This window comes from Schistocerca serialis, chromosome 8 (genome assembly GCF_023864345.2).
Source record: "Schistocerca serialis cubense isolate TAMUIC-IGC-003099 chromosome 8, iqSchSeri2.2, whole genome shotgun sequence".
NCBI lineage: Eukaryota > Metazoa > Arthropoda > Insecta > Orthoptera > Acrididae > Schistocerca > Schistocerca serialis.
In genome coordinates this window covers 200,941,432-202,094,864 of record NC_064645.1, presented here as the reverse complement: position 1 = coordinate 202,094,864, position 1,153,433 = coordinate 200,941,432, and the positions used below count along the sequence as shown (strand labels likewise).

General features: G+C 43.5%; 1 protein-coding gene and 1 non-coding gene across 2 annotated transcripts; one reads left to right on the top strand and one right to left on the bottom strand.

Moving 5' to 3' along the window:
* Positions 1-463,693: 463,693 nt before the first annotated feature.
* Positions 463,694-463,777, bottom strand: Trnas-gga (transfer RNA serine (anticodon GGA)). The gene is given in 2 exon segments: positions 463,694-463,728; positions 463,738-463,777. It is a non-coding gene; the product is annotated as a tRNA-Ser (tRNA).
* Positions 463,778-526,160: 62,383 nt separating this feature from the next.
* On the top strand, positions 526,161-1,142,720 carry LOC126416915 (protein nubbin-like). The gene is made up of 11 exons (XM_050084798.1): positions 526,161-526,485; positions 890,717-890,800; positions 972,874-972,987; positions 1,085,934-1,085,993; positions 1,117,893-1,118,059; positions 1,124,282-1,124,428; positions 1,129,761-1,129,952; positions 1,131,043-1,131,111; positions 1,134,522-1,134,868; positions 1,136,477-1,136,773; positions 1,138,440-1,142,720. The coding sequence occupies exons 1-11, from the start codon at positions 526,161-526,163 to the stop codon at positions 1,138,753-1,138,755; spliced, it is 2,118 nt and encodes a 705-aa protein (XP_049940755.1). The 3' UTR covers positions 1,138,756-1,142,720.
* The last annotated feature ends 10,713 nt before the right edge of the window (positions 1,142,721-1,153,433 follow it).

The following is a 1,153,433-nucleotide window of genomic DNA, read 5'->3' as shown; positions in this document are numbered from 1 at the left end:
GCGGTTATGGTGCAGTGCTTTGGAAGACAATCCTATCTTACTGCCTAATGAATGTGTTATTCTCAATGATGTTCTCTCGGCGCTCTCGAGTACACTTAGGACCTCAACAACGCATCCCGCCTGGCTCAATCCTGACGACTGGAGGAGTCTGGGACTGGAGCCCTACAACACACCCTATTGTCGGAATCCCTTCTGTCATAAATGTTTCAAATATTTACTGAGATTTTGCAGAATATGACATAACAGCATTACATCATACTACCTTAATCACACACTACATTGTCGAAGAGCCTTACACAAGCAGCGACATGGTTGCAAATTGTAACGTTATCTTCGGATCTTCGGTCTTGGCTAACACTCAGCGGTAGAGCAATGAGATTGTTATTTCTTATGTATCGATATCGACGTTACAAACAGAACATTGATGAACTGAACTCGCGACTTGTGCGAGATATTTACTTCACCAAATGTCGTAATTAAATCGTTTATAATCGATGGTTTATCAGTTGCTATTTAAATATTAATGATAAGTTCAAATTAGTTTCAACGACACCAAATTCCCTATAGACTGGTTGTAATCTCTAATCTATAATCAGTCGTAACAGTGTTAGTAATTCGCAACGTTAAGGAGTTTCTATAAGGAAGTGGCATTACAAAATATAACAGTGATCCAGAAATTGTGAACATAGATGGAAATAAAAGGAATTTATTCTGAAGTGTCTCACACCACAATATTTAAATAATTTACTGAGCTTTTGCACAATATGCAGTGACATACTTACATCATAGTAACAGCTCTGGCACAATTATACACTGCATTGTCAGAGTGTAATGACATATTTGTTAATATTTAATGACTTTTTCAGAATATTTCACGGTGGCATCAAATTTAAGTATTTCTGCTAAAAGGAGAGCGCACTTGTTTCAACTACAGTATGACACCAAAAACTCACTAATAGTGTAGGGGTGACATAGATTAGGTACAATTATAGTAATTCAGCCACATACTGACCTGTCAAAGTACATTATGTCATAAATTACGTTAATATTAACCGACGATTTATAGAATATGCCGTGACCTCATTAATATATATATATATATATATATATATATATATATATATATATATATATATATATATATATACAGGGTGAGTCACCTAACATTACCGCTGGATATATTTCATGAACCACATCAAATACTGACGAATGGATTCCACAGACCGAACGTGAGGAGAGGGGCTAGTGTAATTGGTTAATACAAACCATAAAAAAATGCACGGAAGTATATTTTTAACACAAACCTACGTTTTTTTAAATGGAACCCCGTTAGTGTTGTTAGAACATCTGAACATATAAACAAATACGTAATCAGTGCCGTTTGTTGCATTGTAAAATGTTAATTACATCCGGAGATATTGTAACCTAAAGATGACGCTTGAGTACCACTCCTCCGCTGTTCGATCGTGTGTATCGGAGAGCACCGAATTACGTAGGGATCCAAAGGGAACGGTGATGGACCTTAGCACGTGGACGTAATGTGCTGTTCCAGTCTCGTCTGTACCTAACACCTTTTTATTGGTCTTTTTCACTGACGCACATGTACATTACCATGAGGGGTGAGGTACACGTACACACGTGGTTTCCATGCAGTTCCAGACTGAAGCGCCTAGAACCGTACGGCCACACCAGCTGGCAACTATTCATGTAATTAATTTATTCACTAAACAGAAATTCATTGTTAAATTTCAAAAACTTACTTATGTTTTCATGAACACATTCCCACTGGGGGAAAAGCTAAATATTTATATTTATTGACTTATACATGTGGAATATTACATAATTTGAAAAATTCGAAACTATTTAAAATAATTTATGTTAAAGTTTTTGTCCTTAAATTTCTTCAGTTACCAGTTAAAAACAAGTAGTAAATCTAATTATTAATTTGAACCATTAATGTTTCTTACACACACTGGAAGGTCATGTTTTAATGTACAGGACTGAATCCGTACCAAAGCATTTGGTCGTAATACAGTCGTCGTTGAGTTAGCATCTGGCATATACCTGTCCCTGTCGTAGTCTGGGTGACAAGTACGTGTCTTTCGTATCAGTCAGTAGTGGGCAGCCAGTATGTGCAGCTATTGTGCTTTCTTTGTATCAGTTCTCAGTCGAATTTTAACATCATGAAAAATATGTGCATGTGGAGAAATTTGGAACTGCAACAAAGATGAGTGTAACATTTACTCATATTTCCATTATTTTACGAACTTAAAATTATGCTGTCGCTTTCCTGCTATATCAGGTATGTACTGTATTAGCAATATGTTAATCGTGATATTCAACTTATCTGTAGTAGGTACAGATGTATTGTCTAAATCGAAATATGAAAATTTGTGCTGGTCCCAGGAAGGTGGGGTTTGGAGGTAACAAGTACTATTACTCCAGGTGTAACATGACACCTCGCATGTCTTATCTTATCACCAGAAATCCTCATCTTATCACTGATCCTGAGATAAGATCCTTATCTGCGGCTGAAGCTGCCCTGCTCCATTACATTCTCTGTTTACGGAGTGTGAATAGTGTAGAACTAAGTACAGCTAAATACTGTGTATGTGTGTGTATTACCTGAAAATGTACATTATGAGAATGGATTTACCATGTATGTCAATGGCACGAAACTGTAACTATCAAAAACGTGACAACCTTTTCGTTAGATAAGCTTTTCGTTGGCAATAAATAAATTTCTGTCAGCAAAAAGACCGCAATGTCTAGATGCACAGGGTGCAGAAAATAACGTTTCTGTAACACTCCTATCTGATGACAAGGTTGCAACGGAACGTCAACTAATTAATGGTACAGTTAATTAATTGTATCAGAAAACAAAAAAAAGCAACTGGTTGCATATTTATATCCAAATAAACCGCCATTTAAATGACAGTCGCAGTTCGTCATCCATAGAGGATACACTGAAATTAACTGTTCAATGATTTAGGCGTTTCAACTTCACTATCACATCTATTCGCTAATAAAACTTAATTAAAGTACTCCATCACAATATGAGAAGAAAAGTGATGTTCATATCTACAACACTATACGAAACTTTGAGTGGCTCAGAGCGTGTTCAGTTTGCAACAAAAATTTTTGATGATTTATCCAATAACATAAAATGTCTGATAGGTAGAAAGCACGTTTTAAATTTAGCGGAAAATATTTTCTCCTGGACAACTGCTTCTACTGTATGGACAAATTGTTATTTAAAATTGATAAGTCACAAAAGAATCATGCTTTTATTTGAGTAGGATTAAAAAAATGATATGTCCGTTAATTTTGACACTAATCACGTATATATATCCTGTAAACTTACTCGTTCCTCATCATTTCCATTAAAAAAATTGGTTAAATGATTTGTGGAACATGTAACTAACTCACTGAAACGAAATTGCAGTTGTAAGTAACGTACGACGACAAAGTCAGGCAGTAGTTGAGAAGTAAGTAAGACTCAATCAGTTTTATCCTTGTGGAACAAGTCGTGACATAACCATTCCGCCTCTTATGCAATGTTTATGAAACGGGTGGAAAGAAGGCAGACACTGCCAGGTGTGATATTTACTGAACTCTCAGTTTGAGATGCAATAGCTGCAAAATACTGACACGCATTACTTACAGAAGAATGGAATGACTAGTAGAAACCAACCTCGGGGAAGATCAGTTTGCATTCTGGAGAAATGTAGGAATGAGGGAGACAATACTGATCCTACAACAAATATTAGAATATAGGTGAAAAAAGGCGAACCTAAGTTTATAGCTTTTGTACTATTAGCTGTAATAATCTCATTAAAATTGATATGAGGAATAAATACAGGGATCATAAGGAATCTGTGTCTCATACTGAAACTGGACTACGCTTCTAAGAGTTGAAGAACATGAGATGGTGGTAGTCGTTTAGTTGGAACTGAGGTAGAGTTGTGGCCTATACCACATGTGACTCAACCTGTGCATTGAGTAAGCAGTAAAGGAAACTGAAGAGAAATCTGAAAAGAGAATTAAAGTTGAATATATAAAATTATTTTTTTAGGTTTGCCAATGACATTGCAATTCAGTCAGAGACGAGAAATGACTCAGAAAATAAGTTAAACTGATTGTACTGTGTCTTGAAAAGAGGTAACAGAACTACCATCATCAACTAAACAACTTAATGGAGTGCAGTTGCTGAATAAAATAAAGTGGTGCTGAAGGTATCAAATTAGAAAATAAGACACCAGAAGAAATGAGTTTTGTTACCCGGGCAGCACATCTATGCATGATGGACGAAGTAGAGAATAGCAAGAATACAAGGAAATTTTTTCTGAAAAGATAAATTTGTTAACATTGAAATAAATTGAATAATTAGAGAGTCTTTTACGAGGGTAGTTATTTAAATTGTAACCTTATATGTAAATGACACATCGACGATAAAGGACACAGGGATGAACAGAAAGTAGTGGCTTGGATTCAGGCCTAATATGGATATGAGACGACGATTATAATAAACAGAGAGGGGAATTGAACAGATGCTTCAAAAATTTGGAGTTCCAGAAGAATGCTGAAGATCAGAGGCGTAGATCGGACAAGTAATGAGGAGGTACTGGATCAAGCCTGTGAGAACAGAAATTCGTTGCACAATTCGTCTAAGAGACTGGATAAGTTAATCCTACACATCCTGAGGCACCGACAAAGTATTGGTTTGGCATGCGTGGGAGGTGGGAAGGGGATCGCGAGCAGTAGCATGGGACCAAACCTTGATTACAGTTCAATAAAAATGAAAGAAAAGGCATGTGGCCGCAGTAGCTGCAGTAGTTGTGGAACGTCCCCTTTGAACAATTATACATGACTGTACTTAAACTGACACACATTATTTTTTTAATCGCAACGCAATCTGGCTTTCAATAATCCCTACAAAAGAATGGCCCTGACTAACATTAACCTATACGTTTCACAAATCACTTACCTCACAAAAAATCTTCGTTACTCGAACTACTGCAATACAGCGAGCGCCACTACTGCCAGCTAAATAAAAGATTCAAACTACGGAAGGCACTAACTACTGATAGGCATAGATAGCAAATGAAAGATTTTAATAGAGAACAAACAATTTATTTACCTTAATAATCATAATATACACTCCTGGAAATGGAAAAAAGAACACATTGACACCGGTGTGTCAGACCCACCATGCTTGCTCCGGACACTGCGAGAGGGCTGTACAAGCAATGATCACACGCACGGCACAGCGGACACACCAGGAACCGCGGTGTTCGCCGTCGAATGGCGCTAGCTGCGCAGCATTTGTACACCGCCGCCGTCAGTGTCAGCCAGTTTGCCGTGGCATACGGAGCTCCATCGCAGTCTTTAACACTGGTAGCATGCCGCGACAGCGTGGACGTGAACCGTATGTGCAGTTGACGGACTTTGAGCGAGGGCGTATAGTGGGCATGCGGGAGGCCGGGTGGACGTACCGCCGAATTTCTCGACACGTGGGGCGTGAGGTCTCCACAGTACATCGATGTTGTCGCCAGTGGTCGGCGGAAGGTGCACGTGCCCGTCGACCTGGGACCGGACCGCAGCGACGTACGGATGCACGCCAAGACCGTAGGATCCTCCGCAGTGCCGTAGGGGACCGCACCGCCACTTCCCAGCAAATTAGGGACACTGTTGCTCCTGGGGTATCGGCGAGGACCATTCGCAACCGTCTCCATGAAGCTGGGCTTCGGTCCCGCACACCGTTAGGCCGTCTTCCGCTCACGCCCCAACATCGTGCAGCCCGCCTCCAGTGGTGTCGCGACAGGCGTGAATGGAGGGACGAATGGAGACGTGTCGTCTTCAGCGATGAGAGTCGCTTCTGCCTTGGTGCCAATGATGGTCGTATGCGTGTTTGGCGCCGTGCAGGTGAGCGCCACAATCAGGACTGCATACGACCGAGGCACACAGGGCCAACACCCGGCATCATGGTGTGGGGAGCGATCTCCTACACTGGCCGTACACCACTGGTGATCGTCGAGGGGACACTGAATAGTGCACGGTACATCCAAACCGTCATCGAACCCATCGTTCTACCATTCTTAGACCGGCAAGGGAACTTGCTGTTCCAACAGGACAATGCACGTCCGCATGTATCCCATGCCACCCAACGTGCTCTAGAAGGTGTAAGTCAACTACCCTGGCCAGCAAGATCTCCGGATCTGTCCCCCATTGAGCATGTTTGGGACTGGATGAAGCGTCGTCTCACGCGGTCTGCACGTCCAGCACGAACGCTGGTCCAACTGAGGCTCCAGGTGGAAATGGCATGGCAAGCCGTTCCACAGGACTACATCCAGCATCTCTACGATCGTCTCCATGGGAGAATAGCAGCCTGCATTGCTGCGAAAGGTGGATATACACTGTACCAGCGCCGACATTGTGCATGCTCTGTTGCCTGTGTCTATGTGCCTGTGGTTCTGTCAGTGTGATCATGTGATGTATCTGACCCCAGGAATGTGTCAATAAAGTTTCCCCTTCCTGGGACAATGAATTCACGGTGTTCTTATTTCAATTTCCAGGAGTGTATATAGCAGTTCATGACATCCAGTCTTACAAATTTCAAAACTCCGCCATCTCTCTCCCCACATCCACCACTGCTGGCCACTCACCTCCAACTGCGCAACGCTACGCGCTGTTAACATCCAGCTGCCCAACACTACAATGGCAGATATTCCAACAACAATGCAAACCAGCCACAGACTGCACACAGCACATACAGAGCGCTACGTGGCGTTACCAACATAAAAACTTAAACAGCCTACTTACATAGCCCCCATGCTCCCCACAAAAAATTTTACAAATTGTTTTGGGCAGTGGCCAATACAGATTTGAAAAAAATTTTCATAATTACAATAACAAAGAAATCAAATGCACACACTTATTGATACAATTTTGGTCAAAAGCTAAAATTTTCTCACAGTCCATAAAGACAGTCCTGATCGTTCATCACAGTAAAATAGCAGTGTTTTTCTCAAAGTCTGAGCAGTAGAAGAAAATGCACACGGAAGTAGTGGATTTCCATGCAGTCTTGAAGAAGTAGTGTTGTCTTTCCAACGAAAAGACAGTGCTGACTCTTGACATGCAGACAGGTAATGGGCCACAACAGAGCAAACCCACCACAGAGTCAGTCGAAGTTTTGAAGAATATTGGTAGGTAGGTCATCACAGAGTAGACCCACTGGAGTCCTTGTAGAGATAATGGTATTGGTGGGCCACCAGAGGTGCAGATCCACTGCAGTCCTTGTAGAAATAATGGTATTGGTGAGTCAGCAAAGGTGTAGACCCACTGTAGTCCTTGTAGAAATAATGGTATTGGTGAGTCAGCAAAGGTTTAGACCCACTGTAGTCCTTATAGAAATAATGGTATTGGTGGGTCATCAAAGATGCAGACCCACTGTAGTCCTTGTAGAGATAATGGTATTGGTGAGTCAGCAAAGGTGTAGACCCATTGTAGTCCTTGTAGAAATAATGGTATTGGTGGGTCGTCAAAGATGCAGACCCACTGTAGTCCTTGTAGAGATGGTCAGCAGCCATCTGTTGTGACTGTGCAGGTGCACAATCACCATTGAAGAGTCTTGCGGATAATATAGCAAGTCCATAACCATCACTTGTGCACTCACAAAGTTTTTGGAATTGTCCTTAGAACCAGCAATGTTGTTATCCAGTCCCTTGCTGAATTATTAACACACATGCAAACACTAACAGTCTCTACTTTTCACATATTGTCCATATACTGTGACCAACAGAAACGTGTGCAGTTACAAGTTATTCATATGATGAACTGGTGACAATTACAACTTTATAACATGATAATACAATTACAAAGATACAGAAAACATCATTAGAAATATAATAATACAGATAACATTTCTAGTAATACAGGCTTTACAAAAGAATCGAAATAACACATACATCAGTGTTACAGGAATTATAAGTACCTACATAAAAGATCAGAATAACTTTTGAAACATCAACTTCACACATGAGCAACAAAACAGAACAGAATAAATAATGTCTAAACATCTTTACAAAGTAAATAACATATTATTAATGCAAATTATATTTGAGGATAACAGTATTCCTCATCATAGTGAATGTAGCTGAGTATTAGAAAAATTCTACAACATAAATCGTATCAGATAACACATAAAGACAGGATGAACACAAATACACAAGGGTACACAAACATATAGCGGAATAATACAAAAGGAAAGGACAGGGTTTGTTTTACTGCAGTATTTTGCAAACAAAACATTCTTTGCTTCTTGGAGATCTCCCTTCATTCATCATTATTCCCAAAAAGTCCTATCTATACCTGCTTTCTGTATTCTATTCATATTTCTTTAACTACTGCAATACAACGAGCGCCACTACTGCCAGCTAAATAAAAGATACAAACTATGGATGGCACTAACTACTGATAGGCATAGATAGCAAATGAAAGATTTTAATAGAGAACAAACAATGTATTTACCTTAATAGTCATAATATATATAGCAGTTCATGACATCCAGTCTTACAAATTTCAAAACTCCGCCATCTCTCTCCCCACATCCACCACTGCTGGCCGCTCACCTCCAACTGCGCAACGCTACGCGCTGTTAACATTCAGCTGCCCAACACTACAATGGCAGATATTCCAACAACAATGCAAACCAGCCACAGACGGCACACAGCACATACAGAGCGCTACGTGACGTTACCAATATAAAAACTTAAACAGCCTACTTACAGTTGTGAAGAGATGAAGCGACTTACACACGATAGGACAACGTGCAGAGATGCGATAAAGCAGTCTTCGCGCCCTATCCCACAACAACAACAGGCGTCCGTTCCTGCCATTTGGTTCACTTTCCGTATGCTGTTATGACGCAGTTTCATTTCTATTTTCAGAAAGAACATTGTCATCGGTTGGTAGTTCAGTCACACATAGGCCTTTTACATGTGGAACTCGACGCATGGCAAACGATATATTACGGTGAGTAACCATCGGTTTCTCTTTGAAAATCCGCGCTTAAAATGAGAAACCGCGCAAAATAATGAAAAATAGTCTGATACGTGAACTGTAGTATTCCTCCATGCCTTAGTAATGCAATAGTCACTGAAAGCTTTTTGCCGCTAACTCAGTTTCGAAGATTGCTGACAAATACTGCAAAGAACGTGCCCATGTTCTACCCTGGTCTGCGATTTTACGGCCAAAAGATTTGTAACGATGCATTTTTTAATCATACCGTAAAGTAACGTTTTGTTTTTGTTCTGAAAATGTCATTTCCCTAAAGGTCTGGCAAAAAATATCCTCAGTCTCTAACAAAATTTTAGAATTTTTTTCCTTTCTATACACAACTGTCACTTTCCTATATACAGTGAGAATACGAACACTAGCACGTTTCGTATTAATCCTTAACAAAACGCAATACAAGAAGTTATATAACAACCGCATTAGAATAAAATATAACGACAAATTACAATCACGACCACCTAAAATACTAACTGCAGCAGGGTAATGAACTAGTAAAACGGGTCAGTTGAATCCGTTTCATAAGTGTTAAGAGCTTTGCTCGTCTTAATATGGGAGCAGTGTGTTGTTTTCTCTCATTTTCGCTCTGAGCAGTCCCACAGAGCCTCCAGAGAAGGGAATAGCAATATTTATTTATCCACACACAGACTGCTAGGTACCTATTTATCCTTGCATGTGTCTGTGTGTTGGTGAATGCGTGAGTGTGGTTGTTTTGGGGTTGCCACCACTTGGTCAAAGTCGGTAGAATCGAAGAGTTTGCGTTGCGAGTCTGACCCGGTAGTACGAAGCCTTACGATCCGGAAAGTTTTTCACCCATCTCACTGTTTACGACGTCATATATCCTGAAGTATGTGTAGAACAATGATACAATTTTGCAGGTACATTCAGTGATATATGTGAACGCTGTCTGCAAAACGCTTCGCGAGCATGGTTAGTAGTAAAGAATAATAAATTAAAACGTCGTGCAGCCGGCCGCTGTAACCGAGCGGTTCTAGGCGCCTCAGTCCGGAACCGCGCACTTGCTACGGTCGCAGGTTCGAATCCTGCCTTGGGCATGGATGTGTGTGATGTCCTTAGGTTAGTTAGGCTTAAGTAGTTCTAAGTATAGGGGACCGATGACCTCAGACGTTAAGTCCGATAGTGCTTGGAGCCATTTGAATTTGAAAACGTCGTGCCTGATGCGAAAATGAGCAGCGAAAATGCAGTAAGATATAACCTTTTTTTCTGTCATCATTTTGTTGGTGGTGTTAGCGAGAAAAAGCTTCGTAAAGGTTTGAAATTACTTGCAAAGTTTGTTGCAACTTAAATACTAGAGCAATAAACTCCGGGTTTTCGATCGTCGTGGCTTACTGATCACCCGTTTGGTAAGTATTTGATTTTTATTCTTACCCCTAAAGCGATTATTTCCAGGCAATGAGTGACATGTGTTTATTACATAAGGCAAGCAGAAAAAAAGACTAATCAGTTGGCGCAATTTCCCACTACTGTATTAGTCGTTGCCAGCTCCCTTCACTTTACGATGTAATGCCCCAGTCAACTAAGAGATGAATTGCGGGAATAAAGTTGTGCCTCCAAGAGCCATAAATGTCGCAACGTAAATCTGAGGTTTCTTCCAAGCCGCCCTCACGGGGTTGCAGTTTTAACCAGCAGCAGTGTATTAATTTGCCAGTACATTTTTAGCAGCCAGTCCATGTCACGCACGGTGTAGAGGAGGACGCAGATGCGTGTGCCGCGAATCGCGTACCACGTCGTACCGGCGGCACCGCTGCGTGCCGTGCCGCGGCCGGCTTTCCACACGCCGTTAACGAGGGGGCTACCGCGTGTCCGTCCGTACGGCCGCTCCATGCCGGCGGTTGCGCATCTCTTTCCGGGAAGAGCGCAATACCAATAAAGCGGCGGACAAGTTTATTCCGGCGCATCATAATTAATGTCGATGTAGCGGCCGGAGCGGAAGCAGCGCGCCTTCTCGCGGACGGGCCGGCGCCTCGTTACGGCGCGGCCTGCCGTAAGGTGGCCACTGGACCGTACGCCCAGCGGCGCTCTCACTCGCATGCAAAGCCCGCTCTGTAGCTGAACACACTTCTGCCTCTGTGACGGCAGGCACAGTGCAAGCGGTGCACGCAAACAGGCTTGAGCGAAGTGGTACTAAACGGCTTCTCGGCCAGCTGCCTCGACAAACTCACCTGATACAGTGTTGTTTCATGATGGGGGAAGAAATGTCACCCGATTGTTTTTATTTGGGGGGGGGGGGGGGGAGGGGAGGAAATGTACATTAATTTTCGAAGCATACAGGAAATTACAGAATTCAGATCCATCACTGGTACATATTATGGTAAGAAAAAGGCGAAACATCACGAGTTCGAGTCCGGCACACAGTTTTAATCTGCCAAGAAGTTTCATATCAGCGCACACTCCGCTGTAGAGTGAAAATTTCATTCTAGAAACATCCCCCAGGCTGTGGCTAAGCCATGTCTCCGCAATATCCTTTCTTTCAGGAGTGCTAGTTCTGCAAGGTTCGCAGGAGAGCTTCTGTAAAGTTTGGAAGGTAGGAGACGAGGTACTGGCAGAAGTAAAGCTGTGAGGACGAGGCGTGAATCGTGCTTGGGTAGCTCAGTTGGTAAGTCTGCGTTCGGCAGGGCAGCAGTGCGCACCGCGCGCCGAGTGTTTTGTTTACTTCCTCGTCACAGCGCTTCTCAGTCGAACAAGCTGTAATGGCCAACTCTCACAGGAAGAACACTCTTAAGTTCACCTTCTCAAATGAATACGCACGACCCAAAGCACTGGCCGTCGAACGCTTCCTACGCGAAGACGTGAACATCCCTCGTGACGAACTCATCGGCATACACCTATCGATCATTAGCAGCGTCGTTTACGTTAAGATGACTTCCGACGCTGTCTGCAACGAGAGTATTCAAAGGACGCGACATGGACTAAAATTTCCGCACTCCGACGGAAACGTCGGGCCTGTGGATGTCGACCATGCAGGACTTGGCCTTCGGACGATCCGTGTATTCGAACTGCCTTTCGAGGTGAACGACGATGAAGTCATCGCGGCGCTAAGCCCGTTCGGGAAAGTCCAGAGCCACATAGCCGAGACGTGGGCACAGTTTACGACGTATCCGGTGCTTAATGGTGTGAGACAAGTCCGAATCGATCTCAAACGGCACGTTCCATCGTACATTTCTATCGGCGGCTGCCGTGCGGTGGTCATTTACGACGGACAACCTCGATCATGTTCCGGTTGTGGCAAAGAAGGCCACGTCCGTAATGAATGCCTGCAACGCCGCATCACACAACTAAGGTTCGACGATACGAACACCGACAGAACCACAACCACCCTTCCAGTCACCTATGCGGCGACACTGCACGTCCAGCCCTCACAAGACGCCGTTCATGAGCGTCTCTCTGGTCCGATACACATGGAAGCGTCCCAGCACCTTGATACCGGCGATACCGCCCGTGAACATGTCCAACAGCCGGACACACCCACGCTAGAAGATCACAAGGATACCAATGAGAGTGTTCTGGAGAATGACGACCGCATCATAGCACCCGCCGCTTTTGTACCGGAACGACGTGAATCTCTTCCTTCCTCAGACACCGAAACTCATTGCCGAAAGCAGAAGTCGCCCAAACGACGAAAAAAACGCCGCAAGACATCAGAATCGACCATTGAGCCACCTCCGCAGGACGAAGAGATGGCACATCACGCTGACGGAGAACACGATAACACTTTCTCCTCTGCCACGGAGACGCGTCATCCACAAGACGGTGAACCGTCCAACAGAGATCGTGCGCAAGCCCCGCGACCAGAAGCCATGGAACATAGCACGCCTGTTGTTACCGACGCAATTGAGCCGACTCGGCCAGCGCTGCCACCTCTCGCCGATGTCAAACCTGTCGGACATTTTTCATGGGTGGATGACACGGATTTCCCGCCTCCATCTGATGCGGAAATGAGATCTGTTCCTCCGTTAGACCAACACTAAAATGGGAGAAGTTTCTACGGCGACTCCTGCGACTTCTACGGACTTCCAACATCCACCACTACAATCTTCACCAGCTACGAACCTATCGGCAGCACGGATCTCCCATCAGGCGTACCGAATAGCTACTATCAATACTAATCATATCGGCTCCCAAGTTAAACTTCAACTGCTCCGTGACACGCTAATGAGCAGCAGACATCGACATCGCCCTGTTACAAGAACTGAGGACAGCAACTTGGACTGGGTGTTATGGATATGAGACGTACGCCGCCCCTGCAGCTATGGAACACACAGGCGCAGCCATCCTCCTACGAGAAGGGATTGCAGTTTCCGATATCACATACCTCCCAACGGCGCGAGGGTTGGCCATAACAGTTGAAGGAATCAAAATCATAAATCTCAACGCCCCATCGGGCACTGATAAACGGAGGGATCGCTCCCAGTTCTACGCAGAAGAGATCACGCCTTTATTCCTCGGCCGATACGATCATCTCATCGTAGGTGGAGATATCAACTGTGTTCTCGAGCGCACAGGCCAATACCCCCATTTCACCACATGTCCGGAACTGCGCTTCCTCGTCCGCCGCCTGCGTCTCCTCGACACTTGGTGAGTGGTACACGGCGACCGCCCGGGGTATACACACATCACGAGCCACTCCGCCAGCCGACTTGATAGAATATACATCACTGACGCTCTACAATCAGTTCTCCTCGACGCGGAACGTTGGCCGTCTGTCTTTTCGGATCATGACATCTACATCAGTACCATGAACCTACGTCGACAATCTATATGGCGCAGTGCAGGACCTTGGAAACTCTATGTCACGCTACTGCGGGACCCTGAATGTCGACAACAGGTCACCGACACGTGGCACACCTGTGTTGAACGCATTATGCGTTACGAGACCACACTGCAGTGGTGGTTGCTGTGTGCCAAACCGGCCATCCGATGCATATTGACACACTATGGCAGAGCCAAAGCCAGGTGGAATCACCACACAACTGATTTCTACTATAGCGCTTTAAGTGAACTCATGGATCATCCTCCATCCCCGGATCGTCTAAAAGAAGCTCAACGCATCAAGGCAAAGATTTTAACCTTGACCAGATGCCGTCTAGAGGGAGCCATTGTGCGAGCACGCAGCCAAGATAGGATTAACGGTGAAGAACCTTCTATGCATCATATTGTTCGACATGTTCGTCGACGCCGACAGGATTTAATGACAACTTTAGACCTACCTGATGGACGACGGCTGACTTCGCAAGCTACCATTGCGGATGCATTCACAACGCACTATAGACTTTTCTATCAAGAAGTACCTGCCGGTGCAGAGGCCATTGCTGAGGTTGCCCAGGAGACACTTGGTGCTCTAAATGCAGCAGCTGCAACCCTCCTGACTTCTGAAGTGACCACCGACGACGTCCAAGGCGCTGTGGCCAAAGGGTCTCTGAATCGAACTCCTGGCCCGGATGGTTTACCTCTCGAATTTTACAGAACCTTCCAAGATTTGATGTTGCCACGATGGAGGGACATGTACTGGGAACTTTTGTCCGGCGCGGCGAACCCGCCACCAATGTTCATGGAAGGCTTACTTGTACCAGTCCCGAAACCAGCAGGGGGAACACGACTCGACAGTTATCGGCCGATCACGTTACTCAATTCCGACTTCAAGATTTTCACACGCCTTCTAGCAGTGCGACTCAGACATGTCTTACGAGACATTGTTTTCCACGAACAAACATCCTTAGGTGGCGATCGTAATATACAGACAGCCCTCAGTGAATATCGAGATGTGATCGCTGTGGCAACACACTCGCGACTGCCAGGCGCTTTAATCTCCATAGACTTCAAACAAGCGTTTGACCGCGTCAATCATGCATTCTTCAATGCAGTGATGGACCGCATGGCAATTCCCCCGACGTTCACACAAGTGATTATGCGGCTCCTTCGTGGAGTAACGTCCAGACTTCTCGTCAATGGCAGACTTACAGAACCTATACGGATTGAACGCTCAGTACGGCAGGGTTGCCCTTTGTCAACGGTGCTTTATGCCATTGCGATGGAACCACTCATTTGCGGATTACGGCGACGTTTGACAGGTATTCCACTCCGGGATCATATTTTCCGCTGCCGAGCTTACGCAGACGACTTGGCCCTCGTCGTACGTTCAGCGGTCGACGTACAAACCGTGATGCAGTGGATTACCCGTTACAGTGCAGGGGCAGGGAGCGCTATGAACGTGGCAAAATCATGCGCCATGAAGATCGGCCGCGGTCTTCCCGCAGACAGCGTAGTCCCATTTCAACTGGTGGACACCCTTCGTTGTCTCGGATTAGTGTACACGCGAGACATTCGCCGCACCTCGGAGATCAATTTTCGGGCGCTACTGCAACGCATCAGGGTCAACATACAAAATCACATACTACGCCCGCTGAATATGTGCCATAGGGTCACCTTCGTCAATACCCCTCTGGCAGCCCTGATACCCCATATAGCGCAGATTCTGCCCATCACTGCGACAATGGCGACCAGATTACAGGCGGCTTTCGGCTATTTTATTTGTTCTGGACACATCTTCAAAGTCCAGTATGAAGCTCTCACCTTATCAAAGCGGGACGGTGGCCTCGATCTGGTTAATGTGAGAGCCAGGACTACGGCACTTTACACCAATACTATGCTCCGGTTATGGAAAAGCCAAACTGCTGTTTTACTGGAATGTTGACCACCGAGCTTGCACCTGTTTCGAGACGCCCACCGACGTCTCTGGCACACATCCCACCTCCGATGTCACATATCGACCATTTCTTTTTGTAGTACAGCTACATATTCACCGAGCTCCCCAGGACCAGGAAGACGACCACCCGCGACATCTATTGCCTTTTCCGAAAGTCTCCACCCCGCAACCCCGTCGAAACACGTCACCCCCAGGTTTCATGGCCTACAGTTTGGAAAACGATCCACCAACCATATCACACCACTGACACCACCTCTATGTGGTATCTCCTCGTCAACGGCAAGTATACTACAAGACAGAAACTGCATCGCATCGCACTGGTGGACTCACCCCTGTGCCTCAAGTGCAATGTCGAAGATACAGATTTCCATCGTTTTGAGTGTGGGCCAGCAGCAGCCGTCTGGACCCTCGTACAGAAGATTGTGGCTTTCTACCTACGAGTACTGCCACATCACGTTTTTCCTACCATGATGATATATCCCGACAAGACCTACTTTCCATCGGCTAAGTGGCGTCAGTGGCATGGCTGTCAACTACCTCTTCCGGCACGACATCGTCGATCCGGCGGACTTTCGGACACGCCTCCAAGCACATCACCACACCCTTCGCCGACATCGACACTATCGGGCCACTTTCGCGAACTATTTACAGAGTATTTTCACCAACCCGCCTCAAAGCTGGAATCTCAACGAACCGTGCCAGCCGAGACTGGACGATCCCTCGTTCCCCTTTAATGGTCAATGATAGATTCCATTTTGTTCTGAAGGCGCGCCAAAGTGGAGCATGGCGCGGAAAGTATTCCTATTTTATTTCACTTCTCTTTTCTCCTCCTCTTCTAAGTTTTTTTTTTTTCGTTACACATGTTTACGCTTTCCACGCATAGCTCTCTATCTGCAGCCTTTTTGTTTTCTTTATCCTGTGCTCCCCCCCCCCCCCAAAAAAAAAAAAACATAAAAAATTGGGTTGCTGCTGATTGTGAGACTCTATATTCATTTATGTTAACAATAAAAAAATAAAAAATAAAAAAAGAAGGCCGTTGCGGAAATATAGCTACCTTTTATGTTTTTCGTTTTCAAAGGATATTGTGTTATTTTATGAAGGGCGTCGTCTTTATTTTCATACACAAGAGGTTTCTTTTTATTTTTCTCCTTACCAGCAACTTAAAAAAAGTAAAAAAAAGGAAAGTTGGTAGAGCACTAGCCGGCGTCCGGAACGGCGCTGCTGCTACGATCGGAAAAAAAAAGTTGGTAGAGCACTTGCCCGCGAAAGGCAAAGGTCCCGAGTTCGAGTCTCGGTCCGGCACACAGTTTTAATCTGCCAGGAAGTTTCATACCAGCTCACACTCCGTTGTAGAGTGAAAATTTCATTCTACAAAAGTTATTGTTAGATAACTCGACTGGCGAAATAACGAATAAAAATTCGTCCGCCAGTTGTAGAGAAACTAGAAGAAAGCAACTGAAGAAGAAAATATAAAAAGTGCATTTAGTGCAGTGGGATAAATTCCATTTGACCCTGAAAGAGTCCTCAGAAAATTTCCTGGTGGAGATAATTCTCAAAACAATTCTTTAGAAGCCTGAGCTTCGAGCTTTGATGATATGCTTCAGAATGTCCGCAATGGAATGAAAAATTGCACAAGTGTCAAACGAAAGCGAAAATTAAATGTTATCCCAGGAAAATCCATTTTAGGCATCGATATGAGAAAGAGAGATAATGCTGACTCAGTTCCTGAATTGCTTGTGAATAATGAAGCAACACCCACTGGTGACGAAAGCAGCAGAGCAGAGGAAGCAGTTCTGGAAGTGGAGGCTTTTATTTTTGTGGATTATCCATGCGTGATTGGGGGGAAACAGAAAAATAGGCAGTTTGTCGGAATCGCAATAGAAGAAGGCGCAAAAGAAGTGGGAGTCAGATTTCTGCGTCCTTATCAGGCCGCAAATCTGTGTTTATTTTACCTGCCATTCCAGTCGATGATACTATAGACAAAGGCAAAATTGTAAGAGTGTTGTCGACTCCAACAAATGATGATGCCCCTGCTAGGAGGGCAATTCAAATTTGGTCAGATTTTCGCGAGTTAAAATCTACACCACGATCCTGTCCGGATGCATCAGTCTCGTTACATAGCCTGCGTTCTACTCGTATACAGCCACGCATTCTGTATGTAGTTTAAAGCACTGTCTACTTGTGTTCGTTAACGGTAAAATTGTCAGTCATCAGAGGACTTCCATCTCATGTCTGATGAAACTTGACACATTCCTCTAAACGAATTTTGACTTATGCGATATACTCCATCCCCCCTTGTCGCATCTTGCGTGTAAAATCGAAACTTTAACATCATAACTAAGTTAGCGATAGGTGCTTGTGAGACGCTGCAATCCTCATGTACACATTTGACTGACACATGTGCTGTTTACAGAGTTAGTGACGGAATGACGTAATTTTCACATGTCAGACGCTGCTGCTTTGCGTTTATCTGTTCCCTTGTAAGATGTATCCGCTGTTACTGACGACCATTTGATATAGGCCTGATATATATAATTCCTGAACCGTGATCGGATATGAGTGGTGGATACTATATGTCTCTGGAAAGCTATATTGTGCTCATATCATGTAGAGCAAATGTTTTACGGAAGTAGTTTTTTCGTTTTATGGTTCGATAACATAGTTTATCGTAGAGATTCTGGGAAAAAGGATGTATGTCATGTGCTTGAAATATATTTCTCACATTGGAATATTAACAGCGATACATTCCATACGACTGATAGGTTGGAAACACCGGCGATCTAACATTATAGCCCGTTTTAAGTGCAGAATGTTGTAGCCCAAGGATTGCTTGCGTTTATGTTCTCTCTTACCAATACCTTCCTGGTACCGATCCTAGACTCAAGAACAATACTTTAGAGTTGATAGCTGGTTGATTTACATAAAATTGCGTCGAACTCCATCCTTCTGGAACTCCATCGCGCATAAAAATCATTTGTTTCTTGTTCTTCTTAACCGTATACTATTATATCACTACACTTTGAAATCTGTTACTATACATCGATAAGGAGTGCTAAGCTCCTCGACATGGTTGCATCTTAAGAAATCTCATGCACTTGGACGGGCTAGGAATCGGGAAGCTCCATTCATCCACGAGAAGTGGAGTGTAGCGGTCTTCTTCTGATCGGTTGTAGATTAATTCGGTAACCGTGCTGCAGGGCGGGTTGGTCAATGACATTGTGAGGAAGGTCTTCCACTCAATAATTTTACCCTAAGACAGCGAGGATGCTCTGTGACTCTCATACCCAGAAATATAGATCGTAAATTAAGCACTAGGTTTGAGGTGTTAGAAATATGCAGAGCGGTGTCTGGTATACTTTAATGATTTACGTGTTCGAGAATTAACACTGAATGGACGTACTGACCATCCATCTATCTACATTCGCAATGAAACTCCCAAAGCAGTGAAGGAGTGGCGTAGCTGTGACACTGAAACTGGGGGAAACGTGCTGTCACGTCTTTGGCCAGTGTTGAAGTTACTGTAAAATAGCTAAAATTGTTCATGCTATCAACTGTGTTGCTTCTTATTACAGTACATTGGCGGTGTCTTTTTCATCCCATCCATGCATTGGTGCACTGTTGGTTACCACATAATGATTGACTGACAAAGCTTGTTTGAGTTGTGGAATGAGTTTTGTTTATGGGTGACATCGTCTGGGGGTTGCTAGCAGCGAAACAGTGACCGCATACATGAGTGCAATATGAGAAATCAGTCGAAAGGGAACACAGAGCCATCACCTATTCTGTCACTGTGACAGATGAGTTTAAATGTAGAGGTCATAAATCACTTTTGGACATCAGTTTGGAAACTCTCCACAATGCAGTCAAACTCTTCTAGTTTCCTTATGTTGTAACTGTCTTTTATTTAAAATCATCCACTGTGTTATGGTAGTTGCAGTAACGAAATGATTTTCATCTTGTGATGTCTAGTTTTCTGTGAGAGACCGTGGATCAGAGCGTCTTAATGTCAGTTTAGGACCTGAGACAGACCTGAAGTCGTGGCAGAAAAACAAAATGTATGGCAGTGTACAGAGCATGTCAGAAAACAATGTTTCAAAGAAAGACATAGGGTCACAGGGAGCATCTCTTGCGAGTTACAGTATATTCTGTGGGATAGGGTCATCATCCTACAGTACGTTTGATGAAACCTTAAACTGACCTCTGCAATGGATCAAAAGCTGTATATTTAATGGGATCATCCCACATAGGCAGTAGTAGCAGTTTGACAGGTAAATTCGATGATGGACTGGGTGTCCCGTTAGGAATGCTAGGAGGAATGATATTCTGAGAAGCATTGTGACAACTCTCTCTCTGTGCCAGATCCACATCGCAGCTATGCATTATCGCGTGAGCAATGGCGCCTAGGTGTGTTCTATATCACGTGAAGTTAGTAGAGGTTTTATAGTTCGTAATTTTTCTCTGTTAGATGGTGCAGGATAACGATGATAGCATGTTGGGCTGATAGATTTGAATGGACGCGGATCTGCTTTGGTCTGTAGTATCTGTATCTAGTTTAGAGGCGTACCAAGTTTCGCACATTTCCACCGAATGGACAAAGCAAGGTCCTGTTACACTAACTCAGGTCGTTATGTTTCTACATGGGTTGCAGAAGGTGGTGGATATGGTTTTCTATGACTTCTGCTCAGTTCCGACTTAAAATGGAACGATCACATGCACAAGCTGTACAAATGGGATCAGTTGCAAGATGCATAGGGACTGACTAAACCCAGGTTCTAATTTAACTGTAGCAGACAGGTTCGAGGAAGGTGACTTGTTGCGAGATATGAGAATGCCAGAAATATGATTGAGTAGTGATTGTAATAATTAAAGGAATTGTTAATAGGTTCTAATGCAGGTATGTGCTTGAATGGAAAGACCTGATTCCAAATCATGGACATCATTTCTAGCGGACAGCGTAACACTAGAGATCCCAGAAGCTAGTGTACATTCTTATGACCTCTATCAACATCATCATCTACTACTACTGTTTGTATTCCTTCTCAATTAGTCAACGCCTATAGCTCGGTGGATGTATCGCAGAACCTCTGATATGGTATCAAGACAGAATAGGCCACAAGTGCTATAGAATTATCTAGCTGGAGTGGTGTAAGGGAGTCGCAAATACCGCTGACATACCACGTTCCTTAGCCGAATCACTTTCAAAATGCGCTAATTTTATCACAAGGTTGCATTGTGGGCTACCTGTTGGTCTAATAATACACATTTACACATTCCTACGATCCCTGTCATGGTATTTGTCCCAAAAAAAAAAAAACCCTCATTCAGAGGTAATGTCGTGCCTCGATTTGTAAAGAGGGGACAGCTTTTAACATGGATACTTGTGTGCTGCACTAGAAACAAGACCACTTGTCATGGTAACACAGTAGTTGTTGCGATCGTGTTTTTTTAACATCTGGCCAATTACGTCTCTCTTTCTAAGACACAGTGGTAGCAGTCGCAAGGAAAACCTTGATTTTCGGTCAGTAATATTTTGCATCATGTGGAATCATTTATTGGTCAAGTGTTATACCTAGTAGTAGAGTGGGGTGCTTGACATGTTCGCATTTGAGCATCAGGTTGGGTTGGGTTGTTTGGGGGAGGATACCAGACAGCTAGGTCATCGGTCTCATCGGATTAGGGAAGGACGGGGAAGGAAGTCGGCCGAACCCTTTCTAAGGAACCATCCCGGCATTTGCCTGGAGCGATTTAGGGAAATCACGGAAAACCTAAATCAGGATGGCAAGACGCCGGCTTGAACCGTTGTCCTCCTGAATGCGAGTCCAGTGTTGAGCATCAGGCTTATAATGTATGTGTTTGTCTTCCGACATGTGTCATCGGTTTTCCAGAATGATTCCGTGTATGCATCGCCTGTGGTGGGGATGATTCATGTTTACCGTTAATGGCAGCAGCCGTCCGAATGCAGAGGCCTGTTGTAGTATAGGAATGTATCTGAGTTAACTTTGCCGTCGTCTATACGACCGAATAGGGAACTAATACTTAGTATGTGTTGGGTGGATTTAGTGATCAGGTGGAAATTTGAGAAGATTGTGTATGGAGGTGCGTTTGCACTGGACCATTAATCCCTCCCATGTAAATTGTTGGGTAGAATGCTTCTGCACATTTCCCGTCTTTATTTAGTTGAGAGAACAGTCAATCATAATGCTCGATTCATTCACATCCTTTGTGCTGGGATATAGGAGCCTCTTCATAGCAGAGGGAAAGTGAGTGTGTGTTGAAATCAGGAGGGGTAACACGTGATGCACTGGGTACCACGTTAGGTCCGCGAGGAAGACTGCATTCGACGTTATTCTGCGTTATTTTCGTAAACAGGTTCTGTTAGGGCAAGAATTTTCGTGCATACAACGTGAGATATCAGGAAAGCGAGCATTAACTATTTCTCCACTATACAATTTCCGCAAGTTCGACTCAGTTCTCATTTTCTACATCGTCACGTGACATCAGTATAAGATTGAGAATCTTGTTAGATGCGCTTGCAAAGGTTTGTAGCTACGCACGTGTGCACTTTGCAGCGTTGCACCAGTCATGCTGGGCAGTTAAGCAGGGTTAAACGCGTGTCTCATGTCGTGCTTGGTTCAATGCACCCTGTGCTACTCTGGGAAGCATTGGAAAATCTTTCTCGGTGCTCTACCGTACCACAGCTATGGGTCCAGCGTGCCTTTTAGTTCTGTGACATCAGTGTAACACTCGAGGATTTCTGACTGTATACATGAAAATAGACCTAATTTCCACCTGCAGCTGTGTGAGAGCGGTGGCACGTGCTGCCTTGCGTTTGACGGTGGCTCCTGCGGCGCTGTTGTGGGGGCGCCATCAGGCGTCGAGTGGCAGGATGTGTTTTTTTAGCAGTCTTTTGTTTAAACTATACTCCATCGATTTCACCGACCAACAAGACGCTGCAAATTAAGAAAAACTACTCCATACATGTGGAGAATACCGATTTCATTAATTTGCATTTTTTTATTTCAAGGTGGTGTTAGCGGTGCAGTAGTTAATGGAAGGGAGTGCGTGAGTTCGTGACTTGGAGCAGAAGAGCAGGCTATGTGCAGAACACTACATTAATTTGCATAATTTTTAAGTAAAACGCCTTACAATAGTTTAAGGGGGTGGGTGACAAAGAAGAATGTGCCAGAAATGGCGTTCAAAAGCATGTGAAATTCCAAAAGTGTGCCAGAAAATGTTAGGAGGACATAACTGATTACTTAATTTGGTATCAAAGGCGGTACAATAGTTTAAGTGCGGTAACATGGAAAACCACAATACAGAACAATATGTTAGGTGTCAATAAAGGCCCAAACATTAGGTTAAGACACCCAGAGTACAGTGCCTAACATTAGGTTATGCAACATGTTTGCCCCATGTAACTGCTTCTTGCAAAACCTACATGCTTCCAAACAGCCGCGAATGATGAGCAAGAGAAATCCAACCCCCACAAACTGATTTTTTTAGATAAATAGAAGGTATGTCATTTCCATGTATTCCATACATTGTCTAAATTGTTTAAGCAATATTCCACACAGAGCAATCGAATTCCCTCCAAATGATCGATCAACTGAGTCTTTTTCCCGTAAATTCCTAGAATGAGATTGTGGTAGGATGACTTAGGTTAGTGCAGGTGGCCAAACTGCCCTGTTTTCCTGCCAAAATTGAAACTTCCAGCCAGGAAGTGTGTGGCACTTGCGTCATCAACTGATATCACAACTGCTGTCTTGCATGAGTTCGTGCGCTGTGCATGTTAGTACATATTAGTGCACGTTAGTGCATGTTAGTACACATTAGTACACATTAGTACATGTTAGTACACATAAGTACACGTTAGTACACATTAGTACATGCTAGTACATGTTAGTCTGCCAACATGGGTTGGTAAGGGGACGTGGCGGTCGGTTGAGGATCGTGGTGTAGACATTAACTCGCGAAAATCTGACAAAATTTGAATTTCCCTCCTAGGAGGGGGGATGTGGGAGGGGGGCGTGGCAATTTCCCACCAGAGAGGTTTATTAATTGATCAATTTAATTAAGTAGTCAATGTGACCTATCCTCCTGCCATTTTCTTAGGTTAGTAGAGGCTGCATTGTCCTGATGGAATTTGAACTTGCTGCTAGGGGGGCGTGGCATGGGGGCATGGCACTTTTCCACCAGAGAGGTTAATTAATTGATCAATTTAATTAAGTAGTCAATCAAATTTATAAGAGTGAGAGGGGGCTGTCTATTCCAATAACTCAGACCTGATGTAAGTAGGCTGTTTAGGTTTTTTATTGGTAACGCCACCTCTGTATGAAAATCACTGGCTGTGCTGTGTGCAGTCTGTGGCTGCTTTGCATTGTTGTAATACTCGCCATTGTAGTGTTAGGCAGCTGGCTGTGAACAGCGCGTAGCGTTGCGCAGTTGGAGGTGAGCCGCCAGCAGTGGTGGATGTGGGGAGAGAGATGGCAGAGTTTTGTAATTTGTCATGAACTGCTATATTTATATATGATGATATCAAGGTAAATACATTGTTTGTTCTCTATTAATATCTTTCATTTGCTAACTATCCCTATCAGTAGTTAGTGCCTTCCATAGTTTGAATCTTTTATTTAGCTAGCAGTAGTGGCGCTCGCTGTATTGCAGTAGCTTGAGCAGCGAAGATTTTTGTGAGGTAAGTGATTTGTGAAAGGTATAGTTTAATGTTAGTCAGGGCCATTCTTTTGTAGGGAATTTTGAAAGTCAGATTGCGTTGCGCTAACAAAATATTGTGTGTCAGTTTAAGCACAGTCATGTATAATTGTTGAAAGGGGACGTTTCATAGAGCTTTGAATGATGTATTTGGTATGGATTCATGATTTTTAAAGTACGTTTGAGGCAGATGACACTTTTGACATGAGCAGAGAATTTTTTTAATTATTGGAGGAAGCTACGACGATTTTGAGATTTGACTGAGGTGTTATGATGTTATTTTTACGACGACGATGTGTATTATGCTGTTGAGGTATGTTTATGATTAATAGGCTGAGGCTATATGAGTTATTTGATTATGCTTCACATTTATAATGACGAAATATTGACGAGTGTCGATGGATACGTATATGTGTAATAAGGTAAGGAGTAATGAATAGTGGGTAGGGACTCTTGACTTGTGAAACAGGATGTTGGAAACCAAGAATCGTACTTTAAGAGTTATGAAATGTGTGTAAATGCGTGAATGTATCACAATGCCGGCGAAAATTTTTTTGGACACTTATATTTATAGGATTTTGTTTCTACAGATTTGCAACGCTAATTCTTGACCTCTGAAATATTTTTATGTGAGACTGTCACTGTAGCGGAAACTGCTGTCGTAAATATTTCCGTAAGAAAGTTAAGTGACCACCTGCACGTAATGCGTCGTGGGCACCCACCTGGGCGATAGCCACCCGAAAAAAAAAAAGCCATTAGCCTTTCAGCGGCACAGGTAGAAAAAAAAAAAGGGGAGGCCATTGTCTGTGCTACTGACATTTCCTTGTTGAAAGCATACTGTGGAGCTCGTAATTTATGATATTTACTGAAATGCCTAATAAAATGACAAGAAATATCTTTACACCTGCACACCTGATTATGACAAGCGTCTTTCTATGAGAGTTGAGAGAATTTCTACTAACTTATGAAATGTCACATGACTACTGAATGATATTTTTATGCTTTGCTTTTCATAGTTGCTTATTTCATTTGATATCTGGTTTCCAGCTGTGTTGCAGCATTGCTTTTATAAAATGAAATGCATTTGCTAATGTGAACACTTTCTGTCAACAGATCTATTAAATAATTATTTTATGATCCACATTCTTTAAAAAAGGAGCATTTGGAAAGGAAAGAACAATAAGAAGGAACTAGTAACAGTAACACATAATTTTCTTTTCAAGTACATGGTAATATTTCTTTTTACAATCAGTTGTTGTGGTGCACCACTTTAATTACATAGATATTAAGATGTGAATATACATTTCCCTTATCTGCATTGTTGTTTTTACTGTAATATTTTTTCTGCTTGAGCTATGTCATGTTTAGGTATAAGTTACTGCTGTTTGCCAGGCGTAGTGTTATTGAATTTGACTTTGTGTTACTCTGCTAAGCCAATTTTACTACTCATTTATTTTTCTTGTTGCTGCACATTGGCTCATATTAGTTGTAATGTTGCATTGCTTGGTAATTTAGATTTACTGTAGCTTGCTTTTGCAATTTTCCATTTTTTTGGTCATTGTTGTTTGTGTTACTTATTTTGTGCTGCTGCACTGCCTCGTTCCTTAGTTTAGCATCTGAGCTCAGTAGATTTAAGTTAGCTTAAGAGGGGGTAGCCTATAAGAGAATGAGTTGCGATGAATTTGAAGAAATGCACTGAGAGGCTATACGAGAAAAGTACAGAAAGCAGGTATAGATAGGACTTTTGGAAATAATGAAGAACGAAGGGAGATCTCCGAGAAGTAAAGAAAGTTTTGTTTGCAAAATACTGCAGTAAAACAAACCCTGTCCTTTCCTTGTATTATTCCGCTATATGTTTGTGTACCCTTGGGTATTTATGTTTTTCCTGTATTTATATGTTTATCTGATAAGACTTATATTGTAGAATTTTTCTAATACTAAGCTACATTCACTATGATGAGGAATACTGTTATCCTCGAATATAATTGGCACTAATAATATGTTATTTACTTTGTAAAGATGTTAGATATTATTAATTCTGTTCTGTTTATTGCTCATGTGTGAAGTTGATGTTTCGAAAGTTACTCTGATCTTTTATGTATGTACTCATGTCATAATTCCTGTAACGCTGTTGTATATGTTATTTCGATTCTTTTGTAAAGCCCATATTACTACAAATTTTATCTGTACCATTAAGTTCTTTAATGATGTATTTGTACCTTTGTAATTGTATTCTTACGTCATAAAATTGTAATTGACACCAGTTCATCATATTATTAACTTGTAAGCATTCATTTCACTGCACACTTTTCTGTTGGTCATACTATATGGACACTATGTGAGAAGTAGGGACTGTTAGTGTTTGCACGTGTGTTAATAATTCAGCAAGGGACTGGATAACAGCATTGCTGGTTCTAAGGACAATTTCAAAAACTTTGTGAGTGCACAAGTGGTGGTTTATGGACTTGCTATATTATCCGCAAGACTCTTCAATGGTGATTGTGCACCTGCACAGTCACAACAGATGGCTGCTGGCTATCTCTACAAGGACTACAGTGGGTCTGCATCTTTGATGACCCACCAGTACCATTATCTCTACAAGGACTACAGTGGGTCTACATCTTTGATGATCCATCAATACCATTATTTCTACAAGGACTGCAGTGGGTCTGCACCTCTGGTGGCCCACCAATACCGTAATCTCTACCAGGACTACAGTGGGTCTGCTCTGTGATGACCTACCTACCAATACTCTTCAAAATTTCGACTGACTCTGCTGTGGGTTTGCTCTGTTGTGGCCCATTACCTGTATGCATGTCAAGAGTCAGCACTGTCGTTCCGTTGGAAGGACAACACTACTTCTTCAAGATTGCATGGAAATCCACTACTTCTGTGTGCATTTTCCTTTACTGCTCAGACTTTGAGAAAAACACTGCAATTTTACTGTGACGAATGATGAGGACTGTCTTTCTGGACTGTGAGAAAATTTTAGCTTTTGACCAACATTGTATCAATAAGTGTGTGCATTTGATTTCTTTGTTATTGTAATTATGAAAAATTTTTTTCAAATCTGTATTGGCCACTGCCCAATACAATTTGTAAATTTTTTTGTGGGGAGCATGGGGGCTATGTAAGTAGGCTGTTTAGGTTTTCTTATTGGTAACGCCACGTAGCACTCTGTATGAAAATCACTGGCTGTGCTGTGTGCAGTCTGTGGCTGTTTTGCATTGTTGTGATACTCGCCATTGTAGTGTTAGGCAGCTGGCTGTGAACAGCGCGTAGCGTTGCGTAGTTGGAGGTGAGCCGCCAGCAGTGGTGAATGTGGGGAGAGAGATGGCGGAGTTTTGTAATTTGTCATGAACTGCTATATTTATATATGATGATATCAAGGTAAATACATTGTTTGTTCTCTATTAATATCTTTCATTTGCTAACTATCCCTATCAGTAGTTAGTGCCTTCCATAGTTTGAATCTTTTATTTAGCTGGCAGTAGTGGCGCTCGCTGTATTGCAGTAGCTTGAGCAGCGAAGATTTTTGTGAGGTAAGTGATTTGTGAAAGGTATAGTTTAATGTTAGTCAGAGCCATTCTTTTGTAGGGAATTTTGAAAGTCAGATTGCGTTGCACTAACAAAATATTGTGTGTCAGTTTAAGCACAGTGATGTATAATTGTTGAAAGGGGACGTTTCACTGAAAGTGTACATGTAGCAGCAAGGGGGGAAGGGGATGGGGCGGGGGGACAATAGGTTAAGTACAACGACGTGGAAAACTGCTAAACAGAACAATAGGTTAAATGCCTGTCAATCAAAGGAGAACAATGGTTTTGCCCCTGAGTGCATACATGCCCCTGATGTAGGCAACCTACACTAACAAAATGTGCTGGCTCCCCCCCCCCCCCCCTCCTCCCCTAGCTCTACTTTTTGCCTGGTCACATCTCTTCTGCTTGGGTGCTGTGAGTATTGCTAGCATCTCTATACCAAAACATTACGCAAACACAAGTAACTTAAAACTCATCCACTAACCTCTAATGCATTATAGCTTCCTTCCCACTGTTCTTGAATGGCACTAACGACATACAGTAATACAGTGTTCAATAGAGTTGGTTGTCGGCTTTGTACAGAAAAGTTATCACTCTTTATCCAAAAAACCTCCAGTAGATATCTCTGTCCAGAATATACGGTCAGTGTCTCCTTGCAGATTCTACTTATGTCTTCCTAAATTTAATCATTACTCTTCTATGTGCTGACTCTCTAATGTCCTTAATTTGACAACAGGAACCTATACACTCTTCCAAAATTAACAGAATAAATTAATATTTATAAAGTCTACCAAGTATAAATTAAAAATAATTAAAGAGGAGAGTTATTCCATATACCTCAACTCCATTTCTAACACTACCTCCCACAATAGTCTTAAAAAGTACAAAGCCCCAATATTCCAACCAGCTTAAGTATGCTTTGCTTTGTACTGTAATGACAAGAATGGCTTCACAATTATCTCACTTTCTTACGTAAGAAGATACATTTTATCTTGAGATATGTCATGCATTCGTGAGAAAACACATTTGTTCAGCTTCATAAATTGCTAGAAAAACGTACAATAATGGGTAATTGGAGACATGGTTGTAAAAACAGGGCGTTCTATGTCTGAGAAGAAATGCCAATTAGAATAAATATTTTCAGATATTTCATTTTTAAATTTGCAGGTATTGTCATTTGTGACACAATTAACTGACAATGAGAAACAATATTAACTCAATGAGTCATCAGGAACAACTCCACCGAACAAAAACTGATGGGAACGAGTTATTGAAGAGTGATTATCTTAACCGGTTCTTCGGGCTAGAGAGTGATTCCTATGTGTGGTGAGTGGATTGCGAGACGCCGTCGTAGAATCTGAGGCGCGCACGAACGACTGTGGGACTCTGGAGGACGTACCAAACCTTCCCGAGTCGAAATCTCTCCTTTGGAAGATTAAGTAAATTGCTCCCAAATTCGTACAGCTTTACTGGAGGTTCAGCATAGCCCTTACTCCGTCCTAAAGACTAAGAAAAAACGAGGCGAAAACAAGATCACTCATGGGTAGCGTTAGCGTCCGCAGACGAAAACGTAAACATACCAGAGTACTGGGAATTGAAGAGGACTGCATAATGGTTCGAATCCATTCAGACTGTAATGGAACACGAGAGTTCAGATAATCATTGTCCCTCATGTACAAATACCTCCAGAGAGGGCAGCACTGTCCAGAAACTCAGTCAGATGTAACAACCGAACATACCGGCCGCCAAAAAAATATTAATTTCTTTCCAGCATAATACAAGTAACACAAGTCCTGCTAAATCATAGAAAATAACACAACATTGCATTCTTCAATCAGGTATTCTGTCCATAGAGTTTCTAATTGGAATCGGGAAATCACAATCACATAAACAGATATACATTTAAACATAAAAAATGACGAAATATCTGAGTCTGCTGCAAGGTACACACAAGAGAAAAGGAGAAAAACATAAAAATAAAAAAACACGAATGAACTGTTCACTTTTGTATCACGTCACTCGGTAAGGGACATAGCTTGCAGATTGGTCTCTTGAAAACCCCTTGCAGTGTGCAAATAGTGGCCACTCGCACCATTACATCGCTCCCAGGGCGTACTCCTTCAATGACGGCCAGCTTCCAACGTAAGGGTGGCAGGTTATCTTCTCTTACTGTGACCAATGCGCCAGGTTGCACATTCTGACTAGGGACCATCCACTTGGCCCGCCGCTGCAGATGATGCATGTAGTCAGATGACCAGCGCTGCCAAAAGGTCTGGAAGCCTTGCTGCAGAGTTCCCACCTTACGAGCCAGCTCAGGTTATCTATACCTAGATCTGGCTGAGGGATGCTTGTGACTGCGGTTCCAATCAGGAAATGACCTGGGGTGAGGGCTTGGGGATCAGTAGGATCGCAAGACGGTGGCGTGAGAGTTAAAGCAAGCCTCAATCTGAAAAGTCAGGATTGCCAACTCTTTGAAAGTTGGACATATGGTTCCCATCGTTTGCCACAAGTGGTACTTGAAGAACTTCACTCCAGCTTCCATTACTCCGCCGAAGTGTGGTGACGCAAGAGGAATGAAGTGCCAGTCGTTGCCTCCTTCGCGCATATAGCTTTTCACCTGTGTCTGCTGATAATGACTGCTCACAGCAACTTGTAACTCGCGAAGTTCCCGACTAGCTGCAACGTAGTTTTTACCATTCTCTCTGTACAAGTTTTGGCACCCATCCCACCGTGAAACAAAACTTCTGAGGCCCGACAGGAATGCTTCAGTCGTCATCTTGCCAACTTCCTCCAAATGCACTGCTCGAGTAGCCAAGCACACAAACAGGGCAACGTAGCACTTTTGCTTTAATTTGGATTTCCTTGAGCCTGTTTTCACATTGAACGATCCTGTGTAAACAATCCCACAATTGAAGAAAGGCGTCATAGCTTCTACATGTGAGGGTCGCAGGTCTCCTATGAGCTGTTATGGAGCATTCGCCTTTAATCGCTGACAAATCCACCCAGAACACGACGGATTGCATTTCGTCTGTTAGGTATCCAGTTCTGTTTTCTGAGAGACGTAAGCAACAGTTGACAACCTGTGGGAAAGACGGCGATGTTCACTTTCCACTATTAAACGTGTGAGATACGAGGGCTGTCCAGAAAGTAAGTTACGATCGGTCGCGAAATGGAAACGACTATGAAAATCCGATAAAGCTTTGCAAATATGTGTTGGGCAGTGTCTCTAGTATGACTCTAGGTAGAATTATGTCGCTCTTTTCATTCCTGAGCTCTTAGTGAGCGCGTAAAGATGTTATAGAAAATAGTGTCTCCCGCCAAGTACAAGGCCCTGGTGAGAATTTTCCCCTGAAGCTATGCAACCAACATTACATAACTGTCGTGCGGTTTCTTCTTCAAGACAATTCCTAGCCTCATTCTGCAGGGGCAATGAAGATGTTCCTGCATCGTTTCAATTGGAAATTTTTGGTTACCCACAATACAGCCCGTAATTGTCTCCCACTGAGTTTCACCTCTGCTCAAACGAACCGCTGGCTATGAAGAGAACATTTTGGCACAGACAACGAGCTTTATGCCAGCGTAGAGAATTGGCGGAAAGCACTGGCGGCTGCCTTCTATGATGAGGGTATTGGAAAGTTGGTACAACGCTACGACGAATGTCTGAGTCAGAGCGGCGACTACGTAGAGAAGTAGCTGAAAGGTGTAGCTAACTGTTACAAATGAAACATTTCTGATTTTCACTGTGATTTTCATTTCGCGATCAATCGTAACTTACGTTCTGGACAGCCCTCGTAGTTAGGTGGCAGTACGAGTTGATGCTTCTCCGCATATGACAGATCAGCATTTTGTAGTCTACCTCCAACTCTTAGCAGTCTCATGTCATCAAGGATAGGATGCAGTGATTTGAGCTTGCTATTTCATCCACTACCTTTATAGTCTTCAACCGGTAGATTTCCGTTGCGTATGTATCTTCTTGTGCTATCCTGACACACTATAGCAAAGAGTACTGCAGTTCATTGCGACACAATTCAGTAGTTACTCCCGTTTCCTTTGCAGTCTTGCAGTTATTAATGAATCTAAGACAGCTGTAATTGTGAAATTTAGAATCGACAGATGATATCGTCTTGAATTGCTCTGCTGATGTGACAGAGAATTTTAGCCCTTTCTTCTGGCAGCTCCTGGGCTGCAGAATCACTGGAGGTGTCTATCACAGGCCATGAAGCGATGTCTTCCTCAAGCCAAACTGGTCCTTTGCACCACAGTACGAGTGGCAGTACGAGTTGATGCTTCTCCGCATATGACAGATGAGCATTTTATAGTCTACCTCAAACCCTTAGCAGGCCTGCAGGAGACGCTCCTCGCGAAGTCAAATCAGCTGGATTTTCCATTGTAGATACATGGTTCCAAACTGCAGCTGCTGTATTTTCCTGTATCTCGGCAACACGATTCTCCACAAGTGTCTTCCACCGCGTGAGTGGAGACGTGAGCCACGCCAGTACGACGGATGAGTCAGTCCACAAGTACGTTCGTACTGTGTCTGTACCCAGCGAGCGAAAACATGTTGTAGTAGCCGCAACAGCAAGAGAGCACACAGAGTTCCCGGCCAGTTAAGGACAACCTTTTCAATGGAGATACTCGTGTTGTGGAGCTCAGTAATTTGACACATGTGATTCCATGATGATTAGTTGGTCGAACATATATACAACAGCCGTAGGCCTTCTCTGAAGCATCGCAGAATCCGTGCAGTTGAATGCTGACAAGTTTTCCTTCTGTAATGACTCTCTGATCAACACGAATATTATCTATCTTACGAACTTCTCTGTACAGTATCTGCCACATGCAATTCAACTCTTCAGGCAAAGACTCGTTCCATGTTAAATGAAACTGCCACAGAGGTTGCAAAAAGATTTTGAATGTGTTAACAATGGGACTGATTAACCCCAGAGAGGATAATATTGGATGACGTGATAGCCAGTACAATGCGTTTTGTGAAGCTGTAGTCCTTACGTGCTGGCTAGACATTATTCACAATTTGGAACTGATCAGCAGTGCCAGAGTAAACCTAAAGTTTTAGTACCTTCGGCGTTACCAAGCTATAAGGGTACTTGTATCTCTCTTAGCTCTGAGGGGATGTTATCGAGGAATTCCACACTGTTACTGGACCACTTCCGTAATGAGAAATGACCTTTCCTCAAAAACTTCTTGATATCTTGCTGGACTTTTTCCAGCTTGTGCTATATCGCAACCTGAGATACAATCGTCCACATAGAAGTCATTAGCAAGAATGTTTGCTGCCTTGTTACATCTGCCATCTTCATGAGCTAATTGCAACAGACATCGTACTCCAAGAAAAGGTGCACAGGCCATTCCGTATGTGACTGTCTTTAACTGATATTCCTGCAGTGCTGCAGATCTGTCACTCCTCCACAGTATTCGTCGGTAGGCGCGATCTTCATCCGCTACCAGAACGTGTCGATAAATCTTCTGTAAGTTAGCTGTGAAGGCAATGCGAGGCATGCGGAAGCGTAAATTATGGAACACAAATCATACTGAATCGTTGGTCCGACTATCAACAAACTGTTTAGCGACAAATTAGAGTTCATTTTGGCCGAAAAATCAAAAACTATTCGTAATTTGGTAGTTGAGCGGCTTCTTTAAGCACTGCATGTTGTGGCATGTAGTATGAAGTGGCAGCGTGTGTAGCTATTGGCTACATATGTCCTATGACCTCATACTCCCTCATAACGCGGTCTGAGGCGTCTTTGCCACGGTTCGGGTGGCTCCCCACGGCGGAGGTTCGAGTCCTCTCTCGGGCGTAGGTGTGCGTGTTGTCCTTAGCGTAAGTTAGTTTAAGTTAAATTAAATAGTGTGTAAGCCTAGGGACCGATGACGTCAGCAGTTTGGTCCCATAGGAACTTATCATAAATTACCAAATTCCCTCATAAACTTTGTGTAGCTTACTTTAAGCTTCGGGTGTCCCGCCAGTTTCAGTTCAATCTGAGGGAAGAGTTTTGCTGCAGTGTTGAAAGATTCGCCTAATTTACTTGGCTCTTCGCGAAACGGAAGGTGGACAACGAATCTGACTGTGGAATCTTTCGTTGTGTGTTGCACGAAGTGAGCTTCACATTGTCTCTCTACTTTCGTCTTTATATCACAATTTAATTCTTCTATCTCCCAGAATTTCTCGAAGTGTTTGAACATCACTGCTCGTTTTTACAAAGCACGACCCGACCGGCCGCCGAGACGGTATGTTGTGCTCTACCGTTTGATACTGACCAGATATGACCCAACCTAGTTCTGTCTCTTGAAGCACAGGATGAACGGTTCCTACGGAGATAGTCCTTGATTTGTGAATGTATGGACAAAATTCTGCTCCTCGCAACACGTCGATCTTTCCAGGTGACCAAAATTCTGGATCAGCGAGTTGTACATTTAGCAAATGCCACGTACTGGTATCAGTTATTTGTTCAGGCAAGGTGTCAGTTATCTTTGGCAAAACTAAGCATTGGACAGATGACAAAGTTGCTTACATAGAGGCCCACTAGTATAGAGACATACTGTTTTGTTTCTGAGCGGGTTGCACCTATTACTTGCTGCCTTTTAAATTGCCCACATATTACACCCACCTCCCCCAATTATCAACTCTCCTAGCCCGGAATATAAGCTAGCAATAGCGAGTACTCTGTTCAGGGCATGTGGAAACTGTACGAAAAATATGTTGCGGATAGAGTTAGTAGTAATGAGTAATAAACTGAAACGTCACGGCTGTTGCTAAGGGTTTTCACTGTAAGAACATAGAAAATGCAGTAAGCGAAATTCTTTTATCCTTCATCATTTTGTGAGGGTTACCAGCGAGAAAAATTAAAGTAAAGGTTTAAAATTTGTGTAAAGTTTGCGGGAAGTCGCTAAGTGCATTCATATATGATGTCACAAGCATGTGATGAAGAGACGGAGAAAGTATATCAGGATATTGAACGGGTAATTCAGTACCTAAAGGGATGTGAAAATCTAATAGTTATGAGAGACTGGAAGCGGTTGTAGGCAAAGGAGTAGAAGAAAGGGTTACAGGAGAATATGGACTTGGTAGTAGGCAAGAGAGAGGAAAAAGACTGAGATCTGCAACAAATATAAGCTAGTAATAGCGAGTACTCTGTTCAAGAGTCTCAAGAGAAGGACGTGTACTTGGAAAAGGTCGGGAGATACGGAAAGATTTGAGTCAGATTACATCATGGTCAGGCAGAGATTCCGAAATCAGATACTGGATTGTAGTGCGTACCCGAGAACATATACAGACTATTACAAATGTTTCAAATGGTTCTAAGCACTATGAGACTTAACATCTGAGGTCATCAGTCCCCTAGACTTAGAACTACTTAAACCTAACTAACCTAAGGACATCACACACATCCACGCCCGAGGCAGGATTCTAATCTGCGACCGTAGCAGCATCGCGGTTTCGGATTGAAGCGCCTAGAACCGCTCGGCAACAGCGGCCGGCAGACTATTACAATTTAGTAGTGATGAAGAGTATGCTAAAGTTTAAAAAAATGGTCAAGAAGAATAAATGCGCAACAAAGTCGGATATGGAAATACTAGGGCATGAAGAGATACGCTTGAAACTTGAAACTTTCTGGCAGATTAAAACTGTGTGCCGGACGAAGACTCTAGCTCGGGTCGGGACGTCTGACTTTCGCGGGCAAGTGCTCTACCGTCTGGGCTACCCAAGCACGGCTCACGCCCCGTCCTCACAGCTATACTTCTGCCAGTACCTCGTCTCCTACCTTCCAAACTTCACAGAAACTCTTCTGCAAGTTTCGCAGGAGAGCTTCTGCGAAGTTTGGAAGGTAGAAGGCGAGGTACTGGCAGAAGTAAAGCTGTGAGGACGGAGCGTGAGTCGTACTTGGGTAGCTCAGATGGTCGGCGCGGTAGCTCAATGTGCTCGATCAGAGGGTTAACTACCCTCTGCAATAAAAAACTGAGTGAACTGATCAACCAAGAACCTGAACGGGTGTCATCGGACGTCCACCCCGAACAATTTCAATGAACAATATAGAACAAAATGAGATGCACCAAAAAAATAAAAAAAATTAAAAAAAAGATGGTAGAGCACTTGCCCGCGGAAGTCAAAGGTCCCGAGTTCGAGTCTCGGTGCGACACGCAGTTTTAATCTGCCAAGAAATTTCATATCAGCGCACACTCCGCTGCAGAGTGAAAATCGCATTCTAGATACGCTTGAAGTTTTCTGAGCCTGTAGACACTGCGACTATGAATAGCTCAGTAGGAAGTTCAGTTGCTGAGGAAAGGAAATATCTAATCATAGAAGTTTGAGAAAAGAAAATAATTATCAGGAAGAAATCCAAAAAGGAGTAGTTACGTAAGAACTAACGTAGCATACAGAAAAGTGAAACAAACTTTCGGTGAAATTAAAATCAAGGTCGGTAACAACAGTGCTATGGGAATTCCACTGTTAAGGACAGAGAAGAGAGCGGGTAGGTGGAAAGTGTACACTGAAAGACCCTACAAGGGAGAGGTCCTCTCTGATCACATGATAGAGGAAAAACCAAGTCCGAAATAGAAGAGATACGGGATCCAATATTAGAATCAGAATTTAAAAGAACTGTGGATGATTTAAGACCAAATTAGGCAAAAGGAATGGATGGCATTCCATCGCAATTTCTATAATCATTAGGCGAAGTGGCAACAAAACGACTATTAAAGCTGACGTTTAGAATGTCTTACACTTTCGGGCGACATACCATTAGACTTTCGGAAAAAGGTCATCCACATAGTTCTAAAGATAGCAAGAGCCTTCAAGCACGAGATTTTTGGTACAGTCAGTTTAATAGTTGATGCATCCAAGTTTCTGATAAGAACAACGTACAGTAAATAGAAAAGAACTGAGGATCTCTCAGACAACGATCCGTTTGGATTTAGAAATGGTAAAGGCACCAGAGAGGCAGTTCTGATGTTGCGATTGATGATGAAAGGAAGACTGAAGGAAAATCAAAACACACTCATAGGATCTGTCGACCTGGAAAAGCGTTTGACAACATAACATGGTGCTAGATCGAAATTCTGGAAAAAATAGGGGTGAACTATAGGGAAAGACAGATAAAATAGAATATCTACAAGAACCAAGAAGGAGAAATAAGAGTGAAAGTCTAAGAACTAAGTGTTCAGATTAAAAAGGGTGTAGACTTTCACCCTTACCGTTCAATCTATACGTCAAAGAAGCTCCGACGAAAAAAAGCTTCAAGCTGAAAGCTTCAAGAGTGCGATTAAAATTCAGGGTGAAAGGATACCAAATAAGATTCTCTGTTCACATTGCTATCCTCAGTGAAACTGAATTCGAAAATTGGAATTACGCGGCCTGTTCGATGAAATGAATAGAGCAATGAGTATAGAATAAATCGAAAAAAGTCAAAAGTAATGAGAAGCAACAGAACCATAACACCGATAGACTTAACATGAGAATTGGTGATCACGAAACAGATGAAGTTAAGGAATTACGCTACTTAGGCAGCAAAAGATCCACGATGAACGGAACATGGAGGACATAAAAATAGTCTAGCACTGACAGAAAAGTGCATTCCATGCCAAGAGCAGTCTCTTAGTATCAACCATAGACCTAAATTTGAGGAAGAAATTTCTGAAAATGTACGTTTGCAGCACAGCTTTGTATGGTAGTGAAACATGGACTGTGCGTAAACCGGAACAGAAGAGAATCGAAGTATTTGAGGTACGGTGCCACAGACGAATGTTGAGAATTAAACAACGTGGAATCGACGGGGAAAGTATATGGAAAACATTGACATGAAGGAGGCACAGGACGACATAAGATCTGTAAATACATCAAGGAATAACATCCATAGTATTAGAGGGAATGTAGAGGGTGAACTCTGTAGAGGAAGACTGGAATGCATCCAGCAAATAATTGAGGACTTAGGCTGCAACTGCTACTCTGAGATGAAAATGTCAGAAAGCTATCTGATTGTGGTTGGTTACAGTTTTAGAAATATTTGTTTATATAACCCATCTTCACAAATTCTTCATTTCTTTCTAAGCTTTTCATAAACTTCGGATTTTATACCTTAAAAACTGTAACTGATGTTACTTTGCAAAATGCGAACTTTTAGATACCTTTTATTTATATTGCTGACGTTAACATCCGTTTGATTTCATTACCTTTTTTTTAAATACGTTCTTTGTGTTTATTTGGCTGAAATTTTGTAATTTAGATATACACTGACAAAAAGTGCATTCCGTGGCAACAGCAGTCTATTGATGTCAACCATAGGCCTAAATTCGAGGAAGAAATTTCTGAAAATGTGCGTTTTCAGCACAGCATTGTATGGTAGTGAAACATGGACTGTGTGTAAACCGGAACAGAAGAAAGAGTTGTGCAACGTAAACGAAAGTTGGTAGGCGTGTTTCTACGCGTGAAAGATGATGTCTATTCAAATTCCGTGCCAGCCGCGCAAGCATCATCCTAATAGTGCCTCTGTGATGATGATGGAATTCAGTCTCAGGGTAGTCGGACGGTCTGAGGCATCTTGCCACGGTCCTCTCGGCTCCCCCCGTCGGAGGTTCGAGTCCTCCTTCTGGCAAGGGTGTGTTTGTCGTCCTTAGAGTAAGTTAGTTTAACTCAGATTAAATAGTGTATAAGCTTAGGGACCGATGTAATGGTCGTGAGCATTGAGCTTGAACGTGTTGAATTAATGTTAGTCAAGAATGCCTTTGAGGCGACGAGGGTTCCATCACCAACACCTCACTGAGTTTGAACGAGTTAGTGTGATGGGACTATGAGAAGCTGGGTGTTCTTTCTGCGACACTGCAGAAACACATAGCAAGAACGTAGCCACTGTACATGATTGCTGGCAGCGGGTGTTACGAGAATGCACAGTCACAAGAAGAACGGGGTCCGGACGGTCACGTGGCAGTACCGAGATGGGGGACCATCATCTTCGGCATATTGCTATGGCACATCATACTGCATCTGCAGCAGAAATTTCAGCAACAGTTGATACAACGAACTGTTACAAAATATATTTCCTTTAACTTACGTCTATGGTCACAAACTTTTGTTCACAGATTACCGGTTTCGGTCTATAATGACCGTCTTCAGATCTGCAACAGAAAATATGTGAAAAACATAAATACACTCGCAGACTGTCTACAGCTTAGAAACAATAAATAGACCATAATGAAAAGTACTACTGACATCGATTTAAGTATGAAGATGCATACCTGTGTTTCATAAAATCAGTCTCCTAATGTACTGCAGCCAAAATGGCATCGTTAAATGCAAAATCAGCACCAGCATCGTCAAATATATATGAATAAAAGCATATCCACGAGTCATGTTGTCAGTAGCACAACTGTTCAAAACAAGCTGCCTTACAGTAGCCACAAGATGTTTGTGTCATAAGTTTACCGGATATGTAAGGCGCTCTATACTAGGTGAAGCCGGCCGGGGTGGCTGAGCGGTTCTAGACGCTACAGTCTGGAACCGCGCGACCGCTACGGTCTCAGGTTCGAATCCTGCCTCGGGCATGGATGTGTGTGATGTCCTTAGGTTAGTTAGGTTTAAGTAGTTCTAAGTTCTAGGGGACTGATGACCTCAGAAGTTAAGTCCCATAGTGCTCAGAGCCATTTGAACTAGGTGAAACTATCAACAAACTATATATAACAGAGGCCTTCAGTGATTAGAGTAAAACATTGTCAAGCAAAGCAAAGTAGGCATTGAGCACGAAGAAAACTGCTTAACTGGCAGAGTGTCTTCGTGCCTAATGCCTACTTTGCTTTGTTTGACAATGTTTTACTTTAATCACAGAACGTCTTTGTTATACATAGTTTGTTGATAGTTTCACCTAATATAGAGTACGTTACATATCAGGTGAACTTGCAACACAAACATCTTGTGGCTACTGTACGGCAGCTTGTTTTGAACAGTCGTGCTACTGACAACATGACTCGTGCATATTCTGTTATTTATATATATTTGACGATGCTGAAGCTGATTTAACATTTAACGATGCCACTATGGCTGCAGTACATTAGAACACTTTTTTTTATAAAACACGGGCATGCCACTTCGTACTTAAAACGCAAAAACGCATATATAGTACTTTTCATTATGGTCTATTTATTGTTTTTAAGCTGTAGACAATTTATTTATTTATATTTCCCAAATTTTTTGCTGCACATCTAAAGATGGTCATTATAGACCGAAGCCGGTAATCTGAGTACAAAATTTTGTGACCATAGACGTAAATTAAAGGAAATATATTCTATATAGGGTCACTGTTTTATTTGCGACAATGTCGCAGCTTGTGGAACTGTTACAAATCGGTTACTTCAAGGAGGGAATAATAAGAGTGGACGATCAAGAACGAAGTGTTCGTATTAAGAAGGGTGTAAGACAAGGCTGTAGCCTTTCGCCCCTAGTCTTCAATCTGTACATCGAGGAAGCAATGATGGAAATAAAAGAAAGGTTCAGGAGTGGAATTAAAATACAAGGTGAAAGGATATCAATGATACGATTCGCTGATGACATTGCTATCCTGAGTGAAAGTGAAGAAGAATTAAATGATCTGCTGAACGGAATGAACAGTCTAATGAGTACACAGTATGGTTTGAGAGTAAATCGGAGAAAGACGAAGGTAATGAGAGTAGAAACGAGAACAGCGAGAAACTTAACATCAGGATTGATGGTCACGAAGTCAATGAAGTTAAGGAATTCTGCTACCTAGGCAGTAAAATAACCAATGACGGACGGAGCAAGGAGGACATCAAAAGCAGACTCGCTATGGCAAAAAAGGCATTTCTGGCCAAGAGAAGTCTACTAATATCAAATACCGGCCTTAATTTGAGGAAAAAATTTCTAAGGATGTACGTCTGAAGTACAGCATTGTATGGTAGTGAAACATGGACTGTGGGAATACCGGAACAGAAGAGAATCGAAGCGTTTGAGATGTGGTGCTATAGACGAATGTTGAAAATTAGGTTGGCTGATAAGGTAAGGAATGAGGAGTTTCTACGCAGAATCGGAGAGGAAAGGAATATGTGGAAAACACTGATAAGGAGAAGGGACAGGATGAAAGGACATCTTCTAAGACATGAGGGAATGACTTCCATGGTACTAGAGGGAGCTGTAGAGGGCAAAAACTGTAGAGGAAGAGAGAGATTGGAATACGTCAAGGAAATAATTGAGGACGTAGGTTGCAAGTGCTACTCTGAGATGAAGAGGTTAGCACAGGAAAGGAATTCGTGGCGGGCCGCATCAAACCAGTCAGTAGACTGATGACAAAAAAAAAACTTCAAGGACAGCTCTGAGCCAGACGCCCTGTAGTGTGCATTTCACTGAAACCAAATCACCACCATTTGCGACTTCAGTGGCGAGATCTCATTGGAGGGCAGGGTGGAGGTCTGTCATGTTGACGAAAGCTGGTCCTATGACGGTGCCAGTGATGGCCACGTGTTGGTTAGAAAGAGCGTAGTTGAGGGCCGGCAACCAAACCGTCTATGTGCTACGTACACTGGACCTACACCCGGTGTTAGGCTCTGGAGTGCAGTTGTGTATGACAGCAGGAGCTCTCTCGTTTTCATCCCACGCACCTGGACTGCTAATCTGTTCGTCAACCTGCTGATTCGACCTGTTGCACTGCCATTCATGAACAGCATTCCAGGGGTGTTTTCCAACTGGATAACGCTCGCCCAAATATCGCTGTTGTAATTCAATACGCTCTAAAGAGTATCGCTATGTTGCCTTGGCCTGCTCGATGACCAGATCTGTCTCCAATGGAGCACTAATGGGACGTCACCGGACGACAACTCCAGCGTCATCGACAACCAGCATTAACCGTCCCCGCACTGACTGTCCAAGTGCAACAGGCGTGGAACTCCATCCCACAAGCTGACATCCTGCACCTGTACAACACAATGCACGCGTGTCTGCATGCTTGCATTCAACATTCTGGCTGTTTCATTGGTTAGTGATACACCAGTATTTCACATTTGCAATGGCTTATCTCGCTCTTGCATTAATCCGTGATCCTGTAACGTTAATTAATTAAATATATTAACGTATTCTCGAAAATTCGTTGCCCCACATTCATCGTTCTTTTAAGCTGGGATTTTTTTCCGTCAGTGTTTTTTACTGAGGGGCTTTGACTCCAATTTAAAGAATGAAGGTCTTCTTTTTGAGTTATGTAGGTTTGAGAAACTTGTGGCACCAGTGGCATTATTAACGTTTTATACAGTCTTAGAGTTGCTGAAGTCAGCGTGTACATTGTAGTAAAGGGTTTATAGAATAATAATATCTGATTCCTGCTTAAAATCTTGCTTTTTCTCTACTTCAGTCGACGTTACTATGGCAGTAATTGAGCCAAGGTATTTCAACTCTTTCACATACTAATACTTGGTCCAGTTCACTGGTAGATTCTGGGAGTTATGGAACTTTAACCACATGGTCTTTACTCAGTATTTGCAGTACTAATTTGTAGTCCGAAATTCACTGTCACTAATTTCATACTTAGAATACTTCCTTTCAGTTCATATTGTGAGCATGTTTATTGGGGCAATGTCATCTGCATATCACAAATAGGTAATATTTTAATTTCCAGTTTAGACACCCCGAAAGTTCTCGTTGTTGAACTCTCGCATTACCTTTTAGACTGCCAGATTAAAACGGACATGTTAAATCCATCTCCTTGTCTTCGGTCCTGTGTCTACCTCAATATTGTGTCATTTTACTGACCATCTTAACGTTAACTGTCGTGTCGTTTAAGCATGTCTCTACCGATTTCCTTATTGTGCCAATTTGCTTGTGAATTTGAAGCACAGCACTTCATCTCCGGCCCTCAATGGGAAAATCATCCTCTCCTAGAATCTTGCCATTCATAATGTTTCCAGTTTACATTCTTACACTGTGTGATCAAAAGTATCCGGACACTTGGCTTAAAATGACTTACAAGTTCGTGGCTTCCTCCAGCGGTAATGCTGGAATTCAATACAGTGTTTGCCCACCCTTAGCCTTGATGACAGCTTGCACTCTCGCAGGCATAGATGCAGTCAAGTGTTGGAAGGTTTCTTGGGGAATGGAATCCCATTCTTCACTGAGTGCTGCACAGAGGAGAGGTATCCATCTCGGTCGGTGACGCCTGGCACGAAGTCGGCGTTCCAAAGCATCCCAAATGTGTTCTATAGGATTCAGGTAAGGACTCTGTGCAGGCCAATCGATTACAGGGACGTTGTTGTCGTGTAACCACTCCGCCACAGGCGTGCAATATGAACAGGTGTTCGATCGTGTTGAAAGGTGCAATCGCCATTCTCGAATTGCTCTACAACGGTGGGAAACAAAAGGTCATTAAAACATCAATGTTGGCCTGTGCTGTGATAGTGACACGCAAAACAACAACGGGTGCAAGTCCCCATACCACTACCACCACCGAATTTTACTGTTTGCGCAACACACGACGGCAGATGACGTGCACCGAGCATTCACCATACGCACACCCTGCCATCGGATCGCCACATTGTGTACCGTGATTCGTCACTCCACACAACGGTTTTCCACTGTTCAGTCATCCAAAGTTTTCGCTCCTTATACCAAATGAGACGTCGTTTGTCATTTACCGGCGTGATATGTGGCTCATGAGCAGCCGCTCGACTATGAAATCCAAGTTTTCTCACCTCCCGCCTGTGTCATAGTACTTGCAGTGGATCCTGATGCAGTTTGGAATTCCTGTGTGATGGTCTGGATGGCTGTCTGCCTATTACACATTACGACCCTCTTCAACTGTCGGTGGTCTCTGTCAGTCAACAGACGAGGTCAGCGTGACCCCTTTGTGCTGTACGTGACCCTTAACCTTTCCACTTCACTATCACATCGGAAACAGTGGACCTAGGGATGTTTAGGAGCGTGGAAATCTCGCGTACATACGTACGACGCAAGTGACACCCAATCACGTGAGTTCCGAGGAGCGCCTCATTCTGCTCTCTCACGATTTCTAATGAGTACTGAGATCGCTGATATGGAGCACCTGGCAGTAGGTGGCAGCACAATGCATCTAATATGAGAAACGCATGTTTTGGGGGGTGTCCGGATACTTTTGATAACGTAATGTATATTTCCATTTGCGGCTGGCGGATAGTCAGGACGCCCTATGACTGGATCATTAAATTCAAGTAATACACCCGATTTTTCACATTTTAGTAGTACCATGCAGTATTCCATCCATCTTGTCACAAACGTTTCATCTTCAGTTACCACCGTTCTATTCTCAACTTTCCTGAATTTGTGCTGATGGTCCTCTCCTAGTTTAGTAACGAAAGGGATGGAACCGTTTCGAAGCGAGGCGGCGCTCTGCTGGATCGGCGGCTGGGATGGCGAGCGAAGGCAGTGGCAGCGTCCAGAGCTAATTCCGCTCGCGCCGCGCCGGGGACGGGCGATTTAATTTTCCCGGCACATCTCTGTTTCCTGCAGATGAGCTGGCGGGCGCGGCGCCGCCAGATGAAAACCAAAACACGGCCCGGCCTGGCCGGGGCAGCCTGTGGAAGGAAAGCCCTCTTTCATTAAGTTTGCCGCTTCTTCATCGGCGCGGCGGCGGTGCGGGCAGGAGGCCGTGTTTTTTCTTCGGCCCGGCCGTCCTCTCCTCCTCCCGCTATTCCGCCGCTCCATCCCCCCCCCCCCCCCCACGCAACCCACCCATCCTGCTTCCTTATTTCGCGGGCGGCGCCAGCGGCGTGTGGCGCGGAATGCTGATGCGCTGCAGAAATACGGCACTCATTACTCGCCTCGCCCAGTTTGGCGATTCCGCGCCCGCGCGCCATCCGCCAAATATTAATGTGGGAGGGGGCGGCAGGTTTAGGGGGTTGTGGGGCTGGCAGTGGGGGTGGGGGTGACGACTCCCTGCTGGACGGCCGACCATCCGTCCGCGCCGCCAATGGGCGTCAGGGGGAGCAGGGAGGAGGAGGCCGCACAAGTCTTTAATTTCGCGGTCGCTCGGCGGCCGCCGACCGCTGCTGCCGCTGCCCTCCTCGCAGCACCCCGCTACTGTGCGGCCGCACTTATTGGCCGCCGTTCTCCTTATAGTTTATTTGTTTCCCTGTTGGCAGTAAATTTGGAGTTGAGTGACACTGTTTCCAATTTTCAGCCTCTTGCGTCCTCCTCCTTTCCTGAATAACCTATTTCCACTGTCTGTACGTCTTCATACGGATGGACAGATTTTTAGCAATATCGGTATAACTTCTGCCGATATGTATTAAATATCTACAGGGTGTTTCAAAAATGACCGGTATATTTGAAACGGCAATAAAAACTAAACGAGCAGCGATAGAAATACACCGTTTGTTGCAATATGCTTGGAACAACAGTACATTTTCAGGCGGACAAACTTTCGAAATTACAGTAGTTACAATTTTCAACAACAGATGGCGCTGCAAGTGATGTGAAAGATATAGAAGATAACGCATTCTGTGGGTGCGCCATTCTGTACGTCGTCTTTCTGCTGTAAGCGTGTGCTGTTCACAACGTGCAAGTGTGCTGTAGACAACATGGTTTATTCCTTAGAACAGAGTATTTTTCTGGTGTTGGAATTCCACCGCCTAGAACACAGTGTTGTCGCAACAAGACGAAGTTTTCAACGGAGGTTTAATGTAACCAAAGGACCGAAAAGCGATACAATAAAGGATCTGTTTGAAAAATTTCAACGGACTGGCAACGTGACGGATGAACGTGCTGGAAACGTAGGGCGACCGCGTACGGCAACCACAAAGGGCAACGTGCAGCTAGTGCAGCAGGTGATCCAACAGCGGCCTCGGGTTTCCGTTCGCCGTGTTGCAGCTGCGGTCCAAATGACGCCAACGTCCACGTATCGTCTCATGTGCCAGAGTTTACACCTCTATCCATACAAAATTCAAACGCGGCAACCCCTCAGCGCCGCTACCATTGCTGCACGAGAGACATTCGCTAACGATATAGTGCACAGGATGGATGACTGCGATATGCATGTGGGCAGCATTTGGTTTACTGACGAAGCTTATTTTTACCTGGACGGCTTCGTCAATAAACAGAACTGGCGCATATGGGGAACCGAAAAGCCCCATGTTGCAGTCCCATCGTCCCTGCATCCTCAAAAAGTACTGGTCTGGGCCGCCATTTCTTCCAAAGGAATCATTGGCCCATTTTTGAGATCCGAAACGATTACTGCATCACGCTACCTGGACATTCTTCGTGAATTTGTGGCGGTACAAACTGCCTTAGACGACACTGCGAACACCTCGTGGTTTATGCAAGATGGTGCCCGGCCACATCGCACGGCCGACGTCTTTAATTTCCTGAATGAATATTTCGATGATCGTGTGATTGCTTTGGGCTATCCGAAACATACAGGAGGCGGCGTGGATTGGCCTCCCTATTCGCCATACATGAACCCCTGTGACTTCTTTCTGTGGGGACACTTGAAAGACCAGGTGTACCGCCAGAATCCAGAAACAATTGAACAGCTGAAGCAGTACATCTGATCTGCATGTGAAGCCATTCCGCCAGACACGTTGTCAAAGGTTTCGGGTAATTTCATTCAGAGACTACGCCATATTATTGCTACGCATGGTGGATATGTGGAAAATATCGTACTATAGAGTTTCCCAGAGCGCGCGGAAAGAATGAATACCTGTATCCTTCCGTACGAGCTCCGATTTCCCTTATTTTATGGTGGTGATCGTTCCGCCCTATGTAGGTCAGTGTCAACAAAATATTTTCGCATTCGGAAGAGAAAGTTGGTGACTGGAATTTCGTTAGAAGATTCCGTCGCAACGAAAAACTCCTTTCTTTTAATGATTTCCAGCCCAAATCCTGTATCTCTCCCATACTTCGCCATACTACAAAACGTGCTGCCTTTCTTGGAACTTTTTCGATGTACTCCGTCAGTCCTATCTGGTAATGATCCCAAACCGCGTTGCGGTATTCTAAAAGAGGACGGATAAGCGTAGTGTAGGCAGTTTCGTTAGTGGGTCTGTTACATTTTCTAAGTGTCCTGACAATAAAACGCAGCCTTTGTTTAGCCTTCCCCACAACATTGTCTATGTGTTCTTTCCAGTTTACGTTGTTCGTAATTGTAATACCTAGGTGTTTAGTTGAATTTCCTATTTTTAGATTAGACTGACTTATCGTGTAACCGAAGTTTGAGTTCCTTTTAGCACTCATGTGGATAACCTCACACTTTTCGTTTTTTAGGGTTAACTGCCACTTTTCGCACCATTCATATATTTTTTTCTAAATCGTTTTGCAGTTTGTTCTTGATCTTCAGATGACTTTATTAGTCGATAAACGACAGCGTCATCTGCAAACAACCTAAGACGGCTGCTCAGATTGTCTCCCAAATCGTTTATATAGATAAAGAACAGCGAAGGGCCTATAACACTACATTGGGCAACACCTGAAATCACTTCTGTTTTACTCGGTGACTTTCCGTCAGTTACTACGAACTGTGACCTCTCTGGCAGGAAATCGCAAATCCAGTCACATAACTGAGACGATATTCCATAAGCACGCAATTTTACTGCGAGCCGCGTGTGTGGTACAGTGTCAAAAGCCTTTCAGAAATCCAGGAATACGGAATCGATCTGAAATCCATAGTCAATAGCACTTAGCACTTCACACATCGATGTTACAAAGACAGTAGTGTCGATATTTTTACATATGGATAGTTTTGTCCAGTCCATCACGACAGAAGGTTCGCGAATGAAGCACTTCCGATACGTGTTGTGCACACGAAATATTGTACTTAACATGAATATTTCAGACAACAAGAGTCTATTTTACATTAATTACCAGTGGAGTAATATCTGTGACTTTTGTGCGTAGTCTACGTTACTTCTAGACTGATTCTATCTTTTCTTGGTCTAGGCACTCAGGTTAGGAAGAGCGCACATTGTGCCTCATAGAGAATGGTAATTTCCACTATTCTTACACAGTGCTGTCGGCAAACGCGCTCAATTTGCACTTCGTATCTACGACATGTAGAAGTAACGAACTTTCATGAATTTGCAGTATAGATACGTTCATGTTCAAATCTGCTGTTCATTCGCGGTACTGAACATGAAATTAAATTAAGCCCATTTTAAGATATTTGTCGTTAGATTGCAAAGGTTGGTAGTAACTGGAAATGGAAAGAAATCTGCTGATGGGGACTATAGCGCCGATTAGTTAAGAAGAGACATAATAAAAAATATCACTTTCGGTACTCAATATTTGATATCGATTAGTCGGTATATCGGTAATTTAGACTTTGGCGATGCACTGTATATCAGTATTATTATGGTGAAATGTCTATATTTTTATATATCGCTGTTTTATGTCCAAACCATCGGCTTCATACAGTGGCTGAACATAGTACACTGCTCAAAAGTATTAGGGGAACGTACCTTTGGGCGTCTGAAAGCAGTAACTGAGCAATGATTGAGGACTGGGTACGCTACCAAATTACACCTTAATCTTTCATAAATTATGTACACGTCAAAACATCAACACATCCTGTAGTGTTTACATAAAAAGAACTGAAAAGTGCGAGAGATATCGAAAACAAAGTGGAAAACCGTACATTCTGTCATCAAGGGTGCTTTTTATTGTATTTTGGGAGCTTGAGTAACGGGTGCGTTTATCATTGCTTGGCACCTAAGTGCCATGCTCCGTGTAAGTGTACAGACGTCTCCCTGTGGCATCCATTCCTGTTCTTCTTTCACAGCCCATGAGAGTGGTGGGACAGGAAGACCACTAACGCGATTGTGAAGCATGTCTCACATAAGCACGATGGGGACTAACCGCCTGCCGTTCCGTTACTTCATTGCCCAGGCTTCGCGAAACATCCCGGCTGACACCCGCCACATAGGCCCCGGCATTGGAAGGAATTCAGGGGCACCACCGCGTGCAGCAGCCACCACGTTGTCCAACAGTATCTGTTCGACGTACTGCCCGGTGGTAAGGCTACCATGGACGAAGAGAAGATCCGTACCGCTGTCAATAATGAAGCTTCCCACAATATCACAGTTTCCAGAATGAGATTTTCACTCTGCAGCGGAGTGTGCGCTGATATGAAACTTCCTGGCAGATTAAAACTGTGTGCCGGACCGAGACTCGATCTCGGGGCCTTTATATCACAGTTCCTTGACAATATTTAGCAGATGGCCACGCAAGAACATGATCATCTCTTGCTTCTGAGGGTATCTAGACTTTTCTCTGAGTAATACGTTTTGCCTGTGACGAAGCTGTCAATTGATCTGATAAAGGCAGAACTGAAGGCGAGCTGCAAGATTTTGCCGTGTCAAGATGTGTACTCAAACAGGACGTCTGGGTCACAAGGTACTTTCTCGTAACCTGTTCATTACAGTCTGATTGGACACAGTGGTTCTGTTCAGTGGCATCAGGTTAGAAATGTGGATCACTAGGGTTTGTACTGTCAGTGATTCATTTGTCATGGTCATCAGCACTGTTTGTGCACCATCTGTTCTGACACTACAGGGAGTAGCTGTGCTTAGTGTACAGGTGAATAGTTGAAAGTCAGCAAGATTCTTCCGCTAAACATGAATAACATTGATAATTTTTATTTATTTGGCATACGATAGCATTTTATGGAGGTTACTGAACTATTACTAATAATTTATTGGTTTACAGTAGTTATCCCCGTACTAATATTTCTGTGCAGGGCTTACTTTGAGTGTAATTTCGTGCTGGCTGTGACAGCAGGGCGAAAGCGGGCCTTACAGCCTCTGAAAAGAGGACGTCAGGCGTTTACTGCCCTCACTCTGCCACCAATCGAGAGTTAGTTGGAAAGGATCTTCTCACGGTAGCCTTGAGGTTTCTACGGAGGAATGATCGAGACAATGGAAAGCAAAAGATGGTGTGGATAGTACCTTACAAGCACCAAAACCACCAGCCTTCTTTAGCACTGAGAAATGTCTGCCACAGATGCGAGGTAATGGTCACAGAAGCTATCTCGCCAGACGCCAAGGTGTGTTCCCATCAAACGACACAGAAACATATCTGGTTGGCTAAATTGTCACCATTTGTTCTAGAAGTTTCACAGAATTGAGGACGAGCTGAGAGATGTTGGCTGACAGCTTCATGACTAGTAGAGTTGGGGGTATTCCATGTGTAATGGACATGGTGAGTGGCCGCAAGGAGAGTTCCGCTAACGAGGCGAGCTTTGTTCTGAACTGGCAATGTGCAGCAAGGACCCTCTGGCGGGTGTCGATAGTACACACTTCAGTGGACAGCGTTTTGAGACAATACTGACAAGGTAGCAGAGAACAGTGTCACTATTAGATTCAGAAGTACCAATTTCGGTACTAGGAAATTCTGTGAATAGAGAAACGAACTTTTGCTTCTTTGTGGACACTGAGGCATTACGAAGTGACTGTTTACCGCCGCACAATTGAAGTGAGTTTCTGCTCCTGGCTTATGAGCAAGCAGAACTCTTGAGTCGTGTCTGCGATTGTATAAAAGTAGTTTCGACTCTAGAAGTTTGCGGACACTATTCCGTATCCTCTGTGTAGTCCGAATTTTTAGCTGCACAACACACTTCCTCTGCAAGACCGGTGACAGCACCGAACAGATAAGAGCTGCAGAATTACTCTACCCACCACTGATTGCGCTGATATGGGCGACACGGCTCGGCAGATAAGGAATCATTAACAGTAAGTGTGTTAAATTTCATTTGTTTGACCGCAGACCTCTTTACTGACAGTGCCACTCACGGTTGAGGCTTTCTTAACTTCGATGCTAATCAGTATGTCACTTAGTGTGTCCGTTGTATAAGTAGGGGCACAACTTCGTCTCAAGTCATAGTCCTTTGTCAATCTCACATTTAGATTAATGAGTAGGAGTTAATGTTCTATGTCTGTACTCGTTCAACTTGCACATTTTTCCTTGATAGTTGTTTTTCGAATAAATGTCTTATCAGTACCTAGTGGTTCTACTTTTCCCAGGATTAGTCTCCTAGTACCGATTCCATTAAATTATAGTGCGTATTGTAACAACTTGAAGAACGAATCCACATGTTATTCCCGGTTGCACGTTGTCAGAGGCAGGGTTAACTTAATTCAGTCATGACCACGCCATTGTCAGTCATCACATTACATGTCCGCAATTGGGGTAGCTTTGGACAGTGTTTGATACAGTCATTGTATACAACTATGACCTACCGACGAATAGGTACTGCTGTTGAACGACTTCAGTTATCTGAACGGGATCACATTGTGGGCCTGTGAGAAGCTGCATGGACATATCGACCGATTGCTACACATGTTGGGCATTGTGCATCGGTGGCGTGTAGCTATTTTCAGCAGTGCTCCGTTGAACATTCCGACATCCACATACCAGGTGCTGGACATTCGCGTAGTACACACGCATGTCAAGATCGACACATTGTGCGAGCAGCTGCGGCTGACCGAACATCGCCCAGGGAAGAAATTCGAACACAAGTTACCCTTGCTGTATCAGCAACGACCATAGGAAACCATCTACTTGCAGTCTAAGATCATGTGTGCCTCCAGCCATGCTACCACTGACATCACGACACCACCAAGCACGGACACTCTGGTGTCGTGACAGAGTTAACTGGAGAGTAGAATGGCGGTCAGTTGCCATCGGTGATCAGAGCAATTCCGTCTGCGTGCGACAGATGGGCGTGCTCGTGTACATCAGATATTTGGTGAGCGGCCTATTCTGCAACCCATCCGTCCACGAAACACAAGTCTCACCTCGGGCTTCGTTTGTAGAGAGCCATCAGTCAGAGATCGCAGTCACATTTGGTGTTTTGTAAGATAAAGTAACCAGTGCGTGCAGTACCCTGGCAATGGTTCCGACATTTTAAAGACATTGTATTGTCACTTATGTGTTGAATTTGGTTTGACTTTTCATAATTTTCTGCTCCAATGATGAGCGATTTGCAACGTCACTTTTCGGTAATAAGATCTTCTTCTTCAGGATGCTGCGTCTTTGACTTCGGGCAGTTTAATATTAAAATCACACAATAGTTGCACTGTAGTTCACTAGTATCAAACATAACTTAGCACAGTGTTTACATAAAATAACAAAGCCTGTCGGGATTCAAATCTTTCGTCGTTGGGCTGTCAATGCTCACAAAGTCTGTCAAAAAGTAAGAGTTCTTTTATCCAATTGGTCTTTAATTTGCTTTATTAACTACGCTTAAGGTTTTCTTTGTGAGTCTGCTTTCATCTAAGTTACATAGGTTGAAACGTCCCCTTTGAACAATTGTACACGAGACTGTGCTTAACCTGACACACAATATTTTGTTAGCGCAACGCAATCTGACTTTCAAAAATCCCTAAAAAAGAATGGCCCTGACTAACATTAAGCTATACCTTTCACAAATCACTTACCTCACAAAAATCTTCGCTGCTCAAGCTACTGCAATACAGCGAGCGCCACTACTGCCAGCTAAATAAAAGATTCAAACTATGGAAGGCACTAACTACTGATAGGGATAGTTAGCAAATAAAAGATATTAATAGAGAACAAACAATGTATTTACCTTGATATCATCATATATAAATATAGCAGTTCATGACAAATTACAAAACTCCGCCATCTCTCTCCCCACATCCACCACTGCTGGCGGCTCACCTCCAACTGCGCAACGCTACGCGCTGTTCACAGCCAGCTGCCGCTGCCCAACACTACAATGGCAGACAACAATGCAAACTAGCCACAGACTGCACACAGCACAGCCAGTGATTTTCATACAGAGGTGGCGTTACCAATAAAAAAACCTAAACAGCCTACTTACAAGGTGTCCATGTTTCTGCATATTTTAGAATCAAAGAACCCACTGATGATGGTGACATTTGTCGCTGAAAGTAGTTTGGGGATAAATAAATCAATAGGAAATGTATTTTGCATCAAGGCGGACCCACAATCCCTTTGTTGTCGTATGCAAACACGGACCAATGGAAGGGTTTTAAGATAAAATTATTGTGTCTGTAGAACCGTTGACATCGTTTCCTAAATTTAACTGTGATGCCTGTGTGTTCGTAAAGCTCCTTTGTACGTCGCCTGACCGAAGTGCCGTCTTGGAGAATAACGCCGTAGATTTTTCTAAGAATTTCTCGTTTTTGTTTCTCTATGTCGTGAATGTTTGTCATTGCTCTAATAACAGAAGTTTCTGTTGCATACAAGGCTTGTGGTAAAACAGCCGTGTTGTAGTGCAGTAGTTTTGCATTAAGAGTATTCTCTTTTGTTGTAGTCATTCCATGTCAGTTTGTACGCCTTTTGCAGTGTGAATATTCTTTCTGTGCTGGAGATTGTGTTCAGTCCCGTCGGATGGATGGTTTCTCCTAAGTACTGGCACTGAGTAACTTGGGAGCTTTCTCCATACTTTCTCAGTGGAAGATTTCCGGCTGATTTGGTGTCCATAAATTGAGTTTCTTCGAAATAAATTTGGAGTCCGATTTTACAGGAGATTTCATGTAGTTTATCTAGGGCTAGTTTGACTCCAACTTCGTTGTGTGTTAACACAGGTAGGTCATCGACAAAGGACAGGCATTTCATACTGGCTCTTTTCCCTTTCTCTTTTCCAGTTTACATACTTTCGACATGCTTTTCCCATTCTCTAATTATTTTTTCCATACCGATGTTTAGTAAGAGTGATGATAGGCCACCTCCTTGGAATCCTGCATGAATTGAGAATGAGTTTGATTTTCCTCCAATGATTTTCACTTTTTAGGTAGTTTCTCCTAAAGTTTCCTGGATAATAGCTCTGGTCTTTCTATCGACCCCTAAATCTACTCGATTATTAAACAGCGTTTGTCTGTCAACAGAATGGCAAGCTTTCATGGAATCCAAAAAACTAATTGTAGTGTTCCTACAACGTTTTATGTGTAGTATAGTTTCGAGGTTGCAGATCTGTTCATTACAAGATCTTTCTTTCCTGAATCCCGCTTGATACTCGCCAGTCTTTGGGCCGGCTTGCAGCTCAAACCTTCCAGCAAAACTTTCGAGAGGATATAAGTTACTGGAAGAAGTGAGAGTCCTCTGTAATTGTTCGGATCTGTTTTGTCTCCTTTCTTGTGGAGCGGATTTATCACTAAGCTAATCCATTTTTTTTTATTTTCTCTGTTTTCCAACGTTCTGATATTATTCTGTGAATTTTGGTTTTACGTTGTTGAGGTTCAAATTTCATAATTCTTCAATAATTCCATTTTCACTAGGAGCTTTGTTGTTTTTTTAAAGATCTGATTATTTTCACTATTTCTTCATGCGAAGGTGGAAGCGAAACGGAATTTGGTGCTGGTTTTACAAATCCGCGTTGTTCAGATTGCACTTCGCAGTTGAGGAGTGCACTGAAATATTTTGTTAGAATTTCGCAATTATTCTTTGTGTTGGTTTCCTGGGATTAGTCAGGTCGCTGGAAACATAGGCTAGGAGGTTGCTAGCCAGCTGAACTTTCTCTAAAGGTCTTGTAAAAATTGCGGATGTTTCTCTTGGTAAAGTCTTTTTCCATTTCAATCAACCTCTTACTAAAGTATCTGCGTTTCTCTTGTCGAATAATGTCAGAGGCGTTTCCCCGTACATACAGTAATAGCTGCCACTTTTCTGTTGTTTCGTGATTATTGACGTCATTCCATGCTTCAATCCTTTATACGACAGCTTGATCGCATGTGATGTTCCTCCACGTATGTTTTCCTCTTCTCGGGGGTTGACCTAATCTTACCGTTTGGTGCAATTTCTCCGCGAGTTCAGGCCAATTTGTGGAATCCACCCTTTGGATTTCTTCAGTGATTCTCTTGTTGTTGAGTTATAGGTATTCGGGAGCAGTCCGGAAACTCTGGGTTACTCTGTCCGTTTTCTGTTCGGCTGAAATTTTACTCTGATTCGGAGTAGTGGTGGTCTGACTCAAAGAAGCCACTCCTGGCTTTTACATTGAGGTCTTCTGTGGAGTTCCTCCTGGAGACAGCAATACGGTCAATCTGGAACAGATAATGCAAGTAATTATTAAGTGCACAATGGTCTAAATGCATTTTTGGGAGCACACACAATATTACCTTGGCACAGGGGAGTGTAACTGGAAAGAAAATGCTTATAACATCGTACAACTTATTATGTCCACGTAAACTGCCATTTATCGCTCAGTTAGTAAAAAGATTGAAGAAAAGGCCAAGAACAGTAAGTAAAAGCACCAGTTCCCTTGTCTAAGCACACGCTGAGTTCAGCTAGCTAAGAGTGTAAATTAATTTAGAAAAGCAAGACGCTATGTCGAAACAAATAACTTTGGCTCCGCTTAATCACGTTGTGTACAAACGATGCTTTCCAACACTCAGATGCAGGTAATGGCTGCAGTGGTAGCTGAAACTTACAAGTTCGGCTCTAGCATCTGTGATCATCTCTGAGACAGAGTCCCAAAATTACTATCAACCAGAGGGTTTCCCGCTGGAAGTGCAGATGAATCCCGAGTATTCCCTCTCTGGGGTCTTAAGACTAAGTGTTCCTCTCCTCTCCTTACTGTTTCTACAAGCGCTGGATTCTCCTTAACCAAATTATCTTCCAAGTTTTGTCCAATGATAACAATACCAGCAATCTACCTCCAATTAAAGAATCTGCTGTAGTTTAACAGTAACAAACATTTCACTCTTAGAGAGGGAGTAGAAAGCAGAAAATCTCTCCTACTATGAGTTTGGTTCCACGTTTCTGCGAATGATAGCAGCTGCAGATACGCACTCGTGATATTTCATCCCTGCCAGGAAGTTAATTTTGGTGAGCCAATCCTGGGAGTCCTTACAAAACTTACGCATCAGTTACTGTTGACCTCCTTTGAGTTCAGCAGATTCCTCTAATGTTTTTCCATCCTGCTTCAGATCTCTATCTTTTTAGAAGGAGTTATGTTCACTGGAACTCACAATGTCACTTCAAAACTCGTTGAGATAGGCCCAACGCATTCTGCTGTAACCGGCACAAGGATGAGGAGGCCGTCGCGAATTACATACCTGCTAGCGGCTCTACTTTTTAGCGAAAGTACAGTTTTACTACCAGTTTACTATTCTATCCATGCGCCCCTCACGTTCTCACAGTCAGCCAGCGGACAGACTCACCACACAGAAAAAATCATTTCTGAACTGGAATGAAGAAGTACTTATTAAATTCAAAATCATTGGTGTTTGTTTTAGTAACTTGCACTCTTTCATGCTTCACCTATAATCTGAATTGATTGGGTGGGCTAATTTGAATAGTGCATTATTAATCAGCCTATGGATCAGTATTGGAAAAACTGCTACATAACAGCTGCATGCCGCCTTCATGGTGTAGTGTTAACCCTTCCGCAGCTATAAACGTGTATACATTTCCTGCTACGCCGTTTCCCAGGTGTAGTGGATATCTATACTACTGGCCATTAAAACTGCTACACCAAGAAGAAATGCAGATGATAAACGATTGTTCATTGGACAAATATATTATACTAGAACTGGCATTTGATTACATTTTCACGCAAGTTGGGTGCATAGATCCTGAGATATCAGTACCCAGAACAACCACATCTGGTCGTAATAACGGCCTTGATACGCCTGGGCATTGAGTCAAACAGAGCTTGGATGGCGTGTACAGGTACAGCTGCCCATGCAGCATCAACACAATACCACATTTCACCACGAGTACTGACTGGCGTGTTGTGACGATCCAGTTGCTCGGCCACCATTGACCAGACGTTTTCATTTGGTGAAGAGATCTGGAGAATGTGCTGGCCAGGGCAGCAGTCGAACATTTTCTGTATCCAGAAAGGCCTGTACAGGACCTGCAACATGCGGTCGTGCATTATCCTGCTGAAATGTAGGGTTTCGCAGGGATCGAATGAAGGGTAGAGCCACGGGTCGTTTCACGCCGGGTGATACGCCAGTATGGCGATGACGAATACACGCTTCCAATGTGCGTTCACCGCGATGTCGCCAAACACGAATGCGACCATCATGATGCTGTAAACAGAACCTGGATTCATCCGAAAAAATGACGTTTCGCCATCCGTGCACCCAGGTTCATCTTTGAGTACACCATCGCAGGCGCTCCTGTCTGTGATGCAGGGTCAAGGGTAACCGCAGTCATGGTCTCCGAGCTGATAGTCCATGCTGCTGCAAACGTCGTCGAACTGTTCGTGCAGATGGTTGTTGTCTTGCAAACGACCCCATCTGTTGATTCAGGGATGGAGACGTGGCTGCACGATCCGTTACACCCATGCGGATAAGATGCCTGTCATCTCGACTGCTAGTGATACGCGGCCGTTGGAATCCAGCACGGCGTTCCGTATTACCCTTCTCAACCCACCGATTCCATATTCTGCTACGAGTCATAGGATCTCGATCAACGCGACCAGCAATGCCGTGATACGGTACGGTAGGCTACAATCCGAACTTTATCAAAGTTGGAAACGTGATGGTTCGCATTTCTCCTCTTTACACGAGGCATCACAACAACGTTTCACCAGGCAACGCCGGTCAACTGCTGTTTGTGTATGAGAAATCGAATGGAAACTTTCCTCATGTAAGCACGTTGTAGGTGTCGCCACCGGCGCCAACCTTGTGTGAATGCTCTGAAAAGCAAATCGTTTGCATATCACAGCATCTTCTTCCTGTCGGTTAAATTTCGCGTCTGTGGCACGTCATTTTCGTGGTGTAGCAATTTTAATGGCCAATAATGTATACGCGCGGCGCTTGGGTTTTCTAGCAGTGCTGTGGACGCCTCACTGTGTTCTGAGCCACCGACCTCTCACTTCAGGTAACGATTAACATCCATATCTCGGTTAATAATAAAATTTCAACTATTTATTATGCAACAGATGTGCCTCATTGCGTGCTATCATTTGAAAAAAAAACCTCTTTTCAAAATTTTGAATCATTTATGAGATATGGCGATTGTTATGACCACATTCGCGATGTACAACGACGAGATTGGGCGCATCGCCCGCGACCGTCCGTCTGACATAAGATCCAATAACTAGAGAAAGAAATGAGATATGATTCTGCTCTCAGTTTTAAGTAAAATTTCGATATCTTATCTACGTTTCATTTACGGCAATGTGTGAGCTAAAATCAACAATATGACAAGTGTACGCAATGCATTTTTAGCTCTGCAAAATCCTCAAATTTTCGCGCAATGTCTTACTTAATTTGATGCAGCGCGGTAACTACCACCGGTAACGAAAAGGAATTCAGTCCTTTACAGAGTGAAAATATGTGACTGTAAGATGCGCAAAAATCGAATTTTTCAGATAATAGTTTTCGAAAAATCGAGTGATATTTTATATCGCTCGGAACGCTGTCTCTCAACAGAGGTACCAGCATTTTGTGAGCAGTACAGTCACGGCGAAAGTCGCCTGCAGCACGGAATACAGAAGGCACATCTGTAGCAGCGAAAGGGTTAAATCAGCAGCAGCGTAATTGGCGCCCAACGTGGCACTAAGAAAAGTAGCCATCGCGTTGGTGTTCGAGATACACGGGCAACACTGTCACAATGCTGTTAGCTGCCGGCCGGAGTGTCCGTGCGGTTCTAGGCGCTACAGTCTGGAACCGGCCGACCGCTACGGTCGCAGGTTCGAATCCTGCCTCGGGCATGGATGTGTGTGATATCCTTAGGTTAGTTAGGTTTAATTAGTTCTAAGTTCTAGGCGGCTGATGACCTAGAAGTTAAATCGCATAGTGCTTAGAGCCATTTGAACCATTTTTTTGCTGTTAGCTCTTAGAGCTTTGCATGGAAGTGACTTTTTCATAATTCCGAGTTAGGTAAAATGTCTTGAGCTGCACGAGGAGCTCCCTCGCTGGACCCTGCGGTCAGTGACGTGGAGGCGCCTGCCGCCAGGAAGCGGCCAGCTGGCCGGGCAAGTTTACGGCGCCGCCTACAGCTTTACAGCCGACTTCGCTTCCGGCTGCGCTACGCCGCGGACACTGTGTGTGCAAGGCGGCCGACCCTCCGCAGCCGCGACGAGCTGACCAAAAGTCGCACCACTTCATTCGGAAGCGGGAACAAGCTGCGGTGCGGGTAACCGGCAGTTCGCAACACTTCGTGCAAGCTAGACGTCAATTTGATTGACGTCAAACCCTGTAATGATGACGAAAAGAGCTGTCTATCGACTTTCGCGACTGATCGGTTTACAACATTTGAGACAAACATAACGTTCACAACAATACCACACATCTCAAGTAGAGAGAACTGAAGGCTTTGCTTTTCTTTACTGCAGGGTACTTAACCTCGAAGTTACGTCATGTTGTTGTTGTGGTCTTCAGTCCAGAGACTGGTTTGATGCAGCTCATCATGCTACTTTATCCTGTGCAAGCTTCTTCATGTCAGAGTTCCTATTGCAAACTACATCCTTCTGAATCTGCTTAGTGTATTCATCTCTTGGTCCCTCTCTACGATTTTTACCCTCCGCACTGCCCTCGAATACTAAACTGGTGATCCCTTGATGTCTCAGAATATGCCCTACCAACCGATCCGTTTTTCTGGTCAAGTTGTGCCACAAATTTCTCTTCTCCCCAATTCTGTTCAATACCTCCTCATTAGTTATGTTATCTATCCATCTTATCTTCAGCATTCTTCTGTAGCACCACATTTCTAAAGCTTCTATTCTCTTTTAGTTAAACTGTTTATCGTCCACGTTTCACTTCCATACATGGCTACACTCCATACAAATACTTTCAGAAAAGACTTCCTGACACTTATATCTATACTCCATCTTAACAAATCTCTCTTCTTTAGAAACGCTTTCCTTGCCATTGACAGTCTACATTTTATATCCTCTCTACTTCGACCATCATCAGTTATTTTGCACCCCAAATAGCAAAACTCATTTACTACTTTAAGCGTCTCATGTCCTAATCTGATACCCTCAGCATCACCCGATTTAATTCGACTACATTCCATTATCGTCGTTTTGCTTTTGTTGATGTTCATCTTATATCCTCCTTTCAAGACACTGTCCATTCCGTTCAGCTGCTCTTCCAGGTACTTTGCTGTCTCCGACAGAATTGCAATGTCATCGGCCAACCTCAAAGGCCAGCTGAAGTGGCCGTGCGGTTCTAGGCGCTACAGTCTGGAACCGCGAGACGGCTACGGTCGCAGGTTCGAATCCTGCCTCGCGCATGGATGTGTGTGATGTCCTTAGGTTAGTTAGGTTTAAGTAGTTCTAAGTTATAGGGGACTGATGGCTTCAGATGTTAAGTCCCATAGTGCTCAGATCCATTTGAACCTCAAAGTTTTTATTTCTTCTCCATGGATTTTAATTCCTACTCCGGATTCTTCTTTTGTTTCCTTTACTGCTTGCTCAGCATACAGGTTGAATAACATCGGAGAGAGGCTACAACCCTGTCTCACTTCCTTCCCAACCACTGCTTCCCTTTCATGTCCCTCGACTCTTACGTCATAAATTTATTAATTTCCGCTTTCATGTGGACTTGGCTGTGGATAAAGCAGAAATTAAAGTGTTGGCAAGAGTTAACTCCGAAACTTACTGAAAACGTTGCAGTATTTTTCCTAATATGCCTTCAGCCTTCATCAACTCCGAAAGGGAGACGACTTTCTGAGTTACAAGAAAACAAAGCCATCGTTGAATTCAACAATGTATATATTGGTATCTCAACAAATAAGCTTATTTTTAGAAACTCAGAAAACTAGTTTTAGGTGTTTGTCTGTAATTATAAATGATTCTAGGAGACAAATTAAAGCAGCACCTCATTTATCTTGAGTCTAATGAATAAATCCTGTTTCAAAATACCAAAACAGTGAGAATCTCTCGCAAACACGTCGTATTGCTGAGGTTTGTTGTAACAAAATTACGAAATACGTCATATTGGTGGTTATGGATGTTCTTTAATTGAAAACTTTTTGTTTTCCAAAGAAGTGTGCAGAAACAAATATTTCGTAAATTTTCTTTTACACTTTATATACTTCTGAGACTATCTTTTAATTATTTTCAAAAGCTTCATTCTTTTGCTAATGTGTCAGACAATCTTTCCTATGTTTTTTATTCTGGGTAGTAGTTTGTCTTTATATATGATCAACGTCTTTTGAATGTTTATTCGAATGTGCGCGTTTCATACATAATTTGTAAATTGTTGACAGCGACAGATCACTCCAGAGAGAGAGAAAGAGAGGCTCCTCTATCGAAATAGCATCGAATTCTACAGAACATACTTCCATTAACATCATAACGAATTCCCAGAACCTTTAAGATACGTGAAGGTGAAAAAGAATTTTTAGATACGGTATGAAAACAAGCTGCTACTACGCCACACTATACTCCATAGCGCAACGCTTATAACCACTACATTCCGGTTAACTACCGAAAACTTGCTTTCGGTACCGGAACTTGGATCCCATGAAGACTGTGAACGTCAATACGTCATTATGTGACGTTTAATTATAATGAATCGTACCAAGGATGGCGTGCTTTTGTAAAATCTTTGATGTACCATTGCCTTGAAATGGCATACTTTCATAATACGTAAGTTAGATACGAAATTACTGAATCCGATATGGTGTTTTCCGACCACCCAGCATCGTACGTTAATATTAGTCGACTGCAGTACCTGCCGTCTGCGATAAGTGCGCGCGACTTCAAAATGACGTCATATTTGCTCAAAGTCTTGTGAACTGCACGTTACCCCTGCAGAACAGCTGAATGGCAGGATACGGCGGACTGCGTTCGCCTGCAGCTGAGGAACCGCAATGGTGGAGACTAGAGTGGGCGTCCAAAATAAAGGACGCAATGGACGGTTCAATCCTTGCGATTTATGTTGTATTAGACAACAGACCTAAGGCTTAAGCGACATCAAGATACGTTCATAGTGTATTAACGTCGTCACGGTGTAGGCCTTTGAACCAACTGTTAGATAATGCACTGTATCTGAACCAGATTAACTGGCTAAATCGGTATGCATGCGACAGCATGCGTACCCAATATGTTCTGAAGCGCCGCATATGAAAACGGGAATTTCAGATGCTCATACCTCGGTTTCTGTTCGTGACAAAAAGATAGGGTCAAATGTTTTGGATAACCCTTGGGCTAGCGATCATTTGTATACCCTAAAGAAGGATCGTCTTAGTGTCACTATTCTACAGTACAAGGTCAAAGTATGAGTATTACACACTTCCTACTGCTTAGGCAAATGGAGTAAGTCGGATGGTTCTTTTTCCATTTCAAGTGGTCTACAGTAGGCTTGATGGGATTTATGGAGCCAACATTAAGAAATATGTGTGCTTAGGGACCAAACTGCTAAGGTCATCGGTCCCTAGTCTTACACACTACTATAACTTAGACTAACTTTGGCTAAGGACAACACAACACCCATGCCTGAGGGAGGACTCGAACCTCCGAAGGGGGAGCCGCACGAACCGTGGCAAGACGCCAAAGACAGTGCGGCTATTCTGCGCGGGGAGGCAACGTTAGTTCATGGGCAATTCTTCGGAGAATCCCACAAAAAGGTCTTTTCTTTGCTGTCATAAGCTGACCAGAACCCAGGCGAGGGGATTCCAACCAACCTAAGCAAAGCAAATGGTCTGGGTGCGGCCAGTGTGTCTTGCACGAATGGACTCTACGAGACAGCGCCCATCACACCTATGTCGTATCCGCAAATGACCCTCATTTTCTTGCAGGCAGAATGTGCTTTAATCGCTGAAGACCACGACGCGCCATTTTATCTTCCAAGTGATCCTCTGGCGGTACCAATCGAGCCATGCACGCCAATGCTGTGGCGTGAGCGGAATGTGATCTAGAGGTATGCGTCCCCTAGTTCCACTGCTAATAACCAGTTAGAAATAGTTCGTGATGACATGTCTGGGCTCACAAGCCCTTTTATCTGTGTTGTGGTTGCTGTAAGATCTGCCACTGCTGTTCGCAGGATATGACGACCCTACCGAGCGTCTTGCTGCGTGGACGTCCACAACCCCATTCACGGGTGTGGAAACGTTCAAGTAACCACGGACACCAGCATCGTTGCAAAACTGACCGAGCATGTCCAACTTGTGTGGCAGTTCTCTGGTAGCACCATCCCACCTCTGGAAGGCCACCGTTTGACCTCTTTAAAACTCGCACAGTTGGCTGCAGGAAGCACAAGTGCGTCTTCGTGGCATGGTTTTCTGCTTGCTTCACACTTTTGTACCACACTGGGTCTTCAGTCTTTGAGCATTCCCTATAAAATGGTAGACACAAATGGCGCCCTGGTAGCTATGCCACTACACTAACTGTTGATTGACGGCGCTGAAACCGATATCAGTACATCTACTATCCCAAAGATGGCATACGCCGTCATCGGATCAAAATCGACGTCTTCTTTCCAAGTGTACTAATTTTTTCCGGCAGTTTTTTCAAGCAAAATTTCTTTTCTACAAGAGTTCGTAGAGTGTCTACGGAGATCGCTAATGCTACTTGCTCTAGAGTGACGGAGATTTAAATTCATCGACTGTTAATGTGTCAACGTGTTTGGTATACAGAGGAATTCGATTCGAGAAATGATCGATGTATTCCAGATCTTATTACATGCCTTTACCATTTTTGCTGTTGCAAGAGAGCGGCAGCAGCTTGGATGCCGTGGATGTCTTTAGAAAAATCCTCCCAGCATTTCCAAAGGAGCGGATAGTCTCTGTTCTGCACACAGAATCGCTGGGTAGAGAGTTAGTTTGAGGTACTGTGTTAATTTTGGCAGTAACTGTTAAATGGGTGGTACTTACTGTTAGGAACCAGTGCTGTGGTGCACCAGGCAGACTGTCGAACGAGCTGCCAGGCTGAATGGACGCATTGGTGCGCGCTGTCATGTAAAGTTTTGTGCACTGAGGAATAATCCTGGAGAATCTTCTGCGGTTACCTTAATATGTTGCGTGATACGGAATCAGATGGGAGTTGCATTTAAATTGTTCGTAAGTAACTATGTGTTAATTTCACATATTTTGCTTGCTGATCGTAAGGAAGCTTTTCAGGCAAAGTATTCTTTAAATATAGCTTCGTTATTGCTATTTAGATTAGTTTATATATGCATCTATTATATTGTTTTGTCGTTGATTCAGTGGTCTTGACAATTTATTGTGCCAAGAGACAGACCATTTTCTTCCACTACCCTGCGGATGCAGGAAGGTAATCTTCACGCCAAGCAATTTCTCTCTCAGTACTAGTTTTACTGCGCTTGCTGTTCGTGTATATATGACAAGTTTCATTGATCAATTTCAAGGTGTTTATTTGTCTGATGATCCATTCCGACTGTGCCTCATGAGACGCCAATTACTATGCTTTGGTCTATAGTTACCCACATTCGAATTTACCGATTGTCTGTCTTTTCCATTGGGTTGGTGCATAAGCTCGTAGCGTTTTTCCATAAGATACGTGTAACAGATTTTAGTCATCAATAATATGTCCTCTTTGACTATTTACAACAGTCTGCCAACTTTGGTGTAACTTTTAGATTCCGTGCTGCAAAGAACTCCTGTATGTGCGGGGAGTTGCTGTTTTGTTTGGGCTAAACCATTCCTTTCTTTTCCTTACGTCAGCTTGAAGTCACCAATTCTCGTCACCAGTAACGATACAGGATAGGAAAAGTCGGGTTTGCTCACGAGCCAGCTGATGACAGGCAAGCAGAGATGCATGTATGGCCATCCGCAGATTGTTGTGATTTTGGCTTAGAGCATGCGATACCCACATATCCGATTTTTGAACGTACCCCACTGCATGCAGATGCCGCAGTATGGTGAAATGACCACAGTTCATTACATTTGCCATTATCGAGTACACTGACTTGTATCATTGTGGATTAAAGCGTTTAAACGATCTTCATCAAAGCCCAAAGGTCTTTGTGAACGTGGTGAGTCACTAATGCCAAACGATCCTTCTTAAAATGAGAAACCCATTTTCTTCCCATGCTCTGTCCGCTGGAATTATGCTCATACACAGAGGAAATGTCCAAATGTTTCTCACTGCCTTCTCTTTTGTCACTCCCCTATTGAACTGGAAACAATATGACGAAAATGTTCCAGTTTCTCCACTTGGTGCTCCATTTTCTAGCGTCCACAGCTCAACCCACTATCTCGAATATGACATAATGATAATATAGCAACAGTGAACTAAAAATGAAAAATGACAATCGATAATTAAACCCATACCAATTCGGAATCCAAACATGCAAAACAAAAACGCTACGAACGTATGCACAAACCTAATAATACTGAAGATGCGTATACTCTTCTAAGTATTACCCTAGTGAGTTGTTTCTCCTAGCAACGTAGTGTAACTGAGAGCCTCATATGATCCTGGCACTTCAGTCTTTCCTCACGCATCTGGGTCGTGTATCTTTCTTTATCAATTGTACAACGGTTTGCCCATTACTGAAGAAATGTAAGAGAAATTTATAAATGAGTATGTTCTGTTGGTTGTATCTATGCTTTTGTTTTTGTCTATTAGAAAAACGACAGGGGGCTTCAGATTCCTGGACAATATGGTACGAAAGGGCTTCAAAAATTAATTTACACATTATCATGACAGTCCAAATAACTTTGATTGAATGCTGCATTACAATTCAAATTGACACTATTTTACAACGTGGTCAGCAGGTCTGCATAAATAATGGTCGGACCGTTCTATCAATTGTAGAAGTCTACTCCTTGATCAGGTGGATATTCGAGAATCGCTGTGTGAACGTCCTCGTGGTAGGAAAATCTGTGACTGCTGCGAATCAGTTCCTCGACTGGCTGCACATTGTCATACGCGGTTAATGTAGATGACGTTCCTTCCTGGTCAGTTCAGCCACCCCTGTGTGGCCCTAGTCAAATTTTTGGCGCCATTTCACTATGACTCGACTTTCCATTACATTTGGTCAATGTACCGCCAGAAAATCACGATGCATTTGTGTCCAATTTAGAAGTTTTTCCCACCACAATTGTACACAGAGACTGGAAAGTTCCACAGGTCACATCAGTATTTAAGAAAGCTAGGAGTAATCCACTAAATTACAGGCCCACATCATTGCAGCAGGATTTTGGAACATATTTTGTGTTTGAATATTGAATAATCTCGAAGAGAACGGTTTTTTGACACATAGTCAGCACGGATTTAGAAACAACATTCTTGTGAAAGACATCTAGTCTTTACTCACACGAAGAGTCGAGTGCTATTGACAACGGATTTCAAATTGATTACGTATTCCTAGGTTTCAAGATGGCTTTTGATACTGTACCACACAAGCGACTTTTAGGGACATTGCGTGCTTAATGGAATATCGTCTCAAGTATGTGACTGGATTCGTGATTTCCTGTCAGAGAGGTCACAGTTCGTAGTAACTGACGGAAAGTCAGCGAGTAAAACAGAAGCTAATTCTGGCTTTCCCCAAGGTAGTGTAAGAGGCCCTTTGCTGTTCTTATCAACATAAATGATTTAGGAGACAATCTGAGCAGCCGTCTTAGGTTGTTTGCAGATGATGCTATCGTTTACCGTCCAGTAAACACATCAGAAGATCAAAACAAATTGCAAAACGATTTAGAAAAGATATATGTATGGTGCGAAAACTGACAATTTACCCTAAACAATGAAAAGTGTAAGATCATCCACATGAGTGTTGAAAGTAATGTGTTAAACTTCGGTTATATGATTAATCAACTACATCTAAAGGGCGTAGATTCAACTAAATATCTAGAAATTACAATTACGAGAAACTTAAATTGGAAAGGACCCAGAAAATGTTGTGGGAAAGGCGAACCAGGGACCAAGTTTTGTTGGTAGAACACTTAGAAGATGCAACAGCCCTATAAAATGGGCTGCCTATACTATGCTTGTTCGTCCTCTTTTAGAGTACTGTTGTCCGGTGTGGGTTCCTTACCAGATAGGATTAACGGAGTAAATCAAGAAATGTTTCCAGAATGAGATTTTCACTCTGCAGCGGAGTGTGCGCTGATATGAAACTTCCTGGCAGATTAAAACTGTGTGCCCGACCGAGACTAGAACGCGGGACCTTTGCCTTCGGCAGGCAAGTGCTCTACCATCTGAGCTACCGAAGCACGACTCACGCCCGGTACTCACAGCTTTGGTTCAAAATGGTTCAAATGGCTCTGAGCACTATGGGACCCAACTTCTAAGGTCATCAGTCCCCTAGAACTTAAAACTACTAAAACCTAACAAACCTAAGGACATCACACACACCCATGCCCGAGGCAGGATTCGAACCTGGCACCGTAGCAGTCGCGCGGTTCCATATTGTAGCGCCTAGAACCGCTCGTCCACCCCGGCCGGCACTCACAGCTTTACTTCTGCCAGTATCTCGTCTCCTACCTTCCAAACTTTTTTAAATCAAGAAAGTTCAAAGAAAAATGGTTCAAATGGCTCTGAGCACTATGGGACTCAACTGCTGAGGTCATTAGTCCCCTAGAACTTAGAACTAGTTAAACCTAACTAACCTAAAGACATCACAAACATCCATGCCCGAGGCAGGATTCGAACCTGCGACCGTAGCGGTCTTGCGGTTCCAGACTGCAGCGCCTTTAACCGCACGGCCACTTCGGCCGGCCAAAGTTCAAAGAATTGTAGCATATTTAGTATTACCGCGAAATAGGTGTGAGAGTGTCACTGACATGATACTGGATGTGGGTGAACATCATTAAAACAAAGGCGTTTTTCGTTGCGGCGGAATCTTCTCATGAAATTTCAATCACTAACTTTCTCCTCCGAATGCGAAAATATTTTGTTGACCACGACCTACGTAGGGAGAAAGGATCATCATAATAATATAAGAGAAATCAGAGCTCGCACGTAAAGATATAGATGTTCGTTTTCTCCGCTCGCTGTTCGACAGTGGAATAACAGGGAATTATTGTGAAGGTGGTTCAATGAACCCTCCAGGCAGATAAGCGTGATTTGCAGAGTATCCACGTAGATGTAGATGCATTGGCCCTCGTGCTTAAACTCTGTAGTACGTTTCACTTCCCTTTCACTACCACACTGTGATGCACCTTTTAACCGTACCGCAACAGATCTGTGTCTCCAGGAAGCCCAGAACATGTAGTACGCAGCTCGTGGTCTAGTGGCTAGCGTTGCTACCTCCGGATCCCGAGCTGCCGGATTCGATTCCCGGCCGGGGTGGGGATTTTCTCTGCGCGGGGACTGGGTGTTTGTGTTGTACTCATCATCATCATCATTCGTGAGAGTGGCTCGATTGGACTGTGCAAAATCTGAGACTTTGTGCGGGTGCTGATGACCGCACAGTTGAGCGCCGCACAAACCAAACATCATCATCATCATCCAAAACCTGTAATCTCTTCTGACGATGCGCTTCTCTTGTTGCACAATTGCCTTCGCGGGGACGACCTGCGTAGCTTACTCGTTGAAGTTCTCTCACCCATTATTATAAACACATCAAAAAAAGAATTGCATCACCTCGGTTCCGAGAGTTCCGGAACCTGTACAGAAAATTGCAATAGACGTCTACATAAACATCATTTGCGCCCTTTTTATTGCTCACGAAAACCACACATTGCATGTTGTACCACCATACAGCGAGACCTTCAGAGGTGATGGTCCAGATTGCTGTACACACCGGTACCTCTGATACCCAGTAGCACGTCCTCTTGCATTGATGCATCCCTGTTTTAGTCAAGGCTTACTGTCAACAAGTTCTTCAAGGCACTATTGGTCCAGATTGTCCCACTCCTCAACGGCGATTCGGCGTAGATCCCCCAGAGTGGTTGGTGGGTCAAGTCGTCCACAAACAGCCCTGTTCAATCTATCCCAGGCATGTGCGATAGGGTCCTTGTCTGGAAAGCATGTTGGCCACTCTAGTCCAGTGATGTCGTTATCCTGAAAGAAGTCATTCACAAGATGTGCGCGATGGAAGAGCGAATTATCGTCCCTGAAGACGAATTCCTCGCCAATATGCTGCCGATATGGTTACACTATCGGTCGGAGGATGGCATTCACGTATCGTACAGCCGTTACGGCGCCTTCCATGACCACCAGCGGCGTACGTCGGCCCCACATAATTCCACCCCAAAACAGCAGGGAACCTCCACCTTGCTACACTCGCTTGACAGTGAGTTCTCCGACGGTTGTCTGGTTGAAGGCATATGCGACACTCATCGGTGAAGAGAACGTGATGCCAATCCTCAGCAGTCCACTCGGCACGTTATTGGGCCCACCTGCACCGCGCTGCATGGTGTCGTGGTTGCAAAGATGGACCTCGCATTGGACGTCGGGAGTGAAGTTGCGCATCGTGCAGCCTATTGCGCTCAATTTGAGTCGTAAGAAGACGTCATGTGGCTGCACGAGAAGCATTATGCAACATGGTGGTGTTTGGTGTTACTGTCAGGGTTACGCCTAGCCATAATCCGTAGGCAGCGGTCATCGACTGCAGCAGTCGCCCTTGGGTCTCCTGAGCGACGCATGTCATCGAGAGTTCCTGTCTCTCTGTATCTCCTCCATGTCAGAACAACGTCGCTTTGGTTCCATCCGAGACGCCTGGACACTTCCCTTGTTGAGAGGCCTTCCTGGCACTAAGTAGCAATGAGGACGCGATCGAACCGCAGTATTAACCGTCCAGGCATGGTTGAAGTACAGCCAACACGAGCCGTGTACCTCCTTCCTGATGGAGCGACTGGAACTGATCGGCTGTCGGACCCCCTCCGTCTAATAGGTGCTGCTCAAGCAAGGTTGTTTACTTCTTTGGGCCTGTTTAGTGACATCTCTGAACAGTCAAAGAGAATGTATCTGTGATACAATACCCACAGTCAACGTCTGTCTTCAGGAGTTCTGGGAACCGGGGTGATGAAAAACCTATTTTGATGTGTATTGTTTCCAATTTTTCACTTGCTATCCACTACCTACCACCACGCACCTGAATGTTAATGCATAACCATTTTTTCCGTTGCGCTTAACATCGAAAGAATTATGCCAGGAAATTTATGACATCCGCTCGCTTTCGTCTAAGACAGTATTAGAGCAGTAGGAGCTTATACGTTATTGTTTCCCTGCATGATTGCCTTGTAACCCCTGCCCCATCCCAAGCCAATCTAGTGATTTATTTATATCTACAAGCTACCATAAATCATAAATAACTGAAACGGTCTATACAGCTGCGCTACTCGATTGACAAGGCCCAGAGCAACAGACACTTTGCGCTTCTCTATAACCTTTCCGTACATACCCGTAAAAAGATATCCGGGCAATCCTACTGAGCCTCTTAGTTCGTGGTTTTAGTGTCGCTCCTCGAAAGTGCTGTAAGTGTATTTGCTAGCTTCCTTCGGAAATGCTGCTGTTTTCACTACATTCACTGTACAGAGAAGTTAACACCATGTGGCTTACAGTAACTGACGAGGTCGACTGCGTCTTCCATCCATATTCTGTGCAGAAAGGGGAATTGTCAACCAAGTTGGAAACCAGAAAACATAACATCAGCGTTTCCTGATGGTTTCAGGTCCCATTTAGGAAAGCTCTATTTGGCCTATGTTTACTCTTAATAGGAAATTGGATAAACATTTGCGTAACGATATGGAACTAGAGACTTACATAATATGTAGCTAACAAAAAAATCTAGTCGTTCAAGCCGACGCTGTCACAGTCAATGGCCACGTGAATACAGATTAACTCCATATCCCCTTCCCCTCCCCTCCAACTCGTGTGATCTCTTTACATCACTTCTGGTAGTTCTAATAGCAGAATATCCACGGCACAACTCGTCCCCTCTAAACAATAATGAAACTAGATGCTGCAGTACATAGCGAATGGTTCAAAACCATTCTGGAAAGGGATCGTCTTTACCCTGTAATGCTTTTACCTCCTTTAGAACGAGCGCCAGTGGAGCGGCCTGAGTCCCTAGTAACGCCTCATGTCCAGCCGTTTTTGCTTCGTATTCGCCGCCAGCGCTGAAGTCTACATTGTCATTTTGTGCCATCATTCTTTGAACGCTTTTGCGGCATCTACTGTTATTGTCTTTATCTTCCATGAAGCCAAAGGTGGTTTTTACTTTCCATTTGTGTTACTTATTTTTACATTCTGTCTTCAGTTCGAATACCGACCCGAAACCTATAACCTCTGCTGTATTATTCTCTATTATTGTTTCCATCGATGAAGAAAGACTTAGCTCGCATTAGAGTTTTTGTGGAACCTGAAAAAAAAATTAATTTTCATTCCGAAACTGTATCTGGAAGGTGATATTACACATCATTCATTCTTCGATGATTTGAATCTTTGTGGCATATTAAATTTTAATAAAAAGCTCATTTTTCCGCGATATTTCTATTATTTTGAAGCGTTACACACTGAAGCGCCAAAGAAACTGGCATAGGCATGCGAATTCAAAGACAGAGATATGTGAACAGCCAGAATACGGCACTGCGATCTGCAACGCCTGTATAAGACAAGTGTTCGGCGCTGCTACAAGTAGAATCAAGATTTAGTCTGAACATGGTGCTATAGTCGGCGCACGAATGATGGGACACAGCATCTCCGAAGAAGCGATGAAGTGAGGATTTTCCCGTACGACCATTCCATGTGAATATCAGAAACCCGCTAAAACATCAAATCGACATCGCTGCACTGGAAAAAAGATCCTGCAAGAACGGGACCAACAATGACAAGAGAATCGTTCAACGTGACAGAAGTGCAACCCTTCCGCAAACTGCTGCAGATTTCAATGCTGGGTCCTCAACAAGTGTCAGCATGGACTTTTGGAGCCGAAGGCCCACTCGTGTACCCTTGATGACTGCACAACACAAAACTTTTTTGCCTCGTCTGGGCCCGTCAACACTGACATCAGACTGTTGATGACTAGAAACATGTTGCCTGGTCGAATGATCTCGTTTCAAATTGTATCGAACGGATGGACGTGTACGGGTATGGAGATAACCTCATGAATCTATGGACCCTGCATGTCAGCAGGATACTGTTCAAGCTGTTGGTGAGGGGCGTGTGCAGCTGGAGTGATATGGATACGATTCTGACAGGTGACACGTACGTAATCATCCTGTCTGATCACCTGCATCCATTCATGTCCATTGTGCTTTCCGATGAACTTGGACGATTCCAGCAGTACAATGCGACACCCCACACGTCTATAATTGCTTCAGAGTGGATCCAGGATACACTTTTCTGATTTAAACGCTTCCGATGGTCACCAAACTCCCCAGACATGAGCATTATTGAGCATAATCGTCTTGTGGTGTTGCAGTTCTTCTTGTTATGTGCGTACTTGCTACGAAATGGAAATAGGAATTCCGCCTTATGCAAGACACCTTTTTTCTGTTTTGTTTCACCCAAACATGTTTCAGCACATTTTGTGCTATCTTCAGTGGGCTTTTTTTTATTTTTTTTTATTTTTTTTTCTAACTGTAAAATTGTTGTTGTTGTTGTTGTTGTGGTCTTCAGTCCTGAGACTGGTTTGATGCAGCTCTCCATGCTACTCTATCCTGTGCAAGCTTTTTCATCTCCCAGTACCTACTGCAACCTACATCCTTCTGAATCTGCTTAGTGTATTCATCTCTTGGTCTCCCTCTACGATTTTTACCCTCCACGCTGCCCTCCAATACTAAGTTGGTGATCCCTTGATGCCTCAGAACATGTCCTACCAACCGATCCCTTCTTCTGGTCAAGTTGTGCCACAAACTTCTCTTCTCCCCAATCCTATTCAATACTTCCTCATTAGTTATGTGATCTACCCATCTAATCTTCAGCATTCTTCTGTAGCACCACATTTCAAAAGCTTCTATTCTCTTCTTGTCCAAACTATTTATCGTCCATGTTTCACTTCCATACATGGCTACACTCCATACGAATACTTTCAGAAATGACTTCCTGACACTTAAATCAATACTGGATGTTAACAAATTTCTCTTCTTCAGAAACGCTTTCCTTGCCATTGCCAGCCTACATTTTATATCCTCTCTACTTCGACCATCATCAGTTATTTTGCTCCCCAAATAGCAAAACTCCTTTACTACTTTAAGTGCCTCATTTCCTAATCTAATTCCCTCAGCATCACCCGACTTAATTAGACTACATTCCATTATCCTTGTTTTGCTTTTGTTGATGTTCATCTTATATCCTCCTTTCAAGACACTGTCCATTCCATTCAACTGCTCTTCCAAAGCCTTTGCTGTATCTGACAGAATTACAATGTCATCGGCGAACCTCAAAGTTTTTATTTCTTCTCCATGAATTTTAATACCTACTCCGAATTTTTCTTTTGTTTTCTTTACTGCTTGCTCAATATACAGATTGAACAACATCGGGGAGAGGCTACAACCCTGTCTTACTCCCTTCCCAACCACTGCTTCCCTTTCATGTCCCTCGACTCTTATAACTGCCATTTGGTTTCTGTACAAATTGTAAATAGCCTTTCGCTCCCTGTATTTTACCCCTGCCACCTTTAGAATTTGAAAGAGAGTATTCCAGTCAACATTGTCAAAAGCTTTCTCTAAGTCTACAAATGCTAGAAACGTAGGTTTGCCTTTCCTTAATCTTTCTTCTAAGATAAGTCGTAAGGTCAGTATTGCCTCACGTGTTCCAGTGTTTCTACGGAATCCAAACTGATCTTCCCCGAGGTTGGCTTCTACTAGTTTTTCCATTCGTCTGTAAAGAATTCGTGTTAGTATTTTGCAGCTGTGACTTATTAAGCTGATAGTTCGGTAATTTTCACATCTGTCAACACCTGCTTTCTTTGGGATTGGAATTATTATATTCTTCTTGAAGTCTGAGGGTATTTCGCCTGTTTCATACATCTTGCTCACCAGATGGTAGAGTTTTGTCAGGACTGGCTCTCCCACGGCCGTCAGTAGTTCCAATGGAATATTGTCTACTCCGGGGGCCTTGTTTCGACTCAGGTCTTCCAGTGCTCTGTCAAACTCTTCACGCAGTATCGTATCTCCCATTTCATCTTCATCTACATCCTCTTCCATTTCCATAATATTGTCCTCAAGTACATCGCCCTTGTATAGACCCTCAATATACTCCATCCACCTTTCTGCTTTCCCTTCTTTGCTTAGAACTGGGTTTCCGTCTGAGCTCTTGATATTCATACAAGTCGTTCTCTTATCTCCAAAGGTCTCTTTAATTTTCCTGTAGGCGGTATCTATCTTACCCCTAGTGAGATAGGCCTCTACATCCTTACATTTGTCCTCTAGCCATCCCTGCTTAGCCATTTTGCACTTCCTGTCGATCTCATTTTTGAGACGTTTGTATTCCTTTTTGCCTGTTTCACTTACTGCATTTTTATATTTTCTCCTTTCATCAATTAAATTCAATATTTCTTCTGTTACCCAAGGATTTCTACTAGCTCTCGTCTTTTTACCTATTTGATCCTCTGCTGCCTTCACTACTTCATCCCTCAAAGCTACCCATTCTTCTTCTACTGTATTTATTTCCCCCATTCCTGTCAATTGCTCCCTTATGCTCTCCCTGAATCTCTGTACAACCTCTGGTTCTTTTAGTTTATCCAGGTCCCATCTCCTTAAATTCCCACGTTTTTGCAGTTTCTTCAGTTTTAATCTACAGGTCATAACCAATAGATTGTGGTCAGAGTCCACATCTGCCCCTGGAAATGTCTTACAATTTAAAACCTGGTTCCTAAATCTCTGTCTTACCATTATATAATCTATCTGATACCTTTTAGTATCTCCAGGGTTCTTCCATGTATACAACCTTCTTTCATGATTCTTAAACCAAGTGTTAGTTATGATTATGTTGTGCTCTGTGCAAAATTCTACCAGGCGGCTTCCTCTTTCATTTCTGTCCCCCAATCCATATTCACCTACTATGTTTCCTTCTCTCCCTTTTCCTACACTCGAATTCCAGTCACCCATGACTATTAAATTTTCGTCTCCCTTCACAATCTGAATAATTTCTTTTATTTCATCATACATTTCTTCAATTTCTTCGTCATCTGCAGAGCTAGTTGGCATATAAACTTGTACTACTGTAGTAGGTGTGGGCTTCGTATCTATCTTGGCCACAATAATGCGTTCACTATGCTGTTTGTAGTAGCTTACCCGCATTCCTATTTTCCTATTCATTATTAAACCTACTCCTGCATTACCCCTATTTGATTTTGTGTTTATAACCCTGTAGTCACCTGACCAGAAGTCTTGTTCCTCCTGCCACCGAACTTCACTAATTCCCACTATATCTAACTTCAACCTATCCATTTCCCTTTTTAAATTTTCTAACCTACCTGCCCGATTAAGGGATCTGACATTCCACGCTCCGATTGTTGTTACATATTAATATTTACATATTATTAATATTTACATATTAATATTTAAACTTTTAGTACATAATATTTACAATTGTGAATGAATAATTATTGTAAAATTTTATACATAATTTGTTCATAGTTCACGACTGAGATATTTATTAACGGCCTGATGCACTATGTGTTGTTTATAATATTATGTCAAAGAATCTTTATAGCTAATTGGCAAAAAGTATTGATGTATGCATTAGTTCACATATCTTACATGATACTATTGGACATTTATTTTGGTACCTATTCTGCTACACTATCTACAACTTCTCATCTGCAGAACCGCAAAACGTGATTTTTATTTTTCTATTTATTATGCATTTACAAACGGAAATGAATACGTATCATGTTTTCCGTATGTACCTTAGGTTTTGATGTTGTGGTGCTTCCTCATATGTTGTTGGCGAAGTGAATAGGCAGATTTCGCGACCTATGGTCGGTTGACACTGCACTTTCTTAGATTTTTCAAAATATAGGCATAGTTTTCGCCGCCATTACCTGTTGTTGTGGCTGTGTAGTGTTCATTTCTTTTGTAGCGCGTTTGGGTGGGTGAGTAGCGCGAGTCTGAAGTGCATTTGGCATCAGTGGTGTTTGGTTAGTTTGAGTGCTCGTGTGTGTGTGTGTGAGAGAGAGAGAGAGAGAGAGAGAGAGGCAGGTAGGGAGGGAGGGAGGGAGAAATAATCTTTTTTTCTCATGAGTAGATTTGGTGTACGTGTTATTTGTATAGTTCTTCTATTGTGGCGAAGAGGGTTTCATTGCACAGTGATGTGTATTCGCTGATTACTTTCTTTCCTTGGGCTATTGATTTTTGGATGTGATAGTTTCCTTCTATAGTTAATTTTTGGTAAAAGCTACTATTGTTTAAAGCATGTGTAAGTCAGCTTCAATGTTTCTTGGGTGGTGATTGTGTGCTATCAGGTGGTCTGCAAATGTTGAGTGTGAGCTACTGCTTTTCAGTGCTCTGAGGTGTTCTGTGTACCTGATTCTGAGCTGTTAATATGTAACCACAATTTTACAGTTAGAAAATAAAAAAATAACCCACTGAAGATAGCACAAAATGTGCTGAAGCATGTCTGGGTGAAACCAAACAGAAAAGAGGTGTTTTGCATGAGGCGGAATTCCCATTATTGAACATATCTGGGATTCCTTGCAACGTACTCTTCAGAAGAGATATCCACCACCTCGTACTTTTACCTCTTACGAATTTATGGACAGCCCTGCAGGATTCATGGAGTCAATTCCCCTCAGACATTAGTCGAGTCCATGCAACGTCGTATTGCGGCACTTCTGCGTGCTCGCGGGGGCTCTACGTGATGTTAGCAGGTATATCAGTTTCTTTGTCTGTTCATTGTAGTTTCTGTGTCCGATGATGCAAGTCGAGAGCGTGCAATGCGCATTGCTTTCGCACGACACTTACGACTACGGTGTACTGCACTGCAGGAGTGGTGAGTTGCAGTCAAGTCCTCGAAGGCAGCACTTGTGAAATCTGGACATCCAGAGACAGATGGCTCCAGTACGCCAATATCGACAGTTTTTGAGACGTGCATAAGGGGCCTGAAGATGGCATATTGAATTAACGAAACTGATAGGGAAAACAAAATAAAATAACTTCTCAATTCGCACGGCTGTTTGGCGAATTTATTTGTTAAATAATTGACCAATCGGTGTCCCACATCCACAATGGATCAACAGAAACCGTTTTTCCATTGCATTCTGTGGGCCCATAGACGGATATGTGCTGTTGTCAACAGCAAGTACGGTGAGTGAATGAAACAAGTTCGTTTCAAGCAAGACATACAGCGCATACCATCAACATTTTCTCTGTTTCACAGATATTTTCAAAGCAATACCGACACAAGGTCTAAGAAATCAAACGAAATGTAGTTACTCTCTAACAAACTATCGGCAGACCACGAGTCCCTTATGCCGAAACAGTCAGAAAATATTCCTAGATAGCCTACTAAATTTTGTGGGTGGAATTCTTGTTCGCCCTGTACACATGCAAAACGGCCGTTTCGCTAGAATAACAACGCCTCTTATGTACATTACATGTACCATATGCTGATCCACTGTTATAGGCCATATTTTATTTTAAAGTACGTTTTCTCGAGTAGAAGATATACGATTTTTAAAATCCGTGTTTGTAATTCGATTTTAAAGCTTTCGGCGTATTTGGTGAAGGTACAGCCGCAAGTAAGAAAAATTATTATTGGGTCATACCAAAAACAAGAGAGAAAATATTGACACTTCCGACTGAAAAACTTAAGGCATTACAGTTCTTGTTAGAACGTTACCAGTGCCCTACATCACATAATGATAATGATGAATTTATCATCATTTTAGATCTGATTGGATTATTTCCTTACCTTTGTCTTATTTGTAGATATAGTTAAGCTGTAGTATAATGCGTTTTGGCTCATTCTATATATTGCTTTTTATATGTTGTCTTCCCATTCCTGTATAATTATCTCGTCATCCGCATATAACAGAATATTTAATGGTATGCTAGATCCTAGTTTAACTCTGATCTGTATTTCATATTTTCACTTCGTAACTAGGTCGCCAACATGCAAATTAAAAAAAAAAAGTGAATGATAGATTTCATCCTTGTCTAATACTTTGACTTATTAAAATTTCATCAGACATTTTCCAACCTGAACTTAGTTGCGCATTTACATATAGATTCTTTATGGGGTTAAAACGGTGGTTAGGAAAATTTTTTACGTCCATTATTTTCCACAAAAGGCGTCCTTTTACACTAACAAAGGATTTCTTATCATTAATTGATGTTAAATGCACCTCTAAGCCAAATTAAGATGTTTAATAATTTGTCTTATTATAAATATATTATCATTACACGAACGTCCCTTTCTGAAGTGAAGCCTGACTGTTCTTCTGATATTGTAGCATCAGAAATAGTTTTCAATCTAAGATTAAGAATTTTCCGATTAATTTTTATATCCTGCACTTAGTAAACATATTTCTCTGTAATTTCCTGTATCCGATTACCATTGTTAAACGTAGAAATAGCTGTATCTGTGCTCCATTTTTCAGATACGGAACAGTTTACCAACACATATTTTAATAAATGGAGGAGTCAAAATTTTAAAATAGTTCCTCCATATTTGTTTCATTCAGCGTTAATGTCATCTAGGCCAGTAGCTTTTCTGTTTTTTATTACATTTAAGGCTGCCTTTAATCCTTTTATGTCTATTTGATCTACAGAGTTATTATCAATTTCTATAGAACAAATTTCTTCAGTATCTTCATCACAACACAAATTTATGTAACGGTGTATATATTGACTTTTTGTAATTGTATTAATGTTTGCAGTGTCTTTTTCAGTTTTATTAAAGTGTTTCACAAGTTTAAACGCGAGCTATCATTTGCCTAATTTAATATCGACGATCTTTGTGGCAGATAACGTAATAGGATTTAGAATATTAGCCTTTCCTGCTGTGAAAGACGATCCTTGGAATTGTCTCAGCAGGTTCTATCGAGACGCAGTACGTCTTTCAATGTGAATCTCCAATTTAATATTTTTCAGCATTTCTGTTACTCTATCTTGCCAGTCGCATAAACATGTGACTATTCCGCTGTCCTTTGTATGCGCTCCGTTTTCTCTGTTAGTTTCGTGCGATATAGACTTCGTTGGCTAGAATAATATTCAAGTGTAGCTACAGTTTCCCAAGAGCCTGTCAGTGAATCGTACCCAGCGTCAGCCTTATCTACAACCGAGCTTATGCAGTCGCTGCACCTCATATCTCTAAGCATTTTGATTTTCAGATATTTGTACACGACTAACTGTGACCCATTAGTACTGTAGTCAAGGGACAGCGGGCTCTTGTGTTTCGTGAAGTCCTCAACTTCCCCTTTCTCAACGTTTAGAAAAACTGCCACTCTTTTGCACCAGGCTGATATTTTATGGAGAGTTACGTGTGTTTTTACAGGGTAGAATTGCCTCACAGATTACTAAAGTATCTTGGAAAATTCTATTTACTGCATCTAGTTCTGCCGGCTAAGTCGTTAAAGTCCTATGATACAGCCATGGTGGAAGTTCTGAGTGATGCCCTAAATTAGTTTTTCATCCAGTCGCAAAGTGGTTAGCTACATTTGTATCATCTGTCTCCCTCTGTAGCGGGTTTCGTGAACTGAAACGTGACCGTACGTGTGCAGCATCCAGCGCTGAAGAGTGACACCTCTCGTGCATAGGCTATGGCCCGTGCTGTAATGATGTTGTTCATTGTGACTTTTCACATGTGCGCAAACAGAGATACAAAAGAACACTGACAGAACTTATTTCTCCTGTGTATTACTTCTGGAGAGTATGCTGAGGTGAAAGACATCTTGAGTGGTAGCTCGAGTTGTATGTTAGATTGTAGGGAAACAGTTTAGTTGTGATTTGGTGAAACCAGTGGATGTGAATATGATATCTCTATTGTGGGGCTAGGGATCTTCGGCGATTATCGATATATTCCAAATATCGAAGGTTGGAGTTTAAACATAGATGCTTCAGTATCGATACTGCACTGACATATCATAATATCGACGCTGAAGATACAATATCGATTTCGATCCTCGCGGAAATGGGATGCTTGTTACCAAAGTCAGTATTTAGTTGCCTTTTAAATAAATTTTTATCAACATGTCTCATAACGATATCAGTTCAGTAATTAAAGGAGCAGAAACAGCATTTGGAAGAAAAAGTCATTTATCGCGTTTCGCCCAAGTGCTTTACTTGGAAGGAAAAAACCTAATGAAAAGAATGAGAAAAATACCTAACCTGATTACTGCTGTGAAAAGGTTTGTAGCGTGGTTTGCACAAAGTATAGCAGCAAGTGATGAGCTAAGAAAAAGGTTCAGACCTCAAACTAAATCAAGAGGTATCCTCTAAATGGAATTCAACGTTCTATTGACTAAAGGATTTTTGCTGCTCCGTCCAGTGATGAACAATATAATTAATTGTTGTGGTGTGCGTACTGTAAAACCTTCGGTACACACACCATCAGATTATTTGACTTGTCGCTCTACGAAGTAGGCGAGTGTCAGCAATATGTCTCATGGTCTTGTCGTGGCGTGTTTATCTTCTGCCGTTAGGTCAGACGATAGAAATGCCACTTGCACGCTTAGAGTAGCAGATTGACGGTGACCAACTTTAAACAGAACTTGATTAATTTTCACACACATTTATTAAAATAATAAAAAGCATAGACATTACGCAATTTGATTCTGGATGCTGTTTACAACTGTCTGAAGTTCCTTTGGTCTTGGTATGTTAATCTTATTCTCACATACCTTTGATACTTGACAAAGTGTCTATACACTTCTCTTCATGGCTATGTACCGGAATGTGATAATCTTATTAGGTGCAGACTGAAACTTGACTATAGACTGGTACAGACTAATGCAGACTGGTACAAAATAATGCAGACTGACTAATCGGAGGTCTGTACACTCGATATAATATCTCTTGCATTCATGTATCACTGTGCGAGTGTGATCCGCGAGGAGAAAAGGTTCTACGTTAGCAGCAATCTCATTGGCTGCGTTACAGATTAATATGTGGTTCGGCGGAAGCAGAATTTGGTCCATCTCTAAGGCAGCGCCATCTCATAGTGTGGAGATGGACGAGCGCTGCGCCTGCGCTGTTGTGCTTAACGAGGCGCGCTCTAGTAGGAATGTTGTGTACACGCTGACTACGCGGAACTATGTACACAACAATTGTCAATGCACCACCCACACATAAGCCTCAGCTATTTTAGATCTTATAGACGAATGCTGCATCATGAGGCTTATAGAAATGACTACATGCAAAATTTGCCTAGAAAAGCACGTTTCAAGCAGTGATGTAATCTCAGTAACAAGTATGTTGAAGATTAAAATAATTGGCATATCTGCCGGCACGGACTAGTAGAGAAAATCTAAGAGCAACATCATAACAGAAATCAAGAAGCACTTAGTTCCAACTCAGCATGTCAACATATTAGCCATATTAACGTTGTTCGATGCTAAATTCAAGAACAGACACTTTCAGAATGCTTCAGCGTTTTCTGAAGCAGTCAAAATCGCAAGTGTTCATTGCAGCTCAAAAATTCGTCGCTATAGAATTCAGCAACTGTACTAGTATTTAAATAACTTTTTATATATCATTTATTTTTCATCCCCAGTTGCACCTTTTTTTTTACAGTATTACTAGCACAGAACTTCATTAATCATTTTCAGATCTAAGAACTAAGTAAATATAACTATGCACTGCCTATTATTTTACAAAAAGTAGAAAAGCATTGTAAGTAATTTTTGAATATACCTATGTTGTTTCATTGGTAGACCTACGTGTCTATATAGAAACTACATTGTTTTACGGAATGTAACTCTGTCATACGGACATTTTAACTATAAATTTTTAACATAATTTTCCTCTTTATAATTTTAGCATCAGACACTCCTTTTATTCCTTCCTTCCCTGTCTTCCTTTCTTTCCCTCGCACTGCTTCCACTTTCTTCTGCCTTTCCTCCACCTATTCCCTTCCTCCATCACTTACCTTTTTAAAACATACACCACAGTAGTATATTATAGTATTCTGATGCGTAGCTGCAATACAGACACGACGGCTGCTGATGCAATTACATAGGTAATAATCAACAATGTACGAGGGTAAGTCAATTATTATCCGCAATATAGTTATATTTTTGTTTATTTTGTAGTACTGTCGTTTTACATTGATGACGCATGCTTTGTTTGTTTGTTGTTATATCTTTGCAATTTTCAAGCTGCTAGGTTAGTTTCGTTATCGCTGCCATGCTGTTAATCATGGCTGCTCGGCTGTCTACTTGCACCAAAGAAGAGCAACGTTCAGTGATCCGTTTTTTGTGGTCAAAAGGCGTATCAGGGGCCGAAATTCGTCCAAGTGTTTCGGTACAGTACGGGAACAGTGTTTTGCCACAACGGAGTGTCTACGAATGGATTGAAAAATTCCGAAATGGTCGCGCAAGTGTTACGCACGATGAAGGAGACGGACGACCGTTTCCCGCCACAAATGAAGAAACCATTGAGCATTCACGTGAAATGATTCTCTTGGACATACGATTAACTATTGACGAAGTGAAACATCGTTTAAAAATTAGTCACGGTTCTGCCTACGAGATCATCCACAACAGACTTGGGTTGCACAAAGTTTGTGCAAGATGTGTCCCAAAACAACTCACACAGTTGCATCAACAAACGCGATTGGACATCTGCAAAAAACATTTGGATCGCTATGGTAACGATGGGGACAACTTCTTAGACATGATCATTACTGGTGACGAAACATGGATCCATCATTACGAGCCGGAGAATAAACGGTAGAGTATGGAATGGAAACATCCAAATTCGCCGTGCAAGAAAAAGTTCAAGACCCAACCGTCCGCAAGAAAACTGATGCTTACGGTTTTTTGGGATGCACATGGTCCAGCACTGGAACATTATGGGGAAAGGGGTACAAAAAATACAGTGTACGTTATGGTGAGATGCTTACTGCCAGGCTAAAGCTTGCAATTCGAAGCAAACGCCGAGGATTGCTCTCAAAAGATGTGTTGTTGCCCGACAATGCCCGTCCACATACTGCTGCCCGCACTTATGAAACGCTCCAGTAACTCAAATTTGAAGTATTGGATCACTCTCCATATACTCTAAATCTTGCCCCTTCTGACTATCACTTGTTTGGTCCGCTCAAACAGGCATTAAGGGGCCGTCGATTTACCACGGACGAAACAGTGCAAGAAGCAGTGCATTCCTGGCTCGCAGCTCAACCGACAACTTTCTATTATGAGGGCTTCAGGAAGCTTGTACAACGATGGACCAAGTGCGTTGAAAGGCAAGGAGCCTATATCGAAAAATGATGTTTTTGTAAGTTCCCTTTTTGATTACAATAAAATTTTATAACTACTTTGCGGATAATAATTGACTTACCCTCGTACAATACATCCTACTTCTTGTAAAATAATAGATGGTACACATGAATGACGTCCGTAAGTTGCCTAGGTGGCTTGTTTCATGTAATACCAATTCTTTCAGCCTGATAAAGCGAATGAATACGGAATTAAAGAATAACATAAGTGACTACAGGAAGCAAGTAACCATTACCAGTACTTTTCACATTCGACTTTCCGACTGTAATTTGGACACTCCCCCCCCCCCCCCCTCCTCCGTAAGAGCGTACAAGAAACAGGAGGGAACAATAACAGTGGAAGCCAAAGAACGAAGGGCTCGCCCCTACTGTTCAATATATACATCGAAGAAGCAATGATGGAAATAAAATAAAGGTTCAAGAGTGGTATTTAAATCCAAAGCGAAAGGATATCAATGATAAAATTCGCTGATGGCATTGCTGTCCTCAGTGAAATCGAAGAAGAGTTACAGTATCTGTTGAATGGAATGATCAGTCTAATGAGTACACATATGGATTGATAGTAAATCGAAGAAAGACGAAAGTAATGAGAGGTGTGGTTGTAAGACCAGCGAGAAATTTAAACATTAGGATTGTTGATCACGAAGTACATCAAGTTAAGGAGTTTTGCTATCTTTGCAGCAAAATAATCCATGTGAGCGGAACAAGGAGGACATAAAAAAGCACTAGTACAGGCAAGAAGTGCATTCCTGACCACGATAATTCTACTAGCATCAAACATAGGCCTTAATTTGAAGAAGAAATTTCTGAGAACGTACGTTTGGAGCTCAGCATTGTATGGTAGTGAAACAAGGACTGTGGGAAAACCGGAACAGAAGAGAATCGAAGGATTGGAGATGTGATGTTTCAGGTGAATTTTTAAAATTTGGTGGACTGATAAGATAAGCATTGAGGAGGTTCTTCACAGAGTCGGCGAGGTAAGGAATATGTGAAAAACACTGACAAGAAAAGGGACAGGATGATAGAACATCTAAGACGTCACGAAATAACGTCCATATTGCGAGGGGAATCCTTAGAACGTAAAAACTGTGGGGGAAGAGGAGCACATCCAGCAAATTATTGAGGACGTTGGTTGCAAGTGCTGCTCTGAGATGAAGAGTTGGCACAGCAGAAGAATTCGTGGCGGGTTGCATCAGACCCGTCAGAAGACTGATGATTAAAAAAAAAAAAAAACAAATAAAAAATTAAAAACGTGATATTTTGCTTGTAACTACTCTCTTCTAGGCCAGGGCCTCCAGAGTAAGAGGCCTCAACCAGCGTGTGAATGTAGCCTTGGCGTGATGCCACAAAAGGGCCGGTGGCTGCGCTTTCAAAGGCTTTGTGGACTAAGAGTTTCAGGAAACAAGTAGTTCTTCCATCCTGTGTGGTTAGGCTGGCACCACATTGTCGCGAAGCGTCTCCAAGACAGGCCCTCCTCTTGTCTACGATGAACATGTCGCTCATAGGAGTGGAAATTGTTTGCGTTTAGACCAGGCGGCACCGGGAGGACTCATTTGATTGTAGGTTTCTCTTTTTCTTTGTTATTACTTGCCCCGCTACGGCTTGAATAGTTGGAGGAAGAGAAGTAATCCTTCTGTAGTCGAAGCCATTTCTCAGGGCATGGTCAAAGTTTCCAGTCGGCGCCCTGAAGGCGGCTGTCACGCCCAAGGACTCAACTCTCTTATTCTGCCGAAACAAATGAACAATGGAATTTCAAAACCTTTTGAACTCGGTATACTGCGACAAAACGTCGCCTTGCCTGCCGTCAAGTAGGTCTCTCTCTCTCTCTCTCTCTCTCTCTCTCTCTTTCTCTCCCTCGGGCATCGGTGCGTGTGTTTGTCCTTAGGATAATTTAGGTTAAGTAGTGTGTAAGCTTAGGGACTGATGACCTTAGCAGTTAAGTCCCATAAGATTCCACAGACATTGTTTTTGTAATCAAGTAATTCCTCCTGTGTTTATTAATGGTTTTTCTTATAACATATGTGAATACCTTTTATATTACTTTATCGTCTGTGTGCTAAAGAGAGCAAAATAAATTGCGGAACATGGGCTTGTAAGGCCTTTTCGTAGCTTAGACAATCCCTGTCCCTTATCGTTCAATCACCGCGGAAGACCAGCGCCCATGGTTCATTTGTGAGGGTCCTTTTGTGTTGTTCTTGTTCTTCTTCTTTCTTCATGGTCTACGGCATACTCCTGTTCCGTCTTCTAAGTATCCAGTCATTCTCTTCTTTATCCTTCTATGGATCTTCTACAACAAGGTCTGAAATTTAAGGTTTCTTTTGGTAGTCTTGAATCTTGCATTCTTTCTAGGTGTTCTAGCCAGCTTTGTCGATTAGGCTTAACATTCTCATTTACAGCATACATCCCAAACACTGATTTTATGTCTTCGTTTCTTAGTCTATATAATCTTGTACAGTTCTTAAATCCTCTTAGAAGTTTCATTTCTGCCGCTTCGATTCTGCTATCTTGCTTTTTAGTAATTGTCCAAGTTTCACTTCCAGATACCAATTTTAGGGTGGCCATTACCTTATAAAATTTTATTTCTGTGTCTCACTTCATTTGTCTATGTTCTATTGATTATTCCACATGTAATTTGATATTTCTGCAGTTTATTGTCAGTGTCGATTTCTTCTGGTAACTCAACTAACTTGTTCAGTGGTTTTGTTTCCTTTTATGAAGTTAATACTCAGCGGTTTTGCCCCTTTGAAAGCCATCACTATTGTTTTTGGTAAGGATTGTTTCATATTCTGCAGTTTCATATTCTTTGAAAATTTGGTTCAGTCTATAGACGGATCTTTGTAGCGAGGTCTCACTATCCTGTGCAACTGCAAGTTCGTCTGCAAAAAGCATTGTGTTATTCACTGCGAAAAAATTTTATATTACTCTTATGAATACATGGGGAGCTTAAGGATTTCCTTACAGACCAGATGATATCAAGCACTAATCCGACAGTGCAAGTCAATGCTTACGGTTGGCTTTGTGCACACATTTAACTTTATTTTTGGATTTAAAGAAGATCCAGAGAGATCGTAACTAGTACATCTACATGATTACTCTGCAATTCACATTTAAGTCCTTGGCAGAGGGTTCATCGAACCACAATCATACTATCTCCCTACCATTCCACTCCCGAACAGCGCTTGGGAAAAACGAACACCTAAACCTTTCTGTTCGAGCTCTGATTTCTCTTATTTTATTTTGATGATCATTCCTACCTATGTAGGTTGGGCTCAACAAAATATTTTCGCATTCGGAAAAGAAATAAATAATACTGTGGAATATGCGCAACTGGGACTGAAAAATTAATGATTCATAAGAAGTTTTTAAATATCAAGGATCTGCTTGCTGCTGTTGAAACGACTGTCACGCTGGGCAACAGGATGATACTTTAGGGGAGAACAGAGAAAACAGATTTGATTTATGTAGTGAAGACTATAAAGTAGAACAAGAAAAGAGCAATTTGCAAACACAAAAAAAGTTACACTGAAGGGGAAACTTCTCTCAGAATGTTATCTTAACACCCGTACATAAAAAGCTACGATGTTAGCTATTGCTGGATTTCTTGATTAACGTTGATGATATGAAATGTACGCTGCCTGATCAAATGTACGCCGACCCGTATTAGCGGACATTAACACGGGATGTGACCACACTTCGTCTTTATGATGCCTTGAACTGTGCTGGGAACATTTTCAAAGCGGTGTCTTAATGTCTATAGTAGAATAGCGGCCCACTCTTCATCAAGAGCACAAACCAGAGAAGGTAGTGGTGGAAGCTGCGGTCACCACTGAAATCGACATCCTAACTCATCCCAAAGGTAAACCATTGGAATGCGGTTGGGACTACGGGCAGGAGGGTCCCTTTTAGAAACGTTATTGTCCACAAACAATTGTAACACAGATGCTGCTTTATGACACGGCGCATTGTCATGCTGATACAATCAGTCATCGTCCCCGAACAGTTTCTCGTAGTGGAAAATTCTGTAAAATGTGTCCACATCCTTCCGCATTTAGTGCGTTATTATGTGCGATAAGGCCACGATAAAAACCTCTATCACAACAACACTTCCACAAACACTCATGCTCATAAATTAAGGATAATGCTGATACATGGTGAAACAACGCTCTGGTAGGCGGCTTGCAGGGTTAAATCGCCTCGGGGTATGACCATGCGGTGCATTTGACCTGTGGTCGTCGCACGGTGGCGCTGGCAGCAGTCCACATACGCAGAGGTGCGTTGGTGCATGTCAGATTACGGTGCAGCGAGTAAATGTGCAGACATTTTCAGATGTGCTAATGGTGACTTTGTGTTGAAAATGGCTCAAAGAACACATATTGATGACGTTATGAAGGGTAGAATACTAGGGCGACTGGAGGTTTGTCAAACACAGCAGGTCGTAGCACGGGCCCTCTGTGTGCTACAAAGTGTGATCTCAAGACTATGGCAACGATTCCAGCAGACAGGAAACGTGTCCAGGCGCTACAGTACGGTACGTCTAAAGTATAAAACACCACAAGAAGACCGATATCTCACCATCAGTGCCCGCAGACGGCCACGGAGTACTGCAGGTAGCCTTGCTCGGGACCTTATCGCAGCCACTGGAACTGTTGTCTCCAGACACACAGTCTACAGACGACTGAACAGACATGGTTTATTCGCCTGAAGACCTGCAAGGTGCATTCCACTGACCTCTGATCATAGGAGAGCCCGTAAAGCCTGGTTTCAAGAACACAGTACATGGTCATTGGAACACTGGTCCCAGGTTATGTTCACGGACGAGTCCAGGTATACTCTGAACAGTGATTCCTGTGGGGTTTTCATTTAGCGTGAACCAGGAACCAGATACCAACCTCTTAATGTCCTTGAAAAGGAGGTCATGGTTTGATGGTGTGGGGTGGGATTATGATTGGTGCACGTACAGCCCCGCACGTCTTTCACAGACGAACTGTAGCAGGTCAAGTGTATCGGGACGTCATTTTGCACCAGTATGTCCGCCTTTTCAGGGATACAGTGGGTCCCACCTTCCTCCTGATGGATGATAACGCACGACCCCACCGAGCTGCCATAGTGGAGGAGTACTTTGAAACAGAAGATATCAGGCGAATGGAGTGGCCTGCCTGTTTTCCAGACCTAAACCCCATCGAGCACGTATGAGATGTTCTCGGTCGACGTATCGCTGCACGTCTTCAAACCTCTAGGACACCTCAAGAGCTCCGACAGGCACTGGTGCAAGAATGGGAGACTATACCCGAGCAGCTGCTCGACCACCTGATCCAGAGTATGCCAACTCGTTGTGCGGCCTGTGTACGTGTGAATGGTGATTATATCCCATATTGATGTCAGGGTATATGCGCGGGAAACAGTGGCGTTTTGTAGCACATGTGTTTCGGGACGGTTGTCTCAACTTATCACCATTACCGTGGACTTACAGATCTGTGTCGTGTGTGTTCCCTATGCTCCTATGCTATTAGTGCCACTTTTGTGTAGTGCCACGTTGTGAAGCACCACATTCTGCAGTTATCCTTAATTTATGAGCATGTGTGTACTTCACTGATGGCTTTCATACGGTGGTGGGTAACGTCCTCCAGGCATCCGTAAAACTTCAAGCCTTTCAATGGATTGCCAAAGGGTATAGCGTGATTCATCTCAACAAATCACTCGTATACATTCATCCTCTGTCGTCTGGCGTCGCTTTTCACACCAACTCAAGCGTCACTTAGCATTGACTACAAAGAGGTGAAGCTTATGAGGAGGCCTATGTTTGATACTAGTAGACTTATCTTGGCCAGGAGTGCAGCTTTTGCCAGTGCTATTCTGCAATTCATCTCCTGTTTACTCCGTCCATCATGGGTTATTTTGCCGCAAGGTAGCAGAATTCCTTAATTTCGTCTACTTCGTAATCATCCATCCTGATGTTAGTCTTTCTCTATTCTTATCTCTGCTACTTCTCATTACTTTCAACTTCCTTCGATTTACTCTCAGTCCATATTCTGTACTCATTAGATTGTTCATTCCATTCAACACATCCTGTAATTTTTCTTCACATCCACTGAGGACAGGAATGTCATCAGCGAATCTTATCATTGATATTCTTTCAACTCGAATTTTAATTCTACTCTTGAACCTTCCATCTGTTCCCGCCATTACTTCTTCGGTGATTAGATTGGACAATGAGTGTGAAGGACTACACCCTTGTCTTACCTCTTTTTTAACAAGCTAGCTTCGTTCCTGGTCTTCATTCGTATTTTTCCCTCCTGTACGTATTGTGTATTACCCCTCTTTCCCATAGCTTACCCCTATTTTTCTCATAATTTCTAACATCTTGCGTCGCTTCACATTATCGACCGCTTTTTAAAGCTCGAAAAATCCTATGAATGTGTCTAGATTATTCTATAGTCTCGATTCCACTAACAACCACAACGTCAGAACTGTCTCTTCCTAAATCCAAACTGATCGTCATCTAACACATCGTCGACTTTTTTATCTATTCTTCTGTGTATTATTCTTGTCAACAACTTGGATGCATGTGTTGCTTAACTGATTATGCGATAATTCCCGCACTTGTCAGCTCTTGCAGTCTTCGGAACTGCGTGGATGACGTTTTTCCGAAAGTCAGATGGTATACCGCCAGAACATACATTCCACACGCCATCATGAGTGGTCGATCTGTTGCCAAATCCTCAAATTATTTTAGAAATTCTGATGGAATTTTATACATCGCTCATGCTTTGTTTGATCATAAGTCTTCTTAAACTCTTTTACATTCTGATTCTAAATCTGGATCCCCTACCTCTTCTATATTGACTCCTGGTTCTTCTTCTGTCACGTCATCAGACATGTCTTCCCCTCATTAAGGCCTTCAGTGTGCCCTTCCACCTACCTACCCTCTCATCTGCGTTTGACGGTAGAATTCCCTTGGTACTCTTAATGCTACCACCCTTGCTTTTAATGTCACCGAAGGTTGTTTTGACTTTTCTTTATGTTGAGTCAGTGCTACCGACAATCATTTCTCTTCGTCTTTCTTCACATTTTCCATGCAGCCATTTCGCACAAACTCCCCTGCAGTTCTTGTTTATTCCATCCCGAAGCGTCTTGCACTTCTGTATTCTTGAATTTCCCAAACACTTTTGTGCTTCTACATCTACATCTACAGAGGTACACCGCAAGCCACCTCTACCACTCGTAATCATTTCCTTTCCTGTTCCACTCGCAGACCGAGAGAGGCAAAAATTACTATCTTCATGCCTCCGTGTGAGCTTTAATTTCTCGAATCTTATCGTCGTAGTCCTTACGCGCAATGTGTGTTGGTGGCATTAGAGTCGGTCGGCTGTCAGCTTCAAATGCCGTTTTCGCATTAGTATTCCTCCAAAACAAGGTCGCCTTTCCCGCAGGGATTCCCATTTGAGTTACCGAAGCATCTGGGTAACACTTAGCTATTGTTCCAACCTACCGGTAACAAATCTAGCAGCCCACTTCTGAATTTATCGATGTCTTCCTTCAAAGCCTCTAACAGAACTCAAAATTATTTCCCAGTAGCGTCCTATATGCATTCTCGTTTACAGGTGAATTACTCTTTCCGAAAATTCTCCCAATACACAGAAGTCTATATGCCATATCTTGGAATAGTATCTGACAAAGTAGCAAGACTATTCAAAAACACGGAAGTAAAAATCAGCTTCAGCACCAACAACAACCTAAGTAGGTAGCTTATTCACATTATAAAACCACCAGATACAAGTCTTGATGCATTTGGCATTTACAAAATTACCTGCAGCCAATGTAATAAATATTATATCGGCCAAACAGGCAGAAATTCCAGAACCCCTATTCAAAGAACATGTAGACTGCTACAGGCATGACAAATGTAACAAATCAGCAGTAGCAACTCACATTAAAGGCACAAGCCACCCTTTGAAAATCGAAGACAACCTCAAAATGTTACACAAAATAGGAAAAAGTAGAAGAATGGATATCATGGAAGAAATGGAAATTTTCATACATAACACAAAGCATGGAGATAACATTCTTAATGAAATAACCGAATTCAAAAACTCAAAAATCCTTCAACAGCCTTAAGCCAGTTCTAACTCAATAGATTCAAGATATATCAATGTAAATAATTGACTACAAATCTGTCAGTACCAAGAATATCGATACAAAACCTCGCTAATCGACACAGACTCACATGCTACAGTCCGCCATTTTGTGTTGTGTGTATAGCATCGAAGCAATTTGTTTAGTGAATTACGTGGGCACTCAGTGACAAAATATAATGTGCAGTACTGTAAGGTCAGTCAACAGCTCTGCCATTACACCAGTGATGCAAGTGAAGCAGCAAGATGATGAAATTGTAAGTTATCAACTGTCATATAAAAGCCTTTCACACTATTTTCGCAACACATAACTGATGCAAATCTATCTGAATCATATACAGGCTGTGATATACATAGTCAAACACAAAGAAGAAAACCAGAAGAAGACATCACATCTAGCCATACACTGCCCCCTCCTTCCCACCAAATGCCACACCAGCAGCTACAGCAAAAAACAATGGACAAAGCGTTCTAGATTAATCTAGTTTAAGACTGTTTATTTTTAAGTAACACTTCTCTATGTATGTATGCATGTATCTATAAACGCCTGAAGATGAACAAAACAGGTTCCATACGCGTTGCATTATGTTAGATTAAGCATAAAATAAAAAAGTGACTGGTAGCAGAAACTTGAAACAAATAATTATCCCACACAGTCACGATTCACAAATATAGTCATTATGGCTAAAAATAAGAAGTCTACCATGCGCCTTCTCTACCACAGTTCTCACACAATTTCATATCACTTTGCAACATTAGCTCCCAGATATTTAAAAGACTTAACTGTGTCACGCTGGACACTATTAAATACTATAACCGAAATTTACAGGATTGCGCTTCCTACTCATTCGCATTAGCTTACATTTTTCCACATTTAGAGCTGGCTACCATTAATCACCCCAACAAGAAATTTTGTCTAGGTCATTTTGTATCTTCCTACAGTCACTCAACTTCGACACGTTAGGCCGGCCAGGGTGGCCGAGCGGTTCTAGGCGCTACAGTCTGCAACCGCGCGACCGCTACGGTCGCAGGTTCGAATCCTGCCTCTGGCATGGATGTGTGTGATTTCCTTAGGTTAGTTAGGTTTAAGTAGTTCTAAATTCTAGGGGACTGATGACCTTAGAAGTTAAGCCACATAGTGCTCAGAGCCATTTTTTTCGACACGTTACCGTGCACTTCAGCATCATTAACAAACAACCGCAAAATCTGCCCACCCTGTCCGCTAAATCATTTATACGTATAGAAAACAACAGCGGTCCTATCACACTTCCCTGGGGCACTCCTGACGATACCCTTGTCTCTGATGAATACTTGCCGTCGAGGACAACATACTCGGTTCTATTGCGTAAGAAGTCTTAGAGCCATTCACATATATGTGAACGTATTCCATATGCTCGTACCTTCGTTAACAGCCTGTAGTGGAGCACAATGTCAAATTATTTCCGGAAATATAGATATATGGAATCTGCTGAATTTCGCCCGAGCGATGCTTTCTAAAATCATGCTGATTCGTGGAGATACGTTTCTCAGTCTCTAGAAAGTTTATTCTATTCGAACTGAGAATACGTTGAAGGATTCTGCAGCAAACCGAAGATATTGGTTTGTAACTTTGCGGGCGCGTTCTTTACCCAACTTCCTTCTTTCATCGATGAACAGAAATATATCTTCCGTTACTCATGGTTTCTTAGCAGTTACCTTCTTTGTACCAATTTTTTTCTTTCGAGCATCTGTGATTGCCATTTTTAGAGATACCCATTCCTTTTCAACTTCAATGTTTCTCTTTCCAGCATCTATGATTACCCATTTTAGAGATGGCCATTCCTCTTCAACTGAACTGCCTATTGAGTTCATTATCGTTATTATATAGCCTCACCGAAATCCAAGCTTATCTCTTCCTTACTTAGTATTTCCATACCTCACATCTTTACGCAGTTATTCTTTCTGACTTAGCTCTCAAACTTCAGACTACTCTTCATCACTACTAAATTGTGATCTAAGTCTATCTCTGCTCCTGTGTACGTCTTACAATCCAGTATCTGATTTCGGAATCTCTGTCTGATCATGAAATAATAGAACTTAAATCTTTCCTGTCTCCCTGCGTTTGACAAATGTTATGAAACGTCCCCTTTGAACAATTTATACAAGACTGTGCTTAACCTGACACACAATATTTTGTTAGCGCAACGCAGTCTGACTTTCAAAATTCCCTACAAAATAATGGCCCTGACTAACATTAAACTATACCTTTCACAAATCACTTACCTCACAAAAATCTTCGCTGCTCAAGCTATTGCAATACAGCGAGCGCCACTACTGCCACCTAAATAAAAGATTCAAACTATGGAAGGCACTAACTACTGATAGGGATAGTTAGCAAATGAAAGATATTAATAGAGAACAAACAATGTATTTACCTTGATATCATCATATATAAATATAGCAGTTCATTACAAATTTCAAAACTCCGCCACCTCTCTCCCCACATCCACCACTGCTGGCGGCTCACCTCCAACTGCGCAACGCTACGTACTGTTCACATCCAGCTGCCGCTGCCCAACACTACAATGGCAGACAACAATGCAAACTACCCACAGACTGCACACAGCACAGCCAGTGATTTTTCATACAGAGGTGGCGTTACCAATAAAAAAACCTAAACAGCCTACTTACATAGCCCCCATGCTCCCCACAAAAAATTTTACAAATTGGATTGGGCAGTGGCCAATACAGATTTGAAAAATTTTTTTCATAATTACAATAACAAAGAAATCAAATGCACACACTTATTGATACAATGTTGGTCAAAAGCTCAAATTTTCTCACAGTCCATAAAGACAGTCCACATTGTTCATCACAGTAAAAATGCAGAGTTTTTCTCAAAGTCTGAGCCAGTGACAGTCTCATATAAAAATTTCACAGGTCGAGAATTTACGTTGCAAATGTGTAGAAACAAAATCCTATGAATATAACAGTGTCCAAAAAAATTTTCGCCGGTATTGTGATACATTCACGCATTTACACACCTTTCATAACTCTTAAAGTTCGATTCTTGGTTTCCAACATCCTGTTTCACAAGTCAAGAGTCCCTAACTTCTATTCATTATTCATATACATATAAACACGTAATCACATTCCTCATATATGGTAGCATCATCTTATTGACATAAACATACCTCAACAGCATAATACACATCGTCGTCGTAAGAATAACATCATAACACCTCAGTCAAATCTCAAAAACGTCGTAGCTTTCTGCAATAATATCAAAACCTAAAAAAATATTCTCTGCTCATTTCAATAATGTCATCTACCTCAAACGTACTTTAAAATCATGCTCCCTTACCAAATACATCATTCAAAGCGCTCATAGTATCACAATGATTCCGAAAAAATATGAACAGTTTACAAAGTACAGACAAAATACAGTTTCATAAGTGTGAAGTTACCCAACTGTGTATTGCGTAAACATGTGTCACTGATGTAGTAAAAAAATGTTTATCTCTCAGTTAAATGATCAGATAGCTGTGTAATTTGTGTTTTAGAGAAATATGGTACCGATGTGTAAAGTTGTATAAGTAAATACCATATTAGCTAGGGTTCCTTTTGCTTGCCAAACACATGGTACACAAAGTAAGCATGTACCCCCCTGAGGATTAATGTAATTATACCCTCAGGTGTTACAGATTACAGCAATGGAATGAAATGTATCACGGAAAACTTTCTTTGTAATTCAAAAATCTTTAAAAATAAATGTTTTAAGTACACAATTAATCACTCAAATACGTGTACTGTAGCGCTAAATGTGCGTCTTGTTGCAACATAATCTGTGTGGAAGTGTCGTAGTCATCGTCCTCCGAAAGCTAAGTTCTGCAGAAGTCAATGTACTTACCTCATAATACACAAAAGTGAAATGCTTTGCGTATAAATGTCTTAGTTATTACGCTTATTGTTGTGATGATGAAAGTACTGTGCTGTAACGCATTGTTGTGCTATGGAAAAGGCTGTCTCCTTGTAGCTATACCACAAAAGTTACTAATAAAACATGTTTTGATTTCCAGAAGAATTCAGAAAAACTGTGCAGATATAAAACAGATACACCGCAAAAGCAACATTGTAAATTGTCACTCATTAGTAGCGTCGTGATAAAACGGTGTAGTTGTCACTTAAACTAACCACTGTGTCGTCTGGTATCTCTCAGAAAGTATATTAAACCCAGAATGTATTTTCAAGTAAACCAAAATGTTGCATTAAAATCTCATTAGCAGTACCAGTATGTGTCCTAAGTATGTAAGCCTGATAGTCGTTACGTAATCGTGCAACTAACAAGCAAGAATGTACAAATACAACACTGTGTCGTCTGTTCACTATAACAATGCATTCGTAATTTCTGTTTAAAAATGTTCCCTAGGTTCTAGACTGGATATTTAACTTCAAACATTGTTGCATGTTAACAGTTTCTTAAGTCTGACAAAGCATACTAGAAATGTGAAGTGAAAAGTTTTATGGCAAAGACAAAGGTAAAAAGCAGATTATCTTTCAATAAATGGTTTTACATGTGAAATGTGGTGTAAACCTTTACTCTTCCTAGTACGCAGAGTTTCAACTTCAACGCAATTATCATGTGGTATACGTCGGATTCTGTATGGTCCATTGTAAACTAGAAAGAATTTGTGACTCAAGTGTTTCTTCTTATGTGACAATGAATGAGCTTTAATGAGAACTTTCTGACCAATATACAATTTCTTTGCATTTGCTTTACCGTGTAGTTTTCTCCTTTTGTCTACTGCATATTTTATATTTTTAAGAGCCAAATCAATTATGTCTTTGTGTCGAAGTTTACGTGTATTCGGGAAAGGTACAAGCTCTCTGATTCTGTTCGGTGGTTCTTCATTCTTCAGTACAAGAGTAGGTGGTAAAGCAGTGGAATCATGAGGCATTTCATTCAGCACGTTTTGAAATAAGTGTAAATATCTGTCCCAATGCTGATGCTTTCTGTGACAATAAAGCCTGCAAAGCTTATTGATTTCTTTCATAATCCGTTCGGAGGGGTTACAATGTGGTGAGTACAATGAAATAAAAACAGGTTTGATTTTATGGTTGCGAAGCATGCGTGACCAAACAGCAGATCTAAATTGCGGTCCGTTATCTGAAATGACTTTAGCAACGTGGCCAACTTCACGTAAGAAATTTTTAACAAAGGCGTTGGATACAGACCGTCCAGTGGCTTTACATAACGGTGTGAAAGAAACAAATTTTGAAGTAAGTTCAACAGCGACTAGAACGTACGAAAATCCATTAGATGTTCTGACAAGCGGTCCCAAGAGATCAACAGCAGCAAATTCTTTTAATTTAGAAGGAATGATAGGAAACAACGGAGCACGATGTGAGATAGTAGATGGTTTCGCCTTTTGACAAAGTTTACAAATAGACAAGACTCTTCGAATTCTCTTTTCCATATTGTTAAAATAACAAGTCGTTCGAAGAATATGATAACATTTTCGTGGACCAAAATGTGCGTAGATGAAATGAATGTACCAAATGAGCTTATTAACAAAATCGTCAGGAATGCAAAGTACCCATAGCTTGTCATCAACAGTGCAGCGTTTGAACAGTATGTTGTTTCTAACCAGATAATAATGCCGAATCTGTGTGTGTGTGTCTTTTCATGCCATTTGCTCTTGATGTCTTTCCAAATCGGATCTTTATCTTGTTCATGAGCAATGTCCTTTAAAGATGTGGTGATGAAGTTTTCAAAGGCGACTTTCTGAATGTAAAGAATACTGAAATTTTTCTCGAGGTTGCCTTCTGTGGTACTTTTCTCAAGCCCAGCCGGTGCGCGTGACAGTGCGTCCGCAACAATGTTCTCCTTGCCGGGAATGTAGACTATTGTGAAGCGGAATTCTTGCAGAAACAATGCCCAACGTTTTAACCTGTCATGATTTAATTTTGAAGACATAAGAAATTGTAATGCACGATGATCACTGTATACTTTTACGTGCTTACCAGAAAGAAAGAAACGGAATTTGTTAAATGCCCAAACGATAGCTAAAGCTTCTAATTCAGTAAAGGAATAATTTTTTTCCGATTTTGTTAGCACTCGGCTAGCAAAAGCAATGGTTTTCTGAATGGTAGTGCCATTTTCTATGGCTTCCTGAAATAAATGGGCACCAAGACCGACTTTAGAAGAATCCGTGCTAAGGCAGAAATCTTGTGACAGATCTGGATGAGCTAAGATTGGCGCGTGAAGTAACGCTTCTTTCAAAGAATTGAATTCCAACTGTGCTTGTTCGTCCCAGTTCCAAATAGTATTTTTTCCAGTGAGAGAACAAAGTTTTGGTGTAACAAGAATTTGCATATTCAGAAAACGACGGTAAAAATTTACGAGACCTAGAAAACTGCGGACTTGTCTTTTTGTGGATGGAACTGGAATGGCTCTGATTGCTTCTAACTTTTCAGGATCCGGTTGAATCCCTTCAGAAGAAATAATATGTCCCAAAAACTTCACCTTTGTCCTACCGAATTCAGACTTTTCCAAGTTAACTGTAATTCCAGATTAAGCAAAAATACGTAACAAACTGTTGAGGATGCGATTATGTTGTTCCCATGAAGCTTCTGCTATCAGAATATCGTCCACATATAAGGTGACGTGACCTTTTAAGAACTCAGCTAATATGGAATTTAACCCACGAATGAATGCTGCCGAAGAAATGTTCAAACCAAAAGGAAGTTTCCGAAACTGATAACAATCGCCGAAACAAAGGAAAGCTGTGTATTTTCTACATTCTGGATGAAGTTCGATCTGATAAAAGCTGGATCTGAGATCAATGGAAGACAACACTTTTACACCATTAAAATTTTGAAGAAGTTCTTCTAACGTTTGCGGCCTGTCTGTTTCAGGAATAATGATCGTATTGATTTGTCTCGAATCAAAGACAAGCCTGATCGATCCATTTTTCTTCTCAACAACATGTAATGGATTGTTGTATGAGCTTACTGCAGGCTCAATAATGCCCTCATTAAGCATAGATTGTATTTCTGTTCTAACACGGTCCCTATAATGCGCCGGAATTACGTATGGTCTAACACAAAATTTAGTATGCTCACGAACACGAAATTGGTATTGAAATCCCTTGATTGTTCCTGTTTTGTGAGTAAAAACTGTGGAATGTGCTTGTAAAATCTCAAAAAGGTCCTCCCTATCAGTGTCATTACAATTCTCAATTGTTTGAATTTTATTCTGAATTAACTTATTAGTGTCAAATGCGCCGTCGATATCATCCCTGTCAGTACTTGCAGAGTGATTGTTAGTGTCTAGTTCCGTAGAAAAGTCCGAACTGTTGTCTAACAGAAGGTACAGCCGATTAATTTCCTCGTCATGGTTTGAGAGCCAATCTTCAAATTTCAAAGCTATTGACTTACCTTCTTTCTCTAAACTTATTTCAGCATCGTGAAAGTTTAAGATTGCTTTGTATTCATTCAAAAAGTCTACTCCCAATATAATTTCCGTCGACAATAATGGAACAATGAGAAAGTTCATAGAGAAGCTGTGGCTTTGATAAAAGCATTCTAAAATGGTTTGTTGGCGTACATCTACACTTTTTCCAAAGATTGCACCTTGTAATTTAATCTTACGTAACGGAAGTGTGGGGCAATCGTTCGATACATTGCATTTGCTAAAGGCTGTTTCACTGATTACTGAAATGGGACTGCCAGAGTCAAGTACTGCCGTAAATTTTACATCATTTACAGTAATGTGAATCACAGGATATGCAATGTTGTTATGTTTTACGTCGTATTCCTGGAGTAAGATGTCCCTAATGTCTTCCATTTTTACGTAATTACTAGCTACGGCAGATGCGTCGTTAGTGTCATAAGAACGTTTTGTGGCTGCCAGCGGTGTGAGTCATTGCCTATTGTCTCTTTGTTGGCGCGCGTCGTTATTGGGATTTGGAGACCTAACTTCTACAAATTCACCTCCTCGAGAGGGCCCTGCTCTGTTTGAATCCCGCCAGTTCTGATGCAATTCAGGTCTGTCGTTACGATCACATCGTCTGTCGTCATGTCGGTAGTTCCTGTAGTTTCTTTCTTGTCGGTTAAGTGGTGGAGAATTTTTCCCTGAATCGTAACTGCGCGCTGAACTGTTGCGTCTGAAGTTATTCTGTCTCCCTTGATAATAATTATTTTGGTTCCCATATTGTCTGTTTCTCTGATTGTCTCTGTGATAGTCACTACTGCGGAGAGGTGATCTTTCCCTGTAATTATTACTACTCTGCCAACGGTTGTCGTACGGGTGGTGTCTATTTTGGTCACGATTTGCGTTGTAAGAATAGAGCAGTCGTGTCCGGTTATTGTTTCTGTCGTCACGGAATTGTGACGGATGTGACCTGTAATTGTTGTGTCCTTGTTTTCGCGTTCCGCGATTATCAGTGTCAATTTCTAGTTCTTGTAACAGTCCCTGAAAAGCTTCAATGTCGTCTTTGCAACGTCCTGCTAAAATAATATGCCGTAAATGTTCAGGTAATTTGATTAAGCAAATGCGGATGAGTTCTGAGGGGCTGTATGGGTTTGACAGGTACTGATTCTTGTGCAACATGTCTTCAAAATATTTCACAAGACTGGAGAATTCAGATTGTTCGAAATGTTTCATCATTATGATACCATGTTTTACGCGGTCTTGTGTGGCTTGAGACCAATACGCTGAGAGGAAGGCATGGTAAAATTCTCCTTCACTGTGGCAATCGTGAATGACCGATCGCATTCTTACAGCTGGTTCATTCTCTAAGTAGCCACACATAAATTCTAATCTGTGTTCCAACGACCAGTTGGGAGGAAAACAATGAGAGAATTGATGGAGCCATGCTTGTGGATGAATGTCGTTGCCAGAATTCTTAAATGTTTTGAATTTGCGTGTAGTAATGAACAGCTTATAGTCAAAATCGTCATGTCGGCGAGTCGCATATCGGTCATTGTTAGGTCGTGTCGGCCGTTCCATCTCAAAATTCGGTGCACATTGCCAATTTCTTTCATAACTTCCGAAATGCCCTGTGTTATTATTTTGCGGCTTTTCCGTGTTTCTAAGTCCCTCTTCCCGTGTTGGAGCGCGAGTGTCCTCTGAAATACGTAATTCTTGTATTACCGGTGTCAGCTGATCTTGTACTTCCCGGATTTCTCTTTGGTGTTGTGTATTAATTTGATTCTGATTTTGTTTGAATTTTCTTATTTGTTCATACTCTTCTGTGTCAGTGAAGACTACGGGTCTTGTGTCATTCAGATCATCATCTACCTTTGTAGATAAGTTAGTGACCTGATCCGAAAGTTCGGCTACTTTCTCCGATAGTGAACACATTTCCTCAGTGTGTTTTTCTGAACCAAGTTTCAGAGTGTCCATTTGTGTTGAAATCGAATCTACTGTGTCCTTTAAGTTTTCCTGAGTTTTTGCAAGTTGCGTAACCGAATCGGTAGATGCAACTGAGTCAATTTTAGCCCACAAGGTCTCATGATTTTCATGAACAATGGTTTGCAGTTCTTTTATGGCTGCTTCGTGATTCTGTAACGCATTTTCATGCCGCGAAAAAATAGGTTGAAAATGCTCACAAATTTGTGTTTTTACGTCATTACAGACTTTTTGACATTTCGATTCAATGTTATGTAACTCAGTAGTTAAATCTTCACGTGTTTGTTCAAGTGTTTGTTCCAATGAGTCTAACTTTTTAAGATTTTGTTCCACTGTGTCTAACGTTTGAAGCTTTTGCTGTGTTTGTCTCTGATTTTGTTCCATTGTGTCTAACTTTTGAAGCTTTTGCTGTGTTTGTCTCTGATTTTGTTCCATTGTGTCTAACTGTTGCTGTGTTTGTCTCTGATGTTGTTCCATTGTGTCTAACTTTTCAAGCTTTTGTCCCATTTGTTGCATTAATTGTAATAACAATGCACTGGTGTCTGAAACATGTTCCTCAGTGCTTTTCGGCAGTGAATTTGCACCGGAAACATTCACATTTTGACAAGCAGAAAATGTGTCTTGACTTATTTGAGAAAACGGTGAGGATCCAAAACCTGAATCGACAGTATTTGCGAGATCGTGTCGTGTCATTTCGGCTTCCTGAGGCGAGCTATTGCCGACCGATCGATCGATAATGCTTCCCTCTTCACTAATTGTTTCACTGTCCACGCCATTGTTTGACGCCCGCTCCATTTCCCTGTGCACAGTTACCAAATTACTACTTTGAACATTAGTAAATTCATTACTCGGCGGCGCTGATAAGCTACGCTCGTCGTCACTATTATTTCTCAGTTTAGTTTGGAGCCTAGTGTTACGTTTTTCACACGCCATAATTGTCACAATATTTCACACGATAACACAGAAAAGCACAATTTGAAGTGCAAAAATAGGAGAACACATTAACATAACACTGAAAATAATATCTAGTTAATTGCAGCTGCGAAATACTTGGTGCAAATCTACATGCATGCCACAACTGTTTTACTGTACAACAATGAAAAACTACAACTACAAAGGAAATTCTCTCTATAATTACGCGCTAGCAATAAACAATAGCTACACTAATTACACAAACTACAAGAAAAAAATCAGAAGATTCCAGTGAGGTATCCTGGCAGGGTCGACATATGAAACGTCCCCTTTGAACAATTTATACAAGACTGTGCTTAACCTGACACACAATATTTTGTTAGCGCAACGCAATCTGACTTTCAAAATTCCCTACAAAATAATGGCCCTGACTAACATTAAACTATACCTTTCACAAATCACTTACCTCACAAAAATCTTCGCTGCTCAAGCTATTGCAATACAGCGAGCGCCACTACTGCCAGCTAAATAAAAGATTCAAACTATGGAAGGCACTAACTACTGATAGGGATAGTTAGCAAATGAAAGATATTAATAGAGAACAAACAATGTATTTACCTTGATATCATCATATATAAATATAGCAGTTCATGACAAATTTCAAAACTCCGCCATCTCTCTCCCCACATCCACCACTGCTGGCGGCTCACCTCCAACTGCGCAACGCTACGTGCTGTTCACATCCAGCTGCCGCTGCCCAACACTACAATGGCAGACAACAATGCAAACTACCCACAGACTGCACACAGCACAGCCAGTGATTTTTCATACAGAGGTGGCGTTACCAATAAAAAAACCTAAACAGCCTACTTACAGTGTATCTCCTCCTGTTGTGATTCTTGAACAGAGCATTCGCTGTTACCAGCTAAAATTCATGCAGAACTCATTTAGTCTTCCTCTCCCTCACTCCTAGTATCAAGGCTATATTCTCCCACAGCCCTCTCTTCTACCCCCTCCCCTACAACCACAATTCAGTCCCCCTTGACCTAGATTTTCATATCCCTTTACGAACTGAGTTACCCGTCCAGTATCGTCATATACTTTCTCTATCTCTTCATTTACGGCTTGCGACTTCGGCGTGTATACATGAACTGTCGTTGTCGATGTTGGGTTGCTGGTGTCTTTACCTTTCCTAAATACGAACTGATCGTCATCTAACACATCGTCGATTTTCTTTTCCATTCTTCTGTATATTATTCTTGTCAGCAACTTGGATGCATGAGCTGTTAAGCTGTTTGTGCGATAATTCTCGCACTTGTCAGCTCTTGCAGTCTTCGGAATTGTGTGGATGAAGTTTTTTTGAAAGTCAGATGGTACACCGCCAGATACATACATTCCATACGCCATCATGAATGGTCGATCTGTTGCCACGTCCTCAAATGATTTCAGAAATTCTGATGGAATTTTATCCATCCCTTCTGCTTTGTTTGCTGATGAAAACAATCCTGTCATTGAACCCAAATGGTTGAAATGGCTCTAAGCACTATGGGACCTAACATGTGAGGTCATCAGTCCCGTAGACTCTGAACTACTTAAACATAACTAACCTAAGGACATCACACACATACATGCACGAGGCAGGATTCGAGCCTGCGCCGTAGCAGGCGTGCGGTTCCGGACTGAAGCGCCTCGAACCGCTCGGTCATAAAGGCCGGCATCACTGAACTGCTCACAGTAACTCACACTCTTCCCTACTTTCCTATTCATAACGAACCCTACTCCTCTGATACCATTTTCTGCTGCTGTCGATATAGCACTATAGTACAATAAGCAATGCAACACTTTTTTTCTGAAAATGGTTTGATTTTATTCAGAAGTAGAATACACCATATTATTACCCACTCTTTTGGCTACAAAGCCATATTTTTCAACACAGAATCCGTTCAATGTAATGGCCTTACGTCTTCTTATTCGATGCCAGCTTGTTACCACTCTGCAGGTCGACATCAGAGCCAAAGTACTGCCACATCAATAACATCCCTATCATACACGTACTGCTTCCCCTGGAGTGCATCCTTCGTCGGGCCAAAGAGATGTTCTTTGTAGTCTTCTACCAGGCAGCGAGGAATGCAGAGGGCATACACCTTTTAATACTGGTGGACGACTGTGCTAGCACTAGGAACGTAGATGTCAAATTGTTCAGTGAGGTGTTTGATCATCCATCACCTCAAATGAGAGTGTCCGCACTTTCCAATATTGCAGCAGTCTCAGCTGTGAGCGGCCGGGCGGCACGCGAAAGATCGGACAGGTTGGTGCGATCTCGCTGGTATGACGACAGACGCCTCGCCCACCGACTCACCGTGCTTTTGTTTATTGACATGTCTCAGTCGACATTCTGCGAGCGTCTATGAGTGTCTGCGATGCTCTGGTTTGCCGCCAAAAGAAAATGGCAGTTCTGTGCTTGGAACGCACCTCTGCTACAGACGCCATTTTGTACTTAAAGTGTAGGGCCGGCGCCTATGGGAACTTCATGAAACTTAAGGGACTCAGGCGGGAATATTTTTCAGTGTCCTACAATAATTTCGGCATTTTTAACAAACGAAATTGGCCCAGAAAAAAAGCGTTTCTTTACGTATTGAACGCTCCGTAGCCTGCAGTCCAGTTGTGTGCTGGAGGTGCGGCGTGGGCGGCAGCGCGGGGCCCCCTGCCGGGCAGGTGCAGCGGAGCCGGTGTCCGGCGGCCGGCAGGCAGCAGCCTACAGCCGGTAGCGCACGCCGGGCTAATGAGGCGCTGCCGGCGCGCCGTATCGCCGCCATCGCATCGCATCGCCCGGCCTGGGATCGCGGCGGGTCAGCCGCCGCCGCTGGACACCCCGGGGCAGCGCCGCCGCGCACATAAATCGCGGGCCACCAGCCACCCACCACTGCCCGCCGACTCCCCCACCTCCTCCAGCCTCGCCAAGTAGGCGACACGGAACACACAGTAAATAGCGCCCTCGGCTAAATCACCGTCCGTGCGCAGTCCGTCTTAGCGACATTTTAAGCTAGTCCGTCGTTACCGACTGGTTTGAAGAACATGCAGCCGTAATTTTATATCGTCTGATTTCACTCCTCGGACTGTACTGTATTGTTTTTATTACTTTCTTTCACACTATCGATTCGGAACATCTTGTTCCATCAGCAAATATGCGTCTAAACTCACGAACATTAATGAAAAGAAGCGATAGTACTGTTTTAATAAATACAGCAACCAGCTACTTTTTTGCGTATTTTTATTTAAGGTAATATGCGTTTAGGGTTTTCACCCATCTTCAGTTAGCATAATACTTATTTCAGTCCTTAGTCAGTACAATGTTACAACATCGACAGCAAATTGGATGTTACTCTCTGCATGAGGCACAAACACTTTTTTACTTCTTTCTTGCATAAAAACAGCCACTAAAAGTTCTTGACTGATTTATTTTAAAATTTGTATACTATACTCTAATGAACATTTGGACTGACATAAGCTTATTTGCTCAAAAACAGACTCGAAAAGTTTTTGACTAGTTTGTTTTAAATTTTTCACAATACTTTAATGAACATTTGGACTGATGTAGGTGAAACGTTAGCAAACAGGAAAGTTGTATTTATGGCTAAGATTAGAATACTACTACAGATTCTGTGTATTCAATAACAATGAACAAGGCTAAGTTCAGAGAGGAGGAGATGGACAGAGGGGGCTGGAGCAGATGATGAGAGACGAGGGAGGAGGAGATGGAAAGAGAAAGGGGGAAGGAAATGGTGTCAAGAGAGAAAGTAAAATGAGGAGGAGGGAGGAAGAGGGGGTCAAAGAGAGGAGGAGGAACAGGTGGTCAGAGAAATTGGGGGGTAGCAGAAGATTAGGACGTTCCTCCAATCCCCATATATGTTATAAGCGTTGCTTTGTTTTCCTCCTCTTCCATCTAACAAGCAATTGAGCCAGACCAACGCATGGCCCGGAACAGCTAGTTTTAAATAATTTTATAACAAATGCAGAGGTGCTGAATTGGAGGAAAAAGAGCACTGTTACTCGACTAAAAGAAGTGTTCGACTTGTAGGACACGTCCTGGGGCATCAAGGAAATGTCAGCTTGGTAATGGGGAGACATGTGGCTAAAAATTATAGAGGGAGGTCAGGGTTTGACAACAGTAAGCAGTTTCAAATGGGTGTATGTTGCAGCCCTTTCCCAGGATAACAGCAGCATACAGAGGGGCAGCAAATTGCTCTTCGGAATGAAACTCACAACAGCACGACATTTTTTCCTAAAGAAAAATGGTGTTTCCCAAAAAACTCGCTATTCAGCAAAATACGATTGGTCCTCCAGCATAACAACATGTCTGCGAAGCACGTTAACGGACATAATGACAGTTCGCGAGTTACGACGATGTTTTTTCTTCTTCATATTCACACATAACTGATAGTTCGATCTTAGTCTTCCAACTCTACCTCCAGCCACTCCTATGAGAAGTCTGTTCAGCGATATCCATGTCGACCTCGTATCTTCGAGTCATGATGAAAGTTCTTCAGTAACAGTGAACCAGTTTAGCAGATGGTTGTTGCGTGCACGCCATTGTTCTACCCTGATCTTCTGGACTGACTCTGCCCGATCTTAGATTGCGCGTGAACGTCTTCCTCGACTTTAAGCGAATATACTTCTGCAGTGGAAACTTCAGCTTTTCTTTCTGGTATCGCCACTTCACTGCTAACGTAACGTGTGCTAACCCGATACAGTGTTAACCTTACCAAATGGCATCCGTCTTAGACGTCTGGCGATGGTACGGGTGGTGTCGCTAAAGGTTTCTCCCATTCGTTTGGTATGGCATGATCTGTGCCATATTGGACTAGCAGGAAGCTAAAGTGCTGGTACTCAGCGACGGTAGGTAGCCACCCTAGGAGGTATCCGTAAATACACTCCTGGAAATGGAAAAAAGAACACATTGACACCGGTGTGTCAGACCCACCATACTTGCTCCGGACACTGCGAGAGGGCTGTACAACCAATGATCACACACACGGCACAGCGGACACACCAGGGACCGCGGTGTTGGCCGTCGAATGGCGCTAGCTGCGCAGCATTTGTGCACCGCCGCCGTCAGTGTCAGCCAGTTTGCCGTGGCATACGGAGCTCCATCGCAGTCTTTAACACTGGTAGCATGCCGCGACAGCGTGGACGTGAACCGTATGTGCAGTTGACGGACTTTGAGCGAGGGCGTATAGTGGGCATGCGGGAGGCCGGGTGGACGTACCGCCGAAATGCTCAACACGTGGGGCGTGAGGTCTCCACAGTACATCGATGTTGTCGCCAGTGGTCGGCGGAAGGTGCACGTGCCCGTCGACCTGGGACCGGACCGCAGCGACGCACGGATGCACGCCAAGACCGTAGGATCCTACGCAGTGCCGTAGGGGACCGCACCGCCACTTCCCAGCAAATTAGGGACACTGTTGCTCCTGGGGTATCGGCGAGGACCATTCGCAACCGTCTCCATGAAGCTGGGCTACGGTCCCGCACACCGTTATGCCGTCTTCCGCTCACGCCCCAACATCGTGCAGCCCGCCTCCAGTGGTGTCGCGACAGGCGTGGATGGAGGAACGAATGGAGACGTGTCGTCTTCAGCGATGAGAGTCGCTTCTGCCTTGGTGCCAATGATGGTCGTATGCGTGTTTGGCGCCGTGCAGGTGAGCGCCACAATCAGGACTGCATACGACCGAGGCACACAGGGCCAACACCCGGCATCATGGTGTGGGGAGCGATCTCCTACACTGGCCGTACACCACTGGTGATCGTCGAGGGGACACTGAATAGTGCACGGTACATCCAAACCGTCATCGAACCCATCGTTCTACCATTCCTAGACCGGCAAGGGAACTTGCTGTTCCAACAGGACAATGCACGTCCGCATGCATCTCGTGCCACCCAACGTGCTCTAGAAGGTGTAAGTCAACTACCCTGGCCAGCAAGATCTCCGGATATGTCCCCCATTGAGCATGTTTGGGACCGGATGAAGCGTCGTCTCACGCGGTCTGCACGTCCAGCACGAACGCTGGTCCAACTGAGGCGCCAGGTGGAAATGGCATGGCAAGCCGTTCCACAGGACTACATCCAGCATCTCTACGATCGTCTCCATGGGAGAACAGCAGCCTGCATTGCTGCGAAAGGTGGATATACACTGTACTAGTGCCGACATTGTGCATGCTCTGTTGCCTGTGTCTATGTGCCTGTGGTTCTGTCAGTGTGATCATGTGATGTATCTGACCCCAGGAATGTGTCAATAAAGTTTCCCCTTCCTGGGACAATGAATTCACGGTGTTCTTATTTCAATTTCCAGGAGTGTATTTCGATAACATTGCTTTTGGTGACAGCATCATGCTTTATGCTGTAACAGTGCTTCCTATACTTGAGGGCCCTGTCCAATGTCACTCCCAGATATTTTTATATTGACTAGTGTTCTAACTGGATTCCTTCTTATTTGACTTGCAGACAGGGATGGGGCCCCACAAAGAAATCTACGAATACTTTCCATGGTTTTCGTTGTATCACGGAAATAAAAAGCTAGTTATCAGCCAAACCATCCAAATTTAGAAGCATGGGCATAAATGTACTACAATGGCACACTATCATCTTTGGTTGTAAACATAACGTTCCTGGAAATAGGCTCATAACCAGAAACCTTTGTCAAATGGAATTAAAAGTTTTGTGAAACTTTGACTACAAAAAAATGGCTCTGAGCACTATGGGACACAACTGCTGAGGTCATTAGTCCCCTAGAACTTAGAACTAGTTAAACCTAACTAACCTAAGGACATCACAAACATCCATGCCCGAGGCAGAATTCGAACCTGTGACCGTAGCGGTCTTGCGGTTCCAGACTGCAGCGCCTTTAACCGCACGGCCACTTCGGCCGGCCTTTGACTACAGAAAGGCTTCCTATTAGAGTAATTATATGAAATATATTTCATTGAAAGTTATAGGAACACTGTCAATGTATCTCAAACAAATGAAAATCGGTTAACAAAAAATCTTGCTTTGCTTAACATAAAATTCGCTGCTGTAGGACACAGAGCGTACAAAGCGAGTAGGGAACGTCTTACGCAGGCACGTTCTTTCAAAGTGTGAGTACGCATCACGAAGACAAAGAGTGAAATGATTCCAGTGATGGTCCTTTTTTCTCTTTCTAGTAGCGGCCAGACAAAACATGCGACAGGCATTAAAGCTGTTTGCTTCCGGCTTTCCACGCGGTGCGTAAACTGGGCGTGAGGAAACCAACTGCTGTGTGACTCATTGTCAGTCGACCGCCCAGGCGGCTGATAATACTCGCGGAATATAAAACACAAGCGACGACGATACGTTTTATGGTGGGCGTGGTCATACACCGCCGTTTTCCGTGGGCGGGGTGCGTGCTTTGGCCTATGAGCTCATCGCCAAATACTGCATTAAAAATTATCTTTCCGGCAGCATACGTATATTTCGCAAGGTGACCTGCCATGACGGCCAAACACAATGGTTTCTACAGCATAGAGCAACTTATCTGCCACTATATGAAATTACTTCCCCTTCTGCCTAGTTGACTACAGTAAATTTGCTTAATAAAGAGCCTCAGCTAACAAGCATTGCGCTTTTTTTCGTTGAACTTGTTTCGAGACGAACTGTGGACCAATGAGAGTCGAGTACAATTTATAGCTTTATTTATGGACCTACATGTTACAAAAAAAAAAAATTAAAACCAATATGAATATACAGGGTATTTTAAAAATTAGTTGCCTAAACTAGCATTGATGATGATGGAGACAAAAACATATATTTCTAAGTCAGCCACGAGTCGGAAACGTGTATTGTTGGATTACTAAGTTTGCAGGGGGTTATTGTGTTTCATTGAGAACAAAACGTTGTTAAATGTTTTTCATTGATTTATTGTTTTAATCAATGTTACACTGTAATAAATGTTCATATCGAGCGCCATTAAACTCTGCTCAGAGCAGATAGTGACTTACCAGGGAGCACTGTGTTCGCTGGAAAATGCATGGTGTGTTCTGTACTTGTGTGGCTGCTGCAACAATTATTGCAACCAATACAAGGGCAGAATACATCTTGGCTTTCATGTAGCCCCAGAAAAGAAGTCTAATGGTCTGAGGTACGGCCAATGCACAACTCATCCCCAGTCGATTCAACGTTATCTCCACTTTGACACTGCTACTGTCATGCAAGCACTAGCGCCACCCTCTGTTAACCGGCTGGGTGCCGAAGAGCATGACATCACAACATGCTACGTATCTCAGACTAGCATCTTGTTTAGCAACGATAGACATAACGGCATTTATCTGCTTCACTCCTGTGCTATCTAAGTACGCTCAGTGCACACGCAGTATGGTTTTCAGACACATGGTTGCTTTATGAAATATAGTAATTTTTGTCTTCTGTATCATACGTGTTACCTTCATCATTTAGTTTTTGTACACACTGCATATGGGGCAGTCAAATTACAACGAGACGTATGGAAAAAAGTAAGTAAACTGTTTATTATTTCAAAAGTAATTACCACACCTGTTAGCACATTTATCTCACTGTGAGACAAAGACGGTCACTGCCTTCATGGGAAAATTTTTACGGTTCGTGACGGAACCGTGAATGTACCCAGACATGCACCTTTTCGTTCGAAGCAGATCGACGGCCATGTATCTCTTTTTTCGGCCCCCAAAGATATGGAAATTAAACTGGAGAGACAGGACTGCATGGAGAATATGTAGCGGTTTCCCAGAGAAATTTGTGCAGCGTAATCTAAACAACGTAGGCAACATGTGGGTGGGCCCACATGTAATCAAGTTCGTTTCTTCGTTGTTCGCAGTAATAAAAGAACTACAGTAGTAGACAGCGCAACACAACAGTAACTATATAATGGCTGCTACACTGCTTTAGAGACTACACTGTATCGTTATAATTATTACTAGTGAAAGATCAGACACAAAGCAGTAGCACCCTGAAGTATTCCAATTTCTTTTAGTTCAGAAATAAGGGATCCAGGGATCAAATGATTTACAAATAGGCGCACACATTTTAATCTGGTTGATTTTAAATGTGTACGGTTTGAGTGAAGCAAGTGTCCCTAGGGAGAGGAGAGGTGCAGAGGAAGTATGTTTTGTAAGGAATGTCCACCCCAATGTGGGTAACTTCCTTTTCTGAGACGAAGTTGTACGTAGCATTCCCTATGTACGGAGGATTACTTCACCGTTTCATAAAAAATTGTTAGAAATAAGGACCACCAATAGCCCCAGTCACTCATTACTTCATGGTTTAATAAAACATCTACATATGCCAATTATTACTTACCTTTCGTTATTTTAAAAATGAGAGTATTCAACAAAAATTCTTTTCCGTTCTAAAATTTAGCTATGATAATGATGGTTTTGCGGAAGGTTGGCTCTGAGCACTACGGGACTCAACTGCTGAGGTCATTAGTCCCCTAGAACTTAGAACTAGTTAAACCTAACTAACCTAAGGACATCCATGCCCGAGGCAGGATTCGAACCTGCGACCGTAGCGGTCTTGCGGTTCCAGACTGCAGCGCCTTTAACCGCACTGCCACTTCGGCCGGCTTTTGCGGAAGGGGGAGGGAGGGATACTAGTTAATAACTGATTGGACTCAGGGCTTAATGGTCTCAGAAAGGATGGGAGGGTGGTTCAATGGGTAACGCAACACATTTCTTTTTTCTCGGTCAATTTCTGTTGAAAAATATGCGGACTTTGCTGTGAGACGTAGTGGAAAATTCCCGCTTCAGTCTCTTCAGTTTCACGAAGTTCCAGTAGATCGCGGCTCCATACATAGCCTCTTGAATAGCATCCGTACGGAGGCGCGTTCCAAGCAGAGAGCTGTCATTGAGTATCTTTTGGCAAAAAACCAGACCGTCTCAGATATTCACAGATGCTTGCAAAATGTCTATCGAGATCTGGAAATGAACAAAAGTACGGCAAGTCGTCCGGCGAGACGTCTGTCACAATCGCTACAAGGTGTGTGTTTGGAGCTTACGGGTACTCAACGACGATGTTATCAGCGCCCTTCCTCTCATTGCAAAAAACGAACTGTTGCACATAGTGAGGAGGAAATCCATGAAAAGACACTCATTCACTCACTTCCACCTCACTCGCGTTCTGCCACCCAGTCACTCTACTCAGACAACAGTGAAAGGATGAAATGTGCTATACCTGCGATCAAAAGAGATGTAAAACTATAGAAAAGCTAAAAGAAAGGCACAGTGCAATGTGACTGCCTGACAGTTCACAAAAAATATAGGTGAGGCAGTCACGCTGATAACACATTAAGAACATCTCCCTAACTTTTAGGAAAGGAGTACGACATATCACAAAACCTTAAAACTCTCACCACATACGTGTGAATTTTATTTAAAACAGAGGACAGATCTATTACCAAGTCTGCTGTCGTCCTCTGGTCATAAAACAAAGCATACTCAAATAAAATGTGGTGCACACTGATCTGTGCGATGCAAGCACCTCACCTCAGAGGCTCCTCTCGCTGGAGCAAGACAAGAAGAACCTTCTCCCACCTGAATGGTTGGAACAAGGTACACCACTGCGGCGTTGTTTTCTTTACTAGACGGAGCTTATTGCCTGTCACTTCCAGCCACTTATCTCCACATCGACGCATGACATTCTACCTCAACAGAGAGACGAAAGCACGCAGGGGGGATGGTGCACTGAATTAACCGAGGATAAAGACACTCGTCCTTGGCCACTACATCCGCTCTTTCGTTCCCGAAATACCCATGTGCCCTGTCGTCCAGCAGATGTAAACCACCTTCGCCGGAGGAGGACCGGTGTCCTGGATATGCTGAACCACTTTGTTAGGTGGACGCAAGCATTGCAGAGACTGAAGGCACTCAGAGAGTCGGAACAGAAGAAGAATTTAGCAGGCACTGCACATTTCATCGGCTCTAGCACTCTCAAGATCGCGGATATTTCAGCATCAAATATAGTGAATTTCAAAGCAATACAATTTTGAGGACACGACCTGGGAAAACAACAGAGCAACCAAAGGAGTCCCGCTGTTTAGACTCGTCCGTGAAGACAGCTACATAGTTGTGGTATTCATTTAAAATGTCGAAAAATATCGCATTAAAGACAGAAGCATGGGTACAATCTCTCCTGTACGGCACAGAATCTAAACTTACTCTTGGCCTCCGCAGTACCAGGATGACACTCGGTTAAGACTCCGGATTTGAGTGCGTACATGACCCACACATTTAGATGGATCCCAAATGGCTTCATTGTCCGTGGATGATTCGTAAAGAGGGGTTCCAGAGATGGACGAGCAACGGTGTGGTATGCTGAGTAAGTGGAAGTAGCGAGTAGAGACGAGTTGAAACGACTGACACCTCATGATAAGCAGCTGTGGATAGCAAATGGCCATTCACCAGCCTCTGCACTAACATCAGGTACGGTGCTGGTCTCATAAGCGCCCAAGAACAGCATATTTCATCTGCTCTAGCGCTCTCAAGATTGCGAATAGTTCAGCATGAAATAAAGTGACTTTCGAAGCAATAGAATCTTGAGGACACGACCTGGGAAAACAAAAGATCAACCAACGGAGTCCCGCTGTTTAGACCCGTCCGTGAAGACAGCTCCATAGTTGTGGTGCTCGTTTAAAATGTCGGAAAATATCGAATTAAAAACATAAACAAGAGTGCAATCATTCCTGTACGGCACTAAACCTAAAATTACTCTTGGCCTCCACAGTACCAGGATGACAGCCTTAATAGAGTCTAGATTTGATCGTGTACATGACACACACCAAGGGACACCACCGCACATTTCGACGGTTCCTAAATGGTTTCATTGCCTGTGGACGATTCGTAAAGAGAGGTTCCATAGATGGACGAGCAACGGTGTGGTATGCTGAGGAAGTGGGAGTAGCGAGGAGTTGACACGACTGACACACCATGGGAAGCAGCTGCCGGATAGTAACTGGCGATTCACCAGCCTCAACACTAACATCAGGTATGGAGCCGGTCCCATAAGTGCCCAAGAACAGCCTGCGACCCTCATGGTGTCGAGAGCCAATGATTTTCTGGTACGAAGGCCCCGCTGACTCGTACACTGTGCGCCATTAGTCCAGCCGCGATCGAACGAAAGCCCTATTAAACGAGAGCGCTATAAAACTGGAGCAGACGTGCCCTGTCCACTTCCCAAGACCTGTGCCTAAGAAATTTCAAAATATTCACTGTCTGAAACTTCCTGGCAAGTTAAAACTGTGTGCCGGACCGAGACTCGAACTGGGAACCTTTGCCTTTCGCGAGCAAGTGTTCTGGTACAGTCCAGAGTGAAAATCTCATTCTGGTATTCAGTGCCTTCTTGGTCCTTGCCTTCAGTTCCTTCGGGTGTGGTAGACACGACAGCTTGGAGTCAAAAATGGGGCCCAAAAGCCGACCGTCGCAACAAGCTCACGCAAACCTGTCCGATCTCCCATGTACCAGCTACCCAGAAGAAAATGCCAGCCATTTTGCAAAAGACAGAGACTCTCAATCGAGGTGATCGCGCTGCTCAACTAGACGTCACTGTGGCAGTGCTAACTGACCAGTTGGGGTACTCAAAACTGTGCAGCCCGGATATCGCACTTTCCGACTTCCCAATGTTTGGCCCGATGAAGCAGTGTGTGTATTATGGGTAAGTTACTGATTCAGCAAGACGCTGGCTCCGACGTCGACCAGTAGAGTGGAACCATGGAGGTATACAGGAACTGCATGAAAGGTGGTGTAAGGCCGCTGCACTGAACTAAGATTATGTTGAAAAATAGGGTTTTGTTGGCAAAAGAGTGCGGAATAATATGATGCATTAGAATTGTGAATACAACCAACCTGCTCTCAGAAAATAATGCTTTCTATTGCTTATTGAACGCCTGTCATAACATCGGCAAATGTGTTCACATTGTTTTCATTCATGTGAACACAAAGATCGCCATTGCAGGGGCCTTTTTGTAAGGCGACAATTAAAGCTTTTATGATTGCACGGTGACTGTTCTTTCGGACATGTCCGAAAGACCAGCATTCATTTAATCGATTCACCTTGATGGGCAATGAATCCACAACCTACAGTGCGGATGAACATTTACCTTCGACCTCCAGTGGGAATCTAGAATTAGCGAGAATAGAGGACATGGACTGGGATTGCGGGTAGTTGGTGCTAAATGGGAATATCAGTCGGCCATACAGCATACCGAGATAGTCCGCGGATTTGCGACAAATACCGTTTCCGACTGGCGAAGTGTTTGAAGCAGCCGCCTACTAAGCAGGAGATCTCGGGTTAGAGACCCGGTCCGACACACATTTTCACTCGTCGCCGCTGATATCAATAGTTGCTTCGCTTTTGTTTCTTTTGTCCCCCTTCCACCTTCAATTTACATATCAAAGCTTTATGATTACCCTTCACATTCCATTTCCCCGTATTTGTTTGCTTAAGCTAGCGTCTGTTAACTGCTTAATTTGTCTTTGAGCTCTCAGTGGCTTAGCTTTGCCATTACTCGTGTCTAATTTCGGTGGCGTGGCGTGCGGAACTGCCGTCGCGGAAGAGAAGACGTACCTGTGTTCGTAGGAGGGTGGACGGCGCGGGCCGGACGCGTATATAATTGTGTGCCGGGGCGTCGCCCTGATCGCTATCGGTGGCGGTGGCGGCTCGGGGCAGCATTATTGCACTGTTAGGCCGGGGGCAGCCGCCTCCGTCGTAAATCGGCGGCGCTACACGGCCGATACGGCATCGCATCGCATCGCGGAGCGTCGCAACGCCAGCCGCCGGGCTCTCCTGGGCATAATGAGGCTGCGGTGCACCTGCGCTCCCCCTCATAACATCCGCACTGCAGCAGCCAGCGCTGCCCGTCGCGTTTACCTCTTTTGCCGCGGTCGGGGATGTACTGCTCATTACGTCTCCCCAGTTGCGTCCGCAATTATCGACATAGTCCACACATCAGATTTATCAAACTGCGAGCGAGGATACGAGTTTTCCACTTCCTGCGAGTGCACTGCTGCCCATTAAAACCGCAACGCCATGGAGGCAGCGTGTGACAAACGCCAAATGGTAATGAACTGGAACGACCACACAGAATTCATTGCGAGTAAGGCCAATGCCAGACACAGATTCATTGGAAGAAACATCAGGAAATATAGACCACCAAACAAGCAAATATCTCACAAAACACTCGTTCGATCACTACTTGAATACTGCTCGTCAGTAAGGGATTCATATCGGATAGAACTGATAAAGGAGAGAAGATCCAAAGAAGAGCAGCACGTTTCGTTCCATGTTCATTTAGTAAGCGTAGAAACGTCATGCAGGTGCTCAGCCAAGTCCAGTGGCAGACGGTGCAAGACAGGTGTTCTGCATCACTTTATCTTAGAACTGAGATACGGTCAATGCGTCTGTACCCAGGCCAGTAATTACGGTCTGAACAATAACTTAGATTAAATAACTAACTACAGTGGTGCACCACTACAACCAAATATTAGTACAGCTAGTTCTGTATAAGGTACCATACCGTTTAACCGCCACAGAAGATAGAACACCTGTACATGATCGGATCCTTTTACGTCAATCAGCATGGCAGGTGCCACTCAGTCATGAACATTACAATTCCACTCCTGGAATCGTCTGAACATCCAACAATATAACTGGGAACTGAAACAATCCCTCCACATGGGTCCCCTGACACTTGACTGACGTGAAGAGAGTACACTCTGGAAGACTTACAAATAATCAATTGCAGAAAACAACCATATCAAGGAAGCCAAAATGTAAATGTAAGTGTACATGTTGGTGTAAACGGTGACTGAGCTATAACTCAGTAAGTTAAAAACACCACTAACTAGTTCACCGAAAATGCTGTAATGATCTGCAAACACACCAGCGAACACTCGGAACCAACAGGACTACTGAACGAGGAGTAACGCTAGGGGTGCACCTTCACTAGGGTCAAGAAACTACACATACCAAGCAGCGGAGGTAAGCTACACAAACAACGAAACCTTTTACGAACTCCTGGTTACTGTATTACAAGCACGTCCTGCGGGATGAAAGAGAATAGCAAGACTACGGCAAACGTCGAAACTCGACCCCACCACCATAGAGTTCCCAGACAGAGCTGTTATAGTAATCACAGATGGCCTGCCACTGAGAGCCTCCCAAACAGCACTACATACTTGACCACCCCGAGCGTCGGCAACGCGAGAATCACCACCTATGAACAGTCAGCAAAACAGGCAAGGGACCTACTGAGTCAGTAGCAACGGAGCAAATTCAGAATTTCCGGAGAGAAAGCAAACTGGCGCCACCTCACTCCCTTGCCCAAAACTAAGAGCTACCCTGAGCTTGATAGCCGCCCTGTTAATAAACAGCTTTCCCCCGAAAGGCTTAAACTCCAAGACGTCTCCAAAGCACCTTCTCATTCCAAATATCTTGCTACTTCACCGTCACAGAAGTAACAAATCCTTGGATGACGAAGGGATCGTTTAAATGGGCTAACGTTTTGTTAGAAGTTTTTGTGCTGGTATTACTCACGGTCACAAAATACTTAAGAACACCCTATCACCTACTCGGTAGTTGCAAGGCTGTCTACTCCTACTGTACGGAACTCCCGTTTATCCCTTTCCACCCTGAGAGAAAATTTCGTAAAACGGTATCTGATATGTATCAATTACCATACATTATTACGTGTAGAATCAGGTAAAAATACTGAAAAAATTCGCATAGTGATAATTTGTTCAAGAAGTCACCAGCATTATCATACTACTCAAAATTAAAACTTGTATAAAATGCAAATAGCATTCCATGAAAGTGTCTAGACACCTTACACACCTTGAGTGAAACATTCTCAGTCTAAAACGATGCAGGAATTTCCTTAAACTAATGAAATCTAGGAAAACAGAATGCATCTATCTCGGTAACTCATGGCTTTGTCTTGTTGTTGAAGTTGTAAATGATCTGCTGCACTCTGGTGGTCACAGCATGAAATGAAACTGCTGCCATACGGAAGCTGGGAGCTCGCAACATCGCTGCAGTCTGGAGTGACGCAGAAACGTGATGTAGCTGAAACACGAAAAATTTATACCCGATCCCGCACGATTGTGCGGGTCAGAGTGGAAAGGGTTAAGGTATGTTATGCAAATATTTCTCCCGGCCTTATGCCATTGTCCTCTAATGTCGCTGGAGGAAAAACTTGTAAATGTGCAAGCTTAAGTTCAAATTCGACAATGACAGAACAGTAACCCATCGCGGCTGTGGTTTATCATTCCGTGTTGTTGCTGGTCGCGTTGCTTGTTTCTGCCACAGTAATGGAGAATTGGAGGGTTCAGAAGAGGTAGACTCTACGACCTGTGGCATATCAATGGACCACAAGACAAGCACCTGAAAAGACAGGCACACTGCTCGCTCAGCCGTTCAGTACCACAAAGACACCTCTTTCAGGAAACGGGTTTGTTTCCGGGAAGTGACCGTACGGACAGTGAAACGATGTCTGGAGTACCATTGTCAGCACGACGAACATTCATGTGCCTTTCCTTGACTCGGCAGTAGAGACACGCGTGGCCAACAACATTGGGCAGTGGTGTGGAATGAGGACATATTTTCAGACGGGTGCCACTTCTGCGTGTAACATCACTATGTACGTTTGCTTGTGAGGATGCTCCGACGAGAAGGAACAGTACCAGACAGCATCCGTCAACATCATTTGGTACCACCACTTGCACACAGAACTTACACCTCTCGTTTGCATAGTCAGTAATTTGAACAGCATCCATTACATCTCTAGCACATTAAGGCCAGTGACTGTGATGTTTTGCTTCAACAAGATAACGTAAGACCACTTTTGCCTGTACTGTCATAATTTGGAGTGTTCAATGTTGCCCTGTGTCTCAACTTTTGCCCTGGCCGTCACGTTATCCAGGTCTCTCATCAACTGACGAGATATGGTCAGTTGCTGAAAGAGAGACCACCAATCGCTAGCTGCTACGGCTGATTAAGTCTGGCATGTAACTAAATCTTCATGGAATGACAAAACCCTACCTATCATCGAAGCCACGCCCAGCTGGATTGGCGCCATTGCTGTTGTCAAAGCTGTCAGCTCTGTGTACTAAATTTCGCATTCAGTACACACACAAATAACGACATGTAGTCTTCTTACTATATCAGCTGTTTATTGGTTCCTGGAACGGTTATCGATAAATGCCTTTCCTGTATGGTATCTTTGAACCTAGTTACCGAGAAATGAGTGATATGGTATCCCACAAGAAGGTGCAGCTCGTTGCGTCACTTGGCGTTAAGAGCGTTGCGTCCACACTCTCACTCTCTTTCATTGCGTGTTTATGGGAGCGGCTCGAACTCTAACTAGCAGCTGTGATTTAAGTGGTGTCATTCAAGCAGAGTAGTATCGGCCTTGTATTTGTAGGTGATGATTGATAGTTTTTTTGTATTCTATCTTCTTGCAGCACCTTTGAAGTAGATGCACAGGGAACACTGCAACTAGGGAGACCCAGTCCAAACACGTTATTGTCTGAAGGCTTGGTAGCTGCAGGCTGATGGCATACGCCCATACACTGTGGCTTCCTTCTGTTCGCCATACTGTGAGTGGAACACCAAAGAAGTTTGAATCCGGTGAGGACGGCTGTGAAGCAAGCGATTCTGTTAAGTGCCTGCTTACACCTCAGCGTCAACGATCAGTCAATCTGGCCATGTAATTGCAGGACTGTCTGCCGTAGTGATGCTTTATGTGATGGTTTTACCTTCCTTGCCAAAACAAAGGAAAGTTTTTTTGGTATTACACTACTGGCCATTAAAATTGCTACACCATGAAGATGATGTGCTACTGACGCGAAATTTAACCGACAGGAAGAAGATGCTCTGATATGCAAATGATTAGCTTTTCAGAGCATTCACACAAAGTTAGCGCCGGTGGCTACACCTACAACGTGCTGACATGAGGAAAGTTTCCAACCGATTTCTCATACACAGACACCAGTTGACTGGCATTGCCTGGTGAAACGTTGTTGTGATGCCTCGTGTAAGGCCGGCCGGTGTGGCCGTGCGGTTCTAGGCGCTTCAGCCTGGAACCGCGTCACCGCTACGGTCGCAGGTTCGAATCCTGCCTCGGGCATGGATGTGTGTGATGTCCTTAGGTTAGTTAGGTTTAAGTAGTTCTAAGTTCTTGGGGCTGATGACCACAGATGTTAAGTACCATAGTGCTCAGAGCCATTTGAACCATTTTTGAGCCACGTGTAAGGAGGAGAAATGTGTACCATCACGTTTCCGACTTTGATAAAGGTCGGATTGTAGCCTATCGCGATTGCGGTTTATCGTATCGCGACATTGCTGCTCGCGTTGGTCGAGATCCAATGACTGTTAGCAGAATATGGAATCGGTGCGTTCAGGTGGGTAAAACGGAACGATCGGCTGTTGGACCCCTCCGTCTAATATGCGCTGCTCATGCATGGTTGTTTACATCTTTGGGCGAGTTTAGCGACATCTGCGAACAGTCAAAGGGACTGTGTCTGTGATACAATATCCACAGTCAACGTCTATCGTCAGGAGTTCAGGGAACTGGATTGATACAAAACTTTTTTCGTGTGTGTATAATAGAAAAAAGTCGACTGAACTGGAAAGACTACCTCCAACGTACGGTGTCTAATAATAAAATAACTAAAGCGGCAGTACAATAAAATCCAAATGGGAAGAGGAATGTTGGACGTCCCTCAAACATATGGCGTGAACAGTTCTGATGCGAAACAGCCAAAAGGCCTAATCCTTGATGATGATGACCAATATGAGCAGCTGCAGCGATGCACGGCAGGCGCCGCGCGGAGTGGCCGCGCTGTTAGATGCGCTATCCACCGTCTGCGCGTCCCCTCCCGCCGGAGGTTCGAATCCTCCCTCGGGCATGGGTGTGTGTGTTGTTCGTAGCATAAGTTAGTTTAAACGGTGTGTAAGTCTAGGGACCGGTGACCTCAGCAGTTTGGTCCCTTAGGAATTCACAACATTTGAACTTTTTTTCTTTTTTCGCCCCACGGCAGACACTCGACGTGTGACGCGCTCTGGTGAAGGTTGATTAGTCAGGGAAGGCAAGGTGAGTCAGAAACAGGCAGTTGTCAGTACAAACCTCTCTTAACTTCTCAATAGTGTATGCTGGTAAATCGTGTCCATGTCAAAGAGGGATGCTAGGTGCCGTACACACGGACCACGGTGCATAGTGCATAGCGATAAGGAAATCGGCTGTTGCCTCATTGAGCTTATCACGTCGTGGTGACGGACACCTTACGCTGTGTACATAGTCAGGTGGCAGACATCAAACCAGTTTTCTAAATGAAGACTAAAACAGTAACACAACAACAACGCAATTCTCAGCCAAACTCATGAATGTTGATCCTGTATGTCTACCATACACTTCGCAGTCTTCTAGATATTTTCTTGTCTATCCAGAAGTCAATTTGCTTGGTCCATCCACCCGTTTGCCTGCATAAATGTCCCTCCAACCTCCGTTTCATTTTCATAACTATTTCTTTCACTGCTGTCTGTCCCCTTTTCAGTTCGTCATTTCACTCCCACAGTAATTTCCAACACACACCTCTCCGCTTGTCGGCGAGAAACACTCACTTTGTGGTTTCCGCTTTAAAGTCCAAGACTCACAGCCATTAGCAAAAACCAGTAAAACAGACTAATTCTAGACTTTGAATCTCACACGTACTGGCATCTTTGTCCTGAAAACTCTGTTTATTTCACCAAAAGCAAGTAAGAGTACTTTTACTCTTGTTTTTCAGTTCTTGTCCAACCAGTCGTTAGCTTAGCCTGTCATAAACACGTACAAATATTCCTCAATTAACACAATTTTCTTTTCGAAGTGTTCATTACACACTATTTTTGTCGTTACAGTTTATTTTCAAGCCAACTCTTAAGTATTGTGATATTCAGTTCGTCTGCAATATTTGTGTACACTAGAGCAGCTTAAGTCTATTAGCAAAATGAAATTTCTTTAAGTATGTTCCATTTATATGTATTCCCTCCGTTTCTCAGATTTTGGATCTAAGAACTCGCTCTGCGAAAGCTGAAAACAGTTTTGACACTAAGATATTTTTTTGTCTGAGTCGACCTTTGTATCTGGATTTCTCACTGTCTTGATTAAGTCCTGGTTAAGCTGCAGCACTGATGTGGATAATAAGACCTTGATTCAGCTTTGTTAGTACATTCTTGTTTATACTAACACGCATCTAACAAAGGCGTTGTTTTCTTATTGGTTTTAATAAATGTTTCTTACTTAAGCAAAATCGTTTCTTGAGTTCCGTTGCTCCGTTTTATAATTTGGGGCACGATTGACAGATTTCTCAACGTGCTTATTCCTTCACGTGATTAAAATATCTCTCTGTAGCTGAGTGGTCAGTTAGTTTGTCATGCGGAGGGACTGGGTTCAATTTCCGGTACTGCCTTGAACTTTTCCTTTGTGGGAGAACTTTAACGGGATCCACTCAGATTCCTAATGCAAACTGAGAGGCTGCTTGAATGAGAAGTAGCGTTTCCAAGATCAGGACAATTGCTGGTAGAGCAGCGTGCTGATCCTATGCTCTACCATGCAGCATCTAAATGACGCCTTACGGCAGAGGATGACCCAGCGGTCGGTCGGCGTCGCGAGGTCTTTTGAGGCTGATGGAGGAATTTCAGTTTCTTTTTCTATCTGTTAGATGATTATTTCAATGAGTATGTTGTGCAATAATGAAACGAAGCTCATAGGTCTTTTTTCTATTGGCTAACTCCTTTTTTGGAAAGCGGTATATGATTAAGGTAGTACAGTCCCTTAGGATATTCCCACATTTTCCAAGATGCTGCTCCAGGCGGGTGTAAAATGAATGTGCGCAACAGAGAGTAATAAACGCTGAAATGAAGATCTGTCCCTGTCTGACTATCCTCTGAACCAGATCTTAGGATCTCTTAATTCTATAAATTACAATCTAAACATAAATGAATGATGAAGGCAACTAATCCCACTAAATAATAAACGTTGTTCCAGTTTATATATTTGTTGTAGAATAAAACAAACCTTTATATTACAAAGTTTACATTTCCTAAGTAAAATTACTAACCAATTGCTCAACTTTGCCCCTTATTATGACTGCGCGGTCTAATATCAATAACGCGAAATTACTGACATCATCTACGTACCAAACACTAGAAGACACTACTTTCAAAGATGATGTACAGTGGTGTGGAACCTTAGTGGAAATAAACTAACGTGGTCACAGCTATTCATCTTTTATAGCCCTAATAAGCCGAAGCAATTTTTCTATTTCACCGTATATACTGCGTCCGGTGCGTCGAAGTGATGGTTCTCGTACACGTCTGCGTCGATGGGAGAACTCCAGCAGCAAAATAAAAATTCTTTCATACTAGGACGGCAGAAGGCGGTCCTCTGACTAATATACTCTGATACTGTCTTCTCCTCTCTGTGTTCTACTGAACGCTGCGTACTCAACGACGACTTCCAACCCGGAGATGAAGTCCAGAATCGTATAGGTTCGCAACAGTACAGTGCCTAACTGTCCTAATTATAAACTCTCCTGCGAGCAAAGACAGCAAGTCCTCCGTACCAACAAAGCTGATATGGAGCGACCGTCACACACGGGAGCTCACCACGGAAGACCTCGTCTCTCCAGCGCTGGCCTCCCACCAAGGCTCGACTCCCCACTCTCGTAATTCCGAAAACGAATCATATTCTCGAAAACACGGAATAATGTCCCTCTCTACAGATTCTTCCGAACGCCGACCAACCATATTTTAGTCTTTTGCCATCCAGCGCGGAAAGTTTGCGAGGAAAAACCTATACTCGTACAATGATACGCTTCTGAGTAAAAATCCTTGGAAATAACCCAGCCTGCGTGGTTTCCGAGGTGACGCTTCCTCGTTCCTCTCAGCTGCGTCCAAGATTTTCGTAGTTTCCGAAGTATAATCCTTCCGGTTCGGCTACAAAACCGGCCGGTCGCGACTCTATTGTGCCCCAGCGCTCATGTGTCCCAACGTCCGTCTTGCTACTTCCTGTGTTTAAGCAGGACCAACACACCTGTGTGGGCCTTCCACCCAGGGCTTGCGTCCCGCCTGCCGTTTCATTTCCACTGTCGTTCCAACTTCTACTAATATGATAATAAAGACACTCCGTCACCTTTCATGCAATAAGCGTTAACAATTATTTACAAGGTGTACATGACAATGTCAGTCTCCTTTATATATTCAGATATACGACGTACAACCTATCACATGATACCTAATTGCGTTTGTAGGTCACGACAAAGCATGTGGATTGGTGCGAAATTATAGCCACCTTACAAGTTTTCTGCAGTGTATAGCCGACTTTTGAGTATCTCACTTCATTTTTCGGCGCTTTAAGATGCGTCTTTCTGTAACGGTGTGACTCGACAAGTCAACATATTTTAGCTCCTATGTTCATCTTGTAGCAAGATTACGATAAGAAATAGTCGATACCGGTATACTAAGGTACAATCAGCTTTTTGCTTCAATCCGACCGTTCGATTTTTTCAGGCTGTTAGGAACAGTAGACACTACATTTCTTGAAATGCGTTGATCTATTACAATAGTGCAGCGGTAATTCGTTACAGTGTGGAACCGAAAATTCTGCCACTCTGGTTTACGATATTTTCACAAACAGTTCAAAGCCATAGTTTGTGACTGTGTGAAAGTAATCAACAGGTCGTCTTCATTTTTCCGTCGAAAACGTGTAGTACAGGGTGACAATTATTGAACTGTATAAAATAAAATCGTCACAACTTCTGAGTGGTTTGCGTCAGGATGGTAAAACTGCAAGGTTGGCCGCGGGGCATGACGGGAATTTATATGGGCATGCACACGCGCGTTGTTGTTGTCGGTCACTTTCATTTGAATGGATTCGTCAATAAGCAGAAATGGCACATTTGGGGGACTGAGAATCCGCATTTCGCGATGGAGAAGTCTCTTCACCCCTAATGGGTGACTGTGTAGTATGCAATTTCCAGTCACTGAATAATCGGTGCGACATTCCTTGATGGCACTGTGACTACCGAACAGTACGTGAAGGTTTTGGAAGATGATTTCACCTCAATTATCCAAAGTGACCCTGATTTCGACAAGGTGTGGTTTATGTAAGACGGAGCTCGACCCCATCGAAACAGGATGTCCTGGAGGAGCAGTTTCGGGACCACATTCTGACTCTGGAGTACGTAGAGGTCACTGACATGCGCCTCGATTGGTCGCCATATTCTCCGGATCTTAACACATGCGACTCCTTTTTGTGGGGCTGTATTAAAGATGTGCAGCAATAACCCCAAAACCACTGCCGAGCTGAAAACAGCCTTTCAGGCGGTCGCTGACAACATCGATGTTCAGACACTTCAGAGGATCGTGCAGAATTTCGCTATTCGTCTGCGCCACATCATCGTTAATGATGGCAGGCATATAGAATCTGTCATAAGTCAAATTCGAATATCTGTAGTGACGTTAACATGTTGAATAAAGTGTGTGTGTGTGCGTGTCAATCCCTAAGGGACCAAACTACTGAGGTCATCGGTCCTTAGACTTAAACACTGCCTAAACTAACTTACGCTAAGGACAGCACACACATGCCCGAGGGAGGACGCGAACCTCCGGCGTTGAATAAAGTGTGCGCACGCTGTAGTTTGTAACTAATTTAGGCTTTTTCCATATATTTCTATAATTGTCACCCTGTGCATATGACGAAGCTTTATTCATGGTCACAAAGAGTGCATTCCGTGGAGCACTCCTGGCCTGAAAAGGATTTAATAAACTAAAACGCAAAGTTTACAGACATGTATACTACGAGTTTTGAGTGTAGGCTTTACTGAAGTGCAAAGTAGACGATTAACAGTACGTACACGAGGAGAATAGATTTTGAAATGTGGGGCTGCTAAATAATGCCGAAGATTACTTGGATATATCAAGTAATTAATTGAAAGATGCTGTAACGAATTTGAGAGAAAAGATCTTGATAACACAATTTGAATAAGAGACTGAATGAGTTGAGAGGACAGATTTTGAAGACTCAAGGAATAGTTAATGGTGATGCAGAGAAATGTGGCGGATGAACACTGAAGAGAGAGACAAAGACTTGAATATAGTAAGCTGATTCAAGTAGATGTAATATGGAGCAACTTTGCAGACAAAAAAAGGACAACATAGACTGCCATGGATAGCTGTATCAAACCACTCCTTGGACTAATGACAACCACAACAACAACGTATATATGTTAATGATCTGAAGTTAGGCATTAGTTTATCAATAAATGCTTTCAAACAACACCTGTTGCGTTTGTTGTTGTTTTGGTATTCAGTCCTGAGACTGGTTTGATGCAGCTCTCGATGTTACTCTATCCTGTGCAAGCTTCTTCATCTCCCAGTACCTAATGCAACTTACATCCTTCTGAATCTACTTAGTGTATTCATCTCTTGGTCTCCCTCTATGATTTTTACCCTCCACGCTGCCCTCCAATACTAAATTGGTGATCCCTTGATGCCTCACAACATGTCCTACCAACCGATCCCTTCTTCTAGTCAAGTTGTGCCACAAACTTCTCTTCTCCCCAATTCTATTCAATACCTCCTCATTAATTATGTGATCTACCCATCTAATCTTCAGCGTTCTTCTGTAGCACCACATTTCGAAAGCTTCTATTCTCTTCTTGTCGAAACTAGTTATCGTCCATGTTTCACTTCCATACACGGCTACACTCATACAAATACTTTCTGAAACGACTTCCTGACACTTAAATCTATACTCGATGTTAACAAATTTCTCTTCTTGAGAAACGTTTTCCTTGCCATAGCCAGTCTACATTTTATATCATCTCTACTTCGACCATCATCAGTTATTTTGCTCCCCAAATAGCTAAACTCCTTTACTACTTTAAGTGTCTCATTTTCTAATCTAATTCCCTCAGCATCACCCTACTTAATTCGACTAAATTCCATTATCCTCATTTTGCTTTTGTTGATGTTCATCTTATATCCTCCTTTCAAGACACTATCCATTCCGTTCAACGGGTCTTCCAAGGCCTTTGCTGTCTCTGACAGAATTACAATGTCATCGGCGAACCTCAAAGTTTTTATTTCTTCTCCATGGATTTTAATACCTACTCCGAATTTTTCTTTTGTTTCCTTCACTGCTTGCTCAATATACAGATTGAATAACATCGGGGAGAGGCTACAACCCTGTCTCACTCCCTTCCCAATCACTGCTTCCCTTTCATGTCCCTCGACTCTTATAACTGACATCTGGTTTCTGTACAAATTGTAAATAGCCTTCGCTCCCTGTATTTCACCCCTGCCACCTTCAGAATTTGAAAGAGAGTATTCCAGTCAATATTGTCAAAAACTTTCTCTATGTCTACAAATGCTAGAAACGTAGGCTTGCCTTTCCTTAATCTGGCTTCTAAGATAAGTCGTAGCGTCAGTATTGCCTCACGTGTTCCGATATTTCTACGGAATCCAAACTGATCTTCCCCGAGGTCGGCTTCTATTAGTTTTTCCATTCGTCTGTAAAGAATTCGCGTTAGTATTTTGCAACCGTGATTTATTAAACTGACAGTTCGATAATTTTCACATATGTCTACACCTGTTTTCTTTGGGAGTGGAATTATTATATTCTTCTTGAAGTCTGAGGGTATTTCGCCTGTCTCATACATTTTGCTCACCAGATAGTAGAGTTTTGTCAGGACTGGCTCTCCCAAGGCTGTCAGTAGTTCTAATGGAATGTTGTCTACTCCTGGGACTTTATTTCGACTTTGGTCTTTCAGTGCTCTGTCAAACTCTTCACGCAGTATCATATCTCCCATTTCATCTTCATCTACCTCCTCTTCCATTTCCATAATATTGTCCTCAAGTACATCGCCGTTGTATAGACCCTTTATATACTCCTTCCACCTTTCTGCTTTCCCTTCTTTGCTTGAACTGGGTTTCCATCTGATCTCTTGATATTAATATAAGTAGTTCTCTTTTCTCCAAAGGTCTCTTTAATTTTCCTGTAGGCAGTATCTATCTTATCCCTAGTGAGATAAGCCTCTACATCCTTACATTTGTCCTCTAGCCATCCCTGCTTAGCCATTTTGCACTTCCTGTCGATCTCATTTTTGAGACGTTAGTATTCCTTTTTGCCTGCTTTACTTGCTACATTTTCGTATTTTCTCCTTTCATCAATTAAATTCAATATTTCTTCTCTTACCCAAGGATTTCTACTAGCCCTCGTCTTTTTTGCGGTTAATGAACCGCAAACGATGAATGCAAAAATGCTGGAAAATACCTCTGAAAACCTTATCTTATCGGGGCGGAAATAATTGTTGTATATTGTGCTATGATACTAAAATCCGGTATCTTATGTACAGAAATGCCAATTTAACAAGACATCTTACCCCATCTTCTATCCTAACAAATGAACAAACCTTGCTTCGATATCTTCGTTTCCTTAGAACCAAAAAAGCCTTCAAGCGGATATGCCATTCTAATCTTCTATCCAATTCTAAAATTACACACATTCATTCAAACATATCTTCATTTATGTCTCGTGGCTTCTCGTTTGCTACTGTCACTAATACTTAATCTCGTATCTTCCAACAATCCGTCTCAAGGATCCGTCCTATCCCCGCCGATGCACATTCTCAACTCAGTCAGTGTATCCAATTTACCTTTGCCTGCTCCATTACGCAGACGAAATTACCTTCCTTGAACTCATTCAACAGTTCAATCCATCCAAAGATCCCTTCCATTCCAGTATGAATATTTCTCAACATAGAAATATCTACAGTACCTAACAATCAGTCACCTAACATCTAGGCGATAATATAAGTAGAAACTAACCACTGATCCCGCTTTCTTGAATTCTAAATTACCGTACACAATCACCCCTTGTACGCTGCTCGTGGTCTCGTGGTAGCGTCCTCGCTTCCCGAGCACGGGGTCCCGGGTTCAATTCCCGGCGGGGTCAGGGATTTTTCCTGCTTCGAGATGACTGGGTGTTGTTGTTTCATCATCATCCTTCATCCCCATTACGGTCGGAGGAAGGCAATGGCAAACCACCTCCATTAGGACCTTGCCTAGTACGGTGGTGCGAGTCTCCCGCATCGTTCCCCTACGCTCCGTCACGGAGTATGGGACATCATCATCAATCACCGCTTTCGAGTTATTAACAACATGGAACTAAATTTTGACTTCAAGCTAATCTAGGAACCACACTTATTAATTGTCCAACAATAAGCCCAGCATAGACTACAGCTAATCACAAACATGGGGATTACACCATCCCGCTGCCATTAATAGCTTCCGAACCGTTACCATTACCGTTATCCTTACCTTGGCGGATATTGCTTGAGTATCTACACTTCTCTTCTTTTATCACATCCTGCATGTCCTACATGATGTTCTCCATCTCGCTTTCAGCATCGTATCGTTTTCTGGCCAACTGAACTTCGACCCCTCGTCAAACTCTTACACGTCTCACCAATTTGATCAGCAAAATCCCATCTTGCCCCCACTCTTTAACCAAACTCTGCCACTGCTGCTCTTTTATAAACAAACACTTCCTTCTCTTTACTTCCTAGCGCTCCATGCTTCCTGCCCCAAAACCTGCAGCCGGCCGAAGTGGCCGTGCGGTTAAAGGCGCTGCAGTCTGGAACCGCAAGACCGCTACGTTCGCAGGTTCGAATCCTGCCTCGGGCATGGATGTTTGTGATGTCCTTAGGTTAGTTAGGTTTAAGTAGTTCTAAGTTCTAGGGGACTAATGACCTCAGCAGTTGAGTCCCATAGTGCTCAGAGCCATTTGAACTTTGAACCAAAACCTGCACGGAAATCTGTCCTTCAGTGCTGTCTTTCCTGTCGCTTCTTAAACCAAAGCTCTATTGCATATCACACTCAACTCCTTTCTACAACTCCTTTTGCAAACCTACAACCAAGTTACAGCTACCTCTTTTGTTAAATTATCCACATACTCATACATCTGTCCATTTACAAATACCATGAGCTGTTAATAATTCAACAGCAGTGCAGAACCAAGAGAGCGTTAAGACCACCATATTCACGAACACATTTCGTATCAATACATTTTAGGCAGGGAATTTCGAAGCATTCTTGTCAAACGTCTACGAGTGATAGATCATTACATGATGAATGACTTTTGCTAGAGACAAAATGTTTGCTGACACCTTCCGGCAACGTTGTGTGTCCTTTGATATTCACCGGCCCTTGGGCGACGAGATTTCACTCATCTAGCAGGGTCTATTAAAAATATGTGCTGCACTCCCAGTATACTGACGGTGATTTGACAAAAAAAGAGAAAAAGAAAAAAAAACTAACAGAGAAAGCAAATCAAGAATTTTAATTTTGTTGGGCCTACCCCCTTTTATATGTTTTAGGTGACTGGATTTTAGGCAACACACAAGCGGTCTGCACACCACACAGTACCAAACCATGCCACCTCTCAGAGGCACAACCAATACAAAGTCGCTGGAAAGTATCAGGAAACGTTTTGTCTCCAAGACGTGATCCATCACTAACAGATCTTTGACGCAAGGACTTTGAAACAGACATTATATTTGAAACATTCATTTTAGTATTATAAATATTCCTGCAAGTAGGATGAAGAAGTCTGTAGTGCAAGTTCACAGTGTGGGCCGATGATGGGAGAGTGAAATGAACAACCAGAGGAAAAACTATATCACGGTGCTTATGCTGGTGTACGGGATGAATCGCCCAAAATGTGCGACCTAAACGTTTGTGAAAAGGCAGATGCTAATGGTGTGCTATTTTCACAGAATTTAATTGTAACCAAGGGCTCAGTACAGCTACCCATAGACAGATTTTCATAGAAATCAGGAAGGCACATTTTAAGAAAATCGTACAGTTCTCATTGACGTTGGCAACATTAAAATGAAGTGAATGGGCTTTCCCTTCAAAATTGGTGTTCAAAATACCGACCACCACCTTCAACACAACCGTTTCCTCAGATGTAGTCCGTATGTCCTTTTAAGCAGAGCGTTTTAGCTTTCAGAAACTTGAGACAAAATCCGGTGAAAGGGCTGGTCAAGATACAGAGGTCCCCTTTGTCCAGTCCGACAACTGGGTAACGACTGGTGAAGTCAAAGTGTAGTATGTCGTGCAATATGTGCTGAATAGCCAACATGCTAATGACGATTGTATTCCTAGTCTCTAGAGCAGGGGTTCCCAACAAAATTTTCTCGATGATCCCCTCATCGAGCATGATTGGTAACTTGTCATATCACAGTATCAAGTACCTAAAAAAGCCAAATTAATCCGTTTTCTATTTTTGGTACTTAGAAAAAGCATTGACATATTCATTATTGAAAAAATATCGGGCGGCCAAAACAAGCAATCTATTATCATACGAAATATATATTTTTTATTCTAATAGCATCTTGCGGACCCCTCTGGCATAGCTCGCGGACCCCTGGGGGTCCGCGGACCTCCTGTTGGGGACCACTGCTCTAGAGGAACGTGGTGCAAACACGGATAGTTGTCTGCATCATTCAACTGCGCTGTTAGGAAGGTGTGGCGGTTGCATATTCGTACAGCACTTTGTTTGAATCGGGACTTCCTTTTAACTTACTTTGTGACAATTCATGGTGTGTGTGCGGTGTATCGGACTACATGTACTAAGACTTGTCAAAATTTAACAGCTATCAAGCAGAGCTGTATGATAACACGCAGGGTGTATTGCGCCAAAATACAACGATCAGGGAAACCGTAGACGCTTCGAATCAAGGCAACGGTCTCATAAGAATTCGTAATTAAGTTGGCCAAAAACCGCTTGCCACGGTTACAGTAATTTCCATCCCCTCCGGTTTCGCAGTCTTGCAGACAGGCTGACTGTTTCGTGCCGTCCCTTTTTCCATTAGACCGCCTGAGTCGTCGGCTTTATCACGTGTTGCGCAAATAGAATTAGCGGCTGTGGCGCCGACGGTTTTTGCGGTGGGCCGCCGCTACCTGGAGCCACCCCGTCATTACGGGCCAGGCAGCGTCCATCAGTGCCCGAATTTCTGCGGCCTCGGAAACGGGCTGGGCGCGTTTAAAAGCTCGTTTAGCGATATTTGTTGGCTATGCTGATGGCCACATAACCATACGGCCTGCACCCCCGCCCCCTCCCCCTCCCCCCACCGGCCTGCGGAGCCCCACAAAGGCCTCTAGGGGGCGCCCTTTGTCGTGCCGCTCTACCTGGGCATAATGCCTTCGTTTTCCGTATTCCTCGTTCGCTGTTTCTAAAGGTGAAGAATGTTTCCTGGAGGAGCAGTTTTACAAGTGAATGGGCGCGCTGCCTCCTGGCTCGCTCTGACAAGTGGCAGATGCCAAGCTGGCCGTATGTCGGTGTTTTGGAGAACACAGGGCAGGCTCACGGCACGTCCCAACGTCTTCTCTCTCTCTCTTCCTGAGCGTTACCGAGGAGACCCGCCTCTTAGTTTACAAATAGCATTCGCTCATCTCTAACAATAGAGCAGCTTAAGTACTTTGTTTGCGTATCGATAGCGCTTTCCTCCGTAGCACGACGGTTACAAGGCCTCGTCTTGCAGAAAGCTACCATGTGAGAACAACAAACGTCTTACTCTTTGGTTTCCTGTAGGGAGATCGATATTGAGATGCGACGATATACTACACCGTCATCATCATGTCTTCAAGAAATAGGCTTTTTGGTCCCCTCCTCCTCAGAATGTTGATGCCATCTTTTTAAGGGATTCCAGCTTTTTTCTTTCCTATTGGGTTGCACAGTATACAGTATTGCAACTTTAGTTATCCTATTATTTCTTGTCTAATATTGGACCAAAAGTAGCACAACGAGAGGACAGATCTCGAAGCTGTAGAGGATGTCATTAGGTTAATTAGGTTTAAGTAGTTCTAAATTTTAGGGGACTGATGACCTCAGAACTTAAGTCCCATAGTGCTCAGAGCCATTTGAACCATTTTTAACACCTAATTGCGTCTGTCTCTGGATGTTAACGGAGTTCTGTAGTTTATGAACGGTAGCATTGAAAATACCACCCATCCCAATTTCTTTGGGACATGTTTGAAAGCATTAGAGAGTAACTACCATGGTGCAATAGGGAGCTCAACATAGCAAAATTGTAAAGGAAAATGAGCTCGCGATTTGTACTACCAATATTTAGTTTGGCACGTGCGACTCAGCAACATGTTGCAACCATTACTTGCCCACTATTAAATACACATGGTTTTCTGTCTTTTTTTTCGATGCATTTATTATAATAACGATGGTTCGTGTGTCCTTTAGGTTAAATAGTGAAGTATCGTTAGTTCTCTACTTAGAATATACATTCCATTTCTGGTACATAGATCACTAGCTACAATAAACAACCTGTTTGCCAGAAATATAATTTACATTTTAAGCTGAGACTACACCAATTTCGACACGTCATCTCACAACGCAGCCAATGACAACAAAAGCCTCGCCCTTACGGCGTATGTAATTGAACGAAATCGCACCTAATTGACATGAGGGAACCTGATGATCGCAGCGTACTGCCAAAACGCAGTGTGGCAAATTAAATATTGACATTAAAAGGCAACTGAAACGGAAAAGAGATGCGACGATATACTACACCGTCATCATCATGTCTTCAATTACAATTCATGAGACTCACAGCCCTCATCCACTTCCCTATGACAAGGAAAAATTTAACATTATTAAGAGAAGCCCACAAAATGATGTATTTGCGAGCACTAAATGAAACTATAAAACTATTTGCTAAAATGTTGTTACAGAATAATAGTGTCAGTTTCTAAGCAAGTAGAGGCATCGTGTGTCAGTTTTCTGTCACTAGACAAACAACTGAAATTGATTATAAGTACAAAATATGTCTCCACATCCTCTTTGTTGATTTCAAACATAGAGATCATAGTTTTGACAAGAAAAGTACTAAAATAGCGCAGCATTCGTACCATTAGAAAGATTTCTTGAGCTCATAGGGAAAGACAGAGAAGTAAAAACAAAGGGAAATAGCAAAACGACCAACTGCTCTAAATTCACAGCTGGAGCAGTCTCTCCGCTGTTCTGCTTATCCAAGAACTGCGTAAGAACTGCGAAAGTAGAGAAAGGAGACAAAATAAAGACGAAATGAAAGTAGAAGTGAGTTATCTGTTAAGTGTACCATTTCACAAGAGAAGGGTAATCATTTAATGGGAGGTAAAACACGGCCACATGAGTAACAATGGCCGTGAGGTTGCATGATTGTATGAAAGAATGTTTTCAGCTGTTTATAGCCTTGAGATCTGAAACTTGATCCACACCAACACAAATTTTGGATTTAGGCAGACAAAGACTTGCACTTAAGCCTAAAGAACCCATGCCAGTCTGTCATAACAAGTGATGTAGGATGTAAGAAAAACATTAGGGTTGTAAGAAGCAACTTTTTCACATGAAAATTGTCACAATTCCACCATTTCTTTTCTAGAGGTCTGGGACGATTTTGATGCTATTGATGTTCAGAGATGGTCTTAAGACTGCCATACAATGAGTATTGTGTTAGAGATGTTGCTGCAAATGTCGTCCATTTACACTAATCCACACCTGGCATTTGCATGCTAATGGTTGTCAAACGTGCTCGAAACAACCAGATGTTTTGATATATGTTAGTCTCGTCGTGAACTGACAATTCTCATACATCTTCGCTTTTGATTCACTTTATCGTAACACGTATCATGTTTCTACTGATTGAAGAATATCTGATGCTGATAATATGGGTGATATAGGCCTAAATGATTGCAAAGATTTTGCCAGACACCAATCCATGTAGAGACAGAATTTCTGTCTCTTTCAAGACAAGATAGCCGTTGGGTGATATGAAAAATATCTGTAAGTGGGAGTATCTTTAAGTGAGAGTTCAGAGCGCCATTTTCTAGAAATTTCAGACGTGGGAAAACAGCCTATTGAACGATATAGGAAAATACGTGAGAAACAGGAGTTTGTAGCTCAGTTTTCTCAGAATTGTATGCGTAGGAAGTCAACTTATTGCATTTGTTAGATGGGGCGTTGGGCTGCTGGTTTAAAAAATATCTCATTGGCAATGTTTAGCGGAGCCTTCTCTCTGGTAAAGCATTCTTTTCTGCGTGTCTTGTCCACAGCAGAGAAGAAAGATACAATTTTTTGGGCGTTCTGGATAGAGATTCGTAAGTGGACGCAAGAGTCGATACAGAAGAGAGAGTGGACCCAGTATTAGAATCATAATTTTAAAAAGCTTTGGATTGCTTAACATCTAATAAAAGAGAAGGGATAGATAACACTCCTTCGGAATTTCTAAAATCATTGGGGGAAGTGGCACAAAGCGACTATTCACGTTGATATGTAGAATGTATAAGTCTAGAAATATACCATCAGACTTTCAGGAAAACATCATCCACATAATTCCCAAGACTGCAAGTGCCGACAAGTGCAAGAACTATGGCACCGGCCGGCAGGGGTGACCGAGGGGTTCTAGGTGCTACAGTCTGGAACCGCACGACCACTGCGGTCGCAGGTTCGAATCCTGAATCGGGCAGTGATGTATGTGATGTCCTTAGGTTAGTTAGGTTTAATTAGTTCTAAGCTCTAGGCGACTAATGACCTCAGAAGTTAAGTCGCATAGTGCTGAGAGCCTTTTTTTTTTTTTTAAAGAAAGTTGAGGGTATTTTAGATGACGATCAGTTTGACTGCAGGAAAGGTAAAGGCACGAGAGAGGCAATTGTAACGTTGAGGTTGATAATGGAAGCAAGACTGAAGAAAACCAAAACACCTTCATAGGATTTGCTGACCTGGAAAAAGTGTTCGACAATATAATATCTTCAAGATGTTCGAAATTCTGAGAAAAATAGGCGTAAGCTATAGGGAAGACGGGTAATGTATTATAAGTCCAAGAACCATGAGGGAACAATATGAATGAAAAACCAAGGACGAAGTGCACGGATTAAAAAGGCGGTAAGTGAGAGATGTAGTCTTTCAATCCTGCTTTTCAGTCTATACGTCGAAGAAGCAATGACGGGAATAAAAGAAAGGTTAAGGAGTGGGATTAAAACTCAAGGTTAAAGGATATCAGTGTCAAGATTCACTGATGACGTTGTCACTCTCAGTGAAAGTGAATAAGAATTACAGACCTATGGCATGAAACGAACAATCTACCAAGTACAGAATATGAACTAAGAGTAAATCGAAGAAAGACAAAAATAATGAGGAGTAGCACAATGAGAACAGCGAGATACTTAAAATCACATTTGGAGTTACGAAGTAGATGAAATAAGTTAGGCAGCAAAATAACCCATGGACGGGACAGGAACCATATAAAAAGCAGACTATCAATGGCAAAAATGGCATTCCTGACCAAGGAAAGTCTACTTGTATAAATCATTTGAGGAGTAAATTTCTGAGAATGTAGGTTTGGACCACAGCATTACATGGCAGTGAGGCATGAACTGTGAGGAAACAATAACAGAATAGATGCATTTGAGAGTTGGTGCTACAAAAGAACGTTGAAGATTAGATGGAGTGATGAATGAGGAGGTACTGCGCAGAAACGGCGAGTGCAGGAATGTGTGGAAAACACCAACAAGAGATGACTGGATGACATGACATCTGTTAAAACATCAGTAAATACCCTCCATGTTACTAGAGAGAGTTGGCGACGGAAATATATGTAGAGGAAGGCAGATATTAGGATACATTCAGCAAATAAGTGATGTCGTAGGTTGCAAGTGCAACTCTGAGATGAAAGAGGTTGCCACAGGAGATGAATTCGTAACGATCAGCATCAAACCAGTGAGAAGACTGATGACTCAAAAAAAAAAAAAAAAAACCAAAAAAAAAACAAAAAAAAAACTGATAGCGCCAAGTGGAGGGGACATCACGGTCACTTCATGTTTCCGTACCATTTGCAACGTATACACTACCTACTACCTTCTTCCTACCAACCACGACTGTGGGAAACTTTTGCCTTTGGGTCGTACAAAAAATATTAATCCGCTGTTTGAAACTCCGTTCTTGTTTATAGATGAAGCGACATTTGAAAGAGATGGAATGATTATTTTTCACGATAATGTCTATGGGGGAATGAAAATTCTCTAGACCACAGAAGTATCTTAAAAAATTGCTGGTCATTGTATGGTGGATCTACACGTTCAGCCATGTCCCACTTTATTCAGAACACCCGTCCACATTTGCTGCATGATCATCCCAGAAATAGTGAGGAAGCAAAGGTTTTATGCACGATTAGCAAATTTCTGTCACATTGTTTTAGATGATAGGGCGATATCTTCTCTGACGAAGCGACGGATAGGAGACGACAATTTCCATGCACTGCCACCCATGTGGAGCCGTTTAAGAAAGCTTGTCCGTGTAGCATTCCTAATGCAGAGACGCATTATCAAGTAATCATAAGACGCTGCAAAATCATTTACGTTTATTCAAAGGTATCTGAAAGTTCGCAATCCTGTCTGATGGCCACATGCGTTTATAGAACTATCAGACAATATTTCGGACATTTCATGAACGTTTCTGTTGTGAAAACTTTAAAAGAAATTTTATTAATAACGCAAAAACTTGTTGACACATGTACTTCCCTTTTTCTTTTGGTGTGAAGTTTAACTAGTCCTGTAAATGCACATATTTGCAGCGTAACTTACTATGAGTTAAGTATGTCATCTTTCAACAGTTTTATTCATTTTTTTACTTTTATTTATATTTAAAATGGTCTTTCACGGAACTAACTAAGCGGATCATTCCCTTCACATTACGTTTTGAAACAAATTTTACACACATTTTTATCACTGAAACTCCCTGATAGGTTAAAACGTCGTGCCGGATCGCGACAGGACCTTTTCTTTTCACAAGCAAGTGATCCAACAAATGATCTAGCCGAGCACGACTCACGACCCGTCCTCACAGCTTTACTTCCGCCAGTACCTCATCTCCTAACTTCCAAACTTCGATTCTCGATCCGGCAAATAGTATTAAACCGCCAGGAAATTCCACGCCAGCGCACACTCCGCTCATTCTGGATTTTATAGCTATTCCTTAAAGCAGCTAGTATACTGGGTGGTTTCGTAACGATGTTACAAACTGTCAGGGATGATGATCAGTTTAAGAAACCCTGGTCCGGAATCGACCGAATCGCAAAACCAAAAATCGGTCTCATACTTCTGTTAGTGGTTCTGTTCTTGTTAAGATCAAAGGACGGACACTTTCAGTGTGGACTAAAAATAGAAAAAAAATTAAGTAAATAAGAAGTGAAAAGCCGGCCGGAGTGGCCGAGCGGTTCTAGGCGCTACAGTCTGGAACCGCGCAACCGCTACGGTCGCAGGTTCGAATCCTGCCTCGGGCATTGATGTGTGTGATGTCGTTAGGTTAGTTAGGTTTAAGTAGTTCTAAGTTCTAGGGGACTGATGACCACAGCAGTTAAGTCCCATAGTGCTCAGAGCCATTTAAGAACTGAAAAGTGCATACCCAAAACCTGTGGTTTTAGTTGTCCACTGCAGTGGGCAGCTGCTAATGTCATTTCTTTGGCTTATTTAATCAGTCCTGAGGTTTCAAATGCACCCAGTCCACTCCAGTGAATACTTCCCAATTGCGCTATGCCCTGCGTGCATTTGCAGCCGCAGGAGTGATTATAAACGTCAAAGAACCGTCATTAGCAGGTGCTCTCTGCAATGGACAACTGTACCAAAGGGTTAAGATATGCATTTTTGAGCCATTGTTTTGTTTGGTCCAAGCCACCACCTCTGAGAGTTGCCTAGTCTACAGTCCTAGCAACTACAGTATGGGTACATTGTTTGATGATGATGATGTTTGGTTTGTGAGGCTACCAACTGCGCGGTTATCAGCGCCCGTACAAAGTTCGAACCTTTGCTCAGTCCAATCTCGCCACTGTCATGAATGATGATGAAATGATGAAGACAACACAAACACCCAGTCACCTCGAGGCACGTGAAAATTCCTGACCCCGCCGGGAGTCGAACGCGGTAGCCCGTGCTCGGGAAGCGAGAACGCAACCGCGAGACCTACATTTTTTTTTTAATCTGCCAGAGGTAACAGAAAACTTTCCTTTTTTAACTTTCGTTCCTGTCGTTTCTGGAGAAAGGCTCCTTATCTCACATTGATACATTTAACCTTAGCCATCATCCACGAAAGTTTGTAACACTATCATACAATCACCCTGTTTTCGTGTGGACTGTTACCTTTCGGTGGACGACTGCTCCAGCAATGTGCGTTACTCTGTACTTGTTTCTTCTAATGGCTAGCTATACGTATTACTAATTTATCCATCAAAATCACCTCTTAAAACCAACCTTCAACTAAAAAAGTAAAGTCTGCGGCAATGAGCTGGCGAATGGGCTTCTAAGTCTGACTGCGCGTAGAGTGCAGCATTTTGTTCGCTGGAGCAGTAGTAGTGGGAGAATGGTATGGCCAATGCCCCGGTCATCTTTTACCCCAGGGAAAGGTCGACGGTACTCAATTTGACATCAAACTTCGTGAACTCGGGATTGTCCTGGAGGGACTAGGCAACCACAGTCAACTACAGAAGGGAAAAATCTAACAATAGTGAAAAGAGGGGAAATGGGAGGAAAGTTAGGAAAGAGAAAGAATAAAAATGAATTTGCCATGACAAGGAGGCAACAAGAGCCATGGCAGTTTTTCAGTAATCTTTAATAGCTTCAGTGGCTATGGTAATCTACTTACAGTCTCCCTTTAGCCCTAGCTTTAGGAGCCTTTTAGATCCGAAAGAAGGTCGACGCTGTACTGAAGCGTTTCCTGTTACATCAATTTACGGTAGGCGAGGGACTGAAGATCAATTTGCCCTTTCAGACTCGACATCGGATCTGAAGACAACTCAGCTTCTGAAATGAAGCGAAGCTGTCGGTTTGCTACACACATTTCATTTCATTCCTGTTATCGAGCTGTTCCGCTTCAGCAACGCACGTACTTCTGCTCTGGACGCGCATCTGTTTTTCAGCATGCTCTCTCTCGACTGTAGTTCCGAAAACTGGCTCTATTTCATCCACGAATTCTAATTACGGTTCATAGTGCACCGCCTCGCAGTGCACGATCACTTACTTCAGATACCGTTCGAACAATAAAAATGGCAGCATTAAGTCTTTCAAGAAGATACCTGATGTGGGCTTTCCGCGACAGTTTACTGTCTATCTGAACGTCTAGAAATTTGAACTGTTGAGTTTCGCTAACATATGCCGTTTCTGTGAAATGAAAACGTCGGGTTTTGTTGAATTATGTGTTAGAAACTGTAACAATTGAGTCTTATTGTCATTTATCGTTAGTTCATTTCCTACAAGCCATGAACTTATGTCATGAACTGTATTATTTCAAACCGAGTCAGTGTTGGATACAACATCCTTTATTACTCAGCTAGTGTCATCCGCAAACAGAAATATTTTAGGGTTACCTGTAGTAGTGGAGGGCTTATGATTTATATAAATAAGGAACAGGATTGGCCCCAACACTGATCCCTCCCCCCCCCCCCCCTCCCCCCATTTGTCTGTGCCACACTCAGATCTCACTTCACAGCCATTCTCAACACTATGAATAATGACTTTTGCTGTCAGTTGTTAAAGTAAGAGGTGAACCAATTGTGAGCTACTACCCCTATTCCAAAATGGTCCAACTTTTGGAGCAATATTTTGCGATCAACACAATTAGACGTCTGCGTTAAACCTAAAATATGCCTATCATTCGAAACCTTTTGTTTAATTCATCCAGTACCTCACAGAGAAAAGAGAATATAGCATTTGCAGTTTTTAAACCACTTCTAAAGCCGAACTGTTCATTTGAAAGAATACTATGTGATATAAAATGATCAATTATCCTTACATACACAGCCTTTTCAATAACTTTAGCGAACACTGATGGCATAGAAGTAGGTCTAAAATTGTCTACATTATCCCTTTCTCCCTTTTTATAAAGCTGCTTTACTACTCATTACTTTAATCGTTCAGGAAACCATTCTTAAAGGAAAAATTACAAATATGGCTAGGTACAGGGCTAACATGTACAGCACAGTGCTTTAACATTCTGATAGGCACACCGTCATACCCATGAAAGTCCTTAGCCTTCAATGATTTCATTACTGGCTCAATCTCCCCCTTTTTTGTCAGTATCATAGAGGAGTATTTCAGATATCAATCTCATTTGCAAAGATCTTTATGTGAAAACTTCTCATGGCTAGAGAACCAGCAAATATGTCTTCACCTGCTAGATGCACACACAATTGATGTTCTCTCAGCCAAATAAAGGTGGGAAATGTGCAGAAGCCATCAACTGGACCATTTACATGTGAGGGAATAATGGTCCAGCACGTTCATGTTGAATCTTCCCAAATCTCCAAGGAGGACGCATGCAATCACAAGGCTGTCCAACCCATAATCAGTATTATTTCACTATTCAGCCATCTCACGGTTAGGTCAGCTACGTTCCTGTACCGTGACGGCAGTGTCATCGCTTTGGGAGGGGGGGGGGGGGGGGGTTAACCCCAACTCTTTGCAGTGTGTGTGGTGGTGTTCTATGTGGACCAGTGGACAGGGAACGGTGGGGTGTGCATGCTTCGTGACTGAAAGATTTTTAACTGTGTAATTATGTGTGATATGTGCTTCATGATCAGAATAAAAAGAAAGCTGATCGATTTAATTACTTCTTATAAGACCTTCATTTTTCCAAACAGCAGAGAATGATGAGCCAGAGCAATCGAAACCCCAAAAACTGAATTTTTTTTATGAATAGAGAATATACCCTTGAATTTCCCTTTGTGAGATCCTTCCTCTCCACTGCAGGGCCGCCAAATTCCAGGTAGAGGATGGGAGGCGGAGAGTGGAGGGGGAGAGTGGGAGGGAATGGGGTGGTTGGGGACGGATCTATTTCCTGATAAATTCTTTAAATAAATAAATAAACTATATTCCATTCACTGCCTTGAATCCCATAAATTGTTTAAATACAAAATATTCCACAAATTGTCTAACGTGTTTAAACAATATTCCATAAACTGCATTCGATTTCCTGACAAATTCTTTAACTAAAAAAATAAACTATATTCCTGACAGTGCCACAAATAATTAAACAATATTCCATACATTGTCTAAATTGTTTAAACAACATTTCATACAATGCAATTGAAACCCCTCCAAAAGAGCGATCAGCTGAGCTTCTCCCCTCCGATTTCTGGGATGGGAGAGGGGTTTACCAGGAGGGGAGGGATTAATTTATTGATCAATATAATTAAGCAGTCAATCAAATTCATAATAGCGAGAGGGGCTATTGCAGTAACTCAGACCTGAAAGTTTACCTGCAGCAGCGAGGGGAAGGGGTGGGTTTGACGTTTCTGAGGGGGTGGGGGAATGGAACAGGCAGGGAAACAATATGTTAAGAATCTGTCAATCAAAAGGAAGGATCCTTTTAGCAAAGCAATAGGTTAACGAACTGTCAATCAAAGGAGAACAATAGGTTTGCCCCTGAGTGCATATCTGGCCCTGATGTAGAAAATCCGCACTAACAAAATTAGCTGGCGCCAGGTCTGCCCTACTACTCAAAGCATCTCCGAGGTAGCGATGAAGTGGAGGTTTTCCCATATGACCATTTCATGAGTTGCACCATGAATATCAGGAACCCGGTAAAACATCAAATCTCTGACATCACAGTTGGAAAAAGATCCAGCAAGAATGGGGCCAACAATGACTGAAAAGCATGGCTCAACGTGACAGTGTTGCAGCCCTTCCGCAAATTGCTGCAGATTTCAGCGCTGGGCCACCAACCAGTGTCAGTGTGTGAACCATTCAACGAATCATCATTGATATAGGCTTTCGGAACTGAAGGTCTACTCGTGTACCATTGATGACTGCACGACATAAAGCTGTATGCCTCACCTGGTCCCGTCAACACCGACATTAGACTGTTGATTACTGGAAACATGTCGCCTTCTCGGACTAGCGTCGTTTCAAATTGTATCGAGTGGATGGACGTGGATGGTATGGAGATAACCTCATCTGACCATGGACCCTGCATGTCAGTACAGGACTGTTCAAGTTGGTGGAGGCTCTGTAATGGTGTGGGGCGTGTGCAGTTGGAGTGATATGGGACCTCTGATACATCTAGATACGACACTGACAGGCGACACTTACGTAAGCATGCTGTCTGATGACCTGCATCCATTAAAGTCCATTGCGCATTCCGAAGGACTTCACCAATTCCAGTAAGACAGTGCGATACCCAACACGTCTAGAATGTAGCTCCAGGAACACTCTCCTGAATTTAAACACTTCCACTGGCCACCATACTCCCCAGACATGAATATTATTGTGCATATGTAGGATCCCTTGCAATGTGCCTTCAGAAGAGAATTTCACCCCCTTGTATTCTTACGAAAAAAAATGGCTCTGATCACCATGGGACTTAACTTCTGAGGTCATCAGTTCCCTAGAACTTAGAACTACTTAAACCTAACTAACCTAAGGACGTCACACACATCCATGCCCGAGGCAGGATTCGAGCCTGCGACAGTACCAGTTTGTACTCTTACGGATTTATGGACAACCCTGCAGGATACATGGTATCATTCCCCTCCAGCACTACTTCAGACATTAGTCGAGTCGGTTGTGCAGTGGTACTTCTGCATACTCGTGAGGGCCCTAGACGATATTAGGTGTACTATCTTCTTTGGCTTTTCAGTGCAACAAGAAGACGTGGTAATATACAAAACTAAAACACTTTAACGCTGAATTTAGTGACCACTTGGAGGGCACAAGCAATTAAAACAATACTCCAGACGCTGAGAGTAATACAAAAGAAATACAACTTATCATGTATGTGAATTCTCTCGGACAGAACCGTCGCACACAACTGTAGACACATGTAATGCCTCGCTAGCCCGACAGCTCGACAGGTACCGCTAGACCACAGGTGTGCAAAACCAGGATCACAAGATCACAAGCCTCAGCCAGGTTCGAAAACACACGACTGCGCATAGGAGTACAAGGCCCAATAGCAATGAAGTTTAGCATGAACACCTAGAGTACAGAGCGTAAAGTAGTGAATATTAAATTACGGAGACCCAAACCCCGTGCACACAAAACCAAATTAACACAACTAGGCCCAGAACAGCCCAATAACCCTCTAAGTGCGGTGACATAATTTCAACTGAGTGTACGAAACATAATTTACAAAGACAGGGGGGGGGGGGGACGCTTCAGTCAAAATCACATCAAAATTGCTACAGAACCATTTCACAGATCTGCCTTACGGTAGTTCCTTATCCGGTGCAGAGGCAACACCCAAAACTCCCTGGTAAATATTTGGTGCAACAAAAAGGCTGTCGAATACGACCTCAGTTCGGCAATACAAAGTGCTGCCTGGAACAGACTAAATGGCGTTAGTGAGAGAAGGTAAAACAACAAGTACCCACAGCGACCACAGATTTTCAAAGTAATAGTGTCAGTCCAAGAACTCAAACGCTGGCGTGGATAACTTCAATTACTATTCAACACCACTCTGAACTTGATGGATCGTAATACAAGACTGCGCAATAAATCATGAATATGAATTCAGAGTTCAGGAGCAAAAATCAAGCTACACTTAAAAGAATTTCAGGGTAAATATACCTGCAGACTTATAAGCCAGAGAACAAGTTCAAATAAAACAACGTAAGCACGGGAAAATCCTTGTCTGACAACATAAATTCGCCAATCGGCAGATAAGTGAACCAGGACCACATAGCAGCAGCAGTCAACGGCTCCCAAGCGCCTAGGCTCCCCAACTAGTCCACAACAAACCTCAAGTACTGCCGATGCCGGCCTAATCGATTACCTCTTCACGGACGGTAATAGTAAACTGCAGGAGCGTATATAGAAAGGTCCCAGATCTGCTCTCATTAATAAACGGTCACAATGCCCACATAGTACTAGGGACAGAAAGTTTGCTGAAACCAGATGTAAACAGTAATGAAATTCTAAACTCAGATTGGAATGTATACCGCAGAGACAGGCTGGGCAGTGAAGGGGGACGCGTGTTTATAGCGATAAAAAGTGCAATAGTATCGAAGAAAATTGACGGAGATCCGAAATTTGAAATAATTTGGGTGAAGCAGGCTCAAACACGGTAATTGGATGTCTCTTTAGGTCCCCTGGCTCAGCAGCTGTTGTGGCAGAGCACCTGAAGGAAAATTTGTAAAATATTTCGAATAGATTTCCCAACCATGCTATAGTTCTGAGTGGAGATTTTAATTTGCCAGATATAGACTGGGAGACTCAAACGCTTAGAACGGGTGGAAGGGAGGAAGAATACAGTGAAATTTTTCTAAGTGCATTATCTGGAAACTACCTTGAGCAGTTAAACAGAGAACCGACTCGTGGCGATAACATATTAGATCTTCTGGTGACAAACAGACCCGAACTATTTGAAACAGTTAATGCAGAACAGGGAATCAGCGATCATAAAGCGGTTACTGCATCGATGACTTCAGCCGTAAATAGAAATATTAAAAACGGTAGGAAGATTTTTCTGTTTAGCAAAAAATGACAAAAAGCAGATTTCAGTGTACTTGACGGCTCAACACAAATGTTTTGTCTCGAGTACAGATAGTGCTGAGGATCAGTGGACAAAGTTCGACACCATCGTACAATATGCATTAGATGAGTATGTGCCAAGAAAGATCGTAAGAGATGGAAAAGAGCCAACAACCGAGTTAGAAAGCTGATGCGGAAGCACAGGGAACTTCACAGCAAATATAAACATAGCCAAAGCCTTGCAGACAAACAAAAATTACACGAAGCCAAAAGTAGTGTGAGTAGGGCTATGCGAGAGGCGTTCAACGAATTCGAAAGTAAAGTTCTATGTACTGACTTGGCAGAAAATCCTAAGAAATTTTGTTTTTATGTCAAAGCGGCAGGTGGATCAAAACAAAATATCCAGACACTCTGTTACCAAAATGGTACTGAAACAGAGGATGACAGACTAAAGGCCGAAATACTAAATGTCTTTTTCCAAAGCTGTTTCACAGAGGAAGACTGCACTGTAGTTCCTTCTCTAGATTGTCGCACAGATGACAAAATGGTAGATATTGAAATAGACGAAAGAGGGACAGAGAAACAATTAAATCGCTCAAAAGAGGAAAGGCCTCTGGACCTGATGGGATACCAGTTCGATTTTACACAGAGTACGCGAAGGAACTTGCTCCCCTTCTTGCAGCCGTGTACCGTAGGTATCTAGAAGAGCGTAGCGTTCCAAAAGATTGGAAAAGGGCACAGGTCATTCCCGTTTTTAAGAAGGGACATCGATCAGATGTGCAGAACTATAGACCTATAACTCTAACGTCGACCGGTTGTAGAATTTTGGAACACGTATTATGCTCGCGTATAATGACTTTTCTGTAGACTAGAAATCTACTCTGTAGGAATCAGCATGGGCTTCGAAAAAGACGATCGTGCGAAACGCAGCTCGCGCTATTCGTCCACGAAACTCAGACATGGGTTTCCAGGTAGATGCCGTGTTTCTTGACTTCTGCAAGGCATTTGATATAGTTCCCCACAGTCGTTTAATGAACAAAGTAAGAGCATATGGACCGTCAGACCAATTATGTGATTAGATTGAAGAGTTCCCAGATAACAGAACGCGGCCTGTCATTCTCAATGGAGAGAATTCTTCCGAAGTAAGAGTGATTTCAGGTGTGCCGCAGGGGAGTGTCGTAGGACCGTTGCTATTCACAATATATATAAATGACCTTGTGGATAACATCGGAAGTTAACTGAGGCTTTTTGCGGATGATGCTGTGGTATATCGAGAGGTAGCAACAATGGAAAATTGTACTGAAATGCAGGAGGATCTGTAACGAATTGACGTATGGTGCAGGGAATGGCAATTGAATCTCAATGAAGACAAGTGTAATGTGCTGCGAATACATAGAAAGAAAGATCCTTTATCATTTAGCTACAATATAGCAGGTCAGCAACTGGAAGCAGTTAATTCCATAAATTATCTGGGAGTAGACATTAGGAGTGATTTAAAATGGAATGACCATGTAAAATTAATCGTCGGTAAAGCAGATGCCAGAATGAGATTCATTGGAAGAATCCTAAGGAAATGCAATCCGAAAACAAAGGAAGTAGGTTACAGTACACTTGTTCGGCTACTGCTTGAATACTGCTCACTGGTGTGGGATCCGTATTAGATAGGGTTGATAGACGAGATAGAGAAGATCCAACGGAGAGCAGCGCGCTTCGTTTCAGGATCATTTAGTAATCGCGAAAGAATTACGGAGATGATAGATAAACTCCAGTGGAAGACTCTGCAAGAGGGACGCTCAGTAGCTCGGTACGGGCTTTTGTTGAAGCTTCGAGACCATACCTTCACCGAGGAGTCAAGCAGTATATTGCTCCGTCCTACGTATATCTCGCGAAGAGACCATGAGGATAAAATCAGAGAAATTAGAGCCCACACAGAGGCATACCGACAATCTTTCTTTCCACGAACAATACGAGACTGGAATAGAAGGGAGAACTCTCCGCCACACACCGTCAGGTGGCTTGCGGAGTATGGATGTAGATGTAGACACTTGCTAGGCTCGCTCTGCCCTCACCTCTCTACAGCGACTCATTTTCTCTCCACCTTTGCACGGCAATCAACGATCAGAGATCAAAACAGAGGACAATGGCAGATATCCAGAGAGCCGCACGCTGATTATAATTGAACGCTAACAGTTTTCACGTCCCCGTACACAAGAAAGTGGTCCTCAGCACGCTGGTTCACAGAGCAAAGATTTCCGAGGACGACCACTTACGGTCTGAATTGCAGCATTTTAGACTAGTGTTCAACAAGAACGGTTGCAACAAGGGACGCATAGCTAACGTATGCAGGCGGCCCCGGTGAAGGACGCCTTGTGAATCGGCAGAAGGGGCCAAGCAGGCTGCATTCCTGCCGTATTTTCGAAAAACATGTTGCAAGTTAGGATGTGTGCTGCAGAGCTATGGACTTAGTCCAGTGTTCCTTCCCGTACCCAATATACGAAACACGTTGCGCCCTGCTAAGGGCTACATGGCTTTCGAGTGCCCGGTGAGTACAGTCTTTCATGCGAGTGTGGCATTATCTACTCTGGTCAAACGATTCCAACAGTTGCAGAACGTTGTACTGAGCACAAATGGCGTATTAAACAAATGTAGCTTGAGAAGTCGCAATAGCTGAGCGTTACCTGGGGAAACACATTTTCAAAATGCGAGAGTTTTGGCTTATGCATCATCATATTGGTAACCCGGTGTAAAGCAGATTGCTGAGGTTGGAATGAAGCAACAGTTTAAACATAGACCGGGGGAACACATTGAGCCGTGTGTGGCTCCTGTTTGTGCCATCTCTTGTTTTACATCCTTTCTTTTTTTGCCATACTGCCACCTCGTTATGATACTTTCAATTGCTGCTTTGCCTCCCCATGAGCGGCAGCAGCGACGCTCATTGATATAACACTGCTATTACTTCCCGGTTGTCATGTGTTCGGAGTTAGTTCGGATCTGCCAGTGAGTTGGAAGGCGCTAGCAGTGCAGTTCGAACCTGACAGTGTTCGATTTTGGACGCGGCATAAGTTCAGTCGGGGCACGGCTACAGTGAGGTCCGGACAGCCATGACTCGCCCGACGGTTGCCGATACATATCACTTCAGTGCGGACCACCTTGGTTGGTCGTCGGTCGGTCGTCTTGTCGGACGATGTGTATCTAAGCCAGCCATCGCTTATGGGTCGCCTGCATATGCCGACTCGTGATTCGTCCTTGTTGTTGCACAGTCAATGCAGTTGGTATTGTCTAGTCCTTTGTGCAAGTGTTGGTGAAACTGTGTGTAGTTCGTGATGTCGACTGCTGAGTTACTTTAGTGCTGTCTCCGTGCTGATGTGTTGAGTCGGTCGGTTGGCGTGGAGCAGCGAGGAAATATCCATGGGACGTTGTTTGGCCGAGCCCGCTGACGGTCTTTACGCAGTGTTGGAGTGTGTGGGGCTGTTCCCATTGCTACGAGGTCCGTGGCTCACCGACCCTGGACACGAAAGTTTGGACTTAATTTGCCAGCAAGTCAAGATTGTTCACATTGTGCCGTTTGGTTCTAGTTGTTGACTGTTGGGACATTCCCGTGAGCGACAACGTGCGTGTTCGAGTTGGCGAAGGCTTAGCCACCGTCCAGTGGAGTCTAACTGTATTTGGTTATTTGCAACTGAAGTGCACCAGCGGAATTTTGTGCCTTTTGGCCGTTAACGTTCCCGTTACCTGCTGTGGCCGTTGACGTAAATTTAGGCAATGTCCTTTCCTCGCCATGTTGTCACTGTCCAGCACGATGTGTTGTTCTACAGCTTAATGTATGCTTGGTTGTGGGCGTCTACACCTTTTACGTTTGCATTGAACTCCCGGTTGTGTGCTGGTCGAGTAGAGCGCAAGTTACCTTGACGGTGGGTCAGTTGACTGTCTGTTGGTTGGGCTGTCGTCGGATGGAGAATGGTTGGGCCGGCTACCTGTCTCACCTAAGTTATCGTAATTATTTCAAGTGCTGACTGACCTCCCGAAACTTCTGAGCGCCGTTAGCTGCACAGCCTTTTCTTATTTTCTGTTGTGTGTATTTGTATGGCTCATATCCGATGGTTTTGAATTAAAATTTAATTGTTTTTAATGGTGTTTTAAGTCACGTGCCTTCAGCAACTTTAAAACTAAAATTCCGTGCTTGTCAAGTGTTAGATTTTTTGGGCCTTCAGCCTGATTACTATATTGTTTAAAGATAAAGCCTTGGACCTTCTGCCTACTAAAAATTATTTTAGTTGTGTTTTAAGTCATGGGCCTTCAGCCGTTTTAAAATTAAAATTCCTTGCTTGTCAAGTATTAGATTGTTTGGGGCCTTCAGCCTAATTTAAGATAAGGCTTTGTTGTTTAAATTTATTTTACCTTGAGTTCCAATTCATGGAGCCTTCAGCCATTTTTAAATTAAGGATCTTTGTCTTTCGAGCATCAGACCGTTTGGGACCTTCAGCCTTATTGGAGATAAGGCCTTCTGCCTTGTGTTTTTTATTTAATTTTACCTTGAGTCTTAAATCATTGAACTTCAGCCGCCCTTAAATTTAGGCTGTTGCCTTTCAAGTGTTAGATATTTGGGCCTTCATCCAAATTATAGAACTTATCAACGTGAGGCCTTCTGCCTTCTAAATATTCTTTTTGGCGTCTGAATTTTGAGTTAATGGCTTTTAGCCGTTTTTTTAAAAATTAAAATGGTTGTGTCTTTAAGGCATAACATACTCTGGCGTATTCAGCCGATAACTAAGTTGAAGAATTCGTATTGTAGTGCTTGGTCAAATAAATAAAGTTATATGTGTTCGAGAGTAACTGACAGCCGCTCCTTTTGGCCCCTTTCCACAATTCCAACTACCTGTCCTGTCCTGCGGGTTTAGCAGGGCGTTTCACACACTTGGTGGTATATGAGGTCAGGCTTTGGATTTTGAACGAAAACCAACACCAGTGCTTAATAATGTTATTCATATGAGGTGCCCAGCCGCAATATACAGCCATCTTGATACATCATTTCAGAAGTCCACTTGGACACCAACCTTAGGTGAGTAATTCGTTACACTAACTCGCCGGAACGGAAATCAAACCGCCGCTGCGGATCATTTATACACCGCCTGTAAGTCCACTGGGCGTGAGCGAACGTAACTGCCCTCTAGCGCAAAGCACGATAGGGCACCAGTGGTGAAAAGTCGCGGAAACTATAAAAAGAATATCAAACAATGTTGACACCTTTTGATGACAGAAACAAAGATGTTGTTTTCTTAATGTCAAAACAGGTTCCAAGTCTTACTTAAAAGTTACCCCTTATCACAGTTTATAATATTGTCGGATGGCAGGATTTCAATAGCTTCGTTCACTCCACAATCTAGATAACGTGACGCAGGGGCAAAACACTTATGTCTTATCATACAACATTTTATGTCCTTCGGTAAGGCAATGTTCTGTAACAGCAGATTTTTCTGGCTGAAATAAAGGCTTGTGACGATGGTGCTCTGCGCATCGATCCTGAACTGTACGAATCGTTTGTCCAATATATGCTTTCCCGCAATAGCAGGGAATTTTGTAGGCACCGTGCGTCTTCAAACCCAGCTCATTCTTTACTGACACAAGCTTTATTCTTCTTCTTGTGTTTGAAGATATGCCTTCCGCGAAAAGTACGAAAGCCATCGATTTGCTTGTATCTTCTGTTGCTTCCCGATGTCCAATCTGTAGATCACGATGGATCTGACTGTCGGTATAACCGTTCTGCTTGGACATTGCTTTTAAATGATCCATTTCTTGTGTCAAACTATCTGCAACTGAGATGGCATAAGCTCTAATTACCAGCAGTCTGTGATTTTCATACAGAGCGCTACGTGGCGTTACCAATAAGAAAACAGAAACAGCCTACTTACACTATGTACGTAGGAAGCCTTTGCGTTGGTACTGTGGATGACAACTTGATGCTTGAAGGTATCGGTCTGCATGCGTGGGCTATGATAAACACTGTGTCCTAATGTCCCGTCATCCCTCCTGCAGACCACGACGTCCATAAACGGAAGTTTTCTGTCCTTTTCAACTTCCATCGTAAACTTAAGATTGAGATTCAGACTATTAAAATAATCTAGGAAACGATACAGAGCATCCTTTCCATGTGACCATATCACAAGCGTATCGTCGACGTATCTAAAAAAAACAATCTGGTTTTAAGAACGCCGTCTTCAGTGCTGTGTCCTCAAAGTCTTCCATAAACATATTGGCGACTGAAGGGGATAAACGACTGCCCACAGTCACTCCGCCCGTTTTTCAAAATATTGTCGTTAAGTATAAAATACGTCGACGTCAACGAAAGGCGACAAAGACACAAGGACTTCAAACGCTGAATAAAAACCAGAGAACTTGAAATAAGATGTTCGCATTTTCCGACGTAGGGACTGAGAATGGATGCTAAATACTTTGCCAAGTTGTAAATTGGGCCACCCGAATTGCTAACAATAGGCCCAAGAGGAACCCCTTGCTTATGTACCTTAGGCAACCATATAATCTCGACGGGACTGCAGCACGAGGTCGACGTTTTTGAAGAAAATCATCAGATAATGAACTCCTCTTCAAAGGTGAAAGCGTCTTGCGTTTTATAAGTTCAGTTGGAGCGTTCTGTAATCTTAGATACGCCGAGTCTACAAGTAACAGATTCATTTTATCCAAATAATCGTCCCACGAAAGTCACACGAATGTTGTATGTCCCTCGACTCTTATAACTACCGTCTGGTTTCTGTGAAAGGGTGGTGGGAGCGGCAGTTTCAAACTTGGCACCGGGCCTTGGGCCACGTGACGTCATTGGTCCCGCGGTTGCCGGAACTGCTGCTGGTCTTCCTCGCCTCATCACTTCTGCCTCCTCCGATTGGGGCTAGATGCTGCAGCCGTGCCCACGTAAACGGAAAACCGTGCCAGCCCCGGCAGTTAGTGGTCTTTTACTACCGACGACAACGGCGGAGATAGGCATCGAAACCTCAAGCCTGCTATTCGATATGACGCTGCCTGTAAATCGAGAAGAGTTTACTCAGATACGTCACTAGATTTCAACATAGCGAGCCCTGTAAACAACGGCTGGAGCGTTCTACCGATAGTTTGGTTCCTCGACGAGAGAAATCCGCTTCATGCTCACGGAGCCGTCCAGGAACCGCTTTGTGAACGTCCTGATTGCTGCGAATCAGTTCTACCATTGCCTGGCTATTGTCATTTGTGTATCGATGTCCATGATCTTCCTTCCCGATCGGCACCACCCCCGTCTGTGCGGCCTTTGGCAAATTATTGGCACCATTTCGCTACTGATGAACGCGACATTGCATTTGGTTCACATACTGCCACAATTTCACTGGGTATCGGTATGCGATTTTACCACTAGAATCGTACCGTCCGTCGTGCTTAAGAGACGTTTCCTTTATTCGGGAGACACCTATCCGATCTACTGCGCTACTGCTTTTACCTCGTGTACTGACTCTCAAATTAATGTTTTTCAAGAATTCTTCGTTGGGAATATCCTTTGCTTATGGATGCTTCTACGATGGTACATGATATATAGATAAGTTAAGACGGTAGCTTCCTAAGAGGCTGACATAGCAGGTTTCCTTCTACCTTGAAACTATGAAGGGTCCCATTACTGTGGCTGAGAGGCCATTTTAGAGGGGACGTAATTTTCCGCTTATAGTGGTATTAACAGTGTTTATTCACCACGATCGCGATTTAGACCTTTTACAACATTTTCAAGTACTATCTCAAGATGAAGTTCACTTATGCGTCGTTCCTTTTAGCAGGACACCACCCACGCGCCTCGTATCAATCATGTTTAGGTATCCCATGTGCATAGTAAGACAGGAATGTGCCTCTTTTATATAAAAGATCATTAGGGGCTCCCTTCTTTTATATAAATGACGAAGAATCCTTTTTTATTATACATTTGAAATATACGAGGGTTGACTGAAAAGTAATGCCTCCACCTTCGTAACTCTTCAACAGTGGCAGCATTGGTATGCGGCAGTTACTGGCTTGATCCGTAGCATCTTCTCTACAGCTCCAGTTGGCGCGAAGCCTTAACATTGAACAATTGTGTTGTTACACTATAAAGTATGGAATCCCGCGCAGACGAGCGGTCAATCCCAGGAACTCCTCTCGCGTTACGAGAATGAAGGTGACGCCTTTCTCCATTCAGTTGTGACAGGATATGAAATTGGGTACACCATTACGACTGGAGACGAAATGTCAGTCTATGGAGTATCGACACAGAGACTCGTCAAAGAAAAAGAAATTCAGGACGCAGCCCTCAGCTGGAAAAATCATGGCCACAGTGTTCTGGGACGCAGATAGTGTTACCCATGTTGATTTCCTTGATCGTGGAACAACAATAAAATCAGAGTGTTACATCACAATGCTGCAAACTCTGAAACGACAGCTACCAAGGGTCCGAAAGGAAAAGGGAAATGTTTTCCTGCAGCATGACAATGCCAAACCACACACTTCACGTTCCACCACAGCAGAACTTCAGAACGATCTCACCACCGTACAGCATCCTCCATACAATCAAGATTTAGCACCGTCTGACTTCCACCTGTTCCCGATAATGAAAGATGATCTGCGTGGACATCATTATGCTTCTGATGAAGACGTTGAGAGAACTGTGAGACTGTGGTTGCGGAAAAAGAGTGTCGACTTCTTCCGTGACGGCTTCAGAAAACTTGTTCATCGTTGGCAGAAATGCATTCAATTGGCTGGTGATTATGTGGAAAAGTGAATATTGATAATTAAAGATCACATTCTAAGGATTATTTCTGCTTTTGATTACATTTCTGGGAGTAAGTAGGATGAGGGAGGTTACAGGTATTGCAGGAGGGGGGGAGGGGGAACTGGAGATTGGGGCACTGCCGTAAGAAGTGGGCTTGTGTACAGTGCGGGCAGGTGGGGGACCCGCGGCACTCAGATGTCGTGTGTACATTATACCGCAAGCACTTCTGGCAGCGGAGGGATTGAGGAGGGGAACGGGAGGGGTCAACTTTATAACGTTGGTTAAAAAGGAGGGCACCCTCCTTCAGGAGACGGTCTATGGAGGGGGCGTGCTCAGAAAAGACCCACATAAGGTGGGTGGGGCCGGCAGAGTTGTGGATGCGACGAACCGCACGCACCTCCAGATGGGGATGTGCCTGAAGCTCTGCCAACACCTCCTCCTCCGTGATCGTTGGACTAAGCCGAGTGATCACGGCGGTGAGGGTTGGCGGGCGACATGGGGATTGGGGTTGGCAGGAGGGAGGTGGGGAAGGAGCAGGGGTGATGGAGGCATTAGGACCAAAGCGGGTGACAGGGATGCGGGAAAGGAGGCCTGTGTGGTGGGTAGGGCTGGGGGAGGAGATGGGGAGATGAGCACCGAATCACGGCGAGGAGTGAGGAGGGAGATGGGGCCACCTGGAAAATTCTGGCGAAGGAAGAGGGTGAGGTTCCGGGCTTCAAGAAGGGAGGGATCAGGGCGGGAGAGGAGGAAGCGGTAGGAGGAGGGGGTAGAGGAGGAGGAGGAGGAGGGGGCAGGGACAGGCAGGGAGACCTCCATGGCATCATGGGTGGGGAAGGGGGACGAGGTGGAGCCTTTTCGGGAGTAGAGGAGGCAGGGGTGCCACTGGGGCGCTTGACAGCGGCGGAGGAGGTGTGGGGGATGGGAACAACTGGAATGTGGCGGGGAGTGGCAGGTCCCAGTGCTGGAGTCGGCGCTGGAGATGGTGAGGGTGATGGCGAAGGCGACGGTGAAGACGATGATGATGAAGGCGAAGGGAAGAGTTGAGCGTGGGCCGTAGCCCTCCAGGCGACCACCCTAGTGGGGGCCGCAGAAACGGAAGGAGCAGAGGGAGGGAGTGGAGGGAAGGGATCAGAGGAGGCGTAGGAGGGAGGAGCCGGGGATGGGGTGACAAATAGGGAGGGAGATTGGAGAGTGAGGAGTGGGGGGATGGACTGAGGGGGGAGTGATGCGGCACACCATGTGATAGTGGTGACAGCGGCAGAGGGGGAGGTGTATATTATGGCAATGGTGGTGGCTGTAGAAGAGGTGGTGGGGGTTGACATTATGATAAGGGGGAAAAAAACACAGGACAAGACAAAGAAGCAAACGAGAGACGGGCAGGGCGACAAGAAACACAGAGTAGAAAGAGACGGAGAATGACGAAGGACGAAGGAGACTGGGGCCGAAGCCCCACTGTGCTGTCGCTGGCGGGGGGGTGACCTGGCTGGCTGGCCGGTGGGGACGCCTCCGCTGCTGCTGCTGCTGCTGCTGCTGCTGGTGGTGGCGGTGGTGCTGGGGGCAGCTAGGACCACTGCTGGCTGCTGGCTGCTGGCTGCTGGCTGCGACCGCTGGCTGCGACTGCTGGCTGCTGGCTGTGACCGCTGGTGGCTGCAACCGCTGGTGGCTGCCGGCAGGGACCGCTGGTGGCTGCTGGCGGGGACCGCTGCTGGCTGCTGGCGGGGACCGCTGCTGGCTGCTGGCGGGGACCACTGCTGGCTGCTGGCAGGGACCACTGCTGGCTGGACTGCTGCACGCCGACGGGCTGGCTGGCTGGCTGGCTGGAACCTGCAACACATATCGCTTCGATTGGTAGCGTAATAGCACAATCGAATGGCGGTATTCAAACGAATTACCGCCGGAGATGAAATGAAACGATTCATAGGCACACTTTATAATGAGCTATTTCTTGAATATGTTAGAGTTCGAAATAGCGATGGTGTTCAATATGTATATTTAATGACACTATACGAGGAAAATTTTGATCTTTCTGTAATATTGTAGGACTATACAGGATGGTCCATTGATCGTGACAGGACCAAATATCTCACGAAATAAGGGACAAACGAGAAAAACTACAAAGACGGAAACTTTTCTACCTTGAAAGGGGAAACCAGATGGCGCTATGGTTGGCCCGCTAGATGGAGATGTCATAGGTCAAACGGATATCAACTGCATTTTCTTTTTTTTTTAAATAGGAACCCCCATTTTTATTACATATTCGTGTAGTACCTAAAGAAATATGAATGTTTTAATTGTACCACTTTTTTCGTTTTGTGATGGATGGCGCTGTAATAGTCACAAACATATGGCTCACAATTTTAGACCAATAGTTGGTAACAGGTAGGTTTTTTAATTAAAATACGGAGCATAGGAATGTTTGAATATTTTGTTTCGGTTGTTCCAATGTGATACATGTACCTTTGTGAACTTATCATTTCTGAGGACGCATGCTGTTACAGCGTGATTACCTGTAAATACCACATTAATGCAATACATGCTCAAAATGATGTGCGTCAACCTCAATGCATTTGGCAACACGTGTAACGATATTCCTCTCAACACCGACATTGTTGAGATTACCGCTCTCGCTCAGTTTGTCTGCTACTGATGTGCGGATTAGCCGCGACAGGAGCTAAAACACCTACTTGGGCACCATCATCTGTTGCAGGTCGTGGTTGACGTTTCACATGTGGCTGAACGCTTCCTTTTTCCTTAAATAATGTAACTTTCCGGCGAACGGTCCGGGCACTTGGATGATGTCGTCCAGAATACCAAGCAGCATACCTAGCACACGCCCGCTGGGCATTTTGATCAGAATTGCCATACATCAACACGAAACCGACCTTTTCCGCAATTGGTAAACGGTCCATTTTAACACTGGTAATGTATCACGAAGCAAATACCGTTCGCACTGGCGGAATGTTACATGATACCACGTATTTATACGGTTGTGACTACTACAGCGATATCTATCACAAAGCGAAAAAAGTGGTCCAACTAAAACATTCATATTTCTTTATGTACTACACGAATATGTAATAAAAATGGGGGTTCCTATTTTTAAAAAACGCAATTGATATCCGTTTGATCTATGGCAGCGCCATCTAGTGGGCCAACCATAGCGCCATCTGGTTTCCCCCTTCAAGCTAGACAAGTTTCGTTCTTTGTAGTTTTTTCTTTTGTTGCTTATTTCGTGAGATATTTGGCCCGGTCACTATCAATGGACCACCCTGTAGATACAAGCAAAGAGAATTGTTGTGAACAGCAATCTGCCTAATATATTCACCCAGACTCAACTTTAATCTTGTAACAGCACCGTGCTGATTTCAGTTTACTAGAAAGTTCATTATTAAATTGTATGACTTTTGAGATATTTTATTCGCTGTGTGACTCTTTGGAACTATACTGAAAGTTTCCAAGAAATGAAGGAACGGTTCAAACCATTATCTGCGGCCTAATGGAATTCGAGAACGAATGGAGCAAGCTGAGTTTAATCCGATCAGGTCATTTGAGATACGCAGTTTAGGGATAAAGACTTTAGACACGTATAGCACGTTCCGTTACCCAGTGCCAGACTGTACACTGCTGGCCGTGCAGTAGCTCTCAGTATTAGGTGGCATTCATAACAAGGATACTCGCAGTGTGCGTGGTGCGTCCTCTGTGGCTGGGGAGAGCAGCGGCGGGCCTCGATCCGGGGACCGCAGCTGTGGCGCTATCAGATGGCGCGGCGCGCGCGGTCACGCGAGGCAGTATTTCACGGGCCGCCTGCCTAATGAGCCACATGAGCAACGGCCATTGTCTCCGCCATACACAGGCGCAGCGGAAGGCCTGTACAGGCCAGGTCGCACCGGCCTGCTAGCAGCCTACTGCTCCCTACTACGCGACATCGTCTACGATGATTCCACGACGACAAGTGAGTTTCAGATCAAATACGCTCATTGTCCGAAATGTCAGATCTACGACGACAATCGCACCCAAGACTACAAAAGGCATTACACTTGTCTGCTTTGCAAAGCTAATCACGTTCTGAAACAGTTATATTTTCTTGGCTGGAGTTCACAGTCGCATCTTTTTAATAGAGAAGTTTCTGTCGTATCCAACTGTTAAAAATGCCTGTATTTGTCCTCCCATATACAGGGCCAAACTTTCAGGAAACGTTCCTCACACACACATAAAGAATTGATATTACGTGGCCATGTGTCCGGAAACGCTTAATTTCCATGTCAGAGCTCATTTTAGTTTCGTCAGTATGTACTGTACTTCCTCGATTCACCGCCAGTTGGCCCAATTGAAGGAAGGTAATGTTGACTTCGGTGCTTGTGTTGACATGCGACTCATTGCTCTACAGTACTAGCATCACGCACATCAGTATGTAGCATCAACAGGTTAGTGTTCATCACGAACGTGGTATTGCAGTCAGTGCAATGATTACAAATGCGAAGTTGGCAGATGCCCATTTGATGTATGGATTAGCACGGGGCAATAGCCGTGGCGCGGTACGTTTGTATCGACACTGATTCCAGAACGAAGGTGTCCCGACAGGAAGACGTTCGAAGCAATTGATCGGCGTCTTAGGGAGCACGGAACATTCCAGCCTATGACTCACGACTGGGGAAGACCTAGAACGACGAGGACACCTGCAATGGACGAGGCAATTCTTCGTGCAGTTGACGATAACCCTAATGTCAGCGTCAGAGAAGTTGCTGCTGTACAAGGTAACGTTGACCACGTCACTGTACGGAGAGTGCTGCGGGAGAACCAGTTGTTTCCGTACCATGTACAGCGTGTGCAGGCACTATCAGCAGCTGATTGGCCTCCACGGGGACACTTCTGCGAATGGCTCATCCAACAATGTGTCAATCCTCATTTCAGTGCAAATGTTCTCTTTACGGATGAGGCTTCATTCCAACGTGATCAAATTGTAAATTTTCACAATCAACATGTGTGGGCTGACGAGAATCCGCACGCAATTGTGCAATCACGTCATCAACACAGATTTTCTGTGAACGTTTGGGCAGGCATTGTTGGTGATGTCTTGATTGGGCCCCATGTTCTTCCACCTACGCTCAATGGAGCACGTTATCGTGATTTCATACGGGATACTCTACCTGTGCTGCTAGAACATGTGCCTTTACAAGTACGACACAACATGTGGTTCATGCACGGTGGAGCTCCTGCACATTTGAGTTGAAGTGTTCGTACACTTCTCAACAACAGATTCGGTGACCGATGGATTGCTAGAGGCGGACCAATTCCATGGCCTCCACGCTCTCCTGACCTCAACCCTCTTGACGTTCATTTATGGGGGTATTTGAAAGCTCTTGTCTGCGCAACCCCGGTGCCAAATGTAGAGACTCTTCGTGCTCGTATTGTGGACGGCTGTGATACAATAAGCCATTCTCCAGTGCTGCATCAGCGCATCAGGGATTCCATGCGACGGAGGGTGGATGCATGTATCCTCGCTAACGGAGGACATTTTGAACATTTCCTGTAACAAAGTGTTTGAAGTCACGCTGGTAAGTTCTGTTGCTGTGTGTTTCCATTCCATGATTAATGTGGTTTGAAGAGAAGTAATAAAATGAGATCTAACATGGAAAGTAAGCGTTTCCGGACACATGTCCACATAACATATTTTCTTTCATTGTGTGTGAGGAATGTTTCCTGAAAGTTTGGTCGTACCTTTTTGTAACACCCTGTAAAGATAATGTTGTTACCAAAGATGTCTAGAGCAAACAGTATTGTTGGAGAAACATCCGTGACTGAGCATAATACCAGACGTTGAAAATGCCGCTTCTATTATTATCCCACGACCGCGCCTAGTACACGTCCACCGCGGCGCTCGGGGGCCACAGCACCAAGTTACGACATCTGAAGATGGGCTTATAAGTGCCCGAAACCTTCGTGTTATAATAAAAGACCTTTATAACTGAAGCGATATTTTCAACCTCTGGGAGATGTCTAGAAGTCAGGTTACCTTCCATTCGGAAGGCTGTTGCACGCAGCGACTGTTATATTGACTTGTCTTGTAAATAAAAGGTTTTAGCTATCAGTCGTCCTTTTTAAATTTTATTGGCAGATCTAGATTTCAGCTAGAAACTAGCCATTCTCAATGCACTATCGTTTTTGATCAATGCATTTAATGCCTGTTGGTCGGGCTTCATCCACAGTTAATTGAATACTATTATTTACATGTCTAGAAATTCTAGGCCACACTTACACGACACTGTAATCAACTTCTGGAAGGACATAGCTACATGTAAATTTGGGGAGAGACGAAAATGGAGGTTCCGAGGAAACTAGATTATTGGAATACAAATTTTAAAGAATCCGAGCTTGCTGTGAGTAAGAGTAAGACGCTGGCAATAAAGATGAGAAGGACACCAACATATTATAACATCATACTGGAAGGAAAGAAGCTTGAATGTGCGAAAAGTCGTAATAACCTGGGTAGTGTTATATCAAGTCATGGAAATTCTAAACCAGAAGTTTTAAACAGAGTAGCAAACGGATCCAGCTTCTTCCACCAAGTACGAAACTTAATCTGTGACTAAACAGACCACATATAAAGCCTACCACCTGTCAATCACTACATATAGTCTGGTGACCTGTGTTATAAACAAGAGAGAAGAGAGTCTGATGCAGCCTTTTGAAATGAAGCTCCTTAGGTCAGCTCTACAAAATCCGGTAGAGATAGAGTCAAGGACAGATACACTATGTGATCAAAAGTATTCGGACACACCCAAAAACATACGTTGCATGATACTTGCTTTCCGCACCCTCGGCAGGCCTCCTCAATTTTATAAATGGCACCTGTACTATAGAAGACGCCGGCGGCCATTTGCAGCAACAAGCATCAATACTCAAACTAAAGTTTTATTCGGTGGTTTTGATCAAGTTAGAATTAGAATATTATTATAATGAAGTTTTAATACTACCTTACAGAGTTTATTAAATGAAATATGCCCATGAGTGGGACATAGACAGGTGATTAACTGAAATACGCATACCAAATATTCTGTGAAATGATAAGGGAATATGGTGTGGCTGGGAGAAGTCACTGTAACATATTTGTGTAATAACACAATCACATTTATTCAATAAACATTACCATCTCAAATATTCCCTCTCACTTATCACGGAATACTGGCGTGATACAAATAGTATCATATCTAAGTAAACTTAGTTAAACATACGGCTAACATGTGCCGTGAATCGACAATGACTACCGCCTGCACATTTCTATCATCATTTAGCCACACACTAACATTCACTCTATTCATTTTATCTAACAGATAAAAGAGAAAGGTTCTCATACACCAAGTAGGACAACATTGGGAGAGAGCACATGGTTCCAGCTGTAACTTTAATTCGGGCAAGTCCCGTCTTCACGTTTAACTAACTCCGCGAGTTTTACTGGATATTATGAAGGAACAATTAAATCACACGCGTGAATTTACGTAGAAGATCCAGCTCGATCACGAAATGTGCTTACGTCGAGCTGAAGCTTCTCACCAAGAAACGCACGGGGCCTGCGGACCACGTGTTACCAATCTCTCCTATTTCAGTAGTCAATAAACACATTTAAATAAAATACACTTTGCATATATACTTCACACTCACACTTAAATGCAAATTGAGCTATTCTGAGTATTACTCGGCAGTGAGCGCCTGTTCACTCCCAAGTGCAGTGAACACAAATTCCCAAGAAATTACTTCGCAAAAGAAATCATCTCCCTATCTCTCCTAACCGAGATGATTCTAGGAAATACCATAGTGGCTTTCCTCAGCAGGGAAGCTGCTTCCAAGTTCAAGGTGAACATGGAATTCTAAATCTTCGCTAACTATCGGAGCGATAGAGCAGAGCGTGCTTACTCACCCAGGTCTTCCCAGCAACAACCCCGATACGGTCTCCCTCGTCCGGGTCCACACATCGTGGCCGCAGGGACTCAGAGATACCGCACACGGTTATTTGCCAACCTAACGAGCGCTAATGACGCGCGTGGAGCTTATGCCTCTCTGGTCCAGTGCAGTCGCGCTCTACTAGATTCGAGGTTGGCTACACTTCCACTATGCCTATAGCACACCCACAGCCGACATCTCACGCTTACCTCATCATACGTTCGCATTCACACTTTGCAGACAATTACCATATCTAATATTAAGATGATCGTCTATACTTAAATAATCCTATCTTACTAATTATCATCAGGCTCTTCCCTGAGTGTCGGAAGGGCACTCAGGTGTCTTTAGTTGTGGGGTAGAGTCATACAGCGGCTTACATGGAGCCGTTACAACGTTTTTCATATTAGGTGCATTGTACTGCCACCTACTGCCAGGTACTCCACACGAGCGACCTCAGTAGTCATTAGACATCGTGACAGAGCAGAATGGGGCGCTCCGCGGAACTCATGGACGTCGAGCATGGTTAGGTGATTGGGTGCCACTTGTGTCATACATCTGTACGCGAGATTTCCACACCCCTAAACATCCCTAGATCCACTGTTTCCGATGTGATAGTGAAATGGAAACCTGAGTGGACACGTACAGCACAAAAGCGTACAGGCCGATCTCATCTGTTGACTGACAGAGACCGCCGACAGTTGAAGAGGGTCGTAATGTGTAATAGGAAAACATCTGTCCAAACCATCACAAAGGAATTCCAAATTGCATCAGGATCCACTGTAAGTACTATGACAGGCGGGAGGTGAGAAAACTTGGATTTCACGGTCCAGCAGCTGCACATAAGCCACACATAACGCAGGTAAATGCCGAATGACGCCTCACTTGGTGTAAGGAGAGTAAACATTGGACGATCGAGCAGTGAAAAAACGTTGTGTCGAATGACAAACCACTGTACACAATGTGCCGATCCGATATCAGGATGCGGGTATGGCGAATGCCTGGTGAACGTCATCTGCCAGCATATGTAGTGTCAACAGTAAAATTCGGAGGCGGTGGTGTTATGGTGTGGTCGTGTTTTTCATGTAGGGGCTTGCACTCCTTGTTGTTCTGCGTGGCACTATCACAGCACAGGCATACATTGATGTTTTAAGCACCTTCTTGCTTCCCACTGTTGAAGAGCAATTCGGGGAAGGCGATTGCACCTTTCAACACGATCGAGCACCTGTTCATATTGCACGGCCTGTGGCGGAGTGGTTACACGACAATAACATTCCTGTAATGGACTGGCCTGCATAGAGTACTATAGAACACCTTTGGGATGCATAGGAACGCCGTCTTCGTGCCAGGCCTCACAGACCGGCATCGATACCTGTCCATAGTGCAGCACTCTGAGAAGAATGGGCTGATATTCCCCAAGAAACCTTCCAGCACCTGGTGGAACGTATGCCTGCGAGAGCGGAAGCTGTGATCAGAGCTAAGGGTGGGTCAACACCATATTGAATTCAAGCGTTATCGATGGAGGGCGCTACGAACTTGTAAGTCATTTTCAGCCAGGTGTCTGCGTACATTTGATCACGTAGTGTATGTAAGGACAGACCTACAGGTGACCTTGAACATGGAGAAAAGAATGAATTCTGCAAGACTGAACGGATCAGATCGTATGAAGCGAATGCACCCTACTCGAACTCCTTTGGAGACGGAGGTACTGGGTGGCCTAGGAAGAGATAGACAGTCCAGATAAATCAAGTGGAGAGGAGTAACGTGGGATGCAATGGAGAGAGAAAAGCTATACCAGGACAGAAATCAATGTAACCATATTGTTCACAAAGTTCCTGCCCAGCTCGCTGGAAGGAAATCCTAATGACGATGATGATGATGATACAGAAATTTTGTTACCAAAAATCTAGAGAGATCTGATTTTTACATGATACTCTATTAAACATTCGAAAGACATAGGCTGTATATTTTTAACATCTGTAATGGATAAATAGGCATGTCATAAATAAAACTTCTTGATCTATTTAATTCCTATTTTCTGTCCAAATGTTTGTTAGAGTCTATAGGGAAATGTTGTTAGCAAAAATCTCGAAAAATTCTTGACCAATTTATTTCACATTTTTACACAATACTCTAATAAACATTCAGACACACATAGGTTGTTGCTGTTATTGTTGTTGTGGTCTCCAGCCCGAAGACTTGTTTGATGCAATTCTCCATGCTACTCTATCCTGTACAAGACACTTCACCTTAGTATAACTACCGCAGTCAACCTCCTTTTGAATGCTACAAATTTCTTGCTACCCCAGTTTTGTTCAGTACCTCCTCATTAGCAACGTGATCTACCAATCTCATCTTCAGCATTCCTCTGTTGCGCCACATTTTAAAAGCTTGTATTATGTTTATAGTCCATGTTTTATTTCCATACATGCTTACATTCCAGACAAACACCTTCAGAAAAGACATCCTAACGCTTAAATCTGTATTCGATGTTAACAAATTTTCCTTCTTCAGAAAGACTTTCTTGCCATAGCCAGTCTACATTCTATATCTTCTCTACTTCGGCCATCATCATTTATTTTGCTGCCAAAATAGAAAACTCGTCTACTACTTTTAATTGTCTCGTTTCCTAAACTAACGCTCTCAGCACTGCCTGATTTAACACGACTGCGTTCCATTATCACTGTTTTACGTTTCTTGATGTTCATCTTATATCCTCCTTTCAATACGATGTCCATACCGTTAAGCTGTTCTTCCCAGTTCCTTTGCTGTCTCTGACAGAATTACAATGCCATCGACAAACCGCAAAGTTTTCTTTTCTTCTCCCTGAACTACTTCAAATTTTCCTTTGGTACCCTTTACTGCTTTCTCAGTGTAAAAAATGTGAATAACATCACAGATAGGCTACAACACTGTCTCATCCCTTTCTCAACCGCTGCTTCCCTATGTCCCTCGACTTTCATAACAGCTGTATGGTTTCTGTACAAGCTGTAAATAGCCTCTCGCTCTCTGTATTTTACCTCTGATACCTATAGAATTTCAAAGAAACTGTCCCAGCCAACATTCAAAAGCTTTCTCTATGTCTACAAATGCTGCAAGCTTAAGACATGGGTCATATATTTTCTTGAACAACAAAACTCGACTACGAGAGCTGCGCTGTGCTCTGCTGTTTGTTTCCCGCAATTATTTTTAACTACAATAGCAGGGCATTTAAACCATTAGACGAACTGTTTCTCGCCGGCCGAGGTGACCGAGCGGTTCTAGGCGCTACAGCCTGGAACCGCGCGACCGCTACGGTCGCAGGTTCGAATCCTGCCTCGGGCATGGATGTGTGTGATGTCCTTAAGTTAGTCAGGTTTAAGTAGTTCTGAGTTCTAGGGGACTGATGACCTCCGAAGTTAAGTCCCATAGTGCTCAGAGCCATTTGAACCATTTGAACTGTTTCTCTGATTTGTATTGTTTCTGCTTGAATATGTTTTTAAATAAAAATTGTGTACACAGCATTGCGCTGTTTTAATTTCTTCCTCACAATCCGTTTTAGTAGAAAACAGGAAAGTGCTGTGTATAGGTTTTCGGCTCATGGTTGGAGTACTACTACGGAATCAAACTCTGCAACAATAGTAAAGAGGGGTCAGGGCCAGAGAAAGGGACGGAGAAGATGGTCACTGGTGTGAGGGAGGGGAGCGATAGCGATGGACATAGAAAGGGGGGGGGGGAGAAAGAGGTGAAAGAGATGGACAGAAAGAGGTGGAGGAGGAGATGGACAAGTAGAAGGGGAGGGGGAGGTGGACAGATAGATAGAGAGAGAGAGAAGATGATTGGAACCTGTCCCATACATATTTATCAACTGCAAAGCATTACGAAATTTGGTAGTTTATTTATAAAGTTCACGACAGTAGCCTCAGTCATTGCCGAGTTTGAAGCGCAGTGTTTTGTTGTATTTATTACAAAATCGAGTGATGGGAAGGATGTTATGAAGCCACTGAATCCGATCGTGACCCAACCTGGCCGGAGACCGATCTGGGGATTTTGGTGGCCTTGGGAGTACCTCAACATCACGCAGATAGATCATAGAGACATGTGCCATCTGTGAACAAGCACTGTCCTGTTGAAAACTTGGACCACGGTAGTGTCACATGAGAGATAATAGATGAGGACACTGGACGTCCGCAACGTACTATTGCACCATGAGGGCTCCCTTAATCACTAACAGCCATCACCGGAAGACATACCCAATGGCTCCTCACTCTATGGCACCAAAAGAAAAAAAAAAGAAAAAAGAAAAAAAACTGCTCTGCCTCTTCAAAATTTGCCTCTGATGGTCATCCAGAGTAGAGCATAACCGCAATTCATTACTGAACAAAATGCTATACCTTTTATCAGAATTACATGCTTCCCAGTTACAGCAATACTCCAAATGGAACCGTTTCTTTTGAGGCGTCACGGCAGCGTACGCATGGGACAGTAAATTCTTACTTCGGCTGCTGCTAGTCTCCGACCAAAGGCACAGATGCGAAGGGGTCACAATTTGCTTCGTGTAAGATATGGGATCCTCCCTTCTGGTGATTAAACATCGTCGATCAGAACCTAGGTGACAAGTATGCTGCCCTCACGTTCCCATGTAGTCCAATATCGGCCCACTGTAGATCCGAATACCCCACAAGATATTGCACGATTCCACCAGCCAACCAAGTGGAGAACCACAATGAGGCTCCCCTGAAACACTGTCAGATGGTGATAACGTTGTCTCACACGGGTGCCTGGTATCTTTGTGTCCTTCACAGAGATCACTGAGGCTGTCATCACCCCCTACCTGGGCTGTTTACAACACTAATCACGAAGAACACTAATGCATTCTGGGGACCATGCCACCTGTCACTGAGGACTGCAACTCTGATAATTTATATTCCCATACAGACGCCAAAAGATGGTGTCCCTGCCAAAATTGTTCCAGAATCTTTTAGTTTCCTCCCTGACTCGTCTTCGCTGTCTCGAACGTATAGCAAATTTTAGCAACATCACGAACTTGCCAAAACTAGGTTCATGGTTTTCCATTGTGGGCAGTAGCGTTACTCGTCTCGTATTCCACTCCTGTTCCATTTAGTGATCTCTTACTGAAACACTGGGCAATGGCCTTGCCACAGTGGATACACCGGTTCCCATCAGATCACCGAAGAAGCGACGTCGAGCGTGGCTGGCACTTGGGTGGGTGAGCATCTGGGCCGCCCTGCGCTGTTAGCAGTTTTCGGGGTGTACTCAACCTCGTGATGCAAATTACGTAGCTACTTGACCGGTCAAAGGAAACCATCATAACGATCAGATGAGCGGTATGCTGACCCCCTGCTATCCGCATCCTCCTCTTGAGGACGACACGGCGGTCGGGTGATCCCGATGGGCCACTTGTGGCCTGAAGACGGGGTGCTTTTACTAAAACACTGATCATCATGAACATCATGAGTAGTGACTCTAAAAGGCAGACTGGATATATGACAGCACACTGACGAGGAGCTGTTACCGAAGTTCATCTTCATTCCAATGTCTAGGATGACAGGAGATCCGCTAAGACACCAGGGAATAGCTCGCAAGGTAATAGAGGGATATCTACCTCTGCGCCTAGATACATACTCCGCAAGGCAACGTATGGTACGTGGCGGAGGGTACCCTGTACGACTATTAACCTTTTTCTTTCCTGTTCAACTCGCAACTAGTGAGAGGGAACTACTGTCTGTATGCCTCCTTACAAATCCTAATCTCTCTAATTTTCGTGGTCCCTACGCGAAATGTATGTTACCTGCGATAAAATCGTTCTGCAGTCAGCCTCAAACGCCAGTTCTCTAAATTTTCGCAATAGTGTTCCTCGAAAAGAACTTCGTCTTCCCTCCAGCGGTTCCCATTCGAGTTCCCAAATCATCTCCGTAATACTTACGTCTTGTTCGAAAATACAAGAAACAAACCTACCAGCCAGCCTCTGAATTGCTTCGATGTCTTCCTTTAATTTGACCTGGTACGTATCCCAAACACCCGAATGGGACGCAATAGTGTCCTATAAACGGTCTCCTTTACAGATGAACCACAATTTTCTAAAATTCTCTCAATAAACTGAAGTCTTCCCCACTACAGTCCTAAAATGCTCGTTCCATTGCATATTGCTTTTCAGCTATACACTTAGATATCTAATCGACGTGACTGTGTGAAGGAGCACACTACTAATGCTGTCTTCAAACGTTTTAGGTTTGTTTTCCTATTTATCTGCAGTAACTTACATTTTTCTTCATTTAGAGCTGGCTGCCATTCATCACACCAAGAAAACATTTTGTCTAAGCCATTTTGTATCCTCATACAGTCCCTCAATGCCGACGCCTTCTCGTACACCACAGCATCATGATCAAACAACCGCAGATTGATGCTCACCCTGTCTGTCAGATCATTTGTGTGTATAGAAGACAACAGTGGTCCTAATACACTTCTCTGCGGCACTCCTGATGCAGAGGGTGAAAGCTGTACAGGAAGACGAAGACTGGAATACATCCAGCAACTAATTGAGGACGTAGGTTTCTACTGCTAAAAAAACTAAACTAAACTAAATTCCTCCCGCACAGGCCATGAAGGCCCAAAGGTAACGATTGGCCGCCGTGTCATCCTCAGCCCACAGGTGTCATGGATGCGGATATGGAGATGCATGTGGTCAGCACACCGCTCTCCCGGCCGTAGGTCAGTTTCGGAGACCGGAGTTGTTACTTCTTAATCAAGTAGCTCCTCAGTCTGCCCACAAGGGCTGAGTGCACCCCGCTTGCCAACAGCGCTCGGCAGACCGGATGGTCACCCATCCAAATGGTAGCCCCCGACAATGCTTTATTTCGGTGATCTGACGGCAACCGGTGATACCACTGCGTCAAGACCGTTGGCATAGGTTGCTACTGCTCCGCTGAGATTAAAAGGTTGGCACATGTTATGAATTCGTGGTGAGTCGCATCAAACCAGTCATAGGAATGATGACTCAAAAAAAAGTCTTATATGCTCAGAGACTTATGACACTGAACAAGAAAATGGTTCAAATGGCTCTGAGAACTATGAGACTTAACTTCTGAGGTCATCAGTCCCCTAGAACTTAGAACTAATTAAATCTAACTTACCTAAGGACATCATATACATCCATGCCCGAGGCAGGATTCGAACCTGCGGCCGTAGCGGTCGCGCGGTTCCAGACTGTAGCGCCTAGAGCCGCTCGGCCATCCCGGCTGGCGACAGTGAACAGGTATGAACTTTAATGAGTCATCACCAGAATCAGTATCTTGTTACAAAATTCACACGTCGAGTCGTCATCCAGCGTTCATCATGGTCTCTTAAAATCAACTCAACTCTGTTGATTTTAAGTGACCATGATCCTTTTCTTTTGTTTTGTGTATTATTCTTATCAGCAACTTGGATACATAATCCATTAAGCTGACTATGAATTAGTTAGCGCACCTATCTGTCATTGGTATCTTCGGGAACGTGTGCATGAAACGGTTCCGAAAGTATGGTGGCGTATTTCCAGAGTCCCGACTGAATCGTGTTGTATGAAAGACGTCAGCATAGACACGAAATGTTGGCAGAGCCGAGACGTCGATCCCCGGGCCGTTCTCCGGAAGAACACCTCGCCCTCGTGTAAACTCGGATGCGCGCCGTCGCTTCCCGCGAGCGCCGGCGCTATCCGGCATCCGCCTACCCCGCGCGACGCTACCGCGGCGATAACTCGATCACGGAGCGGAACCGTTCCCGCGCGCTGTTTCGGCTTTACGCCCCTCCTCAGCTCCGCCAGCCGTACTTTACAGCTGATTGCAGACCCCTCGCTTCCTGCTGTGTGCCTGCGCTCCCAGCTACACTCTCAGCTCCTGCCTCATGCGTCACCAATGGTTCAAAAATAATTTCTATTTATAAAATACCGCAGAATATTTATTAACAAATCCACAGAACCATGACGGATATTACACAAGCTGATGATGTTGATGATGTTCTGGTAAAGAAGCCTAAGGCTGATTTGACGCAGTGTTCCAGTTCCCTAGCCTACCTATTAACTATTCCATTTCGGCGTGGAAAGACTCTTAGATCACAGAATTTTTGCTTCGTATACCAACACACCGGAGTCTCTCCTTTCACCAACTCCTTTTCTATGGGTTGAAATGTCGGATCATGTGTAATTTACATTGCTAAACCGCTAAAATAGTAACCCGATCCAAATTCTAGGTTGCCTATCTAATGGCTTCCTGGGGCAACAAAAATTTGATTTTCAGTAGTTCATACAATTGTTAGCCGAATTTAAAAATTTAAAACGTTTTCGTAGTCTGCTCATTAACAAGAATTACGTTAAAGCATTAAAGTTAGAGACTGTGCATATATCTTGAGGCAGCGTAACAAAGGCTCACAAATTACCCAAACTATATTCATACAGTATTTGAGAATGAAGCCTCTTATCGACTTCCAACAAACTTTGCACACAATTTCAAGTTATTTCGAAACATTTCTTCACCCTTACCGACTGCAGAATAGGAAAAGGGAAAAAAATTTGCCGCTTATTACACTTTCGCTGTTCGTACAGTAAAACTTCAACTCCAGCTATACTGTTTTAATTTATTACTTCTTTGCTGCTAAATCTAAATGTCACACATTTGACAGACAGTATTCATGTATACCACTGAATAAAGCTGCAAAATTATATCGCTCTACGATATAAATCATATCGTGAATGTGGTTTTACGTGCTACACGTCAAACACTTAATTCATTAACTCATTTGTAAAGTAATCACACATTATTTTTTTACTATGAAGTTAAACAACAGTGTGTGGCGAATTTCTGGTATCTACGAAGCCATTTTACACTAGAGAGGCAAAAAAACTGATACATCTGCCTAATATCGTGTTGGACCCCGAGCACGCAGAAGTGATGCAAAACGACGTGCCATGGACGTGACCAATGTCTGAAGTAGCGCTGGAAGCAATTGACACCATGAATCCCGCAGAACTATCCATAAATCCCTACTATGGGGTGGAGATCTCTTCTGAACAGCACGTTCCAAGGCATCCCATATATGTTCAATAATGCTCATGTCAGGGGAGTTTGATGGCCAGCGAAAGTTTCTAAACTCAGAAGAGTGTTTCTGGAGCCACTCTGTAGCAATTATGGACGTGTGCGGTGTCGCATTGTCCTGCTGTAATTTCCCCAAGTCCGTCGGAATCCACAATGGATATGAATGAGCGCATGCTATCAGACAGGATGATTACATATGTGTCATCTGTCAGAGTCGTATTTAGACGTATCTGGGGGCCCGGTTCACTCCAACTGCACACTCCCCACGCAATTACAGAGCCTCCACCAGCTTGAATACTCCCCTGTTGACATGCAGGGTGTATGGATTCATGAGGTTGTCTCCATACGCGTACACTTCCATCTGCTCGATACAATTTGAAACGAGACTCGTCCGACCAAGCAACATGTTTCCAGTCATCAACAGTCCAATGTCGGTGCCGACGGGCCCAGTCGAGGCGTAAAGCTTCGTGTCGTGCAGTATAGCTTCGTGTCCTCAAGGGGTACACAAGTGGGCCTTCGGCTCTGAAAGCCCATGCTGACACTAGCTGAGGGCCCAGCATTGAAATCAGAAGCGATTTGCGGAAGTGTTTCATTTCTGTCACGTTGAACGATTCTCTTCAATCGTTGTTGGTCCCGTTACTGCAGGATCTTTTTCCGGCCGCGGCGATGTCGGAGATTTGATGTTTTACCTGATGCCTGATTTTCACTGTACTTACAGGGGAAATCCCCACTTCATCGCTACCTCGGAGACGTTGTGTTCCATCGCACGTGCACCGACTATAACACTATGTTCAAACTCACTTAAATCTTGATAATCTACCATTGTAGCGACAGTAAACGATCTAACAACTGCGCCAGACACTCGCCGACTTAGGTGTTGCCGACCACAGTGCCGTATTCTGCATGTTTACGTATCTCAATGTTTGGATACGCAAGCCCATATCAGTTTCTTTGGCGCTTCATTGTACATCAAATACCATAACAAAACCGAAGAAACCAGTGTTCCTGTTTCTATTTATTGATAAATTCTGTGTTATATCACTTCGTACCTGATTCTTAATCGTTGCACGGCAGGTCTTGTACGAAACTATGTAGTGCTATCCATAAGATATCGTCTACTGTTGTCATGGAGTTTCTACCTGAGTATGCACTCAAATATCTACGTTGGCCTTTCTATGCAACGAGAGAAAGTTCGTTGAACGTATGAGACAGACTTTTCTCTTCTGGAGTCATCAGTCTTCTGATTGGTTTGACGTGACCTGCCACAAATTCTTCACCGGCGCATCTCCGTGTACAGCTTACACCCTACATCCTCTATTATTTGTTAGATATATTCAAACCCCCCCCTCCCCCCCCCCCCCCCCCCGCAGTTTTCACCCTCTACAGGTCCGTCAGCTATCACAGAGATTATTCCCAGATGTCTTAACGCATGTCCCATCATCCTGTTCGTTTTTGTTGTAAGTCTTTTCCTATCTTTTCTTTCTTCGTCGATTCTGCGGAAAGTCTCGTCATTCTTTGCCTTATGAGTCTACCTAATTTTCAACTTTCGCCTGTAGCACCACACCTCAAACGCTTCGATTCCCTTCTGTTCCTGTTTCCCTACTGTTATGATTCAGTGCCATACAAAGCAGAGCTCCAAACGTACATGCTCACGAATTTCCTCCTCAAATTGAGGTTTGTGTTTGATACCAGTAGACTTCTCTTAACCAGGAATGCCCTCTTTGTATGTGTTAGTCTGCTTTTTAAGACCTTGTTTCGTCCATCATGTATAATTTCGCTAACAGGGTAACAGAATTCACCAATTTTTATGCTAAGTTTCTCGCTATTCTCGTTTCTGCTATATCTCATCACCTTTGTCTTTTACCAGTTTACTTTCAGTCCATATTCCGTACTCATAAAACTGTTGATTCCACCCGATAGATCCAGTAATTATTCTTCGCAGTCACTGAGAATAGCAATGTCCTCAGTGAATCTTATCACTGATATTTTTTCAGCGAGAATTTTAATCCCAATCTTGAAACTTTCTTTTGTTTCCATCGTTGCTCCTTCGACGTACAGATTAAACATTAGGAGCTAAAAACTGCATCCCTATCTTACGCTCTTTTCACTTTGTGCTTGATCTTCTAGTCTTCCAATAAGACTGAAGCTAGACTAGGGATCAAAATTCCCGTACATCCTTCTAATGGATAATGGGACAGCAGCTGTTATATTTATGTCTGGCAGCAATAACATCATCAGCTGTATGAGTTTTAATTTAACTGTAAATCGTTTCGTTCATAGAATACACCGTCCTCAGCCCTGCAAACAGACTCACCACACATCAGAAGTATTGCAAACGCCAATGGTTTCTGCTGCTTTTACCAGAAATATGGTGACGATTCCCGCTGCGGAAGTGATCCCTCTGTACCGCAGAGGGACCTGAAGATGGTGGATTGTGTCACCGAAACAGGTGGCAATTAACACAAGTACACGTGGCTGATGCTATTGTTGCTAAACATATATAGATGTTGATACCGATGGTTTGTTAATTACGTAGTCTCTGTAGACGCACTGCAGCCAACTCAGCAACTAAGTGAGTCATCAGAACGAGTAATAAAGGTATGAGTGGGAATGACAGAGTTTATTTGCCACTAGCAACATTAGTTATGGCACTTGATTTTTTTTTTTCCTGTGGCGGTGAGGAAGGCAGAGAAACGTGGCAAAGCGGCAGAAGTGAAAGAAACAGCCGTAGGTTTTTCCAGGAAAGCAACCGGGCTTCTACAATAGCATGACGGCTTTGCTTGTGAGCGCAGGCGGTCTTACCTCTCGGTATAGTCGGCCTGAATTCTGGAGGCTGAGCAGTGGTAAAATTTGCTGTTTTGAAGAGCGCGCTGCAGCACGTAATGTGAAGCAGTCGCCCTCCGTTTCTGGCGGCGGCGCCGCTGTGGCAGTCGCAGCTTTGATGTCTCCCTCTGGTGGGAAAGGTTACCTGTTCACGTGCATTTAAGGGGCGCTATGAGCTCGCTAAGCGACTCGCTCACGTTACGTGGAAATTCACGAGCCGGAGATCATCACCATCAGTTTCGTGTGTGTGCCATCGTGTTTGTGTTTAGTGTTCTTCGCCGTCACGCCCCTCCGTTCACCTGTGCCGTCGAAGTCGTCAGTGTTTGTGCGCCGTGACGACAGATTTTTACTGTTTTTCGTCGAGTGTGAACGGCTTCGTGTTATTTGTTTTCTGTGTCTACTGTTTTTTGCCCGCCACTTTGTACACTATCTTCTGGGTCTTCCTTGTTTTTTCATTTGTCCAACTTGTGGCTGAAGAGCGGCGTAGTATTCTGCTGCCAACCCACCTTATGTAAAGGTGTTAAATAACAATAAAGGAAAAAAAAACTCGCTAGGCGGCGAGTCTGGGCAGTTGGTCAGTCGGAGTGAGGCTGGGTCAGTCTCGCGTCACCAGTTGCTGGTCTGTCTCTCCTTCGCATTTGTGCAGCCGTTAGTGTCTGTCTGTCGTCGGAGTGCAAGTATGTCTGTCGCCTGGATCAAACTTTAAGGCCAGAAAATGAGAGTCTTGCCACTTTGCCAGTAACAGAACTCAGCTAGTGGTCGCCCGGTCGGGGCTGAGTTCCTGCATCTGAGTCTGCGCGTTAGGCCGCCAGTCTGCTCGAGTTTCTCGGACAACGGTCATTGGCGGTTGGATCGATCGGTTGGTCAGTCGCGCACTGAGACACAAGATGACTTATCCGTCTTGAGCGTCGGCATACGTTAGGTCGCTACCTGAGTCCAGTGGGCCGCGGCGTGTAGCGAGGGGTAGTGGCTTCGTGGTCGACATGAGAGCAACAGGAGTCAAACCACGACGTCGGGCTGGCCGGTGTGAGCTGCGATGCCCTGAGACGGGAGATCGGCGCGCCTTCCTGCGTCCGTTGAAGCGGCTGGCAGCGGACGGTTCGGGAGAGCGTTGGGGGTGCTGCGCCAGGTCTTCGCCGGAAATCGCAGTTTATTAGAAGTGATTGGAGATATGTTGTTTCATTTACTTCTTAAATTCTACTTGTATTCTTGGTGAGGTCACCAGCCGCTTTGTTTTGGGATAGTCCCACCATTCCTCTCAGTTTGCCCACCCGCGGGTAGGTGGTTATTTATGAATTGGGTGGTCCGTTTTTCCCTTGTGGAGTAGGGGCGGGATAGAGCAATCTGCGGTTCGGGTTGTTCAGTAATACGTTAATAGCTGCCTCTGTCATGTTTCTAGGATTCGGTGTTAACGAATTTATTGCGTAAGGTGTAAAGGCCGAATTCCTGAAATATGTTTTTATCTTGAGAGGCGGTATATGTGTAATGTAGAGCATGTTTGTACATTTTATGTAAGATTGTATTTCATGGGTTTTTATTTAAATGGTCATTGTAGTATATAAAGTTGCCACCCTTCCACCGTAAGAGCTTTCTTTTAAAAACAAGTTGCACTTTCGGCGGCAAGTATTTTTTTTTTTTTAATGTGAGTGTTTTGTACCATTTCCATCCCTCCTACGGGGTGCATAGTTTATGTGTTTGTGTGAGTTGTTAAAATTTTTAGTTTAAAGTAACCTGGTGTGTTGCAGATTTGCACCAGTGTAGTCTTTCAGAGGTTGTTGTGAGCGGTCGTGACTACGTCCGTGTTAAAAGGGAACGGTAAGGCTCTCAGCCCGAAAGCTCATACTGTCAACAACAAAAAAGTTATTTCTGCCTCCGAGTAAATTGTAACATGATATTTAGAGGATGCATTCTGATTATAATTTTTAAATCTGTTTTTTTTTTTTTAAAAAAAAAGAAAAGGTTTTTAGGAATAAATTTTCGATTTGTTGAAAGAAATTTGTTTTCATCAGTTACCCACTGGCAACTTCTTCCACGCTCACATACTGTGATTAAATGTGTTAATGTGCTTGGTGAATCGCTAGTAAATAAAGTAAATTCTTTAAGAAAATACTTTGATAGTAAATCCACGGTTCAGAGGCGTATGGTCCATCTGTGCGACTGACGGAGTTTTGTGATTTGCTCTGGAAAGGAGAGCATTCTCCTCCGCTGGTGTGGAGTGCACGTGCATTTTCCTGGCGCCAAGTTTAGCGGCAGCCCAAGCATAGATTTTAGCGGCAAACTTTCTCATTGGAGGAATAGCGCTATCCTGTGTCGAGGCAGGAGTAGTGGCACGGTGTTATTAGAACTACATTGGCGCAAATCACGCGGGCAGCTTGGCCATTGAAGAGAACAATTTTCGGCTACTCCACGAGGATTTTGTGTCGAGGACGTAACAGAGGAGAGGCTTCCGCGGCATTCTGTAGGTGTCCGCCGTAGAGGATGGTGTGTACAGTTCAGTCGAGGTACTTTGTACGTTCAGAAATCTGGCAGGGAGCCTCCACAGACGACAGTCGGTTCTTTCGGCGCGAGGATAAGCCAGCGATGGCCTTGGAAATTGCGCACCTCGACCAATCTTCACATCACTCTTGGGCGATTCAGTGTTGAGCGTATAGGCGGCCCAGGGCTATTAAAAATCTTTTTCTGAGGACTTAGTCTTCACTGCATTGATTTTATCTGACGTACAGTCCTGTATTTCAACCAACCCATGTCGTACTGATATTCAGCTGGCGGTTCACTATCTCGGGCAGTACCTGACGTATAGTCAGAAGCGCCGGCCGATGTGGCCGAGCGGTTCTAGGCGCTTCAGTCTGGAACCGCGCGACCACTACGGTCGCAGGTTCGAATCCTGCCTCGGGCATGGATGTGTGTGATGTCCTTAGGTTAGTAAGGTTTAAGTAGCTCTAAGTTCCAGGGGACTGATGACCTCAGCTGTTGTCCCATAGTGCTCAGAGCCATTTGAATCATTTTTTATCGTCAGAAGCCTTTGTTGCTATTACCCGAGGGAGATGTCGTTCCAGCTTGACCCCTCTCCCATTTTAATAACTTTGCCAGCCGTCGACATCATCTGTAACTGTGCGTTTTGTGTCTTTTAAATTTAATTTTGGGGTTTGTACTAAAATAAGTCTGAAAAGGGCAATATTTCATTTCAGTACCTTATTCATCCTGTCCGATTGAATTCTAATAAATTTTTGTGCGCTGAGGGTACATAACAAGGGTAGGAAAATGTAGTCTGTAGTTCGATCCCGGATCGTTCCTTGTTCACAACATGGTTTGGACTCCTCATCGGACTGTAGGTCCCCCTATAACAGTCAGGTAAGTCAGTTCAGAGATACGAAGATCAATGAAAATAAACGGCGTACACCCCTTCCAACAGGACCGTGCCTAACGAAGGACTATAGTTTTCAAACCAGCCTTCGGATTCATGGCATACTTAAACAAATTTGTGTGTCTCACTACTGGGTAGTCAGGAGTGGAGTGATCAGTTACATTTGTTTTCCTTAGACAAACGTTAGTGCAACTTTCAACATTATATTAAAACGGTATTACAGACTTTAGCATGTTTAAGACTTCGTTGTAAAAAATCCTCATTCTCGCAACTGTGTGCTGAAATAGAAACTGGGGTTAAAATTTTGCAGGCAGAAAGGAGTTTCAACACGGCTACCAGTTAGCAAGACGGCATCCACTTGTGACTATCTCCAATCTGCAACCTACCAAGTCTCTAGCAGAAGCGATGACAACTACATGGCGCTGCTGCAAGTAAGACCGAAACGTTGACGGATAACACGTTCTGTTAAGTGAGTACTCCTTGAGAAACGCCATCCTATCCCTGGATGGCCATCAGCCCACACTCCCAATTTATTATTTTACTTTCCAGCATTTGATTATATCAGATTCCTGTTTTCTCATGTCAGGCGGGTTTGTCTCAGTCTTAAACTTCCACCTCTCTATCATAAACTTTAATTGTAATTGTTGATTCCTAATTTCCTGGGATAGGATGACCACCCGTGGTCTAGAGGTAGTGTTTTTTTTCTTAGCAGTCAAAGTGTCCTTGGTCCCGGGTTCGATACCTGCCATCACATAAATTTATATTTATAATTAGCATTGACGGACGAAGACTTCCGGCGTTCACGGTGTCAGTTCGCTGCAGCACTACTTCAGACATTAGTCGTGTTCATGCCAAGTCGTGCTGCGACACTTCTGCGTGCCCGCAGGGGCCCTACACGATATTAGGCAGATGTGCCTATTTCTTTGGCTCTTCCGTGTAATTTTGTTCACTTCCTGCAGACGCAGGCGCCGCGAACAAGGCCCGTGAGCAAGTGCGCTATTGAGAGCGAGCAGAACGGCAGGGACAGGCGCGTGGGCGTCGCGGGGGGCAGCGGCGGCGGCGGTGGCGTAGCGGCGGCGTGTCCCTAATTGTGTGTCGTCTGAGAATGCGCGCGCCGATAGCATCGCATCTGCCGTGCCGTGCCGGCCTCCGCCGCGCTCTGCCCTGCTATCCCGTGCCCCGCGCTGCTCTGCTGTGGCCGGCAGCCGCGGCAATCGCGCCGCGCATCGCGGCTGCCGCCACCTCGCGCGACAACGCGCCGGCTGCTCGCTGGGAGGGCAGGGGGCACTGGGCTGGCTGATGCCGACGTGTTTACAGCCGCAGCAGGCACTCGCTTACCAGCTTCTCACTTAACCGACAGTTCGTAGCGACGTGATTTTTTCAAAATTTATTTGGAATCCAGAGTGTGTATTTAACCATCTAAAAGACATAGTTACAATGGACACTGGATTCTACTGGGCACCTGCTCACGGAGGACCAGTGTGAGCTGTAATTATCGTATGGCAGCGAGACTTCGTAGATATGCTAATGCGTTAATGCGGAAACGATTTACGTTGGAGAAAATTAGTTTCTGGTTTGGTCACCAGGTGCAGATCTGGCGCTGAACATTATTTGTATGACGGTATAACATCCAAGCTGTCATTGGACAAGCCATAAAGTGAGAAACAGTATACACAGTGTGTTACAAAATGGTACGGCCAAACTTTCAGGAAACATTCCTCACACACAAAAGGAAAGAAAATATGTTATGTGGACATGTGTCCAGAAACGCTTACTTTCCATGTTAGAGCTCATTTTATTACTTCTCTTCAAATCACATTAATAATGGAATGGAAACGCAAAGTAACAGAACTTACCAGCGTCACTTCAAACACTTTGTTGCAGGAAATGTTCAAAATGTCCTCCGTTAGCGAGGATACATGCATCCACCCTCCGTCGCATGGAATCCCTCATGGGCTGATGCAGCCCTGGAGAATGGCGTATTGTATCACAGCCATCCACAATACGAGCACGAAGAGTCCCTACATTTGGTACTGAGTTTGCGTAGACAAGAGCTTTCAAATGCCCCCATAAATGAAAGTCAAGAGGGTTGAGCTCAGGAGAGCGTGGAGGCCATGGAATTGGTCCGCCTCTACCAATCCATCGATCACCGAATCTGTTGTTGAGAAGCGTACGAACACTTCGACTGAAATGTGCAGGAGCTCCATCGTGCATGAATCACATGTTTTGTCGTACTTGTAAAGGCACATGTTCTAGCAGCACAGGTAGAGTATTCCGTATCAAGTCATTACACCGTGCTCCATTGAGCGCAGGTGGAAGAACATGGGGCCCAATCAAGACATCACCAACAATGCCTGCCCAAACGTTCACAGAAAATCTGTGTCGATGATGTGATTGCACAATTGCGTGCGGATTCTCGTCAGCCCACACATGTTGATTGTGAAAATTTACAATTTGATCACGTTGGAATGAAGCCTCATCCGTAAAGAGAACATTTGCACTGAAATGAGGATTGACACATTGTTGGATGAACCATTCGCAGAAGTGTACCCGTGGAGGCCAATCAGCTGTTGATAGTGCCTGCACACACAGTACATGGTACGGAAACAACTGGTTCTCCTGTAGCGCTCTCCATACAGTGACATGGTCAACGTTACCTTGTACAGCAGCATCTTCTCTGACGCTGACATTAGGGTTATCGTCAACTGCACGAAGAATTGCATCGTCCATTGCAGGTGTCCTCGTCGTTCTAGGTCTTCCCCAGTCGCGAGTCATAGCCTGGAATGTTCCGTGCACCCTAAGACGCCGATCAATTGCTTCGAACGTCTTCCTGTCGGGACACCTTCGTTCTGGAGATCTGTCTCGATACAAACGTACCGCGCCACGGCTATTGCCCCGTGCTAATCCATACATCAAATGGGCATCTGCCAACTCCGCATTTGTAAACATTGCACTGACTGCAAAACCACGTTCGTGATGAACACTAACCTGTTGATGCTACGTACTGATGTGCTTGATGCTAGTACTGTAGAACAATGAGTCGCATGTCAACACAAGCACCGAAGTCAACATTATCTTCCTTCAATTGGGCCAACTGGCGGTGAATCGAGGAAGTAGAGTACATACTGACGAAACTTAAATGAGCTCTAACATGGAAATTAAGCATTTCCGGACACATGTCCACATAACATCTTTTCTTTATTTGTGTATGAGGAATGTTTCCTGAAAGTTTGGCCGTACGTTTTTGTAACACCCTGTACATATCGAGGATAGGGCAAACTGTTTTATCCGAACGGCAGAAATTACAGTGATACCAAGTTAGTGTCGCCGGCTGAAAAGTCTGATGAGAGACTGAATGTGACACTACTGGCCATTAAAATTGCTACACCACGAAGATGACGTGCTACAGACGTGAAATTTAACCGACAGGAAGAAGATGCTGTGATATGCAAATGATTAGCTTTTCAGAGGATTCACACAAGGTTCGCGCGATGGCGACTCCTGCAACGTGCTGAAATGAGGAAAGTTTCCAAACGATTTCTCATACACAAACAGCAGCTGACCGGCGTTGCCTGGTGAAACGTTATTGTGATACCTCGTGTAAACAGAAGAAATGCGTACCATCACGTTTCCGATTTTGATAGAGGTCGGATTGTAGCCTATAGCGATTGCGGTTTACCGTATTGCGACATTGCTGCTCGCGTTGGTCGGTATCCAATGACTGTTAGCAGAATATGCAATCGGTGGGTTCAGGAGTGTAATACGGAACGCCGTGCTGGATCACAACGGCCTCGTATCACTAGCAGTCGAGATGACAGGCATCTTATCCGCATGGCTGTAACGGATCGTGCAGCCACGTCTCGATCCCTGAGTCAACTGATGGGGACGTTATCAAGACAACAACCATCTGCACGAACAGTTCGACGACGTTTACAGGAGCATGGACCATCAGCTCGGAGACCGTGGCTGCGGTTACCCGTGACGCTGCATCACAGACAGGAGCGCCTGCGATGGTGTACTCAACGACGAAACTGGGTACATGAATGGCGAAACGTCATTTTTTCGAATGAATCCAGGTTCTCTTTACAGCATCATGATGGTCGCATCCCAGTTTGGTGACATTGCGGTGAACGCACATTGGAAGCGTGTATTCGTCATCGGCATACTGGCGTATCACCCAGCGTGATGGTATGGGGTGCCATTGGTTACAGTTCTCGGTCACCTCTTGTTCGCATTGACGGCACTTTGAACAGCGGACGTTACATTTCAGATGTGTTACGACCCGTGGCTCTACACTTCAATTGATCACTGCGAAACCCTACTTTTCAGCAGGATGATGCACGACCGCATGTTGCAGGTGCTGTACGAGCCTTTCTGGATACCGAAACTGTTAGACTGCTGCCCTAGCCGGCACATTCTCCAGATCTGTCACCAATTGAAAACGTCTGGTCAATGGTGGCCGAGCAACTGGCTCGTCACAATAAGCCAGGCAATACTCTTGATGAACTGTCGTATCGTGTTGAAGCAGCATGGGCACCTGTACCTGTACATGCCACTCAAGCTCTGACTCAATGTCCAGGCGTATCGAGGCCACTATTACGGCCAGAGGTGGTTGTTATGGGTTCTCAGGATCTGGGTTCTCAGGATCTATGCACCCATATGGCGTGAAAATGTAATCACATATCATTTATAGTATAATATATTTGTCCAATGAATACCCGTTTATTATCCGTATTTCTTCTTGGTGTAGCAATTTTAATGGCCAGTAGTGTATTAAATGGTTTAAAGAAGATGATAAAGAAATTAGACAAACGCAGGTGAGCTTCCAGGAAGACGAGAGTGCAAGTTATTGGCGATGTTGCTGTTGCTGTAACTGACCGTGCAGCACATACACCGGAACTGCTAGTGCTTCTGCAGTGTCACGAGAATTATCCATCCTATGGTCAACAGTACGGAAAGTATCAAGGTCTGTTTTACTCTGGTACCTGCACAAGATCGAGGTGTTGCGTCAACTGAAACCTCATGATCCGCAGCAACATATCGAATTTGATCTTTCGTTTTGTCACGCATCGGAGTTGATGACGTGTGACCGGACAATATTATAGGAAGTGACGAGGCATATTTTACAGTACAAGGTGCACTGGATACACGGAACTGTCGAACAGGGGGTACTGTTAAACCGCTCGTTGTCCTCGAAGAGCCATGGCACTCACCAAGTCTGATACTGTGGTGTGGATTCACAGACCTGTATTCTCTGTCCATTCTTCTTTGAAGAGAATACACCCAGATGGCCTGCCAAGTGTACAGAGACGTCTGAACGTTTTCTAGACTTTCTTGTACAGCATGTGATTGCTGCTTTGGAAGAGCGCAACAGTGTGAAAACTACTACTTTCATGCAAGATGGGGCAACACCTCCTATAGCTCGCCCAGTGAAAGATCTGCTTAATACAACCTTCCACGAACGTGCTATTTCGAGAGGTTTTGTAGATGCATGGCTTGCACCTGATCTGAATCCGTGTGTCTTTAGTCTATGGGGAGATCTAGAAAAACGCGTTTACCACGGATACGTTCGTTCTCTACCTGATCTGAGGGCCAGTATACAGGAACAAGTTGCTCACATTGCGAGCTAACATCCCAAAGATGTTCGGGCTTCCATGCGGTTCCTCTTCGACGAAATGTCTTGGCTCAAACTCGTGTAGGGGTTGAACCGCAAGTGTCGCATTACATGCCCTAAATTAGACACTTGTAACCCTTTGCTTAAATTGTCTGGCTGACGGCAAGTTTGCGAAGTACAAAGTTAATATAACAGATAATAACAGTAATAACCATATCGGGAACTAAATCAACGACCCATAAATGACGTGGGCCACACAGTTGCGATTTGGTTAGAATAATGTTTATTCAGAAAGCAAACTAATAGCGAAAGTGATCGTATTTAAAGTTAGTGTTACACTCGAGCGCTTATCCATTTGACACAGTTCGATCATTCACAGTCTCATCGCGAAATACAAGTTACGCGAAAAGTTAGAGTTTACACTAGGCATGCGGCTGCTCACCGCTCAGAGACTAAGTCCCGCGATACCACACAATGCGAAATTTTCTAAGTCGTTTCACTTCCTAGCTACCTAAAGACCGACCGTCCGCTTTCGCGTTTGCATTCGAACTGTCCCCTATGGTGTCTCGACCAGAACTGACGCCGGCCGCGGTGGCCGTGCGGTTCTAGGCGCTCCAGTCCGGAGCCGCGCTGTTGCTACGGACGCAGGTTCGAATCCTGCCTCGGGCATGGGTGTGTGTGATGTCCTTAGGTTAGTTAGGTTTACGTAGTTCTAAGTTCTATGGGACTGATGACCACAGCAGTTGAGTCCCATAGTGCTCAGAGCCATTTTTGAACCAGAACTGACCTCTGTCCGTCTCCGACCGCGTTTCCCGCGCGCCGAACCTCTTCGCTCAACTGACTAGCGCAGTTCCCTTTTCTGAAGCCGTCCATCTCATTGACTACAGCTTATTCTACATTACATTTTAGCATATTTAAATAATCAAAGTTGACCACTTTCGCATTCTAAATAAAGTAACAATAATATCCATTACTTAATAAAAGTTAAATTCTTTTACAGAACCAATACAATTTCCTCCTTAACTTTGTATGTCGCGGCCAGTAACCTTGCACCAATGTGCTTTCTGGTAAATAAATAAAGAACAAAAGTAACTATTACGCACAAAACTCTACAACAAATATTCTATTACCAAACGATTCGGTAAGTTGTCATGCTGTCATCGTTCAATGTGTTTTGCGGGGAGAAAATGATGATCTGATGCTTAACTCAAAATACTGATCATTTAAATTTACTATATCTTTTAAACAAAGTTACAGAGTTGACATTTACAACGTTTGTCATTTTAATGATGCGTTTCTATATGGAAAGTCGATTGTTAAGATCGACCAAAGCTTTCAGATTTTAGCATTTAGGTCTTTGTACAAAACTTGTTAATTTCACTTTAGCAGTAAATCCTAAACTATTATGGATATGATCAATATTCAAGTTTTATTGGGATCACCAAGAAAATTTATGGAGGATGGCAGATTAAAATTACTGTGGCTTGATTCCCTGCATTACTACAGAATTAAATAGTTTTCATAAATGTTCCCTTTATGGCCGATCTTAGGTCCGCCACATTTAACACTGCTACGTGTCCTTGGGCACAAAAGCCTTCTACTGGGTTTTCCTACGACGTAGGTTCTCGTCTGCCTCACTCGCACACTACAGCGCTTAGGCCTCAATACACAATAGACGCCTGCAAGTTCCCCATCTCGTGGTGAATCTGCGCCCTTTGTGGCATCCGGCCCTGACGACATGGTTGGTTTCACAATTCCTGTAGGGTGACTCTTCCGGCCATATATTTAAATAAGAGCGCAATGCTCGTTAACTCACAGCATCCCACTGGAATTGCTCCGAGCAACTGTTGATCACATCCTTTTACGGACTCAGCGTCTCGTCGTCGTCTCCGGTGCTCTTATTGAACAAACAGTTAAGCAGCGGTTAACAATAAAATCAATATTATGCCTTTCTTACATCTTTGACGTAATTTTTCTTCCTGCGTAAATCGGTTCCTCATTAAAGCATTAGAATGCCTCCAAAGTTTCTCTGATCTACGATAATTACATCCCACACTGGACCTCTCTGTGACTAACTGCACTTAAATTATAACCACCCGGTAAGAACAGAATAACTAACTGCGTATTTTCAAAGATAAGAGCCCAAACAGTGACAATGGTATCCACAGTAAATCGTTAACAAATTGCGTTAAAAGTAAGTTCGACAATTTTGTTTTAGAAATTCACACCATTTCAGTAAATTCATCACAAGAAATAGTTAAAAATGAATTACGCTGTCTATATATCGTTAAAACCTGCAGATTTTCCCCAATACTCTTGAAGAAATTAACAATTGCTTTATAAGAGCGACTGTCTTTAGTGAATAAAAGAGAAGTGGCTCATTGAAGCAGGTGGTATCCCATACTCAGCAGTGTCCTCAAAAAGGTCCAACCATTCACAGTCAAATTGGGGACATGAAAACAAGACGTGGCTTACATCAGATTGTAACTCAGAATCGCACTCCCGTGCAGGACAACTGTGAATGTGTATCCAATATAGGAGGAGAGTAAAAGAGTGGAAATCGTAGGTCGGTCCAAAAGTGTGTTCGTAAACCAAGGCGTTGTAGGAATTCGACGTTACAACACCGCATAATAACCACCCTCGTTTTTTGAGACGCGTTCCACATCTCTTGCTACTGGCGTTTTAAGCCCTTTTTGAGCTCACTTAAGTGGTCTGTACAGGGCAATATGAAATCAAGAACAGTGGCAATAGAAGCCGTTTGCTTCGCTAATAAGCTTCCTCACTATAGGGGACTCTAGCGTGAAAATGCACCCACAGCAAACAGACAGTGTGCTCCCTCCATTTAATACGAAGTTATTCTAAGACCATATCCCACATAATTTGGTTGGTTCTCTTATTGTATTTCGACATATCCCAGCACACAACACACATTCACAGACAAGCAGAATCACTTATATATAAGTGTCAAGGTAAAAGATGTTCTTGTGTTCAAGCAGGGCCCTCTGGTAAAAGCTGGGATCTTTGGTCGCAAGAGCGTGACCTGGATGTTCACTTCTGTAATAAGACCTACGAAAGTTTGGGCTACAGTATGGTGGAATAAGGTACAACAGAAGTTGTCTACTAAGCAGCTTTGGAAGATGCATCACATCTTTGTATTACAGTAAAGGCAGTGTCAGGGGTATGGAGGCTGAAAACTAGGGAAGAAAAAGCTGTAAGATATCCAGAATCCCAATCTAATATAATGAACGTGGTAAATTCAGGAATGGTGGAGAAATGAAGGCAGACTATGCCATAGCTTCCAGTTGCCTATGCAAAACTTTCAGAGGTACAATTGGAAGCAGGGAGCAGTGGAAGAACGAACCACGATACCGTTCAAGAGACAGACTGGTTGACGGACTGGTCGAAAACTGGCGAAGGTGTTGAGGCCGGAGTATACAAGCTATATTGTAAACTAAAGAGTGTGATCTCTCTAGGGAAACTGACTACGATGTTACAGGCGGAGATATTCGCTCTCAGAGTGTGAGAGGAGGAGAATCTATATTCATGCAGACAGCGAAGCAGCGCTGAAATTTCTATTAGCCACTGCAACGACATTTACGATGATCTCTGAATGCCATGAAGTCCTCATAAGGCTGGGGAAAGCAACACGGTAGACCCGCTGTCGGCCCATGGTCTCTCAGGTATTAATGGCACAGAATAAACTAATCACTGAATAGGCTATCCAGGGAAGAGGCGACGACTCCATTTGCTGGACTGAAACCTGTCAACTGTAAAATCTAAACTATGTAGCTGGATCAAGAGGCAGCACGCGGAATATTGGATTAAAATCCAAAAACAAAAGCATGGTTTCGCCATAATTAGTTTTCCATGCTTTTGTTTTTGGATTTTAGTCTAATATTCTACCCGTTGCCTCCTGAGTATGCCGTAGTCATGTTTTAAGAGAAATTCTGCAATTTGCGGATGAACAGGGGCAGATAAAGTTCACTGTATGTTTGATGGCCTGCCACAAGAACTTCAGGAAACGTCTGCACGGAATGAGTGTACAGAAATAAGCCCCTAAGTGCAGATAATGTGGTGTGAATGAAACTGCACCTCATTTAATCTTGCAAAGCGAAGCGCTGCAAATCAAAAGAAAGAGATTGCCTAAAGAGTTTGAGCCTAAAAAAAAATCTAGTGAAGAATGTACTACCATTATTCAAGGGTTCTGTCTGGCTTTACTAGAACGACAGGGAAAGGAACTGTAAGATAGTTTCGTTGTGGACCACAAATCAAATACATACACAAAACCTTTATTTTTTTTCTGACACAATGGACAACATTATCCCAGAAGTGAACCAGAATCGTCCCCATCTCCCAGCCCACCCAAGCCTTGCGGGAGGCTTCCCTCCATGATCAGCGGATGCCACAACTGGACGCCCCTCCAAAGCATTCGCTCTTTAACGTCCAATAGTCACTGCTTCAGTTTCCTCGTTGCTTCCTACAACAGTACCAGAAGTGCATGTTCGTGACAAACGAATGAAGCTCGTGGATTAAAGAGACTAAAAAGCTCGTTAGTCCGAACTTTTGATTACTGTATGTATTCCAATGTCCGTTTTTCTCTACAGATTTTACCCTCTATAGCTCTCTCTAGTACCACGTAAATTATTCTTGATGGCTTAACAGATGTCCTACCATCCTGTACCTCCTTCTCATCAGTGTTTTCCATGAATACCTTTCCTCGCCGATTCTCTGGACGTCCTCATTCCTTAACTTATCAGTCCATTTAATTTTCAGTATTCTTCTGTAGCACCACATCTCAAATGCTTCGATCCTCTTCTTTTCCGGCTTTCCCGTAGTCCATATTTCACTACTATACAATACTGTGCTCCAAACTTTCTCAGAATTTTCTTCCCTAAATTAAGGCCTATGTCTGATACTAGGAGACTTCTTATGGCCAGAAATGCCCTTTATGTCAGTGCTGGTCTGCTTTCATATCCTCCTTGCACCTTCCATCATGGGTTATTTTGCTGCCTACGCAGTAGATGGTACAAATGGTGGTACAACTACTTAAACCTAACTAACCTAAGGACATCACACACATCCATGCCCGAGGCAGGATTCGAACCTGCGACCGGAGCAGCGGCGCGGTTCTAGACTGAAGCGCCTATAACCGCTCGGCCACAGCGACCGGCTACACAGTAGAATTCCTTAATATTATGCTCCAGTGTAGTATCCCCAGCGTACACTAAAAATTCATCCAAGTTCTACCTATGGAGCTCCTGGAAGCCGAACCGCCTTTGTCGATGACCAATGACTGCCAGCTAGGCGGATTTCTGAGCAAGTATCGGCAAACACGGAAAATATCACAGCACGGGGGAACAATCGAGTGGCCAGGTCTGCAAGTGAAGCAGATTGACATCATGGAAGCCGAGAGATAACCTTACTAATGACAGAGCAGAGTTTCATAAGGAAGGCTATGCATAACGCAACATTAACTATTGAGGTGTCGAGCCAGCAGAAAAGAGCCTCTGCAAGGTGAATCTGCAGAAGCCTGAAGTCACTAGGAGGGCTGGTATGGCCATCCCCGTCGTCGCAGAGCTAACAGGAAGCGCCAGCATAAATACCCCACCCTTTTCAACAAATGTTTGTTTGCTGCGTGCTGACTGCCGACTGCCCTCTGCGTAGTCTCAACACTTGTGTCAGTTGCAGCTATCCAATGAGACAGGACGCTATAGAGGTGGAGCGTCATCATGCCTCGCTGTCATCAATCGGCTATAGAACCGCGAGGACAGCTGGAAGGACATCGAGGCATCACTGATGGAGTTTGGAGGCACCCAATAACCCGCAGTCCTGCTGGGGGCTTGACCTTCACTAGCTGGACGCTGCCTGTCATCCACCATTGAGAGGGGAGGCCACTGCAGGTGCTCATCCCATTCTTGAGGCCGTCACTGATGCCGCTGGCTCCTGTTTCCTAATCAGGGCTAAGAGCTGGGCAAGATGTGGTGGTGGGGACCTAGCAATGCTCAAGAATGCCAAGAAAATATCATTGAAAATAACACATTCATGAAGCAGTAATACGCATCAACCGTGGTCTTGGGGTAGCGTCTTTGATTCATAATCAAAACGTCTTCGGTCCCGGGTTCGAACCCCGCCACTGCCTAAATCTTGATAAATAATCAGCATTGGCGGCCGAAGACTTCCGGCATAAGAAGTCAGCCTCATTATGCCAACGGCCTTGTCAAAGAGGGCGGAGGAGCGGATAGAGGTTCAGGGCACTCTCTTGTCCTAGGGGTGGGAAATTGCCCCTAAAGGCGGAAGAATCAGCAATGATCAACGACATGAGGATGCAGAAGGCAATGGAAACCACTGCATTAAAGACACGTAACGTGTATCCACAGGACATGTGGCCTGTATTTGAAGAAGTGTCATGATGATCTCTCCATTGGCAAAAGATTCCGGAATAGTCCCCCATTCGGATTTCCGGGAGGGGACTGCCAAGGGGGAGGTTACCATGAGAAAAAGATTGAATAATCTACGAAAGGATAACGTTCTACGAGTCGGGGCGTGGAATGTCAGAAGCTTGAACGTGGTAGGGAAACTAGAAAATCTGAAAAGGGAAATGCAAAGGCTCAATCTAAATATAGTAGTGGTCAGTGAAGTGAAGTGGAAGGAAGACAAGGATTTCTGGTCAGATGAGTATCGGGTAATATCAACAGCAGCAGAAAATGGTATAACAGGTGTAGGTTTCGTTATGAATAGGAACGTAGGGCAGAGGGTGTGTTACTGTGAACAGTTCAGTGACCGGGTTGTTCTAATCAGAATCGACAGCAGACCAACACCGACAACGATAGTTCAGGTATACATGCCGACGTCGCAAGCTGAAGATGAACAGATAGAGAAAGTGTATGAGGTAATGCAGTACGTAAAGTGGGACGAAAATCTAATAGTCATGGGCGACTGGAATGCAGTTGTAGGGGAAGGAGTAGAAGAAAAGGTTACAGGAGAATATGGGCTTGGGACAAGGAATGAAAGAGGAGAAAGTCTAATTGATTTCTGTAACAAGTTTCAGCTAGTAATAGCGAATACCCTGTTCAAGAATCACAAGAGGCGGAGGTATAATTGGAAAAGGCCGGGAGATACGGGAAGATTTCAATTAGATTACATCATGGTCAGACAGAGATTCCGAAATCAGATACTGGATTGTAAGGCGTACCCAGGAGCAGATATAGACTCAGATCACAATATAGTAGTGATGAAGAGTAGGCTGAAGTTCAAGACATTAGTCAGGAAGAATCAATACGCAAAGAAGTGGGATACGGAAGTGCTAAGGAATAAAGAGATACGTTTGAAGTTCTCTAACGCTATAGACACAGTAATAAGGAATAGCGCAGTAGGCAGTACAGTTGAAGAGGAATGGACATCTCTAAAAGGGGCCATCACAGAAGCTGGGAAGGAAAACGTAGGTACAAAGAAGGTAGCTGCGAAGAAACCATGGGCAACAGAAGAAATACTTCAGTTGATTGATGAAAGGAGGAAGTACAAACATGTTCCGGGAAAATCAGGAATACAGAAATACAAGTCGCTGAGGAATGAGATATATAGGAAGTGCAGGGAAGCTAAGACGAAATGGCTGCAGGAAAAAAGTGAAGACATCGAAAAAGATATGATTGTCGGAAGGACAGACTCAGCATACAAGAAAGTCAAAACAACCTTTGGTGACATTAAAAGCAACGCTGGTAACATTAAGAGTGCAACGGGAATTCCACTGTTAAATGCAGAGGAGAGAGCAGATAGGTGGAAAGAATAAATTGAAAGCCTCTACGAGGGTGAAGATTTGTCTGATGTGATAGAAGGAGAAACAGGAGTCGATTTAGAAGAGATAGGGGATCCAGTATTAGAATCGGAATTTAAAAGAGCTTTGGAGGACTTACGGTCAAATAAGGCAGAGGGGATAGATAACATTCCATCAGAATTTCTAAAATCATTGGGTGAAGTGGCAACAAAACGACTATTCACGTTGGTGTGTAGAATATATGAGTCTGACTTTCGGAAAAGCATCATCCACACAATTCCGAAGACGGCAAGAGCTGACAAGTGCGAGAATTACCGCACAGTCAGCTTAACAGCTCATGAATCGAAGCTGCTTACAAGATTAATATACAGAAGAATGGAAAAGAAATTTGAGAATGCGCTAGGTGACGATCAGTTTGGCTTTAGGAAAAGTAAAGGGACGAGAGAGGCAATTTTGACGTTACGGCTAATAATGGAAGCAAGGCTAAAGAAAAATCAAGACACTGTCATAGGATTTGTCGACCTGGAAAAAGGGTTCGACAATATAAAATGGTGCAAGCTGTTCAAGATTCTGAAAAAAGTAGGGGTAAGCTATAGGGAGAGAAGGGTCAAATACAATATGTACAACAACCAAGAGGGAATAATAAGAGTGGACGATCAAGAACGAAGTGCTCGTATTAAGAAGGGTGTAAGACAAGGCTGTAGCCTTTCGCCCCTACTCTTCAATGTGTACATCGAGGAAGCAATGATGGAAATAAAAGAAAGGTTCAGAAGTGAAATTAAAACACAATTTGAAAGGATATCAATGATTCGATACGCTGATGACATTGCTATCCTGAGTGAAAGTGAAGAAGAGTTAAATGATCTGCTGAACGGAATGAACAGTCTAATGAGTACACAGTATGGTTTGAGAGTAAATCGGAGAAAGACGAAGGTAATGAGAAGTAGTAGAAATGAGAACAGCGATAAACTTAACATCAGGATTGATGGTCACGAAGTCAATGAAGTTAAGGAATTCTGCTACCTAGGCAGTAAAATAACCAATGACGGATGGAGCAAGGAGGACATCAAAAGCAGACTCGCTTTGGCAAAAATGGCATTTCTGGCCAAGAGAAGTCTACTAATATCAAATACCGGCCTTAATTTGAGGAAGAAATTTCTGAGGATGTACGTCTGGAGTACAGCATTGTATGGTAGTGAAACATGGACTGTGGGAAAACCGGAACAGAAGAAAATCGAAGCATTTGAGATGTGGTGCTATAGACGAATGTTGAAAATTAGGTGGACTGATAAGGTAAGGAATGAGGAGGTTCTACGCAGAATCGGAGAGGAAAGGAATATGTGGAAAACACTGATAAGGAGAAGGGACAGGATGATAGGACATCTGCTAAGACATGAGGGAATGACTTCCATGGTACTAGAGGGAGCTGTAGAGGGCAAAAACTGTAGAGGAAGACAGAGATTGGAATACGTCAAGCAAATAATTGAGGACGTAGGTTGCAAGTGCTACTCTGAGATGAAGAGGTTAGCACAGGAAAGGAACTTGTGGCGGGCCGCATCAAACCAGTCAGTAGACTGATGACCAAAAAAAAAAGTAGCAGTAATAGAGGACTGTCTTCCAAAGTGCCACATCACAGCCAGGCCCGCAGAGCAGCGCCTCGTTAGCAGCAGAAAAAAAGAGTGTGCGCTCAACTCGTAGTTCTGCCAATACAAAAGAGTATCAGGTGGCGACTACTACATCACAGGGCGGCCGTTCACCCGCGTCCTCTGGCAGCCCCCAGCTCTATGTATCGATCTCTAAAATGCTCTCGTTGACATTGCAGATCTGCACTCAGGAGTAAGGTCCCAGTTCCTCCTGAAATACTCTCTGGCTCTTAGGGATCAGGCCTAAGCCCCTATTGAGGAAACGTGAGCCATCAGCATTGGTGTTGGCCTCAGGAACCAGGTGAACAGCTGCAGTGGTCTTTCAAGGGTGGATGACAGTCAGTGTCCAGGTCATGCTGATCATGCCTCCAGAAGGCTTGCAGTGTGATGGCGGCTCTGCGTGGCATTAGTGCTGCCTCAGAAGCTGAGAGTGCAGCTAGCTGCAGCAATTTCCTTCCAGCCACACTTGTGCTTCTGTAGAGGATCGAAGACAGCTGGGTGAGCTCAGGGTCGACCTCCATAGCCTACAGCTGCAACTGACACAAGGGCTGAAACTATGCACTGGGCTGTTGGGAATAAGCACTTAGCAGACAGATTTGTTAAGAAGGGTGGAGTATTTACGTTGGCGCTTCCCCTGTGCTCTGCAGCGGTGAGGATGTCTATGACATCATGTGTCCTGGTAGATGACTGCTGTCAGCTCTCCTAGTGGCTTGACATTTGAATACTTAATGTTGCATTGCGCCCAGCGTACCCTACCAAGCTCTGCTTTGTCCCTCGTAGTACAGCGCTATCTCTCCGCCTCCATGACGTCATTATGCTTCACTTGCAGATCTAGCCGCTTGGTCGTTCCCCCACAATGAGATAGCTTCCGGGCTTGCCACAACCAGGTCAGCATTTTCCACTAGCTGGCAGTCTATGGTCATTGACACACACGGATTAGAGTCTGGGATCTCTCCAGGTGGAACTTGGACTAATTTTTGGCGTCCGTCAGGGATACTATCCTGGGGAGTATCACTTAAATTCATCTAATTCGTGATCACCAAACTTGAAGTAAAGTTTCTCGCTGTTCTGATTCCTATTACCTCACATTACTTTCATTTTTCTTCGATTTACTCTGAATCCATATTCTGTACTCATTAGACTGTTCAATCCATTCAGAACATCTTGCAGTTTCTTTTTCACTTTTACTGAGGATACCAATGTCATCAGCGAATCATATAATTTATATTCTTTCGCCCTGGATTTTGATTAGACACTTGAAACTCCCTTTTTTTTTGTCTTTGCATCTATAGATTGAACAATAGGGGAGAAACACTATATCCCTGTCTCATACCATTGTATATTACCCATCTTTCCCCTTACCCCTATTTCTTTCAGAATTTCGAACATCTTCCACCATTTTACGTTGTCAAATGCTTTTTCGAGGTCAACCAATGGTATTAAAGTGTCTTGTTTTTCTTTAGTCTTACTTCCATTACCAACCGCAACGTCAGAATTGCCTCTCTGGTGCCTTCACCTTTGCTAAAGCCAAACTTATCGTCATGTAACACATCCTCAGTTTTCTTTTCCGTTCTTCTGCATATTATTACTGTCAATTACTTGGATGCATGTGCTATTAAGCTAATTGTTCGACAATTCTCGCGTTTTTCAGCTCTTGCAATCTTCGGAATTGTTTCGATGATATTTTCCCGAAGGTCATATGGTGTATCGCCAGACTCTCACATTCTCCACACCAACGTCAATAGTCATTTTGTTGCCATTCTCCCCCACCCGCCAATGGTTTTAGAAATTCTGATGGAATGTTATCTAACCCATTTGCCTTATTTCATCTTAAGTCTTTCAACGCCCTTTTAAATTCTAGTTGTAATACTGGATCCCCTATCCCTTCTATATCGACTCTTGTTTCTTCTACTGTCCCGTCATCAGACAAGTCTTTCCCCTTATAGAGGCCTTCAACGTACTCTTTCCACCTATCTGCTCCCTCCTCTACACTTAACAGTGGAAGTACCATTGAACCCTTAATGTTACTAATTTTGCTTTTAATTTCACCGATGGTTGTTTTGGCTTTTCTGTATGTCAATCCTTCCGACAATCATTTCGTTTTCGATTTCTTCACATTTTTCGTACAACCATTTCATCTTAGCTTCCCTGCACTTCCTGGTTACTTCATTCCTAACTGACACATGTTTCTGTAATTCTGAATTTCCCTGAGCGTTTTTGCACTTCCTTCTTACATCGATCAAGTATTTTTTCTGTTAACCGTGTTTCCTTCGCGATTACTTTACTTGTACCTATGTTTTTCTTTCCAACTTCCGTGACTGCCCTTGTTAGAGATGTCCATTCCTTTTCATCTGATCAGTCTACTGAGGTATTCTTTATCGCAGTATCTATAGCCTCAGAGATCTTCAAGCGTGTTTCTCCATCCCTTAGTATGTCCCTATTGCACTGTATCTTAAACTTCAGCCGACTCTTCATCACTACTAAACTGTGATCTGAGTCTATATCTCCCCCTGGGTATGACTCACAGTCCATTGTCTGATTTCGGAATCTCTGACTGGCCATGATGTAATCTAACTGAAATCTTCCCGTATCTCCCGGCCTTTTCCAACTATATCTCCTCGTCTTGTAGTTCTTAAACAAAGTATTCGCTATTAGTCGCTGCAATATTTTGCAGAACTCAATTAGTCTTACTCCTCTCTCATTCCTAATACCAAGCCTATATTTTCCCGTAACCCTTTCTTCCCCTATAAAGGCATTATAAGCCCCCATGACTATCAGACATTCATCGCCCTTTATGTACTGAATCACCCCTTCAATGTCCTCATATATTTTCTCTATCTCATCTTCTGCTTGTGACGCCGTCAGGTACACATCAACTATCGTCGTCGATGTTGGTTTGTTGTTGATCCTGATTAAAGTAACCCCGTCACTGAATTGTTCACAGTAACCTACTCTCTGTCTTACCTTCCCATTTATAAATAATCGCCGGCCTCTGTGGCCGAGCGGTTCTAGGCACTTCTGTCTGGAACCGCGCGACCGCTACAGTTGCAGGTTCGAACACTACCTAGGGCATGGATGTGTGTAATGTCCTTAGTTAGGTTTAAGTAGTTCTAAGTTCTAGGGGACCGATGACCTCCGATGTAAAGTCCCACAGTGCTCAGAGCCATTTGAACCATATAAAGAATCCTACTCCCGTTATACGTCGACTTACTCGCTGGTTAAGTGCATGCGCTTATCATCTTTACTCCGGTCTCGCATCTGGCAGGCCTGTATCTCAGACCCTGTCTCGTAATGCTGATTTAAGCTTGCCGTGGTTTCTCTATATCACTTAAGGCAAATGTAGAGGGAGTTTCGTTTAAAAGGATACTGCTGATTTCCTTCTCCACTTTCCCCAAGCCGAGCTTCTGCTCCATTCCTAATGACCTCGTCACCATTAAATCGTAATCCTCCTTCCTTTCCTTCGTTTTTTATTCACTTTGCAGTGCATATCGTCGTCCATCAGTCTGCTAATAGAATACAATACAAGGCTTCAACAATCCAGCGATGTTATACACTCATTTCCAAGTTCCGAAGCTGATTTACGATTCTTCTTTAAGTAGCAAGTAGCTACGTTGCCCTTTCCTTTTTCAGGAGTACTTTTCATATATTGTTTTATAATGAAGTCTCTCTGCCTCTGTTCAAGACGAATTATCAATAATCAAATAATCAAAAATGTTCAAATCTGTGTGAATTCCTAAGGGACTAAACTGCTGAGGTCATCGGTCCGTAGACTTACACACTACTTTAACTAACTTATGCTAAGATCAACACACACAAACACACACACACACACACACACACACACACAAACAAACACACACACACACACACACACCTGCTTGAGGGAGGACTCGAACCTCTGGCGGGAGTGGCCGTAAAATCAGTGACTTGGCGCCCCTAACCGCGCGGCCACCCCGCGCGGCAATCAAATAATCCTCAGACATTTATAATGCTAATTACAGATACCACACAAACGTGCAGTATCCGTCGTCTCGTTATCTCCCATCTGAGAAATACTCCTAGAGAATTTAGCGCTTTATTCATCTTCCGCAACACTAAGCAAATCTGTTGAAAAATTCAGCAGCCATTTGTATAAAGGAATTTTATTTCTTTACTAGTATCAACCGAATTGTGCCCTCGTTCAGAAGATTAGAATTATCCGATTATTCGCAAGCATCAACAATAAGCAAGTGTATGCAATAAAGCACTGTTGTCACATATGTCATCGTACATGCACAGATATAGTATAAGGGCACCAAGCAGCAATTGCAGACATAATGCAGGAACTGGCACATCTTGCACGATGTCTACACTTGCTGTCTGGATTCCTTATATTTGTGGATGTACTATGATTCATGTGACTACAGAACTATGTTGAGTACGCTTGCTTATTGTCCAAGCTTGTAAATAATGCAATAATTCTAACCTTCTGATGCAGGGGAATAGGTGGCTGAAAACAGATGCTGATTTTTTCAACAAAATAACTACTACAGAATGTATAACAGTAATCTGCTTAACTTCACACTCACATAAATCTATTTGAAGGAATGTTGTCGCCTTTGACTGTAAAATTATACGTTTGCACCATGAGTCCTTTATCAGACGGAGTAACGTATATATAGTAGTAGTAGTAGTAGTAGCAGTAGCAGCAGCTTTATTCATCCATAGATCTCTTTTTACAAGGATCTAGGACATGTCAAAGTATTTACAAATTTAGATCAATTTAAAATAAGCTAATTCGTCTACACATATATTTACAGACTTCTAGTTAAAGACAATGATTAGATTTACTCCTTGTATACAATACTTTTTTTTACAAATAACTTACTAAATAATGTAATGCCACATTGTTCACTCGTATCTTACTATCAGTCACTGCACACACTATATACACATTGTTTCATAACACTTCACTCACTACACACACACACACACACACACACACACACACACACACACACACACACACATACAAACTGGTGATCTCTGGGCCTTTCCCATTTGCTATCTTCTAAAACTGAGTCAGCATCCCTCCATAATGAGGGAGATGTTGTGCTCAGAAAGAGGAAGAAGTTTTAGTGTTGTGCAATTCGTAGCTTGGGGGTAAGTATTTCTAGAAAGGAAAAAAAAGAAGGAAAAAAACATAAAGTGAACGTGTTATGTGGAATGTTGGATATTTTATAATAATAATTATTATTATTATTTATTTGTATAACATTTTATATCAAACCCCTACTCTGTTTTAGCTAAGTAATCCTCCAATGTATAAAATGTATTGCGTTACAGGTACTCTTTGGGTCCCTTTTTAAATAAGTGTATTTTTGCATTTTCTTTAATCTCTTTTGGTAATTTATTGTACAGTTTTATTCCGTGGTAGATACAGATATAGAGTGACACTTACATAACGTCATGCATATGACTTACTAAATACAAAAAATAACATACTACTGGTATATAGTTACGGTATGCATGGCATGATGTAAATTCTAGGCTTCGTTTTAGCAGTTCGCAGTATTCCATTTCATAATGACCACTCGGACGAAATTGTAATACTAGGTTTCATAAATGAATAATTTTACAACCTAAGGCAAATATGACGTCCTTAAAAAATATATAGACTTGTAGCCTGATGGCCATCACTTTTCGCGTAACAGACAGCTGGATGACCATAGTGGTTATGGATGGCATCGGCAATTAGTGTGTAAAGAAAACACTTCATGAACTTTCGATCATTGCTACTAATCCACATACTATGCTTGAAATTGTCAGGTTTCTATGCCAGGATCGTTATAATGAAGGGGGCTCTTTCATTCCTTTAGTTGGAAACATTGTTTTTTTGGGATATATTGTGTAACATTATTATCGACTGTGGTTATGCCAAAAGCTTTGCTGGCCAGACAGCACACTGAGTGGTAAATTTATCTTTTGGGTTTCATGTTTGATTCGAACAAGCTTGGATAGTGCGAAGTTGAACGAGTTGTGGTAGTGTCCCGAACTGCAGAGTATCCGGTACAGGACGAATTCAGTCCTCCCAACAATCTGTTGGTAATGGTTCTATTCTTCCTATTATAATTATTCATATCATTGATCTAATATTTATGTGCCCAGTACCTGTCAAGTATTGATCGATGACACTGCTCGCGATTACACATGACATGTTTGAAGATATATCGTGTCACAGATCAACTAATATCATTTCCTCTTTTTTTCATTCATATGCATTTGGTATGAAAATAGATGTAACGGACTTCAAAATACTACGATTTTCTTTAACAGAGTATTCAGATTACCTGTTTCGGAAAAACTATGTTGCCATCTTTTGGTCTTATGTGCAACACTTCAAAGAATCTCTTCCACGTCTACAATAATTTGTGTCACACAATGAACAGACATTCCAAGAACGAGCATGGCATAGTATATCGGCATGTCAAAGATGAAAAAATTATTATATAAAATACTAAACACTGTGCACCCAATATACCTAGAGTGGAATAATGTCAAGCATATACAATATGCATTTATTGCTTAGACTACATTTCTCTCACACCCATCAGTTCTATTTTCTGTTTACTTACTAGTCTTGCCTCTTTTAGCAAAGATCGACCCATCACGTGGCTCCTGCGAGAGAGATGGAATTTGTCTACTACCCCTGATCTCACCATGCCTGTAATCTTATATAAAGGAGATATTCTGTATACGAATTTTTCATTTTCGTCTGCCTGATGTCTAGGGCCTATCGACGACTGTATCAGGAAGCTTTAGAAAATAAGTAAAGTGCATTGTACATTTAGAGGCACTCTTTACCACTCTCTTTAATCAGGTCCACATTAACAGTCCACGACTGAATATAGGGATAAATTTTTATATGTGGGGGCAGCCACAACCGTTCTGCAACATGTTTGTGGTAAAGAAGACAGAAGTCGCTTACACTACCTTGGTTTTGGGGTCTGAGTCGGCTTCCTGTAAGCACACGGGACAGACAGGGGTATCAACGTTCAACGGTATGCGTTCCCGATGGCAGTTGTGGGACAAGAGGTCGTCTCCCAGGCTCCATTTGAAGGTTGGTGTTCTTTGCAGCCACGGGGTGCTATATGAAGGTCCACCTACGGTATAGTTCGCGCAGAATGCGGTGGCCGTTGTACAGTGACCAGTTTTCGAGCAAAAGTGTTGGGCGAGTTCATCCCTTTGTTCAGAAGGGGAGGCCGACGACCGTTTGTCACCTTTCGGCGATGACAAAATCGACGCGCACGCCCTGCAATCTTTCTCAAACAATTTTACAGAAACTGTTCGGTAAAAAAGTCATTTTGCTTCATCTGTAGCTTTATATGCCAGATCCATTATAATGTGCCCATCATTTCGTTAATGAGCTTAGTCATTGCGACGTTTACGCGGAAGTAAGACACTGCGTGGTATCTGAAAAAGTTTGCAATGAAAGACAGGGGGTGCTATGATTTTGGATGTGGTTCATGTTACATAATATGTTGCTGCGTATGAAATTTAACTAACATTTTGAATTTTTCTTTACACTTGGGTGGAGTTCTTAGTCTGTCATCAATCTCGAGAAAATTGATCTGACGTAGCGCACTCATCTGCGATCCCGCAAGGCCAGCGATAAAACCAGAGTGAAATATGTACAACATTCCTCATATTCCATAAACGGTCTGAGATATCGAAATGAGATTTTCGCAAATGATAGTGCACGAACAGGAGAGTGCTTTGCCGTAACGTTATTATGCAAAACTTCATTATCTACAGTGTTACTCCACTAACTACATACTTTTCCAAAGGAATAATGTAATTTTTAAGTGCCGTCGATAGCTGATGTAATGAGAAATGCTGTGGGTCTTGGAACAAAATTAGCGATGTCACTACACATTTATTTTGTACCATGGATATGCTTTTTCATAAACTTAATAATCCACTGATTCAGAATGCTCTCGCAATTGCGTCTGCACAACATGTTAGTGAGATGAGTTTTGTCAATAGAAGCAAAATTTAACAAGGCAACAAGAGCTATGTGTAGGTTTTACTCAAAACATTTTTCTGAAAGTTGCAAGTGGTTAACAAACCAGGCGAAAATAAATCGCTACATTTTCGGTTGAATTCTTTTTAGATACTAACCAAAGAAGAAGTGACAGATATTTTTGAATGGTCGACATGCAAGTGTGAGCGTGAAGGGGCCCCACTTAATTATTAAAAAAACTGTGAGTATAGGCTGTAGTTTATAATAGCACTTCCCCTCCAGCGGTCGGTTTTTCCCTTACAGCGCCTGCCCCCCCCCCCCCCCCCCCAAATGTGTGCCTTGCTGTCTCTGCCTTGCGTGCACCATAGACGTTTGCCTACCAGTTGTTTGATCATGGACAATGGACATGACGTCCCATTACTGCTAGATTCCAGACTCACCTGATGACGGGACTACGCCCCCGAAACTGTGGTAGTGTAAAACGACTTCTGTCGTGCAAGATTTCGGTCAATAAAAATATTTTACTACTTTGACGGATTTGTTTACCACGAACATGAATACAGGTGTTGCAACATTTCCAAATAGCTCTTCGGAAATAGTGCTGCGACACGAGAAGAGACGCATCAGAAAATACGGTGACTCTCTGACCCCGGCGCTCACCAGCGTACCAAATGAGCAGCTCAGGAATCCTAAGGCGTTGTCAGTGCCTGCTGGCAACACAGACTCAAAGGAAGGCCTCGGCGCTTGTTGGTGACGTCACGTCAGCTAGGCACGGCGAACGCCAGGTCTGTTGCAGGCAGAAACGCCAGGGCGTGCTTATCACTATAAATCTCTTATTTTTAGACAAAATGTTTGGTATTGTTTTGGATTCTGCAGTTTTATTTAGATGAAAGATTTTCTTACTATCGTAAAGCTACAAATGAAGATCATATTTCTCTATTACTGAATCCTGTCGAAACAAACGTAGATCAATATGAGAAGATGCTTTGCCCCATTGCAAGCTTCGGAAATTTTACATTCCAGTAATTATATTTACTTGATCCATTTTGTTATCGAAACTTACCCCAACCCCCTGATAATGAACTCGTTTCTTTTATTTATTTATTTTCGTTTGACATCGTCTCTGGAAATGTGAACTAATTTACATGTGTAAATGTCCAACTGTTGCCAGTCATTAGATTACAGTCGTTTTCAGCGAAAGGAATTCTGAACAGGAAACAAAATAGCTGCATACATCGAAAATACTGCTGCGCTTACACTTTTTTAAAGATGCCCATTAAAAAAGATACCTATTGCCCACTTGCAACTGAAAGAAGAAACTTTATAAGATAAAAAAATTTTATTTGATAAAAGAAGTATCTCTCTTTTGCCTCGTCTTCTGTCCCCCACCCCATCCCCAAACGTGTACAATTGCAAGATATTTCATTAACATTCAGTGCTCCTCACCCCATAGTCAACCAAGATACCTAAAGAAGAGCAGCAATATGTTCACAGTTTCTTCTAAAAACAACCCAGTACAAACGTAACTTCCTCAGATTTACAAATAAGGTAAAGAAGCACGAATTCTGTTGCTCCTGGACCATGATGTTGTTTTTGTATGTCAATCCTTAAAACAGGTGGAAATTTAAGTTCAGGAGTACACTATTTGTTGAGAAGTGTAATGAATTGCACAGTTAATTGATTGCAGAAATCTCTCACGACAATGTGTGTTGGTCAACTACCGCCAATCGTTTCACATTTTCCTCTGTCAGAGGGGGAGACACCACCATTATGAGCATGCCTGCAACAGACCTGGCGTAGGCCGTGCCTAGCTGACGTGACGTCACGAACAAGCGCCGATGCCTTCCTTTGAGTCGGTGTTGCTGCTGGTCCCACGCGTCGAAGTCGACCTGGGATGCCCCTCGATTCTCATGCGGCGATAACTCGATCATGACTGCGAAAACGTTTTGACGGCGGTGGCGGCTGCGGCGCAGCAGCTGGGGTTGGGGCGCGGGTAGGGGTTGGGGCTGGCGGGGTGAGGCAATTTGGCGCCGTTTTAGGGCGACGCGGCAGCGGCGGCGGCGGCGCACACTCAATTTAACTTTCATCTGGCTCCTTTGTGCGGCGCCAGTCAAAGGAAACGCCGCCCACGCCAATGGCGGCGGCTCCGTCAGGTCCGAGGCGGCCCGCCCTGCTGGCACGACGCGGCCGTCACTCGGCCAACTGTGCTCTGCCTCTGCAATCTGACTAATGGACTCTCACACGAGCGCCTTCCCGTTCTTATCGTAGCTGTGCCACACTGCTCAAATTAATGTTGTTCCTCACGAACCAGGGAGTTCCGCCATTCCCCTCTACACAACCTTCCACAAACTGCTTCAATGCAAACTGTGTAATTCTTTGAATGATGATACTGCGAGGATTAGTCATAAAGTTTTAATTATCTTCAAAAAACAAAAAAAAGCCTTATTTAGTAATCTTCCGTTGTTTGCGCGGACACAGTCGCGTCGCTGAGATAAGCTTACATGGGAGCCGAACGAACTTCCCCTCATCGATTTGATTTATACTGAAAGGCTGTGTTGGCTACGACTATGACTTCAACATATGTGATCTTCAAGACGCTACTCTAACTGTTTTTGAGAAAATCGAGTCTAAACATTTTACGCGTGCTCACATCCCTCGTATGGTCGCCAGTAACCGAGGATTCCGCAGCCAAGCGAATAAGCACTTACTTTTCATAAGACCGACGTCTTTGGATCGAATCTTGCTTTCCATACTATTTTTTTTTTATTTCGATCCCACGTAATTCTAACAGACTTGGTGTGGTACGCAGCGAAATTGTATGATGACCGAGAACTGCTTACGAATGTAACCCTAAAAAAATTAATAACTAAATAAAAATTTAAAAAACCTTCACATGCAAAGACTCGGCGTTCGTTACAAGTGTTGTGTGTGTGCAATAATTATTATTTCCCATGTTTCTATGATCAGTATCATACTGATTCGTACAGCGCTTCATGTTGTTGACTTGTCATCTTCAGTCCAGAGACTTGTTTGATGCAGCGCTCCATGCTACCAGGTCCTGTGAAAGCCTTAGCCTCTTCATCATCGAATAACTACTGCAACATAAATCCTTATGAATCTCCATAGTGTATTCATCTCTTGGTCTCCGCCTACGATTTTTACCCTCCACGCTTCCCTCCAATACCGAATTGGTGATCCCTTGATGCCTCTGCATGTCAAGTTCTGCCACAGATTCCTCTTCTCCTCAATTCTATTCAGAACCTCCTCATTAGTTACGAGATCTACCTACCTAATTGATCTACCTACCTAATCTTCAGCATTCTTCTGTAGCACCATATGTCGAAAGTTTCTACTTTCTTCTTGTCTAAACTAGTTATCGTCCGTGTTTTACTTCCATAAATGGCTACGTTCCATAGAAATACTTCCAGAAAAGACTTTCTCACACTTAAATCTGCACGCGACGTTAACAAATTTCTCTTCCTCAGTGACACTTTCCTTGCCATAGCCAGTCTACATTTTATATCCTACCTGCTTCGACCATCATCAGTTATTTGGCTTCCCAGATAGCGAAACTCATTTACTACTTTAAGTGTCTCATTTCCTAACCTAATCCCTCAGCAGCACCTGATTTAATTCGACTACATACCATTATCCTCGTTTTGCTTTTGTTGATGTTCATCAAAAATGGTTCAAATGGCTCTAAGCACTATGGGACTTAACATCTGAGGTCATCAGTCCCCTAGACTTAGAACTACTAAAACCTAACTAAGCTAAGGACATCACGCACATCCATGCCCGAGGCAGGATTCGAACCTGCGACCGTAGTAGTCGCGCAGTTTTGGACTGATGCGCCTAGAACCGCTAGGCCACCGCGGCCGTATGATGTTCATCTTATATCCTCCTTTCGAAACACTGTCCACTCCGTTCAGCTGCTCTTCCACATCCTTTGCTGTCTCTGACAGAATTACAATGTCGTCGGCAAACCTCAAAGTTTATATTTCTACTCCATGGATTTTAATTCCTACTCCAAATTATTCTTGTGTTTCATTTACTGATTGCTCAGTATACAGATTGAATAACATCAGGGATTAGCTGCAGCCCTGTCTCACTCCCTTCTTAACCAGTGTTTCTCTTTCGTGCCAATCGGCTCGTATAACTGCCAACTGGTTTCTGTACAAGTTGTAAGTAGCCTTTCGCTTCCTGCATTTTACCCTGCCACCTTCAGAATTTGAAAGAGAGTATTCCAGTCAACATTGTCAAAAGCTTTCTCTTGGTCTACAAATGCTAGAAACTTAGATTTGCCTTGCCTTAAACTATCTTCTAAGATAAGTCGTAGGGTCTGTTTGGCCTCGCTTGTTCCAATATTTCTACGGAATACAAACTGGTCTTCCCCGAGGTCGGCTTCTATCAGTTTTTCCATTATTCTGTAAAGAATCCGTGTTAGTATTTTGCAACTGTGACTTATTAAACTGATGGTTCGGTAATTTTCACACCTATCAACACCTGTTTTTTTTTGGGATTGGAATTATTATATTCTTCTTGAAGTCTGATGGTATTTCCCCTGTCTCATACATCTTGCTCACCAGATGAAAGAGTTTCGTCACAGCTGGCTCTCCCAAGGCTATCAGCAGTTCTAATGAAATATTGTCTACTCCCCATATGTCAAACATTATACTTGCCTGATATGTAGATAGAACAATGTAAATAAAATGACCATGGTGATTTGATTGAAAGCTCTCGTGTATCCAGTTTTTCACAATTTCATTACGAAAATATTTTTCTCGTTATTTCGTTAGATAATGAAATTAATAAATTAATCATTCAATAATGACCGGCAGCACAGTAATAATTCATTATTACATGTGAAGAACAAAACTCAGGGAAGAATACTCGATCCTTTGACCTCGCGCTCCTTAACGTAGCAGCTTAATATGCTTGGCTACAGACTTATTGGTTACTAGCGACCATAAAAAATATAAAAATACATATACAATTTTCAAACACGATTTTCACGAAAACTATTGAGAATTGCGTCTTCCTGTTTATGTATGTTGAAGTCGTAGTCGTATCCTACACATCCTGTCGTTTGAATCAAATCAGTGAGTGGAAATTCGTACGGTGTCCTTGTTAGTCAAATAACGTAAGACTGACTGCATTCTGAGCGTTTTCCAGACCTTAGCAAACAGACGGGATGGTGTAACAGACGAAGGAAGAGTTAGAATTCTGAGTAGATAAAAATTCTGATAGAGACTAAGAAGATTCTGAAAGTGCTTCAAGAGAAGAACTAGGGTTGATATAACAGGTTTCAATATACCGAACAATGATTACACTTGGATTTACTTAGTCGATCCACGATTAAGATAAGAATTTTAACGTAGAGTGAATATAATCACACATGGATTACATTTAGTCGACCCATGACTGAAACAAAAAAGCCCGGTATTAGCTACTCTATACATTCAGCAGAGTTCTGAAATACACAGACAAAAACGGGTAGAGCAGCTGTGGGCTTATCTGCCTCTCAAGCAGACTCCATGCTATAGATTCACTAACTATTAACTTAAAGGCTCCACAGTCTCTAGGTTCCGCAGCCATTCGTACGATGACATCCCACATCATGGCTCTCAAGTCACTGCTATCTCTTGGACAGTCAGTCTGGGGCATATATGCTATTTTGCGTGAATTCAGACCTGTTCTCTGCTAGATCACGAGATGATCATAGTCCATAGAACCTAGAATGTCTCGTAACATCCGGGATATTCGCGCGGCGGCAGAGCGTTCTGTTGCCCCTATGTTCTTATAAACGACATTCCACTGCTGGGATGGCTGTGCGGGCACGTCTTGAAAGCCAATAAACTAAAAATTTTTTTAAAGAAAAGAAACTTTCTGGATAATGTCACGTACCAAGTGCGAACTATCTCTTTGCGTTTGGTAGGTGCTCTTAATTTCGGAGTCTGCGAGCAGAGAAGTGGCGCTTCTGTCGACAACAGTACGATACAGTTCAACCATGACTATATTTCGAAACACTCAATGAATTCCGGCAGCCTTTTGGCGGCACCTTAGTGGGATATTATCTCCAAATACACATCTCATTGTCTGTAGATCCAGCTGCCAGCTGCACTGTTACTATCTACTGCTTGCCATTATTAATTTCAGAGGTGCCAATACATTTAGCATGCGTGACTACACGTCTGCAGCTCTTGTACACCTCGAACTGTCCAGAACGTTCTTCAGACAAATCGCGAAAAACTGTGACCCGGTGACATTGTGCATTACCATCATAAAATTTCCATCGTTGTTTGGGAACATGAATCCCATTGATGGCCGCAAATGGTCTTCAGGTAGATACATTTGACCGTTTCCGGTCAATGATCGGTTTACTTTGACCTGAGGACCCAGTTCATTGTATGTAAACAAAGCCCACTCTATTATGGAGTCACCCCTAGCTTGCACAGTGCCTTGTTAACAACCTTTGTCTTTGGCTTCGAGAAGTCTGTGCCACAAGTACTGTATGTTATGTGGATGTATGATATTAGTTCTTGACGTTACACGAGTTAGATAGTTATTCTTGTCTAATATTTGTTTTACGGCAGTACATAATATAATGTTGTATTCACACATGAATGTTGTTCACCATGAATAGTTTCTCGTGTCGGTTTTTCCTATATTCTATATACGACATGGATGGTTTTCTGTATTTGGTCTTTTGACACGTTTTGGACACTCATTTTATGCATATGGCATAAGTACGCTCCTCTGCAGTTTGCACCTCAGCATTTTATGATTTTAACATAACATATAAATGTATTTATATTATCGTTTTTATATCCTTACCTCTGCTAACATCTAGATTTTCTTGAGTCTGTCTTTTTGCACGGGCTACTTCCACGTAGATGCGTATATCCTGTATATTCCGAACATTATCTTGGATTACATACGTTCTGTGTATGGTATGACCTACATGGTTTTCTACGTTTGGTCTTTTTACATGTTCGTGGACGATTATTTCGTGCATATGACACAAATATGCCTACATACGATTTTCACCTTAGCATTTTATAGCTCTGACGTGTCCTATAGATACATTTATACTGTCATTTTGATAACTTTACCTATATTGACACTTAGATATTGTTGATGCTGTCCTTGGGCCAGGACTTCTTGCACAAAGATGCATATTTCTTTGGTCTACTTATTGCTGATGCTGTAGTTTCTTTCATACATATGTCATTTCCTACAGTTATTTTTGTAGATTAGTAGGTTACTTCAGCATTTTGCAATATAGTGTATCATCCAACAGACAGTTTTTAAGTATGGATTATTTAATTAATGATTTTATTAGTAAATAGTACATTTGTACAATGTATAGATTAGAAATTCGTTATGGTATACCATGTATAGTTCTATTTTAGATATACGGCACTAGATGTATGTGTTGATTTTCTCAAATGATTTCCGTAAATTCTCTTGTGTAGTATTGTCCTTGATTCTAAAAAATAAACTCCAGCCGAACAGGCCAAAAAGACCCAGCGGTAACGACCGGCCGCCGTGTCATCATCAGCCCACAAGCGTCACCAGATGCGGATGTGGAGGGGCATGTGGTCAGCACACTGCTCTCCCCGCCGTACGTCAGTTTACGAGACCGGAGTCGCTACTTCTCCATGAACTGGCTCGTCAGTTTGCCTCACAAGGGCCGAGTGCACCCCGCTTGCCAATAGCGCTCGGCAGACCGGATGGTCACCCATCCAAGTGCCAGCCGAGCCCGACAGCGCTTAACTTCGGTGATCTGACGGGAATTGGTGTTACCACTGCGGCAAGGCCGTTGGTCTGTCCTTTATTCTAATTATGTTTTTAATGTATTTTTGTATTTGCGTGTTTGGTAAGATGATGATGCTGTTATTACAGTTTATGCATACAGGCCTGAAGACGATGTACTGAATCACCGAAACAAGTTGTTATGTAATAAATAACATTGAAAGGATGGTTGCAAGTGTTTCATTTTAATATGTAATATTTAATGGAACTCAACAAGCACCAAAACATATTGGAATTATGTGAAATGTACCAATACACGCTCATTAGGGTGTGTGTTGACCTCATGTGACAGGCTGCCAGATTTACAAGCTTATATCAATTTTATTACAATCTTATTTTCTTTATCGATTCAGTTTATTTATATTGCTTCAGATTATGTCAATAATTTAATTTCGACTTAAGCAAACATATATATACACCTCTGCGCTGGTTCGACCGTACTAACCGATACTTGAACATAAAACATAAATAGTTCTCACTTTGTAATCCCAGAATACCTTTCAGAAGAAGTGAAACTAGCTTTTCATTAGTATTTACGAGATGAATGCATGCGAATGTAATGAACATTTTCCAACTTATAATCTTCATAATATACGTTTCTTTATACAATGCATTGTTATCAAACATATTGTATGAATTTCGATACTAAAAGCTAAAAGCTGTGTAAAATTTTATGCTGCAGTATGAGAGAAACGAACTAAGAACTTACATGATTCCGTGATGTCATCTTGTGTAGACCAGTTTGTTTTTCATTGTAAGCCATAAATTTTATGTTTCTAATAATGGATGACGAAGTAGTCCTCAGAATGTATTTTCCGACCGTAATTGTAAGCCAGTTTTGTTACAGTTAAATAAACATGTAATTCTGAAAGAGAAACGTCGTATCAACGTGAATTTTTTGAAATTTCTCTTGGCACTAACAAATTATTAGTTACACTGTCAAGAGCACAGTGAGTTACAGAAAATTATGGTGGAGCAGGCACTCGCAAATTCTTTTACATCCACTACACGTCTTACATAGTTGAGAAGCGAAGATGAGTATTTCCTGTTAATTGTTACTGCCTGTTCCATTTCGTATGAAGGAAGTGGAAGGAGAATAAACCGCAAATGAAACATTGTAGATATTTAAGAGACGGGAAGCCAAATGTTTTAACCAGAGATAAAAGAAACATGACGGTACACTATAATTCAAAAAAAAAAAAGTTAAAAATCTTAGGAAATGTCTTCAAGAGTACTTGTGAAAAGACTAGGATTGGAACTTTAATAGTGGTAATAATTTATTTACAAATTATGCAAAATAGATAAATGTTTTAAAATTTTACTCTGCTTCAGAGTGGTCGCCAGCGTTGTATATAACCCGTTGCTAGCGATGTGCAAATCGTAAGTTATCCTTAGCAGCGCCAGTTGTGTTGGTAGTTCGAGTGGAGCGGTCTTTCCCGAAGCATCTCTGTAATGGCTCTGAAGCGAATTCAGTGAAGCGCATCCCTCAATTTAGGAATCAGGTTGACTTCACAAGGACTCAAGTCTGGGGAATGTGGTCGATGGTATAGCACTTCACAGCCACATCGACCTAACAAATAAGTCACAACTTGCGCCATATGCTTCCCAGCATTGTCCTGAAAAACGATGGGCAGATCCTGTAGAACGAGTCACCGCTTCTTTCTCTAAGCTGGTCGCTGCCTGTGTTCCAAAAATGAATCACTTATCAGATAAAGAAACAACCCCACAATCGATCAATTAAATCCACAATTTATACAAGAATAGCAAACAAATTTCCTTCTAACGACGTTTAGAAAGAAAAGGAAGCAGAAAACACTTATCTTGGCGTTCTTCTGGTAATAAATATGCAACCAGTCGCTTTTTTACGATTTATTCAACCATGAACATGTTTTTGAACAACTGGAGGCTCATCATCAGTTGTTACAGGTACATTATGTTGTGGACCAAGTGTAGCCAGACGCAGTGTTGGTGAGTGCAGTGCCTTTTGGTATCCATTTCAGATTGCTTCTTATAACATGCATTATTAAGCTATGTACAGAAATAAACGTAGTATTTAGCTGCACTTGATTTTACTCTGATTCACAGAATGTAAACATTCGATGTTTTTTCATATCGAATGTATACATTCCATGAGTCAGAGTAAAACCATGTTTAGATACTGGCAGAAGTAAGGCTGTGAGGACGGGGCGTGAGTCGTGCTTGGGGAGCTCAGTTGGTAGAGCACTTGCCCGCGAAAGGCAAAGGTCTGGAGTTCGAGTCGCGGTCCGGCACACAGTTTTAATCTGCCAGGAAGTTTCATATCAGCGCACACCCCGCTGCAGAGTGAAAATCTCATTCTGGAAGTTTAGAAACCGCTACTGAGCGAGAGGCCTGTGAAATATTGGTCTGACACGCCGGAAGCCGCTATGCAAAGCTTGTTCTGCTAACGAGTGGATCCTAGAGCATCACTAGGTTTTTAGCAAGCACAGCCGCCTGACCCTTGGACAGCACAGACACCAGCACGAGGGAACACTTACAGAAGACACTGAGCAATATTACGTGCTAGCAGCAAGAAATGACGCGTTAGCCTCATGACGGTCACTAATGAAACAGCCTTCATGGAACGTTCCAGATGGGTGGTGTCTAGTGCAACCACCCCTTATAAATAGGCGACCCGCCGACTGGAGGGCGCAAATGGGTAGAAGACGTCAGGGATGCTACATCTGTTTCGGTCGGGATCAGAAGCCGAACTTGTCATAATCCGTAGCAGGAAGTACATTGTAAAATTCTACACGCGTCCGCGCAGCAGTCGGGATGTTAAAGTTTCATACTTGTGATACTTGTACGTGGTAACGTGTATATAGTTACAGAATGTGCCAGGGGGTACTTCCAGAAAAAGTAACTACTTGTCTACGAATAGATGACTTGCACCCTCTAACCGACCAGATTCCTACCGATTTCCACATTCTACACTAGTCAATAGCCGAGGTCGGGTCTACAGTAGGCGGCCCACGAGCAGTGCCTTATCGGAATCATCGACTGACGTAAGTTCCTCTGTCTCGCGCAGCGAGTGTCGGTCTTATCCCTCTCAGGACACGACAGCCCAGCCAGTAGCAGCAGTCGAAGTCCACCAATGCCACCATCCAAAATTAGAAGAAGGGGGTAAGAAAATACCGAATAGCATATCTGTGTCTGTAGTTACCATTATTATTATTATTGTTATTTTTATTATTATTGCTTGTTCAGATCTTGGCCCTGCATATGACGGTTCTTCTTTCTTGTTAGCAGCCCTCAGCCTGTCAAGGCATGCACAGGTGACTGCCAACATACTCGGACCACTACTGAGCTCCAACATGTCAGTACCTGTAGCAGTCTCCAACGTGTCTGGGCATGCAGCTACTATGTGGGATTCTGGAGCTGGACAAGGAGCTACTAATCGATCACTCATCCATCTGTGTCATGAAGACACCCAGCCTACTCCCAACTCGCAAAAGTGTGCTGGTGGTCCGAAACAGTAAGGTGCAAGTTGGTACTGGGCTTCAATATTATAGTGGCAGTGCAGGGACAGAGTTCAGATGCTGTGGATAAGAAGGTGCCACTTTTTCCCGGTGTGTTACTGTTTTGCACTGGAACATATAACTGCTAGTGGCTCAAAGAGTCTAAATATCAGTATAGAAGCATCAGCAGAGAGTCACTGGCGCATTGTGCTGGAGATCGAAATTGTGTCGAAGTGTTAAAGTGTGGTTTACTGTGTTGGGATTGGATGAAATATGTTGTACTGTACCCCACATCAATGTGCAGACGACTTCTGAGTATTCCTCGTTCTCCTTCTGACATTTACTGTACTGGTCTGACCCTGTCCATTACAACAACATATGATGACGCTACATTGAAATCAGGGGACCTGTCTATTTATCTACAACACGCCACTATTATGAACTTATACAGACTAAGTATGGTGTCATCTCTTCTGTTGGAGAGACCGAACCGTTAGCTTCCAAGTATTCAATCTGTGCACAATGACATTGTGAACTGTCTTCGTGTGCATAGTGAACATGTGGATGATTTAGAACAGTGCTTCAGTTTATATAGCCATGCAGTGCCATTTATATAGCCATGCAGTGCCAAAATCTACCTCGATAGACATACAATTCACCCATGCTAAATGTACGTGTGAAATACCTGGGTTTTATGGTACACCCATCAGTTTGAGGGAAATACACACTGAATTTTGTGCATACGCAAAAGCTTTATTTGCTAAATAGTTTACAGGTGTGAAGAAGATAAAGAAATAACCAGAGGATTTTTTTATGTAGTGCATCCAATATATAACTGCTAAACAATTATATTATTGCAAACCTTGTGTGCTTTTATTTTTTATACCTTTCATAATGTAAGTAATTTCAGTTCAGGGCCTAGAATACCACAAGTAATAATGCTGTTCATGCCAGTATTTTCAATGCAATGTATAGAATTCCACAATAGCACCAGAGTGCTTGAAAAACATCCTCACTATGACAACCAGTATCATCATTTTTTATCAACCTCAATGACAGCTGAAACATTTGAAGTATGTAGAGTCCTGCAGCCATTGCAGCTAAGTCAGTAGAGTGACAGCACTGCTAAGGTACACGTATTCTTTTTTTTTTTTTTTTTTTTTTTTTTGTTCTATAAAGTACCATTGCATGCCAAAAGTTGATGTAATCGGTATCATGGCAGGGTGGCTGAAGTATCCTCGACACAAGAACTGTGTTGTAAGTGACTGGAATTGTGATGGTGTAGAAGACCAACAGAAGAATAAGAAGAAAAAACAGGATACTTCTTCCTGATAATGTATGGGCTGTAACTATAGGCCCATCCAGCTGCGGCAAGATAAATGTTTTCAAGATACTGTTAACACATCCGCTTTGAGCATATATGTGTATTTTCGAAAACGTTGTTGCAGCCTAAATGTCAACTTTTACTAGGGACACTATGAGGTATGGATGGTGTAACATACACGACATTCACGCAAAGCAGTATTATCCGCCCCCCCCCCCCCCCCACACACACACACCGGAAAAAGTATAAAACCTAAACCTAAACACAGTGTTCAGTTTTCATGATGTTACCAAGGAAAGCCAGGACCAAATTCGAAGATATTTCTGTATGAGCTAATAGACTACGACTGTTCATGGCATCAGCTGCTGCTGGTAAAACTGTTCACAGAGGTGTTTGGGCGTTTGTTGCAGACAGGGATGAACTGATGCCCAGACAATCTCCAAACCGATTACAGCGGAGAGTTTTACAGTAGGTATTTCAAGATCATGATGCAGCGGTGTGGAATTCTTCTCTACTCAAAATTCACCCACCTGAAAGTGAGTATCGTGAAACATCTATACAGAACAGTAAAAAGTCAAATGTGGATTCATTTCAATGTTTGCGATTCATGCAAATGGATGGATATCTTTCCAGAAATAACTGCACAGTATAATCGAACCAAACACAGAACAATAAAACGGAGACCAGTTGATGTCCATGGTAATGGATTCATCGATATAGTACACTATCATATTAAAATGCTGGATCCATGTAAACAGAAATTTAATTTAGTTTATTTGGTGCATATCTCAAAACACAAGACAGCATTTGAGAAGTCATACCTCCGAAACTGGTCAAGTGAGTGATTCAGTTTCCAGAGGGCAGACAATAAATCCTAGAACTTGCATCTTAAATGTAAACAGTTGCACTGAAAATCTGGGACGCTTTTACACATAAGAATTGCAGAACAGCTCAGAATCTCATGTGTTTCTCATAGAGAGTGTCATAAGACGTTGAGGGAATGGAGCATTGTTAAATGCCTTGGTTTTCATGAAGCTGGCAATTTCCTGTATAATGGGGAGCACAGAACATACCCAGGACAGGAGCATAGCGTGCACGATAGAATACACATTCTAGTATGTGATGATATTCTCGAAAAACTTTTAGTTGTACTGTACATTCCGGAGTATAACTACTGCATGCTTGGTACACAGCTTCAAAAGTATTTGCCTCATAGAAGATTAACCTGCTTGACAAGACTTGTTTGGAACATTACACTGCAAATACAAAACATAAAGATTTCCCAGGACGTCACGCTGTAGATTTAATTTAGACAATTCGTAGTTGATAAAACCACGTGAGGAGAACTTAAGTTGGGCGTGGGTTTGAATTTCAAGCAAGCCATGAACGCCACACATCGTGCACTAAAGGAGAAGAAGATGGACAACGATGAAGAAGAAACCATTGCACGGATGCTTAACAATCTGTATCCTGACAGCGATCTATGCAGCTAAAAGCGCTATGAAGCATAAAGAACTGGTTAAATCACCCTGGGTTCTGCCGACATCCAAGGTATCAGACGGAATTATTCCCTTCCTCTTTTCTGGCCTTACAGGTCTCTCACCGATGTGTTTACTGGCAGGCCGGTGGTGCTCTAAAGGCTCTAAGCACTATGGAACTTAACATCTGAGGTCATCAGTCCCCTAGAACTTAGAACTACTTAAACCTAACTAACCTAACTAACACAGAACGCCCAGGAGCAGCTAGAGGAGGCAACATTACATAACTGTATGATGGAAGCAGCAGTCATTGGAAAAGACCTTCACCTGTAACCGTACAAGAAAGGACTATGTCCTCTCATAAAAAGGCCCATTAGCTATACCAGATAGACTGCTTACAAATACAGATCTGCTCAAGTTTGTTCGGAAAAATTCGGCATTCCAAGATTCCATAGTGTGTTTATGCAGGATACAGCACCGAAGACTATATGGAAATCCAGACAATGTGTAATTGAGAATTTAGATGTTGCTGAGGGATAACGAACCCACGGACTGCTGTATGTTAAGAAAAATATAAATAATGTCTTCTATTCGACTCATTTGGTGACCTACAACTACCAGAAGAATTACAACTATACTTCATCGGCAGAAGACGTGTGTTCTACAATTTTCATCGATACCAAGACTTTAATACTCACCTGTGTGGACATCTGTGCATCGTGTTCCTCCTAACTTTTATGAAGAAGGATATATAAGGAGGTGCAGGAAGCATCCACTCATCAGTTGGGTTTCAGGTGCAATGCTGTATACTCTGAATTTAAAAGACAAATCGTCAGTATTAAGTTCCAACTACTTCCCACCGATCATTTTCGGCAATGGAGAGTGTAGTATTGCGTTGATTGGACTGGAGACATACAACAGCCTTCTGAATACCACAGAGGCTAACAAGAAACTTCATCTGGAAATCAATGGTAGAAAAGAAATTGTGGCAACAGAACCTGGTGGATTCGATACTCATGATTTAAACGACGCCTTGAAGTGATCTGGTGAAGAGATTGTGCTCAAGCAGACATCAGCAAATGTAAATCTGAAATGAAGACAGCAAATTCATTGAGTGACTTTAATCAGGAAGTCTCATTAGGACAGCCACTGGATTTCAGAAAAGAACAGATGTTGAAGAAGGACCCTAACGAATGAATATTACAGATCTGACCAGTTCATGGATATACTTTCTGTCTGTGCAATCAGTACTGTCATTCCTGTTTCGTGAAATACGATATGAACATAACGTGGTCGAGATTGACTGTACATGCAAGGTGGGCACAACATCAACTCTTAAAATGTATGTCTCTGCTTCACCCTGGGATGCGGAAAACCGCCTAAAAACCACATCCAGGCTGGCCAGCTAGCTCTCGTCGGTAATCCACCGGGCGGATTCGATCTAGGGCCAGCGGGCCTACCCGAGTCCAGGAAGCATCGCATCAGCGCTCTCGGCTAACCTGGAGGGTCAACACAGTGGCTACTACTAAATTAGGTTAAATAGGAAATACAGAAAATTTGTACATATGTTACACAGCTACTGTAAACACACTTTCTACTCCTTAATTCTCCTTAATGAGAAGTATATAAGGAAGTGCTGGATGGTTCATAGATAAGCCAGTGAGTAGATAATTGGAATAGTACAAGAGATTACTGCATTTATGCCTCTAAAATTACTTATGAGATACTTTGAAGAAATGCGTCGAATTGTTTTGAATACTAAACAGGAACTTATTCTGGTACAGAGTGCAATGAATAACAACTCATACATTCAAGGAGTTCAAGAGGAGAATGATATCATCATCAATAAAATAAGATGGAAAATGACACACGTCACTGTGTCAGACGTGCAATGTTTGAAGCTTCTGAAAGTTCTGAATGAAGATGTATTTCTACCATTAAATTTCAGTTCATGAGAGCTTATTGAGCGCTCCATGCTACTGACTGCAAGCAGATAAACGTGGGCTATTAAAACCTCTCTTCAACTGGAGATACCTAGATTCATCTTACTTTCATTTAAGACGAATTGAAGATGGAATATAACAATGGTCACACCAAATCTGGCAACTGCAGGTTGACAAATCTGAACTCCAATTCTCGGTAGAGAAAAGGAAACCGTTTCAAGTGCTCTCACAAGAACATGTGAAATACAGTCACTTTCGTGCTGGAGAAAGGGAGTTCAGCCACATGTCAGACAGAAACAGTGTGTGACATTACACAAAGTGAACTCACACCACACGTTGTTGCTGCTCGAAACGCAGCGGACGTTTCACATTGCTCAGTGTGCAGCTGAGCTGAGAGCACTGCGAGCACATGGCCCAGAGCTGTCTTCCACACAACACTTGGGTAGGGAATGTCATCCACACGTGCACTGACACAGTTAAAGAGTAGTCCACACATGTCAACCAAGCATGCGCTGGTACATCAGTATATCTTTTTTTTTTTTTTTTTTCATCCTCTCCTGTACCAACCTCTTCATCTCAGAGCAGCACTTGCAACCTATGTCGTCAGTTCTTTGCTAAATGTAATCCAATCTCTGTCTTCCTCTATAGTTTTTACCCTCTACAGCTCCCTATAGTACCATGGCAGTCATTCCCTCATGCCTTAACATATGTCCTGTCATCCTGTTCCTCCTCCTTGTCGCTGTTTACCACATATTCTTTCCGTCTCCGATTCTGCACAGAGCCTCCGTAGCTTATCAGTCCACCTAATTTTCAACGTTCATCTGTAGCACCGCATCTCAAATGCTTCAATTCTCTTCTTTCGGTTTTTCTACAGTCCATGTTTCACTACCATACAATGTTGTACTCCAGATGTACGTTCTCAGAAATTTCTTCCTCAAATTAAGGCCTATGTTTGATACTGGTAGTCTGCTCTTGGCCAGGAATGCCCTTTTTAACATTGCTTGTCTGCTTTTGATGTCCTCTTCGGATCATCCGTCATTGGTTGTTTTACTGCCTGTTGTTGTTGTTGTTGTGGTCTTCACTCCAGAGACTGGTTTGATGCAGCTCTCTCTGCTACTCTATCCTTTGCAAACTTCTTCATCCCTCAGAACCTCACAGTACTATTAGGATTATATTTCACAATACTTCAAGAATATGAGTATTGAGAAGTAACTGCAGCCTACACCCTTCTGAATCTGCTTAGTGTATTCATCTCTTGGTCTCCCTCTACGATTTTTACCCTCCACGCTGCCCTCCAATACTAAATTGGCGATCCCTTGATGCCTCAGAACATGTCCTACCAACCGATCCCTTCTTTAGTCAAGTTGTGCCACAAATTTCTCTGCTCCCCAATTCTGTTCAGTACCACCTCATTAATTATGTGATCTACTTACCTAATCGTCAGCATTCTTCTGCAACACCACATTTCGAAAGCTTCTATTCTCTTATTGTCAAAACTATTTCTCGTCCATGTTTCACTTCCATTCATGGCGACACTCCACATAAATACTTTCAGAAACGACTTTCTGACTCTTAATTCTATATTCGATGCAAACAAATTTCTCTTCTTCAGAAACGATTTCCTTGCCATTGCCAGTCTACATTTTATATCCTCTCTACTTCGACCATCATCAGTTATCTTGCTCCACAAATAGCAAAACTCATTTACTGCTTTTAGTGTCTCATTTCCTAATCTAATTCCTCAGCATCACCCAATTTAATTTGACTACATATCATTATCCTCGTTTTGCTTTTGTTGATGTTCATCTTATATCCTCTTTTCAACACGCTGTCCATTCCGTTCAACTGCTCTTCCAAGCCCTTTGCTGTCTCTCACAGAATTACAATGTCATCGGCGAACCTCAAAGTTTTTATTTCTTCTTCATGGATTATAATACCTACTCCGAATTTTTTTTTTTGTTTCCTTTACTGCTTGTTCAATATACATATTGAATAGCATCGGTGATAGACTGCAACCCTGTCTCACTCCCTTACCAACCACTACTTCTCTTTCACGCACCTCGACTCTTATAACTGCCATCTGGTTTCTCTACAAATTGTAAATAGCCTTTCGATCCCTGTATTTTACCCCTGCCACCTTCAGAATTTGAAAGATATTATTCCAGTCAACATTATCAAAAGATTTCTCTAAGTCTACAAATGCTAGAAACGTAGGTTTGCCTTTCCTTAATCTATCTTCTAAGATATTTCTACGGAATCCAAACTGATATTCCCCGAGGTCGGCTTCTACCAGTTTTTCCATTCGTCTGTTACGAATTCGTGCAGCCGTGACTTATTAAACTGATAGTTCGGTAATTATCACATCTATCAACACCTGATTTCTTTGGGATTGGAATTATTGTATTCAGAATTCCTAACTTCATCTACTTCGTGACCATTAACCAACCGGTTGGTATCCAACTGGGCACAGGGAGGGTGACGACTCCAGCGAGCGATCAAATGGTGTAAATTACCCTGAAGATGACCCCATCGCGTGTTGAAACCAATTGGCGGCAAAATAAATAATACGATTGGGACTGTCACTTTGAATAACTGATTATAAATAAATTAATTGCTGTTTATCTCCATACAACTATATTGTCTAAAAATTAATCCTGATGTTAAGTTTCTCGCTGTTCTCATTTGTGCTACTTCTCATTATTTTCGTCTTTCTTTGATTTACTCTCAATCCATATTCTGTACTCATGAGATTGTTCATTCCATTCAACAAATCATGTAATTCTTCTTCACTTTTACTCAGGATAGCAATATCATCAAAGACTCATATCATCAATATCCTCTCACTTTAAATTTTAATTCCACTCCTGAACCTTTCATTTATTTCCATCATTGTGTCTTCGATGTACTGATTCAACAGTAGCGGCGAAAGACTACATAGCTGTCTTACATCCTTTCTAATCCGAGCTCTTCCTTCTTGACCGTTCACTCTTATTATTACCTCTTGGCTCTTGTCTTTACCTTTTTTAAAATCAAACTGATCGTCATTTAGCACATCCTCAATTTTATTTTCCATTCTACCGTATATTTTTGTTGTCAGCAACTTGGATGCATAAGATGTTAAGCTGATTGTGAGATAATTCTTGCACTTATCTGCTCTTGCAGACTTCGGAACTGTGTGGACCACATTTTTCCGAAAGTCATATGGTATGTCACCAACATAGATTCTACACACCAACGTCAATAGACGTTTTGTTGCCACTTCCCCAATGATTTGAGAAATTCTGTTGAAATGTTATCTATACCTTCTGTCTTATTTGATCTTAAGTTCACCAAAATTCATATCCTAATACTGGATCCCCAATCTCTTCTAAATCGACTCCTGCTTCTTCTTCTATCGCATCAGGCAAATCTTCCCCGTCATAGAGGCTTTCAACGTATTATTTCCACCTATCCACTGTCTCCTCTCAATTTAACAGCGGAATTCCCATTGTAATCTTAATGTTACCACCCTTGTGACTTCGTAGGCTTTCCCGGCGTAATAAATCAAGAAAGTCTCTTCGAGTTTGCTGCCGGATCCTAAAATCAACGCGATTCGATATTTCGGCGATCCAACTGGTCGCCATCTTCAGGAGAATTCCGTCTCCGCTGATGAGTGCCGCTGAGCACTGACCCTTGCTCTTAATGTCACTGAAGGTTGTTTTGGCTTACCTGTGTGCTGAGTCTGTCTTTCCGACAATCATTTCTTTCACGATTTCTTCACATTTTTCATGCAGCCATTTCGTCTTAGCTTCCCTGCACTTCCTATTTATTTCATATTCAGTGACTTGTATTTCTGTATTCCTGAGTTTCCCGGAACATTTTTGTACCTACTCCTTTCATCGATCAACTGAAATATTTCTTCTGTTACCGATGGTTTCTTCATAGGTACCTTCTTTGTTCCTATGTTTTTCTTTCCAACTTTCGTGATTGCCCTTTTTAGAGATATCCATTCCTCCTCAAATGTACTGCCAATTGGGCTATTCATTATTGCTATATCTATAGCCTTAGAGAACTCCAAGCGTATCTCGTCATTCCCTAGTACTTCCGTATCCCACTTCTCTGCATATTGATTCTTCCTGACTAATGTCTTTAACTTCAACCTACTCTTCATCATTACTACACTCCTGGAAATTGAAATAAGAACACCGTGAATTCATTGTCCCAGGAAGGGGAAACTTTATTGACACATTCCTGGGGTCAGATACATCACATGATCACACTGACAGAACCACAGGCACATAGTCACAGGCAACAGAGCATGCACAATGTCGGCACTAGTACAGTGTATATCCACCTTTCGCAGCAATGCAGGCTGCTATTCTCCCATGGAGACGATCGTAGAGATGCTGGATGTAGTCCTGTGGAACGGCTTGCCATGCCATTTCCACCTGGCGCCTCAGTTGGACCAGCGTTCGTGCTGGACGTGCAGACCGCGTGAGACGACGCTTCATCCAGTCCCAAACATGCTCAATGGAGGACAGATCCGGAGATCTTGCTGGCCAGGGTAGTTGACTTACACCTTCTAGAGCACGTTGGGTGGCACGGGATACATGCGGACGTGCATTGTCCTGTTGGAACAGCAAGTTCCCTTGCCGGTCTGGGAATGGTAGAACGATGGGTTCGATGACGGTTTGGATGTACCGTGCACTATTCAGTGTCCCCTCGACGATCACCAGTGGTGTACGGCCAGTGTAGGAGATCGCTCCCCACACCATGATGCCGGGTGTTGGCCCTGTGTGCCTCTTTCGTATGCAGTCCTGATTGTGGCGCTCACCTGCACGGCGCCAAACACGCATACGACCATCATTGGCACCAAGGCAGAAGCGACTCTCATCGCTGAAGACGACACGTCTCCATTCGTCCCTCCATTCACGCCTGTCGCGACACCACTGGAGGCGGGCTGCACGATGTTGGGGCGTGAGCGGAAGACGGCCTAACGATGTGCGGGACCGTAGCCCAGCTTCATGGAGACGGTTGCGAATGGTCCTCGCCGATACCCCAGGAGCAACAGTGTCCCTAATTTGCTGGGAAGTGGCGGTGCGGTCCCCTACGGCACTGCGTAGTCTTGGCGTGCATCCGTGCGTCGCTGCGGTCCGGTCCCAGGTCGACGGGCACGTGCACCTTCCGCCGACCACTGGCGACAACATCGATGTACTGTGGAGACCTCACGCCCCACGTGTTGAGCAATTCGGCGGTACGTCCACCCGGCCTCCCGCATGCCCACTATACGCCCTCGCTCAAAGTCCGTCAACTGCACATACGGTTCACGTCCACGCTGTCGCGGCATGCTACCAGTGTTAAAGACTGCGATGGAGCTCCGTATGCCCCGGCAAACTGGCTGACACTGACGGCGGCGGTGCACAAATGCTGCGCAGCTAGCGCCATTCGACGGCCAACACCGCGGTTCCTGGTGTGTCTGCTGTGCCGTGCGTGTGATCATTGCTTGTACAGCCCTCTCGCAGTGTCCGGAGCAAGTATGGTGGGTCTGACACACCGGTGTCAATGTGTTCTTTTTTCCATTTCCAGGAGTGTATATTGTGATCTGTGTCTATATTTGCTCCTGTGTACGCCTTACAATCCAGTATCTGATTTCAGAATCTCTGCCTTACCATGATGTAATCTAACTGAAACCTTCCCGTATCACCCGGCCTTTTCCAAGTACGCCTCCTCCTCTCTTGTTTCTTAAACAGAGTATTCGCTATTACTGACTGAAATTTATTACAGAACTCAATTAGTCTTTCTCCTCTCTCATTCTTGTCCCAGGCCCACATTCTCCTGTAACGTTTTCTTCCTTCCCCTACAACTGCATTCCAGTCTCCGATGACTATTAGATTTTCATCTTGCTTTATGTACCGTATTACTCTTTCAGTATCCTCATATACTTTCTCTATCTCTTCATATTCGGCTTGCGACGCGGCATGTGTACCTGAACTATCGTTGTCGGTGTTGGTTTGCTGTCGATTCTGATAAGAATAACCCTATCACTGAACTTTTCACAGTAATATACTCTCTGCTCAACCTTCCTGTTCATAATGAATCCTACTTCCGATGCACCATTTCCTGCTGCTGTCGTTATTACCCTGTTGTATCCTGCCTACTCGTCAAATATGGGGTGCCTAGGATACCTGCTTCTCGGATCGCTAGCCCACAATTCAAGCAAATCTTATCAATGAGGTGTATTACAATACTTGACTTTGTGAAATACAGATGTGTCGCAGGCATAGGGCGACAGACAATATAAGAAATCTCATCATTACATACAATGCTACATAGCAGAAGCGAAATGTCTAGTCTTGATGCTGTTCTTGAACTCGCTGCTGTAGAAGTCGGCGAACTGCTATTCTTCAACTAGGCCGCGGTCAGTCGGATGCAGAGCTTACGTTCTCTTCGCAGAGATGGCGCTGCCGTCGCTTTGTCGTCCTGGAGAGGGGTCGGTCCGCATGCAATTGGCTGACGTCTTCTTCACACCCTCTCTGCTCTAACGTTCCCTACCGACGTACCGGTGCTTGACTTTACGCCGGAACATCCAGACATCCTTGTCAACTTTCCACTTCACTTCACTTCACTTCACTGACCCCTACTATACCTAGATTGAGCCTCTGAAGTTCCCTTGTCAGATTTTCTGGTTTCTCTACCACGCTCAAGCTTCTGACATTCCACGCACCGACTCGTAGAACGTTATCATTTAGTTGGTTATTCAGTCTTTTTCATCATGGTTACCTCTCCCTTGGCAGTCCTCTCACGAAGATCCAAATGAGGGACTATTTCGGAATCTTTCGCCAATGCAGTTATAATGACACTTTATCAGATACAGACCAAATGTCCTGTGGAGACTAGTTACGTGTCTTTAATGCAGTGGTTTCCATTGCCTTCTGTGTCCTCATACCTTTGATCATTGCTGATTCTTCCGCCTTTAGGGGCAATTTCCCACCCCTAGGACAAGAGAGTGCCCTAAACCTCTGCCCACTCCTCCGCCCTCTTTGACAAAGCTACTGGCGGAAGGAGGGTGACTTCTTACGCCGGAAGTCTTCGGCCACCAATGCTGATTATTAATCAAAATTTAAGCAGTGGCGGGTTTCGAACCTGGAACCGAGGATGTTTTGATTATTAATCATTTTGTTCCTAAGTGTTCGTTCTATTTGTTCGGGGCGGACGTCCCACGACACTTGTTCAAGTTCATCGGTGATCCTTTAGCTCAGTTTTATTTTTTTTATTACAGAGGGCAGCTAACCCTCTAACCGAACACGCTGAGCTACCGTGCCGGCGGCTCCTACACCATAGATGCAGCGCACATCAGTGTTCATCAAATGATCGAGTGCTATGGACAGCGCTAGTTTAGCATGAGTAGGGCACATGCTCACAACAATAGCTCGTGGGCCATGGAGGGAGTAGGACATACGCAGAGTGCACCAGGTCAAAAAAAAAAAAAAAAAAAAAAATTCAAATGGCTCTGAGCACTATGGGACTTAAAATCTGAGGTCATCAGTCCCCTAGAACTTACAACTACTTAAACCTAACAAACCTAAGGACATCACACACATCCATGCCCGAGGCAGGATTCGAACCTGCGACCGTAGCGGTGGCACGGTTCCAGGCTGTAGCGCCGAGAATCGCATCGGCCACACCGGTCGGCGCACCAGGTCAAACACAACACCACACATTCGGTGCTTGCGATGTGTAACGGACGTGTTTGTTACCTGTGATCTTTAGTGTTGTGTATGAAACTGTTGTTTCGTGAAATGTTTGTTTGTCACGCGATGTAAACTCAGCTTCTAGTGGCGTTTCCACATGCATCTTCACACATGATAGGGCCAGTTCATTCGACGTTCGCAATGTCTCAAAAAAAAAAAAAAAAAGTATATATATTTTTTGCGCGTGTGATTGTTGACTGTATTTCACATTTATTCTTACATGTGTAAAGCGTCCCCAGTTTAGTTTCAAGTGCTATTTCCATGTTGGGAACACAATCGCTCGTGCAGGCGCTTGAGAGAAGGTGATTTCATACCGATTTCCACGCGGGACAAGTTAATTTCACCTCGATTTCTACTTTACTTTCGTGATGACTTTCATTGTTTTATTAGAGCAGTGTCAATGTCCATGGCGGCAGTGTATTGCTGTGTATTGATCCGTAATTAGGCGATTGTTTCACGCCAGAAGTTTTAATTTCGTGTCGATTTCTCTTTAGTTTTGTGGTTACTTCAATGATTTTTTTAAAATTTCATTGAGTAATTGGAGCCAGTTTTAGGAGCATATTGATGCATAATTAGATGAGTGTTCCCAAACACAAAAATATTTTGCACATGTATGATTGGTGACGGCATTTCACACTGATTTCAAATCATAAAGTGCCCCAGTTTAGTTTTGAGTGCTATTTCCACGTGCAAATGCAATCACTCACGCAGGCGGTCAGGAGAAGGTAATTTTGTAATGATTCCCACATGGGAGAAGTTAATTTATATTTTACTTTCATGATAATTTTCAATGTATCAATTTCCATAGCAGCAGTGTATTGATCTGTAATTGGGTGAGTGTTTCCCGCAAAAATTTGAGTTTCATGTCGATTTCACTTCAGTTTTGTGTTTATTTAATTTTTTAAATTTCATTTGGTAATTAGAATAGCATCAGTTTCCGTACAAGCAGTCTTCTAATCTGTAATTAGATGAGTGTTTCCACACACAACAATAATGAAATAGAGCTCTCTGTGAAAATAAAGTGGCTACTTTCCTCACCAGCAGCTCAGCACAGTCAATTTTCCCACCATTTTCCAAGTGAGGAAGAGAAAAGAAAGGGGAAAGTGGGGGAGGGGAGTAGAGAGTGGGGATGCGGGAGGCGTCACCAAGTGATGTCATCAGGTGATGTCATCAGTGCGATGTTTCCACAGCTACTGTGGCCATCTTGCATAGATTCAGCAACCATTCAGACTGTCTGAGTATCGGCTTTATTTCCTTATTCCCTAGCCCATCCACACGATAGCAGCATTATCTGTCGAGGAACGACTGCTGGTCAGATACATGCACGGCGCATGTAGTATCAGTGAGTGTGCTGTCTACGTGAAGAATGGGGAACGCGCGCGATGTATCTGAGTTTGACAGAGGACAAATTGTGATGGCCCAGAGGCTCAGCACGAGCATTTCGAAACTGCCCATATTCCCCCAAATTACCCAAAAAATTAATAAAGTATTCTTTCTGAAAGGGGCATGTTTCAGCCGACTTTTATGTAATTGTCATTTGTAACTTACTCTGAACTAGTCCACCAAACTAGTATCCTGCTATTTTACGTTATTATAGTTACATCCGGGGAGAGGGACTGCGTAGAGACTCATTTCTATTTATTATTATGTTTGTGTTTCACATCAGCAACCTGTTTTACTCTTTTGCGTACTTCCCTTCATGAATAAGCTGTGCAGTGCGTAGATGTACGTACTATGGGATGTACACATGTATCACTACTCATCAGGGTAGTTTTTTCTTACTTAAGAATTTTTCGCTGATTCTTACTGAATAGGATTTTGGCCTGATGTGGCTCAGAACAGACGACCCCCTTTTTTTTAACGTTTTCCATTGATAAACCAAACCAACGCGAGTACTCGGTTGAAAATTTTGTCGACTTAACTGATGTGGGCCCAAAACAACGGCCTGCCGCATTTTTCAGCGTCCTCTCCGACTGAGCAATCCCCTGGCGCCTCTTTAGTGTTTTTGGCACTGGTCACCCCCACTCTGTAGCGATGCGCGGACAACATCGGCTTATGAGGGAATCTTGGTTTTGAGAAAATAGTGTTCTTGGCGACGCCGTGGTGACTGGTAAAAGAATTCTGTTCGCATTTTCGATGTAGATAATCATCAGATTTACTTCATTTAACAACCAAGAGAAATAATACTCTTTGGTATCATCTAAAGTGCGTATCTATTCAGATTCGTTGTTTGCATTTTGAGAACCATGAGTACGACGTCCGTATCAGATTTTCATACTAATAATAAGTAAGTGCTTTTCTCAATGACTGGAACGAAGACCTGAAAATATATCCATAACGGCGCGTGCCGAATTTTAGCAAAACAATGGTTCAAATGGCTTTGAGCACTATGGGACTTAACTTCTGAGGTCATCAGTCCCCTAGAACTTAGAACTACTTAAACCTAACTAACCTAAGGACATCATACACATCCATGCCCGAGGCAGGATTCGAACCTACGACCGTAGCGGTCGCGCGGTTCCAGACTGTAGAGCCTAGAACCGCTCGGCCACTCCGGCCGGCGAATTTTAGCAGTCTTAATATATTTTTGACGAGTTTTTGAAGTTAGCGCCAACCCACAACAGATTTAAGGCCTATACGGTATTATTCCTGGTCATAGGAAATACTCTAAGCCAGAAAAATTGCTGATAGTATGGGACTTCCTGGTTTTAATAGTCCTTTATTCTGTATGGCGGACTTAACTTCTTGTTCCCTCTGAAATCCAATTCTAATGATAGTGCAAGCTGGTACGCAAATCCTGCCTCGTCTCCTCCCATAGCTTTTATCTTTTCTTAGCTAGTCTGAGCCTCGTGTATTATTGAACCAGTTTGGTGCTGGCTCAATCTGGAGTACGATAGCTCGATTTCAGTTTACGTGTGCTATCATTTGCAAGCTTGCTACTCTCTTTTATAATCTGGACTTTAATAAAAATGGCAAGGTACTGTTAATCAGAACACAGCGAGAAGTTGTAATCTAAATGACAATAGATTTATTCATCCTTAACATCACAAGACAACAAAAATCACTAAAGAAATGTCACACAAAGATTTTTATTTGACAAACGCTTTCACTAACATGGCGTCTATGGTGGTCAAAGTGATCAGCTGGGGATCGACACACGAGGCTAACCGGAACATTAATCGCTTCATCTGACTTCATACACGTGAATCCGGGGTATGGAACAACAAGTACCAACAACAAGTACCCCACAATGAAGCATCTATACTTTACCATTCAAAAAGAAAAATATGGTTCGAAAGAACAGGGTGTTGAGAAGCTTATATTGGAGCCCTACGCCGTAGCAGCGAATACTTTACCCTCCTGCTTCTCAGGGAGGCACACCACGATGCGTTCGGCGACTGGAGTCATGGACGGCCACAATCTGTTATTAATGGCGCGCGCCCGAAAAATGCAAGTACGCGGTTTCAAGTTCGGTTAATTCGAGACGCAGGTACTTTCCTATGACCCTCTGAAACCCTGGTGGATTCTAGTGTGCAGGTGGTCCCGTCTGCTGTTCTGCCAAACCAATTTGACTCCATGCAACGAATATGTGTGATGGAATATGTCAAATGCTTAGACGGCTGACTCAAGACAAATAAATACACCCATGCATCAGTCGTGTGCATGATGCTAGAAGCAGTACCTCTAATGGTTCAGAAGGTGACTGGCACAGGCTCTAAGTGTCATACTAGCAAAGGACACAAGTCTCACCGTTTAGGTAGAGACCTGCAGTTCTTTATTAGCGAAGCGCCAGTACAAGAGTGATCTCTTCTCTTTCTGTCCACTTCCTCCACAGCTCGGTAGCAAAGCACATTTACATCTTAGACTTCCCCCACTTTAGCGTAAGCCAATCACGAGCTGGAGCCGGCATTCGAAGCTGGGAGAGCGCCCTTTGCTCTGCATACACCGATTTGATCAATCAGAGACTTTAAAGTTAATTGGGAGAAAAGGAAAAATATTCAGCTTCGCGGCCTCTTTCCCACACGTTTACGCCGTGTCTTTTGCTAACAACATGACCAGGATGGAACCACTGACCTCCATAAAAACTTGTTATCTCTCCTGTTGCATCCATTTAGAAGTTTCCAAAGAACGGCCATAAACTCGCTAAAAACCTCGTGCTTTCACAAATATGTTTTGTAACAGAGTCTGGACGTCTGGGCGACAGTGACTTGTCACACAGAAATTGGCAGAACGCACACAGCTGTCCTAACAAGGCCACATCCTCAGCTTTGTTGCCGATCTACTATACGCTGGCCATTGCAGCGTCGACTTCTCGGCGCTAATCTACCTGGACGAGGATGCTAACCGAAAAAAATGGTTCAAATGGCTCTGAGCACTATGGGACTTAACATCTGAGGTCATCAGTCCCTTACAACGTAGAACTACTTAAACCTAACTAACCTAAGGACATCACACACATCCATGCCCGAGGCAGGAATGCCGACCGACTGGCACCAACCAACGTGCCTGCACAATGAGACTGCAGAACTCGGCGGTCCAGAAATGATTCCACCCAGGTTCCGCAGAAAAAAATGTGCTTCCCTTGGCCCACCGTCGCTGTGCTGTTACTGCAGTCGTTTAAATCGGCACCCTGTTCCTTTGAACGCAGGTAAAGCTTACCGTTATTCCTTCCCTAGAGCATGCAAGCAAGAGCATTAACTATTGCCCACCATTTCATCATGATGCATCAAGTCAAATTGCAATAAAGATCATATTCCCTAAGAACATGAAGTGACATAACACCCAATCATAAGTGAGAGTGCCCTGCAATCGCTCACATCACCAAAAGTTGGCAGCAGCCACTCTAGTTGCGACGCCATGGGTCTCGGCGAGGTTTCTTCTACAGGTGAGCTGAGGCGATCGAGAGGAGTTGGCCCATGGAGCAAAATAGCGAAGTTTTGCTCCACGGTTGTGACATATTGTCGGCATCAGTCATTGTTTACCTGTGGAGCTACGTGCAGGGTCCAGTCTGTAAGGAGTTTGGGCGCAGCCATGGTAATGCTGATGTCTGTGTCTTCTACGTGCAAGGAGCAAACCTGATTCTCACTCAGCTATGGGCAGCCTTTGTTTCCTCGTGCTCGCCATCACTTGTGATTTACGCGACACGAAAGTGTCTTGGTAGAACCGTGTCATTTGTCGGATATCGCACGTACTTGGTCATTTTGGGATGGGGTTGGCTGCACCTAAGCAGACAAATGATCTATAGCAAATAGCTTTTGTACTAATGACCAACAATCGTAAGCTGTGACAGTGCACAACACTTTGCAATGAGGTAAACAATAAATTAGAGCTCCACAACTTACATTTTCTAGTAAGATTAGTGGTCAATCACTTAGGAAAAATGGTTCAAATGTCTCTAAGCACTATGGGACTTAACATCTGAAGTCATCAGTCCCCTAGACTAAGAACTACGTAAACCTAACTAACCTGAGGACATCACACACATCCATGCCCGAGGCAGGATTCGAACCTGCGACCGTAGCAGTCGGGTGGTTCCGGACTGAAGCGCCTAGAGCCGCTCGAACACAGCAGTCGGCAACAACTTAGAAGTTAAGTAGAGAACAAAATGGCCCTCAGAAACTGTTCATTAAAATCACATTAAAATATGTAAATGGCATTCATGGTGAATCCTTAGAACAACACACGGAGAAAGTGGCCCAGGCAAACAGCTCGCTTTCAAGTGAACAGGTCATGCATCGAACACACGCAATGCTCATCTTTTGCAAACAACACCCTGCCAATCAACATGTCCAACAGTTCGAGTCAACAGTTTTCACAAACTACCCCCCTTCGGGTGTTACCACAACACTGCAGAATGTATTAGGTCGTACATCGTCCCAGAATGACCAAGCATCTTCGACGTCCAACAACTGACTCAGGGCTATCAAGACACCATCGCGTCACGCAAATCACAAGTGATGCCGGGCACGAGGATATAGATGCTGCCCATAGCTGAATGAGAATCAAGTTTGCTTCTTCCACCTAGCAGACTCGGACATCAGAAATATCACGGCTGCACTTACACTCCTTAAGGACTCTGCGTGCAAACCCAAAGACACAGTCCTGGGGCAGAACTTCACTGTTTCGCTCCACGGGCCAACTCCTCTCAAGTGCCTAAGTTCAACGCTAGAAGAGGCTTCGCCAAAAGCCACAGCGGAATCACCAAAGTGGCCACTGCCAACTTTAGGCGAATGGCAATACACGTAATATCAAATCGAGCTACCGTACTCCAGATCGAGCCAGCACCAAACTGGCTCAGTTATAATGTTCAGAGCTTATTGCATTCCAAAGAGTATCCTTGCTGATATTAAATGTAAAGCATGTTTAAGGGAAATTCACCCCCTCTTAAGGAACAAGTTCAATAAGACTATTTATTGATGTACTACATGTGGGTCAAGAGAGAAGATCTGTGGGGGCAATAAGTGGTTGTTTCATAGAATATAGTTCATTCTTCGTTCTCGCCCCTCCCCCCATGCGCATTCTGTCATTTTCCTCTATCCCCTGATGGAAAGAGTCCTGCTTGATAAATGGATAACAAATATTTAATAAAACCATTTGCCTGGATTGCTATGCTTAAGCCTCAGTATTAAATACCGCTGCGCTTTCACAGATACCTCACTGTGTCAAACAAGTAAACTTACGTAGAGACTTCGCATGTCGCTGCACGTGGTAGAACTGGGAAGTGGTAAGGCTTTTTCCAGAAGTCCGTCGCATATGACAAAATGGTGTGATGCGAAAAATAAGGAGTCAAATCTACATCTACATGTTACATCCATACTCCGCAAGCCACCTGACGGTGTGTGGCGGAGGGTACCTTTAGTACCTCTATCGGTTCTCTCTTCTACTCCAGTCTCGTGTTGTTCGTGGAAAGAAAGACTGTCGGTATGCCTCTGTGTGGGCTCTAATCTCTCTGATTTCCTCCTCAAGGTCTCTTCGCGAGATATATGTAGGAGGGAGCAACTTACTGCTTGACTCCTCGGTGAAGGGAATGTTCTCTAAACTTCAACAAAAGCCCGTACCGAGCTACTGAGCGTCTCTCTTGCAGAGTCTTCCGCTGGAGTTTATCTATCGCGATTACTAAATGATCCTGTAACGAAGCGCGCTGCTCTCCGTTGAATCTTCTCTGCCTCCTCTGTCAAACCTATCTGGTACAGATCTCACACAGGTTAGCTGTAACCTACTTCCTTTGTTTTTGGACTGCATTTCCTTAGGATTCTTCCAATGAATCTCAGTCTGGCATCTGATTTACCGACGATTAATTTTATATGGTCATTCCATTTTGAATCACTCCTAATGCCTACTCCCAGATAATTTATGGAATTAACTGGTTCCAGTTGCTGACCTGTTATATTGTAGCTAAATGATAAAGGATCTTTCTTGTCTACATTGAGATTCAGTTGCCATTCCGTGCACCATGCGCCAATTCATTGCAGATCCTCATGCATTTCAGTACAATTTTCCATTGTTACAACCTCTCGATATAAGAATCAAGAATACAAGCAGAAGAGCTCAAATAAAATATGGACACATTTCATTTCTGCCGTACTGTATACGCACAATAGGCAAAACTTGTTTGTTACCGTTCTTGGTGTCACAGTTTTAATGCCCAGCAGCTATGTTTATGACGATGATTGATATTTTATACAGTTCAATGCGGTGCGGCGAAGATCATAGTGACTTTCAAACGGTATCGATTTTTCAGCGCAATTGTTTTCTCGCACAGTGGGAAGCTCTTGAGGCAAGGCTTGACCAGGTAGGGTGCGTAGGCTGAGCGATTAGCCGGGGGCCAGTGGTCGCGCGATCGATTTGTCGGCCGCGGTGTAAACAGCGCTCCGCGTGATTGATTGGGCCGCCTCCCGCCGGCACAATCTCGCCGATCCGCCCCCACGGCCCTCGCGCCGCTCCCCAGAATTTGGTTGCGCTTTGATGGATGGTCGCGCCCATCAGCGGCGCCGATTTAGAAACACCTCCGCTGGCACCTCACTTCTCGTGGGCATTTCTGCGAAAATATCTGGGGAACAGGCCACAGCACAGCGAGCACCCACAACACCAATAGCGCACAGCTTATTTTCAGTAAAGGCACTAAGCGAAGGTTTTTAATGGCGCTTGTTGCGATATTATACTTCTCAGTCGCGAACTAATATTTGCTACTTCTGTCACGTTTAATAGCAATATTTTCTTTGGTACGACACGTTTCGACAGAATCCTCTCATCATCAGGTGTCCGTCTATTAAATAGACATCATTTTGTATGACTCCCCCGGCCAAGAAGGATGATTTCTTTGTTGTGTGTGTGTGTGTGTGTGTGTGTGTGTGTGGTACATCAATGAGACTAGGTTGTGAAGATGAATGGAGTGCTTATACATTCGAATTTCTGGCACATTGGTTGCTCAGAAAAGACTTACATATGACAATGCCTGAGTTGATAGTAAAAACATGTAAGGCAGTGGTAGATGTCACCCGGGTATACAAAATACGGATGCATTTAAATTTAAGCCATTTAGTTTCGTGGTTTATCGTAGAATTTGTCATTTTGGCTTTGAGTGTCTTGGGTATGATTAGGAATTCACTTGAGCACTCACATCTCTGCCGCAGCCTGTTTCATAGAAAGAATGAAGTGAAGATAAGTGGAAGCAACCGGAATTATTAGTCTCCATTCTAAGAGCAGGACCAACACCGTTGTGAGCACTCCGAATAAATTGGGCATGTTCTGTAAGAAATTGTTGGAAGAATTTAAAAAAATGAACGCAAAAACTGGACTCGCCTACATTATTGTGGATAAATGTTTACCTTGTCTCCACAAACTTCACTAAGATTCAGCTTGCAGCCGATTAATTGTATCTAAATCCCTCAGATATACTCCAGTTAGTATACACAGTGAGGTGGCAAAAGTCATGGTTCAAATGGCTCTAAGCACTATGGGACTTAACATCTGAGGTCATCAGTCCCCCTAGACTTAGAACTACTTAAACCTAACTAACCGAAGGACATCACACACATCTATGTCCGAGGGAGGATACGAACCTCCGGCGGTAGGGGCCGCGCTATCCGTGACACAGCGACTCTAACCGCGCGACCACTCCGCGCGGCAATAATTTCCAAGCTGCATTTGATGTCCCAGACAAATATATGATTTGTGTTGCAGAGATGATTTTTGACATTTATAGCACATGAAAATGGCCTAAGACTGAAATATATATGTTTAATGAAGCATATCATGCAGTCAAAATATATCTTTCCGTAAAAATGAACGTATTCATTTTCACTTCTGGAGCATAGTTTTCTAACATGGACTTTGGCCTTTTGAATGTTAATTTTGAGGCCTATAGCATGGGAAGCGTCTTTGGTTATCGTATTATCGTATTATTTCTGACAGTTTGTTTGTATCATTGCTTAAGAGGCTGACATCATCTGCAAAGCAAAGGTGGTTTCCATGTCGACACCTTTTTTATCCCCAGAGGACACAGTTCAACACACGTTCCACGGCCAAGATGTGTAACTTGGTGACATTGTGTCTCCTTGCCCGACACCTCTTCTCACGGGAACTTGTCAGTACTCCAGCCTTCTTCTACTTTCACAAGTAAAGTGGCTTTCTCGAAAATGTAGCGAATTAATTCGCTGTATTTATAATCATTCGAGGTTCTGTTCATCGTCCTCAATACAACGCGGGTTTCGATCATGTCGAACGCCTTCTAGTTGTCTACGAAGGGCACGTGACTTGGGACGTTGTACTCCGTGCATTTCTCTTTCTGTGTGCATGCTCCTTGGAGATGGCCTATAGTAATAAACCCTTTTCTGAATGCAGCCTGTTCGACTGGCTGGCAAAAGTCAAATTTTTGACTTAGGAAGTTCGTAATCCCTAGGAGTTGACATACAGAAACTGAAGAAGATGAGAAATACTTTTCAGGCAACTTTATTCTCCGAATATTGAGTGTAAAATTTGGAAAGTAATATACGCAAAAACGTAAACGCTTCTACTACATTGGGGGGGGGGGGTCATTACTCCCATGATACTCCCCTCCCGCCCCTCTCCCCCCCTTCCCCCCACGCCGCTTTTTATCTACTCTCGTAGCGGGTGGTTATAATTAAAGTGCAGCTACTTATGAAGATCCTATGTTGGCTGTAATTACCGTATAACAACGAAACTTGACAGACATTCTAATGCGTTAATGCGGAACCTATTCACGCTGGAAAACAAATCAGTTCCAGTTTTGGCCAAGAGGTGCATGTCAGGAGGTGGGCACTCTTCACATTACGGTGTGGCATCTTCACTGCCATTTGACAAGCTATAGCGCGAGTGGACGGTACGGCTATCGACAAGAGAAACCGTGCACTGATTGTGAAACTATTTTATGTGAACAGCAGCATTTACAGTGCAGCATTGGGAGAACATCGCCGACTGAACCTCTGAGGAGAGGCCCGATGTCATCAAATGGTTTAAAGCAGATGATAATGAAATTCAAAAATACGGGTGAACTTGATTTGGCACCTGGAAGAAGAAGGAGTCCTATCGCGGTGTAACCTATAGATGATGTTGCTGTTGCTGTAACTGACCATGCAGCACATGCCCTGGGTAATGCTTGCGCTGCTGCAGTGTCACGACAATTGTCCATCCCATGGTCAACAAGTGGAAAATTTTACGGTTTATTTGACACTGCTCCCCATACAAGATCCGGACGATACAACAACTGAAACCTCATGACCCGCTGTAACATTCTGCATTTGCTCTTTTTTTTTCTGGCGCGAACTGATTTTGATGACATTGAAAGGTGGCTATAATTTCGCACCTTACAAGAACCCATTCACATACTTTGCCGTGATCTACAACACAATTAGATATCAAGTGATAGGTTGTACATGGTATATATGAATATATAAAGGAGACTGACATTGTCACGTACGTCTTGGAAATAAATGTCAACGCTTATTGCATGTAAGGTGACGGAGTGTCTTTATTATAAAAACAGCGTAATGAATGATTGCCTATACTAGTAGAGGTTGGAACGCCAGTGGAGATGAAACGGCAGGCAGAACTCAAGCTCTGGGTGGAAGGCCCGCACAGGTGATGGTCCTGCATAAACATAGGAAGTAGATAGACAGACGTCGTGGAATCTGAGCTTTGGAGTACAATAGGGTGACGGCCGGCCGCTAGTATAGTAGGGGCCGGAAGGATAACCGGATAATACTTCCGAACGCTGAAAATCTTGGAGGCAGGTGAGAGGAACGAAGAACCGACACTTCGGAAACCATGCAGGCTAGGCTGTTTCCAAGTATTTTTACTCAGAAGCGTACCATTGTACGAGTATAGGTTTTTCCTCGCAAACTTTCCGCACTGGACGACAAAATACTGAAATATGGTTGGTCGGCGTTCGGAAGAGTCTGTGGAGAGGGAGAATATTCTATGGTTTTGGGACTATGATTTGCTTTCGGAATTACGATGGTGGGGAGCCGAGCCTTGCTGGGAAGCCAGAGTTGGAGGGACGAGGTCTTACGTTGTGAGCGCTCGTGTGTGACGGTCGCTCAATAACAGCTTTTGTTGGTACGGACGGACTTGCTGCCTTTGCTCTTAGGAGAGTTTATAGTTAGAACAGTTTGGAACTGTACTGTTGCGAACCAATACGATTCTGGACTTCACCTCCGGGCTGGAAGTCGTCGTTGAGTACGCAGCGTTCAGTAATTGAGAGCACTTCCTCTGCCTATACTTACATTGCGACGTTATCTGAAGTCCGTCCTTGTGGCTGGGAGTAAGCGTTTCTAGTCTGTATAACACAGAGACGAGAAGACAGTATTAGAATATATTAGTCAGAGGACCGCCTTCTAACGTCCTAGTGTTTGACAGAGTTTACTTGTGGCTGGAGTTCTTCCATCGTCGCAGACGAGAACGAGAACCATCACTTCGACGCACCGGACGCAGTACATATGGGGATATCGCAAATTGCTTCAGCTTATTAGGGCTATCAAAGCTAAACAGCTGTCATCACGTTAGTTTATTTCCTCTGAGGTTCGACACCACCGTAGATCATTTATGAAAGAAGTGTCTTCTAGTGTTTGGTACGTAGATGATGTCAGTCATTCCACGTTATTGATATTAGACCGCCCAGTCATAATAAGGGGCAGAGTTGGGCAATTGATCAGTAATTTTACTTAGGAAATGTAAACTTTTTAATATAAAGGGTTTATTAATCTACAATAAGTACATAAGCAGGAACGATATTTATCATTTAGTAGGATTAAATGCCTTCATCATTCATTTATGTTTAGATTCCAATTTAGGTGTTAAAGTCCAATAAGAGATCCTAAGATCTGCTTCAGGAGGTAGTCAGAAAGGGCCAAATCTTCATTTCAGCGTTTATTATTTTCCGTAGCGCACATGCATTTTACACCCGCCTGGAGTAGCATCTTGGAACATGTGGCCCGGCAACATCCTGTGTAATGAAGAACCAAAAATGGTTCAAATGGCTCTGAGCACTATGGGACTCAACTTCAGAGGTCATAAGTCCCCTAGAACTTAGAACTACTTAAACCTAACAAACCTAAGGACAACACACACATCCATGCCCGAGGCAGGATTCGAACCTGCGACCGTAGCGGTCGCGCGGTTCCAGACTGTAGCGCCAGAACCGCTCGGCCACCAGCGGCCGGCAATGAAGTACCACATCTTACACTACAGGGTGCAGTGAATACTCAGAACTGCCGCTTATGTGCTATTGTTGAACCCGGTGTTGTGCGCGAAGAGCCATTGCACTTACCGTTGTGACTGTGTGATGGGGATTCACAAGCACCTTTATTCTCGATCCGTTCTTCTTTTATGAGAGTACACCGAGAGGTTCTGTCAGGGGCAACGTGACGTCTGCACGTTATCGAGCCGATCTTGTGCAGTATGTGATTTCTGATTTGGATGAGTGCAATTGTATGGAAACCTCTGTTTCCATGAAAGATCGGGCAATACCTCACGTTATCACCCAGTGAAAGATCTGCTTAATGCAACCTTCCAAGAAAGCGTTATGTCGGGAGGTTTCCCAAATGCGTGGCCTACATGATCGCCTGACGTGAATCCATGTGTGTTTTTGGCTATGGGGTTTCTAAGACAAGGCATTTGTCAGAGCCCGTTCGGTCTCTGCCTGATCTCAAGGACAGTATTCAGGAACAAAAAAATGATTCAAATGGCTCTGAGCACTATGGGACTTGACTTCTGAGGTCATCGGTCTCCTAGAACTTAGAACTACTTAAACCTAACCAACTTAAGAACATCACACACATCCATGCCCGAGGCAGGATTCGAACCTCCGACCGTAGCGGTCGCTGAGTTCCAGACTGTAGCGCCTAGAACCACTCGGTCACCCCGGTCGGCTCTTCAGGAACACCGCTCCGATACCACTGGAACTGCAGCGAGCAACTGTTGCTCACGTCGTTTTAAGGACGCAGCATCTCGTCGACGTCTCTGGTGCTCACATCTAACAAAGTGTATAAGCGGCTATTTATAATAAAATCAACATTATGCCTGTCTCACTTGTTTGACCTTCCTGTCCAGGTCGCGTTCCTAATCCATTACATATGGAACCATTTCTATAGGTCTTTCTTGCATTCAAAACGCCAACTTTGCACCTGATGGCCAAAATTTGACCTAATTTTTTTCCTAATTAATCGGTTCCGCATTAATGCATTAGCATATTTAGCAAGTTTCGCTGCCATACAATAATTACAGCGCACGCTGGACCTCTGAGCATAGCTGCACTTTAATAATAACCACCCGGTACTAGAAATACACTTCGTCACACACCGTAATGTGGCTGCGGACTATGGATGTAGATGTTAAGGTACTGTTAATACACTACTGGCCATTAAAATTGCTACACCAAGAAGAAGTGCAGATGATAAACGGGTATTCATTGGACAAATATATTATACTAGAACTGACATGTGACTACATTTTCACACAATTCGGGTGCATAGATCCTGAGAAATCAGTACCCAGAACAACCACCAGTGGCAGTAATAACGGCCTTGATACGCCTGTGCATTGAGTCAAACAGAGCTGGGATGGCGTGTACAGGTACAGCTGCCCATGCAGCTTCAACACAATACCACAGTTCATTAAGAGTAGTGACTGGCTTATTGTGACGAGCCAGTTGCTCGGCCACCATTCACCAGACGTTTTCAATTGGTGAGAGATCTGGAGAATGTGCTGGCCAGGGCAACAGTCGAACATTTTCTGTATCCAGAAAGGCCCGTACAGGACCTGCAACACGCGGTCGTGCATTATCCTGCTGAAATGTAGGGTTTCGCAGGGATCGAATGAAGGGTAGAGCCACGGGTCGTAACACATCTGAAATGTAAATGTTCAAAGTGCCGTCAATACGAAGAAGAGGTGACCGAGACGTGTAACCAATGGCACCCCATACCATCACGCCGGGTGATACGCCAGTATGACGATGACGAATACACTCTTCCAATGTACGTTCACCGCGATGTCGCCAAACACGGATGCGACCATCATGATGCTGTAAATAGAACCTGGATTTATCTGAAAAAATGACGTTTTGCCATTCGTGCACCCAGGTTCGTCGTTGAGGACACCATCGCAGGCGCTCCTGTCTGTGATGCAGCGTCAAGGGTAACCGCAGCCAGGGTCTCCGAGCTGATAGTCCATGCTGCTGCAAATGTCGTCGAACTGTTCGTGCAGATGGTTGTTGTCTTGCTAACGTCCCCATCTGCTGACTCAGCGATCGAGACGTGGCTGCACGATCCGTTACAGTCATGCTGATAAGATGCCTGTCATCTCGACTGCTAGTGATACGAAGCCGTTGGGATCCAGCAGGCGTTCCGTATTACCCTCCTGAACCCACCGATTCCATATTCTGCTAACAGTCATTGTATCTCGACCAACGAGAGCAGCAATGTCGCGATACGATAAACCGCATTCGCGATAGGCTGCAATCCGACCTTTATCAAAGTCGGAAACGTGATGGTACGCATTATACTCCATACACGAGGCATTACAACAACGTTTCACCAGCCAACGCCGGTCAACTGCTGTTTGTGTATGAGAAATCGGTTGGAAAGTTTCCTCATGTCAGCACGTTGTAGGTGTCTCCACCGGCGCCAACCTTGTGTGAATCCTCTGAAGAGCTAATCATTTTGTGTGAATGCTCTGAAAAGCCAATCATTTGCGTATCACAGCATCTTCTCCCTGTCGGTTAAATTTCGCGTCTGTATCGCGTCATCTTCGTGGTGTAACAATTTTAATGGCCAGTAGTGTAGCAGCAGATACTCATGGAGCGAGAATGTCGGCGCACGCGGGGCAGTTTAGCGAGCGGTAGTGCGCGACGCGGCGCAGCGCCTGTTGACGGCGTGGAGAGGTTTCCTCACAGCTAATCAATATGGCGCTGCTCCTGCGGGGGTGGCGGCGGCCGGGGGCCGGCACGCCGTAATGAGGGCTGCGCCGGCCAGATAACGCCGCTCCGCTGGGCCGGACGCACTGCGGATTAATGGCGGCGCGCCCGGACAGAGTGGCCTTCGTCCAGGGGATCCCACTGCCGTGAGTTGACGTGGAGCCCGGGATCAGTCCTCGTCTCTGTGCCCAAACTACAGCATCTTATCGTATAAAATAAAGTTTTATACTAATCTAAATACAATTATAGGTCATTCATGTTTAATTAACACATATCAACAAGCAATTCTACGCAACTGTTCAAGTTCTGTAAAGATTCCACGTCCTACTGCAGACAGATGACAAACGGTGCTCCACCGGGCTCGATGTTGGATCCACTACTGCTAGTTTAGTACTCCACGATTTGGAACATTGTAGGGCAAAGAGATTGGATAGCTGGAAATAGTACATTGAAGGGAAAAGACTTTTCCCACAATCAGCTTAACAACTCATGCATCCATGTGCTGAAAACCATAATATACAGAAGAATGAAAAAGAAAAGAAGCTGCCTTAGCCGGCCGGAGTGGCCGAGCGGTTCTAGGGGCTACAGTCTGGAACCGCGCGACCGCTACGGTCGCAGATTCGAATCCTGCCTCGGGCATGGATGTGTGTGAAGTCTTTAGGTTAGGTTTAAGTAGTTCTAAGTTCTAGGGGACTGATGACCTCAGAAGTTAAGTCCCATAGTGCTCAGAGCCATTTGAATCTTTGAAGCTGCCTTAGATGAGAATCAGTTTGGATTTAGCAAAGGTAAAGGCACCGGAGTGGCAGTTCTGACGTTGCGGTTAGTAATGGATGCAAGGCTAAAGAAGAAACGAAACACATCCACTGGATTTGTCGACCTGGAAAATGCGTTAGACAAATGGTGCAAGATGTTCGAATTTCTGAGGAAAACAGGGCTACGCCTCAGTGAACGGCGTGTGATATACAGTATGTAAAAGAACCAAGAGGGAACACCAAGAAGAAGTGTTCAGATTAAAAGGCGAGTAAGGCAGGGATGTTATTTTTCACCCCTGCTGTTCAATCTATAGATCGAAGAAGTAATCACGGAAATCCAAGAGGGTCAAGAGTGGGATTAACTTACAGGATCTGTTGAATGGAGTAAATAGCCTAATGGAGTGAACAGTCTAATGAGTCCAGAATATGGACTGAGAGTAAATCGAAAAAAAAACAGAAAAACACGAAAGTAGTGATAAGTAGTAGACATGAGAACAGCGAAAAACGTGGCATCTTAATTGTTGATCATGAAGTAAATGAAGTTAAAGAATTCTGCTACCTAGACAGCAAAGTAACCCATGACGGACGGAGCAAGGAGGACATAAAAAACAGACTAGTACTACCAAATAGGGCATTCCTGGTCAAGAAAAGTCTACTAGTATCGATCATAGGCCTTAACTTGAGAACGAAATTTCTGAGGATGTACGTTTGGAGCACAGCATTCTATGTCAGTGAGACTTGGACTGTGCGAGAACTGAAACAGAAGATAATATAATCATTTTAGATTTGGTGATATAGGAGAACATTGAAAATTAGGTGGGCTGATAAGGTAAGGAATGAGGAGTTTCTCTATAGAATCTGCGATAAAAGTAACATACAGAAAAGACTGATAAGAAGAACGGACAGGATGATAGGACATCTGCTAAGGCATCACGGATTAACTTCCATAGTAATGGAGGAAGCTGCAGAGGGTAAAAACTGTAGAGGGTAACAGGGATTGGAATACATCCAGCAAATAATTGAGGACGTAGGTTGCAAGTGATACTCTGGGATGAAAAGAAAACAGCAAAGTAGTAGACTAGCGAGTATTTTGGAAAAGAGTTAAAATTCAGGTAAAATAAATAAAAAATTTGATGTTTCCTGATGATATTCTAATTCTGTCAATAGATTTGGGAGAACAGTTGAACGGAATGAATAGTGTCTTGAAAATAAGTTATAAAATGAGCATCATAAAAAGTATAACGAGAATCTGGTCAAACTGAATTATGTGATTCTCAGGGAATTGGATTAGAAAATCAGACACTAACAGTAGTAGATGAGTTTTGTTATTTGGGCAGCAAAATGAGTCAGGACGGATGAAGTATAGAAAATGTTTAATACAGACCATCAATAGCAAGAAAAGAGATACTAGAAAACAGAAATGTGTTAACATCGAATATAAATTTAAATGTTATTACGTTTTTCTAAATGTAATTGTGTGGAGTGTAGCCTTGTACGAAACTGATAATGCTACAGAAGAACGCTGAAGATCTGTTGCTTAGATGCGATAACTAATGAAGAGGTACAGACTCGAACTGAGGTTGAGGGGTAAAAATTATTATGTGAGACCAAGGCTTCGATACAGCAAGGAGGCTCCAATGAATAAAGGTTGCAGCAGTTATGCAGTGAAGAGGGTTAAGCCGGCTATACTAGATGCGAGAGCTGGATCAAACCAGTCTTTGTACGGGATACTACTACACACGACAGTCACCACAATAGGGGCGTTCAGGATGGATTATCCAAAGTAGCATACAGGGGCCTCTACTATTTAATCTGTACTTTAACGGTATTGTACCGACATATCATACCAAGGTAGCCGTCTACGGTAATGACACACCTATAAGGGTTTAAATGGCTCTAAGCACTGTGGGACTTAACATCTGCCGGCCGGGATGGCCGAGCGGTTCTAGACGCTACAATCTGGAACTGCGCGACCGCTACGGTCGCAAGCTCGAATCCTGCCTCGAGCATGGGAGTGTGTGATGTCCTTAGGTTAGTTAGGTTTAAGTAGTTCTAAGTTCTAGGGGACTGATGGCCTCAGAAGTTAAGTCCCAGAGTGCTCAGAGCCATTTGAACGATTTTTGAACTTAACATCTGAGATCCTATAACAGCACAGGTCTGTAAGCCGGAAAACATAAACTCACGACTGTAAACTGCACGCAGAGACGTCGATCTTTAGCAGCAGATACTCGTACGTCGTATTGAGTACGAGGCCTACGAGAAAACAGGCCGCGGCGCGTACGTCACAAAGGTAGGCCTGAACTCGCTCGCTCGCTTAACTCATAGACAAAATGCGTTTCTAAACCCGTTAAATCGCAACTGAATGTCTACGTACTACCGAGAATTGCATATTATGCTAGAATCTGGTATTATGAAGTCTTAACGATGACTACTCGTACAACAAATTTAAAATCAATTCTCGACTTAAATGCTATAACGGTTTGTTTGTAGCATTTATTCTTTTCTGCTTAACAGTCCTCGTTTCATACAAGATGAGATGCCTTATGCAAGTGATAATAATTTTGACCTTATTTTAATTTTATTGTACCCCAGTACATCTGTAACAAACCATTAGCAGGCCCATAAGGTTCCATAATAGTAGATTCCAATAGAAGATGCAATTCTCGTTTGTACATACACACCCGGTTAAGAGTTAAGAGGTGCTGAAACGCAGTTTTTCTGCTGAGTTGAGCGAGCGAGCGGACGAACTCGGCCTACCTTCGTGACGTACGTGCCGCAGCCTGTCTTTCTCGTGGGCGTCGGTTGAGTAAAGGTGACATAGGGGGGCAGTTCGTGGCGTAACAATTTTCATCACACTTAAATGGTAGTAACGATCGCCTTTCAGTATACTGAGCAGTGATCCGGCCACACTCAAGGAGTAACACTGCCAAATTTGAAAATTAACGTGCCTACCCTTGAGAGTACAGGATAAATGCCAGGAAAAAGAAGAATGATTTATCTGGAATGTAGTCTTGTAGGGAAGTGAAAAGTCGGCGATAACAAGTCAGACAAGAAGAGAATACAAGCTTTTGAAATGAGATGCTACAGAATGATACTGAAGATTAAAACGGTAGATCGCGTAACTCAAAAATGATTCAAATGGCTCTGATCACTATGGGACTTAACATCTGTGGTCATCAATCCCCTAGAACTTAGAACTACTTAAACCTAACTAACCTAAGGACATCACACACATCCATGCCCGAGGCGGGATTCGAACCTGCGACCTTAGCGGTCGCGTGGTTCCAGACTGAAGCGCCTAGAACCGCACCGCCACACCTGCCGGCTCGCGTAACTAATGGAGGGGCACAGAATCAATGGGGGAGAAAAAACTTAATAGCACAGCATCAATAAAAGAAGAGCTCGACTGATAGAACCGATTTTGAGGCATCAAGGAATCGTCGGTTTGGTACTGGATTGTGATTTGGGGGCGCGGGAAGGGGGGGTGGGGGAATTGTTAAGGAAAGCCAAGGGATGGATACAGTAAGCAGGATCAAATGAATGTACGTTGCAGTACTTAGAGATGAACAAGCTTACACATGATAATTTAGTCAGTCTTCGGACAGAAGACCACAACAACAACGACATTCGTAAAACAGATTGTAACAATAAATGTAAAACTCTTGCTATTGTAAATAAGCATTCTAGACAAAAAATTACTCTCTCCGAGGAGACATCACGCTAACACCGCCGCGCGGAGTGGCCGCGTGGTTTGAGGCGCCATGACACGGATCGCACGGCCCCTCCTGCAGGAGGTTCGGGTCCTCCCTCGGGCATGGGTGTGTGTTGTTCTTAGCATAACTTAGTTTAAATAGTTTGAAAGTCTAGGGACCGATACCTCAGTAATTTGGTCCCTTAGGAATTTAGAAACATTTGAACATTCGCTAACACCGCATAACTTAATGGCTTCAGTTGGGGGACTAAGAGGTTCCCCAAGTTTCTTCAAGTATGCCATATTCAACTGAAGGCACTCATTGACGAATAGATCCTGCAGAGTTATCAGATTACGGGAGTGATATGTAAGTCTGCAGGCTTTCGTGGCCGTTGTCACTGAAGTTAAAATTTTCTGGGTTGTTAGGCCGCGTCATGTTTTTTCTAAAATGTTCGACTACTGCTAGAACCTGTTCTGGACACCAAAAGTTCCTGATGAAGATCCCAGCAGAGGGATCGAAACGTCGAACATTTTAGAAGAAGCATGACGCGGCGTAACAACCCAGAAGATTTTAAATTACGGGTGAGATGTTCGTTACATTTCAGTCAGTGTTCCACACAGTCCCGAACATTTTCTATCTGTTTAAGATCGAATGATTTAGCGGAGTAGCGGAGGTAAGGTAGGGTGCCTGACTAATCGTCAAAACAAGAATGTGACTGTCCGCACTGCTTTTCCATGGAAGGCGAGGGTCCATAGTACACAGTACAGAAGATGTAAAATAGTGGACGACACTCTGTCACAGAAATTGTTGCCAGAAACACCGTCCTTCACGTTCACGATAACCAGAAGTCCTGGGCTCACTTATGGAAGGAGAAACATGCACAAAACTTCACAGAACCCGCACCGTACTGCTGCCTCCAAACACTGCGGGTGAAATGCCTCCTTCAAATGTCGGCTCCCCGCATCGTTTGAAAAGATAAAACTTGCAGTCTCCGGAATTGTGTGGATATTATTCCGAAAGTCAGATAGTATATCGCCAGACTCATACATTCTAATCACCTACGTGAATAGTAGTTTTTTTGCCACTACTCCCAATGATATTAGAAATTCTGATGGAACATCATCCGTACCTTTTGCCTTATTTGTTCTTAAGTCTATGTTCTTCTATCGCATCAGAGACGTATTCCTCCTCATAGAGGCCTTCAAAGTACTCTTTAAACCTATCCGCTCTATCCTCTGCATTTAACACTGGAATATCCATTGCACTCTTTATAGTACCACTCTTGCTTTCAATTTCAGTGAACTTTGCTTTAACTTTTCTGTATGCTGTGTCTGTCCTTATACCAGCCATTTCTTTTTCAGTTTCTTCACATTTTTCATGCAATCATTTCGTCTTAGCTTCCCTGCACTTCCTATTTATTTCATTTCTCAGCAGCTTGTATTTCTATATTCCTGAATTTCCCTGAACATTTCTGGTCTCCTCTCTTGCAAAGATCAGCTGAAGCATTCCTTCTGTTACCCATGGTTTCTTCGCATTCACCTTCTTTGAATCTATGTTTTTCTTTCCAACGTTTGTGATTGCTCTTTTTAGAGATCCCTCTCCAACCGAGCTACCTAATGAGCTATTCCTTATCGCAGTATCTTTAGCCTCAGGGAACTTCAAGCATATACTTTCATTCCTTAGAACTTCTGCATCCAATTATTAATGGTACAAGTCAATTACCAAATCCACCAATTATAATGGACATTACTACGAAGAAAATTATTACAATTGCGTGAGGTGTAATAATAACATTATAAATTTGGTCATCCCCAATTAGTGATCCTTCTCTGCCCATTGGTTCTTCCTGGCAAGCTCTTAAACTTGAGACTACTGTTAATCAAGGCTAAAGCGTGATCTGAGTTTATATCTGCTCCTGGGTACGCCTTACAATGCACTTTGTGATTTTGGTATGTCTGATGTTCAAATGGTTCAAATGGCTCTGAGCACTATGGGGATTAACTTCTGAGGTCATCAGTCCCCTAGAATTTACAACTACTTAAACCTAACTAACCAAAGAACAACACACACATTCATGCCCGAAGCAGGATTCGAAACTGCGACCGTAACGGTCGCGCGGTTCCAGACTGTAGCGCCTAGAACTGCTCGGCCACCCCGGCCGGAAGACCGTGATGTAATCTAATTCAAACCTTCCACTATCACCCAGCCTTTTCCAAGTACGCCACTTCCTCTCCTGATTTTTAAACAGTGTGTACGCTAACAAGAGCTGAAATTTATTGTATAACTTAGTCTTTCTCCTCTCTCATTCCTTGCCCCAAGCCCATATTCTCCTGTAACCTTTTTTCTGCTCCTTCCACTACAACTGCATTCCAGTCCCCCATGACAATTATATTTTCATCTCCCTTTACGTACTTTCTTAACCTTTCAGTGTGATCCTGTAATTTCTCTATCTCTTCATCTTCAGCTTGCTCCATCGGAATGTACACCTGAACTGTCGTTGTTCGTGTTAGTTTGCTGTCGATTATGATGAGAACAAATTGTTCACAGTAACACACTCTCTGTCCTACCTTCCTGTTCGTAACGAATCCTATTCCTGTTATACCATTTTATGCTGCTGTTGATATTATCCAATTCTCATCTGGTCAGATATCCATGTCTTCTTTCCATTTGACTACATTGATCCAAACTGTATCTGGATTGAGCCTTTGCGGTTCCCTCTTCAGATTTTCTATCTTTCCTACCAAACTCCTCATATTCTACGCCCCGACTATTAGAACTTTATCCCTTGGTTGGTTATTCAATCTTTTTTTCATGGTAACTTCTCTCTTCGCAGTCCTATCCCGGAGATGCGAATGGGGGAATGTTCCGGAATCTTTTGCCCGTGGCGAGGTCATCATGACACTTTTTCAGTTACAGGCCACATGCCCTGTGGATACAATTTGTGTGTCTTCAGTGATGTGTCTTCCATTGCCTTCTGCATCCTCATGCGGTTTGATCACTGCTGAGTTTTCTGCCTTTAGAAACACACCCCAAGTGTAAGAGAGTGTTCTTAACTTCTGTCTGCTCCTCCGTCCTCTTTGACAAGATCTTTTGCAAAATGAGAATGTCGGAAGCCTTCGCGCGCCAGTTGTAATGATTTTTATTCTAAATTAGGCGTTGGTGGAATTTGAACCCGGGATCGAAGACGATTCCTCTAGACCACGGGTGCTAATCGTACATGCGACTTATTATCAATGAAAGATCACTCAAGTGAAGGCCGATGGAAGTATTATTATGCTATGAGGGTCATTGGTCTGGACTATCATGGCACCTCCTGTACTAATCGAAGATACCGTGACAACTATGGATTACATTAACGTTACACGGCCACCTGCTTCATTTCATGCTTAGTGAACACTCCGGCGGCGATGGCGGCTTATAGATGAATAATTGTCCGTATAAGAAGACCAAAATCGTGCTACAGTGATCTGCGGAGCATGTGAATGTACTTTCATGGCTTGCCCACCAAATTCGATTGATACGAACCCAGTGGAACACATCTGGGACGCTGTCAGGTGCAGGCTTCGCCTATGTAAGCCGCAGGTCATTAAATTAAGGAAATTTGGTTACCTGTGCGTAGGCATGTAGCGTCATAGTCCTCCGAAAAACTACCGAGAACTTGTCGAGTCCATGCCACGCAGAATCGTTGCTGTGTTGTGTTCCAAAGATGGACCAGTAGACTATTAAGCAGATGGTTAAAAAGCAGTTATGAACTAAGGCACACAGATAGATCACACTCCCCACATGGTACGAGAAACCGTCATCGATATCAATTAAATATTTCGATGTAATCGGTCGGATAACGTAATATACAGGGTGTTTCAATATTACAGCAACAAACTTCGAGGGATGCAGAAGGCGTCTTGAGGAACAAAATAGGGATAGGAACTCGTACCTGGAAACATCATCCACCAACGTCGTGGAGCGTCGAAGTTAGAGGCTCCGGCACGTGTGTAAGCATGTACAGACCGGGTGATCGCCTGATGACTTTACAAAGTTTCAGCGAGAATGGAGAAGGTAAAATGTGTCAACATAAGAGACCCTGGTCCGGAAACGAACAAGTCCACAGATATAAGCGAAAATCGATCTGATAATTCCTGACAGGGCAAATACAGGGTGAGTCACGAATATGTGCAAATATTTTAATATGTTATTCTACAAGTAAAACTATAGAAAAAGTTCACATAAACATAGGTCCGTAAATATTTAGTTACGTAGTTACGGCTAATAAAAGATTTTACCTTAAATTTAGCAATTTCACTAATATGAAGCCATTGCATAACTGTACGAGGTAGATGTAAAGAATGATTTCCATTTATTTTGTTGTTATTGGTCTGGTGAATCTAATAAAACATGTTCCAGACGTGTATCTGCACTAGATTTCCAGAAAATCCAGAGGAACAAAGATTTTTATACAAGTAAATTTGTTTACTTTCCATTAAGAATGCAGAAGCATTTATGCCATTGTTCGCAACAGTTAGTTGTTTCAGTCGTTTCCTAACCTTGAAACGAATTAGTTTTCTGTATTGTTCAGTGAAAGAACATAATAACAACAGTGTATTTAACTGAAACCACATAGCAACTGTTGTAGTTTGTAGATTATTTATGAAATAGGGATGCCTTTCAAATTTACGACAGAGGAATTCGCCGATATGGCGTTTGTTTACAAGTATGATGGTAACGCTACTGCTGCAGTTCACAAAAATCGGATGCGTTATCCAACTCGGAGGATTCCGAATGCACGAACCATTAGTGGAGTATTTCGAATGTTACGGCAGACAGATTCTCTGCCTAGCGTCCGTAATCAGTACGAGCGCTCGATATGTGAAAACGATGATGAGGATATTGTGGATGCTGTTCAACGTAGCCCAGGTACCAGTACACGACATGTCTCAACGGTTAAGCATTTCACAATCGAAGGTATGGCGTATACAGAAGTACAACAATCTGTATCTTTACCATAAACAAAAAGTGCATCATTTACGTCAGGAGATCCTGCCCTTCACTTGGAGTTGTGCAACTGGTTGATATTAATCGACGGTTACGCAAATACATTTTATTTACTGGTGAGGTACAGTTTACTCGAGATGGTATAGACAATTTACATAAAGAGCACGTATGCAAACCCACATGCAACAGTGCAACGCAGTTTTCAACAACGATTTAGCGTAAATGTGTGGTGTGGTATGGTAAACACACACTTTATTGGACCATTCATTTATGTATTTTCAACATGACGACGCGCCTCTACATTTCACCAGCGCCGTTACTGCACATTTAAATGAACATTTTCCCCAGAAATGGATTGGTCATGGTACTGCACGTCTGTGGCCACCCAGATCGCCCGATTTAAGGCCAATGGCTTTTTGTCTGTGGGGATGGATGAAAGACATAATTTATGAGGACAAAGTCTACACACATGAGGTATTCCTTGCTCACATTATGAATGCAACAGACGAAATTAAGAAAAACTCTATGAAACTAAAAGGAGCAACAAAATCTGTTCATACACGTGCAGCTAAATGCACTGAACTCTGTGGAGACGTTGTTGAATATTTATTGTGAATGCATTGTGAAATTGTATGTACACTGTACAACTTCCTTAACACTGAGTTTTTTTCGGTTTAACATGGTGTTCATAAAAGCAGATTATCTGACACATTCATACAGTTTCAGTTAACGTTATTACCACCATTTTTCCAAAATTAAATTCTCTACAACGTGTGTTGAAAATTTTGTGCAGTTGTCTGCAAAAACAAATTGGGCCAAGTAGTTAATAAGATAGCTTCTCTGGATGTTCTGGAATACTTCTGGAGATACACGTCCTGGACATGTTTTACTACATTCCCCTGACCAATAACAACAAAATAAATAGAAATCGTGCTGTACTTTAACCTCGTACAGTTTTGCGATGTCTTCATATTAGCGAAGTTGTTAAATTTCAGGCAAAATCTTTTATTAGCCATAACTCCATAACTAACATTTACAGACCTATGTTTATATGAACTTTTTCTGTAGTTTTACTTGTAGAATAACATATTAAAATATCTGCCTATCTTCGTGAATCACCCAGTATGTACTGGTACTGTTGTTGCTAATAAGGTAAGGCAGATAGCTTTCAGAGATGGTAGTATGGACCACAACAAGAAAAAAGGGTCCAGTAAACATGGGCCCTGAGGGACTACGAGCACTCGTTCACCTTTGCTACTGTGAAAGACATCTCCACAACTGAGCTCATAGCTCTTAAGCTATGCACATTAGAGGCCACGTTTGGTTCAAATGGCTCTGAGCACTATGGGACTCAACTGCTGTGGTCATCAGTCCCCTAGAACATAGAACTACTTAAACCTAACTAACCTAAGGACATCACACACATCCATGCCCGAGGCAGGATTCGAACCTGCGACCGTAGCGCTCACGCGGTTCCAGACTGAAGCGCCCAGAACGCACGGCCCCACCGGCCGGCAGAGGCCATGTTTACTGGACATTTTTTGCTTGGTTTGATCCATTCCACCACCTCTGAAAGTTGTCTACCCTACTATCTTCGCAACAACAGCAACGGTGCATATATTCAGTGCCAGAGGTAACAAAACGATTTTCGCTTATACGAGAAGCGTTCAGTAAGTAATGCAACACATTTTTCTTGGTCAGTTTCGACTGAAAAGTGCGGAGTCTGCTGTAGGATGTCGTGGGATATTCCGGCTTCAGTCCGTATACTTTCATGAAATTGCGACCGGCTGCGGCGCTATGTGTAGCCTGTAACGGAGGTGCGTACGAAGCAGAGAGTTTTCACTGAGTTTTTTTCTTTTTGGTAGAGAACCAGAGCACAGTAGATATACACAGGCGCTTGGAAAATGTCTACAGAGAGGAATTCACAAAACCTCATTGGACTATTCTTCCTCATTCACCTTAGATGGTTCAAATGCTTCAAATAGCTCTAAGCACTATGGGACTTAACATCGTGGGTCATCAGTCCCCTAGACTTAGAACTACTTAAATCTAACTAACCTAAGGACATCACACACATCCAAGCCCGATGCAGGATTCTAACCTGGGACAGTAGCAGCAAGGCGGTTGCAGACTGAAGCGTCTAGATCCGCTCGGTCACAGCGGCCGGCTCATTGACCTTATAGCCCGGATCCCGTAGCTTCCGACTTCCATCTCTTTGGCCCATTGTAGGATGCAGTTCGTGCTGAACAATAAGCGGGTTACTGATGCAGCAAAACGTTGGCCTCGACTTCGACTAGTAGAGTAGTAGCATGCGGGCGTAGAGGACCTCCCAGTAAGGTGGTTTAAGGCCATCACACTGAACAGAGAGTATGTTGAATAACAGAGTTTTGTTGCCAAACGAGCGGGGACTAGTGTGGCATGTTGGAATCCTCAATAAAACTAACCTGCTCCCAGAAAAAAAATGTGTTCCATTATTTATTGAACGCCCCTCGTAACTGTGTCGCATGCCGGTACACCCTTTATTCGGCACATCTCTGGCTCCTGGACTCTTTGCATTCGTCGGTGCCGCAACCAAGAGGTCGTGTGGGGTACATGGGAGCCGGGAGAAGCCATCCAGGTGGAGCGAGAAGTCGAGACAGTAAGGTTTGCTTGGTGTGCGAAGTGTCCGGCGCCGGCCTGGTAACGGAAGGCGGTGTATTCGGTGCGAGCTACAGTGAACGGAATGGGAAACGGCTACCACGCGGTATTACATGAATTCCGCACCAGGAACTCCTGAAAGGGGAGCGGTATTTTTCGCTGGTTCCATCTGCAACTGAGTTTTGCAGTATGTTCTGAGTATATTAAACTTCACCAGCTGTTATTCGCCCGCTGTGTTCCCCTTCGTAAGCAACCGTGATTATTGTGGATACTCGAACGTTATTTCAAATAATTTAGTAACGGTGCTCGCGGGCGGCGTTCAATTGCGTCTATAAATACACTGGTGTACAAAATTAAAGCAACAAACTGCTATTTCCCTATTCTGTATCTAATTCACGATATAATCATACAGACTGTCACCAGATGTCGTTACGATAGTGTTCTGTACGGAAGGCGCCATTCTGATCAACGGACAACCACGTCAACAATGACCTCTGAGCACCTATCAAGCGGGGTAGGGCCGGCCAGGGTGGCCGAGCGGTTACAGGCGCTACAGTCTCGAACCGCGTGACCGCTACGGTCGCAGGTTCGAATTCTGCCTCGGGCATGGATGTGTGTGGTGTCCTTATGTTAGTTAGGTTTAAGTAGTTTTAAGTTCTAGGGGACTGATGACCTCAGAAGTTAAGTCCCATAGTGCCCAGAGCCCTTTGAACCATTTGAAGCGGGGTAGTGTTTGCAGGGTAGTCCCACATCCACAATCGCTGTGTACACAGACGTTGCAGTATGGCACAGATAAGACGCCTACAGACTCTCTAATGTGGAGGACCATAGCAGAAATGGAAGCAGGAGAGTCGCTAACTGAGCCGCGTGGGATTGGCTCAGCGGTCTCAGGCGCTGCAGTCATGGACTGTGCGGCTGATCCCGGGGAAGGTTCGAGTCCTCCCTCGGGCATGGATGTGTGTGTTTGTCCTTAGGATAATTTAGGTTAAGTACTGTGTAAGCTTAGGCACTGATGCCCTCAGCAGGTAAGTCCCATACGATTTCACACACATTTGAACAAGCCGCTAACTGATGTCGCCCGACGGCTTAATGTGAATCGTTCTGTTGTTTCTCGGATGGGGCGACAGTTTAAAAGAGACCGAAACTGTGTCGCGGAGACCGGGACAGAGCCGACCAGTGTGAAATCAGAAAGAGTAGACCTTTAATTGGCTGTAAGGGCACGACGGTACCGCCTCAGTACTGCACTGGAAATGGCATCTGACCCCACAGAATCTCCTAGCGACGTTATATCTCAGTAACACTAGCTTGTTGTTCGAAGCCGGCAGGTGTGGCCGAGCGGTTCTAGGCGCTTCAGTCTGGAACCGCGCGACCGCTACGGTCGCAGGTTCGAATTTTGCCTCGGGCATGGATATGTGTGATGTCCTTAGGTTAGTTAGGTTTAAGTAGTTCTAAATTCTAGGGGAATGATGACCACAGATGTTAAGTCCCATAGTGCTGAGAGCCATTTGAACCATTTTGTTGTATCGATGCAAACGGTGTACAGGGGGCTCAGCAGAGTGGCCTTTATTGTTGGAGACCTGCTGTCTGTTACCTCTGGCGTGTCTTTTCAGAAGGGAATGTTTAGAGTGAAGCTGTCAACGTGCCACCTGGACGGTCGAACTGAGGGCCAATGTTCTTTTCACAGATGAGTCCCGATTTGTTTTGCAGAGTGATTCCCGACAGTCGCATCTGGAGGGAACGTGGAACACAATTTCCGAACCCAACCACTGTGGAAAGAGACCGATATCGAGGAGGATCGCTAATGGTATGGACAGGGATTATGTTGACCATTCGAACACCTCTTCATGAAGTTGTACGGGTGAATCAGCAAGATTTAACTGCTGATACGGTGAGGAGATCTTGAGATCTCACACGCTATTGTTGCGAGATACTGTGAGACCAGATTTCGTATTGGTGGACGATAATGCTCGACCTTAGAGAGCACGGGTGGTATTCGCGCTCTCCCGATTTGAATCCCATAGAGCACGTCTGGGATGCACTAGGTAGATGAGTTGCATCACGTCAGCATCAGCCACTCTCCAAGACTTGTGAGCAGCTCTGCAAGAAGAATGGCCATTATTGCCTCAAAATGAGATTAATGATATCATTCACAGCATGTACCATCGTTCCGGGGCTGTATTTGTGCCAGAGGTGGTCCGCCCCGTACTAAGAACATTAACCAGTTATCAGAATGTATGTGCAAATCAGTTAAATTGGAAAAAAAACGAACAGTTTTGTCTACCGTTATGCATGTTGCAGCTGAATATGTTCTGTATTCTTTACGTTCTTTCTACTTTACTATAATCCATTTATATAGTTTTGTGGAAAAATAAACACAACCTTGCAAAATTTGCGTCTGTTGCTTTAATTTTGGACCAGTGTAAGCATTCAGTAGTAGCTGTGGCCACTTTTATTCTGTGGGCATTTTGTGCAACGGCCAATGGCTTTTTGTTGTCTGAGGCTCTTGTAACTATTAAACTTGAGATCACAGTGTGTCCCATTAATGTGCAACTATTTTCAGAACTAAAATAGTTTCTTTGCAGATTATCGGAGGCCTTGTTGTGTACCATGTACACCTTCTCAATTGCAAACGATGTCTAGTGACGCACTTCAGTTGAATATTGTCCAAGATGTTACTCCAGGCGAGTGTGAAATGAATGTGCGCAACGGAGAATAATAAACGCTAAAATGAAGATTCGGCCGTGTCTGACTACCCCCTGAATCAGATCTTAGGATCTCTCAATTCTATAAATTACAGTTTAAACATAAATGAATGATGAAGGCAACTAATCCTACTAATTGATAAACGTTGTTCCTGCTTATATATTAGCTGTAGATTTAAAAAAAACTTTACATTACAAAATTGCTAATCAATTGCCCAACTCCGCCCCTTATTATGAGAAATGGTTCAAATGGCTCTGAGCACTATGCGACTTAACGTCCGAGGTCATCACTCGCCTATAACTTAGAACTAATTAAACCTAACTAACCTAAGGACATCACACACATCCATGCCCGAGGTAGAATTCGAACCTGCCATCGTAGCCGTCGCTCGGTTCCAAACTGTAGTGCCTAGAACCGCACGGCCACTCCGGCTGGCCCTTATTATGACAGCGCGGTCTAACATCAATAACGCGAAATGATTGACATCATCTACTTACCAACAGTACAGTTCCTAACTGTTCTAACTATAAACTCTACTGAGAGCAAAGACAGCAAATCCGTCTGTACCAACAAAAGCTGATATCAAGCGACGGTCACACACGGTCGCTCACAACGGGAGATTACGTCTCTCCACCGCTGGCCTCCCAGCAAGGCTCGGCTCCCCACCCTCGTAATTCCGGAAACGAATCACATTCCCGAAACCACGGAATATTCTTCCTCTCTACAAATTCTTCCGAACGCCGAACAACCATATTTCAGTCTTTTGCTGTCCAGCTCGAAAAGTTTGCGAGGAAAAACCTATACTCGTACAACGGTACGCTTCTGAGTAAAAATCCTTGGAAATAACCCAGCCTGCGTGGTTTCCGAGGTGCGGCTTCTTCGTTCCTCTCACCTGCGTCCAAGATTTTCGTAGTTTCCGAAGTATAATCCTTCCGGTTCGGCTACAAAACCGGCCGGTCACGACTCCATTGTGCTCCACCGCTTAGGTGCTACGACGTCCGTCTTGCTACTTCCTGTGTTTAAGCAGGACCAGCAAACCTGTGTGGGCCTTCCACCCAGGGCTTGAGTTACGCCTGCCATTTCATTTTCACTGGCGTTCGAACCTCTACTAGTATAGGTAATCATTCATTACGTCGTTTTTATAATAAAGACACTCACGTTTCATGCAATAAGCGTTAATAATGATTTACAAGGTGTACGTGACAATGTCAGTTTCCTTTAAATATTCATATATACGATGTACGAACTATCAAATGATATCTAATTGTGATTGTAGTTCACGGCAAAGTATGTGGATGAGTGCTTGTAAGGTGTGAAATTATAGGCACCTTACAATTACATCGTCCTGTACCGGGCGCTAGATGTACGCTGAAACACCAGATTAACGGTCTCAAAGCTGAACAGCTGATGATGATATCGTTGGTTGTTACTGTATTAATCTTAGTTGGTGGATTATGCTTTTTCTAGTTAATTTTTTGCTGAATGACAATTCGATTATTACTTATTAATGTATGCTCTTCCATGTAATGGTTCTGGAGCTGTTGTTCTGATAAAGTAAATCATTGTCTGAGATGAGCTTCTGTTCTTAAACTTTTCTGAATTTGGATTATGCCGTGGAGTGAATTTCTCTATACTGCCACAGGTAAATTTAATTGGTATGGGTGGCTACTTTTAATTTTTTGGTTAACTGGATTTTCTAATTTTGTTGACTAACTGTATATTCAGTAACGAACCAGCTAAATTACGGCTCTATTAAATTTAGGGGACATTAAGTGGCTAAATCCTGAATTAACTTTCATTATTTAAAGTTTATTATTGTTAGTCTGTTGTAAATGCTTGTGTGTCTTTACATTTCTCAAAATTCAGTAAAGCCTTCAGCTGCACTGCCCTTCTATTTGAACCAGTTCTTTCGCGGGGCTGTTGAGTTACGATTTAATGATAAAGGTTTTAAAGCGTTGCATTGGTAAATTTACAAAGTTTGATAAAGAAAAAGAGAATGAAATGTTGATGGTAGTCAGTAATATAATGTGCATTTCAAATATGTCTGTAATAAATCTATCACAGTATTATTCTGCACTTCACCCACGCGACCCTCGCTCTGCACACCTAGGTGGCACGTAACTTTCAACTAGTTTGTTTCCGGACTATAGTCCCTCGCCTGAAATTGATACATTTATCCTTCTCCATCACCCACGTAGGTTTGTAACATCATTACAGAATCACCCTGTGTATACACTCATATACACGCACCAGCGCATTTAGATTCGACACTCAGCAGCGCCGTTGGATGACATTTCCAGACACGGTTTCCACTTCTTGGTTTGTTCCTCTTCTACACTGAAGAGCCAAAGAAAATGGTATAGGCATGTGCATTCAAATACAAGGATATTTAAACAGGCAGAATACGGCGCTGCTGTCGGTAACTTCTGTGTAAGACAGCAAGTGTCTGGCGCAGTTGTTAGATCGATTACTGCTGCTACAGTGGCAGGTTATCGACATTTAGTTGTGTTTGAACGTGGTGTTATAGTCAGCACACAAGCGATGGGACACAGCATCTCCGAGGTAGCAATGAAGTGGGGAATTTCCCGTGCGACCATTACACGAGTCTACCGTGAATATGAGGAATCCGATAAACCATCAAATCCCCGACATCGCTGCGGCCGGAAAAAGATACTGCAAAAACGGGAGCAACGACGACTGAAAAGAATCGGTCAACGTCACAAAAGTGCAACCCTTCCGAAAATTGCTGCAGATTTCAATGATGAGCCATCAACAACTGTCAGCGTGCGAACCATTCAACGAATCATAATCGATATGTGCTTTCGGAGCCGAAAGCCCACTCGTGTACCCTCGATGACTGCACGACACAAAGCTATACGCCTCACCAGGGCCCGTCAACACTGACATTGGACTGTTGATGAATGGAAACATGTTGCCTGGTCGGACGAGTCTCGTTTCAAATTGTATCAAGCGGATGGACTTATATGGGTATGGAGACAACCTCATGAATCCATGGACACTGCATGTCGGCAGGGGACTGTTCAAGGTGGTGGAGAACCTGTAATGATGTGGAGCGTGTGCAGTTGGAGTGATATAGGATCCTTGAAACGTGTAGATACGACTGTAACAGGTGATAAGTACGTAAGCACCCTGCTGATTACCTGCATCCATTCATGTCCATTGTGGATTCCGATGGACTTGGGCAATTCCAGCAGGAAAATGCGAGACCCCACACCTCTAGAATTAATGCAGAGTGGCTCCAGGAACATTTTTCAGAGTTTAAACAATTCTGCTGGCCACGTAACTCCCCAGAAATGAACATGATTGAGCATATCTGGAATGTCCTGCAACATGCTGTTCAGAATAGATCTCCATCCACTCGTACTCTTACGGATTTATGGACAGCCCTGCAGGATTTCTGTTGTAAGTTCCCTCCAACACTACTTAGTCGAGTCCATGCCTCGTCGTGTTGCCGTCTTCTTCGTGCTCGCGAGGGCCTACACGACAGTAGGCAGGTGCACCAGTTTTCTTTGGCTCTTCAGTGTATATCCTTTCTATATCCCCTCGAAATTTGTCGGTGTACTTTTTAAACGCCCTGTAGAACAGCCACATAAATCATGAAGAGAATATGAATCACTAGCTTAAGGAAATATAGTATACCACAAGTATCTTCTCTAGTGGAGAAGACCTGTGATCCGCATGATGTCATGTAAATTGCCACTGAGCTGCTTTTGAGTTTTCGACAGTTATTCTTCCTATAGGCTGTTCACGTCTCCGTAACCATTCCACAGAGTAGTAGTGACGAAATCGAAAATTTAGACAGGTACAGAGCGTACAAGCGATCGGTCTTTCCGCGAAGCATCCATGAATATAATGGGAACGGGAGGCACGTAACATTCTCATCCATAACGCGATGACATGATGTGCCTTAGTAAGCGCATAGAAAATTAATCACGTCGGCTTTCTTGGAAGCAAGTTTTCAGTCCTTGTTTTCTCACTGGTTCATGAATTCAATAAGCCACAAAATGTGTTTCTCTTTGTACTTTCTCACCTTTCAACTTCCGTGTCATGAAGTAATGCACTTAATTGCGTAACAACGTACGCTTAGTGTATCTGCGTAGAGATACAGGTGGACCCGTCATCGACTGCTGACACCACAGCTCCAACTGCGCGGTTGCTCAGCTGCAAGTGATGACAGGTGCCTCTCAGCACGTTCAGCGGCTCCCTGAATCGACTGGACATGTCGCCAATGGAGATAGATACGTACTGATCTGAAGATGGTTATCAGAAAAATAAAAACAATTTGCCATCCAGACTGATTGGTTTTTCTTTTTTTTTTTTTTTGTTTTCGTTTCCTACAAGATCGTTGTTGTTCTAGTTATTCCAAATATTATTAACAGCTCAGGGATCAGCAATATCCATAGTTTGTAATCGAAATGTTGCATTATCTATTAAACATCTTTTTCAGCCTTGTATTATGGTACCACACTATGTGATCAAAAGTATCCGGACACACCAAAAAACATACGTTTTTCATATTATGTGCATTGTGCTGCCACCTACTGTCAGATACTATGTATCAGCGCCCTTAGTAGTCGTCGGACATCGTGAGGGAGCAGAATGAGGCGCTCCGCGGAACTCACGGACATCGAACGTGGTCAGGTGATTTGGTGTCACTTGTGTCATACGTCTGTACGCGAGATTTCCACACTCCTAAACATGCCTAGGTCCATTGTTTCCGATCTGACAGTGAAGTTGAAACGTGAAGGGGCACGCACAGCACAAAAGCGTACAGACCGACCTCGTCTGTTGATTGACAGAGACCACCGACAGTTGAAGGAGGCGTAATGTGTAATAGTCAGACACCTATCCAGACCATCACACAGGAACTCCAAACAGCATCACGATCCACTGCAAGTACTATGACAATTAGGCGGGAGGTGAGAAACCTTGGATTTCTTGGTCGAGCGGCTGCTCATAAGCCACACATCACGCCGGTAAATGCCAGACGACGCCTCGGTTCTTGTAAGGAGCGTAAACAACGGACGATTGAACAGTGGAAAAACGTTATGTGGAGTGACGAACCACTGTACACAACATGACCATCCGATGGCAGGATGCGAGCACCTGTTCGTAATGCACATCCTGTGGCGGAGTGGTTACACAATAACATCCCTCTAAAGGACTGGCTTGCAGAGAGTCCTGACATGAAACCTACAGAACACCTTTGGGATGTTTCGGAACCCCGACTTCGTGCCAGGTCTCACCGACCGATATTGATACCTCTCCTCAGTGCAGCACTCTGTGGAGAGTTGGCTGCCACTCCCCAATAACCTTTCCAGCACTTTGCTGACGTATGCGTGCGAGAGTGGAAGCTGTCATCAAGGCTAAGGTTGAACCAATACCATATTGAATTCCAGCACTACCGATGGAAGGCGCCACGTAATTGTAAGTCATTTTCAGCCAGGTGTCCGGCTATTTTGATTAGATAGTGTACATCTATGAGGTCTGTTCAAAAAATTACGGAACTTTGTCCACAAAATTTTTCTACGCTTACCTTTTACTTATTGTTCATGGTCTTCGAAATACTCTCCTACACAATTGATAACCGCTCCCAACGCCGTTTCCACTTCCGGAAGCAGTTTTGGTACGCCTCTTGCTGGATCGAGCGAAGCGCCGTCTGCGAATTTTCTATCATCTCATCTATAGTTGCAAATCTTCGTCCTTTCAACGGGTCTTCAACTTTGGAATTAAAAAACGACCGCAGGGGCAGGTCTGGAGAGCACGGAGAATGAGGCAGCATAATGATTTCAATTTTTATGCAATAGTCCCGCACCATCAGGGTGCGTTATCGTGACACAAGAGCCATCAATTGTCTCGCCACATTTCAGGCCATTTCCTTCTTACATTTTCTCGCAGGCGACGCAAAACGTCCCTGTGGCACGAATTCATGATGAACTAATCCTACAAAGAAAATTATCAGCATAGCTTTGACATTTGACCTGACCTGACGAGCTTTTTGTGGTCTTGGGGATCCTTTCCCAATCCACTGTGAGGATTGAACCTTGGATCCTAACATCATGAGCGTAGACCCACGTCTCGTCACCATTTATGATTCTCTTAAGGAACATCTCGTTCTCATTTGCACGATCCAAACGAAAGTTCTTCACAGGTTGCGAGGCGAAGGGCTTTTTGGTCTCGACTCATGAGTCGCTGGACGAACTTGGCGGCAAAACGAAGCATTTCAAGATTCTGGGTCAGGATTACATGACATGATCCAACTGTTTAATTTTACATTCTTCTGCAGTCTCTTGGACATTCAGTCTTCGATTGGCAAGAACAATTTCGTTGACGTTCCGGACATGAGCGTATCGGTTGACATCACAACGCTACCTGAACGTGGGTCATCCTTAACTTCCGTCCGGCCATTTTTAAACTGTGCGAGCCACTCTTAACACCGCGTCGGGCTTAAGCACTCATCACTGTAGCGTTCCTGCATCATTTGGTGTGTCTCGGTAGAGATTTTCTTGAGTCTCAAGCAAAAATTTAATGCAAACGCATCACTCATCTAACTCTGCCATCTCGAAATTCGCAAACTGTGCTGACATGATGTTCTATTTAATACAGCACTGAACAATTATTAACAGACATGCAACAACCAATCTTCCGGCAATTACACATTAAAACACGCGAGAGTAGTGACGCCAACCGCATTTCGCTCCAACACACCTGAGCCGTGTTCCGGCTCGTGTTTGTGCCGTTGACAGGTTGGCGTCGTGTATTCGGCTTGTGACCTCTCCTTTTCTTAGTGCGTTCGCTGGCGCCACTACGTTTGCTCGCTTTCTCTATCCGTGAGTGGCAGTCGCGGCGTTTATCGATAGCTATTACTGTGGTACTATCTTTGGAGCGACCTCTAGCATTTCCGACTCGTCGTGTGTCGAAGTTCAGTTGGGACTGAGCAGCAGAGAGGTCCGTCAGCGCCAGTACTCGCCGAAGGAGCTGGCGATATAAGCACTGCCCGATGGAAGGATGTGGTCGCGAGAGTGCACGACCATGTCGGGGTCCGGGTTCAGCGAGTTTAAGTTGAATAGATCGTTATAGTCGAGTAGTGCAACTTTGACTTGTGTGTGTGTCCGTCCGTCGAAGTGACCTCAAGCCATCAAGCTGTCAGTTGGCGATTTTATACTCTGACGTTTCCCTTGCAAAACTTGATTGGCAACGACCGTTGGTTGGTCGCTCGATCGGTCGTCTCAGTGGACGACGTGTATCTGGTCTTTCGACCGTTTCTGTGTTCTTAGCGTTCATGCCTAGGGGCAATTCGTCTTGTTCCTGAATAGTGACACTTTTACCATTGTTTGAGTTGTTTGTGGAATTGTCTTTTGCTATTCCATGTGCAGCTAATCAGATTTTGAATAGGCAGTTTGGTCTTAACCCTGTCTGCGTACTAGGATTTGGTGGAGCCAAGTTGTGTAATTAAATGCTTGTGATTTGACGATGTTAACTGTTATTCTATCGTGGTATTGGTTACCGCATCTTAGGCGGATTTTGCGAGTGTGCTGGTCGGCGTTTAAGCTGTCCGTAGTTTGAGTTGCCATCTTGTTAACTGAGCATAACTCTTGGCTGCCTGTCTCACTGCTTACGCAGCTGTAGGGACTTTTCTCAAGTCGATCCTTCTTTTTTGGTCGGATTGTGCCAATTGTTTAAAAATAATATTTTGTTTAAATTATTCCTACTGCTTGTAGCCTTCAGCCGACAAATAGTTTGAATTCTTCTTAATAAGACCTTCAGCCGTCAGCGTAGCTTGTGTTACAGTCAATTTTTTAAAAATGATTGTTTTTAAAAAATTATTACCTCAAATAAAGTGTACGTGTTTACTGTGCAACCAATGGTAACCGATTAGGCCCCGTTCACACCTTTTCCTGCCTTCCCTAAGTCCCACGTCTCAACACCATTGGAGCGCAATTACGGAATGTTCCGGAATTTTTTGAACAGACATCGTACTCGACAATTTCTTCATAATCTTTGCACTTTGTCCTTGGTCTTCCTTTGTTTCTCTTTCCTAGCGGCCGATAATACTAAAATATATTTAGTGCTCTATCCTTCTTTACCCTAGATACTGATTCTTTCCAGTTATCTTGAAAATTGGCTATTGTCGATTCATTGTTGACATTACAACACATTTAATTTTTTTCTGTCTCTGTAGTTGCTAGATCCGCTATTGAACGAAACTTCATATTTTATTCTTACTGCGGAATCGGTTTCGAAATATGAAGAATTTCATTTCCACTTGTATCAGGGACACCTCTGGCGAAAACGTGTAGAAATCGTCTAAAAGATTTGTATAATTTTGTCTTTGTTGTTGGTCATCTGGCCCACGCGAAATGAGGCAAACTGGGGACTCTAGTTTCTTATAATGGCCAAACAAAATTACTTACAAATTGATATATTCTGTCGCTCCAAATGTCTCTGAGCACTATGGGACTTAACATCTGTGGTCATCAGTGCCCTAGAACTTAGAACTACTTAAACCTAACTAACCTAAGGACATCACACACATTCATTCCCGAGGCAGGAGTCGAACCTGCGACCGTAGCAGTCCCGCGGTTCCGGACTGAGCGCCTAGAACCGCTCGGACACCGTGGCCGGCTCTGTCACTCCAAAAGTACATATTATATTGGTTACAGTTATGCGTCCGATTAATCCCGACAAATTACGCGTAATTAATTGGATGCAGAATCAATCGGTGTTGAAACGCTACCATGTAAATAGCTAAATATAATTAGATGCGTTACCCTGGTCAGACGAATAGAGAGTAACATCAACAGCATCAGAAAACGGTATAACAGGAATAGGACTTATTATGGAGGTAGGACAGAAATTTAGTATGGACAGTGCAGTGACAGGGTTGTTCTCATCAGGGTCGATAGCAAACAAACACAGACAATAATAGTTAAGGTATACATGCCGCTGAAGCTGAAAATGAAGAGACACAGAGAGTATATGATGATACTGAATGGGTAATTAGTTCGCAAGGGGAGATGAAAATTTAATAGTCATGGGGGACTGGAATACGAAGGCAAGGGAAGAAACAGAAGAAAGGATTACGGGAGAATATGAGCTTTGAGGTAAGGATGAAAGAGGAGAAAGACTAATTGAGTTTTGCTATAAACGTCAGATGGCAGTAGCCATTACTCTGTCCAAGAATCACAAGAGGAGTACGTATACTTGTAAAAGGCCGGGAGATACAGGGATATTTCAGTTAGATTACATTATGGTCACGCAGAGATTCCGAAATCAGATACTGAACTGTAAGGCGTACCCAGTAGCAGACATTGACTCAGATGGAATTTTGGTAATCATAAAGAATAAGCTAAGTGTAAAAGACTAGTCAGCAAGAATCAATGCCCAAACAAATGGGATACGGAAGGAATGAAGTGATATGCTTGAAGTTGGCTGAAGCTGTAGATATTGCGATAAATAATACGGCAGTAGGCAGTTCAGTTCAAGAAGGATGGACATCTCAAAAACGGGCAATCACATAATTTGGAGAGAAAAACCTAGGTCCAAGGAATGTAGTTGCGAAGAAACCATAGTTAAAAAAAGAAATATTTCAGTTGATCGACGAAAGAAGGAAGTACAAAAATTCAGGAATATAGAAATACAACTCACAATAGGAAGTGGGGGGAAGCTAAGGCTACGTGGCTACTTGAAAAAAGGGAAGAAATGTAGAAGGAAATGATTGTCGGAAGGACGGCCTCAGCACATAGAAAAATCAAAACAACATTCGATGAAATTAAAAACAAGGGCGTATCATTACGGGTGCAATGCTGTTTGCACTGTTAGATGCGGAGGAGAGAGCGGATAGGTGAAAAGCATCCGTCGAAGCCTTCTAAAAATAGGATGATGAGGTTATAGTAAATGGAACAGGAGTGGACATGGAAGAAATAGGGGATCCAGTATTAGAACCAGAATTTAGAAGTTTTTGAGCAATTAAAATCAATTGAGGCAGAATGGATGGATAACATTCCACAGGAATTTGTAAAATAATTGCGAGGAAGTGGCAACAAAACTATTATTCACGTTGATGTGTAGTATGTGTGATAATTCCGATATACCATCAGACTTTCGGTATAGCATCATTCACACAGTATCCATAAATATAAGAGCCGACAAGCGCGAAAATTTTCGCACAATCAGCTCATGCATCGAAGTTGCTGACAAGAATAGTATATAAAATAATGGAATTGAAAATTGAGGATATGTAAGATGACAATCAGTCAGGCCTTAGGACAGCTAAAGGCACGAGAGAGGCGGTTCGGACGTTGAGATTGGTAACGGAAGCAAGTCTGAAGAATCGTACATGGGATTTGTCGGATGGTGACAGATCATCGAAATCCTGTGAAAAACAGGGGTACTCTATGGCGAAAGGCGAGTAATATACAATATGTACAAGAACAATAAGAGTGGAAGACAAAAAGTGAAGTCCACAGGTAGACAGGTGTGTGGTCTTACGCTCCTGCTGTTCGGTCTATAATTCGAAGAAGCAATGGTGGAAATAAAAGAAAGGTTCAAGAGTAGAATTAAAATCCAAGGTGAAAAGATATCAACGGTAAGATTAGGTGATGATATTATTCTCAGTGAAAGTGAAGAAGAATTGCAGGATCTGTTGAATTAATGAGAAGTAGCAGAAATGAGAACAGCGAGAAACATGACATCGTAACTGGTGATCATGAAGTAGATGAAGAAATTCTGCTACCTAGACAACAGAATAACCAATGACGGACGGAACAAGGAGAACATAAAAAGCGGACTAACACAGACAAAAAGGACATTCCTGGCTTAGAGAAGTCTTCTAATATCAAACATAGGCCTCTAACACAGACAAAAAGGACATTCCTGGCTTAGAGAAGTCTTCTAATATCAAACATAGGCCTTAATTTGAGGAAGAAATATCTGAGAATGTACGTTTGGAGCACAGCGTTGTACGGTAGTGAAACATGGGCTGTGGAAAACGAGAACAGAAGAGAATCGAAGCATTTGATATGTGGTGTTACAGAGGAATGTTGACAATTAGGTGGACTGATAAGGTAAGGAATAAGGAGATTCTCCGCAGAATCCGCGAGTAAAGGGATATATGGAAGACACTGACAAAAAGAGCGTGCAGTATGATAGAAAATCTGTTAAGACATCAGGGAATAACTTCTTTGGTATCAGAGGAAGCTGACGAGAGTAAAAGTTATTGATTGCGTTTTGTATGTGCGCGTCCAACTGACCACATAGAGAATTTTCAGAGGAATAACTCAAAAACGAAAATTTAACACCGTCTTGATTTCATTTGGCAATATAAGATCTTATTCATTGTAAGCAATGTCTGTTGACGGTGTTACAGCAATAAAATCCTAGTGTACCGAGTCGCACTTAGCGCTAGTTACGCAAATATAAAAATAATAACAAATGATCCGTGTTTTTATTACCAGTCTCACGACATCATTGTGCAGTCATTCGACCTGAGGCACTATATTCAGCCCGCATCTCGTGGTCGTGCGGTAGCGTTCTCGCTTCCCACGCCCGGGTTCCCGGGTTCGATTCCCGGCGGGGTCAGGGATTTTCTCTGCCTCGTGATGGCTGGGTGTTGTGTGCTGTCCTTAGGTTAGTTAGGTTTAAGTAGTTCTAAGTTCTAGGGGACTGATGACCATAGATGTTAAGTCCCATAGTGCTCAGAGCCATTTGAACCACTATATTCAGCAGAATGTCCCACGGTGAATCGGAAACGTCTGACCGAGAAGTTAGAAAAGAAAGAAACCTCTTCTGCAATACCTTAGGCGGAACAAGGGAGAATAATGCCAAAATACCAAAAAGACTGCTTACTGTCAAAGCGAAACATTAATGACCCAGAAAATACTAGCCAGGCGCATTTTTGTCTATTTTCTACGCAAAAAAGAAATTGACGAGGGTGTGCTGGTTCACAGATGTTGAACTGGATTCAAGAAGTGGGGACCACGAATGAAGACATCCAGGACTGTTTTTATTGAAGAAGGACCACACAGAACGAATGAGTGAGTACTGGATGCAAGTTAAATATCAAAGACGTGGTTGAAATAACGTACTCCACACGCAGTTTGCCGAAACGAAAGAAGAACAACGGCATGTACCGTGTAATAGCATTACTGCACAGTAATTTGATAATGACTTAAATTTAATTTCTGTGACTGACAGGTATTCATTGATCGTCATCTTTTTAAAAAAAGTCACTCAAACCGTTCTTCGTGCCTGTTTCTATTGTAACATGTTGTTGTTGTGGGCTTCGGTTCGATGACTTGTTTGATCCAGCTCTCTATGGTAGTGTATCTTGTGCAAGCCTCTTCATCACTACATAACCAATTCTTTTCAATCTACTTACTGTATTCAAATATGGTTCCTGCTTATGATTTTTATCCTCCACATTTCTCTATAATACAAAATTGACAATGCCTTGTAACCTCAGGGTTTCTTGTAACAATCTACTCTTCTTTTAGCCAAGTTATGCCATAAAATACCTTTACCTCAATTCGATGCGGAACCTCCTCATTATTTATGAGATCTATCCACCTCGTCTTGAGCAATCTCCTATTGCACAACGTTTCAAAACCCACAGTTCTAGAACGCAGGCTGTATTTGCGTAATTGCTTATACAGTATTTATTTTTGCAGTGTCGGTCGCCATCCGGTTGGCCGTGTTATTGCCGCCAGCGTGACAGGAGGGCACTGCCACGAACGTTTACACCACTGCCAATGATAGGCAGGCATCACCTCTTCGGAGATCCAGCGGCGGGTCTATTTAAGTTAAAACATCGATGCAACGAGCCCCTATTTTGTGTTTGCCATTTCATAACATTTACAGACTTTCATAGCGGTCAGGGCTCAGCATCTACGAAACAGTCATATTATTTAAGACTGACTGAGTTGTAAACCTTTTTATCTGTATACATTTCAATATTCAAATCTACTGTTAGCAACTAGCTCTGCAACTACAAAAAACAAAGTTATGTATTACTTTTACTATTTGGTATCAGGTGCAGAATAAATTAATACCTGAATTCTCGGTCCACGAACGGCTCCTGTAACAACTAAAGAACAACAAAGCATGGAAAGGAAGATACAGCAGTATTATGGGCATAAGCCAGTGGTAAAAGGCAAAATTGCCTGCCTAACGTTTTAATTTCTAATGCTGAAGATATCATGAATGTTTTTAACAGCTCAGAAAGCAGGCGTAGGATCGAACAAGCTCAGCAATCCCAACTGTTTATATGTATAAGCGCAATAGGTGGTTCGTGACGTCATTAGAGCGTTGCCTAAGATCGAAGACTGGCACCGACGTATGCTATGAAGCTTTGATTGCAATCATGTCTTCGATTTAAGGATTTGGGATACGGATTTGAAGAACCCAGTACGTTGTCGTCGATGCTGAGTGCTCATCGGAGGTGAAGGTATCATTTGGAGTGCCCCAGGGAAGTGTGGTAGGTCTGCTGTTGCTTTCTATCTACATAAATGATCTTTTGGATAGGGTGGATAGCGATGTGCGGCTGTTAGCTAATGATGCTGTGGTGTACGGGAAGGTGTCATCGTTGAGTGACTGTAGGAGGATACAAGATGAATTGGACAGGATTTGTGATCGGTGTAAAGAATGGCAGCTAACTCTAAATATAGATAAATGTAAATTAATGCAGATGAATAGGAAAAAGAATCCCGTAATGTTTGAATACTCCATTAGTAGTATAGCGCTTGACATAGTCGCGTCGATTAAATATTTGGGCGTAACATTGCAGAGCGATATGAAGTGGGACAAGCATGTAATGGCAGTTGTGGGGAAGCCGGATAGTAGTCTTCGGTTCATTGGTAGAATTTTGGGAAGATGTGGTTCATCTGTAAAGGAGATCGCTTATAAAACACTAATACGACCTATTCTTGAGTACTGCTCGAGCGTTTGGGATCCCTATCAGGAAGGATTGAGGGAGGACACAAAAGAAATTCAGAGGCGGGCTGCTAGATTTGTTACTGGTAGGTTTGATCATCACGCGAGTGTTGCGGAAATGCTTCAGGAACTCGGGTGGGAGTCTCTAGAGGAAAGGAGGCGTTCTCAAATGGTTCAAATGGCTCTGAGCACTATGGGACTTAACTGCTGAGGTCATCAGTCCCCGAGAACTTAAAACTACTTAAACCTAACTAACCTAAGCAAAATCAAATGGCTCTGAGCACTATGGGACTCAACTGCTGAGGTCATTAGTCCCCTAGAACTTAGAACTAGTTAAACCTAACTAACCTAAGGACATCACAAACATCCATGCCCGAGGCAGGATTCGAACCTGCGACCGTAGCGGTCTTGCGGTTCCAGACTGCAGCGCCTTTAACCGCACGGCCACTTCGGCCGGCTAACCTAAGCACACACACACATACATGCCCGAGGCAGGATTCGAACCTGCGACCGTAGCGGTCGCGCGGTTCCAGACTGTAGCGCCTAGAGCCGCTCGGCGGAGGCGTTCTTTTCGTCAATCACTACTGAGGAAATTTAGAGAACCAGCACTTGAGGCTGACTGCAGTACAGTTTTACGGCCGCCAACTTACATTTAGCGGAAAGACCACAAAGATAAGAGAGATTTGGGCTCGTACGGAGGCATATAGGCAGTCATTTTTCCCTAGTTCTGTTTGGGAATGGAACTGGTTGTGGTCCGAGGTACCCTCCACCACGTACTGTATGGTGGATTGCGGAGTATGTATGTAGATGTAGATGAAGGACACACAATACCCAGTCCCCTGCCAGGAATCGAACCCGGGTCCCCTGCGTGGTAGGCGGTAACGCTACCGCTACCCTAAGGAGGCGGACGTCCTCAGTGGTGTCGAGCAAGAGCTCTTTGGAGAGCACGTGAGGGTCTGTTGCGTTTTCTTATGAAAGCTGGTTCTCTCTCGGTTCCAGAGAAGCAAGTCAGATGAGGGCCTGCAACCAACATGTCTGCGTGACAAGCACACTGTGGTGCAATTTCGTATGACAGCAGCAACACTCTCCTGGTAATCCCAGGTACTCTGCAAATTTGCACGTCTGTTAGGTGATTCGACCTGTAGTGGTGCCATTCGTGAACACCGTCCCAGGAGGGGTTCCAACAGGATAACGCTCTCCCACATGCTCTACGGAGTGTAGACATGTTGCATTGGCCTGCTTCATCATCAGAGCTGTCTCCAGTCGAGAAGATATGGAACATCATTGGACGATAACGTCAGTGTCATCCACAAATAGCATTAACCACCCTGCACTGACCGACTAAGTGCAACAGGCATGGAACTCCATCCCACAAATTGACACCCAGCACCACTAAACACAATATATGCACTTTTGGATGCTTGCATTCAACATTCTGGCGGTTACACTGGTTATTAATGTACCAGCATTTACATTTGCAACGTTTTATCTTGCGCTTACATTAACCTGTGATCCTGTAATGTTACTCTCTTAAATATATTACCTAGACAAATGTATTTTTCATTACTCTATATTAATTAATAAAATTATAAACAGCCGACCAGTTGCAATGGATAAAGAATTCATTACCTAGGTTTCGACAAATATAAATTTGTCTTCTTCAGAAGGTGGCCTAAGGACAATGAACATCGTAGCTTACATTAGAAAAGTATGAAACTTAAGCCAAGAATAAATTTTAACAGAAATTAGAGAGCTCTTGCATTACAGAAATATGAGACCGACGACTGGTACTTACAATTTTACATTAGTAATGACTAATGTACCATCGCCGTTTTTACAAATGTCGGCATAGCTCCATTTGTTAAAAATGAAATGTAGCCCTAGAACTAGGGTTTATCACGTAAATATAAAATAGTACATGGATCTTGCAGAGCTCACAACCGACTGAGTGTAATCGGCGAGCGTAGTTACTCTGAGACCAGGGTAGGTGGCGCTTATGGCGAGAACCATTTGCCAATTGGCGTACAAAGGTAACGTGTAAATTATCAGTATTAATAACGTCCTTAGATAAAGTAACAATAAAAAAGAAGGAAACTAACACTCCCGTTATAACAGTATTGGAGCATTGGTACAAATAATATAGTTATACATCAAAAAAGCAGGTGGCGCTTACGCCGATAGAATTACGCCTAGTGGCATATACAGCCAAAACATAAAAAATTACGTTACTATATTAGTGAAACCCACAAACTGTAAATATGTCAGAACTTTAAAATTGACAATAATGGCTCTTCTCAAGACAGAATTACACAATATAGTTAATACACATTCGTAGGGAACCAAAATTTTAGAGCCAGACAAAATCACATAAGGGCCGATGTAGTGGCAAACATACATCGTGAGAAAACCACATTACATAAAGGGTAGTGAGCTTAAAGCATTGAAGGTGCATCATAGCTTCCTGAGGAAATAGACCACTAAGGTTACCAGCATTAATGTTAAACCATAAACAGTACAGGTTTAAAGCCTTCGAAAAAGGTTCAACTGATCGTTCAGTATATTACCGTCCTTGGGCTCTAGATGTTTGAAAATTTGTAACGCTGCCCACAGATCTAATCTACGCCCTTTGACTTCTCAGTGTAGGATAACAGTGTCCTCTAAATGTTTAGGCGTATGACCGGCTATCAAGAGGTATTCAGCAAAAGTAGAGCTGTGTATATTCGCTCCTTTTTTACCTAATAGGTGTTCTTTATATCTTGTTTTATTATATTAATTACTTCTCAGTGTTGAGATTTTGTCTATCAGCATACCTATTTATTAATGATGCAGTTCGTATGACGACACTCTAATCTCACCAGCAGTCCGTGCTAAAAGCAGAGAAATTTCTGAAATATTTTCAGTCAAATAGTCGGCACGAAATTCGCTCGCCACTCCGAATCAAACGCTCAAATGTTAAATGGATGAAGGCAGAACAAAAATAATGGAAACGGACAAACGTTCCGAGAAAGGATGGGAACGAGTAGGAGCAATTTCCGTGGGAGCCGCCAACTGATAATATTTACCGACTTATTGATTTATTCATCGGCCGCGTGTGTTATGTAAAGCATGTAGGCGGCGATCGTATCGGCGACTTCTGCTGAATAATGGAAGACGGACGAGATTCGGACGTCCCGGCAGGACCGCCGCATCCACGATGCGCGCTGGCGCTGCCGCCGGCGCATACCCAGGCGAGTTACGGCCGCCGATGAATATGGATAACCAAATCGTCTCCCAGGGGGCCTAAGTGCAGTCATTTATCGGCTAATGTCATCGACGGGAAGTCCGGAATGACTGGAAATTCCTGCTGGCTGAGTGGATAGGAAAAGTCTGTCACCGGCCACGCCCTCGTGCTGCCTTCTGCGAGAGCCCAGAAACACAAATAGGTAATCTAAACAGCGAACTTCGCCGCAGTAGAATTCACACTGAGATGTTTTCATGACATCTCTAACGTGACAGCAAGTCAGCTGTTGTAAGATATACGGATGAATGCTATAATACCCATCTCATTGACAGACACTAAGTATGTCTCCAGGTAAACTGTTCTTCGTTCACGGATGATTTTGCCGAACTATCCGAAATTCTGGAAGAAATTGAAACACAAGTAAATCTCTTGAAACAGGTAGCCAGTAGAGCACGTTTAATAATCTTCGCAAGAAAAAACTAAATTTTTTCCGTTCATAAAAAATATCTCAGAAGTTTTAGTAACAGGCATCGACGAAATAGAAAAGGAAGAAACGTTCAAATATCTGGGAGATTGTTTTAAAAAGATCTGTCATAGATGAAATCATACACATAATACAGAGAGCATACTGAATGTTTGCAATAATTTCCAGAAAAAGAAAAAAAAAGAAAAAAAAACGCGTTTCAATGCGCTACTAAAACCATGATGCTTCTAAGATATAGTTGCGCTCTACTAAAACAATGGTTTTCTCCAAGTAAATTGTTCGTCGTTCATGGATGATTTTGCGGAACTATCTGAAATTCTGGAAGAAACTGAAACAGGTAGCCAGTAGAGCACGTTTAATAATCTTCGCAAGAAAAAATCAAATTTTTTACCAACATAAAAATATCTCAAAAGTTTTAGTAAAAGGTGTCGTCAAAATAGAAACAGATGAAACGTTCAAATATCTGGGAGACTGGTTTAGAAAGATCTGCATAGATGAAATCATACACATAATACAGAGAGCACACTAAGCGTTTTAAATAATTCCAAAAACGCAAAACAAACGAATTTCAATATGCTAGTAAAACCATGATGCTTCTAAGATACAGTTGCGCTTTACCAAAACTACGGTTTTCGTACAGTACATAAATGACGTAGTAAATGACAGGGTTACAGGTAGCGTTGGTTGCATTGGTGGGAGAGAAACAAAAAATTAATGAGTGAGAGAGAAACTGGGAACCGACGACATCTCTTTGTTTTTTGTGTTTTTGTTTCTTGATTTGTTTTGTACAATGTTAGAACCGCACATCGTTCAGTGCTAATCTATTGTGTATTTTATGTCCTCACAAAATATAAAGTGCATTTTATAATTAAGAAAAATTAGTTGAGCGCGAAGCTTCTGTGCTTTTATGTGACCAATGCAATTACTTTCAAGGCCGGCCAGTGTGGCCGGGCGGTTCTAGGCGCTTCAGTCTGGAACCGCGCGACCACTACGGTCGCAGGTTCGAATCCTGCCTCGGGCATGGATGTGTGTGATGTCCTTAGGTTAGTTAGGTTTCAGCAGTTCTAAGTTCTAGGGGACTGATGATTTCAGATGTTAAATCCCATAGTGCTCAGAGCCATTTGAACCAATTCGATTCGAGTACGGTTTATATGAAAAACATAAAAAATATATATGCTTACTGTTATTATTGAATTTATGTTTCTGGCGCTATATGATGAATTTGTACTGTCTTTTTCTAACACAAAATCCCTCTGTTCGGCGTTGCAGACAGATAACTCTCGCATAAAACCAGAATCAAACATTGACAACTTCAGCTTTGCTGTAAATATTGTTCATTGTTAAATAACAGACAGGAGGATAACTGTGTTGATAAAAAATTTCCTTAGTTTACGCGTTTCTTTACATATCCTCACTCAGTTTCTAGACGGTTCACCGCCTCTGGTGTCTATGGGAAACTAATGAGACACTTATCGCATACGCTGGCAAAGCGAGAGAACTGAGGTAAAGCTTGAAAAGTATACAACACACCTAACATCCAGATAATGCGGTTACAATCTTAACTGCCAATACTGCTAGGAAAAGTATCGTAGTCAACGCTTACTTATGATGGTCTACAGTACCCTACTATACTTTTACAACTTTTGGAGAGAATTTATAGGTCCAGTAAGAAGCGTAGAAACCCGTAAATCAAGAAAATTGTTTACGAGCTTCCGGAATGCTGGAGCAGCTGTGGGTCAGCAACTTTTGTTAATGAACACAAAGGAAAACCAGTCGAAAATTGCAAATGTTACTTTTTTTATTCACTCGATGACTAGTTTCGGGACGAGACCCATTTTCAAATCATCGTAACGTAGTCAAAAATAGTATTTCCGGAGATGCGAAAACCATGTCAAAAATGTGGAACGAACAGTTACAGCGCATACAGATAGTTATCTGCAACCCCATTTGCCCGCATCTCGTGGTCGTACGGTAGCGTTCTCGCTTCCCACGCCCGGGTTCCCGGGTTTGATTCCCGGCGGGGTCAGGGATTTTCTCTGCCTCGTGATGGCTGGGTGTTGTGGGCTGTCCTTAGGTTAGTTAGGTTTAAGTAGTTCTAAGTTCTAGGGGACTGATGACCTTAGATGCTAAGTCCCATAGTGCTCAGAGCCATTTTTTTGCAACCCCATTTTACCGACCGACCATCCGAGAGCTAGTAACCCCCTACAATTTTCTGTCATCCCACGGTATTGGTCAATGACCGTCAGCAGTCGGATTAGGGCATTACCGTCCCATGACTGCTGTTAACACCACCCCAGTGGTGCCAGACCGGGAAGCATAGACTGCTGCTGGGTGGTGTCGTATTCTGTTTCAGCAGTGAATGGCGGTTCTGCGTTGCCTCAGATGACCTTATCGGCGCGTACTGCGGCGAGATGGGAAGACGTGGCATCTTACCATTGCTTTGGAGAGGTGTAACGGTGTCACTCCTGGTCTCATGGCATGGGGATCCATCGGGAATGACTTAGCCACCGCTGGCATTGATTGATAGTACTCTGACTGCATAATGATACGTCACGGGGAGCCTGCGTCCTCATTTACTGCCTCTACGGAAATGTTCGCCCACACGTGCCACGTGCCTCTATGAACGGTCTGTCTGGTGCTGAGGTACTCCTGCGGCCAGCAAGATGACCAGATCTGTCAGCTGCCGAGAATTCTTCCGGGTTGTATGGTCGTGGTCCATGGAACTCTTCTATCCCTAACGTTTCGTCCAAAGCTACTGTCAGTCGGCAAGACTCAGCATTACCAGGAGCACCTCCGAAGATGTCCAACGTAGCTTCGGACGAAACGTCTGGGATAGAAGAGTTCTATGGACCACGGCCATACAACCCGGAAGAATTCTCGGCAGCTGAAACATCCGGTCGTGAAAGCCTTCATTGTATGCCCAGATCTGTCCCAGATAGAAAATGAGTGGGACCAGCTCGGCTGTCAACTTCGTATCAGTGCCAATGTCCCGGATATCAAGGACGAGTTAGAACAGTCGTGTGCAATCTTGCCTCAGGAGAGAATACAACGGCTATATGACACCCTTCCCAACCGAATCAATGCCTGCATGCAGTCCAGATGCGGCGCAGCTCATTGTAGTAAGTAAGCTCATACTGTCTCCTTCTCTAGACATTTGACCCGATTTTGTCATCGCTGAAGTAACATCACACATCCTTTCAATTTCATTTTCTCCTCCCTTTCTGAGTTTTCCACTTATTTTTGTCAGTAAATTCTGTAGTATACTTAGTTAATGGAGACGTCCTTTAGTGGTATACTTGCTTCGAAGTATTGTTGTTATAAGCTTATTTTGATTGTTGTCTTTCTGGGTGGTAGTATGCATATGGTAGAGCATGGCTTTTGGCGCATAGAGCAATGGCGCCGGAAGATGTCTGGTATAGCAAGTCACCCTCGTTCTTCCAACGGCCTTGTCAAAGAGGAGCGGACAGATGTTAGAGACGCTGTCTATCCCTTGGAGTGGGAAACTGCCCCTAAAAGGTGGAAGAATCAGCGACGATCAATGCCATGAGGGCTCAGACACATATTGTGTATCCACACTACGTGTAACCTGTAATTGAAAAATGTCATGATTATCTTTTCACTGACCAAAGATTCCAGAACAATCATCCATTCGGATCTCCTGGAGGGCACTGCTAAGGGGGAGGTGACCATTAGAAAACGACGGAATAACAATAGACGAGTCAGAAAGTCAAAAATCAGAAGTTTCAACGTAGTAGGGAAGGTAGAAAACCTGAAAATGGAAGTGCTAAGACTCAATTTAGATCGGAAATGGGGAGAAGACGTGGATTTCTAGTCCGACTAATACAGGATAATATCAATACCAGCAGAAAATAATAACACAGGAGTAGGATTCGTTATGAATAGGAACGAACGGCACAGAGCAAACTGCTGTGAACATTTCAGCGATAGGATTCGTCACATTCGACAGAAAAACGTCGACAACAGTATTTCAGGTTACGATCCGATAGAGATAGAGAGGGAGAGGTGTTTGAGGATACTTAAAGGATAATTTAGAATGTGAAGGGAGACGAAGATTTAATAATAACAGGGGATTAGAGCGCGGTTGCAGGGGAAGGAACAGAAGAAATGGTTACGGGAGAATATAGGCTTGGTCATGGGAATGGGAGAGGTGAAATATTAATTGAGTTCTGCAACAAATTTCAGACGGTAATATCAAATACTCCGATCAAGAATCACAAGAGCAAGAGATATGCTTGGAAAAGACAAGGATACATGAGAAGATTCTAGTTGGATTACATTGTGGTCACATAAATATTCCGAAACCAGATACTGGACTGAATGGCGTATTCAGACAACAATTTAATAATGATGAAGAGTGGAATGAAGTGTAAGAGAGTCGTACCGAAAAATCAGTGCGGTAGGAAGTGGGATATCAGGTACTGAGGAAGGATAAGACGCGTCTCAAGTTCGCTAAAGATGTAAATCCTGCGACAAGGAATAACACCAAAGGTCCCGAGTTCGAGTCTCGGTCGGGCACACAGTTTTAATCTGCCAGGAAGTTTCTAGGAATAACACAGTTGGCAGTTCGGTTGAAGAGGAGTGGCCGTCCCTAAAAAAGGTAGTCACAGATGTTACACCGTCAAACATACACTCCTGGAAATGGAAAAAAGAACACATTGACACCGGTGTGTCAGACCCACCATACTTGCTCCGGACACTGTGAGAGGGCTGTACAAGCAATGATCACACGCATGGCACAGCGGACACATCAGTAACCGCGGTGTTGGCCGTCGAATGGCGCTAGCTGCGCAGCATTTGTGCACCGCCGCCGTCAGTGTCAGCCAGTTTTCCGTGGCATACGGAGCTCCATCGCAGTCTTTTAACACTGGTAGCATGCCGCGACAGCGTGGACGTGAACCGTATGTGCAGTTGACGGACTTTGAGCGAGGGCGTATAGTGGTCATGCGGGAGGCCGGGTGGACGTACCGCCGAATTGCTCAACACGTGGGGCGTGAGGTCTCCACAGTACATCGATGTTGTCGCCAGTGGTCGGCGGAAGGTGCACGTGCCCGTCGACCTGGGACCGAACCGCAGCGTCGCACGGATGCACGCCAAGACCGTAGGATCCTACGCAGTGCCGTAGGGGACCGCACCGCCACTTCCCAGCAAATTAGGGACACTGTTGGTCCTGGGGTATCGGCGAGGACCATTCGCAACCGTCTCCATGAAGCTGGGCTACGGTCCCGCACACCGTTAGGCCGTCTTCCGCTCACGCCCCAACATCGTGCAGCCCGCCTCCAATGGTGTCGCGACAGGCGTGAATGGAGGAACGAATGGAGACGTGTCGTCTTCAGCGATGAGAGTCGCTTCTGCCTTGGTGCCAATGATGGTCGTATGCGTGTTTGGCGCCGTGCAGGTGAGCGCCACAATCAGGACTGCATACGACCGAGGCACACAGGGCCAACACCCGGCATCATGGTGTGGGGAGCGATCTCCTACACTGGCCGTACACCACTGGTGATCGTCGAGGGGACACTGAACAGTGCATGGTACATCCAAACCGTCATCGAACCCATCGTTCTACCATTCCTAGACCGGCAAGGGAACTTGCTGTTCCAACAGGACAATGCACGTCCGCATGTATCCCATGCTACCCGACGTGCTCTAGAAGGTGTAAGTCAACTACCCTGGCCAGCAAGATCTCCGGACCTGCCCCCCATTGAGCATGTTTGGGACTGGATGAAACGTCGTCTCACGCGGTCTGCACGTCCAGCACGAACGCTGGTCCAACTGAGGCGCCAGGTGGAAATGGCATGGCAAGCCGTTCCACAGGACTACATCCAGCATCTCTACGATCGTCTCCATAGGAGAATAGCAGCCTGAATTGCTGCGAAAGGTGGATATACACTGTACTAGTGCCGACATTGTGCATGCTCTGTTGCCTGTGTCTATGTGCCTGTGGTTCTGTCAGTGTGATCATGTGATGTATCTGACCCCAGGAATGTGTCAATAAAGTTTCCCCTTCCTGGGACAATGAATTCACGGTGTTCTTATTTCAATTTCCAGGAGTGTAGGTACAACGAAAGGAACTGAAAAGACAGAAGAAATACTTAAACTGATCAACGAAAGGAAGGAAGTACAGAAGTATTCAAAAATACAGGAAAACAGCAGTAGAAATCCCTTAAGAATGAAATAAGTGGAAGTTCATGGCAGACAAGGTGAACTGGCTGCAAGAAACATGTGGAGAAATCTAAAAATAAATAATCGTCAGAAGGAATTATTCAACAAGTAGAAAAGTCATAACAACCTTCGCTGAAATTAAAAGCAAAGATGGTGCCATTAAGAGTGCAATCCTAATCCAACCGTTAATACAGAGATCGGATAAGTGGAAAACGTACATTGAAGGCTCCCATGAACAACGTAAAAAAAAGCTCTAGAAGTCTTGAGATAAAATAAGGTAGAAAGATAAATAACATGCCAAAGAAATATCTAAAATCATTGGGGGAAGTGTCAAGCAAACGACTATTCAAGTCGGGGTGTAGAACCTATGAAACTGACCATATACCATTTGGCTTTCTGAATAACATCATCCACACAGTTCCGAAGATTACAAGAGGCGATAAGTGCGAAAATAATCGCACAATCAGCTTAACATCTCATGCATCCAAGTTGCTGACAAGAAAATAGACAGAAGCTTGGAAAATAAAATTGAGGATGTGCTAGATGACGATCAGTTTGACTTTAGAAAACGTAAAGGCACGAGAGAGACAATTCTGTAGATGCAGTTGATAATGCAAGCAAGACTAAAGAAAAATCAAGACACTTTCATAGGCTTTGTCGACCTGGAAAAAGCGTTCGACAATATAAAATGGTGCAAGATACTCGAAACTCTGAGGAAAATAGGGGTAAGCTATAGGGAGAGACGGATTATATACCATAGGTACGAGAACCAAGAGACGACACTAAGAGTGGAAGACCAAGAACGAAGTGCTCGAATGAAAAAGGGTGTAAAAAGGGCTACAGTCTTTCGCCTCTACTGTTCAACATATGCAACGAACAAGGAATGAAGGAAATAATAGAAAGGTTCAAGTTGTGGTTAAAATTAAGGGTGAAATAATATCAATGATAAGATTTGCTGATGACATTGTTACCCTTAGTAAAACTGAAGAACAATTACAGAATTTGTTCAATGGAATGACACGCCAAGGGTACGTACACTGAAGAGCCAAAGAAAATGGTACAGCTGCAGAATATCGTGTAGAACACCCGCGAGCACGCAGAAGTCACGCAACACGACGTCGCATGGATCGACTAATCTCTGAAGTACTGCTGGAGGAAACTGACACCATGAATCCTGCAGGGCTATCCACAAATCCGCAAGAGTACGACGGGGTGCAGATCTCTTCTGGACAGCACGTTGCAAGGCATCCCATATATGCTCAATAATGTTCATGTCTGGGGAGTTTGGTGGACTGCGGAAGTGCTTAAACTCAGAAGAGCGTTCCTGGAGACACTTTGTAGCAATTATGGAGATGTGGGGTGTCGCATTGTCCTGCTGGAATAGCCCGTCGGAATGGACAATGGACATGAATGGATGAAGGTGATCAGACAAGATGGTTACGTACGTGCACCTATCAGTGTCGTATCTAGACGTATCAGAGGTCCCATATCACTCAAATTGCACACGTCCCACACCATTACGGAGCCTCCACCAGCTTGAAGACTCCCCTACTGACGTGCAGGGTCCATGGATTCATGAGCTTGTCTTCATACCCTTCCATGTCCATCCGTTCGAGACAATTTGAAACGAGAATCGTCCGACCAGGGAACATGTTTCTAATCATCAAATTCTAATGTCGGTGTTGACAGACCCAGGTGAGGCGTAAAGCTTTGTGTCGTGCAGTCATCAAGAGAACACGACTCGGCCTTCGGCTCCGAAAGCCCGTATCGATGATGTTACGTTGAATAGTTCGCGCGTTGACACTTGCTGATGGCCCAGCATTGACATCTGCAGCAATTTGCGGAAGGGTTGCACTTCTGTCACGTTGAAAGATTTTCTTCAACCGTTGTTAGCCCCGTTCTTGAAGGATCTTTTTCCGGCCGCAGCGATTTCGGAGGTTTGATGTTTCACTGCGTTCCTGACGTTCAAAATATATTCGTGAAATGGTCGTACGGGAAAATCCCCACTTCATCGCTACCTCGGAGATGCTGTGTCCCATCGCTCGTCCACCGACTATAATACCACGTTCAAACTCGTTTAAATCTTGATAACTTAGCATTGTAACAGCAGTAACCGATCTAGCAACTGCGCCAGATACTTGTTGTCTTATATAGGCGTCGCCGACCGAAGCGCCGTATTCTACCTGATTATATATCTCTGTGTTTGCATACGCATGCCTATATCAATTTCTTTGGCGCTTCAGTGTAATATAGATTGAGAATAAACCGGAATCAAAAAATAATGAGTAGTAGCAGAAATTAGAATAGTCAAAACTGGTGATGAAGAATTCGACGAAGTTAAGGAATTCTGATTCCTAGGAAGCAAAATGACCAGTTATGGACGAAACAAGGAGGAGATAAAAAAAGCTGACTAGCACAGGCAGAGAGGACTTTCCTGGTTAAGAGTAGCCTACTGGTATCAAATATAGGGTTTAATTTGCGGCCGGCCGCGGTGGCCGTTCGGTTCTAGGCGCTCAGTCCGGAACCGCGTGACTGCTACGGTCGCAGGTTCGAATCCTGTCTCGGGCATGGATGTGTGTGATGTCCTTAGGTTAGTTAGGTTTAAGTAGTTCTAAGTTCTAGGGGACTGATGACCACAGATGTTAAGACCCATAGTGCTCAGAGCCATTTTTTGTACCTTAATTTGCGGAAGAAATTTCTGAGAATGTACGTTTGGACCACAGTACTGTGTGATAGTGAATCGTAGGCAACGAAAAAAGTATAACAGAAGAGAATCGAAGCGTTTGACATGTGGTATTACAGAAGTAAATTGAAAGTTAGGTGGACTGATAAGGCATGGGTAGGTTCTCCACAGAATCGGCGAAGAAAGGAACACACTGATACGAAGAAGGGACAGGATGATAGAACACGTGTTATGACGCCAGGGAAGAACCTCTATGGTACTGGAGGGAGCTGTAGAGGGTAAAAACTGTAGGGGAAGACAGAGGTTGGAATACATTCAACAAAAAACTGAGAACGTAGGTTGCAAATGGTGCCCTGCAACGAAGACGTTGCCGCAGGAGAGGAATCTTTTAAGGGCCGCATCTAACCAGTCAGAAGACCGATGATGGTGATGATTTCTGGGTGAGGGCGTTACAAAACAAGGCCACCAGCGAATGCTGATGACTTAAGAATAACGAAGAAAAAACTTCCATGATACAATGGATCTTTTGGAAACACCTACAATTCGTAGCGTACATATTCGGCGACAACGATCGACATAGCATTCTCTATGATGTTGCTCCATATGACCCACAGTAATACTTGCCGGGACATGACCCTAAGCTATTCATCACTCAAAGTGGCACTTTTATAGTGGAACAACGTAATCCACTAAACAATTTGAAGAACGTATGCGTACAAGTAAGCATTATTAAACGGTAAGTACTTCGTTATATTGTTTCTACAGGCCTTCTACCATGTTGTTAAAATCACGGTATACTATATATTGCAGTCGTCTTTAATAAATAATCACACACGCCAACACACACACACATATATATATATAGTCTATTTTTTAATGATAACATAGTGTTTTCTGGTGTCCGCTTCACTTTTATTTTCTGTTTAGGCTTAACATTATCAGTTACGTTACTACTGAAATGTAGAACATGACATTTACTCCGTATTTTCACGTCGCTTTCTGTATGCACTATTTCTTCTATGTTAATCACTATTATTGTATCATTTTTTATGACAACGGTCAATTACAGTTTGATGATGACTCTGTAAACCGAAAACTGGTTTACTTAATAAACTAATACAGGAGCACAAACACGATTTTGTGCTTCTCATTTCTACATCTACATAAATACTCTGCAATCCACCGTACGGTGTTTACGCAGTTCAATAGTTCTGTTCTCTGCTCCTCAAAATTAAAATTATTATGAAGCTATAACCCCAAGATCATCACTAAAACAGGTGGTGCGTATCGGACAGAGCTGCAAGATTTGCTCCCTGACAAGGGAGGTATTTCCCGATGTGTCTCACCCTCACCTGTGTCTCCACGTCCACCACTCTCTAGCGCAGGATCAGACGACGACGTTCCCACAATCGTCAAAGTCCTGAACCTACGAGCGCGCATCGTAGTTACACACGCGCCTCTTCTCTGGTGTACAGCTGAGTTCGACCAACCTGCTTTCCCTCGCTCTTGCCGTAGTAGTCGCTCGAACAGCTGGAGGCAACTCTCCTTCGTTCCAAAGCTCGTAAATTTTTCAGATGTCTTCCAGCACTTCTAGGCTCACAACACTGGTCGCATGATATAGAAAAAGGAAATTTTCTACGTCTCTGTTCTCTGCTGAACACAGTTTGTAAACCGGAATTTGGGAAGATGATGCAATTTTTCTGCTACTCGAAAAGAACATCATAAATGTTCCCAAAATGACCATTGAGGTGTCTGTAGTGGCTAAGCTAGAGGCCATAATTGTTTCTCTAAGTTTCATAAGCGAGTAAGAAATAAAATTTGAAAGGTTGCAAAAGTTCAAAAATTAAGAGGGATTACAAGACTGGTAATAAAGAAGAAGGGAGATGATGAAAAACTGTGAACTAGTAATAAACAATTAGGTGAGAAATTAGGGAAAAGTATAGAAACTAGTGCAACGTCTTGTGACAGCCAGAGCGAGAGCACCAGCAGCAGCGAGTACTGTTTGTATAAAGCGTTTATTTTGCATTTTGTTTACGACCTTCCACTAAGGAAGGGATTCTATTTGTGTTTATCTGCTCTGCATAGTAACTAACAGTTCTTGATAAAACTTTACGTAGTTTTCGTGTTAGATTTCTTAGTGTTTTCTTGATCGTTTAGAACAGAAAGCGCCCTAAAACCGTCTTTTGTTTGTTTCGCGGCCGTTAGCCACTAGTCACTTGAATCAGCAGTTGTCTTGTGACAGCCAGAGCGAGAGCACCAGCAGCAGCGAGTACTGCTTGTATAAAGCGTTTTTGCACTTATTTGCTGCGCTTAGCTTTTAAATAGTTTTTCTGGGAAAACCTAGCGTAGTTTTCGCGTCTCGTATTTCAGTGAGTGTTTCTTGATTATCAGAGTAGCTCATCAGAAGATTATCTTGGGAATTTGTCACCGTATAGAGTAGGGTAAACATAGTCATGTGTAGGGGCTGTGGTTGTTGTGAGCGGACGCAAGGAGAATTGGCCACTCTTCGGGGGCAGGTGGAGGCTTTGTCTGTTAGGCTCATCGAGCTCGAGGCGCAGGCGTCGGCTCGTAGTGGCGTTGGGGCAACTGTGGTGAGACCTGTGCCTACTTCGGTGGCCTTGGAATCACATGGAACCCCTGATGTCGCTGCGTCTTCCGGCAGTGAGCATCTTACCGGTCAGCCATCACTCCAGGGTGAATGGCGGACAGTGGTGGGCTCGCGCGTGCCTGGCCGAAAGGCAAAGGTGGGATCTGGCCGCGTGGCAGCTGCCTTACCCCTTTCCAACAGGTACGGGGTGCTTCCTAGTGGTGATGACATCGTTTCCGAGCCACCACAGGATGCCTCGCCTGTTGGGCCAGTGGCCGATTCTCCGGCAAGGTCCCGACAGTCACAGAGGGCGGGCCTATTAGTTATAGGGAGCTCCAACGTTAGGCGGGTTATGGAGCCCCTCAGGAAAATAGCGGGTAGGTCGGGGAAGAATGCCAGTGTGCACTCGGTGTGCTTGCCGGGGGGTCTCGTCCATAATGTGGAGGAGGCCCTTCCGGCAGCTATTGAACGCACTGGGTGTGACCGGCTGCAGATAGTAGCACATGTCGGAACGAATGACGCCTGCCGCTTGGGTTCTGAGGCCATCCTTGGTTCCTTCCGGCGGCTGGCTGATTTGGTGAAGACAACCAGCATCGCACGCGGAGTGCAAGCTGAGCTTAATATCTGCAGCATAGTGCCCAGAGTCGATCGCGGTCCTCTGGTTTGGAGCCGTGTGGAGGGTCTAAACCAGAGGCTCAGACGACTCTGCGACTATAATGGTTGCAAATTCATCGACCTCCGTTATTGGGTGGAGAACTGTAGGGCCCCCCTAGACAGGTCAGGCGTGCACTACACACCGGAAGCAGCTACTAGGGTAGCAGAGTACGTGTGGCGTGCACACGGGGGTTTTTTAGGTTAGAGGGACCCCCCCTTGGGCGAAACGATAAAATACCTGACGGCTTACCAGAGAGGACATTATCATCGTTGATAAAGAACGTCCGTCCTCAGAGACCAAAAACAGGAAAAGTTAACGTAATATTGGTAAACTGCAGGAGTATCCAGGGCAAGGTTCCTGAATTAGTATCTCTTATTGAAGGAAATAGTGCGCATATAGTATTAGGAACGGAAAGTTGGTTAAAACCGGAAGTGAACAGTAACGAAATCCTAGACACAGAATGGAATATATACCGCAAGGATAGGATAAACGCCAATGGTGGAGGAGTATTTATAGCAGTAAAGAATTCAATAATATCCAGTGAAGTTATTAGCGAATGCGAATGTGAAATAATCTGGGTTAAGTTAAGTATCAAAGGTGGGTCAGATATGATAGTCGGATGCTTCTATAGACCACCTGCATCAGCAACCGTAGTAGTTGAGCGCCTCAGAGAGAACCTGCAGAACGTCGTGAAGAAGTTTCGTGATCATACTATTGTAATAGGGGGAGACTTCAATCTACCAGGTATAGAATGGGATAGTCACACAATCAGAACTGGAGCCAGGGACAGAGACTCTTGTGACATTATCCTGACTGCCTTGTCCGAGAATTACTTCGAGCAGATAGTTAGAGAACCAACTCGTGAAGCTAACGTTTTAGACCTCATAGCAACAAATAGACCGGAACTTTTCGACTCCGTGAATGTAGAAGAGGGTATCAGTGATCATAAGTCAGTGGTTGCATCAATGACTACAAGTGTAATAAGAAATGCCAAGAAAGGAAGGAAAATATATTTACTTAACAAGAGTGATAGGGCACAAATCGCAGAATATCTGAGTGACCAACATCAAACGTTCATTTCTGAGGAAGAGGATGTGGAACAAAAATGGAAAAAATTCAGAAACATCGTCCAGTACGCCTTAGATAAGTTCGTACCGACTAAGGTCCAAAGCAAGGGGAAAGATCCACCGTGGTATAACAATCATGTACGAAAGGTACTACGGAAACAAAGAAAGCTTCATCATAGGTTTAAGAGTAGTCGAATCATAGCTGATAAGGAAAAGCTGAACGAAGCGAAAAAGAGCGTAAAGAGAGCAATGAGAGAAGCATTCAACGAATTCGAACATAAAACATTGGCAAACAATCTAAACAAGAACCCTAAAAAGTTTTGGTCATATGTAAAATCGGTAAGCGGATCTAAATCCCCTATTCAGTCACTCGTTGACCACGATGGCACCGAAACAGAGGACGACCGAAGAAAGGCAGAAATACTGAATTCAGTGTTCCGAAACTGTTTCACTGCGGAAAATCGTAACACGGTCCCTGACTTCAGCCGTCGCACGGACGCCAAAATGGAAAATATTGAAATAAACGATATCGGAATTGAAAAACAACTGCTATCACTTAGTAGCGGAAAAGCATCCGGACCAGACGAGATACCCTTAAGATTCTACAGTGATTATGCTAAAGAACTTGCCCCCTTTCTATCAGCAATTTATCGTAGATCGCTGGAAGAACGTAAAGTACCTAGCGACTGGAAGAAAGCGCAGGTCGTTCCCATTTTCAAGAAGGGTCATAAATCAGATGCGAATAATTATAGGCCTATTTCGCTTACGTCAATCTGTTGTAGAATAATGGAACATGTTTTGTGTTCTCGTATTATGACGTTCTTAGATAACACAAATCTCCTTCATCATAACCAACATGGATTCCGCAAACAGAGATCATGTGAAACTCAGCTCGCCCTATTTGCCCAAGAAATTCACAGTGCCGTAGACACTGGCGAGCAGATTGATGCCGTATTCCTGGACTTCAGGAAGGCATTTGATACGGTTCCGCACTTACGTTTAGTGAAAAAAATACGAGCTTACGGAATATCGGACCAGGTTTGTGATTGGATTCAGGATTTCCTAGAAGAAAGAACACAACATGTCATTCTTAACGGTTCAAAATCTGCAGATGTAGAGGTAATTTCGGGAGTACCGCAGGGAAGCGTGATAGGACCTTTATTGTTTACAATATACATAAATGACTTAGTTGACAACATCGGTAGCTCCGTGAGGCTATTTGCAGATGACACGGTTGTCTACAAGAAAGTAGCAACATCAGAAGACTCGTACGTACTCCAGGAGGACCTGCAGAGGATTAATGCATGGTGCGACAGCTGGCAGCTTTCCCTAAACGTAGATAAATGTAATATAATGCGCATACATAGGGGCAGAAATCCATTCCAGTACGATTATGCCATAGGTGGTAAATCATTGGAAGCGGTAACGACCGTAAAATACTTAGGAGTTACTATCCGGAGCGATCTGAAGTGGAATGATCACATAAAACAAATAGTGGGAAAAGCAGGCGCCAGGTTGAGATTCATAGGAAGAATTCTAAGAAAATGTGACTCATCGACGAAAGAAGTAGCTTACAAAACGCTTGTTCGTCCGATTCTTGAGTATTGCTCATCAGTATGGGACCCTTACCAGGTTGGATTAATAGAAGAGATAGACATGATCCAGCGAAAAGCAGCGCGATTCGTCATGGGGACATTTAGTCAGCGCGAGAGCGTTACGGAGATGCTGAACAAGCTCCAGTGGCGGACACTTCAAGAAAGGCGTTACGCAATACGGAGAGGTTTATTATCGAAATTACGAGAGAGCACATTCCGGGAAGAGATGGGCAACATATTACTACCGCCCACATATATCTCGCGTAATGATCACAACGAAAAGATCCGAGAAATTAGAGCAAATACGGAGACTTACAAGCAGTCGTTCTTCCCACGCACAATTCGTGAATGGAACAGGGAAGGGGGGATCAGATAGTGGTACAATAAGTACCCTCCGCCACACACCGTAAGGTGGCTCGCGGAGTATAGATGTAGATGTAGATGTAAGCGAGAAACTAGGAATTACTGTCACCACTTAAGAGGGACAGATACATAATTCATAAGAAATATGTCAATACATTAATGAAAATGCTACACGTACACTTAATGTGCCTAGTGTTAAGCGAAGGGCTACAGTCAGATTTTGATTAAACAATTTTTATTGTTAAAAGTAAACTAACCCCTGTTGAAGCAGGTCAGACTAAACTCCAGGAGCCATTAATGAACAGATTATACAGTTGCAAAGAGAATTCTAGAATTTATGGAAGGAGAGTGTGAAGAGTGAAACAGAGTTAACAGAATGATTTGAGGTGATACCTTATCAGGAAGTTGTTACTGAAATTGAAGAATAAATTTAAAGTCATATCACAGGTTTTAGAATTTTGAAGAGTTGAAGGTTAGTTCTGTAAAAGATATGCCAGGGAGTAGGGAAGAGGTTGAGCAAACGATTAAGAAGATTGGTGATTTGAGTGCTTCTACTGCACTATTATTAATTAATGCTGAAACAAGTTTCAGTGGAACAGTACTTATGGGTGTTGGTGAATCTTAATAAGCGAAGGAAGGTGAAGACAGAGCGACCAATTGGTCTTAGAAAATCAAACTGTAGGAGCACAGAGCCTAGGAAATCATAAGGAGGCTTGTTCAAATGTAATTATTGTAGCTGTGGAAGTTAAGAGATCAAATATGGTGTCAGAGCAGGTGTTAGAACTTGAGCCAGCTGTATAGATGTTGACCCTGAATCAGCAGGCAGCACAAGTGGTTCTGAAATCAGTCCGAAGTAGGAAACTAAGTGAACTTGAAAGTTCTGCAGCTAGGTTTTCTGAATATGAGTATGTTTTTGTATGTACTTTACAATATAGCAAAAATTGTTTTATTTTGTTCCAGAGAGATGTAGAGTGATGATTAATTTTTCCTTGTGAAATAAGATTGGAGATAGGGATTGGTGCCTCAGATGTGGGAGGCTTTGACGGGGGTGCTATAGGATTCTACTGGAAGAGGATCCTTTCCAAAAGTGGTACTCTTCACACTGAGAACATATTGGAATGGAAGTGTGTAGCAGCTCTGTAGTTTTGAGGAGTTTTCCTCAGTGGGGAGTACCCAGTGTCTTTTATTGTCTATTTATTAATATTTTTTTCTTTTTTCAGGGCTAACCACGAAGTTTTTTTAATGTTTTTCTTGAAATGTATTTAATTTATAGTGTTTGTGACTAATCAAGAAGCTTTTGCATGTGTTTCTCGTTTTGCTTCCATGAGTGATAAGACTTCCTGGGGTACTCATGTGACTGATATTTGTCTTTGGTGGATGGAACATGTAAATTGAAGTTTGACAGTAGTTCCAGCTGATGATAAGGTTTTGCAACTTTTGAAGGATATTCCTCAATCGTATTCTTATGTGTTTCTTGGTATTAATGTTTTATTCTGAAACATGGCGATTGCTGTGTACTTAAAGACATTTTCTTCTGTTTGTAGGTCTGAAATCTAGTGTGATGAAAATGATTCTGGTTTGTAAGATGTCTGAGGTTTTCATGAGCTTACCACTGATGTTTGTTCCTTGATGAATGTTTTGATACACTAATACATTAGTTGAGTATTACTTGAAACAGATGCTTCATACAGAATGAGTTAATTTGCTCTATGTGTGTGAATTTTTGAAAACTGGTTGCAGTAGATGGTTCAAATGGCTCTGAGCACTACGGGACTCAACATCTTAGGTCATAAGTCCCCTAGAACTTAGAACTACTTAAACCTAACTAACCTAAGGACATCACACACACCCATGCCCGAGGCAGGATTCGAACCTGCGACCGTAACAGTCCCGCGGTTCCAGACTGCAGCGCCAGAACCGCTAGACCACCACGGCCGGTTGCAGTAGAGAGAGATTTTCTATGCATTGAAGTGTAATCATAGAAATTAATGATCAACTCTCAATATGTTCTTCTACATAAATAACAAACTAAAACAAAATAGCAAATAAATAAATTAATTAATTTACAGCGAAAAATATAAAATGTAATTCACAGCCACGTTAAAATACAGCGACTGTAACTACAAAACAGCTAAAATAATGGATTTGTGATCTGTACTTGGTTGAGTAATGTAAAAACAAGAAATCAGACAATCACCCTGGAAAGACATTATAATCTCCCATCTAAAAACACTATATAGAATGTCAGACATCACACAGAATCTAGAAACATGCACAAAATTCGATTTATCATCTCTCAAAATAGTGGACAGGTCAGCAGGTAAGCTGGTTGCGTTTCTCTTATCTTGGTGTAAAACACATTCTGTTAAAATGCAGTACAGATATCTGTACACCACAAGCACAGCATACTGGTCTATCCTACTGCAGGAGGAGGAACCGGGGCCTCAGAGAACAGTAGCCTATCTGGACGTATGTTAGGGGTACTCCTTCCCACTGCAGTGACTGGAAGAAGCAATGCCTAGGCCGTGGCATTTCTGTCACTGACTGTAGCCGCATAACCACTCCTCACCCCACAGTTGTATGACCCTGTGCCTCAACAAGAAGGTAAATGTCTGTAAAGGCACAGCACATTTGGAAATTGTATTTTCCAAGCAGGTATTCTTAGATAATTCATCTCTAACTTCATTACCAAGAATTCCCATGTGACCTGCTGCCCAAGAGAGTAACACCTCCTTGCCTTGCCTCTGTAAGTGGAAAAGGGTGTCATGGATCATCTGAATACACAACATTTTAACCTTAATGTTGTGACATATATGGTCTTGAGACTTGTATAGCTGCCCACGGAGATGATCGGAAGTCTATCATACATGATTGCATGGGGCAGAGTGTTGAGACAGAACAGTAGGCCATTGAAGGCACAGAGAGGCCCAACTGTCGAATTAACATTTTATTTTACTCATTCATTTGTGGGGGGAGTGACCACACCCCCCATTCCATGTGAGAACAGTTGGGTGACTAGCGAGATGACAACCAGTGTCCTAGTAGCTGGCTGCACATCCGTACCTAGCTCTGCTGACACAGTGCTCAGTATGACATACACAACCCCATTGCATGAGTCACTTCACAAACACAACACTTCAGTGGCACATGAAGCTTGTCAGGAAACTTGCTATGGCAGCCAGCTTTCCAATGAATGAGTGCATCCCAGTGGCCCTTGGTGTGTAGTATGGTGGCACGCACATTGTGATGACAGAAGATAGCTGCTATGCATGGGGTGTGACCTCCTGCCCCCTGGGCAGAATGGCTTGCTGATGGAGTAGGCTTGTGAAAACCCATTGCGCCATGGCACTTAATCTGGAAGGTAGACTTTGAGCAGGAATCTGATGCATTAACAGACACACAAGCTCGTGACTGCTGCCAATGGCCCCCATGTGGTCTCCTTATCTGGCATGGCCCCCACATCCTGTAAGAAGTGATGGGCTGCAAATAAAAGTGCTATCGAAAAGACAGGTATTTAAAATCACCTTCTCAGAAACACCACTAGTAGCCATTTGTGGAGAAGTTCCCTTGGCAGTACTGCAAGAACCATTGCAGTGGTGGTCTGCAGTGATAGGTCTCACTGATCAAGCCTGGTCCACCTTGCAATAATTCGACAGCTCTGTTGCTACAACCAAAATGACAGCATCCTGCGATCACCAACTACCAATGGCTGCTGCAGTACTCCACCACATAATTCCACAGATTTGCCTATAAAATGGTAACACCTCTACAGTTCTATAGTTGGTGCTGAGAGCTCCTGGTAGTTTATATCTAACAACATGAGTAATTTTAAGGAAAAACTCGTGGAAGATGGACCCATATATTTCGTCATTTGTCATTTGTCATGTGCTTTGTTGCTTAACAACAAATACTTTGATTACAAATTAAAAATCTTGTCAAAAATGTACAACAACGTTCACTTTAATTTAAAGGATATGAACAGGATCAATTCATTAATAAAATTTTTAACAATTAATACAATTAAGAATAGGGCTTAAAACCAGTGATATGCATAAGTCCCCAAATACAATTAAGAAGTCACACCAAGCAGGTGCGACTGCAACCAGTTAAATGAATTACAAATGACTGCCACTAAACGTACTAACAATTCCCAAACATGGATCAAACTTTAAACAAATAGACAACACCAACCACCGGCCAGTGCGGCCGAGCAGTTCTAGGCGCTACAGTCTGGAACCGCGCGACCGCTACGGTCGCAGGTTCGAATCCTGCCTCGGGCATGGGTGTGTGTGATGTCCTTAGGTTAGTTAGGTTTAAGTAGTTCTAAGTTCTAGGGGACTGATGACCTCAGAAGTTAAGTCCCATAGTGCTCAGTGCCATTTGATCCATTTTTGAACAACACCAACTCAAAATACAGAAAGAATAATAAGTCACACCACTGATTGTGGGCAACGGCCTTGTCACAGTGGATACACCGGTTCCCGTCAGATCAGCGAAGTTAAGCGCTGTCGGGCGTGGCCGGCACTTGGATGGGTGAGCATCCGCGCCGCCATGCGCTGTTGCCATTTTTCGGGGTGCACTCAGCCTCGTGATGCCAACTGAGGAGCTACTCGGCCGAATAGCAGCGGCTCCGGTCAAAGAAAACCATCATAACGACCGGTAGAGCGGTGTGCTGCCCACACGTCCCTCCTAGCTGCAGCCTCATCTGAGGATGAAACAGCGGTCTGATGGTCCCGATGGGCCACTTGTATCCTGAAGACGGAGTGTGCTGTTTACCACTGATTGTGGCTGTTGGGAAGTCTTTAACAATTTATAAACCTTAGTACAATCCCTTAAGCAATAAAATATACAATCCCCTCAAATACAAGAAAAGCTTGGAAGGCATGGAACTTAAAAGATTACTCCCAGTCGATATGCACCAGCAAAAACATTAATAACGATCATTAAACAAATACGCAATCCCCCAAAATAGAAGAAAAGCTGGGAAGGCTTACAGTTTAAATGTGACTCCCAACTTGTACACACCAACAGAAACATTAATAATGGCCCTTAAATAAAGAAGAAGTCACTCAAAATACAACAAAGGTGTCAAAATACAGCAACCAGTTATGACAGCAAACTGTCAGGAACCACGCAAGTTTGACAATGAATGTAATAAGTTAATGAACTCAACAGTTCGTACACATAAGTAAAAGCCTTTAAAACTTAATACGCCTCTAACATTTAAACGAGTTGTTAAAGGAGAAATATAGTACGAGGAACCTCGGACTTGCAGAGCACACCTTAAGGCTTGTGTGCTTGCTTAGCACTCAGTACTTGAATAGTTCAAGGGTTGTGGAATTAATTGTCCGCAGCTCGTGGTCGTGCGGTAGCGTTCTCGCTTCTCACGCCCGGGTTCCCGGGTTCGATTCGTGATGACTGGGTGTTGTGTGATGTCCTTAGGTTAGTTAGCTTTAAGTAGTTCTAAGTTCTAGGGGACTGATGACCATTAGATGTTAAGTCCCTTAGTGCTCAGAGCCATTTTAACCATTTTTTTGGAATTCATTGAGCGACACTGTGCTGTGGCATGCAAAAAAAACGATTGAACTTAATTAACTTGAGCTAACATGAGGCAACTGACAGAAGTGCCTGGCTGCAGGCAAACCTAGACATCGTGCAACAACGAAGTGTCACCGCACAAGGAAGAAAACACGTCTCTGCTCTGGGCCCAGGAAACAGATATGCGTCGTCTGCAGCCAGAACTACTCTCCCAACATACTTCAGAAAGGAAACTGTAATCTGCCCAAATACGACTACAAACGACAGTATCTAAGAGGTAGAAGATATTAACGTATTGTGGAAATGGCTACACATACAAGTCATGAGCTTGACAATGCTTAATATTACATGAAAACTGACGACGTGAACTACAACCAGCTGCAAATCCAAGTACAAGGGCACACCCTCTTTTAACAGTCCATTTCCTTTGATGCAAACTATAATGCAGTCCCAATCACATAAACTCAATTTACAACAGAGAGTATTCATAAACTTACAATGAATATGATCTGGAACAAACGGATTTAAATCAGTTACAATGATTGATGACCATCCACACAATGACTCGGAGGTGTAATGAACACAACAAGTCTAATTCAACATTGATACAAGTGTGGGCTTATGATAACAAGTACCAATAAGAGATTAACTCCACTCAGGTGCGAAGGAGCCATGACTTCCAGGATTCCAAATAGGGGTGTTATTGCCTCAAATTTGTGCACGTGATCTACGGAACCTGTAACGTTTAAGCGTGCTGGTGCTTTCTGGTCAGGTTTCATTCTGCATCAGGGGCCCTTCGCACAACTCGCCGCTATCAATTACGTAATCCAGCCAGAAAAACCAACTCGTCAGCCGCGCCTCCCGCTAACCACCGGTACCATGGCCTGGAAGACCCAACAACAGTCGACCAAAAACCGTAGCCCTGCCATATGACCAGGATCGATATAGGCTATACAAGTACTCTATTGGCCATTAAAATTGCTACACCACGATGATGACGTGCTACAGACGCGAAATTTAACCGACAGGAAGAAAATGCTGTGATATGCAAATGATTACCTTTTCAGAGCATTCACACAAGGTTGGCGCCGGTGGCGACACCTATAACGTGCTGACATGAGGAAAGTTTTCAACCGATTTCCAATACATTAACAGCAGTTGACCAGCGTTGTCTAATGAAACGTTGTTGTGATGCCTAGTGTAAGGAGGAGAAATGCGTGCCATCACGTTTCCGACTTTGATAAAGGTCGGCTTGTAGCCTATCGCGATTGCGGTTCATCGTATCGCGACATTGCTGCTCGCGTTGGTCGAGATCCAATGACTGTTAGCAGAATATGGAATCGGTGGTTTCAGGAGGCTAATACGGAACGCCGTGCTGGATCCCAACGGCCTCGTATCACTAGCAGTCAAAATGACAGGTATCTTACCTGCATGGCTGTAAAGGATCGTGCAGCCACGTCTCGATCCCTGAGTCAACAGATGGGGACATTTGCAATACAACAACCATCTGCACGAACAGTTCGACGACGTTTGCAGCAGTATGGACTATCAGCTCGGAGACCATGGCTGCGGTTACCCTAGACGTCACATCACAGACAGGAGCGCCTGCGATGGTGTACTCAACGACAAACCTGGGTGCACGAATGGCAAAACGTCATTTTTTCGGACGAATCCAGGTTCTGTTATAGCATCATGATGGTCGCATCCGTGTTTGGCGACATCGCGGTGAACGCACAAAATGTTCGACTGCTGCCCTGGTCAGCACATTCTCCATATCTCTTACCAATTGAAAACATGTGGTCAATGGTGGCTGAGCAACTGGTTCGTTACAATACGCCAGTCACTACTCTTGATGAACTGTGGTATCGTGTTGAAGCTGCATGGGCAGCTGTACCTATACACGCCATCCAAGCTCTGTCTGACTCAATGCCCAGGCGTATCAAGGCCGTTATTACGACCAGAGGTGGTTGTTCTGGGTACTGATTTCTCAGGATCTATGCACCCAAATTGCGTGAAAATGTAATCACATGTCAGTTCTAGTATAATATATTTGTCCAATGAGTATCCGTTTATCATCTGCATTTCTTCTTGGTGTAGCAATTTAATGGCCAGTAGTGTAGTTAGTGGCGCCAGTGGAGTGGCATGTCCAACAAAATTAAAGCTGCGACAGCTCAGTGGTATTCACTAGTTTAAGGATAAACCCTCGTGGTCTCGCGGTAGCGTTTTCGCTTCCCAAGCACGGGTTCGATTCCCAGCGGGGTCAGGGATTTTTCCTGCCTCGAGATGACTGGGTGTTGTGTCGTCTTCATCATCATCATTGATCCCCATTACGGTCGGAGGAAGGCAACGGCAAACCACCTCCATTAGGACCTTGCCTAGTAAGGCGGTGCGGGTCTCCCGCATTGTTCCCCTACGCTCTGTAAAGAAGCATGGGACTTCATTTCATTTCAAGCAGATAGGACTGGAGAGAAATCGGTACGATGAAGGTTGTGGAATGAGTGTCGGGAGGAGTCAAAATACTGGATGTTTGTGGTAAGAAAGGGCTATGACTGCAGTGTAGCAGGGAAAGATTGGGTTTCAGCCTTCATATGGTAAAGGAAGAGCTAGTAAGGTTATGGGTTGCAAAGTACCTAAATCTCACGAATGACTTTATGGTCTGGAGGGGAAAGTGGTTGAACTTAACTGAGAAAAAAAACATGGGATGTGTGGAGAGTGTAAAATGTGACGTCGATAGTTACGATGCCACACCGTAGGTGCACGCTTTCGTAAGTTGACACTACGAGAGGGAGCAAACTACGACGACCACTACACCCTCTGGCCGACGCTGAGGAGCTCAAAAAAATAGTTCAAATGGCTCTGAGCACTAAGGGACTTAACTTCTGAGGTCATCAGTTCCCTAGAACTTAGAACTACTTAACCTAATTAACCTAAGGACATCACACACATCCATGCCGAGGCAGGATTCGAACCTGCGACCGTAGCGGTCGCGCGGTTGCAGACTGTAGCGCCTAGAACCACTGTGGCCGGGGTGTGGAGCTCAGCGAGTGCTGTCTTGGTTTCTCCCCATTCCATCAAGAGCAGATGGCCTGGAAACATCGCTTCGACTACCGAGTGGGCTGGCTTACTATTGAGACTTTGATTAGACATGGACTACGGCTTCACACCTACGTGCTCATTCTAGCCAAAGTTATGTATGCCTTTGTTATTTACTTGTGTTTTTGACTCTAGTAAAAAAAGTGTTCGTTATATGCAGTACCGAAGTGCTTCACCTCTCCTGCTCCTACCAGCTTCCGCCGGCCGCGGTGGCCGAGCGGTTCTAGGCGGTTCAGTCCGGAACCGCGCAACAGCTACAGTCGCAGGTTCGAATCCTGTCTCGGACATGGATGTGTGTGATGTCCTTAAGTTCGTTAAGCTTAAGTAGTTCTAAGTTCTAGGGGACTGATGACCTCAGATGGTAAAGTTCCATAGTGCTCAGAGCCATTTGAACCAATCCTACTCGCTTCCTTCACTCTCAGCCTATATTACAGATGGCTGGGTGTTGTGTGATGTCCTTAGGTTAGTTAGGTTTAAGTAGTTCTAAGTTCTAGGGGACTGATGACCATCGATGTTAAGTCCCATAGTGCTCAGAGCCATTTGAACCATTTTGAACCATATTACAGAAGGTGGGATAAAAAATAAGACAAACCTGTATTCTCAAGGATGAGGGATATAGTAGGGTCTTTGGATTCCATTTTGTGAAAGACATAACACTGGCAAGAGAAACCCAGGTGTTCGAAGATATGTAGCAACTTTCTCAGCTGTTAGAAGTTACGGTTGATTGAGGGTAAACGAATACGGATAGTTATTTAGCGTGCACGACACTCATTCAGATGGAACGAGTGTGTCCTCCCGTATCATGGCTGTTGCATTGGCTTCTATTGTCATCAGGGGCCGAGTTGTTCGCCCCTAGTAGCTGAGTGGTCGCTGACGCGGTAGCTCAGCGTGTTCGGTCAGAGGGTTGCGTACCCTCTGTAATAAAAAAAAAACTGAGTTAATCGATCATCAACGAACTTAATGGGATGTCTTACGACGTCCGCCCCGAGCAGATACAACGAACAAAAGCGAACAAAATGAGATTTTAAAACAAAACAAAAAAAATGTGGTCAGCGCGAAAGAATGTCAATCCTAAGGGCCCGGATTCGATTCCCGGCTGGTCGGAGATTTTCTCCGCTCAGGGACTGGGTGCTGTATTGTCCTACTCATCATCATTTCATCCCCATCGACGCGCAAGTCTCCGAAGTCGCGTCAAATCGAAAGACTTGCACCCGGCGAACGGTCTACCCGACGGGAGGCCCTAGTCACACGACATTTATTTATTTTTAGGGGCCGATTTCGGAAAACGAAAGATATAACCGACAGCATACGTCGCACAATTACAAACAAATCCGCGTCTCCGCTGTGTTCGCCTACACTTCGGATGTTGGGCCACTATTACGCAGCTCACATTCCGCCGGCAGCACCTGCGCGGGAAGCAGAAGAGGCAGTGCGGCGGTGCATGCGGCGCCGCGCCGCCCGGCTCGGCTCGGGTCGGCGCGGTCGGTGGCCCGGCGCAGTGAGTATGCAAACACGCGAGCGTGCATGCGTAGCCAGGTGCGGGCGGCCAATTACCGCGCGATGACGCACCGCCGAGGAGTCACCGCAGGGTGGGGGGGAGGGGCAGGAAGCGGCGGCGGCGACCCGCGTGACAATGAGGCGCGTGCCGGCGCGGCCAGCCAGCACGGCCAGGCACGCCCTGCCAGACACCCGCGGCGGGAACTCCTTGTCCGCCACAGCAACACATGTCAGCGCGGTTCGGCCACGACGGCACTCTGCTAAGGGCTCACCAAAATACACTACAGGAAAAGGTAATTCACCCTTTTAGATGTGTATTGTTGCTGCAGTGCATATGGAGTACACGAAACAATTCGATTTACAGATCAGTAGCACAAGCGGTTCTGACGAATCAGGTATTCACCCATGTTCAAGCGCGCATTTAGTACACGGTGTAGCCTACACCGTGGGCAATGCAGGCGCTGACTCTGGTCTTACGTTAAATCAGTAAGTGGATCGAAACAGCATATCCAGACACTCTGGGATGATAATGGCATTGAAACAGAGGATGACACGCGTAAAGCTGAAATACTAAACACCTTTTTCCAAAGCTGTTTCACAGAGGAAGACCGCACTGCAGTTCCTTCTCTAAATCACCGCACAACCGAAAAAATGGCTGACATCGAAATAAGTGTCCAAGGAATAGAAAAGCGACTGAAATCACTCAACAGAGGAAAGTCCACTGGACCTGACGGGATACCAATTCGATTCTACACAGCGTACGCGAAAGAACTTGCCCCCCTTCTAACAGCCGTGTACCGCAAGTCTCTAGAGCAGGGCTTCCCAACGTGTGGTCCGCGGACCCCTTAGGGGTCCGACGGCTCTTTCTAGGAGGTCCGACGGCTCCTTCTAGACGGTCCAGTGCCACCTTCACCAAATCGTGTAAAATAATGAGTAAAATTATTGAATCAAAATGTGAAAATCAAATTCATCACTTTTTTTTGGTGTGAAAAACATATGTACTTTTACTTGAGGTCGTATTCCCAAGCAGCCTTTGCGATTTCTAAGTGAGAACGCATACACAGTTTACTGCCGGACAATGCGCCTTCTCTGATCGACTGTTTCGCAACAATACAGGCGTCGTTTGTGCGCCGGCTCACGCCAGTAGATGCGCTGAAACCTTTTACGCATGCGCGGAGCGAGCTTTGTCGACCAATCACAGCGCTCGCTGGCACGTATGCGGCCCCAGGCATCATTAAATGTCAAACTTGCTTTGACAATGCACTACCTATTTCGTAAGTCGATTTTTGACCTTCAAGTTGTTTTCATTCATCTCTAAACCAAAGACTATGGAACTTGCATTAAGAAGCTTTCAGTTCCCATGGGTTTCACTATGAAATTTAAAGTTACTGAGCTCTTGACTGACTAGGGGTCCGCCATGGAATTTCGACTGAAGAAGGGGCCCACCAGCTGAAAAGGTTGGGAAGCCCTGCTCTAGAGGAATGGAAGGTTCCAAATGATTGGAAAAGAGCACAGGTAGTTCTAGTTTTCAAGATGGGTCGTCGAGCAGATGCGCAAAACTATAGGCCTATATCTCTGACATCGATCTGTTGAACAATTTTAGAACATGTTTTTTGCTAGTGTATCATGTCATTTCTGGAAACCCAGAGTCTACTCTGTAGGAATCAACATGGATTCCGGAAACAGCGATCGTGTTAGACCCAATTCGCTTTATTTGTTCATGAGACCCAGAAAATATTAGATACTGGCTCCCAGGTAGATGCCATTTTCCTTGACTTCCGGAAGGCGTTCGATACAGTTCCGCACTGTCGCCTGATGAACAAATTAAGAGCCTACGGAATATCAGACCAGGTGTGTGGCTGGATTGAAGAGTTTTTAGCAAACAGAACACAGCATGTTGTTCTCAATGGCGTGCCACAGGGGAGTGTTATCGGACCATTGCTTTTCACAATATATATAAATGACCTACTAGATAGTGTCGGAAGTTCCATGCGGATTTTCGCGGATGATGCTGTAGTATACACAGAAGTTGCAGCATTAGACAATTGCAGCGAAATGCAGGAAGATCTGCAGCGGATAGGCACTTGGTGCAGGGAGTGGCAACTGACCCTTAACATAGACAAATGCAATGTATTGCAAATACATAGAAAGAAGGATCCTTTATCGTATGATTAAATGATAGCGGAACAAACACTGGTAGCAGTTACTTCTGTAAAATATCTGGGAGTATGCGTACGGAACGATTTGAAGTGGAATGATCATACAAAATTAATTGTTGGTAAGGCGGGTGCCAGGTTGAGATTCATTGGGAGAGTCCTTAGAGCCCTACTTATACCTCCCGAGGAGATCACGAATGTAAAATTAGAGAGATTCGAGCGCGCACGGAGGCTTTCTGGCAGTCGTTCTTTCCGCGAACCATACGCGACTGGAGCAGGAAAGGGAGGTAATGACAGTGGCACGTAAAGTGCCCTCCACCACACACCGTTGGGTGGCTTGCGGAGTATAAATGTAGATGTAGATGTAGATCCAGTCGACCGTACAGATGGCGAATACCCTCCTGGGATACGTTATGTCACGCCTGCTCGACCTGTTCACGTAGTTCTTCTGTAAGAGTTATTGGTTGACGAGTTGAACGGGTCACTTCTCTGCCTATCATATCCCACACGTGCTCGATCACAGGGATCGTGCTGACCAAGGGAGTTGCTGCTCGTGTTGCAGAGAAGGTTGAGTTTCACGGGCAGCGTGTGGGCGAACGTTATCCTGTTGGAACAACACATCTCCTTCTCGTTGCAAAAACGGCAATAGAACGGATCTAACAACATTCGCAAGTGCCGAACGCTGGTTATCGTCCCCTCCAGAATCATCAAAAGTGAAAGAGAGTTGTATCACACCCCAGACCATAAGCCTTAGGGTGGGGCAAGTGTGTCTTGGACGAACGTACTCTACCAGATAGCAATCACCGAGTCTACATCGAACGCAAAAACAGCCGTCATTTGCTTGCAGGCAGAATCTACTTTCATTCCTGAAGACCACGGCGTGCCATTCCATCTTCCAAGCGATCCTCTGATGGTACCAGTTGAGCAGTGCACGGCGATGCTGTGGCGTGAGTGGAAGACTAGCTAGAGGTGTGCGTGGCCATAGTCCCACTGTTAACAAGTGGTTCACAACACATCCTGTTGACACATCTAAGCCCACAAGCCCTTTTATCTCTGCTGTGGTAGCTGTACGATCTGCCACTACTGCCCTTACAATACGACATCCTGACGGGGGTCAGTCCTAAGTGGACTTCCAGAACCTATGGATGTGAGATCGTTCCCGTGACCACTGATACCAGCATCGCTGCGCAACCGACGCAGCACGGGCAGCTACTGTGGCAATTTTCCGAAAGGACCGTCCCGCTACTTGAAAGACCACATTTCAAAGTCGCTCAGTTGGCTGTAGCAAGCACGAGTTCGTCTCTGTGGCGTGGTTGCCTGCCTGCTTCACGCGTTTGCACCGAACTGTACCTTTTGGCTGTGAGCATTCCCTATTAAAGGTTAAGCACAATGTCCTCCTTGTAGCTATGCCACTGCGCTACCTGCTGGCGGACGACGTCTGCTATATACTACCCACCATGTGGCATATGCCGTCGCTTTCATCCGACATAGACGTAATTTTTCCATGTGTAGGCAAATATCTTTTTTTTCCGGCGGTGTATGCGGGCTCGGGGAAAAGTTCTCTGCCTGGGACCGAATAATTCAACATAACTATTGAGGTTGTCACGTCGAAAAAAGCAGTCTGCAATGACTTCTGAAAAAAATGCTCTGTAATGCGTCACGTTTTTTCTAAAGATGATTCGATGTCGTCTGCGTTTTGGCTGTTCATAAAATTCCACTTCGAAAATCTACTCGTCATCGTCCTGGAAATGTCTGCCTCGCAGTGGTTTCTTCATCCGAAGATAGATGATGAATCTGATTTTATCAATTACAAATGGTTGCTGGAAGACTGTGATTATAAATAAAACTTTCTTTCTACCGGTCATGTTTCTCTTTTTATTTATATTTTGCATTTTGTATTTCGGGAAATGACAACCATTTTCAAGTAGTCTTACTTCCGTGGTTTGTCATTTATACATACATAACATAAAGTTTGATCATGACCCATATTCAGACTAAGAAGTATACAAAATAACATGCCAGTAATGTTGCGTGTGATACCTAGGACAAAAAGGGCGAGATTTCAACACGAGGTATACGGAGCACATAGAAAAATGGTTCAAATGGCTCTCAGCACTATGGGACTTAACTGCTGTGGTCTTCAGTCCCCTAGAACTTAGAACTACTTAAACCTAACTAAGGACATCACACACATCCATGCCCGAGGCAGGATTCGAACCTGCGACCGTAGCGGTCACGCGGCTCCAGACTGTAGCGCCTAGAAAATGGTTCAAATGGCTCTGAGCACTATGGGACTTAACTTCTAAGGTCATCAGTCCCCTAGAACTTAGAACTACTTAAACCTAACCAACCTAAGGACATCACACACATCCATGCCCGAGGCAGGATTCGAACCTGCGACCGTAGCGGTCGCGCGGTTCCAGACTGTAGCGCCTTTAACCACTTGGCCACCCCGGCCGGCGATATAGCGCCTAGAACCGCATGGCCACTTCGGCCGGCGGAGCACATAGAAGCCTACACACACAAAGTCAACAACAGCCACAACACAGGATACCCATTTCGAAAAGTAGAACAAAATTTTCAGTGAACTCCACTGACGAAACGAAAATTAAAAACTAGATCTGTTGGAAGAAGTGTAGATATATTCACATATAAATCGTAAAGACAAAATAGTGCGTGAAAAATTGGAATGTGAATTTCTTCAGATTCTTCGACAGCATACTTAAATAAAAATAGCGACACATAAAAATTATTGCCACTGTAAAAATAAGTATCTGGTAGTTGTAATAAAAGTTCAGTTACTCTCGGAGGTCCAGTGTGGGCTATAATTGCCATATGCCAACGAAACTTGGTCGACGCAGTAATACGTTAATGTGAAACCAGTTTGCGCCGGAAAAAAGTACGGTAGTTCCAATTTTGGTCACCATGTGCGAATCTGGCGTTGTACACTGTTTGTAGGACGGTATGGCACACACACTGTCATTTGACAAGCCGTAACGTGAGTGAACAGCATTTTTATCGAGAAGAGAGACCGTGCGCCGTTAGTGAAACTATTTTATGTGAATTGCGCCAAGTGCAGTGCTGCATTGAAAGAATATCGCTGACTGAAAGGACTGAGAAGAGACCTGAGCCCATTTAATGGTTTAAAGAAGACGGTAATGAAATTCGAAAACACGGAGCACCTGGTAGAGGAAGGCGTCCCATTGTCATTGGCGAGGTTGTTGTTACTCTAACTGACCATGCAACCATGCCCCTGGTAGCGCTTGTGCTCGTGCTGTGTCACGAGAATTGTCCCTCGTACGGTCAACAGTCCAGTAAATTTTGCGGTCTATTTTACAGTGGTGCCGTACAAGATCCGGACATTGCAACAGCTGAAACCTCATGATCCACAGCAGCGTTCTGAATATGCTCTTCGCTTTCCGGCACAGATCGAAGATGACGACCGACATGTGGCCAGACAATATTCTATGGAGGAAGAGGCACCTCTCATAGTGCACGGTGCTGTGAATCTACACAACTCCCGAATTTGGGGTGTTTTTAAAACCACGTATTGTACACGAAGAGCCATCGCACCCACCGTATGTACACTCCTGGAAATGGAAAAAAGAACACATTGACACCGGTGTGTCAGACCCACCATACTTGCTCCGGACACTGCGAGAGGGCTGTACAAGCAATGATCACACGCACGGCACAGCGGACACACCAGGAACCGCGGTGTTGGCCGTCGAATGGCGCTAGCTGCGCAGCATTTGTGCACCGCCGCCGTCAGTGTCAGCCAGTTTGCCGTGGCATACGGAGCTCCATCGCAGTCTTTAACACTGCTAGCATGCCGCGACAGCGTGGACGTGAACCGTATGTGCAGTTGACGGACTTTGAGCGAGGGCGTATAGTGGGCATGCGGGAGGCCGGGTGGACGTACCGCCGAATTGCTCAACACGTGGGGCGTGAGGTCTCCACAGTACATCGATGTTGTCGCCAGTGGTCGGCGGAAGGTGCACGTGCCCGTCGACCTGGGACCGGACCGCAGCGACGCACGGATGCACGCCAAGACCGTAGGATCCTACGCAGTGCCGTAGGGGACCGCACCGCCACTTCCCAGCAAATTAGGGACACTGTTGCTCCTGGGGTATCGGCGAGGACCATTCGCAACCGTCTCCATGAAGCTGGGCTACGGTCCCGCACACCGTTAGGCCGTCTTCCGCTCACGCCCCAACATCGTGCAGCCCGCCTCCAGTGGTGTCGCGACAGGCGTGAATGGAGGGACGAATGGAGACGTGTCGTCTTCAGCGATGAGAGTCGCTTCTGCCTTGGTGCCAATGATGGTCGTATGCGTGTTTGGCGCCGTGCAGGTGAGCGCCACAATCAGGACTGCATACGACCGAGGCACACAGGGCCAACACCCGGCATCATGGTGTGGGGAGCGATCTCCTACACTGGCCGTACACCACTGGTGATCGTCGAGGGGACACTGAATAGTGCACGGTACATCCAAACCGTCATCGAACCCATCGTTCTACCATTCCTAGACCGGCAAGGGAACTTGCTGTTCCAACAGGACAATGCACGTCCGCATGTATCCCGTGCCACCCAACGTGCTCTAGAAGGTGTAAGTCAACTACCCTGGCCAGCAAGATCTCCGGATCTGTCCCCCATTGAGCATGTTTGGGACTGGATGAAGCGTCGTCTCACGCGGTCTGCACGTCCAGCACGAACGCTGGTCCAACCGAGGTGCCAGGTGGAAATGGCATGGCAAGCCGTTCCACAGGACTACATCCAGCATCTCTACGATCGTCTCCATGGGAGAATAGCAGCCTGCATTGCTGCGAAAGGTGGATTTACACTGTACTAGTGCCGACATTGTGCATGCTCTGTTGCCTGTGTCTATGTGCCTGTGGTTCTGTCAGTGTGATCATGTGATGTATCTGACCCCAGGAATGTGTCAATAAAGTTTCCCCTTCCTGGGACAATGAATTCACGGTGTTCTTATTTCAATTTCCAGATCTGTGTGGCGTGAGTTCACAAGCACCTTTATTCTCGGTCCGTTCTTCTTTGAAGAAAATACACCCAGAGGGTCTGACAGGTGTACCGAGACGTGTGGAAAGCATTGAGAGCTCTTTGTACAGCGTGTGCTTTGGAAGAGCGCAGCTACGTGGAAACCACTGTTTTCGTGCAAGACTGGGCAACACCTCATGTCGCTCTCCCTGTGAAAGATCTGCCCAGTGCAACCTTCCACGTACGTATTATCTCCAGAGGTTTTGCAAATGCGTGGCCTGCAAGATCTTCTGATCTGAATCCATTTGGCATTTAAGCTTGGGGATATATAAAAGAACGCATTTACGAGGGACACGTTCGTGAGCCGTGCACGGCTCGTGTTAATGCCATTTATGGTTTGTCGTCTTCTATTACGGTACTGCCGCCTCATTTTCTTATTCCATTTACTGGCGTCACGAACTTCCTGCCTTACTTGCCCGTGAGCGGCAGCAGCAGCGCGTATCGATAAGTGCACTGTCCTACCATCTCTGCAGCGACCGATAGTATTTCCGAGTCGTCGTGTGTCTGGCAGTCAGTTGGAGACGGGCCAGCAGTGCAGTCGGGACGCAGCAGCAGTGAAGTCGGGGACGGAGCGCCGGTGAGGCGCCGACAGCCAGTGCTCGCCGACCGCTGGCGACACACGTGAACAGTCGGACGGAGGGAGATTGGAGAGGGACAACCGTTGGTTGGTCCTTCGGTGGGTCGTATCATCGGCCGACGTATATTTGGTCCTCTCACTGTTTCCGGGCCTGAGCAGTCGGTCGGTTGGCGAGAAGCAGCAAGGAAGTCTCCGCCGCGCGTAGTTTGGCAGGGGCCGCTGGCGCTCTGCATCCGCTGTTGGAGTGTGAGGTGCTGCTTGCGAGTGGTCGCCCACCGATCTTAGACATGAAAGATGAGTCCTCACTTAACCTACTATCGAGCCTCAACTATTTACATTTCTTTGTTTATACTGGTTGTCGCTTTTGGGATATTCCCGTGAGCAACAACGTGTGCACAGTCACGTCGGCTAAGATTCCAACGTCTTCCTGTGGTGTTTATTTTAATTTATTCCCAATTATTGCAGTTGACCAGCGGTATCATCTGCCTTGTGGCCATTGACATTCCGGTTACCTGCCCTGGCCGTTGACGTAATTTTCGGCGGTGTATTTTACTCGTCGTGTTGTTGCTATCCTGCACGGTGTGTAGTTCGACAGCTCAGGTGTTGTTGGTCGTTGTGGGCGCCAATACTCTGTGTGTCGTTGTATTGAAATCTTGTGGTCGTTTTACTGGTTGCGTGGAGCAGAACTGATTTTGTTGATTGCTCGGTCGGCTGTCTGTCGGTTGGGTTGCCTTCAGATTAAGAAGTCGTTGGGCAGGCTGCCTGTCTCACCTAAATGGGAGTTAGTGTTACAATCTCAGGCCAACCCTTTGAAATTTCTGAGAGCCGTTCTTTGTGTGTTACATAGTAATTTCCCTGTTTGGGCTTTGGTTATTTGGTTGATGAGTGGCCTTCAGCCGAGTATCAATATCTCTTAAATTAAAGTTCTTGTCTTGTCTTTAAGGCATGAGATTGTAATTCCTTATAGGGGCCTTCAGCCGAATTTTGTATGAAATGTTTTAAGATACGGCCTTCTTCCTTTTGATTGTAACTCTTCTTATTGCTTAATATGCGGCCTCCAGCCAAGATCCATTAAAATTGAATTGCTAAGGCCTTCGCCGGCCGGAGTGGCCGAGCGGTTACAGGCGCTACAGTCTGGAACCGCACGACCGCTACGGTCGCAGGTTCGAATCCTGCCTCGGGCATGGATGTGTGTGATGTCCTTAGGTTAGTTAGGTTTAAGTAGTTCTAAGTTCTAGGAGACTTATGACCACAGCAGTTGAGTCCCATAGTGCTCAGAGCCATTTGAACCATTTTTTTGCTAAGGCCTTCAGCCTGTTTACATGGAAGATTTAGAAAATACTTTTGGGTGAAACCTCCAGAAGAACCTTGTGTTTCAATTTCTTGCCTAGGCCTTGTGTCTTGGATTTTGAGTGTGGCCTGAAGCCGATGTAAAGTTAATCAGAGGAGGTCGATTAAAGTTTTCAGTGTTTTACATCTTTGTTGTAATATTGTATGTTGGTAAATAGAGTTTGTATGCTGAGTGCAACTGACAGCAACTTATTTCGGCCGCTATCCACAACCTAATCCGCTCTGTCCTGCTAGCCCAGGCATTTCAGTTCGGTCCCTACCAGATCTGAAGGTCAGCATAGAGTAACACGTTGCTCAGATTCCTCAAGAACTGCTGTGAGGAACTGTTGATCACGCCGATTTACAGATGTGGCACCTCGTCAGCGTCTCAGGTGCTTAGGTTGAACGTATTATGTAAATGGCGGTTAATTATAAAATTAACATTATGCCTTTCTCACTTGGTTGATCTTTTCCGCCCACGACCTGCTCCTAATTCATTACATACGGAAACATTTCTATACATATTTCTTGCATTCACAGCGCCAGATCTACACATGTAGCTAAAATTTGAACTAATTTTTTCCAGCCTAAATCGATTCCGCTTAAAGCATTAGAATATCTACCGAGTTTCGTTACCATACGATAATTACAGTCTACTCTAGACCTCTGTGAGTAGCTGTACTGTAATTATAAACAACCAGTACAAGTAAAAAATAATCCAGATTATTAAATAAACACCCTCTCTATGAAAGCACACATCCTCTGCGAACTACCTGCAGTGTTATCTTTGTAGACTATGTGTAAAGACATGTTTGAAACTGCTTGCTTGCGTTTTTTTTGCCAATTTTATTTGGAACTGATCATACAAAATTGTGTGTGATGTTTAATATGTGTTTCTCCACAAGTAAACCACAAAAAACTGTGAGTGGAAGTTCTTTCCAAATTTCGCCACCAATGTAGAATGATAGATCAGTAATTAAAAACTGTGCATTTGTTTGTGTGTTAAAGTAAACAGCACAGTGTAGCACCTCACACATTGGAAATATCGTGAATATATGGTATAACACACAGAAAACGTGCTTGTGGACGGAGAACCATTTCGCAAAATAATTCTTGCGAAATATAGATAAGAAGAAAATCTTGACTAGTAGCAGAAAAGTTATTTCTTGCTGTCAGTTCGGGATCCTGGCAGACAGTCACACTCCAAGCAGCTCTGCGGAACGCAACGTGTTGTTTTGAATACATTGTAGTGCTTTTCATAAGTTCTGGATGGTTTCTGTTTAAGCTGTTGTCACACGTTCAGTGAATATCTGTGGTGTGTTTACATTCTAGTAGGATTAGCCGAGCGGTCTAAGGCGCTGCAATCATGGACTGTGCGGCTGGTCCCGGCGGAGGTTAGAGTCCTGCCTCGGACATGGGTGTGTGCGTTTGTCCTTAGGATAATTTAGGTTAAGTAGTGTGTAAGCTTATGGACTGATGACCTTAGCAGTTAAATCCCATAAGATTTCACACACATTTGAACATACATTCTAGTTTTAACTTCCGCCTGCCGTCTAGCCGTTACGTGTTGTTTTTGATTCGTTGTAGTGTTTATATAATTTCCTGATCAGCAGTTAAGGTTCATGCTCTTAAGGATCTTGGCCAGTCCATAGCCACGAACTACCATCATGGTTCCTACGGCCTGTTGATGGTCTAAGCTGTAGGCCGAAACAAGTTGCCAACCAAAATAACGATCTGTTGCGGTCAAGACTGAATTCTATTATTTCGCATCGACTGCTGTTCATTATCACTGGAAGAATGTTTTCAAAAATTTTTGATAGGGAAGAGCCGCATTTATAGGTAATAGTCACGGGAGTGGCGTAGGACAAATGCTACGGGAAAATTCGGATGTAGGATATCGGGTCACAAGGATCGTGAAACCTAGTTTCAAGCTTAGTAAGATGACAGACGACATAGTGGCCCTGTGCAGAGATTTCGATGGAGATGATCACGTACTTACAGTAGAAGGAGCAGGAAACAGCCTGGCTACCAACGTAAAATACAGTATTAAAGCTGATCTGTAGGAAAAAGGAGTAGCAACAGCACACACTCGTTTGGAGTTTTGGAGGTTTTGCAGCACCATGATCGGCCCTGGGTAAAAACAGCTATTAACCGTATAAACAAATAAGTGAGTGGGTTGCTTTTGACTGAAACAAAGTCTTGTACCTGTCCCGTGCCTGTTGCTACAAGTGAGAGACGGGGATACGCGAATCATGCCCTGCACTTGTGTAGGAGGGAGAAGAAAAGTTTAGCTGCACATCTTGTGGAAAGTGTAAGGGAGACCACAAGCACACAAGACAAAATTCGTTTGCTTACTGGAGTCAAAAGGCCTCATTTTTAGGTTAGAATCTGGCTACAGGCAGACAGTAATGAAATAAATTAAAGCAGAACAAGACTATAAACTATATATAATAGTTTCCTGGAAAAAAAAAATTTTTTATATAATTCAGTTTGTTAATTATAACTCATATTTGGAACTTGCGTTTGTCAAGCGTCTATACAGTTCGGAGAAATCACCGAAACTGCTCTTTTGTACCGGAAATTACATTTCACGTACCTCCAGCGAGAATATATTGCACAATATTGAACGATTTACCTAGACGATCTTAGCAAAATATTTGTATAATACCCAGCCATTTCTCTAAGCTTTCGCAGAGAAATATAACTTGAATAAGTCTCACGTACTATTTGATCCCGTCAGATGACTTAGGTATCCAGGGGAAATGTGGGGCTCCCACAGTAGGTAGAATTTGATAGCTCAAAGAAGCGAAATATGTCACTGTTTCAAGTGCTGGATGAGCTGGAGCGCTGTAGTGGAGCAAAATCATCCTCTTGGACAATTTCCTGCAACGATTCCTCTTGACCGCAGCCCGTAATCTCATCAGAAGTTCTCATAAAGTATTCCTATGCTCCTGTTAGCACCACACCACGACAGGTCACAAATACAGTCAGCATCACCTCTCCCACATATGCCTGGGCACTAAGGAGGGAAAAATCGACTGATTCAACCAATAGAAGTATTTTAGGTCTCTATAACCAGTATTTTCTGGTGTTAGTTTGGTCTCGGTTATAACAGGTTTTCTTGTCTTTTACTTACAGCCAGGCAAAACGTTCTGCACATCAATTTTCCACAATAGCGGTGCTACAATTTTTGGGTTCTAAATAAAACTTTTTTTTAAAACAAAAACGAATAATTTGTTTGTAAAACAATCCGAGTACCTCGCGTTGCCCGGGTATGTATTTATCTCAGTCTTCTATTACTGCATCTCTTCCTTTCCATTCTCTTTGTCTATCTCCTCCTCTCCTCCCCCCGTCTAGGCCCATCTCCTCCTCCCCCTCTTGTGGTTCATCTCCTCCTCCGTCTGCGTCCTCTCCCTGCTCATCTCCTCCCCTTTCCTTCCTCATTCCATTTCCTAATCTCTCTTTGTCAGTTCATCTCCTCCTTCACACCTTTCTGCTTGTCTCTTCCTCCCCCTCTCTCTGCCCATCCCCTCCTCTTTCCTCTCTCTGTCGATCTTCTCCTCCCCACTCTCTCCGTCTATCTCCTTTTCCATCTGTCCCCCCCTCTCTCTCTCTCTCTCGATGTTCGCCTCCCCTCGCTCTGTCCACTTCACAGTGGACATCCCCTCCTTCGCACTCGCTGTCTGTTCATCTCCTCCTTCCCCCTTCTCCCACCATGTTACCACTGTCACCCCAATAGGAAGCCGGTGGTTTTTACCTCCACAGTATTTCTTTTCAGACTATAACTAATATGTTTACCAAATTTGGCTGAAATCGTTCCAGGGGTTTATGATGAGTTTTTTACCCTTGGCTTTGCCTGCGTATGCACGTGCCAAAAGTATTTCAAATATAGTTAAGGTATTTCATACGTATTTGTACGCATATTTCACCTGTATCTATAGCGAATTTCGCCCTGATGTTTTATTTTCATGTAGTTCAGTGTTTTTGACTTCGTATCTCTTGAACTATTGTTGTTGTTGTGGTCTTCAGTCCTGAGACTGGTTTGATGCAGCTCTCCATGCTACTCTATCCTGTGCAAGCTTCTTCATCTCCCAGTACCTACTGCAACCTACATCCTTCTGAATCTGTTTAGTGTATTCACCTCTTGGTCTCCCTCTACGATTTTTACCCTCCACGCTGCCCTCCAATGCTAAATTTGTGGTCCCTTGATGCCTCAAAATATGTCCTACCAACCGATCCCTTCTTCTAGTCAAGTTGTGCTACAAACTTCTCTTCTCCCCAATCCTATTCAATACCTCCTCATTAGTTACGTGATCTACCCACCTTATCTTCAGCATTCTTCTGTAGCACCACATTTCGAAAGCTTCTATTCTCTTCCTGTCCAAACTGGTTATCGTCCATGTTTCACTTCCATACATGGCTACACTCCATACAAATACTTTCAGAAACGACTTCCTGACACTTAAATCTATACTCGATGTTAACAAATTTCTCTTCTTCAGAAAGGATTTCCTTGCCATTGCCAGTCTACATTTTATAGCCTCTCTACTTCGACCATCATCAGTTATTTTACTCCCTAAATAGCAAAACTCCTTTACTACTTTAAGTGTCTCATTTCCTAATCTAATCCCCTCAGCATCACCCGATTTAATTTGACTACATTCCATTATCCTCGTTTTGCTTTTGTTGATGTTCATCTTATATCCCCCTTTCAAGACACTGTCCACTCCGTTCAACTGCTCTTCCAAGTCCTTTGCTGTCTCTGACAGAATTACAATGTCATCGGCGAACCTCAAAGTTTTTATTCCTTATCCATGGATTTTAATACCTACTCCGAATTTTTCTTTTGTTTCCTTTACTGCTTGCTCAATATACAGATTGAATAACATCGGGGAGAGGCTACAACCCTGTCTCACTCCTTTCCCAACCACTGCTTCCCTTTCGTGCCCCTCGACTCTTATAACTGCCATCTGGTTTCTGTACAAATTGTAAATAGCCTTTCGCTCCCTGTATTTTACCCCTGCCACCTTCAGAATTTGAAAGAGAGTATTCCAGTTAACGTTGTCAAAAGCTTTCTCTGAGTCTACAAATGCTAGAAACGTAGGTTTGCCTTTTCTTAATCTTTCTTCTAAGATAAGTCGTAAGGTTAGTATTGCCTCACGTGTTCCAACATTTCTACGGAATCCAAACTGATCTTCCCCGAGGTCCGCTTCTACCAGTTTTTCCATTCGTCTGTAAAGAATTCGCGTCAGTATTTTGCAGCTGTGACTTATTAAACAGATAGTTTGGTAATTTTCACATCTGTCAACAACTGCTTTCTTTGGGATTGGAATTATTATATTCTTCTTGAAGTCTGTGGGTATTTCGCCTGTCTCATACATCTTGCTCACCAGATGGTAGAGTTTTGTCAGTGCTGGTTCTCCCCAGGCTGTCAATAGTTCTAATGGAATGTTGTCTACTCCCGGGGCCTTGTTTCGACTCAGGTCTTTCAGTGCTCTGTTAAACTCTTCACGCAGTATCTTATCTCCCATTTCATCTTCATCTACATCCTCTTCCATTTCCATAATATTCTCCTCAAGTATCTTGAACTATACGCTGTACAATTATGTAATTCTGCAGATACATACAATGGTATGTGTCCACTGTCTGCGAAATGTGTTGTGAATAGAGTTAGTGTTACTTACTTCCTCTTTCAAGTCTCTCTTCCTCATAATTCCAAATACTCCCGCTCTCCATGGTAATCTCCGCCATCCACGATTTCTTCTGCCTGGAGGTGGGCCTCGTTCTTGCTCCACTCACCGTGCACGGCCATACTTTTGAAGAGCTCTATTCCCTATTCTTTGCACGACAAGTTGTTCCACATCCGTTATCTCCCTAATTTCTGTATTTCTTCTCCGCTCTGTTCTGGATATCCTGGCTGCCCTCCTTGTTCCATCCATTTCTGCTGCCTATACTCTGCTTCTCTACCGCTCCCTCAGGGTCCACCCTTGTGCACCATATGCTAGTATACTTGTCACACAGTTTGCAGAATTCACTTATTTGTTCGTTTTGATATTCCTCGGTTCCAAGTAACCCTGTTTAACATTTTAACTGCTTATTTTGCCTACTGTGTCCTCATTCTACATCTGTTTCACAACTTTCCGAGAAACGGATAATCGATTATAAGTATTTAAACTGCTTTACGGTTTCAATAGTTCCTTGGGGCAGTGTTATATCCTTTCTACCTCCTGCCGCAACTCATATTTATTCTAAGCCAGGCTCGTTCAAATGCTTCCATGAACGTCTTTGTCGTAAATTACACATCCTCTTCACTTTGTACTGTCAGCACTTGATCATCGGTAAACAATAATGAGTAGAATGTAGCATGCTGGAAAGAAATTACCATACCTCCTCATGACTGATTCTCCCATTCCAGTATCAAACAGGGCTGGGCGGCATGCTTGGAATGTCTCACTCAACTTTCTCTCTACTGTAGCTACAGGGTACTATTGGTGACATATTCTCCGAGTTAGGGATATTTGTTGCGCTTCTACATCTACATACTCTATCGCTTCCCAAAGTTCGTTGATGAGTACAGAATCACGATCATTTCTAAATTCACAAATATTAGACGTACTTCCCGATACGTAGAATACACCTTCTGACTTATTTCTCTAAGGCTAAAAATATTATCCAAAAAGATCGCCCAACCGTAAAACCTACCTGTACCTCTCGCAACTTTCCCTCAATCTCTCTTTCTCCAACCCGTTTTTCAATATAGCGCTAAAGAGTAACTGATAGACACAACTCCTCCTAGTCCATTTGCCCTTCCATTTCTTGCCTTTTCAGCATCTCTTTTACTTCTTTCTCTAGTACAGGTTCTGTATTATGTGATGTACTGCTTTTGTTGTAGACTTCTACCAAGTGGTCTCTTCTTCCTTCTACCACAAATTCTTCAAGGCGCTTTTTCCACTGTCCAATAAATACAGGTTGGATTGAGTCTACTGGATTTCTAGACATTTTCATGTCCTTGTCATCTTCCATGCCTCTGCCACACTTCTAAATGTGAGTAAATGCCCTATTTCTACACGTACTCTTTCACATGCCTCCTTCTTACACTTTCTTGTTAATTTCTTAGCCTTATTTTGATATACCTTGTGCCTCTCCGAATCCTTTCCACTCAGAGAGATTAACCACATGTGATACAGTTTCTTCTTTTCTCAACCACCTCCAACAATTTCATAATCATCCAATCATCCATTCAGTTCTTACTCTTCTCTCCCTTTTCCTTCCATAAGCCTCCTCCACTGCTTCCTTAATTGAGTTTCAAAAACCGTATAACTCATTAGCACACAGATGCTCCACCAGTTGCACTTAATCGGAAAAACAGTTTTTGATGAAATTAGAAAATGATCGGAGCCACACTCTATTCCTCATTTAGCCCTTACATCTTTTACCTTCGTTCCCTTCTGCCTCAGCACCATAGTGTATTTGATTTTTGGTTCCTTGACAGATCGGCCTAGGTGTACTTATGGATTTCTTTGTGCTGTAATTGGCCAAATAAGTTTATCAACCTCCTTCCGTTATGGTTTTCTAATTTTTTCCCGGTGGTCCTACAGCGTCATCCTTGTCCATTACGTAAGGTGTTGCTATTATAATTGAAGAACGATTCTAAAAATCTGTCAGATAGTGAAAATGTGTTCATGTCCATTGACAGACCAGGTTTAATGTTCTGTATTACATTTCAGATGCTGTTTTTAAATGATAGAGTGCAGAAAACAGTCATCCTATTTTTGCAGGATTTATTACGCAGATCCAGATTCCGGCTAGTGCCTAGCCATTACCAATGCACTATTTTTTATTCTTGATGCATGTTAGTTCCCTGCTGTTTGGGAGTCAGTCCTAGTTCTTTGAATACTATTCGATAGTATTCAAAGAACTGTGACATGATTGACTCTTTTCGAATTTACTCACCCAAGTACTGATGCCACCATTGTGGAAGTACCATCCCCCTTTTTTTTCTTTCTGTGGACGAGGCATTCTTGGCAAAAAAGAAAGTAATTTCCACAGATCGCCATATTGCACCAACAATTAAACCTTGCAAAGTGTCCTTACTTATCGCCAAATACTGAAAAACGCTTACTCAATTACACTGCTCACCCACTGAGGATAGGAGCTTGAATATTAGAGCATGAAACCGATCTCTGACCAAGCAATATATCACCGTGTATTGTGTTGATATAGTAAACATTCAATTCGTGTCCCATGCCATACAAAAAACTGCCCCTTTTACATCATTCGTACATATACCACAAAGACAGGAACTACCATAGATATACTCGTGGCACTAGATATTTCCCTGCAAGGTCAGTGGTCATCCACTCCTGACAGGTGACCAGAGCGCCCTCAGTGGGCCAAAGTCACTGCCAGAACTGTTCTTTGAATTCGGGCTTGTTCCTCTCGACACAAGTGAGTTACTGTTTCTTGTCCGGACCTGCTTGCCTGCTCGCTTTTCTACACCCATCTCCAGACTCCGGGATTGCAATGACATATGTATTTTCGCATGGTGTACCATAATATTATACCATTTTCACGGTATTTCTCGTTATCAAGCACACAGCAGTAGCCTACCGATCGCTTAATAGGTTCACCTTGAGCATCAGGGTTATAAAGTATGTGATTGTGTTCCAACATGCGCAAAGGAAATGACTATGTCCAGCTATGAGGAAGGTATGGATTTGATGTGGAGTACTGCATAGCAAAGGGAAGAGTATGTCAAGTCATAAGAATGGTAGTGATATTTCTACTTCCAGAGCCACAGCCATCAGCAGGGTGTATTTCCAATACTTTGCTCACTGCTGAAGCTCGATAAACTGAGACTGCCATAATAACATTTAGTTGTAAGTACATGGAAAAAATATATATGATGCCGGTTTTTTTCCTAAGACGATTCTGTCTATGATTGCTTGGCGTGCAGCACCGGTGACTTGTGGCAGGAATGACTCACATTTCCCATAAACTGTAGCAGCTTTCCGAATGCAGAGGACTGTTGGAGTGTAGGAATGTAGCTGACTTAACTGTTGTCCTCTAGACGGCGGAATAGCGAACTAATACTTAGTATGTGTTGCATTGCTTTCGTAATTGCGTGGAAATATGAAAAGATTCAATATGAACATGTGTTTGTACTAGGCCTTTATTCCCTCCCATGAAAATTGTCCAGTTGACTGCTTCTACAAATTTCGGGGATTTATTTAGTTGAGGGAAAATCGATTGTGGTGTGTGCATCTAGCATTTGGAAGACTCCTTTACCGGTTCTCTAGACATGAGAAACGCCTTAGTTTACCTGGTAAATTATAGGAATGATTTGGTATCTGCAACATCACTGGCATTGGTATTCACGAGTGGGAATATCAGTTTTCTCTATTTTTCTTGAGTTTCCACATAAATGTTGCAGACATGCCACATTTCTAGTTAGTCAGTGGTTTACAGCATGCCCCACCTAGCTTAAGTTTTGGGATTGTAGAGAAATAATTTCCAGTATATATCTTTTGCGTTATGTTGCATGAGCGATCGGTAGAATGCTGCTGTGAGCTTGATATGGAGAAGTACTGCGGAAATGGAATAATATTATGGCAAACCATGTGAAAATACATATGTTCTTCTAATCCCAGAGTCTGGAGATAGGTTTAGAAAAGCGAGCAGTCAAGCAGGTCCAGAGCAGAAACAGTAAAGCATTTGTGTCAAGGGGAACGAGCCCTAATTTGTAGAACAGTGACTTTGGCCTGCTGAGGGTGCTCTGGTCACCCGTCGAGGGTTGAAGACCATCAACCTCGCAGGGAAATATCTAGTGCCACGAGTATATCTACGGTGCTGCCTGTCTTCACAGTATATGTACGAATGCTGTAAAAGGGGCGATTTTTGTATGGTGTAGGATATGAATTGTATGTTTACTATATCGACACAGTACGTGGTGATATATTGCTGGGTTGGAGATCAGTTTCACACTCTAATATTCAAGATCCTGTCTTCAGTAGGTGAGCAGTGTAATTGACTAAGCGTTTTTCAGTATTTGACGATAAGTAAGGGTACTTTGCAGGTTTAATTGTTGGTGCAATTTGGCAAATAGCTTTTTTTGCCATTGAAAGTCTCGGTTGCAGATAGAAAAACAAAAGACAGACGTTGCTTCCACACCAGCGACATCAGTACTTCGGTAGGTAAATTCGAAAAGGGCCAATCATAATGCCCAATTCATTCACAAGACATTCTTTGTACTGGGATACAGGAGTCTCTACATAGCGGTCAGAACGTTTGCATATGTTGAAAGCAGGAAGGATAACACTTGATGGACAGGCTTCCACATTAGGACCATGAAGAAGAATGCATTCGACGTTATTATGTGCTATTTTCGTAAACAGGTTCTGTTAGGGTAATAATTTCAGTGCATACAAGCCGGGACATCACGAAAACTCCTACAAAAGCGCACATTAAGTATTTCTGGGACAGTATGCAATTTCCAAGAGTTCGCTACAGATACTTAGATTCATTCCACAACCACAGCCATCAAGAGGAAACGTTACCTGTACATCAATCGTTGTCAGGCTGTAGCAGCTATCATAACATTTAATTGTAGTTACTCTGGTAAATAAGTTCCTGGCTTCCAATATTCGTGTGAGTCTTGCATGTATTTGATGATCTGTAGACAACTTTTGTGGGGTTTAACTATCAGTGCAATGTAGCGATCTGAGCAAACCAATTTTGCCACTGAAAGTCTTGTCTGCAGAAAACAATAGCCATTGGTGCTCCCACACTGGCAGCTTCAGCAGTTTGACAGGTAATTTCAGTGATGGACAGGTTGTCCCATTAATAATGACCAATACACCCTTCGCTATTCTGGGAAACCTTGCCACAACTCTCATGGCACTGCACCCAGACTGCAGCCAGCAGTGGTACCTAGGTGAACATGTATTTCAACAGGAATTTCTAAGCTGTCAAGTATGAAAGGGATGTCACTGCCACATCCTTGTGGGACCTGAACAGTCACATTGTAGCTTCGCAGGGAGTGCCGGTGCACCCTGACTCCAGCGTCATCGTTGGGCGTTGGGTAGCGGGTTGTTTTTTACTAGCAATCTTTTGTTTAAACTATATTCCGTCTACATCTACATCTACATATATACTCCGATAGTTACCAAGCAGTGTGTGGTGGAAAGCACTGTTCGCACCAAAGTCATATTTACCCTTTCTGTTCCACGTGCAGATCACGCAAGGGAAAAACAACTGTCTGAATTCCTCAGTATGAGCTCTAATTTCCCTTATCTTTGAATGGTAATCATTGTGCGATATGAATGTTGGTGGTAATAATATATGCTCTACATCCCTGGCAAAGATAGAATTTTGGAATTTAGTGAGCAGCCCCTTCCGTTTAGTGCGTTGTCTATCTGCAAGTATGTCCCACACAATAGGTTAAGTGCCTGTCATTCAAAAGGAAATGGGCGTGACATGGAAAAGCACTTAACAGAACAAAAGGTTAAGTATGTGTCAATCAAAGGAGAACAATAGGTTAAGTACCTGTCAAGCAAAGGAGAACAACTGGATTGCACCTGAGTGCATACCTGCCCCTGATATAGGCAACCCACACTAACAAAATGGGCTTGCACACCTGTAGCCCTACTACTGGCGTAAACTTGTTTGTTCACCAGCTTGTGTCGGCTGTGAACTCGAGCTTGCCACAAAAACTAACCATCCTCTCTAGATTTGATTGTCATCATAAATAGTACCGAACTTAGAACCGGAATCGGATGATTTGTCGTAATATTGACCAACGTCATGATGTAGTAGTAGGAATAGTTTTATAAAGAATCTTCTGGTTAAAATTTGATATTGTTGTGTTTAGAGTTATTTTGACAAATGTTCTAACATTGCGACGTTACAACCTATTTAAATTCGTGTATTTCTTTGATAATAATTCTGAATTAAAAACAATATGTGTACAGCTTAAACACCATTATGCTCGGTCATAGAATAGGGGTCCACTCCTTACCCCAGTCATTTATTCTGTAGACGCTAACGCACTCACAGAGTGTTTATATTGAGGTCTGACGAGAGAGAAAAGGAGTGGAGTGTCAGGCTCTGTGTTCTATGGAATTTAAACATTGTTGGTGGGGTGGCTGCGCAATCTGTATTAGAAGAGTGGGCGGGGGTATCGGAGCCACCGTTCCTGACGTCTGCAGCATTGTCGTCATGCCATGGGTTGGCTACTGCGGGTAGGAGTTGACGGTGCTGATAGTCGCACTGAGCCGCTGCTGAGTCGGGTGTGGCGGAAATACGGTACCCTGTCTCGTAATGTTTGAGGGAGAAGTAAATACTTTCGTTTAGGCATGTTTTTCAAAAAAATGGTTCAAATGGCTCTGAGCACTATGGGACTTAACATCTATGGTCATCAGTCCCCTAGAACTTAGAACTACTTAAACCTAACTAACCTAAGGACATCACACAACACCCAGCCATCACGAGGCAGAGAAAATCCCTGACCCCGCCGGGAATCGAACCCGGGCGTGGGAAGCGAGAACGCTACCGCACGACCACGAGCTGCGGGCATGTTTTTCAACACAGGTGCTTCTTCTCGGAAGGTAATATTATCAAGAGACATAATTTTGTTAATTTCCTTGTGCTTAAGATACACTGGGCAGTTTCGGGAGAGAGCACTGTGGCAACTGACACAATGAATACGAGGTGGTTGATTGGCCGTCCCACAGGCGTCACTTCTGTGTGGCCCTGCGCAGTACGTGCATCTTGTGTTACTTCTGCACTGTTTGCTGCCCCGTCCATACCGAAAGCAATTATAACACTGTAAGACGGAGGGTACATTGACGTCCACTGGACAGTGAACTCTATGAATATAAACAGACTGTGAAAGCCGCTGCAATCTAAATGTCACAACACGGTTTCTTACCTTCTGCTCGCTTAGAATTTCAATTTCATTAAATCTCCTGACGGCAATAACTTTACAGTAACACGTCATTTCCGTTAGTAATTAATCCACCGCCATCGTAAGGGAAGTTTCTACATTATTGATAATACCTTCTTTAGCATAAATAACTTCGGAATGTAGGCTTCCAAATTTACTTTGGCTGAGAAAGAGTATTGAACTAAAAGACTGGGCGTTAATTCTGACACAGTCTCAGTTTTCACACGGTTTTTCCCCATCGTTGTAATATTAATTATGTGCATCAATAATGACTCGCAGTCCTGCCGAATGAGCTTGACTAGTGCCGTAGTGTGGAGCCTGCCTATATTCTTGTTTCTGCTTTCAACAAATAAGATAAGCGAACTTTTGTTGGTTCTTTCTTATAAATTAGCAGTTCAACATACATGTTGGTGCGTGACGGATCCTTCTTGGGTGGCGTCGACATACACCACTTTCTCCATTTTGTCTCGTTGGTCATCGTCTCCTTTCTCCTGCATGCGGTCCCACTGGCGGTTCTGCGAGGCAGGCAAGTCTCTTGCTGTAGTTGCATCGCAGGTGCAATATAATGATTTATAGAATGAGATTTCCAATCTGTAGCGGAGTGTGCGCTGATATGAAACTTCCTGGCAGATTAATACTGTGTGCCGGACCGAGACTCGAACGCGGGACCTTTGCCTTTCGCGGGCAAGTGCTCTACCAACTGAGCTACCCAAGCAAGACTCACGACCTGTCCTCACAGCTTCAATTCTGACATTACCTCGTCTCCTACTTTCCAAACTAGGTCCGACATACAGTTTTAATGTGCCAGGATGTTTCATATCAGCCCACACTCCGCTGCAGAGTGAAAATCTGGAAACATCCCTGAAGCTGTGACTAAGCCATACCTTCGCAACACCCTTTCTTCCAGGAGTGCTAGTTCTGCAGGTTTGCAGAAGAGCTTCTGTGAAGTTTGGAAAGTAGGAGGCGAGGTATTGGCTGAATTGAAGCTGTGAGGACGGGTCGCGAGTCGTGCTTGGGTAGCTCAGTTGAGCACTTTCCCGCGAAAGGCAAAGGTCCCGAGTTCGAGTCTCAGTCCGGCACACAGTGTTTAATCTGCCAGGAAGTTTCATAATGATTTGTGTCTGCGTCGTAGAATGCGATGATTGCGTCACTAATCATTTTGTTGATTGGTGCGTGAAGTGCTTCAGTATCCATTGCGAAACTGTGCGGCTGGTTTAGTGGAGTTTGTGGAGCGGTACAGCTGCAAACGACACCGTCTATGGTGGTGATCGTAGCGTAACAAAAGTTTTAACGTCTCGGCAGAGACTATGGAAGTAGAACAAATACCGGAACAAACTATCACTGTATACACAGCCGGATAGGAAGCGTCTACACTGCAGCGCGCCGATGTTGTTGTCTCTTCCGCTTCCCGGAGGGAACTGAGTTATTCAGGATTTTGACAGCTGGTCACATAATGTCACTAGGCAGTGTAGTTCAGCACGTCTGATCAGGAAAACAGCTTGTTCACGGCACCTGGTGGAGGCCCCACGTGGGGCCTTGATAACCGATTCTCCGCGGTAGAAAATACTGTTGGCCAGCCAATCTCAGAGATTAAGTGACTTGTTTGAGACATTTCGCTGCGGTTCACAAAAAAAGTATAGCTATACTACCAGACGAAAGAGCAATTATGTGTTCCTTGAGACAAGCAATTGCTCACCGATAAGGCGTTTTTCAGTTAATACAGATAATTGGGAGCTTGCTGTTCTTTTTTCGCAGTTTATTCATTGCAACCGTTCTTATATTTGTTATATTTGGCGAGCTCGTCTAGTAACAATCGTGTCCGCCTTTCTGACAATGGAGTAGATCTTGTATACACTTCCTAGTAGCCGTCAATTCATCGGGTAAAATGAAGCCTTTTTCCAGTAAGAGGTTTCGTTACAGTTTCAACACAAGAGGTACGTTACAGAATACGACTACTTTTTTGTCACGGTCTTTAGGATTTGTAAAATATCTTCCACTTTACTCAAAAGTCGTTTCAGTACGCCAGAATTTTCGGTCTCCTTTGTCGCAAGCAACAGGTACAATGCGGAGTGCAGTTCCGCCCTGCTTCTTTACAACTGTCTTTTAAGAGCTCACAAGTCACTGTGACACTGAAGTCGTAAATACTGGCTACGTTCATGTCAAAAATAAACTGAGACCATCATCACCTGAACATTTTTAACATTGACTGAGTATCGTATTAAGATATGAATGGTACCTTATTCTGCTATTTTTAAGTTTCACGATGTACACACGCACTTTGAGAAAGGAATTATGCGGATTAGGAATATGATGCGAAAAAACCTTTGTATCTTCCTTAGAGGCAAGTGTAACGATTCATTCTCCCAGTTCCCAATTTAATCCTCTATGAAAATATATTGATGTATGCTCGCATTACAGACTTTCATTCTATCACTCGTTTGCAGCAGGATATCCAACTACGTTTAAAAATAATTTTTTCAGAGAGCAATGCTAAACTGTGTCCGAATGTGGTACGGTACTTGGATGTGATGAAAGCACACCACCGGAAATTCAATATTTTCTATAAAAGAAATAAGTCCAGCACTAAGCACACCATTATCTGCAGACCAAACCAATATATATATATATATATATATATATATATATATCAATATATATATATATATATATATATATATATATATATATCAATATATATATATATATATATATATATATATCAATATATATATATATATATATGTGTGTGTGTGTGTGTGTGTGTGTGTGTGTGTCTGTGTCTGTGGTCTGTGGTCTGTGGAGGGGACGGGGTTGTAAAAGAGGTAGCGGTTGACGTTATAAATTTTTTCAAATAGGTAAGTGTATGTTGTTGACGACCTTATGAACTGCTGCTCAAGACTGTAGCTAACGGTAAGTTCAGGCCTGCCGCAGTTACTTTTCAGGAAAGTCACGCAACATATCCGTAAACGACGGAGTTTTCATCGGAAGGCGAACAATCGCCTCCCCTTCCCACCCCCGCAACCCAACCGAACGTCCCCCCTCCTCCCCCATGGCTCCTCTATTGATCTTGATTTGGCTTTGTCAAAGCATTGTAATGTTGAGTCAGAACCCAACCCAAAAAGAAAAATGTAATCAAAATATGGACCTACTAAAGTGCACTGTTATATAGGACCGACCATTTGGTCTTCTACCCAATTGGCGATCGTAGCACTTTTACTGATATTTTCCCTTCCATAACCATACTTATCCCTATATGACATCAGCAGTATACGATGCACCATATACGAATCAGGAATAGAGTATTTTAAAGCATTTGAACTAATATACTTCTAAAAAATTGGTTTTGGAATCCCACGTGAATCCGAAGCTCTTCCTACTTTCGCCGCGCGGGATTAGCCGAGCGGTCCGAGGCGCTGTAGTCGTGGGCTCTGCGGCTGGTCCCGGCGGAGGTTCGAGTCCTCCTTCGGGAATGGGTGTGTGTGTGTTTGTCCTTAGGATAATTTAGGTTAAGTAGTATGTAAGCTTAGGTACTGATGACCTTAGCAGTTAAGTCCCACAAGATTTCACACACATTTTTTTCTTCCTACTTTCAGTCCAGTGATGACATAAAAGCTCCTGCTGAAATCAAATATTCCGAAAACGTGGTGAAAATCTGGCAATATTTTCCATGAATTGCCATTCGTATTTCATACACAGCTTGTTGCTAATTACTGACAATCTTAAAGGTACATGTCCTCGTTCTTCTCTTCTGTTTAAGCCTATTAACAAAACAATATAGTAGCTATGCTACGTGCTAAGTCGCTGTGAAGCTTCCATAGGGGGTGTAATCTTGTTGATTGCTTGAGGTCTTTAGCGGATGTTTGCATTTATCACTCATTCCTGTGTTATTTAGAATTTATAGTTACAGTGGCTTTTCCCCGCCTGGGTGTCTGATATTTTCAACTTGTAATTGTAGAGAAAGTGCTACAGTGGTGAGAGATACTAGCATATGTTGAATGGCTGCATTTTGATGTTCCATATACAAAGCGATTCAGATAAATTGTTCATCTCAAACATTTCCGGAGCCGTTTAAGATATCACAATTCCATGAATGCATGGATAAGGAGGAAACAGAGTGGTGCAACGCCGGTATGCCAGTATAAAAGGGGCACAGAGAAATGCAGCTTTCATTCTGCCTGTGACGTATTCGTGTGTTGAGTGCTGATTAGTTTTGAAAAATAACTGTCTTTGACCAACCAAGACAAACTAGATATGCAACGTCTCTACAGAGGTAGTTCAGGCCTGCCGCAGTTACTTCTCAGGAAAGTCACACAACATATCCGTAAACGACGGAGTTTTCATCGGAAGGCGAACAATCGCCTCCCCTTCCCACCCCCGCAACCCAACCGAACGTCCCCCCTCCTCTCCCATGGCTCCTCGATTGACAAACTATGGAATAAGTCAACCCAGAGTTGACTCAGTTGTTTGTGCAGACAGCGTCCATCTATCAAGCAGATTAATTAGCAGGATTGCAGAATACACATGAAATTCTGGCGCTCGCTTCTGATGCGACATTAGTATAATAGTTCTTTCTTCAAATAATTCGCTTTACTGATTAAGCTACCTTTCCAAGTCATGGAAGCTGAATTTGAGCCACTGAGAATCCATTACGATTGAGGCAGACCAAAATGAGATTCAGTGGAGTGTGAACGATTGTTTCGGGATTATTGGTGACTGCATGACTCGATATTACTTCTTTGATAAAACCTTCCCGGGTAGAGGATGCACCGAAGTATTGCTGGCCTGCTAGAGGAACTACCGCTTCAGATAGGAAGATGAATGTAGAAGTAATACACTGAATGCACGGCTCAATACTCGCTTACGACTAAGACAGCGCTCACCCAATTCTTCCCTGATCGCCGGAGAGGAAGTAATGGCGTTAACAGCAGGCATGATGTCACTAGGCATGATGTTCACCTGATTTGATGTCATCGGAATTTTTTCTCTATTATGAACTCGAAGATGTCGTTTATGCATAATTTACGACCACCCAAGAGGATTTAAAACATCACATAGTTGTAGCAGGTGCATTAGTATCGAAGCAATCTCCACAGTCTGTTCACAAGTATTTGCACCAGCGATTGCAAACGTGTATTGCAGCAGATCGTGGTCGTTACTCGCACTTAATGATATAGATGTAACTTTAAGGACCACATTTTATTGCGATTTCTTTGTTGTTGTTCCTGACGGAATTTTTGTTGACATTGAACTCACTGTTATTTAACAGTCTTTACACATCAATCCCTCGTTTTGCAAATACATTCAGTTTTTGGCGTTCTCGTTTATTTAAAGACTCCGGCAGAAACTAAAGCAGAGTTGTTCCTGCAGTTAACTGTGAACAATCTTTAGATCCCACGTCATTCGCCTTCCAGCTAGTGTGCGGTCCTATCACAAACAATCAAGTGTAATTGGTATCCGTATTAAATTAAGCTCTACTATTCCACTTTCGCCAGTAGATTCTCTTAGCGGCGCCAAGCTGTAGTGTCCCATCACCCTGATATTCAATATGACAACACGAACATCCGTTTAAGACAGCAATCGGTTTCACGTTTAAAACTGATAAATCCTATGTTCTAAATATTGTAACTTCTCCGAAGCTACAAACTGGAGTTTGAAGAGTGAAATGCCGTTGAATTTCTCTATTTTACAAATACGATACTAGCAGCAGAAATTACTGTGCTTCTGTTCCAAAAAGTGAAGTTGATACCGATATCTCTGTAAGTAATATAACTATTGAAAGAGACTATACGAAATTTAAGAGGACTTATACATGGTTCGACTGGATGAAAACGGAATTACGATGTCTTAGACGGTTCGGAAAATGTCTGAGATGGACAACTCAGCTAATTCATACTGTATTGTGCTGTGTAAGCGTCTGTGATTCCTAATGTTTGTTATTGTTTACTAGCTTACTGAGTTCATGTGAAACTTAAATCCTGCATAAAATGTGGATAGTGGAATACTACGGAAAACACTCCAACGGAGTCGTTGAAATACCTTATAAAGCAGCTACTATAGCAATAGCCGAACATCCGAGAGCAAAGCACATATTTTAATAGAATATCAACCGTTATAATGAGTAGAGCTCCAAAACTACGATTATTGTAGTTTTCCTAGTAGGTTTGGTCAGTTAAGGCCGTACCCGCGTTACATGTTCATTAGGTCTGTTGCATACCTATTGGATGTCCCCTTATAACAATCGCTTCCTTTACGTATTCGAGCAGTGTCTCACTAATTCTCCTAAAGAAACGGAGATGGCGAATCATATAGAAGCTAAGTGAGGATATATCAAAGAGCCGGATAACCGACATAACATTTTTTTATATAGTTATTCTCCTGTTTTCTTCTTCAAAGTAAACAGTTTTCATAATAAAACTTAAATTGTCAACGTTTAGTTCAGGTTTTATTCGAAAATTTCTGATTCGTAACGTGAAACAGAGGAATGTTCTAATAAAAAGAAAGAAAACAATACAAATTTATCACACAGTGCTAGAAAACAGAATTTCCTCAACAAAAAGATAAACTAAAAAAACGCAAAACAAAAATATGTAAAAAATGCTTCAAATGGCTCTATGCACTATGAGACTTAACATATGAGGTCATCAGTCCCCTAGACTTAGAACTATTTAAACCTAACTAACCTAAGGACATCATACACATCCATGCCCGAGGCAGGATTCGAACCTGCGACCGTAGCAGCAGCGCGGTTCTGGACTGAAGCGTCTAGAACCGCTCGGCCACAGCGGCCGACAAAAAATATATCAACCATCGCCTCAATACTTTGTCGAACTTATATAAAATATGTTTATTTTATACATAAACAACTTTCGCGTTTATCAGGAAGAACAGGAAACTCTTTTCGTTGATCATGATGAAAGACGTTCTATCGAGCACAAAATAATAACAAGAATTATATATTTTTTATGTTTCTGCATGTAAACTGTACTTGCATTAAAAGTAATTGATTTCATAACATAAAAGCGCAGAAGTTACGCGATCAGTTACTTTTTATCACGTACAAAATGCATTTCACATTCTGTAAACATACGAAATACATAATAGGCTAACGCTGAATGATGTGCGGTTTTAATTATGTGAAAAAGAAGAGCAGTCGTCCACTCCCAGTTTCTCTCTTGCACATTGATTTACGTTTCTTTCCCTACCAATGCTATCAATACTATCAGTATTCCTCTCATTTACTACGTCATTTATGTAGTTATTTATGAGTGTAAGTCTACTAATGAGCTTTCGTAAAAATGGGATTTTCGATATTTAGTAACGGATAACAGCTGATGTATGTAACGCATTTCTCAAGAATTTTGTGTGACTAACTAATAAATGAGTACTAACAACATCCAACGATATAGCATAGCTTCACCAACCACACTGACAGTCCCATTTTCTTGGGAAATTTTTCGATTATTAATTCCGTATAGCATGAGATGACGACGGTTAGCTCAGTCGTCCCAAATATTAGACAGAGGAACGAAATATTCATCCTGGTCGTACACTCAGAAATGTATGTTCCATATGATGTGCTGAAAAAACATAATAAATCAGTTCCAGGGCTCCAATAGCCACGACCTCACCTTTTAGTTATAGAGACAGTTCGGGACGGATGCGCGCGCGCGCGTCGCCTGGCGGGTTGTCCGCGACTGTACCGGCAGGTGGAAGCAGCGAAAGTGAAGCGCGCTCTGATCCAATGTTTGGCGACCCTGCCAGGTCTGCCACCCCCGGAAATTCATTTCCTAGCGCGGAAGTCACCTCCAGCGGACGCACATCCAAACAAGCGAACCAGACCCCCCACACCTTGTTAGTTGCCTGCAAATCTTGCCAAGGTCACTGATCTGTTAAATTACCCCACGTTTTCACTTTTCTCTCGCCTGAAACCACTTCTGTTTTCCTTTATCTAAAATGAGCCGTATCCATCAACACAATTTATTTCCTTTCTTTTATTCATTTATCTGTCCTACTTCGCCGGACTGCTCTACTCTATAGATAAAATAGATCATCTACAAGATAATCCATGTACTAGTTCCTAGAAATTTTTTAAGTCAAACCATAGAACATATACCTGACAGAGCAACAATCTGCGTGCATGTCTGTTAAATCGAAAAGTATTCGGAGAACATCAGGTTTAGTTTCCTTCATTAGTTCTATTTCTAACCAGCCAATAGTTGTCACTCTGGTGAAATTATGCCAAACATTTAAACCTAAATAAAGCATTTCATGATTATTTTAATAAACACTAAAGAGTGTAATATCGACTAACAAAACTGAATTCGACTAACATACTGTAGGATGATACGCACTCGGCTCCATATCAGTCGTCACCAATGTAATCAAATGTGGTTTATACAGCTAGTTATACTCCTGATGATTAGACAAATTATAACGGCGACCAAAACTACTACTTAATGTTTGAAATAATTACAGAGGACAGAAAGATCCCCAAATTTACCCCAGTTAGAGCATGTGTGGGAGCAATTGGAACGTCCACTCCGTCCCAGGACTACAACATCCAGTTACAATAACTGTGAGTCGTCTTACACAAAGAGAGGATACGAAGGCTTTACGATGCCTGTTCCAACAGAATTAATGCAAGGATTAAGGTCAGAAGGGTTGCACTATCATATTTCTATCTGAATGATGATAAGTTAAAAAAAAAATAACACCTTAGTCTGTAAAATTATAATATGCAGGATGACCCTTATTGCACCGTATACGGGGTGTTCGGAAATTTTCGTTACAAACTTCTAGGATTACAAACTTCTAGGACTTGCAGAGGGAAGTGAGTCATAATATTTTAAATAGGAAACCATCTCCAGTGTTACAGCCGTTTGAACTTACTTTAGCTAGATAGGTATGCAACACGGTAGATACGGTGGTATTTGATTACGTCGTCGGATGTCATTTGACGTATCTCCTACCTCTCAGGTCTGGTTCGAGCCTCATTCACGTATCTTATCTCTCAGGTCTGGTTCGAGCCTCATTCACGTATCTGTGAATGTTAGAGCAACATGATTGCGTACACGTTTGCAGAATACACCGACATGATCCTTCTGAAAGGCGAAGCTCGTGATGGAACAGTTCCTCGTCGCATTTGCCAAGATCATTTTCCACAACGTACGACTCCATCGTGCACCCTTTTCGTCACAATTACGCTACGACTTCACCATCAGCAGGCTTCAAGGAGATGCCACACATCCTAACTGGAAGAGGCCGTACTGCATCACGTTGAAGAGAACCCATCAACGAGTACAAGAGCAATTTCTTTGTCTGTTAACGAGTGGAACTGTAGAATAAGTGATTTACTGGTTCAATCCTAATCAATTACTTGTAAAATTGGTTGCATTATCAGCGTATTTTCAAATGGTTGCAGCACGGAAACGGTGCTTTTCGGACACGGGTTCCAGTTCCAAATATTATCTACTCACTCCCCTCTACCATTCCTAGAAGTTTGTAACGGGAATTTACAACCGCTCTCTATATGGCTTTATTGAGCAGTTTCGTTATGTGGCCGTTTTGAAATTATTGCGTCACTAATGTGTGTATCATATTGATAATCTGTTAAGTGCTACATGGTAACACACATTTCGATCACACGTCGAAAGTCTACATATATGGTCCTGCACATCACAGACTGCTCATAAGAGCATATATGTAAACTTTAGACTTGTGTTTGGGGGGAGGGGGGGGGGGGCAAGGGCACAAGCATCAGTTCCCACGTAGCACCAAACAGGGTTTAAATGTGAAACACACATCAGCGACGCAAATTCATTTGAAAATCGCCACAAGACGAAACTGGCCCGTAATATCACATATATACATGGTGCAATAATGGTCAATACGTGTAATACAATTTGACAGCCTACGAGATTTTTTAGATGATTTCAATATTGAGAAAACGTCGAGGTTGTGGACCCATTTATGAAGAAATTAAGTCATCATATTGGTACTATGACTGCTGAAATAACATCACATGCCCTCTCAATCCGTGAACGTTCAGACCGTTTCCTCCTCCGTTTCTGAGCGCTTACCTTCGTTTGTCCGGCAATGTAATTACGTTAAGGATCAAAGGTCATTCAATGTGCGCCTTACTGGACGCGTGACAAACTTCCAGAGGACCATCAAATCCGTCCTACACTTTGCATGCATTCAGTACTGCATTCAACTGCTGCTCCAACGCGAAGTTAGTGGAAAGGGTGACTCGTACACTGATTCTTCTATAATCCCCACTCCATAGCAAAAAAGTACATTTTGTGAGATCAGGAGACCATAGAGGACAATGGTGTGATGCGAGGTCCTTATGCCCCTTACCCACTAGCGAGTGCATCGCCCTACTCGCCACGAAAATCAAGTTGCACAGCAGGACTGAGAATGCAAAACGCCTTTAGTTGGCGCGCTATAGCCATATTGAATCGATGCGCATTGGGTCATGAACGAGTGAACGAAGGAGACTCCTACTCGCAACCTCATGAACTGACAACTTGCGGTTGGTATCAAAATACCCTTTTAACTTCCGTGTGTATGTTGTCATAAAATTTACTCTAAAGCTTTTATCTTCATTTTTGTAAGGGATGCAGTCTTGTGAAATGAGATTAATGTTTTGGAACACCCTATAATACATACGAATGTGGCAGCAGTTACATGGGGCACGCTTCGAGGGTTATTGCCAGTCACTGTGCTAAAAACAAACAACCCATCGACGTATAGCAATTTCGAAAATCAGCCGGGGCCAAGTACAGTGCCGTGAATAAACATGACACTATGTTCTGGACCACACGTGTAGTCTCTTGTTCTCTGTGTAAGGAAACCGTTAAAATTATACCTACACCAATATTAACAAACACATCAGCCACACACTTAACAACTCATGGAAGCGACTGCTTGTAAAAGAAAGGTCATCCGGGACTACGCCATATAGTTTAGACTTTAGAATGTGATGTGAGTGGTAGTGCTACAAACGTAATCTCTGGACACAAAGAGCTCCATCATAGCATTCTTTATTACCAGGAAGTCATAACGACACAAGCTAGTCAACTTGGTGCCATCCTCCGGGCATAAAAGTGGCAGCTTTGTCTGTCTCATGCGATTTCTCCAAACTGAGCACAGACAGTAATCAGCCACAACATTATGACTACCTGCCTAAAAGCCGATACTGCTAAGGATAACAGCGGTGACACATCATGGCATGGAGGGAATGAGGCCTTGGTAGATTGATGGAGAGAGTTGTCGTCTGCACACACACAAGTCACCTAATTCCCGTCAATAACGGGGAGGGGGCGATGATCTCTGACGCCACGTTCAATCACATCCCAAAAAGGTTCGATCCGGTTCAGATCTGGCGAGCTGGAGGGCCAGTGCATCAATTGGAACTCCCACTGTGTTCCTCGAACAACTACATCACACTCCTGGCCTTGTAGCATGCTAAATTATCTTGTTGAAAGATACCTCTGTCGCCGGCCGCGTTGGCCGTGAGGTTCTAGGCACTTCAGTCCGGAACCGCGTGACTGCTACTGTCGTAGGTTCGAATCCTGCCTCGGGTATGGATGTGTGTGATGTCCTTAGGTTAGTTAGGTAGTTCTAAGCTCTGGGGGACTGATGACCTCAGATGTTGAGTCCCATAGTGCTCAGAGCCATTTGCACCATTTTTTTTTTTTTTGACACCTCTGTCGTCGGGAAACATGATCGACCTGAAGGGATGTACATGGTCTGCAACCAGTGTACGATTCTCCTTGGCTGTCATGGTGCCTTGCACGAGCGCTACTGGACCCATGGTAGATTTAGCAGCAGAAAAGTCAGGACAGAGTAAAATTATTTGTGTTAATGTAACTACACTACGAGGAGTGTTTTTTTTAGGTAAGTACCGTTTTGAAAATTAAAAAATACGTGCTAAGATATTTCAATAATTTTATTTTTACATGAAAGCCTATACCTTAATCTACTTTTCCACATAATTTCCGTAAATATTGAGGCACTTGTCATGACGTTGTATTAGTTTTTGAATACCCTTCTCATATAAGTCTGCCGCCTGACTTATTAACCACTGCATCACCACTGTTTTCACTTCGTCATCGTCTTGGAGACGCTGACCGCCCAGGTGTTTCTTCAACTGCAGGAACATATGGTAGTCACTTGGCGCAAGATCGGGGCTGTACGGAGGATGATCTAGAATTTCCCATCGAAAATATATAATGAGATCTTTGGTCTGGTTCGCCACACGCGGACGGGCATTGTCTTGCAGCAAAACGATGCCCTTGCTCAACTTCCATGGACTGTTGCTTTGATTCTAGTGTGACGTAGGCCACCCATGTTTCATCGCCTGTAACAATTTGGCTTAAGAAATCGTCACCGTCGTTGTGGTACCGCTCAAGAAAAGTCAATGCACTGTCTAAACGTTTGGTTTTGTGCACATCCGTTAACATTTTCGGTACCCAACGTGCGCACAATTTCCGGTAATTCAATTGCTCTGTCACAATGCCATACAAAACACTACGAGAAACATTAGGAAAGCCATCCCGCAAGGGGGAAATCGTAAAGTGTCTGTTTTGTCTCACCTTATTGTCCACTTCCTCCACCAAACTTTCATTAACGACCAAAGGACGCCCACTCCGTTGTGCATCATGCACATTTGTGTGGCCATCTTTAAATGTTCTCACCCACTTTCTTACCATTCCATCACTTATAATGTTTTATCCGTAAACTGCACAGATCTCACGATCAATATCGATCATTTTTAGGCCTCTAGCAGTAAGAAATCTTATAACAGCCCGTACTTCACAGTCTGCGGGACTCACGATTATCGGAGGCATCTTAAACACTCAGTACACAACGTAAACAAGGAAGAATCAGACTGTAATGGCGTCAGTGCGTAGATTAAGGCACAGGCTTTCGTGTAAAAATAAAATTATTGAGATATCTTAGCACGTAATTTTTTAATTTCAAAACGGTACTTACTTAAAAACACGCCTCGTATATCGTTATTCTTAGAGCCAAATCCTCAAACTTTTTGCTCGAAATTCTACTCCGACATCATAAATTTGAGCGACGTGTTTTATGAAAGTCTGACTTGGCCCTTCGCAACGACAACGTGGGATTTTATCCGAAATTGGTGTTACACGCCAAATGACAACTTTTTATGTAACAATGTCGTCGTGAAGCATTTGGAAGCTATCCTGTACGAACTACTATGCTACTCATTTATTGCTCCGGCTAGTTATTTTCGCAAAGCTCTTGCACAGCTGTACTCGGTAGTGCTGTCAGTTTCATTTCCATACGCTCGGCAACCACTATACGAGATGCGAGGTCGATATGTAGGGGTCCAGTTTCGCATACTAATGTGGCCACAGGGGTTGTTGGTTCGTCAGATCGCGATGGCCCGTCCCCCGACCGGGACGGAGTGCGGCGGAGCGCAAAGACCTGCGCAGGCTGGCCTGGCCTTGGGCACAACAAAGGCAGGAGCTGTGACGTGGAGGGGCGGGGTGCGGAAAGAGGGCAGCTCGCAGCTGCTACACTGGCCTACACCCACGCCACCCATCTGCGCGTGGACCCACCCTTCGCAGAGGTACTTCGCAGCCTCGTGCTCTGCACACGCCTTGTGCCTCCTCCCTGTTGGCTCCCTGCTTCTGAAAACTGGCACGCTCTTTTATTTCAGGTTTCCTGAAACAGCATGTATCTATGACTCCTCCCATCAAAATAAATATTTCACTTGCAAGTATTTATTGTAGTAACTGAAGACATTGCCGTCTGAGACCAACATGACTTCTTTTAATATAATGAAGAAAAACACACACCATATGGGCCAGTTTCTATGTTTATTCAATCAAGAACTTTTTCACAGTTACCTCAGATTTAGTGTCTACTAATTACTGCAAAGTTTGAGATAAAACAGTTTCACACGCTGATTCTCGCAAACAGAAAGCAGTCACTATTGATAATACTATTTATGTACACAAATAGTGCCGTTGCCGTTTTCGAACCGACAGGTTCATCTTCAGCTGCTCACGTCTAAATATGTATTTTGTGATGTTTACATTAGTTTTCGGTTCTCTGTTCCCACTTGTGGTGGAAGTTCCTTCGGTTGTTAGTGCCCTACAGCAAGAAACTATGTTAATAACGAACTCTTTAAATGTAACTATCCCTAACAACTACAGCATACAATGTAAACAGATCTTTAACGTTGGACTGTTGTAGTTTACTTACGCCCCAATGTTCGTCATAATGTTGCAATGTTATATTGTATATGAAGAACTCATTTGATGTATATACATAATCAAAGGGTGTGAAGCACCACACACACACACACACACACACACACACACACACAAAGTTTTTGTCCCTTGGGAAAGTATACAAAGATAGGGATATCACAAATATAACAGTGCCGAAGAATTTCTCTCCCATAGATGTTACAATACGTTTATTGATGTGACAGCAGAAAACATACAAAACGAATACGCTTCATTACATGCAATTCACATTAACAAGCATTAATTACAAATATTGTAAACAAATGTAGAAAACAATTTGTTAGAAAATTTTACTTAAATAATATTGTGGTAAATATGAACTACAAAGTAAATAGTGAGAAATGAGTGTATGTAAATAATTAAATAAATAAATAAGTAAATATGGTGACAGTGGACGTTTTATTAACGTATGATGGTTAGCCGAGCGTATAAATTACTTTAACTGTTGTATTAATATGTCACTGCGTGAGATGTTATGTTTTAGCGTAGTGTTCCATATTTTGTTACCGTCTGCATGTGAGTATGGTCAAAAAGGGACTAATGTTTATTTATGTTTCAAATTGGAAAGTAAGTGAATCAAGTTTTGTAGAGATGCTGTATTGACTGTCTCAGTCTGTTCATTAAGGAGATGATGCGGCTTTTTTGTGCATTATTTCTATCTCTCTGAATAAATTCGTAAATCTTCCTGTCTCAGCATGATGCAATATCTGGATGTTGTCTTGAATGCTTTTCACTCCATGTCTGTTGAGCATTATATGCATTGCTAATGTGGAGTTTGACATGTTGTACAAACATATGGCATCTAAATGATCTTAGAACCGAATCTCGAAGCTCCTCTCAGTTTGTCCTCTATAGTAGAAGGGGAACTTTGGCAACTGACTTTGTATGCATCTGATGGGGGACTGTTATTCCTTATAAAGCTACTGAAGTTTGTTGTTTGTATGAAAACTTCTCTACATATCCATATTTTTAAACAGGCTACTTACTTTTGTGGGAAATGCTCCTCCATACAAGAAGTGCAACCTATTTTCCGATACTTACTACTGTCTGTTTTATTAACTGCAGTTCACGACAAAATAAAGTAAAACAGCTGCAACTTAATCTTCCCCCTACCGACAAACTGTGATTCGCAGTAATTGGGAGATATTGATTCTGAAGATGTCCTGTAAACAACAGTCGAAGCCGGTATGACGATCGGCTTATATTCGCCTTCAATGGGACTTTTTTATTTCCTGCAAGTAATAAGGCTATGGCGATGATATGTAGAAACGATGCTGAGCGACAGAATGAAGTTGGAGATGGTGGTAAACCTAGTATTAACTTTGTTGGTAAATTGTTTGGTAAAATATCTCGTTGCCACGCAGTAATCCGACTTGCTTGGGGGAAGAAGTACCCGGCTGAAGCAAAGTGCGCGATGACAGCATCTTAGCAAAGGGTCTGTGGACAAGGAGCGTCTTAACGTCAACACCATTTAATGAACATTTGATTTTAACTTCGTAAGACGCCAGCCATTGGTTTATATACGTATGAGACTGATGTAATGATAGACCAGACTATTTGACTGAACTTACTGTTAAAGCTGAAGATCAAATATTAAGAAAAGAGCTAGGGGATTACTAGACGCAGTGTCTGTGGCGTGGAATTTAGGAACACATGTTCAAGTTTTTTCCAAGGTAAGAGTTTTATTTAATGAGTATATTTGAGTGAGAATATCGAAGTGTGATGATTAATTTGATGATCTGTAGACAATGCCCCATATTCATTAATTTGAAGAATCTTTCGTGATATTAGTACAGTAAAACTGCTCTTTGAAACTGATGTAGATGCTGCTTTAAACTATTCCAAAGGGAACAGTTTCATTTCACAGACAGTCATTTGCATATTGAGGGCCACAAATAGATAGTCTAGTCAGTTATACATTGGCATATTCGGGTATTTTGACTATTAGGCCCATATTTAACAGGTCTCATCGGAACCGGATCATTATTATTATATCTGGAACATGTAATTAGACGCAAGTTTCCAGCTAATGTCACTAAATACTAGAAACGCTACGGTGGTAATCCGGAGAAACATAAAAATTGAGCTATACGCTGTTGTTTTTCTTCCGTTTATACTGAGATACGATGCTATTGATTCAGTATAAGTTTTAGTTGTTTCTCCAGAAAAGTTATGTACTGGAAAGTGTTGAAGAATTCATTAATTACTTTTTTTGGTGGTTTATACACAGATAGAACTCAATTTGCAAATGTTGCTTTGACATTTCCCTGTGTTGCTCCTGTTTATTTCCACTTCACCACAGCATTATTATATGAACCTCTAAGGTGACAGTCAATACGGACCATCAGTCGATGCGTTTTTAGTAGAACTTCCCTGGGTAAGGAAAAATGTTTAGTTTGCACCAGTTAAAATTGTTTTTTTGTTTCAGAAGTTTCATGAAATTTCAGATTGTCCTGAAAAGTTTAGATTATTATTATTTAAAGAGAGAAAAAATTTATTTTCATAGTGTAGAAATTTAGTTTCAAAAGAAAGCAAGACGAGAAAGAAAAAATGATGATCGGAAGACGGTGCTATGAGGCAGGGAGGAAGGCTTTAACAAAAACATGGGCTTCACACTACAAATATATGGAACTGAAATTCGTAATCCAGTCTTTCCTAGTTTTTCTTCCTGCCAATTATCGCTTCTTGCCTTCCTGGAAATGGTTTATATAACTGAAGAATGCCAAGTTTCACTAAGTCTCTGAGAAAGTGAATTCAGATGTCGGAGCAAGACAGTGGCATTCCACCTCGAATACGACCATTCCAAGTGATGTTCAGACTGCTTTCGCTTTCCTGCTCTCACTTCCATACGACATACTTCACTCGCTTGAAAAGTTTCTGAATCCATTCTTTCGCTCACAATAACCACTGTTCGCGTCATTTAGCCAGGGACTCCCATACTCTCGGACAGTTTTCACGGAGTCGAAATTAACGTCCCACAACCAGCAGAACTTCTGCTCAGCAATCTCCAGCATAAGACAGCACAGATCCCAAAGAACCCTCCTCAGCGCGCACCCTCTTCCATGTCCTTAGCACGTTGCCCAGATACGCCCGACGTGAATTTCATTTCGAAAACTGTATTTCAGCCATTTATACTTTCTGTAATATGTCGATCTGTTGGGACTAGCGTGTGAAACCGCGACAGCATGTTCCAGCGTCACGCGATACACTTACATATGCAGTAGAGTCTCGTAAGATTTCACACACATTTTCATTTCCTTGCGTATGGGCCAGGCTGACTTCTAGGGAAATTATGAACGCCTCACCACCCTCGCGAAGATCCATTCAAGTACAGGACGTAGCAACCTGTAGAAATCTATTAATTTGTAAGCGCTATGTGACCTCAGACGTAGCGACTATCTATCAACGTTCCTCCGGTGCTCTACGTTTGGACGACTTTCCCCGCAGCGAAGTGGACGGTCTGAGCGACATGTGTCGCGGGGAGCCTAGGCGGTAGGCGTCTGTCCGTTCGTCGCACGCGCCCGCACGACTCAGCGGTCTGTGTTATGCTGATGAGACAGGTGTGCGGTGAGCAGCCCGAGGCAGCTGCCTCGACCCACGAGCCAGGCGGGGGTGGCGATTGTCTGCCTCTGCCGACTTACCCCACGCTTCCACTGTAAGCGGTATGTTGCAAAAGATGCGGCATTCGACCCAACCAAGTAGTCGCAAGTCGCCTACATAAAAGGAAGGTTAAACCGAAGTTGAGATTCTAAAAGTAATATGTCTGCAGTTCTCTCTGAATATCGAAAATGGTGCTAACTACACGCTTCTGAATGTCGACCTTAATTAGGTACATATTTTATGAGCGGTATTGCGGTTTGGTTGGTTGGTTGGTTGGTTGGGGGAAGAGACCAAACAGCGAGGTTATCGGTCTCATAGGATTAGGGAAGGATGGAGAAGGAAGTCGGCCGTGCCCTTTCAAAGGAACCAGCCCGGCATTTGCCTGGAGCGATTTAGGGAAATCACGGAAAACCTAAATCAGGATGGCCGGACGCGGAATTGAACCGTCGTCCTCCCGAATGCGAGTCCAGTGTGCTAACCACTGCGCCACCTCGCTCGGTACAATACCTGTGGTAGCACACACTAAGCAACAACACAAGTGCATAAATTAGTTATGTGGGTTCTGACCGGTGACAACTGACCATCACAGGTTGTGTTCGAAATGGCACCAGCGGCAGCAATACATGCTTCCAGTCTGCTATGAAGCAACTGTTGCACACGTGTTAGCATTTCAGCGGAGATGTCCGAACAGGCTGCACTAATACGCTGTTGCGTATCATCGGATACAGTTAGTATGTCCTTGTAGACAGCACCATTCAGCTTTCCCCACGGAAAAAAGTCTACGGCTTCAGATCGGGGGAATGGGCCAACCAAGGTACAAATCAAACGATTTGGAAAGAATTCACGAAGGCATGCTGTAGTACTTCGTGCGCTGTGGGTCGAACGACCGTCATATTGGTACCACAGGGTCATTCTAGTCTGCAGAGGAAACGTATTCTAGCATTAATGGAAGATGGTCTTTTAGCGCGCGCTTTCAGTGTTCTTTCTGTGAAAAGCGGGTCAAAGAGCTGATCTTTCACTATCCCACACCACACCTTTACACACCATGGATACTGATTTTCCACCTGACGAAGCCAACAGTGATTGTTAACAGATCTGTAGTGCATGTTTCAGCATTTTACCTGGCCATAATTGGTATATGTAACTTCAACATTAAACAAGATACATTATACATCTAGATTACCCTTCCTTAATGCCCATATACAGAAGTTAACACGATTCTCATAATCGTTTCCAAGTAGCTCTTTATGGAGGGACAGGGATGAGAATGGAGACTGTGTTGATCGAGAACGCGTAGGGCGACTGGTCTGATTCATGGCACTTCCTCGTGCTATTGTGCGGGAGCTCTCGTGCGGATCAGCTGCAACAGCTGACGTCACTTTTTTCCTTCTATTACGTTATCTAGGTGTTACACTACCACTTTCAAGTAACTGCTTGAAAAGGTTGATAAATAACGCCGACATGGTTGACGTCTACGATATCTGGTAAACGACTGCTACTAGAATTCTATAACAAACACCACTAACATTTCCCGAATGACATATATCCACTCTGCAACGGGGTGTGCCCTGATATGAAACTTCCTGGCAGATTAAAACTGTGTAGCGGACCAAGACTCGAACTCAGGATCTTTGCCTTTCGCTGGAGAAGCAAAGGTACGGAGTTCGAGTCTCGGTCCGGCACACAGTTTTAACCTGCCAGGAAGTTTCACCACTAATATTCTAATTGACCCCACTTTAAGTTTGTTAATGTCAGTAGGCATTGTTCATTTGAAAGAAGTGTATGTCTGCGTAAATAACAGACATTCTAAGTATTATTACAATCTGCTAATTGGCTAACAGTACGAGCCCGTGGATACGAACCCATTCTGTGAAAACGCCACATCAATAGGACTTTCCATTTCCGAAATATCTGCGGTGCAAGTTTTAGGAAATTCACCCTATATACAGTATAAATGAAAGCATTTAGCTATGTTGCTCACTTTCATTTTATCCCACGACGCTTTTCGAGGGGCTACACCCACTTGGTGGGTTACATTATTTTTTGTTTCTTGGATGTACTCAGCTGTCCATTTTGTGTTTCATTCCACTACAAATAAGGTATAATTAACAGTTCTAACGTAATATGGCACTAATTACAAATTCTAAGCAATAATAAAGATGCTTACAATTTGTTCCAGCGAAAACAATCCTCACACAGGACACAAATGTTTATTTTAATTTTAAGATATCCCACAAACACGAAACAACAACATAAACTGTTTATAAATTGTACAGATGAAGAAATACAGTGCCTTCTAAGTGAAAGAGCATTCATTATGAGCTACCACTGCGAATCGAAGAAAGAGGTAACACGTATATAGGTGTTGAAATCTTTACAACCTTTTTGCTTAAGAATGTCATTATCACAAAACAATACAACGTACAACATAAAAAATGTATATACTTTTACTTCAGCATATTTATTTGTTAACGTATCGGTTTGGTGTTTAGGCAGTTGTTTTCATGGTTTAGTTGAGTCCAAAATGGACGGTAGTAAAAGTTACTGTGCATCATGTAATATGCCTGTGAAGTTTCTAAGACAGTTCATTCACTTCGTCCCAGCTTTATCATTGTCTATGTTCTGCCCAATTTTCCTGTTGCGAATAAGTTCTTCACAGGGGTTAAAATTGTAGTCTTTGTTTACTTTGATTATTGGATTATAAAATAATAGAACTATTGCTGTAAAACATTTTATTTCATAAACAGACATATTTACTTATTGTCACCCTCAACATATCCCCTCCTCTATCCCTAAATTGATCCATGCGAATTTTCCATTGATGGATACAGTACTGGAAGTCTTCCTCTGTGAGTTCCTTGATGACGCGTGCCGCTTTTCCTTTCATTGCACCAACGGACTACAATCTTATCCCTTTTACTGCAGATTTGACCTTGGGGAATAGATAAGTCACATACTTGTAGGTGAGGCTAGTAAGGTGGGTGGTATAACCACTGGGATATTGTACTTCCCTAGAAAGCTCTTAACGGACAACGCGGTGTATGCTGGTGCGTTGCCTTGATCCAGAACCCACGATTACTTCCACAGTAATTAAGGACTTTATTTTTTTCACGGAATTGAACTATAACCTAAAGATAGTAATGTTTGTCAGTAGTTTGACCTCTCAGGAACACAGTGAAGATACACAATTCCACGAATAACGAAAAAAGAAACGATCATGCGTTGATTCTCGATTTCGAACATTTTTCACTCTCGATGAAAACGGGCCCTCGAATGCATGCATTAGCATTTAGATTCTGTGCCATAAGTCAAATTCCTTACATAATCCCTTAACTCTTTCCAAGTAATTAGGATCATTTTCAATGTTATTCAAAATGTCTATACAAACACTTCTACAAGCTTCTTTCTGGTCGATTGTGAGAATTTTCGGAATAGTTTCGCGCACACTTTTATTATGTTAAATTTGTTATGTAAACTTTTCCTTAAGCATTCGTTGTACATTTTCAGCAATGGATCGAATACTCAGCTAAGGGTCAGATCGAATCAGATTACCTATTTTTCCGATGTTTTCTATTTTTTTTATTTTGAAGGGCGTCCGGGGCGTGTGTCATCTTTAACGTCTTCTCAGTCATCTTGGAAGAGCTTGAAACACTCAAAAACTCGCATACATGATAAACTGCCTTCGTTAAATACTTCTTTCAGTAAAAGATTTCAGTAGCAGTTTTTCTAAGTTTCGTGTGAAACTTCACAATTCGTCGCTCTCTTATTACACTTACGACTTTTGCTGCAAAACAGAATAACAGCTGTTACGCAAAGGAAGGTTACGAGGGCAATGGATTGTTTACTGACAAGAGATGATGCATTCGTCTGAGAAGGCTTCACGCTTCACAACTATTTGTCCTATCATGATCAGCACGTGCGTACTTACTCTGTGACTGCATCAGTCTCGTTATTTAATTGCCAAAAGCATGTCCTGTATTGTTAATATGGGTAATTATGGGACATTTATTGTGGGGAGGAGGTCGTTATAGCACAGTTTTTTTTTTTTTTTAATCTGGTATGAGGGTTTAAAACTGCGCACACTCCATTTCATTCTAGAAAAAAAGGATGTTTACGTGTAATATCGACAAAGACGGAAGAACCTGCCAAGTAGTTTCCTTTTGGAAAGCACTAGAGAAAGGCGAGAGCGTTGCAGTGGCGTTGCTGCCACGTCAGAAGTGATTTCGCAAGATGCGCTGCTGCTGGCTTGCAGGTGAGGGCGGTCGCTACGTCAGACTCTTGGCAACCCCGCACGTCGGTGTGGAGTTGCGCGGCTAGCAGGTAAATCGCCAACCCCGAACTCTGTGCAGCCGATACCCGACGGGCGCCGAGCTGGGAAACCGCGCCGGCTCTTAATTCTCGTCCCTAGGGGGAGCCATTTCCCTAGACTACAGCAGAATGCATGTAAATGAGCCAGACCCCCGCGGAGTGCCTAATACTAGGGGGAGGGGTAATAACGGAGTCGCCCCTGTAAAAGCGGGAATTTTCAGTATTGGCGCACATTTAGGGGTCGCCCCGCGGAAGGGGGTGATTTTGTCACAGAAAGGGCGCATAATAACAATGAGAGTACGACGGACGGGGAGTTAAGAGAGGGTGGAGTAGCTGTGACGCTCGGAAACGCGCCAAGGGAGAGAATAGGGTAGCGCCCCGTTTCCGAGATCTGGGAAAACGTGTCTGGCCGTCACCAGCCCCCCTTCCGGTGACCTAGATTCTGCAGCTGCGCTTTCGCGGAGGGAAAAATCGGTTTTGAGTAAAAAATCGAGACCAAGGCCGCGACTGCGGGCTATTGTGCGTGCCCTTTCCTCCGTCACACGCAGACTTCGGGCGGAGCAGGCAGCGAGTGGGGGTGGGGTGACATCTCCCCTCGGGCCCTGCGCCTCCCCAGGAATGTGCGAGGGTGGGGGCGGTGAGAGGGACTGCGGATGGAGACACACACTCTCGCTCTCCGCGACAGTTGTGTTGGCCGTCTTCTGCGAGCGTAATTTTCACGTGTCACGTCCAAGTATTCATACACATGAGAACACTTACGAAACTGCCCTAGCTGAATCAGTTCTCTTTGCAGACGACGCAAGCAGTAGATGCAGTCGAAAAAGCAGCTTTCGTACTCCTACATTTCCTAAATGCTGTCGGTTGTACCGGATCGAATCCCTGTCAAACCAGGGAATTTTCAGTCAACATTTCCACCTAGCATGCATCTGCCAATGGTGTGAAGATTTGCGAGAAACGACATGTGGTTTCGAAAATGGTTCAAATGGCTCTGAGCACTATGGGACTTAACATCTATGGTCATCAGTCCCCTAGAACTTAGAACGACTTAAACCTAACTAACCTAAGGCCATCACACAACACCCAGTCATCACGAGGCAGAGAAAATCCCTGACCCCGCCGGGAATCGAACCCGGGTATGGCTTCGATTCCCTGTTGGTCCCCTTCCGCGGTTGGATAACTGGAGCATAAATTAAGGACCCGCAATTCGTCGAATTGAAATTCTTTCACCAAGCTATTGAAAAAGACGAAATTATTATCATTATTGTCACATGGTGTTTCTTGTAGATATATGAATGCCTCGAAGAATATTTGACTATCAAAACTAGGTATAATGGTTTCACGTTGCTCACAGAGGTCAAAAGATATAGATGTATTTTACAGATGGAAACACGTCTACAGTCTTTCTTTCCGTTTTTGTGTCCAATACGTATTTCAAATCGAAATCTCCATTACCAAGGGTTCCAAAATTAACAAGACCAGGAGAATCAGCTGTATCTAAGGGATGTTAATACAATCTGTTAAGTAAGATCGTAGTCTGGTTAAACAGTAGAGAAATGTATTTGACAACAAACTAAAACACACACGTGCATCGTATGTACGGATAAAACAAAAATACAGTTACAGTTAATAATACCTCCACTCACCCGCAGCGTCCATAATTGCTTCGCATCTTCGAGGCATGATTGAAAGCAAGTTTTCATGCGTATTCACCTAAAAAAACAACTTCAATTGACTGCTATGTCATAGTGGAGATCTTTTTCCTAGCAACTTCTTTCTTATGTAAGGCCATACATTTTATAGGGTTAGCGTCATGCGACTGCGAGGTCCGTTCCAGTACCTGCACGCCCTTCTCTTTGTCGCAGTCGCTGCAAAGCCTGCTGGCGGTGCTTTGGATCATTGTCCTCCTTTTCGGAGTCGCTGTAAAGCCTATTGGCGGTGCTTTGGATCATTGTCCTCCTGCAGTATCCAATACCCGTTTTTGTCCATGAACCAACCTTTGGCAGTCGGCATGAATTGTTTTTGATAAATGCAACGCGTAATCTGCACTCATGTCGCTTCTTGCGTATCTCAGTCAAGAATTCAAAATAAACTATCGCTTTACGGACATTTCAAGAAGGATAAAGCTTCCCTCTGTTGAATTGTGGAAGAACTAAGGTGATATCTTTTACCATCTGTGTGTAATGTCGACCACACTCTTACTTAACAGACTGTACGTAATTGTAAAACCGAAACAGCATCAGTAAAAACAAAATATAGCGCTTTAAAACCCTTGCATATTATGTCTGGCAGAAAATATGTTTATCCGATGTGTCATATCTATTTCTAATACTTAGGTTGGTTAAGGATCTATGCGCAATTAAAAGCAAACAACCTAGAGGAATTTCGCCGAGGACAACCAGTGAAACACATTCTCCCAGTATGGAGGTATTTTTAAAAGGCCGTAATTTATTTTCTACTTGCGCTCTTACGCGTTTACATATATATAAGACCGTAACATACCTAAGGTGCGACTTCTTCACCAAATCATGGCATAAAGTCGTAAGTGAACGTTGGAGAAACCTGCTATGGAACTTTCGCTTAGTAACACTTAAGAAAAACCAAAACATAGAATGTCGCCAGGCTGTTTTATTTATAAAGCAGAGAACAATACTGGACGACGAATGTTGAACAGAAAGAAAGTAGCTTTGATACCGAAGCGTAATAGATCGTCTAATGTTCTTAACATACATAAACGATTTGCCAGGCAGGATCGGCAACACTATAAGATTGTTCGCAGTCGACGCTGTTGTCTATGGACACAATCCTTATGGTATCACTGCATGGAAATTCAGTAAAGCTTGTAAAGAACCCGATAGTATCCGATTACTGAATTTGTAGTGAACGTGGTGAGCAAGTTATTCCTTATAAGTAGGTAATACAAAAAAAGCGACGAAGAAAGAGTTGCAAATCTACAAAAAGCTTACTGACTTAACATGGAACCATTACAACAAAAGAAGTATTTCCGTTAATGCCAAATTAAGACAGTAGTCTTACCAAAAGCCTTGTATGCCTCAGAACAACAGTAATCAGGGGAAGAACGAAAATCAAGGAAATGGAAAAGCAAGAGAGGAAAATTCTGAGAAAGATCTATGGTCAGTTCAGAGACAGGAGAACTGGATAAAAAGACCGACAAAAGAACTGTACAATCAGACAGAGACAAATACAGACATCAGAAAAAGAATGGCTAAATTCTATGTTCACATTTATAGAATGAACGAAAATTGGCTGGTGAAGATTTTTAACATAGTGACGATTAATACTATGAAAACTAACTGGGCAAAGGAAACCATGAAAGACCTCAAGAAACTAAATATCTCCACAGAAGAAATAACAAACAGAGCAAAATACGGAGAAAAAATCAGGAAACAGAAATTCGAGGAAACACCAAAAGCGAAGAACCCAGGAAAGAAGTGGACAGAAGAGAAGAAGAAGAAACACAGTGAATATATGAGAGATTTTTGGGAAGAGAAAAGAAAGAGACAAAAAAGTGCCATGAAAAGTGAAAGTGTTTTAACGTTCCCCTAAATGAGGAATTAACGATAATAGTAAAAAAGCGATACGGTATTAAGTGAGGTACACACATCAGTGAAGAATGGGAAAAAAAATTTGTTGAAGGGTTTGAAGGTAGATGTCGATGAGGGATTAATATATCTCTTTTGCAACAGTTTCCTCTGTGTTTGATATGCTGGACTGGCGGAAAAGATACTTTCCGTTGTATATTGAAGAATTCGATTTTTGTATTAATATCATAAGCATAGAGATCCCGTCTGTGCCTTAGAATATATGCAGGTCTTTCAAAAATCTAAGCCGGATGCATTGGGCTATTCAGCATCTCGTCAGTACCTCTTGTGTTGCTAAAAGATGCGGATGACGTCGAATCATATCTGTTTCTCTTCACAGAAATTGCAGTTCAAAGAGTTACTAATAGTTTTCATGACTGCCGTTTCTCTAGTCTTCAGTCCGAAGAGTGGTTTGATCCAGCTCTCCGTTCTGCTCTATAACGTTCATTCAAGCGAGTTAATGGCAAAATTCATGACTGTTGTTGCTGTGGTCTTCTAGTCTAAAGACTGGTCTGGTGAAAGCTTCAACGCTATTTTATCCTGTGCAAACCTGTTTGTCTCTGCATAACTACGGTTACTATGTGTATTTGAAACTGCTTATTCTACAATCACGCCGGCCGGAGTGGCCGTGCGATTCTAGGCGCTTCAGTCTGGAACCGCGAGACCGCTACGGTCGCAAGTTCGAATCCTGCTTCGGGCATGGATATATGTGATGTCCTTAGGTTAGTTAGGTTTAAGTAGTTCTAAGTTCTAGCGGACTGATGACCTCAGAAGTTGAGTCTCATAGTGCTCAGAGCCATTTGAACCATTTCTACAATCCCCCCCCCCCTTCCAACCCTCCTCCTCCCCCGCCATATATATAATCTCCCTCCGTTACCAACCTGATGACTGAGGAAGGGTCCTATCAACTTGCCTCTTCTTTCAGCGAAATTGTACTATCAATTTCTTTTCCCCTCGATGTGATTCAGTATCTCTTCATTACTTGTCAGTACTAGTCATCTAATCTTCAGTAGCATCACATTTCAAAACCTACTATTCTCTTCTTGTCTGCATTCTTTATTTTCCACGTTTCGATTCAGTACAAGGCTGGACCCCAGACAAATACTTTCAAGGACTAAAATTTCTGTATGAAAGCGCTACTGGCAAGAGGCTATCACTCAGGTTTACGTCGGTTTCAAACGTACGGGTGTAGGTACTTCCTTTTATTGGTAAGGACCCTGTGGCGCAGTGACTGTGCGACAGTCCATGACGTCACTCAGAAGCCTGCGTGCTGGCGCGTGCTCTGCTGTGACGTCACGGCCTTCTCGAAGCTGCACTGGCGGCCGCTTCGCAGAAGCGCGCACGCACTCGCCTACTTCCTGCCGGCAGCTAGGCCTACGCATCGTACGCATCGCCTACCGAGCTTCTAACCGATCATACACCGCTGTATGGAAGAGTAATATCAGTGCGGTAATGCGGACAGTCGCGGTACTGAAAATGTAATATCCTAGAACGTGAAACCGCCTGATGTTCTGCTTCAGTTTCTTGTAACGAAATTAACATTTCGAATGTTCTTTAGGATCTTCTGGTATCCTCGGTTGGCTGAACACTCTCTAAGACCAGTGTTGTCTTCACTTATACAAGAGAGTTTTCCCATTCTTGTTCTGGACAAATGCGGCTATTCGGTGAAATTCTCCGACTACCATTGGCAGGCCAGCGTCTTTGTGCTGCACAGGTGGCTAGGCATTACTTGAGGAGAACTAGTTATCTGGCAGCAGTGGGAATTAGATGGTGTCAAGCTCCAGTTCAGTGTGACGTGCATTGTCACCACGCAACGAAAGCGTGAAAAGTGGTTGCTGAAAATAACTTCGCAGGAATCCGTGACAACTTGCTGTCTACGAAATTTATTTTACTGGGAATGAAAATGAGAGGGCGTGATAGCACCTGCGGAGAAGATGACGAAATGCGCAGGCAAATATTGACAAGCAAAAGCTAAAATGTTTCGTGTATGGGCTTTAAGTTTTAAAGGGCCGGAATGAAAGGCTCATTTTGTGCGGGCGAGAGAATATACTTTCAAAAAGACCATTGTTAGTTAGAATTTCTTTATGAAAAATGAAGCAACAAAATGAAAGCGACCAGTGGTTTATTTAGATGAAGAGTGGACCTATACACACTACACTGTGAATAAATGCTGCACTGCGACATGTGCAAAGAATATTCTGAAACAACAGTGGCAGGGAAGGTTTGACTTTTCTCGTTTATATGACTTTAGCAGGAATGCTCAGGACTATCATCTATAAAAAAATTAAGTCGAACTTCGGCTTGAATTAAAGGGCATCAAACTTCTCCCCTTTTTTCTACTGACAAATCTTAGAAGAAAATGCTTCTCTTCCTACCACCACCGTATCATCTACCGTCCTAAATCCTCTAGAACTGGTCTTCAATCCGTCAAACAATAGAATCCGTAGTCGTAGTATGCCAAGTATCTCTGTTTCTAACCCAAACGAGAAGCGGCTGATTTTTTGACTGTTAATAAACACCGTGTGTTAACGCAAACTGGTACCAGCCTTTCGACGTAACACTTCAGCTTCATATGCGTCAATTTCACTGCTTTTATATTCAACCACCTATCTAGTTGGCCTCACAAGACTAAGCGGACCTCCTTCCAGAACTTTCCATCACTGAAAAGTTTGAGGTACTCACTGGGAATCAAAGCTAGGACCTTGGTGTTATTGGGCCAAAAATGCTAACTACACTGATAGAAAAAAATCACAACACCGAGAAGAACCAACATAAATTCGCTTTAAAAAGAAGTTTCGTACTCAGTGCTTCAGGCCATTACAGAAGAAACTTCACTACAGTGTAAAAATAATGAAGGGCCAACATTGAGGGATCAAGGAGAGTATCAACGGAAGAAATTGAGATAATATTAACATGTAGGTTTTTCGATTTATCTGCAAAAGATTTGTTCCTGCTTTCTCTTGGTTCAAATGGTTCAAATGGCTCTGAGCACTATAGGACTTAACTTCTGAGGTCATCAGTCCCCTAGAACTTAGAACTACTTAAACCTATCTAACCTAAGGACATCACACACATCCATGCCCGAGGCAGAATTCGAACCTGCAACCGTAGCGGTCGCGCGGTTCCAGACTGTAGCCCCTAGAACCGCACGGCCATTCCGGCCGGCTGCTGCTTTCTCTCATACAGCATTACACTGAGGTAACAAAAGTCGTGGGATACCTCCTAATATGGTGTCGGAACTTCTTTTGCTCGTCATAATGCAGCTCTTGACGTGGCATGGATTCAATTAGTCGTTGAAAACGTCTGCAGAAATATTGACCCATACTGCCTCGACATTGGTCAATTGTTGCGAAAATGCCGGTGCAGGATTTTGTGCTCGAACTGACCTCTCTATTATGTCCCATAGATGTTCGATGGGATTCATGTCGTGCGATTTGGGTGGCCAAATCATTCCCTCGAATTGTCCAGAATGTTCTTCAAACCAATCGCGAACAGTTGTGACACGGTGACATGGTGCCTTGTCATCCATAAAAATTGGCTGAAAATTGTCTTCAAGAAGCCGAAATAACTATTTCCAGTCAAAGATCTATTCGGTGGGACCGGAGGACCCAATCCGTTCCACGTAAACACAGACCACACCATTACAGAGGCACAACCAGCTTGCACAATGCCCTGTTATAACACGAATACATAGCTTCGTGGAGTCTGCGCCGGGCTCGAACCCTACCAGAATCTCTTAACAACTGAAATCGGGTATCATCTCACAACGCCAGTGTTTTCCAGTCGTCTAGTGTCCAACCGATATGGTCAAGAACAAAGGAGAGACTCTCCAGGTGATGTGCTGCTAGCAAAGACGCTCGCGTCGGTCATCTGCTGCCAGAGCCTATTAACGCCGGACTTCGCCGCCCTGTCCGAACGAATACGTTCGTCGTGCGTTCCACATTGATATCTGCGATTATTTCGCACAGTGTTGTCTATTAGCACTCAAAACTCCACGCAAACACCGCTGCTCTCGGTCGTTAAGTGAAGGCCGTCGGCCACTTAGTTGTCCATGGTGAGAGGTAATGCCTAAATTTTGGAATTCCCTAACGACTTCCGAAACGATCTGTCCAATGCGCCTAACTCCAGCTACCACTCAACGTTCAAAGTCTGTTAATTCCCGGCGTGTGGTCATAATCACGTCGGAAACCTTTTCACATGAATCACCTGACTACAAATGACAGCTCCGTTGCCCTTTTATACCTTGTTACGCGATCCTACCGTTTATACATTCATATCCCCATTCCATGACTTTTGTTCCCTCACTGTACAACACGCGTTTCCTTATGTTTGGCGCGAAACATACATCTAGTGATAATGATTTGTTTTCAGCCAATAGACGTTCCTACGTACCTACGTAGACGAGATCACTAATCCGTGGTTATCGAGTGGCGCTTCGGTCTGAAAAAGAAAGTCTGAATCCAAGAGGTGGAGGAAGTTTCTTCACCAGTGTGTAGGCTGATTGATAAAAATTTCCGGTTGTCAGTCTTTGCACCAGTGTCGTACTTTAGATTATAAATCTGACTAATCGAGGAGAGCATGCGATACTATTAATGGTGATCCATCCGCTGGGTGAAGATGCTAAACTTAATGGCCTCCTTCACAATCGACGACTCAAAGAAGCCACATCTTCCCTTCATTTCATCCACAAGAGTACAAACTCAATACTACACTGTACACGCATTCATCACAATCATCTAGACAACACAGGTACACACACGACACTTCATAAGAGGTCGGTGGAAGGCTACGGCAAACCAATGTCACGAGATTGTCCTCAAAAGACAAAATATTGATTTGTATTTTTGTGGAAGTTATTGGCTAGTTTACCACAAATAGGCTAGCTCTAAACTTAGAAAAAAACACAGCTCATTGTATTATCCTGGTATACCACAAAGATGTAATAAACAGTGTAGAAAGTTTTAATTTCTTGGGTGTGCATACAGATGAAAGCTTAAAACGAAATAACCATAAAATTGACGTTCTAACATGGATACTTTTGCCATAAGAGTAACTGCCAATTTTAGGGATACATAGAAGTGAGTAAGTTATCATTTTTTCGCATATTTGCATTAACTGATGCCTTACGACGTAACAGTCTGCGATCACTCCTCCAATAAAAATTATTCATTAAAAAAAAAAGAATTAGAACTATGTGTGGCGTTCACATGTACATCTCGCATTCATCTGTTTAACCAACAGGGAGTATTAACCATACACTGGCAGTACATTTATTCGTTTATTAAATTCCCTTTAATGAAAACTTTGCCACAGAAAGGGCTCCAACATGCAGCTGTAATACTCTTTGGTAATCTACCCGGAAATAAAATGTCTGACAGCAGAAGTATTTTTAAATGTAGGTTCAAGACGTTTCTCCTTATCAACTCTTTCTGTAACATACATAAATTTTTTAATAGAAGTAATTAGTCATTTTTTTCAGGAACAAACCGGTAAATGGATAGCTTGTAGGCACATAAATATTTTTCAGCTTTTCTAGATGTATCTGTGTATATTGTATTTGTTCTATTGAAACGTTCCACATCGTAACGTTTATCGTGAACGTGGAACATGTAACCACTAACTCCCTAAGTAACTAAGTAGAGTCCCTTTTCCTGGGATTCAACGCCAGTTTCTTGAGAGAGTAAATGACTTTGATTTTATAGTGTCACCTTCGTATTTATATGTCATAGAGCATTGCATGTAGACTGGTCTGTTGCCGAAGGCTTGCAGATTATAGGTTAGATGTGATTTTATGGATAGCGGATTTTGTTGTGGATGTTACTCAGTTATGCGGAGAGAGGTCGCAAAACGCGACAAATAATTTTTTAAAAAAAGCTTAATTTCACTGTCAAGACAGATTTCGGGTAGTTACGCAAATCTTCAGATGACAGAACTTGTTTGGTTTTACTGTCGGTAACAATGACAGTATGTAGTCTGCTCTTGCACAGAAAGGGAATTTTTATGTAGTTAGCACAATTTTATGCTCTGTGTTGAAGACTTGCGTATATTAAAATATGTTAACGTGCGTGAAACTGAATCCATAAAAAGTGAATAATTTATATATACGACCGCGTGTTTTAGTGAAAAATGCTTCGGTCCTCTTTTGTCAATATGATTTCCTGAGAGGAAACACCAAAAAGTTAATGTAGACGAAATGCACACGTTCTGTTGTCGACTCTGGGACATAAGCGCCTCATAACATTCATTATAACATTCGCAATTTTGAAATGTGCTTTACACGGCGTTTCAAACAGAACAATAAATTGTTTCAAAAATTTGGCAGTTCTTTACACAAAACGTTTGTGTGCAGCACCAAGTGACGCAAAGGCTGTTATAGCTCCAGTTATGAGATACAGATATGAAGATCGTGACTTTCGCATTTCAATATTCTCTCAGTATGGGCCCGACTTTCCAGCTGTAGCTGTACATGAACATTAGCGTTTAGTAATGATATCAGAACACTCCGCCACGCACCATAAGATAGCTCACAGAGTACAGACGTACGTTAATGTAAATAAGCACTTCATCATTTAACATTTTGAAATCTTCCTCCTATTATTGATTTCAAAACCAACACAATGAAGAATGATAACGATGAAGTACTAATTTTTGAACGCCTTTGTTCTATTGTCACGTGAGCAATGTAACCCAAATGTGGCACACGTGTTCAATGATTACGCTCATATCAGAGAGATGTTCCGTGATCCACTGAAGTCCAAATTTAACTTAGAATTTCCTTGGTTCCTTTCCAGTTCACACAAACAACTCCTTCGAAAGAGAATCTTAAGACACGACCATCACCTCTCGTCATCACCCTACGCAGAAGAAATCCGCCCTGCACACTCTAACCAAGAGAGTCACAGGATCACCTGTAGGGAATTTTTGGTGCCAATGGTTACGGAAAGTAAGGCCGGCCGAAGTGGCTGTGCGGTTAAAGGCGTTGCAGTCTGGAACCGCAAGACAGCTACGGTCACAGGTTCGAATCCTGCCTCGGGCATGGATGTTTGTGATGTCCTTAGGTTAGTTAGGTTTAACTAGTTCTACGTTCTAAGGGACTAATGACCTCAGCAGTTGATTTCCATAGTGCTCAGAGCCATTTGAACCATTTTGTTACGGAAAGTAAGTAATAAATAAAACGATGGCGACAAAGAATGAAGGCAATAAAGGAGAGCAGAAGGAATCACAAAACATCGCTCTGTTACCATATCTTCAAGGTGTCACTGAACGGGTGGGAAAAATTCTCCACCGAACAGGCATCAAGCCAATATTCCGAAACAGCAAAGGAATAAAAGACGTTTTTCACACAACGAAAGATGCAGGTGACAAACTACATTCTGCTGGAGTTTACGAAATGATGTGCGAATGTGGATTAGTGTATGTAGGCGAGACGGGGCGACCCATCAGCACACGGATATCTGAATAAGAAAGATATATCCGACTAAGAGAACACACCAAATCAGAAGTGGCAGAACACCAGGATGAGTGCGGCAAACAGACCGATTTCGGTGAAGTTCGCGCCCTGGTGAAACGGCGTCTTACTTTCAGGACGAAGTTTAGAGAGGCAACAGAAATAGCCAAGCGACCCGCCAACATGGACAGAGAAAACGGGTTCCGACTTCCGACATCTTGGTTGCCAGCAATAACAGCCTTACGGGACGACAGCTCACGTGAAGCGACACATACAGGCGCGCGAGGGACAGCAGCGGTCACAGCTACACAGGGTACTGGCGCGCCTCAGCAAACGCGAGAAAGCAGGAAAAGAACGCCACGTTACCACTGCCGCCTGGTTTTCCACTAATCACAAACAGTAAAGCAAACACCAATCAAAACATCGGGTTTCCACCAATGAAAAGAAATAATAAAAACACCAATAAAGAACGTCTCCTTCCCCTTCAGCCTATCAGAATTATACAACAGCCAAGTCTGCGGGTATGTAAGAAACAAAGTTTTCTCATTCAGCAGTAAACAAAACACCCTGCAGAAGGTCACTTGCAACAGTGACCGAAACGTCGGTAGTTTTACATATTGAGAATGCTATCACAATTATTTATTTCAAGTTTCTGCTACCAGTCACGTTTTATTTTATGCTTAATCTAATATTATACAACGCGTTTCGAACACGTTCTGTTCATCTTCAGGCGTTTATACATACATACATAAATACATAGAGAAATGTTACTTAAAAATAAACAGTCTTAAACTAGATTAATCTAGAACACGTTGTCCATTGTTCCAAAAATGGCTCTGAGCACTATGGGACTTAACTTCTGAAGTCATTAGTCCACTAGAACTTAGAACTACTTAAACCTAACTAACCTAAGAACATCACACACATCCATGCCCGAAGCAGGATTCGAATCTGCGACCGTAGCGGTCTCGCGGTTCCAGACCGTAGCGCCTAGAACCGCTCGGCCACTCCGGACGGCCTGTCCATTGTTTTTTACTGTAACTGCTGGTGTGGCATTTGTGGGGAAGGAGGGGGGCAGTGTGTGGCTAGAAATCGAATCCCTCCCCCTTCCCAAATGCCACACCAGCAGCTACAGGAAAAAACAATGAAGAGAGTGTTCTAGATTAATCTAGTTTAAGTCTGTTTATTTTTTAAGTAACATTTCTCTATGTATGTATGTATGTATGTATAAACGCCGGAAGATGAACAGAACAGGTTCGAAACGCGTTGCATTATGTTAGATTAAGCATAAAATAAAAAATGACTGGTAGCAGAGACTTGAAATAAATAATTATCCCAAACAGTCACGGTTCACAAACATAGTCATTATGACTGAAAATAATTATGCTGTCACAAACCCAGCCGGCCGGTATGGCCGTGCGGTTCTAGGCGCTTCAGTCTGGAACCGCGTTACCGCTACGGTCGCAGGTTCGAATTCTGCCTCGGGCATGGATGTGTGTGATGTCCTTAGGTTACTTAGGTTTAATTAGTTGTAAGTTCTAGGGGACTGATGACCACAGATGTTAAGTCCCATAGTGCTCAGAGCCACAAACCCAGAAAAATTTTACTGATAGTATTTTAAGATTGCGTGACAGCTCAGACCTCGCTCTGGTGTTAATGAAAAAGGATTATTTCAGTATGATGCTTTTGGGCACCCATATGCTATTTTTCTTGCCATTTGTATCTTCATAAAGTTTTTCATTCTATCATGGTCACCGAGCGAGGTGGCGAAGTGGTTAGCACACTGGATTCGCATTCGGGAGGACGACGGTTCAATCCCGTCTCCGGCCATCCTGATTTAGGTTTTCCGTGATTTCCCTAAATCGTTTCAGGCAAATTCCGGGATGGTTCCTTTGAAAGGGCACGGCCGATTTCCTTCCCAATCCTTCCCTAACCCGAGCTTGCGCTCTGTCTCTAATGACCTCGTTGTCGACGGGACGTTAAACACTAACCACCACCACCACCACCACCACCATCTATCATGGTCACATGTAAACGTATTTCAGTTGGCTTTCTTTTCGGAGTCTTCCACTGACGTTTGCTTAACGATTCATCTTCCTTTCCTAGCAGGGAACTCCTCCAGAAGTTCCAGGAATGAAGTCCACCAGATAATACGTTATTTGTTTTCTCAGTGACAACACTTTAAACATTCACGTAGAAACTGGTACTACGTAGGTACATCTTGTCCTCTGGTATTCCATGCTTCCTAAAATCTGTGGCGGAGAAACGATTTGATTCGATGGATGTTACGGTTCTCTTGTCAGGCTGCTTGATGCTTTCCCCTACACGCTGCAATAATACCGCTGCCTTGATGCCGATGGATGAGAAATGGAGTGAGAGGAAAAGTTTTGCAAGCTGTCGCAACTATCTGCCATTCACTGAGAGGCTTACACGTGTGCTGATATGATTTACGTGTCATACACAGACCCAGCACGACGACTACTGTCACCTCCAATATCTTCATCGGTGCCCTGTGACTTTTACAGGAAACCAATGCCGCAACGTATTTTAAGACACCCCTGAGTGAACGAGAAGTGTGATAAAGGAATTTTTCACAAGATACAAAGTAATTATCATCGTGTCTCCTTCCTGGCCTTATCCTGTATCTTCACGAGGTCGGCATGTTATTCTGGATCTTCCAGTGTTAGTGGTAGAGGGTGGTATGATGTCCTTCGTGTCTCCATTAACGCCCCTCACTCACAACAGAGCCACCCCCCCCCCCCCACTCGCTCCACCTCCCTCCCACCGCGGGACGTAATTTATGCACCCCACATATCTGTGTCTAGTGTTATCAAAGAGTCTGAAAACGGTCTCGGAACGTTTGCAAACTATGGAACTGAGGCGGGACTTGGGTACCAGCCCGGCATTCACGCAGTCGGATGTGCGGATACCGCCTAAAAACCTCATCGAGGCTGGCCGGCACACCGCCCTTCGTCGTTGATCCGCCGGGCGAATTCGACTCGAAACTGGCGCGCCCCCGAATCCTGGAAACGGAGAGATAATGCGTGCGTCGTGTGAAGTACTCTAATCGGTGGCTTAGCTATCACCACCAAATAGGATTCTATAAGACTGTGTAATGCGTTCGCCAATGTCTTCTAAATTGAACATCGATTACGGATCTGAAACAGTAGGGATCAAGGTCTGGAATGGTGAGGTGCTGAACACAATTTATACTTTCGATGTCTAGTTATTTACCGCAAGTAAACAATAATATAGAAGCCAGTTTAGGACCTTTTGACAGCTTCTCTACAAAGAACAGTTAAGAGACCAATGAAACTTGGATGTTAATTTCTTAATATTTAAGTTCAGGGATACCAAAATTTTAGAAAACAAGAAATGAACGTTACTGATTTAACAGAACAAATGGTAAAATAATCTCATTCAATACGGCATAATTCATTACAAGGGTTGCAAGTGACCGGTATTAAAGCTCCAGTCTCTTGGGCAAGTCAGGTTTCAAAATAAGAAGGCCAGCTTTGAATGCGGCATAAACAACCTGTTACAGTTAGCAACTTTGAAAAGCAATGGCCTCCGCATAACCACTTTTAATCTATGGTACAATATAGCAAACCTGTCTGCAACACATCAAAAATTCATAAAGCCAAGAGTAGTACTCAACAGTTCTATTAAGTTGAACTAAGTCTGGCAGCTCTTCGAGAGCTAATTTCATGATTCGCAGCTTTGAAAACTACAACCAATTCGGACAATATTTGAAGTGGCCAACAGAATCATACCAAGGTAATTAAGTAACGCCTCATCGGCTTAAGCAAGTGAACGCCAGACTAAATAAACGCAAATGGTTCTTCAGGAAAACTTGAATAGATTTACACTGATAGCAGCCATAACATAACTTGTAGAGTTGTTAGCTTACTCGGACGCAAGCCCATAAATAAAGATTGGACAGAAATTCATCAGTTCACAAATAAACCAGCTTGCGCTGTAACACCGAGTGTGTCTAAGCAAGAAGTCAGTCGTTCACATTATTTGAACATAGCATAGCCGCACCAACGCGACGAGGTATGGAGTCAACAAGTCGTCGGATGTCCCCTGCATATTGAGCCATGCTGCCCCTATAACCGTCCACAACTGCGAAAGTGTTGCAGGTGCAGGATTTTGTGCACGAATTGACCTCTCGAATAAAACCCATAAATGTTGGATGGGATTCATCTCGAATTTTCCGGTTGTTCTTCAAACCAGTCGCGAGCAATTGTGGCCCGGTGACATGGTGCAATGTCATCCGTAAAAAGTCCATCGTTGTTTGGAAACATGAAGTCCATGAATGGCTGCAGGTGGTCTCCAAGTAGCCGAACACAACCATTTCCAGTCAATGCTCGCTTCAGTTGGACCAGAAGGCCGAGTCCATTCCATGTAAACACAGCCCACACCACTATCGAGGCACCACCAGTTTGCACAATCCCTTGTTGACAACTTGGGTCCATGGCTTCGTGGGATCTGCGCCACACTCTAAACATACCGTCAGCTCTTAAAACTGAAATCGGCATTCATCTGACCAGGCCACGATTTTCCAGTAGTACAGAGTCAAACTGATATGGTCACGAGCCCAGGAGAGGTGCTACAGACGATGTCGTGCTGTTAGGAAACGCACTCGCGTCAGTCGTCTACTGCCGTAGCCCATGAAAGCCATAGGATCTCGCCGCACTCTCCTAACGGGTACGTTCGTCGTACGGCTCACGTTGATTTCTGCGGTTATTTCACGCAGTGCTGTTTGTCTCTTAGCACTGACAATTCTACGCAAACGACGGTGTTCTCGGTCGTTAGGTGAAGGCAGTCGGCGACTGCGTTGTCCATGGTGAGAGGTAATGCCTGAAGTTTGGTATTTTCGGCACGCTCTTTACACTATCGATCTCGGAATATTGAATCGCCTAACGATTTCCCCGCGTTAATCACGTCGGACATCTTTTCGCATGAGTCATCTGAGTGAAAATAACAGCTCCATCAATGCATTGCCCTTTTATACCTTGTGTACGCGATAATACCGCCGTTTATGTATGTGCATATAGCTAACCCATGACTTATCACCTCACTGTAGAACCTACTCGCACATCACTACCGGCTGGCGAGACGTTGGCGCGCCAGACACTCGACAGCCGTTCAAATGCGGTAATGGCACTGAGACAGAAATGGATAGTGCCTCTCCACTACTCAGAAACCAAAGAAAACCAAGACTATGAATCCCGTCCTCTCGATTACTAGAGCGACTTAAAACACGGCATAAGCTACCTTGCCGTTCACCGCGAGGTTGTGGCCCACTTCCCTCGCGAGCAAGACCGCGGGCGTGTGGGAGATCCGCCTGACACGATTGTTGAGGAAACATTTCCCTAGAATGTACCACGCACCCTGCGACCGCTCCATCTGTTTGGGGTGGAGGACCGCTGGACTGGAATGGAATGCAATTTCACGGGGTTCCCGCCTAATGCTGCGGCAGGGGTGCTTTCCAGTCCCGCTGCAAATACGTTTCCTTTGAATCCGCAGAAGGAGCCCTCCAAACCACAGTTTCTTTAAGTCGGGAGGAGACGCTCACGCTCTGCACCCATGTCACGCTTCTTTGAAACTTTTATTCGGACTGTGTCTACATCTCCAGGGTATTTATACTGAGGACGGTTGCTCTGAAAGCGCATAGAATGTTCCTGACACAGTGTAGCCCGACGAGATCTTGTCATTTCAGTATATCCATTGCGGGTGACGAACTGCGATTGTGATTTAAATTGGAGATTTATTTCGTAATAAATATGCAACCAGTCGCTATTTTTTTAGGTTTTTGATACGATTTATTCTATCATAAATATGTTGTCGAGCCACTGCAGGCTCATCATCAGATGGAAGTGTTACAAAAACGTTATTCTGTGGACCAAGTGCAGCTGCTTGCTGTACTGATGCTGGCTGCATTGACTTGTGGTATCCATATCAAACCTGTTCCTGTAATGTACATTATCCAGCTATGTACGCAAATATACGCAGTATTTAGCTGCACCTGGTTTTACACTGATTCACATGTGTGCAGAATGAGACTTAACTCTCCTGCGGAGTGTGCGCTGCTATGAAATTTCCTGGAAGATTAAAACTGTGTGTCGGACCGAGACTCGAACTCGGCACCTTTGCCTTTCGCGGGTAAGTGCTCTACCAACTGAGCTACCTAGGCACGACTCACGACCCTTCTTCACAGCTTAATCTGCCAGGAAGTTTCACATCAGCGCACTCATCGTTAATTACTGAAAATCTCATTCTGGAAACACGCCCCAGGCTGTGGCTAAGCCATGTCTTCACAGTATCCTTTCTTCCAGGAGTACTAGTTCTGCAAGGTTCCCAGAAGAGCTTCTGTGAAGTTAGGAAAGTAGGAGACGAGGTACTGGAAGAATTGAAGCTGTAAGGAGGGGTCATGAGTCGTGCTTGGGTAGCTCAATTGGTAGAGCACTTGCCCTCGAAAGGCAAAGGTCCCAAGTTCGAGTCTCGGTCCAGCACAAAGTTTTAATCTGCCAGGAAGTTCGCTTTGGATGTCGTCAGCATATTGCTCTCCAGGCCGTTGTCCTTAATCAAGTAGCTCCTCAATTGGCCTCAAAAGAGCTAGGTGCTACCAGCTTGCGAACAGCTCTCGGCAGACCGGACGGTGACCCACCCAAGTGCTAGCCAAGCCTGACAGGGCTAACTTCGATCATTTGACGGGAACCGGTGCTACCACTCCGGCAAAGCCGTTGGCTTTATCTTCTTAATGATCAAAGAATATTCATGTTGCGTGCATGTTGTTTTGAGAATACTCCTATATATCTCATGACGAAAAACACAGGTTCAGTTATGTTGTTCCTCTTACCAGTCTTGGAAAACCGTTCTTCTAATACAGAAGCTTTCCAGTTTCTTGGTTCCTCATCCACTGATTCTCTATGATCTAGCACGGCGGATAGTGGAGGATATAATGGTATACACAGTATGAAATCAACGAAACCCATCGACCGAAGTGTTTTGAACTTCGCGCAGAATACACTGGTCAATGTAGGCTTTCACGGGCGGTGTTGTCTTCAGTTGAAACTTCCGGGCTGAGAGGCCGTGGTTGATGTATAAAATTTCCACCTAACGTTTCGTCTCCATCTGCGGGAGACATCTTCTGAGGTCGGCAGTAGCCCGACGACCTCAGAAGATGTCTCCCGCAGATGGAGACGAAACGTTAGATGGAAATTTTCTACATCGACCACGGTCTCTCAGCCCGGAAGTTTCAACAGAAGAGAATACACCGGATAAATCATTTTGTACCAAACATTGCCGCGCAAAATTGAAGATGACAACCGAAGCACTACAGGAAATGAAAAAGCCATCAAAGGAAGAGATGTTCCATTAATAAGGGCCAAGTAAGCTGGCAATATAAAGACCATAAAGAGCAAAAGGTGGCGCAGGCGTGTAAGAACTGCGTATCCCCAGACGGGGGCTGCATACGTCATCAGAGGTCTGATCAGTGTCATGTATATGGACCACGATACCCTTCTATTTAGTGTGCCAACTAGAGGCGGAGGAGAAAATGGACAGAAAGGGAAGAGGTGGACACAGAAAGAAAAGGGGAGGAGACAACAGGGAGACGGGGAAAGAGTAGATGAACAGAGAGAGAAGAGAGGAAGAGAGGGACTAATAGAAGATTGGAATAAATAAATACCCGGGCAATGCGGGGTTTCTCAACTAGTTATGTTCGAAAGCTACACGTTGTAATGGTTCTTTATTTACCTGACCATTACGGCACTCCAACCCCAGTTCTCGATACCAATAATATCGTACTACTTTTCTGCGAAGTAACAGACATATTTTAGTGACAATATTCACATTTGGTTTTATTAATGTATAAGTACTCCGATGTATCGATATATTACAGTGATATGTTTCTTGTGTGTATTCATTTCTGTGAGTCTGTCATAATCTTTGACTTACTTGTAACCGTCTTGGCGCGAATGCGCACAGAGCAGTCTTTGTTTCACTTTGCAGAAGTTAAGCTGTTATTTCGCTTTGTAAAAGAACAGTCAAGTTTTGTGTTTTATTAAAGTGGAAATTAAATATATGAAGGTCGATACAAAACTGTTTTCTTGATGATGTGACAATTAAGAAGAAGTGTATGTGAATTTACAAGAAGTTTTATAAATATGTGGATCGTGAACACCAAGTCAAAAATTATTCCTACCATACCATTGTTCTGATCTGGGATTGTTTGATCATTAACAATTTCCTGAAAAACGAATTTGTTAGGTCTTCAAATATTGCTAAAATACAGATCTGGACCTTCTAGCAGTCAAAGTGGAATCACCCTAGAATCAACAGGATCAGCCATAACAACTTCGACGAAATCTACGTGGGAATCCATTCAAGATAAGTGCCAAAATTAATGACTTTTTTACAGTGACTTCATTACTTCCATTCTGACGATACCATCCACAGTCAATAACTTTGTTGTTGCCCGATAAAGCGAACATATGCTGCGTGAGCAACATTATTAATCTGACTTCTAACCTAATTTGCAAGTGGTGGTATTGTTAGAACCTGTACTCTGGAAGTCAGTGTGAAGTGCACGTCAGAGCACTGAAGCACTTACAGGACTCCTTATCGTTCCATCCTGATATGGAGTATGGGAAAAATTACGACTTAAACGCCTCTGTGGGAGCTATGATAAAAAAAAATGGCTCTGAGCACTATGGGACTCAACTGCTGAGGTCATCAGTCCCCTAGAACTTAGAACTAGTTAAACCTAACTAACCTAAGGACATCACAAACATCCATGCCCGAGGCAGGATTCGAACCTGCGACCGTAGCGGTCTTGCGGTTCCAGACTGCAGCGCCTTTAACCGCACGGCCACTTCGGCCGGCTAGCTATGATCAGTCTAACCTTGTCTTTGCACTCCCTATTGGAGTGATACATAGGGGATTGTAGAACATTCTTAGAGCACTGACATTTTGTAAGTGGGATATCACCAGGTAGTTGGCATTGCAGGTTCATCACGCCCTACCATTCGTCAACTCCTTCTTTGTATACGTTCAGTACCTCCTGTTAGTCGCAAACGATATGGATGTTCCACTCTTGAGTAATATTCTAAGATGTGTCGTAGTAGAGTTTTGTAAGCAATAGCTTTCGTAGAATGATCGCATTTTAGCATTTCCTACCAATTATCCGAAGTGTGCTATCTGCTTTTCCTACGACTGAGCCTATGTGATTATTCCATTTCATATCACCATGAACAAAATACTAACGCGAATTCTTTACAGACAAATGGAAAAACTGGTAGAAGCCGACCTCGGGGAAGATCAGATTGGATTCCGTAGAAATGTTGGAACACGTGAGGCAATACTGACCCTACGACTTAGAAGCTAGATTAAGGAAAGGCAAACCTACGTTTCTAGCATTTGTAAACTTAGAGAAAGCTTTTGTCAATGTTGACTGGAATACTCTCTTTCAAATTCTGAAGGTGGCAGGGGTAAAATACAGGGAGCGAAAGGCTATTTACAATTTGTACAGAAACCAGATGGCAGTTATAAGAGTCGAGGGACATGAAAGGGAACAGTGGTTGGGAAGGGAGTGAGACAGGGTTGTAGCCTCTCCCCGATGCTATTCAGTTTGTATATTGAGCAAGCAGTAAAGGAAATCAAATAAAAGTTCGGAGTAGGTATTAAAATCCATGGGGAGGTTCGCCGATGACATTGTAATTCTGTCAGAGACAGCAAAGGACTTGGAAGAGCAGTTGAACGGAATGGACAGTGTCTTGAAAGGAGGGTATAAGATGAACATCAAAAAAGCAAAACGAGGATAATGGAATGTAGTCGAATTAAATCGCGCGACGCTGCGGGAATTAGATTAGGAAATCAGACGCTTAAAGTAGTCAAGGAGTTTTGCTATTTGGGGAGCAAAATAATTGATAATGGTCGACGTAGAGAGGATATAAAATGTAGTCTGGCAATGGCAAGGAAAGCGTTTCTGAAGAAGAGAACATTGTTAACATCGAGTATAGATTTAAGTGCCAGGAAGTCATTTCTGAAAGTGTTCGTATGGAGTGTAGCCATGTATGGAAGTGAAACATGGACGTTAAATAGTTTGGACAAGAAGAAAATAGAAGCTTTCGAAATGTGGTGCTACAGAAGAATGCTGAAGATTAGATGGGTAGATCATATAAGTAATGAGGAGGTATCGAATAGGATTGGGGAGAATAGAAGAATGTGGCACAACTTGACTAGAAGAAGGGATCGGTTGATAAGAGATGTTCTGAGGCATCAAGTGATCACCAATTTAGTATTGGAGGGCAGCGTGGAGGGTAAAAATCGAGGAGGGAGACCAAGAGATGAATACACTAAACAGATTCAGAAGGATGTAGGTTGCAGTAGGTACTGGGAGATGAAGAAGCTTGCACAGGATAGAGTAGCATGGAGAGCTGCATCAAACCAGTCTCAGGACTGAAGACCACAACAACAACATCACCATGAAGCAACACACCAGTGTATATTGAGGGAATGTTTAAACGAAAACGTGACGTAGCCGAGCTGCACAGGCGGAGCGGCGGTATGTGGGGGAGGCGACGCTGGTTGCGGCTCCGCGTCCACCGCCTCGCTGCACGCGCCCTGCTCGCAGCTCGGTGGGCGAGACGACGCCGCCCTGCTGGTGCCTCTGTGGCGGCCGCCGTGTTGCCGGGCTTCGCGACAGGTAGCTCAGCTCTGGTGGAGACAACGCGCCGCCCCGCAGGAGAGGGCGCGCAAAAAAGCGCGCGCCGGATGTCGGGTCGGGGGCGAGATCTGCATTGCCGCCGGCCTACCTGCGCGCTTTCCCAGAAGGCGGAAGGCCGCCGTATACCTGCGCCCATAGGCCGAGCCGCTCCCTCCGCGTTGCGTCCACGGCGCCACGCGTCCGTCCTGGACAAAGGCGTGGCCCACCCACTCTGGAGCCGGCGACTCCATTAGGCTGCTGTAAAGACAAGAATCTAGGCTCCCGTCTGACCCGAAATATTACAGTGTCTGGGGCCCAAATACACTCCTGGAAATTGAAATAAGAACACCGTGAATTCATTGTCCCAGGAAGGGGAAACTTTATTGACACATTCCTGGGGTCAGATACATCACATGATCACACTGACAGAACCACAGGCACATAGACACAGGCAACAGAGCATGCACAATGTCAGCACTAGTACAGTGTATATACACCTTTCGCAGCAATGCAGGCTGCTATTCTCCCATGGAGACGGTCGTAGAGATGCTGGATGTAGTCCTGTGGAACGGCTTGCCATGCCATTTCCACCTGGCGCCTCAGTTGGACCAGCGTTCGTGCTGGACGTGCAGACCGCGTGAGACGACGCTTCATCCAGTCCCAAACATGCTCAATGGGGGACAGATCCGGAGATCTTGCTGGCCAGGGTAGTTGACTTACACCTTCTAGAGCACGTTGGTTGGCACGGGATACATGCGGACGTGCATTGTCCTGTTGGAACAGCAAGTTCCCTTGCCGGTCTAGGAATGGTAGAACGATGGGTTCGATGACGGTTTGGATGTACCGTGCACTATTCAGTGTCCCCTCGACGATCACCAGTGGTGTACGGCCAGTGTAGGAGATCGCTCCCCACACCATGATGCCGGGTGTTGGCCCTGTGTGCCTCGGTCGTATGCAGTCCTGATTGTGGCGCTCACCTGCACGGCGCCAAACACGCATACGACCATCATTGGCACCAAGGCAGAAGCGACTCTCATCGCTGAAGACGACACGTCTCCATTCGTCCCTCCATTCACGCCTGTCGCGACACCACTGGAGGCGGGCTGCACGATGTTGGGGCGTGAGCGGAAGACGGCCTAAGGTGTGCGGGACCGTAGCCCAGCTTCATGGAGACGGTTGCGAATGGTCCTCGCCGATACCCCAGGAGCAACAGTGTCCCTAATTTGCTGGGAAGTGGCGGTGCGGTCCCCTACGGCACTGCGTAGGATCCTACGGTCTTGGCGTGCATCCGTGCGTCGCTGCGGTCCGGTCCCAGGTCGACGGGCACGTGCACCTTCCGCCGACCACTGGCGACAACATCGATGTACTGTGGAGACCTCACGCCCCACGTGTTGAGCAATTCGGCGGTACGTCCACCCGGCCTCCCGCATGCCCTCTATACGCCCTCGCTCAAAGTCCGTCAACTGCACATACGGTTCACGTCCACGCTGTCGCGGCATGCTACCAGTGTTAAAGACTGCGATGGAGCTCCGTATGCCACGGCAAACTGGCTGACACTGACGGCGGCGGTGCACAAATGCTGCGCAGCTAGCGCCATTCGACGGCCAACACCGCGGTTCCTGGTGTGTGCGCTGTGCCGTGCGTGTGATCATTGCTTGTACAGCCCTCTCGCAGTGTCCGGAGCAAGTATGGTGGGTCTGACACACCGGTGTCAATGTGTTCTTTTTTCCATTTCCAGGAGTGTATAATACATTCTGGCCGGACGCAGAGGCCGAGCGCTTCTAGGCGCTTCAGTCCAGAACCGCGCGACCGCTACGTTTGCAGATTCGAATCCTGCCTCGGGCTTGGATGTGTGTGATGTCCTTAGGTTAGTTAGGTTTAATTAGTTGTAAGTTCTAGGCGATTGATGACCTCAGAAGTTAAGTCGCATAGTGCTCAGAGCCATTTGAACCATTTTTTGTTAAGTCCCATACTGTTCAGAGCCATTTGAACCATTTTTATACCACATCCTAATAAATTTTGATTGTCAAACAAGGCCCCGGGAGTAGACGATATTCCGTCAGAACTACTGACGGCCTTGGGAGAACCAGCCATGAGGAAACTGTTCCACCTGGTGTTCGAGACATATGAAACAGCTAAATACTTTCAGACTTCAAGAAGAATGTAATAATTCCACTTCCAAAGTGAGCAGTTGCTGACAGGTGTGAAAATTAACGAACTATCAGTTTAATAAGTCATGGTTGCATAATACCTGTTGTGTTGGCAGAAGAGCCAACACCGTGTTACTAGTGGAGGCCGAAATGCACGCGTTTTAGCTCACGCAGGCTGGTGTGAGGAGGGAAGAACTATACTGACGTGAGGTCTGGAACATGACAAGGAATGAGAATTCAGAAAGCGGACGTAATTAGTTTGATACTTAACTGTAATCCATTAATTACGAACGTCGCTCTTGACGGTACATTATTCACAATATTATCTGTTCAGAAGACATATAATAACTGAATATGGCGCCTTGCTAGATCGTAGCAAATGACGTAGCTGAAGGCTATGCTAAACTGTCGTCTCTGCAAATGAGAGCGTATGTAGTTAGTGAACCATCGCTACCAAAGTCGGCTGTACAACTGGGGCGAGTGCTAGGGAGTCTCTAGACTAGACCTGCCGTGTGGCGGCGCTCGGTCTGCAATCACTGATAGTGGCGACACGCGGGTCCGACGTATACTAAAGGATCACGGCCGATTTAAAGACACCACCTGGCAAGTGTGGTGTCTGGCAGTGACACCACAATACCAACACGAATCCTTTATATAAGAATGGAGCAACTGGTGGAAGCCGACCTCAGCCAAGATCAGTTTGGATTCCTGAAACACGCAAGGCGATACTAACCCTACTACTTCATTTAGAAGATAGGTTAAGAAAGGACAAACCTAAGTTTATAGAATTTGTAATCTTAGAAAAATCTTTTGAGCATGTTGACTGACACATTGAAATTCTGAAAATAACGCTCGTAAAATACAGAGAGAGAAAGGCTATTTACAACTTGTACAGAAACTAGACAGTAATTGTCAGAGTTGAGGAGCATGAAAGGGAAGCACTGGTTGAGACGGGAGTGAGACAGGGTTGTAGTCTGCCGCCGATGTTATTCACTCTATACATTGAGCAAGCAGTAAGCGAAAGCAAAGTAAAATTTGGAGTAGGCAGTAGAGTTCAGCGAGAAGAAATAAAAACCTGGAGATTTCGCCATGACACTATAATTCTGTCAGAGACAGCGAAAGACTTGGAAGAGCAGTTGAACGGAATGGACAGTGTTTCGAAACCAGGTTATAAGCTGAACATCATCAAAAGTAAAACGAGGATAATGGAATGTAGTCGAATTAAATCGGGTGTAGCTGAGGGCATTAGATCAGGAAACGAAACATTTAAAGTAATAGTTGAGTCCTGCTATTTGGACAGCAAAATAGCTGATGACAGACGAAGTAGAGAAGATATAAAATGTAGAATGGCAATCGTAAGAAAAGTGTTTCTCAAGAAGAGAAATTTGTTAACGTCGAATATAGGTTTATGTTTTATGAAGTCCTTCCTGAACGAGTGAAGCCGTATGTGGAAGTGAAAAAAGTGCGATAAACACTTAAAACTACAAGAGAGTAGAAGCTTTTGAAATGTGGTGCTACAGAAGAATACTGAAGATGGGTAGATCACGTAACCAGTTGGGAGGCACTGAATAAAATTGATGAGAAAAGAAATTTGTGCCACAATTTGACTAAAAGAAGAGATCGGTTGACAGGACACATTCTGAGGCATCAAAGGAGTGTAAAGTTAGTATTGAAGCGAAGTGTGTGGGATAAAAATAGTACAGGGACACCAAGAGATGAATACAGCAAGCAGATTCAGAAGGATGTAGGTTGCTGTAGCTTTTCGGAGATGAAGAGGTTTTCAGGGGATAGAGTTGTATAGGAAGCTGCAAAAACCAGTCCTCGGACTGAATACGACAACAAGAAATGAAAAAGTCATATGTTCTACACTATTAATTTGTTTCGTATACTGGTTTTCTATTTACAACGCTATTATCAGACTTTAATGAACCATTGTCGTCAAAGAGGGCACTGTATTCGTGAACAGCGTTGAAAAAGATGTTACAAGTCGAGAATGACGTACAAATACGGAGTAAATGTCGTCGTTGACAGTGCAGCTGTAGTGTAATTAAACATTGTAACATCAAACAGTAAATAAATATTAAATGAACAAACCAGAAAAAACATGAACACTAAACCACCAAAAATGGTGGTATAATAATTTAAATCAAATTAACATCACATTAAATGAAATTAATACAAGACGACAGTAGTGAAGAGTAGTTTGAAGAGGTATTACATATGGAATGTGATATAGGAACAGAGTAAAAGATAGAACTGACAATTGTTGCAGGAAATACCTGCGCTAAATTATACAGGGTGGGAATTATTTAAACCGACAAACTCTGGGAGGTTACACGGGACACCGAAACAAGTAAATTTCTCTAATGTCATATATTCATGCAACGATTTTTCAAACCGGTAGAGGGAGTTTTCTTTGGATGAAAATTAATTAAACTAACAAACTCTGGGAGGTTGCACAGGACAGTGAAAAGTTTTATTCTAATGTGTTGAAAGGTGGCTACACTGAGCCACTGCGCCAGAGATTGCGCCAAAGAGTACTCTTAAGCCGCCTCCTCAGTGCTTGTCGAGAGCTCGTAGAAGTGAGTGCTTGTTGAGAGCTCGTAGTTGTCAGTGCGTGGACAGAGCTCGTAGAAGGTCAGTCTGTGTTGAGATGTGCTAGTGGGCACTGCTTGTCGTGAAGTCGGAGTGAGATGTGATAGTGGAGAGTGCTGTTCCATGTTTTATGCAGTTATTTGATGGGAGAGATACCAGATGCTATTCTAATGAAGATATTGTAACGAGCAGAGTGCTTTTTGTCAGTATATATGAAGGTAAAATATTGCGTGTTTTTTCATTATTTCCATGCTTTAAATAATGCGTCATGACAGGTTCAGTCAACAAAGCATCTGGCTTGTGTTCTTGTATTAGAGTGTAATTCTGGTTTTCTTGAGTAATTATGGTATTTCTATTTCCTTTAGTTACTTCTGTATAAATGGTATTTAAAATTCTTATCTTGTTGAAGAAGAACTGTGCCAGATGTGCGTTGAGTCATACTACCACATACAGAACAGCTATACTTGTGCTTTGGTTTAGTAGGTTTTATAGTTGCTGGGGACTTAATTAATTAATTGTGTTAATGAAAATTTTCATTTCATTCTTTGTTGTTGTTCTAAGCAGTCAGATAGCGTAATAATACTAGTCAGGGCCAACCGTTTACGAGACACAGCGTAAGCGGACATACAGCTACGAAAAATATTTAAAAAAATATTTTCAATCAATATATTTAATTAAGCCCCCATGCACGTGGCGACCTCTGCTTCGGATCGTCCCTTGGATTCTTCTGATTGTAAAAGTAGTAGACAGTAGTATTGTTGTAGTAATTTGTAGTTAATAATTGTAGTCTATTTTGCATGTGTAGATTTGGTAATTGTCATTCTTCTAATGGTATTTTTTTCTCAGAATTTGATTTGTTGTCTTGTTTACGCGTTTGACAATCTAGTGAAATTATGTCAATTGTTTGTTAATCGTGTTTGAGGGAAACATTTCATGTGAATGGTATTGTTGGAGATAAGGAGTCCTTGTGTGTAATTTTCGTACAGTGACGAATTTTTTGTATGTTTTGTAAATGATTACGCGATCTATGAAAAAGGCGAAAATGATGAATAGTGAGAATGACGAAATTGTTGACATGGCGAACTCGCCAACACAGGACAACAGTATGATGAATAATGGAGTTGAAAACAATGTAATAAGTCGGGAAAATAGTCCGGAACCATTTCAAAATTTTTCTCAATCAGAAAATTTACAGAATCTGAGATTAACGAGATTCTGGAGTAGTATCGAACACAGATAGCCTTATGGCTATGCAGAAGGAAGTTAGTTTTGCGGGAAATGTTAGGGGCGAAAAGAATTCTGAACAATTTAATATGGAGCAGTTGATGAGTGCTATAGTAAATTTGGGAGCACGGATGGGAACAATGGAAACTCGGTTAGGATCTGAATTTAAAACAGAGATAGGAACAATTAAAACAGAGATGGGAACTTTACGATCTGAATTAAAAACTGATATGGGAACAATAGAAACACGGTTTGGATCTGAATTAAAAACAGAGATTGGAACAATTAAAACAGAGATGGGAACTTTGGAAACACGGTTAGATTCAAGAATAGGGACATGTTTCAAAAATATGAAAGATGAATTAAAGAAAGAAATCAGAGAGGAAGTACAACCGATTCTGAATTCTCACAATAATAGATTAATTGCAGTAGAAATCAGACAAAGGGAACAGGATAGAGAACAGGAAGAAAGAGATAGCGTGATAGTACAGAATTTTTCAGAGTTAAATTTACAACGTGCAAAGGATAAGGAAGAAATATTTGAGAGAATCGAAGGATCCGTACCAAATGACAGATTGAATAACCTAACACAACAGTATGAACAGTTAACTACCAAATGTGTTAATACTGAAACCCGAGTCGCGACACTTACGGAAGACGTAAATAAACAGAAAGAACAATTAGGTGACTTATCGGAAAGAGTTGAGGAAATTTCAGATAAACTGACAAATCTTAGTTTACATGGGGACAGAGATTCGGATGATACAGCTCCATTACCATTTGCAGAAACCGAAGAGTATCAGAACATAAATAAGCATGTTGAAAATCAGGGAAAATTTAATGAACGCGTGAAAAGGGAATTTGAGGCATTACGCAAGCAAGTCAAACAAATTGAAGGCGAAATAGTAGGAAAGGACAGTAGAAGGAACTTAGAATTACAGATAGCAGAGGGGTATGAAGAAAGTAATTTATTTCATTTACGGAATTCGACAAGAGAGCGCCCTGCGCGCGAACTTTACAATAATCGACATTGGGACTGGGACAGACGCGGCAGGTCTTTGTCGCCACGAGGCGAAAACTTTGACTATAAACACTTTTTGACTGTTCGGAAATTTAAGATCTTCCGTAATTCTAAGAATGACATACATCCATGTTCATGGCTAGATCAATTTACGTACGCACTTCCGCCCAAGTTGCCATTAAGTCACAAACTGGAAATTATGTGCGGCTATTAAAGTCCTCAGGGGATTCACTACTCTAAGTGAATATGTGCCGTAGCGAGCATAGGGCCCCGAGCTGTAGTGGTGCTATTTCTCTTTTAGTTTTCTGCACCGCTGCCTACTCTTTTACTATTCTTTGCATCAGTCAAACCAACTCTTCGACTATCAATCTATCTAGTGAGTAAGTAAACAATAACCGGATTTGACTAATTATACCTAAAAGTGATTTCGTAATTTACCATTTGGACTTATTGTACCTTCAGCAGCATTCATTCGTAGCTTAAATGAAATTTTACCTGTTTATCTTCGTGACAACATTACTTCATATGTTGACGATATTCTTATTGCTAAACATTCTTGGAGTGAGCACAACAAAATTTCGGATTCATTATTACATATTTTTGCAAGAGTTGGCATTACAGTGAACTTAAAAAAATCTGAATTTGGTCGTTCTCAGGTGAAATTTCTCGGTCACATTATTGCTACAGAAGGTATTCTTCCTGATCCAGAGAAACTAGATGCTATTCAGTTCGCAATGACATTCCTTTTTAAACGAAAATCGGTCGACAACTCCGTTTGGTTAGTTTGTATTCCTGATGGGTGGGTCAATAAATTGATTTGGTATACGCATTTCAGTTATGCACACTTTGGTCCCAGAAAATGCTTTCACAAATTACGAGAGAATTGTTATTTCAGTAATATGGAAAAACGTATTCGATCTGTTCTGGCCAAATGCAAATTATGTCAAAAGGCTAAGCCGCCAACAGTTTCTCACAGAGCACCGTTGTTTCCTATCATTCCAGCGAAATTAAAGGAGATGGCTGCAGTCGATTTGTTCGGTCCAGTGGTTCGTTCTACTAATGGTTTTGCGTACATTTTCGTAGCAGTGGAGTTGACGTCAAAATATGTATGTTTTACACCTTTACGCAAAGCAACAGCTCGTTCAGTATCTAACGCTTTCATCAAACATTTTCTTAAAGAAGTTGGTCATATTGATAAGGTTATATCAGATAATGGATCACAGTTTCGTTCTAAAATTTGGCTTCGTACTCTACAGCGTCGTAAAATTAAACCAATCTTCATTTCACTTTTTCACCCTCAATCTAACGCTTCAGAGAGATGGATGAAGGAAATCAATAAATTCTGTCGTCTTTATTGTCATCAGAATCACAGAACATGGGATCAGTATCTTCATATTTTTCAAAACATTCTGAATGAACTTCCTAATGATTCAACTTCTTTACCGCCTTTATTGACATTAAAAAATAAAGCACCGACAAATCGCATTTCTGAAATAGTTCCTTTTCCGCCTTCACGGAAACTGCGGCATTCTGAAGTTGTCAACCTTGCTCTACGAAATATTGCATCTGCGGCTGCTAGAAGAGAGAAATCAGCTAAGCGTCCTGGTCGTTTAAAAATCTTCTCAGTTGGTCAGAAAGTGTTAATTAAGTCTCATCGTTTGTCTCACAAAGGAAAAGGCTTGAGTCGCAAATTTTTTCTGCTTTATAACGGTCCATATAGAATTCGCAAAATTATTCATGATAACACTGTCGAAGTAGAAACTCTTAAATCTCGACACTCTAAAGGAATACATCATATATCTAACGTCAAAATTTTTGTGGAATGACATACTTGTGAGAAACTAACAGCTACATGTAAACACGCAGAGAATGCAAGGATACCGCGCTGTGTTTTGGCGGCGGCACATACTCAAAGCAACAGTCAAGTCTGCGCGCCGCACAAGGCAGTCGTTGACCGCGAACAATTGCTTCCTACGTCACGCGCCTACAGCTGATCGAGCGCTCAGTGCGAATGCACTGACAGCCGTAAACAAATACACAGTTTAATTTCTCCGACTAAATTCAGTATAAAGCTATAGTGACTTGATGAATTATGTTATTAACATTCAGTATTTTTCAGGATACGGTTCTATAAAATATTTAAGAACTTCAGGTAAATTCTGTGTGTCTCCGACGTTAAGAGGACTTGCTATCGTGAAATTTTCAGGAAGAATGTAATTTCGAAGAAGAAACTAATAAACTAAAAAAAGGTAACTATTAATTGAGTTTATTTTTCAGGTAACATATTTCCACTTAGGTACGTACTTTGGACGTAGTTTGCTGCTCGCGATTACGTGATTCATACTTTGTGCTGATTTCATGTTCTATGAATTTACTTGTGAAGCGACGTGCTTGCGTACGTTAACTGATGTTGACAATGATTATTAATGAACTGGGTTGTAACTTGTGTATATTATGCATCGCTTGGCTGCACTGCTTTTTCACTGATGTCCTTTTTTTTTTAACTATGTGCCTGCTGTGCTTATATATTTAAATTATAATTGTCACCTGATTAGTTGTGCTGATATGTATGTAAGTTGTACTTTGTGATTTATCTGCTTGCGCCTTCATGTTTACTTATTAGGATGACATATGAACATTTATTTGCTTATGCTGAATTGTGCTGATGTGGTTAGGTATGTAAGTTATACTTTGTGATTTATCTGCTTGCGCCTTCATGTTTACTTATTAGGATGACATATGAACATTTATTTGCTTATGCTGATATGATGCTAATGACATGTTTACTGCTTTGCGTATGGATTGCATATTTATACATATCTGTTGTTGTCATAACTACTCTTTAATTTGGTATATAGAAATGCTGATATACTGTGTATGAACATAGAGTTTAGGTCACACTATTGGATTAATTATAGATTGTTCGCTTGGCAGAGCCTCGTTGTAGGATTTGTGCTGCATCCACTTTTAGACATTCTGTTCTCCACTGGTATATTTACTTGCTATTTCTTGTTTTGCTTACGCTAAGTGCCTTATATTTTTAAGATAAGAAAATGAACTGCTGTAATTCGACGAACGACATTGGTACAAAGAATTTCGTTGAGGTCACATGAGCTGGAGGTTTCATGGAAGCTGTATAACTTTATGCTAATAGGAAGGAAGCTAACGACATGACATACCATTACTAGGTTTAGACCATTAACAGTTATTACACTGCATTTTTCGTGAGCAATTGAAATAGGAAGTGACACTTGACACAAGAAATACTCCACAAGTTTGCTTCTGTTTGCCATAATTCTTGAAGTGGTGTGCACACTGTGAAATATTATGATTATTCACACTCCGTAATTGTACTTAATTACTGAGAGTTATTCGAACTAAGTCTGTTAGAGGTCATGTATGCATTTCTTTGTTTATAATTCATAATGAGCAGAAGATTTGGGTCAGATGGATTACACAGAGGTTGTGTGTTGGCAATGTGTCTTCAGATTGTATGGGATGATGAGGTTTGCATTAGGATTTTATCTGTACTTGTTCGAGGAGACTGACTAGAGGAAAGAGTTGTTATGGAAGTGAAATGATATTGGCAATAAGGTTCATATTTATCGACGTATTAAAGAGGTATTATTGAGGTATAGAGATTATATGAAGTTGATGATTATTGGAGTTTTTGTAGACAAGAGGTAAGGTAAATGATATTGATGATAAGAGTTATATGTATCGACGTAAGAAGTATTAGTGAAGTATTGAGATTATGTGATGCTGATGATTATTGGAGTTTTGGTGTATAAGAGGTAAAGTAAGTGAGGAGCATATTTTTTTTGTTGGTCTTAATGGAACAAGGAGGATGAAGATAGCAGACTAGAACACTAAAGTAGAAGGAAGATTATACACACACTTTGTTAAATCACTAAGCAGTATATATTTTTTTTGAAGAGAGGAAGTATTTGCATATCTTGGCTCACTGACAGTTGTTCAACAACAGTACATTTGACCTGGCTTGGCAAACATTGGTCTTGACGTGATGACTATGACGTTGACTAACTATTATTGACTGTGATACATTGCTGCCATTACTACTTGATACACATGTTGCACATCAGATTTTGACAGAATTGCATTTACACAGTTAACGCTATTCAGTTACACAGTAGTACTTAATGTGGATGAAAGATGAGTGAGTGTGTTTTGTGTGTTTTCCTTTCCTAATCGTACCCACCTATCTCCTGAATATTATTGTATTTGTTTGTAGTGGCTTGCACTGACACCCATAAATATTGTAGGTTTACTGATATTTGAGTATTTGTAATAGTTAATATGACAATCATCTGACATCTTTTGTGTGTTTATTAGAATTTGTATGTTTAGTGTAAGAGCATTGTAAAAGCATTTGTATGTGTTTTCAAACTATTGTACATGCCTGAACTGTCTGATTAGTGATGGTAAATATTATGAACTGTTACCTGCACTTTTTCAACGTAATGTGTGACACTAGGACATGTTTAATTTTTGCTGATGAACAGTTTGATTAGTATGTGTATTCAAACTATTGTTCATGCTTGAACTGTGTGATCAGTGATAGTGAAGATTATGGACTGTTACTTGTATTTTTTTTCTATATGATTGATGTCACTAGGACATGTTTAATTTCTGCCGATGAACTGTGTGATCAGTGATAGTGAATATCTTGGACTGCTCTCTGCACCTACTCAACATTGCTGGGTGCCTCTGATGGACTACTTCTACTGAAATGATGTCACTTGTTGGTGTCTGCACCTGCTCTCATCATTGCTAGGTGCAACTGATGGACTACTTCTACTGAAATGATGTCACTTGTTGGTGTCTGCACCTGCTCTCAACATTGCTGGGTGCAACTGATGGACTGTTTCCGCTGAAATGATGTCACTTGTTGGTGTCTGCACCTGCTCAACATTGCTGGGTGCAACTGATGAACTGTTTCTACTGAAATGAAGTCACTTGTTGCTGTCTGCACCTACTCAACATTGCTGGGTGCCTCTGATGGACTGCTTCTACTGAACTAATGTGACTTGTTGCTGTGTGTACCTCTTGAACTTTAATGGGTGCCACAGATGGAACTGCTTCTACTGAAATAATGTCACTTGCTGTCTGCACCTGCTCAACATTGCTGGGTGCAACTGATGGACTGCTTCTACTGAAATGATGTCACTTGTTGCTGTCTGCACCTGCTCAACATTGCTGGGTGCAACTGATGGAACTGTTTCTACTGAAATGAAGTCACTTGTTGCTGTCTGCACCTACTCAACATTGCTGGGTGCCTCTGATGGACTGCTTCTACTGAACTAATGTGACTTGTTGCTGGGTGTACCTGCTAAACTTTATTGGGTGCCACTGATGGACTGCTTCTATTGAAATGATGTCACATGTTGGTGTCTTCTTTTTTTTTTTTTGTATAAACTAATCATTGAAAGCATTTTATCTGAACATTTGTATAAACTGATTTTTTATGTATTGTGTAAACTATTACGTAAAGCCACATGTATGAAAGAATTTGTATTGCCTACCGTATTTTATATATTAGGTTATTGAAAGGTCGGTGCAAATCCAAAATTTTAACTAGTTATGTGATATTTAGGTATTAATATTATCTTTTATTTTTGTCTGTATTTTTCTGGACGAATTTGTTGGTATTTTCACCACCAATGCTGGTAAAAATACCATCAAATCCTGGCCTGTGGAGGAGGGGCATATGAAAGGTGGCTACACTGAGCCACTGCGCCAGAGATTGCGCCAAAGAGTACTCTTAAGCCGCCTCCTCAGTGCTTGTCGAGAGCTCGTAGAAGTGAGTGCTTGTTGAGAGCTCGTAGTTGTCAGTGCGTGGACAGAGCTCGTAGAAGGTCAGTCTGTGTTGAGATGTGCTAGTGGGCACTGCTTGTCGTGAAGTCGGAGTGAGATGTGATAGTGGAGAGTGCTGTTCCATGTTTTATGCAGTTATTTGATGGGAGAGACACCAGATGCTATTCTAATGAAGATATTGTAACGAGCAGAGTGCTTTTTGTCAGTATATATGAAGGTAAAATATTGCGTGTTTTTTCATTATTTCCATGCTTTAAATAATGCGTCATGACAGGTTCAGTCAACAAAGCATCTGGCTTGTGTTCTTGTATTAGAGTGTAATTCTGGTTTTCTTGAGTAATTATGGTATTTCTATTTCCTTTAGTTACTTCTGTATAAATGGTATTTAAAATTCTTGCCTTGTTGAAGAAGAACTGTGCCAGATGTGCGTTGAGTCATACTACCACATACAGAACAGCTATACTTGTGCTTTGGTTTAGTAGGTTTTATAGTTGCTGGGGACTTAATTAATTAATTGTGTTAATGAAAATTTTCATTTCATTCTTTGTTGTTGTTCTAAGCAGTCAGATAGCGTAATAATACTAGTCAGGGCCAACCGTTTACGAGACACAGCGTAAGCGGACATACAGCTACGAAAAATATTTAAAAAAATATTTTCAATCAATATATTTAATTAAGCCCCCATGCAGTGTTTTTCGGCGAGGACAAAAAGTAATAGAAAAAAGTTTCAACCTCTGTTACCAATGGACAACAACATGGACAAAATACAATTACTGTAGTTATAGTAGGGGTTCAAAAATGCTTCCGTTGATTTGTAGACAGAGCTTACACCAGTGGACCAGGTACAAGAATCAGAATATGTGGAGTACATAATCACAATAAAATAAATGAGTACAAGATGAATGGTAGAATAAAATGAAACAGGCAGTGTGGAAGAATTGGAAAAATATGAGAATTAAGATAAGGATAGAAGAAGGGAAGTACTGAATTCTCTTTGGTCTCTTACCTGTTTGATGTACAAAGAAGATTTCAAAGCGCTGTTAAACATATTAAAATTTATTGCCTTAACCTGAGGCTTAGTAAACAACAAATGAACCAGGCTATTGGCGTAACTCTTATGTTTATGTTTGCAATCAGTCACTTAACATTATTAACTCAAATGTTTTATTGCTTGTATGGCGATAGCAATACAAGTTTCGGATTTTGGTCTGTCATCTGATGTCTCATCTGCTTAATGTGCAAGTGCTACCGTGAGGTGAAGAAGTTGACATAAGAAATGAAGTCGTGGTGGGCGACATCAGACGAGCCAGAAAAGTGATGATGACAGCCACCCTTTCTCCTCGAAAAACGAAAGAACACTAGGTTGCATTTACAGGATTGTTGGAAAAGCTACAAAGAGGTGGGAATTTATGGGGCCAGCAACATTTCATATGGTGTACAATTCCTTGAAACGGAAGAAGAAGAAGACGAACTATAGTACCTTTCAGATTGGATATCAGATCTGTGCAAGACAAATTCAATGATACAACTCTTTCGTATTTCGAACAAGAAATTACGGACTAACAATATACTGAATATGAAGCTTTTGTGGTGTTTGCCGTTAGAATGGCAAATTTACTACTGGAAGTTTACGTCGCTCGCCACGGAAACTATCACCTGCGAGGAAAACGATAGTGATGTTTACGTTACTCTCGACTTCATTTGTTTCATGGGAGAACCTTTGGAGTAACTCGTTATTTAAATTAGCTGTAAGTAAAGTATGCTGCTTTTACACTTACTTTTATCTGTCCAGTTTTCTTTACGATCTATTGGCTCTTGTGATGGCACTTCTGGATAGGGAGAAGAGTCACTTAGAAGGAATCTTCAGGCACGATTTGATGTACAAATCCATCAGTACCTGTATTACTTAAGTGTCTATAGTTACTTATTGTTTTTTCTGGCTAGTTGTTGTTATAAATATTCCATCAAAAGCTCTATTTTCTGTGTTTCAGAGTAACTGTTAAGGTGAATGTATTCCTTTTTACAGTAACCGCTACCAATCAAAATTTGTTCACACCTCGCTAAAATTTGATTTTTGACATGTTTCGAAGTATAAACCCATCCTCAAGTAGCCAAGAAATTATTTTTTTCTTCCCAGACGTTAACAGACCAAATGCTTTAGCGTCAGCATAACGAATCACCTCTTAACTCACACACAGCCAAAGTATTAATATTACAGACAACGACCTCGTATCCACCATGTACCGATGACGATGGTCCAATTATATTGGTTAGCAGATCCAGGAACATCCGTGATAGTTGTACCTTAAACACGTTCAGTTACAGGCAGAAAGTTGACTTGTGCACTATAAATATAGAAATCTAGCCTCTCTGATAGTATGCCATTAAAGGGTATGCAGTACCCAAACAAGACTGTTCGTAAAAGACCTTTCCGAATTAAAGCCACTGTACACTTCGCTAATGGTTCAGAAACGATACGTTAGGCAGTATGACCACAACAGTGTTTAAGACAATTTGTAAACGTCACGTAGATCTCATCACCATTACGTGTTTAACATTCGTCTGAGCGATGATTTTGCGGTGTATTTTCTAATCATGAAAACATCTGTATATGACAGTTTCCACAATACTTTGTGCGGGAGGTTCCCACAGTTCTAAGCATAGCAAGCTCCCGATTATCCGGTTTAATTTTATATGTTGCATTTGAAAACCCGCAGCATTACATACATGATACTCACCGGATACTAATGTATTGCCGGCCGCAGTGGCCGTGCGGTTAAAGGCGCTGCAGTCTGGAACCGCAAGACCGCTACGTCGCAGGTTCGAATCCTGCCTCGGGCATGGATGTTTGTGATGTCCTTAGGTTAGTTCGGTTTAACTAGTTCTAAGTTCTAGGGAACTAATGACCTCAGCAGTTGAGTCCCATAGTGCTCAGAGCCATTTGAACCATTTGAACTAATGTATTTACAAGTTTACTCTTAAAACGCAGCCGGCCGCTGTCGCCGAGCGGTTCTAGGCGCTTCAGTCTGGAACCGCGTGATCGCTACGGTCGCAGGTTCGAATCCTGCCTCGGGCATGGATGTGTGTGATGTCCTTAGGTTAGTTAGGTTTAAGTAGTTCTAAGTTATAGGGGACTGATGACGTCAGATGTTAAGTCTCATATTGCTCAGAACCATTTGAACCATCTTAAAACGCACTGTAATTTGCACCACTTGCTTTCGCTTTACTTGCAAGAAATAACAGTTCAGTTTTATTATTTCTGCTTTTCACTAAGTTCTCTCCTGACAACAGTTTTCACGTTCATTTTCTGGAGTTTAAGCATTCGTGTAGTAGAACGAATTCTGTCCTAAAACTAATAACAGATCAAGCACTTCAATGTCTAAACTTTAAATGAGCAGGAAATTGTCGATTATTTAACTCTTAGGGAAATAGTCAGGAAAAGCATACAGACTAGAAGTCGGCCACTTCTATGCATCTATGTGAATGTTAAAGGGGAAACAACCCAAAAGTATTCCAAGTTTGCTGACTTTGGGATTTGGGTCCGTATCGTCTCCTGGTGGTGAAATGTAAGTCACCGTCATAATAGTATGTTACAGACGAAAACATTTCTTATAATTACAACGGAATACTTCAGCTCCGTTTTATTTTTTTAATATTTTCAGAACTCGCCAAACTATGCACAGATTATCGGAACGAAAACTGGCTAATTCACTCACAACTGCTGAGAACATAATTACAGTAATCTAGTACAGTTTCTGACCTTTTTGTCGTCTTCAGGCACCACAAAATTATTTACATTAGCCTGCATAACCACGTTCTTAACCTAGCGTCAAATAAAATAAAAGCCATCCTGAGACATCTTCGTAGACTGTCATAATCAGATTAGATCTTGTACAGGGTGCTATAAATAAATTTATGGCGCCTGATGGTGAAGACCGAAATCAGTATTAAATAAAGAGTTATTTTATCAGTATCTCTTGTCGGCTTTGAGATATAGCCGACTGTTTTTAATTCGAATCTCGATGTATACTATGTTTCGGTAAAAAGAAGAAGTTGTCCTGTCTTTTGAAAAAAAAAAAAAAACTGGATAAACTGATGAAATCTCGTGTGTTTTGGATTGACGATTGACATGACACAGCCCCCCCTCCCCCCCCCCCCCCCCCACACACACAAACACACTATAATTCGAAGACAGCGGCTATCTAACAGTTAGTAGTTAGTAGTTGATATTTTTCGTCATTTGTTTACGTAGTAATTGCGGAATTCAACTCCAAGTGCTTTTCCTTTGTTTACTTAACATTGAATAACGTACTGTAATGACTCAGTTATGAAAATGACGTCAAAGAATACAAGTGTTTGCCTCTCGCAGAACCGTTTTCTTGATTTACGAGAAAATGTAGTATATGAGTATATAGTACATTTTAATGATGGTGTGAAAAGAGCAGCAGGAGAAGAAGCAGAGCCGATTTCATTTGTGACTTCACAAGAGGCAAAGTCGTCAAGGGCCCCACCAGCAAGCGACCGACAGCAGCGATCCGAGGCATGCACCATCATTGTGATCCATCGCACGTCTCACCCCTCCACACACCAGTGTTACTAGCGCCGCGGTGTGATGAAGTTTTGCTATCGAAACTGAACTGCTGTGTTTGCCGGCGGGCGTAGTTGTGCAGCGTAAGTTTACTAATACACTTAAAAAAAGAACGTGCAGCATAAATTGAATTTCAAAGAGAGAAAAGTTATCTCATACTAATTTACTGACAGAATTACGATTTCATCGAGAAGACCGGCGTAATTACATACGTATGACTGAAAGTACTTTCCTGGTGTCACTAAAGATTGTTACGCCGTAAATACAAAAAAGACACACAAATATGAAGCAATCAATATCAACCCACGTGCGCCTAACTACACCTTTAAAGTTTCTAGCGGCTGGAAGGTCTTGTGAAGAAATTAAATTTTAGAAATTGACTAAATGGCAAACCTGGAGTAGCCCGGTTATTCATTCTGGAAAATTTCTATTAGGAATGAAAACAAAAAATAATTTTTGTGTGTACTGAAGTATCGAAACCATTGCCTTTTTCCATGTATTCGTGACAACACCTTTTAAATTGTGAAAGAGTCGTACAAAGAAATATGCATAACGTACAGATGTATAAGTACAGTATCCAAATTAAAAGGCAGTACGCCCGACAGTATCTGTACGTTGCGCGCCGCAGCTACGCGCGTCTACAACGCGGTTTTGTAAACGTCTCTACGGCAACGCCTCTTCATAGCCCTACAGTAGGCTAGCCTTTTCGCCTACAGCTGTTTGAGCTTCGCAGCTGAAAGCTGTCGAAAGCGCTGACAGGTGTCATTGATTTTCTTAAGTTTACTCAACTGTAGGAGTCTTTTACTACTAAAGAATAGATGTATTAAAACTTCATCCATGATGCGTCGTTTTTCACCTGCCTCAGTGTTTATGACGTAGTTTCTCTTGAATTACATGTCGTAATTGTGTTGATACATTCAGCAGCGTTTGTAGATACTGTCAGCGAAATGTGTTGCTAATAGTCAGTAGTAAAGAAGTAATAAGTGTAAATTTGAAGCATCATGCTGCAGTTTTTTTACACAACTCAGTGTTTACGACATATCTCCTGAACTATATATGGTACTAATGTATAATTTTGTAAGTGCACTTACTGCCGTATGTGGATACTGCGTGCAAAATTTATTGCGAATACAATTAGTAGCACAGAAGTAATACACTGAAACATCATCCACGGCGCAGAAGTTTTCAAGAATCTCATTCCTTTTGACATCATACACTATGTGACCGAAAGTATGATCAAAAGTATCCGGACATACCCAAAACATACGTTTTTCATATTATTTGTATTTTTCTGCCATCTACTGCCAGGTACTCCATATTTGCGACCTCAGTAGTCATTAGACATCGTGTGAAAGCAGAATGGAGCGCTCCGCGGAACTCACGGACTTCGAACGTAGTCAGGTGATTGGGGGTCACTTGTCTCATACGTCTGTACGCGAGATTTACGCACACCTGAACATTCCTAGGTCCACTGTTTCTGATGTGATAGTGAAGTGAAAATGTGAAGGGGCACGTACAGCACAAAAGCGTACAGGCCGACTTCGTCTGCTGACTGACAGAGACTGCCGACAGTTGAAGAGGGTCGTAATGTGTAATAGGCAGACATCTATCCAGACGATCCCACAGGAATTCTAAACTGCAACAGGATCCACTGCAAGTACGATGAGAGTTAGGTGGGAGGCAAGAAAACTTGGATTTCATGGTCGAGCGGCTGCTCATAAGCCACACATCACGCCGGTAAATGCCAAACGACACCTCGCTTGGTGTAAGAAGCGTAAACATTGGACGATTGAACAGTGGAAAACGTGGTGTGGAGTGACGAATCACGGTACACAATGTGACGACCCGATGGCATGGTGTGATACGGCAAATTCCGCGTGAACGCCATCTTCCAGCGTGTATAGTGCCAGCAGTAAAATTCGGAGGCGGTGATGTTATGGCGTGGTCGTGTTTTCCATGGAGGGGTGTTGCACCCCTTGTTGTTTTGCGTGGACCTTTCATAGCACAGGCCTACACTGATGTTTTAAACACGTCTTGCTTCCCACTGTGAAAGAACAATTCGGGGATGGCGATCGCACCTTTCAACACGGTCGAGCACCTGTTCATAATGCAAGGCCTGTGGCGGAGTGGTTACACGACAATGACATCCCTGTAATGGACTGGCCTGCACAGAATCCTGATCTGAATCCTATAGAACACCTCTGGGATGTTTTGGAACGCCGACATCGATACCTCTTCTCAGTACAACACTCCCAAGAAACCTTCCAGCACCTCATTGAACCTATGCCTGCGAGAATAGAAGCTGTCATCAAGACTAAGGGTGGGCCAACACCATATTGAATTCCAGCATTACCGATGGAGGGCGCCACGAACTTGTAAGTCATTTTCAGCCAGGTGTCCGGATACTTTTGATTACATAGTTTATCTCCTTAACTATGATAGGTAGATTGTTCTTAACCCCCCCCACACACACACACACACACAGCGATTCTTGGCTGGCTCAGGAATATTTCTACCAAGTTTGTTTGACGTGGCTGCACGATCCGTTACAGCCATGCGGATACGATGCCTGTCATCTCGACTGCTTGTGATACGAGGCCGTTGGGATCCAGCACGGCGTTCCATATTACCCTCCTGAACCCACCGATTCCATATTCTGCTAACAGTCATTGGATCTCGACCAACGCGAGCAGCAATGTCGCGGTACGATAAACCGCAATCGCGACACGCTACAATCCGACCTTTATCAAAGTCGGAAATGTAATGGTACGCATTTCTCCTCCTTACACGAGGCACCACAACAACGTTTCGCCAGGCATCGCCGGTCAACTGCTGTTTGTGTATGAGAAATCGGTTGGAAACTTTCCTCATGTCAGCACGTTGTGGGTGTCGCCACCGCCGCCAACCTTGTGTGAATGCTCTGAAAAGCTAATCATTTGCATATCACAGCATCTTCTTCCTGTCGGTTAAATTTCGCGTCTGTAGCACGTCATCTTCGTGGTGTAGCAATTTTAATGGCCAGTAGTGTAATTTGTGATCTACTCAGCTCAATGACGAGAAAGCCTCTGTACCACCCCTCACAAGGATTAGGTTGTTGTACTAACAGGTGTGATGTATAGATTTCTTCTGTGCCACATCCTTACACATGAGAACTAATAACTTTTCAGTTTTATTTTATGAACACTGTGCTCAGACTACGCAGTTTCTTTTTTTTTTTTCCTTTGTGGCTGCTGCATTCACCTTCTTCGCTTTGTTCAACAGCAGCTTCAAGCATCTTTCTCTTTTAATTTTGACATAGTAAGCTTTCGAAGTTATCTTGCATAAAGCTTTTTTTCCTCTGAACACTTCAATAAATTCGGTAGTAAAATCTTTACTACACGGAGCCATCCTACTGATTCACAAAAGTATACGATACACACTACACGAACACGTACGTCATAACTTATAGGTGACAAATTTCGCGCCGGCCGAAGTGGCCGTGCGGTTTAAGGCGCTGCAGTCTGGAACCGCAAGACCGCTACGGTCGCAGATTCGAATCCTGCCTCGGGCATGGATGTTTGTGATGTCCTTAGGTTAGTTAGGTTTAACTAGTTCTAAGTTCTAGGGGACTAATGACCTCAGCAGTTGAGTCCCATAGTGCTCAGAGCCATTTTTTGAACAAATTTCGCAGCAGCAGCGGCTAAAGCTTATTGTTACTAAGAATGAATTTAATGAAAAGGAGTTTTTTTGGGTCCTGTTAACTACTAAATAACTTGTGAGAAGCGATTTCATAAATTGAGTCTGTTTAAAACTTCAGGATCATTGTGAGGTTGATGCATTAAGTTGTTCTGAAAGCGGTGCTGATATTCAAGATAAGAAAAGGGGGTTAAAAGCTGTGAGCTATCTGGGGAAGTTAACCTTGCATTACTGAGCAACTGTTTCACCAGGTATCCAGTCTATCTTACCAAATTCCCAACCAGACTAACATGAATCATAATCTTTTAATAGTCACTTACGACAACCGGTGAAACATATATAAAAAGAGAATTTAAATAAAAATAAATAAATCAGTTTATATTTGGACAGTTATTTTAACATTGATCATTGATCCGTTAAAATTTCATCATATTAAACTTGATTCATAATTAACATGGTGCCTTATTTAGTAGGATTGTGAAAATGTGAGTTTGTAATCTTACGGAACACATCAAATATGGAGCCAAGATTGGGAGACCGCACACAACACAGCATTCATAAAATAACACACGAAGAATGTTGAAACATATGCAGGGGGAAATTAACCACAACCAACCGATTCAATTTTCACCGAAAGAAGTTACGGTCGTAGCGCAATCCTGTCCGACATGAAATTACCACACACTGGTATACTTAATTCATACTAATTGTCTGTAAAATCTTCTCGAAAAGAACAGCTGAGGGCTACCTTGATGATTACACCACATGCTTCACGTGGTCAACTTGGTTTACACAAAGAGTGTAACTCTACAATAATTTTGATAATTAAAATCAATTACATCGAAACGCAATTTACAATAGAAAAACCTCGAACTGGTTACTATCGTCATACTATTAACCTGATGGGTCAAACAATTATATAAGCACGTGGTACTGGTCTCACGAAGTATACCCTTCGTGGGTTGAACATAAAGAAAAGTTGCTATATTGAAAAATATTGTCAAGGCGAGACACGCATATTCGCATTTAAGATTGATGATCTTAGTTAGAGTTATGGATCATCAACACGTGGTTCCACTTTGCTCACAAAGCAACTACTGAATGATATTCTGAACTTCACACTCGAATTACATTGCGTTGCAATTTAAGATATAAGATATTTTAGATCCAAACCTGACACAAGGGTGATTAAATTTTCAGTTAGGCTTAACTTAAGAAATCCACTGTCCTACGGACTTAGGAGAGACGCGCTTAGCTGGAGATCTTACTACTTCAGATGCTTGCCGTGGACAGACTGGCGTGGGCCCCTACTGAGGGTGCCTCATAGACACAATCGGAAGTGACCAGAGAGGCAGCTTCCTATACCAACATGACAAGGGACGGACAGGACCATACCAAGAATAGAAACCTCTCTGCTTTTAGAAAGCGTAGCTACCTGTTCCGACGATGGTCCTACTGTTCTCTAGCAGACAGGCTTGTCTGCTACCATCAAGCATGCAACTAGAAATACAATTGCTCATTCATCCTTTCACACAGAAGGGAAGGGGGATGACACTATCTTATTACACTCCTGGAAATGGAAAAAAGAACACATTGACACCGGTGTGTCAGACCCACCATACTTGCTCCGGACACTGCGAGAGGGCTGTACAAGCAATGATCACACGCACGGCACAGCGGACACACCAGGAACCGCGGTGTTGGCCGTCGAATGGCGATAGCTGCGCAGCATTTGTGCACCGCCGCCGTCAGTGTCAGCCAGTTTGCCGTGGCATACGGAGCTCCATCGCAGTCTTTAACACTGGTAGCATGCCGCGACAGCGTGGACGTGAACCGTATGTGCAGTTGACGGACTTTGAGCGAGGGCGTATAGTGGGCATGCGGGAGGCCGGGTGGACGTACCGCCGAATTGCTCAACACGTGGGGCGTGAGGTCTCCACAGTACATCGATGTTGTCGCCAGTGGTCGGCGGAAGGTGCACGTGCCCGTCGACCTGGGACCGGACCGCAGCGACGCACGGATGCACGCCAAGACCGTAGGATCCTACGCAGTGCCGTAGGGGACCGCACCGCCACTTCCCAGCAAATTAGGGACACTGTTGCTCCTGGGGTATCGGCGAGGACCATTCGCAACCGTCTCCATGAAGCTGGGCTACGGTCCCGCACACCGTTAGGCCGTCTTCCGCTCACGCCCCAACATCGTGCAGCCCGCCTCCAGTGGTGTCGCGACAGGCGTGAATGGAGGGACGAATGGAGACGTGTCGTCTTCAGCGATGAGAGTCGCTTCTGCCTTGGTGCCAATGATGGTCGTATGCGTGTTTGGCGCCGTGCAGGTGAGCGCCACAAACAGGACTGCATACGACCGAGGCACACAGGGCCAACACCCGGCATCATGGTGTGGGGAGCGATCTCCTACACTGGCCGTACACCACTGGTGATCGTCGAGGGGACACTGAATAGTGCACGGTACATCCAAACCGTCATCGAACCCATCGTTCTACCATTCCTAGACCGGCAAGGGAACTTGCTGTTCCAACAGGACAATGCACGTCCGCATGTATCCCGTGCCACCCAACGTGCTCTAGAAGGTGTAAGTCAACTACCCTGGCCAGCAAGATCTCCGGATCTGTCCCCCATTGAGCATGTTTGGGACTGGATGAAGCGTCGTCTCACGCGGTCTGCACGTCCAGCACGAACGCTGGTCCAACTGAGGCGCCAGGTGGAAATAGCATGGCAAGCCGTTCCACAGGACTATATCCAGCATCTCTACGATCGTCTCCATGGGAGAATAGCAGCCTGCATTGCTGCGAAAGGTGGATATACACTGTACTAGTGCCGACATTGTGCATGCTCTGTTGCCTGTGTCTATGTGCCTGTGGTTCTGTCAGTGTGATCATGTGATGTATCTGACCCCAGGAATGTGTCAATAAAGTTTCCCCTTCCTGGGACAATGAATTCACGGTGTTCTTATTTCAATTTCCAGGAGTGTATATACACTATATAAAAGAAAGCGGATGTGGGTTCCATATGGGACTGTGTGACATGAATTATATATAAACTGTGTTTTCAAGTGTAGTAGTGTGACAGATCATTCTTGTTCATGTGTAAAAGTAACACGTTTCACTGCTCAGTCTCCTCCCAGATAGTCAGAAACACCACAGTAAATTTAGAAGGGGAATGTATGCCATAAATGACAACAGTTTTAAGAAATTAACATGAAAGGAATCCAACAGAGACCTTTCATCACTATAACCCATAAATAATAATAGACAATGACAGTTTAAATGACATAAGTATCAATAATGGCTGAATGCCAGATTAACAGATTATTTCAATTTCAAAGTGAAACACGTATGTAACATAGCAGCGATGGCGAGGCATTGTAGCATCTGTGACCAGAGAGTATGCGCTTGACCGCGCGAGTGTTGCGAGCGGTTCTCAGTCTGTCAGTTAGTCGTTGCGAGTCTGTAGTTGGGTACAGTACTCTGTCAGTAGTCGTTGCGAGTCTGCAGCTCTGTCTAGTTGAGGGCAGTACGCTAGTAGTCGTCATGCAGAGCAGTCGGTCAGTGGTAGCAGTCCAGTGGGATTGCGTGATGTGGTCTGGCGACAACACTGGTCAAGATGCTGAATGAGGTATACTGTTAATTAAGATAATCATCGGATAATGTAAAGTTTAACTATTGTAACTAATTTTCAACAAGTGCCCCCAATAATAATTTTGATTTCAAAAGCAATTTTACATAAAATTTTCATTTAATTGAAGTAACTATTTCGTTCCACTTCCCCTAAACAAAAGTTTCAGTTTTCAATTAGATTACAAAAAAAAAAAAGGGAATATTATTATTTGCAATGCAGTTCCTCCAAGCGGTGCGCAACAACAAGAGCAGAAATTTGACTAGGTGTTGCAATGAGGTAAGAATTTAATTTTGATTTTTTTGCACAGGGCCAAAGACCGATATTCCGGTTTAATTGAATCATTATTATCACTGAGATGTTCTTATCACTGAATGGACTTTAATTTTTTATGAAGAACTTATACTTGAGTCAGATTGCGATTCTCACTTTTATTGTTATTAAATTTAATTGCTAGGGAGGTTACGTTTGGCTCCTATTCATTTATTATTTCTGTCTTGTAAAAATATTGTGGGGAGGTTACACTTAGGGCAATGTCCATTGGCATTCCTAAATAATATTTCTGTCTTGTAAAAATATTGTGGGGAGGTTACACTTGGCGACACCCAGTCCAGGATCGTATTTCGTTGAGTGTCTTTTGAGCAACAGTCAGATATCTGCTCTTATTTGCTTAGATATAATTAGGATTTGGCGCAACGCTTTTATTAATCTTGTGACTTTCTTTCTACAGGTCAACGGCAATTCGTTGCTCTATTGTATTTGTGTGTTGCTTTTGCATTTGTGCTTATTGTTTTGTGAATAATTGTGACTGTTGTTAAAATGCCGCGATAGACTGTGAATAGTGTATCGCGAGGTATTATGAACGAAATAAGCGAATTAAATAACTTCACCAATAGTACTAGTGACACGCAGTGTAATCATGACAATCCTGCGTCCACTAACAATCAGTGCATTCCAACCACTAGTGATGACTTTTACCCTGATAATGAACAAACGAACTCAATTGTCTCGTCTGTTAATTTGACGACAATTGATGACGCAGAACGCTCTATTGTAATGAGCGCTGCCCAGCTTAATACACCCGATTTGGAAAACTCAAGTAACGGACAGACAAGTTTGTCTAATGAAAATGAACAGGATACTCAAAGTATGACGGATCCATTTAATTCCGAAATAATGTCGGACAGTGTACATCCGACTGATAATCCTTTTTGTAAGTTGCAGAATGACCAAATGGTCACACAAAGCGTGACAATTGCATGTACTCCATCACAGAGTACTGAGAATGCAACAGCTACTTTTAGTTTGGATCAATTTATGACAATAATGCTACAGTTTAAGAACGATATTGGTGTAAATATCAAACAACAGAGTGAGAAAACAGACAACAATTTCAAACACTTAAATGAGAAACTAGACAATAATGACGAAAATCTCAAAGAACTTAATAAAAAATTAGACGACAATTCCAGACAGCTTAGTGAACAAATTAGAGACGTTGCCGCGCAGTGTCATGACACTAAGGAACAGTTGCGCGTGGAAATTGAGGCTTGTTCAAAAAAAAAATAGCGAAGAAATTAAGTCTGTTGCGCAGGAATTAAGAGAAATGCAAACAGCCGCAACAGACACATTCAGAGACGAAATTAGCAGAGTCGCTAAACAATGCTCTGAAAAAGCTGCACAATTACGGGACGAGTTTAAAGTAATGACGGTAGAACTTTCGCGCACTATGGACGCAAAGATAGACGCGAAATTCGAACAGCAGAACACTCAGATGAACGAGCGCTTTAATCTTCACATACAAAACAGTGATAAGCGTTTCCGCAAATTCATTCAGGATCAAAACAAAGTAAAACGACAAGTCATGGAAACAATCACTGCACAAAGACAAGAAGACAAACGTAAAATGTTCGCGAAAGCGAAGACGTATGTAGACAATAATATTACTACAGTGTCCGACAAAATTAATACCATAGAACAATTGAACGCGGAATTAAGGGATGAAATTTCTGATCTTAAATCAAAAACAGATACACACACAGTAAATATTCAAACAGTGACAGACAGATTCGAACAATTAGAACTAACACAGGATTGCGGTGTCATCACAGCTGATGTTAAAAAACTGAGCGAAACTACGCGTAAGTTGCAAAAACAGATTTATGCGTCTGATTCTAAAACCGATGATCAGGTTAAAATACTGACTGAAAAATGTGATGAATTGGCCAGTCGTATTGATGTTATCGAAAATACTAATGACAATAAATCAGACGATACTGCACCGGTTTCATTTATCCAAACACCTAAATTTCAAAATTTACAGCAGACAATTAATGAGATCGATTCATCTAACAACACGTTACGTAGGAAGTTGTCAAATTTACAACAAGAAGTAACAGAGATGAAAAACATTTCAGTTAATAACATATCACAACAGACGCCACTTTACGAACATTTGTCAGAGTCACGCAGCGTGTATAATGTGAGCAATTTACAGCAACTACGCGACTTAAAATCCGAAAAGCCACGCGACTTAAAATCTGAAAAGCTACGCAACTTGAAATCCGAAATGACACAGACGAACAGATTCACACACAAACCTGAACGTGTTATCAAACTGAGTGACGAGAACGTAGATTTCGAGCAATTTGCATTTGTAAGAAAATGTAAGGAATTTAATAATGACAGCGTACAGGTACACGATTTGCACTGTATACGACAATTTATCTTTGTACATTCACCGCTATTACCTGTAATGCAGAAACTAGCTTTGAACCAGAGGCGACAATTTGCTATTGTATTTTCATCAGCATTGCCTATAATGCAGAAATTTGAATTAGCACGGATACAACAATTTGCCTTTGGAATTTTACCGCCATTTCCTGCAACGCAAAAGCTAAAATTGATTTTCAGTGCGTAATAGACCTCAGGGGATTCATTACGCTTTAATGAATATGTGCCGTAGCGAGCATAGGGCCCCGAGCTGTAGTAGTGCTGTTTCATCTTTAGTTTTCTGCACTGCTGCCTTCTCTTCTACTATCCTTTATATCTATCCAAACTGCTCTTTAACTATTGCTCTATCTAGAATTAAGAAATATTGTACTGAAAACCCGATATGACAAATCTTTTACCGAATGTGACAATTTTCAGCAGGCACTCCCGTAATGACAACTACCGCCGTAACTTTATTAACAGATAAAATCGTAATCATTAGTATGCGTAAAACTAACAGCAAACGCATTTTTTGGTAACAATAGACGTTTTCCACCACAATAGCATGAAAGTCAGCCGCTTAGCATACGTAACCAACAATGCAGTCTACAAGGTCAACCAGGCTTTAATGTTTCGCCGCGTGCACGTATAGTCCCAGCTCCAACAAATAGTAACGCATGGCAGCAAAGAAATAACTACGTACAGACAACACTCTATTTCAACTCGTATCGCAATACACCGTATAGGAATGACTATTATGACAGACGTAAAAATAATGAGAACAATTTTCAGCGCACATCTAACAACAGTCGGACATACCAACAGCAAAATTTTACACAAGAACCTATTCTCATGAATGAACCCGACAGTAGGTACCATCCAGAGCGTAACACGTCTGGAAGAAGTAATAGGACAGTTGAAATAGTCGAAATGCCACAGAATCCTCCTAATAATAATAACACGTCAGATAGAATCTGACTAAATACTGCACAGGACGCATCTTCCAATAACACAAGCACTACCTTTGACAAGCAAAATGTTGTTCACGAAAATGTAATTACTTTTGACGATATCAGAGACACTCTCTTGCAGGAAAGACCAGTTATTCAGAAAACCATTTCACATCCTGTTATCGAAATTAAAAATGGTTCTTCGAAATTCTCAGCAGTAATCGATTCCGGCTCACCTATATCTGTAATAAATGAGGAGACTTTCAACGAGTGCAACAAAGAGAATACGTATCCGACATTACCATTAGGCAAAACCAAAGTGAAGGGAGCAGTATCGAGTAAAGGTGTAGACGTTAAATTACAGACGCATTTATCATTTTGTATTGGAGGTCATACTTTCCACTCAAATTTTTGGATTGTTCCTTTATTGACAACAGACGTAATTTTAGGTACGAATTTTCTGGTACAACACGACGCAGTCATTGCTTTTCAAAATTCTTATTTAATGTTAAAGGATGAAAATATACAATTTGCTATAGAATTTCAGCACTCACTATCTGCGGAAGAGCAAACAATTAACCGCACAGAGGTCATTTCCGCAACACGCAACTTAGACTGTAATTCTACATTGTTCACAGATACGTACGTACACAACTGTAATACTCCAGACGAAGTTGACTACGACGTAATACAGATGATTTCTGATAAGGTTAAAGAGAGCAGTGCAACTACAGACGACGAACGAACGCAATTACACGAAATTCTCTTACAGCAAGCTCCAGTTTTTGACAATGTTCCTGGTACTATGTCCGGATTTATGTATGAATTTCAAGTGAAACAGCACGATACATTTAAAGCAAAGCATTATCCTATTCCATATATCCACAGAGAACAGGTTAAAAAAGAATTGCAGGATATGCTTGACCAAGGAATTATTGAACCGGCAGTTAGTCCGTACATAAACCCGTTGCATATTGTTAAGAAAAAAGATGGCTCACTTCGCCTTGTACTTGATTCACGTCACATTAATGATATTATTATTAATGAAACAGATCGACCACAGACTTTAGAGGAACTTTTACAGAAATTTCATGGTACAGCTATTTATTCTATACTAGATTTGAAATCGGGATTTTGGCAAATTCAACTTCATCCGAATTGCAGAAAATACACAGCATTTCTTTGTTTTGGCGACTGTTATCAATTTTGCAAATTACCGTTCCGCTTAACTATTTCTTCTGCAGCTTTTATTCGCGGTTTGAACACAATACTTCCGACAGAACTTAAGGACAGAATTACGACGTATATAGACGATATTCTTATCGCAGAAGCTAACTGGTCTGAACACAATCTGATTCTTGAACAACTGTTACAAACTTTCCATGCACAAGGACTTACAGTTAATCTTAGTAAATCGCACTTTGGCAAAACTTCTATAAAATTTCTTGGACACGTAATTTCAGCAAAAGGCATTGCACCTGATCCGGAAAAACTTCAAGCTCTACGTGACATTACTGTTCCTACGACAAAGAAACAACTACGCAGTTTTTTGGGCTTAATTAACTTTTTCGTAAATTTATTCATCACTCTGCTTTAGACACACCCAGATTATGTCAATTAACAGGTAAAAACACTATTTGGTCTTGGGATAAGCAAGCACATTCTGAATTCATGAACCTGAAACATGCTTTGTTGAATGCTCCACTTTTATCGCACCCAAATCTTACTAGAAATTTTGCCATTGCCACCGACAGTTCTAACACCGCTTTAGGCGTACATATTTTCCAGGAAATTGAAGAAGATGGTTCAACAGTTATTAAAAACATCGCATTTGCAAGCCGCATTCTGTCACCTGCTGAACGAAATTATTCCGTTACAGAATTGGAAACATTATGTGTTGTATGGGCTTTTACGAGATTTAGGCACTTTCTTTATGGCAGACATACCACCGTTTACACAGACCACAGAGCGATACAATTTTTACTTTCGGCTAAATTTACTCACGAAAAGTTAAGTAGATGGAAACTTTATTTACAGGAATTTAATTTTACGATTGTCCACATTCCCGGCACACAAAATGTTATAGCAGACGCACTATCGCGTTCTCTCGGCAACAATCAGCAAGACGTAGCAACCAACTTCTGCAAAACAAATTTCAGTGTCATGTACATTCAGCGAGTTGCATTTGAAAACTTTATTTCATCGTCATTACAGGACATAGCGCGAGAGCAAAATAAGGACAATGTGTGGAAAGAAATTAAACACCTTTGGCAAGATAGGAAAAATGTTACGATTAGGAACCACTACACTGTACGCAATGACATTCTGTTTCGCCGCTCTCATCCTGACAGCAACAATTGGTTATTATGCATTCCTGACGAACTGGTTAACAAATTAATTTGGTACACTCATTTAAGTTACGCACATTACGGAGCACGAAAATGTTTTCTTATACTGAGACAGAACTCTTATTTTACTAACATGGAGAAACGTATACGACGAGTTTTAGCGTCTTGTAAAATTTGCCAGAAAGCTAAATCAGACACCACTTCACATATTCCTCCATTATATCCCATTATACCTGTTAAATTAAGACACATGGCCGCAGTAGATATTTTTGGTCCGATTCCGAGAACTAACAGAGGTTTTTGCTACACATTTGTCGCTGTTGAGCTCACTTCAAAATTTGTTACTTTCACTCCGTTACGTAAAGCTACTGCTAAAACTGTTTCGAAAGCATTTGTAAAACATTTTCTATTTCATGTAGGGCATGTGATGAAAGTAATTTCTGACAATGGATCTCAATTTCGTAGTAGCGTATGGACACGCATGTTACGAGCTAGAAACATTTCTCCGATCTATATATCCAAGTACCACGCTTCTTCGAACCCCTGTGAAAGATTATTGAAAGAAATTGGTAAACTGTGCCGAATATACTGCCACAAAAGACATATTGATTGGGATACACACATACTCTCATTCCACGATTTAATTAATTCCAATCCAAATGAATCCACTATGCTATCTCCGTCTGTTATACTCAAAAACGTTGAACCACCGAACAAAATTAAAGAATTAGTAAAATTCCCTAAATGTCGTCGACTAAGACACCACGAAATAATTGACATTGCGCTGAACAACATCAAACGTGCCGCAGAGCGCCGGAGAAGACAGCAAAAACAGGTTTGTACACGCCGAGACTTTCACGTTGGACAGAAAATATTAGTACGTACACATTATTTATCCAGTAAATTAAAAGGTAAGTGCAGTAAATTTGAACTTCTATACGCAGGTCCATATCGGATTCGCAGCATCCCTCACCCCAATGTTGTACACGTCGAAACTTTGAGAACTAGAAGATCGAAAGGCAACCACCATATCTCAAACATTAAACCGTTTATTGAATGAAGACAATTTATGATTCAACACACTATGATGTCATTTATTAATGCAATTATTTCACTTGACTAATTACTGATGATTAACGCATTTTTTCTTGGCAAGTGCCCGGCAAGGTAAGGTTAGCAGGTCGCTTTTCTTGTCGTTACACATCAGACCGTGCACATTTTCCACTTTTTTGTGTATATGATTGTACTCCAGTTTTGTTTGTATGCACTGTGAAATAGTTAAGATATAACACACCTGTGACTTTGACATTTTTTGCCTTATGAGATCTCAACATCGTGACTGTTTTACATTTTTGCTGCTGCATTGTATTATTCTGTGTACATTTTTGCATCTGAACACTGTCAATGCCTTTGACATATTACGTTTTCTGTCATGTTATGCTGTATGGTTAATTATGTTACCATAAACCAGTCATTATTTAGTGGGTATATGATTTAAATGCAAGACATTAATCTCTGTTCATCAATTTCAGAAAGAAATGATGCGTGTAAGAAATAAATTCAACAGAAATGGGAATTTCACCTACGGAATAAACGAAAGAAGATGCAATAACTTTATGAGGAAGAGTAAATGGATCAGGATTAACAACCATTAACAAGAATATACTATACTCAACGTAGAATAGCAGTCTTAACTAATTATTTCTTTCAGAATACAACGTGATTGATGCAGGCTGTCAGACTGAACTACACATCTTAGTTTTAGTGATGAAATATGCTAGAGATAAGGAATAGTTGTATAATGAGTAATGAAGTGATATTTTTTGCAGATGATAATGAATACTGATGAATAATGATGAAGGATATGATATTATGAATAATGAAGTTTTTATTTACAGGTGATGATAATAATGAAGTTATGATAATATGGATAATGAAGTGATTGATAATGAAGTTTTTTTCTTTACAGATGAGGATAATGTTGGAGTTTTATATTTATGCTATGTAATTATTTAAGTATTTGTTGCAGTTTGTTTTGACAGCAGGTGTTATATTGCATAGTAGGATGACGGAAAGTTTTGGAAAGGACAGCTATGGAACACATTTTATACACATTTCACTACTTGTTAATTCGAAGTTCACTATTTTTCAGCATAGTGTGCGTTTCTTCTTTCAGGTCAATAATTCATTTTGTATTTTTTCCAGGAGATGCTTGTCATGATACTTACTAAAACTGTTACTTATTATACCTGTTCTAGTACTTGCATTTTTATATTTATTTTTTTTACTCATTTGTGTTTACCATTTATAAATGTAATCACATATACTGCCTTGTTACATAACCTTGCTACAGCTGACTCATTACGAATGACGTTACCTATCCTCATTGGCAGCAATAGGTCAAAAGCAAAAAGTGTTATGCCTCAGCAATTAATTATCGATCCCAACGCAATGCATTGCTAATAAAAAAAAAATGTATTAACAGTCCCAAATAGTGATACCAGTTTGAGAAAATTCTGAATAATACTGATTAGCTCTGAATAGTATGTCACTTGAGTAATGACTTCTAAATGAGACAACAAAAATACCCATATATATAAAATAATGCTTAGTAACTGGCTAGTAATTGCCACTGTTATTGTAATGAGACTACTTATAATCCCCATGATTATTAATGCTATGACTATAATTAACTGATTTTTAATAATGACTTCGTAATGATCTGAATAATACTGAATGAGGAACAATGCTTTATACTATTCGATACCTGATGGCCACTGAGTGCCAATAATTAGTGTCACTTAATGAATTGTTATTAATTATGCCATTAATTAGCTCTTGTTTTCAATGTTCGTACTTTATAATTGGAAATGAATGTGACTGTTTAATAATGCTTTGTAATTAGGAAAAAACTAATGATTATTACTATTGAAATGACAAATGATTAATTAACTATGCCATACTTTGTAACTGGAAAAGAATGCGATTGTTTCATGATGCTTTGTAATTAGGAGAAGGTTAATGATTAATACAATATTGGAATGGCAAATGATTAATTAACTATGCTATGCTTTGTAACTGGAAAGGAATGCGATTATTTAATAATGCTTTGTAACTAGGAAAAGAAGATTACTGATTCTATGTAAAACAATTAATGAACATTTTTCTGTAATACTACATACATGGTACAGAAATGTTCAATAACTGGGCTATGAATGCCGCAAACTACTACTGTAATTGACAATATTATGTGACTTAATGTCCTTCACCTTATGAGCTAACTACCCTGAATTACTGCAATGTCCATTTGTCCTGTTTATCCTAGTGATCATGGAGCACTATATTTGGTTTTGCACTAATTCTACGTTGATGTGCCGTGTAAGAGCGTGGTGTTGACACGACATGCTGTCCACCGCCGTGAGCGATGAAGACGTTATTATGGTCCCACTGTTTGGTGTACCTAATATACTGCCAAAATAAAAAAAAAATGGAATATTACTCCGACAGTTCAGTGTCTTGGCTACGCTGATAAATTCTGAGGGGAAAAGAACTTCAAGTTGTGTCACTTGGTGTTGTACTTCTGTGGAAAGATATGGACTTTCAAAACAGCTGTGTGCAATCTAAAGTGCTACAACCATGATGCAATCCTTCCCTTTCCTATCCTAATTCTTGTCACATAGTGAAAATCATTTTTGCTAACATTATTTATGTTCATGGCTATACATTTTTTCAATTCGCTAAACTCCAGTGCGAGTACACTTATGTCACTCGTCGCCATGATTTTTTTTTGCTATTATGTTTATTTATTGCCAAAATGCTAAAGACATTTTTTTTGATTTGTTCTGAAGTACAGTATATGTGCACTTTTGTCTTTTATATTGTATATACATTTTTTATTTTCTGAACTACAGTGCATGAGCACTTCTGTTAGGTGTTAATGTGTTTTCTACTGAACTTCAGTGCCTGTACACTTTTCTCATTTTTCAATATGATTTCTACTATTCTGTATATTCAATACTTTAATGCGTATGCACTTATGTCATTTGTTACTAACTGTACATACATTTCATCAATTACTGATATGTTCTCAACTGCAGTGCATGTGCACACATGTCACTTGTTAACATAATATTTTTTGCCAGTCTGTTTATTTGTTCTGAATATGCTAAAGAATTTTTTTTCAGTGCCTATGCACTTTGTTATCTGTCAAATAATTTGTATATACATTTTTCTGATTTGCTACTATGTTTTGTACTCACATTTTGTCTTTGTCTGATATATTTTGTACTTAGTGCGTGTGCACAACATTTAAATATTCTGTGAGTTGTAGAATTTTGTTAATTAAAGAAAAATTTTGCCGCGCTTGGCAAGTCCAAATGACTCACCATCGCTGCCAAATTTTTGCCCCCCCAGTGGAGGGTTATGAAACACGTATGCAATATAGCAGCGATGGCGAGGCATTGTAGCATCTGTGACCAGAGAGTATGCGCTTGACCGCGCGAGTGTTGCGAGCGGTTCTCAGTCTGTCAGTTAGTCGTTGCGAGTCTGTAGTTGGGTACAGTACTCTGTCAGTAGTCGTTGCGAGTCTGCAGCTCTGTCTAGTTGAGGGCAGTACGCTAGTAGTCGTCATGCAGAGCAGTTGGTCAGTGGTAGCAGTCCAGTGGGATTGCGTGATGTGGTCTGGCAACAACACTGGTCAAGATGCTGAATGAGGTATACTGTTAATTAAGATAATCATCGGATAATGTAAAGTTTAACTATTGTAACTAATTTTCAACAAGTGCCCCCAATAATAACTTTGATTTCAAAAGCAATTTTACATAAAATTTTCATTTAATTGAAGTAACTATTTCGTTCCACTTCCCCTAAACAAAAGTTTCAGTTTTCAATTAGATTACAAAAAAAAAAGGGAATATTATTATTTGCAATGCAGTTCCTCCAAGCGGTGCGCAACAACAAGAGCAGAAATTTGACTAGGTGTTGCAATGAGGTAAGAATTTAATTTTGATTTTTTTGCACAGGGCCAAAGACCGATATTCCGGTTTAATTGAATCATTATTATCACTGAGATGTTCTTATCACTGAATGGACTTTAATTTTTTATGAAGAACTTATACTTGAGTCAGATTGCGATTCTCACTTTTATTGTTATTAAATTTAATTGCTAGGGAGGTTACGTTTGGCTCCTATTCATTTATTATTTCTGTCTTGTAAAAATATTGTGGGGAGGTTACAAAAGTTACATTAAGATTTTATAACCACAGTACATTATTTAGATGTGGAGAATAATTATTATTATTTGGAGGATAATCAGGCTTCTTTAACTGATAAGCAAAAAATGGGATTATTCCAAACTCGGACTAACAATCAGAAGCCTAACCTTGCAATTTATTTTGTGCTATGCTTGCGAATTTTTCCTTGAATTCCATCTTCAAGCGTAGTTAAGCCATCTAAATCTCTCCTGGCTATATAAATGAAATCAGGCCTTGGTGTGGTAAGATCTGCCATCACCGACGTGAGGGCAGAGTGACACGTCTTCTGTCTCCGAGCTCTCGACCGACAGTACTACTTCCACTCTCGCAGACAGACCTCGTCTCACAACAATGCTTACAATCGCTCTCCCATGCTTCGCCCTCAGATTGTTACTATCGTTATCTGAGTGCTTACACAATTCCAAGAATAGTGTTAACTTGGATATATTGTTTCATGTAATGGAGAGTTCTGACACACTCCTTACAACGTAAAGAAACGAGTCACAGACAGGAAGCCATATTGAAATCACACTTGTGGTCCGTCATATAGATACCTGCGATCTAAGAAGCAATCGATCGCACATGCGAAGGACCGCTGCGATTCGTCGCCAATGTGTGGGGCTTTTTACAGACAGACGTTGCGCTTATTAGTTACGTCCTTACAAGAGAACCCCCACCCCCCCCACCCCCCACTGCCATCGAAAGGCCCTCAAATTTAGTGGCAAAATAGCCCGGTGTACAGTCCGTTGGACACGCGTCAAGCACGAAAACTGGAAGGAAGTGTACTGAACTGTGAAGAAAGAAACAAAATAGAAACACTGAACGGTCCAAGCTCAAAATGTGCAACATCGAGAGAAATGCGGGCATCAAGACGTCGTGGTTCTGTGCGCAGGTGTTGGACTACAAAGAGGGACATCCGTATTCAAATCTTCCTCTTGCTCCATTTTTTTCACAAAATTATGAACTTTTCTTGCGGTCGTTGACGCGTCTGTTCTCCTTATGAAGTCTTGGCAACTGTCTCTATACATTGGTTGTAGAACATGAATCATGTGGTAAGAATATATTACCAAACTAAAACTCCTCCCAAGCAGGCCATGAAGGCCCAACGGTACCGACCGGCGGCCGTGTCGTCCTCAGCCCACAGGCGTCACTGGATGCTGATTTGAAGGGGCATGTGGTCAGCACACCGCTTTCCCGGCTGTATGTCAGTTTCCGAGACCGGAGCCGCTACTTCTCAATCAAGTAGCTCCTCAGTTTGCCTCACAAGGGCTGAGTGCACCCTGCTTGCCATCTGCGCTCGCAGACCGGATGGTCACCCATCCAAGTGCTATCCCAGCCCGACAGCGTTTAACTTAGGAGATCTGACGGGAACCGGTGTTACCACTGCGGCAAGGCCGTTGGCAAGAATATATATTATCGCCGCAAGTAAAAGAGATGAACAGTGATCAGTGGAGATGCCGCATAGACCTCTAACAGAAATGAAAACAACGAATAAACGTGTGTGAACTATGTTACAACAAAGGAATTCATGAGTCAAAACTACCAAAACGCTATGCAAGTCATAACATGTTGTACTTGTGTAGAACAAATAGCAGTTACGTACGTCTGGAGGTCCCTCGTTGTCAACAAAACAAATAATATGTGGAGTGTGGGCGAGATTGGAACACGGATCTTACCGCTTCGCGGTCCAATACCGTGACCGGATTACCACGACGATGTGATTAAAGCATTTCGCTCGATGTTGCACATCTTGCCTTTGGACCGTTCTCTGTTTGAATTTTCCTTCTTTTTCCACAGTTAAGTACACCTTCTTCCAATTTTCATGCTTGATCTTTGTTTCTGACGGGCTACCCACTAGGCCATCTCACCACTAAATATGAAGGGGCCGTGATAGCGAGGTTCCCTTGTTAGCAGGAAGGAGAATGTGACGTGGTGAATTCTTCAAATCATTCAAATGGCTCTGAGCACTATGGGACTTAACATCTGAGGTCATCTGTCTCATAGAACTTAGAACTACTTAAACCTAACTAACCCAAGGACATCACACACATCCATGCCCGAGGCAGGATTCGAACCTGCGACCGTAGCAGTCGCGCGGTTCCAGACTGAAGCGCCTAGAACCGCTCGGCCACACAGGCTGGCGATGAATTCTTCTCGGGTTATCAGACGAGTGGTGGCGTCGTCTTGTCGCAACGTTCCAATGAGTTTCATACCTATCATCTTCAGGATGTACGAAACTCATTGAAACGTTGCGACAAGACGACGCAACCAGTCGGCTGGTAACCCGAGAAGAATTCATCAGTGGAATACGCCGAGAAAGACTGCAATCGCATAGAATGTGACGTATTTCCGACTTTTGGTCACTTTAAAATAAATGTTTGCTAAGCACGCTGTAAGTCCCTGAAGCAGATAAAGGTCATCAATTTCTTTATTAACCGTTCTTTTTGTACGGACACCATCATTTCCATTATTTCTTGATTCCATCTTGAACAGTCAAACTTTCGTTAAATCGGTACCCTCAATTACTCGAACTTTTTTCTAATGTCTCTTGAACTTGGAATTACCGAAATACGGGAGTGTTAGTTTCCTTCCTTTTTTAATTGTTACTTTACCTAAGGACGTTATTAATACTGATAATTTAAACGTTATCTTTGTACGCCAATTGGCACATGTTTCTCGCCACGAGCGCCACCTGCCCTGGTTTCAGAGTAACTACGCTCGCCGATTACACTCAGTCGGTTGTGAGCTCTGCAAGATCCATGTACTATTTTATATTTATGTGACAAACCCTAATTCTAGGGCTATATTTCATTTTTGACAAATGGATCTATGCCGACATTTGTAAAAACGGCGATGGTACATTAGTCCTTACTAGTGTAAGATTGTAAGTACCAGTCGTCGTTTTCATATTTCTGTAATGCAAGAGTTCTGTAATTTGTGTTAAAATTTATTCTTGGCTTAGGTTTCATACTTTCTAATGTAGTTCATTGTCCTTAGGCTACCTTCTGAAGGAGACAAATTTATATTTGTCGAAACCTAGGTAAAGAATTCTTTATCCATTGCAACTGGTCGGCTGTGTATAATTTTATTACGTGGAACCGTTGCTGTTGTGCAGCTATGTTTAAAATATTGACGATTGTATGACTTTTTTTTAAATTTGTGTTTCGAATTGTGCCATTTTCTGTGCCTCTGCTACTGTTTTTCCAGGGGAGGGGAGGGGGGAAACGGGCATAGAAAGTGCGGTTAGACCGACGCGTGCAGCTCCCGACGACTCGCGAATGTAGCGCGCAGCTGCGGGTAGGGACGGGCGCCGGTAGTGAAAGGCTTTCTCGCGGCGCGCAGCCAGCAGCCACCTGCCGCGTCCCCCCCCCCCCCCCCCTCATCCCCCGCGCTCGTCTTCTTCGCTTCTCTCCTCTCCTCTCCTCTCTTCTCCTCTTTCGCCTCGCCTTTGTCATTAAAATCAATATCGCGCCGGCCGCCTTCCGTCTCTGTCTGGCGCCGCTTTCTCCGCTCCCTGTCTCGCTCGCCGGCCTCTCATAACGGCCCGCCAATAAGAGCATTTTAAAGGGCGGCGCCCGGGGTGGGGAAAGGATTACGAATGGCATTGGTGCAAAATGTAAAAAGGGGGAGAGGGCGCCGGTGAGGCGGGGGGTGGTGAGGGGAGGCGGGGAGGGGGGAGCGGCGTCGGACGGCGCATGGGCGGAGAGGCGCCGGGGCGGCGGCGGCGGCGGCGCGGGGCGGCGGAGGCGTTCACGCCCCCGCGCCGCTGCTTTGCATAGCGCGCATGTGCGACCCCGCCGCCATGGAGCGCCGCGGGCGGGGCGCGGGGGCGGGCGCGGCGACGTCCGCGTCACTAGTGCCTGCCCGCCGCACGGCCTCGTCGCTCTGACTCTCCTTTCATTACACAGGGCGCAGGCTTCACGCCTTTTACGGCTTCTTTAAAACTCTTCCGTGTTTATTCGTTATAGTGTGGAACCTTCCAACGCTTCGGTTTTCATCTGGTCGTCGACATACACTAGTCGCCTAAAAAGAACGAAAAAAAGTAAATAATTATAAATTCGTGATGAAAAACTGTGGTCATAGCAAAGCAAACGAAGCTCTGCGTTTTGGCACAGAAGGAGCTAATAGGGAGCGATCGACCGTCGTGTCATCATCTATCATTCGGGGCGGTATGGAGGGGCATGGGGCGGCATATCGCTCTACCAGCCGTGAAACATCCCCTTAGAAAAATTTATGAATGACAGTGCTAGTAAACCTCTTACGTTATTTGATTTTCAAATAGCCGAGCAAAACTGAACGTACTCAGACGTTTCTCTCTTTACTTAGTCTGATCATCACTAAACTGACACACAATATTTTTAGCGCAACGCAATCTGACTTTCAATAATCCCTACAAAAGAATGGCCGTAACTAACAATAATCTATAACTTTCATGAATCACTTACCTCACAAAAATCTTCGTTACTCTAACTACTGCAATACAGCGAGCGTCAATACTGCCAGCCGGCCGGGTTGGCCGAGCGGTTCTAGGCGCGTCAATCTGGAACCGCGTGACCGCTACGGTCGCAGGTTCAAATCCTGCCTCGGGCATGGATGTGTGTGATGTCCTTAGGTTAGTTAGGTTTAAGTAGTTCTAAGTTCTAGGCGACTGATGACCTCAGTAGTTAAGTCGCATGGTGCTCAGAGCCAATACTGCCAGCTAAGTAAAAGATTCTAACTACTGATAGGCATACTTAGCAAATGAAAGATTTTGATAGAGAACAAACAATGTATTTACCTTAATAGTATTCTAATATATATATATATATATATATATATCAGTTCATGACATCCAGTATTACCAATTCCGTTTTTCTGACAGACACACGTCCAGATCGTCCGCTCTCAAAACTCTGGCATCTCTCTTCCCACATCCACCACTGTTGGCGGCTCACCACCAAATGCCCAACGCTACGCACTGTTCACATCCAACTGTCCAAAGCTGCAATAGCGAAAATTCCAACAATGCAAATCAGGCACAGACTGCACACAGCACAGTCAGTGATTTTCATACAGAGCGTTACGTGGCGTTACCAACATAAAAGTCCGCCCCCGGTAGCTGAGTGGTCAGTGTGACAGAATGTCAATCCTGAGGGCCCGGGTTCGATTCCCGGCTGGGTCGGAGATTTTCTCCTCTCTGAGTGTTGTGTTGTCCTAATCATCATCATTTCATCTCCATCGACGCACAAGTCACCGAAGTGGCGTCAAATTGAAAGATTTGCACCCGGCGAACGGTCTACCCGACGGGAGGCCCTAGTCACACGACCAACATAAAAACCTAAACAGCCTACATACAGCCGTTGTCGGCGTTTCTCATGTTGGAGCCGCTGCTTCTCACTCAAGTTGGTCTTCAATGGCTTCACGAGACCGTTCCAGTCCTCCGACCAAGGAAACATCACTAGTAGCACTGGGGGTCGAACTCCATTCCTAAGTAGCTAAACACCAGTCTGCCACTGTAAGTCAATTTTCAAACAGACGTGTAGGTCAAAGAAAAGTTTCACAAAGCCTAAGCTCATTGTTGAGGCACAATACACGTTACACCCACGGTCCCGAAAAATAAATTGCTATTACTTCCTGCTGTGACGAACCACTCCAGCACCTACTGTATGTCGCCTCGTCCGCCTACCACAGGGATGCGATCGCTAGTCTACCACAATATGAAAAAAAAAGAACTGTCGCTAAGTAAGTAGCATATGAATGCCCAGAATGAAAATTTCACTCCGCAACGGAGTGTGCATAGTTTTGAAGCTCCGTGGCAGATAAGAACTGTCTGGGGGACCAGGACTCGAACCTGGAACCTTGCCTTCCGCGATAAATGCTGTTTCCGACTTTCTTAAAAATAATACTTTATTGATTCCTGAAGTGTTACAATGATGCTATTGTACACAGTTTCTGTGTGAACATATTCAGGTTCTTCGTCAACTGTTAGCTTCTTACCCACATTATACAGAAATCGATGCCATCAACACATAAAGCCACATGAAACAAAATAAACTACCGTAAGTTTCAAATCTATACCACATTAAGAGTGCTGAAAAGATGTTACAGTCCACGACAATGTTTTATTGACTAAAACAGACACGGTTATTGGTTTCACAAGGGGATGCCACGACGTTGGGATCACAGATTTACGTCACTTCGCACACCTTTAGTAGGTCATTAAAGCAACATTATGTGCAAGTAGAAAAGTGCACTACTACGGCAATTCCGAGAAAATCGACCACAATGACTTCTTACGGTCGGCACTTTTGCACGGATTCATCAGTTACATAATAGACGTATAAAACCTCTCTTGCCACTTTCTCTGGATTGCCAGAGTACTGCACCTTGCTACTTGCACGTTATGTTGTTTTAACAGCCTACTAGTGGTGCACAAAATTTGAAGTACATCCGTGATCCCAAGGTCGTGGCCTTCTCTTGTCAGACAAAATCAGTTTTATGTGTTCTGACAAAACTTCAGTAATATTTTAAAACTAAAAACTTACACACCAAGTGAGTCAGAGTATTGAAAATACAAACTTAAATAATATTATTTCTTTAAATACTTTATTCCACAGTTGCTACTGTGACATTCTTGCCGTCACATAATTAAACGAAACTCAGGTTGCTTGAGAGCAGTGACGTATAAATACACTGCTAAATTATGCCCCTACTGTAATTTGATCCTTTACTTACACTACAGATCACTTATAAAAACTATCTATAAAAAATAAAAATATACAACAAGATGCAGACATTGTATACTACACTATATAACTCCACAGCGAAATCTCTTTACTTTACTAAATATCATTTGGTTCATGTTCCATAACATGGAATTACTGCAAACGTATTGAGTTGTTGCTTTTCCCCGGCCGGCTGGTGTGGTCGAGCGGTTCTAGGTCTGGAGTTAGGCAACCGCTACGGTTGCAAGTTCGAATCCTTACTCGGGCATGGGTGTGTGTGGTGTCCTTAGGTTAGTTAGGTTTAAGGAGTTCTAAGTTCTAGGGGACTGAGGACCTCAGATGTTACGTCCCATAGTGCTCAGAGTCAAACGGCTCTGAGCACTATGGGACTTAACATCTATGGTCAGCCGGCCGCGGTGGCCGTGCGGTTCTGGCGCTGCAGTCCGGAACCGCGGGACTGCTACGGTCGCAGGTTCGAATCCTGCCTCGGGCATGGGTGTGTGTGATGTCCTTAGGTTAGTTAGGTTTAAGTAGTTCTAGGTTCTAGGGGACTTATGACCTAAGATGTTGAGTCCCATAGTGCTCAGAGCCATTTGAACCATTTGAACCATCTATGGTCATCAGTCCCCTAGAACATAGAACTACTTAAACCTAACTAACCTAAGGACATCACACAACACTCAGTCATCACGAGGCAGAGAAAATCCCTGACCCCGCCGGGAATCGAACCCGGGAACCCGGGTGTGGGAAGCGAGAACGCTACCGCACGACCACGAGCTGCGGACTTGCTCAGAGTCATTTGTACTATTTGGTTTTAGCTTTTCCCCGTAAAGGACACTTAATTTTGTTCTTAAGCAAACAGGACACGCTCTTGTAATGAAATATGTCGCCACATTGTCTTTTTCTACAGTTTGAGTACATTGCTTGCAAATTCAAATGTGAGTGAAATCTTATGGGACTTAACTGCTAAGGTCATCAGTCCCTAAGCTTACACACTACTTAACCTAATTTATCCTAAGGAGAAACACACACACCCATGCCCGAGGGAGGACTCAAACCTACGACGGGACCAGCAGCACAGTACATTGCTTGCAGTCAGATTGCACATTCATTAAGGTTCTTCCTTCTTGCTCTCTGTTGTTCTGCTTGTGGGTGTGTCTACTAGTTCCAGACTCTTTGCTGCAATTTTTTTGTGTCGTCTGCCAGTGCGTTGAATAATACGCACAACCAAAAAGAATTTCTGTACCACGCATTTTGTCTTCTAATAGTTTTGCACCTCCGAACGATCTGTCTATTTGTACTATGAAACCTTGCTTCTTGCCAGGATTCATGATTCTAGCCCAACGCGAAGTACACTACAGATTTTAATCAGTGAGTTTGCGAGTATCAAAATATGTGGCATAATTGCCGAATCTTTTGACTACATTGGTTTAGAATCTTACAATTTTTACGCCGCCAAGAGACCGTAGACCTTACTATGTGACGTACATTTGTACTTCATACGCCAAACTCTTCCAGAGCAACAGACAGACAGATGGATTTAAAAATATTTTTTGTGTTACGTAATAAAAAATTAGTAATTTTAGGACTTTCTCCTTTCTTTCACTATGAAACCTTACTCCTTACCAAATTTCCTGAATCTGGGCCAACGGCAAGTACCCTGTATGTTTTGATGAGTCAGTTTTCGGGTATGAAAATATGTGAATACTACATGGCCGTATCTTTTGATTTTGTAGACTTGGAAGCCTACAGTTTTTACACCGCCAAGACTTCAATATGTGACTGAAATTTTCGCGTTATACGTTCACCCATACCTGACAAAAAGAGCCTAAATCGTCAGGCATGCATGCAGACAAAAAGACAGAAGGACAACAAAGCGATTCTAGAAGAATTCAGTTTATGCAAACTGAGGCATAGAAACCTAAAAAGGGTGAGAAACGCTGGCCGAGGGGATTTTGACTCGAGAACGAGTCCTTCACGGTGCAGTAGTGTGTGCGCCGCTCTTCCCGAAAGGTTCAAAACAAAATAGGAATTGCTGTTTATAAGTGGATTTTTCCTCTTACCACCGTAACCTGATGTGGGATCATTACTCAAAATCGTTCAGAAATCGTCTCAAGGAAGGAAGTGGAATTCATATTTAGCGGCGTTGCGTTTTATTACGCGTATTTTTTTTTTTTTTTTTTTTTAGCAGTATATGTGAAATTTTTTCTCACCGTCGACACATGTAGTTTCAGGGCATTATATCCATATTCTCAGCTTCTGCCGACATTCTGATATTGCTATAATGAGAATTTATTGTTTTGTTTGATGCAAATTTTTTCGGTACTGATGCCAAATATAAAATAATTACGAAGCGTCTTCATAAATCGCAGGGTATCGGAATGTGAAACATCGAATGTTACAGAGAAAAAAATAACATTTTGCTGTCAGTTTAATGCGAGTTAAAATGCATGCTGTATCTATGTACCGTACAGCATCCCAGTCTGTCTCCATGGCTGAGTGGTCAGCGTACATGGGTGCCTTGCGTTGGACCCGGGTTCAGGTAGCCACCACCAGAAGCGCAGGTGCCTTAATTTCGGTGGACGTCAACAAGGCCTTCGACAGGATCGATCACAAATACCTTCTAGATACACTAAACAAACTCGGGTTTGGACAAAAATTCATCACAATCATCCAGAAGATACTAAGTACTGCGAGATCGACAGCAATAATCAATAGTTGGAAAACAAAGGAGATAAAACTGGACAGATCTGTGAGGCAAGGCTGTCCAGTCAATGGCTCTATTCACTTTACCATTGGACCCGCTGCTGCGGAAATTCACTAATGACATCAGAGGATTCTCCGTAGGAGACAAAGCAGTAGCGTGTATAGCCTACGCTGACGACCTAGGCATCTTTAATGAAGGAAGATATTGGGAGAGTAGAAACCATCACGAACACATTCCAAAATGCGTCAGACGCCCAAACTAACCCCAGAAAAACAGTACTACTGCCGATACGGAATCAACGGCTCAAGCCAGAAAGGCAGTGGTACATAATAGCAGAAAGCCATAAAGTTCTTGGAATATTTATACAGTCTTGTCCACTTAGAATGGCCGCGTACAACTGGAGAGACGTGCTACACACCATAAGAGGCCTCTCCAGACAGCACGCGAACCGGAAACTAACAGTCCACCAGAAAATAGACCTGATACGCACGACGATCCTGTCGAAAGCATGGTACCTGGCGCAAATCTGAAGCATCCCGACCGAAATTGCGCGGGCACTTACGAGCGCAATGTACTACCCGTTGTGGCGTCGAAATATATTCAAAGTGGCGCAAGCAACGTGCTCGCTGCCAACGAAAGAAGGGGGACTAGGTCTAGTTGATATAAAGACCAAATGTGCAGCTGTTCTACTAAAACGAACGCTCGCCATCCAGGACAACAGACCTGACAGCGACACAGCCAAGATAATTGCAGGCTACAAGCCTTCATCAGAAGAAACGCCGGTCGACACGAGGCACATTCCTCTCAGAATGCGACACGTCAGGCTGCACTACGCCATCAAAAGTTACGTTCTGGACACCACGGCGAACCCCACCCACAGAACAGCCAAGAGAATATACTGGACACTCAGAGGGAAGCCGGCAAAAAACAAAATTGAAGACAAACTTCCGCAGTACAATTGGAAACAAAGATGGGGAAACGTCTCGGAAAATGTGTTGCCTAAACATGCGAAGGAGACATGGTACAAAATAGTTAACAGAACGGTACCAACCAACCAAAGCCTGGTGGAGATAAAACTCGTCGCAAGTGACAAGTGCGACGTATGTGCCATGACCGACACCCTCGAGCACCGATTCACCTGCGGCAATGCCACCAACATATGGGAAGCGTGCCAGCAGATGGTGTCCCACATCAACAGAACGGCGCCGGGAAGCATCACAGTGGAATCAAGCGACTATCGACTCTCTGGATCCTCGCCATGACGGCACGAGCCATCGTAGCGAGGAGGCAGACCGACCAGCTGGCCTTCTTGATGGACCTCTGGGAGAAGAACAAGACGGCCCAGCAGCACAGGCGCTACCGCGAGAACTTCAGAAACTTCCTGCAGATTCCACTGCAGACAGCGATCGCCAGAGTCTTACCCAGCCTGTGACCCTCAGCACCGCCACAAGCCACCTAACCACACTCGTCACAAGAAGAACGTGTGCAGTGATAGTGAATAACTGCAACATAAAAGATAAAGTGCTTTCTCCTCTCGCCTCATATAGTGAAATATAGTAGTATAAAGTGTTTCTTCTTAGTGAAATCAGTGATACAAGTGCTCCTCAGCAAACAACTGTCATGCTCGCAGACAAATCAGTGTCAAAAGTATGCCCAGTAGTACTACCAGTGTTTTCTTCCATTATTTTACTATATTGTCTAGGATACAAGCATTACTTAGTGGAAAGTGCCAACTACTCATAATTTTTTTAATGATTTCCTTTACTATGTGCCCTATAAAATTTATATTGTTTACTCACACTTTCCTCTCTGCTTCTCTTATATAATATGACATAATTTTTATCTCTTCTTCAGTTTATGTATAATCTGTAGTATATGTAAAAAAAAGTTATCTTCCACTTTTGCTCCATCTATCATGCTGATGTTTCGCTCATACTGTCCCACCTAACAGTGCAAACTAGAGGAAGAGATGAAACCAGAATGCACACTGTGCCTGTGGCAGCACAAGTGCATGACATACAGAAACATGAACTCAAAAGCAATGTGTCGATGCTACATATAAATTATTATGCCTGCCCTGCAATGTTTTACCCAAAACAAGGACGACAAATGGCCATGTAAAAGGTTTCAAGGAACAACAATAAGAGAAAAACGAAAAAGAAAAGAATATACGAACGAAAACCTATAAAATGACAGTAATGTTAACCAACACTAGGAATGTAATAGGTTAATAGAATGAAATGTTTTTTTAATGTATAGTTGTTAATGTATTTAAGTTCTTTCTTCTTCGCGGATGGATCACATAGGACCACGCGTAATCAACATTTGTTGGCCTTCCTTTTCGCCCAGTATTCCTTCATAAACAACGAATGGGCTAGCTTTCGTTGCGTAGACCATGTATGTCGGTTAGTTTTTCTCTCTTCTTCCTCAAAACTCCGTGTGTTTGTGATTTTTCTGATTTCATTTCTATCATGTAGATTTGGAGACCCTAATTCTCTCAGGTCTTTTTCCGTCTGTTTGTACCGGTTCGGTCTTGTAGTTTTGTTCTTTAAAAATGTATGGATTTTGTGCGTTAACCTGTTTGAGTCCATTCTTTCTAAGTGCCCCATGAATTGGATTCTTCTCATGTGCATTGTGTCTGTTATTTTCGAGATATTTTTATATATTTCTGCATTGGGTTTTGGATAATGTACCCCATCTTTAGTTCTTGGTCCTAGGATTTTCCTCATTATCTTACGTTCTTTCACTTCTAATTCCTCTTTTAGTGTTCTGTGTTGAAGGTTTAGTGACTCAGATGCGTAGAGAGCTTCGGGTCTAATTACTGTTGTGTAGTGTCGTATTTAAATATAATATATATGGTTACAAAAAAAAAAATTCGATCCCCAGTACCGCCAGGGATTTTTTTCCTTGGCTGGAGGACTCGAGTGGGGTCCACTCAGCGTCATGATGCCAGCTGAGGAGATACCTGAATGAGGAATAGTGGACCCAAGTCAACAAAGCCAACAACATTGGACACCCCTGAGTCCGTTCACGTATGACGCTGTTGTAGAGAGAATAGCCACAATGCCAAGAAATTGAAGAAAAATCAAGTAAGGACTGCTGAGGTGCAGTGATTGGCGGTTGACTCTTAACAGAAACAAATGCAAATTAATGCGCGTAAATAGATGGGAAGACTTGTTATTTTATAATGACACGACTGCCAAACAATCACTGTGACCAGTCATATCCATTAAACTTCTTAGACTATGAGTACAGGGTCATTTAAAGTGGGAATTCCTCATAAGACTAATTGTAGTAAGGACTGATGCCAGACAGAGGTTCATTGGAGGTATCATCAGGAACTGAGGTCCATCCACGACGGACATAGAACTCTCGTTCGAGAGATATTTGAGTATTGTTCGTCAACCTCTGGCCTTTATCAAACAGGATTGATAGGCGGAGGAGGCCAAAGAAGAGCAGCACTTCTCGTCATAGTTTCGATAACTAAGTACTAAAGCGTCATGAAAATGTTTGTCAAGATCCAGTGCATACAAGAGAGGCGTTGTGCATCACTGTGTGGCTTACCGTTAAAATTCCGAGAGCGTACTTTCCTAGAAGAGTCATCTAGAACTGTCGCTCTAACAAATGGCTCTAAGCACTGTGGGACTTAACATCTGACGTCATCAGTCCTCTAGACTGATAACTACTTAAACCTAACTAACATAAGGACATCACTCACATCCATGCCCGAGGCAGGATTCGAACCTGCGACCGTAGCACCAGGGCGGTTTCAGACTGGAGCGTCTAACATGTTACAGCGTGTGACGTTCTTGTTACGTGACCATTTTTCCCAAACTGTCCCGTAACTGATGTAAAAACCAATTAAAATCACAAATCAAATCGGAATAAATTCACTCCCAACGATAAATGAAATATGAATAGGTATCAGTGATTGCCATTACTTAACTATGTAGATTACAATTTCCTGTACTGAATTGCATGCATACCTAAATAACGATCTTCCACAAATGCATAATGCAACGCACTGTTGGCGGGGGGCTCACGGTGGGTCATAAACCGGCAGGGAAACGGCCGTAGAAGATATCGCAAAAGTCCCGCAAGCAAATAGACGAGGATCCTCCTCGGGTGGTCAGATTACACGGTTCTTTGAAGGAAGCCGAACTGCCGTCAAATGCAGTAAAAGTCACAGTGCGGATTGTATCTCCAAGTTGAGCACTTGATACTGTTTTTAGGGAGCTATGACCGGTAGCGCACTGTTTCGGTAGAGTCCCGGAAGAACTCCGATTTTGGACAGAGCGCCAGATTGTCACAATTCGCCGAAATATACAGAATTTTAAGATAACATCTTGGACAGTAGAATGGGAACAGTAAGTTAAGGACACCATTGAAGGTTGTGAGACACCACACCGTCACCGCGTTCAGACCCCTTTTAAGACCTGGTTGCTTAATAAAGTGGAAAAAAACATCTATCATGGGTTAACCTCAGCAATTTAGAAGTCGGAGAAAGAAACAAAAATGCGCTTCAGGGTTCAACTTTATCGGCTGGCCCGCGAACCTAGACAGGGAGGGGAAGCGAGCAGGACATACTTTTGGAGCGCGAAGTATAACGATTTTCGTAACTGGTTAATCGCCTGAAATGAGAATAAGGTAGGGAGACCAGCGTCTTTGAAGACAACTTCTCAATGTCAGCACTCGGAATATTTATCGTTCAGCCAATCAAAACTACGCCACGGCAAGAAAACGCAGAGAACTTGCTTGTTGGAAACAGCCTGCAGTTCATTTTACAGCGTCTTTATAGCCAGGTGCCACCTTGGTCAGACAACACTTCGGCACCGACATGCTCTCATCCGGCTAACTAGATGCAGACGCAAGTCACTGGTACCGGGTCAATAACTGATTTTGTAGGAACTTCAGCAGGTTATCAGTATGGTGAGCTCCAGTCGCAACAGCGAAGCTAACAGTAGGCAGCAATTTCAATCTTCGTTCTGACCTCTTCTTTGCAGTTAAGGGATGAACATGCTTTCAACGCCAGCCGCAGGTACAATCACATATCCTTCTGTGGCGCTTTCTATCTTTGAACACTAATCTTCTGCAATCACGACACGACTTACACGAATGCAATTGTTTTATCTATATACGCGTTCATTTGAATCGCATCCCATATGTCCCGCGTCCTGGTTTCCCAAGGCACTAGCTTATAATTTTTAAACCATTTCTTTTGCATTTTTGTGTAAAAACTGTGTTAACTCAGATCCTTGTTTAATTTAGAAAATACCCAACTCATTTATCGTTTTTCTCGTCGGCAACTATTTAAGTATGTCAGATATGCACGTTCATTTATCCAATTGGATACATTTAATATATCCAATTAAAGATTGGCATTTTTAAGCGGCCACCACCAGAGAATCGTAAAAACGACAACTTACACTCTCATTCGCGAGGTTTGATGCATTACGACTCGGCAATTTGCGCTCCTGCCGTCAGCTGGCAAAGTAAGCGCGGGTACAGTTATCAGCGCTCTTAGGTACTAAAAAGCGTGTACTTGATGGTTTCAGCGGTGTCTTGCGGTGTAACACAAATCTCATAGAAAAAATATTTGTTCTAAATTGTCGCAGCGTTTTGAAGGTGAGGGGGAGTCTTTCTTTTCCCGGAGTGTGATGTGCGTTGAAACCTGGGTTCACCAATATTGAGCCCGAAATAAAAAGATAGGATGCAATGGCGTCACCCTCACTCCCCACAGAAGGAAAGTTCCAAATATTCCGCCGGTATGATCATGAGGACTATGTTTTGAGACAGTGGGAGTGGATTTTAATCGATATGAAGCCACGGGGAGGTACTATTACTTAGGGAAATGTGAACACATTAACCATACTCAACGAGAATTTTCGACAACTTCGTTGCCACAACAACCCACGGGATGTTTTGATTCCACATTATAACGCTCGGCTTCACACAAGTCTGAGGACGTGTGATCACGGAACAGTATTACCCATCCACCCGACAGCCCAGATGTACTTCCCCAAGATTTTACTTGTTTGCGGCGTTAAAGTATAATATTAGTGAAAGACAGACATTTTGAGGACAACGAGGAGGTGGTTGGTGCCATGAATAAATGGCTTCCTGGCCACAATAAGAACTAGTATACCGATACACGCTCCTGTGTCTCGCTTGAGAAAGGCCATGAAGATTATTCCATTCGTTCATTCATTCATGCCTGCAATTTTAATTGAAGTCTAAGCGGTAAGGTCAGGTGGCCTCGAAGCTGACAAGCGTTTTGAACAACTTCCAAACCAACGTCCAGCGAACATGCACTTGGGTTATTTTCGGATAATCAGAGCACAGTGTGGAGACCCGTCGTGCAGGTACACAACCTAATTCAGTTGTCCATCAGACTCCGATTCCGGTTTCAGAAAAAGGTCAGACAAGTCTTACAGAAACGACGTTCTACTTCTCAAGGTACCTGGCACCTGTTATCGTGTGCTCTGTAAGAAAGAGTGTGCTGGTTGGTACTAGCCATACATCCGGGTTGGTAAGGGAGTGGGGATGGGTCTCTCCCATTTTTGCACTTATTGAAGACTGTTGTAGGCCGATACCCGGCAACTGTGGAGGCTGACAAAAACACAAGTGTGAAATGTGGCCTCGTCTGAATAGAGGAGGTTATCTAACAGGTTTTTTATTTTTCTCGGCCTCCAGAAAGTAAGTATCCATTTCTATACGGGCGGCATAATCATCCTTCCCCGAGTGCTGAATTACTTGAATGAGATACACCGTTTTCCTCAACGTAAAGCGAAGAGTACGCCAAACAGTGGATCGTGGAATATTTAGCTCACGGCTCAGACGACGAATGGAAGAGCACTGACTCGTTTCATTGGCCCTCTCAATGCTCCTGGCTGCGACGTCAGATGTAGATGGTAGTCCTGTTCCTCTCGTCTGAACTGCAGACAAGAAACATGTTGTTGGCCTTTGGTGGTGGCGCTTTGCCACGGAAAAGACTAAAGCTTACACACCTCCTCGAAAATTTCACTACCATGTTTCCAGGAAGCAATGGATATTATTTCTTTTACACAGAGCATGTTAAAGACCCTTGAAAGAGGGAATGATTACATTAATTTTTACATGAATTTAATCATTATTTTTGTGGCACCCTGCAATGCCCAATATATTTTTTCTTCAGCGATGATTTCTTCAACACAATTAAAATTAAAGACATGAATGAATGAGCGAATGGACGAAGCTTCATGGCCTTCCTCAAGCAAGACACAGGGTTGTGTATCGGTATAATAGTTCTTATTGTGGCCAGGAAGCCATTTCGTTAAGTCGTTGATCTTCAGGGTTAAAATCAGTACCCTTGTTAGGTGTTTGAAAGGATTGTGGACTTGGTGAAAATCACCAAAACTTATCAACAACGGAAAGTATTCCGGGCTATGGAGGAAAGATGCCCACTTTACGTTGACATAGAGGGTGGGCACGTTGAACTTTAATAATGTCTAGCGGCCACCCCTCCATGAATCATTGACCATGCAGCTGGTGGGGTGGCTTGCGTGCCTCGGCAATACAGATACCTGCTCCGTAATTGCAACAACGTCCGCCCCCGGTAGCTGAGTGGTCAGCGCGACAGACTGTCAATCCAAAGAGCCCGGGTTCGATTCCCGGGTTCGATTCTCCGTTCAGGGACTGGGTGTTGTGTTGTCCTAATCATCATCATTTCATCCCCATCGATGTGCACGTCGCCGAAGTGGCGTCAAGACGAAAGACTTGCACCAGGCGAACGGTCTACCCGACGGGAGGCCCTCGTCACATGACATTTCATTTCAATTGCAACAACAACGGAGAGGTATCTGTTGAGAGGCCACACGAAAGTGTGGTTCCAGAGGAGGGGCAGCAGCCTTTTCAACAGTACCAAAGGCGACAGTATGTATGACAGATCTGGTCTTGTAACATGAGCCAAATCTGCCTTGCTACGGGGGTACTGCGAACTGCTGAAAGCAAGGGGAAACTCCAGCCGTAATTTTTCCCTAGGGCGTGCAGCTCTGCCGTATGGTTAAGTGATGGTGTCATCCTCTCGCGTAAAATATTCCGGAGGTGAAATAGTCCCCCATTCTGAAATCCGGGCAGGGATTACTCAGGATGCTGTCGTCATCAGTAGAAACAAAACTGGCATTCTACAGATCGGAGAGCAGAATGTTAGGTCACCTATTTGCGCAGGTAGATCAGTAAATTTAAAAAAAGGAAATAGATTTATTTAATTTAGATATAGTGTGAATTAATGCAGTTCAATGGTAGGAGTAACATGACTTTTGGTCAGGTGAATACAGGGTTATAAATACAAAATAAAATAGGGATAATGCAGGAACAGGTTTAATAATGATAAGAAAATAGGAATGCAGGTAGGCTACCATGAACAACGTAGTGTCGTAGCCAACACATCCACCACAGTAGTACACAACTAGCTCCGCAAATGACAAAGAAATTTAAGAAATATTTGATATAAATTTAAGTGTTAGAATGTATTTTCTGGAAGTATTTGTATGGAATGTAGCCATGTAGAGAAGTGAAACTTGGACGATGAACAGTTTAGACATAAAGAAAACAGAAGCTTTATCAATAAAGAATAATGAATATTAGACGGGTAGACTATGTAACTAGTAAGGAATTACCGAATATAAGTGGGGAGAAAAGGAATTTGTGGTACAACCTGACTAGAAGGAGGGATTGGTAGATAGGACACATTTTGAGACATCAAGGGATCGCCACTTTAGTATTGGAGGGAATTTTGGGGCATAAAAATCGTAGAGGGAGACCAAGAGTTGAATACAGTAAGAATATTCAGAAGGATGTATGTTGCAGTACTTATTCGGAGATGAAGAGTCTTGCACAGGATGGAGTAGTATAGAGAGCCGCATCAAACCAGCCTTCGAACTGAAGACCACAGCAACAATGCCTCATATGTGCCTTTGTTGTATAACATGTTTTCCATACTAAACATGTGTTTCACGAAAAAGGATCATTGCTTTTGGTACACCCTGCACTTTCTTGGTGACGCCCCTACGTTAAAAATAAATTAATACCTTGCGATAGTATCGGTACCGAGCCCGACATTATCGATGTATCGACACGGTGCTAGGTTGTGGTATCAACATCAACTACACTGTGGAATCTGATACTTGAACAGCCCCACGAAGATTGCGAGCACAGGGAGTGCGCGACGCCTGTTAGCATACGCTGGCCAGACCAGAGTCGGGGCTGGCGAGAGCCCATCCTTTTCTCAGGAGCGGCGCGCCCTGCGCGGCTATCGCTGTTTACCCGCAGAGTCAATAAAGGCGATTACTTATTATTTATTTATGCCGGGCCGTATCTGCGCCAGATAACCTGCGGCGTACCGACTGAGTCACAGCTAAGGCGGCGGCAGCGGCGGCCGCACTACAACACTCACGTTGCGACACCGCCCTATCTCCCTGGACGCGACGTGACGTGCCGTGACGTAGGCTCCCTCTTCTTGCACTCGCCGAGATCACGCCTGGTCTGCTCCGCTCTGCTTTCGTTAGCAGAACATATTTTGCACTTATTCAAATGAACAATGCCGTCCACTTCTCAGTTTATCCCCAGGAAACAGCAGACACGCAGAAACAAGCACATAAACACAAGCAGATTACAAGTATGATACTGGTCGTGGAAATAGATATATAAATATACAGGTTGGTCCATTGATCGTGACCGGGCCAAATATCTCACGAAATAAGCGTCAAACGAAAAAACTACAAAGAACGAGACCTGTCTAGCATGAAGGGCGCTATGGTTGGCCCGCTAGATGGCGCTGCCATAGGTCAAACGGATATCAACTGCGTTTTTTTTAAAAAAATAGGAACCCCCATTTTCTATTACATATTCGTGTAGTACGTAAGGAAATATGAATGATTTAGTTGGACCACTTTTTTCGCTTTGTGACAGATGACGCTGTAATAGTCACAATCATATGGCTCACAATTTTAGACGAACAGTTGGTGACAGGTAGGTTTTTTAAATTAAAATACAGAACGTAGGTACGCTTGAACATTTTATTTCGGTTGTTCCAATGTGATACATCTACCTTTGTGAACTTATCATTTCTCAGAACGCATGCTGTTACAGCGTGATTACCTGTAAATACCACATTAATGCAATAAATGCTCAAAATGATGTCCGTCAACCCCAATGCATTTGGCAATACGTGTAACGACATTTCTCTCAACAGCGAGTAGTTCGCCTTCCGTATGTTCGCACATGCATTGACAATGCGCTGACGCATTTTGTCAGGCGTTGTCCGTAGATCACGATGGCAAATATCCTTCAACTTTCCCCACAGAAAGAAATCCGGGGACGTCACATCCAGTGAACGTGTGAGCCATGGTGCTTCGACGACCAATCCACCTGTCATGAAATATGCTATTCAATACCGCTTCAACCGCGCGCGAGCTATGTGCCGGACATCCATCATGTTGGAAGTACATCGCCATTCTATCATGCAGTGAAACATCTTGTAGTAACATCGGTAGAACATTACGTAGGAAATTAGCATACATTGCACCATTTAGATTGCCATCGATAAAATGGGAGCCAATTATCCTTACTCCCATAATGCCGCACAACACATTAACCCGCCAAGGTCGCTGATGTTCCACTTGTCGCAGCCGTCGTGGATTTTCCGTTGACCAATAGTGCATATTATGCCGGTTTACGTTACAGCTGTTGGTGAAAGACGCTTCGTCGCTAAATAGAACGCGTGCAAAAAATCTGTCATCGTCGCGTAATATCTCTTGTGTCCAGTGGCAGAACTGTACACGACGTTGAAAGTCGTCGCCATGCAATTCCTGGTGCATAGAAATATGGTACGGGTGCAATCGATGTTGATGTAGCATTCTCACCACCGACGTTTTTGAGATTCCCGATTCTCGCGCAATTTGTCTGCTACTGATGCGCTGATTAGCCGCTACAGCAGCTAAAACACCTACTTGGGCATCATCATTTGTTGCAGGTCGTGGTTGACGTTTCACATGTGGCTGAACACTTCCTGTTTCCTTAAATAACGTAACTAGCCGGCGGACGGTCCGGACACTTGGATGATGTCGCCCAGGATACCGAACAGCATACATAGCACACACCCGTTGGGCATTTTGATCACAACAGCCATACATCAACACCATATCGACCTTTTCCGCAATTGTTAAACGGTCCTTTTTAACACGGGTAACGTATCACGAAGCAAATACCGTCTGCACTGGCGGAATGTTACGTGATACCACGTACTTACATGTTTGTCACAATTACAGTGCCATCTATCACAAAGCGAAAAAAGTGGTCCAACTGAAACATTCATATTTCTTTAGGTACTACACGAATATGTAATAACAAATGGGGGTTCCTGTTTAAAAAAACGCACTTGATATCCGTTTGACCTATGGCAGCGTCATCTAGTGGGCCAACCATAGCGCCATCTAGTTTCCCCCTTCAAGCTAGACGAGATTCGTACTGTGTAGTTTTTTTGATTGACGCTTATTTCGTGAGATATTTGGCCCAGTCACTATCAATGGACCACCTTGTATACACTGAGGTGAAAAAAGTTATCGAATAGCTATAAGCACAAATATAGATGGCGGTAGTATCGCGTACACGAGGTATAAAAGGGCAGCGCATTTGCAGAGCTGTCATTTGTCCTCAGATGTTTCATGTGAAAGGGTGATAGTGGGCTCACTATGGCAATTAACAGACTTGTAAACGTCGAAGGGCAGATGGAGCTATAAGCGGGGGATATTCCATTTTGGAAATCGTTAGGGAATTCAGTATTCCGAAAACCATAACGTAAAGAGTGTGCCGAGAATTTCAGGCATTACCTCTCACCGTCAAAAACAAAGACGGCCTTAATGACACAGAGCAGCAGCGTTTGCGTAGAGTCGTCAGCGGTAACAAACAAGCCAAAATACGTGAAATAACCGAAGAAATAAACGTGGAACGTACGACGAACGTATCCATTAGGACAGTGCGGCAAAATTTGGCGTTAATGGGAAATGGCAGCAGACGAGCGACGCATTTGTCTTTAACAGCAAGACGCCCGCAGCGCCTCACCTAGCCTCGTGACCGTATCGGCTGGGGCCTAAATGACTGGAAAACTGTGGCCTAGTAAGACGAGTCGAGATTTAAATTGGTAAGAGCTGATGGTAGGGATCAAGTGTGGTGAAGACCCCATGAAGCAATGGAGCCACGCTGTCAACAAGGAACTGTGCAAGCTGTTCGTGACTCCTTCGTGGCTGTGTTTACATGGTATGGACTGTGTCCTATTCCCAAACTGAACCGATCACTGGTTGTAAATTGTTATGTTCAGTTTCTTGGAGACCGTTTGTAGAAATTCGTGGATTTCATGTTCCCAAACTGCGATGTCATATCACTGGGCCAGAATTGTTCGAGATCGGATTGAACAACATTCTGGGCAACTCGTGCGAATTATTAGGCCACACAGATCGCCCGACATGAATCCCATCGAACATTTATGGGGCATAATCGAGAGGTCAGGTCGCGCACAAAATACGGCACCGGCAACGCTTTCGCAGTTATGGACGGCTATATAGATGGAACCTCCAACGACTTGAGTCCTTGCCAGGTCGAGCTGCTGCACTAGGCCGAGCAACGGAGGTCCGACACGATATCAGGAGGTATCCCATGGCTCTTATGAACTCGGAGTATAACACCAACATACCACCGACTACAAGGCAGTTCTTGCAGTAATGATCACCGGGGCAAGTTCGAGGTAGAGGATGGCTCAAATGGTTCAAATGGCTCTGAGAACTATGGGACTTAACTTCAGAGGTCATCAGTCCCCTAGAACTTAGAACTACTTAAACCTAACTAACCTAAGGACACCACACACATCCATGCCCGAGGCAGGATTCGAACCTGCGACCGAGGTAGAGGAACCGGCTATTTCGTGAAAATTACATATCGTGTCTCTTGTCTTGTATTCACCTGTTTGTTTTCCCAAGCATTTTACATGAAACGTTATGACGCTATTGCTGCACGCATTGAATACTTTTTGTTGTATTCCTACATTAAAAAATGTTCAAATTTGTGTGAAATCTTATGGGACTTAACTGCTAAGGTTATCAGTCCCTAAGCTTACACACTACTTAAACTAAATTATCCTAAAGACAAACACACACACCCATGCCCGAGGGAGGACTCGAGCCTCAGCCGGGACCAGCCGCACAGTCCATGACAGCAGCGCCCCAGACTGCTCGGCTAATCCCGGGCGGCTGCCAGATGGGTGAATTTCGTCCGAGCTTCAAATCGCTTTCTTTTGGAGTATTTCTCTTAATAGGTTCTCATACGCTACACCAGTGTCTCAGCTGCGTATTAGGTCAGGCACCACCCAGGTTCCAGGCATTGACATACTCATCAACAAACTGCCTGTCCATCGTGCTATCCTGACTCCGAAATAAAATAAAAAATTAAAATAGAATAAAAATAAAAGCTTGTATACAGATGTATCCTTCAGTGTCAATCCCATGCTCGTTACTATGCCCTAGAGCGATGTAGGTACCACTGTCCACGGCAACATCACAAAACCCCAATGAATATGGTTTGCCTTTTTTCGAGCTGCAATAGCATTTCTGTATGGAGGATGATTAAAAACTGTTAGTGGCGCTGTGTGTGTGTGTGTGTGTGTGTGTGTGTGTGTGTGTGTGTGTGCTCTATTAAGAGTTCATGCTCGTGTAGTTTAACGCATAGTGAACTAATCTGGGAGACAGGGAGGTCAGTCAAGTCAAATACGGATACAATCCTCGCGGCGGTTCAACGACCGTTGGTACGGCACACCGGCCAGCCTGAGCGCCTATTTCAGGCGACCCTTCGCACTAGCCTGAGCAAATGCTGGACTGTCACCAGTGTCTGCCTCACAAAATAACCAGCGGAAAATGCTGCTATCCGAGCACAAAAAACTCGTATATGTTACTGTTTATTCAAAAGACTCTGACTGGACAGTGGGATACTACCTGCCTCATTCTACCTTTCTCAGCACCTTTAAACATTTTCCCAAAAATTTTAGCATACAAACATATTCATGCATTTTCGAGATGTGTCTCACCTCAAACTCCCACAATCTCGCCCAACTAACTCCCTCACATCCAGTAGTCCATCCGCTCCGATTTTCCCGTTCTCACTCACTCAGTCAGTCCACCTCATTGTCATTATCTCTTTGTGTGTCTCTGCCATTTTCTCCTGTGTCACAGCCGTAGTCCCTTTCGGTCTATCCTAGTAATACAGCCTTGTCTCACTGTCGCTGTCTATCTCTTGCTGTTACTGCTATTGTCTCATACCTTGTTTCCTACTGGTGGTATTTCTTCCCACTGTCACTATCTCACTCTTCCTCATTGTCAGTGTCATATACTCTATCTCTCTTCATTCCCTCCCCCCCCCCCTCCACCTGGCACTGCCTCCTTCACTCTTTTCCTAGCACTGTTCAGTCATTGTCGACTATGTTCCGTAGACAAAGTGTCCCTCTGTTTCTCTCACTCTGCCATTGTCTCCTTCGCTGTTTCTCTAACACAGCCACTACTGCCTTCTAGTACTTATTACTGCCACTGCCGTCTTCTCTCTTAGCGTAAAAGAGCGTGAATATGTTATCATCCCAAAATCTTTGTGGACCTTTTTAAAGATCCTGAGACAGGTAGAATGTGGCAGCTGTTATTCCACTTTTCAGTCAGTGTCTTTTAAATAAACAGGAACATATTCGCATTTCTTGCGCTCCGATATGAGCACGTTCCGCTGATTGCTGTAGTACAAAAACTGCCAGTATTAACTTTATTTGTTCATAGTCAGTATTACGTACATTTCCACTTCAGACACCCAAATCATTGTAATACTGTTTGTCATGTTACAATTATTTCTTAGCAAACTATGACGTAAAAAAGGTACCGCTTGTGTGAAACCCTGGTCTGGAGAGAGCCTGATGTCCCTAATCAGATCAGGTTAAATAAATAAATTGTCACCGCTGTCGTCTGTAAGACTCGTCCCTACAGTTTTTCATGTAATGCGCCTTGTGTAGCATGTGTTCCAGGGTTGAGTGTGTGTGTGGCGAACACCTGTACTCACGGAGAGTTTTAGTTTTTACAAGGTGCGTCACCCAGCCAAAACACATTTCAAAAGAACCTAGCCCTGTGCCAAAAAGTGCTCTTCCCGGAACGTTATAAGAGGAGCAGTCAATGTTAGGTAAAATTCAGCGTTCCATGAGAAGCATCCGCCACAGTGTGAATAGGAATTCTTTTCTCTTTGTAAAGCCAAGGGCCAATTTGCTGTCGCTTTTTTTACGTGGGTTGAATAACTTCTGGCCTAAAAAGTTGTAAGAGGGCGCCTCCTTGGCTAATCTAAAAAAAAAAAAAAAGGGTACGAGAAGTCGCGATGACAGTTTCCAAGAAGTGGAGATTGGAGGCAAGCATATTGACTGAAGTAACAAAGCTGAGGAATAGGAGAGAAACTCTGTTTAAGAAGTGCATGCTGATGTGTGTAACTATCGGTTAATGTTGGAAAACTTTTGCAAGGAGGAAAGACAGTTGGCTCGTTAGTAAAAACACCACTGGCCAGAATTTTGCAGAGACGTTTTCATTGGCAATCGGAATTGTGTTGATTTGTAGAGTAGAGGAAGAACGTTGTGTCCATGGAGAACACTCTTCTGATCAGGAAACAGAGGAAAACACACTTCGGGTTGTGACACATTGGAAAACACTATCGGACGAGGTACGAAGATGAGCGCTTGGTCTAGAGATTTCATATGAGGACCCGAGAGGGAGTTGATGTGTTGCAGTCTTTGGCAGATCACAGCGCCTGCTATGCTCCACGCATCTGAGCGCTAAATATAGTGAGAGATCGCAGCTCGTGCAAGTAGAGTGCGAGAACTGTAGTGTGGTTTTAGACGCATTGTTATGACCAGCGACATTTCGCAAATCCAACACAGTTCCCATGCGACTAAAGCCCATGTAGTTACGTCAGTTGCACGTGTTGTGTTTCATTCTTCTCGCAGTTTCAGGCAATCACTGCACGACCACCATGGATTCATCTTCCCATAATTCATGTGTAGAATTCGGTTAACTCTTATTTACCTAAATCAACCAGTCTATGCCAAGATATTACATTAATACTGTCCCATGTCAACAATAGTTGATTATTTTCGTATTTCCTGCGTTACTTGCGATCGAGAGGACTCTGTAATCTGGTATTCATATACGTCAACAGATAACCTTGTAATATGGAGGGATTAATGTGGGCAACTGTTTCATTTCATAGTTACACGAACATCCTGTTTGTTGTTTTTTCTTCGGTACAACAGCCACGTCTCATGTCTGCTAGGGCCACCCCTGACCTGTTAGTTACTCGTTGCACGAAGTCTTTCTCATTAAATACATATGAGTCCATGGTGAGCGATCTGACTATTGGCCAGTCCAACGAGTGTGGTTCGTACTGACGCACATGGGTGCGTGTGGAAGGCTCAGATGTATCCTCGCAACATCAGTTGCGACGTATTGCATAGAGATTATCTGGATGTAAGTACTGATCTGTATCCTACGTTAAACTGACGATTCTGATATTGGTTGTGGTTTTATATAGATTTGTTATGCAGGTTACATGTTCGTGCAGATGGTTGTTGTCTTGCAAACGTCCCATCTGTTGACTCAGGGATCGAGATGTGGCTGCACGATCCGTTACAGCCATGAGAGTAAGATGCCTGTCATTTCGACTGCTAGTGATACGAGCCCGTTGGGATCCAGCACGGCGTTGCGTATTACCCTCCTGAACCCACCGATTCCATATTCTGTTAACAGTCATCGGATCTCGACCAACGCGAGCAGCAATGTCGCGATACGATAAACCGCAATCGCGATAGGCTAGAACCCGACCCTTATCAAAGTCGAAAGGTGATGGTACGCATATCTCCTCCGTACACGAGGCATCACAACAACGTTTCACCAGGCAACGCCGGTCAATTGCTGTTTGTGTATGAGAAATCGGTGAGAATCTTTCCTCATGTGAGCACGTTGTAGGTGTCGCCACCGGCGCCAACCCTGCATGAATATTCTGAAAAGCTAATCATTTGCATATCACAGCATCTACTTCCTGTCGGTTAAATTTTGCGTCTGTAGCACGTCATCTTCGTGGTGTATCAATTTTAATGTCCGATGACTGGGTGTTGTGTGATGTCCTTAGGTTGGTTAGGTTTAAGTAGTTCTAAGTTCTAGGGGACTGATGACCATAGATGTTAAGTCCCATAGTGCTCAGAGCAATTTGAACCATTTTTAATGTCCACTAGTGTATCAAAATAAATATGGCAATTAACGAAATGATAGGCAGTTCACCATGAAACTGACAAATGAAGCTATAAGGTGTGCTAGGATCAAGTTTTCATACAGAGTGGTTTCTTTACAGTCGTTTGAGAAAGACTGAACTTTGGCCGGCTGGCTCACGGAGTGAAGCGAGCCAGTTAGCTTCCGCGCCGAACCGTACACGGTGTAAGAGGTGCAACAAGAAAGGTAGCTGTCACCCCACCTGTTAGCCGCCAGTCATGCGCGCCATAAAGCAGACTTGTGGAGAACCTCACTCTACGTGAGACAAGCTTAATGATTAAAGTAATCAGGAGCAGCATCATCCTGCTGCAGCATGTCAGTTTGCAGTTCTTCGACCTGTGGAAATGTAAAGTGTTCCAACGAATCCAGATGAACAGTTGAGGTTACGATGCACTTGCAAACAAAACTCGTCACACAACTCATTTATGAAGTAAACCGCACCACACGTTTATTTTGAACTGTGTGCCTCAAGGCCCAACGCACACTGCACACAGCAGAGGCAGAGCAGAGGTGGCCAGGCTTTCGTAAAGCACGCTTTCAAATGAGACTCCACACAACTGCATGCAACTAAGGTGCACGACACAGCTGGGCAGCACTCTGTCCCACTGTTCGACCCGCACAGTTTTCCTCTACCCGCACCCGCCTGCTTCGTCCCCTCAAGACCCATTGATTTGGCGTGGTTGTTAGCAGGATCGCTTGACTGCATGAACAACAAGGTACATATGCTGGCCGACCTTTTTCAAACGGTTGTAGAGAAATTATTCTGTAAAAGAAATTGTTTTTGCACATCCCACAGTTTAATTCTTCGGCTCCGTGATGAACTGCCTATGATTTCGTTAACGGTTATAGTTATTATGGTATTTCGAGATTGCTAAACTACTGCAAGACATTCTTAAAGTTTGCATTGAAAAACAGGAGTCGCTTTGAATTGGCGTTTGGTTTGTGATAGGTCATCATATGTTGCTGAATATAAAATGTAGTTAACGTATTGAATTATCCCTATCTGTTGCCAGTCTCGAGAAAATGGATTATCTGTAAAGCACTCTATCCTGAACGCAGGCGGCACTGAAAAATACCGAGCGAGGTGGCGCAGTGGTTAGCACACTGGACTCGCATTCGGGAGGACGACGGTTCAATCCCGTCTCCGGCCATCCTGATTTAGGTTTTCCGTGATTTCCCTAAATCGTTTCAGGCAAATGCCGGGATGGTTCCTTTGAAAGGGCACGGCCGATTTCCTTCCCAATCCTTCCCTACCCGAGCTTGCGCTCCGTCTCTAATGACCTCGTTGTCGACAGGACGTTAAACACTAACCACCACCACCACTGAAAAAGAACGAATGAAATATTCATGAATCTCTCATATCTCATAAACTAGTTTGAGGTATCGAAACAATGTTTTGGCAAACATCAAGGTACAAAAAGGAGAGTATTTTGCTATATGAACACCTTACGTGAATTATAACTATTACTTATTATTTGATTTATTTATTTATTTTATATGCATTCTTCACAGTGTTAAGTTCTTCACTTTAGTATTGGGCTCTTTCTATAGTACATACTGCCATTGAACAGAACCTTTTGGTGAATTAAAACACTCGTTAAATCTATCTCTCGTAAGAAAAAGTTCCCTCGTGTTTCGGCTCCTACTTCGAGGAGGCGACAGAAGATGTTTAGTACTCATGGTGAAATCACTTGACATAATGTTTTCATTCCAGAATTAATTATGAACTACATATGTATTCAATTCTGGCAACAGCCTCCAGTTTGCACTCAAAAGCTGTTTAAAAACACGAAACCTGGAACACAATACGCCAGATGCACTCTGCACAGTTTGACGAACTAGAGAAAGTCTGTAAATAAAAACTTTAATTTCGTCATTAGCAGTACCTCTGCATTTCGAGTATGGTCGCATTAAGTTTTTTTCAGAAAGGAAATACTTCATCGCCTATGAGAACGTAAAGGGCTCCTGAGTTCCGAATCATAGGCGGAACCTTATCTAACTGCATAGACTCACAGTGAATACTGCTGGGCGCTCTGTGCTTTGCGAATGCTAGGCCACTACCGACAAGGGAAACTCTCTATCACACGCCTCTCAGATTTAGAAGTAAAATGGCCCAGTGGATAGCCTGCCAAAAAGTGAACACAGATAAAGCATGAAAACAGTAAGAATGTCGTCTGAACTACGAAAAAAGAAGCACAATTGAAACAGTGAACAGTCCAAACTCAAGATGTGCATCATCTAACGCACGTGGATAGCCACGGTGTTGTGGTTGCATGGTTACGGTGTTGGATTACGAAAGGGGAAATACGCGTTCAAACCTCCCTCGTGCTGTTTTTTACCCCTCCACGAGAATTATGAGCTCTCCGTCCGTTCATAAACTGTTTTCAAATTTGTGTCTGTGTGGTGGTGTAACGCCCGTTTGCAACAGTGAGGTGTAACGAAGGGACCTTCAGACGTATACACCTCTTACTAATTCTACACAGGTATTACATGTTATCACTCTTGCGTTCCGCTTTGGAAGTTTTGAGTCTTGAATTCTTTTGTTGTAACAAAGTTCACACCCATTTATTAGTTGTTTTCATTCCTGTGAGAGGTCTGTACGGCATCTCGCCTGCCCTCATTAATCATCAAATTTACTTACGACGCTAATATATTCTTACCACGTGACTCACGTTCTACAATCAATACATAGTATGATAATTGCCAAAAGTCCAGAAGGAGAACAGACAAATCAATGAATGGAAGGACAGTTTATAAAATTGTGGGTGTATGGGGGGGGGGGGGGGGCATGAGGAAGATTTGAACACGGATCTCCCCCTTCGCAGTACAACACCGTGATCACACAATCACGACGCGATAGTACTCGAGATACGCTCGATGTTCAAAGAAAATTTGAGTCTCATTTAAACAGGCATCCCACTTACACAATTATAATTGGTGGTGACTTCAATCTGCCCTCGACATGCTGCAAAAGTTATACGTTTAAAGCCGGCGGCAGCCAAAAGCGTCATCCACAATTGTACTGAATGCTTTCTCAGAAAATTCAATGCGAACTGCTTTTAATAATGTCTCTGTCACGGAATCTGGCAGAAAACCCAGAGAGATTCTGGTCGTACATAAAGCACAAGATAGGCAAAACGCAATGAATACTTTCACTGCGCGATAACAACGGTGAAGTCACTGATGACAGTGCCACTAAAGCAGAGTTATTAATCACGGTTTTCCGAAACTCTTTCACCAAAAAAGACAAAGTAAATATTTCTGAATTACAATCAGGAACAACTGCCAAGATGAGAAACAGTCCGACCGCGACCTGCGACAAACGAAAATAACACAATATGTATGTTTTTGGATAGGGTCCGCCTTTAGCAAAACACAGTGAATGTTTCAGCCGCGATTGCTGCAAATCCTCACATTAGCTCTCTGCAAGTAGCGCGAGGTTCAGGAATTTCGCAAAGAAGTGTCCTACGCGTACTGCATGCACTACAAATGGCATCCACTTCTATCGCTGCATCACGAACTGCACAGACGGCCCCTCCCACCGAAGGTTCGGGTCCTCCCTCGGGCTTGGGTGCGTGTGTTTTTCTTAGCATAAGTTAGTTTAAGATAGTTTAAGTAGTGTGTAAGTCTAGGGACCCATGACCTAAGCAGTTTGGTCCCTTAGGAATTCACATACATTTGAACACTTGAACTGCACGGAGACGATTTTCACAATCTCCTGAATTTCTACAACTGGATGCGGTAACAACTGACAGCCAATGATAATTTCATTTCACAGATACTTTTCTCCGATGAATCAAATCTTACGAATCGTGGTCAACTGAATCGACATAATATGCATTATTGGTCAGTGGAGAACCCCCATTTGGTTAGGCAAGTTGCATATCAATGCTCATGGAGTGTTAACGTTTGGTGCGTTATTTTAGATATGCAGGTAATTGGCCCATACTTCATAGAAGGTAATCTGACATGTCAAATGTACAGCGACATTGTGGTAATGTTTCACCCATACTACTATGATCCACTTTAAACAAGACTGGATATGTTGTTTCAACACGATGGGTGCCCAGCGCATTATTCACGACTTGCTCGACAGGTTTTGAGTCGAAACCGTCAGGGATGATGGATTGGACGAAGAGCTCCTCAAACGTAGCCCGCACGTTCACCCGATTTGACTTCTGCCGAATTTTTCCTGTGGAGATGGCTAAGAAAGAGTGTTTGCATGGATGTGCGAACAACCCCTGAAGATATGCGGCAGCGAATTCGCAATGTATGTGCAAACATTAGCGCAGAGACACTAATACATGTCAGATAGTCGTTTAGAGAGTTGCAATGTGCATTAGAAACAACGGACAACATTTCGGACATTTGCTGCACTGAAACACTTGTGAGAGGCGAGAGGACTCACAGTAATCAAGCATCCCGAGGTAATGAGAGGAAAGGGGACTCACCAAAATCGAGCACCCCCTTAGGGAACACATTACTACTACGCCCATGTCGTTGTTGCTGGGTAGCGCTAAATGTAATCTAAGAATGCACTGCGGAGAGTAAACAGTATCACATGATGGCATTTTCTCAAACGTCAAATAATGTATTTTGATTTTCCTAATTGGATGTGTATTTTTGTGGGATATTACCGTCTTGCAACAATTGTCACCCCATTTTCATGTGTGCCGATTACAGCGCCATCTATCAGGAAACGGCAGAAATGTTTCATACAAAGGTTTCATATTTTTGCACTTAAAATCCAAATCTGCAACAAAAAATTGGGTTCCTATTTAAGATTTCAGTCACCCCCCTCCCGCCCCCGGAAGCGGTGCAGAAGGGTCGAGCGTTATGTTAATAGATGTTCCTCTTCGAGGTGAACAACGTTTTTTTTTTTTTTTTTTTTTAATCCAATGTGTATTTTGCCAAGTATTCCGTCAAAAAGTTTTAAATGCCTCAACCTGTATATCCTACGATATATCTTCATGTTCATCCTCATGGTTATTGTTCGTGCTTGAGTCATTTGCTTGGAAGGGCCCCTAATTGTGCGTTCTCTACTTCATCGCTAAAAAGCCCGGGGAACCAGGTGCCATGGCCTATCAGTACACGTGTAGATGCAGTCGCAAGACCTGCCGGACACCTGGCCTACATGGTAAGTTCTCGCTGTCGTCCTCGGACGTCAGTAGTATTGCAGAATGATACAATCCCTAGGTTATCGTAGCAACGAAATATAGTGCTCCATTTGCTTTAAGAGATTAAAAACGGGAAGAGGCACAAAAAAACCTACTAATCGTATAAGGAAAATCCTCCACAATGTTCCTTGGTACTGCAGGTAAATTCGATTGATACACCTATAATTCTATTCCTTTGCTGTAAACTTGGAATAGAAACCGAACCCTTAATAATCTGGTTGCTTCAGGGCAAAAATCCCAAAGCGACGTTACAAGGAATTGACTATGTTGTGACATTTCGCTCTCGTTGTCACCGCTCCCCTCTCCTTCACATTCGCAATCTTTGCTGGGAACAATGAGTCCGAGTTCTGGTGCAGCCTCTACCCCATATCGATTGTGATCTCGTAGTCCTTCATCTTCATTAGAATTTTTCAGTCTTTGCTCGAAGTCGATGTTTGTTACTAGTAGCAGTTCGACGCGCAAGTCGCCGAAGTGGCGTCAAATCGAAAGACTTGCACCAGGCAAGCGGTCTACCCGACAGGAGGCCCTCGTCACACGCCATTGTTATTATTATTATTATTACTAGAAGCAGTAACAAGAAAAACCGAAAATGGTTCATCTCAGTCTGCCCGTTATTTTGAACAGTTTTAACTAACAGGTTAAACTGGAGACGAAAACAACAAATGTAACCAAAAACTGGTAGTTTTAGCGATAATCGCCATCCGCAGATGGAGGGACATTTTCGTCGATCACTAAATAAACAAAACTTGCAGTGTATGTCAACATTACGCCACAAGTAGACTATTCTAGCTACCCCCGTATCTGAAGCGTGACAAAGTTGCAAAAATCAGTTTCGAACACCGTGTAAGTTACTAAGCAGCGCGCCAACAGCAGTTTCGGCCAGTCAATGGGCAAGAAGTGGTAGGTAAGGGGGAGGGGGCGGGGGGGGGGGGGCGGGAAATATAAGTTGAAACTTTGTCCAGTCGTTCAGAAAACACTTACACTATGTAACAATGGAACCCACGCGGATTATTGTTTTCGATATGGCGTGGTGAATCAATGGAATTTCCGCGGATGATTAGTGTTTTAGAAACTTGTAGTTGGATCACGCGCTAACGCATCACTTTAGTTCATCAGCCGGTAGCGACCTCCTAGTGCACGGTATTCTATCTTGGTTACCGCCAATGACACGTTCAGAAACTCACCTCGGAACTTTTATGTAGTTATTGGAAAATTATATCTCGAATGGTTACTAGTGCCCATAAGTCGGAACATTTGGCGTCCTGCGTAAAGCTTACGCAGGACGTGTTATGACACGCCTTAAAATCGGGATATCCAGCAACTTATTATTCTGAGTCTGACAAGCCGAAAAATCTCTGTGAAAATGTTGTTATTACAAACCATGGTGACTGGCTGTTTGGTCTCCTGTGTAATTTGAATGTCTATCTTTATTCAGTCAGTGATGGTTTTTAATGGATTATGAATGTTCTAGGGGGCATGCGAATGTGTAGCACATTCGACTTAAGACGGAGCAACTGGAAACGTTTCGGCCAGGTAGGATGGTAACAGGTGGATGGGGCTCTGGCGTGTGTGGTATAAGATACTTGGAAGTGAGGAAGGCGCGGGAATCCACAGGGGGTGGTAGGCATTGACCTCCCTCACGACTGTCTGTGACTAATGTCCAGCCGGAGGGCAGTACGGCGCCGTGTTGAGGGGTTGAGGACGACTTTCCATGTTTTCTGACTTGAAGATAAGCATGTCGATTGTAGAAACCAAGGGCCAAGGAAACAAAACTCAGGCCTCGTAGCACTCCTCTCTAAATTTCGTGAACCCAGTTGCGAGGCTGTGGACATAAACAGGAGATAATGCATTTTGTGGAAGATGTGTGACATCATATCGAAGAGCTAAAATGAATGCTTTTTGATACTAGGAGAGAGGTTCATGTTCTCATTGGAGGGCTAAAAAACTCGCTTTTTTTGCGGTATTCTCTTTTGGAGAGAATCCTCGTGAATGGACCACAGTGCATCGTAATTTTGCGATTGACGACCGGCAGTTTTTCGAGGCAAGGAATAGGCAGGGCGTAAGTGAGCAGAAACAGAAGTCAATGTAGAAGAGAGAAGGGATCCAGTATAAGAATCAGGATATTAAAGACTTTTGGAAGACTTAACATCAAGAAAGGCACAAGGTATAGATAACATTCCACTAGAATTTTCCAAAATCACTCGGGAAACTGGCAACAAAACGACTATTCACGTTGATGCATGGACTGTATGACTGGCGATACAGCATCTGACTTTCGGAAAAATGACCCACATAGTTCTGAAGACTGCCAAATCTGACAAGTGCGAGAATTATCGCACAATCAGCTTAACAGCTCATGTATCCAAGTCACTGACAACAATAATTTACAGACAAATGGAAAAGAAAATTGAGGATGTGTTAGATGACGATCAGTTTGGCTTCAGGAAAGGTAAAAAGGCACCAGAGAGGTAACTCTGACGTTGCGGTTGATAATGGAAGCAAGATTCCAAAAAAAGTCACGTTTATAGGATTCGTTGACCTGGAAAAAGCATTAGACAATGTCAAATGGTGCAAGACGTTCGAAATTCTTAGAAAAATAGGGGTAATCAACAAGAAAAGACGTTTAATAAAATACGTACAAGAAGTAAGAAGGAATAACAAGACTGGAAGACGAAGAACGAAGTACTCGGATTGAAAAGGGAAAGGCGGGGAAGTAGTCTTTCGCCCCTACTTTTCAATCTATCCATAGAAGAAGCAATTATGGAAATAAAAGAAAAGTTCAAGAGTGGAATTAAAATTCAAGGTGAAAGGACAGCAATAATAAGGTTCGCTGATAAAATTGCTATCCTTAGTGAAAGTGAGGATGAATAACAGGATATTCTGAATGGAATGAATGTGAAAATGAAGAAGAATAACAGGAGCCGCTGAATGGAATGAGTAGTCTAATGAGTACAGAATATGGACTGAGAGTAAATCGAATAAAGTCAAAAGTAATGAAAAGTAGCAGAAATGAGACCATCAAGAAACTTTATATTAGCATGGATTGTGACGACGCACATGAAGTTAAGGAATTCTACTACCTGGGGAGCAAAATAACTCATGGTGGACAGAGCATGGAAAACATCAAAAAGGGCATTCCTGACCAAGAGAAAGCTACAAGTAGCAAACATATTTATTTATTTAACCTGATCAGATTAGGGCCATCAGGCCCTCTCTTACATCGGACCAGTGTTCCACACATGCAGCATTTCACACATCAGAGTTACATCACGAACATAGTTTAAATGAGAAAATTAGCTTACTCTAGTGACAATATGAATAAAGAGTAGTGACTAAGACCTAATAAAGTAAATGCGGAAGTATTTTTACAACAGTTGCTATACATACAGATTATGATAAAAGCAATAATAATAACAGTAAAACAAAAAATCAAATAATAATGATAAACATGACTAAGACCTAATAAAGTTAATGCTGGCAGTATTTTTACATCAGGTGCTATACATACAGATTATGGTGAAAGCAATAATAATAACAGTAAAAAAAATATCAAATATTAATGACAAACATGAGAAAGATTGGCAATAGTAATGAAGGTTTGTGCAGATGTACATTAATATATTGGTGTGTAAAGTAGATGTTTACTAGTATAGCGAGTTTTGGGTAAGGGAGGTTTAAGGAGGGGGAGAGAGGGAAGTAATGAGGTGAAGTGCACTCATGTACAGAGGAAGGCATTACTGTTGCTCAAGTAGATACGTCATTAACTGTTTTTTGAAGCCGGTCATGTTTTTAAGTTCTCTAACATAACGAGGGAGGTTATTCCAGAGTCGGGTTCCCGCTACTGTAAAGGACTTGGAGAAGGTGACTGAGCGATGCAGTGGAACGGAGAGGATTTTATTGTGATGGGAACGTGTGTTTCTGTCATTTTGTTCCGACATGAGTGTCAGGGACGAGGAGAGATATGAGGGACAGTGTACATTTATAAGGCAGTAGATGAGACAGAGTGTATGGAAATCTCTGCGTTTGTCTGCACGCAGCCAGGACAATTTTGCATATGCTGGTGAAATGTGATCAAAAAGTCGAACGTCACAGATATATCGGACGCAGGCATTCGTGACCAGTTCTAGACGTCGGGAATTTTCCTGAGAGAGGCCTTGTAGGATAATATCGCTGTAGTCAATGATTGGGAGTATAAGCGTTTGTACTAATTTCTTTTTCAGATCGAAAGCGAAGAGTTTTTTATATTTGTGTAGGACATGAAGGGATGCTGATGCTTTTTTGCACACTGCAGTTACGTGCTCTGTCCAATTTAGATTTTCATCTATTATTACTCCCAAACTCTTTGCTGAGGGCGAGAAGTTAATATTTGTTCCATTTAGGATAAGAGGTGGTACGGATTCCCGATGTTTTGGGCTAATGAGCTTAGAGTGACCAACAAGTACCGCTTGGGTTTTAGATGGGTTTAGTTTTAGACCTATGCCCTGTGCCCATTTTGACAGTGCACCGAGGTCAGTATTGAAATTTTCAATAGCTTTCTTGAGATTGCTTGGTTTCGCACTTAGATACAACTGAAGGTCATCAGCATACATATGGTATTTGCAATAGGTCAGGACTGATGACACATCATTGACGTAAAGAGAGAAGAGTATAGGACCTAATACTGAGCCTTGGGGAACGCCTGACACTACCTGCCGCCATTGTGATTTTATATCCCCAGACAGGACGCGTTGCTGACGAGACGTCATGTATGAGCGAAACCATTCCACTGCGCTTGGTGAGAAATTTAGACCGCTAAGTTTGGCTAGTAAGATGTCGAAGTCGACAGTATCAAATGCTTTGCTGGAATCTAAGAAGCAAATGATAGTCGCTTCTTGTCTGTCCATGGCAAGTTTCAGGTCATCTGTCACCTTTATCAGAGCGGATGTTGTGCTTCGATGTTTACGGAAACCTGATTGGTATTCGTCTAGTTGGTTGTTAGTAGTTAGGTAGTTGGTGAGCTGGTCATGAACTATATATTCTAAGGCCTTTGATAGTGCAGGAAGAAGGCAGATGGGGCGGTAGTCAGAGGCTGCTGTGGCGATGTCCTTTTTAGGCAGTGGCTTGATTTGTCCCAGTTTCCAGGCCTCAGGGAAAACACTTGTGATTAATGAATCGTTGAAAATGTCTGTTATAGAGGGCAGTAGTTGGTCAATAATAAGTTTTACCATCTGGATAGTGATACCATAATGTCCAGTAGATGCTGATCTAATCCGCATTATGGCTTTCTTGACAGTACTGCAAGTGACGTGCTGTAGATAGAATTTGTCTTTGCTACAGTCGTTCAACCCAATGGAGTAATCAATGATTCTCTGTTTCTTTGCGGATCAATTTTGGTTGCAGGTAATGTGAAGAATCGGTTTAGTTCTTCAGCTGGGACCATGGGATTTTCTGCAACTTTTGCCTAAACCGAGACTACGGAGATTTTTCCACAGGATAGCTGGTCTACATCTATTGTCAGCTAATGTACGGGCATGTCTGAGCTTAGCGTTTCTCACCGCTTGACTGACTTTGTTTCGTTTCTGCTTGTATACAGCGTGATTTTCAGGTGTAGGGTGTATCTTGTATGCTCGATGTGCAGCATCTCTGAGATTCATGAGCTGTTTTAGTTCATCAGTCAGCCAAGGTGCAGGTTGCATTTTTACTTTTCTGGTCTTTATTGGAGCATATTTGTCATATAGTTGAGTAATTTTGTTAGTGAAATCGTGGAGTTTGTCGTTTATGTCCATGAGGGGAGTAGAGGTCATCCCCCAAACTACACTCCTGGAAATTGAAATAAGAACACTGTGAATTCATTGTCCCAGGAAGGGGAAACTTTATTGACACATTCCTGGGGTCAGATACATCACATGATCACACTGACAGAACCACAGGCACATAGACACAGGCAACAGAGCATTCACAATGTCGGCACTAGTACAGTGTATATCCACCTTTCGCAGCAATGCAGGCTGCTATTCTCCCATGGAGACGATCGTAGAGATGCTGGATGTAGTCCTGTGGAACGGCTTCCCATGCCATTTCCACCTGGCGCCTCAGTTGGACCAACGTTCGTGCTGGACGTGCAGACCGCGTGAGACGACGCTTCATCCAGTCCCAAACATGCTCAATGGGGGACAGATCCGGAGATCTTGCTGGCCAGGGTAGTTGACTTACACCTTCTAGAGCACGTTGGGTGGCACGGGATACATGCGGACGTGCATTGTCCTATTGGAACAGCAAGTTCCCTTGCCGGTCCAGGAATGGTAGAACGGTGGGTTCGATGACGGTTTGGATGTACCGTGCACTATTCAGTGTCCCTTCGACGATCACCAGTGGTGTACGGCCAGTGTAGGAGATCGCTCCCCACACCATGATGCCGGGTATTGGCCCTGTGTGCCTCGGTCGTATGCAGTCCTGATTGTGGCGCTCACCTGCACGGCGCCAAACACGCATACGACCATCATTGGCACCAAGGCAGAAGCGACTCTCATCGCTGAAGACGACACGTCTCCATTCGTCCCTCCATTCACGCCTGTCGCGACACCACTGGAGGCGGGCTGCACGATGTTGGGGCGTGAGCGGAAGACGGCCTAACGGTGTGCGGGACCGTAGCCCAGCTTCATGGAGACGGTTGCGAATGGTCCTCGCCGATACCCCAGGAGCAACAGTGTCCCTAATTTGCTGGGAAGTGGCGGTGCGGTCCCCTACGGCACTGCGTAGGATCCTACGGTCTTGGCGTGCATCCGTGCGTCGCTGCGGTCCGGTCCCAGATCGACGGGCACGTGCACCTTCCACCGACCACTGGCGACAACATCGATGTACTGTGGAGACCTCACGTCGCACGTGTTGAGCAATTCGGCGGTACGTCCACCCGGCCTCCCGCATGCCCACTATACGCCCTCGCTCAAAGTCCGTCAACTGCACATACGGTTCACGTCCACGCTGTCGCGGCATGCTACCAGTGTTAAAGACTGCGATGGAGCTCCGTATGCCACGGCAAACTGGTTGACACTGACGGCGGCGGTGCACAAATGCTGCGCAGCTAGCGCCATTCGACGGCCAACACCGCCGTTCCTGGTGTGTCCGCTGTGCCGTGCGTGTGATCATTGCTTGTACAGCCCTCTCGCAGTGTCCGGAGCAAGCATGGTGGGTCTGACACACCGGTGTCAATGTGTTCTTTTTTCCATTTCCAGGAGTGTATTTCTTGTGCCTCAGTTTCGAGTTCAGGAAAATTTATGCGTTTGAGGTCTCGGTATGTAGACAGTTTTTGTTTCTTTCTAGGGCATTCTAGTGAATACGTCATGGAAATGATGTCATGTGCAGACATGCCAGGCGCAGATATTTGAGAGGTGCGGATTATTCTGTTCGGAGATTTCGTTGCGAATATATCTATGAAAGTGTGACTGGTAGTCGTGTGATGAGTAGGTGCCAGCTGAAGTAGCGTCATATTTGAGGAAGACCTTAATCTGAGGAAGAAACGTCTGAGAATCTGCGTTTGGAGCACAGCACTATATGGTAGTGAAACATGGACTGTGTGAAAACCGGAACAGAAGAGATTCGAAGTGTGGTGTCACCGCCAGACACCACACTTGCTAGGTGGTAGCCTTTAAATCGGCCGCGGTCTATTAGTATACGCCGGACCCGCGTGTCGCCACTGTCAGTGATAGCAGACCGAGCGCCACCACACGGCAGGTCTAGAGAGACGTCCTAGCACTCGCCCAGTTGTACAGCCGACGTTTCTAGGAAAGGTTCACTGAGAATTACGCTCTCATTTGCCGAGAAGATTGTTAGCATAGCCTTCAGCTAAGTCAATTGCTACGACCTAGCAAGGCGCCATTTATCCATTGCTATGTATCTAATGAAGCATGTACAGTAACAAGACCAATGTTCACCAATTGTGGATTAAAATTAAGTATTCCAGCAGCTACGTACTTTTCTTTATAGCATTCATTACGTATCCAGTTTCAGACCTCACGCCAGCCTGCGTGAGTTTAAGCGCGTGCCTTTCGGTTACCCGTCACTGTGGATTGGCTGTCTTGCCAGTCCACAACACGAAGCATCTGAGATGTAGTGCTACAGAAGAATGTTGAACATTGTGTGGACTGATAAGGTAAGGGAAAACTGGGAAATTTGTGGTAAGGTCTTATGGGACCAAACTGCTGAGATCATTGGTCCCTAAGCTTACACACTGTTTAATCTAACTTAAACTAACCTACGCTAAGGACGACACACACACTCATGCCCGAGGGAGGACTCGAACATCCGACGGAGGGGAAGCCGCGCGGACCGCGAAAAGACGCCTTAGACAGCGAGGCTACTCCGCGCGGCATAAGGTAAGGAATGAGGAGATTCTGCGCAGAATTGGAGAGGAAATGAATATATGGAAAACACTGAAATGAAGGGACAGGATGACGGGACGTCTGTTAAGACATCAGGGAATAACTTCCATGGTATTAGAGGGAGCTGAAGAGGGTAAAAACGGTACAGGAAGACAGAGATAATAATACATGAAGCAAATAATTGAGAACGAAGGTTGCAAGTGCTGCTCTGAAATAAAAACATTGCCATAGGAGATGAATTCGTGGCGGTGCCTCGTCAGACCAGTCATAAGAGTGATGAGAGCGATGACTCAAAAAGAAGTGAGCGCCGCGAGGGAATCGAGATCGAGGGAGGATGCAAGAGTGTCCGCATCGAATTCAGATTGGAACGCCGTGGTATGCAGATCAACTTGGCGTAGAAGCACGGCAGAGTCTGTCACATCTTACAAACGCAAGAAGTTAATGACGGCTCCATCTTCAATAAGAGGACAGCACTTCTGCAGCACACACTCGGTGCTACAGTCATACCTACGCGTTAATTCGCAGCACCGGCAGAGTAGTTCGCTTTGATTTCACGCATGTGGAATCCAAGAGGATCACCTGTCTCATTTTCTTTTGCATAAATAATAAATGTGTCGGCTTTTGGGTTTTGGTCTCGAGTTACCAATCACAGTTCCGAATGATAGTAACAGGCTTAAATAGTTGTCAGTTATCGTTGAACTTCCGGAAAGAGTAACTTCTTAAGAGGACAAGAACTAATTTGACTGATAGGAGAGTGACACTGCTTTCTATTTCAAGGAAATTAGATAGATGTAATTCTCACAGGTTTTTACTTATTCATTTTATACATCGATCCCGCAAATGTCTTTATGAAAATATGTAAGTATAATCATTGTTTCTGTTCGACCCCTTCACTTATTCTTCGTGGTAAGTTTTTAATATGTGACTAGGAAGATATCAGCAATGAGCTCAAATTCATAACCGGCACACTACTCCGTTCAAATAGCTTTAGAGTGACATTTTGTGTAAATTCCCCACTTTGAGTTATGGTTCAAATGTCTCTGAGCACTATGCGACTTAACTTCTGAGGTCATCAGTCGCCTAGAACTTAGAACTAATTAAACCTAACTAACCTAAGGACACGTAACGTGTATCCACAGGACATGTGGCCTGTAATTGAAGAAGTGTCATGATGATCTCTCCACTGGCAAAAGATTCCGGAATAGTCCCCCATTCGGATTTCCGGGAGGGGACTGCCAAGGGGGAGGTTACCATGAGAAAAAGATTGAATAATCAACGAAAGGATAACGTTCTACGAGTCGGGGCGTGGAATGTCAGAAGCTTGAACGTGGTAGGGAAACTAGAAAATCTGAAAAGGGAAATGCAAAGGCTCAATCTAGATATAGTAGGGGTCAGTGAAGTGAAGTGGAAGGAAGACAAGGATTTCTGGTCAGATGAGTATCGGGTAATATCAACAGCAGCAAAAAATGGTATAGCAGGTGTAGGATCCGTTATGAATAGGAAGATAGGGCAGAGGGTGTGTTACTGTGAACAGTTCAGTGACCGGGTTGTTCTAATCAGAATCGACAGCAGACCAACACCGACAAAGATAGTTCAGGTATACATGCCGACGTCGCAAGCTGAAGATGAACAGATAGAGAAAGTGTATGAGGATATTGAAAGGGTAATGCAGTATGTAAAGGGGGACGAAAATCTAATAGTCATGGGCGACTGGAATGCAGTTGTAGGGGAAGGAGTAGAAAAAAAAGGTTACAGGAGAATATGGGCTTAGGACAAGGACTGAAAGAGGAGAAAGACTAATTGAGTTCTGTAACAAGTTTCAGCTAGTAATAGCGAATACCCTGTTCAAGATTCACAAGAGGAACAGGTATACTTGGAAAAGGCCGGGAGATAAGGGAAGATTTCAATTAGATTACATCATGGTCAGACAGAGATTCCGAAACCAGATACTGGATTGTAAGGCGTACCCAGGAGCAGATATAGACTCAGGTCACAATACAGTAGTGATGAAGAGTAGGCTGAAGTTCAAGACATTAGTCAGGAAGAATCAATACGCAAAGAAGTGGGATACGGAAGTACTAAGGAATGACGAGATACGTTTGAAGTTCTCTAACGCTGTAGATACAGCAATAAGGAATAGCGCAGTAGGCAGTACAGTTGAAGAGGAATGGACATCTCTAAAAAGGGCCATCACAGAAGTTGGGAAGGAAAACATAGGTACAAAGAAGGTAGCTGCGAAGAAACCATGGGTAACAGAAGAAATACTTCAGTTGATTGATGAAAGGAGGAAGTACAAACATGTTCCGGGAAAATCAGGAATACAGAAATACGAGTCGCTGAGGAATGAAATAAATAGCAAGTGCAGGGAAGCTAAGACGAAATGGCTGCAGGAAAAATGTGAAGACATCGAAAAAGATATGATTGTCGGAAGGACAGACTCAGCATACAGGAAAGTCAAAACAACCTTTGGTGACATTAAAAGCAAAGGTGGTAACATTAAGAGTGCAACGGGAATTCCACTGTTAAATGCAGAGGAGAGAGCAAATAGGTGGAAAGAATACACTGAAAGCCTCTATGAGGGTGAAGATTTGTCTGATGTAACAGAAGAAGAAACAGGAGTCGATTTAGAAGAGATAGGAGATCCAGTATTAGAATCGGAATGTAAAAGAGCTTTGGAGGACTTACGGTCAAATAAGGCAGAAGGGATAGATAACATTCCATCAGAATTTCTAAAATCATTGGGGGAAGTGGCAACAAAACGACTATTCACGTTGGTGTGTAGAATATATGAGTCTGGCGATATACCATCTGACTTTCGGAAAAGCATCATCCACACAATTCCGAAGACGGCAAGAGCTGACAAGTGCGAGCATTATCGCACAATCAGCTTAACAGCTCATGCATCGAAGCTGCTTACAAGAATAATATACAGAAGAATGGAAAAGAAAATTGAGAATGCGCTAGGTGACGATCAGTTTGGCTTTAGGAAAAGTAAAGGGACGAGAGAGGCAATTCTCACGTTACGGCTAATAATGGAAGCAAGGCTAAAGAAAAATCAAGACACTTTCATAGGATTTGTCGACCTGGAAAAAGCGTTCGACAATATAAAATGGTGCAAGCTGTTCGAGATTCTGAAAAAAGTAGGGGTAAGCTATAGGGAGAGACGGGTCATATACAATATGTACAACAACCAAGAGGGAATAATAATAGTGGACGATCAAGAACGAAGTGCTCGTATTAAGAAGGGTGTAAGACAAGGCTGTAGCCTTTCGCCCCTACTCTTCAATCTGTACATCGAGGAAACAATGGTGGAAATAAAAGAAAGGTTCAGGAGTGGAATTAAAATACAAGGTGAAAGGATATCAATGATACGAATCGCTGATGACATTGCTATCCTGAGTGAAAGTGAAGAAGAATTAAATGATCTGCTGAACGGAATGAACAGTCTAATGAGTACACAGTATGGTTTGAGAGTAAATCGGAGAAAGACGAAGGTAATGAGAAGTAGTAGAAATGAGAACAGCGAGAAACTTAACATCAGGATTGATGGTCACGAAGTCAATGAAGTTAAGGAATTCTGCTACCTAGGCAGTAAAATAACCAATGACGGACGGAGCAAGGAGGACATCAAAAGAAGACTCGCTATGGCAAAAAAGACATTTCTGGCCAAGAGAAGTCTACTAATATCAAATACCGGCCTTAATTTGAGGAAGAAATTTCTGAGGATGTACGTCTGGAGTACAGCATTGTATGGTAGTGAAACATGGACTGTGGGAAAACCGGAACAGAAGAGAATCGAAGCATTTGAGATGTGGTGCTATAGACGAATGTTGAAAATTAGGTGGACTGATAAGGTAAGGAATGAGGAGGTTCTATGCAGAATCGGAGAGGAAAGGAATATGTGGAAAACACTGATAAGGAGAAGGGACAGAATGATACGACATCTGCTAAGACATGAGGGAATGACTTCCATGGTACTAAAGGGAGCTGTAGAGGGCAAAAACTGTAGAGGGAGACAGAGATTGGAATACGTCAAGCAAATAATTGAGGACATAGGTTGCAAGTGCTACTCTGAGATGAAGAGGTTAGCACAGGAAAGGAATTCGTGGCGGGCCGCATCAAACCAGTCAGTAGACTGATGACCGAAAAAAAAAACCCTAAGGACATCACACACATCCATGCCCGAGGCAGGATTCGAATCTGCGACCGGAGCGGTCGCTCGGCTCCAGACTATAGCGCCTAGAACCGCACGGCCACTCCGGCCGGCTTTTGAGTTATGCCCAGGGCCGTAATTTTCATGTCATCCATTTAACTTTGCGCACAAAAATTTAGAGGTTAGTTGTTGAAGAGATGGCCTGCCCACAATTAATTTTGGAAGATCAAGGGAAATTAAACACTGTGTGCGTTGGTGACAGGGGTAGGGGGGCGGGAGGGGGTTGCAAGACAGGTAGAGAACAGTAGCTTATAGAACGCTGGAGATTAGGTGGGTAGATGGATAAATAATGAGAAGGTACTGATTCGAATGAGGGAAAGAAGAAATGTATGGCACATCTTGACTAAACGATGGGACTGGCCGATAGGACACATCCCGAGGAATTAAGAAACAGTCCATTTGATAATAGAGGGAAGTGTGTGTAGGGGGATCGGGAGTAAAAATTTCAGAACGTGACGAAGTTTGAATACAGCAAGCTGATTCCAATGGATGTAGACTGCACTAGTTATGCAGACATGTAGACACGTTACAGGATGTACTAGCGTGGAGGGCTGCATGAAGCCAGTCTTCGAGCTGAAGACTACTTACAACAGAATTTATGTGACTGCTTTGTACAAATACTAAAAAAATGAAACATACGTCGTTAAATGTCGAAGGTATGGGGTTGATCCCCAATCAGTAGTACGATTTTTATGTCACTTAACACTACTTCTAACTCTTGTGTCGGTGACACCCTGACTTACTTCTTGGTTGCCGCCAGCAAATTACTTGTAAACATACGATATATTTGGAGACAGAAGGATGTAAGCGTTACGAACTATTTTTAAAAGTAGGTATCTGTGGATGGAACATAAGGCTTGAGTAGATATGTCGCTAGGTATGTTAACTGTGGTCGTAATGCCAGATCACCATTAAAGGTAACAAGATGGGATAGTAAGACACTCGCGGAAACGAATGCTTCCACTTCTCATGATGCAGGCAAGCTAATAAACAGTATTCCTAGGCCAGCGCAAGTCTTAAGAATCGTGGAAGGTAAAGGTTACTGAGTAACCCAAGAGTTCTCATGTGTTATGAGATAACTGTGTTAAGTCCCATATGTATCGTTATGATATTATCAGCCTATAACTAACTAATTGTACAGTTACGCCCAGTAATTTTATTCTTTATCTACTCGAAATTTTCTTTTCCTTTCACGACCGTGCACGAAAAAGTGATCGACTTTAGAAGTTACAATGAGTTACAAAACCCTAAATTTTTCCTGGGTGTTACTTTCGAATTCTAAATGTTTTTTCAATAGGCAAGTGAAGTTATTAATAGATGCAAAACAGGCCAGTGCAGTGTCATCCAGTAAGAATCTTTCCATATAAGACTGTTATCTGGACTTCACTGCACGCAAAAGTAAACGACGTCTGCAAGATAATTGATGGCAGAGCTTTCGTTTATCTCAGGAGCTACACTGTCCCGACAAACTGCGTATTAGGTAGTCGGTCGGTATGCCAAGCCTTCGACAGTACATGTCCTTCTCCAGTCAGTGCAGAGGTGGTTTCATTTATTGCGGAGTCAACAACATCTAGATTGTATCTTGAATAAATGGTGTGTTCTTCACATATAAAGTTTTCAGAACTATTCTCGTATCTCGTTCGTCTCTGGGTAGAGCCACACGAAATGCATGGAAGGTAACTAATTTGGTGGTGGTGGTGGTGGCGTCCTGCCCTAAGGAGTCGTAATGTTGAAAGAGTTTACGGAACTTTACATCTTTGCTAATGATCGAAGCAATATTGTTAATACTCAACACTACACAAACGAAATCCTTCAAAAACATGCGAGTGCATTCAAAAGTGTAGTTGAGATTTCCATTTCATAGGTGATAATGCCAGTCCTCACGGAGACGGGCTGATAAACAAATTTCTGTAAAATTAATTTCAACGCCTCTACCGGCGGGCGAGGCCTCCGCATCAGAAGAATGGTTTTGTTAGTTTTTTTTATTTTTATGGGCGTATTCAGTTTCACAACTTCCATAAGCACTTATTTAGGGGGATGGTTCCCTTCAAAGGGCACGGCCGACTTCCTTCCCCATCCTTTCCTAATCCTATGGCCGATGGGTCCTATGACCTCGCTGTTTGGTCCCCTCGCCCGAATCAGCACTTCGGACATTGTTTTATGCGAAATTTTTTATAATTACGCTTTGCTTGTCACTTTCCCTACATTTTGTACGGCAGAGACACTGACAGAAAAATCGAAACACCAAAAAGCATTTGTGCGACGTAAACGAATGATGGTAGGCATCCTTCCACATGTGAAAGGTGTTTTCTGTTCATATTTCGCGAGAGTCGAATACGAGTGGAGCTAGCGGCGCCACTGTGAGTAGATACCAGGGTTGCTTCAAACACATGCTGTAACAATCGTGAACTTTAGTTGCCTTTGAGATGGATCCTTCCTGATTTGACGTTAGTTAAGAACGCCATTGCCACGCGGAGTGGCCGCGCGGTTAGAGGCGCCACGTCACGGATTGCACGCCCCCTCGCGCCGGAGGTTCGAGTCCTCCCTCGTGCATGAGTGTGTGTATCGTTCTTAGCATAAGTTAGTTTAAGTACCGTGTAAGTCTAGGAACCGATGACCTCAGCAGTTTGGTCCCTTAGCATTTCACATACATTTGAACATTTGAACAAGAAGAAAGAAGGCAAGAAATACGCCATTGTCCCCTCCTCACTGAGTTTGAACGAGGTCATATAATAGGGCTACAAGAAGATAATGTTCCTTCCTCGATACTGCAGAAAGACTCGGCAGCAGTGTAGCCGCTGTACATGATTGCTGCCAGGGGGCTCACGAGAATGAACGGTCGCAAAAAGACCGCTCTGAAGAACGGATAACTGCCGAGGGGGAAGACCGTCGTGCTCGGCGTATGGATATAGCGCATGGTACTGCATCTGTAGCAGCAATCTGAGCAGCAGTTGTCACCACAGTAACACAACCAACTGTTTCAATTTGGTTATCTCAAGGACAGCTCTGAGCCAGGTGCCCTGTAGTCTGCATTTCACGGACTCGAAATCACCGCCATTTGCGACGACAGTGGTGTTACGCGACAGTTCACTGGAGGCAGGATGGAGATCCGTTGTGTTTTCTAATGAAAGCTGGATCTGTCTTGGTGCCAGTGATGGTGGTGTGTTGGAGGCCGTTTGAGGGTCTGCAACCAACATTTCTGTATGTGTTCGAAAGACAGCAGTAGTACTCTCGTGGTTATCCCACTAGAAACAGTACATCAGACTGGTGATTGGACCTGTTGTTCTGACATTTATGAACAGCATTCCAGGGACTGTTTTCCAACAGGATAAAGCTCGTCCGCATACCGTTGTAGCCCAGCATGCTCTACAAAATGTGGACATGTTGCCTTGGCCTGCTCGATCTCCAGATCTGTTTCTAATCGAGTACATATATCATATCATCAGACGACAGCTGAAAACTCATCCACAAACAGCGCTAACCGTTCCTCTTTTGATGAACAAGTGCAACAGGCATGTAACTCCATCCCACAAGCTGACATCCGGCACCTGTACAACACAATGCATGCTTGCATTCAGCATTCTGGCGATTACGCCGGTTATTAATGTACCAGCATCCGCATTTGCAGTGGCTTATGTCGCGCTTACATTAACCTATTATCTTGCAATGTTAATAACTTAAATATGTTACCTATACAAATGCATTCCTGAAATTTCACTTCACTACATTAATTTTCTTTTGGTGTTGCGATTTTTTCCCCCGTCTATGTATGATACCATTTCTTGCTGATACTTAACTACTGGGCCTACTGTAGAAAGATATCAATGAATGGAGTCTCGTCTGTGACATCCTTGTGGTGCTTGTGTGTTTCCTCTATGCACATAAGTAGCCTTTCCAAATACCGCTCCATTTCCCTCTTCCCAAGTCCCTGAATGATATCCGAAACCGAGTCTTTCGGTCTGGGGCGACTGTATAATCGCTGGCGCTTGATTGACAGGTAAAAGTAGCAGATAAGCAACACACGTGTGTCGGATAAGGAGCCGCCGTATGCAGACGCTACGAGGCGAGGTTTGCGCAAACGGGACGCTCATTTGTTAGACGCCGTGGTGCGTCTGCCACTGCAAAGTGGGTCGCGGCTGCGGCCTGCCGTTTGCATTCTTCTATATATAGAGCCGTCAGTGGTTTGAAGTTAGGTACCGGTAGCTGGCAAACACTCTATCAGGGTTTCCTTATTCATTTGGCCTAATATATCCCTTCGTTTTACGTCACAATACAAGTCAATGGTACGTCATCGTGGTAACCTACGTTTTGGAGTTTTTGACAGGCTGTCATTTACGCAACGATCGATAAGGTGAAGGATCTCTCATTCAGATCAATAAGAGTAAAGGAAGGAAGTAGTGTTGGGCACACAGAGACTTTTCTGTGCTAGTAACCCTCTACGTCATTTGATTTTCAAACAGCTGAGCAAAACTGAACGTACTCAGACATTTCTCTCTTTACTTATTCTGCTCAACACTAAACTGATACACAATATTTTTAGGGCAACGCAATCTTTCAATAATCCCCACAAAAGAATGGCCCTGACTAACATTAATCTGTACCTTTCATGAATCACTTACCTCACAAAAATCTTCGTTACTCGAACTACTGCAATACAGTGAGCGCCAATACTGCCAGCTAAATAAAAGATTCAAACTACTGAAGGCTCCATATACTGATAGGCATAGTTAGCAAATTAAAAAGATTTTGATAGAGAACAAACAATGTATTTAACTTAGTAGTGTTCAAAAGGCATAATATATATAGCAGTTCATGAAATCCAGTCTTAAAAATTTCCTTTTTCTGACGGACGCAGTTCCTGATAGTCTGCTCTCAAAATTCTGCCAACTCTCTCCCTACGTCCACCACTGCTGGCGGCTCACCTTCAACTGCACAACGCTATGCGCTGATCACATCCAACTGCCCAACACTACAATAGAGAATATACCAACAATGCCAACCAGCCGCAGACTGCACACAGCACAGTTAGTGATTTTCATACAGAGCGCTACGTGGCGTTACCAATATAAAAACCCAAACAGCCTACTTACAAAACAACCGTCCCACAGATCTCGGGTTAGTGTCGCTTCACAAATCCGACTTTCATTTCTTCACTTTAGAAATTATTTTCACGCACAATGCGCTCATCAAATAGCGATCAGCATGTTGTCGTTAATTTATTAACTACCGAGATGCAGGTGTGAAATTGACTTCATGCTGTCTTTTAGCCCCACAATGGCAGTTCGTTTTCTTCTTCTTTTCATGCTTTCATCATAAAAAGAATGTACGAATGAATAATGCTGAGACATTATGCACACCGCTCTGCAAATCTTAATGATGAGATGGTTAAAGTAACGTAGCATAAAACTGGTGGAACATGTGAAAGTAGGAGAGCATGTTGCCAGAGGTCTCCCAGTCGTACACAGAAAGCTGTGACGTGAAATAGCGTGAGAGCAGGACTGTAGGGCCCTATGGGGCTGGCCCTGCGACACGAGGCATTTGAAGGAACGGGAAAGACGTTGTCTCAATCAGTGAGCATTACGATGTCCTGTGGTTCAAATGGCTCTGAGCACTATGGGACTCAACTGCTGAGGTCATTAGTCCCCTAGAACTTAGAACTAGTTAAACCTAACTAACCTAAGGACATCACACACACCCATGCCCGAGGCAGGATTCGAACCTGCGACCGTAGCGGTCTTGCGGTTCCAGACTGCAGCGCCTTTAACCGCACGGCCACTTCGGCCGGCTTACGATGTCCTGTGGTGGTGTTCTTAACTACAACATGTCTCAGAGACAACATCCGGATAATTTCGCACAGGGAAGAATCATCGAGAAACTGGAAGAAGTATACAGTGCAGTAAGTACATCGCAGAAGTTTGGTATTGTCACAGCATTGTTTTACACGTATGGGGAGCGTTCAGAACCACATGCACCATTGCCCGAAGGAGAGGAGGTGGCTGATCATGGTCAACTACGACAGCAGATGACCGCTATAGTGTGAAACAGGCAAGAAAGGACCCACTTCAAACAGAGAGTGCAATTGTAAGCACATTTGACAGGATTGGATGGCAGGCAATCTCACACTTCACAGAGGTTCGACGAGTGCATCGAGATAGTCCCTTTATCCGACGACCATACACTGTGTTCCGTTTATACCAGCACCTCGGTGACACCGTTTGCGATGGTGCCAAGAACATAGGTACTGTACCATCGAGGACTGGGGGTCGCACCAGCCGGTGTGGCCGAGCGGTTCTAAGCGCTTCAGTCTGGAACCGCGCCACCGCTACGGTCGCAGGTTCGAATCCTGCCTTGGGCATGGATGTGTGTGATGTCCTTAGGTTAGTTAGGATTAAGTAGTTCTGAGTTTTAAGGGACTGATGACCTCAGAAGTTATGTCCCATAGTGCTCAGAGCCAATTGAACCATTTGAACTGGGGGTCGCGTGCTCTGCTTGGATGAGAGCATTATGTCTGAGCAGTCATTCTGGACGTACTCTCGTTTGAAGAGATATGGAGAACACTTACAACAACCATGACAGTTTTGTTATTCCAGGTGTCATGGGGAGGGCCAGTATATTGTTGCATGGCGGTACTGTCCCCTATATCTCACCAGTCAAAGTTATTGTGACACTTCACTCCTTCCACAAGTGCGTCTTTTCAGGGCTGCCATCGGCCCTGATTTCATTTTTATGGATGGCGATGATCGACCGCATCAAACAGCGAAGGTGAAAGAGCTTTTGCAACGAGAGGATATTCGGCGAATGGACTGGATTGGTCGTTCCCCAGGCTTAAAACCCATCGAGCGCGTGTGGGATGCCTTGCGAAGACTGTTGTCAAATGTTAGGACACACCATCCAGCAGTTGTCAACCTCGCTCGTAGGGGAATGGAACGCCGTACCACAGGAACTCACTTCCAACGACGTGGCCGGAATGGAAGATCGTCGCAGAACATACATTACCGTCCGTGGTGATCACACACCCTATTAATAAACGTGTCCAGCCTTTTGTAACGCTCATGCGATCATCATTAATCGCGAAGACTTTAGTGTAATTACTGTCTTTGAATATAAGTGTCAGTTTTGTTAGTTGCAGTTCTGTACGGTCCAAGTTTCATCCAACTACGTTACTTGCCAGTGACACATCATGCGAAAGGTACTCAGTCCTTTAGTTTGGCCCACCAGTATTTTACAAGCAGCATAAATTAATTGAACGTTGATGAATGTCCCAATATCCACTGTACCTCACTCAATATTCAGAGCAGCGATACAGATTAACTATCTCCTATTTCGACATGCATTTTATTGTTGAGAGATACATAAAATTGTGGGTATTCAATCCAACCCAATAATAACAGAAAAACCTAATTTTGAATATGATCGTACGTCGTAAACTTTTATCACATTTGTGTGCTTTTGTGTGTGTGTGTGTGTGTGTGTGTGTGTGTGTGTGTGTGGTGTGCATCTGGGCATTTGTGAATGTACCTCTCCGATCCTGCAACAATTTTCTGATAGGTGTGCTTACAATTATCTTCAGAAGTTGTCATGTATACACTTTCCTTTTCATGCTATAAGACTTCTCTTCCTCCTCGGTGGGAGCCACCGGGTATAACTTCAGTTCACCTGGTAGTGAACTGAGGGGATTATGACGGCACAATGGTACGCCATGGACATGCTGCGTCCTCCTGCCTTAACTGTCGTGCGACAGTATCGCGGTGCAGTTTTTCAACAGGACAATACTTGTCCATAGAACTGTCTACGAATTGTCTGCGTGATGTAAAGGTACACCACTAGCCAGCAAGAACCCCTCATATTCCCCGATAGAACATGTGGGGGACCAGCCCGGATGCCAACTCCATCACTCCATCCCAGTGACAGTACAGGGCTATTACAAATGATTGAAGCGATTTCATAAATTCACTGTAGCTCCATTCATTGACATATGGTCACAACACACTACAGATACGTAGAAAAACTCATAAAGTTTTGTTCGGCTGAAGCCGCACTTCGGGTTTCTGCCGTCAGAGCACTCGAGAGCGCAGTGAGACAAAATGGCGTCAGGAGCCGAGAAAGCGTATGTCGTGCTTGAAATGCACTCACATCAGTCAGTCATAACACTGCAACGACACTTCAGGACGAAGTTCAACAAAGATCCACCAACTGCTAACTCCATTTGGCGATGGTATGCGCAGTTTAAAGCTTCTGGATGCCTCTGTAAGGGGAAATCAACGGGTCGGCCTGCAGTGAGCGAAGAAACGGTTGAACGCGTGCGGGCAATTTTCACGGGTAGCCCGCGGAAAATTGGCTCATGCCACAACTGGAGACCGACAGCGCCGACTTCATCTTTCAACAGGATGGTGCTCCACCGCACTTCCATCATGATGTTCGGCATTTCCTAAACAGGAGATTGGAAAACCTATGGATCGGTCGTGGTGGAGATCATGATCAGCAATTCATGTCATGGCCTCCACGCTCTCCCGACTTAACCCCATGCGATTTCTTTCTGTGGGGTTATGTGAGAGATTCAGTGTTTAAACCTCCTCTACCAAGAAACGTGCCAGAACTGCGAGCTCGCATCAAGGATGCTTTCGAACTCATTGATGAGTCGAGTGTGGGAGGAACTTGATTATCGGCTTGATGTCTGCCGAATCACTAAAGGGGCACATATCGAACATTTGTGAATGCCTAAAAAAACTTTTTGAGTTTTTGTATGTGTGTGCAAAGCATTGTGAAAATATCTCAAATAATAAAGTTATTGTAGAGGTGTGAAATCGCTTCAATCATTTGTAATAACCCTGTGTATATGATCTCAAGGACCAGTTACAACAGGTGACGATAGAACGACTTTGACACACACTTCCCAACCGACTCAGAGCACTAATCCAGGAAGTTGCAACGTCTTACAGGTAAGAGGGTTCGTACAACAAAGTTCCTTGTAAAGCTGACTCGATTTTGTAGTCAACGAGATAACACATACCCTCTCAAACCGCAAAGTTTGACTCTGTTTCCTCTTTTTCATCTTGATGCTTCCCTTGTCTTTCCAGGTGACTGGTTTTTGGTTTTTATGCGACCCGCCACGAAGTCCTCTCCTGTGCCTACCATTCCATCTCAGAGTAGCGGCTGCAACCCACCTCATCAATTACTTGTTGGCTGTATTCCAATCTCTGTCTTCCTCTACAGTTTTTACCCTCTACAGTTCTGTCTAATAACATGGAAGTTATTTCCTGATGTCTTAACAGATGTCCCGTCACCCAGTAGCTTCTTTTCGGTGTTTTCCATACATTCCTTTCCTCGCCACTTCTGCGCAGAACCTCCTCAATCCTTACCTTATCAATCCACGTAATTTTCAACATTCTTCTGTAGCGATACATCTCAAAGGCTTCGGTTCTCTTGTGTTCCGGTTTTCCCACAGTACATGTTTCACTACCATACAATGTTGTGCTCCAAACGTACTTTCTAAAAGATTTCTTCCTCACATTAACGCCAATGTTTGATACTAGTAGACTTCTCTTGACCAGGGATACTCTTTTTACCAGTGCTAGTCTGCTTTTTATGTCCTCCTTGCTTCGTCCGTCAGGAGTTATTTTGTTGCCTAATTAGCAAAATTTCTTAACTTCGTGTTCTCGGTAATCCTCAATTCTGATTAGTCTCTCGCTGTTGTCATTTCTCCCATTCCTCATTACTTGAGTCTTTCTGTGATTAACTCACAATCCGTATTCTATACTCATTAGGCTGTTCATTCCATTCAACAGCTCCTGTAATTCTTCTACACTTTCACTGAGGACAGCAATGTCGTCAGTGAAACTTGTCATTAATATCCTTTCACTCTCAATTTTATTCCCACTCTTAAACCCTTCTTTTATTTCCACTACTGCTTCTTGGATTTAGAGATTGCACGGTAGGGGCAAAAGAATACCTCTCCGCCTTACTCCGTTTTCAATCCGATTACTTCGTTCTTCACCTACCAGTCTTTTCCTGTAGCTTACACCTATTTTTTTCAAAAAAAGAATTTCGAACGTCTTGCACCGTTGACATTGTCGAACGCTTTTCCCAGGTCGACTAATCCTATGAATATGTCTTTTCTTTTTATTTCTTAAATCTTGCTTCCATTATCGACCGCAACATCAGAACTGCCTCTCTGCTGCCTTTACCTTTCCTAAAGCCAACTGATCGTCATCTGATTATTTTCTTTTCCAGACTCCTGTGTACTATTCTTTTCACGAACTTGGGTCCACGACCTGTTAAAGCTGCTTGTGCGACAATTCTCACACTTTTCATCGCTTGCTGTATTGGGAACTATGTGGATGATTCTTGTCCGATATCGCCATTGTCATATATTCTACACGCTAGCGCTAATAGTCGTTGTCTATCTCGTCTGCCTTATTTGACCTTCAGTCCTCCAAAACTCTTTTAAATTCTGCCTGTAATAGTGGATTCCCTACCTCATACTATCGACTGCTGTTTTCTGTCACATCATCAGACTAGTTCTCACATTCCGGAGGCCTTTGAATGTGTTCTTTCCACCTACCCGTTCTCTCCTCTGCATTTAATAGTAGAATTAGCATTGCAATCCTAATGTAGTGTAGGTGATGCAATGTGACGGTCCTAACCTCAAGCGTCTGCAAAGTAACAGCCAGCCGTGGGACACTTCAGAATTCCACACATATTGTCTGCGTTAAGTGAAAGCTGACAGAAACTCTAAAGAGATATCCTGTCGGGGTTGGCAGGAGTGGCGCGTATATTTACTTCGGCTTGAGGGCGCTCCTGTCGTAGTACGGTCCTATTCCGAGCACTATTGGCCGAGGTCGCTTCAACTCCTTGTTTGGTCTTGCGTTCTTCGTCTTCTTTCCGGCGCTTGTAGTTACGCCAGAACATGTTTGGGAACATAAAGTCCATGGTCTCCAACTTGCCAAACACAACCATTTCCAGTCAATGATCGGTTCATTTGGACCATAGTACCCAGTCCATTCCACGTAAGCACAGCCCACACCATTATAGAGCCACCACTAGCTTCCATAGTGCTTTGTTGACAACTCGGTCCATGGCTTAGTGGGGTCAGCGCCACATTCGAACCCTATCATCAGCTCTTACCAACTGAAATCGGGACTGACCTGACCAGGACAAGGTTTTGCTGTCGTCTAGAGTCCAACAGATATGGTCACGAGTACAGGAGAGGACTGTAAGTGATGTCGTTCTGTTAGCAAAGGCACTCGCGTCGGTCGACTGCTGCCATAGCCCATTACCGCCAAATTTCGCAACATTATCCTGACGGATACGTTCGTCGTACATTCGAGATTGATTTCTGTGGTTATTTCACGCAGTGTAGCTTGTTTTTAGCACTGACAACTCTACACAAACGCTGCTGCTCTTGGCCGTCAAGTGAAGGCCGTCGGATGCTTTTGAAGTCTGTTAATTCCCGTCGTGCACCAATAACGACGTCGGAAACCTTTTCATATGAAACACCTGGCTGAAAATGCCAGCTCCGCGAATGCACTGCCCTTTTATATCTTGTGTACGCGATTCTACCGCCGTCTGTATATGTGAATATCGCTATACATGACTTTGTACATCTCAGTGTACATCGAAGCTGGGTAAATAGAGTAACTAATAATGGGATACTGAAGCGCACTGGGAATGAGCTCTATGGCGCAACTTGACTAACAGTTATGAAAGACTTGCTCAAGATAAACGTGGAGAGCCAAACCGTTATTCGTAGTGATGAGTACAATAGCCGTGTTACGCTATCACCCCCTCACCTTTATCAGTCCTTCTGTGCTGCACCTGTAACTTATATCACAATCTATATTTTTACAAAAGTACAGAACCCAATTGACCGTTTCCACTTGAGCCCGGTAAGTGGCTTCGCATATTAAGGACTGATGCCTGGTAACATCCCTGAGCCCTGTGGAGCTCTATTTGGGTTCAATACTGACTTCCTTGGTAGGAACGCTTATATCTTGGCGACGGCAGGTGATACGATGTCCTAACATTTTTGTAAAGAGAGAAGACATTCAAAGCGTTTGGTGAAAACCCATATATGTCTGTGTTGCCTGCTTATGCAACCGAGGGCACCAAAGAACACTGTCGTACAGGACGTAGTCAGTTTTAAAAGAGAGCATTCAAATGTTTTCCGACTTAATTTTAGCAAACTGAGGGTCGGACCCCAATCATTAATTTGCTAAAACCTCAGTTCCTGACGGTTAAATTATCGGTTAGCCTAATCTCGAATGCCTCATTTTCTACATCGAATTTTTCCAACAAGGAAAATTATTTTCAGTTCCATGACAGAAGTGTGCTCATATATATTATGCTAAATTCCAGCATTTTATGCAATGAGTCATGAGTAAGGTCACAGACCACTGCTGATGGTGATTTTAAGTTTGAGATTTATTGAACTAAGGAACAGGCTGGATATCGGCACCAAGTTTCACTCATCCAAAACAACACAAAACGCAGTATTACAAGCAACGATCACACTCCACTCGTAACACTGATACAAACTTGGAGGCTTACACAAGCAATTTTCGCTTTGGCTTTACACAGGACGGCAATTTGGAATTCCTGGTTTCGTTCCACCGTTTACTTGACAGGCAACAGACCTGGAAACAGAATATGGAGGCCTAGTAATTTTCTCGTGGATTTATCTCCTACAGTTGCACTTGACAATACGTCTGTTCCTTTTCCTTCTACCAAAGCTACCTACTTTCGTGGCATACTATTTATAGAAGTCGTGGGGAACGGGTGACCCTTATTCATGCAGAGCAGAATCTGCATCAACATCTATTCCCACTAATGAAATGTGTGGCAGCGCGTTCTTTTTATTGAATCATTTGTTAAAGTTTCGTTCATCGTAAATTTCGGGAACAACATCTCTCCTCTCTTTCTGAAATCCCCACGATATTGTACTAGAAAACGATCAAGTCTCTGTCTGCAAGTCTGAATGAGCATCCCAGTTTGGCAGTATAAGAAACCACTATGACTCATAGTCAGTAAAAGTTCATCTCTTGTGCATATTCAGCTGTCTGTGGGATTATCGTTCTTCTATTGTTTCAAAATTCAAAACTGATCTATAACTCACTCTTGCTCTTCTCCCTGTTGCAGCTCTCAATGAGAATGTTCTGTAAGTTATCATAATTACTCATAAAATAACTAAATGCTTAAAAATTGCTTCATATTTATTTAATACTAGTGAAATTAGCACTGAGATGTGCTTGGCTCATTTTCGTGCCATCTTTATTTAACATCTTGTTTTTACCGTACTGCCGCCTCGTCATTTTAATTTCAATTACTGGTGCCACTGAATTGCTGTCTTGTCTGCCTATGAGTGGCAGCAGCAGCGCGTATCGATAAGTGCACTGTCGTACTATCTCTGGGCGACCGATAGCATTTCCGTGTCGTCGTGTGTCGGACCTGGAGTCGTTGAGGTGGAGCGCGGCAGAAGTGCAGTCGGGACTCACTTGTCAGCAGCAGTCGGGGAGGGAGCACTAGCGAGGCGCGGACAGCCAGTACTTGCCAATCGCTCGCGACACAGGATGTACTGTCCGACGGGCGGAGATGGCAGTGGCACCGATCGTTCGTTGGTCGGTCGTTCAGTTGGTCGCCCTTTTGGGCGACGTGTGTTTGGTCTTTTGACCGTTTCTGGGCCTCGTCACTGGATCATCTTGTTGGACGTGGCTCGGTTCCTTCTTGTACGGAGGCGTCGTGGCCAATGGGCAAGAGTTACCTCAGCATGGCTGGGTCCGAGCCAGTGTGCCCGGATCGCCGTGTCTCCCAGTTCCGCATGGACGTCGGGTTGAGTCGGGATGGAATTGCAGTGAGCTCCGGACAGTCTAGACTCGCCCGACCATTGCCGACACACATGGTTTGACTGGCAACGACCTTGGTTGGTATTTGGTCGGTCGTCTGGTCAGACAACATGTGTTTCGTCACCGACCACCTTTCGGTTTGGTGTGTGTATCCGCCTGTGATTTGTTCGAGTTGTTCATCAGTGTTTCGTTTTACGAGTGTTCGAGCTTCTTGTGGCAGTGTTTCGTGCAACATTGTGTACCCTGTGTCAGTTCGACTGAGCAATGCTTTAAATGCTGTCTGCGTACTGCAGTAGCCAATTGCTCGGTTGCGACAGACCAGCGAGTGAGTGTTTTCTTACCGTGTTGGTGCTGTCCGCCACGGCGTGTAGTTCGACAGCCGTTGCGATGTATTTGTATGTCAGTGGTTATTGTGCCTTGGCTTATTAACACACCAATATTTGAAGACGAATGTTACTGGTCTCTTCGCCTCGCTGTCATTTTGGTCATAGTACCGTTGGTCTGGTGACCGAAATCAGGTAGTTGGTTGGTTCGTCGGCTGTCTGTCGGTTGGGTTGCTTCCGATTAAGAGATTGTTGGTCAGGCTGCCGGTCTCGCCTAAATGGGCGTTAGTGTTACTGTTTCAGGCCGACACATGGAAACTTGTGAGCGCCGTTCCGTGTCTATTACATAGCAAATTCCCTCTTTGAGTTTTAGTATTTTGGATAATGTGCGGCCTTCAGACTAGTTTTAATATATCCTGAATTAATGTTCTTGTCTTGCCCTTTAGGCATAAGATTGTTATTTTTTATTGGGGCTTTCTTCCGAATTTTACATGAAACCTTTTACGGCTGCCTTCAGCAGAATTTAACATCTCTTAAACTCATGTTCCTACGATTGTGACGCTTTGCTATGGGGCCTTCAGCCGAATTTGCTTGAAATGTTTTAAGAGTAGGCCTTCTGCCGTTTGATTGAAACACTTCTTATTGCTTAACATGCGGCCTCCAGCCGAGTTCCGCTTAAATTGAAGTGCTAAGGCCTTCAGCCTGTTTAGATTAAAGATTTAGGAAATATTTTGGGCCAAACCTCCAGAAGAACCTTGTATTTTAAGTTTTTGCTTAGGCCTTGCGCCCTGTATTTTGAGTGTGGCCTTCAGCCGATCTAAAGTTAGTTAAAGGAGGTCAATTAAGGTTTTGAGTGTTTTGCGTTCTTGTGCAATATGGTGTGTGGACAAATAAAGTTTGTATGTGTAGTGCAACTGACAGCAACCTATTCTGGCCCCTTTCCACAACCTAACCCGCTCTGACCTGCTATACCAGGCATTTCAAGCACCATGTTCCATTAATCAAAAAACTGTTACGTATTATCAGCCTGTTATTTAGTTGAAAGTGATTGGTTTGGTGACGCAACGATCATGCGCTATGACCGCGCCGTCGTTTCCAAATTTCAGCGCACGTTATTCGTGCCTGCAATTTATAATGTTAACTAAGTCCGATGATTATTACTATTGTGCAAATTTTTTTTTAGTTGAAATCTAACAGAGAAAGCGGTTTTATAGCACCAAACCTTTCCGCTCTCCAGCAACAACTTCTGTGCTGGACAGTTGAGTTCCATAAAGTAACAGGTATTTAATCAGTTAAGGGCATTAGACGAAGTAGGAGAATTTTACTCCAACTCATTAATTTCATTAAATCAAACCTACATTTTCATGCCTTTGCTATTATCTTGCTGTCGTCAGTGTGATGCCACTGCGCTTCGAGAAAATTTCGCTTCTGATTCAAAAACATTTCAGAAACGTGCACCGATCAAAACAAGGCAGAATTACACTGGCGACTGAGTGACTTGACCAACATTTGATGTACATTTGTATATATAAAATTTTATTGTCATAATATTGTTACAAATTGTTTCGTGTCTTATGTACCATCAACAGTGATAGGTAATGGAAAAACTGACTAACAGGCGAAGAACCACCTAATAATAAAACAGTTTAATTAAAATCAACAGCTGTGATTCCTTAAATATTTACCAACACAAACAAGTTAGTCAAAAAAATTGTGGGTACCAGTCTACGTTTTACCATAATACAAAAGGTAAGGATAATACTGTTTATTCTCTTTTCCTTATGTCTCGATTGGAATCTGATGCAACATTTTAATCATTCAATGCCCAGTTTTATTTAGTATTCGAATATTTTAAATGTTAGTGGTGGTTAGTTTTAACAATAATAAGTATTTGATTTGTGCAGGATGCCTGACTGGGCTTACAATAATGCGTAATGGGCAGCGCTTCTTATTATTTCAACAAATCAATGTCATCTCTCCAGAACGTTTATGCCCAGCAATTTTGTTATTTGTGCGCTGATTTTTTAAACATTAGTCTTCTGACTGGAGTGATGCAGCTCGCCCCGAATTCCACGTGTCACAATCTGTCTTCCTCTACAGTTTTTGTCCTCTACAGCTCCCCCTAGTACCATGGAATTTATTCCCTGATATCTTATCAGATATCCTATCATCCTGTCCCTTCTTCTTATCAATATCAATTTTTCCTTATATTCCTTTCGTCGCCATTCTTATCCTTATCAGTCTACCCATTTTTCAATATTCTTCTGTAGCAGCATGTCTCAAATCCCTATATTCTCTTTTGTGCGGTTATTCGTACAGTCCATGTCTCACTGCCATACAGTGCTGTGCTCCAAACGGACATTCTCAGAAGTTTATTCCTCAAATTAAGACCTATATTTCATACTGGTAGGTTTCTCTTGGCTAGAAATGCCCTTTTTGTCAGTACTAGTCTTCCTTGTACCTATGTTTTTCTCTCCAACTTTCGTGATTGTCCTTTTTAGAGATGGCCATTCCTCTTCAACTCAGTTCCCTACTGAGTTATTGATTACCGCAGTATCTATAGCCTCAGCTTTAAGCGTCTCTCTTCATTCCTTACTACTTTTGTATCCCACCTCTTTGCGCACTGATTCTTCCCGACTAGTCTCATACGTTTCATCCTACTCTTCATCATTACTAAACTGTGGTTTGAGTCTCTTTCTGCCCCTGGGAACGCCTTATAATCCAATATCTGCTTTTGGAATCTCTGCCTGACCATTATGTATTCCAACTAAAGCCTTCCTATATCTCCCGGCGTTTTCCAAGTACACCTCTTTCTTTTGTGATTCTTGAACAGAGTGTTCGCTGTTACCATCTGAAATTTATTGCAGTATTCAAATAGTCTTTCTTCTCTCTCATTTCAACTGCCAACTCCCGTAACCCTTTCTTCTATTTCTTCCCCTGTAAGCGCATTTCAATCCCCCATGAGTATTTTCGTGCCCCTTTACGTACTGAATTCTTCTTATTTTGCTTGTGCCTTTGTCCAGTAGATTATGGTCGGATTTGGCAGGGTTAAGTTAAGGGGTGGCTGGATGCCCTTCCTGTCGCCGACCCGTTGGATGAGAGGAGATGAGCATGATGAAGACAAAACAATCTTCGACCCAGCCGGGAATCGAACCCGGGCCCCTTTGCACGGCATTCCGTCGCGCTGACCACTCAGCTATCGAGGCGGACCCTTTACGTACGGAATTACCCATTTAAAATCCTCATATGCTTTCTCTATCTCTTCAACTTCTCCTTGCAACGTCGGCATGTATACCTGAACTACTGTTATCGATGGTCGTTTGCTGTCGATTCTGATTCGACAGCTACTTTTTATGTTGTGATATAAATAGGGAAGCCCATGAAAATGGGAACTGAAACATGGGACAAGATAGTATAGCAAATTTGCTGATGTGGCCATTGAAAACACTGATGTTTCAGCACTCGAAATGAGATCTGTAGACTGGACAAGTGTGATTTTTTAAAACCTGAGTTGCAGTATCTTGGTCATGTCATAAACAGTCAACGTTTGCATCCTCTTCAGTCGCTTTTGTCAGCCATACCTGATCTACCAGTTCCTCGCAATGTCACGGAATTACAGTCAATCTTAGGGAAAATGAACTACTATATTCGGTTCAAACCGAATGCAGCACAATTCGCAGCTCCATTGCATCGCTTGCGTCGCAAGAACGTGTCCTTTGTTGGAGAGATTAGTGCCAAGAAGCCTTTCAAAAGCGCAAAGATGCATGGCTCAGTGATCGATGCTTAGTTCACTTTGATCCTGGCACACCAGTTGTGTTGCAAGTTGGCGCTTCCTCTTGCGGAATAGGTGCAGTGCTTTCGCACAGATTTGGTAATAAAGGCCGGCCTATTGCTTTCGCATGAAACGTGTTTTCCAAAGTTCAGTGTAACTATTCACAAATAGAGAAAGATGCTTTGGCTATTGTGTATGGTGTAACCAAATTCCACCACTATTTGTATGGCAGAAAATTCTGCTTGGTAACGGATCAAAAGCCATTGCAATCCTTGTTTCATTCGACGAAGCCGGTTCCTGTACGAAGTGCCCAAAAAAGGAAAGATGGGCTTTGTTGTTGTCTCAATACCAGTACGAGATTATGTATCGTCCGACAGGTAATGCGGACAAACTTCCATGTCCTCCGATTTCCCCTGATACAGGCTTTGACGCTTCTGCTGCATCTTGTTGTCACATTAATGCTCACTATTCTGAATTGCTTCAATCCTTTACCTCTGAACTATAGGAAAATTGCACAGGCCACGGAAGCTGATTCCGATTAGAACATTTTGCTAAAATACATTCGAACATCTTGGCCTCACTCATTGCATAGGATAAAGAACTCTGTAGTGCGCCGATGCTTTACACGTTAGCATAGCCTTGCTATACAGAAAGGAGTGATTCTTGTTCGAAATGACAGTGGACAGTCACGTCTATCGATCCTCAAAGCTTAGCAAAAAGAAGTGTACTAAGCAGTTAGTGCGTCGACACCGTACCTGGCAGGGTGTGGACACCCAAATAGACTACATGAAGTAGCGGTGTCACTCCGCTCTGGCACAAAAATTTCTGCGTGGCCTAAGTCACAATCACCATGGCAACGTGTGCACATAGACTGTGTGGGACCTTTTTGGAAAACTCTTTGGTTGATTGTGGTAGACTCTCATAGCAGGTTTCCTTTTCCCGTGCCAATGAACTCGACAACGTCACATAGTAAAACTCAGGCGTTGTCCTCTATTTTCTGCCTCGAAGGTTTTGCCTGAAGTCATAGTGTGAGCCAACGGCCCTCAGTTCACGTACAATGAATTTGAAACATTGTATGAACGCAGTGGCATACGGCATGTAACTAGTGCACCGTTCCATCTACTGTCAAACGGCTAAGCGGAACGTTTTGTCAGACCCTTCAAGCAGCATATGGCCAAATTTCGCACAGCACACACCAGGGATAAAGTATTGCAACTGTTTCTCGCCTCTTATCGTTCCATCCACCAGCTTGACCATAGCCGGCGGAATTGCTTCACGGCCGCCACCATCGGACACTGCTCCATCTACTCCAACCTCCTCAGCATCCGGCGCCGAAGAAAGGTTGAAAGTATCGCTTTACTTCGCAAGATGTTGTGTTTTTTAGGGTTTTTAGCGGCAGCAGACGGTGGGCGCGAGCCAAGATTCTTCGTCGACTTGGCGCGTATGTCATTTCAGGCCCAGACGGATTGCACCGCCGACATCACAGTAAAATTCGTTACTTTCATGTGCACAGTGATCTTTCTGTATCTCCTTCCCCAGATTCACGAATCCCGAGGACAGAGCGGCCGAGGCAGCCGCCAGAGGGAGCCATCACGACACCGCGGGACGAACCCATGGAGCCTTCGCCTCCGCCGCCTCCTCTCGTCCTACAGATGGAGCTGGAACCGCACACGCCGCAACAGCCGATGTCTTCTACATCTGGTTATGGGCCTCAGAAGGTGGATATGTACCTTTCTGGGCGTTTTCCAGGGAACGTTTCCGCCAGAGCACTGACCGGATTGGTGTGTGTGGGGGGGGGGGGGGGGGGGGAGGGGGTACGACTGGAAGCCGACGTCGTGTGCAGCCACAGCTTCCAGACCATCGCAGCATCCACGCCCCTGCCTCCCCTCCAGTTGCCGTGCTCCTTATGTGACGACGGTCCGTCGCTTTGAGGAGGAGGAATGTTATGGCATAAAGTCAAGTGCCGGCACGCCAGTCGGGAACGATAGAGAGGGCTGTGAGACGACATCAGCCAATTGCACGCTAACCGACCCCTCTTCAGGAAACGCGACAAAAATGGCTCTGAGTACTATGGGACTTAACTTCTGAGGTCATCAATCCCCTAGAAATTAGAACTACTTAAACCTAACTAACCTAAGGGCATCACAAACATCCATGCCCGAGGCAGGATTCGAACCTGCGACCGTAGCGGTCGTGCGGCTCCAGACTATAGCGCCTAAAACCGCTCGGCCACTCGGGCCAGCGACAACGCGACAGCAGCGGCCTCTATGTGAAGAGGATATAAGGGCCGCGCCCGCTGGTTGCGGCCCAGTTGAAGATCAGCATCAAGATTAGACACTTGTATAATGTAGCAGCGACATCGGAATTGTATATACTGAAGAAACTTGTTTATTTCGTAGGTCGCCCCTTGCTTGCGACGCTTGTGTGTTATTGTCAGAGTTAAGTTTTTGTCATTGTTCATTTTGTAATAAAACTCATTAATACGATTTGCTTGAATTTTTGTCTAGCGATCCGAGAAAACAGGTTCCCTAGGCACACCATCTTTGACGACTACGCAGGATTCAACAATTTCAAATACATCAGATTAGCTTTTTCATAAAAATTCTGTTTCCAAACAACAAATTAACCTCTGTTTCTCGAACAGCTCAGACTGTTTACGGCATTTTAGTAGTAGTTGTTGTTGTTGTCGTTGTGGTCTTCAGTCCAGAGACTGGTTTAATGCAGCTCTCCTTCCCACTCTATCCTGTGCAAGCTTCTTAATCTCCCAGTGCCTACTGCAACCTACATCCTTCTGAATCTGTTTAGTGTACTCATCCCTTGGTCTCCCTCTGCAATTTTTACCCTCCACGCTGCCCTACAATACTAAATTGGTGATCCCTTGATGCCTCAGAATATGCCCTACCAGCCGATCCCTTCTTCTCAAGTTGTGCCACAAATTTCTCTTCTCTTCAATTCTGTTCAATACCTCCTCATTAGTTATGTGATCTACCCATCTAATCTTCAGCATTCTTCTGTATCATGACATTTCGAAAGCTTCCAAACTATTTATCGTCCATGTTTCACTTCCATACATGGCTACACTCCATACAAATACTTTCAGAAACGACTTCCTGACACTTAATTTATACTTGATGTTAACAAATTTCTCTTCTTCAGAAACGCTTTCCTTGCCATTGCCAATCTACATTTTATATCCTCTCTTCTTCGACCATCATCAGTTATTTTAGTTCAATAGTGAATTTTTCCTGTATTCTTCGCTTTATAGTGCGTCCAGATATGCTTATAGATGCATCCTACCTTACAGTCGGCACTTCACTAGTGCCCTGCTACATTATGAATCATTCATCTTACATCGGTACGGGACCTTATTTGTATTATACCCATAAGACTTCAAACCACTTCCATTACAGTTCAGTCTGCAGTTATATGGTCATTTTCCTGAAAACACAGTTTCGTCTAAGACTATAATTTTGCAGAACATGTTCCTGAAAGATAAATATTAGAAAAAATATTTTCCTTAAAATTTTTATTTTTATTTACGTAACTAATGACATTTTTCATTATTTTCATTATTCTCCTCATCAGAAGTGAGTTGACAGAATATTGTTCAACTGGTGCATTCAAGTGGCACAAATATGAAACAGTTGAAAAATTACCATCTCTCAACGAGAATAAACTGTGACTTTGGTAAAACAGGTTACTAGTGAAAGCAATTATCCTAATGGGGCGGTAATTGGTTGATAAATTAGGATGATGTATTCAAGAGATAGACCTTCAGAAGCTGAGCACGTCGGTAACGCCTTGGTCCACCTTTGGCCCTTGTGCTGAAATTTAAGGTTGGTATGACCTGCCATGAAGAGCAACAAAACAGAGCATAGAACTTCGATGACGTATCGGCAAGCCGTTTGACGAACGACAGTCAGACCGCTATCCCTCTGCTGCCCCCCCCCCCCTCCCCCCCAGACACATCTTCGGCCTGGAATCTCACTGACTGGAGTAGAATTGCCTTCAGTGATGAGACCCCAACGCCCTTTGTCAACGAGACAGGCGGCGCAATGGTTAGTAAACTTCACTGGCATTTGGGAGGACGACTGTTCAAACCCGCCATCCAGAGTTAGTTTTTCCGTTATTTCCCTAAATCGCCCCAGGCAAATGCCGGAACGGTTCCTTCCAAAGGGCTCGGCCGGTTTCCTTCCCCAAACTTGACACAAACCGAGATTGTACTCCGTCTCTAACGACGTCGATGTCGACGCGACGTTAAGCCCAATCTTCCTGTCTTCCTTCAGTTTCCCTTTGGTTGTCATCCGTAGCACCCCTGCAGCACAGCGGTAAGTTGACGATATTCTACGCCCCTTTTTGTTGCCCTTCGTGGCAAGCCATCCTTGGCTTACATTTCAGCAAGATAATGCCCACCCACACACAGAGAATGTTTTTACTGCATGTCTTACAGCTCGCTAGACCCTGTCCTGGCCAGCAAGGTCGCCAGATCTCTACCCTCTGTATATCCTTCTCTTTAGCGATGGTTGCGGGACTCGTCGGTTTTTTGATAGAGCATGTCAAATTAAACGCCTTTCTACCGTCAATTTTCAACCATATTTTATTTTGTAATCAGTTTCAGCGTTTTACTACGCCATCTTCAGGCCCCTGACCGAAGTGCAGGAATAATCTATCTCGCTTGTGATCAAAACAGAGGCCAGCAATACCAGCAATACTGGTATTAGTAGATTTTTGTAACGGTGACAACTTCAACCATCACTAGGTGATGGTTGAAGTGGTCACTGCAACAAATATCTACTAATACCTACGCCTGAAGATGACGTAGTGAAACGCTGAAACTGGTTGCCCAATAAAATAACGTTGAAAACTGACAGCTGAAAGATCTCTACCCAGTTGAGAACGTTTGAGGAATTACGGACAGTGCTCTCCAGCCAGCTCGGGATTTTGACGATCTAATGTGCCAGTCCGACAGACTTTGGTAATCTATCCATTAGGAGGACTTCCAACAACTGTGCTCATTAATGCCAAGCTAAATAGCTGCTTGCATAAGAACCAGAGGCAGACCAACGCGTTATTGACTTGCTCAATTTATGAAGAATTATCTCTTGAATATGCCGTGCGGGATTAGCCAAGCGGTCTAGGGCGCTGCAGTCATGGACTGTGCGGCTGGTCCCGCCGGAGGTTCGAGTCCTCCCTCGGGCATGGGTGTCTGTGTTTATCCTTAGGATAATTTAGGTTAAGTAGTGTTTAAGCTTAGGGACTTATGTACTTCGCAGTTAAGTCCCAAAAGATTTCACACACATTTGAACTTTTTTTTTTCTCTTGAATAAATAATCCCACTTTTTCTGAAGTTTCAATAACTTGTTTGTCTGTGCTTGTACATCACGGATCTCCGTCCCATTAGAATAATTTCTTCGTGGTGCGTCTTATTTTTTTTGTTCTATGTCCTTTTTACCTATTTCTCATGGTGTATTTTATGACATGTCTGCGTCTAGTTGTGACATATAAAAATTGTAATTAAAGGCTACCACGCTTCTACGTTCCACATAGTTCAGATTTCATATTTCTGAGAACAGGCGCGCGGAGTGGCCGCGTGGTTTGAGGCGCCATTTACGGTTTGCGCGGCCCCTTCCACCGGTGGTTCGTGTCCTCCCTCGGGCACCTTAGCGTAAGTTAGTTTAAGTAGTGTGTAAGTCTAGGGACCGCTGACCTCAGTAGTTTGGTCCTTTAGGAATTCACACACGTTTTCTGAGATCAAATGAGTTTTGTGTGTCCCGAAGAGAGCTTTTCGAAGCGAGACAACCTTGGACAAAAGAGTGAATTTGTTGTGGGTTGTCAAAAGGTGTATCGTGGTGACGGTGTATCTAGAGCAAGAATATACGATTGCTTGCTAAAGTTTAGTCACCCGATATTACTACCTTTGCGTCCATTGCGACAACATGGCGGTGTTGCGCAACGCAAGCACGTGGCTGCTGGAGCACGTCGCCGTAAACAGAGCTACGAAGGCGCCTCTCTCCGGGGACAACAGGTCGTGACCGCACTGGAGTGCACTTCTCCGCCAGTAACAGTTTTTATGCTTTCTCCGTTACAAAGTACGAAAATTAAAATATTTGCAATGACAGGCCAATACATACACAGGACGAATGTAAAGTCTTTTCCTGGTTACGAGAATTTAGTTCTGAAGAAATTCCCTCACAGGACGTGAAAACGTTCGTGGGTGAAGAAGTGGTGACGTCACAGCGTGAAATTCCATGTTCCGTTACATTGCGTAGCGTGAAAGGCAGAATCCGCCATGTACTATTTTTGCTTCGTGGAGGGAAATGTGGCCACCGAGATACAGCGTCGGTTTTACGTTACAAGCAGAGCTCAGAAGCCGCCATATTGTATTAATTCGTGTGAACTCTGTCTACATTTGGCGGTTTTTATACTACAGGGTATATGGCGTGAAGATAACCTGTTTCAAAGCACCAGAACATGACAGATCTATGTGGTTACAATTTGCTATAAGGAAATGACAGGATCCACATTCCTGTAGTTACAGTCTTCTCATATTCGCCACTTTTTGTATTTTAACTCGCATACTATGAAAGTATGCCACTTCAGTGTTATGGGGCATTCGTGATTTATCAAAAGCACGCCGTTCTTGCTACAATTCGTTGTAGTTAATTGTTAAATAACGATATCTGTGGTTACAACCTTCAGACTTTTGTAAAATTTGTATCCACTTAATTGAGCCATTGTTGTTATGTTCAAACGGTATTGTAATCGATAGTGACATGAACTATGGAGGGAAATGTAACAGGTCCGTGTCTGGTTTTTATTTTTTTTCATCTAATGTTTTATAAAAGATTCCGAGACTTATTAGTTTCATAGAATTATGATCTACAATACTCGATGTTATTTAGTATAATATTATTTTAAATAATATATTTGCCGCCCTTCTTGTTGCATAGGCCAATAAGTGGAACGTTTCCCCAGTGGCCACCAGAAATTTTAATGCGGCTGCCAGTGTACGTCAGAAAGTAAACATAAGCTACAAACAAACTGTAAGTCTGTATGTTGTCAGTAAATATCATTCTCAATAATGGTGAGTAGCTTCGTCTCCCATTGGAATGAAATTGCGAAATAAATGTCTACTTTGAAACCTATTTACTTAAATACGTTACTTCAGAGTGATAGTCGTCAATACAACATCGATAACACGGGCGTTATGAATGCAGAAACCGATGTTAGACAGTATAGTTCATCTGCATTCAATTTATATCCAGAAATGTGATAGAGAGTCAATTGTTAACAAATGATCTCAGGTCGTTGTGCAGCATTTCTACAGGGTGAGCGAGAAGTCCCCGTATCTCTGCAGCCCATGTTTAGTATCAAATGGTATGCAGATTGGTAAGTAAGTTACTGTTTATCAGTTGTTGGAATCGATTGCTAGAATTCATGTTTACTTGTTTTCGGAGTCTCAGTCGAGTTTTAATTTGCCGTTTTTGGCAGATGTGAACTGTCATAGTTACACTATTGAGAAACGCTTAGTGACAGTACGTGTGGTGCGCCAACGACAACACACTGGGCAAAAAACGAAATAGATTGTGGGAGCATTCCAGGAAAGATTTAATAAGCCTCCACCGTCAAAGACAGCATTTCTCGGTTGGAAAAGACGTGCTTTTGCTTTTGGCTGTGTTAAAGGCAGGTCGCGGAATGGAAGCAAGAAGAGACGAGAAGAACCATGCGCCGGAATCTCTGCTTCCGGTGAACAATCCCGTATGAAGTCGACGTTTAAACGTGGGTGGGAACTCTACATACCGACGACAACAATGCGAGATCCATTGAAAAAACACTTTTTCTACTGACGTTCGTAAACGAGTTATCGAATATAGACCGGAGTGAGCATATGGCCCCAGTTGCAGTGAGCCGTGCCTAGGTTATATTTTCAGACGAATGTGCCACTTATCGCAGCTCACGCGCAAGAAATATTGTCTTTTGGGCCAAAGAGAATCTTCATTACATAGTCGAGTTAGACACGAATCCGCCTCACGTAATGATAGACAGTGATGATCACACAACATCTGCTTGGACACTGCTTTTTGAAACGATTGTGAATGACGCAGATTATTTACACATGGTACAAACTTGGTTAATACCTCAGCTTGAAGAAGGGGGCCTCGTGGAACACACGTGGTTGCAGCAAAATGGAGCGCCTCCTTATTACGCTCTTGCAGTCCCCGAGTTCCTAAATAAAGACTTTCCAGGACGGTGGATAGGTCGTGGTTCGTGGTTCATCAGCAACACCAGCTCCCTTGAAATGGCCATTAGTAATTCCTGGCCACCGAGAAGTCCTGACCTCACCAGATATGACAAACTCGATATGGGGGTCGTTAAGGCGTATGTATCATCAAGGCGTTACGCTACAAATGAAGAACTACGCAATACTGCTGGGGATGCATTTCGCACTATAACACCGTACCTGCTCGGAAATATGTCAAAGTGATTTATGAGAATGCAGGCTTTCTCGGCGAATCTCGATGATAAAATCTTTTAGGGTTGACAACCGAGTCAATGTGTTGTTTTGCAGCAACCGTTCAGCAAGTTTCTTACTTGCCGTCTTCAGGCGGAGATGGCAAGTAAGAAACTTGCTGAAACGTTGCTGGAAAACAATACATTGACTCAGCTGTCAACCCGAGAAGAATTTATCAACGTAGTGATATATTGGACACTTAATATGTGAGTACTTGGGCTAAAACAAATGAAATCACTTCATATTCAGTCAACGCAACTTTTTTACCCGCGTCCGCTTTCGTAAACTGCATGATGTGTGATTAGCACACCAAATGTAGCTAAGTGTCGCTGGTGTGCGCTGCGGTTCCAAATCACGTCGAGGAACACGTTCCGTGAGGAGTGCCACGTAGTTTCAGGGCTTGTAGCAGCCTCGAGGGATACCATGTTTGGCATACTTCGCAATTAGAGCCTTGGCTCTTGTGAGACGGCTTAAGCAATTATGCTCGATACAGCTATGAAGTTTGTTGCAAATGGTAGTTTAACTCATGGTGTTTCTACGGATACACTTTTACATGTGCTCTGAGAACATCTATTTAGGAGTGCTGCTACCACAATGGCGTATGCGCAGGCGCAATGTCTTTTGTGGTTTCATGGAACACGGTTGCCTGTTACAGTTCAATGACAGTTCCCAAATGCCTATGTTCGATACCCACCAGATGTGAAGTGCAGCAACGGATGGTATGAAAAGTTTAAAGAGGCTCAAGGCAAGAAACGGCAGAACTGGAGTGAGGACACTATTGATGCCGTGCGTACGGCAATGCAACACAGCACACGGAAATCGACGTGTCGTGTTTCCAGAGAAACCAGCATACCTCAGAAGAGAGTGGTGAAGATTTTACGCAAACGGCTGCAGTTTCATGCACACAAACTGCAACTTCTTCAAGCTTTGTAGCCAGAAGATCCTTCCAGACCTGCCGAGTCTGCTAGGAACATGACAGAACGAATCGGTGTAGACAGTGGCTACCTTAATAAAGTTTGTTTTGCGATGAACTGATTTTACATATCTCCAGGGATGTAAACAGGCGTAATACCCGGATCCAGGAGTCGGAGAACGCACATATCTTGGTACAGCGGATAAAGCGCAGCCTGAAAGTGCATGTATGGTCTAGCTTATTGCAAAACACAATTATTAGACCGTTCTTTTTCATTGAGCCTACCATTACGGCAGGAGTATTCATGGCTGTGTTGAAACTCCACGCTGTGCCTCAGTTATAAGAATTTCACCCGTGTTTAGTGTTTTAGCAAGATGGGTCATCTCCGCACTTGGGTTTACTTGTTCCCCAACACTTGGATGAAATCTCTCCCGACATATAGGTCAGTAGAGAAGGCCCAACATCAAGACCACCACGTTTACTAGACAAAGACCTTCTTGACCATTTTTGTGGATTTACTTTGCGTATAACGTGTTCAGTTCACCAGTTCCTGATGTGCAAACTCTTACGGCAAAAATACGAGATGCTGCAGGACTTATGATGGAAGTGATATTGGTAAAGACGTAGAGAGGAATTAAGCGTCGCCTACACGTTTTACAGGTAACAAACGGAGCACACGTGGAAATATATCCATAAAAACTTTATGATTTAAGGACCATTTGCAACAAACCGCATAACTGTATGTAGCACAGTTACTTATAAACATTTTTTTATTCAGGAAAAGACATTACGTTCATCATGTACTATTAAGGAATTAAGGTACGAATGATACTTAAAGGGGACTCCAGCGTTTTCCGTAGTCCTTTAAGTGTGTAATTTTCATCGTAATGGTTTATTGCAGCCCTGCTAATAAAACGCTCTATTTAATGTCGTTTCGCAAACTATAAAACGCGGGGTACTGTCGAGAACAACGGAGGACATTGAAACACTGGACCGCTCAAAGTCCGGAAACTAGTAAGTGCATGAAGGCGCGCGTGCTTATTCTAGAAACGCAGTCGCAGTACGGAAGCTAGAAATGTCTCTCATGCATAACATCCAAACAGTTTTGCGTACAAACCAATGTCGATGCAAGGACGTTGTCTATAAGCGAATGACTGTTAAGTACGTCTTAATGGACGGAACAATCTACTGATCCACCCCCGTATTACCAACTTATTTCCTGCAGTGGTCATGATAGTTGCTTAAGGTCACCCCTTTCCTTGTGACTTCATTGGCAGAATTAGGGGCCCTGTAAATAATGTATGACCGCTCCTCGTTATCATCGGACGACGGACATACGAAACTCTATTATGCTGGATGTGAAATTCAGATCACATTAAATATTTAGCAAAGTTAGAATCCTTTATCTCTTTTGATACGCAGTAACTATATGTTCCTATACGTTGTCAAAGGTCTCTATTTTGGTTACAATTTGCCGTTAAAATATGAGATGGGCAAGGGTATTCCAATGCTGCTACGGTATGCAAAGACACAGAGCTCCGAATAAAAATGGAATAAACAGAATACTGGTGGTTTGTATGATTTTAAATATGCTGACTACAAAAGGTCGTAACCCGTGCGAATACACGCTGTTTTTAGAAAATTAGATAACAACGAACATTTTTTTCGTTTCTAATGTAAGGAACGTCACGTGAACTGCGATAAGCAATGCACAAATAATATTTTGTCAGTGTGGCAATATTAGAACTGAGATTTCATATCAATGTTGATCTTTAAAAATAGCTGGATACTAAAAATTTTCATCAACTGACATTGAAGATAATGTTTAGAATCGGAAGAGAAAGTAAAAGATGATGAGACGGAAGATAAAATACTGCGGAAGGAATTTGACAAATCTCTGAAAGATCTAAGTCAAAACAGGTCCATGGGATTAGACAATATTTTCCTCAGAATTACTGAGATCCTTGAGATAGCCAACCATGCACGTTTTATGCAGACATACGAAAAACCACAGACTTCAAGAAGTATGTAATAATAAGATGGTAATCATTCAGGTTCCAAAGGACGCGGATGCTGACAGATGTAAATATTACCGAAAAATCAGTTTAACAAGTATTTCTTGCAACACGCTGACAATTATTTACAGAAGAACCGAAAAAATGCTAGAGGTTGATCTCGGGGAAGATCATTTTGGGGTCCAGATAAATGTAGGAACACGCTAGCCACTAATGACCCTACGCCTGAAACGTCCCCTTAGAAAAATTAATGAATTACTGTGCTGATAAACCTCTTACATTATTTGATTTTCAAACAGCTGAGCAAAACTGAACGTACTCAGACATTACTCTCTTTACTTATTCTGATCAACACTAAACTGACACACAATATTTTTAGCGCAACGCAATCTGACTTTCAAAAATCTCTACTAAAGAATGGCCCTGACTAACATTAACCTATACCTCTCACATATCACTTACCTCACAAAAATCTTCGTTACTCGAACTACTGCAATACAGCGAGCGCCACTACTGCCAGCTAAATAAAAGATTCAAACTACTGAAGACACTAACTACTGATAGGCATAGTTTGCAAATGAAAGATTTTGATAGAGAACAAACAATGTATTTACCTTAATAGTGTCAAAGTCATAATATATATAGCAGTTCATGACATCCATTCTTACAAATGTACTGTTTCTGATGGACACGTCCAGATCATCAGCTCTCAAAAATCCGCCATCTCACTTCCCCACATCCACCACTGCTGACGGCTCACCTCCAACTGCGCAAGGCTACGCGCTGTGCACATCCAACTGCCCAACACTACAATAGCGAATATTACAACAATGCCACCCAGCCACAGACTGCACACAGCACAGCCAATGATTTTCATACAGAGCGCTACGTGGCGTTACCAATATAAAAATCTAAACAGCCTACTTACACGCCTTCTCTTAGAAGACAAGCCAAAGGAAGGTAAACGTACATTTACTGCATTTGTAGATCCAGAGATAGCTTTTGGCACTACGTTCACTGGTATACATTCTCTGAAATTCTAAAGGTAACGAGGTAAAATACACGGAGCAAAAAGTTATTTGCAACTTGTACCGAAATTAGACTGCGGTTAGAAGAGTCAATGGGCATAAGAGGATAGCAGTACCTGAGGAAGTAGTGAGAGAGTGTAAGCTGCGTGTCAAATGACACATTCAGTTCCTCAATAGTTTCGCCTTCAACAGCTCGCAAATTAGGTTTTGCAAACATTTTCTTAAAAACCTTCTGTAACCAATGCAGAGTAGGTTCTTTGATTTGCGTCTCTTTGAGACAGTGCGGAGGAAATATGTTGACTCTGGTGACTTCTGCACGCTTCTTGGAGTCGCAGATTGAATAGACTCAGCACTGACCGTTAGGGGCAGCTCGGCCCGAAACAATAACAGCCAATAGCATTTCACAGCATTCAGGTAGGGTCACTTCATGTAACGGGCGAAGCCCCGAATCCTCCCCCGGTCAGAAAAATTGTACCGAATCCTGCCAAGCCCGCAAGGGTCTGGAAAAAGATGGGACCGAATCCTCCCGTTTGAAGCAGGTAGCAGTCCTAAACGTTATGAATACTCCAAGCAACCAAAGGAAAGCATATGAAGTTACAGTAGAAGATGTAAGAAATTTTCGCGTGTATTGTATGTTTAAAAGTTTTATCTTTTGTCTTATTGAGATAAAGTCCAGCCGGCACAGCGCCAGTGGCTAAGTCCTGCTCGAGGTCACGCGCAAAGCGTGCATAAGTGAATCAACATTTTTTGTTTAAAACGTGGGAGGGGTAGAGGAACGAGATAGGGAACATGGCAGAGATAATTATATTATTGTCTATAATACAACATACAATGTGTCAGTTTGGGAGGATTCGGTCCTGTTACCTTCTTATCTACCTGGTTTCGGGAGGATTCGGGGCTGCGCCCGACGTCACTCGCTTGGTACTTCGGAGGCTCCACACTGGATTTCATCAGCGGTAAAGAGCCTTTAGGAGATCCTAAGAACAATAGATCAGGCAACGCTTGTACTTGCTTGACGTGATCCTATGGTTATCGGACGAGTGGCTATGGCGTTGGAGGAAGCAAGTTCGCGTCCTGCTACATGCATTTTTTTTTTCCTTTTTCGCGTTTGTAACAAATTCTTGTCCCTTCTTATTCACAAAACAGAAGTATGCTCTGTAATATACGATATTATCTGTATGTAAGAACGTTGTCTCTCAAGAACGAGTTTCTTCGGTTTTGTGACTTCAGTCTGATTAGAAAGCGAAAGATGAAACTCCTGCAAGTCATACGATCAGCAATGATATCTGTATTCTAGCTTGTTACGAACTTCTCTTTGAGTCATCAGTCTTCTGACTTGTTTGTTGCGGCCCGCCACGAATTCCTCTCCTGTGCCAACTTCTTCATCTCAGAGTAGCACTTGCAGCGTACGACCTCTATTATTTGCTCGATATATTCCAATCTCTGTCCTGTACTACAGGCATTGCCCTCTACAGCTCCTTCTAGTACCATGGAACTCGTTCCCTGAAGTCTTAACAGATGTCCTACCATCCTGTCGCTTCTCCTTATCAGTGTTTACCACACGTTCCTTTCCTCTCCGACTCTGCGCAGAACCTCTTCATTCCTTACCTTATCAGTTCACCTAATTTTCAACATTCGTCTGTAGCGCCACATCTCAAATGCTTCGATTCTCTTCTGTTTCGGTTTTCCCACAGTCCATATTTCACAACCATACAATGCTGTGCTGCAAACGTACATTCTCAGAAATTTCTTCCTCAAGTTAAGACCTGTATTTGATACTGGTAGACTTGGTCAGAATTGCCATTTTTCCCAGTGATAGCCTGCTTTTGATGTCGTCCTTACTCCATTCGTCATTAGTTATATTGCTGCCTAGGTAGTAGAGCTCAACTTCTTCTACTTCGTGACCATCACTCCGGATGTCAAGTTTCTCGATGTTCTCATTTCTCCTGCTTCTCATTTCTTTCGTCTTTCCTCGATTTACTCTAAACCCATATTCTTGGCTCATTAAACTGTTCATTACATTCAGTAGATCTTGTAATTATTCTTCACTTTCACTCCGGATAGCAGTGTCATCATTGAATCGTATCGTTGGTGGTATTCACGTTGAATTTTAACCCCACTCCTGAACCTGTCGTTTATTTCCATCATTGCTTCTTCGATGTACAGATTGAACAGTGCGGGTGAAATACTACATCCATGTCTTACACCCTTTTAAGTCCGAGCACTTCGTTCTTGGTCGTCCACTATTATTATTCGCTCTTGGCTTTTGTACATATTGTATATTATCCGTCTCTCCCTATAGCTTACCCCTATTTTTCTCAGAATTTCGAACATCTTGCACCATTTTTCATTGTCGGGCGCTTTCTCCAGGTCGGCGAAGCCCATGAATGTCTCTTGATTTTACTTTTTTCTTGCTTCTATTATCAACCACAACGTCAGAATTGCCCCTCTGGTGCCTTTGCCTTTCCCAAAGCAAAACTGATCATCGTCTAACACATCCTCGATGTTCTTTTCAAATCTTCTGTATATTATTCTAGTTATCAACTCGAATGCATGTGCTACTAAGCTGATTGGGCGATAATTCTCGCACTTGTCAGCTCTTGCTTGTGTGGATGACATTTTTCCGAAAGTCTGATGGTTTGTCATCAGACTCATACATTCTACATATCAACCTGAATAGTTCTTTTGTTGCCACTTCCTCAATGATTTTAGAAATTTTGATGCAATGTTAACTACCCCTTTGCCTTATTTGGTATTAAGTCCTCCAAAGCTCTTCTGAATTCTGATTCTAACACTGGATCCCCTTCTCTTCTAAATCGACTCCTGTTTCTTCTTCTATCACATTAGACAAATAGAGGCCTTCAATGTGCTCTTTCCACCTATCCGCTCTCTCCTCTGTATTTAACAGAGGAGTTCCCGTTGCACCCATAACGTTACTACCCTTGCTTTTAATTTCCCCGAAGGTTGTTTTGACTTTCCTATATGCTTAGTCAGTCATTTCTTTTTCGATTTCTTCACATTTTTCATGCAGCCATTTCATGTTACTTTCTTTCCACTTCCTATTTATTTCATTTCTCAGTGATCTGCGTTTTTGTATTCCTGAATTTCCCTGAACATTTCTGTACTTCTTTCATCTATCAGCTGTAGTATTTCTTCTGTTACCCATTATTTCCTTGCAATTACCTTCTTTGTACCTATGGTTTTCTTTCCAACTTTTGTGACTGCCCTTTTAGAGATGTTCATTCCTCTTCAACTGTACTGCGTACTGAGCTATTCCTTACTTCTGTGTCTATAGCCTTAGAGAACTTCAAGCTAATCCTGTTATGCCTTAATGCTTTTGTATTCCAGTACTTTGTGTACTGATTCTTCCTGACTAATCTCTTAAACTTCAGCATACTCTTCATCATTACTACATTGTGACCTGACTCTATATCTGTCCCTAGGTATGCCTTGCAATCCAGTATCTGATTTCGGAACCTCTCTCTGACCGTGATGTAATCTGACTAAAAGCCTTCCTTATCACTCGGCCTTCTAAAGCATATTTCCTCCTAGTGTGATTCTTGAACAGATTATTCACTATTACTAACTGAAATTTGTTACAGAACTCAGTTAGCCTTTCTCCTCTCTCATTCCTCGTCCAAAGCCCATATTCTTCTGTAACCACTTTTTCTACTCCTTCCCCTACATCTGCATTCCAGTCCACCATGATTATTAAATTTTAATCTCAATTTACACACTGTATTACGCTTTCAGTATCTTCGTACAAGTAGGGGGACAACGCGATTGTTTAGTGCGGTTTGCTTACATTCAGAGACAAATATGCATTCAGCAGCAAATTTATTTAACATGGTTCAAATGGCTTTAAGCACTATGGGACTTAACATCTGAGCCGGCCGAGATGGCCGAGCGGTTCTAGGCGCTACAGTCAGGAACTACGCGACCGCTAGGTTCGCAGGTTCGAATCCTGCCTCGGCCATGGGTGTGTGTGATGTCCTTAGGTTAGTTAGGTTTAAGTAGTTCTAAATTCTAGGGGACTGATGACCTCAGAAGTTAAGTCCCATAGTGCTCAGAGTCATTTGAACTTAACATCTGAGGTCATCAGTCCCCTAGACTCAGAACTACTTAAACCTAACTAACCCAAGGACATCACACACACATCCATGCCGGAGGCAGGATTCGAACGCCGGCCGCGGTGGTCTCGCGGTTAAGGCGCTCAGTCTCAGGCGCGTGTGTTGCGTACGGGCCGCCACGAGCGAAACCCTATGTAAGTGCCGACGGAGCTCGGCCAACTCATTTTGTTGGCATCTCATTTTTGCCTATTCTCTTATTTCTTTGTGCTCTCTTTCAGCCATTCTGATTTACTCCCAATTGAGAAGTGCTCATTTTGGCATTTCACTTTTGCATATTTCTCATTTTGCTAATAATGTGCTCCTTAGCTTTTTACAGTTGAATTGATTAACATAGTCACATGTACTGTTTGTTCATTTCAGCCTCTTCATATTTTGATGTTCTTTAAATACTGTAATAATCATCGGAAGCATTTCTTCTCTTAAACTTGTGTAAAGTATTCTCGATGTAGGATTTGTTCTGTGACACAGGTGTAAGGTTTTGAATATAGGTTATATACGAAACTGTGCTTTAAAAGGAACTTATTTTCTCAGTTTTTACTACATCAGACGACAATTTTATGATATGAGGGATAAATTTGAGGGGCGAACCCATGGAAATAGTCTTAACTGATCCCCTTTAAAAATAAAAATTTGTTTGCCGCTGAAGACGTGACACTGTAGGCACCGAAAATTTATATATATATATATATATATATATATATATATATATATATATATATATATATATATACGTGTGTGTGTGTGTGTGTGTGTGTGTGTGTGTGTGTATAAAATTATATACGTCACAAGGACTATGGCATAGTCTACAATCCCTCTAAGTATTCTTTCAGGTAGAAAAATATCTTTTCTTATGTGTCATGTCCTGTTCACAGGACTAGAACATCAAACTCATTTTTGGCTCATGATGGAGTGCTAAGATCTACCACTGTCACAGGATGCCTCCTTTCTTTCGGGCTCTCTTAAGGTAGCAGCCGGTTGCTGTGGCCGTGCGGTTCTAGGTGCTTCATTCAGGAAACGCGCTGCTGCTACAGTCGCAGGTTCGAATCCTGGCGTTGCCGGCCGGTGTGGCCGTGCGGTTCTAGGCGCTTCAGTCTGGAACCGCGTGACCACTACGGTCGCAGGTTCGAATCCTGCCTCGGGCATGGATGTGTGTGATGTCCTTAGGTTAGTTAGGTTTAATTAGTTCTAAGTTCTAGGGGACTGATGACCACAGATGTTAAGACCCTTAGTGCTCAGAGCCATTTGAACCATTTTTTTCGAATCCTGCCTCGGGCATGAATGTGTGTGATGTTCTTACGTTGCATAGGTTTAAGTAGTTCTAAGTCTAGGGGACTGATGACCTCAGATGTTAAGTCCCATAGTGCTTAGAGCCTTTTTTAAGGTAACAGCACATAGAAGTTGTAAATATAAGGTTCATATTATGTATCACTTTATAAATTTATTAATACATCTCATTTGATTACGCAGGTCGTCCATCCCTATGTAGGTGAGAGATTCAAATATCGCTAAAAGATATCGCTGCAACCAAAAAAACGCCAAGTCAAGGATCATATCCGTGGTGACCTAGCCATCACCCCCACTTGCCAAGTGGCATGTCACTATTATAAAACTCATAGGCTAATCAATTAAATTGATCATGAGAGTCATTTTGCGTGGCGAGTATTTTTATTTTTTCAGTATTTGGATTAAACTCACCAGGTAGTGCAAATGGGAGTCCTTGGTGGGAAGATGATTTTATTTTCGAGGAACACTACTGAGAACTGACGTTAGAAGCTGACCACAGAAGGACTCTACTAGCTGCAACATACATTTTGCGTAAGGTCCACGCTATTAAAACGTGATCACAGCGACTATGTTACCGTAACCCTGCATGAAAAGGGGTCTTGGTTCTACAGGGACACACAAAAGTCGCTGACAGAATTATGCTTTCTTGTAGAAATGCTATCTGTGATTTGATATCGAGTCTATCCAGTCAAACATATACTTCCGTTGTATCCTAAGGAGCCGTCTTTCAATGAATTATGTTCATACCACTCTCATATCTCGAAATAGGTCACCTTTTTCGAACGTATCTTCTACAGCAAAACTCTGTGGCTTCAAAAGTCCCTCTTCATCTTCTAACTGTTCCTCAGTCTCTGCTCTGCTCTCTCTGTCTTGTCTTTGTCCATGTGATCATCTCAGTTAAAGTCGGAACTGAACAGGAGTTGAGAGCGCTATATCTACCACCTGCTGCACCCTGTGGACAATCAGGTGGAGCTGAGCTAATGTCACAGGACCATCTTTTCTGACCACTTTGTTCAAATGGGGATATTTGTAGAAGCTCTGCCAACAGTGTACGATGTGTAAGGCCAGTACCAAAACGAAGCTTCATCCTGCAACACAAGGTAGTATAAAAGACAGTACAGGAACCGAAAGATAGATGAGGATTTTGCTACTGTAGTCCTGTGCTTCTCCAAACTACATATAGGTACTACAGTCCGAAGGAGATCTACATCCCTTAGGGCGCTTTCACATCTCTCTCCCAAACATTCTCTGTATCATCCAACAGAGGAAAACTACAAATTATAAAAACTCTGCTAACTTCAGCCAACAGAGAACTTGACAAGATTTTACCGCATCTCTCTCTTCCTTTATATTGAAAACAAATACCATGTGCTGACATTGAGCATATGTGGTGATACTGTTAATTACATACATTTTGATCCATTAGAGCAGGTGGCCAGTGATCGAAGGTATTTGGACAGACCAGTGTAAAGTTTCATCACCTGTAATGTAGGAGGGCCACAGACTATCAGTTGCAAGAGAGGGTCCCTGTTTTGTTTTCTGATACATTGTTTTTTCTGCTGTAACATGTACAAGCAGTGTATTACTACAGCTTTGTACACCACCATACATTTTGCTTTTTCCACAACGACTTTGAGGTCTGTGTCAGGTTCTAAACTGATGTTAACATGTTTCGATCCATTGGCTCTCATAGAAAACTAGACATCACTTGATGTAAATAATTTTGCTGCTCCTCCCACAACGCACACTGGATGACTGAAATAAAAGAAAGTCACAACATAAGGAAACTCAAACCGTTTTGCAGCATCGTGAAACATTTCCAAACAGCTGTCTGACGCTGATTGATGACCTCTCCCATTAAACTCATCTTTCACAGCGACAGGGTAGCAGATGGCTCGGTGTTCCATTTCGATTGATTCCTCATATTGCAGTCCTGTATGTAATCACTGTTTCGGTGCTGCCTATTCCCAGAAGGTGTTGTTCCTACCAAGACTCTCCATCTCAAACAAGTGATGTCAGTCAATCATCGTGGTATTCAACAGTTAACTAGTGGGTAGATGTGATGGAAAAGACCATGTCAATGTTCTGTAATAAGTACCACGGTTGATAGTGTGATCAATTTTAGCAATTTTATGCTTTTTTATGTAATTTCAATGCTGGCCAATGACACAGCAGCATGATTCCCACTTTCTATATCATCACTAAACCGCCCCTCCACTATTTTGTGAGTACCATTGCGAATGTAGATATATGACTATGCAGGACATCCATTCAGTGTTAATTCGCAAACTTATACACCAAAGTATACCAGACAGCAATCTAAATACTTCTACCACTTCTATCATAGGCCACAATTAACGATTATGATTGCCCATCTTTCCCTACATGTACGCCAGTCACAGAGAAATCTCACATTTGTAGGGGGATGTTAGAGATCGAAAGATCTCCTCGCACTGTCTTTGACAAACGCTCCCTGCAGTACTGTCACCGATTTAATTTGTAGCTGACCAGAAACAGACCGCTACATTGCACATCTTATGAAGGAACAGAGTGAACTGAGCCGGTAACTGCTGTTTAGTGGACACTGTTCCACAGCAATCTTACTTACGGCAGCCATCCAACTGCACGAGATCTCTCCAGATGAGGAGGTTAGCACCCCTTATCGGTCTATACGTAGTAGATATGAGAGTGTTGTGGTATACAACATATAGTTATGAAGAAGTGGATGCTGCAGATGGACATACTTTGAAGCATTTTACGAGAAGGTATTGGTAAGAGAGGAATGGTCGTGGAACATAAACACATGCATTCGTAAGGCTGCACGATTCTGCACTTAAAACACGCTAAAATACTAGAGCGCTGCACCTTCCGACTTATTAGTCATGTCGAATGTAGTGCTGTATGTATCAGCAGCGCATGACATACACTCTCCACATAAGTTTCTCTACGCTAAACTATTGTGACAAGCTGTAAAGTGATAAAAATACTACCTTGCACACTAAAGGAAACATCGATTCTTTGTAACACAAACACTACATAGGTTTCTAGGGATGTATTACAAGCTGTTTACGAAGTTGATGCCCATTATGGTTAGCGTCCGCCCATCCTGATTTAGGTTTTCCGTGATTTCCCTAAATCGCTCCAGGCAAATGCCGGGGTAGTTCCTTTCAAAAGACACGGCCGACTTCCTTCCCCGTCCTTCCCTAATCCGATGAGACCGATGACCTCGCCGTCTGGTCTCCTTCCCCAAAACAACCCAACCCAACCCATTATGGTTAGGAAATTATATGTTCCCAACAGCCCTATGGAATGATCGTCAACAGCCAAAAATGCATATGAAGAAACAGTGACATCTTAGGAGGAAATAAACACTATGATCAATAGCCATAGGAGATGTAACAGTCTTACTGCAGTTTACCACCGCACCTGGTAGTCTTCTTCTTCTTCCATACAGAAGTCGTGGTCCGATGTTAGGTTGTATTTCTCAAGTGCTGGATAATGTTGCCATTTCACCTTGACATAATGTCTCTAGAATGCCTCCCCGCTCCACTATTAAGACGTGTATATGTTGCACCAGTCCACTCTCCTCCTCCAGAACATTCCATTTTACTGATTTTGCTCAGTACTCCTTTCATGGTATTTGTCCCTAATTTTATATATTCTCAGTCAGTTACCGTTATCATACTAAGTTTCCGCGATTTTGCATATTTAATATTATTTCCCACAATTTTTACGTATCTCACAACAATTTTTCGTGATTATACCAATTTTTCCTCTAATTTTATCGATTTTATGCCATCTTCCATATTTTTTCCACAGTTTTCCACACACACACACACACACACACACACATATATATATATATATATATATATATATATATATATATATATATATATGTGTGTGTGTGTGTGTGTGTGTGTGGAAAACTCTCTCTCTCTCTCTCTCTCTCTCTCTATATATATATATACACTCCTGGAAATGGAAAAAAGAACACATTGACACCGGTGTGTCAGACCAACCATACTTGCTCCGGACACTGCGAGAGGGCTGTACAAGCAATGATCACACGCACGGCACAGCGGACACACCAGGAACCGCGGTGTTGGCCGTCGAATGGCGCTAGCTGCGCAGCATTTGTGCACCGCCGCCGTCAGTGTCAGCCAGTTTGCCGTGGCATACGGAGCTCCATCGCAGTCTTTAACACTGGTAGCATGCCGCGACAGCGTGGACGTGAACCGTATGTGCAGTTGACGGACTTTGAGCGAGGGCGTATAGTGGGCATGCGGGAGGCCGGGTGGACGTACCGCCGAATTGCTCAACACGTGGGGCGTGAGGTCTCCACAGTACATCGATGTTGTCGCCAGTGGTCGGCGGAAGGTGCACATGCCCGTCGACCTGGGACCAAACCGCAGCGACGCACGGATGCACGCCAAGACCGTAGGATCCTACGCAGTGCCGTAGGGGACTGCACCGCCACTTCCCAGCAAATTAGGGACACTGTTGCTCCTGGGGTATCGGCGAGGACCATTCGCAACCGTCTCCATGAAGCTGGGCTACGGTCCCGCACACCGTTAGGCCGTCTTCCGCTCACGCCCCAACATCGTGCAGCCCGCCTCCAGTGGTGTCGCGACAGGCGTGAATGGAGGGACGAATGGAGACGTGTCGTCTTCAGCGATGAGAGTCGCTTCTGCCTTGGTGCCAATGATGGTCGTATGCGTGTTTGGCGCCGTGCAGGTGAGCGCCACAATCAGGACTGCTTACGACCGAGGCACACAGGGCCAACACCCGGCATCATGGTGTGGGGAGCGATCTCCTACACTGGCCGTACACCACTGGTGATCGTCGAGGGGACACTGAATAGTGCACGGTACATCCAAACCGTCATCGAACCCATCGTTTTACCATTCCTAGACCGGCAAGGGTACTTGCTGTTCCAACAGGACAATGCACGTCCGCATGTATCCCGTGCCACCCAACGTGCTCTAGAAGGTGTAAGTCAACTACCCTGGCCAGCAAGATCTCCGGATCTGTCCCCCATTGAGCATGTTTGAGACTGGATGAAGCGTCGTCTCACGCGGTCTGCAGGTCCAGCACGAACGCTGGTCCAACTGAGGCGCCAGGTGGAAATGGCATGGCAAGCCGTTCCACAGGACTACATCCAGCATCTCTACGATCGTCTCCATGGGAGAATAGCAGCCTGTATTGCTGCGAAACGTGGATATACACTGTACTAGTGCCGACATTGTGCATGCTCTGTTGCCTGTGTCTATGTGCCTGTGATTCTGTCAGTGTGATCATGTGATGTATCTGACCCCAGGAATGTGTCAATAAAGTTTCCCCTTCCTGGGACAATGAATTCACGGTGTTCTTATTTCAATTTCCAGGAGTGTATATATATATATATATATATATATATGCTCATGTTGCTGACATACCCTTGTTCTTCTGATTTGCTACAAGAATATCTGCGCTTCTTATACACCAACATAATAACAAATCCTAAAACTTGCCCTTTCCCTGATGATCCACTTGCATGCATTTAGGATAAGACGAACACGAAAAGTATGACAACAGTCGTTCGTAACTACATGAAACTACTCTCGGTAGCTGATAACTGTGATGTCTGTTCCGACATACATAAATTATTACTCTACATTTGGTGGTCATCCACGTTAAACATTCTATTCCAGCCGTCTTATCGCTGTCGACAAAAAATGACTGTTTCCCTGGTCCCCGATGCTTCCATGTCATCATTTTCTCGTATTCCTCTTGCTGTTGCATACTCTTTCCCATATACAAGAATTTCCCTGCACCAAGAGGAAAACATGCAAGTATTCCCTCAACTTCCATGCATTTCGGAATATTTTCCTCAATTTATACGTATTTTTGTCATTTTTCGTAATTTTATCGATTTTATGTCACTTCTACCCATGCGATCATGACATCACTTGTCTTTCTGTATTCTAAAATTGCTTGTAAATGTAGTACAATCGCCAGCACCTAGAGCAAATGCATTATTTCTCTGGTCAGTCGGCGTAGTATAGCACTCTACTCGAATGGATCCAGTCACCTCCAACCACGTATTCTATAGTTGCAGTACATTTGCTCTGCTTTCTGAATGTCTGTGTCTGCGCATGTGTCGTGTGTGTCTCCCATAACCCGGTCCTCCTACTGGTGGATCCAACTTCAAACATAGAATACATCTCCGGACGTAAGGAGCGGTTGGTCCACCTTTGAGCCCTATCCCAGATATGACGTGTTACTGATCTACCTCTGAACATCGCTCTGACTACAATACGCAGCAGATCCACCTTAAAACTCTATCCTGAATGTCATATATTGTGGATCAGCATCCCAACAGTGCTCCAGATATAACGCGTGGTGGATCGACACTCGGACACCAACTCGGGTCTACTCTGAGCCAACCATGACACATGCACGGACACGAAAATACAGAGTACAAACATTGCAACTGTAGAATATGTGGTTGGAAGTGACTGGATGCCTTCGAGTAAAATGCTATACTATGCCTTCCAGGCAGAAAATAGTGCATTTGCGCTACGTCTTGGCAATAGTACTACATGTACAACCAATTTTAGAATACAGAAAGACAAGTGATATCATGATCGCATGAGTAGAAGTGATGCAGAATCGATAAAATTATGAAAAATACGTGTAAAATGAGGGAAAATACACCTACATATAGGGAAATTGAGGGAGTACTTGCATCTCTTCCGCTTTGTGCAGGATAATTCTTGTACATGGGAATGAGTATGCAACAGCAAGAGGAACGCGAGAAAATGATAACATGGAAGTACCGGGAACCAGGAAAACAGCCTTTTTTATCAACAGCGATAAGAAGGTTGGAATAGAATGTTTAACGCGGATGATCACCGAACACAGAGGAATAAATTTATGTATGTCGGATCATTGGGCGATTCTGTAAGTGTGAGCTACTGATTTAATTTTTTATACATTTTCAATGTCAGATTGTGTTACAAAACTTTTTATTCGGTCATGAAAATGGTTATGAACTGTAGATTAAAACTGAAGAAACTTCAAAAAGGTGGGAATATAAGGAGATGGGACCTGGATAAACTGACTAAACCAGAGGTTGTACAGAGTTTCAGGGAGACCATAAAAGAACAATTGACAGGAATGGAGGAAAGAAATACAGTAGAAGAAGAATGAGTAGCTTTGAGGGATGAAATAGTGAAGGCAGCAGAGGATCAAATAAGTAACAAGACGAAGGCTAGTAGAAACCCTTGGGTAACAGAATAAATATTGAATTTAATTGATGAAAGGAGAAAATATAAAAATGCAGTAAATGGAGCAGGCAAAAATGAATACAGACGTCTCAAAAATGAGATCGACAGGAAGTGCAAAATGGCTAAGCAGGGATGGCTAGAGGACAAATGTAAGGATGTAGAGGCTTATCTCACTAGGGGTAAGATAGATACTGCCTGCAGGAAAATTAAAGAGACCTTTGGAGAAAGGAGAACCACTTGCATGAATATCAAGAGCTTTAATGGAAACCCAGTTCTAAGCAAAGAAGGGAAAGCAGAAAGGTGGAAGGAGTATATAGAGGGTCTATACAGGGGCGATGTACTTGAGGACAATATTATAGAAATGGAAGAGGATGTAGATGAAGATGAAATGGGAGATATGATACTGCGTGAAGAGTTTGACAGAGCACTTAAAGACCTGAGTCGAAACAAGGCCCCGGAGTAGACAACATTCCATTAGAACTACTGACAGCCTTAGGAGAGCCAGTCCTGACAAAACTCTACCATCTGGTGAGCAAGATGTATGAGACAGGCGAAATACCCTCAGACTTCATGAAGAATATAATAATTCCAATCCCAAAGAAAGCAGGTGTTGACAGATGTGAAAATTACCGAACTATCAGTTTAATAAGTCACAACTGTAAAATACTAACACGAATTCTTTACAGACGAATGGAAAAACTGGTAGAAGCCGACCTCGTCGAAGATCAGTTTGAATTCCGTAGAAATGTTGGAACACGTGAGGCAATACTGACCCTACGACTTATCTTAGAAAATAGATTAAGGAACGGCAAACCTACGTTTCTAGCATTTGAGGACTTAGAGAAAGCTTTCGACAATGTTGACTGGAATACTCTCTTTCAAATTCTAGAGGTGGCAGGGGTAAAATACAGGGAGAGAAAGGCTATTTACAATTTGTACAGAAAGCAGATGGCAGTTATAAGAATCGAGGGGTATGAAAGGGAAGCAATGGTTGGGAAGGGAGTGAGACAGGGTTATAGCCTATCCCTGATGTTATTCAATCTGTATATTGAACAAGCAATAAAGGAAACAAAAGAAAAGTTCGGAGTTGGTATTAAAATCCACGGAGAAGAAAAAAAAAAACTTTGAGGTTCGCTGATGACATTGTAATTCTGTCAGAGACAGCAAAGGACTTGGAAGAGCATTTGAACGGAATGTACAGTCTCTTGAAAGGAGGGTATAAGATGAACATCAACAAAAGCAAAACGAGGATAATGGAATGTAGTCGAATTAAGTCGGGTGATGCTGAGGGAATTAGATTAGGAAATGAGACACTGAAAGTAGTAAATGAGTTTTGCTATTTGGGGAGCAAAATAACTGATGATGGTCGAAGTAGAGAGGTTATAAAATGTAGACTGGCAATGGCAAGGAAAGGAAAGCGTTTCTGAAGAAGAGAAATTTGTTAACATCGAGTATAGATTTAAATGTCAGGAAGCCGTTTCTGAAAGTATTTGTATGGAGTGTAGCCATGTATGGAAGTGAAACGTGGACGATAAATAGTTTAGACAAGAAGAGAATAGAAGCTTTCGAGATGTGGTGCTACAGAAGAATGCTGAAGATTATATGGGTAGTTCACATAACTAATGAGGAGGAGCTTGTGACACAACTTGACTAGAAGAAGGGATCGGTTGGTAGGACATGTTCTGAGACATCGAGGGATCACCAATTTAGTATTGGAGGGCAGCGTGGAGGGTAAAAATCGGAGAGGGAGACCAAGAGATGAATACACTAAGCAAATTCAGAAGGATGTAGGCTTCAGTAGGTACTGGAAGATGAAGAAGTTTGCACAGGATAGAGTAACATGGAGAGCTGCATCAAACCAGTCTCAGGATTGGAGACCATAACAACAACACGAAAATGTATATGACAAGACATAGTTTCACTAAAAGAGGGTTTCGAGGTACTACTTGCATTCGTAGATTAATCTGCTGAAACATTACAAGACCTGTAGCGTCTCCCGGAAGTTATCAATCTGTACATTGAGCAGGAAATGAAGGAATCGAAGGAGAAATTAGGTCAGAGACTTACTGTTCACAGTGCAGAAATAGAAACTTTATGGTTTGCCGAAGACGTGACAGAAACGGGAAAGAACTTGCAGTTGCAGTCGAATGTATTAGTTTTTATTGAATCAATTTGTGCTGATAAAATTAGATTAGGAACTTAGATACTACGAGTAGCCGATGACATCTGTTATTTGGGCAGCAAAATAGCCGAATACGTCCAAACTAGAGAGGATATGAAACACAGACAATAGCAAGAAAACGTTGCAGAAAAAGAAAAAATTGTGAATAACGAATACAAATTTATGTGTTCGGAAGTCAATTCTGACGGTGTTTGTCTGAATATTAGGTCTATAGAGAAGTGCAACATGGAGAATTAGCAGTTCAGCAAGAAAAAAATAAAGGTTTTGAAATATGGTGCTATAGAGGAATGTTGAAAAGTAGATGGGTGGATCCAATAACTAAAGAGGAGGTACTGATTCTAACTGAGGAAAAAGTAGACTGTTGCATAACTTGGCTGAAAGAAGAGATCAGTTAACAGCACACATCCAGAGGCATCAAAGAATCGCCAAGTTGGTACTGAAAGGATGCACAGGGCTAGAAACTGTAGAGGGAGACAAAAATTTGAATATAATAAGCAGTTACAAATAAATTCAAGATACAGTAGTTATGCAAATATGAAGAACCTTGCACAGTCTAGTGTGGAGAACTGCATCAAACTAAGCAACAGACTGAAGGCCACAACAGAGACGACAACTGCAGTGAAGAGAATTAAATTTTGGAAATATTTGGCTAGACTGGCTACGACTATGTTACCTCACTTTATCGTGTAGTTTATTATGTATGTCATTTTCGATTATTCAGAACCACACAGACCATCGTTAACTTATCTACAAAGATTTTAGTACTATTTTCTCACACCAAAGAACTGTGCATACTGAACTTTGAAGTCAAATTTAATAGGTTGAATTACCTTCCCGCCAGGTAATAGTTCTGCAGATAGATCTTTTTAAGTTTTTTATTTTATCGCTGCAACTTCACAATCCTATCGCTTAAATGCTTTCGTATAAAAATAATACATAAATGGTGAGTCTCAGCATAAAAAAACAAGTTTTAGCTTATTATTATTATACTGCTATCAATTTAAGTAAGACATAAAAATAGAACATTAATCCCCAGAAACCATAAAGTTTAGATCAGATTGCATGTAGTTAAGTAATTGTTAAGCCTGTGGCTACACTTCATCATAGAAATGAAATAGGTATCATTCATCCACATGCAGAAAACCTGTCAAGAAGCGATGATTATTATAAGCCATACAATGTAAATAAAATGTATAATCAGAATTTGTAGTTCATAGCAGAGCTTATAGACATCTGTTTGAAACAACTACAAAAATAATTAACTATCTTATAACCAATCGTAACATCCAGAAAGGACAACATGGAAAACGGTTAACTAAAAGAAAGCATTGTGTTGTGGAAGAAACACCATAGTGATTTGTATATCCAGCTTGTCTGAGTAACAAATTCTAGATCACAAAATTATTTATTTCCGATGGCCAGTTTCAGCCAGTATAGACTGCAGTATTACAGCTAGGCTGGTTCTGATACAGTCAGCAATGCTGCCAGATTTCCCGCCCCCCCCCCCCCCACCCCTAGGACATCATCAATCTGTCATGCATACCAAATTTCTGCCACTAGCTCCCCACCCCTCCTCTGATATAGGCCTCTATATAACATGGTAGTAAATTCAAAAAGCGTCAGGTTGGTTGGTTGGTTTGGGGAAGGAGACCAGACAGCGTGGTCATCAGTCTCATCGGATTAGGGAAGGAAGTCGGCCGTGCCCTTTCAGAGGAACCATCCCGGCATTTGCCTGGAGTGATTTAGGGAAATCACGGAAAACCTAAATCAGGATGGCCGGACGCGGGATTGAACCGTCGTCCTCCCGAATGCGAGTCCAGTGTCTAAAAATACTGCACCACCTCGCTCGGTAAGCGTCAGGAATTTGAAAATAGTCGTGATTTCCCCCCACTCCTATGAAGTCATTGTGCAGTTAGGGCAGTTATCCTAAATGTAAAAGCCTGAACTTCCCTCTCTATTAAGAACAAAATTATATTTGCTAGGAACTCTCCAAGCCTATCATGAATCTAATTTGTTGTTCTGTACTTCACTCATATGGCAACAGCGCCAAACTATATTGAACACATATCAACCTATATGCTGATATCTACTGCCATCTGGGTCTCATAGATGAACAGAGTTAGCTGATCATCTTGGATATAAATACACAATTTCTGCTGTATTTAATCCTTTAATTTTAGACCACTGCTACTATCGTGGCACCAGGAGAAACATTTTCAGGTGAACATCGGCATAACAATAAACCAAGAAGTAATAACAACCCTAAGAACTCAACTGATATAATAACTGTTCTAAAATCATTTGAAATTCTTAAAAAAAAACTTTTATAAACTTTTACAAAACAATATTAAAATATTTATACTCTCATAACTGAATCATTAAAGCTAAGAATCTCAGAACTTGGTATCCAGATTCATTGTTGGTCAAAATAAAACTCTGCTAAGAGGTGGTGCATCACTCAATAAAACAGTCAGATACATGGATTCAAATCCACTACGATGGGTGGAGTCTAAACAGATTATGCCATAGTGATCCGGAAAAAAGTCATCAGGGTAATGAGACTTGTTTTCAATTCGAACCTACCACAAAAGGACGAAGTGCAGAATAGGTTTCCTGTGGTTCGTCAAGACTGAAGAAGGTGCGAACGTGGCGCGCTTGTTGAACAATATCCCAAAGAAGGGATTTTCTGACACTTTCATGTCGGTGTACGAACGTTCTGTGCCTTGTACTCAACACGGGGGGGAGACTTGTTTACAAAACTTGAAGCTCTAAAATCATCATCGAAACTTTCTCTATTTTTTATTAATTCAGTCTCGAAACTTTATGGACAGCTGGGTGAGTAATGATCGACGAACAAGAAAATATGGGTTTTTTCTCATGTTGCCCAAAGAGCTTCCGCAGCTCGGTGCGGATACATCTATGAGTCTTTGGCACCAACGGTCATACAGAAACCTCGCACCCGTGCAACAGTGTTTTCTGGGACCAGGCGATGAAAGGTGACTAAATCAAAATGAACAGAAAAATCTCTCAACACGCTGACATGGACACGTTTCAAATTAATCACTTTCCTTCGGCAATTGGAACAAAATAGTCTGCGTCTAACTTCCAAAACTGTTTGGGGCGTGAGATTTACATCTCAGAAAAATGACTGTTCATCTTTAATTGGCGAACAATCGTGTCTGGGAGTCGTCATTAAGAACTACAAGGTATTCGTGTGAAAGAGTGCGCGGTCTGGAAGAGGAATGACGTGTTGTTCCAGATTCCGCGAAACAGCGAAATTTAAGCACTTCGTCGGAAGCAATTAACGGATGACATGCACAAGACAACAGCAAGAGCTTGTTAACTAGTGCAGAATTTTTCATGATGTACCGAAAATTGTGCAGTGGAAGGCAGCTAGTTAGGTGCCGGTTTTGGCGATATGCCTCAACCCCCGCCGACAGGCGGCTGGTTAACGCGCTCAGCTGTGCCATCAGTTGACGGTAATGAGTTCAATGGCCGCTTTCTGAAACGTGCCTGGGGCCGCTATGTCTGAAGACTCTCGAAATGATGTCAGAATAGCGTGATGCAAAGCAGATATGTCAGTATGAATACCCGAGTCTCGGAGACATTTACCTTACTCTGGCAGGTAACGAATTAAACAAATCCTCATATAAACTACACGCTGATACCTTTTCCTTAAGAATAATCTCCAATGTCCCCGACACTGATACGCGAGAGCTTCTTTACTTTACATACCTTTCCTCTATTATTTCGGATGGTTTCATATTTTTGGGCTACTTCGCTCTTTCCCAAAGAAAATCCTTCGACCAGGAAAAGGAGGCTCAGAGCGTTTTGCAGTGTCACTTCGAGAACTTGAAGGTCCTTGCTTAGGCGCTTTGGAATAATGTAAGCTCGTTTATTGCTGCCTACGTTACAGCGATCTTTAAAGTGCACTTCAAAAAATCTTATAAAATTTGAGATAAGTGCCACGTTTTCCCAATCTGACTGACAATGAGTATTTATTACGACCTGCTGATCCTTGTACCATATTCTGTACCGAAATTGACCATCAACAAGACTAGTTTAGTTTTGTTTTTAGTGAAAGAACGAGCAATCTATCAGTACAACGAATTTCTTTCTTTGAGTTTCATGTTGTTGGTCTCTACTATTCGTCCACTTCTTAATTTTCTCACGCAATTTAATCACCTCCTTTGTTTTATTACATCGTGTCTATGATTGTAATCCTCCAGATTTTATCTGTATTTCATAGACCGGAATGCGAGGAATGCGCTGACTTCTGGTTAATCAAGTGCTTTTCCTGCCGGCTCGTACTTGTATAATAGAAGCTTGATATAACAGTTGTTTCATACTGCCTGTATAGTATACACTTGTGATAGGTATGCCACTTACGGATGGCGACTGTAGGTGGGCGGCATCTAATTCGCTTCTACTGAGAGGTAGTTATGTACTTTCACCTCAATTTTGTTGTGGAGCTAACTGTAGCCTACAGTTTCAACAATCAGACCAAACATATGTTTGTGCGCACGGTTCCTAGTCTGTTCAGTTTTACTTTGACGAGTTCCCTATGTAACGTTTCAGAATGGGCGTCACTGTGAACAGAAGTTATTTTGATTTAGTAATTTAATTTCCTAGTTCTTGGAAATAAGTACTACCTATTATGCAAACCAATGTTTTTTCCACATAGACCCAAAAATGTTTTAGCAACGTTGTTTCATGGACAGTGTGTATTCTACAGTGGTGGAAATATTTATTGCATCACCTCTTACGATTAACAATTTTTGTTGGATAACTGAGCTAAATTTGCCTGATTTATCTTGATTTCTATCAGAAATGAATATACACAATAATTTTTGTTAATTTGTTTTTACTCTTAATTTTTTTGTTTCTATGAAAATGTTTGTTTTTTATAATTTAATACTTTTCGAAAAATGAGTGAGTGTAGATGTCAGCTATTCTGTTTTTTGCTATTCTTAAATATGAATACTACTGTTGAAAGAAACTGCATATTAATGTTCTAACATAACACTGATGGATTTTAGTGTTTGTATTGCCTCATTCGAACACACTGTTGCATTTAATGCTTTGTTGCGGCACCACACGCCTTAATCACCGCTTGGGATCCTAAAGGCATTGAAAGAATTAACTTTTTAATGTACTCCTCACTCACTTCATGAAACCACAAACGCACAAGGGTCTCCAACAGCTCCCGTGGCTTCTTTTTGGTGATAGCATTTCCCATAGCCTTCCAACAGTTCTTAACAGGATTGAGATCTGGTCTGTTTGCAGGTCACTCTAATAATCGAACCCCATTTTGTCGAAGGAAAGATTTTACCTGAAATGTAGAAGTACGTGATAATTAACAAAGAAAGTAATCTGTTTCGTGTTTGGTACAAACATTAGGCATAGGACTCACCTTCAAAGTTCTATGGTAAGGAGCGGAGTCATCCTGAAAAATGCAATTGGAAACAACTCCAAACTGGTCTCTAATGGTTGGCTTAAGCTTCCTTTCAGGGATTCTTATGTAAGCATCTGCATTGACAGTGCCATTGAAAAAGTCCAAATGACCTATGCTGCGACTGGAAATGCACCCCTGGACCATCTGTCCTTGTGGGTGTTTGACTGTATGTGTTATGCATGAGCCATGCAGATTAAATTTGGACTCATCTGAAGACATTACTTTGTTCCATATCTCTGGTGTCCATGTGGCATGTGCCTTTGCCCATTTTAGTCGCTGTTGTCGCATTATCTTGGTCAATAAAGGCTTCCTTCTAGGACGACGGGCTTAGAATCCAGCCTCCAGTAGTCTACTTCTTACAGTTCCACTGGTTACTGAGATGTCGCACATTTCTTCCCAGTCTCGCTTTAGTTCAGTTGATGACAGGCAACGATCGTTGAGCGAAAGCCTTTTCAATACCCTGTCCTGTTTGGCAGTAGACACCCTTTCCCGACCTCTTCCTTTCTCACGATCAACATTTCCATTTTCCATGTATTTTTTCAATAACCTCGTAATTATAGACTGATTAAATCCTGTCTTGGAGGATATCTCTCTGGTGCTGAGACCAACAGACGAATAGGCAAGTATAGCAGCTTTCTTTTCTGGCGTTAATTCAACTTACCTGCCTATCTTCTCACTGCAAAGTCTCACCTCAAAGTGGCAGTATAAACAGTGGTTTCATTGTAAAACCAAACGACAACAACAAAGAGTTGTGTGTTGTTGGAAAACATGCATGAAGAAGTCAGATTATTAAGGCAAGAATATGTCAACAAAGTTTAGGAACAATGGGACTGGTAAAACATGAAGCAAACTGCTGCAAAAAACAAAAAGATGCAGTAATTCATGGTGATGCAATAAGTATTTCCACCACTGTATATTCAGTTCCTAATTTTTAAACATCATTGGGTGTGTAGGATCCAATAGTGTTATCCGATTATCAGCTCTGGCTCATATGTTACCACGAAACCCAATAAATTAAAAATCAGCAATACGTACAACGCCTCTAAAGCGGAATAAAGCCGGTGACTAGCCTTCACATACAGTCCAGAAGCCACAGCAAGCAATGGTACACTCCCCTGGCAGACGAAAACAGCAGTCGGTCACAGTGATTGGTAAGAACGCGGCGCAACAAGCACACTTCCATCTGAGTAACATCCCAGCCGATCTAAGTAGGACACGTCATCTTGGAAGGTTAGAATATCCAGTCACATCTGACTCATTAGAAGTGGTGAATTAGTTCAGGCGAATAAGGGTGCTGAAAATAATCAAGCTCAGCGTGTTCATTGAAACATTCCTTCCATATGCCTCGAGTGGTTTAGACCACAGAAAACTTCATACAGGATAGCTAACTTGGATCTGATTTCCGATCAACAGAATGCTAAACCGGGGTCTTAAGGTTGTTGGCGCTTTAGTGACCACTTGTTGACGTGTTGCCTGTTGGCTTCTATCTCACGTTCTTCGGCCAACGTTTAACGATTTGCCTGACGTTTCGCCGACACCCTCCGTTGTTGACGTCGATTTAGAGTCAAGCTCGCGGCCGGAAATTATATGTACCGTCCTCGCCAATGTCAGGGTGCTTTCTCCTGGTCATCACCGCCGTGGTTCGCACCTGATTCGTATTCTGTAGAGACCGACCGCTCACATAGCAAGGGAGAACCACAGCGGTAATAATCACGGAAACGCCATCGGGTGTCAGCGCCACGGGAAAACTTCCTTTTATTTGTCTACAAACCTTACTCTATCATCTGAACTGCATAGCAGAAATACTCGTTCTCTACAAAGTAAAATTTTCTCGGTACCATGACATAGTACTGCCATGTTCTTTGCATAAAATAGCCCACTTTTGGGGCCATCTCCCTCAAAATATTGGAGAAATTAAACTCCTTCCAAACTTTAAAAGACAGTTAATAGTCCACTCTCTATCACAACAGCCATTTTCTCCTACATTGTGTGCAGCTGGTTCTCGTAAGCTCCCCTCCAACAGAACTTTACTCTACCCCTTTTTTGGCAGAGTTCTCTCTCTGTTTATATCCTGTTGTTTCCTAACAGTCACTGCCACTGTCACTTCAGTCTTCTCCTTTTCCTTAATCCATTCTGCTTCTGCTAGTACTAAACATGGCTTCAAACGTACTAAGCTAATCTGTATCACAAATGGCCCTCCACTGTTATAATTATTTTTTATTATTGTTATTAGTGTAAGTTATTATTATTATTATTATTATTATTATTATTGTTATTATTTTATTATTATCAACATTATTATTGGGAAGGTTTGTAATATATTTTTTTACGTGCTGTTCCTCGTCAAATGTAAGAGAGGCGCCAATATGGTAAGGCTAAATAAGCAATAAATAATAAACATAATCTCTGGCTCCGGGCTTGGCTCCAATCCGCTACCAGCAATGGAGAGAACCTCTGATAGCACCGGCCGTTCGGCATCGTTAACAAACGTCGACAGAAGAACTCGAGACAGAAGCCGATAGCCAACAGTCATGGTCTTAAAACACTGTTCCAGGAACAAGAACTCCCATGTACGTTAAATGTTCACCGAACGTTCTGATAAAGAATTCGAAGTGATTAGCTGTATTGTGGCTAGCAAATTCGTTGTTTCAATCTAAATACCTGTACCGCTTCCATTTATTCAGTTCGCCGTCTACGCATTTGTTTATTTTTCTGAAAACCTCTTCTCCTGCATGTCTAAAACGTAAAACGCAGTAAATTCATAATATTGAAAATTCTCTACATAACACTATTTTTATAAAAATTGTTAACTTCAGTAATACACTAACGATGATATTAATAAGTGTATATAGCACAATCGTAAGATAAGTAAATATAATAATCCATAATTAATTAGAAGGAATATGAAATGAAAAAAAGTAGTAAAAGAACAAACGTAAATGAAACAGGGGAGAAAGCGGCTAGAAGTTACCGAGGTAAGTTGTTCCAATTTAAATAACTTCGTGAGGGAAAGAGATATGATTATGAAGTAAAAACGCCGTGAGATGAAATGCCACAGCGTACCGACGTCAGCCATCGTAAACAGGCTAGTGGTCTGGAACATCGAAACGACAGCACGTGCGTCGCTGATTCACGTAAGTCAATATTTTCGTATTTGGTATTTTTGATCTGTCTCACGAATTTTAACGAGTAACATTTAGTGTTTCAATGTTGTATTTTAAGGATTTATCTACTGTTTTGGTACACAATGCGTGTATTACCTACAGTAATGGAAATAAGTATTCATACACTAGAGCGTGGAAAAGTAAACTGCCTTTATTGACAATAGGAAACCATAAACACTAATTCGATATGCACTATACACATTGGCCAGTCGCCAATGCAGCTATGCTGGTATATAGAACGAGAACGAACAGGCCTTTACAAAACAAAATACAAAAACGTCTGCCAAGTTCTCTACTGAGCTGGGAATTAAGAATGCATACGCCTACAGAAAATGACACTTCAAACAAAGCCAGAACATGTTTAATACTTCGTATGCATACCCTTCCGATGTATTACTTCTCGCAACCTCCGTGGCATGGAATGGACCAATCTTCTTGTAGTTTCCGACGTTATACATTCCCATTCTCGAAGGAGAGCCTCTTTCAAAGAGGCCTTATTACGAATGTCGTGTTTTCTCACTCGTGTTTCCAGCTCACTCTGCAAGTGTTCGATGGGATTCACGTCCGGACTCTGAGCTGATGTTTTAAGAGTGTGTGGAGTGTTGTACAGCAACCACAGCCGGAAAATTTGCGCCGTATTTTTGGGATCATTGTCCTGTTTGAAGTAATAATTTCTAGGTAAACCCAATACGTCAACACACTGTTGTAAGTTCTGTTTGAGAGTGTTCATATACACAAATCTGTCCATGGTACCTTCCACAAACACTAATTTTCCTACACCGGAGGCTGACATACAGCCCCATACCTTCACCTCCGTGCTTCACCGTGGGTTGAATGTTGTTTCGGTCAAGATCTGTATTCGGTCTTCTCCAGACCAAGATCCTACCATCATTGTGCACGATATAAAATTTGCTTTCATCACTAAACAATACAGTATCCCAGAAGTCTGCTGTCTTGGATACATGCTGTTTGGCGAATTCCATCCGCCACTTCCTGTTCTTTTTGTTGATGTAGGGCTTTCGTCTCGGGACCCTGGCTCTGTAGCCCGAACAATTGACAATGGTACTAACTGCCCTTGAATGGATGTCCTTTCGGAAGTGGCCATGTACATATGCGGATAGTACCGAAGCTGTCGTTTTCGGGTTTTTCTTGATGATTCTTAGCAGCATTCTGGTCTCTCTTGTTGTAAGCTCTGTGGATGACCGTGTCGTTCACTGTTTATTACTACATGTCTGTCCTTATATCGCTTAATGATAGATTGCACAGTCGCTCCGCTTCGTCCTACGATGTTCGCAATTTCGGCATACGACTTGTGTTGAAGACATTGGGCGACAACGATGTTTCGTTCCTCAATGGTCGTTTCCTTCCCCTTGCGGCTCATTCTGCTGTTCCACGGTACCCACATCCGACGTGCTGTTGCTTCACGGCCGTCACACGACTACACAAGTGTGGCATGCACTCCGGGGCTGCGTCAGCCGTTTGTTTGGTTGAAATTAGTCCGCTGTATGAATACATTTTGCCTTGCCGTAGACCGTGCGGAGTGTAACATAATTTATTTTCCCACAATAGATTAATAGCATACGGGAAGCTTCATTACCAAGAACTTGGTTATCTGACGCTACATCATCGTACTTATTCGTATCGGTGCTGTGGGTGATTTACTTTCCCAACACACCATCGTAGTTTGTCACCACCTACTGTATGAATACTTATTTCCATGACTGTATGTTACGTAAAGTAAACAATATCTTGCTTTTATTTCAACATCTGTGATGGGGCTAGATGTTCCGTTTTTCGGGGGCACGTTGTGAACTCGGAACAACTTTCCCCAGTTCATTTGCACCACCAATGGAATATTGGAATATAAATATCTTTTTTTTTTGCCTTGAGAACTATGGGAATTAACATCTGAGGTCATCAGTCCCCTAAAAATTAGAACTACTTAAACCTAACTAACCTAAGGACATCACACACATCCATTTCCTAGGCAGGATTCGAACCTGCGACCGTAGCGGCCGTGCGGTTCCAGACAGAAGTGCCTAGAACCACTCGGCCACAGAGGAAGGCGTTTTTCTTTATTTTGTCGTTTAAGGACGTATCCCCGAAAAATAACACGAGGTTCTGTGCCACAGGAGTTGAAGCAAAAAGCAGCAGATGCAGTTCTCAACGATGGCAGGAAAATAAAAACTGTTTGCAAAGAATTGGATATTTGTCATATGACTTTATACAGATTTCTCAAAAAGCTAAGATCTGGGGTAGAAAATATCGCGATTGGTTACGAAAAAGTAAGATTCGTCTTTACTGAAGAACAGGAAGATAGCAGAATATCTGTTGCAATGTGCTTCAATTTTCTTTCGTCTTCTACAAGAAGAAGTCAAAAAGTTACCGTCGAATATGCACTGAAATTCAATGCTCACAATATTCCACCATCGTGGCAGGAAAATAAAAAGCTACTCTAGACTGGCTGACTGGTTTTTTAAAAAGACGTCCTCACCTTTCAATAAGAACACCGGAGTCAACGAGTGCCAGCAGGGTGACATCATTCAAAAAACACAATGTTATTGATTTTTTTTTACAAAGCTGAGCACAGTGTTAGATAAATATAAATTTCCACCTTAAAGAATATGTAATTTAGATGAAACAGGCGTTATCACAGTGCTAAAGCCAAGGAAAATTATTGCCAAGAAGGGAATGAAGCCATAACATCTGCTGAACGAGAGACATTGGTTACAGTGGAACTGGCAGTAAATGCATTAGGTCATGCAGTTCCTCCCATGTTTATTTTCCCAAGGCTTAAATACAAGGATTAGTTTATAAAAGGCTGACCACCGGAATCTATCGATGCAGGAAACAGTTCAGGGTGGATGACAGCTACCGAGTTCGTGAAATATATGGATCATTTTATCAAACATACTAAACCATCACCTGCAGATCAGATATTATTGTTGCTCGATAATCACCAGTCTCATACTGATATCAATGTGGTGGAATAGTGAAATCTAGCTCCATTATAATGCTGTCATTCCCGCCTCATTTTACACCGCCTATAGACATTGGATGTTGGAGTAAATGCACCTTTCAAAAGCTATTATGCAAAGGCTCAGGATAATTGGCTACGTAATAATCCTGGCAAGACAATGTCGATATATGAGATCCCAGAAATTTTTTGATACTCTGCCTCGTGCAGTGACGCCCATAAACGTAGAGTGCTCTCAGAAATCCTGGCATTTGGCCTTAAGACCCCAACGCTTTTACAGAAAACGACTATGCTACAGATGTTACAGACCGCCTTTCAGCTTTAGTAAACGCATAAGACGTGGCTTTAAACATTTCACATGATATTTTCACCAATAGTTCGGAGGCAGTATCAGTGACTGTTACTGGCATACACGCTAATGCATCTGAAATGGTAAACATTAGTACAGATACTAGACAAACCGTTGATGCGGCAGGGCCATCAGGGGTTGTTAATATGCCTGCATCTTCTGGTGTCATAGAAGAACAACTCGATGAACTCCCTTCTCTTTCGAAGCAGTACGTCCTTTGTAAGGCACCACTAAGGATTGGGACAAACAAGAGACGTCTTAGAAAATCCGCTATTTTAACCTATACTCCAGTTAAACAAACATTAGCAAAATAGCAAAGCATGAAAAGGAAAGTGAACATCAAAAATGAAAAAGTGAGAAAAAATAAAGGAAAAGGGAAAGATAAAAAACACAAGGAAATGGAAAAGGAAAAGGCAAAGGGAAGGGGAAGTCGCTTAAATGACAGGTGTTACAAACGAGTAGTGAAAGGTCTGAAAGTGAAGAGGACAGTTTAGAGTATTATTGTCTAGTGTGGTGTCACAGTTAATCTAATTCACGTTCTGGGGAAGAATGGGTACAATGTCATGAATGTAAGAATTGGGCCCTTTTAAGATGTAGCCTGAATCAAGCCTTATTAACCTACCCATGCCCGTACTGTGATTGTGATATATCTTCTGATGATTAATTAATTATAAGTATAAATGACAGAAGACTGAATTATCAAGGCAGAGTAGTTACAAGTTATTTAATAAGCTGTTTATTACTAAAGGGTTAATAATTGTTTAAGTACAAATTATAGTTACTTACAAATGTACAAATGTTTACCTGGTGATTCATACGACATTGTTGATTATTACTTAAATAAACAGACATGGTTTCGTCATTTATTGTTTTTTATTTCACAAATAATAGCTTTAACAAATATGGTAAAAACTTACCCCGACTTTTTAACAATTTCCCCAAGTCGGGATAAGTTGTTATTTTACGACTTTAGACATTGAAACATTAGTACTTAGAAAACCTCACAACAAATGACCCAAATAACTGTCTTAATATCATAGTTACAAATGTAAGTTAATTTTGATTGCATCGCATGAATACTAAAATCAAGTATTCTTAACGAATTTTGAAGTTAACTAAAAATCGCAATTTGTAGCCCCGCTCTCTCCTACCGCATTGTAGACATTATCCGGATTCAGGAATATCCATGAACATTTCAGCGATTTATTAGAAAAGATGAAACCTGAAGTGTTTTGCCATAAATTCACCGGATAAAAATTTCTGGTTGTGAAGATGCAGATGATGAAAATGTGTCGCAGGTATATTGAACAAGCTATGTTCGGTGAATGAAAAGAGTGAAGACGGACACCGAGACACTCTACTGCGTTATCTGTTATTACAGAGAAAATTCCTTTGATTATGCTAATATTATGACTCCCCAGCAAACGAAATTGTAATCAACAAAAAAATGAACGAACCAAAGAAACTGGAGAAACTGGACGATTATTTCCCGAAAGTGAACTGAAAGCAAGTGGCAGGTACACTGTCTCTTTCACGTAATATTGTTAATAAGCTGCCAGTAATGAAATGGGTTTTCAGATGTGACATGTACCACGTTTTATGAACACAGTAATTAGATACTATTTTCTAGAAAAAACGTCGTTTTTTGGGTTATCCCCTTTTATCCATGCAGTATCGGATTCTCATTGACCCGAATAATAGGGAGGCTGTTGTATTAAATTACCACTAACGTGTATTTCTCTTGCTGTACTACACTACGGTTTGTAGCTAGCTCGGGCTTCCAGTCTTGCGTGCACCGAGTGGGAGAAAAACCTACACTCACAACCGTTTATGCATTTTACTTTGTGCCCAAAAAGCTGTCTGCTTTGAAAATTAATTATTTCGCACCTAATCGATATCGGGATTCCTAAATTCCAGCGTCAGGCGCCTTAGTTTGACCAAGACAGCTGCAACTCGCAAGCACAGCGCTAATCATGAACCCGAGCCTGCATGTCTCGCAAGATCGCACGTAAATGTTTACCTCGTGAGAGAGAGAATTCCGCACCGGTATCAGCTGCTCCCTCTCCTACCTCAGTTGCATACGTACCGATCAAAAAATGACTGGCCTTGTGTCCATACATCACTCAGGTTGTCATCGCGATATCTATGCCAGATGTAGCTCTTTTACACAGTTATCTCTGAACATCAGTTTCCTAAATTTACACAGGCCCGACGTCACCATTCTTCCTGAGCGTCTCTGTTACGCTCTGGTGTGAGCTAGGATTTTTACCGGCATCTTACGACCTTAGGAATCCGTTTGTGAATACCTACGACGTTTTCTTCCTTTCACTTACGAGGGCCTTTAATGTGGGACCGAAACAGTATTCTACCTAAGTCGCACTGGAGTCACGCTTATAGTTTTCCTAGCGTATACACTACACCAGACTTTATATCTGCATCTGCACGCTGTGGATCATTAGGAAGTCCATGGCAGAGGGTACATTTTACCACACGGCATTGGGGCTATTAATATTCCATTCACAGATGTTGCTTGCATAGAACTGCTGCTTATGCGTCTCTGTGCAAGCTTTTACTTGCTTAATTTTATCCGCACAAAATATTTATCTGGAGGGCTGACGAATCGTCATAGTTTCTGCCAGAAAGACGGTTCTTGAATATTTATGAGGATTTTATGGGGAGACGTATATTGTATTCAAGTGGTCAAGTGTGTAATCTTACCCTTCCACATATCACCATTAAAGTTCTCATTGTTTGCACAAATTTTGAAAACTTCGTGAAGAGTAAGATTACGAAAGAAGAACTTTTTTAACTTATCTTGATTATCTCGTTGTTACTGTTGTTGCTACTGGCTCGAAATCTTGTTATGTCCAGAAGTACATTTCTTGCTGTTGAAAATTTTGATTTATCGATGCCAGGTTCTTGTTGCACTAAATAACTGATGAAGATTTACCTGTTGCTATAAATATCTTTTTATTTTATCCCATTCTTCTATGCCACACTGACTTCACAGTCTCCATTTTTGCCACACCACAAATTACTTTATTAGTGACACGCTCAAATACACGTCTGATTCCATCAGAGACGTACCCACTGCTACTTACATTCTGCGGTACTCACTTTCCAAGAGTTTAAACTTTCTCGATAGGAGAAAAATCTTTACCAAATTATATCATTATTTCATAAATAAATCTAGAAATAAATTTAATAATTAGCGTTTGATTGCGCAATTAATAATATGAATTTTATGTATGCCAGAAGTTTTGTAATTTCAGTTACGCTTAAAAGAAGAGTAATTTTAACTGTTAGTACATATCGTACATATAGTACATAGATGGGTAGATCACATAACTAATGAGGAAGTATTGAATAGGATTGGGGAGAAGAGATGTTTGTGGCACAACTTGACCAGAAGAAGGGATCGGTTGGTAGGACATGTTCTGAGGCATCAAGGGATCACCAATTTAGTATTGGAGGGCAGCGTGGAGGGTAAAAATCGTAGAGGGAGACCAAGAGATGAATACACTAAGCAGATTCAGAAGGATGTAGGTTGCAGTAGGTACTGGGAGATGAAAAAGCTTGCACAGAATAGAGTAGCATGGAGAGCTGCATCAAACCAGTCTCAGGACTAAAGACCACCACCACAACAACAACAACAACATATCGATTGTAACACATTAATTTCATTTTATACATTTTAGCCTGAAATATAATACATCGTAAACAAAATCATATTAATTCTTTTGGTGGAACAGTTGAGATAATTTTAACCTACGCAGCAATCGATAGTATACATGGTATCGGTTATTTTAATAAAAAAAGGTAATGTTAGAGGGTGACTCGTTATAAGTGTTTTACATGATGTCTCCTTCATAAAAAAAACTATACTATCCCAGTATCCTGCCAGTGAACTGCAGCATGGAACTTTCTTTACGTAAAATGTGAGTCTATATGGCTCTTCCAGTCTTCATCTCTACACATTGCTACCCACAAATAATTGCCTTTGAAAAAGTGGAGCACCCAGAAGGGGGGACTGAGACACAATGAAACTTCATGGGTTTTGAAGTACTGTGATGTTATTTCACTGATTACAAAATTTAGTCGTATTTACAAAGAACTTGGCAGTATGAGCTCACATATCAACATAATGTTACACCCTCTCTGCCCTGGATGCACCCACTAATCCGACTGGCAAGGGTGTTCACAGTTCCCGGCCGCAGTAGCACTCCAAACATACGTGATCACTCAACATCTGATGCTCTTGCACCCATTACAGACGGTAACAGGCCTGGCAAAAGCGCTAAACACGAATAACACTAACTTGTGACCGTTCTACATATCACAGAGAATTACAACTCTAATCATTTAGATATCCGCTAATGGTGTGTACGTGTACGGAGCTACATTGGCATCCGACTGTCTTCTAGCTGCTTTACTTCTTTTGTCAGCCAGAGTACTCGTACAACATAACTGACCCTAGTTCTCTAGTTGTGACTCATTTCTCTAGAAGACAAAAATAAATTCTTTGTAGAAAAAAGGAGATATTGCGCTTTTTTGTGCATTGCGGATCTATTTGTCTCCTGTTTTCTCAGATAATCAATCAAAATGAGTGAAATCCGCAGACCGACTATATGACTTCGTCCAGCCCATGAAGCACTGTATACATTCTACGACAAAAAAAAAGGAAAAAGAATAGAAAGACGCACCACGAAGGAATTAGCCGAAGGGGACGGATATCGGTAGATATGACGTACAGTACAGACAAGGAAATGATTACCAGATGTTTTCTATTCTAGTCTTTGATCACAATACCAATTCGTTAGACGATGACCGGTTTCAGTCCGTAATGACCATCCTCAGATCTACAATATACAAATATATACACCTAGTGAGCAGTGTGTCTTTCACCGTAATACAGCAACGCGTATCACAATATACTATCATACAACCAAAGAAATATACAGATAAAATACGGTAAAACTTACCTTTTTTACACCATGTCCTAAAGTGATAAGGCCATAATGGCATCGTCAAAACATCTAAATAGAATCAGCACAGCATCGTCATATAGATCTAAAATAAGGTGTAGAATATGCCACATCGTCCACACAGTCATTATTGCAACTGACTAGTGAAGTACAGTAGCTACCAGAAATCTGTTTGCCTACATCCTCTCTAGATTTCGCTACTGTGGGCTTCGATGTAGTCAACATTTACGCAGAAACATAATCTGATAAAAACACATTAGGTAAAATACATGTAGCAGACTTTTAAATATTGATAACTATGATAGAAACCAATTGTGATACATTAAAATACGAATAAAGTTACCCATACAAAAATTATTAAAAGGATATATATGAAGAGAATAGGTCCGACCCTTTTATGGTGAATTTACCGTCAACAATTAATATACGTACTACGTTGCCTGTAGCAACCTATAAATTGATTATGAAAGATAAAATGTCTATATGACAGCTGAAAAAAGACAGATCAATGATCAGCGCCCTCTGTTGGGTCAGCCGCCAGGATATTATTTAGGTCTGCACCGATCTTAAGAACTTAACCACTAGAGGGCTTTGCATATATCGTGAGATGTCTCCCACAGGAAACGTATAAACAACATGTTAACATTCAATAAATAAAATTATATAGTCTGGCCATACATTCCGTGAATAGTTAGGACATAATCATTTACAGAATTGGAGCGACTAATGTATGGAAGTAAGGCAAATGCCTATTGTTCTCGACATAAATCATCAAGTAAGGCAAGGTATAAATACGCGAAGCATTCTTTGGTTACCGTAGTACGATATCAAATAACTATGTCTCAGTTGGTGAATGATTACCAGTTCAGAGAAATTGGATGATTTATTAAAGAGAAAGATCTTCGCAAATTGAGCAAGTCAATAACGCGTTGGTCCACATCTGTCCCTTATGGAAGTAGTTATTCGGCTTGGCGTTGACTGATAGAGCCGGTGGGTATCCTCCTGAAGGATACCGTGCCAAATCCTGCCCAATTGGCGTGTTTCATAGTCAAAATCCCGAATAGATGGAGGACCCTGCCCATAATGCTCCAACTTTCTCAACGGGGGTGAGATCCGGCGACCTTGCTTGCCAAGGCAAACTTTGGCAAGCACGAAGACAATCCGTGTGCGAGCGTACATTATCGAGCAGACAGGTAAGCCCAGGGTGGCTCACCTTGAAGGGCAACAAAACTTCGTAGTACTTCGCTCTTTCCTCTTTTTTTTAATATCTATTTGAATGTTATTTTATTCATGCTGGACCTTGTGAACTCGGTGGCCGTTCGCCAACAACTTCTCTAGCGTTCAGTCAGTTCCATATTTATGTATGTCTAAATATCAACTATTATGCTGTTGCATAGTGAGGCAAACACTTTTCAAAAATGGCTCTGAGCACTATGGGACTTAACATCTGAGGTCACCAGTCCCCTAGAACTTAGAACTACTTAAACCTAACTAACCTAAAAACATCACACACATCCATGCCCGAGGAAGGATTCGAACCTGCGACCGTAGCAGTCGCGCGGTTCCCGACTGAAGCACCTAGAACCGCTCGGCCACCGCGGCCGGGAAACACTTTTGAATGCCGCAAAAAGTCTACTATTCATTATTGGTCGTTATCGCATATGATCTGCGCCTTCAGTATTAAATTTGGCTGACGGGCACGTTTCTACTAAACATGTTTTCCGTTCTCTAGATCATTTGGTGTCTCACAGTTCTCTTGTAGTCATAATAGCTATGGTTGTGTCCCAGATGTATTTCAATGGCATTGTTTCTTTTGAGTGACAAAGAGATGGCGACCTCGATAATAACTCCAGCACTATGGCACGGTGAGTCATTAACTGCCTTCGCTCTCCTCTCCTACACTACAGTGGAATGCGTGGAGAAAGCTACGGGCACGCTGTTTCATCTTTAGGCTGCGCGTGACGCACCATTGTCAGGGAACTGAGAAGAGAAGCTGATGTGTTGTGGAGTTCGGTAGAAGGAGGATACTAGCAAGGAAAATATTCTTTTGTGCGGTAACTACTTTCTGTTTGGTATTGTTCAAGTAGGGAATACATGCTTGTAATAAATCTCAAACGGAACAAAGCAACTGTTTAAGTGAAGGCGTGAATTTCAAGCAGACGATATCAGTAACAGGGCAGAAAGCGCATAATTAAAGGAACAATTGGTAAATGTCTTAGAAAGGATGTAATAAGACATAAAGAAAATTTGGTTAGAGAAACAACTGAAAACATGGAAGTTTAAACCAAACAGAAACCTCGTACTACGTTTGAGCAGATAATATGAAAGAGAAAAAATTTTTACGAGTATTCTGCATGTGATAAAATTTCAGGCCACTGAAACGTTGATGTGAATATTTGTCCAAGCACTGGGAGGGGTATCGGATTAAATTAAGCAGAAACATCATCGTTTTGGAAAACCAGCAAAAGACCTTGCACGTACGAAGAAAGCAAAAAAAGAAAACAACAAATAGTACGAGGCAGGCACTGAAGAGAATGCAGCACTTTCGAGTAAACAATAACAATAACGTCGTTCTTTGAATAATAATAGGAATATCATAGAATACGCTACATTCAACAAAATTATTAATGAATGTCTTTGGCAGAATGTGAGGTGACACATGACAAAGTCGTAAGAGAAACAATCGACAATCAGTGTATAAAGAGGACAAAACAAATCTCCAATGAGTCGATGCCATATTTCTACTCTTAAAACTAAAGACAGTGAGAAAATTCCAAAAAAATTCCAGAACACACACACACACACACACACACACACACACACACACACACACACACACACAGGTTTATATATATACCCGCGTTTGTAAAGCTATTGAAGAAGGGAAGAAAATAAAATGCGAAAGAGGTGATGATCTTTCTATAGGAATGAGTGAAGCTGCGGAAAAAGGAAATTTTACAGAATGTCTACAGAGAAAAACAACAATCAAAACTAGAAAAATGCTACAACTACTCTACTTCCCAAGAAAGTAGACAGTCAGTACATTCAATAAATCATACAATTATGAGTCTTCTCTCCGTATTTTGCAATAAAAGCAGTAAAATTTTCACCTATTGCTTACAGAAGCATTAGAATGCAAAACGAGAAAGATAGAAGCTGGCTTTAAAAAGGATGCAGCACAATGGACTAGTTGTAAGGCGTGAAAGAAACTATAGAACGGAACAATGCGTATGAATTTCCACTTTGAGAGACATTTATAGAATTTGAGAAGGCTTTTGACTTAGTTCCCACAAAATCTGCCTTAACAGTCCTACTGTAAGTTCCATTAGATGTCATCAAGGTAGTAACAAATTCAAACTAAAAAGAGGAGTGAGGAAGTTTAAACGGGACAACGAAAAAGGACACGTGTTAATGTTGCGTATCCGTAACAACTTCGTTTAGATTATGGCATGGACTGCTTTCCGCTAATGTAGATAAGCTTTAACAATGAATGGAAGATATTAATAGAGAATTCTTGAAGGCAGACATGAAAATAACAGTAAAATAATTTCAAATCAACATATCAAAACAGTAGTGTTAATTAACATTGATGTCATAGAACAAGTTGACAAGTTTCTGTATTCACTGCAGCTGAAAACAACGGTTGGGTGAGCAGTAAAGAAACATGTAGAATTAGTCTTGTAAATTGGTAAACTGAACTTCTGGTAAACTGAATAGCGTTTCCAAAGATAATCTTCCAGTTTGACTGATAAGGAAAGTGTGTATCGGCAATTTTTATTTGTTGCTATGTGACCCGAATTTTCAAAGGGGAAACCATACAAAAAATTAGTGCAGTTCGTCGTGCAATGGAGACATGTTGCTGGAAACCAGTGGGTGGGACAGAAAAACAACAAGCTTTCCAAATATAAATTGAGCCCCAAAATCCAAAGAAAATATTCCGTGCGTTGTTCAGGGATATTTTCTGATTATTCTGGTGTAAATGACCAGTGGCCTATTGGCTCTATACACAATAGTATTGTAATTACAATTTAATCGGTTTTGTTACCGCCGTTACCTCTGTTTCTGTAAAAATGCCTTCACAACAGTGAAAAAAGATGTACCATGTAACCATCACAACATGGAAGGATCAGGTTTTTCGTACACGCCTATACACATATGTGAAACTACTTCATTTTTTTTTCTTCAACAAGCCCCATTACAGTATCTGTAATACTGTATGTTTAGGTTTACTCTTCATACAAGATACATAAAAAAATTTAATTATAACGAATTACGAGAGCACAGATTAAAAGTATACAGTTAATTATATTAGTAAACTACTGTATAGCCCATATTATTTTAAGATGGTGTTTCACAATAATACAGATTTATGTCTTAATGTCTGGTAAGGTTTTCAGTAAGAAAAACGTTCTTTTCTTACCTTAAAGTAACATAATTATTCATAAGCCGGGAAAGGTTATGATATTGCAAAATATGTGAAATCCGTTCATGTAAAGCTTCGCTAAAAGTAGTTTATCGACGAGTCAGTTGCCTGCCTTTTATGTAACACTCTTCCGTAATGCGTCTCACTCATTACTTAACTCACGGCACACCCATAACATGTCATCTACTGATTGATTTACATTTTAAGCATGTACAAGCAGTACTTCGGGCTAGCCTAAACAGACGGTAGTAGGACATTAAATTTTTATGTCCGGTTAACTTTGTTGTAAGATTAGATGACAGGTAATTGTATGGACAGACGTTCAACATTCGAAAAAGGTCTATTGAGGTCGCCCCTTCCGTAGTTTCAGCCCGTTCTCTTCCCATTCATCTTTCAACGTGTGTCTTAACTTTCTTTTAATAGTAGAAGGAGGAATTCTGTTATAGCTTCCCACTGCGTTTTCACGAGCTGCTAATTTGACAAGTCTGTTGCAAGGTCTTGCCTACGAGTTCCTACACGATCTTTTGTCCTTTCGAAGTAAATACATATCTACATCAGATGAAATTCTCTAATATTTTTCTGATCTCTTCTATCAGATATTTATAAATCCTGCAATTTTTTAACGAGCCCAGCATAATTTGGCTGGCCGTGCATATTACAGCTGCCAATTTAACATTTGTTTCTCATTCGTTACTTATAAGGGACAGACAAAGGAAAATGAGACAGATGGAAAAATTAAGTAAATTGTTTATCAATTAAAAAGTGATCACCAAAGCTGTTAATACATTTATCTTACGGTGAGAGGGCTCACATGTTGCGAAGGCTGTTTCGACTATGCAGCAGAAGTTTCGCTGGGAAGCCCTTATACATCCTCTATACATTGCAGATCTCGCCCCATGTGATTTCTATATTTTTGGAACGCTAAAAAGAGAGATTCGTGGCTGCCGATTTGCTTCGGACTAAGAGATGCATGCCTGGGTACAATCATGATCCCATAGGCAATCACAATCATTTTTATGTGAAAGCATTTACTGTCTTGTATCACAGAGGGGTAAACGTATTAACAGTTATGGCGATTACTTTTGAAACAAATAGTTTACTTGCATTTTCCCATGTGCTTCGTTTTCATTGACTGTTCCTTACAGTCTCTCTAAAGCTCGCAAGATTGCTCATTTATTGCTTAATGGTGCACCAATTCTTTAGCGTATATCGTAACTTACAGGCAGGTGTGCCTTTAATCATTATTACCACTCCTGAACCTGTTCCGTTCTCCGAATAACTTCGGCGTGTATAAACCATATTAGATATTCCTTGTGTTCTTTTAACGGGTGGGAGCGCTGTTTGTATTCTAAAGGGGTGTCTGTAGAAAGGGCTACGTCTGCAGTTTTTATAATTTTATATTCGTTAGCTATTGTCCGGAGGTACGCGAAACTACTGCGATGAAGTTACCGTCGCTGCCGGATCACCGGAGCATAGCATGGGCTGTACCGCTTTCCCAGTACATTCCCATACACGAGGTGCATATCGGCCAAACTTGAACCAGTAAACATAGTCACAGAGTTGTGTCCCATTGCTAGCGTACAACTAACTCTGCTACACAAACAAACCTGAGACAGGATCGAACAGTACTGAAGGCAAGCTTGAAGACAATAAGTAAAGTGGGCGTTACTGTCGAGTACCGTGAGCCAACGCAATAAACTTGTTTCCAAACAAGACATACAGCGCATACTATCGACATTCGTGTTATTGTGCAGGTATTTTGAGTGCAAAACACCTAGTCAGATAATGGAGGTAAGAAGTCAAACGAAAAGCAGTTATTCACTAACGAGCCACCCCAGATCATGGGTTCTTTATAGCAAAATACAACATTTACTTGAAAACCTCCTGTTGACTGTTGCGGAATACGCAATTACCACTCTTACGAGAAAAATATTGGAGAGTGCGGCACGTAATCAGGCGAATAAATGGCACAATAGTCGAAATTTTTTGCTAGTAAAGGAACTAGTTAAGAAAAGATTGAAATGACGGACAATAGGAAGTGGTTAAACGGCTATAAAAATCAACTGTCGCATGAAGGCCTATAACGAAAGGCAGAAAAGCACTCAGAAGTATAGGAGAGGCCTTTGCCAAGCATTAGCTCTTGAACTGCCGTTGCTGCTCCTGAGGCACCTAAGGAATAACAGATGTCAGGTCGGTTTAATCTCCTTGAAAGGAAACATAGCGAGGTGAGAATAAAGATATTTATCTATTCATGATAAGATTATCTGAAACGTGTCGTGGATGAAAAATAAAACAGAAAACGTGACAAGTTGAGGTATTTATTGTTTCTCAGTTGTCAAACCCTTCTATACACATTCTACGAACACCTTAAATTTTGCCCATCCTTTCTTTGCTTCTCTTCTCACTTCCCTGATCTTTCATTACGGAGAATTTAGCTCACCTTTCGTTCATTGCTGTCATTGCATCCTATACTGCTCTGCTTTTAACACTTCTATTGTAATTTTTCTCTATACACGCAAACAGCGTTTGGTGCAACCATCGTTCCTCTATTAGGAAGCAAAACATGAATGTATTTTCAAAAATTGAGCTGGTTCAATTGAAATGAATACCTTAAATAATTTACGAGCAGAACAAATAACAAAAAAAGCGACCGAGTAAAAGTTACGTATCCCGTCATTATCGATACATATTTTCTTTTCAGTCAATTTAGAGAGGCTGGCGAATCTGTCTTTATACATTACGCGAGAATGTATTTATACTGAAGAAATTCTTTCCTAGCGTCCATGTTACATGAAATGAAAACACTATTTACCATTGCTGCTTAAGGTAATCACCAATTCCTCGAAGTTTGAGTGTCGTCGAGTAACTGCAGCAACATACGAAAAGTAGCAAACGGTTGTTCAACTTCAGCGTTGGTGGAGAGTTGAAAAATTTAGGAATACAATACTTTCTTCGAAAGCTCGAGAGATACAGTGTAAACCAAAGAAGAGCGGCCTTAGTTGTGGGTGTCCCTCGCTCTGGTGAATCTTAATAACAATTTTGATGCCTGAGATATATTTGAAAGAAGTTGTAAAAATTTAATCCGCCAGCCATGCAGAGAATGCGGGTTAGCGATTTACGTCGTTAAGATGGGTCTGAAAAACTATTTGAAAATTCACCCTGAAAGTCCCAATAAGTTTAGGAATCTTCTCCTGATAATTTAGGGCACGATACGAAATTCTTAGCGATCATCTTATAATGTAAATAAAATAAACCTCATCTGTTTGCTGACATCTTATGGCCAGATGAGGCACTTTCCGATGTGAGACTTTTCTTAACAAAAGTAACTGCGTTATCAGTGTTAACGAAAATTACAGTGCTGTGCTATGCGAGGTAACTTCGTGTTACCGGTGTTCAGTGGAACAATACTACAGATCTCATATGTATACAAGATGATTACCACATTTCGCTATTAATTCACATCTATTTTGACATCCGCATTCGAGGACCGTAGCACAATCATTGCGCACAAGATAATGACCACCAAGAAGCATCTCATGCTCTCGTTGATCTTGAGGACAGAATCGTCCATTTTTAAACCACAGCGCCGGAGGATTTACTAGCGTTTCAGCATTCCTGGATTCCGTGTATGGGATACAGCCTACTAGTGGTAGATTATATTTGGATACATAGGAAGATCCTTAGATATTATACACAGCAAAAATAAGGCCGTTTTTCGATTACAGAATTACAGTAAATCAACTGTTGCAACCCGGCTACACAAAATAGTAAGGAAAATAGAAAATGGACTGAATAGGAGATACACTGACTATTCTTCATACACCTTAAAACGCAAAAAACTACAGATCCCACGACGCTACAAATCTACTGAACACAAAAGCTGCAGCCAAGTGTAACTCTGAATGAAAAGGCAATGAGACACTAAGGCAGAAAGTAACTTTAGCGAGACTTGCCTCTTCTATCAAACTATCTCACAGGCACTTGACACAACTTGATTTTATTACAAATCCTCATCTTGAAACCAAAACAACAAATATTTTTCTAAACAAATAAAAAATCCATTTGAATTCATATAATGAATTTCTAATTTTAAAAGTCTGTTGATGACATATCTGTAAAATTCAGCATACTTTAGATTCACGCATGAATACAGTAAAACATTTAAACACAATTTCCGCTGATGTACGATGCAATTGTGTAATAATCTCTGTATTTCAGAGATGCGTAAAACTTCGAACATTACCTTAAGTGATTCCTGTAGATCTTTGGGACAGTTTGTAAACATGTAGTGTGTGAAGTTCATATGCAAATGTCTCGAAGGTTAAAAGCAGCTCTGATGTTCAGGACTGTAGGCAAGTTACATCGGCTCTGAAAGTGTTTCCACGCCTCTCTGGGAACGCCTGTCAGTGTTACTGAATCAGAGTCTCTTGTTCTTACTTAACTAAATCATGATGAAATGTACTGTTCTTCGTTGAATCTTCTCTATTTTCTCTATGAATCATAGCTGGTAAAGCCTTCTGATCCTTTATCGGTCGACCGGAAGTTTTGGAAGCTACATTTTCACAGTGTACTATCGATGAATCTGAGTCTGATATTTGCTTTTGCTACGATTAATTTTATGTGGTCGTTCCACTTTAAATCGCCCAATCCAGGTTCTCGCAGGTATTTAAGGGATATTATGGACTCTAGTGACTGTTCAGTAGCAAGAAATCACAAAATTACGGGTCTTTCAGCTTATATATCCGTAATACGTTACATTTGTTTATCTTGTGGGTCAGCTACCAATCCTTACGCTAACCGTCGATTCTTGGCAGGTTCTAGATTTCTCTACAATCTTCTTAACCCTCTGTATACAACAGCATAATACGCGAACGGTCTTATGATGGTTGTGGCGTGCTATATTTAGTCATTTGCAAACGCTTTAAGTCAAAAAAACGAAGAAGTGTCAGGAAGATCGGGGTTGGGTTATTTTTGGGTGAAGAGACCAGACAGCGAGGTCATCAATCTCATCGGCTTAGGGAATGATGGGGAAGGAAGTCGGCCGTGCCCCGTCAAAGGAACCATCCCGGCATTTGCCTGGAGCAATTTAGGGAAATCACGGAAAACCTAAATCAGGATGGCCGGGCGCGGGACTGAACCGTCGTCCTCCCGAATGCGAGTCCAGTGTGCTAACCACTGGGCCACCTCGCTCGGTCGCCACGAGGGAATTGTCCGGAGTGCCAGATATTGGTAGTGTGACGTACAAGTACAGACAGGAAAATTATTGCAATTTCGGAAAAAATGCTCAGTTTGTTCAAGAGAAAGAGTTTCACCTATTGGGCTAGTCAATGAAGCATTAACGGACCCCTCGCCCTTATGCAGGCAGTTATTCGGCGATAGCATTGATTGATAGATTTGTTAGATGTCTCCTGAGGTATGTCGTGCCAAAATTTGTCGAATGGCCGTGTTAGATCGTCAAAAATTACGAGCTGGTTGGAGAGCCTGCCCGTAAAACTCCAAACGTTCTAATCTGGGAAGAGACGCGTCGACCTTTCTGACCATGGTATGGTTTGCCAAACACGAAGATAAGCGGTAGAAAGTCTCGCAGTGTGCAGGAAGGTGTTATCTTGCTGAAATCTAAGCCCACCAAGGCCAACAAAACAGGGTGTAAAAATCATCAAGATGACACAGCTGTAAAGGTGCCGCAGATGACTGCGGAGGGCTTTTGACACTGTACCACACAAGCGGCTCGTAGTGAAATTGCGTGGCCGGCCAGTGTGGCCGAGCGGTTCTAGGCGCTACACTCTGGAACCGCGCGACCGCTACGGGCGCGGGCTCGAATCCTGCCTCGGGCATGGATGTGTCTGATGTCCTTAGGTTTGTTAGGTATGTCCTTAGGTTAGTTAGGTTTACGTAGTTCTAAGTTCAAGGGGTCCAATGACCTCAGAAGTTGAAGTCCCATAGTGCTCAGAGCCATTTGAAATTGCGTGCTTACGGAATATCGTCTCAGTTGTGTGAATGGATTTTTGATTACCTGTCAGAGAGGTCACAGTTCGTAGTAATTGACGGAAAGTCATCGAGTAAAACAGAAGTGATTTCTCGCGTTCCCCAAGGTAGTGTTATAGGCCCTTTGCTGTTCCTGACCTATGTAAACGATTTGGGAGACAATCTGAGCAGCCGTCTTCGGTTGTTTGCAGATGACGCTGTCGTTTACCGACTAATAAAGTCATCAGAAGATCAAAACAAACTGCAAAACGATTTAGAAAAGATATCTGAATAGTGCGAAAAGCGGCAGTTGACCCTAAATAACGAAGTGTGAGATCATCCACATGAGTGTTAAAAGGAACTCGTTAAACTTCGGTTACACGATCAATCAGTCTAATCTAAAAGCAGTAAATTCAACTAAGTACCTAGGCATTACAATTCCAAACAACTTAAATTGAAAGGAACACATAGAAATTGTTGTGGGGAAGGCTAACCAAAGATTGCGTTTTATTGGCAGGACACTTAGGAAACGTAACAGACCTACTAAGGAGACTGCCTACACTACGCTTGTCCGTCCTCTTTTAGAATACTGCTGCGCGGTATGGGATCCTTACCAGATAGGACCGACGGAGTACATCGAAAAAGTTCAAAGAAGGGCAGCACGTTGTGTATTATCGCGAAATATGGGAGAGATTGTCACAGAAATAATACAGGATTTGGGCTGGACATCATTAAAATAAAGGGGTTTTTCGTTACGATGGAATCTTCTCACGAACTTCCAATCACCAACTATCTCCTCCGAATGCGAAAATATTTTGTTGACACCGACCTACATAGGGAGGAACGAACACCGTGATAAAACAAGGGAAATCAGAGCTAGTACGGAAAGATATAGGTGTTCATTCTTTCCGCGCGCTATACGACATTGGAATAATAGAGAATTGTAACGGTGGTTCGATGAACCTTCTGCCAGGTATTTAAATGTGATTTGTAGAGTATCCATATAGATGTAGATGTAGATGTAGATGTAGATGTAGATGTAGACTATCAAAGTATTCCTGCCATGAAAAGAAATGGCCTTCCAGGCCATCACTTCTGGTTGTCGGTCCGTAACGTGGGCGATAATCAGGTCGGTATCGTACCGCTGTCCACTGCATCTCCAGACACTTCTTCACCGGTCATCGGGGCTCAGTTCGAAGCGAAACTCATAACTGAACGCAATCTACTTCAGACATTCCAGGCCGAAGATGTGTCCGGGGACGCCCCGGATTGCGATGGGATACCTAACCGCCATACGACAACCAGGAGTGATGATCTAGGATGCCATTTCATTTCGTAGCAGGACCGCTTCGCTTGTCACCTGCGGCAACCCTACAGCACGGCACTAAGTCGACGATATATTATGGCCCGGTTTGTTGCCCTTAATGGCAAGTCATCCTGGGCTTATATTTCAGCAAGATAATGCCCGCTCGCACACAGTAAGAGTTTCCACAGCTTGTCGTCATGATTCCGAAAATCCATCGGTCAGTAAGGTCGCCAGTTCTCTCCCAAATTGAGAGCGTAACGGGCAGGGTCCTCGAACCATATCGTGATTTTGACTATCGGACGCGCCAGTTGGATAGAATATGGCACGATATCCCTCATTGCTATCACCAGTAAAAGTGAACAAGAATTACAGGATGTGTTGAATGGAATGAGCAATATAATGAGTACAAATATGGACTGAGAGGCCTGCCGCGGTGACCGAGCGGTTCTAGGCGCTACAGCCTGGAACCGCGCGACCGCTACGGTCGCAGGTTCGAATCCTGCCTCGGGCATGGATGTGTGTGATGTCCTTAGGTTAGTTAGGTTTAACTAGTTCTAAGTTCTAGGGGACCGATGACCTCAGAAAGTGAGTCCCATAGTGCACAGACCCATTTTTTTGGACTGAGAGTGAATCGAAGAAAGATGAAAGTAATGAGAAGGAACAGCAAACAGAACAGCGAGAAACTTAATATCGTAATTGGTAATCAAGAAGTAGATGAAGTTAAGGAATTATGTTACTTAGGCAGCCAAACAACCCATGACAGAGGGAGAAATGAGAACATAAAAATCAGTCTAGCATTGGCAGAAAGGGCAAGAGGAGTCGGCCAGTATCAAACATGGACGTTAATTTGAGGAATAAATTTCTGAGAATGTACGTTTGGTTCAAATGGTTCAGGTGGCTCTGAGCACTATGGGACTTAACATCTGAGGTCATCAGTCCCTTAGAACTTAGAACTACTTAAACCTAACTAACATAAGGACATTACACACAGCCATGCCCGAGGCAGGATTCGAACCTGCGACCGTAGCGGTCGTGTGGTTCCAGACTGAAGCGCCTAGTACCGCACGGCCACAGCGGCCGGCTGTACGTTTGGGGCACAATATTGTATGTCAGTGAAACATGGTCTGTGGGAAATCCGGAACAAAAGATAATGGAAGCATTTGAGATGCAGTGCTACAGAAGAATGTTGAAAATTAAGTGGACTGATAAGGTAAGGAATAATGAGGTTCTTCATAGAATCGGCGAGAAAAGGAATATATGGAACCGCTGGCAAGAAGAAAGGACAGGATGATTGGACACCTGCTAAGACATCAGGGAATAACTTTCATGGTACTAGAGGGAGCAGAAAAGGGTAAAAACTATAGAAGACAGAGATTGGAGTACATCCTACAAATAATTGAGGCCGTAAGTTTCAGTCGCTATTCTAAGACGAAAAGGTTGGCACAGGAGAGGAATTCGTGGCGGGTCACATTAAGTCAGAAGACTCAAAAAAATTCCTCAGGAGAACATTCAATAACCCTATCAATTAACGGCAAACCGAGCAAGTGCTTGCATAAGAGCCACAGGTAGACTAACGCGTTATTGACTTCCTCAATTTGTGGATCTCTGTCCCTTGGACAAATCGTCTATTTTTTTCTGAAATTGTAATCTTTCGTCTGTATATATATGGACATCACATCTACCGATCTTCGCCCCATTCGGTGATTCATTTGTGCCGCGTCGGTTTTTTTTAGTGTGTGTTGTGAACATCCATGCATCTATAACACTCTCTAAGGTAACATCCAAGCTACTTTTACGTCTGAATGTCTCTCTACGTTAAGAATGACAGGTTGTATTGCGTTTTCTTGGAACTTTCAAACTGATCACGTAGCTGGTATGATATTCCGTACGCTTGTATTTTGATCATGAGCAGCCTGTGAAGATCTGTGTCGAACACCTTTCAGCATTCAAGGAATGTACAATCGGTATCTGTTGTCTTCTGGCTCTCCTGTACTAACAGACAGACCTGTGTTTCCGTGGATGTTTGCGGAATCCACGCTGAGTCCTGCAGAAGAGATTTTCGGACTCAAAAAATGTCATAATATAAGAGCGCAAATCTTTTTTTCAAAATTTTGCAATAGATTGAATCCAGTTTATATACGTTTATAGTTGTGTACCTCTGTTCTACAGCCTTTTAGGAAACGAAAATAACATGAACTTCCTTCCTCCAACACTCTACAATAGACTAAAGCTAGAGGAGCAGTAAGTTCTTTCGCGTACTCTGTAGAATCCTGGAAGTAATGTTTTACAAGTTCACAGTGCCCGTCAGTGTACCATGAACTACTTGAATAACGAAGTGAAGTAGCTGGAGAAAGTTTGAAGCGAGGCAAGATGGTTGGTTCAAATGGCTCTGAGCACTATGGGACTTAACATCTATGGTCATCAGTCCCCTAGAACTTAGAACTACTTAAACCTAACTAACCTAAGGACAGCACACAACACCCAGCCATCACGAGGCAGAGAAAATCCCTGACCCCGCCGGGAATCGAACCCGGGAACCCGGGCGTGGGAAGCGAGAACGCTACCGCACGACCACGAGATGCGGGCAGAAGCGAGGCAAGAAATTGTAATGAAAGACAAAGGGCAATTACTGACAGACGGAAAAGAGACAGCGCATTAATGGAATACAAAGAGAATGGTTGTGGCCGAAGTGAAGATTAGGAGAAGGCGTTTGTTTTGCCGAAGCCTTAGTTGGAGGCGAAAGCGGACATCGTACCACGTAATTAGCACATCTGAATAACAACAAAACTGTGGAAATGCTTTATTTATATGATTAATTTTCTTCTAGGTTACCCATGAAGTAAAATGATGATTTAACAATTACAGAATATAATAGAAAACTAAAAAATTCAGAGGAAACAATAGATTATAAAACTGCTAAGTTATATTTCATAAACATAACTTTACGGGTTTACATCCTTTAAGCCGATTTACTTGAGTGATCTATATTTAATCCACTCCACAAAAAAGTTGTTCACTTGCCACTGAGCCCGACGGAGGAGGCAGATGTGAGATTGAACTTTGTGTTTACTGATCACCACTACAAACGATCCTTAGACACGGGGATATGTTTTCATCTGTTGTACTCTTTGAATAAGTTATTTTAAAATATTTGGTAACCAACACTGGACATTGCTTTTATCTATTTTGTCATAGTTTCAGAGCCAGGCAGTAGATGCTGCTATATTAACTGTCACGAATATAGCATGCTCTGTTTTCGGGCAGGGGTGTCAAAAACGTTCCGTTTGACTAACAGACTGATACAATCCAACACGTTGACTGAATCTGTCGTTTAAAGGTTTGACTGGAAATCTAACCTTTTCACTGTGAGTTTAAGAAAGTAGTATTTCCCTAAACTTTCCCACAGTGATCACATCCGAGGCAATTTGTTAACAGGGGCATTCTTTTCAGGTCGGCCAAGACGTCCCGGGCCAATGTCTGCTGACTGCCTGATCTATACTGCTAGTGGTTTTTGGTTCTGAAGTTTAGATTTTGAACCTCGCTGGGTAAAACTTCCAATTCAAAACTAACGAGGCGGAGCCAGTGTCGAATGTGCAGTTTCAGTCGAGTGTTCCATCATTTTGGAGCAGAAGGCAAATATCCGCTGTATTACCTTCTATCGTGAACTCGTGGTGAACTCTTAGTGGTTACGAAGTATGGATACAGTTGATTCCTTTTTGGTGAACATTACAGTCTCGATAAATAGTAAAAAAGTCATCGTTTCCACCGGGACATTTGCTTAAAATAAGTTCATTGTTTATCTCTAATGGCCATTTTCAAGCTTTAGCTTAATAGAATGGATGTCGAAAACATGTGTTTCTCGGTGGAACTGAATGTTACGTTTTATCGAAAAGATACTAAGGCTGAAAATACGTCGGTTTTCACGGCCGTGACATCTTACAAAAATAAAAAGTGAAATGCTAAAATGTTGAAATAACCAACGTTTCGTTTTTTTAAGTAAGATGTCACGGAAACACTCCCAAAACTATTTGAAACAGATGGTGAGATTACTTACAAACGTATGGAGACACACCCGACTAGCTATTTTTGATAGTTATTATTGTTATTCACGAAGTCTTGACCTCATTTGATGGATTTATTACAGCTGAACTGTTTCGAATGTAGTGAGTCATCAACAGAACTAAAAGATCCAAAACAAAAGACAAAAATTTAAAATTACTATTACACACAAACAGTTATAAAAATATTAGAAAGTGCACGATAGCAGCTGTGACAACTATAATCCACTAGAACACAGCATCTCTGATTGTATCCACACTCTTTGGGAGGTAATAAAGTCGCAAGCAAACAACGTGAATGATGGTTTTGCGTATGGACCAAACAAACCCACAATTATACGACGAGACTTTTCAGGGTGAACAAGGATTGCCATTGTGCAGTACTAAAGAGATATCAGCCCAAAAGAACTCCGCTGATGCAACCATGCGATGTCCAGCTTTGTCGTCAGCTGAAGAATTCGATCAAAATGCTTCGTAACTGCTCTTATCTTGTCGAGAGAGAAAAATAAATCACGTTACGAGAATACTGCAAAAAATACGCTCCATTGTACATCACCAGTTGTCCTCGCCAATATTTGGCGAAATGATGCGTTATGTTATATATGTACGTCAACATACATAGTACAGAAACTCTCAAGCAACCATACACTTTTTTAAAAAATGCAGCGTTTGTATTGTGTGCAAGATGAGAAAATTACTGCTTCCCATGTTTTTACGACGGATACTACACCAGTATGTGTAAATCATCAACTTCAAAATAATAAAAGTGTCTAGTCTTATGTATGAAGTTCTCGTGTATTTCTTAGAATCCCTTTCTGAAAATTTATTTACAATTCCAAAATATCCTTAGCGTTTTCTTTCATGAAAATATTAATAAATACAATGGATTCAGCAGTATTTAAGTTATTTGTAGTGTAAGTAACGAAAAAATATAAAATAAAATAAAGATTTAAAAAAATGTGTGTGAAATCGTATGGGACTTAACTACCAGGCCATCAGTCCCTAAGCTTACACACTACTTAACCTACAGTATCCTAAGGAGAAACACACACACCCATGCCCGAGGGAGGACTCCAACCTCCGCCGGGACCAGCCGCACAGTCCGTGACTGCGGCGCCTAGACCGCTCGGCTGATACCGCGCGGCTAAAGATTCAACATACAGACTCGAACCCACGACTTTCGGATTACCATTCTTACTCTTTCCGCTGCAGCAGCCTCTGCCTGGATATCAAATTCTTATAAATTACCCATTCTTCCCTTGACTCCCACCAAAAGTGCTATTTTTCCTATAGGCCTGTGGACACAAACTTTTGTCACTTTCATTTCTGGCCAGCTGCTGCTTATACCATAAATTAAGACGAAATTGGCGACGCTGGGTCCATTTGTTATCTGGTGCAATTTCATATTATTTGGCCTCACTATGTACCTGATAAAATTATTCATCTATTTCTTTCTACGAGGAACGTTCTGTAAGTAACACTTTTTTTTAGGAAAGCAGGCTAGTTTTGTTTAGGATTCCAATATACTATATTATTCCTCACTCAATTGGCAACAGATCCACTTTTTCAACATAATCTCCGTTCAACCGGACGGTGTGACGCCACTTAACGGGGAGAGCCTGTTTGCCCGCATGGTACCACTCTACTGGTCGGCGTCAGCGTCAACGTCTTGTTGCACCAATAACCTCCCCATCATCGACGTACTGTTTCCCGTAAAGTGAATCCTACAATGGGTCAAACAGAAGGAAGGGAGATGGAGCGAGAGTCAGATGCATGAGGAAGAACAATCCAGTTAAGTTTAGTTAGGTCCTCTGGAGAGCGCAGACTTGTGTGAGTCCTTAGTTGTCGTGGAGAAGTTCGTTTTCATCCGTCCATCATCTCGAACGAGTGTGTCCGCAAATTGTAACATTGCACGAGTCACAAATATATGTGGCCGGCCGACACGCCAGAGATCGGAGAGATTTGCGCGATCTTGTTAAGAAGATTACTGACATCTCGCCCAACGGCTCACCATGCTGTTGTTCACCGCCAGATCTCCATACAATCTGCAAGCACCTTTGAATATCTGCCATTCTCTGGTTTTCCGCCAAACAACGTCAATGACAGCTCTCTGCTTGGAACGCACCCCCGTTATAGATGTCATTTTGAAGACTACGTCTTGCGTCACCACGTACCAAAACTTCATGAAACTATAGACGTTGAAACGGGAATATGTCGCACAACAGAATCCGCATTTTTTACACCGAAATTAGCAGATAAAAAGGTGATGCATTACTTATTGAACGTCCGTCGTATTTTGATGTCTTATTATACAAGGTGATCAAAAAGTCAGTATATAGTTGAAAACTGAATAAATCATGGAATAATGTAGATAGAGAGGTACAAATTGACACACATGCTTGGAATGACATGGGGTTTTATTAGAACCAAAAAAATACAAAAGTTCAAAAAATATCCGACAGATGGCGCTTCATCTGATCAGAATGGCAATAATTAGCATAACAAAGTAAGACAAAGCAAAAATAATGTTCTTTACAGGAAATGCTCAATATGTCCACCATCATTCCTCATCAATAGCTGTAGTCGAGGAATAATGTTGTGAACAGCACGGAGCATGTCCGGAGTTATGGTGAGGCACTGGCGTCGGATGTTGTCTTTCAGCATCACAAGAGATGTCGGTCGATCACGATACACTTGCGACTTCAGGTAACCCCAAAGCCAATCTGGGGAGCCGGAAGGCCGAGCATGACGAAAGTGGCGGCTGAGCACACGATCATCACCAAACGACGCGCGCAAGAGATCTTTCACGCGTCTAGCAATATGGGGTGGAGCGCCATCCTGCATAAACATCGTACTTTCCAGCAGGTGTTTATCAGCCAGGCTGGGGATGATGCGATTCTGTAACATATCGGCGTACCTCTCACCCGTCACGGTAGCAGTTACAAAACCAGAATCACGCATTTCCTCGAAGAAAAAAGGCCCGATAACGGTAGGTGTGGTAAATCCAACCCATACCGTGACTTTCTCGTCGTGAAATGGAGTTTCCACGACAGTTCTAGGATTTTCGGTAGCCCAAATTCTGCGTTGACAGACCCCCGGAGCGTGAAATTAGCTGCTTCGGTCCACAACACGTTACTCAAGCAATCGTCATCTTCGGCCATCTTTTGAAACGCCCACACCTCAAATGCCCTCCGCTTCACTACATCGCCAGGTAACAGTTCACGATGCCGATGGATTTTGTACGGATAGCATCGGAGGGTACGCCTCAGTGCCAACCAAACAGTAGTGTATGAAATGCCGATGCGACGTGCGACTGCACGAGCGCTTACTTCCCGGTGCATAGACGAACCCGCTACAGTCTCACTTCCTCCTGAACTGTCTCAGCAGCCTTACGCCTTGTGCTCGGTCGGCCACTACGGGGTCTATCGTCTAAACAATCCATGGCTTCGAACTTCGAAGTCAAAATGGCTCTGAGCACTAAGTGACTTAACATCTGTGGTCATCAGTCCCTAGAACTTAGAACTGCTTATACCTAACTAACCTAAGGACATCACACACATCCATGCCCGAGGCAGGATTCGAACCTGCGACCGTAGCGGTCACGCGGTTCCAGACTGAAGCGCCTAGAACCGCACGGCCACACCGGCCGGCAACTACGAAATCATTCTCGCCACAGCTGCATTTGTGAACGGACCTTTACCCGTTCGAATCCCCTTCCTATGGCGATAGGATCGCAACGTTGAACTAGCACATTCCCCATTATGATAATACAGCTTCACTAAAAGCGCCTTTTCAGGTAACGTCAACAAGCTGCGTCTGCTGGCGCATCTGATTCTCTCTCTCATTACCGCTTCTTTTATGCACGATCGTCATGCGCAGTCACTGACGTTTTGCTGTCCAGCGCCATCTGTCGGACATTTTGTGAACTTTGTTGTTTTTTTTTCTGATAAAATCCCATGTCATTCCAAGCACGTGTGTCAATTTTTACCTCTCTATTTACATTATTCCGTGGTTTATTAACTTTTCAAATTTATACTGACTATTTGATCACCCGGTATTTGTGGATGCATTTGTAAATCAGTTCAAGCTTGGAGCTCGCCAATTGGGCTAAGCAAACTTCTAAACTAATGAAACAGCCCGGAGGATATGTTATTTGGATAACGAACGGAAGTAGATGCAGAAAATTTGGCACAGAGGGTAAGTTTGAGGTGAGGAAGAAGGATGAGAGGCGAAAGGAACAATTATGGTCGGAGAGGAGTGGGCGCAGGCGAGGAATAGCAGGCGGAGGAGGAAGAGGAGGAGGAGCGCCGCGGACGAGGTGCAGATGCGCGTCAGTAGCGCGGCTTGTTTACGCGGGCGCGGGCGCGGGCGGGAGCGGCAAGTGCAGCAGGCCCCTCCGCCGCCACCTGTTCGCGGCCGTGGTGGGGGCCGCGCCTCTCCCCCGTGGTGGGGGGCCGGGCGCGCTCAGTGCGAGTAGGACGCTCGCGCGCGCCGGGCGACCCGCAGGCAACAGAGCGCGCGTGGCCGCAGCCGCAGCAGCAGCAGCAGTCGCAGCACGAGCGCCCGCACACCCCGCAAGCTGGCCGGCCTGCAGCACAGCGCCGCCATGGCGCCCTGGGCCGGCGCCGCCCCCGCCGCCTGGGGGTGGCCGGCGCCGCCCCCGCAGCCTCCCGCGCCGCCGCCGCCGCCGCCCGTGTCGGCGGCCGACCAGCCGCTCGACTTCTCGCTCGCCAAGTTCCATCACAACAACAACAACGACTCACCTCCCGCCGCCCACGCCGCCCTCTTGGGCCGCCGGCCGCACGCCGTCACGCCCCCTCGCGCGCTACCCGACGCCGCCTCCGACGCTGCCGAAGACGACGCCACCGGCCGCGACTCGTCGGACAACTCCTCCGACAACTCGGACGTCGCCCCCGCGTCTCCACCTCCAGGTGAGAGACGCTGCCCCCGGCATGCCCGTGTGGATTTGGCCAGCGTGGCCCTCCAGTTGTCACCCATCTATAGTACGTGTGCGAACCAAAGTGTTCGGGAACACCAGTGAAATTTTCCTCCTCCCAATGCTCTTCGTGAATGTTTCGTGTCGACAATAATGCGAATTTGGGTGCTTAACATCTCGTTCTTAACCAATACAAGATGGCAGCCTGCTTAAGTATTTACACTACCTTCATAGATCCTAAAGTGGTCAACGACAATAAGATTCATTCAAATAGCACTGTGCCTTGCAGTGCATGTTCCTTAATTAATTCGGGGGCTGCAGTACTTTATTTGACAGTCGGAAGGCAGAGTTTTGCAAATTTTTCGTTGCGTACGATGCCTTTCTTGCAGTGTCTGGCACTAGAAAGTTTTATCATTGTTTACATGAAGTTCTGTGCCTCGTAAACAAAGTTATGACGTATATCGCAGTTCTTCTCCGTGTCTCCTCTTGAGGGAGGGTGCTCGGTAACTATTCGAGACAAAGAGGGGACATACCTTACAAGTCTCTCAATGGGAATGACAGGCGGTCTTCCCTTCTAAGCATCATTTCGAGAAGTGATGTTCATAGTGGCGCTGACTGCAATCCAGTCATCACTTGTGTAAACAAGTCGAAAATTCTACTCACTCATGGTCACCGCACCGAGAATAAAGTTTGAATGTTCTCCACAACCCACCTGTCAGTAGCATCCACTTCACGGCTGCACGTGTTATTTACGAGTTGTCACACAAAGCCCGATTTATCTACTACTTTGTTCGTGTATCTCGTAAACTGTACACCTTCTAGCATCATCGCCTCTGATACGGTCGATCCACTTTCGTTAAATATCAGAGAAAAGTAGCATGATGTGTTCTGCATACAAGAGAATCCTAAATCTGAGTAAGAAAGAGAACACCGCTACTAGCCTTTCGTATAAGGTCGGTGGGGTAATTTGCTGTGGAAATATAATGCTTACTTATTGGCAATGAGCATTTTGTCCAATAAATATATCAATTACGTTTCAAGTTATTACGTTTTATACTAATGTACGTTTCATCCGGACATCTTGTAGCACAATTCGGCTGACAATAGTAATTCAATACGAACTGAGCTAGAGCACGTCGACAGTGTTCCTTGTAGGTCCTTAGCGTACTTTTTGAAGAAACTTAAACAATCAAGAGAGTCAGATTTGGATTCACTGATGCGCATTGAATTTGTAAGCAGTTTAACATTAAACAAAGCGTGTATGGAATAGCTGCCTCAATCGTAGCCGAAAACAATTGTTATCAGTTATTCACGAAAATGTCAACACGTGCTCGTGATGCTGATGTAGACATTAGAGGAGTTCTTGCAACAGCTTCCGACTCTCTTATGACTGATCTGTCGTAGTAAGACTTCTCATTATGCATGTTATTTTTGCCGGACAAGTAGTTTCGCGGTCACAGCACATATATCATATCATTTATGTTTGTCACGATTCTTTGGCTTGTGTTCTCTAACGAATCGTTCCGTTCCCACATGGGGAAACTTAACAGCAACGCAAAGTTGTCACACTTTACATGCAAAGAATGTTGATCAAGGAAACATATTCCTATGGGCAGGTAAAGTGTTCATACGATGCAAACATCTGTCGTAGAATCTTGTAGACTTCCGGGAGTACAGTGGTCGATATTGTTTGGCGCAGCTTTTCCGTCAGACCCAAAAAGCTAATCACTATTTGCACTGAATCACAATTTAAACCTCCGTCCCGCCCAAACACTTACACACACCTACAAAAACAAATGAATGAATTTGGATAAAACTCAGTCAAAGCGGAAACGCAAAGACTTTCCCTTCACTGGAACATTTTCAGTATAATCATGTTCTTAAGAGAAGTAGTACAATTTTTCTTCACATTTTATTGTCGACAGGAAGCTTGCAAATTCATCTTCGTCATTACACACTTACTCTTCAACCATTTTGTGTAACATTGGTTACACTTCGTTTGACTTTAACCACTTGTTATTGTTCTTATATGGGACCTGCACCTCCGCAGGGTCTAAAAGAGAAAGCATTTGAAATTTTCTTTTAGTCATTGTCTTCACGGTTTAGATACATTTAAATCGTAAAAAGTTACAAATTAAACGTATTTCGCATGTAGCGTACTGTTCAGCAGGAGAGTGCTATAAAACATGTACCTCGTATTTTTGCTGACACGCTAAGTGATCTATCTATGGTATTAATCAAGATGGAAAAAGTGAACTTGGGAAGAAGTAGTTGCATGTCTGTTGTACAATAACCTGTCAGCAACGTGTAATAATATTATAAGCGTAATATTTTCAACAACTGACGTGAATAACGTATTTTGTACGAAATACTTTAGTTTCGACTCAGTTCGCCAACAAGATATCCACAGGTTCCTTTCCTCTAATAAAAATTACGTCTATTTTCTGTAACACGCGAGCTGAGATACGTAATACATTATTAGAAAATATTGATGGCATTTTTGTAAACTGTTCTACAGCAAAGCTAGTAAGTCCATATTGCATACGTATTTATTTGACACTGAAAATTTCTTGAGTCCGGAGAGCCACTTTCTCATTAGTTAAACGGTACTTCAGGTTGTCGCACATCTATTTTTTACCCCAATGCAACTGCTGTTTGCTAAATAAATACACGTTTCTTCGGGCTATTGCCATCCCTGAAAGATATTTAATTTCTCATGTCACATACTGTGTCTTTACGACAGTCATCAATGTAATAATGTATTAAAAATGTTTAGACCACGCAGACGTTTAAAGTGTTCATTGGCTCATAATTTTTTCCTTCTTTGAGAGCTATAAAGTTTGCCATTTACGCAGTAACAATGGAAACGAAGCCCGTGCTCTCTGCACCAAACAGTAGTTTTACCACGTATTTACTGCGACGGCTCTTAATGCGTGGTTAGCATCCCTCCCAATTGTAAGTATATATTTATATACATGACGGAGTGTTTCGTCCTTCTAACTGAGAAAACTAAAGAAACGAGAGACGGCTATATGTAAGCCGAGAATGCATGAGCCTGTTTCCCCTAATACTACAGTTGTGAAATTATTTATGCGAATAAGTTGCAATGTGAGAGTCCGACATACTCCACCACACAGAAATGAATCGATTATGGACGGTGAGAACAACGTTTTGCGTCATCTCGTAAAAATTATTCTTAATATTAAAAAGTTAGAAAAAAAATATTGAAAATTTCTTCATCGGATACTGCACCAGTTCTACGCATTACTTATCAATTGTCACATCACTGAAAAAAAGGCAACACTAATTTACAGAGTAAAATACTTTTATTTATGCATTACGCAATGCAGATGCTTCGTAGCCAAACACCCATTTTATGTGAACAAGTAAAATTTTTAGTAAAATCTTAGTGTGCGCAATAAATCCAATGTGGTCCACACCTATAACTCTGCAAACTGTTGACTAATTTCATTGCCAAAACGGACGCTGTCCAATGGACAAGCAATAGCTGCTATCGTCTAAGCACACATCTCAGGTCGCTGTTGGTAGAAACTACGACCTCTTTATCGCCTTAACCAACTCAACTTGCAAGAATGAGGCGTCAAAAATACAGATATACATAAAGTTAAACGCACTAACCATAGTCCTCAGAGAGGTTTGGTTAGTCGTAAGTTTACTACTCTCATCTACAACATTTTGCGGAATCAGAATACCACAGCATGAATTAAATATTAAACAGCGTTTTTGAAAGCGAGTCAGCCGTGACGTGGTTTACATAGAAAAGCATTTCGTCATTCAGTGATAATCTCTACTGAATATTGGCATGAGTCACAAGCGAATGAGAGCGTCACACATCGAGACGGAATTTGTTGTGAAATGTTACTCGCCATTCTTTATATCTACTCACATTAATCTCTCGGAATCTGCTTACACGTTATGTATTTATTCTGAATTTATGCATAAACATTATCGACAATCTAGTAGAAGCATAACGTATATCAAACAGTCAGTGTTACAAGCCGCTTCCCATAGGTGACATGAGGTACTAGACTGTAGTATTTGCAAGCGAGTTATTTAATTAATATTAAAAATAAAGCGGATGCAGCGAACGTGTAAATGATTTTTGTTTGACAGTGAAGTCCTCACACTCCCAAGAGCCCCAACATCTATCACAAAGTTAGTCGTGTCTGACCGAACAGATAAGTGTTCACCAGCCCATGAGTCGTTTTGCACAGAAAATTTAATACGAAAAATGATATAAAAACATGTTTTATCATATGTACATAAAATCCGTAGATATGTCGGAAGGCGTACGCGCAGAGCGCAATAAATAAAACAGTTGTGCAGCTGCTCCACGGTGGAAAAGGAAGATTATGCTTCCTTTTCTCGCTAGGGGCAGCCTACAAAGCTCCAAAAATATTTCCTCAAACCTCGTTAGACGGCCATTCTGTCTTACCAAGACCAAATTAATATTAATACTGTAGTCTATATTGCAGAACATAATATTCAACTTTTATACTGAAGGATGTGCTGTATTTCTCCGCAGAAACTATTCTTGCTCGACAAGACAGCTGAGTCTACCGTTAAGTTTGCTGTTGCAAGAAGAGATTTATATTATAATTTCCTGTTCTGATAATTTTGCTGACGGTAAACATGTGAATAACATTGTCTGGACAACACAGTTCAGTGAAGAGTTCTCTTTAATTATTGTTAATAGCGCTATCAGACGCCGATCGTGTTATTGGGACGAAGAGGAGGGAGTTCGGTGTACTTGTAACGTGGCTCCCACTGTGCCGTATCTCAGTCGGAACGGCGACGCTTGTGCGTATTACTCGTTTATCAATTTCCGCTCTATCTGGAACGGCTTACGTTTCGCTCGTCGGTTAAAATTAGAGGCAACACGACTTCGCGCGATCGACAGTCCGTTTCGCAATTAGCCGTGGGGAAAGGTGTGCTGTTACGCAAAATGTCGCAGAGCCATATTCCTCTTACACTCAGCTCTTCTTCTATCGGGAAACAAAACAGAGTCGTCCAGTAAACTTGCGGTGGTGTTTCTCGTTGTTGTTACAATGTGTCACCCGGAATGAATTTTCGTAGCTATTTTCGCAATTAATAACCTGAGAGTCGGTCTGCAAACATCGTCGCGCTTTACTACCACGTTTCAAAGTGGAACCACAGATTCGTGGTACAGATTGTTATGTAGGAGCTATCACAGAGAACTGTGCTCAGCCTCCTTCACGCTTAAAAGTGTCATTTGATCCAGAGCACTATTAGAGAGAACTTCCGCCTTACGCAAATCGCTGTCCTTCCCGATACGTGTTCCAGCACTTTAACTGTTATTTTCAGTGGCCGATAGTTCGAAATTGCAACGTGTGTTGGTGAAATAAAACTGAACTAACTGTGTTACGTACAAGACAGAAATTTTCCCAATTTTTTCCGTACGAAACACGGATATTAGGAATGGCTTAAATATCTAAAAGATGGTAATTACTTCGTTCTTTGTTGAGTTGTTTCTGGGACATACTATAGTCGAATATCCACAAAATGGAGTTCATAAGTTTCAAGAACTGTTTCCTGGAGTGTTTTGACACAAAATGCTGGACACTAGTGGTTGTCTACAGAGTAATTCGTCTACTTTTTTGTGGCGAGTGCTGGACTTTCAACACACGGGCACCACAGGTTAGGGACTGTATACAAGTTATCTTCTGTTTCCCGTTGACTGGGGTTACTACCAGATTACTGTTACAATGCCAGAAGGCAAGTGAAAATACCTCTTAACCCTAAGTTACTAAACGCTCGTAAAGTTTAAGACTGCTGTTGGCACCAATTCGAGGTTTTCGCCAAGCTGGTGTTGTCAATACAAGGCGTAAAACAGGTCTTTTTGTTCTTATTATGTACGTGACATACCAAAGGAGACCTTGTATTGTAATTAAGTAGCGCATGAACTTTACTTCCTTTGAATTGAATATGTACTAAAATTTACGATGGTCTAGTATCAATGTAACAATTTCCCGCCTTTAACGTTCTAAATAAATAAATCATTCAAGTAAGTTATCTGTGGAGTCGCTTAAACGACTGCATGTGATCAAGCTGTGTTCTTTCTTGTAATGGCATTTATTGACACTTAAGATCAATGTGCATGTCTAACGAGCTGCTCTATTGAGCTTGCACAATAGCCACTGAAAGTTAATAAACCAATGTTTTACTAAATCTGTGCAGTTAAATACACCAGACGTTGTGAACTAAATTGTCGGGTAATTTTTGAGGCCATAAGTATCACTCTCAAGACTGTCGTACTCCTTACCCTAGACAAGGATGATGAGGGAGACTACGTTTTGACAGCTGTAATACCGCTATAATGATTTTCACGGGAAGTAAATATCCCTTCAGTAACCCAAATTAAAAAGTTGTTACAAGCAACATTGTTTAACGTTGTTTTCTTCTGTAACATCAAAGTTTTTCTTTCAGTCATCTGAAAACGATAACGGTGTCGCCACAATTTCTGACGCTGTGGTCAGTCTGACCACAAGTAACTCTGTTCCCCTTCTTGTACACTCTGCGGTCGAGCCTATTTGATTCGGTAGAATGCGTCTCTAGTGTACCTCAGTAGAATTCTGTAAGTTTGTCAGAAAACCATCTGTGGCTATTTTTACCATTGTACTAATTATAGTGAAGACGCCGTAACCAGAAATAAACAATGTATTAATATCATAAGTTGGCGCTTCGAAGGTTCGAATAAATTTCTTTCATTGATTTACAAATTAATTTTGTAATTTAATATTGATTCATTATACTCTCTTCACCATTCACATCCGCCGAGGGACTGTAATTTTTGTGATTCTTTTTAAGCTTTGTAATTAATTTCGAAATATGTCAGAATTTTACCACATCGCACCCAACCCTCTTCCTCCCTCCCTTCTACTTACCTGCAATATTCAGTCGTTGATATTGTCATTGATATTGTATTTATTTGTTTATGACTTCAATTCAACGGCTAGTCTTCCAGCGGCATATTGTAACACCGTCACTCAATTGTCACCGTTTAACATTTTATAGAAACGGGTCACGCTTGAAATCAGCCGTGGATACGTTCTAATCCGTGACAGGTAGGTGTGGACCGGCATGCACCTTGCGGTCGCTCCCGGAGAGACGTTCTATTTGAAGGAGGAAGCAGCTTATCAGCCGCACCTCGCGTGTCGAGTGGCTTCTCGGAACGATAAAAAAATAAAACGAAAGCTCGGGCAAGGGCGCGCCACGGTTCGTTCCACACCTCCTGCAGGATATTTTCGGGGAGAATGTACGTAGACCTACGTGTTCATCCGCACGTGGCGTGTCGTTTTCAAATTGTCTGCGAGAGATCTTTTCTTAACATAAATCCGTCATTTTAAATTCCACTTATGGAAATTACAATCCCTAGAGCTGTTGTTTGACCTCCGCTCTCACATACAGACAAGACTCACCGGTGTGAATGACAGGTATTTTTCCATGTTTATATTGATGCAATAGTCACATAGGCTGAGACGTAGGTAAAGGTGGTGGAAAACTTAACTTCATCGGTGAGATACTGGGAAAATCAAGGCAGACCACCAAGGTGACTCCTTACAGAGTCCTACTGCTTCCCATCTAGAATACTGCCCGAGCGTACGGCACCGGTATGAAATAGGACTAACAATGAATACTGAACGTATTCAAAGAAGAGCAGCACGCGTGGTTACAGGTTTGTTTGACCAACGGGGTAGCATTATCATACTAAATCTTTCATGTAAATGGCAAGGGAACCTGAGCGACAACATCTCTATCAGTTTCTGCCACTATGAAGCCATACATGGAGCCACTTGCGTAAATAAAGGTTTTTCTGTCTCTCCCAAAACTTCCAGAGTTTTAAAGCTACCCTTACGTAATAAAATGTGGATTTTCATTATTAGCATAGTTTCCCTATAGCTTTAGTAGATGTAGATTTATCAGTAGTGCATCATCTGTAGTCACTGTGCAAAATTGTTTCCATTTATTAGGAGCAGTAGTAAAAACAAATACAACGTATGTAAATAAGAGCTACGATTTTAAGGTTCATTGAGTTAGCGGGCACGCATTTCTGGATTGCGGAAGCGGAATACATATTAAGCCGCAGCAGCCCTAGAACGCATCTGTTGAGCTGGATCTTTACTCGGTGATAGGTGACGTTTTCAAAGGACTGCCGTGTTCGAACGAATCGTAGTTGTGTTAAGAACTTGGAATTTTTATGGACGTTCCCAGTCACTGGCAACGAAAATGACGGTCAACAGCCGTTATTGTAGCCCTTAATATGTTATTCTAGTCCTTAAAATTTTGTAGCCCATTTGCTTTCATGTCTTTCTTGTTTTAGAGTTCACCACCACATATTTTGCTCACAGTAACGTCACACATGAAACATTACCCAAGAGAATGACTATCCATACAGTCCACCTTATGTGTAGCAATCAAACGTTTGCACACTTCTTGGGCTCAAATGAAACTTTAAACTTATTAAGTGCTGAAGTTCCGTTACAGGCACCTGTAATTTAGTTACGTAGTCCTGTGCATGCACGCCAGCGTGAAAATACAGATCACCAATGTTACGTTAAGCTGTGAAGCTACGAACCACGGCGACGAAGGATCTGCACATCTTTCATTCAGTTTTCTACTTAAGTTATAGATGACAGTTTCGTTTCATAGTTATATTTCATTATGAGAGAACTGAAATATCAAAAATTATAGGAAAACAGTGACTCCCCATAACAGAGCTAGCAGGAAACATCCGGCTCAACACTGTTGTGGATTGGCAAGAGCGCCAACCCACTACGAGAGGAAGCCGAAAGACACGCGTTTTGGCTCACGCAGGCTGGCGTGAGGTCTGGAAAAGGTCAAGGAAATTTGACTAGCAAAAAACGTACGTAGCTGCTGGAATACTTAACTTTAATCCATAATTGGTGAACATCGCTCTTGACGGTACATGTTTTACAGCATCAATAGTAACTGGTAATGGCGCCTTGCTAGGTCGTAGCAAATGACGTAGCTGAAGGCTATGCTAACTATCGTCTCGGCAAATGAGAGCGTATTTTGTCAGTGAACCATGGCTAGCAAAGTCGGCTGTACAATGCTAGGAAGACTCTCTAGACCTGCCGTGTGGCGGCGCTCGGTCTGCAATCACTGATAGTGGCGACACGCGGGTCCTACGTATACTAATGGACCGCGGCCGATTTAAAGGCTACCACCTAGCAAGTGTGGTGTCTGGCGGTGACACCACAAACACTGTTTGTTGTGGTGTCAATTTTAGAAATCTGTTATATTATAGTGAGAGATCCAACACTCTGAATAACGCGAATAATAGTGTAAGGCAGGTTGTTAATGAACCGCCTTGAAGTTAACTGGATTAGGGAAGTCGCTACATTGTTGGTCTACACCATTTGAAAATTTACATCAATGTAGAGGACAGTGGTACTACAAAATTGTTAAGGCTTTCGTGGCCACTTGTTGACAAACTGCCTATTGGCTTCTGTCTCGGGTTCTTCGGCCGACGTTCATCTAATGATTTTTCTGACGTTTCGCCAGCACGAGTGGCTGGCATTGTCAAAGCTCCACCCACCACCGGCAATGGAGGGTGAAGCTTTGACAATGCCAGCCACTCGTGCTGGCGAAACGTCAGAAAGATCATTAGATGAACGTTGGCCGAAGAACCCGAGACAGAAGCCAATAGGCAGTTTGTCGACAGTGGTACTATTCAAACTCTTATGGGACCCACAACTCAGTGCTGAAGTAATACCGCTCTAATTGCCTTGCATATAACCGATCGAATTGAAGCCTGTTTTCGCACTCGGACTATACAAGAACGTTTTTATACAAGGAAAACTTTGAACACATTACAGATACAATGACCATAAGTGTGTTACGCCGGTCTTTGTAGTATCAAACTGCGGTGTGAAACAACGCAAAACCTTTGGGAGTACCCTTGCGGACTTATCTTTATCGACTAAATAGATCTAAATAAATAAACAAACACCGCATGGAACGTTGTTTCTTTTATTACCGACCACAGTTATCAGTTTTCCAATCCCAATGTTGACAAACTGCATTTTGCGGCGCCAGATCTGAAGATATAGCGCAGATTCAAAACGGTAGTCGATGATAAAAAGTTTTGACCAAGACGATCTTTGTTTATTTGTTCTAACAAAGGAAATCACAGTTCCTAGTACAGGGTGCCAGTTATAAATGTAACAATTTTTTAGGTACATGAGCTGAGCTTAATGCTTTTTTAAAATAATGTGACGCTTTTAAAACAAAAATTATATCACCGTCATAAAATACCTTAATATATTGACTGTTTTTTGTTCAGATTTCAGCAGATTAGCGCTTCTGAACTTTTAGGAAAGTAACTTCAAGAAAATGTAAAAATAACGAATTTGTTAGCAGTGAAATATAATAACAGAGTAACTGTTGTAAATTAACTTGGAATAGTTGACACTAATAGCACACCATAACTGTGCTAAAAAACTAGCACTTCGAGACTGGGCAAGGAGCAGGGCAGATGTATGTCGTCTTTTGTCGTACTTTGTTCGTAGAAAAATGTTAAACTTTTACCAGTTAGGTAATAGCTTAACAGTAGATGTGGCACATAATCTAAATATTTTTGCTGGGTGAAGAAACCATAATTCGAAGTTAAAATGACGATTATGCTGGTGATTCTGTAGTTTGATGAGCTACGGCATAAAAATACCAAAATCATTTCCCATTTTTGCCTCTGCTGAGATGAAGAAACGCTCAGAAATCGCCTGTGCTAATAATTACTAGCTCACAATTACCTTAATGATAATGGCGTAGGAGCTTGAGAATATTGTCATACTGATTTGAGACACCTGCATCTACATCTACACACACACACACACACACACACACACACACTCACTCACTGCGCAAGCCACCGTATACTGTCTGGCATAGGGTATCCTGTACTACTGTTCGTCATTTCCTTCCATGTTCCACTCGCAAAACAACTATCTATATGCTTCCTTACGAGCCGTAATATCTCTACTCTTATCTTTATAACCCTTACGCGAAATGTATGTTGGCGACAGTAGAATATTTCTGCTGTCAGCCTTAAATGCCGGTTCTTTAAATTCCTTCAGTGGCACTTCTCAAAAAGAAAGTCGCCTTCAATCTAAATATCCCCATTTGTGTTTCCGAAACAAACTTGCATTTGTTGTAATTTACCGGTAACAAATCAGAACAAATCTATCAATCTGCCTCTGAATTAGTTCGATACCTTCCTTAAAACAGACGTGGTGCGGATCCCAATCACTCGAACAGTCGGTCGCACTACAGGTGAGCCACACTTTTCTAAAATTCTCCCTATAAACCGAAGTCGACCATTCGGCTTCCCTATTACAGTCCACACAGGCTCATTTCATTTCGTATCGCTTTGCTACGTTACGCATAGATTTTTAATAGACGTGGCTGTGTCAAGCAGCACGCTGCTGATACCGTATTCTAACATTTGGGTTTTTTTTTCCTACTCATCTTCATTAACTTAGGTTTTTCTACATTTAGAGGTAATTACCATTCATTACACAAACCAGAAATTTTTTCAAAGTCATTTTGTATCCTCCAACAGTCACTCACGCCCAAACCTCCAGATGTCAGATCGGTACCAAAATGTTTTATGCCGATGCAGTATCAATCAAAACACCGATTTAGTTTATACTGTGCGCTGTCGTTCAGCAGAACGGGCGTAAACGTTTATTAAAAGTAACACCAGAACTAAGGTGCACAAGAAAAGGATAACTGTGAGTAACTAACATTTATTGCTTCCTTGGGGAAGTTGGTAGAGCGTTAGATCGTCCCCCTGGGATTATACGCCAATGATAAAGATTATTTTTTACTGTATAATGGGTGAAAGCGTTATATGGGACTATTTTCCGAACGTGTGATGCAACTGCTTCTTTATTCTATTGCTCCGAGTGTTTGTTTATTCTGTGAAACTGCAAATGCACTAGCTGCTTCATCACGAGTGGTGCCTTTTCTGTCGCACATGTCCTACAGATCACCACAGATATCTATATAAATGTACTCTGTAGATTTGCTAATTTCTGTTAACCAAGTGAAAGCAGACTGCCAAAAGAACACTGATACAAACTTCGAAAAAGTCCTTTTACATGCCAGGAAAATGTTCTCCCGTATAACAGTTTCGCGTGTAGACAGTTAAAACAAATTGTCATCACTCCGGTTTGAACACGGGACCTTTAGTACGACGACCTCCCGCTTTCCGAAATTACCCACGATAGGTCAAGAGCATCGTCACTTACAGATACGCCTTTCATGTGCTCCGTAGTTCTGCTGTTACTTTTAATTACCGTTTACGCATGTTCTATTTGACGACAGCACATAGCACGAACTAAATCGGTGTTTTGATTGATATTCTATCTAGATACAATGTTTGGTACCGATCTGAGCGTCTGACGTCTGAAGGTTTGGGTGTCAGCGACGGCGCTTTCCCATACGGCACAGCAGCATCAGGTATAAACAGAAGCAAGGAAAAAATGTACGTGCTTTCAGAATGCTACTGAAACGTGTTGTGGTAATCTGGTTGGTAATAGTTAACCGAGATCTTTGACAGTCCATTAGTTTTCGTTTTAATGTGTGGCTGGTGTTTTATCCCCTCCCCCCTCCCCGAATTGTTGATTGACTTAGTAGGAAGTAAAATATGTTTTAATAAACTAACGTAACCATTTCGCGTCGCTAAAGGAGTGTTTTGGGCCGATCCTATTGAAAACAGGCCTCCCCAATTCCCGGTCGCGCGACGCCCCTCGTTTTGGAGAGGAATCTGGCTTTTGTGGCACCATCCCATTTCCAGCGCTTTTCAGTTAATGTCGGGGGAAAGCCGGGGGAGCGCCGGCGTCGCCACGGCACGGCGGCCAGGGGCGGCCGCTTTGGTGGCCAGATTAAAAGAGCGACCAGCGCGGGGCGATCCAGCGTCCAGCGTGCCCTGTCTGTCTGCGTCCCACAGGCACGACCAGTTAAGCAAAGAACAGGGGCGATAGCAAAATCCATTTCATGACTGTACATAGCAGACAGTAAGTAGCCATTTTTCCAAGATGCGAATTAAAAAAAGCACTCCCTCTTCAGGCCACGAGTGGCCTACCTGGACCATCCGACCGCCGTGTCATCCTCAGGGGTGGATGCGGATAGGAGGGGCGTGGGGTCAGCACGCCGCTCTCCTGGTCGTTATGATGGTATTCTTGACCGAAGCCGCTACTAGTCGGTCAAGTAGCTCCTCAATTGGCATCACGAGGCTGAGTGCACCCCGAAAAATGGCAACAGTGCATGGCGGCCCCAGTGGTCGCCCACCCAAGTGCCGGCCAAGCCCGACAGCGCTTAACCTCGGTGATGTCACGGGAACCGGTGTAACCACTGCGGCAAGGCCGTTGCCAAGATGCGAATAAGCTGAACGATAAATTAGGTTCGTACATAAGTTCATAGCGTTTTTATTTTGTATGTTGGTATTACAGCTGCTACAGATTTATTTATCGTTTGTCATTTTCTTTTCGTTTCTAGTTCATTGTAGCTGTCGTTCATTGTAGCTGTCTGAGTAAATTTCGTGATTTGGAGACAGTGAGTGGAGCTATGACCTCTCGAAATTGGAGTGCCAAATGGAGAAATCGAGAACGTTTCCGTCATATTTGCCTATTTGAATTCAATAAAGTGGTGACAGCAGTGGAGACAGCCAGAAACATTTGCGCCGTGTATGGGGCAAGGTTTTTCTAGTTTTAAGTAGGATTGTTTTGACATTAGTGACTCTCCACTTTCAGGAGGACCGTCGGTGTTTGATGAAGATCGGTTAAACGCATTAACCCACAGTGATACATGTCAGTGTACCCCAGAAGTAGCAAATGTGATGAACTGTGTCCATTCAAGCATCGTGCGATATTTGCATGCAGTGTGGAAGCGCTCAAAAATCGGGTATATGGGTACCACATGCTCTAAGACAAAATCACAAAAATTAGTGGGTCGCCATATGTGCATCTCTGCTTGCTCGTCATCGATTGGCCCCTGTACGACACCTACCATTCCTATCCTGTGGAGACGAGAAATGATGTCTTTATGCTAACATGTTGTTGTTGTTGTTGTTGTTGTTGTGGTCTTCAATCCTGAGACTGGTTTGATGCAGCTCTCCATGCTACTCTATCCTGTGCAAACTTCTTCATCTCCCAGTACCTACTGAAGCCTACATCCTTCTGAATCTGCTTAGTGTATTCATCTCTTGGTGTCCCTCTACAATTTTTACCCTCCACGCTGCCCTCCAATGCTAAATTGGTGATCCCTTGATGCCTCAGAACATGTCCTACCAACCGGTCCTATCTTCTTGTCAAGTTGTGCCACAAACTCCTTTTCTCCCCAATTCTATTCAATACCTCCTCATTAGTTATGTGATCTACCCATCTAATCTTCAGCATTCTTCTGCAACACCACATTTCGAAAGGTCCTATTCCCTTCTTGCCTAAACTATTTATCGTCCACATTTCACTTCCATACAAGGCTACATTCCATGAAAATACTTTCAGAAACGACTTCCTGACACTTAAATCTATACTCATGTTAACAAATTTCTCTTCTTCAGAAATGCTTTCCTTGCCTTTGCCAGTGTACATTTTATATCCTCTCTACTTCGACCATCATCAGTTATTTTGCTCCCCAAATAGCAAAACTCATTTACTACTTTAAGCGTGTCATTTCCTAATCTAATTCCCGCAGCATCACGCGATTTAATTCGACTACATTCCATTATCTTCGTTTTGCTTATGTTGATGCAAACATAAGGAAAAGAGAGGAATGGTTGCACCCTAACAAAGCAGTAACTCTCCGTAGAAAGCCGTGCACACACCCACACAAGATAATGTTATGCATCTGGTGGAACTGCAACGGTGCGACGTACTAAGAATTGCTTCCCCGAGGTATTATTATCACTGCCGACATTTATGGTCAACAAGTGAGACGTCTTGCAGACTCAATCTAAGAATAACGACCTGGAAGACTGCTTAAAGAGATGCTACTCCACGATAACGTTCGTCCGTATTCTGCTAGACTGACCAAAAGTACTATTCAGGGGTTGGACCGGGAAGTCATTCCCCACCCACCTTATTCGCCTGATTTTGCGCTCTCAGATTTTCATCTTTTTCGCTCTTAATCAATAAGTTCCACCAGCGTTGGCAGGCTGTTGTAAATGGTGAAGGGGAATACATTACTGAAAGCTGAAGTCTCTGTTATGTGTACCCGTTCTGTTTATCAAACGCAACAAACCTATGCACTAACGACATCTTCAACTTTTGTTGTCGTGTCTTCCTCAGTTGCGTGTAATATTACGGTCCATAAGTAAAAAATACAATTGAGACTCCATAAGAGAAGAAGAACAACACCAAAAATGCAACAGGAGCGTAATATGTAAGAAATTGTCCACGGAACCTGCCACTGATGATGCCTTGCAGAAAATAAATGCGAAACGCGTATGGCACTAAAATTTTGTTTTATTCAGTTGCTGTCAGACGGTCCATAAGTAAAAATTATCTGTATATCGTAACTATGTACTAACGCATTATAAACTAAACAATGGCAAGAAAAGCTTTCCTGAGAAAGAGAAATATTAATATTTTAGTGACCGTTATGAAAACCAACTGAAAATACAAATTGCTGTAACCAGTTACATTTATTATATTATACATGCCACTACGCGTTGGTGTCCTGTGTACTGAAATTTGCTCCATAAAAGACCGACGGAATGTACTCTAAATCTTCCTGTCTGAAATGCGTAGCTTGCCCGGTAGATAGCGCAGCCAGTGGCTCTTGCATGGTCTTTTGCTTTTTAATAACACCTCATGAAGTGGTGTTCGAGCAAGAACAGTAATGCCAGAATTCTTACAATCGGGAACGATGATAATTTTCCTTTTGATTTCCGTAAGGTTTGTCCCGTTGATTTTATAACGTGCTCTTCGTTGCCTGCTGTTCTTGCACTTCGTAACTCGCGCCCTAGATTGTCCAGATAACCTAACTCTTTGAAATATATACTGGAAGTCGGATTCTCTTCCTCTCGGTCCGTCTCCTTCGCCTGATTAGTGTACGGTACTTCTGAGCGAGCGTCATATGGAGTTTCTCGTTAAAGCACTTTTGAACCAGGCACTTTTCAACGTTTGGTGTTTCGCATTCATCGGATATCCGTTGCTTCCGTTTTTCAACAGCGCCAAATCACAATCCTTTCTGCTTTGGTTCTCCTTAAGATATACTTTACGATGGCTTGCTGGGGATGGTCGTTGAACGTTCTGTATTGAACCAAGAGGCATACACATATGCAAAAAGCACGAATTGAGCGATACGAATGCTACAGACTCGTACCTAAGTGGCTATCCACTCCGTGGAGGAGGACGTCAGCAGTACAGGTAGATCGTGGATCATGCGGAGCTTTTCTGGTCGACGAGGACTCACAGGATATGGGCAAGACGTATCTTGGTGAGCAGGTAGCTTCCAGGAATACTGGGCACAAATTTCACAGATTATAGTACGTGCACAAATTTTACTTTGTGCAGTTTCCAACTAGCCTTACGCATTTCGGAGGACTATACCTCCACTATCGGGAGTGTTTACGTCATTTAACATCGCATGGATGTATTGTATGTTCGAGTTTTGGGTGGCCTGTGGCACTGACCGGTAGCAAACGGGAAAAAGGAAACTATTTTTGTAACAACGTAAAGCAACGTAGATGTTTAGCTGACATAGATCAACAGTAATATAAATGTGATACGTCTCAGTGGTCACAAGCAAAACGAAAACACGCAGGATCCTACGTGGCTGAAACGTGATCAATCCCTCTCTCTCTCTCTCTCTCTCTCTCTCTCTCTCTCTCTCTCTCTCTTTCTCTCTCTTCAGTTTTATAACGTTCGTGTAATATGGGTGAGGGCTGGGGACATTTTTCTATCGCCTTCCCGATGGAATCACCCTAGTGCATAGCCCTTAGTCATTTGAGGTGAACCTGTGTCTGCATGATGTATGAGCCTACCTGCTAGTAGGTACCAGGCCAGGTCTTGTAACAGACGCTTTTTGTCACGGTTCCAGGTGAGACAGTGCGGTGGTTGATGTGCTTTGTCTGGGAGAATAGCAATTCAGATCCCAGCCTGCCATCCGTGCCTTACTTAAATCGTTTAAGGAAAGTGGCGCAATGGTTCAGATTTCCTTAGCCAACAAGAGGCTACGCCCCGTCTCTGACGACCGCGTCACCGGGACAAGGCGTTAAACCCTAGTATTCCTGTCGAGATAGTTTCACATTATTTACTTTCATAGACTATGTGTGCGTTCCCACGAACAGGAATTCATCGCCCATGCGTTTCTTCTCTCGCAACGCAATACAATAAATTGCCACATTTCAAATTCAGTAAATTGCTGCGTAGTACAAAACAACTCGTTGGTTTTTTGTCTGTAATGGCTGCATTGTTTCATAAGATAGGAGTACGGAAGAGAAGATGCAGTGTCCCATACTCTTTACGACATATCCAGTATTTATATTTTCTTCCGAGAATGTCTAATACAGTAGCTTTCTCTGTAGTTGTCCCTCGTAAAAAAAAAAAAAAAAAAAAAAAAAAAAAAAAAAAAAAAACTATTTCCCATTTCACATTTGATATTATGAACTATTTTGAGAATGCCAATTAGCTGCACTGAATTATTTTTACGATTAGAGTCCTCCGTGAAGATAGTGTGACTCTATTTCCATAAAGTTGCGAGATGATCAGCAATGACGACGGGTCCAAAGCGGATAGCTTCTGGAGAGGACCGATATAGTGCTAACGTGGACGCACAACTAAGAGGAAAAGTTTTAAGACGACCAGTATTAACTGTCGCACATATTGACTAGAGGGCTGCGTAATTAGCATTTTTTCCATGTTTGTATCCCTACAGACTTTCTATGTCCGTCTATATATGCACTTGATGGGTTCAATTCTTCAGTTTAGCATCGTGAAATTAGATCTCATTCAGAAAAGATGCTCCTCAAAAATAGTGCTAAAAAGCTGAGCAAATGCCAGTGGCCGAGATAAATCCAAAGTTTAGTCAGTAGTAATCGCTTTAGCAACACATTTCCGCTAAGTATTCGGCAATATTTCAATACACTCACTCGTCTGGAGTCTTTAAAGTCCCTGCCCACTTACATGTTATTAAATTTGAACTACAGCCGGCCGCGGTGGTCTCGCGGTTCTAGGCGCGCAGTCCGGAACCGCGCGACTGCTACGGTCGCAGGTTCGAATCCTGCCTCGGGCATGGATGTGTGTGATGTCATTAGGTTAGTTAGGTTTAAGTAGTTCTAAGTTCTAGGGGACTGATGACCACAGCTGTTAAGTCCCATAGTGCTCAGAGCCATTTGAACCATTTTTTGTGAACTACAAGGTTTCTGATATTATTTTGTTCAGTACTACTGTATGAAGACACACGAAGTGGAAGAAAAACGAAAAAAGGAAGCAAGTCGCTGTACATTCGCAGTAATGAAGAACTCAAGATACTCCCACCAAAACTAATTCAGCGCCGTCAAAAGTGCCTAATCAAACGCAGTCAGAAGCCAAACGAATAATTTGAATATGTTCAGGCCTGCATTCGCGGGAGTTGCGTTAGCTTTTCCTTCAGTCCTGCACGGTTTTCGATGACATACGTGCATTCTGTTAACACGTGCGAGGAAGGAAGACAGTAAATTCTGCTTTTATCGCAGCTTCTGACGAAAAGGAGGGACGGAAGATGTAAGCAGCCGTACACTCAGATACGTATGGACGACCGTTTAATGTTGCATGGTTATATTTTGCCCTTACACTGAAGACAAAAAAGTATCACGCGGGAATCATTATCAATCGAACTAAGATACGCGTACATTGTTACTTTCAAGTATTTAGGAATAGAGGGGAAATTTGACATATTGCTTTTGTTAGGCGTTCTCTGTCCCGCATAGAACACCAGGATTTTTAAAATACTACAAGACAGGACGAGAACACAATTACCAGGAGGTAAAGAACGTTATATGGAGTCAGTTAGTATTCAAAGATATGTCTTAAACGCTGGGAAACACAGTGTCATCACACGAAGAATTAGATTTATACATCTAATTGCGTTGCCATTGTTTTTACTCGAATTTGGACTATAAATTTTCTGCTGTTCAGCATAGTGACATTTAAAGGTCTAAGAACGTAACCATAACTTCTTTGTTTACACGAATGCAGTTTCACTACTGCCTTCATAACCTTGCTTAGTTGCAGTTGCCAGGACTGTTTCATCATCATTTAATTAGGTCTGCATAAATAGCCTTATTAAAGGAGTTGAAATTAAAATTATCTTACACGTGGTAAAGAGTGCTGCATAAGAAATCGTAATGGTTTGCAGCAATAACAGCTAATTATTCACATTTTAAATCTGTGCATTTCGGTTTGGCATTCCAGTACACTGATCAACAGATAATTGGGATTTAACATTCAGTGGAAGTGGTTCGTTTTGGAATGCCCCAATTTTTTTTTTATCTCTCGTTGTTCCCTAGAGAGTATAACTGTGAAGAGCGTTAAATTTGTTCCGAGCAACAAAAAATTGAACATTACGTTATTGCTGACTTAAAACGCATGCTCCGTACTGATTCATCATGAGACCGAATAAATAAGTCTTTTCAGGCAAATAGACTAGCGTTAACGAGGTTCTTAGCATTGCTATTCATAGTCCAAAATAAAGGTAGCGCATTTAAATGAACGTGCCTCCGGATACAAATTTACCCTTTCTGTTCGATCATACCTCTTCACATCAGATCCTTTTTCTCGAATCTTTCAATTATAATGTAAGAAATAGTGCCCTTCGATATTGCAATTTTATCTTGAGTAAACACAAAGAAGTCTTCCGTTAACTTTTCTGTCTTGTAACGAATAACCGGCGTTGTGACTAGGCACTTCGTCGTAGCTAAGTTACGACAGACCTCGGAGGTCGTGGCTTCTTGTCTCGCTTGGAGCGTAGGTGAAGGTTTTGAATATTGTGGTCCTATTTTGAAATGGCAACGGATAAGAGGAACAAAAAAAACGTTATTTTTGATTTCTTATTATAGCTTTTAGGAGCTACTGAAATTATATAAATAGATAACAAAATTAAATGCTACCGGTAAGCATTTCGTCTTTTGTAGAAATTGAAGCTTAAAACAGTTTTGATATGCCTATGGCTATCTGCACCTTTGAATGTTCTGCGATTTTGCTAATACACACATTAAAAGAAGTAATGGAATGAATATTTGGAGCGCGTATTTTCAAGCGCTGTTGAATCCTTCTGAGTCAAAGGAATTAGTTTTACTGTTTTTCAGACAAAGTAGATAGAGAACTAAACTGTAATGCACATGTAGAAAATATACAAAATCTTAATTAATTTGAGAATTACTAGCACTAGATTTAAATATTGTTATATTGTTGTGTTATTGTCTCACAAGTAACACTCACCGGAATTCGGAACAAAACCCAGGCTATCTTTCGGTGTTTCTCTTATTACGAGTGATGAATGCTACAATAATAAATGTATGAATGACGCGGTGTATGTTACTGGACTAAAGAAATCACTAACTTTACTACAGTTTGTCTTATTATTCGATATTTGCATCTCTAATAGCATCCCATAACGGACGTGGAGATTCTAGTTGAGAATTCTGTCCCCTAACGCTACTGTTATTCAGTTCGCAAGTAGTGACAAGTAGCTCCTAATTGCTGTCTGCCTTTATGATAATTAAATAGTCTTTCCAGTTTGCATAAATCTGGCTCATATGTCGACGGTACTAGAATACTCACATTATTATTTTATTATAATACTGTATACAAGCCTCTCCATCGTACTCTGCAGACGTTCCTACAATTTCTACTCCAACGATAATTTGCTGATCTGTTTTCGATTCTGTCACTAAGTCTTCATTGGAAATAATGCCATTTGGTACACTAGATACTGGGCACACATTGGCCTTCTCCCACTGGTGACTCCGCCGCTATTGAATCTTTCGGCTTCCACATTTCTCGACGCTACATCACCTTCCGTCGATGGAATAAAAGTCACTTGAAACTCTTAGTGAGCTGAGAGCGAATTTCGGTTCAGATTATTTTTCTCGTCTTTTGTTTTCTTGCTTGAGTGTTTGCATTTCCTTAGAGCGACTTAGTATTTGTCCACACGCAGATCCAAAAAGTAGTTTTACTGACTCCATATTTACGACTGCTTTCTATATTTTAATTTGGATTTCAACAGTGCTGTAACTTGCATTCGGTTTTGTAATTGTAATTCGTGGCGTGCTCTATTCTTTTACAACGTCAGTCAGTTGTCGAAGGAAATCTGAGTTATTCCAGCATCTTAACAAACACTCTGGTCAGCTATGAACTATACCGATGGTAAACAATACGAGCAAACTAATATCACTTGCAGAAATTTCGCTCAGTACTTTGGCACTCTGAAATCTTAACGTACTATATGTAATTCCATACTAACTATCTGCCCTAAACTGTGCTGACACGTAAAGGGTTGCACGCTTTGAAACAATAGCTGAGGAGAATTTTTAGTACTTCCGTCACATTGATCCAAGCCTCCGGTATACAGGAAAATGCTATACGAAGAGGCCTTTTACTGAAGAGTTTTGTCTTACAGCATTTTCGTTACTTAAACGTTTTGGCATAAACTTTCGGTTGTTTTTGAATTTCTGTTGACTGTTTAGTTGTTTAACCTTACTGGGCAACGATCAGTAGTGTCGGGTGCGGAGTGTCACGTTCACTGTTTGGTTGGAATCCAAACTGCGACCAACAAAAGTCTGCCCTTGACACCTGGCAAAAAGAACTAGGAAGTTCTTGAAATCTCTTGTAAGCAAAAAACGAAACTTAATCGGCAGACCAAAAAACCCTGTAAACCATGCTATATATATTTTAATGTATTAATCTGCGTTCGACCTACCAAAGCCTTTGGTCATCATGTTCTGATGAGTGTAGCCAGTTGAATTACGCACTGAAGAATAGCGACGTCAGCGAAACGCCGCCGCAGAGACAGCGCAGATGTGTCGGGTTGCCGCCCATCGTCTGTGTACACCTGGCGTCTTTGATCACACCTCTTCGGTCGCCAGAAAAGCGTTGGGATTGCATAAGGTTACACTTAGGAATATTCAGCCGCCGTCAAACATTTAGCATTCGCTTAAGCAGATCTCATTTTAGTTAGCACGATTTATAGTTTCCGTAATTCCTTTGAGTCACTTCCATGCCGGCCGCGGTGGTCTAGCGGTTCTAGGCGCTCAGTCCGGAACCGCGCGACTGCTACGGTCGCAGGTTCAAATCCTGCCTCGGGCATGGATGTGTGTGATGTCCTTAGGTTAGTTAGGTTTAAATAGTTCTAAGTTCTAGGGGACTGATGACCACAGATGCTTAGTCCCATAGTGCTCAGAGCCATTTGAACCATTTTTCACTTCCATGTTTGTGCGGGAATGAATTTCAGTCCTACTTTAAATCAAGCTCTACTAATTTGTTCAAGGCAATGTGCACTAGAGCCAGTGCCTTCCAAAAAACGCTAATGGACCATGTACGTTCCGTTCACACGTATCCCCTCTTCTTTTTCCCTGTTTAATAAACTCAAACCTTCTCTGAGACGGTTCAGAAGTCTCTTGTCGGTTTTTATTCTCCTTTCCCGACTTTTATTTCGATCCAGAAATTCTCACAATCTTGACGAAGTCTAATGAAAGCTGAATCACGAAGTCTAGTGAAAACTGAATCGTTAGACTATGTCGTCTACACCAAAACAGCATAGGTTGGAACACTACCTTGTTTCTCGGTGGCCGTTCATAATAAGTTTGTTGAAACTGAGCCAAATGTTTTCTCTAAAATCTATGAAACGTAGGAAAAGCGTTTTTCCATACTCATTATCCAAATTTGCTAATTTAAAGATTTATTACAAATGATCCCTTGTGCTGTTTAACTTATAAAGCCAGCTTGTATCTCAAGTTGATTAAAATGAAATGTTATTTCTGACAATGCCGTACCGCAAATGTGTACTTAGTGGTGGTGGTCGTCGTAGGGGCAGCGGGAGAGGCCCTAGTTCGTACCTAGTTAGCTCGAAGGGGAGGAAGCAGAGGAATGATGGAGTGTTGTTTGGAAACAAATTTGTTCCATTCACTCACAGTGAGTGCTGTTGACAACTTTAATACCTACTTTACTCTTCGCCACGAAGTTTGTGTTTACAACATGTGTGTCTACACTCCGCAAGCCTCCTTGCGTCGTGTGGTGGAGGGTTCTTTGTCTACCACACCCAGATCCCCCTTTCTTGTACCAGTCGAAAATGGTTCGCAGGAAGAACGATCGCTGGTAATCCTCCTTGTTGTATGGGCTTGAATCTCCCTAATTTTGTTGTCACGGTGTTATTGACGGTACAAGGAACGTACGCTCTCGGAACTTTAACAGTAAACCACACAGTAATGCAGAACGTCTCTCTTGCAGTGTCTGCCAGTGGAATTGGTTGATCATCGTGATGATGTCGTGCTTAGTAAAGGTACCTGTAACGAAATGTGCTGCCGGTTTCCTTGGCGTGTTTGGTTTTCCAAAGTGCTGGCTGTATGTTAACAGCGGTAAACGCAGTATGAAAACTTCTGCTGATGAAGAATCAGCCAGCAGCCTGATGAGCTGTCCTTGGAGCGATGGCAATTACATCACAATACATTCGCATCGTCTGAAGGTAGCTACGACACTGTACGTTTTGTGTAGCGCCTTTTGGTGACTGCAAATTACAGTTTTTTTTAGTGTTTCGAGGGTACTTTCATAAAAAGAAAGGCAAATAACTTTAATTAACTGAATGAAAACTACGTTAATGTTGCGCAGGCAGCCGCTGTACACAAGGATCCCCTACGACAAAACGCCCAGAAAATATCTTGAATAACAGCTTAAATTTTGTAGGTGGAGTTCGTGTTAACCTTCCATAACGTCGTCGTCGAGGTGATGTTAGTCACACTTCTTTCCGTCCTTTGGATGAGAGCTTTTAAGTCCAATGATCGAGAGGGCTATCGAACGTGCACCGAGTGAGGTAGCGCAGTGGTCAGCACACTGGAGTCGCATTCGGGAGGACAACGGTTCAAACCCGCATCTGCCCATCCTGATTTAGGTTTTCTGTAATTTCTCTAAATTGCTTCAGGCAAATGCCGTGATGGTTCCTTTGAAAGAGAACGGCCGACTTCCTCCTCCATTCCGATGGGACCGATGCCATCGCTGGTTGGTCCCCTCAGCCAAAGTAATCAACCACCCAACTATATAATGTTGGTTTGGGTTGGGCTGTTTTGGGGGAAGAGACCAAACAGCGAGGTCATCGGTCTCATCGGGTTAGGGAAGGACGGGGAAGGAAGTCGGCAGTGTCCTTTGAAAGGAACTATCCCGGTATTTGCCTGGAGTGATTTAGGGAAATCACGGAAAACCTAAATCAGGATGGCCGGACGCGGGATTGAACCGTCGTCCTCCCGAATGCGAGTCCAGTGTGCTAACCACTGCGCCACCTCGCTCGGTTATAGAAGGTACTGACACTTGTTTATAGAATATCTGCTTCGGTTCCCACTAATTTTCTTCATTTATTCTACAACCGGTTTTAAAAGTTAAAGCTTGATCTTCAGGTGCCACCAAATAATTATGGGAACATAAATGTCTGATGGTGGAGCCAGTCAGTCATGTGGGATCGCACCCACGTCAAACAAACACATGGGATGATAGGACCATCAATCACAGCGCCCGCTGTGGCGCTGGGTTCAACAAACTTTCACCAACAATACAAACGCGTCATGGACTCAGCACTGTCACTCATGCGGCACCGATGTATTAGGGACAACACTGACACGTCTTGAATGGACACAGACAACTTTCACAAGATTGGGCCGGTCAACAGTTCATGTATCTGCAGTGTCTGATTGTCACCTGAAAATTGAAAGATTGGGCTTAGAAATTGCGAAATGCCAGCAGTGCTTGTAAAAAAATCAAGAAACTGGTGAAAACACGAGATGTTTGAGAAGGTGGCATACGATTCGCGTTGCTGTCTCCAGCACCAGCTCGTCACTGGCTGTGAATTTATCTGTGCTGTTTGCTTGGCGCCGCTACCGTACAGTGCGACCTCGCAGTAAATCAGCCCAGGTATGGCGACTGTACCTCACCGGTAGGTGACTGGCCTGGCCTTTCCGTCATTAGAGCGACACGCTCACCGCCTGGAATGCGGCAACCGCGTTCCTGCACGGCGCCCCTTATCTTTCAAAGGGTCGCCAACCGCCGCCTCAAACCGTAAACACTCGGCCCGCTGTACGACTGTGTCGTACTATCTCTTTCCGCCGAATACTGCCGTAGGTGAATTCTTGGCTTCTGAGGCTTATCATACATCCGATCAATTGAATCCACCGATACCCGAAGCACTTTTTAACTTTTGAAGTAGTGTCGTTGTGGCTTCAGACGTCAAACGATTCCAGACAGAGACAGTGTTTATTTTTTTAAATGTAAGTGGTATTGTCAGTCTGATCTGTAGGGTAGGATGAACTCTAGGTTAAGTTGAAAGGCGACAGCTTGGTTGTGAGTTTGTGACGCCAAAGAATGTGAATATGAAGTCTTAGTTTTGGTGACATACAGATCTGTGGAGTGACCCAAGGTCTAAGTTAGATCGAAAGGTAGTTCGACGAACCCGTGCCAGTTAGGGTAGTCATGTACTTATAGATCTGGTTGTGTTTTGGCGAAGCTAACGAACGTAACTTTCTTTTTTTTCAGTTCTCAATTATTTGCTGTGTTCCTCTATTATTTTTACGCTCTACATCTCCCTCTAGTACCGTGGAAGTTTTTCCCTGATGTCCTGTCCCTTCTTTTTGTCAGTGTGTTCCACATATTCCTTCATTCCTTCCCTCCCGATTCTGCGGAGAAGGTCCTCATTCCTTACCTTACCTCAGAATATATCCCTGTAAATTCATCCTTTCTTGAAGTAAAGTTGTGCCATAACTTCTCTCCCCATTAGTTGCTCTCCTCCTCTAACCCACCATATTATCTAGCACCATATTTCAGAAAATTCTGTTCTCTTCTTGTCTGAATTGCTTATCGCACAGGTTTCACTTCCGTAAGGGCTACAGCTTAACGAATAGCGTCAGAAAAGAATTTCTAATACTTAAATTTATATTAGATGTTAAGCTCTGAGCACTATGGGACTTAACATCTGAGGTCATCAGTCCCCTAGACTCAGAACTACTTAAACATAACGAACCTAAGAACATCACACATATCCATGCCCAAGAAAGGATTCGAACCTGCGACCGTAGCAGCAGCGCGGTTCCGGACTGAAGCGCCTAGAACCGCTCGGCCACAAAGGCCGGCAGATGTTAAGCAAATCCCTCTTATTCACAAGGGCTTTTATTAATACAGCCATGAAGACACTACTTTACCATATGGTGTGCAAGATGTACAAGACTGGCGAAATACCCTCAGACTTCATGAAGAATTTAAAACTTCAAGAAGAATGTGATAATACGAATGTCAAAGAAACAGATATCAACCGAACTATCACTCTGATTAATCATAGTTGCAACATACAGACAAGGATCCTTTGTGGAAGAATGAGAAGTTGGTAGATATCAACCGAACTATCACTCTTATAAATCATAGTTGCAACATACATACAAGGATCCTTTGTGGAAGAATGAAAAGTTGGTAGAAGCTGACGTCGAGGAAGATCACTTTAGACTCTGAAAAAAAAAAAATGTAGAAACATGCGAATCAATACCAAACTTACAATGAAGTTAGAAGACAGGATAAATTCTCTAACCTATCTATCCGATTGAGGAATCTGATATTCGACACTCCGAAACGGAGAATGTCAATTTTATTTTTCCTGATAACAACATCCTCGTAAATAGTCCCCGCTCAGAGATCCGAATGGCAACGTTATATCCCCGAAATATTTTACCCAAGAGTATATATCATTTAATCATACAGCAGAACTGCATGCATTCGGGTAAAATAACTGCTTTATTTTCTCCTTGCTTTCAATCGTTCGTAGTACCACAAAAGTAACGCCACTTTGCCTACGTTAGCACATCAGTCAGTCGTCCAGACTGTTTTCTCTGGAACTACTGAAAACGCTACTGCCCCTCTTTCAGGAATCACTTGTTTTTCTGTCCCCTCTACTGACACCCTACCGGTACGGTTATATATATATCGATGAGGCACTTAGTCCATCCCATCGTGGCAAGATCGATGGTGTGTCCGTTATTTTTAGAGAATGATAAATTGCCATTGCCATTCTCGAAATGATATCTGTGCAGTGAGTCTGGTTTGCTTTTGTTCTAGGTCATCGCTGCTTAAACCCTTATACATATTCCAATTTCTCTTCATTCCGCATCTTTTATACCCTTGACTCCCACTGTCACTGTTTTCCTTTTTAACACATTTATTTTTATTCCATTATCTTTTCCAGTAGTTGCCCTTAACATTTCTTGGGCACTGCAAACGATCACAAACTCAGGACTACACACCAGAGATGTACCATACGGTTAGGATACACAATAACTTCCCTCATCACGATGTCCAGAGTCAGCAGTGACAAATACACATTGGTAGCTGTGGGCCTTTTCGCTGATACAAAATATTGCACCATTAATCTCCCCAGTTGTGACTTTCGCTAGACCACTGAAAGTTCACAAAGGAGCGAGGAGATTCCTGCAGAGAAGCTCCATTACTTCTTGCCTAGTCCCCAGTGATTCAGTCGATTCTTCTAAATGACGTAATAGATATCTAACCCACATTCCATTAGATTCTCAGCAGCATCTTCCCATGCCTCTTGGAATATAGCAACAAACTTGCATGGTCCATCTGTCTTGCATTCTATCGGCTCCATTTCATTTTCATTGCGGCGGTTCTAATTACGTCTTCCTCTCCAGTCTGTACCCTTATCAATTTGTTTGCGTTTCCAGGCCTGCTAGTCATTTTTAACAGTTATCTCTCCATTGCTCACAGAACAGTTCTTTCCTTTTTTTAAAAATAGTTTCCTGATGTAGAGTTCATATTTTACTGCCACAAGTTAATATAACCGGCCGGAAAAAAAAACGCAACGCCTTCAAGGGCTACGTTATTTTATTAACAAATGAGTTGATAGGTAGTTCACCATTGTAGGGGTGTGTGATAAATTCCGACCAATGAAACACACATTTCACAGTAAATGGAGGGTGCCCAAGGAATCGCATCAGTACACAGCGTAAATCCCTCCTTCCGCCTTCCCTCCTCCCCCCCCCCCCTCCTCCACCTCTTTTCTCTCTAGCTCTGCTGTCTCTGAAGGCAACACAGTTCGCATGGAAATGATCATAAAGGTGCCGAATGGCGCTCTGTGATAAACTGTCCCAAGCACCTTGCACCATGTGTTGTGATACGGGAATGCTTCTTGCAGGTTCTGGAGAAAGAGTAAGTTTCCGCCTAATCAAGTGCCATACGTGTTCAGCTGGCGAGAGACCTGGTGATCTTGTTGGCCAGGACAGTTGTACATTGTGAATAGCGCGTTGCGCCGTTGCAGCCATATGTGGAGGTCTATTATACTGCTCAAAAAGCGCACCACTTTCCTATCGAAGAAATGTCAGTATCACAGTCTTTCCAATGTAGCGGACACTGGCTAGTTTACCCTGTAAGACACCAAATGTGACCACGAGTTGTAACTGATGCCCAACCCCTCTCCCCAGTTCCCAGAAGATGAAGCCTAGGGGTGAGACTTGTGTGCCGTGAGCAAATGCATTCTGGAAAATGCAGCTCACCAGGTGTACGGTTTACACGTGTGCATCCACTACTTGCATACAGTCAGAACCTACTCTCATCACTGAAGACAACTCACCAGTCAACTCTTTCACGACAGAAGAGTAACCGTGCATGATTCTGTCGTGGTTTTGATGGTGACCTAGCTAGAGGCACGCGTGAATTACGAAGGGAGGTGAGTTTAACGGAAATCTAAGAGATCAGTAGTATCTAGACCCGTGGTCTATTTTCCATAAAGATCACTCTGTTAAAAGGAACTACATGTTCCTTTTAACAGAGTGATCTTTATGGAAAATAAACAAAAAAAAGGGGGGGAGCGTCTTTGATTTACAATCAAAACGTATTCGGTCCCGGGTTCGATCCCCGCCACTGCCCAAATTTTGATAAATAATCAGCATTGGCGGCCGAAGACTTCCGGCATAAGAAGTCAGCCTCATTATGCCAACGGCCTAGTCAAAGAGGGCGGAGGAGCGGATAGAGGTTCAGGGCACTCTCTTTTCCTAGGGGTGGGAAATTGCCCCTAAAGGCGGAAGAATCAGCAATGATCAACGACATGAGGATGCAGAAGGCAATGGAAACCACTGCATTAAAGACACGTAACGTGTATCCACAGGACATGTGGCCTGTAATTGAAGAAGTGTCATGATGATCTCTCCATTGGCAAAAGATTCCGGAATAGTCCCTCATTCGGATCTCCGGGAGTGGACTGCCAAGGGGGAGGTTACCATGAGAAAAAGATTGAATAATCAACGAAAGGATAACGTTCTACGAGTCGAGGCGTGGAATGTCAGAAGCTTGAACGTGGTAGGGAAACTAGAAAATCTGAAAAGGGAAATGCAAAGGCTCAATCTAGATATAGTAGGGGTCAGTGAAGTGAAGTGGAAGGAAGACAAAGATTTATGGTCAGACGAGTATCGGGTAATATCAACAGCAGCAGGAAATGGTATAACAGGTGTAGGATTCGTTATGAATAGGAAGGTAGGGCAGAGGGTGTGTTTCTGTGAACAGTTCAGTGACCGGGTTGTTCTAATCAGAATCGACAGCAGACCAACACCGACAACGCTGGTTCAGGTATACATCCCGACGTCGCAAGCTGAAGATGAACAGATAGAGAAAGTGTATGAGGATATTGAAAGGGTAATGCAGTATGTAAAGTGGGACGAAAATCTAATAGTCATGGGAGACTGGAATGCAGTTGTAGGGGAAGGAGTAGAAGAAATGGTTACAGGAGAATATGGGCTTGGGACAAGGAATGAAAGAGGAGAAAGACTAATTGAATTCTGTAACAAGTTACAGCTAGTAATAGCGAATACCCTGTTCAAGAATCACAAGAGGAGGAGGTATACTTGGAAAAAGCCGGGAGATAAGGGAAGATTTCAATTAGATTACACCATGGTCAGACAGAGATTCCGAAACCAGATACTGGACTGTAAGGCGTACCCAGGAGCAGATATAGACTCAGGTCACAATATAGTAGTGATGAAGAGTAGCCTGAAGTTCAAGACATTAGTCAGGAAGAATCAATACGCAAATAAGTGAGATACGGAAGTACTAAGGAATGAAGAGATACGTTTGAAGTTCTCTAACGCTATAGATACAGCAATAAGGAATAGCGCAGTAGGCAGTACAGTTGAAGAGGAATGGACATCTCTAAAAAGGGCCATCACAGAAGTTGGGAAGGAAAACATAGGTACAAAGAAGGTAGCTGCGAAGAAACCATGGGTAACAGAAGAAATACTTCAGTTGATTGATGAAAGGAGGAAGTTCAAACATGTTCCGGGAAAATCAGGAATACAGAAATACAAGCCGCTGAGGAATGAAATAAATAGGAAGTGCAGGGAAGCTAAGACGAAATGGCTGCAGGAAAAATGTGAAGACATCGAAAAAGATATGATTGTCGGAAGGACAGACTCAGCATACAGGAAAGTCAAAACAACCTTTGGTGACATTAAAAGCAACGGTGGTAACATTAAGGGTGCAACGGGAATTCCACTGTTAAATGCAGAGGAGAGAGCAGATAGGTGGAAAGAATACATTGAAAGCATCTATGAGGGTGAAGATTTGTCTGATGTGATAGAAGAAGAAACAGGAGTCGATTTAGAAGAGATATGGGATCCAGGCAGAAGGGATAGATAACATTCCATCAGAATTTCTAAAATCATTGGGGGAAGTGGCAACAAAACGACTATTCACGTTGGTGTGTAGAATATATGAGTCTGGCGATATACCATCTGACTTTCGGAAAAGCATCATCCACACAATTCCGAAGATGGCAAGAGCTGACAAGTGCGAGAATTATCGCACAATCAGCTTAACAGCTCATGCATCGAAGCTGCTTACAAGAATAATATACAGAAGCATGGAAAAGAAAATTGAGAATGCACTAGGTGACGATCAGTTTGGCTTTAGGAAAAGTAAAGGGACGAGAGAGGCAATTCTGACGTTACGGCTAATAATGGAAGCAAGGCTAAAGAAAAATCAAGACACTTTCATAGGATTTGTCGACCTGGAAAAAGCGTTCGACAATATAAAATGGTGCAAGCTGTTCGAGATTCTGAAAAAAGTAGGGGTAAGCTATAGGGAGAGACGAGTCATATACAATATGTACAACAACCAAGAGGGAATAATAAGAGTGTACGATCAAGAACGAAGTGCTCGTATTAAGAAGGGTGTAAGACAAGGCTGTAGCCTTTCGCCCCTACTCTTCAATCTGTACATCGAGGAAGCAATGATGGAAATAAAAGAAAGGTTCAGGAGTGGAATTAAAATGCAAGGTGAAAGGATATCAATGATACGATTCGCTGATGACATTGCTATCCTGAGTGAAAGTGAAGAAGAATTAAATGATCTGCTGAACGGAATGAACTGTCTAATGAGTACACAGTATGGTTTGAGAGTAAATCGGAGAAGACGAAGGTAATGAGAAGTAGTAGAAATGGGAACAGCGAGAAACTTAACATCAGGATTGATGGTCACGAAGTCAATGAAGTTAAGGAATTCTGCTACCTAGGCAGTAAAATAACCAATGACGGACGGAGCAAGGAGGACATCAAAAGCAGACTCGCTATGGCAAAAAAGGCATTTCTGGTCAAGAGAAGTCTACTAATATCAAATACCGGCCTTAATTTGAGGAAGAAATTTCTGAGGATGTACGTCTGGAGTACAGCATTGTATGGTAGTGAAACATGGACTGTGGGAAAACCAGAACAGAAGAGAATCGAAGCATTTGAGATGTGGTGCTATAGACGAATGTTGAAAATTAGGTGGACTGATAAGGTAAGGAATGAGGAGGTTCTACGCAGAATCGGAGAGGAAAGGAATATGTGGAAAACACTGATAAGGAGAAGGGACAGGATGATAGGACATCTGCTAAGACATGAAGGAATGACTTCCATGGTACTAGAGGGAGCAGTAGAGGGCAAAAACTGTAGAGGAAGACAGAGATTGGAATACGTCAAGCAAATAATTGTGGACGTAGGTTGCAAGTGCTACTCTGAGATGAAGAGGTTAGCACAGGAAAGGAATTCGTGGCGGGCCGCATTAAATCAGTCAGTAGACTGATGACCAAAAATAAAAGAGATCAGTTCGATGCCAAGAGAACGCTCTGTCGAAATTATATATACGCCCCTTCCACCGAAGTTCGGTTCTACTCTCCTAGAGAAATATCGTTCGTTAACGATCACTGAATCTGCAGCTCCTGAAATCGCTACGCCATTTGACGGGTTAAAGCACAGTTCAGCATAGCCGCCTGACATTCGTTGGAATGTCTTTACGCCTAACGGAAGTGTTAGTGGCTTTGGTAAACAAAAGACGTTTGCAGCAGACTCTCAGTAAGCCGTGTAGTCAGCCGCTTTCCCGTAATATATTTTTATTATTTTTGCACTGATTTGTTGAACATTACGTTGTCCAGTATTAAGGAAGAAATTCATGTAATGTTCTCAACTACAGTTAAATTTAAGAGCAAAATTTTACTTTGGAATGAGGTAAGTTCGTACTCTATAATATCTATACATGTGAGAGTACTAACGGGCTTAAAAAGTAAGAGCTATACCATTTGAAATTAATTCATTGCATTGCATCAGTTGTGAACGATTCACACTCATCATTTTCTTAAGCGGGACGTGTAATTACTGTATGAATTAACGTTTACTAATATGCATGACTGCCGAGTTCATTTGTTTCACAATAGCTAAGAGTTTTTATATTCATCTCAGGAAAGGACTGTATTAAGATTCAATGTTCTTATGGTCATGAAATAGTATTTTATGTAGTCTGTTAAACGAATTAAATTGCAAAAACTATTTATGTTGAACACATTGTAGTAAAAATATATTTGTATGCAACAACTTCTCAACACAAGCTACAGTAGACACATTTTGGAAATTTATAACGGATCATGTTCTTCAGATATATTCACAGGGCAATTTTAACATATAACATGCTCAGCGGATTCATTATTAACATATACAAGAGTGATGAAAAACATTGAAGCTGATGAACATTACAGATTAAATATTCTTCTTTGTTCAACTTCTTTTTGGGACTAACGCCGTTATCAGAAATTTCTTCTCTGTGTGTCAACTACAAAATAAGTTATTTACCTTCTACCGGCCAAAACAATTTTTTTTAATAAGAATGTATACGCAGACTGCAACGAAATAACCATTAGAACTGTGTGAATCAGTGAGCACGGCTTGTAATATAAATTTTTTCCCAGTTATGTTTCCATGAACGCCGGAGAACGGGGGAATTCGTATGGTTCAGGTTTCTTCGCTAGCGAACTAATCAATTCTTGTAAAGTTTGTTAAAACGGGAAAAGAAAAGAACCACGCAGTGACAGCTAAAGTGAAGGGCCCTGTCTCCCTAATCGTGAAAGAGATAACGTCCTCACATCCTCTTGTGACGCGACTAGCTTATGGATCGCTCGTCGGCGTTAAGTAACCTCTGTTGTGTGTCGAGATCTCTCCTTTGCGATTATTTGGTGTTCGTGTCCCTCGAGAACTGAAGCAACGGGCTGAATGATGCAAAACGTTGCGACAAATGCTTCTGTAATGTTAACAAATTTCTTTATTTTCCGAAGTATCCTTTTGTCAGTACAACGTGAGTTTCTTGATTATTATTTGATGCAGAGAGGGCCGCAGGCAGAAGGAAATTAACTGAATTTCAGGGCGTTAGTCAACCTTGGTACGCTTCTTTTTGAGCCCGCAGACAAAAGTTGAAATACGCAGAGGACGGAGCAGTCGCAACTTCTGCTATCTGTTGTCATCATCACACATCCACAGTACCGATGAAATTAAGTATGAAAGACAGTCAACCAGATGTTCATACAGAGCACTGTAACGAGTAGAAATCCAGGAGTTTTTAAAAGTATATCCCTGTGTTAAATAGCTGGCGTTTATGTGAGGGTGGTAAAATAAGCAGTAGTACTGTATGTGAATAAGACATACGGGATAGAGTCCGCTTGATGGGTTAAATACATACCTTTGGCTATAATACTGGTTTCCTGAGAAGATTGTGCAGTTGATATTTTTGGATGAACAGTCACTAAGTGCAATCAGTAAGTGTACATTCAGAATGGAGGTCAAGAATCAGTTCGAATATGAAAATTAACAAACAGTTTATTACTCATTCGAGTTCAAATGACAGAGTCTTGCTCATTTTAGCTCACAGGAATTTTAATGACTTCATCACAATAACTCTTTTTATTACTTTCGTATGACGGTCAAGCCGGCCGAAGTGGCCGCGCGGTTCTGGCGCTGCAGTCTGGAACCGCGAGACCGCTACGGTCGCAGGTTCGAATCCTGCCTGGGGCATGGATGTGTGTGATGTCCTTAGGTTAGTTAGGTTTAACTAGTTCTAAGTTCTAGGGGACTAATGACCTCAGCAGTTGAGTCCCATAGTGCTCAGAGCCATTTGAACCATTTTTATGACGGTCAACCAAACTTCTCCCGACGTGTGGTACTGTTGAAGTGTTTAGTCCGAAAACTGATTCGACGTGTTGTGGTACATACCAAAAATTAGTATAACATCTGAATAACAATAAGTGTAACTTACTACTATTGGTTCAAATGGCTCTGAGCACTATGGGACTTAAATTCTGAGGTCATCAGTCCCCTAGAACTTTGAACTACTTAAACCTAACTAACCTAAGGACATCACAAACATCTATGCCCCAGGCAGGATTCGAACCTGCGACCGTAGCGGTCGCGCTATTCCAGACTGTAGCGCCTAGAACCGCTCGGCCACTCCGGCCGGCTTACTACTATTAATAGCAGCAAAATACTCACCAATAACATGTTAACATGAATCGTTAGTGCTAATTGAGGCGACATGAAGGTGAGCTGCAAAGCTACTGTCAAGTGGGTTGTTGTTCATAAACAGACTTGTCTTGTGGGCAACAGTTGACTGAATAATGAAATTCAAAAAAGTTTTAACAACGATGTCATTCATACATTGCTATGAGATGATAACTATGTGATTTTGCTTAAACAGTAAAACATGCAAATCGCAAAAACAAACAAGTAAAAGCGAAACAGTCGCACAGTGCCGTGATTACTCAGTGCTACCGTGTGACGGTCAGCAGCTTTGCTATCCTGATTAATTCATCGCTGCTCAACAGCAATAAGTTTTATAACTGCTTATTTCACTTCGTAGTTGTTCCTCAGAGGTATGCTAAGTTGGGTTGTGTACCACAGATCCGAAGAAGGTTGACTGACCTAACCAAATCATACCCAAGTAATGAAATACATTGTTATCAATTTCCGCCCATCTAATATTGTCAACGACCATGTTCAAGATTTAGTATCTAAGATTTATGTTACACGAGTCGTGCGCTTCAGTTTTGTTACGTAGTTACAAAGTTGTCTATTTTGCAGATAAGACCACCGAGAATTTTTGTGTGTTTTCTTATGTTTTTCAAGTGACTGGAGCTTCTTGAATGTAATGACCTATTTACATAAAACTATTTTTGCGTAATTAATTAAAATAGGACATTGCTGAAGTAATGAAGTCCTTCCAGTGCCTAAATATCTTTGTTCATTTTCGCGTAATGAAATAAAATATTCATATGGCAATGATGGCAGGGAGTCCACACTTCGAGAAGTTCGGTATTCGTTGTCAAACCAATAAAAGAAGAAAAGGCAGGTTTCGTATAGGACGTCACAGTTCTCGTGCAATCCCCGCGAGCGTTTGTGCCATCCGGTGACAAAATAACATACTAGAAAGATAGGCTCTAATGTAAAGGATTGAAACCTGCCGATATGAGTAGTCAGAAACTCTACCTCCAAGGCCAGTCTGCGTGTCTGGACAAAGACCAGACAGCATCTTGAAGGTGACTAATCAAATTTCAGTAATAACCTTATGTAGTGTACCCTTTTAGTAGTAGCGAAATTAATGTAGCAGATGTTTGTGGAAATATGTAGCTTCTATGGCTGAGTAGCGTCAGACCATATTGGTTCCCATCGCGCTGTCTGTGCGTTGATTCGGAAGAGCGAGGTAAGCGTGCCGGACAGCCGATGAGCGGAGTTCCCGATCTATTCAGGGAAAGAGCCCAAGCAATTAGGGACGCTTCGACTGTAGTGTCCGGCCAGCCGAATTCCTTTGGTCGCTCCCTTTCACTCGTCGGCAACCTTTCAGGCTAATGCATTCGCCGCGGACGGCCTGTTCACAGGGATGCCGGTGTCGGTGCGTCCCGCTGCGACACTGGAGACGCCCGAGGAAACGAGCCGCTGTCGCATGGAAATAATACAGCGTCAGTCACTCTACCTGTTGTGCTAGAATATATAGCCACTTGATTTCTGCATCTTTATTTGAACGAAGTTCCTGGTTAAATGATTATTATTATTTATTAGTTTACTTGAGTGGCAGGGGGGCGAACTGTAATAATTACTTGAGAGAAGGTGAACTTCGAAGACAGGGCTAAGAATAGCGGTGGCCTGGCTGCAATGAAGTGCACAGTAGTGTGTGGTATGGAACAAGAGAATTTGGCGAATTAGGAATTAGATTGTTCTTGTGGTTATAGCACTGACTTGCCGATTCACCGTTCACCTCGTCCCTCACATACCTGGCAATGTTTCAAAAAGAGTGCTGGTATAGCTAGTGTAGAAGATATTAATGATCTCTTATCGAGATGTGAAGACGGTAACCATGCTTACCGATACCGGTAATCGACGATAAAAATTGTCTGCAACTGATCTTGGACAGGAAGTTCATCTTCTCTTAAGTAACTAATATTATTATTACTATCGTTATTATTATCATTATTATTCGGTTTTAAAAAGTTCTGGTTCACACACACTTTATTTTATTACGAATTTGCACTAAGTGTTTCGGTTATTGAGGCTGCTTCTTGACGTTTCATATTTTTAACTAAAAAATGTGAAGCTGAGACGCACGAGAATGGAGTCTGACTTTCGAAATGGTCTGAGCATTTCTTTGCGATAGAATGTGGACTTTGAAGCGGGACACAAATAATTTTTAATATCTAGGATAAAACTGCAAACCTCACTAGTTTCAATTCCAGTGGGATAATTATAAAATTTTAAAGCTTTGTTTGTACATTTTGTCAAATTACTGTGTGAATATAGACGGTAAAACAGAGTGATACACGATTATCCTTGGCCGGCCGCTGTGGCCGAGTGGTTTTAGACGCTTCAGTCTGGAACCGCGCGACCGCTACGGTCGCAGGTTCGATTCCTGCCTCGGGCATGGATGTGTGTGATGTCCTTATGTTAGTTAGATTTAAGTAGTTCTAAGTTCTAGGGCACTGATGACCTCAGTTATTAAGTCCCGTAGTGCTCAGAGCCATTTGAACAATTTGATTATTCTTGTCTTCAGCGACAGCTTCCACTAAAAGACGAGGCAAGAATTGCCCTACAGACAACGGACACTTAAAACAGTGCCTTGACCGTATTTCTTTTGCGATAAAAGTTAGCAATATTGCAGTTTTATATGTCCCGTTCGAGGATTGTAGGTGTTAATGACACGAAACTCAGGTACTGTATCCAAAGTAGTAGTAGTAGTAATAGTAGTAGCAGTAGTCTTGTTTCTGTAATTATCTGTTCTCTTGTAAATACACCTCATACTAAATGACTGCTAATCGTATGAAACAATATACACTGAAGCCGGCCGGTGTGGCCGTGCGGTTAAAGGAGCTTCAGTCTGGAACCGCGTGACTGCTCCGGTCGCAGGTTCGAATCCTGCCTCGGGCATGGATGTGTGTGATGTCCTTAGGTTAGTTAGGTTTAAGTAGTTCTGAGTTCTAGGGGGCTGATGACCACAGATGTTAAGTCCCATAGTGCTCGGAGCCATTTGAATATACACTGAAGCTCCAAAGAAACTGGTATAGGCATGCGTTTTCAAATACAGAGAAATGTATAAACAGGCAAAAGACGGCACTGCGATCGGTAACGCTTATATAAGACAACAAGCGCCTGGCGCAGTAGTTAGATCAGTTACTGCTGCTACAATGGCAGGATATCAAGCTTTAAGTGAGTCTGAACGCCGGCCGGTGTGGCCGTGCGGTTAAAGGCGCTTCAGTCTGGAACCGCGTGACCGCTACGGTCGCAGGTTTGAATCCTGCCTCGGGCATGGATGTGTGTAATGTCCTTAGGTTAGTTAGGTTTAATTAGTTCTAAGTTCTAGGCGACTGATGACCTCAGAAGTTGAGTCGCATAGTGCTCAGAGCCATATTTTTTTTTTTTTTTTTTTGAGTCTGAACGTAGTGTTATATTCGGCACATGAGCGAAGGGACACAGCATGTCCGTGTTAGCGATGAATTGGGGATTCTCCCGTACGACCATTTCACAAGTGTACCGCGAATATCAGGAATCCTGTAAAACATCAAATCTCCGAGATCGCTGCGGCCGGAAAAAGATCCTGCAAGAACGGGACCAACGACGACTGAACAGAATCTTTCAACGTGACGGAAATACAACCCTTCCGCAAATTACTGCAGATTTCAGTGCTGAGCCATCAACAAGTGTCAGCGTTCGAACCATTCAACGAAGCATCATCGGTATGGGCTTTCAGAGCCGAAGGCCCAGTCGTATACCCTTGACGCCTCGCCTGGGCCCGTCAACACCGACATGACTGGAAAGACGTTGCCTGTCGGACGAGTATCGCTCCAAATTGTATCGAGCGGATCGACAACCTCATGAATCCATGGACCCTGCATTTCAGCAGGAGACTGTTCAAGCTGGTGGAGGCTCTGTAATGGTGTGGAGCCTGTGCAGTTGGGGGTGATATGGGACATCCGATACGTCTGAATACGACTCTGACAGGTGACACGTACGTAAGCATCCTATCTGATCACCTGCATCCTTTCATATCCATTGTGGATTCCGACGAACTTGGCCAATTCCAGCAGGAGATGCGACACCCCCCACATCCAGAATTGTTAGAGAGTGGCTCCAGGAACACTCTTATGAGTGTAAACACTTCCGCTGGCCACCAAACTATCCAGACATTATTGAGCATATCAGAGACGCTTTGCAACGTGTTGTTGAGAAGAGATCTCCACCCCCTCGTACTCTTAAGGAATAGTTGACAGGCCTGTAGGATTAATGAGTCAGTTTCCTCCAGTTCTACTTCAGACATTAGGCGAGTCCATGACACATAGTGTTGCGGCACTTCTGCTTGCTCGCGGGGGCCCTACACGAAATTAGGTGGGTGTTCCTGTTTCTTTGGCTCTTCAGTGTATGATTACCTCCAGTTGGATATAGATATGAACTCAAAACTTAAGATTTTATATCGATGGTTCTCAAAATTTTGACGACAACTACTGAATCAGATTGTGTACTGCTCGTATTCCGCAACGACAACTTGAAGAATGAAAACAAAAACTGAGCATCATAAAAATATGCTTCATGATTTGTTAAACTAATGATAATTCACTCTGTGATGACGAACGGTTTACGTGATCTTTAGAATACAGTGCTGATTAATTTTATGAAGTAAGTAGCGTTCTCTAAATGTTGATTATGAAATGTGAGCCAAGTGCTGCAATGTCTTGACGTAATCGTCCACGCCTTTGCTAGTAGCCAGCTACTGGCACTATCTACCCAACCATCCATACAGCAGTATGTGATCTGCTTACCGGACCAATATTCCAGTTGACTCAGAAGTTAAGATGTGGACTAGATTTCACACAGAGTGCGGTTCAAACATCAGACAAGGCATCTATACTTCGGTTACCCATGATTTCCTTGTGTTACTTAGGTAGCTGTCGGAATGCTGTGTTCATGAAAAGACTACTGCCAGTTTGCTGCCCCCCAACCTTCTTCGGCCAGGGCATGTGATGCGCCTCTAAGCATCTCGTCGCCGACAGGACTTTGCGCCCTAATCTCCCTTTCATATTAGCACGATGCACCATCAGACATTTGCTGCTGCTACGGCTGATGGTCTTGCATGTATATTTATTTGTATATGTCGTACGCTTATCTACCCTCGAGGAGTGAAGTTTCTGCAGATACCCGATGCATCTTTCTTAAATGTGGGAGACGAGACTGAGACATCCTGGCCCAGTGTCCATTAAACTAATAAGCACATGCTTATTATTGGCGTTGACGTTATCATGTAATTATGTGTAGAAGGTTCCATTATCGAGTTTTAAAAGATGCAGCAGTCATTGTTGATATAATCTTCTGGACTGAACAACCACACGGAGACACCAGAATATTCCTGGGGAAGATCTCGGCAGAGGAGTTGAAAACTCGAGTTTGGAGAAGAATTTCAACAGGAATATCTCACAGTCAATATCACACAATATTTCTTACCTTCAATTACTACCGTCATTTAAGCCTGCGGGAGTATACAAGCAGTAATCTATTACTATAAAACATTGACCTAAAGTTGATGAAGAAATTCCTGAGACTATAAGTTAAGAGCCCTGTTTCGAAACGTGTGCAAGGTAATTGGAGGGAGGTGCGGGGAAAACGCACTAAAAACCAAAAAAAATTTACTAGAGGAATGGCTGGGTTGTTGTTGATTGGTTCGTGGGGCACTCAACTGCGTGGTCATAAGCGCTCGTACAAAGTCCCAGTTTTTGTACACTCCAATTTTTTACGCAATACAATCTAGCTACTGTCACGAATGACGATGATAATGATGAAATGATAAGGACAACACAAACACCCAGTCCCCGGGCGGAGAAAATCCCCAACCCAAGCGGGAATCTAACCCGACACCGGTTGGGTTGATGAGAATATATTTTAAGGTATGTTCACATGTTTAGCAGTGGGAAGATTGTAGAACATTTGGCATATTAATTATGCTGCGATGTGGTAAAGGCACAAGATAGTCTGTCGGTCACCTGAGCAGCGAGCTCTCGTGTCCCCACCCTCTTTAGTCGGCTGCGTCACAAGGAGCACCTGCAGGTTATTTCCCCTCGGTATGCCGACCTTTCCACCACGCGCTTTCAAAATCTGAGGCGAGACAAATGATGTTTATGTTCCACTTAATGCGTTAACGCTATTCGGAAGACAGAAAGGCATTACAAAAGAAATGATACAGAAACGAAACTGTTGGAATTTAAAATAAGATTTATGTACATTCACTATCTGATGATGTATCTTGCCACCTATTAGAGGAGTCTAATGTAGAGTGTGTCCACCCTGCGCCTTTATGGTGGCTTGAACTCTGGTGGGGACACTTTTGAGGTGTCTGAATAATTATAGAAGAAAGGCAGCACTTTGTCCCTCAAGAGCCGAAACCAGAGAAGGTAATAGTGTTGGACGCTGGGGGTCTTCAACGAAGTCAGTTTTGTAACTCATACTAAAGGTGTTCCATTGGCTTCCCGTCGGGACTCTGTTCAGCCCATTCCATTTTAGCAATGGTGGTGTCCACAAGCCATTGCCTCAAAGATGCTGCTTTATAAGAGGGTGCACTGACATGATGATTCAATCATCATCTCCTAACTGTAGCGTTTTCTCAAGCACAATAAGGGGACCACACCTTAACCACGAGAAACACTTGCATATCTACTATGTACTTCACTGTATACAAATTTTGAGAAGCTTAAGAAAGTGCAATTATTTACAACAGTTACTAATTTTTAAATGGGACTATGTCTTCTGACAATTAAGTCCTAAGAGTACAGTAAATGAGAATGTCAGTGGTGTTTGTTCCAGGAAGTTATGCAAGTAGTTTACGAGTTATCGTATTGTGAAATTTATAAACACGGACAGCTGTTTGTTCCATCCTATTGCTTAGATGCCAGGCGACGTAGTCCTGTTTGTTTACTTTGTGTTGCATGTACACTGCGATTGCATTGCGACGGTCCTGTCAGTTGTGTGATAGTCAACGCCGTAGGACGTGCTTGGAAGTTGGTATTTCCCAATGCGGAAAAAGCGGACATACTCATGCATGAATGTAGGAAGAATTCCGTTCGTTCGTGTAACATGACCCAGTGCGACAGACCCCTGCAAACAGTTACATACGATTGGTAGTGTAACGTCTAGAATACGTAACAGAAGGAAACGCATGACTGGATAGGTGGGTGAAATTAATATACTACCTGCTGTAGCAATAGGTCCGCAAAGTAGTTACTTTGAATTCGCCGGAGGAAACCGCATGAATCAGGCAGGCGTACTTCGCGTTCTCCATCGTCATAAGTTCCACTACTGCACATCTCTCTCCATCTAATGTTGCGTGGAAATGATTTTGCGAATTGTATGAACTTTTGCACAGGGGCGTTAAGGCTTGACGCTCGGGACGTGTCATGTATCGTGTTTACAGATGACGCAACATTTACCTATCACGGCCAAGTAAATTTCAGACACGTGCACCACTGGTCTGCTGACAAGCCCCGTTGGCTTCGTCAGGTGAAACGTCAGCGTCCATGGAGTTTAAATGAATGGCATGGAATTGTGCATCCCTGATTTTCGTAGGGGGGACACTGAATTAGCACAAATATCTCAAACTCCCTAAAGGACTGTCTTCCGCACATGTCAGAAGACGTTCCCCTTCAGACTACGCCGGCCGGTGTGGCCGAGCGGTTCTCGGCGCTTCAGTCTGGAACCGCGCGACCGCTACGGTCGCAGGTTCGAATCCTGCCTCGGGCATGGATGTGTGTGATGTCCATAGGTTAGTTAGGTTTAAGTAGTTCTAAGTTCTAGGGGACTGATGACCTCCGATGTTAAGTCCCATAGTGCTCAGAGCCATTAGAACCTTCAGACTACGAGGAACCTGTGGTGTCAACATGATGGCTGCCCGGCCTATAGTGCACGAATTACGTCTACGTGTCTTCGGAAATTGCTTCCAAGTCGATGTATTGGACAAAGAGAACCTGTACCTTGTTCGGCCCGTTCTGCAGATCTGATACAATTGGATCTGTTTTCTATGGAGGAAACTGAAAGACACTCTCTACAAGGACATATCAACACCACATGATATGAAACGTATTACTGCCGGTCGCGGTGGTCTCGCGGTTCTAGGCGCGCAGTCCGGAACCGTGCGACCGCTACGGTCGCAGGTTCGAATCCTGCCTCGGGCATGGATGTGTGTGATGTCCTTAGGTTAGTTATGTTTAAGTAGTTCTCAGTTCTAGGGGACTGAAGACCACAGCTGTTAAGTCCCATAGTGCTCAGAGCCATTTGAACCATTTGAAACGTATTACTGCTGCCTGCGCTACAGTTTCCTTTGAAATGCTAGGACTTGTGCAGCAGTTGTTGCATGGTAGACTGCAAGCTTGTACTGACACTGGTACTGCTCATTTTGAGCACAGGCTTTGAGAATACATTGATTCTTTACATGTCAGACCCCAAAGAGGTACTGCATTCATTCACCTTTGTCCTATGTTTGTACTACGCAATGTCCCATTTAAAAGCACGGTACCTCCGGAGACGTATTAATATGTGTGTAGGACTGCACGTACGCATCTCATGTCTGATTCATATTCATTTGTGCTACTACATGGAACAAACAGTTGTCGGTGTTTACAATGGTCGAACTACGATATCTCGTAAGCTACTTGCACTGCAACAAACACCACTGAAATTGTAATTTACTCTACTTTCATTGAGGTACTGTCAATAGCCATTGTCAGTTTTAACGGATGAAGCAATATTTACTAATCATGGCCAATTAACTCTCAAAAACTACATAATTACTGAAAAACTTCAGACAATCGTTAATAAACAAGCATTTTTTCATTGAAAGATTTGTATCTTTCGTAAATAAACACACGTTCGAAACTAATACCACTCTATGTATGAGCTACAAAGGCGAGCTCCGGTCTACCATTCTAGTCTGTGAAATTCGCTTATGAATAGAGCCTTCCATTCCCGAAATATTTGCGGTGCAGCTTTTAGGTGATTCACCCTGTATTTTGTTAAATATAACAATCGGTTGTCACTGGAAAAAAAAAATACGGGATATATTTCGATAGGATTTTCAACGGCTTTAGTACCGTTATTGAAAACATTTTGAGACTTGTTTGGTCTATTTTGTTAAATATAAACGTCGGTTGTCACTTGAAAATGTGGCGAGATGCTGCGAAAAGTAAGAATTCTCAGAACATCTGTCTTTTTCACATGAGCTCTAGAATCAGTATACGGATTTCTATGCTGTTTCAGCACTGAACAATGTAGCTGTTGTGAAAGGGTTTCAAGCTATGTTTCTTTGAATCGAATGTAGCAGAATTTGTACAGAAATATTATTTGCCAAAGCAGCTTGGATTTCTTTGTCGAAGATCGAAACGACTCTCTTTGTCCATGAGCAGCAAGGATTTTATATGGGCGAATCACGTCGTACCAGGGCACTTTAAAAAGTTACACATTGTTATTGCAAGCTAAATAAGTTTTATTGAACACCACACTACAGTTCAAGGTGACACAGATACGTGACACTATTCTTCAACACCGTCACCAGGTATCTGCAAACAATGGTCGAAACGTTGCACCAGTCCTTCGATTCCTCGACTATAGGAACCCGCTCCTTGTTCACGCAGCCATTTGAGGGCCACTGTGTGAACTCCTGCAACATTGGAAAATCTCTCTTCTTTCCCCCAGATGTCCCTTCAGCCTGTCGAAAAGATGGAAATCGCGCAGGTAAAATCTGGACGTTCCGATCAGCGTTGCCCACGATCGTGCAGCTTTGGTCAGATAGTTGGCACCATTTCACTGCTACTGCACGCGACATTGCATTTTTTTTCATATAGCGCCAGAATTTGTCGTTGTATCTTTGTTCAATTTAGACGTTTTGCCTACAAGAATCGCATGTCCTGTGTCCTTCAACTTTGGAGTACGTTTCCAGCTGACGGGCCGGCCGAAGTGGCCGTGCGGTTCTAGGTGCTGCAGTCTGGAACCGCGAGACCGCTACGGTCGCAGGTTCGAATCCCGCCTCGGGCATGGATGTATGTGATGTCCTTAGGTTAGTTAGATTTACCTAGTTCTAAGTTCTAGGGGACTAATGACCTCAGAAGTTGAGTCCCATAGTGCTCAGAGCCATTTGAACCACTTTGAACCAGCTGACGGCCCATTTCGCTCTCACTCTGTGATGCACCTACTGTCTGTACAGCAGCAGAACTGCGTCTGCAGGACACCTGGAACATGTGCCCTCTTATGACAATGCGCCAGCCGTGTTGCTCTGTGGTCTTAGCGTGGGACAACTAAATGGTTCAAATGGCTCTGAGCACTATGGGACTAGAACTTAGAACTACTTAAACCTAACTAACCTAAGGACATCACACAACACCCAGTCATCACGAGGCAGAGAAAATCCATGACCCCGCCGGGAATCGAACCCGGGAACCCGGGCGTGGGAAACGAGAACGCTACCGCACGACCACGAGCTGCGGACAGTGGGAAAACATGTGGAGCTTCTGAAGTCTTTACGTGCCATTAAAACATTAACATGCTAACTGAGGCTGGTAACTGATCATCGCACACGGCACTATGCTCCTGAGCAAGTTCTAGGTGTGCTTGTATGAAAATCGCAGCGATCTTCAGGGAGATGCCGTTATCCCCACAACGGAGGGTGGTGAGGGCGAGAGAGGGTGGGGGGGGGGGCACTTCTCAGTTTATTCAGGACGGTTTTCTCCAAAGTTGTGAAATCCTTGTTCTTCATTAGGCCATCCCCCATTGTCTAGTACCTCTGTGTCGCCTTTAAACGGATAAAATGCAAAATAGACGACACCCGCGCCAGCGTTGCCTAGGCTCACGTTTCCCAGCATTCTAAGAGCTGTCTACCACGCAAGCTGGCGCAATGGCCACGAGCGGATCGCACAAACAATTACAAGTTATCACTACAAACATCCTCTCCATATAATGAAATTATGCCGTACACACACGCAACATCCGTGTTTTTCCCGCGTACCCGCTTTCGCCGACTCATTAAAATAATTATTACAGATGTATCGCAACGGGGCAACCGAGCATTTCCGCGGCGCAGTCGGCACACAGAGAGAGAAGGGCAGGGAGTCAGTGACTGCCGGGTCGTGTTACGTGTAGCGAGCGCAGACGGCCGAGACCACGAGCACGACCACAGGCAGCTGTAGGTGTGAGTACCGTCACGAGCGCCGTGTTCTGTTCCGCGGCAACGGCCCCCTTCCGGCCCCCACCACAGGTCACTACATGCGGCCACTGGTCTCGCCCAGGTACACCACGTCCGTCTCCCTACCTTACAGCGAACATTTCTCCTTACACAGTCTTTACACTTCATGAGGATTCGCGGCAAACGAAATCTTAATTGTTTCCTTCTGTCGTGGCTGAAGCGACTCAGTTGTTTTTCGAGATCTGGTTTCAAATACTTGTCCGTCTAGATTAGTCATGGTTACCTCAAACAATTTGAGACGTATACTGCGATGATTCCTTAAACAAGTAGACAATCTATTTCCTTCCCCATTCATATCCAACCAGATCTTGTGCAACAACTCCATTGACTTCGGCCTCTGTGGGATGCTCTCCACTCTTCCTCTACTGATCCCTGGACTCTCTTCTACTGTCGTCTTCTCTGTGCTCGTCTGTCGTCTCCTCTGTACTCTTGTCTCGTTTCCTCTGTACGCTTTTCTATCCTTCTCCCTCTTCTATCCTCCTCTCTCTTCTGCCTACTCCTGTCCTCTTCGCCCTCCAAGCGAGGTGGCGCAGTGGTTACACACTGGACTCGCATTCGGGAGGACGACGGTTCAATCCCGCATCCAGCCATCCTGATTTAGGTTTTCCGTGATTTCCTTAAATCGCTCCAGGCAAATGCCGGGATGGTTCCTTTCAAAGGGCACGGCCGAATTCCTTCGCCGTCCTTTTCTAATCCGATGAGACCGATGACCTCGCTGTCTGGTCTCCTTCCCCAAACCAACCAACCAACCAACCATCTTCGCCCTCCTGTACTACTCTCCCTCTTGTCCTCTTCGCTCTGCTTTCCTTTTCACTCTGCTGTGCTCTTCATTCTTCTGCTCTCTTCATGCATCTGTCCTTTTTTCTGTTCTGTCACCTTCTCTCTCTCTCTCTCTCTCTCTCTCTCTCTCTCTCTCTCTCTCTCTCACTCACTCTTCTCTCTCTCTCTCTCTCTCTCTCTCTCTCTCTCTCTCCCCCCCCTCTCTCTCCCTCTCGTCTTCTGTCTAAATGCAACTCCATCTTGGACTCAGGAGCGTGGGGCAGCAACTGGTCACTGTAACGTAATAATAGTGTACCAACAACCGTTATTTTGACATTGTTTTATTACGCAACCCGTTTCGACGCTCCAATCACGTCATTTTCAGGTCTGTCGCATGAATGACACCAAGTACCACTCGTGCATGTGGTTCGTTTGACAGTTGCTGTCACATGTGTGAAGTTCGGATATCTATGGACAAATTATGAATAATAGTGTCTCGGCTTATGCATACTTGAGTGATGCTAGGTCTCGTTCATGCGATAGGCCTGAACATGATGTGATTGGAACGTCGTACATGGTTGCCTAATAAAACAATATCAAAATAACGACTGTTGGTACAGAATTATTACACTTCTTCTTCTTCTTCTTCTTCTTCTTCTTCTTCTTCTCTCTCTCTCTCTCTCTCTCTCTCTCTCTCTCTCTTTATCTTTCTCTTTCATTTCTCTCTTTCGACTTTCCTCTCTTCTGTCTTCTCTCCAGCCCTCTCTTTTCTCCCAAAACATCCGTTTTTATCGTAGGCCGTCACGAGATGGTTTGTTTACCTTTGGTATGCGACTTCACTACAGAAATGTACTTTGCATCTGGTGAACTTTTGCATCACATATATGTTTAAATGTGTAATAGCAGGTGATGGGGCGCAGTGTTTATGGAATTGTACGCCTTATCTAGTTTATGAATGTTCCAACCATAACAACGGGTGACACAAAATGAAAAGTGCACTACGTTGTACAACGTATATTTTCCACCAGCCTTTTCCATTTCTTGCTCACGAATAGCTGTATGTCACTTTCCCCAGTTGACCGTACCAACATTGAAAAAATATTCATATTTTGAATAGGTGACCTCTGAGAAACGAACAGGTCCGCTATCCAGAGATATCGGTTTTACTTCAGAAACGAGCTAGATGGCTCAATATGTTTGACGCTGATCTGATACTCCGGTGGATTCGAAAGCAAATCCCCGTAGAAAAAAAAATGGCTCTGAGCACTATGGGACTTAACATCTGAGGTCATCAGTCCCCTAGAACTTAGAACTAATTAAACATAACTAACCTAAGGACATAACACACATCCATGCCCGAGGCAGGATTCGAACCTGCGACCGTAGCGGTCGCGTGGTTCCAGACTGAAGCGCCTAGAACCGCTCGGCCACACAGGCCGGCAATCCTCGTAGATCCATACAAATTCATGCTCCCTCTCGTTTCGTAAAGCATTTCAAGTGAATTGGGGCATACTTGCTTCATGTCGACATGTCCGACTAGTTCCTCTTCTTTCAGAGAGCTAGTTTTTTAGCTTTTATGTAACTTGAGGTAGTCCAGCATTGTGTTAATAGATTGAAACAATAGGATGCTATTTAGATGGAGTCTGTGGGGAGTGCATGCGAAAGCCTTGATGCTCAGCAAGATTCGTGCGGTCTTCGCTCATTTACTGCGGACCATTTTGTTACATCTAATGAGAAGAATCACTTCACCATGTTGTCTCAAATGTTTAGAAAAACACCATGTTTTAAAAGAGAAGATTTGAAATAATTTCTCAGTTAATATTTCGTGATATGTGTAGTAAACGACATGTCAATACCCCTGCCCCCCCCCCCCCCCCGTCCCACCCCGGAGCTCCATTCTCTTCCAAAACAAAATAACTTACACGGCGTTAATGTTTGTGTCAGTTGCGAAGTAAGGTACACGTATTTATATAAAAAACGAATTTATGTGACATTTATATCCGTTTTCTGATTCATGTTGCAGTTCTCAGTTCACGATTTGGAATATCATTGTAGCACATTTGCGATCTTTCGGTATAAGTAATCTGTTCCCGAAGGTTGCGGTAAATACAAGATGCTTTCCGGCTTTATCGCCAATGCTCATTTGGTGTTTGCAGCCAGTAATGCAACGAACACAGAGTTCTACGCTGAGTGAAGTGGTTGACCCAGGGCGTGGTCGAGCGGCGACCCTGAGCGGACAAGCCAAGCGCGAAAGAGGCGCCAGGCGCCAGCAGACGCGCGCCGCCTGTCGATGAGCCAGCTGCACCCGTGTGTTAAACACCTCCAACCGACCGCTGGTACCTGCGACACACGCTCTCTGTCACTGCTTTTAACTGTAACTGTTTTATTTACATCCACGAAATACCGAGTGGTTATAATAAAAGTGCAAATACTCGCGGGGGTCAAGTGTAGGCTGCAGCGCAACTTGGTAGATATGTTAATGCGTTAATGCCGGAAAAGATATAGTTCTAATTTTGGCCACCAGGTGCACGTCTGGCGCTGTAAACTGTATGACATCCACGCTGTCATTTTACAAGCCATGAAGTTAGTGAACAATATGCGCTGTCAGTGAAACTGATTTATGTGAACGGCAGCAAACGCAGTGCTGCGTCGAAAGAGTACCGCCGACTGGAAGATCTGAGGAGATACCCAATGACAATTTGTTTAAAGAAGATGATGAATTTCGAAAACACGGATGAGCTCGTTGTGGCACCTGGAAGAGGAGAGGAAGGCGTCCTGTCCAGGTGGACGTTATTGACGAAGTCGCTGATGCCGTAACTGGCCATGCAGCACGAGCCACGGGTCGTGCTAGTGCTCGCGCAGAAACGTTTCTGTTCGTCTTTCTCGCATTCACAGCGCCGAATTGGCACCTGATGGCCAAAATTAGAACTAATTTTTTTTCCAGCGAAAATCGGTTCCGCATCTACGCATTAGCGTATCTACCACCTTTCGCTGCCAAACAATACTTCAAATGGTTCGAACGGCTCTGAGGACTATGCGACTTAACTTCTGAGGTCATCAGTCGCCTAGAACTTAGAACTAATTAAACCGAACTAACCTAAGGACATCACACACATCCATGCCCGAGGCAGGATTCGAACCTGCGACCGTAGCGTTCGCTCGGCTCCAGACTGTAGCGCCTAGAACCGCACGGCCACTCCGGCCGGCAAACAATACTTATAACCCAAACAGGACCACAGTGTGTAGCAGCGCTTCAGTTGTAACCATCGAATTCCTCCAGGTTCAACAGGTTACCGTAGTCTCATTCATACACAGCATTTTCTGTAGCACAGACTCACTGTACTTAAAGGACGACATCAAGGAAACCACCGACACCTGCTGTAATGTGTATTTGCTCATGAACAACCAGATTCCGTCAATGTCTGGCTCCAGCTCACGGACAGACATTACTTCAGGTCTGAGGAGGTTTTATTGGCGTAAGTTATGTATTTTTTAGGTTACCATTACTTTCCTGTTGGCGGCTATGGTCCCGTTAGACACTACTAAATACTTTATGGAGTACAGGCACATAAATCCCGTTCCGTCTTGTTTGAAAAAAATCTTTGATTTCATCCGAGTTTTGTGCCACATGAACTATTTTGCCGTTTTGAAGCAATTCAAAAGGTTCTGTATCAGATTCACGATGCATTCACGACTGTACAATATCCGCGTGTTTGCGATTAAGTACCCCTCCTCTTTCCTCTTTCTTCTCTTGCTTCCTCACTCTCCTCCTCCCCTTCATCATCTTTCCCCTTCCTCATCTACTTGCCGCTTAATCCTGTTCCTCTTTGCACTTCTTCCCCCTCGATCCTCATCCCTTTTTTTTCTGTACACCCTTCGTTGTCCTCCTCCTCCTCCTCCTCCTCCTCCTCCCCCGCCCCCCTCCTCCACCTCCTTCCATTCTCTTCTTATTTTTCTTCATTTTCTTCTTTCTCTTCCTCCTCCTCCTCCTCCTCCTCCTCCTCCTCCTCCTCCTCTCCTCCTCCTCCTCATCCATTATCCTCCTCAACCATTTTCCTCCTCATCTGTCCCATTTTCTACGGTTTCATGCTCTTATCCTCGACCTTCCTCCCTCTTTCCTCCTTGTCCTCTACTTTCTTCTCACCTTTTGCCTTCTTTGCTACTGTCATCATCATCTTCATCTAATGCTGCTGCTGCTACCCACCACCACCATTATCGACATAGCTTGGTGCTCCTTGAATTTTGTGGCTGCTACATGCATAAAGAGTTGCTTTAGTGGAATTACTGTTTTTACATACGCCATATTTTTTGCCTTATTTACGGACACACTGTCCTTCCCCGTTATGATTCCCATAGCTGATAGACGCAAGGTTAGTCTTTATGTTGTGTTTAAAGGGAATTGTTTACTTTATCACTGTCGTCCGCCAAAGTATTAACCATTCAATATTACTTTCCTGTTTCTGGTACACTCCGAAAAAGATGGGTGTAGCTCACAGAGGCAGGAAAATCGACAGGCTCATAGAATCGTGCAGAATTAGTAGTTATCATGTCACATGCAAAGAAAGGAGAGCTTTATCACACACCAGAAGACACTGTGACGAAACCATTTACATTTATGTTTGAACTGGTGACAGATAACGACTTTTCCTTCTGAGATTTCCTTATACCTGTACTGAGAATTAACAGTCGAGATTATCATTGCAGTAACTCAACTCTAATAGAAATGCACAGGATAACATTTTCAGACTAAGCAGAATCTAGTGCCAACCACGGAGAGACCGATCTGGTTTACACTACGTAACAGTTATGGAGTTCTATAGTTTCTTGTTTTTGTCTTGTATGATTTATGCTAAAGGACAACTAAACGAAATTTCTGACAAGCAGTAAGATCAGCCCTGTGTCGTACTTTACATTGAGGGAGACAGATAGAGCTACTCATGTAGTGCGATAAATCAAAAATAGAAGATTGACTGTAACTTTTACAATCCACCTTTTGCAAACAAATATATGTTGGAAATATTGAGAGATTTGTACCTCGAGTACATTTTAAATGACATAGTGTCTGTACCGATATTAATGTCGCTTGACCTGGTAAATTACTTTTTAACTAACGCATTTAATACCCGTTGCAGAAGGCTACAGATAGGTAACCATGGTTATTATAACAAGGAATACAAGTTAATATCAGTATAGCGCTAGGTAGTGACAGGGACATTCTACATGTGATTCCATCATTGTCAAATTTGGAAACGGGCGACGAGGTGAGAAGCTTTTAGATTTTCTATGAGAATGAACCGGCAGCAGCTCTAGTGGGAGAAAGATGGAGTGTACAGTCTTGGTCTCGTTGTCAATTTTTCTGACATTAGCCTGCGACATTTTACATCCGGTTTGGGAACGACACATGTAGCGCGCCAGCAAACGCTCTCACAGCTCATAAAAATGTGACGATGAGTAAATTTCCATTGAAGAAAGGAAGGACATACCCCTGCGTTTAGTTGCTCTATATGAAATCCATGTGTAGCATCGTAGACGTGTGGGGCTTTTAAAGGGACGAAACCAGTTGGAATAAGGAAAATCGGAAGAGGAATCAAGGACCTAAACGCTACTTGTTTTACGATCACAAACTTGCTACGCCGAAGCGGTGGCGTGGTGGCGTGTAGAAAGCCAGTAGAGAAACACACTGCCCTTCTGCGAATAGCTTTCTTCTTGACGCACCTGCCAATGATGTTGCAACACGCCGTGAAGCAATGACTGCGTGTGTAACTATTGGGCAGCTATCTAGATTACCCGAAAGTCAGCAGTAAGTGTGATATTTAATCGAATGACGCCTTACCTGTGTATGACGTATGACAAATTAGGCATATCCTGAGACGATGGACAAGGTGTTCTTCCTATGTTACAGTGCAGGGGACATAAGATGTCCTCTAATTTGTTACTGAAGTACAGTTTGGAACCACTTTCGACAGCGGAACACGTACACCGCTGGTCACTATGCTAGTTACTGTTGCATAGGCAAACGCCTAGTTCTGCTCTCGATTTGTTACGGTATGCCATGAACAGATAGAGCCAAAACACTGTGACGAAACTAGGGATTGGTTGATCTACCAACACGTACGGCTAGTTATTTATTTTTATCTTTTCTGATAGTCGTAACATACCGGGAACAAAACTGAATTAACAAAACGAAGCCATCAACTGAGGCTACTAGGACTTTAAAGTGTTGGTTTCCCCCGATTGTGATATCTGAACAGTTTCTCGGAACTAGATGGTACCTATTCGGCCTCCCACTTACCAGTACTGAGGACCTGATAAGACAGTATATGTTCACCCCAACTTTTGTTATTAGAGAGGCCATAGCCAGTCGTGGTACCACGTTGGCTTCCTCGCTTCGTGAATTCTAGCCGGCAGTGCTAGCTTTCTCCAATAATTTTTCCTCGTTTTTCTGTCAGGATCATACAATTCTTCTGAATTTATTTCTCTTCCACTTGTTTCGCTGCGCGTCAGAACACGTGTGTATATTCTTTTTGTAGTATGGTTCATATATCACCATTCATTTTCAATCATTCTTCTATCAAGCTCAGTTATGCATTTTTTTCAACTTGTTCCTATTACCTTCGAAACGTTTGGCCGTATTTTGCTTTACCGGTAAGTGAAGCAAACTTCCTGACTTTCTCCTGTTTGTTTATGTAGCTGTTAAAAGTACATCGTACTGCTTCTGCGCGTAACTGAGCGTTAATAGTGACTTACAAGTAAAATGGTACTTAATTTGCAACACATTTTCTCATCATTTTATTTTCATTACAATTTCTTGCCTTGTTCTCTTTCCATAGATCGTTATTATGAGTGCGTTTTGAAAAGTAATTCCTCTGAATTTTTTGTGAAAATTCTTGTCTTTTTAAATAAAACGAACGTTAATAACATCCTACATCGTTATCCTTCATGTCTACATATTTGCTGTCCTCTGCCGCTAAAGTGCTCCGAGTTGTAACGTGTAACAAGGCGGTTTGTAACGTAACTATGTCGGAGCTTGAGAAACAGCATGCTGTAATGAAGTTTCGAATTCGAACAGTTCGTTCACACGCTGAGCTTCCTCTCCTTCAGTATGTCAATGCCACACCAAACAGGAGTGCTGCGACATTTGCAACAATCCGACGCCTTGGTTTGACTGTCTTCGATCATCGTCCACACAGTCCCCATTTGATCATATCATATTTTCATCTGTTTCCGAAACTTAAAGAAAATCTTTGAGGACTTCTCTTTGATAATGAGGAAGCGGTGCATGCAGAGGTGAGGTTGTGGCTCCGTCATCAGTGTCAAACATTCTACAGTGAGGGTGTCAAGGAATTGTTTTCTTGTTGGGAGAAGTGTGTTCGTCGCTTGGGTGACTACGTTGAGTAACAAAATATGTAGAGATGAAGAAAAAATATGTAGTGTATTAATAGCGTTTCTTTTATTTCAAAAACCTTAAAAGCTTTCACACAAAAAATTAGTTTTCAGCACGCACTCGTAGGATTATCTTGCGATACAGAGCGAACTTATGAGCAAAGCAAACGATAATTAAAAGTTGTACTCAAAATACGTTTGAGCCATCTGTGCCAGCGTCTTCAACGAAGACAGTATGAGAGCAGTAGAAAGTCGCTGTTTGGGTAGCAGATGCCAGAGGAATCTCGTGATACAAAAATAGAAAGCTGTTTTGAGCTACATTGACGAGATGAGGTATCGCTACGTGGACAGATGATTCATTCTCATTGCCGGATGTTATGTTACACATCTGTTGCGCAAATAATTGTGAAAGTACGGCGCCAGTAGAGAGAACCACTAACGACATTTCGTTAAAATCTTTACTCTCATCGAATTCCTCAGTGCGCCCTTGCCAAATGCCTCGAGATGTAGCCGAGACATAAATATAAGACTCGATGACAGATACTGTGGCGTCGTGGACAAATCGGAGGCAGTGTGTTGCATTACCGAACATAATTTCAGTGATTGCAGAACACGTTTAAACGTATCTGACAGAAACGTCGAGAGAATGGGGAAGGATTAACAGTAATGCTTAATTATTAGGTTGACGCATTAAGTTCGAAGCTTTTTTGTTTTGCATTTTCGTATTAGGGTTGCTATGACTTATTTATCGACTGTCATTTTGTATTTGTAGCTCACTGCTGCTATTTGAGTCTACATATTGTCATTCTGTCATTTGGAGCCCGTGGGTGGAGCTGTGGGCGTTAGAAAAAGGAGCTCCAAGTGGAGAAACGGGACAAATCCGATAAATCCTTCGGTTTGAGTTCGTTGGAGGGGTGACAGCAGCGGAGGCAGCCAGAAACATTTTCGCCTTGAATGGGGATAATGCCATTGGAAAGAACACGGTAAGAAAATGGTAAAGAGAATCATTTTGACATTAGTGACTTTCCACGTTCAGGAAGACCTTCGTGGTTTGATGAACATCGTTTAAATGCATTAATCAACAATGATCGACGTCAGTGTGATTAAGAACCGGCAAATGTGATGAACTATGATCACTTCATTACCGTGCAACATTTGAATGCAATGAGGAAGGTTCAAAAATCGAGAGTGTGGGTACCGCATACTCCAAGCCAATATCACAAAAACCTGCGGGTCGCCATATGTGCATCTCTGCTTGCTCGTCATCAATTCGGTCGTGAACAACACCTACCATTCCTATTCTTTATTGTCAGTAGCGACGAGAAAGGGTGTCTTTTTGTTGTCACATGGGAAAGAATCGAATCGTTGAGACCAAACAAAGCAACAAATTCCCTATACAAAGACCTGCACGCATCAGCGACGGTGTGGCGTACTGTGAATTGATTCTCCGTGGCGTTACCATCACTGCCAACATTTCTGTCAATAACTGAAACACCATGCAGACGCAGTCCAAGAACGACGATTAGGAAGACTGTCTGAAGTGAAGTGTTGCTACTCTGCGACAACACCAGTCCGCATTCTCCTAGACTGACAAACAACGCTGTACAGGAGTTGGGTTGGGAAGTCATTCGGCACCCACCTTGTTCGCCTGATTTTGCACCCTCAGATTTTTCACCTTTTCCGCTCTTTGTTGAATAACCTTAAATGATCTTCCTTTCCGGATGAAAATGCGAACCTAACATGGCTCGACAAGTTCTTCTTCTGAAAACCGCGTGGTTTCTGCAGTCACGGAATCGGAAAGTTACTCCAGCGCTGTCATACTGTTGTAAATTGTGAAACATAATGTATTATACATGACTAAAGCCTCTGTTATGTGTATGCCTATGTAGTGTGTTTAAATTTATGGAAAAAACGCTACGAACTTATCCATCAATCCAATATTTTGGAGAAGAGCAGGTAATGCAACACGGAACATTGTTATAGAGACTTACAACACTGCATAAAGATTATTAAACTGTTTCATTATTCTTCCTCTCATTCTGCCTGAGCTGCATTAATTATATTTAGGTTCGACCGGTGCTTTAGACGTTCTTCAATGCTTGCGACATACATACCGTTCCTGCACAAGCTCATCAGCATCCTCCTGTGTTATACTGTCCAACCAGCCCAATCTCGTCACCCTTTTGCCGTTCTTAGAGGTAGTGCCGAGCTTGGTGGCGTAATGGTTACAATACTGGATTCGTATTGGGGAGGGCGCCGGTTCTGATCTCCTAGCTGCGATTCAGATTACGATTTCTTGTGACTTTCCTAAATTGCTTCACACGGGCTCGGCCGATTTCCTTCCCTATTCTTCCCTAATCGGAGTTTATGCTCCGTCTCTAACGGCCTCACAGTCGAAGGGGCTACAAGTTTCATATCGGCGCACACTCCGCTGTAAAAATATCATTCTGCAAACATCCCCCAGGCTGTGGCTAAACCATGTCTCCGCAATACCCATTCTTTCAGGGGTGCTAGTCCTGCAAGTCTCGTAGAATTCTGTGAAGTTAGGAGTATAGGAGATGAGGTACTGGCGGTATAAAGCTGTGAGGACAGGTCGTGAGTCGTGTTGGGTAGCTCAGTCGGTAGATCAGTTGCCCACGAAAGGCAAATGTTCCGAGTTCGAGTCTCGGTTCGGCACACAGTTTTAATCTGCCAGCAAGTTTCACAACCTAGAGCTATTTTTGTTCGCTGTTCTGCTACAGTGGCTACTGAGTTTTTGGAGGGGAAGGGGGCAGGGACGGCCAGAAATTGCTGGCATGGGGTTGTCCCTCATTGTTGTGACTGACGCCACAGCCTTTGCGAAATTAAGATAGTTTTGCATCAGCTGTTCTGTTGTGGCAATCGAGTGATATACTAAAGCACACGCTGCGAGGCAGCCATGTTGTTTTTAAAATATACTGGTTACATCTATAGAGAACCGTTTCCGCAGTGAAAGTGCGTCAACAGCAGTGCTAGATTAAGCAACGCAATATTGTGATGCTAAACAAGAGCTCCGCCAGTGTACCAACTATGCAGATGAAATTCTGGGACGTCAAAATCATAAGTGAATATCCGATACACGAATATCATACCGTAACAAAAGATGTATCCCGCACAGGCTGCGGTGTCAGTCACAATAACGAAGCACAGCTCCACACAGCAGAAGACAAGACTGGACATCGATTTCTGGCCACCCGCCCCTTAAACACCACAACAGCAGTCATAAGCAGTTCCATGTCAACATAGACTACCATATTTTATCTTTAATTAACATCTGTAGGCATAAACGCCTGACGGAATGTGTTAAATTAAACACAAAACAGCACAAAATTGCAAATAATTTATTAATAAAAACTTTAACTAACCTAACCAGCTTTGACCAACCTGACCAACTTCGACCAACCAACCAAGTGTGACCAATCTAAAGGAGCATGACCAGTGTAAGTAACTTTGAGCAGTAAATTTAACCACTCCATCTCACTAATACGCCGTTTTTCTAAAAAAAAAAAAAAAAAAAAAAAATTAGGAAATTTTGCACGACCCATTCTTAGGCGAGTCTCCTTTTGATTAAGACTGCCACCTACTATCAGACAGACTGCGCGTACTGTATCCTGTGTGTTACTTTCCATATCACCATGACGATTCCCACATAACCCTGCCATGGAGCTCCGTCTTTATTGCATTGCTGATTGCACTGGTACTAGGAACTGTTAGAGACTAACGGCGAACCCTCATCTCCATCCAGTAGACAAATGCCAGGCAATACCGGCGATGTGGTGCCTGGGGCCGTTTTGGATCGACTGGCACGCCTGGTACTGTAATACAAAAATCAATCGCTGATGTGTTGAAGCGTAGCACCCACTGAAAATGACTCCACTTGAAGCTATTAAGAGCGCTAGTTGCGTCGTACGGCTGTCGCCACCTGCAGTGTAGCAGACGGAACGTGGAGCTGAAACTCAATGTTGCAGCCACTGCACACTACGTGCGTATGGGCGCCTACTCAGTATTCGCTGCGTCCACGGTTCGAGTCGGGCAATCTGCCACCGTGGACGACTATCTTTACGATCGATCTGCATCTGCCACGGGACAGTCCGGTCCTTGCTGAGATAGCGATCCTGGCGTTCGTCTTGAAACCCACTCTCTGCTCTTAATCCCACCAGACGATTTGCTCAGAAAAATTTTCACCGTCTCGATTCTCGATTAGCGACAGGAAACAATCTTGGATGCCAATGGAGTTACATGTGCTTTCTCTCTCTCTCTCTCTCTCTCTCTCTCTCTCTCTCTCTCTCTCTATTATTTACCAATCTTTTCATTTCTGTATACCTACTAAACCTACACTTGTCGATAATGTTTAATATGATCTAAACTTATGATCGTCCCAGTAACTTGACCCTTCTAGTGCTTCTTCCAGTGCTAACTTTACCTCGATGTCGTTGTAGGTATCACACTAAACTACCCATTTTTCTGGTGTGGGTTTTCGTAGACTTGTTTACTTACCTGTTTTTTCTCGTATACCTGGAGTCATACTATCTCGCTTCCATGCACATAGAAGTAGCAGTCATAAAAAGAAATGTAGTAATGTCTGCCAGAAAATCGAAGGAGGTTTTCCTGAAGTCAACTGAGGCTATTCTCAGCATCACCACATAAAAACATCTTACAAACGTCGCAATCTAGAGTCCAGCCTCACGAAATATGGATGGTACGTAAAGAGGACTTCATCACGACGACCTGCTACTGAAGCTGTTTAATACGTGCTAAATCACCCCACCACCTGTTACCTGGTGATATTCAAGAAAAGTAAGGGACAGTAATTTGTGTGCTTGTGTGTGAGAGAGGGGAGGGGGGGGGGGTGGCAGCAGCGGAGTTGGTGATTTACATACACCGTAAAGTAGCAACAGCTGTGGTAGCACAATGCGGAATACGCATTAAAATTATTAAAAATGAATGGACTACCAGTAAGTCATTCAAGCGAATTCGTTCTGGTGTCGGAAGCAGCAAAATTAACCCCACAGAGATGAGGTTCCTGCAGTCGGGGTTTCCTGAATATGACCCTGAACAGACTTCAGTTTTGTTCGTACAGTCCCGCTCATGCCCAGCCTCGTTTTACATGGAAGACTTACAGAAAGTGGCCACACTTGCTATTGAGGTTGCCAAATTCTGTCTGCAGTTTTCTTACGAAAATTTTTCCATTGCGTTCCCATTTGATATGTATATTGCTGTGTTTTTTTTAGTCGTCTGCTTCTGACACGTTTCTTGAAATATTCATGGGGAAGCACGGGCCTGCGACACTGTCGCTTACTGTCAGTGCGGGCGGACAAGCTCCTCGTGGAGAGACGGCGTGAGATTACGTAGACTGAACGGGGCATGATAGTTGGTGCCTGATTCGCGAGACACGTTGACTCCGAAGTTGTGTGGACCAGTAGTGATCGACGATTCACGCTGTCAGATGCCTCGAAGGTTTTCCAATCCACAGAGCACACTGAAACCTTCCAAGCACAGCTACTTCTTGAGCCTGAAAGCAAACACTAGCGAGAATTCTCCGAGGCAATCTGCAAGTCACACAGCTTAACGTGACACCAGAATGTACTGCTGGAGCCGCAAAACCGCTCCCCGACAGAGCAGAGGTACGGTCGTTAGCTTCCGTGTAACATAGAGCCAGGCGATCTTCCAGAGCCCCCCTGTTAAGGCCTCAGCGGGTAACTATTAACGTAAATTTACTGACGTGCATCCTAAGAGTCCTGAGTTCGTCGCTCGGCGGTGTTTTTGCGTGCATCCTCTACATTCTGCAGTACAGAACGCAAGCGAGTGCCGATCTTGCCTCACCACAAAAACATCCCCTCGTGCCGTGACGTGTACTGTCTGAGCTGTAGCCATCTGCAACAGTGAAATCAATAGCCAGTTAAAAAGATTCGTGATCTTGATGCGGCTAATTTACTAGAACCGTAGATCCCACAGCAGAATCAGTTGCTGCCTCAGAAGAAACATTCTCTTAAGTATCATGCACAAGAGTTCAGGTATGGTCTTAATCTGATCACGTGTAACTCTTTTCATTCTCTGTAACTCCATTCCGCTTTCAGATACACTTTTCTAAAGTTAATTGCTTTTAATTTTAAGCTGACCTACTGAAAATGTTCTAAAAGTTTGAGCGTGTTCTTTTCTACCATTAAATACCAAATAAATTTCGTCCTGTATCCCAAGCTACGGAGTTATTGAATACGCATACTATATCTCTAACATTCAAATAGTTTGGTGAATTAACAAGTCCTGCATACACTGCTCTAATAGGGATAGTTTGGAACTGTAACGTATCAACAGGTAAGCCACAGCTCGACACAGTTATGATAACTTTTTAATTTTTTTACTTCTTGTTTGCGCGTCATCGTACTAGCATGTGCTAGCGACGTGTGGAAACTACGACGAGTGGAGACTACAGCAGAGTGGGCAGAAGGCGACAAAAAAGGAAGAAATGGACAGTCAGTGGCGCTGAAATGGCAGGGAAAGGTCTACAATTGCAATTCTGGTTCAAATGGTTCAAATGGCTCTGAGCACTATGGGACTTAACATCTGAGGTCATCAGTCCCCTAGAACTTAGAACTAATTAAACCTAACTAACCTAAGGACATCACACACAGCCATGCCCAAGGCAGGATTCGAACCTGCGACGGCGGCAGTCGCGCGGTTCCAGACTGAAGCGCCTATAACCGCTCGGCCACTCTGGCCGGCTGCAATTCTGGGAACTTAGATGCTCATATAAAGGTACAATCGGTCAACACCGTCCGGAAACAGCATCTTCATGAAATAGTACAGCTGATCACAATTCTAAAACTGAGGTTGACGTTAATTAATGAAATTACTCTGCAGCTCATGTTACGCATTAGACAAAATCAGTAAAGTGACAGAGATGGGGAAAAAACTAGGAGACCTTCATGCGATTTTGGGGGAATATTGAAACTTCCTGGCAGATTAAAACTGTGTGCCGGACCGAGACTCGAACTCGGGACCTTTGCCATTCGCGGGCAACTGCTCACCATCTGAGCTACCCAAGCGTGATTCACGACCCGTCCTTACAGCTTCAATTCTGCCAGTACCTCGTCTCCTACAGGTCCCGAGTTCGAGTCTCAGTCCGACACACAGTTTTAATCTGACAGGAAGTTTCATATCAGCGCACACTCCGCTGCAGAGTGAAAAATGCCATTCTGGGTGAATATTATTTGAGCAAGCGTACTGACGATTTATAGTGTCGTAAGATTGTCTGGAGTACAGAAACCAAGGTGATAACGATAACTATTCGTGGTGGAAATCACTCTTTTGCTGTGGGATGAGTCTAAGATTGGAGGACACTGAGATGAAGAACCGTAGAACGAATGAGACGTAATAGCCACGTCAGAATTGACTAAGCCATTGGGACGCCAGAATTCGAAATAGTTGTTTACTTAAACGCAAATATGACCAATATTGGTCTGGCTGGAATCTTGAGATCACCACCAAGAATTTGTTAGCATAGCGTAAATGTGCGAGCTCATGAAAAGTCGATCAAAGATTGTTGAAAGGGACTAATGGGATGAGACTGATTTTCAGCTCCTTTGTTTTCAACAACATACTTTATGCACGAAAGATGCTTTAAGATACTTACGTGCCAAATTGAGGAGGAGGACTGTGTGGTGTCACCGCCAGACACCACACTTGCGAGGTGGTAGCCTTTAAGTCGGCCGCGGTCCGTTAGTATACGTCGGACCCGCGTGTCGCCACTATCAGTGATTGCAGACCGAGCGCTGCCACGCGGCAGGTCTAGAGAGACTTCCTAGCACTCGCCCCGGTTGTATAGCCGACTTTGCTAGCGATGGTTCACTGACAAAATACGCTCTCATTTGCCGAGACGATAGTTAGCATAGCCTTCAGCTACGTCATTTGTTACGACCTAGCAAAGCGCCATTACCAGTTACTATTGATGCTGTAAAATATGTACCGTCAAGAGCGATGTTCACCATTTACGGATTAAAGTTAAGTATTCCAACAGCTACGTCCTTTTTTGCTGAAGTCTAACTTCCTTGTCCTGTTCCAGACCTCACGCCAGCCTGCGTGAGCTAAAACGCGTGCCTTTCGGCTTCCTCTCATAGTGGGTTGGCTCTCTTGCCAATCCACAACAGACTGTAGTGGTGCGAAGAAAGGAAGCAATTTTGGAGCTATAGTAATATTTAGGGGTGAACCCAAGGTCAATTTTGATAGTTCCCGTACCCAGCAACAGATAGCAACACTTATTTCTAATTTTTTACATTTGAGGGTTACAGCGTCTTCTGTGCATGTCTTCTATTGCCATGGCTCCAGTCATCCTGAATCCTCGAAACAGTTTATAGCTACTGATGAGGGTTCTCCTGAATTTGCGTGCGCATTTTATATCATTTGCAAATCAGTGTTTTTGGCATCTTACAGAAGTAAAATCAGTTTAATAGGCATAGCTTTGCAGTGATCTCGAGTAATGAGTGACTTCTCTTAGTTACACTACGAGATGTGACAGGAACTTAGAAGTTCCGTCTGCGTCCGCTGTTTTTGTAGCCTTCAAGCGAGTTCCACGTGTCGAGAAGACGGCGGGGATTTCAATCCGGGTCGCTCGAGGAAGAAAAGACAGGCGATGCGAGACCAGACAGCCCCTCTCCCCGGGCCGCGCCATCGGTCGCCCAATTTCCGCGGTCGGCCCTTGGGGGCGAGCAGAAGAATTAATCTTGTTTACACCAGGCCGCTCTTCACTGTAGCGCGGGGAGAAGTTTTAGAAGTAATCTAGAGCTCATCTCGGCCCGGCGATTAAATCTATTAGGTAGGAGAGGCGGAGAGGGAAATAATAGCGGGAAGTGCTAGTGAGCGCTATGGTAAGGCGAGAGGCCTCGATTAATGTCGAGGGGCAGGCAGCGGGAGACGCGAAGGCGGCGCAAAAAAGGAAGGAACGGGCCTCGCCGGCTATCCGTGGCCGGCCGAAACAAGTCTCTTGCGACTAACCATCGATGATATCCTGCCGGCCGCGGTGGTCTAGCGGTTCTAGGCGCTCAGTCCGGAACTGCGCGACTGCTACGGTCGCAGGTTCGAATCCTGCCTCGGGCATGGATGTGTGTGATGTCCTTAGGTTAGTTAGGTTTAAGTAGTTGTAAGTTCTAGGGGACTGATGACCTCAGATGTTAAGTCCCATAGTGCTCAGAGCCATTTGAACCATTTTGAACCTGATATCCTCACTGCCATGTCGGCCCACCATGAATTGTGCGTGGGTACGGCCGACTCACTAAGAAACTGGATCAGCTGTAGTACCAACAATCGGGACATAGTGAAGCCTCCTTTCGGGAACTACCTCTGTCAGAATTTCAACTGACAGTATTTGAGACTTTGGCTATATGGATTCTCTTACCCTATTGTGTGATAGTGCCCCGTCGAAAGACCAGAGAAGTTTCGAAAGTGGGTAAAAGTTTAGAAAGAAAAGATAAAAGCTTTAAGGTTTGCTGATCACAAAGTAATTTTGTCAGATAGTACGTGAACTACATGAAATAAAATCGTCATACGATCTGAACGGTTTGCGTTAGGACGTTCAAGCAGCACGGTTGGCCACGGGGCATGATGAGAATTAGTACGATGCGAATACGGTTTGGTTTAGCGACGAAGCCCACTTTCAAGTGGATGCGTTCTTCAAGAAGGAAAATGGGGGAATTTGGGGGACTCTTCACCCTCAGCGGGTGACTGTGCGGCATACAGTGTCCAGTCACGGAATAATCGATGCTATATTGCTTCAAAAAATGGTTCAAATCGCTCTGAGCACTATGCGACTTAACTTCTGAGGTCATCAGTCGCCTAGAACTTAGAACTAATTAAACCTAACTAACCTAAGGACATCACACACATCCACGCCCGAGGCAGAATTCGAAAATGCGACCGTAGCGGTTGCTCGGTTTCAGACTCTAGCGCCTAGAACCGCACGGCCACCCCGGCCGGCGCTGTATTGCTTGATGGCACAGTGACTACCGAACAGTACGTGAAGGTTCTGGAAGATGATTTCATCCCCATTATCGAGCGTGACCCTGATTTAGGCAAGATGTGGCTGACGCAAGACGGAGCTCGACCCCATCGAAGCAGGAGAGTGTTTGATGTCCTGGAGGAGCAGTTTGGGGATCGCGTTCTGGCTCTGGGGTACTCAGAGGCCAGTGGCATGGGCCTCGATTGGTCGCCATATTCTCCGCATCTGAACACATGCGACTCCTTTTTGTGGGTCTATATTAAAGACAAGATATACAGCAATAACCTCAAAACCATTGCTGAGCTGAAGACAGCCATTCATAAGGTCATTGACAGCATCTATGTTCCGACACGTCACCGGGTCATGCAGAATTTCGCTATTCGTCTGCGCCATATCATCGCCAATGATGGCGGACATATCGAGCATGTCATAACCTAAATCCGAATATCTGTTGTGATGTTTACATGTTGAATAAAGTGTGTGCAAGCCGTATTTTGTAACTAATTTACGTTTTTTCTTATAGTTCAATAATTGTCAATCTGTAAGATTACTTAATACAATTGACAGTGACTTGAAAAGCGATGAAGGTAAAAAAAAGTAAAACAAGGGTAATGGAATGCAGTCGAATTAAACCATGCGATGCTGACGAAATTAGTCTAGAAAATAATAAAAGTAGTAGATGAGTTTCGCTATTTGAACAGTACAATATCTGATTATGTTAGAAGTAGAAAAGATAAAAAATGTAGACTGGCAACAACGAAAGAGGGAAACGTTTTAATGTATCAGATAAAGCCAAGTGTTAAGAAGTATTTTTGGAAATATTTGTCTCGAGTGTTGCCTTGTATGGGTGGCAGGTGGTAGGGATTTTAAAAGCATTTCGATTAGGTTTCCGTAAAACTTTGACAAAGTGTTTGGTAAGTAATTATTATTATTATTATTATATGCTTTAACTTCATACAAGTCTATAAATCACCATTACTCTGGAACTTTACTACAGAGATACAAAAGTGGGCGGTAGATTAAAAAGGTTGATTACTCCTGGTATAGGGCAGAAGGTTTTGAAATGTTGTGCTACTGAATATTGCAGAAGGTAGATAGAGTAACATAGGACGTAGGGAAATACTGTACCAAATTGAAGAGAAATTCCTGGCACAGCCTTACTTAAAGGGGGGGATAGGTTGTGAGAATACATCCTTAACGTATCAAAGGATACTCTGTTTAATTATGAAGGGATGCATATCTGTGTGGGTGATGGGTGTGGTTGGAGGGGGGGGGGTGAGGTGGTAAAGGTTCAAATTGATATAGTCGTTGTAGTCAGGCAGACAGGGTATATTGGCGTGGAGAGAAGCATTAACCTGATTTCGGTATGACGACAACAACAACACCAATAATTCGGTCTCTAGCGAGAAGAAATATTTGTAACAGCAAAGAAATACTTACAGGAAAGTTATATCGTTAAAAAAAAATCAGCAAAACTAATTCCCGAAGCGAATCTTGAGGCGATCACATAAGGAAGTTTCCGAGTGGATCACTACTCTATCTCGGACATATTCCTTCCACTAACGTTCTAATATCCTGGTCGATTTAAGTACCCATCACGGATTTAGTCTGGCAGTGCTTCAGTTGCACTTTCAAAAGATCACGGGCTTTCTTTTGCAATCTTCGCTGGAATAACAGCCACCAGATGCGAACGGTGTACCTCTTTAGAGTTTTGATCCTGCACACACACACACACACACACACACACACACACACACACACACACACACACAAACACACACATATATATACATATATAAATTTCTCAAGACATTCCTTTATGTTTTATACTAAGGATCCCCCCCGGCTTTGCAGGGGTAGCACAAGGTATCTACGACTAGATGACTTGTTTATAATGTGTAGTTGTATGCACAAAGCTCTTTGGGGAATGAGCGTCTCTATCAATGAAAATCGATCAAATTCCCTTCAGTGTCACAGCACGTAGACATAAAAATGCACCAGTGGACTTTATAATATTTCTATTTAATTTCTCTACAAAATTTTGGTTATGAAACGATTCTGAGAATGCTCTACTGCACTGAGTACAAGAAGTGTTTGCTGCATTTTAAGCGACATATAAGGGAAGCCAAAACAAAATGAGACATGTGGAAAGAAAGTACTTCTTATTTCAAAAGTAATCGCAATAACTACTAATAAATTTATCCCACTGTGAAGCAAGACGGTCAAGGCCCTCATGAAAAATGTTTGTGGTTTCCTACAGAGCCACGATTGTAGCCAGGCGTGGACCTCTTCACCTGAACCAAATCGATGGTTACGTAAGTCTTTCTTCATGGCTGCAAAAATATGGAAATCGCTTGAGGAGAGATGGTGGACAGTATGGAGGATGTGTAAGAGTCTCCGAGCCAAACGTAGATGAAACAACTTTGGCAACATGTGGGCAGCCATTATCCTGCAACAGAGTGATGCCGTCCGTCTACATTCCAGGGCGTTTGGTCTACGCTGCAGAAGTTTTGCTGGGGAGCCGTTACATGTTCTCCATACACTCCCGATCTCTCCCTGCGTACCACCGAGCGAGGTGGCGCAGTGGTTAGCACACTGGACTCGCATTCGGGAGGACGACGGTTCAATCCCGTCTCCGGCCATCCTGATTTAGGTTTTCCGTGATTTCCCTAAATCGCTTCAGGCAAATGCCGGGATGGTTCCTTTGAAAGGGCACGGCCGATTTCCTTCCCCATCCTTCCCTCACCCGAGCTTGCGCTCCGTCTCTAATGACCTCGTTGTCGACGGGACGTTAAACACTAATATCCTCCTCCTCCTCTCCCTGCGTGATTTCCATATTTTGGGAGCCCTGAAGATAGACATTCGTGGCCGTTGATTTCCTTCGGACGAAGAGGCGCACACCTAAGTACAGTCACTGTTCCGTAGGCTGCCGCAAACAGTTCTCCACGAAGGCATTGACCGTCTCATCACACAGTAGTATAAATTAATTAACATTTATGCCGATTAATACTGAAATAATAAACAGTTTACCTACTTTTTCCATCCCTCTTGTATCCATTTGAGTGCCCATTATAGAACTGTTCTGGTTACAAACTTCAGCAAAGGCTTCAGCAAAATTTATTTAAATGTTAACATGATATTGAACGTTATCATATTGTTGTGTGACACTTCTGTTATGAACCTAAGACCATTGACGTGAACGCAATTTTCTTCGTAAAAACATGTCCCTAACACGAAATGGTTTCTCCACGTAACGTGAAGGTACATCCAGCTGAATGCTGTGCCTTAATCTAGAATTCTTAGCGGATGCACAGCGGAAACAGAACGTGTGGGATGCAGCTAAGGAGAAGGTTTGCCTCGCCACGTGAGCGGCACAGAAAACATCAGAAATGTTTTTCTCAGAGGGAGTGCAGGAGAATAAATGGAGTGTTAATGGGCACAGTGTGCTTTTCTGGAGAAGGGAGTGCGGTGTTTTACCCGTTTCTTGCCGCTTGGGAAACAGAGTGTCGCTGCCCTCGCTAACTAATGAAGCGCACGCCGACTGAGAACCCGATAGCTCCGTGGAAACGCAGCTCACCTCTCATTAAAGGATTCCTCTATTGCAAGTACACGGTAAACGTACTTAGGCACACAGTTTGAACTCGGCACTTTTCACTTCTTTTGTAGTTTATTTGTCTATTTCACTATGCACTGCACCGAAGTGGTCAACACATTGGAATCGTGTTCGGAAGGCAAGGAATTTAAATTGCCATCCAGCCATCCTCGAATGCTGGAATGTTTCCTTCAACTAGGGCACGGCCACTTCGTTTCTCCGTCTTTATGCACAGGTAGCCCTCCATCTCTAATGTCTTACATGTTGACGAATAATCAAACACTAAACTTTGTTGCTTCATTTTGCCCTTATTTGTAGTCACTTAACCTCTTTGCTGCTGCGTTTCTCCTGTGTTTTACTTACACCACATTTATTCAGGCTGGAGAAAAACGTGCGTTTGGAGCTGGTTCACTTTCGAAACTGTGCTCTTACAAGGTGTTCCATAATTCCCGTTAGGGAGTTCTGCGGGTTGTATAGGAGACTTAGTAGGTGAATTTTTGAAAAAGGACGCATGTCCGGAATCTTACGGCTAGGATATAAAATCGTTTTCAAGTCTCCCGCTTCACGGTACGCACACAGCGGAGACAGTGAGCTCCAACCTGTGTGCTCTATAGAAGCCTACAGCATGGGCGGAGTTTGGAGTACTCGTCGATCGGATTCCTTCTTGGTGACGGAGGACATCCTCTTCAAAGTCGAGAGTGCGGCGTGTCCATAGAACATTACAGTTAACCCTTCCAGTTGCGAGCGCACCACTTTCTCGCAGCCTGTGTTGCAGACGGGCGAAAATGGTACGCGACGTCATAATTGCAACACGGATTGACGACGGCGTCCACTCCAAAAAGTGGTGTGTACCGTGAAGCGGGAGATTTGATAGTGATCCTATCTTCAAATTTCTCTTTTAGCCTAAAAAGTGTTCATAGAAATATGTACCCAGTATTTTATATAGAAAATTAGCAGAATTAACAGTATTATCCAATGTCGAACGTATTCCACATTTCTTTCCACGACCTGTTTACATAACTTAAACGTGCAAATTACGCGCTAGTGAAACAGAAACGTGAGACAAATCGGGATTGATCCTGTTGGTCAAATTAGGGACCACTCATGTGCTACACCTTGAGACACATTTACAGCCTGGCCGAGTGGTTCTAAGCGCTACAGTCTGGAACCGCCGACCATTACGGTCGCAGGTTCGAATCCTGCCTCGGGCATGGATGTGTGTGATGTCCTTAGGTTAGTTAGGTTTAAGTAGTTGTAAGTTCTAGGGGACTGATGACCTCAGATGTTAAGTCCCATAGTGCTCAGAGCCATTTTTGAACCATTTACAGCCAACTGAGGGTCTGGTTCGCCGTCTCTGTCTCGGGTACACAACACACAAATAAGAGTATAAATAGAATCAAGGTTCCGCGATTCTAGACAGCACACAGGAAATTAATTCCTTAGGGTAGCTGATTATTGTGATGATAAGATGGACACCCAGCAGTAGAGTTAAAATAAAAAATCATCCACTCATAGCGAGTACAGTTCGTCTTAAGCTACTACTTTACATGCCGAATGAGGGAACGTTGCTGTTACTGTATTGCATTCCTATTCAAAAGAAGGCCTAGCCTGATTAAGATTTCTCTAAGCTTTCCCGACAAGGCTTCAGGCGAAAACCGATTTACTGTGTCTGTCAGATCACGAATCCAAAGGTTCGCGATTCAGTCTTAGAATTCTTTGTCACTTATCTCTTCTTTAACCTATAGAAATAATTAATATCACTACATATTACAAATTAAATCCACCCTCCGCCTTTTTCTGCCTGTATGTGAAGGCTTACCTCAGGAACTAGCGCAAGGTTTTGATACGATTTCCTCTAGTAGATGGACAGATTCACGAGGAAGGTTTCTGTATATAATTTGCAGCGGAAAAATGCTTCTCTCAGAGCAAGAAAAGTGCGAATATGTTCCTGGTTATTTAAAAGACTGTCTAAATAGTGGGATACCAGCTGTCTCATTCCACCTTCCACAACACCTTTAAAAATTTCCTCACAAATTTTAGCATGCGAACATATTCGCTTTTTTCTTTTTAACATGCAACTCACCTCAAACTCCCACAAGCTCCCCTAAATGCTAGAGTTTGATAATTGCAAAACTCTACCAAGGTTCGGAGTACACGCTAAACTGTAGGGTCCCAGTCATTGGTAATGTTAGTTCAGAGTAGCATGCCTAGTAATGCAATGCTGTCTTCAAATCCGGTGTGAGAACAGATTTCCCCGAAACTCTTCCAACCTAGCTAGCTAGTTTTGTGAATCTGAGTACCTCGACGTGGATGTGTCGTTGGAGTATACGCTTTCTTCAGTCGAAAGCTCCGCGAACGCCTCAGTTAATGTTTCCGGTGTTAGTAGCGGAAAGACGCCGCTGTGTAGCTGTACCGCATTAGGTGACAGCGCGCAGATGCGGAGTGCATGAATGAAGCTGGCGGGCGCCGCGTGCTCTCCCACGGCGCGCGGAGGCAGGTCAGCGGCTGCCGCTGCGGCTGCGGTCTGTCCGCATGCACCGCCGCCAATTACGCCAGCCGAGCCCCAGGGGACGGTGCTCTGCAGCCCACAGCCTCAGCAGGCTGGCAACTCACGGCAAACGCGCTCGCCGCCGCACGCCCTCGGGTGACCTGACACATGTTCTTGTCGTTAATGTTGGGAACCCTGCACCGCGCACTGTCGCTTTACAACAGAGTAACGGACTACATCGGCTGCAGGCAGAAGGGGTGGGGGAGCCAGCAATAATCGTGGCTGTCGGTAGGAAAATTCCGAAGGTTGTTGTTGTTGTTGTTGTGGTCTTCAGTCCTGAGACTGGTTTGATGCAGCTCTCCATGCTACTCTATCCTGTGCAAGCTTTTTCATCTCCCAGTACCTACTGCAACCTGCATCCTTCTGAATCTGCTTAGTGTATTCATCTCTTGGTCTCCCTCTACGATTTTTACCCTCCACGCTGCCCTCCAATACTAAATTGGTGATCCCTTGATGCCTCAGAACATGTCCTACCAACCGATCCCTTCTTCTGGTCAAGTTGTGCCACAAACTTCTCTTCTCCCAAATCCTATTCAATACTTCCTCATTAGTTATGTGATCTACCCATCTAATCTTCAGCATTCTTCTGTAGCACCACATTTCGAAAGCTTCTATTCTCTTCTTGTCCAAACTATTTATCGTCCATGTTTCACTTCCATACATGGCTACACTCCATACGAATACTTTCAGAAATGACTTCCTGACACTTAAATCAATACTGGATGTTAACAAATTTCTCTTCTTCAGAAACGCTTTCCTTGCCATTGCCAGCCTACATTTTATATCCTCTCTACTTCGACCATCATCAGTTATTTTGCTCCCCAAATAGCAAAACTCCTTTACTACTTTAAGTGCCTCATTTCCTAATCTAATTCCCTCAGCATCACCCGACTTAATTAGACTACATTCCATTATCCTTGTTTTGCTTTTGTTGATGTTCATCTTATATCCTCCTTTCAAGACACTGCCCATTCCATTCAACTGCTTTTCCAAGTCCTTTGCTGTCTGTGACAGAATTACAATGTCATCGGCGAACCTCAAAGTTTTTAATTCTTCTCCATGAATTTTAATACCTACTCCGAATTTTTCTTTTGTTTCCTTTACTGCTTGCTCAATATACAGATTGAACAACATCGGGGAGAGCTACAACCCTGTCTTACTCCCTTCCCAACCACTGCTTCCCTTTCATGTCCCTCGACTCTTATAACTGCCATCTGGTTTCTGTACAAATTGTAAATAGCCTTTCGCTCCCTGTATTTTACCCCTGCCACCTTTAGAATTTGAAAGAGACTATTCCAGTCAACATTGTCAAAAGCTTTCTCTAAGTCTACAAATGCTAGAAACGTAGGTTTGCCTTTCCTTAATCTTTCTTCTAAGATAAGTCGTAAGGTCAGTATTGCCTCACGTGTTCCAGTGTTTCTACGGAATCCAAACTGATCTTCCCCGAGGTTGGCTTCTACTAGTTTTTCCATTCGTTTGTAAAGAATTCGTGTTAGTATTTTGCAGCTGTGACTTATTAAGCTGATAGTTCGGTAATTTTCACATCTGTCAACACCTGCTTTCTTTGGGATTGGAATTATTATATTCTTCTTGAAGTCTGTGGGTATTTCGCCTGTCTCATACATCTTGCTCACCAGATGGTAGAGTTTTGTCATGACTGGCTCTCCCAAGGCCATCAGTAGTTCTAATGGAATGTTGTCTACTCCCGGGGCCTTGTTTCGACTCAGGCCTTTCAGTGCTCTGTCAAACTCTTCACGCAGTATCTTATCTCCCATTTCATCTTCATCTACATCCTTTTCCATTTCCATAATACTGTCCTCAAGTACATCGCCCTTGTATAAACCCTCTATATACTCCTTCCACCTTTCTGCCTTCCCTTCTTTGCTTAGAACTGGGTTTCCATCTGAGCTCTTGATATTCATACAAGTGGTTCTCTTATCTCCAAAGATCTCTTTAATTTTCCTGTAGGCGGTATCTATCTTACCCCCAGTGAGATAGGCCTCTACGTCCTTACATTTGTCCTCTAGCCATCCCTGCTTAGTCATTTTGCACTTCCTGTCGATCTCATTTTTGAGACGTTTGTATTCCTTTTTGCCTGTTTCACTTACTGCATTTTTATATTTTCTCCTTTCATCAATTAAATTCAATATTTCTTCTGTTACCCAAGGATTTCTACTAGCCCTCGTCTTTTTACCTACATGATCCTCTGCTGCCTTCACTACTTCATCCCTCAAAGCTACCCATTCTTCTTCTACTGTATTTATTTCCCCCATTCCTGTCAATTGCTCCCTTATGCTCTCCCTGAATCTCTGTACAACCTCTGGTTCTTTTAGTTTATCCAGGTCCCATCTCCTTAAATTCCCACCTTTTTGCAGTTTCTTCAGTTTTAATCTACAGGTCATAACCAATAGATAGGTAGCATGGGTAAAATACTGGGAGTGAAAGATTACCAACAACTTGTACAGAAACCAGACTGTAGATAAACGGGGTGAGTCACGTAAAACTGACACCCTTTTATTTCCTGAACGGTTCCAGACATCGAAGCAAAATTTTCAGTAATTGATAGTATGACGAAGGGCTAACGCTCTGAACACGGGTGTCAACCGAGAACAAGCATTATTAATTTTTTTTTTTTTTACTGAAACTGCGTCCTTTTCATAACTGCATTTAATAGCTCTTGGAAAGACGATTACAGTGATATCGGGCTTGATAATTCTGACGTTGAAACTTTTCGCAGAAGATGCCAAGAAATGCATTAAAATTGGAACATAATGCCGCTATTGCGTTGTAAACGCCTCCAATCTGATCTCTCATGCCAGGCTCCGTTGTTACATGCAGCAGTACAGCTATTAAAATGAAACCTCATTTCCTAGACGACATAGATGCAGTGTGAACTGTTATTTTTGTACGTGAAACCACGGCATACGCTAGCTTCGGGAGCATCAGTTAGTGCTTAGTAAAACTATTTCAAATGTGCGTGGAGACAACTAGAAATTCATCAGGCAGTTTTCCATTGCCGTGGCGATAGTGTGTGTTTGACATTCGCCGTATAAAAGTAGCGCGTCTACCTTATCCTCATTAGAGTATATGCGTGCATGTAAGAAATGCGGAAGCAGAAATAACCTGCCGGTAGACAACAAAGTTCCTGCTTGTTCTGCAGTGTCGAGAAGTAAATAGTCGAAAGGCTTGATGTAGCCTGGCATAACTTTGACTCTTTCTGGCAGATTAAAACTGTGTGCCAGACCGAGACTCGATCTCGAGACCTATGCCTTTCGCAGGCAAGTGCTCTACCATCTGAGCTATCCAAACACGAATCACTCCTCTCCTGCCGGCCGGGGTGGCCGTGCGGTTCTAGGCGCTACTGTCTGGAACCGCGCGACCGCTGCGGTCGCAGGTTCGAATCCTGCCTCGGACATGGATGTTTGTGCTGTCCTTAGGTTAGTTAGGTTTAAGTAGTTCTAAGTTCTAGGGGACTGATGATCTCAGAAGTTAAGTCCCATAGTGCTCAGACCCAAAACCAAAAAACTCCTCTCCTCGCAGATTTACTTCCGCCAGCGTATGAAGGGGTCCTGAGTCGTGCTTGGATAGCTCAGATGCTAGAGCGCTTGCCCGCGAAAGGCAACGGCCCGAGTTCGAATCTCCGTGCGGCACGCAGTTTTAATTTGCCAGGAAGTTTCATATCAACCCACAATCCGCTGCAGAGTGAAAAACTCATTCTGGCGTGACTGTGTTTACAACTCAAGAGCCGATTTTGGCCGACTTGCATTTCAACTTTTGAATACTTCTCGGATTCGTTTGCGAAGAATTCCAGTTTCAAAATTAACAAATATTGTATCTTTGTACTCGTCTTTTCAAGCGCTTTCGGATGCCGTTGAAAATAGTATAACATTCTGTTTGAAAAAAATCATAGTTGATCCAGTAACACGATGGAGACAAGAGGTAAGATTCCATATTAGGTGCCAAAGTAAGTGAACCTTAGAGTAGGATTATTTGCCGAAAACTTCATTTCGATAACTGGAACATTTCCCAGAATTACGTCTCACGTGACTTCCATGTAGAAGTCAAAGGAAATGTAAGAGAAGTAGCAGTTGGAAAGGGTGTGACAGAGTTGCGGTCTATACGCCGTATTACTCAATTTGTACATTCAGCAAGAGCTAAAGGAAACCAAGGAGAAATTTAGAATGAGAATTAACGTTCAAGGAGAGAAAATAAAAGCTCTCCGGTTCGCCGAAGACATTGTAATCCTAGCAGAGACAGCAAAAAACGTCGAAGTTCAATTGAATAGAATGGATAGTATCTTAAAAATAGGTTGCCACGTGAATATCAACTAAAGTAAAACAAGGGTAACAGAATGTACTGAAATTAACTCGGGCGATATTGAAGGAATTACATTAGGAAATGAAACACTGCTAGCAGTAGATGAGTATTGCTGTTGAGACAGCAAAATCAGTGATAATGAATGACTACAGTAAAGAGGATAGAAGATGCATACTCGTAATAGCAGCAAAATCATTTCTGAAAAAGGTAAGTTTGTTAACATCGAATATAAATGTAAATTTTAGGAAGCCCTCTCTCAAGGAATTTGAAGTGTAGGCTAGTATAGAACTGAAACGCGGACAATAAACAAATGAGAACAGAAACTTTTGAAATATGGTGCTACAGAACAATACTAAAGATAAGATGGTTAGACTGGAAAATAAAGGAGAGATGCTGCATCGAACTGACAAAAGAAGTTTATAAAAAAGTACTCGAACTACTTTTTGATGGTAGTGGGTACTCATTACTAGGAGTATGTTGTTGTGGTCTTGGTTTGACGCAGCCTTTCCGTTGAAGCCTCTTCATCTCTTTGTAGCTTCAGCAATCCACAGCCATTTTAACCTGCTTATTGTTGTGAAACTTTGGTATTCCTGCAGAACTTTTCTCTCTTCCGACTCCCACTCTCCAACACACACACACACACACAACCTACCTCCGGTCGTTACCAAAACTGTCGATTATTTGATGTGTCCTATGAATCGGTACTATCTTTTAGTCAAGTTCAGCCACATATTTCTTTTCTTCTCAGTTCGATTCAGTACCTCACCAATAACTACCGATCAACCCATCCAATCTTCAACATTCCTTTTGTAGCACTACATTTGAAAAACCTCTATTCTTTTTTATCTGAACTGTTTGTAGTCCACTTTTCACTGCAATAAACTCCAGGCACGTACTTCAGGAGACCGTCCTAATATTTAAATTTGTATTAGATGTTATTCCCAGTGTGTGTTTCATATTGTCTCTACTTCGGCCTTCGCTAGTTATTTTGCTGTACAAATAGAAAAACTCGGCTCCTATTTTAGTGTCTTACGAAATGTATTTTTATGCTATCCAAAAATGAAGAATCAAACGAACATCACGAGCACTCATTTCAACCACCCAAGACTCCGTCTTTAGATCCTCTTATCTTCATTTTACCGAAAACAGTTTAAAGCCGGAAATGTAGTCCTTCTTTAAAAGAAACCACATGCATGTCGTTCAACAGGTATTTACCTCTGTCCTCGAAACAAAGACTCTTCCACAATGGACAGATAAGATCGAGTAAATGAGAGAATGACTTATCAGTGTCCCACTTTCACGTCTAAACAAACTGGAATCTTTCCATACAGCAGCCTCCGAACTGCTTACACAAAATGTAAAGGCAGTGAGAACAGTTTGAGGACGAGTACTTGATCCTTTCCTCTGTGTCATTTCAATTCCTTTTCTGCTATTTTGATTAGTTACATTTAATAGGCGTTCCCCCGTTGCTATCAGCATAGTGAGACTATCATTTTACAGTAGAATATTCTTCTCCAATGTATCCTTTTGTTATGTGACTGCGCAAGTTTGATCATCATAACACACTGTGTTGTATGAGGGACAGCGCAGCCATAAGTAAATATACTGAATAATAACTGGATGGTTGCTCTTGTAAATAATTTATTCAGCAACCGTTTTCGTAGCTTAGAACTCAAATCATCTGGTTGTATATGTTAAGTAGTGACCTTAAACTTGCGATATGGACGGGACTGGACATTCCTTGTCTATGTGTAAGTGACACATTCAATGATTCGGTCAAGTACGCAGAAAGTATGGATCCATGATTCCTCACACGTGCCGTGAATCCGGAAAGGACAGCAGTTAAGTGCAGCGCATTGTCGCAAGTTTAAGGTCGTGATTTAATATGTCTAACCTGATGATGTGGTTTCTAAGCTGCGAAATCTGTCCTTAAAAGAATTATTTACAAGAGCAGCCAAACGGTTGTTATTCAAGATGTGATCACAATTATTTCAGTGTGATGACTTTCCTTACTGATTCTCCAAATTTTGGCTGTCAGGTAACTACATATGCCACACGATATAAGTCTCCTCTTTTTCAACAGGTCAAAGAACCTGTCCAGTCACTCTTCTTTCAAATATTTCCACTTTACCCTCTTACATTTTCATGGCTGTCCATCACATAGGGTGCAGCTGAATATTTCACTCTGTTAAAGATATTAACTCCCGTGCGCCAGGCAGAAACGAATGTCTTCTGATTGTAGATTTTCCCATACATCGAATTCTGCATCGTCGTTAGCTGTGAACTGAGCTCCCAAGTAGTTGAACCTCTTGAGTGATTTGAAGCTTCTACCAAACAGCAGACAATAAGTTTTAATTTTGTTGGTCTGTATATCTTACACGATTACCTTCTGCCATCACTGTCAGCTTAGCCTTTTGTTATCTCAGAAAAAACACTATCTTCAACGATTGCTAAGTTCTGATGCATGTTTCGCTTATCCGTCTCCACTATCTGAACTGTTTACCCTATCGCTGGAGTCCAGTATTCTCGCTTCTGATTTGCTTGTACAGTCTATGTATATATGTTTTATATTGATAATTCATTTTATCTCCAACAAAGAAAAAAAAGTCGTAAATCGATCGGCACACATGGCAGCAGGCTGGAGCTGGAACAGAGATTAATATCGTAGAGTGAGCAATGTGACGTGTTTGAAGTAGGACCCATGCTACACGTCGATTGCAATCAGGCTAAAGAGGGTTCTGCTGTCATGAGCATTTACCTTATTTCCCTATAATACCGTGGTTATCTGCATGCCCGGCAAAAGAAGGTACTAAACTGCAATCCCCAAAAGTATATGGTACCAGAGACCTTTCCGAATATGATGTTTATATGCAGACTGAAGTGACGAATGAAAATTTGTACGAAGGCTAGGACTCGAACCCGGCAGATACTGCAGCAGTTAGCGCATCTGCCAAGAGAGCAGGGGATCCAGGTTCGAATCCCGGCCTTGGTACAAAGTTTCATTCGTCGCTTCAGTCCGCATGTACGAAAATCCCCGAAGTTTCGTCGAGCCCAATTGGGATTCAGCCCAGCCGATTGCGGTTCTCTCGAATACTGGCCCACCGGACCACCACAAGTTGTGAACGATTGTTATTCGATATGTTACTCCATTATGTAATGCTTTGGACTAGTCATGTCACTATGAGTCGAATTGTTTTTCCCCGGACAAAAGCGAAATGGACTGATAAAATGTACTAGAAAGGATTGTCTAACGAAAGTGGCCATAATGGGGTAAAGGATGTAACGACGGAAACTCTGAGAGTACAGGAAGACCTGCAGCGCATAGGCACTTGGTGCAGGGAGTGGCAACTGACCCCTAACATAGACAAATGTAATGTATTGCGAATACATAGAAAGAAGGATCCTTTATTTTATGATTATATGATAGTGGAACAAACACTGGTAGCAGTCACTTCTGTAAAATATCTGGGAGTATGCATACGGAACGATTTGAAGTGGAATGATCACATAAAATTAATTGTTGGTAAGGCGGGTGCCAGGTTGAAATTCATTGGGAGAGTCCTCAGAAAATGTAGTCCATCAACAAAGGAGGTGGCTTACAAAACACTCGTTCGGCCTATACTTGAGTGTTGCTCATCAGTGCGGGATCCGTACCAGGTCGGGTTGACGGAGGAGATATAGAAGATCCAAAGAAGAGCGGCGCGTTTCGTCACAGGGTTATTTGGTAAGCGTGATAGCGTTACAGAAATGTTTAGCAAACTCAAGTGGCAGACTCTGCAAGAGAGGCGCTTTGCATCGTGGTGTAGCTTGCTGTCCAGGTTTCGAGAGGGTGCGTTTCTGGACGAGGTATCGAATATGTTGCTTCCCCCTACTTATACCTCCCGAGGAGATCACGAATGTAAAATTAGAGAGGTTCGAGTGCGCACGGAGGCTTTCCGGCAGTCGTTCTTCCCGCGAACCAGACGCGAGTGGTACAGTAAAGGGAGGTAACGACAGTGGCACGTAAAGTGCCCTCCGCCACACACCGTTGGGTGGCTTGCGGAGTATAAATGTAGATGTAGACAAGCCTGGCTCGCGACGAATGTCACCTCCGTCTTTGTAAGTTTTTTGGTACCCTACCTTGTTTACAAGTACCATGCGTTTACAGATGAAACAAAGTCCGGCTTTGCAAAGAAAAGACCGCTACTCAAAAAATTAGTGCTGTAGGTAGGACAGGCTCTATACAGGAAGCGAGCCGGGAGGTCATCGGCAGCCACTGCCCCCACTCCATTTGCCTGTCGGCTTTTGAAATCCCGCGGGGGAGAACGCAAGCGGATAGGGAGAAGGGATGATCTCATAATCATAACATCACATCGCCCTCGCAAAGACGACAGTGTGCTGTGCACGAGGGCGTTTATTAAGGATCAGGAAGCTCTCCCCTCGACATCGCAGGCGCCGGGGGTAGCAGCTATTTAAACTCCGCTTCGTCAAGATGCGCTAGTTCATAATCAAGTACTTCATAACTTCCAAAAGCTTCTCATTTACCAGTGCTCCGTGTAAATATAGGGAGTTCTGTTCATGAAAATTTGCGTAAATCATGAATACAGGGTGTTACAAAAAGGTACAACCAAACTTTCAGGAAACATTCCTCACACACAAAGAAAGAAAATGTTATGTGGATATGTATCCGGAAATGCTTACTTTCCATGTTAGAGCTCATTTTATTACTTCTCTTCAAATCGCATAAATCATGGAATGGAAACACACAGCAACAGAACGTACCAGCGTGACTTCAAACACTTTGTTACAGGAAATGTTCAAAATGCCCTCTGTTAGCGAGCATACATGCATCCACCCTCCATCGCATGGAATCCCTGATGCGCTGATGCAGCCCTGAAGAATGGCGTATTGTATCACAGCCGTCCACAATACTAGCACGAAGAGTCTCTACATTTGGTCCCGGGGTTGCGTAGACAAGAGCTTTCAAATGCCCCCATAAATGAAAGTCAAGAGGGTTGAGGTCAGGAGAGCGTGGAGGCCATGGAATTGGTCTGTCTCTACCAATCTATCGGTCACCGAATCTGTTGTTGAGAAACGTACGAACACTTCGACTGAAATGTGCAGGAGCGCCATCGTACATGAACCACATGTTGTGCCGTACTTGTAAAGGCATTTGTTCTAGCAGCACCGGTAGAGTATCCCGTATGAAATCATGATAACGTGCTCCATTGGGCGTAGGTGGAAGAACATGGGGCTCAATCAAGACATCACCAACAATGCCTGCCCAAACGTTCACAGAAAATCTGTGTTGATGACGTGATTGCACAATTGCGTGCGGATTCTCGTCAGCCCACACACGTTGATTGTGAAAACTTACAATTTGATCACGTTGGAATGATGCCTCATCCGTAAAGAGAACGTTTGCACTGAAATGAGGATGAACCATTCGCAGAAGTGTACCCGTGGAGGCCAATCAGCTGCTAATAGTGCCTGCACACGCTGTACATAGTAAGGAAACAACTGGTTCTCCCGTAGCATTCTCCATACAGTGACGTGGTCAACGTTACCTTGTACAGCAGCAACTTCTCTGACGCTGACATTAGGGTTATCGTCAACTGCACGAAGAATTGCCTCGTCCATTGCAGGTGTCCTCGTCGTTCTAGGTCTTCCCCAGTCGCGAGTCATAGGCTGGAATGTTGCGTGCTCCCTAAGACGCCGATCAATTGCTTCGAACGTCTTCCTGTCGGGACACCTTCGTTCTGGAGATCTGTCTCGATACAAACGTACCGCGCCACGGCTATTGCCCCGTGCTAATCCATACATCAAATGGGCATCTGCCAACTCCGCATTTGTAAACATTGCACTGACTGCAGAACCACGTTCGTGATGAACACTAACCTGTTGATGCTACGTACTGATGTGCTTGATGCTAGTACTGTAGAGCAATGAGTCGCATGTCAACACAAGCACCGAAGTCAACATTACCTTCCTCCAATTGGGCCAACTGGCGGTGAATCGAGAAAGTACAGTACATACTGACTAAACTAAAATGAGCTCTAACATGGAAATTAAGCGTTTCCCGACACGTGTACACATAACATCTTTTCTTTATTTGTGTGTGAGGAATGTTTCCTGAAAGTTTGGCCGTACCTTTTTGTAACACCCTATGTATCTCCGTATAAGTGTTCTCCTCTGTTTTCCTTGTAAGCTCGACGTTGCAAGAATACGTTTCCGTGTACGATTAATTTGGTGTTATATTATCTCCTCAGATAGCACGCGCACTGATATGCCGTCTGTGCACACGTCGTTTTCTCGGATATTAATTTCTCCGAGCTGAGTGATAAGTCGCCTCAGTCTTGCCTCTTAGCAGTGAGTAGCGTCACTAGATGAGTGCTGATTTCACATTATACATAGATAACGTCATTAGACCTTATTATCTCTTTCCAGTTACGCTAATTTCAAAATTATACCTCCACTGAACGTAGATCTGCTAGAAGTGGACTCTGCAAGACTACCCGGCAACGAAATGTGGTCGTCTTATTCTGGAAGATCGTAGTTTGAATTTGAGATCTACCATTGTGATTCACCTTTCGTATGCTGTCCCTCCATTATTCACCGCAGGGATTTCCTCCTTTTATCTTTGACCAGATAGATACGTACTGCTATCTAAAAGACATTACTTGATCGGTCTGTGAGAAACCATAAGATTCTCGTCGGGTCTGCAGCCGGATCATACAAATCATCTAGACACGGTACTTCAGCGACACATCTCGCGCCCATCTTCAGGCGAGAACACTGTTTGTTAATCTCGCCGGAAGTGATTCTTACCGTAAACGATGGCCCTTTTATACTCCGCGGAGAAACGACAGCATGAGCGGCAGAAATTGTCGGTGCTGCTTCCTACACAAACTGAAGATACTACGCCCCACTAGTGAAAACTAGCAGAAACGAGTAATTACTATCGAGTATCTGGGTCAATACACTACGTCCACCAAGTCAAAGAAAGCTGCTTTTTAATATAAGATAAAACAGTATATATATTTTATTTATGTCTTTATTTATAGTATTATCTGCCGGTCTAATTTCGACTGATTCCATTAATACATAGCCATAATAGCGAGACCAGGGGAAACTAAATGTGTCTCATCATACTTCATTCTTTTTCTGTTTCAGAGAGTGCTCTGCCACTGCAGATTTCTTAGGTTGTGGTAATCATGTGAGGCTATATACGGTCAGCAGAACTGTTGCGAATTGCATAGCCAAAATGCATTTTCTCAGAATGAGATTTTCACTCTGCAGTGGGGTGTGCGCTGATATGAAACTTCCTGACAGATTAAAACTGTCTGCCGGACCGAGACTCGAACTCGGGACCTTTGCCTTTCGCGGGCAAGTGCTCTACCATCTGAGCTACCCAAGCACGACTCACGCCCCGTCCTCACAGCTTCACTTCTGCCAGTACCTCGTCTCCTACCTTCCGAACTTTACAGAAGCTCTCCTGCGCAGGTGAAAATTGACGATCTGGTAGAAGACGAACAACATTAGGAAAGGTAACGCTTCCAGAGAGGACGTTCTGACGTTGAACCTGTTAATAGAAGCAAGGCTTAAGAGAAATCAAAATATGTTCCTAGAATTCGTGGATCTAGAAATGACGTTCGAAAATGTAGAATGGTGGAATATGTTCGAACTTCTCAGGAAACAGGTGCAAGCCTTAGGGAAAGACGGGTAATACACAACATGTTTAAAAATCAATAGAACAGTAAGAATGAAAGTCAAAGAACGAAGTGCTCGGATGTAAGATAGGGATATAGTCTTTCTCCACTGCTGATCAATCTGTTCGTTGAAGAAGCAGCGACATAAAAAGGGAGAGGTTCATGAATGGGATAAAAATTCAGGGTGATAAGATTCGCTAATGACATTGATATCCTGGGTGAAACCAAAGAAGAATTACGGGAGCTGTTGAATGGAATGAACAGTCTAACAAGCACAGTATATAGATTGAGAATAAACTGCAACAAGAGGAAAGTAATGACGAGTACCAAACCTGAGATTAGTAACAGAGTTAAAATCAAACTTGGTGATCAACATGCACATGATAAACTTAACTTCAAAATAGCTGATTACTAAGAACACGAAATTAAGGGATTCTGGTACCTTGGAAGCAAAATAACCCATGGCGGACGATGCAACGACATGAAAAGCAGGTTCTCAAGGGCAAAGAGAACATTCGTGGCCGAAAGAGTTCTGCTAGTATCAAATATCGGCCTTAATTTTAGGAATAAATCTGTGAGAATGTATGATCAGAGCACAATATTGTATGGACGGCGGCAAAAGTGGAAAAGAAGAGTATCGAAGCATTTGAGATGTGGTGTCGTAGAAGGATGTCGAAAATTAGGACTGATAAGAAATGAGAATTTTCTCCACAGGACAGTAAAGAAAAGAACATATGGAAACCAACGGCGAGAAGACGGGAGAACATGAAAGGACATGCGTTAAGACATCAGGGCACAATTTCTACGTTACTGGAGGGAGCTGTAGAGGGCAGGTAGCGTAGCAGAAGACAAAGATTGGAATATATACAAAAAATAAACAAGGACGTTATGGGCAAGTGCTACCCTGGGATGAACAGGGCGGCTCAGGAGAGGAATTCTTGGTCTGCCGCTTCCAGTCAGAAGACGGTGACCCAAAAAAAAGTTCATAATGTTATGATTGCATGATGTACGAGTTCGCCGCCGTACTATTCCGCCACTGGTAGGGATTTTTCCTTGGTAGGAGGATGGGAACTGCATACACTTACCTCGTGGTGCTACTTGGAGTTACCTGATCGAGTAGTATTGGCACCAGATATGCTAACCCTACCACACCAGGGAGAGCAGCGTGCTGACCCTATACCTCTCTGCCCCATCTCGATGACGCAATTGGTTGAGGATGACACGGCGGTCGCTCGGTCCGACAGGCCCGTCTGTGGCCAGAATGGCGGTGCTACGGTGTACCAGTGTATCTACCCGCTCACTCAGCGAAGTGGCACTGGGACACTAGTCTCGCATTCGCGAGGATGATGGTTCAAATTCTCGTCCAGCCATTCTGATGTAGTTTTTCCGTGATATCCCTGAATCGAATGCTGGGATGGTTCCTTTGAAAGGGCTCGGTTGAATTCCTACTTTGATTTCCTTCTCCATGCCGGCCGGTGTGGCCGTGCGGTTCTAGGCGCTTCAGTCTGGAACCGCGTGACCGCTACGGTCGCAGGTTCGAATCCTGCCTCTGGCATGGATGTGTGTGTGGTCCTTAGGTTAGTTAGGTTTAAGTAGTTCTAAGTTCTGGGGGACTGATGACCACAGACTAAGTTCCATAGTGCTCAGAGCCACTTTGAACCTTCTCCATGCTCCCCTAATCCGAATTTGTACTCCGTCATCGATGACCACGTTATCGACGATTCGTTGAACCGTTGTCTTACTTCCAGAAAGTCCGCCTCTGTAACTCTGTGGTCAGCGTGCGTGGCTGCTACTCGAAGACCTGGGTTTGATTTCCGATACTGCCAGGACTTTTTCCTTGTTGAGACAACTGGAACGGGGTTTGCTTGCAGCCCCTGCCCACCCCACGTCCCTTCATACCGCATCGAATGACTCCATCGGCATAGGATGACACGGCCATCAGTCTGTCACGCGAAGCTTTGCTTTTCTTTCCAGAAGATATTCTGCAGATAAATACCGATGTGATTCCCCAACAAGTTCCTTTAGTAGTAGAAATCGGTATGGAGACAGTATTCCTAAGACAGTAATAGTACAATGTCTGTACGTTGCTGTATCAACTTTAATATCAAAGTAGTAGAGACATATAAGACGTAAAGAATCATAACAGAATTACATAGTTTGTTTCATAACATGAGTAACAAAATTACGAGTTTGCATTTCTTGGGTGGAAATTGGTATAAAGACACTCATTGTCCTGCCGTGTTATTGCATTGTTAGTACTTTTTCCAACCTACATTATTCCTAAGTACCTCAAAAATTCTATTTGACCTTGATTTTTTAGGGTTTGTAGTTCTGGCAGTGAAACTGTCGCCCACTGTTCTCGTATCACACTTTTCAGTTCACGTACGGCCTCAAATTTCCTTCCATTGCGACGAACACGCCTTGCAAGTATTCCCCAAATGTCTTGGACGAGGTTCACGTTTGGGCTACGTGGCGGCCATGGCAAGACATCAATATCTCTATCTACAAACCTCTTGTTAGTTGTAGCAGAAACATGCACAAACACATTATCTTGTTGAAACATTAGACTTTCTTTCCCTAGGTACTCCTATATTCTAATCAGTTCTGTCTCTTGAATTTCAGCACACGTGTTAGAGTACATTGTAGTGAAACTTCCTGGCAGCTTAAAACTGTGTGCCGGACTGAGACTCGCTCTCGGGACCTTTGCCTTTCGCGGGCAAGTGCTCTACCAACTGAGCTACACAAGCACGACCCGCGACCCATACTCACAGCTTTAATTCCAACCGTACCTCGTCTCCTCATTCTGGATACATTGTAGTGGTCAGTCAAGCAATAAGTGATTCACCTTTAGCGCAGAAGGCTGACCAAGTCATAACACTACCAAAATTTCTGCTCATTCTTGTCTGCTGTTCTGTTCTCAGTTCTTGCCAATAATATTGAAATCTCTCCTGCCCATCTGAATTAAACTTCTCATCACTGAAAATCACTTCATGCCATTCTGAAGTCCATGACATATGTTTTAGGAGAACTCCAATCATGTGTATGTTTGGGTGTTGGAACACGTTTCTGCAGTCGTTTCTTGAATGCAAGATGTTTGTCAATTGACAGAATTTGACGTACACTTCTGGTAGTTACTGTAAATCAGCAATAAGTTGAGAAGAATAACTGTTTATGGTCTTTGCTTTGCGTAAAAGAAACCGTTTCGATGTTTCGAATAATTTTCTGCTTAGCTTATATTTTACGTTCTGCCCTCAACGTGCTCCCAGACTAGCGAAATTATCAATCATTGTACGACGTGAACAGTTCAACTTACTGGCGACTTGAAGAGTAGAGAGACCTATTTCCACGTATGCACAGATTCTTTTTAATGTGTGTGAATTCCTAAGGGACCATTCTGCTGAGGTCGTCGATCCTTAGACTTACATCCTACTTAAACTAACTTGTGCTAAGAACAACACACAACCCATGCCCGAGGGAGGACTCGAACCTCCGGCGAGATGGACCATGCAATCCGTTTCATGGCGCTTCAAACTGCACGGTTTTGTTATCCACAATCGTGGTTTTATGTACACAACACGCACTGTCACTACTGGTGTGTGTTTCATATCTGCAGTAGACACACTTACGGAAGCACTATACCACAAAGAGCCGACTTCCTTTATGCTAAGTTCCACTTCTCACTCGATGATGTCTTGTTATGTACCGTACTACTGACATCAGACGCGATACCATTTGAATGCATTTGTCAGTATACAGGATCTCATACTATTTCATTTACAGCAAAGACGATTCGAGCCGATAATGTTAATTTTCCTAAAAGTACTCACGTCTTTACACTGATTTCCACTACTGTGCAGACAAAAAGTTCATTGACATCGACATAATCTCTGTGTGTGGACTGTCCTCGGTACGTTGTTAGAATGGGTAGCATTCATCTCACGTTAGGTGAGGAGAGCGCTACGTCATAGTGACGTAGGCACGCGTAATCATGAGTTTCACGAGTTTTCCTATCGACTGTTGTGTGCATTCTGTATATATCGACTGTTGTGTGCATCTTGAATCTGCATTGTTATTTGTTTATGTGCTTTCATTGTCCGGTGTTGCTAGCGTGTACGTCGTTCTGAACATGGGCTCTAACGGAGAAACCGAGCGAGGTGTCGCAGTGGTTAGCACACTGGACTCGCATTCGGGAGGACGACGGTTCAATCCCGTCTCCGGCCATCCTGATTTAGGTTTTCCGTGATTTCCCTAAATCGTTTCAGGCAAATGCCGGGATGGTTCCTTTGAAAGGGCACGGCCGATTTCCTTCCCAATCCTTCCCTAACCCGAGCTTGCACTCCGTCTCTAATGACCTCGTTGTCGACGGGACGTTAAACACTAACCACCACCACCACCATCTAACGGAGATGAGACAACTTTCGAGCGGGTCCATGAAGATAGTCTGAAAGATTTCACTATCTTTCTTAGTTGATTTACAACACAAAGGCAAAATTAAATGGAACTAGATGGTTTAATGTTTCTAGCAACATTCGGAATTATCTGCAGAACCACTTCAATTTCTCAGTTTAACGTTTCTGCCCACATGAATTATGTACAATTCATTGGATTTTATAAAAATACGAAACACTTTAATTTCTTCCTATTTCATGTTTTTATCCACACGATTTATTCAATATTAATGGGATTGAAAACATGACTAGACACTTTAACTTTCGTTATGGTTATGATTCCTCCAGGGCAGCGTGGAGGGTAAAAATCGTAGAGGGAGACAAAGAGATGAATACACTAAGCAGATTCAGAAGGATGTAGGTTGCGGTCAGGACTGGGCGATGAAGAAGCTTGCACAGGATAGAGTAGCATGGAGAGCTGCATCAAACCAGTCTCAGGACTGGAGACAACAACAACAACAACAATGATTCCTTCATTCAGATATTCGTTACATTCATGAAACACAGAATAACACCCCACATTCTTTGGATTGCAGCTTAATAATTAATTACTTCACTTTTCTGTCCACACGATTTATGCACGATTCATCAGATTTAAAAAGAATGACAAGCTTTTTTTAAAATTCGTTATGGCTCCTTCGCTCAAACATTAATTATGCTCAAAAATACACAATAACATCGCAAATTGTTGGGATTACATTTAACAATTCATTCAGCTCGGATGAGCATATTACACAACTCCTGCCACTTCGTTTGTACACATGTATTTACATTTAGCTTTGACGTTATCGGTACAACTGCAAAGATCGATATACGTACTCATTTAGTCGATTTAGGTGATTTACGTCACGTTGACGTAGCATTACGTCATTATGACGTAGGGTTCTCACCTAGCGTGAGATGAATGCTTCCCTGTTAGAACAGGCGCTCGCTCTATGAGGGGCGCGGTGGTTCGTTGACAGAGGCTAGGCAGACACGAGCGTCGCTAATGAGGCGGCTGTTAGGAGACGTTCGTTGCAGCGGGGAGTCGGCCGTGTGACAGTTGGCAGGCTCCACTCCTCGCCGTGTGAGGTGAGGCGAGGTGAGGTAAGGTCAGCGGCCGTGGCGGGATGCGAGACACGCGGGCCGCGGTCGCAGTCGCTGCCGCAGCTGAGCCCCGGCGCTGGCGGAGGCGGCGGGCGGTCTCCTGTGCGGCCACGCCCACCCCCCACCCTCGCCGCCCGCACGTGACAGCCACGCTGTGTCGCCGGTTGCCTGGCGCCGCCGCGCTCCACTCCGCTCGGCCTCTTGTTCCTGCCTTACCCGTGTGTTCCGCATGTCCTGAACTTCGACGTCTACATACGTACTCCGCCAGCCACCATACGGTGCACGTCGGAGGGTACCCTCTACCACTACTACATCTGCATCTACATGATTATTCTGCAATTCACATATAAATACTTGGCAGAGGGTTCATCGAACCACAATCATAATATCTCTCTACCATTCCACTCCCGAACAGCGCGCGGGAAAAACGAACACCTAAACCTTTCTGTTAGAGCTCTGATTTCTCTTATTTTATTTTGATGATCATTCCTACCTATATAGGTTGGGGTGAACAAAATATTTTCGCATTCGGAACAGAAAGTTGGTGACTGAAATTTCGTAAATAGATCTCGCGGCGACGAAAAACGTCTTTGTTTTAATGACTTCCATCCCAACTCGCGTATCATATCTGCCACACACTCTCCCCTATTACGTGATAATACAAAACAAGCTGCCCTTTTTTGCACCCTTTCGGTGTCCTCCGTCAATCCCACCTGGTAAGGATCCCACACCGCGCAACAATATTCTAACAGAGGACGAACGAGTGTTGTGTAAGCTGTCTCTTTAGTGGACTTGCTGCATCTTCTAAGTGTCCTGCCAATGAAACGCAACCTTTGGCTCGGCTTCCCCACAATATTATCTATGTGGTCTTTCCAACTGAAGTTGTTCGTAATTTTAACACCCAGGTACTTAGTTGAATTGACAGCCTTGAGAATTGTACTATTTACCGGGTAATCGAATTCCAACGGATTTCTTTTGGAACTCATGTGGATCACCTCACACTTTTCGTTATTTAGCGTCAATCGCCACCTGCCACACCATACAGCAATCTTTTCTAAATCGCTTTGCAACTGATACTGGTCTTCGGATGACCTTACTAGACGGTAAATTACAGCATCATCTGCGAACAACCTAAGAGAACTACTCCATTCGCAAGTCATATGTTAGATGACGATCAGTTAGACTTTAAGGAAGGTGAAGGCACCAGAGAGACTGTTCTGACGTTATACTTCGTAATGGAAGCAAGACTGAACAAAACTCAAGCACATTCATAGCTTTTACGTCCTGAAAAAAGCAAAAAGCATTAGATAGTGTCAAATTAGGCAAGATGTTCGAAATTCTGAGAGAAATAGGGGTAAACTATAGGGAAAGGCGGGTAACATAGAATACGTACAAAAACCAAGAGGGGACAATAAGAATGGAAGACCAAGACCAAGAACGAAGTGCTCGGATTAAAAACGATGTAAAACAGCGATGTACTGTTTTGCTCATACTCCGAAGGAGCAATGACGGTAATACGAGAAAGCTTCAAGAGTGGGATTAAAATTCAAGGTGAAAGGATATCAATGATATGATTCGCTGATGATACTGCTATCCTCAGTGAAGTGCAGAAGAATTATAAGATGTGTTGAATAGAGTGAACAGCCTAATGAGTACAGAATATGGACTGACAGTAAGTAGGAGAAAGACGAATATAACGAGAAGCAGCACGAATGAAAACAGTGAGAAACTCAACAACAAAATTGATCACGAAGCAGTTGGAGTTAAGGAATTATGATACCAATGCAGCAAAATTACCCATGACGGACAGAGAAAAGACAAAAAAAAAAAAAAAGCGAACTAGCACTGGCAAAAAGGGCATTCCTGGCCAAGAGAAGCCTACTAGTATTAAACATTGACCTTAATTTGAGGAAGAAATTTCTGCGAATGTACGTTTGGAGCACAGCACTGTACACTGTACGGCAGTGAAACATGGACAGAAGAGAATTGATGCATTTGAGACGTGGTGCTATAGAAGAAAATTAGCTCGACTGATGAGGTAAGAAATGATGTGGTTCTCCGCAGAATCGGCGAGGAAAGGAACGTATGGAAAATAATGACAAGAAGAAGGGACAGGACGATAGCACATCTGTTAAGACATCACGGAATAACTTCCATGGTATTAGAGGGAGCTGTATCTACATCTACACCCATACTCCGAAAGCCACCTGACGGTGTGTGGCGGAGGGTACCTTGAGTACCTCTATCGGTTCTCCCTTCTATTCCAGTCTTCTCGTATTGTTCGTGAAAAGAAGAATTGTCGGTATGCCTCTGTGTGGGCTCTAATCTCTCTGATTTTATCCTCATGGTCTCTTCGCGAGATATACGTAGGAGGGAACAATATACTGTTTGACTCCTCGGTGAAGGTATGTTCTCGAAACTTCAACAAAAGACCGTACCGAGCTACTGAGCGTCTCTCCTGCAGAATCTTCCACTGGAGTTTATCTATCATCTCCGTAACGCTTTCGCGATTACTAAATGATCCTGTAACGAAGTGCGCTCCTCTCCGTTGGATCTTCTCCATCTCTTCTATCAACCCTATCTGGTACGGATCCCCCACTGGTGAGCAGTATTCAAGCAGTGGGCGAACAAGTGTACTGTAACCTACTTCCTTTGTTTTCGGATTGCATTGTAGAGGGTAAAAGCTGTAGAGGAAGACAGAGATTGGAAATACATCCGCACAAATAATTGGGGTGGTAGGTGTAGGGCAGTCAGCAGACATTCGCAGACTAGGGCACACCCTGTTGGTCGGGTCATTTATCTATACAGAGAACAAAATCGGTCCTATGGCACTTCCTTGCGGCACTCCTGGCCATAGCCTTGTCTCTGATCAACAAGCGCGTCCATAATAACGTATACTCCCGTCCATGACATCTGTCCAAGCAAACTCGTTATTGTCAGGACTGTAATTCGTATCAGTTGACATCCGAGTCTTAAGCTCAGAACTTGTGACTTTTTCGTGAAATAGTACTATCTGCAGGAGGTCGTCATATCGTTTCGCTTCCTAAGGCGATAGGAAATCGCTCTAAAGACTCCCACCAAAATCTTGTAAAAAAACTGATTTTCGCCTGGGCTATAGGTTTTCACGTTGTCTCTAAGGACGACAGAAATGTGTTCTGAATTTAATTAGGACCGATTTACGTTAATTTTTATTTTTGCCCGATTAAATTTTTGTCGCCTGGTAAATTGTTTTAACATCATTAATGGACATTAAGTAGTGGGCTGCCTGTGACTGTAACTTCTAGGTTAGGGGTATATTTACTAATAAAATTCCGTCTTCACTCACAGTATTTTTAGTTTCTAATTCTTGTCTAAAGCATTTTGCAGCGTCACAACTGCTTCGGTTTTTCATTTAACAGAAACAGAAGACACAGTTCTTAGATTCAGCGAGAAGGCTATGACAGGTGGGAGTAATGAGAGAAATGCTAGAAAAATTGAGGGAACTTTAGTATTGTAGTATATTACCCTCGTTTGAAACACAACATTCGTCTTCTGCATTGTTGAAAAAAGTTCCACATTTGCACATACATTGTAACAGAACTACTTGACTCAAATAAAGCATACCTAACCTATGTGAGAGTGATATGATGGAACACTGAATTTCGTATCATTTCCTTTCAGATGGACTGACGAAATGAAATAAATAAATTATTTACGTGAGTGGCAGTTAACTATCTTCATTTTACATTCTTAAATATTCAACACGAGATCTGGCATGGTTAAGAACATACCAGGGTGACTCAAAATACTTGTTGCAATTTACTGCTTCTATTATTGTGTGTCATTTATACCAGTCGACAATGAAACATAATTTCGCAGTGGGAAGGGGGAGGCAGGAGAGAGGGAAAGACCGAGATCAGGATGGTGGAGCCGGCCGTTGTGGCCGAGCGGTTCTAGGCGCTTCAGTCTGGAACTGCGCTGCTGCTACGGTCGCAAGTTCGAATCCTGCCTCGGGCATGGATGTGTGTGATATCCTTAGGTTAATTAGGTTTAAGTAGTTCTAAGTTCTAGGGGACTGATGACCTCAGATGTTAAGTCCCATAGTGCTCAGAGCCATTTGAAGGATGGTGGAGTTGACTGAAACAGGTATCAGGAAATTGTTTTCATTGGTTCTTGTGAGGCTCTTATATTAAAAGACAGTCATTACTGAATACAATTGCAATCTGTTGTATTCTGTTCATTCGGAATATCATAGGGTTGGATATTGTTTTGTCCGCGTATTTCTAGTGTCTCTAGTATACTGGGCTGCGCGACTGAGAGTTGACTATGGCAGATTGTGAGATCTTTATTGTTGCCGGAAGGCTGTGTTCAATATCATGAAGTTGAGTTGCCATTGACTGAAGATTGAATACCATTAATAAATACATCAATGACATAGTTTCAGATTTATCATATGATGTCTCCAACATGCTGAACTCACTAAAATGTGGGTTTGTTTTCTGTGATTGCTCTCTAATCGGTCTTTCCATGGTTTCGTATCGCATTGCCTTTTCTAAGTATAAGCTTCGGGAAAGCTTTTTTTTTTTTCATTTGTCAATTTTTAACACGTAACTGATATGAAGTCTTAAGGTGCCGTCGCCTACAAAATACTTAAATTCAAGTGTGCTATATATATATCTATAATTCCTCAAAGTCTTGCTCGGCGATTAAATGCCACACAATGGATCTAACAGCCTTGCGTTGGATCCTCGATCAGCCCTAGGATTTTTATATACCCCTTATCACTTCTTTCGTCTGTGACATTGTTTGTCAATGAGAAGAATGCAGAGTTTAACCGTATTTGGGATATAAGGTTAAACTGCAGATCCGCCTACAACTGATTGTTGGAAGATCAGAGGAAGGCAGTGGTGTACCAACTCCAATAACATCGTGCCTTTTAAAGCAGTTTGGTGTTCAAACCAATCGTCGAGTTGATACGAGCTTTACGTCGATATCTAGGAATTTCAAATATTTGTTCCTGATATTACTTGCTGTGGGAAAAGTTTTTTTTTTTTTTTTATTGGATAAGCGGAATTTTGTCCCCTGAAAAAGTTTTGCTACAGTGTTGTGCAAAACTTCAAGACGAAAGTAGCTTTCTCATGATGTGTTACTGCCTGCCAAGAAACATAGCCTGTTTATAGAAAGGCAGTGCTGGAGATACCCTCATGTTGTGAAAGGTGGGAGTACGTAATGTACCCAGGAAGTTGTCGAACGTGATCGTTTTGGTGACACAGGTATTACGGTATGAGGAGCATAATTCGCATGGGGTACTGATCTCCAAAATCTTTGAACACGGTCAACGTTACTGTGGCACCGTAGTCCTTCTCCAGCGCGTCTTTTGCGGGCTGAATTGGGGCCTGACTTCATTTTTATGGATAACAATGCGTGACCGCGAACAGCACAGGTGGTACAGCTCCTAGAACGCGAGGATATTCGGGGAATAGACTGGCCTGCCCCCTCCCCCCTCTCCCCCGACCCACTCAAAATCCATCGAGCACGTCTGTGATGCGTCGGGGAGCCGTGTTGCAGCATTTCCGCGTGCACCAGTGACCACCCACCAGTTTTGGGAGAATAGAACGATATGCCATAACAGTTCCTTAGCAGCCTTGTGGCCTGTACGGGAGCACTTTGCGGAACGTACATTGCCATCCGTAGTTATCATACACCTTAAAACAATGTCCCGCATTTTGTAATGTCCAGGGGACCATTACGAGTCGCATTGACTGCAGTGTAGTTATTGTCTTTTAATAAGTCATTTCTGTTCGATTCACTGCGTACTTCTGTCAATTACCTTCCGTACGATACTGTAGCAGTTGTTTCTATGTATGGTCCAAGTTTCAGGGGTCTGTCACTTGGCAGTGACGCAGCATACGAAATATACTTTCGTGCTCATTAGTTTGCAAACAAAGTGCTTGAAAAACTGGCAGCTCAATACCTTGGCCACAGGAAACCGCAACACAGAGGGTGCCTACAATGCCAGTCCATGTCCAGCCCGCTCACTGTGAAACTACGTCTAATTCAAACAGGACTTACGGGTGCATGAATTCGCAGAGGAAAACGATTGTAAGCGAAAGCACGCGTGACAAGCAGAAAACCGATCAAAATCATCCTTGCATAACATGTCTGCGATCAGATTGGTTTATTCGAACACTACACTGCTACTACATTGTAGTATGGTCAGTTGAGAATGGTACGCGCTTGTCTCTTTTTTGTATCCTGCCGCCTCATCTAATATAGGGTGCCTAGGAAGCTGTTTTCTCGGATCTCTAGGCGACAATTCAAGCAAATCGTATTAACGGAGTTTATTACAGTAACTTAAATTGACAATACTTAACTTCGCGTATCCACAAAGGTGTGCCGCAAGCGACATGCAAATAATCAATGTCCTTCGGTGTATACTATTTCACAGCTAGCAAAAAATACAATTCAGTTCATAGGTCACTGCTGTAGCATAAGTGTGACGGGTCTTCTTCCACTCCGACCGCGGCCAGGCGGCGTGGTCTTATATTCTCTTCGTGTAGATGCCGCTCCTGTCTCGGTGTCGAGCTAGTCACCGTACTATTGGCTGACATCGTCTCACAGCCCTCTCTGCTCCTCCGTTCTTCATAGCCCTGCGGGTGCTTGTCGTTGCACCGGAACAGTCTCCATCAGCGTATGAGACGGCTTAACTTTATTTTAATCAAGTACATACGGAACTACCTGAAGGCAAAGTGGTAGGAATAATTGAAGCACTAAACAGAAGTTCGTAATTTTATTTTTTTATCTATTTATTTATTTTTTATCTGATCCAGTATCCCACACGCCCCTCCCCCCCCCCTCCCTCCACCACCACCAGATACATCAAACCCCACTAAGATTACAGGACACACACAACCTTGAAGTTCAAATCTCCTACGTGAGTAGGCCGCATGATACTTCCACATCCTTCTACAAGATACGTGTAGGAGGACGTAAAACATTGGTAGACTCTTCTTGAGACGTAGGCTCTGTGGTGTCACCGCCAGACACCACACTTGCTAGGTGGTAGCCTTTAAATCGGCCGCGGTCCGTTAGTATACGTCGGACCCGCGTGTCGCCACTGTCAGTGATTGCAGACCGAGCGCCACCACACGGCAGGTCTAGAGAGACGTAATAGCACTCGCCCCAGTTGTACAGCCGACTTAGCCAGAGATGGATCACTGACAACTACGCTCTCATTTGCCGAGACGATAGTTAGCATAGCCTTCAGCTACGTCATTTGCTACGACCTAGCAAGGCGCCATAGCATTTGATATTGAGATTATAACATGTACCGTCAAGAGCGATGTACACCAATTGTGGATTAAAGTTAAGTATTATATCAACTACGTACTTTATTTGCTACTATTAATTCCGTTAACTGTTCCAGACCTCACGCCAGTCAGCGTGTAATTAAACGCGTGCATTTCGGCCTCCTCTAGCAACACAGTGTTGGCTCTTCTGCCAACACTTCAGGCTCTTTGAATTTTAGCAGTGAAGCACACAGTGATCCAGAACGTCTCTGTTGTAGCGTCCTCCACCTCCGCGACAATTTTCTCTCTTCCTAACCGGTCTAAGCGAAACACAATAATCTTATTGCAATCTTCCCTACATCCTCAATCTGTCCTAAACGGTAAGTGTACCAGACATAGAAACAATACTCAAATATCGCGCACTTCAGCGTGTCTAAAATCTGCGTTTCGTACCCCTTGATGGCGTCGTCAGTTGAACTAGGAACACTACGAAATTCCCGAGAGAAATCCCAGCTGAACTGCCGAAATGTCGTGTTTGGAGAAGTTTAGGGAGGAATCAAATGCGGCCTAGTCACCCAGAGGATGTCACCTACAATAACAAGAGCAACGACAGTCGGCACACTAATACAAATATCGACGTTGCTGTTTCGTTCATTGACCTTAAAGTTCGTTTTCTGTTTTCTCCATTCCTGTCGCTTGGCAGCCATCCTCTCCATTTCAACTAAACGACTATATTCTACAACACTGCTATGTTCACACCTGCCACTGAGACTCGTTTTTGTACTATGTCTTCACATACAGTTTCACTGTCTGACAAAAAGAAAAAAAAAGAAAAAATAAGAAGCACCCAGAAGACATGGTTGGTAGTCACTGTAACTTCGCCCACATTCAACCCATCGGCGGATATGTAAATGATCAGAGTTGTAATACTCTCTGACAGGCAGAAAGGCCACCTGAGAGCATTAGAAGTGCTCGTATTTAATGTTGTTGCAAGGCTTCGTAGTATATAAAAGGGTCGTTAACAGTGGCAGTTGTTTGGTAACCACTCTGACAGATACGAGTGAGACAGCGCTATCAACCGGACTGACTTTGAAAGGGTGTCGGCCTTCTGGTCGAGTCGTGCAAGTAGGCAGTTTTGTAGGGCATTCGCGTGTGTCAGTGACGGTGGACTGCATGGGAACGTGAGAGCAGGCTTACTCGACGTCGAGATTGCTGTCTACCACGTCTGACCGCCAGAAGGGGTTATCGCCAAATATTGCGGAGCAAGCATGTTCCAACCCCCTTCACAACTGCTCCTGCCAGCCGAGAACAGGTAATGGACTCCGTACAATATCCTATGTCGTCCCGCACCGCACTAGGTGGTGACAGTCCTAGATGTAGGCTACCGTTAGCTACACAACACAAACTGCTGCGTTTGGAGTGGGAAGCACAGAATACTGATCAACGGCGTCGCATTATGTTCACCGATGAATCGCGCTTCTGCACTAACCCGCATGACCATCGTCGGGCAGTACGGTGGTGTCTTGGAGAGAAGTCCAATTCTTCCAATGTTTTCCACACGCACAGTGTGTTACTTCTGGCGCCTTGATGTGGGGAGGCATTGGGTATGCATTCAGGTCACAGCTGTTAGTGATTGGGGTACTCTGACTGCATAACTGTGCGTCACGGACAGCTTACGTCCCTGTGTGTTACCTCTCATGTGACAGTACATTTTCGCGATTTTCCAACACGACAATGCTCGTACCTTCATGGCGCGTGTCACTACGAAAAGTCTGCATGAAGTTAAGGTACTCCCACGTCCAGCAAGGTCTCCGCACCTCTCCCCGATAGAACATGTTTGGAATCAGCTCGATCATCATCTTAGCGGCAGTATCCAGTATATCAAGGAACATTTATGGCAGTTGTGGTCCAGCCTGCCACTGGAGAGGATACAACGCCTTTACGACGCCATTCCCTACCGAATCAGCGCGCGCATTCAGACCTGAGGGGGTGCAACGACGTAGTGATAACTGGGCATATATTGTCAAATTATTTGTAAATTTGTCTCAGTTTTGTAATTACCGAAATAACATCACATATCCCCTCAGCCCGTAAAGTTTCATTTCATTTCTTCCCTCTTCCCCACCACCACCACCACCACCACCACCACCACCACCACCACCTGGTACCACCACCTTCACCTTATGCGCGCTTCGCTTTTTTGTGAGTCAGTGTAGACACACATCTCTGCTGAAAGGCAGTTGCAGTCTACCGTCAAGTTGTATCTGATGATACTGATAGTATGGCCACTTTTATTTTGGTACTTATGCATGGTATAGTGTATTTTTATTCCTAATGTTTCGTCCTCTGCTAAGGAAGATATCGCTAGAGGCAAGAAATTTTGGCTGTTGCTTCTACCTGTATCAATAAGACACTGAAACACCTTGTGTCCAGTCGTCCGTGATGACACCGGCGTCGGGGGATCCAAGCTAGTCAGTTGGGTGGTAACATCACCGTACAGCTCTAACCGCGCAGTGTAGCCGCGTGGTCTTAGGAGCCTTGCCACGGTTCGCGTGGCTCCCCCCTCCCCCATCTCGCCTCCCTCCCCCCCCCCCCCAACCACCACCCAGCCCCGACATCCGAGTCCTCCCTCGGGCATGGATGTGTGTGATGTCCTTAGCGTAATTTAGTTTAAGTTAGATTAAGTAGTGTGTAAGCCTAGGGACTGATGACCTCGGCAGTTTGTTGCCATAGGAACTTACCACTGTGCAGTTCTACGGGACTGCAAGTTACACTTAAGTCAGGCAGCATAACAGCTTACTCTGAGGCTGTGAACTTACATATCTATCCACTCTGCAGACCTGTGTAATTATGAAGTGCAAAAAGTATAAAAAAATGGTATGGAGGCTAACATCCAACCGGTGAAAGTGGGTAATGTTGTTGATATACAGACATGAACGTCTAGAACAAATGTCTAACAACGTTTGGTTTCCTGTTCTGTCTTCTATTAAGATGCTGTCCAGGAACTGTATACCCATATACTGAACAGCTAAGAGATAACTCAATTTGTACTAATGCATGTCATTTACAATGCTGCTTTTGGGAAGCCACAGACTTTGGCTGATGGTAACCACTACTTTAAATATGCTAAAAATGAGTACATCCAAGGTAACTGACTGTTTTCTGAACCCTAATGTACCCAACTGTGGCTTTAAACTAACTGCCCGCTTTCGCTATGTTTCAGTGTCATATCGTTCTCACTGCATCTGTTTCTCAGAAATCAGATCACAGTTGCACCTCGCAGACAGTAAGACCGCTCTGGTTATCGAGAGTAATTCTGATGTACCTTTTGATTCAATCTTACTTTCCTGATGCCATCTGCAGGTACTGCAATGCGCGACAGATATCGGAGTAGAGCAATACGTTGAACGAACTTGTGACCCACTTCTGTGGGCTTTATCACAAACAATGAGTAACGCTGTTCTGAGTAGTCGGCTTAATCTGTAGCGCTTAAGAGTCTTGTCGACACCGAAAAATCGATAATATCGCCATGGAAATGTGATAAGATAATTACTAGCTTGTTATTTAATTTCAGCGTTTTACATATTGTTACAACATTTTCTAAATGCGCATTATTGCACGATACTCACACATGAACAATAAATTAAGTCATTACTGATTTGTTTCTCAGTTCCGCGCTCATTGCGCAGTTGGTGGTGATAAATTATAGAGTTGTTCATCAGAGCGTCTGGCGCGCCTGAACGAAGACCATGAACGAACACTACGTTAATCTATTCTCTGATAAATTCTGTTCGATTTGTCGTTCCTGCAGCACTCAGGTTCGCCCACCATTCTAGAGCCTGAATACGTATCGGACTGTCTTATTTAAGACCAGTCGCAGATATTCGCTAATGTTCAGTTGTGATTTGACATGCCATATGTTCCTCAAACCACTCTTAAACAGAGTTATAATTGTGACACAGGTCATTAGTCTTAGGAAACATTGTATATACCACACGATGTAAAGGTATTCAGTTCATTAAAAGTAAAGCGTCGTCTTTCTTTGTAACTGTGTCATTGTCCGTACGCTTCTGTGTTAAGTCAACCGCGCCATAAACGAAACGTTTAAATTTGTATGTGAAGGTGCTGTTCTCCAAGAATTCTTTTTCTGGAAGCACTAACAAAGTCACTTTCGTGCTAGACTGGAAATTTTATGTTTTGCAAAGGAAACATACAGTCCTTTATTTATGGCGCTAGATGAACTGCTTCCTATCACTGCAATACCGTAGCAATTCGGATCCATGAAGAGGCCAGGAGGGGTTCGAATATTACGGAATAAGACATGGATTTGTTGGGCATGGTTCCATCGCCTTGACTCTATTCTACCCTATCTTAACTGACCTGGTAAGAGCATGTGGTCGATGTGGGGACTTACATGTTAATGTGCAGTGCAAACGATGGTGCGATTTCTAATTTTTTACATGTGTACTTAACCATGCTAAACCATATTTGTTTCAAAAAACTTTGTCTTTCTCTTTCCAGGTACGTGTTTTAGCTGCCAGTATACGCAGAGTGTTTCCATTACGGTCATCATAGGGTCACTCCGTCCACAGTTCCTGGAAAGAAACAGGACGTGACCAGCGGCATGGCAGAGTCGACACACAGTAAGAAGCTTATTACGTCCGTCCGTTCTAATTTACAACTAGCGTCCTGCTTTCCATCATAACTATTTTACGAATAGTATCATACAAAAGAGGAAGGTGTAAATTCTTGTGGCAAAATACACTATTCCGTGCCACTCGAAAAATCCAGCGATTATTTGCATGCCCCCATTTCAGGTAGTAATATTTGTGTAGCATTTTCTTTATGAAGACGAGACGTTCTTTCGATTTAGTGGATGTTAGATTTGAATGTTCACGCAGCCTATACTGTTTTAATGATTGTAATACGCCATACGACAATATTTCTTTGTTATTTTACCCATGTTGAATCTTGTGAAATCCGTGCCATAAATGATAGTTAGTGAATAACGCAGCCACACGTAAGTGCTTTATTTTAATGCCATAACCAGTTTCGCGCTACCGTACACATCTCCAGATAGTTAAAATTTCCAGTTACGTTGTTTTGATTAGCACCATGTCGTCTGTTTCTGTGCTGTACAAGAATATTTGAATAGCGGCTCTCAATAGTCAAACATTCTTGCTGTGGCTGGTTACGTTTTCGCCAACAACACACTTTCTTTCTTTCACCAGAAATCCTATAAATTCGTAGCTATAGTAGCCTTCCGCCTTACAGAGCTCAGTCGCGTCCGACATGGTTCCAGAATTGTGTTGTCAGGAATAATTAAACGTCAACTTGCATTCAGCCTACAGCTGACAAGATACCACGAAATTCAACGATTCTGTGGATTTATTGAATAAAAAAAAAAGGGGAGGGGACGTTACTATGAGCGGGATCAACAAGATTTTTCTCCTCGAGTCACCAAGAAAACCTACGAAAATCAATATTACAAGACTTTTCTTGCGCTTGGCCAGAAGGTCATATAGTCAGGTTTTAGTGTTCTAGAAATTTTTCTGTCCGTAGCTCGTGGTCTAGTGGCTAGCATTGCTACCTGTGAATCATGGAGTCCCGGGTGGATTTCCGACCGGGTTGGGGTTTTTCTCTGCCCGGGGACTGGGTGTTTGTGTTGTCATCATTCGTGAACGTGGCTAGGTTGGACTGTGATCAGATTGGGAATTTGTGCGGGAGCTGATGAGCGCGCCGTTGAGCGTCCCACAAAGCAAACATCATCTTCTAGAAATGTTTCATTTATTTAAAAATGTTATTATTTTTTTTAAAAATATGTACCTTACTGATAAAGAATTATCATGTTATGGATAACTGGTATAACAAACCTGTTTTGTGCTGTGCACGAAGCGTGCATATGAATAAAACGTTATATGTATCTGCTGTTGCTATATCACATCCACAGTAAGGATTGGTTGGTGTTACGAGACTTTGACTTGAATGTTCATCTAATTATGGGGTGTACAGTCAAATTATCTACAATCTACAAGTTCTGCAAAACAAACATGACATGAGTACAGCTTCCACTACTCCAGTTGTGGACCAAAAAAAAAGGCTAATACTAACAAGTTTAAGTATCTCATGTCCACAATTTTCCTGAATTCGTATTTTAGAGATTTACGTGGTGTTTACCCTATACACGTACATGTACCTACGTATGTATTTATGCATGCACGAACAGAGAAAGCTGTCTCAGACTTGACCCTTGAAACACTTCCACTCACACTTAATTGCATTTTGTCGCCCTCATTCCTTTGGGTGTCTCGTACAGATTGCTTTGTAGTTTCTACGTAACACAGGACTGCCCTGTCGTAAAGTGTGTCAAATAAGGCCACTCTTTAGTTTCAAACGGGAACTGATGTAGGGATGATACAACACTAGTAACAAAATTTTAATAGGACAGTACTGTTTATCAACAGAAGTATCGCTTACAAGTGAGAGAAACGGAAGGACTCGCTTATGGAATATAAATTTTCCATAGTGCCTCCAACAAACATACGCACTCAGTTCCCAGAAATGAGCAGCACGCAAGCCTTGCAGGGAATGACACTTGAAATGAACAGCTATTAGTTATTTCGCCTTGATGCTCTTCCTATTTACTTGACTAGTGGCCTCAACTATCGTCTGTGACGGGAAAGTGACTGACTATTGTTTTGGCGATAACTTTACGTATCACTTTTTCCATTACAGTATCCTAAGACAATGCGAATTTTACTTTCTCTCCAGTTCAGTCATTCCAAGAAGTAAATAATGGGTGGAAATCAAAAGCTACAATGTCCGAAAGACGACTGTAAATCAACGCCTTTGTGAGAAGTTTCTTGGTCCGCCGACTACACCCAATTATTGCTGAGGCGGAGATAAGGGGAATAACTCTTTGTCGATAGGGAGCCGCCTTCCCGGAATGCTTGTTTAAATATTGCGACAGGTGCGGCACGACTTTCCCGTTTTATTACCGGAACGGAACGGCCTGGTGCGCAACACAACGTTATCGGCTACGCAAATAATAGATTAAGACTCACCTTTGCGTCCCATGCGGAAAAATACTCGCGACTTAGGTACGCGCATCGGACAACCTAGAAATGGGAATCAAGAGCGGAGAGTATTTTCTTGCTGTCTGGCAAGTGTTTTTCAAGTCGGAGCCACAAAATTTCCACGTAATAACAGCGTGATGACATTCGTTATGTAACCGGCTCTATTCAGATCGCTATAGCTCTCGTAAGCACACGATTCCCGACGAATTACATTATGAGGTGACTAGTGTGGGTCTCCTATCTGTGGTCAACCTGGTAGGGCAGTAGGACGGATATGAAAAACGCAATTTCGAAAAGGTCGAGGAAGAGTCCATTAAACCCACAAACCGATTTCTGTGTCTTATCTTACTTGTAGGAGCGTGCTTACATGGGCTGACGGATTCTCTGCACTTTGGAGAACGTCAAATGAGTGCGTCTTTCGATTCACATTTTAACTCCTTGTTTGTATCAGTTCACACTATTACCGATTTGCGAGTAAACTGAGAAGAGTGCTTACAGAGTCTTACATGCGGCTAAGTAGTTTCGGTTCATGTTCCGTAGCGAGCGCTGATAAGAATACCACAGCAGAACGAGCGGTCATCCAGAACAGAGTCGTGTAGTGGTGAAATGCACAGATTACACTTATTGAGGTATGTTTCGTACCAAATTTTAAAGTTATCTTTGACTAAAAAGTATTTTCTGGAAAAAAATACTTGCAGTGGAAACTCGTCATTATATACTTTGTTCCCTTTAAACACTATTTCGTTATCTTTCTGTTAGTTGAGGTATTTAGCATACTGGTAATAATTATTTTTTTAAATTGTAATTAAAATATAATAGTACTCCTGAGCTTGACTTTGCTATACTCCTAGAATATGCCGGCCGGAGTGGCCGTGCGGTTCTAGGCGCTACAGTCTGGAACCGAACGACCGCTACGGTCGCAGGTTCGAATCCTGCCTCGGGCATGGATGTGTGTGATGTCCTTATGATAGTTAGGTTTAATTAGTTCTAAGTTCTAGGGGACTGATGACCTCAGAAGTTAAGTCGCATAGTGCTCAGAGCCATTTGAGCCACTCCTAGAATATGGCTTACTGACCTTTTGCGGGAAGTGGCCAAGAGAAAATAACAGGTCTGCTGCTGTTTGTGGAGCTCGTATACTGGTGGTGACGGATGTCTGGGGCAAGCTGCGGAGACTGAGTGATGAGCAGATAAAAGCTGAAAAGTTTGTGTGAGCCACGGTAGTAGGGGTGAGGAAGAAGGGGCGACAAGTTGTCCAGTTTGGTATTTAGCCTGGCTTTTGGTCGCTTGGCCAGGACCGAGGTCAAACCTATTAAACAATAATTTGTACCCCTGAGTAGGTAATAGGAACACCAAAGCGAAGTTCTTCTTACATATTCCTGATGTGAGTCTCGGGGCGATCTTGTAGATCTGGCTAAATGATAACAGTCCTGTCATTATTGAAGTTGCAGCAGTAGAAAATTGTAGCGAAATGCAGGAAGATCTGCAGCGGATAGGCACTTGGTGCAGGGAGTGGCAACTGACCCTTAACATAGATAAATGTAATGTATTGCGAATACATAGAAAGTAGGATCCTTTATTGTATGATTATATGATAACGGAACAAACACTGGTGGCAGTTACTTCTGTAAAATATCTGGGAGTATGCGTGCGGAACATTTTGAAGTGGAACGATCATATAAAATTAATTGTTGATAAGGCGGGTACCAGGTTGAGATTCATTGGGAGAATCCTTAGAAAATGTAGTCCATCAACAAAGGATGTGGCTTACAAAACACTCGTTCGACCTATACTTGAGTATTGCACATCAGAGTGGGATCCGTACCAGATCGGTTTGACGGAGGAGATAGAGAAGATCCAAAGAAGAGCGGCGCGTTTCGTCACAGGGTTATTTGGTAACCGTGATAGCGTTACGGAGATGTTTAATAAACTCAAGTGGCAGACTCTGCAAGAGAGGCGCTCTGCATCGTGGTGTAGCTTGCTGTCCAGGTTTCGAGAGGGTGCGTTTCTGGACGAGGTATCGAATATATTGCTTCCCCCTACTTATACATCCCGAGGAGATCACGAATGTAAAATTAGAGAGATTCGAGTGTGCACGGAGGCTTTCAGACGGTCGTTCTTCCCACGAACCATACTCGACTGGAACAGGAAAGGGAGGTAATGACAGTGGCATGTAAAGTGCCCTCCGCCACACACCGTTGGGTGGCTTGCGGAGTATAAATGTAGATGTAGAGAAGCTGTTAGGTGATTATCGGTTTGGCTTCAAACATTTCCACATAGACTACGCCATTCAGTGTTGCTAATTACTGTACTATTGTAGTGAATCACAAGATGATGGCGATAACTCTGAATTTGTCACTGCTAATAGCCTACAAAAGAAAATACAAGCGGTAACACGGATTTCGACTTAGGTTATGTAATTGACAGGCATGCTAAGATATTTTTCAAATTACAATTTCGGATTTTTGTTTGTTTGCTGGCGAAAGTAATTGAAGTATCCACAATGAATTTTCATTCTGTAGTGGGGTTTGGGCTAACCTGAAACATCTTGGCAAATTAAAAAAGTGTGTCAGACCGGAACTCGAACCCGCCATCATTGCTTTTCGCGGGGAAATGCTGTACCGACCGAGTTAGCCAAGCACAACTAACGACCCGCCTTCACACCCTTACTTCCGCCAGTAACTCATTTCCCACTTCCAAATTTCACAGACGTATACGTTGCGAGAACTCCAAGGAGAAAAAATATAGTGGTCATATGGTTTAGCCACAGCCTAGGGAGTTGTTTCCTGAATGAATTTTCACTCTGCAGCAGAGTGTGCGCTTGGAAAAATCTGTGAAGGGGTCGTGAGGTGGCCTGGATGGCTTAGTTTTAGTCGGTAGAGCACTATCCCGCGAAAGGCAAAGGTCCGAGGTAGGAGTCTCGCTCCGGCACACAGTTTCAATCTACGAGTAAGTTTCAGATCAGCAAACATTCCGCTGCAGAGCGAAAATTCATCCTGTAAACAATCCCCTGGGCTGTGGCCAAGCCATGGCCCCGCAATATGAAATCTCCCAGAAGTGATGCCCCCGCCAAGAGGATTTCAGTGAAGTTCGTTAGGGTGGAGATGAGGCAGTGGCGGAAGTTTTGAGGCCGGGTTGAGAATCAGGGGAAGGGAGAAGGGGGGCGGGGGGGGGGGGGGATAGAGATAGAGATTGGACGTACAGTTAAATGTAAGTATAAATAATCATAGCTCTATCCATCCATAAAAGAGAAGCATTCACGAACTACCCTGTTGCTGCTGTCCGTCTCTCCGCGTTCTGCTCAGAATTCCTCCTCTTTCGTTTAACAAAAAACGAAAGCATTTTTGCTATCACTGTAACTTTTCCCTGAAGTTATGTGGCCTGACTGCGAAATTACAGATGAGATAAGGATAGGTCTTGAGGAAAATTCTAAGCCTGATCAAAGAAAATTGTGACTTCAAGAGAGAAAACAACCATGAACCCTATACACAAGTAGAAAAGACCGAAAACACTATTCGTGGTAGATTTGTTCTTCCGTTAATTTCTCAACAAACGTGCGGTTCATCAAGGTAGAAAAATACGTGCAAGAAATAGGGATAACATTGAAGGATATCCGTGAACGCACTCCGCTAATGAATAAACTCGAATAATAGCCACACATTGACGAATAGCCAAAACGAAGAAGTGTCAGAACATGGCAAACGCGTGAAGAAAACTTTGCCAGTTTTCTCGTTCACGGAGTAAAAGAAATGCAGCTGTCTTTCTGTGTTGTTCGTTTTTCTCTTTTCGTTTCACTCACTTCGTCTCCATCTCCCACCGTCTCTCAAGCCCATTGCTGCCACTGCCCCCAATTTAAAATTAACTTTGTTATTCTCCTTTTCACAAAACAGACTCGCATTCGGGAGGCCGACGATCCAGGTCCCCGTCTGACCACCAATATTGAGGTTTCGCGTGATTTCCCTAACTTGCTCCACGCAGATGCTCCCTTTCAAATCGGCAGGGCCTATTTCTTACCCATCCATTCCTAAAACGAGTATGTGCTCAATCTCTAATCACCTCGTCGTCGACGGAATGTTAAAGTCTAACCTTCCTTTCTACCTTCGTTCACCAATATTTTTTACTATCGCGACTATTGCTTTCCGCCATTTACTTGTACATTACAGCTATTTATAAGTGTTGCGTCCCATATCAGATGGAAGTCTTGTTATAACATCTGCGCATAATGTGAAATATGCAGAATGCCTGATTAGATTAAGAGACGGCCTAGTGGCATTAATCTGGCCGTGATAAATACTTTCGTAAAAATAAATGAAATGGTCATCAAGTCGCCACAATTTTCTCTGAGAAACCGCATCACATTTGTGAACTGTCACGTTTCACGTTATACTGAGATCTCGGAAACACCATCCCTGGAACATGCACGTCACTACCCTCACTCCAGAAGTGGCAGAAGAAAAGTGCCCTGAAACTGAGAGGACAGAAACTGAAACTGGCTTAAAACTGTGACCCAACCAATCAGTTACTTTAATAGTAGGGACCCACTGTGTAATATCCGCCGTGTGCTCGCGCCACTAAACGGTCTCCTCCTTCGCTCGCGCCCCCCCCCCCCCCCCCCCCACACACACACACACTCTCTGCTTCCCTGGCCTAATTGCTTCCGCCCCCGGAATGCGAGGTTAGCCAGCCAGCCTCGTGTCATCCTCTCGTGACCCCCGACGCCGTCTCCCAGGGGAATCTCAGGCCCCCTTTAAAACTGTTCCCCACTCCGGAACTGACACCATCGAGCAACGTGGACGTGAAAGTCGGCGGGTAACGATGTAAGTCTTGTCATTTTTCGTGGCGTTTGCAGACTTGACTTTCTTGAAAACTGATTCGCTCCAGTGTACTGCAGAAGCCACATAGTAGCGTTTCTTTAAGGTGTGATGCGGCGGTTCATTGGTTAGTCCCAGACTAAAAACCCAAAGCTCTGGGTTTGTCACTGTTTCTTTTGGTTTGTCGTCAATAGCGCTTATTCATGCACAGTGCGTTACATTTATTTACGTCCAGAGTTAACTGCCGGCCCCTGCAGCGCATGTCTTATTGCATTCCGCTACGGTCCTCCGGCGTTGCAACCATCCTACAGACACCGGCGATATCTGCGGACAATCTCGTGGAGCTTACGAGCTTTTCTTTGTCTCTAATGACCTCTTCATCGACAGGTCGTTAATCGCTTATGTCCCTCCTTACTGAACAGATTGCTCCTTACAATAATGTAAAACACCAACAAGCAACTGTTAATAATAGTATTTAGCTATTTATGAAGAACAAATAATATCGTTATCAATTTCGAATCGACAGGTTCATAGTGAGACTGCTTTTGTCGTTTCAAATCAATTTAGCTTGTACTGTAATTTTAAATGTGAACACTTGCCGAAAGCGTATCTCTTGCCTTTCGGCTCGGATAGATGTTTAGTTTAAAACACCCGCTGGCTCGATCTGTCGCGCGCAGGATAAGCAGCCATTGCCCTCTTACTTAGGGAAGTGGACGTGTGGAGCATGGAGGCGGAAGGTTGTCGGTATGTTTCGCTGGGCTGTGATGTGCACGACGTCGAGGCAGTTGTACTGGCTTTTCAGTTCCTGAATGGGAACTCTTTGACAGTTGTCTTGAGTTGCTTTGGACTTGTGTTCAAATGTTAAAGCGGTTTTAGGTGTTCAAGGGTCAGCTGGGCAGTTATTGGATTCGTTTGGGTGGTTGCAGTTGTCGTTAAATTGTCGTGTACTTTTATGTGCTGAACAGGTCTGCTGGGCAGCCTTTGTGTTCGTTAGCCCTATACCAGTTTGTTGTTTAAATTTACCAGCTGAGAGCTGTTGAGTTGATTTGAGTTGTTATATTTGCTGATTGAAATAGTTTTGGTTTTAAGTGCTACATAGATACCCAGGCAGCTGTTAGCATGGTTGATGTTGTTGAGATTTTGCTTGTTATGCATTAATGTGGATTTAATTGCTGCGCAGCTCAGACTAGCAGCTTTTGAGTAGATTAGCGAGGCTGCAAGCTGACTCTGGTGGTCCTCACGGCAATTCTGAATTGAAGGGAGCTATTTACCAATTCTGTTAAGTCCGCAGTAGTAGGCGTTAGACTCCACGGAGATTATACTTCAGCGATTACGAAATTGTCCGTTATTAGCGGATTGAAATTCGTTTGCCTACGAAGGCGTGGATGATAACAGTTTTATAAAGCAGTGAAACAAGTATATCCTTCTGCTTTGCATATCTGCAATTAGTGTGTGCCCTATTGGACCAAGTGGGTTGCGGTTCTGTGTACACATTTGATTGTTGAAAATGGCTCTGAGCACTATGCAGCTTAACTTCTGAGGTCATCAGTCGCCTAGAACTTAGAACTAATTAAACCTAACTAACCCAAGGACATCACACACATCCATGCCCGAGGCAGGATTCGAACCTGCGACCGTAGCGGTCGCTCGGCTCCAGGCTGTAGCGCCCAGAACCGCACGGCCACTCCGGCCGGCGATTGTTGAAATAAGTGGTTGTTAAGGCAATGTAATTGGGGTGATTCCTCAGCCCTCCACTCAAGGATTGTTCGGGGGATCGAGCTAATAAACATCATTATTAACAGTTGCCACTTTGTCGTAACTATTAACGTGTACTTTCACACGTGCACTGCCTCGGCACTTCAGTTTTCGATAAAATAGCAGTGTTATCCTATATCTTTCCTTTTCCTTAGAGGTGTACTTCCCGCTCCTTCCTGCATACCTTCTCCACACTTCTCTCTCTCTCTCTCTTAGTGCTTCGCCATATACAGTTCGCTAGTTTAACTCTCTGTTCAAAAAATGGCTCTGAGCACTATGGGACTTACCTTCTTAGGTCATCAGTCTCCTAGAACTTAGAACTACTTAAACCTAATTAACCTATCACACACATCCATGCCCGAGGCAGGATTCGAGCCTGCGACCGTAGCGTTCGCGCGGTTCCAGACTGTAGCGCCTAGAACCACTCGGCCACCATGGCCGGCTTAACTCTCCATTGTTCGCATACTCATCATCTATACGGTGACAGTAGTATCAATGTGCTAACTATTAACAAAGTAACTTTGAAATACTCCGTGAATTGTGGGTTAGGCAGACTGGGGAATTCGACTTAGCCATTTCAACAAGAAATTTCTTCGGATCATAACAAGGTGGTGGTGGTAAGTTCCTATGGGACCAAACTGATAAGGTTATCGATCCCTAGGCTTACACACTACTTAATCTAACTTAAACTAACTTACGCTAAGGACAACACACACACCCATGCGCGAGGGAGGACTCGAACCTCCGACGGGGGTAGTCGCGCGAACCGTGGTAAGCCGCCCAAGACCGCACGGCTAACCTGCGCGGCTGGATCACGACATGAAGGCTTAGTGACAATCACTCTTCTTGCGAACCATACGTAAGTGAAACAGGAAAATGCGGAAGTGACAGTGGTAGACATATTACCCTCCGCTACACACCTTGAGGTGGCTAGCGGAGTATAGCAGCAGGTGTAGCTGTAGATACGCGATTCTACAGGAAAATAAATTGCTTCTGAAACAGATTTCACCAATCGCTGACGTCTCCAGCACGACCGAAATGTCGTTCTTTTCCAGAACGAATTTGTCCTAGGGTTGGCAGTGATCACTGAGACAACCGATTTGCACCGCCAGTTTGAGTGTTACAATCTCTCAAAATCCATTTTCGGTTTTTTATTCCTGTTATGTCATGTGATATACTTAGAAATGGGCCAGTGACTGAAAGATTTTGACTCCCAAGGTTTCAAGACATACAGAATAAAATATTAAATTACATAGGCAGATAAAAGAAAACTTTGTATGTCTACTGTTCGTTGCTGTTCTTGAAGAGTGATAAGTGGTTGAATACCGCAAAAAATGACCAGTGTTCTCCCATTGATTCTAATTTTTTGGAACTCTGCTCAGAAATCATTTTGTAATCGAGGATCACATCACTGTTTTAACATTACGAATATTCATTGCTACAAGGTGAAAACTGAGACTGAAAAACCCTAAATTTCACGTTAATATTTCTGTTTTCAAAACTACAACCGGATAAATGCGTATTATGTAGACACAGGCAAGGGATAAGCTACTTTCTATTTTTATTCTAACCTGTGAGTGAATTGTTAAAGTTTTCCTTTTATATGATGTAAGCTTGTCGTGGTTCTCCCACTCTTATCAGCCTTTTACATCTACATCTACGTGATTAATCTGCTATTCACAATAAAGTGCCTGGCAGGGGATTCAGTGAACCACCTTCAAGCTGTCTCTCTACCGTTCCATCCTCGAACGGCACACGCGAAAAACGAGCACATAAATTTTTTTGTGCAAGCCCTGATTTCTCTTAATTTATCGTGATCATTTCTTCCTATGTAGGTGGGTACCAACAGAATGTTTTCGCAATCGGAGGAGTAAACTGGTGATTGAAATTTCATGAGAAGATCCCGTCGGAACGGTAAACGCCTTTGTTTTAATGATTGCCACTCCAATTCACGTACCATGTCTGTGACACTATCTCCCCTATTTCGCGATAATACAAAATGAGCTCCCGTTCTTTGTACTTTTTCGATGTCACCCGTCAGTCCCACCTGATGCGGATCCCACACCGCACAATAATATTCTAGAATAGGTCGGACAAGCGTGGTGTAAGCAGTCTCTTTAGTAGACCTGTTGCACCTTCTAAGTGTTCTGCCAATGAATCGCAGTCTTTGGTTTGCTCTACCCACATTATTATCTATGTGATTGTTCCAATTTAGGTTATTAGTAATTGTAATTAAACCAAATGGTTGATACTACACTTCGCAAAATACTTCCGGATTAGGGATGGCGCCATTCTGTAGACGGCCGGAGTGGCCGAGAGGTTCTAGGCGCTACAGTCTGAAACCGCACGACCGCTACGGTCGCAGGTTCGAATCCTGCCTCGAGCATGGATGTGTGTGATGTCCTTAGGTTAGTTAGGTTTAAGTAGTTCTACGTTCTAGGGGACTGATGACCTCAGATGTTAAGTCCCGTAGTTCTCAGAGCCATTTGAACCAAGCCTTTCTGTAATATAAGTAACGTCCGACGACAACAGCGAGAAACTAAAATGGGACAAGATGGGGCAAGTGTTGCACACTGCACGTATACGCGTACCATCTCATAGGTCACGCTGCATGGTAACAGGTACACTATTGTACAGGCAATGCTGAACCAATTCTTAAGCCACATTGAAAAGTATAGGTTAATGTTAGTCAGGGCCATTCTTTTATAGGGATTATTGAAAGTCAGATTGCGTTGCGCTAAAAATATTGTGTGTCAGCTTAGTGTTGATCAGAATAGGTAAAGAGCGAAATGTCTGAGTACGTTCAGTTTTGCTCAGTTGTTTGAAAATTAACTAGCGTAAGAGTTTTATCAGCACAGTAATTCATAAATTTTTCTAAGGGGACGTTTCATATGGCTACCCTGCCAGGATTCGAACCTGGAATCTAAATTTTTTCCAAGGGGACGTTTGAACGTGTTTGTTGCTCGTTTCTGTCGTCGTTGTTGTTAAAAGAGTAGAGATCGCTTTTTCCATTTTCTATAATAACCCGATATTTCAAAGCAATGGAAATATAACGAATAAAAAAAGTTACTTTTTTTCTTTAAAAAATGGTTTATTTAAGAACCAAAAATTTTAGTACTGCTGCTACGGCTAACTGCTATTTCGGGTTTTTTACGCGGTTATTAGTAAAAAAAATAAAAACGCCTTTTACGAACGTGACAAAACAAATACGGAAAATATCGGGTATTCAGAAGTAAAATATCCGTATCGGTCTTAAGTGGCCGGTTTTTCCCATGCTTACATTGCCCGCCCGGCATCAGATGCCAGTGAACTTTCACCTTCCGTTGTCCCCGCAGGGGGCCGATTGAATGGGATTCCACTTGTCACCCCTATCGAGACTTTGCCGGCGGGTCGACACGAGCGCAACCCTTTCCCGCAGGTAGGCGCGTGGCCGGCGGCAGCCACCTGTTAGGAGCCACTCACACGCGCACGCACGTGCGTATCTTGTTAAGTCGCGGCGTGCGGCGGGGTGCTAGGGGGCCCGGGCGGCGTGGCGCAATTAAAAAGTCGCGACTGAGGCGCTCTTAATTGAGCGGCGCTGGCCGCGAAATTAGCCGCGGCGCGTCGGCGTCGCTCAGCGCCGTCGTGGGAGGCCGGCGCGTTCCTAACGAGCGGCTTGCATTGCGGCGGCGGCGGCGGCGGCGGCGGCCACCCGCCGCGGTCTTCCAGCCCGGCGCCTGCCGCTCGGCGCCTAATGGCTTCCTCTTCCGCCCACTCGCGCTTCCAGTGTAAACAATCGCCGCAGCAGGCGTTTGCGCCCTTCCGCCTGCACTGTGCCACTCTACCGCTGCGCCACAGCGACTGCTTCGCTACTGGAGATCCATTCAATCAAGACGTCAGTGGAATGGAACAGCAAACGACGTCACAGTAGGGATGGGAAAAACTGAACCTGTTACAACCGATACTAGTACTTTACTTCTGAATAACCGGTACTTCTCGGTATCTGTTTGGTCTCAGTTACGCTGAAGCACCAAAGAAACCGGTATGGGCATGCGTATTCAAATACAGAGCATCGAGTAACATTGTACTGAGTAAACTATCCGAAAATTACCTCGAGGAATTAAACAGAGAACCGACTCGTGGAGATAACATCTTGGACCTACTAATAACAAACAGACCCGAACATTTCGACTCTTTAAGCGCAGAACAGGGAATCAGTGATCATAAGGCGGTTGCAGCATCCCTGAATGTGGAATTAAATAGGAATATAAAAAAAGGGAGGAATGTTTATCTGTTTAGCAAGAGTAATAGGAGGCAGAGTTCAGACTACCTAACACATCAAAACGAAAATTTCTGTTCCGACAGTGACAATGTTGAGTGTTTATGGAAAAGGTTCAAGACAATCGTAAAATGCGTTTTAGACAGGTACATGCGGAGTAAAACTGTGAGGGGCGGGAAGAACCCACCGTGGTTCAACAACAAAGTTAGGAAACTACTGCGAAAGCAAAGAGAGCTTGACTGCAAATTTAAACGCAGCCAAAACTTCTCAGACAAACAGAAGCAAAACGATGTCAAAGTTAGCGTAAGGAGGGCTATGCGTGAAGCGTTCAGTGAATTCCAAAGTAAAATTCTGTGTAGCGACTTGACATAAAATCCTAGGAAGTTCTGGTCTTACGTTAAATCAGTAACTGGGTCGAAACAGCGTATCCAGATACTCTGGGATGATGATGGCATTGAAACAGAGGATGACACGCGTAAAGCTGAAATATTGAACACCTTTTTCCAAAGCTGTTTCACAGAGGAAGACCACACTGCAGTTCATTCTCTCAATACTCGCACGAGTGAAAAAATGGCTGACATCTAAATAAGTGACCAAGGAATAGAAAAGCAACTGAAATCACTCAACAAAGGAAAGTCCACTGGACCTGACGGGATACCAATTCGATTCTACACAGAGTACGCGAAAGAACTTGCCCCCCTTCTAACAGGGGAGTGTTATGTGACCATTGCTTTTCACAATATATATAAATGACCTAGTAGATAGTGTCGGAAGTTCCATGCACTTTTCGCGGATGATGCTGTAGTATACAGAGAAGTTGCAGCATTAGAAAATTGCAGCGATATTCAGGAAGATCTGCAGCGGACAGGCACTTGGTACAGGGAGTGGCAACTGACCCTAAACATAGACAAATGTAATTTATTGCGAATACACAGAAAGAAGGATCCTTTATTGTATGATTATATGATAGCGGAACAAACACTGGTAGCAGTTACTTCTGTAAAATATCTGGGAGTATGCGTACGGAACGATTTGAAGTGGAATGATCACATAAAATTAATTGTTGGTAAGGCGGGTGCCAAGTTGAGATTCATTGGGAGATTCCTTAGAAAATGTAGTCCATCAGCAAAGGAGGTGGCTTACAAAACACTCGTTCGACCTATACTTGAGTATTGCTCATCAGTGGGGAATCCGTACCAGGTCGGGTTGACAGAGGAGATAGAGAAGATCCAAAGAAGAGCGGCGCGTTTCGTCACAGGGTTATTTGGTAAGCGTGGTAGCGTTACGGACATGTTTAGCAAACTCAAGTGGCAGACTCTGCAAGAGAGACGCTCTGCATCGAGGTGTAGCTTGCTGTCCAGGTTCCAAGAGGGTGCGTTTCTGGATGAGGTATCGAATATATTGCTTCCCCCTACTTATGCCTCCCGAGGAGATCACGAATGTAAGATTAGAGAGATTCGAGCGCGCACGGAGGCTTTCCGGCAGTCGTTCTTCCCGCGAACCATACGCGACTGGAACAGGAAAGGGAGGTAATGACAGTGGCACGTAAAGTGCCCTCCGCCACACACCATTGGGTGGCTTGCGGAGTATAAATGTAGATTGTGACATGAAAACAGGCAGAACACGGCGCTGCGGTCGGCAACACCTATATAAGACATGTGTCTAGCGCAGTTGTTCGTCGGTTACTGCTGCTATAATGGCAGGTTATTAAGATTTGTGCTTGAACGTGGTGTTATAGACGGCCCACGGGCGATGGGACACAGCATCTCCGAGGTAGCGATGAAGTGATGATTTTCCCGTACGACCATTTCACGAGTGTGCCGTGAATATTAGGAATCCAGTAAAACGTCACATCTCCAACACCGCTGCGGTCGGAAAAAGATCCCGCAAGAACGGGACCTACGTACTTGAAGAGAATCGTACAACCCTTTCGTAAGTGCTCGGCCATCAACAAGTGTCAGCGCGCGAACCGTTCAACGCAACATCATCGATATGGGCTTTGGGAGCCGGGGCCCCCTCGTGTACCCTTGATGACGGCTCCGACGCAAAGCTTCACGCCTCGCCTGGGCCCGTCAACACCGACACTGGACTATTGACGACTGGAAACATGTTGCTTGGTCGGACGAGTCTCGTTTCGAATTGTACCACTGGATGGACGTGTACGGGTATGGAAGCAACCTCATGAATGCATGGACCCTGCATGTCACTAGGGGAGTATTTAAGTTGGTGAAGTCTCTGTAATGGTGTAACCCACCAGGTTAGTTGAGAGCGCCAACGCGCTGCTTCCTGGACTCGGGTAGGCGCGCCGGCTCCGGATCGAATCCGCCCGGCGGATTACCGACAAGGGCCGGTGTGCCGGCCAGCCTGGAGGTGGTTTTCAGGCGGTTTTCCACATCCCCTTAGGTGAATACCGGGCTGGTCTCCACTTCCCGCATCAGTTACACGGCTCGCAGACATCTGAACACTTTCGCACTACTCCGTGGATTACACTGGTCGCAGACAGTTGGGGTGCACTAATTCCTTTCCGGGGGGGTACGTGGTGGCAGCAGGAAGAGCATCCAGCCACCCCTTCAAGTAACATTGCCACTTCCGATTAACCATGCCGACCCTGCGTATCCGCGGGAAAAACGGCACAAGCAAAAGAAGAAAGTCTGTAGTAGTGAGAGGCGTTTGCCGTTGCAGTGATGTGGGACACATGAAACGTGTAGATACGACTCAGAGAGGTGACACGTACGTAAGCATCCTGTTTAATCACCTGCATCCATTCATGATCACTGTGCATTCCGACGGAGTTGGGCAATTCCAACAGGACAGTGCGACAACCCACACGTTCGTAATTGCTACAGAGTGCCTGTAGGAACACTCTTCTGATTTTAAACGCTTCCGCTGGCCACCTGACTTCCCAGACATCAACATTATTGAGCATATCTGGGATTCCTGGCAACGTGCTGTTGAAGAGATCTCAATCCCCTCGTACTCTTACGGATTTACGGACAGCCTTGCAGGATTCGTGGTATCAGTTGCCTCCAGCACTATTTCAGACATTAGTCGAGTCCATGTCACGTCGTGTTGCGGCACTTCTGCGTGCTCTCGGGGGTGGGGGCGGGGGGGTCCTGCACGTTATTACGCAGGTGTACCAGTTTCTCTGGCTTTTGAGTGCATAATAGGTTTCTTTATTTTTTACTAATAACCGAGTTAAAATAAACTATCAATTAGCCACAGATGCAGTGCTAATTTTTTTTTCCTTTTTAAATTCACATTTTTTAAAAGAAGGAATAATTTTTATTCATAAAATTTGCGTTGTTTTCAAATATTTTGTTATTATAGAAAATGCGAAAGGCGATCAGTAGTATTTCATTAACAATGCCGACGGACAAACGAGCTACAAACACACGGCATAAGAATTGGTACACCACGCCTAAGACAGTAACGTTCCTGTTGCCGTGTGTCGTGGCTTCAGGTACGCCTGTACGTGCTGTGTGCAAGAATGGCCTCCACCAAGTCTGTGCGGCACCTCTTCTCGCTGTCGTCGCCGGACATTAGTCGTATTTCACTAACCGTAGTCTTGGAAATATCTCTACGAAGAGACGTAGCAATGAGGTACAATGCTTCATTTGCTTTAAAAGATTAAAGATCTGTCTGCCACGATTATGGTATAGTAAAAGAGGAAGGAAATTACGGTAGAAGTAATAAATTAAAAGCTTAACAATAATTCATTTATAGTATACAGTAAAATTAGAAGCTAGGTAATCTGCTGACTGTATCTACATAATACACTTTTATCTGCTTGTAGCCCTTGGAAACGAACAAATTAACATGGAAAACAGAGTTCTTGAACCTTAGTTTTCATCCTTTAGCACTCACTTTTCGTAATGCCAAAATAGAGATATGATCCCCGATTACAACATGATTTTCGTGCAGAGTTTCAAAATGTTAGAACCAATACGAGAATACCTTTTTTTTGTTAGTATGCAACCACTTGACACTTTTCAAGAAAAGCAGTGACCGGGGAGCAGATTAAGTTTCCATTTAATTGTTTACTTACTTTAATATTTTGATTTTATATATCTTGAAACTGAGACTCAAAATTTTTTAACGTTTCTACGATTTCTAAGTTTATTACAGAATATAATAGAAACAAGAAGCCGAAAGTTGGTCATTTCAGAAACTGGTTATTTTCAGCGGTTTTAAATGTCAGGTTAAACTGGCGTGAATATATATATATATATATATATATATATATATATATATATATATATATATATATATATATAATTCCCCCCCCCTCTCCGTCGGAGTTTCGAATTCTCCCTCGGGCAAGGTGTGTGTGTGTGTGTGTGTGTGTGTGTGTGTGTGTGTGTGTGTGTGTGTGTGTGTGTGTGTGTGTGTGTGTGCGCGTGTGTATGTGTGTATGTCGTCCTCAGCGTAAGTTAGTTTAAGTTAGATGAAGTAGTTTATAAGCTTAGGGACCGATTGCCTCAGCAGTTTAATCCCATAAGACCTTACCACAAATTTCCAGACACAAATTACGACGTCTAAATTGGAAGAGTAATAAATCTGACAGAAGTTTCACTGGTGAATTTTCAAGCTCCTGCAGGAAGAATAAACGAAAATCTCTTGGAAGTTTGGAACGGTAATAAAAAACAATTTCAAAAATCTTACAATATCGCTTTTAAGTATTTGACAATGGTCGGACGTCTGTTCCATCTTAGAGACTATGTTCGGAGATTTTCACAGACGATGCAAGCTTTGAATCAGCAATCAAATCGATTGAAGGGCAAACGACTGGGTAAATTTTTGTTTTGCAAACCATAGAAAAGAAATATTGTAGTCTTTAAGAAACTGTAAATTTGTTATAATTTTCTTCCCAGTTTCTAGCAATGGATTTTGGACATCACGAATGTATCTATTTTGTTTTTATTCCGGGTATATCAAATCAATGCTCGTATTCAGTTGTAAAAAATTAGTAGATGTTTTGGAAATATCTACGTATTTTTTGATGTATCGTCATAACACCGAAAAAATATCAACGTATTTTTTAAAATGTCTATTCCTTCTTCCTTGAAAGGAAGATGATGATGATGACAAAACGTTACACAACAGTATCCTATGAACACAATTCCTGTGTCAGAATTGCAATCAGTCAACATATATAAATACCTGGGTGTACGAATCAATGGATTATGAAATGGAACGATCACATAAGGTCCATCGTGGTTAAAACTGGTGACAAATTTTGGTTCATTTGTAGCACTCGAGAAATATCAGTCTTCTGAACAATGAGAAAATACGCTTGAAGTTTTCTGAGGCTATACATACTACAATAATGAATATCTCAGTGGGTGTTGATGAGGAATGGACATATCTCCTGTTGAGTGGAACGAACAGTCTAATGGGTACGGAATGTGGATCGAGAGTAAACCGAAGAAAGACGAAAGTAACGAGAAGAACCGGAATTGAGAATAGCGGGAAACTTAACATCAGGATTGGTGATCACGAAATAGACGAAGTTTAGGGATTCTGCTAGCTAGGCAGCAAAATAATCCCTAACTAACGGAGCAAGGAGTATATAAAAAGCAAATTAGCAGTGGAAAAAGGGAATTCCTGGCCAAGAGAAATCTGATAGTATCAAACAGAGGCCTTAATTTGAGGAACAAATTTCTGATAATGTACGTTTGGAGCACAGCGTTGTATGATAGTGAAACACGGACTGCGGGAAAACCTGAACGAAAGCATTTGAAATGTGGTGCTGCAGAAGAATTTTAAAGTTTAGGTGAACTGATAAGGTAAGGAATCAGGGGGTTATCCGCAGAATCGGACTAACGACAGGGAGGGAGAGGATGTCAGGACACCATAGGTTTATGGGACTCATACGAAGAAGATCAGTGCGAAAAGGCCCAAGTTTGTTTGATGGAAATAGTGAAATGGTAAAATAGAAAATAGATTTAAGCCTTCTTGCGAAATCCTATTCAAAAGATTCAAGAACTAGTATTAAGATAGGAATTTTGGAATATATTATAACTCCGGATGCGTCACTCCAAGAGGGACCACAAAGACAATATTATTTCCAGCATGCGCTCGGGGATTTAAACTCCTTCTCCCTGCGCACCATGCGCCATTGCGAAGGGAAGAGACCCAGATATGTGGCACAATGGGATGTCAGCAGTTTGCGATTTGTTTCGGGATGGATCCTCAAACAATCAGGATTAATATTCAACTGCAAACTCACCCTTCAGCATCAGATCATAGTTGCAAATTTCTTGTTGGTTCAACGAGTAGGACTCACAGCCAGACACCATTTTACAAAGAGCCTCCCACTTTTCAGAGCAAGGAGCTACGCGTCATACATGGCACCGAGAAGCACTCCCTTAATAATGACATAAAAGGTAATAGTAATTTGAACACTTTTCACCAGAAATCAAAAATTAGGCCCAACAAACTTAAGCAGAGTTAACCTTGAAGCTTCATAGAAGGACACCGAACCTGTAGTTCACAGAATACTTACACCTTTATGTCACATTCTTGCCCGTAAATATGATCCAAGCAATCTCCACAACTGGTTTTTAAAGTAGTTGAATTCTGATACATTCACTTGGGACTATCGGTAAGTCACATGTCTCGGAGATTTTCCACTGTTATCATCAAGACAAATTGTTTCCTGTCTTATCTTCACAGTCAAGGGAGGCTAGACACGGGAAAGTATTAATGAATTTTGATGTATGTCTCTTGTGTGAGACGATGGACTGGAATCGTACGAGGACGTCCAATTTCCGTTGACATTTCTCTAGTTGGGAATTCTGCAAATACCTAATTGCTACGAAGGTTGGCAACAAAGACTCTGAAAGAAGCAACTTAATTTTTGAAAGTTACTCTTACAATGTATTAGAACGTTCATTGTCTTGTAATGACTGTACAACTTAAGGGTAATGTGTGTTTAATAAAATTAAACATACGGTTTGTATAAATTACCGAGTGATATTTGGATTTTACAATTATTGATTGTTAGAACAAATGAGAGTAGAAATTCATTTAAAAATTTACACTTGAGACGTTACAGACCTAGTTCTCTTAATGGTAGTGTTTGGGAGGGGGGAGGGGGGGGAGATGTTCATTAGTATTCTGAGAAATATGCAGTAAACATTCCATTCCACAATGGGCACCTGATTCCTTCGTACGATAAACAAGTGATGTCATCTTGAAGGCATTCGTGACACCGCCCTTTGTCCGGTGAGCTGTCTGAAATGAAAAGGGCACTAGGAATGCCACAGACTGATGGAGTGAGGTACATGGAAGTCCCGCTCGGCTCTGCATCCTACACTGTAAACCGCGTGTCTCACACAACGACTTTCAAGCTTTGGATTTTGATGTTGTCTGCGAGGAATGACGAGCAAGAAATTGAATGGAATTCGAGGTCTAATGTTTAAGCCACATTATCATCTACTAAATGATTTACGTGTTTACTGAAAAAGTGTTCACGCCGTCATTAGTAATCTCAAAAGTAGCATTTGACAGGAGCGTGTGGAGAGAATCCTTAAGATACTTGTTGATGATCTGAAAATCGAACCCAGTGTTTGAATAGACGTGTATTTATTAGCATCACTTGCCGGTTAAACTACGATGATTTTTAAATACTTGCGAGCTGGGAGCGCAAATTTTAAGCGGTGATTAGACCTAGTGTAAGTGTTGATCATTACTTCCAAACAACACGTATAGAAACATAGTATTTAGAAGAGAAATGAATGTGCGGTGTGGTAGTTATGTCTTCACTACTTCTGAGAGTGTTTTTTAGACATTGATATACACTTACTGAAAGGACACGATTTCGGTTGTTCTTATATGAAGACCCAAAATTTACCTGGAACATCGGCTTCAAGCAGGACAGTGAATGTGTGTTATATTAAGAAATAAATGAAATCACCCAGGGAATGGTAATGCTTTCCACTGTGATGAAATCCAAGTTAGTAAAACGTATGTTCTACTTTCATTCCTCCATTTTCTGTGCAGTAGAAGAAATACTTTTTGTACCATATTAGCGCGTTCTTCCCGATTTACGTACAAATCTTGAGAAGAATGACGTATATGGTCTCCCTATGAGTGGTAACTAGACTGATATTATTTGGCGGATAACCTCAACTGTATTTTAGGTTGTTTTCCAAGTTCGTTTTGATAACTGCTGGGTCGTACCCAATCTTCGCCTTCATAAAATACAATGAACGTAAGGTCAAAACACGTTAACGTAGGAGAGAAAGTTCACACGATTCTCCGATAGAGGCCGCACCCAACTTCCCTCCTTTAGGGCAACTGACGATCGTATCGATGGGAAGGGCGTCCAACCGTGAAAGTTAAAATAAAATAAATTTCCCAAATTATGAAAACAGCGGATTCCCTACGAAGGGATAAACACTGGAAAAGAGAGAGAACGCCATCTCGTATACATGTGTTACATGGAGTGGTGCCTCGTAAGTACACAATTCAGGTGTTCAAATTTTACATTCAGATAAATATGAGTGTGAAATTAAAAGTAACTGCTGTATAACAGTTATGCTTATCAACATATCTATACAACTTAAGTTGCTGTCAGTAGCATTAACAATAATAATAATATTACTAACCTGCATAGCTTGTCTGAAAAAAGAAAGAATAGTTTTGAGGAGTTTTGTACTCAATTAAGGACAGTTTATGGCAGAATGAAATGTTCAGATGTGTGTGAATTTCTAAGGGACCAAACTGCTTAGGTCATCGGTCCCTAGACTACCTACTCTAACTTAAACTAACTTATGCTAAGAACAACGCACACATCTATGCCCGGGGGAGGACTCGAACCTCCGGAGGGAGGGGCCACACAGTCCATGACATGAGCAGAACGAAATAATGTTTAAGCATTAACTGCTCTCCGTTTCGCATTTTTGTGTAAGTGGGAGTTTTCGTGCTTTTTTATTTTTGCAGAAAATGGTTCAAATGGCTCTGAGCACTATGGGACTTAACATCTATGGTCATCAGGCCCTTAGAACTTAGAACTACTTAAACCTAACTAACCTAAGGACAGCACACAACACCCAGTCATCACGAGGCAGAGAAAATTCCTGACCCCGCCGGGAATCGAGCCCGGGCGTGATTTTTGCAGACAAATGCACAAGATCCTAAATATGTGTGTTAATTAACAAATAAACTTCCGGGTTGAAAATGATACATTCTTTCGCCTAGCACCGTGCACTTTATCAAATCAGCATGTATTTGGTCTGTAAGGCAATTACGTCACACCAGTTGCGCATGCGCAAAAGCTCCTTAAAAATGCACAACTGAAGGTGTTCAATTGGTTCAAATGGCTCTGACCACTATGGGACTTAACATCTGAGGTGTTCTCGCGACCCTGCTGCCATGTTTCAGCGAGTCTAGAGGGGCAATGTAGCACAGTGCGGTAGATGTAGTGCCGTGTATTTCAGATTAGCGCGTCTACATTACGTTTAACAGCATTCAAAGAAAATAAACAACAAATCCGCAAGGTGTCAAAAGTTAGGTTGTGCACGTGTTCTTGTGCTCTTACACAACATCCGCCTCAGGTTATATGTTTACCACAACTGCTTTGCTATCCCATGGGCCGGCCGGAGTGACCGAGCGGTTCTAGGCGCTACATTCTGGTTCGAATCCTGCCTCGGGCATGGATGTGTGTGATGTCCTCAGGTTAGTTAGGTTTAAGTAGTGCTAAGTTCTAGGGGACTGATGACCTCAGCAGTTAAGTCCCATAGTGCTCAGAGCCATTTGAACCATATCCTATGGGGTAACCCGCAGAATGTTCTTATGTTCCTCTCTTGGAGCGCTATTTTCAAGTGTACTAAATCGAATTTAAGCAGATAAATATCACGTTGGCAGTTAAAATTTTTAAGTATTTGTGTGGGTCAAATCTTTGAGCAGATTGTCTGCAAACAGCTAAATTTGTCACATGGAACAAATACGTGACTCGGCACGAGATCTGCTCTCTATCATTGTTGTAGAGTGATGGAGCGTATTTTGTGATTGAATAAATATAAGAGAGAAAAGTAGTAGTAGGATAAATTAGGCAGATCAAAACCATTTCCTTGGCAATCCGTAAATTGCCTCTCGAAAGATGGGATGAATTTCGAAAACAGGCGAAAAAGATCGATTAATAAAAGAAAGGAACAAGTAATCCCATTTGATGAAACCTGAAATCTCTCTAGATGCTAAGAAATGCATAGAATATAATGCATCGCGGGAGTGAAGCGCTGGACAGCGGCGGACCAGCTACCATAAAAGGGAATTCCCCAGCGATCAGGGGTTCTTACTGCGCCACCAATGCAATTGGCGGCACTGCTTGCCGGAGTGGAGGAGTGCTTTTAATTGCGACGCATCGCTTTTGCGGTCTAGTTGAGCTTAAATTTATTGGATTAATTAAAGCGTCTTGAAGCAGTCACGGGCTGTCCGTTCCCATCTCGCAAGAACAATTACATATTTTATACGTTCGTTACCACCGGCTCCTAACAGCTCCTGTGTACGGCTCTTACGACGCAATAAATTAAATTAATTAAGTTGCCCTAACTGCTTGCAGTGGGAGTGGGGGAGGGCGGAACTGGGGGGGAGGTCTTATCTCCGCTCCCCGCTGCCATTCGCCCAGCCCGCTCTATTTTAATTATCGGAAGCTTTAGCAGGAGGGGGCTCCACGTTGTCCTTTTGTCCATTTGCGACCATTTCTTGTCTGCCCGTTTCATTAGACTCTTAAGTAGTGGGAATTGGTCGTCTGTATCGCGACCGGTCTGGACATCCTTACGTCACGTACAGTAACAATAGTGCAGACCTTACCGAAAACTCTATTACTCCAAGAAGGAGGGCGCTATCCATTAACAAACGGATGAATGTGAGCACAACCACAAGTGTACCCAACTGGCTGCCCTTACACGTTTCGCCCAAGCATCAATAAGATGTGGGGTTGACGTCGCAGATAAATCGCGTAATGTCGGAAGCTCATCATGGGAACCGTCACAAGAAATAGCGAGAAACAAGTGTTCGGGAAAAAAAATCTGTTTCGACAGCAAGGGTTGCCGCTTTTACTCTCCCATTAGTGCTCCAGCAACCACATTAATGTGGTCATAAACAGAACCTGGCTCCATCATTCGCATTTCCAGCAGTGGTTTTTATTCGTAGCTGCGAACTCTTTGATGTCAATAAACTCGTTAATAACGAAACTGCCAAGAATTTTTATTATCTACTGCCATCGCTTAGTTGTCGTCATCCTCACTCCCTTCGTACGTTAGTATTTGAGTGATTCTCTCTCTCTCTCTCTCTCTCTCTCTCTCTCTCTCTCTCTCCCTCCCCTTTTTTTCTCTATTCCTATCTTCTTACCTCTCTCAATCCGTCCGAAGATGTATCACTCACATAAGTAAAATAACGGTACTGATCGACTGATCAGGTTCTCAAGTACCGCAGATTTTACAGTGACAGTAACTACGATTTTGTTTTCTGCCGTTAGGAACGAATACCCTTTTCCCATCTATTGTGTATTTTCGAAACTATTCTGTGACGCGTACCCTTGTTTTGGAATTAGTCTGGGAGGTCTCGAACAGAGATGTAGTTTCTTCTTCCTTCTGGCGCGGTGTTGAGGCTGGACTAGCACTCCAACCGGCCATCCACATCGAGATTTTCCGTGGTTTTCGTAGATCTCATCCTAAGAAATATGTAGAATATAATGAAACGCGGGAGTGAAGCGCTTGAAAAGCACACGGCCGATTTCCTTCCCTGATCTTCTCCAGTCCAAATCGGCTCTCCGCCTCTAACATCTTTGTCGTCTACGACACTTTAAACACTAAACTTGCTCCGCTTCTTTCCTTGCACGCATTTGAAAACTGATTCTCTCTGCTAATCAACGCGTCCCTTCTTTCCAAATTCCACTGACGGTCTCCCGCCTTTCTACCCATACGTGGGAGAAATGAAACAGCAGTGAACAGCGTAGCACCACTCTGTGGAATGTTTCCAGAAAGAATCATTTACTTTGCTATAGTTTCATCACTGTCGCCCACACCGCTCTCATCTTATAAGCTTTCCAGGATATCTTTTGTTCGTAAGTGAATTTCGATTGTACGTCCATTTCGTTTCGTAACTGGCGACTCTCTCTCTCTCTCTCTCTCTCTCTCTCTCTCTCTCTCTCTCTCTCTCTCTCTCTCTCTCTCTCTCTCTCTTTCTCTCCCCCTCTCCCGTGCAATACATTACATTTTAGAGCCCATTCATTACCTGCGTGTTACTCGGTTGAAACCATGGGCTGAGAATTATTATCGACCTTCAGCTGTCAGGAAAATGGCAGGCAAACATATAGATAGGAAATCGGTCAAGGATTTGTTACAGCAGTAGCAAAATTTCAGACATGAAGTTAATTAATATTAATGTCGTGTGACTAGGGCCTCCCGCCGGGTAGACCGTTCGCCGGGTGCAAATCGTTCGATTTGACGCCACTTCGGCGACTTGCGCGTCGATGGGGATGAAATGATGATGATTAGGACAACACAACACCCAGTCTCTGAGCGGAGCAAATCTCCAACCCAGCCGGGAATCGAACCCGCGCCCTTAGGATCGACAGTCTGTTGCGTTGACCACTCAGCTACCGGAGGCGGACGACATGAAGTTTAATAAACATTGGTACTCATTTTGAGAATGTGACGTGCATGAGATGTCGAGATTGGAATTCGAAAATTTGAAACACAGGACTCATCGAGAACGGTACGTAATTTCTCTCTTTGAGGTTCATAATTCTACTCATTTATACTTCGAGCAGCGGTAAGGCAACGATTTTCCCGGTGCGATCTACAAATTATTCCGCGCTGGCGTCCGGTATGCTTCCTTACCTCGCGAGCTGATGTTCCCCGCTAGATATTTAAGGCGCTTTATAGCCGCAGTGCACGCACCGCTGCGAAAATATGTGGCGGCTGGTGCACGGCGCGGCAACGAACTCATAACGCCGGCCAGCTGGCTCGGCCGCGCTCGCACTATCTGATTTGCCTCCGCGGCCGCACGCCGCCCAGAGCATTGCTATTGCTGCCGGTTGACGGCGGTGCGGGCCGCGCCGAGGTGAGGCGAAACGCAATTATAACCCCGCGGCCGGCCGTGGTCCCGCCCACTGCAGCCGCCAGCTGCGCGCTCCGGGCTACACCGGTGGCTCCTCCACGGATCACCACACCGGCCGCCGGGTCACACTTTCCTCTCCTGTACGCTTCCGTCCTACTCCATGTACGGGGCACAGCGTTTACAGTGAGGTGACGAAAGTCACTAGATACCTCCTAATATAGTGTTGGACCTCCTCTTGCCCTGCGTAGTGCAGAAACTCTACGTGACATGGGCTCAACAAGTCGCCGAAAGCCCCTGAATAAATACGTTTGTCCGGAAAATACGTATAAAGTTGAAGGTGGGTGTGTACGGCAGCTTGTTGAGTTACCCTTTTTCATCTGCCGTCGGCATGGACCTCTCTCTGATTGAGGAACAGCACGTCAACATCAAGTTTCATGCAAAGCTAGGCAAGAATGGCCGTGAGATTTTTGAGTGTTTGAAACAGGTTTACGGAGACAATTCTCTGAAGGAACCAACCGTGAACAAGTGGTTAAAAAGGTTCCGGTATGGCCGAGAAGAAGTGAACGATGACCCTCGCCCAGGACGCCCGTCGACATCGAGTTCCGATGCAAATGTTGAACGAATTCGGGCTTGTGTTCTTAAAGACCGTAGATTGACAGTCAGAATGATTGCTGACGAGCTGTCAATCCTCAAAACAATCGTTCACGAAATCCTGACACAAAAACTTGAAATGAAGAAATTGTGAGCGAAAATCGTACCGAAGCTCTTGACGCCAGAACAGAAAGCAAAGCGGGTTGAGTGCTGTGAGGATTGGTTGGAAGCAGAGGAACGAGGGGACTTTCTCAACAGAGTCATCACTGGAGACGAGTCCTGGTTTTACGAATTCGATGTGGAGCTCAAATCTCAAAGCAAGGAATGGAAACTAGCAGGAGAACCGAGAGCAAAAAAGTCGCGAAAATCAAGGTCCAATGTGAAGACAATGTTGATTATTTTCTTTGATTCTAGGGGCATTGTTCAGAAGGAATTTGTCCCTCCCGGCCAGAGAGTGAACGGAAATTTTTACGTTAAAGTTCTGACACGTCTCAGAACTCGTGTGGCCCGAGTTCGACCGGAGTTGGCAAAAGGGGGCAGGTGGATCCTTCATCACGACAATGCGCCCGCTCACACGTCGCTCGTTGTGCGCGAGTTTTTGGCCCGAAGCTCAATCACCGTGACAGACCACCCGCCTTATTCACCCAATTTAGCCCGCTGTGACTTCTTCATGTTCCCGAAATATAAAATGGTGCTTTGGGGGCGGCACTTGGGAGATGTGGAAGCCATCAAGGCAGAAACGACACGGCAACTGAACAACATCACAACCGAAGACTTTCAGCAATGTTATCAACAGTGGAAACGGCGTTGTCAGAAGTGTATCGCGTCTCAGGGCGAGTACTTTGAAGGAGACCATATTACAATACCTGAATAATTGTAAAATAAAGTTATTATTCAACTTTCATGCGTATTTTCCGGACAATACTCTTATTGAGCCATTCTGCCTATACAGCCGTCGATAATCGCGAAAGTATGCCAGTGTAGGATTTTGTACATTAACTGACCTTACGGACGAATGGAAAAACTGGTAGAAGCCGACTTCGGGGAAGATCAGTTTGGATTCCTTAGAAATGTTGGAACATGTGAGGCAATACTGACCCTACGACTTATCTTAGGAAATAGATTAAGGAAAGGAAAACCTACGTTTCTAGCATTTGTAGACATAGAGAAAGCTTTTGACAATGTTGACTGGAACACTCTATTTGAAATTCTGAAGGTGGCAGTAGTAAAATACAGGGAGCGAAAGGCTATTTACAATTTGTACAGAAACCAGATGACAGTTATAAGAGTCGAGGGGCGCGAAAGAGAAGCAGTGTTTGGGAAGGGAGTGAGACAGGGTTGTAGCCTATCCCTGGTGTTATTCGATCTGTATATTGAGCAAACAGTCAAGGAAACAAAACAAAAATTCGGAGAAGGAATTAAATTTCATGGAGAAGAAATAAAAACTTTGATGTTCGCCGATGACACTGTAATTCTGTTAGAGACAGCAAATGATCTGGAAGAGCAGTTGAACGGAATGAACAGTTTCTTGAAAAGAGGATATTAGATGAGCGTCAACAAAAGCAAAACGAGGATAATGGAATGTAGTCGATTTAAATCAGCTGATGCTAAGGGAATTATATTAGGAAATGAGACACTTAAAGCAGTAAAGGAGGTTTGCTATTTGGGGATCAGCCGGCCGGAGTGGCCGTGCGGTTCTAGGCGCTACAGTCTGGAGCCGAGCGACCGCTACGGCCGCAGGTTCGAATCCTACCTCGGGCATGGATGTGTGTGATGTCCTTAGGTTAGTTAGGTTTAATTAGTTATAAGGTCTAGGCGACTGATGACCTCAAAAGTTAAGTCGCATAGTGCTTCGAGCCAGCCATTTGGGGATCAAAATAACTGATGATGGTCGAATTAGAGAGCATATAAAATGTAGACTGGCAATGGCAAGGAAAGTGTTTCTGAAGAAGAGGAATTTGTTAACATCGAGTATAGATTTAAGTGTCAGGAAGTCGTTTCTGAAAGTATTTGTATGGAACGTAGCCATGTATGGAAGTGAAACATGGACAATAACTAGTTTGGACAAGAAGAGAATAGAACCTTTCGAAATGTGGTGCTACAGAAGAATGCTGAAGATTAGATGGGTAGGAGGTATTGAATAGGATTGGTGAGAATAGAAGTTTGTGGCACAATGTGACTAGAAGAAGGGATCGGTTGGTAGGACATGTTCTGAGGCATCAAGGGATCACCAGTTTAGTATTGGAGGGCAGCGTGGAGGGTAAAAATCGTAGAGGGAGACCAAGAGATGAATACACTAAGCAGATTCAGAAGGATGTAGGTTGCAGTAGGTACTGGGAGATGAAGCAGGTTGCACAGGATAGAGAAGCATGGAGTGCTGCATCAAACCAGTCTCTGGACTGAAGACCACCACCACCACCACAACAACAACAACAACAACAACAACTGACCTCTCGTTTATGTCCCATAGCTTTTCGATGGGATTCATGTCGGACAGTCTGGATGGCCAGATCATTCACTCAAACTCTTTAGAATGTTTTTCAAACAAATTGCGAACAATTTTGGCCGGGTGACATCGAGTTGGGGACATGAACTCCTTGAATGGATGCAAATGGTCTCCAAGTAGCCGAACGTAACCATTTCCAGTCAATGATTGGTTCGGCTCCACCAGGCGACCCAGTCTCTTCCGTGTAAACACAACCCACACCGTTATGGAGCCACCACCATCTTGCACAGTGCCTTGTTGACAATTTGGATCCATGGCTTCGTGGGTCTGCTCTTAATACCTGAAATCCGGACTCATCTGACCAAGCCAAGAAATCCCAGTCGTCTAGGACCCAACCGAGTGGACACGAGCCCGGGAGAGACGCTGCAGGCGATGTCTTGCTGTTAGCAAATGCACTCGCTTCGATCGCCTGTGACTCTAGCCCATTAACGCCAAATTTCGCCGTATTGTCCTAACGGATACGTTCGTCGAACGTCCGATGTTGATTTCTACCGTTTTTCACGCAGTGTTGCTTACCTGTTAGCACTGAAACTCTAAGTAAATGCCGCTGCTCTCGGTAGTTAAGTGAAGACGCCGGCCACTGTGTTGTCCGTGCTGAGAGGTACTGCCTTAAATTTGGTATTCTCGGCACATTCTTACTACTTGGATCTGGGAATACCGAATTTCCTAACTAATTCGAAAATAAGCTCAGAAAACCAAACTTAAATTGAACATATGAATTGAAGGCACGTGCGGAAGAACGGGTGAACCCTCAAATGTAAAAAGTTTAGAGATAAGTGTTGCCATCTATTGCTGGGTACGAGAACTATCAAAATTGACAATGGTCTCACTCCTGTGGGGTAACCATGGAAACGCCGAGGAAGCGAACAAAAGTGTTGTTGGTGCAGAAAATGATTGGTTTCTGCCTTCTTTCATGTTTCCTTATCCTCGTTTCAGTTGAAAACTCAACGACCAGCGAATCAGAAAATTGCAGCTACCAGACAGTTTTTGGGATTTACTGGACCATCGTGTTCAGTACGTGATGAAGAGAACTAATTCATAAGTCTGTGCGGAATGCTATCATACACCGGGCGAGACATACTAAACCGAATCCTCTATCAATATCACCCAGAAAAAAAGCTTCGTAAACTGTTCGATGCCCTTATATTATTAACACACGTTTTAATTGCTTTGGGGTACAACTGAATGTAACTCTACTTTAAAAAATTTGATACTAACATATTGCTTACATCACTGCGTTAATTTCTCGACATGCGGTCTCGATGCCATAGTTAAAGCTCCACCGTCTTAAACTAATTGTGGCGTTTAACAGTCTAGCTGCAACATTTGTCTACCTGACATATATTGGGGCAGGATCTGTCTTTTTTTTATGAGTATAGGTTAGTAATGAAATTGGACGGAAAAATCTGTTCAACTAATTTTTGTAGCGCTATAAGACCTCTCTGCTTCTCTACTAGCGGTGGATAACGGATCAGTTTAGCGTCACAAGATACAGAGGGCGCCTACAGTTCGAAAGTTTGCGCTTGTGAAGTGTTAATTTCTTGCTGATCATTTACGCCTGCGAACATTGTAATACGGCTGTGGGAATACCTATGTCATTACAGAAATGTCACCTACATCTGCATCTACACGGATACTCTGCAAATCATATTTTAGTGCCTGGCAGAGGGTTCATCGAATCACCTTCACAATAATTCTCTATTATTCCAATCTCGCACAGCGCGGGGAAGAAACGAACACCTATATCTTTCTGTTAGAGCTCTGATTTCCCTTATTTTATTACGATGATCGTTTCTCTCTAAGTAGATCGGCGTCAATAAAATATTTTCTCATCCGCAGGATGAAGTTTGTAATTTACATTTCGTGAGAGGGTTCCGCCTCAACGAAAGACGCCTTTGTTGTAATGATTTCCACCACAAATTCTGTATCATTTCAGTGGCACTCTCTCTCGTATTTCGCGATAACACAAAACAGGCTGCCCTTGTTTGAGCTTTCTAGATGTACTCCGTCAGTCCTATCTGGTAAGAATTCCACACCGCACAGCAGTATTCCAAAAAGAGGACGGACAATCGTAGTGTAGGCAGTCTCTTTAGTAGATCCTTTTTTTTCTTCTTCTTCTAAGTGTCCTGCTAAGAAAATGCAGTCTTTGGTTAGCGTTCCCCACAACATTGTGTGTTCCTTTCCAGTTTAGGTTGTTCGTAATTGTAATTCTTAGGTACTTAATTGAATTTTCGGTCTTTAGATTTGACTGATTTATCGTGTAATCGAAGTTTAACGGATTTCTTTTAGCACTCATTTGGATGATCTCACACTTTTCTTTATTTAGGGTCAATTGCCAATTTTTGCACCATACAGATATCTTTTCTAAACCGTTTTGCGATTCGTTTTGGTCTTCTGATGACTTGGTTTGTCGATAAACGACAAAATCATATTCAAACAACTTAAGATGGCTGCTCAGATTGTCTCCTAAATCATTTGTATATATAAGGAACAGCTAAGGGCCTATAACACTACCTTGGAGAACGCCAGAAATCACTTCTGTTTTACTCGACAACTTTCCGTCAGTTACTACGAGCTGTGACCTCTCTGACAAGAAATTTGAGCCCAGTCACATAACTGAGACGATATTCCATAAGCACGCAATTTCACTACAGGCCGCTTGTTCGGCACAGTGCCAAAAGTCTTCTGGAAATCTAGAAATAAGAAATCAATCTGAAATCCCTTGTTAACATCACTCAACGCTTCTTGTGAGTAAAGAGCTAGTTGTGTTTCACAAGAATGATGTTTTCTAAATCCGTGTTGACTGTGTGTCAATAAACCGTTGTCTTTGAGATAAGGCATACTGTTCGAATACAATATATGTTCCAAAATCCTGCTGCTTACCGACGTTAATGATACGGGTCTCTAATTTAGTGGATTACTGCTACTACCTTTCTTGAATATTGGTGTGACCTCTGCAACTTTCCAGTCTTTGGGTATGGATCTTTCGTCGAGCGAACGGTTGTATATGATGGTAAGTATGGAGCTATTGTATCAGCGTGCTCTGAAAGGAACCTAATTTGTATACAGTCTGAATCGGAAGACTTGGTTTTGTTAAGTGATTCAAGTGGCTTCACTGCTCCGAGGATATCTATTTCTACGTTACTCATGTTTGCAGCTGTTCTTGATCCGAATTGTGGAATATTTACTGCGTCTTCTTTGGTGAAGGAATTTCGGAAAGCTGTGTTTCGCAGCACTGTCATCGGTAGTATTTCCATTGCAATCGCACAGAGAATGCATTGATTGTGTCTTGCCGCTAGTGTACTTCACATACCTGATGTGTAAGATGCATTTTTATATACATGTTACTTTTGATGGACCTTGAAAGCTTTAATGTTGCTGCCTATATTCATTCCTGGAGTGATCATCGTTGTTTCCAAAATTTCTTAATTATATAGAAAAAATTCGTTTTTTTTTAACTTTCCCATTCATAGTCTTTAACTACCATCCATTAGCAGAATGAGATTTTCACTCTGCAGCGGAGTGTGCGCTGATATGAAACTCCCTGGCAGATTAAAACTGTGTGCCCGACCGAGACTCGAACTCGGGACCTTTGCCTTTCGCGGGCAAGTGCTCTACCAACTGAGCTACCGAAGCACGACTCACGCCCGGTACTCACAGCCCAGGCTGTGGCTAAGCCGTGTCTCCGCTATATCCTTTCTTTCAGGAGTGCTAGTTCTGCAAAGTTCGCGGGAGAGCTTCTGTAAAGTTTGGAAGGTAGGAGACGAGATACTGGCAGAAGTAAAGCTGTGAGTACCGAGCGTGAGTCGTGCTTCGGTAGCTCAGTTGGTAGAGCACTTGCCCGCGAAAGGCAAAGGTCCCGAGTTCGAGTCTCGGTCGGGCACACAGTTTTAATCTGCCAGGAAGTACCATCCATTAGCTTCACACACACATGACAGTATATTGGTACTCCATACAACTCTTGCGTTCGTAACTTTTTCCTCGAAACTTTTGTTCTTTGGAGAGTACTTCACATTGCTCAGTTGCATGGTTCAAGAGTTCACCACCTTTACCCTCTTCAAATCACGTGTGTTCTTTTTACGAATTACACATTTTCTGATTGCATTTGACGTTGTATGATTTGCTTATACATTTCACCTGAAGAATATATACTGTTACTCCAGCTCAGCCACTTCTCCTGAGCTAACCTAGAAGGGAATCCGAGACAGATGTGTTTGTTCATCTCACAAAAGCAGCCGCTTTCATCAGGTTCTATGTTGGTCACTAATGACCATCGCTTCTTCCAAGAGAAAGGACTACGCGCCGCTGACTCAGACATATAGTGGTCCAAACAAAGCAGCTTTCTCCTCTCAGCCGATTGTGCAAGCAAACTGAACTTTGCGCTGCAAAATCATGTACAGAAAGGCATTAGGTGTAAATAATTGCCGCAATATAGTTACGAATATTACTAAATTAAAGCAACCTTTACCCTTCCTCGGTTACTCGTATTTCTCTCTGTAGAAGCGCGTTCTACGATTGAGTATCGTTTCTTTGAAGTTCCAATAAGAAATAAACAAATGAGAGAACCTGTGCAATCAGACGAAACTCCTGCCATACTATCTGTGTTACAAGGGGGCGTGAAAGTGAATGGACGATAACGGAACTAATCAAAATAGTGGATAGGAAGAGTGTTTATTCAAGCAACATAAATATAATAGTCAAAAAGTTTCAAATTACTCGTCAAAGAGTAGTATGAAGCGCTATTCAAAAATTATTTTTGTAAGAGAATGGTTCTGATAACACCTATAAGAAATTTCGTTCCCCTGGTTTGGTAATAACAGTTTACACCCGACACAAGCGTACTAGTGAAAAAATCATTCAGAAACTGGTGAACATGGTGATTACCATGCGAGGTCGTAACATCGCACCAGACGTGATGGACATGATTTTGCGACATCATGAATGACCATAACATACATTTGTAACAGTTTTGAGACTATGTTGCGTTACATGTCATCAAACATTATGGGAAGAATTACGACCACCGGACATATGCGGAAGCACTAGCGCTTGGAAGTAAGCAAGAAATTTCAACTACTATTTGAGCAGAATCCACTTTCTTTGAAAACGTCACTACGAAGAAAATTAGATTTGCGGTTACGATCTTTAACATAAATAACGATCGTCCCAGTGTCAGAGTGCTTGCTGTCCACGCCCAGAACATTAATAATGATTCCTCTTCAAAATCCGAGGTGCAACATCCGAAGCAGATTACCCTGTTTCATTGATAGGATAGGTATTTTCATATGTGACTTCTCCTGCTCACTAAGATAATAGATATAGATGTAGAGAACATTTGATCACCAACTGTCATTTTCTAAGGAGTTCGAGAATAGGTTTTAGCAGTAAACATCAGATAATTGGCACTTGAGTGCAATAGATTAGAATATTCAACTGCGTACTGTGTAAATCATGAAAAGCATTTTGACCAAAAACCAAATAAATTCTGTTTGTCACACGCCGTACTTTCCAGACATGTTTCGTGACTTTCATTATCTCTTCCCAAAGATGGAAATTAAATTGACTGAAGCAGCTGAGAAAATTAAAGGGAAACGCTGGCAGTGCTCAACGCTGCGACGAGGGAATGCTTTCAGTGGCATTTAAAAAGTAAAGGCGTTAATTTTAAGGTGACAATGAAGAGTAGGATCAGTTCGCAGCGGCAAGGCAATACAGGGATACTTTGGCGTAAACGAGACAATGGACAACAAGACGCCGATATTCTCACAGTGGCTTCGTAAGCTAGGTCTTCTTCCTGCATTCATTGCTTGTTCGCTGATATTATGAATGGACAGAGACATAGGAAAACAACGTTATTATAACTGCTATGGACAGAAGACGTTTTTTAGAGAACTTAATCCATGTACATAACTTTCAGAGAAAAATCCTTCGATGGCTCTTTCTTAAACGCTTCCGGAATTTCTTCTTACTGGTAGAAACGCAGGGATAAAGGAGGCACGAACGGGATTCTGCTACCAAACTTGGGAAATAACTCCAGTTAGTATTCAACATGTGGTGCACGGAGGAAAGATCTGCATGAGAACTGCAAACTGGAGGGTCCTTTCGCCTTAGAAAGTAATCATTCCGTTAGGAAAGAATGATGGAGGGTTAGTATACAACGTTCCGTCGATGACAAGGTGATCAGAGACGGAGAAAAGCTTAGACTGGGCAAGGATAGGAAGTTACATCGTTTCTGTGGAATGAAGACCAATGCAGATATTTTATAGCGCTTTTGTTTATTGTTTACTAATGCTCATATGTTTTTTCCATTTATTCTGGGTGTCCATACCTCCCTGATTTACAAACGCAATTAAAAAGAAAAACTACGAGACATAGAAACTTGCGGTTTGCGGCATCGTGTAATGTAGCTCAAACAGTTTTCTACAAAAAAATTGTACACTTCCTCATGGGCTCCTTTCGCAACCAGTAAAATGTCTAAACACTGTCTCATCGCCTGTGCTAACATGGATGTCTGAGGTGACAGAGGCTATTGCATCCACAGTTCTGCCACAGAGGTCTCCTAGAACACCTACAGACGAGGAAAACGTAACGTCTTTCACATAACCATAGAGGAGGAAATGCAGAGGGGTTATGTCCGAAGATCATGGTGGCCACTTTGCTGGTCCACCATGTTCTCTCCATTGCTGTGCAATTGTTCGATTGAGGAATTCAAGAGCATGAAAATTCCAGTACAGTGCTGCACCACCCCTCTGAAAGACCACATCTGCCTGAAGGGGAAGAACCTGAGAGATAGAAAATTACTCAACATGTTCACATAAACAGTTCCTATCATTGTTTGTTCGATGAAGAGAAAAAGTCCAACTACGCTGTCTTTCATCAACACACACATCACTTACGTCTTTTCGCTGTCTCTGACACGGTTTCGCCAACATTGCCGATTTCCCGAACTCCAGATGCGAATTTGTTGCTGAAATGTAAACCCAGGATGTGCCACAAAACGGGGGGGGGGGGGGGGGTAGAATATGTCGACTTCTGCTGTGGTATAAGAGTGCCGCGGATGACAACCAAAGGAGTCCTACTACGAAAAGAAATGGGACACCACAGCATCACCGCTGGCTGTCGGGCCGTAAGTTCAAATGTGTGTCAAATCTTATAGGACTTAACTGCTAAGGTTATCAGCCCCTAAGCTTACACACTACTTAACCTAAATTATCCTAAGGACAAACACACACACCCATGCCCGAGGGAGGACTCGAACCTCCGCCGGGACCAGCCGCACAGTCCATGACTGCAGCGCCAGACCGCTCGACTAATCCCGCGCGGCCAGATACGTCTTCACTGGTCATTGGGGCTCAGCTCGAAGCGGAATTCATCGCTGAAGACAATTCTGCTCCATTCAGTGAAGTTCCAGGCGGAAGACGTGTCTGGAGACGCCCTGGACAGCGATGGGATACCAACCTGACTGTCGTCCGGCATACGACAACCTGGAGTGATGGTCTATGGTGCCATTTCTTTTCGTAGCAGGACCTCTTTGGTTGTTATTTGTGGCATCCTTACAGCACAACCGTACGTCGACGACATTCTACGCCTTTTTGATGGCAAGCCATCCTGAGATTACATTTCAGCAAGATAATACCCGCCCGCACTAGGCGAGAGTTTCTAGTGCTTGCCAGGCACTACCTCGGCCAACAGGGAGCAGGATCTGTCCCCAGTTAAGAACGTTTGGAACATTACGGACAGGACCCTCCAACCATCTCGGGTTTTTGACGACCTAACTCGCCAATTAGACAGAATGTGGGACATCCAACAACTCTACCAATCAATGTGAAACTGAGTAACTGCTTGAACAGGGGCCAGAGATGGACCATTGCATTACCGACTTGCTCAGTTTGTGAAGCTCGTTTCCTTGAACAAATCCTCGAACTTTTCTGAAATTCTAATCATTTGTTTGTCTGTACATGTACATCATATCCACTGATTTCTGTCCAGTTCGGATAATTCCTTCGTGGTGCGTCCTCTTTTTTCTTTTTGTTTTGTCCTAGAATATATGCCTCATAGTTTCGTTTTTTAATTGCATTTGGAAATCAGAGAGGTTTTATGTGGACACCCTGTATAACAATCATCGCTCAGGTGCAACTACTTCACCAGATTATGAGAAAAGCTTTCTCGAATCAAATCTTGGAAGTCCTGATGGAGCTTTCGCACCAAACTTTGTATGTGAACCAAAACCCTAAAATACTGAAATATAGTCAATGGACTATACAGAGGGGTCCAAAAAATGTATCCACTGTTTAAAAGTCCATAACTGGCAAAGTAATTGTCGGAGTTGTCTCATGTTTGGTGAAAGTGTAGCTTAAAGTCCAACTTAAAGATATCACTGTAGGTGTTCGAAATGGTCGCCATTAACATCCACAAACAAACGATGCCGCCGAACTGCAGCGCACACTACTGACTGCAACGTGTTCAGTTGGATATTTGCACGTGAATGTACGATGGATTCCCGAAGTTCATCTTACGTGCGTTGCTTTTGTCGATAAACGACGTCCTTTAGTGTTCCCCACAGGTAAAAGTCCAGAGGAGTTAGGTCTGGGGAACGTGGTGGATACTCCACAGCACCTCTACGGCCTATCCATCTTCCACCGGCACAGTTACCGGTGGTGAGGCGTCCCTTCAGAAGCTTCAGAAATCCATTTTGCCTGCCATGCGAGACTTGTATGGAGACGAAAGAGTTTACTTTCAACAAGATGGTGCCCCAGCCCACTACCAAAATCGTGTTAGGGCGTATCTCGACGAAAATCTACCAGGAAGATGGATACGCCCTAGAGGTGATGTGGAGTATCCACCACGTTCCCCAGACCTAACTCCTCTGGACTTTTACCTATGGGGAACACTAAAGGACGTCGCTAATCGACGAAAGCCACGCACTTTGTATGAACTTCGAGAATCCATCGTACATCCATGTGCAAATATCCAACTGACGACGGTGCAGTCAGTAGTTCGTGCTGCAGTTCGGCGGCATCGTTTAGGTGTGGATGTTAATGGTGACCATTTCGAACACCTACAGTGATATCTTTAAGTTGGATTTTAAGCTACACTTTCACCAAAAATGGGACAACTCCATCAATTAGTTTGCAAGTTGTGGACTTTTAAACAGTGGATAAATTTTTTTGGACCTCTCTGTATATAATTTAAGGAAACCAATGAAAATGTAATTCGATGTGGCCGTACAGGGTTAGGAACCACCGTCCTACTACTAAGGTGTCCAGTGTTTTACCAGTGCGCCGTCTCGTTCGATGCTGGACGTGGAGGAACAGGAATGAATGAGGCGTACACGCGGCAGCTTTAGCCGTACGGATTCCCCACGCCGAGGAGCTCCGCGCGTTGTCCACCGGACGCTGCGGCCACGTCCTGCGCGATACGGATCAGCACACGCGGTCTGCACGTGGCTCGGGAAGGTGTGGCTGCGGCTGTGGCGCCGCGATCCCCGCCAGGTGTCCTTGGCGGTTTCCTTGGTACCGCAGCCCGCGATGGTATCGGGGACCGCTTCAAAGGATGCCGCTCTTCCCCGCTATTCCCTCCTGCCTTGCATATGAACTGTGCGACTCACCGGCGGAAAAGACTGTTTTCACGGAGTTTGTAACTCCGAGAAAATGTGCGCCCTTACGTGGAATTGGGTCGAGTGTGGGCCGCTCAGTCTCAACACGATAATCTGAAATCCTAGCGAAGCGTAGTTCAGTCTTGTCGTTCATAAAAGCTTTACTTAAAAGCAGTGTGTGTTGAGTGGAAAAACTCTCCCAGGAAATTGTGGTCGGTAATACACAACAGTAATGAAACTGATTTAGGCATTTTAAAAGGAAAATAAACACTTTTGTGTCCTGCTTTTTATTTCTTTCGTAAGATGTATGTGCTTTTGTTGATGCAGCAAGCGGAGAATATCCAACCGTTGGTCTTAAATCACTAACAAAGCATTCCGTGATGCACAACACTTACAGCGTTTGTCACCGTCGCTTGTTAAATCTCTCCTTACTACTCTCGGGCTTGCTACCAGGTGTACCGGTATGAAATGAGCGTTAAGATACAAATGTGTCGATAGGGATTTGTTGTGAACGAGCTTTAATTTTTTTTGTTTGGTTGATTGGTATGACACCTGTCAACGATATTTAGTATACATCAAGTCATGGAGAAAACATCATATGTTTTCATCGTGTTAACATTGTCGAATTTTGTACTAGAAAGTGATGATTTGCGGAAAGCATAAATTTTTTGTTTTCATTTGAAAAAAAAAGAGCTGCAGAGTCGCATCGAATGCTTGTCGAGGCATATGGTGATCATGCTCTATCAGAAGCAACATGCAAAAGATGGTTTCAACGGTTCAGAAATAATCATTTTGATGTAAGAAATGAAGAACGTGGAAGACCACCAAAAAAGTTCCAAGACGCCGAATTGCAAGCAATATTGGATGAAGATGATACTTTGAGTCAGAAGCTAATGGCAGCAATGCTAAATGTTGCTCAGCGAACAATTTCTGACCGTTTGAAAGCTATGGGAAAGATCCAAAAGTGTGGAAAATGGGTGCCACCTGAATTGAATGAAAGACATACGGAAAACCGAAAAACCATTTGTCAAATTTTGCTTCAAAGACATGAAAGAAAATCAATTTTCCATCGTATTGTTATTGGCGATGAAAAATGGATTCATTTTAAGAATCCTAAATTGGAAAAATCATGGGTTAATCCCGGACAACCATCAACATCGACTGCAAAATCAGATCGATTCGGCAAGAAGACAATGCTCTGTGTTTGGTGGGATCAGAAAGGTGTGATGAATCATGAGCTTCTAAAATCCGGTGAAACTGAATACTAATTACTACAGACAACAAATGATCAATTTGAACTATGCATTGATCGAAAAAAGACCAGAATGGGCCAGAAGACATGGCAAAGTAATTTTTTTACACGACAATGCACCTGCACACAAATCAAAACTGGTTCAGGATACAATCAAAACACTTGGCTGGGAGCTGCTACCCCACTCGCCGTATTCACCAGACTTGGCCCCTTCCGACTACCATTTGTTTTCATCAATGGGACACGCATTGGCTGAGGAACACTTCGATTCCTACGAAGAAGTCGAAAATTGGGTGTCTGATTGGTTTGCTTCAAAAGACGAACATTTCTATTGGCGTGATGTCCACAAATTGTCAGAAAGGTGGTCAAAATGTATAAAAAGCAATGGTCAGTACTTTGAATAAAATGTTTTTACTTTTCAATTCAAAATTAATGTTTCATTTTCACAAAAAACGCTCATTTCATACTGGTACACCTGGTAAACCGTCTTGTGGATAGACGCAGCTCTTTTCGTTGGAAATTCTTTGGCTTCTCTACAGATTGTCACACATAAAATTGATACCCCTCACGTACCGATTAATCATCAGTAGTTGAATTGTTTGTGAAGTGGCACACTGTCTCGAAAGTTGGCTACACTGCATTTTATCGGAAAGTTCAGTGCAGCTGTGTGTTCGTGTGTCATTTGTTTTGAGAAGCTTATAATGTTGATTTGTTACACAAATGGGGCACTTTGAATTACAACAGCGAATTTGTATTGTCGAGTGTTGCATAAAGACAGGCTCCATCAATAAATGTAAGGAAATGTTTTTAGTGAAGTACCCTGGTAGAAAACTCCCCACGACCAGCACCATTAAAGATCTGTACAAGGAATGCAGGGATGTAGGATCGGTTCAGAAAGTGCAGAGGAAGACGCGACCGACACTATAGACAGAATCCTCATTTGTATGAATATTACGAGAAGTCCTCGCAACTCCCAGAGTTTCGGATGCTAGTCTCAGGGCATCCTACATATTCTGCATGAAGACTCTCTTCACTCAGGTGTTTGATATGCGTTGTTCGGCGTGCGCATTATTAGCCCCATATTTTTCAATTAAACGTTAAACAGATCCAGATATTTTTGACTCTTTTTATGCACATTTTACAGATGCAGAGAAGCAGACCAAAGTATGGCTACACCACCAAACTGTTCCCTAAAGACAAACTTGTCAGTAGATGCCTCTAGCTTACTAAAAAACAGAGTGTTTGCTGACAGTCCTCGCCCAATTGAAGATCTTAATAGTAACGTTACCATAGAAATTAACAACTTCACGCCTGCTGAAGTTTGTCGCTCATAACGTCATCAGACGAAGTTATCCATGCCTGGATGCCCATGGTCACCAGTTCCAGCGTCTCTTATAGATAGGCAACTACATGCTTTTTAACGTTACTATTATCTATTCTTTTTAGTTAGTTCACTGTTGCTTGAACCACTGGCGTGAGGCGTATCGGTTTTATGTGGGGCACCCTGTATTAATCCTGCTTACTAAGCCGTACTGACGAGCCGTATTTCAGAATCGGTTGAACAGTTGTCATGTAAGGCACTTTTTTCGTATATAGATTATATTTCCCTAAGATTCTTTCAGTGACTGTCAGCCTGGCACCTGCTTTCTATGGTAGTTTTTTATGTGGCCATTCCACTTTAGGTAGCTCTGGGTGGTTACTACTATCGATTTTTCGGTAGTTACTGTTTCCAATAATTTGTTGCCAGAGCTTTACCGAAAAGTAGTGTCTCTCTTATCCACTTTGAGTCACCATGTATCATTTATTTACGTTGAGTATCAAATGTCATTTCCTGCATCAATGGTCGCTCTTCTGCAGTTCTTCCTGCATTTTACTTCACTCTTGAGGCATTGCTATATTCCCATAGACAATGGTTCTCAACCTGCAGGGCGCGTCCCCCTGGGAACGGGGGAGGAAGGCTTGGGGGGGGGGGGCGTGGTAGCACTAAATCTAAAAGTGGAGGGGGGCGGCGCAAGCTTACTGAAAAGAAAAAAATATGAATTCAAAAATTTTAATTTACTGAAAGGAAAGAAAAGCCATAATAAAAAATTAAAATTAACATTTACACTGTTATAATTCATTTATAGATAGAACTGTATCAGTACTGCACAATTGATTTAACAATTAACTTTTGAATACTAAATTTAAAAAAGTATATTAATTGTTAGTGACTCTGTTGAGCCTGGCTTGCAGAGCAAAGTTTAATGAAGGAGGTAATCCATGTATTTATCGCGCGCTACCTGTAAAACAGAGCAATGTAGCGGATCGGTGATACGAAATAGCAATAAATTTACTTTTTCGTAATAACTTGTAAGGTATCTGAGTTCGTAACTTTAGCCTCAAAATACATATATAGTTGTCGCATAAGGAAAGGGGGAGGAGGAGCGAATTGAAAATTGGGTCACCATGAACACTGAAAAGTTGAGGAACGTTGCCATAGACGGTAGCTTCGTCTGCGAATAGCCTCACGGAGCCTCTAACATTATCCTCTAGATCATTATTATGCAGGGTGTTTCAAAGGCTATGCATTAAACCTATGGGGTGATAGATCTTGTCACGACGCAAGGTGTCCTTTAGCATTAGCCCCACCTGAGATGACGAGATTTCGCCGAACTAGCAGTGTCCACTAATCAGTTGTTCGCCATACTACTTACCCCAGTAAATTGAGAGAATGACTTTCAATAACAGAACCTTAAGAAGCCAGCTGCTGTTGCCGAGCGGTTCTAGGCGCTTCAGTCCTGCTACGGTCGCAGGTTCGGATCCTGCCTCGGGCATGTATGTGTGTGATGTCCTTAGGTTAGTTAGGTTTAAATAGTTCTAAGTCTAGGGGACTGATGACCTCAGATGTTAAGTCCCATAGGGCTAAGAGACATTTTTTGAACCTTAAGAACGGAAGTCTCTAAGCGGGGAATTCATTTCAGAAGCGAATCAAGAACTTAAATTTCACTGAGCCTATCATTCATAAGGAACAAATAAGTGGATGAGAAGTGTTTGACACTTTGCCCCACTGCAGAGTCTTGACGAAGGTCCGAGCATACGTATTATGTTCTCAAATATACGAGTGACACGGAGACGTTTTAAATAATAGACCCTAGCACGTCGTCGTCGGCGGCGTGTAGTCGTCAGAGACAAGGCCATCGACAGGAGTACCTGATCTGACGGACAGAGCGAACAGCAATTTACGGCTGTTTGCTCATGATGCTGTGGTGCACGGGAAGGTGTCGTCGTTGGGTGACTGTAGGAGGATACAAGAGTACTTAGACAAAATTTCAAGTGGTTGCGATGAACGACAGCTTACTCTAGATGTAGAAAAATGTGAGTTAAGGCGGATAAGCAGGAAAAACAATGCTGTCACGTTCGAATACAGTGTTACTAGTATGCTGCTTGACATAGTCAAGTGGAGGGAATATCTAGGTGTAACGATGCAAAGCGGTATGAAATGGAACGAGCATGTCAGATTGATAGTGATGAAGGCAAATGCTAGTCTTCATTTTATGGAGAGAATTTTGGGAAAGTGTAGCATATCTATAAAGGAAACGGCGTATAGAACATAAGTGCGACCCGTTCTTAAGTACTGTTAGACTGTTTGGGATCCCCACCAGGTCGAATTAAAGGAAGACATCGAAGTAATTTAGAGGCGTGCTGTTAGGTTTGTTACAGTTAGGTTGGATCGGCAAGCAAATATTACGGAGGGAAGACCGCGCTCATTTCTCCAGACATTATTGCGCAGATTTAGAGAACCGACATTTCAGACGGGCTGCAGATAGATTCTACGGCTGCCAGCACAAATTTCGTGTAAGGACCACGATAGCAAAAGATGGGAGAAAGTAGGTTCGTACAGAGGCTTACAGAAGGCTATTTAGCCTCGCTCTATTTGCGAGTGGAACAGAAAAGGAAATGACTAGTAATGGTACGTCGTACCTTTCGGCATACACCGTACGGAGGCCTGCGGAATATGTATGACGATGTAGATGGGTTACACACAAGGCATACGCACGCTTGGCCGTGCCTACGCCTCTCAGGGCCATAATCAATACAAAACGATGAAACTTCCTGGCACATCAAAACTGTGTGCCGGACGGAGACTCGAACTCGAAATCTTTGCCTTTCGCGGGCAAGTGCTCTACCAACTGAGCTACCCAAGCACGACTCACGCCCCGTCCTCACAGCTTTAATTCCGCCAGTACTTCGTCTCCTGCCTTTCAAACTTCGCAGAAGCTCTCCTGCGAACCTTGCAGAACTAGCACTCCTAGAAGAAAGGATATTGCGGAGACAAGGCTTAGCCACAGCCTGGGGGATGTTTCCAGAATGAGATGTTTTCACTCTGCACCGGAGTGTGCGCTGATATAAAACTTCCTGGCAGATTCATTCTGGAATACAAAACGATGCCTGAGTTTGCGAGAAACCGTCAGATAACATTTTGTTCCTCACATAAGTTGTTCATTACACGTTCCATCCCCGCTACAAGTCTAATGCGAAGACGTTGAACTGTAGTGTATACTGTAACAGCTTTACCACATTCTCTTTGGGTAATCGTGGAATTAGCTGTAGACAGGTTCATTTTGTCCTGTTAAAAGCGATGTGTTGAGTCCTTCCTAACTGCGGAGTAGGTCTGCATCCAGTCACAAATCTTGCCCGATACTCAGTAAACTCGTAAACTTGGTTGGTCATATTGTTCGTATACCAGAAAGCCGAAAGCCTAAAGCACAATGACTGCACCAGACCTGTGAGTAGATACGGCAGATGAACTACGTCTGGAAAGATCCACAGCAAATGGGTGCTGGATGGATGGCAGCAAAGAGCAGTGAGTAGACAAAGGAAATGCGTGATCTATTGTGCCTGATCGCGCCAACTAATGAAGTAGCCCTTTATTCCTTTGCCAACTTCGCTGCGGTAATTGTTTTCTAATTTGAACACTATCGATCTGAAAGTAACACGGCTCCACTCTCAGGCGCAAGAATGCGGGAACCGGTGTACTTGAGCTTGCAGATACTGCTAATCCGTCCCTGTAGTCTAAAATTACGCGTACGCCTCAAATTCTATCCTTTCTTCCACAGAGGATATGCTGTGAGGTTTTCCCGGTGTTGATCGGGCAGCATGAGCTCCCTGTGGGAGCCACTGTTAGATGAGGTATGATTCGGTGCGTGCGCCTCGACCGGGAATATCAGATTCCTCGGCGTGTGCTTCCGACGCCGGACCGGTTCCCAGTGACTGATCGCCGGGCCAGCTGGCCGCTTGTTTTTGCCACCGGCAGAGGCGTGATCGCCCGGACCGCAACGCCCCGTGTGGACTCATGTCTGCGCGTGACCCCGGCCAGCACCTCACGCTGCACCGAGACTTCCAGAGGGCCAGCCATACCGCGACGGCTGTCCCTTCCTGCCACGGTTACCACTGCACCGTCATCTCCGTTTCCGTTCCGCTGTCCTGCAGCGACGAATGCCTGGCAGCAGAAATATAGCAGTCGCAAGAAAACGTACCCGAATTTCGACAAAATTTCGGAGGTTTATAAGTATATACCAGAGGAAAAATGCTCCTATCGGAGCACAGAAAATACGAATATGTTCCTGTTTATTTAAAACAAAGACTGAAAAGTGGGGTACCAGCTGCCTTATTCTTCCTTCCTCAGCACCCTTAACAATTTCGCAAAAATATTATGGGAATATATTCGCGCTTGCAGCTAACCTCTCACTGCCACTAGCTGCCCTAACTATAACTAGCCCAGCTGGGCGGAGTGGCCAAACGGTTCTAGGCGCTACAGTCTGGAACCGCGCGACTGCTACGGTCGCAGGTTCGAATCCTGCTTCGGGCATGGATGTGTGTGATGTCCTTAGGTTAGTTAGGTTTAAGTAGTTCTACGTTCTAAGGGACTGATGACCTCAGAAGTTAAGTCCCATAGTGCTCAGAGCCAATTATAACTAGCCAACATCCATTAGACCATCACTGTAAGTCCCTCATGGCTATCCACTCCCAATTGCCCATTTGTAAGTAGGCTGGTTAGGTTTTTATGTTGGTAACGCCACGTAGCGCTCTGTATGAAAATCACTGACTGTGCTGTGTGCAGTCTGTGGCTGGTTTGCATTGTTGGAATTTGCTATTGTAGTGTTGGGCAGTTGGATGGGAACAGCGCGTATCGTTGCGCAGTTGGAGGTGAGCCGCCATCAGTGGTGGATGTGGGGAGAGAGATGGCGGAGTTTTTAGAGCGGATGATGTGGAAGTGTATCCATCAGAGACAGTAAATTTGCAAGACTGGATGTCATGAACATATATATATATATATATATATATATATATATATATAATGACTTTTGAACACTATTAAGGTAAATACATTGTTTGTTCTCTATCAAAATCTTTCATTTGCTAACTATGTCTGTCAGTAGTTAGTGCCTTCAGTAGTTAGAATCTTTTATTTAGCTGGCAATATTGGCGCTCGCTGTATTGCAGTAGTTCGAGTAACGAAGATTTTTGTGAGGTAAGTGATTCATGAAAGGTATAGGTTATTGTTAGTCAGGGCCATTCTTTTGTAGGGATTATTAAAAGTCAGATTTCGTTGCGCTAAAAATATTGTATGTCAGTTTAGTGATGATCAGAATAAGTAAAGAGAGTAATGTCTGAGTACGTTCAGTTTTTCTCAGCTGTTTGAAAAGCAAATAACTTAAGGGGTTTTCCAGCACAGTAATTCATAAAGTTTTCTACAGGGACGTTTCACATTCTCATTCACTCATTCGGCCCAACTCATAGTCACTATCTCTCTGTGGTTCTGCAACTAATTCTGTCTCCTGCCTCGCAGTCACAGCAGTCGCCTTCCTTATGTTCTGCTACTACTGTCTCCTCTCAGTCGTCGTCATTGTCACAGACTGTCTCTCATTATCACTATCTCACACCCATTTCCAATTTCTCCTTCTCCTAATTCATCTCCCCCCCCCCCCCCTCCTCTAGCGCTACCTCCTTCATTCTTTTCGTAGCACTGTTCTGTCACCGTCAAATGCTTTCGCTGCCACTGCGTCCATTTTTTCTCTCCCACTGCCATTGTCTTCTTCGCTCTTTCTATATCACAAGAAATGTCTACTTTCTTCCAGTATTTATTACTTTTCCATCTCTTCCCCACTGCCACTATCTCCTTCTCTCTCAGCACAAAAAGCGTGAATATGATATCATACTAAAAGTTTTGGGAAAATTTTTAAAGGTACTGAGGAAGGTAGAATGAGGCAGTTGGAACTCTACTTTTCAGTCGGAGCCTTTTAATAAACAGGACCGTATTAACCTTTTGTGTGCTTCGAGAGGCGCATCTTTCCTCTGGTTCCCCTCTTTTCCCTGCTATAGCAGGGCATGTCATTCATATGAAAAGAACTTTATGGGTTAGTAAAATTTTGATAGTTTATTTATGTGAAATTGAAATATAGCAAAACAATTTTTCACTTCAGACAGGATTTTACGTGCACAAAAATTTTGCATGTGATTCAGTATTACAAGACGGGGTTCCGCGGTGACCTCTGTAACTCGGAAACGGTAAAGATAACTAGAAACGTTTCAAGGTCGTTCGAGACCGGAATCTAGGAATAGATAGTAAAGATTACGGCAGTTTGCTGTCCATAGCCGTCTCTGAATCTGCGACTGGGGTTTGGTCGCTGCTGGAGAGGAAAAAGCTGTGAAAAACGCTTTTCTCTGTTGGGGTCCTCAGGAACTGCCCATGGATTCGCGCAATTGCGTAATTAATTAATTCATTCATTCATTATTCACGGGTGTATCGCATCACCAAACCGTAATCAATCAGTTTATTTAATAATTTTTACGTGCGTATTTTAATTATTCAAACAGTGAAACTTTGAACCTCTGTATCCTGGAAACAGATAAAGATATGAAGAAAATTTTCGAGGTAGCTAGAGATTGGAATCTACGAATATGTCGTAAAAATTTTAGTCATTTGCTGTTCATTGCCGTCTTGGTATCCTCTGCTGGTTTTTGGTCCGCTGGTGGCAGCGAAAATACAGTAAAGAAAAAAGAAGCTTTTGTTTGGTAAGGGGACGACTAACAGTGCTACTGACCATTTGTGCTGCATATTGCCGATCCCAGTAAACTGATACAGTGGTTTTCAATAAGAAAATCCCAACAATGATTGTGTCTAACAAGAGAAAGATATTTTAGAAAGTAATCAGAAACTTTAATTTTGCTGGGCTTTTACCCCCTTTGATATGGATCAGATGGCTGTATTACAGGCAACACCCAAAGCAGAGGCACGCCGTTCAGTGCCTATACCCCAGGTGCATAACCAGTGCAAAGGGATGCCTACTGTCGCTCAGAAGCGATAGTGAACATTTTATCTCTAACAGAAGTTGTTTTCCATGACGTGATCTGTCAGCGTTAGACGTTTGACGCAAATAGTCTGGAATACCGTGCAGATTCTGCTCAAACTTCGTTGCTCTCCGGAGTTGTGGTGGCTGTTTATTGCCTTTCCCCACCAGATACCACCTCATCTGTAGAGGACTACCTTGTAGATCTCACCATGGCCCCAAGATGTCACATCAAACGCCAGTTAAATACGGACTATATTACAATACGTACATATATCACACACTGATTGTTACTATAATTAAAAATTATACACACAAACCATCCTCACGGATGAATGTATCTATTAGTGAAAACTATATCAGAATCCCTGCAACAGCTCCTTATATTAGTTTTCACATGCAGACAGAAAAACACCGTGAGGGACTTCAGTTTATAATACGTCTAGATATGTGTTCAAGTGCCATATAGCGACATGCATTGTCTCCAGGCATCCACCAAGGCGAGTCGCTCTCCGCGGCGAGAGGAAATCGTTCTAAAGGCTCTATCCACTACAAAAACAACTTTTAAAAAACCTAAAATTTCCTTGTGGTATTGATCTCTAGGGCGTCGTTAAGCACGTCAAAAATTTGTTGGTAATTTTATTTGGAATCAAAATTAATTCCTTTTTGAAACGGATGAAATATTCCCTTCCTGTAAAAAGCCTCAAATTTAACGTGTCATATACTGAAAACTAATGACCATGAGAAGTCTGCTACTATCAAACATAGATCTTAAGTTGAGGAAGAAATTTCTGAGAACGTACGTTTGGAGCACAGCATTGTATGTCAGTGCAACATGGACTGTGGGAAAACCGGAACAGAAGATAATCGAAGCATTTGAGATGTGGCGCTACAGAAGAATGTTAAAATTAGATAGACTAACAAGGTAATAATGAGGTTTTATGCAGAATCGGCGAGGAAAGGAATATATTGAAAACACTGACAAGAAGAACTGACAGGATGATAGCAAACTTGTTACGATACCAGAGATAGCTTCCATGGTACTAGACGGAGATGTAGAGGGTAATAACTGTAGAGGAAGTCACAGATTGGGATACATAAAAAAAAATGAGGACGTAGGTTGCAAGTGCTACTGTGGAATGAAGAGATTAGCACAGGGCAGGAACTCGTGGCGGTCCTCTTCAGACTGGTCAGGGGATGATGAAGACTCAAAAAAATGTATCTGCTCGCTGAAAACAGGGAGGTATAATGCTTCGCGGAGCGGAAGTGGCCGCTCAGTGGGATCTGACAATGCCAGTACATGTCCCGTGGTGCACTGGCGGCGGCAACTGTCAAATGCCAACTAGTTTCAGTCGGACTACTGACTTGGGTCCACCGCATCAGCAGATGACTGGCGAGCACGAGCGCTCGCCAATCGCCGCGAGCGCCGGTCTCGGCTCGAGTGCTGCACAGAGTACGCCACCGGCAGCGCCGCGGCTCGGTACAGTTGCCGGCGGCGCGCCCAGAGGCCACCAACAAACCAGCAGCAACCTTGGCCGCCGCTGCCGCCCGCCCGCTGGAGGGTAAACGCCCGTGGCGAAGGCCGGTACAGGGCTGCCAACCTCTGCATTCCAGGCGCGGCACGCCCTCGCAGGTGCATCGCTCGGCCGCAGCCGCGTCGCTCGGGGCAGGCCTGCGGGCAGCGGGCCCGCGCTCGGTACCCGCCACCCGCGGGTCAGCGCCTGCCTGCCTGCCTGCACAGTTGCCCTCCCACCGCGCCGCCGCGACGCGGCGCCCACACCCACCCTTGGGACCTACTGCGCACGCCGGCCGAAGTGTACCCGCCGCTATCTGTGACGGCTGATATCACAGCACCCCTCTTCACCGCCCCACAGTAAACAGTATGGGTCCATACTGAGTGTGTGTGTGTAGTTTGAGGTTTTCGGGTGCTAAACAGTGTGGTCATCAGCGCCCAAACGCATAGAAACAGGAGCACATGCGGTGAAGGGACAAAGACGGACGGCGAACAAGGAGGACGACTAAAAGACACAGACCTGACGCAGTTCCAAATCCTCACATACAGAGGCAAAACAAGAGGAGAAGAAACACACTAAAAAGGAAAGGAAACACAAGGAAAAGAGAACAGAAATCGAAGTGAAACAAGTAGGTAATCGTGACTGGCGGACCTCTTACCTAAACCCTGGGTGAGCCAGTCACCCAGCAGCACATTAAAATCCTCTCCCTAAAATCCGAGGCAACAAATTGGACAGGACACAAAACCGTAAGACCTTAACCACAGTCGTTGCGTCGACTTGCAAAATAGAGGGCAAATCCGGTGGCAAGGAAACCACCGCCCTCTGGTCAGAGAATAAAGGAAAGTCAAGTAAAATGTGGCGGACAGTAATCTGGACGCCGCAAGCACTGCAGATTGGGGGGAGTCCTCCCGCCGGAGTAAAAAACCATGCGTTAAGGGACTGTGCCCGATGCGGAGGCGAGTGAGGAGAACCTCATCCCGCCTGCATGACTGGTAGGACGTACGCCATGGCCGCGTGGTGGCCTTGACCAGACGCAGCTTATTTTCACCGATTGCCAGCCACTCCTCTTCCCACTGACGCAAAACAAGAAAACGCAAAAGGGAGGTAACAGCATGGACGGGGACGGCACATTCAACAACGTGAGGGAGGGAACATGCATCTTTGGCAGCCATATCGCCAGTTCGTTTCCCCTAATACCCACGTGCCCCGGTACCCAGCAGAAAGAAACCTCCTTCCTCTGCCGTTGCAGGTGGAGTAGGGCATCATGGATGTTCTGGACGACCGTATCCGCTGGGTACAAGTGTTGCATGGTCTGAAGGGCACTCAGGGAGTCAGAACAGATGAGAAACTTAAGACTGGGAACACATCTCATCTGCTCCAATGCCCGCAAGATCGCAAACAATTCGCCATCAAAGCTGAAAATACTTCATTCACAATTTTGGGAAAAAATGACCTATTGAATAAATGCTTCATGTAGTTCCTGCCGCGTCAGGTTTCTATTCTGTCTCAAGCTTTCGACGACTTCGCCTTTCGTCATGGTCAAGAGATTCCAATAGGCTGTTGGTTACATTAGATCACACTGGCGTTATATCAGAAATCTGCCATTTACCAACCACACTGCAACAGTTGTAATACTCTATGCTTAGGACAAACGAATAGAACATTTGAAGTAAGCTATAAAGAACACAAATAGAGCATGGAAATAGGGCACCAGCAATTCAGTATTTGCAGAACAACCTGAAAACTAAACCACCGCCCCATCACAGTAAAAACATATGCATGAAATACGGGGAAAGAAAGGGAAGAACTGGTGCGAATTCGTGACTTCCAGCATTGTGGTAATGCTACGACGAAAATTAAAATTTTTTGCCGGGCCGAGACTCGAATCTGGATGTACCGCTTCTCATGAGCAGTTGCCTTAATCTCCCAGGCGATCCTAACACTGTCCCTGACCGACTGCGGCACGCATTTTCAGTTTTTGTCATTCCACTGCCGTAATGCCGTGTCCTGCTGGAAGTCACGAAATCTCACCCATCCCTTCCCTTTCTTTCCTCATTCTCTATTTAACACAAATGTTTGCAACAGCCGCGCCTTCACGAGCGGTGTCAGTTCCATCGGACATGTCTGACAGAATAGACACTACTCAAAGCATATATAATAGAAATATCCATGAAAATTGGATCAATAACAACAAACATCTCCTATAGATAAAAAAAACACACAATAAAAGACCAAACAAAAATTTATTAATGAAACGTTATTTAAACTAAACTAGTAAAACATGCAGTACATAAATAACAACCCCTAACCACAAAAATACCCTCACATGAACCAGGGAATGTACCCATCCAAGATCATCCACCGCTGTACCATAGTGAAGTAATAATTTACAGCCGGCTGGAGTGGCCGAGCGGTTCTAGGCGCTACAGTCTGCAACCGCGCGACCGCTACGGTCGCAGGTTCGAATCCTGCCTCGGGCATGGATGTGTGTGACGTCCTTAGGTTAGTTAGGTTTAAGTAGTTCTAAGTTCTAGGGGACTTATGACCTAGGATGTTGAGTCCCATAGTGCTCAGAGCCATTTGAACCATTTAATCTATGTAACTTGTGTAACGTGCACTTTGTTTAGTTGCCGCTTTATATCATGGAGACGTCAAAAAGTCACAGAACTTCTATGTGCTACCAGAGATTATCTCGATGTCTGTAAGAGAAAAAAGTTCATAACGATGCTGATTTCATTATCTGGTGGGTGACTCAGATTAGATCTCTGTTGCCATTCAGCATCAAGTGTCCGTTTCTATGCAGCACTAAGGGTGTAGCTACTATGCCAGTGTAAGTTGTCGTTACACATTCCGATGTCAACGGCTTCTCTGGAGTCGGGATCCCAACAGGTAGATGCGTGGGATAATATTCCCATCTCATCAAATATAATTATCTGTTTGTTCGTGTTCAGCACCAGCAGGTTTATCGAGATCGCGATATTTGATGTGTCGGTGCTCTGTCCAACTCCGTCCAATATAGCTGCCGCCACATGTCACAAGATATTTTATATATTCTACGAAAGCCGAGACCATGCTTACCGTTACTGGACATGTATGGAAGTTCCGTGGTTTCGTGACGTCTCCATGGCATAATTCGGCCAGCTAAATAAACCACCTAACGTAGTGCTCAAATCTCCTTACAGTGACAATAGAGGTCGAAAGCTTAGGACTGAATTCAAATCTGCCGCGGCAGGCATTTATCTGAGAACGTCATCACCATATACTACGTTGTCAAAATGACTTATCGGCGGAATAATGCTCCTTGGAACTAACATAACATGCAATGACGGAAGAACCACGGTCTCGTGATCACAGAGCGGAGAAACCGATACACACGTTTCGTAATCCCACGGAGAAAGGCTCACAGTTGGCGGGTGAGGCCCTTCGTGAGCATTCCAAAGAGAGTTCCTTGTATATTTACTACCTATCTCTCCGCTTTAGCATCTTGTAGGCTACGAGTGAGCGGATTATTGCAGTTTGCCGTGCGCTTTTGTGAAGTGACGAACTTGCTCAGCAAGAGAGGATAGCGGCGTAAAGCTAAAAAAGAAATTAAGAAATTTATCTCGAAGTAGGCAAATGATATCAAAAGTGCAAGAATGAAGGGCCATTCGTGTACCAATTACAAGCGTACTGTAATCGAGCGTCTTTCCTTGCGACAGGGACATCAGTCTAGTGGAATAGTAGCTAAGAAAGCATGACCCAATCTACAGTGTGCATCACATATCAAAGATCATTCTAAACAGCAGTAAAAACTAACAAGCTTCTCGTCAAGGAAGTGTAAACAATCCGATGAATTTGATTTTAAAACGCTCTGGCAGATCTCCTATAAAAAGACTTGTTTTGACATGAAAACGCTAAGAGAAGCGTTCCTCGAGACCAGGAAAATACAATTTAACATCAACAGCTTTAAGCATTTCCTCTTACACTACCTAGTTGCATTTTTTTCTCTGAGACGTCATTGGCGCTGTGATTTAACATATTTTCCGAGCGGTTAAATAAAGACGACCTGAGCGCACGTTACCCAACAGCCTAGCATACTCAGTAGGATGCGGCTCAAAAAAATCTTACAAATTAATTGATGTAAGAAAACTGGCTCTTTACATGCTTACATTTTTATGATGGACTTTGTACATGGCAAGTGAATGAAAATGATACCACTAATGTCTTTCCACAAAAATGCAAAATGATGACGATTCATAGGCTTGGCAACAAGTAACTATAAAAATTACATACATATGGGAAGGTGTTATTCGTAATGTTATATGACGAACCCACATTACGCTAATGTATGAACATCAAATAGTGTTAACGAAATGCCGGCCGCTGTGGCCGAGCGGTTCTAGGCGCTTCAGACCGGAACCTCGCTGCTGCTACGGTCGTAGGTTCGAACCCTTCCTCGGGCATGGATGTGTGTGATGTCCTTAGGTAAATTAGATTTAATTAGTTCTAAGTCTACCAATAGACCCCTGATGACCTCAGAAGTTACGTCCCATAGTGCTTAGAGCCATTTTTGTTAACGAAATATTATTAATCACATTGGTGGCTACAGCACTGGATGGACTTTTTTTAAAATTTGTGACACATACTAAGAGAATTAAATTTTTAATTTTATTCGAAAGGCACTCAACTAGACTGAGGCCCTTTCAGTATGGACCGATTCGTGACTGCTGAAACTGGTGCCACATCGATCTTGAATCCGAATTTCCCGCTTTGCGTCTTAAGCACTAGGCTGCCTGAGCTCTCCTTCAAACCTCACATTAAGTATCATCGTCCCTGATGTTTCCGTTGATAATATCCACTCATTCGAACACGGAATTTGCCTTTCCCGGGCAACGCGATTCAATTGTCAAGCAATACGGTGAAGAAGCTTCAGTCTTTTATCTCTCTTTCCTACTTTCCAAATTTCACTGAAGCTCTCCTTGCATACCTTGCTGGACTAATAATCCTGCTCAGGTCTGCAAAATCTGATTCTGGAAGGAACCCCTAAACCTGTGGATAAACAGCATCTTTCTTCCGCGAGGGCTAGTCCTGTGCTGCATGCAGCAGAGCTTCTGTGAAATTTAGAAAGCTGGAGAGGCTACTGGCAGAACTGAAAGCTATGAGGGCGGGTCATGAGTCATGCCTAGTCAGGTCACCAGGGAAAGCCAAAGCTCGTAGTTACAGTCCCGATCAGGCACATAGGAACTTCCAAACAGTGCACACTCTGCTACAGAATGGAAACAACCTCTAGCTTGTCCGCAGAACCTTTTCTATCAAGTTTGGAAAGTAAGAGAGGTGCAAAAATTGCAGGTACGACGGCAGGAAGTGAATCTTGTCCAGATAGCTTACTCGGTAGGAAAATTTCCCACGAGAGGCAACGATCTTGGTTCGAACCCTAGTCCGGCAAACACTTTCAATCTCTCAGTGAATTTCTAAAACGTCGTAATTTCAGTTCACATGCGGAAAAGTGAATTGGTGGTGCAATGCTTGGTCTGAAAGTCTGAAAATGCCATAAAGTTCTTTGTCTCTTAGCATTAATACTGAGAAACAATGCTTGAGGTAGATTGGATTAATTTAATTGTAGGAAGAAACATCAACAATTCTGGAAGTGCCTGCCACACATTGGCTTCTTCATCCCTGGAAAGAGGAAGAAGTTACTGGGTGTCCTGTTAGGAGAATACGCCGCTGACGGGGTAGGGGAGGGGGCGTGAAGGCAAAACACTCAGGACGTATGACTGCGTCCCGTACAAAATATGAAACAGTGGTGGCAAGGAAAAACACCACCTTCAACAGCTTCCAGCGACCTCCCGTGACCTCGTTAGGAGATTTCGCCAATACGCTGTTGTGAAAGTTTGGCCACTGCTGACACAATCTTTTATCGCCACACTATGGGAGTGTCCCCCCCCCCCCTTTTTTCCATGCGCCAGTCATGTTGTTCTGCTGTGCTTCAATGCCCGTGAACATGTAATGAGACAAAAAGGAAAGATACATATCAGAGTCAGTCTGGACGGCAGCTAAATCGAAAAAAAAAATGGCCCAAATGGCTCTGAGCACTATGGGACTTAACACCTGAGGTCATCAGTCCCCTAGACTTAGAATCACTTGAACCTAACTAACCTAAGGACATCACACACATCCATCCGACGCAGGAGTCGAACCTGCGACTGTAGTGGTCGCGCGGTTCCAGACTGTAGCGCCTAGAACCGCTGGGCCACGCAGGCCGGCAGCTAAATCGAAACAGCTCACTCCTGACAGAGAACGCACTTATATTTACACAATTACAGAAAGTATTTCTATTGATTTCGCAAGAAAGTCCCACAACGTTTTGGAAAACGTGAATGTGAAGGAGAAAAGAATGAGGTACAACAGGACTCCAACCCTATACCGATGTAGTCTCTGCTAGGTTGTAGCATCGTTATAAGACACTCTTGATTTTATCTTACAGTCTCCTATAGGCTTTAATCACCGGTTTGTTATTAATTTACATTTAATTATAACAAACGCTAACAAGAATGACACGTTTTACGTGACTCTTTAATGTGCCGTTGCCTTAAATCAGCTTAGTCTGATAACACGCTAGTTATAATGCGATAATAACTAAATACAAAAATTCTTTAACCACCAGTATGACGTTGCTCTTAGTTTTATTACAACACATCATACCAATAACAATTCTCTCTCGAGCCATTCCAGTGTGCTGGTCCTTAGAAACAATATATGTTAATGGGATGTAACGTATAACACAAATTTCACCGAATGCAGGCCTCTGCTAAACAAGACAAGTACAATATGGCGCCTTGCTTTCTGCTGGGCTCCAGCTTTCTACTTAGGAGGACGGAGCGTTCTTGCTTCCTATCGGTTTTATTTTACGTGTCACGTCGCCGAAATATCGCGGAACTACTTTTGTGTTTCACGTGACGGATTGGCTCCTCAACTTGAAATAGCAGGAAGTGACGTCACGAGGAACAGTGCCACCGTCCTGAGGTACAGGTGGAGCAGCTAAAACCTGTCTTTGTCACTGTCTAGGCGGTACAGATGGACTCGGCCAGCAGTGTATGGCCCCTGGCTGGAGAACGCCCCCACTCCTGGGAGGCCGGCGAGGCGTAATGGTCAGGGGGCTACTTGGGGAGGCCTGCGACACCTGACAAACGACTTTACATAGAAAGGCGGCGGTTGCCGTGGCGGGCGCATACGTCTCGCCCCCATATTGATTCCGGCGCCGCCCGACGCCGACGCTGCAAACACGCCGTTTTGTCCGCTGCAGGCCGCATAAAAATCGCATTCCTCAGCGGCCGCGCGGCTTTGTGCGCGCTGCATGCTGATGGACGCCTCTTTCCGACCCGCCCTGTGGGGGTGCCGGCTGCGACACCTATTCTGCCTCACGGCCATTCTGTGCCAGCAAATCTGGGCCCGCTTGCTTTTCATACCTATGTATGCGGGCCACATAACCACTCTTTTCCGAGGCGCAGTACAATGGCGGGTCGTAAGAAATGCTTACAGTACACCCTCCACGAAATTCCTTTCGTGGAATTCGAACTCCTAACGACAGCTGCAGCCTTTAAGCTAGCTCGCTTTGGCGAAGACTGCGACATCAGGCTCTGAACAGTACCGCCTTAGAATATCTCCACGGAGAATTTGCCTTTGTTGTTATTATAAATATGAAATTACATATATGTTGATATAGACCGAAGACTGGTTTGATGCACTCACCATTCTATTCTGTCCTCTGCAAGCTTCTGCATCTCTGTGTAACTACAGCAACTTATAACGATTTCAACTCTTGGTCTCCCTCTACAATTTTTACATGCCTCCATCCCCCCACTCTCCTCCATAACAAATGATGATTTCTCCATGCCTCATGGTGTGTCCTATAAACTGACTCCTTCGTTTAGTCGCACCATAAATGAGTACAGAATATGGATTGGGAGTAAATCGAAGAAAGATGAAAGTAATAAGAACTAGCCGAAATGGGAACAACGAGAAACTTAACATCATAATTCGTGATCACGAAGTAGATGAAGTTAAGGAATTCTGCTACCTAGGCAGCAAACTAACCCAATACGGGCGGTGCAAGGAGGACATAAAGAAGTAGACTACCACTGACAAAAATAGCTTTCCTGGCCAAGAGAAGTCTACTAGTATCACAGGCCTTGAGGAAGAAATTTCTGAGAATGCACGTTTGGAACACAGCATTGTATGGTATGCAAACATGGACTGTGGGGAACACAGAGGAGAATAGAACCAATCGAGATGTGGTGCTACAGAATATTGAAAATTAGATGAATGATAAAGAATGAGGAGTTTCTGCCCAGAAGCGTAATGGAAAACTGCAAGCGAAGACAGAGATTGGAATATATGCAGTAAATGCAGTAAATAATTAAGGACATAGGTTGCAAGTGCTAAGCTGAGATGAAAATATTGGGACCGAAGAGAAATTCGTGGTGGGCCACAGCAAACCAGTTAGATGATTTATGACCTAATATATATTTCCATTTAGATTCATTAGTTATTAGATATACCCACCTGATCGTTAGCATTCTTCTGTAGCACAGCATTTCTTGTATGGACAGTTTACCGTTGATGCTTCACATTCTTACAAGGCTAAACTCCAGACAAATACCTTGAGAAAGAACTGCCTTAGACATAAATTTATATTAGATGTTAACACGTTTCTCTTTTTCGGAAAAGCTTCCGTTACTATAGCCACTCTGCATTTTAAACCGTCTCTGCTTCGGCTATCATCAGTTATTTTGTTGCAGTCTCTCAGACTTTCCCGGCGATTCGTTGTCATCTTTTTGATATCGGATGTTTTATCGGTGGTCCGTGTCTTCCCAACTCTCAGGGAATACGTGATGAAGACGTAGAGTTACGGCGTCGAAATATCGTTCTGGGAAGAAGCGTACCACCGGCAGAACACACAGTTTCATTGAGATGACTCTTATTTTGGTTCCCAAATAACAAAAATCATCTACTACTTTTGTTGTCCCATTTACTAATCTAGTTTCTTCAGGGACACATTTTATAATTCGGCTACATTCCACTAGTTTTTCTTTCTTCTCCCTGACCTTTTCCACATTCCTCCCTGATTTCTTTTACTGCTCGCTCAAAGTACAGACTGAAAAGCACTGGGGATAGGCTCCAACATTCCCTCACTTACTTCTAGTTGCGCACGAGGCTTAAGGGTACACAAATACCACGAGAGGCCGCAGTCACACAGGCACAACCATTCGCTAGGTGTCCCTGTGTTCCGTGCAGCAGCCTCCAGATGGTGCTCATAAATTCGGACCACTTTCTGCTTCCACGCTATGTCCCTCTGCGTATCATAATACTCCGCCGATAGTGTTGCCAACCTCCAAAGGGAGCGCTATTAGCCATGGATTACTTTGCTTCCGCCTTGTAATGGCAGAGATGTAAATCCTTCACACACACACACACACACACACACACACACACACACACACACACACACACTCATAGTTTTGATCTTGCAGTCAGACAGTTCATTTCAGTGCCAGCACACAGCTCAGTTCAGTTCCTGCAATTAAGCTACGGACCACACTGCTATGAGTTCCACTGGAAAGAAAAAATTTTGACTGTTTATGAAGAAGTAGAGACATTGACAATTGTCTGCGTAATTACTGTCAGGCATAGTGAGAATATCATAGACTGCCAAGAGACAGCGAAATTGTTTTGATATAATTCTATTAGGTACAGGATATCAAGTGCTACATATAAACTGTAACAAAGTTAACTATCGTACCGTATAATACATACAATAAATGTTATTGGTTATATCTGATTGTATTGCTACACTATTATTGTAGTTCCGCCCTGTCAAACAAGTGTATCAGTAGGCTATTCAAGCACGCAGTTACCTCCCAGTTTATTGAACAATACGAGTACACGTCTTTTCTGCTACTGTGGATGTTTGGGGCGAATTAATAGTAGTGTTTCTCAACCTCTGCTTTCGTTTCATATCCATCAACTTACTACTAGGATGGGATCTGGTAGGTAAGAAGGTGCGTTTTGCACTTAGCATTGTCAGATGTCTCGAGTTTCGTGGTAATTTTAAGGGTGTTATGACCCACCTCACCCAAGCTATACACGGAACACCAAATATCTCGACCGTTGGGCACTGCTCATAATTCAAAATATAATTTGTATTCACTTCAAGGATGGTAGAGCACACAAAACTTCCGAAACGTGTTTTGAATATGTCGACTGCTGTAACCAAGGAATTTAGAATACGGGGTTCGCCACGAGGTCATCAGGGGCGCCTGCGTGAACTAAACAACTGAGCTGTGTGCTCGTACTGAACTGTCTGACTGCAAGACGAGCGCGCGTGCGTATGTGTGTGTGTGTGTGTGTGTGTGTGTGTGTGTGTGTGAAGGATTTCCATCTCCGCCATTACAAGGCGGAAACAACGTAGTCCACGGTTGACAGCGCTCCGTTTGGAGGTTGGCAACACTATCGGCGGAGTATTACCGTCGTGTGGCTTCCATTGTCGTATTATTACCACTACGCCACTATTTTCTGAACGGTATTTTAACTTTTGCCCCCTGTCGCCCATTGACTTCTCTTGGAGCGCCAATTAGTACTGTACTTCCATTCCATGATGGTGACCGATCCTCGTCTTCGCCCACTTGTTCGTTCCGTGCTGTCGTACGTAGTGAGAAATACAGCGCGGGTGTCAGGGGTCTTAGGTGCGTGCACATCATCCGTCAATGTTCTCAGTTCATTTAGTCATCATAAATACGACTGGTAACTAGTTTATTGACTTTGTATACGTTTCGAAAGATAGTAAATGCACACAATTTGACTGAAACTACTTCCTCACTAGGTAAATGAAGTAATTACACTTACAAACATTGGCTAGTTTAACGTTTTACATTAGCATTCTTAAGAACACCGAATAATAAAAAAATGCTTCAAATGGCTCTGAGCACTATGGGGCTTAACATCTGAGGTCATCAGTCCCATAGACTTAGAGCTACTTAAACCTAACCAACCTAAGGAAAATACTGTTTCATTTTTTTGCAAAATAGGGCAACCTTTGTTAATACCACATGTGTACAAAGATGCACACATCCTTTCTATGTTATGAATTAGGACAGGCATTTCGTTTATTAAATATTTTAAATCCCAGCTTTCAGTTTCTTGCCACACCGACTTTTTAAACCACCAATATCTTAGTTCCGAATTCGTGCAAATCAAATCTGGCTACACCAGCCACACTGCTTAGCAATAATTAGAACATTAGTTCCATGCAACTCTTAGGTTTAAATAGGTTTTTACTTTATGAATAGAGGAAACCGGCTTGATGTCCAGTTTCTGGACTTTCAAAAAGTAGTTAAACGGTACCACATGGAGATGTTCCAAAGAAAACACGCCGTCATTTGATTTATAGCCAGAATTGGAATTGGATGGAATTTTTCCAAACTGCCAGTACTCATCAAGTTATCGTGGACGGAGCGTCTCCTAGAGACGCAGAAGCAATTTGTTATGTGCCCAGGGGAACGTAGAAGGAACGATACTGTTCATGTTATACTTCAGTGACTTAGCGGATAGTATCAGTTCCAACCTCAGATACTTTACAATGGATGTAATCCTCGAGGAATTTAATTTCGGCAAAACCTACAGTAATGTGTATTCTCTGTCACAGCACCGTCTTACTATTGAACCTCTTTCATTAATACTTGCTTTTCAGATCCATCCTAGAGAAAGAATCGAGCAGTGCGTCCCGTGTGAGATGTATTCATTACGTTTGATTTTTTGAACCGGCCGCCGTGTCATCATCTGTCTTGTGGCGCCATGTGGTTGTGGCACGGGGGTGCATGTTGTCAGCACACCGCTCTCCTGCCCGTTTTGCAGACTTTTCGGACCGTGGAGCCGCTAGTGCTCGGTCAAGTAGCTCCTCGATCGGCATCACAAGGCTGAGTCCTCCCATCAAGCAAAAATCCTTGCCATTACTGGGAACCGAACCCCGGTATTCTACATAGCAGCCATCTGCACTGGGCACTTAGCAATGGAGGTGGACAATAATAACAGTCATACTGTAGTTTAACAGTTGGAGCCTTGTGTAGGAATTTCACAGTTGGATAATCAACATTTGTTACATCATTTAATTGTGATTTTTATAGTACTCAACACACACATCGAATTCCACCCGACGGATGCACGTAAACGAGATAAGTTCTTTTACTGTATTCTCTTTCGAAACCTTCTCTTTTTTGTATATGCCTTCTCCGGGCTAAATACGGGAACTAAACAAGGAGATTGAATGAATTGGAAGTTAGTGTGGAATAACAGGAATACTTCGAAACTGATCGAAATCTGATTTATTCCGGTTTCGAGTCCAGGAAAAGAAATGATCTGTGAGACATTAGGGGCGATTCAATAGTGGGAAGAACAATACAATTTAGAGATCGAAAGCGGACCAACCTTCTCAACCACCCGGGTATCAGGTGCTAACCAGGAACTGGCTGAACGTCTTCACATCATGTGCGATGAGACGCTTTTGATGTTTACCAAATTCTAAAGTACTCACCTTAGTAACGCAAATCAGGATAACGGAGCTGTGGTTCAAAATGGTTCAAATGGCTCTGAGCACTATGGGACTTAACTGCTAAGGTCATCAGTCCCCTAGACTTAGAACTACTTAAACCTAACTAACCTAAGGACATCACACACATCCATGCCCGAGGCAGGATTCGAACCTGCGACCGTAGCGGGCACGCGGCTCCAGACTGTAGCGCCTAGAACCGCTCGGCCACTCCGACCGGCAACGGAGCTGTGTTCTCAGACAAATGGTTCAAATGGCTCTGAGCACTATGGGACTTAACATCTATGGTCATCAGTCCCCTAGAACTTAGAACTACTTAAACCTAACTAACCTAAGGACAGCACACAACACCCAGCCATCACGAGGCAGAGAAAATCCCTGACCCCGCCGGGAATCGAACCCGGGAACCCGGGCGTGGGAAGCGAGAACGCTACCGCACGACCACGAGATGCGGGCGTTCTCAGACATAATTGTTATCCCACCAACCGGCGATGATTAACCTTGTCTGGAGGTGTGGTGAGCTACAATAAAAGTCAATAGCTACACATACCTATTCCTAGAGGGCCAGGCACGAAGTGAAAGGCATTAGTTTTCAGCAATACGAATTATCTCTATCTCTTCTGTAGTGGCTCACAGGTGTGAGTAAGCTGCATCGCATTACCACCAGAAAGCAACATTCTTCTATTTCGCTCTTAGGCGACGCCCCTCCTGCAATGTACGTTACTTCAAACTCGTGTGCGTTTTCGGAACACGGTCGTGAGTTACAGCGGCGCTCGTAAAGCGAGACCGATCAAGCGTGAATACGACCGGGCGCCATCCTCTTGCATTCGCAAACACTACGCCAGTAGCCAGTAGCCAGTGCCTGTAGCCAGCTAGCAAAACACTGTGCAACTTGTTTCTACTGAAGCTGGAATGGTCCGGCTAGTTTGGAGGGAGGGGAGGGGGGGGGGCGGTATATGAATGGAAGACCATAGTCATACACATCTCTCGCAGGAATACATTGCCACATTTTCCGTTTCGCGGCTCTGTAATAATGAGTGGTGACATAAACACTGGTACGCAACGTCTGAGGATGCGATATCAACGCCGTTCAAGACAGTGGAATGAATGAGTAAAACAAATGAAAATGAGGAATACTTCTTGCATTTTATAACCAGACTGTCAATGTCCAGATCGCACTCGAGTTTTGAAATGAGACAGATGATCTGGCACCGTTTTTGTCACTAGTTTTGTAAGGGGACGCAGACATGTATACTACACTCCTGGAAATTGAAATAAGAACACCGTGAATTCATTGTCCCAGGAAGGGGAAACTTTATTGACACATTCCTGGGGTCAGATACATCACATGATCACACTGACAGAACCACAGGCACATAGACACAGGCAACAGAGCATGCACAATGTCGGCACTAGTACAGTGCATATCCACCTTTCGCAGCAATGCAGGCTGCTATTCTCCCATGGAGACGATCGTAGAGATGCTGGATGTAGTCCTGTGGAACGGCTTGCCATGCCATTTCCACCTGGCGCCTCAGTTGGACCAGCGTTCGTGCTGGACGTGCAGACCGCGTGAGACTACGCTTCATCCAGTCCCAAACATGCTCAATGGGGGACAGATCCGGAGATCTTGCTGGCCAGGGTAGTTGACTTACACCTTCTAGAGCACGTTGGGTGGCACGGGATACATGGGGACGTGCATTGTCATGTTGGAAAAGCAAGTTCCCTTGCCGGTCTAGGAATGGTAGAACAATGGGTTCGATGACGGTTTGGATGTACCGTGCACTATTCAGTGTCCCCTCGACGATCACCAGTGGTGTACGGCCAGTGTAGGAGATCGCTCCCCACACCATGATGCCGGGTGTTGGCCCTGTGTGCCTCGGTCGTATGCAGTCCTGATTGTGGCGCTCACCTGCACGGCGCCAAACACGCATACGACCATCATTGGCACCAAGGCAGAAGCGACTCTCATCGCAGAAGACGACACGTCTCCATTCGTCCCTCCATTCACGCCTGTCGCGACACCACTGGAGGCGGGCTGCACGATGTTGGGGCGTGAGCGGAAGACGGCCTAACGGTGTGCGGGACCGTAGCCCAGCTTCATGGAGACGGTTGCGAATGGTCCTCGCCGATACCCCAGGAGCAACAGTGTCCCTAATTTGCTGGGAAGTGGCGGTGCGGTCCCCTACGGCACTGCGTAGGATCCTACGGTCTTGGCGTGCATCCGTGCGTCGCTGCGGTCCGGTCCCAGGTCGACGGGCACGTGCACCTTCCGCCGACCACTGGCGACAACATCGATGTACTGTGGAGACCTCACGCCCCACGTGTTGAGCAATCCGGCGGTACGTCCACCTGGCCTCCCGCATGCCCACTATACGCCCTCGCTCAAAGTCCGTCAACTGCGCATACGGTTCACATCCACGCTGTCGCGGCATGCTACCAGTGTTAAAGACTGCGATGGAGCTCCGTATGCCACGGCAAACTGGCTGACACTGACGGCTGCGGTGCACAAATGCTGCGCAGCTAGCGCCATTCGACGGCCAACACCGCGGTTCCTGGTGTGTCCGCTGTGCCGTGCGTGTGATCATTGCTTGTACAGCCCTCTCGCAGTGTCCGGAGCAAGTATGGTGGGTCTGACACACCGGTGTCAATGTGTTCTTTTTTCCATTTCCAGGAGTGTATTTATTTTTGCGTTACAAAAATGGTTCAAATGGCCCTGAGCACTATGGCACTTAACATCTGAGGTCATCAGTCCCCTAGACTTAGAAATACTTAAACCTAACTAACCTAAGGACATCACACACATCCATGCCCGAGGCAGGATTCGAACCTGCGACCGTAGCAGGAGCACAGTTCCGGACTGAAGCGCCTAGAACCGCTCGGCCACAACGGCCGGCTTTTGCGTTGCAGCGACACTTCGTGGCCGCCTTGTTGTAGTTCCGCATGAAACGAAGTATAAAAATGTTTGGCTGTAACTCGGCTGCAGTTCGCATCCAGTTTAGGTAGAAATCACTGGGGCTTGAGCAGTCTATATTTATCTGTGGTTCAAGCTATTTACACTGTCACCGCTCCAGAACCCAGTTACAACTTTTGGCAGCAGTACACGCGCAAGACGTCTTTCATTCACTACAAACTCGTGTATGCCCGTACGTTGCTCTTTGCCTTTTCCGCCACTAATGCTCTTTCATCTCACAGGGAAAGAAACCTGTTTATGATGAATGGTGAAATATTTTCAAATTGTTACCAAGTTGATTCGATCACTAACATCTAATTACTTCTAAAAAATCTTCGTTGTGTGTCTACATGATTTACGCTAATATTGTTTAAAATATTCATTGAAGTTATAATTGAAATATTGTATGGTATGAACAACACAGCCCACTTGGACGTCCGACAAAAATTGTGCAATCACATACTTAGGGAAAACAAGTGCCATAAGGAGCTATGTAGAATACTTACATTTGAAGAATAATTTCTGAGAATGTGTAGCCTACATAAATAAAATGCATGTAACGGATAATCAAAACTGCGAAGCATTCCAGAAGACTATAAATGCTATATATACTAACCGAACAGAATTTGCCAAACCATTTTAATATGCAACAAGATTAACAGAAGATACATCCCTAATAGCGACTCTAGGCTCACAACTAGTTTCCGGCCTGTCACGTTTATTATGATAACAGTGTTGTACAAGTAATCGAATCACTAGGTATACGGGGTGATTCCGTGATGGTGTAATAAACTTTCAGGGCTGTTGGAGAAGGCGAAATATATAAATATGAGGTAAGAAAGCTGGTGCGGAAACGACTGAGCTGTAACTTATAAGCGAAGTGGACCTCTTCTAGTGCAAGCTCTGTTCTTTTCATATTTTGTGAAGAAGTAGTATGGACCAAAATAGTAAAGAATTTCCGATAAACATGGGTTCTAAAGTGTGTGCGTGATGAGCTATGAGCACTTGTTCAGTAAAAGAAATACGTTTCGCAGTAGCGAAGATAAATAAATCCTCATAGCTCTCCAAGCACACACTTTAGAATCCATGTTTATCGGAAATTTTTTACTATTTTGGTCCATGCTACGTTTTTCCAAAGTATAGAAAGGAAGGAGCTTACAGCAGAAGAGGTCCACTGTTCGAGATATAAGAACGAGTTTCACTTGGAACTTTCGACTCGGTTGTTTTGGGAAGAGGGTCTCTTACCTCAGATTGATACATTACCCTTCTCTATCATCCCTGAAAATTGGTAACATCATCACAGAATCACTCTGTGCATAAGTGTGACAGTAAATTTATTTCGACAGTCTTTTTTGTTGACGAGGAAATGTAACACCGGTTAATAGAGCGCCAGTGACGTATAACACGAATATTTCGGCTTTCAAGTAAAACTGAATTACTACGGATGGAAAATATTTCGCTCAAAATAATAATCAATGAAGAAACAATGGAGGAGACAAATTCTTTTAAATATTCCAATTGGCTGTGCGTATAAGTAGCGTTATCATCGAATTAGAAATGAACACAAAACTTGAGTGGATGCATTTACATCTGCTTCGGGGATCATTCGTAGAGTGATCTTAATGCATAACATATGCTGGTCTGTAATGACTAGAGCTAGAAATCAAGACAAAAGTCTTAAAGGAATAGAAACATCGGGTGCGTGATTTTTACGACACGCTGTGGACATGGTTCTCAGAAATTACACTAAAAACAGTAATAATCCTCGGCAACTACGCCTCTAAGAAGAGTTAGAAGGAACAATTGCCGGCCGGAGCGGTTCTAGGCGCGGTTCTAGGCGCTACTGTCTGGATCCACGCGACCGCTACGGTCGGAGGTTCGAATCCTAACTCGGGCATGGATGTGAGTGAAGTCCTTAGGTTAGTTAGGTTTAAGTAGTTCTACGTTCTAGGGGACTGATGACCACAGCAGTTGAGTCCCATAGTGCTCAGAGCCATTTGAACCAGCCAAGGAATAATTTGTCCGCTTAGTTTTTAACATTCTTCTGTAACTCTGCTTTCAAAATGCTTTCAGATTCTTCCTCTTCGGTTTTGTCATGACCCTTCTATACAACGCAGTGCTTTGTCGTACGTTTTCTACTGCTTCCAGAGCTGTCTATCAATAAATCTTGTTTATCAAATAAGCTTTCTTCACACCCGAGAATCCGCATGTGATGCCCTGTTCGCCTCCGCCGTTTATGTGATATTCGCTGCCCACTTAATCCACCATTTTTTAAAGGGTAACGATGTGAATATTGAGCATTCTAGGAACACTATTCTCTCTGTTACATCATCATTACTCTCTCCCCGAGCGGTTCTAGGGGCTTCAGTCTGGAACCGCGCGACCGCTACGGTCGCAGGTTCGAATCCTGCCTCGGGAATGGATGTGTGTGATGTCCTTAGGTTAGTTAGGTTTAAGTAAGTTCTAGGGGACTGATGACCACAGCAGATGAGTCCCATAGTGCTCAGAGCCATTTGAACCATTTTGGACCTCAGAAGTAAAGTCCAATAGTGCTCAGAGCCATTTGAACCTCTCTCCCTACCTCCTCCTACGAGCAGTTCCATTCATTCACCTCGGGACTCTGGGTCAGTCACGCCTTTCTTCGGACGCCACCGCCGTGTATTGTGATTGACTCAGCTGGCAGTGTTTCGCAGAAGGGTCGACTGTTCCAGGAGCGGTGGGAAGCACGTTCGGCCCTTCCGAGAAAAGGTGCGCGCTCACCGAGCCTAATTCATTCAAATGTTTGGATCAGTATGTCGCGTGGCCGCGTGCGCTCTTTAGCCGGCGTCGTTTGCGGCATTTAGGCCCGGCTCACGGCTCGCGCGCCGCCGCCGCCGTCGCATATGAACGCCGGGCCGGCACCTGCATCGGAAATATCACGCGTGGCGCGGCGCTGCGCAGCTCGCATCAGAATGGCAGGCTTAGCTCCGCCCGGCGCACGCTACTCCCGCACAGCCTCGCAGGGAGACGCCAGCACGGCCTGGGGTTCCCGCCATTCACTCAACAAGTGTCAGCCACGCTGCATTCCCAAGTGGCCACCGTCCCATCCGCTGCTGCTCAAACAGCTCTGCGACAGCAATCTGTTGTAAGCTGCTCTTGCCTCCCCTAAACAATTACTGCAGTATATTCTCGATCATTTACATCGACATGCACGATCATAAAAGTTGCACCGTACCCAAGGCGTCTTGCAACAAACGACAAATTTGCATCAAGTTTACTCATCATATGCTTTGGTACACAAATGATTAATATTTCAGAGCAAACGTGCAATGTGTTTAGTACTAAAGGCATGTACGACTGCGTGCTGAAAAATAATGGCTCCGAGTTTTTTATATGAAAACTCTTGAAACGTCCCCTTAGAAAAATTAATGAATTACTGTGCTGATAAACCTCTTACATTATTTGATTTTCAAACAGCTGAGCAGAACTGAACGTACTCAGACATTTCGGTCTTTACCTATTCTGATCAACACTAAACTGAGAGACAATATTTTTAGCACAACGCAATCTGACTTTCAATAATCCCTTCAAAAGAATGGCCCTGACTAACATTGACGTATACCATTCACAAATCACTTACCTCACAAAAATCTTCGTTACTCGAACTACTGCAATACAGCGAGTGCCACTACTACCAGCTAAATAAAAGATTCTAACTACTGAAGGGACTAACTACTGATAGACATAGTTAGCAAATTAAAGATTTTGACAGAGAACAAACATTGTATTTACCTTAATAGTGTTCATAAGTCAAAATATATATAGCAGTTCATGACATCTAGTCTTACAAATTTATTGTCCCTGATGGACACACGTCCAGATCATCCGCTCGCAAAACTCCGCCATCTGTCTCCCCACGTCCACCACTGCTGGCGGCTCACCTCCAACTGCGCAACGCTATGCGCTGTTCACATCCAACTGCCCAACACTACAGTAGCATATACTCCAACAATGCAAACCAACCACAGCCTTCACACAGCACAGTCAGTGATTTTCATATAGAGCGCTACGTGGCGTTACCAACATAAAATCTTAAACAGCCTACTTAAACTCTTAAAGCTTTTTAAATAAAACAAGCGTCGTTACTATTCTACATCTTTATTTTCATATCTACATATTTATTTCTAAGCGTAGTCACTCTGGTGACGAACAAACGTCTCCCAACAAGAGACCAGTTTGTTGATACCGTCACTGTAGAATGTTTGACATTGTTGACGGAGCAACAGCCTCACCTCTGCTTGCACAACTTCATCACTATCAGTGAAGTCCTGGAAGGAGTTCCTTTAAATTCTGCAAACAAATGAAAATCGGATGAGGCCAAGTAGAGGCTGTACGGAGGATGATCAATGAGAGTGAACTAATTGTTGCAGATGTCGCAGCGCTCATGTGTGATCCGGTATTGTCATCCTGAAACAGAGGGTGTTCCGTGTGTGGACGAACTCTTCGAATTCGAAACTCGATTATAGCACGCTGTTGCTCGAGCACCGACGTAGCTACGTTACGCACCGCCATGTTACACGCTACAATTCGGAGTGCTCTAGGCAGAGAATTGCAAATATGTAGACATGAAGAATGAAGGTGCTGAAAGTAAATAACGTTTGTTGTACTTAAAAAGCTTTAAGATTTTCACATAACAAATTCAGAGACATTATTTTTCTGTAAGCCCATGTTCACTGTATTGGAGTACAGATAACGCGGAGGATTCGTCATTCAGAAACCTCACATTAATGTTACTTATTTGTGAAAAGATCCTGTTACCCCTCATACGAGGGTGAGTCAAATGAAAACCTTAAATTTGTAATAACAAATCGAAATTTCGCGCCTTTATCCCGTAAGTTGGTAAGCGTGTTACAAACAGCGTGCAGAATGGCCTGTAGGTGGCAGCATAGGGCAGATGCACACATACGTAGCAGTATCAGTATAAAGATGGCCGCCCCACTTGCGACTTGCACCAGGGTAGAACAGCGTTCTGTTATTCGGTTTTTGCGTAATTGGAATTCATCGACGAATGAAGGTTCATTACGGTGATGCATGTTTGTCACAGCAGCAAGTCTACGAATGGAGTAGGAATTTCGCAAATGGTGTGACTTCAGTGGAAGATGCTCCTCGTCCAGGTCAGGCACAACGAGTTGTGACACCACAGAACCTTGCAGCAGTTGAAGCCATAGTGAAGGAAAAACGCCGAGTGACTCTGAATGCCATTGCAGCATGTTTACAGATCAGTCATGGGTCAGCACACCACACTGTGCTTGATGTGCTCCAGTTTCACAAAGTGTCTGCAAGATGGGTGCCACACCAGCTGACTCCTGAAATGAGAGAACGGCGTGTTGATGCTTGTGAATAACTACTTCCGCGCTTTGAACGAGAAGGTGATGTCTTTCTTGCAAGAATCGTTACTGGGGACAAAACATGGGTTCACTTTCACCAACCGAAAACGAAGAGAGCTAGCAAGGAATGGCGCCATTCGTCATCACCAAAACCAAAGAAGTTTCGAACAGAATCATCAGCAGGGAAGGTTATGCTGACACACGTTTGTGATGAATAGGCGTCATTTTGGAGCATTACATGCCTAGAGGGACCACTGTCACCAGTGCATCACACACAGATCTCCTAAAACATCATCTGCGGCCTCCATCAAATCAAAGCGACGTAGATTGCTGTCAGCATGTTTCCTTTTGCAACATGACAATGTAAGGCCCCACACTGCCCGTCCAACAGCTGCAACAGTCACAGACCTGCAATTTGAGTGTCTTCCTCATCCACCATACTCACCTTGCCCCAAGTGATTTCCATTTGTTTGGACCACTCAGAGACGCAATGGGAGGAAAGAAGTTCCGTTCTGATGAAAAGGTACGCCACGCGGCGCAAGAGTGGTTGCGAGGACTACCAAAAGAATTTTTTTCTAAAGGAATTTATGCACTATGTAAGCGCTGGAGGACTTGCATTGAGCGTGGGGAAGATTATGTTGAAAAGTGATACAGCTTTGTACTACTTCTGCACAATAAATAATATTTAAAAAATATTTAAGGTTTTCATTTGACCCACCCTCGTACAAGAAGGAGAAACGCTTAACAGCACATGTTGGAAACCATTAACGGCAAGATCGGTCCATCTCGGGACTGCCATATATCATTCATCGATATCAGTACTCTCTTTAGTCGCGTTCTCATGACTATGATGCGAACATGGAATAGATTGGTTCTCAATCGACCTACGCCACAAGCGCTCGAGAGGAAGCGCGTATTGTTCGCTTGCCCACGCAGGGGCTTAGAGCCACGTCATGACATCGAATCAGGAAACAGGCTCGATAGCGGGGCGACCATAGTTGCAGCTTTCCTTGATGCGGCAGTAGAGAGAGTCGCGCCGACAGTGGTGCATCCAGGACATGGCTGGAAACATGGGTGGCGACGCGTCGTCTGCGGATCAGCGTTTAGCGTCGCGATAGATGTAACGGTATGTGGAGACTGTGAGGGGAACAATCGTTGCAAGTGACGGATGAAAACACCTCTGACAGCTGGCTCTAATTGATCATGCTACAGATTTTACGACATGCAACCACATCTTCAGGTGCACCAAAAAAGTATTACATGAATCCTTCATAGGTGAACCCAACATTCTTAGTTACTGCTATTCTGAGAATATTATCAATATTTTAAAAATTAGAGGAACGAAGGATAATTGAGAAGAATAATTGAGAACAACTTGAAGGAATGTCATGTGGCGTCCACCCTGACCAAATGCCGAGAACAATGACTAGCAAAATGAAAGAAGAAAAAAAGAAAAGCGGTAAAGCACTCTTCTGGAAACCAGGAAGTTGCTGGATGCAGTCTCGGCGGGACCAGGGGTTTTTCAGTCTTCTTTTTACCCTAGCTTTTATCTCCCAGAAATGTGGTCATTCACCAGAAACATGTGGTTCGGATTCCACGTTAAACTGCATGTCCCCTTTCCTGAGTTGAATAACTGGCGTCGGTAATGTACACGCAAGTCGCCGAACTGACGTCAAGTAGGAAGACTTACACCAGGCCATTGAGGCACACTACATTACTATATTATTATTATTATTACTATGGAAGCACAAACTTCAATTCATAGAAACCACCTTAAAGAGTGCTCTTGAAGATGTGTCAAAATAGTACAGAATAAACCAGCTTAAACCAAACCCATCAAAGACACAACTACCGAGCGAGGTGGCGCAGTGGTTAGCACACTGGACTCGCATTCGGGAGGACGACGGTTCAATCCCGTCTCCGGCCATCCTGATTTAGGTTTTCCGTGATTTCCCTAAATCGTTTCAGGCAAATGCCGGGATGGTTCCTTTGAAAGGGCACGGCCGATTTCCTTCCCAATCCTTCCCTAACCCGAGCTTGGGCTCCGTCTCTAATGACCTCGTTGTCGACGGGACGTTAAACACTAACCACCCCCAAAGACACAACTGTGTGCTTGCCATTTGAGAAATAGGAAAACCACCCGCATGTTAAATATAGATTGGTCAGGGGTTAAACTGGAACACTGTGACACTCCAAAATAGCAAGGAGTAACACTTGGCAGATCTTTAACGTTCAAAAAACACGGCACGAATTTCAAATCAAAAGTCTCCGCCAGAAACAACCTACTGAGAAAACTGGCCGGATCACAGTGGATCAGACAAGTGAAACCATTCGAACTTCTGCAGTGACATTATGCTACTTCACTGTAGAGTATGTCTGTCCTGTCTGGCAGGCATAAGTCAATACATGCCAAACAGGTGAATATTGCCCTAAAGGATACATTCAGAATTATAACAGGCTTCTTGAAGTCAACTTCAGTCGAATGGCGCTACCACCCTGTAGGAATAGCACCACCTCGTCTTCAAAGAGAAATAGCAGCAAACAGGGAGAGAACGAAACTGGAGCAGGAAAAAAAGCAGCCCATGCACGGGAAACAACCCCACTCACAACGACTAAGGCCAGGTAAAAGGTTCCTTAGAACATCGGAGAAACTAACAACCAATGATGAAGAATCCAGGCTGCAACTATGGAGGCTTGAGACATCCCACCCTCCTGGTTGGAAAAGATTTTCAGAATCTCTATTAACCCCTGGTCATGATGAGATTCGGCCAATCTGGAAATCCTCGAATAGGCTGAGGTCAGGAGAAGGCAGATCACGGGTTAACTTACAAAAATGGGGATATATTGAAGAGAACAAACCCAATGCGGCTGCGGGGAAAAACAGACCGTTCAACATATGCTTTAGTGTCAACTGTGTCCAGCCAGGTGCACAAAAGACGGCTTTCACCAGGCAACGGAAAATGCACTGCACATGGACAAATTTTGGTCAAAGATTTATAAACTTTGTTGGTCTATCAACAACTGTATAAACTGTGTTTTATGTATCTTTCTGACACGAGAATAATAATAATAATAATTATTATTATTATTAATGTGTATATACGTAATTAAGATTGTACGAAACCGTCAGATCGCGAGCCCACTCACATTTGTGGGTTTTTTTCGGACAGAAAGCCGTTATTTACAAATAGAGACAGATTTTGTTTCATTCTCCCGAGAAATGTCAGATTTGACACTTGGGACGTGTTCCATTTCCACCCTTCACGTGATTTCCAACACGGTCTTGTAACGAGGGACCCACGTCAAAACGTCTTTGTTACCGAAGCTGACCATTAGTGGCGTATATAAACAGTACTCTCAGCAAATATACAGACCTGGCGGAAATAATGCCGTCCTTGAAACAAAAGTTTTAAGCCTTCCTTACATTCGGCTTGGGCGGTGACTTTCGTGTGCGAACCATAGCGCTGCCATCATTTCGCGGCGTATTCCCCAAAGCAGTGCCATTATATCACGTCAGCGGAGGGCAGTGTGGGGTCCCAGGCGGGCGTTATTGCCGGTAGACAATAGCGCGGCCTTTTGAATTGGTCGTCCGCGAGTTCCGGGGCGGCGCGCGGGTTCCTGTCACGCAGGCTAATTTGCGCGATAATTTGTGTTGCGCGAGTAATTAAGAAGCAGCGGCGCCGGCTATCCGCGGTCCGCTAACTGCGGCCTGCGCGACGCGTCGCCGCTTAATGACAAGCTGCGAGAGCCGCAGGAGCTAATTACACAGGCTGCGGGCGCGCTGCCCGGCTACCGGAGGCCGGCAGTGGCCAAGTGTTAACTGCCTACCAGCTACTCCGCCGCTCTCTTCCAGTGCCGTCTCTTATTTTGTTTTTCGTTCGATTACGACTGATTTGTCACTGGCGGTGTATCTATATATACACCGCCCGAGAAAAAAAGTGATACACTCAGAAAACATGATCGGCAGCAGACGTAACTTCATATGCGCACATACCATCGGCGGGTATGTATATTACTCTCTGTATGTAAGGAGCGTGAAGAGCTTCAGAGGGTGGTGAGAAAATGTGTGAAATGCTTGTAGGGATGTTATAGGGCAGGTTGTACTGAGACATAAATGTTAAGAAATTAATTCGATACGTTGCGCCGTTTCAGAGTTATTTAGCATTGAAGTTAGCCAATCAGATCGTCGCGCGCGTTAATTCAGGTTTCAGGTAACGAGACAAAGCACTCGTTGGGCAACACCGCCCCTGGCAGGCCGCTTGAATGCGAGAGCGCGACGCCCCGATTGGCTAAATTCTATGCTAAATAACTTGGAAACGGAGCAAATTTCTTTCTTAAAATTTATGTCTCAGTACAACCTGTCTTGTAACATCCCTACAAGCACTTCACACATTTTCTGACCACCCTGTATTTATATATATATCCATCAGCGGGTATGTATATTACTCTCCGTATATAAGGGGCGTGAATAGCTTCAGAGGGATATATATAATTTTCGATTATTCCCTTTTGAGAGAGAGATTGAACTTGAGTAGTCATTATTTCTTCTTCTCTCTTCGTTCTTCCCAAATTCTCTTCATACGTTCACTGTGTTCTCTCTTGTGTTCTTCCGACCATCTTTCACCCGTTCTGTTCTCCGTACGTTCTTGTTTAAGTGTGTCTTTCTATATGATGTTTCTAAGCTGTTCTCTATTGTTTATGTTGTTTTGTGTGACCCCCAGTACTGATGTTCCTCCCACGAATTAACTTTGGAGGTTGTGTCTGTTAATACCTGTTGAATAATTGACCTTGTTTTCCTGTCAATCCTGAACTCCTCTAAGGTGTGAAATAATGTTTGTCTATCTATTGAATCGTATGCCTTTATATATATATATATATATATATATATATATATATATATAGGACAAATGTTGCATGGGGCAACGGGGTCTATAATGCGACGTTGGTTTTTTGTTGCTAAGTGGGTCGCGCCAGAGATACGCCAGTGATGTGTAACAGTAAGGTCTTTGAATGTCAACGAAGATCACAAAGGTGGCATGAACGTCCAGTTACAGAACGTCCCAACAATGACTACTTTCGTAGTGCCCCAGCCCATTACACTCATTACTCGCGGCAGACAATCTTACCGAGTCCGGCCAATGCGTGTGCATCCTGCATAATTTCATTCTGAGAGCTGCATGGTCACCGATGGTATCTGTTCTTTCGTACATCTCGGAAAGAACAGATACCATCATCATAACGTTGTATGTCGTATCTGTGACGACGCCTTACGCCTGTCCGTTCCGAGAACTCGTGTGTAGTTGTAGCGCGTTACCTGTTGCCGCCAATTGCCACTGGAGCGTGCTGCTTTCGAATACGATTACGTCGCGGTACACGAGCCGTGTGAACACTCCGGACTGTTTCTGATCGTGCGGCAACACGGTGGGGACCAGGTCAGCGCGTTGCACGCTGACTGCCGTGCCCCACGGCTTCACGCTGGCGGTGGAGCGGGCCCTGCCGGCTGCAGTTGTCCAGCTGTCGGAGCGGCCCTTCCCTCCCTGCCGAGATTTGCACGCTCTGCGCGGCGGGCGAGTGACGGCCGGGCGGCCAATGGCGGTCTCCGCGGCGACGCCGCTCTTTACAGCCGTCACGGGCCGCGGCTCCTGAATACCGCATGCAGATCGCCGCTATATGGGGTCACGGCCGCTCCCTGCTCCAGCGGCGACGCGGCCCGCACCAGCCACACCTCAATTCCACCTGTGAGATTTCCAGGGAGCGTTCTACCTTCAGGCGCACAGTAACTGGACTAGAGTCCTAACACTCGAGAGACGTGGAAAAGGACGGAGTCACACAGAGTTGCACCATGTTATTAAACCTTACTATTTTTTCCGCTGGACGAAGATGTAAATTTTGAGCGGTTCAGCAGAAGTTCCAAAAGAACTATAGGCAGCTTCTTACAAGGGAACCTCCCCATCGCACCCCCCTCAGATTTAGTTATTAGTTGCCACAGTGGATAGGCCTCGAAAAACTGAACACTGATCAATTGAGAAAACAGGAATAAGTTGTGTGGAACTATGAAAAAAATAAGCAGAATATTCAAACTGAGTAGTTCATGTGCAAGATAGGCAACATCAAGGACAGTGTGCCCTCAGGAGCTCCGTGGTCCCGTGGTGAGCGTGAGCAGCTGCGGAACGAGATGTCCTTGGTTCAAGTTTTCCCTCGAGTGAAAAGTTTACTTTCTTTATTTTCGCAAATTTATGATCTGTCCGTTCGTTCATTGACGTCTCTGTTCACTGTAATAGGTTTAGTGTCTGTGCTTTGCGGCCGCACCGCGAAACCGTGCGGTTAGTAGACGAAAGGACGTGCCTCTCCAATGGGAACAGAAAACATTTGATCGCAAGGTCATAAGTCAACCGATTCCTCCACAGGAAAACACGTCTGATATATTCTATACGACACTGGTGACGGCATGTGCGTCACTTGGGAGGAATATGTTGTCGACCTACCTAACTTGTACACTTGGCGAATGGGTAAAAAGATTCTTCTACCTTGCCCGATTTAGGTTTTGTTGTGGATGTGATAATCACACCCAAAAAGGTGATGAAAACATAAGTTTGTCACAAAACTGCAACAAATGAATGCAACAGTTTCACAGTCGCACAGTTTTCCCTGTGCTCTGTCAAAACATATGTTTTTAACGTTTTCAAATTTTTCCGTGAACAGGGACGTCAATGAGCGAACGGACAGATCATAACTTTGAGAAAATAAACTTTTCACTCGAGAGAAGACTTGAACCAAGGACCTCTCGTTCCGCAGCTGCTCAGGCTAAGCACGGGACCACGGCGCTCCTGAGCTCCCACTATCCTTGACGTTGCCTATCTTGCGCATGGACTACTCAGTTTGTATATTTTGCTTATTTTTTTCATAGTTCCACACAACTTCTTCCTGTTTTCTCGATTGATCTGTGTTCAGTTTCTCAGGGTCTATCCACTGTGCCAACTAATAACTAAATCTGAGGGGGATGCGATGGGGAGGTTCCCCTGTTAGAGTATTCAAGTATTGTAAAATCTATAATAATAGTGAAACTGTAAAGTCGTCGTCGTCTCTCTATTGTCTGAACACGCTAACCCCAAAACGGAAAACTAAAACTGAACTCCACCCGAACAGGCCATGAAGGCCCATCGGTATGACCGGTCGCCGTGTCGCCCACAGGCGTCATTGGGTGAGGATTTGGAGGGTCATGTCCTCAGCACACCGCTCTCTAGGCCCTATGTCGCTGTACGAGATCGGAGCCGCTATTTCTCAGCCAAGTAGCCCCTCAGTTTGCCTCAAAAGGGCTGAGTGCACCCCCGCTTGCCAACGGCGCTCGGCGGACCGGATGGTCACCCATCCTAGTGTTAGCCCAGCCCGACGGTGCTTAACTTCAGTGATCTGGCGGGAACCGGTGGTACCACTGCGGCAAGGCCGTAATCTCGAAAACTACTAGACGAATTTTCACGGTGTTTTGCTAGGAAAGTTGAGCGTAGTTTGGGCAACATATAAGCTATATTTCGTCAAAATCGGTTTCGGAAAACTGATATCGTAGTTTAAAGTTTCTTCTAAAATCGGCAGCTCATCTCAGTAGTTGGGACGTATTATCATCACGGCGTAGTACACTCTTAAGCTTTTTTTTTTCTTACGTCAATGACAGAACTGTTTTCGGAAGTTGAGCTCAGAGATGGAATTAAGAACCGCAGTCTTATCTTTACGAAAACAAACTAACATTGTATTTATTTGGCTACCATATTCCCTGATTTCGCTTTGTGTATTAAAAACATAACGAAATTCAAATGGTTCAAATGGCTCTGAGCACTATAGGACTTAACTTCTGAGGTCATCAGTCGCCTAGAACTTGGAACTACTTAAACCTAACTAATCTAAGAACATCACACACATCCACGCCCGAGGCAGAATTCGAACCTGCGACCGTAGGGGTCGCGCGGTTCTAGACTGTAGCGCCTGGAACCGCTCGGCCACATCGGCCGGCCATATTCGAAATTGCTTAGCTTCTTCTTATAGATTTCATTTGTATTTGACTTCTTGGCTACTGCGAAAAATGAATTTACTGACAAAGTGATCCTCTAATGGTTCCGTTTTTACCGATTGAGGTACGGAACCCTTGCGAAGCACGACCGTATAGTTAGTTTGTTAATCAAAACCGTCCAACGTCTTTTCAGTAGTATTTTTATCGTACGGCTGTATGTTTGGAAGTCATAGTTTCATCCTCACAGCTTGAGTTATTATGCAAGGATCTTCATTGCGATGTCAACAAGCAAGAAACGCTCATCTTTCGCAGTTACACTACATCCTAAATTGTTATTTGCAAAATAGTGGTGGTACGTCTACATAATTACAGAAGACTAGTAAAAATTTTCGTTAAAACTTATTGTATGCTTGCGAATTTTGTTAGTTTCTTTCGTTGTAGTCGCAATGATGTGTCTTCTACATGTTGTCTACACTGTTATATGAGATAGTTTCCAAAGATGGCACAACACACACACATTGACATTCACAAATATGACAAAACAAGCTTCAAACAACACGACAAATTGAATAGATATTACTGTGCGGTAGTACAAAGATAATAGATATCTAAATTACATGGCATACAAAATTACTTAATTTTTAAACAAATTTTTTACTTACATGATACACAGAAATAACATTGTTTATCCTTCCGAGTGGACGGAATTGAACGCGAACATTAATATTACAGGCTGCAAAAGATATGCAAGTTATTTAATAATCATGTGGCTTTAATACACGAATATTAACTAGTGCAATGCGACGGGGTACAATATGCAAAAACCGTTTATTAATCTGACAAAGTAACAGGGCATATTAACAGAGAATTCGTAAGCCACATTGCGTCATGTGACAGATAGTAACTGGAAAAATTCATTGTTAGTAGGAAATAACTAAAGATGGGAAGAGAAATAGTGATTTTCCTAACTTCAAAACGCCAACGATGCTTTTGTGAATACAAAACGAAACACGTGCGCCTACCTGAACGTCTCAGATTTAATTTGCGTAACGCACAATAGCAAAAAGACAAAAAAATCGTCATATGTATGTACATTTAGAACAAGCTTTTGACAGTGCCAACCGCAATACATTCCTTGTATGAATAATTGTAAAATTGTGAGAAAACACAGGGATCTTTGAGGGGGACGAGAGTGTAGTTCGAAACGAGTCGAAGGACATCAAAAGGCTGCAGTAATTGAGATGGGAATGAGGTAGGACTGTAGGCAACAACAAAACGAGCTGCTGCTACTATGAAAGATGATCAGCCAAATGAAACTGTAAAATAGTCTTCTCTGCCAAGCAGTTTTATTTCTTTTTAGCCCGCAGAACACACTTAAAATATGGTAATATTCAAGTTCACTTAGAGTATAAGTATATTCAGCAGCTTTTCAGCACAGAAAATCCGCTACATATAGCTATGTGAATTGTAGTTATTGTGGTCTTCAGTCCAGTGACTGGTTTGATGCAGCTTTCCGTGCTACTCTATCCTGTGCAAGGTTCTTCATCTCCCAGTACCTACTGCAACCTACATCCCTACTGAATCTGTTTAGTGTATTCATCTCTTGGTCTTCCTCTACGATTTGTTCCTTCCACGCTGCCCTCCAATACTAAATTGGTGATACCTTGATGCCTCAGAATATGCCCTACTAACCGATCCCTTCTTCTAGTCACGTTGGCCGCGCGGGATTAGCCGAGCGGTCTCGGGCGCTTCAGTCATGGACTGTCCGGCTGGTCCCGGCGGAGGTTCGAGTCCTCCCTCGGGCATGGGTGTGCGTGTTTGTCCTTAGGATAATTTAGGTTAAGTAGAGTGTAAGCTTAGGGACTGATGAACTTAGCAGTGAAGTCCTATAAGATTTCACACACATTTGAACACTAGTCAAGTTATACCACAAATTTCTCTTCTCTCCAATTCTTTTCAATACCTCGTCATTAGTTACGTGATCTACCCATCTAATCTTCAGCATTCTTCTGTAGCACCACATTTCGAAAGCTTCTATTCTCTTCTTGTCTATTTATCGTCCATGTTTCACTTCCATACATGGCTACACTCCATACAAATACTTTCATAAACGACTTCCTGACACTTAAATCTATACTTGATGTTAACAAATTTCTCTTACGCAAACGTAATTCCAGAGCAGGAGTAAGAAGTATGGGTTCACCAGTAAATGAATGACAGCGATGAAGACTACTACAGCGTCAGAGCGTAGAGCGCTACCAACAGGGAGGCCGGCACGTTTCACTTTTCGTCGGACACAGAATAGACCCCTGAGGAAGACCGGGCGGTAGCAGGCAGCGCCACAAAGGACTGTGTGCGCAGAGTTCCTGGAAGCGTGTGCTAATGGCGCTGGCCTTGGGCCGGGGGTGGCACCACCGCCACCGCCCTGCCAAATTCCTGCCCAGGGGCCAGGGTTGCACAACCAGGGCTGTCCACTGCGGGCGTGATCTTACATGTAGCAGCTGCTCCAAAGGCACAGTGGCACTGCAGTTACGATATGGATACAGTTATGATTTCACTGGAATTATGCCTGTTTGACACCATGCGTTATATCTCCACTGCGCTTAGCTTGCTTCCCAGGAAAACATGTACAGATGTTGGAAATTTCCTTTACATGAATTTCAGTCACTGTAGAAATCATAGATACAAACTACAACTACTTGGGTTGTGTTACTGAAACATTTTAAGTTAACGCAATTCTACCCCCGGCCACAAAATTCTCTGTTTTTATTAATAGAGAAGTTTCGGAGGACTGATTAATACTCAATCTTCATGCATTTCTTAATTGTCCACTCTAAAACATAAACAAATACGTAAGAATGCTGGGCTGCATCAGTATACCAGTATGATGTGTATGAATATAAAGCAGGGATTAGCAACATAAGAATATAAGTCAGCGCACCTAATTATAAATTAGACGAAGTATCCCACTCGGGAAACGTGTAAATGTAGGAAATGCACAATGCAGCTGATGCATTCTCAAAATACAGTCGACATCAACTTAAGAAGATAAAGCTAAAAGTCTGGTCAATCAGTAGGAGATACGTGGCAACACGAATCGCGCTATGGCATAACTGAAGTTTTATGACAGGCATGCATACAGCACAGGATGCAAAAGTTTATTTATCGTATATACTTTCCTAGTTTAAGAACATTCTAGTCTCATCTTAAATTATGTGCACTGGAATTAGTTTTACTCAAATAAAAGCGAAAATGTACTTCTTTTAGTATCTTATATAAGAATTATTCTGCAAATTAATCCGAGCACTGCCACTGAATGAATTCTTTCAGTACCACACAAAAGTGAAATGTACTACAAAGTCCTTCGCCTAAAAAACGTCTTTCCCAAAGTACACAAAAACCAATATTCGCTGATAAGTTTGATAGTCGTCGTCATTCACCAAGCAAATGAATTAATGTGAAATTGACTCTTAGTTACTATAGGGGGGTGCAATACGTGAATGCCTTAAGCAATTTTGGGCTGCGCAGTTGACTGGGGTTCTATAATGTAAACAGTATGTTTTCCTTTCTTTCTTCGCAACAAATTAGATACTCTTTTTGCGGAGCGTGAAAGTTGTCAATGTGGGCAATTATTTTTGATAAATGTGTGTCGAGGGGGTGGTGAGAGCATTTGAAATGTAGCAAAGGATACAGGCTGGCGTTCCTGCGTGGTGGTTAGGATCTTCGCACCGCTACCCTCCTCCCATTGCCGTCTGTATCAAGTTGCTGAAAATTCCCCAAGAAACCTTCCCGCACCTGACTGAACGTATGCCTGCGAGAGTGGAAGCTGTCATCAAGGCATCGGTAATTCCAGCATTACCGATGGAGGGTGCCACGAACTTGTAAGTCATTTACAGCCAGGTGTCCGGATACTTTTTGATCACATAGTGTACGTGCGTACAGTACATCTGACCAAACATGGATTGAAGGCTTACAGCAAACAGATCACAGCATGCCATTCTGAACGGAGAAAATCCTTCACGCGTAAAAGTAACTTCCCATGTGTTCCAAGGGAGTTTCATAGGGCCAGTACTTTTCACAGTATACATAAATGATCTAGTCGGATGCCCATGAGGCTTTTCGCAGATGATGCTGTTGTATACAGAGAGGTCGCAAAATAGAAAATTCTAGCAAAATACGGAAAGAGCGGCTGAGGATCAAATGGTTCAAATGGCTCTGAGCACTATGGGACTTAACAGCTGTGGTCATCAGTCCCCTAGAACTTAGAACTACTTAAACCTAACTAACCTAAGGACATCACACACATCCATGCCCGAGACAGGATTCGAACCTGCGACCGTAGCGGTCACGCGGTTCCAGACTGAAGCGCCTAGAACCGCACGGCCACACCGGCCGGCTGAGTAGCAATTAACGCTCACCGTTAACAAATGTAAATACATAGAGAGAAAGACCATTTATTATAAGATTACACGATTGCAGAACAATCACTGGAATATCAATAAAATATCTAGTAGTATGCTTACGGAGCAATTTAAAGTGGGACGACCATATAAAAAGTCATCGGGGTAAGGCAAATGCCTGACAGATTTATTAGAAGAATCATCACAAAGTGTTGTCCATCAGCACAGGCGGTGGCTTACAAAACTCTCGTTCGACCAATACTTGAGTAATGCTCGTCATTCTGAGATCCGAAGCAGACAAGATAGATCGAGGAAATAGAGAAGATCCTAAGAAGAGCAGCGCGTTTCATTACAGGTTCGTTTAGTAAGAACGAAAGCCTCACGGATGTGCTCAGCCGACTCCAGTAGAAGTTACTGAAAGAGAGACATTCTGTGTCACAGTATAGTCTACTGTTAAAGTTCCGAGAGAGTACAGTCCTGGAAGCGTCAGTCAATATATTGCTTCCTTCTACGCACAGGTCGCGGAAATACAATGGAAAACATCAGACAGATTCGAGCCCACAAGGAGATTTACCAAGCAGTCGTCTTCTCGTGAACAAAACGTGACTGGAATAACCGGCCAGCGTGGCCGAGCGGTTCTAGGCGCTTCAGTCTGGATCCGCGCGACCGCTACGGTCGCAGGTTCGAATCCTGCCTCGGGCATGGATGTGTGTGATGTCCTTAGCTTAGTTAGGTTTAAGTAGCTCTAAGTTCTAGGGGACTGATAACCTCCGCTGTTAAGTCCCATAGTGCTCAGAGCCATTTGAACCATTTGACTGGAATAGGGTCGAGGGTTGTGTTGTTTGGGGGAAGAGACCAAACAGCGAGGTCATCGGTCTCATCGGATTAGGGAGGGAAGTCGGCCATGTCCTTTCAAAGGAACCATGCCAGCATTTGCCTGGAGCGATCTAGGGAAATCACGGAAAACCTAAATCAGGATGGCCGGACGCGGGATTGAACCGTCGTCCTCCCGAATGCGAGTCCAGTGTGCTAACTGGAATAGGAACACAAAGCACCCTCCGCAACACACCGTAAGGTGGCTTGCGAAATATAGCTATAGCTATGATTTTCTTAAGATTTTCAATAATCTTTCCCAACAGCTTCACATCTATGTTTCTTTTGCGGTGTACTGGGTCTTTAAAAATGGATGATGATGAAGTCCCATTTTCCTTGACAGAGCGTAGGGGACCGATGCGGGAGACCCGCACCGCCGTACTAGGCAAGGTCCTAGTGGAGGTGGTTTGCCATTGCCTTCCTCCGATCGTAATGAGGATGAATGATGATCATGAAGACGACACAACAACGGCCAGTCATCTCGAGGCATGTGAAAATTCCTGACCCCACCGGGAATCGAACCCGGGACCCCGTGCTTCGAAAGCGGGAACGCTACCGCGAGACCACGAGCTGCGGACTTTAAAAATGCAATGTGCCAAATTGGAACTTAATAATGTGGTGAAATATTCGTCTATGAGTTAGGACAGTAATTTCACCGACATTTACATTTCAAGAAAAATGCCCTTTATGGTCGAAATTATTAATATCACACATTTTTACATATCTGGGCTACTACACGAGTTTTGATTGTGAAAACAATGTGGATGAGAAAGACCGCACAAATTTCATATAATATGTGAAACAATATACAACACATTCAATCACAAACCTGAAATGGTTCAAAAATTAAATTCTGTTAAAGTAAGGCGATACGAGTGTAATTGTGTGGAAGTGTGAGTTGTATAATTAAAAAGAAATGTGACAGAAAAATATAGCAGCAGAGGTGAGATTCTTGAGAAGAGTGACGGTGTGCAGAAGAAGAGATTTCATAAAAATGAAAACGTTCGAAATAAGTTGACTAAACATACTGTTAACGAGGAACTAACTGAATACAGAGAGAGGTGGAAACGTTGAACAGAATGAAAGATGAAGAGACCATACAAGAAATTGCTGTACTACAGCGCGAAAGCAAGAGTACCCATGGATCGACTACGAAATTTATGAACATAAACTTTGCGAAGACGGATCAGGCGAAGGCATAATCCTTTCACGTAAGGCGACGACGACTACAACGGCAGAATAATTTGTCACTAATTTCAGTCTCGCCTTGAAGTGATTGCATCGACACGGGTACTATCGGCAGAGCAGCGAAGGCCAGTAAAATCCACCGCTCGTCAGAAGTGAGTGACGCAGTGCAGCATCTACTTGCAGCACACACGCGGCTCCGCCATTGGCGGCGGCGGAACTGCATTGTGATTTTCCAGTTACCCTCTCTGCATGCGAGCTCTCGTGTGTGGGCGTAGCTATGCATAATGAAATGCCGGCAGGGAGGCTGACTAAGAATCACAATGATATTGCAGCAATCAGGCGACGGTAGTAATGCTTCGACAATGGCCCATTAAAGAGCGCTAAGGGACACGCCGTGAATGGTCTGCAGGTGTAACGGATCGGCACGAATTGAAATTACAGTGTCGATCGTAAATTCTGCAGTAATAAAAATCTATTTTGCGGAATTTTTACAAGGTTAATGTGAATTTCATCTTCGGAGATCACAAACGTATCTAATTATTATTTTTTTATGTCCATTCTTGTGACTGATGGTCTGCGGGACTTCGGCCGTTCACTTACATTAAATGAAGGACCTGCAGCCGTCGTTTTGATGTTATTTTATTATACTGCAACCAGTTTCGGTGACTCATTACACCTTCTTCAGGCGTTAAGTGACGTCGAGGGGGTGAAGTCCAGTCGCATACACGATACCATCAGTGGCCACTTCTATGAACTGGCTTCCATAGAATACTGAAAGAGCATTGTTGTGTCTGATTGCAGACGCAACATCGCTTTTATAGCATTCAGCCAATTCATAGATGTTGTGGATACGATCAGAGTTCACCCTCTCAGAGACCTGAAGATGGCATAATGAGTCATCGAAACTGGTTACGATATAATAAAATAGCATCAGAACGGCGGCTGCAGGTGTTTCGTTTTATTACGTATCTAATAATTTTTCTTCCCTCAGCTAATGTGGCTACTTACGCCACACACGAGGTGTTTCAGCTTCGAGGGAATGTTGAGGGCCGGCCGAAGTGGCCGCGCGGTTCTGGCGCTGCAGTCTGGAACCGCGAGACCGCTACGGTCGCAGGTTCGAATCCTGCCTCGGGCATGGATGTGTGTCATGTCCTTAGGTTAGTTAGGTTTAACTAGTTCTAAGTTCTAGGGGACTAATGACCTCAGCAGTTGAGTCCCATAGTGCTCAGAGCCATTTGAACCATGTTTTGAAGAAATAATTGTCTAGTAAACATGGCCTCCAAAACTGCGTACCTTAAGGGCTATGAATAGTTGTTCAATAGAAGAGATGTGTTTCACAAGTGCTCATAGTTCTTAAGGAACGCATTTTAAGGCCCATATTTATCAGACTTTTTTTCTTATTATAGTCCGTGCTATCACCTCTGAAAGTTACCCGACAATTTTAGCAACAACAGTACCCGTACATGTATTCGACAGCCGAAACTGTCGGGACGATTTTCTCTTATAACTTCCGACTCCATTCTTTCCGGACAAGGGCTCTCACCTCAAATTGATACATTTATCCTTCTCCATCATCGCTGAAAGTTTGTAACATCATGACGGAACCACCTTGTATATATAGGGCGAATTTTTCCACCGTGTACACACTCTGGGGGTTAATCGATGACAGGATACGGAACAAAGAAGGTCTAATGAACGTATGCCCGGAAATGCATGGTTCCCATGCTAGAGACCATTTATTAAGTCATACTTCTTACAGAGACAGCGGTCCAATACGCCCTGCAGCATGTAGCCACAGTTACAGTACACATGGTTTACTCCTGGAGGGGGGAATGTTGTCTCCGATTCACTTCTCTTGCTGACTCACCTGGTAGTGGATGTGATACAGCGAATTAGTACAACAGTCTTCCACATGAGATGAAAATTATTTCATCGTTCCCATTTTTAAGTAAAACGCTAATGTTTATAAATAACTTGTGTACCCTAAAATCTAGAAAATTATTTACTGAATAAAGATGTACTGAATTGCAATCGAGCCAGGCAGTGACATAGAAAGCAACCTTGCACTTCATTGATCCATGTTTCCTTGTATGTTTACAAAATGGGAAAAACTCAGTCCTGAGACAGATTGCTCTTGTATTTTTGTAGCATTGAATATTACAGAACATGCTTGTGTCAATTTAATAAGAAAGCCCCAGAACGTATTATAGTACGCAAAGATGAACAGGAAGCAGGACACAACCAGCTACACTTGACTTCTCAACTGCACAACTCTATCCGGTATTCTGCACAGGGCTTTCGTAACAAGTGACAAAGTGCTCTAGGTTAAGATCTCTTGAAGGCGTTAATCACCGATACCTTATGAAGTCTTTTAATTTGCTTTTGCCTTGAGACTTTAACAGCACCCAAGTTATAGTAGAAAAACAAATACAGAAATGAGATGACACAATTTCAGAGACTTTGCAGGTCTCACATGGATATGATTTTATGTATGCACACTGAAGCGACAAGTAAAAATTTGTGCCACGGCCGGGAATCGAACGCAGGTCTCCTGCTTACTAGGAAGATGTGTTATCCACTACGGCACCTTGGCACAGCAGTTCTCACAACTGCATGGATTTCCCTGAAACTTTTCCCTCCTCAGTCCAAATTCTCGCTGCCGCACCAGTGTACTTTAAATTCCCCCTCACACAAGAACAGAATTGCCGAGGCTCTCTGTGTTATGGTATCGAACGTTAATGGGGGATTCACAGTGAAACCCAGGTGCAGGTACTTACACAAATGAAATGACCACATTCCAGGCATTTTACTGCTCTCATACAGATAGGATTTTATGTATATAGACTGAAAAGGCGGAATGGGACGGCAGTGGGAAATTGGATCGAGGAGGGAGACATGCCAGGGTAATCCGTGCAGTTAAGTGAATCGCTGTGGGAACGTGGCTTAGTGGCTAATGCATCTGCTTCCCAAGCACGAGATGTGGGTTCGATTCCCGGCCTTGGTACAAATTTTCATTAGCCTCTTCACTCTATATGCATAAAACACAGTTCTTTAACAACCAATATCACGTTCTCCGCAATTTTATTACAGGATGTCGTACCAATAACGATGCGTTTTCGCAATGTGCTGGTACATTAGAACAGTGTATCTGCATAGGACGGAAGTTATAACATAAAACCCATTAAATTTACATCTACATTTACACTCCGCAAGCCACCCAACGGTGTGTGGCGGAGGGCACTTTACGTGCCACTGTCACTACCTCCCTTTCCTATTCCAGTCGCGTATGGTTCGCGGGAAGAACAACTGCCGGAAAGCCTCCGTGCGCGCTCGAATCTCTCTAATTTTACGTTCGTGGTCTCCTCGGGAGGTATGAGTAGGGGGAAGCAATATATTCGATACCTCATCCAGAAACGCACCCTCTCGAAACCTGGACAGCAAGCTACACCGCGATGCAGAGCGCCTCCCTGGCAGAGCTTGCCACTTGAGTTTGCTTGACATCTCCGTAACGCTATCACGCTTACCAAATAACCATGTGACGAAACGCGCCGCTCTTCTTTGGATCTTCTCTATCTCCTCTGTCAACCCGACCTGGAACGGATCCCACACTGATGAGCAATACTCACGTATAGGTCGAACGATTGTTTTGTAAGTCACCTCCTTTGTTGATGGACTACATTTTCTAAGGACTCTCCCAACGAATCTCAACTTGGCACCCGCCTTACCAATAATTAATTTTATATGATCATTCCACCTCAAATCGTTCCGCACGCATACTCCCAGATATTTTGCAGAAGTATCAGTGTTTGTTCTGTCATCATATAATCATACAATAAAGGATCCTTCTTTCTATGTATTCGCAATACATTATATTTGTCTATGTTAAGGGTCAGTTTTCAGTCCCTGCGCCAAGTGCCTATCTGCTGCAGATCTTCCTGCATTTCGCTGCAATTTTCTAATGCTGCAACTTCTCTGTATACTACAGCACCGTCCGCGAAAGCCGCATGAAACTTCCGACACTATCTATGGGCTTAAAGTGAAAACGACGAAATCCAATGTTGCGTTGCCAACGTTCTGCTTGTGCCGTAAAACCGGTACTTCATCTGACAGGGCACGCTCCTCTTCACGAAGCAAATCTGTCTTACACACTCACGCTGCGGAATGCTGTGGAACGTGAAATTCCGTGCAGAGGAAACTCGATCGACTCCTCGTCTTCGAACGCTTTCTCGTCCCGTGTGGGGACAGCTTTAGTCGACCGCGCTCCGCCTCGTAGGTCCTGCGCGTGCGAGCGAGCCGTGAGGAGGAACGACGACCGCAGCGGAGGTGTCCGGGGCCGCTGCTCATTACGCAAACAGAGCGGCGCGCGTGCGCCTGGACGCTTCCGCCGCGCCAAATACGCCGGCGCCGCTATTAACAGGGGCCGGCTGTGATTAACGCGCGCGACACCGCCGCTGCCGCTTCCGGCACGCCGCTTTTGCATATGGCGCGGCTGCGGCTGCGGCAGCAGGGGCGACAACGACCGTCATTTGCTCCGCAGGGTCTGCCGGCTGTCTCAGTGCGTGGAGCCGTCGGCAAACAGACCGAGCTTTCAAACCACACTATTGCTCATTAAAATTGCCACGCCACGAAGATGACGTGCTACAGACGCGAAATTTAACCGACAGGAAGAAGATGCTGTGATATGCAAATAATTACCTTTTCAGAGCATTCACACAAGGTTGGCGCCGGTGGCGACACCTGCAACGTGCTGACATGAGGATAGTTTCCAACCGATTTCCCATACTCACAAACAGCAGTTGACCGGCGTTGCCTGGTGAAACGTTGTTGCGATGCCTCGTGCAAGGAGGAGGAATGCGTACCATCGCGTCTCCGACTTTGATAAAGGTCGGATTGTAACCTATCGCGATTGCGGTTTATCGTATCACGACATTGCTGCTCGGGTTGGTCGAGATCCAATGACTGTTAGCAGAATACGTAATCGGTGGATTCAGGAGGGTAATACGGAACGCCGTGCTGGATCCCAACGGCCTCGTATCACTAGCAGTCGAGATGACAGGCATCTTATCCGCATGGCTGTAACGTATCGTGCAGCCACGTTTCGATCCCTGAGTCAACAGATGGGGACGTTTGCAAGACAACAACCATCTGCAAGACGACGTTTGCAGCAGCATGGACTATCAACTCGAAGATCATGGCTGCCGTTACCCTTGACGCTGCATCACAGACAGGAGCACCTGCGATTGTGTACTCAACGACGAACCTGGGTGCACGAATGGCAAAACGTCATTTTTTCGGATGAATCCAGGTTCTGTTTACAGCGTCATGATGGTCGCATCCGTGTTTGGCGACATCGCGGTGAACGCACGTTGGAAGCGTGTATTCGTCATCGCCATACTGGCCTATCACCCAGCGTGATGGTATGGGGTGCCATTGGTTACACGTCTCGGTCACCTCTTGTTCGCATTGACGGCACTTTGAACAGTGGACGTTACATTTCAGATGTGTTACGACCCGTGGCTCTACCCTTCATTCGATCCCTGCGAAACCCTACATTTCAGCAGGATAATGCACGACCGAATGTTGCAGGTCCTGTACGGGCCTTTCTGGATACAGAAAATGTTGAATTGCTGCCCTGGCCAGCACATTCTCCAGATATCTCAACAACTGAACACTTCTGGTCAGTGGTCGCCGAGCAACAGTCACTACTCTTGATGAACTGTGGTATCGTGTTGAAGCTGCTTGGGCAGCTGTATCTGTACACGCCATCCAAGCTCTGTTTGACTCAATGCCCAGACGTATCAAGGCTGTTATTACGGCCAGAGCTGGTTGTTCTGCGTACTGATTTCTCAGGATCTATGCACCCAAACTGCGTCAAAATGTAATCACATGTCAGTTCTAGTATAATATATTTGTCCAATGAATACCTGTTTATCATCTGCATTATTTGTTCGTGGTGTAGCAATTTTAATGGAGAGTAGTGTACGTTGACTGAACCGAGTTCAACGTGTTGCTGATAGCCCGTAAAATATATGAGTTGTTCAAACGATACGAGAGCCTCAACGTGGTTTACGCCATCGCAGCGCTCTCCAGCGGCAGATGTAGGCTGTAATTGGCACGCAAACCACCCTTTTCTTGAAAATAATGGTCGTAAATTCCTATGTTATCTGTATTCAAATGCACATTTCCTTCCTTTTCCGTACGTTAGTCATAATCTTCTGTCTGTAGGACACACAATTAAAAATTTCGGTATCCATGAACACGTTAGGGGGGAAAAGCAGGAGAACCATGTCCATCCAGTAAGGACATCGGCTTATAAAATTTCCATTGCAAACCCTGCCGTAGAAATTTACAATAATTTAAAATAAAAATTACTTCATCATTCTCACGTAATTCTTACTTGATCACTGTTTCTGTTCAGTAGCAGAATATTTATAACGTGTCAAATAAAAAACCTTAAACAAGACCAAAACACACGAAAAGCATACTTCAAGACGGTTGAACGAGGATCTGAACCTCTCCCCACCTTCGTGCCATGCCACTGTCTGAAACAGTGTTCCACCTATTTCGGCGTTTTAAAAATAAAACTTTTCCAGGTGTCTTTCAGACGTAGATGATGTCACAGGTTTGGAAACACCGATTCAACTTTCCCGCGGAGAATGCAGGAGTGTTTGCTAACGGTACTCTTGAGCGGAAGAAGACAGGAAACTGTAGCGTGTGTCGGGGTGCAAGAGGAGCCCGCGCTAAGATGAGGAGCGCTGTGAACAGTGGCAGTTGCACGAGATCAGTCAGTGGAGCCGGCCCGGCCCGGCCAAATAAGTTTTTATCGCCTACCTGGAGGCAGATAAAAGGTGCCTGGCCGACAACCCTTCCCGCACCCTCCCTGCGAGACGAGAGGTCGCGTGCCGCTGCAGGCACAATGCCTCGGTAAGCGTCGCGTGGCAGCCACAAACACGGCCACCTAGCCATCCCAGACTCGTGCCTGCAAGCGTTCCCGTATCACTAGGTACTGACACTTTGCAAAGAAAGACGCTAATTCCAGGGGGCTCTTACAGGGGAAGCGCCTGACCTCGAACGCTCTGAACCGCACGTCGACGTGTTTAGAATATAAATCACTCGTCCTAAACACAGTGGTTACTGTCACTGCGTGTAAAACTGCGCGTCACCCCACATGAGACTTTTGAATGAACACCTGTTCAAGGTTTAAGAGGGGAACTTTGTTAATATGAGGGCACAAAATACTGATATAATACACTACTGGCCATTAAAATTGCTACACCAAGAAGAAACGAAGATGATAAACGGGTATTCATTGGACTAATATATTATACTAGAATTGACATGTCATTACATTTTCACGCAATTTGGGTGCACAAATCCTGAGAAATAAGTACCCAGAACAACCACCTCTGTTCGTAATAACGGCCTTGATACGCCTGGACATTGAGTCGAACTGAGCTTGGATGGCGTGTACAGGTACACCTGCCCATGCAGCTTCAACACGATACCACAATTCATCAAGAGTAGTGACTGGCGTACTGTGACGAGCTAGTTGCTCAGCCACCATTGACCAGACGTTTTCAATTGGTGAGAGATTTGGAGAATGTGCTGGCCAGGGCAGCAGTCGAACATTTTCTGTATCCACAAAGGCCCGCACAGGACCTGCAACATTCGGTCGTGCATTATCCTGCTGAAATGTAGGGTTTCGCAGGGATCGAATGATGGGTAGAGCCACACATCTGAAATGTAACGTCCACTGTTCAAAGTGCCGTCAATGAGAACAAGAGGTGACCGAGACGTGTAACCAATGGCACCCCACACCATCACGCCGGGTGATACGCCAGTATGGCGATGACGAATACATGCTTCCAATGTGCGTTCACCGCGATGTCGCCAAACACGGATGCGACGATCATGACACTGTAAACAGAACCTGAATTCATCCGAAAAAATGACGTTTTGCCATTTGTGCACCCAGGTTCGTCGTTGAGTACACCAACGCAGGCCCTCCTGTATGTGATACGGCGTCAAGGGTAACTGCAACCATGGTCTCCGAGCTGATAGGCCATGATGCTGGAAACGTCGTCGAACTGTTCGTGCATATGGTTGTTGTCTTACAAACGTCCCCATGTGTTGACTCAGGGATCGAGACGTGGCTGCACGATACGTTACAGTCATGCGGATAAGATGCCTGCTAGTGATACGAGGCCGTTGGGATCCAGCACGGCGTTCCGTGTTACCCTGCTGAACCCACCTATTCCATATTCTGCTTACAGTCATTGGATCTCCACCAACGCGAGCAGCAATGTCGCGATACGATAAACCGCAATCACGATAAGCTACAATCCGACCTTTATCAAAGTGGGAAACATGTTGGTATGCATTTCTCCTCCTTACGCGAGGATTCACAACAGTGTTTCACCAGGCAACGCCGGTCAACTGCTGTTTGTGTATGAGAAATCGGCTGGAAACTTTCCTCATGTCAGCACGTTGTAGGTGTCGCCAACGGCGCTAACCTTGTGTGAATGCTCTGAAAAGCTAATCATTTGCACATCACAGCATCTTCTTCCTGTCGATTAAATTTCACGTCTGTAGCACGTCGTCAATTTTAATGGCCAGTAGGGTAGAACCAAAAACAAACATACGAAATCGGAAACTAAGTTACGATCGGTCGTGAAATGGAAACCACAGTGAAATCAAAACTGCTTGATTTGAAACATTTTGATATATCTTCCAACCACTTCTCTACATAGTCGCCACTCCGACTTAGACATCTGCCGTAGCGTAGTACCAACTTTCCAATACCCTCGTCATAGAAGGCAACGTCCTGTGCTTACCAGCAATTTTCTACGCTCGACTGCAGCTCGTTGTCAGTGCCATAATATTGTCTTTGTAGCCAGCTGTTCATTTGAGCAGAGATGAAAATCAGCGGGAGCAAAAGACTGTCATGAAGGCAAAATCTCGCGGCAAACGCCCATACTTTGCGACAGACACCATGGGGATATTTTACAAGCAACTTTACGTGCATATTGTGCGCTCAGAAAATACTGCCCAACACATCTGTCCAAAGCTTCATTGGATTTTCACTGTGGTTTCAACTTCGCGACCGATCGTTCCTTACTTTCCGAGTAGCCCTCGTACTTTACTGTCTGGACTCGTTGCTCTCCCTCTGCGCAAAATAATTAAAGCTATCTGTACTACAAACTTTTCTCTACTGACCTGATAGCGTTACACACCTATTCAGCCTTCAAATTGCAGATCTTGGTTTTCAGTGAATTGGTCAAAACAATGTGCAACAGAACAAAATACACGTTCTACATTCAAGCAGTGCAATACTAACCGCCACACTAATCACAGTCTCTAACCATAACAGTGGCATGTCAAAGTTATAACCAGGCCTTTACCACGTATGTCGCCACATACGTTTGCACGTCGGTGCAGAAAGTTTACTGTATAACGCAGACGGATGTCGGATATTAGTCTTACAAACTCAACACCTAAGGAAATACACATCAAGAGAATGGCGATATTTTGTTCTCCGGTGTGCTTCTCGTCGTTTTATAGCGATACTCTGTTTCTAGGCGTTATACGATTTTATCGAAAGGTCTCTCATTTTACATGTAAATGACTGTTTCTAAGGCGCATTCCAGATCGCGTGCTTGGTTGAGGGGGTGTAACATATTATTTTGAAACACATTACATTTATTGCAATTTTAACCTCCCAACAAACATTTCTTCGACAAGATAATACTAAAACCCTCACCAACATTTCCTTTATTACCAGGTTTCGAATCGCAAAAATCTCCAGCAAATGTTAAGGTACGTTTACACCTGTTCGACTTTGTTTGCACTAGGCGTTACACAAAGAGGCAAGGAGGCGCACACCGCGGTGCATAGTCGCTTATTACTTTGAACTGTACGCTCGGGAGTGTAGGTGTCTCTCCATATCAGACGGGCAGATACGTGCCTCTAGTTACGTGTGGAGCAAACACAGTCACGCGGAAACTAGCCGCCAGGCACACAGGTGTAAACACAGGTTTACTTGCGGATGAGCTGACACACAATTATAATAAAACGATACAAATGCCTTACCATCCAGTTATAATAAAACAGACTGCAAATGACTTCCAACACAATTATAGTAAAACACACTAGTGTCTTAATTCCAATCAACTGTCGGGTGTAATTTAATCACTTGGTCATGAAGCTAGAAGTAACGTAAGCAATCTTACAGAATACGCCCTTTCAAGCAGAAAATATTTTCACTGAATGATATATTACACTATACTCAAACAACGAACAGCATGATCTTCTGTATGTCCTTCAACTAGTTCAAATAGCTATACAAATCATTATTTGTGTGTATGATATAATTCAGTATCGTACTTATTCTCCTGATAAACTTCAGGTAACTACAACCCAGTCAATATAGCTTACACAAAGATACCATCACTCCCCCTATACAAGTGCAGTAACCCGCCACAGCAACCACACGAAACTGTCAGCCAACGCATGCAACGGCTCCCGGCAAACTGTAAGACCAGCGTGCAAGCTTTCTGCAGCATCGCCCCCAACCAGTACACAAAATAAAATTAATGTTTGATTGTAACCGCTCTGACACCGGCATGGACAAATTACCAAGGCTCCACCGTTGTGCCTCTCTAACTTCATGAAGTTCGGATAGGTGGCGGTGCTACACGAAGCCTTCAAAATTGCGTTAGTAACAAAGTGCATTCCAAGCAAAGAACTGTCATTGAGTTTCTTTTGGCGGAAAACCAGAACATCGCAGATATTCATAGGCGCTTGCAGAATGTCTACGGAGACCTGATAGTGAACAAGCGCACGGTGAGTAGTTGGGAAAATCGTTTGACATCGTCACAACAAAGTCGCGCAAAACTGTACTACCTCCCGCGAGCCGACCGGCAGAACATAGTTGTGATTCCTGCAGTGTTGGAACAATCCATATTTGTCCACCTGTTTTCGCGAGGGGCGGTAAGCAGGTACAGATGCACCAAAGTGAACGATGTGCTCCTGACACCCAGTCTACATTTCACGACCGTGATATCCTGGAAATCGCTTTACTGTAAAGAATTCAACTGTGGAATATTAAGACTAGCATCGCAGACTTAATAATTATAAGACATAACGGCGTCAGTTTCTAATAGACACTAGCAGGCAATCTGGGGCACGCTATCCCAGCATTAGCAGAAACGGTGGAGCTCCTGTAATGACTGGTGTTTAGTGACCGCAGAAATTCGCATTACTGGAAGACCGCAGAAGACTCGGACACTACTCGTTAGGGCTTCCCAGGAATCTGCGGGAACCGACTGCCTCGGCTGTCAGTCGAAGGTGCAAACCGCCCGACTACTCGTATTTAGTGTTGATTGGCACACTAACTGACGTTTTTCATTACCTCTATTACAGAAGGATTCTAACATGGTGTCCCATCTGAAACTTTTCTGAGAAAGCTGCACACATAAAAGTGTAGCAATCTTCTTGTTCAATGATGTCTCACGTACAAACAAGTTTACGGTTTTTGACATTAATTAAACTATTATGTATACAGTAAGCAATGTAAGTAAGCAATGTACCAAATGGAAGTTACTCTTATATCACATCGAAAGACTCACTTCGAGAGAGAATGTAACTATGGCAAACGTGCAGGAAATGCTTCTTGGTAGCCTCCGTGGTGACCAAAGACCTTACTGGCTAAAAATGGCTCAAATGGCTCTGGGCACTATGGGACTTAACATCTGTGGTCATCAGTCCCCTAGAACTTAGAACTACTTAAACCTAACTAACCTAAGGACATCACACACATCCATGCCCGAGGCAGGATTCGAACCTGCGACCGTAGCAGTCGCGCGGTTCCGGACTGCGCGCCTAGAACCGTTAGACCACCGCGGCCGGCAAAGACCTTACTGTTCGTAGTTACTCAGTTCAAGTGAAGTGTAATACGTCACCATCGTTCGTTCCTTAAAGGTCGAGTGTTGATGGGAAAGCAACTGGTACTGATGACATTTTCGCAGAACTAACGAATAATGCTGTTGGCAACATAAAATGGTGCTATGGAAACTGACCGGATCCTTTTACAAGACAGACTTTGAAAAACGCGTTACCAATCCAAAGCAAGTGCTATCAAAAAAAAAAAAAACTGAACTAAACCTTGTATGTAATAACACATGTATCTAGGATTGCAGATGTTGAGTCAAGATAAGTTAATCAGGAAGGGATTAGAAACAAGAGCGATTATTGCACTGATGCATTTTTTTCTGTCAGTCTTCTCAGTGGTATGATGCGGCTCGCCACGACTTCCTCTTCATCTCAAAGCAAGGTCCTCAATTATTTGTTGGATGTATACCAATCTCTGTCTTCTCGAACAGCTTTTACCTGTACATTTCCGTCCAATACCGTGAATGTTATTCCTTGATGTCTTAGAACATATGCTGTCATCCTGTTTCTTCTTGTCCGTGTTCTCCGTATGTTTCTTTCCTCACCGATGCTCCGCGATTAAAACACACCGAAAATAAGCTGGTTTTCATTGGAAAATGATTTTGAATTTAGCACCAGAAATTGAAGAACATTATTCAGGAATCGAAAACTTGATTTCGTCGTCTTAGTGTATCTCTTGACATGATTGTGTTGGAGTGGCCATATGTCCCTTTCACTCGAGAGCAGTCTAGCATAGAGACTTCATTGGAGGACGTACTGCTTAACGTGTGTATCTTCATGGACATAAATAAGGCCACCTGGAGACTATATTATACAGTCGTACAGTCTTTGCTCCCAGATCTGTACTCTAGCCAGCATATCATCCATGAAGATGGTTCACAGTTGTTGGTTTCAGACTTACTTTCTGTCGCTCCCTCACCTTCGCAAATCTCCTCTCTCTCTCTCTCTCTCTCTCTCTCTCTCTCTCTCTCTCTCTCTCTGTGTGTGTGTGTGTGTGTGTGTGTGTGTGTGTGTGTGTGTGTGTGTGTGTGCACAGCCACGTGCAGCCTTTTTTGTTTCTGGTAGATTCCCTTCCATAAACAGTGCCTAACCAATCCGTTTATTGCGTGTATCCCAGATGTGGAATCCTAGCGTTGCTTGTCGCTGTTTAATTCACTCCCGCGGTGCCTCAAGCAGTTGGCGGTCTGTTTCTTGGAAGTTCTGTTACGATGACGACCAGCGATAGCCGGAACTGGGGAATGATTCCACGAAGCGCGGTGAATTGGCGCAAGAAAGTTGGTGCGTGACGCACGAGCAGCAACGAGCTGAATAATGCGAATGAGGGGGCACCGGGCAGCGGTGACCTGCTACTGGATGGATCTCGAGACGACTTCGTAGCACCAGGCCACGTCCTGTTACAGCGCCATACCACGGAGAGGCCTGTCATCGCGGCTGAGGCCCCGTTCGCAGCCCACGGTGGACAGGGCGAATTCTTGACAACCAACACAAACCATCTGAAACTATGCTGCTGCAAATCATAGTCAAAATTGATTTATGCAGTGGCTATTATCGCTGGCATGCTGGACTCTGTTACCGATCACTTACTCGTAAGAGCCCATTGATTAAATATCTATACCAGTTCGCTCATACACAGTTTTGTTAATGTGCACTGTGGACAATACAGGACTCTTGCATTGCTGCACAGGCAAACTCCTAGTGGAAGCTAGCTTGTCGTTGAATTCGTTCGACCAGTTATGAAATGTCAAGCGTGAACTTATACTTTATTTTCTGTATGTGAAGAGTACTTGTGGGAGAGTGGGATATTCGAGCGTCACATAGCCAAACTCCTCTTGAACAGCACAAAGGAGGCAGCTTAACATATATGCGTGACCGACATACACAATGTTACATTTGGTCATCCTGCGACGCAGGAGATAGGTTTAGGGTTTAACCTTGGGCATTTTCGTTCAGCCACGGAATCATTAACTGTGCATCCCCAAATTCAGCTAAATGACGGCAATGGAAATCTCATCCCACTCTTACCAAAATTCAAAACTGCTAGCTCTGGTCATCGGGGCTCACCACTGAAGACAATTCCACTCCAGTAAGTGAAATTGACGCCCAAGAGTGTGTGATGACTCCTCAACATCGGTAGAATACCAACCTGACCGTCGACCGCCATACGACCCGACAATCAAGGGTGATGGCCTAGGGCACCATTTCTTCTCACAGGAGGGCCGCTTTCTCATCCGTGGCATCCCTCCAGCACGGCGGGACGTTGACGACATTGTACGCCCCGTTTTGTTGCTCTTCATGGCACGCCGTTCTGGGCTTACATCTCAGCAACATCATGCCCGTCCGCATATGGTAAGAGTTTTCCGCTGCTAGTTTTCGTGATTGCGAAACCATAGTTTGACCAGAAAGGTCGCCGGTTCTTTCCCCAACTGAGAATGTTTGTAGCATTATGGGATCTGGTGCCAAATTCTGTCCAATTGTCGCGTTAGATGGTCAAAATTCCGAGATGGTTTGAAGGGCCCAGCTCATAATGCTCTAGAAGTTCAGTTGATGAGAGAACGGGAGACCTAGGTGACCACGGGGCTCAGTTTGAAGTGGGACTCATCACTGAAGGCAGTTCTAGTCCATTCAACGACATTCCGGGCCGGGCACGTGCCTGGTGACGCCCTTGACAGAGATAGGATACAACCGATCTCTCGCCCGAAAGACAGGAGTGGTGGTGTATGATGACCGTTTGGTTGTCATCCACAGCACCCTTACAGCTCAGCATTACGTCGATGATATTTCTGTGCCCTGTTTTGTTGCCCTCCATTGCAAGTCATCCTGGGTTTATATTTCAGCAAGATAACGCCCGCCCGCACACGACGCGAGTTTCTACTGTTTTTCTTCGTGCTTCCAACCATACCTTGGCCAGTAAAGTCGCCACATTTCTCCCCAGCTGAGAACGTGTGGAGCAACCATCTCGGCATTTTGATGACTGTCAGTTGGACAGAGTTTGCCACAATATCCCTCAGGATGACGTGCTACAGCTCTGTCAATCAATGCCAAGCCGAATAACTGCTTGCATAAGGGCCAGAGGTGGAACAACGCGTTATCGACTTGCTCAGTTTGTGTTCATCACATCTACCGATATCCGTCCCATTCAGTTAACTTTTTCGTGGTGGTCGCTTTTGTATTAGCACACTATGGAGCCGGATACATGACCAGTACTTGAAACTAAATTAACGTTTTCTTTGCTCTTAGTAGCAGTGAAATTGTGACAAGAGGGACAATGCTGGGTGATGGGTAATATTATAATTTCGTGCGGCTCAATAACCTGGTGCAAGTGTCTCAGTTGGACACCACTTTGGGATCTGTGTTGTAATTGCGACTGGGACGGTCGCAGGGTAGAAATGACGGGAAGCGCGGCGGGACCTGCGGAGAGGCCCGCGAACAACAACATAACGGGAGAGGACGGACACGACCAACAAAGGGCAGAACGAACAATAAGATCGAACAACGGAGTCACAAGGAAGCCTAACAAACACGTCCACTCGTACACAGAGCAAGTAAGTAAGCTGTCTAACACGAGGCGATGAGTCAACAGACGTACGCGAGATTAGACTGGCTGGCTGAGTTTTTTTGTTAAGTTTCGATTCCCCCCTAAGGGGGCAGGCTGGCAGCAGCTTAGTGTGCCGCTCTTCAGCCTACAGAATTTGTTGTAAAAAGAGGAAGATAATAAATAATAAAAACAGGCGATAAAATCGGAGACTTAAATGGTAACATGGCGGAAAAAATCGTGGAACTTAAACCATAGAAACAAAGGGATGATTATGCTAATAAAATACATATGAAGCAGACAGGTAAAATAATAGACATACAATTAAAAAACATGGCGACAGTCTGGTTTCTGTAAGCAAGAGACATAAAATTCACACCCAGCGACAGCATGATTTCTGTTCGCAACACTTTGGAAAGACGAACGACACTGAACATTCACTTGAACACTGCCCAAGAAAGTTGGCAAATATGAAATACCACAGCCGAGGGCAGGTGGGGGGAACCTAGACAGATGATAGGAAAATAAAAAGGGGGGAAAGGAGCCGATAGAGGACGAGGACCCATAAGGGCGGGAGGGGGGGGGGGGGGGGCGGTGCTGGGCAGACGCGACAGGGCTGCCTTAGCTTTTTTTTTTCCTTTATTTTTTCTTTATTGATTTTTAATTCCCCCCGAAGGGGGCGGGCTGGCACCAGCTTACTACGCTGCTCAACAGCCTACAGACTTTTTTTAAGTAAAGGAAGAAGAAAGAAACAAGGAAAAACAGGCGATATGACTGAGCGGGAGGCAGGCGCTTAAGTACTCTATCGGGGGCGCCGCTATTGGCCGCTGGAACCACGTGTTCCACTGTGGCGCCCTCACACTAAAAGCGGGCCAGGAGGCGCGCGCCGCCAAAGCTTACGGCGCGATGGTGCAGAGAGCTTTATGGGTCTTCGACGTCCATGACGTCTGGCGCGGATTCAAATTCCGCGGCACGCGGTACCAGAATCTGTCTCCGTAGATGAGTGGTCAGCGCGGCTGACTGCGATGCGTGGTGCGGGGGTTGGATTCGCGGCGGGGTCGGAGTTTTCATTCGCTAGTAGGACTGGGTGCTTTGTTGTCCACAGTGTTTCACTATCGACGCGCTGGTCGCCGAAGAAATTGCACTAGGCGGCCGAATAGTACCAGATGGTTTCTTCCTAGACAAAATTACATAAGATGATTTCATTTTTTACCGCTTTGTTTCCTACCGTGTCCCTAAACTACCACACTAATCCTACCAGGGAAAGGGGACCTACAGTTTAACATAGAACGCGAACCACGTGTTATTTCTGGCGGATCTTCACATCCCTGAGAGGTAAAGGCAGAGCGAAAGTTTCCGTGATTCGATCGGCATTCCAGGTTTGGGCTTTACCACTAGACCAGTCGGCCCTACTTTGTCAAGAAAGCCTGCGATACATGATGCTTTGGCCATAATGAACTCTAACGCTGCTGTTTCCTTAATTCTGATACTACACTACTGACCATTAAAATTGCTACACCAAGAAGAAATGCAGATGATAAACGAGTATTCATTGGACAAATATATTATATTAGAACTGACATGTGATTACATTTTCACGCAACTTGGGTGCATACATCCTCAGAAATCAGTACCCAGAACAACCACCTCTGGCCGTAATAACGGCCTTGATACGGCTGGGCGTTGAGTCATGCAGAGCTTGGATGGCGTTTACAGGTACAGCTGCCCATGCAGCTTCAACGCGATACCACAGTTCATCAAGAGTAGTGACTGGCGTATTCTGACGACTCAGTTGCTCGGCCACCATTGACCAGACGTTATCAGTTAGTGACAGTTCTGGAGAATGTGCTGGCCAGGGCAGCAGTCGAACATTTTCTGTATCCAGAAAGGACCGTACAGGACCTGCAACATGCGGTCGTGCATTATCCTGCTGAAATGTAGGGTTTCGCAGGGATCGAATGTAGGGTAGAGCAACGGGTCGTAACACATCTGAAATGTAACGTCCACTGTTCAAAGTGCCGTCAATGCGAACAAGAGGCGACCGAGACGTGTACCCAATGGCACCCCATACCATCACGCCGGGTGATACGCCAGTATGTCGATGACGAATACACGCTTCCAATGTGCGTTCACCGCGATGTCGCCAAACACGGATGCGACCATCATGATGCTGTAAACAGGACCTGGCTTCATCCGAAAAAATGACGTTTTGCCATTCGTGCATCCAGGTTCGTCGTTGAGTAGACCATCGCAGGTGCTCCTGTCTGTGATGGAGAGTCAAGGGTAACCGCAGCCATGGTCTCCGAGCTGATAGTCCATGCTGCTCCAAATGTCGTCGAACTGTTCGTACAGATGGTTGTTGTCTTGCAAACGTCCCCATCTGTTCACTCAGGGATCTAGACGTGGCTGCACAATCTGTTACAGCCATGCGGATAAGATGCCTGTCATCTCGACTGCCAGTGATACGAGGCCGTTGGGATCCAGCACGGCGTTCCGTATTACCCTCCTAAACCCACTGATTCCATATTCTACTAACAGTCATTAGATCTCGACCAACGCGAGCAGCAATGTCGCGATACGATAAACCGCTATCTCGGTAGGCTACAATCCGACATTTATCAAAGTCAGAAACGTGATGGTACGCATTTCTCTTCCTTAGACGAAGCATCATAACAACGTTTCACCAGGCAACGCCGATCAACTGCTGTTTGGTATGAGAAATCGGTTGGAAACTTTCCTCGTGTCAGCATGTTGTAGGTGTCGCCAACGGCGCCAACCTTGTGTGAATGCTCTGAAAAGCTAATCATTTGCATATCACAGCATCTTCTTCCTATTGGTTAAATTTCGCGTCTGTAGCAGCGTCATCTCCGCGGTGTAGCAGCTTTAATGGCCAGTAGTGTATGTTGCAACTGGTATCACGGATGGTATAACGTCAGTACCAACTTTCGGGTCTCTGCTAAGGCGAGGCACACGAGAAAGACAAGCTGTACGGGTGCGTCACAGTACATGACATTGCAGGTCTTACGAGTGCCAGCAGCCGTCTCCAGTGGGGAGCCGGAAACTATTTCAGACGAGTTTAACAATTCTTGAGTTCGCGTTTAAATTCATGCAAAGTTAAGGCCTGTAGTGGGTACATTTTCAGTTACTCGTTGATTTCCAGTGAACTCAGCACAGAGTCGAAGCGTGGGGGACAAGCCGGCTAAAGTGACGTCTGAAGTTCGTTGTGGGGCCCGTACCTCTGGCGGGCTCCGGGGCAAAGCGAAGTCACGTCGTGTTTGACGTTCGCCTAGGGTGGACAACGGGTCACGTAGTCTTCCATTCCTTTGACTTTCGACTTGATTCGACCTCAACGAGTCACTGCGAGACGAACCAGGTGGTAGCGGTTAGTCGTGCAGCAAGTGTCGGCGGTTCGCAGAAGCAGTAGTGATTACCGAAGTGAGGCAGTGGTGCTGCAGCCGATCAGCTGAGTGGCAGCCTCTAATTGGCAGGCAGACCGGCCCGGCGGCCACGCACGCCTTCAGCTGCAGAGCCTGCAGGCTGAGCGGCACTGTTTGCCCATCCCTGCGGGCGCGTCCTTGACTCTGGCTGATTGCGGGCAGCTCCGGCGCTCTACCTGCGCTGCGCTTACCGGCCGCTGCCCGCTGCCCGCCCCCACCTCCGCCCCCGCCTGCTCCTGCATTCTGACCGACAATTACCCCACCACAGGCCAGAGAGCGATGGCAGTGCCGGCTGTGGGTGATTAGCCCACCCCCCCCCCCCACCCGCACTGCGATAATTGTAATCGAGCCAGTGCTACTTATGGATGATCTTCACACCGCATCGGTTGTTGATCCAGTATGCACTCTGTCGTTACCTCGAGACTTCTCTCCACCCATGCGTAAGCCGCAATATTAATGCTAACAAATCTGGATAGCAGTACATAATGACTGAGCTAGGACTTGCGGCGGCGCGGTTCTTTCTGTCCCTTTACAACGAACCTGCACCTACCTGTGAACATTGTCTCAGCATATCATCAGTAGGGAATCCGAGTGAAACCTACTGTACTTCGACGTGAACCAGGCTGCAATTAAAGTCACTAATCTACGTTTCGGGAGAAAGTTTTTACAAGAAATGAAAGGTTGGTAATTTTGTCCTCAATTAATATCTTCTGAAACTTAGGTAAACAAGTATCACTGCCAAGCCAGTGATAGTCTTAACACAGTCACTCACAATCCCTTTCACTCACGTTAGCTAGTTTATGGTGTCGCATTTCCGAAAACGTAATAGCTACAAAAATACTGATTGTTTTTGATTGAGAATGCTCGCCAAATATATTAAGTCTGTCGGTACCAAACGCAGTCACAGTTTTTAGCCACCGACCTGCTCAATACGCCACGCGGAATATATGTATTTTCTCGTCACAAAATTCACTTAAAAATTCCGAAATTTCTACACACACATCGGAATAATTATGCCGTCACTTTCCAACACATTTGATGTATGAAACACTGCTAGATCCGGCAACTTATCATTTCCATCGGAACTACTATTACACACGTCCGATCTGTTTCATGGCTAGGCTCCGACTCCCCTCTAGAATACTCGACGTCTTCTCTACCAACAGAGAAAGGCGCGCGAAGAACATTGCTTTACCGTTGGTCAGTTTACTCAACAGCCAATAGCAAAACATTCTCCCGCGTCAGTCCGCGCTTTGCATCAATAACTAATCGCAAAATAGTTAACCTAACGACTGCACTTTTTACCGACGAAATTACCTAATATGCTGAAGTTTTGTTTATGCATAAAGTTATTTACTATTGTTATTTATACCTGAATTAACTTTCCCTTTACCATAAACTTACTTTACAAATCTATTCTACAAAAATCCCCTTTGTCCACATCCATACTTCTTTGAAATGTTCCCACATAAAATCCTACTACATAACTCGTTAAACAATTATCTTCATATTAACCACGCATCATTCACACTGCTAAAACACATTTATAACATTTAACATACACAAAAATACATAATAACACTTTATGAAAATACTAGAACAGTTTATGAAAAACATTTTATTACTTAAGTGCACTCTAGTGGGCACAATCGAAACTAAAATCACAGTCCCCCTATCCAATATTGTCCTCTATCGGCTGATACATAAACTACGTGCGCGTACAGTCTCGCGTCACCATCTGTCACTATCCAGCTCTGAGACACATCTCCCACTTAACCGCCTCCACGGCAGGATCGTTATACGGCGCTACGCCTCCAACTGTTGATATTTTTAAAAATATCGGGAATCCGACATATCAATATTCAAAAATATCGTTTTCGGCCCTCGATATATCGGGAAATATAAAGACATATCGATGGAAAAAATTGCGACGTACCGGCCTATAGTAATATCGGCTGCACATTGTAAATATAATGCCGGTTTTGGAGTTGTATATTTAAGTATTATTTTATTATTAGATATACTGTACATCAACAAGCTAGCAGCCTGCTTTTCCCCCGCAGGCAGGAGTGGCCGTGCGGTTCTAGGCGCTACAGTCTGCCTCGGGCATGGATTTGTGTGATGTCCTTAGGTTAGTTAGGTTTAATTAGTTCTAAGTTCTAGGGGACTGATGACCTCAGACGTTAAGTCCCATAGTGCTTAGAGCCATTTGAACCATTTGTTAAGAAAAATTCCACTGGCAGCTGGTAAAATTCTAGTTTTATTGATATACAAATGGTTTCGCGGCCTAAAGCCGCGTCATCAGACGCAAAATAAATGATACAGTGTCTCAACTTCCTGGATAATAAAATTATAGGGTAACATGTAGAATATACCCACAATGTAAAAAGGTCATAGGTGTACCCACCATGCCGGCCGAAGTGACCGTGCGGTTCTAAGCGCTTCAGTCTGGAACCGCGAGACCGCTACGGTCGCAGGTTCGAATCCTGCCTCGGGCATGGATGTGTGTGATGTCCTTAGGTTAGTTAGGTTTAACTAGTTATAAGTTCTAGGGGACTAATGACCTCAGAAGTTGAGTCCCATAGTGCTCAGAGCCATTTGAACCATTTTTGTACCCACCACTCCTGTTCAAAATATGTTATTCAGTGAATATTGTCACTTTATATTGGCAAACAAAGGGTTCCTTTTTTTTTAAATTTGCCTCCATCAAAAAAAACATATTTTATCGTGAGATATTTTTTTAAACCAGATTGACAATTGAAAAAGTTTGTACTGACAGGATTAGTTGGGACGCAATGTATATTACTATTTGGAACCGTACAAGGTGACACTTTCTTATTGGTACGACGGCAGGACAGCCCAGTGCAGGGAAGGATAAAAGCGACCCGCACAGGCGACTGAGAAGGGCTAACGAACTGGTGGAAGAGAGACAATCTTGCAAATGGTGTGACGTCATGTACTCAAGACATGAGCGTTCGTTGGGCCGGTCCCATTACAAGCCAGAATAATACTGCATTCTATTACGTACTAACACTTAATAGTACAAATAATTAAAGTTAGTCTTAATTCTATTGTGCTTTAATTCTAATTGATTAATCAGCGTTCGTTTTTTTACTTGAACCTAAAAATTTCAACTTCCTCTAATACATTAAAAATATGTTTTTTTATCAAGTACTTTTAAATTTTCTGAAGCAGCACGTGATAGCACGTGCCTAGATCCGAAGAAGCTAAGTACGCTGGAATGATGTTTTTAGGTCTTATACACCTGCTTATTTTTTCGCATACTGGACCCAGATATGGTACTCTACTAAAAAAAGGGCGTTCCTTTGTCTGATCGGCTGGTTACAAGTAACGATATTTTCTGAACAATATATATTGACTAGGAGCGGTGGGCACGCCCATGACCTTTTAGCATTGTGGGTATATTTTACACATCATCCATTAACTTTATTATGCACAAAGTCGAGACACTTTACATGCATCTTTATCACGTAGGTTAGACCCGATGATGCGGCGTTGCGCCGCGAAACCGGTTTTGTATCAATAAAACAAGAATTTTATCAGCCATCAGCGGAATTCTTAGCATCATGCCTTTCAAAAGCTGAGGATGTCCGGATTATATTTGGCCTTAAACGACGTTGTTGATCAGTGTTCTAATTCCGACATTACCGTCCGCAAGAATGTACTGGCCATATGGGTGGAATACTTAACTGGCGGTTTAATCAGCTACGTGAGGACAACGGAAGACGTACTCGATAGTTTCAAATTAACATAAACGATCTCGATCACAAGAAACCTATTTATTTTTTTTAGGTTACCTGTTTCGGTCTATTTAAACCATCTTCAGACCTCATACCATGATGGTAGGTGGGGGCAGTTAAAGGAGCTGGTGTTATGACTCCACGAGCGCTAACTGCTCGCTAGTGTTAGAATCATTGTCATTACCACAATGGGGGAAAGTCACGTGCACTATCTGTTGCGATTCTCTCACACTACTTCCTGAGTACATTCTTACGTATATAAACTGCTTGCGAATTTTATTCCTACAAGGCGAGGTCCCCAGCGGTGGGATCGATTTTTTAAAACCATATATACGGTGAATTTTGCACAGAGCATAACATAATCATAGCTAACACTTGGTTCAAGAATCATAAAAGAAGGTTGTATTCCTGGAAGAATCCTGGAGATACTAAAAGGTATCAGATAGATTATATAATGGTAAGACAGAGATTTAGGAACCAGGTTTTAAATTGTAAGACATATCCTGGGGCAGATGTGGATTCTGACCACAATCTATTGGTTATGAACTGCAGATTGAAACTGAAGAAACTGCAAAAAGGTGGGAATTTAAGGAGATGGGACCTGGATAAACTGAAAGAACCAGAGGTTGTAGAGAGATTCAGGGAGAGCATAAGGGAACAATGGACAGGAATGAGGGAAAGAAATACAGTAGAAGAAGAATGGGTAGCTCTGAGGGATGAAGTAGTGAAGGCAGCAGACGATCAAGTAGGTAAAAAGACGAGGGCTAATAGAAATCCTTGGGTAACAGAAGAAATATTGAATTTAATTGGTGAAAGGTGAAAATATAAAAATGCAGTAAACGAAGCAGGCAAAAAGGAATACAAACGTCTCAAAAATGACATCGACAGGAAGTGCAAAATGGCTAAGCAGGGATGGCTAGAGGACAAATGTAAGGATGTAGAGGCTTGTCTCACTAGGGGCAAGATAGATACTGCCTATAGGAAAATTAAAGAGACCTTTGGAGAGAAGAGAACCACTTGTATGAATATCAAGAGCTCAGATGGCAACCCAGTTCTAAGCAAAGAAGGGAAGGCAGAAAGGTGGAAAGAGTATATAGAGGGTTTATACAAGGGCGATGTACTTGAGGACAATATTATGGAAATGGAAGAGGATGTAGATGAAGACGAAATGGGAGATAAGATACTGCGTGAAGAGTTTGACAGAGCACTGAAAGACCTGAGTCGAAACAAGGCCCCGGGGGTAGACAACATTCCATTAGAACTACTGATGGCCTCGGGAGAGCCAGTCATGACAAAACTCTACCATCTGGTGAGCACGATGTATGAGACAGGCGAAATACCCTCAGACTTCAAGAAGTATATAATAATTCCAATCCCAAAGAAAGCAGGTGTTGGCAGATGTGAAAATTACCGAACTATCAGTTTAATAAGTCACAGCTGCAAAATACTAACGCAAATTCTTTACAGACGAATGGAAAAACTGGTAGAAGCCGACCTCGGGGAAGATCAGTTTGGATTCCGTAGAAATGTTGGAACACGTGAGGCAATACTGACCTTACGACTTATCTCAGAATAAAGATTAAGAAAAGGCAAACCTACGTTTCTAGCATTTGTAGACTTAGAGAAAGCTTTTGACAATGTTAACTGGAATATTCTCTTTCAAATTCTGAAGGTGGCAGGGGTAAAATACAGGGAGCGAAAGGCTATTTACAATTTGTACAGAAACCAGATGGCAGTTATAAGAGTCGAGGGGCATGAAAGGGAAGCAGTGGTTGGGAAAGGAGTGAGACAGGGTTGTAGCCTCTCCCCGATGTTATTCAATCTGTATATTGAGCAAGCAGTAAAGGAAACAAAAGAAAAATTCGGAGTAGGTATTGAAATTCATGGACAAGAAGTAAAAACTTTGAGGTTCGCCGATGTCATTGTAATTCTGTCAGAGACAGCAAAGGACTTGGAAGAGAAGTTGAATGGAATGGACAGTGTCTTGAAAGGAGGATATAAGATGAACATCAACAAAAGCAAAACCAGGATAATGGAATGTAGTCAAATTAAGTCGGGTGATGCTGAGGGAATTAGATTAGGAAATGAGACACTTAAAGTAGTAAACGAGTTTTGCTATTTAGGGAGTAAAATAACTGATGATGGTCGAGGTAGAGAGGATATAAAATGTAGACTGGCAATGGCAAGGAAAGCGTTTCTCAAGAAGAGAAATTTGTTAACATCGAGTATAGATTTAAGTGTCAGGAAGTCGTTTCTGAAAGTATTTGTATGGATTGTAGCCATGTATGGAAGTGAAACATGGACGATAACTAGTTTGGACAAGAAGAGAATAGAAGCTTTCGAAATGTGGTGCTACAGAAGAATGCTGAAGATATGGTGGGTAGATCACGTAACTAATGAGGAGGTATTGAATAGGATTGGGGAGAAGAGAAGTTTGTGGCACAACTTGACTAGAAGAAGGGATCGGTTGGTAGGACGTGTTTTGAGGCATCAAGGGATCACAAATTTAGCATTGAAGGGCAGCGTGGAGGGTAAAAATCGTAGAGGGAGACCAAGAGATGAATACACTAAGCAGATTCAGAAGGATGTAGGTTGCAGTAGGTACTGGGAGATGAAGCAGCTTGCACAGGATAGAGTAGCATGGAGAGCTGCATCAAACCAGTCTCAGGACTGAAGACCACAACAACAACAACATATACGGTGATGTAGGCTACGATCCTAGGTATCACACCCTGCAGCCTTGACCCTGGCGGGCCTTTCAGTGATGCTCAATAGCGTTAAAACATTAGTATAAAGTTGACTGACTGCGTGGTTAATGAATAGGGTAAGGCATTCATGTGCAGAAGATTGTCGGTACGAATCTCTCAATTTGTTTTGTTTTTAAATCTTTAGTAAATGACTTCAATCATTATTTTCATTCAGTTAATTCGTTTAAATGTAATTTTTTTATATCTATTCCATTTTCACATCATTTTAATCATTGTATGAATTTTTATTTTGTTCTTATTTTTTTCTTTATGTTATTCTTTTTTACACTCGGACTTCTATGCATGTGAATTTAATGTTATTTGTCTGTTATAGTATTTAAATATTTGACATTTCCGATCTATCACTTGAGATGGAAACACGAAATAACGTATTTATACTGGCTGTGCAATGGTTGTTTTTCGAGAGGTGATGGTAATCGTCATACAGATATTTAAAGCATAGTCTAAATTTCTATAGCTCTACGGACAAAATAATGCACATGAAGATGTAAATGATAGAAGTGCTTATAAGAAAAGATATTCAAGCAGAAACGAATTCGTATGGCTCGTAATAACGAAGTGTTACCCAGATTAGGCAAGGGTCTGACTTCGAGTCCCAATCTGCCCGTGTTTCAGCCTACAATAAAGTCTCATTGCTCTCTAAACTTCGCTGCTAAGTGGTAGACTAATTCTTCCGACAGAAACCAATTAATAAAAATAATCCGCTAAGAAGAGTTTAGTAAATGTGCATTGCACTCTAAGCATTGTCATTAATAGGTAATGTCAGTACAGTTGTTGTAGCTGTTACGAGCTTTCGGAGAAAGAGGAAAAGAGAAAGAGAGTTGTATGAAAAGAATGTGAAGAAAGGAGAACGGAACGAGAGTCGTAAGCGACAAGCAGAAAGAAGACACTCCGGAGTAGAGAAAGAAGTGAAGTAGAATGGAATATAAGAGGGATTAGGAAATTACCATGATTGTGTTGCGCTACAGTACTGTGGGAAGGATCCAATGCCAATAGGATGAGTATGGAAACAGAGTAAACTCCCGGTTTTTGTTGAACACGTGATGATTTCTAGACTTGTTTCCTGGCGGATAGCCGGCCGGTGTGGCCAAGCGGTTCTGGGCACTTCAGTCTGGAACCGCGCGACCGCTACGGTCTCAGGTTCGAATCCTGCCTCGGGCATGGATGTGTGTGATGTCCTTAGGTTAGTTAGGCTGAAGTAGTTCTAAGTTCTAGGGGACTGATGACCTCAGATGTTAAGTCCATAGTGCTCAGAACCATTTGAACCATTTATTTTCCTGGGGGATACTTTCTGTGTGGAGAATGTCGTATTCAAGTAAATGCCAGTCACAATTTCCCTCAGTGATTCAGGCGCCGTCAATACGGCACTTTACGGTCTTGTAACCGACATGTTGCATCACATAAACGAAATTATCCACATAAAATATTGTAATATTCTAACTGCTTATGACGGAGGATAATGCGAAACAGTTTTCGTTAGTTTCTGTCCTACTCTAAATGTGTCTTCCTTAACGCAGGCTCTCTAAATTTATCTAGAATTTCGCGAAAACGATGATCCCCCTTTTCCCGGAAGTTTCAGTTTTCCAAGTTCACTGAGCATCCCTGCCTCACTTTATTATGGATTACACTGACCTCTTGTGACGCCAGCAGCACGACTCTGAATTCGTTTGATATCTGACGTCACTACACCTTCTCAACAAATCGAAATATTTTATTTCCCTTTCGAACAATTTTTCTTTTTCGTCCCACTTCGTATCTGTTCGATGCGTTACCAATTAGATGATTATACGATGTGACTGAGTCCAGAAATTTTACGTTGATATTGGAGTCGTATTTTATCGGTCCATAAGTACAAAAGCAGAAAAAATAGGACATGTGGAGAAGTATAGAGGCAAGCGTTTGTTCAGACCAATTTCTGTGAGTCGATTGGAAGCGAAACAATCTAAATTGTTCAGCAGGTATTCCAACATCCGTACACTGATAATGATGAAGTCCCATACTCCTTGACGGAGCGTAGGGGAGCGATGCGGAAGACCCGCACCGCCGTACTAGGCAACGTCCTAGTGGAGGTCGTTTGCCATTGCCTTCCTCCGACCGTAATGGGGATTAATGATGGTGATGAAGACGATACAATAACACCCAGTCATCTCGAGGCAGGTGAAAATCGCTGACCCCACCGGGAATCGAACCCGGGACCCCGTGCTCCGAAAGCGAGAACGCTACCGCAAGACCATGAGCTGCAGAAACACTGACAAAAGGACTAGAGAATGTGAATGAGTTAATGTGCATTGTCCGAAAGGTATCAGGGGAAACTTTCAAGTGACAGTTTGCAGAAGGAAAAGTTGTCCAGTTTCTTTTACTGACACTTATCAGACAGCGTGAAAACTCAAAAAATTGACAACCAATCCATCTGAAACTAAAAGTAAAGTAGTTATTGGTCGGAGTCGACAACGATTTATATGTCACAGATCCATTTAGTGCCTGAGAAACGTCTCGTCGTTCGTTAGTAGCTGTGTTTCTTGATCTACTTTTTGGCAGTAAGCCTGGGCTCGCATCATCTTTCCTAACTGACGATGAGATTTCAGCTTCGTGGACTTCTTTTATGCTCGTGGTTTGATACCTGAAGCTGAGCGACTGCTCTCTGTATAGGGTACAGGTTTCACCCGCAAGTTCCTTTATCGAATATGGATCGCTAACGTGTCGGCGAGAGATTCACGAGCACGTAATCACTGATTTTATCCCACTGGTGGTCCCACCAAGTGCAGCCAAAAGGGGAGATTCACAAAAGGGTTAACTTATTTTATAATGCCATTACAACCTCCGTGCAGCGTTTAAGTGGAAAAGCAGTTGATAGGCAGTGCACTATTCCGTATGATTTACCCTGGGCAGCTATCGGTTTTATTAAAAGCACGTGACCGCGGAATTATCGGACTGGCTGGGAAGAGACGAGTAATTAATATGGAAAGCAATTTAGGAGCTAAGTGATGTTATTACGGGACGCATCGGAGCAGTGCCGGCTGGGCCTGTAACGCGATTAAGGACGGCCCAACCTGCTCGGTGATTTGAGGCGAGGAGTCGTTAACAGCGGGCAGGTCTCCTTGTGTCCGCTGACAGGCAAAGCACACTACGTTTCCCATGCATGTTGCGTTTTAACGAAGGGCCATGTCCAGGTTCGCTGTTTGGAACGCCGTTCCTAAAACTTTTTCCCCGTGCAAGAACGCAATGGTACGGAACTTACAGAATCTTTCAATTTCTTTAAGTCAGCCCTGCGGCTCATCCAAGATTACGTCACACGCTAGAATGTTTACACGGTAACGATAGCTTTTGCAGGGTGAACATAGATATATACTGAGTTCTTATTCTTGTCTACTGCTTTCTTTCTTTGTTAGTAACTGTTGAACTAGGAAGATTACGAAAAAGCTCGATGCGGCCGCTCTTGCTGGGAGTACATATGAAAGAGCCTTTGGACAGGCAGCATAGACAACGCTTAAGTACAAACGAAGGAAAGAAAATAACGTTTAAAATTTAAAATGTAGATTAAGTCACTCACAATATAAGAGCAAATAATGAAGGAACTTACCTACGTAAAAGTTAGTGAAATACAGTAACGCAAGAATCTGCACTGCATGGAGAGTGTTGCCAAGAGTTCATCGATGGGAGAAAGATAGTGTCGTCATTGTAATGAGGTAAAAGACTTTTGCCAACGTTTCCCAGGCAACGTGGATCTTCATTCTGGAGATAGAAGGCACCTACCTACGGAACGCGTAAAAACTTGTGCTTTTGCAGTCCTGGTCGTTGAACCTACATTTTTATACAGCCTGCCCGCATCTCGTGGTCGTGCGGTAGCGTTCTCGCTTCCCACGCCCGGGTTCCCGGGTTCGATTCCCGGCGGGGTCAGGGATTTTCTCTGCCTCGTGATGGCTGGGTGTTGTGTGATGTCCTTAGGTTAGTTAGGTTTAAGTAGTTCTAAGTTCTAGGGGACTGATGACCATAGATGTTAAGTCCCATAGTGCTCAGAGCCATTTTTTATACAGCCACGGTCTCACGTCGAGCATTGATAATATCAAAGGCGTAATAAAGTTTAGGGTCCCGTCGGCGATGAAGTCATTAGTGACAAGCTCGAATCTTAATGGGATATCGATTGCTTCCTTTTCAAAATAACCACCTTGGCAATTTCTTTTAGTGATTTAGGGAAATCACTTAAAACCCAAATCTGGGTTATCGGACAGGGGATCTAAAATCAGTCCCTCAAAATTCAGGTCCAATGTCTACAGGAAAGCTTCATCACTCAGTAACAGCTGAGAAAGTCCTCATGACGTGGGGGAGTGTTTGCTTTTTCATTGAATGGCGGCTTGCCTCATATGTGAATAAATGGAAGACCGTAAGATTATAGGAGAAAACAGCCTGCACCTCTCGAATACATTGTGATCGATGTACTGTTGGACAAACTCACGTCGATTAAATATCGAGGAGTGACATTGTGAACACACAATGTTAGCAGTATATAGTGCAAATAGTACGCTTAAATTTATTGAGAGATTTCTATGGAAAATGTAGTTCAGGCTTAAAGGAGACGACCTATGAAGCTAGGAGGACGTTTTCTCAGTACTTATTGACTGTCGGTGATCCTCAACACATGGGAGTCAGAAAGCAGTCGAAGAATTCGAGAAGAATTCTGATATGTTTGCAAACAGTAGGTTGAATCACTAAGAGAATTACGGAAATTGTTAAGAATCTTACAAAGGAAGCTTTGGGAGAAGGGCGGGTCTGTTTTTGCAAAAGTTGGGAAAATTTTTTAAAAAATGATTGTGGCACTTTGCTGAAGGATACTGCTGCTTCCATCACGCACCTTCCGCAAGGACGATGAGGGGAACGAAAGAATGGATCCCACAGGTACTGACGTGCACGGTCTGTTTTCCCAGCACCCCATTCGCGAGTGGAACAAGAAATGAAGACTCAAATTACAGAACCAATTACCCTCCACCATGGACAGCACAGAAGCTTTCAGGGTAAGTACAAGTACAGAGATTTGGGCAAAAAGTTTTTTCCATCGTATTAAATAATTTCTTAGTCTTTAATTTGTAATTTATTTTCCGGCTGTAAAATATTCTTTTAATGTATTCGTCTCTCTTTATCAATTGTGAAACACTTTCACCCCACAGAAATCAGTTTTGTGCCTTTACTTGGAGTACTTTTTGGCTGTATTGCAGTCATAAGCCCGCATCTCGTGGTCGTGCGGTAGCGTTCTCGCTTCCCACGCCCGGGTTCCCGGGTTCGATTCCCGGCGGGGTCAGGGATTTTCTCTGCCTCGTGATGGCTGGGTGTTGTGTGCTGTCCTTAGGTTAGTTAGGTTTAAGTAGTTCTAAGTTCTAGGGGACTGATGACCATAGATGTTAAGTCCCATAGTGCTCAGAGCCATTTGAGAGCCATTTTGCAGTCATAAAATTGTCTAGCGTTTAAACTGATACACGAAATATTATAAAGAGTAAAACTGAATGTGGTGCACAGAATTAATAAGATATCAAACTATTGAAGGATAAAATTTGGCTCTGAATCTTCGCCTTTTTTAGAAATTTCTCAAATATTTTTAAAATCATATAACCAACAAAAAGAGGTTCGAACACGCAATTAGAATGAACAACGTCGACAATGTTTGTGTGAAGAGATTTGCTTATTTCTCCGGTTTTGATAAACAACAGAATTCTTCTTGTAAACACAAATAAGGAACTGGTAATGTGTGTGAAATCTTATGGGACTTAATTGCTAAGTCATCAGTCCCTAAGCTTACACACTACTTAACCTAAATTATCCTAAGGATAAACACACACACCCATGCCCGAGGCAGGACTCAAACCTCCGCCGGGACCAGCCTCACAGTCCATGACTGTAGCGCCATTGACCGCTCGGCTCATCCCGCGCGGCCACAAATAAGGAAGAAATCGTGTTGTCTGTGCAGTTTTCTCAATTTTTGGGCTATATTCGTGAATAACGCTTCATTACAAACGCCAGGACGTTTCTGGCGTCTCTAAACAAGACGCTTTTCTTGTCCTTTCAGTAACGAGAAACTCTCAATACATGCAGCATTCTAAGGTTACATCGGAGGTTGCCACCATTAAATAATAAGACACAGCTCTGTGTGAGGCATCTGCAAATAGATTAGTGTAAGAGAAATGCGGGCAGCGGAGACGCCTCCGACGGTGTTAGGCGTCCGTGGTGTTTGTCTGGCCTGGGGCCTGGAAAAGAGGAGCTGGCGTAAGCCGTTTACTGCCGGGGCGAGGAGAGGCGGCTCAGCCGCCATCCGGCTGCCGATCCCGGTTTAATTGAACACAGCCCGCCCGCCATTCCTCACGCGAGATCACGCCCGGGGCAGATACGCCAGCCAGTCGACGCACAGACCTGCGTAAGCTGCGTGAACTTTAGTTTCAGCGAAATGCGCATAGTATACTGTATGATACGCTAAGATGAACAAAATTGTGCAATTACACACTTTCTCGGCTAGTAACATACTATAGATCCGACAATTTAGACCATTACTGAAAGCGAAAAAGCAATACCGCTGGGCTTCCTATAGAAAAGCTGTATAAGGACTCCACGTAGTGGTCGTTTATTAACAAGACGCTTCGAACTAACTGTCACATTCACAAAATGTCGTGCCTAATGTAAACAGTTTTTATATGTAGGTTATTATTAACCTGTGAAACTTATCCATTAACATTAGTGACACTGTGCTTCGCTATGCAATACATTTACGGTAAGTGGTATCACTTCTCATCCACTTCTGGATTAGAAATTTGAGAGTATAAGTCAACATTTTTTTGTAAGTTATGGAATTAAACCAAGCCGTATACGTATTCAAGATTCGTGTGGAACACGTAGTGAAGACTCTTTGCTGTTGTGGCACTATGCGCTACCTCGAGACTGCTTTAACGAAAACTGTAGCCGGCCGGAGTGGCCGAACGGCTCTAAGCGCTACAGTCTGGAACAGCGAGACCGCTACGGTCGAAGGTTCGAATCCTGCCAAGGGCATGGATGTGTGTGATGTCCTTAGGTTAGTTAGGTTTAAGTAGTTCTAAGTTCTAGGTGACTCATGACCTCAGAAGTTAAGTCCCATAGTACTCAGAGCCATTTCAACCTCTTTTTTCTATTTTATTTATTTATTTATTTTTTTGAAAACTGTAAACAAATTCGATAAACTTTAGACATAATCATGATTCCAGCCTCTGGAATGACATGTTAAATTGGCATCCGCAGGTGAGAAGATAAGATTTAGAAATTCGGTGAGTCGCTGATGATCGACTGCAAAATACTATAGGAATGTGTATATATGTAGCTGTGAAATGTCAGAATCCGTACTCACAGCATTACTCTTTTACGAAGTCGAAGGGCTTGAATGAATCGTCTCTCTTCCACTATCTTGTTTTTTAAAAAAATGGCTCTGAGCACTATGGGGCTTAACTTCTGAGGTCATCAGTCCCCTAGAACTTAGAACTACTTAAACCTGACTAACCTAAGGACATCACACACATTCATGCCCAAGGCACGATTCGAACCTGCGACCGTAGCGGTCGCGCGGTTCCAGACTGTAGCGCCTAGAACCACTCGGCCATTATCTTGTTATCTGATGGTGGTTTGAATATCAGTAATTTGAAGTCATTCTGTCCAACCACTGTCCACGAGTATTTGAGAAAGTCAACGAAGTCAAAAGACGACTATTTTTTTTATGTACTCGTGAGTGAGAGTTTAATTTCACGACACTATTGTGAACTGGGTATTGTGAGCTTCAAGTCACTGACGTGTTGGCTTGAGCTTTCTAAAGTGAATCACGCCACGCTGGTGAGATGCCTATCTACGGGGGTAAGGCATATTCCGGTCAGTCAGCTGTGCGTGTCCTATCTCCCATCTTCTGTTGCGTGACGCTACTGTGTAAGCCTCTACATAGGGGACGCAATTATTATAAGCAGCACAGTAATAGTATAATTACAGTACATAAAGTGACTGCGTTTACGATGATAGAATCAAAGTAAGGGTGTGCGAGTGAAGTGTTTGTAAATGACGATGACAAATTTTGCATAATTGCTACCCACCTGTGAGACCCCATTGTGTGGAAGACAGTCCTACCACATTTGTGAATGCATTGTGTCCAGTACGTAACTGTCGCAAATACTTTGCTTTTTATTTACATTTTTTGTACCGTAGGACCACCGAAGGTGGTAACGAAACGAGTCGATGCATAGATGAGTCATGTCAGATGTCACGGAATAAACTGCATGACAGAATAACACCAAGCTCTTTTGATCGCTATCAGATTCGATCAGCACGTGTGGTGGAGTACTTGGACCGCGATTACCTTGTGAATTTGCAAATATCATAATGTGTTGTTTAGATAGGAATTTCTCGAAACACTAGCTAAGCTGAAGAAGTGATTCGCCACGAACAATTTAGGAATCCGCTTGACACGTAAAACACATGATGATACGCTAATATAAGTCTCACTGCTCTCGAATATGATTGCTGTGGCTTACCTAATCATCACGTCATTTCTGTCGGTGCTTGGGAAACCACATGCAAGGCTCTCGTCCGCCTCTTAGATTCCCATTTGGCTGGACTCAAGAAAAAGGCGGTAGGAATTCAGAGATATTCTGTTAGGTCTGTAACGAATCGATTTAATCTGCGAGAAAGTGCTGCGGAGTTAGAGAACATTAATGGGAATCGTTCGAAGAAAGAGCATGTTTCTTTTGCTAATCGCTTTTGGCGACGTTTGTAGAATCAATATTTCACGTACAGACAGAGACACTCTACTGCTGTTCATTGCGTGATTATCGCGTAGACACCAGAAAAGCAAAGAAAGATGGTTTACAACATATATCATTTTTCGTTACTCCTTACACTCATAGCAAGAAACGACTAATGACTGCATGAAGTACCTTCCATCTTGCACCGAATAACCGCTTGTCGAGCATGTGTGTAGATTGATTACAGCTGTACTCACCTTACGGTATTATCTCTAGCGTAATAAATCAACTGATATGCAAGCAGCTGAAACGTTATGTAACGCTCATAAACACGTTAATAAGTTTGTCTTCATCTTTTTCAGGTACGTATCCAGACAGATCTGCGTTGCGCAGGCGCACTTTTCTGTTTTCTAAGAAACTGTTCCGGTTCCATGGTCACCTAACGTGTTGCAGTCATCTCGTATGGTGAGTGAGAAATTGAGTAACTCAGACCCAGTTGAGAAAGAGATTTCATTGTCCTAGTTATACACAACACCAAGTTAATCTCTACAGAAACATCTCCCAGCCAGAGACCCATGAGCTAATTTACTGGACGTGTCCTTACCGCTGGGACAGCGGTTACGTGCTTCCATGGCGGATAAAATTCTGATAGACTCACTCAATTGCGAAACACGCGAATGAAACTACTCATATTACTGTTTGGCGAATTGTTTCGTCAAACAGATTTAGAGAGCCACTCTTGCTGGAAATTGAGGATTGACGCGAGATATTTTGTTTCAAAGGCGAAAGAGATGTGCTGCCAAACATATTACAAATATTTTGAGCACAGTGGAATCCAATTTAGAAAGTTAAGCAGTGATTATCTTAACAGTTTAGTATGGTGCAAGTCAGGGACTTTCATACTCTCTGGCTACAATTGGGTACATTAACTTTTACTCTGTCCTAGATGCAACAGAAGTGGAAACGCGAGGTACACATTTGTGAATGTTCAACCTTTTTGTCATGCGCAAGTGCTGCCAGCTGTTACGTATCACTATGAAAATATCAGGAAGTCAATTCAGCAGTGAGCAGCAGTTCGTGACCACCAAAACACACAAGTGTGGTTTGTCCGCTTTATTCCACTGTATAACTGACTATTGTTACTGTCATTTTGCAAGGTAATTATTTAATTATCATTTTACTATTTATTTCCATAGAGAATATTTCGTAATTAGTTATATTAGTCCATAAAATGAACCAAGTGTGCCAAGTATGTTTTGAAAACGGGTACATATTAGCCGGCCCCTGTGGCCGAGCGGTTCTAGGCGCTTCAGTCCGGAACCACGCTGCTACTACGGTCGCAGGTTCGAATCCTGCCTCGGGTATGGATGTGTGTGATGTCCTTAGGTTAGTTAGGTTTAAGTAGTTCTAATTCCAGGGGACTGAAGACCTCAGACGTTAAGTCCCATAGTGCTTCGAGCCATTTGAACCATTTTTGGTACATATTTCTCTTCAAATCTTGCATCTCAAATCATTAAAAAATTACCTACGAGTATTACCACGATAAAGGAAAATTTTCCTTGCTCCAGAAAAATATTCGGGTCTGAAACAGTTAAAAGATGCGAAAGGACCTTCCCATCAGTACGACATTATTTCGGGAAATATGCTACAGAAGCAGTACCAAGGAGGAAAGCTTCACGTTAACTAGTTATCCAAGAAGAACATCTTTATGTTCGATGCAGAGGCCGTGTTTTGTAATTCCTCGGGTGGGGGGGGGGGGGGGGGGGAGTGGCAACAAACTATCTTTAGGGGCGTTACAACGGTTTTCCATTGGGCCCCGACTCCGCCCTGGCGTTAATACACAGCACATACTGTTACAGTAAATACTTAAATATTAATTATTGATCTCAACAAAAAAGTCATCCACTTATCGCTTAGGCATTAGACTCGTAGCGCCCTGTAGAGTATCATATACTACAAACAAAAAGTTCGACCAGTACTCCTCTGTCACCTGGGCTAAAGATACAAATCCCATACTTTGCGAAGGAGAGGCACCAAATTAGATGTCTTAGCGGATGCAGGTCTCCCGGTCAGAAATGTCACATCATAATTTGTGTTAGAGTTTCAAATTGTGACCGTTAACAGCATGGCCATACATCATAAGGCCTCATCAGTTCATTAGAAACAATTCTTAAGGGTAAATAATGAAATGAAACGATATTCCATATTCTTGTAAGTTTATACTGATAAGAAACTGAATTGAAAATCACGTGATAGATATCTTTTACGCCTAAGATTTGCAACTTCTGCATTACGTGCAATGTCACGTCTTGGAAATAAAAATGTCAAACAGTTGACTAACTTCCCTATTTTAATTTTCTAATGTCTTACACCATCATCTGCGGTAACTCCTCATTGATGTGAAAGTGTACAAGCGTGTACGACAAAGATATGATGTGGTGCCCATTCTACCACCTCTTTTTGACAGCTCTTTAAACGGATGGGTATACCGTTGTCAAGAATTAATCACAGACAACAGTAGCATACATAAATGTAATACCAGAGAAACGAATGTATTCCACTATAGTTCACCAAACCTTAGTGTTAAATTAAAAGGAAGGTCTGCTTTGGCCGTAATATTGATGTTCTATTGATAGCAAAATCGATTTTCAATCACATAGTGATCATCTTCACTGCTGTTGTGTACAAATTAAACTCAGCACTGAAGATAATCACTATGTGATTGAAAATCGATTTTGCTATCAATAAAACATCATTATTACGGCCAACGCTGACCTTCCTTTTAATTTAACATATATGGTCGTTGTGCACACAGTACTCCATGGAGTCGCCAATCAATAAACCTTAGTGTGGCTGAGAAAGAAGTGACCACTTACCCAGAGATATAAAGAATACAACAGATAATAAAGAGTAACGTCAAACAGACTGAAATATCGTTTCGACGATTTATAGTACTCCGTAAAAGGTAAAGAAGAGAGTTGAATACTTTGAGATGTGCATCTGTTGAAGGATGTTGAGGACTAATAAGAAATAAAGAAGCTCTCCGCAGAATCGGCAAGGAAAAATAGTATATAGAAAACACAGACGAGAAGAAGGGACAGGATAATATGACATGTGTTAAGGTTTCGGGAAGTAGCTACGAAGGTAGCACTGGGAGTACTAGTGCATAAAAACTGTAAGGAAACGTGTACAACAAACAGCCGAGGACGCTGGGTGCAAGTGACTAGTACAGGAGAGGAAGTTATGGCGGATCGCATCACATCACTCAAGCTGGTGACACTCCTGTTACCCCCACCCCCACTCCAAAGAAACTGAAGGAATGTGCATTTCGGCAGCAGAACTGTTTTATACGGTACGAGTTATTTTCATAATTGTTATTGAACGCATTATAGTTGTTTCTCGCCTCCTAGCTTCCAAAATTTTGCTCTCTTTCCCATCTTTCGTCTGCAAATTCTTCTTTTACACAGCCTTTCAGATTCCGGCTTCCCACGTTGTTTTAGGGCGTTCTTTCGCCTTCTTTTTCTTCTTCTTCTACTACTACTACTACTACTACTATTAGATGGTTTCTGTTGCATCTGCGGCATACATGATCATGCTATCTCCGACTTTTCCTTATACTGTATCCATTACAGTAGTGCCCAGGTTCATTCTCTCTTACATGTGTCTTCATTTTTAATGTTATCACGAAGTGTCAGCACACAACCACTCCAAAATCTCGTCTGCAGTGACATTAAATTCCTCTTAATTCTGTCGGTTATTTCCCATGTTTCTGTTCCATATATTGTGATAATTTCTGCAACAGTTGTGGTCTAGCGGTTCAGGCGCTGCAGTCCGGAACCGCGGGACTGCTACGGTCGCAGGTTCGAATCCTGCCTCGGGCTTGGGTGTGTGTGATGTCCTTAGGTTAGTTAGGTTTAAGTAGTTCTAAGTTCTAGGGGACTTATGACCTAAGATGTTGAGTCCCATAGTGCTCAGAGCCATTTTTTTGCAACAGTTTTCAGTATCTTAATAATCATATTTGATCTTATGCATAAAACTCCATTTAAATTTTTTGTTTCTTGTCTACCTTGACCAATGCGATTCTTAACATCGCTTCTAGTGGATCGTGAACCCATCTTTGTTAATAATGACCTCCAAACATTTATAAGCGTCCACAGACTTTACTGCCCTAATATCTAAGTCTTGACACCCTCCATGACTCAAGTTTTTCTTTTTCTGTGAATTAATGGTTAAACCCTATTTCTAACATTCTCTGTTCTACTTTGTAACCACGTAATCCATATCACGTCATCCTCAGCAAAGATGACATGGTTATCAACAGAATGCTGAGCGAAGAGTTTGTCAGCATTTAAACAGACAACCGTACTACGACATGAACGTTTTCATAACCTTAAGGAAGAATTCAAGTTTATTTTAAATTATGTAGGCGCTACCGCGCATCCTTTGGACGCTATAATCTGTGGTGTCAATTATTACACGTTTTAAATTTGGCATCACGTTTTGCAGTAACTTTCTTTAGAAATGCCTCTTAACCGTAGCTTCCTCCCCACTTAAGGCTATACTTTACAACCACTTATTCTCAACTTTCTTTCTTTCCTCGTTACGTCGCAACGGTCAGATTTGGAAGTGCATCACTGGCAGAGAGCACTTAATGTACTGGTTGAGACGCGCCTGTAAGCATACTAGGTCTGGTGGCACACACGGGGAGCGCACGGCAGCACGGCCGAGTTAATTGTGGGTGTAGCGGTGGGCGTGTACGCCGAGGTGCGAGGGCGCGGCCAGCGGTCAGCGCACGCCGGCTTCCGCCGCGTCTGCGTCCGCGTGCACGCACAGGCACGCAAAGCCGCCGTCCGCCCACGCAGCGGCGTGTCTGTGCGTGCGACACGGCGATGCGTCGCTTCCTTTTGTCCATTCATACGGCCGGTCGCCATGACGTGCCCTGCCCACCACCTGACACGCTGGCCTCCTTCCCAGCCGAGGTGTTGTCACCAAGTTGTTACTCTCAGCCGCCAAAAATTAAAATTACGTAATTAATTTTTTGAAAGTTTTATTTAGCCCAGATCGTATGATATACATATGTGGACGACTGGTTTCGGCAAATTGTAATTGCGATCTTCAAATCCTTAACAGTCACCAATTTAGTGCCAGTGTATGTGGTGCACTATCATCTAGTCCTGAATACACACGAATGTAACTCGCTGGAGCAGACGCATTAGCGTCACCTTATACCGGGTGATCAAAAAGACAGTATAAATTTGAAAACTGAATAAATCACGTAATAATGTAGATAGAGAGGTACAAATTAACACACATGCTTGGAGTGACATGTGGTTTTATTAGAACCAAAAAAATACAAACGTTCAAAAAATGTCCGACAGATGGCGCTTCATCCGATCAGAACAGCAATAATTAGCATAACAAAGTAACACAAAGCAAAGATAATGTTCTTTACAGGAAATGCTCAATATGTCCACCATCATTCCTCAACAATAACTGTAGTCGAGGAATAATGTTGTGAACAGCACTGTAAAGCATGTCCGGAGTTTTGGTGAGTCATTGGCGTCAGATGTTGTCTTTCAGCATCCCTAGAGATGTCGGTCGATCACGATACACTTGCGACTTCAGGTAACCCCAAAGCCGATAATCACACGGACTGAGGTCTGGGGATCTGGGAGGCCAAGCATGACGAACGTGGCGGCTGAGCACACGATCATCACCAAACGACGCGCGCATGAGATCGTTCACGCGTCTGGCAATATGGGATGTTTTTTTTTCTAATAAAACCCCATGTCATTCTAAGCATGTGTGTCAATTTTTACCTCTATATCTACATTATTCCGTGGTTTATTAAGATTTCAAATTTATACTGACTTTTTGATCACCCGGCATCATCAATCTGAAATGTACCACATGTGCGGTTTTATCATTTGATCTTTGGCTCGACGCTAATGCCTCTGCTCCAGCGAGTTACGTTCCTGTGTATTCAGGATTAGCTGACAGTGCATCGCTTACAGTGGTACTAAATTGATGAGTGTTAAGGATTTGAAAATGACAATTAAAGTTTACCTAAAGTAGTCATCCACATGTGTATTTCATGCAGTCTGGACTAAATAACATTTCTCCAACCAAAAGATTACATTTTTCATTACAAGAGATCACACTCCTGTCGACGATGTCAGATAATTATAACTATTTTTTTGTTAATTTGTAGCTACGTTCTTCAGTCCAGGTACACACTGAAATCCGCGAGTCACAGTACCGTAGCACGCAGCTGGAATGCCAACCCCTTGATAAAGTGGACATTGGCTTCTCCATTCTCTTTTCGCTCCTGTATCGGCATGCTGCGGTACTATAGCTCGGCGACACCAAAACTGCAGACGTGTACGTGGAAATAAATCAAATTACGAATATTTTATTTTTTTCGGAATGATAATTAAGGCTCTAGCGCTCAGTGATATGGCGGTGGGGACAGTGAAGCTTTCTGCTTATTACACTCGTGAGGCAGCTAAACCTCTGAATTACAGTGATGTGTCCATACCTACGTAATGCGAGAAATCTGCGTTTGGAGTGCAGGGCTTTTGTGGATTAGCGGGGAATGGTGTTTCGTAAACACATAAATAATCTATTGAGTCGCTGGATAATCGTACTGCTACCGAAATGGAAAACGACAGAAGACGGAAATATTGAATTCGGTCTTCCAAAACTGTTTAACCGCGGGGTTATAATATACTGTCCTTTCTTTCAACCACCGCACGAACAACAAAATATCAGCTCTCGTTACCCATTGTGAAGCCAGGCCACATTTTGCAGATGTTGGTCATAGTTTTGATGAACTAAAGCCTATAATGGTGCTTATTAAACTGATAACTAGGAAACTGGATAGAACATGCATATTGCACGCGTAACACACTGAAATTTATAAAGGTATAATATGAATATTTCAAGAATGCGTCGCTCAGAAACATACTCCACAGCATCAGACAATTAACGACGAAGAAGTGAGGATTCAACATCAAAGCTTGTAAGAGACATGTGACAACGGATTTAAAAAAAATCCAAACTGGTAATGGTTAAATGTATACAAAATTTTTATTCCATAATGTACACTTTGTGAGACATCCCCTCAAGCTGTACTTGACAAATCCTTTACTTGGATTAAATTGTTCACACGACCCTGGTTTCAGGATATAAATCCCATGTTCAAGCGCGTAAAAAGAAGAGAAAAAGAAGAAACAAGGAAAACTAAGAGGGATTCTTCATAAAATCAATTAACATTAAAAGGGCCCATACATATGTGAACATCAGGTTATACATTGATTGCCTACGAGAAATTCGCACCAGTCATGTAACAATTGCAACAAATTCATCGAGTAGCATGCGAGATCCCGTGCGGGTGAGATATGAAAAGTTTCTCTGAATCAACCAGTACCACAGCGGGTAAACGAAGCCTACCGGAAAAAAAGATGAATGTAACTGCACATAAGCACACATTATCAGACTTACTTAACATATGAACCAACTGCGAACGACTATACATGTCGTATTGGTTAAGAAATTAAATCGACCGGCCTTGTTGGGCTTCCACAATATGCAGCGGGCTGGTCACTTACATGGTAAGCTACTTCTGAGGTTCACAAATTTAACATTAGGCTGGTAATATGTAGTTATTTTCTGTTATTTCGTGTAGGCCCCGTTCATCTGATTTGATACTGGTTGATTCGGAGAACATTTTCATGCCTCATCGCGCTAGATCGTGGCTGCTGCTTGCTGAATTTTCTGCAGTTTTTATACGACTGGTACGACTTTCTCATAGGTAATCAAAGTGCAACCTGATGTTCACATTTATATCGGCCCTTTTAATGTTAATTCATTTTATGAAGAATCCCTCTTATTTTTCATAATTTTTTTTGTAGCACCTGAAGACTGGATTTACATCCTGAAATCCAGCTCGCGTGTACGATTTTACCCAAATAAAGGATTTGTTAAGCACAACTGGAGCGGATTTATTCATTATGAAAAGTTTTTATACCAAACTCGTGATTCGTTGATATTCACGTTTTGATTCTTGCTGAAAAGAGCTTGTGGTCTGAAGTAATCTATTAACTGTCGATCTAATGTTCTTTTTATCATTCTTTGAGTATAATAGGCTGTGGATTATCGATAATTAAACCAAAGCTTCCATAATATACAGGAATTCTCGAACGAAATTTACGATAACCTGCAAATGCCCAGCATCTCGTAAACAAATTTTATGTTTGAAAAAGAACGGTTTTTGGTTATTGTACAGTTACCATGTACTAGAGCGTAACGTATATTCTGAGTTATGGAACGTGCAACTGACGAACAGTGTCAGCTACAGCGCCGTATGGCTGTAAGGCGAACAGACTGCAAAGGAACGCAGACCTGATGGTCAGTTCATGGCTACTGGCACAGTCCCCGGTGGCTTTATTCCTTAAGTAAACGCGGGCGTGGAAAATTCCAGACGAATGCAGCAGATGAGCGCAGATATTCACGAGGCGGAACCGCGAGAGCAGGAAGCAACGGGACCCGCGGTTATTAAGAGATTCGCGCAGGTTCCGGCTCGCGCAGCGCACAAACCGCTCGGCGCTGCTCTAATGAAGGGCTGGCGCCAGCTTTCCAGGGTTCGCACCTCATCTCGTCCCGGCGGCGTGAAGTCAGTGTTGCGAGGGCCAGAATCACCCTGTGACAAACTGCATTTCATTATTTTGGCAGCTGTGAAAAGCTGGGTAACTTTCTACTGTAACACGTAGTTGTCAAGCAAAGAATGACTGGGTATTGAACAACGCTGCACAACATTTTAAACATACTTATGTTATCTGTCTGACCTTTATTTTGGCGTACATTGAGGAAAAATTTCTGAGAATGTAAGTCAAGAGCACACCATTGATGGAACTGAATCACGAACTGTGGTGGAACTTGAGAAGAACAGAACCGAAAGGTTCGAGATGTGGTGCACAAGAAGAATGGTGGAAATTAGATGGACTGATAAGAAATGAGTCTTTCAGTAGAATCGACGAGGAGAAGAAGGGGTGGGACGATAGGGCAAGTGTTAAAACATCAGAGAATAACTCCATGGAATTAGAGGAAGCTATGAACGGTAAAAGCTGTGAGGGAAGACAGGGAAGGTTTTTGGAATACTTGCACTAGGAAACGACGTTTTCATGGTTTTGCCTCTGAAGATTGACATGCAACTTAAAATTTTAACAGCTCAAGTTTAGACTTTGTTACTTATGTCACTGTTCACAGCTGACACTTCCATTGCTATAAAGTTGAACACAGCCGCACAAGGATATCGTTACTTAGACCTGATATCTATGTCGTGGCATGGCATCGAACAGTTATGTTTGACAGTGGCGTTACACCGAAATTTCTATATCATCATGAAATCTTTTACTACCAAAGCGGAAAAATAGAGTGAACGCAACCTAATTGTTAACATTAGAACATGCATACCGTGTTGCAAATACTGCATTCTGTTTCTAGCTCATAGTTTTGAAATTTATTTCCTTGTTTGAAAATCACCGGTAATTTTCCTACAGTTGCACACACGTTTGGACTATATAACTGGCATCAGTCCGTTGTCCAGTTTTACAGTACGTTCAACGCTTGTATGTTAAGACCTTTCTGCAGATCCAAAATGTCCTCTACAGGAATCAACATGGATTCTGCAAACAGTCTGTTCGTCCACGAGACGCAGAGGTCAGTAGACATCGGCCTCCAGGACGATGCAGTGTTCGTGGACTTTCGATACGGTTTCGCACTCTCGGCTAATGAATAAAATACGGGCACTGTGTTGGACAGAAGTGTCTCTAGAAAGAAACAGAACCCTTTTCAAATACGTATTTTCAGTCCAAAAATAGCTTCGGGGGTTCCCTGAAGGGCATATATATATATATATATATATATATATATATATATATATATATATATAAACGTATTGGATATTGTCGGACGCTCCTTGAGGCTGTTTGCGATGGTGTTGCTGCACAAAAGGGAAAATGCTGAAAGCGGTCCCCATGTATATATTTTTACTCCGCCTTATAGGAAGAATTTTGGGTAGCTGAGTTCTAACGGGAATGAAATTATTTATTCAGTCCTGAGTGCTAAGTCGTCTGAATTCAATGAATTTTCAATTTATTACTAGCCCTAATTTCGTTCCTAGAGAGAGAGACCTGCACGTCGGATATTAATTGCTAATCTTCAGAACGACCGATCAGGGATCACAATTTGGTAACACATTTAGTAATTTTCTCTCACAAGGTACAGAACCATTCCCAACTGGAACGGGAGAGAAGGGAAGTTGAACTGCCTTATACCTCTCCCGGCCACTGCGAGCTTGTCACAATTGTGCAGAGTAACACTGGTGCGGAGATGGAGTGTGTTGACACTTCTGCGTAACCCAAAACGCTTGAGGCAGTTTTTTCCTTTCACATTTGTTGGATACGCCAAGTCACAACCCAGCTGTCACAGTAGAACCTAACCTAGATCTCGGGCCAAGTCTGACACCACAAACACCTGCAAAAAGCCGCTTATCCCGGCAAGAGCCCTAGGCTCCGCGGAAGTGTCACACCGCACAGATTTTCCAACCCCCTACCACTACTCGCGCTGACAAGCGGAACAAACCGTACTACTGTATGGCTTGGAAACACCTGAGGCGATCCTATTTGTAGATGTGAACTAAGGAGTCTCTTTGGACTCTAATTAATCGAAGCTAATTAAGGGGACGTAGGTCAACAGAAAGGGTAGTTCTACAATCACAACAAAGGGAAGAGTCCAAATGCGACTCCTCAGTTGTGATATATTCTGCATTCAAAATTTGCAAAGCAACACAAAACAAAAATCTAGCACTCAAATCGGGATGAAATAGTGTACTAGTATTCAGTGTCAAGTTACAAAAAACGTAACCAATGAAGCTGCTGTAAGACAGAGACGACCGGAAGATAGAAATGCCAGGAGTGAACAGCAGCAGTGGAGTATGGTGGCACTGTATCATCTCGCCGTCTTGTTTTGACAGCGGCTGCCGGTTTTCCACCAGGTTCTCCGTGATCGACATGGATCTATGTGTCGACTGCCCCACTTTTTTTATTGTGTCCCTAGACGACCTTTCCTAGAGAAAGCTATGTCCTGTAGAACGAATTTTTCACTCTCCAGCCGAGTTGTGCTGGTATGAAACTTTCTGACAGATTAAAACTGAGTGCCAGACTGGGACTCGAATCTGGGTCCTTAGAGACTGTGCGGATAAGATTAGATTAATTACGGCACGCACAGAGGCACTTTTCCCGCGTTCCATTCTCGAATGGAACGAAAAAAGCCCATATAAGCAGTACAATAGGACGTAACCTCTGCCATGCACTTCAGAGTGGTTTGCAGACTATAGAAGTAGGTATAGATGCAGATTTTCGCCTTTTGCGGGCAAGTGCTCTACCAACTGAAGTACCCAAAGACGTCTCACTACCCCGCCTCACAGCGACGGTAAGATATGAGGTACTGGTGGAAGTAAAGGTGTGAGGCTGCGTCGTGAGTCGTTCTTGGCTAACTCAGTCAGTAGAGCATTTGCCCGCGAAAGGCAAAGGTCACGGGTTCGAGATCCAGTCTGGCACACAGTTCTAATCTGCTGCGAACTAGCCAGATCTGTTACGTTGCCATTTACTGGCTGGTCCTAACCGCCAACCATCCCCCATGGATGGGCCCCGAGCTCCTGTCGTCCCTCTTCAGACAAAGGAGATTCTCCAATGGTCACAGTCATCTTGGTGACCACCGATAGAGGTCTAAATACAAAGGTGTTCCTTTAAAACTAATATGGTCCAAATTTACTCTTGTACAGAGGGAATAACTTTCAGTATATTCGATTTCCCTTTCCTATCGGCAACTCACAGAAAATCGAGAGGCTGATCTTTCTATATTTTTTATGTCTAGCTTAATCCCCCAATATGATACATGTATTATCACAAATTGACAGCGGTGTACAAAGCGCCCTCAGCTACAAATTTTAAGATGACTATCAAAGTATATATGCAGAGATACATGTATAGTGACCAAAATCGTGACGACCGGAGCGCTTGTTGCTACCACTGTGGCTGGGCATACACGGCGCGGCGGACTACGGCACACGTAAACACGCTATCGCGGCCGGGACTTCCGAGCGGACGCGACCCTGTGCGCGATGCGCTCGCCGTAAAAAAAAGGAGCGACGTCCCCCCGCCGGACACGTAATGATATAATTTGGGAGCGGGCGGGCCGTGCATAATGACACGCGTGTGGCCGGTACGTGTCCGCCGGCCGGTTTCTTATTTGCTCCGCGCTCTGCCCTGCGCCCTCGGCTTCAGCCCTCAGCGCTGATGAGCGGCCCACCGCGCCACGCACTGTGTAATTACGGCCTGCCCGCCACAAACAAATGAATTACGAGCCGAGTGACGATGCGGCCTGGCGTTCGGATCCCGGACTGCTGGGGTGGTCAGGAGGCTGCCTCTCCGTAGCGCGGAAGAGGGCGCGCGTCGAGCGAGCCAGCACCGAGGCACATCGCTGTTCTTGCGAATGGCCGGTTTAGCTAGAGTGAGGGGGATACGGTATATTCATCAGTATGCAGCGCTTGACTTCAAAGCATACAAATCGTAATTAGCTGTTGCCTGTCATGAATAAGATGCAGGACTGACCCCGTTATTCATTATCGCCTCGCCCTCACAGGGGTCGAGAAAGCGTTCGTGGGCGAGTAGCTGGTCGAGTTCAGTGACGTCACAGCATGGAATTTTCGCGTTCCACGGCAATCCGTAGCGTGTAAGACCGAATAAGCCAAGTCACGTATTTGCTTCTTGGAGAGATACGTGGGCAATGACATGTAAGATCAGTTCTGTGTCACAACCAGCACTTTAGAGACGCGATATTGCTTTTGGTATTTTCAGTTGTAGTCCATATTTGATAGGTTTTTATATTTTCACTTACGCTTTATGAATATCGGCTATTTTAAAGCACCAGCGCAACGAGATCTTCGAAATCTCTTCGTTATCATTACGATTTAGGCAACGGCCTTGCCGCAGTGGATACACAGGTTCCCTTCAGATCACCTAATTAAGCGCTGTCGGACGTGGCCGGCACTTGGATGGGTGACCATCCAGGCCTCATGCGCTGTTGACATTTTTCGGGGTGCAGTCAGCCTCGTGATGCCAATTGAGGAGCTACTCTACCGAATAGTAGCGGCTCCGGTCAAGGAAAACCATCACGACGACTGTGAGAGCCCTCCTATCCGCATCCTCATTGAGGATGACACGGCGGTCGGATGGTCCCGATGGGCCACTTGTGGCCTGAAGACGGAGTGCTTTTTTATTATTACGATTTGTTATTATAAAGTGATGAGAAACGTCTTATTGATTGGTGAAGAACTTTCATATTTGGGTGTTTTCGTATTATAAACTTGCGTGTTATGAAAATATATGCCGTTTCAAGGCAACAGCTCATTGAAGATTTATTTAATACGCGTTTTCGTAGTAAGATTTGTTATATAATAATATATCAGCGATTATAACTCTCAGGAGAGCATAATAAAAGACATTTCAATCTCTGTCTTCCTCTACAGTTTTTACTCTTACAGTTTCCTCTAGTATCGTGGAAGTATTTCTCTGATGTCTAACAGATGTCCATCCTATCCCGTCTTCTTGTCCGAAATTTCCATATATTTCTTTCCTCGCCTTGCTTTATCAAAATTATTTTTATTCACCTTCGCGTTTTCTAGAAGGTCCTTGCGACTTTCTCACTAATTTTCTAGAAATACGTTCCGTAATATTCGATGTGAATGGAAATATAAAAAGTGCTCTCACTCTCATGAGCGAGTTTGCTCTATTTTCTCAACATTTCAGGGAACATGGACAAGCAGATTCCAAGACTGCTTTACGTATCACTGCACGATTCTATTGCACTTCATTACTGATTTTTTCAGTCATTCAAAAAACGTTATATACCTTGGGATGCATAATTTCTTTATAAATAATGTTTATTATTGTGTGACGAATCTCTCTCTCTCTCTCTCTCTCTCTCTCTCTCTCTCTCTCACACACACACACACACACACACACACACACACACACACACACACACACGAAGTACAGAAAATGTACCAATAATATTGCACTAAATAAATATTTGCTATGGGTTTATGTACAACGCTTATGTTTTATTTGCAACAGTTAAGCTACATCTTCCAGGTACTTCCTTACATGGTCGCCACTCCAACTGAGGAATTTGTCGGATCATTGTACCAACTTTCCAATACCCTCGTCATAGAAGGCTGCCCCTATGCTTTCTGCCAGTTCTCTATACTAATCTGCAGTTTGTTGACTGTGCCAAAATGTTGTCTTCATAGCCAGCGGTTCATGTGAGCGGAGATGAATATCAGGGGGAGCAATATCCGGGTGGGTGATCAAACACTTCCCATCGGAAACTAAGCAGGAGCGTCCTCATTTTGACCCTGCAGTCTACGGCCGAGAATTGTCAAGAATAAGGAAATGCATTACAGGTACATTGTATGCGGTGCATGAAATGAGACGAAATATCTAACAGGTACTCATCCTTAGCGGAACACACTATTTAAGAGGCATTTTTGCGTGCTCACTGTGCGCTCAGAACTGAAAAGAGCAACTTTACGCGATCGGCGGGCATACTAGAGATAATGTCTAACACATCTATGCAAAGCTTTATCGGATTTTCATTGTGGTTTCATTTCGAAGAGCCCTCGTAAAGTCCATAAATTCTAAGAAACATACGTTCTTGCTCTGTTTTCCTATATGCCGAGTCTCCGCTGCCGTGATAAGAAATTCTGCAAGAATCCTCCTTGATGGTCTGGACTTGAACATTGGTATCACCGAAATTCGTCGTTGACTGCAGAGATATATTCGTATGGTGTGAATGCATCCGCAACCTAGAGGGTAATGGTTGTGATGTGACACGCCCACTTTGATCTTCTGAGCACACATAATGGCGGATTGGGAAGTGGACAGTTGATGAAGATCATGTCTACGTGCTACCTCAGAAGTATCTGTGTGGACATGGAACAGAAGGAATGGTCAATTGATGAGAACGTCCGTGTGGAGATGAGATGCATCGCTTTATTTCTGTTCTGAAGACGTCCGCCTTGTGACGAAATGAGACTCCCAAGACTCGACCCTTGAGCAGGTGTGATTTTAAACCCCAGATCAGAGTGGGTTTAGGCGCTTCAGTCTGGAACCGCGTGACCGCTAGGGTGGCAGGTTCGAATCCTGCCGCGGCCATGGATGTGTGTAATGTCCTTAGGTTAGTTAGGTTTAAGTAGTTCTAAGTTATAGGGGACTGATGACCACAGATGTTTAGTCCCATAGTGCTCAGAGCCATTTTTAGAGTGGGTTCAATACCCTACAAGAAGGTACGAACCGGCGAGTTGTGTAATTGTGGTAGCTTCTTGACAATATAAGGCTGAAATGTGAAAAAAATGTGTGTGAAATCTTACGGGACTGAACTGCTAAGGTCATCAGTCCCTAACCATACACATTATTTAACCTAAGTTATCCTAACGACAACACACAGACCCATGCCCGAGGAAGGACTCGAACATCCGCCGGGACCAGCCGCAAAGTCCATGAGCTTAAATGTGAAGCTAAGCGTGGGGTGATGAGCTCGCACGGCCTTTAAGATTTTGCAACGTGTATTCCGTTGATAGTACTAAATCACTATGGTACAATAGTTCTGCATATTGTGTGTAGTATAACAAAGGGATGTGAGATACATCGCACTACAAATCTGCAATAGCGAAAGAGCAACGAATATTTTGGAAATTTGTGGTAAGTGCCCGTGGGACCAAACCGCTAAGGTCTTCGGTCCCTAGGCGTACACACTACTTAATGTAACTTAAACTAACTTATGCTAAGGACATCACACACACCCATGCCCGAGGGAGGACTCGAACCTCCGACGATGGTAGCCGCGAGAGCCCTGACAAGGCACCTTAGACCACACGGCTGCCCCGCGTGGCAGCAACGAATAAAGAATATGCTACCTCTTGTAGTAATGTTGTCTCTATATCGATCCATATCGCTATAGTTCTTTTCTTCTGTGTAGTTTTTTAATTTGAATCTATGGTACAAAGGCCATATATTTGAAACTCATGTCTTTCACTCATAATCTTGCAAAACAGTGACTAATTCATTTCAAATTGTAAAAAAAGAAAAGAAACTCAACTCAAATGTAACTGAGTTACAGCGAAGTCTCAGAACAAAAATGAGCAAGGGTTGCAACAGTCTGGCTGTTTCGTTTGTTCCGCATGATGCAGCACATTCGCCAACCCTAAGACCTCTGAGTATGCCGCATTTTCGTTGGTCGCGTCGCGAGGCGCAGATCTCCACACTGGCTTCATTTTGTCTGACCACAGCTGCCTTTACTGCCGTGACCTCACCGCAAACACTTGCGGCGCTGACCTCATGGGCTTCTCGCGCGTACATTGTCACACTGTTTGGCATATGTAAATCGTTGCTCGTTGACACAAGAAGAATGTGCCAGAAAATCTTGCAGCAGTGGCAGAAACACGATTTGCTATAACAAACCTAAATTAGCACTTAAACTAAATCCGTGGATGAAACTCGGACAAAAATATTCAAATGTGCAATAGGCACGTGCGTCCGCACTGAGAAAGCCGCTACGAGATAAAATTGCCCTGACTGCCAGATGCCAGTTCCTCGCAATCGAAATTAGGCTTGTCGAACGGAGGATGGTAATCCTGTTGGAGGCGCAGCGGTAAGAATGAGAGGGTTTCGCTACGGTAGCGGGTCTGGCCGGGCCGTTTCCTCAAGTTCCGTAAGACGCCAGCACGGCGCTGCGGACGTGGTCGCTCGTAACGACCTGTGTCACGCGATGCTTACCCAGGCCACCTGAGGAATGCCAGCCCAAATAGCACGCACCTGGCCGTGGACGCCACCCCCACCTAGGAAGCAGCAGACGCTAGAATACCAAATCGGAAAAGCGGATGGAAAGTGTTCTGATCCGCCACAGCTGACACTGAAGTAATATGAACGTTTTTCCTAGTCTTTTTTTTTAATTCTGCAAATTTCCGTTTTTATCTCTCGCATAAGTCCACATAAGTGATACACTGAAGAGCCAAAGAAAGTGGTACACCTGCCTAATGTCGTGTAGCGGCCCCGCGAGCACGCAGAAGCGCTGCAACACGACATGGCATGGACTCGATTAATGTCTGAAGTAGTGCTGGAGGGAAGTGACACCATGAATCCTGCAGGACTGACCCTAAATCCGCAAGAGTTCGAGGAGGTAGAGGTCTCTTCTGATATATCCCAGATATGCTCAATAATGTTCATGTCTGAGGAGATTGGTGGCCAGCGGAAGTGTTTAAACTCAGAAGAGTGTTCCTGGAGCCACTCTGTAGCAATTCTGGACGTGTGGGATGTCACATTGTACTGCTTGAATTGCCCAAGTCCGTCGGAATGCACAATGGACATGAATGGACGCAGGTAATCAGACAGGATGGTCAGTACGTGTCACTTATCAGAGTCGGATCTAGACGTATCACGGGTCCCATATATCTCCAATTGCACACGCCCCACATCCTTACAGACCCTCCACCAGCTTGAAGCCGGCCGGAGTTGCCGTGCGGTTCTAGGTGCTCCAGTCTGGAACCGAGCGACCGCTCTGGTCGCAGGTTCGAGTCCTGCCTCGGGCATGGATGTGTGTGATGTCCTTAGGTTAGTTAGGTTTAATTAGTTCTAGGCGACTGATGACCTCAGAAGTTAAGTCGCATAGTGCTCAGAGCCATTTGAACCAACCAACTTGAACAGTCCCCTGCGGACATACATGGCCATGGATTCGTGAGGTAGTCTCCATACCTGTACACGTCCATCCACTCGATACAATTTGAAACGAGACTCGCCCGACCAGCAACATGTTTCCAGTCCAATGTCCGTGTTGACGGGCCCAAGCTAGGCGTAAAGCTTTATGTCGTGCAGTCATCAAGAGTACACAGTGGACCTTCGGCTCCGAAAGCTCATATCGATGATGGTTCGCTGAATGGTTCAAATGGCTCTGAGCACTATGGGACTCAACTGCTGTGGTCATAAGTCCCCTAGAACTTAGAACTACTTAAACCTAACTAACCTAAGGACAGCACACAACACCCAGCCATCACGAGGCAGAGAAAAACCCTGACCCCGCCGGGAATCGAACCCGGGAACCCGGGCGTGGGAAGCGAGAACGCTACCGCACGACCACGAGATGCGGGCGGTTCGCTGAATGGTTTGCTCGCTGACGCTTGTTGATTGCCCAGCATTGAAATCTGCAGCAATTTGCGGAAGGGTTGACTTCTGTCACATTGAACGATTCTCTTCAATCGTCGTTGGCCCCTTTCTTGCAGGATCTTTTCCCGGCTGCAGCGACGTCGGAGATTCGATGTTTTACCCGATTCCTGATATTCAGCCGGCCGCGGTGGTCTCGCGGTTCTAGGCGCGCAGTCCGGAACCGCGCGGCTGCTACGGTCGCAGGTTCGAATCCTGCCTCGGGCATGGATGTGTGTGATGTCCTTAGGTTAGTTAGGTTTAAGTAGTTCTAAGTTCTGGGGGAATGATGACCATAGCTGTTAAGTCCCATAGTGCTTAGAGACATTTGAACCATTTTGAACCTGATATTCAAGGAACACTCGTGAAATGGTCGTACGGGAAAGTCCCGATTTCATCGGTACCTCGGAGATGTTATCTCCCATCACTCGAGCACCGACTATAACATCACGTTCAAATTCACTTAAACCTTGATAACCTGCCATTGTAGTAGCAGTAACCGATCTGATAACTGCGCCAGACACTTGTTGTCTTATATAGGCGTTGCCGACCGCAGCGCCGTATTATGCCACTCTACATTTCTCTGCATTTGAATAACCATGCCTGTACCATTGTCTTCGGCGCTTCAGAGTATAATTCACAACTTACTTAAAAAATGTTATGACATATTTACGGCGAAGCACTATTGACATAGTTTACAGGACCACCGTTTACGACAGACTGCGTGACTGTTCTAGTGTCAGCAACCTATTAGTCGCGCAAGGACCGCCAAGACAAGTGACATCAGGGTTTGTACGGAAGCATATACAGAGTCGGTTTTCCCTCCATTTGCGAGTGCAATAAAAAATGGAATTGCAAGCGATACTCTCCGTCCTGCATCGCTTGGTGGCAAACGGAGTATGTACGAGATGCGTTCAATAAGTAATGCTACACTTCTTTCGGAGAGCAGTGTGGTTTTATTTGGGATTACAATACTCCATATTATTCAGAAATCTTTTGGCTAATAAATACTACTTTTCAATACAATCTCCGTACAATGCGAGGGTCTTGCGCCAATTTTCGGGGAGGGTCTGTGTGCCCGCATGATACCACTCTATTGGTCGACTTCGGAACCACCGTCTTCTGCTTCCTACCGAGTACGTCCTTCGTTGGGACAAACAGATGGAAGTCGGAGGGTGCAAGATGCGGGCTGTAGGGCGGATGGGGAAGAACAGTCCAGTGAAGTTTTGTGAGCTCCTCTCGGCTGTTGCACAGACTCGTATGAGGTCTTGCGTTGGAATGCAGAAGGAGAAGTTCGTTTACATTTTCTTGGTGCTAAACACGCTGAAGTCGTTTCTTAAGTTTCCTGCTGGTACTAACACACATTTCAGGATTGATCGTTGCACCATGACGGAGGATATCAAACTCAATAACTGCTTCAGTATCCCAGAAGACCGTCACCACAACTTCACCGGCATCTTCGAATTTTTTCTGGGGACGAAAGGTGGCGTGGCGCCACTTAACGCATTGCCATTTTGTTTCCGGTTCGAAGTAACGAAACCATGTTTCATCACCTGTGACGCTGTTCGAGAAACATTGTCACGCCTTCCCTCGAAACACGCAAGCAGTTTCCCACAGATGGCCCTGCGTTCCTGTTTATGGTCTTGTGCCACCGGGCACACACCTCTGAGTACCCCAGCTGATGACGAGGGTATCAGGACTACCAACAGAGGAGTCCTGTTAAGCAGCAAGGCGCTTGATTGTGTTCAGTCGATCACTCGAATGAGAGTGTCCGCACGTTCCTACGCTGCAGGAATTACAACTGTGTGAGGCCAGCCAGTAAGCGCGAGATCCGACACGTTTGCGCGATCTTGTTGCGATGTTGACACATGCCTCTCCGAACGACTGAGTGCTTTTGTTAGCTGCTATATGTCCGTAGATATTCTACAAGCGCCTGTGAATGTCTGTGATTCTTTGGTTTTTCGCTGCTGTACGCACCTCCGTTACAGACGCCATTTTGAAGGATACGTATAGTGCCGCCACCCGTCGGAACTTCGTGAAACTATAGGGGCTGAAGCGGGAGAATTCTACGGTGTTCCGCAACTAATTCCACGTTTTTGTAAATTGAAATCGGCAGAGAAAAAAATGTGTTACATCAATTATTGAACGCCCCTCGTACGCAGATTTAATAGGATCCTTATTTGGGCTGGAAACCTCCTGGATCGCTTCTGGAGTGAGAGAAGCTGGTGTCCCCCAGGAAACGTCACAATGTTTGAGCTCTGGGACGCGCGTGACAGCGGGACGTCAACAGTGGGTTAGCGGGAGGTGGTAGTGATACCAGCAGGTGGCTCAAGCGCTTCATAAACAATGCTGGCAGCGGTCGGCCACGTATTTTGTCGCGGCCTTGTGCGGTGCCGTGCGCGCGCTGTCCGCAGTAATGACAGGGGCCGCGCCTGCCAGGGCCGGCCTAATAAAAACCCGTGCCGTGCCACGTAATGACACTCCGGGCGACGCGCCTCCCACCTGCTGCTAGCGGCTCCTCTGCTCAGCACGCAGCCAGCCTGGCCGCCCCGCCACCGGCCCACAGCGGTACACTTCCTTTGTCTTCGCCTCTCCACCCGCGCTCGCTTAATTGTTTCCCCGGTTTCCTCCACCCGCCTGAGCCACTTCTCGTTTTACAACTACCATTTCCCGACAAGAGTGCTGACTTCAATTTGCGTACTGTTGGTTTTTACTTCCTCTTGTAATTTCGGCTGCATTTTCACTCACTTATAGCCGTTTACCACCACGGCATAACTTGAATATTGCCCTTCAGCCTGGCACACAGAAGATCCAAAGAAGAGCAGCGCAGTTCGTAAGAGCAAACGCTTCACGGAGATGCTGTAATGCACCTCTGTTACAAGCAATACCAGCATGCCCCCCCCCCCCCCCTCACCCACCACCACCCTTCCAAAAAAAACGATCGCGATTATTGGAAGAATCACAGTCGCATGTATAAAATGCTGAATTTGAAGAAAAGCTATTTTTTGACGCATCTTATATTTATAACGTCATATCTCCCAAACTATCAGTCGCACAATAATATAATTTTGCAGGTATAATTAGAGGTGTCACGTACGACTTCGCGTTGTTGTCGTGGTCTTTAGTCCGAAGACTGATTTGATGCGGCTCTTTGAGCCACTCTATCATGTGCAAGTCTTTTCATGTCCGAGAAACTACTGCAACCCACATCCTTCTGAATCTGCTTACTATGTAAATATCTCTGTCTCCGTCTACGATTTTTACCCCGACTCTTCCCACCAGTACTAAATTGCTGATCTCTTGATTTTCAGAGTATGTCCTACCAACCGATCCCTTCTTCCAGTCAGGCAACATCACCTGATTTCATTCGAGTACATTCCATTATCTTCGTTTTGGTTTTCTCGATGTTATTCTTATATCCTTCTTTCAAGAACTTCTTCATTCCGTTCAACTGCTCTTCCAAGTCCTGTGCTGTCTCTGACAAAAGTTCATTCCTGCTCTAAATTTTTGTTTTGTTTCCTTTACTGCTTGCTCAATGTACAGATTGAATAACATAGGGCGTAGGCTGTCTCATTCCCTTCTCAACCACTGCTTCCCTTTCATGCCCCTCGGCTCCTTTAACTGTTGTCTGGTTACTGTACAAATTGTAAACAGACTTTTACTCCCTGTACTTCACATCTGCTACCCTCAAAATTTCAAAGAGAGTATTCCAGACATCATTCTTAGTTTTCTTTAAGTATATAAACGCTATAAATGTAGTTTGCGTTTCCTTAACCTATCTTCTCAGATGAATCGTAGGGTGAGTATAGGGTCAGTACTGTCTCGAGTGTTCCTACATTTCTCTGGAATCCAAACCGATCTTCGCCGAAGTCAGCTTCTATCACCTTTTCCATTGAAATTCTTCCAATCCATCTGTGGCATACAGCAAACCAGTGCTTTGCAGTATTGGTTAAAAACAGTCTTGGTTCCAATTTTAGTTTTTTTATTTTTCAACTACGCGTTTCGCCTTATTTAGGCATCTTCAGGTTGATCTTAATTTGGTATTTCTTAGACCGATCCTTTAGACAGTGTAGCCAAAGGGCATTGTCGAATACATCACGTTGGCCTGATGTATTCGAAAATGCTCTTTGGCTACACTGTCTAAAGGATCGGTCTAAGAGCATTTTCGAATACATCAGGCCAACGTGATGTATTCGACAATGCCCTTTGGCTACACTGTCTAAAGGATCGGTCTAAGAAATACCAAATTAAGATCAACCTGAAGATGCCTAAATAAGTAGTTGAAAAATAAAAAACTAAAATTGCAACCAAGACTGTTTTTTAACCAATACATTTTCCATTGTTCTATAAAGAATTCGTGATAGTATTTTGCAACCGTGACTTGTGAAACTAATATTCGATAATATTCTCACCTGTCAGCATCTGCCTTCTTTGGAACTGGGATTATTATATGCTTTGTGAAGTTTGAGGGTATTTCGCCTGTTTCATTCGCCATGCTCACCAGATGGAAGAGTTATGTCTTCCCTGATTCTCCCAAGGCTATCAGTAGTTCTAACGCAATGTCTTCTTCCAGGGCCTTGTTTCGTCTTAGACCTTTCAGTGCTCTGTCAAATTCCTCTCGCAGTACCATATTCATCTACACCCTCTTCCATTTCTACAATATTGCAATCAAGTACATCTCCCTTGTACTGATGGCTTCGTATACAGCGCTAGGGGAGGTGGAGTACAGAGTGGTGCAGAAACCGTCTTCATAGAAATGCTCGATAGGAGCAGAAATGATTAGCCAACAAGTTAATCAAAACCAACAGAAGATTTACTTAACTTACATTTCTCCATGCAAACGAAGACTCGATGGAAATAATGCAGCAAGGAATGATAGTCCAGCTATCTGAATGTCAGAAAGGGTGAAGCAGAGACGAAGGAGTCGTAGCATAGTAGCTCCAGGCACAAGTTGGCTCACAAGCTGCAGCCGGGCGTCGCATGTTGCGGTGGTGTAGGGCGCTTGTAGTTCAGGGCTGCTGGAGGTGTGGCCCAGCGGACGTCTACCATTGCGTCTGCTAGATTCCGCGCGACTGCTGTCGGCGTCAGGCAGAAACTTGCCATTCTGTTACCAACCTTGATATGCCGTCAGGTCGATATGTGAAACCAAAAGTGGTGTATGTGGATTGTTGTTGTTGTCTTCAGTCCAGAGATCGGTTTGATGCAGCTCTCCATGCCACTCTATCCTGTGCAAGTTTTTTCATCTCCCAGTACCTACTGCAACCTACATCCTTCTGAATCTGTTTAGAGTATTCATCTCTTGGTCTTCCTCTACGATTTTTACCCTCCACGCTGCCCTCCGATACTAAATTGGTGATCCCTTGATGCCTCATAATATGCCCTACCAACCGATCCCTTCTTCTAGTCAAGTTGTGCCACAAACTCCTCTTCTCCCTAATTCTATTCAATACCTATTAGTTATGTGATCTACCCACCTAATCTCCAGCATTCTTCTGTAGTACCACATTTCGAAAGCTTCTATTGTCTTCTTGTCCAAACTATTTATCGTCCAAGTTTCACTTCCATACACGGCTACACTCCATACCAATACTTTCAGAAACGGCTTCCTGACACTTAAATCTATACTCGATGTTAACAAATTTCTCTTCTTCAGGAACGCTATCCTTGCCACTGCCAGTCTACATTTTATATCCTCTCAATTTCGACCATCATCAGTTATTTTGCTTCCCAAATAGCAAAACTCATTTACTACTTTAAGCCTCTCATCTCCTAATCTAATTCCCGCAGCATCCCCGATTTAATTCGACTGCATTCCATTATCCTTGTTTTGCTTTTGTTGATGTTCATCTTATATCCTTCTTTCAAGACACTGTGCATTCCGTTCAGATGCTCTTCCAGGTTCTTTGCTGTCTCTGACAGAATTACAATGTCATTGGCGTATGTGGGTACTGTTCGCAAAATATGTTGCGAGCACAGGAAGTACTGAATGACTAATAAATTAAGGCGTCATGCTTGATGCTGAATATTTACTGCACGATGAGTGAAAGTGTAGTAAGCCATAAAGTTTTTTCGTTTTCTTATTTTGTAGTGGTTTTCACCGAGAAAAAGTTTCGAAACTGCTTGAAATGATTTGAGATGATTGTCGAAATAGTGAAATGATATGAGAAGTTTGTTGAAATACTGGATGAATACCGTCAGGATAATATGCGCGTCGTGACTTACTCTGCGGCAAAACATAAACACAGTTTCTAACTTTAACACGTGTCTTGTTTTGTTAAACCTTTAATCTAATGATAATACCTATTAATGAGTAGGTTATGAAAGTATTTCAAAATTAAATTTTGGCAGTAATTATGTAAAATATTAAAAATATAAGTTATATGGCTCTGGAAGCTGTTAGATAGGCAACTGGGATTGTGTTACCCTTTACTGTTAGTTACACAGGTATCTTATTATTGAAAATTTTACAGTTTAAGAACAAAATTCAGTACACATGTATACAGACGCTTACATACATGCAGGTCTAGTCTGTGAATAATGGGGCAGGTAGTAGCCAGTGGTCTTATGGTAAGAAACATCCCAACATTTGCCAGAAGCAATTCAGGGAAACAACGGAAAACTCAAAGCAGGATGGCCATATGGAAATGGAAGCCTGTTACCTCCAAATAAAAGGCCAGTTCGCTGAAAACAGTAGAAACTCGTTGGATTTCTTCCTAGTATATAATACTGCTGTTTATACACGGTGTAACCGGTATGTATGAAAGTGTTTTTATATGTGGTACCTTAAGATGCACGCACATCAGTGTGTTGGTTGTTTCTTCTCTGCATCAGTGTGTAATATATTGATTATTCCTTGCTACTGTAGAAACTGAAGCTGTGAGAAAGGAGGACAGGCGCTTCAAGGCGCGGAAGCAGAGACGATGCTGAGGGCAGATGAAACTAGGAGAGATATTGTTACATGAAGTAAACCGTAAGGGGAGATACTTGTGAAAATGCAGACGCCCCCAGATGCGGTCCCAGGGCGTTAGTTACTCCTCAAGGAATTAACATGTCACATCATTTGGCGTCTAGACGCTGTGATAGGTTGCCATCGTAGAACTTTGTAACCAACAAGCACATACTAGCGTATAAAGCCAGTTTGATACCAACCCTGAGAACAGCAACGTTAGTAGGCTCACAAGAGCTAAAAAGAGAACGAAAACGCCAAAAAACTGTTAACCTAGCAGTCCCTACTCCAGGGAGACCGAGGGGCGGGGCTAAACGACGTATCACAATAATGTTGCAAGCCTTACTTGGCAAAGCAGTTACGTTTAGCTTTCAGCTGAACAATGTTGATACCAAATACGGACTTAGTTAGTGCAACTTCATAAACATCCCCGCCTTAGGAGCAGTAGAGGGGACCTAACTAAACCGTGATTGGCAGGCGCCTGCAAGGGACCTGCGGGATTGGCTGGGTAGCTTTAAGTGGTAAAAACAGTGCCCCCACGCGACTCTTTAAAACGCCTGGATTCCGCATTTTAGCGGAGTTCTCACTCAGACGATCTGAGCACCGAATCCACGTCCGTCGACTACAGCCTCGGTCCAGCTCCTCGGTCCTGCTCTCTCACTTGGAGTGCCTCAGTATGTGTCACATTCAGTATGTTTTGTTTTTCAACTAAGTTGTTGCCTTAAGATGCTGCTAGTGTTTGCTATTGTGGTTAGCATACACCCCTGGGACTTCTGCACTGGCTTCTGTTGTTACAGCGTTATTCATGCTTTTTCTAACCCTAGAACTAGCCTCCAGTGTATTAGTTAGTCCTGTCTGGAATAAATAACTATTTCAAAACCCAATTTGTCCAAGAGTCTCCACAACGAGTTCCCTACCGAGTCTCACCACCTGCATTTCTAGTAAATGCCTGTACCAGTGTTGGCTCAGATAGAAGAAAACAATCAAATGCCTTCACTGTGAATTGCCCTTCTGCCTTCTGCTCTGTACCGATCGTGAGCGCAGACTCACCAGTAACCCCCTTTTTCCCTCTCCCACGTATGTCAGGACACGACAAGTCTTTCCACAAATAGGTCAAAAACCTGCGTAGCCGTAAGGACACCACTTAGTGGTCTACGCCCGTCGGTATAAACTAACCGTTTTTCCTTCATGTCTGGCACTTCAGCACATGACCTGCTGCCCTGCAAAAATTGCCATTAATGGCTTTCTCTTGGGACATGTACTTGGACGTGCGACCCAACCTAAAAGCATACTACTCATAATAGCTATAATTGTTAATCTGAAAATGAAGTCAATATTGATGTAATGTTGTCCAGTCCACAGTCCTCAATCACCAGCTAAAATATCTGCACTTCAACCTTTTACAACCTGTATATACCTGGAAGAAAGCCGGCCGCGGTGGTCTCGCGGTTCTAGGCGCGTAGTCCGGAACCGTGCGACTGCTACGGTCGCAGGTTCGAATCCTGCCTCGGGCTTGGATGTGTGTGATGTCCTTAGGTTAGTTAGGTTTAAGTAGTTCTATGTTCTCGGGGACTGATGACCACAGCAGTTGAGTCCCATCGTGCTCCGAGCCATTTTGGACCTGGAAGAAAGACTAATTTCATAATGCATAAATGATCGTTCATTTCTCAGTCAGCACCAGTCACTTTTTACGCTACACACAGCATCAGGTGAAAGCAGGACCACGATAACGGTATTTTGCTTCTGATTTGTGTACAGCAACTTCCAGTTTTCTCGTCTGTAATAGTGACTGAAGGTGGTAGGGATAAAATACAGGGAGCGAAAGGCTTTTACAATTTGTACAGAAACGAGATGGCAGTTATATGAGTCGAGGGGCATGAAAGGGAAGCAGTGGTTGGGAAAGGAGTGAGACAGGGTTGTAGCCTCTCCCCGATGTTATTCAATCTGTATTTTGAGCAAGCAGTAAAGGAAACAAAAGAAAAATTCGGAGTAGGTATTAAAATCCAGGGAGAAGAAATAAAAACTTTGAGGTTCGCCGATGACATTGTAATTCTGTCAGATACAGCAAAGGACTTGGAAGAGCAGTCGAACGGAATGGACAGTGTCTTCAAAGGAGAACATCAACAAAAGCAAAACGAGGATAATGGAATGTAGTCGAAGTAAGTCGGGTGATGCTGAGGGAATTAGATTAGGAGATGAGACACTTAAAGGAGTAAAGGAGTTTTGCTATTTGGGGAGCAAAATAACTGATGATGGTCGAAGTAGAGAGGATATAAAATGTAGACTGGCAATGGCATGAAAGCGTTTCTGAAGAGGAGAAATTTGTTAACATCGAGTATAGATTTAAGTATCAGTAAGTCGTTTCTGAAAGTATTGGTATGGAGTGTAGCCATGTATGGAAGTGAAACATGGACGATAAATAGTTTGGACAAGAAGACAATAGAAGCTTTCGAAATGTGGCACTACAGAAGAATGCTGGAGATTAGATGGGTAGATCACATAACTAATAGGTATTGAATAGAATTAGGGAGAAGAGGAGTTTGTGGCATAACTTGACAAGAAGAAGGGACCGGTTGGTCGGACATATTCTGAGGCATCAAGGGATCACAAATTTAGCATTGGAGGGCAGCGTGGAGGGTAAAAATTGTAGAGGGAGACCAAGAGATGAATACACTAAGAGAGATTGAGAAGGATGTAGGTTGTAGTAAGTACTGCGAGATGAAGAAACTTGCACAGGATAGAGTAGCATGGAGAGCTGCATCAAACCAGTCTCAGGACTGAAGACCACGACACCAACAACAATAGTGAGTCAGCAACCATTCATAACGAGTGAAATGTTCTGCTCAGAAAGAGAAAACGATGGCAAAGTTATCCATCACAGTGCTTTCGTGTAAGGTACAAATGTTCAAATGGGTATGAAATCTTATGGGACTCAACAGCTAAGGTCATCAGTCCCTACGCTTACACACTACTTAACCTAAATTATCCTAAGGACAAACTCACACACCCATGCCCGAGGGAAGACTCGAACCTCCGCCTGGTTCAGCCGCACAGTCCCTGACTGCAGCGCCGTGTAGGGTATTCCGGAGGAAAAAATACTACCGTGACAGTGTGTGTGTCAGCAACGATCCCGTAGTCAACATATAGGTAGCTTATTTATTACCTCTGACCGTATTACCGTTCAGTCCGTTTCTGCTTCCTTGTGTGTGTGTGTGTGTTAGTATATGGCTGAGTCTGGTGATGGCCCCTGTCCCTTGTACGTACGGCGGCGTTGCGTGTAGTCTGAGGTGAGATGAGGCGCGTCATTTAGTCCCGGTTTCCCCAGTGGGGGCCGGGCGAGTATTTCCGGCCTACCACGACCGGCCCGGCCTCCACAAGGCCGTCCCGCGAGCCACTCAATGGTCGCTGCCCCAAGCAGGCGGCCGCAGCCGCGCTCACACAATAGAGTACGCGCTATCGCGTGGCTGTGCTACCCCCTCCAGCACCAGCCACCGTACACTGTCGTCTTGCAATTTGATCAGTTCATCCCAATGAGAGCTACACGTTATTACAGTATTATTATTATTGTTATTACTATTACTTCGACCAACTGGAATACGTTGCATCTTCAATTCCTCTTCTGTCCTTGTTATTTGATATTTTTCCAGTAACGCCTCAACTTCCCTCACGCTCTTTTAGGCAATTAAATTTCACCTAAGAAAATACGATGCACAAATAGTCAAAATACGATAACCCACAAAGCAAGGTTTATTCGGTTTACAGACAGATGGTTACCTTAACAGTTGTGGCATCAGGAGGGGCATCCTGCCACATAGTGAAATAATCAAATAAAATTTGTCGAATTCTGAAAAATCCGACCATGTACTAGACGGGATAAACGTTAAGGAAAACAAGAATTATTAGGTTCAAATGGTTCAGAGCACTATGTGACTTAACTTCTGAGGTCATAAATCCCCTAGAACTTGAAACTACTTAAACCTAACCAACCTAAGGACATCACAGACATCATTCCCGAGGCAGGATTCGAACCTGCGACATTAGCGGTCGCGCAGTTCCAGACTGTAGCGCCTAAAACCGCCCGGCCACTCCGACCGGCGCAGTTATTAGGTCTGTTGTTATTAGCAGAAGTTGTTACTTTTGTACACCAACGAACCATTCGTGAAGAGATCATTCAAACAGTTTCCTTTTACCACAATCCATCTCGAAGATGCTGAAGGTAAATTTCTTGTGGTAACCATGAAGGATCGTTATTGATTCACTCCTTCGCCGAAATGTATGGTTTATTTCTTCTACTAACGGTGTCAGTGCGTTGTGAAAATTTCCCTGATTAAAAATATCAATCCGCTGAGCAATTAATAGCTATTGGTTCTAGTGTTAAATGACAAGCTCAGTTATAAGGCGACCAACGTTTCCTATTTAAGTTAATTGAGTGGCACAGCAGACCATTCGTCAATAAACTTTCGTAAGCAGCGTCTCATTCCCGCTTAGCGCGTTAATCCTCCGTTTGTGACGTAAAAAAATGGAAGAGCCATGTGGTATTATTGCAAAGACATGATTAATGCTATTAGGACAGCTGCCTTTTACTTGCAGTAGGGGCGGCCGGAGTGGCCGAGTGGTTCTAGGCGCTTCAGTCTGGAACCGCGCGACCGCTACGGTCGCAGTTTCGAATCCTGCCTCGGGCATGGATGTGTATGATGTCCTTAGGTTAGTTAGGTTTAAGTTTGTTCTAAGTTCTAGGGGACTGATGACCTCAGCAGTTAAGTTCCATAGTGTTCCGAGCCATTTGAACGATTTGAACTTGCACTAGAAATCTAAGACTGCTGCGTTATTCTGCCTTTCAGTGGTCAGTGAGGTTATCAATAATTCCATTAACAACATCACAATCAAGCTTATACAACAAATCAAGCAAAGATCTGAACGATCACATCCGGGTGATATATATGGTGGTTAAATTTATCAATAAATACGCATTCTGCTATTATATCTCACTGCGGTCAGATCAATAGACAACATAGCTGCTGAAAAACCTCTACGGGCAGAGACTTGGACACAAACTATCCCACCAAGGCCTACATAAAAAGTTTCGAAAACCGGTATTATGTGAGGAATGTAGCGCCCCATTACGTGTGGTTCCCGTAGTGATTAGACCAAGTCCAGCATAGACAGAGGCGCGTAAAATTTAATTCTTCCGTCGCTCCGTAAGCGACTGGAACGAGAATGAACGCTAATATATGGCACAACAGGAAGTACCTTTTGTCAGACTCTTCGCAGGGGTTTGCACAGCCCGGTCTTCTTGCGAACGTCCATTGTCGTGACCATCACTGCCAGCGATCACGTACAGTGGCTACATTCCTGCCAAGTATTTCTGCAATATCGCAGAAGGAACATCCAGCTTCTCGTAGTCCTGTTACACGCCCTCGTTCAAACTCAGTGAGTTCTTGATAATGGCCCCTAAAGGCATTCTTGATTAACATCTGCTCATCACGTCCGATCTCGGAGATAAATAACGCTCACTACAATTACTGCCTGTATTTTGAGAAAAAGTGATTTAACCCTCATACATGCTCTACTAGCGCCAGTCTTATGCGACTGGCGCGAAATTGGAACTGACGTCATCTTCAAGATGTAGAAACACGCCTACTAACTTTCAATTATATCGCACAGCCCCTTCTTGGCGTTGCGATTTTTTTTTCGTCAGTGTACCTGCTTTGGTACGAAATGTACCCTGATGAGCGTGCAGAAGTGGCGGTGAAGGCGCAGAGCAGCCAGTGGTTCGCCGTCCTCCTCCGGATTGATTCAGTGGGAGCAACGCGCAGAAGGCTGCCGCAAGGCCGCGCGCTCTCCCTGGGCGGAGCGGGGGCAGGAGCAGGCCGGCGGAATGGAGTGGGACGGAATGGTTTGGTGGTCTTCCCTCCTCTCCTCTCTGGACCCTGCGCGGCCGGGCCAGCCCGGAATGCGGCCACAAGAAACAGCGCGGCTCATCAGCATACCGCGACACCCGCTTGCGGTACCGCCGCACTCTTCCTACCTGCCGGCCGACCGCTCGCCTTTTTTACTGCCGGCACCGTTGCGCGCCGCCCAGCAAATGAAGGCCGCCGACCGCCGACACTCTGAACCCGGCCACCGGCACCACCAACCTCGCGCAGACTCCACCGCCACCTGTCCTATAGTAATGAAACAACGCTGGCACCGAAATTATCAATATTTGTGCTTTCCCTTGTCCATCAATGGAAATGAGCGTTTTGGCGTCATTGGCCGGGAGGCCCCTTACGGGGTAGGTCCGGCCGCCATGATGGAGGTCTTATTACACTGGACGCCACATTGGGTGACCCGCGCTCCGGGTGGGGATGAAATGTTGATGAGGAAAACACTACACCCAGTTCCTGAGCGGAGAAAATCCCCGACCCAGCCTGGACTCGAAACCGGGCCCCTTAGGACGGCAGTCCGTTACGATGACCATTCAGCTATCGGGGTGGACTGTCCGTCAATTTAAGTGCTGGTGCCTGGAGCTTGCTATGGCCAGCACCTCATTAGGTGCCATCCAGTGCAGCACATTCGGATTATAAGAGCACACCGGAATTATTTGAGTAACCACAAAATACCGGTTGATCAAAAAGTCAGTATAAGTTTGTAAACTTAATAAACCATGGAATAATGTAGATAGAGAGGCAGAAATTGACTCACATGGTTGGAATGACATGGGGTTTTATTAGAACAAAAAAAAACCATAGTGCTGGACGCGTGAAAGATCTCTTGCTCGCCGTCGTTTGGTGGTGATCGTGTGCTCAGCCGCCACTTTCGTCATGCTTGGCCTCCCAGGTGCCCAGACCTCAGTCCGTGCGATTATTGGCTTTGGGGCTACCTGAAGTCGCAAGTGTATCGTGATCGACCGACATCTCTAGTGATGCTGAAAGACAACATCCGACGCCAATGCCTCACCATAACTCCGGACATGCTATACAGTGCTGTTCACAACATTATTCCTCGACTACAGCTATTGTTGAGGAATTATGATGGACGTATTGTGCATTTCCTGTAAAGAACATCATCTTTGCTTTGTGTTACTTTGTTATGCAAATTATTGCTATTCTGATCAGATGAAGCGCCATCTGTCGGACATTTTTTGATCGTTTGTATTTTTTGGGTTCTAATAAAATCCCATGTCATTCCAAGCATGTGTGTCAATTTGTGCCTCTCTATCTACATTATTCCGTGATTTATTCATTTTTCAAATTTATACTGACTTTTTGATCACCCGGTACTTCGTATAACAAAGTGCGTTAGGTAACTGTTAACCTGCCACTATGTTGTAGAGGACAACCCCACGATCTCCCGTACTTGGTAGGAGCACTGTGAAGGCTTCGTCTTTTTTTGTGTCATTCCCAAACCAGATCGTGTGAGAAAAGGGAAAATTAAGTTTTCATGCCTCGTCGACAACGGGGCCGTTAGAGGAGGAACAAAAAAAAAACCACATCTGGCCCAGATATAGAAGGAAAGCAGCCACATCTTTATCAAATGAACTGTTCCGTCATTCGCCTCGAGAGATTGAGGGATATCCCGGGAAACCTAAATTACTGTGATCGGACGGGGTTTCGAAATCAAGTCCTCCCCATCGATTGCTTCTCCCGTCCTGATCCGTCGTATTTATTGCTTCATCCCTAACGACACTGGTGCTGTCGAGACATTAAATTCTTAACATGTCTTACATCCACTTGGTGGTTGGTTTTAACAAGGGAGTACTTAGCTAAACATGGTGCTGTTGTATATGATATGCTATTGACTGGAGGTTTTCCTATTTAAAAATTGCTACTACAAATAAAAGAAGGGACAACTACGGAAAACGTTCCGAGATCGACTGACGACTGGATTTGTTGTCTTACGCCCAATAAGCCGCAGAGGCACACTACGCTGAAGTAATCGCCTTCTTCAGTACCTGATAATTTTATTACCCACCTTATGTGACAATTGTTTAACAACTAATACGCCCACATAGAATATGTCAAGTTGTTCCACACCTTGATGTGTTACTGTAATACAAAAGGAATAAATTATACATTGTCCTTCATCCTACAGCCGTGTGTGTGTGTGTGTGTGTGTGTGTGTGGGGGGGGGGGGGGGGGTGTGGGCGGGGGGGGGGGGGAAGGGGGGGATGCATGGGTGGTTTGGTGTTCATGTGAATGGATGAGTGGTCGGTACTGCTGAAGTTCTGCCATTTCGTAGCTGGACTTCTTGCAGGTTTGTTAGATAGGAAATTACATGGGACTATGGTGGTCCTTGAGCGCTTCTGTGGCGTTGGTTTTATCTTCCTAGGTTGGGGTTTACTGAGTAATCGCCCGAAGCATCTTGACTCGGTGCCAGGCTTCCTAAGCTGTTCGTCGTTGACGTTGATGCTTCAACGTTATCTAGGCGTGTTCTCGTAAGATTGATGACGAGTTCCCGGATTGGCGCCATATCTAGTTCCTGGTGTAAATCGCTGACCCTAGCCCTCGGACGAGCCTGACGCACCTGCACTGCAACATTTGTAGGATCTTAAGTAGTTCTAAGTTCTAGGGGACTGATGACGTCAGACGTTAAAGTCCCATAGTGCTCAGAGCCATTTGAACCATTTGGTCGGTGCTGGCGACCAGTTTGTTGCTGATGTTCTGTCCGCGCCTAGCAAACATGACCGCTCTCGTCTTTCTGCGCTGAGATGTAATAGGTTATCGGATGGCCAGTTTTCCATAAGGGTCAACGAGGGCGTTTACTCTTCTACTGTACGTAAGAAGGGCCGTATCAACCGCAAACTGAGCGAGCACTACTTCGGGGAGCAGTGGCATGTTGTCCACGCAGAGGGTGAACAGTGTAGGGGACTGTACCGCCCCTTGCGGTGTGCCTTCCCGTACGGCCTGGTCTTGACACTTGAACGGTGTCCTTCGATTTTAACGACGAAGTAGCGGTCTTGCAGAAAGCTGCAGATCTGTTTCCCACAATAATCAGGGGCCCCACCATTCTATACTTTAGTTGTATACTATACTGCTTGACGCACATCCTAACAACACAGCGTCAGTATTCCGCACCAGCAAAACTATTTCTCAAGGAAGCTTGCTTCACAGTTTATTCAGCCTACATGCTTCCCAGATGGCAGACTTCTTTCACTGCTTCTAGGATGCCTTCTGGAATTTTGATACATAGCAGTAAGTGGCATTCATTTTCTTCTAAAGTATGTTAGACATAATGATGAAGTTCAGGATTACCTATCATGTCGACTACTGTGAATTCTAATATGGGCAATGGGCATCGCTGTCTTTGCGGTACTGCTGAGTAATATACTGTACGACGCGCAAGAGCGATTACTGCATTTCGACACAGGCTTAGCTACCGGAATACTGTCACGTTCTTTAAACGACAGACGCACTGCGTAAATGCGGGAAGTTGAGACGAGTAAATTGTAGTTGTTTTTCTGTAACAATAACGGTGCAGCGTGTGAGAAAGGAGGCTGGCTGTGACAGGCGGCTGTTCCCACGGCCGGCGACGCGGCGACCGGCAGTGCTTTCGCAAGGCGCGCAGTGAAACGCACAATCGCGAACGCAGCTCACGCACTCATTTGCGCGGCCTTATTTGTGCGTGCGAAGTGCGTGGTGCGAATTGTGCAGCGCGGCTCGGCGCAGGTGTCGGCCGGCGCTGGCATCGCGCCCGCACAGGACACACGCGGCCCGTGGGAACAGCTGCGAGCTGTTGTCAACCCTTATCCATATACACACGACGCTCTTAGGTACTGCAGCTCTCCTCGTGGTGTAATGCCCCTGTACTGCGTGGCCATGTCTTCTTGCAGTCTCGTCCCGGTCCGGTACTGTAGCCTATGAGCTTCTGTAGCAATGGTTGGTGCATTACACAGCACTACATTTACTTTCAACTGAAAATACAAATTACTATAATCAGTCACATTTGTTATTCTTTCCGCTAGTCGCTTCGGACTGTTAAACCTACGGGGGGTGGTTGAAAAGTCCGTGCAAAAATAAAAACTACTTACCGCTCCTGGTTCTCCACAGAATAGGCTAGTAAAGGATCGTGTGGGAACTGCTAACTGGGAGAAGCAATAGTATGATAGGAAATGGAATAAGGCATCAGGGAATAGCTTCTATGATACTAGACGGAGTCACGGAGGGCAAAAATTGAAGGGGCACGCTGCAGTTAGAATATATTCAGCAAACAACCGAGATGTCGTTAGGTGTCGATGCTACTCTGAGATGACCAGTACAGGAGAGTAATCGTCAAGGACTGCATCAGCCAAGTCAGAAGACTGGTGATAGAAGAGAGAGAGAGAGAATGCAGCTTCTTGCCACTGTCCCATTCCACTCGTAAGTAAGAAATTAAACGCCAGCGGCGCTACATCGGGTGGTTATACGAGTAATTAAAGAGGAGTTACTCACAAGAGATACAGTGTGGGCTGTAATTATCGTATGGCAGCGAAACTTGGTAGATATTCTGAAAACGATCATGTTCGACAATATTCCTGAGCACATATCCCACCTCTCACTGTATGAGTGTACGTCTAGCAATGTCCTACAGTATCGTTTTTTTAATGCAGGTGATATGGTGTGGGGAGGCGTGATGTTGCATGGACGCACTTACGTGAGAATGCTAAGAACGAAATAGCTACTGTAGCACACTGAGGGTGTAGTAAGTGGTTCGGACGGTGGTGGGAAAGCAGCAGTGGTTGCTGGCAGATACGGCTAAACACAGGTTGCTCCTGGCAGCCGGTGATGTGGTCGATCCGGAGACAGGATGAGAGGAAGCTGTCGAGCGGAAGGAGCGTGTCGTGTCGCAAAGCCGGCAACCGGCCGGCGGAAGCTTGTGGTCTGGCGGGCAAGAGGCTGCGCACCGAGCTCGTGTGGCCCTAGCGGGAGCAGCTGCTAACCTCACGCTTGCTCTTGTTGTTCGTACCTTGAAAACGCATGCTTGAGCGATCGCTAAATTTTGTTGTGCTTGAGATTGACTACTTGTTGTTGTTGTCCGTGTCACAAAGCCACCAAGGCAGATATCGGGTGGTTATAACTAAAGTGCAGCTACTCACGGGTATCCATGGTGGCTGCAAATATCGTACGACAGCGAAACTTGGTAGATATGCTAACGCGTTAATGCGGAACAGATTTACCGAGAAAAAAATTAGTTCCAATTCTGGCCACCAGGTGCAAATCTGGCGATGTACAGCATCTTGCCTACGTCCGATACTGAACCAACTGTATAATCGGTGGCCGGTAATAAAATCAACATTATGCCTTTCTCATTTGTTTGACTTTTTCTACCCGGTACTAATACCTTACATGCGGTAACATTTCTATACATCTTCCTCGCATTCACAGCAGCACATCTGCAGCTGGTGGTTAAAATTTGAACTAATTATTTTCAGTGTAAATCAGTTCCGCATTAGCGCATTAGAATATCTACCAAGTTTCGCTGCCATATGATAATTATAGCCCATACTGTATCTCTTGTGAGTAGCTCCTCTTTAATTACTCGTATAACCACCCCACGTAGCGCCGCTGGTATTTAATTTCTTTCTTACGAGTAGAATGGGACAGTGGCAAGAAGCTGCAATCTCTCTCTCTCTCTCTCTCTCTCTCTCTCTCTCTCTCTCTCTCTCTCTCTCTCTTCCTCTTCTATCATCAGTCTTCTGACTTGGCTGATGCAGTCCGCGACGATTACTCTCCTGTACTGATCATCTCAGAGTAGCATCGACACCCAATGACATCTCGGTGGTTTGCTGAATGTATTCTAACTGCAGCGTGCCCCTTCAATTTTTGCCCTCTGTGACTCTGTCTAGTATCATAGAAGCTATTCCCTGATGCCTTATTCAATTCCTATCATACTATTGCTTCTCCTTTACTAGCCGCCTATTCTGTGGAGAACCAGGAGCGGTGGCGGGGGGGTGGGGGAGGCTCAAAATGGTGCAAATGGCTCTGAGCACTATGGGACTCAACTGCTGTGGTCATAAGTGCCCTAGAACTTAGAACTACTTAAACCTAACTAACCTAAGGACAGCACACAACACCCAGCCATCACGAGGCAGAGAAAATCCCTGACCCCGCCGGGAATCGAACCCGGGAACCCGGGCGTGGGAAGCGAGAACGCTACCGCACGACCACGAGATGCGGGCGGGGGTGCGGGAGGCTATGGGGGCTATCTACACCAATAAATATCATTTAACTTAAAATGGGCGTCGTATTACTTATTAATATACATTTTTTACCATGAACTCCAAACCATTCACCAAAAACTACTTTAAGCAAAACCAAATTTTACCAATTTGTCGGGTGAGGACCCCAACTCTCCTTTTGTTAAGCGATATTCCATTCCCCTCTGTGAACGTTTATCACTGGCTGACACCTAAGTGGCATGCTCCGTGAAAGTCTAGAGAGATCACTCTATGGTATCCGTTTCCAGTCTTCAGTGAGACTGGCATTAGAAGATATTCAGGGCCACCACCGTAAGTAGCTGCCACCACCTGGTCCAACGGGATCAGTTTGATATACTGCCTGGCGGTAAGGCGACGACAAGTTCCATATAGCTGTCAACACTGATGCTTCCCCACAACATCGCAGAACTATGGCAATTTATCGATATTCTGGACAACCTTTGGCAAGTGCCGCTCACCACGGTCCTCCGCACACGAACACGGCCCTTATCATGCGTCAGAGGATATCTGGACCCGTTTGTGAGTAACACTTTCAGACAGTGACTGAGTTACCAGTTGATGCGGAAATGGCGGAACCTAAAGAAAAGCAGAAGATGCTGTCGTGTCAAGCGGGGTACTCGAACAGGACCTCTGGGTCATAAGGACCTTTCTCGTAAACTGTTTATTACAATCTGATTGGACATAAAGGCTCCATTGGCCCTTCCGGGATGGTTTTGCAGTGCTCTGGCGGTATTCGCACCACTCCGCAATGCATAGATGGCCAGATATCGGTTTTCACGTGGGGCTGTAATGCGTCGGCGACCTTTTCCAACACGCCTTGAATACGGACACAGATCTCTGTCCCTGTAGCGTGTCCACAACGTATCGTTACACATGGAGAAGCACTTGCACCTGCAGCAAGACGACCGAAAGCCCTTCCGTTTTGAATCAAACAGCCCTTGCAACTTGCACTGCATTAGGATGTCGCATTTCATTTGCTTAGTTGAAAACAGCATCCACTAATGACAACCGTCATCCGTGCTTCTCACTAGAAAACATTGGGACACCGGTACTCACTCCCTTCTGAGGGATCACCTGACGTGTAGTGCATACCACAGCCAATAAATGGCTAACGATTTTAACTACTGCCTACATTAAAATCAAGGATCTCAAGCTATGCAGTAAGGCCACAGGTATCGCCTGTATCATAACAGATTCAACAAAATGGTTCAAATGGCTCTGAGCACTATGGGACTTAACATCTATGGTCATCAGTCCCCTAGAACTTAGAACTATTTAAACCTAACTAACCTAAGGACAGCACACAACACCCAGCCATCACGAGGCAGAGAAACAGATTCAACACACCGGACGTTGATACACTTGTTATTCCAATTCTTTCGAACAGCGTAGTAGCTATTTATGTTAAACAAGAACTCATCAGTATATGTCCTCTGATCCAGAACTCTTCTTCAAATGTGTGTGAAATCTTATAGGACTAAACTTCTAAGGTCATCAGTCCCTAAGCTTACACACTACTTAACCTAAATTATCCTAAGGGCAAACACACACACCCATGCCCGAGGGAGGACGAACCTCCGCCGGGACCAGCCGCACAGTCCATGACTGCAGCGCCTGAGACCGCTCGGCTAATCCAGCGCGGTGATCCAGAGCTCTGTTGACTTCCTCTTCGCTTACCGTGTAGCCGTTGCAAGGTAGTATGGCGTCACCAAGTATTTCCTTTCTAGCAGTCTAAAGTCCATTCCTTGTAAAACAAGAATTGAATGCCTCCATTAATCAGCGAGAAGGCGCAGTACGTGTAAAAAATTATGCATTTACGAGGTATGTTGAAGGAATCTTCATTGTACTTTGGTGTCTGCATAATTTCTAAGAAGAACGCCACAAGTCTAGCTGCTGTGCAACAGGCATCCTAACCGAACAGATCTTACGTGCCGCGCGGCACTCCCACAGGGTTTACTAGAAGTCTGCGCGTCGTGGCCCATCTTGTTTGCAGCACCACCACGTCCCCCGTCGCCCTGCATGAGGCGGCTTCCAAATGCTACTCTCGCTGAACACGTGGTCGCACAAAGGATTTACCTGCCACCTGCACCAAAGGACGGGTTGCGAATGCAGCGACTTTCCTTTGTCATGCGTCCACGGTATACACAACGTGACCGTACTGCGCGTATTATTTAGCCATCCCCACGATCCATTCGGGAGACGGTCAGATATCCTCAACTGCTGTTCAAACCAACTGCACTGTTCATATGATGTGATATGCGGACCTACGTCCCAACAATTGGGATCTTTGACGATAGAACACTGACTCTTTGACCCAATGACCATGAAAATGAATCTATCATTGCAGTGTAAATCCAATAACATGTTCTTTCGACGTCGGTGCAGTTAGAGACCAGCCTCTACGTCGATTAGGCAGAATGGGAAAAGAAATGGTTGTTGCAGTGGTGAAGATAACAGAACAGTTTTTCTTTTTTTTTTTGTCATGCATGTTTTAGGGGAACGACAGAAAAATCTGTAGCTGGAAGCTATAGAAATTTTTAAACCAAGTGATACTGTAAAAACAAGTCCATCTTCGTGCATGAGAGCTTATTCAGAACTGCCACGAGATCGATAGTTAGTTCGCCGAGAGATATTTATACTTGAGGTTCACATATTTTATCACTAATTCTCTCTCTTTTTCTCTCTGCGCACCCACGCTTGTGTGTGTGTGTGTGTGTGTGTGTGTGTGTGTGCGCGTGTGCGTGCGGGCACGCGCGCGCGAACGCCAAATAATGCAATCGCAAAAAAAGTAAATGAAACGTGTTCTATGCAAACTTCCATACCTTTCTGACCACTGGTACCTCTTCCCATTAAACTGAAGTGATCCACATGTGCGCCGGCCGGAGTGGCTGACCGGTTCTAGGCGCTTCAGTCTGGAACCGGGCGGCAGTTACGGTCGCAGGTTCGAATCCTGCCTCGGGCATGGATGTGTGTGATGTCCTTAAGTTAGTTAGGTTAAGTAGTTCTAAGCTCTAGGGGACTGATGACCTCAGATGTTAGGTCCCACAGTGCTCAGAGCCATTTTTGATCCACATCTGCCAAATTACATTTGCTCAGTTCCAGATCGACGTAACGCAGCTGTGAGCTGAGGATCTACAGGTCAATAGCAATAAAAAGCGAAAAAAATCTTTGTATAACTAGCTGTTCCCAGTCACGGATTGCTGTGACACAGTCTCCATAAATGGAAAAGAAAGGAAAAAGTAAGCGCGTTTCTAATATGAATGGGAATCGGATATACATCCTGATCACCTTTCCCATCTCTCTGTCCATCTCCTCTTTCATGCATTCTACATTTATTTCCTCCCACGTCTCTGTCCATCTCCTATTCTTCCCTGTCTCCGACTTTTAAGCCTTGTTTGCTGTTATTGCAATTTCTAATTCTGTAGTAGTTCTAATTAAAAGCTAACTTTCCTGTTTACTAAAAACGTTTCGTCTGTGTCCGACCGAATGTTCATCAGACTATTGTGTAAAAATTTGAAGTAAATCGGTCAAAAACTTTTCAGTAATTTTGGTAATAACCTTCCCCTTTTATATAGGCGTATTACATATTTATTTATATATTTACATATATTAAAACATAGGTATGTAAAACCCGCGGATATTCGAATGCAACATTGTGTCAAAATTTCAAAGCCATCAGTGAAGAACTTTAAAAAATATACGATTTTGAACAAATGAACATTTACATTCTTGTTTATATAGATATCAGAATCTTTGTATGCTAGCGTGAGAATGCGTGGACGAACGTAAGATTAGCTACATTCATTTAATGCATCTCACGACCGCTTTAAACCGTATTCTTCAAGCAGAGATACTACAATCACGTCACGAGATGTCCGCTGTCATATGGGGTGGGAGAGGAAAGACAAAGGTGACCAGCACGCGTGCTCAACACGAGTAGCGGAGTCCTAGCGACTAACATCAGCCGTATCACTGTTAAGAGGGCTAGAGTTGGTAGTTCAAGCTGTAGTGTCGACTCAAGCAGCTACGCCTAACAGAGACTAATACTGGTACGTGAGTAGTACAATAGTCATTAGCACACACGTCATCCTGGCTTAAGCAATCGACCGCGGCGTTTCCTTCGCAAGAATCAGCGGCAGCAGTTGGACGGGTGTGGAGCGGCTCGCAGAATCCAGAGTCCCGCAGGATGTTCGACTGGCGAGGCAGCGGCGGCTGCCACTCCCCGCCGCTACCTGCGGCGTTATTAACAGAACGCGGATTATGTTAAACAAAAAGAGACCGGCCCGGCTCGGGCTGCCGCTGCGCCTCCGCTCTTAATTAGAACCGCGGGGCACCGGCTCCGCCTGACCCCATTCACCTGCTGTTCCCGGTTCCCACGCGCTACTCGATTATACAGGGTGGCGAAGTTAAAAGTAGCCCGCCTCCCCTTTGAATGCGAATGCAATATTTGGACTTCTGAAATTGAGTAAATAGCTACAACAATGGACAGTTTTATGCATTAATCGGTTGCTAGCATTCTTCTGTCAGCGTTTCAGGTAATTTCATAAGTGAAGTTAGACGTTTCTCCTTGCGGTCTGCAAAATGACTTACTCGATAGAAGAATGAAATGAAATTGTGGAGGCATATGTGAAAACACGTTCTATAATTAAATTCGCAAAGTTTTCAGGGTCAAGTATCCGGGTAGAGGACTACGCGAAAACAGAGCAATAGAGAGTCTGTATAAAAATTGGCCTACCCAAGGATCTGTGCAAATGTGAAACGATAAAAAATTCCTTAACTTCGCACGCCAGAAGTTATTGCAGATATTCGCAAAAGAATTATTCAGAGCCCAGAGAAACCTACATGTAAATTGGCCCAACAGGCGCATTTAAATAGGAGTTGCCAGTGGACATTGAAAAGTCTTAATCTGAAGACATATCGTGTGACGGTTATGCAGTGGTTACGGGAGGATGTCAGTCAGAAAAGTGGAGATTATTGAACGAGACTTTTGAATAACATCAACAAAGGTTTGTTAGACCGTTTCCATTATATCAGGAGTAGTGAATCGTAGTTTCATCTTTCCAGTCATGTGAATTCACAGAGCACAAGGTGCTGGGCTACAGAGAATCATGACACTGTGTGACAGCAACCACTCCATGATGAAAAAAAATTTTTTTTGCGTTTGATGCGGTGTGGCAACGGCCTTGCCACAGTGGCTACACCGGTTCCCGTGAGATCACCGAAGTTAAGCGCTGTCGGGCGTGGTCGGCACTTGGATGTGTGACCATCCAGGCCGCCACGTCATGTTGCCATTTTTCGGGGTGCACTCAGCCTCGTGATGCCAATTGAGGAGCTACTCGACCCAATAGTAGCGGCTTCGGTCAAGAATACCATATTACGACTGTGCTGACCCCACACCCCTCCTATCCGCATCCTCTACTGAGGATGACACGGCGGTCGGAAGGTCCCGGTAGGCTACTCGTGGCCTGAAGACGGAGTGTTAGATGCGGTGTAGCAGGAACGCGCGTCATTGGACCGATATTTTTTGACACTACCCTAAACACGGTTGCATATATGGAAATTTTTTATGCATTTTGTGCTGAACTCTGTGAATATGAAAGATAATAATGCTTATACCAGCAAAATGGAACAACGTGCCACACATCTAAGGTATCCCTAGAAAGAGTCCATTACGTGTTCACTGAGGAACGAACCACTCACATCAGCCAGGGACTGCGATCATGTGTGTGCGAGAGTTGCGGTTGTGTGTGTGTGTGTGTGTGTGTGTGTGTGTGTGTTCTATCTCTGACGAAGGCCTTGTTGGCCGAAGTCTTTTGTTGCGCCTATCTGTGGCTCAGCACCTCCTATATATAGTGAGTGGCAACTATCCTTTTCATTATATTGTTACATTCCGTTTACGTTGTTAAAACACTTTTGTTAATAAAAATTAACAACAATTAGCGAAATATGTGTTTTTAATTTTTGTGCTGGGAACATAGTACTCCCAGCCTCCCCTTTCGAAGTACTCGTTATGGGAAAAGCGTCGGTATTGCTAGGACTAAACTGGGATGATCAGTCTGCAGCGAGGCCGGCGTGTGTCGACCAGTGGCGACAGAGACCAGAGCCGGAGCGGCAGTCGGCGAGCGGCTGGCACGGGCCGTGACCAGATGCTATCTGCCGTCACGGAGGGCCTCGCCGTGGCCCAGCCACCATCACCCGGACCGCCTTAATTCGTGTAATCGGCGGGCTTGCTGCGCGCCGTGTCGTTGACACAGACGGGGTGCAGGGCCGCCATCTGGAAAGTAGCTGACGTCCTCTTATACACGCGCAGTCCCCAGCTTGTGCCACTCTTATTAGCGTCTTTGCTTCAAATAATTTTTCTACAGTCTGTAAGCGCCCACGTACTATTTGGACTGTTTGTTATTTCTAATTTTTACTGATATTTACGCTGACGTGACAAAATTCATGGGATAGCGATATGCATATACAGAGATAGCGACAGTATTGAGTACACAAAGTATACATGGGATTTGCTTTGGGGCAGCTGTCATCTGAATAGTTGAACAAGGGCGGCACCAGAGCATTATGTTAGTGCGGGTTGCCTACAACAGTGGCAGGTATGCACTCAGGGGCAAACCTATTGTTCTCCTTTGGTTGAGAGGTACTTAACCTATTGCTCTCCTTTGACTGACAGGAACTTTACCTATTGTTCTGCCAAAAGGACTCTTCCTATTGATTGAGAGACACTTAACCTATTGCTGCCCCACCCCATCCCTCTCCCCTCCCCCCTCAGGAAACCTCACCCCTCACTGTTAAAGGTACACTTTCAGGTCTGAATCATTGCCCATCTCACTCTTATCAATTTGATTGACTACTTAATTAAACACCATCCCCTCCCACCCTCCCTCTTGGAAATTTGTGGGGAAAAAAGACTCAGTCGAACAATTGGAGGAAATTCAATTGTATTGACAAATCAATTTAATTAAGTAGTCAGTCAAATTGATAAGAGTGAGAGGGGCTATTCTAATAACTCAGACCTGAAAGTGTACCTGTAGAGTGTGGAGGGGGGGGGGAGTTTCCTTAGGGCTGGGGGGGGGGGGGGGAGCAATAGCTTAAGTGCCTATCAATCAAAGGCAAGGATCCTTTTAGCAGAAGTACCTGTCAATCAAAGGAGAACAATAGGTTTGCCCCTGAGTGCATACCTGCCCCTGATGTAGGCAACCTGCACTAACAAAATGTTCTGGTGCCGCCCTTGCTCTACTACTCATCTGTACTCAGGTGATTCTTGTGAAAAGGTTTCCATCACAATTATGGTCGCACAACGGCTATTAAAAGACTTCCAATGCGAACAGTAGCTGGAGCTAGACACACGGGACATTCTATTTCGATAATCATTAGGGATTTCAGTATCCCGAGATCCACATTCTCAAGAATGTACTGAGAAGATCAATGTCAGGTCTCTCTTCTCGCCGCGGACAAAATAGCGGCCGACGGCCTTAACTTATCGACTGAGACCAGAGTAGAGTTGTCGGTCTAACAGACAAGCAACACTGCGTGAAATAACATTGAGTGTGAAACAACATTGAGCTACCCAAGCAGTGCTTGGGTAGCTCAGTTCGTAGAGCACTTGCCCGCAAAAGGCATACATCCCAACTTCGAGTCTCGGTCCGGCACACAGTTATAATCTGCCAGGAAGTTTTATGAAATGCGTGTTTGACCATCAGCTGCTTTTATTTTAAACCAAAATGTCGACTGATTGCAGTCACAAACCATCTTCACGGATTAGGATTAAAACAGTTAAGCCACAACATCTCATCTATCATTATTTAAATAATAGCCACGTCTCATACTATGTTTGTTTCGAAGAGTCTTAACCCATGAAGATGGTTCGTGACTGAAATTGGTAGATATTTGGGTTTAAAATAAAGCAGCTGATGGTCAAACATGCTTTTTATACATATAAAACACTGAGGCAAATCCACAAAATGTATGTTAGGTAATGGTCAACGCTCCTACGAGTATTTCAATGCATGTTATACATGTATATCGTACTTGTGCTACTTGAGAGGGCCCCTATGAGAAATAAGTGATCGTGGGCCAATTAAACGTTATGGGAGCATTTTTAAGGACATGTAGAAGAATAGCGAATGAACCGTTGAAGGAAATGCACTTTAATTTCCACATGGGAGAGTAACGCGTGGTTAATTGTGTACCATGTTTACGTTCCAAGTTACAAATGATGCAGAGTTCGACGACCATCTGCTTCCACGACAGTCTGGAGCGACATTACAAATACCATTTCACATTTGTTCGCAGGTGAACCATGGAATGTTCAACTGTCGCTATACAGCTCGTCTTTGTAGATCGCACATTGTGTCCAACATTATCAGCCATGACAACGGTAAACGTCAACAATTTGTGGCGGGGTTGGCTGTCGCCTCTTCCAGGAGCGATAGCCTAATCGCAGTTAATTCGATCTTCCGAATCATCTTCTTCAATCCCGTTGCGGAAGGTGGATCTCTTCGTATTCTTTTAATGCGTCGATACTCGCGAAGAACAGTAGCACTTTGCCGGCCGAAGTGGCCGTGCGGTTTTAGGAGCTGCATTCTGGAACCGCGAGACCGCTACGGTCGCAGGTTCGAACCCTGCCTCGGCCATGGATTTGTGTGATGTCCTTAGATTAGTTAGGTTTAACTAGTTCTAAGTTCTAGGGGACTAATGACATTGGAAGTTGAGTTCCATAGTACTCAGAGCCATTTGAACCAACAGTAGCACTTTCCCTGTTGTTTCGATAAAGCAGCTTTATGAGTAAAGCCCTTGTCCAGACCCATGTTGACTGTCCCCAACTGTAACGCACACAGATGCTTGTGTTTCAACCGCACTTTGCCGTACTAGTACCGGCGCCTAACGGCAACTCATGACACTAACGAGTCGAACAACAGACTGTGCGAATATCATTCCTGTAAAGGAATGCCCCTTACGGGGCAGGTCTTATTACAATCGACGCCACACTGGTCGACCTGTGCGCCAGATGGGGATGAAATGACGATGAAGACAACACAACACCCAGTCCCTGAGTGGAGAAAATACCCGACCCAGCCGGGAATAGAACCCGGGCCCCTTAGTACGGCAGTCCGTCACGCTGACCGGTTTTTTTTATAATCTTTATTGAACAAACTAAAAGTACATATATATTCACTATGCAAGAGTTCTTCAAGGTAACATTTAAACATATACAAATGACTGTTAGTTAAACAAAAAATATTAAAAAAACATTAAATACAACAAAATATAACACTCTGTTTTCTTCCCTTTTTTAAAATTTGTTTTTGGTTGATGCATGAGAACGTGGATAAGGGTGTTGCATCATGTGACAGGTAGGCATGGCACACCCCAACTTTGAGGGGGGTCAAGGAGAGACGCTGCGGAGAAAACCGGCAAAAGTTTGTCGGTAAGATAGTTTTCGGATGAGGGTGCTATGCGCGGTGACAACTTTGTACCAGAAGTCAAGGACTGTATGCGGACCACTCTGAAACAGGTATTCTAAAGCCTGTCCTCGAAACCAGATTAGGGTATGGTGCTTAGCAAGAGGGTAGTGAAATGTCTGGGGCAACAACAGGAAATCCGGGGTTACCGTCGTTACCGGGGCACGTAGGTAAAAGCCCACGATTCGTTGGATGAGGAGCCATACGTTTTGTTTCAGGGGGCACATAAGACGGTGCTCGTCGGTGTCTTCGAGCTGACAGTCAGGGCAGAGTGGGGAGGTGGCCAGTCCTATGCGATAAAGTCGACTATTAGTCGGGAATTTTCCATAGACTAAAACATACCAGAGTGCAGACACAGACGACGGTAAAAAGGGTGCAAGCGCACACCCCCAAACAGTTCGCCAGTTAATGTCAGGATGCTGTAGCACCATGAGTCCGTTCAGCTATTGGGGCGTACCCTGTAAATATGGCTGCCCTACAGTAGACAGCTTCCCGTGTACACTTGCTCAAGTAGATAAAGTTTAATTATAACCTCCCTATACTTGCCAGGCCCTTAAGTTGCTACTTGCGACTAACTACACCGTAACATCTACGGGTGATAAATTGCAGAAGTCGCAGAAAACGCGTATTGAAATTGGCAGAGTGCGGAGGGTTTGAAGTTGCAAATTCGTGAACTGTGTGATTTGAAACTGTGACAAATAAGAATCGCGTTTACTGGCAGATAGCATTTACAGAGATCGCTGATATCGAAAAGTCCCAGTTTATCCCATGCTTACTGCGATCGTGGTGATGGGGCCGCCGCTGTGCGGTGCCGGCGGCGCTGTGCTGTGGTGGGGAGTGAGCAGGTAGCGGGGTGGCGTGGCGCCACATTAATTGGCTCGGGCTGGGATGGGCCGAGCTGCTAATGACCGGCTGTCGGCCCTCGCGGCTCAGCCACAGACACAGACGTCCCACCCGCGATTTATCGGGGGCAGCTGCGCAACCACCCTCCGCCGCATCGCAGGAATTCTGCGCTCGCTTTTTGCCGTCTCTCCGGACGACCGCCAGGTGCCTCCACGCCCAAACCGCCGTCTGCACGAAAATTGCCAGGGAGGAAAACCCTCGCTGTTTCCCCGTACCCTACACGAGAAAACTCATTATGTGGTGATCCGAGCCAACTTCCGCATTAGTTACGTCACTAGGCGGTGTTGAGACTCCTGTCTGCCCCTCCAGATCTCACAATGATTTTACTTCAGGTGACTGGCAGAATGGTTCCTTTAAAAAGGACACGCTCGATTTTGTATCCAATTCTTGTTCAGATTTCTACCATGTGTCTGACTGTGGTGTGCGTACTGTAAGACCTTCGGTACACACACCATCAGATTATTTGACTTGTCGCTCCAACGAAGTAGGTGAGTGTCAGCAGTATGTCTCGTGGTCTTATCGTGGTGTGTTTATCTTCTGCCGTTAGGTCAGACGATAGACTTGCACGCTTAGAGTAGCAGATTGATGGTGACCAACTTTAAACAGAACTTGATTAATTTTCACACACATTTATTAAAATAATAATAACCATAAACCTTTCTTAACTTGATTCTGGATGCTATTTACAATTGACAATCTGAAGTTCCTTTGGTCTTGGTACATTAATCTTATTCTAACATACCTCTGATACTTGACAAAGTGGCTATACATTTATCTTCATGGCTATGTACAGGAATATGATAATCTTATTAGGTGCAGACTGAAACTTGACTATAGACTGGTACAGACAAATGTAGACTAATGCAGACTGGTGCAGACAAATGCAGACTGGCTGATCGGAGGTCTGTACATTCGTTATAATATCGCGAGCGTTCAGGTATCACTGCACGAGTGTGATCCGCAAGGAGCGTTAGCAGCAATCTCATTGGCTGTGTTACATATTAATACGCGGATCGGCGGAAGCAGAATTTTGCTATTCGTGGAGGAAAATAATGTATGATGGCCGAAATAGGAAGGATGTAAAATATAGACTGGCAATGACAAGAAAACCATTTTGAAGATGAAGACATTGTTAATATCGAATAAAGATTTAAGTGTTAGACAGTCTTTCCTGAAGCTATTTGTCTGAAGTTTAGCATTGTGTGGAAGTGAAACATGGAGGATAAAAAGTTGGGACAAGAAGAGAATAGAAGATTTTCAAATGTGGTGCTAGAGAAGAATGCTGAAGATTGGATGGGTTGTTTGCGTTAACAAATGAGGAAAAACTGAATATAATTGACGAGAAATAATTTTGTGGCACAGCTTGACTATGAGAAGGGATCGGTTGGCGGGGAACAATGAGACATCAAGGAAGAACCTGTTTCGTATTGGAGGAAAGTGTGTGTTTGTGTGTGTGTGTGGGGGGGGGGGGGGGATGAAAATCGAAGGGGGAGACCAAGAGATGAATACAGTTAGCAGATTCGGAAGGATGTAGATTGCGGTAGCTACTCAGAGATGAAGAGGCTTGCACGGGATAGAGTACCATGGGGACTACAACAAACGAGTCTTCGGATTAAAGACCACAACAGTAAAAGTCTTATTCGATGGAAAATGCAATTAATTTCCTCCAACCTAGAGACAGTCCACTGTGACAGCCAGAAGTTCAATCTGGAGCGCTAAGCTTCATGAAACATATGCAACGTGTCACCAACAAGGGTATAAAGCAAGCACCCGCGCGCAAGCACGCACGCACACACACACACACACACACACACACACACACACACACACACACACACTAAACAGAACTCCGCCAGAACAAGTAATGAAGGCCTAACGGTACCGACAGGCCGCCGTGTCATCCTCAGCCGACAGGCGTCACCGGCTGCGGATGTGGAGGGGCATGTGGTCAGCACACCGCTCTCCCGGCCGTATGTCAGTTTTCGAAACCAGAGCCGCTACTTCTCAATCAAGTAGCTCCTCAGTTTGCCTCACAAAGGCTGAGTGCACCCCGCTTGCCAACAGTGCTCGGCAGACCTGATGGTCAACCATCCAAGTGTCATCCCAGCCCGACAGCGCTTAACTTCGGTGATCTGACGGGAGCCGGTGTTACCACTGCGGCAAGGCCGTTCACACACACTTTTCCTCTCTTTCCACGCCGCGCGGGATTAGCCGAGCGGTCTAGGGCGCTGCAGTCATGGACTGTGTAGCTGATCCCGGCGGAGGTTCCAGTCCTCCCTCGGGCATGGGTGTGTGTGTTCGTCCTTAGGATAATTTAGGTTAAGTAGTGTGTAAGCTTAGGGACTGATGGCCTTAGCAGTTAAGTCCCATAAGATTTCGCACACATCTCTCTTTCCACGATGCAGTGCAAAAGGGTAATGAAAACCTCCACCTACAACTTTGGATAACAGAAATTCGGGAGACAAAATTATGAACGCCACTAGCTAGTAGTGCTCCAATCGTTGAGTGTATTATGTTACGCAGTTAGACGTTACTTTCTATACCTTATCACCACTACCCTGATTTTCGTAACTGGCATTATGTTGCAACCCCTATAATTGGTTTCTTCAAAACTTTATTTCGTTCTGAGTCATTTACATTTAATTGTTCAAAAAAAGTTTTTTGTGATAATTCTATGGCAGTCTCGAAGTTCGGTTCGAAATACAATTTAGAGACGAATGCTCTCGTATTTTGCCGGATTGTTTGCAATAATTCGGTTGTCTGTCAGGAGCTTGTTGTAGACCTAAAAATATAACTACATGTTGCTATGGTCCCGAAATAGGATTTAGTGTATAAAATTTTACGAACAAATACACAAGGATCCTTGGTTTCATAACTAACCAATGTCGCAAGCCGGCAACGCTACATCAGAAGTTTCGCTGGGCAACTGTTGGTGCATTTCATGGTAGGTATGTAGTCTGTTTCGTTGATAATGATTCTGGCTATCTTAATCTGCATGATCTGGTGCCGTTTCGAGTGACGACAGATGAGTATTGTTAAACAGGCCTCTGCTGCAGACTGCGTGGTAGATAGCATTTGTGGGTGCCCGAGAGCCTGCTGTGGTAATTGTTTGCGTCTCGGAAAAATTTACGGTCTTTGTGGAACACGAGACATTATTTCCGGGCAGAGCCACTTTGCAATACATCAAGGCAGTCACCCGCCATTACGAGAGGGTGGCGCGCCTAATGGGTGTTCATCACGGCGGATGGCGGACTCGGGACGCAGTTTTGGCAGATAGGTGGCGGACATCTGCTGCCGACTTCACCACATGACCGCCCAGATCCGGGACTGCCCTACCCCACGGCCAGATGTCCGAGATACTGCGCCGCTCTGCCTCAACGACGCCCAGTAGCAAATTCACCCAGAGAGCATTTCACGGCGGACGCTACACCACTGTTAATCCTAATGAGTCATATACTCGGTTGCACGAAATATTACACCCGTTTTCGAGCTGTCTTCGAGATCGTTTGCCGTTTCAGCTGGAAGCGCACCTTTGCATGTGCATATGTAACTGACTGATCAGCAATGAAACCAAATAAGTCACGATTACGTGGCGAACTGAGTGTGGAAAATCTTTGAAACCTTTTACTTCTGTCCGTATGCCGACAGTTTATACCAGATAAAAATTTTGTGTGTCTCCAGCTCCCCAAAAATGATTTCAGTCCTAATTCATATTGTTAGAAATATGAAACCAAGTCGTATGCAGTGCGACTGCATACGTTGAGGTGACAAAAGTCGTAGGGTATCTCCTAATACCGTGTCTGACCTTCTTTTGCCCGCCATAGTGCAGAAGATCGACGTAGCATGGATTCGACAACTCGTAGGAAGTCCCTCGCGGAAATATTGAGTCACGATGCCTCTGCAGCCGTCGAAAATTGCAAAAGTGTTGCGGGTGTAAATTTTGTGCACCAACTGAACTCTCGGTTATGTCCCATAAATATTCAATGGGATTCATGTTGGGCTATCTGCGTGGCCAAATCATTCCCTCGAATTGTCCACAATTGTCTTACAACCAATCGCGAACGGCTATGCCCTGGTGACAGGGCGCATTGTCATCCATAAAAATTCCTTCGTTGTTTGGGAACATGAATGGCTGAAAATAGCCAGTGATTGGATCAGCTGGGCCAGAAAATGCAATTCTTTCCATGTAAACAAAGCCCGCATCATTATGGAGCCCTCACATGCTGGCCACACTCAACCCTACCATCAGTTCTCACCACCTGAAATCGAGACCAATCGAACCAGGCCACGGTTTTCCAGTCGTCTTGGGTCCAACCGATGTGGTCACGAACCCAGAAGAAGCACTGCAGGTGATGTCTTGCTGTTAACAAAGCACTCGCGTAGGTCATGTTGCCATAACCCATTTACGTCAAATTTCGCCACTTTGTTCTAACGAGTACGTTTGTCGTACGTCCGAAATTGAAGTCGGCGGTCATTTCACGCAGAGCTGCGTGTCTGTTAGTATTGACAACGCTATGCAAACGCCGCTGCCCTCGGTCGTTAAGTGAAGACCGTCTGCTACTGCGTTATCCGTGGTGAGAGGTAATGCCTAACATTTGGTATTCTCAGCACACTCTTGACACTATGGATCTCGGAATATTGAATTTCCTAACGATTTACGAAATGGAATTTTCCATGCCTCTAGCTCCAACTGCTATTTCGCGTTCAAAGTCTGTTGGCTGCTGTCGTGCGGCCACAATCACGTCGGAAATCATTCCACACGAATGACTTGAGTACAAATGACAGTTCCGCCAATTCACTGGCCTTTTATATCTCGTGTACGCGATTCGACAGTCACGTGTATAAGTGCATATACACTCCTGGAAATTGAAATAAGAACACCGTGAATTCATTGTCCCAGGAAGGGGAAACTTTATTGACACATTCCTGGGGTCAGATACATCACATGATCACACTGACAGACCCACAGGCACATAGACACAGGCAACAGAGCATGCACAATGTCGGCACTAGTACAGTGTATATCCACCTTTCGCAGCAATGCAGGCTGCTATTCTCCCATGGAGACGATCGTAGAGATGCTGGATGTAGTCCTGTGGAACGGCTTGCCATGCCATTTCCACCTGGCGCCTCAGTTGGACCAGCGTTCGTGCTGGACGTGCAGACCGCGTGAGACGACGCTTCATCCAGTCCCAAACATGCTCAATGGGGGACAGATCCGGAGATCTTGCTGGCCAGGGTAGTTGACTTACACCTTCTAGAGCACGTTGGGTGGCACGGAATACATGCGGACGTGCATTGTCCTGTTGGAACAGCAAGTTCCCTTGCCGGTCTAGGAATGGTAGAACGATGGGTTCGATGACGGTTTGGATGTACCGTGCACTATTCAGTGTCCCCTCGACGATCACCAGTGGTGTACGGCCAGTGTAGGAGATCGCTCCCCACACCATGATGCCAGGTGTTGGCCCTGTGTGCCTCGGTCGTATGCAGTCCTCATTGTGGCGCTCACCTGCACGGCGCCAAACACGCATACGACCATCATTGGCACCAAGGCAGAAGCGACTCTCATCGCTGAAGACGACACGTCTCCATTCGTCCCTCCATTCACGCCTGTCGCGACACCACTGGAGGCGGGCTGCACGATGTTGGGGCGTGAGCGGAAGACGGCCTAACGGAGTGCGGGACCGTAGCCCAGCTTCATGGAGACGGTTGCGAATGGTCCTCGCCGATACCCCAGGAGCAACAGTGTCCCTAATTTGCTGGGAAGTGGCGGTGCGGTCCCCTACGGCACTGCGTAGGATCCTACGGTCTTGGCGTGCATCCGTGCCTCGCTGCTGTCCGGTCCCAGGTCGACGGGCACGTGCACCTTCCGCCGACCACTGGCGACAACATCGATGTACTGTGGAGACCTAACGCCCCACGTGTTGAGCAATTCGGCGGTACGTCCACCCGGCCTCCCGCATGCCCACTATACGCCCTCGCTCAAAGTCCGTCAACTGCACATACGGTTCACGTCCACGCTGTCGCGGCATGCTACCAGTGTTAAAGACTGCGATGGAGCTCCGTATGCCACGGCAAACTGGCTGACACTGACGGCGGCGGTGCACAAATGCTGCGCAGCTAGCGCCATTCGACGGCCAACACCGCGGTTCCTGGTGTGTCCGCTGTGCCGTGCGTGTGATCATTGCTTGTACAGCCCTCTCGCAGTGTCCGGAGCAAGTATGGTGGGTCTGACACACCGGTGTCAATGTGTTCTTTTTTCCATTTCCAGGAGTGTAGCTATGCCAACCCAGTGTGAATACTGCGCATTCGCAATTTTTCACTTTTCTCCCTCCTCTCTCAAGTAGTGTGGCGTGATGGCAGGAGAAGTGTGCAGACACGCTGAACGCTATAGCACGTGAACCAGGGCACAGTTCAAAAGCCAAATTCTTTTGCGCCCCTACTGTAGATAGATGGTTCAAATGGTTCTAAGCACTATGGGACTTAACATCTGAGGTCATCAGTCCCCTAGATTTAGAACTATTTAAACCTATCTACCGTAAGGACAACACACACATCCATGCCCGAGGCAGGATTCGATTCTACGAATCTACTTACCTTTTGTCTAAAGCAATTTCTTCGTTTTTCCACAAATGGCGCTACAATAGGAGGAATAGAAATGGGTACACAATCGTAAATTACGACGTGCTACTCAGTGGCCCTTGAAATACCAATGGTACGTAGGACCCCACTTCCATACTGCGAGAGTAGGACTGGCCAATATTCATAACTTATAATTGGAGTGCCCATTCGCAAAGCTTTATTGTTACGATATATCTACCGGATGACTACTCGACGTGGCACTGTGGCTGTGGCACGAGACGAACACTACTGTACTTTTCCAGTTAGAGTATGTGTTCAGACTCAATACCACCAACTTCAATATACTTAATGTTCCGCTTTTCAAATGACCACACACAGGACAGAAGCATATCTGCGGAAACGTCAGCACAGGCGTTTGTGAAGCGGTCGACCATGTCTTCAAAGCCTGTTGGAACTCGATGGTACATCTATCTCTTAAAAATCCCCACAGAAAAAAGGCCAGCGACCTAGCGGGCCAATTAACAGTACCTCCGCCGATCCACCGACCAGTGTAAACAGTCTAAAAACTCACGTGCTTCAATTGCGTAATGCACTGGGTGACCGACATGCTGAAACCACATATGTTGTCGAACGTTAAAGGCAAGATCCTGGATGGGCACCAGTAGTTCCTATTCCAAAAACGTTCGATATTTGCGTCCATTCAACGTGCCGTCTGTAAAATGCGGACCAATCAGTCTATTCCCCATGATGCCACACCATACGTGAACAAGAACGTTGATGATCAATTTGCCGTAACCTATGGGAATTGTCAACGCTCTAGTAATGCATGTCATGCAGGTTAATGCTACCGTTCTTTCTCAATGTAGACTCATTGGAAAATAGTACGTCGGCAGAGAACGCCTGGGTCGTTTGCATACTACTCGCTGACGGAAGTCCGCGCTATGAAGTTCTTGATGCAATGACACGTGGTATAGATGACACTTACGACGATGCAGTATGGATGAAAATACTGCCAACGGATATAACGGAACCTCAGTGTAATTACCGGGCGCTTATCTATGGGTTGTGGTGCGCTGCCGCTAGTACAGCTATTTCATTAGCTTCTCCTGTAAAACGTTTGCTTCATTTCCTTTTGCCGGTCTCTACGCTGCCAGCAGACATAAAAGAACGAACGAGTGCGAGGTTTCTCTGAAAAAAACGCTCGGCGTAAAAGGCAACAGCAGCCTCAACATTTCTCCTACATTCTCCGTAAATCAGGATCATCTCTGTTTTTTCTTCTATGGTTGCAACATTCATCACCCACTTGTACGTCTGTTTTCCAAATGACAGGTAGGTGTGCAGGCAATAAACACTGTGCAAGCATTGTAATATTGAGAGCCGCTATCTGTTCTGTGTGTGTACGATACGTGAGCTCCTGTCCCAGTTTACCGCCTGTTACACTATGTGATCAAAAGTATCCGGACGATTGGCTAAAAATGACTTACAAGTTAGTGGCGCCCTCCACCGATAATGCTGGAATTCAGTATGGTGTTGGCCCACCCTTAGCCTTGATCACAGCGTCCACTCTCGCAGGCATACGTTCAATCAGGTGCTAGAAGGTTTCTTGGGGAATTGCAACCCATTCTTCACGGAGTGCTGCACTGAGGAGACGTATAAATGTCGGTCGGTGAGGCCTGGCACGAAGTCGGCGTTCCAAAACATGCCAAAGGTGTTCTACAGGATTCAGGTCAGGACTCTGTGCAGGCCAGTCCAATACAGGCATGTTATTGTCGTGTAACCACTCCGCCAAAGGCCGTGCATTATGAACAGGTGCTCGATCGTCTTGAAAGATGTAATCGCCATCCCCGAATTGCTCTTCAACAGTGGGAAGCAAGAAGGTGCTTAAAACATCAGTGTAGGCTTGTGCTGTGATGGTGCCACGCAAAACAACATGGGATTCAAGACACCTCCGTGAAAAACATGACCACACTATGACACCACCGACTCCGAATTTTACTGTTGGCACTACACACGGTGGTATATGACGTTCACCGGGCATTTGCCATATCCACACCCTGCCGTCCGATCGCCTCATTGTGTACCGTGATTCGTCACTCCGCACAAAGTTTTCCAACTTTTGAATCGTCCAATGTTTAAACTCCTTACACCAAGCGAGGCGTTTGGCATTTACCGGCGTGATGTGTGGCTTGTGAGCAGCCGCTCTACCATGAAATCTAAGTTTTCTCACCTCCCGCCTAACTGTCATAGTACTTGCAGTGGTTCCCGATGCTGTTTGGAATTCCTGTGTGATGGCCTACGTAGATGTCTGCCTATTACACATTACGACCCTCTCCAAGTGTCGGCGATCTCTGTCAGTCAACAAACGAGATCGGCCTGTACACTTTTGTGCTGTCAGCGTCCCTTCACATTTCCACTTCACTATCACATCGGAAACAATGGACCTAGGGCTTTTTAGGAGTGTGAAAATCTCGCGTACAGACGTATGACACAAGTGACACCCAATCACCTGACCACGTTCGAAGTCTGTGAGTTCCGCAGAGCGCTCCATGTTTCTCTCTCACGATGTCTAATGACTACTGATTTCGCTGATATGGAGTACCTGGCAGTAGGTGGCAGCACAATGCACCTAATATGAAAAACGTATGTTGTTTGGGGTTACTTTTGATCACATAGTGTATGATACGTCCTAGTTCGCTACGCGGCCGCGGTGGCGCGTCGAGAAATGCCCTGTGGGACATGTGGGAGGAATACAACGTTGCAAATGTGGTTTCCAGTAGAAGTTATAAAATACTGGCCTGCCGTACACTCGCGGCATGGAGGTGGGGTCCCACGTGCCATTGGACTGTCAAGGGCCATTGAGTAACATCTCGTAATTTACGATTTCGTACCCATTTCTGTTCCCCCGATTACAGCGTGATCTGTGGCGAAACCAAGAAAATGCTTTAGACAAAACGTATCTAGATTTTGCCATAGAATCGTAATCAGTGATAAAAACCGGCAGTTCCCATTGGAGATTTCAAGGCTGCCCTGGCCTCACACACAGGGTTCGATTGGGGGGGGGGGGGGAGGCGAGTGTGTTATCGTTGGATATCCCCCCTCCAAAACAAACAAATTGGAACTAGAACTTATTCTGATTCGATGTGTAGTTTTCCAAGCATTTCAGTGTCTTCAGTTAAAATGAACATCCTGTTGTTGTGGTCTTCAGTCCTGAGACTGGTTTGATGCAGCTCTCCATGCTACTCTATCCTGTGCAAGCTCCTTCATCTCCCAGTACCTACTGCAACCTACATCCTTCTGAATCTGTTTAGTGTATTCATCTCTTGGTCTCCCTCTACGATTTTTACACTCCACGCTGCCCTCCAATACTAAACTGGTGATCCCTTGATGCCTCAGAATATATCCTACCAACCGATTCCCTCTTCTAGTCAAGTTGTGCCACAAACTTCTCTTCTCCCCAATCCTATTCAATACTTCCTCATTAGTTATGTGATCTCTCCATCTAATCTTAAGCTTTATTCTGTAGCACCACATTTCGAAAGCTTCTATTCTCTTCTTGTCTAAACTATTTATCGTCCACGTTTCACTTCCATACATGGCTACATTCCATACAAATACTTTCAGAAAAGACTTCCTAACATTTAAATCTATACTCGATGTTAACAAATTTCTCTTCCTCAGAAATGCTTTCCTTGCCATTGCCAGTCTACATTTTATATCCTCTCTACTTTGACCATCATCAGTTATTTTGCTCTCCAAATAGCAAAACTCCTTTACTACTTTAAGTGTCTCATTTCCTAATAATTCCCTCAGCATCGCCCGACTTAATTCGATTACATTCCATTATCCTCGTTTTGCTTTTGTTGATGTTCATCTTATACCGTCCTTTCAAGACACTGTCCATTCCGTCCAACTGCTCTTCCAAGTCCTTTGCTGTCTCTGACAGAATTACAATGTCGTCGGCGAACCTGAAAGTTTTTATTTCTTCTCCATGGATTTTAATACCTACTCCGAATTTTTCTTTTCTTTCCTTCACTGCTTGCTCAATATACAGATTGAATAACATTGGGGAGAGGCTCCAACCCTGTCTCACTCCCTTCCCAACCACTGCTTCCTTTTGATGTCCCTCAACTCTTATAACTGCCACCTGGTTTCTGTACAAATTGTAAATAGCTTTTCGCTCCGTGTATTTTACCCCTGCCACCTGTATATGATATATGCGTATATCAGCGAAACCACGGGCAAAACCTAATTTAATGTACAAAAGATAAGTGACTTTCATTTATTTTGTAGATTTAAATCTTTCTGCTTTGTAGAGGTGTACCTTCTTAGAAAAAAAGGGGGCTACAACGCATGCCATGTACAGCTGGTGTAGCTACAGAAATTATTACACGCTAATCTACAGTTGGCCAGGTTCGTTTGCACGGCAAGAGCCGTCTGGTTACGGCGAGTAACTGGAATGCAGAGTGACGTTAATGAGAGTAGTGAACTCGGTGAGGCAGGCAGCCAGGTAGGCAGAGTAAGTAGCTGGGATGAGCTGCGCCTGCGCAGTGAGTCAGCTGCGGTGTCTGGGGCGGGGGCGTGGTGCCCGCTCGCCACCTGAGCAGCTGCAGCTGCAGCCCGCCAAATGGCGCCAGTAAATCTGCCGTAATGGCCCCGTGTCTTAATTTAGCGCCGTCCGCGCTGGTGTCGCCGCCGCTGCTCTGTGCAAAATCCATTTCAGCCCTGCCCTCCCCCTTCCTCACACGGGAGCTCTGCCTTCTGTCCCACGGTACACCAGACAGTGCTCCAACATTCATTTAGCGAGAGTCTCTTACGACCAACATTAACGTCTCGGCCGCTCTTACCGCGGAGAAAATAAGACCTCTCTTCAACACTACCTATTCGAGCTTTGTCTCTGAATGTCGATTATGCGTTTCCAGATGAATATTCGAATTGGTAACAAAGTTAACTCCATTCGAACACATTAGGACTGGCAGTGAAGCGTCACAATTAGAGCAGTAAAGCTACCATAAGCTACTGTGGGCTATCACAAGTAAGTGTAGACTACGGCAGGCTATCGTAGACACTCTCAAGTAAGTGGAGACTACGGTAGGCTATCGTAGGCACTCACAAGTAAGCTTAGACGGCAGTAGTTTTCCTCCTGGCTATGGTCAGGTAAAATCTTAATCTGTTAGATGTGTTACATACTTATTAGGCTTAACTCATTTCGATCGCTTCATATGTGTGTGCGATTGATATCTTACCATATGCCTCTAGGACCTGGAAGCAGTGACACGTCTAGAAACTGAGTGAAGACATGCTTGCCCCAAAAAAACACCGACAAGCTTTATGGACAGGTTCCTTACACCAAAACAAAAAGAAAAATGTGTAGTAAACGTGGGCTCTAAAATGCGTACCTTAAGAGCTATCAGCACTTGTTTTCCTTCGATACTATGAAACTGATCACTTATACTGCGCCGGCCGCGGTGGCCGTGCGGTTCTAGGCGCTCCAGTCCGGAGCCGCGCTGCTGCTACGGTCGCAGGTTCGAATCCTGCCTCGGGCATGGGTGTGTGTGATGTCCTTAGGTTAGTTAGGTTTAAGTAGTTCTAAGTTCTAGGGGACTGATGACCACAGCAGTTGAGTCCCATAGTGCGCAGAGCCATTTGAACCATTTTTTAACTTATACTGCAAGCAATTTGCTTTCGATATTTTGGGAGAAGATAGTATGGAGCAAAACAAGGAAACAATCTCCAGTAAACGTACAGTACAAAGTTTATACTTTAATAGAGCACGAGAAGCAGGGGCCAGCAATACTAAATAGTATTAGAAGATATCTACTAATTACTAGATATCTATTAATATCAGTATTGCTGACCTCTGCTTCGATCAGAAGCGAGGTAGATTATTCCTACACGTCGGTCAGGGGCCTGAAGATGGCGCAATAAAGCGCCGAAACTGGTTGCCGAATAAAACAAGGTTAAAAATTGACGGCTGAAAGTTGTTTAATATGACATCCTCAATCTAACAGCCGAGTCCCGCAAGCATCGCGAAAAATAAGGACATACGGAGACTTCAGTGCTGATCCGTCGAGGACTACAGATTTGTAGCACGAGAACTGGAACGATTTTTGTTGTAAGAACTATTCCGTCATACTCACATTCCGATCGTTCTCATGACTCTAATTATGTCGACACCTTCCTGTCTACACCTTTTTACGTAGCTTCTTAGTGTAATGCAAACTGAAACTATTTTCCCAGTTCAAAAGTGATGTTCGCAGTTATGTTCGAAATTGTACAACAAGCCGAGATATTATAAAGAATTTTAAATTACTAATGACTACAAGCGCTAATTATATTTATACTTTAATAGCTATTTAACCCTCTGCCAACCATCGGGACGTACGTGTGCCACGATAGGTTATCACTGAACAAATTCCAATTTGTTGCTTGTTATTGTATGTATTCGTATCCGTGTCCCACTGGTAAAGGGAACCTCCAAATGTTTAGCAAAATTCGTATAATTACAGGTTGCACCCGCAGGTTTTGTTGCCTTCAAGTATCATTGTTAACCCTCGTCACCATTTTGTGACATCGAATTAGTTCGCACCTGCTGATAGGCAGTCCAGTTACCAGATTTGAAAAGCGGGCTGCCTTCGCGCATTCCCGGACATATTGCGTCGACGACTTTCAGCCACGAATTGACGCTTGCCACTTCACAAAAGAAAATATTGCATACAGAGCATCTGTAATGTGAGTTATAAACTTGGAGAGATGCTCTGTCCACTGGTGTGTCTGCTTCCAGTATCTCCTGCAGTTTTTGCATAGTCGTCTTCTGAAAGCCTGGAGATACTTACAAATAATCCTGCATGTCTACGTCCCACCTCCATTCTCAATTTCCCTGGAAAACGATTCGGCGCGAAATATTCTTTTCATACTGTTACTTCTTAGTAAGACATTAATTAAAATAACCAAGCATTAATGTTTTCGAAATAAAATTGGTAGTCAAAGGGTTAACAGTTCTCACAATGCTTGGCAGTTAATGTGCGATGTTAATATGTCGTGCTATAGTTGTTCTTACGTACTTTCTAAAACACAAGATCTGTATACGAATATCTGATGAGTATGAAGATGACTAACTTCACTATGGTTGAATTACCTTCTTTTTTTTGTATATTCTGAACACATCCATTCTTAGGACGGAAAGGTTAAGCCCGAATCGTTGAACCCAAGCTCTCAAGGAATCGTAGAGTTTTTGTTACAAGTATTGTTCACTTTATCTCTATTTAGATTTAGAAAAAGCATTTGATAAATTGGACCGCAATTCACTCTTTTGAATTGTGAGTTATTGCAGGTAAAATACAGGGAGCGAAAACTTATCTACCACATGTACTGAGAAAAAGACTGCAGTATTAAAGACTCGTTGGACATGAAGGGCAGTAACTGAGAAAAGAGCGGCAGGTTTGTATCTTGTCCGCCAGGCTACTGAGCAAGTAGTAAAGCGATCGAAGGAGAAATTTGGAAAGGGAAATAAGAAGAAATAACTATAAGGTTCGTCGATAACATTGTAATTCTGCATGGGACGACAAAGACCTGCAGGATCAGTTGAACGGTGTTCTTACTGCCTGAAAAGAGGCTACGACGGAGAGTAAAGTCGTGTCGAATCAGATAGATGAAAGGCGACGAGCCGGCCGCTGTAGCAGAGCGGTTCTAGGCTCTTCAGTCCGGCACCGCGCGCCTGCTACGGTCGTAGGGTCGAATCCTGCCTCGAGCATGGATGTGTGTGATGTCCTTAGGTTAGTTAGGTTTAAGTAGTTCTAAGTCTAAGGGACTGATGACCTCAGATGTTAAGTCCCATAGTGCTTAGGGCCATTTGAGCATTTCTTGAGAGACAGACAAGCATGGTTCCTAGCCAATGGAATGATCTTTTGGCTAGTTGATCTGGAAAAAGGACGTGTTTTACATTAAGAACGAAAGCGTAATGTTTGGGCTTTGGGATAGTCATTTCGGCAGTCAAAGTAGATGTTTTTATCGTTAAGACGAAAAGGTTAGTGCGAAGCGAGGAATTCGTGGCTGTCCACGTCAAACAAGTCAGAAGAGTGATGACTCAAAAATTAATGTGATAAACTCATTCTTTTTAATTTTTGTGCTCAACCCATGCCGGTTTACTCCATTGTGCCGGCCGGAGTGGCCGTGCGGTTCAAAGCGCTAGAGTCTGGAGCCGAGCGACCGCTCCGGTCGCAGGTTCAAATCCTGCCTCGGGTATGGATGTGTATGATGTCCTTAGGTTAGTTAGGTTTAAGTAGTTCTAAGTTCTAGGGGACTGATGACCACAGATGTTAAGTCCCATAGTGCTCAGAGCCATTTTTGAGACGACGACACGGTGATCGGTCGGTAACGATGGACCTGCCAGTGCCTGTCGACAGAATGGTCATATAACAGAATTGTTTTCAGGCGATATCCGTCCTGATAATCGTGTGTGTTAAAGCACTGCCTCCCGGATGGGGAGGTGTGTGGGCAAAGCGAGCTTCCGGGACGGGGAGGTGTGCCGACCCCTGATCGAATACTCCCAGCGGATTAACGACTAGAGTTGGTGTGCAAGCTTGATGTGCAAGCCAGCCTGGATGATGTTTTTAGGCCGGCCGGAGCGCCCGAGCGGTTCTAGGTGCTACAGTCTGGAACCTCGCTACCGCTACGGTCGTAGGTTCGAATCCTGCCTCGGGCGTAGATGTGTGTGATGTCCTTAGGTTAGTTAGGTTTCAGTAGTTCTAAGTTCTAGGGGACTGATGACCTCAGATGTTAAGTCCCCTAGTGCTCAGAGCCATTTGAACCATTTTTGATGTTTTTAGGCGGTCTTTCACATCCCACTAGGTGAATACCGCGCTGGTTATCAAATGCCGCCTCAGTTACAGGATTTGCAAACATTTAGAAAAATTTCACTCAGTTCCACATGAATAAAGTCTAAAAATGACTCTTAAAAAGTGCCACATGAATAACACCACACGCAGTGAGTTGGAGTACACATATTTCGTCTCGTCGGGTAACGGGGTGGTGACATCCGGCCAACCCTTAAACTAACAATGGGAAGTGCGTTAATAACAATGCCATCCCTGCTCCGAAGGCACAAAAAAAAGAACTGTTTGCGTAAGACGTTCTTATTGTATGATGTATCCCAGTGGCGATATTTCAGAGAGTCTTGTATGAATATTTGAACTGTTCTCACCATCGCACCTGTCCAATCACACGGCAGTGGGCGAGCTGACGACATTCGACAAGTGTTGCTTCAGACAGAGGGTGGATCGAAATGAAGAAGGAAGGTGATGTGGGGAACCGTGGTGAGGCAGGCAATAGCGAGCTGCTAGCTGCTAGCTGCTGCTCCTGCTTCTGCGGCGGCGACCTTCCCGTTAGCTGCAGCGCTCAGACGCACGCGAGCAGCCCATTAGTCTCGCCGGCCTGCAGCAGGTGTCGGCTCCCTGTTTGCTTCGTCCGCACGCCGTCCTCCCCGTGGCCAGACAGGGGACAGCGTAATCGCGGTACTGGCTGTCATACAGCTTCACACCTCTGACTTGCGGACACTTGACAAACACGAGAGAGCTTCCCAAGAAATTGTTACTTCACCGTGTGAAGCTGTTTCCGCCGAAAACAAACTTTGGCGCTACAATCGAGGCTGGGATCGTACACGCTACGGGCACTTCTACACGAGGACCTTTCTTGATCAATCGACTACTCGTGGCAAGTGAGTATACTGCGTCGCCCCACATGAGAAGCGCCTCTAATGTGTCTCGTCCGTCTCGTGTGACAGAGAGAGGTGGGCAGCGGTTGCCACACTGGGCTCGCATTCGGGATGACTTCGGTTCAAACTCTCGTCCGGCCATCTAGATTTAGTTTTTTTTATGTCCCTAAAAAATCAAAAAGATAAACACTTTCTGTTGTTTGGGATCTGTTTGTGCATAGTTCCGCGTGGTCAGCGCGTACACAACTTTCCCACTAGAGCGCGCCCCGCTAAGCACAACAGCGCAGGCGCAGCGCTCGTCTGTCTCCGCACTACGAGATGGCGCTGCTTTAGAGACGGACCAAATTCTGCTTCCGCCGATCTGCGTATTAATATGTAACGCAGCCAATGAGATTGCTGCTAACGTAGAACCTTTTCTCCTCGCGGATCATACTCGTGCAGTGATACCTGAACGCGCGAGGTTTTATAACGAGTGTACAGACCTCCGATTAGTCTACAGTCTTCCGATTAGTCAGTCTGTACCAGTCTGCATTAGTCTGTACCAGTCTATACTCAAGTTTCAGTCTGCGCCTAATACGATTATCATATTCATGTACATAGCCATGAAGATAAATGTATAGACACTTTGTCAAGTATCAGAGATATACGTGACAATAAGATTAATGTACCAATACCAAAGGAACTTCAGATTGTCAATTGTAAATAATATCCAGAACCAAGTTAAGTAATTTTTATGCTTTTTATTATTTTAATAAATGTGTGTGAAAATTAATCAAGTTCTGTTTAAAGTTGGTCACCGTCAGTCTGCTACTCTAAGCGTGCAAGTGGCATTTCTATCGTCTGACCTAACGGCAGAAGATAAACACGCCACGATAAGACCATAGACATATTGCTGACACTCGCCTACTTCGTTAGAGCGACAAGTCAAATAATCTGATGGTGTGTGTGTACCGAAGGTCTTACAGTACGCACACCACAGGATCCATTTTAGAAATCGAGGAAAAATCAGAGTCAGAAATCAATGAAAGAATTAGTAGCGGACGGAAGGTCATTGGGATGCTTAACTCAGTCTTATGGAGCAGGAATGTAATGAGCAGAACTAAAAAAATAATATAAAAATCCATATTAGAGAGTATGGAACGGAGACCTGGACACTTAGCCTCAAGCACATTAAAAAATTACACGCTCTAGAGATGCACTTCTGGAGAAGATCGACAAGAATCTCCAGGAAAGAAAAGATGAGGGACGCCGAAATAATAAGGAGAATGGGAATAAAAGAAATAATATATGACGTAATGGATAGGAAGAAATTACAGTGGTACGGGCACATACGACGAATAGAGAAAACTAGATTACCAAAATTGATACTGGAGTGGGAACCGGAGGGAAGAAGAAGAAGAAGACGACGACCTATGACCACCTGGCTCCAAAATGTACAGTGCACAATGAGGAGAATGGCCGTAGAGGAAGACACACAAGATCGAAACACCTGGAGGAATATTTTGAAAATATAGTTGAAGAACGTTTATTCTTTGTATTGTAATTTCCGAGTAAATTATAAGCCTCTGTAATGAGGAAAAGCTCAAAATAAAAAAAATAAATAAATTAAAAAAATTGCTCCATGCAAATGACGCGATGAATCCTTCGAAAAGGTAACGACCGATTTCCTTACCCATCCTTTCCTTCCCTGAATTTGTTTTCCTTCTCTAACGTCCGCTTTTGACGAGATGTTTAACTCTACTCTTCCTTCCTTCACCACGTGTGGTGGTCTTCATTTACACACCAACAAAAAAAACCGCGTGCTTATTGAGTGCTGTGTTATGTCCTGTTAAGGCGCCTGGACGGTGAAAGTATGGATATTGGCGATCGTCCTCCGTACAATAAGCATGGAGTATCGTCTCAGTTGTGCGACTGGATTCGTGATTCCCTGTCAGAAAAGTCACAGCTCGTAGTAATTGATGGAAGGTCGTCGAGTGAAACAAAAGTAACATCTGGCTTTCCCCAAGGAAGTGGTATAGGCCCTCTGCTGTTCCTCATCTACATAAACGATTTAGGAGACAATCTGAATAGCCCTCTTAGATTGTTTGCAAAAGATTCTGTCATTTACGGTCTTGTAAATTCCCCAGATGATCAAAAAAATTGCAAAACGATTAGACAAGACATCTGTATGCTTCGAATGATTCTAAATAATGAAAAATGTGAAGTCATCCACAAGAATAGTAAAAGGAATCCACTAAATTTCGATTACGCCATATAACACAAGTCTAAGTTCAACTAATTACTTAGGGATTACAATTATAAATAAATTAAATTGGAACTAAAACATAGGTAATGTTGTGGAGAAAGCAAACCACAGGCTGCTATTTGTTGTAGAACGCTTAGAAAATGCAAAAGGCCTACTAAAGAGACTGCTTACACTGCACTTGTGAGCCCTCTTCTGGAGTGCTGCTGTGCGGTGTGGGATCCGCATCAGACAGGACTGACAGAGGACTTCGAAGAAGTTCAAAGAAGGGCAGCTCGGTTTGTACGATCGCGAAATAGAGGAGTGTGTGCCACGAATATGATACGTGAATCAGGGTGGCAGTCATTAAAACAAAGGCGTTTTTCGTAGCTGCAGGATGTTCTTATGAAACATCAATCAGCAACTTTCTCCTCAGAATATGGAAATAATTTGTTAACGCCCGCCTATATAGTGAGGAGCGATCATCATAATACTATGAGAAAAATCAGAGCTCACACAGAATGATTATGTGTTTGCTTTTCCCACGCGCTTTTCCACAGTAGAACGGTAGAGGAATAACCTGAAAGGTGGTTCGATGAACCCTCTGCCGGGTACTTAATTGTGAATTGCAGAGTAATCATGTACATGTAGGTGTAGAAAAGTCGAAATATAGTAATGCAATCAAAAAGTTAAGGGTGATAGTATAGTTTAACAATAACCAAGTCAAAATTCATGGTGGAAGTTTTTTTTTAAATCTTATGGGATTTAACTGCTAAGGCCATCGGTCCCTAAGCTTACACACTACTTAACCTAAATTATCCTAAGGACAAACACACACACCTATGCCCGAGGGAGGCCTCGAACGTACGCTGGGACCAGCCGCACAGTCCATGACTGCAGCACCTCAGACCGCTCGGCTAATCCCGCGCGGCGTGGAAGTTCTCCACAAGGTCGTACGCTAAATTCTGTTTACTAATGAGATATAGAAGAACAGCAGCAGAGTTGTCCAAACATTTCAAAACATCAACATTTCTTTTACTCGAGACAATATATATATATATATATATATATATATATATATATATATATATATATATATACGAACACATCAAACATGCTTAGAAGAGAGTGTAAAACATTTTTGCCTTATCCTTTATATCTTGTTTTGTTTTCAAGTACCTAATAACATCCCAACTTTCTCTACTTCCATACAACAGGCGCGAAGCCAAGGAGTCACAAAAAATCAAAAGCACTGTACTTACCACTGATGCAAACAAATTAGTATTATTTCGCTGGGGCCATCTAGGTCCACTTAAAGTCTTCTTACATTTGGCAGACCAGGTTTCCGTCATTCTTTGCGAATGGGCTTGCTTATGTTACTCCTTCCAAGGGGCGCCGCGTCTTCTTTTGGTTGCACGTCCCGTCCTATGACTGCCCTAAAATAATTCTGCGGTGCTGGCTTCAGAACCATATCATAATGACATATCTTTCCGTTCTTTCTGTTTTTTCCAATGACGCATGGTACCACGATGTCGGTGGTTTCCTATTAACCGTTAGATTTGAATCTTAACATTTTTACATTGTTTGACAGAATGGCAGTATCATCCGCAGAAGGTAGTCTAACACGATTCCCTCGGATTTACTTCAGTTATTATTACATGTTTTCTTTTTACTCTTATTAAAATCCCAAGCGTCTGTCCCGCGTAAAATGTGGGTGTGATACTATGTCATGTTAAGGAGAGGAGAGGGACAGAATAAGATTTTAATCTGCTCCCCACGCCCCCTCCAAGTTTTTCGAGAAACGAACGTGGGTAGGCGCCGGCTGTAAAGCTGAATTTTTAATTAAAATTTTTTTCATCTATTTACGTTCATATTTCCGCACAGCTTAACCTTTCCTTTGTCCAGGTATTGTAAGACCGAAGTAACTTTTTTCTTTCACATATCTGGTATTTCCGGTAAGAGAACACTAAAAAAATGGTTCAAATGGCTCTGAGCACTATGCGACTTAACTTCTGAGGTCATCAGTCGCCTAGAACTTAGAACTAATTAAACTTAACTAACCCAAGGACATCACACACATCCATGCCCGAGGCAGGATTCGAACCTGCGACCGTAGCGGTCGCTCGGTTCCAGACTGTAGCGCCTAGAACCGCATGGCAACTCCGGCCGTCCGTAAGAGAACACTCCTACGGAATAGTCGTCAAGCAGTTTTAGCAATGTGCCACGAAAACAAAGCAAGGGAAAAAAGTATGGTGAATAAGACAAAAAAAAATGGCCGAGTGTGAGTAGAACGTCCGCACTGAGGGTTCCGTGCATACTTAATTATGCATGTAGGTAGTTCATCCAGCACGGAACTCGAGAATTTCGACGATTTTTGCCTGTCGAAGTCTACATTGGCAAGATATCAAAATATGTTACGTAAGTGACTGTATCTATTGATTGCATTGACTTAGAATCTCAAAGTTTCTTACGCCGCCAAGAGACCATAGACCTCAGTATGTGACATAAGTTTCAATTTGAAACTTCCACGTTCCTGAGAAATAGGTTTCTTAACAGTCGGGCAGACAGGTGGGTTCCACTTTTACGAATAGAGTTACGGGAATTTAAAAGGTACAAAATTCATTAGGTACTGGAACATGAATGAACGCGGTGAGAATAGGTTAAATTCCGATGTTAGCGTAAGACGCCACGGTCTCCTCATTCTGCGCATGCCCTTTCTACAGAAAACTCGGCTTTTAGAACTCTGCGCTCGACACAGGTAATTGATCGCTGACGTCACTGACCCACTCGTGACGTGTTTAGCGGATGATTTACACATCGACACGTGACCTGCCCCCTCCACGTGTAGCCATTCCGACTTGAAAGCCTTCGTGTAAAACAGGCTTAACTCTCGTTATAGCAATAAAATGTGACAAAATCTGTGTGTTCTTCCTTACGGCAGGTCTTGTCATGGGGGAAGCCTCGTCAGAGAGGTCCACCGCATGAGCGTCTAGGGAAGTGATTCCTGTGGCGGTTTCCCTTTGCCTTCCACTGATCATGATGAAATGATAATGAGGTCAAGACAACACCCAGTCCCTGAGCGGAGAAAATACCCGACCCAGCCGGGAATCGAACCCGGGCTCCTTGGCGTGACAGACCGCCGCGCTGACCACTCAGCTATTGCGGCGGACAATAAAATTTGAGGAGGTGCTAAATACAATAGATAAAAGAAGTCTATCGAAAATCATTTTTAGAAGTGGTTAGCTAATGAGGCATCTGTTACGCGTACAGAAGTAGCTAAACTTACCACTGAAAAAGAGTTCTAGCGTGGAGAAATTGTAACGGCAGGCAAAGACTATACGAGGGATATCGGCAAGTAAGATTATAAGGGCGATAATCCTAGAATCTCGTCAGTTATAGAGAAATTAATAGTGTGCAGTAATTTTGACACATGGGATTTGCAACCGTGCAGAGTTTCAGCCACCCGCCACCTACAGCGTTAGTTGCAAGTAAACACAAATGGGGACTCTTTAGGAAAACTGGTCTGGCGAAAAAGACGCCCCGTTATTCTATTTCTGTGTTCGAAACATGTAACCGTGGCTAAATTCGCTGGCAGTGGGTAGAGTTTTAGGGACAGACTGTAATGTCTTTTCAGCATGTCGCAATGGTGTCGAAAGTTTGCGGCCGGTATCGAAAGCGTCACGGACGAGGATCGCAGTGGCCGATCTAGCACACCATCAATAGATCATAGCTCAGATCGTGGGTAGGATTTAAAAAAACGGGAAGATCACGTTGGAGCATACGACTGTATAATTGGGAATGTCATTCGGTAGCATTCGTCACATTTGAAGTCATTTTCATTATTTTTCGACCGTGACTGTCTCAAGAAATATGTAATGATTTTTTAAATTACCGCTACCAGTCACAAACTTTAATTACAGTATTATTTATTTATTTTGCTACATGTTTCGAGGGAATACCTCATCTTCAGGCTAAATGGCACTACAAAAACAATTTCACGATGAGATTATACTGATGTTACATAGTCTTTTCATAAATGCTGTGGTTATCCTGTGGAAGAAGAGGAAACTTAGTAAGAGGCGATGTCATTTTGGAAGTTGGACTGATGTTTTGTAACAGTCACTCACTTTGTTCTTCTGGCGTGGCAGTCTCCTTGTGATGAGCTGAGGCGTTTCCATTTCCCTGGCTTTTTTGGCTTTTTTGATCGCTGTTCACAAATTTTCACTAACGTAACAGTAACTTAGAAACACGATCACAAGAACTAATCAGTAGTGCAGTGGACAAGATGGCCATCTTGTCAAGAAGCTAACTGATGCGAACGTTGCTGCCATTGGCCTCTAGTTAGGTGCATGGTGGTGGAACTGTGTGTGTTAGCCCTAGGACTGTATCTAGATGTCTTTAAATGCCTCCTTCTCTTTCACATGCAATTACCTTAGTCATACGTGACACATTTAGTGATTATGTGCCTGTCTTCAATTTTACGTGGATTCACATTACGTTATCTTGAGTTCCGTTAGGTACGACTCGTGGCATTGCCAGTGTTCCAGTGAGGGTTTTTTTTCTGTCATAGTGTATGCATTGCCAGCTTATAGATTCTGTCACACGTTCACAGTTTTAAATTTGACTGACATATTACAATTACTTACGGTTTAATTACTGGCATGTTGTGTGGCCTCTTCACTGATCAATTAATAATGTGAATGACTTTTACACGATTTGTATGACTGCTATTTTCGTTTAAAAAAAATTAATTGCAGGGATGTAATGCCTTTTGGTTTTAGTTTCATCGAAAGACCCAAGTATGTAGTGGTTACAGTACATATTCATAACTATATATTATTTTTTATTATTTTTAATTTCATTTATTTCTTCGTGATCACATATGTTTAACACACATGAGTACTCTTTGAGCGGTGTGCTAGTCAGAAAGCTTTTCTGATTTTTCGTGTATATATATTGTTGAGTCATCCTTTATGATGCACTGCATCCTTGCACGCTACTTAGTGTCCCTTTTGTGTAATTGTTTCATGGCAGTGCATGATACATAGGTCCATTCGCACGTGAAAGTTTTTTTCATCATGAACAGATTCGTGTGGACGTTTTACATACGTTCTACGTATTTTATGATCTGAGATGGGTCTTATATTCGGTCTTCGAACACGTCTTGGACATTCATGATATATATATATATATTTATATATATGACATAATGTATGACCCTCATTATACTTTGACGCGACACGCAGGTCATTTTCCTTCTCTTCACTTGTTTGTAAGGTATTGTCTCTTTAATACTCGTACATTTACCACCTTTTACAGTTATTTTGTCTTTCAGTAGGTTATTTCAGATTTGTGCAGGTAATGTATCTCCGACCGGCCAATAAAAATCATGAATAGTTATTTAAATAAGTTTTGAATAAATAATATAATTGCCCAATGTGTTGAATGAAAATTCGTTATGGTATATTGTAGATATGTGACAATGGACGTATCTGTTGGTTCTATCAAATGTTTGCTGTAAATTCACTTGTAGAGTCTTATCCGTATTTCTCATTCTGTTTTTAATCTGTTTCTGTGTCGCTTTATTGATAAGTTGACAGTGCTATCGTTGATGTTTTTTACGTACAGGCCTTAAGATGGCCCATTGAAGCACCGAAACTGGTTGCAACAAAATGAATAAAATCACAAGGACGGCTGTAGGCGTTTTATTTTCTCACAATGGTAAACGGCCGTCGTCCCAAAGACCTCCTGTCAAAAGGATGGACATACAAAAACCCTCCCTAAAGTCCGGACCTTGCTTCAAGCGATTTTCCCCAATTTTCCTCACTTGAAAGAGTACCTAGGAGGCGGACGTTTCGCTTCAGACTTGGGGATGAAACACTTTGCGTCATCGTGGCTGAACACGCAAGGACAGGAGTTTTGCCAGAGGGATACATTCAGACTCAACTCACGAAGCAACAAGTGCCTAAACCGATAAGGGGGCTATGTCGAAAATAATGTAATGAATGCACTTACAGTTGGCTGTATTGGTTATATGAAATAAAATGTAGACGTATCGCTGCAGGCTTTGTAACCTTAGTTCCTGACCACCCCTCGTATTCAAAATACATTACAGAAGTTGTAGAGCGTAGCAGTTCGGTGGATATCAAAAGATTAGCAGAAAACATGAATATTTGGAGGACAGGATTAAACCAACTGAAAGGCTAATGACAAAAAAATGGAAAGTGTGTAACACAGTTTTTTACAAATAGCTAGAGGAAACAACAAAGGATTTGACATCTTTACGGGGATTCTTTGCAACTGCTAAATGACAAAACAAAGAATCGGACAATCCCCACATTACCACTCAAGATTAGTTTTCTGTCAGCGATAAACAATCAGCGACATGTTACGAGTGACGCCAGCTTGTGTTAATAAACGCCAGAGGAGACCGTTACTGCTGACAGAGCACGGGTCCTCGTTTAATTATCAGTTACGACTGCCCTCTGGTTAGCGCTAGAGAAGGCCGCGAGTTATTAAGCAGAATACGATGTCATTTGCAAACCAAGGACGGCCGCTTGGGGGAATTAGGCTCGGACTCACACAAGAGCGGCCAACTAATTGCGAACGGGTGCCCAAAAATGAACCCAGCGTTTATAATTAAAACAGAAAGTTGTGAGTGCCCCCTCGCTTATCATTATCTCGGTCCGGCGGACAACATGCATAGCAAAATTACCAGGGAATTCTAGAACTCCGTCGGGGGAATTATAAGCCAAGTCACTAATTTTGTGGAAGGAAATAGCCTTTCCGAGAAGTCTGCAACGTGGGAAGATGGGTTTTGTATACTGAAGAGTGAGCGCGAGATGCGCGACCGGGGGTCGGCCTGATTTTTCTGTTGTTTCAGGCATCGTCGTTAAGGCATTTTCAGGCCGGGTGCGCAACAGTTTGCTCTTACATCTATAATTGCTTGTTCATAAGCTTCTTGGGTCATCTCGAGATGAATTTATAATAGCTTATAATAGTGCTCATTAGTAGTGGTACTATGCGACGAACGTCTCAGCTACTGATGACTGACACTATACACTGCTACAATGAAACGTGACTTTATAAGGGGACAGTCAAATAAAACGAGACGTGAGAAGAAATCGGGACTCTTTGGAGTATGCATAAGGCCTTCCCAGCGTAGTCAAAACAACCAGGTCCACATGTTGCCAAGGTTGCTGCGACTACACTGCAATAGCTTCGCTGGACGTTTCTATGTGACCGTCCCATGTGGCTTAGTAAAAGAATGTTACTTCACTATTATATGCACAGGGTGTTTCAGGGGGAACAGTAAATATTTTAGGATATAGTAGCATACGCTTAATTTCAATAAAACATTCCATATAATATGTGTCCAATTTTTATTGTTGACAGAGGTACAGTAGGTTACAGTGATAAATTTTCATTTCGAGTGTTGGTACTCCATGTTGGTACTCCATTCGCTATTGGTTTATTTATCGTTTGCCATTTTTGTTTTGAAGTTCAATTGTGGAGTTGTACAAAACTTTACATAATTGACTTTTTCAGCTGTAATCGTGAGTATGGTTTGTTCGAGCATGGCGCATCGTCTTACAGGTCCCCAGCACTATTGCAAGAGGTTCTTCTGAGATCGTTCATCAATTCTAGGTGTTCTACTTACGTTTTCCCGAACATTTTCGCTTACTAGTCTTGTAATATCACCGAATCTACTGAAAGTATATTAGTATTAATGTTAACATTATCGCATTTAAAGAGCTGGGTGATTAACTCACTGTATGTTTGATTGCGTTCGTTTTCGACCTTCGCCTCGCTGTTTCAATAGTTAAGACTGCCAACCATCATTTACAATTTCTGCCGCTGCTCAGTGCGAAGTTTCCAAGCGCATAATCGCAACCGCCACTGTGTATAACACTACCAGAGCGAATTCACTATTTCCAGCAGATTGCTGCTCATATTTTAAAAATTTAATTCAATGCATTATTATTAGTTACGCAATGAAAAATTATTCTTGAACTGGAAATATTTTAGTGCTGTAGTTGCTGATTGTGCTCTAGGTTACATATTCTATTACGTGTTATGAGATGTGCTAGTCTTTTGTTTACCTACTTTGGGCCGACTTTACCGGATATGACATGTCAGAGGTCTAAGAACAGTCATCAGATGACCAAAACGAATTGCAAAATGATTTAGATAAGATATCTGTATGGTGCGAAAAGTGGCAATTGACCATGAGTGAAGAAAAGTGTGAAGTTATTCATATGAGTACTAAAATAAATTCGCTAAATTTCGATTACGCGACAAGTCACACAAAAATTAAGGCTGTAAATTCAACAAAATACTTAAGGATTACAGTTACAAATAATCTAAATTGGAACGATCACATAGATAATATCGTGGGTAGAGCAAACCAAAGACTGCGATTCATTAGCACAACACTTAAAAGGTGCAACAGGTCTACCAAGGAGACTCCTTACGCTACGCTTGTCCTCCCTATTCTGGAGTACTGCTGTGTGGTAAGGGATCCGCATCAGGTAGGGCTGACGGATGACATCGGAAAAGTTCAAAGAAGGGCAGCTCGTTTTGTATTATCGCGAAATAGGGGAGATAGCGCCACAGGCAAGATACGTGAACTGGAGTGGTAAACATTAAAACAAAGGCGTTTTTCGTTGCGACGGAATCTTCTCATCTACATCTACATTTATACTCTGCAAGCCACCCAACAGTGTGTGGCGGAGGGCACTTTACGTGCCGCTGTCATTGCCTCCCTTTCCTGTTCTAGTCGCGTATGGTTCGCGGGAAGAACGACTGCCGGAAAGCCTCCGTGCGCGCTCGAATCTCTCTAATTTTACATTCGTGATCTCCTCGGGAGGTATAAGTAGGGGGAAGCAATATATTCAATACCTCATCCAGGAACGCACCCTCTCGAAACCTGGACAGCAAGCTACACCACGATGCAGAGCGCCTCTCTTGCAGAGTCTGCCACTTGAGTTTGCTAAACATCTCCGTAATGCTATCACGCTTACCAAATAACCTTGTGACGAAACGCGCCGTTCTTTGGATCTTCTCTATGTCCTCTGTCAACCCGATCTGGTAAGGATCCCACACTGATGAGCAGTACTCAAGTATAGGTCGAACGAGTGTTTTGTAAGCCACCTCCTTTGTTGATGGACTACATTTTCTAAGGACTCTCCCAATGAATCTCAACCTGGCACCCGCCTTACCAACAATTAATTTTATATGATCATTCCACTTCAAATCGTTCCGTACACATACTCCCAGATATTTTACAGAAGTGCTACCAGTGTTTGTTCCGCTATCATATAATCATACAATAATACATCATGATACTTCAGTCGCCAGTTTTCTTCTCCGATTGCGAAAACATTCTGTTGGCACCCATCTACGTAGGGAGAAATGATCATCACGATAAAATAAGAGAAATCAGGGCTCACACAGAAAAATTTCCGTGCTCGTTTCTCCTTCGCGCCGTTCCAGAATGGAACGGTAGAGAGACAACTTGAAGGTGGTTAATTGAACGCTCTGCCAGGTACTTTATTGTGAACAGCAGAGTAATCACGTATTTGTAGATGTACAAGATAATGTCGTAAAGGTCGAAATCTATCTTGTACAGAAGAAAAATACAGTAATATACAGACAAATGGCAGTGTATTCTTTCAAAAAATACGGTTGACTGTGGCTCAGGACAATCGAAAACTTTTTCAAGGTGTAGGAGGCCGTGCAGTTTAACAGGACTCCGAACCATGGTGCAGCAAAGATTGCCAGAGATTCATTCAGTTATTCTGTACTACACAGACCGTAGCTAATTGATGCTTTGTGTATATTGCGCCACATTTTCTTAAATTCCTTAGCAACTGCGTCTAACGGCCACCCACAGGACCTTTGAATGCCGAAGGTGTTCCGGTACCACGACTGACACGCCTCGTAGCCAGTGAAACTACTGTTATTCCGAGCCACCGTCTCTCCTTTTTCGGCAGACAGTGCTCGCGAATGCGTGCAGATGTCAGGCGGGCAACTGCGTCCATCAGTACGTGACGGCGGCATTGTGCGGGCCAGAGTAACTGCATCGGTCGCGCAGCGCGGAGCGCTCCGTTGGTTTTGCTGACGGAGGCGTCAGAGTGCTGGCGCCGAGTACAAAGCGGCGCGGCTAACGAGGCCGCCGGCGTCTGCTGTCCAGTGTGTCGAGTCCGGCGCCCGTAGCGCCATCTGGCGCCGGTGACTCACTTCTGCCCGGAATGCTAACAGCGCCCGCCTCCCAGGGTCGACGCCACGGACGAGCGTGGGCGCACGCACAGACTGCTAACCTCTTCCGGTGGGCCACGAAGGGAAGACGCCGTGGCCGAGCTTCCAGCGGATTAAGCGCCGTAGCGGTAGCCAGTACCAGCTGATGAAATGAGCAGCTTCCTGGTGTATCACAAACATCCTGAATGAGATTTTCACTCTGCAACGGAGTGTGCGCTGATATGAAACTTCCTGGCAGATTAAAACTGCGTGCTGGACCGAGACTCGAAATCGAGACCTTTGCCTATGGCGGCCAAGTGCTCTACCATCTGAGCTACCCAAGAACGACTCACGCCCCGTTCCACAGCTTTACTTCTGCCAGTACCTCGTCTCCTACCTTCCGAACTTTACATAAGCTCTCCTGCGAACCTTGCAGAACTAGCATTCCTGAAAGAAAGGATATTGAGGAGACACAGCTTAGCCACAGCCTGGGGGATGTTTCCAGAATGAGATTTTCACTCTACAGTGGAGTGTGCGCTGATGTGAAACTTCCTGGCAGATTAAAACTGTGTGCTGGACCTAGAGTCGAACTCGGGACCTCCACCTTTCCCGGGCAAGTGCTCTACCATCTGACCTACCCAAGCACGACTCACGACCCGTACTGGCAGAAGTAAAGCTGTGGGGCGGGGCGTGAGTCGTGCTTGGGTAGCTCAGATGGTAGAGCACTTGCCCGCAAAAGGCATAGGTCCCGAGTTCGAGTCTCGGTCCGGCACAAAGTTTTAATCTGCCAGGAACTTTCATATTAGAGTACACTCCGCTGCAGAGTGAAAATCTCATTTTGGAAACATCCCCCAGGTTATGGCTAACCCATGTCTCCGCAATATCCTTTCTTTCAGGAGTGCTAGTTCTGCAAGGTTCGTAGGAGAGCTTCTGTAAAGTTTGGAGGGTACGAGACGAGGTACTGGCCGAAGTAAAGCTGTGGGACGGGGCATTAGTCGCGCTTGGGTAGCTCAGATGGTAGAGCACTTGCCCGCGAAAGGGAAAGGTCCCGAGTTCGAATCTCGGACCAGCACACAGTTAGCCAGGAAGTTTCACAAACATCCTGTTGTATCCTAGGGATCAACGCATGTAAGTACAGAGTGCTGTTCGAAAGGTTTTGATACTGTTTCTCGCAAAGTAACTGACAGCCTCACGATGAGAATTTACAGCACCACCACCACCACCACCACCACCACCACCAGCAGCAGCAGCAGCTGGAGCAGGGTTAGTGATTTAGTAGGGATGATTTCATTGGAGGTGGCATGCCCTCGCCTTCCTGATTTGTTCAGCAGTGCCGCGCGGGATTAGCCGAGCGGTCTTAGGTGCTGCAGTCATGGACTGTGCGGCTGGTCCCGGCGGAGGTTAGAGTCCTCCCTCGGGCAGTGGTGTGTGTGTTTGTCCTTAGGATAATTTAGGTTAAGTAGTGTGTAAGCTTAGGGACTGCTGATCTTAGCAGTTAAGTCCTATTACATTTCACACGCTTTTGAACTTTTTTTTTTTTTAAGTAGTGACAATTAAAAGTACTCATCCATGTACCTGTATGTCTCGTAAAGTCATCAACTCAACTTTTTTACGTCGTCTCGGTCCTCTGTCACCTCTTCGTATCCAGCAAAGAACTCCGTTGTCCATCTCCGCCCCCCCCCCCCCCTTCCGCGCCACCAAGGGCTGGCTGCACATCTGTCCCAACACTGACGCCATAATTACGTGTATTCCAGTTAGATTCCCAATTTTTCTTTCCCAGTAATTCCCAACAAGCATCTTCCCACTGCCCACTGAGCAAGCCTCAGCTTTTGAATGATTTTTGCATTAAAAGTCCTCTTTTGACTGCTTCAAGCCAAAAGTGGTAATACCTCGTAATTGTAGACTTTCTAATTGAGTCGCATCAGTTTTGGAAACTTTTCCGTAGTGTACCAAAATCTCCCCATGCTTTTTTAACGCTCGTATTTTGTTTCTTTTGAAGTCCAACTAGTTATATTCAACTGCCTGTGATTTCATTGATAATATGAATTGCTTTTGCGATGTGATGATTGTTAACGTAGTCGTCTTATAATTATTTCCCAAGTATACTGTGAGACTAAGATATCTATTCGTTATTTAAGCTTGACTCTTATCTCCACTCAAAGCGATCTGTAAAATCTAATCAGCAAAACGAATCTGATTCAGATATATTCCACTAACATATAGAATTCTGATCTGAATTGCTCACAATCGTGATGAAATCTGAAGTAATTTGCAGTAAGAACATACTTATAATTGCCGATTTGTTGTAACTGTGTCAGTAACTTTCTCAAAATTTCTGAACGTCAGACAACGTGGTAACACGTGCTTTGTGCTTCGTTGTTTCATTTGCAAGTCGTCACGTATGCTAGAGGCAGACGCTGATGGGATGCCCAATTTCGTGATTTTCTTCGGTTTATTTATTTTCGAGGAGAATATGAACACTACAGAAGCATAAAAACCAAGCATCATTTACAGCCAATATTGTTACTCACCGCGCCATCGAGGCTGGGTTATCGGCATCCCTTAGAGCCGCAATTCCTTCCCCTGTCACCTCTTCCTCTCCCCCTTTCTATTCTCTCTCCCTATCCCTCTCCTTCGACATGCTCCTTCCGCTTATCACTCGCTCCCACACTCCCCCCCCCCCCCTATTGGTGCCCCCCATCGCCGTCAACGGTAGTACATTCTCTGTTACATTTCCATACGCTAGTCCACAGCTCGTGGTCTAGTATTCAGCGTTATTGCCTCTAGATCAGCAGATTCCAACTTCAGTTCTCAGTGGGATCAGAGATTTGATCCACTAGGATACTGTATGTTGCTTTGTCGTCATCATTTCATCATCATCGACCTGTAAGTTGCCGAAGTGGCATCAAATTAAAAAAAAAATCACTACGTGGCGAAACATCCGAGGATGGGGTCTCTCAGCCAATAGTGCCATTCGTTCATTTCATTTTATGTGTATACTCCCTGTCTTACCTACCCCATACTTCATCCTGTAACTCAAACCTCACCCCTTTCCTCTCCCATCCTGTAACTCAAACCTCACCCCTTTCCTCCCCCATACTCTACACCTTCCCTCCCCCATACTCCCTCTCTTACTTCTCACTACTTCCTGATACTCATCCTCCTCCTAATCCTCCTCCTCCTCCTCCCCCCCCCCTATATCTCCCCAAACCTGCCCATACTTCCCTGTACCATCTCATACTCCCCTTGAAGCCCTTAACCTGCCGCACACTGCCTTCTTACATACTCCTTACTATTCTCCTTCAACTACTCATTCTCTTCCTTTACTCCTTCTCATTCTCTTCCCAACTCCTAGTTCCCTTCCCCAACTTCTCCTCATTTTCTTCCCCTACTCCTACTCCTCCTCCTACTCATCCTCTTCCCTTACTCACCCTCATTCTCTTACTCTTCATCATTCTCTTCTCTTACTGCCCCTCATTCACTTCCCTTAGTCTCTCCCTCTGTCTCTCCCTCCCTCTATCTCCCCCTCCCACCCTCCCTCTCCCCCCCCCCCCTCTATCCCTCTCCCTCCTTCCCTCTCCTTCTCTCACTCTCAAATCCTCCAAAAGCTGTTTGTTCCAGTGCAGCTCGCTGTGGGGTGAACGTTTCATTCTGATCTCCAGAAATAATCATTATGATGTGACTCTTCAGTTTCTCTCAACATATTAATCTATCTAACAGCGCTCATGTGTACTGCCTGTTCATACTGTAGAATCTCCCATTGGGCACTGAAGTGGCAATACTCTTGTGGACTTCCCAGTCAGTTGTTATGGTAATGGTATAATCTGAGTTATTAGGTAGCGTCATATTCCTCTTCTAGATTATAAAATGCTCGACGTTTCGTTCGGGTGCAGAACAGTGTTCTGTCACAGTGGGGACCAGCCACGAAAGACCGCAGATATATAAAATCTTCATGCTTCTTACTGTTTGTGCTCTTTATTTTAGCACTTCAGTGGCAACAGTAGATGCAGGAAATAACTTTAGGAATCTATTCTCTAAACGGGACAACCTACTTGAGGCAGAGGCTGCAGGATGGTGGAAGAGAAGATTCTGGCGTGCGGCTGTGCCCGCCATTAGCATACTACGAGGCCGCTGGTGGCTGGCAGTAATTAATAACGGATTAGGGCAGCGCGCCGGCGGGCACCCGCCTGGCTAATGAGCGATGCCTATCTGCTGACGCTAATTAGCCTCTCTCCGCCACCCCCGCGGTCGCTTCCTGCGGGATCCAGATCCGGCATGTTTACATTGTCAGCGCCACCACCTGCTGCTGCGTTCAGGACAGCAGTAGCCGGCGGAGATGCTGGCCGGCTGGCGTAGGGGGATGACTCGGCGGGATCTCAGGCCCGGGGGAGCAGCGTTTATATGCCGGAGGGCGAACGTCGAAGAGCGGTGTGGCGGCTCCTTTTCTTATGATGAGGATTGAATGTATTTAAATCTTATATAAGATTGCCTCAAATTCCGATCGTGAAAGTTCAGTAAAAATTTAATTTATTTCTTACAATTTGGCTCGGGTACAGCACCGCAGTGTAGGGTCTGAATAAAAATCCAGTAGAAAAATTAAGTTACCAGTATAAAATTCATATCAGGGACGACAGATGTAGCCCCTCGCTCTGCTAACAAAACTGAACATAAGATGTTAATCCAAGAAATAAATATTTGTAGCTCAACGCGCCGCTCAGAAACTGCGATCTGCTCAAAATTATTGGGAAATTAATCGAGTACACTTCGACATTGGCTGATTTGAGAAATAAACTATCGATCACAGTGTGTACGTGTGGTAACATTACCTGCACTGTGCCTCACAGGTCTAACCTAACAGCTTGAATAATAGACAATGATAAATTAAATCGTGCTGTCCTGGCGCAGTCATGTACAAGTCGTACCATAACGGATGCAGTACGTCGACTGACTATATTATGTCGCATTTGTATTGATTCCTGAGAAAACAGTGTTTGTTTGTGGATGCTGTGCCTCTTGTTGTTAAACTACTGTTCAGTGGCTCCATTGCATTCACTCTAAGCTATATAGTGTGACGGCCGTTCTCTGCGGTATTATGCAACCATAGATGTTATAGAAATGTATGTATCTTCCACATATCCTCCTAGATTACTGGATAGATTTCAGCTAAAAGTGGTAAACATATCATTTACTGTATAGATAGTTTAGAAGTGGGGTTTAGGACATCACCATTAAAGAGTGGTGGTGGTGGTGGTGGTGGTGTGGTGATGGTGGTGAAAAATGTGTAACCCCCAGACTTTATTCACCTAGTATTTTAGAATAAGAGGGCTTAGTGACATGCGAATAACTTTCCACATAATTTGAAAACTTAACGAGACCTTTTCTCGGTGACAATCCCCAGAAAATGCCGAAAGGAATAAAGTTTATCGCTTTCTGTATTTTCGCTCAACATTTAGTAAAAATGCCGCATCAGGCATGACGTTTTAATTTATCAGTTATTTACTACTAACTCTATTAGTAACATATTTTGAGAACAGCATTCACTTCTGGCAATGAATGAACCTGCATAATTATATCATTGTACGACACATAGGTCAGGTGATCTGACGTGATAAACATTGAACTGCGTTAAAATGAAACTGCAGGGTGAAATCAGCTGGAGATACAGATGAAAAAGTGCACAAATATGTTAAATACGTGCGAAATGTGCGTACGCGGCGAAAGCCACAGGTAAATGCTCCTCCTAACGCTCTGGATCGATGTCAACCAGATTTGGTAGTCATTTACTTACTATCCCCGAAGAAATACTGGTGAGGGTAGGGGCGGGGGAGAACCAGTGGGAGTGGAGGTGATAACGTGGACATGGAAGGAAGAAATGGACAAGGAGAAGGGAAAGGAGGAGATGGACAGAGGGGGACGGAAAAGGACAGAAGGAGGAGGGGCAGGTGGTCATAGATAAGGACAGGGGATGGTTAGAGAGAGTCATTTGGAGGAGATGGTCAGAGAGGAGGATTTTGAGGAGATGGACAGAGAGAGAGAGGGTGGAAGAGGTAGACAAAGAGAGTGCTGAAGGAGATGGACAGAGAGAGGGGAAAGGAGACGATGAACGGAGAAAGGGAAAAGGAGGAGTTGAGATAATAGAAGATTTGAATAAATACACACATCAAAAAAAGTTTTGCATCACCTCGGTTCCGGAATCTGTGCAGAAAATTGGAATAGAGATCGTGGTTGAAAAATGGACCTCGCCTTGGACGTCGGGAGTGAAGTTGCACATCATGCAGCCTATTGCGCACAGTTTGAGTCGTAACACGACGTCCTGTGGCTCCACTAAAATAACTGTTCAACATGGTGGCGTTGCAGTCAGGGTTCCTCCGAGCCATAATCCGTAGGTAGCGGTCATCCACTGCAGTAGTAGCCCTTAGGCAGCCTGAGCGAGGCATGTCATCGATCCCACGCCCGGGTTCCCGGGTTCGATTCCCGGCGGGGTCAGGGGTTTTCTCTGCCTCGTGATGACTGGGTGTTGTGTGCTGTCCTTAGGTTAGGTTTAAGTAGTTCTAAGTTCTAGGGGACTGATGACCATAGATGTTAAGTCCCATAGTGCTCAGAGCCATTTGAACCATGTCATCGACAGTCCCTGTCTCTGTAGCTCCTCCATGTCCGAACAACATCGCTTTGGTTCACTACGAGACGCCTGGACACTTCCCTTGTTGAGAGCCCTTGCTGGCACAAAGTAACAATGCCGACGCGATCTAAATGCGGCATTGACCGTCCAGACATGGTTGAACTACAGACAACGCGAGCCGTGTACCTCCTTCCCGGTGGAATGTCTGGAATTGATCGGCTGTCGGACCCACTCGGTATAATAGGCGCTGCTCATGCATGGTTGTTTACATCACTGGGCGGGTTTAGTGACATCTCTGAACAGTCGAAGGGACGGTGTCTGTGATACAGTATCCACAATCCACGTCTCTCTTCAGGGGTCCTGGAAACCGGATTGATGCGAAACTTTTTTTGATGTGTGTACGTAACCGGGCAACAGCGGGCATCGGCTATTTAACGATAAATGGATTTTTACGATGTGTCGACCTTCTCCCATCACTAGCAACAGTTTCAGATACGTGTTCTTCTATTTCAAATTTTAAATTCATATTTTAGCGAGAATTAAGAATCGTATTTAACTCGACCGTTACATCGGTACAGATTTTCGGTACCGTGTTCACACGTTAGTCGTGAATTAATTTCTGCTAGCCCTTCTGATAGCAGTTTTCCGTGCAGTGCTTGTTTTACGCGGTTCGTTTCTGGAAATTTACTGCTTCGATTCAGACAACACGACGACCTCTTCAGTTTTTGGAAGTGATATTTCCAGTACTTTCGAGTTATTTCACTAGAGAGAGACAGAGCTAGAGAGAGACAGAGCTAGAGAGAGAGAGCTAGAGAGAGAGAGCTAGAGAGAGAGAGAGAGAGAGAGAGGTACGGTGAGTCGTCTAGCTCTCCTGCAGTCAGAGGCTGCGGCAGCTTGGCGGTCCAGAGCCGGCTCGGCGAGCGGGCTGCCGACCGCGCGCAGACCTGCAAATGAGAACAGGTATCCCCGCGGCACCGCCTTTCGGCATCGCGTGCCTGCCGGCCGTAAAGCCACGAGTGAGAAATCCTGGACCGCGCCGGGTCACGGTGGCTCTTTAGTTAACAAAGAACACCGCGCAATTAAGAGAACGCGCCAGTGTAAATACGGTTCGTCGGCCCAGCGGCTCCTGCCGTCTGCCTGCCAGCTACCGTCGTGCCAGCGAAAATTCCATCTGCGTGCCATTGCCTTCTCCTTATACCGATACTCTTCTTCCCACGTTGTATTACTGCTTCCTTTCTACTGAGACTTCTGAGCAATTAGTATGTTCTCACCAGTAGCCTTTACGTAATCGGATCTTCAGGTGGGTAATCAGTGTACGTTGAGGAGCACTTTAGCTGCAACATACGCAATCTTAAATTGTGGCACAGTTATCTCTTGTCCTTAACATCTGCTTCTGTTCCTTAATGCCTGCCTCATCTGTACTTTCTGTAGTATCAAACTGCTTTCCTGGTCGGACATCACGATTTAGGATAGGTTAAGTTTCTCTAGCCAACGCCCTTGCCGCAGTGGTAACGCTTGTTCCCTTCAGTTCTCCGAAGTTAAGCGCTGTCGGACCTGGCTAGCACTTGCATGGGTGACCGTCCGAGTCTGCCGAGCGCTGTTGGCAAGCGGGGTGTTCTCAGTCCTTGTGAGGTCAATAGAGGAGCTACTTGATTGAGAAGTAGCTGCTCCGGTCACTAAATCTGACAACGGCCAGGAGAGTTGTGTGCAGACGACATGTCTCTCCATATCCGCATCCAGTCAAACCTATCGGCTGAGGATGACACGGTCGTCAGTCGGTACTGTTGGGCCTGTTTGGATAGAGAGAGAGATTTCTCTAAATTCCTTCTGGCGTGTACTGTCGTGGCTAAACCTTAACAGTCCATCTTGCACCTGCCACTCTTCACTTATTTATCGCCGGCCGTAGTGGCCGAGCGGTTCAAGACGCTTCAGTCTGGAGCCACGCTACCGCTACGGTCTCAGGTTCGAATCCTGCCTCGGGCATGGATGTATGTGATGTCCTTAGGTTAGTTAGGTTTAAGTAGTTCTAAGTTCTAGGGACCTGATGACCTCAGAAGTTAAATCCCATAGTGCTCAGAGCCATTTGAGCCAACTTATTTATCTTCCTTTCGGCCGACATTCCTTCTTATGAAAAGAAAAAACATGTTTAACATTTTTGTGTTTGCTCAGATGTACTTCAACATGTGCCTAGTATTATACAGGCAACTGCTGCTTCTGCCTCACGCTGTGGTAGGCCAATATTCAGTAAATTTTTCATAGTTACATATTTTTATGCACTTATCTGTAACCGAAAGGAGTGATGGAAAAAAAAGAAGGTACACATTACTCAGAAGCCATAGCGAGGAAATTATAACAAAACAGTCGCACGCGAATAAGTGTGCCAAACATTACATTTCCATCTTCAGCGAGGATGTGCTTTTTCTTGACAGAAAGGACAAAGCCAGTTACAAACTACAGGGAGGGCAAATTAAAATAACACCGAAAATACTTAAAATAAGACTGAACATCACAGAAGATGATGGAAGCATTGACATCGATGCAGTGCTGTGTTGTATTCATCAAACTGTGGGACACGGGTAGCAGTTCTGTCTAAGGATAGTAGCAATAACTTTTTAATGTATGAGGATTATTTCAGCAGATCTGACCTTTCAGTTTGCCCCACCTGTAAAAATCACGGGGAGAAAAGCTAGGCGATCGAGGCGGCTAGGAGATTGCACAGCCTCTGCTGATCGTCCTCTCCCCACCGAACACCTCGTGCGTTCTTGTCAAGGTTGTCAAAGTGGTGTGTCTGCTGTTGCTCTGGCTGGCCTAAAATACCTATACAGTCGTTCACCACCTGTAAGTTGATCCACACATGGACTTAACAGTTTCTGGACATACCGGATAGCATTTAGTGCTTGTTGAAAGACTCGTGTTACGATGCCGACTCCAAGCACTGGGCACCAAACGCCGATCTTGTGACTATGCAACTGCACTTCAAAGTACTGGTGGAGATTTTCTGACGCACAATGGCTCATGTTCTCTGAGTTCACATACCCAAACAGGCTGAACCCCAGGCATCACAAGAAGAAATACCAGCGGCAGAATCCAATCCGCAAAAGTTCGTCTGAAGGCTTTAACCCGCGCACAGCAGTGAATTTGCCAGGGTAAAGATGCAGGCTCCTCTTGTTTATGTTTCGGCACAACGATTTTTGTAGTTTCTCTGAATCAGAAGAAGTTTTAAAGTCACGCCGGCGTCATTATGTAAGGGATGGCGCAACAGGAGTAGGAATGTGTACACAACCTATTTAAGGAACAATCTTGGCTATAACTCGAGGTGACGTTCAGAAGTTATGTAACTAAATCCATCGGAGACGTACATAGTAAGGGCCTACCGCTGTCCACAGAGGTTAACAACAGAGGAAAAGTTATGTAACATAATTCTAACCTTATTTTAAACGCATTTGTCTGTAACGGATTATGAAATATAATGAACAGACTACTTTTTGCTAGAATACAGTTAACCAGTAACATTTTCACGAAATATTAATTTAGGTACCAAATCATAAAATACGTAACAGTATCTATCCGGAGCCAACTAAACGGGAACCATGACATACAGCAGGGGAAGCAGATGCCAGTATGGGGCAGGTTCTGCGAAGAGCTTCTGTAAAGTTTGGAAGGTAGGAGACGAGGTACTGGCAGGAGTGAAGCTGTGAGGACGGGGCGTGAGTCGTGCTTGGGTAGCTCAGATGATAGAGCACTTGCCCGCGAAAGGCATAGGTCCCGAGTTCGAGTCTCGGTCCGGCACACAATTTTAATCTGCCAGGAAGTTTCAAGGGTTAGTGATCATAATGTCATCACAGCGACGATGGTTACTAACGTTAATAAATCCGTCGACAAGGACGTAAGAGCATTTATGCTAGAAAAAGCGGATTAGCAGTTGTTAACATCCAACTTAGAAATGAATACACATCATTTAACTCCAATGTGAAGGACACAGGGGAATTACGGGCAAATTTTAAACTGACTGTAAATTGCGCTCTGGAGGCGTATGAGTTAACTAAGTGGATTGAGGATGGAAACGACCCTCCATTGTTTATAATCAAATTCTGAAGATACTGAGGAAAAATACAGTGATACGCTCTCGTTTCAAAAAACCCCAAATTTTTATAGTGCCAGAATTTGTGCATCCGTCAAGGGGTCAATGGGCGAAGCGTACGACTATGTCTGCCGTCATTCCTCAGTGAAAGATCTTATCGAGAACCCGAGAAACTTCTGGTCACACGTGAAGCTTCTATCTAGTCACTAATTGACCAATCTGAGGTGGCGGTAGAAGACAGCAAAAGGAAAGTTGAAGTTTTAAATTTCACGTTAACGTAATATTGACAAAGGAGGTCCGTACAAACATACCGCTGTTTGACTTTTGTACACATTAGCTCATGGAGGACACAGAAATAAGCATCCGTGACGTAGAGAAGCAACTGGAAGAGTTGAAAACAAATAAGTCGCCATGTCCGGATGGAATCCCATTTCAGTTTTACAACGAATAGTCTGTGGCATCGGTCCCTTAATTAGTTTGCATTTGTCCCAAGCGACAGGATAAAAGTTCAAGTGTCTCCTGTATATAAGAAAGGTGAAAGAACGGACAGGCATTATTATAGACCAATATTCTCAACCTCGGTTTCCTAAAAAATTATTGAGCAAATAATAATATAATAAGTTTCCTTGAGACAGAAAACCTTCTGTCCGCAAATCAACACGGTTTTAGAAAGCATCGCTTGTGTGAAAGTCAGCTTGTCCTGATGATCACATGATATCCTGCAAACCATGGATGGAGGGAAACAAGCAGTTTCCACCTTCCTAGGTTTTCGGAAAGCGTTTGACGCAGTGCCCTACTGCAATCTGTTGACGATGGTCCGAGGTTACGGTTTATTTTCCCAGGCATGAGAGTGGCGGAAGACTTTTAAAGTAATAGAACCCAGTTCGCTGTCCTCAATGGTGAGTGTTCATCAGAGAAAAAGCTATCGTCATTAGTGCCTCAGGGAAGTGTGATAGGACTGCTCTTAATCTTTTTATACATAAGTGAGGTGACGGATAGTATGTGCAGCAATTTACGGGTGTTTGCTGATGACTCTGGTATACAGGAAGGTGTCGCCATTGAGTGACTGTAGGAAGATACTAGATGACATAGACGGAATTTCTAGTTGGTGTGATGTATGACAGCTTTGTCTGAATGTAGAGAAATATAAGTTAACGCGGATGAGTGGGAAAAACAATGCTGTAACGTTCCATTACAGCGTTAATAAGTTGCTGCTTGATTCAGGTGCAACGTTGCAAAAAGATATGAAATTGAATGAGCGTGTCAGGTTGATAATATAAAAGACAAATGCTCGACTTCGTTTTATTGAGAGAATTTGGAAAAGTGTAGCTCATGCATAAAGGGGACGGCGTATATAAAGCCAGTGTGACGAAGTTATTGAGAGGTGTTGGAGCGTTTAGGATCCCGACAGGGTCGGATTAAAGGACAGTATGGAAGCAAATCAAAGGCGTGCTACTAGATTTGTTACCGGTAGGTTGGATCAGCACGCAACTATTACTCAGACCCATTACGAATGGGAATCCCTGGATGGACCAAGCTCTTTTCGCGTGTCAGTATTGCGGATGTTCAGAGAACCTACATTTGAGGCCGACTGCAAAGGAGTCTACTGCCGCCAAGGCACCTGTCGAGTAAGGACCGCGAAGAAAGATGCGAGAAATTAGGGCTCATTCGGAGGTGTTAAAACAGTCTTTTGTTCCACGCTCCGTTTATGATTGGAACAGGAAAGGAAATGACTACAAGTGGTACGTGGTTCCCTCCGCTATGCACCGTACGGTAGCTTGCGGAGTATGTATGTGGATGTAGACCAATAACGATAACACATCAGATAATATCGACTACGTGAATGATTATATTTATCATGCTATCTTCATGTTAGGTACAGCAGATACTGGGAATGGCAATACGCTAAGTAGGGACGTGAAAGGGAAAGATGTAGACGTCAAATGTGCCGTTGAGTTACATAACAGTAAAACGAACTTTTCACTTTGACGGTGTGTGTTACCGCAAAGGTGCTGCGGTGCTCCGTGAGAGCACCACACGTGTCCGGTGCGCCGTGAAATTAGCGGGCGGAACAGTGAACACAATCAAGATTTTCACGCACGATCCGCAGATTAAGGCTGCCAGCTGGTAGTTCCGTTGATCTCCACCGGTATCATTAAACTGTTCTCACACTTCCTCCCTGGCCAGAGGTTGCGGCAATTAGGGAGGCGACTCATTTTTTGGTCTCCCGCCCTTTTAATTTTTCGGCCGCAGCGACCGCCGAAACCGGTGGTTCGGACAATCAGCTTCCACAATCGGCGTCATTTACGACTTCCGCCGTCTATCCACCCCGCTGCTAATTGTCCTCGACATATATGCGGAAAGGAAGAATGAATGGTGGGGTTACAGAGCTCTGAAGTGGAGTGGCTGACTATTGTAAAGCGACGTATCTACATCGAGCAAACATATTAGCCTTACGCTGCCCTGCCCCGCCGTACGTTGAGTTACGTCTTGCGTCGCGGGCAGTCTATGCGGCAGGCGTTATTTCTCGCAGCTCCATGTGTAAAGGTCTGCGCAAAGGCGGATACCCGTAATAATATTCACTTCATAGATATATAAGCTATATTTATGGATGTATATGCGGATACCCGCGGTAATAATTATTTAATGTTTAAAAGTTAAATAACAGAGTCAATATCACGATTTTCCTCTACTTCCATTATGTGGGATCAATACAACTGGTTAATAATTCGGTATGGTGTGCCAATATATTGGTTTGAATGTGCAGTGTCCCGGAGATGGTAGATAACCTTGTTGGCATCTTTTTGGATTTTCTTTAACTCCACCCATTGCAAAACACTATTTATTTCTTTTTCTTCGCACAGAGATTTTTGGACTCCTCTGTTATTTTCTGGGGGTCAAATTTATTTATGTAAACCATAATACAGAGGTTTCGCTTATTTATCTGCTGTACACCTAAACATTATAACATGTTTATTGTGTCTGATTTATTTCTGTTCCTCGCCTGATAATTACATTGCAAGTAAAAATGCATTTAAAATATCGGTCTTTGTGCTTTTTTCTTCGTTTACAGAGTATGTCATCTGCAAAGTAGTCATGAAGAAAATTTGACTGGCAGATGACTCACACGCGTTGAAACATGTCTGGGTGAATGAAACGTAATAGTGTTTTGCGGAGTTAAACAAAATCAAATTGCAAACGTGGAAGAACATCAAGAGTAGTTTCCAACCGTAGCGAGACAATTCTCTCAAAGCCATCTGTAAGGAATAAGGCAGTTAAACAGTTTAAGAGAAGGAGAACAGCTTTGCTGAAAGTAGCTGTTTTTCTTCCTTGTGAGGATGAATGTACTTGAAGCAATGGCTGTAAGTAACACTGTGAGTAAATGGTTCAAATGACTCTGAGCACTATGGGACTTAGCTTCTAAGGTCATCAGTCCCCTAGAACTTAGAACTACTTAAACCTAACTAACCTAAGGACATCACACATATCCATGCCCCAGGCAGGACTCTAACCTGCGACCGTAGCGGTCGTACGGTTCCAGACTGTAGCGCCTAGAACCGCTCGGCCATCCCGGCCGGCCACTGTGAGTAAATTACCACTAGGCATAACTAGTTACAACCTTACTGACGTAGTCTGCAGTAGCTGATTCCGCTTGTTGATGTATAACTGGACTCGTTCCACATCCCTAAAGACACTCCTTCGTAATGTAATTTACAGAACAAGACGGTTGAATGAATGAATGAATGAATGAATGAACAAGTCGTTCAGAGTTAGATAGCCACAGATTCCCTGAATCACAAGAGTTGTATCTTTCAGTAGTCTATGAACGAGCCGGCCGCTGTGGCCGAGCGGTTCTAGGCACTTCAGTTCGGAACTGCGTTGCTGCTACGGTCGCAGGTTCGAATCCTGCCTCGGGAATGAATATGTGTGATGTCCTTAGGTTAGTTAAGTTTAAGTAGTTCTAAGTCTAGGGGACTGATGACCTCAGATGTTAAGTCCCATGGTGCTTACAGCCATCTATGAACGATTTTATTCCTCATTGTAGCCCATCTGAAATGGATCTCGATCTATAATGTACTCAAAATTGACGCCGCGCTTAACCCTTGTCTTCCTTTCCTGCTTTATTTTCCTGGAGATATGTTTGTGTCCTTGTTAAACAGATGCAAAAAAGCAAGACCCACTATGACTGTTAAGTGGATTTTCCGACGTTATCTAAGCTATACGTAATACACAAGTCACAACTTTGCTTATTGTTAATGGAATTATTAAATTTTTTTCTCTTCTGATATCGTCGTGAACATTCATACTGACTATGCAGGCATTTGTGTATAAGGCAAGATCTGTAGACTTGTACTAGTGTTTGAAATTTATTCTGTGCGTTGATCTTGATTCTCAGCTAAAAGGCAGAAAGATGGGATTGATAATTTTCACAGTGTTTGGCAGAGTACTCGTAATGTAACCATAGTACATGCCCCAGCCATTGAAAGTGCTAGAAAGGTCCCGGACTGCTGATCAAAGTAGGAGCACATTTCAGTTTAGCTGTCTTAGACAATAACGCTTCTTTTTTTTATCGTTAAGTGAATGCACAAATGTGAAAATGCGTTTCAGAATCAGTATTTCTAAACTCCTGATAAAAAAGGAAAGGTACATCAGTTTAAATGTGTATTCATCCACATGTACCCAAAAACGTGAAAAAAAATTTAAAATTTTATAATGGATTTTTCTGAAACAAAATAGTCCTGACAAAGTTTTCCTCCGGATGTGTTATTTTTAACCGATTTAATATTGGAATGTAATTAATGAACGAAACTGGAATTTTATGATCAAGAGACATGTCCGTTGATGTGAAAAGTAATTTAATCAGGTGTGGTTTAGGTGGAAACCAACGAATTTTGGGACAGACGAGTAACAATAATCACCAGTCATCTACAGTGTGAATTATAAAACAAACGAAAGTGTAGAGTCTTACATTGAATTACGAATGTTGCATGTTGTATCTTATAAACCACATTCGCCGTTTGTTCCTGAATACTTTACATTTCTTTTACAAGTTCCAAAGTGCTCCGAGAAGGTTAAATATTGCACACACAACACGCAAAGTAGAGAACGTGGAAACAGCGGCCTGCAAAGTGCTCGTCGACCCAGCCAGATGCCGTAGTAATGACTTCGTTATTCATAAAATATTGTATGCTAATTAGGTTGATGGCTGCACTAAGGCATAAATGCTCGTGACGGTGCGTCATTAGCCCCACTGTCTGTTAATTGGGTTGCAAATGCAGGTAAATTAGTTAAAAGCGTGAAAGATAAAACCTGTCTCGCTATATCTGTCTGACATCTGTAGTTTGGTCTCCTCGTGAAGTAAAGGAACCAGAAAGCGTGCGACCACCAACTCCTTTGTGTACCAATCTTCTCGCTTTTTGTTTGTCATATATAATCACTGTGTTTGTTAATTTAAACTAAAACAAACCCGTGGTATTCTAAAAAGTCAATGCCCAGTAGATGCACAGTGGATACAAATATGAAATGACGTCACTGTTGCGATTAAAATAGAGCTGAAGTTTATTACAGTAATGTAAGAAGAGCATGGTTTTATTTAGTACCGTCGCTCCCACCAGTTGCCGCAAAACAACAAAATAACAAGCGTAAAGAAACTAACTTTCTCGAGTATCTTTTCTGTGAAATTTCTTCGTACACTCTTTTTCCACGATATTCGTGCAGGATTCTCCAGTACTCGTGTGTTCATTTCAAATCTTATCATAATAAAATCGAAGAAATGACCACCTGAAAGTTCTCTCGAAAGTTTCATTGCTTTGCTAGGCATACTTACATAGAAGCCCTTGCCTCCATCCGACGTGCAAACTCTTGACACCTAATCGGGTTTAGAGGGTCCTTCAGTTCACTATGGACTCTGAATAGGTGTGCTATCATTATTATTATCATCATTATTATTATTATTAACTACATACTGAAAGCACTGTCACTATTTAAAAAATAGCGGCACAAGCAAACATGTGACTAATAAGTGAAAGAACGTCGGACCTCTGTATATGTTGGTTTCAACGTTCATTTATGCAGACAACACGCCTCGCTACATAACACCATCCTGATTTTGGTGGTACCGTACCGTAGCTCTATTTGCTTCTTTTCACTTTCTATTTCGACGAAACTGAAGAACCTATACTAGCAGTTACTGTGTATTTGTTCTTATTAACTCGATCAAAAACTTTGGTTACACTGTTACTAGTGTAAGTACAGATGGTTTATATTTCTGCATATGGTCAACGGCAACTAGTTCTACAGATCCTACGCTTAGAATTCCTTGAGGAGTAGCAATCGTGCTGAATATTTTGGTCATGGCATACCTCACTCCTTTACGTTTGGTATCTCCTTGAGCATGTTCGTCTCTAACGCTGCTGCACTCATATTTTTAAGCTCGAAATTGGCGACGATGAGCGAAAATTTTTGGCGTCTACGCCATGATTTCTTCATAAATTTTAATCGTAAGGTCTGTATGCCACTTTGTCGATTTCATTTTTCCCGTCTTCGATCTTGTATTACCATCGGTTCGTTCTAAATTGCCATACCGTCGTAACGGTAACCTGTTCCTTCCAATAGCTTCGATTATGTTCCCCTCTCCACTCCCAGCGTTTCTCTATTCTTCATTTCTGAAGTGGTCTAGTCTTGACACTCCTGAATGTCACCTTCAGTAATCCATTCTTATCACTAGTAGTTGACCTTCTTTCTCTTACCCATTTCCAAATTTCTGACCCACATGCATATCATATGCTTTCTAACGTTGCTTTGAATATAGTCTCTTCAGTTTTCTTTGTGATATTATTACTCCAAACCATGGAGCTTCAGTCGAATAACACATTCCGTTGTCCAGTCTTATTTTTGATATCTTCTCCATTCTTTTGCTTCGCAAGTTTTGTTTCACCAAGGATTTAAAAGAACAACAACAATAAAATTCCCAAAATCTAAATCATGCCTCCAGGTTAAAAAATTAGAATTCAGTCATTAAGGTGGTGGCAGTCAGTGCGAATAAGGATACTTTGTAAATCACCTTCCCCCTTGCCACCTCTGACGGTGAACTCTGGCGCGTTGAGGGCTTTCGCAGATGCGATGCTGGTGAATGATCCAAGGCGTCCTCGTAACAGAACGCTATGTGGGAAGTACTCTCTCATCTGCAATGACCGGGCGTTACGAAGCGTTCTTTACCACAGAGCTAGCTAAGCAGGAAGACGCGCGGTGTACAAGAGGTGGTCGCCTTTGACGTGGGAAAAAGGCGAGAGGCTAGCTAGAGATCTGGCGCCTGCAATCTTCCAATCAGCCGCCGCTGCTGCTACAGCGCCACCGTGTGGGAACACTGGCGGTCCCGCCAAACTAGAGGAATTAGCCAAACCGCTTCTGGACGCTTGCCGACCACAAGAATTTAAAGGATCAAGGGAAAGGTAATTCGGCCCTGAGGCGAAAACCGGAGCATTCAGTCCCTTAAGTTACCAAGCTCAAGCACCCGCCTTATTGTTCTGATTCAAGTGTGTCTAAGTAGGTCGATGAATGCACTGATATTAACTGGGTCGACAGCGGTAGTATCGTGTACACAACGTACAAAAGGCCAGTGCATTGACGAACCTCTCATTTGTACTAATGTGGTTCATGTGAAAGGGTTTCCGACGTGATTATGGCCGTTCGACGAGAATTTAGACTTCAGACGCGAAATGATTGTTGGAACTAGACACATGGAACTTTCTATTTTAGAAATCGTTATGAATTCAATATTCCGAGATTCACGGTGTCAATAGCGCGCCGGGAATACCAAGTTTCAGGGATAACCTCTCACCACGGGCAACGCAGTAACCGCGGCCTTCACTTAACGACCATGAGCAGCGGCGTTTTCGTACTATTGTCTGCTCTAACAGACAAGTAACATTGTGTGAGGCAGCCGTTGAAATCAATGTGGGACGTATGACGAACGTATCCGTTTGGACAGTGCGGCAAAATTTTGTGTTCATGGATTATGGCAGCAGACGACCGGCACGAGTGCCTTTGCTAACAGCACGCGACACGCCCTGCAGTGTCTCTCCCGAGTTGGTGACCATAGCGGTTGGACATAGACGACTGCAACACGGTAGCCTGGTTAAATCAGTCCCGATTTCAGTTGGTAAGAGCTGATTGTAGGGTTGAGTGCGGCCTAGTACCCACGAAACCATTCACCCAAGATGCCAACACGGCCCTGTGCAAGTCTGTGGTGGCTCCATAATGTTGTGGGCTATGTTTACATGGCGTGGCCTGGATCCTCTGGTCCATTTGAAACAATCATTGACTGGACATTGTTATGTTGGACTACTGGGAATCCATCTGTAGCCGCCGCGCAGGATTAGCCGAGCGGTCTAGGGCGCTGCAGTCATGGACTGTACGGCTGATCCCGGCGGAGGTTCAAGTCCTCCCTCGGGCATGGGTGTGTGTGTTTGTCCTTAGGACAATTTAGGTTAAGTAGTGTGTCAGCTTGGGGACTGATGACCTTAGTAGTTAAGTCCCATAAAATTTCACACACATTTTGCCGGCCGCGGAGGCCGTGCGGTTCTAGGCGCTGCAGTCCGGAACCGCGGGACTACTACGGTCGCAGGTTCGAATCCTGCCTCGGGCATGGATGTGTGTGATGTCCTTAGGTTACTTAGGTTTAAGTAGTTCTAAGTTCTAGGGGACTGATGACCTAAGATGTTAAGTCCCATAGTGCTCAGAGCCATTTGGACCATTTGAACCATCTGTAGCCATTCATGTACTTCACGTTCTCAGACAACGATGGAATTTTTATGGACTACAGTCAGCCATGTCAACGAAACACGGTTGTTTGCTATTGGTTTGAAGAACATCTGAACAACTGGAGCGAATGGTCTGGTCACACAGGTTACCGACCATGAATCCCATCGAACATTTATGGGACGTCATCGAGAGGTCAGTGTTCGTGCTCAAAATTCTACGCCGGCAACACTGTTTCGCAATTATGGATGGCTATGGAAACAGCATGGCTCAAATTTACTGCAGAGGACTTCAAACGACTTCATGAGCCTTTATCGGGTTGCTGCACTAGGCCAGGAGAAAGGAGATCCAACACGATATAAGGAGGCATCCAGTGACTTTAGTCACTTTAGTAAAGGTGTAAATGGCAATGCACTCTTAAAAAAAATAGTGCTTGCTCATGCACACAGAGAGATGTGTCGAATAGCGTCAGAAGGCCCGAACGCACACAGCTGAAACAGATTTGTCCACTGCGACAAATACACATTAAGCATGTGTGCCATATTCGTGTTACAATTTGAAGCTAATATTATGTTTTGTGGCTAACTTCGATAAAAGGCGACAAAGTACGGAATGGAGAACAGAAACGTATGTTAGCGAGTAGCCCATACGCATCAGAGATTGATGTCCCGCATTGATATGGTACGTTAACAAGATCAACGGTGCAAATCATCGTCCAAGAGTTAAACATGGGCCTCGCGGGATTAGCCGAGCGTCATGGACTGTGCGGCTGGTCCCGGCGGTGGTTCGAGTCCTCTCTCGGGCATGGGTGTGTGTGTTTGTCCTTAGGATAATTTAGGTTGAATAGTGTGTAAGCTTAGGGACTGATGACCTTTGCAGTTAAGTCCCATAAGATTTCACACATGTTTGAACATTTGAAGTTAAACATGCCGTCACAATATCGAAGACTATCTCAGACGGAGAGTGTCCATTTTGTAGCAGAAGTTCACTCACAAGCAGAAGACAATGTTGTGACTACTACTGAAGATTTCGTTGACGCATGTACTTTTATTTTGTGTGTGATCTTTGGTATAGTGGACATGTGATCGATGCCGAATGTTATACGAGAAAACTGTATGATCCGTTGGCTTAGTCGGTGCACTGCACTTGTGGCATTAATGTCCCTAAAGAGACCAAAATGTTGGCTTCACAACACTATTTCATGTCGACAGATACAATTAAAGGAAAAGTAGAAACAGTTACTTACTTTTGAATACATTGTAGCAGTGACAGTGATCAATGTGTTGCAAATATTTACTGTCAAAAAGAGTCTTGATCCCTACTAGTGATTCTCCAGCAGAAGAAGGTTCTTACTCGTTGGTCTGAAGAGGATCACAGTAGTGGTCGAAACCGGTCACCGTAATAAATAAATTGTGATCAAAACTGTTTTTGATAGTAAATATTAGAAACAGTTACATGTAATCTGTCACTAATTATATTCACAACTCAGAAAGTGTTTGTGTTTTCCAGACTCGTTCAGGCAAATGTGAGACTGATTCTAATTTCCGACTCAGAAAATACGATTACATACAGCTAAAATACGATAACATGGAACCAAGTTTACCCGATTCACAGACATATTTAACGACTTGTTTGCAGAACACTGTTATTCTCTTCATTGTTGTCTAACATGATTAATTATAACGCTTGCGTCGTCCTCAAAAAGTATTAACTCTGATTAATTTGTGAAAATCGAACGTCATCCACATCATATGTGTGGACCTAAAATTGAACCCTGTGGCACACACTTCGTAGTTTCTTCCCAATCACGAATTCTCTCTTTTTCGAAATTTATTATAAGTCATTCTGTGCAACTTTTGGTAGTTATATGAAATGAATAACAAATTTCACCACTTTGAAGAGGAGTATAATGCCAAACTCGAACAGTGTGAAACTGAGACCTGTCACGGAACTTTTTTAGGGGTGGGTTGCTATGACAAGCAGGCAGGCCTTTAGAGGGACATGCCGTAAACTATGACGCGGTAAGCAGTCGCTCTCGTCCCGAAATAAATTTCCGCTCGGCTTAAACGGGAAGACGGCGAGCAAGTTAAGGAGGAGAGGCGGTCCGCCACACACGAAGAGGCGTGTTGAGCTAACGGGGCGATGCGAGGCGATGCTATCTGCGGAAGAGTGTCCTCCCGCACGCGGCCGCTTGTTAGGGGCGTGTGTGCCGCCGGAAGACGCCGTTTAGATTACCATCTCTGCACATGCGCGTGAAGCAGCCGCGCCGGACTCCGCATTCACTCATTACCGCCCCGGCAACTACACTGTTTCACGGTTTATTTCTGCTTCCCCTTCTTAACGACCGCGTTTACAGGAGCGTGGTTCCACAAGACATATCGACACTCAGTGATTTAGACTACGTAGCTAAATTCGGTCAAACTTCTCTTGCAGAGGTTTGGTTACGTATAATTACTACAGCGTTGAATCGCTACTTGACTCCACCTCCTCGATGTGCCATTCCACGGAATCTCACGCGTGTCCTCTGCCGGAGTAGACGCGCTTCTAAATAGATGTGGAACACTAGACAAATTATGTGACATACTGGACCGCTAATTAGCAATAAAATCCAAAAACTCTCATCAACGGTCACTAATAATTATGGGCAGTTCATTTCTGATGGCCCACAATTCCTCTTGCACACAGCAGGGCTAACAACGAACTCCCAGATTTCTTGTGTTCCTAGCTATTCGCGCAGTAATGCAAATATTGAGGCCTGCCAGCCAAACAGCCTTGACGTGAAGAACTCCGACTGATTTACGGTTTGCTCAAGGTAATTAAAAGTGAACCCTAAACTCAACCTTGTGGAACTCTCCCGTCACTAACATTTTCTCTTCCTCCAGTGTTGGTTCAAGTAATTCAGGACATTTTTTTGCATTTTCTGTAGGACATATCACCGTCAGCAACGAAGAACACCTAATTTCTCCACTGACAGGAATTATGCCAAACACGAATCGTTCCAGCAGTGTGAAATTGAAAGCTATTAATGTAGGACTATATTTCTTTAGTGTGCTGTTATTTTACCCGTATCTGTAGCCGACTTCGCTAACGCACGCTTGATCAATGCGCTCGACCAGAGATACACCGATTTTAATCGTGGTTCAAAAATGGTTCAAATGGCTCTAAGCACTATGGGACTTAACAGCTGAGGTCATCAGTCCCATAGACTTAGAACTACTTAAACCAAACTAACCTAAGGACATCACACACACCCATGCCGGAGGCATGATTCGAACCTGCGACCGTAGCAGCAGTGCGGTTCCGGACTGAAGCGCCTATAACCGCTCGGCCACAGTGGCCGGCTTGGGATTTAACCCAGGACATAAGCGCACAGGCTAGAGATGAGATATTCTACACCGCCACCAAGCCTCCAACAGCAAACAAAGAACGGCTCATGGAAATTTCTTCTACCAGCAGTATTATAACATAAACCTCCAGATACAGCACCTGGAGATGGCCTTTGTCCATTACCTGATGCCAACCGACTGCTGTTGCTGCTGCCACAGGTACTGATGTGAAGTAGATAAAAATTTATTGTACACGATTTGCTGTTTTAGTTAAGGAAGTGCGATGTTGACAAATCATCGATTTCATCATCGACGGCCGATAATAATCGCCTCCAAAAATCAACGTTGTTAACGTTGATCTTAAATGACGAATTTATAGAATTCTGTCAGGAACAACATAAAAGAACAGCTAATATCGTTTCTATTACTCAATGAATAGATTAATTAACATCACATATGCCACAACGTTTGGTATACTGACTGTAATGCTTCTTATTTTCTGTTGATCCTTTTAGTAACGGATTCAGGTACAAAGTGATTATTCAAATGGCTCCAAGCACTATAGGACTTAATATCTGAGGTCATAAGTCCCCTAGACTTAGAACTACTTAAACCTAACTAACCTAAGGACATCACTCACATCAATGCCCGAGGCAGGATTCGAACCTGCGACCGTAGCAGTCGCGTGGTTCCGGACTGAAGCGCCTAGAACCGTTCGGCCACAGCGGCCGGCCAAAGTGATTATTAAAAATCACTCCACATTTCACGCAAGATGGAATTTTCCTCCATTTTGAGCAATCCTTTCGTTACAATGCAAATGGTAAAAATAAAACATCAACCATTATCTGACATCGCTCGTCGGCGAAAGCAATATTCCTACACTGTCATATTATTAATCTTTAATGTTACCACGGACGGGTGAAAATGAAAGCGTGACGAAAGTCGTCATTACACGTAACAACTATTTTTCGAAGTAACAAATGAATTTTTCGATATCTTGTAGGACACAAAACATCTGAGAAACCTTAATTACGTAATTGTTGGTTTCCTTTATATGACTACTTACATTTTACGTGGATCAAATGTGATCGTATGTATCATAAACTGAAAATGTGCTTACATAATTCTGAGTATCATTTTAGCAATTTAGAAAGAAATCGAAAGATTACGATGACGTACTACTTGACAAGAAGAATGCATGAAAGTGAAGGAATGAGAGGCATTTGATTACGCTAAGCTAAAACAGTAGCCAATGTCCTGGCTCCTCCCCTCCATTTCTCCACCCAATCACACCCCCCCCCTTTCCCACCACCCGCACTACACCTGTACTATATGCACCTTGGACTAGTGTTGCACTGGTATCGTTATATGAGATCTTAGAAAAAGATTCTCTTAAATGACGAATGGATTATTAACTGTGGTAACAAGTAGCTTGGCTTTTCTGCCGCCATCAGTTGATACATTATCTTTAAGATCGATGTAACGATGTATCGACGTCTACAGTATTGATATTTTCAAGTCTATGTTTAAACTCCCAACGTCGATATTTTGTAAATACTGACGATCGCTGACCACCCCTAGTTGCATAATACGATATTGATAAGCTGCCTGCAGTGATGGCTCCCGGCTTGTAAGCTGGGGAGACAATGAGGGGAAGAGGTAGGCGCCGCGCAGGTATCGCGACCCCCATCTGGGCTCACATTACGCCGCTTCCTGGAAGGCGGGCGAGCGCTGCGGGCAGAAATTAATAGCACTGTTTCTCAGCGCGATGTGTGTCCGCCACAGCTTCATTACGGCTATCGGGACACCGATCGGCTGACACGCTGCGTAGTTCCGCGGTAGCTTCTGGTATCTTCTTGTTCCTTCCTGTGAGTTTCCGTGCCCACAGGGAACGATACCGCGGGCGGATCTCGCCCACTTACAGGTCGGCCTGGCACCGTGCTGAACGTCCTAGAGGCGGAGCTCGTATTTTTGAACAGCAGGATTCACACTGTAGTAGTACCCCCTTTATCGGTCTCAACCTGAGGTTAATTACTAGCCAGAGGCTCATTCATTACTTTGACCGACTGAACCCATTTGGTTAGTTAAGATAAACGAATAAGAGACGGCCTTTTGTTAGTGTTTTTCGACGATTCCCCCGAAAAAATAACCACTTACGATAATCGAAAGAGTATTCACAGAAATGATCTTGATCAAAAGTAGTCAGTTTGAGCTAACTTGCAAGATTAGGCAACAACATTTATTTTTATTTTATTTTACACATCTAGTTCCATAAGACCAAATCGAGGAGCTACTGTCCATGGATAGTCACGAACGAGTCAGTACATGAAATTAACATCAGGAAAGTTAGTAATAGATTAAATAAATTTACGGGAATCTATGCAGCCAATAAGCTTCTCAATATATACTAGAATAATCAGCAAAGCAACTCAGGAAGTCGCAAATTTTTTTTTTAGGTATTCCCCGACGGGATAAAAGGAGTGAGGCACGCGTAAATTATTCAGTTTCTAATTGAAAGTACATGGATTAATTATATTTTTTAATTCATGTCGTAAATTACTGAAAGTGGTTGCAGCAGAATACTACATTCTTTTCGGCACAAGAGTTAAGCAGGTGAGATCCAAATGCAGATCGAATATCTGCCTACTATTGAGTTAGTGAATGATGCTAAAAAGTATATATTTAGAGCCAAAAATTCCCACACTTCTGAAGTGCGGTCGACATAAGGTTCGCCAGCCTACACCGTATATTCCTTGAAAGGCCCGTTTTTAGTGAAAAATACCATTCCTGAATGGGAAGAGTTACTGTAGAATATAGACCTGCATCTGCAAGTGTTGCCATTGCACGTCAAGAACATACTACCTGCGGAACATGTCTGTCATGCAGGGCAGCATATAGTCAGGAGTATATACCCTTTTGTTCGTACCTCCGCTCCTATGGGAATTGTGATGTATAACCCTCACAGTGCTGATTCTCATACAGAAAGCAATATGTATAGCACATTTGGTTGAAATTGATCGAATGGCTTAGGAGGAGATGTTGGAGATACATACATGATAAAAAGTATCTGGATACCTGGCTGAAAATGACTTACAAGATCGTGGCGCCCTCCATCGGTAATGCTGGAATTCAATATGGTGTTGGCCCGGCCTTAGCCTTGATGACAGCTTCAACTCTCACAAGTATATGTTGAAACGTCCCCTTACAAAAATTAATGAATGACTGCGCTGATAAATCTCTTACATTATTTGCTTTTCAAACAGCTGAGCAAAAGTGAACGTACTCAGACATTACTCTCTTTACTTATTCTGATCAACACTAAACTGACACACAATATTTTTAGCGCAACGCAATCTGACTTTCAAAAATCCCTACAAAAGAATGGCCCTGAGTAATATTAACCTATACGTTTCCCAAATCACTTACCTCACAAAAATCTTCATTACTCAAACTACTGCAATACAACGAGCGCCACTACTGCCAGCTAAATAAAAGATTCAAACTACGGAAGGCACTAACTACTGAAAGGCATAGTTAGCAAATAAAAGATTTTAATAGAGAACAAACAATGTATTTACCTTAATAATCATAATATATATAGCAGTTCATGCCATCCGGTATTACAAATTTCAAAACTCCGCCATCTCTCTCCCCACATCCACCACTGCTGGCGGCTCACCTCCAACTGCGCAACGCTACGCGCTGTTAACATCCAGCTGCCGCTGCCCAACACTACAATGGCAGACAACAACGAAAACTAGCCACAGACTGCACACAGCACAGCCAGTGATTTTCATACAGAGCGCTACGTAACGTTGCCAATAGGAAAACATAAACAGCCTACTTACAATGTTCAATCAGGTGCTGGAAGGTTTCTGGGGGAACGGCAGCACATTCTTCGCGGAGTGCTGCACTGAGGAGAGATATCGATGTCGGTAGGTGAGGCCTGGCACGAAGTCGGCGTTTCAAAACATCCCAAAGGTATTCTATAGAATTCAAGTCAGGACTCTGTGCAGGGCAGTCCATTCCAGGGATGTTACTGTCGTGTAACCACTCCGCCACAGGCCGTGCATTATGAATAGGTGCTCGATCGTGTTGAAAGATGCAGTCGCTATCCTCGAATTGCACTTCAACTGTGGGAAGCAAGAAGGTGCTTAAAACATCAATGTAGGCCTGTACTGTGATAATTCCACGCAAAACAAGGGGTGCAAGCCCCCTCCATGTAAAACACGGCCACACCGTAACACCACCGTCTCCGAATCATACCGTTGGCCCTACACATGCTGGTAGATGATGTTCACCGGGCATTTGCCATACACCGATCATGCCATCGGATCACCACATTTTGCACTGTGATTCGTCACTCCACACAACGTTTTTCCACTGTTCAATCGTCCAATGTTTACGCTCCTTACACCAAGTGAGGTGTCGCGGTGTGTGGCTTATGAGCAGCCGCTCGACCATGGAATCCAAATTTTCTCACCTCCCGCCTAACAGTCATAGTACTTGCAGTGGATCCTGATGCAGACTGGAATTCATGTGTGATAGTCTGTATGGATGTCTGCCTATTACACGTCACCACCCTCTTCAAGTGTCGGCGGCCTCTGTGAGTCAAGAGACGAGGTTGGCCTGTGCGCTTTAGTGCCGTACGTGTCCCCTCACATTTGCATTTCACTATCACATCGGAAAAAGTGGACCTAGGGATGTTTAGGAGTGTGGAAATCTCGCGTACAGACGTATGACACAAGTGACACCGAATCAAATGGTTAAAATGGCTCTGAGGACTATGGGACTCAACATCTGAGGTCATCAGTCCCCTAGAGATTAAAACTACTTAAATCTAACTAACCTAAGCACATCACACACAACCATTCCCGAGGCAGGATTCGAAACTGCGACCGTAGAGACCCAATCACCTGACCGCGTTCAAAGTCCGTGAGTTCTGCGGAGCGCCCCATTCTACTCTCTCACGATGTCTAATGACTACTGAGGTCGCTAATATGGAGTACCTGTCAGTAGGTGGCTGCACAATGCACATAATATGAAATACGTATGTTTTTGGTGTTGTGCGGATAGTTTTGATCAGAAAGCGTTCATATATTTATCCGTCATTCTCTAAATATCGTACACCTATTTTTCTAAGAATTTCGAGCATCTTGCACCATATAGCATGCCGAACGCGTTTTCTAGGTTAAAAGACTCTATAAGAATTGCAATAAATTCCCAGTAATGGTTGTATGATAATTATGAATATTTACGAATAATTTCATCTACACAGCTTAATGTACACTACTGGCCATTAAGATTGATTCACCACGAAGATGACGTGTTACAGTCGCGAAATTTAACCAACAGGAAGAAGATGCTGTGATATGCAAATGATTAGCTTTTCAGAGCATTCACACAAGGCTGGCGCCGGTGGCGACACCTACAACGCGCTGATATGAGGAAAGTTTCCAACCCATTTCTCATACACAAAACGGCAGTTGACCGGTGTTGCCTGGTGAAACATTGTTGTGATGCCTCGTGTAAGGAGGAGAAATGCGTACCATCACGTTTCCGACTCTGATAAAGGTCGGATTGTAGCATGTCGAGATTGTGGTTTATCGTGTCGCGACATTGCTGCTCGCGTTTGTCGAGATCCAATGACTGTTAGCAGAATATGGAATCGGTGGGTTCAGGAGGGTAATACGGAACGCCGTGCTGGATCCCAGCGGCCTCGTATCACTAGCAGTCGAGATGACAGGCATCTTATCCGCATGGCTGCAACGGATCGTGCAGCCACGTCTCGACCCCTGAGTCAACAGACGGGGACGTTTGCAAGAAAACAACCATCTGGACGAACAGTTCGACAACGTTTGCAGCAGCATGGACTATCAACTCAGAGCCCAAGGCTGCGGCTACCCTTGACGCTGCATCACAGACAGGAGCGCCTGCGATGGTGTACTCAACGACGAACCTGGGTGCACGAATGGCAAAACGTCATTTTTTCGGACGAATCCAGGTTCTGTTTACTGCATCATGATGGTCGCATCCGTGTTTGGCGACATCGCGGTGAATGCACATTGGAAGCGTGTAATCGTCATCGCCATACTAGCGTATCACCCGGCGTGATGGTATGGGGTGCCATCGGTTACACGTCTCGGTCACCTCTTGTTCGCATTGACGGCACTTTGAACAGTGGACGTTACATTTCAGATGTGTTACGACGCGTGGGTCTACCCTTCCTTCATTCGATCCATGAGAAACCCTACATTTCAGCAGGATAATGCACGACCGCATGTTGCAGGCCCTGTACGGGCCTTTCTGGATACAAAAAGTGTTCGATTGCTGCCCTGGCCTGCACATACTCCAGATGTCTCACCAACTGAAAACGTCTGGTCAGTAGTGGCCGAGCAACTGGCTCGTCACAATACGCCAGTCACTACTCTTGATGAACTGTGGTATTGTGTTGAAGCTGCATGGGCAGCTGTACCTGTACACGTCATCCAAGCTCAGTTCGACTCAATGACCAGGCGTATCAAGGCCGTTATTACGGCCAGACGTGGTTTTTCTGGGTACTGATTTCTCAGGATCTATGCACCCAAATTGCGTGAAAATGTAATGACATGTGAGTTGTAGTATAATATATTTGTCCAATGAATACCCGTTTATCATCTGCATTTCTTCTTGGTGTAGCAATTTTAATGGCCAGTAGTGTATTTGCTTTGTTATGAGGTTGCAGGTACTGGCTAGCGTTTACCCCGTCGTTTGTGTGTGTATGTGAGGTAGACTAGAAGGACGGGTAGACGCGAGCTCAGCAGCGCCAAATACGGAGACGTCGTCGCTGTCGTTGTTGTCGCCTGCCTGAGGCGCTGTCAGCCTCCTGCGGCCGCCGCTGCGGCCGGGGCGGCGTCGGTGTCAATTGGCGGCCGGCCGCACAATTAGCGGGTGTCGGCGGCTGTGAAGCCGGCTCCAGTGTCGCTGCAATTAGCGCGTGCCCCGCCGCTGCCAGCTTCTTAGAACGCTCTGGCGCCGCCACTGGCGACTTTTAACGCCGTCGTAAAAGGCTGCCACGTCGCGCGTCGCCGCTGCTTCCAGTTACCTGCCGTAGCTACACCTCCGGGTTTTCGCGGCGTGGCGCGGAAATACAATGGAGTCAAAAACTTAAGGATGAAAGTAAGTTTCGCAAGATGAAGCACTGCCAAGTAACGGCATGAAATTTGGACGATACTTAGAAATGCTACAGTATAGTACACAAGGTATCGGAATGAAAAGCGCCGTGAGAGAAGTAGAAATCACACTCTACTCAGAGACAACGATTACACTACTGGCCATTAAAATTGCTACACTAAGAAGAAATGCAGATGATAAACGGATATTCATTGGACAAATATATTATACTACAACTCACATGTCATTACATTTTCACGCAATTTGGGTGCATACATCCTGAGAAATCAGTACCCAGAGTAACCACCTCTGCCCGTAATAACGGTCTTGATATGCCTGGGCATTGAGTCAAACGCGGCTTGATAGCGTGTACAGGTACAGCTGCCCACGCAGCTTCAACATAATACCACAGTTAATCAAGAGTAGTGACTGGCGTATTGTGACGAGCCAGTTGCTGGGCCACCATTGACCAGACGTTTTCAATTGGTGAAAGATCTGGAGAATGTGCTGGCCACGGCAGCAGTCGAACAGTTTCTGTATCAAGTAAGGCCCGTACAGGACCTGCAACATGCGCTCGTGCATTATCCTGCTGAAATGTAGGGTTTCGCAGGGATCGTAACACATCTGAAATGTAACGTCCACTGTTCAAAGTGCAGTCAATGCGAACAAGAGGTGCCTGAGACGTGTAACCAATGGCACCCGATACCATCACGCTGGGTGATACGCCAGTATGGCGATGACGAATACACGCTTCCAATGTGCGTTCACCGCGATATCGCCAAACACCGATGCGACCATCATGATGCTGTAAACGGAACATGGATTCATCGGAAAAAATGACGTTTTGCCATTCGTGCACCCAAGTTCGTCGTTGAGTACACCATCGCAGGCGCTCCTGTCTGTGATGCAGCGTCAAGGGTAACCGCAGCCATGGTCTCCGAGCTGATAGTCCATGCTGCTGCAAACTTCGTGGAACTGTTCGTCCAGATGGTTGTTGTCTTGCAAACGTCCCCATCTGTTGAATCAGGGATCCAGACGTGGCTGCACGATCCGTTGCAGCCATGCCGATAAGACGCCTGTCATCACGGCTACTAGTGATACGAGGCCGTTGGGATCCAGCACGCCCCCCCCCCCCCCCCCCACCAACGATTCCATATTCTGCTAACAGTCATTGGATCTCGACCAACGCGAGCAGCAATGTCGCCACACGATAAACCGCAATCGCGTTAGGCTACATTTCGACCTTTATCAAAGTCGGAAACGTGATGGTACGCATTTCCCCTCCCTACGCGAGGCATCACAACAACGTTTCGCCAGGCAACGCCGGTCAACTGCTGTTTTTGTATGAGAAATCAGTTGGAAGGTTTCCTCATGTGAGGACGTTGTAGGTGTCGCCACCGGCGCCAACCTTGTGTGAATGCGCTGAAAAGCTAATCATTTGCATATCATAGCATCTTCTTCCTGTCGGTTAAATTTCGCATCTGTAGCACTTCATCTTCGTGGTGTAACAATTTTAATGGCCAGTAGTGTAACTATACAAAGAACAGACAGCCATAGTACAAATAAAAAATACATAAAAATAAGCCAGAATTCTTAAGGATGTTAGCAAAGTATGCAATCACTCCTATCATTGTGCAACATCTACATGGAATTTCTAAGAAATGGGTACTGTACATGTGTCGAAATTATTGGAAAAAGGATACAGGTACTTAGGATTGCGAATGACGTATATGTGATAGCTCCAGATGAAAGAAACTTCCAAGGAATGTTATAAATTACGGATTCATTGCTATGGGATGAGTACAAAACACAAATTAACCCACAAATACAGACACACTCTTTGTTCGAAGGAACCAGAAGAAATAAACATCGAAGGGAAAAAAATTGAACAAAAACATACCAATACTTAGGAGGAAAGTCAACTGAAGACTGAAGAGGCAAAGAAGGCATAAAACAAAGAATTAGAGATGCAGCAGTGTTCATGAATAAATGAAAAATGCTTAGTTCAGACAACATAAAAAGTCGCAATGAGCAAAGAAGCACTTAAGAGCTACACTTAGGGCACAGCACTCACTCTAAGACTGTGGAATATGGACAATGAGCAAGAATGAAATGAAAGTTCTTGAAGTATTTGAGGTATGGTCCTGGACTAGACAGAGAGACCACCAACCAAAGCCGGCCGCTGTGGACGAGCGGTTCTAGGCGCTTCAGTCGGGAACCGCACTGCTGCTACGGTCGCAGGTTCGAATCCAGCCTCGGGCATGGATGTGTGTGATGTCCTTAGGTTAGTTACGTTTAAGTAGTTCTAAGTCTAGGGGGCTGGTGACCTCAGATGTTAAGTCCCATAGTGCCTAGAGCCATTTGAACCATTTTTGAACCAACCAGGAATTCCTCCAAGAAATTGGAGAAGACATGTCATTTAGGACGGCCTTAACGACCGTGAGCAGTGACGTTTGCGCAGAGTTGCCAGTGCTAACAGACAAGTAACAGTGCAGAAAACAATCTGGGAGGGACAAAGAACGTATCCATTAGGACAATGCGTCGAAATTTGTCGGCAGCTGCTAACCGTACATATCTCCTGCACGACCTTTTGAGGTCTCGTGTCCTTATCGGTTGAACCCTAGACGACTGGAAAATCTTGGCCTGGTCAGATTCCCGATTTCAGTTGGTGAGATCTGATGGTAGGGGGGACTTTCAGCGACGTTCTGAGTACACAGCACGTGGAGTTTCTGCAGTACGCATGGGAAAAGGAGGTCCGATACGATATTAGGAAGTAGTCTATGACTTTTCTTCACTTCAGCGTAATTTCTTTTACTAGTATGCGAGAAGGCCCTGGGAGAGCCAGTCCTTACAAAACTCTACCATCTGGTGAGCAAGATGTATGAGACACGCGAAATACCCTCAGACTTCAAGAAGAATATAATAATTCCGATCCCAACGAAAGCAGGTGTTGACAGATGTGAAAATTACCGAACTATCAGTTTAATAAGTCGCAGCTGCAAAATACTAACATGAATTCTTTAGAGACGAATTGAAAAACTGGTAGAAGCCGACCTCGAGGAAGATCAATTTGGATTCCGTAGAAATATTGCACCACGCGAGGCAATACTGACCTTGCGGCTTATCTTACAGGAGAGATTAAGGAAAGGCAAACCTACGTTTTTGGCATTTGTTTACTCGGAGAAGGCTTTTGGCAATGATGACTGGAATACTCTCTTTCAAATTCTAAAGGTGGCAGAGGTAAAATACAGGGAGCGAAAGGCTATTTACAATTTGTACAGAAACCAGATGGCAGTTATAAGAGTCGAGGGACATGAAAGGGAAGCAGTGGTTGGGAAGGGAGTAAGACAGGGTTGTAGCCTCTCCCCAATGTTATTCAATCTGTATATTGAGCAAGCAGTAAAGGAAACAAAAGAAAAATTCGGAGTAGGTATTAAAATTCATGGAGAAGAAGTAAAAACTTTGAGGTTCGCCGATGACATTGTAATTCTGTCAGAGACAGCAAAGGACTTGGAAGAGCAGTTGAACGGAATGGATAGTGTCTTGAAAGGAGGATATAAGATGAACATAACAAAAGCAAAACGAGGATAATGGAATGTAGTCGAATTAAGTCGGGTGATGCCGAGGGAATTAGATTAGGAAACGAGACACTTAAAGTAGTAAATGAGTTTTGCTATTTGGGGAGCAAAATAGCTGATGATGGTCGAAGTAGAGAGGATATAAAATGTAGACTGTCAATGCCAAGGAAAGCGTTTCTGAAGAAGAGAAATTTTTTTAACATCGAGTATAGATTTAAGTGTCGGAAAGTCGTTTCTGAAAGCATTTGTATGGAATGTAGCCATGTGTGGAAGTGAAACGTGGACGATAAATAGTTTAGACAAGAAGAGAGTAGAAGCTTTCAAAATGTGGTGATACAGAAGTATGCTGAAGATTAGATGGGTAGATCACATAACTAATGAGGACATATTGAATAGAACTGGGGAGAAGAGGAGTTTGTGGCACAAGTTGGCAAGTAGAAGGGACCGGTTGGTAGAACATGCTCTGAGGCATCAAGGGATCACCAATTTAGCATTGGAGGGCAGCGTGTAGGGTAAAAATCGTAGAGGGAGACCAAGAGATGAATACACTAAGCAGATTCAGAAGGATGTAGGTTGCAGTAAGTACTGGGAGATGAAGAAACTTGCACAGGATAGGGTAGCATGGAGAGCTGCATCAAACCAGTCTCAGGACTGAAGAACACAACAACAACAATGCGAGAACTCAGTTTGTTGTAGAGTCCGGGAAGTCTGTGAGATCCAGTGGAGATCAAGATCCAATGGAGATCAATGTCATTGACTATCACAGAAAATTTCGGAAACAAATGTCAGTCGGCGACGGTGGATGTAGATCGAGGCACTTGGACCGATCCCCTCGTTGACACAACAGGTGAGGCGGCGGAGAGGCCTCGGTGCAGGCGACAGTAGTGAGCCGGACTGGAGGCTACGACAGGCCGCAGTAGGAGTAATTAAAACTGAGGAGAAGCGGCCAGTTAAGCAAGTTGTCAGACGGAGGCGGCGCTGCGGCGGTGTGGGCGTGCGCGGCGCGTTTGATGCGCCGTTCCCACGGCCCGTGGCGCCGGCTGATGAGCGTGGGCTCCGCTGCTCTCCGCTCTGCCCCGCTCCACTCATCAGCTCGAGGCGCTTCCCGGACGACGCTACGCGGCGCTCCAGACGGCGGGCCTCCGTCACCACCAGCTGTCACCGCAATGCCAGCTGACAGACAAATCATTCAGCCACTGACATTGGCAGCGTCCCATACGCCCAGTTGGCCTCTCGCTTGTTGCTTATACATCTGATTCCCTAGGGGCAGACGGCCGGAGTGGCCGAGCGGATCTAGGCGCTACAGCCTGGAACCGCGCGACCGCTACGGTCGCACGTTCGAATGCTGCCTCGGGCATGGATGTGTGTGATGTCCTTATGTTAGTTAGGTTTAAGTAATTCTAAGTTCTAGGGGACTGATGACCACAGCAGTTGAGTCCCATAGTGCTCAGAGCCATTAGAACCCTAGGGGCATCCCATTTCATTTCCTTTCTTTGAAGCAACAGTAAATTAATTCCAAGTTTTAGTTATTATCAGTGCTTGATATGTAAAAGAGGTTCCCGTATTTGAAACTTATACTTCTTAAAACGTTATTTTAACGCTTTTCTGGGCATTTTAAACAAGTGACTACAGCATTTGTCTTACGTCCCTTCAACCGCAGCAAAAGTTCTATCATACCACATCTCAAAATCTGCGGTTCTGATTTTTTTTTTCATAAGGAGAAGAAATAAAAACTTTGAGGTTCGCCGATGACATTCTAATTCTGTCAGAGACAGCAAAGGACCTGGAAGAGCAGCTGAACGGAATGGAAAGTGTCTTGAAAGGAGGATATAACATGAACGTCAACAAAAGCAAAACGAGGATAATGGAATGTGGTCGAATTAAGTTGGGTGATGTTGCGGGAATTACATTAGGAAATGAGACACTTAAAGTAGTAAATGAGTTTTGCTATTTGGGGAGCAAAGTAACTGATGATGGTCGAAGTAGAGAGGATGTAAAATGTAGACTGGCAATGGCAAGGAAATTGTTTCTGAAGAAGGGAAATTTGTTAACTTCCAGTATAGATTTAAGTGTCAGGAAGTCGTTTCTGACAGCATTTGTATGGAGTGTAGCCATGTATGGAAGTGAAACGTGGACGATAAATAGTTTAGATCACATAACTAATGAGGAGGTATTGAACAGAATCGAGGAGGAGTTACTGGTAGAACTTGACTAGAAGAAGGGATCGGTTGGTAGGACATGTTCTGAGGCATAAAGGGATCATCAATGTAGTATTGGAGGGCAGCGTGTAGGGTAAAAATCGTAGAGGGAGACCAAGAGATGAATACACTAAAAAGATTAAGAAGGATGTAGGTTGCAATAGGTACTGGGAGATGAAGTTTGCATAGGATAAAGTAGCATGGAAAGCTGCATCAAACCAGTCTGAGGACTGAAGACCACAACAACAACAACAAGCCTTACCAGTACGACATACCGTAGCCGAACCGTCTCAATTCCAAGCACTGGTTATTATTATCTAAATAATGATGCTATAGCCGTTTGACTGTTATTTAACATTTTAAACTGCTGTACCACACGCGCAATTTATTTTCACTGTATGTTCTGTCTATTTTTCATCGACACCATTTATATTATTTAACAGATAAAACTTAACATCCAGTCTGAGTTGTAGGTTGGCTCTCTAACGACTTCTAGAGCCAACAAAAATTTCGTTTCTGTGTTTCGTAAATTTAATGATCGAATTTAAAAGTTTAAAATGCTCTCTCATAAGCCACGCGGGATTAGCCGAGCGGTCTTAGGCGCTGCAGTCATGCACTGTGCGGCTGGTCCCGGCGGAGGTTCGAGTCCTCTCTCGGGCATGGGTGTGTGTGTTTGTCCTTAGGATAATTTAGGTTAGGTAGTGTGTAAGCTTAGGGACTGATGACCTTACCAGTTAAGTCCCATAATATATCCCACAATTTTTTTTTTTTTTTTTGCTCTCATAATCTGCTCATTAACATGTATATTATTACGTTAAAGGTTTAACGCAATAAGTCGAGTATTAAATTCAGAAACTGTGTGCTTGTCTTGTGGCAGCGTAGCTCACGCCGCGCAAATTACTCAAATTCTTATATGAATGAGTAGTGTCTTTTCTTTCTCAGTTGTCCGACAGAAGAGACATCATACATTCATATAATCGATTCACCTTGATGAGCAATGAACCCACAACCTTCATTTGGGATGCACATTTACGTTCGACCTCCAGCGGGAATCTAAAATTAGCGAGCATGGAGGATGTAGACAGGGACTGTTGATAGATGGCGCTAGGTGTGAGTCTGAGTCCACGTGGGAGCGTGGAGAGATAGTCTACGCATTTACGATAACCACTGTGTCGGGATGGCGCAGCAGTTTACGTAACTACCTCGAAAGCAGGAGATCTTGGGTTCGAGTTCCAGTATAGCACATATTTTCACTCGTCGCCCCTGATTCCACATAAAGTCACGATGCAGCTGATATCATTAGCTCTCTCCCTTCTTCCCTTTCCTTTTTTACTCATCCCCCCACCTTCAGTTCAAATAACTATCCAACTTTTGTTCATCCTGTATTTGTGAGTGAGAGCAGTTAGCGACTTCTGAGAACGCATATGCGAAATCTTTGCTCACAGGCAGACGACACAAAATAATGAAAGGAAAAAGAACTTTATCACTTACTCCGTTTCGCTTTTCCTGCAGTAAAACATACTATCAGGCACGAGGTTTCAACTTATTACTTCCTTGCTATGGACTCTATTTGTAACATAATTTTCAGACAGTGTCCACTTATACCACTGAATGTACCTGCAAAATTATGTCAATGTACGACACATAACTCAGGAGATATTACGTTGTAAACATTGGTATGCATCAAAAATTACCGTAAAACGGAGCGCAAATTACCCAGAATACTCTCATCTAGTGTTTGATAGTGAGAGCACTTAGTGACTTCCAACAAAGTTATAAATAACAGTGTCAAATCATTTCTAATTTTTTTCTCATACATAGCTAGTTTCAGTGTTGACATATTCAGCAGGTTATTGGTGTATAATCCGAAACTAATAATGCGAACATTATTACCGTTTTGTGCCTTCAACCATAAAGATTTTTCATGCTGAACGTCAAATATTTAATACACTAGCTCATTTGTAAAGTAATCAGACGGTGATGCCGTTTTATACATGGAAGGACAATTCCATATTGAATAATAAAACCCCATGTCATTCCAAGCATGTGTGTCAATTTGTAACTCACTATCTACATTATTCCGTAATATTCAGTTTTCAAATTTATACTGACTTTTTGATCGCCCGGTATATGTAGAAATTCTCTATATTGCCTTTTCTTGTGTAATCGGTCGGCAGCAGTGTGTTTATAGAGTCCACGTAATGTGCTATGTGCGTATTTATTATTTGGTTTTGGTTATCGGCGCTATGACACATTCTTATGCTTCAAATGTTGGCCAACAGAAGAATAAAAGCCTTAAAAGGTACCCAAATTCGTTTGGTTTGACCCCAGGAGACTCAATTTTCTTTGCAAGAGTCAAATATCTCTTCAAAGGGGAACATTTTGAGGAAGCTGAATGGATTCAGCCGAATGTGAAATGTTTATGAGCAACATTCGAGTTGAAGCTTTTCTCATGTGTTCCAAAGCCCCTAAATTCATTGCCGTGAGTGTGCGGCAAGGGAATTAATGTATGTTGACACCTACTGCGATACTAAATTTTTCGACATCATTCCGTATTTTATGGCAATGTAGTTCTGGAATGTATTGAACCCAGAAACTGGCTCTGAGCACTATGGGACTTAACATCAGTGGTCATCAGTCCCCTCGAACTTAGAACTACTTAAACCTAGGATTCGAACCTGCGACCGTAGCGGTCACGCGGTTCCAGACTGAAGCGCCTAGAACCGCACGGCCACGCCGGCCGGCGAACCCAAAAACTCTTAACGATGTTGCTAGAAGGCGACCTTCATACCGTCACCAATGGATGTTTAGAATGAGGGAAAGCGATTGCGACGCCGGCGTTGATTTCATTACAACTGCGTTGGTGGAGGGAAGGTGGGAGCATTGATGGTCTGTTTAAGGAGCCATCCCGCCATTTATAAAGCTCACTGAGGACATAAATCTGTAAAACTCGAAGGGGACTAGGACTCTACTTCTTCAGAATGAGACCTCAGATACTTCACATCTTCTCTTTTTCTAGATTACCGAAGTTAGTGAAGTTCCAGACCTGATGGATGCAGAGCAAGAGTCTTAACATACCAGCCAACGAGCCTTCTTACTAACTCTCAACCCACATCTAGAGGGAAGCTTGGGGTTTCCAGCAGAAGTAGCCCACATTTGCGATTCCACTTCAGTGTGAACGAATCTGTTAGGGAGCTCCCTATAAGCTTTCTCGATATTACCAAAGAAATCGGAGCAGCATGTTCAGCTGCCCGGTTTTTACGGGCAGCGACAGCTGACAAGAGCAGATACTCAAGCCCGTGGCGACATGCCGAAGTCACAGAGACCGCGGCGTATGTGTCTGCATGCCCCGTTTGGTAAGCCAGCCGCACAATGGCTCATTGTCCTTCGCATCGCTGGACTCTTGAGCCACCTGTTATCTGTCGCTCCGCGTTTACTGGCATTGTAATGAGCCTCCCTCCCTCTCCCCCCCCCCCCCGTCTCTCTCCCTCTCTCTCTCTCTCTCTCTCTCTCTCTCTCGCTCGCTCGCTCTCTCTCTCTTTCTCGTAAGCATTCCACACCTTCATTCTGTTTTCCACAACCTTTTATCAAATGACAATTTTTCTTTCGCTGAAAATATTTGTATAAAGCGTCCTGCTAAACTCATCTTCTTCCGCTTCTTTTTCTTTTCTTCATGGACGAGAGCTAATCGGAAAGTAAGGTACGATCGGTCGCGAAATGGAAACCACAGTGAAAATCAAAGAAGTTTTATTTGCAATCGTTAGCTACTACACCGTCTACCTACTTCTCTACATAGTCGCCGGTGCGACTCAGACAGTTGTCGTAGTATTGTACCAACTTACCAATATACCCGTCATATGCCTGTGCTTTCTGCCAATTCTCTACACTGAACTACAGCTTGTTTTGTTTGTCAAAATGTTGTCTTCATAGTTAGCGCTTCATTTGAGCTGAGATGAAAATCAGCGGGATCCAAGTCCGGGCTTTATGCTGGAAGATCAAACACTTCCCACCGAAAAAGGTACAAGACCATCCTCATTGCCGGTGCAATGTGCACCCGACCACTGGCACAAAGAAGCAAATGCATGACAGTTACGTTATGTGGGCTGCATGACATCAGGCGAAATTTCTCTCAGGCATTTATTCTTGGCGGGAGAAACTATTTCTAGGCACCTTATACGCTCAGTGTGTGCTCATAACTGTAAAGAGGGACGTAATGTGATTAACAGGCATTCTGATAACACTCTCCAACACATCTATGCAAAGCTTCATTGGATTTTCACTGTAGTTTCTGTTTAGCGACCGGTCGGACCTTACTTTCCGAATAGCCCTCGTGTTACGCAAACTGAAGGTTACGGTACTGGTACTCTATCTCTTGTACAGCGTTCCTAGAGCTCTTCTTCCAGTGTATTTATAACTGTGAGTCTCTACCGCCAGTCTTTCTGCACCTGTATGGTACATATGTTTCTTTCAGTTTCCCCTATTTTCTATTTTAATTTTTTATTTAGGTTATATGCTTATAATTTTTCGTTATATCCTCATTTTTACGATCTTCTCTTGTACAGCTTTTCACTCTTCCAAGAACCCTCATTTCTTGAGCCTGTGTTCTACTATAATGCTGTCTTGTTGTCACCCGTAAACTGCACGTGTGTTTCTTTCCTGGGTTTAGTCTGTATTTTTTTTTTTCAAATCTTTCAACAGATGGTAGTAAATTATTTGCCGCTTAGTCCATATGTGATGTCACATGCTAAATATTTATAATGTTTAACTCCCTCCAAGATTTTATTATTCAAGACTACTTTTTATCTTACTGGTCATATGCTCGTAATGAGATCACTTTCGTTTTTTCTACTAAGGATTTTATGTTGTATTCTGAGGCTGTCAGCTGCAACTCCCATCTGCCAGTCTTTCTCTGCAGCTGGTGTTGTGTCATCTGCTCATAAGATTACATTTAGAGTAGTCACGATCTGAAAATATTTCTTTTTATTCACCATCTTCCATTTACTGGTCACTTCGGCGGAAAAACAGCGTCTTTGCCTCAACCCTTGTTTGTGTTCATTGGCTTTGTGATTATGTTTGCCATATTTCTTTTTTTTTTGTATAGGCTCAATATTTCATACGGTGATGACATCGGTGATCGTTAATTTTAAACGTTATGCCTATTGTGGTACAATGAGGAAGGAGGACACAGGGGAAAAACTAGAAATCAACACGAATAAAAATCCTGTAAGGCGATGGTAGTCCCCATGGTAACATACGGAAGCGAGAATTGGACAGTGAGCAGATCAGACAAACGGAATTTAGGAGATATCGACAGGAAATTTTGAAGATCTGTGGCAGTCTGTGCGTTCATGTATAAAGAAAATTCAAGTAATGGCAGACGGAAGAGGAAATTTTCTATATGAATTGTAGACTATAGGACATGAAACTAAAATGGAAAGTAAATATTTCACAAAAGGAAAAAACTGATTTTCAGTGGTTTTGCAGGATTATAAGTCAATGGGCAACGGAACGCAGGAAGACATCTCACAGGAAAGTTGCCCTTGAAGAAGGAACAAATCTTAAAGATGGCGATGTCGTATACTGGAGCAGCTGCAATTGTCCACAATTTATAAATTTATTATAAACATTCCACATCCCAATCCTTTAATATTTGTGAGCGATTTCATTTATTGGAGCTATTTTCAGAGTTGGTTAAGCTGACGAGTCATGTTTTTCTGAAGCGAATATTCAGAAAAACATGCCATGCCACAAATCTCATTTTTCTATTTATATATAGCTCACATGGGTGTGTAATATGGATCACATGCTTTTCGAATGTAAAGGTCTATTCGTAAGTTACACTATCTACAGACTGCCGCGATGTCCTTGCAAGTAGAAAGTTCTATAGTAGTCTGTGAATAGAAAAATGGGATTTGTTTCATGGTAACTACGTAACTCTCAGACTAAAACTTCAATAGTTCGTAATTCGATCCCCGGGAAGTCTTTAAAATTTTACGGGCAGTTGAGATGATGATCACCTCTGACAACGTATTGCACATAGGGAAAAATAATCATATTGCACAATGGTTTGTGTTGCGCGTTAAACTGAATGTCCGTTTCTCGCTTCAGGAGAAGAGGTGCTGTCTAACGAAGTTCCCCTGACGTTTCAACCAACCTTCGGGTTAGTGATAATTTTACTCAAATAGAAAATAATTTAGTGGTATTTGCTTCAAAACTGTATAGGTTTGCTAGCGTTAGTTTACTCCGAATATTGGGGCTGAACTCACTGACACGTAATAACTTCTAGGAATAGTGTTTACAAGGGGACATCTTTATAGAGTTCCGATTTAAATGAGTTAGCGAGGTTGCAATTCTGGGACTTCCTGGATAAAGTATGTTGACTCGTAACTGATCAGGCACTGAAGACCAAGTGATACTTATCGGCTCCCTTGTCATCTTCTGCAAACAGTGGCCTGTAGTTAACTCACCGCTCTCCATGCCATTACCGACATTTGAAACAGGATTGTTCTTTTTTTTCCCTCATTCACCTACCGCTTCAGTTGGCAATCTCGGCTGAGACAGCCCACCTCCGGCCCTCCCACAAAGGAAAAATCCTTGACAGTGCCTAGAACTGAAAGCAGATCATCCGGTCATCCGGAGCGACGTTAAGGAATAACCACATAAAACACATATTTGGAAAAGCAGATGCTACATTGAGATTAGTAGGAAGAATCTTAACTAAATGTAACTCATCCACGAAAGAAACACTTGTTCGACCCGTTCTTGAGTACTGCTCATCGCTCTGGCGCCCTTGAGGTAGGACTAATAGGGGAGAGAGAGAGAGAGAGAGAGAGAGAGAGAGAAGATCCAACGAAGAGCAGTGTCTTTCGTCACATGATTGTTTAGTCGGCGCGAGAGCGTATCAGAGATGCTGAACAGACTTGTGTGGCAGACGCTACAAGAGAGGTATTGCGCATCATGAAATGGTTTAATATTTAAATTGCAAAATCGGAGGGAGTACATTCCAGGATGTGTTGGACAACATAATACTTCATCCCACATACGTATCGCGAACTGATCACAATGAGAAAATTCGAGAAATTGGAGCTAATAGAAAAGATTACTGACAATCAGTCTTCCCACGCGCTGTACGTGAATGGAACAGGGCAGGGGAAATCAGATAGTGCTACCGGAAATACCCTTTACTCAACACCAACACTTGCAGATGTTTTATTTAGATGTCGATCGCCGGCCTCTGTAGCCGAGCGGTTCAAGGCGCTTCAGTCCGCAACCACGCCGCTGCTACGCTTGCAGGTTCGAATCCTGCCTCGGGCATGGCAACGTGTGCTTTCCTTAGGTTAGTTAGATTTAGGTAGTTCTAAGTCTAGGGGACTGATGACCTCAGATGTTAAGTCCCATAGAGCTTAGAGACATTAGAATCATTTAGATGTCTATTTACATACAACAGGGAAAGTCGCTGGGAGTACAGCGATCCGAATGCGAGTCTTCAGCATGGCAATCACACACACTGGTCCCTCGGTTGCAGAATTGTATCTCCTACTTTACAACATTTCTGAGCTCGTTCCTAAATACTACCGAGGTCAACAGAAGCGAAATTAGAAATTGCTTTGCACGTAAGGGGTCTACAATTGCAGTCAGCTACTGCAGTGGGTTACATGGACGTGGTCGTTGCTTAATGAAAATGGCCATTTTGTGAAGTTATTTACGAGCTGTTGTACTAATCGATCCGGCTGAGCCTCGCCCCTGATAAAGACCAGCGCCACTTGCCACGAGCTGATGGAGATTAATGACGCGCCGTCGACGGGATCGTGGAACCCCGCGCCAAATTCTATTGGCACTGTGTTTGCGACTCTCTCCTGGTGCACAGTTCCACTGGTCACCCGTAGGCGAAAGAAACCCGTTACGAAGTGCATTTGCCGTAGAACTGATAGCAACTCCCATGTCTTAAACCGTAAAAAGTATTTTCAATCCGACAGCCTTTTACTCGACTAAATGAAGTAACGTTACATTTCTCGTTTGTGTTTTAATTCCCCGTGCGGCGTTACTGGTGGAGCGAACACAGAAATATTGATAGAATGCTAATAGCGAGTTATTAAACGTTCCTGGACATGCAGGTTACTGCGATACAAAGTTTAAGGAAACACACATCCGATTTTACCGCGTCTAATCCCCAGGTCTTACGGTTTGTTGCTGAAGCGATTTTTCTTTGTTTTACGAGCCAAAATTGCAATAGAATCCATCGTGCAGACAAGACTGCTGCCTCTACAGTCTAATATTACGGTTTGCTTAAAGATTCTATCCAAGATGACCAAAGTCTCGAGTAGATTTGTCAGCTTAAAGTGCGTTACCAGAAGGTAGTCTCGACAAGATTCGGCACGACTTTTTAGAGTGGTGGGAAATACGGAGAGTCTTACTACATCTACATTGCTCTACGGATAAAACGATCACTGGATCAGTCAGTATCATTGCAAGTTGATTATTTAAGAGTTTCCAGAAGTAACAAAAAGATTATTTTCAGTATTTCGGTTCAGATTTCCGACCTGTCATCCTGATTTATGTTTTCCGTGGTTTTCCCAAATAATTTAAGGCAAATTCTGAAATGATCAGTTTGACCACATTCGTGGGAAGGCTCTGTTTCCATGGACCTCGACGTGGACTGAGCTTTGAGCCGTAATCTCCTTTGTTTACTTATGTAACCAAAACTAGAATTTCTGCAGGAAACAACGTTGAAGAATTGTGTCAGTTTGCGAGGCTTTCCCAGTTAGCACAACTAGTAGCGCACTTGCAATGCAAGGTACGTATCAGAGTTGTAGCTCTGGTACTATATTCAGTTTCAAAAGGCAAAATTATTGCTCAGCTTCACACTTTTCACCAAATCTAAGTACACAGACGGAAAAAGAAATCGCAACACCAAAAAATAATTAAGTTAGAGTAATGGAATTTCGGGAATACATTTGTCTAGGTAACATACTCGTATGTAATTGATTAACATTGCAAGATCACAGTTTAATGTAATCGTGAAATAAGCCGCTGCAAATGTGAAATGCTGGTGCAACCGGTGTAACAGCTAGAACGCTGAATGCAAGCATGCAGAAGTATATGCATTGTATTGTACAGGTGTTGGATGCCAGCTTGTGAAAAGGAGCGCTAAGCGAAAGACGGAGATTGGAAGACATGCAACAACTAGCTAAGGACGTAGGGTTCAAGTGCTGGTTTGAGATGAAGAGGTGTGTTCTGGAGAGGAATTTGTGTCGGGCTGCTTCGAACCAGCCAGAACAATGATGGCTCGGAAAAGAAAAAAGGATAGAGATGATATACCGACCTGTTACAGACATAGTACAGCTCTGAATTCATTCATTGTCTGTTAAAAGACGGAAGCAAGCTTAGAGTTTAACGTCCCGTTGACAGTAAGGTCATTAGAAACGGATGCGCTCTTTTATGTCAAACATAACTGATGACTCCATACACTGGAGTTAGCCTAGCCGTTTGCACTAGCTTCTGCTGTGCTACTTACTTCAGAGAGGCACTGCATTCTCCCAGAAACCAATAGATCCAAATCTTCCATTCGCCTTCGTTACTATTGACTTCACTTTTAAGTCCTGTACCGTATTGCTGCTTACTATTACCCCTAGGTACGTAAAAGATTTGACACGCCCACGAAATTTGCCGCTAATCAAATATCCGATATTGTCACGAGTTTCAATCAAACAATGAATGTAGTTAAGGACACTGTATGGAATTACTGGTAATTTTACTTTCGGAAATCTCTGTACGTCAGTGATCATCGCGTCTGGCTGCCATGCGGAAGGTCCAAGTTCGACTGCCGGTACTGTTAGGGGTTCTTCCTTGAAGGGAAGATAGGAACTGCGTGCACTAAACCTCTTGATGCCAATTAAGGAGCAACTTAAGTGAAAAGCAGTGCTGCTCCACGTTTAATAAAGCCGACAGCGGCCGAGAGAGCTGTGTGCCCCTCCACACCGCATCCAGATGACGCCACAGGCATTGGATGACATGGCGGTCGGTCGGTCCAGACTGGCCCGTCTCGGTCAGAACGCGGAGTTTTGCTTTACCTTCGAAAGTGTGGGACTGAAAAAGATTATACATATATTTTTGGAAAGGAGCAACCTTCCGCCTCGTGCTTTTTTTCCTCGCCACAACGTGACTGATTGCTGTTTTGGAACGCCTCTCAGCTCATAGCAACGGAAACGTGGTTCAGTTCACGGACTGGACTCTTGAGATGAGCCGGTGCGCCACGTGTGGGATTCCGCGTTATCAGTGGACGGGGCCGGCACGTCCGCTTTGTTATTCGGATTTCGACATGTTTACGGAACAGCTTGCCCGCCTAACCGGGGCAGGGACGGCGGCGTGACTGACAATAGCCACCTGTTTACCTTTCCGCTCCGATGTGTGTTTTAGTCTCCGCATTTAGGTCTCGCACCACGCAAGCGGCCCAGATAAGGCCATGTTTACGGAACTGGTACATCGTCGGTAAGTACCTGTTCATAACCTTCACCAGAAAACTATCAGTCACTGCAGACTGTTCATCTAACAGTGCTTACAATTTTTAGGGCTTGCGCTAACATCGAAAACGGTATGGAAACTATTTCTTCCTACTCCTGTGATCACTTTGTTTCTCGTAAGCCCGCTTCCATCCTGCCCAGCTACAGGGTTACCCCCTACTCCTTGCCAGCAGGCGTTCTATCTTGTTACCCACCGTCATAAATGTACAGTAATGTTCCGTGCTGTATTATGGCTACCTATGAGACTACAAATCCGAATGTGTGTGCTCTTTAACGAGCTGTTTCCACGTTTTCTTTTTCTGTCTTCATCGCTACTTTCACTTCTGGTAACGATATTTTTCAGTCTGAAAACTGCCAAGTGGTACTGGTTTTTTTCGAGACAGAAACTAATGGTATTTACTCCCTTTTTCTTCCTATATCCAAACGACTGTTTTTATCGGTTTTCAACTTAATTGCAGTTGATTTCGAAGCCACAAGGCATTTAAGGAAGCATTTGGACTCGAGCACAGACAATATTTAATTTACTAAACTTAGATTATATGTATCGACTTTTTAAGACAAGAGAAAGCGAAACAAAGGAATTAACACCGCTCTCTTGACGCAGCCAGTAGGCATCAGCACTCTTATGTCATTCGTTGTCCTAGAAGGACGTAATATTTTGTGTGGCTCCACAGTTAGCCATACTGATACTTATTTGCAGAAAAGAGGAGCAGAATTAATAAGTCGCTCTCATTTGTGAATTATCTGCAATTATTTACCTAGAATTTTACGTGTCATTCATATCGTAATGTATATGTTGAAATGAATACATGTATTATTTAATGGTATGCTTTTCTCCGTTTTAGTAGTTTTAGTCACCCCATTGACATGATTGAAGCTGAGGTCAGATATCAGACTTTATCTACAAAAAATATATAATGAGCCCTGGCTACGTTCCGTACATCTTCGGACGTGCGAATCTCGATAAATTCACGGTGTAAATTGCATTTACTTTGTTGTGTGACCTCAATGAAAAATGCTACGTAAGATTTTATGAAACATTAAGAAATTCAGTTCCAATCTTAAAGGCGAAATAAACTTTAACCTCTCAATTACTTATCCAAACCATTATTATTATTACAATTAATTACTATTATTTTATTTTATTTGTTAAAGGCTGTATGGTTCACATGGCTCTGAGCACTATGGGACTCGACATCTGAGGTCATCAGTCCCCTAGAACTTAGAACTACTTAAACCTAACTAACCTAAGGACATCACACACATCCATGCCCGAGGCAGGATTCGAACCTGCGACCGTAGCGGTCACCCGGTTCCAGACTGAAGCGCCTAGTTCTAAGTTCTAGGGGACTGATGACATCAGATGTTAAGTTCCACAGTGCTCAGAGACATTTGAACCGTTTTTTTTTTCGACACATATGCAACATACCTAACGTACAGGTAATGCAGGTACAACCTTATCTGACCAAAGCTTCTCGGAAAACTACCGTAGCCCACGCTTTTACAACTCTAATATCGATATTCTCGGGATTTGGCAAATTATGTTTCACTTTGTAACTAGATGCCCTCTGTGTCGCCAAGTCGTGCGCACCATCTGGCTTTGAAGCGGGTAAACTAGGCTCCAGGCATTATCATATATTCAGATTTTGTGTATACTGTTGTGTGGCATGGAGACCAGCCCAGCGTTTTCCGAAACTAGTGTGGCAGATCATATAAAAACTATACTACGGCTGACCGGTGAACCCGATCAGCGGTGATTAATCCGTGCGCATTTATTCCTGGTCAGGCTCACCGTGTCTTGTGCGCTGTGCTGTAAGCTGTACAAGCGATTTGCCGGCGCTAACTTCTCTTGGCGACTTCGTACAGCTACGAGTTAGCAACACCAGCAGCGGCAGTTCTAGGTCATCCGGCGGCGTTTTTCAAGTTGCGGTAGGTCCTAGGAACACCAGTAAGCATTATTTGTTTCTGGACCGTTATGCGAGATGACGACGTCTGTGGCGAGACGGAAGGCCGTGCGGCGGCCGCTCGCATAGCAGAGCAGTAGCAGTAGAAGGAGCTGCGGCATCAGCAGACAGAGACAGAGGAACGGAGTTGAGCGGGTTTTGGCGCGGCATACCTGCGGCGGGGACAGGCATCCGTCAGGCGGCCGCTGCCCGCCGGCCGCGTCCATCCATTACCCGCCGGCACTTCCAAGGGGCCGCCGACGCCGCCGCCACGCATATCATCAGACCGCCGACGAAACCGACGTCCTAGTCCAAACTGCTGCGCTCACACCGCGCCCCGCTGCTCACATCGCTCTCCGCTGCTCACATCGCTCTCCTGGTTGGCTGACCATCTCAAGAATCGAGACGCTACACGACATTCTGGACAGACAATAAGGGCGCACACGAACTGACGTTCCACAGAGCACTATTTTAGGACTGCCGCTATTCAACCTGCGTACGAATCACACTTGATTGTACGCTTGCACCGCTCGGCTGTCCATCTCTTCAAGATGCAGGGTGCTACACGTTATCTTGGAAGGAGGAAAGAGCTCACGAACTTGGAATGTTCCTAGAGGTGGGCAAAGTCGTTCTTCAAAAATGGTTCAAATGGCTCTGAGCACTATGGGACTTAACTTCTGAGGTCATCAGTCCCCTAGAACTTAGAACTACTTAAACCTAACTAACCTAAGGACATCACAAACATCCATGCCCGAGGCAGGATTCGAACCTGCGACCGTAGCGGTCGCGCGGTTTCAGACTGTAGCGCGTAGAACCGCTCGGCCACCCCGGCCGGCAAAGTCGTTTTTCCTTCGGAACTAGTTCACTGGTGATCGCTCTTTTTTGGGAACCGTTCATTTTTACTCGTTCACCGTTCATTGTGCTTGTAATGTGGTTCTTACGAAAAACTGAAAATTAGTAGCATAGGCGACTGAGGATGGAGGGTGCCAAGAGGGGGATTTGCCTCCCCCCTAGAGTACAGAGTTTTTATTCATAACAGAATTCTCACACACTTGTAATTTTCGTGATAATGCAAAACATCTCGTTTAGCCGACTTTTGAGTTATGTGGCTGATCGCAGTGAAATAAAAAAGGTGGCGCACGAAAAACCGGCCGCGATTACGTACGATTTGTTGACCGCTAACGAGCAGAATAGATAAACATGTAATAATTAGGCAGTGAAGAAATAACAAATAAGCTAATGCAAGGAACTTAGAAACAATAGATGACGGTTGGTAAGCGACAATGAGCAGTCGAGTACTCGGGGCCGATTTCTCGTGCGCCACCCTGTGTCACTGAAATAATATTGTAGGAGTTATCATATTCTCTTTACAAAATCTGACAACCATACACTCGATTACGAAGTGCGGGCTTCAATCGGTTGTGCCAGCCGGGGTGGCCGAGCGGTTCTAGGCGCTACAGTCTGGAACCGCGCGACCGCTACGGTCGCAGGTTCGAATCCTGCCTCGGGCATGGGTGTGTGTGATGTCCTTAGGTTAGTTAGGGTTAAGTAGTTCTAGGTTCTAGGGGACTGATGACCTCAGAAGTTAAGTCCTACCTTCTAACTATGCGTTATTTTCTATACAAACAACTCTTGGGTGTTGCTATATAGTTCTTACACTTCTGTGTTTTGAATGGAACTGGATGAGGTTTGCGTCGGACATGAATGTTATAAACAGCGCAAGCATCTGCTTCAGTTGCGTTTCAATACCAATTTGTAGTTTGGTGCGGCGTATTTCGGAAGCTTGCTACCGCCGTCAAGTACCTATCCATTAATTATAGGTTATTTTATCGTGACATTGGCAATAAATGCGATTTTGTTGTTGTTGTTGTTGTTGTTGGTGGTGGTGGTGGTGGTGGTGGTGGTGGTAGTGGTGGTCGATACGGCAAAGATTCTTTGATTCTGTTAGAAATTTATTGTTAATTACAGTATAACATTTTATGCTCTTCGTATGTCCTAAAACTAAAGTAAACAAACATGCTTCTAGTGAGAATATGTATGCCAATTACGTAGAGCTCTAAACAAAATTAAAAACATCGCTTACACTTCATAGTTCCAATGCCACTTGTAGAAAGATATCCCTGTATCCTCTTGCCTTTGTCCGACCTCTGAATTGCCCTTCTCCGACCTTAACCAGCCAGTTGTAGTGGGACATAACTGTTTCATCTTGGCATAATTATCACTTAACACATTACTCTGAAGCTAAAATTACGCAATTAGCTGACTTACACATATTGCGAAGATATAAAATGGTGTACTAAGACTAATCAAGAAGCTTTAAAAACTAATCTCACAAGGCTCACTACAGTGTAGAATAACATTTAGGGTTAAAGTTGTCATATGCTCTTCTTTCCTACTCCAATAAATTTTTTCCCAAGTCAATATTTTAGGCCTAATGATCTAATACAGATATCATCCGAGAACTTTGTGACTACATACGTCAAGCACACAAAGGTTCTGTCAGTTCTATTTTAAGAGAAAATAAATGAATGCTCATGGGAATTCCACAATGGTGGGTAACCACAAACATACAACCGTGTTTTGTTAGAAGGCGGACGCTGGTGTTAAGCTGATTGCTAGGTCGGTATTTCGTAACCGTACTGCTACGTCTTTTTGCCGCCTTATGCATGGTGAACAGAAACAGTCTGAAAAGTTTGTAACGATGTTGCAGGGTAGACTGTGCTGATACAAAATTTTGAAGAAAAGAATTCGACAAGTTGCACCGTCTCCCCATTATTTAGCATTGAAGTTAGTCAATCAGGCCGTTGTGGGCGCAAATTCAAGCGGCCCGCCACAGATGGTGTCGCCAGACGCGTTTCTTCGTTTAGTTTCCTAAGACCAAACAAGAGAGCATTACTAAATTTAGACATGTAAATATTACACCCGGGCAGTCTCGTGCGTTGTCGTCTACGCTATGTGAACAACTGACAATAATCATTGTATCTGTGTTAGAGGACAGAGAAGGGTTCCTTGATACGTGTGCGCGCAGCACTCCTCATTCAGCACAATATAACGAGTGCTTTTGACTTCGAGAAAACAATCGCTAAGAGAACTCCGTTTAAATTTCAGAAGTATTGTGTTTTTAAATACAAAACAAGGGGTTCTGTACTAGGACAAAGGTCCATATACATCATTCCCACTTTGGAAAAAGAAATACAGTAACGGTGCGTTGAAAAACCAGAGTGTATCAACAGTGGCGTTTAATGTGGGAATGTGTCACCCTTGCTTTCCGCTGTGAAGCTATAAAAAGAAGGGATTTATTGAACAACGTGGTTGATGAAAGTAGTTCATAGTTAAAGAATATACCATAAGATGGTCACCAGTAACCGAACGTAACTCAGAAAAAAGACATACATGCTGGACAGGTAGAATAAGAAGAAGAAGAAGAAGAAGAAGAAGAAGAAGAAGAAAGGAAACAAAAGGTCCTTCAGTAACTAGAAACTATACAGAGAAACTGTCCATCATGACGTTTGGACCACCGGAGAGAACAGTGGTATTTTATTTGTGTGGTTATATTTTATCAATTTACTTTCTATTATCATGTTTTTGTGCCTTCCTATGGGTTTCCTGATCGTAGGTATTATTAAAAATAACAGTACTTTTATGTTTTAGTGTGTTCTGGGCGTTTAAACTAATATTTGATGAAAGAAATGTCTGCTCATTATAACCTTCTGAGAATGATTTATGGGAAAAGGGGCTATAAATACTTAACAGAAATGTTATTTTCCAAATTAAAAACGTGGGTTAAAATATCTAGTATTATGGGGAAAAAAATGGTTCAAATGGCTCTGAGCACTATGGGACTTAACATCTATGGTCATCAGTCCCCTAGAACTTAGAACTACTTAAACCTAACTAACCTAAGGACATGACACACATCCATGCCCGAGGCAGGATTCGAACCTGCGACCGTAGCAGTCGCGCGGCTCCGGACTGAGCGCCTAGAACCGCTAGACTGCCGCGGCCGGCTATTATGGAAAGATTTACTTAATAGTAGTACGCATCCTATTAAAGCAAATCTGTATATTAGAATCGATTTGTTACTCAGATATGTTAAATGTAAGTGTGTAAACTGTCCTATCGCAGATAACCATTTTGTCCTATGAGCCTTTCTTCTGAAAACTGCCTCAGTTTTATATGACGGGTATCTGATTGGCAACGGCCTGATTGGCTAACTTCGGTGCTAAATAACAGGGAGACGGCGCAAAGTATAGAACTTTTTTATTAACAATTTTTTCTCAGCTCAACCTATTCTGCAACATTCACACAAGTTGTTCAGACTGTTTCTAGTCACCGTGTATATTACGAAACGGCTAGAAATGTCATGCAAAACCCGTTCGCAGTAGCAAGTTGCCTGTATAACGGCTTCCAGGGGCAAAAGAAACTTAAATTTCAGTATTGACCGAGTTTAAATTGCTATTATAACGTACCTTTTAAGAGGGATAATCTAACGTTATGACCAGTATTTGAGAACGAAAGCACTTAGCGATTCCAATCAAACTTAACATAAAATTTCAAATCATAAAAACTTTTGCTCGTTAACAGCCCCTAGAAAAATAGTGAAAGGGAAAAGGATTATTGCTTACTATATTTTATCTGTTCATACAGAAAAACTTCAGCAGCAGGGATATGTCACGGATTGCGTGGCCCCTCCCGCCGGAGGTTCGAGTCCTCCCCCGGGCATGGGTGTGTGTGTTGTTCTTAGCTTAAGTTAGTTTAAGCAGTGTGTCAGTCTAGGGACCGATGGCCTCAGCAGTTTTTTCCCGCAGGAATTCACACACATCTGAACATCTGAACCAACAGGCATACCTTTTAATTTATTGCTTCTTTATTACTGACTATTCGTAACACATTTGGCAGACAAAATCCACATATAACACCGAATGTACCTACACAGCTACATCATTATACGACACATAAACATTGAGACGCATGAAACGAATGTTTTGCACACTGGTGTTCGATTCTTTAAAGAATCACGGTTAGTGGTCTGTTATGTTTTTCAAAACATAGCGAGCAACCCTCTTATTGACAGTACACGCAGGACAAGGCTATAGGGAAAAGATAGCTACGTAAATAAATTTCGGAAGAAGATGGATATATCGTGTAAAGAAATAAAATACATGTATTTGAGAGCGGAGCGGCCGTTTTACGCAGCGTTTTTGGAAGAGCTCTTCCACGGAGCTAGTGGATGTGACTGTGCGAAGCAGGTCAAGAGCAGCACAGCGGAGGGAGAAATCCAGCGGCGGTTTCGGCAGTTTTTGCTTAAAAAACGGCCGCCGACGTGGCTGATGGAGTGGGGTGGGATGTGGAGAGGGGGGGGGGGGGCACCGGGAACGATGAATGAAGCGAGCGGGCGGGCACTACCACAGCGTCGGCAGGCCTTCCTGGAATCCGCCTTCTCAGCTGGGCGTAGACGCCCTGTTACACTCAGTTGCTGGAAACAGTTAGGGCAGACCTCAAGGTTGGTCGCAGGACCAACGTATTTTACCAGGTCCGCTGCTACCGAGGGTGGCGTAAAGTATAGAGTGAGGTGGCGCAGTGCTTCATGTACTGGACTGAGTTTCAGGCGGAGTATGTATTTCCTGTGGTTACCTTAAGTTGCTGCCGCAGAACACAGGATTTATTTTTTATTTTTTTATGTGGTCGAGGCTCATTCCTTTCTTCGTTCTGTCGCGCCTCAACTGGTTTTCCAGCTCCAGCAACTTCTGCCAGAACTGCTTTTCCCAATATTTAAGATTACTGTAAGACAGATAATAATTTGAGCTGCTATTCAGTACTTTTCAAAGAAAAAAACAAATAGGCAAAGAAATGAGTTTAAATGTTACGAAAACACAGTAGAGCAACCAGTAATGGGACACACAGCACTTAGGTTATTATATTCAACCGTCTAATCTCACGTCATTGTCCGTTTATGGATTAGACTTTTGAGATCGTTTGGATAAGTTACGAGTAATTTTTTTCAGTGAAGATGCTGCCAGTCAGTGTTTCGCACTTAAAACGACTCACTTAATAAACAACACACAGACGAGATGCTGGAATAATTAATACAATACATAGGACTTAAACCGCGCACTTCGCTATGCTGGTGTATTTCATTGTTTATCCGAATCGTTCACGCTATTGTCGAAACAGATTCTTCAATAACGCCACAGATGATTTCCCGTTTCCCAATCCCCTCCCTCTTGTGACGTTTTCTGTGCTCTGGGCCAACAAAAACAAATCTTGAGTCCCCATTCGGTATTGCCGCAAATCCAGCTTGTGGCTTGCATCAATCTCATGTGATGAACATCAGTGGCTACAGTCAAATTCCAGGTTTCTGTACCCAGATTTCTCCTTTTTCTATTAGATTTGTCGGTTTAAATACTGACAGGTCAAAACATGTCTTCATAGCCTAATATTTATTTACTAAAGCGGCTACTAAAGAATTTTAACAGTAACAACTGACATCAGATATCTGTTTGCACTGTTGCCAACCTACTAAATTTGGATGCATTCACGGAAATTAAAGGAACTGCACGTCTACACGACTTACCAAAACATCAGTTCACTCTGTACTGCCTTACGGCGTCTTCCTAAAAATCTGTTTATATACATCCCTCTCCCCAGCAGTTTAAGGGACTTGAGGTTACAAAAACGAAGTGTAAACATCAATTTAGTAACAGAATTCAGTTGCATGAAGATTAGCTCTCTTTTAATTTACATTAGTATTAACTTAAGAGATTTTCCTTTACATATTTTGTTTGAATGTACACTAATATAGTATTAACCTCACTGGATTCCACAACCCTGTCTGCCGTATTAGCAAAATAAAATAAAGGCAACTTCTACGGAATTTAAAAAAGACTTAAAATTGTTGCCAAAATGTCTCACATTAAAGATATTTTCGTGCTGATCAAATGACAACGTCTTAAAATGGTTCAAATGGCTCTGAGCACTATGGGACTTAACTATGAGGTCATCAGTCCCCTAGAACTTAGAACTACTTAAACCTAACTAACCTAAGGACATCACACACATCCATGCCCGAGGCAGGATTCGAACCTGCGACCGTAGCGGTCACGCGGTTCCAAACTGACGCGCTTAGAACCGCACGGCCACACCGGCCGGCGACAACGTCTTACATTATGCAAATCTGTAATGTTTTTTAAGTTATGGACAGTGTAATATTATGATTTATCTTTTAGTAATATTTATTCAGCTCAACCGTTTATTTTGTAAGTGCATGTGTAAAACGTGATCTTTGTCATCCACCATCTGCTGAATAAGTGTTACTTTTCGAAACAGATGTTTAATTGAATTTTAATTCTGCCTAACAACTTCGTTTGTTAGTTTATGGTACAGTTCTGGAATTAGAAAAAAGAGAATGTCTCCCATAAAACCAATTATCATATTCTGGTCTTTGTTATAGATTGTCAGTTCATAGTACCAAAAAGAGAGGTGATGAATTAAACTGGTTTCAACATTTAAAATATGGATTTCTTACAGAAATACTGGAATAGAATTTCAGAAGGATTATATGGCATCTGCGGAACCAGAAAGCAATCAGCAACGATGTTTTGTTATTATAATATTTCTAATGTATAAGAAAAAAATGGAATTCACTAGATATAAATTTAGTTTGGGTTCAAAGAATTTGTCGCCAGGTGTCACGATTCTTCGATAATCAGTTATGTAATTATATCACACTGTACAAGCTTCTGGAACAGTGACAAGAAAAACTAACAAACAAAGATGTTGGATGCTATAGTGCACCACTTTAAAATTCTGGTTTTTGGATAGGTCGAGAATCAGGTCTTCTTTTCTTCGATTCCATCGCTCTTTATCACACCACGACGACAAAATGTGAAGGGGGACTGTCAGAATCATTCTGCGCACGATGCGGCGCCAAAACGACAAATAGCAACCAACTTATCAGCAGCTCTCCGTCGATAGAAGCAGTGGGTAGTGAGTGATTCGTGGCCGCAGTGCGTTCCACACGGACAGCCACAGGCTGTTGGCTTCCTGGCGAACATATGACTCACGCTGGACAGGTCACTCCACTTTTCTTTATTTGCCTGCTTTATCACTGACATATTGTTTCCCGTACTCATTGTGAGTCGTTAGTGTGCACAAGCAGCCGTGGAATTTTCTCGGCAACCACGACGTATGAAACTATTTTCGAACCCTGATCTCTCCTCTCAGATGATATGCTAGCTACATGCAGCACATACTAAATTAATAATTACTGCTTTAAATGCGTCGCTTTATCGTTCGGCTCGGGACAGTCAAAAAATATCCGGAACCTTCATGAGGCGTTTTAACCTTCCAAAATTTCCTGCTTTTTACAACTCAACAGTTTCTTTACTCGAAGTATTTCAGACTTTTTTCTATTTGCTTTCGAAGAAATTGTGAGTTTAATTGTAGTGTTAATGTTTTGCGTATGTCCTGCAAACGTGCAATGCGGAAATTATTTGTTTCGTCGAATTTTGGTGGTGTGTTCAGAGCCGTATAGTGTTGCAGGATATGGCAGCATTTCTTCACCGTTGTTGCGATATCTTGCGCAAGAGCCGTTCAACTTACTACCTTTTTTATAGTTGCGTTTTTCTTCTCCTTTTTGAACTATTTGGTTTCTAACCGTTTTTCTCACATTTATTAATTTTATGTTAACCGCGTGTTTAGTATCGGATGAGCTTTTTTTTTTTTTTTTTTTTTTTTAATTCGAGAATAATAACATACCGAAACTCCCTGGGCTCGCGAGCTTCGTTTCCTCAGAATCAGATGGGGAGTGACTCGGATGAACAGGAAACGTTAACCAGTTTGATGTAGAAAACAGCCAAAGTTTCAAAATTCAGTTTTTTTATTTATTTAATTGAAGGTTAGTTTCAGGTTACCTGAACCCATTTTCAAATAATTCAGACAGACAAAATGGTGTATTCCATAATAGCGTGCATAACGTGTTAAGATTATACATTTGTAAATACATTGATACCGACGTCCAGTTTTTCAGTGAGCATTGGCAGGACAAATGTACAATCCAGCGTGCTCGAAATCCAGAAAACGTTTACTCCACAATACGGATTTTTGTGGTCGGTATTTGCGTGTTTGTTTGGTAATAGGCTATTTACTTTCTTTGCCTAACATTACATCTTCCACTGCTGAATCCATCATCAAAGTCAGTAGAGCTGTTGTATGAGTAGAATCTCACGATGTCTCCAGCATTGGAAGGCAGTACGTTAGGCAGAGAAATGTCTTGCACTATGGCCATAAAACAGATACCACCAATAACGGAAAAAATTTTAGCAAGTGACATGAAAAGAGCTTTTTTTGGGCAGTCTGTTCGTATCTATATCTTTTCACTCTCCGCAGTTCGTGGTCTCGCGGTAGCGTTCTTGCTGCCCGAGCACGGGGTCCCGGGTTCGATTCCCGGCTGGGTCAGGCTTTTTCACCTGCCTCGAGATGACTGGGTGTTGTTGTGTCGCCTTCCTCATCATGATCATCATCATCATCCGTCCCCATTACGGTCGTAGGAAGGCAATGGCAAACCACCTCCACTGGGACCTTGCCTAGTAGGGCGGTGCGGGTCTCCCGCATCATCCCCTACTCTTTGTTACGGAGTATGGGACTTCATCATCATCTTTTCACCAATGTGTCATGCAAACATATGAGTACAGTTAATAAATATCTGCTCCCTTATGTGGTACCGAATGTACGTCTCCGTAGCCGAGTGCATGGTAACACTGACTGCTATGCGGAGGACCCGGGTTCGGTTCCGGTACTACCAGGGATTTTTCCTTGAAGGAATGACCGGTACGGGGCGCAGTCAGTCTCGTGAGGCCAACTGAGTAACCACTCAACCGATTAGTAGCGGTTCCAACATCAAGAATTACGATGACGGCGGGAGAGCGGTTTGGTGGCCACATGCTCCTGCATACCGCATCCGACGACGCCATTGGCTGAGGACAAAACTGCGGTCGCTCGCGCCAGATTCGCCCATCCAGCGGCAGAAAGCGGAACTTCACTCCTACCCTTACGTAGTCTCAAAGTACAGTCTGTTTGCCTTTACTATTTGTACTATTGCATCCTAAGAGATTTAGTTGGGTTGCATTTCAGATTTCTCTATAATTTTTTAGAACTACAATAACGAACATGCATATCTCTATTCTGTGACTTTCTGCGCTTACTGTAGACGCTCCTAATAGTGACCCCTTTACATTATAAATGTTGAAAAGTTCCTTACGGAATAGCTGCTGACGTGTTGCGCCTAAAGACATTCAGTTTGAAATCTTACGTCATGTGATTCATTCGCTGGCCTTTGTGCTACCTGCCGACAGTGCTCTGTGTGGTAAACGCAACAGGAGCCCTATTTTGGGTGGAATCGCGTGGGAATGTGTCACCCTTGCTTTCCGCAGTTTTATACCAAAAACTCGGCGCAGGGGTCGTGATTCAGGGAGGGAAGAGGGAGGGAGGCGAGTGTACGGGGTGAAGGCAGCTCCCCATTTTACTCGTTTTCCCAGAAGTCGTTGTATGGGGAATAACGAACCGCCGTTTTTGTAGAGAAATGGGTTTTCGCCTCCCGAATTCCCCGAATTCACTGTAGCGGAAGTTGGTTGCTGGAGTTTTCCCACGGTGTACGCTTTAACTGCAGGAATGACAAGTTTTTTCGTAACCCGTACGATATTGATCTGTCTACCAAATTGACACCCTCACACAGCACATTGCTAGCACTGGTATCGCGTCTCAGTGCGGGAAGTCTGCAGCTGAACGTCTCTAAGGGTTGCTACTATGGCGGAAAACACCATTGATGTTTGAATGCCAGACTCTAGAAGAGACACCCTAAATGTTTTCATAACTGAAGACAGATTTTGGCCATACAGTTATCGCTATAAAGAACTCGGAAGCTTAAATCTTCAAGTTCCACCCATCGTATCTGCGTTGAGGTCACTGCAAACGGAGAATTGCTTTTGGAATGGCATGGGGTGGGGAAGAAAATCAACTGCAGAAATCATCACTGAATGCATCTCATATGGTTTAGACAAAATACAGAGAAGTTAAATTAGAAATATCGAACAGGCATGTCAACCCGTCTTTCCGCCGGACTCCGTGGTCTCCACCTCATTTTTTCTGCGCGGAGGGTAGCAGACAACGTTATGGCTAGTTTGACACCGTCCGCCACCACTTCCCACCTTGCAGCCAGCATCTCAGTAGCATTTAAATTCTACACCCTCGATTATACACTCCTGGAAATTGAAATAAGAACACCGTGAATTCATTGTCCCAGGAAGGGGAAACTTTATTGACACATTCCTGGGGTCAGATACATCACATGATCACACTGACAGAACCACAGGCACATAGACACAGGCAACAGAGCATGCACAATGTCGGCACTAGTACAGTGTATATCCACCTTTCGCAGCAATGCAGGCTGCTATTCTCCCATGGAGATGATCGTAGAGATGCTGGATGTAGTCCTGTGGAACGGCTTGCCATGCCATTTCCACCTGGCGCCTCAGTTGGACCAGCGTTCGTGCTGGACGTGCAGACCGCGTGAGACGACGCTTCATCCAGTCCCAAACATGCTCAATGGGGGACAGATCCGGAGATCTTGCTGGCCAGGGTAGTTGACTTACACCTTCTAGAGCACGTTGGGTGGCACGGGATACATGCGGACGTGCATTGTCCTGTTGGAACAGCAAGTTCCCTTGCCGGTCTAGGAATGGTAGAACGATGGGTTCGATGACGGTTTGGATGTACCGTGCACTATTCAGTGTCCCCTCGACGATCACCAGTGGTGTACGGCCAGTGTAGGAGATCGCTCCCCACACCATGATGCCGGGTGTTGGCCCTGTGTGCCTCGGTCGTATGCAGTCCTGATTGTGGCGCTCACCTGCATGGCGCCAAACACGCATACGACCATCATTGGCACCAAGGCAGAAGCGACTCTCATCGCTGAAGACGACACGTCTCCATTCGTCCCTCCATTCACGCCTGTCGCGACACCACTGGAGGCGGGCTGCACGATGTTGGGGCGTGAGCGGAAGACGGCCTAACGGTGTGTGGGACCGTAGCCCAGCTTCATGGAGACGGTTGCGAATGGTCCTCGCCGATACCCCAGGAGCAACAGTGTCCCTAATTTGCTGGGAAGTGGCGGTGCGGTCCCCTACGGCACTGCGTAGGATCTTACGGTCTTGGCGTGCATCCGTGCGTCGCTGCGGTCCGGTCCCAGGTCGACGGGCACGTGCACCTTCCGCCGACCACTGGCGACAACATCGATGTACTGTGGAGACCTCACGCCCCACGTGTTGAGCAATTCGGTGGTACGTCCACCCGGCCTCCCGCATGCCTACTATACGCCCTCGCTCAAAGTCTGTCAACTGCACATACGGTTCACGTCCACGCTGTCGCGGCATGCTACCAGTGTTAAAGACTGCGATGGAGCTCCGTATGCCATGGCAAACTGGCTGACACTGGCGGCGGCGGTGCACAAATGCTGCGCAGCTAGCGCCATTCGACGGCCAACACCGCGGTTCCTGGTGTGTCCGCTGTGCCGTGCGTGTGATCATTGCTTGTGCAGCCCTCTCGCAGTGTCCGGAGCAAGTATGGTGGGTCTGACACACCGGTGTCAATGTGTTCTTTTTTCCATTTCCAGGAGTGTATTTTGTATATATTCTAAGCTCTTGTCTTCCGCTGAAGCTTTTTCACTTCCTTTAGTACGATGCGACTTGTTCCCTAACGTCTTAGCAAACGTCCCGTCATTATTTCTTCTTCTAGTCAGTGTTTTCTCCGTATTACATTCCTCTGCGATACTGTTATTCAGTTGCACCACGTCTCAAACTCTTCAATTCTCTTCTTTTACAGTTTTCCCACAGGCCATGTTTCCATACAATTATGTGCTCCTGATGTACATTCTCAGGCACTTTTTTCACAAATTAGGGCGTGTGATTGATACGAATAACCTTCTTTTGGCGAGTAACGCGCTCTTTGTCTGTGCTATCCGGGCTACTCTGCTTATATCGTCCTTGCTTCGGGATCATAAACCAGCTCAACAGTAAAAATCTGTGGGGCGATAACAGAGGGCAGATCTTGGTCAAAATGGAGAAACCGAACAGAATTGCCTAATTTACTAAACGGCTAAAATGGTCACTCATTCGGCGATGCACGTTGTTGATCCAGCAGCTTCCAAGGGCAACAGTATAAAACGTCGTCTTAATCTACTCATTAAGCTGTGTAATCTTACATTAACAGTTTAACACAGTAAGTCAAGTGTTATTGTTAGATACTCTGTATAATTTGAAATTTGTGCTAAGGTCTTATGGGACCAAACTGCTGACGTCCATCAGTCCCTAAGCTTACACACTATTTAATCTGACTTAAACTAACTTACGCTAAGGACAACACACATACCCATGCCCGAGAGAGGACTCGAACCTCCGACGGGGGGAGCCGCGCGAACCGTGACAAGGCGCCTCGGACCGGGCATATTCTGTATAAAAAAAGTATCCCAGGAGCAATGGTAAGTATTCAGGAATATGATAGGAACGCTCTTATGGGCGTATATCCCATTCCGAATGGTTTCCAAGGTGGAACACATTTAACTTGCTAGCCTCTTTGATATTTTATTAGAGCCCAACCTACCTCGTTGCTTTCAACCTCTTTGCTCGAAATACTGTGAGTGAAATAGAGCGAGGTATTGCATCAGAAGAAATATAGGCTAACTGTGTTTGTACGCGCGCTGACTAAAATGCCACACATCCCACACATCTACGCTAATGAAGAATATGCACGTATGGTATACGTTTACGGCTTCTGCGATGATAGTGCTCCTACTGCTGTCGAAGAATACCATCGGCGCTTTCCTGATCGTGTACAATGTTAACCAGAGTTTTCAGAACAATGTGTGAAAAGATTAATTCTTCCATCATCCCATTGTTCTTTGGAACCTGTAGTTGAACAACCCGTGCAGGAACAGCAACTTATTATTGGAATGTTGCACCGTAGTCCCACTACCAGCACACGGCGATTTTCTGCCCGCAATGCTTAGAGGTGAATGTGTTAAAAATACGTAGTTTTCAATTGATACTTCGTAAAATGCATATTGTAACGCTTACCAACTGTTGTACACGTGTACATGTGTGAACGTGCAATGTATTGGCTCAAATGGCTCTGAGCACTATGGGACTTAATAGCTGAGGTCATCAGTCCCCTAGAACTTAGAACTACTTAAACCTAACTAACCTAAGAACATCACACACATCCATGCCCGAGGCAGGATTCGAACCTGCAGCAGCGCGGTTCCAGACTGAAGCGCCTAGAACCGCTCGGCCACTACGACCGGCCTGCAATGTATTGAATAATGAAGAAAACAAATAACAGTGTACATTAAATGTGTTCTATCTCGGAATCCATTTGAAATAGAATATGCCCATATGGAATTTTTTGCTTCAAATGATAGTTCCTGTTCTATCCCCGAATGTTAATAGCTCCTCCCTTAACACCCTGTATGTCTCCATACAGCGTAACTAGTGACGCACAAACTACCCATAGTATATTCAACCAGTGTTTGAGAATGAGAGCAATTAACGACTGCCAGCAAACTTTACACACAATTTCAAGCCTTCTCGAAACTTTTTCTCGCTAATGGCCCCCCACAAAATAATGAATGTAAAAATTTCACAACTGACTACATTGTTGCTGTTACGGTACGACGTTTGAATTTATCACTTCTTTAGTACTACTTCTATTCGCAACGCACTTATAAAACAGGTTGCTTAAGCCGGGTGCCGCGGCCGAGCGGTTCTAGGCGCTTCAGTCCCGAACCGCGCTGCTGCAGGTTCGAATCCTGCCTCGGGAATGGATGTGTGTGATGTCCTTAGGTTCGTTAGGTTTAAGTAGTTCTAAGTCTAGGGGACTGATGACCTCAGACGTTAAGTTCCATAGTGCTTAGAGCCATTTGAACCATCATGTTGCTTATGACTTTTACGATAGTCTTTGGGTGAATAATTCGAATGTAACAAACCCAACATTATTAGGATTTTGTGTCTTCAACCATTACAGTTTTCCATGCTTAACGGCAAATATTGAACACAGTTGTAAAGTAATTTGACGTTTGAAGTTATTTTATGCAAGCAAATTCGACCCTTTAAAGAGTTGACGGGTGTGGGTTTACTGTTGTCAGCCCAAATCTCCAAAACCCGAACAAGTAGAAGTAGCAGAGGTTAGAGATCGTAGTTTATGTTTGTGCTGCCCGACCCAGCACCCACTCGGTGCTGAGCCCAGACGGGGTGTTCCGGGATTAGCAGTGCCCGGCTGACACTGCCCCTGTCTTTCCGTTTCCTGGGGCGGCGCGGGCCAGCATTTCCGTGAGCAAACACGGGGCGAGCTCCGCTGCTGACTGTTCCTTCCCCGGCCGTCGCCAAGTCGATAGCGGGACTGTAAACATAGCGCTTTCCGCGTTTCTGAGGGCACAGAGGAAAAAGCCAAAGTACGACCTCCCCACACGATGGAGGGCAATTCTTGAGTTGCGTATTCCACATTATATGACAAAGGAGATAGCACACGGTGGCCAGCTTCGTCGAAAAGCGTGAAACGTGAGACAGACAGGGTCAGCTGATAGTGAAGCAGTTCGGATGCCTTCCAGACAAGTAGCAGGATGTTACTATCAAGAAACATTTTGTAGAAATTGTCTCCATTTCACAACTGTTTTTAAAAATACAGTTTTCGTTCTATATTCCTTGTGCATTCGGCTCGAGGATTCTGTTACATCCACAGATCATTGACACAATGATATCTGATATGTCACGTTAACACAATGAGGAAGTCCGTTGCTCGTGGTCTAGTGACTAGCGTGGTTGCCTCTGGATCACTGTGTCCCCGCTTCGATTCCCGGCCGGATTGGGAATTTTCTCTGACCGGGGACTGGATGTCTGTATGTGTTGTCCTCACCATATCATCATCATTCGTGAGAGTGGCTTCATTGGATGCGTAAAAACTTGGACTGTGAAAAAATTGGGACTTTTTACCGTCGCTGACGACTGCACAGTTGAGCGCCTCACAAACAAAACGTCATCATCATCATCATCATCAGCAACAGCAACAACAACAACAAAGAGGAAAACAACTACAAGGACAATATATAATAACAGACAGGTTTAGCTGACAAAGGTTTTAGATCTTGAGTACAATGCCTTTTTCGTATATACAATGCGTTTTTCGTATATACATGTTTGTAAACCAGTTAAATTGGTATCAGGTCCATGACGATGCTTCTGTCATTGTATTATGTTCTTCATGTTGCCCCATGTCCTATTGTCTGTGTGTGAAATCTTACGTGTGTCAAATCTTATGGGACTTGAATGCTAAGGTCATCAGTCCCTAAGCTTACACACTACTTAACCTAAATTATCCTAAGGAGAAACACAAACACCCATGCCCGAGGGAGGACTCGAACCTCCGCCGGGACCAGCCGCACAGTCCATGACTGCAGCGCCTTAGACCGCTCGGCTCCCATGTCTGGATGATGTCTTTATCACCTAATATACGTAGTGAAAAGTCTTTACAAAAATGCATGCATTGTAATAAACACAGGTAGGAATCGATTAGAAGAAATAAGTATAGACCAAGTTGCTAGACAAGTGTGTGCATTACCATCTACCGTTCTTAATATTTTCATTTACTTCATTCTTCATAAATGGAAATGTAAAGTCAACAAAGGAATTACAATAACGAATGAGGAATACCTGAAAGTATTTTTCTTTGCACATGATAAGTTTTTATTCAAAATAATCAAGATGACCTTCAAAGATCACTATACCCGCTGAAAGAAATATGTGAGAAATAAAACTTTAAAATTTCTAGTATAAAACGAAAATAGCGGAACCCCGAGGAAAATATCCAGTCAGATCAAAAATTGTTTGGGCTAATTCATTTTTAGAACAAGTCTCCCAAATCCCTTATTTAGGCTGTGCTGTAAGTTTTGATTTTGATTGTGTTGTTGAATATAAAATACACAAATTCCAAGCTGTCTGTGGTACAATTAGCAGAACATTGGGTGATAAAGTACAAAATAAGACCATCATGAAATTCCATAACGAGAGAGATGGCGGTTCCTGTGTTTCCTATGGAAGCGAAAGCTGGATTAAAATTTTAAAAAAAGGTCAAACTGCAGAGATGAGATTCCCAAGGAAGACGAAGGACTGAAGAGCAAGAGATGATTAGAAATGAAGCTATTAGAGAAGAATTAAATATTTTCAACATGAATGAAAAAGTCTCAAAATATCATGGAGACTGCAGACCTCAATTCGCAATTCGTGAGAATGCCAGGTCACAGAGTTCACCAGAAGATCCTGAACTATAAGGCGAATGGGAAAATAGATATAGAACAACCTCGAAAAAGATGGAAATGATTTGTTTGTCGCTTTGGAACAGATGACAGCCTAATCCCTCAAAGGATGGTGGTGGTGATGAAGTTTGCCCATTCGAGCGACTGAAAAACAAAGTCAGCTTCCGTCCTCATGTGTATGAAACGCTGCGATCAGGAAAATGGGAGGAGATTAATAAATTATTCGTCATAAATCTTAAATGGTTCAAATGGCTCTGAGCACTATGAGACTTAACAACTATGGTCATCACTCCCCTAGAACTTAGAACTACTTAAACCTAACTAACCTAAGGACAGCACACAACACCCAGTCATCACGAGGCAGAGCATAAATCTTAGGCATAAGATTTTGCGATAAAGTACATCGGGGCCGGCCGCGGTGGTCTAGCGGTTCTAGGCGCGCAGTCCGGAACCGCGCGACTGCTACGGTCGCAGGTTCGAATCCTGCCTCGGGCATGGATGTGTGTGATGTCCCTAGGTTAGTTAGGTTTAAGTAGTTCTAAGTTCTAGGGGACTGATGACCACAGATGTTAAGTCCCATAGTGCTCAGAGCCATTTGAACCATTTGAAAGTACATCGGGTTTTGCTGCATACTGTAGAATGACTGGTGTGTTTATGAGTAATTTTTGTTTAGTTTTTTACAGATCTCTACTCTGTATTATCTAAATAATTCCTCACGGTACAAAATGTGTTGATTAAAACGTATATTTTAACAGACCTTTTAAGTAGACGAGTTTAAGTTTTCGCTGTAGTCTCCCTGGTAAAATTATGTACAGGCTTTTTTCCTGGTGGGAAGTGGTGTTCTTTGTGTTGTTTTCGTCAGTAAATGTAGGTTAATTTAGGTCTGGCTCTTGTCCTATGATTAAAATTGCTGCTTTCGGTACCCCTGCTAATGATACGTACACTTGTGGATACTTTGTAACAATTTACATCATTTTATGGTGTTGTTGGAACTTGTGAGACCATCGCCTGTTTAAAATTGCTTTCAAAAATACGTCTGTCATTTTACATTCCTTGTATGTTTGGCTTGGGGACTCTATTAAGTTCTTCTGGTCAGTCTGTGCAGTTTTGCATCAAATAACAAACGTCAAAGATATAAGGCTGAAGTGAAAATAAACAACTGAGTCTGGCATAAGGCATAGCTTAAATACCAACGTTACTGACGAGTCCATAAGGCAGTAGGGTGCCGACGTCGAATTTTTGGCAAAGCGAAGAGTCAGGACGCAGCAAAACGCTGCTGTGGGCTATCGGCCGATCGAGTCCTTTTGAAGCTAGTCTGCAGATCTATTTCTAGAGTCATACATTTAATTATTCTAAAAAAAGGCTGTAGAAATCATGGAACAAGGTAGAAGGAAAAAATACTTTCCGCTGGGGTAAACAACTTCATACTGATGCGGGTTTCCGTTGGGGTAGTTTTGTTGGAAAACTGAGATAGGGGGAGCTGGAAATGCGGGCAATGCGCCATTGATTTCCTGTATGGGACGTGACCAACTACAAACCAGTGAGCGGCCACATCTGTCGCGTTACCTGATACATCAGTAACGGAACAATGAAACGACTAAATTGATCTTTTATCTGAATAGCACATATCCTTCGTCATTGCTGGAAAGATCACAGTTTGATCTTCAGGAACTAGTACTAGCATTATGTGCCCATCTGTTCCTTTCCGAAGTACTTTCATATCGCTGACAATTCACTCTCTTTGATTTCCAGCCCTTTCAGTTTAAAACAAATACCACCTAATGCGTGGTTGTTCTCCACATCCCACATATCAGAGCGCCAAACATCTTCCTTCACGCATGGAGGTGCAGGAAATATCAAAGGACTCCGAAACTTACAAGAGTTTTGGCTTCATATTCACTTTTCTCTTTCGGACACTACAGGACTTCACTTTTGTAGATTTGAATTAAAATACCAATCTATCCATTACCCTTTTCGATTCACGCAATTTCGGAGCCTGCTCATTTACCTTTTACTAACAGGAATGTCCTTTTCGACGACTTTCTCTAGTTCAACAGGTAAATGGAAATAAATTTTAATTTGAATAGGGTCGCATGGCACTTGAAATTCATCACTTAAAGCAATAAAACATTAATGTAATTATATATTTATGACTGCAAACAGTCGTGTAATATTGTCAAATTGTGTGTTTTTTATTGGTCGTATAGGCATTGGGCAACATGTTTCGGGATATCGCAAACATCTGGTGCCTTATTATGGCTGAGTTTAATGAACACAAAACTGAAGATCATTTTTTTCCCCACTCAGCAGCTGTGCGTGTGTGTGCAAACATGAGATTTACTGACACTCAAACTGTGTGCCAGACTGGAACTCTAACGCGGAACCTTCGCTTTTTGCAGGCCAAAGCTCTACCAAACTAAGCCCGCCTCACACTTCGGAATGCAGAAGAGAACCACTGGTGGAGGAAAAGCTGCGAGGGTTATGTAAGCCACAGTTTTTTTCTTGTTATTGTGCATTATATTTTGCAGCATCCGCGTAACTTCAATTAATGTAGGAAGTTCCGTGTAATGTCACAGTAATATTATGCACCCCTCTTCAAAATGGTTCAAATGGCTCTGAGCACTATGGGACTTAACTTCTGAGGTCATCAGTCCCCTAGAACTTAGAACTACTTAAACCTAACTAACCTAAGGACATCACACACACCCATGCGTGAGGCAGGATTCGAACCTGCGACCGTAGCGGTCGCGCGGTTATGTACCCCTCTGCCACAAACCTTATTGTGGTTTGCGAAGTAAAGATATAGACGAAGATGTGAATAGCTGTGGCCATAAAGACAAGGCTTCATTTCCGTGACAATCCTGAACAATAAGAGACGATACAATTCAGTGTTTTTGAAAATACTGTTTTTGATTGAGGGCTGTTTTTCATATATTCATAAAACTGAAATTCCTGAAACTTCTCAAGTATACACTTTCCAGTTATGTACAAAATTAAAATTGTTTTTAATTATTGTAGTGATAATTACCACTTTAGGTCCGTCACATTTTCGCGTCATTTGCATTTCCTTTTATTATTTGGAACGCATCTTCAGAGACCTGAAATATATTCATAATTGCCTTTTTATTGTTGTCTTCATCTAGGGAAATGTACATTCAGGTTATAAAGAGTTCTGGCACTTCCTGATTTTTTACGACATTTTAATAGTTTGATATTGTACTTACAAATTTCGTAGATGTTGCTAAATTTGTTCTTATTCCAGTTTTAAAATTTGATTTGCCCAGCGCTAGGAAATGAACACTCAGTTACGTCATGTTATGTTTTTGATGTTGCTAGCTGTTGAACTTTACTGTCAAGTATCGAAAGTGTACGAGGTTTGTCCGGAAAATACGTATAAAAGTTGAATAATAACTTTATTTTACAATTATTCAGCTATTACAATATGGTCTCCTTCAAAGTACTCGCCCTGAGACGCGATACACTTTTGCCAACGCAGTTTCCACTGTTGATAACATTGCTGAAAGTCTTCAGTTGTGATGTTGTTCAGTTGCCGTGTCGTTTCCGCCTTGATGGCTTCCACATCTCCCAAGTGCCGCCCCCGAAGCATGATTTTGCATTTCGGGAACATGAAGAAGTCACACGGGGCTAAATCGGGTGAATAAAGCGGGTGGTCTGTCACGGTGATTGAGCTTCGCGCCAAAAACTCTCCCACAACGAGCGACGTGTGAGCGGGCGCATTGTCGTGATGAAGGATCCACCTGCACCCTTTTGCAAATTCCGGTCGAACTCGGGCCACACGAGCTCTGAGACGTGTCATAACTTCAACGTAAAAATTTCCGTTCACTCTCTGGCCGGGAGGAACAAATTCCTTGTGAACAATGCCCCTAGAATCAAAGAAAACAATCAACATTGTCTTCGCATTGGACCTTGATTTTCGTGACTTTTTTGTTCTCGGTTTCCCTGCTAGTTTCCATTCCTTGCTTTGAGATTTGAGCTCCACATCGAATTGGTAAAACCAGGACTCGTCTCCAGTGATGACTCGGTTGAGAAAGTCCCCTCGTTCCTCTGCTTCCAACCAATCCTCACAGCACTCAACCCTCTTTGCTTTCTGTTCTGGCGTCAAGAGCTTAGGTACGATTTTCGCACACAATTTTTTCATTTCAAGTTTTTGTGTCAGGATTTCGTGAACGATTGTTTTGAGGATTGACAGCTCGTCGGCAATCATTCTGACTGTCAATCTACGGTCTTTAAGAACACAAGCCCGAATTCGTTCAACATTTGCATCGGAACTTGATGTCGACGGGGTTCCTGGGCGAGGGTCATCGTTCACTTCTTCTCGGCTCGGCCTTTTTAACCACTTGTTCACGGTTGGTTTCTTCAGAGAATTGTCTCCGTAAACCTGTTTCAAACACTCAAAAATCTCACGGCCATTCTTGCCTAGCTTTGCAAGAAACTTGATGTTGATGCGCTGTTCCTCAATCAGAGAGAGCTCCATGCCGACGGCAGGTAAAAAAGGGTAACTGTCAACAAGCTGCCGCACACCCCCACCTTCACGTAGAGTGCTCTGACTCGAACTGAGCGTTGATGGGATTGATTACAGCAGTAGTCCCACCAGGGGGTGACTGCAACTTGTAACATAAAGACATTATTCAACTTTTATACGTATTTTCCCGACAAACTTCGTATTGGGATCTCTCTCTCTCTCTTTCTCTCTCTCTGCCTCTCTCTCTCTCTCTCTCTCTCTCTCTCTCTCTCGTTTTTGCTTTAATATCATTACTATTTTTCTAACGTGAAATAAACTGCATGCGTTGAAATTGTACTGAGCTCACTTTTCACGTGATTTTTCTACACGGCTGGGTAGCGTAACAGAGGAAGATGTGGCAACGGCATTAGTGTTGTTGGACAGTGACATGCAGAACAGGGAAACAGCAGGTACTGCCGGGCCCGGCGGGCGTGGCGTACCGGTGCGTGACGTTTTCCAGGTACCGCGGCCGTCTTTGTGTGGTCATTAGCGCTGGACCGGCGCACAAAAACCGCGCTATGTAAATGGCCGGTTTGTAATGGCCGCCGCGGGGGGGGGGGGGGGGGGCGCCTCCTTTGTCGTGGGCTAGCCTCACCGTGCCGCCTGCCATAATTTGGCGAGCCAAAGGCGGAGGCGGACGCGGACGAGGACCAGCCGATCCCAGCTCTGCCGCACAAAGGCGTCACACCGGAGCGCCTGCTCTTCCTAGGCGGCAAGTGTTCGAGGCGACAGGCGCATTTGTCGCGGGATGGTTTCATTGTGGTGGGAAGGCAACGCCAGAAGTGAAACTGACCTCGTGCATGCCGTAGGGGTAAGTGTTCGAACCGTACCGTTAAGATCGATTGATATTGGGCGTCAACGGAACGCAACTTCACTGTCCGAGGTGCGTTGACAATAGGTGTAACGTCAACACAACTGTCACTTTGCTTCACCCAATGCCAAACATTGAAAGTGAGGTTATGAGATACCTTCGTAATGCGGTCGGAATGTGCGCTGTCTGATCGAAACTATCCGGATACTTATTAGGGGCATTAATACGAAGTTTGTCAATTCTTTATGGCAGCTTGAACTCTGCTGGAGACAGTTTCATTGAGGTGCCTGCTGAATGTTTCTGGAAAATTGGTAGCCCGTTCTTCTGCAACAACCGAAACAAGAGAAGGTAACAATATGAGACGGTGGCATCTTCAGCGTTGTCGGCGTTCTGTCTCTTTCCAAAGTGTTTCATTGGGATTAGGTCGGATGTCTGGGCAGGTCAATCTCAAGAATGATATTGCAGACAGACCATGACCTCACAGATGCTGCTTTATGACGTGGTGGATAATCATGCTGATACAATCATGGTCTCCGAACTGTTCCTCTGTACGCAGTACACAAGAGTGTGAAATGTGCTCATATCCCTCAGCATTAAGCGTTTTCTTAAGTGCAATAAGGGATTCACACCCTAATTACGAAAAGCACACCCACCCCGTAACAGCAACTTCTTCTTAAGTCACTGTTGGCACTACACATGATGGCATGTAACGTTCTCCGAACACCCGACAAACCCAAACCCTTCCATCGAATTGCCACGGGTTACAGCATGATTCATCACTCCAAATGTCCGCCCCTGGTAGCTGTGTGGTCAGCGCGACGGAATGTCATACCTAATGGCCCGGGTTCGATTCCCGGCTGGGTCGGAGATTTTCTCCGCTCAGGGACTGGATGTTGTGTTGTCCTTATCATCATCGTTTCATCCCCATCGACACGCAAGTCGCCGAGGTGGCGTCAACTCTAAAGACTTGCACCAGGCGAACCGCCTACCCGACGGGAGGCCTTAGCCACACGGCATTGCCATTTCCATCACTCCAAATGTTTCCAGTCATACACTGTCCAGTGGCGTCCGTCCCTACACTATCTCAAGCGTCGCTTAGCACTTACAACAGAAATATGTTGCTTATGAGCAGCTGCTCGGCCATTGTACCCCATCCATTTTAACTTCCCACGCACAATCATTGTGCTAAGTGGTCGGCTAGACCACAGATGATCCGCTCCGCTGATTTCATGCCGTTTTTTCGCCCACCCCTCGGTAATTCTCGACTGTTACGGTGCGCCAGTGCAGGAGATCTGGTCTTGGTTTAGGTTTGGTTGTTCCTTTGCACTTCTTCTTCGCATCACGGCACGAACAGTAGACTTAAGCAGCTTTTGAAGGGTTGAAATGAACCTGGTTGATTTGTTACTCAGGTGGCATCCAATGACTAGTCCACGTTCGAAGTGACTGAACCCTCTTGACTGAACCATGCTGCTGTTTCTGCTTATCTTCTGACAACCCTATACCCCACAAATCTTTTTACTGGCGGTTCCGCCTCTCGTACATCTACTGGTCAAATCGTCGTTACATAGAGGTGTCAGGATGCTTTTGATCAGATAGTGTAGGGTTTTCTTTTGTCTTCTCCTTTGTGTTTTATAAGAAAGAAACGACGTCAGATATTACAGCATCCATCTAATTCAATTGGGATGACTTTTTCGTTGCCAAAAAAGTTTTTGTTATTGTAATTGCTTCATCAATTTATATTATTATTTATGTACAGTGCAAGCTTTTCCTATGTTGTAAAACACAAATAATTTTTCGCTTTCGCTTTTTTTAATTCTTTTATCAAGCAACACCCGAGGAAATATATCCGAGTCTTCTTAGAGCCTTCACGAAAGTAAAGCAAACAATAAGATAAAAAATAAGAAGACAGAAAAGTACGAAATCTATTATAGTAATACCGTATGTGTGAGTGCAGAGAGAACAGGTTAGCTTCCTGTCTTAGCAGACGGCGCCAGACACCCCTGACCTACGTCAACGCCACGAGTTTTTCTCCGAGAATGCTTGAGGTTGACGTCCCTTCCCTTTCCGCCCCGTTGACAATTCGTGTGCATGCTGCCATTTGACATGCATTATAGAATGTTTCGAGATTCTGTGACATCAAATCAACCTTTCTTAGCCATCGACATCCACTGCGCATTTCTTCCAAACACCAACGACGCTCTCTTTCTATGCTGTGCTACGTATTTCCTTGGAAGGATGTGTACGGCGATAAGGCCAACTTCACCATACCCGACATTCAATTTTTTTAACTTGTCGCAAGTGAGCAAGAGGGGTAGGTATTCTTCAAGAAGAGATGAAAGAAAAAACGAAGATAAGGTGATAACGTCTCGTCAATAGAGCGACCTATAGATCTGGATCCAAGACCCATTTGGACAGTGGTGAGGAAGGGATTCACCTGCCGTGTAGTTGAAGCGTGCTTTTAGAAGGAACATATAAGTCCGGGAACGAACAAACTGGAGCGGAAAGTGCAGTTATCGCGAATGATTTGTGTGGAACTTTTTGTCGTCTCATTAAGCAGATTTATTTGCACGTGGCACAAAATATAAAGTGCCTGTAAATACGTACCATATTACGATTAGTCTGCTGTGGCTCGAAAGCTGACTAATGCCACAATTTAAAGATTTTAAAAACGTTATAAAACGACTGGTCGTAAATAAAACCCGAAATTCGATAACAATCGCTGCGCTCGGCATCCAGAATCGATAACACGTAGTTTAGACACAATTATGACTGTACTAAAGTGAGGGGAGGGGGGCATGGGTAGGATATGAATTTAGTAGAAGGGATGGTAGATGGACCAAAGAGGTTTCTTACTGGATTGCAAGAGGGGAACAAAGATCGGTGCTGACGTTGACGAAAACGGTGACTCACGTGCCTCCGATAACTGACACCCTAAAGTTAATACTGCACATAGCTTGCTGTAACAGACCGTTGACAGGAAGTAAGGAAAATTAGCGTTTAACATTCCGTTCTCGACGATGTGGTTGGAAACTGTACACAAGCTCGGTTTAGAGTAGGAAATCGACCGTGACTTTGAAAGGAACAATCCTGGCATTCGCCTTACCCAATTTAGAGAAATAACGGACAATCTAAATCGGAATTAAAATACTCTTATTTATCATCTGTCGATCGTTGTTTTTATTGCTTCAAACCTATCGGTTTTGGGCAGTGTCTCTCATCTCCGGATCATTTCCCGCACTCAAAGAGTAACCATTCTTGACGGAATTACGAGGGTGAGCCAAATGAAAACCTTAAATATTTTTTAAATATTATTTATTGTTCAGAAGTGGTACAAAGTTGTATCACTTTTCAATATAATCTCCCACACGCTCAATGCAAGTCCTCCAGCGCTTACAAAGCGCATAAAATCCTTTAGAAAAAAATTCTTTTCGTAGTCCGCGCAACCACTCATGCACCGCGTGCAGTACCTCTTCATCAGAACGGAACTTCTGCCCTCCCATTGCGTCTTTGAGTGGTCGAAACATATGAAAATCACTTGGTGATGAGGAATGGCGCCATTCCTTGCTCGCTCTCTTCGTTTCTGGTTGGCGGAAGTGAACCCCATGTGGGAGCAGATGTAGATTTATAAAGACCGAAAATAAATCTCTTTTCTACAAATAACGATCACGAGGAAATCTCTTTGACAGGTATGTCCAGTGTTGATTGATCTGGATTGCTGGATGAGTGTTTGAACCGCAGTCGTCCCGAACACTGCAAGTCGAGTGTATTACCACTATACTTCCTCACTGTTGGCTGGCAGAAAAAAATTGATAACAGTGTTATGAACCTATCGCACAACCTAGGTACCGCTATTAAAAAAGGCACACGCAAAATAAAAGATATATCGGTGCGCCTAACTTAAGGAGCTCTGTATTCTTATCACGTCGCTGTCTTATTTGGGACGTCCCATCACCATATATATAGTTTTCAGAAATAATTTCTTATGAACACTGCAGTTCTGACATCCATCTTCCTCATGACCTCAATGTCTCCGGACAAAGATCTTTTTTCTCGTTGACAAGTGCTGACAATGATGAAACAGGGAAGAGGTCTAAGCTATGTATTCCCAAAAAAAAAAAAATCATTTACAACGTACGCTTCCAAGCGGCGAGACTCATTTAACCTCTATACTACTTGAATAAATTGCAGACGAGGAACCCAAATGGAAAGACGAAAGCTGGCGTATGAAACTGCTCGTTACGCATTGGGTTATTTACTAGGCCTGGCTTATCTTTCTCAGCACTTGTCACTGGTTACTGCAAGCCCGCCGCCCCTTCTATCTGAGCGCATCTCTCCGACGCACATTTAACCCTGTTTCCTCGGGGTATTCATTACGCTGATTTTCCACGCAGATGCGGAGGCAGCGCTCTTATTTCCGGGTCTGTGAGCAATAATCTCGTTCCAGCGCACAGGTTCCCCTGCGACGAAATGATAGACCAGACTGCGGTGAGCTCCTCGCGGTCGCTTCCCTATCTTAGCTCTTCCAGTTTTACATCAACTTAAGCACGCCACTTCTGGAAACTTATGCTGATCCCCTCCCCCACACATTTTCATCTCACTGCATGCGTAGTTTCTAACTGAGAATTACAGCCTACCTAATATTCTTGTCAGACGGAGCAAGGTAAATTTATCTCGATCCGTAAGAAAATTTTACTAAAACCACACGTTCCGCGGTATTAGACCGTCGTGTGCGTATTATAATTTTATCAGTGCTCATGATTCAGACTTCAGTATGATATTTTCAATAGCAGCTCTGTCAGAACAATTATTTTATATCAAAATTAATGTGGATTACTTCTTGCATTCGGCAGAAATATGCGTCACCAGCGGAATGATAAACAATTTTTTTCCACCTGAAGATGAAGGCATACCTCTCGAAACGCATCGTAGCTATCATTAAAATTGTGTGACTGTTAGAGATAAATGTTTTGTTTAATTTTGTAGAACGAAATCTCACAGCCTCTCGAATGACAGGCCGACAGGTGCAGAACAAGACTGTTGTTTTATATCTTCCCACAGTCTCGTCGCATGCATAGTCCCATTACATGAGATGCGTTTCAAAAGCCCAGTGAGTGGTCTCAGAAAATAAAGGAAGCAAGAGTCACAAACAAAATATTTTTACTGGCATTCAGAGTAACAGCCATCAGCTACGACACACAAATGACATCAGTTGTAAAGCTATTGAAAACAGTCGCCAAACGCTTCTTACGGAACCGCTGGAAACGTCATGGTCACGTGTTGTTAGATATCCGCATCATTACCGCAGATGAGACCTGGTGCTACCAACACGATATAGTGACCAAGGGACATCAACGGTATATTCTTCATAGTCTTCCCCACCTGCCTCGGATAGAAATTCATGAGGTATCAAGCCCTCACTGTTGTAAATGGCGATCAACATCCTGTTACTCTCTATATTTGTCACTGGACTCATTTTTGGAGGCGAGGAAGACGATGGACACCATGCCACTGACTGTCCCTTGGTCTCCGGATCGTATTGGTAACGCCAGGCCTCGTCTCCTGTAACGATGGGCGTATGCAACAGCGCGTGACCACGGTACTTCAAGCCATTCTACAAGAATCGTTTGCTGACAGTTTCCAGTAGCTTTTCGGTCTATGTGTCAGAAGTGTGTTCTAACTATGGTGTTTACGTTTAAGGTTCGTAAAGACAGTTTTGTTTGCAACTCTTGTTTCCTTTATTTCTGGGACCATTTACTGATTTTTTTCAAACCCACCTTGTATTTCGTTACTTCGCCCTCTTGGATAGGTCCAATTTGTACAACACGACAACAGTGTGGAATTTATCAACATGTAACAGAGTGCCATAATGTAATAAATTTTAGAGGCAGAGGGGGCCAATGGAACAATTATCTGACTTGAATATTAAATGCGCAGTAATGTTATGGTTATTTTAGTCTGGCCTCACAAACATTTTACAATTTTTTTACATGCCGCGCATCGCTAAAATCCTTATTACACTGTAAAATAATATCGATAAAGATATTGGTATACCTGCCTAATATCGTGTAAGGTTCCCGCGAGCAAACAGAAGTGCCGCAATACGACGTGGCATGGACTCGACTTAAAGCCTGAAGTAGTGCTGGAGGGAATTGACTCCATGAATCCTGTAGGGCTGTCCATAAATCGGTAAGAGTACGAGGAGGTGGAGATCTCTTCGAAATAGCACGTTTAGAGGCATCCCAGATATGCTCAATAATGTTCATGTCTGGGGAATTTGGTGGCGAGCGGAAGTGTTTAAACTCAGAAGAGTGTTCCTGGAGCCACTCTGCAGCAATTCTGGAGGTGTGGGGTGTCGCATTGCTCTGCTGGAATAGCCCAAGTCCTCCGGCATACACAATGGACATGAGTGGATGCAGATGATCAGACATCATGCTGTAGTACGTGCCCCCTGTCAGAGTCATATCTAGACATACCAGGGCTCCCATATCACTCCAACTGCACACGCCTCACGCCATTACAGAGCCTCCACCATCTTGAACAGTCCCCTGCTCACATGCAGGATCCATGGATTCATGAGGTTGTCTCCATACCCGTACACGTCCACCCGCTCTATACAATTTTAATCGAGATTCGTCCGACCAGACAACATGTTTCGAGTCTTCAACAGTCCAATATAGGCGTTGATGAGCCCAGGCGAGGCGTAAAGCTTGGCGTCGTGCAGTTATCAAAGGTACACGAGTGGGTATTGGCTCCGAAATCCCGTATCAATGATGCTTCACTGAATGGTCCTCACGCTGACGTTGATGGCCCAGTACTGCAATCTGTAGGAGTTTGCGGAAGGGTTGCCCTTCTGTCGCGTTGAACGATTCTCTTCAGACGTCTTTGATCCCGTTCTTGCAGGATCTTTCTCCGGCCGCAGCGATGTCTGAGATTTGATGTTTTACCGGATTCCTGATATTCACGGTACACTCGTGCAATGGTCGTACGGGAAAGTCCCCACTTTATCGCTATATCAGAGATACTATTTCCCATCGCTCGTGCGCCGATTATAACGCCACGTTCAAACTCATTTAAAATATGATAACCTGCCACTGTAGCAGCAGTAAGCGATCTAACAGCAGCGCCAGAAACTTGTTGTCTTACATAGGCGTTGCCGACCACAGCGCCATATTCTGCCTGTTCACAAATCTCCGTATTTGAATACGCATGTGTGTACCAGTTTCTTTGGCGCTTCAATGTGTGTACGAAGGAGGGAAATTCAGCTCTATCTGGGGCGGCATGACAGGGGGAAATTTGTTGTCAGGGCAGGCTGAGCGGTGTGCAGATTTGCGCCGGGGGCGAGCCGTCGAGACGGCCAGGTGATGCGTGCGAGGCAGCAGCAGCAGCAGCAGCAGGCACCACAATGGCGGCGGACACAATAGCGGGGGAGGCAGCCAAGGTCAGGCAAAGAAAACCAAAACACCCCTTCTGCACACAGCCCGCGGCCATTCCCATTTCATCACAGATTTTCAGCATCCGGTTTCATAAAAGGAGGAAAAGAATTTTTGCCCGTCGCGGCCTTGAGGAAGGAGGGCGTGTATGCGCGAGTTTGCGGGACAGGCCAGGGGTAGGAGGTGGTGCAGCCGAATAAGAGTGAGGGTGGCTGGAGGAGGCGGGGAGGGGGGGGGGGGGAGAGAAGTGGAGAAGGCCGCGAATCGAGCGTTCTGCCGCGGCGAGTTCCTGCCCCTCATATGGCGGGGCTTTATGACGGGCCATTGTCGCGTATAAAGAGGCTTGCCCGTTCTCAATGAGGCTTCCTCGCGAATGCAGACGACCCGTACGATCAGCACCGCTCCTGCGGACTGCACAAAGAAACTCAACTATTCCGCACTTGGCATGACAAGAAAATTTTTGCATCGTGATTGTCGTTAGCGGCTTAATATATGTTGACTGTCCTTGTTTGTGGAAACTGCTCCTACATGTGACCTCAGATACCTTAGTAGTGGCGCTTGTGAAATGATATTCATGGGACATAGTTATTTATATAAATATGTGGTGTCTGTCCTGTCGGAGATGTTGGGCTAATGGAAGGGGCGATACTTGCGCGCGACGGGTTGAGAATTTGGGTTGGACGGGAAGCGTGTCCGATGCCCAAAATGGTTCAAATGGCTCTGAGCACTATGGGACTTAATATCAGAGGTCATCAGTCCCCTCGAACTTAGAACTACTTAAACCTCACTAACCTAAGGACATCACACACATCCATGCCCGAGGCGGTCGCGCAGTTCCAGACTGAAGCGCCTAGAACCGCTCGGCCACAAAGGCCGGTACCTTTATTTCCTTCCTATGAAGTTTTTCGCTTATGTAGTGACTTTCAAGATAACTCAGATACATTTCGATTGTTGTGTGGGAGCACTGTACAAACTGAGTTGCCAACACTGCCAATAGAAATCTTTGATTTCGAAAGACGTAAACAAGGTGATCAACTCCAGCGATTCCTTTGTCATCTGTTTCACAATACCGTAGACAATTTCCAGTAAGATAGCAGACTGTAAGAATGATTTCTGTTTGCAACTTATGACTCACGTTTCTTCATTTATACAAAAATTTCATTCGGCCTTTTGGAACCATATTAAAATGTAAGATTTTGCCGCCCACCAGAAACCTACTGCCGAGGGCGGTGGCAGAGTTACCTCCTCCCCCACCGCCTCACCGTCGCAGATCCGGTCCTTAGTTCAGACACACTAAGAAGCTACATAGACGAGGTGCTGCCCTCGTGTCGTTAATTGTAACCTTAAACAGCAAATAAACAAAAGGCGGATGAGTTTGTGTCTGATTCTGTTATATCTACAGGGTGTTACAAAAAGGTATGGCCAAACTTTCAGGAAACATTCCTCACACATAAACAAAGAAAAGATGTTATGTGGACATGTGTCCGGAAACGCTTAATTTCCATGTTAGAGCTCATTTTAGTTTCGTCAGTATGTACTGTACTTCCTCGATTCACCGCCATGATTTCATACGGGATACTCTACCCGTGCTGCTAGAACATGTGCCTTTACAAGTACGACACAACATGTGATTCATGCACGATGGAGTTCCTGCACATTTCAGTCGAAGTGTTCATACGCTTCTCAACAACAGATTCGGTGACCGATGGATTGGTAGAGGCGGACCAATTCCATGGCCTCCACGCTCTCCTGACCTCAACCCTCTTGACTTTCATTTATGGGGGCATTTGAAAGCTCTTGTCTACGCAACCCCGGTACCAAATGTAGAGACTCTTCGTGCTCTTATTGTGGACGGCTGTGATACAATACGCCATTCTCCAGGGCTGCATCAGCGCATCAGGTATTCCATGCGACAGAGGGTGGATGCATGTATCCTCGCTAACGGAGGACATTTTGAACATTTCATGTAACAAAGTGTTTGAAGTCACGCTGGTACGTTCTGTTGCTGTGTGTTTCCATTCCATGATTAATGTGATTTGAAGAGAAGTAATAAAATGAGCTCTAACTTGGAAAGTAAGCGTTTCCGAACACATGTCCACATAACATATTTTCTTTCTTTGTGTGTGAGGAATGTTTCCTGAAAGTTTGGCCGTACCTTTTTGTAACACCCAGTATAAACAAACCATGTATTCATTATTCCTTTTACATGCCATCATTTCATACATACTAAAATATTAGGTAAAAAGAAATAGAACCAAGAGAGAGAGAGAGAGAGAGAGAGAGAGAGAGAGAGAGAGAGAGAGAGAGAGAGAGCGGAATACTGGAGCTCCATAAAGGTTGTTATTCAAAATCTTTCCTGCTGATTAGCGAGACGGGTTGTGAGAGCATTGTGTTGGCATAAACTGTCAAAACCTCCTCTTGGTCCGTTAGAGGACAATACTAAAGTTAAAAAAAAAAACACGGAGCACGCTCGTTTTCGTTTCGTACGGTCCTCGGAGAAAGCACGATCGCAGCAAAAAGTGACGGCATCTGGATCTGGCCGTGGCACTCGACTGGCGGGCCGGAATCTGCCTCGTTACGGCGCCGACAGAGGGCGGCCATCTGCAGTGGGTATAAAAGAATTTCAAATTTTAATTTGCGGGCCGGGAGTCGCGACTACCGAGACTGGAGATCATGAGCGCATGTACACTCTGTGTGTGTGTGTGTGTGTGTGTGTGTGTGTGAGGTGGGGGGGAGAAACGGTCGGCGGTTCGAGTCCCGTCACGTGAGCCTGACAAATGAGCGCGCGACAGCCATCTTGAATATATGAGGGGGCTTTTTGCGGCGGTGCGCGCTTGTCCGCCGGTCGTCGCCTCGCGGCCATCTTGAATTCGTTGCGACAACAAAAGACGCCGACGCGGCGTGGCCCGTCGGCAGCAGGAGCAGTGCGCTGTTCTGGCGTCCGCGGGGCGGCCAGTTTTTTCGCGCGCGAATATTCAATTCCAACTCTGCTGCGTCGCCGCCACGTCTTTCTGCTCTCTTCCACATCTACTCTGCCTCGTATCTCTCTCTCTCTCTCTCTCTCTCTCTCTCTCTCTCTCTCTCTCTCTCCCCTCCCTCTCCCACCTCCTCACTCTTTCCCCGTCTCTACCAATCTCTCGTTTCCCATACTCTGCAGGCCACGGGAAAAAAGCGGGCCTGCCTTAAGATATTCTTTTATGTGGCGCTTTTCCCCGGCTTTTTATAAATTTAACGAACGATCGGCGTGTTTTCTCCCCGCCAGCGGATCCATTCCCCCCTCGACGACGTTAGCGCTGGCCGTATAAAGAGCGCGTTTTGGGCGAAAAGGCCCGCTTTTCTATACACCGCAGGGGTTTCTCCGTTGAGAAGGACCGTGGAGTGACCGTGGTGGGGGGTGGGGAGGGGAGAGGACTGAACACTACCTGTCGAATCCGAGCCGGCGCGCTTCCGCAGATTCCGGTAATAAAATAGTAAAATGCTGCGCGTCGGTTTTTTGGGGTAGAAAAGAAAGAAAAAGCTGTCGAGGAGGAGGGGCAGGAAAAAAAAGGGATGCTCTAGGATGCGAGGCCCCAGGACAGCGGCGGCGTAGTGCGTGGAGTCGCGCGCGCAGCAGAGTCCGGCGCGAGGGATTCTGCGGGAATCCGGGACGTGGGAACGGGCACAGGCCGGCGCTGACTCACCCCCGCCACCCCCGCAAAGTGCACTTCCGGCCAGAGGCGATGCTACTGTCCAGGCCCCACGGCGTAGCGGCGAGAGGGGCGTGTTGCCCTGCTGCCCGAGGAGGCGTGCTGTGCTGCGAGGCGGCGACAGGTACCGTGTCATTCCCTGCGCTCTAGCCGAAGCCGACCAGGCGGCGTGTCTTGCCGTTTTGTGATTACGAGCGAAGTGAGTGACTTCGAACGATCAGAACCGCACGAAAATGCGCTTAAAATATGTTGGGTTGATACATTAACGTTCGCAGCGTTTACACATAAGTTTGAAAGACACAACAGGTACGCGTCAATAATATATTCTCCTTCGCAGTTTACAACCGTCTGCCAACACTGGGGTAACTTTTCGATTCCGCGACTGTAGAAATCACGTGTTTTTGAGCCGAAGAAATCGTCGAGCCATGTTCCGAGCGCTATTTCGTCCGCAAGGGAAATTTCTTGAAGGGTATTTGACAGCAAGCGGAAAAGGTGAAAATCTGAGGGCGCAACATCAGATGAATAAGGTGGATGCGGAATGACTTCCCAGCCCAGCTCCTGTATAGTGTCTTTTGTCTAGGTCTTTCGTCAGTCTAGCAGAATGAGGGCGGGTGTTATCGTGGAATAGCATCACTTAGCGCAGTCTTCTTGGTCGTTGTTCTTGCACTGAGTCTTCGAGACGTCTCAGTTGCTGACAAGTGACAACAAAAGTCAGCAGTAATGATTACACCCCGGGAAGCAGTTCGTAGTACACCACACCGTCGCTGTTCCACCAGGTTCATATCATTATCTTTTGTGGATGGACGCAGGTCTTTGTATGGAGAGTTGTTGCTTTGTTTCGGCTCAACCATTCGCATCTTTCCGGTACGTTAGCACAAAGACGCCATTTCTCGTCACCTGTAACGACACAGGGTAGGAATAGTCAGTGTTGTTCTCGAGGAAACTGATGACGAGCAGGCAGAGCTATGCTTATGGTGACTCGTAGATTTTTGTGACTTTCACGTAGAGCATGCGTTACTCATACATCCGATTTCTGAAACTTCCTCGTTGCATGCAAATGTCGCACGATGATGGGATGATCACAGTTCATCACATTTGCCAGTTCTCGAGCACAATGGTAATGGATCGTTGTGGATTAATGCGTCTAAATGATCTCTATGAAACCACGAAGGTCTTTCTGGAGAGTAACTAATGCCAAAACGATCCTCCTTAAAACGAAAAAAACCGTTTCTTGCCCTGCTCTGCCCCGTTCTATTATCCCCATACACGGCGCAAACGTTTCTGGCTGCCTCGTCTGCTCTCACCCCGCTACTGAACTCAAACAGAAAAATATGTCCAAAAAGTTCCGATTTCTCCATTTGTCACTGTGTTTTCTGTCGTCCACAACTCGCATCACCGACGGCCTCAAAATTACAAAATGACAAAATGTTAACTCAGGCAGCAATAGTGAACTACAAATAAAAAATGTCAATTGATAAATAAACCCATAGAAACCCGAAAAGCGACATGCAAAACAAAACCGCTACGAACATATGTACCAACGTAATACATATCGCTCGTCGCTAAAACAGTGGTATCAGCCATTCGCATTTGAAACTGGGTGTCTTACCGCGAGAAACATTTGAAGGATCACCTACACACGGTCTGAGAGAGGAATTTTCGTAACGCGAAGAAACAAAATCATCGATATAATAGCACCAAAAACACACACACGTCGTGACTTATTGCTATATTTCCGTCCGGTTAAAATAATTAGCCTTATCTCAAACACAAATTGTTTCTACTGACCTGGTAGTGTTGCAGTGCTTTTCAGTCTTCGAAGTGTAGGTGTGAGATCTCTGTGAAGTGGACAAAGCAAAGTCGTACAGAACATCTAACTAAAGCCACTCCTTCAGATTCAACATCACGTCAGCATTTGAGCAGTCCAATATCACACGTCGCATAAATTACATTTTCAAACGACGACACTTGTATGTAGATGTCATAATCTAAGTTTTTGCAAGCATATTTAACACAGGGTTCTACTTCGGTGAGCTCCGACGACGAAATGAGGATCGTGTGACGTTACTTGTCGTTTCCCACATGGCACTCTTATAAAAATTAGCGATCATTCTCATGTAGAGCTTATATTGCCTAGAGAAGCACACATCAAGAGGTTTGCAGTACAGCAATAAGTCTTGTCATCGAAATATCTGTTTTGCTGATTGTATTATGTTTACATTTTATTTCTTTGTGCAACCAGAGTTCCTCTCTTTATACCGTGAATAACTGACTAATGAAACGTCTCTCGCGGTAAGACCCGCAGTTCTGCGTGAGAATGGCTCGTACCACTGTGCTTGAGACGAGCGGTTTATATTCTGAGGACATTAACGCGCAGTTCTGAACGTTCGAGGTCACGCACTTCCAGTGTTCGAAGCACGCAGATGGGTACCTCGTGTACTCGGCCAAAATGAGAAATGAAATGTCAATTCATAACCTGTTCCAGTATTTAGTAGTGTCTGATGATTTAAATAATATATCGCTGCACCAGATGTGTTTTCTTTATATGTACCAAGACACGTTTTTTTTTTATTCTGATTTTCGAGAACTCGTAGTTTGCCCTTACAACTTTGCGTGTGTTTTGTTATGCCTATTTCCCCACAAATCACCTTCTTATGTTCTCAAGATATTTGCGCCCCATTCGTCACACACACACACACACACACCATTCACAGATTTTCCAACTGTGGCTGAGCTGTTTTCATATGTGTGAATCTCTGTGAAGAGAGAGAGACACAATACCTTGAGAACACAAAAAGACGATTGCAGGAAGAGAGATGCATAACACCACACACACACACACACACACACACACACACACACACACACAGGCATCCAACCTGAGGTCTCCCACCGCACTTAAAACTTGTAATAAACTCTCAAAACCTGTACTGTTACGCATGTAAACACGTAACGTGCGCAGTACTTTATGTAAACCATTATCGACGCAGTAGCAGGCTTTCAAGTATATTTTTATTACTGTCTATTCCATGGCAATAATACAAGTCAGTAAAGAATTAAGCTGCTCTTTTATACCAACGGTGACAGGACGCGTACCCACAATGCAAAGAATCCTCACCTGCCATCGTTTGCGTCAGAGGATCCATTAGGTACTGTGCATTATAGCTGTAGGGTTAGTACCGAGGAACACGTGTGTTCGTTCACTATTTGAATTTAAAAATGGATGTGACATGTAGACAGTGAACCACATATGTTTCCGGAACCGCTGAGGACATCGCTGCAAGGTTATGAACATGTGAGCCGGCCGCGGTGGTCTCGCGGTTCTAGGCGCGCAGTCCGGAACCGCGCGACTGCTAAGGTCGCAGGTTCGAATCCTGCCTCGGGCATGGATGTGTGTGATGTCCTTCGGTTAGTTATGTTTAAGTAGTTCTAAGTTCTAGGGGACTGATGACCACAGCTGTTAAGTCCCATAGTGCTCAGAGCCATTTTATGAACATGTGATAAATTCGTAAAGACTTTTGTACTATTCTCTATAGTCACTGCCCGTAGATTTTCTTTTATCTTTTTTTCTTTTTATCTGCGGAGATATTGGTACAACTTACATCATTTACACGAAATTTTATATAATGTTGGAATGTATTGTTGGTACAACGAACATAGTGAAATGAATGGAAACGTTTATAATGAAGTGCGTCTGCTACAGTTCCAGTAATGTGTTTTATTCTCCAACATACATTCTGAAGCACAGGTTTCATCTGTGGGACTTCGTTTATTACCGAAGGAGTATCATTTCAATGTCAGCATATACGTATGAGCCATATTGCAGTGTATTTTTAACTGAAATCGCGATTTTGCTAAAACGTGTGCAAAAGTGCCGGTACCGTAGCATATACGCAGATTTTGTCACGTACGGTCCGCTCGTATGTTTCAGTGTGTTTTATCCGACAAAGGTCATTGCGATTGTACGCCTCCATAGTTGAGTTAAAAACATGATGAATCACACGATGGAGGCGGTTTCGATCCCCTGGAGTTGGGTGATTACCTTATAGGTCCACTCCACACAAATGTTTAGTCTAAACACACTTTTAGACCTTTTCTTTCGTAAGCATTTCCTCCCAATACAAACCCGTTCATCTCTTATTGGCGGTTGTTTAGGCGCCAGATCGTGCTTTTTCCCCCCATTTTCGGTAGCTATGCGAAACGTTCCTTAGCCTCTTCATAAGTAACTACCTGCAGTAGTTGCTATTTTATCTTTGCTCTCGTATTAATTGCTGCGTTTCTTTTTAGTTTCACGAAATTCGGCGTGTCACAATTTCATCAGTACGTACACACAGTTACGTATACCAGTATTACATACATGATGCATAGTGATCCGCGCAGCTCCGTGTTTCTCATTACAGTACGTTCTCATCCTGTTCGTTATATTTCGCAACATTTGAATATTTTGGATTCATCATAAGTTTAACTAAATCTGTAATCAACGTATTAATTCCACAAGTATTACACGGAAACAGGACTTGAAAGCAGTACTGTATGCTGCTAGGTGGCATCTGTTGTCCGTCGTAACCAACAACTTGCATGTCGTTCACATTCTACGTTGTAGGCGCACATGTGATTGAAAGGCAAAAGAGAATTTCGCCAGTTGCAATCTGCGGTCATCGTTCAAACTTTTGGAAGCAAGATGATGCCATTTTGCTAGAACTTTGTGGAACAGTGTTATGAATGACTGAGTGAGGGAATGATGTGTGAGTTAACGCTAAAGATTCCCAAGTACGGTGTGCTCTTCACCACATATGATACAATGTCTTGAAGAATATATGGCAAGTCTAACGTCCGGAATGATGAACTAACTGAGCGCCTGAATGTGACAGGAAATCATCGCATTGACAATGTCCAATTTTCTCTGTAATTTCCGGAAGTTTCAAATGGCTGTCTTGATATTTGGGCACCATAATTACGTTGATCGAAGTAGAGAGAATGTAAATTGTCGATTGGAAATTACAAGGAAAGGTTTCAGAAAATGAAAATGTGTGAATATGGAATACAAGTGCGAAGATGTCTTTTCTGAAGGTATTTGTCTGGAGTGTTGCCTTATTTGGAAGTGAATCATGGACGATAAAAAGTGCACGTAAGTAGAGACTACAAGCTTTAGAAATGCAGTGCTGCAGAATAATGTTGAATTTTAACGAATCCATAGTAGTATGACGTGGCACACAGAAGCAGTGAAAGCTGTGTGCGTTATGACCGTCGTCCGTCTTTACTTCGGTTCTTAGATGTTTCCTATGCGTATTTCGGAGAGAAACGTTCGACATAGATATTTTCTACATTCACATAAAGCCATTTGGCTGTAAAATTCTTTATTTGTTCAACTGTCTAATGCAGTTTCAGCCGTGTGGTCATTATCATGTGGAAATAATGGTGCTGTAGCGCTTGTCACGAAAGTCATCTGACACACCAATGCATGTCATAGTCATATGTGTAAGTTGGGTCTTTAACTATAATAAAGCGTTTACAATGAACGAAAACGAGGCGATGAGAAGCTTATATGTCAGATGATTTTCTTACGTTTTGCTATGTGGTGAGCACAATTATTTCCGCTTGATATTGAACGCACTGCCAAAACTGCAATAATGTGCAAAGGCGGCCATTATGCCATTACAGAATTTTATATGACTGTGAACACCAGATTCGGGAAGTCAGTCATTCACATGAGACTTAACAACATTCATCAGCTGAGGACGGAAAGTCTAAGATTAATGTTGAAAACCTTGATCATGGAGCTTCCGCTCCGAAACACGTAACTGAAATAAAAATCTAAAAACCTAAACAGTCAACCGACGAATTTTTATTCATAAAATATTTACAGTCCTGAAGTTTAGATAATTTGAACGAACAACAAATGTAGAGGAAGTGAATAAAATGGGGAAGAAAATAAATGTTTGGTACAAATTGACTAAAAGAAGGGAACGGGTGATAGCATAGATCTTGAGGCATCAAGAAAATATCTGCGTGGTAATGGAAGGTAGTGTAAAACTTGTAGAGCAAGACAAAGACTCGAGCGCAGCAAACAGGTTGAAACGGATGTAGGCTGTAGTACACAGAGGCGACAAAAGTCATTGGATAACGATATGCACATATACAAATGGCGGTAATATCGCGTACACAACGTATAAAAGTCAGTGCATCGGCGCAGCTGTCATTTGTACTCAGGTGTTTCATGTGAAAAGGTTTCCGTCGTGATTACGGCCGCACGGCTGAAATTAACAGACTTTGAACGCGGAATGGCAGTTGGAGCTAGACACATGAGAGATTCCATCTTGGAAATCGTTAGAGAATCCGGTATACCGAGATGCACAGTGTCAAGAGTGTACCGAGAGTAACATATTTCAGGTATTATCTCTCACAAAGGACAACACGGTGGTGGACGGCCTTCAGGTAAAGATTCAGAGCGACGGCGTTTGCGAAAAGTTGCCAGTGTTATCAGACGGGCAATAGTCGGTGAAATAACCGAAGAAGTCAATGTGAGATGGGGTTGGGTTGTTTGGTGGAAGAGACCAAACTACGAGGTCCACGGTCTCATCGGATTAGGGAACGACAGGGAAGGAAGTCGGCCGTGCCCTTTCAAAGGAACCATCCGGCATTTGCCTGGAGCGATTTAGGGAAATCACGGAAAACCTAAATCAGGACGGTCGGAGCCAGGATTGTACCGTCGTCCTTCCGAATACGAGTCCAGTGTGCTAACCACTGCGCCACCTCGCTCGGTGCAGTGTCGGACGTACGGCGAACGTATGCGTTAGGGCAGTGCGGCGAAATTTGACGTTAATGGACTATGGCAGCAGACGACCAATGCAAGTGCCTTTGCTAGGAACAAGATAACGCCTGTAGCGCGTCACCTTGGCTCGTGACCTTATCACTTGGACCTCAGACGACTGGAAAGCCGTGGCCTGTCCATAAGAGTCCCGATTTCAGTTGGTAAGAGCTGATGGTAGGGTTCGATTGTGACGCAGACCCCACGAAGCCATGGACCTAAGTTGTCAACGAGGCACCGTGCAACATGTTGATGGCTCCATAACGGTATGGGATGCCTTTACATGGAATGGAGTGGGTTCTGTGGTCCATCTGAACCGATTATTGACTGGAAATGGTTATATTCGGTTACTCTGAGACCATCTGCACCCATTCATGGACTTTGTTCCCCAAACAACTATGGAATTTTCATGGATGGCAATGCGTCATGTCACTGGGCCACAATGATCGTTCGCGATTGGTTTAAAGAATACTCTGGACAATTGGATTTGGCAACCGAGATTGCCCGACATGAGTCTCATCGAATGTTTATTGGACATGATCAGCAGGTAAGTTCGTGCAGAAAATCCTGCACCAGCAACACTTTCGCAATTGTGGACGGCAGTAGAGGCAGCATGACTCAGTACTCTTGCAGGTGACTTCCAACGAGTTGTTGGGTCCATGCCACGTCGATCTGCTGCTCTGCGCCGGACAAATTGAGGCCCGACACGATATTAGAAGGTTTTTTGTTGTTGTTGTGGTCTTCTGTCCTGAGACTGGTTTGATGCAGCTCTCCATACAACTCTATCCTGCGCAAGCTTCTTCATCTCCCAATACTTACTGCAACCTACATCCTTCTGAATCTGCTTAGTGTATTCATCTCTTGGTCTCCCTCTGCGATTATTACCCTCCACGCTGCCCTCCAATGCTAAATTTGTGATCCCTTGATGCCTCAAAACATGTTCTACCAACTGGTCCCTTCTTCTAGTCACGTTGTGCCACAAACTCCTCTTCTATCCAATTCTATTCAATACCTCCTCAGTAGTTATGTGATCTACCCATGTAATCTTCAGCATTCTTCTGTAGCACCACATTTCGAAAGCTTCTATTCTCTTCTTGTCCAAACTATTTATCGTCCATGTTTCACTTCCATACATGGCTACACTCCATACAAATACTTTCAGAAACGACTTCCTGACACTTAAATCTATACTCGATGTTAACAAATTTCTCTTCAGAAACGCTATCCTTGCCATTGCCAGTCTACATTTTATATCCTCTGTACTTCGACCGTCTTCAGTTATTTTACTCCCTAAATAGCAAAACTCCTTTACTACTTTAAGTGTCTCATTTCCAAATCTAATTCCCTCAGCATCACCCGACTTAATTCGACTACATTCCATTATCCTCGTTTGCTTTTGTTGATGTTCATCTTATATCCTCCTTTCAAGAGACTTTCCATTCCGTTCAACTGCTGTTCCAAGTCCTTTGCTGTCTCTGACAGAATTACAATGTCATCGGCGAACCTCAAAGTTTTTATTTCTTCTTAGTGGATTTTAATACCTACTCTGAATTTTTCTTTTGTTTCCTTTACTGCTTGCTCAATATACAGATTGAATAACATCGGGGACAGGCTACAACCCTGTCTCACTGCCTTCCCAACCACTGCTTCCCTTTCATGCCCCTCGACTCTTATAAACAGCCATCTGGTTTCTGTACAAACTGTAAATAGCCTTTCGCTCCCTGTATTTAACCCCTGCCACATTCAGGATTTGAAAGGGAGTATTCCAGTTAACATTGTCAAAAGCTTTCTCTAAGTGTCTAAGGTAGACCATGACTTTTATCTCCTCAGTTTAGTTGTAGAGAGCTGGAGAGACTTCCGCGGAGAGCTGCACAGAACCAGTCTTCCAACCAAAGATCACAACAACGACACTATGACAAGGGAGACAGTTTCCCACGATCACAGTCGTAGAATCGCGAATAGGAGCGCATGCAGTTGTTATCTCTTCCTAAATCCGATACAGTATTCTGAGCGTGATGGGGCGGTGGTCGCTTGCCAGAGACCACGTGCCGATCACCCGGGTATCCGCGCGGACCCTGCTGTGGGGGCGGCAGCTGCCACAATGCGGGCTGTTTTTGGATGGGTGGGGGGGTGCATTACTCACGCTGTGTCCTCTGGAGGCGGCCGAATAAAAAGCGCGACCGGGCGCGCACACAGAGAGATAGATACTGGCGCCGCGCCCGCATGCGGTCACAATGACGGGCCTAATGAAGCCAATTCCATTTATACGGGTTTCTCCAATTTGTATAAAAAGTCCGACCACGGCCGCAGCTGCGTGGCCGGCCGACCGTGGAGCCCGTCGCTGCGCTAATCACACCCGGCCAGGGGGCCGAAACAAAGGAGCGCTTCCCGGAAGGCCCGGCGCGTGATTCCAGCAACAGACACCACCATTTAATGCATATCTGTCCGCAAGGAGGAGGAGAGAAAAATAACTAACAGCACCGTCATCCCCAGGGGACCTAGCGGTGCAGATCAACAGCTGTTGGCAAAGGTGTCATCGAAGAGCAACGTGGGAGGAACACGTGGTCAGCACACCTCTTCCCTGCCGATAATGAAGGCTGTCGCAAGTGGAGCCGCGCCCCATGGTTCCTCGCGAGTGTGAACTATGAAGGTCGTTCGGAAAGTAAACCTTTTTTTTCTTCATAAATTTTTATTTCATATATTTAAAAAAAACTGCATTTTACACGGCCGGCAGGTGTGGCCGTGCGGTTCTAGGCGCTTCAGTGTGGAACCGCGTGACCGCTACGGTCGCAGGTTCGAATCCTGCCTCGGGCAGGGATGTGTGTGATGTCCTTAGGTTAGTTAGGTTTAAGTAGTTCTAAGTTCTAGGGGACTGATGACCACAGATGTTAAGTCCCATAGTGCACAGAGCCATTTAAAACATTTTACACGGAATTTGATACCAAATCTATTTTTCTATGTAGACACCTTTCAAATTTAGGAAACTGTCGTACCGTTTTACCAGATTTTCTTTGTCTTGCGCATACTCAGTTTCCGACAAGTTGTTGAACAGCTGATTAACGGCTTCTTTAATTTCATCATCATTTCCTTAGCATTGTCCAGTAAAAAATTCATTCAATTTGGGGAATAAATGATGATCACATCGGGCTAAGTTCCGACTGCATGGCAGATGTTGAAATATTTTCCAATGAAACCGCTGGAGCAACTCCTGTGTCCCATCCACTGGAAGCGGAAGTGCATTATCGCAAAAGAGGATGACTCCGCCGGCCGGGGTGGCCGAGCGGTTCTAGGCGCTACAGTCTGGAATCGCGCGACCGCTACAGTCGCAGGTTCGAATCCTGCCTCGGGCAGGGATGTGTGTGATGTCCTTAGGTTAGTTAGGTTTAAGTGGTTCTAAGTTCTAGGGGACTGATGATCTCAGAAGTTAAGTCCCATAGTGCTCAGAGCCATTCGAACTTTTTTTTTTTTTTTTTTTTTTTTTTTTTTTTTTTTTTTTTTTTTTTTTTTAGGATGACTCCACTGGCTAGCATTCCGCGCCGCTTATTTTTAACGGCGTGGCCAAGCCGTTGAAGCGTCTCACAATAAGCCGTTGCAGTCCACTAATTGTGAAACGCTACCTTCTCGCATTTTTGTGTCGGACCTTGCTTTGAATCTGTCAGCCACCACTGAGGGCCGGTCTGAGCGATCTTTGTCGTGTACATTCTTCCGTCCGCCATTTAAACACGATACACCACTTTCGAACTGACTCTCCGTTGGTCACATTATCGTGAATGTCAGTTGTCTGTCTATAAATTTCGATCGGTTGGACTTATTGCGCGTTGAAAAACCGGATTACATTGCGCACCTTACACTTGACGGGATCCTCAATTGTGTCACACATTTTAAAGCCACACCGCCGATCAGTAATCAACTGTATTGGATCGTGGCTGCTGCAAAGCTGACGGGGATGAGTACCAAGGTCAGTGGTCGGTCGGCAAACCTTCCTCACTCTTCGAATGTCCCTCGTACATTCCAATTCCCCCCCCCCCCCCCCCCCCCAGCAGGATCAAATTCTGGTCAGTACCGGTGATCAAACCTAGGTCTTCAGTGCGGCAGGACTCATACTCGTCACCTGACTGCTAGCAGGCCCCAATACACTTTGCCGTTGATGTCAGGGTATATTTAGACAGTATTTTCGGCAGCTTGAGTGGGAGGGTGTGAGAGTATCGTGACCACTACGTTCTCCTGACATTACTGCTGTTGGACAAAAAAATTGTGAGAGAGCGGGGAAAGAGGACGAGGTGAAGTGTTCGGTGTCCAAATACATCCGACAGGCACTGCAAAGGAGTTGTAAGCACTCTTCGAGGAACACTTTTTTTGTCTTAGACAATAATTAGCACGCAGGTATCCAGTTTTATTTTAACGTAAATGGAACATCTCTAAAACAATATTCATCACACGGCAGTTGGATCACACAGTCTCGTAAATTCGTAAATCACTTGAGACAAATGGCGGAATTCAACTGTTGATAGGATACCTGAAGAAGGCAAGTAGGGAAATTGACGAAACATCACATAAAGAAAACAATTTATTTTGTTTTTAGACTTCTGGTTCAAATGGTTCAAATGGCTCTGAGCACTATGGGACTCAACTTCTGTGGTCATAAGTCCCCTAGAACTTAGAACTACTTAAACCTAACTAACCTAAGGACAGCACACAACACCCAGCCATCACGAGGCAGAGAAAATCCCTGACCCCGCCGGGAATCGAACCCGGGAACCCGGGCGTGGGAAGCGAGAACGCTACCGCACGACCACGAGATGCGGGCTTTTAGACTTCTGATTGGTTTGATGCGCCTCACCACGAATTCTTCTCGTGTGTTAACCTCTTCATCTCGGATTACCGGTTGCATCGCACGTCCTCCATTATTTGTTGTATGTATTTCAAACTCTGTCTTCCCTACAGTTTTTCCCCTCTACACCTCGCTCTAGTACCATGGAGGTTACTCCCTGATGTCGTAACACATGTCCTACCATCCTCTCCCTTCTTATTGTCAGTGTAAGAAAATGACTGCTTGGCTGCAAACGCGAAAATCTTGTAAACCATCAATCCCGCCAAAGAAGCCTATAGGACTACATCGTTTTGTTTGCAGTTTAAGGTGTCACATTTGATTTCCCAACAGGAAAACAGAAGGTGTTAAATGGTTACCAAGATCTAATGTTTCACTGCAGTGGACTACTTAATACTGCTGCTTCGAATCAAAAAGTTTTATAAAATCTTGTACATTTTTGATCAATGAGTCCTCGACGTTTCTTGGATACTATTCGCCCACGAAACATAGAAATATTTCGGCATTGTGCATTGTCACCAACTAAAGATTAATCTGGCAAAAGAGCGCAGCCGTTCTCCTATAAACTATAACGATTTCGTACCTCATTCACAGAATTCCCAAGTACCGGCCTCAACTTTTGTTTGCCGTTCTAAATATTCTCTTGGTTCCAGTTGTTTACAGTTTCCTTGTTTGTTTTCACGTCAGATTTGCTTCTAACATCATTAGCTTATACAGCGTAGTTCAGCCACCCCTAGTTACAGGTTTTGTGCAACCCACAATGCCTTCATATACCACGAGAAAGATTTTAATATTCTCTCCCTTCCTCTGTGGAAACCATTAGTTCTACAGAGAAATGAGCTGGATGTTTTTGCAGAAAATTTAATGTTGTTAAATTTTGTAGTGGGATACGTTTTGCTAGAGGCTGTAGTTTTCGAATTACTCAAGAAAAAGATGCAAAAGTTACCTCCAAATACGTTTTCTTGAATAACTCAGAAACCATGGCCTCCAGCGAAAAGTATCCCAGTACAAAATTCAACTACATTAAATTTCTCACAAAACGGACCTTTTCATTTTTTCTGTAAGACTGTTAGTTTGCGTGTAGCGCCCGAGAGAATATGACAATATTGTACGTGGTTTTTGAAGGTGTTGCAGGTTGCATAAAACTCATAGGTAGGGGCAGATGGATCACCCTAAATAGAACAAATGTAATGTAGCGTTGGTTCTGAGTAGTAAAAAGGATACAAAGTTATTAATGGAGTGTAGACACTACTACTACTACTATTGCTAATAATAATAATAATAGTAATAATAATAGTGATAAATATCAAACATGACCTGTGAAAATAGCAGCAAATAAATAAACGAATATGTAGGAAATAGATGACTGTTCATAAAGCAAAATGAAGATTAAGAGTTTAATATCCCGGTGGAAATGCGTTCATTATAGACGCAGTAAAAAGTCGTATTGGGAAAGGAAATCGGCCGTGTCGTTTTCGAAGAGGAATCCTGACACTTGTCTTATTGACGCACAAAACCTACGAAAAAAAATTAAATGCAAATGGTCGAACGGGGATTTGTATTGGTGTCCTTCCGAATACGAGTGCTCGGTGAACTCCATTCAGGGATCTGTAGTTGAATGCCAGTCAATCACTCGCGAGCCCCTTTTCTGTCGATGCCAGTAGCAGTTAGCGACTTCCGTTCGTTAGGCTCCTACGGTTTCCCCTTTTCTGGCTGGTTTTTTTTACTGGTAATCGAACGACGGTTATCGGTGACGGTTACGAAGTGTCGAAGGCGCCTCGGCGGAGAATTGTCGTACGAAAAGGAAAGCGAAGGGAACACACAGGTGGGCACCGGAGTGCGCGGGTGACAGTTGAGCGCAGGGTGAGATCGCTGAAGAGGGGGGGGGGGGGGGGGAAGGGCAAGAGAAACGGAAAGGACAGGCCGACAAACACAGCTCGTAGCACGTGGTGCCTCGATATGGCGGGCGCCGTATTTCATCTGGCTGTCGCCTTTTGTCGAGGGTTGGCCCGAAGGGATTGCGGCCGGGTTGTGGGGGGGGGGGGGGGGATGGGAGGAGAAGGGGTGAGACGTCACCCTCCCGGCAAAGGGTTCGGCACGCGCGCAAAAAAGGCGAAGAGAAAACACGCCGCCAGCTACGATTGGTCGCGGCCCGAGCGGCACGCGCTGCGCGCTCCTGAGGACGCAAGGGGTTGTGCGCGCACGCGACGGCTCACAAGCCCAGCCCAGCACCGCACGGCACATCGAAGCACGCGCTGTACTCACCGTACCCCACCCTCGTCACCGCACCCCTACCCTACCCGCCCCTGTTATTCTGCAATTGTCGAGATCAGCGGCGTTTTAAGCCTCTCCCATAACAGCAGCCACCATCCGCATTAAAGTATACACAGTAACCGCAACACTAAAGTGGTTTTCTAGTAAGACCGGTTTGATGGAGGTCTTCCGTCTCTTCACTGCTCGTGCTAATCTTGGTCTCTGCATAACTAGGAGAAAGTGGGGAAAGATAGCCAACTTAAGCTTTGAATACTTTTCCCCTCTCCAATATTTGCTCAGAAATATTTTTGTTATTAATGCGTCTTCTTGAGTAACAATATTTCATTTTCTTGTTTTAGTCCAACGCATTTCCAAGCTACAACTCCATTTTCAAGGACTATATTGATATTTTTTGGGTGTTACATCTATTCAGTTTATCATCATTTGTCCACTAAATATCATTTTCTGTATCGGCGAAAAATTATCGTTCTATATAAATAATAATGGAAATGTTCGTTTGTTCAAAATCATTAATCTCCGAAAGTTCTTGACCGAATGCATTGAAATGACCCCAACGTTGCATTCCAATACAGGAGTGTTTTCAGGTACATATATATATATTCCTCTTTTATCACATACATGCTAGATGACATCCCAGTAGGTCTACAACAACAGTGAGCTCTCAAAGCAATGAAGAACTTTCGGAGATTTGAGGTTTTGAAGAAACGAACATCTAAGTTTGCGCTTATATAGTAACTGCAAATGTTCCTAATCACAAATCGCCGAATGTTTTTGACCGAGTGCTTTGAAATTTTGACACAACGTTGCACTGGAGAACGTTATAAAAATGTAAATGTTGATTTGTTCAGAATCGTTAATCCCCAAAAGTTCTTGACCGATTGCTTTGAAATTGTGACACAAACCTTCAATTCTAATACGGGCATGTTCGGCGTACCTAATTCTTTAATATATGTATATTTTAACAAGTATAATACGTAAATATATATAATATATAAAGTGAAATATTTGTTATTAAAAACCTCAAAATTTACCTTTCCGAATTATTTCAGATATTTATACGTTGCTCAAAGCCGTGAAACGTTGCTAGCGAACAGTAAGGTTGTATTTATGGCTTACTGGTTTTTGATTTGAGTACTACTATAGGATTTGAATTTCCAGTAACAATAATGAGAGGTTCAAGGTCAGAGAGATGGGACAGAGGAGATGGACAGAGGATGAGGCCTTGGGGGAAATGGACAGAGAAAATGGGAAGTAGGAGATGGAGAGACCGCAAGGAGAAGGTGATGATCAGAGAAAGTGTGGTCTCACCGCCAGACACCACACTTGCTAGGTGGTAGCCTTTAAATCGGCCGCGGTCCGGTAGTATACGTCGGACCCGCGTGTCGCCACTATCAGTGATTGCAGACCGAGCGCCGCCACACGGCAGGTCTAGAGAGACTTCCTAGCACTCGCCCCAGTTGTTCAGCCGACTTTGCTAGCGATGGTTCACTGACAAAATACGCTCTCATTTGCCGAGACGATAGTTAGCATAGCCTTCAGCTACGTCATTTGCTACGACCTAGCAAGGCGCCATTATCAGTTGCTATTGATATTGTAAAGAATGTACAGACAAGAGCTACATTCAACATTAATGGATTAAAGTTAAGTATTCCACCAGCTACATCCTTTTTTTCTAGTCTAACTTCCTTGTCCTGTTCCAGACCTCACGCCAGCCTGCGTGAGCTTAAACGCGTGCCTTTCGGCTTCCTCTTACATTAGCGGGTTGGCCCTCTTGCCAATCCACAACAGAAAGGGAGAAGGAGGAGATGGACTGAGAGAAGGGGGCAGAGAGGGGGCAGTAGGACATGGCGAGAGAGGTGGGGGTGGGGGGGGGCAGAAGATGGACAGAGAATGAATGGGGGTAGAGGTGATGGACAGAAAGAGGGGAAGGAGGAGATGAACAACGAAAGGGGGAAAGGGAGAGGGAAAGAGACAGGTGAGAGGAGAAGATTAGGACGTATTTCATTTCCCACATAATAGAAACATGTGGTTCCTCTTTTCTTTCGTTTCCATTTAAGCAGACTGAGCAACAGCAAAGCGTGGCCGGGTACAGCTAGCAATTAATAAACTTAATAATTGTTGCTAGGGACGGATAATTGTCTAGTTCCGAATAAAATTAAATAAATTAGTTTCCTATGTTTTGGATTCAATCAGCGTTTTTCAGATAAAAGTTGTTTACGCCGTCTTACTCTAAAGTGCGGGTAATTTTACGGATTGACAACTGTAAGATAACGAGCCACGACAAAAATGTACATTGACAATAAGCAACACAAAATTTTCTTCTCTGTAAATTTTTCTAACACAGGAAACGAATCACTAAAAAGCATAATGTCTTAGAAGGAATGCAAGCTTGGTAATACATCAGACTTATTGCACCTCAAAGAACCGTTTGTTTACTCTAACCGTATTGGACTCAAACTGAAGGCATGTCAACAGGAAGGGATCACTGGGACTCAAGCTCATTTTAGTTAAAAACATGTCTACTTTCCTCCAGTTCATTTACACTACCATTCTTCACGTATCTCCTCAGAGTTAGGTTTCAGTTACTAGGTCTCTGTAATTAGAAAAGTCGTTTAAATTAGCGTGATTATATCTTTTACAGACGCATCGGTTGCGTACTTCGCAATGCTCGCGACGCTTGGCAAAGGAAGCCCACACAAGAATACGTGACGTTGTTTGACATCTGATTACGAGAGGTGACGCTGCAGGTTACGTTAGACGCCATCTGCATCTCGAAGGAGAGGGCACCCCTTTATCATCTTCAGTCTCTCTGACACAATGACGATATAAGTACTGCCTGATGTCTTAAGACATGTCCTATCACCATGTCCATTCTTCTTGTCAGTGTTTTCCATATGTTCCATTTTACGCCAAGTCTGCGGATATCCTCTCTACTGTTTCCTTTTAGTCAGTGCCAGTCTGCTGCTTATGTCCTGCTTCCTCTATCTATCATGGGTTATTTTACTCACAAGTTAGCAGACGTCCATAACTTCTTCTCCGTGACCGCCGTTTACTATATTAAGTTTCTCGGTATTCACGTAATTTCTTCTTCTTCTTCTTCTTCTTCTTCTTCTTCTTCTTCTTCGATTTACTCTCAATCCAAATTCAGTACTAGACAGTTCATTCCATTCAACAAATCTTGTAATTCTTCCGCACTTTCACTGTCATTGATATCCCTTTACCTTGAATTTAAATCTCACTCTTGAACCTTCCTATTATTTCCGTCATTGCTTCTTCGATCTATAGACTGAACAGCATGGTCGGCTGACTACATACCTGTATTACCATCTTTTTCATCCGAGCACTTTGTTCTTGATCTGCCAGTCTTATTATTCACTCTTGGTTCTTGTACGTAAGTTAGCCATCCAAATTCAGTCCTTTAGTAGTAAAAGTGAGAGCGTCGCCAGCTTCACGACCGTCGCAATTGGCCTCTGACGACTGTGATGGAAGCTAACATCAAAAACATTACAAATAGTGTGCGAAGCAGAGTGTAGTACTGGATAAAAAGTTCTGTGTTAACTATCTGTGAGATGTCAATCATGCTTGTTGATTGTAATGGTGTGACCGGATCATGCAATTAACAAAAGGCTTTTAATTTCTGTCGTCCTAAATTCTTTTTCCTCACATCAGACATTGATCTCTCTCACTTTTATGCTATTTTTACAGAATAGGACAGCTAGTTCTCGTGCCCCTTGGTACGGCACGGAAGGGCTGAGTGAACCGGCCTCACCGCAACGAATCGGCAGCTATGGGATCCATGCGCCGTGCTGCTACGGAGCATTGATTGATGGCGGCAGTTCATTCTCCTTGCGTGACGGAGTTTCCTCTTTGTTGTTAGTCAGCTGTCGCCTCAGCACAGCCCTTCTTTGTACTTCCGACAGATACGAGATGGTAATCTCGTAACTTTCATGTGTAGATGCACAGTGCAATAACGAAACGTATTCTGTCGTATATTTTCTGCCCGCCCTTATTTTTATGGGCTTTGGCTAATTTCTTCAGTTACGCACTGCCATTAGCGATCTTGCTCGAGGCGAAAGAGCATGTCGTGTAAATGCGTCTTAGCGATTTCTGACACTTAACAGGAACATTTGATTTGGAACTCTTCACGACAAAACGAGAATAGTTTAGTTACAGGCTGCCTCTTCCAAAAGAACTGATCTGTTAGATACTTAGTGTTTGTTCCACAATTGCATGTGCCTTTCATTTACAATACCCATGAGAACGTGTTTACTGGTAATTTGGAAGGAAAGTTTTATACAATTAGACATAATCTCGTCGACACTGAAGTTATTGAAAAAGAAACACTGTGCAATTAGGCAAGCAAAGAGAAGGAACGTACAAGGATGGTAGATTAGAACTAATCTTGTCGATATCTAAATCGTCAAACCCAGAGTGCTAGCGGAGTTGGACAAGAAGGATGAGAAACCATGGAATATAAACTGCCTGACAAAAAAGGTGAAGCACCCAGAAGGCACTGTCGAATGTCAACGTACCTTCGTACATACACATACCATTGGTGACTATGTAAATGATAGAAGTGTAGTTTGACACAGGTAGAGCAACCAAGAGAGTGCTTAACTGTTGTTCGCGTTTAATGTTATTTCCAGGCATGGTAGAGTACAGAAGGGAAGTGAACAGCGTCAGATGTTGAGTGATCGTTGTGAAAGGCACACAGACGCAGCGCAGTCGTGTTAGCATTATCAGCACCTGGCAGAGTTTGAAAAAGACCACATTGTTGGTCTCGATTTCGCCAGCTAGGCGAAACGTGCAGTATCCAGATTTGTGGGGCATTCGGATGGAACACTAGTCCGAACGAGAGGGCAGGAATACTTGTCAAGGTTTCGGTCGACCATGTCTGACCACCACAACTGCGGATCCGTGATAATCCAGCAAGGAAAGTGGGACTGCAGGCGGACTCGTAGTACTTGAGTAATGATAACAAGACATGCGGCTGTATTCGAATCTAACGTCGTTTATTCTTTTTAACACACGCTACTAGTTTCGACACCACATGCCGTCACCTTAAAGCCCCGAACGTGATCTGTCATCCGCAACCGTTTTCATGTGCAATCTTATGGAATGGGCCAAAATTTAACTATATTCCGTACCTGGCGTGGCAAGAACAAGCCCAGCATGTTGTTGCCACGTAAGGCACGGAATCTAGTTAATTTTGGCCCGATGTATACGGTTCTGTTCGGTTGTGAAGGACAGGTCACGTTCGGGGCCTCAAGATGATATCATGTGGTGTCGAAACTGGTAGTGTGTGGTGAAAAGGATAAACGGCGTTAGATTCAAACACAGCCGCTTGTTTTGAAGTCGTTACTCTAAAGTATCACATGTCCGCCTGCAGTCCCACTTTCCCTGCCTGATTACCATAGATCAAAAATATGGTTCAAATGGCTCTGAGCACTATGGGACTTAACATCTTAGGTCATCAGTCCCCTAGAACTTAGAACTACTTAAACTTAACTAACCTAAGGACATCACACACATCCATGACCGAGGCAGGATTCGAACCTGCGACCGTAGCAGTCCCGCGGTTCCGGACTGCAGCGCCTAGAACCGCACGGCCACCGCGGCCGGCAATTACCATAGATCATCAGTTGTGGTGGTCAGACGTGTGGACCGAAAACTTGACGACAAGCATTCCTGCCCTCACGTTCTGGAGTGGTGTCTTGACTGGGAAACGTGGACTGCTGATGAATGGCCTGGTATTGTTCAGCGATGAATCGTGGTTCTCACTACCCCGGATATCTATTGATGGCGAACCTAGCGCCGAGCCGTGAAGAAGTCCCATTCTTCCAACTTTTTGGCGAGGCACAGTGGTGTTAGTCCCGCCGTCATTATGTGAAGCCCCGTCGTGTACGACTTCAAGCCACAGTTGGCAGTGGTTGAGGGGCCTCTAACGACACAACGATACGTCACGGGCGTCGTGTTCCCTCACGTCTTACCTAATGTTTTATGGAACTATATGTTTTCCTCTTTGGCGTCGGAAGGACCTTCAGAGATGATCCAAACTACATAACATATGTGGAACTACATCGAATACGAGCAACACAACTGCGCCACACACCTCCGTCCCGCTGTGTTCGCTTACATTTGCCCTGTTGGGCAGACGTTTTTGGAACTTCCCCTCACGAGTTTTATGCATGATGTGTCGTCCAAGTCGCCTTAGAAAGCATTCTGCAGCACCACAGGCAATAAATACAATCGTTCCATGTAAATGGAAACAAGACAGATTTTCATTCTATTAATCATTCTTCTCCATCGCAAATGTCCTACAAACCAAATTTTATGCATTGACAATTACTTGCATCCGTCAGTAAAGTGTCTGCTGTGACGCAAGCAAAACCACTCCGCTATACATTTACTGGTTCAGTTCAGTTTAAACGGGAAGTGGGGGGGGGGGGGGGGGGGCAAGGAGGGGCGGCCTGTCTTAGCTATCTCACCCTTTCTGGAAACTTATTTACTTAATCAGTTCTGAAGCTCCGATAGAGCTTGACCAGTCACCTGCTTCTTCAGCTCAGTTTTAAATGGCGTTAGTAGTTGAACCCGGCTTCTTAGTTCGAAGGATATAGTTCGCTTACGAGACAATGAGCGACATACCATTTTATCGTCTCTCTCTGAAGACAGCGCAGTTCGAAAGGTTCATCTTACTGTGATTTTTATGAATGCAGTTTCCATTGTGACTGTCTTTTGAATTTCACTGGCGCTTCATCTGATACTGACGTTTCATCAGGACTCATTAATCTGTACCACAGTTATTAAGGTCTGTCGGGAATATAATTGCTTGCAATACAGAGAAGCCACCAATAGCGCAGCCTCTTTTGCATGTGCTCATCTGTCGACAGCAGTGGCTAGTGCCAGATGTGGGAAATGAAAAGAGCCTACTAAGCACCTAATATAGTGTCCTTGAACTGTTGCCTATTCAGCGTTTCGTAGGGGTACCTTCCTTGCTTAATAACTGGCTGGCGCACTGGACCATCTCGGGCTGCTCCTGATGTTTCGGCAACACGCTTTTCAGGCGGGCAGAGCTTATCGCACATTACCGTGCGGTGAGCTATAGTTAAAGATCCAACTATTGACAGTCAAGATACAGGACGTCCTTTCAATGACTAGCGCTACAATTAATAATAAAATAATAATAATGTACAGAAAGCAAAAATAATGCATTGCAACACGGTAGTGAACCAGAATGACATTACGCAAGTGGCTGTCTGCAATATAAACCGGGCAAACTCGAAGTATTAGGGACAAGAATCATGAAAACATTTTAGATACAATGATGCAATTTATCAAAATAAAGAATAAAACAGATACAATAAGGAAAAGAAGACTTATTTTTCGGATGTTTATACATGATTAATGACATTAAACTGACAAAAGTGATCTTCGTGTTCCTCTGGAAAAAGATATTAACACCAAGCTGGATCTGAGACGGTACAAAGGGATTTAGAAATTCACAGCATGAAAGTAGAAAGGCAGATTTTCAAGCGGAGAGGGATTTTAAGAAGAGGAAGTGCTTCATTTTGAAGGATTTCTAGGCACAAACAGTAAGAGAATGGGAATGAATTGGTCTGAAGAAAGAAAAATGACACATGGTAAAACGATGAAGGAATATTTGAGGATAGGAAAAGAGCATATGTAATTGAAACTGATGATAAAATCTAAGTCGCTTGTCCGCGTCGTATTCCTCTTCAAACTTAAAAAAAATGGCTCTGAGCACTATGCGACTTAACTTCTGAGGTCATCAGTCGCCTAGAACTTAGAACTAATTAAACCTAACCAACCTAAAGACATCACACACATCCACGCCCGAGGCAGGATTCGAACCTGCGACCGTAGCGGTCACGTGGTTCCAGACTGAAGCGCCTAGAACCGCACGGCCACACCGGCCGGCTTTCAGAATTCCACTTGCGTTTCTGGATGGCTGAAAACTGTCGCGTCCACCTTATAAAAGGCTCCTGAATCGAAATTGTCATATGATGCCTAGCTGGCCGACAGGGTAGGGTAAAGGATGACACTAATAATGATAATAATAATAAAACGTAAGATATGGAGATCGCTTTTTGCTCCCACTTGTGTATTAGAGAAAATGGGGTGAGATGGAGGAAGGTCATAAATACCAAGGGCATACAACCAGGAAGAAGGCCAAATTATATCACTGTCTAGCATTTGCAGATGACATGGCGCTTAATACAGACTGACTTGCAAGTCTAGAAGAACGAATCTCAGAACAACATCGTTTGAAAAATCACAGTTCTTGACAAATATCAGCAATGCATACTCAAAAGCTTAAAATAAATATCACAACACCTGGTTTAGTCTGCTTTAAATTTATAGGAGAATGGATATCGAATAATATGAAGGAAAAGGCAGCAATAGAGACTAGAATGCATGAATTAGAGAGGGATTTCAAATAACAAGAGACTATAAACTAAAAAATCTTTATCCTGGAACACAAAGCTAGATCACTACTTAACAGTAGGCAGAATACTCTATGCTGTGATAACCCTTAAACTGACTGCGAAGGGAGAACTCGAAATATTATAAAAGAGAACAACATGAAGAGAAATACTAGCACTCAAGAGCAGCAGTGAATCAGAATTCATTTTAACATCTAATACAGTTGAAAAGTTCAGAGATGTAACGAGAAAAAGGAGATTAAAATTCTATGGACATATACGCAGGATGAATAATGACAGAATAGCTAAACAACTTCTTGACTAACATTGCAGATCAAAAACAACGTGCCCGAGAGAAGTAGGAAGAGGCATCGTAAATGTGAGAGTCGACAAGACGACAATAAGAGAACACATTTTAAAGGAGTAATATAAGAAGCAGGCATTCAGTGCAAGAGAAAATCAAGAGCTGGAAGAAAATGGGACACAAGAAGAGAAGAAACAGTATTTTCGAAGAATGAAAGACAAGTGAGCACAAAGAAAATTGAAGTTGAAACGGAAACAATAGGCCTCTACTTATTTACCACAACCCTCTAAAAGAGTTATTGGAAGTAATAATAATATTAATAATAATAAGGTATCTTTTGTGCCACTACTTATGGATTTGCTTTGGCTATCTACAGACTGATTTTATCCAGAAAGGAGCTAATGTTTCTCTGATGCAAGAATTATTACCTGCTATGGATATAGCCACGAACACATACAATACCTCGGATGGATGAGCTTTCTCCTATGCTGTACGTCCTTTTTGCTGACGTTTCAAAAGCAGCATAGAATACGCCCACTGCCACCTTCGCATTGTTTGGACGCCCGTTTTTGCCTTGCTTCTTTTCTGTGGCACGTGCCACAATAGGAATTTATGAAGCTCACCAGACGTCACTGAGGCACACAGGCAGTCAGTCTTGCCTATCACACGTGCTGCTGCCTTACGCTTAGAAGAAGTCATTCTATAATTTTCTGTCGTTACATTCTCATCCAAAACTATTCTGTGAAGATTACTGCAAGATAATTTTCGATCCGTCATCTGCAGGCAAAAAGGAAACTCCTATACAGAGAAGTAACTCTTCTCTGGTCGTGTGTTACGTCGTCCAGACACAGTACTCGTGCAAGGGTGTATAAGAATATTTTGTATTATTTAATGTATTTATTTATGATATCTTTTTATTTAGTCTTTTCTGCCCGTGTGTTACAAGAGACTGCAGGCTCTTGTACCTGACGTCTTGTCAGCATCAGTGAGAAAATTATGGCCTTCTCTGTTGCTGCACAATGCATTTTATTAATGGCAGATGATCGTGGAGCAATTTGTAGCATTTACGGCGTTAATTAGCAAAAGCTCCTACGAGGCTGAGAACATCCGTCAAGTTCTTGGCGCTCTCCTTGCCACTAATTAACTGCTTCCGACATAGGATCTGGCGTAATAGTTTCTTTCTGGTAGAGAAGAGCAGAAAGACAGCCCTTGTTAGTCATTGGCGCAGCCACGAATGTATCGCTTTACGTTTGTTTGTCGATATGTCTACATTAAACTCTAATTTCTTACGATAATATATCATAAAAAAATATTTCTTGTCCGTCATCGAAGTTGCACCGGTAACTTAATTCTAAAATATTAAAACTGAGGGCTGAATCTCAAAACAAACCGAGCAAACTGCTTCTCATTTGCAGAGCTCTGTCGAAAACGTTACGGATTGCATGTACCTGGGATGATTGTTCAAACAAAATGGCAACCGGTTTCTTCCAGTAACTTCGACCAAACTGAGTAAGTTCTTGTCTCAAATGCCCCACTTATCGATAGTATCGGTGTTCATCATCAACAGAAAAAGGTACCTCTGAATTGTGACAACCTAATCGCAATGATCTGGAAAACGTAGGACACATGAATCGTATGAAGCACTTGCAATGTGTCGGTTTGACAGTACCTTGTAAACAGCATCGACGAACGTCTCTGACATTGGAAAAGGACAGTAGGGACTTACACCTTCATGTTCACCATCATCTTTCTCTTTTTCAAGAAAGCCATCACCTTTCAACCTTTCGAACATAAATGGGTCGTCAGTTGTTCATAATTATTACCGGAGAACTTGGACAGACACGAGTAAGAGAAGTGTCGAAAACAACAATACAGTGCATTGCAGTGTAGAAGAAATGCCGTAGTTGTCCAGTAGAGGTAATTTAAGTTCTGTCTGTTGGTTCAATCTTCAGATACTGTAAGAAAAGCGGAAGCTTTCATGTCTCCTCTATGATTCAGTTTTCTAGTGCTGCTCTTCCTCCTCCTCCTCCTCCTCCTCCTCTTCTCACTCTATTCCCCGCTCCTTATTTTTCCCTGTAGTCCAGAGATCATACATTTATCAGTGTCGGGAACCGTAAATTCAACACTATGAAGAAGCAGCTCTCTTGGTTTAGTGGCAAGCGCCATCCGTTTGAAAGCATTCGTGTTTCAAAGCCACCAGTTCGAATGGTTATCTCTTATTTCTAACCTTTTACTCATTTTAATTGTCACGTTGCTATTTTGGTAAATGGTCGATAGAAGAATCAAGCTATAGGCCGGTGGCTAAAAGCAATGAGAAAATGCAAATGGCTCCAAGCACGATGGGACTTAACATCTGAAGTCATAAGTCCCCTAGACTTGAAACTACTTAAATCTAGCTAACCTAAGGACATCACACACATCCATGCCCGAGGCAGGATTCGAACCTGCGACCGTAGCAGCAGTGCGGTTCCGGGCTGAAGCGCCTAGAACCGCTCGGCTACAGCGGCCGGCAAGCAAGGAGAGGTACATTTTCAATAACACAGGCTGCCTCACCTAAGTCTGACATATACAAGAACTTTGTTAATACTGATGTAGCACGAAAATGGTTAAGAAAAATGTTGCTTGGCTGCAAAATCCCTACCTGCTTACGCTACCGAAAATAATCTGGACATTAATCTTAACACAGAACGCTTACTATGATTTTTAAATGAGACCACGATAGTTCTTAGAACACAATTGTAGATGTGTGTTAAAGAAATTTAGTGTTATAACTCATTTGCAGATCAGCCTGAGTAAAAATATATCGAATTTTTGTTGTTTTTGCGGCCGTTTGAACAGCGCACTAGTTCAAAGTTAACCACTCTCCGTTCAAAAATGGTTCAAATGGGTCTGAGCACTATGGGACTTAACATCTTTGGTCATCAGTCCCCTAGAACTTAGAACTACTTAAACCTAACTAACCTAAGGACAGCACACAACACCCAGCCATCACGAGGCAGAGAAAATCCCTGACCCCGCCGGGAATCGAACCCGGGAACCCGGGCGTGGGAAGCGAGAACGCTACCGCACGACCACGAGATGCGGGTCGAGAGTGGCATAAACACCGTGTATCACTTTCTTCGGCTGCGCTAGTTTCCGTAGAGGATAACGTAAACTTCCAGGCGACTACACGAGGTGTCACAATAATAGCACAAAATTCCCTCTGAACATGCTTTTGCTACATAATGCCGTGTCAGACCTACAAGAGTTACACCACTAATTTTATTTTACACAGATATGTTATTCTGGGGCAGAGAGAGGGGGGGGGGGGGAGAGAGAGAGACAGAGAGTGTGTTTGGGGGCGGAGCAACAAAGTCGTTTTTTGTGTGCTAGCGGCCGTTGTACACTTTTATGATTTCTCACTAAAGTGATTTTAGCTGGCGTAAGCACATAGGGCTTTTGAAGCCAAACAACCTTCGCGAGCACCATTCTTATGTCACAGTAAAACCATCATAGTCATTGCAGATGCCAGAGTTAAGCGTTTACACCTAGTAAGGCCTCCTTCCAATCACTGCACGAAGGTTGAAATGGCAGATAATGAGAAGTGGGTACCAAAACACTTATTCGCCCAATTCATGAGTACTGTTTATCATTGTGGGACTCTTACCAAGTACGGTTCATGGAAGACAGACAGAAAATCCTACTGTGGGCGTCACCTTTCGTCACGTGATCGTTTGCGCGGCAAGTGAACGTTACGGAGATGCTCAACAACAGAGACTTAGTGAATCACTGAGAGGTTTACTGTTGAAATTTCATGTAATTTGAAATTAGCACTGGATGTGACGAAAGGCTGACCCTCCAGTGTCAAGAAGAGATGGGGTGTATTGTGCTGGCAGTAGTGAAGCAGTAGCAGGAGCATAAGCAGAATAGGTCGATCAGAAGAGGTCAGTGTCTTCGGGTATGGACTAGTCACTGAATATCACCAGAATAACAGGTCCGTTAGCGACGTTTCAGCCGTTATAAACCTACTCAGATCGACTGTTGGTGGCGTGATTGTGAAGTGGAAACTCGAAGTAAAAACGAGTTCTGACGGACCGTCGGTCATTGCGGGGTGGTTGTGAAAAATCGGAAGAAATCAGCGGAAGGAGGCATTCGTGAGTTCCAACCTGCGGAATTAAAAAAAGATGAGGTACAATGCTAGAGTATGTCCTCATAAGACACTCATTGTAATCGTTGCTAAGCGACGCTTGAGGTGGTACAACAATGGACGCCAGTGGACATTGGACGAGTGGGTGATTTGAAGTGATGAATCACGTTATACCCTATGGCAATCCGATGTAAGAGTTTGGGTTTGACCAATAGCTGGAGAACGTTACCTGCCATCGTGTGTAATGTCAACAGTGTCGAATGGTGGGGGCGGCGTTAGGGTTTGGAACTGTTTTTCGTGGTTAACATGTGGTCCCTTAAGAAAATATTAAACACGAAAGTATACGAAATGCACCTTGTCACAAAGCAGCATCTGTGAGGCAATGGTTTGCGCACACGGACATTCCTGAAATTGGCTGGCCTGTCCAGACGTCTGACTTGATCCCAGTGGAACAAGTTGGGAAGAATTATAACGTCGACTTCGCTGAAAACCCCACCGTCCAACGTCACTCTACTCTTGAAAAAGAATGAGCTGCCATTCCTGCACAGATTCAGACACCTCACTCAAAGCGTCCCCAACATAGTTCAAGTCATAATGAAGGCGAAGGGTGGACACATTTCATATTAATGTCCACTAGTACGGGTCTGGATGCTTTAGATTAGATAATGTATTACTTCCTCCAACATATGTCTCGGGAAATGTCGTACATTGCCAACGGCCTTGCCGCAGTGGTAACACCGGTTCCCGCCATATCCGCATCCAGTGACGCCTATGGGCTGAGGATGACATGACGGCCGGTCGATACCTTTGGGGTACCTTTGGCCTGTTCGGGAGGAGTTTAGTTTAGTTTAGTTTTAGAAGTGTCGTACGGAGCTTCAGCGACAATCATTTTACCCACGCGCCATTTGCTAGCGGAGCAGACAAGGGCGGAAACATAGTGGTACCAGAATTAACGTCCACCCCATTCCGTAAAGTGGCTTGTGGAATGTAGATGTATGAGTAAAATAGGAGAACGTTCTTAGTTTATAAACGACGGGAAAAAAGATTTCAGTTGCTGGACTATGCTGAGAGACGGTTGGCGGCCGCACTGCATTCGCGAGACCGCCGTTATACCGGAGGGTGTTGAGGCAGATTAGCTATTTAAAACGCGGTGGCAGGCAGGAGTACGGAAAGCGCGACACTGGCTAAAAAAGCTGCGGGCAGGGGTTGCGGCAGGGGCGCTCATTCCGGGCGTTTCCCCCTTTTTTAACGGTCTGCCCCCTCCCGGTGCGGCAGGAATTATTCATATATGCGAAATCCGCGCCCCGTCGCTTTGTACCGGGCGCGCTTTCAAGTCGCTGCCAGCCATTCATATTTGTTAGTGCGCGTCGTTCTTTTCCAGTCATTTATTCCGATACCAGGGTCCACCTGACAGCTGGGGTCCTATCCACCCCTCCCCGCCGCAGTCTCTGCTCTTAAATCCCTTGCCGTCTCTTGCTGCAGCCGCGCCACAAAGACCTCAGCATTCGTGTAATTGATATTCCAGGCGACTGTCGCAAAGCAGCTGACCGTTTCGTGACAGGACGCCTTTTGGTTCTACGAAGCTTCCTGTACTTTTGAATAGTTCATTCTAACATCTTTTCGTTGTTCAGTCTCTAATAATTCGCACACTTCGTTCCTATAGCTGGCTCGTCGACTGAGAACAGTAAAGACGCTTTCTAGCCTCTATCCAAAGATCATTTGTCAAAAGACTTCCCGCTGCTGCTGACACCGACTCTCGTTGGCTAACACGACTTGTGAAAGAATTTTGCCAAGGCTGTCGGAATACTCATCCAGTCCCGAATTTTAATTTCGAATTTTATAATGGCGTGTCCTTGATGGAAGTAAAGTCTGAATTAAACCCTCATCTACATCTCAATCATTAATTTTTAATATTACGAAAAGTAGCACGGATTGGACAGGGAACTGGGAAGGAATAATCGTTGGCCTTCTTAACAAAGTATTCCGACCTCATCTGGGAAACATGCCTTTTTGAAATCATGAACATCAAACTGTTGCCTACAATTACGGGAATGTAGTCGTGCCCAACAGGTTTCCTTCCCTTACATTTCGCCTAGGACCGTCCAGGTGTCTTCTGATAAATTATTATATATCTTATGGATATACCTATACAATTCATAATAAAATACGAAAGGAGTATGCAAGAGCTCTGGACTCAGTTGACATTACAGAATGATGTCAAGAGAGTATATCCAATCTAGTGTTGTTGGAGAGGCATTGGTGATATCCTTCCAGTCTTCACCGGAGCGTCCCTTGGGACATTTCTCTACAACGGTCTCTCTGCGATGGTCTTCTCTGAAACTTCACAAACATTCAATGGGGAGTCTGAGAATCCCTATTCGTACATGAAGACTTAGCATGAAGGGAAGAAGCAAAGCATCTAAAGTAATACCGTAAGTAGTTGCACACTAACTTTATGAACAAAACGCTGTTTTTAACCTACATCAGTCAAATATGTACAAACGCCTGTATTCAATTTGCAGAACAACCACGGAAGATGCTATTCAAGTAACAGCAAAACGCGTCTGGTTTAATTCTCTTTCATTAAATTGTAGTCAGCTCAAAGACAGAAGACCTATAGCAGCTGATTTTAACAGCTGCTGCGGAGGACGGCCATGCAAACAAACGTATTGTTGACTCCGCTTCACTTCAGCTGGAAGCGACGTTCCATTCGGTCGATGTCCTCAGTTTACACGTTTTGCGCACAATAATCGTACTGTCCCATGTGCTCCAACTGGGGAGTACGTTTCCAGTTGTCAACGCCACTTCATTCGCGTACTGTGATGCGCCTGTTATCCGTACCGCAGTAGAGCTGTGTCTAGAGGAAACTCGGAACATGTACTCTCCCCTGGTAACGCACTACTCTTGGTCCGCAGTCATCTTACCGTGGGACGACATGTCTTAACTTACTTTTTGAAGTCGACTCGTAGATAAAGTTCAAAATGGCTCTGAGCACTATGGAACTTAACTGCTGAGATCATCAGTCCCCTAGAACTTGAAACTACTTAAACCTAACTAACCTAAGGACATCACACACATTCATGCCCGAGGCAGGATTCGAACCTGCGACCGTACCGGTCGTGCGGTTCCAGACTGTAGCACCTAGAACCGCTCGGCCACTCCAGCCGGCGTAGATAAAGTATTTGTTTCGTTTCGCTCATCAGAGAAAAGTATCTTCTGATATCACCGTCCAGATGTCGGCTTCGTCCAGATTTTTTTATCGGTAGGTGCGAACAACAAGCAAGTATTACGGAGTTGCTTCGGGAACTCAGTTGGGAATTTCTGGAGAGGTGATGACGTTCTTTTCGAGGAAAACTATTGAGACAATTCAGAGAACCGGCATCTGCAGCTGACGGCAGAATTGCTTCACTGCCGTCAACACACACTTCGAGTAAGGACCACGAAGATGAGATGCGAGAAATTAGGGCTCATACGCAGCCATATGCCTCTCCCCGTCCGGTCTCGGAAGACCCAATAGGACCGACCGACCGCCTTGTCATCCTCAGACGTCACTTGATGCGGATGTGGAGGGGCATGTGGTCAGCCTCCCGCTCTCCCGGCCGTTGTCAGTTTTCGTGCCCGGATCCGCTACCTCTCAATCACGTAGCTTCTCAACTGGCTTCACAAGGGCTGAGTGAACCCATACAGAGACACATAGATGGTCGTTTTTTTCTCACTCTGTTTGCGAGTGGAACAGGAAAGGAAATGACACGAACCGTACGATAGCTTGCTGAATATGTATGGAATGAGATGAAAATTTATTCATTTTCGTTTACAAACGGAGGAATCCGTAAACCACTTTAGCAAGAACTGATCCGCCACGATCCTCACCTGCGCACCGAGGCGAAAAATGGGTCTTGACCCTCTTTCATCCCACAGAAACACCACGGCTACTTGCTGCTTCCAGTTTCGTCCAGCTTCCGTTTTGACTGACTGTGCTGCGGTGCGGGCGTTGACCCCAACAGAAGGGTGGGTGAGGATTCTGCGGTATCGCAGAAACACGCGGGTCGTTGCGACGCAGCGACGTGCATATTCGTCGCCGCCGCCGTCGTCGTCGTCGTCGTCGTCGTCCATAACTCCGGCGACGCCATTTTCCAGTCGGCTGCGCCCCGACGTGCGTCTCCCCTCGAAGGGGTGCGTTCTGCGCATATCGGAGGCCGCCGATTCGTCGGTTAATACGCAAATGGGGGCGCCGGTAGCTGCTACCCCTTCCAGTGGGCAAACACACCGCATCTGCCCGCGGCGCACGCCAGATGGCACGGGTCGAGTTACGCCGAGTGCAAATACAAAGACGGCAGCCGCGGCACGCGGACCCTCCCCCCCACAACCACCCCTACTTTATTGATCGAGTAGAGTTTTAACAGTTTGAAAAGAAGGGGGGGAACGGAGTTGGTTCGTGCCGCGGCGCGACGCTCGGGGGTTGCGAATGGGGTTTAGGCCCGCTCGCGCTGCCGCGGATTTCTTCTCCTTTTTTTTTCTGGTCCTCTCACTCTCGCTCTTTACTTTTTTAGTCGTGGAGAGAAGTGGAGGGGAGAGGAAAGGAAGGAAAGGTTCGGCGAGCGCGGCCCGCTATTGGCTGACGGCATTAAAAAACCAAATCGCAGCGAGCGCCACGGTAGGTACGGCGTGGCGCGGCACGGGGTGGAATATGCAGGCTTTTGTGCGTCTGCGGCTGCGTCTGTGCGCGCTCTGGTGCCGGCTTTTGTGGTGGAGCAGCGCCGAGCGCGAACGGGTACAGCTGCCGGCTCACTCGGGACGTCACGCTGGAGTTCTGCCGCCTAGCCATGCCGCTGATACGTGAGTACTCCGGCGTGTTTACTGCGCACTGCTGCCTGTTGCGATACCTGTAAATGACCAACAGCCAGATTTTGAGTACGACGAGCGATTGCGTTGCCATTCCGAGGTTCTCTTATACACCGTGTTAGGAAATTCCTGTTACAAACTTCTAGGACTTGTCATGGGGGAGTGAGTACACAATGAATAGCAGGAGACTGTTTATAAAACATTAATACGACCTATTCTTGAGTACTGCTCGAGCGTTTGGGATCCCTATCAGGTCGGATTGAGGGAGGACGTAGAGGCAATTCAGAGGCGGGCTGCTAGATTTGTTACTGGTAGGTTTGACCATCACGCGAGTGTTACGGAAATGCTTCAGGAACTCGGGTGGGAGTCTCTGGAGGAAAGGAGGCGCTCTTTTCGTGAATCGCTACTGAGGAAATTTAGAGAACTAGCATTTGAGGCTGACTGCAGTACAGTTTTACTGCCGCCAACTTATATTTCGCGGAAAGACCATAAAGATAAGATAAGAGAGATTAGGGCTCGTACAGAGGCATATAGGCAGTCATTTGTCCCTCGTTCTGTTTGGGTGTGGAACAGGGGGAGAAGCTGCTAGATGTGGTACGAGGTACCCTCCGCCACGCACCGTATGGTGGATTGCGGAGTATGTATGTAGATGTAGAATAGGATCCCATGTCCAGAAATGTACCGTTTCCTTCTGCGACGGTCTCAATTCAGATGTTTAACCCATCCACTCCTGCTTGAGGAACTGAATTCAAATGGTTTAAATGGCTCTGAGCACTATGGGACTTAACAGCTGAGGTCATCAGTCCCCTAGAACGTAGAACTACTTAAACCTAACTAACCTAAGGACATCACACACATCCATGCCCGAGGCAGGAGTCGAACCTGCGACCGTAGCGGTCGCCCGGTTCCAGATTGTAGCACCTAGAACCGCTCGGCCACACTGGCCTGCAGCTGAATTAGGCGTGACGCAGTACATTTATTAGGCATCAGTTCGAAAGGAGACATAACGAAACATTCATTTTTCACTTAGGCACATTTGTTTGTATTAACACTTAAACATTACGTTCTGCACATACAGTAAGAAGGATTCTTTTTTGTTCTGAAATAGTCTAAAGATGTGCTTATGTAATAAATGGATGTTTCGCTGTGTTTCCTTTCAAATTCCGAAAATTGTACTACGTCACGCCTAATTCCATTCCTCGAGCAGAAACGGATGTGTTAAACATCTGAACTGAGCCACCGTTTCCGGACATGTGTTCCTATCCAAAGTATTATGTACACTCTCCCTTCTATAAGTCCTACAAGTTTTTAACGGTATTTCCGAACACCCTGCATATTTCTACTCCAGTATTGTCCCTATATTCGTCACGAGAGATTGCACAGCTGTTTTGATATTGCTGTATATCCGCCTCGCTGCGGATAAATGTTGTCAATAGAGAATAATTCGAAGTAAACGCCTTCACGAAATATTAATTTTATGGATATTAGTTGAAAAGAATGTTCTTGAAATTTGGTGGGTGCGACTCAGTTTCTTGAAAATAATAAATGACCAGAACTGATATCTCGTTGCTTCGCTGCAGTTGATGTTTCATGTAAGTTTCTTAAATGAAAACTGGCCAGAGAACGCCATGGGTCTCAAATGACTTGAAAAGTCAATTACTGTTCGATGTGTACAATTTATTACATCCAGAGTGCTGCTGAAGATCTTGCATCATACTGGGCCTCCCCACACGATTTCTAGCCGCTCTTATATATTCTTGCTAGCAATTGATATATTGTTGCGTATAGTATATTTGCTGACTTCAATTACAGAAGTTGTTGGTAGTTAAAAAAAAAATGTTATCATCCGACTCGTCTGCGCCTTGATTTCTCAGATCAGTCGACCTCACCCTTACGGATTTGTCTGTGTGGTCTCATCACAATAGTTCAGTGTACTGCACTTCCGTTGATACGGCAGAAGAACTGGAGCAGCGTATTGTACAGCCTTGCAAAGATTTATTACATGGTCAGGGATTATTTGGAAGAATTCGTAATTTACTGCAAAGACGAGTGGAATATTGCATCTAGACGCGAGGAAGGACTCATGGAACATATCCTTTAAAAGCATGTACAGTGTGCTGTAAAGTATAACATGAAGTATGCTGAAGTAGTATTTCTGTTACTCTAGGCAGTGGGTGACTTAACCGAAAATTTTACATTTCAAATATTTGTATACTAACTAGGATGATAAATACTGAAGTCAGTGACGGCGCGTAACATCGTCGCAGCTATGAAAGATACGTCAAGGCCATGTTTACTCGTACCTTTATGCTTCTGTTACAGTATAATTCCTCCCGCGTCAGTTATCGGTATTACATTCGTTGCACCGTGTATGTTCATCGAGAGTCGCGTATACGTCACGTATCTGTTCCCCGGACGGCCCTAGTTTTCGTGGACAGCAGCGTGAACGTAAAGGACGCGCACCATCAGAGCTGCCACAACGACAGCAGAAAAATCCCCCCATAAGTGTATTTTTACTCCGTAGTTTCTTGTGAGACCTGCGGAAGAGTTATATCACTGAACGTGTGTCCTACAGTTCTCCTATTCTGATGCAAAAAGACCTACTACGGTTCCTTTAAACAAACAAAATTAATGCCTGTATCTCAGTGTACAATAAATTTCCGAAAACTTGTTGGCCTTTGTTCCAAGAGCCCCTAAAACAATTCGTCTAGACGAAAAGAGGTCAAAAAAGGTCATTAAACAGTCGAATGTCATTTGATGTGATAAATGCCTTCCCTACAACATCGCGATATTTATTGAAAGACATATTGACTCCTAAGGCAGCTGTGCCACGTACCGTTTTGCGACCAGTTTTAGTCACATAACATAATCAGACGCAAATAATTTCACCATTTGTGCATAACGACCGCGAAGCGAAACTCTGTGTAATTATTCCTGTTTTGCCAAACACGGGGTAGTCAAAAGGGACTGTACAACTTTGAAATGATATAGAAATTTTATTTCGTAGCAAACAAACTCAAGTATGATTCACATAGTGCATCAGTACCTATACCGGCACCATTAGCGCTATTCCAAAGGTGTAAAGTCCTTTTTGATTCTCCCTGTATAATTTAATTTGTTCTGGAATGACCAAGATGTTAGACTGCATTTGGGAAAACTTGAATACCTGAATGTACTCGACGTTTTGGTTGTAACGAGCAAAATGGTGAAAAGTTGAAATCGTTTGAGCGTAGTGACAGTTTTAAGTAACTGAGACCGTTCGCAAAGAAAATTTTTTGACACTGTATCTGCGGGTGATAATCTGTCGTTCAATAACAAATATTGCTGTGCTTAGTGCAGATTCTAAAACTACTGCAGCATTAATACACAACATTTGTTACCGAGAGGGGTGGTGCATTGATGATGAGCTCGTGGAATCGGATTAGAGAGTATCGGACTGATGTCCCTAATCCCCATTCCTGATCTACGATCTTGAAACTATAGACAATGCGATCGCAGAATTTTTCTGAAAGAAGCTTCCGTAGACTATTTCTCCATCTTTTTTTTTTTTAATCTTAGATTGTTCCCAGCCTCTGACGATCTCAACGTCGACGAGACAGAACTTTTATTTTCATAAGATATATAAGATTTTCATATATCAACCTCAGGCAACGACAATGTTAAATCACGGAGCCACATTTCACGTAAGTAATTCATGCATGACCTTCGCTGACAGATGTTCGTTAGGCCCATGAATTTATCACACCCATTTAGTACAAACGCCCTCAGTCTGTTAGACGGATCAGTCTGACCGACATTGTGAACGTACCATTCCGGTGCATAAATTTCTAACCGTGGGAAAATTCTAGTGTTGATCCCTAATGTACTGATTCTGGAGAGTTCTGAAGGTGAAACCCCGTTTCTCGACAAAAGACGGTGGTTCGGTATCCCCTCCAAGCAACTTTTCGGAAAACGGGTAACATGGGGAGCCTGTCGCGTTCTCCACGCCCCTCGTCGTACATATTCCCGTTTTTCCACCCGTCCCTCGCGACCCCTACGTTGAGTTTTTGGTATAAAACCGGAAAGAAAGGGCGAAGCATTCTCACGTGATTGATCCCAAAATCCTGTCGCCTCCCCTGGTGAAGGAAGAATAGGGTGGCCAAGGGGGCCACACTGATACCGGATTTCGGATTTGTGTGTCGATTATCAAAACACTATGGCAGTTGTTCTGGAAGTAATGATTTATTTTTCAAATTGCGTTGCATATTGATTTCCAATATAACACACACACACACACACACACACACACACACACACACACACACACACGCGCGCGCGCGCGCGCTCGCGTGTACAGTGTGTGAATAAAGCCTGACAATACCAGAAGTAATGTATCAACTTTGTTTCTGACGTGTATCAGATCATGGATAATTTTAACGTTCAGTCACACTACAGCGCTAATTAGAACTCTTCACAGTAACTAATAACAAGAACACAGTGGCAAAACAGAAGGTCGTTTTGCATAGGCTCTGACCTCACAGTCACTATGATTTAGAGTTTATGTGGTTTCTCTAAATCATTTCAAATTGATTACGGACTGTTCTTTCCAACTTGACAAAATGACCAATTTCTTTTTCATCAAGATATAGGCCTACAGCCGCAAGCTCACGTGAGATTATAGTTGCTTGCGAGTCTCGCATCTTTGCCTCGTAGATTCTATACTCGCAGTCCTGTAAATATTCACGACGTTTCAACAGCTGTCCCTATTATCTCGTAAAGAAAAGATTATTGTTTGCCTTGATTAGTTCAGAGGCTTCACGCACCGAGTGCAGATTTATCCAGGAGTCGTAAGAAGTGAACTGAAAACACGGGTCGCCTTTTCTTACGAAAGTGCATCTGCCGCGTGCTTCCAAACAAACGTGGTTCAGAGTGTCGACGGACGTAAAATCTGTCGAACTTCAACCATAGTAACACAGTAATTGCGATTTTAAACACTAAAAAATATATGAGGCTTTCTGAAGTCTGTTGAAAAATACTAGGGCTTGTAGTATGTAACCTAAAAGCACAACGTTTTTAATCGGAACGTACAGTCGGAAGAACTGATCTCTTGTTGCAAGATGATCAGAGTGGAGCAACTGTTTGGATCTGAGCCAAATCGCAGTAGATCTGGGCACGTTTCTGACTACCAGAGCTTCCTCTACCGAAAATTACACATTGTAAGATATCCCATGGGGCAAAACTGGATTAAATCAAGCGATCGCAGGTGACGAGTAATTGTACCGTAAGCCATTACTACACCGTAGAGTGAAATTCCTATAAGGCTGTTCAAGCTAATGTGGCTGCGTATTTCCATAGTGCTGTATAATTCTGAGGTACTACTACTCTTAGATTTGTTTTAATGCTAACAAGTAATTAAACATCTAGCTGAATGCACGATCTCAGTCAATCCCCGATACATTATGTGCGTAAGGCGTCATTGCACATTGGAGCCGGATGGGCAAGCAGCGCCGGCCGTTGTGGCCGAGCTGTTCTAGGCGCTTCAGTCCGGAACCGCGCGACCGCTACGGTCGCGCGGTTCGAATCCTGCCTACGGCATGGGTATGTGTGATGTCCTTATGTAGTTAGGTTTGAGTAGTTCTAGGGGACTAATAACCTCAGATGTTAAGTCCCATAGTGCTCAGAGCCATTTTAACCATTTGGGCAAGCAGCTAGTAAGACTTTCTACTGGCCGTTCATGTCAGCTTTCGACGCGGGACGAGCTACACTTCCTTCACATAGCTCACCAGTTTTCGTGTTGTGATTGATTATAATGCCGGAACTAAAAGCCCCCTCCGAAATGTATCCAGTTGGGATCCCTACTGGAGTATCTGGCTGTAACAGCCTGCCCAACTCTGAGGGGCAGAGAATGAAAAATATGCAAAATAAAAAAATCCACGCTGACCGATTAGCTAAGGAGGCACACTCGTCTAAGAACAAAAACTTTATCGATTCCGTGCTCAGCATAAACACGAGAAGTTGTAACTGTAATTTGATTCAGCCGAAATAATCATTTCACATTAATCACGACTTTAAATCCTACTAGAACGAAAAAGAAACTTAGCTAGCTTTAGCTGGCCACAGCAGTACAAAAAGTGCTACAAAATGGTGGGAAATGCCACGTGTCGTTTCACTTGAAGCTGGGGGGGGTCGCTGGCGGAATCGCCGAGAATGCGGGCAGTGTCCACCTCGGTGGCAGGCGCAGTCGATCTCGTCGCTGCGTCGACCGTGCAGTAGGAGTATCGACAACGGTCGGAGGGGACGCCCCGACAATTAATTTGGGTGAGCGCTGGCGCGAGCGCACGCCGGCCGCTCTTCCCACACGGACAGGCATTAGCTCCTTTCTTTTAAATTAAGCCCAAGATCTAATAAAGATATCAACAGCCGCTTTTCGGGGCGTTCTATTCACTTTGCCCGAAAAACAAAAGGAAGAAAGTGTAGCGGCCAGCGAGGGCTGTCCACTGGACTTCACCTCCCCTCTCGTCGCTTTCCCCTCCGCCCCCGCCCCCCATCCTCTGCCCCTCCAATCCCCCACCGCCTGCTCAACTCACGTTACCTCTCTTAATTAGACACACGTGTGGCGGATACGAGATTTATCGGGGTCCCATCTAGCTGGACTAGTGTGGCCAGAGGTGTACGCCCTAATCGGTCATCTGTTGCCTGCCGAAAACATTGTCTGCGAAATGTACCTGGGGCAGATACGAATCGTGTGCTTCGGAATCCGGAAAAATGGAAGCGCATTAGTTAAATGGACTGGAGTGGCTAAAGTGCCCCACGGTCATTAAACTTCGCTGTTTTCTCAGTTCCATTATTTTTAGGAAGCAGTTGGTTAACCGACCACGAAGCTCATTGTATAAGACAAACAGCAAACATGCAATTTTATGGAGACACTAAACGAAACGCCCTGTTCCTTTTCCTTTCGTCTCCCTAGCATCTACCTGAGGCGTATTTCATGGAAGCAAAGATCAGAGCTGTGTTTCAAGAAATTTTTGTGGGTGATTTCTCTATTTTAATATTCCGCTGTAACCTATTCCACTTCGACACTTACTCTCTGCCACAAAGCAGGGATCTTTCATTTTATATCTTTTTTTTTTCGCCACTAGTGATTATCTCGCTTCCTACTCATTGATATTGCTGGTGCGTGAACGTTATCTTTAAGGTATCTTTGTTCTTTCAGCTGTTGTCCTGAGAAATCCTTTTACACTTTCATGTTGGTTATACCGATCTATTACGATTGTCGAACAACATCAGCGAAATCTTTCGACCATTTACGTCTGGCTCATTTCAAAGGTCCCCAAAATTTCAGCATAGGTCTTCTTCCAAGGAATCTCTATTTTCCGTCCATAAAATTCTCTTTTCATTGCAGTTAATATCACTTTGCGGTGCTACCCCCAGGTACTAATGATGTAATCTCGTAGAATCCTTTTTCTTTCTTATTTTCTTGTTGACGCCGTTTTCAACAGTATTCACCACCGGAGGAGCTGCAACTCATTTTGCGCCAAGGGGCAGCGGGAATGATTGTGAGTGCGTGCGTACTGTATCTAGCGCATGCGCTGTTGTACTTCCGATGCATATAAAAGTGCTGTCATTTGCGAGTGGAATCAGTTATCGGCGAGAGCAGCGTAGCTTTTCTCACCTGATGATGGCTGCCAGGTAGACCGCTGAAGTGCTGTGCTCAGATGACAGTTTGATCCGGCTGGAAAGCCGACAAGAATTTGAAAGAAAAGTGTCTTGACGGACGGACGGACGGAGAGAAAGAAGAAGATTCCATTTTAACGATTGAGATATGCAACCCAAAAAAGTGTGGAAATTTCAGTTTTTTTTCTTTAGACTGCCGTGAAGGCTGCTCTCGGAAATAGGGGCAAACTCAGAATAATCATAAAGGAGGAATACTGGACTGATTAAACGAGTTTCCAGAAGTCCCACATTTTTTTCTAGAGCAGGAAAGAAACAAAAAAAAAGGGAATATCAGCATTTGAAATGTGGTGATGCTAAGGAATGTTGAAGATTAGATTGACTAACCAATGAAGATGTACTGAACCGAACGAGAAATGAAATGTACGGCACAACTTAACTAAAAAGAGGGATCGATTGACAGCAGACTTTCTGAGACATCAACGACTAGATCGTTTGGAACCGGAGGAACGTATGGGGAGGGCTACAGAGGGACGAAAAAGGATCAACTTCTGTACGAACATTCAAACTGATGTGGGTTTCTTTAGTTTTACAAAAATCAGGAACCTGCACGGGAGAAGTGCATAAAACCAACATGAATGGTTCAAGTGGCTCTAAGCACTATGGGGCTTAACATCTGAGGTCATCAGTCCCCTATACTTAGAACTACTTAAACCTAACTAACCTAAGGACAGCACACACATCCATGCCTGAGGCAGGATTCAAACCTGCGACCGTAGCAGCCGCCTGGTTCCGGACTGAAGCGCCTAGAACCACTCGACCACACCGGCCGGCCGACATAAATGGTGACGGTTTCGCCACTATTCTACGAAGAATACGTGACTTTACCCTGGGTTTCGATCGATACAAGTGTTACTCGTGTTAACTAGCTGATTTTTTGCTGTATTGATTAAGCGATGGGCAGTGCCCAGTAGCCGCAGATGGGAGGAGAGCGTTGTCGGCGACGGAGCGGTACACAGCAGGCAGGGTCCGGCGGTGGAGGCCGGTATTGACGTGATTCGGCGTCTGTGATCCGAGTAGCCTCGCCGGCAATTCTGTAATATCGCCGGCAAACAGGGCGGCTTGTTTGTGTGGCCCATCCGACGCTGGGCGGCCTCCGGTAGCTGCAGAAGAGCGGGAGCTGACCCGCGCCCTCACTTCTCTCGTCTGCCCTCGCTCCTCTTCTCACTGCCGCGCAGACATGTTTCTGTGTGACGGAGAGGATGGAACTCAGTCCAGACGTGACTGAGAGCACGCTGGATTCAATAGGCAAGAGAGAACTTGAAACATCCCCTTAGAAAAATCTGTGTATTACTGTGCTGATAAACCCCTTACGTTATTTGATTTTCAAACAGCTGAGTAAAACTGAACGTACTCAGACAGTTCTCTCTTTACTTATTCTGATCATCACTAAACTGACACACAATATTTTTAGCGCAACGCAATCTGACTTTCAATAATCCCTACAGAAGAATGGCCCTCACTAACAATAACCTATACCTTTCATGAATCACTTACCTCACAAAAATCTTCTTTACTCGAACTACTGCAATACAGCGAGCGCCAATACTGCCAGCTAAGTAAAAGATTCTAACTACTGAAGTCACTAACTACTGATAGTCATAGTTAGCAAATGAAAGATTTTGATAAAGAACAAACAATGTATTTACCTTAATAGTGTTCAAAAGTCATTATATATATCAGTTCATGACATGCAGTCTTACAAATTTACTGTCTCTGATGGACACACGTTCCAGATCATCCGCTCTCAAAACTCCGCCATCTCTCTCCCCACATCCACCACTGCTGGCGGCTCACCTCCAACTATGCAACGCTACGGGCTGTTCACATCCAACTGCCCACTGCAATAGCGAATTTCCAACAATGCCAACCAGCCACAGACTGCACACAGCATAGTCAGTGATTTTCATACAGACCGCTACGTGATGTTACCAACATAAAAACCTAAACAGCTACTTACAAAGTGACGAGGAGAACACGGCAAGTGTCATAATCCGATTTCCCATATACTTCGTTCAGTGGAAGAGAAGTCAAAATGAGGGAACACGTGTTGCGGTATATACGTAGATACTCGATCGTTTCTGAGAAAACGACAGTCAAAGTATTGGACGCAACTTCATGTTTTGCGCCCCGAGCGCGAAAGTAGGTTTTTGGTTTATTTTATTTTTTCATTTATATACCTATGTCCGTAGAATGGGACTACACGAGTTGTTTCATATCAAGTTAGGGTATACAAGGGCGTTATATTAATAGTAAAATTACAACTGGATCTCAAAATGTCATACTCTTATTTTATAATACATGTATGTTCGGTACTTTCAGGGTTCACAATCGTTTAAAAATTCATATTCTTGTATTTCATTCTTCTATCAGTTCTTATATTTTACTCTAGTCTTAATTCGTCAGGAAGATTCGGGCATACCCTCGGTTGACGCCGATAGTAGAAACATTCGACACACAGAGATTCCGAACACCATGGCCATTGCGCGAAGGTAGTTTGCTTCGTGTGCATCTCATTCGGGGAAAAACATCATTAACACTGCTCAAGATTTCTCGCGTTGGCAGTGATTTCGCGACAAACCACGCATGACGGATCACTTTTCCGAAAACTGGCACTTGCAGTTGATTATGAATCAAGATACACTACATGAATTTCACCTGAAACAATTCCAAATATTTTTCTAAATTCATTCGCCAGACATGCCGTTACTACACGAATAAGTACAACGTTATTTCAGTACAGACTGGAAAATATTCGTGAAGTAATCTCCTACGGATATCGGTAGGTGGATGAAGAACAAAAACAGAAATAATAATCAGGTTTCGAACAGAGGGCGTATAAGTCAGAAACCGCGACGCTAGCCACTGTTCCACTACGTCGGATGAACTATTTACTCGCCGAAAGGCACATAAAACACCTCGAAAAGAAACGGTCGAGGATCTGTGTATACGCCGAGACACTTATTCGCTCATATTGACCCCTGTTCCACTGAGAGAAGTTTCTTGGAAACAGGGTCGTGGCGCTTGCTGCATTCTCCTCGTAAGTGAAAAAAAGAACACCAATGGTATCTGACATTGTAAAACTGAAGTAAACGACCTACTTTGAAAAATATTTTTTATTCACAGTTGCCATGATCGAATTTGTGTACTTCGGGTTTAGACTCATCTAAATCATGACCAGAACCAGCATGTTGCTACGACATTGCCGGCCGCGGTGGTCTAGCGGTTCTAGGCGCGCAGTCCGGAACCGCGCGACTGCTACGGTCGCAGGTTCGAATCCTGCCTCGGGCATGGATGTGTGTGATGGCCTTAGGTTAGTTAGGTTTAAGTAGTTCTAGGTTCTAGGGGACTGATGACCACAGTAGTTACGTCCCATAGTGCTCAGAGCCATTTGAACCATTTTGCTACGACATTAACACGTCAAATAAACATCTAAGGCCTGTCGTGGTCACTTCAGATGAACTACATTGATTTCAAGTGACCACGATGGGCACTAGACAACTATTTGACGTGGTACATTCACATCAAGATACTGGTTCTGATGACGGTTGGTTCAAATGGCTCTGAGTACTATGTGACTTAACATCTGAGGTTATCAGTCCCCTAGAACTTAGAACTACTTAAACCTAACTAACCTAAGGACACCACACACATTCATCCCCGAGGCAGGATTCAAACCTGCGACCGTAGTGGCCGCGCGGTTCCAAACTGAAGCGCCTAGAACCGCTCGGCCACGCTGGCCGGCTCTGATGATGGCTCAGAAGCAGTCAAAAGCAGTAATTTACCAAGTACGTAAATGTGATTAAGACAAATAAAAATAAAAAGATTGCTTGTGTAGACATTTTTCGTAGTTACCGTATCAATATTCATTTGTAAACTCGACGCCTTTTCTTCACGCAATATTAGTACTTAATATTCAACTCTGTTTCGCCTTCCACAAGTAAGACACGTTTAGATTTTTTTAGTTGTTTTTTCTCTATCCTGAAACATTGTCTTTCTTCGCAGGTGTTTGTAAGTAGAAAATTGTCCACTTCGTTCTCCAAAATTCGACTTCAGCTCACATTTGTGTCAAAGTTCCTTTGTAAACGAGCAGTTCTACCAGAAAATTTCGTTCCAGTTCTCGTGTTATCAATCAAAATTGGTTGCCACGTCACCAGCGAAGTGTCTCGCATCGTGTAGGACACAAAACAAAGTTTGGTGAAAATGTCAAAATTCTGGAAAAAGAAAGAGAGGAGGGAAGATGATTATTTAACGTCTCGTCGATGATGAAGTCATTAGAAACAGAGAAAAAGCTCGGATTGTGGAAGGAAGAAATCGGCCGAATCCCATTCTTACGAATCGCCCCGAGACACGAATATATGTCGACCTGGGATGTTTCCGTTCAGAAAGGCCATAGCTAGTTTCCTCTGTTGTCCAGTGGGATCATCACCTCGGTTGTAATGACGTGGTTTTCAACTTTTTTTCTTGTTTTACTGACATTTTTTGGTATATCGCTAATCTACGCTAATCAATGTATAAATGGCAGTAGTCCGATTTGAAACTAGAACCACTACCGCTTATCTCTTCTGGTATATAGTCAACAGAAAACCTTTTATAATATTCTGAAAGTTAGAGTTTGACCACGCGCATGCAGAAGCAATGTTTCTTTTCTTTAAAAATAGTTTGCATCCGCTACATCACAAGAAGGCAACTGGTTCTTTTCTTTAAAAATAGTTTGCATCCGCTACATCACAAGAAGGCAACTGGTTCTTTGTGCTAGAAAGTTACCGATATTCTCTAAGGTAAAACAGTTTTATCGTACTATTAAGTAATTCAATACAGGCACTATGAATTTCTTGTTGACTTCGAACACAAGCGTATGATAGCTCCATCAACCTATGAATGCGGTAGTCCAGGTAAGGTGCTTTTTTGTATCGCTTTAACAGGGTTTCCTGTCGGCAAAATACGACAAGTAGGCGCCGATTTCCGAGAGCGGTGAAGCGTTTCACGTTAGATCACCCGTTGTTTCCTCTGTAATTGGTCGCTGGGACGGTGATCTCGTTAACTAAGAGCAGCAGGTCTGTTCCTCAGGAACATCAGCGTTCTCTACCCAGGCATGTAGCGCATCACGACTGAATGCAGTGAAAAGTGTAGTCTACTCTGTTGCCAAAGAGGGCGCAGCTACTGCATTGCTCTGGCACTTACAAGAGCTCCCTCGGTTCTCCTCTCGTAAACATATTTCCCATGCAGCGCAGGGATGCAAAATTGACCATTATTTGATGCGAAGCTTCGTGTCGTCATGGCACAGGAGACGGAATATTTGCGTAGAGTCTAAATCGAATTCAGTAGAGACAGAGCACTCTTTTCTTTGAAAAATAACCGTGCATTCGACTCAAGCGCTTTGAGGGAATCATGGAACTGATAAATCAGATTGGCCAGCAGCTTTATTGGCCCGCAAAGAGGACACCGCCATCACCCATTTCCGTAATGGCGTGCCTTAAACTAGGACTGGTCAATCAGTGTTCACAATCGAATGGGCTAGAGCACTGCTCGAACAATAATGTGACATTTGACTCACGTGCCGAGAAACTGAAAGCCCTAGCTCGGCTTAAATTTTAACGATTTCTTCAGACCACGAAGAAATAGCATTAAATCGTAACATTATATAAACTTCTGTTCTGTTTGAACAAATTCGCAGTTACGGCTGTTTTGGAGCCAAGTTGAAAGTCAAAGGTGAAAATGTTCTTCAGAAATATGATTTGACCCAGAATCCAATGCTAAAATGGTTACCAAGTGGGTTGCAAATGAGCGTTTAAAAACCTGTTCACATATTAGAATAACGAATAAAAAGTTACCAGCTTTCAAGCAGATTTAAAACAAAATATTAACGTTCAAACGAAACAAGGCAGAAAATTAATCAAGAACGCGCTAGCTGTAATTGCAATCCCGATAAAAAAATTGCAACATTCATTGAGGAGAGAGTACCAATAGAAGACGCTAGATGTCAGAGTGATCGAAAGCTGGAGTAGAACGGACATTTCTCGAACCGTGACTTGAACTGCCAGTGCCGTTCGAGTCGTGCTCAAGCACAGCACTATTTTACACATCCATGAGTTTTAATATCTGTGGCTACAGTCACGTCTGTCTGCACACATGTACACACACCGATAGTCTTTGACTCATTCAGAAACACACCGTAACGCCGGCCGGTGTGGCCGAGGGGTTTTAGGCGCTACAGTCTGGAACCGAGTGAACGCTACGGTCGCAGGTTCGAATCCTGCCTCGGGCATGGATGTGTGTGATGTCCTTAGGTTAGTTAGGTTTAAGTAGTTCTAAGTTCTAGGGGAATGGTGATCTCAGAAGTTAAGTCCCATAGTGCTCAATGTCAACCACCACACCGTAACAATATAAGTACAACAGGTAAGTGACGTATTATTTTCAGTTCCACCTCGGAAATATCGTCTAATACCATCCGTCTTCGTTCGTAAATATCTTTGATTATACGTCCCTTGTTCAACGACCTCGCAGATGTAGAAACCAACACTATTAAGAATGTCGGACACTGTACTGTAATGCACATCGCGCTTCTTTGAGCGAGCGCATCGGTTAGAAACGTAAACGAACTAACCGAAACCGGTCTCCGACCGTGCTGTTATGAATACTTCCACTTATTTTCTTGGTATCTGGACGGGAGCAAATGAGAGGTGTGATAATCAACTGCGGACGGCCCGTCCGCTTGTAGCTGTGGAGGAAGCAATTTTTCTTCGGCGCTGGTGTCGATGAAACACCTGCAGAGAGCGAAAGAGATAGAGAGAGAGAGAGAGAGAGAGAGAGGGGGGGGGGAGAGTGAAAGAGAGAAGGAATGAATAGCAAAAGCGACTGCCTGAAACCTGTGTAGACGGAATCCTGTTTCACACCACGAAAATTAATACTGCTGCCGTGCCGATAGAATCTGAGGAATTTAATTTGCCTTGCTAGTTGAATAAATTGTGCTGTGTGTGTGTGTGTGTGTGTGTGTGTGTGTGTGTGTGTGTGTGGTGGGAATAGCTGCTTGTTACAGAAAATGAAAGCTGATGGAGGTATGGATAATCCTCGCGTGTTGTCCATCATACAAAGCTAGGTATGGTAGTATTAATGGCGCAGTTGTTTTATTTAAGATGTTGATAGCTCAACGCCGACATATTTAGCTCTGTGTTTAACGAAGACTGTAGTCAGTAGACGCTCCTGATTTCTGTTTTAGGCGCTTTTGCATTGAGAACTGTTTTGATAAAGAAAAATAGTGTTTTAAGGCTTATACATGATGGATCTTTAATTTATATCTAAACGTGGAGAAACACCAGTTGAGTGACGCAGCTTTTGATTAGAGACACCATTCATGTGCTTTGATCCATGGCGTCAAAGTGGAGGGCGAAAACCACTCGCCGTGGTCCAGTAAGCACAGAGTACGCTCCATAACAAAAGTACAGTTATTCTCATGACATCGCATTCGTCGGCTTCGCTAATTGATAACCCATCTGTCATTTCATCTCTAGACCTGTGGTGCTTTACCGATGTGTCCATCACGATAATCCACATTGTAACATATTACAGAAAAGCAAATAAATTTCATGTACATCTACATGATTATTCAGAAATTCACAATTAAGTGCCTAACAGAGGATTCATTGAACCACCTTCAAAAAGTTACTTCTGTAGCGTTCCACTCTCGAACAGTGCGTGGGGAAAACGGACACTTAAATCTTCCCGTGCGAGCTCTGATTTCTCTTATTTTATTGTGGTGGTCGTTTCTCCTTCGCCGGCCGGAGTGGCCGTGCGGTTCTAGGCGCTACAGTCTGGAACCGCGAGACCGCTAAGGTCGCAGGTTCGATTCCTGCCTCGGGCATGGATGTGTGTGATATCCTTAGGTTAGTTAGGTTTAAGTAGTTCTAAGTTCTAGGGGATTGATGACCTCAGAAGTTGAGTCCCATAGTGCTCAGAGCCTTTTGAACCATTTCTCCCTATGTAGATAGGCGCCAACAAAATATTTTCACATTCTGAGGAGAAAATTGGAATTAAAATTTCGTGAGGAGTTCCTGCCGCAGTGAGAAACGCCTTTGTTTTGATGACTCAGTCTAATTCGTGTACCATATCCGATGTCCTCCGCCGATCCTATCTGATGTACCGCACAACAGTATTCCAGAAGACGGCGGACAAGCGTAGTGTAAGCAGTCTCTTTAATACACTTGTTACATTTTCTAAGTGTTCTGCCAATAAATCGCAGTCTTTGATTTCCTTTCCCCACAACATTATCTGTATGATCGTTCCAATTTTATTCGTAACTGTAGTCCCTAAGTATTTAGCTGAATTTACGCGTTTTAGATTTTTGTGATTTATCGTGTAACTGAAATTTAGCGGATTGTTTTTAGCGTTCTATGGATGACTTCACACTTTCATGATTTAGAGTCAACTGCAACTTTTTGCACCATATAGATATCTTGTCTAAATCATTTTATAGTTCGCGATGACCATCTGATGACTACAGTAGCTCTGTTTGCACACGCCACAATATCATTATGTCACGGGTCAAGCACAAAGTCAGGATAGTTTCAGGACACGTTAGATGTGAGTAAATCAGACGTCCATTGACTGGAGAGTTAGAAAATAGCTGTATTGGGGTCTATATCCTTCTCTGGACGAGATTTCTGCATTAAACAGATGGAAGAAATGGAGTCCGTAATGGACTGTAATACTTCCCAGACGTTAGGGGTCAGTTACTGAGACGCAGGCCGAATTTATCGAAGGATTGCCTACAGATCCGAAGCACAGTAAACGTGTTGGTATACAGTAAAGTTGCGTGCATGACAGGGTGTTTCAAACAGGACTTTACAACTTCGAAACTTCGTACAAATTAATTCATTGTACGTACACAGGTGATTGTAGCGTCAATTTTCAGGGAAATACATAAAGTTTCGTCTCGCGTAGTTCGCTAGTGCCGAATCATATCGCAAGGAGCGCTAGTGGCGGTTGCGTTAAAGATGGCTGCCTTCACTGGACCCGAGCGTGCTAGCTGGGTTGTGTGTTTTGGTTTGAAGAATCGAAGACTGCGACTAAAGTTCAGCGTAATTTCCGTACCATATACACTAAAGATCCGCCTAGCAGGCCAACAATTTATGAATGGCATAAATGTTTCGTAGAAACAGGGTGGGAAATCATCAGGTCGTCCAAGCACAACTGGCGAAGTCGTTGAGCGGGTGAGACAACGTTTTGTCCGCACGCCTACGAAATCGACCCGGCGTGCATCCCGCGAACTTCAAATTCCACATACGGCTGTTTGGCATGTGTTCGCATTTGAAACAGTACATATTGACGATCGTACAAGCAATAGAAGACACTGATGAAATTGCTCACAACAACTTCTGTGCGGATATGTTAAATCGATTGCATGAGGATGAACATTTCTTGGGCAAAATCATATTTTCCGACGAGTCGACTTTTCAAGTTCAATATACATAACTGTAGGATTTGGGGCATTGAAAATCTACATCAAACATTGCATCATGTTCGTGATACCCCTAGACTGAACATTTTTTGAGCATTGAGCAAGAACAAAGTGAGAGAACCATCAACGGGATAGTATGTCTGGATATGTAACGACAATATTTGATACCACAGATCGATGAGGATGGCCGAACGGCTCTAGGCGCTACAGTCTGGAACCGAGCGACCGCTATGGTCGCAGGTTCGAATCCTGCCTCAGGCATGGATGTGGGTGATGTCCTTAGTTAGGTTTAAGTAGTTCTAAGTTCTAGGGGACTGATGACCTCAGAAGTTAAGTCCCATAGTGCTCAGAGCCATCGATGAGGAAGACCAAGAACGAAATGTTTACTTCATGGAAGATGGTGCACCACCCCACTACCTGGCGTACATACGGGATTTTCTCAGTGACCGCTTTCCATGTCAATGGATTAGCCGTGTTGCACCAAGTGTATGGCCCCACGTTCCCCAGCCCTTTTTAAGGAGGATTCATCAAGGATATCGTGTTTGTACACTCTGTGCCGGCTCCTCTACAAGAACTTACGCCACCACTGAGCAAGTTACACTTGCAATGCTACAGTGAGGTTGGGAAGAAACTGATGTTCGATGGGATTTGTGCAGATTAACCAACGGAATCCACATACAACATCTTTATTTTAAGTTAAAAACCACTTGATGTATTTCCCTTCAAAACAACACTAAACCCAGTTCTATATCTTCCTTCAATAAATTTATAGGAATTTTTAAAGTTGTAAAGTCCTTTTGCGACACCCTGTATTTACGAAATTCGCCATCGTGCCGTGGAGCCGTCGTATAACAACGTGGCAGCACGCTACTGCACTCGTGTAAATGCAGATGAGCTGAGCCATGCGTCCAGGAGCGCACAGGAACGCAGAGACGGGTGGTGACGCGCGGCGCGCCTCGGCGGGCTGGGACCTCACGCCCCGCGAATTAAACGCCGGAAGCGGCCGTGCGGCACGGCGGGCCAGCTAATGCGTACACGCGCCCTGCACGCATCGGTGCGCCGCCTTCCGCAGCACTCCGAGCCCTGCTCCCACCTGTCGACAGCCGCAGCGGGTTCACCGCCCGCTGCCAGCAGACTCAATCGTCCACGCACACGAGGAACACTCTGTAATGTAGTAGGATGAGCACACGGGTGTTTCCTCTCTTTATGACGAATTAAATTGTTTAAAACAATTCTTATACTAGGCGGGCGTGGACGATTTTTCAGTCGGCCACCCACAAAATCGTTTCGTTATTACATTGGTTTGGACAGAACTACGCCCATGGGCGATCAATAATCGATGGATGTAATAAATGTCAAGCAAGACATAAAATTACCGGCAGTCGTCATCGTGCATTCTTCTGCATATCTATCCACGCGTATGTTGGTTTTAGTCCGCCGACTGATTTACGCTCTCTAGTACCAGTGTACTCACTCTGTCTTCAGGCCACGAGTGGCCTACCGGGACCATCCGACCGCCGTATCATCCTTAGTGGAGGATGCGGATAGGAGGGGCGTGGGGTCGGCACACGGCTCTCCCGGTCCTTATAATGGTATTCTTGACCGAAGTCGCTACTATTCGGTCGAGTAGCTCCTCAATTGGCATCACGAGGTTGCGTGCACCCCGAAAAATGGCAATAGTGCATGGCGGCCTGGATGGTCACCCATCCAAGTGCCGACCACGCCCGACAGTTCTTAACTTTGGTGATCTCACGGGAACCGGTGTATCCTTTGTGGCAAGGCCGTCTAGTGCCAGTGCAAAAATTAAAAATATAGAATTAGCTAAAGAAAATTAAAAAACGAACACGTATGGCTCTTTTCTGTGGCACTAATGGAACGCTTAGCCGAAAGAGGGGAAATAAGAGTACAAAATAACTCAGGACAGTGGGAAGTGCAGAGCGTCTATTTGATATCTTTCGTAAAATAGGCATATCAAAGAAGAAGACCTAATATTTTATCAGTTATTTCGTCTGTCTCCATGTTGTAAGTAGAGTGCAAACATTTTTTACCTCCATTTCAGCTTAACTGCAGTTTTCAATAACTACCCGTCTCGTAATAGGTGTCGAACCATTGTATCTCTTCGAATCGTTAAGTTCTCTATTAAATAAATGGAGGATCGTTGACATATTGCAAGACGTCTTCGTTCCTTACTTGATGAATCAATCAGATCGTCACGTCTCATGTAACACCACATTTCAAAAGGTTTGTAATCGTTTTATGAATCTCTTCCGCACTGTCCAATACACAGATCACAGTTCTCGCTCCGTTTACAAAAAATTCTTGCCGGATAATTTCCAGTACTATATTGCAGTGCCTGTGATTTTATTGAGTACTTTATTGTCCTTCAGAGATGCATGCATGTGTGGAGAACATTCCATTGTCCGTCATAAAAACGCAGGCACTTCAATATAATATTTCGTGCCAAGGCAAGGCCGCGACAATAATGATAAGTCTCTCCCTCTACAAAGTGAGCGACTACAGGACGTAGACACACGGTGACATGAGGAAGTTGGCGCCAGTGCTGGAGTTGTGCACGGATGGCCGAGGAGTCGACCTAACAGGCACCGTGATCGACGAAGTGGCGCCACAATCACTGCACTCTCCAAACCCTGTCGATCCTATTTCGCCGCCATTCAGTCACATTAGGACGTTCCTCGCGGGCTGTAGTTATTTGCTGGACGACCTGCGTTCTACACAATAGCCAACGAAGGAGGACTATTACCACCAATTACAAAGACACCAAAACGCCAACGTGGTTCAACGACGCTATCCTGCCGTACGACGGAGGAGAGTATGGCGTGTGATTCATCTATCTTTTCTCCCATGGAAGTGCGGGTTTCGTGGTGCGTGATAGTGAATGACAAATTGGCTGATCGCCAATGACTGCACTGGTCGACGCGCCTTTGAGTCCACTTCGCGCAGTAACTGATTCTGACGCACATCAGCTGACATGTGGTATGGCGGCTGCATGTTGGGTACTCACACAACAAAGCTAGCCCTACTCTTCCGACGGCCACCTACGCCAGTTGATTCGAAGATCTATTCCATCCAGATGGTGTCTACTTCCCTGGACAAATGCAGTCAACTGGATTAAAGGAATGGCGCCCTACTATTTCTTCCACGACGGTGATAAAGAGGTCATAGATTATTGGTCCTTCCTGCTGGACAAACACACGGACTTACAGTGCCGGGAGAAATACCGGTCCTGTTTCGCCAACTATTTGGGTTCATTGTTAATGGACCTCCCGTTTAGGTAGGGTGGACCAGGTGCGAGAAGAGATAGATGACAATGATCCACATTTCAAGATTGATTTCAACCTGAGAACAGAGGGACAGTTCTCTGTGTCATCTGTTGTAAAGTTTTCTTCGCCTATTTAGTATGGTCTTTATTTTGTAATTAAAAGAAAAACAAATAAATAACAAAAAGAAAGAAGAGCCCTTGATACCCCCCCCCCCCCCTTCGATCGCTGTTCGACCAGTGAGCAGGTCGACTCAGTGTCCAGGCCTCGGGTGGCCCTCTCTGTTGCCAAGTCCCATGGCCCCTCCCAAAAAAATGGGGATGGCGGCTAAAGCGACCTCTCACGTAAAGCTTCAATCCCGTCTCCAGCCATCCTGATTTACGTTTTCCGTGATTTCCCTAAATCGTTTCAGGCAAATGCCGGGATGGTTCCTTTGAAAGGGCACGGCCGATTTCCTTCCCAATCCGTCCCTAACCCGAGCTTCCGCTCCGTCTCTAATGACCTCGTTGTCGACGGGACGTTAAACTCTAACCACCACCACCATCTCACGTAAAGCGAGAAATACTGGTTCGAGTCCTGGTCCGGCACAAATATTCATCGTCTCCAATACATTGAGTAGCTGAAGTCTGATAATATTCACAATTGCGAACACAATTCCATTACCAGACGTGTGAAGTGGACGGAGCGAAAAATTGGCCATGCGTGCACATCTGCAGTTAAAGTCGATTGCGAAATGTGGAGGGAACAGCCTACCAATAGAAACCGTCGCATTTTGAAATTAATTTAGGGAGAAGACAATTTCCAGATACTTTTGTGACTGTTTATCCGCGCTGTGTCTTCGCTTTACTCTCGAGGCTTCTGTGTTAGCATGTCAGCTTCACCGGAATCTTTTCACGAAGTCTGAACCTTTAGAGATAAGTAACGCTAAGATAGAGATCTAATATTTGGCATACTCTACTACTCTATAGTTTGCCATCCACATCTTGAGTCCTTCAGCGAAGATGGGCTTTTTCTGGTATAGCGGTGTGGTCAGGCTTTATTTCGGCACGGTGCAGCAGCTCTTGAAAGGGGAACACAGAGAGGCATTTTACAGGCACGCGGGGGTGAGCATGGAGTGCCTGCGGAATGTACACACATCCGCCGCTGCTCGTCTTGCGACCCTCGTGGTCGACCCCCCCCCCCCCCCCCCACACTACCCTGGTCAGCCTCTGAACCTCCCTCTGGAATTTAAAAAAAAAGGAAGTGGGTAAATACAAAGGAGATAGGAGGAGGGGAGGTGAATAAACCATTAGGAGGTAGCGGGACATGTCAAACAAGGCGCTACAGCCATTTACTGCAGCAACAGCCATTTTAATTTGGGGGAGCGGCGCGGTGCAGCGGCACATGAAATACGCACTTGCCCCTCGGCTGACCCTCCCTCGTGGAGGGCGAGATGGCAGGCGCCGCCTGCCGCCGCTGATAATGCCGGCCACCCACTCCTACCCCCACACCCCAACCCTAAAAAATGATCGCAGCCTCGGGCGCCCGGCTGTCTGTGAACTACAGGCCAGGGGACCCTTTCTGCTCCGCCACGGGCCTCCAGCATATCATGTGAGCGGCACAATGTGGATCTAAGGCTGCTAGGATGTTCTTTACTTAAAGCTACGTCTAGGGAATTCTCCTTGCGTAAGTGTGAAGCACACGGGTTGGGGCCGGCCGTGGTGACCGGGCGATTCTAGGCGCGTCAGTCCGGAACCGCGCGACTGCTACGGTCGCAGGTTCGAATCCTGCCTCGGGGATGGATGTGTGTGATGTCCTAAGCTTAATTAGGTTTAAGTAGTTCTAAGTTCTAGCGGACTGATGACCTCAGACGTTAAGTCCCATAGTGCTCAGAGCCATTTGAACCATTTTTGAACACGGGTTGGACAGAAGTATGGGAACACATACAGAAATGCATGTTTGAACATAAATGCAAATGCTAGCCAAGCCCGTTGTATTTGATCAAGAAGGTCAGCTGCGCAATGTTCTCAGTACGTTGTAAGTGTCAGCCGTGGTCAGAATAGTATTCTGTGTAACTGTGAGCGCATTATATGGGAGCTGCGTGATTTCAAAGTGGAAGAATTGTTGGTATTGTTATGGTGGGTGCTTCTATATCCAGTGAAGGCGAAGTGTACGTTGTTCCATAAGGTGTCGTATCGAAGATTTATATCACATATAGGGAAAACGGAGAAACATCATTCGCTATTTCGCAAAATGGTTCAAATGGCTCTGAGCACTATGGGACTCAACTTCTGAGGTCATCAGTCCCCTAGAACTTAGAACTACTTAAACCTAACTAACCTAAGGACATCACACACATCCATGCCCGAGGCAGGATTCGACCCTGCGACCGTAGCGGTCACGCGGTTCCAGACTGAAGCGCTTAGAACCGCACGGCCACACCGGCCGACGTTATGTCGCAACGCAGACGTAAGTGTGTGCTGACTGATCGTGACGGACGGTCCTTGAAGACGATTTTGACAGCTGCAGTGACACCGCAGAACTGAATTCCGCACTTGCGAAGCCTGTCAGTGGCAAAAAGCACGAAGGGATCACAACATCCCCACTCCCATCTTCTCATATCCCCTCCCATCCCCATCTAGATATTAGCGGGAAAAGTATCAGTCAGCCGTTTTCTACACAGTGTGGTATATTGTTTATTTAAACAATCTGAGTTCTCATTGATTGAGCGTTATACAGTAGCTCCATCTAGTTTCGTCAATAACTGCTAGATGTGAAGTGGATATTTTCGCTGTTAGGCCAGCTCGAGCCAGTCTAGACAATAGCCCTATCGGGGAAGGATGGGGAATAACGCACTTGCGAACGCTGTCAGCAGCAAAAAGCACGAAGAGAGCTCCTTAAGCACGGAATTGCTGGGCGAACTGGGATTACAAATCCATTCATCAGTGAGGCAAATGATCGTAACAGGAAAACTTAGTGCTGAAACCATAAAATCTGGATTACGGAGCAATGGGAGAAAGTCGTTGAGTCGGATGAGTGTTGTCTGGTGAGTTGTTGGGCGAGGCGGCCCGATCTCCCGCATCCCGGCCGACCGTACACAGTTCTAACTCATGTTGTGTTGGACTTCAGTATGTTCGTCGCCACAAAAATGCAAACGAATTTCTCCATGACATCGCAAGGCTTCACACAACACTGTGCACCCGAGTGGAGCTCAAAACACTTCATTGGACTGTTCTTCCTCCTCCATCACACACACCGCATCTCATAGGATGCGCTCCGCCGGAAGCGGTACGATTATGGTGGGGAGATTATTGATGCAGCAAGATGTCGACCAGTAGGTGGTCCCAAGCGGACGTAGAAGCCTCCTGGTAAGACGTCGTGTTGTGTACATAGTTCCGCGTAGTCAGCGCGTACACAACTTTCCCACTAGAGCGCGCCCCGCTAAGCACAACAGCGCAGGCGCAGCGCTCGTCCGTCTCCGCACTACGAGATGGCGCTGCCTTAGAGACGGATCAAATTCTGCTTCCGCCGATCCGCGTATTAGTATGTAACGCAGCCAATGAGATTGCTGCTAACGTAGAACCTTTTCTCCTCGCGTATCACACTCGCACAGTGATACCTGAACGCGCGAGGTATTATAACGAATGTACAGACCTCCGATTAGTCAGTCTGTACGAGTGTGCATTTGTCTGTACCAGTCTATAGTCAAGTTTCAGTCTGCACCTAATAAGATTATCATATTCCTGTACATAGCCATGAAGAGAAATGTATAGACACTTTGTCAAGTATCAGAGATATGTGAGGATAAGATTAACGTACCAAGACCAAAGGAACTTCAGACTGTCAATTGTAAACAGCATCCAGAATCAAGTTACGTAATGTCTATGCTTTTTATTATTTTAATAAATGTGTGTGAAAATTAATCAAATTCTGTTTAAAGTTGGTCACTGTCAATCTGCTGCTCTAAGCGTGCAAGTGGCATTTCTATCGTCTGACCTAACGGCAGAAGATAAACACGCCACGATAAGACCACGAGACATATTGCTGACACTCGCCTACTTCGTTAGAGCGATAAGTCAAATAATCTGATGGTGTGTGTACGGAAGGTCTTACAGTACGCACACCACACGTCGTAAGGCCGTCGCATATAGGGTTTTGTAGCCCTAAGAGCGGGGACTAACATGGTATAATGGCATCCTGAATAAAACCACTCTCCCTTGAAAAAAGTGGTACATTACTTGATGAACGCCCCTTGTAGTAAAGCAAGGAACCGGTCCCAGAGAGGATGCGCGTCTGCCTATCATAGTTCAGCGACGCTGGAAAATGGGTCCGACCTCGGCCGTTCCCATCTCTGCTGACGTCAATGTTGCCGTAGGTTAAACATCCAGACGACCGCCGCATCGCTTCTAATTGCTATTATTGCCGGGGAGCGCTGTATAAACTGAACGTTCACTAATCGAGTAGACGCGTCAGAAAGGATGAGCCGTTCGTTACCATTTAGGCGGAGTGATAGGAGGTGACGGTATTCCAGGAAGGCGTCGCCGGGGCAGATAAATCATGCGGCTCGGGATGCCCGGTCTCACGCTTCGTTAAGCGCAGTTAGCCGGCGGCGGAATTACGGCGGCCGTCCGGATAGCAATTAGCCTGTCCGCGCCCGCTACTGGGCGGAGCGCCCCGCTCTGACGTCAATGCACTCGGCGCTGCTACACTCTGATGTACGGCGCCTCGCCTCGCGCTGGGAACAGCGGCTTGGCGGTGTATGTCTGCGTCTTGCAAAAAGGGGCGTTATGTGTAAAGCAGATTACGGTTAAACGTCCATTCAGCGAGGAGGTCACTACGCTCGGTCTGGGACAGGATGGGCGGTGTGCTTCCATAGTAACTATCCCGACGTTTATGTTAACCCAGTTCTAAGCAAAGAAGGGAAAGCAGAAAGGTGGAAGGAGTATATAGAGGGTCTGTACAAGGGCGATGTTCTTGATGACAATATTATGGAAATGGAAGAGGATGTAGATGAAGATGAAATGGGAGATATGATACTGCGTGAGGAGTTTGACAGAACACTGAAAGACCCGAGCCGCAACAAAGCTCCGGGAGTAGACAACATTCCATTAGAACTACTGACAGCCATGGGAGAGACAGTGCTGACGAAACTCTACCATCTGGTGAGCAAGATGTATGAGACGGGCAAAATACCCTCAGACTTCAAGAAGAATATAATAATTCCAATCCCAAAGAAAGCAGGTGTTGACAGATGTGAAAATTGCCGAACTACCAGTTTAACAAGCCACGGCTGCAAAATACTAACACGAACTCTTTACTGATGAATGGAAAATTTGGTAGAAGCCGACCTCGGGGAAGATCAGTTTGGATTCCGTAGACATGTTGGAACACGTGAGGCAATACTTGACCCTACGACTTATCTTAGAAGCTAGATTAAGGAAAGGCAAACCTACGTTTCTAGCATTTGTAGACTTAGAGATAGCTTTTGACAATGTTGACTGGAACACTCTCTTTCAAATTCTGAAGGTGGCAGGGATAAAATACAGGGAGCGAAAAGTTATTTACAATTTGTACAGAAACCAGATGGCAGTTATAAGAGTTGAGGGACATCAAAGGGAAGCAGTGGTTGGGAAGAGAGTGAGACAGGGTTGTAGCCTCTCCCCGATGTTGTTCAATCTGTATATTGAGCAAGCACTAAAGGAAACAAAAGAAAAATTCGGAGTAGGTATTAAAATCCATGGAGAAGAAATAAAAACTTTAAGGTTCGCCGATGACATTGTAATTCTGTCGGAGACAGCAAAGGACTTGGAAGAGTAGTTGAACGGAATGGATAGTGTCTTGAAAGGAGCATATAATATGCACATCAACAAAAGCAAAACAAGGATAATGGAATGTAGTCGAATTAAGTCGGGTGAAGCTGAGGTAATTAGATTAGGAAATGAGACACTTAAAGTAGTAAAGGTGTTCTGCTATTTGGGGAGCAAAATAACTGATGATGGTCGAAGTAGAGAGGATATAAAATGTAGACTGGCAATGGCAAGGAAATCGTTTCTGAAAAAAAGAAATTTGTTAACATCGAGTATAGATTTAAGTGTTAGGAAGTCGTTTCTGAAAGTATTTGTATGGAGTGTAGCCATGTATGGAAGTGAAACGTGGACGATAAATAGTTTGGACAAGAAGAGAATAGAAGCTTTCGAAATGTGGTGCTACAGAAGAATGTTGAAGATTACATGGGTAGATCACATAACTACTGAGGAGGTATTGAATAGAATTGGAGAGAAGAGGAGTTTGTGGCACAACTTGACTAGAAGAAGGGATCGGTTGGAAGGACATGTTCTGAGGCATCAAGGGATCACCAGTTTAGTATTGGAGGGCAGCGTGGAGGGTAAAAATCGTAGAGGAAGACCAAGAGATGAATACTCCAAACAGATTCAGAAGGATGTAGGTTGTAGTAGGTACTGGTAAATGAAGAAGCTTGCACAGGATAAGTAGCATGGAGAGCTGCATCAAACCAATCTCAGTATTGAAGACCACAGCAACAACATGTTAACCCTAGGAAGCCCAAGCCTTTTTTTCTAACTTGGATGCCAAAGGGGGGGTTCGGCGAGCCCACAGGTATTAAATAAGTTTACTGACGAAAAATTACAACTTTCAAAATGGTTTATGTATTTTAACTAAGGCATCGGCTTATAAATGTTGTTAATTGTTATAAATATTGGACTGAGTGAATAAAAAATTAACATATTACAATACAAAATACAGATGTGTTCATATACAATAGACTACTCTGAGTCCTCAACTTCAAGGCAAGAGAGACACTTCACAATTTTTTTCTGAATGTGTGTTACCCACGTGTTTATAACAACTGTCCACAATACTCTTTTGGTTTACTTAGATTGCTGTAATTCTGCTTCTTTGTTTAGCTTTTCTTACACAAACATGGCGCCGACCTTTCCCTGCAGGAAGCTGACGTGCTTCTGTTGTCACTTCTTTGATTTTCTTTTGCAGAATAGTCTCCATTGATTGAACAATTTGGTTAGATAACTCTCTTGCATTGGCACTTCTTTCTTCTACCTGCAATTTCACTAGTTCCATCCCAGCTTGCAGAAGATAGAGTTCCCGTTTGTTGTGTTTCTCTTCATTCCATCTTGGATGTTGCTCGATGAATATGGTGGTTGCATTGATAGCACAAATGTCGTTGAGAGAGTAAAATACAGATAGGGGCCATTCTTTGTTCCCCCCTTGTAGGTGTACATACGCGCCATTTGATCAATGGTATCAATTCCACCTTTAGTGGAATTATAATATTCATTTATCTCAGTTTTATTCTTCTCTCCTCCAACAGTGCCTTTATCTTGGAGCATTGTTGACAATATCAGTAAGTTCGTACTTGGTTTCATTTTTGCTGTGTAGGACACCAAAGTTACTGGGGCCCTCCGTGTTGGGAACTGCACTAACTCACTGCAAGTTTACAAGATAAATAACAGCTGACAGACATCAACAATCACTTCCTCTGAAAGTAACCGATTGTTGTGAATATCAAGAATACCAACCAACAAGAAACTAACTTGCATTGTTGTGGAGATGAGAAATACGAAATCCTACTAAGGGAAATTTTCTATAGCATGGAAGCCTAAGGGGGGGGGGGGGGTTGTTGGACCCATAATAAGTTTGTTTATTTTTTCTTTCAAAGCAGGAATTTTCTATAAAATATATTGACACTAACGTTTCATAAAATAGCCAACAAACAATAACTCAAAGGGAATATGTAGTATGAAAGTTACTTGGGCAAACGCAGGGGACATAAAAAAATTGTGGGTTCAACGAACCCTCCCCCCCCCCCCCCTTAGGCGTCCTAGGGTTAATCAACCAGCCGCTGTGACCGACCGGTTCTGGCCTCATCAGTGCGGAACCGCGCGACCGCTACGGTCGCAGGTTCGAATCCTGCCTCGGGCATGGATATGTGTGATGTCCTTAAGTTAGTTAGGTTTAAGTAGTTCTAAGTTCTGCTGCCCTCAGATATTAAGTCCCATGGCGCTCAGAGCCATTTGATTGGGAGGTGAGAAAACTTGGATTTCAAGCTCGAGCGCCTGCTCATAAGCCACACATCACACCGGTAAATGCCAAGCGACGCCTCGCTTGGTGTAAGGAGCGCAAACATAGGATAAATTGAACGGTGGAGTGACGAATCACGGTACATAATGTGCCGATCCGATGGCAGGGTGTGGGTATGACGAGTGCCCGGTGAACGTCATCTGCCAGCGTGTGTAGTGCAAACAGTAAAATTCGGAGGCGGTGGTGCTATTGTGTGGTCGTGCTTTTCATGCACCCCTTGTTGTTTTGCGTGGCACCATCACAGCACAATCCTACACTGATGTTCGAAGCACTTTGTTTGCTTTCCCCTGTTGAAGAGCAATTCGGGGATGGCGATTGCATCTTACAACGCGGTCGCGGTCGAGCAGCTGTTCCTAATGCACGGCCTGTGGCGAAGTGGTTATACGACAGTAACATCCCTGTAATGGACTGGCCTGCACAGAGTCCTCAGCTGAATCCTATAGAACACCTTTGGGATGTTTTGGAACGCCGACTTCGTGCCAGGCCTCACCAACCGACATTGATGCCTCTCTTCAGTGCAGCACTCCGTGAAGAATGGGCTGCCATTCCCCAACAAACCTTGCAGCACCTGACTGAACGTATGCCTGCAATAGTGGAAGCTGTCATGAACGCTAAGGGTGGGCCAACACCATACTTAATTCCAGCATTATTGATGGCGGGCGCCACGAACTTTAAAAGTCATTTTCAGCCAGGTGTGCGGATACTTTTGATCACATAGCGTAGGTTTTTGCATAGAATTATGTTATTTAGTTTTCTTGTATTTCACCATTCCGTTTTCTTTATTTTCAGATAAATGGTCTCCCTCTACGATTTTTACCCTCCACGCTGCCCTCCAATACTAAACTGGTGATCCCTTGATGCCTCAGAACATGTCCTTCCAACCGATCCCTTCTTCTAGTCAAGTTGTCCCACAAACTTCTCTTCTCCCCAATCCTATTCAATACTTCCTCATTAGTTATGTGATCTACCCATCTAATCTTCAGAGTTCTTCTGTAGCACCACATTTCGAAAGCTTCTATTCTCTTCTTGTTCAAACTATTTATCGTCCACGTTTCACTTCCATACATGGCTAAACTCCATACAAATACTTTCAGAAACGACTTCCTGACACTTAAACCTATACTCGATAACAAATTTTTCTTCTTCAGAAACGCTTTCCTTGCCATTGCCAGTCTACATTTTAAATCCTCTCTACTTCGACCATCATCAGTTATTTTGCTCCCCAAATAGCAGAACACCTTTACTACTTTAAGTGTCTCATTTCCAAATCTAATTCCCTCAGCATCACCCGACTTAATTCGACTACATTCCATTATCTTTGTTTTGCTTTTGTTGATGTTCATCTTATATGCTCCTTTCAAGACACTATCCAGATATCATTTTTGTGACCTGAGGTGAAATGTGTAATTAAGAAACACACGAGATGGTTATTGTGTTTCCCTGAGGCAGTATGCCTAGATTGTATAAATTCCAGTCTTTCACTACAAGTTCTAACAATTCTGGCGCGATAGCGAAAATGTTATCCGGTTGATCACCGTCGATTATATACAATGCTTGAAAAGTAACAATCAGTAAATGAGAAATACAAAGCAGAAATTTGAACAAAAACACGCCTCGCTTCGTCTGTCCCTCGGCCCCTTCACCCCCACCCCCATCGTCACCCCCGCTCTCCCCCCCTCCAGTCATTTCTACCTTTCCCTTTGCTCTACAGCATGGAATGGTATTGCAATCATGTACTTCATGTTAGTACGGCTGTGCATTCGTAGCATGCGTCGCCGACTGCATTTCTACCAGTGGTTGCAGCAGCATACGACCCTTATTTGTTTAAACAAGATTCTCGCTATGCACGAGGCTGTGTTAATCTAAATTACGATTTCATGTCTGAATCGACGTCAGTCCTTGTTGTGGATTGGCAGGAAGCCGAAAGGCACGCGTTTAAGCTCACGCAGGCTGGCGTGAGGTCTGGAATAGGACAAAGATTTTATAACTTAGAAAAAAAGGAGGTAACTGGTAGAATACTTAACTTTAATCCATTAATGTTGAATGTAGCTCTTGTCTGTACATTCTTCACAATATCAATAGCAACTGATAATGGCGCCTTGCTAGGTCGTAGCAAATGACGTAGCTGAAGGCTATGCTAACTATCGTCTCGGCAAATGAGAACGTATTTTGTCAGTGAACCATCGCTAGCAAAGTCGGTTGTACAACTGGGGCGAGTGCTAGGAAGTCTCTCTAGACCTGCCGTGTGGCGGCGCTCGGTCTGCAATCACTCATAGTGGCGACACGCGGGTCCGACGTATACTAATGGACCGCGGCCGATTTAAAGGCTACCACCTAGCAAGTGTGGTGTCTGGCGGTGACACCACAGTCCTCATGCAGTGAACAGGACTGCAGGGAGACAGTGTTACTGGATACTCAAGAATATGAGTTTCTGATGTCATCTAAAATCGCTTTCCCTTCCTGTGAGGTATCACCTTATTTAGTGAATTTCCGTTCTATCGTCAAAGGATTCAGTGTGATAACATTTTAAAGACTGTGTGTATGTAATAAGTTTCCTGAACACATGCATTGAAAGGTAAGTAACTTGTTAATGTAAAGAATGTTATACAAATAAACACTAGACACGTTGCAGAATTCTGAATTCGGTGTTGGCGTTATAGGAAAAATCAAGTTTGCTGTGTTCTCGAGGTTAGACAACACAGGAGTTTTATTATTTTATTGAGCATTTTCTCCGTACAGATCACAGGGTAAATGCTACACTATTAACAGTCTCAATAAAGTACAGCTCCAGTTGCATACATAATTTTCCGTTGCATCCAGTTCCAGCTACACTTGGTAAGCGTTTAACAAAATAGGCTACTTATTACCATTCCATCAGTGTGTCCTGGGCAGTGATGCTTTCACAACAAGACTCGTTTAGTCTTAATGGTTTAGTAGCCGAAACCAGATGTGATGAAAAAGACGTATTTGTGAAATTGTAATTGTGATGCATTCAAATATAAAAGTTACACTCCAGTAGCGCCCTCCTTGCTTTCTCTCAAACCTCATCTCCCTCTCACCCTCCTCCTCCTCCTCCTCCTCCTCCTCATCCTCCTCTTGTTCCTCATCCTCCTTGTGTCCTTGATACTCCTCTTTTCCGCATCCTCTTCCTCTTGTTCCTCATCCTACTCCATCTCCTCTTCCTCCATGTCCTCCTCCTCTGTCTGCGCCTCCATCTCCTCATCCATCTCCTCTGGTTCCTGATACTCCTTGTGATTGTGATACTCCATTTGTTTTTCATCCTCCTCCTCTTATTCCTCCTCCTCCTTGTGGTTCCTCATCCTTCTCTCGTTGCTCATTCTCCTCCTCCTCCCGCTGTTGATCCTCCTTTCTCATCCTTCTCGTCTTACTCACCCAGCTAATAACCCAACCTTCTGTATTTTCCTCCTCACTCCGTGCTCTCCCAGAATATCTCAATCTTTTTTGTCTAATTTTATTGTTATTATCGTTTACGACTGATCATGGGTAGCGTCTCGTAACGACGGTAGTTTGTTATAAAAGTTGCCATCTAGTTCAGGTAACCAACATATACTGAAAGAGTCTTAAAACAACATTTTTCTACCACCTAAGTAACTACCTATTTTGGTGTAGTATTTTTAAATCGAAATACCAAGAAACAATAGAGATCACTGATAAGCAGAAAAAAGGCTGGGTTAACTAAACGAACTCAACACCTGCGATGCGATACCCGTCCTACCCTCCGAATACAACAGCGCGTCTTTCGCTCATTTGACTTCACTCCGTCTGCAGGTTTTATGGAGACCCACATACTGCAGCGGTATTCAGCACTATACCAGCGCGTCCTGCGCACGGCCCCTTCTCGCCTGGGGCGGGTGCGAATGTACGGATGGCCGCAGGAGGCTGTATTTTAACTCGAGAGCCCTTATTGATCCCTCCTACCGCGCGGGCATGGGGTCCGCATGCGGCAGTATTACAGCGAGGTCCGGCGTGTCGTAAACTGGAAATGGTCGGCGTCCGGGCGACAAGTAATAATGCCGGCGCCTGGCCGCCGCCTGATAAATGACATCAACACGGCGGCAACAGATGACGGCCGGTAACTGCCGGCTGCCGCCTGCCGGTCCCTCAGCCGGAGACATCGGCGCCGCCAGGGGGGCGAGGTACAGGCCAGTTACTGCCCAAACCCGGCTGCGCCGCGACGCCACTTATGCCGTCTTACTGTTCCGGTAGTGAGATGCCATAGCTGCTACACAAGCTTGGTACTCTTAAACCATGATTTTGCTCACGTTGCTAGCACATTTAGTTCGAAATACATGTATCACTAGGGGTAAGATAGATACTGCCAACAGGAAATACAAAGAGACCTTCGGAGAAAAAAGAACCGCTTGCCTTAATATCAAGAGCTCAGATGCAAACCCTGTTCTAACCAAAGAAAGGAAAGCAGAAAGGTGGAAGGAGTATATAGAGGGTCTATACAAGGGCGATGTTCTTGAGGACAGTATTATGGAAATGGAAGAGGAGGTAGAAGAAGATGAAATGGGAGGCACGATACTGCGTGAAGAGTTTGACAGAGCACTGAAAGACCTGAGTCGAAACAAGGCCCCGGGAGTAGACAACATTCCATTAGAACTACTGATAGACTTGGGAGAGCCAACCATGACAAAACTCTCCCATCTGGTGAGCAAGATGTATGAGACAGATGAAATACCCTCAGACTTCAAGAATAATATATTAATTCCAATCCCAAAGAAAGCAGGTGCTGACAGATGTGAAAATTGCCGAACTATAAGTTTAATAAGCCACGGCTGCAAAATACTAACACGAACTCTTTACAGATGAATGGAAAAATTGGTAGAAGCCGACCTCGGGGAAGATCAGTTTGGATTCCGTAGACATGTTGGAACACGTGAGGCAATACTGACCCTACGACTTATCTTAGAAAATAGCTTAAGGAAAGGCAAGCCTACGTTTCTAGCATTTGTAGACGTAGAGAAAGCTTTTGACAATGTTGATTGGAATACTCTCTTTCATATTCTGAAGGGTGCAGGGATAAAATAAAGGGAGCGAAAGGCTATTTACAATTTGTACAGAAACCAGATGGCAGTTATAAGAGTCGAGGGGCATGAAAGGGAAGCAGTGGTTGGGAAGGGAGTGAGACGGGGTTGTAGCCTCTCCCGGATGTTATTCAATCTGTATATTGAGTAAGCAGTAAAGGAAACAAAAGAAAAATTCGGAGTAGGAATTAAAATCCATGGAGAAGGAATAAAAACTTTGAAGTTCGCCGATGACATTGTAATTCTGTCAGAGACAGCAAAGGACCTGGAAGAGCAGCTGAACGGAATGGACAGTCTCTTGAAAAGAGGATATAGGATGAACATCAACAAAAGCAAAACGAAGATAATGGAATGTAGTCGAATTAAATCGGGTGATGCTGCGGGAATTAGATTAGGAAATGAGACACTTCAAGTAGTAAATGAGTATTGCTATTTGGGGGGCCAAGTAACTTACGATGGTCGAAGTAGAGAGGATATAAAATGTGGACTGGCAATAGCAAGGAAAGCGTTTCTGAAGAAGAGAAATTTGTTAACATCGAGTATAGATTTAAATGTCAGGAAGTCGTTTCTGAAAGTATTTGTATGGAGTGTAGCCATGTATGGAAGTAAAACGTGGACGATAAATAGTTCAGACAAGAAGAGAATAGAAGCTTTCCAGATGTGGTTCTACAGAAGAATGCTGAAGATTAGATGGGTAGATCACATAACTAATAAGGAGGTATTGAACAGAGTTGGGGAGAAGAGAAATTTGTGGCACAACTTGACTAGAAGAAGGGATCGGTTGGTAGGACATATTCTAAGGCATCAAGGGGGGGGGGGGGGGGCATAGTGGAGGGTAAAAATAGTAGAGGAAGACCAAGAGATGAATACACTAAACAGATCCAGAAGGATGTAGGTTGCAGTAGGTACTGGGAGATGAAGAAGGTTGCACAGGATAGAGTAGCATGGAGAGCTGCATCAAACCAGTCTCTGTGCTGAAGACCACAACAACAACAACATGTTGCATTTTTTGTCAACTATATGCGACACCCTGTTGTCGGCGTACCTCACTATGACATTTTCTTGTGTTGTTGATGTTGGATCTAAGGCATCCTGCGGAACCGCTTTTGTGGAGCATGGCAGGGAGGAATTTCACCTTATCTTCCTATTGGTGATGCTCCCTGTACTAAGCACGAACGATGGAGTCGTAGTACATAGGCTACAATAGTAAGTGGGCTGAGTGGCTGCTGCCGGCCGTCTTATATTGCGGCGCACAGGGCGCTCCTTGTACAGAGTCTTTGTAGGCATGGCTCGGGCGCGCACCATTGGGTCCGCCAGATCGCGCGCGACTGCTGTTGGCGTCAAAATGGAAACTTTCAATTCCGCTGCTATGGCACCCACGAGGTGGTACCGATAAGTGATACCACATTGGGCACTGACATCCGCTTACTTTGGATAAATAACGGTCAAGGTATTCTACATAATCAAACTTTTGACCACTTTACTAAAAGGAACATTACTGATGGACAGTTCCACCCAACACCCATTCCTTGTACGGATTTCAAGTCGACGGTTAAGAAAGCTGCTTACCACGACTGGAACTGTGAATGTCGCGTAATAGCGGCCATCCGGCGACCGAACGTATCTTCTCGGCCAAGTTTAGTGGACGTCATGTGACCTCCCTCGTCCACATGAGACTGGAAAGGGTGTTAACCTAGCCAGCTATACCGGTTGACATATCGGCGCATCTGGACACTGCAATCGGAACGGTGGAAACGGATCTGAACCACGTCATATTGGGGTGTACCAACTACTCAGCCACGCAGGCAATCTTGTATAAAAGACTGGTTGAGAGAGGCTACCAACTCCGTACAACTGTAACTGCTTTACTTCGCCACTTCTATATATAGAGGCATTATTTACTCACGAACTATTTAAAAGACGGCTTTGGCCTATACGCTATGTGGCTCTTGTCCTCCCATGGAATCAACCCGGTTTAAAAACTGGGACGTCCGTATTTTTTACTTTGCATTAAGATCTTTCTAAACGACGCCATTATTCATCTTTCAGTGGTAAGTTGCCATGGACGTCATTCTCCTCTGGAACCAGCCCGGTTACAATACTGGGTCCTAATTTTGTGTCTTCTTTGTTTTTAATTTATATAATAACTTACCTTCGTACTTCACAATCTTATAATTAGTTAATAGTGAAAACTGCACTGATAGTAACTTGGCACTGTTTTACCTACTGTTGGCTGTCTGGAGTTCGTCTTTTAGTGCTGTTATATTACATTAAGAACTAATGTTTGTACAGCGCTCTCTTTTTATTGTTCTACCGTGTAAATTGTAATTATATCAATAGCGCACTTTTGTACCACCTGTTGGCTGTATGGTTTTGCTGGGGGGGGGGGGGGGGAGGGGGGGGGGTTAAATAATCAGAATATATTGTGGAATAAGCTTTATAATTTCATCGGTAGAGTTCACCCTATATTTATTCATCTCACCAACTAGAAATTTTGTCTAAGTCATGTTGTAGCATTCTGTAGTTGCTCAACGATGATACTTTTCTGTACACCACAGCGTCATCAGATTGCTGTCCACCCTGTCCGTCAAATCGTTTATTTATATGGAGTGTAAGAGAGCGCCTATCACGTTTTCCTGGGCCACTCCTGACGATACGCTTGTCTCTGATGAGCACTGGCCATCGAGAACAACGTACTGGGCTTCGTTACTTAGGAAGGCCACTTACATAATGCAGTGTCCTATTACAGAGCCCCAATAAGGTATTGCGTGGGCTCTTACACCGCATAGTAATATCTTCCACTGCTACGCATTTGTTAAGTTGATATGAAGTTAATGTTGAGTGTGTTTGGTGAGCGCCGCGAGTGCAGTTTGGGTGCTTTCTTGTTGCAGACGGAGTGGTCCCACGGTCGCTGTGGCCTCCGGAAGCGGCGCTGTCGTGGTCCCCGGAAGAGGCCCGCTGCACCGCCGCCACGCTGCACGCGCGCCTCAGGGGCATCCATGCTGGTGAGTATGCCTACTTCCACTATAATTAATGATAAACTCGTAAATGTGAGAATATGTATGCAGCTTGCATCTTAACAAACATCCCAAGTATCTGTGGATGAGTCATGACCGCACTATTACGTACGAGGGGCGTTCAGTAAAACGCCAAACACATTTTTCTGGTTAATTTCGATTGCCAAAATTTCCGCTTCTTGAAGTTCCAATGGCTGTCGGCGCCACATGTAGCTACGTAGCCTTCAAAATGGCGTCTCTAACTGAGGTGTGTTCCAAGCACAGTGTTGTCATTGAGTTTCTTTTGGCGGAAACAGAGTATCGAAAATATTCGTGGGCATTTGCAGAATATCTACGGGGACATGGCTGTGAATGAAAGCACGGTGAGCCGTTGGTTGAGGCGTCTGTCGTAATCACAACAAGGTCTCGCAAACCTGTTAGAGCTCCCGCGTGCCGATCGGCCGCATACAGCTGTGACTCCCGCAGTGCTGGAACGTGCGGAAACTGTCATTCGAGGTGACCGGCGGATCACAATCAAACACCTCGCTGCTCAACTGGATGTCTCTGCTGACACACTTGTCCACCATTTGTACTCAAAGCCATGTACCTGTTGGGTTTTTCGTTGCCTAACAGAAGACCATAAAGAGCAACGAAGGATCATGCGGAAGTGCTTCCGCCTTAAGAGGCCGGTCGTGGAGGTTATTGATGCAGCAACACATTGGCTCCGACGTCAACCACTAAAGTGGTAGCATGCGGGCATACAGGTCGCCCAGTAAGGTGGGAAGAGGTTGTTGCATTGAACGGAGATCATGTTGAAAAATAGGGCGGGGAATAATGTGTTGTTTGGGATCCTGAACAAAACCAACCTGATTTCACAAAAAAGTGTTGCGTTATTATTGATGACCCTCTACGTAAAACATTCTGAGAACTCAGCTGAAAATATATGAACTCGAAATAAGTTAATTCAGACATTTTGTGCAACTGCTTGGGGAGCAACCGCTGAACCTCTTCGCACATATTGGCTTGCTCTAGTATACCCTCTAGCCGAACATTGTGCCCCAGTATGGATCAGTAGTTGTCATTCCACGGTTGTTGGTGGACAACTGAACAACACTACGGGAATGATCTCTAGTACCATCAAATCCACACTTACATATTGGCTTCGGTGTTCTATATCTCCGGAGATATGTAGAGAAGACGATCTGCTACGAGAATTAAAAACAAAAAGCGTTGAAGATCCAGGCCTTACCATTCGATGAAGATCTCTCACAACTAAACCGCAGGCGTCTAAAATCCCGACAACTGTCACTATGTCTGGCTGAACTTGAAAACGACGGTTACAAGTCGAGAGACCAACGGACACGTTACTGGAATAAAGAAACAAACTAACCCATACAACAATGGTTCCAAAACTACAACCTGAACAGTCCTGGAACTGAATTAAACCAAAGACCGTGGAAGGCACTAAATCGGGTACGCAGAGGGCATGGCAGGTAATCAGATTCGCTTCGCTTATGGTGGAAAATGACATTTCCGGACTGTGATTGTGCCACATGGAGACAGCCTATCCAGCATCTAATATAATTACCACCCCACCCGCCCCCACCCACCTTATGCTATTACATACGATCAGAAATCCTTACAGAGCTCGGCCATTACTTTAGCACTTAAACACAGAATTTGTCTAGATCAGTATCTTAATTGTTCCAAACGACGCGGTTCGACGGTAGCCATCATCGGATGAAAGTAAAAACAAGGACAAGAACACTGTGTCTCGTCAACAACAGTGCTGCCACAATACAGTTGTCGTTGAGACACATCGTATCTGTCTCCGTTTTTATTTTGATCTTATGGTGCACACTGCGGGCTCGGTTTAAAAAGAACTAGCTTAGAGCCCGCTGCTTCGATCGCAAGGCTGTGGTGCACAAATTTATTTTGTTTTTCTTTAATCGAATTTGTATGTTGCTACGGCAATTGCTAACTTGTAAATCTACACATTATAAAGGAGTTAGTGTCCCTCTACATGCCTATCAGTCTTTGCATCATTAAAGTGTCCTAATGGTTTAATTTAATTTCATCTAGCGAGTTCAAAAGAGAAGCAGACAAATCGGATAAGTGGTTCCAGTCTTACATCCGGTACTGTATTCTCTCATCTCAACCGCATATTTCCGTACATGAAACCACATTCAAAGATGCTATCTATTCCGTCACCAATAATTATTAGTTTGCGTAGTAATTACAACAAAGATAATTTAATAAACATGTATTAGGTCTACTGAAAAATTAATTGTATTAAAGCTCCATGTCTTTTTCTACTCAGTTCTGATAAAGCCGATTTGTGACTGTTAAACAGCTTTCTTCGATTTAGTTCACAAATTGCAACACGTTCTGCACTTTTCGCACTAAATGAGGCCATAGAAGCATCGCCTTTTCCGAATGTGCTTCTAACAAAAAGCGAGTCTGCTTTCATAATGAAATATTTTCGTAAAACTCTTCATCTCCTATTTCACCCCCTTAGGAGTTGAATTTCCAAAAACACTGAAACACGTATTTATTTATTTCTACCCTTGAAGTCAATACAAATTTTCATAGATGTAGTTTTAACAATGCTTTAGTAGTTCTTTAATAACGATTTATTTTCAAGAAAAAGCTTTCACCCACTATTTCACCCCATTAGGGGTCGAATTTCCAAAAATGCTGGAACTTTTTTCTCCAACTGAGAAGTGAAATACTTATTTTCGTCGATGTAACTTTAAAATGTTTTAGTATTACTTTATTAATGATTTGTTGTCAAATAAACTTTCATTCACTTTTTTATCTACCTTAGTGGTGAAACATGTGTTTGTTTACTTCTGACCGCGTAACCAAATACCAATTTTCGTAAGTCTAGCTTTAAAATTGCATTAATAGTGACATATTTTCAAAAAATCCTTCATCCCCTGTTTCATCCCCCTTAAGCGTGGAATTTCGATAAATCCCTTACTAAACGAGGTCTTCTGTGTATGATGAAGACCATGTTGAGTCAGGCAGTCAGTGTTGCCTTGCATGTATACAGGGTGTTACAAAAAGGTACGGCCAAACTTTCAGGAAGCATTCCTCACACACAAAGAAAGAAAATATGTTATGTGGACATGTGTCCGGAAACGGTTACTTTCCATGTTAGAGCTCATTTTATTCTCTTCAAATCACATTAATCATGGAAGGGAAACACACAGCAGCAGAACGTACCATCGTGACTTCAAACACTTTGTTACAGGAAATGTTCAAAATGTCCTCCGTTAGCGAGGATACATGCATCCACCCTCCGTCGCATGGAATCCCTGATGCGCTGATGCAGCCCTGGAGACTGGCGTATTGTATCACAGCCGTTCACAATACGAGCACGAAGAGTCTCTACATTTGGTACCGGGGTTGCGTAGACAAGAGCTTTCAAATGCCCCCATAAATGAAAGTCAAGAGGGTTGAGGTCAGGAGAGCGTGGAGGCCACGGAATTGGTACGCCCCTACAAATCCATCGGTCACCGAATCTGTTGTTGAGAAGCGTACGAACACTTCGACTGAAATGTGCAGGAGCTCCATCGTGCATGAACCACATGTTGTGTCGTACTTGTAAAGGCACATGTTCTAGCAGCACAGGTAGAGTATCCCGTATGAAATCATGATAACGTACTCCATTGAGCGTAGGTGGAAGAACATGGGGCCCAATCAAGACATCACCAACAGTGGCTGCGCAAACGGTCACAGAAAATCTGTGTTGATGGCGTGATTGCACAATTGCGTGGGAATTCTCGTCAGCCCACACATGTTGATTGTGAAAATTTACGGTGAATCGAGGAAGTACAGTACATACTGACGAAACTAAAATGAGATCTAACATGGAAATTAAGCGTTGCTGGACACATGTCCACATAACATATTTTCTTTATTTGTGTGTGAAGAATGTTTCCTGAAAGTTTGGCCGTACCTTTTTGTAACACCCTGTATAGCAAGGCTAATCAATACATCGCGATCCAAAAAAATTCTTTGTGTGACTCCTTATGGTATGTAGATGCTGCCAGCCGCAGTGGACGAGCGGTTCTAGGCGCTTCCGCCTGGAACTGCGCGACTGCTACGGTCGCAGACTCGAATCCTGCCTCGGGCATGGATGTGTGTGATGTCCTTAGGTTAGTTAGGTTTAAGTAGTTCCAAGTTCTAGGGGACTGATGACTTCAGATGTTAAGTCCCATAGTACTTAGAGCCATTTGAACCATTTTTTGTGTAGATGCTGGGTCAGTAGCTAGCGAGCGGGATATTGCAATGAAGAAATCGGCAAGCAATTCAGCTCGTATAACGTACTGTCAGATTACCACCACGGTGTGAGACATATTTCGGCTAGGGTGGCGGCTGTCGTTAGGAGAGTCGTAAGCGGGGGCGGCGCGGCGTGAGATTGTCGGCCGGTCACGTCTCGGGGCGACAAGAGCGGCGACTCCGCAACAAGGCGCCGTGGGAGGGGAAGACACGGCAGCACGCGGGGCCGCGGCGCGACGATATTGCCTTTTGATAAGTGTGTCCGGCCCGGCAGCAGCTGGCGGATCGCAGCCAATAACCGACGCTGAATACGGCGCCAGTCCAGGCCGCACCAGGCCGCCCCCGCGTCGCCGCCTTTGAAGTGGACACGAAACCTCCCCTACTCTGCCCTCCTCTCCCCTTCCGCCCCCGCCCCAGGGGTCCCGAGTGGTCAGTCGCTCACCCCCCACCCCCGTCCCCGCCTCTCATTCCTCCCTTTCCTTCCCTGCCCTTGCCTTCCCTACTGCGATCGAATTAAAATAATTGATTTCGCTTAAAGTGCGCCGCCCTTGAAGCTCTTCCCCCAGCAGCCGGCAGCTGCACCTGGCAGCTTCTACAGGGGAACCCAGCAGACAGAGGGGGCGCTTCCCGTCTTCCGAGGGATATCGCGTATTTAAATGCCAGTCTCAGCTACTCATAGCTGTTGTGTGTGATTACTAAACTTTCATTCGCGTTACAACTGGGCAGTCAGCCCAGATGCTTGCCTTACGCGGGAGGTAGTGTGCCGCGGTGACTCACAACGAAAACACGGCAAGTGCCATATCCCTATTTCCCAAAAACTTCCCGTCCGGGAAGAGAAAAGGGGTCAAAATGAGCGAACATGCGCCTCGGCTTATCTGTGCATACGCGACCGTTTACGAGAAAACGGTGGTTCAAAATTTTCGAGGTAATTTATGTGCCTTTTAGCGAGAAAAAAGTTCAGCTGAAGCACTACATCACTCGATTACGCCCCTTGCTCGACGCTCGATGATTATTTTTATTTTCGTTTTTCATTTATCTACTCATGTCCGCAGAAGATTATTCCACGAATGTTTTCCGATTTATATTGGAATAACGTTGTCCTTATTCGTCTGCTGGTTGCATGTCTGCTGAATGAATTTAACGAAAATACAATAAATAAATGAGAAAATTATTTGAAATTGTTTTCGGTGAAATTCCTGTAGTCTACCTTGATTCATAATAAACTGCAAGGGCGAGTTTTCGGTATGCTTGGACTGCCGCGATATTTATGCTAACGCGTGAAATCTTCGACACTGTTAACATTTATTTTCAGAGTAAGATTCATACGAAGAAATATCACTGTGGCAAACCTTTCTTCGCACGCTGCTTGTGGTGTTCGGAATTTCTGTCTTTCGAATGTTTCTGCAATCGATATCATCCAAGGGAATGCACCAGTTCTTCCTGTAGAATACGCATAAGAATAAAATATAAGTATTAATATAAGAACTGATATAAGAATGAAATGTAAGAATACGAGAATTTAAAAAAGATTGTAACCCCTGAAAATAACGCGCAACCAACGGAACATTTTTGTTCTACATAGTTATTCTCCTGTCTGTTATTTACAAGTAAACAGTATTCATAGCAAAACTGAAATTTCCAGTGTTTATTTCAAGTGTTATTCGAAAATTGTTGACATGTAAACGGAAACAGGAAGCTGCTGTAGAAAGATTTTTAAAAAACGCCGATTTATCGCAAAGCGCTAGAAAATAAAATTTTCTCACGAGCTTACATAAAACAGTTGTTTCCTGAAGATGGCCTGATAAGCCGAAAACTAGTTCGTAACCACAAAAATCAGCAGAACAATAACAATGTACTTGTTATTCCACCTTAAAAATTGTATAAAACATGTTTCTGGTATTCATAAACCACTGTCGCACTTCCAGTAATAACAGGGAACTCTTGCCTTTGATTACGATGAAGAACGTTCTATTGAGCACATAATAACAGCAATAATTGTATAAATTTTTTATGTTTGGGCAAGTAAATTGCATTTCGTCTAAAGTAATTTTGCTTTGGTTACATACAAGCGCTGAAGTTGCAGAATCAAATAATTTTTATTACTTATGAAATGCAGTTTATATTTTGTAAGGATGTAAAATATGCAATGGCCTAACACTGAACGATGCGTAATTCTAATTATGTGCAAAACAAACAAAAGACAAAGAGAAGTCGTCGGCTTTCGGATACTCTCACACACATTTATCTACGTTTCTTTTACCTCTGGTAGTCCTACCTTTTACTGCGTCATTGATGTGCTATACCAAATCTAGCGAACAGTAGTTTCGGTAGAGTGCAACTCTAGTAATGCATATCTCTACGGGTGGATGATATTCCCTTTCTTGTTAGGGACTTTGAATGGTTTTTCTACCCCTGTGTGTAAGTTATCCTTTAAAGAGTGTGTGCGCTTGCTGTTTTGTTGTGATTTCATTCCTCTGTTCTAGTGTAGTGCAACTTACACATTCCTGAGGAACTTCATTTTAGACGTTTCACGTATTCCATTTGTGGCGTGCTCTTGTGGCACGGAGTCGCCTAACAGTAGCGACACCATTAAATAATGACTGCGGCTGAGGCAGCGGGCAGCATTGTCACACTCTCTAGGAAGTCAGGTATTCTAGAGAGCGAGAGAGCGACAAAGGCGTCCCCTGGCCCGTTCTGCGTGGGCGGGCTGTCCCGAGGCCGGCTCCATAAAAGCGGCAGGCGACCCTCGCCCGGGTCTCCCCGGCGCTCTTTTGTCTCTGCTGGGGCCTGGAGGAGCGGCCGGCAACTCAATTTGAATAGACGAGCGTCCGGCGCGGCCCGGGGACAAAGTGTTTAGGGCTTCTCGCCTTGCCTCTCCCCGCCGCCACTCGGCCGCCTAAATCCAGTTTAAGGCCGGCGAGTAGCGCCCAGACGGTGTGTGGGTGTGCTGCATCAATCACGGGCACGCGCCAGCACCCGGGGAGCGCCCACTTCTCAGCCGCGGCGCTCCTTCCCTTCCTCTCTCTTTGTTTTCTTTGTAAGGTACAGTTTCAGAGCTAGTAGTAGAAGTTAACCACCACTACCATCACCACAATTATCATGATCCTCATCATCTTGATTATCACCATGACCATATTATTATTATTATTATTATTATTATTATCATCATCATCATCATCATCATCATCATCATAAGCATATCATGTCTCATCATCATGCTTACCACCATGATGATGATCGTGATTATGATCATTATCATCATCATCATCATCACATCATCAAGGCTATCCTCATGATCATGACCATCATCACCATCTCCACCACCACGACCATGATCTTCAGCTTCTTCTTCTTCTTGATCATCGTTATCCACTTATACCCTGGTGTGCCTAGCCTCTTCCAGACTCCAATATACCTTATAGCCTTCAAGAACCTTCAACATCGCAGCGCGTCAGAAATCGTTGGTTAATATATTAAAAAACTAAAGCCCGCCTCGATTACGAAAACAGCACCTAGTGTTAACCTAGGTTTCGGCGTAGATAACTACACCTTCTTCAGAACAACAATAAAACCCACAAGTGCCTAAGAAGACCTTTGTCAATGATTAAAAGAACACAATAGCTATGCATTTATAAACGAAAAAAAAGGAAAAACACTTTGTACATATGTAATGTTTGTGTTTTCCTTCTTTTTCGTTTATAAATGCATTGCTATGGTGTTCTTTTAATCATTGACGAAGGTCTTCTTAGGCACTTGTGGGTTTTATTGTTGTTCTGAAGAAGGTGTAGTTATCTACGCCGAAACCTAGGTCAAAACTAGGTACTTTTTTCGCAATCGAGGCGAGTTTTTAGTTTTTTAATATATTATGGCCTTCAACTTTTCGCATCCAAGTTTGTACTGGTTATTTGTTTTTGTCGCTAATCCGTCATCCACTAGCTCGTTGTTAAGGTCTTTCTTTATCATGAGAAATCCAACACAGAATCTCCTTAGACCATCTCCCACCATTTCTTATCTCTATATTGCCAGCGCATCTCCAGTTCAGTTTCGTAACAGTCATCATCACATCTTGAACTCCTATATTTTCGTTTCTTGATTTCAAATTCCTTTTCTTCCTGCAATGTGTATATTTACGTTGCAGAAGCATTTCGCCTTTTTCTATGAGACGTATTTTCAATGGATTTTTTCGTTAATCGTCTGTCTTGCCAGAATCTGCGTTTCCTCTCATCTGGCCATAGCATCTTAACTGCAGTTATGAAAGCACAGGTTGAAAATACAGCTTGAGTTGTAAGGTTCTTTCTATTTGTCAATACTTAAACCACGACTGGTTTTGACATCTTACACGCTCATCAACAGGTGTGATAAATCTGTCCTGGACTCCGAGCGCCGCCATGGACGAGCAGAGGAAGTACCGAGCACTCTGTAAGAGCCAGGAACAGGTCGTCGCTTAGGTATTGAAAAATAAAAAGAACGTGACAACTTAAGCGGTATTTTCAACCTCTACCATAATGCTCAGTTGCTGATGTTCCTCCAGCAGGTGTATTTGTTAGAATTATCAAAATTAGCTCACATTTCTTGGTTTTGTAGTTTTGATAATGTTGTATTTATCAACTGCTCTTGGTGCCAAACGTAAAAATGTGACAGGAAGTGAGCTCCCTACCACCGATTGTAATTGCACTTATGAGTTGGGTCGCTTCCATACAGAAACTATACAGCCTCTTGATAGGGCGATGTGTGTTTAGGCAACACTATGGCAAAAATATGGAGCCTGTGGCTGTACAGGTACGAGCAGTCCGTAGTGGCTCACATTTTGTGAGTAAAGCCCTTCTGGCCTGTTAATTATTTTATATGTGACACGTAAGTACTGCTACTGTCTTTTATTGTTAGTCAGTACTTACACTTTTTATATAAAAATGTCTTTTCCTATAAATTTGTAACTATGTTATAGGCCATTTTAATTGTTTTAATTCTGATGAAGGCACTCTTAGAAGTGTTGAAAGTTGGACAATAAGACTAAAAATAATAGTGACAGAGGGCTCGTTTGTTTCAATTCTAATTTAAAAACGGTCACTGAACCAAGCAGTCATGTTTAAAAATTTGATATCTTCAAAGGTCAAATTTCGTTTAGCTGTACTCTTGTTTTATTTCTTGGATCCATCTAAGTAGCAGACTTTTTCTGCGCCCTCTGTTTGCCGGTTTATATTCAATTATGTTTTGGGTATTTTTTCTGTCCCATTCTCATTAAGTTTTCAAACCAAAAAAGTTGTCCATGATCTATTACACCCATCATGTTATCTTTCTTGCGCTTTATTTCCTGTACATCCTTATTTTTTTCCTATGTTTCGAACTAAGCTCCATGATGTTTGTCTTAGAAAGTCCATTAGTAAATCTTCGATCTTCTTGCGGTTCTTCTCAGTAATCGTCCAGCACTCAGAACAAAAGATGGTATTTGGCTAAGTGATGCCTTCATGTATGTTAAATTTTCACTTATTCCAATTTTTTTGGACCGCAAAACGGAGGTCAGTTTTGATATTGTTCTCCTTCCTGTGCTTAATTTGTTTCTCAAGTAGTCTTCACATGTTGCGTCTTTATGAAGTATACTTCTTAGGAATATTCCGTAGGTACTAAGCGAATTAAAATTTTTTAAATGCTTTTTAAATGCCTCTTACATTAGAGGTTTAACACAGTAAGTCAAGTAATAAATCGTCTAAAAATTGTAGAGTTTGTTTGTAGCTGCTAATCCACATTTATTGTGGGATCAAGGTTCCACATCTTCAGGGTAATATGGCTAGATTACATTACATTAAGCCAAGAAGAGCTCCCAACGTTCTACAACGCACGTATCCTGGGATTCTCAAATGCAATTGATGTTGCCAGATCCAGTGATTATTACAGACTGTTGATGGATCTTTCAACGTCCATTGCATTTGATGTTGCCAGGATTGTGCTTTGTAGAAGGTTGGTAGATCATACTGCCTTAATGGCATAATGTAATCCAGCAAAATTAGGCGATTTATTATCGTAAAACTGGTTGCACTTTGATATCCTAATGTATGAGGATTAGTAGCTACAAGTGGACTCTACAGCTTTTTTAGATTTTGCCACAATTTTTTTAAAAGACCTTTTGATACTTGTTTATTGTGTTAAGCCTCTGCTGTAACATTATACAGGGTGATTCAAAAAGAATACCACAACTTTAGGAATTTAAAACTCTGCAACGACAAAAGGCAGAGCTAAGCACTATCTGTCGGCGAATTAAGGGAGCTATAAAGTTTCATTTAGTTGTACAACTACCCGAGGCGATGGATCGGCCGCCAGGCAGCCCGTGACAGAGCACTTCATCACTGGCCTCCAAGAAGCCCTGATCTTACCCGCTGTGATTTTTTCTTATGGGGGTATGTTAAGGATATGGTGTTTCGGCCACCTCTCCCAGCCACCATTCATGATTTGAAACGAGAAATAACAGCAGCTATCCAAACTGTTACGCCTGATATGTTACAGAGAGTGTGGAACGAGTTGGAGTATCGGGTTGATATTGCTCGTGTGTCTGGAGAGGGCCATATTGAACATCTCTGAACTTGTTTTTGAGTGAAAAAAAACCTTTTTAAATACTCTTTGTAATGATGTATAACAGAAGGTTATATTATGTTTCTTTCATTAAATACATATTTTTAAAGTTGTGGTATTCTTTTTGAATCACCCTGTACTTCTTAAAGAGTGGCTTTTCACAGCATTTTATTATTTCTAAATTCGGTCAGTAAATATATGAAATATTGAAAATAAATGTGTTGTTTTCCTTGGAAGTAGTCAGGCAAACCGTAACTAGGATCGGGTGACCATTTTAGCCGTTTAGTAACATAGACTTGCGTTGTCTGCGGTTTTCAGCTCTTTAAAGCCCAACCACGGCGATGGATGTGGATCGCTGGTTGCCTGAGTAAGACCTCGGCAGTGACGCTCTCCCCCTCCAGCGACGTTCGCTTGCGGGCCCCCACCGTACGGCAGTTTGAGATTTGATTTGAAATTCCACCTGCTCGGCAGTCAGCGCAACCCTCGGCGATAAAGAAGTGGGCACGGTTAGCGACCAACCCTTGCAGCCGGAGGACACGCGACGGCGTCATTCATCCGGGGAGTGAGGAGGCGCACTCAATAGAGAGACAGCCGGCGAGCGGCGAACCCCTTCCGCGCCTGCCCGCCACGTGGCCTACCCAGAGGCGTCCCGAGCCGTTTTCACTCTCTCACTGCCGCCTCGCGACCCGCTATTGTCGCGTCCCAAACGATGTGTGGTCGCGATAGAGCTGCCGCCGCCTTTCAAACAGTCCTACATAGTCTTCCGAGACGGCCGTATAAAAGGGTTCGGCGGCTTCCCACCCCAGCTCGAAAGGGCAGAGATTTATCGTTACAATAACTATTTCCGTTTCTCACACAATTGGCGCTTTTTGTGTGTCTGTATAAACAGTTATTCTTTCAAATCCTCTGATGAGGCTTTATTTGATTAGGCAAAGCGTCTATTGGGTAACTGAAGCGATCAAATCTTCAGTTTAAAAATATCCTCACAAGGCACAGAAATGCAATAAATGGCTGATCGTGCACAGCAGCTAGCTGCGGATAGGTTTTACATTACTTCATTCAAAAAGTAACCTTACTGGTTTCGAATTTATACAGTTCATCGTAAGACAGATTCATGCTTTTGTCAAAACACATTTTCTACATCTACGTGATTACCCTCCTATTCACAATAAAGTGGCTGGCAGAAGGTTCAATGAACCACCTTGAAGCTGTCCTGTACCTTTCCACTCTCGAAAGGCGTGCGGGAAAAACGAGCACTTAAATTTTTCTGTGCGAGCCTTTATTTCTCTTATTTTATCGTGATGATCATTTCTCCCCATGTAGGTGGGTGCCAACACAATGTTTTCGCAATCGGAGGAGAAAACTGGTGATTGAAATTTCATCGTAAGACCCCGCCGCAACAAGAAACGACTTTTTTTATGATTGACACTCCAATTCACGTATCAAATGGTTCAAACGGCTCTGAGCACTGTGGGACTTAACATCTGAGGTCATCAGTCCCGTAGAACTTAGAACTACTTAAACCTAACTAATCTAAGGACATCACACACATCCATGCCCGAGGCAGGATTCGAACGTGCGACCGCAGCGGTCGCGCGTTTCCAGACTGAAGCTCCTAGAACCGCTCGGCCACAGCGGCCGACAATTCACGTGTCATTTCTGTGGCACTATCTCTGCTATTTTGCGGTAATGCAAAACGGGCTGCCCTAATTTGTACTTTTTCGATGTTATCCGTCAGTCCCACCTGATGCGTATCCCATACCTCACAGCAATACTCCAATATAGGGCGGACAAGCATGGTTTAAGCAGTCTCTTTACTATATCTGTTACACGTTCTAAGTGTTCTGGCAATGAATCGCAGTCTGGTTTGCTCTACCCACAATATTATCTATGTGATCGTTCGTGTTTAGGTTATTTGTTATTGTAATCCCTAAGTATTTAGTTGAATTTACAGACTTCGGATTTGTGTGACATACCGCGTAATCGAAATTTAGCGGATTTCTTTTAGTACTCATGTGAATAAATTCATACTTTTCTTTATTCAGGGTCAATTGCCACTTTTCGCACCATACAGATATCTTATCTAAATCATTTTGCAATTCGTTTTGGTCATCTGATGACTTTACACGACGGTAAATGACATCAACACCTGCAAACAATCTAAGACGGCTACGCAGATTGTCTCCTATGCCGTTAAAATAGATCAGGGACAATAGAAGGCCTATAACACTTCCTTGGGGAACGCCGGATATTGCTTCTGTGTTACTCGATGACTTACCGTCTGTTACTGCGAATTGTGACCTTTCTGACAGGAATTCACGAATCCAGTCGCACGACTGAGGCGATATTCCATAGGCATGCAATGAGGAATGGTGTCGAAAGCCTTCTGGAAATCTAAAAATATGGAATCAATTTAACATCCCCGGTCGATAGCACTCATTACTTCATGAGTATAAAGAGCTAGTTGTGTTTCGCAAGAACGATATTTTCTGAATCCGTGTTGTGTGTCAATAAATCTTCGAGGTACTTCATAATGTTTGAATACAGTATATGTTCCAAAACAATACTGCGAATCGACGTTAGTGATATAGGCCTGTAATTCTGCACCGGTTTACTATAGAACTGCAGAAAGATGGTTGCGCTATAGAATTGTGTTACAATGCAACTTATGTGAAATGTCCGTCTAGAGAATTTGTTTTCACAGTTTTCTTCCAATGGATCATATTCGTATTGTTCGGATCGTATGGTATTGGTAATGTTGTCTCTATTATCACAGTCGCATACGTTGGTCTGCATTATAAATACTATCGTCTGGTTACAAAACGAATTTTCAATGCGCACCACATGTTTTTATTCACAACACATAAAAAGCAAATACAGAGATCTATCTGTATTTAATACTTCTTCAATTTAACGCACCCATAATGTACGTTTCCCAGAATGACATCTTTGTAACATATAATTGTGTATCAGCGTCATTGACACTCACGTGCTTTGTAAACTGCATAATTTCGAAACCGGTAACACGTTTTCTACATCTACATCTACGTGATTACTCTGCTATTCACAATAAAGTGCCTGGCAGAGGGTTCAATGAACCACCTTCAAGCTGTCTCTCTACCGTCCAACTGTCGAATGGTGCATGGGAAAAACGAGCATTTAAATTTTTCTGTGCACGCCCTGATTTCTCTTATTTAAACAAACAAAATAGCTGCTAAAATAATAATTCGTATATTCATACTGTTAAACTCACAATCTCCTTTCGTTCGTGCGTCATGAAACCTGCTGTCACGTAAAATCAGTCACCTCCACTCATTCCCAAAATCCTCAAAATGACGAAACGTTTTCCTCTTCGCCCCCTTCTTCCAGACGACCCGTTTAGTTGTATGCATTTTTACATATCACACCGCGCCGAACAGCTCTTGCATACATACCTTCTCCTGTTTCATGTGATTCGATGAAGTAACCATATAACATCGTTATTTACATCCAGTGTTTGCCTGTAGTGCTTGTTCCAGTTTTTCGTCGCTTCATCTTCGTTCAACTGAAATACTTTCCTTTTGTTAATATAATAATTCTACTTCCACGAAACATAAGCTGTTAGAAAGTGCAATGATGAACAGGCAGCCTTTCATAAGGAAAAGAATTTCTCCTACGATGGCTCCAATAAAAACGTTAAAGAGGTAATTAGAGGAATAAAATAGCTTTCTATATAATAAACGAAGTTAAAAGTTCTGCAGTTGTTAGCACGTTCATTAATCCCAACATCCCCAGTAATACTACCGCTTTAAAGTTACCATCTGTGCGATAGTCTGAACCTCTGTCGTTTTCCTTTAGTCCCTTTCCGCTCTTATTTTGACAAATTATTTATTTGTTCCTCCTTCGCTGTTGGTTTTGAATCAATAATGAGTATAATCGACATTTACCGAAATATTCGGCAAGCTTCACAGCTGTTAGCAAATTCATAGGGGCTGATATTCGACTGAAATGCTTGACGTTACTATTTTGGATACTGATAGGTCTGCACGTGATTTCTGATTGACTCTACACACCACAGCAGAGTTTTCTCGTACGTTTTCACTTTTTCCCATCTTTTCTACACTATACACAAACCAGTAAAATGAATATCGTCGCGGCAGTCTTTATTTTGATCACCGGTTCTGATGGCACATGACTTGATCTTCAAAGAGATCGGTTATGTATTCTACGCGTTCAAGTTTTGTTTCAATCGCTGCACGTCAATCGAGGCACAGTTCATTCAAGAAATGCAGGGCGGATTCGTTTCCCCGTCCATAGGCCTATACAAAGTAGATGAATTCCATATTTATAATGACAAAATGCAAAATGCTGTTTATATATAGGCACAACGCGATTAACATGTTTGATCACGCGGAGCAGTGGCAGACTGTCATTAGAAATGAGAATAATAAGCATAACAATCAGACTACTGTGCAGTAACATTCACCTGATAGCAGCAGTATTCCATTCAGGTTGTCTGGTATGCTGAATGCCTCGAAAACATGTTAATAGCCAAACAAAGCTTGAGAAATCTGTCCAGTGAAAGTCAGCTTAGTTTAAAAGTCTTCTACAAAAGGGAAATGAATAAAAGAACGGTAACTAATGCCGTACATTCCTCCCTCACATTCATTTTTCGGTATGGAACTGAAATGGGACCACGAGTAAATACTAAATCATGGATGAGTGTAGAGCTATATATATATATATAAAAAAAAAGCTGTAGAAGTAGTAATTCAGCACTTCTGAAGAATGTGGACTACACAGTCGGCAGACTGAGAGGTACAAGCAAGAATTGGTGAGACCAGAAATTACGGAAAACACCAGGACTAGTATAGCTCTCTGGAATATTTAACTTAGCGTTGGAAAGAGCACTAAAGAAGAAAAACTGAAATCGCAGACATGTTATATATTACCCTGTATTTGGTAGATATAAAGAGCTTTGCGTATTAACACAAAACAGGAAGAAAGAGAACTAGGTCACAACGGTAGAAAAGCACTTTGTGTCAAAACGTCTACGAAGATAGACGCAGAAAACTGAAAATATTTTTATATCAGGGAATATTTGTTACATAAAGAATAAAAGGAATAAACTACTCATACTTGACGACTCAGTTAAATGCTTCTAGAGTAACTTTCTCAATAGTTCCAGAGGCATCGCATCGTAAATGTAAACTTGTTCAGTTTTTCAAAGCCCGCTTTATTCGCTCGAGCCATTTCCATCGGATCAGGCGCGTCGTGGTCTTCTCTTTGGGGTCAATTGTCTGAATTACGGCTATTTGAAGTTTTTTATCTTCTGTTTATCACAAATATTGAGCAAAATACTTGTTTATTTTTACTCACGCAACTTCATTAAGTAAGTTCTACAGGCATCTATTAACGATCTTATGTACTGAGCTGGGCCAATAATTTCCCGGAGCGCGGGTCGACATTCCATTTACTCGTTCCCTGGCCACGTAGCTTACAACACGTAAGATATTCCCAAATTAAAGGCGACACAAATTTTTCACATTCCTAACTTTGTCGGGCCCTGCAAGAGGATGATTTTAAATACATTTTCACGTTATAAAGTTTAGACAGAGAGAACTTCAGTGAAGAAACTAATACCAAAGATACGCTCATACGGAATAGTTGGACAGATATGCCACTGTGTCGTCGAAACGATTTGTTAGAGAATATCAACAGCCATATAAGATTTTTCAGAGAAGGTGCTGTTTTCGACAGAAAAGCGTCATGGTCCGATGATCGTAATGAATTGCAGAAATATGTGTGACGAAATTTCCCCCTAGTGCAATGTACGGCTGCTCCAATCAAATGTGCAAAAATGCAAGATACTGTCTGTAAGAAAGAGAAAGAACCCGGAGGTAACTTATTACAAGATGAGTAGTGAACATCTTTAGCACGTCACATCGCTTAAGTACTTACGCGTAATGCTATGAAGCGATATGAAATGGGATGATCACACATGATGATTGTTACGGTACGTGAATGAAATACGATTCGTTGAAAGAGTTCTGGAAAAAGAATGGTTCATCTGTAAGGACCCACAATTCTCCAATTGGTGAACGAAGGGGTCACGTTGTTAAAATGTAAGTCTACTTAGCTAGCCCCTATTTCGATTGCACATCAGGTTGGATACTTCCTACATGTCCTGAATGTGGTGTAGTGAAACGCCGAAAGTGGTCGCATAAATGAAATAAAATTTGAAATGTAAACGTTTGAAGGTGTTTTAGATTTGACATTTTATAAGACACGTAGAGTCGACGGGAAGTGTAAGTTGTTCCCTATGACGTGATCTATCACCCCCAGACGTTTCGTTCATATGCTCTGAAATACCCTGTATATGTTGCGTGGGAATCATGAATTGAGATAAGAAAGATTAAAAGCATATAGAAATCCAGTTTTACTTCACTAAGTAGGCGAAGGAAACGAGACGGAACACCACTTACATTGCTTCAAAGTTTCCTCCGACTCGCGCTTTACAGTGGTTTGTGGAGTTAACAGTGTGCGCTGAATACACTAAGGCGACAAAAGTCAAGGGATAGCGCTTTGCACATATACACATGGTGATAGTACGACGTACACAAGGTAAAAAAGGAGAGCGTATTGGCAGAGATGTCATTTGCAGTCAAGCGATATATGTGAAAAGGTTTCCGAAGTTATTACGACCGCACGACGGAAATTAACAGACTTTGAACGCGGAATTATAGCTGAATCTAAACGCGTTACAGAATTCCATATTCAGAGGTCCACAGTGTCGAGAGTGTGCCGAGAATGCCAAATTTCAGCCATTACCTCTCACTATGGACAACGAACTGATCGACGGCCCTCCCGTAACGACCAAGAGCAGCAGAGTTGTCAGTGCTAACAGGCAAGCAACATTGCATGAAATAACTGCAGAAATCAGTGTGGGATGTACGACAAACTTATCCGCTAGGACAGTGCTGCGAAATTTGGCAGCAGACGATCGACGCGAGTGCCTTTGCTAACGGGACGACATCGTCTGCAGTGCGTCTCCTGGGCTCGTGACTATATCTGTTGGATCCTAGACGACTGGGAAACCGTGGCCTGGTCAAATGGTTCAAATGGCTCTGAGCACTATGGGACTTAACATCTGAGGTCATCAGTCCCCTAGAACTTAGAACTACTTAAAACTAACCAACCTAAGGACATCACACACATCCATGCCCGAGGCAGGATTCGAACCTGCGACCGTAGCAGTCGCGCGATTCCAGACTGAAGCGCCTAGAACCGTTCGGCCACACTGGCCGGCGTGGCCTGGTCAGATGAGTCCTGATTTCAGTTGGTAAGAGCTGATGAACCCATGGACCCAAGTTGTCAACAAGGCACTGTGCAAGCTGGGCTCCACAATAGTGTCTGCTGTGTTTACATGGAAAGCACTGTGTCCTTTCGACTGGTCAAACAGAGCTGATCGTTGACTGGAAATGGTTACGTTCGGCTACTCGGAGACCACTTGCAACCCAAACAACGATCTCATTCTTACTGGGCAATAGTTGTGCGATTGGAGCGAATGGTTTGGCTACCCTCATCGCCCGATATGAATCCCACCAGAGAATTTATGGGACTTAAGCGAGAAGTCAGTTCCTGCACAAAATCCTACACCGGCAACACTTTCGAAGTTCCGGGCGGCTATAGAGGCTGCATGGGTCAATATTTCTGCAGGGGACTTCCAACGACTTGTTGAGTCCATGCCACGTCGAGTTGCTGCACTAGGACCAGCAAAAGGAAGTCCCAGACGACATTAGGAGATGTCCCATGACTTCACCTCGGAATGTATCGCCGCTGCAGGTATTCAGCCCTCTCACTGCTCGCAGTACGCATCACCAGTTTTCTCGAGCCTGCCCGACTGCGGTGACACTACTGTCACGTAGTTTCCTGGGAGGGATTGTCCGCCGCAGCAAGCACGCGGTGGCGGGGGCGGGGGCGGCGACTGCCCGCGCCTGTGTCTGGGGCAGCAGACGCCTCGGCTGGCTCGCCTCAAATTGGCGGCCTTTTTCCGCGCTGGGTGCGGTCCGGTCCGGGCCGCTGCGCTTTCCATGTCAAAGGCGCTGCCGGCCGCCTGTCATGTTTAATGCATCGCCCGCCGCCAATAAGTATTCATGCTGCCCGCGGCCGGGACCGCGCCGGTAGCCACAGCCACAGGCACAGGCAGGTGGAGGCGGAGGCGGAGGCTGCCTCACGCCAATTCGCGCTGCGTCCCCGTCCCGGTTCACGTTCACGTCCACGTTCACGATCCTGTTGCCGGGCGGCAGCAGACGCAGACCCTCTCCGTCTGCCGCTCGCCGACCGGTCGACACACAGTGTCCGCTCTAGCGCGCGCGTGCCCGCGGTGAAAGACTACCTGCTGTCCGGTGCTCGTCGGGCTAAAACCCTTACGAGGTAGGATTTATACATAAGACAGAGGACACCTAGCCAACAGCGGAGCGTTTCGCCACGGTTCGCTTGATGAGCCTCACTCATCACCACTACCACCAACACCATTATCATTATCATTTAAGACTAAGTATGACTTCCAGCGTTCAGTCTGGAGCATAGTCCTCCTTATAAAATTCCTCCATGATCCCCTATTCAGTGCTAACATTGGCGCCTCTTCTGATGTAAAGCCTATTACTTCAAAATCATTCTTAACCGAATCCAGGTACCTTCTCCTTGGTCTACCCCGACTCCTCCTACCCTCTACTGCTGAACCCATGAGTCTCTTGGGTAACCTTGCTTCTCCCATACGTGTAACATGCCCCTACCTGACTGCTACATCTATAGAGTTCATTCCCAGTTTTTCTTTGATTTCCTCATTGTGGACACCCTCCTGCCATTGTTCCCATCTACTAGTACCTGCAATCATCCTAGCTACTTTCATATCCGTAACCTCAACCTTATTGATAAGGTAACCTGAATCCACCCAGCTTTCGCTCCCATTCGACAAAGTTGGTCAAAAGATTGAATGGTGCACAGATAACTTAGTCTTGGTACTGACTTCCTTCTTGCAGAAGAGAGTAAGTAGATCGTAGCTGAGTGCTCACTGCATTACCTTTGCTACACCTCGCTTCCAGTTCTTTCAATATGTTGCCATCCTGTGAGAATATGCATCCTAAGTACTTGAAACCGTCCACCTGTTCTAACTTTGTTCCTCCTATTTGGCACTCGATCCGTTTATATCTCTTTCCCACTGACATTACTTTCGTTTTGCAGATGCTGATCTTCATATCGTAGTCTATACATTTCTGATCTAGCTCTGAAATATTACTTTACAAACTTTCAATCGAATCTACCATCACAACTAAGTCATCCGCATATGCGAGACTGCTTATTTTGTGTTCACATATCTTAATCTCACCCAGCCAGTCTATTGTTTTCAACATATGATCCATAAATAATATGAAAAACAGTGGAGACAGGTTGCAGCCTTGTCTTACCCCTGAAACTACTCTGAACCATGAACTCAATTTACCGTCAACTTTAACTGCTGTCTGACTATCTATGCCCACGCGACCGCTACGGTCGCAGGTTCGAATCCTGCCTCGGGATTGGATGTGTGTGATGTCCTTAGGTTAGTTGGGTTTAAGTAGTTCTGAGTTCTAGGGGACTGATGACCTCAGCTGTTAAGTCCCATAGTGCTCAGAGCCATTTGAACCATTTGACTATCTATGTAAAGGGCTTTAATTGCTTGCAAAAGTTTGCCTCCTATTCTGCATCTCGTAGACCAGACAATAACTTCCTCCTAGGAACCCGGTCATATGCCTGTTCTAGATCTATAAAGCATAGATATAATTCCCTGTTCCACTCGTAATACTTCTCCATTATTTGCCGTAAGCTAAAGATCTGGTCCTGACAACCTCTAAGAGGCCTAAACCCACACTGATTTTCATCCATTTTGTCCTCAACTAATACTCGCACTTTCCTTTCAACAATACCTGAGAAGATTTTACCCACAACGCTCATTAAAGAGATACCTCTGTAGTTGTTACAATCTTTTCTGTTTCCATGCTTAAAGATTGGTGTGATTACTGCTTTCGCCGAGTCTGATGGAACCTGTCCCGACTCCCACGCCACTTCAATTATCCTGTGTAGCCATTTACTGGCCTCACTTGGAATGTTTTTTTTAATGTGAACCACACCGACTGTGATTGGTGTACGCTCAGAAATGAGCTGATAATCACACGGAGCGTACTCCGCAACATGATTTGCGACAGCTGCCCTCTCTAGCGGCAGCTGTCAGCTATATCTGGTGCCCAAACCCAAAAGCTGTTTACTAAATTGGACTCGCGAAAAATGAGCTACGTCGTTAGCTGTGTTAGTGATCGTGGAAGAAGAGATCAGAAAAATGTGAGGAATTTAACCTGTTGTGTACGTCATATGCAACAGTAAGAAGAGGTGGCCACAGAGTGGTGTGGCAACTGTCGTCATAGAAAAGCTGGACAGGAGCAAAAATGATTAGCGAGCACGTTAACAAAGCAAACAGAAGATTTATTTAACTTGTTTTTTTTTTTTTTCAAGCGAACGAAGACTCATTTCAAATAATGCAGCAAGAATAAGAGTCCAGCCGATACAAGAGAAAATAGGATGAAGTGATAATTAAATCAAGACCCTAAGCTGTCGACAGGCGTTGATATACATCGACGGGGACAGTTGAAAATGTGTGCCCCGACTGGGTCTCGAACCCGGGATCTCCTGCTTATATGGCAGATGCTCTATCCATCTGAGCCACCGAGGGCACAGAGGACAGTGCGACTGCAGGGATTTATCCCTTGCACGTTCCCCGTGAGACCCACCCACATCTCCAACTTCATGTCCACACACTAAATTCGTAGTGCCCCTGTCCATTACACTCATTACTCGCGGCAGACAATCTTACCGAGTCCCGTAAGGGTTCGGGCAATGCGTGTGCATCCAGCACAGATGAAGAAGGTCAATGGCTGGTTAGCCTTAACTATATGAAGGTGGTATCTGTTCTTTCGGACATGTTCGAAAGAACAGATACCATCTTCATGTATGCAAATAGAATGAGGCTTACTGCAGAAAGCACGAGCAGTGGTGTCGTAGCGATGAGGCTTGAAGTGCAAGTGGGTTGAGTAGCTGCCGCTGTCCGTACCGTATCGTGATGGCAGAAGGCTCTAGTGGTACTGAGCTGCTGGAGATGTGGCTCAGTGGGCGTGCACTATTGGGTCCGCCAGACCCCACACCAACTCTATCGGCGTCAGACGGAAACGTAATTCCGTTGCCAACGCTGGTAGGGTGTTACCGATACATGTTACCACGTATACCACCTACATAAATGATTTAGGAGACAATCTGAGAAGTCGTATTAGATTTTTTGCAGATGATACAGTCAGCTACTGTCTAGTAAAGTCCTCAGAAGATCAAAATGAATTGAGAAATGATTTAGACAAGATATATTTATTGTAACTAAAGTGGCAATTGACTCTGAATAATAATAAGTGCGAACTCCTTCGCCTGAATAATAAATAAATCCGTTAAATTTCGGTTAAACCGGAAGTCACATCAAGTGAAGGTTGTCGATCCAATTATGTAAATACCTAGATATTACAATACAGAACAATGTAAATTAACACCGTCGCATAGAAAATGTAGTGCGACTGGGAACCAAAAATGTCAAATGTGTGTGAAATCTTCTGGGACTTAACTGCTAAGGTCATCAGTCCCTAAGCTTACACACTACTTAACCTAAATTATCCTAAGGACAAACACACACGCCCATGCCCGAGGGAGGACTCGAACCTCCGCCGAGACCAGCCGCACAGTCCATGACTGCAGCGCCTCAGACCGCTCGGCTAATCCTGTGCGGCACAGGCGAACCAAATACTGCATTTTATTGGCAGAAAACTTAGAAGACGCTACAAATCTACTTAAAAGAGACTGCCTGCTCTACCCTTGTCCGATGTCCTCTGGAGTACAGCTGCACAGTAAAGAAGTAAGTTTTATCACAAAACGGGATAGCAGTTATTAAAACAAAGGCGTTTTTCGTTAGGGTATGTGTTTCCATGAAATTTCAATCATCAATGTCTCCTCCCAATGTGAAAATACTTTGTTGACTCTCGCCGATATAGAAAGAAATGACCGTCGTAATAAAATAGAGATCAATTCATTTTCTCCATTTGCTGTTAGAGTATGAAATGCAGAACAATCGTGTAGATATGGAAACGTAATTTTCAGCCTGGTTGGCGTACGTCAGAAACGAGCTTTTGCACCACACAGAAGAAACTGTTCAACGTAATTTACAACTACAGTGCGTTACAGCGGCAGTTGTCGGCTATATCTGGCACGCACGCGGGAAGCTTTGTTTACGAAATTCGATGCGCGTAAAACAGCCTACGATTGTTCTGTTAGCGATGGCCGAAGATGACCGGGGAAAATCACGAAGAAGACTGTGAACACATAGATGGATTGAACAACGAATAGTTACCTAAATTTAAAAATTATTTTGGCGGTCCTTTGACGTCATTAACTCCAGTCTAACGAATTTTATCAACAACACAGAAAAACGCCACTCTTCGGCAAAGTTTATTGTGGTAGTTGCTACTTTTAATATTGTAGAAACATGGCTTATTTTTCCATGCGTGTATTAAAACGCACATTTGTTCCTTTGTCCTCATGCTAACCATGTTGTCGACGGTATACACTGTACTGAATTTCGAGGGATCAGCCAATGGCATAGACAGCGGTCTTGCATTTGAGTCCATGTCCCCTGGCACGTTCACTAGCTCGAAGAAATTCATTCGCAAACGGTGAACGCCCATTATATATAACATCGAATATTCCAAAACTTTTATTAAACTAGTAAGAAAATCGTAGAATCTTTTAGAAAACGTCAAGGGTATTAAAATATATTTGCAGAGAGTATGATGCGAACTGGCATCCTTTCAGTTCATAATCCGCGCCTCTGTGCACTACAGTACAGTTGCCGGTCTGTGATCTTACTATGTCCTGAAGACTTTAACCGACGATATTAAACTGACGCTTATGTATAGCAAATCACACAAAAAAGAAACGTTTTTTAGAGTTCTCAATGTGCCATTGCTGTGAAATCGCATACATTCATAGCACGTAAGTTACAATATAAAACCCACCAAATATGGCTAACTGCAAACGATGTAGTCCAATTTGGCCTCTCCTAAGTTCCGTTTGTGACGCAGAAATGGATTTTTCATCTCATTACCCACATTCCTCTCCACGCTACAAAAATGTAACGCGTCTAATGATGCCTTTCACGCTCACGGAATGTTTACTGTTGAAAATTCAAAGAGCACTCTTTCAAAAAATAGTAGGACACATTACTTCCACCCACACACTCCTCTCGAATTGACAAACCAGAAAAATTTCTTCCCACACATGTATCACTAATGGAACAGGCAGGTGATGAAATCTCAATGTTACCAGAAGTATCCCTCTCGATACATCATTGGGTGACGGCAGAGTATAAATATAGATCTACAGAATTTCTCTATGAGGCGAAAACTGCCACAGATCCATACACATAAAACAACGTTTGGTGTGAATATTGGGAAGTGTGCAACACTCCAAATTTCGTGAGATTGCTAGTGAAAAAAATCTGTATCATTACTTTATTTTTTAATGAAATTTCCTCCATTTCACTGTCAATTGTTCATTTATTTTTCGGATCATGATTTCGGCTTACAGCCATTCTCATTTGAATGTTGAAATGTTAAAATATATCTGACCTGTCTGTGACATGTCATCGTCGAAAAAACATATTTCTGATCTTATAGAACAATTTGTCGTATTGCAGGATACGAGAACATATCGATCCTGCAATCATTTAATACGACATCTGGTCGATAAGATCAGAAATATGTTCTTTCGACGATGACATGTGATAGGCAATTCAGACGTATTTTAACATTTCAACGTGCACTTATAAGTGGCTATAAAGCCGAAATCATCATTGTATAAAGTAAATGAACAATTAACTGTCAGATGGCGGAAGTTTCTTCCAAAAAATTCTATATGACTGTGATCCCCCACGAAGGAGAGATCATGTGTCCCCATTTTTTGCATTTCTTTAACTTCGAGGATTCGTTACGTTAAGCGCCAAAACACACTTGGAATATATTGTCGAGCTTATGGCCGAGTAACATAGTACGGAATTTGGTAAATAAAAATATATAAATAGGTAAAATGGAGTTTTGTAGCTAGCGATAAAAATTATGGTGAAAGGATCTGTGAAAAAATTGTTCATCTTCCAGGGGATCCATATTTCCATTCCAAAGTTCATTTAACATTCCGAACTCATAAAGTGCTGCTTGGATGTAATTGTGGTACTGTCAGAATTACAGAAAGGAAAATTATTTCCTTGTGTGAGATAAATGCGTTTTCTTGCTTTCTATGGCGGATTTTTTTTTTTCACTCCCGAGAAGTGGACATGGTTTTCATCGTTCATAGAAATCCTAGGATTCACGTAATAACATTCAATTCTGCTGTAAGAACTGGTGACACGTATTCAGTAAAATAACGCGGGTTATTAACTAAAGATATCAAGTACAATTGTCAGCGTCTGTACGACGTTCATGCGTTTATAAATTTTTTGCTGGTACTGGTTTACTCTGCATCGAATTGCCTTAACAACATTTTTCCGTTCTTGTTCCAAGTTTACGCTACTGACGTAAGTGTTGTAGCTGCCGGCCGAAGTGGCCGTGCGGTTCTAGGCGCTGCAGTCTGGAACCGCGAGACCACTACGGTCGCAGGTTCGAATCCTGCCTCGGGCATGGATGTGTGTGATGTCCTTAGGTTAGTTAGGTTTAACTAGTTCTAAGTTCTAGGGTACTAATGACCTTAGAAATTGAGTCCCATAGTGCTCAGAGCCTTTTTTTTTTTTTTTTAGCTGTCGATCAAATTTTCTTAGCTTATCCTTGGTTCCAGCTTCTTTTATGGAAAGTCCAAGTTTGAAGGTTACGTACTGCGGTCTCTATCAAAGTTAATATCAGAGTAACGAATAGTTTACGTCTGTATATATATGTGTGTGTGTATGTGTGTGTGTGTGTTGCAGCAGAGAGGAGGAGGCGCTGAGTGAGTCAGTGTCCTGTCACTCTGAGGCGTCAAGGCGAGGAGCCCCAGTGAGTGATTAGCTCCATTTGCCGCTTCTGGGCGTCCCTGCAGTCCAAGATCAGCCGCCTCAGCAAATGCTCCACGTGTTTTCCCCTTACATTCTGACAGCTCTTTCACCATCCGCTGAGCTGGCACGAGAACAAGAAAGTACGAGGCGCCCTTAACCAAGTGTGGAAGGGAGCTTCTTGTCACCTAGATTTTCATCATAACAAGCACACTGCAAATTTTTTTTTATTGTTTGATTGATTCCACAACATGATCCACATATAGCCATCCATTAGTACTGACATTGCACTCTTTCATGTCGTCACCGACATCAGGTTATTAGGCACTGCGCAAAAGTTTCTGATGTCTCTATTATAACTCCCTGCAGAGATCATTCGCTTGTGTAGTATTTTATTCCCTGTTTACTTGAGTCGATAGTCCTGCAATATTTTATAAATGACGACGTTTTCGTCTGTACTGTTTTTAGATGTGTTTATCCAAAATCGTGATTTCGGCATATTCTGCCAATATCAGATGCCCAGCTCTCTACGTCTTGTCCAATATTATATAATGTAGATGCATAGTGAAAAAAAAATTAAAGAAAACGGTCAAATGTTTTAGGCAATCGTTTGTCTATAAGCAAGAAATAAAATAGATTAGAGTAAGATTTGACATGTGGTGAAATTATGCTTGAAGTCATGCGCGGTATATGAGGTGCATCAAATATTTTTTTCTGATCTCTTTATTTCTTAGTTTTAGACGAATCATTTCACAAAAAATTAGACTTTTTTCAATTTTTTCATTTTCAAGTTTTTCTCAGAGAACGAAAAATATAGTAAATTTAAATATCAGTCGGTATTCTATTATTATTAATGTATATAGATCAAGAGAAAGAGAAAAAAAATGGGGTTTCAGTTGATGCTGTAATTTTATACTTTTTATCCTTGCGACACGAAAGCAAGATTCCACAATTTGTACATCAATGTAACTTTTTTCGCGAAAAATAGATAGAGCTTGAAGAGATGAACTTTTTGACGCTTCATTTCTATAGCAAGCAACAGCTGTCCGTGAAGTATTTCCCTCAAATTACTATTTTTTCTTAATTGCCCTGATTATTTTCAAGCAATAAAGCTTTCTTATTTGCAGAACTAGACCTCACAGTGGTCAATTTAATACCCCCTTTGTCCATTTCCTACTCTTCGTTTGGCTATGCAAATTCGGATCAATACTCCGTTGTGTAATTTCTAGGGAGTCTTGATTTCGTTCCGCGCAAACATGTGAGAAAAAATCAAGAGTGCAGATGGCGTGAACTCGTTAAGAAAGTAGGCCTATTGCATAAAGTGCTACGTCCTTCTTTTTTATAAGTGATGAAGACTCCCATCTTATTATGCACATGAAACATATAAACGTGTCTGACATGAGGACAGCGCCCTCTTGAAAGCAACGATTAAGCACTTATTCAGTACATAAAACTCTCAAATAACTGTTGTGAATAAAAACGTTTAATAAGAGTCCAGGTAGAAAACGTCTTTGGCCAAAATGCTTTGTAATTATTCTGATAACGTATATAACGGTCCCAACAAATAGTTTTTTGTCATGAAAGGGCTACAGTCACTGCAAAGAGGTCAATGATTTCCCTTACTAATATACACGTATAACTGTACCCATTATAATTAATTTCAGTAACATACTACGTTATCATTTAATGAAGAGAGATACATTGATTTCTTATTATTCGACTTTAAGCATTTTTCACAGTGATATCCTTTCGCGTGTTAAGTAAGCTGTTTTGGCAGTGAGTAAATCTCTCAGTATTTTTATTAGGGATTTTCCGACCAGCTTACAGACCAAAACATCTCTCGCAGCACTTTTTCTTGATCTGGGTCTCTGAAGAGGGACGACTGACTGATAAATTACAACTTTAGAAATGTCTTCTAATGCTCTGTCAAATGAAGAACACTTATTTAAAGGTCAGTCAGTATTATCAGTTTAGATATCTTCGAAGATAAAACAACAAAAGTATACATCGTTGTCATTTCAAGTACTTGCTGTCCTGTTTGATTGTCTAACGCTTTTGTTGAATTTTTTTGTTTTTCGTTTTCACCGATAGCAAGGGTTATTTTCGTTTGCCGTACGACAGGGCGGTTGACCGTTAGATTATGCAAGACTAGAAGAAAGAAACTGTTTCATGAGTTTTTTTCGCATCCGTCACATACCGATTGTATATATAGCTATAGAAAATCACATGATTTTTATTCCCTTTATTTACGTGTCTTTTCATCATTTAAAAATGATCTTAAGACGAAATCTCAACAATGCGTATTGTAATAAACAGTGCAGTCAATGGTGAATATGAAGTCATTTTAAAAAAGAAATGAACGTTCACGGCACCGATTGTTACGTAACGTTCTCCGCCACATCTAGTTTTCTTGTTAGTTGTTTCAGCAGACGTTATTTTTGATATTACAGTGGTTTTAGAATCATAGATACATGGAAAGACTCCCTTGCGTGCCGAATCGGAACCAAAACCGTAGCCGGCTGTAGTGGCCGGGCGGTTCTAGGCGCTACAGTCTGGAACCGCGTGACCGCTACGGTCGCAGGTTAGAATCCTGCCTCGGGCATGGATGTGTTTGATGTCCTTAGATTGGTTAGGTTTAAGTAGTTCTAAGTTCTAGGGGACTGATGACCTTAGAAGTTAAGTCCCATTGTGCTGAGAGCCATTTGAACCATTTTTGAACGATTATGTTTTTCTGCTTCACAACCGCTGTTATCCCTATCACCTGCAACGAGTACAAGGATCATCAGCAGCGGACTCCCCTCTACGCGAAGGATTTTGTCGATGGTTTTTGCGCCATACAATCACAATTATGGGATTGCTGTCATCAGTCCTCCTTACCGACGAAGCAACCTGTACCAGAACTGACATCATCAATCTGTATAATCGTCATCTGTGGGCTACAGAAAATCCTAGTGGAATGGTTGAGGTGTCTCATCAACATCGGTTCAGCGTTAATGCGTGGGCGGGGATTCTTGGCAAACACATATTTGGACCGGTTATTATTCCACAACGCCTCGGTGGAGGAACGTACCTAGACGTTCTGTGGAACAGTCTGCTGGGCTGCTTAAGAGTGTGCCTTCGGGAATACGACAGGTCATGTGGTTCCACATGACGGAGCACCAACCCACTTCCGCATTACAGTTCGCCGATAACTCAACATCTTCCCCCGACGTTAGACAGAACGCGGAGGCCCTGTAGCAAGGCCTGCAAGATTATCGGAGTTACACTCCCTGGATTTTTACCTCTGAAGAGTGTTGTGTATACTGAACCAGTTTTCCATGTGGAGACCCTTCAACAGCGTGTTCGCGACCCTTGTGACGCTATTCGGAGAGAGGTCGGAACGTGCAAAAGAGTGTTATAATCCATGGTGCGACGTGAACATGTGCATTGCATCCCACTGTTACGTGGACGCGATGCAGCTCCGTATCGTGTTCCAGCACGATTTGTTGTCGTTACATGCATACCACCTATTTCCGGACACATGTTCACGGGACCCTTCTTTCTCCATTGCCAGTCAGCAATCCGTCCCTGGAGTTTGTCCGTTTTATTAATGAGCACTTCTGGACTTGAAGCACCATAAATACAAAAAAAAACAACAATCAGATTGCCGCGTGGTTTCCTTGTTAGCCTCCCAAGGCTAATCGTGTGGAGCTGTCATCTAACAACGGGGTGGTGCACCCCTACTCACTAACCACATTGCCACTAAATTCTATCTAAATTTTTCCACTTCCGTGTTAGTGAACAATTCTTTGTACTACAAGTTCGTTATGGGCATCTCCGCTATTTACAATAGCGCTCTTTACGCATGTTCGTTCGCTATTTACGATAGCGCTCTTCACGCGTGTTCGTTGAAACAAAAGAAAAATGACGTAGCCAAATTTGACGTGTGAGGGGCAGTCGGGAACAGTACCCTACTGCGTCAAGGATAGAGAGACTGCCTTGTGAAGCTTTCGGACTCCGTACTGTGAATGGAAGGCTGGTGTTGGCGTCGCAAAGAGGTCACATAGCTGCCGGCGGACGAGCGCGGAATACCGGCCGCCCCGCGCCTGCCTGGATTCAGCGCCATCCTCCCTCGCTCGCGATGAGATCGCCAGCACGTCACTGCCGACAAAGCGTCGCGGGGCTTATGGAACCCTGCGACGCTCCGCCATTTGGCACACAGCATTAGGCGACTAGCACTGATTTGCGTGATGTGCGTGGAATGGACGGGGAGGCGGGCCGCACTTCATTCTCCCCCACACCACGCCCACACGTCAGCTCAGTCGTCAGCGTGTCGGACGGGCCTCGATTAGTAAACTCCTCGATCGTAATGCTCGGTGGAATTCGCGCTGTAGCCCAGTCAACTGAGGCCAGTTTCACGGGGACAATCCTAGAGCCGCTACAAATGTCTTCGGTAATAGGTACTAACACTGACACCCTCTTTCCCCCCATCCCCTACCCGTTCCTTTAAAGAATCGAACTCGCTTGTTCATGACGTCATCTGTAATACTACGCGACTTTCCCGATACTCGAAACAGGGTCTGGGTTGCCTATCTAACGGCTTGCAGAGGCAACAAAAATTTGATTTTCAGTATTTCGCGTTAATATTTTCCGAATTAAAAAATTTAAAATGCTCTCATAATCTCATATTAAAAGTTTAACACAGCAAGTATTACAATCAGAGACTGTGTATCTGTGAAGGCACTGTAACCCGTGGCGCGTTAATATCCGGAGTTTATTCATCCAGTTTTTGAGACTGAGAGCACTTACCGACTTCCGACAAACCTTACATATAACCCTAACGAAACCTATTCTCCCTGACATCCCCCACAAAGCGGAGCAAGGAAAAAAGTTTGTAGCTTATTACTTTTTCCCAGTTGATGCAGTAAAACATCAGCATCAGACTTGATAGCCGGGAGGAGGTCATTTTAAGTAGGCTGCGTATTGGGCACTGCCATATTAGCCGTCGGCATTTGATAAGTGGCGCTACCCCACCACTTTGCACACATTACGCCCAAGTTTTAACTGTTCTAAATGGCTCTGAGCACTATGGGACTTAACATCTGAGGTCATCAGTCCCCTAGAACTCAGAACTACTTAAGCCTAACTAACCTAAGGACATCACACACATCCATGCCCGAGGCAGGATTCGAACCTGCGACCGTAGCAGCCGCGCGGTTTCGGACTAAAGCGCCTAGAACCGCTCGGCCACTGCGGCCGGCTATTAAACATCTTTCTGTGTGGGGTATCAGCGAGAAACAACTTCCGATAAGCTTTGAAATTGTGTATAAAGTTTGTTGAAGTCGCTAATTCATCATCAAATAATGGATGAATGTAATCTGGGTAATTTGCACGTCGTGTGTTACACTGCCTCACAACATAAAGCATACAAAATGTCTGCATTTAATACTCAACTAACTGTGTTAGCACTCTAACCTACTATTATACCTCTCGATGAGTAGATTATGACAGCATTTTACATTCTTAAATTCGTTCAATAATTATGTGAAATTATGACGATGTAATAAACACTACTGTAATTTTACGCACATCGTTTCCCTACACCAGTTCCCAGACGCATCCATTGTGTAGGAAATGACCACGACTGTTGTAATTAAATAATTGTATGTATAAATTCCGCCGATAGTCACAGAATAGTTTTATTTAACAACGTTAATGTAGGAGACAGGTAATGGAGAACTGAAGTTGAGAGTCGGGCTTGGATATTTCACGCAGCGAGAGAATTTTCAGCGAAAAGCAAGGTTCTCGGTATGTGTGCCAATACGGGTTACAGTTTTCTCCGCCAGGAGATTCAATTTTACTAACAATATCGCGCGTATGTGGACATCAGTAATATTGATTTTGTGGGTAAAATCCTGCACCAGATAGGATATCCCCATGAGTGGAAAGGAGGACAAAACGAAGTAGGTTTTTCTCCGTCTCAGGCACAGGATGGCGCCTAGCGGAACAAACACGTGAATGTAAACGCTAAAGATACTATAGAGAAAGAATTAGATATTCGTACAACGCAAAATTTTATGTTGCGGTTAGGGAAGCGAGAGCTGGACTGACCAACCCTGCAGGCTTCCACACTAGCTGGTTTGCAGTGATCAGCCGAGCAGCTAGCTGTGCCGCGGAACAGCGTAGAGAACCTGCAAGTGTACAGACAGTGTGACCAACGCTCAGGCCAACGCGAAATGAATCGCCTATTGGCCGTAGCAGTACGTCGATCGGACAAGCGACACCAAAGCAGCTCTTCTAGATTCTCATATGGTAGCGACTGGCATCCCCACATGGCTGTCACATCATTGATGTGAAGTATACCGAACATTTTGTTGTGAAGCAGTGTAAGCACCTAAGAATATGAAACAGTTTGCCATTTATTACAATTTTCCGACATTCTGGGTTCAGTGAGAATGCACCAAATCAAATTTCATTTGCTTCTCTTCTCTTTTTTCAAGTGTTCTGCAGCCGCTTCAGGTTTTCCCGCTGGGACATTCATCGTTGAAATTAGTATCATCTACGATTTGAGCATAATTTTTTCCTTTACTCCAACATATTTTCTATGAGGCATTGTGGACCGAATAATTTTTTCTTACAATAGGGAAACTCAGCAAACATATTTCTATAGGGACTTCATAAAAAAAAACGTAAAATATCGGAAAAAGTTTTCACACGAACTGTCTTTCGAAAACGTAACATCTGTATGAACTGACAGGTAACTGATTATCCACGTTATATACACTAGCAAAATTCCATGAGATTTTTGTTCCTTGCCTTTCATTTTCCATAACCAATGATTTGCCTGACGAATGGTAGTAATAAGCAATTTAAAAACTAAAATTAGCAGTAAATTTAAAAAAATAGTGCGGTCTGTAAGTTTGACTTATTTTTACAGACATCTCACACAAGTCGCAAATCAAATTTTTCGCGTTAGCAAATCAGTATCAGAGAGATAAAGGAATCGGTACCTGAAAAAAATGAATTAAAAATGAAAAAATGAAACTGAGGATTGATTCCGAGGTGTCAGAGTGGCATTCAGGTACTATGCCACTTAGCCACCGGGAAACATTCTAAACTGTAGCATTAAATACGCGTGACGTACAGTGTTTTACGCATCATGTGAATAATTGTAGTGAGTTTGCACGTCGCTACTAAAACGAGCAAATGACAACTGTTTGGTAGGAAAAGTGTGGCTTTTCTATTCTCTCCTGTGCAAGCAAAATATAAATTGCACTCTGCAGCGCTCAATATTCTTGGAACAGTAGTAAATACAACGAAATATTATTGGTTCGACATTACTAAAGATATATCACAACACCAGATACGTACTTCACATAGACATGAATAATTTGTCGCTTTCCATAAACTGCCATTACGACGAATTCCGTCTTACGAGTTAACTATAACTGTCCATTGTTTGCGCCTTTATTCATTCACTGGAAATATTAGTGCCACCGAGCAACCTTCACTACAGTTCTTACAGTCAATAGGAGAACAAACTGAAATTTCTCTCTGTTGTCCTTAAAAATTACTGAAGTCATAGTTACATTCATTAAATTCCTTATCAATCAATATTTAGTACACAAAAACTGGTGTGAATATCAAATGAGACAATCATGGCCACGATTCCGCCTTGGTGGCTGCGCGGTCAGCGCGGCGCTTTGCTAGCCGAAGGGGCCCGGGTTCGATTCATCATGGCCGGTTCGGAGGCTTGGCGTTGTGTTGTTTTCTCTTTTCGTTCGTATCGTCATAGTGGATATTCCACTGTTATAATGGTAGTACGGGCTCGTTCCAAAAGCCAGTAGAAAAAAAATCATCATCGCTGCAGATTCGACGGACAGGATGATTCTTTTATCGATGTTAGATTACACAAAGGGCATGCAGAAGTGCATCAGGACTTACTGTATTTCTGTCTGCAAAAAATTATCCTACGGAATGATGTATTGGGGACGTCAATATCGCCCAAGAACAGCACTGACAATAATATTGGAGAAACGGTATACACAAAACATGGCGTTCTGAGCTGTCAGGCAGTCAGCGTCGTTACCACTATTGGCCACTCCACGTAGATTCTCCAAGACGGTGGATGTTGAGGCGCCCATCCCTCCCCTCCCCCCCTCCCGTCCCCCCTCATCCTCCCCCGCCACTCCCCAGCCCCATCCTGTTAGCCAACACCCTGGCTCGGACCCTCCACCAAGCGACACTGGCAGGTCCCTGAAACCCGATCTCTGCTCTCGGTTTGCCACGCGTTATATTTTTTCTGCCGGGGCGGAGAATCACTTGCCTGATGTGGGTAACATTTTCCGCCCTATCTAGACATGTCTGTGTGAATTATTATTGTCTGCCAGTTTGAAAGCGACAGAGACAATATTGATCCTCCACTGGCTGAATGTTCGATTACCTTTATTGCTCGTTACTGCACACTTTCGCTCCTGAGGTGATTTTTAAGCATTCTTTAATTGGAGTGCCTTCATAATTACTCTAAATATCATCAAAGCAGAAAAGAAGAAGAGTTTTGCGGAACTAAAAATACGTTTTTAATCCTGCGAAACTGTCCTTCACTTTTCTGGTGTGTATGTTAGGATACTTGAAAATCGATTCAGAGGAGACAGTGCACAGTAAGGAGAATAAAGTGATGTAACACATCCGGGACTGTGAGAAACAGGAGGAGAAGAGAATAAAAGTGTCTGAGATGTTGTGTCACAAAAAGATGTTGAAAATTGTGTGGACCAACAACAGAAGAATTGAAGTTTTCCACAGACTCTGCGATGGAACGAATGTATGTGAGGCACTGACTAGAAGGAAGTACAAGATGATGGGATGTGTGTACAGATGTCAGGGAACAACTTCCATAGTACTGGAAATACATTCACCATTTTGAATATTATCGGACTCCATCTGCACAGTGTATTGGTGACAGTGAAAATCTGTGCGGACCTAGAATCCAATGCGGATTTCTGGCTTTACGCGAGCGGTTGCCTTCGCCGCCATCGTACAAGACAAAAAAATATAGTGGAAAACAAATATTGCTATATATACAACAAATAACTGAGGATGTTGTGTTTTGGAGCGTTGAAATAGGAGGGGATGTCTTGGCGCGCCACATCAAGGCTGGTGAGGCAAAAAAGTCTATGTTTTAACCACAGAAAATCAGTCAGTTGTAGAACAATGTTGTCCTAAAAATAAATACGGTGTTTAAAATGTCCTACATCGTCGGCCCCCATGGTTTGAGATAACCAGAGGTAAAGCTTGGTCTCTGAGTGAGTACGGCTTTTAATGCACCATCCTCTGAATACAATTCCAGTGGCACAGCTACTCCATCACGCTCAGCCACAAGATGTGTGCCGAGAACTCTACTACTGTATTCTATACTCGGTATTCACACTACACGTTTCAACGTTCAAGAAATGGAATAATTCAGTTTGTTGCGAAATGTGATTATTCAGTATTGACGTAACAGTTAAAATAAGAGCTGAGTATGAGAAGGACGCAATACAAGGTGTGTTCAAAAAATTACTTATCTTTCTGGCTCGCTACAAGCTTGTTGTCCAGGTGTGAAGTCTACTCGGAGTGTTCGAAACACATTCGTCGGCCTTGGCTGACGTTCACTTACGTCCAGTAGCTTTTCGCAACACTACATACTGTGATTACGCATCAAAAAAAAAGTTAGACTCTTCACGGTATGCTAAAAAATTTAACGTGAAATGTTTGCATAGGCTATTGAAAGCAACAGACTCAACTTGACTGAACATAACATGCCGTTGGCGCGATTTGCTCCTATTTAGAACCCAACTTTCGGTGCGAAAAGTTTCTCGAAGCATATTTTAATTTCTACAGTTTAGTATCTAGCACACAAATTTTCAGAAAAGTATATATTATTTGAATCTACAATTTTTTGTATTTTGAAAATATGATATTTGTTAGTTACTGTAAAATATTTTAAATTTACAATGGATTGTTCTAAATTCCAAATTTTTCTTTGTGAGTAATAGCTTTCTCAGAAATATTTATTGAACAAAGCAAATTATTCTTCGTTAGCAGATAACATAATGTTTCAATTAAGGCATATGAAAATTAATATAAATTTCATTTATCTGTGTAGAAATTTAATGCAATATTTGTTCACTACGGACCCAGATTATACTATATTTGTTTAATCGCATTGTTTTTACTGGGAGTAGCTGTCCTCTTTCTATCAGGTAACTAATATCTAAGTACTGGATAACAAATTTCATTCCAAAATATTGTAAATAAAATTTTAACAATTATTTAAATTTTTATGTCATTCTTTACGTATTTAATAGAGTGTATAAGAGGGACCTACAGTGTTGAATAAATAGGCAGCTCCTTGTTAATGTTTGTCACTTAGCTCATCTCTTCGAAAATAAACATGTGATGACGAGCTTTTATTGCTGTAAGTTATACATTAGACTCGACTGTAAGCCAATCGTATCGTGTCATTCAATGTAAAATCATGCCGAAAAAGGCACCAAAGATCTGTGCTGACTATTTCAGTAAAATCATTTTGCCTACCCCCAAATGCATTTCAATGTACAAAGTACACTTGTTTGACATGTGAATTGTACCCCTGTGGCGTTGTCAGTTGCAGACGAATCGGTCGACCGGGCACCACTGCGCGCTTACACACACACACACACACACATATATATATATATATATATATATATATATATATATATATATATATTGACACACATGCTTGGAATGACATGGAGTTTTATTAGAACCAAAAAAATACAAAAGTTCAAAAAATGTCCGACTGATGGCCCTTTATCTGATCATCATAGCAATAATTAGCATAACAAAGTAAGACAAAGCAAAGATGATGATCTTTACAGGAAATGCTCAATATGTCCACCATCATTCCTCAACAATAGCTGCAGTCGAGGAATAATGTTGTGAACAGCCCTGTAAAGCATGTCCGGAGTTATGATGAGGCATTGGCGTCGGATGTTGTCTCTCAGCATCCTAGAGATGTCGGTCGATCACGATACACTTGCGACTTCAGCTAACCCCAAAGCCAATAATCGCACGGACTGAGGTCTGGGGACCTGGGAGGCCAAGCATGACGAAAGTGGCGGCTGAGCACACGATCATCACCAAACGACACGCGCAAGAGATGTTTTACGCATCTAGCAATACAGGTTGTTTTTTTTTTTTTTTGGTTCTAATAAAACCCCATGTCATTCCAAGCATGAGTGTCAATTTTTACCTCTCTATCTACATTATTCCGTGGTTTATAAAGTTTTTATACTGACTTTTTGATCACCTGATATATATATATATATATATATATATGTGTGTGTGTGTGTGTGTGTGTGTGTGTGTGTGTGTGTGTGTGGTGTGTGTGTGTGTGTGTGAAAGAGAGAGAGAGAGAGAGAGAGAGAGATGACATGTCCATTTCCGAACTACGACTCCTATCTAAAAATGCTCAATTCCTCCTCTACCGAAGGCATAATTTATAATTTTGACCCTAAAGGTCTCGGAGACTCCGTAGGTCGCCAAGACAGAGATGTCGCCTGACGTGTAGTGGGACGCGTTGTCAACACGGGACACACGGCGCAGTTCGCTGTATCACCTACAGGTTCGGCCCCACCCCAGCGCTCCGCGATCAGGCGCGAGGCCGGCTCCGGCAGCGCATCTAACCCCCTCTAGACGGCCACGACCGGCCAGTAATCGAATATTTAACGAAGAGGGAAAACCCACTTTACGTGCAAATCACCCCCGGCCGGGCTGCGGCGAAGGCCTCTCCTCTGCCGAGCTGGCGACGCGAAGCACCCCTCCTGCAGGCGCCACACCCTGCGCAGACCGTTATTCCCGGTAATTACCCCCTTATATTTACTGCGCTCTATTTTTCCTAAGCGCAATTGCGTCTGTCCTGGCAATTGGGTCGTGTTTGGAAGAAAGGGGAAGAGCGGCAAATGAAATAGGCTTCGTGACTCATCGGCCGCTCCCTGAGATCCGGCGGGCGCCAATTACTGTCTGAGGTCATTTATAGGGAGACTTCATTGTCAGTAGACAAACATTGTTCCGTAGCCTTCATTTGCAAACTTACATAATTCTTATAGCAAATAACCTCTAGAGAAGTTGTAAGTCAGTTTCAAAGCTATTTTGGAGGAAAATGAAGATGAGGTACGAAGAGCACTGATGGACTATGAGAAAAGGAAATATAACCTTTCCTATGTCTATAAATAAAACTAAAATCATGACATATCATGGAAAATACCGCACCTGCTCAAAAATAATAATCGGTAAATAGGGGATACATGCGAAACTTTCACACTTTCATAATTTTAAAGAATGACAACATTTGGAGTAAGTGTTGTCGTAGGGATAGTGTAGTTGTAGGAATGAAGAGAAAACATCTTTCAAAATGAACCAAGCAACATGAAATAATAACCACGAATTTATGATACATCCTCGTCTATACATTTCAATGTGCCCAAACATATGTTTTTCATTTAGTGTGTTTGTCTTGGCTTGTACGACGGGCAGAGATCACGAACTGTCATAGGGCCACGTAACCTATAACTTTAACACGACAAAGACTTTGTTGAAGTAACCCACTTAGGCCCTAGCAGCAATGGGTAAATCACAATTCAAGGCGACAATGATAAATACTTTTGTAATTTCGGAAACTATATTCGTTTTGAAAAGGCAACTTGTACGACGGGCAGAGATAATGGACTACCGCTGTGGTCACGGTTATTATCTGTGACAATGCTGACACAAATTATCCAATTTATAAGTACTTTAAAATGAATAAAATGATATTTGTATGACTTTGCTTCGTACAATATGCCCATTTGCTTATACAGTTAAAAATCTCTTATGTTAAAATTTCCCTCAAATAGTAAGGTTTGCCGGCTGGAGTGGCCGAGCGGTTCTAGGCGCTACGGTCGCAGGTTCGAATCCTGCCTCGGGCATGAATGTGTGTGATGTCCTTAGGTTAGTTAGGCTTAAGTAATTCTAAGTTCTAGGGGACTGATGACCTCAGAAGCTAAGTCCCATAGTGCTCAGAGCCATTTCAACCAATTTTTAGTAAGGTTAGCGCAAAATAGGTATACCATGTCAGAAGCCGATTAAAAAACCTTTCTAACGATACCTCACTCATCCCTGTACGATTGGTATGCGTCAAGAAACAGGGAGGTTGAGAAATAATATATACGATACCCCATGTGGGCAGGTTTCCAGCTTTAAATTTTTTAGGAAGTAATATAGTCCATGATATGAACAAAAATATAAAAATGAGATTAATAATATCAATTAATATGCGGAATGGAAAGTAAAACATTGCAAATCAAAATATATAAGGAAACAAAATTAAAATTTTATAAAACCGTAGTTACATTCGTATTGCTGTATCGAAGTGAATCATGGACCACCAAAAATTTAAAAAAAAGGCAGTAGAAATTAGATTTCTCAGGAACGTTATATAGATGTTACAAGCGAAGATCATATAAGAAGTGAGGATATTAGAAATCAACGAGATCAATGAAAAGACTGAAGAAAATTAAACATTACTGAAACATCTATAAGGAATGAGTGTTGAGTGAATCCCACGGGAGGTCATGTTTTACCAGCCAAGAGAGAGAGTGGATGTAGGAAGACGCAGGGTGATGGGGGGAGGGCGGGGGGTAGTGAAAAGCGAAGATGAAATAGGCACAAGTGACTAAACCTTGAACTGTAGATGAAGAAAATGAGGTAAAGCTGCGTATTGCGGGATCGTAGGTCAAACAAAATATTTATCCGCTGTGCCATTCGATAATGTGTTCTCAGCGTCTACAGTAGATACCCGTCACCTGAAAAAGATACCTCAGAAGAAGAAACATCTCCATTGAATTCCTTTCTTTCCTAAAATAAAATCAGCTAAACGACATTCGCCAGACATCCGTCACGGACACACATGTGTATCCGAAGACCATCTAATGTACCTTGACATCTCTCTACTGCTCCACACGCGAAAGATAGTGTTCTTTGCACCACACTACGGCGTCAATTACGCATCTTATGATCGGTGGTTTCTGGGCACTGGGATGACAGCGAATATCAATTCTCGTCCGGCAGTTGATGCCATTTTCTGTCACTTATTTCTGAACCTGGGCTCTAATGGAAGATGAAAGTTTCTGGAACACCAAAATTTTGTGCCAGACCAGGATCCGAACCTTTAGCATGTGCAGAATTTCAACTGTGAGGGCGAGATTTCAATCGCGCCTGTATGGGTTAGGCTAGATGTATTATAGGTTCTGTAGGTGCATAGTGAGGAGATTCTCAAAGATGTAGACCAGTCTATAGAACAAGAATACGTAATACATGTTTACAAAAAAAAGGGATATGCTAATATTTATGGAATATTCCGTCGGTTCTTAGAGGAACGTAGACATATTAATAATTTGAATGCAAAATATTGATGTTCCACAATAATTATTGTGGAACATTAATACTTTGTGTTGAAGGATAGGCTAATGTTGCTTCAACAAATCCTAAATAAAATGGTTGTCATGGATGTGGAACAAAATTTTTTTCCCAACTTCTCACAAATTTACTGAGATACGGATGATTATTCGTAGGCTGTTGTAGACAACCATCACCAAACAGAAAATCTGTTTCTACATTGAACGCATTACTGCAATGAGGATCCGTAGAAGTCAGATTTTACGCAGCACTCAAGTTATCTGATGTTGTCTAAAAAAAAATACACATTAATCGGTTGTACTCAGAAGTTTGTTAGTGGAGGAGGTGAAGTTGACCACTAATAAATTCTTTAGATTCCTCTTAAAATGGCGTGTATTAGTTGTTAATCATTTTATGGATGCTGGAAAATTATTGAAATATGTGTTCCTAAATAATAGACACCTATCTGGAACAAAGTGACTTCAAATCTAAGCTCATTCGGAAGAATATTGTCACCAGAAGGCAAGTATCTATGTTCGAGTTCCGGTCCATCACACAGTTGTGACCTGCCAGAAAATTTCGAAACAGCTCACACTCCATTGCATAGGGAATTAATCAGAGACAAAGACGGATGTTACTAGAGTGTGCTTTAAAGTTAAGTAGTCACCAGCGGTTAATTTCTTCGGCCTACCAGTACTACCATGGCACTACCTCACGGGGTGTTCAAACTTGTGGACACTTACAATTGCAGAATGACCTTCGAACTTCCTCAGAACTCAGTCGATTTATTCTTTATAGGAAGATCGTCTTCGATGCTTTATATGTCGGCCTTTTCCCTTGGACGCTTAGCCTAAATGCAACCGGAGCGCCTTCATGGGCCTGTGCGAGGACTTTTGGTCATACGTGTATTATACTGTAGGTATATTAACTATGGTTAACGAATGTAACTTAAGCCTCGCCCCTCCATGTGCTTTCTTGAGTATATCAGCTGCTGAAGCAACAGCCATCAGCGCCCTCGCCGAAGCTTACGGCTGCGAGTAAAGTAGCTGAGGGGAGAGTGGCCAGTGGATAAAGTCCCCCACGCAAGTCGTCAGGTTTTATACCTAATTCGATATTCAGCAGCTGGCCGGATATTCGCGACACGTCTGCCGGTAAAATATGGAAAACGCCCCCTGACAAGCAGTTTGGGCCGTAGTGGCCGTCCTTAAAACAGACCCCTACCCTCCTCGCACAGCAGAACCTCTCTCGGTGATCGCCACAGCTGAACGGTGAATGCTCTGCCCCATCTCGTACGTCTGTATCTACATCTGCACCGCAACTTCACAAAAGCGATACACGTCTGTCATTTACAGGTGGAATGCTGAAATGAAATCTGTTTGCGTGCCACTGTGTAAGTAGTAATGAACATAACGTTTACATCTCCTGCTCCAAAGTGGCGAGTATGTGACGAGCCACCAGATTATTCATTATCGTTTCATTCCGAGCAGTTTCTAGATGTTTGTCAAGTGGTGCTCAATTTAAAATATTCAAAATTTTCACATTAGTCTCTCTCTCTCTCTCTCTCTCTCTCTCTCTCTCTCTCTCTCTCTCTAACTCAATATATTGAGTGTAACTAGGACATGAAGAAAAGTAATGCCTCCGAATTTTTTATTCTGTTCTCAATATCGGTTGAAGTATTACATGTTAAGCATATTACTTGGTCTAATTCCCCGCTTCGCTGACGAAAGTTTCCCTCTGCCGCTAGAAGACTCCGAATTGTGGCGTGTAACTAGGTAATGTGTAACGTAAGTATGTCGGTGCATGAGAAACAGCGTACTGCAGTCGAGTTTCTAACCGCATAAATTGTGCCTTCAATTGAAATTCACAGAAGAATGAAAATAGTGTAGGGCGATGCTTGTACCGACATCAGTAGCGTGCGACGTTGGGTTGTTCGCGCTAGTAATGAAAGAAACAGTGGTGATAACCTCAACGTGTGTGACAGAACTCGGAGTGGACGACCGCGTACAACAACTGGCGAGACCCATCACAATCGGGTTGTCGTACTAATCAGAGAAAATCGTAGGATAACATAACACAGTTCTCAGGTAAGTGTGGCATATCACGAGAGCGCCTGCAGACCATCATTGCAGAACTGCGAGACCCTCGGAAAATTGAAAGCACGAATTCGAATAGTTAGTCCACACGTGGAGTACCCTCTTCTTCAGCACGATAACGCCAGACCACAAACGAGAGCTGCGGCATCTGCAATAATTCGACACCTCGGGTCCACTGTCATCGGTCGTCCTTCATAGTCCCTACTTAGCCACAACAGTTTTTCATCTGTTTCCAGAACTTAAAGAATACCTACTAAGACTTCATTTTGTTAAGCTCAACGGACAAAAAGTTAGCGTGTAATTTTGCCCCTTAACTTGATAACCGTCTGGATTCAGTTAGGAAGTGAGTCCACAAGGATGTGCAAGTGCGTCACATTGAAGTTAAGCCACTGGCTGACGATTTGGTTGCACAAATTGCGGGGATGCTGAGTAACTATTCCAATTTGTCCAAAAGATTTTGTATGGAATTTAAGTCAGGTGATTTTACAGGCCAATCGAGATGAAATAGGGTGGGCGAGTTTTCAGGAAACCAGTCACGTATTCTTCGAGCCCGATGAACTTTGCTGCTGTAGTGATTATGTGTGAGCAATGGCCTCTTGCCAGATGATCGACACCAAATGTTCACTGCATTGTGATCCCGTCGCAGTGTTCTCTCGCTAACAGGTAGGGATGGACATCACTCACTCCCTGCAGCAAATCGTGTCGGGTTTGGAAGTGATTTTGATTCACAGTCTCTTTCAGTCAGGATCTTTTACCGGCCACAATTCTGACGTCGTGTTTCGTGGTCACATGTGTTACACTACTGCTTGTAGATGCGTTGAACAGTTCGGCGCGCCGGCCGGAGTGGCCTTGCGGTTCTAGGCGCTACAGTCAGGAGCCGAGCGACCGCTACGGTCGCAGGTTCGAAACCTGCCTCGGGCATGGATGTGTTTGATGTTCTTAGGTTAGTTAGGTTTAATTAGCTCTATGTTCTAGGCGACTGATGACCTCAGAAGTTAAGTCGCATAGTGCTCAGAGCCATTTGAGCCATTTTTGAACAGTTCGGCGCGAAACACTAATATACCCAGCAATGGCACACACAGTATGGCCACGAGCAAGGTCAAACAAGACTCCACCTTTTTGTCATTCTGTCACTTCCTCACATTTACTTACGTTTACGTAGAATGTCCGCTCAAAACAAAAATGCTGCGTCATGCTGATGTAGAGGTGTTGGGAGTGCAGTTGAACACGTGACTTGATCGCTGCGCCATCTGTAAAGGCTTAACGATTCATCTGTGCGTGCGCACTGGGGTGACTATATTTTCCAGGGAGCTTATTGATGAAACGGTGCAATCAGTGGCTCCGTCAACAATGTCAGACAATCTACAGTGATAGAATCAACAAACGAATCTCTCGTTGGTAGAAATGTGTTAGTCCTCATGGTGACTGTCTTGAGAAATAAATGTGTAGATATCAAGAACAAAGTTGTAGAATACTAAAGTTTGTTTTACTTAAAAGGCTTACAGAGTTTACATAACAAATTCGTAGTCATTACTTTCCAGCGTCCTTGTATATTTTTTACCCCACGGTGAGAAAAATGGGCCCGATTTATCCCAGTTTCTGAACAGCAGGTAAAGTAGTGGTGGCGCTGCAGAGTGTGGCGGCTGTCGGAACTTTGTGGTCGGGCTGTGCGGCCGGCGGGGTATTTACATGGCGACCCCGTGCCGTCCCGTCCCCCGCTTGATTAGCCGGCACCCCTACCCCGCTCTGGACTCTCACCAGTTATTGACCGCCCCAGCGCCAGCACCAGCTGCCCGCGGCTGTTCAAGGGGATGCTCCACCCCCACACCACCTTCCCCAAAATGTCAGCCTTCACCCGCTCCCACATAGTTATCACCAATGATCCAAAGAGTTTTGCGAACACTCACATAACATTGTCAAGTCGTGCAATGTGACAGGTGACACAGACACTACATTTACATAGATACTCCGCAAGCCACCGTACGATGCGTGGCGGAGGGTATCCTGTACTGCTACTACTTGTTTTCTTTATTGTTCCACTCCCAAATAGAACGAGAAAAGAACGATTGTCTATATTCCTGAGTAACTTGATCAGTCTGGTCCTTACGCGCAATCTATATTGGCGACAGTAGAATCGTTCGGTAGTAAGCTTCATACACCAGTTCTATAAATTTTGTCAATAATGTTCCTCGAAAAGAACAAAGCCTTCCCTCCAGGGATTGCCCAAGCATATCTGTAACACTCACGTGTTGTTCAAACGTTCTGGTAACAAATCTTGCCCGCCTCTGAATTATTTCGAAGTCTTCCTTTAATCCGACCCGGTACAGATCCTAAACAGTCGAGCAATATTCAAGAATAGGTCACACCAGCGTCCTATGTGCGGTCTCCCTTACAGATAAACCACACTTTCCGAAAATTCTCCCAAAAGACCGAAGTCGACCATTCGTCTTCCCTACCACAGTCCTCAGCTGCTAGTTCCCTTTCATACCGCTTTGCAACTTTACGCCCAGATATTTCAACGATATGATTGTGTGAAGCAGCACACTACTAACTCTGTATCCGAACATTACGGGTTTGTTTTTCCTGCTTATTCACATTAACTTTATCTAAGTCATCCTATAGTCACTCAACTTCGTCACCTTACTGTACACCACAGCATCATCAGCAAACAAATGCATATTGCTGCTCACACTTCCCTCTAAATCATTTATGTATACACAGAACGACATTGGTGCTATCACACTTCCCTGGGGCATTCTTGACGATACCGTTGTCTCCGATGAACACTCGCCGTCGAGGAAAACATACTGGGTTCAACTACTTAAAACGTCTTCGAGTCACATATCTGTGAACCTATTCCATATGATCGTACCTTCGTTAAGAGCCTGCAAAAGGGCACCGTGTCACTTGCTGGTCGTAGGTTGTGTCCCAAAAATGAACAGCATAGTGACAGAAGTTATGACACTTTCTGCAGGACCTGACCATCATTTTGCAGTAAGTGCTCAAGCACGTACAGTGCAAGCTGTTACTGATTTGTTTGACTGATAGGGTTGCTAAGTGCTATACCACCTTCTGCACTCCCCTGACTTAAGTTCAACCCGATTTCTAAACTGAATGAAACGCTTCACGACATTCGCTTTAGAACTGCAACAAATTCGTCGGGCAATAGAACGCGCCGCTCGAACTGTCAACACAACTGGCACTGCTAAGAGTATCCTACAACTTCCACATCGCTGGCAACGGGCTATACAAAATGCTGGTGACTAATTTGAAGGTCAGTAAAACTTTGAAACACGTATCTATTTTGTACGAGCTGTAAATAAATAGTTGCCACTATTAAAGTTCCAACCCTCCCAATATGTGTAGATTCGAGTCAAGTTACGCTGCTCTCTACGGATGCAGGGCAGTTTACTGCTCTTTCTTCCAGATACAACGTGCTCCGTAGATGACCAACCAGTAACTCCCATCATTGCCGCGAGATGTCGTTCCTGACACCAATTTAATATGGAATAATATCATTCATCATTGCCGTAAACAGTAAATTATATATTCAAACCTTCCACGTGAATCAGTCTATCCATTGTTGAAAACCTCGGGGCGACTTATAATGTGTATAGATGTAGAAGCGCGTTTAATATGTACCAATGTCAGTATAATATTAACATTGATTCCGGCATTCTGTTTAGTCTAGGTTCCTAGTCAGCAGAATCCTTTCACTTCTTCCACTATTCATTCTTTGCCAATATTGATGTTTAATAAGTCGTTATTCGCCTTTCTTGTACGCATCGGCGGCCACAATAGCCTTGTCATATTGAGAAAAAGAAACAAAAGAATCTTGTTCTTGAAGAACTTAAGGCTCTTTGAAGGAAGACAAAACTAAATAAAACACTTCTTTGGTTAAAATAAACCTAACACACCGGAAATAAATCTTTCCAAGTGCTTCTTTTAATTGTCGCTTGTCCTATTGTACATTCAGTGTTGGTTAGTGAGGTATTCTTTGCACCGGCTAAAGATACCAGGTCTGGCTTGTAAACTGTAAGCTAAGTTTCCAAGAACCCAAGCGAATGCATTATTTTTCGCTGCTGTGAAGACTTTCAGATCTGGAATCAGACATATTCCTGTTGTTATATACCTCTATGAAGACCTGGGTATAAGTGCCAAAATATTTTCCTAGAACAATACCAAATGTAGTGTTGCTCACATGCGAGGAATAAATGCTGTGTCGTGGATTTTGAATCTTCCGCCACGCCAGCTTACAGTTATGATATTTTGGCACACCAATCATGTAGATGCCGCAGTAGATCGGTTTAAGTAACTTAATTTTTTATATCGCTGGCATGGGTTATCAAAACCCGCAACAATACCCATTATGTCCACCAGCTACGAAGAATATTATTCCAGACGTTAAGTAGCGTAATAATCAGACGTATTACCCAACTGGCTTGTTGTGACACAATTACTTACTGCAATTTTGTCATATGATGACATATTGGAGACCGTGGCTGTTTTTGAAGACAAATGTTGATCGTGTTAGGACAGCAACCAGCCACAAATTTACTTTGAGTTCCTTTATTCAAAGGAAACCGTTACCGGTTTCGAATCGTTACGATTCATCATCAGACGGTTTACACGCTTTCTTTCTACATTTGGTGTGTTTTTTACAGATTAATTGTCCTAAAATATAAATAAAACACAATTACAAACACGCCACACACAGATGGTTGCGTTGCAGATTTTTGTTGCATGTGACTTACGTGAAACGTCGGTTTCGAGTGATTGTTTCTATAACGTTCATCCAATCGATGTAAATGCATTCCCACTGCATCCTCGTTGTTGCACACGTAATAGTACCCAAATTCTACATTGGACAGACAGGCAGAAGTTTTGAAATTAGATATAAAGAACATATTGATGCCCTAAGACTTGGTAACTTGAACAAATCAGCATTTGCAGCCCATATTGCTGAAGAAAACCATTCAGTGGGTAACATTGAGGACAACTTAAAGATTTTACATCTAACAGAAAAAGGGGCCACTATGAATATATTAGAAGAATTAGAAATACACACACACAAAAACAGCACCCCAGACTATATCCTTAACGAACAAACAGAGTTGGCTAACGCCCCTTTCCTGAAAAATTTCCAAAAATTACTTTCCAGCCTCCAAAGCAAAAAATAATATTAATACACCTGTCTGCAGATCAAGTAGAAAATTTATTGTTACTATAATTCTCATGCTGCCAAATGTAATAAAATAATGTACAATTTTACCTATACAGCTCTAAATATATATAAAAAACTTTATAATTAAATTAGCAATAACAGATTTATATATATATATATATATATATATATATATATTTAAAAAAAATTCTATCTCTCTACACTAGTGGAAAAGACATTACAGTTTTGTAAAAGAATATATGATCCTCTCCAAACATGGGACATCATCGTCAAAAGTTACGATATATCGTAGCATCTGTGACACCCATATGTTTGTAAGCTCTTTGTATGTACCAAAACATGTGGTGCGTGGTTGGAATGAACTCAGTGTCAAATTTAAAGTGTACAGTGAGAACTATTACGTGTCCAACAACGAGGATGCAGTGGGAATGCATTTACATCGATTGGATGAACGTTATAGAAACAATCACTCGAAACCGACGTTTCACGTAAGTCACATGCAACAAAAATCTGCAACGCAACCATCTGTGTGTGGCGTGTTTGTAATTGTGTTTTATTTATATTTTAGGACAATTAATCTGTAAAAAACACACCAAATGTAGAAAGAAAGCGTGTAAACCGTCTGATGATGAATCGTAACGATTCGAAACCGGTAACGGTTTCCTTTGAATAAAGGAACTCAAAGTAAATTTGTGGCTGGTTGCTGTCCTAACACGATCAACAATTACTTACACACCACATTCTCACTGACGGGAGTATGCCTACCTTATGGAGTCGGTAATTGACAACATAAGACATTCGTGAAAATACCACTGTGTGCGTTGTTAATACAAGAAGAAGTTACGATACCTGGCAGAGTTTAGTGCGCGGTGACTGCCCCTGCATATGCGACTGACCCGCGACGCACGGCGCCGACCGTAGGCGGCCAGTCTCCCGTTTCCGGGCGGGTCCGCCGGCACTTACCGGGATAAGGAAGAGGCCGTTTAATCTGCCCGCCGGTCACTGTCCAATCTCCACGCCGGCTCCGGTTGCCTCGTGCCTCCCCACAATCCCTCCCGCTCGCTGGACGAGGGGCGACCTGGCAGAAGCGCGACCGGCTCCCGCCTTTGGTTCGCGTTCTCGCGTTGTGAGGTTCCGCAGCCGCTTTCTAAGCGAACCCACACAATAGTGCCTCCCTTGTAACCAACATCAAAGACACGTGTTATATTGGCACGACCCGTCGCAGAGGACTGTCAGCGCTGGATTCAACTCCCTATCAGAACTAACAGGGGATGGTCCAGTTCCACAAGTCGAAACATGCCAGGAAATTTTTTACACAGGAAGAATACACCGAAAGAAATTCACTGCCTAAATTTTAGGTACTAAGGGACACTCGAGGTCTTTTATGTTGAAAATGGCAAAATTCGGTGCCCGCCTGGGGGATGCGGACATTCACACATTCACCGAAGCTGTAGCAGGCGAATTGGTTGACGGCGCATTGGTAAATAGATAACACAAAACAACCCGATCGTAGTATGTAAACTGTATTTCCGTATCTACATCTACATTTATACTCCGCAAGCCACCCAACGGTGTGTGGCGGAGGGCACATTACGTGCCACTGTCATTACCTCCCTTTCCTGTTCCAGTCGCGTATGGTTCGCGGGAAGAACGACTGCCGGAAAGCCTCCGTGGGCGCTCGAATCTCTCTAATTTTAGATTCGTGACCTCCTCGGGAGTTATAAGCAGAGGGAAGCAATATATTCGATACCTTATCCAGAAACGCACCCTCTCGAAGCCTGGACAGCAAGCTACACCGCGATGCAGAGTGCCTCTCTTGCAGAGTCTGCCACTTGAGTTTGCTGAACATCTCCGTAACGCTATCACGCTTACCAAATAACCCTGTGACGAAACGCGCCGCTCTTCTTTGGATCTTCTCTATCTCCTCTGTCAACCCGACCTGGTACGGATCCCACACTGATGAGCAATACTCAAGTATAGGTCGAACGAGTGTTTTGTAAGCCACCTCCTTTGTTGATGGACTACATTTTGTAAGGACTCTCCCAATGAATCTCAATCTGGCACCCGCCTTACCAACAATTAATTTTATATGATCATTCCACTTCAAATCGCTCCGTACGCATACTACCAGTAATTTTGCAGCAGTAACTGCTACCAGTGTTTGTTCCGCTATCATATAATCATACAATAAATTCGCAATACATGACATTTGTCTAAATTAACGGTCAGTTGCCACTCCCTGCACCAACTGATATCCGCTGCAGATCTTCCTGCATTTCGCTGCAATTTTCTAATGCTGCAACTTCTCTGTATACTACAGCGTCATCCGCGAAAAGCCGCATGGAACTTCCGACACTATCAACTTTCTGTGATTCAAATGCTCACAGTTACTATTCGTCTAACTTGCAACTCATTTAGTATCCCAAATCAACAAGTTGCCAGTTCATTTGCATAGTTGTTAACTATCAAGAGTTGATATAAAATTGAATCAAAATCCGTTTGTTATCTTCATCTATGCCTGCTAACAGACATTTCATTTACGCATGTAGTAAAGTTTCACAGTAATTTTGAATTCAGTTAACATTCTTAGTCTTGTAAAAATGACATATGAAGAAAGTGATATGCAATCGGAATCACTGACCTCTGTTGGAGAGCTATACATGTGTTAATTGCAAGATACTTTCTTGGACATATATTCGAATTACGCCAACATTTCATCAGAAACTGTTGGAACATTAGAAGAAGTAGGAAATACTCTGACGAGTCCATGGATTGTGATTCGAACGATGATGTTTGTGCCAGTAAGCGTCCGAATCTCTTCCAAGGCAAAAGCAAAAATTTAAAGTAGAAGTTTTTAAAGGAAAAGGAAAAAACTGAATTGTTTGTTAAGTGAACGATGGAGAAAAATCTTAAACTTAAGTAGTGTGCAAAGCCGATTGCGTTTCTTAAAATTTGAACGTAAATTGTATAAATAGGAGAAAGAATTACACGAAGTAAGAAATATGCACCAGAATGAAACATTGAAAAGTGTGGAAGAAAAACTATTAGTAAAACTTAGAACTGCTCGTAAAAGACAATGCACCGTTACTGACGGAGATCTACGAGAAGAACATTGCTTATTTCCAAGCTTCTTCGAGCTGGTTAAGCTGACTCAAGGAATCATACAGGATAGGAAATCGCAAAATTAGAAAGTTTAGTTCAAACAAACGTGTGCTGCTGATAAGCAATACTACACAGAAATTAGTAGTTGATGTGAAAATGAAGCTTACTATTATCCCAGCCACTGCTGCATTTAACACCGATCAGAAAGGATTACTGAACTAAGTGCACAGAAACCGCAAATTGTCATTTCGGAATGAAACACAGTCCATTGTGCAATCGATGAATGTTTTGACACGTTACTATATAATAACGACGATAGTGAATGAATTACTGTTTCCGCATATTTATATTTGTCTTCAGTCGGATAGCGTTAAGCATAGGTTGCACAATCGATGAGGCAAAATTACTATTCTGGATCTGGAATATCTACATTGTTAAGTGCAATCGTGTGCAGTTTCGCATTGTTAAGTTATTCACTTGAGATCAAACCTGGGATTGTATGAAAAGTTTGAAAAGCTCTCAACAACACTAAAAATGGTTCAAATGGCTCTGAGCACTATGGGACTTAACGTCTAAGGTCATCAGTCCCCTAGGACTTAGAACTCCTTAAACATAACTAACCTAAGGACATCACACACATCCATGCCCGAGGCAGGATTCGAAACTGCGACCGTAGCGGTCGCGCGGTCCCAGACTGTAGCGCCTAGAACCGCTCGGCCACTCCGGCCGGCAACAACACTAAAGAAACAGAGGCTGGATTCTAAGGAGAGATTAAGAAAATGAAACCAGAGGCTTGCAGATAGGTCATTGATGTAGTAGTAGAAGAACAGAAAGGCAGACATTCCACGAATAAGAAACGTATGTCAGAAGCTAGAGCAGTGTGGGGTCGGTTAAGAAGATAAAAGGACGAGAGAGAGAGAGAGAGAGAGGTTCAGAACAAAAATATCGACAATGGTGGATCTATTAGATCATATACAGGAAGATCGAGCAAGAGTGGGTCAGGGAGTGAAGGAATACTGGTGAAAGAGAAAAGAAATTGACAAATGATGCAAATGTGTAACTGAAGCTAGCTGAGGCAATCTAATTCATAAATGAATAGTTCTTGGAATAAGAGAAATACGCTTTCTTGTCAACAGCCTTGTGATGGTTCGCATCAAACCAGTCAGAAACGATCCATCACGATTTCCTTTAACAGACTCTTAACTGAAAATGGCACAAGCAGTCAGTAGCAGGTGCTAGCCTCAGGAGCCACCCCATGTGGCCAGTCTACTGTGTCGCCAGGACGGCGTGCGTGGCGTGCATCCCGGCAGCAGGACCTGAGGTGTGGCGACAGGCGTGGGTGGGGCGGGAGTGGGGGTGAGAGAGCCACTCGGCGGGATTGGCAACTTCCTGGGGCGCGGCCGGCTGATGAAGCGCCAGGAGTGCTTTAATTCGCCGCCACTGCCCCACTTGGCCGCGTCCGGGATTGCCACTCTTCTCTCCTCGTCTCTCCTCTCCAGTGGCACCGCTTTCGCCGCGCCGTTAACAAATCGACTGTCGCCTTCAGGTCTGTTATAAATATATGAGAATGGAAGACCGAGAGACAAGTGCTCCGATTACAACGGGCGTAAGGGACGGATGTAGTCTTTCTCCCCACTGTTCAGCCAATAAAACAAAGCAACAGTGAAGCAAATGGTAGAAAAATTCAGTAGGATGAAAATTCGGGGTGAAAAAAATAGCAATGTTGTAAGATGCGCCCAAATGAAAAATAGACGGTATTTATACGTAAAGAAATTTTAATATACATAATTGCCACTGACATTGATACACCGAAACCAGCGCGTAGGAAGGGAGTGGATGGATTCAGTGTAGAAACTCTTCGTTGCTGACGGATCTAGGTGCCCGAGGTGCCCTGTACTTCTTTGTCACAGGTAAGCCTTTGACCTTTCGGAGACTATATTAAGGGGCGGAAGACGTGCGAGTCGCATGGGGAGATATCGGGACTGTAAGGAGGATGTTACTTGACCTCCCATCGGAGGTCCCTTCTTGGCCACACACCCCGCCCCATGACGTTGACACCACCAGAGTGCCGTGCACGTTCCGAGACAATGCTCTTCGTAAATCTGGGAAGCGTGCTCCCCTTCTGCGCCAAGAAATTCAATAATCGCTCTTTGTGTGGACTGGAACGAATCCATCATGCTCCGGACTATGGAAACAACTCTCCAGAAATGAGGAAATTGCTGCGAGGCCTCTAACTTTACTTGTGCAACTGGGAATACCACCATACCAGCTCTCGCTAAACACATTCATCCACTGGGATTACATAGAGCGCCACTACAGCGAAGGTCTCGTTTTCAATTGCGCATACCTTACGGGGTTTTGCTAACAACGTTGCAATCCTCTGTGACCGAGAGGAAGAATTGCACGACCTGCTTAATGGCATGAACAGTCTGACAGAATATGGACTGAGAGAAAAAATGTACACCTTGCAATAACATGTACATATAATATATGCTTTCTGCGTGTGATCAGTCCATCCTACAGGACGATGAAGATGAAGATTACATAAGATTACCATCCTACAGGACGATGAAGAAAGATGAAGATTACATAAGATTACATTTGTAAAAGTTTTAATTTTCAGGTATCTAGCACAAAAACGAAAGCTATGGCATGGCGAAGAAAATACCCATTTACGATGAAGGTGATAACTGATTATCAACCAATAGAACAAGTTTCAAGCTTCATCAATGTGGGTGTGAGTTATCTTTCAGTGCTGATAGAGTGAAGGAAAAAGCTTCATAGATTTCAATGTATGTGCGGAACAACTCGGCGAGCGGTAAGGCAAGACTATTTCTGTGCCAACATTGATGTATGGAAGCGACACATCAGTGAGTTAAACAAGTCATCGAAAAAGTATACAATCGTCTGAAATTCTGTTCCTCCGGTCAGTGCCAGCATACACACTAAAAGACAAAAAATGTAATGAAGAGATTATGCAGCAATTAAATATATTCTCGTTGAATGACGGAATTTTCCAAAGCAAGACAAATTGGGAAAACAATATTTTTAGAGTGGAGGACAACAGAATTCCAGTGCTTACCCTTGAATATCATCCCAACGGCAGCAGAGATGTTGGTCGGCCTATGAAGTGATGGTAGCAAAACTGAGGCCGTAACACGCTAACTGACTAATCCTGGAAGAGTAAGTAAGTAAGTGAACCGAAGAAAGTAATGAGCAGCAGAAACGAGATCAGTGATAAACTTAACGCGAAAGCAGTGACACATAGTTGATCAAGGGAGGGAATATTTCTACTTTGGAAGCAAAACAACGAATAAAGGACGAAGCAGCGAGGGTTGGGTTGGGGTTGTTCTGGGGAAGGAGACCAGACAGCGAGGTCATCGGTCTCATCGGATTAGGGAAGGACGGGGAAGGAAGTCGGCCGTGCCCTTTGAAAGGAACCATCCCGGCATTTGCCTGGAGCGATTTAGGGAAATCACGGAAAACCTAAATCAGGATGGCCGGACGCGGGATTGAACCGTCGTCCTCCCGAATGCGAGACCAGTATTTAACCACTGCGCCACCTCGCTCGGTGAAGCAGCGAGGACATAATGAGCAGTGTAGCATAGCCAAATACGCAGAAGTAGTCTACTAGTACCAAAACATAGGCCTTTATTTGGGAAATAAATTTCTTAGAATGTGAGTCCAGAGCCCTGTATTTTATGAAAGTTAATAAAAGGCTGTAGATAACCTGGAAAAGAAGGGAGTCGAAGCATTTGAGATGTGTCGTTACACAAGGTTGCTGAAAATGATGTGGACTCATAAGATAAGAAATGAGGTGATCTTCCGCAGAATCGACAACGAAAGGAATACGTGGAAAACACTGACAAGAGGAAGGAGTTTAACGCTCCATCGACAACGCGGTCATTAGAGAAAGAGCGCAATCTTGAATTACGAGAGGATGGGAAAGGGAATCAGCTTTGCCCTTTGTTGAGAAGCCTTGCCGGAATTTTCGTGGAGCGATATGAGGAAACCAAGGAAAAGTCAAATCTGGGTGGTCGGACGGATATTGGAAGCTATCGTCCTCCCGAATGCACTGACAAGAACAATGGGCAAGGAGAATATGTGTTAAGACATTCGTATATTGAACTAAAGCGATCTGCAGAGGGCAAGAAACTGTAGTCGAAACTAGAGACTGTAATATATCCATCAAATACTTGAGGTACTTTGGACGTATGTGCTACTCTGAGATTAAGAGGTTGGCATAAGAGAGGAAGGTGTAGCGAGTGCATTAAACATATCAAAAGACGGTAAGTTGACTTGATAATTTGTTTCCTCGTGTTTCTATTCCTATTCCGCAATGATCTTCCTTCTCACGTTCTTCTTCGAGATAAGTGTATCTGCGGTTCATACCCGAATATTCCCGAACAGATTTTCACACGTTGTCCATAAGAAGTGTGATCAGCACGACCTCGGGGAAAGCGGCGATCTATCGCAGCCAGCTGTCAGCTGGTGTGGAAACAGCCGATGCAGCGGAACGTGGTGCGTGGCCGATGGACGTGTAGATAGGCGTGGGGCGCAGCCAACGCACGCCCGCCAAGACCACCGCTGCCGGTGGTTCTTTTCCTTGCCTGTCTTACACTAAGCCGCTGTCGCTCCTTGTCCGGAGTACCATGCATTAATTAACGTCTGTTCATAGTAGTTGCAAGACATTTGGAACATGTATCATGTTCGAGTATAATGACTTTTCTGGAGACTAGAAATCTACTCTGTAGGAATCAGCATGGGTTTCGAAAAAGACTATTCGTCCACGACACTAAGAGGGCCATAGACACGGGTTCCCAGGCAGATGACGTGTTTCTTGACTTCCGCAAGGCGTTCAATACTGTTCCCCACAGTCGTTTAATGAACAAAGTAAGAGCATATGGACTATCAGACCAATTGTGTGATTGGATTGAGGAGTTCCTAGATAACAGGACGCAGCATGTCATTCTCAATGGAGAGTAGTCTTCCGAAGTAAGAGTGATTTCAGGTGTGCCGCAGGGGAGTGTCGTAGCACCGTTGCTATTCACAATATACATAAATGACCTTGTGGATGACATCGGAAGTTCACTGAGGCTTTTTGCATATGATGCTGTGGTGTATCGAGAGGTTGTAACAATGGAAAATTGTACTGAAATGCAAGAGAATCTGCAACGAATTGACGCATGGTGCAGGGAATGGCAATTGAATCTCAATGTAGACAAGTGTAATGTGCTGCGAATACATAGAAAGAAGGATCCCATATCATTTAGCTACAATATAGCAGGTCAGCAACTGGAAGCAGTCAATTCCATAAATTATCTGGGAGTAGGTATTAGGAGCGATTTAAAATGGAATGACCATATAAAATTAACCATCGGTAAAGCAGATGCCAGACTCAGATTCATTGGAAGAGTCCTAAGGAATTGCAATCCGAATACAAAGGAAGTAGGTTACAGTACACTTGTTCGCGCACTGCTTGGATACTCCTCACCGGTGTGGGCTCTGTGCCAGATAGGGTTGATAGAAGAGATAGAGAAGATCCAACGGAGAGCAGCGCACTTCGTTACAGGATCATTTAGTAATTGCGATAGCGTTACGGAGATGATAGATAAACTCCGGTGGAAGACTCTGCAAGAGAGACACTCAGTAGCTCGGTACGGGCTTTCGTTGAAGTTTCGAGAACATACATTCACCGAGGAGTCAAGCAGTATATTGCTCCCTCCTACATATATCTCGCGAAGAGACCATGAGGATAAAATCAGAGAGATTAGAGCCCACACAGAGGCATACCGATAATTTTTCTTTCCACGAACAATACGAGACTGGAATAGAAGGGAGAGCCGATAGAGGTACTCAAAGTACCCTCCGCCACACACCGTCAGGTGGCTTACGGATCACGGATGTAGATGTAGATGTAGTGGCGACCTCTGTCCATTCTACATGACTTATGAATTTTAAGTGACACCTCTACTAAGTGTTCGCCAGTATTATAGTCTATGACTATATTCTGTCAGCTAATGAGACATTTACAAAAGAAGAATGCACTAACAGGTTTGTTTACGATATACACACTTAATAACCGAGATATGCACTGAAGTGACACAAGTCATGGTATTGAGATATACATATACTATCGCGTACACAATGTATAAAACGGTAGTGCATTGGCGGAGCTTTCGCTTGTACTCAGGTGATTCATTTGAAAAGGTTTCCGATGTGAATATGCCCGCACGCGTAAATTAGTTGCAGCTAAACGCATGGGACATTCCATTTCGGAAATGGGAATTCAGTTTTCTGTGATCCGCACTGTCAGGGGTGTGGTGTGCCGAGAATAACAAATTTCAGGCATTACCTCTCGCCACGGACAATGCAGTGGCTGACGACCTTCATTAAACGGTCGGGGCCAGCGGCATCTGCATAGAGCTGTTAGTTCTAACAGACAAGCAACACTGGGCGAAATAAGCGCAGAAATGTGGGAAGTTCGGCAAAGTTATCCGTTAGGACAATATCGCGAAATTTGGCGTTATGGGCTATGCCAGCAGACGACCGAAACGAGTGCCTTTGTTAACAGCACGACATCGTCTACAGTGCATTTCCTGGGCTCGTAACGATATCGATTGCATCCTAGAGGACTAGAAAACCGTGGCCTCGTAAGATGAATACCGATTTCAGTTGGTAAGAGCTGAAGGTAGGGTTCGCGTGTGACGCAGACCCGACGAAGCAATGGACCCAAATCGTTATCAAGACACCGTGCAAGCTAGTGGTGGTTACATAGTGGTGTAGGCTTTGTTTACTTGGAATGGCCTGGGTCCTCTGGTCCAACTGAACCGATCGTTGAGTGGAAAAGGTTACGTTCGGTTACTTGGAGACCATATGCAGTAACTTTATGGTCTCAAACAACATGTCACCGGCACGCAACTGTTTAGTTTGAAGAAAATTCTGGACAGTTCAAGGTAATGATTTGGCCGTCCAGATCGCCCAACATGAATCCCATCGAACATTTACGTGACGTAATCGAGAGGTCACTTAGGCATAAAATCCTGCATTTCAAAGACAAATTTATCACTTGGGTCAGTGGCCCATGTAAGCAAACATTCAGGTAACCCGAGACTAACTCGGAAATTCTGACAGACAAGCTGCCCGTAGAACACTTTTTATACACACACAAATAGAAATCACTAAGCAAATCAGCAAAGTTACTCTCTCGGATTTAAACACATTACACTAATTTTAAGAAAACCACACCTTTCCAACCTCACAGGCGCGGTTTACTGAGGGAACAAACACAATAGGCATCATAATTTCTTTAGTACTCCATATGCCATCATTCAAATCACTGTTCCGGCCGCCAACGTCGAAACTGCACACGCCGAGAACATTCCACAAGGCAAGTTGCTGCTGCACTTTCTGGCCAAAACCCAGAAATCAGCCACAATGGATGCTATCGCGCATACGGTTTCAAATACACCTAGAGGTCGCAACGGCTGCTATGTCAACAGACTGGCCCCTCAGCCCGTACCTGCTGCCTCCTCGTACAAACACCAACACGCCAATCGCGGCGCGGGTCGCGCCTTTTCCTCACTGGCGAACAGCGATAAACCGAGCGAATCAGTACGGCACTCGAGCCTCCAAACGGGACGCCAGCCACTCAGAGGATCCAAAGATAGCACAACGCTGCCACGGCTCAGGTGGAATGGATTCAAACAGTTGTAACAATTTTCATAAAATTCTTTTAGAGCTTCCGGGCTGAGAGGCTGTAGTCGATCCATAAAACTATTCGCTAACGTTTCGTCCTCGTCTGCGGAGTTCATCTTCAAAGATGAAACCCTCACAACGGGGCAGAAAGCTTAAGGGACGCTATGAGCACTGTAGAAGGCACGACAGTTCGTCACATGATCTCGATTGTCGCTGACAAGTGACATCATATCCATTCGGAAATGTTTTCGCAAAGCCTGTGGTTAAAACGCTTTTTAAGCCCACCATATCTCTGAGAGGTGAACCTCATTCGTTGGTGACAGATGATGTGCGTAAAGTGTCGTGCAGTTGTGAGAAAGTATACATACTTCCACGAAAAGATGTATTAACATCCATTTAAAAGAACGCATAAGGAGCTACCGCTTTGGTGAAACTGGCAATCCAACTCTAGCGGAACATGCTTTACAGTCTGTACACTTAAGTTTTAGCCGAGACAATGCTTTCGCACGAGTGCTTGTGTAGAGTGGCTATAGACATTTAGAAGCATCATGATAATTTTAACAGAAGGAAAGAGGGATTTAAATAAAATATGGTTGTCGACTTTGTACAGTGGAAGGCAATCTGACTTGTAATCGAAAATGGTCGTGCGGTAGTGTTCTCGCTTCCCGCGCCCGGGTTCCCGGGTTCGATTCCCGGCGGGGTCAGGGATTTTCTCTGCCTCGTGATGACTGGGTGTTGTGTGATGTCCTTAGGTTAGTTAGGTTTAAGTAGTTCTAAGTTCTAAGGGACTGATGACCATAGATGTTAAGTCCCATAGTGCTCAGAGCCATTTGAACCATTTTTTTGTAATCGAGAATGATGTCACACGTGAGAAATGTATCTATTCGGGTCACATGAGCTGTATAGAGGAAACTGTGGTTGCAATACTGGCTACAGTCTGCTGCATCTGAATGCCACAGTTCCTTTCAATCGGAATTATAACTGACAATTTCAGATACATGTGATGGCTCCGTTGGTTATCTGTTAGAACTCAATCAGAAATTAACGTAGAAAGATTTTTGGACATTAAACCCGATTCTAATTTTTATAGTATGAATTCTCTCCACAGTCAAAAAGAAGGAGAAAGACATAGTACTGCCATCAGTATCGTTTATAATAAAACACAGTTTTCGTCTTCGTACTCATGGCTGCCTTAATCACAATGAACGGTTTAGTATGGGCAAATAAAGTGTATAGGGAGGTAGTTTCCAGTGTTGTAGAATATCTCTGGCTTACACGTAGTGTAAGAATGTTCGGAGCGTCAGACAGGAACGCTCAGGATATAGTATCGCCGTGAACATAGTGAGCAACCGGAAACTTCTGAAGAGGCATAAGACGTAACGCGCAGAAAACAACAGTTGCGTGTACCTAGTTCATCAACCAGGCACAGTGCTGCTATGAGTTACGTAAACCCAAGTCAGGGAAAGGAGAACAGCTGTGTCGAGACAAGCAGCCTCCTGTCTAGGGCTCCTACAAGTTTATGTTCATCTTTAACTACCTACAATTACTTCTCGCACCCGCAGGTGTTTCTGTCTGTGTTTTCCTCAGTTATTTCGAGTTAATGGAAGCAGACAAAGGGACGTCTCTCTTGGGAGTAGAAATGATGAATTCATCAGCCTTGACCAATACCAAAGCTACTTATTGCAGCAATTAGAAATTCAGTTATGAGAATTGACATGAAAGGAAGACATCAGCAGAGGTGAATTTTTTTTCTATACCTGTATAAAGGTACATTTCGACAGACAGGAAGATAAGTAGACTGTAATTGTAATGTTAAGAAAATCGAAGTAAGGGAATGAAGTTATTTGGTAGGATTTCTAAATTCTTTCAATTAAATATATAACTGAAGCACTCGAGATGCAGGTGCATCAATAAAAATTAACTTGCTTCTGTAGGTCCAAGTGACGGTGCAAAGCGACAGAAAGGAAAAGAAAGAGGTTTCAGCAGTCCGTTCAGTATAGGAAACGAAATTTTGAAAGTGTTTGCTGAAATAACACACGGTGGTGAAAAATTGCGTTAAAACGGTAGTCTTTTAGAACTGTGTATTATATTGACTAAATGTTGACAAGAAATTTGAGTAAAACCATAAACACATGGACTTGAACAGCTCCTTATCCTATTTATTTTGTGACTGTTGTCAGTATCATCCTGCTGCAACGTTAAAATCTCAGAATACTCATTACACCAGTATCACCTCATGATTCACATTTTTAATTCCAACTTTCAAAGCAATGTTCGAACCAGTTGTGAAGGAAGAAAGATTAGAGTTTAACGTCCCGCCGCCATCGAAATCATTAGAGCACAAGCTCAGAATGTTTTAAGGCTGGGGAAGTAAACACGGGGAATGAAATCTGCAGTGTCCTTTCAAAGAACTCATCCCTGCATTTGCCTGGAGCGATTTAGGGAAATCGTAAATGCGGATGGCAGGACGCGGATCTGAACTGTCGCCCTCCCGAATGCGAGTCCAGTGTGAAAACTACTGCGCCACCTCGCTCAGTGGCGCCTATCGCACGTTTCTGTGGCCGTTGCCAGAAGTTCCTTTGCCTACAAACCGGCCAACTGGCGTTGTTAGAATTATATATTAATACCTTCAGCTGCTGACGGGCTTTGATATATATCAATGGGGACAGGTGAAAATGTGTACCCCGACCGGGACTCGAACCCGGGATCTCCTGCTTACATGGCAGACACACTATCCATCTGAGCCACCGAGGGCACAGAGGATAGTGTGACTGCAGGGACCATCTCGCGCACGCCTCCCGCGAGACCCACATTCTCACCTTTAATGTCCACACACTACATTCGCAGTGTCCCTACCCAACACACTCATTACTCGTGGAAGACATTCCTACCAAGTTCCGTAAGAGTTCGGGGAATATGTGTGCATCCGCACAGAAGAAGAACGTCATGGCCGGTATTGCCAGATCTATATACATATCCGAAAGAACAGACACCATATCCATATAACTGATGTTGTTGTCCAGGATTTGGCCAGTATTTGGATTGCCGGTGCATGTGCTGGCTCCAGCGGGAGGCGCTTGCAATACTGGAGCGCGGCCACGCGTCACTCGCGGGTTTGTAGCGTGGAGCTGTAGTGGCAGGCGAACAGCCAGGACAAAGCAATGTCAAGTAAATTTGAAATATTATACGTATGGCAATAGATCAAATGCCATAACACAAGTGACGACGCCAGAGGTGCGTGTTGTTAAATTTCAAGAGTACCCCAAGGAAATTTGAAAGGGTCATTACTATTTATAGTATATCTAAACAATGTAGTAGATGAAATCGGAAACTCCATGAGGCTATCCACAGTCAATGCTGTTATCTGCAGGAATGTTGCGACGCTGTGAGACTGTAGCGGGCACAGGGACAGTGGAGGCAGCTGACCCTGAAAGTAAAGAAACATAACATGTGTATAAATAGACGAAGAGATCCGTTATTGTTCGATTATGATACTATCACTGAAAAGAGTAACTGCTGTAAAATTTCCAGGAGTAACTGTCCAGAGTGACTTAAAGTGTAATGGGCACATAAAACTAATTGTAGGAAAAATACATCCAAGGCTGAGATTCTATAGAATCTCTCCATACGGAGTCTCTCAGAGAAATGTAGGAAGAAAGAGTAGGGTTTACCGTCCCGTCGACATCAAGGTCATTAGAATGGAGCACAAGCCTGTATTGTTTCAAGGATGGAGAAGAAAACTCGTCGTGCCCTTTCAAAGGAGTCAACATGGCAATTGCCTAGTGTGATTACGGGAAATCTCAAGGCTATGTAATTCCTCCATAGAATAAGTGGCTTATAAAAAACTTGTAAGACCGATTTTACAGTATAGATCTTCAGAATGTGATCCTTACTAGGTTGTGTTAATAGAAGAGAGAGAGAGAGAGAGAGAGAGAGAGAGAGAGAGAAGACCCAATGAAGAGAGATGCGTTTAGTGGCTGGAATGTTTACTCATGGCGTAGCGTAGTTTCAATACGAATCTGACAACATATTACTTCCTCCCACATACGCCTCGTGAAATTACTGTGACGAGAAAACTGGAGAAGTTAGACCCCATACAGAGGATAAACGAAACTAATTGTTCTCACATAGTACTCGCGACTGGAATAAGGAAAGGGGGAGAGGGGTGAAGAATAATAGCGATATCAGAAGTAACCGTAAGTGGCAGTGTTGTGTCTCAGGCTTCGTTCTCCTTTCTTTCTGAGGAGGGCAGGTCTGCGACGAAAGAATTTGATTTGCATGAGTCGAGAGGACAGCTGAGCTTTGTGTGGAGGTTTTTTGGGGTCTCCTCCCGCTGGAGCCTAAAAACTGGCCCCGCCTGGAAGCTGGAGCCGGCGGCCTCGGCTGAGCGCCGTCTCGCTCCCCGCCCGGCTTATCCCCGTCTGTCTGCGCCCATTGTCAATTCATGGCCAGCTACAGTCATATCTGATGTGCGCGTACGGGTTGCACGTCTCATGTTGCCGGCTTATTCCATATCAAATGGTCCTTTCATCGTGTGAAACGGAACTCAGGATCGTCACTATTCTTGCGTTCTATGTCCAGATGTCTTTCATGCGAAATAGTGTGTTCGGGACGTTTACATTTTTTAACAAAAGTTATTGATACCTTTACTAATTACAAAAAACTTTCAAACCGACTATTTTCACCATTTTTTTTAAAATTGTAAAGCATTCCATTTTTGTAATCTTATAATAAGGTACCTCATACTTCAGATCTATGTGTGATACGATTACCTCGCGTTATTAACAGTGAGCAGTGAGTGTGAAAAGTGATCCCACTGGCCTTTCTTTCTGATTTATGGTGGTGTGATCTACAGGTTCAGCCTGTTCCTAGATAATTCTGCGTAATTCTTACGGAATTTTGTTGTTTGATGTTCTGATTCTAGGTATAAGTAATGATCATTGACAACAGCTGGTTGATTCTGAATTATGTCAGTAGCCATGAGTCTGATCATCCAAACGACGGCATTGTTTCTGAATAGTGGCATCTTTACTTTTCCCACCTTATCATTTTCATTATGTCGATGCAATACCGGTTGAGTGATGGATGATCGAAGCCTTCTTCGTATGTAACACCAGATCTCGAATGCGTTTCCGCAGGTGAACGAGTAAGTTAACATGTCAACAAGACAACATTTTCCACTATGGTTCGAACCCTGTAACTTCAGATTTGTAGCCTGACACCCACTAAGTCACCGAGCCGCACCGCAGATCTTATGTAAATTAAAGAAATAACAGAAGAAACAAAGGCGACTATAGGTTACGCAGTTTAGTACTACAGTTAACGAAAAAAAGAGAGACCCGGAAGAATCATGACGGCACATAGCCTCAAGATAAGGAAGTCATAAGCGCTGCACATCTGATCTCAAGGTGGTTGAACGATTCACTGATCTGAAATCAATGGATTGATAGAGATTAATTCAGCAAAGATGCGCTGACGTAAAACTACATCAGCGAGATCAATCACATGTGCTGAATCAGCGGTGTATCGAACCTGAGGTGGCACCTCACATCAGAATACGAATCCGGATTCCCAAAGAGTAGTCACCTAAAGGTTACAGGTCATTTGATGCCCTTCCAGATATGATCTTTTTTTTTTTTCATTTCAACTCAGTGAATCTAACTAAAGTGTAGATACGTGATGGCAGATGTAGACCCTGCAGGAGGGACCTGGGAGTGGTGGTCGGAAATCATAGGTGGAAACATCAGTGACAGTAAAAGTTTGACACAGGTCTAGATTGCTCGCAGTAAGCAGAAAATCTGGGTTTGAGTCCCATCTGGCTCAAATTTTCGTTAGTTTCGACCTATTTTCCCCGTTTTTTTATAGCGATGTCATATTTTCGTTAATATTTCTCCAAATGATTACCGGACTTTGGGTGCACCGAGGTCACTGGAAAACGGGTTTGTCAGCTACATTTCAGGGCACTGATTAGAGAATCACGTGCCTGCTCCGAATCGTCCGAGGGAACATACAAGGCACAAAGAGACTGAAACACGACCAGTAGCAGTGCCTGCACCCGGAGCTTTTGAGAGGCGAGAACTTCCATCCGCCATTATAGAAGCCGAACATGGAAAACACACCGGTATCAGTAATTATATCGGATCGGATTCGTCACGCATCTTAGCTATATCTTTCCACGACACTAAATCTTTCTCCAGTGTCTCCACTGCAACCATAAGATTGTGGAGCAAGCTACACTGTACCCTACCTCTAAAAAAAAAAAAGCAGACGACATTAAAACTTTATCGGTTAATAGCTTAGCGCCCGCTACTTCGCTCGCGTAGACTGTATGGTCTGCACAGATTTTTTTTTAAGTTTTCTTTTAAATGATATTATATTGTTGTTCACAAACTTTAATACCTTTTAAACTTCGCACGCTAAATAAAGCATTACAATCATGGTCTTTCGTACTTCCGATCAAAAAGCGATTGTGGTAGCTGGAGTACAAGGCTCTTGTTAATCGTGTCTTTTGCGCTCTTGTGATGATATTTACATGAAAACTTTCATCCCATAACACATATTTCTTTATATTAACCGAGATGTGAATACCAGTTTTCATAGCATCAACTTTTTTTTTAATACAATGAAATGTTTTCTTAATAATTCTCATTCCCTGTTTCACCCCTTAAAGACTCGAATTTCCAAAACCGGTGTAACACTATTTTTTTTATTTTCAACGGAGAAGTCAAATACCAGTTTTATAGATGTAGCTTTAAAAATGCTTTAGTAATTATTTAATAATGATTTACTTAAAAAAAGAAATTTACCACTATTTCTCACTGATAGGAGTTAAATTTCCGAAAACGGTGGAACACGTACTCCTTTACTTCTGACCGAGAGACGAAGAACCAATTTTCGTAGGTCTGGCTTCGAAATGGCCTTAATAGCGACATTTTTCAAAAAAGTTTGCATCCCCTACTTCACTCCATTGGGGGTCGAAGTCCTTCTTAAACGACGCCTTCAGTATAAAGGCAACACCCTATCCAAATTTCATGTTTCTATACTTAGCAGTTTGGAGTGAGCGTTCGTTAGTCAGTGAGTGAAACAGTCAGTCGGGACATTGCCTTTTGCATATATACACTATCGGTATATCTTGCTGCATATCCCAGCTATCTTCCTCCTGTCCAACGGTGACTAGTATCTCTGTCACATTAGAACACCTTCGGTGCTTATCTCATCCCTACATATTTCTGTGTTTCCTCGTTCCAACTCACCTACCGGCTAAGCATAACGTATTATGTCTCGCACTTACTTAGATCGGTCAATTTCTTCCTCCTATTTGCTTCTTTCTGTATTGCTACCGTATATTCTTGTTGAGATATCATTGTCACATTCGTCAAAAACGTAATGAAAAAATTAATTGACATAACATTAACAAAACTGGCATTCCTTAAATGCCCTACATTCATTAAAATGTCGTATTATTATTATTTTTATTATTATCTTAATACTATTCGCGTACAACGCATTTTGTAATATTGGCCCACTTAGTTATTTGTCAGAGCGAGCTTGAAGCCCATAATGCCACGTGAAATAAATGCGTAAATAAATACGTCTGATTGTGAATCTCAGAAGGACGAACAGTTAAAATAGCAGAGATCGACCGCGATCCACAACTGTACCTCGTATGAAATTAAAAGACTATAGATGCAGCTGTCAGAGCTTATTTAATCATAACAAAATTACTTTCCGTAAGATTCATACCTCGCACCACTAAATTATTCACGTATAGAACACTGAAAATTGGTCAGTAACTGTAGAAGATACCAACATGTTGGATGGGTGCCTTTCAGAGGAACATACTCCACGGCATAGTAAGTCATTGTTGTCAGAGACGAAGGTGAAGGAGGTGATGCAGCATTCCAATTCATACCATGGACCAAGATCCACCCATCATAAAAGTAGTTCTAAATAGAGATGGGGCCCCTCCACGCCCGCACCAACGTGGTGACCAAACCAAAAGTTCTACTGTCACCTCCGTAAACATGTTAGTTGTCTAGTAAGTGGATCACAGGATGCTGGGCTGTGATGATGTCCGTGCGTCTGGGTAAGGCTACGCATTAACACGGTCCATCAGGTGATAGATAGTGGACGAAACGCGAGTGAGGGTAGCGATTTGAAGAGCAGAGGGAAAAAAGTGCCATGGCTCGTGCCGTGGGAAAAAAACCTCTGCGACAGTGGGATGGGTAGTAAGAGCAGTAGTGGCTTACTAGCTGCGATAGCTCATGCAAGGTTGGATTTGTTAGTATAGGTATCATGCATCATTACCATGACAAGCGATGGCGATGTGTCCCAGTTGCTGCTGCTGCTGCATTCCTGGAACAATCAAGATCGTTATACAGTAGTGGGAGATCGGCCATAGATCATCTCACTGTGTGGGGGATGTGTGGAGCTTGTTTGCATGCAGTGTACGGTACGGCTTCCCTGTGTGGTGCCAGTTATTCGGCAGTGTATTCCAGCTGGATATCCAGTAGTGATTTCAGCAAGACGGCGTGCGTGTGGTACAGATGGGCGACAACGATGCTCCAAAGATGATATTAAATGGAAACCTCGGTGGAGAATTAGAGCGCGGCTGACCAAAAACCAGATGGACAGTTAATGTTAAAGAAAACCTACAGAAAATGGGGTACAGGAATTGGAAAGCACTAGCACAGATCCGGAGCATCTAGCGGGAAATCGTGGAAGAGTCCAGGGCCAACAATGGACTGTAGAAGCGCTGAAGAAGTGGGACTCCCAGCCGGCAGCTGCGTCCATTGTGCGCGGTTGTTAGCCTGTGGCGCCTGCCTAACAAATGTCAGCTGTCATCTCGCAGCCGGTGCGCACGGCGCGCACTTCCTGCAGGAATGCCTTCTCGATTTGTGAGATTACATTTTTATGACGGCCCGTGTTTCTGCCTCCCAATTACGGGCGAGTCGCTCGTTACTCAGTTCTCACTGCGAGCTGCTCTCTCTGCTTCCCTTGTAAAACATCTCCCCGGTATGCCCGCCGCCTTTTCCCTCGCAGCGCCGCCGCCGTTTTTCTCCCCATTTACGCAACAACCGGGGGTCGTTGAACGACGCGCAAGTGCGCACCTAGCACGCATTCCTCGGCCATGCCAGACGCGGTAGCTTCCAGTGATATTGGAATATACATGGTAACACGAATTCCATTGACAAGCCACCAGAGACTGTCAGAGAAGCAATTCCTTAGAAACAATTCCTTGTCCCCATTGCGGCTTTTAGATTCATGTTGTGCAACGCAGTGATGATGGCTTAAGGGCAGCGAAACGTGTGGGTAAAATTGGAAGACAAGTAATTGTTTTGCTGAAGATGACATTTTGAAATACAGCGTAAGACAGCTAAGAAAAGCCACCCAAAACAGGGTGCCTCTACTTATGGGTTTTACGCAAGTCACAGACCCTTCAGATACCACATACAATATTTTCATAGTCTCTCGCTTGCTGCACGATAATTAAATTAGTCCTACAGAAAAGTGAACAGTACCTTTTTGTTGGAAATTAACGTAGCTAACTTTCGTACTGGGATACGTTTTAGCTGGAGGCCGTAGTTCTCGAATTATTCAAGAAAAACATACACGTTTTTGTGGACTAACTCGGAGACCGTGGCCTCCGGCGAAAGCGTATTCTGACACAAAATTTAACTACATTAAATTTCCTACAGAAAGGTCCTGTTCATTTTTTCTGAGATCTAGTAGCCAGCGCGTAGTGAGCGAGCGAAGGAATGTGAAAATCTCATGTATGGTATTTGAAGGTGTTGCGGGTTGCATAAATCCATAGCTGAATTAAGCCTGTGTATCCAGAAAGAGTAAATACAGGGTGTTCCAAAATCAAACATTTAGGGGTGGTAGATTACGTCATGGGGTATAACTTTTGTTAGAGACAAAACGTTCGGTGTCACTTCCAGTGACAGAATGTCTGCTATTGCATATGTCTTGTCTGTTGCTCATAATTCGGTCATCTGCTCTATAGGAAAGAGTTGTAGGCCCATCGAAATCGTCCGCAGCTCGTGGTCGTGCGGTAGCGTTCCCGGGTTCGATTCCCGGCGGGGTCGGGGATTTTCTCTGCCTCGTGATGACTGGGTGTTGTGTGCTGTCCTTAGGTTAGTTAGGTTTAAGTAGTTCTAAGTTCTAGGGGACTGATGACCATTGATGTTAAGTCCCATATTGCTCAGAGCCATTTGAACCATTTTTGAACCCATCGAAATTAAAATTCCCGATTGCTTCTAAAATAAGTTTCTCCACTAAGATACTCATTCTTAAGATTTTCCTGTTGAAAATCACTTTAGTGGGATAGGAAGTATGGATCACACCTGATTAGAAGACCCTGTCAGCTAGTTCAAATGGTTCAAATGGCTCTGAGCACTATGCGACTTCACTTCTGAGGTCATCAGTCGCCTAGAACATAGAACTAATTAAACCTAACTAACCTAAGGACATCACACACATCCATGCCCGAGGCAGGATTCGAACCTGCGACCGTAGCGGTCGCTCGGTTCCAGACTATAGCGCCTAGAACCACACGGCCACTCCGGCCGGCGCCTGCTAGTTCGGTGAAATCTAGTCATCTCAGGCCCGACAAATACAGGGTGTTTATAAATTAGTTATACAAAACTAAGCTTTAATTTGTGAAAAGGGGAGATAACTTACAGGAATGTTTGATACAAATATGGTTCAAATGGCTCTAGGCACTATGGGACTTAACATCTGAGGTCATCAGTCCCCTAGAACTTAGAACTACTTAAACCTAACCAACCTAAGGACATCACACACATCCATGCCCCAGGCAGGATTCGAACCTGCGACGTAGCAGTCGCGCGGTTCCGGACTGAAGCGCCTAGAACCGCTCGGTCACAGCGGCCGGCGATGTTTGATACAGAACTGAATGCAATTTATCTTTTAAGTTTTATTCCCGCCTAACACTGTTAATTCCCGATGGTCCTCCTAGCTGGAATGCGGGGATGAGTTAATCCAACAGTAGCGACAGAGCTGTATAACGGTGCAGAGCCGGCAAGGTGTTGTTTATGGTTTCATGGATCCAAATCCGCCACTGCAGTTCACATAAATCAGGACCTAAACGGCGCCAGCCGCCACCTCAAAGACAGACTGCTATCGATTTGTGCAATCATATCACGGAAACTGACAGTGTATCACATAGGACGCTGGGTCTGTGTCTGTCAGCAGTCCCCAACGAAGCAATTGACCAAGTTCGGAGGTCTTACATTCGTAGTTTGGGTCAATCAACGATATGTACCAGCTCAGAATTGAATATGCCTAGTGTTACAGTGTTGAAGGTATTACGGAAACGCCGGTCATTCAAACCGTACAAACTGGAAATGTTGCAAACTTTAAAACGAAGTGACGAAGAGAAACGAGCTAAGTTCTGCGTAGAAATGTTTAACAAAATGCAGACTGAAGATGATTTTCTTAATAACGTTGTGTTCAGAGACGAAGCCACCTTCCATAACTGCCATCAAATGAATCGGCATAATGTTCGGATATGGGGTGAGCAGAAAAGAAGTCACATACGAGATTCGCCCAAGGTAAACGTTTTATGTGCTGTAAGCTGATTATAGATGGAACATTCCTCGTGTTAAAAAAGTGGCCACATTGAACATTTGTATATAAAGCTTGAAGTTATACTGAATTCTGTGTTGTGTCAAACATTTCTGCAAGTTATTTACCTTTTTCACAATTGAACATTACTTTTGTATAACTACTTTATAAACACCTGGTACTACAAGGCGCCTAGTACCGCCAGGAAGCATCGGTGGACATTTTGTCTGTAACAAAAGCTGTTCTCCACGACGTGATCTGTCAGCTCTAGACGTTTGATGCAAAGACTTTGAAACATCCTGTATAATGAGGTAAAAAGCATACAAAGTGACTCGGATTTTCTCTCATATGCAAATAATTTTTAATGGTTATAACTGCCAAATTTTAAAACATTTTTAATAGAACTTATATTCTTATTTATGTAGTGGTGAAAGCCCCTTCACAGAGGACTTCAACTACTAAACACATGTGAAGCTCGATCAAATAACAAAGATAACAGCTTTGCAAAAAACGTTGTGCTATCGTCAGGAGAAAAGGTCGCACAAACGTCTTCGGTCTGTCCGGTACTGTACTTGTGCTTATTATTTAGACTGTAATATACAGTGGCCAAAATGTTAGACTTGCGGACTGATAGATGCTGAATAATGATTTCGGGCAACCCATATTCTACGCTGCTTTTCATCTGGACTTAACCGCAGCGGAGTGTTATACGGTTTTTCATGTCTTCGGGAGTCGTAGATTGTTCCTTGTAAATCTCGCACTTCAGTTTTCCCCAAAGGTAAAAGTCCGGAGGTGATGTCCAATTAGAGTACAGGCCATTTTGCGTTTCCTCAAAGATCTCCGAACGTCCTGTTCAGAAGGTCTACAGTTATCTGCGGAATGGGCGGAATATTTGCTAGGCTGCTACCACACGAATTGCTTTATGCCCAGTTCCAAAAAGTGCAGCACCGCATATGTTACGAACTGTAAATACTTGAGTCTTCAGAGTCCCACCAGTAAGACGCTTTTCTTCAGTAGCACGCTCCATACGTTGACAAACCAAAGTCGTTGTTTATCCATTTCTCTCAGCCAGGGTTGATTTTCAACAGACCATTACTCCATATTGCGAAGATTGATTTGTCCGTGGTACGTAAACGAAGCTTCATCTGTAAAACAAGTACTGCACAGAAATGCCGCTTCACTTGGCAGTTTTCGTAGCCGCCATGCGAAGAACTGGAACTGCTATGGCGTGAAATATGGAAAGCATGAAAGGTGTTGAAATCTAGCAATTCATGAACACTCCTTTTGATGATCCCACTCGCACATTCAAGCTTCTTCGTTGTAACATATGGATTGTTTGTTACGGCTGCTAAAATGTTACACGCATCTCTTCCATTTGTTGCTGTTCCTTTTCATAGGCATATTTTGATCCTGACGCTTACAGTTTCATGATTTTTTTTAACTAAGTTCGTGAGGGTTTGGCATAATCAGAGGTCCTATCAGTACGCAAAAATACTGCTGCTCTACCAGTTTGGGGATATTCTCCATAACCGAAAATCATTTCCACTTTTTCGACAACCGTGTACATAATGGAAGTTGAAATGCCTCATGACCAACGTTGTCTAATCGTTACAACACACAAATCTGTGGTGAATGAAGTTGCGGAAACACGCTGGTCTTCGCTTCACGAGTCCCTGGCCAATAATCAGCTAGGTGAAAAGAAACTACCGATGTCTTTTTTTTTCTGACCACGCCTGTTTCCTGCTGGCACATTTGTATGAGCGGCATCCTATGTGCTTAAAACCACATTTTTCCAGCCAACTGAAAATGCCTTGTATAAGGCGAAGAAAATCCAGTCTAGCAACCAGGACTTGATCCTTCATATTGTTATTAATAGTTGCTGTATCACACTGCAATAGAATGGAGAAAAAAAAGTAAGTTAATGGGAAGCGTGGAGTAAACATCGCATATTGCTTTCACAGTCTGCGGCACCATGCTTTGACGAACCGCTGTTGGATGCGTGAGTTGTCAATTCGACAAAATTAAACCGATATAAGTAAGCCTCCCGCTGAACTTTGCAGTGTTTGCCGGTGAAAACAGACTGCGTTGGATAGCCAGAAGAATAAGCTAGTAAATGCTGTAGCTATCGGAGTTGCAGACATGAGCTTCCCTTTGTGCAGGTGAGTACGCGTCAACCCTTCGCCTTGAGGCTTGGGGAGCAGGTAGTGGAGAAACGCCCCGCCACACGTCCACACGTGGGGAGCACGTGGCGCGTCTTAGCTGCAACCCCAGCCTCTCGAGCGGCCAACCCTTCCCTACCTGTTCGCGTGTCAGTCGCGTGTCGAGTCTTTACTTCCCGCCTTTACTTTGCAGCCTCTCCACAGCGACAGGAACCTGTTTAACAACGACTGGAGCCCCCCCCCCCCCCCTTTTTGCAACTGGGGCCACCAAGTTTGCAATAGGGCTCACTGTAGGGATATCGGTTATCGTTGTTATCGTTGAAACAACGGGTTTTCGGTTGTAACCTCCCCACAAAAATTTTAAAATGAATGACAATATTATTTAAGAATGCTAATGGACATTGCGCTAAGTGTAACCTCCCTGCAATGAAATGTACTGACAAAGGCAACAAAAACGTGAAATTCGCAATCTGACTCTGGTGTAAGCTCCAACAAAAATAATGAAAAACAATTCAGTGTTAAGAAAATCTCAGTGATAATGATAACTCAATTAAACCGAAATATCGGTCTTTGGCCCTGTGCAAAACAATCAGAATTAAATTCTTACCTCATTGTAACTGCTAGTCAAATTTCTGCTCTTATTGTTGCGCACGGCTTGGAGGAACTGCATTGCAAATAATATATTTTTTTTTTTTAAATTTAACTGAAACTTTTCTTTAAGGGAAGTGGAACGAAATCGTTAGTTCAATTAAATAATTTTTTTTTTTTTTTTGTAAAATTGCTTTGAAATCAAAATTATTATTGGGGCACTTGTTGGAAATTAATTACAATAAATAAACTTTACATTATCTGATGATTACCTTAATTAACAATATACCTCATTCAGCATCTTGACCAGAATGCCATGTCGACGCTCGCCGACTGCGTCCCGCTAGCGACCGTGACAGGACTAGACCACTACTACCGACAGACTACATCACACAACCGCACTGGGCTGCTACTACTGACCGACTGCTCTGCACGACGACTACTAGCGTACTGCTGGACGCAACTGAACTGAGCTACTGCTATCGACAGACTGCACTGGCCTACTGCAACTCGCGTACTGCTCTACATGACGACTACTACTGTACTGCTCGCAACACTCGCGCGGTCAAGCGCAGACTAACCACGATAATAGGCTCTCTGGTCAAAGATTTTAACGTGCCTCACCATCGCTGCTATGTTACATACGTGTTTCACGGTTACGCCGCTTCTTTGCGTCTCCAGTTTCATCTCAATGTTAAAACCGCTCAAAATAGCCATTTTTCTGAAATAACCTATTTACAGTTTTTTTATTGCTATTACTTCAAGTAACAAACGCAGACTTCGAACAAAGATTGAAATTCTGCTGAACATGAAGCAGTAGGTAATCACGAGCGCTATGAGGTTGAGGCTGCTGCAAAAATCAGCCTCATTGCTTCCAGTAAAGACTGTAAGGTGAAGCTGACAGGCGCGGTAACAGCGGGAGAGAAAAATCGCAAGTTGATGACTTCCTTGCATCGTCTCTTTTGGATGACATCAAATTTTCGCCCTGAAGCAACCATAAAATTAACGGCTCTGTTATTTCTCCATGTTTACAGCGCCACAGTAAAATTGAAGGTAAATCAATTAAATTTACCTTCTCTTCCGTAGAACATGTTGCAAGTTTGTTGTGCCACCTCCCGTTTTTAATCTTTTAAAGCAAATGGAGATTTTACCTCATTTCTACCGCACTTCTTAAAATACTTTCTAGCTAAAGATAATACCATTCTGTTGTACAACTAATGTTCGAGGACGACAGCGAGAAACTAGAAACTACCGCATAGACCAGGTGGGGGGCGACACTCGCACACTGCACGTACATGCTTACAGTCTCATAGGCCACGCTACAGGGCAACAGGTGTGTCTGCTATGCCTTACCAGTTCTTACGTCATGTGTTTGTACTAATTTGTAACTAGAGGCGTTGTTATTAAAATAGTGCTGATCACTCTTCTCAATTTACACAGTAATCCAATATTCAAAGCAGTGAAAAATTTTACGAATAAAAATTAATGGTATTTTAAAATGTTTTATTAAAAACCAAAAATTTTAGTAACATTGCTATTGTAAACTGATATGTTTTTTTTTTTACACGGTTACAACTAAGGAATGAAAAAAGTCAGTCACAACCGAGTCCAAACAATTACCGAAGACGGTAGATTATTCAGAACTAAAAAACCGCTACTGGTCTTAACCCGTCGGTTTTTCCCATCTCTAGCAAACTGACGCATACTGTGTCGTTAGAGGTCATGATGCAACGAGATGCATAATGGAAAAGAAATCTGCTATATACCTCTGGAAAAGAATGTAGGTTACCTGTAGTCTATGTAGGCCGTTAGTTAATTGCGTATTACTGTAGTCAGTATTAACTGCTTCGTATGAATTACGTAAATAAGTAACATGCCATCACATGGGTTCGCATGACTTTTGATATACATTGTTTAACTGAATAACGCGGTGGTTCAGGGTTGTAAGTGGGAGGCTAAGGATGCAAATGGGGTGGGTTTGATCCTCAATCTGTCTTAGGGGTTGGGTTGTTTGGGGGAGGAGACCAGATAGCGAGGTCATCGGTCTCATCGGATTAGGGAAGGACGGGGAAGAAAGTCGGCCGTGCCCTTTCAAAGGAACCATCCCGGCATTTGCCTGGAGTGATTTAAGGAAATCAAGGAAAATCTAAATCAGGATGGCAGGACGCTTGATTGAACCGTCGTCCTCCCGAATGCGAGTCCAGTGTTCTGTCTTAGGATTTGTAATTGTCCCTTATCATTTATTTCAAATCTGGGAATGTTCGTTTACGACAAAAATGTTGCACCTTGGTTTTGAGTCCTCGTTAAACTTCAGATCCCCCTGTAAATGAAATGGATGGGTAAGAATAACATACAGTCTGTCAATGGATATTAAATGACTGATGCATGTTCTTTTGTTTTGATATTTTCACTTGGAATATCTTTTGTATTACTGAGTATTGGTGACAACGCAACGGAACGTTACATCACCGCTTCCAGTATATGCTTTTTATCTGAAGATGACCGTTGGGTGGTTGCGGCATTGAGAAATGCTGATGTGGTTGTACTGTAATACGGCATTTCAAAGGCCGGAGGAAGGCAGCGGAATACCACCTCCAGTTGAACTATGGCTAGTAATGCACAGCAGTATGCAAACATCCTTCAGTTTGACGAGAGCTTCACTTTTTACTAATTGAAAGGTAGTACGCCAATTCTAATCCGTTAGAAGACGATCTTTGTAAACGTATTGGGCATACCAGCGATCACAATGAACAGTAATAAATTATTGTATAGAACAGTTTGATGGCATAAAAACATTTTTGTTCATAAGTCGTGATCGGTTTCGACCTGATGTGGATCACCATCAGAACATACTCCAGTATGAAGTCGACATCAGTGGGTGATATCCACAGTTCCTTCTCCGTGCCATTGTCAACACACGTAATCACTGGTGTATTGTCCAAAGATATCCTTATTGCGTAAAAACCAGACGCCATTTATGAATAAAAGTATTTCTATGCGATGAAGAATGCTCTATACGGCGTGATTCAGCTGCCCCTACCAATAGGTTTTATGCAACCCACAACGCCTTCAAAAACCATGCGCCAGATTTTATTATTCTCTCGCTACAGGCAAACCATTAGTCATAAACAAAAATGAACAGGAAATTCCTGTAGGAAATTTTAATGCAATTAAATTTTGTACTGGGATAGGTTTTCGCTGGACGCCATGGTCTTCAATACAGACGTGTTTCAAGATCACTTCAATTCAAAAATTATGGCCTCTAGCGAAAAAGTATCCCATTACAAAATTGAACTACGGTACATTAAATTTGTTACAAAAAGGTCCTTTACATGTTTTCTGTGGGACTAAAAGTTTGCGAGTGAGAGAACATGAAAATCTTGCACGTGGTATTGAAAGCGTTGCGGGTTGCATATAACCCATGGGAAAAGGCAGCTAAAACCCTGTATAATATTTTATTACGTAAGGAGATGGTTTAGTGCATCAAATTTTGCGAGATCAGTAGCAAATTAGTGGAGTGTCAGGATTATGTTAATGCAAGGAACAATAATGGTTAATATTCACTGAGCTTCGGCCACGGCGTGGAACTACAGCCGTCGTATTACTGCTTGTTTGCAAGCTTTTCATTTCTCCCCGTTTTCTTCGTTGCGTCGCATGAGTTAACCAGATGATATTGAAGCATGTCTGCTCAGAAAGTCTCCTTGGACGCTGGACTCGGCCTTAGCGTTTATAGTGATTTCTAAGTTTCGCAGAGCAAATCCCTTTAAGAAAAGAAAAAAAGCCAAAATCCTTTCATAATGCTAGCTTGAGCTCCGGCTCTATCGACCAAGCCGTCGACAAGATGTGAGACCTTAACCTTTCTTCTTTTTCCTTTTTTTGATTCCTCATCCAGTATGTGTTTTTAATTCCCTGCGTAAAATCCGATGTATCCTCGACAGCCAGTTCCTAATGTTACATCTCGCAAGCACTGTTTTGGGGTTTTTGAATTCTGGTGTGGCATCACTGTATATTCAGAAGAGTTTATGCTGTATTTACAGAGATCTGTAACTGAATGTACTGAAGGGCTCGTTCTATCCCTTCATAAAAACCTCGCAGAGAAATTGGAAGAAACTTTATAATTAAACTGTTGCCCTTTAGAAGACTGCTAAGACCTATCCATATAATTATGAGATCTATAGTAAATGAATGAGATATTTCGGAAAAGCTTTGAGTCGTATCACGCAGTCATGCGTTCGCCTCTCAGATGCGTAACCAAAAATGCAAAACTCAGTGGCAGAACTGTCAACAGATGAACGCGTCACGGCGTGTTAAGTATGGCATGGCCCGTTCTTTTTTTATTTTCTTCTTTAATGACGCACTTTCAACGCTGCGTAATCTGAACGTGAATGATGAAAATCTCAGTGATATACATACTGCAGACACCCTCCTCGCCATTCACCTCACCCCCTTACTTTATCTATCTCAACGCAGAGATCATTTTGGTGAGCTCGTTAAATAATTAAGTTCGTTCTTAATTTTCATTTGATGGACATTTCCTCAGAAAAAGTATTATCTTGCACCTTAGAGCATATCACTTCTTCCCGGGTGGCGCCGTCAATTGTTTCACAGGCAGTTAACCTCCCGGATGCCACTCGTGTTGCGTGACTGTACGTTATTTCCTGTTTTGCACAATGAAAAGTTTATCTGTGCTCCAGTACTAACAAAGGATTCGACATATTAAACACCATTATTCCGTTGTATGTCAATTTTTTATTTCTGATTGCAGTGATAACAAACATTTTTCGTCGTAATGTTCTACATCTACGCTTGCTTACTCCACACTTCTAGCTACAAAGAGCGAAAGCAGCACTGCGAGTTTGGCATTTGTCTGGAAAGTTTCGATTGCATTGTTTTTAGCGTCCTGGTGGCGTATGAGTATGAAAACCTGGTTTTTACCCACACAATTCTCCCCATTAACAAGATAACCATTCCTTGATGCCTGAGGATTTGTCTTATAGACATATTCTTGATTTTAGTGAAGTTGTGCTACAACTCTCTCTTCTCCCTAATTCTGTTCAATAATTCGTCATTAATTATTGTAATGTAATTTTCGGTGTTCGCCGTTTAAAATCACAGAATGCTATTCTTCATAGACTGACAATCGTGCCAGATTAACATGACTCTAACTCAACGATGAATTAACGTACCTTTGCAAAAGAATTAGATGGCTAACATTTAACAATAAACAACGTGTGAGGCATCTTCTTCTCGACTTCGACTTCCCAAAGTTACAGAAATGTTTCACAGATAATTTCAAAAAATCCTTTTCCCTGATTACGATAGCACATTGTCACTTATCGAGTATGTGAAAAATATAACAGGCTGTGCTGTATCAGAATGTGGTCAAGATCATACCATATTTCTTAGTGTATGGTGCGCAAATTTCGAAGTCCGGCTTCGGGAAACTTAAATTCATGCCAGACGCATGCTTATCGTTAGACCTCCGACGTATCTAATGGTTTAAGTGTTTATAAATTTTTTCATACCATTTGAGCCACTACGGACTGTGAGTTAACAATCGATATCATTTTCCATTTTTAGCTTTTGTCCGACTGTCAGTTTTATGTCCCGCCATTAGCTCTTGAGCCCACCACTTAGCGCCTTCTTCCAGTCTTCTGAAAGGTGGTCTTCATCTTTCGAGCTTTTTCCCAGATCAGAATCTCCGTAGTGTTTCGGCATTTGTCAGAGATTTTGTCCTTTGAGATACCGATTTCCTTAAGATCTTTATCACATGCATACAGCCATAGAAATCTTTCTGCCTTGAGCCATATGAACTTTCACATTTTCTTTGGTACACGATCCTCTGACATTTTGAAGCTGCGGTTATAGAACAACAAGCTATTTTTTTTAAATCGATGATATTACTGGTTCTATCTCTGTGCGCAGTTTCTCATATGATCTCGAAGATGCATACTCCTCAATCGATGTGTAGCCTAAAATCTTCCTTAATATTTTGCGTACTCTTTTGACTAATACATCGACTACTCTACGGCTATTCATTATTAGAGTTTCCGAAGCATATAATTCTAATGGTTTAACAGTCGTACTGTAGTGTCTTAATTTCGCTCCAGTGCTCAGCGACTTCCTATTACAGTTTTTCATGCGGTAACTTACTCCAGTTTGCAGATCCTAGGATTAATCGCTTCCTGTTTTAACCATTCTCTTGGATTGCCTGATGTAGGTTCTAAATTCCCTCAGATGATTAATCTTCCCTTAGTTAAAAAAACTTTCATTCGGGTCCCTCGCTAGTGCTTCTCACGTATTTTGCCTTTTCAAAGGAAACCCGTAACGGTACCACATAAAACAGATAGTGGGAAAAACAGATACCAGACTGCGATTCATCGGAAGAATCTTCAGGAAATGTAACTCCTACACGAAAAATCAAATGGCTCTGAGCCCTGTGGGACTTAACAGCTGAGGTCATCAGTCCCTTAGAACTTAGAACTACTTAAACCTAACTAACCTAAGGACATCACACACATCCATGCCCGAGACAGGATTCGAGCCTGCGACCGTAGCAGTCGCACAGTTCCGGACTGAAGCGCCTAGAACCGCTCGGCCACCGCGGCTGGCCCTCCTACCCGAAAGAAGTGGCTTATAAGGCGCTTGTTCGCCCGATTCTTGAGTGTTGTTCACCTATCTGGGATCACTCTTAGGTAGGACTGATAGAGGAGGTAGAGAAGATCCAACGAAGGATCGCGCGTTTCGTCATGGGATCGTTTATCTGGCGAGAGAGCGTTACGGAGATGCTAAACAAACTCCACTGGCAGACGTTACAATAGAGGCCTTGTGCATCACGGAGAGATTTACTATTGAGATTTGGGGACAGCACTTTTCAGAAGGAGTCGGATAACATATTACTTCCCCCCACATACATCTCGCGTATTGGCTACGAGGAAAGAATTCGAGAAATCAGAGCCAGTACAGAGGCTTACCGACAATCATTATTCCCACGCAGTATTCGCGAGTGGAACAGGGTTGGAGGGATCAGATAGTGGTACGGAAAGTACCCTCCGCCACACACTCCTAGGCAGCTTGCGAAGTATAATATAGATGCAGATGTACCCTCTCCGCTGTCTCTGTCAACCGATCATTCTTTAGGATTGCTTAGTTAATATTGTGGACAAAAATTATAATATCCGCGAATGTGGGTAAAATAGTTGAGGTAGCGGATAATGGACTTGCGGACAGCACAGCACCGGTACGCACGGCGAGGCGGCTGGCCGCGGCTATGAACCCGTCCGCGGCGGCAGCGGCAAGCCGAGCCGGCTGGCAGCCGCCACTCTGCATGCGAAGCCCCGCCCCCCGACGCGGCCCGCGAGTCGCGGCGGCCGGCGCGGAGGCGGCGCGCGCCGATTGGCCGGCGTCGCGGCCGTCAGCCCGCCCCCCGCTAATTAGGAGCCGGGACACGAACCCGGTCCGCGGCGCGTGGGCGGAGCCAGGCGCGGGTCGTTAGCCGCTTCTTTGTCGCGCGCCGCGGGTCGTTAACTCCCGCGCAGGCAGTCGTTACGTGGCGCGCTTTACAGCTCCGCCGAAGGACTCGCGCTTGTTTGTCCGTCCGCGACGCAGGCATTTGTTGCTCTCTGCGCGTTCCTCATTGAAACTTGCACCTCCCGGCCATCGCGAGACGCAGGTACAGCAGCTCTTTATGCTATTCCCACGCAGTTCGCCACATTTCCATTTCCATCGCTCGCGTAACTCGTCGGTGGTGACGGCAGCATAATCTCGCCTTCAGTGTTGCAAAATGGAAGAACATGTGCAGTAAGACTGTCCATCGATTATTCATAGCCAAACTAGGTCCAAATGTTGAACTATTGTACTGGTGGAGAAGATAGATCTGAATGCCACCGACATAATTGCGACGCTTGTTCAAGGATTATTTGCTGTATCAGGCCATTCCTGTTTTCAAGCAAGGTCGTCAAACAGACGGATAAAACAATTGGTCCACATCGCTGACATCGCTCAGTTGGAGAATTTTGAAACACGTTTTAAGTTCAGGTGTTATGACATTTTTGGAGACCCAAAATCTCCTCTGTAGGAATCAACAAGGGTTTTGAAAACAACGATCGTTGAAATGCAGTAGCTCTATTCGTCCAAGAGGCCCAGATGACGGTAGATACCGGCGCCGAGGTGGATCCTGTCTGTCTTGAATTCCGTAAGGCATTTGATACAGTTCCGCAGGGCCGCCTAATGAATTAAATTCGAGCGTACAGAATATCAGACCAGCTGTGTGACTGCACTGAACAGTTTCTAGCGAACAGAACAAAGCGTGTCACTCTGAATGGAGAGAAGTCTTAAGACGTAAAAGTGATTTCGGGCGTCCCGTAAGGAAATGTTACAGATCTATTACTCTTCGCAATATGTGTAAAACGACACATTAGACAACATCGAAAGTTCCATGAGGATTTTCGCGGATGATGCTGTTGTATACATAGAAGTCGCAGCGCTAGAAAACTGTAGCGCGATGCAGGAAGGAAAACCTGCAGCCGATCGACACTTGGTGCAGGGAGTGGCAATTGATCCTCGACATAAATGATAGTAGTGTATTGCCAATACATAGACATAAAGACCCATTATTGTACGATTACACTATTGCAGAGTAGCAGTTACTTCCATAAAATATCTATGGGTATACGTACGGAGCGATTTGAAATGGAACGACCAGATGTCAGTCTGAGTTTCATTGAAAGAATCCTCGGGAAAAGTAGTCCATGAACAAAGTAAGAAGCTTCTAAAACACTCGTTGGACCAATTTTTGAATATTGCTCATCAGTATGGGGTCTGTATATACAGGATTGATAGAGGAAATAGAGAAGATACAAAGAAGAGCAGCGCGTTTCGTTACAGATTCATTTGGTAACCACGAAAACTTCTTGGAGATGGTCAACGAACTCCAGCGGCACACGTGCAAGACGCGGTCTGTATCACCGTGTGGTTACTGTTCCGAGAGCGTACGTTTCTAGAAGAGTCAACAAAGATATTACTTCCTCCGACGTAGTATTATGCGGGAAAACACCACTGACACAAGAGATTCGAGCCCAAACGGAGGCTTACCGACAATCGTTATTTTCGCGAACCATTCGCGCCTGGAAAAGGAAAGGGGGGAAGTGACAGTGATACAGAAAGTACCCTCCGCCACACACCTTAAGGTCGCTCGCGGAGTATGGATGTAGATATAGATATAGATGTAAACTGGTATTAATGAGTCAAAATATCCGGCACCTCGTTGCAGATTTGCTTAATTTCCTTTGATTTTTTTAGTCCGCTTCATCTTCCGATTTGTATTGCTCTAACATATGTGCACAATAAGTAGTAGACTGTCTAGTTCTGCTCTTCTCGGCGGCGACTGTAGTCCGGATGCTGTCATAAGGCATGGCGCTAATGAACGAAATAAGTGTTGATGCACTCCGACTGGAGCCGGGTGTCCACTTTTATCCCCGTTTGGCGCATGGAAGTCCTCTTCGGAATGTAAGGCGGAAGTGTGACGTAGTTCGCGTTGTGTGTGCCCTCTGTGGTCCCTGGCTTTAACTATGTTGGATTAATCTGGAGGCTGCCCTTGCCACGTGGCGCCCTCTCTGTGTATGGGTGTGCACCGTATGTACTGGGGGACACGGAGTAGTTCATTCCTGACATGTGAAACTCGCTATCGAAGCCCCCTCAGATTTAGTGGTAAGATGACCCAGTGGACAGCCTGTCAAAAACGGAACACAGGTCAAGCATGAAAACAGGGACAAGGTGTACTGAATTGTGCAAAAAGAAGCAAAATAGTGAACTGTCCAAACTCAAGAAGTGTAACATCGAGAGGATTCGACTAGCCCCAGCGTCGTGGTCGTGTGGTCACGGTGTTGGACACCGAATAGGGAGATCCGTGTTGAAATCTTGCTCGTGCCGCATTTTTTTTTTTTTTTTTCACAAATTTATCAACTGTCCGTCCGGTCATTGACGCGTTTGTTCGCCATATCCATGTTTGCGCCTGTGACGTGGTCCAACGTCCGTTTGCAAGAGCAAGGTGTACGGAAGGGACCTCCAGACGTATGTACCTCTTATTTGTTCTACGCAAGTACCACTTGTTATCACTCTTGCGTTCCGTTTGGGAAGTTTTGACTCGTGAATCACTTTGTGTAATATAGTTCACACCTGTTTATTTGTTGTTTTCATTTCTGTGAGATGTCTATGCGGGATCTCGCCTGCTTTCACTATTCATTACATTTATTGCTACGGTTAATACATTGTTACTACATGACACATGTCCGCAGCTCCTGGTCTTGCGGTAGTGTTCTCGCTTCCCGCGCACGGCGTCCAGGGTTCGATTCCCGGCGGGGTCAGGGATTTTTCCTGCCTCGAGATGACTGGGTGGTGTTGTGTCATCATCATCATCATTCATCCCCATTACGATCGGAGGACGGACCTTGCCTAGTACAGTGGTGCGGGTCTACCGCATCGTCCCCTACGCTCTTCGGAGTATGGGACATCATCATCATCATATTCTGTAACTAGTGAATAGTATGACAATTGTCAAGACTACAGAAGGAGAACAGACACAACAGTGACCGGACGGAAAATTCATAATTTTGCGAAAAAAATATTCGATATGAGGGAGATCTGAATGTGGATTTCCAGCTTGACGGTCCAACACCATAACCATACAACCTCAATGGTGCTGTTCCCGCAATTTGTTCGATGTTTGTCAGGGATCCGTGATCCCACGAATATAGATGCTAGTATCCGACACCCAGGTCGATAGCAGTCGATTGTCGAGCGCTGCAGGAGGCAGTGAGATTAGTGTCGACTGAGCAACAGTACGGGAGAGACGGGCAAGAATTGTGGTCGAGCTGAGTACAGTGTCAAAGGCAGATTTGCGAATTGAGTAGTAAACGGTAAATTCACCGGAGTATGACAAATGAGCGCGCCCCCCTGATCGTCGTGGAGTTGACCCTCATCGATACCGATTCGCGAGTGATATGAAACCAAAAGTGACAAGTGCCGAACTACGTGTTTCGCGTCAACCGCATCCGCCAGCAACAACCGTGAATTGCAGTGAGGATTGTTGTGAATGTTAACCGTCGTCATTGCGTGTGACAATGTACTTAAAATCAGCAACCATTAAAAGATATAACTGTAAATAAACGTCTGAGGCGAAGGTAGCAACTGCCTCAGAATTTGTGTGTTAGTAGAAAATACATATCAGTTTTTACATCGCAACCTTTATGGTTTTTAATGATAGACAAACTTTCAGTCATTACCTATTCCGTCTCAAAACAGCCTCACTTGGTTGAAATACCCCCGAACCCACAGCAGAAAAACCGGTAGCCTTTCGTCCATTAAGCACACGGTCATATAATCATAATAATTAACTGTTTGGTGGTTTCGGTAAATCCTCGGAGCGTTCACTGTTTCTATTTTGTTTCTTTTTACAAAGTTCAGTATAATTTCTTCCTGTTTTCATGCTTCATCTATGTTCAGTTTTTCACGTGCTATTCACTGGACCATTTCACCGCTAAATCTGACGGGGGTGCGATGGACAGTTCCCTCTATCAGACGCTAACGGAAACTTATCAGAAAATCGCATACAACGAGTAAACAATTTGTGCATCTTAGTTTGATCGCCATCAGTTAGCTAGTAGCACGACACTGAGTAACTTACCGTTGATGAACTAATTGCGTTAGAAGCGACACCTAACAGAGATTCACAAAAGAAACATCAATACCAAGTGCTTTCGTCTGAAATACGATCGGGAATTGCCATACAAAACAAATCTGAATGACGAGCGGGGCTGCTATAATCATTCTCCAGGAAATGAAATCACCAGTTCGTCATTCCTTTCAGTGCTTTCGCCTTCCAGCGCTGCAGACATCAGAGGAAGTGTTTCTTGCAGCTTGCATCTAGATTCGTTGGCTCGCTTTTCGTAAAATCAACCTTTCCTCCGGGCCATTCTCGAGGTGGGTGACCTTCCGATAAAAATCTGATTTAGTGGCAGCTCGTAACTGTGGAAGAGAGAGCACGGGGGAATGGGACGGAGAAATCGAATGAGGGCGCGAGACATTGTGAGAACTAAAGAATGGACCCCGCTAGACTGCCGTTCGGACTGAATCTCCCCACGAGGGGGGGGGGCGTCACGGGGTGTCGGGGGGGGGGGGGGGGCAGCGATCGCCACCTCTCAGCTTCCAGATTTATTTAGACACACAGCTTGGGATAAGCAGCCGTCAGTACGTAGCCTGGTATGGTATCAGACTGCTCAAACCTAACTTGGCACTTTTCACGTTACGGAATCATTGCTAGAAGTGAAATAAGCAACATATAACAGGTAACACAGTTAAAATACAGAATGTGGTTCTTTAGTCGAAAGAACAGAAACAACACTTACATAGCATGAACTAGCATGTAGATATACTTGGGCTACATTCGAAACATCCATCAAGTCACTGAATGGTAAAAAAAAGGTAGGAGGTTTGTGTCATACGCAGCTAAGTAAAACAGGTTAAGTAAATCTGCAGGCTTTCGTGGTCGTTGTCACTAAAGCTAAAATCTTCTGGGTTGATAGGCTGCGTGATATTTCCTCTAAAATAATCGACGTTTCGACCCATCTGCTGGGATCTTCTTCAGGATCTTCCGGTGTTCTACCAGTAGTGGACACCGGAAGATCCTGAAGAAGATCCCAGCAGAGGGGTCGAAAAGTCGATTATTTTATAGGTAAATATGACGCGGCCTAACAACCCAGAAGATTTTAACAAGTAACTTTGCATCCGTTGGTTGAGTTTACGGATGAGCGAAACATCCTAGAATCTTGTGACAGCTGTTTTGCCAGGATCTATCTCTCGGTATTTTGAGTCTTCAAGTACAGCCATTCTTCCATGTGCACGAATTACATTAATTTTTGAATAGTCAGTTGCAGGGCAGTCTCTTTTGTGGCTATAATGTAGCAATAGCAGGTTAATGACACTGTTGGGAAAATTTTGAGAAAAAAAGGGACCATTTTTTATGTAGGGAGCATTTCATAATTCTTTGAGATATAGCCACAATTGATTTACGTTAATCGGATTTGAACTAAATGTTCTTGCTGGTCTGTTTGTTGAATATCATTCCTCTAGCTGGATGTTCTAGTAAACAGATGTTTGCTGCTTTAAGAAAATCTGTTTCCAAACGAGCTCGTGAGCATAGAATTTGTACCAAGAACTTCTGGATCAAGTTCCACCAAACCAGACTCTATTAGCGCTTCGCAGTAAATTTCTATAACAATGCAATAGCATAAAAAGGGGTGTCCTTTTTTAATAGGTTAATAGGATTGTTGAATTATTCATCTTTAGAATTAACTGCTGTTAAAGTTGAGAAATTTACGAGACATTTAAAATACAGTAATTCACTGCACGATTAGGACAATCGCTTCGATTCCATTTTCTGCGAAGAGAGAAGCTTATTTCTAGTAATTGGAAGGATACTGGCAGACTGCAATATGTGTGCGAAAGAGATTGCTTTGAAGACACTTTTACAGTTTTTACTCAATGGGAGAAGTTGTTTCTCTGGTGTTTGGAATCTCCATCAGGTCAATCTAACAACAGAAATCGTACGCAGACACTTCTTTGGCTGCAGAGAGAATACAACAGAAATAATGAAATACCCAAGACCTCGCGAAAAATCACGCCAAATATCTCTCGAGAATTTTCTCAAATTCTGAAATTTGATTTCCAGGGTAGCATGTACGAATGTTCTTGAGCTTCCTAAATAGTCCGACTCACTTACAAAAAGCATTTCACAAATACCACATAGAAAGTGTCAGCTAGAAATAACATTGTCCACAAACCGAGTGGAACCAGTTGGCGTATACAACCAGAGATGGTGAGAATTACCGCCCTGTTTTACCGCAGACTACTCGTCCTGTTTGTTTCACATCCAGTGATGCTAAACAAGTTGACACTTAACATGTATGTTTGACACTTCTTTGAAAGTAACACTCCTCATTAGTTGCTTGAGGCCAACCACACGTGATAGGGTTTACCGTCTGGCAGTAATCACTCCACCAGATTTTATAAGACAAGCTGTGTCGATGCACGAGAGATCTAAACCACTTGCATCACACGTGCACCCATTGTATGGATATCAACCTGTCCACCAACGACTGGGGCCTAGGAGTAGATTCCTCCATACGACCGTAAATGTAAACGAACCTCCTCAGACTACAAGGTTAACATCATGGAGCATCGTGGACGCAACAAATCGACCATCACCCATCACCCCCAGAACACGAAGAATTCACGTCTATCTGGAACAGATTTCTTACTGGTGAATGAAGATCCACAATGAGTATGTTGAAGTGGGGCTTCCCATGCCGATCTAGGCTCTGAGAATGTGCTGAAGACAAAATCTCAGTCCACTTCATGAACTGCATCCAGCGCTCTTTGAAATCAATAGTAGGATGAGGGAAAAGGGGAGGGGGGGCGTGAATTTGATGTCAGTCCACTGCTGTCCCAACCATTGTCAATTTTCGTGACAGGAAGCTGCTACTACTCGGAAAAATCCCTGGCGGTACCCGGGATCGAGCCCGGGTCTTCCGCGTGGCAGTCACCCGCACTCACCATTCGACTAGGAAGGCGGACGGGCTCCGTCATACGTCGATGTAAATCTGCCTACTCGATTCCAGCGCGCGTCTCGGCCGTTAGCTGTTTTGCAAGCCCGCACTCGGCCGGCAGTGGAGATACGTGGAGGCGTGCTGGTAGCTGGTCCTGCTGCGATGCGAGGTTTTGCGACGCGGCGCGGCAGGACGATCAACCCGGCGACCACTTAGCGCCCAGAAAAGGAGACGGAGGCGTCCCCGTGTGGCAGCCGGGACAGGCCGGAGATATATGGCGGCGCGGCGGCTGCGACGGCCGGCTCGGCTTCCCGGAACGCGGCGCAGCGCGGCAAAAATCGCGGGCTGTTCCGCGACGCAAATCTCCGGCCGACCGCCTTATTTACCTGTCACGCCGCTTATGCGGTCGCCAGCCTCGAGCCGACCCCTCTCACCAGACGCCACTTTTTCGCAGATGACGAATCTGGACGACCAGATGGTCACGATCTTTAACGTCGTCGACAAATCCCCCTGCGACATGTTTTTTTATCAACACTGCGTAAGGAACACACGAGAAACCCTTACGGGAACTTTATTTCAACAAGCACGCACTTACGCTGGTGCTCGCTAAAACTGTGTCAGAAGGAAGGTTATCAAGTAAATAAATTTTACTTGTTATGTGTTTTAAGAAGTTACTTACTTCTGAATAATTATTAATTGAAATACCTAGGAGGATTAATCAGTTTCGAATGTAATGATATCTGTATCTGACTAGAATTAGATAGTCGCTCTCCTGGAAATCACTCATAACTAAAGGAGTAGCTCGGCTACCGCCATTCAAGTCCTAGCCTAGGCTTTGAATGAGTTAAATATCTCAGTGGAAAAGAGCGTTTGGCGTCATTGGCCGGGAGGCCCCTTACGGTGCAGGTCCGGCCGCCTTGGTGCAGGTCTTATTACATTCGACGCCACATTGGGCGACCTGCGCGCCGGATGGGGATGAAATGATGTTGAAGACAACACAACAACCAGTACCTGAGCGGAGAAAATCCCCGATCCAGCCGGGAATCGAACCAGGGCCCCTTAGGACGGCATTCCGCCACGCTGACCATTCAACTATCAGGGCGGACAACATCTCAATGAAAATTTAGAGCTCAGAGAAAATCTGTTATCTAGTTTGAATAGATAATATCAGCGGTCATACAAATTCTCGACTGAAACACTGAATAAAAGTATCTCTAGTGACTCGTATAGTGAGGAATGTTCGTTCTACACAAAATGAGTCTCAATAGGTACTGCTAACTTAGTGTGCCCGTCTCACGCGCCGCTGAACGTCTTGTAGAGCTTCAACTAAATAATCCGGCGACCTTAATCCCTTGAGACTCCACGACGCTGCAGCTAAAGTCTTCTTGAGCAACCTAAAACTTGAAATACATTCATCAGAAAGGCCATGGCCGCCTGCACACTACGGGAGTACGATTTAGCTCCTCCCTTATTGGGCTGATTACTGATATCGGAAAGAATGATATTAATCTCCGAAATAATGGCTATGCTGGTGCAACGTTTCACACTTTGCAAAGCCGGACCGCGGGCAGGCTGTCGTCGGTAAGCAGTTCGTTTGGAATCCAGCTGTCCAGGTACGATTCTATTCTGTCTGAAATATCCCAGAATGGTATCTTGAATGAAAAAGTCTCAATGATCAGTTTACAGTTCGTACACTTGATAATGTGTAGTGCTTAAGAAAACTTCGGCTAACCTCGAAATTAAACATTACAGGAGGCCAGCAGTAAGAATCTGTAACTGCCTAGCTAATTAAGATCTGTTCTGTCTCTCTTCGGTCAACGCTAGAAAAAAAAAATTACCGTTTTTCTTATTACGGAAACAAGAATTCGAAGAATTTACGATTAAATTATTAGGTGATTTGCGGGCATATACGATTAAATTTGCACCTTTCCCGTATTATTCAATGTCTTTCTTGGGTTCGTGACTCGAACTGCCCCTTTTTATAAGAATTACGTAACTTACTTACAAAATTATGCAAGACCCTTTACTGGCGTCACAAATGGCGTATTACAGCACGTACAGTATAGTAGGAAGCTCAAATGCTTAAATGTGTGTGAATTCCTAAGAGACCAAACTATTTAGTCCATCGCTCCCTAGATTTACACACTAGTTAAACTAACTTAAAGTAACTTACGCTAAGACAACACACACACCCATACCCGAGGGAGGACTCGAACCTCCGGTGGGAGAGGCCGCGCAGTTCATGACATGACGCCTCAAACCGCGCGGCCACTAGGCGCGTCATGGTAGGAAGTATATACGATTAAATTTGTAGATTATATACGGGTTTAGAGAGTGCGAAATTTACTACACAGAACTGTTACCTCTGACAGCGTCAAAGATTCTAAGGAAGCTGTGCGTGGAGTCAAATTCAGGCTGGGTAGTAGGTATGGCGTCATCTGTGCTGCTTCAACTCTATACACGAGTTCATCAGTCGAAGTCATTACTGAGTGGTGACGTGACAGTATTGGCAGACCAGATATTATCAATGAGTGAGAGATCTGGCGAACGTTCTATACCCACTCAGGTCACGTCAGCACGGTCAGGATGCCGCCTTGCGTTATCGTGTTGGAAGACGCAGACCATGCAGATTAGGCCAAGCCTTAACGTACCAGAAATCATCCTCTGCATGTGCCACAGGTGGTCGTATTGTCTACATAACGGTACCCCACGCAGTCCGGCAACGTGCGTTCTTCTCGGAACCTACACGCATAGATTAAGTCCATACTAATGATGAACGCAGTACCAGGGCGTATCTGAAAAGACAATGTGTTGGTACTCCTGTGTCAACTCTTTTCGTCGGTCGCACCAACAGTGAACCTCTTTCTGTTTCCGCGTCGGAGGGAGCGGCAACAATGATGGCTGTGCTGAGATTCGTTGGTGCTAGATACGTCACACTGACCTTGGGTATACTTGTCTTCCTGCAAATAAACCCATGTTTTGATTCAAGGTACGTGACGTGGCTGTACGATATTGCCTGGCAGCTTGCACAATGAGTGCATCCTCTCGCACGCTAGACGCGTGGCGCCCATTCGGATCCTGCATGGCGATGAGTGAGTCCTTCCGCAATCCTTCTATTCCTGCTGCTGTCAAGTACCAACACCTGGTAGTAGACGTTCTTCTCCTGACGCGAGACACAACATGATCTTTCCACAAACAATCAGCGTTCAGATTCGATATCTGCGTCTGGAACCCTCTGCATAATCTGTATACAGAATGTTGATCACACACGCTCACACGTACACCAGCGTTATCTCAACGGTCATGTTCGACAATGCTGGATATACCCTCAAATGGCGAAAGATGGGAATGTGTAATGCACCGAAGAGCATTGTCAAACCTTACATTTTTTTGGTCCAGATGTTAAGATGTTGGAAGGCATAATCTTGATAGAGCTTACTAACCTCCAAATCTTTCAATGTGGTACCCTTACCTGTCAACTTTACGGTGACACTCCACTCCTTCCTCGTGTGCATCTTCTCAGTAGAGCATTCGTCTCCGACAACATTTTTATGGATGAAAATGCTCGACCGCATCGAACAGCGTAGGTGGAGGACGAGGGGGGTATTCGTCTAGTGGACCTACCTGCCCGATGCCCCGAATTAAGTCAATCGATCACGTGTGAGAACTCCTTACCAACCTTTTTGCCAGCATGGGAGCACGTTGCAGATAATGCACTGCCATACGCGGTCAACGCACGTCCTATTCAGAACCACGTTCCGCCTTTTGTAACGTCGAAGCGACCACGATGAATCGTGGTAATTTCACCCTAATTATTGTATTTCAATAAAAGTGTCTTCTCTGCTCATCTCAATTCACTTTTCTCTCAGTTGCGTTCCGTAATTTACTGCAGCAGTTCTATGTATGTTCCCAGTTCCGACAAGCTACGTTACTTGGCAGTGACGCATCATGCGAAAGTTCCTTCATACTAGTCTAGATAAGCATAGTACACATAAAAGTAAGGTCCAATTTCAGATTCTTTACGTGTCTATAATCCGAATGTTAAACTAACGGAAAATTGTTAACTTTGGAGGATTACGTATCTCAGATTTCATTATTCCTAGTTAAACGAACAATTATTTCTCTCATTTCTTTTGTGGGCCGTTGGAAATGTCTAAAATTATCGCAAGGAGTGTGTTTGATCTGAAGCAAAAATAGAAATGCAGCTGCAAAGGAACCGTAGGGTCTGTCTATAAACTGACGCGCAGCGCTTGTGGCGGGGGGAAGTGGTGTTCGTCGGAAGAAAAAGCTACAGCTGCCGCACAGGAACACTTCGAAGCAGTTTCCCGCCCAGCAGTGTTCTGCAACATGCGGAGATTTACGTATCACTTGTTCTTGTGCCTTTCTTGTGTTACTTATTTTACTAATTACTGTATTCCTTAACTGTTACAACAGTTTGCAGGCGGACTATAATAGCCATTCTTCTTTACGGGTTGAAGGCATAGAATAAAGCGCTCGGAAAATATTTTATGAAGCTTAAAATAGGCAACCCATCTTAAATCATCCGCCCTGGGTGAGGATGACGTACACCGCCCTGTCACATTAATGTAACCACCTGTCAGAAGCTCGAATAACCACCTTTTGCAGTGCGGGAAGTTGCAGGACGTGTAGGAAGAGTCTCAGTGGGGTTGGGAAGGTACCGGCAGTCATGCCGACTCCAGTCCTGTGGCCAATTGCGTTAGGTTTCTCAGTTAAGGATCCACGGCGCGAATAGCCCGATCGAATTAGTCTCACAGATTCTCGACTAGGATTAAACCCGCAAAGTCTCGTGGCTAGAGGAGTGCAGTAAACCCATTCTGGTATTCTTCGAAACACCCATATACAATGCGAGCTGTGTGCATTGTCCTGCTGGTAGAAATCATTGTGCCGAGGAAAAAACAAAGTGCTTGTAGGGCTGGACATGGTCCCCAAGGATAAATGCATACATATTTTGATCCGTTGTGCCTTCCAGAAAGAAGAAATCACCCAGGAAATGTCACGAGAGCGTTCTCCAGACCCTAACGCTCCGTCCACCAGCCTGGACCCTTCTGATGATTTTTTGAGAGCTGTACACGCCGACGATCATCCATCCGATGGTCATAAAACTTGATTCATCTGAAAAGACCACTTGTCGCCACTCAGCGCTAGAGGGCTTCCAGTTTCGGTATTGGCGTACAAATTCCAACCTTCGTCGCCTTGCTACGAGGTCCATAAGCAACAATGTCCACTCAACGGTCGTTGATGAGACACAGTTGGTACCCTCTTGGTTTACCCGGCGGGCAGTTGGTCAACAGTCTATTCGCCCGCACACATCTCCTCAGCCATCATTCAGCCCCATCATCTACGGTCCGCGATGCATCGCAGTCGCCTCGACGCCTGCTTTGGATAGTACCATTTTGCCATGCACGGTATGCTTTTACCACGACGGCACGCAAACACTTTACAAGTTTAGCCGTTGTGTAAATGCTTCCTCCTTTGCCCGAAAGCCAGTCATCATGTTCTTTCGGACAACAGATAAAGCGCCCCGATTCCGCATTACGACAACGACTGCGTTGTTTCCTGCGTCCTCCCCCACTCCCCGGCATGCTTTATATACCCTCTAGTGCTACTGCTGCCACCGTCTGCGTGTGAGTGGTTATTGGACGTTGACGTCGAACATACGCGGTGGTCAAATTAATATGTATTTCAATATTTCGTGCACTTTAAGGTAAGCAACCCAACTGGAAGTTCCGTTGCTTACTTTAAGCTGCATGAAATACTGAAATACTTTCCGGTCGACCCAGCGTGAGTTATAACTTACAACTTATTGTTTGTCTTTTATACTTTCGTATTCTACATCTACATCTACATTTTTAATCCGCAAGCCACCCAACGGTGTGTGGCGGAGGGCACTTTACGTGCCACTCTCATTACCTCCCTTTCCTGTTCCAGTCGCGTATGGTTCGCGGGATGAACGACTGCCGGAAAGCCTCCGCGCGCGCTCGAATCTCTCTAATTTTACATTCGTGATCTCCTCGGGAGGCATAAGTGGGGGGAAGCAATATATTCGATACCTCATCCAGAAACGCACCCTCTCGAAACGTGGACAGCAAGCTACACCGCGATGCAGAGTGCCTCTCTTGCAGAGTCTGCCACTTGAGTTTGCTAAACATCTCCGTAACGCTATCGCGGTTACCAAATAACCCTGTGACGAAACGCGCCGCTCTTCTTTGGATCTTCTCTATCTCCTCCGTCAACCCGATCTGGTACGGATCCCACACTGATGAGCAATACTCAAGTATAGGTCGAACGAGTGTTTTGTAAGCCCCCTCCTTTGTTGATGGACTACATTCCCTAAGGACTCTCCCAATGAATCTCAACCTGGCACTCGCCTTACCAACAATTAATTTTATATGATCATTCCATTCAAATCGTTCCGTACACATACTCAGAGATATTTTACAGAGGTAACTGCTACCAGTGTTTGTTCCGCTATCATATAATCATACAATAAAGGATCCTTCTTTCTACGTATTCGCAATACATTACATTTGTCTATGTTAAGGATCAATTGCCACTCCCTGCACCAAGTGCCTATCCGCTGCAGATCTTCCTGCATTTCGCTGCAATTTTCCAATGCTGCAACTTCTCTATATACTACAGCATCATCCGCGAAAAACCGCATGGAACTTCCGACACTATCTACTAGGTCATTTATATATATATTGTGAAAAGCAATGGTCCCATAACACTCCCCTGTGGCACGTCAGAGGTTACTTACGTCTGTAGACGTCTCTCCATTGAGAACAACATGCTATGTTCTGTTTGCTAAGAACTCTTCAATCCAGCCACACAGCTTGTCTGATATTCCGTAGGCTCTTACTTTATCAGGCGACAGTGCGGAACTGTATCGAACGCCTTCCAGAAGTCAAGGAAAATGGCATCTACCTGGGAGCCTGTATCTAATATTTTCTGGGTCTCATGAACAAATAAAACGAGTTGTGTCTCATATGATCGCTGTTTCCGGAATCCATGTTGATTACCTATATCGTACGTTTAGAGGAGAAAAACCAACACCTCGCCGTGACCAGTCTGGACGCAGTCCACCTACTCGCCGGCTCTGGCACGGTCGGGTCGCGACGCAGGGCGTTACTGTCGGGAGAGCTAGATGGAGAGAGCCGTTGGAGTTTATACAAATGACCGCCACTCCGGCCGCCTAGTGGAAGAGCCTCGTAAAAGTTAAAATACGCCGATTCGATTCCATTACAGGCCGGCACTCGGCGTGTCAGCTGCCGAGGAGGGCCATCCGCCGGACGTTCTCTGGCCGGACAGGACCGCCCCCGCTCCCGCCCCCGCTACCCGCCGCCAATATCGGACAAATTTAATGCCGTCCCCCGTAACGGTCGCCTCCCCTGCCAATCTAAATACGCTTTCAGGCGGCCTCGCCAGGGAACGGCAAGGACCGCGAGATATGCTGCCCTAACAGTCTCCAGCCGACGACGACGGGACCCGCCTTCTCTGAGGAAAAGCTCTGCAGTACATAACACAGAGACGGCTGTCATAGCGCGAGGATTACATATTCACACAGAAGTGGCCGACCCTGCCAGTACATCTGAATTCATACTCTGCAAGTCCGAAGCACGGCGTGCAGAGAGAAAAGGAAAGACGGCTGAAGGCCGGTGGTTAACTTCACGCCCACATCTAAGTTGTCAAAGAGGTAGCAAGTAGTCCAGCTAGAGGAGGGTGGGGAAGTAATCGTCTGTGGTGATATCGGGAGCCGTTCCGATATTGTCTTGAAGATATGAGGAGAAGTAACGGCGCGTCCAAATCTGAACGCTGAACCAACACATCTTCGTTGTATCCTGAGGATGAGCATTAATCAAACTGACCTTATGGAGATGGTAAATATTTCGTTTGTTATGATTCATTCATAAACTCTCTTACAATTTCGTCGGTGTCGTCCACATCTAGGGCTTATGTTCAATGAGAATTTTAAGTTCACTCTTGTAAGCATGAATTTTAACATAGACTTACCGGAAAAAATAATTTGAACTGGACAGATGGTTCAAATGGCTCTGAGCACCATGGGACTTAACATCGGAGGTCATCAGTCCCCTAGAACTTAGAACTACTTGAACCTAACTAACCTAAGGACATCACACACGTCCATGCCCGAGGTAGGATTCGAACCTGCGACCGTAGCAGCCGCGTCGTTCCGGACTTAAGCACCTAGAACCGCTCGGCCACACCGGCCACCTAAGCCGGACAGACTTCTCAGCGATAAATAATAAGTTTTGCGGTCAAGATTGCGTGCCGTAATATTTAATTTTTTCGGTGTACGGTTGCGACAGGTCTAGCTGTCATCTTCAGATCTTCTGGAAATAATGTTATTGGGCGTGTATCGTACAATCATAACGAGAGACACCCCTGTAATGAAAGACAGGCGCCACGTCATCGTGGCTGAAAAAGTTATTATTTTTCACTGAAGGTCAGATAGCACCTAGTAACACGTGGAACTGATATACACCTTGTAGACTCTTGTATCGTAGGAAGCAAGGAAGAGGACGTTGTTATGGGTGGGCAGTATCCTCTTTCTATAACACAAATGCACACGTGGGTTAGCACGGTTCTTTATTTACATGAACAGAAAGCTACTTATGTTGAATAGACTACATGTGTTTCGGTACAAGCTCACCAATAATAGTCCTCTCGCAGACAATATCGGTAATCTTGCTATTGCAAACATTAGTCTCACTTCTTTTCCTTGTGCCTTAGTCCCGCATTGTCGGCATGCTTGTGGTTGGATTTGGCAAGGTTAATTTAAGGAGTGGCCGGATGCCCTTCCTGTCGCCACCGCGTTGGATCAGATGATGAACACAACACGATGACGAGGATTAGGACAGCACAACACCCAGTCCCTGAACGGAGAAAAATCCCCGACCCAGCCGGGAATCGAACCCGGGCCCCTGTGCGCGGCATTCCGTCGCGCTGACCACTCAGCTATCGGAGCGGACGAAACTTTAGTCTCACTACTGGGCCCTTATTTGGACGCTATGTACTGTCGTAACCTGCGATGAACTATACCCGCTCTGCAATTGAGCTGACAACCGCCAAACTGGAGCGTGAGTTAGTGAGGCTCTCCCGTCAGCGTCCGCGGCCTAAATACATGCTGTCGAGAGGGCGTTGGCGGCTTGTTCTTGTTAGCGTGACTCTGGCCTCTCTCGTGATGAGTGCCGTTGATCCAGCGCTTACTGTCGATCTTGGCGCTATATCTGTGCCGACCGGTGTGCCGGCGACAGCTTACACCAGCACACACCCCTCGGCATTCAACTAAAACATTAGGCCAGTTTAAATCAGAGGTATGAATAAACCTTCAACAGTTTTCTGAGATCATGGAGCCAAGTTGCTTGAAAATCAATCAATTAAAGAACTGTTATTTTTATCCTAATGTGGATGTCTTGCAATAACAGTAATCTGGCGTTTTCTGAATCTGTTACTCAAATATACTTCACCTTATCTTGTCATCCATCTTATTCGTGTTGTACACTGAACAGAAATGAGCATCTATTATGAATTCATAATGACACATTTATATAGTTACGTACCTACCAAATAGAAATGCAGTTTAGCTTCCTTATTGCTTTCCCAAAGTTAATCGCCACTATCAACAGAGCACAAATACACCAAAGCTTGTAGAAGAAATCTAACAGGTTCAAATTGGGGGGGAGGGGGGACTTGGTAGGCCATAGTATTGGCGAACCAAGTGTGCTGGTGCGCCATCATGCATGTATCACATAGGCATCCTTTAATCACAAGGAACATCATCAAACATCTCTTGCAACTTGCAACCCACGTTCCAAATTACTTGTTGGATGTATTCCAATCTCTGTGTTCCTCTGTACATTTTTTACCCTCTACAACTCCCTCTAGCAGCATGGAAGTTATTCCCTTATGTCTTATTAAATTTCCTATCATCCTGTCCCTTCTTCTTATCAGTGTTTTTCGTATATTCCTCTCCTCTTCGATTCTTCAGTCTACCCAATTTTCAACATTCGTCTGTAACACCACATCTCAAACGCTTCATAAGTTTCTCGCTTTTCTGATTTATGCTACTTCCCATTACTCTCGTCTTCCTTCGATTTACTCTCAGTCCATATTCTGAACTCATTAAACTATCCATTCCGTGCAACACATCCTGTAATACTTCTTCACTTTCACTCTGGATACCAATATCATCAGCTAATGTTATCATTGATTTCCTTTCATACTGAATTCCAATTCCATCTTGAAACTTACTTTTATTTTCCTCATTGGTTCTTTGATGTATATACTGAACAATAAGGGCGAAAGATTACACCCCTGCCTTACACTCTACCTGAGCACTTCTTTCTTCCATTCCATTTTTATTGTTCGTTCTTGTACATATTGTGTACTACCCGCCTTTCCCTATACGTTACCCCTATTTTTCTCGGAGTTTCGTGCTAGCTCGCAGGAAAAAGAGGATTCGAATCGGAGTCCGCCGTCTGGACCGCTCACCGTGTTATTGATTTTGGAAATGTACCCTTGAGCGGCCGATGGCACCGCGGCCGCTGCAGACGGGGCTGGTTTTTGCCGGCTCTGAGTCAGCGCGCGCTTAATTGTGTCCGCGTGCGTGGCCCGTTAATTGGCCGGTCTAATTTATCGGCCATTAGCCGGCCCGGCCGCCTGTCAGCGCCGCGTCGGCCCTACTTAATGGCCCGTGACGCTGGACACTCTCTGCGCTCCCATTTCTCACCCTCCGGGACTCCCCCGATGAGACAGTATGTAAACTGATCACTGCATTGCTCGCGACAGACAGGCAGGCAAACAGAAAAAGTATAAGCAAGCTGGGGAGCAGAGAACACAGTGTGAAGGATGTAGTCGACGCTGTTGCAGGTACGGGTTGGTAGCATTGTAGGCACGTAAATGACTGCTAGCGCTTTACCTTTCGGGCTTAATTCCCATACTAAGTGTGCAGTCATAACGTATCGACTGCACACAGACCAGCGAAGCGCCGCGAAATGACACAAGAAGGCGCTGACCCGCGTGCCAGTGGAAAGAGCCGACAGCGCCACACAGTCGCGCCAGGAAGAGATCAGTGCTCCCTGTCAACGCTGACTTAGCCAGCCGCCCGTCGCTAGTCGGCCTCAGTCTGGTTACAGACTTTGGGAGCATCAGTACTGAGAAGCTGAGGCCACGACGTCGGACTCACGGATTTACTTCAAACTTTGTATACATTTAGTAGGCCATCAAAACAACATAAGGTACAAGTAATAAGCTGCACTACACTCAAAATTCCAAGAAAATCATAAGTTTCACTGATGCACCCTATGTGACCAATCGTATCCAGCCACCACCAAAAGCATACGTTTTTCATATTAGGTGCATTGTGCTGCTACCTACTGCCAGCTATTCCATATTAGCAACCTCAGTAGTCATTAGGCATCGTGAAAGAGCAGAATGGGGCGCTCCGTGGAACTCTCGGACTTCGAATGTGGTCAGGTGATTGGGTGTCACTTGTGTCATACGTCTGTACGAGAGATATCCACACTCCTAAACATCCCTAGGTCTACTGTTTCAGCTGTGATAAAAAAAAGTGGTAACGAGAAGGGACACGTACAGGACAAAAGCGTACAGGCCGGCCTCGTCTGTTGACTGACAGAGACCGCCGACAGCTGAAGAGGGTCGTAATGTGTAATAGGCACACATCTATCCACACCATCACACAGGAATTCCAAACGGCATCAGGATCCACTGCAAGTACTACGACAGTTAGGCAGGAGGTGAGAAAACTTTGATTTCATGGTAGAGCGGCTGCTTATAAGCCACACATCACGCCGGTAAAACCCAAACGATGCCTCGCTTGGTGTAAGGAGCGTAAACGTTGGATGATTGAACAGTGGGAAAACGTTGTGTGGAGTGACGACTCGCGCTATACATTGTAGCGATCCGATGGCAGGGTGTTGGTTCAAAATGGTTCAAATGGCTCTGAGCACTATGGGACTCAACTTCTGAGGTCATAAGTCCCCCTAGAACTTAGAACTAGTTGAACCTAACTAACCTAAGGACATCACACACATCCATGCCCGAGGAAGGATTCGAACCTGCGACCGTAGCGGTTCCAGACAGTAGCGCCACAACGGCCGGCGGAGCAAAAGTAGCTTCCACTAGTTGCTGAGGTCTAGCAGAACAGCATGTGCCTGGAAATCGAGAAATCGCGGGATCGAATCCCAGTCGGACCATGGGTTTTTCAGTCAGCCTTTTAACCTAGTATTCCCCTTTCAGTGATGTGAAGCTATGACAGGACCGACATGTGTTTAGGTTTTCCCGTTAAACTGCAGTTCACCTTTACCCGGTTGGCTAACTGTGGTAGATACTAAAATGTAGACTTTCACGGCCGGAAATATCATGTCCATTATAATTATCCGGACTGTTATGCCGTGGTCGGTTGATGAATTCTGTGTCGATTCCCAACGTTTCAAACGTTGAGCAAACGGATGGCGTGGCTATGGGAAGCCCCCTAAGTCCCGTAATCGCAAACTTCTTTATGGAGAAATTCGAAGAACAGGCCTTAGGTACTGCCAGCAAAAAACCAAATGTATGGTTCCGATACGTGGATGATACGTTTGTGCTGTGGAGACATGGTAGGGAGGAACTAAGCCGGTTCCACGAACATCTGAACAGTATAAACTCGAGAATTCAGTTTACAATCGAGGAGGAGGTAGACGGCAAGTTACATTTCCTCGATGTGCTTGTTTTTAGAAACGAAAATGGTAGTTTGGGCCACTCAGTATACCGCAAACCCACGCACACGGACCGTTATTTGCACCGGGATTCGAACCACCACCCACAACAGAAGCGGGATGTTATCAAGACGTTAGCGGACGGAGCTAGAAATATTTAAGAAACTGAGTTGCTCGACGCTGAGATGGAACATCTCCACAATGCGCTAATGAAGAACGGATATTCGTCCGCCGAAATAAAACGTGCGTTGAGGCAGCCACGCAGAAATCGTACTGACGTACAGGCTACTGCAAAATCTAAGGCTTTCCTGCCGTCTGTTAAAAATGTAACGGAAAGAATAGGGAGGATCTTGACGAAGCGGAATATTACCGTAATTTACAAGCCCACCAGGAAGATACAGGAATACCTTAAGCCTGCCAAGGACGCTTGCAAACCACTGGAAAAAGCTGGAGTGTGTAGGATCCCATGCAGCTGTGGTGATGTTTATGTGGGTACCACTAAAAGAACTGTTTCTAAACGTTTGGAAGAGCGTAAGGGAAATTGCAGAAGAGGAGAAACGGAACGATCAGCTGTTGCGAAGCATGCTTTCCAGCCAGGGAACCACAATATTAGTTTCGAGGAGACGCTAGTACTAGCGGCCACAAGCGCATATTACGAAAGGCTCTACAGGGAGGCAATCGAAATAGCTAAACACCCAAATAATTTCAACCGTAAGGAGGAGGGTGTGAAATTAAACGGCATATGGATGCCGGTGTTAAATAAGATGTGTACCACCCGTCCACTAGTGGGTGATGGCAACGGCGATCGACGGCGACGGACAGCGGCCAATTGCACTGACGTTTTCAAAACACGTGACGTCACGCCGCGGCGTGGGAGCGCGCGGACACGGAATTTAGCGGCAGTCAGTAACGAGCCAGTGGGTGTGTTGGACCTTCCATTGAGCTACGGACCCCCTTGAAGATGTTTCCCGCAGTCGGAGACGAAACGTTGGGAATCGACACAGAATTCATAAACCGACCACGGCATAACAGCCCGGATAATTATAATGGACGTAACTGTGGTAGGTTAAGGACATACAAGTCACCAAAGCCGCTCCAATTGAAAGACTTGCACCGGGCCATTGAGCCACACGAAATTTTTATAGTTGAATGACGGCACATGGTGGTGCCTCGCGTACTAAAACGAACGATAGACCGTTGGCAGCAGACAGGCAGATGGTCTTAAAGGTTCGCAGTTGAATCGACGCGTGCCTCGCAGCTGCTGCGTGGCCACCCCCTTTCCATTGACCGCCGCCCGAGGAAGGGAGCCTTCTTAACGTGCCGTCGTCTGCTGCAGAGCTGGCTGGGTACAGGGCAGAGGGAGTGCGGCTAGTGGCTGGGAGTTATGCGGGGGCAGAGTTTTAATTGCGGCGCGGCAGCGTGCGTGGCGCGGGCCGGCGACTCGGCGGCATGCATTATGCAGGCGGCGGCTCCATTATTCATCCCGCCGGAAGCCGGACCAGCGGACAGCGCCGCTCACCTGCGCCACCGCCGACGCCGCGCCGCGCTGCCAAATACGCCTACGCACTGTGCACCGCTCCGCTCCACAGCGTAAACCGTGGCCGATTGCTGCTCGGCATTGCTGTTGCTCAGTAGTTAACGGAAGGAGATCAGACGACGTCAATTGGTGTGCTTACACGCTCCGCATTTTACGACAATGTGTGGTCGCTGTAGAGTTGCCGTGTACATTGCTGCAATGTCGCTGCAGTTCACGACAGTATTTTCATGGTCCACTATATTGCTGACTGATCAGACTGTTCAATGTACACTACTGGCCACTAAAATTGCTACACCAAGAAGAAATGCAGATGATAAACGGGTATTCATTGGACAAATATATTATACTACAACTGACATGTGATTACATTTTCACGCAATTTAGGTGCATAGATCCTGAGAAATCGGTACCCAGACCAACCTCCTCTGGCCGTAATAACGGCCTTGATACGCCTGGGCATTGAGCTAAACGGAGCTTGGGTGGCGTGTACAGGTTCAGCTGCCCATGCAGCTTCAACACAATACCGCAGTTCATCAAGAGTAGTTAGTGACTGGCATATTGTGACGAGCCAGTTGCTCGGCCACCATTTACCAGACGTTTTCAATTGGTAAGAGATCTGGAGAATGTGAGGCCAGGGCAGCAGTCGAACATTTTCTGTATCCAGAAAGGCCCGTACAGGACCTGCAACATGCGGTCGTGCATTATCCTGCTGAAATGTAGGGTTTCGCAGGGATCGTAACACATCTGAAATGTAACGTCCACTGTTCAAAGTGCAGTCAATGCGAACAAGAGGTGACCGAGACGTGTAACCAATGGCATTCCATACCATCACACCGGGTGATACGCCAGTATGGCGATGACGAATACACGCTTCCAATGTGCGTTCACCGCGATGTCGCCAAACAGGATGCGACCATCATGATGCTATAAACAGAACCTGGATTCATCCGAAAAAATGACGTTTTGCTATTCGTGCACCCAAGTTCGATGTTGAGTACACCATCGCAGGCGCTCCTGTCTGTGATGCAGCGTCTAGGGTAACCGCAGCCATGATCTCCGAGCTGATAGTCCATGCTGCTGCAAACGTCGTCGAACTGTTCGTGCAGATGGTTGTTGTCTTGCAAACGTCCCCATCTGTTGACTCAGGGATCGAGACGTGGCTGCACGATCGGTTACAGCCATGCGGATAAGATGCCTGTCATCTCGACTGCTAGTGACACGAGGCCGTTGCGGTCCAGCACGGCGTTCCGTATTACCCTCCTGAACCCACCGATTCCATATTCTGCTAACAGTCATTGGATCTCGACCAACGCCACACATTTTCCAGTCTAATGACCGCCACTCTTAGTCTGTCCTAAAAGTAGTTAGATAGCTAAGGGCCATTCTTGTTGACTTGCAAGTCCCACGAGTCAAAGCGAGTTTGGCGATCGTTATTTAAACTAAATTAATAATGTAGCAGAACTGAGAGAGAATTATTACGGGTCCGCCAATAAGCAGTATTTTATTATCTATTTGATGTTTCGAAATACCTAACACGTTCTACATTCGTGCAGCCAGACCATGCATACACCTCCGGCATGTTGCTGTAGGCCTGATTTCGCTCGGTTTGCAACGAACTGCGCCACATATCGTACGTAATAAGGACATTGCGCAGTGTTTTTAAAGCTTTGGCAAGAGACATTTACCTGACGGGATATTTTATGCACGGTATCCCATGTACCCATTGCTACCGAATAAATTTGTCTCGAGCGCTGTAAATCGCCAAGACTGCGTGTGTTCTGACCTCTGCCACGGATGTGTCTTCGCGCGACGCTACGAAAGCTCCGGAGAACGGACGAAGGGAGCGTTTCATCGCAGGGAGTACTTATGTTGAGGTAGAAGTTCGGCAGGAACATAGCTGCGTGCGACTACTCGTAGCATAAAACGCGGACAGAGCCAGAAAGAGAAGCGTGGAGCGTAGAGCGGTGCCGGCGCGGCTGGCAGTGCATCATAGCGCGGCTCGGGGCGCGCGTGGCGTGATTGGGGCGTGCATGTTTTATGGCGGGCCGCTCCAGCCAGGCCGGGCGCGGCTGTTTTATTCACAAAGGTCGGCGGGCGGGCAGCGGGCGCCGCGAATGCGCGATGCCCGGCCAGCTGACCGCGCGCGGGTCGATACCGCCAACTAATATGCCGCGCACGCAGCGGGCGGCGACTGCCCCGGCCGCGCAGTCAGTCACGCCGGCCGCTCTCCGCGACTGGAGGCCGCCGCTCGATTCTCACTGCGCGAGGACCGCCTTTTAACGTACTACAAAAACAAATCATTTCATTCTTTCTCCAAATATTCAGCATTAAAATTCATACACTGCACTCAGGTGACAAAAGCAATGGGATAACCTCCTAACATGGCGTAGAGCAGCAACTCGTCGTCGAATGGACTCAACAACTCGTTAGAGGTCCGCTGCAGAAATATTGAGCCGTGCTGCCTCCGCAGCCGTCTATAACTCCGAAAATGTTGCCAGAACGGGACCTCTCGATTACGTCGCATAAATGTTCGACGGGATTGGACGATCTAGGTGGCCAAACCATTCGCTCGAATTGTCCAAAATGTTCATCAGACCAACTGGAACAATCGATGCCCAGTGATGGCGCAGTGTCATCCATAATAATTCCGTCGTTGTTTGGTCTCCACGTAGCTGAACATAAACATCTCCAGTCAATGACTGGTTCACTTGGACCAGAGAACCCACTCCATTCCATGTAAACACAGTCCACGCCATTATGCACAGTGGCTTGTTGACAACTTCGGTCTATGGCTTCGTGGAGTCTGCGCCACACACCAACCCTACCATCAGCTCTTACCAACTGAAATCGGGACTCGTGTGACCAGGCCACGTTAATTCAGTGCGTCTAGGGTCCAACAGATACGGTCGCGAGTCCAGGATAGGGGCTACAGGCGATGTCGTGTTCTTAGTAAAGGCACTCGCTTCAGTCGTCTGCTGCCATAGCCCATTAATGCCAGACTTCGCCCCCCTGAGCTAAAGGATGCGTTCGTCGTACGTCCCACATTGATTTCTGGAATGGCCGGCCGCTGTGGCCGAGCGATGTAGGTGCTTCAGTCCTGAACCGCGCGACTGCTACGGTCGCATGTTCGAATACTGCCTTGGGCATGGATGTGTGTGAAGTCCTTAGGTTTAAGTTCAAATGGCTCTGAGCACTATGGGACTCAACATCTGAGGTCATCAGTCCCCTAGAACGTAGAACTACTTAAACCTAACTAACCTAAGGACATCACACACATCCATGCCCGAGGCAGGATTCGAACCTGCGACCGTAGCAGTCACGTGGTTCCGGACTGAAGTGCCTAGAACCGCACGGCCACCGCGGCCGGCTAGGTTTAAGTAGTTCTAAGTCTAGGGGACTGATGACCTCAGATGTTAAGTCCCATAGTGCTCAGAGACATTTGAACCATTTTTATTTCTGGGATTATTTCAAGCAGTGTTGCTTCTCCGTTAGCAATGGCAACTCTACGCAAACGCCGCTGCTCTCGGTCGTTAAGTGAGGGCCGTCGACCACTGCGTTGTTCATGGTGAGAGGTAACGCCTGAAATTTGGTATTATCGGCACGTTCTTGACACTGTCCATCTCGGAGTTTTGAATTCCCTGTCAATTTCCAAAACCGAATGACCCACGCGCCTGGCTTCAACTACCATTCCGCGTTCAGAGTTTGTTAATTCCCCTTTTCCGGCCACAGTGACATCGGTAACCTTGTCACATGAATTTGCTGCAAACCATTTCTCGAAATAACTCCTCCACTCCGAAGTTGATACCTCAAAAACATATTTTTTAAAAGATCAACTTCCCCGTGTGTTGTGCACATATACAAATTATAGGTGTTCAATAAGTAATGCAACACATTGTTTTTTTTCGGACATCACGGTGGTTTATTCAGGATTCCAATACATCATAACCGAATGCGGTGGCGCAGTGGCTAGCACACTGGACTCCCATTCGGGAGAACGACGGTTCAATCCCGTGTCCGGCCATCCTGATTGAGGTTTTCCGTTATTTCCCTAAATCGCTCCAGGAAAATGCCGGCATGGTTCCTTCGAAAGGGCACGACCGACTTCCTTTCCTAATCCGATGAGAGCGATGACCTCACTGTTTGGTCTCCTCCCCCAAAACAACCCCATCCAACCATATTATTCTCCAGTCTTTTGGCTACGAAACCCTATTTTTCAATACAGTCTCCATCCAATATGATGGCCTTACGCCACCTTCTGGGAGGGCCTGTATGCCTTTATGCTACCACTCTACTGATTGACATCGGTGCCAAGGTCTTGCATCGAAACACTTTTTACCATTGGCATTAAGGACCCATGTTTCGTATCCATAAAAGAAGACGGAACACAAGCGTGTTTCAACAGTGCGGACCTCTGCACTGTTCATTATCGCTCTGTACTGCTGGATGTTGGTAAGCGGCTTCATAGCCAGTCGCACTGGCGTGATCCTTCTTGTTACCTCATCTTCACAGCTTGCCGTGTCACAGATGGTTGATCCAAGACAAAGAAAATGCTCCACTGCCAGTTCCTTTAATCGACCTGCGAGTTGGACCTGTGCCCCTCGATCGACTATCATGAGTTTGGACGTGTTGAGATTAATGTCTAATCCATATGATGGACTCTAATGTCATTTACTTTAGTTAGTAGCCCAAAAAGTTCGACTCCGCTGCTGGCTAAAAGCATGGTGCCATCAGCAATCGAAAGTAGTGCTGACTTCGATACATCTAAGAACTTCTCTGTCTTCCGGAAAGACAGAAGTCGAACCCTTCGAGTCATATCGCGCACAACTCAACTTAGGCCCTTTGCTGTTTCTTATCTATATAAGCGATTCGGGAGACAATCTGAGCAGCCGTCTTAGATTGTTTGCAGATGACGCCGTCGTTTATCGACTAGTGAAGTCATTCGAAGATCAAAACAAATTGCAAAACAATTTAGGAAAGATATCTGTATGATTCGAAAATTGGCCATAGACCCTAAATAACGAAAAGTGTGAGGTCATCCACATGAGTGCTAAAAGAAATCCGTTAAACTTCAATTAAACGATATATCAGTCAAATCTAAAGGCCGAAAATTCAACTAAATACTTAGGAATTACAACTGCGAACAACTTAAATTGGAAGGAACACAAAGAAAATGTTGTGGGGAAGGCTAACCAAAGACAGCGTTTTATTGGCAGGACATTCAGGAAATGTAATAGATCTACTAAGGAGACTGCCTACAATACGCTTGTCCGTCCTCTTTTAGAATACTACTGCGCGGTGCGGGATCCTTACCCGATAGGATTGACGGAGTACATCGAAAAAGTTGAAAGAAGGGCAGCACGTTTTGTATTATCACGAAATATGCGGGAGAGTGTCACTCAAATGATACAGGATTTGGGCTGGACATCATTAAAACAAAGGCGTTTTTCGTTGCGACGGAATCTTCTCACGAAATTTCAGTCACCAACTTTCTCCTCCGAATGCGAAAATATTTTTTTGACACCGACCTACATAGGAAGGGACAATCACCACGATAAAATGAGGGAAATCAGAGCTCGCACGGAAAGATATAGGTGTTCGTTCTTTCCGCGCGCTATACGAGATTGGAACAATAGAGAATTGTGAAGGTGGTTCGATGGATCCTCTGCCAGGAACTTAAATGTGATTTGCAGAGTATCCATGTAGATGTAGACGAACTATAAGAACCGGTGCTGGCCGATCTCCATGAAGTTCGTCACTGGCGGAAACACGATCACAACAAAAATCTGGTAACCAGTTGCAAGCTGTGTTATCCAAAGTGATCGATTACCAAGAGTAGAAAGAAGCGATTAGAGCCGTCATAGATGCGATGGCCCTTTATGGAAACCGTAAAAAGAATTACCTAACGAAAACATGCTGCTTTTTGGGTTCCATACCTCAATCTGTAAAAGTGGAACTCTTATAGATTTTTTTTTTTTTTTAATTTTCTGTCTGTCTGCCTATCCATCCGACTGTTAATAACCCTTTGTCTCAGGGTCAGAGAGACGTAACAAGTTCAAATTTATGTCACATATTACAGTCTGTGGTCCCTTGGCGGTGTAAAATGATTATGCTTCTCAGCCAGTGCGGCAAAAGGTCCGGTCATTTATGTCACTTATTTTGATGCTCGAAAACTCACTCATCAAAACCTATAGGATACCTCCTATTGACCTAGAAGCAAGGTTTCACAGCACAAGTAAAGTCATTTATCATGACACTTGTTAAATTATATCACTTAAAAAATCTTTTTGGCATTTAAATACACATTGCATTCATCATGCGACAAAAGCGTAATATTTACTGCATGCAAACATAAGATGTAAGCTGCAACCATGTTTTAGTAAGTAAATAAAAAATATTTTATTAAATGTTCCCTGTGTATGTATGGTTCTTCTAGGTTTTTTTATGACCGGGCGAGGAACTACTGTGGAGAATTAATACGATCGCGAGTTCTACTCGCATCTGGACAATTATATTTCTATATCAGCCCTATTTTTTTTTCTTTAAACGTCCACTGGAAACAAACAAATCGTTTAATTTCTCTGCTGCTCTTGTTTTAACAATAAAATATGACAATTTTTAAAACAAAAGTAATAGTGCATCACTCAATGCCACCTAGAGGTCGTTTGTAGAAACTCTTGGAGCACCACAGTGCCACTTTAAGCTAAAAAAAAAAAAATCTGAGTGTGACAGATGTAAAAGGGAATCTGAACGAATCTGGGGCACGCAGGAGTACAATCACGTCAGCAATAGAAGCTACATTAGCAGGTCCGGGAGGAGCCAGCGTAGTGTTTTGTGTTAGCGCTGCCTACCTGTTCGTACAGCCTTTTGACCGCCGCACCCCTCACCCTTCCGGCACGTGTCTGCGGCTACCTGGCCACACGTGTGCGCCACGCGCCACGCCTGCTCAATAATCCATCGTGGGCAGCACAATCATATCCAGACGCGGCGCACCGCCTCACCTGCAAATCGGTGAGCGCTCTTCAATATTTCAGCACCCGCCCAACGCTACCGCGCGTATACCTGCGAGGCGCGGGTCGGCCTGTAATAGATATTGCGCATTAAAACTGAGTAGCTGGCTGCCACCGCCGGTTACCCCACACACAAAACGCTGAGGAGTGTTTCACAACGTGGTGGTGTTCAAAACCGATTTAACGTCAGCGGCGGAGTGCTAAGGTAGAGAAATTGCTTACGCTGGGTCCTTCTTTTACCATATATACTGTCACAAAAGAAATCGCAGCACCAAAAAATTATTCATGTAGAGTAATGAAATTTCAGGAATACATTTGTCTAGGTAACATATGTAAGTGGTTAATGTTGCAAGATCACAAGTTAACGTAAGCGCGAGATACGCCATTGCAAATCCGAAATGCTAGTACGTTAATAACAGGTGTAACCGCCAGAATGTTGAAAGCAAGCAAGCAACCGTGCATGCATTTTGTTGTACAGGTCCCAGGCACTTGGTCGGTCAACACAGGTTCGGTTAATGCCGGTTGTGGATACTGCTAGAGTTGTCCGATTATGTCCCACATGTGCTCTGATGGAGACAGATCCGGTGATCGAGCAGACAGAGGTAACATGTCGACACTTTGTAGAGCATGTTGGATTACAACAGCGATATGTGTGCGAGCGTTATCGCGTTGGAATGCTGTTCAGGAATGCCAGCACAACACGTCGAATCACCAGACTTGGCCTCTGCAGGTTTATCTGCTGTGACGCGTGCTTCACTGTAGCACAGAGCAGTTTTTTGTTATGATGTAAAAGTATAATTTTACGATTAGTAATAATTCCTTATTAACATTTAGAATGGGTCATGCTAGGACCATACCCAATATTTTGCTTATTTTCATATCGCTGTAGATAATCAGTCTGAAGATGCCCCACGAAGGCGAAACGCGTTGTTAATAAAAGAATACATTGTAACCAAGACTGTTTTATTTCAAATATTCTACCTACGGGTGCTTTCCAAACGGCCTAATGGAGTGGAACACATTTTGTTAGTTATTTTCATCCGAAACCCTATTATTGTTAGAGATCCATATGTTGAGGAGCTACAGGTAGTGTAGAGTGTAACTGCTGGCGTGCGAGACTGGGAGGCAAATCATACCCGAAACGAATCGGCGCGACGGATTAACGTCCTGGTAACCAACCCAAACTCAGTGTGGTTTTAGGCGGTTTTTCACAATCGTTTAGGCAAATTCTCTCCCGGTCCCCAGTCTCCGCTGTAGAAACTACGATACACCAACAGTTAAAATACGGCAACATGAAGAGCAAATTTTAAATGATCCACTGACAGATCTCGCACACTAATTTCTTCCATTAGGTTAACCGACGATTGTAGATACAGACTGGGGGGGGGATCTGAGCTCTTAGATGAAGTCAGTACCCCCATCCTGACTCTCAATTTCAGATATCTGTTTACTTTGAAAACGTGTTATTGTGTTGTTTCCTGTCATACTCTGCGTAAGTAGAACACAGTTCATGACCGCTCGAACTGGCTGTAGCGCAGAGCCCAGTGGAACAAACACGCCCTTCCTGATGTTTGTTAATGACGGTGGAGTTCACGAACTGAACGGCTAGCCAGAACAAGTCCAGAACGTAGGAAAGTCGTATTCAAGCGTATACACAACAGTCCAGGTAGCAATCCATAGCACAAACGTAATACAGGCGAAGTCAGGACTCTACTGTTGAACGACGCGTGACTAAAGGCTTCAAAGAATAGCGAGCGACCGCATAACAAGTGTCAGGCCGCGGTGTTTCCAGGCAGTCTCGCGCCGGTGGACGGCTCCACGTGACGAGCATGCCGCGGCGGCGCCACTCGCTGGAGACAAGAGTTCTCTCTTGACCTGTTCTCTACATTGATACTGGGGCTGAGAGGCGAATCCGAGTCATGGCCGGATACTAAAATTTGCGCTCCGTACCAATAAAAGCTAGTTTCTCACGCATCTCATTGTTTATGACGTCATATCTGCTGAACTACGTATCGTAGAATGACGAAAATTTGCAGGTATGTTCAGTGGTATAGGGCGATTCGTATTAATGTTTAAGAGCTCCCTAAGTGAAGTAGATGACGCTGAGACGAGTAATTTGATATAACACATGTCGGGTAGCGAATGCTGAGAGAAAGCCCAAAGGTGGATAACAAACAGAACATCAACGTCATCAGATGATGTACCTCGCCTCACGTGCTGTGGTTGGGCTTGTCGATCGTACTCTTGCTGGTAGAGGCGGCGCTACACATCGCTCCGCTAGGCTGCTCTGTTTTCGTAAATGTTAACCTATTCATCGTAGTATTGGAATACTTCTGCCGCGCGCACTGCCGCATCACACCGGACAATCCATGAATGAATACAGAGTACCCTAGCGGAGCAATGTGTAGCACTAACCCCAACCGGCGAGGGTAGGATCGACAAGCCCAACCGCTGCACGTGCGGTGATTTACGTCATCTGCTGACGTCACATGTTCAACGTTTGTTGTCTTTCCCGACATTTGCGACCCTGTGTGTCTTATATTAAACCACTTGTCACAACGTCATGTACGTCACTCCGGAGGGTTTTTAAACGTTAATAAGAGTCACCTCTGCAAAATGTGTTGGGAATAGGGTTAGTAGAAAAGCAAAGTAATAAATTAAAATGACATGCCTGATGCTGAAGTTTTGCTCTATGAGCAGTGACAATGTAGTGAGCGATAGTCTTTCTTCGTTTCGTTATTCTGAGGGTCACGTCAGCGAGGAAAAGTTCCGAAAAAGTTTGAAATTACGTGTGTGCTATTTGGTGATAGTCGTCAAGTGCTCTCATTTTCAAATACTGGACAAATATAGCCTGGGTAATTGGTGCGCTGCGACTTACGCTCCCTCATGACATACACACACTTTCTAACTTTAATATGTTTACCGTAAGATTATACCTCCTAACCCTTTGCGTCCCAAAAATATGAAAAATATATAATTTTAAGAATTTTCATATATTAACCTTTATCATCATCATAAGCAACGAATACAAGAGGAAATCGGTAAATAGTAAACAGTTGTTTTAAGGATGTATTACAGGATGAAGCCCCTCCACGCCCACATCGGCATCATGGCCAACAAAAAAGGTCTACTACCATCTCCACATAGGGATTAGTATTCACTAAGTGAGGTCTCGCAGGATGTGGGTACTGCAAAGTTTGCATATGTGTGGTTATCATGAACCATTAATACGCACTCATCAGAAGATAGACTGAGTCGAAAATTGAACGAAGGGAATGATTTGAAGGGTAAAGGAAAAAAACTGACAAGGCAAGAGTCAAGGGAAAAAAAACCTGCTATAGTCGTGTCCCTTAGTAAGAGCCAATAGCGGATTGCTTGCTCTCTGCGACAGATTGGGCTCATTTGTAACCACTAGAAGGTACAGTTTCCAACCACCCATCATTTCATGTGATATACTGAAAAGAAATTTTGCGTTTATCGTAAATAATATCCCACATCTCGAAACTTCCATGAACTCATAACGTCTAAAATAGATGATAGTCGTAAATAACTAGCGAGAACGGGCCTAAAATTTAATAAATCTTATATGAAAATTACATACCCTCGAAGTGGCTTCATTTCACTGGCACTCATGAAATCAGTAGCACAAACTTCAATTTACATTAAAGTAACTTAGATATACGAGTACTTATTTTCACTGTGATCTCCTCAATATGGCCATTAAAAAAAAAAGGTCGTATGTCAGAATCTCCAAAAACCCCTTAGCACAACCTCAGCGCCAACTGTTGCTTTGAGCGCTGTAAGTGACTGCTACAGCGCACTACACTCGTAGAAGTACCTCATTGTAAGAGTAGAAGTCGCTGTCTTGCAATATCATCGGTGGTTTCATGCGAAAGGTACTGGCACTTAAAATAATAATAATAATAAAGCTGTGATTTCAGGAAAGAACTACTGGTATTCAAAGGGTCAGTGAGTAGATCATTGCCCCATTTCAATTTTTTTTTTAATTCGGCCAATAATTCTATCAATTACTGAAAATCAAGTCATTCTTGCCCCTGGAAGCCCTCGGGCCCGGAGACTGGGTGACGGTTCCTGCCGTTGCCTAAATTTTCAAACCATGAGACACATCGGACCCCGTGCGGCAGTATAATAAACTCAAGGAAACAAGAGATAAATTGTTGACTGACTTCAATTGACTCGGCTAGGCTGACGGCTTCTTCTGTTGCAGGGGTGGAGCGGGGAGGCGACGCGGCCGGAGACCACGACGCGCTCTCGCCCACACGCGCAGGTGAGTCGACACGGCAACGCCGAAAAGGAACGCCTCTCCGCATTCACAAGGGAATGTTCCCAGGTGTAAATAAACGATCTTGATGAAACTTGGCAGAGCTCTTACTAGTCTTTGCAGAATGTGACGAATTTTGCAAAATAGGGGGCGTTTCTCAAAACTACTATGTAACACAACAATCTGTACCATATATTTTAAAATTAATGAAGTAAGCAATGCCATGGAGAACCCTCCGTTAACCATCGTAAAGTGGCATATACTATTATTACCCATCCTTAAGATCATTAAAATTCTTTTTTGCTAAAACACTCCTTAAAAACTGAATCTGAGGTATGATTTACACAAAGGTGAATTAAAAAAATAAAATTAAAAAAACGGATAATAAACAGTGCACATGGCCGGTTCCTGTAAGTCTGTCAACGTCTGAATGGAGATTGTCAAACCGTGAATATTTGACCTCACACGTTCAGTATTATTGACAATAATGAAAATATTTTGAGGTCCATCAACATTGCTCATCAGTATTTCTCGTACTGACAATACGTTAATACGCATCCTCAGACGGTCAACATATTGACTGTTTGACAATATTATTGAACGTTTGAGGGCCGTTTAATGTGTTGTACTAGCGACAGGAGCAAGGCTTACTGTAAACATATTTCTCGTTCTTACTTTCAGTGTGTTTTCGTGCTATGGCTGCGGAAGGAAACGGCAGAGAGAGAGAGAGAGAGAGAGAGAGAGAGAGGGGCAGAAGCCGGGCCATCGTTCGCGTAGAGCCGGCAGGTAAATCAGCAGATAATGCGCCGGGTGGTCAGAGAGCCCCAGGGGCCTAGCGTTGCCAGGCGACGCCCCCCGGTCATTACCGCCGCTGGTCACTCGGCCGCCACCACCCCCACATTCCCTCCTCCCACCCCAGGCAACAGCCGCCTGAGGGGGTGGGCTGCCCCTGATGTACTGCTGGGGTTTCCCGCCTGCGAAACTTCGCAACGCGCGACGCTCGAGTAAGGCGCGCTCTGTGCCCACCCCAGCACTCACACACGTATGGAGATGGAGTGCCAGTATAGTTCTGTTTTATTTTCATTGTGGTCCCCGCTCCTGGAGCATTTACTTTGCCATTCTCACTTACCAGGAGGCACCGGTATCAACAAAGCCAGGAAGTTTCAGTCCTGTGTTAACCTTACTACCTTCACAAAGCGAATCTATGATTTAGTCGATACGTGATGTAAAGATCGATTAATATTATCTATCTCCTGGAGCCAAGGTAGTGGTTGTCAAGTCGATGATATTAGCTATTCACTTTACAATGTACAAGACAATAATATAAGAATCTACTAGAAAATAGAACAACAGTAGAAACATTTAATTTAAAAAGTAGCATGTAAGTCTGCAATTGTGGAGCAAATACCGCTGATGAAATTTAGGAAATAAGACTCTTATTGTTTGGGTACATCCAACAGACGGTTGGTTGATCTGGGAGGAGGGGTCCGGACAAGGAGGTCATTGGTCCCATCGGATTAGAGAAGGATGGGGAACGAAGTCAGCCGTGCCCTTTCATAGGAACCATTCCGGCATTTGCCTGAAGAGATTTAGGGAAATCACGGAGAACCTAAATCAGAATGGCCGGACGCGGGTTTGAGCCGTCGTCCTCCAGAATGCGAGTCCGATGTGCTAACCACTGCGCCACCTCGCTCGGTGTACATCCAACGAATGATCCCTAGTAGACTGATAACAATAATTGTACAGTTTTTTGAACATCTAAAAGGTAAATCTAACTGGAAAGTGCATGGGACGTAGAATAAATTGGCATAATTAGGAGGGAAATCGAAGACGGAACAAAGCTGCGCAGTGCCGATGGTACTGTTACCGACGACTGTGCCGCTAAAGCGGAGTTATTGAACGCAGTTTTCCGAAATTCCTTCACCAGGGAAGACGAATGGAATATTCCAGAATTTGAAACACGAACAGCTGCTAGTATGAGTTTCTTAGAAGTAGATACCTTAGGGGTTGCGAAGCAACTCAAATCGCTTGATACGGGCAAGTCTTCAGGTCCAGATTGTATACCGATTAGGTTCCTTTCGGATTACGCTGATACAATAGCTCCCTACTTAGCAATAATATACAACCGCTCGCTCACCGATAGATCTGTACCTACAGATTGGAAAATTGCGCAGGTCGCACCAGTGTTTAAGAAGGGTAGTAGGAATAATCCATCGAACTACAGACCTATATCATTGACGTCGGTTTGCAGTAGGGTTTTGGAACATATACTGTATTCAAACATTATGACTCACCTCGAAGGGAACGATCTCAAAAATGGCTCTGAGCACTATGGGACTCAACTGCTGAGGTCATTAGTCCCCTAGAACTTAGAACTAGTTAAACCTAACTAACCTAAGGACATCACAAACATCCATGCCCGAGGCAGGATTCGAACCTGCGACCGTAGCGGTCTTGCGGTTCCAGACTGCAGCGCCTTTAACCGCACGGCCACTTCGGCCGGCAAGGGAACGATCTATTCATACGTAATCAGCATGGTTTCAGAAAACATCGTTCTCGTGCAACGCAGCTAGCTCTTTATTCGCACGAAGTAATGGCCGCTATCGACAGGGAATCTCAAGTTGATTCCTAATTTCTAGATTTCCGGAAAGCTTTTGACACCGTTCCTCACAAGCGACTTCTAATCAAGCTGCGGGCCTATGGGGTATCGTCTCAATTGTGCGACTGGATTCGTGATTTCCTGTCAGGAAGGTCGCAGTTCGTAGTAATAGACGGCAAATCATCGAGTAAAACTGAAGTGATATCAGGTGTTCCCCAGGGAAGCGTCCTGGGACCTCTGCTGTTCCTGATCTATATAAATGACCTGGGTGACAATCTGAGCAGTTCTCTTAGGTTGTTCGCAGATGATGCTGTAATTTACCGTCTAGTAAGGTCATCCGAAGACCAGTATCAGTTGCAAAGCAATTTAGAAAAGATTGCTGTACGGTGTGGCAGGTGGCAGTTGACGCTAAATAACGAAAAGTGTGAGGTGATCCACATGAGTTCCAAAAGAAATCCGTTGGAATTCGATTACTCGATAAATAGTACAATTCTCAAGGCTGTCAATTCAACTAAATACCTGGGTGTTAAAATTACGAACAACTTCATTTGGAAAGACCACATAGATAATATTGTGGGGAAGGCGAGCCAAAGGTTGTGTTTCATTGGCAGGACACTTAGAAGACGCAACAAGTCCACTAAAGAGACTGCTTACACTACACTCGTTCGCCCTCTGTTAGAATATTGCTGCGCGGTGTGGGATCCTTACCAGGTGGGATTGACGGAGGACATGGAAAGGGTGCAAAAAAGGGCAGCTCGTTTTGTATTAACACGTAATAGGGGAGAGAGTGTGGCAGATATGATACGCGAATTGGGATGGAAGTCGTTAAAGCAGAGACGTGTTTCGTCGCGGCGAGATCTAGTTACGAAATTTCAGTCACCAACTTTCTCTTCCGAATGCGAAAATATTTTGTTTAGCCCAACCTACATAGGTAGGAATGATCATCAAAATAAAATAAGGGAAATCAGAGCTCGAACAGAAAGGTAGTGACTTGACGATCCATACCACATGTTTCCAGTCAGCTAACGCCCAGTTCCTGCTTTACCGCTACGGGAAATAGTCTTTTGCAAGGTACCATATTCAAAATGTCATTCGCATCTAGGTTACTTCGGAATGTTCACTCGGGAGCTCACTGATACGGACCTGCGTTCTGTGGCAGCAGCAATTTCTGATAGACTCGAAACCGACTGTCATTGACAAAATACGACAGTCGTCTCTGGTTTCTATCCACTACATTCTTTTTACAACTACTATTTTTAGGCCGCATTTTCGTTTTCCGTAGTTTTCCTAAATCGATTAAAGCGGATGCCGGAATGGTTCTCTGATAAGGCACGGCCGATTTCCTTCCCTGAACAGAGCTTCATCACTATGACCATGTCGTCGACGGGACATCTTCCTTCCTTTTTAGCACACTTGTGTACGATAATATCAGGTACTTTAACATTTCAGGATTTCTTCTTAACTGAATTAACAGCTGCAAGGATGTAAATAAACTTTAAACAGTACAAGTATTTTCCCTCCTCCTTGCTCATTCGATTTGTTTTATCAAAACGCAGTATTCTTGGTGCCTATTTTAGTTAGTTTTTTAGGTTCTCATTTTGTATGTTATCATTAAATTTGTTCTGTGGGTCTGTTATTTAATGTAGCTGACACCATATTTATATTAACGTCTGCCATCGCTTTGCGTTGCTGTCCGAAAATATTCGACGTGTATAGTAGATTACTGTAGACTTTTGCAGACACTACTATCAAAATCTTCAGACTGTTTATCTTCTGAGTTTGATGATGTCGACTCTTCTGAGTTGGTAATTTTCTGGCAATAACCACAACCCGTTCCTTGTTATCACAATTCTCGAACAAGGTGAAGGTATAGCATCTGGAGAAAATTCTGAATGATTTATGTATAATGAAAAGAAAAAGAGAGATTGTACGGATATCTGCAGCTAACAATTCGCTAAGACTGGTTAACTGACACGTCAGCGACTCAGAGACACAGACGGAAATAATAAGCCAGACTACAGGGGTTTTTAGTGCATTTCTTGGTGGTTGGCTTTTCGTTTTTTGTTTCTATGGTCGGCCAATCACTGTCACACTCGGTGTGATTTTAATTCCTTTTTTCTGGTCTCTGTCTGTGTCTTTCTTTTCCTGTGTCGTCTCTTCTCATCTCCATTGTTTGTTTTTATTCTTTGTAGGTGTCTCAAGTTCGTGGAAAAAGGGATCGATGGCCCTAGTAGTCTGGTCCTTCAATCCCACAAACCAACCAACCAACTACAGGAAGAGCCTAACATCAACAACTATTCATTGCTTTCTTTGTATCCTGAGCTTCTTGCACAGAGAAAGAAATTAAATGTTCTTGAGGTGGAACCTTGTAACATGTATGCTTATATGATAGAGGCTGAAATAAACTGACTCGCGATGACACTGCGCTCGAACAATCGAGATCGCCGTATAGCTCTCGCAGTTCCCTAAAGAGGCAAATAAAGAGCATTGTAGATGTAGACGTAGCCGTGGCTGTAGACGTGTAAGAAGGAGTTTACTGTTCCTGTCTATCGCTGGAGGACCTCAACGTCGCTCTTAACACAGGCCGTGGAGGGTTGCTTGATTTGACTAAACAAACAACTCGCAAAGGTCGGGGTGCATACCAACACACGGAAGCTATCACTGAGGGCATAATATGGCTCAATTCATGTCCCTCCCTTCCGTTAAGACTTCAAGCTGTATATACTGTCAGCTCTTAAATCAATGTGCACAAGAGCTTGACTCCAGTGGGGACTAAAACATGGGGGATGCCAGGAGGAGATTGTGAATAAATGTAACTTATTGAGAAGAGATCCACTGCTGTTCGATCTGGCCTTTGGTGATAAATCATCTGAAACATTAACACCTGTAAAATGACTGGGAGTAACCGTCCAGAGCCACCTAAAATGCAATGGTCACATAAAACTGAGTTTAGGAAAATTAGACGCGAGGCTGATATTCATTGCGCGAATGTTAGGGAAACATAATTAATTCATCCACGAAGAACGTGTCTTTGAAGCACTTGTTCGACCGACTCCTGGGTATCGCTCATCAGTCTGGCACTCTTACCATACTGGATTAATAGAGGCGGTAGAGAAGATCCAACAAGAAGTGGCGCATCTAGTCACGGGGTCGTATAATAAGCGCGAGAGCATGCGTTACAAATGATGAGTTCTGCACCGCGGAAAAGTTTTCTCTTGGTATTCCGAGAGCGTACGTTCTAAAAATATTCAAGTAACATATTACTTTTCGCCACATATATCTCGTGAAAAGACCACGATGAGAAAATCGGAGAAATTAGAGCTGATACGATGACAGCAATAGCCGAAGTACTCGTTGCTTGCAGCATATAATTGTAGATCTGTCCGTATAGATAATCGTTTGAGCGCATTATAAGCTCTCGATACACCTAACTATCATATTCATGCCAATATTGATATTATTTATCCTTAGGACCTATAGACAGTGACGTTCTGACCGAAGTTCGTAATAGATAAGCTAGATCTAAAACGAGACGGTTCCGAATTAATACTTCACTCAATCCCGACATCTGCTCTGCCGTTTGACGGTCCCACACGTCTGAGAACAATACGCATATATAAAAAAAATGTTCATATTTCACGTTATACTCTAGGCTCACTTGTAACTGACTGGATTAGGTCACTGGAAGATGTTCACACTCAATATTACCCGTAAAAGAACAATAGGGAAACAAACATGTCATTTCCTATAGAACTAGGAGTACGCGTCCGCTTTGAGCAATTTCATTCTTAACTTAGCTCTTCAAATAGACGTCAGGGGGAAGTATCGTAATATACATTTGTTTCATCCACTGTAGAACATCCAACAGAACTATCTCGCGGGCCGGAGAAGCCGTGCGGTTCTAGGCGCTACAGTCTGGAGCCAAGCGACCGCTATGGTCGCAGGTTCGAATCCTGCCTCGGGCATGGATGTGTGTGATGTCCTTGGGTTAGTTAGGTTCAATTAGTTATAAGTTCTAGGCGACTGATGACCTCAGAAGTTACGTCGCATAGTGTTCAGAGCCATTTGAACCATGTTTGAAGAACTTTCTCGCATTTCTTTCGTTGATAACTGTATCAGCTCGCACAACTTTAACAATCATTCAGAAATTGAATAACATCTCTGAGCTCACAGTCGGAGGAACGTTTGTATCACACACTTCAAGTTGAGCGCTCATAGAATGCACAATGAGACGTAGTTTCGGCTGACACACGACACTGAGCCGAGATGGCGAGGGAACCAGTAGCACTTGGATAGTAGTTCGATATCGACCTGCGCGGCGCAAATGTTTAATAGGCCTTTATTTCCAAGATTATCCATGCCGACTAGAAAAAAAAAAAACTTCGAAAAGAGGAACTGACAGACGAAAGTCTCGTGCGCAATCGACGTCAGTCGTGAGAGACGTAACGCAATGACAGTGGATGGAGTGTTCTGTGATCTTGTTGAAGGAACCATACTAGTATTCTCGTGAAATAATATGCACTGCTGGAAAAATAAGCCTTTTAGAGGTTTCCAATTCACTCAAGATTTATTGTTCAAATGTGTATTGTATTCCTAAGGGACCAAACTGCTGAGATCATCGGTCCCTAGACTTACACACTACTTAAACTAACTTATGCTAAGAACACCACACACACACCCATGCCCGAGGGAGGACTCGAACCTCCTGCGGGAGTGGCCGCGATTAATTGTTGCAACCGTGTATATAGGGTACATGAAATGATTACATTTATAGAGCAATACCACTAGCGGTTCTGTGGTACCAGGTATCAACCCATGCTGATACACCCATAATAGTACGTGGTGTAGTCTCCACGGGTGACAATGCAGGAGCTGACTCTGACATCCAGTCGATCGTATAGATGTCGAATACTGTCCTGGGATACGTTACACCAGCCTGCTCGACCTGTTCAAGTAGTTCTGTAAGGAGTGCTGGCTGACGAGTCGGTTCTCGTCTCATCATATCCGATATGTGCTCGGCTGGAGTAAAGTCTGGAGACCGTGCTGGCCAGGGAAGCTGCTGTACGTCCTGATGAGCAACACAGGCAGTGTGTGGGCGAGCAATCCTATTGGAAAAACAAATTACCTTCCTGTTTGCAAGACCGGCAAAAGAATCGGCCTGACAACATTATGCACATACCGAGCGCTGGTTAGCGTTCACTCCAGAAACAGAGGTGAAAGAGAGTTGTAGTTTATCGCTCCCCAGATCATAAGGCCTGGGGTGCGGCCAGCGTGTCTTGACGTATGCAGTCTGTGTGAAAGCGCTTACCAGGACTGCGACGTACGAACAAACGACCATCCCTTGCGTTAAGGCAGAATCTGCTTTCATCACTGAAGACGAGGCGCGCCATTCCAAGCGATGCTCTGACAGCTCCAGTCGAGCCGTGTACGTCGATATTGTGGCGTGAGTGGAAGACGGGCTGGAGGTGCGTGTGCTCGTAATCCCACTGCTAACAACCATTTCGCAACAGATGTTGTTGACACACCTGGGCTCACAAGCCCTCTTATCTGTGCTCTGGTAGTTGTACGATCTGCCACTGCTGTTCTTAGAATACGACGATCCTGGAGGGCGTCTCTGCTGGGTGGACGTCCATCTACAGCTCTGAGAATGTCACGTGACAACTGTGAAACCTCACCTTAGAAAAATTTATGAATGATTGTGCTGAAAAACCCCTTACGTTATTTGATTTTCAAACAGCTGAGCAAAACTGAACGTTCAGACATTTCTCTCTTTACTTATTCAGATCATCAATAAACTGACACACAATATTTTTAGCACAACGCAATCTGACTTTCAATAATCCCTACAAAAGAATGGCCCTGACTAACAATAACCTATACGTTTCATGAATCACTTACCTCACAAAAATCTTCGTTACTCGAACTACTGCAATACAGCGAGCGCCAATACCGCCAGCTAAATAAAAGATTCTGACTACTGAAGGCACTAACTATTGATATATATATATATATATATATATATATATATATATATATATATATATATATATATATATATTTGTTCATGATATCCAGTATTACAAATTTACTCTGATGGACACACGTCCAGATCATCCGCTCTCAAAACTCCGCCATCTCTCTCCCCACATCCACCACTGCTGGCGGCTCACCTCCAACTGCGCAATGCTACGCGCTGTTCACATCCAACTGCCCAGCACTTCAATAGCCAATATTACAACAATGCCAACCAGCCACAGACTGCACACAGTACGGCCAGTGATTTTCATACAGAGCGCTACGTGGCGTTACCAACATAAAAATCTAAACAGCCTACTTACAACTGATACTAACATCTTTGCACAACTGACGCAGCACGTTCAACTTCCAGAATGAGATTTTCACTCTGCAGCGGAGTGTGCGCTGATATGAAACTTCCTGGCAGATTTTTTTTTTTAACTGTGTGCCGGACCGAGACTCGAACTCGGGACCTTTGCCTTTCGCAGGCAAGTGCTCTACCCAAGCACGACTCACGCCTCGTCCTCACAGCTTTACTTCTGCCAGTACCTCATCTCCTACTTTCCAAACTTTACCGAAGTTTCATATCAGCGCATACTCCGTTGTAGAGTGAACATTTCATTCTAGAAACAACCCCCGGGCTGTGGCTAAGCCATGTCTCCGCAGTATCCTTTCTTCAAAAATGTTCAAATGTGTGTGAAATCTTACGGGACTTAACTGCTAAGGTCATCAGTCCCTAAGCTTACACACTACTTAACCTAAATTATCCGAAGGACAAACACACACACCCATGCCCGAGGGAGGACTCGAACCTCCGCCGAGGCCAGCCGCACAGTTCATGACTGCAGCGCCCTAGACCGCTCGGCATCCTTTCTTCCAGAAGTGCTAGTTCTGGAAGGTTAGCAGGAGAGCTTCTGTAAAGTTTGGAAGGTAGGAGACGAGATACTGGCAGAGGTAAAGCTGTGAGAATGGGGCGTGAGTGGTGCTTGGGTAGCTCAGTTGGTAGAACACTTGCCCGCGAAAGGCAAAGGTCCCGAGTTCGAGTCTCGGTCCGGCACACAGTTTTAATCTGCCAGGAAGTTTCACTTTCAACTTGTGTGACAGTTCTCCGGAAGGACCATCCCGCCAGTCAGGTCACAATTTGACCCCTTTCAGACTCGCTCAATTGGCTGTGGGAAGCACGAGTGTGTATCCGTGGCGTGTTTGCTGCTTGCTTCAAACATTTGCACCACACTGAGCCTTCTGACTGTATTCCCTATTAAACGGTAGACACGGATGACGCTCTGGTAGCTATACCACTGCGCTATCTGTTGGCGAACGACGCTGAAATCAGTATTAGTACATCTGCTTCCCGCAGCTGGTGGCTTATGCCGTCGTCTTTCCAGGTTTATTAGTTTCTTTCCGGCAGTGTACTTCCATATGAGATTGGCGGAGGGGGATCTGAACACCATTCATCACGAATACGAACCAATCCTCTTCTTCGGTCTGTGACGCAGCGGAAGGCGTAAATATGGCAAATAAGAACACTCTCAATCACGAATTTTGCCCGTAATAGTGGCTTAAAAAGCGTGGGAAGCGGGAAGAGCGGACAGGCGCAGCGTCGTGGCTGGCTGTCGCGTGCCCCTCTGCTCCAGGAGAGGAGTTTAATGAAAAGGCTGATGGGGCTGCGAGCAACAGGACGGGGCGGAGCGGAGCGGGGGCGGCGGGGGCGTGTTTTACGAGCGCGACCGGCGGCGCTCAGCAGGTGGATGGCCGCCTGGAGGGCCCTCAGCACCTCGCCAGCCGCCAGCCGCGGGGGTTCCCCGGCCCACGCTGGTCACCTCTGCGGCCGCGAGGGGAGCCGGTTAAAAGGCAGGGCTGACAACTACCGCTTCTGGACAACTGCGCAACCGTGACAGCGGCGTCATATTACACTTCTACACCGCCAAGTATCAACTGATAAATGACTACGTAGATAATCTTCAGCGTTCTTCCGTAGCACCGCATTTCAAAAGCTTCTATTCTCTTCTTGTCTGAACTGCTTAATGTCGACGTTTCACTTCCATACAGTGCTACCCACCAGACAAATACCTACAGAAAAAAACTTCCTAACACTTAAATCTATATTCAATGTTGACCAATTTCTCTTTTCCAGATGCACTTTTCTTGTCACCGCCAGTTTACATTTTATATCCTTTCTACTTCGGCCATCATCAATTATCTTATTCCCCAAACTGCAAAACTTCACTACCTTTAGTGTATCGTTTCCTAATTTAATTCCATCAGCATCGTTTGATTTAATTGGGTTCCATTCCATTGTAGGTCCATAGAGCTTACACGAAAGTGTAAAAGAAATACTCTGGGAACTTAAATGGAATCCTTGGGTGATAGACGACGAAGTTGTCTCGAAAACCATTTCGGTAAATTTAGAGAATCTATTTTCGACGAAGACTTTCCAATAATTATACTGCTACTTCCTCTTGCGCCTATGCTTTCATCTCAGAGTACCACTTCCACCGAACATCCTCAGTTACTTGTCGCATATATTCCAAACTTTGCCTTCCCCTACAGATTTTACCCTCTGCAGCGCCCTGAGACACCGCATCTCAGTCGGCAAAAAGGGAACCTTTATACGATCACTTTGCTGTTCGTCTATTTGTCTGTCCGACGATTAAAAGCCCTTTTTCTCAAGAACGGGTAGACATATCAAGTTTAAAATCGTGTCACGTACTAAGGACTGAAGTCCATTGTCGGCGTAGGAAATTGAAGCTTCTAAGTCACGCCTTGCCACGGTTCGCGCGGCTCTTGCGTCGGAGGTTCGAGTCTTCCCTCGGGCATCGGTGTGTGTGTTGTCCTTAGCGTTATGTTAGTCTAAGTTAGATTAAGTAGATTGTAAGCCAAGGGACCGATGACTTCAGCAGTTTGGTCTCATAGGAACTTAACACAAATTTCCAAAAAGAAAATTTTTAAGTCAGACAATCGAATGATCGGCCATTTATGTCACATATTTTGATACACGAAAACTCACTCACCAAAACCTGTGGGGTATTTGGCGTTGGTCTGTAATCATGAAATTTGGCAGGAAATCACGTTTCACAGTACAACTAAAGGAAAAAATCCGAAAATTGTGAATTTGTAATTACATCAAACCGAGAAAGAATTTTTAGTCATTTCTTATCAGATTGTGTGTCTGTTGAGGCTCCTTTTTCTCCGGAACGGGTACATGTATCAACCTGAAACATGTCACACACTAAAATGGTAAGTGGGAAGTTCTATGGGACCAAACTGCTGGCGTTCAAAAATGGTTCAAATGGCTCTGAGCACTATGGGACTTAACTTCTGAGGTCATCAGTCCCCTAGAACTTAGAACTAGTTAAACCTAACTAACCTAAGGACATCACACACTTCCATGCCCGAGGCAGGATTCGAACCTGCGACCGTAGCGGTCGCGGGGTTCCAGACTGTAGCGCCTAGAACTGTTCGGCCACTCCGGCCGGCAAACTGCTGGCGTCATCGGTCCCTAAGATTACACACTACTTAATCTAACTTAAACTTAGCACACACACACACACACAGACACACACACACACACACACACACACACACACACACACACACACACACACACACCCATACCCGAGAGAGGACTCGAACCTCCGACGGGAGGAGCCGCGCGAGCCGTGACAAGGCGCCCTAGATAGGGCGGCTACTCGGCGCGGCATACTAAAGTCTACAGTCCCTTGGCGGTGCAATAGATCTAAGCTTCTAATTCATTGTAATCAAAAGATAAGACCATTTATGTCAAGTATTTTGCTACTAGAAAACTTACTCATCAAAACCTATAGGTTATGTTTTGTTAACCGGGAACCTAGAAACGACGGAGAGGCTCCGTCCCCGCCGTAGCCGCAGTTGTCCACAACCCCACAACGACTACTGCAGTCCATTTCACCCCTCCGCCGCACCACACCGAACCCAGGATTATTGTGCGATTCGGTCCCCGGTGGACCCCCCAGGGAAAGTCACACACCAGACGAATGTAGCCCCTATGTTTGCGTGGTAGAGTAATGGTGGTGTACGCTTACGTGGAGAACTTGTTTGCACAGCAATCGCCAACATAGTGTAGCTGAGGCGGAATAAGGGGAACCAGCCCGCATTCGCCGAGGCAGATGGAAAACCGCCTAAAAACCACCCACAGACTGGCCGGTTCACCGGACCTCGACACAAATCCGCATGGCGGATTCGTGCCGGGGACCAGGCGATCCTTCCCGCACGGAAAGCCGTGCGTTAGACCGCACGGCCAATCGGGCGGACAAACCTATAGGTACTTCTCTTTCAGCTAGAATCGTGAAATTTGGTAGGATTTAAGTTTTCAAAGTACAAGCAAAGGAAAAAAAACTCAGAAAATTATTAATTTGTAATTATGTCGCGCGAAAAATTTTGTTTTGGCATTTGTTCAAAAATGGCTCTGAGCACTATGGGACTTAACTACTGTGGTCATCAGTCCCCTAGAACTTAGAACTACTTAAACCTAACTAACCTAAGGACATCACACACATCCATGCCCGAGGCAGGATTCGAACCTGCGACCGTAGCAGTCGCGTGGTTCCGGACTGCGCGCCTAGAACCGCTAGGCCACCGCGGCCGGCTTGGCATTTGTTGTCCGACTTGAAATTTGAAATTAAAACGTTCTCGAAAGTCATGGAATCCCTGATGCAGATATCCTGGACTATCAACGTCGCTAACGGGCAAAAACTGTCGATATGCGCGATTCCCGGACTGGTTTAATGGTCTAAATACATAACTAAATTTGTACGGAACCCTCAGAGCGCGAGACCCACTCGCACCCGGCCAATTTTTTTCTCATGCTCAGTCCGATCAGTAAAGAGAAAGTCGATAGTGTCGGCACGATTTATCCTCGGCCATGCTCTGTACAATGACTCGCAGATGAGGATGTACAGTATCTGGCTGGTCGTAGAGGCCAGCTTCCCAGAAGGCTGTTGATGGAAGTTTGAAATGAACCGCTATGAATGTGGTCCTCTGGGAGAGGAGCTCCTGGAGGCGGCGGGTGGTCCACTCCCGCCTCCGCCCCCGCGTCCGCCCCGGGCAGGAAATCACATTTCCCTACGGCGGCCGCCTCCGCGCCTCCATAAATCGCTGCGAGGCCGGGAAGCGCGGCGTGAATGCGCGATGAGCGGCCGGATGACGGATTGCCGCCCACGCGGTCGCCCTCGTGTCTGCATGCAGGCGCGTGCCCGCCGCCCAGTGGCGGGCACTCAGCTGGAGGCGAAGTCTGCCGGGCTGGACTCAGGGGCAGATCCACTGTCACTGCGCGGCCAAGCGCCTGGCGCTACATGACGCCTGACGGAAATTACTACGTGTCAGGTACACTGCTCTAGGATCGGTTCAGGCCCATATAGTCCGTAAGAAATTATAACAGAACTGCACGGGGAACTTTTACTGTCTGATCAGAAGTATCCGGACACCTATTAGTGGACATTACACTGGGTGACAGAAGTCATGGGGTAGCGATATGCATCTACAATACTGGCCAATAAAATTTCTAAACCAAGAAGAAATGCAGATGAGAAACGGGTATTCATTGGACAAATGTATTATACTAGAAATGACATGTGATTACATTTTCACGCAATTTGGGTGCATAGATCCTGAGAAATCACTACCCAGAACAACCTCCTCTGGCCGTAATAACGGCCTTTATAAGCCTGGGCATTGAGTGAAACAGACCTTGGATGGCGTGTACAGGTACAGCTGCCCATGCAGTTTCAACGCGATACCACAGTTCATCAAGAGTAGTGACTGGCGTATTGTGACGAGCCAGTTGCTCGGTCACCATTGACCAGACGTTTTAAATTGGTGAGAGATCTGGAGAATGCGCTGGCCAGGGCAGCAGTCGAACATTTTCTGTATCCAGAAAGGCCCGTACAGGACCTGCAACATGCGGTCGTCAATTATCCTACTGAAATGTACGGTTTCCCAGGGATCGACTGAAGGGTAGAGCCACGATTCGTAAAACATCTGAAATGTAACGTCCACTGTTCAAAGTGCCGTCAATGCGAACAAGAGGTGACCGAGACGTGTAACCAATGGCACCCCATACCATCACGCCGACTGATATGCCAGTATGGCGATAACGAATACACGCTTCCAATGTGCGTTCACAGCGATGTGGCCGAACACGGATGGACCACAATGACGTTGTAAACAGAACCTGAATTCATCTGAAAAAATGACGTTTTGCCATTCGTGCACCCAGGTTCGTCGTTGAGTACACCATCGCAGGCGCTCCTGTCTGTGATGCAGCGTCAAGGGTAACCGCGGCCTTGGTCTCCGAGCTGATAGTCCATGCTGCTGCAAACGCCGCGAACTGTTCGTACAGATGGTTCTTGTCTTGCAAACGTCCTCATCTGTTGGCTCAGGGATCGAGACGTGGCTGCACGATCCGTTACAGCCATGCGGATAAGATGCCTGTCATCTCGACTGCTAGTGATACGAAGCCGTTGGGATCCAGCACGGCGTTCCGTATTACCCTCCTGAACCCACCGATTCCATATTCTGCTAAGTCATTGGATCTCGACCAACGCGAGCAGCAATGTCGCGATACGATAAACCGCAATCGCGATAGGCTACAATCCGACCTTTATCAAAGTCGGAAACGTGATGGTACGCATTTCTCCTCCTTACTCGAGGCATCACAACAACGTTTCACCAGGCAACGCCGGTCAACTGCTGTTTGTGTATCAGAATTCGATTGCAAACTTTCCTCATGTCAGCACGTTGTAGGTGTCGCCACCGGCGCCAACCTTGTGTGAATGCTCTGAAAAACTAATCATTTGCGTATCACAGCATCTTCTTCTTGTCGGTTAAATTTCGCGTCTGTAGCACGTCATCTTCGTGGTGTAGCAATTTTAATAGCCAGTAGTGTACATCTACATTTACATCTACGTGGATACTCTGCAAATCACATTTAAGTGCCTGGCAGTGGGTTCATCGAACCACCTTCGCAATTCTCTATTATTCCAATCTCGTATAGCGCGCATGAAGAATGAACAACTATATCTTTCCGTACGAGCTCTTATTTCCCTTATTTTATCGTGATGATCGTTCCTCCCTATGTAGGTCGGTGTCAACAAAATATTTTCGCATTCGAAGGAGAAAGTTGGTGATTGGAATTTCGTGAGAAGATTCGGTCGCAACGAAAAACGCCTTTCTTTTAACGATTTCCGGCCCAAATCGTCTATCATTTCTGTGACACTCTCTCCCATATTTCACGATAATAAAAACGTGTTGCCTTTCTTTGAACTTTTTCAATGTACTCTGTCAGTCCTATCTGGTAAGCATCCCACACCAGCAGCAGTATTCTAAAAGAGGACGGACAAGTAGGCAGTCTCCTTAGTAGGTCTGTTACATTTTATAAGTGTCCTGCCAATAAAACGCAGTCTTTGGTTAGCCTTCCCCACAACATTTTCTATGTGTTCCTTCCAATTTAAGTTGTTCGTAATTGTAATACCTAGGTATTTAGTTGAATTAGGGCTTTTAGATTAGACTGTTTTATCGTGTAACCGGAGTTTAATGAGTTCCTTTTAGCACTCATGTGAATGACCTCACAATTTTCGTTATGTAGGGTCAACTGCAAATTTTCGCACCATTCAGATATCTTTTCTAAATCGTTTTGCAGTTTTTTTTTTTAATCTCTTGATCACTTTATTAGTCGATAAACGACAGCGTCATCTGCAAACAACCGAAGACGGCTGCTCAGATTGTCTCCCAAATCGTTTATATAGATAAGGAACAGCAAAAGGCCTACAGCACTACCTTGGGGAACGCCAGAAATCACTTCTGTTTTACACGATGACTTTCCGTCAATTACTACGAACTGTGACCTCTCCGACAGGAAATCACAAATCCTGTCGCAAAGCTGAGACGATATTCCATAAGCACGCAATTTCAATACGAGCCACTTGTGTGGTACAGTGTCAAAAGCCTTACGGAAATCCAGAAATACGGAATCGATCTGAAATCCCTTGTCAATAGCACTGAGCACTTCATGTGAATAACGAGCTAGTTGTGTTTCACAGGAACGATGTTTTCTAAACCCATGTTGACTGTCTGTCAATAGACAGTTTTCTTCGAGTTAATTCATAATGCACATACACAGGTGGCGGTAGTATCGCGTACAGAAAGTATACAAGAGCAATGCATTGGCGCAACCGTCATTTGTACTCGGGTGAGTCATGTGAAAAGCTTTACTGCGTGATTATGGCCGCATGACGGTAATTAACAGAGTTTGAACGCGGAATCGTAGTTGGGGCTATACGCATGGGACACTCCATTTTGGAAATCGTTGGGGAATTCAATATTCCGACATTCACAGTGTCAAGGGTGTGCCGAGAATACCAAACTTCAGGCATTACCTCTCACCATGGACAACGCAGTGGCCGACGTCCTTCACTTAAGTACGAGAACAGCGCCGTGTGAAGTTGACGACAAACGATACTGCGTGAAATAACCTCAGGAATCAACGTGGGACGTACGACGAACGTATTCGTTAGGACAGTGCTGTGAAGTTTTGCCGTTAATGGTTCAAACGGCTCTAAGCACTATGGAACTTAGCGTCTGAGGTCATCAGTCTTCTCGACTTAGAACTACTTAAACCTAACTAACCGCCGGCCGCTGTGGCCGAGCGGTTCTAGGTGCTTCAGTCTGGAACCGCGCGACCGCTACGGTCGCAGGCTCAAATCCTGCCTCGAGCATGGATGTGTTTGATGTCCTTACGTTAGTTATGTTTAAGTAGTTCGAAGTTGTGGGGAACTGATGACCTCAGATGTTAAGTCCCACAGTGCTCAGAGCCGTTTGAACCATTTTTGAACAGATTTCGCCTCTGTCAGTAGTTTTATATAATTTTTAGCAAATTTAATGAATTCACTATATGAATAAGGAAAATTAATGGCAACTTGCAGTTCAGATTTCATTAGGTTTGCACTACTTCTATTTCTTACATCTATCCACTTATTATTCATAAGAGAAAATACTCTCTCAGTGTGAGCATTACGTTCTGGTATACTTGTAACATAACCTTCTGGCTTAACCAAGTTCTCAAAATTCAAATTATTTGATTTGAATGTTGTTAAAACTGGAAAATCTATCTTCCATTCTCTGCCTAACTTTCCTGATTAGTGAAGCCCATCATCAAATCTTGAACAACAATTCGCAGTAAGCACTGGCACTGAAACGAAGTCCCATCTAAGCCCCAAGCGTCGGTTGACCATTTCTAAGATAATCTATAGACAGAATGTCGATATAGAATCGGTTGTCTCTGCAGTCCGACGTCTCAACGAATTCTGACCGTTCGCGCAAAATTTAAATGGCTGAAAAATATTTGTACGTTTGTAAAAACAAAAAAGTGAAGTTAAAGACCGCAGAAAAAGGCCCAATGAGCCTGAAAATATGGGAGCAAGGGGATTACGAAAAAATACGAGGGTCACTCCAAAAGAAAAGCATACTACTTTTTTTTAAATCCATCTTTTATTCTACATGTTTGAAAGTTTTACATTGAGTAGATACATCCTTTAGGAACAATATTTTCTCCACAAAATTTCCATCCCTCTCAACTGCCTTACGCCATCCGGGAAGCAGCGCCTGTATACCCGCACGGTAAAATTCTGGACCAACCTGTTGCAGCCTCTGTTTGGCAGCGTGCACAAGGGAGTCATCATCTTCAAACCTTGTTCCACGAAGAGAGTCTTTCAGTTTATCAAAGAGATGATAGTCACATGGAGCCAGGCCAGGACTGTAAGGCGGGTGTTTCAGTGTTGTCCATCCGAGTTTTGTGATCGCTTCCATGGTTTTTCGACTCGCACTTGGCCGTACATTGTCGTGCAACAGCAAAACATCCTGCTTTTGCCGATGTGGTCGAACACGACTCAGTCGAGCTTGAAGTTTCTTCAGTGTCGTCACATATGCATCCGAATTTATGGTGGTTCCACTTGGCATGACGTCCACAAGCAAGAGTCCTTCGGAATCGAAAAACACCGTAGCCATAACTTTTCCAGCAGAAGGTGTGGTTTTGAATCTTTTTTCTTGGGTGAATTTGCATGATGCCACTGCATTGATTGCCTCTTCGACTCTGGTGAAAAATGATGGAGCCATGTTTCATCACTAGTCACAATTCTTCCATGAAATTCATCTCCACCATTCTCGTACTGTTCCAAAAGTTCGCTGCATACCGTTTTTCTTGTTTCTTTGTGAGCCACTGTCAACATCCTGGGAACCCACCTGGCACAAACCTTTTTCAACGCCAACAGATGGGTTCAAATGGCTCTGAGCACTATGCGACTCAACTTCTGTGGTCATCAGTCGCCTAGAACTTAGAACTAGTTAAACCGAACTAACCTAAGGACATCACACACATCCATGCCCGAGGCAGGATTCGAACCTGCGACCGTAGCGGTCGCTCGGTTCCAGACTGTAGCGCCTAGAACCGCACGGCCACTCCGGCCGGCTTTAACGCCAACACTTCCAGTATTCTGCAGACACTTCCTTCCCCTATACCAATGTACCGTGACAATTCGTTCACTGTGATGCGTCTGCCAGCAGTCACCAATTCGTTAACACTCTGCACATTGTCTGGAGTGTGTGCAGTACGAGGCCTGCCGCTGCGAGGACAATCCTCTATATTCCCGTGGCCGCTTTTATCACGTAACCTGCTTGCCCACCGACTAACTGTACTGCGATCGACAGCAGCATCTCCATACACGTTTTTCAACCTCTTGTGGATGTTTCCCACTGTCTCGTTTTCACATCACAGGAATTCTATGACAGGACGTTGCTTCTGACGAACGTCACGTGTAGCAGCCATCTTGAAGACATGCTGTGACGGTGCCAGTCACGGAAACAGGTTGAACTAAGTTTGAAAACCAGCGGGAAGGATGTATCTACACACTGTAAAACTTTCACACATGCAGAATGAAAATTGTATTTTTACAAAAATAGTATGGATTTCTTTTGGAGTGACCCTTGTTGTGTTGGCAGAAGAGCCAACACCGTGTTACTAGTGGAGGCCGAAATGTACGCGTTTTAGCTCACGCAGGCTGGCGTGAGGAGGGAAGGACTATACTGACGTGAGGTCTGGAACATTACAAGGAATTAGAATTCAGAAAGCGGACGTAATTCGTTTGATACTTAACTTTAATCCATTAATGATGAACGTCGCTCTTGACGGTACATGATTCACAATATTATCTGTTCAGAATAGTAACTGATTATGGCGCCTTGCTAGGTCGTAGCAAATGACGTAGCTGAAGGCTATGCTAAACTGTCGTCTCGGCAAATGAGAGCGTATGTAGACAGTGAACCATCGCTAGCGACGTCGGCTGTCCAACTGGGGCGAGTGCTAGGGAGTCTCTCTAGACTAGACCTCCCGTGTGGCGGCGCTCGGTCTGCAATCACTGATAATGGCGACACGCGGGTCCGACGTATATTAACGGACCGCGGCCTAGCAAGTGTGGTGTCTGGCGGTGACACCACAAACCTCGTTTATTCAAATACGGGAGATCCCGGGAAATACGGGAGAGTTGGTTACCCAAGTATGTGGCTGCACTGGATCTGCTACTGCCGTGTGGCGCCCCCTCTGTATTGGCTGTGTACCATATCCACACCAAAATCTGTGAGCCATGGGGCGTATGCTTCCTCGTGAATGGACAGGACAGGATAGGCAAGGTAAGGCGTGGTCACGATTAGTAGCGGAAGATCCGTTACAGGTATGGCGACATGAAGAAAAAGTCAAAAAAGAGTTCAAAATTTTGGAAGGTTCCCGGATAAGGGTGTGGGAAAAGTAGGGAGAGTACGTAGCAGGGTGTTGGTGGCACCGCGTTCAGATAGCCCAGTGGCAGTGTCCGCGTCAGCGATCGGCGGTGCCCGCGTCTCGGCTGTCGTCGCGGGCTTCGTGCGCTGCTCCCCGGCTAATCCAATTACGGGCCGCCACTTATCGCGCGCTCATCGCCCAAATTAATTGGCGCCTTTGTAATTAACGGGCCGGCCCGGCGGACTGGAGCGCGCTAGCATCTCACCGCAGCCGCTGCCGCCACCGGCACCTCTGCGCCCGTGTCCACGTCCGCCGGCCGCCTCCACATCCACCTCCGCCTCCCCGCCTGTTTTCATGCATGCTTGGACACGGAAATTGAGCGCCTCCTCGCCCGCAGGGCTGCACAAACTCCGCGACGTGGCCCTCTCTCCGCTTTCCTGTCCCCTCGCCACTCTCGCACACGTGTGATGTTCCTCTAACCACAGTTGCTAAAGTCAGCCCTGTCCCTAAAACTGCTGTTGATTTTCGTTCACATGCGTGTTATTCTTGGTTGTTGTTGTGGGTGGTGGTGATAGTCAGAAGATTGAAGAATGATTGTATGCAGTTCCCCATGCTAGTCTACCTTATGCAAGCCTTTACATCTCTTCGTAAGTACTACTATCGTAACGGACAGTCAGATGAAAACGAGACAGATGCAAAAAAACATTAGCTAGGTGCGAGAACGACTCGCACACTGTTTCGTAAAAACTTAACTATGTACACTACTGGCCATTAAAATTGCTACACCAAGAAGAAATGCAGATGATAAACGGGTATTCATTGGACAAATATAGCCGGCCGAAGTGGCCGTGCGGTTAAAGGCGCTGCAGTCTGGAACCGCAGGACCGCTACGGTCGCAGGTTCGAATCCTGCCTCGGGCATGGATGTTTGTGATGTCCTTAGGTTAGTTAGGTTTAACTAGTTCTAAGTTCTAGGGGACTAATGACCTCAGCAGTTGAGTCCCATAGTGCTCAGAGCCATTTGAACCATTTTTTTGGACAAATATATTATACTAGAACTGACATCTGATTACATTTTCACGCAATTTGGATGCATAGATCCTGAGAAATCAGTACCCAAAACAACCACCTCTAGCCGTAATAACGACCTTGATACGCCTGGGCATTGAGTCAATCAGAGCTTGGATGGCGTGTACAGGTACAGCTGCCCATGCAGCTTCAACACGATACCACAGTTCACCAAGAGTAGTGACTGGATTATTGTGACGAGCCAGTTGCTCGGCCACCATTGACCAGATGTTTTCAATTGGTGAGAGATCTGGAGAATGAGCTGGCCAGGGCAGCAGTCGAACATTTTCTGTATCCAGAAAGGCCCGTACAGGACCTGCAACATGCGGTCGTGGATTATCCTGCTGAAATGTAGGATTTCGCAGGGATAGAATGAAGGGTAGAGCCACGGGTCGTAACACATCTGAAATGTAACTTCCACTGTTCAAAGTGCCGTCAATACGAAAAAGAGGTGACCGCGACATGTAACCAATGGCACCCCATATCATCACGCTGGGTGATACGCCAGTATGGCGATGACGAATACACGCTCCCAATGTGCGTTCACCGCGTTGTCGCCAAACACGGATGCGACCATCATGATGCTGTAAACAGAACCTGTATTTATCCGAAAAAATGACGTTTTGCCATTCGTGCTACCCAGGTTCGTCGTTGAGTACACCATCGCAGGCGCTCCTGTCTGTGATGCGGCGTCAAGGGTAACCGCAGCCACGGTCTCCGAGCTTATAGTCCATGCTGCTGCAAACGTCGTCGAACTATTGGTGCAGATGGTTGTTGTCTTGCAAACGTCCCCATCTGTTGACTCAGGAATCGAGACGTGGCTGCACGATCCGTTACAGCCATGCGGATAAGATGCCTGTCATCTCGACTGCTAGTGGTACGAGGCCGTTGGGATCCAGTACGGCGACCCGTATCACCCTCCTGAACCCACCGATTCCATATTCTGCTAACAGTCATTGGATCTCGACCAACACGAGCAGCAATGTCGCGATACGATAAACCGCATTCGCGTTAGGCTACAATCCGACCTTTATCAAAGTCGGAAACGTGATGGTACGCATTTCTCCTCCTTACACGATGCATCACAACAACGTTTCACCGGGCAACGCCGGTAAACTGCTGTTTGTGTATAAGAAATCGGTTGGTAACTTTCCTCATGTCAGCACGTTGTAGGTGTCACCACCGGCGCTAACCTTGTGTGAATGCTCTGAAAAGCTAATCACAGCATCTTCTTCCTGTCGGTTAAATTTCGTGTCCTTAGCACGTCATCTTCGTGGTGTAGCAATTTTAATGGCCAGTAGTGTATATAAAGGTTCATCTAATCGGGGAATCGAGGGTATTGACAATTTTCGCGTGTTGTCGAGATTGATACTTGCAAGATATCGGTTATATGCGATATCTTACATCACTTCAAGCTAATTTCCATATAGTTCCTTCAACAAAACCACCGGCCGCTTACTTCTTCATCTTTATACAGGTTAAGTTAATGCTACTTGTATGCAATGATTGTGGTATCGGACAGAAACCAATTGTAGCCTTCGCCCTTTCTTACTTTCGTTAATCGTTAAAGTAATTACCATTTTGTTATGCCTGCACTTTGCTGATTGTGCGACTTCAGTACATTTCACACTACAACAATGCGGCATGCTTATTCAGCCTGTTATAGTTTGAACCACGAGGTGGCATCCATTACTCTTTAAACGACGAAGCTTAAGAGATCTGTATTGAGATATATTACACGAGCAAGCGATCTACTCTAGAAACGTTAGAGAAGTCAATCGAAATTAGAAGAAAAGTACTACTACAAGCGGCAGTATACTAAGTGACCAATACTTTCACGTAACTTCTGGTTGATGATCTCTCCAGACAGCAATCCTGTGCGACTGTTTGCAGCTGCTGTAAAGCGGCTGCTACTTTGTAATCTAAACTGCTCTCAGTGTTCTTCGGCGTAAGTAGATGCAGTTAAAATGCCAAAGACAATATCCTGCTCTGCGCTGTTGACGCATCGTAATGTAATGGCTGTAGGTCGGGGCACTTGAGTACGCCGAGCAACGACGCCACTACAGCTGACGAACAATTTTAAAATTTTACTTATTTCACCCTTTTGGAGATATCTCAACCCTGTTCCAATTACATACCAACCAAAATGCATAAAGTAGTTATCTCCATGTACTAGGCTAAGACAATTGCATGAAATCGAAGATACCGAAACAGATATGTCCAAAAGAAGTAATCGTCGATGATTTAACACAACACAAAGCGAAAAGAGATGTGTCGAAGATGAAGTAAATATATCCCTCCTAATGAAACAGATACACGCTACAAAACGTGTAACTATAGATATCGTTTAAATACTTAAATCGGCGTAATATACGAATTTCCCATGCAAAGGAAGAGCGTGACTTCGGACGCTCAGAATGGCAGGAAAATGTGCTTGACGGCCGGTGTCGCCGAGCTGTTCTAGGCGCTTCAGTCTGGAACCGCGCGGCCGCTACGGTCGCAGGTTCGAATCCTGCTTCGGGCATGGGTGTGTGTGATGTCCTTAAGTTAGTTAGATTTACGTAGTTCTAAGTTCTAGGGGACCGATGACCTCAGAAGTTAAGTCCAAGAGCCATTTGAACCATTTTTGAATATGTGCTTAGAATAAAAATAACTTATCCCAAAAACAGCTGTATGACCCATTCTCATGCAAAACTGCGCGTCTTACCGCGAGACATTTGATGATCTCCTATTGAAGGTCTAAGAGAGGAAGGTAAGTAGCGCGAAGAACCTAAGTATCAACATGACAGGATCAAAAAAACACACATTTCAATGTCGTGACTTATTGCTATATTGCCAGCCTCTTTGTGTGTGCTTCTTTAGGTAATGTATGCTCTACGTGAGAGGAATCGTTGATTTCCTAAGACTGCAATGTCAGAAACCACAAATAGTTACACGATCGTCATTCCATCATCAGTGGCGTACAGTCAACTTTCTGCACCGAACTACGCTTGCCAGAAGGCCGGTAATGGCACTGACACGCCAATATCATCGTTTGAAAATGCACTTAGTGTGACGTTTGATATCGAACTGTTTGAATGCGGAAGTGATGTTGAATGTGAAAAAGTTACTTTAGTCAGACGTACACATTGTTCTGTTTCACTTTGCTTTGAGCACTTCACTGAAATACCATACCAACACTTTGAACACTGAATGCTTGTGCAGTACTATCAGATCATTAGAAAAAAGTTTATTGTTCGTATAGCGTAATTGTTTTAAACAGAGACAATATAGCAATAGACCACGACATTCAAAAATGTGTTTTTGGTCGTATTATATCGATATTTTATTTCTGCGCGTTACAGAAGTTCTTCTCTTAGACTCTGAACAAGCGATCATTTAAATATGTCTCGTTGTAAGAAGCGCAGTTATACTACTGGGTTTCGGATGAGCTATTTATATCTTAAGCATTTTCGTGATGTCCTGAAATTTCGATATGACACACTTCCCTTGGGTATTTAATTGAGCAGTGGAAACTAAATAAAATTCGTTGACACTGACTGACGAGGAATCTTAATGCCTTCGTTTCTGCTGAAAAACTGCTGATACTTCCCGTGTAAATGTTTGTGCTACTTGCTATTCCATACAGCAACGTTCTTTTTCGTGCTTAAGCAGGCTGCTATGAATGTATTGAGGACAATAATGCTCATTGCTGCTGTTCCGATTTCTTTTACACTTTTTCAGAGTGTTATCATGTCGCATGCGCCTTACGCAGAATGTTCTGAAAAAAGAAACGGTATTTAAAGTTGTCATATAAAGACACCTGCTCGCTGAGTTAAAATAGGTGCCGAAAGTGCTTACCCGCAGACCGCTGCATCTACATTGATACTCCGCAAGCCACCCAACGGTGTGTGGCGGAGGGCACTTTACGTGCCACTGTCATTACCTCCCTTTCCTGTTCCAGTCGCGTATGGTTCGCGGGAAGAACGATTGTCTGAAAGCCTCCGTGCGCGCTCTAAACTCTCTAATTTTACATTCGTGATCTCCTCGGGAGGTATAAGTAGGGGGAAGCAATATATTCGATACCTCATCCAGAAACGCACCCTCTCGAAACCTGGCGAGCAAGCTACACCGCGATGCAGAGCGCCTCTCTTGCAGAGTCTGCCACTTGAGTTTGTTAAACATCTCCGTAACGCTATCACGGTTACCAAATAACCCTGTGACGAAACGCGCCGCTCTTCTTTGGATCTTCTCTATCTCCTCCGTCAACCCGATCTGGTACGGATCCCACACTGATGAGCAATACTCAAGTATAGGTCGAACGAGTGTTTTGTAAGCCACCTCCTTTGTTGATGGACTACATTTTCTAAGGACTCTCCCAATGAATCTCAACCTGGTACCCGCCTTACCAACAATTAATTTTATATGATCATTCCATTTCAAATCGTTCCGCACGAATACTCCCAGATATTTTACAGAAGTAACTGCTACCAGTGTTTGTTCCGCTATCATATAATCATACAATAAAGGATCCTTCTTTCTATGTATTCGCAATACATTACATTTGTCTATGTTAGCCGGCCGCGGTGGCCGTGCGGTTCTGGCGCTGCAGTCCGGAACCGCGAGGCTGCTATACGGTCGCAGGTTCGAATCCTGCCTCGGGCACGGGTGTGTGTGATGTCCTTAGGTTAGTTAGGTTTAAGTAGTTCTAAGTTCTAGGGGACTTATGACCTAAGATGTTGAGTCCCATAGTGCTCAGAGCCATTTGAACCATTTTTTGTCTATGTTAAGGGTCAGTAGCCACTACCTGCACCAAGTGTCTATCCGCTGTAGATCTTCCTGCATTTCGCTGTATACTACAGCATCATCCGCGAAAAGCCGCATGGAACTTCCGACACTATCTACTAGGTCATTTATATATATTGTGAAAAGCAATAGTCCCATAACACTCCCCTGTGGCACGTCAGAGGTTACTTTAACGTCTGTAGACGTCTCTCCACGCCGTGCACATCTGCAACCGTTCTGACAGCTATGGTTGGCGTGTAGCCAACCATGTTCACAGATACGCCGGGCCTGCTTACAGTTACGCCGTGCCTGGACAGTGACGACACACAATTCGCAGAATCACCTTTATTCAGGATTGCGACAGTGTGCGATTTGTGCTTCTACCAGTGGGGGGAATGTCTTAGGGGGTTAGTATAATTATATATGTTACTAGCTTGGACCGTGGCATTACGCATGGTTAAACAGCTATTTATAAATAGATGTTAGAGCCGAAACTCACTATTGACGCGTATGCACTATCAGAAAAGCCATCCCTTGTTATATCTTTAAAAGTACGTAATAGGTAAAGCTTGTTTACAAAATCATCTACATACAGGTACAGATATACGAGGGGAATTCAAAACGTACAGGCACATTTGTGAAAAGTTGTACTTATTCTGATGATAGAAAACTGAAACATATTAATAGTGTTAATAGTAATACTTATTAAAAACTTTGTGTTCGGCTCCACAAATTTACGTTATATGTCAAGTTTTACCCCAGTGCGTGGGAAATGAACATCCCAGGTTGGGATGCATAAACTAAAACCAGAGGAGGGGATGGTCTGATGTAGAGGGGGGGAAATTCCCCCCCATCCCCCCCCCCCCCCCTGCAAATCGCACACTGGATTGCGATATATATTCAGTGTTAGAGAACTGCAGATCGTGCGATTGCGACCTGCAGGCGACAACGAAGTTCAAAGAGTAAAAATCCGGTTTCATTAACTAACCAACATTTTAAGCGCAGAGTATCGAATTTCAACATATTCTTTCTTGACATACATAAACATCTTCGTCACTGATTTACTATGTATATTCCCGATGAAAACGGATAAAACCTATTTTCCCCACATGTTCGTATCAATTAGGACTTTGTTTCTGACGGGCCGATTCAGGTAAACCAATAATTTGCGAATGCCACAATACTGTCATTGTGCATAAAACACAATGATAAACTGTGCCCACTATAGAGCAGAGTCGTTGACGCATGTGACTGTGAGTTCTAGTTGTAGTTATTTCCTCAATGGTAGCAGTGCGATAGTTGGATTAACTAGATGTAGAGGACGTTACTTGATTGAAACATACGAGGCAGTTTAGGTGTAACCACTCTGTGTCAGCAGCCATGGGCGTCACGTTTAATATCTATAGAGCTCCAGAATGCTATTGCACCGAACCACTAAAAGAAAAAAAAACGTAGCTCTGGTGTCTTCATAGAAAAAGGAATGTTAACTATGCAGCAAATAACTCACTCTCTTTGCTTCCTACCACTTGTTCTAAAGCTTATTTCGATACCGAGAACGGTTTGCAAACTATATTAGGTATGACACATCCTATACGAATATAAGAAGGATATTTTGAACAAGACGAACAGTGTTATTTCAGGACGCTGTTTTATTTTCAGAGAGAGACTTTTATCTTCTCTGAATACTCGTAAGAGAATTCGGAACAAGTTACATATAATGTGAATTTGGTATTGTCAAGGAAAGTTCAGTTTCAATGTGAATATGCACAAAATAATGCACATAAGCGGGGGGTGGAATAGAATTAGATTGCGGCATTAGTGATAATCATTTCCAATTGGGTAAATATGTTGATCTAAACTTTACAGTGCCACATGCGATGGAACTAACACACAAAGTCCCTTATAGGAAGGCGAAGTGAAAGACTGAGAAACTAAGAGAGTTTACGGAGGAGAATGGATGCAAAAAACTAGTGGAATCTTTTATTGAATTGTGATGTATTGGTACCCTCGCGAAGTCGGCATGAGACGACAGGTGTGAGATGTGTTGTTAGAGATGGGATCGTTTGATTCTGTTAGTCTACGAAGATACTTGAAGAAGTCAGAAAAGAAAATAGTTAAGAAAGATCAGTTTCTTCCCAAGAGATGCTATTCGGTAAATTTCGGGAAACGGTTCTGCTGGATTCACCGTGCATAGCGCATAAGGATTATAAAGACATACAAACGGATATTTTGGCGCTTACGGAGGCAAGAAGGTAGCCATTTTTGCCTGACTCGTATGCTACGGGAAAGACAACGGCTGATGATATCACTAAACACAATACCAGCCACTCTCTCCATAATTCTCAAAAAAATGGTTCAAATGGCTCTGAGCACTATGGGACTCAACATCTTAGGTCATAAGTCCCCTAAAACTACTTAAACCTAACTAACCTAAGGACATCACACACACCCATGCCCGAGGCAGGATTCGAACCTGCGACCGTAGCAGTCCCGCGGTTCCTGACTGCAGCGCCAGAACCGCTAGACCACCGCGGCCGGCTCTCCATAATTCTCATCACATGTACAATGGCCAGAAAAGTACACAGGCTGTTCGACTGTTGTGGGTAAAAATGAAAAAGGCGCACGAGGACAGTCGAACACGCAAATGATGCTACTAAACAGGTCTTGAAACTAATCTTTTCCCCGATATGACGTATTACAACTGAGTGCATGAACATTTTATAACAGAGTACCCGAGAATTCAAACTGCAGTTACGTGCCTGAAGACAAATACTTTACAAAAATTGTTTCACAAGGCCACCGTTCATGTGTAAAAAGAAAGCAAGATTGGAGTTTAATGTCCGGTCTACAGCGCGGCCATTAGAGACGGAGCACAAGCTCGGACTATCAAGGATGGGGAAGGAAATCGGACGGGCCCTTCTCAAGGGAGCTGTCCCGGCATTTACCTGGAGCAATTTAGGGAAGACACAGAAAACCTGAACCTGTCCGAACGGGGATTTGAATCGTCGTCTGCCCGAATGCGTGTCCTGTGTTCTAAGCCGCAGCGCCACCTCGCTTGATCGTTTATGTGAAGGCGGGCTTCAGCACGTCTCATCGTCGATGCCCGTACACGTACAAAAATCCAAGGCGTGTTCCGAATGCATTGGCAAGCATCCACAAAGCGCCCGCGGAGTTCATCGACTAAATGCCCCTAAAAAAAAAAAATAAATAAATAAAATCCAACAGATTCACGCAGGTCCCAACGGCCCAAGCTTCGGAAACTCCCTGGAGGGAAGGCTTTTCGAGGAACACTATTGAAAAAACGTAGAGAAGCGGCAATTGAAACTGAGTGCAGGACGATTCGATTGCCGCCACCTTACATTTCGCCAAAGTGCCACGAAGATACGAGAAATCAGGGCTCATATAGAGGCATATAGATAGTCGTTTAAGGTCGCTTGCGGAATATGTATGTAGGAGTAAAAGTCAGGGGACACTGGAAGCCATGATACCAGCTACGACCGACAAACTTGCTGCCGAAATGCTCTTTACCAGTACTTTGGTGTCGGGAATGATAAATTCAAACGAGGGCAGTTCATCGATTTGTAATTTACGCCTCACTTGCAGTGTTTCGAAATAAACGCAGCCTTAGATATTAATAACGTTGAAACATTAGCAGAACTGCAGTTTTGCTTACGTCGTATTGGCTAAACATTTGGTTTCCGGATCTGTCTTTGTTGCGATTATTTGTGTGCCTCATTGCCCGCTACTCACCTCTTTTGTTTGCACCTGTGCGGGAAGAAAAATGGTTCAAATGACTCTAAGCATTATGGAACTTAACATCTGACGTCATCAGTCCCCTAGACTTAGAACTACTTATACCTAACTAACCTAAGGACATCACAGAAAACCATGCCCGATGCAGGATTCGAACACGCGGCCCTAGTAACAGCGCGGTTCCGGACTGAAGCGCCTAGAACCGCTCGGTCACAACGGCCGGCTTGTGGGGGGAGATTGCTGTCGATGGCCCACCTACAAAAAATGTGCAATAAAATCCTCGAATATTGTAATAATTATTTAATTGTAACTTGAACATAATCTTTTGCATCTGACCGTAGTGGACACAGAAGTCATAAATATTCAGTGTTAATGAAATATTTGAAAAATCATAAGATGCGTCAAGGGGCCAAGCAAGAGGACTGGTTTCCTTTATTGTGCCAGGTAGTTTCTGTGAATGGGATATGAAGTAACAGCTGTTAAATACTACACACATCTAAATAAACATCAAAACATTTCATATTATTTTTTTTATTTTTAGAAGTTTTCTGTTGACATCTGAAACCAAAAAGGCTAAAAGTAGAAACGTCGCCTTTTAACGTAAAAAAAATTACAAAAGAATTAAAATACATTGACTAATTATCAGAACACTTGCAGACTCCTAGAAAACATTTAATGAAAACTTGTACTTCAGTTTTGTTCGCAGTGGCCTTCTTAGGCCTACGATTAGACAAAATTCGAAGTGCTTCATTATTGCATTGCATTGCTTAACAACAACAACAACAAAAGAATGGTTCAAATGGCTCTGAGCACTATGGGACTTAACATCGGAGGTCATCAGTCCCCTAGAACTTAAAACTACTTAAACCTAACTAACCTAAGGACATCACACACATCCAAGCCCGAGGCAGGATTCGAACCTGCGACCGTAGCATTCGCGACGTTCCGGACTGAAGCGCATAGAACCGCTCGGCAACCGCTGCCGGCTTAACAATACCTATTCTCCATCCACAACACCTAATTTTATATTGTATGACAAACTGGTACGGATTCACATACTCGCCAATGATAGCTGCAGAAATTGAATCATTATCACCGTATCACTAGACTTTTCAATCATCAATACTAGCCGGTTACAAGAACATAGTGCAAATCTTACATTTTTCCACTGTTTCTGTGTGCCTTTGCGGATAAACTCACTACTAAGATGGCGAATCTTAGGTAACGAGAGGTACGCTTAGTGACTCCTAGAATGCACCTATTGTCAATATGCACAGAGAAATCGATCCAGCCTATCGAAGGAGCCTGTCCTTCGGTAGCAAGCTTACCCTAGTAGCAAAAAACCTGTAGTCTGTGTTAAAAATATTTAGAATATGGTCAATTCTGTTGCTTGAATTCAGTTATACCTTAAGCAATTGTGTAGTATATGTACCTCGAAAATGTAACTAATTTTGCAAAGAGTCCAGAATGAGATTTTCACTCTGCAGCGGAGTGTACGCTGATACGAAACTTCCTGGCAGATTAAAACTGTGTTCCGGACCGAGACTCGAACTCGGGACCTTTGCCTTTCGCGGGCAAGTGCTCTACCATCTGGCAGAAGTTAAGCTGTGAAGACGGGGCGTGAGTCGTGCTTGGGTAGCTCAGATGGTAGAGCACTTGCCCGCGAAAGGCAAAGGTCCCGAGTTCGAGTCTCGGTCCGGAACACAGTTTTAATCTGCCAGGAAGTTGGGAAAGAGTGTCTGTAATATGAGGAGCAGTTTTCTCATTAGCAGTAAAGTTCGAACGGCAGGCTTCTGGTTGTCTGGTGACTGTTACACGCCACACCGTTTCGGAAAGAACGTTATCTGATTGAGTGGTAAAGCGGAAGAGACGGACGGTACGTAAGGATTCGTTTGTGGTGTTTACAGGCAGCAGCAGCGACTCGGAGGCTGCAGCGCCGGCGGCGAGGGTGGGCGTGGCCGTCGGAAGCCCGCCCGCGCACCGCCCCGCTGACGACGACGATGACGAGGACGACGACGACTCGGTGGCGTCGGCCGACAGCCGCGCCGCCCCCGCGCACGCCGCCCTCAACCTCGTGAGTCTTCCACAAGCGTCCACTAGTCCTAAACACGAATAATTAAATAAACGCTGGAAATCTTCAACATTTGTAATCCTGTCTTCCTCAGTTGCTTGTAATATTACGGTATATTGATAATTTTTACTTATGGACCGTCTGACAGCAACTGAATAAAACACAAATTGTGTTTTATTCAGTTCCGCCAGACGGTCCATAAGTAAAAATTATCAATATACCGTAATAAAACGCTGGAAATCTTTACGAAGGTATTCACAGAGGTATTACAAGTTTTTGGGTTTGCAATTCGGCTGCAAACCAACTAACCTGTAAACCATCAATTTCGCAGAGAATCTCTAAGAGACTGTCAAAGCTGCGCCAAAACAGCGAAATTCAGTTTATGTCTAGACGATGAATTACAAGCAAAGGGTAGATCGCAAATTAACTTTTCTGTATCTTCCCACTTCTTTTCAACGTTATACAAAGAAAATTTGGTACAGCCCAGACTTCCAGTCGAGGAAGTTGACGTATAATCGAGTTTGGGAGTAGAACCGGGAACACTCATATTTCTCTTTCCTAGTTGGTCACATTTTTTGACCGTTGGATCATGAAGACAGCTGCCAACTCCGGTATCGCCATACGCTTGGTACTGTGAGACGCGTTGTTGTTGAGCAAAGTAATTTGTTGGATTTTTGTGGTTGTGTATCATACCTTGTGATATTTTGTGTTCAATAAGGAACTTACACGTCGTATTACAAGCTGAAACTAGTAATACAATAAATAAAACTTGTAACAGGCTTTATAAATAAATGCCATCTTAAACGATTCTTCACATTCTTTCTTATGCGGAAGGAGTTTTAGAGATAAGGTACAGCTGCGGTAAAGCCGGGTAGGAGCAATGAGGTAAAACCGAAACTACCTGATATTACCTCACGGCTTCGTTACATATAACTTGCATGTGCAACGTCACAAATTTATGCCGTTAACGTTACGCCACTGGCGTGCACACGTTTTTATATCTACAATTTAATAATTGCATATAGAAGTCTCAATTATTTTGCTCCAATTGAGATTAGTTTTGTCACTAATAATGTGATTAATTCTCCCTTGTGGCAGAGTATATTTTCATTTGAGATGAGATCATTCAGCGCTTTATACGGTTCGAGAATTAAGACGTGGCTTAACAGCCATCCGAGACGAATGGCAACCTAGTACTGAATAGCTCGATAGTTCGAACATGGACATACTAGAATACCAACAATGCAAAACGACCTATCTTAAATTTAAAACACGGGTATTTTCCCCCTTAATGCGAATGAATTTGGCGAAGAGGAAATTGCACCATCAGATACAACAGAAATACTAATGCTAGATTTCCAGAACACAACAGTCATTACTGTTGCTGCTCCGCATTCTGGTCCCTCGACTGATGTGCAGACACAGCCTTCACTCGCTGTATCAGCCGTTTCCTCATTAGGGGAGACCATCATCACCCAGGTAAAGAAGAAAATGCCCCGTGATCACGGACTTCCTACAATATAGAACTCAGTACAACAAAAGCATCTTCCCGGCAGATCTGAAAAAAATTGTCGTAGGTTTCCCGGTATAGACCGTAAAAAAGAGTTGGAAGAATCCGAAAACGAATGGGGCAAATAGCTCTTGTGAACATGAAAATTAAAACATCCTTTCTTCTTTACAAAGAGACCTACTTGTCAATAAGAAAATCAGATGACTGGTGAGAAGTGGACCCATGAGGGACAGGTTGCATTTAAGATGATTTGCCTGAATACCTGTATGTCCCATGCCTCAGATGTAGAATATAACATTGCCCGTTTGTGTCCCACAAGTACCTGCTTTTACCCTAAGGTATGGAGTATAACCCTATATTGCACAGTGCTGAGTTATATTACGTATAATTTAAACCATCTAAAATAAGTCCTCATAGTTCATATGTTTTTCACGCTTTGTTTATCTTTCACTGAAACAGATTTGAAGTCCCAGCAATGAAAATTCTCATTGTCATCTAGCGTTCCCCTAGCTACCCGATTATATCCCAACGTCTCCCAGTTTCTCATTTCCTCGACATGATTCATTGGTTCAAATGGCTCTGAGCACTATGGGACTTAACAGCTATGGTCATCAGTCCCCTAGAACTTAGAACTACTTAAACCTAACTAACCTAAGGACATCACAAAACACCCAGTCATCACGAAGCAGAGAAAATCCCTGACCCCGCCGGGAATCGAACCCGGGAACCCGGGCGCGGGAAGTGAGAACGCTACCGCACGACCACGAGCGGCGGACGACATGATTCATTCATGCGAGCGAGGTGGCACAGTGGTAACACACTGGAGTCTTCATCGAGATGACTGCGTTCAAATCGCCGCTCTGCCACCCAGCTTTTGGTTTTCTTGTGATTTCCCTACTTCACTTTAGGCAAATGTCGGTATGGTTCCTTTTCCAATCTGAGCCTGCGTTTCGTCTCCAATGTCAGCGTCATCGACGGGAGGATAAAACCCATTGTTCATTCATCCCATACGTGACCATTTCGTATTATAGAAACTATTGAAACAGACAGTAAGAAAGAAGTGAACATCTCGTTTGTATCAGAATTTGAGTAAGTCTAGTGGTAGTCTCGCACAGTTCGTAAAGTCGTCAGAGTTGTTCAAACAACTGTAAGAAGTTGCTGAACAGAGGGGCATCTAAACCACTATCAAGTTTCCGGTACAGTGGTATAATTCCATACTGCCAATTAAATAGATTGATGTGCTGCCTCTTCTGGCACAATTACAGATGTAAATTATTACTCTTCCGTGCCTCAGTAACGATGATGATGATGAGTTTAAAGCGGGAGTAAGACACAGGATTCGATGTGGGAAAGAAAGAGTATGGTTCACCTTCGTAGCTGGGTGGTCAGTGCGGGTGACTGCCATGTGGTGGGCCCGTGTTTGATTCCCGGTACTGCCAGGGATTTTTGCGTGGTGGGAAGAGTGGAACGGGGTGCTCTCAGCCTCGTGATGGCAACTGACGAGCTACCTGGCTGAGTAGTAGCGGCCACGAAAACTGACATCGGCAGGAAGAGCGGAGTGCTGACAACGTGCCACTCCATATCGCATCCAACGACGCCATTGGTAGAGCATGACACGGCGGGCGGTCGGTACCGAAGGACCCAGCAGGGCCTGTTGATGGAATTACAGAAAAAGTTTGACACCACAGTTTGGTTTTCTCAGCTTGCCTCACTCCCTGGAAGAGGAGCGATGTTAATAATAGCAACTCCTATTCTTTCCTTGATACTTGTCCGATATGAACTATTTTGCAGAACTTGGCGGTTCGTACCCACACCGAAAACTTTCGAGCGTTCTAGACAGACCGGAATTTGGATGATTCTTTTTAAAGAATTGTGGCAGTGTCTAGTCACATTTCTTGTCGTTAAACAGTCTCACAGCTGAACGATGAGAACAAGTAACGCACAGCTGAAAGGGGGGGGCGCGTGCTGCGTTCCGGAGGTCGCATCTGCTGCTGTGGCTGGGGCGAAGGGCGCTTGGGGACGAACGTGATCGTCAGGCGCCCTCGCTGTTGACAAATCCGATTTATCAAGTGTTTTAAGGGACGACAACAGCTCCCCTCTCCGCTCCGTGCTGTTCTTTTTTAAGCGAGTCCTCAAGCCCGAACTTGAATGCTTCCAGAATGCTGACAATCTCGTTACTCGTGCTGAGACTCTAGTGTGGGAAAACAAAGTGGCACCGAAAAAAGTCAGAATGTCGTGCTGCCTTATGGCTCTTCTTTCTTTCAAATTTTAAGTTGTTTACTGAAAGATTCTCGTTGCGAGAATGTCTCTTTAGCCGTGGTATTAATGCAGACTTCGCTGACATATTTCGTCTGGTCAGGTAGGTGCTACCACGGTATGGTTTATTAACCTCACAATTTATGTTTAGTTATTCACACAAGCTGGGGAACATAGTTTTTAGCCGGCCGATGTGGCCGTGCGGTTAAAGGCGCTGCAGTCTGGAACCGCAAGACCGCTGCGGTCGCAGGTTCGAATCCTGCCTCGAGCATGGATGTTTGTGATGTCCTTAGGTTAGTTAGGTTTAACTAGTTCTAAGTTCTAGGGGACTAATGACCTCAGCAGTTGAGTCCCATAGTGCTCAGAGCCATTTGAACCATAGTTTTTAATTTTTGTGTAAACACCTTCCACTAGTCAACACGATAAATCCAAGGCGACAAAGGTATTTGTATTTACTCGTGCACTAACGCAACAGTTTATTCACATGTTACATTATCGCCTCGTTTGTTTATAAACTCAGAATTATAGTCTAATTTAAATTAGTTGGTAGCTGGTGTTTAAGGTCCGATGGTAAAAACACTTAGAAAACACAGAAGTGTCAGTAGTGTATCCAAACATGTCAGAACTCCGCTCTTCGTTTTAATTAGGATCAGATTTTCGTTTTTTTCTTAAAACAGGTGAAATTCCGAAATTAGAGAAGTTTCCTACTTGAGAAATGGCGGAAACAATACTTTCGCAGCCGGAATGGCAAACAAACAGATCCCACAATGACAATACAACTGACATCGATGTTTTTCTGGCGGGAGCATTCCTTCCCGCTCGCTGTCGGATGCCAGTTAATTTAAAACAGACTAAAAGGCTTCTATTCCAGATTCAATTGTCTACAGCTCTACTTTTAATTAGTTGGGATTTGACGGTGAGAGGGCTGGACTGCTCTCGCCAGTATAACACCAATGAGAGTCGGTTCCCACTGCACTGCCGTTTCCGCTGCGCAAAGAATTGTGTCTACCAGTTCTCAAATATGAAACGTATTTGCATACAAAAATTTCGTCTATTTAAAGAAAAATTCCAGCTCTCATTAAAATTAACAATCGTTGTCTGAAATGCTTACAGACATTGTCGATATCTGTACTATTCCGGTATGTGAATTTCGGATTTTTTAATTTTTTTTTTTACTTTTTTATTCATTTTATTTACTTATTTTTTTTAGAAGATGGAGACTGAAATTTCGTCTTCATGTTGTAAGGATGATGCCTTCAGCTGTATTTACAGGTCCCTACTTCCTATCAATAGTCATGTTGACTGCTGCCGTAGTTCTCACCATAGCAGGAACTAAGGCGCACCTTCTATGATATGTATAACGATGATTACCAGGAATCCACATGATCACGTGGTGTCATAGATGGGGCCTGAAGAATTTCTTTTTATTTATTTGGCTTCCAGCGTGTGTACTCTCTGTAGCCATCTGAAACAAATGGTTACAACGTACATTCAGTTGTATGAAAAGAATACATAAGTGCATAATTACAGATAAAAGAGCCAAAGCTATCAAAATTTTGTCCATCTTAAATTGTTAAAAAACAATCCGTATGCGCTGTAACTGTTTGGTTGCACATTATTGGCATGGTTTTTGCATTTTCGCAAATTTTGTCTATGTTTCGATGATTTGAAAATTTCTCCCGGCCTGAAACTGGTCATCGAGCGAATAAAAAAAGTGAAATTTGCAATTTTTGACTGGTTTTTAGTTGTACTCTTAACAAACAGATTTAGAAGTAAAGTACACAGTTTTGATTTATCAATTCACACCATTTCTGAAGTTTCATCACAAACAAGATTAAGACTTTTCCCAACTCTGTTAAGAAAATTAACACTAATTTTATAGTAAACGAAAAGGAAGAATCTGAGGGAGGTAGTATTCCATACAGAATTTCGCAACAGAATTTCACAAACCTCTTCCCTCTCCACTGTACAGCACTTCGATCTCGGGAGTTAGGCAGCTGCAGTGGGACTGAACGAACTACGAACGACCTGTGCACGCGAAAATTTAAAAGGTGTACTTTCAGAAAGTCACAACTGCGTGCTATCAGAATTATGTCCCAAATTTTTGCCCAGCATCGATTTCTGTTTTTTTTTTTTTTTCCTCCTCAAAATATGAGGTCAAGTTGGTGATGTTTCCTTGTTAGAGGTAGTACAGAAATCGATGCCGTACGTGAATTTAAGGTCTTTTACGGAACGCAGAGAATTTAAAACAATTTTCTGTCGCAGCGGAGCCCTGTGCCAGCTATATACAGTGCTTGTTGCGACAATGGCGTAACTTCGGACCTTAAATATCAGATGGCAACTAATTTCGATTAGGGTATAGAGGAGTCACGTTCTCCGTTAAATCCTAGACGCCGTCCAGTCTTGGGCAGCGGCCCATCAATGCGAGACTGTTGAAGGGCAGGTTTGGTCCTTGACAGGTGACGGAGGTGGTGTCGCAGCGTAGCTCCGGAGGCGGGTCGCCGGGGCCACCGATGACGCCGGGGGCAGTTCCGGGGGCGGCGTCAGGGGCGGGGGCGGCGTCCGCTTCCGCCTCCGTTCAGGCCGCGCTACTCTCCCTCAACCAGGTAAGTGGCACTTCCAGCGGCAACCTTTTCCTCTCTAGTGTCAAACCTCGACCGACGTACCGGTTTTAGCTTTCGCGCTGCTGTCATTTTATCGCCTGGTCTGCTGTCGCAGACAAAACATGTTCTGTCGTGAAACACTGACTGTTCCTGGTTATACCGTAGATTAACTGATGACACTACCAGCGTTAACCTCAGACTTCTCACAGATGATGCAGATATCTGTAATGAAGTACTATCAGAAAAAAGCTGCAAAAATCCAGTAACATCTTGACAAGATTTCAGCATGGTGCAAAGATTGGCAACCTACCTCAAATATAAAGTAGCATCATTAGTGTTACGCCCAAAGGCAGATTTCCACATGGTAACTCTCCATACGCTCTCCTCTCTTCCGCTATACTCTTCACGTCTGCGTAATTTCCGCTTGCCTTTATAGCGTCTATCGTCTTGTATCTCCTCCTTCTTCTCAATCTCACTCACAAACTAGTGCTTCCAAAGCAAGCATTCCCGTCTCGACAAATGTCCCATCCAGTTCATCCTAACTGTCACAATCTTCAGCATTCTCCTCGTTTCACCAATCATTTCCAACAGTCTTTCGTTACTCACTCTTTTCATCTAGCTTATCCTCCACATTCACGTCTCGAATGCATCTAGCATTTTTTCATCCTCTCGCCTTAATGTCCACGTTCTTGCCCCATTGTTGTTGTTGTGGTCTTCAGTCCTGAGACTGGTTTGATGCAGCCCTCCATGCTACTCTATCCTGTGCAAGCTTCTTCATCTCCCAGTACTTACTGCAACGTACATCCTTCTGAATCTGCTTAGTGTATTCATCTCTTGGTCTCCCTCTGCGATTTTTACCCTCTTCGCTGCCCTCCAATACTAAATTGGTGATTCCTTGATGCCTCAGAACATGTCCTACCAACTGATCCCTTCTTCTAGTCAAGTTGTGCCACAAACTTCTCTTCTCCCCAATCCTATAAAGTACTTCCTCATTAGTTATGTGATTTACCCATCTAATCTGAAGCATTCTTCTGTAGCACCACATTTCGAAAGTTTCTATTCTCTTCTTGTCCAAACTATTTATCGTCCATGTTTCACTTCCATACGTGGCTACACTCCAAACAAATACTTTCAGAAACGACTTCCTGACACTTAAATCTATACTCGATGTTAAAAAATTTCTCTTCTTCAGAAATGCTTTGCTTGCCATTGCCAGTCTACATTTTATATCCTCTCTACTTCAACCATCATCAGTTATTTTGATCCCCAAATAGCAAAACTACTTTAAGTGTCTCATTTCCTAATCTAATTCCATAAATTGCATTATTCTAAATGAAACACTTGTCAAGTCTTTTCCTCAGACCTTTATCTAGTTTGCTACACAATTATCTCTTCGCTATAGCTATGCGAGTTTTCACCTCCTGGTGACACCTCTTCAGTGAACTTACTCCCAACATACGTAAATGCTCTTTCTTAGCTAGTAAGAACTCATCCTGTCTTAATATTTGCTAGTCTCCTTCCATGATGTCCACCAAACTCCTTGTTTTTGCTGTATTGATGCCTATCCTATAGCCCACACAAGCTTCATTCAGATATTTTAGCACTTATTTACAGTTTCTTTCATTTTATGCCACTAATACCATGTAATTATCAAACCTTATAATTATATTCTTTTCCCATCAACACATACTTCTCTTTTTTTCCATCCAAGCCTGTCGCAATAATCTCTTCCACGTATAAGTTAAACAAGAAAGGGGGGGGGGGGGAGGCAACAATCATGTCTAACACCCCTTGCAACGCTGCTTGCTTCCAACGTTTCTTTTCGAATCCTTAGTCTTACCTGGTGTAAATATAAATTCTGTACCAGTCGTCTTCCTCCCACTTTACTCCTTTCTTCATCAAAATATCCATCGTTCCACTGAACTCTGTCGAAAGAATTTCCCAAACCGGTCGGCACAGCACAAATTTCTCTATCTTTCTCATATATATTTTCCCTGCAATTTTTAACAGATCAATTGCATCTCTTGTTCCTTTTCCTCTTCAAAATTCGAAATTGTTCCCCCCCAGTCCATATACCCAATTTGCCCTGTAGCGGTTTATTCAGTACTCTCAGCAGTATATATGTCCGCAGCTCGTGGTCTAGTGGCTAGCGTTGCTACCTATGGGGTAGAACCCTCCCAGGTTCGATTCCCAGTTGGGGTGGGGTTCTTCTCTGTCTGGGGACTGGGTGTTTGTGGGTATTTGTGTTTACCTCATCTCATCATCATCATTATCATCATCATCATCATCATCATTTGCGACTGTGGCTAGATTGTACTGTGTAAAACAATTGGACTGTGTAAAAATTGGGACTTTGTACGGGCACTGATGACTGCGCAGTTGAGTGACCCCCAAACATAATCTCAGCAGTATTTTATTTGCTTGAGAAATTGGGCTGACGTATACTCTTCACATTTTTTTGGTATCATCATCATTGCAAGAAAGTCATCAGAGCATTCCCTTTCATCTTATGTCTCATTACAGAGCTAGACTATTTCCTTCGTTCCTCTGTTTCCAAAACTCTTCAACACTATTGGCAAGTTAAGGTAAAATAGTTTGGCTACCCCTGGGCTACACGGTGATGAAACAAGCGAATGTATGAGAAAATTTAGTTCCGTAAATGAACTGCTAAAGAGACTTTTTCCCATTATATCTTTGGAGGAGAATGTGAGGTTTGAAGAGTTAGGTAGATATATTTCCAATGTAAATCTAGCAGCTGGGTCTGGGACGAACCTTACCGATTTGGCTTACGTAATGGTGAAAATTTCAAAATACTTGTAAAATATTTTGATCAGCTTCTTAATTCTCCAGAACTAATCCATAAATGCAGATACTCAAACACTCTTGAAAATCTAGAAGAATATGTACTCTCAGCTATCAAAGAAGTTATTTAAGTCTTCTAAAGTTAATGGAGAGTACTCTATTACAGCAGAACCTTTGAAATGATCTCTATCAAAAATAAAAAAAATTAGCTAAAAGTAATATTTGAGAAAACTTGGAAAACAGAAAAACTGCCAGGAGAGTGGAAGGTGGCCTCAATTCATCCATAACATAAGAAAGATAAGCAAGATGTTTAACAACTACAGATGAATTTCTTTGCAACTAGTTGCAAATGACATGTTTTTGGAGATTATATTGAACAGAGTAGCAACAATACCGGAGAGAAATTTTGAATATCAAGGTGGTTTTAGGAAGGGCAGATCATTTCTGAACAAATATTTAATTTGAAGTCAATCACTTGCCACACATTACTGAATTAAAAAGGTCAGTATTTCCCTCTGAAATTGCATGTAGTGTATTGTGCGAGCGTATAGTATGAGGTATTCTTAAAATCTCATTGCCGCGATGGTACCATAGGTTAGTCATCCAAATTCCAGGCTGTCACATCTCCAACCCATTATTTTATTCCACAAAGTTAAATCATTGATTATAAGATTTAAATATATTTAAAGAGTTCATTTTATGTACATGAAATTAATATATTCAATTTAGTTATCCTTGTAAGTGAAAAAACTACACATGCAGAGAATGTGCAAGTGCCAGTGATGTTGCCGAGTACTTATGGCAGGATACTGAGAATAAAAGAAAGTTAAATTGAAGAAAAAGGCATTACTCCTTTATCCACTTTTGTGAGTCTGTAGTTAATGACGATGAAGGAAGTGGCAGTAAATTGCATTCTGTCACCTGTAAATGGAGGATTTATGGTGATATTATCAAGCTCCCATTCACTGTTTGACAATAGTGACTCACACTTCCTCAGAATGCTAGGCTAACAGTGGAACTTGAACGTTTCCAGCTCCATTCCCCAGGCATTACTCATGAAATTTTGTGTGCTGCAAAAAAGTACCAAAGGTGATTTCAGTAACAAAACATTCAGTGAGATACACATGGAAACATGTTTCACCAAAAGAAATGAGGATATTCCTTGGAAAAAACAAAAACAAAACATGGCTCTGTATTTAAAGGCTGAGTTAGGTGACTATACAGCTGAATATTGGTAGGCCAACCAGCATTCATTAAGGATTTTTTTCCCTTGTCTCATATTTTTCCCGGTCTTCTCTAACCCTATTTTCCACACAAACCAAACAGCAGATTGGGTGGACACAAATGGTAAAAAATAGGTGTGGAAATGCTCCAAAGGAATGGCTCCACTTCTGAATAGTAACAAGTGCCATGGCTAGGAGTCTCACTTTATTTCATTTTATCTATCAATGTCTTACAAGAGTACACCAAAAGTTTGTAGCTGACTCTACAGTTGTCAACTGAACGAATATCGTGATGAGTGGAGGCAACCATTTCACCTTGGCAACAATACTTTCTTTAGCAAAACAGCAGACAGAAAATTTTCATTTGGTTTCTCAGTTGCGAGACTAAGCTTATTGAACATAACTATAGATTGTTGTTTTTAGATGCCTTGACTTTTGAATTCTCCAGTCGGTATTTGGTACCACATCACTCAGTGAGACCAAATGTTCGAAAACATTTGTTTATGTTAGAGTATCCATTCCATACTTTTCTCAGTCTCAACAAAAGTTTTACAATGATCTTTTTAATAAAGTTTTCTTTTATTTTTATGACCGCAGGGATCCAGAGCATTGTTTCTGAGAGACAATGTTCTTTTTCCTGAGTCATTTTACAGTGCTCCTTCACAGACACATAAAACCATTTCTCCATTATCTTGCAGGGAAGAGGCATTCTCTCCAACAACACAAGAAGAGAGGAAAAGAGAGAGAGAGAGAGAGAGAGAGAGAGAGAGAGAGAGAGAGAGAGAGAGAGAGAGAGCGGGCTGGGACACAAATATCGAAATGGTCATATCTTGATATGATTAGATACTATAATGGAGTCCTTGTTCATACTTATACGCACCACTCAGCATCTCCATTACATACTAATTTATTGTGTTTACTTGTTCCATCAGTCAGTTGTACCTATTTTGTTCTCTGGTTGAGAACTGCAAAATCCACCCATCCCAATCCTTTTCCATGTTGAACAGGATAATGTAAATAATTGACACTAATGGTAATTATTTATTGCAAAAAATTACTAATTTTTATTTTTATGGTGCATTAAAAATTTGATATTAATGAAGAGACGCTGTCCCATCCTAACATCTACAGATAAGAAATTTTGAAAATAGAGAGTAAGGCTTTAAATAACGTGTACATTTACATGAAATGAATATTAAAAGGATGCATACAAGATGAAATAAATATTACAAGGCCACATCCAAGATAGGTGTTTCAAACAGTAATTAATTATCAAATGTTAAATTGCTGATTTGTGTTAACTGTTTCAGCTGATGAGCCAGGGACAGCAGCTGTTCTTGCAGAATCAGCTGGCTGCTGCAGCAGCAGCATCGGGCTCTCTTGGACTGGGCTCCAGTACACAGCAAGTTCTGCAGCAGTTTGTGCTTTTCCAGCCTGGAGCCACTTCTTCACCTACTGCTCCAGCTCCTGGAAGCCAGGCACATTTCTTTCTGCAAAGTCGGGTGAGTGATTTTTGCCAAATATGTTGCCAACACAGTATCCCCTAGACCCAAGTCAGCTGTATTGTTTTCTAACATAGCCTAAATTTGATAATTTCAACAACAGACTCATTAATTCAGTTTCTGATGCTAATGAGATTGGATTCCAAACATTCTGCAATTATGAAAATGGCTGGGAAATAGGCCAATCAAGATGCATCAAGTCGGAACGATATCCTAGTCTGCAATGGATATATTACCTACAATTTTTGTTCATTTATCATGCTGCTCTGTACTAAATATAGATGAGGTAAATTACACAGAATGAAGTGCATAGTGAAAATATGTCATCATGTTTCACAGAAATGAGAATCTGCGTTAAAAATTTTCTTATAAACAAAAATATATACTCTAATGCATGCTCAGTTTTAATTATTTTGCCATAATTCTTTTACATAAAAAACTGTGAAGGTCCTATCATCTAAGTTAATGAACTGCAAAACCACTTACTATCTTAAATATTTTATAATAAAGTGCATACTTTATAGAAATGTGTATAGTAGTGTCAGTTCCATCAGTCCTGTGTGCTGTGGTTATTCTTGGCAGAACCAGTAACTACTGAAATTGATTGTGCGTATTATAATGACAGAAGATAAAATTTAATTTTCATTTTTCAAAGTACAACTACTAAGAAAAGAGAGAATTTGCACAGGTGCATGTTCCTTGTAGTAAACGCAATCTGTTATCAAACTAGAAGAAAATTACACTTTGCTAATGCACTAAACGTGAACTTACATTGCAGAATGTGATGGGCGTGTCTTGGAAAAATTAATGATTTCACAGGTTTTTGAAATGTTAAGAAAATGATATACAGATATCAATAATTTTCAAAAGCTTTGCTCCATTCTGTTTTCTCCCCACTTTCTCAAAGTTACAATACTCTGTCAATGTCATCTGTGAGACAGGATTTTCTTTTAAAATGTTTTTGCATATCATACATAAAATTCCCGTTACAACCTGTCTTCCCTTTCTATTTCAATGCCATATTCTCTCTGTAGCAACTGCCAACAACAGTAAGTTTCTGTTCTTGGCTATATGCCTCTGATGTTTACAGGATCTGTTACAACAAGGGTTTACTCATCAAAATCTGTCTGGGCGCGGAGTACCTACGCAGACAGCGCAGGTAACTCGCCCTTTCCTTGACTACCTGCTTGAATGCATTGTTTCCTTCCCTGTGAAACATTTGGTTTTTTGAAACCGTAGTAATTCCTGCATATCATTAGCCGCATGTCAAACATCTGCAGAGTTTCAAGATGCATGAGTAGGCTATAGTGCAATCTCAGAAAGAACCTCACATTTTTAGAGAAAGAATTCATTCATGACAGAAGGCTGCAGTTTTTTGTATTTAATTTTTTAGTGCTTGGGGAATCCAGCAATCTCTCTTGTTTAAACAGTTTTCTGCATATTCAGAAAACAAAACAATTATGATCCATGCAAAGTTTTACTGATAATATTCCTCTCATTGAATAAGATGATACACAAATGCTCTTTTTTTGTATCTGCTGTCACTTGTCTGATTACAGCACCCACCATTTTGCAGTCTCTCCTCCTGCACTGACTTTTGCTTCAGCAAGAAAAGCCCTGATGCTTATGTGATTTATTTATCTTAGCATGGCATGTTTATTTTATACTTTGTGACAGAGGGTCAAAAGTGAGCATTAAGCAATTATGTGTTGTAGTACATCATAATAATTATCCAATGTGAAATGTTCATAGAATGAGGGCTTTTACAACTGGATGACATTGCTGCTGGTAAACCATTCAAGGTATACGGTTGTGGTCCTTGAAATTCTTCTGTTCCTAACATTTTGTCCGGAACTGTGCCAGACATCTTCAGAGGTGTTGCTTCTCCATTGGCAAGACTCAACATAGGAGCAACGTCACTGAGACATCCAGTGCAGTTCTGCATGAAACATTAAGAACAGAAGAGTTTTGTGGATCATGACCCTTTACCTCAAAAGATTTACCAGCAGTAATGTGAAATGTGTTCCTCAACATGATTCAACTTTGTAGTTTTCCATAGTGATTTCAGATCATTTTCTTACATTATAAAATGCAAAATACAAAAATCTAGTAAACGAGAAGAAACAAGTGTTTGGATCCACATCTATGGGTAACAAGAGCATTAAAATACAAGAAATTAGAATCAGTCAGTATCATGAATATCACAGAAAATAAACCTGAAACGAGGAAAACTGAAGTATGAAATTTAATGTAACAGGAAAAGACAAGCTCCTTTAACTGTATCAAGAGGTATATTCGCTACATAAAATTACTGAGACAGAATGGTTGGCCATACTTTAAGTACCTTTGGGGGACCAAATTCCAGTCCTGCCAATACACATATTAAAAGTTAAAGTGACAGACTTTCTACTATAAGTTTCTGTCTCAGAAAAAGAGAGGGATGGGTTGGGGAAGGTTAGAAAGGGTGAGGTATGGCTTTTCCTCCTAGAGGAAGGAACAAATCTTTGACTACACTTATCCTGTGATACTTTTCATAATGTATTCTGAGTGACATGTCCTCTCCCAACCTTCCCTAACCTGTCACTCCCTCTTTCCTGAGGAAGGAACTAATAGTGCAGAAGGCTAGGATAGCTTTTTGCACGTTTATATGTTTCTTTAGGTAGTACTGGAATTTGGATACCTGAATTTAAAATACTTAATAAATATAGGAACTGGAAATGAGTTGATGAGGGAGAGGAAACTGAGGAGCAGCAAAAGTAAATAAGAAATGACATAACTTGTCAAAGATACAGAATACTGACAAGTGCAGTTTCCTTCTGTTCATTGTTTCTCAGCCCAGTTGCAATAGTTAATTTTTCAATATAAATGTCAGTTGAATCACCTCTGCACAAAATAAAATATTTCTTTGTGGAAATTTATAAATTATTTTGGCACTTTGTTAATATAAAAATATAGCCTGGCAAAGTTTCCTTGGCTATTATGTCCCAGGGTTAACAAAGTAATACTTATTTCTGGAAATACATTCTCACCATGTGAGAGATATTCACAGTGATCACAGAAAAGCACAACGAGCAGTTGCATGTGTGCCATGTATTTCCTAGCATATTCGAAAGAATGGATATGTCTTCTCATACCCACTGACAGTTCAAAGCATTACGAAAGAGAAATTACTCTCACTGTTAGAGAAAGGAGGAAAAACATAGACAACATTAGTAAGAGAAATCATTAGTGAACAGGAAGGCCAAGGAAAAATGCTATCACAACAAGGAATAAAATAAGCTTGCACATAAAAAGCAACTGAAATTATGTATTCGTCAGGTACACACAAAAGGAAAGTAAGTTTTTATTTTCATATATTGGTAGCCCAAGTTTTCCCAGCAAAAAATGTCCTAGCTGAGTAGCTGATAAAGAATGAAAAAAGGGTTTTGTGCATACACTAAAAAATACATTGAAGAGCCAAAGAAGGTGGTACACCTGTCTAATATCGAGCAGGGCCCCCACAAGCATGCAGAAGTGCCGCAACAGTACATGGCACAGACTCAACTAATGTCTGAAGTAGTGCTGCACGGAACTGAGACCAGAAATGCTGCAGGGCTGTCCATAAATCCATAAGAGTAGGAGGGTGTGGAATTCTCTTCTGAACAGCATGTTGCAAGGGATCCCAGATGTGCTCAATAATGTTCATGTCTGGGGAGTTTGGTGGCCAACTGAAGTATTTAAACTCAGTAGAGCATTCCTGGAGCCACTCTGTAGCAATTCTGGACTTGTGTGGTGTCGCATTGTCCTACAGGAATTGCCCAAGATCATTGGAATGTACAATGGACATGAATAGATGCAGGTTATCAAACAGGATGCTTACATATGTGTCACCTATCAGAGTCATATCTAGACATGTCAGGGGTCCCATATCACTCCAACTGCACCCACATGTTCATCCACTCGATACAATTTGAAACGAGACTCGTCCAACCAGGCAACATGTTTCCAGTCATCAACAGTCCAACATTGGGGTTGATGAGCGCATGCGAGGCATAAAGCTTTGTGCAGTGCAGTTATCGAGGGTACACGAGTGGGCCTTCAGCTCCAACAGCCCATATCAATGACGTTTCGTTGAATGGTTCACACACTGACACTTGCTGCTGGCCCAGTATTGAAATCTGCAACAATCTGCAGAAGGGTTGCACATCTGTCATGCTGAACGATTCTCTTCAGTCATTGTTGGTCCCCTTCTTGTAGGCTCTTTTTCTGGCCATAGCGATGTTGGAGATTTGATGTTTTATCGGATTCCTTATATTCACGATATATTCATGAAATTGTCATATGGGAAAAATCTTCACTTCATCCCTATCTCAGAAGTGCTGTGTCCCATCACTCATGTGCTGTATTCTGCCTGTTTACATATCTCTGCATTTGAGTATGTATGCCTATACCAGTTTCTTTGGCACTTTTTTTATGTTTTATATCCAGAATATCTCAGAAATTACATTACTGTTGTGATGATGCTGTGTGTACAAGAATTGTATAATGTTCATGCTGTTGCACAGAAACATATAATGAATGTGTTCACAGGTGCAGCATGCAGTGGCGCAAGCAGCCCAACAGCTGCAGCAGTTGCAGAAGCAACAGGCATCACAGCAACACAGTCATGCTCACGGGCCATCTCCCCACAACCATCATAACCACCACCACCACCACCACAATCACCATCACCAACATCACAAGGCTGGTGCAACAGTGATGAGGACTCCAGAACCACAACCACCAGGCCCAGACGAGACAACTGACCTGGAAGAATTGGAACAGTTTGCAAAAACTTTTAAGCAGCGACGCATAAAATTGGGGTTCACTCAAGGTGATGTTGGACTTGCTATGGGGAAACTATATGGGAATGACTTCTCACAAACCACAATCTCCAGGTTAGTTGTTAAAATTTTCTGCAAGTGGCATGAGAAAACTTATAACGTCTTTTACAACTCTTCTGGTATTATGAGAGAGCACTGCCAAATCTACAGTTTCATCTAAAATTGTCTGTAACTCACATCTGATTATATCATTGCTGACTAATGACAGAGAGTTTCTGGGTTCAGTCTCAGGAAACAACCTTGGATGTTATTTCAGTGACATCCACTCAGTATCATGGGGCCTTTATAAGCATAGCAACATCTTGCTACTTTTGTCTAATTCTGAGTCACAGCTCCATTTATAATTCTCACATTTCAACTTTATGACTTTGAATATTGAAATTCTATAAGTGTGTAATGAATCAATGAATTTAAATGTATTTTTCAAAAAAATTAAGACTGACACAAACATTCAATGGATTTTTTTTTCATTGATGTGCCAGAGAATTTTTTTGCTCACTGCTATCCTGTACCTAATGTATCAATGAATAATGCATTTGCCTCTTTATCAGATATTCATTGAGTGTGCTGCAGGCAGAAGTATTTTTTATTAAAAGATACAAATTCTTCTGTGATGTTTTACATTTACCCTTCTTAATCATAATTTCTGTAGCAGTATTTTTTAATCATTACAATGAAAGAAATGGCCAAAGTTGCAAATTTAACTTTTACTTATTTGATGACTACATTCAATTTGGGACCCAGTTTAAAATCATCCAGATAGTCAAAACTGTATTTTCCAAAATATAAGAACCATATCAAGATAACAAACTTGTGCAAATGAACAGTTATACAGCAGAGTTATCTGTATTTTCTGTAACTGTTCACTAACACTTTGTTAATAGGTACATCTTGGCACGGTTCTTATATTTTGGGAAATGCCATTTTGACTATCTGGATGATTTGAAAATGGGTCCTGAACCAAAACTAGTTATCAAGTAAATAAAAGTGAAATTGGCAGCTTTGGCTGGTTTTCTATTGTATTGATTAACACAAGTTGTTGCGCTGCAATTACTCTAGCATCCTGAAAGTTCATAAGTATTTTTTATTCCCACATATGCTAAAGTAATGCAGTCTTAAGCTGCTCTCAGGAATAGTGTGTCAGATTTTCCAGTTAATTGATCATTAACAGTACATGAACCCTTTCCCACTTCTGACATAGTAAATTGATATCTATCCAATTTAGTCCAAGTATAACCAACAGTGTAATATATTTAAAAACAAAGATGATGTGACTTACCATATGAAAGCACTGGTCTTTAAATATGTCTGCTTGTGTCTGTATATGTGTGGATGGATATGTGTGTGTGTGCGAGTGTATACCCGTCCTTTTTTCCCCCTAAGGTAAGTCTTTCCGCTCCCGCGTCTTTCCCTCTCCTTCCCTCTTCCCTGATGAGGCAACAGTTTGTTGCGAAAGCTTGAATTTTGTGTGTATGTATGTGTCTGTTTGTGTTTCTACGACCTACCAGCGCTTTCATATGGTAAGTCACATCATCTTTGTTTTTAAATATATTTTTCCCGCGTGGAATGTTTCCCTCTATTATATTGATATCATTAATTTGAACCCAACAGTGTAATATATTTGAGAAAGTCTTATTCTTGAGAGTTATTGTTGTGTTTCAGGTTTGAAGCTCTAAATCTGTCATTCAAGAACATGTGCAAATTGAAGCCACTGTTACAAAAGTGGTTAGAGGATGCAGACAGCTCAGCAAGCAACCCCGGCTCCTTAAGCAACCCTCTGACAACACCAGAGGCTGTAGGCCGTCGTCGCAAGAAGCGCACATCTATTGAGACAAGTGTCCGTGTAGCACTTGAGAAGGCTTTCCTACAGAATCCAAAGCCAACAAGTGAAGAAATTGCTGTGCTTGCTGAAAGTCTGGTCATGGAAAAGGAGGTGGTGCGAGTGTGGTTCTGTAACAGGTATGGGGCACACAAACTACTGTTGTGGTGTAGGAGTAATTTTCTTGACATATTAATAAATTGTTGCTTCTGTGAGTTTGTTTTAGTCATTTACAGGAAATATGTGTGATTTTCAAAGAGCAGATGCAGTCTCTTGCAGAAATGTATGTGATGTGGATTCATATGGTGCTGTTAGGCAAGTGATGTTACAGAATGTAAAATACCAGGAAATATCATGTTTTTTAAAGAAATTTCAAACATATTTTCACTGTACCAGCAATGTCCTCATAAAGGAAATTTTGATTCACAATGAAATACTTGAATGTGATTGAAAAAAACATATGAGAACAACTTGCACTGTGAATTCCATGGGACAACTGTTATGACTATTTACAGATGACAAAAATGCAACTACACATATGCAAATGCATTTCAGTTATCTGTAAGTTGAGTAGCTAGAAGTGAGACAAAACAAAGATTTTTGAGAGAATCAGTAAAAGCTGAAGATGAAACAAAAAAAAGTACTAAAATAATGAAAGATCACAAATAATAGGTGTAGAATTATGTTCCATTTTTAGTACCAGAGCTGAAATAAAAATAAACTTACCTAAACAAATATCCATCAAACGTAAATCTGAGATGGAATAGAATTATGTATAGGAGGCAGCATCTCTACTTGCAGGCATAACAGTGCTGAACAGTAGACAGGTCTGTAGAAGGGATATTAAACTGCTAAATGTTCAGATTGTGTCCATCTTCAGGGCTAGCTTCGAAAGCATAGCATTTCTAAATGCCTGTCTACTACTCAGTGCCCTTTTTATGTCATGAGAAGTGATCTTCTCTACTTTGCACAAACATGCATTCAACTACTTTGAGGATACAGTTGAAGGACCTCTGGAAACCATTGTCAGAATATAAGAGCTCAGATGCAGATTTTAGAAACAAGTATGATTAAGGACTCAGTACAAAATATGGATGTATGTGGGCTTGAAACTAAAGTGAGTAAGAGGAACTGAAGAACTCGGAGAACAATGGAAAAATGGCCTTAAAACAAATAAAGGTGTACTTCGAAAGGAGGAAATTCTAGACAAAGAAAATGATTGAAGTTTCTGAATGTTTGTAAGTGAACATTTTGCTATCAAATCCAGGTGGAGATACTGCATCTGACTGGAAATTGGTACCACAGTTCACAATAATTTTGTTGTAGAAGATATTACCTAGTTCTGAAAGTTATTAAATGCTGAACTGTTATTATCTTCTTCCATTGAATCTGTTTGTCAGCTATAGCAATTATAATTTTATGTAAAAAAAATCACCATTATTTACATTATATAATATACGTCTGTGCTCACGGTTTACAGTTTTGGAACTCCATTAATTCATCATATATATCAGTTACAATCTCCACTGATTGTGTCACATGTAGATATAACATCATGGGCTGATATTTGGGGCCATTTTTGCAACACAGCCACTCGCTATTTTGTTTATTGCTGTTGTGTGGAATACTTCACCCCCCTAAAATGATCCACTCCTCCAGAAAAAATAGACCATTTGATGTTTTAGCGCCAACAAACAGTTCTTATTACAATCTAATTTCAAAATTAGCCCATTGATTTGCTCCATAACACAACCTAACTAGCCCGGGAACAGGGTTATTTCGCTACCACCCCCTGCGTTGTTGCAGGCGCCAGAAGGAGAAGAGGATCAACCCCCCGAGTGCGGCGATGGGCGGGCCACCCGGCAGCAACACCCCTAGCAGCGGCAGTGCCGGCGGAGCGGGCTCCGGGAATGGCAGCACTGGCAGTACCACCGTGTTTGGCCACCTGGCTGGGCCCCTGGCTGCCACAGGCGCCCTGAGCATCAACGCCCACGCGCACGCCCACCCTCACCCTCACCCTCACCCACACCCGCACCCGCATGGCCCACTGTCGCTCGTCACAGGTGTGGGTGTAGGAGGACCTACAGCGAATTACTCTGCTCCTGCTGTCAAGACGGAATGACCTTTCTGAACTGTCATGCCATGGCGCATGACATATTGACTGCTCTCGATTGGTGGCAGTGTGGTGTCATTCTCTACATCAGTGAATATGTATTCCGAAAGTAGCTGTAAAAACAGTGTAAATAATGGTCGAAGTCATTCAGTAGAAGAAGAGCAAGAAACTGGACAGCTAATCACATAACTGCAGACTCTTTAAGCGTGTGTAAACTACCCAGTTTTACAAATTCATTTGTATCTGCTGGTGTAATAGAATCTACTGACTTGGCACTGTCAAAGTGTCTGTAACATAGTGTAAGTTAAGAGTGAATTATATTGGGACAATGTTGCAAACTGGCCACAGCACCATGGGGATGGGCCACTATCACACTATACGAGGCTTGATGGGGTCAAATAATGTTTTTAAAAAGTAAGGTCTTCTGTGTCATAGATGATAGGATGAGTCAGATATTACCACGCTAATTTTTTACAAAAATAATAAATAATGTTCTATTTGTGGTATTTAATCTTCATCACAGCCAATACTGAACAATTTGTTTAACATTTCTATCACAAAAATTTATCAAAATATGTAAAGTTTTACATTGAGAAGTGTTTTACTCATTTTGTCCATAATGAGATCAGTAGTAATCATTTATAAATTTCCAAAGAATATTTGACCAAGTTATTGCCTGATCTCAAGAAGTATAATTTTTTAACTGTAGCAAACTAAATTTATGGACTCCCTTTTAGCACTTCTTGCTGTTCCTCAGAGATCATTACATTATGTAACGTATTTCTTCCATGAAGAGAGTGAAAGGAAAGTGTAATAGTGGAAAATGTCTTCCATCAAAGAAGTTCCTATCAATTCTAGTATTATCTGATATGTAAATGCAATATATAGTCGTTTGTTTGCATGTAAAGTCCTCATTCATCGGTTGAACTTTTTTGGAAATGCCATTAAATTTGACCCATGCTCATGTGCTGATGGTCAGCAAACATATGTTCATATGTAGGTGTGTGTGATCAAGACAATGCCGTACCTATGCACCCCATGTACCCACCCGTCAAAGCAGGGTTCCTCATCAAATTCTGGGCAGGACATGGGCAGCTGTGTGCGGCACAACCCGAACTCTCGACTTTCATTCTCTGCTTGTCAAGAGGACCAAGAATAAAGTGAAAGTTCCTATTGCCATCTTGGCACAACCAAATATGGTTTGAAATGTCGAATGAGTTTCGGTTCTTTTTTATTTCAGTGTGAAAACAGATGTATTGTGTACTCTTTTAAATTTAAATTATGATCATAAAATCTAAAAATATAATAGCAGAGTTCATCATTTTAAAATTCTGCTTAATATTGTTACTTTTCACTGATTTCTTCCTATGAAAGATCTTCTCAGTCTGCTTTTCTCTGTGTTTCCACCATTGCAAAGGACGTTTCTTGGAAATACCAAAAATTAAGTTACCTTTGAGGTCATACAAGTGTTTTTATTTTCCTTGGGCTGTTAACCGTTATTGTTGTAGGATATCGATGTTATTACTTTATACCTGATTTTGTTTAGAATTTGGAATAGATTGACCAAATGTAAGCTAGTAGCAACCTATATTAACAAATGGTCATGGTGTTTATATGACCTTTTGTACTGTTGTGTACTATCTTGTGACTTCCTTCTTTTCCTTCTTGCAATTACTCATTGCAAAAAAAGTCATGTGTATCTATTCACTACTGTAGACTAAATATGAGCTGTATTGTAAATCTATTGTTTCTAATCTATCCACTTCCAAAGACTACAGACTGAGGCTATTGAAGGTGGCTTCAAAAATTCTTTTTTATTGGTGTGATATATGTCGTCCATATTTGTTTCTTAAGGTTCATTGGTACAGAATATTAGGTTCTGTGCCAGCTTACTGTGGTATTCTATAAATAGAAAATACACAAGAAGTAGGAACCATCTGTTGTCAGCATGTGTCTTGTCATCTTGTCACAGTAACACAAACTTTATATATCACATTGTGTTAACTTAGATGTTTAGAAATGATATAATAAAAACTGAGCATAAAATGAACCAATCAAATTTCTGGCCTCAGGAGTGTAAATTACTTATTTTAAACCTATTACTTTGATTGGTTCATTCTGAGAACTCTACTTGTAAAAGAAATATATAGCTGATGAACTTCAGTTTTTAAAGATTTTTCAAATATATTATGAGCAAAGATGTTTTTCAATTTTATGGAAGTTTGTTGATGAAGGAGATTTATATATTTGTGTCTGTGGAGAGATGATGTGAAACCTGAAAAGGACTCCTTCAGAGCAGCTATCCTTTTATTTTATGACTTATTTCAAACAATTTTGATACATATCATTCTGAATTTGGTGTACAAATTACAAAAGTTGTTTTGTTACTTATCTGTTAGATATTTAAATTGTTTGAAGTTTGGTGAGTTGACTGTTTTAATGCCATTTGCACTGTACAGTGATTGCTTATGCTAAAACTGATATATGTAATTTTTTTCCACACACAAAGCAGCCACCTGCCACTTTGTTACTGCCTTACATTATTGTTTCTGTTCAGCAAAGATGTACACCCTGCCAGTCCTTATATGGTTTAAGTTATTATGCTTCATACATGGCCTAATCAATTATCTGTCAATTTCTTACACTGTGGCTGAGTAAAATTGTGCTGCTATTCTGTTGTTTTCTACAAAGGACTCCAATCATTGCGGGTTAGCAAATTTTGTCCTTTTGAACATGTCATTGTTTCATGATCTTGCTTAATATTATAAAGTGGGAAAAACTTCCATATATATATGTAATATTTTATTCTACAATACATACAAAGTGAAATAAGAAAAAAATATTTGAAGTTGTGAACTTTGTAAGATATATTCCATTCTTTTTACAGGTATGACTTAATTAAGCAGTTGAGTGCCGCCCCCCCCCCCCCCCCCCCCCAAAAAAAAAAAAAAAACCCAAACTTAAATAAGTTGTGAAGCAGATTTGCTATTGTAGACAGCAGTTAACTCTTGTTTCTGCATGAGTGTACTGTTTATAAAGTCAGCAGAGAAGTATTTTGATTAAAGAAAATATCCTAGCTATGTCGCTGATGTACTTTCTCCACAGTCATTATTCAGTGTGAACTACATTTCTGATCAGTGGAGTTCAGTATCAAAACAGCTACTAAGCAAATGAAAGTGAAATATGTTAACTGTACCATAGATAACACTATTTATAACTTTACTTTGTCCATTGGCAGTGTTGATATTTCAGTTTGTAACAAATGAGAATTGGTCAGATAAGAAGATACATTTGGTAGTTGTGTCTTGTTACAGCTGAATTTTTATTATGAAACATGTCACTTAAATGGAAAGTGAGATTTATGTTTAAATATTAAGGCAGTAGATATTCACTTACCTGCTGACTATTTGCATCATATATCTTCTGTGTCTGCAATCTTCTCCATTTTATTCCATCCAAAAAACTGCTGACAAACAAGTAACAAGGTGTGCAGTGGTGTTACACAATACTATGGGTTCAGAAAACCTAACCAAGAGACATAAGAAAAGGGAATTAGTTGCTTGTAAATGAAGGGTGTGTGTGGAGAAATTTTGTTTCTAAGCTAAAGGTGCTAGCAAATAACAGAAATATTCTAGATGTATGAACATCAGAAGGTAGCTTCATTTTTGTTACACATTTTGTTTAAATGATTTGATGATTGTATATTTAATGAACAATAAGTTTTTATATAAATACTTGTGTTTCAAAGATATAATTTTGCCATTGTTAATACGAGGTGTAAGAGTGGGGGCAGGGGAACAAGTACAGGATATGCACATTGGAGCTACCTGGTTGTACAGAAACTGTAAAGGAAATATATGTTATATTATTTCATGGTGTTTTGACAAGTAATGCATATCTGTACTGTACCTGCCCTCTGATTAATGAAGAAATAGGCAATAAAATTATACTGCACATTATTTTCATTAAGTAAATGTGCTCTCAGTTTATCAAGTTGTCATGTTGTCCTGATATTCTGTTGAACTTAGTTGAACTAGGAATTTAAGTTCAAAAATTTCGTAAAAACTGACATTATACATGAAGAAGACATTAAAATAATATCAGTTACAAACTTAAAAGAGATTGTGTGCAGGATTATATATTAACAAATATACAATGATAACTTTCAAGAAAATCACTGATGCATTGAAGAAAGTCTTACACAACACATTACAGAACACAGTGCCATGCTTCAATTACTCATCTCAGAAATAATAGAAATAATTGACATTCATCATTTACATGTTTTTGTATTGCGACTGCAAAAATGTCTCATAACATGATACAGAACAGAGTGCCTTGCTTCTCAGAAATAACTGTAGCAGATGCTATTCATCATTTAAACAGTTTTATATTGGGACTGCATCTTTTACTACTCAGCTAATATTTGTGCACTAATAACATTCTAGACCAGGAGAGACAAGATGTGCATATTTTGTTTTTCAGTAGCAATGTAAGGACCGGCCAAGATGGCCACACGCATTAGCACACTGCTTCTGGGATTCTGAGAGGTGTACCAACCCTGGATCAAATGTGCCCCATTGATTAATGACATGAGTCGGTGTGTCTGGATGCAGTTTCACACATCCGACTAGGTGAATACTGGGCTGGTATTTGCACCCCCACCTCAGTTACAAGATCTGCAAACATTTTAAAAATGTTCACACACTTTCACATGGGATAACACTAGATGCAGATAGGTGGAGTACACAGATTCTGTCCTGGAGAGGAAGGGGTGGTGACAGGTGTGGGATCTGGCCACCCTCTACAACTAACACTGCCAAATCCCAATCAACATGCCAACCCCGTGTGAAGATACAAGGAAAAAGAAGAAGAAGAAGCAGCAGAATAGTAATCTAGGATTTTCATCATCCTATTACATGAGACTTTTGACGAAGTTCTTCTCAAGCATCTGTTTATCTGTTTTCCGATATCTTCCATTACTTCCTTTGCATCCATTACTCTAGCCCACGGTGTATTTCAGTCAGTTCTAAAATGGTTGTTTTCATGAAAAATTGTCCATATATGGTATGAAGCTCTTCTTGGAGTTCCTGCTTACTAACATGTCATGCTTACTAATATGTCTGTACGCCCAAACATTTTATGCAGAAATGGGTCCCTCTGTACCACCACTTCAGGTCTGATTACATGAAGTGTTTAAGTCTCTCATAAGTTCTGCCTGGCTGGTTTCCTGTTAGTGTATGCTGGCAAGGAGCAGAAAACACAGGTGGGTAACACTGGACATGTTGAGTGGAGAGAAAGTCCTCTTCTCTCTTCATGCTGTTCATACTGGTAAATGTATTTCACCCTTCCTTCCTGTAAGCTCAAAGAAAAATTACAAAAAAAGATATAATGGATCATTATTTAACATTAGACTGCATGTGCTGATAGGTTGAGTTTGGGAATTAATCACGAAGTAGATGACTGATTTGTGGTGGTAGCACATGCTACTCTGCACTTACTTTTGTTTATAAAACCACAGAAAAAGAAAAATGAATTTCTGTGAGGAAGATGCAGGGCAACTAAAATGCCATTAGAAGTGTTTATTTCATGTTAACATAGTTCAATAAGTCATTAGTGCCTACACTACTAGAAAAGATTTAGAAATGTGGCATTTTCAGATGTTTTAAAAGGCTTCAACCTTTCTTCTGAAACAGGAAAGAGAAGAAATGAACAACTTCATCACCATATTAATGACTAATTGGCAAATACTGGATTAAAATTTTTGATTATTCAGCTGAATAATAAGTTCTTTTTCATTTCAACATCTCACAATAAAATCATTAACTAATTAAAATACAGTCACACACACAAGTAGTTCAGTGAAGTTACCTATTGATGAGCATCAATTTTTCTGATTCTTCTGGATTAGCTACTGCAGAAAAGGAAAACTAATTGCCCTATTTGTGGCACAAATCTAGTTGTGGACAGTTCTGACCAACTAAAAAAATTTGGTAATGGGCTAGTTCCGTTTACTTATCATAATTCAACAAAACATTTCATTGTTTGAGACTGTCTTGTAATGTTATGTTTAAAGACCAACCATCAAAGGCCAAAAGTCATTTACTCTAATGAACAGCAACAATAGGTGATTGCTTGGTGTTGCAGGTGAATTTTAATTGTAATGAAGTTTCCAGTAAAGGACAAGATAATACGAATGAAAATTTCCATTACCATACTCTGTTTAGACTTGTATCATATTTAAAAATGATGTACATTATAATCCAGAATTCAGATTATAGAGCCCCTGAAGTTGGCAGTCTGAACTAGAATAAACTTTGGAAAGAACAATTATTGCAATGAAATATTTTAGGGGCATAGTGAATTTTGCACTGGAACTAAAACCAGTAATTTTAGGTGTGAAAAGGCTGGCTCTCACTACATATCACAAAAAGGAAATTGAAAACATCCTCATGAACACTAGAGAACCTCTACGAGAACTTTCTGTAGATACAAACTTAAAAGAGAAAAGTATAGACTTAAACATGTCATGGAAGAAATGTTATTTAGCATAAAATCCACTGCTTTTCCACTATTTCCATCACCATACTGTTTATCTACCCCAGCAGACTTTAAATACTGACGCTTAATGGAAGAACAATACCTTGTAATAGAATGGAGTTTTACTTTACTATTTACTGAGGTTTATGTGTAATGTATTTGCAAGCAGAATGAAGGATTATATTTGCTTGTTCTGTCAAGTGGGATAAGGCATCATAGTAAATTAATTTTTTTGTTAGCAAAAATAATCCTTGAAATAAATTATGAAGATGCAGAAAGAAAAATGCCAAAAGAAAAATGAGCATACAACATCTCATTTACCAGCCATGGCATATTGACTGAACAACGCATCCCCATTGTATAAAACTGATGTGTCCTAAGACGACAGGGCCTCTGTTCACAGAGATCGCATCCTCCGGGACTGGTGAATTATCTCCCATGGGCACCACAGTCACCAGATCTCAGTATATTGAGCCTTTTTGGTCTGCTTTGGAGAGAAGGGTGCGTGATCACTATACACCTCCATCGTTGTTACCGAAATTGGCCACTATTTTGTAGGAAGAATGGTACAAAATTCACATAAAAACCACACAGGACCTGTGTTCATTCCTTCAAGATGACTGGAAGCTGTTCCAAATGCCAACAGGTTTCCTGCACTGTATTAGGCATGTTAATGTATTGTGTTTCTGGTGTTTCCATATTTTTGTCCAACCCCTGTATTATATGTCCATTTAGCTTTCTTACCACGCGGAGAAGACTTGTTGAGAAAGACAACAGAAGGTTTAAATTTCATGCATGTAGCACCTCTGGATTCTATGCTACAGTGAATAAAGATGGAAAATATGACAAATCAAGAAAATTCAACACAAACCCCATAATGGTGAGAGACTTTATTTACTAGGTAAACAAAGCTCTTGCCATTCTAATTTTACTCACTCCACTACTTAATAGATTTCTACCTTTCTTATTTTTTCTCTGAAGTTCCCAAATTAAATTTTATATTTTCTTTAAGGTTAACTATTGTTTTTCTCTTTGGTTGACATAAGAAGGAAAGGCTAGGACTATTGTGGAATACCAGTATTTCTTCTTTTTTTTTTTTAAATGAATATCCACACTGGCATAAATTGCAGTACCACGGAAAGAAGTAATAAAGATGGTTTGATAGATCAGTGTTTATATGATGAGTGCATCAGTGAATTACAATTTGTTTCATTTTCAACAGTATACAACATTAAGCATCAATGCTGTTATTCTTCCTACTTGTGAGATTGGATTTAATTTTCACCCTGGATTAATTTCTATATTTTGCCCCACTATTTAGTCCAGTCCATCAGGAAACCAGGGAAATCAAGGGAATGGCCTCCAACCTCAGAGACATTTAGTTATTTTCCATATGGTAACTATCATTACAGTATTTTGACAAATAAGTTTTTCTATTTTCATTGGAAAATTTTACACAAAATAATTTTCCTTATTGGTTGGATGCATTTTGCAAGACCTACAATTATTTACCAAATGAATAGTTTCCATGGAAAAATATCTTGTTTATATGATTCATAAGTTGGTGCAGTTCTTTTCATCATTGGTCGAATGGAGTTTTTACATTAATATTTGTTTGGTTTTCATAGCTGTTTGGCATTTACAAAGGGTATTCATAGAGAGACTCTTGCTTCACAAATGAAACAGAGTGGAGATTGTTCATATGGATTGTATACGAGGTGCGGCTAGAAAAAAACCGGACTGATGCTGGAAAAAACATTTATTTACAATTATTTACAATTTCATGTTATCTCCTTCAATGTACTCTCCTCCTCGGTCTCTACACCGCTCCATACGAATTTTCCACTGTTCATAGCAATGCTACAGGTCATTTTCGGTAAGTCCATACATTACTTCCGTCACTTTTTCTTTTACTGCTTCAACAGTCTCAAATCTAGTTCCTTTCAAAGCTGACTTGACTTTAGGGAAAAGAAAAAAGTCACAGGGGGCCAAATCAGGTGAGTAGGGTGGATGATCTAAGATGGGAATGTTGTGTTTTGCCAAAAACGTCTTCACTGACAACGCACTGTGAGCTGGGGCATTGTCTTGGTGAAGGATCCACGACTTTTTTCTCCACAAATCGTTCCGTTTTCTCCGTACTCGCTCACGTGGGGTAGCCAGGACGCTAATGTAGTAATGCTGATTCACTGTTTGTCCCTCTGGTACCCAATCAATGTGCACAATCCCTTTGATGTCAAAAAAAAAAAAAAAAACAATCATCATTGCCTTAAATTTCGATTTTGACATTCGTGCTTTTTTTTGTCGTGGAGAACCGGGAGTTTTCCAATGCATCGATTGGTGTTTAGTTTCGGGATCGTAAGTAAAAAACCATGATTCATCGCAAGTAATAACATTTTGTAAGAAGGTGGGATCACTTTCAATGTTTTCCAGGATGTCAGAACAAATCATTCTTCGGCGTTCCTTCTGTTCAATTGTGAGACACTTTGGAACCATTTTTGAACACACTTTGTTCATGTTGAAACTTTCATGAAGAATCTGCCTAACACTTTCCTTGTCAACTCCTGTTAACTCAGACTCTGCTCTGATTGTTAAACGGTGATCTTGTCGAACAAGTTTACCGATTTTTTCAATGTTTGCATCAGTTTTTGCTGACAATGGTCTGCCAGTGCGAGTGTCATCACTGGTGTCTTCGCGGCCATCTTTAAATCGTTTAAACCACTCAAACACTTGTGTTCGCGATAAACAATCATCGCCGTACACTTGTTGTAACATTACAAACGTTTCACTTGCAGATTTTCCTAGTTTGAAACAAAATTTGATGTTAACACGCTGTTCTTTCTGTACACTCAACATTTTCCGACGCACAGACAAAACGTCAACTACTTAAAACAGACGCCACGGGCAGACTGAGTGCAGGAGGCAGCTGAAACTCGAGCAGTAGGTGGAGCGAGAGTCACGTGACAGGCCACGTGACTTTCAGCCTTATTGCATTCGTTTTATTGTTTCACCAGTACTAGTCCGATTTTTTTCTAGCCACATCTCGTATATGGTTGTCAGTGGAGCTTTGTCTCCTAGCTTCAGCCAAGGAAGCAGAGTGATGATCCAACTTAAGGGGGTACAGCTCACAGAACCACCATCCAGCATGGCAGGAACAAATGAAACAACTGAACACTGGTATCAAAAACATATAACAGTAATAGCTCTCTGATGGGAAAACAAGGTAAACATCAATTGTGAAACTGGAGGTAGAGATATTCTCGCTCATAAGAGATATACTAACCTACCACAAAATGTAAACATGCGGATTACGGAGAAGCAATCTACAACAAAGTTCATTTGATAATGGTTAGCAGAAAAATGGCTCTGAGCACTATGGGACTTAACTTCCAAGGTCATCAGTCCCCTACCTAAGGACATCACACACATCCATGCCCGAGGCAGGATTCGAACCTGCAACCGTGGCGGTCCCGCGGTTCCAGATTGTAGCGCCTAGAACTGCTCGGCCACCCCGGCCAGCTAATGGTTAGCAGAATCTGTCTGCGAGCCAGTTGAGTTCATTGTTCATCAACTTGTGACTCAGACCACAGCCCACAGTCATAGCAATACAGGCCATTATATCTACAAATGCACTTACATTGTACATGTGTAGTTAGTTTAATAAGCCATATCACATATTTTGAAGGTGCCTGATGCACACAGTTTTTATTACCAATGCCAGCTGGCCAAACTAATTTTCATCTCAGCAGCAGTTGCTCAGTAGTAGCATGTCTCTACTTCCATTTACTTCTGTAATGCTCACGGCAGTACTTCCATCACACAGTCCATCAAGTGACACAGAAACACAACTAACTTATTTGTGATAATTCTTTACAAATCATTTTAGGTTTATTCCACAACATAAAGAGTAGTCTACACCACACAGCAGAAATTTGTACCCCAACAGCAGAGTAGCTGATTGAAGGTAAGTGTTACTCACAGTTTTTTGGTGTTTGCCGTTGCAGTTTAAAGTTCCTTATCCACACTGTAAAGTCAGTCAAGCAACTAACCAGCTAATATTTTGAATGTTCATATTGTCAATCTATAGACATAAATATAGTAGACTCATATGGCATCCTCACAATATATCATTTTTAAGACTGCCATCACAAATCACTAGTGACTGTGAGCAATGTTATACTCAACTGAAATTAACATAGTAACATAAACAAAAAAGTAAAATTACCTTGGCACCTCTGCTTCTGAATTGTTTTATGTACACCTTTGGTTCCTTATATGCTCAGGTGCTTCATCTACACAGATGTAGAGAGTACACAGTGCTGTATATTTCATTGTTCATTCATTTATGTGCTGTACTAACTTGCATCAACCTCAGTGAGATATGCAACTGACAGCAAAACTAAGTGAGGAAGAAAAATTCTAGATATCGTATCAACTGTGAATGTAAACCTATACCTACCTAATACCCCATTCAATTTAGAATCACTTAAAATCTAGCAAACCCTTAATATATTACTAGCATACCAAATGGATAACAGCTTTCACTGCTATGGCTTAGCTTAATTACTTTATCAGTAGATTATTATCTTAAGAATCTCATTAGCCTCAAATTAGGTGGTGACAGCAGATTAAATTTCTTATCAACTAATACAGGGCAATGTCTGTCTTATGATTCATAACTAAAACTGTTATCATCTCCATGTACACACATTATACTCTGACCCTGGTAGTATTTCAGAATTAAAATGCTCTTCGTGCTATTAATTTCATCAACAAGAATATAAGACACAATCCATCAAGTGACACATAAACACAACTAAATTACTAATGGCAATTCTTTACAAATCATTTTAGGTTTGTTCCACAATAGAAAGAGTAGTCTACACCACATAAGTACACACTATTACATTTTGTACAATGCATATGTGTTGGTGTAAAGCAGTTTATGTCTGGTAATTATTGTGACTGTACAGGTTGAATGAGAATGTGCGTGTTGTGTGTGACGAAATAAAATACAATCTCTCTCATAAACTCACCGAAAATCAAAGTTCTAAACTGTTCACAAGTTCTGTATCAGCTCAGAGTCCCCAGGTGCTACCACATGAAAAGATTTACCCACAAACTACACAGCATAAACACTTCAATGTGCCCCTACAACTACAGTTGGACTTACAAGTCTGACTAAGTTTCATCTATGGGGTGCTAACTCACATTCACTGCAGTGTACGCAATGCTCCACAAATGTGTTTAATATAGATGCAGACAGTATTTCTATGCAAAAATCATGTACACACTCACATTTTTTTTTTTTTTTTTTTTTTTAAGTTTCACAAAATCGGGTTTATAGTAACACGAATACAGAAACATCGAAAGTCACAGTTCAAAATAAATTAATTTCAGAGCCTGACCAAGTTTCTTAAGATCTTGGAGGTGGCTGATTAAATCACAATTAACTGTGTGTGTAATCTTTAGAAAATTGTTAAAGTTGCACAGTATCTCAAACTACAAATTCCACAATGGCTACACACTGGAACCTTCTAATGCAGCTTCTATCACATGCAACCCGAAAAATAACAAGGCCATAAGATGCTGAAAAACTTCTGTGTCCAAAAGTAGGAACTCTGAATAATTCACACACATAGACTAGCAGCTATTTCAGTGCTCCTCAAATAGACTTTCTCAAATTACAGACTAACACACCTTCAATGGCATCCAAACATAGACTCATCCTGCAAAATGATGCTGTTCATGCAAGAAACCTCAGTCAGTACCACTGAAGTCTTTCAAACTACTGAACATGAAAATTTCTGAAATTCTTAATTCTAACCTTTTAGATACATATGATACATCAAATGACATGGAAACTTTCTGAGGAATGCTATACTGTCACCATTTTTCTTTTATCTGTCATAGTTTATTTATCAACAATAATTGTTATGGCTTTCCTCCATTTTCAGATTTATAAGTGTAAATATTAACAAAAAATATAAATTATACATTAAATAATTTCCTATATACCTAAAGTTCGCAGTACTGCCACTATTTTTAATGGTTTCTCTATTTATTTAGTAAGAAAAGCTGTTTTAACTTCACAAAATTCACTTTTTGGCTCTCATTTGAATATGTGGATAATTTCAGTAAATTTGCTATCACAGTCCGATACAGTTTTATGAGATGTATCCGTAGACACCTCATTTGTTGCAATCACATACTGCATTGCTAAGATATTCACTTTTACAATTCAGGAATTATTTATAAAATTTGACTTACAGAAACTTACAAACTAATGTGGATATTGAAGGGATGTCTTCACACATGAAATCGTCTGTTTCTGCTTCAAATGAGCCTACTGGCTCTTCAGTGACACATATGGTTCAACATTTATTAATTTTGGGGTAAGCTTTAATTTTGTGCTGAACATGAAAAGCAGCCATGATAAATGAGCAGCCATTATGCTGCGCAACGGATGGGTTTTCCCAGTCGCATGGTCACCTTAGCGGCCAGTGGAAATCCAGAGACAACCATATCTGTGGAGCATAGTGTGAAACTGGCCCTCCACACATTCCTGTCAATCTGATTTCAGCTGTCAGCACAAATATGACTTGATCTTAATCCTGCCTGCACATCTGCAGTCACATCTTCATGACTGAAGAAAGTGTCTCTTTCCTCTACAATAGGCTATCATGTTACAATACCCCCACTTGCTACACCATATACATAGTAAATGGTGTCACAAATAGCACCAAACACAGTACTGCATTATTAGAAATAATTTACCCTAAAACTCTCACATGAAAACCAAAAAACTTAACTAAATAAAACTATAAATGAACTTATGTGGCAGCACATGTCTACCTTAATACAAACATAATTATCCTGAACAGATGCGAACAAAATTACACACTCTATCAAACAATAAATGAACAAATTTAATATCTGAGAACAAGTTACACCATCAACTAAACATTGCAATTTCACTGATTTCTTTCACCGTAAACAATTTGCACAAACACTACAATACACCTTTCACTGTCTTCATATGTGACTCATTTAGCTGTGATGCACCCTATAACTTTGGCACAGTTTTCTAAGCTCTTCTGCCAGCCTGTTGATGTGACACTAACAAGAAACAAAAATCACCCAGTCAGTTTCATATCAGCAAAAGCGACTGGGTACTGAGGTTTTGTCAGATTGAAAACCTACCCCCTTCGCCTTCCAGACTTGATGCAATGAAACTAAATTTCAGGGCAAAAACTGACACAGACAAATAGATGATCATGTGTGCAAGGAATGTATGCTAGGTACAGATTTTTCATATAAGTAGCAACAACTTGTATTAAGGACAGAAAAGCCCAAATCATAGCAGCTGTACAACACAAAGACAAAATTTCTCCAAACAAAGTGAAATGAAAAAGTGACTAGGATGGTACTCAGAATATCTAGACATAACTGGTTTCATGGTAGGTGTCAGCTACAATCTTGGCTACTCATTTTGCAAACATTATATTAACTGCTGTTCATTACTATTTGACCTAAATTTTACGCAAATGAATAAAAGTAAAAATTTATAAATATCCCATTATACAGCACAATACAGAATCTCATTCTAATCTGACTGAATAAAGTAACCAATGAAAACACAGATAGAAAACTACATACCACAAAAATATTTTCATCAATTCATATAACTTCTTATACATTATTTCATTCCCATCCCCTGACCAGTCAGTCACATCTAAACTACAAACTTCCTCCCCATGCACCAAAAAGAAGTTTGGTGTGTGACCAAAATAACCACTTGTACATCTGTGTTTGTCGCATTCCAAAATAACAGTACGTAAAATTTCATCCACAAAGTTCCTCAACCTTCTTCCATATCCTACGATGCTCATATTATATATATTAAAATGGAATCTGTTCTTTTGGACATGTCCGAAAGAACAGTTACCATCGGTGACCATGCAGCTTGTTAGAATGAAATTACAATTAAATCAATACAATGAAATAAATACCCTTAGCTGCATACAGGCATTGATATACATCAACGGGGACAGTTGAAAATGTGTGCCCCGACCAGGACTTGAACCCGGGATCTCCTCCTTACATGGAAGATGCTCTATCCACCTGAGCCCCCGAGGACACAGAGAATA

What these genes read in the sequence shown, in the direction of transcription:
- LOC126416915 (XM_050084798.1), top strand. Translation starts at nt 526,161, where the DNA reads ATGGCGCCCTGGGCCGGCGCCGCCCCCGCCGCCTGGGGGTGGCCGGCG. An exon ending in GGAAAAGCTGCGAGGGTTAT is followed by an intron (nt 890,801 to 972,873) that starts GTAAGCCACAGT and finishes TTCTTGTTGCAG; the next exon opens with ACGGAGTGGTCCCACGGTCG. An exon ending in CGCACGCCGCCCTCAACCTC is followed by an intron (nt 1,118,060 to 1,124,281) that starts GTGAGTCTTCCA and finishes GGTCCTTGACAG; the next exon opens with GTGACGGAGGTGGTGTCGCA.